This window comes from Tursiops truncatus, chromosome 7, assembly GCF_011762595.2.
Source record: "Tursiops truncatus isolate mTurTru1 chromosome 7, mTurTru1.mat.Y, whole genome shotgun sequence".
NCBI classification, from domain to species: domain Eukaryota; kingdom Metazoa; phylum Chordata; class Mammalia; order Artiodactyla; family Delphinidae; genus Tursiops; species Tursiops truncatus.
Genome location: NC_047040.1, coordinates 75,668,868 through 76,822,300, shown reverse-complemented (window position 1 = coordinate 76,822,300; position 1,153,433 = coordinate 75,668,868). Strand labels below are relative to the sequence as shown.

Genomic DNA, 1,153,433 nt, shown 5'->3' with positions numbered 1-1,153,433 from the left:
TTCAACATATCTCAGACCAAACCTCTCTAAATCTAGTTTTCTCCAAATGTTCCTTATCTCCAAAATTGGCTCCCACCCATTCAGCTGAACAAACAAGACATCATTAAAAAGTCTACAAATAACAAATGCTGGAGACGATGTGGAGAAAAGGGAACCCTCCTACACTGATGGTAGGAATGTAAATCGATACAGCCACTATGGAGAACAGTATGGAGGTTCCTCAAAAAACTAAAAATATATAGAGTTTCCATTTGATCCAGCAAGACCACTCCTGGGTGTATATCCAGAAAAACCTATAATCTGAAAAGATATATGCACCCCTATGTTCACTAGCAGCACTATTTCCAATAGCCAAGAAATGGAAACAACCTTAATGTCCATTGACAGATAAACAAAGAAGATGTGGTACATATATACAATGGAATATTACTCAGCCATAAAAAGAAATGAAATAATGCTATTTGCAGCAACATGGATAGACCTAGAGATTATCATACTAAGTGAAGTAAGTCAAAAACTTATATGTGGAATCTAAAATACGACGCAAATGAACTTATCTATGACACAGAAGCAGGCTCACAGACATAGAGAACAGACTTGTGGTTGCCAAGGGGGAGGAGGTGGGGGTGGAATAGATTGGGAGTTTGGGGTTAGTAGATGCAAACTATTATATATAGAATGGATAAACAACCAGTTCCTACTGTATAGCGCAGGAAACTATATTAACTATCCTCTGATAAATAGAAAAGAAAAGAAAAATAATAGAATAGAAAAGAAAAATAAAGACAACTACGGGTTTCCTTGATGACTCCCTCTGCCTTACCTCACTTCCCTCCTTCTACTTTCCCCTGTCTGATGCCTTACCAAGGCCTGTCAGTTACACCTTCTTAACATGTCTTTTCAGCCTTCTCTTCACCTCCACTGCCACCAACTTTGTTTCATTGTCTATAATCTCTTGCTTGGACTTTTGTGACACCCATTTACAATCTTTTCATCTATTCAGCTTTCACCGATCCAGTTCTCTACACTGAAACTAGAGTAATCTTCTTAAAATATAAATCTGATCTTATTACCCCACTGCTCAATACCCTTCTATGACTTCCCACTACTCTTAAAATAAAATTCGAACTCCTTAACATGGCTCCAGCGTTCTGTAAAGCTAGGCTTACCTCATCCTCAAACTTCATCATTCTCCTCTTAGCTCTTTGCACGGTAGCCCATCTGGCCTCCTGTAGCAGCGACTTCACTCCTTCAGTCCCTTCTGCCTCGAAAGTTTCTGCTATACTAACCTTGCCCAGAGCACACTCTTCTTTCAAGCCTCAGTTAAGTGTCATTCCCTAGGAAAACCTTTCCTGAAACTGCCCAGTCTAGAAAAGGATTCCTTTGATATACACTTATGAAGAAATATGTCTTTTCTTATCACAGTTTGTATGTGCTCATCAGTGTGATGATTTGGTGAAAGCATGTCTCTTTCACTTTGCTGGAAGCTCCGGCAGAGCAGAGTTTTTCTGCTTTTGCTCAGAGATTACATGCATCATAAGTATTTTTGAGTGAGCGTATGTTTAAATAAAGTATAATCTAATGCTCAGTACAACCAGTGATTAGAAAGACTTTCAACTTAGAAAGACTGTAGGAACACCTAACAAGCAGCTGAGCTTCTCAGGCCTTTACTGTTAGGGGATGCTGTTATTTTCCACTGCTCTGCTTGAGCCTAAGGCAACTCCGTATATCCTCAGTGGGCAGAGTTTGCAGATAGACCTAACTGGGGTTCTCTGAGAACAGCCAGCGGCAGCGTAGGAAGAGTTGTTCTGTTATTTGCAATAGCACCTTCAGCTGCAGCCCACATATCTTAGAGATGGCATCGTAACCATCCAGTGCTGACCTCCTTACTGTGGTTTCCAACAGTGGTTTGTACTTTAAGTAGCAAATTGAGCTCTGCTGTCTTCCCCTTCCCAAGTTTGTTTGTAGGTTGACATTTGTAAATCCACACCAAGTTCTATTGTTTTTAACGATAATCCTAAAACAGGTGTAGGAAAAATCAACTGCCTTCAGGCAGTGACCCTCCCCCAATGGGAAATAATTCTACAGTATTCCTGTACGTGGATACCTTCTGTTAAAATACATTGGTCGCATATTTCTCAAAGTATGTGTTACAGCTCCACTGAAAAATCATAAAATCTTACAGGTCAAGTGATCATCAATTTCACTTTCATTTCTTTTCCAACTGACAAATGCAGTGTTTTGAACACAGTGGAAATTTCATCAATATAGATAACTAAAACATCAGGAACACTGGACAATTATAACAAGATATGGTAGTCTGTCTGAGAAGGTGGATATTTTGGCATGTAGAAATTTCATTATATTTTGGTGGTGATAAAAATGAATATTAGCAACTCTGAAAACCCTACATGTATTACTTTGTTTTCAGGACTGTATTAAGGCAAATCCCAACCATTATGCAAACTCACCCTTAAATATATGCGTATGCATCGCTAGTGAATAAAGGCATTTATTTTTGTAATATAACCAGCATTATTACAGCTAACAAAATTAACGATAATTCCCTAATGCTAGTTAATACCTAATTTGTGTTGAAATTTTCCTAATTGTCTTAAAGATGTCTTTTTACAGTTGGTTTGAATATGGATCCAAGCAAGATACCACATTGCTTTCCATTTTTATGTCTCTTAAGTGTCCTGTTCTCTAACAATCTCCCCTCCTTTTTTCCTCCATGCCACAGTTTAGTTGAAGAAATTGAGTCTTTTATCTTGTGGAATGTCCTATACTCTGACTTTGGCTGATTGTTTCTTTGGGATATCATTTACCTTGTCTTGCTATGCCCTGTATTTCTTGTAAAATCATACTAATATATAGAGAGATAGATTCAGATTCAGTTATGACAAGACATAGGTTGTGCTCTGTACTTCTAAATGCATCACCTTAGAAGGCTTCACTTTCATTAGTGCTTACAGTTAAGTAGTAAAAGCCTGACTCTTTCACAGCAATTTTTTACCTAGTAATTAAAATCCTTGATTATTGCCCATATACAGTATTTAATTAGTTTGCAAAGTGGTGATGTTCTAATTTTATCATTTTATCTGCATTTACGAGCTGTAACTTCTCCAAAGAACTTACTTTATTTGGCTAGGAGATTTTTAATTTTTCCCTTTTCTTAAAAAGATCAATTTTGAAGCTAATAAGATATATTCTAACAAGTTTTATTATATCTAATCAGTTTTAGAGATATTATTTCTTACAGGTTTTACTGTATCAGGTGTTTCAGTCCATTGCATTTTTTATACTGTCTGATGCTCAATCACATGTATCTTAGACCAGTGGGATCCCATCAAGTTGGCTCCTACAATGTTTAGACATGGTACCCTGGGATCATTTTCTACATTTCCCACCCCAGACCTGGTATCAGCTATTTCTCCCAAAGAGCACTATTTCCTTTTAATGAGAAACAATATTTAGAAACCACAATCTGGGCCTTGAAGGTATCCTTTGCTGGTGAGTTGATACTGCTTTTAGACTTTCTCAATGGACAGAGCTGGACAATGTAAATATATTAAGGGAAAATTTTTGAGTGTATATGAGGTTTTATATTCAAATGTACAATTACAAGGTTTATACGTCTCTGTTTTTTTTTTTAGTATCTAAGTCCTTGAATGCTGGGTGGGTGGGTGGGTAGGTGGGTGGATGAATGGATGGATAGATGAATGACAGATAAATAGATAGGTAGATAGACAGAAATGAAAATGTTTTCCTCTCCCAGGTTAAAAAACAAATTCACTCAGGTTTTCTAGTAGTTTTATAATTTTATTTTTTATTTTGAAATTTCTGATTCATTTGGAATTTATCCTAGTGCACTATATGTGGAATAGATAAAATTTTATTAATTTCCATATTCTTATCCATTTGTCCCAATACCATTCATTAAAAATTGATCTCCCATTGACTTGAGATGACACTTTTATCATTACTAAATTCTATACATATCTGATCTTGTTTTGCATATTCTATTTATTTTCATTGGTCTTTCAGTTTATTAGTAAAATAACACCATGCTGCTTTAATTCTGGAGGCTTTGAAGTGTTGTAATGTTAGGTGTAAAATTCCTTCACTGCATACTTTTTCAGGATTTCCTTTGCTGACTTTGCTTATTTATTTCTTTTATGAACTTTATAATCAACTTGACTTTTTCCAAAGAACAATGTCATGGTATTTGGTGGGGTGTTGATTATATTTACACAATTAACTTAGAATTGACACCTTTATGAAGTTGAATTTTCATACTCAAGAATAAGGTATACATTTCCATTTGATCATGTATCCTTTGCTTCTTTGATGAGTATATTTTTTCTCATATCTTTACTGCACTTTTGAAAGTTTCTACCTAAATACATAATCATCATCATTATTTTATCTTAAATAGAGCCTTTCTTTCCATTATGTCTTGAAAGTGGTTATTGCTATTGTTTGTAAATACTAAGGCTATTGCTTTAGGAACGTTAATTTTATATCCTGGCACGTTACTTAACTCTTTTATGGTTTGTAGTAGATTCTAATTGATTCTTTGGGTTTTGTTTTTTGTAATACAATAACTTCTGCATGTAATCGTCTAGATTCTTATGAGATAAACACACACACCCCAACCGGGTTAGATAATAGCTCCAATTTAATGTGAAATACAACTGAAGATGCTAGGTCACTTGTCTTGTTGAAGACGTCATTGGTAATATTGCTAGAGTATTCCCATTGATTAAGTGTTAACTTTTGAATTGGAGTAATACAGATTTTATTATATTTAGGAAATTTCTTTTAACTATTAATTTAGTAAATTATGTTTTTCTTAGATCTATTAATATGTATTGTATTAAATTTCCAAATTTTGTATCAAACATATAGAACAATAATATTTTGGTCATTGTATAAGAGACTCCTATTTTCCCTTTATCAGTATTCATCAATTTTTTACACTTTTGCCCCTTTGTTTGTCATTCTTCCCCTTTCTCTCCCTCTCCATACATACATATTAATATGTATATATGTGTGTGTATGTGTGCACACACACATGTGGGTGCACATACAGGGCATATGTATATATATTTTTACTGAACCATTTGTAATTAAATTGGAGGTACTATGCCCTTTATTCAGTGTGTACTGATGGCTTGTGTTTTTCCTTAATAGTTACCTTAATATATACACTTAGTCCATTATTTTACCAATCTAACACTTACATAATAATGTAACAATAATGGAATTAGTGAGTAAATTCCTCTTCATTCTTCTCTCCCTTTTCCCCAGAATTGATTAGATATGATAGCCTCTAACATCCTATGAGCCAGCAAACTTGTATATTCCATACACTCTGCTTTTCTTACCCACTGTTTCAGCTGTAATACATTTCTTTTGTCAGAAAACATATTTATACTCTCTTTGTCATATTATCCCTATTGATTGCTGTTAGCTTTACAGTTACATATATTCAATTTATTTTAGTCATAATTTTGCAGTGAAAATGCTAAAACTTCCCCTAAATTCATGGTGGGCTCCTTCTCTAATACATTCTCAGGAATGGATCATGGGATCAATATTCCCTTGTCCTTTTGCAAATTTATAACAGCATGATTTAAAATGAATTTGGCTCCATTTAAGACCTGAGCCCATACTTTTTCCTTGAGTATTTATATCTCCATTGTCTTATGTTATGAAGTGTTGCTGATGATGTCTGTTGCCAATCTCATTATCTTTCCCTTATACATGATTTGGTCTTTTTGCCTATATACTCAAGAATTCTTTCTTTAACTTTAAACCCAATAGCTTTACTAGCAGTTGTCTCAGTAGTGACCATTCACCAATAATTTTCCCAACTGCACGACGTACCCTTGTAAATATGTAGGTTCAAGACTTTTATTGTTCAAGATTATATAAATTATTAGTATTTGTGATATTTTTTCCTTCTTAGAATCACCTATTATATCTATATGACATCTTCTTTTCTTGTATTCTTTATCTAACCATACATACATACATACATATAATTTCTGTTTGTTATTTTTCCTCCTTTTTATCTTTTGTTTTCCTTACTTCCATGGTATTCATTCAAGTTTATTCTAGTTGAGCATTCCTTACTGAAAAAAATACTTCTTTCTTTTTTGTTCTAATTTTGTACTTAGCTCTGAAAACTCTATTTTCAAATCCTCCTCTTGTTTTATAATCTCATTTTTGAGATTTTTGAATTTGTACTTTCAGTTAAGCACATTAGAGTTTTCTTAATTTACATGATTTACTTCTGATTTGTAGTCAGACTTTTTAGTGGACCTTCCTTCATGTTTGTGTATTTATAGTAAGTTCATTTTCTTTCCTTTTTTTCTTTCAACATCTTTGTATAAGTTTGATCATAATCCATTTCTGTTATTCATGTTAATTGACATGGGTTTTCTTGTACTTTAGAGGGATGTTTCTGTGATGGTGTGTGGGTCAGGGTAGCTTTATTTCTTGATAGCCCTCTTCCATCATAAAGCATTAAAAATATGTCTTCTTTGTGTGGCCATGTCCACAGTTCTAAGAACTACCTCCTTAGGACCTTTTCCCATCTACTACTCAGAATCTGAAACTTCTTGCTCCTTTATGCCTAAGATTTTTGCCTCACTCAATTTTCCATCTAGTCACAGAAATTTTTTTAACCCCCTTGGGTCTCTGTTCTTCCATAAGAGAGTTTTTGTTCAATAATTCCAAACTCCTTCATGGGCGAACTTAACTAGCACCTTCTGATATTTTCCTTGTTTTGGAACTCACTCTCAAATTGGAGCCAGTGTATCCTTATCCAACTTTCATGAATATTCTTAGCTCTGAATGGCTAAGGATTCCAGAAAAAGAGAGTTCTTTCTTTTTGCACGTGAATCTTTTGGCTTACTTATTGTTTCTGAGCTCTTAGTACCACAGGAGCTCCCTTTCTCTGTACTTTCTTTGTCCTGTACAGATCATGCTACAGGTGATGGTTTGACACCACCAATTTTTATTCTCAAAAGTTGGTAGGGATATTTTGTCACTAGATTTTTTCCAGATGTTTATGGATTGTTTTTTCTTTTCACTACTCTGATTATTTGTTTTATGAAAAGATTGAGGAGATTTGAAGACTACACTAATAAATCTCCTTTTTACACACTGTCTGCACTCTCAATTCTCTATCCTCTCCATTTTTACAACTTTCTGCAAATACTAATACTGTACTAAAATAATATTCATCTTGGCTTTTAAAAGAAGTGAAGTATATCTTCATTGTCATTATATAGAACAACTTTTCAGTATAAATTTTAAACCAAAAAGCAATATTCTCATGAGATCCGTGCTGTTTTTTGACAGCATAAATATTTTATAAAGTTCTTGTCAGTCAAACTTGTGAATACAGTAGGTGTAAATATTTAAATGACCCTGTGGAGATAAAGGTCAAGTGCGGTCAACATATTAGCATTAGTTTCCTTTTTGAAGTTGAAAACATTGTTTCTGATTAAAAAAAACTCAGTGGACCCTATTCTAAGGCTGAAGTTCAGCAGTGTGGGTTACTAGTGATCTCTGGAAAAGAATTCTTAGCAAATTACTATCATACAGTGTGGCAAACACACCCTAAGTGGACTCTCAATGAATCACATCCTTCTGCCAAAGGGCATTCCCTTGATTAGGTTATATTATATTGCAAAGGTGTTGGAAAGTTTCTCCTATGGTTATGTTTGTGTTGTATAAGATTCTGTATTAGCAGAATTTGGCCAGAGATTCTTCTGATGGCCTTGATGAAATAAACAGTTAAGTTGTGAACTGCCTATGGAGAGGGCCCCACAGCAGGGACCTGTGGGCAGCATTTAGGGCATGAAGGTGTCTTCCAACAGCCACAAGGAAATGCATTCTTCTAACAGCTGGTGCTTGGATGCAGATTCTTATCTAGTTGATCTTTCAGTTGAGAACCTGTGAAAGCCTGAGCAGTGGACCTACCTAAGCTGTCATGCCTTGACTCCTGACCTACAGAAGCTGTGAGATAAAAGATGTGTGTTGTTTTAAAGTGCTAAGTTTTTGGTAATTTGTTGTCCATCAGTAGAAAACAAATACACAGAGCATTACGAAGAGAAAAAGTGAAGGGAGGAGAGAAGGGAAAAGAGAGAGGAGAAAGGAAATATACACTGACATGGATGTTTTGACTATGTGATCTCACTAAGGGTTAGAACCTCTCAAATCCAGTGGCTTTTCTTCAAATACATTAGAAAATGATAGTGAACTTTCAGAATTACATTAATTACTAGGCAGATATGTTTTTTTCTTAGTGGTTGGCATATCTTGTGTGTACTATCTCTTTGCTTGCAGATTATTTTTTAGCAAGTTTTAGGGCCTAAAAATTGTGTGTGTGTGTGTGTGTGTGTGTGTGTGTGTGTGTGTGTAGATAAGAGCATGGATTTATATCTCTATAATATATATAATACCTCTCTAATACATCTTGTGCATAACCAAATATGCACATACACATACATATACATACACCTTTATACATATGCACACATAATTTAATCTGAAGTTACTTGACATTCAATTCCCTTATGACTTCTAATGAAAATTTCTTCTCTACAAGGTTTATTAATTATTTTAGGCAAAAACAACTGAGAAGAAAATACAAATTCAAAATAAAGACTGGTAGGTAAAAAATGTATAGTGAAATACATGCAACTGTATTGTACTGACGCTTTTAATATAGTTTTATTTCTGCCTTTTTTATGCCCCTTGATTATATGGTTTCAAAGTTTATTCAGTACATCTTTAATAATAAAATACTTCTTTTGTTATTTTAAACAAAATTATTTAGTAAACCTGGCAGAAAGAAAAGCATGATAAATATAAACTTCAACATATCATGGTAAATAATATTTTAAAACAGAATTCTTTATTTGGAAAATATGTTTATTATAATATGGGTTCCTGGAGTTCTTATGATAAGTCTTGGTGCTGAACTACAGTAAGGTAAGATTCAGTCCCTACTGAGCCCCACAAATATTTAAAGACTTTTTCCAAAATAACAGGCTAGGTAATTATAGCACGTAGAATTGGAAGATACCTTAGAAGTTTCTATTCTAATCACATTTCATAGAGGAGGAAGTGTCAGGTTAAGTCACTCATCCAAGGTACCACAGTGGCCAAGTAGCCAAAGTAGGATTTGAAACTGTGTCCTGATTTATTTGTACTTCACTGTTCTTAGCATTATTCTGAAACTTTTCTAGTTAGACTAGTAGATCTCAAAATAAAAATTTGTAGTGGCAAATATTTATTGAGTGCCTTTTATGTTCTGAGTCATAACCCAGTGGAGTCAACCCTAATATTATCTGTGTTTCATAGATGAGGAAACTGAGGCTGCTTGAATCTATGTCTGACTATCATGGTGAGTAAATGGGAAAGCAAGGATTCAAACTCTCTTTATCTGGCTCTGGAATCTGGAGTACTCACCATGGTTCTAGCAGTCAGTCCTCTGTCCCTCATTTCACTCCGACTAAGTCAGGGACGCACCCTAATTATTCTCATGAACTTTATGACTTTAGTAAATAAAAGGAAATTTACTCTCCTAAATAAAAAGAACTGCTGATCTAATCCAAACAAGCCATTTTTAAATGAGGAAACCAACAAGAGTTAGTGATATTTCCAAAGTCATGTGGTTAGGTCTGAGGATAAGTCAAGGTCTAGGACAACTAAAGTCTGCTCTTCATAGTTAAAGAAAAAATGCAAAGTGGAATGGACACCCAGTGATTGATTAAACAGGGCAAAGCCAGAATAAGCAAATAGTGGAGAAAGAGGCTATAGCAGTAATGTCCTCTATTGAGTTGGCTAAAAAGTTCGTTCGGGTTTTTCCATACGACATTATGGAAAAATTCGAACGAACTTTTTGACCAACTCAATACAAAGGAGACTTCAAAGTAACAGCTGAATAAGCAAGTGCACAAATTGCTCTGACATATTCTTCCTTTTATCTCATACTCTTCTTTTTGTTTCTTGCATCTTCTTTTGTTTTCTCAGCCTTTCCTGTCTTTCAGTTCCCTCTCAATGCTCTGATGCATGCCCAAGTGGGGCAGGATTTGGTAAACATTGTTAAGGATGGAGAATTCCAGGCTGTTTTTTGTCTTGTCACATCCTGAGTCTGACTGAGTCAAAAATAAAAATATTCTGTTCTTAATTTCTGCCACCTTCTTGCTGCAGTTTTCACAAAGGCCTGGCTGAGGCAGTTGCAGCTCAGAGGTGAGAAAGATCCACTGGGCTTGTCATGCCCCTCGGAGATCAGCACTGTGAGGGATTCTAGAGCGAGGAAGCATAATGCATGCCAGGCTTATGGCTACCTTAGGATACCTTCCCAGGTGAGGTGAGATGGCTGAAAAAGAGGTTTGGAAACTAGCATTGGTAAAAGTCCACAGAGGTCTGGGTGAGGAGGAACAGGTGAATGTCCTGGCTTGCAGGCAAAGCAGGGTTTTGGTAAAGCTTGGAAATAGGCAACGGTTCATTGTCCAGGAACACACTGGCTATCAGCACCAAGCAAATCCAGTGAGAACCATGCAGGCCACAGGAAAAAGAAAAGCACAGTGAGACTTCTGTCTAGAAAGTGCTGTGATGGGAGGCAGGACATCAAGCAGGACACTCCTGGATGGATCACTCAAAGCAGAAACCAATGAACAGGAACTGGGTTACTAGGCAAGAACTGCTTAACAAGGAAAAGGCAAGAGCTGGTTATAAAAACATGTTATATAAAAGAAAGAACGAATTATAAAAAACAAATAATGCTAGTCTAGAGAAATATCGAGAACTACAAGACTGACATTATCAAACTACTGAATTCCTGGATAAGATTCTTTAAAGATCTCCCTACATTTGATTCCAGAATCTGTGGCAGGGCGAGCATGTAGGTCACAGAGCTTAATTAGCATTTGATTTGGGCATCTGAGGAATGCAGGACAGAGAAACGCTTCAGCTTCCGTAAGGCTTCCATTGAATTGTTGCCACTTGTTCTAGCCAGGTGATTTCTGTTATTTCTAACTGCACCTAAGGAAATTTTCAAATGATAAATTGGGCCTGAAATTCTAATTTTGGGTTTAGTCTCATGAGGGGAAAATTTTTTAACTTTGAACTTCAAATCTTAAACATAGATTAATTTATGTCATGAGGCCAAATCATCATTTGTTTCTTTGAATATGCTATTTTATATATTAAAATTTAAATATTTTATCAAAGCTTTTATTAACAAGATATATCTCACAACATAAAACTAGCCCTTAATCTAATATAAAAATAAAGGTATAATAATAAATATTCTTCATTACATATTTTATATTATATATTAATAGAATAAATTTTCCTTATTAATATATGTATTCTTTTGAGTCTAATTTTTTTCTCTCAGCATCATTTGAAATTCACCTATAATATTGAAACATGGTTATAGTTTATTTATTCTCATTGTTGTGTAGTGTTTCATTTGCCAAATATGCCAGAATTCATTTATATTGATGAGCATTTGGGTAGTTTCTGACTTAGGGCTATTGTGAATAGTGCTGCTATGAACACTTCAGTGCATGTTTTTTTAGAAAATATGTAAATGTATTTCTGTCAAGTGGAGTGGAATTCTGGGCCATAGGTTACGCTCATGTCAGTTTTAGGGGAAGCTGACAAATAAGCAGTGCTTGAGAGTCTGAGATTTTCTGTGTCCTTGTCAACACTTATTTTCTGTTTTTATTATTTTAGCCATTCTGGAGCCTGTGTACTGATGTTGTTTTGGGTTTTAGCTTTTATTTCTTTGATGACTGGTGAGCTGAGCAGCTTTTTCTATGTTTATTAAATAGTTGAATATAATCTTTTAATTTGCTTCAGATTTTTTACATTTTTATGTTTGGTTGCCTTTTTTGTTTGTTTTTCGATTTTGAGTTCTTTATGTAATTTTATATGAGTCTTTTGTTGAATATACATGGCATAAATGTCTTCTCCCACTCTCTGTGGTTGCCTTTTCATCCTTAGTGGTCTTTTTTGATAAGCAAGAGTAATTAATTTTAACATAGTTAAGTTTATCAATTTTTTTGTCATTGTTGGTGTGTTTATATCCTATTTAAGAAATCTTTGTTTACTGTAAGTTTCAAAAGATGTTCCCTGTTTTTCTCTAAATGTTTCATTGATTTACTTCCCAAATTTACATCTGAAAACCATTTTGTATTTACTTTTTGTGAATGGTATGAGGTAGAAAGTCAAGATATTTCCACACCCCTCATATGGATATTAATTGCCCCAGAACTATTTATTAAATACACCATCTTTGCCCCACTGTATTGCAGTGATGTATTTTGACATGACATTTCTAGAGGAACTTTTAAAAGAAAGACATGTTCTAGGCACATGCCATTACCTTTCCCATTGTTACTTAAACTTTTTTTTGACTTATCCTAAATTGTAGATTGCAACAAAAAAAACCTTAGCTAGTAATGTGTCAAAATTTTAAGGCCATGGTGTCAAAGCGTTGCTGGATTGCTTATCTTTTAGAAGCCAAACATCCTGTCTTTCTCAGACACGGTCTGTTTCCTTATCACTATTCTTCCAGTCAATTATCTAATTTCATTTAATTTGCCTTTCTAACTCACAGAATAGCTACTTCCTTTATCTGAAGGAGAAAAAAAATTAAGAAATATATAAATATTCATATTAAGCCTTTGAAGACATTAAAAAAAAGAAAAGCTTGCTTTTTTTGTACTCCTTTCCTCAATTTTCTTTGTTGGGTACTACAATCTCTCCCTCTCTCTTTCTCTCTCTCTCTATATATACACACATATATATAAATATTTATTTATTTATATATACTTATATGTATATATACACACACACACTCACATATATATGTATATGTGTATATATGTATATATAAATATATATTTGCAAAAGATGCTCTTGTTTTAATCACAGTCTTGGACAAAATTGGACTGGTGGCTTTAGGCCACTAACTATTTCAAACACAACATTTCTTTCATAAAAGACTGCATCCTTGTAATGGACAAAATACTTTTTAAAAAGTCACAATGTCTTAAATATAAAATATTGTGTTCCTGTGTCTGACTGAAAGATTTTACTTAAATATACTCAACAAATGTATATTGACTGAAATTTACTCTATACTCTAAAGATTGTGACAGTCCATCTCTGTATGTATATTTATAAACATACATACATATATATTCACATATAAGCACATATAAAAGACTTTTATTCAAGGAAAATATAATCAAAATATATTTCTGTGCATACATTTATATGCAATTTTACACACATGCATATTATTTTCTAAGTATTGATATGTCCTTAGAGTCTTTTTTTAATGTTTTAAACTCTAAATTCCTAAGGGAGCCTGGCTTTAAAATAGTTCTCTTTGCACATTTATCACAACACCAATATATGTAATAAATGATTTTTATGTCAGTTCTTGAGGTTAAACCTCAAGGTTAGATCCATAACTGAGTCAACAAAACATTTTTACTTTCATGTTAGATTGTTATAGTTTAATTTTATCTCCAGGAAAATAGTATATACAAAACTAATTTTAATCTTAAGTCTTATTCCACTGTATGACCTAAAATTTAAATTCATAAGCTGTAATGTCAACACTAAGAAAACACATTTGGCATAGAGTGATTTTAATAGCAGCCTAGATTTGATAACATTAGACCATGAGGAAGTTAAATTACCCAGAGCAGAAAACGATGCATCGCTTGTTAGATCAAACCTCTTCTCCAGCTGAAAATTCACGAAGGGAAAATGAAGTGTATGAAGAAGACTGATTCTCAGCAACATTGACGGTAGACCTGTCAGAGTGGAAATAAAGACTTAACGATTCTGAAGACACAAAGGCAATAGCTTTAGCTGTTTAAACCTAGCCAGAAGACACAGGATGAGAACAAAAGGTGATTTCATCCCAGGGGATTAGAACCATTTCGTCTGTGGATAGTAGAGATCCAGGGACTGTAAGTCAGCAGAGCAGTATATATGGTCTGTTGCAATGGTCAGTAAGTAATATTTTATAGAGTTAAACTCACAAATGCTAAGATTGATCAGGTGTGTGAAACACATGGACATTACTCCTGGAATTATTAGCAGTCACCTGCAATTTAAAATGGAGTTTCACAGGAGACCATAAAATAGACGTAAATGCTATGAGCACTTACATGATAAAGTTTTCATTGCTAACATGACAATTAAATCAGACAATGAACAAAAGCCTTGGCGGTGCTAGTTATCTGGCTAATAAATTCTAGTCAGTCTCAAGGAACAACCTTAGCCTTAAGGTTCTACTGTCTCCTAGGGTCTCTTAGGCATATTGGTTTGTATTGAGAGGGAAGCAGGAAAACTGCAGCTTTCCCAGAGGTTTTAGCTCATGGCATGGGAAAACATAACCTCCCTGTTAGGTGATGGATTTTTGTGCCTCTCTCCCTGATCTAGGGATTAAGATCTATCCTGGGTGTGGTTGACCCCATATTTATTGGAAAATCTAACCAGGACATCAAAGGGGCTTTGCCCATGAGTATTGTGGCTTTAAAAACAAAAAGACATGGAAAATTTTTTTTTCTAGCACAGAATTCCAAATTTTTATTTGCTAATATAGGCTTCCAAGTCTTATGGCTTTCTATTTACAATTAAAATGATTATGAAACATACTGTTAAGGCATCAATAGAAGTGAGGTCAATCAGATACAGAAAGTCATACGTCTTTCAGAGGAACAATACGGGGAGGGAATATGCTACTGTTCTGACTGTAATGTTATTTTGAATAATTTTTTATTTTTAATTTATAAAATAACCACATGTTAAAAATGATCTATAAGGCATGATACAGAGATGATGCAGAGTATACTTTGAGACAAGGCGTAGAACGGCACTGATGCTTTCCTGTTTATTCTTCACAGGATTTTACATAATTCATTGACTTTAAGTGAATTGTAACCTACCTCCATCTTTGTGATTTCTTGAGATAGGGAAAGCATCCTATCTAGAGCACCCAGGGAAAACTCCCATGAATTTTAGCTTAGCTCAGACACTCAAATTGAAGTTTGGGTATTTTCTCATCTCTTCAGGGAAACAAAGTGTCATAGTCACATGAAACACAGAATGGGCGGTAAAATGAACCATTTAGGTGAATCCTAACAGTTTTTTGCAAAGTAAGCCATCTTTACAGAGTACCTGAGTTGTCTGTAAGTTTTCATTTTGTAGAAAATTTCATGGTTACAGAGAAATTTCTGGAATAGTTAACTTGAACAAATGCTTTCTAGCAGCAAACAAATTCATTTGACCAAAATAAGTGCTGCTAGAGATAAGCCACACCATCTTGTTTCCAGTTCTCATTGGAGAACTGAGTGGATAATCCATAGGCCCACCTAGAAACTCAGCTTTAGCTGAGGGACTCCAACATACCCACTGATACACCAGGTAATAGAACCAAGACAATGGAGTATGGGCAGTAAGTTTTTTGCTAGAAAAATCTAAACTTAAGTGGACAACTGATGCAAGAGGACTGAGAGGGGACAGAAAGGACCATGAGTTTAAAAAGACAATACAGAGAAGAATATAATAAAAATTTATTTTTTCTGGTTTTATTGAGGTATAATGACATAATGTATTAGTTTAAGTTGTACAACATAATTATTTGATATACATATATATTGCTAAATGATTACCACATAAGTTTAATTAATGTCTATCACCTCACGCACCTTGCAAGTTTTTCTTGTAATGAGAACTTTTAAGATCTAAACTTAGAAAACTTCAAATATACAATACAATATTGCTAACTATAGTCACCATGCTATATATTACATCCCCAGAGCTTATTTATCCTATAACTGGATTTTGTACTTTTTGAGCACCTTCACACATTTCTCCCACCTACCCCCTGCCTCTGGCAACCATCAGCTTGTTCACTTTTTCTGTGAGTTTAATTTTTCAGATTCCACATATAAGTGAGATCATACGATATTTGTTTATCTCTAACTTATTTCATTTAACATAATGCCCTCAAGGTCCATCCATATTGTTGCAAATGGCAGAACTCCTTCCTTATTATGGCTGAATAATATTCCATTATATACATATATACATATATATATATATATATATATATATATATATATATATATACCATAATTTTTTAACCTATTCACGTATCAATAGATAGTTGTTTCAATGCTGTGACTACAGTAAATAATACTGCAATGAACATGGGGGAGCAGAAAACTCTTTGAGATAGTGATTTTATTTCCTTTGGCTATATACCCAGAAGTGGGTTTGCTAGATCATGTGGTATTTTTAACTTTTTGAGTAACCTCTATACTGTTTTTCCTACTGGCTGCATCATGTTACATCCCAATCAACAGTGCACAAGGGTTTCCACTTCTCCACATCCTAACCAGCACTTGCTATCTCTTGTCTTTTTGATGATAGCTATTCCTACAAGTATAAGGTAATATCTTTTTATGGTTTTGATTTGCATTCTGGGATGATTAGTGATATTGAGCTCTTTTCATGTACCTGTTGGCCATTTGCATGTCTTATTTGGAAAAATGTTTATTCAAATCCTCTGCCCATGTTTTAAATCAGATTGCTTGCGGGTTTTTGCTACTGAGTTGTCTGAGTTTCTTATATACTAACCCCTTGCCAGATATATAATTTGCAGATATTTCTCCCATTTCATATGTTGCCTTTGCATTTTGTTGATGGTTTCCTTTGTTGTGCAGAAGTTTTTTATTTGATGTCATCCCATATGTTTATTTTTTTATTTTATTATCTCTGTTTTTGGTGTCTAAGCCTAAAAAGTCATTGCTAGGACTGATAACAAGAATTTACCTCTGTTTTCTTCTAGTATTTTTATGGCTTCAGTTCTTATATTCAAGTCTTTAATCCATTTTAAGTTGATTTTGTGTATGATGTAAGATAAGGATCCAATAACATTCCTTTGCATGTGGCTGTCCAGTTTTCCCAACACCATTTATTGAAGAGATTATTCTTTCCCAATTGTATATTCTTGGCTACTTTGTTGAAAATTAATCGACCGTATATATATATGGATTTTTTGGGGGGCTTTTCCCATTGATCTCTGTGTCTGTTTTTTTTTAACTCAAGTATAGTTTTTTACAATATTATATTAGTTTTAGGTGTACAACATAGTGATATATTTTTATAGATTATACTTCATATAAAGTTATAAAATATTACCTATATTCCCAGCACTGTATATTACATCATTGTATCTTATTTTAGACCTAGTAATTTGTACCTCTTAATCCCCTTCCCCTATCTAGCTCCTTCCCCCACCCCTCTTTCCTGTGGTAAACACTAGTTTGTTCTCTGTATCTGTGAGTCTGTTTCTGTTTTGTTATATTTGTTCATTTGTTTTATTTTTTGATTCCACATGTAAGTGAAAACATACAGTATTTGTCTTTCTCTGTATGACAGTTCACTAAGCATAATATCCTCTAGGTCCAGATATGTTGTTGCAAATGGCAAAATTTTATTATTTTTTATGGCTGAATAATATTCCATTGTATGTATGTGTATGTTTGTGTTTATATATATAATCTTCTTTATCTGTTCATCTGTTGATACAAACTTAGGTTGCGTCCATACATTGGCTATTGTAAATAATGCTGCCATAAACATTGCTGTGTGTATATCTTTTCAAATTAGTGTTTTTGTTTCTTCAAAAACGGTGGTTAGAGGTCATGAAGTAGGTGTTAATGCCTTAACCACATGAATATTGTCAGGCCTGAGAGGCTCTGCCATTCATGTCAGGGGCAGTGCTAATCTTCTCTCCTTTTATACAACACTCTATGTGTCTGTTTTTATGCCCATATCATACTGTTTTGATTACTATATAACTTTTATATACTTTTATAACATAATTTGAAATCAGGAAGTGTGATGCCTCCTGCTTTGTTCTTTTTCAAGATTTCTGTAGCTATTTCGTGTGTTTTGTGGTTCCATAAGCTTTAAGATTTTTTTTTTCAATTTCTGTGAAAACTCCCTTTGGAATTTTGTTAGGGATTGCATTGAATCTGTAGATTGCTTTGAGTAATATGGGCATTTTGATAATGTTATGAACATGGGATATCTTCCCATTTATTTGTGGCTTCCTCAGTTTCTTTTATTAATGATTTACAGTTTTAAATAAACAGATTTTTCACCTCCTTGGTTAAATTTATTTCTAGACATTTTATTATTTTTGATGCAATTGTAAATGGGATAATTTTCTTAATTTCTCTTTCTGATAGTTGTTAGAGTATAGAAACACAACTGAGTTTTGTATATTGATTTTGTATCCTGCAACTTTACTGAAATCATTTATTAGTTCCAGTAGTTTTTAGTGGAGTCTTTGTGGTTTTCTGTATATAATATCATGTTATCTGCAAATAGAGACAGTTTTACTTCTTCCTCTCCAGTTGGATGCCTTTTATTTAATTTTCTTGCCTAATTGCTCTGACTAGAACTTCCAGTACTATGTTGAATCAAAGTGGCAAGAGTGGGCATCCTTGTCTTGTTCCTTTTCTGAGAGGAAAAGCTTTCAGCTCTTCACCATTTAGTATGATGTTAGCTGTAGGCTTGTCATATATGGCCTTTATTATGTTGAGGTATGTCCCTCTATACCCACTTTGCTGAGAGTTTTTATCATGAATGGATGTTGAGTTTCATCAAATACTTTTTCTGCATCTATTGAGATGTTCATATGATTTTTATTCTTCATTGCCTATGGTGATATATCACATTGATTGATTTATAGCTATTAAACCATCCTTGCATCCCTGGAATAAATCTCAATTGTTCATGTTATGATCCTTTTAATGTGCTGTTGAATTTGGTCTGCTAATATTTTGTTGAGGATTTTTGCATCTGTGTTCATCAGGGATATTGGCCTATAATTTTCTTTTCTTGTGGAATCCTTTTCTGGCTTTGGACAGGGTAATGCTGGCCTATTAAAATGAGTTTGGAAGTATTCCCTCCTCTTCAGTTTTTTAGAAGAGTTTGAGAAGATTTGGTATTAGTTCTTCTTTAAATGTTTGGTAGAAGTCACCAGTGAAGGCATTTTGATCCTGGAGTTTTCTTTGTCAGTGTTTTTTGGTTACTAAATCAATCTCCTTACTGGAAATTTGTCTTTTCAGATTTTTTGTTATTACTTTCTGATTTCAATCTTGATAGATTGTATGTTTCTAGGAATGTATCCATTTCTTCTAGATTGTCCACTTTGTTGGTGTATACTTTTTCATATTAACATCTATGATTTTTTGTATTTCTGTGATATAAATTCTAGTGTGTCTACTTTCATTTCTAATTTTATCTATTTTAGTTCCCCCTCCCCTGCTTTGGTGAATCTAGCTAAAGGTTTGTCAGTTTTTTCAAAAAAACAGCTCTTAGTTTCATTGATCTTTTCTATGATCTTTTCTATTGTCTTTTCAGCCTCTATTTCATTAATTTCCACTCTGATTTTTTATGTGTTTCTTTATACTATCTTTGGGCTTTGCTTATTCTTCTTTTTCTAGTTCCTTGAGGGGTGAAGTTAGGTTTTTAATTTTAGCTCTTTCTTTTTCCTTAATGTAGGCCTTTACTGTTATGAACTTCTCTCTTAGAACTGCTTTTGTTGCATCCCATAAGTTTTGGTATGTTGTGTTTCCATGTTCATTTGTCTTAAGACAGTTTTTTTTTTTTTTAAGACAGTTTTTGATATCTCTGTTTTGATTTTTTTCTTTGACCTATTGGTTGTTCATGTTGTTTAATCTCCACATATTTGTGAATATTCTACTTTTGTTTTAGTAATTGATTTCTAGTTTCATATCATTGTGTTTGGGAAAAAAATGCTTAATATGATTTCCTACTTTTTAAATTGACTTGTTTTATGGCCTGGCATAGGATCTATCATGGAAAATGTTCCATGTGTGCCTGAGAAGAATGTGTATACTGCTGGTGTTGGGTGGAATGTTTTATAAATATCTCTTAAGTCCGTCTGGTCTAACGTGCAGTTTAAGTCTAATGTTTTCTTATTACTTTTCTTTTTGGATGATGTACCCATCATTTAAAGTGGGGTATTGAAGTACCCTACTAGTATTGTATTATTGTCTATTTCTCTCTTTAGATCTGTTAGTATTTGCTTTATATATCTAGGTGTGTCTATGTTGGGTACATAAATATTTACAAATGTTAGGTCCTCTTATTGGATTAATCCCTTTAGCAATATATAATGACTTTTTTGCTTATTATTAGTCTTTGATTTAAAGCATTGTTTTGACTGATATAAGTTTGGCTATCTCTGCTCTCTTGGTTTCCATTTGGAAGAATATCTTTTTCCATCCCTTTACTTTCAGTCTATGTGTGTCCTTAAAGTGAAATGAGTATCTTGTAGGCAGTATATATTTGGGTCTTGATTTCTTTTTTTTGCGGTACGCGGACCTCTCACTGTTGTGGCCTCTCCCATTGCAGAGCACAGGCTCTGGACACACAGGCTCAGCAGCCATGGCTCACAGGCCTAGCCGCTCCGTGGCATGTGGGATCTTCCCAGACCGGGGCACGAACCCGCATCCCCTGCATCGGCAGGCAGACTCTCAACCACTGTGCCACCAGGGAAGCCCTGGGTCTTGATTTTTTATCTATTCAGCAAATCTGTGTACTTTGATTGAAGAAATAGCCCATTTACATTTAAAGTAATTATTGATAGGTATGTGTTGCCGTTTTGTCAATTGTTTTCTGGCTGTTTTATTTCCTTTCTCCCTTTCTTCTTCCCTTGCTCTCTTACATGGTGAATTGATTATTTTCTGTAGTAGTATGCTTAGATTCTTTTCTATTTGTCTTTTGTATACCTACTATAGGTTTTTCTTTGTGGTTACCATGTAGTTTATATAAAACATGTTTCTAATAGTTTATTTTAAGCTGATAACAACTTAACTTCAGATGCATACACAAGGTCTACATTTTAACTCTCCCCCAGTGCATTTCATGTTTTGATGTCACAATTTACATCTTTTAGCTTGTGAACTCATTAACAAATTATTGTAGTTATGGTTATTTTTAATACTATTGTCTTTTAACCTTCATACTAGATTTATAATTTACCCACAACCATTGCACATTAGAGTACTTTGAATTCAACTTCATATTTACCTTTAGCAGTGAGATTTATACTTTCATGTTTTCCTGTCACTACTTAGCATCCTTTTGTTTCTGCTTGAAGAAGTCCCTTTAACATTTCTTGTAAGGTTGTTCTAGTGGAGATGAGCTCCTTCAGTTTTTGTCTGTCTGAACAACTCTTTACCTCGTTTTAAATTCTGAATGACAGCTTTTCTGGGTAGAGCCTTCTTGCTTGGTAGGGTTTTTTTTTTTCAGCACTTTGAATTTATGCTGTGGTTATTCCCCTTAAATACATTAAAATCTCCTTCCTAATGACTCAGGAAGCACTCACACCACACTAATACTCTGATCTGGTTGTTACCAGTTGGAAACAATATAAATGAACATCTCTTCTTCTCTCTCCCTAGTCTGTTCTCTCCTTTCTTCTTCCTGTGTGTTGTTTATAAGTATGGACCTGATAGATATTACTGTTGCAGTTGTAACTAGTCTTTTCAAATCTATAATAATAAGCTTAAGGAGAGAATTTATTTCAAAACGTATACAATTAAATCAAGATTTCTATAGTAGGCATTGTGAAAGAAATTAAGTCATGTGTGGTTTTATACAAAGTTTTGAATATTTAAAGTATAGTACATGCGAAATTTAAAACAGGATCACAACATTTGTATTGTCATTTAACCCAGTTAAGGAAAATAATAAATATTTTGACTGCAAAAAAAATACAAAACAACTTTTTTTGGGCTGTAAAGTTTCTGCTGAAAAATTTGGTGATAGTCTTTTGGGTTTTCCCTTGTATATATATAAAAAGTTGCTTTTCACTTACTGCTTTTAAGATTCTCTCCTTGTTTTTAACTTTTGACAGTTTAGTTATAATGTGTCTTGGTGTGGTTCTCTTTGGATTTTTCTTTTTGGGGACTTTCTGGGCTTCCTGGATCTGCATCTCTTTCTTCCCCCAGGTTAGGGAAGTTTTCAGCCATTATTTCTTTGAATAAGCTTTCTGCCCCATTCTCTCTCTCCTCTCCTTCTGTGACCCCTATAAAGTGACTACTGGTCTATTTATGTTGTCCCATGTGTCCCTTGAGCTATTGTCACTCTTTTCTTTTTGCTCCTCTGGATTATTTTCACTGCCCTGTTTTGCATTCACTAATTCTTTCTTCAGCTTGATATAGTTTATTGTTGAACTCCTCTAATGAAGTTTTCACTTTAGTTATTGTATTCTTCAGCTCTCTGATTTCTGTTTGGTACACTCTTATATTTTCTATCTCTTAGTCAAAATTCTCACTTTGTTCATGCATTGTTTTCCTGACCTCAGTGAGCATCCTTGTGACCATTATTTTGAACCCTTTAGAGGGTAAATCACTTATCTCCATTTCATTAAAGTCTATTTTTGGAGTTTTATCTTGTTCTTTTATTGGTATCATAGCTCTCTGTTTCTTTATTTTCCTTGACTCTCTTGTTGGCTTCTGCACATTAGATAAAACAGTCACCTCTTCCAGTCTTGACAAAAAGGTCTCATGTAGGAGATGAAATTTATTGCTTAGCTCAGTCCAAGTTCTTTGTTGTCTCTCAAACAATTGTGATTGTCCAGACTACCTTCTTTGTTCTTAGTAGGTCTCAGTAGTGGAGGGCATGCCAAAACCTGTCCATATCCCAGTGGGGAGGATCTCAGACCTAGGTGTAGGCTGATCAGAAGCCAAAACCTCAGGCAGTAGCTTTTGAAGTAGGCCAGTTTCAGGGAAAGACTGAAGGATGGGCTTTTCTGTCTGTCCCCTATGTGCTGAGCTCAGGAGGAATAGCTTGTTAAGAACTCATCTGTTTGCTACAGTTGTATGAGGCCTGTGAACATAAGCCCCACTGGCCACCAGAGCCAGGTGATCAAGGTGCATCCCCTGGTAGTATGCAAAAACCAGGGTGCCAGACATGTGATAATTTCCCTCTAAGGAGACACTGGTGTCCTATTGTAGGCCAGAGGGAAAATGCAGAGGTGGTGCCCCTCACCATGACCCCCGGTCTCCCAAGTCTCTGGGGAGGCTCACAGTCAGCCCCTATATATGTGCTAAAGCAGAAGCCTGACTGTTAAGCAGCAGTTTTTGAAGTACACAAATAGGCCTGTTTTAAGGAAAAACTGGGAGTAGGAGTTTTGGTCTGTTCCCTACGTGCTGAGCTCTGGGAGGATAGCCTCAACAAGGCCTTGTGAGTCCATCAAGAATTGTTTCTTTCTGCTATGGTCTTACGGGTCTCATGGGTGCAAGAAAGCCCTGTTGGCTTTCAGAGCTAGGTGTTCTGAGGGCCCAGCCTCCAGGTGGAAGTTTTAAAAACTGGGGCCCTGTATGTTGGTCCAAAACTTTCACTCTTCAGGAAGAAGCTGGGAGTTGGAAGTTCCCTCCTAATTGCACGTTGCTGTGTTAGGGATGGGGTTTATGGCAAGAGTGTGTCTCAGCCTCTCCAACCATTTTGATGTGGGTATTTTCTTGTTTACCCGGTGCATATGATATGAGTCTCTCAGCCAGGTTCTAGATTTCTTTCAGAGGGAATTGCTCCATGCGTAGCTGAAGATTTGGTGTGTCAATAGGAGAAAGCAAGTTCAGGAGTCTCCTATGTCACTATCTTGGACCGGAACTCTGAAAATTTATAAAAATCAAAGAAAGGGGTTTTGCTGCATCTTATTAGCGAAATAAAAACGGAAATATAACCTTTCAGTAAAAATGCTTTTAAAATTATGGATTTTTTGTGACAAATGCTTAAAAAGAAACAACTTTTGGCATGGAATTATTAATAATAGGACTAACAGCAAAAATGTACACTGTAGTAGTAATAGCAGTTCCGGCAGTAGGATATACTCCAGTCATTCCTATTTAGGTATATACTTGGTTGCGTATAAAGAAATTATTTTGGTTACCTTTTTTCTGAACTATTAAATATCGTTGTCCATATGTAAAATTCCTGTCACCCTTCAAGGCCTAATTCCAAATGACACCTCCTCTCCTGCCTTTATTGATCTAATCCAGATCCTTCCCACTTAGAGGTCCTTAGGCATCCTCTATGATAGTGTTCAGCTTCTTATGTTATAAGTCATTGTTACATGTCTTTGTCTTCCTCATATCTTACGTTTATGACCTTTCTTAATGTCTTGTATCTTCAGTATTGGGCAGTATATAGGACATTGAGTTGCCCAATAAGTGTTCATTAGATTACTAAATAGATTGAAAAAGGACTCTTCTCTAGAATGGCACCTAATTTTTTAAATAATTCTCTTTTTGACTCAGAGTCATTTGATCAGTGAATAGATATTAAGTATCTAGAATTTTCAGGCACTCTGCTACTCCAGTGTGTTCACCATAAGTATCTTTGACTTTTTTCTTACCTTTTCCATTTTTTTCTTCCATGTTTCTTTCATTAGCAAATACTGAACTGTTCATTTGTCCTTTGTCTTTATTCATATTCTCTTTACAAGCTGGCATAAAATAAGTACCCCAAAATGAAAATCAAGCTAATACTTCTTTTCAAAAATAAGTATTCGTACCTAAAATTTCCATCTTCTCTGTGTGTGTATGTGTGTGTGTCTGTTTGTATGTTTTACTGTTTTCTCTTGTAATATCCCTAAAGACTGAAGCTGCTGTAATTAGAAGTAAGATTCTGAATCTTCTTTATTTAAAGTAAAGCTTGGTGTATAAGAAAAAAGATGCACAGCCTTCAATTCATTCATTTAGCAAAGATATATTGATGACTTACTATTTGTAAGAAACCAGAAGCATGCAAAAGGCCTAGGTTTTATCCTCAGAGATCATTTGATTCCCTGCCTCTCCCTTTTTTTTGCAATAATGGAATATGCAGTAATTTTGGTTCCATTTATTTACTTTCTCATTCCTTTGGCCTTCACACATCTCTTCATAAATGGAAAATATTTAGAATTTATTGTTTATAATACTGAGTCCTGGAAGAACTTTGAGTCTTCTTTTCAGCTGTCACTTATAAGGCAAAGCATAACCTCTAGTTCCTGTAAGGAGAGGGAAGTTTGTTCTATGTACCTTTTAATATCTTATCTTAATATGTTTATTTGGTGGGAACTCTAAAATATTTGGGAAAGTGCTCAAAATTTCCTGGATATTTGCCAAAATATTTCCAATTCCACTGCATGCTTACAATGCAATGGAGAATCAATCAGCCATTTTTCAGCTTAGTCAAGAGAATATTTGTAGTTCCTAAGCCATTAACAGCATTCAATTTTCACTTGACTTGATTAATGTTCTACATTGATGACCATCTCAGAAGTAAATACACACTTGCCTAGTTTGGCACATTGTCATTTCTAAGGGATTTTATTTATCCTTGTAAATAATTATTCTGCTATACACTATTGAATTTTGAACCATTTGAATACCTGAACAGAGTGTTTTTAAATTAGTCTATTGATTATAACTGAGTAATGAGTAAAACTCAGGTGATACAGCAATTCAATAACTTCAGTTGCCAAAAACCATTTAAAGTTTTTGGCCAAAAGAAGTATACTTATCCTGTTTAAAATAAATCAAAAACTTATTTTAATAACTAAAATTCAATTCAGATTTTTTTAGCAAGAATTTTCTACCATTTTACTTATCTTAAAAATATTTATAAGGGGCTTCCCTGGTGGCACAGTGGTTGAGAGTCCGCCTGCTGATGCAGGAGACACGGGTTCGTGTCCTGGTCTGGGAAGAAGCCGCATGCCGCAGAGTGGCTGGGCCCATGAGCCATGGCCGCTGAGCCTGCGCATCCAGAGCCTGTGCTCTGCAACAGGAGAGGCCACAACAGTGAGAGGCCTGTGTACTGAAAAAAAAAAAAGATATTTATAAGAATATGGTTTAAAAATTATATGTCTAAAAATTATTTATGCCTGTAGAATTGCTATCTTTGATAAAGTGTCTACAAATAACTCAGTCTTTTAAGTGAGTCAGATTAACTTTACATCTCCTTGAAATAAAAAATAATAGACTAGAAAAATAAAAATTCATTTTCCTACTACTAAGAAAGTTGAATGTATAAGGTGCTTTAAGCTTTTTCTTTACTATATTGTATTTTGTAGCTTTAATGGGCATAAATTTTTCAGTGTAGAGTACATTTATTGAATATGAAAATAATTATTTTATTTTTAAGGTTATTCATTTCATCCATCTCACAATTATTTGGCATATACTACATGCCAGGTGCAGTGCTGGGTAATGGAGATAAAATGCTAAACAAAACCAGACACAATTTCTACTTTTCATGTGCTTAAATTCTGATGGGCCAGCTGGGCATTAATCAAATAATCACAAACACAATTTTAAAATTATAGCTGTGATACCTGCTAAAGGAATGTGTTTGAGCGTCCATAGTAGAGAGATTTAACTTATCATGGAGGATGCTATGGTCTGAATGTTTGTGTTCCCTCAAAATTCATATGTTGAAACCTAATCTCCAATATGAACATATTTTGAGGTGGGGATTTTGGAGGTGATTAGGCCATGAGACTGGAGCCCTCATGAATGGGATTAGTACCCTTATAAAAGAGTCTCCATAGAGAACCCTGCCCTTCTGCCATGTGAGGACACAGAGAGAAGACAAGAGTTAATGAAGAGGCAGGCACTCACCAGACACTGAATCTGTCAGTCCCATGAACTTAAACTTCCCAACTTATAGAACTGTGAGAAATAAATATTTGTTGTTTACAAGGCACCCAGTTTATGGTATTTTTGTTACAGCTGTTCAAGTGGATTAAGATAGAGGTCAAGGAAGGCTTCTAAGAGGAAGCATCACACTGACATCCAAGAATTAATAGGCTCCATGGAGCTAGTAGCTCCATCTTTACGTTCTTCCAATCTTATACTCCCCAGTAAGGGAGACTTTCTCAACTAAAATTTAAATATTAGGGCTTTAAGTCCTGGTGCCTTAACAAATTCATTGTTTCAAGACAGTGGATGTATCACTCGTAAACAGTTAACCTTCTTATGCAACATCTTAGATAGTAATATGGGGTACTATTTTGGGGAGAACTGAAAAAGTAGACATTGAAATCATTTTCTATGCTGTGATTCAGAGAGGAATCCCAGCTGTGAAAGACTGATGGAATTCTAAAAATATCCAGATCTAACTCTTAATTGTTTGAGTTATGCCAGATAATCCTCCATGATCCAATCATTATGGCCGGAAGCATGAAATATACAGATTGGCCAGACCTAATGCATCTGAAGGTCATAGGCTGGGTGGCTTAAACTACAGAAATGTATTTCCTCACTGTTCTTGAGACTTAAAGTTTAAGATCTGGATGCCAGCATGGTCAGGTTCTGGTGAGAGCTATCTTCCAGGCTTTCAGATGGCCACCTTCTCTTTGTGTTATCACATGGTAGGAGAGAGATGGCTCTCTCCCCTCCTCTTCTTATAAGAACACTAATCCCATGTGGAGAACTCCACCCTCATGACATCATCTAAACTAATTACCTCCCAAAGGCTCTACTTCCAAATACTATCACATTGGTGGTTAGGGCTTCAACATATAGATTTTGAGGGCACACAAACATTCAGTCTGTAACAATCAAGAAAGGAGTCAAAACTAGCCAATCATATACAAATTGTGAAAGGAGAAATAATGGTTCTGGGAAAGAAATACAAGGCATTGTTAACAACAGAACAGAAAAAGATGTTAGATGCTAAATAGAACAATAAATCTTTACCACACCATATTTAGATGTACTCCATGTCTTTTTTGTTTTTTTAAACATCTTTATTGGAGTATAATTGCTTTACTACATTGTGTTAGTTTCTGCTGTATAACAAAGTGAATCAGCTATGTGTATACATATATCCCCATTTCCCCTCCCTCTTGCATCTCCCTCCCGCCCTCCCTATTCCACCCCTCTAGGTGATCACAGAGCCCTGAGCTGATCTCCCTGTGCTATGCAGCTGCTTCCCACTAGCTATGTATTTTACATTTGTTAGTGTATATATGTCAAAGCTACTCTCTCACTTTGTTCCAGCTTACCCTTCCCCCTCCCCGTGTCCTCAAGTCCATTCTCTACATCTGCGTCTTCATTCCTGTCCTGCCCCTAGGTTCATCAGAACGTTTTTTCTTTTTAGATTCCGTATATATGCATTAGCATATGGTGTTTGTTTTTCTCTTTCTGACTTACTTCACTTTGTATGACAGACTCTAGGTCCATCCACCTCACTACAAATAACTCAATATCATTTCTTTTTATGGCTGAGTAGTATTCCATTGTATATATGTGCCACATCTTCTTTATCCATTCATCTGTCGATGGACACTTAGGTTGCTTCCATGTCCTGGCTATTGTAAATAGAGCTGCAATGAATATTTTGGTACATGACTCTTTTTGAATTATGGTTTTCTCAGGCTATATGCTCAGTAGTGGGATTGCTGCATCATATGGTAGTTCTATTTTTAGTTTTTTAAGGAACCTCCATACTGTTCTCCATAGTGGCTGTATCAATTTACATTCCCACCAACAATGCAAGAGGCTTCCCTTTTCTCCATACCTTCTCCAGCATTTATTGTTCCGTCTTTAAACTTACTTCTTTTGTAAGGTTTTTTGTTTTGCCAATTTATAGTACAATGTTGGTTAGAAATTTATTTCTAAATCAAGAGCTATTTTAAGTACCTTGCCCACTGTTGAGTTTTCCTGCCATGATTTTTTTTTTTTTTTTTTTTTTTTAACATCTTTATTGGGGTATAATTACTTTACAATGGTGTGTTAGTTTCTGCTTTATAACAAAGTGAATCAGTTATACATATACATATGTTCCCATATCTCTTCCCTCTTGCGTCTCCCTCCCTCCCACCCTCCCTATCCCACCCCTCCAGGCTGCCTGCCATGATTTTAATAATACGTATTCCTGAAACAGAGTTTATATTAGTAATGATGGCAAAATATTGTCTTTAGTGATTTGAGACTATGCAACATGATAAATATACATTATGCTTAAGTGAACTATAATAAGAAATAACTTGCAAATGATGCTGACATTTTTACTTGGTAAAAAAAACATGATATATATGCTTTTTTCCTTGAGGGGAAGGCAAAGAATGGTATTTTTTCTTTGAGAAAATTTCACTGTTTTTCATTTCTCTCTCCTTTTTTTTTTTTTTTTTTTTTTGGTTTCAACCCTTCCACATATTTCCTTTCACTTCATGTCAGATGCAATTTTTCAAACTGAGCAGGAGTAAACTCTATTCATTTCCACAATGTCACTCCTCTTCAGTTTGTTTATAAATGAAATGAAAGCATATTGTACAATAGACCCTTACATGTGCTGTAGTGCCAGAAAGTGATTTCAGTGCACAGAAACAAATGTTACATATACTTAGGCCTTATATGACTTTTTAGTATAACATGGGCACACATAAGATGTTCCTTACTCTAAAGAAAAATGCAAAAAAGACTCCACCAAATAGTAGAAGACAGAATATAAATTGAAGAAGAATATACACCAAATAATCTTAAGTATCTAGGCAAGGAAGAGTTCTAGAGTGCTTCATGATTCCTATGTAATCAAGGGACTTAACCATGGTAAATTGCTTGATTCATTCAGCCATGTGTAATAGGTCAATTAAAATGCATACACTGGCAAATTCTCAAAAGAGAAAATATTTAGTCCAATGTGGATCTATAGTCAACAGATCTGTTACTACTGCATAAATAAAACAAAAATAGGGAAAGGCAAAGAGCAAACCAAGGGAATTTATAGATCAGTAAGTCTCCATTAATTATGGATCTGGCTTAGCAAACAGAAGGGTAGATAGGAGGAGTTCGTACAGGTCATGTTTTATGCTTTTTAAGCTAAGATATAACATGTTATTAATATTATTATGCATCTTCTATGTTATAAGTACTGCTCTAGGCACTAAAGATGAGTAAAAGCCCTCCCACCCCGAAATTCCTGCTTTCATGGTGATTATTTCTAGTTTGAGGAAACAGAAAATAAACCCAATACATCATGTCATAGTAGTTAGTTGGTGAAAAGGGCTTAGGAGAAAAATAAATAAAGAAAGGTGGATTTAGATTATTGGATGGGTGAGGGAGCTAATTTTAAATAAGGGGTCAGATAATACCCTACCAGAAACGTGACATTGGAGAAAGACTTGAAAAAGATGAGGGGGTTAGCCCTGTGAATATATGGGGCAAGAAGTTTTGAGGAAGAGAGAATAGCAAATGCAAAATCCTTGAGGTAAGAGCATTCTTGATGTGCATAAAGACTAGAGGTAAACAATTGTGGTTGACAGAAGTGAGCAAGGGGAGACTACTAGGGAATAAGAGGAAGTGATAATGGGCAACCTGATTTTATAATGTTTTGGAGATCATAGTAGAGACTAATTATCTGAGTAAAAGAAGAAGGCATTGGAAAGTTACCATCGTAGGACTGACCTAATCTGATTATTAAATATTGTCTGGCTTCCGTGTGGAGATAGACTGAAGAACCCAAGTAATTTTCTATTGGATTGGATATGGAAGTGAAAAAAAAAAGAGAATTGAAGGATGACTTTAAGACTTCTTGGCCTGAGACACTGAGAGATGGAGTTATTATTAATATAAACTAAAAAGACTGTAGAGAAGTAGATTGGGATGAGAGCCAAAATCTTCATTTGGACATAATAACTTTGAGATGCCCATTTGACATCCAATAAAAATACTGAGAAGGCAGTTGGATATACAGGTCTGGAATTTAGGGGTAGATCTAGGTTGCAGACACAAATTTTGGAGTCACTAGCAGATTGTTCATAAAGTCATAAAACTGGATGATATCACCAAGTGAATGGGTTTAGATAAGATAAACAAAGATCCAAGAAATGAGCTCTGGACCACTCCAGTGTTTTGTGGTCATGGAGACAGTGTATAACTAGCAAAGGAAAAAAAAAAGAATAAGAGACCGGTGAACAAAAAGAATGACCAGGAGAGTATGGAGTCATGGAAAACAAATGAAGAATGTTTCTAGAGGGGAAGAATGATCAGCTTTATTACATACTGCTGATATAGCATGCTGTGATAGAATCTGACACATATTATCCTTTTGAGTATAATGGACTTATGATTCTCTGTTAGAAGAATATTAATTTTAAAATAGTTGATTTTATGGTTTGCTAAATTTGAAATTCTGACCTGGTTTCCTTTATGATTAATGGAATGCATTTATGAGATGGATTTTGGGTATTGTTTGCTTTTAAAAATAGAACCAGGGCTTCCCTGGTGGTGCAGTGGTTGAGTCCACCTGCTGATGCAGGGGACACGGGTTCGTGCCCTGGTCCAGGAAGATCCCACATGCCGCGGAGCGCCTAGGCCCGTGAGCCATGGCCGCTGAGCCTGCGCGTCTGGAGCCTGTGCTCGGCAACGGGAGAGGCCACGGCAGTGAAGGCCTGCATACCGGAAAAAAAAAAAAAAAAACCCAAAGAAACTGACACTTAAAGGGACATGATATCTGGGCATTAGTATTATTAATGTCATCCTTTAATCAAGGAACTTAAGAATGGGTTCAGATGTTGATAATTAAAAGACAGGTCTGTATTCAATACAACTTGATTGTCATAGCTATGCAGTTATTATATCTTGGGTAGTTTAATAGCAGATTATATTTATGATTCATCTCAAAAACAAGTGTATTGTTATAGTCTTCTAGTTTTCCCCCTTACGTCACATGATTTACAGGGTCATATGACCACTTACAATAAAGACCATGTTTTCCAGCTATGTTTACTGTCAGGTGCAATCTTATAATTAAGTTCTGACCAATGGAACATAAGAAGTAGTATGTATGCATCTTCTGGGAAGTATCTTCTAAAGAGGGGATGTATCCTTATTGTTCCTTTCCATAAGACATAATGACTGGAGAAAAAGAAGCATTTTTTTAACATCAGCTAACCTTGTGAATGCAAGCCACTAACGACACAAAAACACGAGGAAAATACCTGGAATCCTGAGGAATTTATGAATCAAAGCTGCCATATGTAGATAGCCTACATCAAGATTAATTCTAACTTAGTGAGATCCATTTTGGAATGGATACCCAGATGTCACCATATGTTTGTGGGTATGGTGTGTTTAGAAAATAGTGATCTGACTCAAGATAATAATAACCCTAGTCTTTTTAATGTTTGTATAGATGGGACCACAGTATTATCTACAGACTAAAAATTTTCAAGATTTCATTCATTTTCAGTTTTTGCTGGTAAAAACTACCATAGGCTTTGGTATGAAAATAATTACCCCTCAATTTTTCCTATTAGCAAAGAGAAAAATATGTCTCCTGTTGTAATGTCTTGAATCTTGACAACCGAAATTCTCCATTAGGCTATTTTATTAATAATATTTTAAAATCAAAAAGCTTGAGGTGAGATTATACTTGAAGTAGAAACAGTAAAACTCCATGTAAAAGATCCTCCGGCTTAGGTCTCAAGAAAGTCACCAGGTGATTTAGTGTCTTGTCTCAACTTCTAGACCCATATTTAAAACTCTGGATATAAGAAAATTCGAAAGAAGTCCTTAAGTCTTCTGTGTATTCATCATTATCTGTTGTATCTTTGTTAGGAGAGCTTCCTCTTCAACACAAATACCTTTTACGTTTGTCTTTAATATTCATTTCATTGGTAAAACGGTTGAATCACCATCACCATCAAATGAGTTACTTACAATTTAAGGGTAGCCAGAAATCAAGATATTATTGACCAGGGAAAACACTTGGAGAAGGTGTATGTAGCATTTGCAATGATTTTCCCCTTTCCTTCTGTCATTGTCTCCCCTTGTGTTCTGACTGTCTCTGGGGCCATCACCCTATGTCTATAGCCCTTTGGTTGTATTAAGTGTCACAAATGACAGCACCATACTCCATCTCTGAAAGGGGCATCAGCATAAACTGAAAATTTGTGAAACTAAATGTCATACTATTATAGGCATGTGAAACTTTTATGCAATTATCGTTTTTACCAGTTCCCCTCTCTCTTGTATCTGGATGGGACCTACAGAAAACAAATAATTGCTATTAGACTTCAGTGCAACCAATGATTTGGTCTCATCCTTTGGTTATTTGGCTTTTGACCATTTTTAACATTAAAGTCTCAGCTGAAACAAATTTCACCTCATGAGCAAGATACCTATTTAAATTGATATCCAGACAAATCTGATGGAAAATATTCATTACACTTACTAGTTAGAGCCTATGTCAAAGTGCTATTTCAATTAAGCTTAATATTTCAAATTATCTGTGGCTACTTCGGTTATGTAAATTGATATTCTAATAACTCAATGTATATTATCAATATATTTTAATAATTATTTTGATTTCTCTATATACAATACATGAATAAGCATGATGCCTTTCTCTGAGAAGAAATTTTACAAATAGTTTTTCTATTCACATAAGAAGTATTTATTGGGTGCCTATTGTGTGCCAGGCCCTTTGCTAGTTACAGAGGCTAAGAACAAACACCTTGTCCTTGTTTTCCTGAAGCTCATAGAGTAGAGCTTAGACACTATCTAGTTCAATTGTTCATTTTTATGGCTGAGAAATACAAGGCCCAGGTAAGTTAAATGACTTTAAGATCATACAATTAGCCAGGACCAAAAGTCAGGTCTTCCAACCATCTGTCTGCTCAGTGCAATTCTACTTCTACAATATTTTGACTCTCTTTGTCCAATCTGGGTGCTTTAAAGCACAGAAAAGAAAAACTCTATATGCTCAGTCCATTTTCCTCCATTCCTGAAATTCCAAATAGCTTTTTGGCAGCTGTCAATTCTGCTCAGTCTAAATCCCATTATATTTGCTGTCAGGTAGCGAGTAATAGATAGGCTCTTTACAGGGAGCTGGTAATCACTTCTTGATTGACTCCAGACCAAAATTAAACTCTCTTTTGTTAAGCAAGCTCATCTGGCCTTATGGACATAGGCTTTTCAATTATCCAAGACCATCATACCTGCTCTTAAAATTGTCTCGTTTTCTCTGTTGTTAAGAATTGCTTCAACATACAGCAGTGAGCTATTAGCACTCAAAAAGAATTGAAAAAAACTTCTTACATATTAGGTTGTTCTTTGAGAGACCATGGCATATTTGATGAAAGTATTTTAGTAGATTTTTTTCCCCTTGACTGGTCCAGATTCAAACAGTCTAAAATCATTTCCTCTGGAGGCACTTGTCATTTCTTGTCTTCACTTTAGCAATGTGGGTGAGCATATGTCAGACTTTATTTTACCAGAGTAAAAAAAAAAAAAAAAATTGGTTATCAGTTCTTGGCCTCTCTTCTACTGCCGTATAAAAATAAATTGGCTTCTTTCCACACATTTTAGCAAAACTATCTCCAAGAGAGGTTGGTCAGAGTTTTGAGGATAAGGTAAGTAAATATATTTCTATGTTTAGAGAATTCAGGAAATTTAAGCTGTTCTGAGTTAAACCACTTTGAAAGGAGAAGATCAGAGGAGAAGAGGAAGCCAAATTTGCATTCATGCTGAGATTTCATGCAGCATCCTTCTATGTCATGGACTTCATGAATTCTAACAGTAGAGGGTCTGTGATATGCTGTGAGGGTCCTCATAATTAGAACAATAGTGAGGAAGAGGAACATGAAAAGGAGGGGGGAAAGGCAGCCAGAAGGCCAGTTCTAAACCAGGCAGTATTCAATTTCTCATATTTATATTCTTACAACCATCTGTTGAGGGCAAAAATAGTGAAGGAGTTTCATGCAAGAGCAATGAGTACCCATTAGATCCAAAGCAGGACATGTTCATTCTATGTAGAAGCCACCAATAAATACTACCCAATGATGAAGGGATGAAGGCATGGAACTACCCTTAGATTTACTCTAGGGAGGTTGCCTAACCTCTGATGTCACTCACCAGAGATTATATGATATATATCATCAAACATACACACACACAATATCTATCTATCTACCTACCTATCTATCTATCTATGTATCTATCTACTACTCTGCATGCAGTCAAAGCCTTGGGAGTCTATTGAAGGCATTGTTTCCATAGGCTATTTCTGCCTATTAGAAACACAGACTTTTAAGAGAAGTCTGCTGCGTCAGCCAATAAACCCTATTCTAAGATAATATTTTGGAGACTAAGAAGACATAACTTTGAACTCTCAGGCCAAACCAGATAATCCCGAATGGATTTCCCACTGTGAACCCTGGACTAGTGACCTTCAAAGTGGTGTGACTAGTCACATGGCCCAGACTTGAGGCTTCTATCTCTTTCTCAAGTTGGAGATCTGGTTCCTTCTCACCTCTGTAGTCTCCCCTTTCGCTTCTCTCCTCCTCACATTCTGCTCTCCAGACTTATTGAGCTACTTAAATTACCCTAAACATTCTGTGTTATCTTTCTCCAAGTATTTTTCATATACCAGATGGGTTCTATCTCCATGCCCTCCATCAACCACTTCTGTTCTCTTTATCTCTTCACCTGAGTAACACTTACGTAGGCTTCAAATTTCAGTATATATACATCCACTTCCTCTGGCCCAGTGTGTGAGGTGCCACTCAGTGTGCTCCCATAGCACTCAGTGCCATCTCTGTATGGGCAGTTACTGAAGTTGCTTGTCAGATTTTCATCCACTAGGACCCTAGGTTCCATGAAGCTACCATGGCTACTTTGCCATGAAAGTCTCAGAACACATATTGTAGGTGTCCAGTATTTATTGCTGAGTCACACCAGAAGTTAGGCAAGCCCTTAGAGTAAGTTTAATGGTGGCTCCATTCCTTCATCATTGATACTTATTGGTGCCTTGTATTTACAAAGAATCATTCTAGGCACTGGATAAACAATGATTGAATAAAAAGTAAAGTCAGACAGACAGTAAAACAGACTGCCTTCATGATATGTATAGTCTTATTTTCTAAATACAGAAAATCATCAGAGGAAATTCATATTGAATGAATTATTCTGTGGTTTAAGGCAAAAATAAGAAAAAATACACAGCAAAGTTTCAAGTATGAGTAAACGCAGAAAATATTCAATTAGGATCTCTTCTAATCACAACTCTTAGCACCACCAAAACAAGACTAACAAAATTATTGTCATTTTTTATTTCAACTGAAGTATTATAAATGTTATCTAAAATTTTTAAAAATTCCTAGAAACTACAAAATTGGGCACTGAGCCTAAGTTGAATATAAGTATATATTTGCATTGAAATAGACAAAGCTCTCTTCTTCTGTTTATTTCTTTTAATTTAATGAACTCAGCTATCAGGTATTTTTAGCAGGAAAAGGTAGTGGTATTTGGTATTAATAAAACTATCAAATGATTATTGGTAGTTTTGTAGCTACGATCTCCATAGCTCTTAGACATACCCCTATTTTTTTGGAAATCTTCATAGATATTCCCATCATAATTTTTAAAACCTATATTATGGAACTGGGAATCAAGCATATGGAAAAAATGCCCCTAGGAGGGTCTTCCAGAAAAAGAGTTACGAACACTTACCAGAAAGGGAAGACAAGTAGAATTTAATGTCATTATCTCATTTTGATCAGGATAAAATGAGTTTTTTTCAACTCATACATATGAGCTCTTGTTTAAATTTAAGATGCTTAGCACTTAACTAGAGCAAATAGCTGCATGTACTTAAAGTATAACAGTTATTTAAAGGAAAAGCCACACATATTTAGCTAGATTCCCTAAAATCTTCTTTTGTTTGTATCCAATATATATTTTTCTTCTTTAAAAATGTCTTCCTAAAGGAAACACTCCCATTAACCATTGCAACAAAAATAATAAATTACCTAGGAATAAACCTACCTAAGGAAACAAAAGACCTGTATGCAGAAAACTGTAAGACACTGATGAAAGAAATTAAAGGTGATACAAGATGGAGAGATGGAGAGATATACTATGTTCTTGGATTGGAAGAATCAAATTTGTGAAAATGACTATACTACCCAAAGCAATCTACTGATTCAGTGCAATCCCTATCAAACTACCAATGGCATTTCTCACAGAGCTAGAACAAAAAATTTCACAATTTGTATGGAAACACAAAAGACCCCAAATAGCCAAAGCAATCTTGAGAAAGAAAAATGGAGCTGGAGGAATCAGGCTCTCTGACTTCAGACTATACTACAAAGCTACAGTAATCAAGACAGTACGGTACTGGCACAAAAACAGAAATATAGATCAATGGAACAGGATAGAAAGTCCAGAGATAAACCCACGCACATATGGTCACCTTATCTTTGATAAAGGAGGCAAGAATATACAATGCAGAAAAGACAGCGTCTTCAATAGTGGTGCTGGGAAAACTGAACAGTCATATGTAAAAGAATGAAATTAGAACACTTCCTAACACCATACACAAAAATAAGCTCAAAATGGATTAAAGACCTAAATGTAAGGCCAGACACTATAAAGTGTCTTAGAGGAAAACATAGGCAGAACACTCTGTGACATAAATCACAGCAAGATCCTTTTTGATCCATCTCTTAGAGAAATGGAAATAAAAACAAAAATAAACAAGTGGGACCTAATGAAACTTAAGAGCTTTTGCACAGCAAAGGAAACCATAAGACGAAAAGACAACCCTCAGAATGGGAGAAAATATTTGCCAATGAAGCAACTGACAAAAGATTAATCTCCAAAATTTACAAGCAGCTCATTATCAAAAAAACAAACAACCAAATCCAAAAATGGGCAGAAGACCTAAATAGACATTTCTCCAAAGAAGATATACAGATTGCCAACACACACATGAAAGAATGCTGAATATCACTAATCATTAGAGAGATACATATCAAAACTACAATGAGGTATCACCTCACACCAGTCAGAATGGCCATGATCAAAAAATCTACAGACAATAAATGCTGGAGAGGGTGTGGAGAAAAAGGAGCCTTCTTGCACTGTTGGTGGAAATGTGAATTGGTATAGCCACTATGGAGAACAGTATGGAGGTTCCTTAAAAAACTAAAAATAGAACTACCATATGACCCAGCAATCCCACTCCTGGGCATATCCTCTGAGAAAACCATAATTCAAAAAGAGTCATGAACCACAATGTTCATTGCAGCACTATTTACAATAGTCAGGATGTGGAGCCAACCTAAATGTCCATCGACAGATGAATAGATAAAGGAGATGTGGCACATATATACAGTGGAATATTACTCGGCCATAAAAAGAAACAAAATTGAGTTATTTGTAGTGATGTGAATGGACCTAGAGTCTGTCATACAGAGTGAAGTAAATCAGAAAGAGAAAAACAAATATCGAATGCTAACACATATATATAGAATCTAAAAAAAAAAAAAGGTCCTGAAGAACCTAGGGGCAGGACAGGAATAAACACACAGACATAGAGAATGGAATTGAGGACACAGGGAGGGGGAAGTGTAAGATGGGATAAAGTGAGAGAGTTGCATTGACATATATACACTACAAATGTAAAATAGATAGCTAGTGGGAAGCAGCCGCATAGCACAGGGAGATCAGCTCAATGCTTTGTGACCACCTAGAGAGGTGGGATAGGGAGGGTGGGAGGGAGATGCAAGAGGGATGGGATATGGGAATATATGTATAGCTGATTCACTTTGTTATACAGCAGAAACTAACGCAACATTGTAAAGCAATTATACTCCAATAAAGATGTTAAAAAATTTTTTTTTTTCCTTTAGCAGCCTGTCATCAACTTTCTTTCTGTTCTTAAAGAGGCGAAGTGGCCCCTGGGTGGATCAAGACGTTTCTGAACAAGCACCAGGGTCTTTAATCTGAAATGTTTCTAGCAGAAGTGTCAGATTCTAAAAGCCTTCTAGATTTTTCCTTGTTCGGTGACAGCATACTGCAGAGGAGGTTAAGAGATTAATAGCAGATGAATCACATTTTAAATATCTTGTAACAAGCTGTATTTAAGCTTGTATCTGGTTCTGTAACATATTTAAAGGTGTTTCATTTCTCTGAGGGCTTAGTAAAAGTAAAGATGACAAGTGGTATTTTTTAAGTCCCACAACTTTTCTCTCCTACATCCCACCCATGGTGGTGAAATGTATTGAACATAGATTGAGAAAGAAAGAGGATTATGTGGCAATTTAAAAACAGGTAGAAGATTAAAAGGGAAATATTTTGTTGGTTTTTTAAAAAACATATTCACACTCAGTGTTTGGTTTAGTTGCTTCTGAAATCTAAAATGATACCTGAGTACCCATAACAATGATAGTACTTTATGCTTTAGCAGCAGCTTTTGTCTGAAAAGACAGAAGGGTTTTTTTTGTTTTTGTTTTTGTTTTTGTTTTCTTTGCGGTACGCGGGCCTCTCCCGTTGCGGAGCACAGGCTCCGGACGCGCAGGCTCAGCGGCCACGGCTCACGGGCCCAGGCGCTCTGCGGCATGTGGGATCTTCCCGGACCGGGGCACGAACCCGTGTCCCCTGCATCGGCAGGCGGACTCTCAACCACTGCGCCACCAGGGAAGTCCAGACAGAAGGGTTTTGAAGAAATTTATTTTTGTGCCTTCTTTTTCATATATGTGTGTGTATATATATGTGTATATGCATATATATGTATATATATATGTATATATGTGTATACGTGTATCTACATATTTGTGTATATATATCTGAGACCATATATTTGTATTGATATATTATTGATGTATAGATATATGTATCTGAGAATCCCAGAGGTGGTTACAGGCTCAGTGAAATGTTCTTTAAGCCATGCTAATTTCTGGGTCTTGGGTCACTCTACTTCACTGAGGAAAATGTGTTAGGGTAAAGGGGTGATGATTTTACTCATAACCAGATATACTGCCAGCACTTCTAAAGCTTCCCTGTGCTACAGTGTAGGCGTATAGCCAACCTTCTGCTCTGCTGTCTATTGTTGACTGCTGGCAGTGGGATGAAAGTCCCAGGGAATATGCTTATATTTTATCATTCATATTGAAGGTTAGTTAAAGAATATTATCAAAGTTGATGAAAAAATAAATAAGATTTTAAGTATATTATATAAGGTTGGCACTATAGCCAGTAGAACTGAAACCAGATGAGAAAGTACCTAAAGTATCATACTAAACATGCACATACAAACACACAAGGAAAACAAAACAAAAATCTTCATTTATTAAAAGAAAGGAAATAAAGGATTAGAAATTGGAAACTTGACATTAAAGAAAACATTTTAATATGTGTAAATAAACAGATTGGGTAAAAAATCAAAGCCCAATTGTAAGCTGCATGTAATAAATATAGCTAAATGAAATGTTTCAGACACATGGAAAGTAAAAGATTAAAGTGAGAATAATGATATACTAGGAAAATGCCAACAATAAGAAAATATGAATTGTATTGTTAATATTAAAAAATATCAATGCCAAGACAAACTTTTTCAATGAGAGAAAGAGGAGAAAGAACTTAAAAAGATTACAGTCCACATTGGGCCTCAAGAATTTTTTTGGACAAAGATGCATAGTATTGAAATAAAGGGAAAACTATAGGAAACACAAGGAAATGTGACAAAATAGAAAGCCCAGAAACAAATAAATCAGGTAAGGAATGTAATTATGATAAAGGTCACATTTTAAATCAGCAGAAAAAGAATTATTATTTTACTTAAATGGTTTTGGGACAATTGACTAACCATTTTGAAAATGTAAAGTTAACTCCCTAAGTTGTACTCTGTACCAAATTAAATCCAAATGGATTGAAACTTCACCTGTAACATATATAATAAAAGTACTGGAAGAGGGCTTCCCTGGTGGCACAGTGGTTGAGAGTCCGCCTGCCGATGCAGGGGACATGGGTTCGTGCCCCGGTCCGGGAAGATCCCGCATGTTGCGGCGCGGCTGGGCCCGTGAGCCATGGCCGCTGAGCCTGCACGTCCAGAGCCTGTGCTCCACAACTGGAGAGGCCACAACAGTGAGAGGCCCGCGTACCGCAAAAAAAAAAAAAAAAAAAAAAAGTACTGGAAGAATAGCCAAGTATTGTAGGTTCTAAGTGACTTGGTATTAAGTCAAAATTAATTCAATTGAATTGTCTTAAATGACACACCTAATATGTAGCTGACTGAGATTTGAACCTAGGCAAACTGGCTCCAGGGTCAATGCTTTTAAAGTATGCTTTGGGTAAGAAACATAGACAAAGAAACCATATATAATCCTAGGATGGAGAGTGCATTTTAAGAGTAACATGGAAGATTGGCCCTTTAAGGAAAATTTGATGAATTTGACATGAAAACTGCAATTCTTCTGATGTGAAAAAAATACATAACAAAGTTGAAAGTCACGTGAGAAAATAGTTGTAATATATATGAAAAAATTATTAATAGCCTTAGTACATTAGAGGGCTTTTATCAATAAGAAAACAAACCTGAAGAAAAATAGGTAAAGAACATGCAAGAAAATATACAAATGGTTAATAATTTTAGTAGTCACAAAATTAATAGCCAGTCAGTAAAAATGTTGTAAGAGTCTATTAATTTTCATGGAAAGATGAACAATCTACTGTTAAAAGAAAAATGCAGGCTATAGAAACAATAGGATAATATTATATTTATGCATTATTGTCCATGCTATATAAACATATATACATATATGGCATAGAAAAACGGTGTATAATTGTTTGTAACTTCATCTCTCCTTGTCTCCTTATAGAGGATTTCATTTGTAGGGTCTTTTCGTAGGGCTGAATAGGAATAATGAATAGTGGGACATTACAAGAGTGAGAGAGAAGCTACATAGAAAGGGCAGGTAATAGCGACTAATGGTTTCCTACTCAAAAATATGTCTCCTCTTCTTTCTGAACAAATCAGCATTTTGTCAGGTACTCCATGGGCTCCTCTCCAGCCTCGTGACTTGAGTTTTGATTAGACCAGCTAATAATAGTTATTCCATTCCTCTTACCTGTGATTAATTTATCCATGAGCACATGATAAAATCCTAACCAATGAGACATTAGAATATTAGTGGGTGTTTCTGAGAAAGTGTTCTTCATTCTTATAAAGGGACATGACTAAGTGGCTTAGTCCTATTCTTGCCTTTAGATGTTTTGGGATAAGAGTGTGGTATTTGTAGTTGTTGCAACCATCTTACTGCCATGAAAGGAAAACAAAAACAAACAAAAAAATTGCAGAACAACCGAACTGAAAGCCTCACATTGGTGAGTTGATAAATAAGCACTGTGAACTTACCTTGCATCTACTCTTCTTATGTAGGAAGATAAATTCCTCATTATTCATGTGATTTCTGTCAAAAAATATATTTATTTACCTGCAGCTGAAAGCATCCTGATACAGACAGGGAGATACTTATGCAGAAAATTAATTTGGAAGTTGACAGGAAGGAGAAGAAAATAGAATCAGGGCAGATCTGAGATTTTTCTAGAGCATTTTGAAGGCAAGAAAGCAAATAGATTTTTTTTTTAGCAGATAGAATGGGAATTTGACAGAGTACACCAACAGGGTGTGGAGGTTTTAAACAAGCTTTGCTGTATGTAAATTTAATGTAATTACCCCTCTGCTAGCAATTTTAGAGTTCCATAATATGTGCATTACTTTCTGAATATTAAGCTTGGATTTGTCTTTCTATGGGATGCAACACCATGCAAAGAGTGGCACTCAGATAATTCAGCCTTATTAGGGTTATTATCTCTTATGTGAGGTGAGAAAGTATTTTCCTTTTAATATAAGCTTAAAATATTTTCTGGGGAGACAGATTTCATAACCAAATTAGTTCAGGAAAATATATATCCTGTTAACTTCTTAGAACTTTATAATGCTCATGTTTTAGAAAAAAATAAGAAATCCTGCCATAAGTGTTTAACCAGGCATTCCCAAACTGACAAATGGTTATCACTGAAGGAATTCCAGAAACTATTATCTGAGTGGTTCCTAAATGGGGATGAGGAATGAATGAAGGCATAATTATTCTTTTACAGTGATTTGTAAATACTCATTGTCTAGGACTGCTCTACTGATGACCAATGCCAAATCAATAATAGCATTAGAGTGAAGTCCCATCTCAGCTTTAAAGATGTTATGCATATAATGAAATTCATACAATCCTTACTTGATAGGATTGTTTTGAGAGTTAAACTGGATTATTATGAAGATTAAAGGAAATATTTCATTTAGGAAGTACTTGGCTCATTATAAATATGCATCATAATTATTAATATGATTACTACTATTGTAATTATCATTTGTGAAGAAACTAGTAAACCAATGTGGATTTCTCCAGCACGTTGGGGAAAGTGGTTTAGCATCCTCCAGAAGACTGGAGTTGATGCCACAAGTCAGAGGTCAGCTTCCTACCTTGAACTGAAGCATAGGCACAACGACTTGAGTGGTGACTAGTGTTCCAAGGACTTTTGGGAACTTTATTTCTACTTTACTTTTATTGCTATTTTCTCAAAATATTTCTGAATTTCTGTTTTGGAAATGCTATCAATCCTTAAACACGTTGCTTTTGGTTTTTTGTTTTTGTTGTTGGTTTTGCTTTTTACTTTTTATACTGGAGTATATTTGATTAAAAGTGTTGCGTTAGTTTCAGGTGTACAGCAAAGTGATTCAGTTATACATATACATGTATCTATTCTTTTTCAAATTCTTTCCCCATTTAGCTTACTACAGAATACTGAGCAGCGTTCCCTGCCAGTATACAGTAGGTCCTTGTTGGTTATCTATTTTAAATATAGCAGTGTGTACATGTCTATCCCAAACTCCCAATATATCCCTCACCCCTGGGTAACCATTGGTTAGTTCTCTAAGTCTGTTATAAGTTTTGTAAATAAGTTCATTTTTGTCATTTTTTTTGAGATTCCACATATAAGCAATATCATATATCCCCTCTTTTTTGGATTTCCTTCCCATTTAGGTCACTGCAGAGCAATGAGTAGAGTTCCCTGTGCTATACAGTAGGTTCTCGTTAGTTATCTATTTTATACACAGTAGTGTGTATATGTCAATCCCAATCTCCCAATTCATCTTAGCCACCCTTTCCTCCTTGGTATCCATATGTTTGCTCTCTGCATCTGTGTCTTTATTTCTGCTTTATAAGAACATCTTTAGGGGCTTCCCTGGTGGCACAGTGGTTGAGAATCTGCCTGCCAATGCAGGGGACGTGAGTTCGAGCCCTGGTCTGGGAAGATCCCACATGCCGCAGAGCAACTGGGCCCGTGAGCCACAGCTACTGAGCCTGCGCGTCTGGAGCCTGTGCTCTGCAATGAGAGGCTGCGATAGTGAGAGGCCCACGCACCGCGATGAAGAGTGGTCCCCGCTTGCCACAACTAGAAAAAGCCCTTGCACAGAAATGAAGACCCAACACAGCCAAAAATAAATAAATAAATAAGCCAAGCATTTGAAGCCCTTTAAAAAAATAAAATAAAAAAGAACATCTTTACCATTTTTCTAAATTCCACATATATTTTGTTTTTCTCTTCCTGACTTACTTCACTCTGTATGAAAGTCTCTAGGTCCATCCATGTCTCTGCAAATGACACACTTTCATTCCTTTTTATGGCTGAATAATATTCCATTGTATATATGTACCACATCTTCTTTATTCATTCCTCTGTTGATGGACATTTAGGTCGCTTCCATGTCCTGGCTGTTGTAAATAGTGCTGCAGTGAACATTGGGATGCATGTATCTTTCTGAATTATGGTTTTCTCTCTGTATATGCCCAATAGTGGGATTGCTGGGTCATAAGGTAGTTCTATTTTTAGTTTTTTAAGGAACCTCCATACTGTTCTCCATAGTGGCTGTATCAATTTACATTTCCACCAGCAGTGTCAGAGGGTTCCCTTTTCTTCACACCCTCTCCAGCATTTATTGTTTGTACCTTTTTGATGATGGCCATTCTGAATGGTGTAAAGTGATACTTCATTGTAGTTTTAATTTGCATTTCTCTAAAAATTAGTGACGTTGAGCATCTTTTCATGTGTTTGTTGACAATCTGTGTATCTTCTTTGGAGAAATGTCTATTTAGGTCTTCTGCCCATTTTTTGACTGGGTTGTTTGTTTTTTTGATATTGAGCTGCATGAGCTATTTGTATATTTTGGAGATTAATCCCCTTGTCAGTTGCTTCATTTGCAAATATTTTCTCCCATTCTAAGTGTTGTCTTTTCATCTTGATTATGTTTTCCCTTACTGTACAAAAGCTTTTAAGTTTAATTAGGTCCCATTTGTTTATTTTTGTTTTTATTTCCATTACTCTAGGAGGTGGGTTCAAAAAGATCTTCTTGCTGCAATTTATGTCAAAAAGTATTCTGCCTATATTTTCCTCTAAGAGTTTTATAGTGTCTGGTCTTACATTTAGGCCTCTAATCCATTTTGAGTTTATTTTTATGTATGGTGTTACAGAGTGTTCTAATTTCATTCTTTTACATGTAGCTGTCCAGTTTCCCTAGCACCACTTATTGAAGAGACTGTCTTTTCTCCATTGTGTATTCTTGCCTCCTTTGTCATAGATTAGGTGACCACAGGTGCGTGGGTTTATCTCTCAGTCTTCTATCCTGTTCTATTGATCTATATTTCTGTTTTTGTGCCAGTACCATACTGTCTTGATTACTGTAGCTTTATAGTATAGTCTGAAGTTCAGGAGCCTGATTACTCCAGTTCCATTTTTCTTTCTCAAGATTGCTTTGGCTATTCAGGGTCTTTTGTGTTTCCACACACATCGTGAATTTTTTTGTTCTAGTTCTGTGAAAAATGCCATTGATAGTTTGATAGGGATTGCATTGAATCTGTAGATTGCTTTGAATAGTGTAGTCATTTTCACAATGTTGATTCTTCTGATCCAAGAACATGATACATCTCTCCATCTGTTTGTGTCATCTTTGATTTCTTTCATCAGTATCTTATAGTTTTCTGAGTACAGGTGTTTTGCCTCCTTAGGTAGGTTTATTCCTAGGTATTGTATTCTTTTTGTTGCAATGGTAAATGGCATTGTTTCCTTAATTTCTCTTTCTGATCTTTTGTTGTTAGCATCTAGGAATGCAAGAAATATGTATTAATTTTGTATCCTGCAACTTTACTAAATTCATTGATTAGCTCTAGTAGCTTTCTGGTGGCATTTTTAGTATTCTCTATGTATAGTATCATGTCATCTGCACACAGTGATGGTTTTACTTCTTTTCCAGTTTGTATTCCTTTTATTTCTTTTTCTTCTCTGATTGCCATGGCTAGGACTTCCAAAACTATGCTGAATAATAGTGGCGAGAGTGGGCACCCTTGTCTTGTTCTTGATCTTAGAGGAAATGCTTTCAGTTTTTCACCCTTGAGAATGATGTTTGATGTGAGTTTGCGATATGTGGCTTTTATTATGTTGAGGTTGGTTCCCTCTATGCCCACTTTCTGGAGAGTTTTGATCATAAATGGGTGTTGAATTTTGTCAAAAGCTTTTTCTGCATCTATTGAGATGATCATATAGTTTTTATTCTTTAATTTGTTAATATAGTGTATCACATTGATTGATTTGCATATATTGAAGAATCCTTGCATCCCTGGGATAAATCCCACTTGATCATGGGGTATCATCCTTTTAATGTGTTGTTGGATTCTGTTTGCTAGTATTTTGTTGAGGATTTTTGTTTCTATGTTCATCAGTGATTTTGGTCTGTAATTTTCTTTTTTTTTTATAGTATCTTTGTCTGGTTTTGGTATCAGGGTGATGGTGGCCTCATAGAATGTACTTGGGAGTGGTCCTCCCTCAGCAATTTTTTGGAAGATTTTGAGAAGGATGGGTGTTAGCTCTTCTCTAAATGTTTGATAGAATTCGCCTCTGAAGCCATCTGGTCTGGACTTTTTTTTGTTGGAAGATTTTTAATCACAGTTTCAATTTTATGACTTGTGGTTGGTCTCTTCATATCTTCTATTTCTTCCTGGTTCTGTCTTGGAAGGTTGTACTTTTCTAAGAATTTGACCATTCCTTCCAGGTTGTCCATTTTACTGGTATATAGTTGCTTGTAGTAGTCTCTTAGGATCCTTTGTATTTCTGCAGTGTCAGTTGTAACTTCTCCTTTTTCATTTCTAACTTTATTGATTTGGTTACTCTCCCTTTTTTTCTTGATGAATCTGGCTAAAGATTTATCAATTTTGTTTATCTTCTCAAAAAACTAACCTTTGGTTTCATTGATCTTTGCTATTATTTTCTTCATTTCTGTTTCATTTATTTCTGCTCTGATTTTATGATTTCTTTCCTTCTACTAACTTTGGGGTTTTTTGTTCTTCTTCCTCTAGTTCCTTTAGAAAGTTAGGTTTGAACACATTGGTTTTGATGGTAATACAGAGTGAAACCTGCAGGGTGACCTTAATTTTTCAAAGCAGCTTAATATTAATTAGAAGAGAATCTGGTAAAATGTGAGTAATAGATTGGACATACCATTTTTTTAAAGTAAGGTATGACTATAAAGGGAGCCCAATACTGATGAGTATTTACACTGATATCTGTGGTGTTTTGAAAAAGGTAACATCATTGGAATTCACTCAAAGTGTTTAAGGTCACAACTTTGAATAATAGCATTTCATGTATATGTAAGTTCTAACATATTAATTATGAATAACTATTACTACTTTTCAAAACTCTCACCCACACATACACTCGGATTTTATAGTGATATTAGAAATAAGACATATGATTTAACTTTCAGAGATCAAAAGTCTTATTTACAAAGATTTTAAGTGATTTTGACAGGGAAGTGAGTCATATTAATTTATAACTAAGAGGCAAGATTAAGGTCATATTTTAAGATATTCCTGAGATATGCTGAAGTAGTTGCTTGAATCATGAAGCATTAAAATAGCCACAGAAGCACATTTTATGGCATTTCTTTAGAAACTGACTGAACATGCCCTCTCAAGGTTAAGGTGAGGCAAAGATGATTTGTGTATTTAATTTATGGTCTAGCCAAGGGCCAAGGCACTATGGTTATTGGTACCACAGTCACACACAATAGATATGAAAATGGAGACATTCCATAAACTTTCCTAGAAAAAGTGTCCAAATGTCTCAGGAAAATCCAAGCACAATGTCCTTTATCATTCTGCTGGTGATCATATTCATATTTATTATGCATGCCCAGAATTGTACACAAAATTTTAAAGTTCTTGTTAATAAAAGTTATATCTTTAATATATAATGTTCAATAGTCTCATCCTTCATAAGTTTCCACAATGAGCTCATCAGTAAACTATATTTTGCTTTTATCTTTGTCCCCAATATTAAAGTTACATTATATGGCAGATAAATAATAATAAGAATTTTTAAGCTTATATATGAAATTAACACATATGTACTCTGACGTTGGAATGACTTCCTGGTAAATAAATGAATGATGTGGCCATCCCTGTTGAAAATAGAAGAGCGTAGGCACATCGTGAGTTCTGTAATAATATAAATTTTCTAGTTTTTATGTTTAATATGTGCATTGAAATGAGGTGGGTATTGTGACTGTTCTCTATTAATTTTGAGACTCAGCTACTTAAATTTGTATTCCCCATACAAGTTAGATATGTTTAATTTAATCCCATGGATGAGGCTATTTATTCCTGCAATAGAAACACTATAATATGAGTGAGAGGTTTATAATTTCTATAATTGTCTTTTTCACTGTAATGTGTTAGGGCCCCCTTCCAAGATCTACTTCTGACTCCTTTGACATTGGGCAAATTACTTTGCACTCTTCCTCAGCCTTACTTTCCCTCATCTAAAGAATGAGTATACTTAGCACTACTTATCTCAACAGGAAATGTGTTTTATTAAAGGCATATTAGCTTCTTGAAGTATAAAATTATAGTTTGGGGGCTTCCCTGGTGGCGCAGTGGTTGAGAGTCCGCCTGCCGATGCAGGGGACACGGGTTCGTGCCCCAGTCTGGGAGGATCCCACATGCCGCGGAGCGGCTGGTCCCATGAGCCATGGCCGCTGAGCCTGCGCATCCGGAGCCTGTGTCCCGCAACGGGAGAGGCCACAGCAGTGAGAGGCCCGCGTACCGCAAACAAACAAACAAAAAAAAGTGTAGTTTTGGTGGAGTTGGCTTTACTCTGGCACTTGGTATCAGATTTTCTTTTGAAATCTTTATAAATGGCTCTCTCTGTAAATGTGCTTTCCAAGGACAAATGAGAAGTAGTTTGTTCTGCTACAAAAGAAGAAACCACATTTATTCTAACAACAGCTGAACCTAAGCAGGTTCCTTCCAAATGATGGCAAATATTTTTTAGGTCCTTAAATTAAAATAAAAATGGAGCAGTTATATAGAGAGAATAGGGTTAAATATAATTGTTATAGAAATATATAACCTGTGTGATAAAGAATAATATGCTTTGGTTTATTTAAAATCTTGTGTAATGTGAAGAATTCATGTAAATGAGAAACAGTTGAATTTCTAGGGAGAGAGATATATATAAGGGATGATTTAAAAATCAGAGATAAAATTTTATATACCCTTAAAAGTGAATTTCCTACTTGTTTTTTTTATACCTTTACTGATATAATTCTTATTTAGGATCTAGTAAGGCAGGTACTTATTTGACAAGTGAGGAATTGTAGAAATTTCTTTAGGGATGGTACTCTCCACAGAGCCCATACACAGATTGACCTAAATATAACCCCTCTGCCTATGTTATGTGGAAGTCATTTAGAAAAGCTCTTTCCCATTACAGGTCTTCAACTATCTGTTTTAATCATGAAAATGTTTTTATCTTCTCTAATGAAGATGGTGTAGAGAAGTTGAGTGAAGGAGATGGTTAGGAGAGGAGAAGAAGAATATGAGATATTTAACTTACTTCAGATACTGTCTTGATTATTTGAGCACATTATCCCAAAGGATTACAAAGTTAAATGAAAAATGGAAAGGCTTATTGTGATTCTTTATACCCTGTTTCAGAGCTTTTCTTATGATCCAAATAGTAACTCATTCACAAAATGTATCTCACAAGGATCTTCCTGCTACACAGCATTTGTCTGAAACTATATTACAGGCATGTTTCTCCCTCTCTTCACCTCTCTGCCTGTTGCCCTGTGACTTGGTGCCTTCCTCTAGTGGGAGATACTTCCCTGCCCTCTTTGGCCAATAGATATGAGCAAATGTGACAGATATTTTGAAAGAGCTTTCATGGTTCATCTCAGCCTCTTTTGCCCTCTGCCATAAAAACATGTCCGAGACAGGGACTGTACCTCCACGGTGAGTCCAGGAATGAGAAGGCTCACAGCAGAGCCAACCACAGATGAACACTGTCAAACCAGCCATAGCCAAACCACAGTTTGCATGTAACGTGAGAGAAATAATGCTTCTGAGGTAATCCACTGAGCTATGGGGATTGTTTGTTACAGCAGCAAAAACATCCAGTTGAGAAAATAACTGCTAAACCTTGTGGGTTGATGTAACAAAAATGCCGAATATAAGTGACAGAGATTTTTCTGGACGCCAGGAGAAAGAGAAACTATTATGGGAAACTTGAAAAGTGTTATACAGTGGCAAAGTGTTTTGTAATATTTTTGTTTGAGATTGTTTGGAAGGCAGTTGATGTACAGTGAAGGGCTGTGGCTTTGGGCAAAAAGGTTTCAAAACAGTACATTACTAGCATGAGTTGGTTGTTATTAGGTGCATTTGAGAAAGCACTGTAAGAAAGCTGAGGTCGGAAAAGAATTGATGTGTTTGAAGGTGAGGATGAAAGGAGATACAGATCTCAGCAATTCTGGAAATTGCAGAATTGGAAAATGGAATGATTCCTCAATTCCAATCAGTAAAACATAAAATTAGGAAATCTTTTGAACTACAGTCTAAATACCAAACATGGCTATGTCATACACCATGTTAAGATTTCTGAGTGGATCAAGGTGGTCTTTCAGTTGGACTCTGAAAATGGCTCTGGTAAAGAGAAGGGCATAATTCTACAAAAATCCGATAGACTCAAAGTACCTAAAATTAAGTCAGGAGAAAGAGCTATGTTCAAAAGAAATTGTAGGGGTAGTGATTGCTTACGGAGCTGACTGTAATGAAATAGAACTTTAAAAAAATAACCTGTTTTTGAAAAATTGTATTGGCAAAAGTAAAAAGAGACTGGAACAAAGACCCTGTGACTGTTCAAGATATCAGTAAAGCTTGATCCTCCAACTTTTACCTTTATATTATTATTATTGTTGTTGTTATTATTATTATTATTCTCCTTGGTTACATCTAAAGAGAGCAATGGAGAATCTTTAGACATGATTGCTTGATTCATCTTGGTCTTTTTTCCAGTCCTCTGCCGTAGGAACAAAATGTCCCAGATAGGAGCTTTTTCTTCAGTCTGGATTCCAGAATGAAAAGTTGGTAGAGAACTGATCAGTCCCAACACAGACATAGCCTACCTACAGCCTGCATGTCACATGAGTGGAAAAAAATGATAATGTAGAACATCCACTGAAATCCTGGAGCTGTCCAAAACTGATTAAGGTATCATTCATCTTTTCTATTCACAAGCCGTTACTCGTTTCTATGTACTCCTTCAATTTTGCAAATTGGAAAACTTGCTCTAAAGTGAAATCATAATCTTTCAAGGGTATCATATATACACCCTCATAAGAGATGTATACCATAGAGATACCATCCCAATGCTCCACGAAGGTCACCAGCTTCCTAATTCCCACATGAGGAATTGGTTCCTAGCTGCAGATATAGAGGTTTTCCCAACTTGTTCAAAGGAGAAATATAAACTTACTCGTGGAGCATATAGAAGGTGAAAAGTGAAAAGAGGAAGAACCCAACAAAAAGATAAATGTTATCATAACAGAAACACATAATTCTTCACACAGGCTTGCACATGAAGATAATCAAGGAATGCATGGTATTTGAAGAGAAGAGCTAAATAAGAAACATATTCTTCTGAATATGAGCTTTTTTAAAAAAAGCAAAATTTCTGAATGCTACTTCCTCTTTTATAAGGGAGCCTCTGGAATCTAAGGATTTGCTATATTCAGTGATTTCCCCTAATTATATAATTACTTTCTCAGTTCAGTACTTCTTTTTTTTTTAACATTTTATTTATTTATTTATTTATTGGCTGTGTTGGGTCTTCTTTGCTGTGCACGGGCTTTCTCTAGTTACGCCGAATGGGGGCTGCTTTTCGTTGTGGTGCGAGGGCTCCTCATTGCAGTAGCTTCTCTTGTTGTGGAGCACGGGCTCTAGGCATGTGGGCTTCAGTAGTTGTGGCACATGGACTTCAGTAGCTGTGGCTCATGGGCTCTAGAACGCAGGCTCAGTAGTTGTGGCACACCAGCTTAGTTCTCCGCAGCATGTGGGATCTTCCCTGACCAGGGCTTGAACCCATGTCCCCTGCATTGGCAGGCGTATTCTTAACCACTGTGCCACCAGGGAAGCCCGGGAAGCCCTCAGTTCGGAACTTGTTGTCTGAATAGGAACCTGGCTCACTTATACATGGTTGCATTCTCCATGCCTGGCACATAGGAAGTGCTCAACAATTTGCTGAATTGAACTGTATTCATGATAAAAACATAAAACATTGTACAGTTTACCATCGTTATTGTTGAAAGCCAGTTTTTGCTCAACCTTAAAGCTAAGAATAGCTTTTACATTATTAAAGAGTTGTAAAGAAAAACAAAAACAAAACACAAGAATATGCAATAGAGACCGTAAGTGGCCTGCAGAGTCTAAAATTTTTACTCTCTTCCCTTCTACAGAAAATGTTTGCTGGCCCTTGGTCTAAATTCAAAGAATATTTCTTGGTCTTAGTCCCAGACATCAGGAACTTATGCAATGACACATGTAATTTTATTTCAGATTATGAAACAATATTACAAATAGAGGAATATGCATATGGAAAGAGGAAGTTGCCGGAAAGTTATTTTCAGTCTTAAAATGGGACAAAGAAGAGATGCAGTGTTTCTCCTTTTTTCTTATGTGAGGATATAATCCTTGAGGGTGCTTGCAGCCATCTTGAGACCATGAGGGGACAAGCCTATTGATGAAAACTAACACACTGAGGATTATAGAGTGAAAAGATGAAGAAAACCTGGATCCTTAATAATGTCATTAAACCTCAGAATTGACCAAACCTAGAAGTATCATAATTATGTATCTTGCTATGACTGATAATAATTTTTCCCTATTGTTTAAGTCAGTCCATTCAAATTTTATGTTCCTTGCATCTGAAAGCATTCTGAATGATGCTATAATCGAAATCTGGTTGTAAAGTAGAAGAGTCAGATATTCTTTAAAATACCTTGCTGGGGTTTGTGAACTGCTTAGATAATAGAGGACAGCTAGGCAAGTGAGCATGTCAGGTACTTTAGTTCTACACCAAAAAAGTCTTGGTGTGATTTATTCAGTTTTTGTCATGTTATTATAGTGAGTGAGTAAAAAACAGTCCCAGTAACATCTAAGCCATGATGGTCCCAATTAAAATAAATGATCATAAAATATAAACCATACTTGGGCAAGTCCTCTCTATAGCCATGTTTGGGAAGACAGACATGAGGCTTTAACATAACCCCAAAAATGATTTAAACATCCCCCTCTTTTGAGTAACATAAGTGACTACTGCTTCTTTACTAATAATATCTATAGACTAGCTTTAATCCCCCACTTCTTGGATTAAAAATGATTAATATACCTGTTGTTCCCACCTCTGATAGCATTCAATCCAGAAGTGGCCCAAGATTCCCTAGTCCCTCTTTAAAATTATCAAGCTCAATCTTACAATAAGCCACTACCGAGACCCTATTACTGATAATCTCTCAAATTTTCTCTGGTTTATGTTTTTCTTGCTGTAAAAAGTTAAGTCTAAAATTTTTTACTACAAATATTTTCCTGGTGGCCTTTTTATTATTTTTTAATCAATAGACTTTATTTTTTAGAGCATTTTTAGGTTTACAAAAAAACTGAGCAGAAAGTACAAAGAGTTCTTATATAGTCTCCCTCACCCCTCTTCAGTTTCATCTTGCATTGGTGTGATATGTATGTTACAATTGTTGAACCAATATTGACATAATTAACTGAAGTCCATAGTTACATGAGGTTAACTCTTGTTGCACGTTTCTATAAATTTTGCCAAATGCATAATGTCATCTAGCCACCATTACATTATCATACAGAATAGGTTCACTGCCCTAAAAATTCCCCGTGTTCCACTTATTCACACTCCCCCCACACACACCACATGCCCTGGAACCGCCAACTGATGTTTTTACTGTTTCTGTAGTTTTGCCTTTTCCAAAAGGTCATACAGTTGGAATCGTATAGCATGTAGCCTTTTCAGAATGGCTTATTTCACTTCATAATATGCATTTAGGATTCATCATGCCTTCTCATGACTTGGTAATTCATTTCTTTTTATCACTGAATAATATTCAATTTTCTGGATGTACCACAGTTTATCCATTTACCTACCAAAAGACATCCTGGTTGCTTCATATTTTAGCAATCGTGAATAAAGTGACTAAATATTCTCAGGTAGGTTTTTGTGTGAATACAGCTTTTCAACTTATTTGGGTAAACGCCACAGAGTATGATTGCTGAATTGTATGGTAAGACTGTGTTTAGGTTTGTAAAACCTGTCAAGATGTTTTCCAAGGTGGCTGTACCATTTTGCATTCCATTTTGCAGTCCCAGTAGCAATGAGTAAGAGTTCTTGTTGTTCCACATGCTCGCCGACATGTGGTGGTGTCAGTGTTCTGGAATCTAGTCATTCTAGAAAGTATGGAGTGGTATATCATTGTTTTACATCTGTACATGATTTTGGTGAGGTGTCTGTTCAGAAATTTTGTTCGCTTTTTAATTGGGTGGTTTGTTTTCTTACTGTTGAGTTTTGAAAGTTCTTTGTATATTTTGGATGCGAGTCCATTAGCAGATATGTGCTTTGCATTTGGTGGTCTTTTGTTGTTGGACTTTAACAACAGAGAGGAGACTTACTTTCTGAACAAGCAGATGCAACCAAAATTGAGAAATTATGAAAGAGGATTGGTATTGGTGGTGAAGGACAAAGGATATTTTCAAACATTAAATCATCACAGTAACAATTCTAAAAATATCTCACTTCAGTATATCTATATTTCTAATGGAGAGCTGCATGAGTTCTTTCCAGGTGATAGTTTCTTGCTTAATGAAACCTCTTGAGAGGCTTTTAATTCTATCATTAATAGCACTTTCCATGTCTGTCTATTCTAGAATTGTAAGAAAATCAGCAGGGTATAGAATAGCTGTGTTGATATGAGAGAATGGTCATGCCTTTTGCTTCTCATCAAACCATCCAACCAAATTTCAATGAAATTGCTAAGTATAGTTTTAATTTCCAACATATATAAAATAGGAAATACAAGCTCTGTCATCCCCCACAAGGTTGAAATTGTGTACAGTTCAATGCATATTTGTAAATTGCATAGCTGAGAACATAAAGCCTTCTTCTTAGAAGAAATAAATGTGCTTAAGCTAGAGGAAAAAAGACATTGTCTCACCAAGTGGTCTTTTTTTTTTTCTCATTCAATTTACTTCCTTTCATCGTTGCAGATGATAATAAACTTGAGTAAATATTAGGTCTTTTTCCCTTGAAGGTTTTAAGAATGTTCCAATTATAGAGAGACTAGAAATATATTTAGAGAGTTTCTGTTATTTTTAGACACCCTAAAACCATAGCCTCTTCCAAGAAATGTCTTCTTTTTGTTTGCCTGCTATAATATTCCCCCTCTCCCCCCAGGAAACATTCATCACTTGGTGGTGAGTAACCTGCTGCAGTTTCTTAAGAAGTTGGTCTTTACCAGGTTTTTAAGGAGTGACTAAGTAATGGGTCCAGTGGGTAATCTATTTATAAGTATAGTGTTCATTGCTTATTTTGTAGAGTACACCAAGCTTTTGAATTCTGATGCTGAAGATTTGTGAAAGCCTTTAACATTTCCTTGGCATCCTATATAAAAACCCTTGATTTTTTCATAGCAGAATATTTATAGTACTATTTTTTTCTAGTGTTGTGGTCTTATAAACATCTTATTGTAATCAATAAAGTCTGTAGACAGAACTGTCAGTCTCTTTTCTTTTAATAATTCCTGATGTCTTGACTTTTCAATTCTACAGATCCTAAAGATTTAAAAATCTAATTAGCTATCTTTTGAGTGTTGTTGACACAAAGATCATGATTTTCCATCATTTTATTGAAAGATGTCAGATGCAATGTAGAAGAATTTCCATAACTTTGTGTTGTATATTGACAAATTGTCAGGAAAATAAACAAGTTATATAGGGACTCAGTAGTCCAGAACCACTGGGGAAATTCTTAAGTAAAAGCCATACATAATTGTGAGTTTTGTGATTTTACCCAGGAGAAACACATGTTGAGCATAAGTAAGTAATTAAGTATAAATAATTAATCAAACTAGAATTTTTACCTTGTATGTTACCTACAATTATACATCTAGAAGGGCATTTTTTTTTTTTTTTTTTTTTTTTGCAGTACGCGGGCCTCTCACTGTTGTGGCCTGTCGCGTTGCGGAGCACAGGCTCCGGACGCGCAGGCTCAGCGGCCATGGCTCACGGGCCCAGCCGCTCCGCGGCATGTGGGATCTTCCCGGACCGGGGTGCGAACCCGTGTCCCCTGCATCAGCAGGCGGACTCTCAACCACTGCGCCACCAGGGAAACCCCTAGAAGGGCATTTTTGTTGAAAGTAGTATGAATGTTGCAAGTAATAGAATGTTGTAGCTGCCCATTCAATTCATACTCTTCTCTGATAATAAATATACTGTTGGGACATTTTTATAATTGTTCTTTATAATATCCACTCCAAGAGGTAAACACATAAAACCTCTGCTCTTATAGACTCTCTTCATCCATACATCCTTGAGAAAAATCACGTATTATGTCACTAACTCGTTAGTATGATTTAAGGATTGGAAAACAAAAAGATCTTTATTGAGCATAAATTACACACTAAGCACTGTGATAGATTTCTCACATGCATTATCTCATCTTCCTCTGGGAGGCAGGCATCTTTAGCTCCAATTTGGAAGTATGAAAATTGAAGTTGAGAGATATTAGGCGCTAAAGCAGTGTGATTTTGAAAATCAGGTATTCTAGGAAGCTTGACACTGACAATTACTCTGGAGGGAAGTGGATTTTGAAAGAGAAGAAAAAATAATTTCTAAGAAAGGGAATGGAGGTGAGACTCTTGAAACAAAGCATATGCTTTATTATTTTCCTTTGTCCTTTAGTCCTTTCCTTATACTCCTTTTAGTAGACCCAGTTCTGGGTGTCTACCCAGCTGAAAATTATTTTTTTCTGAGAATTTTTACATTCTTCAAGTGGTGGTCGTGGAGCACAATATCCTTCACGATACATTTCTTTTGCTTCAGGTAATTTGAAGTGAGTTCCTGGTATTTGTAGTCAGAGGACCCTATACACATGATTTTTTTCTACCCATAGCATAGTTGAAAAAATTTTGTTTTCATTTTACCTTTTTAGCCTTCAAGATCAAGTGAAACTATTATTTGGATGACTGTAAGAAATTCCATGACACTAAAACTAAGCTAAGGCAAGAAGTTGGAAATGTAGATATTTTAAAATTTATACCAAGGTATTTAGCCTAAGGATGAATTTTGCAGAGTTAGAGGGGTACCTCTCACTCCCTTAAGAGTCATTCATATCTTTGCCATGAAAAGGTCTGATGGTTCTGTGTCCATGCCTGCTCTCCCCAAGACTCTACTAATTTTATGCTACTGACTAGAGATCTATGAATTATATGCTTCTATAGTTTCCATATTTTGTAGGTTAATGAACTTCAATGGACTCAAAGGACTCACAGATTATTTGGGGGTTATAATTTGTTTCTAGTATCATATTCTCATGCACGTTTTAAAAAATGAGTTTTTAAATATCAGATGACTTGAGACAGGGAGAAAAAGAAACAAGAGAAATGCTTCATTAGAATAACATATTAAATAGAAACTAAATGTGTAACCATGAGAGAGATGAGTGTGTGTGTGTGTGTATGCGTGTGCATGTATGATGGGAGGACTGTAAAGAGGAAATTCCAGACTATGCGTTTCTATATCACATTTGGTGATTACATTTTTAGCGTGCTGGGAAGGAAATCAACCACAAAACACCCATTACGTAAGAAGATTTTTTTCTAATTCCCCTGCACCCTGCTGAATACATACCCATTTATGTTTAATTCCACACAATCAAAACATAGTCACATCATGAATGGGAAAAGAGTTTAAACCAAGACAAGCAGTTACCTAGTTATCTTTTTATATTCCTCTCTCCTCCCTATTACTGCCTTTAACAAAGACATGAACAGCACAATATACATTTAAAAAAATTAAATGTCTTGGTAAAGAGGTTCAAAGGGTCATATTTTATATGATAGTCTAAAGGGAAATTTTGCCAATTAAGTAAAAATCACAGGAGAACTTTTTACACACTAATATCTGAGAGTACTAATTTTCTCTTTTTAGGAGAGTAGCAAACTATGTTTAGCCGGAAATATAACGGTACATTGTTACAAAATGCTTTATATTTCAGGAAGCGTTCTCCTACCCCAAAGTCCCCATTAGATAAAATGGGATATTTCCCTGGTTTTTAAAACTTGGAGAAATTAGGGCTCAGGGTGGTAAGTGCTTTGCCTAAGGCAACTCTAGTGAATGATTGAAATTGTACTATAATCCAGGCCTTTCATCCCTTAGGTCAGGGCTCTTACTGCTTCTCATTGTGCATCATTTAAACCCTCTGAAATAATGTGTCCAGTTATTTGTTCCTAACTATCCAGAGATTTAAGAAAGAAAAAAAATTAGAACTTAAGGAAATTATTACAGTAAGAAAGCAAAATCTATGAAGGAAAGATAGAGAGCAGTTGAGATAGTTTAGCCTGGAGAAGAGAAGGTTGAAAGGTGACTTGATATGTGTCTTTAAGTAAAATGGTCCTGTGAAGAAGTGTCAAGGAGATGGTGTAATACAGTGGTGAACTACTGGGTCACATGTAAGATAACATGGGGTGCATTAAATTCAAGAATAAGTGAGAAAAGGGGTGAAATTTCTGTTTACATTGAAGTAAAGAAAATAAATTCTTAGGATCCTTTTTACTTGATTATAACATTGTTTGTGGTTATTCAAGCTTGTCATATACCAGATTACCGAATTTCTAAAATGCTTAAATCTTATGTATAAAGATATTTATATGATGTGTTAATTTCCTTTGAAGTCCACATTACCTCCTCCCAGTTGAATGAGTATTCTAACTGGAAGGAAGCTCAAGATATTGCAATCTATCACATGATGTTTAATTAACCAACAGTACCTCAGGGTAAATCCAAAAGATCTGCTCATGCAGTAGGAATTCCAATTCTGGTTTCCCTTCTGCATTTTTTCTCCTTTTGCTTCAGTTATTCTTCTTCCACATTTCATCACTGATAAGCTCCTCTCTGGATTATAGGATAGAACACAGAAGAACTGAGAATTTAAGATTTCCTAATGAGATTACTTCTTAGCTGACTTTGTTTAAAAAAATAGCAGGAGGGGGAAGAGGGAAATGACTTTGTTTAAAAAAAATAGCAAGAGGGTGAGAGGGAAATGAAATTTGTCACATTTGCTTGGAGCTTTTAGATCCATGCATTCAGTGAGTATTTTAATGTATACACAAGATTTTATGAGCAACTGTCAGTAATTGAGCAGTAATTAAAAGTACTGTGGAGAATGTAAGAGAAATCTAAAATATGGTCTCTATACATGAGTTCTTAGTAGTAGCTATTGATAAAAATAACTTTATAATTAGATGCTACTAACATGATACAGACTTTATGTGTTATAAATGCTTATAGGAGAACAGGATTGATTACATTGTGCATTAATATTTGAGCACATACTATGTCCATTCATTCACTCATTCAGTAAACTTTTATAGAGTGAGTACTAAGTGTCATGCATAGAGGACAGAGCCATAAATTCCTGCCATCATGAAACTATGGTTTTAAATAGGGTTGAAATGAGAAAACACATAATAAACATGTAAATAAATGATCAGATATTGGTGAATGTTATGAAGGAAACTAAAGCAAATTAAGAAAGCTAGGGAGTATTGGGGGGCATGAAAGAAGGGTGCCATTTTATATAGGTAGCCAGGAAGGCCTCACTGATCCCTTGAAGAAGCTAAAGGAACAAGCCTTTTAGATATCTTGGCAGGGTCATTCCAGATAGAAGGAGGGTAAAGGCTCGGAGACATCTGAGGTGACTGGAATGGAGTAAACTTGGGTCAGAGTAGTACGGGGAGGGGGAGGAAATATGAGGAGTACTGATGGGCAGATCATCTGGGTCCTTGTAGATCATTGTAAAGACGTTGGCTTGATCTCTGTGATGGGAAGTTATTGGAGGGATTTAAGCAGATAACTGAGATCATCTGACTTATATGTAATACAGTTATTCTGGATGTCCATTGAGAATGGGCATTGGGAGGGTGAGAGGGAAGGCAAAGCAAGGAGACACATAAGGAGTTACTGTAATAACCAGGCTGGATAAAATGGTTGCCTGGGTATTGAAGGTAGCAGTAACAATGGTGAAAAGTGGTTAGATTATATTTTAAAGTTAGAATGTGCAGCAATGCTGATAGATTGACTGTGAAGCAGCAGAGCAACAGTGAAATAAAAAATAAACTTCAAGATTTTTCATATGGTCAAAAGAAAGTTAATGTTTCAATTTGTTGTGTTTGAGATAGTGGTATGAAGATCAGATTTGTGGTGGGTGGAAAAATCAGAGATTGGATTTTTGGACATGTTTAGTTTACAATTCCTACTAGCCATCCAAGGAAGCATATTGAATAAATATTTGTACATACGGCTTTGAGTGCAGAGAGAGATCCAGGCTGGAAAAATAACTCTAAAAGCCATCAGCTTAAAAATAGCTTGGAAAACATAAGACAACATAATATTATCAAGGGCTTGAGTGTAGAAAGAGAAGAGGTCTATAGACTGATATCTTGGGAGAATCTACCATAATATGCAGACTGAGAGAAGACCTCACTGAGGTAGGATGAAAATCAAGAGAGTGTGGCACCCAAGGGGAGAAAGTATTTTGGGAAGATAAAGTAATTGATTATGTCCAGTGTTTGCTGATAAGTACATAAGATGAAGACTGATCGTCGAATTTAGCACTATTAAGTTTACTGGTTACCTTAAAAATACATATTTCAGTGAATCGGTGAGAACACATATTTTCTTGTTAGTAAGTTTGAAAGAGAATAAGGAGTGAGAAATTTGAAACATTAAATATAAATGTTTGAGGAGCTTTGATGACAAAGGGAACAGAGAAATGAGGTGGTACCTGGAGGAGAGTTGAGAGAGTTGAGATTATAATATTTTTGTCGATGGGAGTAATCGCTAGAGGATGAACAACTGATGAAATAGGGACAAGAAAGAAGAATTGCTGGAATAATAGGTCTTTGCATACATGAGAGAGGATGAAATCTAGTACACAAGTGGAGGGTTGGTTATGAGCAGTTCTTCCATACTAAGAGCAATGGAAGAGTAGCTTTCATAACCCTAATCCTAACCTTAAACCTAATTTATGTGGCCACAATGATAGTTAGGTGTATAGGTATGATAAGTATAGTGATGGGAATGGTAGAAATTCTCTTCTGATGCCTCTGCTTTCTCAGTGGGATAGAAATAAATGTAATTGCCTAAGGGTAAAGACTGGCAGAAATCCCAGTGATTTGAAGAAAATGCAAAAAGTGCATTTTTCCTTAAAGGGAACGGGAGAGTAAATGTACTGGTACAATGAAGCAGGATTGTTGAGTAACATTAAGAGTCACTTGAGGTTTTGGTCATGAAATGAATGTAAACTAGAGAACACATCTATGTGTTTTTCTCCAGTCTTTAATTGCATGTGTCTAGATAAAGAGTACTTAGAGAATTAGATTTAATCAGAATTGTGTTTTTGCCAGGTACTATTGTGAAGAGAGGAATGCTGAAGGCAGCAATAAATAGAAGAGGGTGATTGTAATTATGGTACATGGTTTTTAATGGGTGAAAAGGAAGGACATGAGAGCTACTAGGGCCAATGAAAAGCTTAGGATCAATAGGTCTGTATCTTGGTTTAATTAAACACTTACTGGAATTGAACAACAAAACTGAGGTAGCTAGAAGGCAAGGAGTTGATAGGTGGAAGAATTAAGATGCAAGAAATTACAATTTTGGAGGGAATAAAGTAATTGATAATGCCAAGATTTCTAAGAATATGATTGTGAACAGTCCAATTTTTGGAAGAGAAAAATTCAAGGAACTGGATGGCCAAGAATTTGAATGACCACATACATGAACTTGGAACCACCAAGAATAAAACGGGTGTTGTTGGAAAGAGTGACAGCCATGTGCAAGGGGATAAAATTATCAAGGAGTGAGAGGAATTTACCATGACAGCTCTGGCAGGAGACTCAAAGCTAGGACAGTATAGGGCTGAGGAAGAATGCTCTGAAAGTGGCAATGAGGAATAATCCACTCCATCTCAAACACTGGAGATAGGAGAGGTGTGAGGGTAAACTTTCCCTACCTGTGAGGATTATAGGCTTAAACTGATTTTGGTTAAAACAGGGAATGGAAGGAAGAGTTCAAAGAGGGGTTCAAAGAGTTCAAAGAGTTCAAAGAGTTCAAAGAGTTCAAACTGGTGGGAGATTCTGCTGATGACTGGCCACCAGTTCAGAGAGTACAGCTGTGAAAGTGTTTCAGGAGATGGACAGGTTTGGAAGATGGAGCCAGAGTTGGTGTACAAGGCAATCTGAGAGTTAGAGCTCTGAGGATGAGGGATGGTCTGAGAATTCTCAGCTTCTGGTAGTGACGATACATTCAGGGATAAAGAGCACAATGGGATTTGTCCTGCTGATCTCAAGGCAGGCACTGTTGGAGAGACTTGAGAGCTGATAGGAAGGTAGGTGAGGCAGTTTCAAATTACACTGAGTTCTGGAGGCCTGACTTCACCTAGTAATGGTGTTTGAGAGAAGTAAACTGGTCTTAAATGTGGCATGGAAGGCTCTGTGGCTTCCTCTTGTCTCTAGCTCTCAACGATGAGGAAGCTGGAGAAAGGCAGTCCTTAGCAAAGCTCAAAGAGCACCAGTATTCCTTCTTGTCTCCTTCCAGTGGAGACCTGGTGGCCAGAGTAGGGTTATCACATCTTTAGCTCATGGACCACTCTAAAGTTCAGGGATAAGTGGTGGTATGGGAAACATCCAAGAAAGAGAGGTGTTCCAACCTGTTTTTGAGAAAGTGTTCATTGTGGACTTGCTTACAACTGAGCTTAAATATTGACTATATTTGAAAATAAAAAGTCAGTATAACTCAATGAGGAGACCAGAATCAAAGGCATTGTGGGGAATATGAAAAGTCTGTCAGATGCAAGGTGGTCTTTGCTGCAGTGGAGGGCACATGTTGCCAGGTAGTGGAGAATGATGTTAGCTTAAAAAGTGGCAGCTTTCATATTAATCTTGAAAAATCATAATAGGTAGAGAGAGTAAAATAACATTATTTCTTTCCAGCTCTTTATCATCATGGCAGGAGACAAAAGACTGGAGGAATTCTCTTTGGTGCAGTCTAAATGGTAACCCTCTGTATTTCTAGTACAGGAAGAAAAGTGAAGTGTGTGAGATGGCAGTGCTTCAGACGTTCTTTTTCAAATAATCTTTTCTTGTATCTAAACTTGTATTCAAGTAATCATTCCTTACAAACTTAATAATAATAAGCACTTCAAGTATTATCTACTTCAAATCTTACCTTAATGCTCTGAGTTATTGTACAGTTTGGGAAAGTAAGGATCTACTCTAATGTAAATATAAGAACTAGAACTCTCTTGTTCATACTATATCTTATGTCTGATAGTGTCTCATAGTTGGTAAGTTCTTTATAAATATTTGTTAAATGAGTAGTTTTATTCAAACTTATCCAAACTGACACAGATAGAAAGTAAAAGAGCATACAACTTTACATGGGTAATAATCTATATTTTCATGATTTATTAAAAAAAATTACTATCATATTAACCTTGACCATATCATCTCTATGAGTATTGCTTCCTAATTCTCACTCATTCTTTCCACCCCATTTGGAATTGCCCAAATTAGGAAGGAAGAATTAACAATTTTTGTTAGTTAAATGCAATGTTAGAGCTTGCTCTGTATTTACTTGTGATTGGGGACATTGCATGTTAAAAGATTATACTTATGGGTATAGCTCTCAGAGCAGCCCTGATCATTTATATGGGTTTCCTTTATTATTGCTTACTTCTGTTGTCATGCTTAGAAAATACACACCTTTTCTTCTAGTTATATCATTTTCTTAATGATTACTTAGATACTCTAACAAATATAAAATCTATTTGGGAATATAGCATGAGAAAAAGTACAAATCAAACTGTGTATTTCTTTTCAATTCATTAAACAGTTATTCCTGTTAGTATATTCTAACTATCATTTATAATCTAGTTATAAAATTTATATCACAATTATTCTATTTAATAACATTTCTGAAGGACTTAACATTTCACTTCAATTGTACATCAAATTCTTACACTTATTTAGGTGTTTTGGGATAGAGTTTCTGTTTTCTTCAATTGATTAGGTTGGTTATTCTGTTGGGAATACTAAGCTATTTAAATTATTTTATCTTCATACTGCCCTGGATTAAAGTCTGGATTTTAAAAGTCTGGATTTTCAAGCCCTCATTTATTATTATTTTCCCATATTTTCTTGGCTATTCTAGCTGATTTATTGCTGGGCTTGTTGCCTTCTGATAATTTTTAATAAATTTTTGATGTTTTTCAAGTTTCTTCTTATTAAATTGAGGTGACCTTATTTTGTATATTTTTGTGTATATATGTTAATTGTGATAGAACACATTTTACTCCAATTCTGTATGTTGTTTACAAGAGACATTTAATATACAGGAATGTGGAAAGATTTAAATAAAAGAATGAAAATATATGTAGCAGGAATATACTACCCAAATAACAAGTACCAATTTTAATCAGATAAAATAAATTCCAACAACAAAGTCATTTCTAAAGAACAAAAGTCACTTCACTACAAAATGATGAAAGGTTTAATTCTCCTGAAAGATACAGCAATTCTAAAATTGTATGTACCTAATAATATATCTTCAAAAACATATACAGAAGAATTTTACAAGACTACGGGGAGGAAAAGACAAATACACCATATAGCAGGAGTTTTCTACAGCATTTTGTTAATTATTGAAAGGACAAATATTCAGTAATTATTGAGCAAAATAATAACAAGTTTGCCTTAATTGAACCTACAATTAAGACACATGATTTTACTGCATAACTGAAACCTTTATAAAAATTGCTCATGAACTAGGTAGTAAAGAGATTTTCACAAAATTCAAATATATTATTACACCAGTTCTCCAATCAAATGCATTTGTATTAGAACTTGATAAAAAAATATATAAAACCCTCACATTTGTTAAGAAATGGATCTCAGTAATTAAGAGGCCAAGAAATTTAATAATAGAAATTTTAAAAATTATTAGAATTTACTAGTAATTTAAATACTACCTATTGTAACTTGTGGGGTGAAGCAGTCCTAAATTCCCAAATGTTAAACTTTATGTTACAAAATTCAAATAAAGAAGTTAGAACAAATAAAGATGTTAAAAAAAAAAGGACAAAAAAAGAAGTTGGAACAATGTAAAGCAATATAAACACAAATAAATTAGAAGTAAAGATATGAAAAATTTAACAGCAGAAATAATAAAATAGAAAATAAACATATGATCAAATAGATCCACAAAGAAAAAAAAATTCTCTGCAAAGACTGGTAAAATAGACAAATCTCTAGTAAGACTAATTTGGGAAAAGATGGAAAAGGCAAAACTAAGCAATTCATTAGGGTTTTTATTTTTTATAGGGGTCATATCTATAAAAAGAGCAGCAATTAAAGAGTCAGTAGAAGAATATAAATAGCTATATAGCAGTAAATATTAAAACTTAGAATAACTGGAAAAATTCTGAAAAAAATATAATTTAACAGAGGTGACTCTTGGTGAAAAAGAATGTCTACATAGTTTTATAAAAATTAAATACATTGAATTTATTTTCAAAATCTTAGCCCAAAGAAACCACCAGATCCATATGCTATCAAATTTTCAAAGAACAAGTAATTCCAATCTTATACAAAATTTCCATATTATAGAAGAGTAAAATTCTAAAAACTACTCTAAGATATTAACATCACCTAGCAATGGTTAGAAAAAATAAAAGTGGGTGGAAATTTTAGTCTAATCTCACTCAGGAATATAGATGAAAATATTTAAAAATATTAGCAAACTGTGTCCACAGTATATCAAAAGATAAATACATCACAATCAGTTTTGGTTTATCCTAACACTGGAATGGTAGTTTGATATTACAAAATCATTGAATATAATTCATTGTATTAGCATATCATCTCAATAGACGCAAGAAAATGTTTGATAAAATTCAATAGATGCTCACTATAAAAGATTTGGCAAACTGGCAATAGAAGAGAATATTTTTAAACTTTATAAAAATATCTAACAAAAACCTAGAACAATTATTCTTAATAGTTTTCTGTACTGTTCTCTTCAATATCAGGAAGAAGGCAAGAACATCTATTGTCAACATTTCTTTTCAACGTTTCTGAGGAGATCTTGACCGGTAAGGTAAGACCATAAAAGAAATAGAAACTATGAGGACTGCAAATGAAGGAGAGACACTGTCATTATTTGTATATGATTGTTTAAGTAGAAAACTAAAGTACCAACAAAAATTATTAAAATCAATGAAAAACTTCAGTAAGCTGCTGGATATAAGAAAATATATATAAGATATATTTCATTTTCATATATGATTAGTACGAATGTTTTGTTAATGCAGAGAGCATCCTATCTAATATATGCAAAATACAGGAAATAAACATATTCTGAATGACAGTTCCTTAACTTTTTCCCCTCCTGAACAATGAGAATGCATTCTTCTTTGGCCCTTTCACTGTTCAGTTTGATTTTATTAAAATCCTTTCCTCATCTCTGAAGCTTAAGGGTAATAATTTTAAGATAATTATAAGATCAGTTCAGTTATCTCTCAGACTGAGGTAAGTGGAGAGGAAAACTGGAACTGTGAGTAGTACTGGTAGGAGGATGTCCAGAATTTGGGGTTTGTTTTTTTCTTTCCTGTGATTGTTGATACCTAGGCTCCAGGGACATTGTATATAATGGTTTATTTGTCTTGGTCTCCACTCTAGCTATGAAGTGTAAAACTACCTGACTTCCCTTCTTCCACCCCCATCTCCAAACCTGAACCTACTTCTTGACTCACTGGCTATACTCTCAGTCTTTCTGGTCCTGTACAGTTCTCCTACATTAGAATCCAACATGATGTATAAGTGCATTTTCAAGATCAGATAAAGTGTATAAAAATTCTACATTCAGATTGGGACCAAGCCAATGATAGTACCAATTTGTCACTATTAAGATTCACTTCTTGGGCTTTTAATAGTCTTTCTGTCCACTTTGCTTCATGAACAAATGTGTCTATGGGGCAAAATCTGTGGGGATAATATTCTATATGTCCCTTTGCTGTGCGTACATTCCAATTTTTACTATTTCAACACTGCTATGAAACATTTGTCAGTGTGCTTCTTTTAAAATTCATGTCAGAGGAAACTCTGTCTGCATGTGGCAAGTTGCCAGCTCCTTACTCTTGTGAAACATTTTCCCTAATTAAAAACATTCATAAAAATTACTGTAAAGAGCTAGAGGCAAGGTTACTTCAGATTATATCCTATAAGAATATGAAGAAAAATGTGTGCTTCATGGTATAATGCTCTCTACTGAGCAAGGGGCTTGATGTGGCTTTGCTCAAAGCTCGAGTTATAAACTTAATTTTACACATTAAAATTTAATGATATTTTAAATGTAATATGCCTTTCCCAAACAATTTCTTTTTCTTTTTCAGTAGCCTAATTTCATAGTTTTGCAGAAATAACATTTTGGAGTATAGTTGATAGGGTTTTCTTTCCCAGTATACTTTTAACTATTTTTCATCGGTTTTAAAAAGCTTTTTCTTTAATAGCCCTGCAAGTTTTTTCCAGTTCTGACAAAATTCTGAGACAAAATTGTTTAAAGCAGAATATCATGCTTCTTTTGGCTTGGAAAAAAAATTTAATTATGCAAGTACCTACTTTTCTTTGACTGATTAAATCTATCTTCATATGTACATACAAAGCTGGTTTTCACTCATCAAAATTTATGGGTTTTGGGGACTTCCCTGGTGGCGCAGTTGTTAAGAATCCGGCTGCCGGGGCTTCCCTGGCAGCGCAGTGGTTGAGAGTCCGCCTGCCGATGCAGGGAACGCGGGTTCGTGCCCCGGTCCAGGAAGATCCCACATGCCGTCGAGCGGCTGGACCCGTGAGCCATGGCCGCTGAGCCTGCGCGTCGGAGCCTATGCTCCGCAACGGGAGAGGCCACAGCGGTGAGAGGCCCAAGTACCAAAAAAAAAAAGAATCCAGCTGCCAACGCAGGGGTCACGGGTTCGAGCTCTGGTCCAGGAAGATCCCACATGCCGCAGAGCAACTAAGCCCGTGCACCACAACTACTGAAGCCCGCGCACCTAGAGCCCATGCTCTACAACAAGAGAAGCCACTGCAATGAGAAGCCCGCGCACAACGAAGAGTTGCCCCCGCTCGCTGTAACTAGAGAAAACCCATGTGCAGCAGCGAAGACCCAACACAGCCAAAAATAAATAAATAAATTTTAAAAAAAATTATGTGTTTTGTAAATTAAGGTAATCTTGTATTAGAGAAAGCATATCTTGAAAAAAAAAATGCCTCCAGAAAATTTCAGGGACAATTAGATAAGGAAAAGCATCTTTATAGGGGGTGGGGGGAAAGCTTGTTTCACAATAATGCACTTATTTCCAAATGTTCCTGGCAAGACTTTCATAGGCTCTTAATTTTACATTCCTTTCTCCTGTGTACTTCTTTATTTCCCACCCAAAAAATGAGGTAGTGAAAAGAGGTTATAGAGCAGCAGGGAGACCTGTTGTTACACTAGGTATCTAGGCAACCAACATCCATCTAGTGTTTCATACAATGTGCTACTAAAATCTTAAATTTTTGGAGAGTGCTTTACACTTTACAAAATAGGTTCACATTTGCATGATCTCACTTGACCCCTGCCTTGTGGGGTATGCAGGAAAAATATTATCATTATTTCTATTTTGTGATTAATAATGCCAAATATGGAGTAGAATGAGACTATTTTGTATATCATAGTGAAAAGTGAAGATAAAATTTAACCCAGGAATTCTGATTCCATATCTGTTCTTCCTCTACCTCACTGCATACAGTGAACTTTCAAATAGTTGTTGGCTGACTGACTGAATAAAAATAGAATATTTTCTCACAGCTTAAAACCATATATAAATAATTTTAAGAAAATTTTAATGACTTCTCAAAAATATTATTCACTAGAAGATTATAATGTTAAGATTTTGGCCCCTGCATTTCCAATAAAATTATTATTTACTCCAATAATAAAGAAAAATGTTCCTCAACTGAGAGAAAAAATATCTACAAAATGAAATAACTTAGAACTCTGGCTAAGTATTACAAAGTTTATGTGATACTGGATAAGTATCACAAAGTTCCTTAACTGAGGAGCTGTGTTTAAACTATTTTAAACAAAGTGCTATTCCACTCAAGTTTAAGAATTATAAGATTAAAACTTGGGTGTGGTGCACATTCATATTTCCTGTTATCAAACTTGTTGAGATAATGGGTTGAGAAATGGGGGTTGATAGCATCCATTACTTAAAATGTATTAGGTGGTGGTCTTACAGTTTTTATCAAGGGAAAAGATATAATATCTGTATATCTCTTATTTTTATATCTGCTTCTGGTTACCAATATCAACATAATTTTTGCATAACATTTTAAGTACCAGTGGGTGTCTTCCTGAGTAAATGACCTGTAAGCTTTCCAGTATTATCTAGCTGATGGGGTTACAGATTGTGAAAAAAAACAATGACTGTCATAACCAAAGACAGAAGCAGCAATAGTCATCATTTCAAAATCCTTTTCTACCTCTTTTTAGTCTAGTCTACACTAGTCTATAATAGATGAAAGTTTTGTTGTATGTGTCACATAAGTCATGTATAAAGTTTGACTTGCCAAATTTTTCATTTTGGTGATATCTTGAGAGTTTAAGCAAATATATTTTGTAATAAATTTGTACATTCAAATATCTGAACCCATCATCAAAATTTGTAAAAGTATTTTACAATGAACTTGAACTTGATAATATATAAAGAGACACGTAAATTTATAGACCAAAAACCAGTGACTATGATTGATATGTGTTCCTCTGCACTCTTGCCATTAGTTTAAAAATAAAATGCAAAATGCCACCAGTTCTTCTAAATGTAATTAGTCTTATATGCATTTAGAAATCCCTTCTAGTTTCTTTACCGTCTGAAGCTGAAATTCTGATATTCTAAAATAGGAAAAAGCTATATTCAGATTAATACTATGTTATCAAAGAATTCATGATTAGGCAATAGAAAATTCATAGAAAGAATAAAAATGTTCATTTCGTTTTCTTTAAAAAAAATCTTGGGTGTAGCTATTGATAATAAAAATAAGATAGTCTAAATTTTACATATATATAAACTTATAGACCAGAAATACATATCATAGGTAGAACATAATTTTGAGAGATTATTCTTGCAATTGGATCAAATTTGAGGTTCAAATTCGTGGAGTATTTGTGCCATAGTTTGGCTTCCCTGGGAACAGATACTGAAATAACAGTTGGGGTGAAATATGTTTATTAAGGACCAACACATGTGAAGGGCAGGAAGGAGAAGCATGACCGGATAGAGGAAAAAATTAACTGACTCAGGCTCAACAAAGTCTCCATTAACCCACTGGGGAGCTTTGAAGACAGAACTGCCCTTTAGAGACTCCCACACTGAGTCAAAATGGCTGGACCTTTATAAACCTTTCTAATTTTGTCATCAGATGTGGGCTTCCATGGGAAGAACATGACATTGTGAGGAATTATTGTGAAATTATTTGTTCTAAATATTGTGCTTATGTTTGAAAGAGTCCTTATTTTTTTTTTTTTTTTTTTTTTTTTTGGGGTACGCGGGCCTCTCACTGTTGTGGCCTCTCCCGTTGCGGAGCACAGGCTCCAGAAGTGCAGGCTCAGTGGCCATGGCTCACGGGCCCAGCCGCTCCGTGGCATGTGGGATCTTCCCAGACCAGGGCACGAACCCGCATCCCCTGAATCGGCAGGCGGACTCTCAACCACTGCGCCACCAGGGAAGCCCAAGAGTCCTTATTTTTAAGAAATACTTACTGAAATATTTATGAATATAATGGCATATTGTGTGAGATTAAGATAAAATGGAAATGTTCATTGCAGCACTATTTACAATAGCCAGCACATGGAAGCAACCTAAGTGTCCATCGACAGATGAATGGATAAAGAAGATGTGGCACATATATACAATGGAATATTACTCAGCCATAAAAAGAAATGAAATTGAGTTATTTGTAGTGAGGTGGATGGACCTAGAGTCTGTCATACAGAGTGAAGTAAGTCAGAAAGAGAAAAACAAATACCAGATGCTAACACATACATGTGGAATCTAAAAAAAAAAAAAAAGGTTATGAAGAACCTAGGGGCAGGACAGGAATAAAGACGCAGATGTAGAGAATGGACTTGAGGACACGGGGGATGGGGAAGGGTAAGCTGGGACAAAGTGAGAAAGTGGCATGGACTTATATATACTACCAAATGTAAAATAGATAGCTAGTGGGAAGCAGCTGCATAGCACAGGGAGATCGGCTTAGTGCTTTGTGACCACCTAGAGGGGTGGTATAGGGAAGGTGGGAGGGAGACACAGAGGAAGGGGATATGGGGATATATGTATATGTATAGCTGATTCACTTTGTTATAAAGCAGAAACTAATACACCATTGTAAAGCAATTATACTCCAATAAAGATGTTAAAAAAAAAGTTAAAGTAGAAAAAACAAGAGAAGAACCAAGTTCAAGTGGTTTCCAATGACCAAAGATGGGACAATTTGAGCATGACACCCTGCCCCCCCAAAAGACAATAAAGTATCAAAATACCTATATATATTTTTTTTTAATAATAACCTAACCTTTTTAAATACCATCATATTGGGAGGTTACTTGGGTGCACCTACTCATTATTTTGAAAATAAATAAAGGAAACAACCTAGCACTTTTTCTGCCTCTCTTGTACAGATATATTTCAGAGTAACCAAACATTTGAGAACAATTTTTATAAGACAATTTCGGGTAATTTATGCAGAAGGAATGGTTGAATAGAAAAAATTATCATTTAGAAGCACAATAAAATAGTGGATTTAGGAAATGATCACCAAGGAATGCTCAAACATTAGGAGAAAGATTGATGGAGAAGCTAATTGATGAATCAGGTTTAAACACCTGACCCAGCTATTCAGTCTTACCTAGCTGGACAAATGTATTCCTCCTGGTAAGATGCATTAAGGCATACATGGTACCTCCTATGGAGTAGCCGCACCAGTAATTAACCCTGTGTCTGATTACATCTCTAGCTCTAATTGAGTTTATAGGAAATAGGAAAGATAGAGAAACAATATAGATAACAGCCAAATGCCAAAACAAGAACGTGGAAAATATTATAAGACGGTTTTTTTCAACAAGTAATTTCAACAAGTGACTAATATGAAAAAGAAAGGGAAGAACTATTATAAATTTAAAAAGACCTTTAAGATGTATAAACCAGATGCAATTGTGCAAATTTTGTTTGGATGCTGACTTGAACAGATCAACTATATATAGAAATTTTATCATGGAATAAGTATTAGATGATATTAACAAAATATTGTTAATTTTGGAGGTATAATAATGTCATTGTGGCTTTAAAAGTTTATTAGAAGTCTTATTTAAACTAACACACCAAAAAATGTCATAAATGAGGTTGAATGACAAATCTGGTTCAAAGGAATCTTGGCAATCGTCATTGTAAGCTAGATCCCACAAGATAAAATTTAACAGGAATAAGTGCATTGCAAACTGTCAGAATGAAGGTAAGCTAACTTAACTGCAATTTGTGAAAAAGAGCAAGCCTACATTACTTGAAGTGGATTACACTGTGTTTCTGAAGATTTTTTTAAACAGTCGATGCAAAGTCATTTTTGTTTTGTTCTCATTTCATAATAACTGAGGTTGCTTAGTTCTGCAATTTTAGTTGTATAATTAATGGGCTTGAAAATGCTGATTTTTGCTTTCTTATCATCTTAAGATGTTGAATCAGGTTCTATTGGGCATAATTTGTGCACTGTCTTGATGTCTGACATCACTGTTGCTCATCAAATGTACTTGCTATAATATGCGTGATGATCCCTCTGGATACTAGGTTGGGTAGAAAAGGTTGCTTTACGGTAGCTAGTCTGCTCCTCTTACTCCCTCCCTGGCTCATTGCTAAGTTCTCACTTCTTAGTATTTCAGCTCCTCAGGCTTGGGTCCTGCCCCCTCCCCAAATGCCCAAACAATGGAGCTCTCCAGCTCTACCTTTCCAAGTCATAGTTTAGTTTGAGTGTAGATCTGTTTCACAAGGGTAATTTCTTTGGGAGGGCTCTATTTCTTCAGAGTCTCCTTCCTTCCCCTGCTAAAATTTTATTCAGCTAGCTGAAACTGAGAGAAGGCAACACCTCATTTGAACACAAAAAACAAGGGACTATTACTGAATATAGTAATCATTTGCACAGTAATACATTTTTTTCCTATTGGATTTAAGTCTCTGAAAGTTCAGTCCTTGGCTTAGAAAATCTGAGGGTTGAGAGCAACATTTGATGCTTGCCAGTCAAGGTTTCCCAAACTTGAGTCATTAGTATAAAATCCTTTACAATTTTTACTATATGAGCACAATTACTTATAAAATATACTTCATTAAGTTAAATCCATTTTAACATAAATTTATTTAAGTAGAAAAATGTGTATCAGCACCATGATTGTATTTTTTCTTTCTTTTAAAAAGTGGCTTTGAAATATTTACAATGAGCAAAAAACAAATTTTCAACTGTGTGCGACCTAAAATTATCTTGCTTCCTACTTCTGGAGAAACTTCAGTGTAGTAGATCCACCTGCCACCTGAATTTTTGCCACCTCCACGTTACATGTGAATTCCTGCTGTCAGAGATATTTTACTCTAGTTCCCAGTCACCTAGCATGCTGTCTAGCTTAGGACTAGACATTAGGACTCAGTAAATGCTTATTAGACATGTTTATTGAATGAATAAATGCACCTAACTAGAGATATCATAATTTGAATGTTATTACCACCTTTGATAAACTTTCACTTTGAGGAGTGACATTATTGAAATAATTGCCTTTTACATCGTTCCGCACCAAATTCTCTTACTGTTCTATTGGCAAACACTGCTCTGATTTCTCTTGAGAAATAGCACAGATTTCGATTGTAAAGTTGACTTATTCATCCCCTGTAATTCATCCACCCCAAAATACTTGAGATATTAAACATATTTGTGTTTGTTAGTAGATGGAAGGTAACAGTAGCAGAAAGCAGACAGTTTCTTCATAATGGAAAGTGTTCAGTTGACTTTTAACTAAAATATGATTCCACAGGTATATTTTTCCTGTGTAAGTTATGTTTTTAAATTTTGGTATTCCCTAACAGCAACTTTTGACCCTTCCACAGTGCACTGTGACAACCGCTGTGGTCAAAATGTGTGCACATTGTCTAGTTGTCTTATCCATTTTGTTCTTTAGAATCTGCAGAGCATCAGCTGTAAATTCGGTGCTAAATAAATACGTACAGAAGTAATAAACCTGTTGGTAGAATTTTAAAATTAGCTCTTTATTACTAAGACATTTTAAATTTAATTCATAAGCCGATTAAAATGTTTAATTCCTGAGACTTTTACATTTTGTTGAACGTAGTAGGAAAGTCCTTCCAATGATAAAGTTTAAATGAAATACTGATAGAAAATTTTTATATGTGAAATCATATACCTATTAAAGGATTTACTTTAAGATATCTCTTGAATTATATTATACACTCCTTATAATACATTTGCTCACTTTGTGGCATCTACGTTAATCTCATCTCCTGGATTTCAGTCACCCTTCCCCACCCATCAATCAATGACATAATACTATAAAAAAAGCATTTTTTCAAATATTCTATTAATAAGAGTGAGATTTTTTTCTTATATGAAATAAGGTTTAAAAGCTTTCAGCTTCTAAATGTCCCAGCTTCTATAAAATGTCAGATTTTCAGTTTCCTCCTGGACAAAAATACACAAATATTCTATTCCCAGATCTTCAAGGCACCAATAACTCTAAGTGGCTTTACATAACTTGCTGTTCCTTCACTTGGGCCATTTTTCCTGATATTTAGGGTGGCAGTTTTCAAATCCATAGCTATCTACAATTCTCATGTTCATAATTTGGATCTATTTATTGGTAGTCATAAAAATCTCTCTTTTTAGAGCATTACAACGTCATCTAACATCAAAAAAACCTATACATCTCTTAAATCTGTGATTGCTTTCTTGCATGTTTGTCTGACCACCTTTGCTCTTCCATTGCTTGAGTGTGTGTGTGTGCACGCACGTGTGTGGCCATAATGTAAAAAAGTATTCTAACTGGGTAATAATAAAAAAAAAGTTTGAAAAATATTGCACTTAGCTGAGTTGCCTCCGAACAGAGAGCTGTGGGCTGTGTGAGAATAGAGACTCCTTCCTCTGTTTCTCCTGCAACCCACAGTATAGCTGGAATATTGTAGACCCTCAATGTTTGTTGAATCTTAGGCAAGAGAAAAAAGGAAACGTTGTTACAATAGTGATAAAGTTCCTCTAACCATTAAACCTCAAGACAAGTGATGCCATAAGCAATAAGGTGGGATTATTTTTGTTGTAAATGCCATCTAGGTAATTTTAAGGCTTCTATGTAGGGAAAAGAAATGTTGGGGGGAAATTCCATCATAATGAAGAATGTTATTTGAATGGGTTGAAATTTATTGAGGAAGTGGGCAACAGTCAGACTTTGGGATGTTTAAGTGAGGTTAGAGTCCTAGGGTTCAGACGGAATAGGATGTGCAGCTCCAGCTATAAGTGGCATGGATGTATATACACTACCAAATGTAAAATAGATAGCTAGTGGGAAGCAGCCGCATAGCACAGGGAGATCAGCCTGGTGCTTTGCGTCCATCTAGAGGGGTGGGATAGGGAGGGTGGGAGGGAGGGAGATGCAAGAGGGAGGAGCTATGGGGCTATATGTATATGTATAGCTGATTCACTTTGTTATAAAGCAGAAACTAACACACCATTGTAAAGCAATTATACAATTATATATAGCAATTATATAAAGATGTTAAAAAAAAAAAAAGACGGCAAGGGCTTGGAAGCTGTCACAATGTGAAAAAAATTAAGAATGACAAGAGTCTAGATCCTCAGCTGGCTCAGTGACCACATGATGAAAAAATGGAGAAAAATGGAAAAGGGGTGAATGAATCTTGTAGTAGGGTTGCAGGTGGTAGTGATCCTTCAGATGAATCTCTATGAAGTTATTGGCTTTCCCATAGGAAACCCAGAGTGTACTGAGAAAAATGTAAGATATGTTACATTTGGTTCAGTGAGGATGTTCTAGAAAAATACACAGCAAAGCCAGGTCTCAGATGGAAAGTCCAGGGTAAAGAATAGAGGATGTTATTTTTAGGCATTGGGGTAGTTATTAAAATTTTTGAACCAAAGAGCTAAGATCAGAAGTATGCATTATGGCAGTGTCCAGAATGAGCAGAAGAGGGAAGAGAATTAAGGTTGGAGTGGTAGGGAACTCTCGCAATAGATGGTAGAAATAATAACCTTAGCTATGTGAGAGGCAGAGTACTAAGCAATTTATGTGTATTGTCCCCATTTGATCTCACAGTAATCTTATGAGGTAAATAATAATTTTATCTCCATTTTACAGTAGAAGAATCTGAAGTACAGGGAGCCTGTGTGATGCACTAAGGTCAGAGTGCTAGAAGATGGGAGGGTACAGTCAGGAGGCAATGTCTGTTTGGATATTAAGACAGAGCTCTCATCCAGAGTTATAATCATTACACATTTTAGAACAAAATAACTCTGTGAATCAAGTTTTTCACAGTTTAAGTTAACTTATTTTTTAATCTCTAATTTGTTTCTTATAGCATAAACCAATTAAGCATATGTTTGAGACCAATTTGGCAGATTTCACTGTAGTGTAACAAGCCTGGGCTCTTATTATGCCTTCCATGGTGTGTCCTTTAGAGCCTTAGACACAGCCTCTGGCTGACTTTGGGTATTGATTCCAGGCAGATCTATTAATATACCCAAGTCTACGTTCTGTAGCACAGGCTTGAAGTTAATTTTTAAAGAACGAGCTTGCAGGCAGCTATATTTCTTGACCTTTCACATAGGATCATCAACAACTTATTGTCCAAAAATATAGACACCAGTCTCATTCAAGACCCCTCCAGAATTTTGGCTTATAACACTTCTCTAGCCACATCTTTTCTATTATTTTATATAAATCTTTCATTCTATCATCTGACCTAACTACCCTCTATTCTTTAAAATGCTTGAATACTATGTATCCCTTTTAATATATTCATTGCATACCTGAATCCCACTCATTCCTTCAAAATCAAGATCACCTCCCACCTCTGCTGGTGGCCGACCTCCAAGGCCCTGGGGTTGCCTTTCTGCACTCTCATAGCTCTGATTAGAAGTAGCATTTTTTAGTAATTTCATCTTTGACTCCTTTATGTGGTTAATCATATTTTTATGTGACCATATCAGTTTTAGTTCAGTAGATTATAGGCACCCCGACCCACCCAACTAGAGCAGGATCTTAGCCTTAACATTTATTTATATTTTTGAATACTATACAACACAGTAATTTCCACATAAACCTCCAATAAGTGTTCTTATTGTATCGACATCTTTAAAAGTTATCAAATTGTTTTTATTTTATTATTATTAAGTAATAGTGTATATTATATATGTATTTTTGGAGCCCCAGACTGAGGGACGACATAGATAAGATTTTAGCAAGTCATTTGGAGATTACATGCCTTACCTAAAATGGAAAACACTACTTTATAGTAGCAAATTATTCTAATGTAGGAGTGAATGTTCAGCGTTACCAGACCTTGTTTATTTTTCAAGAAATCAACACTTTCATGAGAAATTTCTTCAGTGTTGAGTATTTGCTGAAATAAGTTTTAAACACCCATGCAAGGCAAAATAAACACATCTGTTGGTCCATGTATCAGCCCACATGTTTTGCCTTCTAATGTATGTGTATCTGTCATTTCAATGTAATATTTAGAACATTGTACTCACAAGCATGATCATCATAATCTAATGCATTAGTATACATTATTTGTTCCTACAGACTAAAATGTAACCTAAAAGAAAACAGGACTTAGCACTATTACAAAATTCCATTCCATACATACATTTCAATGAGATTTGAGGAACAATTTCCTATTGCACTGAAATGCAGTAGTGGTGGGAAATGCAGCCATCAATTCTAGCATGAATTACTATACCATTTATAGAAGTATTAATATAGATATTTGTCAGGCCCTAATAGCAGTTGCCAGATTCTGTATCTGCAGTAATTAAGCATTTCTGTGAAAACCCAAGAAAATGTAATTATTGCTCTCTCTTTTTTTCCAGAGTTTAGGTTTCAGTTCAATTCAACCAACATATATTGAACATCTGCTTTGAGTGAGACCCAACAGTAGGTGCTGTAGAGAACACAAAAATGAGTAAAATGATTTACCCTCTGTTCTCATCTTCTTTGCCTATCTAAATTCTGCCTATTCCCTCAAAGCCCAAATCTTATCCAACATTCCTTGAGTCTAGTTGAGGGGTAAGACCAATACTCAAATAAGTATTATACAAAAGATATTATGGCAGGTTCTTTAAAGAAATTAACACAAAGTTATCTGGGTATATAAACATTTTAGTATATGAAAATAAGACTGCATAATTTGATAGAAAGTGTCTAGTATGAACTGAAAGCAACATTATTTAGGTTGATCATACAAACTCCCTTTGTGGAGATGATATTTGAGCAGAATTCTAGTAATAAGGGGTTAACCAGATATGTTACCAGGGAGCCAGGCAGAGGGCACAAATTTGGCATATTCTATGAATAGAAAGAAGACAAGAGTGATAAGAATCAGAGTCAGCAAGGAGAAGAGTGTTAGGAAATAAAGGTAAATCATACAGGGTCTTGTCAAGCATAAGGACTTTGGAAGTCCTTTGAAGTGTAATGGGCAGCCATTGAAGGGTTTTAGGCAAGGAACTAATACTATATAATTTACATATTTAAAAGTCCACTTTGGCTTAAGTGGATTGAGTAGATGGTATTCATTTATTGAGATAGAAAATGTGGGCAGGAGCAACAGCTGTAGAGTGTATTAGCTTTTCTGTGGTAACAAACCCCTAAATGTCTATGGTTTACCAAACCATTTCTCATTCCATGTTATCTGTCAGTTGCTGCAGTTCTGCTGTTGTGGATCTGCTCTCTGTGCCTTTTTATCACTTGGCCAGGTTGAAGGAGCAGACCCTATTTGGGACATGTTAGTCTCAAAGCAGAGAACAAAGAACAAGAGCTGGAGCCTAATTTTGAAATTGTTCTTAAAGTTTCTTCCCAGATGTGGTATAAACACATTCACTTCCATTGGTCAAAGCAAGTCACATGGCCAAGCATGACAATGGGATCACTCTCTTCTTCTCTAGGGAGCTGCAGGTCAAACAACACATGAGTTTATGTAATTCTGTTACAGAGGAGGGAGTGAATAGTTGGATATACATAGTAGTAACAATCCATCACAAGAGGTAAAGACGATAGGTTTAAATGAGAAAATGAAAAGGTGTTCATGAGAATACAGAAGAGTGCAAATCATGTAACAGGAGGAAGAGTTACCTGGGATCTAAACTTGCTTTACCACTAACAAACTTGTGACCCTGAACAAGTCACCTAACCTACCTGGGCTTTATTTTCTTCATATACAAAATAATAAAGTTATACTAGAATTAGGGAAGAGTAGCTTGGCTTTTGAGAGGCCCATCTCCCCTAATATTATAGTTCTATAGATAGTTATCTTTATGTGGTATTATTTGACTATGTATATTTTCTGTGAAAAGGATGTTCAGCTGATCAAAACACTCGAACCTGAAGAAAGATACAAAAAACAACTAGGGAAAAATGACTTTTAATGTGTACGGTCAGCTTTTAAAATTCTGCATACATACATGCTGAGGCACATAGAATCCCCAAGTTTAATAAATCCCTTTTTTTATTTCCATTTTTTTCAATTAAAGCATACTGATATAACAAGAAAACCGATACAAAGGAACAATTAATAGTCTCTAAACAACCCTGTAAATACTTGATGTTTACTCCCTGGTATGAATCCTTCCATGTTATTTTCCATGAATATGCAAGCATATATAGCCACTTCTATAAATGCGTAATTTAAATCATGCTTACTCTTTACAAAAAGGATGATGCAAATAAATTTAGACCAAATAGGGCTTCCCTGGTGGCGCAGTGGTTGAGAGTCCGCTTGCCGATGCAGGGGACACGGGTTCGTGCCCCGGTCCGGGAAGATCCCACATGCCGCAGAGCAGCTGGGCCCGTGAGCCATGGCCGCTGGGCCTGCGCGTCCGGAGCCTGTGCTCTGCAACGGGAGAGGCCACAACAGTGAGAGGCCAGTGTACCGCAAAAAAAAAAAAAAAAAAAAAAAAAAAAATTTAGACCAAACATATTTTCCACAACGGTTTTTCTCCTATGTAATATGTTGTGAAGACCCTTTCAGAGTAGTATACATTATGTACTAATTTATCTTCACTTGCTTTATAATTGTTCATTGTGTGAATACACCGTAATGCATTTGACCATTCACCTATTGAAGCACATTAGGATTTTCTTCATAAATTTTTTATTATAAAACATTAATATAAATATCTTTGCAGATAATTGTTAACATGTTACTGCCTCTATTTTTTTATGATAGATTCTCCCAAGCGGGATTTCTGTGCCAAGGGTATGTGCACCCTGTTTTGTTGGAGTAGTGAATGTCATGATTCATTGCACAGATCTCCCCTCCAGGGTTATGGCATTCATTTCCCAGCTGCTGGGAATGTTGATGGCCAACTTCTCTCAGCTGAGTTCCTCTCTGGATGAACAGAGCTGAATAACCCAAAAATTATTGGACTATGACCCAAAAGTTATTGGGTTATGAAAGTTCATGCCCCTATCAAGAGTGCATTTCACATCTAATGACTGATTGATGCAGGGGTATAAATGTCTAGTCTTCTTGCTCCAAACTGGGACAAGTCTAAAGGGCCATCCCAGCTCTAGATCTCCCAGTATGGTTGGCTGTGTCTTTGTTGCAATTGCAACAAAGTTCAACTACTCCATTTGCCCAATTTGGCTTCCTTCATTCCCTCACAGGTACTTATACCGAGAGTATTCTCCAACAGACTGCTGCATGTTAATCCCACTAGTCTCCATCTTTGTTCCCCAGGGTGCCCAGCCTGTGACAGTGACAGATTGATTTCCGTATTGACTATTTAGATCTTTCTGATAATCAGGAAGTCAAGACTACAACATTGCTCTGTAGACTTCTTAACAAAGTGCAGTTACCATAGAATGGAGCATCCTGTCACTCAGACTTCCTCAGCAGCAATTTGTCTCTTGGTTTTACTGAGTCTTCTCTAATGAAAATTCACTACAATAAATGATTTGTTCACTTTGTCCAAATAATAATCATCTTCAGTAATCAAAGTGCCTGGTTTAGGATAGTTATATAAATCATTTATTTGATATCAGTTGTCTTCAGAGAGATAAGGGTTTACTACTTACAATAAATGAAGCAAATGTTTACAAAGTATTTACAAAGCCAGAATTTATATTTATTAGGTATACAAAACCAAAAGACAAAGTTTTTATGATTTACCCTCATTTTTCTGTGTTCAGCTAGATTTCTATCATTTTGTCTGAAACCTCAATACTATTTCTCAGAGTCAGACTATTAAGTAGGAACTTTCTTAATAGTGGGAAGCAATCCATTCCCATAGCAACCCTTTCAAGGTGCTCCCCAGCTCTCCTGTCAGTGATACACATAGACCCACTCAGGGAGACTTGTGAAAGGAAGATGGAGGGAAAAGAGCAAGGGTGGGAAGAAGGAACTCTTAGAAGCAACAATAAAAATAAACGCCAGGATTGCTTTTACTGTGAGATTGAATATCTGGCAATAATTTTGTTAAGATATTTGATGTTCCAGTAGACACAGCTAATTTGAGAAGTTTCTATAATTATTAACTCTTCCCTTTAAAAGTGTAATGATAATACAAAATGAGTGTATCCAGAAGCATATAAAATGTACTCAGTAAAATCAGCAGAGAAGTATGGTATAATAACTACAATGTTATACAACTAGACTTTTCAAGATTTCCTTTAAGTAAGTAAGAGGGGGCCGATATGGAAAGACTATACTTTAAGTTGATAAGCTTCCTTGCAATGTGCTGACAATAAATCACTAATTAATTTTGGCCATGTCAGAAAAAAAGTGAAAAGAAAATGTTTACTGAGCTTTAAGCTATTCCGTGTACTGCACAGAAATACAATAGATCGATTTCATTACCTGAAAGTAAATGATTGACATTTTGAGTGTCAGTGTGAAATATGACTGCAACAAATCTCATCCAGTTAGAGAATTCCCCCCCCCAAAGAACAATCTTCTGTAGCTCTATGCTGAGGGACAGCATCGTGCTTATGATAATAAACTAAATGGCAGCAGCTGATGGTAGAGTGTTCTTCCTTTATTATCAACATCTTGCCCTGCTAATGAGCTCAACTTCACCCTGGGAGAGCTGTCTATTTGGGGCAGGGGAAGTTACTCTTTCTTCTTGCCAGCTTGTTTCTAATTCCTTCCTGAAAAGAAAATGTCAGTCATGCTTAATTGCATTAAATTAGGTGTGATAGTTTAAAACAGCACCAGGTCTTCCTAAAGCTCAACTAAATCACTCAAATTCTCACTTCTTTCTGAAGCCCCACGTTGGGGCTTTAGGTCATGTCTAAGAAGTGTCCCTGTAGGGAATTAACATGGTGTATGTGTCCAAGGCACCTAACTTCATTTTCTGACCACGTGTCATAATCATTTTCAAGAGGAATTAAATACCACCATGTGTATGGAGCTCTTCTAGGAACAAGCCAGAACAGCAGACACCTGGTATGGCTCTTTTGTAGAATTCGGAACCAGACAATAGGGTTGGTCACATGCACAAGTGTAGTGATGAATATAAAGTCTTTATTAATTTGAATTTGACTCATTTGGGATCACTAATCATTCATGCCACAGATCTTATCTCATCTTTGAAGAAATAATTGCTGAGAAGAGTAATACCAAAGATTTCACAAAGCAAGCTTACCTACACAGAGAAATATGCTTTCCAAACATAGATGTATTTATTTCTGCATTCATTTATGTATGAATTCATTCATTCAACCTTAGTTCTAAATGTTTATTGAATGCCTTCAATGATCATAGAGGGATGTTAGAGGATCTGAAGTGATATACACTAAAGTAAGGTGAAACAACTATAGTCTTCGAGAAGCTGGTCATTTAGCTAGGGCTTATAGATATTTGTTAATAAAACTGACTTAAACTAATAGGACATATTCTTTCAAAAATTTTTTGACTTGTTTACTTTTGAGTTTAAAGTTTGGTTTTGCAGAATAAAGTTTTATTTTTTATCTAAACTGAGCTGCTTCATTCTAGCTGATATTCACAATTAATTCCAAGAGATGTATTATTTATTATTATGTTATCTGAATTTTACAGATGCAGGTAACAGATTCTGAGATAAACAGCATTCACAAAAAATGCATATGTATACTGTCCAAATATAGGTATGCATTAATTTTGAGGGCATTTATCATAGTACCAGGTACAAAATATGCATTTAATATGTTGATTTTGCCAATAAAATTTTGAGAGAAAAGAATACTTTATTTCAGTATTGCAGTCAACTAGCTCAGCTTAACTTATAGAATTTTTCTCAATTTATTTTCCATAATAGACTTTGAACTTTCTCAGAATTCTCATTTCATTTTATAGCCTAGTCTCTCTGTCCCATCTGGGTATACACCTGAAAGAGGTGTGAGTCTTAGGAAAGGGGTCATTGTAGCATGTAACTTCTATATTGCTGATAAAGACATTCTCTCTATTAGACATTCTATCTAAGACATTCTGTCTATACTACAGCAGCAAAAGTAAAGTCACTTTTGAACTTTATCTGTTTCTGCACAATTAAGGCATTAAAGGAAGATCTTAATTTCTACTAAGATAAATGAAAATGAAGTCATTTATATTCCTGTCTTAGTTCATCCAGCTATCAGTCTACCTGTCTATTTGTCCACCTGTCCAGCCAGACAGCCATTCAGTCACCTATCTATCTATGCCACTAATAACGTCTGTTCAGTAAAGTGTCGTAAATTTAGGGGTAGAAATACAAGATACATTCACTGCATTAAAAAAAACCATAATTGGGGTAGAGGGAGAATAACATAAATCAGACTTGTTATAATTTAAGACAGTAGATAGAGAGGGCAATTTGAATTTAATGAATAACTTGATGACTCAAGAAAGGGAAAAATTCACCTCTAGGAGAAGGCATTTGGATATGCTTTTTGAAATCTAAAGTACCTTAATATTTGTTGAATGAGTGAATGAATGCATAAAGAAAGAAATGAATAATAATTAAAGCACAATCTAAAAATAACAGAATCTTGATAGGAAGAGGCACAAGCTTAAGATATCACTGGAGCAAAAAGCAATGTAAGTACTACTGCTCATACTTTTGAAAACACAAGGTAATTGGAAAATTGTGGGTAGTCTAAACTAACAGGAGTGTAGAGAATGTGAAAGGAATCAAAGTCCATTATCACAGTTTGTAAAAATATGGTCCCAGTTTCCGCAACATTCTTCCATCAGAGGTTAGGGTCGGTATATACACTTCCCTCGAAACAAGTCAAGCTTGTGACTGCTTTGACCAGTAGAGGACAGTGGAACTTCTGAAGCCAGGTCATAAGAGAGAGACCATGCAGCTTCTTTCTAGTTCTATTAGGTTATTCACTCTGGTGAACGCCAGCCACCATGTAAAAAATATGACCACCCAAGACTGCTGCACTGGGTGGTGGTCAGGCATTGGAGTTGATAGCCCACCTGAACTCCAGCCTCACCTACCAGCCCTGTCAGCAAACCATTTTTTACAGCCCGGGCAGCCCACTGCCACTCCTGCCAACAGCTAACTGCAACCAAATGAAAATTTCCCAGGTGGGCCCTTCCCACCTTCCTGACCCACATATAGTGAGCAAAATAAAATAGTTGTTATTTTATACCACTAGGTTGTGCACTTTTATAGGCAGCAATAGTAACTACACTAGTAACTCCAATAAGATTTTGGTACCAAAAATTGAATCCAGACTCACACAAATATTAAATACCTGGCCAGTCTGGGCTTCTCAAGCCAATCAACAGGCTAGGAAGAGGTTTACTCTGCTAGCTGGGTTGATTGATCCTGACTTTTAAAGAAAAACTGGGATGCTTTACATGCCTAAATTACAGAGGAGAATGTTTAGAATAAAGATCCTCTGAAGTCTCTCCTCTTATGTCCTGTCGTAAAAGTCAACAACAACAAAAAAGCTACAACCCAACACAGGCAGTACTACTAATGTCCCAGTACTACTAGTGTCCCAAATGAGGATTTGGGTCACTCCACCTGGCAAGAAACCACGATCAGCTGAAGTGCTTACTGAAGGAAAAGAGAATTTAGAATGGGTAACAGAAAAAGAAAATGATAAATATCAGCTCAACCACATGATAAGTTGCAAAAATCAGAATCTGCAATAGTTATGAATATTTATTAATTTTCATATGAATATATATGGGTAACACGAGTCAATTCTCTTCCCCTACCACATCCCCCTATTTAACATAGACTGTATTAACAGCTGCCAACATCGTATCTCTTTATTTAAATTACAGATATCAAAAGGGAAGAGTGACTCAGAAGAAAAATAAGCATTGTCCAAAGATGGATAAAGGGACTTGATATCTTTTTTTTAGGGGAGAGGGTCAGACGTTTTTGGTTGTATGTGGCATAATTGCATCATACTGAGTAAAAACACAATTTGGCTATTGTATTTACTTGGAGCCTTTAGGTATGATTAAATGAATGGTTTAAGATGGTATAATGCTAGATTGTCAAGGGATAGACTCTGGTGGCTTTGTGTTATGTCAGCTTAGCTAAGTTGGAACTATATTTTCCAGAATTCCCTTCCTATATGCTTCCTAGTAGGCCACAAGAGAAATTAACTCAGGGTTTGGAAAGTGAAAGTGAAGCAGCAGCCATCTCTTTATGCTCAGTAGGTCAAAATGGATCCAGGCATTGTTCAAGCCCACGCACATTGCTGAGTCTGCTGGTTCACCTTGTTTGTGTGAGGCAGTGTTTGTTTCAGCAGCTTCCCAGGTCCTATTGGAGATCCTCCTGTTGGATCAGTTTCTTTGAATTCTGGGCCAGGTGCATGACCAGTTGTGGAGGAAAGAGAGCCAGCTTATCATGAGTACCATCTCTATCACCATGATTGGAGATTGTGAGAGACAGGCGTGGGTACCAGTTTGTCTTTGGAAGTTCCTGTTTGTTTTCTTCATGGATTCCAGCTTTTCCTTGTTTCCAACTATGTACATTACATTTCCTTCCCAACCTCCAGCCCTGCTGATGATAAGAAGGCACCAGATGCAGGGGCAACAGAATTACACTAGATTGCCTAAGTAGCTCCCATGACTGCTTAGAGATTAATTTCTATAATAAATCTCATATTCTGTAATACCCATAGTGATTCTGCTTCTCTGATCAAACACTGACTGTTAAGATTTCAGAAACATATAACAATAGTTTGATGAAGAAAACTCTAGACTTGTATTTTTCTCCTGTCTGTATCATTGATCCACTAAATATATCATGGCAAACATGTTTGCCTCAATTTCTTCATGTGTAAAATCAGAAGATAAACTCAATCCATTCCAGAAATTTGCACATTTTATGCATAATCTACATCATTCATTTGTATATCTTCAGTTTTGACAAATCTATCCAATTCGAGTCCTTTTCTGAGATTGCCTTCACCTGGTTATCCTTCCCACAAATTCAGGATCTTCCTTTTCATAAATCTTCTCTTCTGCCTTTTTAAAAAATGAAATATAGGTGACATATAATATTATATTAGTTTCAGGTGTACAACATAGTGACTTGACATTTATATACATTACAAATTGACCACCATAAGTTTAGTAACCATCTGTCACATACAAAGTTATTGCAATATCATTGACTTTATTCCCTGTGCTGTATGCCACATCATTGTGACTTATTTATTCTTTAACTGGAACTTTGTACCTCTTAATCTCCTTTATCTATTTTGCCTAACCTCCCAATCCTCACTCCCAACTCCTCTGGCAACCATCAGTTTGTTACCTGTAACTATGAATCTATTTTTTGTTTTTGTTTCTTTTAGATTCCACATATAAATGAAATCATATGGTATTTGTCTTTGTCTGACTTATTTCACTCAGCATAATGCCCTCTATGTCTATCCATGTTGTCATAAATGGCATGATTTCATTCTTTTTTATAGCTGAGTAATACACCCTTGTAATACACAATATATATATACACACCACATCTTCTTTATCCATTCTTCTGTTGATAGAAACTTAGGTTACTTCCATATGTTGGCTATTGTGAGTAATGTTGCAATGAACATGGGAGTGCAGATATCTCTTCTGGCCTGTAAAGTTGCTGCTGAAAAATCAGCTGATAGTCTAATGGGGGTTCCCTTGTACATAACAAGTTGTTTTTCTCTTGCTGCCTTTAAGATTCTCTCTTTATCTCCAACTTTTGACATTTTAATTGTAATGTGTCTTGATGTACATCTTTTTGGGTTCATCTTGTTTGGGACTCTCTGTGTTCTCTGGACTTGGATGTCTGTTTGCTTTGCCAGGAATTTTTAAGGAATTTTTCAGCTGTTATTTCTTCATGTAGGTTTTCTGTCCTTTTCTCTCTCTCTTCTGCTTCTGAGATCTCTATAATGTGAATGTTAGTATACTTGCTGTTTTCCCAGAGGTCCTTTATAGTATCCTCTTTTTTTAAATAAAAAGTTTTTTAATATTCCAATTAGTTGATTTCCACTACCCTGTCTTCCAGATCACTGATCATTCTTCTACATCCTCTAATCTCCTGTTGATTCCCTGTAGTGTATTTTTCATACAATTATTGTATTATTCAGTTCCAATTGGTTATTTTTTATATTTTCTATCACTTTGTTGAAGTTCACACTGAGTTCATCGAACATTTTTATAACTATTACTTTTAACTCTATATCTCGTAAATCACTTATCTCCATTTTATTTCATTCTTTATCTGAGGTTTTGTCTTGTTCTTTCCATTGAAAGATATTCCCTTGTCTCCTCATTTTGCATAACTCTCTATGTTTGTTTCTATGTATTAGGTATATGACCCCCAGCCCTGCTGTCTATGAGGCCTGGCTGCAAATGCTGCAGATGCATGCTGATAAGTAAGGTTGGCTCTGGTGCAACTGGCTGTGACTTTGTAGGGACACCAGTCCTGGCCATGGTTGCCTGCTGGGTGGGGCACTGTGACAGCCAATTTGGAAGGGCAGGTCCTCAGGGGAGTGCTGGAGTTGGGTACATAGCATTAGCTAGGCTGATGAGGAGTGAAAGAAATGGTGCCCATCAGTACCTGGGCCAGCTAGGTGAAAGGAGATTTAAAAAATAAAAAAATGAAAATGACTCTAGTCCCACTTCTATTCCCAGAGAAAATTCCACCAGCTCCCTGCCCTTCCAACACACACCCTAAAATTATTCAACAAATCTCCTTCTCATATGACCCAGGCACTTTCAAGGTGTTGCCTCTATGCTGGGGCTTGGTGCAAGTGAGTTTGTTCACAAGCCCTTCAAGAGCAGAGTCTTGGTTTCCCATAGCCCTCTGGCTTTCCCTGATATAAGCCCCACTGGTTAGCTACATATTATGGAGGCTCTTCTTCCTGGTGCAAGTCCCCAGGATAGGGATCCCAACATGGAGCTTGGACCCCTCACTCCTGGGGGGAACTCCTGCAGCTGATGATATTTCTCCACTTGTGGTCACTGCACCAGGAGTGCCTAGACCAACCATGTGTCTGCCCCTCCTACCCATATCAATGTGGCCTTTTCTTTATATCCTCAGTTATAGAAAATCTGTTCTGCTCATCTTCAGGTCATTCTCAGGGCATGGTTCTATATGTAGCTGTAGTTTTGTGTATCTGTAGGAGGAGGTGAGCTCAGGATCTTCCTACTCTGTCATCTTGAGCTGGACTCCTCTTCTGCCTATTTTTTAAAGCTGTTAATGGTGTCACTCTTTTCCTAGTAGTCCAGACCTCAACAGATGAGTTTAATTCTGCAAATCGTTGTCAGTTTGGTTCTGCAAATCCTTTGAATTTGGGCTATGATATGGCTGTCTCTCATGTGCATTCTTTCCCAATTATCTCCCTATCCCCACACTCCATCCTTCAATCACAGTCTAAATTGAGTTTCTTTCATGAATCTTGCTTAAACTTCCTCAATACACTCCCATACCTGCAAAACAATTCCGCTCTAATATAATCCTTCATTATTCTAAACTCCATAACATAGTTTTTCTCTTATGCAGAGTTTATCATCTGCCCAAGATTTTATTGTTCTATGTATTTATCACCTGTCCTCTACCTCCATCCCAAAAGACTATGGGTAGAGATCATGTTTCATCCTCGAATAAGAAGGCACTAAGTAATTTTTGAATGAACAAATGAATGAATAAATGAATAAATGTAGGAAAAGATGTGGGAAAGGAAAAGAAGTTTAAGAATAAAACGAGTGGAGTACATTGTGGAGTGAAGTGGGTAAATGTTTTATCATGCCATGTGATAAATGAGAAGTGGAGTTATGAAAAGATAACTGCTGTTTTATCTCTTGTCCTATATATAGAGAAAATAAATGTGCCTATTTCCACTACCCAAAAGAAAGTCAACAAAAAGATTTCTTCCCTACCTGGAGAAAAAATAGATTAGAATTTTTAAAAATAGAATACAATAAACAGCAGTTAGATGTATTTTTTTATATATATATATATATATATGATTAGAATTTATATAAAATAGAGTGGAAATATGCTCAATGTGTAAATGTGTAAGTGGTAAGAATACAGAAATTATGGATTCCTCTCTCCACATAAATTTTGCACAGATGCATAGCCACCTTCAAAGAATAACAGAATATCATCTCGCACTGGTCAGAATGGCCATCATCAAAAAATCTAGAAACAATGAATGCTGGAGAGGGTGTACTGTTGGTGGGAATGTAAATTGACACAGCCACTATGGAGAACAGTATGGAGGTTCCTTAAAAAACTAAAAATAGAACTACCATACAATCCAGCAATCCCACTACTGGGCATATACCCTAAGAAAACCATAATTCAGAAAGAGTCATGTACCACAATGTTCATTGCAGCTCTATTTACAATAACCAGGACATGGAAGCAACCTAAGTGTCCATCAACAGATGAATGGATAAAGAAGATGTGGCACATATATACAATGGAATATCACTCAGCCGTAAAAAGAAACGAAATTGAGTTATTTGTAGTGAGGTGGATGGACCTAGAGTCTTTCATACAGAGTGAAGTAAGTCAGAAAGAGAAAAACAAATACTGTATGCTAACACATATATATGGAATCTAAGAAGAAAAAAAAAAAAAAGGTCATGAAGAACCTAGGGGCAAGACAGGAATAAAGACACAGACCTACTAGAGAATGGACTTGAGGATATGGGGAGGGGGAAGGGTAAGCTGTGACAAAGTGAGAGAGTGGCATGGACATATATACACTACCAAACGTAAAATAGATAGCTAGTGGGAAGCAGCTGCCTAGCACAGGGAGATCAGCTGGGTGCTTTGTGACCACCTAGAGGGGTGGGATAGCGAGGGTGGGAGGGAGTGAGATGCAAGAGGGAAGAGATATGGGAACATATGTATATGTATAACTGATTCACTTTGTTATAAAGCAGAAACTAACCCACCATTGTAAAGCAATTATACTCCAATAAAGATGTTAAAAAAAAAAAAGAAAAACAGAGTGCCCATAGGCTGTCTTAAACTTGATCACCTCTGACTTAAGCATGAATAAATGCATTTCCAGACAGTTGCTTACAAAGTCAGTTAGAGTGACCATGAATGTTCTAATTGTCTTTATGGAATTTTTTTTTTTTTTTACCTCTCTGCCCATGTGACCCACATTCTGTATGTTCCCAGACCAGCCCCTTTCTTTCATTCAAGACTATAATACTTGCCCATCCTATGAGAGGGCTACTGTGCATGAATATCTTACCATGTTGCTATTTTTACGATGTACTTCTAAACAATGATTAGAAGTACACTGTACATAAAACCCAGATACAATTAGTATTAGTTTGCTAGGAATAATAGCCTTTAGTGATGCTAGATAACTTCTTTTTACTTCCCAGGCCTTTGGCCAAAACACTACTTCTGACCCTGAGAAGATAAGGTTATAAAGAGAAGTCCTCCAACAAACTAGTGCAACTCCACCAAATTTCCTGGGGACATTCCTATGGTAAATCCTTGATAAAGCTAGAAGAATTGCTCCATCCTGTCTGTCATGGATAGAGACACTTTGTGAAGGGGAAAATAAGAACAGACCCTCAGTCCTACAGGGATTACACCTGGCATAAACTGCTAAAAAATTTTTGATAAATGGTACCTCTCAAGGGTTTAAACAAACCAAGTAGTTACAGGATTCTGTGCTGAAAAGACCAGATTCTGACCTTGAATTATGTCATAGTAATATCAGTCTTAGAGATATTTGGAAGACTAAACTACTTCTCTGCAGTTTTGTTACCATTCCTGTAATCTTCTCTGGAATATTATTCTACCAATTATTTCCTCACTTTAATATTCTCCTCTTCAGGAGTGATGACATCCCTTGAATCTACAGATATGCTCACCTCCTCACTCCTCATCATTTAAAAAAAACAAGAAAAAAACAAAAAAAAGACAACAAAACTTTCCTCTTCATGCTACTGCACCATTCTCAATTTCCCTTCAATGTCCCTCCTCAGAATAATCTTCATTCACTATCTCTGTTTCCACATTCTGTTCCTCTGTCACCCACTCTTTGACACTTTGCAATCTGTTTTCTGTTCTCAACATCCTACTAAAATGCTCTTTTTATCATTCAGCATATCATGATCTCCTGTGAAACCTAGTGGCTGTGTGCTAGGATCTGAGCCTCATTCCAAAAGTTCACATTTAGGAGATACACACCAAAGGAATGATGTCAGGTTTTTCTTCACAAGACAAAAATGGTCTGGGATTAAAATGCTACAGAGCATAGAGTTCTTATACACATATGCACAAGTAAGTCTCTATCACTGAATCCTCAGTTTCAGGAGATAATCCTTGATACAGTTTTCAAGCTATTTCTCCTATGCACCAGAACTGGATGGTGTGGACCACTTTCTGTTGAATAAGGTTATTGGGCATTCTTGCTCTAGCATCTAAGCATCATCCTGAATGTTCAGTGTTATGACATACACACTGGTATGCACTATATGCTATTTCTTTTTACAGAATTACATTGAGATCATCAGAGTGCATGTTTGGAGGCTTGCCTATAGATGCCTCATGAACTCTTCTTTATCCATATCTGTTTTGTTTTTTGCCATATTTGTGACATTTGTTTAACAGTGGAAAGTGTTAATATCCCCTTCTTTGAGTCTCCAGTTTCTCTTCTTTAAACTTCTCTTGTTACATATGATCACCCAAGGTTGTATAATATCCGAGTAACAATTACCTCTTATTTTATACTCACTCCCTTGACTATTTTATAATTCAGCCATCACCTTTATACAGATTCCTACCTAAATCAGTATCTTACAAAGGCCTTCCCTTTTGAACTCCAGCTCAGATTTCCAACTGCTTACTTGACTTACCCACGTGCGTATACTACTATTTGTGCAAACTATGCACACTTCTCTATCCTCCAAAGGCAGTAAGAAAACCCGACCTCATGTAAATACATGTAAAACAAATTGATTGTGTAGTTCCTTAGAAATTTGTATTCAACATTTTCATCATTGATTGGGTGAGACCCCAAGTGACTTTCTCACAAAATCTACAGATAAACGGATAGTGTACCATTGTTATGTATGACCAACTTGTTGTCTTGAAATATTTAGCAGGTTGAAATTATTTGATTTGTATAATAATATAAGATGTAATTGGGAGAAAGTTTAAATCCTACTTTTGGTTCTGAAGCATGCGCCCACACGCACACACACACACACACGCACACACACACAGCTACAGAATATGTTGTCATGGTTGAACAGTATGGCTCAATGTTCTAAAGCAACAAGACTCCTGTCCAATTTAATTAGAAATGAAGTGACCAGAAGGGAGAGCATGACTTTCTCTGTGCTGGATCGATACAACACATCTCTATTAACGTATTTAGTTATAGTTTCTACACTTAAAGATCTTGCACAATTGGAAAGAAGTATTTTATGAAAGCCAAGTAAATGATTAGGAAAAAGGGAAAACAATGCTGAGAATACTTTGCTTGAGGGAGAATCACAAAAGCTCCATTAACTGATTTCAAATACTTAAAAGGTTTTGATATAGATCAGGGAGATGTACAGCATACTGAATAATGCTCAAGTGCTGATATCAAGCAATCTTGGTCATGACCTTCCATAGTTGTATGAAATTTGAGCAATTCATTTAAATCTCCAACCTTTAGTTCCTACAACTTCATTAAACGACTGGAAGAATTAAAATGAGAAATATAGGTGAAGTCCTAGGCATTGTGCCTGACACGTATTAAGTGGTCAATAATTGTTAGTTATACTTATCAGTGAGTGAAATAGCTTAAAAAAGTTTTCATAAAAAAGTATAGTTTGTATGTACATAATTGGAAAGTTTAACTTCAAGAAATTTCTCTTGATAAAGTTCAAGATTATCTTCATCTCAACAACTTCTCACTGCTTTTGAGGGGATTAATGAATTGTATTGTACAATATCTACTGTCTGTTATAATTCTTATCTATTATGATTCTCCAGTGTTAGTTATCTAATATATTTTTTGGAAGGAATGACTAGATAAACATAATAACAACTCCAGTGAGAGAAATGCCCTTGCCCTTTTGATGCCTCTTAAACTGTACCACCACACCAAGGAGGCCATTGCTGCCTTCAGATGCAATCTGCTTAGGTAGGTTTGAACTCAATGGTAAAAATATCTTTTGCCAGTCTTTATGATTTCTAAGCTTTTGAGAATAACTTCTTCTTCTAGGATCTGTATATCCTCAGTGGTATGTTTTGACACCTCCTAGGAGCTTTTGTGTTTTCATTTCAAACCTGTGATGTTAGAAAGAAGCAAATAAATGGATAAAACTAAGTAACAACATAAGGAAAAAATATATTTTTTTATATTTCTTTAATTTTGTATATATATGATGGATGTTCACTAACCTTACTGTGGTAATCATTTCATGATGGATGTAAGTCAAATCGTTATGCTGTACACCATAAACTTATACAGTGCTGTATGTCAATTATATCTCAATAAAACTGGACAAAAGAAATAAAAATTTCAAATGTATAACAAAATTGAATCATTTTCCCAGAAGAAGCACCTAGAAAATAAAAAAACTTCATAAATTGTCCATACTGAATAATAAAATGTTGAAAGCCGACTTCAAAGAGTAAAAACAAACAAACAAACAAAAAAAACTAAGTAACAAGAAAAAATTACCCCTCACATTTAACTACCACTCTCCTTCAGAAACTGGAAATCAGCATTTAAAAGATCACCTAGGAGTGATAGGTGATTTTGATGAAATCAAAGGTAGGAGTTTTTGATGAAATCATCAGCTCTTACTGACATATCAGTATTTCCTCTTCACGATAAGAATACAGAGGCCAGTAAAATAGTCAAAGCTTTTATTTATAAAGTTTTATATCATTTTACAGTTAGCTTGGGAGAAATTAAAATTTGACATAGGTAACACAGAAGTGATACAGTGGAAGCAATGGAATCAAATTTGTTATGATAATTATTAGTGTGAATTTATGTATGTTTTCTTCATGTTGTTTTCCCATTGTTCATTGTTCCTAGCCTATTTCCGTAACAGTTGTCTGGGGTATTGTGTCTGTATTATGTCTCTTTTGACTATCATTATGCATGAACTCCTCATTGCTTCACAGGGGAAAGTGGACTATTTTATTCCAACTAAATGCTACAAAAGGGATAATTAACCTAATTTTTTTTTTCTGCTTGAGAATCGCATCACATTACATATGAAAATTTTTAACTTGGGTATCAGGGAGCTCCATTAAGCATTCAACCATGCAGGATGGTGACAAGTGGTGTGAAACATCATTAGAACACATTTATTTTGGCTTCAGTGATTCTCTCAAATTATTTGTTTGTTCTTGATTGACTTCATTGTTGATAGTGTCAGAAGAAGAAATATTCACCACATCTTCAAAATTCACTGTATTTCTTTTCTACCTTAAATTTTTTTTCTTTTTATGGAGCCTGGCACTCACTCGTATCAGTATATTGTTTTCATCTGCATAACGATTAATAGTAATTTACTAAATCTTTGATCCTGATGGAATTTCAGTAATTCTTTAGTGCAATAACTTGCAGCCGAGTGAAAAACACCAACCCTATCAAAAGCAAATGATTTAGCATATACGGAAGAATCTCTCTGTCGGCTTCCAAATGTAAGTACGTTAAGATACATCCTAAAAGCACAGATTGCCTTTAAAAGTTATAAAATATAGGAAATAGGAAGAAAAGACAGTATGGGGTATATTCTTTATACATATCCTTTCACATTCTGGCTTATGAAAATTACTAGTTACTTTTCAAGATTCCATATTTACAAAAAAACATGGGAGACACTAAAGTAAATATGGACGTTACCCCCAAATGTTGAAAATATGCCAAAGTAACTACACAGTTGTTTTTGTTGCTTTTAATCCCAGTAAAATTTTCAAATTCTTTTCAGGCTGTTACTTTAATTGAAAGTAGAGGTCAGCAAACTATGGCCTACCACCTGTTTTTGTAAGCAAAGTTCTGTTGGAACATAGCCTCATGCATTCACTTATATGGTATCTCTGGCTGTTATCCTGCTGCGGTGGCAGAGTCCAGTAGCTGCAAGAGACTGTATGGCCTACAAAGCCTCAAGTATTTACCATCTGGCTCTTTACAGAAGAAGTTTGCTGATCTTGTCTTAAAACTTTCTGATGGGAGAAAATTTTCCTGGAATAGCTTGAGGAGTCACCATGTTCTCTAACTTTAACAAGATGTAGATTCCCAATATCACTAAGTATTTTTACCCTCTTCTTAATTTTTTAAAAAGAGATTTTTTTTAGTGAACTTTATATTGAAATATAGCACACACGCCAGAAGAGATGAAAATGAAAATGATAAAAATGATAGAAAATAAGTCTTGGCGAGGATATGGAACAGCTAGAATCTCATACGTTGCTAGTGATTGTGAAAATCAGCACAGCCACTTTGGGAAAAAAATGTTTGGCAATATCTAGTAAATCTAAACATATACATACTCTATGAGCCAGAAATTCTGTTTCTAGATATATACTCAACAGTTTACTGATATTCTCCAAAAGACATGTATTAGAATGTTCATAGCAATGCTATTTGAATTAGCCAAAAACTGGGAACAGCCCAAACACCCACTAACAGTAGATTGATAATGTAATATGTAATATATTTGCATAATGGAATACTACACAATGATAAAAATTAAACATCTATAATTCCACACAACAGTGTGAATAAATCTCTCAAATACAATACGGGCTGAAAGAAGCAAGATACAAAATTGTACACATTATTCCTTTTATATAAATTATATAAACAAGGAAAAGTAATCCATTTTGTCAGAGGTGAGGATGGTGGTTACCTTTGGGGTTGGTAGTGACTGGAAAGGAGCACAAAGGTTTCTGAGATACTAGTACTGTTCTGTTGTCTGGCAGCTGGTTACATGGTGTGTTTGTTCTTTAAAATTTATGGAGGTATATACTTATAAGCATTGTAGTTATGTATAATTTTTTAAATAAAAAAATAGTGTATCCCTGGAAATATCATAGGTTGGTACCATCTTCAAAGACTTGAAAACCACATATATATGACGATTCTTTTTGGCCCATACAGGAGAAAAATAGGCTCTTAGAGAATGACAGTGTATTATCATAAACTTGATCAGGTCTTGATTTAAGCTGTTGCTACTATTTCAGATACCGCTTCTTTAGTTGGACTAAATCAACTTAGGCTCTGGCTTCTTGTATGCAGCCATTGATCTGGCGAAAGCTGTTTTCTCTATATTGATTAGCAAAGACCACCAGAAACAATTTGCTTTCATCTGGCAGGACAGCAGCACACCTTCATTGTCTTACCTCTGTCTCTTTGTCTTAATCTAATACCCAGCAACTTTGATCAACCTGCCATCCCACACATACTGGGGACATCTATTTGTTGTCTTACCTCTGGCTCTTTGTTTTAATCTGGTACCCGGCAATGTTAATCAACTTGCCATTCCACATATATTGGGGACATATGTGTGGTCTACTATATTGATGTTATTTTATTGTTTGAAAATGATAAACAGGTTTCCTGGGTGCTTTTATAAGACACAAGTGTGCCAGAGGGTAGGGAAGATTATGCCTCATGAAAACTCTTGCACTGCTTCCTTGGGAAGTTTCTAGAGCTCCAATGGCAAGGCTTATGTTGCGATATTATCTTCTAGTGAAAACAGTGTTACACATTGTACTCTCAACACTAAAAGCTTGGTGGGCATTTTTTTGTATTAGAGGCAGTATATAGGATGTCTGAATGTGCTCTACAATCCATTTAATATCTAATCCAGCTTTGAGAGGATGCCAGAGCAAGAAAGTGTTCTGAAGATGGTAAGCTGGTCTACACTGGAATTTTCTGACCCAGCATATCCAATGGTACTTAAAATTTTTGTGGTTGTTAAAAATGCTATCATATCTTTCGAGGCCCAATAATAGAATTATAACACAAATGCTTTGGATTTGGGGGGAAAAAAGTCATGCCTTCTTCAAATAACTGTTCTATTTTTGTGAAAGAGATTCAGCTTTACTCCTGAGCCCTAGGAGGTCCAAGAAGCCCCTCCTCAGTGGGTATTTTCCCTCTCATCATGCCATAATATTGGGCGGGTATAGCAGCCCAAGACCAAATGCATCTTAAATTGGGCTAAGCAGCTCCTAAAGGGGCAAAGAGATTGCAAGTGTAGGTGACTCTTAGGATCCCCTGTGTGTATGTGTGTTGCTTTGCCTATCCTTAAAGTACATATATGACCTCAGAAGAATTTCCTAAGATCTGTAGACAGAAGTTTAAAAACTAGTGCTACGTGTAATCGTGTTAGAAGTCAGAACAGTGTTTAACTTCGGGAAAGTATTAATAGGATAGCACACGGGACCCTCTGGCGTGTTAGCAATATTTGTTATCTTGATATGGATGAGTTATGAATATATGGTAAAACTCACTGAGTTAAACACTTAAAATTTGATTTGCTCAAGTAAAAAAAAATTAAATGTTAGAATGAGAGATCAGAGAGAGTTTTCACAAATCTGCTCCTCATTTCTATATAATGGGTCTAGCTAAGATGTTACGATTGGATAATACGTTTTAAAACATGGTTTTTAAAAATAATAAAAGATCACAGCCATGGTATAGGGTCCCCAAGACAACCTCCAGGTTCAATGATTCACTAGGAGCACACACATAACACAGCATAATGTTGTACTCACAAATATGATTTATTGCAGCAAAAGGATACAAAGAAAAATTAAAGAGAAAAGGCACATGGAATAAAGTCCATAGGAAACCAGGCACAAGCTTCCAAGAGTCTCGTCCCATTGGAGTCACACAAGATGCACTTAATTTCTCCAACAACGGATTATAACAACACATGTGAAATACCCTTTACCAGGGAAGCTCAACAGAGACTCAGTTCCCAGAGCTTTTATTGGGGGCTTATCACTTATGCATCTACTAGATATGTAACAAAAGTCCAGACTCTTAGGAAAAAAGCAGGTGTTCAGAATAACCACATGGTTTGGACAAACAGTATAGGTACAGTGAGCCATTCTTATCAGGTAATGGTGGGAACCCTTCCCAAAATCCAGGTCCCCAGATATTAGCCAACCAACCTTGCAAGCGGGCCTTTCTAAAGATAGCAGTCTCAGGCCTGAAGAGTTAACTATTTTCTGCATAGCAACGGAATACGGGCAGGTCCATTACAGTCTCCAGTACTTCAAGAATGGAGATTTGATTTAGTCTACTAAGTAAGAATCATGACTAGCTGAGCTGGTGGATGAAGGGTAAGGATACTCAAAACATGTGGTAGAAAACAGAAGATAAAATATCAATTATGGCCTCATGATCAATTTCAGAAAGGAGGAAATTAGTAGTTGTGGATGTTCTTTTCCTGCCATTATAATAAAGTTATTGTTGATTTAATCCATAGATTAAATTGTATTTTTACGAATGTGGGTTGTAACTAAGTTGGAAGAAGTTATCATCACACAGAGGATGGGACTTGGGGTCTCCTCTTTGAAAGGAAGTAAGCAGATTTTTATTTTACAAGAGTTGATTGCATGATGTTAAGCAGAGGCAAGTTGTTCTAGGTCTTTTTTGTTTGCAAGGATAATATGGTTAGAATGTAGATGCCGAGAAACCAAAGTAGGGAATTATGCTACTTTTTTTCTTGGCAAACTTATCCTTTATAGATCTTCCCCTTTTCTGATGGGCTGAATATGTGGGCCTACATTCTCGGAGTCTCTTGTCTCTAAGGATCTGAATTCTGCCACACTTTTCCAAGGAGATGTACTCTCATAAGAACTGAAAGGGGAATAGGGGTCAGAAGCCATTTTCTAAAAGTAGTAACATAGAGGGATGGGCTCCTGCAACTGTGAGGATTTGCAGAAGGCTTTATGTGTTTCTCTGAAAGTAACATGCTCCGTTGCCAAGGCGTCTGATTTCAGAAGTAGTTCCCACAATCCTAACTAGCGTAGGAACAGCAATTTCTTTCTTCTTAACACCACAGTGATGGTGGTAAATCTCAAAGCTAGCAGTGGTCCCTTCTGTCTGTTTCTCCTCTAGCACTTACACTGGTTTTGTAAACACCTAATCCCCTACATTAAATTCTTTCTGCTTATACAGCCAAGTGTGGCTTCTGCTTTACTTGACTTTCTGTCTATGCATTTTTTTGGTTATAAATTCTAAAATCTTGTGTCTTCCCCAAATCAACACAGTTATTTCTATATTTACCACAGCAAGAGAAAATAAAGACAAGAACATCATGCAGGGCTTGACCCAGAAATGACATCACTTTCACTCAGATTTAATTGCCTATAAATAGTCATATCCCCCTGCTCCCCATCCACAAACAACAGGGACCCAGTGAGGTGTAAGCTTCAGTATGCTTAGAAAGGAATGGAGAACTAGATGTTTATGAGCATGACATGTGAATATGTGGGGAGAAAAATATTCCAGATAAGGATAAAATAAATTACTAGGAACCTGAGGCAGGAAAATATCTGACATATTCAATGACCAGTGAGGATGCCAGTGTGGTTAGAACTGAGTGACTGAGAAGAGAGTCACAGGAGATAAAGTCAGAGGTAATGGTGGGTCAGATCACAAAGTGATTCCAAGGTCCTAATGAAGATTTAGACTTTTAATCTGAATAACTCGTAAATATACTAGAGAGTTTTAAACCTAGGAGTGACATGATATGACCTGTATTTTAAAATTGATTTGCTTTTGTCACTCTGGCAAGGAGACAAGCAGTTTGTAGTTTACTGACATAATCCTGATGAAAGATAATGGCTTATACCAGGGTGGCAGCTGTGGGAGTAGTGAGGAGTGGTGCGCTTCTGTGTATATTTTGAGTATGTAGTCACAGGATTAATTGATGGACTGAATGTGCTATATGAGAGAAAGGAGTGAATTAAGGATGACTTCAAGTTTTTGGCCTGAACAACAGCAGGGATAGAGTTGCTTTTAACTTGGGTGGCATCGTCTTCAGAGGAAGCAATTTGGGGGGATATTAGAAGCTTGGTTTTAGGTGTGTTATGTTTGAGATGAAAATTCCAAGTAAAAAGATTAATATATGAGTTTGATGTGCAGGACTAAGATATATTTTAGAGAGGTACATTTTGGAGTCATCAAAAATTAGATAACAATTAAAGACATGAAACCAGGTGGGATCACCTGAAGAGTGAACATAGACAGGGAAAAGTAAAAGAGCAAGGACTGAGCCCTAAGATGCCTCCACATTAAGAAGTTGTGGAGATGAGGAGGTACCAGCAAAGAGACTGAGAAGCAGAGGCCAGTGAAATAAGAGAAGAGCAAGACAAGTAGGGTATCCTAGAAACCAGGTGAGGGAGATGTTTCAATGGGGAGAATGAATAGATAAGTGATGCTGCTAGTCAAGTAGCAAGAGGCTTGAGAATTGACTTTTAGCTTCAATGATATGAAGCATCTTGATAATAGCAATTTCTATGAAATGATGTGAGTTAAAGCATGATAACAGTTTTCCATACACATTTTATGCTTTCCAAATATTTTACCATCATTCTTTTTCCTCTTCATTAAAGAAGTCATCTTAATTCCTTATTCCAGGTTACTGACTCTACTCCTTACTGTATCTCATTTATTATTTCTTAACGGTGTAAGTTTTGTCTTAAATTTGCTTTCTTCTTTTATTCTTGTTTCATGTTCTTTAGGTTCTTTTCCATTCCTAGAGGATATAAACTTAATTGGCATACATCTTTCTTCTGTTTCCTGAAGGTATATATTTTTTCTAGAACATATTTTTTCATCTTTCCTTTCTTCCTTATTCCTTTCCCTTTCTGCTGTCATTCTGTCTGCCTGCCTTCCTTTCTTAGTGATTTTGAAGAGTTGCTTTTCACTGTATCTAGCTTGTTCATGAACATCTCTAGTTGGAATTTTTATTTGCCTAAATGTAGCATGGTTAGATAGTGCTTGAAATCTGTTTCCTCTTTGCCCAACTTGTCTGGTACTTACTTATGTTCAGCTTCATCAATCTAAGATGAAAGTAGAATCAAATTAATTGCATCCTACACTTCCTTTTATAGCAACTATCAAAAAATAGCTCACAGACAGCAGTATACACTCTGCTTAGTTAAAGACTGTCAAATAATGGAGAGAACATGGATTATATTATCATGGTATAACACTCAAGTCACCTGAACCACTGTAGCACAGCTTCTCCTGAGTGAAATAAGGTATTAGATTCAATTATTTCTAAAGCCACTCTGGATGAAAATTTCTATTTCTGATTACTTTAACATATGATGACATAGAATGGAATATTCCATTTATTTTCAATTCCACAAATATTTTATTACATTTTTCAATATATTAAATCTTAAGGACACCAGTGCACTTTGTTCTGGTTAAAAACTTACTTTACAGAGAGAGTAATATAAGAATCAGAGAAGATGGCTGACTTTTACATATAAGGCATTATAATACCCTAAACTTTCTTTTTTCTCATCACCAAAACATTAAAGCACAAATATCACTCAACGGTTTCACTCATAGAGAACAATTTTTTAGTCCAATTACAAAAAGTTATGATTAAATGCTAACCTATTTGTAGACATATTAAGTAGGTTTAAAAAATTTTTTTTTATTTGAAAAAAATTATAGTTAAGGAAAATAAGCCATTCACTTGACTGACACTAAACACAACTGTATTATTTGAACATCATATTAACTTTTCCTTAAATACCTTCAAAAACTACCACTAATTTTATTCTAATTTTCAGTGCACAGTGAGTGACATGAGTGTAATTTTCTGATTGAAAACACAATGCACTTCCCTCTCAAGGTACAAATGCACTTCAGTTTTCAAAACAGCAGAGTGAAATCTTCCTTCCTAAAACTTTGGAGCTTATTGCAATTATAATGAAATAGGCAAGGTGACTTTTGTTTAAGTGCACGTGTGACTTTGGAGAACTGCTTTGGAATGAATAATATTTTCATTTTTCTGCTTCTCAACAGCAGCTACCTCCTTTCTAGGATATAAATGCCATCTGAACCAGTGACTTATTTCCAGTCAGATAGCAAATGTAGACTGAATTCTTGTAGTTAGGTAAATAGAAAGCCAAATGTTTTCATACAGATTAACAACATAAGGATTTATTGTAGCATGAGAACAGAGCATTATCTTTCCGATATTTATTTTTAAATGTAATAAACAGATCCCAGTGACTGCCACTAAATTAATTCTTGCATCCACTTACTAGTCCTATGATAAACACTAACAGTAAATTTCCTAGAATTGTGGGGAAATTCAATAATTTCATTTATACTGACTGAGATAATTTTGGAATGATCATGTCAGCCACTGATCACTTCATACCTCAGCATTCTTTAAAGCCTCCAAGTATATTAGACTGTACTAAATATTATCCATAGGTATAGATTTAGCAGAAGATGTTGATTTGGTACAGAAATTTGTTTTTGTACTGTGTAGCTAACACAAATATTGATAAATATTAGGGGTTTTAATAGAGCCCTGAAGTGGGAGTCCAAAGTTGGTTTTGAATTGTGACTCCTGCGTTGGCCAGTCTTGGGAGAGTCGCTTGACTGTCCTCAATCTCTGCCTTCTCCTTGTAAAGTAAAGATTATAATACTATCTGTCCTAACTAGGTCAGGTTTGTTAATGAGTTTGTTAACTAACTAGGTTTGTTAATGAGAGCCATGGCAGCACTTCCAGGAGATTTTATGAAGAAATGTCTAGTCTTTAATGGAAGTATCACTATTAAACAAGGTGATGAAACTATTACAACTGTTACCATAGCCTACATTAAATGACAATTAAAATGCCAGACATTATACCAAATGACGTTTGGTATAATGGAAAGAAAGAAATCCACAGATATAGGGAGAAAGAGAGCAGTAGTTTGGGGTAGATTCAATATATTGAAAAAAGTTCTTTTTATCCCCTTTGTCTTCCCCCATAGAGGGAAATCTGGTTCACTTTTACATTTCCAATTCTATATTCTGTATAAGGCAGTCCTTGGACAATATTTATTTTGAAATGAAAAAAAAGTAATTACCATTAGAATAGAAGTGTACACTAGAGGACAGAGGGCCTCCTGCAACAACTGGTGTATGTTTGTTCTCTGCAGAAACAAGAAAAAGCCTGGATAATGCCAGGGTATGAGTTCCATAGTCTTTGCAAGGACTTCAAAGCAGCTTTATTCTGCCAGACAATCCTAACCCTGTGGGGTGTGTGTGTATGTGTGTGTGTGTGTGTGTGTGTGAGAGAGAGAGAGAGAGATTGAATATAAAATAAAACTATTATCTATCCTTAACTATTATACAATTATGTAACAATTATGCATTTGATCAGGTATGTATCAGTTAACTTTATTTTAGGTATAAGCAGCTCAAATTGTTGCTATCATGTCATTCAGTCTTCCAATTTCATCAGGTGAAAGAATATCTGCTAATAACATTTAAAAATGGAAGAAATGTTAGATTTAATGGAAATCAGTGGTTCTCAGGATGCTTTACATACCTAGCCTAAATTTTTTTGAGGACTCAAAGAGCTTGTGTTTATACAGGTTTATCTATTCATATTTATCAATTAAAAATTAAAACTGACAACTTTTTAGAACAGAAAACTATAAAAGCGTTCTTTCCACTTGCTGCCACAGAGGTGGTATTATCATGCATCATGTAGCCTCTGGAAATTCCACATACACTCAGAATGAAAGTGAAAAAGGAAAGCATCTTGATGTTATTTTGAAAATATTTTTTACCTTGTGGACCCTTTAAAAGGTCTCGGTGACACCTAGCATTTCCTGAACCACACTTTACGAACAACTGGTGTAAATCTTTCTCCCTTTATCTGAACTGCACACATTAACCTTAACAGAAGAAGGAATGTATATTTTGATTTCTCAGTTAGATTACAGCTCCTGGAGGAAATATCTTTGTTTTATGCTTCTCTCTGCTGCACAGTAGTAGGCATCCAACCATCCAACAATCTCAGTTCATTTACTCTGTGTGCCTTGCTTTAATACTGTTATCAATTTGTCAATAAGACGATTATCATAGACATTGGGAACTATTTAAGCGACCTTGTTATGGTAAGTGAATATATCAGTCACATTAACAAGTTCATACATTTCTTATTGACACTGTGAATTTGATTACTTTTAAGAATCAGGTGGTCTCCAAGAGTACAAATATCCAAAAGCAATGCCATCGTATGCTGCAAAAGGTCACTATTCTCCAGTCTATTTTTATTCTTAATCTGTTTCCTTTAATAATAAATATCTTGGAAATTGGACTTGATATTATTGAAAAAATAAACAAGAAACACTTGTACTGTGAGTGAAAAGACCTGCCTTTAAAACAATATTTTAAGGTCCTTTTTTTCTGAGCTTTTTTTCATAGGAGTTTTGTTGTATAATTACTCAGCTCTAAACACAGCTCTCTCAACCATTTTAGTCACTAAAGCCAAGTTTTTGAAGGAGCCATTTATCAAAATTACTAAGCTCAGGATGCTGAAATGGATTCTTAAAAATTGCTATCATAATTTGGCCTAAATCTGTAGCTTTCTAGCATTCATAGTGTGCATGGGGTTACATTAGTGGAAACATTAACTGAAAACCTGGCCTCAAGTTAGAACTTGATGTCATCATAAGTAACCTGAAATAGCTTAAGCTATAGTTTTCTCTAGAAGGTAATTATAATAAAAGCTACCAGGGGTTGTGTAGCTTAATAAAATATGCTAGGAACTGTGTTCAGTTCTTATATATCTCCATTGTAATTGATTCAGTCATCCTGGGATGTAGCTATCATCATACCCATTTCATAGATGAGGAAACGAAAGTTCAGAGAAGCTGAGAACCATAGCAATGTCACCCAGCTAAAAAGTGGCAGAATCAGGATTTGAACTACCGTTTGTTTGGCATTAAAGCTGTGTTTTCAAATAAATGCCCTGGTGCAAAGAAATTAAGCAATTATACTTATCAGGAGAACTTCAGTTAGTAGTAGCAAATAAACCCATATTTGCAATGTCTATAATGCAACTAAACTTTGTTGCTCACTCATGCTATACGTCCATCATGGGGCAGCTGTGGGCTCTGCTCATGTTGTCCTTACTCAGAAATGCAAGTTAAAAGGGGTCTACCCTTTGGATTATCAGTGTTTGCTGTGCCAGGGAAAGGGGACATGGAGAATTGTGAACTGACTATTAAAGGCTTCAATTTTATTTGCCAAGGCAAACGTCCACACCTAACTGTGAGGGGCTGTGGAGGTGCAATCCTCCTGTACTCTGGGAAGAAGAAAAACCATAATCACAGTACATTTTTTGAATTTTTGAGTAAAATGCCACTATTTCTCCAAATGTCAGGTTTTTTGATACCACTAGAAATGAAGAATAAAATTGTTTGGTGGTTTGTGATTATTTTTGAGGCGATAGACACTTGCAATTATAATTTTTCTTCCTTCTTTAGAAACTTCAGGGATAAGTAATGTATCTAGAAAATATAAAATATCCAGAAAAATAATTGGCAATGCTTATACCTCCAATTTTTATTAACATATTTAGAAGTACTTTGTTTATATTATTTCAATATGATAGTTACACTATTGCACATGACATTGTTAGAAATTATGGCTTGCCTTTTGATAGAAGCTACTACTTTATTAGTCCTTCAAAGAAGAAGCTCTTTGTGATTTAATAAATCCATGTTTTTTCATGTCTCCTTTCTCAGCCCTTAACTAACGTCACTTCAGTCTGTATCCAATCTACCCCTCAGTTCGTATCAAAGCTCACAGTTCGTATCAAAGCTCACGAATCACTGTAACACATAATCTTTTCATCTACAAAAAAGGAATCTCATTATATCATTGAAGTTGTAGCCAAGTTCATTTATTTATTATAATTAGAGAATAAGTTATTGGTTTGAAGAGAATGGATAGGACGTGGTACAGCATGGAAAATTCTCGGGCTTTTTGCCTGGTGATTTGTGTTAAAACCTGTTCCTCTTGCACCCACAGAGGTGAGGAGGGACAGAGGCCTGCCACCCCAGCACATGATTATTTCTGGATGCATTCACATGCAACTTTGAGGTGCACTTTTTGGAAATGGCCCTTTTTAAGTGACAAAGATTGCTTTCATGCATGGTTGTCTCCTCTACCATAATTTTGAAAATCATCAGTGACAGGTAGCTGGTATCTAATCACTGGAGCAGACATTTGACAGTCAGCCCAGGCAGAAACCCCTGCCCCCAGAAGTCAAATATATCTTGGCCCACCATTTTGAAAAGGCTGTCATCCTGCCTCATAAGGGAATCTAAATAAATAGATCCATGTCAGCCTTCTTGTGAAAGGATGGGTGGAGGCTGACACAGTAAGCAGTCTGTGCTGTGGTAACTTGTTGTCCAACTGTGCAGAAGCTCCTACCAAGGCCGACATATAGATGAGTCACTCCAGGCACTCTGTTAATGGCATGAACCAAGAGTTATGATGGATATAGAATTTACATTACAGAGATATAGAGGTTAAAGTTTTGTTGGTAAAATATTAGCATTTCTGAAACCAGAACAAGTACTACTATCAAATAATTTTATCTTTTAGATAAAATATAAAATATGTTTTAACATTCTACTTTATGTGGAATAGATGCTACCCTTATTTAGTTCCTTTGAACAGATTGGCTTGAGAGCCAACGAAGCTTGAGCAGCCATGGCAGTGCTATCTATTCCCAGTTCTCCACCATCCGCTCAGGAACATCATTGGAGCTACAAACATCCTGAGTCCTGGGTTTCCTCCTTGCTGGTATCTCAGTGTCTCTCACTGCTACTTGGCTAAAGTCAGTTCTCTTCTACTACTATCTGTCTCTTATGGCTCTGTGCTCTTCCATAAAGAGGCAGTGTCCTTCAGTGACCACAGCCAACGGGAACAAAGTCAAATCTCAAACAAAAATTGCCAGTACCCTGACAGCTATTCTGCCACCACTTAGATCTCCAACTTCCCTTCTTGCTAAAATTGTATTATTCACTGCCTCTTCTACTTGCTGGCTGCCAGGATCTCTGAAGTTCTTGAAGAGTGCCTCCTCTTCTCTAGCAATAAATACTGCCGTAAATAAATTGTTCTCTCTCCTCCAAGTGACCTCTCCCAAATTTTAAGTCCCCATCACTGAGTCTGGGGAGAGTTCCTAGAGACTAGACATAAGGCATTGAATGACACCAGTGTTGTATTGGAACATCACTTCTCCCTGTAGTTTCTGTATCCCACAACAAATTCCTTAAATCTATCCTACAGCATGATGAGTTCTTGCTAGCCTGGGACCCTCCTCCAGAGATTTAGACACATTGGTTGCCTTTTTCATTTAGATTTGATATTTCCATTGAGATAGAACGTATTTATTATTACCAAAACCCCCTTGACTTTTTCACCTAGGAGAGCCTTCACGTGCAAATGAGAAAACTGAAGGCTTGTTCTGTATCACTGAGTTTTCACGGTAAGTTTTTGATTATGTAATTAAATATAATACTTTATAGGCATGTATATGGCTATCATATTTTAAAATAATGAATAGGGCTTCCCTGGTGGTGCAGTGGTTGAGAGTCCGCCTGCCGATGCAGGGGACACGGGTTCGTGCCCCGGTCCGGGAAGATCCCACATGCCGCGGAGCGGCTGGGCCCGTGAGCCATGGCCGCTGAGCCTGCGCGTCCAGAGCCTGTGCTCCGCAACGGGAGAGGCCACAGCAGTGAGAGGCCTGCGTACCGCAAAAAAAAATAAAAAAATAAAATAAAATAATGAATGAAGTCTGCCTTCACTCACTCAACTATTTCACCATAAACTTCCAAAATTTTCCCAATATTTTGCCATATTCAAGATACCACATTCTAATGTGCACCCCTAGGCTCTGAAAGTCACGTTTCCCACTATCCTACAAGTAACAAATATGTCATAGCCATAGACCAATTTTTTTTAATGGTGAAACACTGGAACTGCTAAGCTTAAACAATATGCCATGTTATAATTAAGGAAGTAGAAAATAGGCAGTGATCAAGTACTGCAATAAAAATCAATTAATGTAAAAAAAATCAATTAATGTATCTATTCAATCTTCCCAAGAGCCTCCACCAGCCTAAATGAAGTAAGGCAAAGTGAAAATGGCAAAATCTAAAATCATGGGTCTCCACAGTTCTAAGGCTTGTCTATTTCATCCTACTATTTAGTCTGAATATTAATTGTCAAGAAACAAACAAACAGGATACTACTATAGACCCAGCCCTTACCTCCTTCTTTTCATTCATTTCAAGTCTCCTTCATTATACCTTTTCTCAAGTGCCAGTGGTAGAGAATATCGCCATGAGCTCTTAATTGAGAGCTAATTAAAATTTCAGGTGCCAGTTGGGAGTTTCACATTCCTTATTTCACTAGTTTATCCATGAATATAAAATTTATGTCTGAAGTAGTTAATTTTCTCTGTCATTGTCTGTCATTCTATTCTGCCATGGCTCTGAGGGGTATCGCTTTTAGGGAACAGTCAGCTTTCAAGGAAAAGGAGGGCTCAAGATGTCACACTGGTTTCACTCAAAATCCAGTTGTCAGGCTCACACACCTCAGTTGTAAACTTCACTGGGATGTGTGCAATTTATTATTTTAACTGATCTAGAAAGGGCTAATTGTAATCAAGGGTATTTTCGTGTGCCTACTAAGTGTTAATTGCTACCAATGGCTTTGCCGGTGATTGAATCCTGGAATGAAGTCTAGAACAAACTGTCTTTGGAAATACACAGAGCCTCAGAGCCAGTGGCTGATTGCTCTGCAGCCCTTCAGTCCCCTTGGCTCCCGGGGGTTTTGGCTGGCTTTGGCCCCTCTACAGTGTATTGGCAGCCCTCTCAACTGTGACCGTTGCACTGCTTTTTTTTAACAGCTTAAATGGTAGATGCTAATGGCTTTGCAGTCTTGCAGTTCTCCCAGCAGGTTTTGGTTCCTCGTATTGCTTTAAGCACAATGTACTTTGAAAACATACATAAATTAAGGCTATAATTCCATCTCCAGGCTTTGGCATGTTTTACTTGTCAACTTTTCAAAAAGCAAATGGCTGATGTAAGGCATTCCAGCAGACTGGGGTCAGAGTATTTCCCCACTCTGCTTCCCAACTATGTCCTGGACCTTCTGTCTTTAATCCATCTGTTGCTCTTTTCTTACCCTACATTTTCACCCTCAACCCAAAATTCACAGCCTTTTTTAGTTTACCTTTTAACTCTCCCTTTTCCCTGTCATTGTTTTGTCTGATTTATGGCTTGGTTCTCAGAGCTGAAAGTGGCCACAATTTCACACGGATGTTTTTCCATTTTACACACATATAGGGAAAAGGACCAGGCGATGGTTTCTCTGGGTAAAGGACTTTGGGGTAACTGAGTATTCTTTTCGTTCTCTTATCATTGAAAGGGCAGTGATTGTTTCATTGGTAACAAAGTTTTGAGAATTAATAAGAGATGCTGGAGATGCAAAGAAAACCCTTGCTCTGTAGGGTATCAGTTGGGCCAGTTACTTTCTCACCTGTGGCTGGACCTACTACCATTATGTAAAGGAGTGAGTGGGAGCCAGAGAGAAAGTGAGATGGAACTTAATTTCCTCAAGGAGCTTTGGGCTCACTGCGTATCTCAGATCCTCGAGAGCTTTACTCAATGTGGTATTTTCCAGTCAGCCAGAGTAGCCAGTCATGACATTTAATTCTGAAATTCAGAAATGATGGTTTTCATTAAGCCTCTATGAGTAGGAAATATTCTGTATTACATACAGCTCAGATTAAAAATTTTAAGTAAGGTGTTGCATTATTGTGCATTGGTCTCCACTGAAGACCTAACCTGCATATGACTGAATTTAGGGAACATTACAATGACTGCCAGAGACCTTTTAATGGCTCACTAATGATTTACTGAGTTTCAAATGCCATACCAACACTACAAAAGAACTGCTATATCTAATAAACCAGACTGTGAGGAGTAGTAGTAAAATTACTCCTAGATCCATAGAAAGGGAGCTGAAAAATAAACAGCTTCAAGCTTCTCTGTTCCTAAACCAAGCAAACAGCAACGCCTCCTACTCAAAGCATATAGTAGAGGATAGTATTTTCATGTTCTTCATAAAGAGACTGTTCCTTTCAAGATGAATCCTGAATCCTAATAAAACCACTGACTCGAAAACATTGGTTTGCCATCTCATCTGTCATGCTCTGAACCACACCCTTGTCACTTCATCTATAGCAGTGAAGATTAAAGGATAAAAATTGTTTTAATAACTTTGTTCAATAATGCCGGGGGCGCTTTGGAAGCAATGAAGCCTCCCTGTTGGGTGGCAGTGTTTATTCCCCTGAGGTAAAAGCATTCCCTGATGAACCTCTCAAAATAATAAACATTCTGCTTTGCTTTTTTTTTTTTCCCTTCTGTTGGTTGTTTGTTGTTTCTAATTGCTAGCAATGTTGCCACTTACAGAAAATAAAAGTGCATATTAGCGAGTTCCACTTCCCTTCCACAGGGATTCCATTCCACTTCAGCAGTTGTTTCAAACAATAGGTGAAGCAGACTTTCTGCTACTATTGTGGCATTTTTAGTAGAGATTTAAGGATCTATAGAAGAAATAACTTCTAAATTATTCCAAAATAGCAATTTATACATTTTAGGTTGGATTTATGCATTTCAGGTTTGGCTTTTAAATTATTTGGATTTGTGTGTGTGTGAGTGTGTGTGTGTAAATACTCTTGAACATGGTATTATGTAAAGAAAGAACACAACTCAAAGAACTATTACAATATTATCACTTACATAAGATACCAAGAATTCCTGTATTTAACCTTTACAGTTAATTTTTAAGTTTCTACAGGCAAATTTTAAACCTTTCTGCTCTGGTAGAACATTTCATAGCAAAAAAAAAAAAAAGGAAGAAGAAGCACAAATGTTTAATGTTTCAATAACGTGCTAATTTTTAATGATTGAGGGTTTTATAATGACTGTTAAGCTAATCTAATGGCAGTCTGGTAACTGGCTTACTCTGAATAAGAACTGAACAAATTGTATAGCAACAAGCCAGAAGTCATATTTAATAATCAAGTGGAAACTTTCTCAACATTTAGCACTGGGTCATCAATTATTTACAGCTAAATTTACTTACTAAGTCCTCAAACCTAGTAGAGATAAGAAATAAAAATACCTAAAAATTAGTAAATTTTTTACTCAAAGCCACAGGAGGTCTGTAAACTCTTCTTTTGGTGTTTCTCTGGAATCATTTGAAATTGTGAGAATACTGTTTACCTCACCTTTTCCCTTAACCATGTCAATAAGATTCAATGTTTTGTTTTTTAACTTACTGAAGAAGTCCATGATTTTCAAAAAGTAATTTTGAAAATAAATGCAGCTTTATTATTATTACTATCCCATTGCAAACCTAACATAGATGCTTAAAAAATAAGCTAGGATATCATATGAGAGGTGAAGAGATGAAACTGATTGATAACAGTCAAATGCAAAACAAAAACAAAAACAAAAATCAGAACTGAGACTGATTAAAAGCTAGTACCAGGACACAAAGTAAGATAGTGAAATGTGTCTTGGTTGTCCTTCACTGTCTCCCATAAACTGTCTTCCTGCTACAAGATATTCTGGTGTAAGGTTAAAATTCGTTTTGTTTTGTTTTTTTAATTTTACAAGTTATTCTTAAAAAGTTAGAAAGCTTTTAAACTCCACAAGAATAAATCCCTACTTTGGAGTTTGAGGCTGACAAAGGTAATGGAGTTGATCTTTGCAGCTATGGGCCTTCTAGGTGTCCTTCAAAGCATGTTCCATAATCCTCTGCACATTTGTTTAACTACATGACATGAAAAGGCAGGAAAGTGTGGTCAGAATGAGCATGAGAAGAAATCCTGGGTGGAGGATTTGTTTTCATTCCTCACCAACTATGAGAACTTGTATTCCCTTTACCTCTGTGAACCCTAGCTTTCTCATCTATATGTTGTTAAGAACAATAACACCTATTCTGCTGACTTCTTGTGAGGATCGGATTAGAATGTACTTTGAAAAACGAGAGGCACTATATAAACACAGCGTGCTGCTATTGAACAGGATGTTTAAAGTCTGCATCTGAGCCATATGTTTTTATACTCAATATCTCATTAAACTCTGGGATTCCATGTTTATGAAGGAAGGAATACCACGGAGATTTCCCTTGAGTTCCAAGGAAGAATTGTCTGTTTGTTGTAATTAACTAGATCAGGTTAACTGCCACTGGGACCTCTTCTGGGGTTTTTATTCCACTGAATATCTGACAATGATGTCAGGGAAACTAAGCCTTAGTTTTCTGTCTTTACGTTTGGTGCAGATACTATTAGGATGATTGCAACAACCATCTGATCAGTAGTGGTTTAAAGAAGCTGAGAATGTTTGGCTTGGAAAAGGGAAGACTAGGATGATAAGTTGAGATAGAAGTTATGGTTTGGGTGTTATATTATTCAGGGTTCTCCAGATAAATAGGACCAATAGGATATATAGAGACACAGATATAGATATATATATATATATATATATATATATATATATAGATATAGATATATAGATATATATATATATATATATATATAGGAGGAACTGGCTCACAAGGTTATGGAGGCTGAGAAGTCCCACAGTCTGCACTCTGCCAGCTATAGAACGAGGAAAGCTGGTGGTGTAATTCGGTTGAGTAAGGCTTAAAAACTGTGTGGTGTGGTTGCAGGAGGACACAGGGAGAGGTACTGGTGTAAGTCTCAGAGTCCAGATGCCTGAGAACCAGGAGCTCTGATATCAGAGGGCAGGAGAAAATGTCCCAGCTCAAGGTGAGAGAGAGAGAGAACTATCCCTTCCTTTGCCTTTTTGTTCTATTTGGACCCTCGACAGATTGGGGGATGCTTGCTCACATGGGTAAAAGGGGACTTACTTTATTCAGTCTAGTAATTCAAATGCTAATCTCTAATCTTTTCCAGAAGCATTCTCACAGACACTCCCAGAAATAATGTTTTACTAGCTATCTGGACATCCCTTAGTCTAGTCAAGTTGAAACATAAAATTAACCATTACAGATGTTATCAAATGTTTGAATTCCTGTCACATGAAAATAGATTGGATTTATCTGCAGTCCCCTCCAACTCGTTAGATTCTGTGTTCAAGTGGCTAGCTTGCAAAAATCCTTTATCTGGGGGCTTAATTGACATTGACTGAAAGGTACCTCTTTAATATGTAACTGATGATGTAGAGGTATCTGTTTCTGTATTTGTCCAAAATTCCTTTGAAAAAGGTAATATGACTAAGATGCAGATGTTCTGCCTTTAAATTCCAAAATAATATAAAGCCATGGAAAGCTTTCAAAAATAACTGGATAAGGATAGGTCGAGAAAAAGTTCAAGGAGACATTTTTCGTGAGGAAAAACATAAAGCTTATGATACACCACCCCACAGTGTCCAACAATCTGGTCCCATGCTGCCAGCTTCACAGGTGTTACTTTTGAGGAAGATGGATGCCACTGGCAGTTGGTTCCAAAAATGTAATTTGAAACTTTAATTGGCATTCTTAATGTGCTGTCCAGTTTAATCATATGAAAAAAGGGGTGTTTCTTGAATTTCCACTCTATGGAGTATTCGCATTATGCTGAATGTTTAAGAGGTCTTTTTTTCCCCCTTTTGTTGGGAGTAAATTATAAAACATTCTTCGTACTATCTTTTGTGTGCATATGTGATAATCTGAATTAGTAATTATTTTTTGTGTACAGCGTTACTAGGAAATGCTTAGAGCCTCTATTTTTTCTTTAACAATGTCTTTTTTTGTTGATACAGAGTTATTATTCTGTTGAGGAGGATTTTAATTCCAACATAATAAATCTTAAAATGAAGACTTCTAAGGAAAATATTAACATATTTCCTGTCTATTTGGAATGGTTTTTATAGTCCTTTGCTGGAAACACACACACAAACACACATACACATATATGTGAAAAAATGACCCAAGTGTGGTACACATCTCCATGTACATGGACATCATATGTTAGTTATTCTAAATTGTAACTTGAGCCATTGTGAAGGTTCAATTTAAGTGACTGATTGGAATGATAAGCCAATGCTCTGTCTAGTTACTCTCACAGACATATCTTGTGTAGATTTAAAAAATTGCAAATTTATTTTTTTTCATGGGGAATCAATACTTTAGGTTAATTTTTCTTTAGGCATTCCCTAATGCAGCCATAATTTGAGTGTAATGAAATATGGCTTAGCTATCCATATTGCATGAAATTCCTGCAAAAAGTAAATTTGATAAAGGATACTGCAAGCTAGGGGTTGATAGACCAAATAACACTCATTCAGACAATGAAGGCCCAAACTTCTGCCTCTTCTATTTTCTACATAAGAAATTTCTTCATTTTAAAGTTATATACAACCAAAGCACAGCATTTAGCTCACACGCTTTCTCCCTCCTTTTTCTGTTAAAGAAATGCATATTAAGTAGCTTGTTTCCTGTTTACAAGAATAGTAGCAACTCATGGGGTCCCTGCTGCTGACCTGAAATCACAAAATTAGAGCTTCTAAATCATAATATTGAGATCTGTGTAACATTAGCTAATTATCATATGAATTTCAGTTATATAGATTCTAAAGCTTACTTTTCTCAAAAAACTGTAATCGAAAAGACCACACTTAGGGTTATTCTGAACTCATTCATTTCTCTTGTATTTTCTGAAATCCTGCTCCATTGCCATATTAACTTTGCAATGGGTAAACATTACTCTAATTTCTAACGGAAGAGATTGGTTTTGTCTCTTTAGAAGCTTTGCATGAATAGAATTGCAAGGTATTGTTTCTGGATTCTTTTGATCAAAAATAGATTTATTATATTTACTTATAGTTTTGTGCATAGTTGTACATCATTCATTCTCATTGTTGCATACTATTCCATTGTGTGAATGGGCCACAATTTATCCATTCTGTTGATGGATACTTAGTAGTTTTTTTGTTTTTTCTTTTTCCCTTTGGCTATTACAAATACTGCTGCTATGACCACTTAACATTCATTTCTGTTAGGACTGGAGTGCAATAGAGTTGCTGGATAATAGTGTATGCATGTTCAGTTTTAAAGATACTGTCACAGAGTCTTATAAAGCAGCTTTACCAATTTCCATTTGTACCAGCAGTCTATGTGCATCTGAGTTTCTCCACAGCCTAACACTGGGTATTTTCTGTAGTTTTCATTTTCGCCAAACTAGTAGGTGTGTAATATTATCACACTGTGGTTTCACCTTATATTTCCTAATGACTAATGTAGTTGAGCCCTTTTTGTGTGCAGTAAGCATACAGTAAGGTCATTTGGCTATTTTCTTATAAGGAGTATATGTAAAAGTCTTTCACCACGTTCTCTCGTGGATGTTCTGACCTTTCCTTATTGATTTGTAAGAGTTATTTAAGATATTTTGGATACAAATCTTTTGTCAGTTGTAGGTATTATGAATATCTTTTTCTTTTTATGAATTGACTTTTCACTCTTAATACTACCTGTAAGAACATAAGGTCCTAATTTTAATATAGTATAATTTATCATTTTTAATTTTATGGTTACGGTTTGTTGTGTCCTGTTTCAGAGATATTTGTCTATTCCATTACAAAGTTATTGTGCTATGGTTGTCACTAAAAGCTTTATGGTGTTACCATTCGTATTTAAATCTGTATCCCTCTGGAGTCAAGTTTTATATAGGGTGGGGAGTCTAGATTAACTTTTTTCCAGTGGATTACAGTTGACCCAATACCATGTATTAAGAAGATTATCCTTCTTCCAGTGTACTGTGTTATACCTTTGTCACAAATCAGATGTATATGTTAACACCATGTATGATATACATATGTATACATAAATACATATACTATATATAATTTTTAAATTTGTAGATTGTATTTTTTTCTGCTGGTCAGTTATCTATCTATGCCAATAACACACTATTTTAACTACCATAATTTGTCAAAGTTTTTGTTCTCTGATAGATAAATTATCCACTTTTGTTCTTCAAATTTGCCTTGACTATTCTTGACTTCTCTTCCATGTAAATTTTAGAATCAGATTCTTAATTTCTACAAAAAATTCTTGCAAGGATATGCTTTTATGTATTGGATCCAAGAGTAGTTAATTAATTTAAGATTGAGACTTCCAATCCATGAACATGTTACACTTCCATTATTTGTTTAATTTTTCTCATGTTTTGTCATTTTCAGTATAAAAGTTTGGTTAACTTTTTTTTTTTTTTTTTGTGATACGCGGGCCTCTCACTGTTGTGGCCTCTCGCGTTGTGGAGCACAGGCTCCGGACACGCAGGCTCAGCGGCCATGGCTCACGGGCCCAGCCACTCCGCGGCATGTGGGATCTTCCCAGACGGGGGCATGAACCCGTGTTCCCTGCATCGGCAGGCGGACTCTCAACCACTGCGCCATCAGGGAAGCCCTGGTTAACTTTTAACCATGCTTTCAATGCACATAAGATCCCCCAAGTAATTAGCCCTTCTTGAATTGAATTTTGTGTTGTTAAAACAACAACAAAAACAAGCTATGATCTGGGTACAAGAATTGGGTTTTAGTTTTAGCTCTGCTCCCAAATTGCAAAGAAGTCATAAACAGTCCTCAGTCTCTTCAACTATAAAACTAGTTCAAATCTGAAACCTTTTCTAGCTCTATAATTTTAAATATATAAATTTGGAAAATTTATATGAAGCTGGGAAGGTACATGGTTGCTGTTTTCTGAAGTATGGACATACTGGAAATATTACTTATTAAATAAAGTAGGAATATATTTGATACACTTCAGGTCATCCAGATTGCCTTATTCATGTCTGAACATGGCAGAATCAGCTAGAGGCCTGAGTTTAATATCAAAATAACATGTAGTTTCAGTGGTCACATTAACTTACTCATTTACCAGGTCCATACCTGACTGATAGTGGCACATGGCATTGCTGAAGTGTATCGTATAAATATAAAAGTAGAGTGATATAAATATGGGACTCAAAATTTACCATGGAGGAGGCTAATTCTATTTTTGTTGGTTAAATCTATTTTTTAGATAATTATTCATTGCTACTGTGACACTAAGTTTTCAAGTTAAGGATTGAGGTTAAGAAATAGTTTACATTTGTCAGTTTCAAATTTTGACATTTTGTCCACGGTGTGGAGCTACTCTAAACGAATGTGAGAAAGATACCCTCTAAATAAAACTGGAGAAAAGATTCTTTGGTTGGTGAAGAGACTAAATGCACATAACCATTTTGCATTGTTCTGTTTTGTTTTAAGCAACATGCTTTACCGTGGTATGTATCAACAGCCACTCACACTCCCAGTGCTAATAAATAGTGATAGTCATGTGCTTCTTTTTGAAATGAGTAGAATACTCTTCTTTCTCATTTTAGAAAAAAGAAATATATTGAGACCTTGAATTACCTGATACTCTATAGAGGCAACACAATGAGATCTCAGGAAAATTTATCATTCTAAAAGTTTTTCTGGGCTGAAACTATCACTGGACTGTGTGCAAATTTAGATAAATTCATATATGCTAAATCCATGGTAGATGATTAAGTGGGGTTCAAGGATACATCCCTAAGTTTTTGAGGCAGCATTGTAAAGAGAGCCAATAACACCATCTTGTTCCAACGTCTTCTGATTTCACATTTAGTAGTTTTGAATCATTTGCCTAGTTCATGTGAGCATGTGAATGTGTGCATTAATTCTATTGAAAGAATATAAATAGAACATTATACATTATAATTGTGTTTGAGAACAGTTATTACAGTTGGTTATCATAAAGGGCTAATGAGGCAGAAGGCATGGGTTTAATTTTTGGATAGACCAGTTTTTGTGTTGTATTATAATCATGAACTCTACTCTAGCACCTTCCAGACTTGAAAATGAGTACAATGGCTGAATCAAGGTCCATGTAGGAGGATACAAATTTTATCTTCTATATGGAGAAAATAATTAAAAGTGCATATTTCTCTATTAGTAAATGAATGGGAACATATTTTTATAAGAGAAACCCATACCATTGAAGAGTCTGCAAATGGGTATTAAAACATGTGCAGAATCTGTGGCTGCTTATCCAAGTAGTCCTTCCTTCTTTACTAAATAAACCCTGATTATTTTTTAGGTAAATGCATGGAGGACTGAATTCCAAGAAAGGTGGATTTAGCCTCCATACTGGGCATGGACATATGACCCAATACTAGCCAATGAAATATAAAGAAATCTTTGTTAGTTGGAAATTCTGGAATATTTTTCTCCCTAATGAAAGCATAGAGAAAGAAAAGTTCTTTCTCAGCTATGGGCATTCTCCTACCCTTTTTCTTTTAAGGTGTTGTGTTGCTTGAAGTTGTAATAGCCGTATTGTAACCATGAGGCAACAAGCCCAAGGTTAAAATTCAACACGTAGAAATGGCAAAGAAGAATGGAAAGATGTTGGGATCTTGAATCACTGAGGACATGAACAAATGTTAGTCACTGCTTACCTTCATAGCTCTTCTAATGCAAGGAAAACTGAATGCTTATTTGATTAAGCTATGAGTTATTATGGATGAAAGCATTCCTACCTAATAAAACATAAACGTTATTGGGTTGTAGATAATCTATCCTTTTCATCCATCATGTGTTCATTGATGTAGATTAGACTATGCAAGAAATTGAGGTAGTGAAGTTAGCCTGCCCTTTAAGGTGTCCTGTAAACTTCAAGAGGGCAGGACCTGTGTTTGTTTATTCATATTCAGCTCCTGATACAGTTCCTTACAGGTAAAAACATTTCAGCAAGTATCTGTAGAGTGATTTTCTTTAAGCCACAGTGATAAGATCAGTTGGGTGCAGCTCCTCTTTTTCCTAATTATCCCTTTTCATATCTAATACCCACATGCATACCTATTTGCACATTCATGCTGCCATGTTTCTGTTCCCTATAAAAGGACTAATTCCAGCAACCTTGCAATACAGCCCTTTTCAGTGAAGACTTTTAAAATTAGTGTTATTAATCTCAGAAGTAGTTTCCTCTCTGTGTAAGGCATTTGCAGCTGCTATTGAACTAATGGTTATTGGCAATATCACGGTAGTCTAAAGTGGAAGCCACTGCAGGCATGTAGTGGTAAAGTGTTCATTTCATAGCAGGTGAACTTGTGGAGTAAAACTTAATGTAAGTTAAATCCTTTTGAGTAACACAAGAGTATGGACTCGAGGCCTCCAGTGGATTTTCCAGCAGACTGTCCATTTAAAACATCTGAATCCCCTCCACTATGCAACAGTGTTCTCTTTCATATTGCTGAATTCATCTTAGAGCCATTTCTTTTCATTTCGTCAATGTCTGCACTTTCTTCCTTCACAGGAAAGTAGTAGGTTGTTTGATTGTCTCAGACACTGGCACAACTCAGGACCATATTGGGTGTCTATTTTATGCTTAGGAAGATGTTATTTAATTCACAAAGGCTTGTGACTACCTTAAGCTATCTAAGCCAGAAACCATGTTTCAAGTATTTCAATTAAGTTTACTGGCCTCTGCTCACCTCCATGTGCACCCAAAAAATGTGCTTGTTTTTTTTTCTGTACTTGGAGGCCTTATCCTCGGCCCTGTAAAACATTTACCAGGAAGAGGTTTTAATTTTCAGTTTCATATGTTATAATTAACATACCTTCACATAAATAATTGTTTTCCCTTTTCTCTCATGTGTGAGCCCCTTATGATATTCTCCACTAGAAAAGTTATAGCTGCTAGTGAGAAAAGACTGTCACCTGAATTGTTAACTGTTTTGACTTACTGACTTATCAAAACACAGCTTTGCCAAGTCTCATCTCCTGAATTTACTGTATGCAAACAAGATAGGAGTGGAATCTAAAGGGACATAAACAAGGGCTCAGGGATATGTTTGCACACAGGAGCAGCTTGCTTAAACTGCAGGCTGTTAGTAGATGTGTGTAGTCGGTGTCACGCACATCTACTAACATCCTAAAGACTGATGAGTTTTGGTTGGTGACAAAAGGGATGGATCCTAACCAGTAATTTGCACTGCTGCTTTTTTAGGAGCAACCATGGGGTTTACCTCTGTATAACATGCATTCCTCTCTAGGCTGTAACTTTAGGTAGAGTTTGTATTCTGTGCTACTTTTGAGGTTAGAAATTACACTCTGATCAATTTAATATATTTTGGCCCAAGTCAGAGTTAAATGTTTTTGGGCATTTTGTTTGTTTGTTTGTTTAAATTTTTCCATACACATTGGCATTCTGTTTTTAATTGAAAATACCAGCTTTTGAATTTTAGATGGTGAGTTACTAGAAGTCCACAATCAAGACATAGATCTGTCCTTTCATTTGCACCTCCCTGAGTATTCTAGGGACATGACCTTGAACCAAGAATCTCCATCAGGACCTGTAGTTCCCTGGCTGTCTGGCAGAGTGACAGAACCACTGCTTGATATTACCTGAAGGAAAAAACATAAGTGTCACAGCTGCAGGGATTCTTTACAGTGTGTTCTGTGTCATGTTTGGAACTGCATTTCTGAATTTTTATTTTCAGAGAATTTAATTAGTATCCATAGGTGTGCCCTACCTGCTTTTATTTCTGAGAGCAATTCTTGCTTAATGGAATTTTTAAAATAAAAGAACTTTGAATTTGGTCTCTTAGAGCTTACTATTTTTTAAAAAAATGGTTTTAGGTTGTTGTTCTACAGAGAGAATAGACTTTTTCCCCAAGCTCTCATGTACCAAAAACATTAAGTTGTCAGACACATAGAATTTTTAAGCGACACACAAAATAAGCTGCCTTTTTAAGAAGTTGCGATTTAAAAATAGGTAAAATTGATGTTACTGGAAAGAAAATCTAAATATAGTTTGTTTTCATATTATCATGCTGCCAGTAGGCCATCTCGATGATGACAGACATTGAATTTGCCTTTAGTAATAAGCTCTGATGAGATAGATATTACTACCATGCATTCCACAGACCCCCTCAGGCCTCCCCAGTTGTCCTAACAGTGCTCTCCATAGCCAGAGCATCCAAACCAGGATCATGTGCCATGTTTTGTTGTCATGTCTCTTTAGTCTCCTTCAGTCTAGAAGAATTTCCCAATGCCCCATTGGGAACAATTTTTAAGATCCCAGGGCAATAATTTTGCAGAATGTCCCTCAACCTGATGTTTTCATATGATTAGATTCAGGCCATGTGTTTTTGGCAGAGATGTAACGGAAGTGATGCTATGATCATTCTATTGCTTTCTAGCAGGTAGAATATGATTTTAATTTGTCCCATTACTGGAGATGTTAACTCTGATCACTTGATTTCAGGTGGTGGTTGCCAAGTTTCTCCATTGGAACATTATTCTTTTTGTATTTGAAATAATAAGCATTTTATGGGGAGGTGCTTTGAAATTATGTAAACATTCCATTCCTTATCAAACTTTCACCCTCTAGTAAAAGCATCCATTGGTGATTTTGGTTACCAAAGATGACTTTCCATTTCTCCTTGTTAACTGGCACTCCATCTCAGACAAAAGCTTTTTCCTCTCATTCATTTATTTATCCATGCATTTAAATCTGGTTGAAGTCATGGATTCTCACTCTACTCAATGGATTTTAATCCATCGCTATCATTATTTATTTTGATGTCCAAATTATCTCAGATTTGGTCAGTGGGAGCCCCTTTGAGAGAGCTCCTGTGTCCTTTTGACATACCCTACTAATCTTTAAGCTGTTGTAAGTTCGCCTTGTTCTCTCCCTTCTCCAACCCTGGAATCAGATATTTCTCTTTCCCAAGAACCTTGGTTCCTTTCAGTGTTGAGTTGTATTTAGAAACCAAGATCTAGGAACCAGATATGCCCTGTCAGTAGACAGAATATGGGATCATATGTATATGTTTACATGTGTATTCACAGCAAAACACCAACATTTTCATGTGTATCTCTCTCATCTATCTTTAAAACTTTAGTAACACTGATACATCCAATTGTAATCCACCTCCAAAGGATGCATTTTACATTTCACCTTTCCAGCTACTTATATTTGTTCCTTTTTTCTTTGACAGTGACAAATCTGTTACATTATTTTACATCTCTCTGAATGCAACTTAGACCTCTCGCTGCTGTCCTTGATGCCATGTGCTGCCATGTAGATGTCCCTGTCAACATATGCAGCCTAGCTCTGGGGCTGCTATTACTGTGTTCCTCTCTCTGTGGATTCCTCTTCATTTCCACAACCTCTGACATCCTATCCTGGGCTACTGTTATGGTATCACCATTGCCCTCCCAGAGGGAAAGTCCTTCTTGAACCCAGTTGGGATGCAATATTCTGTGCTGGGCTATTGTCATTTCTGCCACAGACATCCTCTTCATCCTAGTCAGGCTCCAGCATCCCACACAGGGCCAGGCCTCCCTCCCAGGCATGCACTCTTTTTTCCTGAATGATCATTCATGTTATTCTTTCCTTTTTTTGATTAACTTTTTATTGGAGTATAGTTGATTTACAATGTTGTGTTAGTTTCTGCTGTACGGCAAAGTGAATCAGTTACACATATATCCACTCTTTTTTAAAAGATTCTTTTATAGACTTAACTTATTCAGGGAGGCAGGAAGGAAGGGAGATAAGGTGAAAGGAAGAGAAGAATTTTAAAGAATCAGGAAAGTGGGGGCCCAAGAAATCTTTAGGAAATTATTTTTACATTTTCTAATGGTACATTTTTGGGGAATTTCATTTTTTCTCCTCTTAATATCTTTGTTCAATTGTATTGTTTTACAACAGGCTTTCTATGTTTCACTGGAATGTATTGGGTCTTTTAATTTTTGGTGGCCTAGCATAGTATTAGGGTTTTTTTGACATTCCCCATGTGAGTTTGAAAATAAAGCACATTTTCTGTTTTCACTGTAATAAAATTGATAAATATCTACGAGATTTTATATATTCCTTAGTATATTCATATTTTCTTCTTCCTTACAAAGACTTATAAAATGTATCAAAATTTTATATAACAATTCTATTTCAATTTCTCCTTTACATTCAAAGAGTTTTATTTATATATTATAAAACAATATCATCTAGCACGTGAAGATCTAAGAGAATTTTCCTCAGTGATTAAGAGCTCAGAGTAGGAGTCACGTTTACCTACTGTATTAAACTCTACACTTTCCTCATCTGCAAAACTGAGATAATAATTTAAATTCCCACATGGGTTTGTCGTTTGTATCCGACAGCTGTAAAGTTTTTGGAATAGTGTCTAGTTTCTAATACATGCTACTTATGTATTTATTATAAAAATAAACATAAGTAATATGCTTTGGGGATTATATATTTCATAAATATACCAAACCATCTTAATCATTATAGTCCTACTTAATACCTTTTGATTTATACTTTATCTGATGTTAATCCTTCTATCCCTTTTGTTTTACTTTGCTTTTTTATTTTTTGTGGTACACGGGCCTCTCACTGTTGGGGCCTCTCCCGTTGCGGAGCACAGGCTCCGGACGCGCAGGCTCAGCGGCCATGGCTCACGGGCCCAGCCACTCCACGGCATGTGGGATCTTCCCGGACCGGGGCACGAACCCGTGTCCCTGCATCAGCAGGCGGACTCTCAACCACTGTGCCACCAGGGAAGCCCTTTGCTTTGATTTTTATTTTTCCAATATGTTTTTGTTAATATTTTAATTAAAAATTTTTTATTGATCATTTTTTCTCAGAACATTTAAATGGGTTTGTTTAATCATTTAAGAGTCTTTGACTTTAATATATGATTTGTATATATCAATGCTTTATATTTATATCAAATATTTGGACTTCCTATTTTCATCATAATTTACATTTTCTGTTTTTATTCTCGGTCTCTTTACTATTTCAGTCTTTTGCTATATTTCACATGTTTTCTTGAAAGTGATACTACCTTCCCATTTCCCCAACACAACAATTTAAAGTTTTATATTTCACTTTTATTAGTCTGATAATTACTTTTAAAGCATTACAAATTGCTTAAAATTATATTTTTTATTTATCAGCTTTTGAAATCTTGCCTTCCCTGTGAATTCCTTTAAAAATTTAATTTTTATTTCTTCCTACTTTCTGTATATGTACCACCTCTGACTTCTGAATGATATACAGTGAGCTTTCTGTTTTACTCTAATTGTTCTCATATTTACATTAGTTTGTGTTTTTAAAATTATAATATTTACAGTCTTTATAAATGTAGATAAACATGATAACTATATATCTTTTTTTTCTCTGTTGTTTGGATTATGTCTGCAAGTTGATTTTTTAGGACAGATAAATGAGTAATATACTCCTTGAGCTCTTTCATATTTGAACATGTATATTTATTGCCTATGTATTTTACAGTCAACTTATCTTAGTATACAATCCTTGAGTCATCCACTTTACACTCAAAATATTATAGATATTGCTCCATTGTCTTCTTTTTTCCCCAGTATTTTTTAATGAACATTTTCAAACATAGAGGGAAGTTGAAAGAATTTTACAGTGAACACCCAAACACTGACCAGTTAGATTCTATCATTAGCATTTTACCATGTTTGCTTTATCATATATCCATCCACCTATCCACCCCTGTATCCATTTCTTAATCCATTTTATTATTTGATGATTTTGAAATAAATTGAAGATATCAGTACATTCATCTGTCCAAATACTTCACATGTAAATCACTAACTACATTTTGATATTTATTTATAATTTTTAAATGTGTAAATTACAGTCAATAAAATACACTAATCTTAAATGTATGTTTTCAGTATTTTGACAAATGGGTACCACTGTATAACCCAAATCCCTCTTTAGATGTAGAATACTTTCCCCCACCCCAGAAAGTTCCCTGATGCCTCTTCCAAGTCAATCCCAGCCTCACTCTCTGAGGCAGTATTTTCCAGCTGCTTTTTTTCACATCAGTATAGATTTATTCAATGTATTTTTTAATTTTAAAAAATAGAATTATGCATTCAGTTTTTTTTGTATAAGATTTTCTTCATTTGGCATGCTTTTAAGATTCAATCAGTTATTGCAGGTATCAATATATGCTTTAATTTGTATTTTTTTAATTTGATTTTTGTTCTTTTTATTATTATTTAGTTGTAAGCATTCTTTTTTAACTTGCATACTAGTTCTCCTTCTATTTGTGTCTGTACACATATCTAGATATATCATGAATATTTTATACCAGTTAGTGTCTGCTTATTCCTTTCCTTACAGGTGTTTTTAAAAGCATAAGAATAATTTGTCAACTATTTCTTTTATGGTATTGCTTTCTCTGTGTCTTTAAGAAACGTTGGCCTATCTCCAAATCAATAAGATATCCTCCTCTAAATGCTTAATGGTTTTTGATTTTACATTTAAGATAATGATCCAACTTAAATATACTTCTGTATGTGGTATGAGGTAGAAGTCATATTTGCTTTTATCCCCTATGGATTTGAAGCTATTTCAGCACCATTTGTTGAAAAAAACCTTATTGAATTGCTTGGCATCTTTGTGAAAATGATGATATACATGTGAATCTATTTCTGTACTCTTTTCTGTTCCACTTACGTATTTGTCAGTCCTTTTATTTTTCTTTTTTAGTAAACCATATCTCATCGTCTTAATTTCTGAAGTTGTATAAGAAATCTTAATTCAGATAGAGCAAATATTTCAACTTCATTCTTTTTCTAGAATGCTTTGGATATTCTAGGTTCTTTGACTTTCCGTATTCATTTCAGAATCAATCTGTTAATTTCTACAAAATATCTGAGACTTTATCTTTATTTAAAGTTAGATTTTAGGGCTTCCCTTGTGGCGCAGTGGTTAAGAATCCACCTGCCAATGCAGGGGACACCGGTTCGAGCCCTCGTCCAGGAAGATCCCACGTGCCACACAGCAACTAAGCCCGTGCGCCACAACTGAGCCTGTGCTCTAGAGCCCATGAGCCACAACTACTGAAGCCTGTGCGCCTAGACCCCGTGCTCCGCAACAAGAGAAGCCACCACAGTGAGAAGCCCGTGCACCTCCATGAAGTGTAGCCCCTGCTCCCCACAACTAGAGAAAGCCCGAGCGTAGTGACGAGGACGCAACGCAGCCAAAATAAATAAGTAAACTTATTTTTTAAAAATTAGATTTTAGTTTTAATTTAATTGAATCTATAGAACGATTTGACTACAACAGTGAGTCCTCTAAACCATGAAAATGGTTTATTTCACAATTTATTTAGATCTCCTTTTACTTATCTTAGCTTTTCTTTTTTTTTTTGCGGTACGTGGGCCTCTCACTGTTGTGGCCTCTCCCGCTGCGGAGCACAGGCTCCGGACGCGCAGGCTCAGCGGCCATGGCTCACGGGCCTAGCCGCTCCACGGCATGTGGGATCTTCCCAGACTGGGACACGAACCCGTGTCCCCTGCATCAGCAGGCGGACTCTCAACCACTGCGCCACCAGGGAAGCCCTATCTTAGCATTATTTTTTAATTTTCTAATCAGAAGTCTTGTACAACTTTTGTTAATTTTTTTCATATTTTTTATATTTTTGATGCTATGGAAATGGAATTTACTAATTTTTATTTTTCAATATATTGCCTCTACTACATAAAATTCAATTAACTTCTGTTACTAACTTTGAAACCTGAAATTTAAAAGAACTCATTATCAATTCTAGTAATTTTTTTTGTACATTCCTTAGGAAATTTCATATAAATTCATGTCATCTGAAAATAGAGGCAGTTTTTCTTCTTTCTTTTCAATCTGAATACTGCTTTTTTGTTTGTTAGTTTGTTTTGCTTCTTTTCTTGCTTTATTGCAATGACTAAGACCTCTAGTATCATATTGAATACAGGTGTGAGAGAGGGCATCCTTGCCCTGTTCTCAATCTTAGAGGAAAGCATTCTAGTTCACAATTAGTTATGATGTTAGCCTAATAATTGTTTCATAGATGTCTTTGTCAGACTGAGGAAGTTCCCTTCTAGTCCTGGTTTTAAGAGAATTCTTATCATGAATACATCTAAAATGCTGAACGATGGTGTGATTTTTTTCAATCTTTAGTCTTTTCATATGGTAAGTTACATTGATTTATCAATGTTATCACATAAACTTCCTGGAGACAAACTCTACCCCATCATAATAAATTATCATTTTTGTATGTTGCTCCACTTTAATTTGCTAATATTTACTAAATAATTTTTGCACTCATAGTCATGAGGGATATTGGCAGCAAATATATATATATATTTTTTCCAGGACATGGAACCAACCTAAATGTCCATTGACAGATGAATGGATAAAGAAGATGTGGCACATATATACAATGGAATATTACTCAACTATTAAAAGAAATGAAATTGAGTTATTTGTAGTGAGGTGGATGGACCTAGAGTCTGTCATACAGAGTGAAGTAAGTCAGAAAGAGAAAAACAAATACTGTGTGCTCACACATATATATGGAATCTAAAAAAAAAAAAACATACTGATGAACCTAGTTGAAGGGCAGGAGTAAAGAGGTAGACATAGAGAATGGACTTGAGGACACGGGGTGGGAGGGGGAAGCTGGGACAAAGTGAGAGTAGCATTGACATATATACACTACCAAATATTTTTTTTGGTACTGTTTCTATCAGGTTTTGATAGTAGGTTTATACTAGTCTCTATTTTCTTATAGGGTTTGCATAATGGTGGTGGTTTTCATTTATTAAATATTTAATTGACTCCACCAGTGGAATCATCTGTACCTAGAGTTTTATTTGTGGAAAGACTTTCTATAACAAATTAAGTATGCAGTTTCTTCAATAGATATAGGAGTATTTAAATTTTCTCCTTTATGTCAGTTCCAGAAAGTTGTATTTTACAAAGAATTATCTATATTATCTCAGTTTTAAAATTTGTTGCATTGGAATTCTCTAAGATTCTTGAATATTTAAATGGCTTTTTCACTACACTTGTGAAACTATTTTTAAATACATTTTCTGTCTGCTTATTTCTCTTCTCTCCCACTTCAATTCCATTTATGCTTTGCGTTTTGATATTACCCCCACAGGTTACTGAGGGATGGTTCAACTTTTAAAATTATTTCTTTTTATTCATATTGGATCACTTCTATTAATCCATCTTCAGATTCACTAATTCTTTTCTCTTCCATCTCCATTCTGCTGTTAAAACCATCTTGTGAATTTTAAATTTCAGATGGGGTATTTTTTATCTCTAGAATTTATATTATATATATTTCTATTTTTAATTGAAAATTCTTATCTCTGTATTCATCATGGGAATATTTTTCTTAATGGCTTCTTTTAAGTCCTTCTCTGCTAATTCTAGCATCTGGATAATTTTGGCATTATTCTTTTCTTTCTAGACTTATTAAAATTTTCCTGATCATTATATGTTGAGTAATTTTGGATTATAGCCTGGACATTATGAATGTTTTGCTGTGAAGACTTCGAGTTTCATAATATTCCTTCAGAGAGGGTATTTGGATTCAAGTAATCAAAGAGATATTGTTGTTGTCTTAGAAGGCTATTAACTTTATTCAACTTAAATTGAAACCACTATCTCTTGGGTGGCAGCTCACATCTCAGTTGGGCTGCTTTATGAATGCCCTATATATGCACAGATTGGATTCAGCCAGAAACTTGAGGAGAGTTTCTGTATAGAATTTGGGAAAGCTTCATGCTAGTTCTGTTTTCCAATATTTCCCTTTCAATTTTGAGTGGTTTTCCTCTTATCTTTAAGACCAGGAAGACTGGATTTTCTACCACAGTTTTAGCATTCCCATGCAGTACCTTCACTTTAAAGCTGGGAACCTTAGCTGCCCCAGAAGCAAAAGCCCAACTGCCTTGTATTCTGTCATTTAATGTTGATTAACAGAAATTGGCAAATATTCTATATTTTTTCTATGCATCTAACTTCTATCTAGGTTTCTTAAGATTCTTTCTTTGAATTTGAAATTTGTCAAATTCATCAGTATATGTCTCAGTATTATATTATTATTTTTCTGGATTATGATGAGCCATTTCAGCCTTTATTCATTTAGGAATGTTATCTTGTATTATATGTCTAAATATGTTTTTCTTTTTCACTATTTCAGTTTTCTTCTCCAATCATGTCAATTATCTGTATGTTAATCTACTTTCCATCATAACACTGGTTTCAGTATTGTTATTGTATTTTCTCTTTTTAGTTCTCTATCTTCATTTCAAGCTGTTTTATAAAGGAAAATTGTGAATCTACACATATATTATAATTTTCCCCAGAAGTGGGGCTTGTCAGTTTTCCCTAGAGCATCCTACTCCTCATAGTTAGCAATTTAGGTATGATGAATATTCAAAATTTATTTCTTTATTTAACTGGACTACATTTATTGTGGTTGGTTATTTTTAAAATATCTTTCAATAAGTGCTCAAACCGTCATCTCCCACTTACCCACTTCACCAGAGGGTAAAGTAATGAACACTTCCTGTAGCCTTAAGTGATTATTCCTGATTAACGTTTATATCATATTGATTTTGAAAGAAGTTGCTTCCTGTTATTCACTACCACATTTCCAACAGAGAATGATCTGTAAGCAAGTTGTTGGAAAAGTATGTTCCTACAAAAACCTTCAACCTAAGGAGGGAGGGAGATGCAAGAGGGAAGAGATATGGGGATATATGTATATGTATAGCTGATTTACTTTGTTATAAAGCAGAAACTAACACACCATTGTAAAGCAATTATACTCCAATAAAGATGTTAAAAAAATAATAAAAAATAAAAAGTAAAAAAATAAGTTATAAGATTATATAGTAAAATTGTAGAAGTCTGGTTAATATACATTTTATATTTCTTAAGTTTTTAAAGTTGATTGAGAAATGAAAAGCATTTAAGCATGAAGTATATACAAAACATATCCTCAGAGGGCAATCATATAAATAAGATCACATACATGAATAATTTACTAGGATCAATTTAATGTCTTTTGTGGAAAAGGTGATTATCAAAATAAATATTTTGCCTTGTTTAGATCGAAAAGGGAAAAATACTTTGGTGACAAAACATATTTATAAGCCATGTCAATAAATATGTTCATTTAAGTGTTTATATGCTGTGCTTTGCTTTGTTAAATGAATCATTTCAGATGACACATTTGGTTGCAATAATTGTTTCATACAGTTAAACAGATTTCAATTTACTTTTGTCTCCTTGTAGTAGAACTAAATAAGACTAGTAACTCATATTTTATCAGCCCAATTTTTTAAAATTTGAGCTTGCTTTTAAATCATACCTTAAGATTTCCCTTAAAAGAAAACTACTATACAGACAAACAAAACATGCTTCAAATACCTTCTCTTTATTTCAGTACATGTTGGGTACATATATTTTTTAACTAAGAAGAACATTTGCTCTGTATTTCAACAGCCTTTTCTGCTTCCCAGGCATACCATTTTAGAACTCACCATTGACTGGGCCTTCCATTCTAGACCAGTGTTTTCACAATGCTTTGTGAAATTTATCAGGCCAGTGTTTCGTCTCTTTAGGGACCACAGGTGGGCTTTCCTCAAAAAAATTTAAAATACATGCCCCAGTGCCCTAGACTTTATTTCTATTTTCCTTTTATATTTTTAGAACACCCAGAGCCAGGAACACCAAATGTGCATGCATTCATTCATTCATTCTTTTATAATTATTGATATTAATATAATTGATGATTAATAAATAAGTAATAAATTGATGATTAATTTATAATTATATTGCTAATGGGATAGAATTTAATTGTTTTTAATAAATTTATTTATTTTTGGCTGCGTTGGATCTTCGTTGCTGCACGCGGGCTTTCTCTAGTTGCGGCAAGTGGGGGCTACGCTTCTCTGTGGTGCACAGCCTTCCCTTGTTGCGGAGCACGGACTCTAGGCGCACAGGGTTCAGTAGTTGTGGCTCACGGGCTCTAGAGTGCAGGCTCAGTAGTTGTGGCAGACGGGCTTAGCTGCTCCGCAGCATGTGGAATCTTCCCAGACCAGGGCTCGAACCCATGTACCCTGCATTGGCAGGCGGATTCTTAACCACTGCATCACCAGGGAAGCCCTAGAATTTAATTTTTAATGAACCTCTCTGGAAAGGTAGTCGAAATACATAATGTTGACTCTTATGTTAAAGTATATAGACTAACATATATTTATAGTATTCAAATTACACATATAATTTTAATAATGGGGAAGGTAATTATATCTAATAAATCATAAATATGTATAAATAAATCATGATAAATGTTATCTTGAGAAAAATCAATTAAAAAATTCTGAAATATGGCAAAACTTGTTTAGTGTACATCACTGAAGTATGGGCTTATAGGTGATGTTTCTTTTTTTTCTCCCTTTTAATTTTTTTTCTTTTTCCAAATTTCCTCTGTTTTGTATAAATTAATTTTTTTTATCATTTTTTAACAGCTTTATTGGAGTATAATTGCTTTACAATGTTGTGTTAGTTTCTGCTATATAACAAAGTGAATCAGCTATATGTATACATCCCCATATCCCCTTGTATAAATTAATTTTATAATCAAATAATATTATTTAATAGATGATATCACTGCAATTATCAGGAAAAATAGAAGATAAGTTACACATTTAATTATATCTTACATAAAGGAAGCTGTAAGTGCTTTTCAGGTAATGCAGAGTTTACTTGATTCAGCAAACTATTTATAAAGGTATAAAATCCAAATATTCACTTTTCCCAATCCCTTTGAAAGAAAAATCCCTCTTTTTGTAAACTTACCCATGTTAAAACTTACTGAAGAACAAAAATAATTTCCGGTACTTACTTCTGATCAAATTCTGCAAATGTGCAAGCATATTTTCTGAAAGTAGAAAACATCTGAATCGTGAGTCATTTTTTACAGAAATGGAATTAATTAATCCAAAGAATGTTTACAAAAAGGTAATTGGCTTAATGGGTCAAATAAGAAATAATGCGATATTTTAAAAGAAGTAAATACAAGAGGATGGGGAGAGGTAGAGACAGAGGAGGAAAGTTTCTCTGCTCATTAGGACACTGAATGTATTACTAAAATAATGTCATGCAGAGTTTTAAAAATAGGTCATGATGCTTTCACCTTTTTAAAACTTATTAGGACATTAATTTGGATACAATACATTGACAGAAACAAAATAAAGTCAAATATTGACACAGAACATAACATAATTGAGTAAGTATTGATTTATTTACTATGGCAAATTTGAAATTTAGTTTTTCAATGTATTGTTAAAACCCATAGAGAGGGTGCATAGTAGCTCCACACTGCCTCATTAATATTTTGATATAGTCTGCTCACTTTTTAGATTTCTATTAAAGGTAAAGTTCCCAGTTATTAAATGAAAAGCTCTCATATTATCATACAAACTATTCAATTACTAACAATACCTCACCTCTTCCCTGTAAACTTTCTTCATTCTTTCCCCAAACATGAACCTACCCTGGACCAAAATATATTATTTCCAAGATTAAGAACACTAAGGTGGATGGACCTAGAGTCTGTAATACAGAGTGAAGTACGTCAGAAAGAGAAAAACAAATACGGTATGCTAACACGTATATATGGAATCTAAAAAAAAAAATGGTCATGAAGAGCCTAGGGGCAAGACGGGAATAAAGACGCAGACCTACTAGAGAATGGACTTGAGGACACGGGGAGGGGGAAGGGTAAGCTGGGACAAAGTGAGAGAGTGGTAGTGTATATATGGACATATATACACTACCAAATGTAAAATAGATAGCTAGTGGGAAGCAGCGGCATAGCACAGGGAGATCAGCTTGGTGCTTTGTGACCAGCTAGAAGGGTGGGATGGGGAGAGTGGGAGGGAGGGAGATGCAAGAGAGGGGAGATATGGGGGTATATGTATATGTATAACTGATTCACTTCGTTATAAAGCAGAAACTAACACACCATTGTAAAGCAATTATACTCCAATAAAAACATTTAAAAAAAAAACCACAGTATGTCTAACATCTTTTTTCTTCATCATGTACTAAGCTCGTATCACACTACTTATATTTAATTTTATGCTGTCTTAAAAATATTCAAAAGTACATTTATCTAAGACCAAGAGTTGTATCATCTTTCTAGAGCCCTCCTCAAACACCATGTAGTGCACTGAATAATACTGAATAACTAAGTCCTGTACAATTGCCAGAAATCGTCCATACTAAATAGACATCTCTAAGATTTCTTGGATTTTTTTCTTTTTTATTCCACTGTTTGCTTGTACCTTTAGTAAAACCCTAATATTATTCATTGGAAAATTTGTTCATAATAAATTATGAAATCATCCTTCAAATGAGGTGATGACCTCCTAACTGAAAATACAGATGATTGAATAGGAAATAAGAGAAGAAAAATTTTATTACAGATGCTAGTATTAAAATAAGGAAAATCGATCCTGCCTGTTCAAGCACTTTTGTATTTAATACGGAACTTTTACATAGGTGTGAATATTATGGAAAAGAAGCAAAACACAAATTATGAAATCTACTATTTCCTTTGAAGTGTGCTTTCATCTAAGAAAGTGGTTGAGAATAAAATACTTTTAAAGTTTGTATCCAGATATTTTTAAAAATCAAAGTGCAAAAAGATGGAGAGTTGTTTGTGTTTTACTTGTCACCGCTGGTTGTATGCATTTTTTGTAAACATCTGTACAAGACTGGTGATCCTACTCTAAGTCAATTTTTAAAAGCTCCAAAAATTTCCCATGAAATATGTGCCATAAGGCCAAAGAACACCAACACTTTAAGTCCCCCACACACCCCCGCTTTATCCTCCCCTTGGCACTCTGCTAGTTTTCTCCAAGGGCAAAACATCCTCAGTGCTTCACTGCAGCTATTAAATGACTTTCTGTGGCTCTAAAATGTCAGCAAAGCATTAACCTCTAAAAGATGCTTCTTCAGTTTCTCAGTTGCTCACGCCTTTCATTCCTGATGCTCTCTATCCCAAAGATTTCTGAACTAACTACCTCTAAAGCACATATTTACTGAAAACAGTTGAAAAGTGAATGTTTAAAAAAAAACAAAAAAAGCCTGTCACCCTCCATAAGAATCTTTGTAGCTTCCCTTTGCTGTGCAGCCCTGACATTTCAGTAATTGCTTCAACCTTAGTGCCACCAGGCTTTGTGCCTTCCCTAGATGAAACATTTACTAGACTCCTTATTTTAGAAGTTCTCCGCTTTGATTACTAAGGCACTAAGTTTCTCCTCTGCCCTGGCCAAGGCTGCTTTTAGCCTGTCAGCATGTCTGAATCAAGTTTTTTTCTCAGTGAAAATGGAATACCCATGGTGAAAAGTGGTTTCTTCATTTCCTGTCTTCTTCTAAGGCTCAGTCTGGTGAGCTAAATTTACTTGTGGAAGTTTTTGTTTCTTCTTCTGCTTTTTTCTTTGTTTCTGTTTTTTTTTTTTTTTTTTTGAAGAGGCTGATTGGCATTTTGTAATAACTGCAAAGCTGGTGGAAAAATGTTTATAATAAGTACCTGTGAAATATAGTAGCTTCTTTATAAGATTTGTTGACAATCAAGATTGTTTCAAATTGAAATAAAACACTGTAAGGAATTATAAACACTTAGGGAGGAAATACACCAAAATTAAAGGAAAGAACAAGAAGTCACCCCTATCATCTTTCAGTGCACCAAACACTTCTCAGTGTTTCTGAGTGTTACCTGTTCCCGTGAGAGGTGGTGGCACAAGGAAGGGAGTGGAGAGGACTTAGATGCTGTACATTTCAAGAATAGTAGATTTTCTAGAGCAATCTAATGCAACCCTCTATTAATTTTGAGGGTAATAAGAGATGAGATTGAGATACTAGTTAAGCAACTAGTTATCTGATTAAGGGCATGGCTACAAAACCTCTAATGGCAACAGTAATTTAGAAAATTAAAAATTTTGAAAATTACTTGAGTATTTTATTCATACTCCTTCATACTACTTTATTTTTATTCATGACTATTTTCGCATGCAATCAGGTAAGCATTCTGCACCCTTCAGGGAAGGGATAAGCACTGTAAAAGAAAGAGGAAACAAGAATAGAAGTCCATTCTTGGGTTTTGAATTTCATAACCTAGGCTACAGACAAATAATAAGCATTCAAGCTATGAGCAATAGATTTCAGATATCATAAAGAATCTTGGCAAAGTTTCCCTGCCACAAACTCTACTTCTTATTCCTACCCTATTCTTGACTGTAAGGGGAAGCAGATTGAGGGCTAGTGAGGGTGGAGAAAAGAGCTTAAATTCTAAACTTAGTGATTCAATTTATTTACCAAGCTTATATACTAAGGTGTGAGCCCAGAAATTACTACATGATACTTCTAAGACAAAGGGGCTTCAGACAGCCTCTCAGAATTACTCCATACCCTGGCATTGCCCAGGATCAGTGGGTCTATTCTTGTGCACTTCAGGGTAGCAAGTGAGTAGTACAGCCATTTCTACCCTCTTTCGTTACACTTGAGAGGAACAGAAGTGTAGGACAGAAAAGGAATAGATTCCAAGAAGGCTTAAGGCCGAAAATAGGGACCACTCAGCTTATACTTTGTGAGTTCCATTGGTTGCCAGTGAGCACAGATACTAAGATAAACCAGGTGTGCCCACCCAAGTTTTGTGCTACCTAGCCCACCTCTTAACCTGAAATCTCAGGAATTAAAGATGAATAAATGGTCAAGGGTAATAATTCTAAAATGTCTTGACTGAGAATCCTCAATCCAGTGAGAGGTGGAGTGAGAAATCATACTAAAATTTAAGTGTTACCAGAAAATAAAGTTATATTTTCTTCTCTGAGTTAGTGAACTAAAACTACATCATCATTTGTTTATACAGCGTCAAGCAAAATTCCTTGGCGTATGTATAATATAGAACCGTTACTTCAAATTATATCTAAAACCAAAACTGAGAGACTGTTCTAAGAACAATCTTAGTATCAGAAGAAAAAAAGAAAATCTTTATATAATTTTCAGAAGCATAGAGGTAATATATTAGATTCACTGCTAGTCCTAGTCTAACCAAAGAGAAGATGATAGCTATTTCCTTTCTTTTTGGCAGACATTTTGAGTTCACAATACATAAAGAAGTCAGAAGTGTTCTCCTTTGTACTAAATCTCCTATTTTTGTTTCCAACTCTATTAGGCTGTGGACAAATGCAGCAATAAAGTATTATCATCATGGTTTTCTATTTCCTCCCTTATCACTGCTTTCTTCTCTTCCTTGTTTGTTTTTATTTCTATTGCATTTGTATGTATCATCTTTATCTTACTTCCTGCTCATTCAGTTTCTACATTTCTTTCTTCTCCCTCCTGTCTTCTCATAAATCAACAAGATAAATGTAAAAATATAGCACAGAACAAAATGGATTTAGATACAAGATCACTTATTTTTTGATAAGCTCAATAAACCTTCTCCACTTACATTAATTACTTTAAATAAATGACTACAAATTATTAACAAATTGTTGATAAAAATTTAAAATGAAAGCATGAAGAAATAATCTCATTCATAGTTTAAGAACAGCAAATCAGTGAAAGATATTAATTTTTATATACCAGAATTGAAAAATTTTAACATCAGTGAAATTATTCACTTAAAATAACTTACAATTTTATTTGTCAATTATATATACCTCATTAAAACTGAAAGTTGGGGCTTCCCTGGTGGCGCAGTGGTTGTGAGTCCGCCTGCCTATGCAGGGGACACGGGTTCGTGCCCCGGTCCGGGAAGATCCCACATGCCGCGGAGCGGCTGGGCCTGTGAGCCATGGCTGCTGAGCCTGTGCGTCCGGAGCCTGGGCTCCGCAACGGGAGAGGCCACAACGGTGAGAGGCCCGCGTACCGCAAAAAAAAAAAAAAAACAAAACTGAAAGTTGGCAAGACCTAGTTCAGGTTAAGTAAGGGATGGAGAAATAGACATACACATATTCTTTGGTGGAAGAGTAAATTGATGCAACATTTTTTGGCAATATCTATCCAACTTATGAAAAATGCAGAAATTCCTAAATTCAGCAACTCCAGGTCTAGGAATTTACCTCAAAGATGTATTTTCAAATTAATGACAAGGTATATGAAAAAGGATATCTATTATTATATAATATTTTATATATTGCAAAACTAAAAACTCCACTGTCCTGCAGTAGAGCACTGACTGGTTGAATTAAATGCTTGGTGACTTTATAAAGGTGCGATATGTGCTGCTATGAAAAGCTTTCCATAGTTATTATTATGAGAAAAATAATCAAGGTATTATATTTGTATGATGTGATGCCTTTTCTATAAGTACAAAGAATATATATGTATACCTAGGATTGAATAAATAAAAATCTAAATGAAGATAGACATGGAGTTAGATGTTGTTATATGACAATAATTTTTCAGAAAGATATATGAGAATTGGTAATAGCAGTTAACTTTGGTGAAAAAGACAGAGGGCTGGGATGAAGGAGATCAGACTCTAATTTTGTGTTTTTATTAACTATTTGAGCATTCTGTGCATGTGCATGTATCCCTTTTTCCTGTCAAAAGCGGTTGTCTGAGCTGGGACATTAATGCATATTTTCATTTTGAACTTTTCTGTATTAAATAAAACCACATAAATGTCATTTTTTAAACGAAAAAAGTAACCAATTTCTACCTCATGTCTCTCATGCAGTTTGAAGTATAAGTTTTTAAACAATAGAATCTTTAGTACAATCTCATTTGGGGCCCTGCACTGAAATAAACTTCTTATGGTTTTCAACACTCCTCTTTTTTATCATTCTTCTAGATTCTTTTAATATAAACCATTTTGTACATTCTTCCTGTCCTCATTCTGACCAGGAATTGCCCAGACACACCACATGCATGCCTAATATTTACATGGAATTACTGTTAGCTAGAACTATTTGATGTACACTAAAATGTTGGTAATTGATAAATTTTTATGTATCATTCTTCCAAAAGTATTTGCATTATAAAGACAAAAATGATTAATAACTCATATTGTCTGTTTTGGTAGAATTTCAGATATGATTTATATGTTGAAAAGCTATATGTGTTTTAGAGGGAATTCCTATTTTCCCTGAAATGGAGTCATATAAGAATGGCATAGTCAGTTTAGGAGTAACAAACAGGGTCCTTACAGGTCAGAAAAGGGTAAGGTTTTGCTAAAGTACAATAACAAAATGCAAAAATGTCACTGGCTTAATATAATAAAGCTTGTCAAATGAACTCTCTTGACAGTGATGGCAGGAAAGAGTTGGCTGCAGAACTGAGCCAAGATAGTTGCTTGTGTCCATAGACATAACCAACACATTCCTCTCCCACTCACATTTCATTGGCTAACACAGTCACATGGCAAGCCTAACTCTAAAAGGCATGGGAGTGCAATTTTCCTTCCATAATGGGAAGAGAACAGGATATTGGAAACAGTAGAAATGTTTACTAAAATGGTCTTTTATTTAACCTACCAACTTCTATTTCCAAGTATTTGAAAACTAGTAGTAGAAGAAACTTAGCACAAAAATTATCATATTAAAAGACTTTTTAGTCCTATTTGCTTTGCTAAATTATTCAAACTTTTCTCAATCTCTCTTAAAAACTCTATTTCTAAACTTTTAATTGATTTTTCTTTATTTTTTTTCTAAACTCTTCTTTGAAAGCTAGAAGTTAATCCATATAGTAAAGCAAAGACGGAAAATAGAATAGTAATAGGATAGCAAGTATTCAAGGCAGATCCAGATTCAAATCTCAGCTCTAAAATTTATTAGCTGTGTGGTCTTGGACCCATTAATTAATCTCTCAGAATCTGGTTTCCTCAGCTAAAGTTTGGAATGACCTATTACTAGGGTTTTACAAAGGCCAACTAATGTTTATGAGTTCTTAACCCAGCCTAGTACGTAGTAAGTACTCATTAAATGAACTGACTTCAGAGATAGGCACATATATAGGGCAGTGACTTTTTTTTCCCCTTGTTTTCACTGTAAAGAATTCTATGCATAGAAGGGAAGAATGCAAGTTCATTTATGTTATTCATTGAAAATTCGACTTGAGCCTGTGAAGAGATGCTAATTAGTAGCTAAAGTGTTAGGAGTGTATTGTCTTTCTATTAAAAACTGAGCCAACGGCACACAATTTTTAGGTTATGGGTTTGATACAGTTACTACAAAGACAATTCTGATTCTCAAGTGTCTCTTTTTAAAAATTCACTGCTGTGGTTTAATTCTTCAAGTGCACATACCATATTATTAGTAATTGGATTTTAAAACTTCAATAAAATGGAATATAAAATACAATTCATATAAAGCATCTTTTAACTTTATCTCCCATGATATACAAGAAAGATTTTTTAAATAGTACATTTATTTCAGTATATTCTTATGAGCAGTATGTTCTTATGATCTCAATGTAAGTCCCAAATGCATTGCTATGTTCAATTTTTATATAAGATAATCTGGAAGGCAAAGCTAACCTGTATATCTCCAGGCTCACAGTAAAAAGAAAAGGTGTAATTTCTCATGAGTTATGGTTTTACTAGAGACTGCAGTTTTCGTAAAACATCTGGATTACAATAGCTAAAATGGTTTCGATTTTTCTTAGATGTAAATATAATATCCATATGTAGCATAACAGGATTTTCAGCTTTTCTTTCTTTTTGTCAGCCCCTGTAGTCACTAAATAAATCAAGAACTCTTTACATTTTGTTCACTGTTCAGCTTCATTTCCATCTAGTTTAACATGTGTGGTGGATGTAATGTATTCATTTTTCCAGAAAATTCTCTGTTCTTCTGACACCATGCATGATTCAGCGAAACACCCTCAGAGTCAATGATAGCTTTGGTGAACTGCCCTTCTATCTCAGTCTGAATACCATAATAGTCTTACAAAGTAGCTGGCATTTTTTCTCTTCCATGCCAGTGATCCATTATATAATGTTTCCATACAGCTCATATCTTAAATCACATCTTCTTTACTAGCATCATCTTCTTTTGGACAGACTTTTTTTTTTTTTTTTTTTTTTCGGTACGCGGGCCTCCCACTGCTGTGGCCTCTCCCGCTGCGGAGCACAGGCTCCGGGCGCGCAGGCTCAGCAGCCATGGCTCACGGGCCCAGCCGCTCCGCGGCATGTGGGATCTTCCCGGACCGGGGCACGAACCCGTGTCCCCTGCATCGGCAGGCGGACTCTCAACCACTGCGCCACCAGGGAAGCCCTGGACAGACTTTTAACATTTATACATTTGAAGCTCTCTTCCTGCACATTTGACCTTAATCTGATTCCTCTTGAACATCACTTTAACCTACTTCTCAAACAACCAAAGTCATTTAAATTATCAGTGTGGGCTACTGCTGATCCCTCAGTGCTATAAACTGTAATCACACTGGGCAGTGCTTACTTATACCTAACCTCTTATTGCTACAAATCTTACCCAACTTCAAACTTTTTGTCCTGTGTTCCCAATTTTAATCATATTTCTGGACTTAGGATTTAGTATAAATCTTTGCTTTTACTAACAGACTCTTATATAAAAGAATCTCTTGCTCTCTCTACTTACAATATCTTCTTGATGCTTACAGAGTCAAGCCCTAACACCAACCACTAGATAAAACCTTATAATTTAGAGAAATAAGATAAATAGTTCTGGGTGGGAGGACTACAGGACACACAATTAATGTTTCTTCAGGAGATGTTTTCTTTTTTAATGATGTGCCAAAAATATAGACTACTTTTCACCCAAGTTTGAGAGCAAAAAAATACTGTCTACTCATTTGTTGCAGTAGTTTGAGGTCCTATCATGTGCCAAGCAGTGAACTAGGTGCCAGGGATACAGTGATCACTGAGAGACATGATTTCTGCCTCCCAGAAGTTCATAGTTTAATGGGGAAAATGAGTAACTGAACGTAAGACTACAATTCAGTATGATAAAACGTATTTGTTGGTGAATATACAAAATGGTCAGATGCATGTTTCCAAAGCGCGATCGTAGGACCTGAGAGATAATTAGCTGTTAGCTCAGTGAAGTGGCAGTGGTGTGAGCATTCTTGGCGGAGAAAACATCATGTGCAAAGGGACTGAGGATTTTTGTTCATTTGCTTTCAACAAATTGAAGTCTTGTTGCATAAAACATTAGAATCATCCAATAGCCTTAATATTACACTTTTCCATTTTGGAGGGCAGCATATTGGATTGAAAGCAATTGTAGTGTCAGAAACTATAAAGTTGTCACATTAGCTTTGTCACAGGACAGGTTCAGGAGTGTGGCATGACTTTCTGTTGCCTCATTTTCCTGACCCTCACCCTGCCATCTCATATTGTTACAAGAAAATGCACTTACAGACTTCTCGGTGTCACAGAATTAGAATGCACACTTCTGTAGAGAATTGATTCGTTTTCTTTCTAGTTAAGATGTACAACATTCACTGGATGATGAAGCTTTGACGTGCATGCCAGACAAGAATAAGTAGGTAGTTACCATCCAGAGCGCGGATATCTCTTGGTGACGAGGAAAACTGCCATTTGAAAAGGAGGCTTTTGTTTAGCCAACATATGAAGTAGATATTCTTGATTGTCACAGATCTCAGAAAGAATAAAAATGGGGCATTTTTTTCCCTCGAAAAACCGTCTTCAATTTTAAAAAAAGCCAAAAAACTTAAACCTAAATGGAACAGGATATCAGATGTGACATTTTCTGTTGTCACAGAATTAGTCAATAGGAGTCAAAGTTGAGACAAGGGGTGACAATTGCTCCCAATTCTACAGAGAATTACAAACAATTGGGCTTAGACACTGCTTCTTAAGAATAGAATATGGCAAAAGCGATAGGGTGTCACATTTCCAAGATCCAGTTGCAGAAAGACTCTGCCTTCTGTTTTACTTATTCTCTCTCAATTTTTAGCTTGCTCACTACGAGGAAAGCCAGCTGCCTAGTTGCAAGTTGCCCATGGACAGGCCCTGAGGACAAGGGTCTGATATGTGTGGGCAGCAGCCAGTGAGGACTTGAGTCCTGCTTTATGGGCTGAATCATGTCCCCTCACCAAATTCATATGTTTTAGCGCTGTAACTCCCAAAACCTCAGAATGTTAAAGTATTTGGAGGCAAGGTTTCTCAGAGGTAATTAAGTGAGGTCATTAGCATGGGCTCGGATACAATGTGAACCAAGTCCTCATAAAAAGAGGAAATTTGAACACAGCTACAGAGGGAAAAGGATGTGAAGACAAAAGTATAAGATAGCCACCTACAAACCAAGGGGAGAGGCCTGGAACAGAGCCTTTCCTCAGAAGGAACCAACCCTGCCAACACCCTGTTCTCAGACTTTTAGCCTCCAGAACTGTAAGAAAGTAAAATCCTTTGTTTAAGCCACCCAGTCTTTTATACCTAACAAACTAATACACCTGCCAACAACCATGTGTGTGAGTGTGTCAGTAGATATTTTGAGGCCTGTCAACAGTCAGATAAGTGAGTTTGGGAGAAGGTCCTTCCCCAGACTGAGACTTGAGAAATGGTTGCAGATGTACTGGAAATAGGCAAGCCAGGAAAGGGAATCCAGTGTGTGGTGAAAAATGATGGATGTATTTGGCTGTGGTGTAAAGGTGGAAGTGATTTCATCCAAAGGCGTCACGGCTATTTGAGACTGGGGTTTAAGAGTGAGATGACTTCACATTGATAGAAACATCTTTGAATACATTACATATTTGATGCAGAAAATACATAGCAAGAATATCAATGTGGCAAGAATACAACTTTGGAAAATAGCATAAACACAGAAGAGAGGATTTGGCAGGAAAGCCCAGGAAGGACAAGTTCTAGAAGGGAGATAGCTACAAATGTATCTTGAAACCAAGGGGAGATGACCAAATCTTGAGGTTAACAAGACAAAAGAAGAAATAATCCCTGGAGCAAAGGTTTCTGTTTCTTTTCCTAGTTGAGTATATATACCAGAAAAATCTTCTACAACCCTCATTTTCTCCACTTCCCTTCTTTCATCAGTCACCATCAATGGCTCCTTATTGCTTTGAGGGTGCATTTTACTCACAACCTGGATTTCCACCCCTCCTTCTAGTTGGCCAGGACCAAGCCTTATATCTGCCATGTGTACTCATCTCTCTGCTCTATTTCATCATATCTCCTTATTACTGCCTCCTATATACAGTTTATTATTTCTAATTCCATAACTCAAAAAATTGACATATGCTAAATTTGAGTGTGTGCCATTTGTATTGTTTTCTGTACATTTCTGTGTATGAAATATTTCATTATTTATAAACTAAACCAATGAAAAAAATATTTGGGAGCCATGGGAAATAATTTTTTGTTAAATAGGAATTGTTCATAATTCTACTACCTGTTGGTAACCACTATAAAATGTCGGCCCATGTCTTTTCAGTCTTTTTCTATATATATATATGTCTGTATGTAATTATTTTATTGAGTGTTTAGATTATTTATGTTGGGATCATGCTTTATAGTGTACTGTAACTTACTGTTATCATGTAAAGTTCATGCTGAAAGTTTTACAAAGCTTTATTTTTCCCAGCATGATTTTTGAAGGCTACATGTTAAAGTTTTGTATGCCCAAGTTTATATAATCAGTCTGCTACTATTGGTTGTGAAAGTGATTTTCCTGTATCATAGAAATGCTTATTTGAACCACACTCTATCTTTAAGATAAATTTCTAAAAGCGGATAAGCATGTTCTTAAGAAATTTGATTTGTATTGTCAAAGAGTTCTCTAGGAAAGTTGTATGTTCAATTTGGGAAGAACTGGCATATTTACAATATACGTGCTTCCTGGCAGAAACATAGTAGATTTCTTCATTGATGTGACTTGGTGTTCTGAGGTAATATTTTACAGACTATTTTATACAAGTTTTATACAAATTTCCTGTGCATTTTTAATATTCTTCTTTGAGATAAAATTGTTCTTTCATTTTCTCTCTACAATCAAAACCCAGGACATTCTTCAGAAAATGAGCACAATATTCTATACTCTATAACTCAACTTCCTAACCCTTTAATTGTACAGTAGAATGTTTCTCAACTGATAGTTCCTCAAATGACAAAGATAAGCTATACTACTTCCTACTGCTTGTTCACTCTGCTTTCTCACTTCTGGAATCAAAACTGTAAAACTGAAACCTATTTTGAAAATACTCTTCCAAGGTTAGACAATGGCGTTGTTAGTTTTCTTTGTTCTTTTCCACACAAGAAAATTGCCTTCCTGTTTGACATGTTATGTATCAAAGGAAATTTCACATCTTTGGATATAAGGACTAATAATCTAACCTGGCAAGTAGAATGAAAGAGAACATTTACTTATATTTTATCCCAACAGTATTTCATGCATCTCCATAAAACCTAAGATGCAAGCAAGATAGAAACACTAGTTAAACAGACGAGTGAATACTCTAGAAATTTGGCAGTTTCAGGATGTAATATCCTACAGTGTACATAGATTTTCTCTTCTAAGGAAGTTGATCCTATTAATGCTATACTTATTGTGATACCTCTTAGCAGATTACTTTGAATTTTCAGAAGGTGAAAGAAATGTCCTTTTTACTATGAAATGTCTGTTTTAGCAGTCAGTATCAAAGTGTTGAGTTCCATCTTGAAGACAGGAAACAAAGATGGGCAGCTTCAATCTTGGAATTTAAAATTACCCATCAAGGGCTTCCCTGGTGGTGCAATGGTTGGGAGTCCGCCTGCCAATGCAGGTGACGTGGGTTCGTGCCCCGGGCCGGGAGAATCCCGCATGCCGCGGAGCGACTGGGCCCGTGAGCCATGGCCGCTGAGCCTGCGTGTCCGGAACCTGTGCTCCGCAGCGGGAGAGGCCACAACAGTGAGAGGCCCGCGTACAGCAAAAAAAAATAAAACTAAAAAAAATAAAATTACCCATCAAAAAGGACTTTTATTTCTTTCTTAAGATCTAAGTTAATAAACTTTTAAATTAAATCTCACCTAAAATTCAAAAAAAGTGTTTCTTAAAAATCTTAACATAAAGATATTAGGTGATAATTTAGTGTCCTACCTTTATTTTTTTTTAATTCAGAGAATTTCACTGGAATTTTCTTTAAAATGTCTCTCCTTTCAATTTTTTCTCTTTTAGAATTAGTTTATCATCAGTTATTCAGAAAGATCTCTAGCACCATAAAAAATAATTTAATATAGCAACATGCAGCTAAACAGATCTATGCCTAAAATTTTTTAAACCAATGAATGTTAGCTTAGGTTCTCAGAACATATTCTGTTAAGTATATTAGGAAAACTTCACATAAAAGCAATATATCAGAAATTTTTTGAAGCAGAAATGAGACAGATTTAAGCAATGATAAGCATAGTAAAAAGATGTGTTATTTCTATTTCTGGTAAAGAAATCTTTCACTTATAGATAAAATAACGCGTTAGCACAGTTCGTTCCATTTTGTTCCTTACCATAGTTTCAAAACACAGGTGACACAAATGAAAAAGAAGGTAAGAAAAGGTTAAACAAGCCTGGCAAGTTTGACTTTTATCTGAGGGTGGCGGTGAGTGGCCTAAATTTGTTTGTTTGAAACTTTCCTCTCTGTGTCAGTTTGCATTCATTTCTCTTTTTAAAAGAGTTGCACTACTAATACCTTGCAATTGATTGATAGTCTGTTTATAATATTATAATTTATAGACAAAATAATCCTCCTGCATTATTTAAACTGGTTGGAAAATTGGCTGAAAATTGGGTCAACTTGGGGGAAATTATAGCACAGTAGCTAATTTTGTAGAAACCTTCCTTACAAAGGTAGTAGGAAATGCACTCCCTGTTTACCGCCATCGAAGTTTAAGGGATTATTCTCAGTGGGGGAAACAATGAGCCGAATTACCTGACCTTGGACTTGCTACACACCTGCCAATGATCACAGGAACTACCTGATGAACTCCTGGATCCAAAACAAGAAATATATTCAGAAAAGCAAATTCAGTTAGACATCTTTTTTGTCCCATTCATAAAAACCAATCTTTGGAAGTTTTCTTTATGACTTCTACAAAAAATACAATTTCCTCTTGGATTCCACCCAATTTAAGGTTACAACTGATTCCTCAAAGAGAGCCAGTTGTGGATATTCACTATTAGAAAAGGTTATTTCACGTTTTTATCACCGAGTCTGTTTCTTTTTTCAAGTCAGTAAAAGGCTACTCTCAATGTCATAAGCTTCTTAAATTCACCTGCTAAGTCAAGGATGAAAACCCATGCCCACAGGCAGTCAATTCACAATTATTTACTTAAAATAAACTATCTGTGGTCCATTTTATACCCATAATAGGGTATGTAGGTTGGAGTGCTCTCTTCTAAGCATGTGCTATTTCCTCCACCCTTAACTGGCATGCACTGCAGATAAAATTGTACCAGAGTGCAAGGAAGACGAAAGCCTTCTCTTACACTCGGTAGATCAGAGAGTACAAAATTCACTTGACTCCTTTCTTGCACACATGCAACTTTAGTACTGAGGGCATTTCTGTGCAGATGGGGAGTTTATATAGATGATGTGTTTCATGCAGGAAAGAACCCATTACAGTGCACAGGATCAATGTTTTCCACTCGACTTGTGGCCCATGGTCAGGCAGATTCTGGGATGCCACAGATTGGGAGAGTGTGAGGCCAGTTACTGTGGAATAGAGGAGAGAAGAGAGGGTAGAGTGGGAAACGTTTTCTCCCGAATACAATGTGTATCTCAAAAAAAATAATAAAGAAAAGAAAAGAAAAAGGTATCTGTGCTGTGATCTGCACTATACATTATTTAATAAAACACATTGTATCTGTCATAACGAACTCCGATGTTCATATTCTGCAAGCAATCTAGTGACACTGAAATTGCTCATATGGAGTAACTAATTGAAGCCCTGGCTTATCAATTGCCATGGTAAATGATCTTTTACAACAATAAAGATGATCAGTTAAGCATAACAGAAGTTATATCATGAATTTAGTACACTGAAATTTAAAGAAAACATCTTTGGCTGTATAAAATGTTTGAAATTAAATGCATGTTTCCAAATAAGCATAGAAGACATGGCTATAAAATACATTTTTTGGCCAAAATATTCTGTTTCCAATGTAATGAGGTGTCTATTTATAGAATTTTGTATAATATCTCATGAAGGTGAAAGTGGCCTTGTTGCCTCTCAGTATTTTCTTTGGCGCCATAAACTTAAAAAAAAAAGTTAATGTCGATCCTTTCTCTACTGCCTATTTGGTTACTGAGCCCTTCTATTGTGAACAAAAAATACACTTTATATTTTCAGCAAATAAATATAAATCATTAAAGGGAGTAAACTTCTCTTCCCTTACATGTTTGGTGCAATGAATTAAAAGGTTTATTTTTTACCATTAGTTTCATTGTCGTCACATTTTTTCATAAATGGACAGAAATGTTTTAAGCTTTAGTTTTGTATGACCTGTATTATCAAAGGAAGAGTTAATAATGCATTTGATGATCATTAACATGAAAGCTAGCACACGGGCCACAATTAAAGCTTACCTAGTCAGCAGACACAGAAGAGAGGTGAATAGAAGAGAGCCTAATGGCAAGTCTGTTAAGTGTGCCATTGACAGAAGGCTTTTAAAATTTCTTTTAGACGGTAAAAGCATCTAGTACCCAGCTTCAGTCTGAGAGAGAAAAATGTCCAGAAGCATTGCCATTAGGCTATAAATCACTATTGGAAAGAGGTAAGCTGTGTTTCCATAAGTAGTTTAAAAAAAAAAAAAATGACTTGGTGTTGCTCTTGGTCTTTTAAAAAGTGTTAGGTTGTCATCGAACCAAAGGCCTTTTTTGAACCACTCTCTGAACTGACAAAATAGCATTCACTTTACACAGGTTAGAGACGATCAAACTCTCCTAAGAATTAATCACGTTGGCTAAACATGTTTAATCTCATGGGATCCCTCTAGGATGTTTCTTATGACTCTGCTTCCTATTTCACCTCCAGTCGGCAGGGGTAGAGATCAGAGGCTTAATGTGTTTCCCTGAAGAGCCCGCCAACTACATTCTTTTTGGTCACTAGTAGTACATTATAAAAGAATTAAAAACCTCCCCTTACAATCAGAGGTAGAACTCCTGTGGGATTCAGTTACACCTTTGAAATGAAGTAAAGATAAAATTACAACAAAGACAAGCAGTGCATAGGCCTGCCGTCTGACCTTACTGAGACCCCTCTCTCGTGTTATTGTTGGCCTATTGAAGTATTCTCGTAAGCATATTAGAAATACACTGATATTTGGCCTAAAACCAGTGGAAGCACGTGGTGTAGAGTGCCTTCTATACTCTGTTGTGTCTTTCTGGAGTAATTCTGACATAGGTTCTACCATCATCTAGCCCCCAGCTACTTGTGGGCCACACCACTGGAATTACCTGGAAGCTTGTTAGAAATGAAGGATCTCAGCCCCTTCCCAGAACTACTGAACCAGTATCTGCATTTTTAAAACATCCCCAGGATATTTGTGTGCACATTGAAATTTTAGAAACCCTATTCTATGTTTTCCCTATTTGATTTAAATCAATACATAACTTGTTCTATGCTAACCAATAGTTTCTCTTAATCTTACAATTCAGGGTTTCCTGTGCATTTTCTCCTGTTGCCTTTTTACTTTTCATTGGATGCGTAGAAAATCACTTAAACTTTTCAGTTTTCAATTAAATTTTGAACAAAGTTTACTGGTAATAAATATAACAAGGAGTAGAATAATTAGAGGTAAAACAGAACATATAAGTGAATTATATATTTTCTGAGTTATTTCCTGAGTGTGTGTGTGTGTCACTATTTAATCTTCTATGTTTTATGTGCACTTATCTCTTAAGATAGATTCAGTGTTTACTACTGATGATTCAGTGGTAGTAAATTGGATTCCAAAATCTTCAAAAATGAACTGGGATTTTAACGCAACGTAAAAATGTCCTGTTAGATTTCATAAAGATATACTTGCAATCAATTAACTCCTGTTTCCTAGTGAATAGGGAATAATTAAATTTCCAAAAAGACTCCTTTAAGAACCAGTTTTAAGGGGAAAATTCATTACAGTGTTGTTGCGTGGGGAAAGGTTCTTTTACCTAAGTTATTGTAACAGATGTATTAATTTTCAAATTGGACTCTTTTTTTTTTTGCGGTACGTGGGCCTCTCACTGCTGCGGCCTCTCCCATTGCGGAGCACAGGCCCCGGACGCGCAGGCTCAGCGGCCATGGCTCACGGCCCAGCCGCTGTGCGGCATGCGGGATCTTCCCGGCCCGGGGCACGAACCCGTGTCCCCTGCATCGGCAGGCGGACTCTCAACCACTGCGCCACCAGGGAAGCCCTCAAACTGGACTCTTTAAACAGTTATGTTTGGTATTTTTCCATGGTATAGTTAAACCAACAATTGTTTAGAGTTTACTACCTTTTACTTAAAAATAGTTAAACTGATTTTTCCACATTTCTATCTGGATAGCACTGAGTGCATTATTGCTGATGTTTTAAAGAGGATATTATAAATGTTTCTGAATAAGCATGTATGTGCATCTGAGAAGTACTGGTAGATTATTTTCACATCATACAGACACCAACTCTATACTTGTTAACTAGTTCTAACAGGTTTTAATTTTCCAGAATGCAAAATGCCAGCTCATAAGTCTACCCCATCTATTGGATGACTTAAGTGTCCATATGGAGAAAAATGAGGATTTTGAATGCCATAAGAAAAGCCAAACGCAGTTTTAAATAAAGTGAAATCTTGGTGGATATTTTCTGTTAAAAGTCAATATTTATTTTATCAAGTTGTATGTGTTCTTGTTAAATTTAAAACATCAATCTTGCTTCATTTCCCTGAAAGGATTAAAAGGGCAGCTGCATAAGCCAGAGCTTCTTGGGGCTTCTTAACCTCTTATTTAGGTGGCTCCAGACTCTGCTTACCTCCCCCAGCCTCCCTGACCAGAAAGCCTCCTAGAGTTGCTGGAAATTCCATTCATTTCTCCACCCTGAAACCCTGAAAACATTCGTATGTGCTAATGAAACAGGGAGTGATGTAAAGGAACTGGACAGACACCCAGGAGTCTCAACAATCGCCAAGCCAAACCTCTTTAAAAACCAAGAACTGTCAAGTAGCTATCCATTGCTTCCTATTCTATTGCACTGCCATTAAGGTAACTGTCCTCAATCATGTTATGGTTCCAAATTACTTACTGTCTATTCCTATGAAGAACATATATTTCCCTATCCCATATCCCTATATCAGGCTTGATTGTATGATTTAGTTTGGCCAATGAAATGTGAGCAAAAGGTGACAAATGCTATTTCCAAACAGAAACCCTCTCTCTTTCGAGGAGATAAGTGCTATCTCTCTTTTTTCTTGGCCAGGAGAGTGGCGTGTACCTGAATCCTAGAGTGAAGAAATGGAACAAAGCTACAGCTAACCTATGACTTATGTTGTACATAATGTGAAGGAGAAATAAGCAATTTATTTTTAGGCATTGAAAATTTCGGTTGTTTGTTATGGTAGCATGATCTTGACGAGGCTGACTGATAAAATGATCAGCTATCCTCTGTCGCTGTCAACTAATTTCTCTTTCCTTTGGTGCTCTCCTCATTCTTGCTTGCGTGTGTTCTCGTTCTCTCTTTTTATATAACGTTATATATATATTTTTCATTGTTTCTGCTTATGTATATAGTATCGTGTCTTCTCGTATTGTGACTTTAGTTATTTTTGAACTTCTACGTCTTTCCTCTTCTGTTTCTAACACCTGCTACCAACCCTCTAAGACTCTCATTAAAATGCCCAAGAGCATAAGCCGTTTTATCATCCTTGTTGAATGGAATTCTCACGCCCAGCCACTTAACTGGCCACTAGTCAGCCTTTATATTGGTATATATAAGGAATCTGTTCTGGCATGGCATTTGCTATGTGGATATTATTTTGGTATCAATTTCCATGATTGAAAAAATATTGCATAGCTTTAAGTTTTCTTAGAAATAATGAATAGTTATTAGAGTCTCCCTCTTCAAGGCTTTTTCGAAACATTAGCATCTATTTATGGAGTAACTGTACTATATTACCATGGAATGTATTAAGGAAATCCAGAAGTAACCAGAAGCTATAATAAAATTGCTGTGTTATGAGTCCATCTAATTCTTAAAACCACTTTTCAGGTTTACAATTCTTAAAACATCAGTGGATATGGATGCCAATTTCATGAAACATCCCTGAGAATAATACATCCTGAGTTATTTTTATAACTAGAGTGTTCATCCTGCAGAGGAGAAATAACTTCAATGTTCTTTCATTTGTGTTCGATAAATTTTTCGCAAGTTAATATTCCTATGCAGGCCTGTTTCATTTAGTTACAGCATTACAGAAACCAAAGGTTCAAAATACCTCTAGGAAAAACCCTCAGAAAAACTGTGAAGTTTTTAATGACAACAGAGGGAGAAAGAATGCATTAGAAATAGTACTGGGTCTTGGCCTTAAATGTTTCTGCTATTTTTTTGGGTGTGTGATCTTCACTTCTTTGAATTTCAGTGCTCAAAACCATAACACAAATTAGATTCAGTATTCAGTACAACTAATTGGAGACTCTCATTTTGATGACATCCTATATTCCCCTAATTCAATGTCTACAATTACATTCTGCCCCTGTAAGCTTAGTCTTCCTCAGGACCAATGTTAGCCTATTAGGCCAAACAGTGCCTCACACTTTCACCTTTCTCAAACTCATCTTTCCCCTGTTCCAAATCCAGGTGAATATTTTCATTGTCTTATTTAAGAAATTAATTTATTTCATTGTACTAATGCTATGGACTGAACTGTGTCCCCATAACTTTCATACGTTAAAGCCCTAACTCCCAGTGTGACAGTGTTTGGAGATAGGGCTTTCTGGAGGTAATCAGAGTTAAATGAGGTCCTAAAGGTGAGTTATAATCTGATAGAATTGGTAGCCTTATAAGAAGAGGAGGAAAAAGAGATTTCTCTCTCCCCGTACATACAAAGAAGAGGTCTTGTGAGCACAGCAAGATGGTAACCAATTACAAGCCAAAAAAAGAGGTCTCAGAATGAAACCTACTTTCCTGGCACCTTGATCTTTGGACTTCCCAGCCTCCAGAACTATGAGAAGTTTCTGTTATTTAAGCCACTCGATCTATGGTACTTTGTTACGGCACTCTGAGCTGACTTCGTAATTAATCACTCTATTACCTCCCATCCTCCTAACGCACAACCTGCTGGAGTGGAAATGTCAGCTTTTGTCAAAAGCCTCTTTAGACATCCTTAAACCAGTGAAATGGCATAAATAGTAGGGATGGAACGTCTGGCTTGTAACATGCAGCCGAATAAAATTAGCGTTAATGTGATGATAATAAAGTGCAGATAAAAGATTCTGCCAACAAGGGGGATGTGTCAGAGGTGACAAGAATTATGTGGAAAACCCTCAATCTGATGAACCTCCTGTTCTCCTTCCCTGGTTTTCAGAAAAGCTAGTGACTAGTTAGAATGGAAAAGGAAGAGTATAGTCATTTCTTTCTTAATTATTTAAAGAAAATGTTTAATTTTTTCCCTCTGGTCTGAAGAAGTTCTGAGTAAATGATGTAGAAATAACTAGAAGAAAAATGTAATTATTTCATGTTAGAATAGGTGACAGAAAAGTATAATGTCAAACCCCATACATTTTTATAATATAAAAGAATGGATCAGAATGACATCTACAGAGAATGAAGCAAATCAGAAAGATATAGTCAAATGAAATAGGAACAATTTCACATTTTATTTCTAAGCGAATTGAAAGACATAAAAATGTTATAAAATAAAAGAAATAACTTTAATAAGACTTAGAAAAGCTTGGAACATGAGTGACAGAATTTAAGAAAATATTAGATATAAAAGAAAATATTATTAGAAACTAAAACTAGACTAAATTAAACACAAGAACAAATGAACATAAATTTGGAAAATAAGTATATATGTAATTATGTAACATATAATATAGCATATGAAATATAATGCATAATGTATGTGAAATGAAAGTAACAGTAGAAAAATTAAAAATCAGAAAGAAAAGGGATGGAATAGGGAAGGTGGGAGGGAGATGCAAGAAGGAGGAGCTATGGGGATATATGTATAGCTGATTCACTTTGTTATAAAGCAGAAACTAACACACCATTGTAAAGCAATTATACTCCAATAAAGATGTTAAAAAAAAAATAAACGGAAAAGGAAAAAAGGATTAAATTAGGAAGTGGGAGCTATTAATAGGTAAAGAAAAGCCAATATATGCATAACAGAAATCTCCGAAAAAAATTCACAGCAAAGGTATAGAATAAATATAGCAAGTAACTTATACTGAAAAGAAAAACTTATATTGTCATTAAACTTTTCCACACCGGTGATCTATATCAAAAGAAAATTGAGCAATATAGTAAGATACTCAAGAAATGAAAATGTCAGCCACAAATTTTACAGCAAGCACAACTTACTTTCTTACATAAAGGTGACAGACTAACTGTATAAACTCAGGGAAAATTGTTCCCTTTTCTGAGGAATCCATTAGAGGGCAGCCATTCAGAAAATCAAAATGACTAGGGAGACATTAACATAAGAACTAGTGATGAACTGTAAACATAGTTATTTGTAGAATTAATTTTAAATGAGAGTTAAAAGGGAGAGACTATAATATCTTCAGACCATCTAGATATAGTGCACCTATCCCAAAAATGAGGGGCGGGGAGTATGAGAATAATATATGCAAAAATATTTTTTGAGAATTATCAATGGAAGTGGTGATATTAATATTGTTATTATAAAACTTCAGTATATGTAATATGTGAGAAAAATTAGTAATTGTGGAATTTTTCATTTCTAAAATCCCCTGTGTTCTTTAAAACCAGGATTCTAATTCATGGTGAGGAAGAAAACATATTTAGATGTAATACAAATGATTAATTTTAAAATCCTGTAGTACTAAATTTGAAATGGAAGTATGAAATCAAGAGTATTTATCCTGATACATATTATATGCATACATGTAGTATGTACATACATGTGTGTATATATGTACATATATACACAAAGAGTATGTGTATGTGTGTGTATATACATATGCATACATACATATAAGTATAAATGTATTCATAGCTTTAGCACCAAAAAGTCTAGAAACAGTGACCAACTCAGGAATAATTAGAATCTTTAGCACCAAGTATGCAGGTTGTAGTCTTGAAATATCTCCTACCATCAAAATACTCTGCTTGGAAAAATATCTGATGGCAGATCTGGGGCATCATATATACCAGCTAAGCCTAGAACACTTCGTTATACCAGTTGGTTATGAAGCTATCAAAGATTACTAGGGTAATGTTTAAAATGACTAAGGTTATGTCAAAAGGAGCAAATTTGAAGAAGCTCCCACTGGACAAAGATGGGATAATTTATACTTCAATAAGGATAATAATTGCAATTGATTTAAATTTATAGATAAACTGTCTTTAAAATCGTTAAATAAGGGGAAAGAAACAAGCACATATCTTGTACCACTGGCTAACTAAATAATAGATGAGGAGTGTCTCTTTTAGTAATACTTCAGCTAAAAAATAAGCAATAAATGATGGAATTGAAATACTATTAAGTTGGCAGCTGTTGAATGGCTATACAGTATTTCTTAGAAGGATCATAAAATTATTTTAATTGTTTTATCAAATACTATGTATTTACAAACATTTATAAAAATATGAAAGATATAAAGAATAGTGATACAGTGAAGACTTGTGTTCTATCCCTCAGTTTAAGAAATATGTTAGTAACTTTGAAATTCTCTATATGTCACACCTCCCATTCTTTCTCATAGGTTATTTCGTAAATCAACTTGGCTACTGTCAAAGTTTCTTGTTCTGTACTCTTTCCAAGATTTTATTCCATTGCTTTACATATGTTATGTACAGTTATTTTAAAGTCTGTGTCTAATAATTCCAATATCTAGTCTTGAGATCTTGAGATTATGCTGTCTAGAATTTCCATTTGACCATGGGATCTTGTCTTCTTGTATATTTTGTAATTTTTTTTTTCCATGAGTCCATAATTTTTGGATCTTTATTTCTGAAAATGCAGTTTGAAGCTTAGATTAAAGGTGTCTTTTTTCCTAATGAAAATTTGCATATGCTTTTGATAGATGCCTGGCTAAACTATTAACCTGGAAGCATTTTCAAATGAACTCTCAACTTGAGATTTTTAAGGCTACCCTAAAGAGGTGAATTTTCTTATCACTGGCTCTTCAATGTCTACTTAAGAGTACATGGAACAAAGTAAAAATCAATACAAACAACCAAAAGAGCTATTTTTAATATTGTGGGTAGCACTTTAAAATGTGAGTTATAGGGATATGACTATGTTTTTTGTCCTATAATACTAAGAACCTTCTTGTGTTTTATATGGTATCTCATTTTATCCTCAAACTACTCTAGACAGTTAATATTAGCCACATTCTATAGTTAAAGAAACTAAAGTTCATAGAATTTAGCTAACTTTTTCCCACAGCATTATCAGTTTGTGCCTGGTTTTTCTGTCACATTCCATTACTGTAGACTTGGAAGTGGAATAATTTTTTCCTTAATTCTCATTACCAATTTCAGCCCATTTCTCTTTTCTGCTCCCTTTTCTTAAAGACAGTCCTTTGGAGTGCCTGATTTCAGACTAGATTTCCTATTAGTTCTCCAAATTTTGCTGTCATCCAGAGTTTTGAAAGTTCTTCTCTTAGTCGTTAAATATCTTAGTACTTAGCTCATTCACTTTCCAACTTTATGCCTATCATTTTCCCATGATTTTACCCTCCATTTTATTGACGTGTTCAGTACTTAGCCTCTCAAAAATGTCATATATAAACACCCTCCTCTGACCACTTCCATGCTCTTTTGTATTCACTTTAGCTTCTTCTCTCTAGCAATTCTTTTGACTTCACTGAAGCATCCAATCTTTTGACCCAACCTATTATTCACCATCATCTGCCTTATCTTATTCTCAATTATCTCTTTAACCATGCTAGCTTCCATGATTAATCACTCCCTTGTAGAAGCCCTCAACTCCTTTGCCTTTCTCCAGTGCTTTCAAAACTTGCCTGGCAAAATGCCAAACCTGATTATGCACATCACTCTGCTTACTCTGTACATGCACCTGAATATCTGAACATGCCTAGAGAGAAAACAGAACCATACTGACTGTTTTGCACTTTAGATTTCTAGTCACTAATCTTCAGTGGGCACTTAGGAGTGCTAAGCAATCCTCTAATTCCCTAGTAAATTTGCTGGTCTACTCATCAAGATGATTCTTTCCTATTTCCCCTCTATCAAACATCTTAAACCCTCTCATTTTCCTCAAGGACAGTCAGTAACATCTATTCTTGCTTCACTGATAACATAGAAGCCACCAGGAGACAATTCCCTTGTTTTGTTTTTTGGTTTTTTTTTTGCAGTACACGGGCCTCTCACTGTTGTGGCCTCTCCCGTTGTGGAGCACAGGCTCCAGACTCGCAGGCTCAGCGGCCATGGCTCACGGGCCCAGCCGCTCCGCGGCATGTGGGATCCTCCTGGACCGGGGCATGAACCCGTGTCCCCTGCATCAGCAGGCGGACTCCCAACAACTGCGCCGCCAGGGAAGCCCTTCCCTTGTCTTTTTATCATCAAATCTTTCAAACTCCATGCACATGCATCCAATGCTCATAGAACAAGTTAGGATGCTTTTGCCACCAAGCAGCAAAATACACTATTAAAACTGTTTTTTTTTTTTTTTAACATCTTCATTGGAGTATAATTGCTTTACAATGTTGTGTTATTTTCTGCTGTATAACAAAGTGAATCAGCTATACATAGACATTATATCCCCATATCTCCGCCCTCTTGCATCTCTCTCCCAACCTCCTTATCCCATCCCTCTAGGGAGTCTCAAAGCACCGAGCTGATCTCCCTGTGCTATGCAGCTGCTTCCCACTAGCTATCTATTTTACATTTGGTAGTGTATATATGTCCATGCCACTCTCTCACTTCGTCCCCGCTTCCCTTCCCCCTCCCCGTGTCCTCAAGTCCATTCTCTACCTCTGCGTCTTTTTTCCTGCCCTGGCCCTAGTTTCTTCAGGACCTTTTTTTTTTTTTTTTTTAGATTCCCTCTGTATATGTTAGCACACGGTATTTGTTTTTCTCTTTCTGACTTACTTCACTCTGTATGACAGACTCTAGGTCGATCCACTGAACTACAAATAACTCAATATCATTTATTTTTATGGCTTAGTAATATGCCATTTATGTATGTGCCACATCTTCTTTATCCATTCCTCTGTTGATGGACACTTAGGTTGCTTCCATGTCCTGGCTATTGTAAATAGTGCTGCAATGAACACTGTGGTACATGACTCTTTTTGAATTATAGTTTTCTCAGGGTATATGCCCAGTAGTGGTATTGCTGGGTCATATGGTAGTTCTATTTTTGGTTTTTTTTAGACATTAAAAGATTAATTTTTTAACTGCATCCATTAATTTTGATATGCTGTGTTTTTCTACTCCTTCAGTTTCAAAATACTTTCTAATTTCTTTGTTATGTCTTCTTTGATCTATGAGTGATTTATTTATTTATTATTATTATTTTTTTTATTTAACATCTTTATTGGACTATTTTTGGTTTTTTAAGGAACCTCCATACTGTTCTCCACAGTGGCTGTATCAATTGACATTCCCACCAACAGTGCAAGAGGGTTTCCTTTTCTCCACACTGTCTCCAGCATTTATCATATGTAGATTTTTTAAAAATTTAAAAAAAATTTTTAACATCTTTATTGGAGTAAAATTGCTTTACACTCATGTGTTAGTTTCTGCTGTATGACAAAGTGAGCCAGCTATACATGTAGATTTTTTGATGATGGCCATTCTGACTGGTGTGAGGTGATACCTCATTGTAGTTTTGATTTGTATTTCTCTAATGCTTAATGATATTGAGCATTCTTTCATGTGTTTGTTGGCAATCTGTATATCCTCTTTGGAGAAATGTCTGTTTAGGTGTTCTGCCCATTTTTGTATTGGGTTGTTTGTTTTTTTGATATTGAGCTTCATGAGTGGCTTGTAAATTTTGGAGATTAATCCTTTGTCAGTGGCTTCATTTGCAAATATTTTCTCCCATTCTGAGGGTTGTCTTTTCGTCTTCTTTATGGTTTCCTTTGCTGTGCAAAAGTTTTTAAGTTTCATTAGGTCCCATTTGTTTATTTTTGTTTTTATTTCCATTTCTCTAGGAGGTGGCTCAAAAAGGATCTTGCTATAATTTATGTCAAAGAGTTTTCTGCCTATGTTTTCCTCTAAGAGTTTGATAGTGTCTGGCCTTACATTTAGGTCTTTAATCCATTTTGAGCTTATTTTTGTGTATGGTGTTAGGAAGTGTTCTAATTTCATTCTTTTACATGTAGCTGTCCAGTTTTCCCAGCACCACTTATTGAAGAGGCTGTCTTTTCTCCATTATATATATTCTAGCCTCCTTTATCAAAGATAAGGTGACCATATGTGTGTGGATATATCTCTGAGCTTTCTATCCTATTCCATTGATTATATTTCTGTTTTTGTGCCAGTACCATGCTGTCTTGATTACTGTACCTTTGTACTATAGTCTGAAGTCAGGGAGCCTGATTCCTCCAGCTCTGGTTTTCTTTCTCAAGATTGCTTTGGCTATTCAGGGTCCTTTGTGTTTCCATACAAATTGTTGAAATTTTTTGTTCTAGTTCTGTGAAAAATGACATTGTTAGTTTGATAGGGATTGCACTGAATCTGTAGATTGCTTTGGGAATCATAGTCATTTTCACAAGGTTGATCCTTCAAGTCCAAGAACATGGTATATCTCTCCATCTATTTTTATCCTCTTTAATTTCTTTCATCAGTGTCTTATAATTTTCTGCATACAGATCTTTTGTCTCTTTAGGTAGATTTATTCCTAGGTATTTTATTCATTTTGTTGCAATGGTAAATGGGAGTATTTCCTACATTTGTCTTTCAGATTTTTCATCATTAGTGTATAGGAATGCAAGAGATTTCTGTGCATTAATTTTGTACCCTGCTACTTTACCAAATTCATTGATTAGCTCTAGAAGTTTTCTGGTAGCATATTTAGATTCTCTATGTATAGTATCATGACATCTACAAACAGTGACAGTTTTACTTCTCCTTTTCCCATTTGGATTCCTTTTATTTCTTTTTCTTCTCTGATTGCTGTGGCTAAAACTTCCAAAACTATGTTGAATAGTAGTGGTGAGAGTGGGCAACCTTGTCTTCTTCCTGATCTTAGTGGAAATGGTTTCAGTTTTTCACCATTGAGAACGATGTTGGCTGTGGGTTTGTCATATATGGCCTTTATTATGTTGAGGTAAGTTCCCTCTATGCCTACTTTCTGGAGGGTTTTTATCATAAATGGGGGTTGAATTTTGTCAAAGGCTTTTTCTGCATCTATTGAGATTATCATATTGTTTTTATCCTTTGATTTGTTTATATGGTGTATCACAATAAGTGATTTGCTTATATTGAAAAATCCTTGCCTTCCTGAGACAAACCCGACTTGATCATGGTGTATGATCCTTTTAATGTGCTATTGAATTCTGTTTGCTAGTATTTTGTTGAGGATTTTTGCTTCGATGTTCATCAGTGATATTGGCCTCTAGTTTTCTTTTTCTGTGACATCTTTGTCTGGTTTTGTTATCAGGGTGATAGTGGCCTCGTAGAACGAGTTTAGGAGTGTTCCTCTCTCTGCTATATTTTGGAAGAGTTTGAGAAGAATAGGTGTTAACTCTTCTCTAAACGTTTGGTATAATTAGCCCATGAAGCCATCTGGTTCTGGGCTTTTGTTTGTTGGAAGATTTTTAATCACAGTCTCAATTTCAGTGCTTGTGATTGGTTTGTTCATATTTTCTATTTCTTCTTGATTCAGTCTTGGAAGGTTGTGCTTTTCTAAGAATTTGTCCATTTCTTCCAGGTTGTCCAGTTTATTGGCATAGAGTGCTTGTAGTATTTTCTCATGATCCTCTGTATATCTGCAGTGTCAGTTGTTACTTATCCTTTTTCATTTATAATTCTGTGGATTTGAGTCTTTCCCTTTTTTCTTGATGAGTGTGGCCAATGTTTTATCAATTTTGTTTATCTTCTCAAAGAACCAGCTTTTAGTTTTATTGATCTTTGCTGTCGTTTCCTTCATTTCTTTTTCATTTATTTCTGATCTGATCTTTTTGATTTCTTTCCTTCTGCTAACTTTGGATTTTTTCTGTTCTTCTTTCTCTAATGCTTTAGGTGTAAGGTTAGGTTGTTTACTTGAGATTTATCTTGTTTCTTGAGGTAGGATTGTATTGCTATAAACTTTCATCTTAGAACTGCTTTTGCTGAATCCCATAGGTTTTGTGTCATTGTGTTTTCACTGTCATTTGTATCTAGGTTTTTTTTGATTTCCTCTTTGATTTCCTAGTGATCTCTTGGTTATTGAGTTGCGTATTGTTTAGCCTCCATGTGTTTGTATTTTTTACAGGTGTTTTCCTGTAATTGATATCTAGTCTCATAGCGTTGTGGTCGGAAAAGATACTTGATATGATTTCAATTTTCTTAAATTTACCAAGGCTTGATTTGTGACCCAAGATGTCATCTATCCTGGAGAATGTTCCATGAGCACTTGAGAAGAAAGTGTATTCTGTTGTTTTTGGATGGAATGTCCCATAAATATCAGTTAAGTCCATCTTGTTTAATGTGTCATTTAAAGTTTCTGTTTCCTTATTTATCTTCATTTTGGATAATCTGTCCATTCGTTAAAGTGGGGTGTTAAAGTCCCCTACTATGATTGTGTTACTGTTGATTTCCCCTTTTTTTGCTGTTAGCATTTGCCTTATGTATTGAGGTGCTCTTATGTTGGGTGCAGAAATATTTACAATTGTTATATGTTCTTCTTGGATTGATCCCTTGATCATTATGTAGTGTCCTTTTTTTCCTCTCATATTAGTGTATTTTAAAGTCTATTTTGTCTGATATGAGAATTGCTACTCCAGCTTTCTTTTGATTTCCATTTGCATGGAATATCTTTTCCCATCCCCTCGCTTTCAGTCTGTATGTGTCTCTAAGGCTGAAGTGGGTCTCTTGTAGACATCATATATATGGATCTTGTTTTTGTATCCATTCAGCCAGTCTATGTCTTTTGTTTGGAGGATTTTAGCCATTTACATTTAAGGTAATTATCAATATGTATATTCCTTTTACCATTTTCTTAACTGTTTTGAGTGTGTTATTGTAGGTCTTTTCCTTCTCTTGTGTTTCCTGCTTAGAGAAGTTCCTTTAGCATTTCTGATGAAGCTGGTTTGGTTGTGCTGAATTCTCTTAGCTTTTTCTTGTCTGTAAAGGTTTTAATTTTTCTGTCAAATCTGAATGAGATCTTTGCTGGGTAAAGAAACCTTGTTTGTAGGTTTTTCCCTTTCATCACTTTATATATGTCCTGCCACCTAAAACTGGTATTAAGGTAGGGTTTTTGATATTTTCTTAAGGAAAACCAGAGATATGTCATTTCAGGAATGGTTAATTAAACATCCATCCCTCTAGTTATCTACTGGATCCTATCGCCTCTTACTTGCTCAAGGATTTTATCCCTCAAATAACCCCCGTTTCTTTTGCATCAGTAATTTCTCCCTTCTAATTAATTATTCCCCTTATCATACAAATATGCTTTAATATTACTTCATTGAAAAATTCTTCCTTTTAACCTGAAGATCCCCACCAATTACACCAAAGAAAGAAAAATTTTTGAAAGTTGTGTATTATTACTGTCTTCACTTTTTCTTTATTCCCTCTAATGAGATTAAATTATTGGCAATCTACAGTACATTTTAAGAACTTTTATCTAATTAAAATTTTTGTATTATTATGGGTTACTCTCATCACAAGTATTCCGAATGTGTTTCACTAAGTTCCATTGACTTTGTCTTCTTACTTATATCTTTGTTATTTTATAATAGCATCCATTATTTCAATTAATACCAAATAGAAAAGAAAGAGAGCTGGGAAAAGAGAATTGAAGAATAAGGAGAGGATAATGAGTGTATGGAAAAGATCAGCAAAATTTCTGGAAAAGTATAGGAAAGGATGGAGTGAAGGGAAGACATCTTTATATGAGGGACTGTCATGGCCGTTGTCTTTAGAGTCATGACCTTTTATTAAATCAACACAGAGTACCATTTACATCTTTGTGGACTGCAGTTTGTCTAGTAAAATGCCTTGCTTATAAATAGGTACAAAGTAGTTATTTGTCCATTTAAAATTTTTAAATTATAGAGTATTTTCAGAAAGACTAACCAAACATCACATGTAATTTGCACAATCACTTGGTGAGGAAAACTGAATAAGAATGACTATCTTTGTTTTATTGTATCTGTGACTTGGGACAAGTCATTTAACCTCTCTGAGCCCTAATTTCATCATCAGTAAAATGAGTATAAAGGCCCATATTAATAGAGCTTTAGTGAGGATAGAATTAATTTAGCACATAGCAAGGGTATTTGTGTTATCTGTTAATATTATTATCATTATTATTTTAAAGAAAGGAAAACTGATATTCATAAAGGTTAGAATTACCCAACTAGAGACTGGCGAATGATGAATTCTTGATCGTAGTCCAGGTATTTTCTTTTCCTTTTTTTTTTTTGCGGTACGTGGACCTCTCACTGCTGTGGCCTCTCCCGTTGCGGAGCACAGGTTCCGGACGCGCAGGCTCAGCGGCCATGGCTCACGGGCCCAGCCGCTCCGCGGCATGTGAGATCCTCCCGGACTGGGGCACCAACCCGCGTCCCCCGCATCGGCAGGCAGACTCCCAACCACTGCGCCACCAGGGAAGCCCCAGGTATTTTCAGTTTTAAATGATCTTCTTCTTTACCATATCGTTGGATTCAGTGGGTATCACTTAGCATGGGTTTAAACATAAATTTAATTCCAGGCAAATTTTTATTTCCTTTGGGAGATTGATATTTGTCTTCTTTCCAGATAATGAGAATTTAAAAACTGATTAGCTTTGCCTCTCTTCACTGGCTGCTGAGAAGCTGAATCAAATTTAAAGTGTAATCGTAGCAAATTATCAGTCTTTATTGCCTTTATCTTCATGGCTTTTATCTATGTCTTATTAGTATTCTGCTTTTCCTGGTAATTATTTTTTATATATATTTTCTTATTAGCTGTCCTTCTGAAATTCTTAGAAGAATTACTCACCACTGTTGAACAAATAAATTTCTGCTACTACCACTGTTGGAAATTGCAATGTAGAGTTGCCCATGTGAGAAGTAGGTAAATTGCAAGCCAAAGCCTACAATTTGAAGCTTCCACCCTTGTGGCTCTTTATTTAGGGCTCATAATTGAAACCATTATTTGTTTTCTCTGTCTGTGATGTCTTAATATATGCGGAATAGTTCTTCCAATTGTCAGTTACACAAGCCTTTTTTGTTTCTCAGGCTCAGCTGCTCTGGGGGACGACAGTCTTTCTTTTGAAGTGCTCACACCAGGGTTCTTCAAAATTAACACATTTACCCCAGAACCTCTACCTTTTTTCAATCTCTATCTCTTTCTAAATTGAGATATAATATAAATAGTAAAGTGTATAAAGTACAGTACTCTTAAGTACGCAGTTTAAGAATTATTTGCATGTTTACACCTTTTAACCACCACCCAGATAAAGATATAAGGCATTTCCAGCACTCCATGAGATTCCTTTGTGCCTGTCTTGTTTATACCACTTCCCCCAAGAGGTAACCACTATTCTGACTTCTATCATCATCAGTTAGTTTTGTCTGTTCTTGAACTTTCTGTATGTGAAGTCATACATACAGTATTAACCTTTTTGTACATCTGGCTTTTTTCTTCCCACTTCATATGTCCATGAGATTCATCCATATTTTTCTTGTGCCTGGTATTTGTCTGGTGTTATTTGTTTGCTTGCTTGCTACACCTAAAAGGCTCTATTTAGCTAATACAACAGATTATTCTATTTTATCGTTATGTCCTATTCCATTGTATGAATATACCTCAATGTATATTTCAATTCTTCTTCTTTTTTTTTTTTTTAAATTTTATTTATTTATTTATTTTTGGCTGTGTTGGGTCTTCGTTTCTGTGCGAGGGCTTTCTCTAGTTGTGGCGAGCGGGGGCCACTCTTCATCGCGGTGCGCGGGCCTCTCACTGTCGCGGCCTCTCTTGTTGCAGAGCACAGGCTCCAGACGCGCAGGCTCAGTAGCTGTGGCTCACGGGCCTAGTTGCTCCGCGGCATGTGGGATGTTCCCAGACCAGGGCTCGAACCCGTGTCCCCTGCATTGGCAGGCGGATTCTCAACCGCTGCGCCACCAGGGAAGCCCCAATTCTTCTTTTGATAGACATTTGGGTTGTCTCCAGTGTGGGAATATTATGAGTAAAGCCACTTTGAACACTATATATTGGCTGTAAAACCATCTCCATCGAGTATTTATATGATGTAGAAGAGACAAAATTATAAAGACATATATTATTTTACTTTCCTTCACTCCTGGGTTTTTGTTGTGAAACTCTTCGATTCTTTGTAAAAATATGATAAAGATGGAAGTCTTGCAAAGGAAGAGGAAAGGAAGCTAAAGGACATAAAATACCCATTAGAAGGATGGAATGGGAGAATTTCATTTACTATGAAAAATATTTCTCTACACAATTTCTTCAGAATCACAAAACTAATAGAAATTTTAGTTTTCTTTACACCATGTTTTACCTTTATTACTTTGCACCCACAGCATAATAGAGGGAAGAAAAGGCTTGTTTAGCTGTGGCCATCTCCTACAGATTATTTTCCTCCCCAGTCCTAATTTATATTCCTTTCTCTTTAACGTTGCCCCCTTACTCCTTTGCTTATCTGAGGTAGAGGCAGAGAATACCCAATGGTTTTCCTAATCTGATCTTATCTAGCAAACACTGGCAATTTCTCTATACTGTTTGTACTGCTTTCTCTATGCAGAGAAATTGTTCCCTTTCTTATCTTATATAAATGATGATATCTTATAGGAATGTGACTTTAAAAGATCCTCCAGGTTTCTTCATCCTTACAAAATTATCTGAACAATTTTACATGCAGACATATAGTTATTGTGTTATCTTATTCAATGATATTGCTGATAGATTAAAATATATTAAAAAATTCAAAATGGTTTTCCCCTTAATCTTACCTTTTCTCCTTTTATCTATGTTTCATTTCTTATCAACTTTTTACAGAGATCTGATTTCTTGTTGAGTTCATCATCACATTATCATTCTTTACTTACATTAGAGTCTGTATATGAATTTTGTATTCTTATCTATTTTCTTTACAGGGATTCAGAATCTAAGTATTCAGTTCTCTATTGCAAACCAGTGGATTAATATTACTACGAAACTGGAGTTAGAAAGAGAGTGAACAAGTGTAATCCTGTTTTCAGGATTTGGGGGGACCGAAGCGTTTATATATTGATAAAACAAACTTAGTATCATGTAATACTGTTACTTAAAATATGTTTTAAATATTTATTGGCTATCAAGAAAACTAGAAAAGTGTTCTCAATTTTCCTAAGTCTTAAACCTAAGCAACTTTGAGTAAATTCTGGAATCAGAAAGTAACAGATCACCCAGACCAATTCCCCTTCCTTATTCAGCTCAGGCTGCTATAAAAAAATACCAAAGAATGGGTGGATTAAACATAAGAAATTTATTTCTCACTGTTCTGTAAAATGGGATGTCAAAGATCAAGGTTCCAGTCAGCCAATTCGGTTCCTGGTGAGAGCTCTCTTCTTGGCTTGCAGACAGCTGACTTCTAGCTGTGTTCTTACTTGGTCTTTCCTTAGTATATGCACACAGAAAGAAAGAAAGAGAGAGAGACAGAGAGACAGACAGAGGCAAAGAGATGATTTATTATAAAATCACTAATCCCATCTTGAAAACCCCACAGATTAGGGTTGTTGCTCTAACTGCATATTGTCAGTGGGGTCATTCACTTGGTTGCATTCATCTGGAAGCCAGGCTGGGCCTGAAGATTCACAAAGGCAATTTGATACTTCCCCACATCATCTCTCTTTCCTTGTGGTGTCTCATCCTTTAGTCTCTACATGGTTCTCTCCCCATCAAGCTAATCTGTAACTCCCTGTAGCATGGCATCTGCCTTCCAGGAGAGAAGACAGAGCTGCCGGGCATCTTAGAGTCCAGATCCAGGACAAGCACATCATCACTTCTTCCACATTCTATTTATTGAAACAAGTCCCAAGCAGTCTAAATCAAGGAGTGGAGTGGGGAACAATAAAAATAGACTCCATTTCTTGATTAGAGGGGCCACAGTATCTCATCACCAAAGGTTGCAAGATAGTATACCATTGTAGCCACCTTTGGAAACATTCAACCACATCCAGAATGTAATAAAATGGGCCAGGACTACCTCTTCTCCCTTACCCTCTGCCAATCAATGTTCCCGATTGTTTTCATTCCCATTTCTCTCCACACAGTTTCAAAGACCTTCTGACGACTCAGGCTTCATGAATTCTAATCTTGAACGCTAATTCTGACCCAACTGAATTTTTTAATAATATGTTAATAGACTTTAGTTTTTAGAATGATTTAGGTTCTTGACAAAATTGAGTGGATGGTACAGTGATTTCGCCTGCTCCCATTCATGCATAACCTCCCCCATCAGAGTGATGCATTTATTACAACTGATGAACCCACATTGACACATCATTATGTTTGGACCCAAAGTCCATAGTTCACATTAGGGTTCACTCTTGGTGTTGTACATTCATTGAATTTGGACAAATTTATAATGATGTATGTCTACCATTATAGTATCAATTGGTAAATACTTGTATTCTTCTGCAATACAGTTTTGCTCATTCTTTTAACTGCCTGAGGTTGAAAATCCCACCTCACTGAGGGTAGGTAGGGAAGAATTGATCAGTGTTGAAACACCTCTGCTTGTCAGAAAGATTCTCCACAGACTGAACTACAATTCAGTGCCTTATAAATATTATTAATTGTTCTTAGTTTTATATGTAAGCTCTATTTAAGTACTAAAGACCATTACCCCACTCCCATCTAAGCTTTTGCTTGCTCTTTGCTAAACACCTCTATCCTCTGTCATTGTTTCCAAACCCTTCGCTAGCCTGACCATTGTCTTACCTATAGGCTTCATTTGGCTGATATACCTCTTAATGGGAACACAGTTCATTTGGAGAGTCTGGGCAGTACAAAATAGAGAGTGTCATCTATGGCCTAGTTCTGGACACTATAAATCTATTGATGCTCTTGTCTTTGTTTGAGCTTGCGAACAAACAAAAATTCTTAGATTTTGGTCACAATTTCTGTCCAGTCATCCCTTCCTCATCCTAGAGATAATACATCCATTTTTCTGTGTATAAACTTAAGTGAAGTATCTGGGCACATTTGATGAAACTATTGAAAATTTACATTCACCTCAGTCAGGTAGAGCCCAACAAAAAAATTGAGGTGTATACATCTTCAAATAAAACTTCTAAATGAGAAACTCATAATTTTTAATACTGTTAAGATATACTCCTTCAGACTCATTAATCTCCAAATATACACATTTTGATACTGTTAAGTAATAGCTATAAGCTACTTCATAATGGGGGCAATGCAGATCTGGTTAAGTAAGGTCATTAACTCTGCATGTCTTAAAATAAGAATGGTTCCATTCTTAATAAGTTTTCGCTAAACATAATGGAGCATTTAGAAAAAAATGTTCTCAAATAGTTACTTGTCATAAAATCCTGAGGTAAGGTTTGGTTATAGGTCTCAACTCCTATTATTGTGCTCCATTACAATGTGCTGAAGGTTTATTCTTTTGTATTAAGAAAAGTATTCACACCTGAGATTCTTTATTCTAATACTCATCCAAGTTTTTAATCCTACACCCTGATATACATTTATTTATTCAGTTAAAATGTCAGTTTCTTCTTTCTATAAAATGACTATCTATGATAATCCCTCTATTTTCTTCATTCCCTCATTCAACACCTGTGCTAGGTGGAAGGCATATACCAGTGGTCCAGGCAGGCAAGTTCCATGCTTCTGTGGAGCTTACATTCTTATGGGAAAAAATAAAACTAAAAATATGTTATAATTTTAGATATAAGTTCTATAGAGAAATGAAAGAGGGGATTAGAATGAAAAGTAATGCAAAGCAAGGAGAAGTGAGTGGAAGGAAGAACTACTTTACAGGCAGTCCGGGAAGGGCTCTCTGAATCTGTGGTGGTATTTGAACAGAGACCTGACTCCTGAGAAGGGGACAGTCTGAGGAGATGTACAGGCATTCAAGTCAGAGGCACAGAACGTATGAAGGCCAGAAGGTGGATCAAATTTTGTAAGAAAAGAGGGAGTGATAGGAGCTGAGGTTGGGGAAGTGCGGAAGGACAGTTCATGAAGTGATTTGCATGCCATGCACACATTGTTCAGCTTTTAGTTTTGAATACAGTGGAAACTGTAGCAAAAACTGCTGGTGCCACACTTAGAAGTATTCTTAGATCCATTTATCAGGCTACTTAAAAGGCTGCCATTTTTTAGTAGGATCTAAAGCAAGAGACAATTTTGTGACAAATTCAGATTGTGGTGCAAGCAGTCTTGCCACTTGATGCACAAGGTCTGGCAAATTCCAGAGTTCTTTAAGTATTTGTGGTAAATAATGGCAACATGTTGAGTCTCAAGCAACCCCCAATAAGAGATTTCAAAGCAGAGTCTTTAGGTTCTAGAGCAAGATCAGACATTATACAGAAGAGAAACCTACATTGTTCAAAAAGCATCTCCTGCCATGGTATTGGGCCCTGGTAGAGAAAGTAACTGACCACAGAATATCACCCATTCACCAAGTTTGTGGTAATTTGTTACATAGCTATAGAAAACTAATACAGATGGCCTCCGAAAGATACCTAGAATGCCAAACTTATGGAGTTGGGACATTTTCTTTCAAGCTGCAGCATATACTTTGAATTATCAGCTATTATATGGCGTTATGTCCCAATAGGTAGAATCATAAGGTCTGGGAACAGAGAGGTGGAAGTAAGAGTGGACTATCTAATTGTCAGTTTGTACTTTTCATCTCTGCAACTTTAGGCTCATTTGGACTAGAGATCTTGGTTCCAGGCATGACGTGATATGGCCTTCCACCAGGAGATGCAGGTAAGGTTCCAATAAACCTAAAGCTATGGTGGCCACCTGGTCATTTATCGGTCCTCACACCAGTAAGTACAGATAAAGAATGGAATCGCTTTACTGGCATAAAGAATTAAGCCTGGTTTTCATGAAGAAATAATGATGATCCTATATAATGGAGGCAGACATGATTATGCTCGGAACTCAGGGAACTTATTAGGGCTTCTCTTGTTTTATTTTTGCCCATTAATAGCCATGATTAGGCAATTACAACAGCTACAGCCTGCCAGATTCAGCCTGACAAGTGTACAGTAATGAGATGTTCAAACCCCTAAGGGTAGAAGGTAATGATGACCCAAAAGGCTATTCACCTAGTGATTCTCAGCTTGGAGAAGGGGAAAATTTTGTCCCCTGGGGGACATTTGGCAATATCTGGAGACTTTTATGATCACAATTTGGGGGAAGGTGTACTACTGGTATCTGTGGGTTGAGGTCAGGGATGATACCTGACATCCTACAATGCCCAGGGCATTTCCCATAACAAAGAATTATTTGTCCCAAAATGTTAATAGTGCTGAGGTTGAAGAACTCTAACTTAATTCAACATCAAGGCTGACCAACGTTAAATGGAATGTAGAAGCAGTGATAGAGGAAGATGATAGATATTAATCTCCACCTTGAGATCAATTTCAGGAATGGACTCGTACTGTTGTATGTCTATATGTATGTAAAGAATACAAGCCATTTTCCTGAGATTAAGTAAGTCATGCATGGATCAGAGTGGTACAAAAGGTGCAGTATCATTTAGCTCTCAGGGTTCCATCCTTGATGGAACTTAACTTTTCTAGGCCCTCAGACCTGCCTTCCAGTTGTCAGTGTCTATGACTCTCTGCTTGAGTGCTCTCTCTCTCTCTGTCTTGGTCTCTCCCTCTTGGTCCACGGAGGTTGTTCCACATGAATGAGTGGCAGGCCAGAAATGCTGGGGAATCAATGCCTACAGTCCCGAACCACCATCCCTTGTAGGAACAACCTCAACAAATGTCTAACAGGAACTGACTTCTTTGCTCAGCTAAGTGGGATTACATGAGGCACGTGTTCTATGTTGGCTTCTAGAATTCCCTATAGGATTCATCTTCACTTGCTCACAGTGGCAGTTTGCTTAGTAATGCACTGTTTATGGCTTCTTCCCTTTTTCTGTCTTATGTCCCCAGTCTGACTGGTATTCCTTGGGATCAGCTGTCAAATAAATTCTTTGTACTTCATCCCTTACCAAGGTCTGCTTCTGGGGAAACCCAAATTAAGACAAACTTTTGGAGATTTTTAAGCCAGAGAACGATGTCATTTAACTGATATTTTTAAATAGCTACTGTAGCTGTTTCATAACAAATGGGCAATTGGGAGGGTGAGCAATAGTGTAAGCAAGAAAAGCAGGTAGAAGGCTGTTTCAGTAGTTCAAGAAAAATGCTGAGGGCTTGGACCCAGATAGTAGCATTGGATTAGGCCAGCTGGGTAGATTAGGGAGGGAGCTGGAGATTGAGAAAAATGTGAAAATTTTGGCATGAATAATTAGGTGTGTTCTTAAGAAAATGAGGAAAAGGAAGCTGCTGACGCATGGGTGCTGAGGATATAGAAATGGCAGAGGGAATAGAAATTTCTTTTTTTTATACGTGGTCATTTGGTGAACTTTAACTTCTAAGATTAGGTGCTGGGTAGACAGTTAAATGTGTGAATCTGGAGCTCTGAGAAGAAGTCAAAAAATTAAGCTTGAAATAATAAACATATGACTAGCATTTAACCTATTAGTTAACCCAGAAAATAGAATTTGATAGTTGATATCTGACAAATGCTCAGAAAAATGCTTGTATACTACTGAACTTTAGAGAACTAGCAGTTGAAGTCTGAATTTAGAGAAGTCTGAATTCTTTTATTTTGCTACTGTAGAAGAAGTCACAAGTCTCTCCGAATTTAGTTTTGGGGGTAATGAGGAAACCTATTGGCTCTAAGAATGATGTTCAAGTTCTGAGTAAATATTTCCTTCTTATATGAAAAGAACAACTTTACTTTAGCAGTCTGATTTTATAAATGGCAACTTTAAAAAAATATTTTAAGAAGTAAAACAATCATTAATCACTTCACCATACTGAGACAATAACTATTATTTTTTTGTATATTAGATCTAACATCATACCTGAAACATTATTTTGTATTTTGCTTGTAATTTTTACTTTGCATGTTTTGAAACGTTTCTGAGTTGATCAAATGTTTATTTTTAGAACACTAAAACACATCAGTGCAACATATTTCATCACATAGCTCTACTACAATTTACTTATTGTTAGACATTGAGTTTATTTACAATTTTCTATTACTATAATAGAATATACCTTTACCAAGCCTTTGACTATACCTCTGTTCATTTTCTCTGGTTAGATACCTAGAAATGAGAAAGTTATTTAGGGTTGTAGGCACGTTTTGTGATCATGTATTCTAAGCAGGCTGTGCCAATTTACTACTGCCAGCTAAGTGTGGGAATGTCCTTATTATCGCCTTGGCAATTTCATACAAAAAATATGTATATAAATTTTTCATCTTATCTGCATTTCTCTAATTACTAAAGAGAATTAATTTTTCATATATTTTTTGCCATTTTTATTTCTTCTTTCTCATTCCATGTTCAGATACTTTGCTCATTTTTCTAAGGAGAAATGTTTGTATCTATCATTTATTTGTAAAATTTTTGCATGACAAGAACTGTGTCTCTTTTTCTGTACAAATTTGCAGAATTGTCCCTATGTACCATCACCCTTTCATTTTTGCATATAATGACTTTGTTGACCTTTTTTTTTTTTTGCGATACGCGGGGCTTTCACGGTTGTGGCCTCTCTGGTTGCAGAGCACAGGCTCCGGATGCACAGCCTCAGTGGCTCACGGGCCCAGCCGCTCCGCGGCATGTGGGATCCTCCCGGACCAGGGCACGAACCCACGTCCCCTGCATTGGCAGGCGGACTCTCAACCACTGCGCCAGGGAAGCCCGTAATGACTTTGTTTATAAAATTTGCACATAATGTGTAGTCAGTCGAACTCTTCCTTTGAAGTTGTCCTTTCTTTGTATGCTTATATATTATTTCCATACTCTGAACAAGTAAATGGTAACCATTATTTTCTTCTATTTTTTAGTGTCCTTATTTTACATACTTGAAATTTTAATTCAACTGAAAATAAATTTGGTTTCAAGTGTGATATATACAATAAAGATATCTTAGATTTCTTCCTAACACCATGTATTGATTAATCATTACAAATTTGAAGATATAACAGAGTCTATCTCTCAACAGTTTGTTTTATTTAATTAATTTCACTATTTATATTGTGGAGTATTGTTTGGAGTATTGTTTATCATGAATTTTCATGTTTATAATATAAAGTCACTTTTATTATGTTTGTTGATTATCTTTGCCAATTTTTTTTTAAATTACAGCTGAACTCTAAAATATTTAAGCTACCGTCATTCTGCCACCCAAACCATTTGTATCTATAAAGGTACTTGGGGAAAATGGACATCTGTTGTACCACTTACTATGTTATTGTCTCTCAAACCCAAACCCACCCTTCTACACCTTGCTTTGTGATGCTGGAGCTCGGGCTCTACAAGCCACATTTCCTCTTTGTGTCAGCTTCTTGGAGGGAGGCTATAAGGCAAGAGAAGGGTCAAGGAACTAGCTCCTTCTTATCTGCTTCCCGTGGGCTCCAGGTATACTTCTGTTCCTGTGAGCATCTCCCTAGCAACACTTCTCCCCTTTGGCAGCAGCAACTGTATTCATTTTGCAGATTTTCCCACCTTCACAGAATCAGCCTAACTATGTCCCCTCAGAGACCTCTGCCAGTGCCCCCTCCTCAAAGGTCTTTCAGTTCTGTGAGACCTCCACAAACTTCAAAGTATTAATAAATCCAACTTCTTTCCTTTGTTTCCTCAGCCCTAGGAGTGGTATCCTTGTGAATTATAGAGTTCTCTTTTTACCTCAGTGATCTAGTTAGGGGCTTTATACCTTTCTCTTTTGATTGGGTTGATTGTTTTCCTGACTGGGCTCTAATAACTGGAACAAAGTATTTCTCCTCCATATTCGTCAGGGTTTTCCAGAGAAACAGTACCAATAGGATGTATACTTATATATGATTATATACAGTTATGAGATGGACGAGTCCCGAGATCTGTAGGGTGAGTCGGTAAGCTGAAGACCGAGCAGAGCTGCTGATTTAGTTCCTGTGTGCAGGCTGGCAAGCTCGAGACTCAGGAAGAGCCAGTGTTTCAGTTCAAGTCAATCAGTCAGGAAGAATTCTCTGTTACTCGGGGGAATATCAGCTTTTCTATTCAGCCCTTCACTGGTTGGACAAGCAGGACCCACGTTAGGGGGGCAATTTGCTTTACTTAGTCTATTTAAATGTTAATCTCATGCAAAGACACTCTAACAAAAACACCCAGAGTAATGTTTGACCAACTATCTGGGCAACCCAATGCCCAGTGAAGTTGACACATAAAATTAACCATCACATCCACATTTATTGACTTAACTTTTAAGTCTTTCAACAGAATTTCATGGTTATATCTATATATTGTATATTATGCATTTCTAGTTAATTATGAAGTATTTTATACTTTGTTATTTGTATGCAGGGAGTAGCTTTCCAATATACTTTCTAGTAGATTATTGCTGGGATAAAGGAAAACTTTATTTCCACTTTCATTTTAAGTGTTTTTTTTTTTTTTTTCTGCAGTTAATGAAAAAAGAGAACTATACCTTGCGAGGATAATTATGTTTCTAACAGTATATATTAAAAGCCTATGCTAGCATAAATTGAAACTACCTCTTTCATCAATGCTTGAACAACCTGACTGTCTAGATGAAGGTCTATATCATAATACACATTCACTGGTAAAAAAATGGGGAAGGTTTAGTGGAGACTAGTAAACGTAGGAAATGTCACAGGAGGCATTACTAAAACTGACAATTATTTCCAAAAGAAATTCTATTTATAGTGAATTACAAATGTTATTGGTGGTTGTGAATTAGGATTAGAATTAGAATTGGTTGTTTACTAACAGAGTTCAATATGAATAAATGTCATTGGTGATATTGTGTTATAGTCCTTCATTTCAGCCAAAGTCAAAATGAGGGGATTAAATTAAACTGAGTCAGAATTTAGATTAAGTAGGAGAAGGGCCATTCTCCTACCTAATTGCATTAGAAGGGCCATTTTGTAATATATTTATATAACATATTTGTAATATATTTATTTAGTATGTCTTTCTTTAGAATAGGGATAGGCAAGCTTTCTCTGTGAAGTGTCCCATAGTAAACATTTTAGGCTCTGTTAGCCAGTCAGTCTGTCACAGTTACTCAACTCTGACTCTGTAGTGTGAAAGCACCCACAGACAATAATAAACAAATAGTCAGAGCTGTGTTCCAACAAAACTTTGTTTACAAAACAGGCAGCAGGCCAGATTTGGGCCCTGGGTTATAGTGTGCCAACCCCTGCTTTAGAATATTAGAAGAGAGAATGTAAAGTCTACTTGCCAGGAAGAAACATTTTGGTTTTTAGCAGCTCTCAAAATATGGTGAGAGTTCAGGGCTTTGTACCACCAAGCTTTCTCTTCCATGTGATCCCCTTCCGAGGCTACTACTGGGTATCTGCACCCTGCAGTCTTCCGACTTATCACCCTGAAAAGTGTTGTATGATTTCTAAGTCATGTTACTGATAAAAGTTGTTGAATCTTCCTCCAGTGGAATTTTTCTTTTGTTATTTAAACATACTTAAGTTTGTTCTCATTATGATAAATTAGCTATGTTAATATATTGGCCTGCCTATCCTTACTCTCTTGCAAGGGAAATTGCATCACCTGTAGCTTCTTTTAGTTAGGTAGCTATATTTTCTGCTCTAAAGCCACCCTCACTTTCTGGATCAGGGGCCTGTGATTTCTTCTACAGAAGCTCAGTTACAGGCTGGCCACTGTGTTGCGATGTTCCTAGTGTGCCAAGATGAGATAAACCAGGAGATGCAAACTGGAAAGCTCCCAGAGGCCAGGCAGATAATATAAAAGATTGAAGGAGGCCAGGGTAACAAGTAGTTCCCTTTCTGCTGCTTAGAGGTCCTCCTCTAAAATAAGTCAGTGCATAAAGACAAAGGTAAAAGGCAAAAGAATTTCAGCTTAGTGTGGGGCACAACTGGGAGAAGTGGCAACCTGGACACACCAGCTCTGTCTAGAGCGCTGTAGCTAATCAGCCCCAAGTCACTGTTACTTTGAAAAGAATGTCTAGTGTTGCCAGAAATTCTCCCCGCCCCCTTCCTCCAAGGGATAGCAGAAATTAAATTTTTTTTCCAGAAGAAGTTTTCAACTTGTAAATGTTGGGATAAAACCCTGTTATGGGGCCAATAATGTGTCAGTTTCAAACAACACAGATCTGGATGGCTTGAAATAACCCTTGAGCCACACTTTACAGCTTCTGTAGTAGAGAGCAAGTTTCTTTTTGGAGAATTTAAATTTGGAAACATAAAGAAGCAGGTAATAGGCGTGTGAAAGAGGCGTAAGAGGAGGAAAGAAATTGACAGAAAGTGAGACAGAGTTGGAGCCATGGCAAAATGAAATCATCTGTACCTAGAACACAGGTTGTGCTTAGTAAATATTTGCTTTTCAAATTGAATAAACAAATCCTCAAGTTAAATATTTGAGCTACCATAAAGTATGAGTAAGCAGAGTAAGTCAATTGGCAGTAACTCAATGGAGAGAAGAGCAGAAAAGACATGCAAAGAAAAATAGAAACTCAAAAAGGTGATCATTTACTCTATGAGAGAAAAAGGAAGAGAATGTGGTCACTGGAGTTGCTTCTTTTCATGATGCTTATTCATTCTAGTTCTGGACCTTTACCACACGTAAGCTTATAATAAAGTCTTCTTACCCTGGGCTAACTTCAGTGGATTTCTTTTCTTTGTGATTAAAGAATCTTAACCAAGCATATAACATTACTGAGTATACCTGGTTGTTGTAAAATCAGTGAATATAGGATCATGGTGGTTCATCTTATCATGTGGGGTCCAAAGAAAGCCCATAGGTAAAATATGTTCAACTCCTAAATATAGGAATTATTCATCATCCAATGATGTACATTGTTGTCAGTTAATTTAAGATTATAAAAGTCGTTACCTATCATTCAAAGACTCTGATGCAATCTTTGGTGCAAAAATTTCAAAATACACAAATGCTTTGTTATCCAATAAATGTATACTTCATAATATAAAAGAGAGTATCCAACTATCATATATATTTATATCATTTTAGTACTATCATTTGATGTCATATTAAAATATTTTAAATATACATTTCAAGAACAGATTTTAGATTTATGGAAACTGATGCCAAAAACTCAGCCTCTGTACACCAGTGCTGAATCGAATCTGGCAGGCAGAATTTTGGGTTAAGTAGAAAAGAATAGCTTTATTGCTTTGACAGGCAAAGGGGGACACAGTGGGCTCCTGCCCTCGAAAACTGTGTGTCCCCACCCGGGGGATTTGGTGAGGAGTTCTATAGCAATAGTTCAAGCGTGGGGTTGCTGTTAAGATTAGGTTGTGTGCAGGGCCTTCACTCCTTTAATTTGGCTTCAGGTAATATCTTGATGAGCGTCTCTGGTTCCTTTAATCTGGCCTCAAGTGGTCTTCTCTGGAATGAAGAATGCTACATCTTCCATTTGGGGGTTTTAGTTCTATAAAGAGCTCAAAAGATATTGTTATGTGTATCCCTTGAAGGGGAACCAGGACCTTGCCCCAAGGCTGAGCTATTGTTTCTTGGCTGCTCCTCTCTTATCTCTGCATCCCCTCCCTTCCCTGATTAGCAACTATCTGAATCTGCCCTCTGGAATTCAGGGAAGGTCATGGAGGCTGGAGTCTATTCCCTACAAGAAATAGGGGACATGTAAAGTCTTCTGTGCCCAGGAGCCCCACAGGGTCCTGCTCGGTTTCAAAACTAACGGATTAACTCAGATTTTAATGGGTAATAAGGCCACTTGTTCCACGTGACTTGAGGCAATTTGGCTACTCTAAGATTGAATATCAGATTATACTAAGCCCATTTTAGTCGTGCCACTTTTTGGAATAGTGAACTTAGCAAGAGCACTAAATTCGCCTTTATGTGCTGAATAAAATAAAGCAATATGGGTTGATTTTTTTCCTACAAATCCTTGCTTAAGATAATATAATTTTAAAGACTTTAATTTTAGACTTCCATTTCCAGTTGACAAATTATCCAAAAAAATCTGGAGAAAACATGCAGCTTTAGCTATGGCTTTAAAATCTGAATGCAATGAAGGTGAGAACACAAGAAGAATTTATTGATGTGAAAAGAAAAAAAGTATGATAAATTTTTATTTTAATTATGAAAACATCTCACGGTACTTTTGAACTTGAAATCCATGTACCTAACAAATTACTCATAATTTGTAGCTTCATTCGGTGCTGAACTTTTCCTGAACTGTTTTGAAATGTACATTTTTATTGTTTTTTAAAATTAATAATACAATTAGAAACTGGAAAATCTGGGCCCATGTTAGATGGACTTTCTCTTCTGAATCACCATGGAGACTTTGCATGTTCATGAACTAAAATACAACTTCAAGACAGGGAGTGAGGAGTAAATAAAACACAATTTTAAAGTTAGTAAATGTACTGAAACAATCATGAAAATCTGGCTCTATAAAGAGTTTAAATTTGCCATTAGAAGATGTCTCAGTAATGGTGAGAACATAAAACATTCTTTTCAAAAAGTGGTGGGTTAGGAGATGGAGTGAAAGGTACTCTTGGTAAGTGACTATGCTTATTCTTCTCTACTGCCAATTAATGTGGTTGGCACGTATAGCTATTGCGTGTTCATTTACTTGCATTTTTCTATGTAAATTTGCCCCAATGCACTGAAGAACTTTAATTACAAAAAAGTATATACAAATAAAGTAACAAATAAAATAATATAAATCCATTGGCAAGAACATTTCACTGGACTGTTTTGGATACATTGTTTTTCTCAGGGTTTTGAAAATGTTTGGCATTATGTAATTATTATCCTAAAATATCTATTTACATAAATTTACTTTCACAATTAAAACTACATGTTAAGAAACAAAGTAGGAATATGTGACATATGCAAGAGTGATTGGCCTTATGAACATACTTGAGGATCAGAACATTCTATGTAATCTGTGTAGGAAATCAATAACTTTTCAGGAAGCAACAATCTGATTGTATTGAGAAGCATAAAATGTTTAGTAAAGAACCACAAAGTTCTGAGCTTCCAGTTAAAGACTTTCTGTGTGTATCAGGGTCCAAACAGAAAAAAGATGGAGCATGCAACTGGGTAATTTGAAAAAAGCTTAATAAAGGGAAGAACAGAGGTAAACCACAGGGATAGTGCAATACCCTGAGGCTTGTAACAGCAGCTTTTAACAGCTATGTTGTGAGGACTGCCTGGCAAACAATATATAAATAAAATATAACCTTAAGCAAACAATAGGGTCAGCCCAGAGTGACCATGGAGGGAGGTGATACAAGGATTATATACATTGACCTCACTTTCTTGCCTCCCTCTAATCTCCTGATAATGTTGCCCATTGGGTGAAGTCAACAAGAAGCCTTTCAGACCACAGTTCAGATTACATGAGAATGGAGAGTGCAACTGAAGAGGTAGATCAAAGGTATTCAACACAGATTCCAATTTCTTATATCTCAGCCTTTGTATGTGTGTAACCTTGGAAAGTTACTTAACCTTTCTAGGTCTGATAATCTTTTAAATACCATCTTTTAAATGCCACCCCTTACAGTTCTAAGCTATCATGATTCTCTGAACACAACATTAGAATCAGTTTTGCTTTAATTTGCAAGGTTTTATGCTACTTAAAATCTATTTTTAAAATATACTTTAAAATCTCATAACAACTTAAAGGTTTACTTTCAACTACTCCTAATTTTTATATGCCTTTATGACCCTATTACTTAATCTTGTCAATTAACCTAATCTTAAGTACAAAGGTTCTCTAGTAAAAACTTTAGCTATTTAAAATTTTTCCTTCCTATAAAGGAATTCTTTTGAGCCTCAAATCATTTCTCCTCTATATTTCATTTTGTTTTATATGTAAAAATTTTCATCACCTTAAAAAAAAAGTAGATATTTAACCTAAAATAATCTACTCCCTTGTGATTTAAAAACCCAGAATTCAAGTGTAATTCTAATTTATTGCTAGATACTTTTACTTAGCATGAAAAATTATTTTCAAAGAATATGAATAAGTGACTAATATTGATTGAGCAGTTTGAGTCAAGCAAATTTTGTTACACATTTTATACCTATTTTTTCATTTAAACTTACAAAATCCTCATATTACATATGTTATTACATATATCACTACATATGTCATTACATGTTAAATATGTTGCATATGTTACATATGTCATCACATATGTAACATGTTTGCACATGTTACATGTGTTGTTGCATATGTGTATTAATGACTGAGTTAACAGAAGAGGAAATTGAGGAGTAAGGATTTTAAATCCTACGTCACATAAGTAATAAGTCGTCAAGCCAGGATTTGAGCACATATCCATCTTATCCATCTCACTTCCTGAAATACACAACATAGTATTTATACTCTTTTCCAGCTTTCTCTAATAATTTTTACTATACAAGATATGCCTATGTTTTGAGGAAATCACGTGAACATCTGTGTTATGGTTAGATTTAAAGTTTAAAGTGGAGCATCTGTAAGTACAGAATTATATTGAGGTCCTTTTTTATTTTATTTATTTTATATATATATATATATATATATATATATATATATATATATATATATATATATATATATATATATTTGTGGTACGTGGGCCTCTCACTGCTGTGGCCTCTCCCCTTGCAGAGCACAGGCTCCAGACATGCAGGCCCAGCTGCCATGGCTCATGGACCCAGCCGCTCCGCGGCATGTGGGATCTTCCCGGACTGGGGCACGAACCCGTGTCCCCTGCATCGGCAGGCGGACTCTCAACCACTGTGCCACCAGGGAAGCCCTATATTGAGGTCCTTTTTTAGTAAGTGATCTGTGTCTATAACAATGTATTTTTGAGATCTAGCAAGTTCAACACTCAAAGTACACAAAAGATGGTGTTTACATTTTTAATTTTTATTGTTGACATATTTCAGGTTTAAGATTTAAGCTTGTTGATCCAAGGGAAAACAAATAAGGCAAGTACAAAAATCTTAGGGAATGTGTTTTCCTGTACAAAAGAAAGTACAATGCATGTAGAGGAGGAGGGTAGTAGTTTAGAGTGATTATATTTCCAATAATGGTAAAATAGCTTGTTGGTGAGCAACTACACCACTGAGAACAACTAGAAAAGATGAGAAAACAAAAACAAAACAAAATCTGACTAGCAAGGTAGCCAGAATGTGAAGAAAGGGAAATAAATTGAAATAAGCCTGATATTTAATCCCTTTTTCTTTTAAAATTATTTGCCAATTCATGTCATACAGAGGTGAGAGACCAAGAAGTTAAACAAAAAGAGGCATTTAATGGATAAGTAACTGCACAGATTTTCAGACGTCTCATAAACTGATGAGACAAGTATTGGAGAACAGAGAGTATCGAAGAGAAGAGGTCATGGGTAGTACATTTGGGAACCTTAAAGTGTCACAACCTGAGAGCAAGAGTGACCTGGAAATACACCAGCTTTCACAAAGGACTGAAAAAAATCTTCAAATTAGCTCAGTCCCCAACTGGATGAAGGTCATCTTTTCTTACTCAGACTGCCTGCAATAAATCAGAAGTATGTATTTTTTTCTTATGGAAACAGACTATATCAGTTAGAACCTGATTAATTTTTTTATTTTTTATACACAAGGACTGACATATAATAAAAAAATAAAAATATCAACACTGCCAAAAGAAAGGCAAATTATAAAATAAAAATCAGAGGAAAAGGAAAACAAATTACTCCACCAAATAATCCAAATGTTGGAGTAATCATACATGGACTTTAAAATAACTGAGATTAAAGTACCCTAGAAAATCTATCACAAAATTGAAAATGTCACCAAGAAACTGGAATATATAAAATAGAATATATTGGACATTCTAGAACTGAAAAAAATACAATAGATTTTATTAAGAATTTAATACATATATAAATATATAATAGCAAATTAAACATAGCAAAAAAGAAGATTAGTGAACTGGAAAATATGTCAATAGGAACTATCTATTCTGAAGTACAGAGAATAAAAAGAATGCAGAGTATGTAAAAAGAGCTTATGAGACATGATAAAAAGATAAAGCATTGGTATTTTGGAGGTTCCAGAATGAGAGAAAGGAGAATGGGCAGAGGCAATATTTGAAGACATAGTGGTGAATATTTTCCAAAATTGGCAATAGATATTGTCATGGTTAATTTTATGTGTCAACTTGACTGGGCCATGGAGTGCCCAGACATTTGGTCAGTCGTTATTCTGGATATGTCTGTGAGGGTTTTCCACCTTTGAATTGGTGGACTGAGTAAAGCAGATTGCGCCTCCTAATGTGAGAAGACCTCATCTAATCAACTGAAGGCCTGAATAGAGCAAAAAGTCTTAGTAATAGGGATCTCCTCCTGCCTAATGGCTTGAGTTGGAACACTGGTATTTTTTTGGCCTTCAGACTCAGACTGAAACATGAGTTCTTCTTGGTTCTTGAGTTGGCCAGCTTTCAGACTGGAACTTATCCCATCAGCACTCCTGGTTCTCAGGCCTTTGGACTCAGACTAGAACTACACATTGTCTCTCATGGGTCTTTAGCTTGCCAACTATATACAGATCTTGGGAATTCTCAGCCTCCATAATCACAGCATGAACCAAATTTGTTTTACACACATACGCAATCCTATTTGTCCTGGAGAACACTGACTAATATGGATATTAAGCTATTCAAGAATCTCTTTGAAACCCAAGCAGGATAAATATAAATTATCACACTTCAGTATACCACTGTCAAACTTTTATAAACCAAACACAAATCTTAAATGCAGCCAGGGTAAAAGTGTATTATTTTCCAAGAATAAACAAGAGAGCTGATTTCTCAACAGATATAAAGGAGAAAATAAGACAGTAAAATTACATCTTTAAGGTGCTGAGAGAAACTGCCAGCCCCCTAAAATATCCTTCAAGAATAAAGGCAAAGTAAAGGAAAGGCTTTTCCAGACTAACAACAATTTAGGGACTTCTGTATCAGTATATAGGTACTAAAAAATTACTAAAGAAAGTTCTTCAGGCAGAAGCAAAATGATTTAATGTAAGAATAAAGAAATAAAGGAAGATGCATGAAAAATGATAAATAAATGGGGAAATCCAAATAAATGTTTTGTAAAACACTGATAATTATTATTTCAGGCGTTTAATATATGTAGAATTCAAATAGAGGATCAGAATACATACAATGTGGGAGGGAGGTAAAGAGAGAGAAAGTTATCAAAACACTACCATTGTCAGAGAAGAAACAAAAATAGAATGTGTGTTGTAATATATACAGATATTCATCAAGAAAACAAAATGCATACTTAAAAAGTGAATGAGATCACAGCAAGATCTTTTCTGACCCACCTCCTAGAGTAATGGAAATAAAAACAAAAATAAACAAATGGGACCTAATGAAAATTAAAAGCTTTTGCACAGCAAAGGAAACCATAAACAAGACAAAAAGACAACACTCAGAATGGGAGAAAATATTTGCAAAAAAATCAATGGACAAAGGATTAATCTCCAAAATATATAAACAGCTCATGCAGCTCAATATCAAAAAAACAAACAACCCAATCAAAAATTGGGCAGAAGACCTAAATAGACATTTCTCCAAAGAAGACATATAGCTGGCCAAGAGTCACATGAAAAGATGCTCAACATCACTAGTTATTAGAGAAATGCAAATCAAAACTACAATGAGGTATCACCTCACACCAGTTAGAATGGACATCATCAAAAAATCTACAAACAATAAATTCTGGAGAGGGGATAGAGAAAAGGGAACCCTCTTGCACTGTTGGTGGGAATGTAAATTGATACAGCCACTATGGAGAACAGTATGGAGGTTCCTTAAAAATTAAAAATAGAATTACCATATGACCCAGAAATCCCACTACTGGGCATATAGTCAGAGAAAACCATAATTCAGGAAGACACATGCACCCCAATGTTCACTGCAGCACTATTTATAATAGCCAGGACATGGAAGCAACTTAAATGTCCATCAACAGAAGGATGGATAAAGAAGGTGTGGTACATATATACAATGGAATATTACTCAGCCATAAAAAGGAATGAAATTGGGTCATTTGTAGAGACGTGGATGGACCTAGACTGTCATACAGAGTGAAGTAAATAGGAACAAGGAAAACAAATACCATATATTAAGGCATATATGTGGAATCTAGAAAAATGGTACAGATGAACCGATTTGCAAGGCAGAAATAGAAACACAGATGTAGAGAACAAATGTATGGACACCAAGGGGGGAAATGGGGGGGAGGGTGGGGGGTGGGATGAATTCAGAGATTGGGATTGACATGTGTACACTAATATGTATACAATAGGTAACTAATAAGAACATGCTGTATAGGACAGAGAACTCCTGTGCTATACAGCACGGGAGTACACTTCACTGTACAGTAGAAACTAAGACAACATTGTAAAACTGTACCCCAATTAAAAGAAAAGTGAATGAGGATTTTAAAAGTGCTGAAAACAGAAATTAATCAAAAAAAGGAAAATGGGGGGACAAATAGAAAACATTTGTAAGATAGTAGATTTAAACTTAAGTAGAAATCACATTAAATGCAAATGGTCTAAATTTAATGTGAAGATGATAATAGATAATTCTCATAGCAAATTAATTCATGAGTCTAATATAGAAATAAAAATAAACACTTATTATTAAAGAGTTTAACTCAGATTCATGAGTAAACTTGGCATATGTTATAACCAGTTCAAAAGAGAATTCTAAGAACAGGCATATTTATAAATCAGGAATAATAGAATGAATATGTATATAGTGGGAAACTTTTTTCCTCAGTATGGGAGGAAAGATAAATCTCCACCAAACCAGACATCATTTGCATATATACAAATTTACTGATTTACGAAATAGCTCAAAGATAACAGAAGGCTAGAATTAGATAACCTGGAGAGATGTCCACATTAAAACAATTTTTTTCCAGTAAAGATTTCTAAAATAAATATAGAAACAAAATATAAGTCATGCTGTTTATAAGAGAAACAAATATAAGGATACACGAAAATTGAAAGTAAAAGCATGAAAAATTATATTGCATGCAAAAACTAACCAAAAACCCAGTGTAGTCAAATGATTATCAAAGAATTTAAGAAAAAAAGTATTAATATAAATAACATATTTCACAATGATAAAGGGATCTGTCTACCAGGATAGATTATTTATATTGCAATTGTAAATTTTAATGCGTCTAATACTAACCTCCCTTCAAATTATATAGAAAGATTGACAGATTTGAATAAATAGACAAATCTACAAGCATAACCAAGGATTCTGAATACAAGTCTCTCAGTAACTCATAGAAGCAGACAAAAAAAAAAAAAAAATAGAAGATTTGAATAACATGATTAACAAATATATGTGCTCATTAACACACATACCCAACACACATAATATTGCACCCCAAACTAAAAAAGAGTGATGTAGATATGGAACATATACCAAAGTCCTAAAAAAAAAATTGAAAAAAATGAAATCATACAGAATGTTTTCTCTGATCATACTGGAAATAAACTAGGAATCAGTAATAGAGATATCATGAAAATTTCCACATATTTAGAAATTAGGCAACATAATTCTAAATAATCCAGGGGTAAAAATGTAATTATAATGAAAATTTGAAAACATTGTGAGCTAAGTGATAATAAAATTAAAATATATATCAAATTAGTGTTATCCAGCTAAAGCAGTGCTTAGAGGAAAATGTGCAGTATGTATTAGGTTTGATTTTCCCAGAAGCTCTCCCTAAGTAAAGGATGTATTGGGAAATGCTCCAGAGAGAAACTGATAAAGGAGTGAGTGAGAAAGCAGGTTGCTGAAATGTAAAAAGCCACAAAATATGTGATTTCCTCTAAAAACTCAACCTCAGTCTGATCCTGTGAAGAACTCTAGAGAAAAAACTTTGTCTCAGTGTGAGTCTCCTCTGGAAGCCAGAGAGAAGGCTTCTGGACCTCTGAATCAGTTAGCAATTGACTAGTCTGTTCCAGGAAGGTGTAAACTTCTAGGCACTTCAACCTCTCCAACTAGTCAATGTGGCTTAAGTATTCCAAAGGGAATTCTTTGAGGATGGTTTCAACTGCAAGCCAGAAACTGGGAGATTCAAAGGCACTGGTAAAAGGTATTTGAGGGAATCTATGTACCATACAAGAGGGATTTAAGCTCCTGGGCACTTATGGATCTTCATGGATGAGGTAGTTTCAGTATCCTGAGGGTAATACTCAGAGAAAGATTATAGCTATCCATGGTCAGCAACAAAGAAGATAGAAACAAGGAGATGGGTATATAGCACTGGTAAAATGAATACAAAAGGATTTGAGCAAGGCATTGATGGTGTCCACCAGATACACTTAGGCTGAAAATTAGTCTCTAAGATTCCATCTCAAGAAGTCAGAAAAGTATAAGTAAATTAAATGTGAACAATGTAGGAAGAGAAAAATAGTAAATATGAGAATAGAAATTAATGACTAGAAAGCAAATATGAAATAGAGAAAACCAACTAAGCCAAATGTTGTTTCTTGGAAAACACTAGTGAAATTAATCTGGTAATATTACCTATCAAGAAATCTGAAGAAATACTATTTACCAATAACAGGAATTTTAGAAAAGGTGAGTATCATTACAGACCTTACAGGTAATAAAAACATAATATGAGGAAATAATGAAAAAAAAAAACCCTATTCCATAAAAATAAAAATGTAGAGAAATACACAAATTCTTAGGCTAAAAATAAAGTTACCCCAAATGGAAACAATATGAAATAGATAATCTGAAGTTTTCATAGCTATTAAAGTAATCAAATCTATATTTGAAAATCTTCCCAAAGAAATTACTGGCTCAGATGGTTTAATTGGTGACTTCTACAATATATCAAAGAAAGATATTGTATAATATTATGAAAATTCTTTCAGAGAATAGAAAAATTTATTTTCCAAGGCCAGCAAAATCTTGATCTCAGAACCTGACAAGGACATTAGAAGAAAGAAAATTACAGGTCATTCTCTCTCATTTATTTAGCTGTAAAAGTATTTAGATACAGTATTAGCAATCAAAACCAATGAAATATGGAAAAATACTATATCAAGAGCAGGTTGGGTATATTCCAGGAGTGTAAGATTGTTTTAATATTCAATTCACTGCACTAACAGAATAAGGTAGTAAAAACTATATTGTTATCTCAATGGAAGCAGAAAAAGCACATGAGAAAAGTTAAAATATTCAGGACGAAACTAGGAATAGAAAAAACTACCTTAGCTGAAAAAGAATATCACAAAATTCTACCACAAAAATCATACTAAATAGTGGACTATCTAGAGCTTTCCCTTAGAGAATAGAACAAGACAACAATGTCTGCTCTTAAGTCTCTTATATCAATAATGAACTGAATTCAATATTGTATTCTTGCTTAGCAGTGAAATGAGGCAGGAAAGGGAATAAAGATAAAAGGGTTAGAATTCTGCTTCCAGCAAAATGTATGAAAAAACAGTTTTCAGACAGCGATGATTGGGCAATGGAAGATACCGATCTATCAGAAAGGGGAAAACAACAAGGTGAGTTCTACAATTACCACAGTTTGTGACCTTGAGAATGTAGGGAGAGAAAACTGAGATAGGTCTCAGCAGTCTCCCTGAGTTGAGGGGACAGAACTGGGAGGACAGGGAGGGCAGAGAGGCCAGGCTTGTAGAGTTTGCAAAGCAGAAGTCTGGAGAGCTGCACAGAGAACTCCAGAAGTCTGTAATGGGCTCTCTAAATAGTCAGGTGAGTACTAATAAGCATATATGTGTAGAACCTACCTGGGACTGCCAAAGCAGAAAGAGCAATCCTTGGAGTTCACACAGGCCTGGGAATGGATTCTGTTCCTATTAGTAGGATGCTGGATAGAGTCATCAGAACGATTTCATCTCTATAATGGGGAAAAAGCCTAGAATAAAAGCTGTTCTGGTCCTGTCTAACAAATCTCAAAATGTAGCCTTGAAAAATATCAATCTATCGCCAGACAAATTAGCTGTGTTTCAGAACAAAGCCCAAGGAAATATATAGAAGTACAAAAATTTCAGCATTCAATGTCTGTCATCCAAGCAAAAATTACCAGGAAAGAAGCTGGAAAATCTGATTCATAATGTGGTGAAAAATCAATCAGTAGAAACAGAAACAGAGGAGACATGTATGGTAAATAAGAGACATGGACATTAAAACAATTTTTATAACTATATTCCATATATTTAGATGATGGGGAAAGATTGTGCATGATTAGGAAATGCGAATATATATTTAAAAAATAACAAATCAAACACCTAGAGGTGAAAAATAAAATTTCTGAGATGAGAAATGCACAGAATAAGAGTAAATGCAGATAAGACATTGTAGAAGAAAATGTAGAATAGTAACAGAAACTAAAGTGATACAGGAGATAAAAGACTAAAAAAAAAACAGTGGAGGAGCATCAGGATCTATGGGACATCTTCAAGTAACCTTGGTGTAACTAGAGATCCCAATGAGGGTGGAAGGAGGTGATAGAGGAAATATTAAGAAATATTTACAGCTTCCCAGTGCCCCAATTCCTCCCAGCACCACCAGACATGGACGTGTCCACCAGAAAGATAAGATCCAACCTCATCCACCAGAACACAGACACTAGTCTCCTCCAGCAGGAAGCCTACACAAGCCACTGAACAAACCTTAGCCACCGGGGGCAGACACCAAAAACAACAGGAACTACAAACCTGCAGCCTGCAAAAAGGAGACCCCCCAAACACAGTAAGTTAAGCAAAATGGGAAAACAGAGAAACACACAGCAGATAAAGGAACAAGGTAAAGACCCACCAGACCTAAGAAATGAAGAGGAAATAGGCAGTCTACCTGAAAAAAAATTCAGAATAATGATAGTAAAGATGATCCAAAATCTTAGAAATAGAATGGAGAAAATAAAAGAAACATTTAACAAGGACCTAGAAGAACTAAAGAGCAAACAAACAATGATGAACAACACAATAAGTGAAATTAAAAGTTCTCTAGAAGGAATCAATAGCAGAATAACTGAGGCAGAAGAACGGATAAGTGACCTAGAAGATAAAATAGTGGAAATAACTACTGCAGAGCAGAATAAAGAAAAAGAGAAGAATTGAGAACAGTGTCAGAGACCTCTGAGACAATATTAAACACACCAATATTCGAATTATAGGGGTCCCAAAAGAAGAAGAGAAAAAGAAAGGGTCTGATAAAATATTTGAAGAGATTATAGTTGAAAACTTCCCTAATATCAGAAAGGAAATAGTTAATCAAGGCCAAAAAGCACAAAGAGTCCCATACAGGATAAATCCAAGGAGAAACACGCCAAGACACATATTAATCAAACTATCAAAAATTAAATACAAAGAAAACATATTAAAAGCAGCAAGGGAAAAGCAACAAATAACATACAAGGGAATCCCCATAAGGTTAACAGCTGATCTTTCACCAGAAACTCTGCAAGCCACAAGGGAGTGGCAGGACATATTTAAAGAGATGAAGGAAAAAAGCCTACAACCAAGATTACTCTACCTACCAAGGATCTCATTCCGATTCGACGGAGAAATTAAAAATTTTACAGACAACCAAAAGGTAAGAGAATTCAGCACTACCAAATCAGCTTCACCAGAAATGCTAAAGGAACTTCTTTAGGCAGGAAACATAAGAGAAGGAAAAGACCTACAATAAAAAACCCCAAACAATTAAGAAAATGGTAATAGGAACATACATATTGATACTTACCTTAAATGTAAATGGATTAAATGCTCCAACCAAAAGACATAGACAGGCTGAATACATACAAAAACAAGACCCATATATATGCTGTCTACAAGAGACCCAATTCAGACCTAGGGACACATACAGACTGAAAGTGAGGGGATGGAAATAGATATTCCATGCAAATGGAAATCAGAGGAAAACTGGAGTAGCAATTCTCATATCAGAAAAAACAGACATTAAAACAAAGACTATTACCAGAGACAAAGAAGGACAAAGAAGGACACTACATAATGATCAATGGATCAATCCAAGAAGAAGGTATAACAGTTGTAAATATTTATGCACCCAACATAGGAGCACCTCAATACATAAGGCAAATACTAACAGCCATAAAAGGAGAAATCAACAGTAACATGATAATAGTAAGGGACTTTACCACCCCACTTTAACCAACGGACAGATCATCCAAAATGAAAATAAATAAGGAAATACAGCTTAAAATGATACATTAAACAAGATGGACTTAATTGATATTTATAGGACATTCCATCCAATAAGAACAGAATACACTTTCTTCTCAAGTGCTCATGGAACGTTCTCCAGGATACATCATATCTTAGGTCACAAATCAAGGCTTGGTAAATTTAAGAAAATTGAAATTGTATCAAGTATCTTTTCTGACCACAATGCTATGAGACTAGATATCAATTACAGGAAAAAAATTTGTAAAAACTAAACACACATAGAGGCTAAACAATACACTACTTAATAACCAAGAGATCACTGAGAAATCAAAGAGGAAATAAAAAAATACCTAGAAACAAATGACAATGAAAACACAGTGACCCAAAGCCTATGGGATGCAGCAAAAGCAGTTCTAAGAGGGAAGTTTGTAGCAATACGATCCCACCTTAAGAAACAAGAAACATCTCAAATAAACAACTTAACCTTACACCTAAAGCAATTACAGAAATAAGAACAAAAAAACCCCCGAAGTTAGCAGAAGGAAAATATCATAAAGATCAGATCAGAAATAAATTAAAAAGAAATGAAGGAAACAGTAGCAAAGATCAATAAAACTAAAAACTGATTCTTTGAGAAGATAAACAAAATTGATAAACCATTAGCAAGACTCATCAAGAAAAAAAGGGAGAAGACTCAAATCAACAGAATTATAAGTGAAAAAGGAGAAGTAACAACTGACACTGCAGAAATACAAAGGATCATGAGAGATTACTACAAGCAACTCTATGCCAATAAAATGGACACCCTGGAAGATATGAACCAATTCTTAGAAAAGCACAACCTTCCGAGACTGAAGCAGGAAGAAATAGAAAATATGAACAGACCAATCACAAGCACTGAAATTGAAACTGTGATTAAAAATCTTCCAACAAACAAAAGCCCAGGACCAGATGGCTTCACAGGTGAATTCTATCAAACATTTAGAGAAGAGCTAACACCTATCATACTCAAACCTTCCAAAATATAGCAGAGGGAGGAATACGCCCAAACTCATTCTACGAGGCCACCATCACCCTTATAACAAAACCAGACAAGATGTCACAAAGAAAGAAAACTACAGGCTAATATCACTGATGAACATAGATGCAAAAATCCTCAACAAACTACTAGCAAACAGAATCCAACACACATTAAAAGGATCATACACCATGATGAAGTGGGGTTTATCCCAGTAATGCAAGGATTCTTCAGTATACACAAATCAATCCATGTGGTACACCGTATTAACAAATTAAAGAAAAAAAACCATATGATCATCTCAGTAGATGCAGAAAAAGCTTTCAACAAAATTCAACACTCATTATTATAAAAACCCTCAAGAGGGCTTCCCTGGTGGCACAGTGGTTCAGAGTCTGCCTGCTGATGCAGAGGACACGGGTTCGTGCCCCGGTCTGGGAAGATCCCACATGCCGCAGAGCGGCTGGGCCCGTGAGCCTGGGCCACTGTGCCTGCGCGTCTGGAGCCTGTGCTCTGCAACGGGAGAGGCCACAACAGTGAGAGACCCTCGTACCGCAAACAAACAAACAAACAAAACCCTCAAGAAAGTAGGCAAAGAGGGAACTTACCTCAACATAATAAAGGCCATATATGACAAACCCACAGCCAACATCGTCCTCAGTGGTGAAAAACTGAAACCATTTCCACTAAGATCGGGAAGAAGATAAGGTTGCCCACTCTCTCCACTGGTATTCAACATTGTTTTGGAAATCTCAGCCACGGCAATTAGAGAAGAGAAAGAAATAAAAGGAATCCAAATGGGAAAAGAAGAAATAAAGCTGTCACTCTTTGCAGATGACATGATACTATACATAGAGAATCCTAAAGATGCTACCAGAAAACTACTAGAGCTAATAAATGAATTTGGTAAAGTAGCAGGATACAAAATTAATGCACAGAAATCTCTTGCATTCCTGTACACTAATGATGAAAAATCTGAAAGTGAAATTAAGAGAACACTTCCATTTACCATTGCAACAAAAAGAATAACATACCTAGGAATAAACCTACCTAAGGAGACAAAAGGCCTGTATGCAGAAAACTATAACACACTAATGAAAGAAATTAAAGATGATACAAACAGATGGAGAGATATACCATGTTCTTGGATTGCAAGAATCAACATTTTGAAAATGACTCTACTACCCAAAACAATCTACAGATTCAATGCAATGCATATCAAACTACCACTGGCATTTTTCAAAGAACTAGAACAAAAAGTTTCACAATTTGTATGGAAAAACAAAAGACCCCAAATAGCCAAAGCAATCTTGAGAAAAAAAAAAAAACGGAGCTGGAGGAATCAGGCTCCCAGACTTCAGACTGTACTACAAAGCTACCGTAATCAAGACAGTATGGTACTGGCACAAAAACAGCAATATAGATCAATGGAACAGGATAGGATGCCCAGAGATAAACCCACTCGCCTATGATCACCTTATCTTTGATAAAGGAGGCAAGAATATACAGTGGAGAAAAGACAGCTTCTTCAATAAGTGGTGCTAGGAAAACTGGACAGCTACATGTAAAAGAATGAAATTAGAACACTCCCTAACACCATACACAAGAATAAACTCAAAATGAATTAGATACCTAAATATAAGGCCAGACACTATCAAACTCTTAGAGGAAAACATAGGCAGAACACTCTGACATAAATCACAGCAAGATCCTTTTTGACCCACCTCCTAGAGAAATGGAAATAAAAACAAAAATAAACAAATGGGACCTAATGAAACTTCAAAGCTTTTGCACAGCAAAAAACCATAAACAAGATGAAAAGACAGCCCTCAGTATGGGAGAAATTATTTGCAAATGAAGCAACTGACAAAGGATTAATCTCCAAAATTTACAAGCAGCTCATGCAGCTCAATATCAACGAAACAAACAACCCAATCCAAAGATGGACAGGAGACCTAAATAGACATTTCTCCAAAGAGGATATACAGATTGCCAACAAACACATGAAAGAATGCTCAACATCATTAAGCATTAGAGAAATGCAAATCAAAACTACAATGAGATATTATCTCACACTGGTCAGAATGGCCATCATCAAAAGATCTACAAACAATAAATGCTGGAGAGACTGTGGAGAGAAAGAAAACCTCTTACACTGTTGGTGGGAATGTGCATTGATACAGCCACTATGGAGAACAGTATGGAGGTTCCTTTCAAAACTAAAAATAGAACTACCATATGACTGGGCATATACCCTGAGAAAACCATAATTCAAAAAGAGTCATGTACCACAATGTTCATTGCAGCTCTGTTTACAATAGCCAGGACATGGAAACAACCTAAGTGTCCATCGACAGGTGAATGGATAAATAAGATGTGGCACATATATACAATGGACTATTACTCAGCCATAAAAAGAAATGAAATTGAGTTATTTGTAGTGAGGTGGATGAACGTAGAGTCTGTTATATAGAGTGTAGTAACTCAGAAAGGGAAAAAGAAATACTGTATGCTAACACATATATATGGAATCTAAAAAAAAAAAAAGGTTCTGAAGAACCTAGGGGTAGGGCAGGAATAAAGACACAGACGTAGAGAATGGACTTGAGGGCACGGGGAGGGGGAAGGGTAAGGTGTGACGAAGTGAGAGAGTGGCATGGACATATATACACTACCAAATGTAAAATAGATGGCTAGTGGGAAGCAGCTGCATAGCACAGGGAGATTAGCTTGGTGCTTTCTGACCACCTATAGGGGTGGGGTAGGGAGGGTGGGAGGGAAGGAGATGTAGGAGGGAAGAGATATGGAGATGTATGTATATGTATAGCTGATTCACTTTGTTATAAAGCAGAAACTAACACACCATTGTAAAGCAATTATACTCCAATAAAGATGTTTAAATAATAATAATAAAATAAAATAAAGATTTACAGATTTACCACATTTGATGGAAACTCTAAACCCATAGTTTTAAGAATCTCCTCAAGAAAGAAGAAAACTACACTGTAACTTAGCATAGTCAAATTGCTTAAAATAAGTAATAAAATCTCAGAATTACCAAGAGAAAAAAAAAGACATTACATTCAGAGGGACAAAGAAAAACTTTCAGTGTAATTCTTGTTGAAAATAATTCAAGTCTAAGGTAATGAAGCCATATCTTTGAAATGCTGAGAAAAATGAAACCCCACAATCAATCTTGAATTGTATTTGGAATTTCAAAATACATAAAACAAAAATGCAAAGCAATGAAAGGAGAAATAGACATATTTATAAATATTTAAAGATATCAACAGTGCTCTTTCTATAAGTGATAGAGGAAGGACATGGAAAATCAGTACTTATATAAAAGACTTGAAAAACACTATCAACTGAATTGACTTAATTAAAATTTATTGAACAACCCATGCAATGACAGTGGAACACACACTGTAAAATGGTATAAGTACTGAAAAAAAAACTATGGTGATTTTTAAAACTTTAAACATATAACAGCCATGTAACAGCCATTTAATTCTCAGGTATTTAGTCAAAATAAATAAAAGCATATATCCACAGAAAGACTTGTACACAAATGTTCATAGCAACTTTATTTGTAAGAACCCAAATCTGGAAACTACCAAGTATCCATCAACAGACAAATGGATAAACAAATTTTGATATGTATATGGAATACCCCTCAGCAATGAAAAAGAATGAACTACTGATACATGCAACAATGTGGATTAATACCAAAATAATCAGACAAAAAATAATATAAACTGTGTAATTCATTTATATAAAATTCTAGAAAATGCAAATTAATCTATGGTAATATAAAGCAAAATAATGATTGCCTTAGAAAAGGGAAGGGAGTTGGTGTGAAACTCATGAGGGAGCAATTACAAAAACACATGCAGAAATTTTGTGGGCTGATGGATATGTTCATTATTCATTGTAGTGATAGTTTTAAGGGTGTACACATATGTCAGAATTCATCAAATTGTACACTCTAAGTCTCTGAAGTTCATTATATGTTAATTATACCTCAACAAATCTATAAATCTAAACGTATTGGAAAGAAAGAAATACAATGGTCATTATTACAAATAACAGTTAAGGACCTAGAAAATCCAAAAGTAACCACAGATAAACTGTTAGAAATATGTTGCTAGATATAAAATTAATATATAAAAAGCAATTATGTTTCCAAATTTCAGAAATAATTTTAAAATAAATTAAAAAATACAATTTATGTTATCAAATAAAGTCAAATTACTCAGGATGTAATAAAAAATGCACAAAATATTTGCAAAGGCAACTTCAAATATTATTGAAAGTAAACAAAGGAAACAATAAATGGGAGCATATAACATATTAATAAATAGGAAGAGTCAATATTTTAAAGATTCTTTTTTTTTTTGGCCGTGCCACACGGCATGTGAGATCTTAGTTCCCCAACCAGGGATCGAACCCATGCCCCCCTGCATTGGAAGTGTGGAGTCTTAACCACTGGACTGCCAGGGAAGTCCCTTTTTTTTTTTTTAAAGATTCAATTCTTCACAAATTAATATATGGTTTCAGTATAACTCAAACAAAACCAAGCAGATTTGGAGGGAAAATGGACAGAATGATTCTAAAATGTGTACGGAAATGCAAAGGGCTAAGAATAATCAGGTCAATCCTGAAGAAGAGGATGAAAAATGGACAATTCAGCTACAGAAATCAAAACATTATCATACTACATTAATTCTGACAACGTGATATTACTATGAAATATATCTTGCAATGATATAGACTCTGGAAACAGTTCTACATGTATATAAACACTATATTTGTGACAAAGTTAGAATTTAAGAATGGTGAGAAATAGATTGTTTTCCCAATAAATGGTATTGAATCAATTAACTATCCACATAGAAAGGGTTAATCTTGACCTATATCATATATTAAAAATTAATTCCAGGGGCTTCCCTGGTGCCGCAGTGGTTGAGAGTCTGCCTGCCGATGCAGGGGACGCGGGTTCGTGCCCCAGTCCGGGAAGATCCCACATGCTGTGGAGCGGCTGGGTCTGTGAGCCATGACCGCTGAGCCTGTGCGTCCGGAGCCTGTGCTCCACAACGGGAGAGGCCACAACAGTGAGAGGCCTGTGTACAGCAAAAAAAAAAAAAAAAAAAAAAAAAAAAAAAAAAAAAATATATATATATATATATATATATATATCAATTCCAACATAATATAAATTCAAATGTCAAAGATGAATCAGTAATGCTTCTAGAAATTAACATCAGAGAATATCTTCATGACCTAGGAGTGGGGAAATGATTCTTGAAAAAGACATCTAATGCATTAATCATAAAAAAGGTTGAGAGCTCTTAGAACTCAATAATAATAAGAAAAATAATCTGATTAAAAAGTGGGCAAAGGAAAAACAAACAAAAGATGGGCAAAGGACCTGAATAAACATTTCTCCAAAGAAGATTACAAATGCCAATAAACACATGAAAAAATATTCAACATCATTAGCCATCAGAAAAATGAATATCAAGGCCACAATGAGATACCAGTTCACACCCACTAGGATGGCTATAATCAAAAAGACATAATAACTAGTATTGTCAATGATATGTAGAAATTGTAACCTTCACACACTGCTGGTGGGACTTTAAAATGTTGCAGCTGCTTTGGAAGAGGGTCTGGCAAATCCTTAAAATGTGAAACACGGAGCTACTGTATGACCCAGCACTTCTACTCCTAGGTATATACTCAAGAAAAATGAAATCCTATGTCCACCCAAAACTCATATATGAGTGTTCATAGCGGTATAATTCATAATAGGAAAAAAAGTGAAAACAAATTCAAATGTTGAATGAATTAATAAATAAAATGTAATGTATCTATGCAACTGAATATTATTCAGCTTTAAAAAAGAATAAAGTACAGATCTGATCTCAGCAGTCATTAGGGAAATCAATTGAAATCCAAATGAGATATATCATGCCACAATGCATAAAATTTTAAAAGACTAAAAATTTCTTGCCTACATAAAAATGTGAAGAAACTGGAATTCCCACACACTCTAGTCAATAGTGTAAATTCATGCAATTACTTTGGAACCATTTTTGGCCGTTTCAAATAAATCTGATATAGCCTCTGATTTCATCAATTCTTCTCTAAGGAAAAAAGTGTGGCGAATATCAGCCTCCAGAAATGAGTGTATGTGTTTACCAAAGGACATCCATCAGAATTTTCATAGCAATATTATTTGTATAACCAATGACTAGAATCAAACTAAATGTTTGCCAACTCTAAAGAAGAGTATAAATCATAGCATCATACAGAATACTATACTGCATTGATAATTAATGATCTACCAGTACTTTCAATACATGGGCACATTTCATAAACACAAAAATGAGAGAAAGAAACCCTATGTGAAAGAGTGTGTATGATTACTTTATATTAAGGTTAAAAAATAGATGTTAGAAATCAGGATACTGGATACCTTTGGGAAAGAGAGAAGTAGTGATTTGAGGAGAAACATGATAGAGCTTCTTGGGTTTTAGTGATATGTTGCAACTGCATTGCATCAAGTTGCAAGAATTGATTGTTAAATTTTTTAATTTTGCAAGCTGGTTGGCGTCAATTTGTTAGCTTGAAACTGGCCATGCTGGGAGTATTCACATTATGGATGTCGTGTTTATTCAATGTGCTTTTGTTTTGTTTTGTTTTGAGGTGGGGGGACTAGTTGTTATATATTTACTAGCATAATACTGGTCCCAGATGTGCTCACTTTGTGAAATTCACAGTTATGCACATGTGATTTGTGAACTTTTCTTTATTTATGTGCTACTTCAAAAGATAATTCATATTTCAAATGAGAAAAAAGTGTAAGTCACTATAATTTCAAACAAATATCCTTAGTATAGGTTAATCCTAATCCAGAGAAAGTAGAGCAGGAGAGCTAGGTAGGCAGCTGTGAGAAGCAATGGGGCCAAAGCACTAATACAATCATTGATTTATCCATTTTCACTGCTTAAGTCAAAGGTCGTGACCTTTTATTTTTAGAGGTCAGACAGGTGACATAAAAGAATGAAGATAGAGTTTGCATATTTATGCACATAGGAATATTCTGTACCTCCACACAGAAATGCTTTTTTCTATTTTCCTTGAAAATCACATACTTCTTCTTGATATATTTGTAACCTGATTATTAGGATATTGAGCCCTTATATCAGACTGACAAGGTTTGAATATAGCTTTTATATTTTTTAGTTATATGATCTTGGACAAATTATATAACTCTAGCTTCTAGTTTCCTCATTAGCAAAGTAGTGAAAATAATCATACCCCATCACTTATTCATTCAAAGAAACTTATGGAGCAAGGGCTATGGGCCAGAGATGATTCTCAGAGAATGGGATATAGCAAGAAATAAAATATACAAAGATTCATTATCTAAAATTGTTTCTATTATAAGATGGACACAAAATAAATAAGGTACATAAGTAAAATCTGTATGTGGTGATAGCCATGAAGGAAAGTCAACTAGGGAAAGGAAATAGGGGTGTTAGTGGCTTAATATTCAATTACCTGGTTAGTTTTCACAGAGAAGATGACATTTAAGTCAAAACTTAAGATACAACTCTAGGGGAAAGGTGTTATAGGCAGAGGGGACAGGACATGCACAATCATGCCTGAATTATTTGAGAAGTAGCAAGAAGGCCAGTATGACTGGAGTAGAGTGAGAAAGTGTCAGAGATATAGGCCACCATAAGGATTCTGAGATGCGGGTGTGTGCAGAGTTTTGAGCATAATAGTAACGTGACCTAACTTGTGTTTAATGGGATCAGTTCAGCTGCTTTGTTGACAATAGATTCAAGGAAGGCAAGGATGGAAAAAGGAGGCTGTTATAATAATCCACATGAGCAATGACAGCTGCTTAGTCCAGTGAAGTAGCTCCATTTTGCATTTAGCAAAGTAGGTTCAATTTTTCTAGACCTTCTAATTTTTAAGACAAGCCACATATCAAGGTTTTTAGTGAAAAATATCCTAATTTTCTAATATTGAATTAATTTGTTTTGTTTTGTAACACATGAAGACACATATACAAAACCTATATCTACAGATGTTTTACTAGAATCATTGTGTCGCTGGAATACTGCTTCTAGCCCTCATGACTGCTCTTTGTAGCTAGGTCTATTCTTCATAAACAGATGAGTCTCCAATCAGGTTCTGGCTTGATGTTTCTCCTTACTTATTCCCTACTTTTTGGTATTGGCTTTCATTTCCAGTACTGAATCTTGAAATATGACACATTATTAAAGAAATATATCCCTTACTAGAAGAAACAAATAGGAAACTTACTAGTGTTCTTTTAGCCCCGGAGAGCTATTTTTGGCAATATTTTTTCTTTGATATTTATCTCAAAATATGAGAGGTTAATAACTGACAGAGGAAGTAGATGAGTAAAACACTATCCAACTATTAATATTAGAAGAAAAGAAGCAACAACATAGATTGGTTCTGAACCACAGATAGTGACTATCAAGTGCAGATTGGGGAATACTTTCTAATGTTATTGACATACCCATCTAAATTTCTATTTAAAAGTGAATGTTTATTTTAAAATTTAAAAATCATCATTTCAGGGACTTCCCTGGTGGTCCAGTTGTTAAGACTCTGTGTTCCCACTGCAGGGAACACGGGTTCAATTCCTGGTCGGGGGACTAAGATCCTACATGACACACGGTGCGGTCAAAAAAAAAAATCATCATTTCAGAACTTTCTAATGGGAGACTTTGCAAAACCTTGTAGTAAATTCTGCAATATTATTCAGTATTAATAGAATAATTGGCTTAGAATTCAGATAGTTCTGTAGCATGGTTTATCATGGTGAAGTTTATAATTTATATGTATAAAATTGGCTCTTCTTTCCTTTGGCACCGATAACAAAAAGTCAGTAGTTAAAAGGTAGATTTAAAAAGTGGGAAAAAGAAGTCCTAGATATCTACTTCTCAATAATGGGTAAATAAATCACATGCAAATATGTGAATTTATTCAGGAATTTTCTACTTTCTTCTGAAACTCTGGAAATGGGCTGTCAAAAGGCAAAATATTGTGCTAAAATGAAAGTTATCTTCCATAATTCTTGGTAAAGAAAAGTTCTGAATTTGCAAAATGTTGCAGTTATTATTATCAAAGTGCTTTGAGTCCTGAAAAACAGATCCTACGTCTGTTCTTGTTCCTTCTTAAAAGCTTCCTACATTTTCACACCTTAGCAGTTTTGGACATCTTTGTACTTGCTACAGTTAGCTATACAAACTTCAGGCCAAACTAGGAATATGAGAGAGAGAGTTACCTGCTTATTTAGTTGGTCCTAAATTGGTTGGATTGTATCCTCTTCTTCTATGTGCAAAGTTACAGAGGATTCAGCAGGTGGTTGTTGGCAAGATGCTCTTCACAGAGGAGCATTCATTGCCTAATTAGGGGCCATTAAAAAGGTTGATCATGAAGAGACTGTTGGATAAAAAGCCAGTTTTCCCCTGGTATGCAGTGGTTATTGAGGAGAGAAGAATATAGGCCTATGTGATGATACATGCTACTTATTGGGCCCTTATTAAGTGAGAGCCACTCAGTTCTGTCTACTGGGACATTTTTATGACCAATGCAGACAAAGCCCATGGAACTTACATTTTAAAGTGGAATCTGTATGAATATGTGTGCTCAAGTAGAGTTGTGTGTGTGATGCTTGCACATGTGCACTTGTGCAAATGATAGGGATAGCAGTTAAGACTTGGCAACTCTTCATAGTACAAATGTTTATTCTGATTCTGGGTTAGAACCATTACTGAGTTGAGAGATTTGAGGAGGGGGAAAAGCAGTGAGAATTTCTGATATGTACTCAGTTTTGATCACCTTAGCTCCTATCCCAACATTGTTCCCAAAGCAGGGAGCATGAAATCTAAGATTCCCCTTAAGAACCCATTATATTTGAAAATTGATAACAACAGCATTTAAAATACAGGAAACTTAGAAATAGTATCACTTCTTGGGTACCTAGTATGAGCCAGGTATATATACTGCATCATTTAATTCTTAAAACATCTACTTTGTTATATAGTGCATACTTATTTTACAAAAAAGTGACTTCTCAGAAAGGTACATGCCCAAGGTCACATTGTTGCTAAGTGTCAGAACATTTACTCCATGTCTGTTTTGCTTTAAAGTCTACAAACTGATTGTGGCCCTCTGAGCTTGAGAAGAAGGATGATGTATATATGAAAACACATACACACGCAATTTTGTATAGGTTGATGAGTAAATATGAGTGTGATTTTTTCATTTCCTAATTTCTGTGCTTTGTTTATGATGGAAACAGAAGCGGAAGCACCCCTTTTGAAAAGCTGATTCTAATATAGTTAACTTTTGCTGTGCTTTCCTTTCTTCAATGGGTTTCTAGAGGCTATGACACTAAGTTTTATATCAATTTTTAAAATCTAGCTACTGGCAGCTCACATGGCTTGTGGATTTGGGAGGAAGGAAGTATTAATTTCAGTTTTTCACTGAAAAATTTCATCATTGAGTACTGAAGTATCCTTGAAAGTCAATATAACGCCTACATGTTACATGGTGTACTTAGTCCCATTCTGTGTTTAATGAGAGGTAACTCTAAAAGCTGATTTTCACATTCAAGAATCTTAGAGGAATTGCACACTTGGAAAGATAACTCTGGGCATTCATAAAATTAAAAGTTATAAAAGTTAATTGAACTATAATTCATAGATTCACACACACAGACACACATGTGCACACATACATATGTACATATATAATGATGTTTTGTTCAGAGAAGCAGCAAAAATATGTCAATCAAATTTATATAGCTGAAAAAAAATTTATATAACTGAAAATATGGAAAGATTTTGAGAACTGTTTTGTATATACTTGGAGAAAAGATACACTTAAATACATTAGAATCTATTTTCTTTACAAACTTGAGTAGTTGTTAACGTCTTAGTATATAAATCGTGAAAGGTCAACTCCCTTGTTTATGAAATTCTTCTTGGAGTCTATTATTATTCTCTTTATGGCTAATAAAATTGATTGCTTTTATATGATACTAGTGATTGTTCCAAGACAATAGTACCTCAAAACATCATTGCAAAGCAGCTGCATAGCACAGGGAGATCAGCTCGGTGCTTTGTGACCACCTAGAGGGGTGGGATAGGGAGGGTGGCAGGGAGACGCAAGAGGGAGGGGATATGGGGATATATGTATACGTATAGCTGATTCACTTTGTTATACAGCAGAAATTAACACAACATTGTAAAGCAATTATACTTTAATAAAGATGTTAAAAAGCAAAACAAAAAACATCACTGCATACTCTACCCTAACATGTCTTCCTTAATATTGTCTATTAAGTTTAAAATCATGGGGCCTATTGTTTAAATGTTCCATAATTTTTCTTAATCTGTTAAGTTTTAATTCTATACTTGTTATTACAATACCTTACATTTGTAAAATGTTTTCTATTTTTCAAGGAAATATATATATATATATACACATATATACACATATATATATTTCCTCTTTCTATATCATAATATAACTATTACATATTTCTGACTTAACAGATTATTATGCATTTCAGGCTAATTAATGAAAGATCATAATAACATGTTCACTTTTTATATTTAACCTGTAGTATAATATGAACTACTAATCTTTCAAAATAAAGTGAAATATGTCTTTATTTAAATTTCATAAATTCTTCACAGTTAATTGTATTCACCTTTCTTACTAAATGATAGTCATTTTTCTGTCATTTAATGTTGAGACAGTTGCCTCTTCACGTAAATTTGGCAACACAAATGGATTTAAAGTGAAACAGATTCTCTCCTTTTATCCAGACTCTAACTGTATATTTAGATAGAGTTCAAGACAAAAAATTTGTGACACTCTACTGAATACTTTCTACTTCCTGTTCCCTGTTAAACATTGAATAATTTATGAACTTGACTATTTAAAATTTTCTTGTCTAGTACACATAATTTTTGTTTTGTACGTTGTGTAGCAACATAAATAATTTGCTTTGAATAGGATAGCTGAAGAAAAGTAAGGCGAAAAAGAAAACCTCATATGATTCTGGGCATCATTTTTTAATATTTAAAATTAAAAATAGTGGCTTTGATTCTTTTCTTTGTTCCTTATATCTGACTTTCACTCTGTAAGATGATAGCTTTTACCTTTGTGCATTGATGGAGGAGAGAGCTATGGTAGCTATTTGTTGGCTAAAATATCCTGTGGTTGTTACATTAATATGCTGGAGTTGAGTAAAGCTTCAAATAACTAATTAAAACACACTGGAAAATTCTTCATTACAAGAGGGTGATGTTTTAAATATAGCTTTAAAATACAGAAATCAATAAAGTTTACCTGCCATGTAGTTGTTTCCAATAAGCATCCATATTCAAATTTTAAATAGAGAGTACTAGATTCTTAGATGTGAAAATAGTTTTGCCAATATAATGGATTATTCCTGACCTTTAACAAGCAAGTGAAATATTATTGACAGGATGATATAATTTAGTACATATATTTAATGAATACATGGCTAATACTCATTATGTGCCAGGCATTGTACTCAGTGATACAGTTCCTGCTTTCTAGGGATTTATCTTCTAAGAAGGGTTACGTCCATATGGTATATATATAAGTGAAAAAGTCTGAGGTTGTGGATATGTGATTGCTTCATGTTTTGAATTCTGATGGTACTTAACATTTTACTTCATATTTGCCTTTTGATTTAATGGAGATACAGAGAGGTTAAATGATAGCAAACCCACATTCCCTTAAGTGAATGCCAGTGGTTTTCCACATTGTCCTGCTTTCCGTCTACTTATTTATCTCTATTTATGAATGCTGAATAGTGGCTTAGTTTCTTCCACATTAGCCTACTTTCTATCTGTTTACGTATCCCTGTCAATATATGTTAAATAATAGCATAGTCAGGCTGGTGTGACCCCTAAGTTAATTGGGAGACACTCATTTGTCGCTCTCCGTAGTGCTGAAAGATTTTAGTGGACTAAACATTAGTTGTTTCCCCTAATTTTTTGGCACTAATCATTACTGCCCAATCAAGAATTCAAAACAAGGAGAGAAAAAGTCTAGGAAAGGGAAGGAAAGATAAGATAGCATGATAAAGGAAAGGGAAGGATAAAAAAGAGAAAGGTTTACAGTAAAGGCATAGCTGTTGATTAATAGGTGGTTGGATTGATTTATTCATTAACAACAAAAGTTTACTGTACAACAGGCACCCTGCTTGAAGTGAAGCTACAACAACTCCCTCCACCCCCGCTGCCACCTTATATACCTATAATTTACCCTGCTGTATATTGGAGGAAATAGACATTAATCACACAAATATGGAAAACTAAATTTGCAACTATGTTAGATGCTAAGAAGGACACAGGTCTTTGTGGATCATGAGATAAACTAGAGCAAATATTAGTGTATCAATATGGAGCTTGGTTAAAAATTAGTTACATTTTCTTCATGTTATTAAATTATTATTATAAAAATAATCTATCAAGGAAGATAAGATCTACTGAATTGTTTGACTTCCAAATAAAATCTTTTAAAAATATTTTAATGAGATCTTGCCTCCATGAACTCAACTTTATATTTATGCTTGAAATAGCTATAATATTTCCTAATCATGACATTTTCAATGATGATATAATAGTTGGTCAACATCAAAGGTGAGAAAATTTGTTTGGACAAGTAGGTAAAAAGGAGTTTAAACATTTACTTTTATGACCAAATATTTATATCTGTTAAAATGGTATCTAAAATATATCAGCTCTACTTTTATTTCATTAATAGTTGTGATTTTGAATTTTTGTGGCTATAAATGGGTTTCAAATATATTCAAAATGATTATCAGAAAAATAAAAATAATTATAAGGCTTGAGTTTGAAGAATGCCTAAGCATTATTAAAATAGCCAATCTGCAGTTGACATGGCTACCACAAAAAAGAGCAAATCAGCTGCATACAGAATAGGATTATCTGTTATTTATGTTGCTGGAGCTTTGGGTCATTAACTGGACCTATGCTCACTAGAAGTTCCTGCCCAACCTCTTTGCTCCCCCATCTGCAGTGGGTCACGTTTTGAGCTTCATGTGATGTTCCTTTGCTCCTGAAAAAAGAATCCTCAAACCATTGCATGAGCCCTTGTCGTTGTTTGCAGCTGAATGCTGAAGCAGATGTCCAGAAGTAAACACCTCTTTATCTATGCGACAGGAAGAATTAAACACATGCTCAGATACCACTTGCTTGGGCCATTATCCAAAGAGCTCTGAACAAGTTTCTTATGATCAGAGGCTGCCTGGCTATGGACTCTGGAACTTGAGGCCACCCTACTTGGCAACTCCTGATGGGTGAGATGATCAATATATCATGTGATATCTAAAAATCATTTGTGGCAAACTAGTTTGAAAGCTCAGCTCTTGGCCTGTTTCAATTTTCTTCTGAGAATTTGTTACCTCCTGCCATAGTTACATACTTGCTTATTTGTTTAGAACATAGCACAACAAAATGTAGCATTCGTGAAAGCAGAGTCATTGTCTTTTTGCTCACTGTTGTAGTCAAGTTGCATGGTCTAAGTATTCCATAGATATTCATTGGATGAAGGACTAGACTCTAAGTTCAATGGGGCCGTCTTTATTCTTTATCTTCAGTACCCACCCCAGTGCTTAGCTCATCGTAGGTACTAAGGAGGTAAGTAGGGCCCAGATTATAAAGGTTTTGTAGGGCATGGTAGGAATTTTAGACTATTTCTTTTTTTTTTTTTTTTTTTTTTTTTTTGCGGAACGCGGGCCTCTCACTGTTGTGGCCTCTCCCATTGCGGAGCACAGGCTCCGGACACGCAGGCTCAGCAGCCATGGCCCACAGGCCCAGCCGCTCCGCGGCATGTGGGACCCTCCCGGACCGGGACACGAACCCACCTCCCCTGCATAGGCAGGCGGACTGCGCCACCAGGGAAGCCCCTAGACTATTTCTTAAAAGCAATGAAAAGCCACTGAAGTATTACAATTAAAAAGAAGCATTATTAGGTTTTCACTTTAGAAAATAAAATTCTTGCTTTCTGGTTCTCTTAACAGAGAAATGTTAGGCATCTCCTTTCTCCTACTCATCCAGTCTTAAACTCTCTGAGTTATATAATACATTTTTCCTTCTCCTCCACTGCTAATAATTTGCCCAAATCTGACAATTTAATTTCAGCATATATATGTGTGTATATGTAATTTGCCTACTTGGTTAACCACAGGATGGGCAAGTGTACCTGATAAACTCATATTTATATCTTCAGTATATTCTCCATCTAAGTCACTCTGTGCCTTATAACTGATTAATTGTACAGTGTTGGTCATCCCATTTATGTAAACAAATATGTGCAGTAACTCCTTATGGATTAAGTATAAATTTTTAGTGTCCTATTTGAAAAAAAGTACAATATAAATTTTTATTATATTTAACACTCATTTACATAAATTATTACATCTAAACTTCTTGTAAGATAAGAAGACGGTTTCTCCTCTCATTTGAAAGAAAAAGAAGGAAAGAAAGGAAGGAAGGGAGGAAGGAAGGAAGGGAGGGGAAGGGAAGAAGGGAGGAAGGAAAAGGGAAAGAAAATAGCAAATGTTGGCAAGGATGTGGAGAAATAGAAACCTTTGTGCACTGTTGGTGGGAATGTGAAATGGTGTAGCTGCTGTGGAAAATGGTATGAAAAGCTAAAAAGAGAATTACCATAAAAAAATAAATAAATTCAAACTTAAAAAATGTTGCAAACTTACTACAGAGAATTCCCTTATATTTTTCACCCAAATTTAACAACTGTTAATATCATTCTCTCTATAGATGTTTCTGAATCATTGTGAACAAACTGTAGCCACTAGGCCCTTTTTATTCCAAAATATTTCATTAGAGTAATCACAGTATAATTAGCAAAACTAGGACATTTAATATTGATACAAAAGTAGTTGTAATTTAACATAGATTAAAGACCTAGAGATGAGATATTACAGAGTTTATTCATATTTTGCCAATTGTTCCAATGTCCTTTATAGTTATGTGTTTTTTCCAGTTGAGTATTCAATTCAGGTTGTATTACATGTTGCATTTAGTAGTCATGTCTCTTTAATATCCTTTAGTCTGTAATAGTTCTTCAGCCTTTTTTATTTTTAACTTTCATCACAGTGTCATATGTGAAAAGTACAGATATTTTGTGGAGTTTCTGTTTAGGTTTGTCTTTTGCTTCCCCATGATTATAGTTGATTATGCTTTTATTTTTTGGTCTGGAATACTAAATAAATTATATTGTGTATTTCTTAGTGCATCACATCATGAGGCTCATAATGTCACCTGATCCCATTATTGGTGATTTTAATCTTGATCACTTGGTTAAGATGATGTCTACCAGATTTATTCACTATAAGGAATATTTTTTCCTTATAAATTTCCATTGTAATTGAGAAGAAACTATGGATTACAAAAATGGCTCAGGTACTTCCTTCCCCTTTGTGTGTACATTCTTCTTTGCAATCTGATTTTGCAGTTTCTCCCATCCAGACATGGAGTATATTACTTCATCCTTTGAATCTGGGCTTGGCCATGTAACTTCCTTGGGTAAACGTGTGTCAGCAGAGCTATGAAAAATGCTCTACATTGGAGTTTGCACTCCTCTGTTGCTTTTTGGAACAATTCGGAAATTGTAGATGTTTATTGTTTTAAGCCACTAAGTTTGGGAATGGTGTGCTATACAGCAAAAGATAATAATTCCCAGGGAGATACTTTGGGACTACATAATTAACTGCATGTATAACTTTTACCAACTAGTTTTATGATTCTTGCCTTAGTTAAATATTACTACAAAGCTTGCAAAATGCTATTGCTATCTTTTTTAGAGATGAAGAATGTAAGAATGGGGGCTTAATATGTTTTTCAAGGATATATGCCTAATCAGTGGCTCTGCCAGCATTAGAAGCTCAATCTTTTACCTGCTGGTCCATAACTTTTCTAAATATGCCATACAGAGGTGAGTGATGTGATGACAGAACTCACAAAAGCAAGCAATAGAGAAAAAGACCAGTGTCCTTGGTGTTATGAGTGACACCCTCTGTCCTCACACATGCACAGAAACCCCTCTGGTAGATGCTCCCTAATTGATGAGAAGATGGGGGCGGGGGGTTGGGCAGGATGGACAGCATAGGAGGAAACATTAAATAGTTATTATCATACCAGTTTAGATAATAATTGATTCATGAAAGGATATAAAGATAACATCTCTAAAAATTGCCTTTCATGAATATAATCAAGAATGTCATTGACATACTAGATTAAAATTAATATATGTTTGTACAATATGGCTCTTAATATTTTTGGAGTAGGTCTCATATCCTCCCTTACTTTTGCCACATAAACTAAAAAGAGGGAGCTAAGACAACATGAAGTGACCCTGTGAGAGGAGGAAAGGACCCCTATGTTACCCCCTTTTACAAATAAGAAAACTGAAACTGTATTGTCAAGAACCAAAACTAACCAAGAGCCAAAAGTGAATAAATGGCAAAGCAGAGACTTGAACTCAGCAACCCCAATTTCCTAGAAGAGTCCCTCCCACATGGCAATGGGGGATAGGTCCCAAGTCTCAGAATGCTAATAATACCTCAGTCTTAAATTTGTGCCTTGTACCATGCACTGTTCTAAAATCCTTACATGTAGTATGTAAGGATTTATTATCATGGACTCCTCATTTAGTATCATGGACTTTCTATGACACTACACAGTAACTTTACTCTGAAATGCAAGCATTCAGGCGCCTGTGTGTGTGTGGGTGTGTGGGTGTGTGGTGTCAAAGACCCCATCTTCCTGACTGAGAAAGGAATTCAAAGCCTCGCTTTTTTCTTCACCGCTCCCTAAAAAATTCAAGAGCACAAGGAAGCGCTTTGCGTTTCCAAGTCTCTTACAGTGCTTTTGGTGGCAGCAGCTGTCGCTAGCCAGAACACTAGGCTCCTGGCAGGGTAAACGAACTGTAATGGACAAGAGGTCAAACTCTTGTCTGTCCTTTCTGCTTCAGGGCGCCTAAACCTCAAGTTCCCCGCAGCCTCTCTCCACTGGAGAGCCGACAGCGGGGGGGAGGTTGCTAAAGCGTTCCCCGAGGGCCGCCTGCGAGCCCCTGCACCCTCCTCCCCCCGCCAGCACCCCTCTAAGAGGCGCTCTGGTGCACTGGGCCGACACAGTGCACGCAAGCCTGTTTTCTCACGGTGGGGCCCAGGGGCGGCCAGGGGTCGCCGGACGCTCTCGGCGGAAAGGAGCCGACACCGCGGTTCCAGCTGGGGGCCGTGACTGCCAACTATCGCGGGACTTGTGCACATCGCAGGAGCGGCAGCTCCAGGAGCAACTGAAGCGCGCTCTGTGCGCACCGCCCCAGCCTGGGGAGGAGCGGGAACCAGGAGGGAGGAGGGCCGGGGGGCTGGTTACGTAAATGATACTAGCCCAGTGAGAGGCCTTCAGGCTGGGGCTACGGGAGGGGGAGGAACCACGCGAGGAGGAGGGGCTGGGAGGGAGCGGGCCGGGGTGGGAGGGGGGAGGGGGGGCGAAGTGACCAGGCGGTGGCGGCGTCTCTGCCGAGGTGACAATGTGCTAGGAGCCCTCGCTCGGTCTCCTGCGCCTCCTCGGCCTCGGCGCCCGCTCTCGCGGAGCCCCTCCAGCCAGCCGCTGCGCTATGAGGGCGCCTCTCCGGGGCTGGCCGAGGCCGGAGCCGGCTCGCTCTGCTCGCGGGGAAGTGTGAAGAGAGAGGCGCGGGCGGGAAGCGGGGCTGCGCGCGGCGCTCGCGGGCCGGCGCGTGTTCCAGGTGAGCGCGGGCTCCGCGCGCCCCGCACTCGGCGCGGCCGTCTGGCGCCTGCCGGTCTGGGTCGGAGGCTGAATTCCGTGCGTGGACCGCCGTTCCCTCTTCGCGGGATCCCTGGCCACGATAGCAGGTCTCCGTCTCTCTCTTGCTTCTCCTCTCTTCTTCTGTCTGGGGCGAGTCCTTTCTGGGCGGCCCGGAGTGCCCGGGTGGGCGCCGCAAACTCCCGCAGTCGGTGGCAGGGCTCAGAGCCGAGCGCCCAGGGTCGGTCCCGGTGCGGGGGCGCCGGCGAACCCGATAAGGCGGCCTCCCGGGCTCTCGAAGCGCGCTCTCCCGCTGCTGCAGGTGCCGAGGGAGGACCGCGAGGCGCGGAACTTTCTACCGCCGCCCTCCCTCTACCCTGCTTTCTCCGCTACCCGGCCGAGGTGGGGGGCGCTGGCCACCCTCTGCGCTCCGGTGGCGCTCGGCGCCGGGGGCGGCTCGGCCTTCCCGCCCCGGCAACTTTCTCCCACTAGCTGCGGGCGGCCGGGGGCTGCGGTGCGCGGGCGCTTCTACACCGTCCGTCCGACACCGGGGACACGCTGGGTCTCGGGTGTCTTCCTCGACGGTTGCCTTCCTCTCTATTTCTGCCTTCCTTTGCCTCTCAGTCTCTCTGTCTGTTTCTGACTCTGATTCTTTCTCTGGCTCACCGCACCCGCTCCGGGTCTCACTGTTCCTTTTTCATTCTCTTTCTCCCTGTTTTTCTTGGGATGTTCCCGTGTGCCTGTTATTCTGTCTCTTCCGTTGTCTCTCCGTCTTGCCGTATTTTCTCTTTCTGTTTCTGCCTCTCGCTGCCTGTCTCTGTCTCCCTCTCTTATCTCTCCTGCCTGGTCTTCCCGAACACCACCAGCTCCCAGATCCCGAGGCTCCTTGTCCAGGAGAGCACACCCCGGCCCACCTTCTGGGCACCTCCAGGTACAGAGATCTCCAGGTACGGAGACCTCCCTTCTCGGGGCCGGAAGGGACGAGGGGATTGGAAACAGAGAGCTCTTGTCTGGGCTGTCGTAGAGTCGACGGGCTGAATGAGGGTCGCGAGGGCCGCCTCCCCTCCCTGGGTCCGAGGGAGCTGCGCTGCCACGAGCCCGGGCGCACGGAGGCTGCTGGTTTGGACAGCGAAAGCTGCGGGCGCCCCTCCCCTTACCCCGTTCTTTGACTAGGATCAGTTGAATTTCCAGGTGGAGAGCCTACATCTCCAACCTTTGCAGGCAGCCACAGGAGGAGGCAGTGGGCAGATAAACAGAAGCTTCGGGATCCAGGGAAAACTAACCTGGAAAGGGTGGGAGCTTTCCTGAGGCAAAGGTGTTGCTGACGGAGGACAGGAGCACTGGGGATTGCCTGCTTTCGACTGTCGTTAACACTCAATCCTTGAGCGGTTTCCTTGGGAGAGAGCGCGATCACTCTTCCCACAAAGGCAGCATGAAGATTTTATTTGCAGGGGTAAAGACACTTGGCTGCCCGAGCCCTCTGAAATTTCGAGTATCCTTGGAGCCCCCATATCTTCAGCTTTGTATGAAGGCTGCCTTTGCTCAGGGTTGCCCCCACCACCGTGTGTGTGTGTGTGTGTGTGTGTGTGTGTGTGTGTGTGTGTGTGTGTGTTTGCGTTCATGCCCTCTAGTGTTAGAGAAACCTGCTGGTTTGAGACTATTGCAAAGTGAGGTTAACCTATTGGTGACTTACTTTTGATCTCTTATCTTCCCAGATCATTCTCCTTGCCTTCACCCATCCTTTCCTTTTCTTCATCTTGACTTTTCTGTTGCATTACTAATCTTTCCTTTTCCCTGATCTCTTCAAACTCCTCCTGCAGAATTGGAACCTTAATATTGAAACCGTTTGAGTGATTTCAGAGGTGAATAGATTTGGAGAATTTTCATAGCCTAAGGTGGGTTTTGAACATAAGAAACGTGCATTTCTCTGCACCATTCACCACAAACCAGGATTTCACATCTCTTCCTTATGCCCCTGCCCACCTTCAACTCCATTGAGAATTTTTCCCTGGCTGCTTTTGCTTGTTTAGTTAAATGTTTTTAATTCACCATTTCTGTGATGCTCATCCCATTCTAGGGCTTAAGCTGCTTGCTTAAGTAGAGGCACTGTGTCTCAGATAAGATTTGGGGAAGAGGAAAAGAAAGCTTTTCCAAAGGAAACACAGTGCTGCTGGTATAGATTAATTCTGGATCCCAGTGTCCAGAGTGGGACAGGTGCTGTTTCAGATATGCAGACCCTAGCACAGTGTAGGAAAACTAGTAAATGCTTGCTGGAAACTTGTTGGTTGATTGATTAGCATGGAGCTAATTATTGGCTTTGAAGTTACCTAGCTATACTAATAAGCCTACATACAAGAACTTGAATTCTGCCTCTCTTTTTTGTTTCATTTAGTCTTTTATGAATGGGAATTGAAGACTAGTAGAAGGGATGTTGAAACGTGAGTCCTCTGTGTCGTTTTAACTCATTCGCTGCTTGAATTTGCTCCTCTGTGCAAGTGTTTAACTTGACTGATATTCTTTAACAGTCACTGCAGAACTAAAGAAATGAGTTTAGAGGCTCTGATGGGTGGCCTCTCTCAACCTTCTTACCTGAAAGTAAACTAGGGCATGACATCATTTGCTAGTGAATACTTTCCTGTGGTGTTTTTTTTTTTTTTTTAATTAATTTATTTTTGGCTGTGTTGGGTCTTCGTTTCTGTGCGAGGGCTTTCTCTAGTTGTGGCAAGCGGGGGCCACTCTTCATCGCGGTGTGCGGGCCTCTCACTATCGCGGCCTCTCTTGTTGCGGAGCACAGGCTCCAGACGCGCAGGCTCAGTAGTTGTGGCTCACGGGCCTAGTTGCTCCGCAGCATGTGGGATCTTCCCAGACTAGGGCTCGAACCCGTGTCCCCTACATTGGCTGGCAGATTCTCAACCACTGCACCACCAGGGAAGCCCTTTTCCTGTGGTTTTAACAAGTGAAAAGTTCTCTTTTTTAATATAAAGAACAGATGTATCAGCTTAAAATATTTGGGGGCTATAAACTGATCTTCAAACTGAATCACTTACCTTGAATAATTTATAGGTTTCCTTACTGCTTCAAATATATATGAGAGGTGTGATACTACATGTATATGAGAATTTGCCAAAGTACCTGGAAATGTAACGCCTCCTGATACAATGTACTAGTAGGAATCCCTGTGCTGCAGTATTGCTGTTCTGATGATATGTTAGTTACTTCTTAAAGTAGTTGGGGATTTACCATGAGTATTGTTCAGGAGCATGTTCAAGGAAATTTTGCTTTAAAAATATTACTTATAAATCAACTCATACTCTACGCAGTTTTTTTTTGTATTTAAAAATATCAAAGACATAGTGAAGGTGGACATGCTGTTATTGGTTGAGTTACATTCTGATTTCTAACTGATAAGAATATTGAGACACATTTAACTTTCTAACTTAATGTACATTACTTTCAGGTTAAAGTTATGTCAGAGTGAAATACAGTGCTTCCATTTGCCACCTTGATTTTTAGAAGTGGTAGTTGTACTAGGAACATTTCCATGTAATAGAGATTTTGCAGCTTTTTAAAACTTTGGCATTTTAGGAAGAGGGTGAGAGAACATGAAATAAATGAATATTTATATTCTTTCTGGTTAGGAAAATGAAGAGGATATTGGTGTTTCTGAATAACAAGAAAAGTATAGAAAATGGCTGAGAGTAAAGTATGAATAAAGTCCCACCATGTGAAATAAATAACAATACTATATGTCTCTGATAAGTGTTTATTGTGCTTTATGAAAATGAACAAATCCTATAGTTTTGTCCTTTAATTTGCCTTATTAAACATCCTATTTTCAAGAGGCACCTTTTGCAATAAACAACAAATTCTGGATTGTGACTTTTAATACATCACCTTTTTGGACTTATGTCGCCATCAGTAGTAAGAACATGTAGACATCTTAAACCTATTGAGATCTAGCAGGATCACTACTTTGAAATCTGAGTGACCATATGCCTAATTATTCAAGAATTTTAATTGGGCTTTGGTTCTAAATGCTTCCTGTCATCAGAATAAACACATGTGAAGCATCAAGTCAAGACTTAAGTATACTTTATACTTTATACTTAAGTATACTTTATACTCATATTGACTCTGAAGTCTATTTGATGACATTTCTTAATATCCTCCCTGCCCTCTCCACCAGATACATACTAAGCATATGTTTGAACACATAAATCACATTTAAAGATCATGTACTACCTGCTTTGATAAACCATTTACCATTTTAGCAGATTAGACTTCTATTTACAATTTCTATCTTAAAGCACATTGTTTAGTTAAGTATTTCTGCCATTCAGTTACAGGCATACATATTTTTTTTTCAGAGTTTAGATGGTGTTTTTATTTTTTGTTTATTTTTTTAAATTAATTTTTATTGGAGTATAGTTGCTTTACAATGTTGTGTTAGTTTCTATTGTATAGCAAAGTTAATCAGCTATATGTATACATATATTCCCTCTTTTTTGGATTTCCTTCCCATTTAGGTTACCACAGAGCATGGAATAGAGTTCCCTGTGCTATACAGTAGGTTCTCATTAGTTACCTATTTTATACATAGTATCAATAGTGTATGTATGTCAATCCCAACCTCCCAATTCCTCTCACCACCACCCCCTTACCCCCTTGGCATGGATACATTTGTTCTCTACGTCTGTGTCTCTACTTCTGCTTTGCAAATAAGATCATCTATACCATTTTTCTAGATTCCACATATATGCATTAATATACGATATTTGTTTCTCTCTTTCTGACTTACTTCACTCTGTATACAGTCCCTAGGTCCAGCCACATCTCTACAAATGACCCAATTTCATTCTTTTTTATGGCTGAGTAATACTCTGTTGTAAACAGGCATATATATTTTTGAAGAGTCCAGCTTTCTATTGCTAAATTTAGTACTTAGAGAGTTCAAAGAAATTTGTGAAAATGAATACACATATGAATTTAGTAGTAGTTGGTCATTCATTGAGGGCATTATAAGCAGTTATCTTTGGGAGCAAAGTATAATCAAATAGGTTTTATTCATTTGATACTTTTTTTTGATTCAGATTTATATCTATTTGTATGTTTTCAAGGTAGTTTATTTATAATAATATTTTTAATTGGTCCAAGATGATTACCAAAAAATAATTACAGGTGGCTAAAGACCTCTGTGTGATTAATATGTATTCTAATGTCCCTTTTAAATACAATAGCTAAAATTCATTTTTAGCTATGAGTTTTCCAATTTTATTTTTTTAAGTATATCTGGGACCTATTTATTTAAGCTGAAATTCTTAATTTTTAAAAGTTATTACTGCAGGTTATTAAGAGATTACTGGGGCCTAACTTTCCTCTGAGGGCCCAGCTTTACTCAGATGTCCACATAATTACAGACCTTATGAACTATCAGGTTCTCTCTTAATGTTTACTATAATTGTCCTCCCTTCCCAATAGACCTAAAGCAAGATGCAAAGTATCAGTTGTTAAAAATTGTTCCATATTAACGGTTAATCCTCCCAACATAGCTTGAGAGGGATGTAGGGAAAGTAGTGACTGTTACCATCATAGGTGTGAACATATTTGTGATTCTATTTTCTGTTATGTGAGAAGATTAAACACACTGTCTATATTAAATACTCAGGCTTCTTTCCTGTTTTTTTTCAGGAGCACTTACTGTTAAGATATATGGGAACTGTCCAAGATATATCAGGATTTTTAACATGATGTAGAATTAATTGGGACTCTGTTTAGTACATTAAACTACATTGAATTGTCACTTAAATCTTATTTAAGATCTTGTAGAACAGTATAGGAAGAGTGTGATTAAATTCTTGGTTGGCACTTTGGTGAACATAATACATGTGCTAAGTAGCCACTGTAAATAGAAGAATTTAAAGCACAGCCTGCACATTCAAAATCATCTAAATTACACCTCAGAGACTCCAGTAAATGTCAACCTAGTCTCTTGCCTAATATTAATTGCCTTGATATTATAAGCACAGTGCTTTTTTTTTTGTTAAGAAATGAATTTTGACATATGGGGAGGATTATCTTATTGTACGTCAGAAGAATAATAACTTAATTTCCTCTAGAGATTTTTGTTATATAATTAGTTTTAGATAGAGAGGATGAGATTTACATGACTATCAAGACCCCCATGCAGTACTGCCATTAGTCTAATGAAAGAAAATTGGGAATAAATACTTGGAAACAAATATATGTAAAGTTACAGCCATTTCAACTTATTTATGAGGGAGTTAAAAATAAAGAGTTACAAACTGATAAAATAACTAAAATTTATTGGATACATACTTTGCACTTGTAAGTAAACATCTAATAGCTTGTACCACATTTTATCCTCATAATCGTATGAGCTGTAAGTAGTTATTACTATCCCCATTGTATAAATGAAGAGTCACTTGCTTAAAGTCACACAGCTAATATATATCATTAGGGCCGGGGATCACATCAGTTCTGTCTATCTCTGAAGCCAGTGCTCTGAGTTCCCAGTCTGACATTTTCACTGACTAATAAAATTAAAAAAAAAAAATGAGCATCAACCTCCATGTGAACATTTTCTTTTGCATGGTAAGAATGATTTTTAAAACTCTATTGCCACCATCATTTTATAAAAGACTGCACATTGTAACACCAACTAAGGTGGCAGTACTAAATCTCAAAATATAGTTCTTAAAATAGCATAAATTTAACTTCCTGTGCATTTTTCTACATTGCATTTATTTTTCTAATTTAACGAAGACTGAAGAAAATTTCATCACAGTCTGGTAATTTATTTCACCACATTCTGTAGCCTGCGATTGGGAACACTTCCTCAGTCTGAACCACTAGATATACTGCCTACTCAGTGGATCCCGAGCACCCAAGCAACACAGGCCAGCATGGTTGTGATACTCATGACTTTGTCCTTATAGCTATTCCCTTCTCTTTCTACTTGGAAGTTTGGGCGATAAGATTTGTACCTAGGAAGGATGATAGCAATTACACTAGCCTCAGTTTATTGCATCAGTGTTTATTGAAAGGAATAGAGAATTGGAGGCAACTTGCTCCTTCATGGCACTTAACCACAAATCACTGTCACTGAGATGGTGCCAATCTGTGTCTTTGAAAAAAGAATGAATGCTGGGCAAAAACAAAAGGAGCATGTCTTAAGAACTTATTCTGTCCTTCCCTTTAACCAGTACGTTCCAGCCTTTAGGGATCAGTTTGCTCCTTTTTTACGTCTTTGTTTGCCTTGGTGAGGACAAAGCAGTTTTGCTTTAGGTGAGAAAGAAAATTCCAAACCTAAACTTCTGCTTTTGGAAAACTGGCTGATGCTATTAAATCCCAAGTTGCTTTGGATAGTGACTATTGCAGCCATTGAAGAGGAAAAGGGCACTGATAGAGTGTGTGAGATGTAGTTAAACTGACCTGTGGCATCGTATGATGTCACTGCTGACAAACCAGTTTGGAAATTGAAATTACCTCAAGAGATTTTTGTTTGTTTGCTTGTTTTAATATAGGTTATCAGATCCTACTGATACAGATTCTCATTTGCCTGGGATGGATCCATAACGATCTATCTTTATAAACATTTTTCCAGATGAGTCTGTTGTACAATGAGGTTACAAGCAACCGAACTACATATAGTACATTTTTCAGATTTATTTAATTTTTATTTCTTTAACAAAATATAAAAGCTACTATGTTCTGGACATTGTTCTGAGTGCTTTACAGATATTAATTCATTTAATTATAACAACCCTCCAAAGTAGGTTTTATTAGTACCTCTATTTTACAGGCAAGGAAATTGAGACCCATAAAGGTTAAGTAAGTTGTCCAGGGTAAGTTGATGAATGACGGGGTACAGACTATGCTATTTTGATGAAATGATTAAAATGATCTGCTTTAAGTCACAAAGTATGAAGCAACAGAATTGGAAATGGAACCCGTGTTTCTATGTTTTGTTTCCTATTTGAATAAGTTTTGCCTTTGAAAGTGAAGGAGGAAAATCTGACCAACAGTATCAGATTTGTAGAGTTGGAAACAAAAAATATTTACCTTTTAGAAGTCATAGCACTAGATTAAGAAAGAAAACTAATTATGAAAGGGACAATAAAATAAATATGGAAAAATCAGAGTGATTTTCAAGTAGATTTATTCTTGTCTCTTCATAGGTGCAGGCCACCCTCCCCCCTCCCCACCCCAATCCCCAGTAAAAAAGAAAACAAAAAACAAGTTAACACACAGTGATGCAGACAAAAGAAAAAAAATTAAAATCTGTAAGTAGGATTTCTATATATATACTTTAATCTATAACTAAGATCTACATCTGTAACTAACCTAATAAGAAATAGCTGATTTTCCTGCAGTACTATTCATAAATTGTTTAAATTACATTAGGAAATACTAATATTTTCATAAATATTAGTATTGGAAAAATCCTCCTGAAACTTCTGGATTTTTTTCTCAAATATGTTTTTTGTAAGCTTTATACATTATAGAATATCTATATTAATTTGTAATCACTGTTAATCTGTAAAGAACTGACGTATTAATCTTTGATGATTTCTCCTTACTTCTGGCCTTTGGTTGATATTTAGCAACTTTCTGTTACTTATTTTTGTTTAATACACTCCTGCAGTGTTTAATGACTTTTCTTCAGTCTTAAAAATATTATTTTAGACTGACTGATACTTGATTAGATTGTGTAAATTATTTGAATTAGATAGCCTAGTAATGAGTCACTCTGGTTTTTTTAAAAAATAAAAATCTACTTAAAAACAATTCTGTTTTCAGATTCTGTAAGTGAAGTGAGGGTTTATGAGATTACTGACTAGCTGAGTTTTAACACTTAGTACTACAGTCTTTTCTCTTTCTCTCATGCCAAATTCCACCTCTTTCTGAATCCTCAAGACTCATATTTCTTTGATTCTCTTGATAGTTCAGTCTCAAATGGGACTATACATCCCTCATCCTGAAAAATATTAGAAACCAGCCTGTGTCTGTTCATGATTCAGGTTTCACTCATATCCTATAGATTTTCAGTGCAGCTCTGCATTTTCTTCTCAATACTGTGTTTCATCATTTCTCAATACACTTTTTCTTCCATATCGTTTTCCTGCTCCTCTTTTCCTTTCTTTCTTCTTCATGATACTCTCGACTTTCAATTGTCTTTCTTCTGTGGCTTAATACATCCTCATGTAGCAGGCCTGGACTATCTATTAGTTCTCTTGATTCTATATAAAAATATAAATAAAAAAGAGCTCCTGTTCACTTCATCATTTAGTCCCTGAGTAGGTAATAAACAGACTCTCTAGCTCTTGCATCTGGGTCATTTAACCGGAGGATGGGGATTCTAAATTCGCATCTCATTACCTTTGTCTACTTTTAGAATTGTGTGTTTGGGCCCCGTGGTCAGTTGGCAGGCTCTGGCTCCAAAGGACTGCTGTATTATTTGAGGGGATGCCAATTTCAGTGGCCACACAGTTCTCACATTCCTTGGTCAGATTTTCCATATAAAATTTCCAGTATATTTTATTATTAACTCTAGACTATTGACTTCATGTCAGAAATTCATTGTGATATTAATTGATAGATTGTGATGGATCATTTTTATAATTTATGTTCCATGGCTCCTACTCCCTGACTTCAGGATAGTATTTTTCCTATGAGTTAAACCTAGAGCATATATTTTGTCACAGATTTTTTTAAGAATTTTATTGTTGTGCACTAAGTTGCGATGAATCGTAGTAATTGGATGGTGCAGCTGAATTAACACATTGAATTGCTGGTTATGAGACTCTTCATTTGCTGTTGCAGACAATAGGCCCAGTTTGCTTCTACAATGCACAAATTCTTATTACCTATATAAAATTCTAATTCAAGTGAGATAATATGTATGCATCATTTCCATTCCTTTTGTAGGGAAAAATAACCTCCACAAATATAAGATATTTGCAACTATGTCATTAAATAATTTTGAACTTCAATACATCTTTTTTTTTGAGAATGTTAGTGAGTTATCTTATTGCCCACAAAAAGGACATTTCAGAAACATGAAATCAGTAGTCCTTTTTACCCTGTGTACCCTAAGATACATGCAAATATGCAGTTTGCATTTATTTCAGTACAGAGCCTTGTCTGAATGATTCTTAACAGCATTGTCGCCATCATGACTATGGTGATACGCAACAGTATAATAATTACGTTTGTTCTTGGGTTTTCTTCATTTTAGGTGTTTTAAGGGCAGCTTCTCTAGGTCAGTGAAAAGCCTTTTAAACAGTCAAGTATTCATTTTACAAGGAAGGATTGAGGCGTACCTTTATCTAAACTTCCTCCTGAAACCTCATTAATTTAAGGATTAAATTAAGGAGTTAAAAAGATATCAAACTGTTACAAATTAGATGGAATGAAGCAAGGCAGAGGAAACTGCCAAAGATGGGGTGAGGAGGGAGCCCTTTTGCCCTAAACAAGCACCCAAAGGCTTAAGGTTCAACAGTGCCAGGAAAAATAGAGGGCAGAAGTGAGACGCTGGGGCTGAAACAAAATAATCAACATGGATAGATGGACTAGCCACCCTTGTATTCACCAATTCTACTTCCTACGCAAATATCCTTGTAGCAAGATTTTTTTCACTGCCCCTCCTGACCATCCCCCTTAACATAGACTAATGAAATTACATGGACTGCTGAGGGACAGTAAGGGCAATTAGGAATGCATCTTACAACAGTAGAATGAATTCCCTTTTATTTTGATACTTAGTGGCATACTTCAGCCTAATGATCAGCTCCTGGCTTACCCTAAAGCAAAGTCTTCTAAACAACAAGATCCACTCAAGTACAGAGGGCTCAGCCATTTCTGTTCGTTTATTCTTAAATATAAAACAGCAACCAAGTATCACCAGACATTTAAGAAATAATTTAAGAAAAAAGTTAACAAAAATGTGCAACATGAAAAAGAGACAGAGCCTTGGCTTCAAGATGGCAGAAGCGTAAGATGCGGAGATCACCTTCCTCTCCACAAGTACATTAGAAATACATCTACACGTGGAACAGCTCTTACAGAACACCTACTGAATGCTGGCAGAAGACCTCAGGCTTCCCAAAAGGCAAGAAACTCCCCACGTACCTGGGTAGGGCAAAAGAAAAAAGAAAAAAACAGGACGGGACCGGCACCAGTGGGATGGAACTGTGAAGGAGGAAAGGTTTCCACACACTAGAAGCCCCTTTGTGGGCAGAGACTGCGGGTGGCAAAGGGGGGAAGCTTCAGAGCCGCGGAGGAGAGCACAACAACAGGGGTGCACAGGGCAAAGCGGAGAGATTCCCGCACTGAGGATCAGTGCCAACCAGCACTCAACAGCCCGAGAGGCTTGTCTGCTCACTGGCCGGGGCGGGTGGGGGCTGGGAGCTGAGGCTCGGGCTTTGGAGGTCAGACCCGAGGGAGAAGACTGGGGTTGGCTGCGTGAACACAGCCTGAACGGGTGAGTGCACCACGGCTAGCCAGGAGGGAGTCCAGGAAAAGGTCTGGAGCTGCCGAAGAGACAAGAGACTTTTCCTTGCCTCTGTATTTCCTGGTGCACGAGGAGAGGGGATTAACAGTGTTTCTTAAAGGAGCTCCAGAGACGGGCACGAGCCGCAGCTATCAGTGTGGACCCCAGAGACGGGCATGAGACGCTAAGGCTCCTGCTGATGCCACCAAGAAGCCTGTGTGCAGGCACAGGTCACTATCCATACCTCCCCTCCCAGGAGCCGGTGCAGCCCACCACTGCCAGGATCCCGTGATCCAGGGACAACCTCTCTGGGAGAATGCACGCACGCCTCAGGCTGGTGCAACATAGCGCCAACATAGCCTGCCACTGCAGGCTCGCCCCACATCCATACCCCTCCCTCCCCCCGGCCTGAGTGAGCCAGAGCCCCCGAATCAGCTGCTCCTTTAACCCCATCCTGTCTGAGCGAAGAACAGATGCCCTCCGGCGACCTACACGCAGAGGCGGGGCCAAATCTAAAGCTGAACCACGGGAGCTGTGCAAACAAAGAAGAGAAAGGGAAATTTCTCCCAGCAGCCTCAGGGGCAGCGGATTAAATCTCCACAGTCAACTTGATGTACCCTGCATCTGTGGAATACCTGAATAGACAACGAATCATCCCAAATTGAGGAGGTGGAATTTGGGAGCAAAGATATATATATTTCTTTTCCCTTTTTCTCTTTTTGTGCGTGTGTATGTGTATGCTTCTGTGTGTGATTTTGTCTGTATAGATTTGCTTTTACCATTTGTCCTAGGGTTCTGTCTATCCTTTTTTTTTTTTTACTTTAAAAAATTTTTTTCTTAATAACTATTTTTTATTTTAATAACTTTATTTTACTTTATTTTATTTTATCTTCTTTCTTCCTTTCTCTTTATTTTTTTCTCCCTTTTATTCTGAGCCGTGTGGATAAAAGGCTTTTGGTGCCCCAGCCAGGAGTCAGTGCTGTGCCTCTGAGGTGGGAGAGCCAAGTTCAGGACACTGGTCCACAAGAGACCTCCCAGCTCCATGTAATATCAAACGACAAAAATCTCCCAGAGATCTCCATCTCAACGCCAAGACCCAGCTCCACTCAACGACCAGCAAGCTACAGTGCAGGACACCCTATGCCAAACAATTAGCAAGACAGGAACACAACCCCATTCATTAGCAGAGAGGCTGCCTAAAATCATGATAAGACCACAGACCCCCGAAAACACACCACCAGATGTGGTCCTGCCCACCAGAAAGACAAGATCCAGCCTCATCCACCAGAACACACACACTAGTCCCCTCCACCAGGAAGCCTGCACAACCCACTGAACCAATCTTAGCCACTGGGGACAGACACCAAAAACAGTGGGAACTATGAACATGTAGCCTGTGAAAGGAGACCCTAAACACAGTATGTTAAGCAAAATGAGAAGACAGAAAAACACACAGCAGATGAAGGACCAAGGCAAACACACAGCAGACCTAACAAATGAAGAGGAAATAGGCAGTCTCTCTGAAAAATAATTCAGAATAATGATAGTAAAGATGATCCAAAATCTTGGAAATAGAATAGAGAAAATACAAGAAACGTTTAACAAGGACCTAGAAGAACTAAAGAGGAAACAAACAGTGATGAACAACACAATAAATGAAATTAAAATTTCTCTAGAAGAGATCAATAGCAGAAAAACTGAGGCAGAAGAATGGATAAGTGACCTGGAAGATAAAATAGTAGAAATAATACTGCAGAGCAGAATAAAGAAAAAAAAAAAAGAAAGAATTGAGGACAGTCTCAGAGACCTCTGGGACAACATTAAACACACCAACATTCGAATTATACGGGTCCCAGAAGAAGAAGAGAAAAACAAAGGAACTGAGAAAATATTTGAAGAGATTATAGTTGAAAACTTCCCTAATATGGGAAAGGAAATAGTTACTCAAGTCCAAGAACCACAGAGAGTCCCATACAGGATAAATCCAAGGAGGAACATGCCAAGACACATATTAATCAAATGATGAAAAATTAAATACAAAGAAAAAATATTAAAAGCAGCAAGGGAAAAGCAACAAATAACATACAAGGGAATCCCCATAGGTTAACAGCTGATCTTTCAGCAGAAACTCTGCAAGCCAGAAGGGAGAGGCAGGACATATTTAAAGTGATAAAGAAGAAAAACCTGCAACCAAGATTACTCTACCCAGCAAGGATCTCATTCAGATTTGATGGAGAAATGAAAACCTTTACAGACAAGCAAAAGCTAAGAGAATTCAGCACCACGAAAACACAACAACCCAAAACCTATGGGATGCAGAAAAAGCAGTTCTAAGAGGGAACTTTATAGCTATACAGCCTACCTTAAGAAACAAGAAACATCTCAAATAAACAACCTAACCTTACACCTAAAGCAATTAGAGAAAGAAGAACAAAAAAACCCCCAAAGTTAGCAGAGGGAAAGAAATCAAAAAAGATCAGATCAGAAATAAATGAAAAAGAAATGAAGGAAAGGATAGGAAAGATCAATAAAACTAAAAGCTGGTTCTTTGAGAAGATAAACAAAATTGATAAACCATTAGCCAGACTCATGAAGAAAAAAAGGAAGAAGGCTCAAATCAATAGAATTAGAAATGAAAAAGGAGAAGTAACAACTGACACTGCAGAGATACAAAGGATCATGAGGGATTACTGCAAGCAACTATATGCTGATAAAATGGACAACCTGGAAGAAATGGAAAAATTCTTAGAAATGCACCACCTTCTGAGACTGAACCAGGAAGAAATAGAAAATATGAACAGACCAATAACAAGGACTGAAATTGAAACTGTGTTTAAAAATCTTCCAAGAAACAAAACAGAAATATAGATCAATGGCACAAAAACAGAAATATAGATCAATGGAACAGGATAGAAAGCTCAGAGATAAACCCACGCACATATGGTCACCTTATCTTTGATAAGGGAGGCAAGAATATACAGTAGAGATAAGACAACTTCTTCAATAAGTGGTGCTAGGAAAAACTGGACAGTTACATGTAAAAGAATGAAATTAGAACACTCCCTAACACCATACACAAAAATAAACTTAAAATGGATTAAAGACCTAAATGTAAGGCCAGACACTATCAAACTCTTAGAGGAAAACATAGGCAGAACACTCTGTGACATAAATCACAGCAAGATCCTTTTTGATCCATCTCCTAGAGAAATGGAAATAAAAATAAACAAATGGGACCTAATGAAACTTAAAAGCTTTTGCACAGCAAAGGAAACCATAAACGAGACAAAAGGACAGCCCTCAGAATGGGAGAAAATGTTTTCAAATGAAGCAACTGACAAAGGATTAATCTCCAAAATTTACAAGCAGCTCATGCAGCTCAATATCAAAGAAACAAACAACCCAATCCAAAAATGGGCAGAAGACCTAAATAGACATTTCTCCAAAGAAGATATACAGATTGCCAACAAACACATGAAAGGATGCTCAGCATCATTAATCATTAGAGAAATGCACATCAAAGCTACAATGTGATATCATCTCACACTGATCAGAATGGCCATCATGAAAAAATCTACAAACAATAAATGCTGGAGAGTTGTGGAGAAAAGGGAACCCTCTTGCACTTTTGGTGGGAATGTAAATTGATACAGCCACTATGGAGTACAGTATGGAGGTTCCTTAAAAAACTAAAAATAGAGCTACTATACCACCCAGCAATCCCACTACTGGGCATATACCCTGAGAAATCTACAAGTCAAAAATAGACATGTACCAAAATGTTCATTGCAGCTCTATTTACAACAGCCAGGACATGGAAGCACCCTGAGTGTCCATCAACAGATGAATGGATAAAGAGGATGTGGCACATATATACAATGGAATATTACTCCACCATAAAAAGAAAGAAAATTGAGTTATTTGTAGTGAGGTGGATGGACCTAGAGTCTGTCATATAGAGTGAAGTAAGTCAGAAAGAAAAAAACAAATGCCATATACTAACACATATATATGGAATCTAAGAAAAAAAAAAAAGGTCAAGAAGAACCTAGGGGCAAGACGGGATAAAGACACAGACCTAGTAGAGAATACACTTGAGTATATGGGGAGGAGGAAGGGTAAGCTGTGACAAAGTGAGAGAGTGGCATGGACATAAATACACTACCAAACGTAAAATAGATAGCTAGTGGGAAGCAGCCGCATAGCACAGGGAGATCAGCTCGGTTCTTTGTGACCACCTAGAGGGGTGGGCTAGGGAGGGTGGGAGGGAGGGAGACGCTAGAGGGAAGAGATGAGGCTGTGTGTATATGTATAACTGATTCACTTTGTTGATAAGCAGAAACTAACACACCATTGTAAAGCAATTATACTCTAGTAAAGATGTTAAAAAAAAAAAAGCGACACCAAGATAAATGAAAACCAATGACAAAAAATGACCTTGCATGGTACAGATCATTAAAAAAATCATAAAAGAGAACAAAAAATTAAATTTTTAAAAGAGATTCAAGAAAATATTACATTCATAAAACAAGAAGATGATAGGGAAGAGACACAAAAACTAAACGAGAAAAACTATTGGAAATTAAAGATTTTCATATCAGTAGTTTTAAGGGACATTTGTAATTTTAAATAGAGAAAATCTCTCTACAGTGCAAAGAAAAAGAACAAAAAGATGAAAAAGATGAGTCACTGAATCTCCCTGAAGTGTGACTTCCTGCTAATTGGAGATCTGATTGTAAGAAAACAAAGAAATATAGTCAGAACATGTTTTAAAAATTAATAGAATAATTCTCAAATTTATGAAGGAAAATGATTTGCACTCAAAATTCCAAAGAGAACTAAGAGAAGGAATAATTGACTATATTAATAGGAAGAGTATGGATAAGTGTGGAGTGTGGTATGTGAGATAATTTAGATAATGTCTAAAATTCTGTGGGTCTATTTGTTTGGTCAAAGTATGTTTTACCTTGATTTTTTAAAAAAATGTGGTTTCTTTAGGTGTATCTGTACCAGATTTCCACAGATTGCAGTCACTGTCTGTTGAATCCCCCTGGTCCATAAAGACATTTGAATTTAAGCTTTTTGTTGTGGAACTAATAAGCAATTAAAGGTGATTCCCTCTGAGGAAAGGAACAGGTTGGGGTTCGGAGAGGGGGCTCCACTGTATAAAGAAATATAAATCCTTGGAACTTCTGTTCTAAACACAGTAGCAGTCATCCCTTACAGTATGATAACGATTATGGGACTAAGAGGAGAGAATTGGATTCTAGTTCTGGTAAAACCATTACTAAATTCTGTAGCGTGTCATCTAAGTTCTTTGGATCTCTGTTTCCTTATCTTTGAAATGATGCAACTGGTAAAAAAAAAAAAAAAAAAAACCTGGTATGACTCTATATTCTACTGTTTGTTTATTTTGCAAATGTAGGCCTATCATTTTCTTTGAGAATGAAATGAACTTTAAATTTTCTAGGTCTTATTTTCTTATAATTAAAAAAATAACTTTTATTTTTGCTGATGTAAAAATGCAAGCCTTACCGAATGATTCTCTAGAAGATTTTATCTCCATTCCACCTCTGTTTTCCTGAACATTTTAATAGTACTAAACAATAATTTTAAACAACATTTTGTAGTGGTTTCCAGATAGAGATGGTAAATTTTATAGTCCTCTGTTATTAAATTATACCAGTTATTCTGATTACCTGATGTGTCTGCAGATTCACAGAGGAATTGATAGATGAAGGATGGCCATTCCAACATTGCACAGATGTGAGGATATTGCCATCTTAGATCGGCAGCTGCTCTGGAAGTTCTCACTGCTTCTTGTTATTTGGACTAACACTTTAATTTTGTAGCTGATCAGAAATAGTTGCTTTAAAGATGTTAGCTATTCCTAATGAACGTGAGAACACAGATGGGTCCCATAAGAAATGTCTAACCTGCTGGTTGTTAGATTTCTGTGTGTGTGTGTGTGTGTGTGTGTGCATACATGTGTGCTTTAGCATCTTTTAATTATGAATATCAATTCAACAAGCCAAAAGAAAGTTATAATAGCTTTCTGTAGATAGATAGAAATAAAGAGATTGACAGACAGAGAGAGGGACTGAGGCAGAAACAGAGACAGACAGACAGGGAGAGGAAGAGAGATAAGGAGGAATGAGGAAGTTTCCCAGTCTCTCCCCACCACCAACTTGGGGCTTGTATACCACAAAAAAGTATTGTGAAAATTGAGAACACAAATTACATATTAAATAATATGTTAAGATCGATCTAGTATTTTTATGATTTGGAAGGATAGGGGATTCTGAAATGAGAAAAAAGGTAACAATGAGGCATTCTTTAAAGCTGTGGATATCTGGTTTCTGTTGACAGGTTGTGATAATAATCCCTTGGGTCACCTCCTTTTACCATTTACTGAGTGATCTGGTTTTTGGACAGTGACTGGGGGCAGTGAAGACCTGCTCTGTCCTGTTGTCTCACCTGGTTTGATGAATCCAGGGTCCATTAAATTTCCTTTTAAATGTGAAGTTCTTGGCAGTTAATTAGAACCATTAGCATATGAACCATCCCTTGATTCTAAGGTAAGAAAAATGCCTGGACTCAAGTTTGGAAGAGGCAGTGGAACATGGTTGTGCTAAAGCTACAAGTTTAAGACTATGGTGCCTGCATAAATGCAGTTCAGAAGTTCTGAATTATCCAATTACTTAGCAGAATGACAAAGCATAGTTAGATAGCCTCTAACTATCTAACTATGGGATTTAGTTACTTCATCTTTAAAGTGAGGGTAATAGTAATAGTGGCTAACACTAATACAATGCAGGTTTCTAACTGGTTTTGCGGGTCTCTTTTAAGTGCTTTACATAATATTAGCCCTTTTAATTCTCACAATTCTAAGAGCTAGCTGTTTATTTTCATCTACCTAATAATTATAACTGCTTTAATGTGTTGAGGTGACAATGCATGTAATGTACTGATTATTGTGCTTGGCACTTAGCATGCGCTTAACAAATACTAGCTGTTATTAGTGTATCTCCTCTTCCAGGGTCCTCTATGGGCATTTAGTATGGCAGGTGCCTAGTAAATCTTGCCTGCTTAACTGATTTCTGAAATAAAATTCTCAGACCTGGAAGAGTTATTGTGAAGAGTAACTGCAAAATCCGATCCCAGGAGGCAATAAATAAATAGCAGTCAAAGATAGGATTGAAGCCAACCAAAATAGAAACACAGTAAAACTATATTGGTGAAATATTTATAAATCTTGTTTAAGAGAAAGGTGAAGGTAAAAGAGGGAAGGCAAAGGAATACCATGTCATGATAAATATATCGTATAATTGCACACATTGTACACAGTGCTAAACACTGAAATGCCACTTTGCAGAAAGTGCATCTAGCTTAAAAAAAGGGTGGTAAGATTCTTCTATTTCCTTTAACTTCTAGTTAAAAAATTCTAGTGTCACTGCTGATTTTTGTTAGGTGTTCTTGGCTATGTTGAGCGGTCATCCTCCCCTTTCCCCTTAGTTTTTTGATCAGCTTTGACTGTTATTTTTTCTTGGCTGATTCTTAGAGAAATTGAAAAGTGAGTGCTTTTTTCATTTGAGTATGAAAAATAGTAACAATTTAAAAATGTTTCCAATCCTAGCCTTAGTCCCTTGAGTGAAAAAGATGAAACATTATTATTTTTTGTTCTTTAGAGACCAGACTTCATTTTTAGTATGTGATGTCTTGTTGTTTTTAGTGATTTTTATAAATGCTTAATTGGAGAATTTCTATTTTTTTATGTAGAAGGACACATTGATTTCTCATTTAGAAATATTTGAATTCCAGTTCTCTTTTCTTGTCATATGAGGAGAATATGTTGTTTTGAACACTGATAGTTTGTCAGTTCCTTCACAATAATTTGTACAAATGATAATTGTACATAAATTCATAAACTGCTGGTGGGAATCTAATGATGCATCATGATGTTTTTGATTTATTTCTGAATCATTTACAGTCTGTTGAAATGTACCAGGACTAATTGTTTAATGTAACCTGTAACTTCCTCAACTCCAAAAACATGTTCAGTAAAATAGAATATTTATTTTTAAAAAATGATGAAGGACTAGCTTATGTTTTGTGAGAGTTTATAATATAAGAAGTGGTTGTATGGGTTATTAAATAGTTTGTGTTTTATCTGTGTTTAGAAATCCTTTTCATATTAAAAATAATGAAATTAGTTAAATAACCTTTTACTACTTCTCTTATTGTGATCCAAACAGTTTTCTAGAGCTGCCTAAAATAACGTTGGGTCCTTAGCTTACATTTGCCTAGTACTCCTGTTGCCTCCCATTCTGAAGTTTTGTGTTTGAATATTTTTTAAAAGTGATTAAAAAGAAAAGTTTAACTTAAACTTCAACAGCCTTGCAAGAAATTTCTACATGAGAAATAATTACAATCAAGTAATAACTCCTGCTGTGTCTGGGAACCATGTATGAGGTTAACCATTTTCAACCAAGGTTACATTAAGTCACAGACAGACAATTGATCTTTTTGTATTGTTGCATCTAACTGCCAAAATTCCACTTATAATTATTTTATAGTGTGATAGTCCACCGATAATTAACCTTGTAAACTCACTTTGTGAACAGTTTTCATTTTATTTAAAAGTGCTTTGGAAGTTAGTAGCTCACAAAAATATTCACCATCATTGTAAATATAAAACCAAGATATAGAAAGATTTAGCATTATCATTGGTTTTGCAGTGTGTTTTTGACTAACACTAAATCAAAGATATATACTCTTTCCTGTCACAGGGCAGGGCTGATGCCCACTATGTGTGTGTGTGTGTGTGTGTGTGTGTGTGTGTGTGTGTGTGTGCGCGCGCCCGTGCGCGCATGAGCATGCGTGTTCCACAGAGGGCTTCTACTGAAAGTTGAGTTTTTCTTTTCATGGATTTCCTGGGTATTTATTTATTTATTTTATGGAATCTTGATTTACAATATTGTGCTTTAGGTATACAGCAAAATGATTCAGTTATACATACATATATATACACATACAAATTATTTTTCAGATTTTTATCCATTGTAGGTTATTATAAGATTGAATATAGTTCGCTGTGCTATACAGTAAGTCCTTGCTGTTTATCTATTTTATATATAGTAGTGTGTATCTATTAATCCCATACTCCTAATTTGTCCCCCCCACCACTTCCCCTTTGGTAACCATAAGTTTGTTTTCTATGTCTGTGAGTCTGTTTGTTTTATAAATAAGTTCATTTGTATCATTTTTTTATATTCCACGTATAAGTGATGTCATATAATATTTGTCTTTCTCTGTCTGACTGACTTCACTTAGTATATAATCTCTAGGTCCATCCATGTTGCAACAAATGGCAATATTTCATTCTTTTTTACGGCTGAGTAATATTCCATTGTGTATATATACCACATTGTCTTTATCCATTCCTCAGTTGATGGACACTTAGGTTGCTTCCATGTATTGGCTATTATTGTAAGTAGTGCTGCTGTGAACATTGAAGTGCATGTATCTTTTCCAATTAGAGTTTTCATCTTTTCCAGATATATGCCCAGGAGTGGGATTCCTGGATCATATGGTAGTTCTATTTTTAGTTTTTTAAGGAACCTCCATACTGTTTTCCATAGTGGCTGTATCAATTTACATTCCTGCCAATAGAGTAGGAGGGTTCCCTTTTCTCCACACCCTCTCCAGCATTTATTATTTGTAGACTTTTTGATGATGGCTATTCTGACTTGTGTGAGGTGATACCTCATTATAGTTTTGATTTGCATTTCTCTAATAATTAGTGATGTTGAGCATCTTTTCATGTGCCTGTTATGTATATGTCTTCTTTGGAGAAATGTTTATTTAGGTCTTCTGCCCATTTTTGATTGGGTTATTTGTTTTTTTGATATTAAGCTGTGTGAGTGGTTTGTGTAGTTTGGAAATTAAGCCCTTGTCGGTAGCATCATTTGCAAATATTTTCTCCCATTGTGTAGGTTGTCTTTTCATTTTGTTTATGGTTTCCTTTGCTGTGCAAAAGCTTATAAGTTGGATTAAGTCCCATTTGTTTAGTTTTGCTTTTATTTCTTTTGCCTTGGAAGACTGATCTAAGGAAATATTGCTACTATTTATGTCAGAGAATGCTTTACCTATGTTCTATTCTAGGATGTTTATGTTGTCATGTCTTATATTTAAGTCTTTAAGCCATTTTGAGTTTATTTTTGTGTATGGTGTAAGGGAGTGTTCTAACTTTAGTGGTTTATACGCGGCTGTCCAGCTTTCTCCTGGGTGTTTTTTTTTTTTTTTTTTTGTGGTACGCGGGCCTCTCACTGTTGTGGCCTCTCCCGTTGCGGAGCACAGGCTCCGGACGCGCAGGCTCAGCGGCCACGGCTCACGGCCCCAGCCGTTCCGCAGCATGTGGGATCTTCCTGGACCGGGGCACGAACACGTGTCCCCTGCATCGGCAGGCAGACTCTCAACCACTGCGCCACCAGGGAAGCCCTCTCCTGGGTGTTTTTAAGTGTGGCTCTCCATGATCCCTTGGGCACCACTCAAGTTACTTATTTTATGATAATTCAGATTTATTCTTGACTGTTAGCTGTTTTATTAACTTTAGAGTTTGTTTTGACCTTTTGTTGCACCAAATTAAGTTTTGGTCTAAGTTTTTTAAATTTCCCTATCTAAAACCTTATCTTCATTATAACTTTATTTTCAGGTTTAATTCAATAGTTTTGAGTTTTTAGCCAATCTTCCAGGTTCACACCTTCAATTTATTAGAAAGTTCATGAATTCCTACCTTTTTGCTGATACCCATATATAGCGCTCCCTTTGCAGGGCCAGGTGTGTTTATTGAAATGGCCTGATGCCAACAACATTTCACCAACAACAACTCTTCATATACTCTTTTACTCTTCTCACTCCTCTTCACAATAACACACCCTAAAACTCCCCCATTTAGTCACTTTTTAGCTGATGTTATTTTCTGTCCATCTATATTTTTATCATATATGTATTTAGTATTTGCCTAGGAAAAAAAATTATGTGATTTTAATAAAGTTGTATGCATTTGTATTTTATTATAAATCTGTAAATACCCATGCATTTTTAATTGGCCAGAGGGCTACATTTCACAATAACTTGATATATAAAATTGTGGGCCAATAAAATGTTGCCACATTTTAATACAGAAGTGCATTTCATTGCTGCATGAAATGATTCCTGCTTAAGCAGTCAGTATACATAATCAGTTAATAAATCTGGCTAGTGGTTTTGGGGTCTACTTGGTTTAAGACACTATGTAAATGCAGGATCAGTAGCTTCCAAAATTTCGTTAAGAGGCACATACTTACAGATGGGTTTTCAGCAACGGTTCATGTGCACTGCATGCAATTACTTAGTGCTTTTGCAATTCTAAAGCCCTGGGGGTCCACGTGGCAAAATCCTTTTTTCTCTGGGTCTGCCCGTCTTTCTTTCTGTCAAGTCTCTGCCTTACTGAAGTCTCATACTATTAAAAAGATGACTTTCTCATTCCTGCTTCTGGGGGTTATGTCCTCGTTCGAGATGAACAACATTTGCACAATAGAGCTACATATTTTCATAAGGCCAAGCCATTCTGTCAAGAATTCTGTCTCTTATACCATAAAAAATATAAATGTCAAATCTTTCCATGTGAACAATATTACAAATTTTTTAATAAGGGGCATTAATAAGAGACATATTGTTATCTTGTAGAATATTTACTTTTTCTTGTCTGTGTTTTTCAGCAAAGGCATTCAGACTGTGTTATTCTGGCTGTATTCTATAGGAAAATAGCCTTTACCACTGTGCGGGGGCTTCAAGGACAGTGAGCTTCTTCAGTAGCTAAAATTCTCATCTGATGATATGCTTGGCTGATTGCCATCAAGCAAGTCATTCAGAATACTTAAGAATTCTGATTTCACACACTGTGTGTCAGTCTCAGGGTAAAAGTTCACACTGCACCCCAATTTCAAACTTTTTCACGTGTTACTTTCTCAATCCAGGTTCACACCTTCAAGTCATTAGGAATTTCATGAATTCCTGCCTCCTTGCTGACACCCATATATATAGAGCTGCCTAGGCAGGGCCAAGTGGCCCAATACCAACATCAACGACAACAAAAGGGAAGGAAGCGAAGAAAAGGAGATCGTATTCCCCAGAATGATTCCGTGCTGTGGTTGGCCTGTCCTCCCTCCCTTTAAGCAGCTGCAGTCCTGTGGCTTGTTGTGCCTCAGACCCCTTCACTGACCTTGGCTTACAGTGCTGTTAAATATGGATAAGGCAAAGCTTTCCTTTTTCCTTCCAACAAGTCTCGGGCGTGAGATTGTGTCACTGGCATTTAGCCTCTGACCCTCAGCTCTGTTTCTCCTTGAAATGGCACTAATCAAGTTGTCCCGCTTATTGATGCTCATGAAGCATTTAACATAAGTACATACATTTTTCTTTCTGCAGTTTAATGAATCCTTCCTTTTATCTTCCTAAATTGTAGATGTATATCTACATCCATCTGTCTTTAATAGATTATGAAATGCGAGAAGGCAGTCAAACGTAGTTCTTTTTGTGCTGTACCTAGCAAAATATCCTACACAATTAAGTCCTTCCTACATGCATTAATTAGATTGCACATGTACAGAGAGGTCCCCTAGGCCTTCCAAAGCTGTAGACGCTACTTTGGAAAATGATGCAGGCCCAAAAGGATTTAGGTCAGTCAAATTTTTATCTGGCTTTCCCAGAAGGATAGTTGAAAATGCCTTTCTCCTGTGCTGTATTAATTTCTTCCTTGTGATTTTCTTTCCTCTCACGTTCCATTGTCAGCTCGTCAAAGATTGTGCACTTTCTGTACTTCTTGTCAAACTCATTGGGTATTTGAAATAGCAATGTCTTTGTGATTTTCACCAGAGTGGCCCAAGAGTTCTGCCACCTCTGTCATTTTAAAGAATTTGTCTGCAACTTGTTTCCTTTGCAAGGGATGTAAGTCACAGGGTTTAAGATTGAAAGGGATCTTGAGGGTGATCCTGTCACCCACCTTCCCTCAGTCAAAGTGGTGCCTAATCTACACCCAAGACTGACATCTTTCTTTAAAATAAAGTTACTCCACATCGTATAGTCCATTACCTACTCCACACTGCCAATAGGGGGATCTCACTAAATATAATTCTGGGCATGTAACTCCTGGGTGTAAAAACCTATGAAAGTTCTACAGGTTAAATTTCAGTTTCTTTAGTATTGATATATCATTCAAAACCCTTCATAGAAATTTATCCCAATGAGCTTTGCAGCCTCACTTCTCATTTGTTACCCCCTCCTAATCTATTTTAAGGATTCACTGAATTATCTTTTTGTTACCTGGACATGTCATAGATATCCATGACTGTTTGCTCACACTGCTTTGTAGCCTTGAATTACCTATCTTGTCCTTTCAAGGATCAGCTTAAATGCTAACTCTTTTTACAGGATTTCCCCAATCTCCAGGACAGAATTTTTTCTATTCCTTTTTCCAGTTCCCACAGTACTTTGTTCTTATTGCTGTTGCTAACTTATACCATGTTATCATGGTTGTGTCTTCCTCTGTGTCCGATTTTAAATTATAATCTTTTTCACAGTGGAGGCATCACATTCCTCATTGTTCCCCGAGGTCTACTAAAGTCCATAATATAGCTAGTTGTTCAATAAATGTCTTGAAAACATTGATTCAGTAGGATAAAGGGCTGTGAATTTAATGATGTTCTATTGAATGAATCTTTGTGACACTCCTCATGTCTGTTTCTAGAATACGATGGGAATATAAAAATATTACCATAATCTATTCCAAAGATAATCACCACAAATTTATCAAAATAGTGGGTTCAAGAGGGTGTTTAAAAAACATTTAATTCCGTCAACAAACCACAACTTGAAATCCCTTTCAGCATTTCTGGACAGTGGACCTTCAACTTCTTGAATTCTTCATTTGGCCCTTTCTTAGGGAAGCCCATTCTATTTTGTCATTCTTTACAGTAAGAGGGCTTTTCCTTATGCTGAGCTTAAATTCTGCTCCTTGTGACTTTTCTCATTGGTCTTATTGGTCTTAGTCCTGCTTTTTGGGAGCACAGAAAACAAATTTAAGCTGTTTTCCACATTGTCAGTTCAACATTCAGGTTTCTGCTATATATTCTGTTTTACAGGCTGAATGGCCCCGAATTCCACTGTGTGTGTGTTTGTATGTGCACATAAATACACACACACACACACACACACACACGTATATATATATATCCATGTTTTATACACATATATATAAAACTTCTGTGTTAGTGCACGATCAGCCAGAAAGCAATCGGAAATCATTTTAACTGGATATAAGATAACTTGCATAGATAGAGGTAGAGACAGAGACAGAAAAATAGGTTACCATATAAACAATTGACATTCTGGTCAGTATATGTTCATATGTATAATTTTAGAACTTACATAAATAAAGGATGACAAATATTGCGTTATACTTCTAGATTTTAAATTCTAGGATGATCACATTTTCTGGTTATTTTATTGCTATGCAAGAAATTATCCATACATTTAGTGGCTTAAAAATAGCAATTTATTATAATCTCTCATCGTTCTGTGGGTTGACAGAGCTCAGCTGGGAGATTCTCATTTGGGGTCTCTCATGTAGTTGCCATCAGGTGGTGGCTGGGACCAGAGTCGTCTAAAGGCCGGATGAACTGGACGTCCAGTATGGTTTCTTTAGTCACATGTCTGATGCCTTGTGCTCCTCAAAATGGCCACTCTCTCCAGTAGAGTGACCTGAACTTCTTCCATGGCAGCTGAGGTCTCCAAGAGGCAGAAGACAGAAGATGCGAGTTAAGGGTTACTCCTGGACTGGTACAGTGTTGCTTCTATCATATCCTCTTGGTCAAAGGAGTCCTAGGGTCTGCTCAGATTCCAGGAGGCAAAGAAATAGCTTCATCTTGTGATGGGCGAAATGTCAAGCTCACATTGCAGTAGACCATGCAGGATGGGACATGTTGCGGTCATCTTTGGAAGATACAACCTGCCACACTCTATATTTGGATGGTGTAGTGGAGTTAAGGATACACTTTCAATCAGTTTTAACGTATTCTCAGAAGAAGTAAATACAAATGTGTACGTTTAAACAGTGGTGTAAAACATGAAGAAAGCACCAAAATTGACCATAAAACATAATAGGAAACTAACTCACATCCTCTACCTAAAGTTCATCACATATTTACACTACATTTCTAATTGGATCTCATGATTTGAAAGGTCCCAGTTCTAAATTTAGGCTCAAAAGAAACTTCACTTAAAAAAAAAGCTAATATCTAAATAATCTTTAGTTTCTGGAAATTCATTTTTAGTGTGTAATATAATCTCTCCTACTGTTAAAGCAATTTCATTACTTGGAGTCTAACTTTAAAAATAACCCTTCATACAATTAAATATAACTAAACTACTAGGTATTTCCTTTTATGAAATACAAATTTTTCCATTTGAGCCATTTTTAATGTATTGTAATTTCCTAAATGTTAATTCTTTCCATTTCTCTCCTCTGAATTCCTTTGAATTTTTTTTCATTTTAAGTATTATTTGACATATGGACCCTAACATTTGCTAATATATTCTGGTCAAATAATCATTAAATCCTTGACAGAGAAACATTTTCTTTATTCTTACCTGCAAATTCTCAAGTAGTTGTATGTATCACTTAGAAATTGTGTCCAGTGTTTGCCCAGAGTGGCCTGAAGAAATCAGTGCTTTTATTTTTCCCTCACAAAATATGAAGTCTTGATGTCAGCAGTCCAAGCCTGAGAAGCCTGGCTCTTTAATGTCACCAGGGATCTTGGATTCTTGTAGACATTTTAAGATCTCAAAATAGCTGCCAGAGTTCCAATCATATCTACATGTTGGGCAGGCAAAGGCCAAAGAGCATAAAGTACATATAGCATCTAAGGCCGGAGAGAATAAATATTGGGGAGGCAACTGGTAGGTCCAGCCATACCACATCAAAAAAATCACATTTTATTAACTTTTTGAGAATTTACTCTTACTGCTTATTTATGCCCCAATTTTGTCTATACTAGTCTCCAGCTCTTTTAATGCTGAAGTTCTGCCTGATTTATAGCTCTGTATTTGGTTCTTACATATGCAGTGTGTTGCTTTTGTTCCCTCTGAGTTTTCAAACTAGTATTCTTTCTTTTTGAATGATAAGATTATATATATATACATATATATATATATATATTGCAGAAGGTTTGCAAAATTAAGTAAAATATTTACTTAATTTATTAATTAAGTAAAAAAAAAAAATATTAAAAAAAAAAAATATTCATATTACTTATATTTTTACATTATTCAGAGATCATAACTATTACCATTTTGTTATATAGTCTTCCAGTCTTTCTGAATTTTATACATATATTTGTGTATATGTAAATACATGTGTGTATACATATTTATAATTATTTACACAATTGCTACTTTATTCATCATGTTATTTTAGAAAGTATATTGTTTTAAAAATATATTGATATATTGAAGATTTCTGCATATAAATAAATACTGTTTGAGACATGAGTTTTGTGGCTGCCTGGCATTCTATCACCTACACAAACCACACCTTACTTTGTTGATCTCTAATTGTTAGACACTCTAGTTGCTTTTAAGGATTTACAGTTATAAATATTATAAATGACACTGATGAAGTTCTCTGAACATAAATCTGCCTGAATCTCTAATCTGTTCTTGGAAAAACTTCATGAAAGTGAAGTAAGCAGAAGATAGGATATGTAAAGCAAGAGGTGAAATTTTTACAGTGAGTAGAAAGTAATGAGGGAAGGATATAAAATAAGTCATGCTTTACTGTGTGTTTGCTGAGAGTGGGGTTAAGTGAGTTAAGCAAACATGTTTCACCTTTCATCTCTGAGGATGAAGGAACCAACATCTTCTCATATCTCTGCCAGTGGATTAGAAGCAGGGGATGAAGGTGAAGGCATTCAGTGTTCTTTACAGGAGAGGCTAGTGAATGTTTGGAACAATCACTTTGCCAGTTCCTTGAACATTCAGTGGAAAAAAAGTGAAATAAAGTAAAGGGAACAAAGAATTGACTGAAAACCCACTTGAGTTAGGAAACAGGTCTTGACTTCTCAACTGGATGAACAGAGAAGAGGGACGGATGAAACAGTCTTCAGTTAGGGAATGCCACAATGTAGACACTGTCTGCAAGGTAAGCACACTGTCAAAAATCAAGGGGTGAGGGTGTTCAGGATCTTGGTCAAGGCATTGCCTACTGTTTGAACCTGATATGGAATTATGCAGTGACTTAAATTGGCTAATGGACTTCAGGAGAATTACATTTTTAAATGCAATGTTGAGGAGATCCTGATTCGGCATGCTGTTCATGATAGAAATTATCATAGGATTATTACCAAGCCATATTTACAATAGAAAGTGTACAAGGAGTTGACTTAGGATTCTTGAATGCCAAATGAAAATGGGGAGGGAGAGAGAGAGAACACAGTGATGACTTTAGAAGTTATAGATTCATCAGCTTGCTTTGATATCTAGGAAAATAGAATAAATCAAAAAGACATTTTTCATACACCTCAAAGATCAGAACAAATGGGGGTAACAACCAACATGGCTTTAAAAGAAGTAAGTCACGGCAAGTTCATCTAATTTTATTATCTGACACAATGACAGGACTTAAATATGAGGGGAAGCAAAAGAGTTCATATATCTTCATTTCAGTAAGGTTTAGTTTTTATCTCATATGACATTCTCATCAACCAGTAAAGAAAATGTAGTCTTGGGTAAAGGGAGGCATGGTTTGTCATGTGTTATTGAATCAGTGACCTGCCAGGGCAGACCAACTGAGACTCCAGAAGGGTTGATTGGGTGCTTATACTGAATAATATTTGTATTAATCTCCAGAACTTAATAATACAAAATATGGATTCTGCAGACTAGGAAAGTTGCTAAGTCTGTGTGAATTTGCAAGAATACAAAGTAAATATAGGAAAAAGGAAAGGTGGCTAAAGTAACTTGAAGACTGTTGAAAACTATCAATTAAAGTGGCACTTAAAATGCTAATATCTAACGTAATAAAATGTAAATGGTAGTATCTAGACATACTGACGCATTGTTGCTATAAATTAGAAATGAGACTTGGTAGGGGCGCTTGGATTATTCAGGGGGCTCTGTAGTGTTTTCTGTCTTTGCTTGCATCACTCGTCATGTAGTAATCAATCCCCTTGTATGTTCTCAGTTACAAGACTGTAACATATCTTCATCTATTTTCTTCCTTAGGTCCTGTAAAATCTGAACTGTTGCTTCCTAAGAAAATAGGAAGTGTTAATTCCTCCAAAAATAAATATTTTACTAAAACTGCTCTGTTTCCATGCTTTTCCATATGAACAATTTTTTATTTCAAGGTCAAATTTTTGGCTAACCTCTTTGTAGACATTTTAAAAGGTAAACTCAACACTTATAACACCAAGAATGCATAAAACTCAATTCAAGACATGACAATATGAAGAACTGGGGCCAAGTCAGGACACAAACACGCAAAAAATACTGTGTCACAACTGCAAATGGCTGCAGTGACTGTAAAATATAAACTGATTGTGGGGTTGTTCAAATGTGAAAATTTTGTGCATCTGTGTTAATAAAATATAGTTGAGCAAATTTTAACAGCCTCATGCTATTTGATCCAGTAATTTCCCTTCTGGGTATTTTATCCTGAGGAAACAATCATGATATGGCAGAAGATACATTCAGAAATACGTTTGCAGTGTTTTTTATTTTTTGGTAACTGATACTTGCTAACAGGTTATAGATAAAAAATATTAAATCAATGATTACATCTATGGGATACCAATCAGTGAAATAATTTTGCATTGTAATGATAAACAAACATAATGTTGTCACAGAATGAAATTCACAATAGAGTAAAAAAAAAAAGAATCTAATTATGAGTTTATATTGTATAATTCTTTAAATAATGGTTTGGAAATAAAGACAGTAAATATATTGTTTGAAATGAAATATATTGTTTTAGGAATTAAGGGCGATTTTTATTTTTTAATGTGTCTTTTTTTTCCTGAATTTGAAAAAAACAGAAGTTGGTAATTTTGATTTAGAAAAACAGTTATATAAGGAAGAAACAGTTATACTGATGACCTTCAAGGACTGTTTGATAATCTTTTTTTTTCTTTAATTGCTGAACACTTTTATTTATGCATATCACTTTATTATTTAACTTTACGTTGCTGAATTCACTGACTTTAATATTGTTTATATGGTTTATTTAAAAACCCAAAGCTAAATTCCATATTTACTTTCATTCTTTATTTTATGAATTTAATATGCATATATAAATATGTTATTAAAAAGATATCTGATTTAAATATATGCATATTTAATATATGAATTATATATAATTTATAAAATGCAGGAGAATGTATATATATATCTGGATTTTTGGTATTTTAGTTGTCCAAAAACATTGAGCAATGATTCTGATTTGTTTTTTAACTTCTTAATTTTTTTCTTAATTTAAAAACATGTCATTGATTATCTCTTTGGCTATTTTTCTGTGATCCCAAAATATCTCAATGAAAGTAAGACATTTATTTATTTCTACCTATTGCCTCTAATTTAAAATTTTGATATAGCTTCAGCATACAGAAAATTGTAATTATTATACTTCAGAACCCTGAATACTCTCTGTCCAGTTTCGTTAGTTATTTACATTTTACCCCTTGTGCTTTATTATTTCTGCTTGCTCTTTCTCTCTCCATATATGCTCATATATATATATAGATAGATAGATAGATATGCATTGTATAATTACATAATTATATATACATATATGTATGTATATATGTGCATATATATAATGTTTCCCTGAATCCTTTGAGAATAAGTTACATACAACATGCTTCTTTACTTGAAGTACTTTAGTGTGTATTTCCTAAGGATAAGGACATTTTCCTATATAACCACAGTACAGTTGTAAAAATTAAGAATATCATTTTTAACAAAATACTGTTATGTAACTCACGGTGCATCTAGGATCACCCGTGCATTTCGTTGTCATGTCTTTTGAAAAATTCCTTCAATCTGGAACATTTCTTCAGTTTTTAATGACTTTGAAGAGTTCAGGCCAGATATTTTTAGACTTTCATCAATTTGGGTTTTCCTGATATTTCCTAATTATTGATTCAGTTTATACATTTTTGGCAGACTTATCACAGAAGTGATGTGTCCTTCTCAAGGGCATCATACTTGGGGACTTGTCATGTGTGTTTGTGCCGTTTTGATGATGTTGTCTTCAATCATTTAGTTAAGGTGGTCTCTGCCAAGTTTCTCCATTGTTTTCTCCATTGTAATTAGTAAGTGATTTGGGGAAGATACTTCAAGACTATGGAAATATCTTGTTTGTCAGCACACTTTCATCCATGAGTGTTGATCCGCAGGTGTTTTCTTGACTAAATCAGTTAACTATAATATGTGCTTAGTGGTGATTTTCTAACTCCAAGGTATATTCTACAGAAGGGAAGAGTTTTCCAATTCTTCCTTATATACTTTCTTTTATTTATATTTTATATTCTGTAATGAAGTTTAATTCTTTATAATTATTTATTCTGATTTTCCAATTGTCCCAGATTTGACTTTTGAGAATCTCTTGAAGCTGAGGCCTAAGTTCTTTTGACTTAGTACACCTATCACCCCAGGAGGTATCTCTCTGAAAGATGTGTCCATTGTAAATGAAAAATCATGATTTGAGATGATTAATGCTTATGACTGTGTACCAGTCAACTGTGTTTTTGAATTTCTCCTTTAGCTTTAAAAAGTATCAAATATATATTTAAATACCTGGAAATTCAAGCCCATGAAATTTTAAAATGTATATGTAGGTTAAAATATGGTAATCAATAACACCTGATTAGGAGAGTATAGTGAAATGTAGTTAGAAGCAGTCACTTCAACTAATGAAATATGCTCTTGGAGGATAATTAATATTATTCTTCCTGTTTCACAGCAAAGAGGTCTGATTGTAGTTGGTAGGTAAAGGGGTTTTTTGGATCAGGAGCAAAACTCTCTGGTGCTTGACAACTGCAGAGTAGAAGACAATTTGCAAAAGTAGGAATTAGATGAGTGCAGGAGGCATGTCCCATGTGAGACTGGCAACCATTTCTCTGCTCTCTGGAAGTTGCAAACCCAGCCTTAAGATATCTTTGCTCTTTCAAAAAAAAAAAAAAAAAAGAAATTAGAACTCTTATGAGAAATCTCTTGCTTTTGAATATTTTTTAACATGCCCCAGTTTGCAACTTCTGCCCTGCATGAGGTGTAGGGACTAGTAGGTGTTGTAGTGGAAGAAACTGGGGTCGGAAAAAGCTGGCTCTGAGTCCAGGATCACCCCTATTAGCTGTGTCAAATTGGGCAAGTCATGGAATTAGTGTTAACTTCAGTTCTCTTGCCTAAGAGGATGACTATGCTAAAGCATGAAGAAATACACAGATCTGCTAATTGTCATAACTTTATAATTCTATTGAAATTATATGTAGACATGAGTTTGTATCTTCTATTAATCTCTGAGTTTTAAACTTAGAAAAATGAAATTTATAAAATTACATGGTTTCGTAAAAACTTTTTGACTTACTTTTGACCTTTAACTATAAATTCACTAACTACCTCTAGTTTCCTCCTTTTGAGAAACTCTCTGTTGAGGATTAGTAAAATCATTCATTCCTGTACCAGGTAGAGGCCAGTGCCATCCTGTTGTCTTTCACACACTAGAGGAAGATAAATCAATTAGACGTTTGACTCAGAATGCCTGTTCTGCTGTTGAACTGTTGATTTGGTAAGCTAGTTATTTATGCTTAGTCCTATAAACAACTAAATATCTGGGCGGAAATTCTGCTGGTTGCTGAAAACTAATGTCTCTCTAAAGATGCTTGCTACTTTGTTATTGTCCATAGTGTGTTTAATCTGTCTGAAACAACATGTGGTACTTTGAAGGGTTACTTTAATTATCATTAGGTTGTGTTTTGTTTTGTTTCATTTGAACAGTTCTTTTATAAAACAGTATACCCAGAAGCATAAAATTCACTTAAGCTGAAATATTTTGCACTTTGAAATTACTGTGCTTTCCCTAACACCTCTCCCCTAAAACAAACACATTAATTAATGAAATCTGATTAAATAACTTTCTCCTTATAATTGGCCTTCTGAAAAAAAAAAGAATGTTTGTCTATTTTTGTGAGGTGTGCAAGTGGCATGCCTGCATTTTTCTCAGTACATGGTTTTCAATTAGAATTGAAACGCAGTTACAAAGTGAATTGGTGTAATTCTCTGGATAAATCAAGCAAAATTCTCCTCCGACTCAGTGATCTTCATATATTAGACAAAAGTACATTTGCAAAACTTGAATTATGTAATAGCCACCTAAAATCTCCAACTAAAATTTACTTATAAATATCTCATTTTTGAATTGCTTTTATGTTATTCTGGCTTGTTCTGGGGGCCTGTGTTTCTTGCATGTGTTTTGGAAGCCAATGTGCAGATTCATCTTAAGAGTGTCCTCCTTGACTGATGTGTAGAATATTTGCATATAGTTGGGAACATTTCTGTTCATCAGCCCATTATAATATACTGTATGTATAATCTATATTTTACAAAAGCTCATTTCGGTATGTTAAAATATGTGGTGTCTAAGTGAGTGTTGTTCTGGATTAGTTTTTCTGTGACCATGGCAAATTGCTTACTCTTTTGCATTTCTTTCTTTTCCCAGATGCATTTTGTAGGAGTATTTTGAGGATGAATGTTTGCAAATCATTTTGAAATTACCAAGTGCCACATACAGTAAGTAATATGTATTTTTATTTTTCCACTCAATTGCAGTCATGCTGAATAAATTTGGCAGACAGTCATGAAAGAATACATTTCTATTTACAGTTCTTTATATTTGTGAATACTGAGGAAAAATGTATATAAAAGATAAAGATTTGAGCTATTTGCTAGTCTGAATTAGTTGTATAATTTCAAGAATTCTAATGACTGATTTTACACTTGTTCTATGTATATAAATGGTACATAATATTTATCACTTTTTATTTGAGTTTTTTTTCCTTTTAATCATAAGTTGACAAGCATGAAGAAAAATTAGTGTTATTAGCCAGTGTTGCTATGGAAATTTTAAATAGGAGTACAGAATTAAATATTTGGATTTGCTGAGGATTAAGATTTGCTGTGTATCAGGCATTTATATATTTTGTCCTAATTCTCCCCAAAATATTTTAAGATTACTATTTTTATTCCCATTTTATAAATGAGAAAACTGAGATCCAAGAAGTTTTAATAACTTGCTCAATATCTATTCAAAGTGAAGACCTGGGCTTTGATCAAAACACACAGCTTTTCAAGAAATATTACCTTCACCAACAACTTAGAAAAAGTTAAATTAATTTTATTTAAGAGCCTGAATATTTAAATATTTATTTAATATTTAATAAGAATACAAACATGTTCTAATTATTTCTTTGGATTTTTGTTTTGCTTAAGCAGTATCACGGAAATGTTGCAATTTTTTTTTCTGTATCATCTGTCATGTCATTGCTTCCATTTCAAATGATGCTTTCAATTCCTGACTTGGATGGCTTTGAACTAGTAGGAAATAAGTGAAAACGTGGATTCTGAAAGAAAGTTAATGAATCACCTAAATTATTCTTTGATGAAAAGTGTTTAGAATTAGAGTTCTGAAATTCTCTAAAAGTCATCTTTCATTTATTAAAAAAAGCAAGTGCTCTTATATTATCATTTTAAAGTTGGAAGGAACCATAGAATCATAGGGTCCTAGCCTCTGCATGCTCACATTCTTTGTTTGATGAATTGCGATAATCTGGAGGACAATTCTAAATTAAAATTTCCAGAAAATGTAGAGGCAATGATGGCAGTATTGATATTTGTACATTGTCTCCCAGTATAACTACTTTAAAAAAACAAACAAACAGGTGACATAGTGTAGTGTTTTAAGAATTTTGACTCTGGATTCAGACTTCCTGGGTTTAAATTCTGGATTTATCTCTTTTTAGCTGTGTGACTTTGAATTACTTTAAAATGTCTCTTTAAAATGGATATAAGATTAGGAACTGCTGAATTTGTGGTGAGTTAATATATGTAAACTATAGCACAATTCCATCTACATAGTTAATGCTTGATAAATGTTCATGGTTATTAAATTGGAATTGATTCATTTGGATATTTCAATTCAAGTACGTTTGTTAATAAGCATCATAACTTCATGATCACGTCATATAAAATATACAACAAAGGTACTCAGTGAATACTGTTGATTGACATGCTCAAAAAGAAACTAAACTTCAGCTTTCTTCATACACAAATCAAGATGCTCTTAGTAGATACTTTTCCTCCTTTGAACTCTTAGTGAAGAAACAAACTATTTAGTCAAACAATATATATATCCTATTATGTGGTGATAGCAAATCTAGACTGAAAGTGTGTTTGTGTGCTTTTTGGAGAAAAGAGGGGGAAGTTGTGTGCTTATGGAATCTGAAATGCTTGTTTTGAAGGAAGCCAGGCAAACTTATAGATACAGAATAAAGAGAATTGTTAAAATGATTGTCAACTAATTTGGAGGAACAATCTCATCCAATGTTTTGTTAAACGATTCATGGAAATTGAAGGGATGTGGGCAAGAAAAAATATATATTAAGTATCGACCCTATCCCATGCACTTTGCATTCAACATCTAAGTTAATGTAAGCAATAATATCATGAGGTAGATATGATATTATCTCAATTTTCATGTGAGGAAAATGCACCACAGAAAGTTTAAATCTATCATTCATGGGACTGAAGCTTGAGGTTTATCTAACTTTCTATTGAAGCATAATTGACAAAAACATTGTGTTAGTTTCAGGTGTACAACATGATTCAATATTTGTATATATTGCAAAATGATCAGCACAGTAAGTCTAGTTAACATCTGTAACCACATATCCTTATGCATTTTTCTTCTTGTGATAAGGACTTTTAACATCTACTTTCTTAGCAACTATCAAATATGCAATACAATATTATTAATTATAGTCACCATGCTGTACATCACATCCCCATGACTTTTTATTTTATAACTGGAAGTTTGTACTTTTGACCCCCATCACCTCTTTCACCCACCCTTCACCCTCTCCTTTGGCAACCACCAATCTGTTCTCTGCATCTGTGAGCTTGGGGTTTTTGTTTGTTTTTAAATTCCACATGTAAATGAGATCATATGGTATTTAGCTTTCTCTGTCTAACTTATTTCACTTAGCATAATGCCCTCAAGGTCTGTTCATGTTGTTGCAAATGGCAAGCTTTCATTCTTTTTCACAGCCGAATAGTATTCCATTGTGCATATATATACATCTTCTTCATCCATTCACCCATTAGTGGACACTTAGGTTGTTTCCATATCTTGATCATTGTAAATAATGCTGCCGTGAACATGGGGGCACATATATCTTTTCAAGTTAGTGTTTTCCTTTTCTTCTGATAAATACCTTGAAATGGAATTGCTGGAGCATGTGGTAGTTCTATTTGTAATTTTTTGAGGATCTTCCATACTATTTTCCACAGTGTTTGCACCAATTTACATTCCCACCAACCGTGCACAAAGGTTTCCTTTTCTCCAGATCCTCACCAACATTTGTTATTTCTTGTCTTTTTGACAATAGCCATTCTAATATGTGTGAGGTAATATCTCATTGCCGTTTTGATTTGCATTTCCCTGATGATTAGTGATGTTGAGCACCTTTCATGTGTTTGTTGACCATCTGTATGTCTTCTGTGGAAAAATGTCTAATTTGAATCTTCCACCCATTTATTTAGAGGTTGATCTAATTCTAAAGCTTTATCCTTTTCTTTATCCTCTTAACCTGACGTTGAGCACTGAAATTCAGTGACTGATCTTTCTTTTATTTGCCTAAAAACATTTACTCTCAAACCTCAGATCATAGATATTAATTCTTTAGTAAATAAGTAGTTGATACTTGAATTTCAACTAAATAAATGACAATTGCTTTATATTAAGTGTTGGTAGGACCACTCAGCAACCCAAAACTCATTACCTTGAAAAAAGTGCTGTTTGAGTACAGAAAACTTGAAAAATACCAAAGTTTCTTCCCTAAGGCCAGAGATCATATCTTATGCTTCTATTAATCTTACTTCTTAGAATCTGAAGTGACTGAACACACCTTTTTCTTGCAGTTCTCCAGCCACTTCATGCAATGCTGAGAGGTTTGAAGAGTCCAGCTTGACTTAATCATTCTCCTCCCTAGTCATCATTTTCAGGTGTGTCCAAACTCAGGGACATCCTTAACAACACACCAGCCACAATGATACTTTCCCTTTCACTCTTTGGTGATCTTCATCTTCTTCCATTTCAGTCATCCATCAATCCCAGTCCCTTTACACATCACTTCTTGAAACAAACCATTAGCAACATTTTACCTCAGGGATATTTTCAAACTTATTAGTATACAAAATATTATTGCTCTAAAAATGAATGGGTCAAGTCTTTTGTTGTTCTCACACTACTCTTGGTTTTGAGCCTGAAGGACTTATGGAATTCTTCTACTTTCAATTTCCAGAGTTGATCTCTGAAAGACAAAGCTAGTGATTATATTTAATAATTCTATTTCACTCAATTCAATAAATACTTATCACATGCTGCCATAATATGAGAGGCACTGTGTTGGTTAAGTATGAGAGTAGGTGGGAGGCAGAGACAAAAATGACTTTCAAGAAAATTCTTTCTTCAATTTGAGGAGATAAGATATGCCCAGGCCTAAATAAAGCAGAGGATGTGGTATTAGGTTATGATATCATCAAAATAGTCTAAACTAGTCAAATTAATAAAGTCATTTCAAATAATTTGAGAAATAATGTTATATAAATGTGTACATATATATGAAAAATAAAGCATTAGAGGAGATTTAAGAAAGAAGATACAATTCTAAACTGCATTCATTCAAGGTTTCACCGTGGAGATTACATTTGTGCTAGATCTTTATGCAGGTGGAAAATATTAACAGAAAAATCAAGGAAATGACATATCCAGGGTTAGAGGTGAAAAGGTATACTTCACATTCGATGAATGGTCAGTTAATTAGTTTGACAACAGAATAAGTTTCTTGTCTTGGACTGAAAACAGAAAACGCTGGAAAATAAGGCTGGAGCTAGTTTGTAGGAAATACTGATCATCAGAATAAGAAATTTGAATTTACTAGGCAATTGACAAAACAAAGAGAATATTTTGTAAGGCCAATCCTGTGAACTAAAGTTTCTTATTTGAATATTAATCTGGTGTTGTCTTCATGAAGGATTCCAGTCGTAGTCAAGAACAATTTATAGGAAAATGTAGCACTATAAGAATGAAGGAATGAAGGTGAGACCTAGGTCATAGCAGTGGGAATGGAGAGAAAGGAATAGATGTGGGTGAGACTTTGAAGGCAATAGGTCAGGGAGTAGTAATAGTAATTAACACTTGTGTAGCATTTACTATGTACTTGGCTCTGTTTTAAATGATTTACATTTATTATTTAACTTGAAACAACCGTGAGCAGTAGACGCTAATGTCATCCCCATTTGCGCAATAGAAACTGAGGCAGAATTAACTAAGTAAATTGTCCCAGGTTAAATAACTAGAAAATAGCAAGTTATTTGAGCCCATTCAGTCAAACTCCGAAGGATCCATAGTTCACCACTACATATCATTCCTCTAAAAAATAACTGAGATTTCCAGGTTGACTGAACTGGAAAATGATGTTACCAATAATCAGAGAAACATATATTTTTTTAAGAGTTTTCCCCTTGTTTAGTTAAGTCTTTGGTAGGGAGAAAACTCTTCTGACCTTTGGGGAAAAATATCCCTATGGTTGGGATGAATCTTCTATACATATTCACTTCTATGCTGGGCAACAGGGACAGTGTAATTTATGATATTGCTCAATTATAAATGAGGAAAATAAACATGTCATCTTAATGTGATTTGTCTCCCTTCCTTAGCAGAGCTTACAATGAAACAAGGATACAGTGCTAAATTAAAGATTTAATATCTTGTATCCATGAAAGATTAGTATTTCAGACTTAGTTTACCTATCATACTAAATTGTAATTTTGACAAGAGAAGAAAACTAACACCTAGCATAGGGAGTATCTCTCTTTTTCTATATTGGAGACATAGTAGAATGCACTACTTAAGAGCATGGACCCCAGAACCATACTAATGCATGGGTTCAGATCTTAAAATGAGACCTCTGTAGCTGTGTAACATGTAAGGTCTCTCTGCCTCAGTCTCTTCACCTCTGAAATGTGACAGTAATAGTACTATGTCTTCTGAAAATTGTAAAGATCAAATGAGATAAGGTACTTACAGTGGCTCCTAACACAGTAAATTCTCAGTAGATGTTAGTTATATTAATTGAACTTTGTCTCATATAAAGTTCACCCTTGAACAACATGGGAGGGAAGTTAGGGATGCCCACTCCTGTGGTGTCAAAAGTACGCTTACTGCTATCTCTGCCTTAAAAAAAAAGGAATTGGGGTTTCCCTGGTGGCGCAGTGGTTAGGAGTCCACCTGCCGATACGGGGGACGTGGGTTCGTGCCCCGGTCCGGGAGGATCCCGCGTGCCGCGGAGCGGCTGGGCCCGTGAGCCATGGCCACTGAGCCTGCGCGTCCAGAGCCTGTGCTCCGCAGTGGGAGAGGCCGCGGCGGTCAGAGGCCCGCGTACTGCAAAGAAAAAAAAAACAATAAAAAAAAAAATAAAGGAATTGATAAATGATTCATCCAAAGGCAGGAAGCTGAAACAGTTTGGATAGAATCAGGACTCAAACACTAGTTCTTTTGATTTTACACTGTGATCTCTAATGAAACACAAACTCTTCCCCACACTTAGTTAAAGAAAATACAGGTACTATATTTATTGAAAAAAATCCATGTATAAGTGGACCCACATAGCTCAAACCCATGTTGGTTAAGGGTCAACTGTATCATAATTTTTAATTTGTAAAATTTAATTACAGAATTATTGCCATTTTAAACTTTTTTTTACTGTGAATTTTTATACATTAAGCACACAAAACAATAATTTTTATAAGCAAAGACCCATGCATCCATCATACAGATACAGAAGTAGAACATTTTCTGCATTCCAGAAATGTTGCTTTTTCTTCTCCTAAAGATTAACCCCCCCCTTCCATCAATTCCCTGACAGATAACATTTTTGTGACTTTTGCAGTAATCATTTCCTTACTTTTCATTATAGTTTTAACCTTTCATTATGTGTTGCTAAATACAGAATTTTAATTTAGCTTGATTTTTGAATTTACATAGATAATAGTCATATAACATGTATTCTTTTGTGTTTGGTTTCCTTTCCTGTACATGTATTTCTAAGTTTCATTAATTTTTTTATGTGGTTCATTAATTCTCATTGCTGTATGGTATTCCATTGTATAAAAATACTACATAGTATTTATCCACTGTGTTGTAGATGGACATTTGGGCTGTTTCTAGGTTTGGGCAATTATGAATAATGCTACCATGAACATTCTTTTAAATGTTTCTTGCTGTACATGTACATGCATTTCTATTGGATATATACTTGCCAGTGAAAATGCTGTTATATTTTATGCAAATTTTCAATTTTAGTAGATACTGCCAAACAGTTTTCCATAGTAGCTATACCAGTTACACTTCAGTCAGTAGTATATGAGAATTCATAACTGTTTCATCCTTACCAATACTTGATTTAATCAGTCCTTTTAATTTTAGCCATTCTGATGAAAGTATAGTTTACATTTCTTGTTGAATAAGGCGGTCATGCTATGTGGTTTCATTGCCATATGTTTATTATTACTTATAAATTGTTCAGGTGCTTTTGCTTATTTTTCTATTGTGGTGATTTTTAAAATTGTTAATATGCAGAAATTAGTTATATTTGTATTAAGAACCCCCTATAAATTAAATGTTGCAAATAATTTTTCCCTCTCTGTGACTTGCTTTTTCAATTTCTTAATGGAGTTTTTGATGAGGAAAAGTTTTTAAGTTTAATCTTAATTATATTTTTGCCTCTTTGCATTTAGATTATTCCCGTTCAGTTGATTTTCATGAATGGTTTGAGGTAGACGTGAAATCCTATTTTCCTTTCAAATGGATATCTAGTTGTTACAGAATCATGCTGAAAATTCTTTCCTTTGCCTACTACTCTTTATTGCCAACATCATAAATTAAATGTCCATATGTCTATGTTTTGGGGGCAATTATTCTTTTTAATTTGTCTTTTAGTGTCTTCTTACTACTTATGACACTATTTTAACTCTGGCCACTTTTTCATTATTCCTGATATCTATTAAAACACGCTCTCTGTCTGACTTACTTCACTTAACATAATACCCTAAAGGTTCATCCATGTTGTCGAAATATATGTGGAATATAAAAAATAAATAGATAAATACATGAACAAACCAAACCAAAACCAAACACATAGTTACAGAGAACAGAGTAGTGGTTGCCAGAGGGGAAGAGGTAGAAGGTGAAATGGGGAAAGGGGGTCAGCAGTACGGCGACTTATGGAAACTAAACTTTTTTGGTGGTGAACACACTGTAGTGTATACAGACGTCAAAAAACACTACTGGGCACATGAAACATATAATTTTACATACCAATTAAAAAATATTCTCCCACAATATTTTTATTCAAGGAATCTTGACTTTGCCTTATTTCATATAAATTCTAGAATTACTATGTCAAATTTGACAAAAAAATTAGGATTTTAGTTGGGATTACATTCAGTCTATTGCTAAATAAATTCTTAAAGAATTGGCATAATTACAATGTTGACTCCTTTAATCTATGAACATATACAAAGTACATACTTTATATATTTAGGTCTTTTTAATTTCTCTCAATTATATTTTCTGGCTTTCTGCATAGAGGTCTTATTCATTGTGGTTAATTTGTTCCTAGCAGTTTTACACAGCTTAATATTATTATGTATTATATATTTTTAAAAACTTTATTTTCTGTTCCTCATATAAAGAAATGTAATTTTTATATTGACCTTGCATACAGCAGGTTGTACACTCACTTATTAATTTTAATAGTTTTTGAGTGGATTATTTTGGATTTTCTACATAAAGACCTATGTTGTCAGTGATCAAAGATAATATTATTTAATAGTTTTTAAATTTTATACTTTTACTTTTTTTTCATATCTTATTGAATTAGCTAGAATGTTCAGAACAAGGCTGAATGACAGTGGGAAGAAGAGTGGAAATTCTGTTATTATTTCCAAATCAAAGGGAATACTGTCACCATTTTGCTATTAAGCATGATGTTTATTGTGATGTATTTTGTAAATATCATACATTAGATTGAGAAATTTATTTTTATTCTGATTTTGTTGGGATTTTGAATCATAACTGGGTTTTACATTTCATCAAATGCTTCCTCTGTATCTATTGAGATTATCGAATGATTTTTCTTTTTTTCTTTGTTCATCTAACAGTTTATACCGATGGGTGTTTTTTTAAAGACTTCCAGTTCCAGCAACAGTGCTGCTGCTTCCTTGTGCTTAGTGTGGGTCCTAGAGGGCCAGAGGATTTTTCTCGGCATTTGTTCTCTACCCTCCTACGCTTGCCAAATGCAGGAAGCCTCATGTTACATCTTGTACCTCCCCAGGGTAGACTGCTGGTTACTTGGTGCTGTGCTCCTGGTGAGAGTGGAAAAGTTCTGGGTTACTTTGCTCCAGTCTTAATCTTACAATGTCCTGTGCACCTGGGCCTTAGTTGTGTGGCTTTTTCAGTATTCCTACCCATTCCTCTCATCATGCTCACATTCTTCCTTGATTCTGGGGTTATATTTGGTGAGAGAAAGTGTCCTGCTCTTCCCCCAGTGGGAACAGATCTCTGCAATGTGTTAGGATGAGATTCTGGGCTCAAGAGAGTTACCGGCTCCTCCAGCAGGGTCTGATGACTTTTGCTTCTACCTCTTTCCCAGAGACTGTGCATCTTTTCCAGGGCCCTTGGGGGTATGAGGGTTTTCTGTCCTAAAAGGCTAAAGTTTGCTTTTTATTAGAGAAGGGTGTGGGGAAGCAGAAAGGGTTTTGTGCCTTTGTGTCACCAAAGTGCTCTCTCTCTGGCTTTCTGCCCTGACCTTAATCTTGCTGCTGAGCTGCCAGGAGATGCCTAAAAAAAAAAGAGATTATGAACGAGTGTGTATGCCTTTGTGTCTGGGAGATCCCAGGGTGTCTATACTATTCTGCCAGCCCATTCTGGCCTTTGAGTATTTGTTACAATCTTAGCTGTTTTCTTCTTACCCACTTTCAAAATGAGCACCCATGCCTCTCATGTTCTGCTAAAGGTGAAATCGTTCCTGTGTCCTGCCTCTCCTCAGAATGGCTGTTACCCTTTGAAATTTAGTTAATCTCTTGGCCTTGTGACCCCAGCTCTCAGATGAGCTCAAGAAAAGTTATTACATTATAGATTATCTGGCCCTTACTCATTGTTAGAATAAGAGTGATATTCTGTTGTGGCTTTTCGCCTTCTAAGTGGTAGAAAAACTGAAAAATTTTTTTCATCTATATATATTTTAACCCAGCTTTTCAAGTTTTCCAAAGCAAGATGAGTTTTTTTTTTTTTCTCTATACATTACCTAGTCTGCACTAACCAGAGCCAGAACTCTTGAGTCAATACTATTTTTAGTAGCCTTTCCACACAAAGTGAATTTGTTGCTATCACAGTTTTGTGAGCAATGGAGGCTCAGTGGGTTATGTATAACAAAATTTCGTTCGTTTAAACAAGGTAGAATTCAAGTTTTCTCCTGCATAAAGGAGTCTGGTCATTGGCATGTAGGGCTGGAATTGTGGTACTTTGGTCATTAGGGAATCAAGTTTCTTTATCTAGTTCTGTTCCAACATTTTAGCAGTATGACTTCATCCTCAAGGGTTTTCCAATGGCTAAGCTGACTCCTGGATCCCAGCCATCATATCTGGGTTCTATGCAGCAAGAATGAAAAAATAAGACACAAGAGGGAGGAGATATGGGGATATACGTATATGTATAGCTGATTCACTTTGTTACAAAGCAGAAACTAACACACCATTGTAAAGAAATTATACTCCAATAAAGATGTTAAAAAAAAAAATGCAGGGCTTCCCTGGTGGCGCAGTGGTTGGGAGTCTGCCTGCCGGTTCAGGGGACGCGGGTTCGTGCCCCGGTCCGGGAGGATACCGCGTGCCGCGGAGTGGCTGGGCCCGTTGGCCATGGCCGCTGAGCCTGCGCGTCCGGAGCCTGTGCTCCGCGACGGGAGAGGCCGCGGCAGTGAGAGGCCCGTGTACCGCAAAAAAAAAAAAAAAAAAAAAAAATGCAATGGCAAAAGGGCATGCTACCAGCTGGTTTAGCCCCGCTCAAAAATATTCCCTGGAAACTTTACCCAGTATTTTCTGCCGGACCACCATTACTCTTTGCTGCAAACAAAGCTATTGTGTATAGTGTTTTAGCTGCACACACGACTCCCTAGTAAGGAAGGGGAAGATTAGTATTGGTAGACGCTTAGCAGTCTTAGACACAATTAGAGGATGGGGACTACATTTAAGTAATCAGATTTCTGAGGCAGGATGGTGTGGATTAAAATACACAGGTTCTATCATCAAACAGAACTGGGTTCTGATCTCAGATTTGCAAATTACTAGCTATGTGACCTTGAGCAAGGTCTTTATCCTAACTGGTCCTGCTTGCTCAGCTGTAAGAGAGCATGATAGCAACTACTTGAAACATTTTTGTGAGAATTGAATATGATAATACATGCAAAGGGTCTATCACATAGGAGAGGATCAATAAGTGGTATGTTTTATTTCACCCACGTTATGTTAACATAAATTCAGTTGTTTAAGGGAGGACAGAGTCTATTCATGACTAATACCGATTGAGAGCGAAGAAAGGCAATTTGCATTGTTTCTCTTGTGTAAAGTTTTACCTTTTAGCTGGGATGGAGAGTCTCAATTTCTACCCTTTAAATAGATCAATTATATTCTTTGAGCTATACTGAAATATTGCTCAAAATTTAGGTTTATGATAGTAATATGTATGTAATGTCAAACCGAGAAACAGATAAGAGGAGTTCTAGTTTGAATTCTACCGCTAAAAGTTATGAAACTTGTGAAAGTCATCAGAACTCGCTGGACCTCCGTTTTGTCAGCTGACAACGAATTAGGTATATGAGTGGACCTCCACTACCTATTCCACAGCTTTAAAGCACCACAATTCTATGCATTTTTATTTGCCCCAGACAGATCTTCTTGTCAAAAGAAATATCCTAAAGACCAGGAAATAAGTGATAAAGACATATTTAGTCAAACTAAAGTTGAATTTTTACAGGAACTGGCTTGGTGGGGAGGTTTTGCCAGTTCTGAAAGAAACAATAGGTGTTCGTTAAACAACATGGTGTATGTTGGAAAACTGGCTTCAAATTCTGGTTAGGAAGATGCTGGCTTAGATAAGTGTGTCATTTGGGGCAAGTCACTTAAATTCTCTGAACCTTAGATTACTCATTTATAAATTGGGCAGTATTTATTAAAGCCATGATGAGCATAAAGAACAACATAAAAGTACTTTTGAAAGCTGTGCAACTTTAGTGCTAAGCTCTTTAGCAGGTCCAATGGGTAAAGTACAGAAAATACCCTCACTCTTTGGTATGGAGATTGTAAGATAAAATTTTACAAATAAAATACAGCAAAATAAAGCTACTAAGGACCACTGTTTTAAAGTTTGTGTTAGATTTTGCCAATGTATTTTTCTGTCCATGTTATGTTGCAGGAAGTGGTACATCTAGTTCACCCCAGAGAGGCCAGACCAGCAAGGCGTGTGTATGACTTGTGTATGAAGTCTCTCCTTGAGGTGAATTTCTAGATGTGATCTTTCTCTCCATCTGAGGCATTCAGCTTGCTATCCAGTGAGGCTGAAACAAAAAGCAAATCATCTGCAGTGTGTGGCTTTTAGGGCTGTCTACTCTCCTCAATTTGTCCAGTCAAAGTGACAGTTAAGTCTCCTTCTCTATAAATAGCAAGTTATTAGTAAAAGCATGGTTGCCATATGGCAAAATGTCTCTGTTGTTAAACTGATTAAATGCAACAACAGTGTCTGGTCTTTAAGAAGATGTTATGTTCTGTGATAAAAGCCTAGAGATTATTTTTGTTTTAAAACTTATACGAAGCTTATATAGCTTCTGTTTCTATATGTGTATGTGTGTTTATTCATCTTGTCAGCACCTTTTAAAACTCTAGAAGTATGCCATATGTATATGAAAGTGTGTAAAGTGCACTAATATTAAGTATACAGATTGATGAATTTTTACATAGTTATGTACTTGTGTTACTACTACCCAGATCAAGACACAGAACATTTCCAATCCCCAAGAAGTTCCCCTTATATCTCTTCCCCATCAATAACCTTTTGGTTTTTAATATTCTTTAAAATTTTGGCTTTATGATAATGAGTGTATGAAAAGGTAGGAAGTCTTTTGAAGGGCAATCCAACCTCTTTAAAAATTTTGGAAGTATTAATAATAGTTTCAAAAAATAAAAACCTCTAAACAATGATGAATAATGCAATGAACTATAGTAATAATATTGTAAGCAATAAACTTCCTTACACATTCACAGGAATGAAACAGAATTGCAATGTGGAAACCTTATGAAATTCTATCCAAATCTCCCACCTGCGAACCAAAAAATAGAGCCACCACACAGGCTGGTGAGTGTTCCATCGGTCATGTTGCCAGGCAACCTCAGTCAGTATCAGAGACACCCAATTGAGCAGCAGAGAGTCAAACTAGAAGGTATCTTGGAAACAGTAGGGTCCAGGTGAAAAAGAGGGAGGGAGGAGGGAGAGAGAGAGAGAGAGAAATAGAGTCACTTGGGCATTTATCCATGTTAGTCACGACCACAGTTCCCCCACCCCGCCCCAGTAACATGCAGCTAGCTTAGAGCAAAATTCTTTGGGTTTCTACTTACTTCACTGTGCTTTCCTCCTTTGCTGTGTCTGTAGGTGTGAGTGCAAAGGTTTGGCAAGATGCATCATCATTAATTTTTAGGAAAGCAGGGTGTTACAAGTCATTTTCAGTCCATCCAAATCATGTTAACTAAGAGTTCATTGAGATTTGAATCATACAGTATTCTGTTTGCTTTAGTCATACTTAGTCTGATTTTTAAATTGATATACTTTGTTAAATGAAAAATGAAAAAATGAAAAGTATAAAATAAAATACCTACTGCCTGGAGTTAACCCCTTTCATGGAAGGCATAAAGGAATAGCGAGGGAGGCATGCCTGAGTTCCTCTGGGCCGGCATCAGAGGTGATATACCCCAGGCAAACAGGGTGAGAATCTGGGCTGAGAACTTCAGCTGAGCCCTCTACTCTGAGATGCAACTTCTATGTATTTTTCTAGAGAGATATATCTTCCATTCTCCATAATTTGGTATAAAACATTTTCTACTGTCCTGTGCTCTAACTCCCCACTACTCTCCTTTTCTCCTTCTTAAAAGGTGCCATACAGAGAAAATAGCATCTGTGAACTTCAGGGTTCCTGCTAATTTACTTCTATCCATAAATCCTTTCATTCTTCCCTTCTGACGTGTCTTCCTCCGTGAGCCAGTGCCATCATGCATGCTCTGGACCTTATACCTGTATGTGTCCTAAGAGCCCTATAACTCAAATGAATATTTTCTTCCTCTTCTGTATCTTCAATCTTCTCCCTCTCTCCTGATTTCCTTCGCATTGGCATTAAACATGTCAAAGTATCTTTCTGCTTAAAAACAAATAAGCATCTCTGCACAAATCCTCCCTTCATTCCAAGTCCACCTTCAGCTATACAGTAACTCTTATCTCTACTCACAATTAAACATTTCCAAGAATTGTTTCCATTCTCTGTCCCAAATCCTCATCCTCCATTCACACCTCAACACACGGAGGCTTGCTTTCCCTGCTTGTCTGAAACTGTTTTCTCTTACACCACTGAAGTTAGTCCTGGGACTACATATAGACTATACTTCTTTGATCTCTTAGCATGATTTTGTACCATTAATCATGCCCTCTGTTTTACAATATTCCTTCTATTGGAATCTTTAACACTACACTCTCATGATTTTCTCTTCCCTTGATAGACCTCGCCCAATTTCACTTGTGGGCTTAACTTTCTTTTAAAGTGCACTCTATAGGACTCTTTGTGGAAATTTTCATGCCTTTAATTAACATTGGTTTGCTAACTCCCTCATCTTTATCTGTCCTAAAATTCAACTCCTATACTCACCTGCCTTCTGGGAAGTCCTACTTTATGTCTCATAGCTGCCTCAAAATCGTCAAAGTCTACCAGCAAATTTATGAATACCCCTAACTTTTTCTATAATAAACTTAATTAAGATATATAAAGTGATGGAATGCATAAAGAACAAAGTAAAAATAATAAAATGGGTTCTCTTAACAATGGACCTGCTCTTAGCAGGTCTTTGATTTTATCTGGAAATACTGTATTAAAAGCTCTGAGAGGAAAGATGTCCCAAGCATCTAGCATAGGGTTGAGAGACTTTAGGTACTTAAATTTGCCAAATAAATGAAATAAATAGCTTATATTTGAAGGAATCTTAAATGCTTTTCTCTTTCTGAGTTGTATTAACAAAATTTTTTGCTCATCATAATATTGATCGCAATAGTAGCAATGGCTAAAATGTACTGATTAGTTACTATGTGCAGATGCCTCTGATTCTCATTTTATGTGCATACTCTTTCCCATGACCTTTTAAGTAGGGAGAGCTCTTATTGCTATTTTATAAATCTGGGAACAACTGGACTTAGCTGGGCAAATTAACCTCTCCAATATCTCCAAATTAAAGGATGGCAGAGATAGGACTTGAATCAAAGTCTGTCTAATACCCCTAACCATACTACATATGGCTGAATTTTTAGAAACAACAACACTTTGTATGTTTCTGGCTCTTTCATACAAATGTTCATTGTTCTGGTATTTTTGCTATTATTTAGCCTTTTCAGTGTCACAGTAGTGGCACATGACTACAAGTACAGTCTTTCTTAGGGGGATCATCAATTGTCATTTTGGTTTTGGTTGGAATAAAGAAAGAACTTAGAATATGCATTCAGGCACTGGGTAAGAGAAAAGGAGCTTCTGTATAATGGCAAGTGGAGATTATGGAGAAATATTGGGATGGTCAAGAGATATGGTGTTTTCTTCATAGAAGAGGAAGAAAATACAAGAAAGCTGGAAAAGAATGGGAAAAATAATTGACATGTGGAAGAAACAACTGACAAATATATCCTGCAAAGCCAATTATAAATTGAAATGAAAAATCCTGGTTCGGTGACTTTTATAACTGGAAAAAGAGGAGAATATGGCGAGGAAATGAGATGAATAAAAAAGGAATATATGAAATATGATGAAGAGTAACATGATTAAATCTGATCAAAGAGAAATGTAATTTAATACAATGAGAGAGTGTGAATAACCAGGAATTAAAATTGATATAAAGAAAAAAATCCCATGCAGCAGTTAATAGGTTTCATTGATTCAGATGGCTGCCTTTGTACCTATCTGCCAGAAATGTGAAGCAAAAAGAAAAATAAAATGTTGATTGCTGTTCTGCTGGGATGGAGTTGAATGGATGTGGGAAATCTGATAATTTTTATATTGATTATGGTTTTTTGCAAGAGAAGAAACATACCAGCATTTTCTTTCTCAGTTTGAACACTGTTTCATATCACAGAAATTAATAGATAAGAGATTTTTTTTTTTTTTTTTTGGCGGTATGAGGGCTTCTCACTGTTGTGGCCTCTCCCGTTGTGGAGTACAGGCTCCGAACTCAGCGGCCATGGCTTACAGGCCCAGCCGCTCCGCGGCATGTGGGATCTTCCTGGACCAGGGCACAAACCCGTGTCCCCTGCTTTGGCAGGCGGACTCTCAACCACTGCACCACCAGGGAAGTTCGATAAGAGATTTTGATGTGGAGCACACCTACTGATTTGTTCGGAGGTCAATCACTGGTTGGAATTATTTATTCTGCCTATCAAAATCAAAAGAAAATATAAACATTCAGCCACATAAATAGTGGAGCTTTTCCTTGTACTAACAGGTGTTATTGATCTTGAAGCTTTATACTTCGCTGTTTAAGCTATGAAACTGTAAAACCTTTGCAGAAAATTTATGAGTTGTTTGCTTTTAGAATTTGACTCTAAAATTTTGACCTTGACTCAAAAATAAGCTGTAATAAGAAAAACTGCCTATTAATAACATTGTTTCTCACTGCTATGATATAATCTATAAAAATACAATTTCTAGAAAGGAATCTAACAATTGAGACAAGTTTGAGTAGGGTGATAATGACTTCTCTCCTTCCCTTTACTACTCCCTAGCCCCCCACCGTATTCCCCATTGCTAATTTCTGGTGAATAATACTGAAAGAAGAATTGTTTCCAGAAGTTGATTTAATTGGCAACAACAGGCCCAAAATGATAAATGGACATACATTATTTTGTACCCCAGAGATGTAATGTGATTTAATTATTGCATTAAAATGATAACTAAGGTCACTTAAGACAGTATTTTTAGATTGGTTGTTTAAAAACAGACTGTAGGATAGATTATATTAGCTGTATACTACATCTGGCTTTTTTTTTTTTGGACTCTGAATAAAAACAAATACTGGGGTGCCTTGCTTTTATCAGGGAGGTTTTCTTGTTCATGGAAATTTGATTTTTCAATCTAATCATTTTTGCCATTATCTCAGTAAAGATTTTCTCAAACAACAGTCTACTATTGATAGGAGACTGTTTTTCTAGAGCAGCAATCACTGTAGTTCTCAGGTATTTCAATTAACATGCCATTTTAACCTAAATCATTTATAAGGGAAGAACATTTTGGGGTCTGAATAGGTATGTCTTCAGTATTTTACAGTTTCCTTACATAAGTGAAATACAAAATCCATTCGTGTTGTTTCTTTCGTAAAAATGTAGTTGGATTTGATGAAATGCAGGCTGCAACAGTGAGAGTGATTACAAGTCCTTAGTCTTCCCCAGTTTCGGTAATTGCTTTTAAATATTGGTCCTGATGGTTTTAAGAGGGTATTTATTTGGAAGAAAGGTCACAAATGCAAACAGAAAAAAAATAGCTCCTGAATCTTGGGTGAAACTCCAGGTTTGGAAAGTTAGCCACTTTTTTTTAAAAGGAATGTGGAGGTTAATAGTATATGACATGTAGGGTGAAATTTTATCTTTCCAAAGTCACATAGATTCTCTAATACTGGAGAGCAGTAGAAGAGAGAAATTCTGAAACAGAATACTTAAATCAAGCTTTATTTTTAATGGGAGGTTCTGCCTTCCTTTTCTTTCTTATTTATTCAGTTTCGTGAATAACTTTTTTTTTTTTTTTGCGGTACGCGGGCCTCTCACTGTTGTGGCCTCTCCCGTTGCGGAGCACAGGCTCTGGACGCGCAGGCTCAGCGGCCATGGCTCACAGGCCCAGCCGCTCCGCGGCATGTGGGATCTTCCCAGACCGGGGCACGAACCCGTGTCGCCTGCATCGGCCGGCGAACTCTCAACCACTGTGCCACCAGGGAAGCCCTGTGAATAATTTTTGACAATCCTTTGGGTCTCTCTATTTGTTATAATTTATCATAACTGTATACCTATGTACTCTTTTTATAAATAATGCTGTCATAGCATTGTCCATGAAGCCTTTTCTTTAGTATGGGGTTTTAACAAGAGAGTTTTGCAGTGGAGAAATTTAGGATTATTTTTAAGAAAGCAGGTCAAAAGTCATTTTTATTTTTAATAAACCACATTTCTCCCCAAAAAAGTTTTTACCAATTTACATTTCTACCTGTAAGGACCCATTTTATCCCATCTTCGAGAAAATATAATTTTCTGAAAAACAGTATTTAATTTACAGTTTTTTAATTGGCATAATCCCTAATTAAATGAATTAATAGTTTCCCCAGATGACAGGGTAAATGTAGCCTTGTTTTCTGCTTGCTTTTCATGTGCTTATATATCATGGTAATCTCTGCTCAATTTTTAAATTTTGTAAAGAGGCACATTTTTCTCTTTCTCAGGTATTTTTGGCAAATATCCTTACTTTATAATATTTCTGTGTTTTCAATTATTGGATTACATACTTCGTTATATTAGATTGCTTTATATTGATTAACAAGTTACAGTTTTTAGCAATTTTCTATAACAATGTTGCTCTGTTAATAAGAATACGAATGTTAATTCTTGGGGGATATAATAATTTCACTTAACTTTTCATTAATTGGGGGCTAATTATTCAATATCCTGATTTTTAGTTCTTTATTGACTTCTTTCCTCTAATTGCCTGTCTTTTATGGCACTTAATTTATGGTTAATAACTTCACCAGGAAGGTTGCAGAAAAAACCCCGAGAAAACTGAAGCTGCAAATCAGACTAATAAGTAAGGATATAGTGGCTTTAATAAAGTGTTTTGTGGTTTTGATTTTTGCTTCTTTTGAGTGGAAGAAGCTGAATATTTTACTTGTTAATAATTTTAAAATTACTTTTAAGAAAGGTGTGCATTTCTCTCACGTATCAATTATGGTAAAAATTTTACTAAATTAAAATATTCAAGCCGACAACTAAAATTTTATTTACATTTGTGTAATTTTAGGATAGAATATCAGAAAGCAGCTTTATTTAGTCTATTTAACTTTTGGAGTTTTCTGTAACCAGGTCCCTTCAGCATCCTTTCCTTTGTGCTGCTGGGATCCTTTCGTGCCCTAGAGTTCTGGGCTTTTGTTTGATGATACTTCATTCTCTTTTTATCTCGCACTAATTGCTTGTTGAAACAGAGTGGCTGTGATATAATTTTACAAGCTATTTTAATATTATTCATTATTTTCTACAAATAAACACCCCTGTTTTGAAAAGAATATCTAGACTAGAAATAGCCACATTACCCTGACTATTTCAATGAAGGAACACTTGTAATTCATTCCTTACATCTTTTGTCATGAAGAATTCAAAATCCTTAAGGCCAGCTAGGAAGTAGGAAACTGAGGTTAAGATTTTCTAATGGTTTAATGTCTCAGTGGACTCATTTATTTTCTTTTTAATCATGTGATTTATGGCAGAAGATGGCCAGCTTGCTGGTGAAAGTCTACTGGGAACTGTCTAAATGCTCTACTGTTGTCTTAAATCTCTGGGTTTTATATCCAGTTGAACACTTTGGATTTCTGTTTGCCTCTCTTGGCAACTATTAATGAACAAGCTTAAACCACTGGTATGTCATGTTATAAAATGAACACTGAGCAGTTATTAAATACCTTAAACAAATGAAAGATGAGCAGTTTTTAGGTTGATACAGTTTTTACAGCATTTAATTTCATTATTTTTTGAGGGTCATGTATTGCTTTTTACAAGCTTTTTTTTAATGAAGACTTAATTTCATTATGATTTAATGAGAATCTATTGCTTGTAGAGTCTCATTAACATATATTTTAGGCTTTGACATTCACAGTATCTTCATAGAATGGATATCGCTATACCCAAGCGTGACTGAAAAGACCAGGGTGTAAAAAACTGCCTTGAAAAATGATGTCTGCCATATTCACATTCTCTATAAAGCTTCAGCTTTCTTTCACTCTCTCTATGCCCAATTATTCTGTTGCTGTATTCTCTTAACATTAATAATTACACATTATAACTATCTGTTGAAAAGAGTTCCACATCTTGGAATCACTCCAAATGTTTCGCTTACCTCTTTTCTTATCCCTACTCTGATGCTCTTGTCTATCTCCCCTACTGGATCCTAAACAGGAAGGCAGAGATTGCATCTTTTCATCTGTTTTATCTTTAGTGCCTGGCATAGATGTTGGCATCTGTGTAGATACTCAGTTTTGTCTGTAGGATAAATGAAAGGCGTACATTACTTTTTATAATTAAAGTAGTAGTTTTATTCTGGAAATAATACATGCTTTTATTAAAAATTCAGAACTACAGAAGACTATAAATCAATTCTCCTCCTAGAGATTATCAAGTTTAGCGGGTGTATCCTTTTAGAAAAATTTCTATATGTATGAAAATCCACGCAACACATATACACACTTCTTGATTTTTCTGTGTGTGATGATTTCAGGTCTATGAAGGGTCTGGAATTTGATTGTACTTAATTAAACACTAATAAGTTAGATTGTTACTGTTTCATGGACGTTGGCAGAATAGACTCCTGTGTCAGGGCAAAGGACGTTTTTAGTCACGGCACAGCAAGTAGCTTAAGTTTCAACATGTTTGTGTCAGCTCCCCTTGCCTCCCAGATCCCACAGAGGTAGTGTGGACTGCACCAGTGGATGTCTGCACACACGATAGGCTGCATTTCAGCAAAAGAACAATAGCCATAGGGAATCCACCATTTTATAGAAAGCAGTAAAAGGTTGCTCTTTGTCCCAGAGAAAGACCTCACCTCATTCTTTAAGTTGATCACTGTAAACACAGCCCTGAGAAACGGGCTGTGTGAAGAGTGTTTGGGGCCCTGCATATAGGCACACACAGCGAGAAGTGTAGGAGTGTGAGAGACCCTAAGGAGGAGAGTCTCCCAACAATAGCTACCTTTGGGTCCTCCATCATTTTGGCTTCTGGTGAATTTTCACATGAGCCTGCCATTCCATTGAACATCTTGATTAATCTGATAGAGGCTGGGAACGATTCCATTCAATTTTTCTCATACTGTATTTACTTAAGGTTATTATGAGCAAAACTTAAAACAGCAGGATTAGGCAAACCTGCAGTTTTGACTTCAATCATGTCTCCCAGGGTCCTGGACTCAATCTCTGTAAAGAAGTCTCAGAGGGTATCAGTAGGTCTTATTTTATGCAGCCCAGATGTAGCCTAAGGCCACCTTATTATCCAGGGGACTAGTGCAAGAGAATTTAGCCCGATTTGCTGATCCTTGGTTGTCATTACAGTAGGCAATCAAGTACCTCAGTCCCCAGTGGCAAGACAGTCCATAGGCCATTCTGCCCCAGATCCAAACATAAAGTCCAAAGGGACACGGGTCACTCTAGTTCAATATTCGCTGGTAAACTTGATTTGGATTACCATTATATTGATACGGTTAAGCATGTGCCATGTCACTGAAGACTTATTTATAGCCTGGATGGCCATATAGAGCATAACCCAAAGCTGCTCAGACATCGGGGGAAGCAGAGAAAGGGTCTCTTTTTTGGTAGCTGCCATTGAGGGCATCAGGCACAGCAGGCTAGTAGTTCAGGTCTGGTCATGCCCACATGAGTGTTTCGGTTTTATAGCATAGGGATGAGGTGACAAAGAGATAGTAGTTCAGACTGCCAGCTGCGGAAGCTGCTTCACTCGGGCAGGCCATGTGATTATATTGCCAGGCTCTAATGTTGGGGAGACAAAGAGAGTATGAATTGACCGCCCCTCACCCACCGCTTCCCTCCACCTCTTCGGATACAATTTGTTTTCTCCTCAGATATCAGGGTTGTTAAGCTCCCTCCATAGCCATGACATTTTGTGTGTCCTAGCCTAATAAATATAACATCATCTCTCTTTTTACAACATCTTTTACTGTGACCCAGACCTTTCATATGGAAGGGTTAAATATGAGTGGGACAAGGGCATTTTTACAAAACTTACAGATACCACCTATGTTGGCTCACATTGTCCCTTGTAGTTGGATTCCATTAGCAGTGTACACAACAAAGAACTTATTATCCTCATGGTCTAGGACCATGTCAGTCCAACACAAGAATCCACGTGGTGGAGTCAGAATTAAGTTTTAATGCTCCAGGCCTCTTTGTGGCTGCACTGCCTGTTAGAGGTATGCCAACCGGACTGACCTGAGGTTGTTGTTGGGGAGAGAAAAATGCACCATGTTCAGGAATGGACGGGGTGGAATCCATATTTTCAAAAATAATTTTATAAAATTCCCCACCCATTTCATCCTGATCATTAATCAGTAGGTGGCCAAGAGAAGATGAACTTTCTTTTGGGAAGGCCAAACTTAGTAAGCCACTGTCCTGCTCAGGTGGGTGGACCAGGAGTTGATTAGAAGTTTGGTCAGATATCTTTTTCAGTCAGTTTCTGAGGAGGTCATTCCAACATTCAGCAAAAACTTTGGTAGTGTTTATGGAAAATCTAATACCTTTCCTATTACTCCATCATTGAGTGGCCTTTGCAACAAAAGACACAGCATTGTCAGACTGTAGGCGGTCTGGAAATCAGAAAACCGACCCAGTTTAGTTTCATGGGCCACAGTACTGTTACCAGAGGTGGCTGATTGGACGAGAACAGCAACAGTGTAACCTGAGACTGGGTAAGATGATGACTTAGGTGCCTGTACTAAACAGAGCCATACTCAAACAGAGCTGTAGGTGGAAATTCTACTCCCACCATCCCCCCTTAACCTCTGAACCATATTTATACAGGTGCATAGGAACTTCAGTCTGCTCTGGTGACAACCTGCCTCACCTTCACCCTTAATCATATTTTCGTCTTAAAGCAGTTGAAGTCAGGGTAGAGGGGACCAGAGGTATCAGAGGGCATGAAGCAAGAGAGCAGCTTTATGCTGGTGAACAAGTTATTTTCAGTTTAGAACACCATTCACCCACAGCTCAACCAAATGAATGTTTAATGTTTTCAGTTTTCATTATTATGATTGCCAAGGTTTGTTTAATTTTCCCCACATTTTTACCAGACCTTTTACTTCTCGGTCCTTCTTGCATTCATTCATTTAACAGGTGTTTATCAAGCACCTATTTTGTGCCAGAAAATGTTTTTGGTGTCTTAAGGATAGCACAGAGAATAACAGACATAATTCCATGGGGCGGAAGGAGGCAATAAATAAATTAACAAGTACTAGTGATACGTATTCCGAATAAACCACATAAGTATATTGCATAGATGGTGGAAGGGCATTATCTCAGATAAGTTGGCCCAGAAAAGAAGACTCTGGGGATGTTTGAGCAGAGATCTGAATAAAGGGTGAAGGGTTGTGCCATTGAATTACTTAGGCGAACAGCATTCTAGAGGGTACTTCAAGCACAAAGATTCTGGAGTGCATTAAGTAAAGGAGAGAGAGTTAGAAGATGAAATCTGAAAGGCAGTCAAGGTCCAGATTTGTTTGTGTTACAGCGAAGTTAGGGATTTGGAATTTACTTTAAATGTGACAAAAAAGCCATTTGTCAATAATGATCAGAACATAGAAGAGATCTGATCAAACTTAAGTTTTAGCACGATCAGACCGCCTTCTGTGTGGAGAATAGATTTCTATGGGGGTGTATTTAAGAAAATAATTGAGTGATCCCACTCCTATGTATATACTTGAGAAACAAATACATATGTCTGTATAAAAACTTGTGCATGAATGTTCATCACCAAATTATTCATGATAGCCAAAAAGTGGGAACAACACAAATGGGGATCAACTGCTACATGGATAAATAAAATGTGGTATATCCATACAATGAAATATTATTTGTCAAGAAAAAGAAATAAAGTACTGGTATATCCTACAACATGGATAAAGTCTTGAAAACATTATGCTAACTGAAGAAGACAGTCACAAAGGACCACATATTGTATGACTTCATTTATATGAAGTGTTCAGAATGGGCAAATCTATAGAGACAGAAACTCAATTAGTGGTAACTTAGAGCTAGGGGCAATGGGAGGGTTGAAGGGTTATAGCAAAGGGGAGTTGCTTTCTTTCAAGGTAATGCAAGTGTTCTAAAATTGATTGTGGTAATGGATGCACAACTCTGTGACTATACTACAAGCCATTGCATTGTACACCAAATGGGTGAATTTAATAGTATGTGAATTATATCTCAATAAAGATGTTTAAAAAAAAAGTTGAAACAATATGTCAAGTTGGTGATGGTGGCTTGGTTTAGAATGGCAGCAGTGGAATTGGTGAGAAGTGTGTTAAATCTGAAGGTAGGGCCAACAAAATTTGCTGTAAGATCAAATAGGGGATGTGAAAGAAAAGAGTTGCCAGAAAAGAGTACAAAGTATTTTGGCTAATTTACGTCAAATCCTGCCTAGGAGTTTTATAAGATATTGAGAATTGACAATTGGACCTGGCCATGACTGTATCCAATATGTTTTCCATACAGTGGAAGGAGCTTAAGCCTGTTGAGTTTAAAAGAGAATGGGAGGATAAGGATATGGGATGTGTAGACAGTGATTATACGTAATTCTTTGCAGAATTTTGTATTACAGGTGAGCAGAGAGCAGGAAGGATCGCTGAAGAGGAATGTGGGTGGGGTCAACTTGGTTTAAGATGATTTTCCATATAGCATCTTTGTATTGATAGAAATGACTCATTCGAGAAGAAAAACTGGTGCAAAAGAGAAAAGTGCATCAGTAAAATTCGTGAATGTGTGGGAGCGGAGGGTGCTGTACTCCTAAAAGGATAGTTCCTCCATTGTCACACTTGGACTTGCAGATTTAGGGGTGGCAGTAATAGGAACCAGCAAGTTGATACACTCCACGTGGCAGTATGCAAAATTCTCTTCTGATTGTTTATATCTTCTCTGCTAAATGAATACATGTAGTGATGAGCTGACAGGAAATAGTTTGGAGATGGCAGTCTGAAGGCAAACAAGGTGCAAATGTTATCCGAGGGATAGAGATTGATTTGACTAGAACTATTGCAGGATGGCTGCCAGGCACTGCAAGTCCAGTGTGAATTCATAGATTTAAAGTGAGAACAGGCAGCATATTTTTGGGGTTTCTTTCTAGTCATGTTCATCTGTTTGCATGTAGGAGTGGTGTAGGGGAAAGTTAAATTTAACCAGTGTATTGGTTTGCTAAGGCTGCCATAACAAAGTATGACAGACTGGGTGACTTAAACAACAGAAATTAATTTTCTCGCAGATTTTAGAAGTCCAAAATCAATGTGTCAGTAGAGTTGGTTTCATTCTGAAGCCTCTCTGTGTTGTGTGTAGACGACCACCTTCTCTGTCTTCACATGGCCTTTCCTCTATGTGTGTCTGTGTCCTAATAACCTCTTCTTAGATAGATACCAGTCGTATTGGACGAGAGCCCATTTGTATGACCTAATTTTTACTTAATTACCTCTTTAAAGGATCTATCCCCAAAGTCACATTCTAAAATACTGGGGGTTAAGACTTCACATATGAATCTTCTGCGGGGAGGGAGGAGTACAATTCTGCACATAAAACACTGCTGGAGTTTTAAAATTTAAATATATTGAAGTGAGAGAGGGCATATGTAAGAGATATGAAACCTTGTTCTCATACAGCTTACTATTTAAGAAAAAGGGACAAATAATAAACAAATTACAAAAAACATTTTTTTAATATGCTGGGAGGTTGTGAATAGGTACCAAGAGAAAAATAAAGTGAGCCAAGGAAATATAGAGTGATTAAGTTGTGTGCTCTTTTATATAGGTTGGTAGGAAGGCACTCCGTGTGCTAGAACCTAAGATTTGAAGGAAGTAAGAGCAGGGAGCTCTGACCATATCAGTGGGCAGGGAAAACGGACTGGTCACTTGGTAAGAAATGAGATCAGAAAGGTCATAAGTAGAAGCACTCTTATCTGATGCAATTGGACTATAATTTCTTTAGTTAATCAAAATGTCATTAAATCAGGGAATCATATAATAGGTACATTAACATTTTGGTTTTGCCTTAAGAAAATGAGCTGTAATTTACATAGAGTGAAATGCACAGATCTTAAGTGTACAGTTCAATGAGTTTTGACAATTGTAAAATCCTGTGTAACCCATACTCCATCAGCAACTACATCTGTTAAATATATTTCTCATAATTAAATATAAAATATATTTGTAATGCTCAAATATTGAATATATTTAACGTTAAATACATTTTCAATTTAATGTAAATATACTTTAAATACTGAATATATTTGCGATGCTCATCTTGTCTCCTGACCCCCTAAACATACACACTGAACATATACTGCTTCTAGAAGGATTGGGGAAGAGAATTCTCATTCTTTTTTTCTTGTTCTTTCTATGCTGTTCATGGTGATAGTATTACTATTGCTACTAATAATAACTAGTGTATATTGAACTCCTCCTATGTGTCAGGCACTGTTATAAGAGCTTTATGTGTATTAATTCATCAGATACTCAGTCTTATGAGGTAGCATCTACTGTTCATATTTTGTGAATAGAAAAATGGAGGCATAGAATATCTAAGAAACTTGAATTAAGCCTTACAATTAGTGAGTGTGGGAACCCCGATTCAGATCATGGCATTGTAACTCTGCAATATATAGTCGTAGGTTTTATGCTTGGTTTCATCCTAATAGTCAAATTTATGAATATTTGAAATTTCCTTAGTTTAAATGCAAGTGAAGTATTTTTTTCCTTCTTTTCCACCATCTTTCCACATGAGGCATTCATTTAACATTATCATTGACTGCTTCTTTGTCTCTTAGTGTATCTTTCCTTGTGGCATGGGTTTTACGGTTTACAGTGGTTTTTATGGTGGACCCTGGTTTAGGCTGCAGATAGATTCCTCTAGCCCACCTGAATTTTAAATCTTCATTCATGTGAAGATCAGACTTTCTGTCAATAAGACCTGTAACTAATTCATGGTATTTTTTCAAAGCTTACTCACTAGATTTATCAGTCCTTAAACCAAACTGCATAATTGTTCAGCCATCAGCTCTCAGAAGCTCCTGCCTAGCTATTTAAAACATTTAAAGTGCGTTGGGTCCCTGAAAGTTCTGGAAGTACTGCCCGCACTCTTCCATGAGCTTCATCCTTTGGCAGCCTCAAGTATAGCCTCATAAAACAGACTTAATAAATTTGCACCTATTATGCAGTTTTCTACAAAAGAAAATATTTGGCTACAGATAAAAATATGTCTGAAAGCAACTAGAGTAGATTCCCCGGGTAAGTGATAACTTCCTAATTAAAAACAAAAATTTCTTTCTTATTTTAAAAACATAGTTACCAAACTCCTAAGCTTTACTTACATCTTATTTTTTTTATATTTGAAATACATTTTTTTATAGAATAGTAAAAATGGTGTATTTTGTTTGTTTGTTTGCGGTACGCGGGCCTCTCACTGTCGTGGCCTCTCCCGTTGTGGAGCACAGGCTCCGGAAGCGCAGGCTCAGCGGCCATGGCTCACGGGCCCAGCCGCTCCACGGCATGTGGGATCTGCCCGGACCGGGGCACGAACCCGCGTCCCCTGCATCGGCAGGCGGACTCTCAACCACTGCGCCACCAGGGAAGCCCAAAAATGGTGTATATTTTCAAACAAAAATTCTGTAATCTCTCAGAATTTCTGGCTAACACCATTATCTAGTGGGCAAGAAGAAAAGGAAAGGCAATATGACTAGCAAGATGGCACTTGAGGACTTCCCTGGTGGTGCAGTGGTTAAGAATCCGCCTGCCAATGCCGGGGACACGGGTTTGAGCCCTTGTCCGGGAAGATTCCACATGCCGCAGAGCAACTAAGCCCGTGCACCACAACTACTGAGCCTGCGCTCTAGATTCCGCGAGCCACAGCTACTGAGCCCGCGAGCCACAATTACTGAGCCCACATGCCACAACTACTGAAGCCTGAGTGCCTAGAGCATGTGCTCTGCAACAAGAGAAGCCACTGCAATGAAAAGCCCGCGCACCGCAATGAAGAGTAGCCCCCGCTCACTGCAACTAGAGGAAGCCCACGCGCAGCAACGAAGACCCAACGCAGCCAAAAATAAATAAAAATAAATTAATTAATTAAAAAAATAAAAAGATGGCACTTGATAGCTTTCTAACTCCTGACGTTTTCTTATCTAGAGATATATTTTTAAAGAGGGGAATAACTGTGCTCAAAAGATTTTGAAACGATTAGAAAAGGGGTCGTATTTTTGGATAGAAGAGCCTGTAGTTTATGCAAAGTTAGTCATGCTCCACATTGATTTGGCAAGCCAGAGATATTGCAGAACTTGGATTTGGCTTGAGGAACAGAGTAGTGTTTGCAAATAAATAGGGACTTACTGGAATAAAAACATAATACAGATGCTGATTCTCTTAAATAAACCTGGGCCACCAACTGTGCTTATGTTGGTTAGTGTTACTTTGTATATTGTACCATCCTTCTGCTCAATCAGTTTCGTTCTTATGAAGAAGAGTATTGAAACAGTGTACGAGATTACTATTTTACAAGTACCAGCAGATAAAGAATGATAAAATTTAATATGTTTAGGTAGAGGTGTTTTCACAGTAGATAGAATTAAAACCTTGAAATATATAAGGAAAGATTGTTTCATAAATAAACAAAAATGTATACAGCAGCTTAGTTTTATCACATAAAAGAGTAAAGTCAGAGTTTTCTCAATGTTAATATCTTGACATATAGACGTACCAGGGTATGAAATTAGAATAATTTGAATGATGCTTGAAGTGGCAATAAGATGTGATTTTCACTTTCTATTATGGCTAAAGTTTAAATTAAATTCTCAATAACCTCTACTGTTAGGCTCTTATTAAGAAATGACTTATCTTAGACATTTTAATATTAAGTGATTTCAGGTTTTCTATTATAATAATATTCTTTATATTTCTTTTAAAAAATGTTCTCATTCTTTATTTTGCTTAAGCCTTACAATTTTGTGAGATGGATGGGGAAGGAAATATAAGTAAAGAAAATGAAGCATAGAAAGGCAAAATGCCTACCTAAACTCAGAGCCAGGGATGGTTCTTTTTATGTCTTTTATTATAGATCTTTATGATAAAAAGAGCCTGTAATATATAGATCTTATATAATATATAGATTTTTATTATAGGATATTTTATTTTAAGGTATTCCTTCTAAATCTGGGAATGGCCATCTAGCTACCATCAGTGTTATATATGCATTTCCATAGGACTTTTTTCTACAACAAACTGAAGGCGCCTGTTCCATCTTAGGACCAAAAAAAGACAGAAAATTTAATAGCTTGAATTGTTTCAAATATCATATTCAGTGAAATATACATAAAGTAACAGGAAATATATATATGGGAATCCTTCCCTTGTCGTCAGGTTTAGAGGTTGAATTCCAGTGTTTAGTTATAATTTTTACAGAAAAATGAAGTTGAAACGAAATAAGATAATTAGTATGCCATTTTTTCAAGAAAAATAACAAATAAACCTCAAATATCATGCATTCCTTAGATTTGTACATTTTGTATCTTTCTGTTTTAAATATATGTTGAATAAATGTAAATTTTATGTAGATATTGAAAGTAGAGTCTTTGTTATAATAATTTTTTAAATTGTCGCTTCATGTAAACTTTGTTACTAGTCTGGTTAGATTTGTAACAGGCAACAGCATTTGTGTTGCTTTATGATGCAAAGTCAGCTGCCATTAATTTAAAGAACTTCTGCCTCAGCAAATTGTACTTTGATGTTTTTATTTTGAGACAAGTGTTTGTGAAATAGTCCAAGTATCTTTGTATTTAATAGCTGTTCTCCTCAAATATCTGTCAAAACTGTTACTTATCTTATTCACATCAATAAATATATACTCCAGTTTCTATTATTTTAATGTATCAAATTATACGAGACTTTTATTTTGATATAGTTACTGTAGAGATAGAAATGAATTAACCAGGTAGTTATTGTTCTATGTAGTGTAAATAAAACAAATATGTGTATGGTATTGAATATCTCTCAATAATTGCACACATGTCTTTGTTATGCCTTTAGAATCCTTGCTCTGGTTATTTTAAGTCACTTTATATTAATGTATTATCCTCTGAAATTATTCTCTGATAATTTCTTTGAATGTGTACTGCCCATTCTCAAATGCACATTTGTAGTGGATACTTTCTATGCAGAGCAGATGGGCTTTTTAAGTCTAAATAACTGGTGACTTATTCCATGTAATTGCCCTTTTTGAGAATCTGAGAATTTTGTGTGTGTGTTTGTTTTATATCTTAACATTAATAACTATGTGTTCTGCAGGACAGTTTACAAATGTTATCGTATTTGGTCCTCATAGCAAATCTTTAAGTTTGACATTATTATTTTCATTTTATAGATGAGAAAACTGAGGCTTAGAAAGTCTCCCCTACATAGGAAGTAAGTAGGCCCAGGCCTATCTATGCATAAAGTCCAGCTCTTAGCCACTGCAATAGATAGTAGTCCAGGATGATTTCTAGTTCAGCAGTATTGGCTCCTTAAAAGTGCTGAATCCCAGTAAATTTAGAATTGCACTACTTTACAACCTGGTGCTTTACAGAATACCATGAAAGGACTTTAAGAAAAAGGCAATACAACTTGAAGAAATCAAGTAGTTGTCAAGGGCCCAGCAGAGTAGTGGCAGATCTAGGATTAGCTGTTAGAATTTTAGCCACCTGGCTTACTTACAAAACTTTCATTTATTTGGGCTTTTAATTCTGAACTTGAAGGCCAAGTGCCGATATATATGGGAGCATTAAATAAGTCATATATTTCATGTTATATCACATTTATGCAAAATAAACTTTTCAATAATTAATTTTTCTTCTTTTTTTTTTAATACAGTGGGGTGCATCCTGCTTTTATCCTGGAGTTCACCCCTGTGGCTTGGATTTATCACAGTTGTATCTGTCTTCGATCTCTGTGTTAACTAGAAATCAAGGAAAGACATGAGGAGGTTTGTTTACTGCAAGGTGGTTCTAGCCACTTCACTGATGTGGGTTCTTGTTGATGTCTTCTTACTCCTGTACTTCAGTGAATGTAACAAATGTGATGACAAGAAGGAGAGGTCCCTGCTACCTGCCCTGAGGGGTAAGTGCTTATGAAGCAAATGTTTCTTTCATAGCGATGAAAATGGTGGTGACTCATGACAAAACATGAAAGCATTTGGGCAGAACTATTAATGTACATTTAACCATGGGAAAGCTACTTTATGTTTCTTGGCCTCAGGTGTCTTGTCAGAAGAAATGAGTTAGCTAACCTCTAAGGTACCTTCTAATTCTAATAATTCCAATGTTTTGTGACTGTAGTGAACATTCAAATTGGACAGAATTTTAAATTTTGGCTTCCAGAAGTATAAGCCTTTAGAGCCCAAGCACATAACATAAAAGAGGAAAACTACTACAGTGAGATGGTGAGGATTGTAGCAAAATGAGACTACACATGACAGCCCTTAAAACTTCCAAAAGCAATAAAAAAAAAAAAGGCACAATGTATTTTTAACAAAACACATGTTGGTGGCCAGATTTAACCTGTGGGCTACCAGGTTGTTGCCCTATGTTAAAGGCAAAAGATAATTTCAAGTGTATTATAAAGTCACTTTAACTCAATATTCCCTATTTAGGAACCAGTTTCAATGACTAGATAAGAGTGAATGCTAAAGAAACATAATAATTTATATAAATGGTGATTTATTAAGTAAAGTCATAGAGATTCATTTCCTGAAGTTATTCCAAGTAATTTTCCTATGCTTTCTGTTGACTTAAATACCTATTAATTTACTTCTAAAATATTCCTAGTAAATGAGTGCTTCTAAAGTACTTAAGCATGCTTGAAATTAGTTTTATTCTCATTGAATTAAACATTAAAAAAAAATCTAGTTTACATTAATTCTCTACTTAGCAAAATGTTTCTTTATAAACATGACAAAAGGTAAACTTTGAGTTCCTGTTGATATGTTTGTACCTTTTGGAAAAGTGAATCTAAATTACTGACTTGAGATTTGCATTTATTTAATGAATGTAATCTGCTTTTAATGTTACAGATATTTTTGAGGTTATTTATTAATCAAACTATGCTAATAAAATGAATTTCATTGATATTATCAGTTGTGTGAAGTTTAGGGAAACAGAGAAAAGCATTTCCAAAAATTAATTTTTGTTGAAAGAGTTTGTTGGACATCTTTAGTTTGCTTTGCAATAATTCTCTGGTCCAATTGGAGAAATTCTGATTATCTTCCTCTTTTCAAAATGAGTCTAATTCTCTCACTACATTTTTTGACTAATACAAAGAATTGAGAGAAAGTACTTTGGAACTGACAGAACCTAGACCCATATAGGTAGTTTATATACATTTTTTATGCCTTTAATTAGAATTATTCAAAGAGGAGAACTTTATGAGTCCATCAGTTTTCGATAAATGAATATGGGGATTAATTTGCTGATCTTTGGTTAGGATCCCAGAATAAATCAGCCTTTTTTGGTTTTTTGTTAGAACCAGTTGAGCTGCTGCTTGGCTGAAAGTGGAAATGTGTTTTGATGGATCACATCAGTTTAGAATGTTCACTTTGTCATTTGTTGAATGGAGACTTCTAGATTGGTCACAAAAAATGTTATAATCTGATTCAGCAAAACTATGACAGCCTTTTCTGGAAGTACCAAAAAAGCAGTTTTGCTGATTTAATGCTAAGTTTCAAATCTCAAAAAGTAAAATTTAATGATGCAAGGCAAAAATAGTAATTTTTCCATGTACTTAAAATGTAAAATTAAACAATACTCTCTTTATTTTTAAGACTTATTTAATGTTATACAGTAATATTTGTCTTGAAAAAATGAAAATTAGGCTTTATGGTTTTTAATTTCATCTTCTACTGTTACTTATTATTTCAGAATATTACTTTATTTGGGAATTTGTGCCATGTATTTCAAATAATATTTTATTTACAGGTAGGTGATGTTGTGCAAAGTGCACTTGACTGAAATTTTCATGTTCTAGATATGTTAAAAACAGGCTTTTTTGACAAAAAATTTGATCTTTCCAGACCTTTGTGTCTCCATTATTAAAACAAAGGGCTTGGACTAGGGCTTTTCTAAGATCCCTTCTAGTTCTAAATTTTAAACAACTTGTAAATACCCAATATTAGCATACACTCTGAATTAATTTTTGAGATATGTTCATTCATTCACCAAATCATCAATTATTTGTTAAGTGCCTCTCAAGTTAACAAGTTGTGCATCTTAAACTTAACAAAGTTGCATGTCAATTATATCTCAATTTAAAAAAAAAGAAGAACATAGTCTAGTAATGGTCAAAGAAAAAAATCCCAAGCATCAGGACCTCTGGCTTCATAGGTGGTATAACAAGATTACCCCACAGTTAAAAGCCCAGCTTTGTTGACCGGCCTGGTCCTCACCTCCTCCACCTTGAATTAGTTGTGTGACTTTTGGCAAATTCCTTAACAAAACCTTGGTGATCAAGACTGTAGTAATTGGCACAAAGGGTAGACAAACTGCACAATGCAACAGAATAGAGACCCTAGAAGTACACACACACAAGTTTGGACCATTCAGTATATGACTGAGGAAGCACTACAGATCAATGTGGGAAAGAAGAGCTCTTTCAATAAATATAGCTGAAAATAAAATGGTAATCTGGGTGGAAAACAGATGAAGCTGGATGCTTAACTCATGTCATAAACCAAGATATACTTTGGAAATATTAATGTCACAAGAAAACTTAACTTTTAGCAGAAAAAAAATAGGCATTTATAAGACCATGAATTAAGGAACAATTCTAAAACACTATACAAAATCATTGACCATAAAAGAAAATATTGATAAATTTGACTATATTAAAATTGAGAAAGTTGATTCACTTAAATATACCTTAAAAAAGGTAAAAAGGGAAGTTACAAACTGTAGAAGATGTTCAAAGAACATGTAACTGAGAGGTTATTGTCAGGTATATATAAATAACTCCCGTTATTAGTATGAGAAGCCCACATAGGCCAACAGGAAAAAATGGGCAATAAACATGAATAGATACTCCTTGGAAAAGGAAACAAATATAACAAAACAAAAAAAGAACCTTATGAAAAAATATTTAACATTAATTGTGATGAGGGAAATGCAGACCAAGACTATAATGATGTATTTATATTCATTCAATTGGCAAAAATTAAAAAGGCTGATAATACCAGTTGTTAGAGATGATGCACCTCCACATTTTTATAGTAACTTCAGATAACGGTTTGGCATCATCTCTGAAATCTAAAAAATTCATGGATGACTCAGCACTCCTAGTGATACAAGTTTTTCCATATAAACAAATATTTCATAGTGCTACTGTTCATAAAAATGAAAGCTGAAAATAATCCATAGGTCAGTCAAAGGAAAAGCTGATGTATGAATAGTGATATAAAATGAAAGAGAATAGTATATTTTAGTCAAATGAATGAACTACAGCAACCTGTACCAGTATGAATTAATCCTCATGATACAATAGTAAGTACAGAAGTTTATTGATATCTTTCAGAGATGATATATGGCATGGTACAATTTGAAAAGCTAAAACTAACTAAAAATTTAAAATATACGCTTTAGGACTCTACAGAGATATGACAAGACTTTTTATGAAGCAATAAAGCTAATTATGAACATAGGATTTAGGATGTCGTTTGTCATGTGCAGGGGGCAACAGTAATGTGGAGCGTTACTAGGGTCCTAGGTTTGTTTTGGATGTGGGTTTGATGTATCTGTTACATGATACAGATAACTAAGCGAGTGAATAAGAGCCACTGAATGGATTTGAAAAAAATGGGAAGCCACTGAAGAGGTTTAAAAGACAGCAGACATGATCACCTCTGTGTTGTGGAGAGATCACATGTGGAGACTAGATTGGGGAAGAGCCATCTCTTCACGGAGGCAGGGTAGGAAGTTGTGGTAGCCTTTCGTGAATTCTGTGTGGGAGGTGAGGGCTGCTTAGAGCAGAGCAGTGCCAGTGAGTTGTGAGAGAAGTGGGTATAATGAAGAGGTATTTGAGATATTGGGAGCTTGCTTGACTGGCTCTGGCGGGTGGAGGAGATGGAAGTGCCGAGGACAGATCTCAGGTTTCTTGCAGGGCATTATTTGATCCAGTTTCCTGAGAGCGGAGATGGAGGAGGAGACGTTTTGAGGGTGGATATTGAGTTTATTTTGGACATGTTGAGTTTGAGACACATGTTGGGCAACTGAATGGAACTGTTCAGTAGGAAGTTGACTACATTATTAAACTCTAAGTATCAAACTTAAAAGCCATCATTATTCTTTCTAAAACGGATTACATTCTTCTCTTCCTTATTAAATGGAGTATATGGGATATAATTAAATCTTTCCTTCTGAGTCAGCATTATCATTTCGCACATCAATTATTGAACGATGCTGTAAAAAATGATTATTTTAGGGACTTTCATGGGAGCACAAAGACTTGTTCCAATATTAGATACAGACCCATGAATCCTTTTCCTTTTCCTATTTTCTAGAGGATTGCTTTTGGGTAACATAAGTTCTTGTCAGGGGAGCATATTAACTCTTTTATGCCACTCTGGGGCCACTTAGAGCTAAAATGCACCGAAGGATATATTTTTTTTTTTTTAGCGGTACGCGGGCCTCTCACTGCTGTGGCCTCTCCCGTTGCGGAGCACGGGCTCCGGACGCGCAGGCTCAGCGGCCATGGCTCACGGGCCCAGCTGCTCCGTGGCATGTGGGATCTTCCCGGACTGATGCAGGCGGACTCTCAACCACTGCGCCATCAGGAAAGCCTGCACCGAAGGATATTTCTAACTCCTAACTGGTATGGAGTACTAAGTGGTGCTGCTCCCAAGTTGGAAGAGTTAGAATAGCTATTTGAGAGAACAGGTATTTAAAAAGACCGGTGTTGCTGCAGTGCACCCACAAACGCTTTGGGGAAATCTGAGGTCATGTGGCCAGTCTGCATGAGCACCATGCATAATGAGTCCTCCTCCACCACCTCCACCCAGGGCCGCACGTCCTCAGGCAAGTTAATTTGTCTCTCTGGGCCTCAGTCACCATCTGTAAAACAAAATGGATATGAGTCATGGTTTTAAGTCACGCTCATCTCCAAATGAAGAATTATGTTTCTAGCTATTTTTTTCAATAAAACTATGGAAAATGAACTATTTTCGTATCTGGCTTTTGGTCAGTCCATAGACAATGTGTAGTCTGCTATGAGAACTGGTGATGTGGAAGTGACATGGGGAGAGGTCTGCTTAGAAACCCCAGAAGAGCCTTCTCATCATCACAGAAGACAAAAGGGATCTAAAGTTATGATATTCGAGAAGGGAAGGAACCTGCACTTCTTTAACTGATCTTGAATCTTGAACATATTACACATACTTGGGAAATGAAATAAAATTTACCTTCAAGAAAAGGGGAGGGAGAGGAATATCTAAGAAAGAGTTGTTGCTTGTATATAGACAAAGATAAGTACATTAGCCAATGATGACAAAAATAATTATAAGCTATGATTGCTCTAAATTATTTACACATGTTAACTTAATTTTCACAAAAAATATGTGAAGTAGACATTCTTCTTCTTTTACATATAAGGAAACTGAGGCAGAGCGAGCATATGGGGAATCACTTCTGTGTTTCTCTTTTACTCACACACGCAATACTTCTAACACCAGATGTGTGGACTTTTCCCCCACACCAAGCAATTCTCTGCGACGTCAGCTGAGTGTCCTACAATTCTGACACTGCCTATCTGGAGTAAGCATCAGACCCCACAAGTTAAGGGCTCAGTCCCACAAGGATGCCCCCACTTCATACATGGATCGCCGGTCCCAGGTTGTCACCAGTACTTCTGATCAACCTGCTATAACTTGGCGCTTCCTTGAACACTTCTTGAGTTTGATAATTTGCCAGAATGCCTCACGGAACTCAGGGTAACATTTATTTACATTTACCAGTTTATTATAAAGGATATAATAAAGGATATGTGTGAACAACCAGATGAAGAGTTACATAGGTTGAGGTCCAGAAAGGTCACAAGTACAGGAGCTTCTGTGCCCATGGAGTTGGGGATATGACCCTCCTGTCATGTAGATGTGTTGACCAACCCAAAAATTCTCTGAACCCTATACTTTTGGGATTTTTATGGAGGTTTCATCATATAGATATGATCGATTGCCAAGTCAGTCTCCAGCCCTTCTCCCATTCCTGGAGGATGGGAGGTAGAGCTGAATATTCCAAGCATCTAATCATGGCCTGGTCTTTCTGGTGACCAGCCCCATCCAGGAGCTATCCAGGAGCCCACCCAGAGTCACCTCATTAAAACAAAAGATGCTCCTATTAGATGCTCTAATCCCAGGAAATTCCAAGGGATGTAGGAGCTCCGTGTCAGGAACCAGGGTCATGGACCAAACGTTAGAACAAAAGATGCTTCTGGTGCTCTTATAACGTAGGACATTGTAAGGGTTAGAGTAGCGCTGTGCCAGGAGCTGGATCCAGAGACCAGTACCTCCTATGATTTCACGGTGTGGTTAAGAGGGAGTGCCAGAATTTTAACAACCAATGGAACAGGAGTTGGGTATTACAATGCAAGTTCAGTAAAGGGCTTTGTTATCACTTAATGCCAGTTTGCATTGGAGTTTAAGTGCCATGCTTTCATTCAAATACCAGTATGGAGTACACAGTCTGAAAATGTGAATTGACTGGATTGTCTTCATTCTCAGAGACACTAGAGAGACGCAGCCAAAACTCCCTGTCTAGTAGGATGTATAAATCCCAGTCAGGAAAATATTTCCTAGGGACCATTCTGGTTTCAGATCATTTATAAAACAGTAAGTATCACCTTATCTGGTATTTTAAGGTTTTGCAAAGTTACTTTCATCCACTTGTATCCCTTAAGACCTCTTCACTGCTGCTCTGAATTGGGGGAAATCAAGAAGATGAGTGGAATTGTTGACTGGAATCTCGATGCCATACCTCCATGTTTCCCTTGATCCTGCCTGGGACACTCCCTGCTTTCCTCTCATAAATCTGGGGACACAGGTAGCCTTGCAGGATCTTAGTTTCCCAGCCAGGGATCGAACCTAGGCCCTGGCAGGGAAAGAGCAGAGTCCTAATCACTGGACTGCCAGGGAATTCCCTCTTTTGTGTCTTTCTAAATGATCTTCTCATAACATTAATGCCTAGCCATGTACTTATTTATTAAACAGTAAATGTTTATTGATTTTGTTTGATTAATCTTTAGTGCTTCAGGGGAGAGTTCCTGTGACTAGGTGTGAGAGGAAACCGAAAACTTGTGAATTAAAGTGTTAAAACTAACACCACATTTGGGACTTCCCTGGTGGTGCAGTGGTTAAGAATCCGCCTGCCAACTCAGGGGACACGGGTTTGAGCCCTTGTCTGTGAAGATCCCACATGCCGCGGAGCAAATAAGCCCGTGCACCACAGTTACTGACCCTGCACTCTAGAGCCCGCGAGCCACAACTACTGAGCCTGCGTGCCACAACTACTGGAGCCCACGTGCCTAAAGCCTGTGCTCCACAACAAGAGAAACCACTGCAATGAGAAGCCCACGCACCGCAATGAAGAGTAGCCCCCGCACACCGCAACTAGAGAAAGCCCATGCACAGCAATGAAGACCCAACACAGCCATTAAATTAATTAATTAATTAATTAATTAATTAATTAAAAAGGAAAAGAACCCTAATGCCACATTTTTCTTGTTTTTTAAAAATATGGCTTTACCTTTTGGGGGGAGGGTAGAAGAGTGTGATTGGTTAAAATGCACTGTCAGTATTGGAATTGCCCCACATAAATTATGATGACCACTGGAACTTTCAGGTGATAATATTTATAGTCATACAAAAAGTGGGATATATGGACAGTCACCTTGGATTAAAGGCATATATGTCCCAGATAATTTTCGATCAAGTTTATAAATAGTTTTCAAAAGTTAATAGACTTTATAAAATTTTGACTTTTGATTTTGCTTTTGCCTTTCATAGTTTTATTTACAATTCACTCTGAGCCCTTCTCCAGTCCACATGGACATAGCAATGTCAGGAAGAAACATAAATTGTAATAATGAATAATTATGAGGTTTACTGTGCCAAGTGCTTTATAGATACACTGTTTCGATTAGTTCTCACAGTGGCATTGAGGGTAGGTACTATTATTATTCTTATTTACATATAAGAAACTGAGATCTGAAAAGGTTAATTAACTTCCCCAAGGTTTCAAAACTAAGAAGAGGGAAGAAAGGGCTCACAGCCTGGTTTGTCAGACTTTTGAGCCCACACTTTGAACCACAGTGTTATGCCGTGTCCCTGACTCAGGTGCCTAGACTAATTTAAGGCAAAATAATCATAACATTTATATAGTATTTATAAAATATTTACGCATATAGGAATATTTCTGGAGGACAAAGAAGGAGGTGGCCACCGACCTTGGGTAAAAAAATGTCATATTTAATTAGGAGAATAGTACTCTGGCAGGCTTACCTGTCTGAAAGGTAGGCTTTCAGACTTTAGCAATTTTACATTTATTGAGTTTCTACAGTATACTAATTAGTTTAGGTTGCAATTTTCCTCAGCAGTTTCCTTTGGGGCCAAGCCTCTGAAGTCTTACAAAGAATGATTAAAAGTTCTGAACAGTAGGGAAGCACTGTTTTTTCCCAAAACTTCAATAAAAATGATTGATACAATTTTTGCATCCATTTATTCAATGGTACTGGGCTAGGTAATATGAAATATCCAAAGTTTAATCAAATAGAACATCTGTCTTCAGGAATCACACAGTCTACTGGAGACGTGACATGTACATTACAAGATAGAAAGTGGTGGCTGCTATAAGAGAGATACCAAGTAAACTGCTGTGAGAGGCCCTGACATACATAAATTATGTGGACATTGGAAAACTGGGAGGAAGCAAGTACCAGGAGGGAATAAATTATCAGAGGAAAGCTATTGGCTTTCCCAAAATGAGGATGTAAGAAATCAGTGAATCGGTTGATTGGGGCAGAGTCAGACTCAAAGGGGATTTCTAGATTTTAGGTTAAAAGTTAGGATAAAGACAGATTTTAAAGGACTTTGAGTACTGGGGAAATGAATTTTTAACTTTGTTCTTTAGGAAATGGGGAACCATTGAAGGTTTCTGGAAAAGAAAAGATGTGTTTATTGTCAGATAAAGTTTGGAAGGGTAATGCAGTGCTGTTTATTAAATATGCAAGAGAGTAGCACTAATACATTTTTATCTTTATTCAGATAGAGACTCAGATGCTCAAGTTTTATTTATTAATTAAAACCACTTGAATTAGATGGTAACTAAATGGAATATTAATTCATTTAAATTCTTTGCTCTGTAAATTAACTGGTAGAACAAGAAAGTTTTCTGTTTCGTAAAATCAAGTTTAGATAGTGTATAAAAAAGTAACTATTCAAAATCTTTACTTATTTAGTATGAAGTAAAATGAGACAATCCATTCAACAAACATTTGAGTGCTTGATTGTGTCAGAGCTGGGGTTAGAAAAATAAAGAATCACTCTTATTTTCACGTTTAGAGGGGGAGAAAGGAATTCAGAATTGTATGAATAAAATGTCAGCATATCAATGCTGTGCTGTCAGGAGGGGTGAGAATATATGAAATAAAGAGAAAAAACATCAATAAGCCAACATCTGCCTTTTGAGGACAAGATCTAATTGTCAATTCCATAAAGACTAGAGTAGACTGAGCAGAGAATGGAGGACAAAACGTATTACCAAATAGTCCACCAGTAAAATGGAAATGGACAAATTTTATCTCTGCCCACTGGAAATCATGGTCACTAAAGGGCTGTGTTGCAGCAGAGACAGCTACTCATCCTGGGTGCTCAATTAATAATTGTTGAATGAATGCACAAGCAGCGTGGCACTTTCTGAGTGTTCTCATGATAATAGAGTATCCGGTATAGGTGGATGATTAAGCAACTTGAAATAACTCAATTATCATGGCAAACATATTTTTGTTGTTGTTACTGTTTACACACATAGTCCAAACCTTTTCTTTACTTTTTATTGGCTTATGTAGTTTGATTTACAGCTCCAGCTGGCAAATGTATAGCCAAGGGACTCTCTTTTTTTCCTTCAGAATGTGTCTTGCATTGCACTGTTATACACAGTCACTGTGATGCAGGGTGTCTAAGAACACTGCATATTGACACATGGTAGTGCTGTCATTGAAGAGAGCTCTGATGGAGCAGAGCAGGCAGATCAGGTAGGATGTGTGGAATGAACTAATACATAGAAGACCCAGAGGAACATTTATGAAAGTTCGACTGAGGAATATTGAAAAAGATGTAAGTGTGTGGTAGATTTTATTCATCTGTAAAAAGAAGATGGGAAAATGGAGATGATGGAAAATGAATAAAAGAAAGTAATACTGGACAGGTTTAAAAGTGAAAAAAATCCAATAAAAAAGGAAAATTACCGAGAATAAAGTGATGGAGCTGTAGAACAGGACCCATGGTTAGTCAATAAGTAAGGCTCAATGTCAATATAACTTTGGGAATGATTGAGGATAGTAGCTAGGTAAGAAATATTATTTTAAAATAAATTTTATTGAGGTATAACATAATGCTCCCTTTTAAGTGTGCAATTTGATGAGTTTGACAAGTGAATCCCAGGGTTCAACCTCACAAGGATGACACCCCTAAAATGTTCCCACACATCCCAAGCAGTCAATCCCTCCACTCTAGCCCCAGACAACCACTGATAGGTCTTTTGTGACTATTTGTTAGTTTTGCCTATTCTAGAAAATCTGACGATGACTATGAATTCTTGTGTGTCTGGTTATTTTTGCTCAGCATATGGGTTTTGAGATTAATCTATGGTGTTGAGTTTATCAGAGGTTCTATTGCTGAGCAGTATTCTGTTGTATGTATATATTACAATTTGTTTATCCTTTCACCTGTTGATGGACATTTACATTCTTTCCATGGCTGTTATGAATAAAGTTGCTACATTTGTACACAAATCTTTGTTTACATATGTGGACATATGTTTTTACAACTCTTGGGTAAATATCAAGGAGTGGTAGTGCTCAGTCATATGCTAAATGTATTTTAATTTTGTAAGATACTGCCAGTCTGTTTTCCCAAGTTGTTAGACTTTGCTATTCCCATCAGCAACATAGGAGAGATTTAGTTACTCACATCCTAGCCAACACTTCCTAGTCAGTGTTTGTAATTTGAACCATTTTTGTGAGTTTGTAATGATATATCATGGTGGTTTTAATTTGTGTGTCATGATAACTAGTGATATTGATTTTTTTTTCATTTTTTGGGGGGCCAGTTTTCTTTTATGAAGTGTTTGTCAGGTTCTTTGGGCTATTTTGTAATTGGGTTGTTTATGGCTTACCTTTTAAAATTTTTTAAAAGGTATCTTTCAAAGAGCAGAGATTTTTTATCTTGATGAAGTCCAGTGTATCTTTTTTTCTTCTTTTGTTGTTCTTTTGGTATCCTATTTAAGAAATCTCTGCCTACGCCGAGGCCACTCTGTATTTCTTCTAGAAGATTTATGGTTGTAGTTTATAAGATTTGAGTTAATTTCTGTGTATGATGTGAAGAGAGTCAAGGTTATATTTTTCCAAAATAAAAACTCAGCTGTTCCAGAAACATTTGTTCCTTGAAGATAAGAAAGGAATGGATTTTAGAAATAAGAACAACACTTCATTGTAATATTTCTCAGTATGCATCTATAAGTTTTTCTATTGCTTATATGTATGACTTAGTTATAAATATTTGAGTTTATTTTCTAGAATTCATTGCATATTATACAGAATTGATGTAAAATTTGTTATATAACTTGAAAAGTATCCAACTGTTACTAACCAAATCTTCTTTAGATATTTTAACTTGAAGGCAAATGAAAAATCTAATCTATTATATTAACATAAAAAAAGTACTATTTATTTCTCTGATAATAAAATTAATAAATAATTATTGTAGTAAAATATAAAATACAAATAAAGAGAAGAAAAATAATGTGGAATGCCATCCAGAAATTTCCACATACTAAAATAAAATTTAATATTTAAACTTTTTTTGATCAATATAGCATGAGCATTTTGTCCTGCATGAAATAGCTTTCAAAACATAGTTTTAATGGGTAATATTTTATCATATGTATTTATCATAACTTCCATAATTAACTACCTTTCATTAATTTTCATGTGTATTGCTCCTAATTTTTTTACCACTAAATAATGTTATGAACATTTTTAGGAAGTTGTTTTTAAACAGTTTTAAACATATTGCTGATTATATTCTTAGGCTATATTCTTGGTTATGGGATTTATTTTTTAAAGGTGTACATATTTTTAAAAGTTTCTTGATAGACATTTTTAATGACTTCCTGGAAAGGCCACTAATATTCACATCTCATTATCAATATATGAGAATACTTATCTCACCATGTTTTTTGTAATTTAATTTAAAACACATTTGCTAATTAGAGTACTTTCTAATCACAATTTTAAAAATCATTTTTATGTTTTATTGTACTTACATTTTTATGTTTTATTGTATTTACATTAAAATTTTACTATTAAATACTGAACTTAAATATATGCTGTCCTCATGTTCAGAGTTTTGAAATGTAAAGATAAACGGACGAAGGCTTGAAAGATGTGATATATTAGACATTGTAGAATATATTAAGCAATTACAGACTCTGGGTGTTGGTAAAATTCTGCTTCTAACTATGACACATTTGGTGGTACCAGTAAACTCCATAGGGAAAGGAAGATAAATATAAAACTTTGGGCTGTAATTGGAGGAAAGACCTGTTCAGGACTAAACTGAGAGGTTCTTGTCTTCACAAATTCTTTGAGTTTTTCTGTTTTTAATTTTTTTCACATTGAATGATTTGATCTGTATGTATTTTATTTTTGTGTAATAATGAGGGTGTATTTTTTTCAATAATTACTTGTGACGTCTTTCCTCTCATTACTGATTTGTAATGTTAAAATTGGCATGTAGAAAATCTTTGTATCTAGCAAGGTCTTTATATGATCTATTTATCTGATTCCATTGATTCCTTTCCATATGACTAAAAGTGATATGATTTTAAATCGTATTCCAGAGTTAAACTGTTTTAATTATTTAGCTTTATATTATCTGATGAAACACTTGACAAGTTGTAAACTGCAGTAGTCAGGAAAATGAGTACATTATAGTTCTAATCTCGGCTTTGCTACTTTTAGGGTATCTCCCTCTCCCTGTAGCACTGCGCCTTGATCTATAAAATGAGAGGCTTGGAGCAGACCTACTCTTCTCTGTATCTAAACTTTATGATTTTTTTTCATGATAAATGAATGGAAAGTATTGTGTTATCATTGAATCTCACCATATTTCTAAATAGCATCAGGCTGTGGAAATGTGTTAGAATATTCATCTAAAAATTATATTTGGCATTACTAGAACCAGTATCCTTAATCTGTTTTGTTTCATACTTTTTGGAAGTACTTTCACATGAGTTTTCTTATAGGTCTGTCTCACTGATTCTATTTTGTTGGTATAATGAGCGGGGATATTGGATATAAAATAGTATAGTGGCAAGAACACCCGTCCTGTGGTTGGAAGATCTGGACTTTATCATGGCTCTGGCCTTAACTAGAAGCCTTATCCAAACAGAATCTCACTTCCTCCATCTTTTGAGGATTAAATAGATGCACTAAAAAAATGCTTTAGGAATCATACAAAACTCTACAAAAAGAAATTAGTGCAAAAGACCCCTAATTTACCTGAAGTTAATAGTTCTCAAAACAAAATCTTATTCCTTTAAATAAAAATACTTTACAAATATTGTTATTATTAAAAATCCCTTAGGACTTCCCTGGTGGAGCAGTGGTTAAGAATCTGCCTGCCAATGCAGGGGACATGGGTTCAATCCCTGGTGCAGGAAGATCCCACATGCTGTGGAGCAACTAAGCCCACGTGCCACAGCTACTGAAGCCAGCATGCCCTAAAGCCCGTGCTTCGCAACAAGAGAAGCCACCGCAATGAGAAACCTGGGCACCACAACGGAGAGTAGCCTCCACTCTCTGGAACTAGACAAAGCCCGTACACAGCAACGGAGACCCAACGCAACCAAAAAAAAAAAAAAAAAAAAAATGCTTTAAATATAATACATGATTCCCTCTTTGGAAGATTAATTCTTCTTTCAAGTTACAGTAACACAATCTTTATTTAAAAAATGTTTTTTCAATGTAGAAAAATATAAGAAAGGATATAAATATACCTATAAGCAAACCACATATAGATTATTATAATTAAAGTTTTGGTTTTTTCTTTATATTTCTAAGAGGGATCCTACTTTATTTCATTTTTATATTCTGCTTAAGCCTTTGAATTTATATTTTGGACATTTTCCTGCATCATCAAATATTCCTTAAAACAATTTTACTGGCTGTGCAATATTGTATCTCATACATCATAATTTGTTTCCCTCTAGCTTTTAAAGGGAGGATAAAAAGTATCAAAAGTCTTTATTAGTTCCTCACTTATAACTGTCTTCATTATTTGCTGCTGTGTAGTATGTTTCTATTGTAGTTTTGTCTTTTTCTTTAGTGTAATTGATGAGTTGTAATTTATTTCATTATTAACGTACCCATTTGGGGCATGCCTAATTTACTTATTATTACATGAGATATAAACTGGATCTCAAAAGATAGATTCCTGGAGGTGAGAAATTGTTGTTGAGGAGATTGGCAGTCCTATAGAATTAGAAGTTTTGTGTGCATAATTAATAACATCTTTACCATCATTAGAGCTACTGCTTATTGTCTACTGTATGCCAAGCCTTCCACTCAACCATGTGCTGTATCGTTTAGTCTTCAGACACCTTCATGAAGAAGTTAAGAGAAAATTATCTTAATAGAATTTTGTGAACTCACTGTTTTGAATTATTGCTTTTAAATATAAACTACTCCAATCAGTTTCTTTCTACTATGACTTCAGCAAAAAGACTTTTTATGAAGACAACTTACCTCCTCCCTCTTACTAAATCCAATGGCCAATTCTCAACTCGTATCTTACTTGACTATGAATAACATCCGAAACAACCTTAATCATTCCTATCACCTTGTAATACTTTTGTTACTTGTCTTAGAGGGTATCACACTCTCCTGATTTTCTACCTCATTGACTCTCCTTCTCAATCTCCTGTGCAGGTTTCCTCCCTTCATGTCACCTTTTAATGTTGAGGTAGCTCAGAAAATGGGATTGGATTTATCTGTTCTTTATCTATACTCACTTCTTTAGTGATCTCATCCAATCTGATCTCTTTGCTTTATATGCCATCTTATAATTTTACAACTTGAAAATTGATAAATCCAGCTCCCACCTTTATCTTCATTTTTAGATATTTACAACCAAGGCTTACTAGATATATTCTTTTGGATTCTGAGACCTCTCAAACTTACTGTGTTTGAAATTGAATTATGAATCTTCCACCAAAGACTTCCCTACTTGCAGTCCTCTCTACCTCAGTTTTTAGCAGTTTTGGCACTCCAGTTGCTTAAGCCAAAAATCTTAGTCATTCTTAACTCTTCTCCTTCTCTCACATTTTATATTAGCACATCCTATTTATTCTTCCTTCAGAATATATTCAGAATTCAAGCACTTCTCACCAGTTCATTGGCCTCCCTGTTTCTACCCTTGCTCACCTATAATCTGTTCTCAACAGTTAAGTCAGATAATGCCTTGCCTCTGCTCAAACCACTTCGTTGTCTGTCACTCACTCAGCTGGAAGCATCAATGATTATTTTCCTTTTTCATATAACTTTATAACATTAATAAAAATTTGTGCCTTGATATATATGCTAATTTTATATAAATTGGTAGAATATTTCATAACTGCTTTAATAGGTTGAATAATGTCTGAAAAAAATTCATGTTCACCTGGAACCTTAGAATGTTACCTTGTTTGGAAATAGGGTCTTTGCAGACGTAAGTAGTTAAGATGAGAGTTACTGCCTTAGGGTGGACCCTGAAGGCAATGAATCATGTCCTTCACAGAAAGAGTAGACAGAGAGAGAGACAGAGGAAGAAAAACATCATGTGTAAATGGAGGCAGAGATTGGAGTTATGCTGCCACAAGCCAAGAAATGCATTCCAAAAGCTGGAAGAGTCAAGGAAGGCTTCTTCCCTAGAGCTTTTGAAAGGCTCATGGCCCTGCTGACAACCTGACTTTGAACTTCTAGCCTCCAGAACTGTGAGAGAATAAATCTCTGTTGTCTCAAGCCACCAGGCTTGTGGTAATTTGTTAATGGCAACCCTAGAAAATGAATACAACCACTAAGAACCATTTTAAAAATGTTCCATAGTCTTGAAAGCATAGAAAGAGTGAAGACATGGCTTGTCCCAAATCACAAAGTAGCTCAGTCAGGATACTGACAGTGATATTAAGAAGTCTTCATCTCTGGTTCAAGTACTATCGCAAATACAATTCTCCATCTTTCTAACTTTAATATAAAGATAAAAATAAAATACTTTAGAGTTATGTAGGAATACATATTTCAGAAAGTCACCTCTGCTAGAAAAAATAGTTAAGAAATATTGAGACTATATGAACTTTTACCAACTTATATAAGCAGATTACTGGAGTGATTGTCTTATTTCATAATTTGAAGTTCTCATTTCTCATGACAAAAGGAGCTACAATGAATTGGAAGCTATGTCATAATATGTGCATGTAACTCTTTACAGTAGGTATGCAGAGTAAATCTCACAAGTATGGATCACTCAGGGTTATCTATAAAGTGACCTATTGATAAAATTTATATTATATAGCATTTAGAATTGATACGCATATGACAAAGAGCAAATGAAAAGTGGTTACTGGTTCATATACTTTTTTTTTTCTAACAGAGAAATGAAGATCCAAGGAAGTTATATCAACTATCAAACTTAGACAAGTAGTAGAGGCCAAGGTAAACCTACTGAGTCTTGAGGATTCCAACCTAGAACCCTACTTAAAAATTATAGTGACCATGAAAGGACCTGTACAATTGGCAGTCTTGCTTTTGGCCTCATGAGTTTTACAATGTCTCTTCCAGAAATGCATCACGATCATTATATTTTTCCCAGTGTCATTAAAAGTTACTTATGTTTACCAAGAATTACACACAAAATCCACTAATGCATTATTTTGGATGTACTTTGGTGGAATATATTTTATAGCTCAGTTACTAGCAATTCGCTGAAGATTTCTGCAATCCCAAGTTTAAGGTTATCTGTTTCTCCTCTCAGTTCACATAGTACTTTATCTAAACTTCTTCCATCATAATCTCTTTTTTTTTCAGGCTATTTATGTGCATTTTGTTGTTGTTGGTATTGTTCTTACTAAGGGCACTTCGTATTCGGGGATTAAGATCCATTTCTGACTCAGGAAATAATCTGAGTGTCTTTCATAGAGCAAGTACAGAACCAACATTTGGTGAATGAATAAACTTTTTTCTGCTTTGGATCCTTTTCTACTTTCACTTTTATTTTTACTGTGGTTCTTTGAAGATCTTTCAGTTATCTGTGCTATTCACATGCCCACTAAGTGGAATGAAATGGGCATGACCATGTACAGATGACCTTGTCTTATTACTTGACATAAAATGTTTGCTAGAACCTGTTGATGACTGTTATGAACATTGTGTGCCCTCAATAAATTTGTTGAATGAACATTTATAACAGGTCTGCATTTCACAGGTGAAGAGTAATCTGATGTTGCCAGTGATTTATAGACTTTATTTTGACTAGTTCCTGAAATTATCTGGACGTCATGCTTTTTTCTTTGAACTATCTTGCTGCCTTGTTGTTCTCCTTCCCATCTATTCTCCACAATGATGGCAGATAAATCTTCTTGAAACACTACTTTGATGCTGTTACTTTCGTGCTCTGTGTCCTTCAATAACTTCCAACTAATGGCAGCTCAGAGTCATAACTCCTTACTCTGGTACTAGAGGCTGTCTGCAGTCTGACCACAGCACAGAATTCTAGTATCAGCTTTAAATGCTTTACTAAAGATTAGCGTGTAGTGGTTAACACACGGACTTTAGGGTGAGAAAGATGTGCATTTTAATCCTATATTTGTTATTTCCTTAAGATGTGACCTTATACACTTCATTTGCCATTTTGAGCCTTAGTTTCTTCATCTGAAAAATAAGAATAATGACCACATGTGCTTTCATTCCATTCTTCAATAAATATTCATTTATTGAATCAGAGCTATGTGCTAGGCACTTCTGTAGATGTTGGGATAAATCAATAAACAAATTTGACAAAAGTATTATGGAGCTTGAATGCCAGTGGGGAGGCTAGATAAGAAATGGAATAAATGAATGAATAACCTAAATAAAAAATAAGAAATCTTATTTCAGAAGGTATAAGTGCTATGAAAAAATGTGGGTAAGGAATTTTAAGAATTGGGAAGAGGTGGCAATGAAGGGGGAGGATGGAAATCAGTTGTGGAACTACTGAGGTATTTTTCCTGCCTTGCTTTCCAGAGGTCACGGAGCTACCAGAAGAATTCAGATTTTAGAGATAAAACTGATTCAAGCTTCCTATTACTTGTTGGTCAGAGGGTCCTAGGACACTGGAGTTGTGTGTCAGGAAAAGAACTTGGTTTTGGCACCTTAATCTTCCTGAGTCTTTGTAACGTAAAATAGTCTAGATGAAGAAAAAAATGAATGTTTTTTTCTTATGTGATGAGAAACTTTCAGAATTCTTGATCAGTGTATTCTATGGGTATCACCATTAGAAAGAATAGAAACTGTTTTTATACCATTCTCTGCTTGCACGTGACCATCTTTGTTTTCTCTGTGTTTGTGTATAAATATACAAATTAGGTACAAGGAAAAACACATGAAGAATTTGGGCAAAGTATTTATTCTGAATCTTAATTCAAGGCTATATACATCTTCATGACATTATTGATTTCCCCCTGATAACCCTGACAAGGCATTCATTGGCATTCATTGACTAAAACCAAAATTCTTATTGTGCCTTCAAGTCTGTGGATCATTGGTTCTTAACCTGGAGGACTTAAAAACAAATGCTTCTGTTTGAATACCACTTCTCCCTCCCTCTGCTGACGGGGCTTCTGGTGGGGCATAGGCACTGGTGCTTTGTAAAATTCCTCAGGTGACTTAACATGCAACCTGGCCTGAGAACTATTGATTTAACTGATCTAGATTTTGCCTCTCTTCAACCTCATCTCCTACCATTCTCTCCATTAATCACCTTTCTCTGCACATAGGCCTTTTTTCCATCCCCCCAAAACTGCAAGTTACGCTCATCTCAGGATCTTTGCATTTTCTACTTTACTGAAAATGCTTTCCCACAGATGCATTCACTTAACATTTCAACAAATGTCTATTGATCACCTTCTCTCCCTACTGTGGATAAAACTGAAAAAACAGAATCCCTCTTAGCTTGGCTGCCTCTTTCTCATCATTAAATGATTCAATTTAAATATCAAATCCTGATGCACCTTCCCTAACCATTTTAGTGGAAATAGCCAGTTCTAAGCTATTCTCTATCTCCTTACCCTTTTAAATTTATAGCCCTTATCTTGTTATGTATTCTGGATTTGTCTAATCTATTTATGTATTATTGTGTCTCTCACCTTTAGAACATATGCTCTAGGAAGATGAAAATTTTGTATGTTTCATTCAACATTTCATTCTCAGTGCCTAGAATAGTATTGGTTATTCTGTAATATTGGAACATACTATTGGAACACAGTAGGTACCCAATAATTAATTAATTAATCAACAATTATATAATATTGTACAACAAAATTTGGGCTCTAGAGTTCCTAAACTGAATCTTACTGACAATAAAGCTATTGAAGCGTAAGCTTTAGGGTCCATATGATCAGGAACCATTTTTAATTTTATATTCTTTGTAAAGACGTCCTCCAAAATTAATATATTTCAAGCTTTGTAAAACGTGGATGTCACATGTATCTCAACTAAATTTTCTTCCAAGCTAATCAGATATTAATCTATCAGAATAATATTTGTATTACCTTAATTACACAAGTAAAATAATCCTCCTGTAAAGAACAGGCTGTGTTGGAATCATGTGAGGTGAGTGAATAAAACATTTGGAACCAATAATAAATGTCTGAAGTAATAGCTCTCTTTGGAAAACAAGAGGAGTTCATTTTAGCTTTTATTTCAGAAACAGGTTTTTCTGTCAGTCTTCTATGTTGGGTTATTTACAATAACTTACTTAGTAAATATATTTAATTCCATACTGTTAAGTAATTAATTGCTGCAGAGCATTTGATATTTGTATAGTTACTAGAACATTTTCGGTAAAAAATGAATGACATGGAAATATGTGAATTGGCAGTCTTCAATGCTTGATTGAGAGTGGTGTGGTACTCATACGCATGTTAAAATTACAGAAGGTTCAATTTTTGAAATTCTAACTTTTTTCAAGATCACACTCACATCCTTTTCTGTTGAAGTCTTCCCTGAATCCTCTAGAGAAATATAATGTATCAAACCTAGGAGTTATTGTATTTTTAAAATATTGCCTTTAATTACTATTATTTGTATACAGCCTTCTTCCTTGAGGATACTATTCATGCCTAAATCGTCCTGTAGCAAAATGGATTTCATAGATGTCCTAAAAATGTTCTGTCAGTAATGTCTATGCTTCCCAGAACTTTGCAAATGGAATACTGAATTTAATGCAAACTAAATTTCTCTGAGGTAAGAAGACAGAGTATTGTCTATAAACTCCATAAGCTATTGATTAATTGCTGTCATTGCTGGTTCTGAGTCAGAAACTTTCCACTTTCTCCCTCCCTAAGGTGGAAAGAAAAGTTGATGAAAAAAAAGCTGAAGAAGCTCCCTACATTTTCATTATGGCTGAGACCCTATAGAGTTATGCTGTATCATCATCTCTACTTACAGTGAGGCAGCCTGGGTGTGAATTCTTGCTTTGTGTGATTTTTGGCAAGTTTATTAGCTTTCTAAGTCTTAGTTTCCTCATCTATTAGATAGGGATAATAACAATACATTAATATACTACATACTTCATAGCGTTATTATTAGGATTAAATTATGTAATATCTGCAGAAAGTTTTGCATGGTCCTTAGAACATTCTGAAATGACTATTATTTTTTGTTTGCTTGTTTGTTTGCTGTACGCGGGCCTCTCACTGTTGTGGTCTCTCCCGTTGCGGAGCGCAGGCTCTGGATGCGCAGGCTCAGCGGCCATGGCTCACGGGCCTAGCCGCTCCGCGGCATGTGGGATCTTCCCGGACCGGGGCACGAACCCGTGTCCCCTGCATCGGCGGGCGGACTCTTAACCACTGTACTACCAGGGAAGCCCGAAATGACTATTATTAATTAAATTAGTAGTAGTATTTTGTTATTTTAAATCTAGGTTACTTTAGTGTAGCTATCCAGGGAAAGCTCATGCAAAATTTCTTAAAATTAAGTTATATTCATCTTTAATAAAATTACACAAAATCAATGGTTTTGAACTTTAAATATGGATAGTTTCATGAATTTTATCAGTAATTCAGCAAGCCACACTTATTTAAATAATTGCCAGGTTGTTGAGGGGCAGAGGATCAAAAAATTAATGTGGTAATAAAGGCTTCCTTGCTTTTGAACAGATCAATATCTGTAAGTGAACTAGAGGCACTTACGGCTAAATATTTAGGAATGAAATAAAAATAGATTCACTGTTGTTGGATGGAGCTAGGGATCTAAGAGTATGGTCTCTGCCAAACTTAGTGGCCTGAATACATATTCCTCTTCTACCATCCTCCCTTTCTGTAATTCTTGTTAATATCAGTAGGTATTGATATGCTTGGATGCTTAAAAGATACTAAAGAGTCAAGCTCTTTAATCAGTAAAAGCTTTGAAAATACAAATGCAAATCATAATCATTCTCTAGTAGAATCTTTGTACATAACATCATATGTACAAATAAAACATTTGTATGTATGATTCTAGACATTCTTCAACCTCATTAAGTGTATAAGATAGTGGAAATAAAATAGAGAAGAGCAATTTCAGAATCTAAAATGAGGCTGATCTGCTTCTTGAAAAGAGACTAAAAGGATTTAAAACTTTAAATGTTATCAAAAGTCTACAAAAATCAAATGAAAGATAGGTCGTACTCTTCCCCAGATCCCAGATTATCACTTAACTAATTCAGCCGATAGACTCATGAAGCTCTATTATGTGCAAGGCATTATGCTATGTGCTGGGATATGAGCGTAAGCCAGACAGTCCAGCAAATGTGAACATAAACTTTAAAAACAGAATTGCATGTTGATTTACAGTTGAGATAAATGCTTCTAATCCAAAGTGATATGACAGCATTTAAATAAACCACCAGATCTTATCTGCATCAAGGCCCTGCAGCAAACAGGAACTGACAGATTTTCAAGACTGAGAGAATGGTAATATTGCTGGAGGACAGAGCCCAAGGAAGCTAGTGGTGTGATCAAGTCATTCTAGGTTATTATTAAGAAGTTTGCTTTTAATTTTAAAAGCAGTGGGACACCACTGAAGGAATTTAAACAGGGAAGACCTAAGGTCATAACTAACTGCTGTGTGAAAAAATAGATTAGAAAGCCTGAAGAGTGTGTGGGAAGGAAGACCTGTTGCGAAGTAATTGCTGAAGGACACATAATGGTAGTTTGAACCTTTTAGTAGCAGTAGAGATGGAGAGTGGGAAAAATAGATGGACTTGAGAAAGAAACACCTAAGAAGAGTAATGGTACTTATAGACAGCTGGAAATTGAGGATGAGTGAGAGGGAGGTGATGAGGACAATACCAGGTTTCCTTCTTGATCGTGATCTTTGCTAAGAAAGTGAGCTTAGTCTTGGATATGTTACACTTGAGGTGCCCTTGAGAGATTCATGGAAGAGTGTTGAGTAGGCCGTTGGATACATGTTTCTGAGGCTTAAAGAACTAAGAGGCAACTTTAAAATTTGAAAACTATCATTTTAAGGCAAATGAAAGGAAATACTTCTGTACTCATCATATGAACCTAGGAAACTTGTCATCTTACTTTTCTTGAAATGTGAGTAGGAAGTAGTAGCCTTGCAAAGAATTTAGAAGCATGCAGTGGTTTGCAAGCTTTTTTTTTTTTTCTTCTTTTCTCAGAGCTTTAAGGTATTGTGAAGGAGCCTCAGAACATCCTGTGTACTAAGGTGGTGTCTGGGCATAGGAAGCTAGGCCCTTAAACTCCTTTTCAAGGAAAGGAGTTCTCTTATCTAAAATGTGAGTTACAATTTCAAATATTATACTTTTAAAAGGATTCATTTTTTAAATTAAAAAATACTTACATTCCTGGATGGAAATGCTCTGATCCATTATTAAAGATGAGTGAGGGGTCTCAGTTCACATCCATAACCCATGAAGATGAAGTCATGAAGGACAACTACTCATAATTATCTCCCAAATTATTTCTTTAGAAACTAAATATTGGATTGGAAGTACTGTTTGCTTGGTCTCATGCAAATTTATTTTCATCGTTGTGATAGTTTTGAAAGATAATTTTCAGAAATGATAGAGCAAAGGTAGCTTCAATTTGCAGGTTCATATTGTGAGTTTTGCCTTGTCACCTGAGATTAGCAATTCACTGAACCAGATTATCTCCTTTCAGCTTGCAGAGTTTTTCTAGTTGCATGGATTATAGACTAGTGATCCATGTCCAGTATTCCTCTTCTTGAGATGGAATGGCCTATTTTGTCTTGCCTAGTTACTTTTTTCTAAAGTCTTATTATTAATATACTATACATTTTATCATGTCTATTAATGTAATGTCATCTGCAGGATTAGTGAGTAGTCTTGCCCTTTTTCTTGCTATGAAGGACAATTACCACACACAGAATGCCCCTCTACTACAGTACCTGTAAAGGTATAATTTCAGTTTTCTGATGTTCTTTTAAACTAACACTCAACTCTAACAAATCTATGCTGGAAGAAATTAACATTTTTTTTCTCTCATATTTCACTACAATCCACAAGAACAAACACAGTTTCAACGTTGATCATTTTAGGCCAGTGAAACATTAGGAATCAAAGTGACAGGCTCAAAGAGAAGTTATACTGTGGAATTAAACTTTATGATCCATTTGCAAGGATGAAAATGTACGTGGCTCATCTTAATACGTAAATACTGCTAAATTTATTTAAATGTTGATCTGTTTTCAGTAGAAGGATTAAATGAAGTTCAAGATGGGGAAGTTATAAATAAATATATGCAAAACATTTTCTACTGTATACAAATCCTGTGAGGTTTCCCTTTACAAGTCTGTAAATAGATTGCTGATAACTGCAAATTCTGTTGTAAGTTGTAACCATCATCTATCACCAAGTTTATATGTTGAAGTCAGTGTTCCTAAGAAAAGATAGTGACAGGGACAGATTAGTTTCTTCATAGCATCTGTCAGTATAGATAGCTACCTCATTTTATAGGTGAAAAGCTTAACTATCTTTAGCAGGTAATATAGTGCTGACTCTAAGATCCACTCTCTATTTCCTTTAACAGGTAGCATGATGAAGTTATAACTTCCAACTTGACTTTCAGAGATAAGTTGAATGATCTTAACCACACATGATGTTTTGTTTATCGAGATGATGTATAGATGATCACATAACTTTATACAAAAATGAAACAAAACAAAACAAACACCACACAGACAACAGCGACAAAAGCCCCCCAAAACAGATAACAGTAGTTCTTAATCTGCCTGGAGAAAAAAAAAAAATGTATTCGATAAAATGTTTTAGTGTTTTCCGTACCAAGGTGCTGAGAGTATTTAAGGTACTGGGTATATTTAAGACGCTGAGAATTTTTGTTAGCACTTGGAAAGAAAAAAAACAAGAAGACTAAATTTACTTAAATTATTGAAAGGTGAGCTATTTCTATCTGGAAATAATTTAGGTAAAAATAAGATGTATTTTCTAGAGTTAATTTTTCAGAAAAAAAAAGAAAATTTGATGTGTCTATTCTATCTATAAACTGTCTAATTTTCTCTATTACGTACAGAGCGAAATTTGGTATCAGTAGTGTGTAGTGGGATGTGCTATAGTTTTCTGCAAATTTTACTTTTTTTTAAATAAATACAAATGTTACTTTAATCTTTATCAATTCTGAGCTGGGGTAGAAAGTCCAAAGAAATTTGACAGAGGTTATTACATTAGCTTAAAAATATAATTATTTATGGCATTGAAATGTTATCGTCTCCACATTATATGATTTTAAGTAAGAAAATTACTTTCTTTTTCTTTCTTTTAAATATATATCCCAGTTATTTCTACCTAAAAACTAAGGTATGTTAATCAGGCTAATATATATATTTATAAACTTTGTAAATATTAGAAACTACAACTTAGATTATAAATTTAAAATAATGTAATTTAGTTCCTTTCACCCTCTGTCCTCCATTTAATTTTTGCTTTGGTTAAGATTATTTGGTAAAGTTAGTCTGTGATCATACACTGAAGTGTCCATTAGATGGTTTATGTTCATAGTAATGAAAGGTTTAGGCTTTAAACATTCTTTCAAACTGATTTCCAAATATGACAAACTAAAATTCATTTGCATAATGAAGTAATAAGAAAGATTTTGAGGGATTTATTTCATTGCAACCCTTTATGTCCTTGGCATTCTATTTTAACTTTTAATGCCCATTTAACATGTGGCAGTGTGTATGGTCTAAATGAAATAAACATATTTCATTCTGTGCCCTTTGTAGTGTGATATACTGGCAATTTCAAGAAAGGTGGTGTCACTTACCTTGTTCCCTTCAGAGAAAATATTGTGCTGCATCCTAAAAGAAAGGAAAGATAACATGAGAATAGAAATAGGTAACTGTTTAATGGTATCACAGAACTGCAATAAATTTTACTGTTTAGCTTAAGGAAAGATCTATCATATTTGATTATACCTGCCATCTTTAATTTTAAAGTTTTATTTTTTACAATAAAATGCTTCTTTAAAGAAATACATTGAATGCTAATTTTTTATTTATAAGGACTGCAGATTTAAAAATTTAATGATATACCTAATTCTTATATTGTATTGTGGTCAGGGATGATTTCCAATAATATAATGCTTTCTTTGAGTTCTTATGTCTTAGGAGTTATGTGGAATTTGAAATTAAATAAAATAGAGGCCACGTTTATGGAAACCTTATTTTTGTGATTGACTACTTAGATCACTGGCAATAGTTCTGATGTAGAACACAACCACTGTGTTTGTAGTTTCATCCTAGATACTTAAAAGTATATTTGGAGGCTAGTATAATAAAAGGTACTATACTAGCTCCAGAAGACTTTGATGTACTGAAGGCAGCAAGAGAAGTTAACATTCACATGTATGTATATTAAAAGTGAAATTTAGAGAAACAAGTACCTTTAATATTATCTAAATATTACTAGTAATATTAATATTAGTAATATTTTAGTAATATTGTTTAGTATTACTGTTACCTTTAATAATATTTAACTCTTAGTAATTGAATTACATAAATTCCAACTTTTAATTTCCATGAGATGTATCACAGTCTTTTCTTAAGCCAAATGGTAAGTTACCCCCTTTCAGTTTTTTCTTTAATCAGCTTACTGAAGTATACTTTATAAACAATTACATTCACCAATTTTAAGGGTGCACCATGATGAGTTTTGACGAACATACACAGTTGTGTAGTCACCAACATGGTCCTCTCCCCTTACCCCATGGTCCTCTCCCCTCACCCCTGGAAATCACTGACCTTATTTTTGTAACTATAGTTTATGTCTAACATGTCACTGATGATTCTGTTTACTTCTTAAGGTGTTTTCTTTTCCTCTCTTTGTTTCATTTTGGATAGTTTTCATCACTATCAGTTTCACTGCTCTTATCTTCTGTAGTATTGAAACTACTGTTAATTCTACCCAGTTCATTGTTCATTTCTGTTACTGTATTTTCCATCTCTTTAGGGACTTCAATAATAAAATATTCATAATTTTTCAAATGACTATGCAGGATCAAATCCTGTCTCTGATGTCTGAACATGGGGACTTTCATTTGTAAAATGAAAAAAAAAATTATATGTGCCTCATAGTGTTAAATGCAATTATTTATTTATGTATAGCCCTGAACAGTAAATAATAAACTCTCCGTGGATACTCTCCATGTTATTTTTATTATTACTTAGTATTCACGACTTATTAAATGACGATTCTTGGATAACTAAATATGTTCATTATTTCTAGTTGTCAGGTCAGAGCATCACTTTCCTAAGAAAAGGCCCCTTGCTTCCTGGTTAATTCCTCTTCCTTCCAAAGTTCGAATGTCAATTTCTTTTGAAGTCCTCTTGGCAGCATTCTGCTCAGATTCCTCTCCTCACCTCCACACATACAACATAGCTTCTCTACTGGTAGTTGAGTTTTGTGAAGAATTCCTTTCCTATTCCCGTAGTATTCTTTTTTATATCAATTTTTATATTAAACTAAGATTTATTTATGAATTCCTCTCCTTTGGACTGGGAACTCCTGGAGAAATTGGGTTTTCATCTTATTTGTTGTATTTTCAGTACCAAACATAATATCTGGCATAATAGTTATATAATATTGAAGGGCAATAGGTAAAATAAACAAATTCTGGAAAAAACAATTAACTTTCACATGTGTCATTTTCATTTTAATGGCTTTGATGGAATACATCAGCTTCACACATTAATGGCCTTCCTTCTTACCTATGTTGGCAAATTGCAGAATATGAAGAAGTCACCCCAGCAACTCCTTGACAATACATGAAAACATGTCCCGACCAGATGTCTCCAGAAGCATTCCAGGCCTGTTTGCCCAATGCATTTCTCTGTTTCATTATTTGTGAAAAAGCTCTTCAGGAGGCCAGATTTGGTGATGGTTTGCAAAGCTGTGTTTTTATCGGAAATCTTTGGCTGTATTTAGTTTCTTTGGTATAACTTGTTATGTGATCTCAGCACAGCTGGACAGGTTAGAGCACTTTTCTACTCTTGTGGTAGTTCTAAAACTGGCCCTCAGCCAGATTACCAAGCATTATCTACAAGCAATGTGAAGTTGCTAGATAGCATTTCCAATGATGAGGTACTGAAACACTGAGCAGGAGCCCCTGGGACCTAGCTTTCTCCTACTATTTGATTCTGGCAATAAAAAGACAACTATATCTCTGTGACTTTGCCTCCTTTCCAAATCATCACCTTACATTTGCTTTTTAGAGTAAATAGTTGGCTTCCAAATATCGAATGATACAACCATTGATATGGAGGTTGGTTTATTCTTGGAAGAGTGTCACTTAGAGATTACCATATTTTCTTTTTGACTCTGGGCTTTCAAATCAGAGGAGAAACATGACAGTCTCAAATAATGTATATATATATCTTATTCAAGCAAAAGGGAAAGATTGCTACTGTTCCAAAGGAGACGTTCCAGTTTTAATTAGCTGTAATATGATTAATGGGTACTAGAACTACAACAGTATATTTGATCATATAACAACCATCAGCTATATAAATACCAGGATTTAGTAATCACACATTTGAAAATCACTAAGATGGAGACATAATCTTGGCATCCCAATTTGAATTTATGGACATTTTCAATTGTAAAATTGCCTTGGTGTTTATTTTTAACCCCTCAACCCTGAAAACATTTTATCTCAAGTTTATCCCAATCACTTGTGGTTAGATTTTCATGTCAGAGTGGAAGACTCAGGGTTCTGTACTAGTGTTTTGAAAAGTAAAACACCCTCTAATTGTGGAAACCTCTACAAAGAGCCCAGCCTGCCCCCCAAATTAAGGCCATATTGGGTTTAGCCCAGTGGATGAAGGGGGAAAGTGAAAACTGTAGAAGGTTAGGCCAGAGGCAGCTAATGCAGGATCTTCTAGGTCCTGATAAAACTTTGGATTTTATCTGAAGTATAGTGGAAGCCATTGAAGAATATTGACAATAGAGGAGGGGCATGAGAGGGAAATGACATAATTAGCTTTACATTGAAAAAATCTCATTGTGGATAGTATTTTGTAAAGAGTTGGAGGGAAATAAGAGGAGAAGCATGAGGACCAATAACTAGTCTATTACAGTAATCCAAGGGAAGAAAAGAAGGGGGTTTGAACTTAGGAGGAAGAAATGAAGATGGAGAGAAATGAGTGAAGTTGAGATACATTTATACACAAATGTGTCTTGTTAATAGATTGGATCTGAAAGATGAATGAGTGGGAAGAATCAGGATGAGATTCAGAACTCTGGCCTAAGCAATGTATAAATGCTGAAGTCATTTAAATAAAATTGAACAACCTTGTGGGGAGAGGAATTGATTGGGAGTAAGGGGAAGGAGCGTTCTTGTGAAACCCCAGTTTGGTGTTGGCTATTAGATTTGAGAGGCTCATAATCCATCTAAGTGGAGTTGTTAGGTAAGTGGTAGAAAAATTAGTCCGGGCTTAGGTAAGAGGACTTTGCTGCTTCTACCTTGGAAACAAAATAAATACTTCACAAGAAACTAGGTATTATATCCAATATCCAAACATTATATTTATATCAATATATATTTATATTGATATTTATATTGATATTTATATATTTATATTGATATATATTTATATATTGATATAAATATATATATATTTATATTGATATTTATATATTGATATATATTTATATATTGATATAAATATATATATAATATATAATATAAATATATAAATATATATATAATATATATAAATATATATTGATTTATATATTTATATTGATATATATTTATGTATTGATATAAATATATATATATATTTATATCAATATATTTATATCAACATTATATATTATATCAATATCCAAACATTAAAGGAGATCAATATTATTAGACACAATCTTTGTGTTTAGAGATCTTACATTTTAATTGGAGAGATCAAATATATATATACACGTTTAAAGAGTCCCAGGATAGAGCCTATGTTGTGCTTATTGTAAGGAATTTGGGCATGTTAACTCATGCCAGAGCAAAACATAGGGATTATATTAGTGTGAGGTGTCTTTGGAGAAATTATACTACAAAAGTAAGTGCTGAAAGATGACCTCAAAGTCTTGGCCTCGTAGAAAAATCATAGAAATAAGATTTTCCCCTTAATTTCCTAGGCATAGTACCAGATGGAATGGAACTCATCCTGAGTTTGGGGATAACTGACTTTAAGCCAATGGAAATATATTTTTTGCAGAGAAGGATGTTATAGAGTCATTCATTTGTTTTTCTAACTCTGTTGCATCGTTTGCAATAGAATTAAATGGAAAAGATTTGGTCAAATAAAAGAACTGTAATATTAAGGGCTCTTCGGCAATCCACAAAGTAAGCACTAAGCTCTATAAGAACATGGTGGGAAAGAACACTGTGAATCAGGAATTAAAAATATGGGCAATGTTGGAATAAAGCACTGGCGGTGATGTCTAAGTCAGCCAACATCATGTGGTTGTGAGAAGCAAGGACATTAGTGGCCCTCTGAGTAGTATGTGTCCACCTCCACTCTTGAGGAAATTGTAAAATATGTAGTAAAGGCTATACATATATTTTTTAAACCTTTGAATTATTTATTAACTTTTTTTTTTTTACTGAACTCAGGTGACGAAGTGAGAAGGGTGGTTTATTCATAAATCAGGAAATATATTGAGTCTATGAAAGAGTAAATGCCAGAGATCGTAGTGAAAAAGGATGATCCCCTCTCCCTGAGAGAGTTATCATGTTGGATTTAAATTGAATCCTACAAGATGGGGTAATTTATGTCAAATTTGATTAATCCTGGCCATGGTACATGCTTGCAATGATAGAGGTGCGATTATGGAGCAACTCTTAGATATTATTGTTAAAATAGCTTGACCAGTGTATCCGGAATCCCTGAATCCTCTCTTAGTCCAACTTTCCCAGAAATTTTCTAGGGAATTAATGCATATTCAAACCAAGGCAAAGCAATGCTTTATGAAGATAGATTTGGTTCTGTTGAAAACTCCATTATCTGACTTGTGGCCTTAATAATCTAGATCAAATTACAATGATAGGTCTGCATTGTACATTTCAAGGTCTAAGTATAAAGCTAAGTCTCAAATCATACCCCCCTATTGCTTGAAAAGGCCACATCCTTTATGGCCAGAAGGAAAGAAGCAGAGAGTAGAGAGTTCTTAGTCTTTGCCTGATTATTTATATGCCTTCCTCTGAGCCATCAGTTATTAAATAAGTGTGGCCCAATTATGATATTAAAAATCAATCCATTTAATTTTCCCCTTTGGGGTGGTGCACAAGGAAGCATGGAGATGAAGTGAACTTTGAAGCAAAATGATGGGTAGAATTTGGATATCTGTAAAGATGTGGAAAGGTCTTGGCCAGTTGGATTGTGTGAGGAAATGTATATGAATGTAGAAAGCCCAGGACAATTTCAGGGAGAGAATGAATATCACAGAGAACTCTCTGCTGAGCATTTTCCATATAAAATACTGCAGCAGTAAAAAGATGCACAGCCTTTTTCCTGCTCTTATGTGCCTTAGGAATTTAGTTAGAAATGTTAGGTAGTAAAAGATACTGACTGAAGTGATATTTTAAGGCATGTTGATAAGGATCTCAGAACTCATGAAGTTTTGGACAAAGAAAAGTCTAGAGGTAAATAAACTTGTCAGAATACAGGTAAATACACTTGTCAGAAGACAATAGTATTAGTTCCTTTATGAGAAAGATGATACCTGTAGAGAGAAAACAAAACAAAAAAGATCAACAGTGTATCAAAATATGCTCATTCAAATGGAGCCTCACATAAGAGTTTAATCTTTCTTGGGTCTAGAGGAGGTATACTATTGATAGCAAAATGACTAGCATTTATCGAAGGCTTCCAATGAACAGTTCTATATAGCACAAGTATTATTTTATTTACTCTATCTATAGGTTGGTGCTTCACCCCTCCCCTATTTTTTAGATGTAAAGAAATTAAGTCACACAGAGCTTCAATAACTTGCTCAGATTATACAATTAGTAAATGGTGGAGCTGGCATTCTAAATGAGTCAGCTATCATTTAAGAAAAGATGAAAAATATGTAAAAAGGTGGCAAGCTGTTGCAGAGGAGCAAGAGAGAAGATATATTTACCAACAATGTGTTCTTGTATCATAATTTGTATTTAGAAGACTTTCCACACTTAATTATATGGATTGCCAATGTTAGAACCCTAAATCTCTGTGGTATACAGCATACCTGGAATGAATAAATGAGTAACTAATATGTGCTTTCAGTTTCTTAGAATAAAGTTTTTCCACGTTTAATGTAGAAATGAAAATGAGTCACTGGAGGATGATAAATTTTAGAGATCCTTACAAGGGAATTAGCTTCACTTAATCATATTTTAAAAATATGTTTCAGAGTCTGGCGTGACATTCATTACATAGAGTGGTGCTCTGTTACTTTGGAAAGCAAAACAAAAGAGTAGGCTTGAGAATATGGAATGAAAAATGATAAATAAACTGTGCTGGAAACCAGTTTAAATGAATAATCTAATGTGCACTTTTCTAGTCATACAGTTTACAAAGCAGAACTTAAAGCTTTCTTCTGAAACTTTGAGCTGGTTCAGACTAACAGTTTAGAAAATTGTTGTACAAATGATGATAGCTATTGTCTCAACATTTGTTGAGCAGACTGAAACACAAAATTGGCTATTAGCCTAAAGCTTAAATACTTTTTAGGAGGGGGAAAACAACTGAGGCTAGCAAATTGACTTCTATTTGGGGTCGGTGCCCAGAGTTCTGCCTAAACTCACTTGTGATAACTTTCAAATCTCTGGAGACATGTGCTCAACTGACCTTTAGGAAATGGAACAAAGACAAGCAGGGCAGATTTATAGAAAACCACACTCGGAGTTTCACTCGGCAAAACCTTCTCCGGGATAGTCAACCAGAACAAATCATCACATACATTTCATAGAAATTGAAGCCTAACTGGGAGAAGGACAGAATCTCTAATGTGGGGAATAGTGTACAACTCATTCCAATAAACCATCTGGCTGGGGCTGGATTGTGGTGGGACAGAGAATGTGAGAAGGAGCTGACTCCTGGCAGAGAGGAAGGCTGGGGGTGGAGAGGACTGAGGCTGAGCCTGAATAAGGTAGCAGAGAGAGAGAGACCAAGAGTACAGAGGGTCAATCCAAATCAGAGAGATATGACACCTGAGACTGCACTGCAGGACGTGGCAAGATTCAGAAGAGAAAGGGTGAACTTTTTCCCAAGGTGCAAGTCAGGGAGGAGTCTACGGGCAGGGGAGTGTAAAGAGCGTTTTCTCCCTCAGAGACTGTTCAAAGAATGAATTATCATTCAAGCACTGTTGAGTTATGTTACAAGAAAAGAATGAATTTGGGGGACTTCCCTGGTGGCACAATAGTTAAGAATCTGCCTGCTAATGCAGGGGGCATGGGTTTGAGCCCTGCTCCGGGAAGATCCCACATGATGCAGAGCAAGTAAGCCCATGCGCTACAATTACTGAGCCTGTGCTGTACAGCCCATGAGCCACAACTACTGAAGCCTGCGTACCTAGAGCCCATGCTCCACAACAAGAGAAGCCACCGCAATGGGAAGCCTGCGCACTGCAAGGAAGAGCAGCCCCCGCTCGCCACAACTAGAGAAAGCCCACTCGTAGCAATGAAGACCCAACACAGCCAAAAATAAATTAATTAATTATTAAAAAAAAAGAGAATGGATTTGGTGTAATTCATTCTATTGAAGGGTTTAGAAGCTAGTGGTGAATATAGACCTATAAACATAATTACCATATAATGTATTAAACAGAGACATTATCATATAGTGGTCAAGGGAATGGGCTTGTCCCTCATTTGATTCTTATTTCTGCCACTCCTGGACAAGTTAACCTTGAGAGATTATTTAGTTTTAAACTTCTATTTCCACTTGTTTAAAAGGGGTGAATAACATTACTGATGTTATTGGGCTGCTGTTGTGGATCAGTATTTTGAAGATTATCAAAACCCTTCCACTTTACTAGGGTCAAGATTAGACTTAATGCCAAAGATAGAAGTGAACTTTGTGGAAGGCTGATGGCATCAATAATGTTTGAAATAATGTGAGAGTGAAGTCACACTACTGAAATATTAATTTCATAATTGTTACACTACTTGGGAAAACTAAACCTTTTATAGAAATAATATTATTTTTTCCTAAAATTTGAAGAATGAGTCAATTATCATTGCTATATTTTTATGCTATGCTTTCAATCCATGGGTTCTTCTAAATAACAACAACCACTGTGTTTTTTTAAATATTTGAATATCATGAGGTAGAAGAACTCAAAATGAAGTGATTAGTAATATTTCAGTGTATTTTAATATCTCATATGCATGTTTGCAATTAGTGTGGTAAGATAACATATACTTGTTCATTTGACTAATTTCTAAAGGAAAAGTTCTGGCACAAACCATGCTTTGATGAAAATAAAAATAAAATAAAATAATAAAAATAAAATAAAATAAAATAAAAACAGTGAATATCAGGAATATTTAAAGCTGTTTAGAATGCATATTGCAAACTACCTCAGTCTTTAGAAACATATCTGGAACTAAAATAGAATGAGACCAAGTAATTTAATACTAAATTATTCATTTTGTATATAATTCATTGAAAAAACACGTATGGACAAAGTTGGATTCAACCTGAACACTGACTGACCTGATTTTACAACTTGCTTCTGGGTTTCTATGGTCACAGAACTGTTTTCTTAGTAATAATGGTGATTCTGGAATAAGTGTATCTGTTTCTGGTGACTTTCCTAAAATACAAAGTGCATTTGTAATATAATGTCCTGGATTATCATTTTAGTTTGGGAAAATATGACAGTACTCATAATTTTTTTCTATTTTAGAAAAGAAGGTGGAATAAAAACTCCTGGCAGCACTAAGAGCAAAAAAGTCAATGTGTTCTAACTGCTGCTTCACCACCCATGCCTATTAGTCAAGTTAATTTTTATCCTCGAAGCCCACAGAAGTAAACTAATTTTCATGATTGTTTTTCTTGCACACCTTGTATCTTTCCCAAATTCTCAATTTTCTCCCATCATTAAAACTTTAAAACCTTACAAATGTCTACATTATAAGAAAATATACTGTGAAATCAGACATAATATAGTTTGGGGAAGCATTTACTTGATTAGGAAAGGTTAGTCCAAGCTTTTCTTTACAGGGTAATTTTGAGAAATTCAGAAGTCCTCTATTAGGACTAATATATTTTATATTCTTACCAAGTATATAAAGTCAATTTTTAAACACACACCAAAAAGTTTAGATAATTCAAACACCAAAGTGTTACAATAATTAAATATTTTAAGTTGCTATATTTAGCAACTATAGATTTTTGCAATAAATTAAATATCCAATTCATGCTGAATAGATGGATAAATTTTTTAAATGGCTGTAAATTCACTAAATAAAACAGATTAAAATGTTAATATTATTTAATATACTGAATTGATAACAGCTATACTAGAAAAATTAACAAATGATTTTTTCCAAAATTCACTGTAGAAGCCAGCATTAATATGGTTAAATTCTACTAACATTTTAGAAGAAATGCTGTAAAAATGCAAACATTTTGTGGTAATGATTTTTATCCTCTTGCTTTTCAAAAAATGTGTGTAAGCCCACTGTGCATCCATGATCATACTTTAATTACTTAGAATAAAAGAAAAATTTTCTTATTATTTAACTCATGTATTTAAAAAAACACTTTAAATAGTATAAAATATCAAATAATTTAAGAAAGTTGAAGTCTAGTGGAATGAACCCATATATATCTAATTAATATAAGGAATATTGTCATGGATACCTCTTAGGTTAGTATAGATGCTTTTGAATTATTTGCACATGCAAAAATTATTATTTATCAACTTTTAAATAGATTAGTTATAAACATTTGCTTATCTGTTTGAAACTTTTCATTTTTTAAAGTTCATTTATATATTTAACAGTTTTAAAACACACATTGGTAACTTGTGTAAAATAAGTAAATCAACTCTTGAATTGCTTAAGTGGTAAAAAAAACCCACCAAACTTTAAAGAACTTTCAATTCATTTTAATTAAAACATATTTCACTTTATTTTACTCTTCCGAACTTAGTGCCATGTCAGATATATGAATAAACACCAACTGCATATTAATTTTGGAACCAATAAAGCGTTTTTTAATAAATTAATAAGATAAGACATTGCTGTTGCTCTCAACTTAGAGGCAACTTAGACATATTTTCAGTTATTTCATAACTGACATTTTAATTTTATTTTAATCATGTTGAATACATAGTATTCTTGTCTACGTTTGGTTTCTTTTTCCCCCCACAGGATTATTCCTAATTGTTACTAGTTTACTATAGAGTATCCAAATAAATTATTCAATTCCCCTGAAATTATTCACTATGGACCTGACTTCATAAAATGGAGTTAAATACAGTACATTGAAAATGAGATTAGTTTCTAACAGAACATGGAATTAAAATAAATCTGGGTCAACTTTTCTTACTATGTATTGTAAATTGGTCTTTCAAAAGTTTTTTTTATTTGCTGCTACCATCTCAGTGGGTCCAAAGATTAGTACTTACCTTTAATGGTACCAGTGCCACAAAAATTGATCTGCTTTCTCTCAGTTAGCCCATTGATGGCATGGGATGAGCAGGTATTACAACTTTTCCATTGGTGAGAATACTTTTAGCATAATTATCTTTCAAATGCGTATCCTTGATTGTGAAGAGAATAAATCTTTACAAAATTCTAATAAGCAAATAAACATACCAGGTGGATAGTGGCTCAGTAATATCTGGATTTTACATGTTATTTTATTGCTTGTAGTCGCAGGAAAATATTTAGTCACTAAAGAGTTATATTTCAAGTTAGAGAAAAATGGAATGGCAAATTTAGTCATTTTAAATTTAGGATTTACATAATATGTAGCTTTAGAATTCAGTCACTGTGAGGAAAGATGATCATATTCTGCGTGTGTTTCATTTTTGACCTTAGGTTTTACCACTTTTAATCTCTGTGAATACTACATATTTTTGAACTTTGTCTTTTTAGGTCATTTTAAATAATTAAACTTTAAATTTATATCATGTTTTTATTGAAAATGATTTAAGTTGTTGGTTGGTGAAATGGCTGTCATATTGATATTGATATACAAGCAGTAATTAACTAACCTTTCAGAGGAATTCCAAGCAAGATACTACTATAATATAGTTTTGGAAGCTTGATTACTTATATCACTTTTTTTATTGGTTGTGAATTTTATTTTCAGGGTTATGCTTTTACTCTGTGAGGTTCTTGGTGTGTTGGAAACTTGTACCCACTATTATATTTTTTTAAAATCCACTTTAAACTCTTCACTACATAATCTGCGAGACTGAAGTGCTAGTATCTCTGATTTATTGTTCAGTTGTTTGCACTGTGACAGAATTTATGGCCCCAAACCGTCATGTGGAAATGAGAAATAACACTGGAATCTACATTCAGTCTGGGGCCCTTTGCCCTGTGTCCCAGAGGTGTATCCAAGCATGGGGTGGATTTATTATCCTCTTTCTTCTTGATGGGACAGCTTATGGACTAATTAAAAGATGGGTACAAATGTAAGGGGGAAATTTCACATATATGCTTTGATCTCTTTGTTTTGTGGTTGTTAAAAATTCCTACTGCTATCAAGATGAGCTAGATTAATGCTTCTCAAACTTTAGCGTGCCACAGAATCACCTAGAGAGACTGTTAAGACACAGATACTTAGTTCTAAGCCCCAGATTCAAATTCAGTACATGTAGGATTAGGGTTCTTAAGCTCCCAGGTGTTGCTGATGCTGCCTGTTCATGGACCACTTGATGAGTAGCACTAAGGTGGATAATGTTAACCAAGAAGAGATATCAACCAAATGTTTAAACCTTTGAGGAGAATGAGTACATTTATTAATTAGGCACACAGAAAACATCTTCCACATGTTTGAAAGTTAATAATTAACAGAACTTTAAGGGCCCAAATTTGGTGGTAATTATGCTGAACATCTATTTTGTTTCATAAAAATTTTACGTTAGAATAATCCTGTGAGATTCTTAATTCCCAAAACTCACTGAACTAGTTTAAGCCTCAAAATAAAAGCTGTTTCTATTAATGATCACTTATCAAAAAATAATAACATGCAAAATTATTGATTACTTTAAAGAATATTTTTAAAAATATCGCATCTGATGCATACACTAAAATTTTTGCTTAATGTCCTTGGTGGTGTGAATTACACTTAAGTAGAATGCTTAACACTAAAAGTGGATTTTTAAAATCTATTTTCTAAGTAATTTATCACAGATGTTACTGATTAAAAAAGCAGCTCTTTTTCAAACTTTACAACTTGCTAGCTTATTATTGTTATGCTACATCTTGTAAGTTCACCTTTTGCAAATAAAATCTCATAAGATACCCGAATAAACAATTTCGGGGTCCAGTGATGGTGGACCATCTTGTTGCAGATTAGCATTCCTAATATGAACACCCAGGAAACCTGGATGCTATTTTTTTTTAATAAATAAATTTAGCTAACATGTTTGAAAATCAAGCCAAGGCAGGGAGCACACGAGGGGCCAAGGATCCTGGAAAGCAGGGAAACTGCATTCAGATTTATTTTTCCAGTAATTGCTAATTTGCGAGTGATAGTTACTAGACTAGGAAGTCAAGCAGAGCTTCTGATAGTTTTCCAGGGCTATGGAGTATACCAAGCATCCCAGTGAGGAGCTGTGATAAATATGCAAGCTTTCCAATTGAAGCACTGAAGGGTACATCTTGGATATAAGGGTTGTGCTAGGCAGGATTCTAAGATGACTCCCCAATACTGGGGTCAGCAGAATTCTAAGCTGGCCTAGAATATTCCACATCCTGTATCATCCCCTTCTCTTGAGTGTTAGAGAACCTCTCAGTATGATAGGATATCATCCTTTGATTCGCTTTAACTGTGTGACAAAGGTGAAGAGATTTTGCAGATGATTTTGAGTTAATCACAAAGGAGATTTTCCTGGGTAAACTCAACCTATTTACATAATTGCTTAAAAGAGTGACTAGGCACTTTCTAGTGAGAGAGCTTCTCCTGCTGGCCTTGCAGTATGAAGTAGCCATGTTGTGCGAGGGCCCTGTGGCCTCTAGAAGTTGAGAACCGCGAGAAAACTGGGACCTTACTCTTGTAACTGCAAGGAACTGGATTTTGTCAACAATCATGTGAGCTTAGAGGAGGATTCTAAACTCCAGAAAGGCACATGGCCTGGCTAACAACTTAATTTCAGCCTTAGTAAGACCCTGAGCAGATGGCCTAGCTCAACTTTGCCTGGAATACTAACCCATGGAAACTGTGAGATTCTTCAAAGGTAAGATGAAAGGTTTTGATTAAGTAATTTGTATAATGCCTTTCATTTCTAAGTGTTATTATTCCCTAATTGTGTTAATATTAAATCCTGAATTGAGTTTTTTAGAATGGACTCTGTGTGAAGAGATTTGTTCTTTGTTTCATTTAAAAGGATTTTACATACCTAGGAAAAGTCCTATGAGAAAATTTGCCAAATCCTTAACATTTGATGTCATTTTGGCTACATTAGGCATAGGATTAGAAAGTGCTGGTTGGGAGAAAGAGAAGAAAACTCTAACATTTTCTTTAAACACTTCTATACTTTTGACTTTTTGGTAGGAGTGTTTACTCTTCAGCCTCTTGCACCTTGATATCAACTTTGATATCCACACTAGGGCCAAAAATTATTTCAATGTGCAGTCCTGAGGGAGTCCATTACCAACTACAGCCTAACAGATTTAATGCTAGTGAGGAATCCATTCTGTATTCAGTGAAAAGAAAGAGCCCTCATGTTGCACTTCTTCCCCATATCCACTCCTTTTTTGGTGCTTCCCAACTACAACCATAACCATCAAATTTTGGTCTCTGGCTGTCAACCTCAGTTTATAATTAACTTCATTATTCTTTATTAGAATCTTATTGTACTTGGTAGAGTGATCCAAAATCTTTCCCTCAAGATAAAGGGAATCAAGTCTGCTTACTCACTCCATGCTTCTTTATGGACATTTGGGTTACCCATTATCTTGCAATGTAATGCCATGTTCTCTTTCTATCTGACCTTAGTGTATTACTACTTGTGCTAATGATTTATTCCTCTCTGGGGTCAATTTTCTAGTTGTTTTTTCTGCAACTTTATCTGTCTGACAGTTACCTGCATCTACCCGACTAAATATACCAATAGAAAATATATAGTTTCCTTTTATTGACATATATATGAAATAGAAAAACAAAACAGAACATGCACATACTGTGTACAGAAAAATATTTATCCAATCTTTAAGCCAGGAAACAAGCATTCATGTATGTCAGCACAGGAAATTTAAAAAGATAATAGGTACTGCTTTTCCAACATCAGGGTTTGAAGTGCTTCAATTTTTACATAACTTTAAGATTTGCCATAATAACTTAAAATATAAAATCGCCGTCGAAAGAAATCTAATTTAGCAGATTTAAGCATCTTATTTTTAAGTTGTGAGTGGAGAGTATGAGAAAAAAATTAACAAAATTGCTTACTTCCTGATACTAGATAAGACCCAAGGCATGGCATCACTGATTAATTTTTTAGGAAATTCCTTTGCTGAAGTAGGGGTTTGCAGTTAATAGGTGGGATTCTGCCATTTATATCAATAAGGGGTATCTGTAAACTGTGGCTGGTGACATCGCCATGTTCTCTTCTCCTTAACGATACCTCCGTGGTTTCTCAATTCCTCTATGAGAAACACCATCTTTCAGTGAACAACGTTATTTATTCTGGATTTTAAAAACTAATCTTTTAAAATTTCACTTGGAAACATATGTTACTCACCACATTGCCTTCTTCTACACTAGTTGCCCTGAGGCTTGGAGGAAATGAACAAAAGCTTAAATTTAAAAAAGATAATGTCTACAGGGAGGATTTTACTCTCAGATATTTTGAATGTTCCTAATTGCAATCATGTTTTTTTTTCCTCCGGTATTTAGCTTGTTAGCGCCATAATTTTGTATTCTTCTACCTGAAAAATAAATCTATGTTCTTTCTTTAAACTTTTAAATCTTTTTAGTCCCCCTAACATCTTACATAACAAAAAGCAAGTACTGGTAACTATGTGAATTCTGATGTGAAAATGTGAGAGTTTTAGGTACAGCCTCAGGTGCCAACCAAAATGAAACTAATTACAATCTACTTGTTCTAGGCAGTTACCAACCCATATGTAGCAAATTAGGTTATTTGTCTTAAGATACATTGTTGGCCTGAAATAAATAGACTGCCAGAAATTTCTCCAGCATAGATGAGTTTATTTGGGATCAGCAGAGAATTGCAGTTGGGGATCTGCAACTATGGTGAGCCACGTGCAAGTCCCCCCACTATAAGGGAAGGAGCTCTTCTACAGAGAGAAAAGGAAGTTAGGAGGGCTATAGTAATCAAAGGGTCCCAAATTATATGTGTCCCACTCTGGAGAAATACCTGACAGACTGACATGGACCACTTGAGAAGCATGTGCCTTTGATTGATAGTGGAATGGGAATATTGAATATTATAACTATAAATTAGTTTAATACAGTCTAAATAATTTTAGATGGCTCCCTCTCAATTTTCCATGAACAATTGATCTCAGTTTCCAAGATTGGAAGCTGGGACAAAGTGAATGAAACAGAAATTAAGTTGCACATAGGATTATAATATTGTTCATGAACGTGGAGACAATTTTTATAGTTTTAGGTTTTTTGTTTTGTTTTGTTTTTGCGGTACGCAGGCCTCTCACTGTTGTGGCCTCTCCCGTTGCGGAGCACAGGCTCCGGAGGCGCAGGCCTAGCGGCCATGGCTCACGGGCCTAGCCGCTCCACGGCATGTGGGATCTTCCCGGACCGGGGCACGAACCTGTGTCCCCTGCATCGGCAGGCGGACTCTCAACCACTGCGCCACCAGGGAAGCCGACAGTTTTAGTTTTTGAAACTTAAGTTTTTATTGTTAGCCTCCTCAGAAGGGATTGGGCAGATTGTCATTGTGCCAGACCCTTAAATCAACAAATCAAGCCAACCAGATGATTTGAATAACTTATACGAAACAGCTAGGAAACTGAATTACAGTAATAATCTCTACTTTTAAATGAGGTAAAAAATAACTGAATGCTAACGGGTGTGATGTAGATGATCCTTATTGAAGGGACAAAGTGATAAGTCAAGGGGAGGTTTTTCTTAATGTGCTAGAGCTTAAGAATGAAGAAAATGGAGTTAATAAGAATTTCCTGAGAGTGTGGGTAGGAAAGTACAAGTAGAGACATGGAGGAGTTGTATAACGTATCTGGCAGGATTATCACACAGATAATAGGTTGATGAGGAACACATGATCTTGGGAGCAACGGTGTATCCATAGGCAGTGTGGTATCCCATAAAAAGCACGCTAGGAATTCAGAGACCTCCTTTTTCATTCATGAAGTGGGAATTGTTGATTCTGTTTATTCTAATATGAAGTTTTGAGTGTATTTTTAAAACTAAGTTATGTGAATGTTATAATTGGTATTATTAAATGTAAATGAACTTATATCTGCATATACTCTTAACTTACCTGTATAAGTGGGAATGGGAAGTGTGGAAGTACTAGCTTTGGAACCATAATATGCTCACTGGTTTAAAAAACCATCAAAAGCCATTCTCTTCTTAAATAATTGCTATGATATTACAGTGTAAACTGAAGAACACTGTCTTTGGAAATAAACACACTACTTTAGGTCTTATTCAAAGCTTTGTTATTTATAAATTACTAAGGTGTTAGTTATAATAGTAACATTTGGAAATCTACATAGTTTACAAGTAATTTGGCACGGATGTAATGACTAGTATTTTTTATTGCCTAGATGCACAAAAATTAACTTCCTATATATGACTGACAAAAGTATTTAGATTTCCTGCCAAACAAGAGCAAAACCAGCACTTTTCTGAAATACAGGGTTAAGTTTTCTTCTCTAAATAACCATTTTTAATATTTTTGAAACTTATTGTGTTTGTATCTTGCCTCTGCGACTTGACGTGCACAGTGTGGACTTTATTTTGATTCTTCATATGGACAGTATTTGGCATTGCATTATAACTGCCTTCTGAAATGCTGAAATGAGCTTTATGACATGTACCGTCTTCAAATTCTAACTTGTATCTTTAGTACATACAGGTGGAAATGAGGTTATTTGCTGACACTTGTCATTGTGTATTGCTCTTTTGTGTCCCCCAAAGTTGTTCTTTTTAATCAGTGTACCTTTATTCCACTTCAGTTTTCATAGCAATGTAAAGATGTAATCATGTCAGATTTCATTCTTTCCCTTTTGCAACTGAGGAAACTGCTAGTTAGAGAAATTATTGGATTTTATCATTGTCACATATATTCTAAAGGGGAAAACTGGTTTAGACTCAAGTTCTTAATCTCATGTCTTGTGGTCTTCATTATATATCTCTAATTTGTTATAATAAAATTTGAGTGATTTTTAGAGGATTAGGCAGTTGTAGTCAAACAGAAGAGCAAACAATGTATACTGACATATCACTATTTTTGTTAGCAATATTTGTTCTATTGTGTCCAATTGTTTTTATTCTTTTTTTAAAAAAATTGAAGTATAGTTGATTTACATTGTTGTGTTAGTTTCTGGTGTACAGCAAAGTGATTATATATATATAAACATATATATGCTGTTATATATATATATATATGCTTTTCCATTATACTTATTACAAGGTATTGAATATAGTTCCCTATGTTGTTTATCTATTTTATAGATAGTAGTGTGTGTCTCTTAATCCCATACTCCTAATTTATCCCTCCCCCTGCCTTTTCCCTTGGTAACCACAGTTTGTTTTCTGTGTCTGGGCGTCTGTTTCTGTTTTGTAAATAAGTTCATTTGTATCAATTTTTTTTTAGATTCTACATATAAGTGATATGATATTTTTCTTTCTCTGATTTACTTCACTTAGTATGATTACCTCTAAGTCCATCCATGTTGCTGCAAATGGCATTATTTTGTTCTTTTTTATGGCTGAGTAATATCGTGTGTGTGTGTGTGTGTATCTTCTTTATCCATTCATCTGTTGGTGTGCACTTAGATTACTTCCATGTCTTGGCTATTGTGAATAGTGCTGCTATGAACACTGGGGTGCATGTATCTTTTCCAATTAGAGTTTTCATCTTTTCTGTATATATGCCTAGGAGTGGGATTGTGGGATCATATGGTAACTCTTTTTTAGTTTTTTAAGGAACCTCCATACTATTCTCCATAGTGGCTGCACCAATTTACATTCCCACGAACAATGTAGGAGGGTTCCCTTTTCTCCACATCCTCTTCAGCATTTATTATTTGTAGACTTTTTGATGATGGTCATCCTGACTGGTGTGAGGTGATACCTCATTGTAGTTTTGATTTGCATTTCTCTAATAATTAGCGATGTTGAGCATCTTTTCATGTACCTATTGGTCATCTGGATATCTTCTTTGGAGAAATGTCTGTTTAGGTCTTCTGCTCATTTTTTGATTGGGTTGTTTTTTCTTTGATATTGAGCTGTTTGAGCTGTTCGTATATTTTGGAGGTTAAATCCTTGTCAGTCGCATCATTTGCAAATATTTTCTCCCATTCTATAGGTGGTTTTTTTGTTTCTATTTTTATATGTAAATATTCAAGGGTGATAGCAACCTGAAAATTATCCTTTTGGAAATCTCAGATGGTATATTCCCAGCTATAAATTCAAAATCCTAGTAAATGTATGAGTGAAAAACAATTTTTATATTTTCATTTGTGTTGCTATTATTGCATTGTTATTTATTGCTTAGGGTTTATTCTGTCCTATAAACTGTCATTCACAACTGTAGGAGGAAAACAAAATGTATTTGTAAACTGTAATCTGTTAGCCCCTCCCCAGCAACCTAGACACAGCTGATTGGCCACACGTTATCCAAGCTGAGCCAGTCAAATTCTTTCAGAAGTTTAGAATTGGGATTCATTGATGTTAGCTCTCTATGGTCACTCAAACTAAAGTAATATGAACTCAAAATGGAAGGGTTCAGCCTTGCTTAGTCTATGTGTACAGAAAAGCAGAGAAAGCCAACCCAGAGAGGGAGTGAGGAGGGGGGATATTCTAAGAAAAAAACAAATCAGATGTATGGAGAACAGCATGATCAAGAGATTAGGTATCCTCAGAGAAATAAAGATTCAGGTTGCAGACATCTTTTTATTCCCTCATTCTAGTTCCCAGCATCTTGACTGAACAACTTGCTCTTGGCTTCCTTGAGTTGCACTTGTATTGTTTGTTCATTTATTTTGCTTCATTCTTAACAACCCTAAGAACCTTAACTGAGGCATAAATTAAAGCTTTACCAGTCTCATATTTTGAAAATACACACGTTTAACAAAAATAAAATTTGCCTCTAATCCCACCATCTGGAAGTAGCTTCTGTTAACGTTTGGTATATTTTGTTGTAATCTTCTGTGTATGCCAGCGTGCACTTGAGCACACACACACACATATTAATTCTAACTGAATCATGATCAACAGCATTATAGTTTTATGTCTTACTATTTTTATTTAACAATTATTTTTGGAGATGGTTTTGATTTCACCATTTAATGAACCATTTTCATGTTTATGATCATTCTGATTTTTAACTTAAAGGATATTAACTGTAGCCTCATTGGTTCTTTGATTTTTTTTTAATTTCTTTTTTATTCAACAAATCTTGTGTCCACTGTGTACCAAATAGTTTGATACAGCCAGCTAATAAGATATGTTTGCTTACCTTGTGGGGATTAGAGCCTTATTGTAAAAGAGCAATATGTTCATCAAATTTAGATCAGTCATTTCTTTGAGGGAAAAGAGGTGAAGAAGTGCTTCTTAGGGGGAAACTGGGTCTTGAACTGAATATTGACATATGAATAAATGACTGGAGAGGAGGGTACATGTGAAGCAACATGAGATAAATTAGAAAGGTAAGCAGGGCCCAAATCATGGCCATTATATAAGTAATGGATAAAACTGACAGTTTCAAGGAGGAGGGGGGCTTGGGAGATTTGCATTTTCAATTGATTATGTGACAGCAGAAGATGGATTGCTCAGGTGTAAAACTTGATGTAAGGAAGCTACTCGAAGTGAGAAATCTGCTAAAATAGTCCATGTAAAAAAAAAAAAAAATGAGATCCAATATCACCACATTAGGATTGGAGAAAGATTAAGTTATGGATATATTGAAAAGATAATTTATGGTAGTTGATGACTGTCAGGTGAAGGGTAAGGAGAATCCCAGATTGTTCTGTCTTCTGGCTTGCTACTATTACTTGTTACTTAGAATACAAGAGAAGGGGCAGGTTTAGTGAAAGATGAGGAATATTAATTTAGATGTGTTTGGCTTGAGTTACCTGTTGACATCCAGGTAGAGATGATCAGTAGTCAGCTGTGTACTCATCAGTTCAGGCTGATTATAAAATTACCATAGACTTGTGTCTTAAACAAGAGAAATGTATTCTCATAGTTCTAGGGGCTGGAGTCCACGATCAGGGTGCCAACATGGTCAGGTTCCGGTGAGAGTTCTTCTCCTGGCTTGCAGACCCCACCTTCTCTGTGTGTCCTCACAGGGTGGAGAGAGAGCAAGCAAGCTCTTTCACTCCCTCTTCTTCTAAGGCCACAGTTCTATCAGATTAGGGTCCAGCCCTTACTACCTCATTTAACCTTAATTATCTCCTAAAGATCCTATCTCCATATACTGTTACCTTGGGGCTTAAGACTTCAGCATATTAATTTAGGGGAGACACAATGTAGTCCATAGAAGCTAGGTATAAACCTAGAATTTAAGTGACATTTTGGAACTGGAGATATAGTTGAGTATGCCTGTTGAGAATAGATGAGTATGCCCAGGTTGGACATCCAGAGTAAGAAAGGAAATGGGTCAAGAACTCAAAGATTCATGTTGTGCTCTATGATTCTATGTTACATTGTTTTTAATGAACATTGTTAATCGCACAGCGTTTAGACTTGCCAACTATATAGAAATGTTGTTTGATGTCTACTCTTCCATAGTCAGCAGATTACAATATTTTAATGTTAGATCTTTTAAAAAATGGTCATTGATGAAAGTTTGCATGGGATTAGTAGGGACAGATTGTCCAATAGGCAGACAATATCCAGTTGGAGAAAATCTGTCACAGATGTGTCCCCCTTCAGATGCCAAACCATAGTGGTTCTCTATTTGGAGTCATTCGAATGATACACGAGATATATAACTCAGAGGACATGAGCTTAGAACTGTTCAAGCATGAACTTTCCTGAAAGAAAGAAAAAATTTTTAAAGAGTTTGTTTTCAGAAGGAGAGATATTGAGAGTTAGTGTTAAGAGAACTTAACATTTTTAGTGTTAAGAAAGTTAGGAAAAGATTTACAAAATAAATTCTGTATAATATATAGAAATATAATGAAGGAATGTATAAGTAGGAACTGGAAATCTGTCTCCAGATATTCCACAGAACAGTTTGATGACAAAGGCATTTCCATAAGCTTAAATTTAACATTATGTTGAATTAAAAAAATTATGTTGAATTAAAAAAATATTTGTTAAAATTCATCTCATATGTTATTAAGTATTACATATCAAAAGTATATGTGAATGACATGAATATTATATATCTTCTTTTTTGGTAAACTTTGCCTATAAAATTTTGGTTTTTGCCATCAAACATGAACCTTGGTTATCACCTGGTAATAGCCATATCTCTAGAGCATTGTGGCCAAAGAAGTATGGCAAACTATTAGTTAATGTTGAACCTCCTAGCATGTAAGGACATTTGGTATTTAGACAATGATATGAACTGAAGGAATATTGACTTTGTCTTAAACATTACTTTCTGGATTTTTTAAAGTATTTAATTGAGGCCCAAATCAGAAGCTATGTAAGGTCACAGTATATTGCAGCTTATTATTTTGCCTATAATATTTTGCTATGGAAATAAATTTGATCGTTTGATAAATTTATTCTTCACAAGGGCATGATGATTTTTGTTTTCTTCAATGGCCTGTAATTTTATTATAGCTTGCAAATTGATTTTTTGTTTTATGACTTGCACCAGTATATTTGCAAGCGTGAAACTTTAGTATCCCTATCAACTGGGGTGTTATTCCTTCATTTACTTCTTTCTACATAAACATATGGTTTTAGGAAATGCAACATAATTGCCCATTTCCAGTCTTGTAACATCTTAATAATATTCCATGAGTTCTAATAAATAATAGGTATCTTTTCTGTAATTATTTTTACCAATTCTTTCAGGTAAGTGGAGCCTTGCCCAGAGTACATAAAATTTATTTATAATTTAACCTGACATGTATTTATGAGAATTTGCTTATATTTTAGTTATGGCTTTTAATTCTGCGTTTTAAGGGACATGATCATGCCTTTATAAAGACATATGATACAATGTATGGATCAGTAAGTAAACAAGAGACTTCTAGTTTCTGCTTGGGATATAGAAATCTGGATGGAGCATTATTCTAACCTTTAAAACAGCAATAATAATAAAAGCTGGACAATCTGCAAATTCACAGTTTCTCTTGGACACATCAGAGAGCTGAGGTGATAGGGCAACCAACTAACTTGAAACTTAAGACAGGACACAAGCACTTGTTTGCTTGGGTCAGATGCCATCAGTCAGCAGTCATGTATGAAATCAGTTATATGTGGAATCTAAAGCAGCTAACTCATAAAAACAGTAAAATTGTGCTTACCAGGGGCTGGGGGTTGGGATAGGAGAGATGTTTAAGTGTACAAACTTGCATCATGTAGAAAGTAAATCCTAGAGATCTAATGCACAGTGTAGTGAATATAGACAACAATATTATAATCATCAAACTTGCTAAGAGACTAATCTTAATTATTCTAACCACTAAGAAGAGATGGTAATTATTTGATGTGAGAGGTGCTAATTATTGCTCTAATAGCAATCAAATTAAAAATATAAATGTGACAAATCGATGTTATATACCTTAAATTTACACAAAGTTATGTGTCAAATATTTTTCAGTAAAAACAAATTTAAAAATGAATTTAACTGAACTCTTTAATTAATAAAGGCAATGCAGGTTAGAAAGAGAATATAGTATACCCAGAGACCGCAGATTTAAGGGGAATTTTTGTTCACTTGTATGCCTTTCTCCATGAACCTTAATGGATGCTCATTAAGAAAAAGATTGGCTAGAGTCCTCAGAAAGCATCTATTCTAGCACAGGCTTAGTGTAGGATGCAGCAGCCACTCTGGGAAGTGCAGGAAACACCACCTGGATTTTTCATTCCTCCTTCTTTATAGAAGAAAAGCCTCAAGCTGCTAGGGGAAGGACAAACCATGACTCATAGCATCCCAGCTGAAAACCCACTGAAGCAGGGGAAAGACAGCAGAGAAATACTCTTTTTCCCTAGAGAAAAAGCAAGAATACGCCTAGTTTCAGATCTACAGCTGGAGGAAGAAATTGAAGTGCTGAGAGGACCAGAACCTCTAGGCCCAGAGCCACAGAATCTAGTTAAGACTGAGGATTAATCAGAACAAAAGAGAATACCCATCATCCCGGTCTGCCACCAACCAGGCTAACAAGCTTCAAATAAAAGTAGCAGTGGAACACTGCTGGGTGAGTAAAAGAACATGCAGAGACTTTCTCAGAGGCACAGAGCAAAGGGAAGACTAAAGTTGAGAGTTGAGAAGCTATTGAGAAAAATCCCTCGATCCAGCTAGTCCCTACCCTAAACAAAGATAATACTTGAAGAATATGAATCCTGTGATGCAGACAGTAAACTTGGTAGCAATAAATCCCAAATCTGGCTCAACTCCTGAGTATATTGATCCAAACCCTAGCACTAACAGAAGGACAGTCACTCTCATTTAAAAACATAAAAACTATTTACTCAGTCTCTAACGTCCAGCTTTAATAAAAATTTATGAGGCACACAAAAGACAATAAAATGGACACACTGCCAAGAAAAAAATTCAACAAACCAGACATATGACCCAGATAAGAGAACTATCAGACACATTTTAAATACCTATTATTAATACTTTAAAGACCCTAAGGTAAAAGGCAGATAATATGCATATCACATAGGCAATTTTAGCAAAGCTGGAACCATAAGAAAGAATCAAACAGAAATGTTAGTAATGAAAAACAGTAATGGAATTGAAGAATGCCTTTATGGGCTCATCAGTATGCTTGGTACAGCTGAGCAAAGACTTATTGTACTGAATAGTAGGTTCACAGAAATGACTCCGACTGAAAAACCAAGAGGAAAAAAAGTTTAAAACATAGAAAAATCAGAAAAAAAACAAGAGTTATAATATCAAATAGTGCATTTGTAATACCAGAAGTAGTTTTACATATGTGTAATTGTAATCCAAGATGGAGAAGAAAGAGAACAGAACCAAATAAAATTTGAAGAAATAATGGCAAATAATTTTTTTTAATTAATAAGAAAAACATTGAGAGACTACTGAGAAAAAAAAAAAACGAGAGACACCAAAGCACAGATTGAAGAAGCTCAAAGAAGAAATTACAACCAAATGACAAATTAAGACAAACAAAATCTTGAAGACATCAGGAGGAAAAGATATATTATACACAGCTGACTTCTCATCAGAAATAAATCCAGAAGACAAAGGAGTAGGAAGTCAAACATCAGGATTTAGTATAATCTAGAACTTAAATTGGCCTTAGAACTAGGTTATATTTCATCTACACTGGTTAATGTCACTGCAAATTGTCTTTCCATCACTGAACTATATATATAGTAAGAAAATTAGCAGATGTCTAGTGTGCTGTGATTGAACAGTTATTTTTTTTAAGGAGGAAAACTATTTCAAAGTGGAGTCATTTAAACTACTAATTGATATTAGTTTAAACGGTATGTTTGATCCATGGAGGCAGACATATTTTGATCACTGTGTTATTTATTAGTGCCTACATCAGTGATTGAAACATAGTAGTTATCTATGTATATTTGTTGAAAATTTTGTTAAATGAATCCATAATGAGAACACATAACTAAATATAACAAAACCATTTTTCTAAGGCATGCTTTAGTAAAATCTAGAATACACACACACAGACACACACACACACACAACCCTTGAACATGTTTTAGGATTTTAGTATTATTGTGCTACAAATATTGATTGAACCTTACTCATAGTTGGGGGACAGAAGAGTGAAAAATAATTCGCTTTTAGATGAAGACCTCCTTCCATGCCTAATATTATAGGTACCCAATAATCTTCGCTGTTGATAGACTTATAAACCTGGCTTTCTATTATGTATTTATTTTTTTGATGATTTCTTTGTTCTGGTGTTTCTAATTTGTCCCTAATAAGAGCTGAATGGTTATTTCTCCTAAATATATATATATATATATATATATACACACACATATATATAAATGTATTACACACATATATATAAATGTATCTATTTTGAAGAATTATTTATTAAGAAACATTTTTGTCCCATTTACTGATGCAGTTTCCCAACTCTTAGTGTCCAACTTAAATACTGCTATAGCAGCAGTGACTTCTCTAGAGACCTTCTTCAATCTTAAAGTCAGAATAGTTAATATTACAGCTCCTTTGTTTACATTTATCTCTACTGAAAATAGCAAAATTGATCCCTCGGTATATTCTAATTGCCTAGAATGTGACCACAAATTCTGCATTGCAGTTACCGTCATGGTAAATGCTATTTACCTTATGCAAAATTTATAGAATGATGACAAAACAAAAGCTTCTGAGAGAATAATTGTTTCACCACAAAGTAGTTTATACATCTCAGACTCCATTCCTAAAGTGGAAATCAGCCTTGACTTACCATTGACTCATTTGATGCATACAAGTAATGGCAAGAAAATATACAGTATTAAAGAGACATTGTATTCTTCAAGTCCCATGTGTGTGTGTCTGTGTGTGTACACACATGTATATATATGTATATTTTTTCACATAAACTTTCTTCTTTTAACTTTTTTTTTCATTTTTCTTTACACCATCATTGTTGTTGCTTTTACCTCTACAACCTAACACAGATCTGCCCTCTAATCCAGTAAGGGGAGAAAGACAACACTGCCAGAGTTTATGAAAACTCAGAAGTCCACAAACTTGGCTGCACATTGGAAACACCTGTGGGGATTTAAAGAAATATTGATGCCTTGGACACAGCCACAGGGATTCTAATTAAAATTTCTGGTGCTTAGATGGGATATTAGGATTCTAAAAATATCAACTCCCCAGATGTTCCTAATGTGCAGTAAAGTTTGAAAACCACTGCTCTAGAAAACGTGGTATATATAAGTACCTAATAAGCAAAGCTTGTGTATTTTAAAACAAGAAGCAACCATTTTATTAACATTTTATGATTTAAAAATGTGCTGAAGTTATTTTTATCAGGAATTTAACGTGATTTGATGTACCATAGCAATCTTCAAGAAGGGGTATGAATTAAAGTGTAAAATGACCCACATTAAAAGTCAGAAAACATGGGTTTGAGTGGGGATTTTACCAGTTCCTAAGTATATTACTTTGGCTGGGCTGCTTATGAAACTTCCTTATGTATAAAGTACAGGTAGTATTGTAGTCCTTATGGTATTTTGAAAATTCAATGGAGTATGTGAAGGAAATTCTTAATCTTATAAGTACTGCACAGATTTTAGATGTAATTATTCACTGTTATCTCTAGCCTTTTTGTGTACAATGTATGTTTTTGAGATCATTTTACTGACTAACGTATTTACTGTTAACTCATTCATGTATGTTTTCATTAAGTAATCCTTTATTCAAATGCCTGCTATGTGTTTTTCAGACCCTTGCTAGGTATTGTAGATACAGAGTCACACTTGGTTCCTGTCTCAGTTGAATCACTGTCTAATGCAGAAGAGAGATACACACACACACACACATTTGTATTTTTGATGGTGAGAGAAAGCTAAAGTCCAGGATATGCATCACTAAAATATGAAAATGCCAAATCCATTTTGGAGTCCTTTAAAGCCTAAACCAAATGGATTCAAATATAAGACATTTTTCTGATGTCTCTTGGGCGTTGACATTTTGGTCCATTGAGTGGAATACACTGTGATTAAAAAAACGTTTTTATTGGGAGGTAGTATAAACTACTAATGGATAAAGGTGTAGGCTCTGAAACCATATTGTCTTGCTTCAAATCTTTGCTCTACTGGAAGTCAGCCACACAACCTCGGGCAGATTTTTAAATTCTGTTTTACTCTCCTCATCTGTAAAAGAACAATACCTACCTCTCAGAATTGTGAGAATCAGTGAGGTAATACCATTAAATTTCTTTGATGTGTGACATAGGGAAGGGGCATTAGTCACAATTTGTTGTAAAATTGCTCTGATGGTATTGCTTAGTCAGGGAGAATATCCTTTCTGCTTTTGTATGTGTCAAAATATTTAAGTGGAACTATATTACTCTTAAGGTAGGTGCGAGCCATTACTGAACTAGAGAAAAAATGATTTAATTAGCAAGATAAAGGAAAAAGTTGGCAAATGTGAAAATACTTTTATTTTAAATCATCATATCAGTATTTTCTTTTTCTGCTTTCTGACGCAAACCTATTCATTATTATTCATAAGATACTCGTATCCTTTATAATACCATGTGGTAATTTTAAAGAGAACATCTGTTTTTGTAGAAAGTGCTGCTATGAAACTTCATCAGTAGAAAAATAGTAAACCTCCTATAAAAAGTTTAGGACTACTGCTAAGGCATGGGATTTATATTGATTTGATTGTTTATTATGTGTAGGACACAGTTTTAAGCTAAACTGCACATTTCAGATGGATTGATATTGTAAATTCAGTGGTTATCTTGTTCTTGGATAAAAATCATTATTTTATAGATTTCAGGGCTTCTGAAGGGTCTTATGAAATGTGGCTTCCTCTTCCCTGGCTAAATGTGTTTTTTTGTAAAAATTACTCAAGATAACTTAAGTGGGGAGCTCTCTGGACATTTTTTAGACTATGGTATTTTGCTTGTTTTTCCCAATAAGTACACAGTTACTTTTAGGCATTACACTCTTGCTTCTTTTATATATATATAAATATATATATATATATATATATATATTATGAAGGAGTCTTTTGATAGTTTCAAAAAATGGAAAATTTTCATTGCCTTTTTAAAAAAATTTTTTTGGAGTATAATTGATTTGCAATGTGTTAGTTCCAGGTGTACAGCAAAGTGAATCTGTTATACAAATACATATATTCTCATTGCCTTTTAATTGTAATTTTTATCTTAGAAAATGCGCTGTGGTTTTCTTTCTGGGCCAGTATTATGACAGAATTGAACAAAACCAATGTAAACACAGTATTAACTTTACACATGAGAAAAGAAGGATACCATGAATTAATTTACATAAATCATCAAGATGGCCATAAAACCTATTGAAAAGTGAGAAGTTCAGAATTCCTTCAGCCTGGCTTATCCTGTTGAGAGTATATATTTTTAAACTGATGTAAGGATTTATACAGATACTCCAGAAAATTGCTCTTACAATATAAAGTATAATTTGTATATAGTTACTCCTGATATAGGAAGCCGCTAATGTCTTCCAAAATCATCATGATGTTGGAGATGATCTTTATAATACATATCTAATTCAGATATAGATTTTACTACTTTTTTTTCTTTGTTTCTACACTTTTGTTTCTTTGTTTGTTTGCTACATCAACCAAAAATAAAATTGAACTAAGGTATGATTTTTTTCCTCATCACAAGGCTATGTCTAAGACTTAATATTAAATCACCATAATATGTGTACAGCCACAAATCAACTGCTAATTTTATTTTATTTTTCCTGACATTTAGAAATAAAGACAGAGAAAAAGAAAAAAAAATTCAGAATAGGTGAAACAGCTTTATCAACAAGAAACATCTAATTCAGTTAAACAGTTTATTGGTGCATTTTCCCCTTGGATTGTAAGCTTCAATAAGCCTTTTAGGGCTAAAGCTTGTGTGTTCTTTTGTTCTGTACCTTGAACAGTTCTTTGAACATTTGGGTGCTACTTCTGCTGTTTCCATCAAACTTCATGCCTTATAGTGTTTATAGTTAGTTTTTCTCATGTTTGTCTTTCTGACTAGTTTTTAAATCTCACGACAATAAAATAATATTTCTTTCTTTCCGTGGCATTGTATAAACTAGATGTTTGATGAATTTATGGAACAGATTCAAACCAAAAACTTTAAACTGCAATGTTTTCTAATTGATTTAAACAAATCACAATGCAAGTGGTATTCTTTCTATACAATAACTGTACTCCATCTACTACAATTATCAACTCTGTGACTTGATACGGAAGACTTACTGGCAGTATATCATAGCTTTTAAAAGGAGGAGCAAGATAAAGATTTTGATGGGTAAAAAGATTGGAGAAGCAACTCAGGCAGAACTTGGGTTCTACTCTGAATATCCATTATGATTTAACTTCTTTGGATCTCTTACCTTGCACAGAAATTGGAAATGATCACATTTGCCCCATTTAATCAGTTTTTTTTTTTCAGCCACCTTAAAAATAGGTACTGAGTACTATTATGTGCTACTCATTCTTCAAAGTACTGAAGGTTTAACCCCTACCTTCAAAGAAGGATTTTACAGTCAGTGGGGTAGACAAACTAGCAGACTCTTTTATTACAGGGTTACATGTTACAGCATTATAATTTGAGTTTTATTTCTTGGTCACAGCTTAAATGACACATCTTCAGAGAGGAGATCCCTGACCACCCAGTGTAAAGCAGTCTCCCTGACAATATCATAATCATTTTTAAAGTGCACAACACTCTCTAAATCTTCCTTCCTTCCTATCATTCGTTTGTCTATCTATATCTATCTATCGATCGGTCTATCATCTATCTAATCATCTGTTTTGTTTCTCCCAAATGAAATGTCAGTCCTGTGACAGCAGATGCTTTTTTATTCACTTTTTCCCCAGTTTTATCGAAAAATAAGTGACATACATCACTGCATAAGTTTAAGTTGTACAGCATAATGATTCGATTTACATATATTGTGAAGTGATTACTATAATACATTCATCTAACATCCACCTTCTCATACAGGTACAATAAAAAGAAAAGAAAGATGAAAAGGAAAAAAAAAACTTCTTATTATGATGAGAAACATTAGAATTTACTGTCTTAAAACTTTCCTATATATTATACAGCAGCATTAGCTACAGTCGTCATGTTGTACTTTACATTCTAGTACTCACTTATCTTATAATTAGAAATTTGTATCTTTTGACTTCCTGCATTTCTCCTTCCCTCACACTTCACTTCTGGTAACCACAAGCCTAATCTCTTTTCCTCCGAGTTTGGTTTTTATTTTAAGTGAGATCATAACAGTATTAGTCTTTCTCTGTCAGACTTATCTCACTTAGCATAATGCCTTCAAGATCTACCCATGTTGTCACAAATGGTAGAATTTCCTCATTTTTAATGGCTGAATAATATTCCACAAATATTTATACAACAACTTCTTTATCCATTTATCCATTGATGGACACCTAGGCTATTTTGATATCTTACCTATGTCTTGCCTAAATAATGCTGGTATGACCATGGGAGTGCAGATGTTTTTTCCAGTTACTCTTTTTGTTTCCTTTGGATATAATCCCAGAAGTGGAATTGCTGGATTATATGGTAGTTCTATTTTTAATTTTTTGAGGAACTTTCATACTGTTTTCCATAGTGACTCTACCAATTTACAATCCCACCAACAGTGCACAAGTATTTCCTTTCCTCCACATCCATTCTAGTGTTTGTTATCTCTTGTCTTTTTGATGATGGCCATTTTAACAGATATGAGTTGATATTTCATTGTGATTTTAATTTGCATTTCCCTAGTGACTAGTGATGTAGAGCATCTTTTCATGTACCTGTTGTCCTTTTATATATCTTTTTGGAGAAATGTCTATTCAGGTCCTTTGCCCATTTTTAATTGGGTTATTGTTTATATTGCTGTTGAGTTCCTTATATATTGTGGGTATTAACCCCTTATCAGATATATGGTTTGCAAATATATTTTTCTATTCCGTAGGTTGCCTTTCACTTTGTTGATCATTTCTTTTGCTGTGCGGAAGCTTTCTAGTTGGATGTAGTCCCACTTGTCTATTTTTTATTTTGTTACTTATGTTTTACATGTCATATCGAAAAAATCATTACCAAGACCTATGTCAAGAAGCTTTATTTTTGGGCTTCCCTGGTGGCGCAGTGGTTGAGAGTCTGCCTGCTGATGCAGGGGACACGGGTTCGTGTCCCGGTCCAGGAGTATCCCACATGCTGCGGAGCCGCTGGGCCCGTGAGCCATGGCCGCTGAGCCTGTGCGTCCAGAGCCTGTGCTCCACAATGGGAGAGGCCACAGCAGTGAGAGGCCCGCGAACCGCAAAAAACAAACAAACAAAAAAACCTTTATTTTTATGTTTTCTTCTATGATGTTCATTGTTTTGCGTCTTACATTTAAGTCTTTAATCCACTGCAAGCTAATTTTTGTGAGTGGTGTAAGATATAAGTCAAGTTTCTTTCTTTTACATGTGAATATCCAATTATCCCAGCACCATTTATTGAGGAGCCTATCTTTCTCCATTGAGTATTCTTGGCTTGCTTGTGAAATATTAATTGACTGTATATGCTTGGGTTTATTTCCAGGCTCTCAATTCTGTTCCATTGGTCTATTTGTCTGTTTTTATTCCAGTACCTGTATGTTTTTAAGACTACTGCTGTATAGTTTAGTGTGAAATCAGGAAGATTCTCCTCCTTTGTTCTTGTTTCTTAGGATTTCTTTGGCTCTTTTATGATTCCATATAAATTTTAGGAGTGTTTTTTCTACTTCTGTTAAAAAAAAAAAAAAAGGAAAAGAAAATGCCATTGGAATCTTAATTGAGATTACATTGAATCTACAGATGACTTTTGTTAATATTGACATTTAAACAATATTAATTCTTCCGATCCATGAACATGGGATACCTTTTCATTCTTCAATTTCTTTCATCAGGGTCTTGTAGTTTTCAGCATAGAGATCTTTCATCTCCTTAGTTTATTTATTCCTAAGTATTTTATTGCTTTTGGTGCTATTGTAAATGAGATTTTGTTTATTTCTTTTTCAGGTAACTATTGTTAGTGTATAGAAACACTACTGATTTTTGTATGTTAACTATTTTATTCTGCAACATTATGGTATTCATTGACTAGATCTGGAATTCATTGATTGGATATGGCAGATTTTTGGCTGAATCTTTAAAATTTTCTATATATAAAATCATATCACCTGCAAAGAGACAGTTTTATTTCTTCCTTTCCAATTGTGATAACTTTTATTTATTTTTCTGGCCTGATTGCTCTAGCTAAGACATCCACTACTTTGTTGAATAAGAGTGGTGAGAGTGGGCACTTTTGTCTTATTCCTGGTCTTAGAGGAAAAGCTTTCAGCATTTCACCATTAAGTACGATGTTAGCTGTGAGCTTGTCATATATGACCTTTATTCTGTTGAGATATGTTCATTCTTTCTATGCCTAATTTGTTGAGAGTTTTTATCATGAATGGATATTGAGTTTTGTCAAATGCTTTTCTGCATCTATTGAGGTGATCATATGATACTTTCATTCTATTAATGTGATGTTTCATATTGATAATTGTATAGTGACCTTCTTTTTCTCTTTTTACTATTTTTAGTTTAAAGTCTATTTTGTCTGATATAAGGATAGCTATTCCTGCTTTTTTTGTTTACCATTTGCTTGAAATGTCTTTTCCCATCCTTTCAGTTTCAGTCTGTGTGTGTCTTTAAGACTAATATAAGTCTCTTGTAGACAGCATTGTTGGATCTTGTTTCTTCATCCATTTAAGCCATTCTGTGTCTTGTGATTACTTTCATTCATTAACATTCAAAGCAATTATTGATAGGTGAAGACTTACTACTGCCCTTTTGTTAAATTTTTCTGGTTTTTTTTGTACATCCATTGTTCCTTGTTTCTTATCTAGCTGTCTCTTTTTGTGTTTTGATGTCTTTTTGTATCAGTATGCTTTGACTCTACCATATTCTGTTGTATAATTACTACAGGATTTTTCCATGGTTACCATTAAGCTTACATAAAATATCTTAAACAAACTTTAACTTCATTAGAATTCATAAACTCTACACTTTTACTTCTCCTTCCCTTCACATTTTAGGTATTGCTATTACAATTTATATGTTTTTTATGTAGTGCAGCTAATAACAAATTATTGTAATTATGGTTATTTTTACTACTTAAACGTTTAAGCTAGAGTTTTGACTTATGTACTGCTTTTACCATATTGCAGAATTTAACCATGACTGTGTATTTACCATTACTAATGAGACTTATGCTGCCTTTTTATATTTTTATGATGTTAATTAGCATTCTTTTACTTCCACCCAAAGAATTCCCTTTAGCATTTCTTGTAAAGCAAGTCTGGTGTTAATGAACTCCCTCAGCTTTTGATTGTTTTGGGGATGTCTTTATCTCTCCTTTGTTTCTGAATGACAACTTCACTGGATGTAGAATTCTTGGTTGACATTTATTTTCTTTCAATATTTTGAATATGTCATCTCATTTCCTGGCCTGAAAAGTTTCTGTTGAGAAAACTTCCCCTAATCTTATGGGGTTTCCCTTGTATGTAACTTTTCTCTTTTCTCCTGCTGCTCTTAAAATTTTTTCTTTGTCTTTGACATTTGCTAATTTAATTATAATGTGTCTTGGTATAGCTCTATTCAGGTTCTACCTATTTGGAGTATTTATAGATCTGGATGTCCATTTTTCTCCCCAGGTTTGGCAAGTTTTTAGCCATAGTGCTTTACATACACTTTCTGTCCCTGTCTCTTTCTCTTCTGGAATTCCCATAATGTGATTTGTTTTCCATTGTATTTCATAATTCCCATAGGCTTTTATCACTCTTTTTTATTCTTTCTTTTGCTCCTCTAACTGGGTAATTTCTAACATCCTATCTCTCAGGTCACTGATGCTTTCTTCTGCTTTGTTGAATCTACTTTTGAAACTCTATTGAATTCTTCAGTGCAGTGAGTGTATTTTTCAACTCCATAATTTCTGTTTTTTTTTTTTATGGTTCCTATTTCATGGTTGAACTCATGCATTGTTTTCCTAATTTTGTTTAGTTGTCTGTTTGTGTTTGCTTGTAGTTCACTAAACCTCCTTAAGAGTATTATCCTGAATCCTTTGCCTGACAATTCATAGATCTCCATTTCTTTAGGGTCAGTTATTGGAGCTTTCTTAGTTTCCTTTGGTGTCATATTTACCTGACTTTTCATGATTCTTGATTTCATATGCTGGTATCTGCACATTTGAGTAATGGAGCTCCTCTTCCAGACTTTACAAGTTTGCTTTGGCTGAGACAATTCTTCATCAGTCAGCTCAATTTGGATTTCTGGGTGTGTATGCTGTAATGTCCTTGGTCAGGTGGGGCCTGCTATTATGGTCTGTTTTGGAGCAAGGCAACTGTTTGAGCTCTGTGGACAGAGAAGGGGAGATGTGGCATTGGCTGACAAAGTTAGATAGGACTGCTGGCTTGGTTCCCTGCCCAAGTGAGGCTGTAGGATGAGTTCTGGGGTTGCCTGGAATATCTAGTCAGACGTACTAGATGGTCAGGACTGGATACTATATTCAGTAGTAGATGGGACTATGAATTAGCTTCCCTGCTCTGGCAAGACAGTAGACCAGGTCCCAGGGCCTATACAGCTCATTGTTTGCGGACCTGAATCAGGTCCTGAGTGTGCAGTGAATTCCCTGATTAGGTGAGGCCATCAGTTTTACTCTGCAGATGGGAGAAACTACATGATTTTCTCTCTGTTCAAGTGTCACTGTATGTAGGGCTGGTGAATGGGCTTTGTAGCTTCCTGTGTGCTCTGTTTAGGTTGCCTAGTCAGATCCACTGAAAGCTGTATTTAGCACTGAGTTAGGGGTATGGATTAGATTCCCTGCCTGGATGAAGTAAGAGAAGCAACTCTAGAACCAGTAAAGCACTTTGTTGTCTTAACTCAAGCTGACCTGCACCCCAAGTTCCTGGATGAACAGGGCTACTGGCTTTGCTCTGCAAAACTACTGGCTCTGCCTTCCTTTCTCTGTTTGAGCACTGCTGGATCACACTGCTTTCAGGTGTATTCATCAGCCCTTCTGGCAAATAAATAAGCACAGATAAAGCAACTTCATTCATTGAATGGGTATTTATAATGGGTATTTATGTTTACTGTGTTTCAGAGGCATAGTACTTGCTCCTGGGAATACTGTGTGTATCTTAGCTTGCTGGGGAGACAGATGTCAACCAACTATATAGTTACAAATAATTGTAAATACAATGAATGAATAGTTCAGGGTGGCATACAACCATGTAACAAAATATAACCTAATATGAGAGATCAGAAGCCTTTTGAGGAGGTTTCATTTGGGCTAAAACTTGAGTGACTTGAGTTAACCATGCAAAGGTAGTGATACTGTCATACACAAAGGCACTGTGGTGGTGGTAGCTGGGGTCTTTTAAGAAAGTGAAAGAAGTATGGATGAACTCTAGGGAGCACATGGTACAGTAGGAGAGATGTGACCAAGATCTTGAACCCAGAACATGTAGAGCATTTTGCTCCATATTAAAGTTAATATCAAAAAGCAAAATATATAGAGAGGAAATAATATAAGCAAAGGAAAAGAGGAAAAAAGTCAATGATACATATAGTCCTGAGCTATAAATGGGTTACTTTGAAAGATCAACGTTTTCAAAATCTCTTCTCCTACTTCTACTGTAAGGATTTAAATGTGTTACACACACACACATGCACAGGCACACACACCCATTGCACACAGAAATAAGATATCTATGAAACAGTTGTCAACAGTTATTTGCTAGTTGCTTATATTTAGATGGGTAAATCTTTGAGAAAATAAAAAACTCTCTGTCCAACTGAAGTAAAGTAAAAACAATAGAGAATGGAAAATTGCAAATACATTTATAAATAAGTCAAACTATTTATTGAATATCTACTTGGCATAGAAGGAGATAAAACAGCTAGTTCTACTTTCAAAAAATCAACTGAGGGTTAAAACTTCTATATGTAAAAAGTATCGTAGCAAACACAAGGATGATACATAATTTAAAAGGGAAGAGATGAGTAAGATCTGGGCTTAGTTAAGTATTTAAAGCTCTGCAGGGGATCAGATTTGAATTCGATTTTGAAAAAATGTGTATATTAATGAATAAGTGGGGAGAATGGGAAAAATGTTAATAACAAAGGCCAAGGTCCAAGTCAAAGAAGTAAGAGTTAGCTAGATGTGTAAAGTTAACGTAGATTGATTTTTATGAAAAGACTAAGTTCAAGAGTATAAAAACCAAGACCTTAATTGAAAGTTACCTTGATAAAATATTATTATGAAGTAGATCTTGCACTATGAATTACGAAGGGAAAATAATTCAACCTCTAGTTAAAATTCTAGAGAAACTGGCTAAAAAGCTTTCTAAAGCATAATATTATCATTTATGTATGAGTTGAAACTTTGAATTATCTTCAAATATAATATAAATTGATCTCTCTTAAAAATATTGCCTTCAAAGTAATTTTCCTATTTTTGAGATAAACACCTTTCTTGTTTCATGGAATTGCTTCTTAACATCCTAAATTTTTATTTTCAAAAATATTGAGCCTAAGTAACAATTTTTGCTAAAACATGTACAAATACTTCTTCACAAGGCCCTTTAAAATAGCAAAATATTGCTTTTCTTAAATTGGTTAAAGCTAGTTATTTACTGATGTAATGGATACTTTTGCTATGGATTTACTTTGTATCAATTTTATATCTCATGTAATGGTAAGCTATTCTAGGATTTCCATGGAATATTTCGCAAGATATCATGTCACATGTAGTAACATTGTTTTTGTTTAAAATATTGTTAGAGTATCATTAATATACTCCTACACATTTTAATATAAAAAGATACCAAGACTTACAATTTTCTTAAAACTCTGAAGTGAAGTAATGCTTTAGGTTTTTAAACATCAGAATTACTCTTACATCTATAAAAGTTGTTTGTGGATTATCTGTTTTTATAATGCTTCCAACTAATATGCTACTATACATATATTAGATGATTAATCCTTGGTTTTTTGTTTTTTGTTTTTTGTTTTTTTTTTTTGCGATACGTGGGCCTCTCACTGTTGTGGCCTCTCCCGCTGCGGAGCACAGGCTGCGGACGCGCAGGCTCAGCGGCCATGGCTCACGGGCCCAGCCGCTCCGCGGCATGTGGGATCTTCTCGGACCAGGGCACGAACCTGTGTCCCCTGCATTGGCAGGCGGACTCTCCACCACTGAGCCACCAGGGAAGCCCTAATCCTTGTTTTGTCAGTCAGTTATCATGCATTTATTTGGAATCTTCTGTGGAATAATTACTCTAATATATTCTGGGAATATATAAATGAAAAAAAAAAAAACTGCATGATCCAAACCTTCAAATGGCTCACAGGCTACTTGCTGGGATAATGTACAAGGAATATGTTATAAGATTATCAGTGTAAAAACAGAGTTTGTTCAAAATAGAATTTTGGAGAAGATGTGACCAAGTCTGCCTGGTGAAGTCAGGGAAGACTTCATCAAATAGGTGCAGTTGAAATGCTTTAACACATGTATAAGAATTTATGTGAAGGATAACAGAAGAAAAGGCATTTTAGATCGAATCTCCCAGTGTAATAACTTGGAGACATTCACCATCAGTCATGTGCCAGGATGATATTGCTGGCTTGAGGATGTCACAGTGGTAGAAGTTGACCACTACTCCAGGTGCTAGATCAAGATTGGCCTTGGTTCCCCTGCTTAGAGCTATAGTTTGGTGCATTAAAAAAGGATGGAGTGACAAAGAAGAGAGTTAGGATGCTAACACACTGGGCTAGGTGGGGGATGATGAATAACATGGTGAAGAACACAAAGAGGCAGTACTAGATGTGAGAGGCTTTTAAGGAGTCAGTTCGGTAGTATTTAATGAATGACTGGATGTGGGGGAGGGTAAAGGGGAGAGATAGTGAAGGTCGATTCTTGGGTCTGTCTTGGCTGAGTATGTAAAGGGAACCCTGGGACAAGAGCAGCTATTTTTGCAGGAGATAATGAATGAACTGTTACGTTTAACCCGAGGTAATTGTGGGAGATACAGGGTAAGGTATCCAGAGGGTAGATGGATTGTTAGGTTCAGTTCTGGTATTGTCCATTTGGAAGGCATCAAGTGGAAATGGACTGGCTATTAGCTGGGCTTCAGAAGATGAGGTGTCTATGGTCAGTACAGGGGAAAAGAGAAGACATTCTGGGCTGACTGGTGACATGATCTTAGAATAATGAGGAGACAGGCATTACTAAACTGAGTGTGTTTGGAGTAATGAGTAATAAGGATGGATCGTGGACCTACAGGGCGAGGCCAAATTATGCAGAGAAGTAATAGAATGATTGAGTCCTTTTTAATTGAAGAGACTTTCAGAAAAGGGGAATGAAATCACATGATGAAAGAGCTGTTTAAGGGTAAATAATCAAGTTGAGGTTGAAGGAGGAGAGCTTATTACAGTCAAACCCATGTGAGTTTAGGTTCCTGTGGTTAGAAGAGATAGAGGAACATTACAGACATGATACAGGAAACTAAGAAAAATAATGAAATGGAAATTTATATTAAAATGACACAAGATTGATAATTATATTAGTGATTTGCTTATACTTAACAAATGTTCTTTGTTGTTATCATGCTTCTTCTTATCTTGCTCCAATTAGCCATTTTTCTAAGAAAGCATTATGATGCTTGCTTCAGTCATCTCTCCATTTGGTTTTTCCTTCTGTTCTGCTTGACTCTCACTCATCTTTTCCTCTTTGTTTTTGCTGTCCTGCTGAGTAGGCAGACAGCTCTGGAGGCAAGTTGTGTTGCTTCAAGAGTATGGGGAAGAAAAACATGTCCTGCAGTTATGATCTGCTTTCTTGGCAGGCACAGACAGGCAGGCTTTAAATTCTAGTGAAAACAACTCCCTTAGTTTCAAGGCAGCAGTTCTGAGGTTCCTGTGAGTTTAGGGAAATAATAATAATTAAAAAAAAAAGCAAGAACAAACAAACATAAAAGAAACCTAGCTGAAAGCAGAGGGACTCCAGATTGCATTTATCTCTTCCTCACTGACACAAAGATCCAATACACTTTGACTGTCAGTGCATTTTTGCCATTAAGGTCTTCCATTTATTAATTTATTTTTCTGTCTAATAAATGTGGGGAAAACATTACAGGGCTATTGATGAGACCATGATTGCCATTTGTAGACACAAATTTCAACATGGGTCTGGAAAAAGTTGAATCTTGACCATCTCCCTTTAGGTTTAGTGCCTGTGGTGCCACCTTGGAATGACACTGTGCTATTTATTCTCATAACTGTTTTATAGATTTTTCCTAATATCTGACAAACTGTTCTTTTAAGCCTCCATGAAAGAGTTGTGGGCAGATCATCAAAAAATCTAGAAACAATAAATGCTGGAGAGGGTGTGGAGAAAAGGGAACCCTCTTACACTGTTGGTGGGAATGTAAATTGATACGGCCACTGTGGAGAACAGTATGGAGGTTCCTTAAAAAACTACAAATAGAACTACAATACGACCCAGCAATCCCACTACTGGGCATATACCCTGAGAAAACCATAATTCAAAAAGAGTCATGTACCACAATGTTCATTGCAGCTCTATTTACAATAGCCCGGAGATGGAAACAACCTGAGTGTCCATCATCGGATGAATGGATAAAGAAGATGTGGCACATATATACAATGGAATGTTACTCAGCCATAAAAAGAAACGAAATTGAGCTATTTGTAATGAGGTGGATAGACCTAGAGTCTCTCATACAGAGTGAAGTAAGTCAGAAAGAGAGAGACAAATACCGTATGCTAATACATATATATGGAATTTAAGAAAAAAAAAATGTCATGAAGAACCTAGGGGTGAAACAGGAGTAAAGACACAGACTTACTAGAGAATGGACTTGAGGATATGGGGAGGGGGAAGGGTAAACTGTGACAAAGCGAGAGAGAGGCATGGACATATATACACTACCAAACGTAAGGTAGGTAGCTAGTGGGAGGCAGCCGCATAGCACAGGGAGATCAGCTCGGTGCTTTGTGACCGCCTGGAGGGGTGGGATAGGGAGGGTGGGAGGGAGGGAGACGCAAGTGGGAAGAGATATGGGAACATATGTATATATATAACTGATTCATTTTGTTGTGAAGCTGAAACTAACATACCATTGTAAAGCGATTATACTCCAATAAAGATGTTAAAATGAAAAAAAAAAAAAATCGTGGGCAGGTGAAACCCCATGTGTTCTCAGAAATTGTCCTTGGTAGTTTGGCAGAATTATGTACCCCCAAATCTAATGTTGAGGTCCCAACCCCCAGTACCTTTAGAATGTACCATATTTGGAAATAAGGTCTTTAAATAAGTAAAAATGAGGCTGTTAGGGTGGGGCCCTAATCCAGTGTGACTGGTATCCTTATAAGAAGAGGAAGTGAAACAAGTGTTGTGCACACAGAGGAAAGGCCATGTGAAGACACAGCCATCTGCAAAGTAAGGAGAGAAGCCTTAGGAGAAACCAAACCTGCCAACACCTTGATCTTGGACTTCTAGCCTCTAGAACTGTGAGAGATAAATTTGTTGTTTAAGCCACCAAGTCTATGGTATTTTGTTCTTGTTCTGACAATCCTAGAAAACGAGTACACTGTATTTTCCAGTTAGTAAGTTTGTAGTTTTCCTGAGAGAACTTTAGGTAGCCTATAACTTATCTCTGCTGTACTGAAAATATGAGACCTCCTGATGATTTGATGAGGCTTTCTCTTATCCTAACTTGCTTTTACACTTGTAGTAGTATACCAGAGCTAAGTGTTTTCTGTTCTCATTTTCTTGTTAGTGTGATGTGTTTCACTTAGTTGCGTCTTTCATTCTTCTAGACATTGTGAGTACATTTGCTAAAGCTGAAATGAGAATCTCAGTAAATGAATAAATAATGATTTAGTGACATCTGCAGTGTCTTTAAACTTTTATTGATCTTCAAGAATGGGATTTTCTAGTAGAGAATAATACATCAGGGTTTCTATAGATTTTATTAAATATGATGCATTTTCATAAACCTATGTCAGAAAGCATGTTCTCTAATCAACACGAAGACTATACAGTTGACCCTAGAACAACGTGGGGGATGGTCTGTGCAGTCAAAACTCTGAGTATAACTTCACAGTGGGTCCTCCGTATCCACAGTTCTGCGTCTGCAGATTCAACCAACTACAGGTGGTAGTACTCTAGTATATGTTTAGGGAAAAAAATCCACGTACAAGTGGACCTGTGCAGTTCAAACCTGTGTTGTTCAAGAGTCAACTGTATAGTGATGTAGTCGAGAGTATATGATCTAGAGTTAGCAGGCTGTGGTTGAAATCTTGGCTCAGCTTCTTGGAAGATGGGTAACACTGAGCAAGATAATTAAGTTAAAGTCTCATTTTTGTCATCCATAGAAGAAGGTTGATAATCATGGTGCCAAACACATAGGACTGTGGTTAACACTGATAAGAGAATTAATAAAACAGCACTGGCTCATGATAAATACTCCCTACATCTAAGCTATTATTATTATTTTCCTGAATCCTATTGCTTGCTGGTCTGAAAAATCATTTTGTATTAATATTCCTATTAGAACCTTATTGTGATATTAATTTAAGGCAGGGTTTCTCCCCCTTGGTTCTGTTGACATTTTGGACTCAATAATTCTTTATTGTGAGGGCTATCCTGTGCATGCAGAATGTTTAGTAGCATCCATGATCTCTATGTATCAGTTTCCATTAGCCAATGCCAATGGCCCCTAGTTATGACAACTAAAAGCACCTGCTTGACATTGCCAAATGTTCCCTGGGGGACAAAATTGTCTCCAGTTGAGAATCACTGGAAAATATTTGATTGACAAATAAAAACCTGATTTGGAAAATATTACAGCTATGGCCTGCTGCTTAAGTAAGCTAACCTGATGCTTGATTTATTTTAAGTGTTACTATTGGGATTTTGTAAGACAGTTTTTCTTTTAAAATACAGTTAAACTAGGTCAGCTGAAATGTAACACATAATTTCTTTTATTGTGGCATAAGGCCAAAATATCTTGGTATGTATTTTTTTTAAATAATAATGTATAGTAATGAAAAAATATAATTGACTTAAAAATTGATCAGATTCATTGTCATAAAGATCTCTATTTGGATAAAACAAGTTATACCCACATCTTATCAGAGTAAACCCAAATATTATCAGCAATGGAAGTAACTACTGTCTGATGTTTCTCATGTACTGTAGAAAACTTTGACTAAAGTAGTATTGGGTGTAGGAGAGAGAAATTTAAATATTCATCAAAGTGTGCTGCCGTATTTATGGTCAAAGGTGTAGAAAGATGAAGTATGTGGGGAATTTTAGAAAGTACTATAGATGTATATTTTGTTAGAGAAATAAAATACATGATGGTTATATGGATACAAATAATTCCATCCTGCTACATTACAGTATTAATGTGGTGTTCTTGTGTTTTAAACAACAGAACCAATAAAACAATAGAAAGTTTTTTTAAAAAGTCCAATGTATTTGTGTAAATCCCAAAGTATAATATATCAGATCTTATCTCTGACATTTCTTTGGGATCAGTCAAAATGATTAGCACCTGTCAATTACCATCCATTACTCCTTTGCTCCTTGGAAGTTGGGGTATATAATTACCGATATACTGGTCCATGGAATAGTAATATATGTGTGTGTGTGTATATATATATATATATATATGTATATATATACATATTTCTTTAATACATGTATCATACAGTTTTTGTCATTCTCAGAATTTTAAACTTCTTTTGTTTTCATTTTCTTGGATACATTTTCTCTTGGACCAATTGCAGCAAGTCTTTCCAAAAGAAGAATATAGCTTTATCTAAACATAACTTCCTTCCTCAGTTATTTTAAATGTTTATTATTGGTTTGGGTTTTTTCTCAATGTTATTCTAATTGTGGCATCAAAAATTTAGATGCAAAATTTTTTCAGTTCTACTCCCTTTCTCCTTTCTTCTTTATGTCTTATAGAGTCAACATTGAAATCAATAATAGAGAAACAAGGGATTTTAAATGTAATGGTAATTAACATTTGTATAATTTCCCATACATGACTTTTTAAAAACTTTCATAACAGTACGGTGATGCAGATGTAATTGCTTGTGATGGGAAAACTTGAGCCTGTGGGTTGAACAGGGCTTGGTAGGTGGAGCAGTAAGAGGCAGAATTGGTATTTGATCCTCGTTTCTCCAACTCCATAGCTGGTGCTCTTTTGTTACACCACAGTGTCTGCTGGATAAACTTCTCTCACATTTGTTGCTGAGAAAATGAACTTGGATTCCTTATTGTAATGTGTAATTCCTTTTGCTGGAGTCTTTGAAAGACCCATAAAGAGAGCCACAAGGTTTTGGAGGACGATGAAGTACTTCTCCCCCCAACTTTTCTTCATTTTACAAAGCCTTGAGAATCTCTCCTTCTGATGCTGAAAAACACAGCAGCCAGTTTAGAAGGGAAATAATATTGAAATATAAATATGCATTTTAACAGTTAAATATCAGATACGGTGGAGTGCTCAAAGAGGGAATATGCGAATAGATTGCTGCTTTATTTTCAAGGCTTAACAATATTAGGAGATATACATGTAAATATATATATTACATATATACATACTATATATGACATTTATACTATATATATACTATACTATCATACCATATGGTATTTATATGTATATATGATATATGTTATGTATATATATTATGTATACTATATATGATATTAGAGAGATATAGTTTATATACTATATATATAGTAGAGAGAAAAGTGAGTTGTTTTACTTCATGGGATCCAGCATAGTGAAATATTGTAATGCTTAATATTTTTGTTATCACATTTTTCTACATACTCATCATCTTCAAAATCAATTAATCATCATTTCAGAAATACTGTGTCTTTATATTGTACTATACTGGAAAAGCCCTGAATACATCATTGAAAAGTTTAAAAGAAATCACATGTCATTTGTTTCAATAACCAAAGCTGAGTATTTTCTGTTTTTTAGCACAGAGACACTATTTGACCCCCACTGTGAGGACATAGGACATTATAAACTCCAGAATAGAATTTCTCTTGGAAACTTTGGGAGCATTGTGTCAGACTGAGGGGTGGTACTCAGATAAGAGCCACAGTAGTTCTCCCTCTCAGTAACAATATCTGTCTGATCATCTCATGAATTGGGCATTGTCTGAGTGGAAATCAGAAGATAATGCCAAGGAGACATCAACTGTGCAGAATGTTCTGTAGAGTAAAACTTGTTAAATTTCACTCCTGTTTAAATCTCAATTACTGAAAGAAGCAGGTGGTGAAAAATTATCTCCTTCCTTGAAGTTAAGCCTTTAACAATTAAATATTAATCGGGGTTTGAATCTAGTTAAAGAATCTATTTAATTTAGCTTTTCTCCTCTAAATAGAGTGTACATACTCATTGGTACACGTATTATTAGGTGGATGGAAGTCATTAAGGTGTTTAGATACAAGTTACTTTTCTTTCTAGATTAACATATTATAAATTCCACTCCACTATATGAACTTTATGCTCTATATGTAAACCTGCTTTATTTTCAAGGTTTAACAATATTAGGAGATATACATGTAAATATATATATTACATATATACATACTATATATGATATTTATACTATATATACACTATACTATCATACTATATGATATTTATGATATGTATATATGATATATATTATGTATACTATATATGATATATAGAGAGATATATAGTTTATATACTATATATATATATGGTACTCAGATAAGAGCCAGCAGTAGTTCTCACTCTCAGTGACAATATCTGTCTGATCATCTCATGAATCGGGCATTGTCTGAGTGGAAATCAGAAGATAATGCCAGGAGACATCAAATGTGCAGAATATTGCACATTATAATGTGATTCTCCTATTTAGCAAAACATTCAGTGTACTGTCCCATCCAAACTCTAAATGTTCAAAAGTCTATTTAGAAATGATTTTCATTTATAAAACACTATATATTTCTCATTGTTCACACTTTTTAGCAAAATCAAAGTTAGGATGCAAAAGAAAATAGTTTGAATATTTTTACTTGTTTTTCTGGTTATACTAATATTCCTCTACCATCCTACCTCCCAAAACCAGCCTGACTGCTTGAAAATCTTCATTAAGAGCCATTGCTTCTTTTTTTTTTTTTGCCCCAGCTTACCCTTCCCCCTCCCCGTGTCCTGAAGTCCATTCTCTACGTCTGCATCTTTATTTTTAAATTTTATTTTATTTCTTTTGCATTTAAGAAAGCTGTTTAATTTTGTTAAATCTAGTATTTACCAATTTTTTTAAACATCTTAATTGGAGTATAATTGCTTTTCAATGGTGTGTTAGTTTCTGCTGTATAATGAAGTGAATCAGCTATATATATACATATATCCCCATATCCCCTCCCTCTTGTGTCTCCCTCCCACCCCCCTATCCCACCCTTCTAGGTGGTCACAAAGCACCAAGCTGATCTCCTTGTGCTATGCAAGAGCCATTACTTCTTGAATAAAGTCCAAACTCCTGAGCCTCTAGACTTTGCCTTCATGAGGGCAGGCACCTTGTGTGTCTTGTTTGTGGCTAATATTGTCAGTGCCTGCTGTTGTGCCTGTCTTTTGGTAGGCACTCAGGGAATATTTGTCGTAGGAAGAATAAATGTCATAGCAAGGCATGCATTATCTGACCTCAGTCTACTTTCCCAAGGTTATCTCCCATAACTTATCTCCACATATTCTGTTTTAACCCAGTGAGCTTATTCTTTCTGTTCCCTGCACATACCTCCACTTTCTCCATGCATTTTAAGTGCTTTTTCTCCTTAACATGGCATGTCATCATATCTGCTTCTCGTTCTAAGAACCACCAGCTCAAGTGTAGTCTGTTCCTACGGTTTCTCTAATCTTCCCATTTAGATATTTTTCTTTTTGTCTTCCTAAAACTACCTCAGCATTTTGTTTGCATTTCTTTTACTAAATATTTTTCTCTTTTCTTTCAAATCACGGTTACTGGATATATCTTTTATCGCCTCCTTGAGGTGCCTGAGTCTAAGAGGTTGGAGTGTGTCTTAACTCCTCTTGCTTCAGTGGTACCCAGCATAGACCCTTCAGTGTGCTGATGCTCAATGATTGTTGAATGAATGGACACATGGCTTCCTTGTCCACACTTCACTACAGAATTGATTATCTTTTAGTTTGTCACGTTTTTCCTGGATATCTTAAAAACTTCCCACAGTTCATGTGATTCATTAGGAATTCAACAGAATTTGGCTCTTACAGTTATCTGAAGAATAACTTTTGATTTGAGATACATAACAGGATTGAACATTAAACTGGGTGGAAGAATCTTGACTTCTATGGTTGCCTTCTCTACAAACTGGTTGAATAAACTGGTATCAGAAAGAATGATTCAAAATAACTAACATCACATGAAAAAACACCTAATATGGTGTAAGGTAATAATAGGTGCTCAGTAAATGCCCCCTCCCCCCTTTTTTTCATTTTCTATTATTCTTTCCCTTCACTTTCCTATTCTCCTTTCCTTTCCTTTTCTGGCATCCCATTTAAAAATAGTAATTTTCTTAAATAAATTTTAATCCTTTTAAACTTTTAACTCTTTGAAAACTTCTATGACCTGGATTTTATATCAATTCATCTTTTTTTCTTTTAGAGCCTTAAAATTTGTCCAGTTTTTGCACATGGGAAATCCATTTGTTTTAAGTTGACTATATAAAGCAGAAGACTAGTGAAACAGTACTGCCTTAAGCTCCTCGGATGAAGTATATGAATACAACTATTTTAAGAACCATTATTGGTTGGCAATACCTAGATATGCTTCTGGCATCTACTTCCTAAGTCTCCTTCAGAACGAATTGCTTAAATAGAGAGGCCAGATGTAGACTCACACATGTATGGTCAATTGATTTTCAAAAAAGGTGAAAAGGCAATTTAAAAAATTACATTAGAACAATTGAACATCCATATGCTGCATAAATGAACATTGATCCTTATTTTATACCATATATAAAAAATAACTAAAAAATGGGTCATAGGCCTATATCTAAAACCTAAAACTATAAAACTTTCAGAAGAAAATATTGTAGAAAGTTTTTGTGACCTTGTGTTAGGCAAAAAGATTTTCTAAATCATAGCCCATAAAATGAAAATACTGATAAATTGACCTTCATCAAAATAAAAAAATCTGCTATTCAAAGACACTGTTGAGAAAATGAAAATACAATCAACCTACTTGTAAGTTATCATATACCTGATAAGGTTCTTTTATCCAGATTATAAAAGAGTTCTCAAAACTCAATAATAAAAAAAATCCAAACAACCCAATTATTAAAAGGTCAAAATATTTGAATAGATATTCATCAAAAAGGTATATACCAAGTAAGCACATGAAAACATGCTCAGCATCTTTAGTCTTTAGGGGAATGCAAATTAAAACCACACTGTGATACCATCTTATGCCTATTGAAATAGTTAGCAACAACAAAATTGATAATAGCATGGAGAGCAAATTGGACTTTTAAATCCATACATTGCTATTGGGAATGCAATATAGTATGATCACTTAGGAAGACCGTTTGGCTGTTTCTTATGAGGTAAAGTCAGTTACTGTGCAACCCACCAATTCCATTGCTAGGGATTTACCCAAGGGAAGTAAAAACTTAGGTTTACCCAAACACCTGTATACAAATACTTAGAGCAACTCTGTTCCTAATCACTTGCAGACAACCCAAGTGTCCTTCAACTAGTGACTGGATAAACAAACTGTGGTACATCCATTTAATGCTATACTTCTCGGCAATCGAACTAGCTACTGATAAATGCAACAACTTGAATAAATTTCACATTCATTACACTAAGTGGAAAACTGGACTCAAGAGGCTATAAACTGTATGATTCTTTTTATATGACATTCTGGAAAAGTGATTATAGAGACAGAAAACGGATCTATAGTTGCCAAGGGAAGGGGACAAAGGGTGAAATTTTCTACAGAAGGGCACAAGAGAGTCTTGTGGGGATGGTACTGTTTTATGTCTTGATTTGTGATAGTAGTTACACAACTGTGTGTGTTTTCCAGAACTGATAGAACTATACGCCAAAAAGGGTGAATTTGGGAGTGGTGGAACTACTATTTTATAACTCAATTTTGGTGGTGATTACATGGCTGTAACTCTTAGAACTGTACATAAAAAAAAAAGGTAGGTTTTTCTGAAGCTAAATTATGCTTTAATTTAAAAAATTATTTCATAATCATTCAGAGAAAGTTCACTTCTGGTTACCTTGGAACCAAAATTACATAAGTCAGTGCTAAGTAAACTCTGGTTTAAATAGAAGATTGGAGGGTAAGGACCGGTGTTGCCACAGCTGATGTGATTTCTGGGTCCTATTATGGGTATTTCTACCTCTACTAAGATATCTGGGAGGTTAAGAGTTATTGGGTGTGGGGTCGGTGTTTCTGGTTTGATGCAAAGAGTGAGTAGGCAAAGGAATTCTGGCTGGAGGACCCTGCAGGAGTTACATTCTCCTTGGCCAATTAAAATGACACTCATAAATTTTGTGGGTTCCTTAGTGAAGAAACAGAGTCAAGTCTTGCGTGGCTTCTTTCTTTATATCCTGGATTCAGGAAGAGAAAAATTGTTTTTTCCTATCCTCAGAGACAAGTACATGTGAATAAATATGAAGAAGAAAGAAAAAGTATGTTTTTTAAGAGAAAAGATCTCTTATATCATCATATTGCCTCATAGGATGACTCACTCCATGATGGTGCTTAATTCAAATTGTTTTTATTTGAAACCTAGAGAATTTAGTTATTGTGAAAAACATTTAAAGTGACTTTATAAGTAAAGAAAATTGAGGCATGGCAAAAAGCCTAAATAATTTGCCTGTAGTTGCATAGCTAGTTAGTTGCCAGGTCAGCCCATTAACATAGGATGCTTCATGAGTAAAAGCTCAGCCTTATGGGTTTACCCACATCAGGTTTATATTCTTCTCACCTCCCCCAACTACAGGACTTAAATCCTTGGACAAATTACTTAACTTTTTGTACCACAGTTTTTCAAAGTAATGATAGCGCTTATCCCATAGGATCATTGTGAAATAATACATGTAAATAACAGTGTTTGACACATAATAAGTGTTCAATAAACTTAGCTTGTTTTTATTTAAAACAAGTTCTCTTTCTATAGGGCTATCTTGCCTCCCTGCCTGAGACAAGTATCATTTCTAACATTGAGTTCTTTTTGTGTTAAGGTATTTAGATCCTGTGTCAAACAGTAGAGTGAATGTTTTTAGATATTAGAGTATTTGTAAAGGAGTTTAGATAATTTGCAGTTTTGTGACTTAGATTTTAAAGAAATAGGGTTTAAAGAAACTTGTAGTTTGAATTTGGGCTAACAATGGATGAAAGGCCAGTGTTGAGAGTCACTTTTGAGGTAAATGCTCTTTTTGGTTTCTTTTTCTGACTTTCCTTTTCTTATAAAATCAGAGTATATCTGTTCTACTATGTTTTGGGTGATGATAAACATTTAACAGAATGGGTAGATTTTCCTATTAGTGTACCTACAGGTAAAACACTGGGTTCTTGACACTTCTCTTTCTCATTATACCACCTTCTTGCATGAGGAATTGATTATTTCCCTTTATTTTATAATCACAGTAGTTTTCTTCTCTGCTTTTACTCTTTTCATGTGAATACAATGCATTGTTTTTGCATGAAACTTTTCCTTTACATTCACTTTTAATACTTTATCATTTGAATCTCTATTATACTGATGGGAAGTTTTTATGTATGATTGGTTCCTTTTTATAGTGCAGGTTCAATGTCTATAAATGTAATATATATATATATAAGTTTCAGGTGTACAGCATAGCATTATAATTTGGCATCTGTATACACTACAAAGTGATCAGCACAAATCTAGTTACCATCCATCACCATACAGCTGACCTCCTTCCCCATTTCACCCACTGTCCAACCCCCTTCCCCTTTGGAAACCACAAATCTATTCTCTGTATCTATGAGTTTGTTTGGTTTTTTTTCTTTTTTAGATTCCACATATGAATGAAATCATATGGTACTTGTCTTTCTCTGTCTGATGTATTTGACTTAGTGTTACATCTTCAGGGTCTGTCCAGGTTGTTGCAAGTGGCAGGATGTCATTCTCTTTTTTTAATGGCTGAGTAGCATATATATAAATATACCACACCTTCTTTATCCATTCATCTTTCCATGGACACTTAGGTTGCTTCCATATCTTGATTATTATAAATAATGCTGCAATGAATATTGAACATAGAGGTGCATATATATTTCTGAACTAGTGTTTTCATGTTCTTTATATAAATACCCAGAAGTGGAATAGCTGGATCATATAGTATTTCTAGTCCTAGTTATTTGAAGAATCTCCATACTGTTTTCAATAGTGGCTGCACCATTTTACAGCCCCCATCAACAATGCATGAGGGTTTTCTTTTCTCCACATCCTCTAATATTTGTTATTTCTTATCTTTTTGATAATAGCCATTCTAACATTTGTGAGGTGATATCTAATCGTGGTTTGATTTGCATTTCCTTCATAAGTAGTGATGTTAAATCTTTTCATATGCCTTTTGGCCATCTGTATGTCTTCTTGGGAAAAATGCATATTCAGATCCTCTGACCATTTTTTAATTGTTCATTTGTTGTTGTTGTTGAATTCTATGGGTTCTTCGATATTTTTGCTATTAACCCTTATCTGATATGAATTGCCAATATCTTCTCCCATTCAGTAGGTTGCCTTTTCATTTTGATGTTAATTTCCTTCTCAGTGCAGAAGCTTTTTGCTTTGATGTAATCCCATTTATTTTTGCTTTTTTTCCCCTTGCCTTTGGATTCAGATCCACAAAATCATTGCTAAGTCTAATGTCAATAAAGTTACTGTCTGTGTTTTCTTCTAGGAATTTTATGGTTTCAGGTTTTACATTCAAGTCTTTAATCCATTTTGAGTTAATTTTTGTGTATGGTATAAGATAGTGGCCTAGTTTTATACTTTTGTATATGGCTGTTCAGTTTTCTCAGCACTGTTTATTGAAGAGACTATCCTTTCTCCATTGTATATTCTTTGCTCCTTTGTTGTAAATTTATTGTCCATATATGTGTGGGTTTATTTCTGAGCTCTTAGTTCTGTTCTATTGATTTGTGTGTCTGTTTTTGTGCCAGTACCATACTGTTTTGATTATGGTAGCTTTGTAGTATAGCTTGAAATTATGGAGCATGATACATTCAGCTTTGTTCTTTTCTCAAGATTGTTTTGACTATTCAACATCTTTTTCTTGATTTTCTTTTTGGTGCCCCCCCTACTGTGAATGTTTTCCATGCTACTTTTTTCTTATTTTTTTTTCCAGAATGCTTTCTGAACAATTGTGCTGTGAATTTCAAATAATATACTTCTATTTTCATGCTCTGAAGCAACATTCTCTGTCTCTGCTATTATCCACATGAGGAACAAAGATGGAAAAGTGATAAAAGAAACATAAACTGAACTATCAAAGTTGCTGCCAGTTGATTACTTATTCCAGTATTTAAGAGATTTATTCATGAAATATTTTGCGTTTCACTTAAAAACCCATGATAAATAGGGAAAAAATTCTTTATTCATTAAAAAAAATTAAAGTATAAATCATGTGTGTAAGCATATGTACAATTCCTCGAAATTATATTTGTGTACAAATATTCACAAGAATAATTTCCCCATTCTTTATTGACTCCCTTCTTGGCCTTATTCTTCCATTTATAACATCCCTAAGTGCCTTATTTCCATTTATAACATCCCTTGAGGAATGTATGCTGGTAGCCAACAGAGCAACTTCTGTGTAGCAGGAAAAAAGCAATCAGGCTGATCAAGTTGGCAATAAAAATATTGGTAGAAGTTTCTTTACAGGAAGCTTCATGAAGTGAAAACTGTATCTATAATAAAATATCTAAGCAATTAGAAATTATGAGAATACCTTAAAATGGTCTTTAAATGCTCTGTATAATTTCAGTGGGCTGTATGACATGTTCAGTGCCTAATTATATTGCTAAAATGTGATGTGGGACAAATTTTGTTAAAAGTAAAAGAATTCCTATTGTAACCCTTTGCATATGTATGCCAAATTACTCTCCTCAGGCAAAGTTAAGTGGAGGTTTGATCAAGGATCTAGACTTTCTGGGTCACTAAATCTCACATAAGTATTTCTCTACTCATATGATTTCCCTTATAAGTAGGGATTTTTGCCATACAATATTTTACTTCGCTACTTATGTAGATACAGCTATCACTCTGAAGCAGCAATTCTCCCTATGAGAAGGCAAGATATTATCTTTGATAGGTTTATCCACAGCAGGGATCCTTCTTCTTGAGCCACATTTTCTAGCCTGTAACCTGTAGATCTTCTTTTTTTCTTTTTGTTTAAACCAGTATTGTTCAGGAAATACAGACTGAAGTAAATACAATGACTTTTTTATGGGACTGTGATCAGTCCATTAGTCATCTAGTATTTATTATCTGACCACAGCATTCACAGCAATTCAAACATATACCTTCCTCTGCAACCTGTACAGAGTTTTAGAAACAAAACAAATGTATAATCATTAAAACAGGGATAAGCACATAATTACAAGATTGCATTGAGTTTCAGCTATAAGAATGGGAGTGACTATTTAGTGGAAGTATCCTAGGTACAATTTTAGGGAAGAAAGCTCTATGGATAGGAGGAAGGATGCTGTTCTATGGAATTAAAGCAGTCTGAGTAGAGTAGAGGAGGTTCACTTTTAAAAATAAGCAGCTGGGCTTCCCTGGTGGCGCAGTGGTTGGGAGTCCGCCTGCTGATGCAGGGGACACAGGTTCGTGCCCCCGTCTGGGAGGATCCCATATGTCGCGGAGCAGCTGGGCCCGTGAGCCATGGCCGCTGAGCCTGCGCGTCCAGAGCCTGTGCTCCGCAGCTGGAGAGGCCACGACAGTGAGAGGCCCGTGTACCGCAAAAAAAAAAAAAAAAAAAAAAAAAAAAAGCAGCTAACTACAAAGACAGCACAAAGGCAAGTTAGTGTCTGTATTCATAAACATATGCTTGTTAAATTTTCCAGTTTCAGACTCATTCTCATTAAGAATATTACATTTCAAATAGGCTTTGAGAGGCTTGTGACCTAACCAGAATAAAGGCAATAGGGTATGATCTAATGGTCATTCTCCAACTTTAATGCATAATATATCTGTCTACTGGATCAAGCATTGGTTGTTCCATCAGGCAAAGGAGATTAACTGAAATCTAAATTTTACTGTTAAATAAACCAATGAGAAGTTTTATCTTTGTAGTTAGAATTCTGTGATAGGCTTTTCTTCATGACAGAATTATTGATCCCCCATAAAGACAAAAGCTTAGGTAAGAAAAATGTGTTAAGCTGATTTTACCCTTATTTCTTAGAGCTGTGCATCTTTTTATATTGTCAAGTTGAAAAGAAAAAAAAAACCAATGAGTTATTTTTCTGGATAAAATAATTGGAAAACATGTTGGCTAAAGTCAATACAACTCTGAGTTTTTCTCCGAAAATCCTCTCCAATTTGAAAATAAATAAATAAACAAGTTCCTGAGTTGATGATACATTTTATTTGCCTATAATAATTTAAGTGTTACTGGAGAGTTAGGTTTATCTTATTCATCATAGAAATATCTTAGTAGCATCCTTACATTTTTAATCTAAGGCAAAATATTGATCAGCTTGTCCTAGGATGTAGTTAATACATTAGCTGATCAATTAAACTGTTCTGATAGCTTCAGATTCATAGATCAAGTGCTTTTTATAGTACTTAGAAAATCTTGAATTCTTGTGCTTGAATTAATTTTCACTCTTCTTACTGTAATTCAAGTTATTGTTGGTAGAGCCATCATTAAATAAATGGGAATTTGAAATCAAACCCATAGCTGATACTGAAGGATTGCCCAAATGTTAATTAAGCTCTTAAATATGCCTTTGCTTAAAGCACCATGACCCAGGATCCCTGAATTTGTTACAAACACTAATAAAATTTTCATGGTACTCTAGGGGTGATAAAGAGTGTTAAAACAATAAAAATGTTAGCATGTTTATGTGACATTTTGAAAACAGTCAATTACCTACATGGAGTAAAACTAAAACATTAGAAAAATTAATTCATTTTAGTCTTAGGTTGAGTTTTCATTCTTTTGTCTGGGCTTTTATATAGGCTTCTTTTATCTGACTACTTACAACTGAAGAAAACTTTAAGAAAAAGGCAAGAAGGAAACTTCTTCTTTTTCTCAATTTTGAAACAATTAATACATTGACAAGTTGCAAAAAAAATATACAGGGAAGTCTGTGTGCTTTCGTATTCTTTTCTTTTTCTCCTTTTTATTCATTAAACATTTATGCAGTACCGACTTTAAGTGCTGGGAAAACTAAGGTGAATGCAATAGACATAGCCCTGGAAAATTTCTTAATCGATTATGGGATAGAGACATGTTAAGAGATAACCCCAATCAAATATATTAAGTGCCATGGTGGTACAAAGAGAAGTAGAACCACATAATCCAGCTTTGGAGCTGAGATGGGAGTGGAGAGCAAATATAAAGGGGAGTAATGACAAGATAAATCTTTCCATTTTGGTATGTTTGAAATATATATACAGAAATATTTGAGTAGGATTTACTCAGAAATTAGAAATTCCTTTTTTGTGATAAAATTGTATTATGATTTTAATACATTTAGATATTCAATATCATTAACCTACAGAATATATGTTTATTAGAAAAAAAACCTTTTAGAGTACCTAACAATTTTGGAGGCATTCAATACATATTTTTTTTTTTTTTGGGGGGTACGTGGGCCTCTCACTGTTGTGGCCTCTCCCGTTGCGGAGCACAGGCTCCGGATGCGCAGGCTCAGCGGCCATGGCTCACGGGCCCAGCCGCTCTGCAGCACGTGGGATCTTTCCGGACCGGGGCACGAACCCGTGTCCCCTGCATCGGCAGGCGGACTCTCAACCACTGTGCCACCAGGGAAGCCCCAATACATATTTTTTTGCATGTATTAATTCATCAGTTCATTCAACAAATTTTTATTGAACACTTGCTTAGTGCCAGTCATTGCACTTGAGTCATAGGAGGCCATAAATAATAAATGGAATATATAAATATATAGAAAGTTATAAGACAATAATTCTTGTGAAATAAAATAGAAAAGAGTGGGGGATAGGATGTTGGGGATGAGGGACATCTTAGAAATATTAAGTAGGAGGTCTTAGTAGACCCCTTGAAAAGGTGACATTTAAGAAAATACATAAAGTTTATCTTGTGGATCTTTGGAAGTTGAGCATTCCAGGCAGTGAGCATAGCTAGTATAAAGGTGGCAATCATGCCTGCTGCATTTGTGGGGCAACAGGGAGGCCAGTTTGGCTAGAGGAGAGAGCATGTGTTGAAAATTAGTAGGCAGTGAGTTTTGAGAGGTAATGGGAAGAAGATCACATAGGGCCTTTTAAGCAGGTGTAGACTTTGGGTTTTACTTTGAGTGAAATGAGGAACCATTGTAGAGTTTTGAGGAAATGTGTGACATAGTCTGTCTTCCTTTTAAAGGGATTGTTCTGGCCACTGTGTTAAGAAGAGATATTAAGAGAGGCAATTGGAAGGATATTATAGTAACCTAAGTGAGAGGAGAAGGTAGTTCAGATGAGGGTGGAGCAGTGGAGAAAGTGATGATTAGTCAGATTTTATATTTTGAAGTCAGAACCAATAGTTTTTGCTGATGGATAGGATTTGAGGTACAAGACAGAGAGAGGAATCCAGGATGACTCCAAAATTTTGAGACTGAGCAACTAGAACATGGAGTTAACATAAACTGAATGAAAGAAAATGTCCCCTTTTACCTAACCTGCTGATATTAATATTCAGTGGTAGAATTCAGGTGGATTTTGTTAAAGAATATGGACAGAATATTTTGAGAAAAATGGAGGGAAGATAAAGAAAAATTAGGGAAAATAGCCATCTTTTGTATTTAAATTGCTTTTAGTTACTTTGACCCTTCCTTTCCCTTGAATGGTCTTTAGGATGTTAACCATGGCTGCGAGGAGAGTGATAAAATTTAAGTGATAATAATTTATAATGTAAATGATCAGAAATAGCATGGGCTTCATTTCGTGTTTAAGGTATTGCTTCTGGTATCCATATATAAATATTTAATCCCTACCAAACTATATATGCACCATTACATTAAGCTACTCTGTAGAAATCTTTTGAGAAAACATATGATGCTTTCTTAACACAATAAGTTCCATCCTTTTTTCATCTGTGAAAGAGTCCATGTAGATATTTCAAAATGATTAATGTTACATACTGTTTCTACTAATAATTGCTTTTTTTGTAATATACAGTTTTCAGAATATTTTCAGCATTTAAATACATTCCATTTTTTTGTAGGGTTTTTTTTTTTCCATTAGTATTACGTAGACAAGATCCCTGCAAGAAAGATACAACACTCTCAAAAAAGAGTGACTGCGGAAAAGCTTAATAAAGAGAATATTTACAAAAGTGTGGGCAGGATTAAAGGAAACCAACAAGGGACAGTGAAGTTTGGGCAGTAGACTCACAGACTAAGGTTGCTGTTACATCCCTTAAGCAAGGGAAAGAAATAGTTTTGCAGGTTCCTTAAGATAGAGTTGTAGCTTTAAGTACAGTTGTGTCTGTTCAAAAGGACCACTCAAAAGAAATAGTAAACTTTAGTAGAGGAACAAAGCCTTGAACAAAGCAAGCTTGACCTAACTTATCTCACATGTGGTGATCCTACTTGCATATCTCATTGGATAAACACAAGAGAATACCTTAGGAAAAGGGAGCCAATTCATTCAGTCCATAAATGTCAGCATTGAGAGGGACACAGCAAACTGTAGAGAGCCAGAGACCAGATTTGGAGGAACAGAGAAATCCAGCCAATGTGAAATTATATTTTGTAAGGGAGGAATTGATTTATATTGAGATCCACAAAGACATCAAATGTTATGACCCCTCACTATACTCCCCAGTAAATACATTTTGCAAATAATTTTACTTTTTTAGTTTATATATATTTTTGAATTTTTACTAGAAGATATTTTCAACATAGAAAAGTTGCAAAAATAAGAGTATTATGAAGAATATCTGTATATCCTTTAACCAAATTTATCCTTTGTAAACATTATAGTGCTTTTGCCTTACCATATGCTCTTCACCTCTTTCTCTAATATATTTTATGTTATACTATTCTGTTCTAAGAACATGGCCAGCCAGTAGGACCTGGGTCCTTGACTAACAGCCTCCTCAGAGACTGCAGTGCACTGGCATCCACCAAGTCTGGTGTGGGCTGCTTTCCTCTGTGAGGCCCGAAAGATCACACATCCAAGCACTGGACTTTGGCCAGGAGCCAGACTCTTCAAACTTTGTCATAAATTATAATTTCATGAATATTATTTTTCTACCTGTGATTCCACCTTTGTTTTAGTCTTAATTCTAAAAGTAAACATATGGAATGCTCACCATCACTGCCTTTGCAAGTTTTTCCAGTCCTCACTTGGTTAGATGAAGCTCATCCTCAAGTAGACTCCTCAGGAAGTGTACATGTGTACAATATTCCCAGAGTCCTTCACATTTAAATCTGTTTTTCTATAGCCTTGATACTTAAAAAAAGGTTTTGACAAAAGATAATGCCTTTGGCTCACACTTTTATTCTTTAACTTTCTCGAAAATACCACTCTACTTGTGCCTTGCTTTGTATTTGTTTTTGAGAAGTCTATTAACATTCTAATTCTGTTGAATTTGCATCCCTTTGTTTGAAGGTTCTGAGGACTTTGTCTTTAAACTTTAACAGCTTTGCTAGATATGTGCCAGAGTTCAGAGTAAATTCAATATGTGGAATCAGGCATTCTTTTGTTTTTAGAATGTTTTTTGATTATCATTATAAATATTGAAATATTAGTTTTTATTCTTTTGATTTTCCTTTTTATAGACTATAATTATACATGCCTTGGACTATTGTTTTTTTAAATTTTATTTATTTATTTTATAGAGCACGTTCTTATTAGTTATCTATTTTATACATATTAATGTATATATGTCAATGCTTATCAACCAATTCATCCCTCCCCCACCTCCACCTTGGACTATTTTTGATTGTCTTCCAATTCAAACACTTTCTCTCTGGCCCTTTTTATGTTTTTAAGTAGAATTTTTTATTCTCCTGGGGATTTTACTTCTTTTATACAATGGCCTTTATTAAATTTTCATTTGAACCTCTTTTCCCTTGGGAATCTTTTCCTTTAGTCTTTATTTCTGATATGTTACTCTTTTATTTATTTTGTGAGTTCATTCAGTTCTCTTTTTTTCTAATTTGTCCATTTCTGGTATTAGTTTTTGTATTTATAATTCAAGGTGTTTTTTTCATGACCTCAAATACATGTTTTAGGATGTTTAATTCAACTTGGAATGTTTTTGTTATTACTTTTAGCTTCATGTTTGTTTCTTAGGAGATAGTTTTCATCAGTAGAATTGCTTTAGTCACAATTTCAAAATTTTAAGTCATTTTATATTGACATCTGCTTCCTTCTGTTGTTTCTTCTATGAGTAGCATTCTTAATTCAAAAGTACAGTTTGTCATTTTTGCTCTTTTCTGTTCAGTTTTTAAAAGAATGTTGTTGTTGATTGGTGTTGGAGAGTTGAAGAGTTGGTGTTTTGTCACCTTTTTCTGCAAGAAGCATTAATTTTGCCCTGTTATTTTCTCATTTTCCTTCATGCCTCATTCCAGCCTCTTTATATTTCTTTCTCTTCAGGAAGCAATGCTTCTTCCAGGCTGCCACTGCTGATCCTGTATACTACCAAGCCCCTTCTCTATAGCTAGTGTTATAATCAACCACATTTTACCTGAATTTATTATTTTGGAATGTAATGCTGAAGTTTGTTTTTGGGGGAATGATTTGGTCTGTGTTTCATCTATGTCCTCTGCTTCCTTCACATATTTTCTCAGAGTCTCTTATGCCTTTTCTCTCTCCCTCTCCATACCTACAGGCTTAACATCAGGTGGAAACTGCTGGAATTTTCTTTTCTCTATTTTAAAGATTGTTGTATTCTCTGGCTCTTAGTGATGTTGAAGTCATGGGTTATTTTTGGATTTATTTGCCATTATTGTCATTTTTATGATTTATTTGGAAGGGTGTGTGGGGGAGATTCAGTGTCAGTTGGCCATCATTGTTCTCCAAGCCCAGCAATATTCATTTATCTTTATTTTAAACAACATCAACAACAGCAGCAAACCTCAATAACTTTAGTTATTTTGTTTAAATAATCACAAAGTTTTACTATTAAAAATGTTGATTATGATGGGAAGCAGCCGCATGGCACAGGGATATTGGCTTGGTGCTTTGTGACAGCCTGGAGGGGTGGGATAGGGAGGGTGGGAGGGAGGGAGACGCAAAAGGGAAGATATATGGGAACATATGTGTATGTATAACTGATTCACTTTGTTATAAAGCAGAAACTAACACACCATTGTAAAGCAATTATACCCCAATAAAGATGTTAAAAAAAATGTTGATTATGAAATGAGAGATCTGGTTTCAAAAGCAAGGGATTTTTTGCAGAAATATATATTCTATAGAAGAACAATATATAAAGTTTCTTATTAGCATAACACAAGTAACAAGAGACATACTTTTTTAGAATTTTGATACTCTAATGACATTAAAATATTTGCGACACAAAGCTAATCTGCTGCTTAGTAGTGATATAATTAATCATGAATAACATTAAGAAAAATGTTTAGTAACCAGCACGTATTTGCAAGTTTCTGAGAAAATGTTAAGTATTGTAATTTATCTCTGACTTTTTCTAAAACAGTTGGCATACTTACTGTTTTGACTAAATTGACAGTTTGATAGGCATTTTAATGTAATTAGCCACTTCTTTTAATAACATCATTATAACTTAGAGTATTTAGAAGTCAGTAAGATCTAACTTTAATGACTGTCAAAAACTGAACACGAGTTTAGGTGGGATGCTCCTACCTTGAAAAAATGAGATAAATTTTCAGATAAATTTCCACTGTTTGGTAGAATGAAGTTGATGGTAGCATGCCATTTTTGTCACTGATAGAATTTGGGGGGAAAAATGACAGATATATTACAGATTCCTATTTTTAAAGGATGGCAGAAAGCTGTGAAAACAAAGAGTAGTTGAATTAAAGTTTCAGATAGGGGAGAGCCTTTCCCAGGTGTCCTGAAATTATGTCATTGGCTTTTCTTCTCTTTTTCTCTTCTTCAGTCTCTGTCTCTCTCAATCTTTCTCTCTTCCTCCCACCCACCCTGGACATAGGGTGGGTTTGGGTTAGACAGAATTAGTCTCGTGGAGGAATGAAATATCAGAGCTTTTCATATTTTGTCATGTCACAGATCGAAAACTAAAGGAGAGCCAAATGGCAGCTCTTCCTATCCCATCCCTCATGGGCATGTGCTGAGCTCTGGGATCATAAAGGAGAATAGGTTCTTAGTTAGGAAAATCAGAATCAACTTCCCTTCTTATTATGGTGCTTGGGAAACAGGTTTCCCAAAGTCCCACTGGAGGGAGGAGCCTGAAATAACCACAAAACAGATCTTATCCTTTTGATGATTGAAAATAGAGGGTGAGCTAAGTGTAAAGTTCCAACCTAGCCTTGACTCAGCTTCTCAGTCTACCTGCCTAATGGAAGAAATGCAGCCCACTTGGGGAATTGTAGGAATTTTATCTCAAAGTTATTTTTAATGTCTACATAACCTAATAAGAGAAAAATACTAGACATGCTAAGAGGCAAGAAAATGTGACCAGTAAGAGAAAAGGCAGATAATAGAAGCAGAACCACAGGTGATCCAAACGAGGACTCACACATGACTATTATAAATATGTTCAAGAAAATAGAAGGAAGAATGGAAAAAAAATCAATGACAAGAGATCTCAAACAATATCTGAATATGTATATGTGTGTATATATATATATAAAATATAAAATCAAATGGACATTTTAGAACTGAAAAATACAATATATGAAATGAAAAATTCATTGGATGAGGATTAACTGCAATCTTGACAGAATTAATGAGCTCAAGTCAGGCCAATGGAAAACATACAAAGTGAAGCTCAAGACGAAAAACTGAAGAAAAAGAAAATATATTATAGGAGAGATGTATTATGTAGTCAAAAGGGTAAAAAATGTGAATGATTAAAATCTCAGAAAGAGAAGAGAGAGACAGAATGGGACAGAAATAATATTAGAAAAAAAGAATACGTGAGACATTTCTAAATCTACAGATTTAAGAAATTTAGTAACCCCTAAAAGGTATAAATGTGAAGAAAACACCACCAAGGCATAGCAGGGCCAGATATTTGACGCCAAAGGTAAAAAGAAAATCTTGAAAATAGCCAGAGTAAAAAATATGCATTACCTTTTTAAGAGCAATAATAAGACTGGTAACTGACTTTTCCCTGTTGCAGCAAGAAAACATGAAATGATGTATTTAAAGGGCTAAAAGAAGAAAAAAAGTCAACGTAGAATTCTATACTTGACAAATATTCTTCAAAAATGTGTACAAAAGAAATACTTTTTAAACAAAACAATGTGTTTAGCAACTTTCACTACAAGAAATACTAAAGAAAGTTCTTTGGCTTGAAGGAAAATAATTCCAAATGGAAGCACACACTGCAAAAATAGTAAAACAGCTCCAGAGTGGTCAATTATAGATACAGGTCAGTATATAAAAATCACTTCTATTTTTATATACTAGTAACAAACACTTACGAAATGAAATTTTAAAAATATCAGCTATGACAGCATAAAACCACAAAATACCCAGGAGAGAACTTCACAGATGTGTGAGATCTCTGTACTGAAAGCCTTAAAACATTGCTTAGAGAGAATTTAATGAAGAGCTAAATAAATGAGGAATATAATTGATCTATAGATTTATTACTATTCCAACTATAAGTATAGTTTTTCATTTTGGTGGATATTAATTAGGTAATTTTCATGTTTATATGGAAATTCAAAGGATATAGCGTAGCTAGTACAATCCTTAAGAAGAATACATGCTACCAGATTTCAGGACTCATCATAAAGTTTGAGAAGTTAATAGAGTATGGGATTAGTCCAGGGATCAACAGGTCAACCAGTAGGACAGACTGAAGTATAGAAATAGACCAACACATATACATTGGGGAAAGGATGATCTTCTAATGAAAATAGTGATTCTTTCTTTCCATACATAAAATTAACTTGAAAAATGGCAATGGACAGAAATATACAGTATCATTCATTTTCTATCCCAGGTGACTCACACAGTTCAAGGCGTATATTAAATAAATAGTTGATTAATCAATGACACTTAACATAAACCTCATTACTGAGAAAATTTTATTAGAATGCTAAGTTAAGACTAACAATATGACTGATCCAGAGTTTAGCCTCCTAGAACCTTCCCTACTGAGGGTTAGAGGAATATAAATGAGGGCTGTTCCTACAGGTGCTTGATATATGACCCAGGTTTAACTTAAAGAGATTCATAACTGAACTGTCATCCAAGGATTTATAGTTTTGCATTAACTGAGCCTATCCCAAAGCAGAGTTCTTTACTTGGTTTTGAAGTTAATAGAGCAAAGAAGAAGTGGAAGGGTAGTCTTTCGTGTTGCTTGTCTGTCACTAAATAAGGGAAATTTCATCATATAAGATGAATTCTTAAATTTCTGAGATTTAACATGATACTATCATATAGTTCCACATATTGATAACTCCATACAAATTAGTTGACTCAAGAAGGTTTAATCTAACTTACCATGAAAACCAGATATAGGAGAGACTAATATGGATGAAATAACTTGGGGCTGGTATATTTTAATGAATGTGAGAGGACTTGGAAAAAGAAACAAAGAAAAACTGTTAAGTCACCAAAAAAAGAAAAAAAACTACTACTCTTTCCTCTTCATATTGTGATAAAGCATGATTCAAGTTTGAGATAAGAAAAGTTGTAGCATTTAGCCGTTATTAAGGAGATCGTAAAATACTTATGGATGGTTTAAAATGGATAATAATGAGGTTTTTCTATAAATTGTGTTTCTACATTTGGTTGCCTTCTCTAAAACTTCTGGAATTAATCCTAGTCAGGGAAATTGTAATTTTCCAGAAATGAATTTTCAAAATAAAATTGAATGCTTCATAAATGTTTTCTGATTTATTACTTTTTTATTCAAGTTGGCACTTTTTCTTAATTCAAGCATCATAACTTTTCTACCAATATTCCATTCAATACCAAAAACTAATAACTGAAATGTATTTTCTTTCATTGGACTTATACTGGGAATCGATGCATTTGGATGAAGAGCTCATAATTAAAATTGTTCAGAATTTCTGGGTTTTTAATGTTACACCATATGTAAAAAGCTAATTTAATATCCTTAATAGTAATACAGTGTCATCTCTAAACATTAGAAATTTATAGGTGAACACTTTCATTACCGAAAGCAAAAAAAAAAATACACTTGCAGTTTCATCTTTCTGTTCTTGATTATATCTTTTTTATAATTCCAAATACCTTTGAACTTTAAATTCTGTGTAAGTACAGTAAACCCTCATTATTTGTGGATTTTGTGTTTGTGAATTCACCTACTCACGAAAATATACTTGTAACCACAAAATCAATACTTATGATGGTGCTTTTATACTTATTCTTGCAAATATGCAGAGCAGCAGAATTTTTTAGTTGCCCAATATACACATTCCCAACTGAGAAGGTAATGCCTGCCTTCTTGTTTTAGCTCTTACGCTGTAAAAGAGCATCCTTTTAGCAGTCTATTTAGTGCCGCGTTCTTTGCTTTTTTTTTTCTTGGTGCTTTTGCTGCTGCAAATAGCCCTCAAACGTAGTGCTGAAGTGCTGTCTAGTGTTCCTAAGTGCAAAAGGCTGTGATGTGCCTTATGGAGAAAGTACATGTGTTAGATAAGCTTTGTTCCACCGTGAGTTATAGTGCTGTTGGCCATGAGTTTAATGTTAATGAATCAACAATATGGTCCATCCAGAAAAAGGAAGAGAAAGTTCACTGATCTGTACATGAGGACACTGTACAAAGTGCTAAACTAACGTGTAGTGCATGATAAAGCTGTGGAAAAGATGAGAAAGTGGCTAAACTTGTACATTTATGAGATGATGACCAATAGAAAGCATAGTGGGCAGCATTGTTGTGAGGGTGATAGCCAAAGAAATTTACTGTGCACGTTACCCAGGGTTAGGAAAACGCTAAACACTTCTCGGCTACTGCTAGCTGGCTTGCTCATTTCAAAGGGTAATATAGCAAGAAACTGTTAAACTTGCAAGTGAGGCAGGTTCTGCAGATAGGAGGCTATAGAACAATTAAAAAAAAAAAAACCCTGGGAAAAGGGTTATGTAGAAGAGTGGATTTTCAAGGCAGATATGTCTACCTTATTTTATAAGGAATTTAGCAAACAAACCTATATGACGCAAATAGTGTTTTGAATGATAAAAATGCTGTGACCACAAGCTTGCAGGAACTGAACTCTGTATTACCCCTGAGAGCAATAGTTCAGTATTGATTAATTCAGTATTCACAGAAACTCTATAGAACATAACTACTGAAAATAATGAGAATCAACTGTACTTTATATATTACATATGTGCATAGTCATCGTGCTTGAGCATCAGGCTTCTGTATGGGACTGTTGTTCATATCTAGGGTGGAAAACAAAACATTGACATATAGCTTACATTCTATTGTTCACTGTCAAAGACACTAAAGCTAATTGCAACTTTTTCTCTTTTCATTACCATGTATTCAAGACTTGGCTAAAAAATCACAACCTAGCCCTACAGCTCATAACTGTTAGTAGTTTATCAGAGCCCATACCTATACTTTCTTGTTTAATGCTCCCTCATCTACAGCATTTCACCCAAGAGATTATGTAATGCTTTAACAGAATCAGTTGAACATTGTTGCCTTTTCATAAGTATGCTTCATAAGACTGAGGCTACCCATCTGTCTACCCCTGGGAAACCTTAGGACAGGTAGAGGTGGGTCTGCAGCTTCAGCCTGTAGATAAAGTTGATACGATAAGACTGAAATCTGCTAACAGATTTTTTACTGGAAAATTATTCACTGGCTATCAGGAAAGTGAAGAGTTAAATGATGACAGGAGAAATTTCTCCTAGAAGGATAAAGCAAAGTGTAACAAATTCCTCCCTACCTTGGAGAAGTAAGAATATGTAAACATTTGTATGACTCCAAGACTTGTATATGTTCTATGTTGATGATTCTCAAATTGAGGTCTGTGGACCTCTGGAGATCCCTGAGACCTTTCCAGAGGGTCCATGAGATCAATATTCTTTTTTCATGATCATACCAAAATATTCTTTGCCCTTTCATTTTGTTAAATTTGCTCTTATGCAGATAACAAATAGTTGAGTAGAACTGCTGATACCTTCATAAGAATGAAGTCAGTGAGTATATATCATTTATGATAAAATGGGAAGTAAACGTAAAGCACTTATACCTCATACTGTCTATGCAGTGGCTGTCTAGAGTAAAAGCTCTTGTGCAATTGTTTGAGTTGTAAGCTAAACTAACTACTCGTTTCATAGCATCATTTTAAACTGGAAGAATGACAGAGAAACTATGGGGATTCAAAGTTGGTTATTTGGTAGACATTTTCCTTGAAAGATAAAGTGAGTCATTCACCTCAGGGAAACCAATTAACAGTATTTATTACCAATGATAAAAGTTGAGCTTTCAAGTGGAAATTAGAATTTTGGAAAACTTGTATGTCTTCACTGTGAAGTTCGTAGTTCCCTAATACTTAAAGGCTTTTCAGAGGAGATCAGTGATGATATAAGCAGATGTGATTTTTTATATTCTATATGAAATGTCCCAACATTTGGAAGATCTGCATAACTCAAACCAGTATTTCCTATGCATAATGTTACAGTGCATGATGTTACAAAATTATTCATAGATTTAAAGCCAGTTCAAAGTGCAAGATGGACCAGCAAATTTAATCTACTCTAGTATCAAATATTCGTTGTATGGCTTCCATTTCCTCATTGCAAGTAACCTTTAAGAAACTATTACTTATACCATTGTAAAGCAATTATACTCCAATAAAGATGTTTAAAAAAAAAAAAAAGAAACTATTGTTGAATTTTTTTTTTTTTTTTTGCGGTACGCGGGCCTCTCACTGTTGTGGCCTCTCCCGTTGCGGAGCACAGGCTCCAGACGCGCAGGCTCAGCGGCCATGGCTCACGGGCCCAGCCGCTCCGCGGCATGTGGGATCCTCCCGGACCGGGGCATAAACCCACGTACCCTGCATCGGCAGGTGGACTCTCGACCACTGCGCCACCAGGGAAGCCCTACTTGTTGAATTTTGAGGTAGTATCAAAGAAGCATATCCACAGTTATTGGAAAAATGCTACAAAAATACTTCTGTTTTCTAACTGAATATATGTGTGCAGCAAAACAGTGTAACCAAAATAACATATTGCAACAAATTGAATTCAAAGGCAGATATGAGGATTCAGCTGGCTTTCTTAAAGATAGATACTATAGAGATTTTTTTAATGTATAAAAGTGTTACTCTTCTCACCAGTTTTTGGAAAATATTATTTTACATTAAAATATTTTATGTGTTAACATGTATTAGGTTTATTATTATTTTACATTAAAAATAATTTTTGAAATAGGTAGTCTTAATTTGTAATACAGTAATTGTTGATAGCTATGGCCAAAACAAACATGCTCTTTGGGTCCTCAATCATTTGTAAGAAAGTAAAGAAGTCCTAAAAGCAAAGTTTGAGAGCTGCTACACTACATGTTGAAGATATCTCAATATGCATATAAATTTCCATTATTAAGTTATGCTTAAAAGTAAAGATGGCAGTTATACAGAGTAATCAAAAGGAAGGTCTCGGGACTTAACTATTTTATTACCAACTGAGGTAGTACTGTTTGACACAGTCCCTGGAGTAAGTACATGGGAAAAGAATGACAGCAAAATCTTATTCAGTTGTTATGTGGTGAAAGGATGTAGATAAACCACAAGAACAGAAGAAATATTTTGCTTGCTTGAGGTTTGGAGAATCAGTCAACTGGTATCGCGTAACACCTCTTCTTATTCATGAGTGGGCAGTAAGATGCTAACATTTATTGAGAACAGTTTTTACATATATGATTTTGTTTCCTTTCCACACAACCAGTTGAGGTGGGTACTACTATCATCATTTGGTAGTTGTGGAAAATGTGGCTCATTGACTAAGCTGAAATCACACAGAAAGTAAGTGAGTTAAGCCTCAGACTAGGTATTCTCAACACCACAGTCCTTGCTATTTCTGTTGCACCACATTGCAATGAGAACGATTTCTGTTTTTTTCCTTTTTCGGTTTTGAGCCATATACATACAATAAATAAAACCTGGTATGTTTTAATTTTAACTGATTTTTATTATTATAAAATAATGCATGTAAAAATTGAAAATATAAAAGGCAAGAAAGTTACCCATGTTTCTGAAATGGAGTTACTGTATACTCCATTTAATATATGTCTATAATATCTTCATAAATGTATATATATTTAACATTCTTATGTATCATTGATATTCCTCTATATTCAGTTTAATTTCCTAAGAAGAATTTAACTGTATGGCTATACCAGAATTTATTTAATGGATTCCTCTTATTAAGGATCAATATGCTTCCAATATTTTGCAACTGTAAATAATGTAGCAGTAGATACTCTTCAATTAAAATGTAGAATATATCCATCATTCCTTCCCCAGAAAAATATTGAATCTGGAATTACTGACATACACCTCTGAATTGTACTGCAGAATACGTTAATATAAATCTATTCTGATATCTATTGTTAGGTTACTACTGGAATAAATGTTTTTGTTTTAATGTTAATTTTTTATTTTTATCGCTAATATCACAATGGGCTTTACGTTGTTTCATATGATCATAAGCTATTTACAATTAAAAATATTAAGATACTACTAGAAGTAAGAATCATCAATTATATACTAATTACTGTGTGCCATGCACTGTTCTAAATGTCATATATATATGTATGTATATACACAAATATATATACATATACATATTATACCGATGTAACAAACAACCCAAGATCTCAGGAGCATACAACAGCAACCGTGTTTTATTCCTTGCTCACATACATATCTGTTGTTGATCAATAGCATCTCTGCTCTACCTTTTCTTCATTATAGGACCCAGGCTGAAGAATTAGTCTCTATTGGGATTTTGTCAATTTTATGACAAATGGAAAAGAGAAAAGAAAACCGTACAATGACTCTTAAAATTTCTGTGTATAAGTCACTTTTGTTCACATGGCTTGACCAAAAGAATTAAATGGCTAAACGTATCTTAATGGGGTGAGAATGTATAATCCTTTCATGTGGAGGGGCAACACAAATCACAGATCAGTCATACTTTTCAATGGGGAATGGAAAATATTACCTTCTCCATAAGGATGGGTGGAAAATATTTAGGAACAAAAATATCTGTCACATTAGATACTATCACTTTCCACATTTTATGGTTGAGAAAACAGAGTTCCAATGTTTCTAATATTGAAAAACAGCAAGTTTAAGTAACTTGCCCATACCCAGAGATTTAGTAAATGTTGGAGCCGGGATACAAGCCCAGGCACTCTGGTTTTAGAGACTGTGCTCTGGTCCAGTGATACAAAATAAATTACATCCAGTAAAAATCAACTAGCACCTCATAGTATTTTATAAATATGACAGATCTATAATTTATTGTCCAAACCTGGGCCCCTTTTCTGATAATGCTTAACTGAATGGGCTATATGGACCAGTTTTAACCTAGGGCTATCCCAAGGAAACCAAGATGAGTGGTTAAACTAGAGACAATTTTTATAAAACATTGTACTATTTGTCAGTAATTAAGGGCTTTGGCAAGTTTGTATAAGGAATATTAATCAGGTAAACACAGAGGCTTCCCTGCAAAATACATGAAGTAATACCATTCAAGGCACAGTAAATTTCTAAGTTGGCTTTGCTTGTTTGCTGTACACTGTAAGTGAAACTTATTAATCTTTGTAGTGTTTTCCAAGATGATCTCTAAAATTGGCTCTATTTTACTTTATTTTAACTACTCTGAAGTAGTAGATATCCCTAAAGGATGCTAAATAATAATTCCAAAGTTTTTATATTTAGAGTAGAATAAATAATAAAACTTAAACTAGGAATTGATTAGTGTAACAATGAAAAGGCCCAAGATTTTCTGACCTGAGATTCTGTACCTATTGTTACGTGTGCTTAGTGAAGGGATTTATAAATGTAGCTGAGTATACAAACTATAAAAGCTTATTAATTTTAACATTGCTTATTCATGTACTAGAAACCTTTAGGGGAGTTTCGGTTTACAAGCGTTTATAAGCTTACCAGACTCATTAATTGCCCTGGTACAACTTTTATTTACAAGGCTTCTATTGGCTTCTAACGTTCGAAATTGGAAAATACAGGATCTGAAACAAGCAGAATATTCCCAAAAGAAATATAAAATAATAGTAAACAAAAATATATTCCCTATCACTTGTGACGTTATTTGTGAATACCCCTTTAAATTAAAATAAGACACCATTTTCCTCTACCAAACTGGAAAAATTTTTTTTAAATATAACATTCAGTGTTGGTGAGGGTGTGGTTAGATGAGCATTCTCATATACTGCCAGTGAGAGTTTAAATTGACACAACTTCTGCGGAAAAATATCTGAAATAGTAGAGCAAGCTTTTATAAATATTTCTACACATTGACAGCAAGGAATTTGTCCTTTGGAAATACTCATAAATTTGATGAAAATGTATCTACCAGTATTATTTATAATATTGAAAAACTGGAAATAATAATGAATGGTTAAGCAAATCATGCATGGTCTGTTCATATGATATGTCTTGTTGTGAGTGTCTTTATGTTCATCTTATTTGGGATTCTGTGTTTCCTGTGCCTGTAGACAAGTTTTCTTCTTTGGGCTCAGGAAGTTTTCAGCCATAATTTTATCAAACACACTTTTGACCCTTTTCTCTCTGTCTTCTCATTCTGGGACCGTCTCCACCCCGACCTCGCCTAATGCAAAAGTTAGTATGCTTGTTGTTCCAGAGGTTCCTTAAACTGTTCTCATTTATAAAATTTGTTTTTCTTTTTGCTGCTCTGATTGGGTGATTTCCATTATTCTGTCTTCCAGGTCATTTATACCTTCTTCTGTGTCACCTAGTCTGCTCTTCATTCCTTCCAGTGTGTTTTTCATTTCAATTATTGTATTCCTCAGCTCTGATTGGTTCTTTCTTTATATTTTCTAGTTCCTTGTTAAAATATTCAGTTAACGGCTTTATTACTGATGCTTTGAACTCTTTATCTGGTTAATTATTTATCTCTGTTTCATTAGTTGTTTTTTTCAGGATTTTTTTCTTGTTCTTTCATTTGAAATAAATTCCTGTCTTCTCATTTTGTTTCGCTTTCTCTGTCTCTATGAAATTAGGTGAAACAGTTACCTATCCTGGCCTGGAAGGAGTGTCCTTGTATGGGAGCATTCCTATGTAGTCTGTGTGTGCCCAGTGGCTTTGATGGGAAAGCTAGATCTGAAGTGAGCACTGGCTGTATCTTCCCCCAGGGTGTGCTGGCAGCTATCATGTTGGTGGGAGGTGGGGCTGGATACGGAGGGGCTAGAGCCAGAGCCAGGTGTGAGCTGGGGCTTCTTTTATATTCAGTGGCCATCACCACCTTATCAGTGGTGGGTTGGGTCCCAAAGTGCTGGAGCAGAAACCATGAATGTAGGGTCTAAGCAGGGTCTGCCGTTCCCTCTAAGTGTGCACTCTCCCCCTCCCAGCAATGGCAGCTTTGCCCCAGAGGGAAGCAGTGCTAAAGCAAGAGGGGCTGGAAGGGGCACCTTGTGCAGGTTAGAGCATGCCCTGGGTCAGTCCCTTCACAGCAGTCAGAGTTTCAGACAGCTCCAGATCCACTGCCTCTGTGAGAGCCAGTAATGGCTGTACTCACCCCATTCGGATGCAGTGCCAGATGGAGCTGGCTGCGTCCCTCCCAAGTGTGCACTTTCCTGGGCAAAAGCAGCCTTTAACCTAGTGGAGAGCTATGCTGCAGATAGAGGGGCCAGAGTCCCGGGCAGTGTCAATCTGCTTCCACTGCCTTGTTTCCAGGAGGCAACAAGCATGTGTGTGCTCTTCGCAGGCTGAGTCTAGGTTTCTTACAGTTTCTTGTCAGACCCCAGGGCTTGGGTACCCACCATGTGGCTCAAACCCCTCACTCCCCAAGGAGGGTCTCCAAGCCCTTGATATCCTTCTCCTCCTCTGTGACTCCTCCTAGGAGGGTGGGTTCTTAGCTGACTGCTTTCCTCCCTTCCTACCCGACTCTGTGTGGACTTTTCTTTACAGCCTTGGTTATAGAAAAGCCGTTCTACCAGTCTCTGGTTTGTTTTCAGTGAGAGCTGTCCACATGTAGATGTATTTTTGATGTGTTCATGAGGGAGGTGAGCACAGTGTCCTCCTACTCTGCCATCTTGGTCTCTTCCCTTTCTGTATCTTTCCAAACTACCAAATACATTGCACATGTGAGATAAATGATTGAGACTAAATTACTAACACGTGTTTGCATTCACACAGACAGGCAGTATACAATGCTTGAAAGAGCAAACTCTGGACCCAAATCGCTTGTGTTTGAATCCCAGTATGTATTACTATGTGACCTAAGGAAAATTACTTAACTTCCTGTGCCTCAGTTATCTCAAGTATACTTATATGGGGAAAACAATGCTACCCATCTCCAGAATTGTGAGAATTGCCTGAGTTACTGCTTACAAAACACTTAGAATAGTTTCTGGCACATAGCACATTTAGTTATAATTATTGGAAGATAATTTCCTTTCTCAATGACTACAGTGATTGCAGTATGAACATAAACATATGCAAACCTGGGAATAATTTGTTGGGAGCTCTCCTGTTATATGTAGGGATGTTGGAGATAATCAACATGTAGGCTAATCAGGAATGTGTGATAACCTGATTGCTTAATTTATAATTAGATAAAACTTTTTAATGATATCCCATAACATTCATGAGCTTTTAGAGGAGGATACTCTTACGGTATGTTGATAAATATTCGTGGAGCAGGATAAAAGCAAGTCTTTAATCTCGATAGAAGACATTATGCAAATAGTTTTCCTTAATTGAAATTTTCTTTTTTAAACTTAGATAATTGATAAATAAGAATACTTTGAAATACAGAAAATAACCTTTTAAGTAATTTACAAATGTAAGGTGTTACTACTTCTCTTATTAATAACTCATTATCAAACATAAAAAATTAATACAAAAAATCAAATAACTTTGAACCCTCTTTAATAACATTGAAAATATTGAGAAAGAATATTGAGCTAAATGAACATTACATTTTACCCTTTTGTTTATTTTTAAATAGTTTTTTTTTTTTTAGGTAATCCATATTATGGACTTGAGGATATTTGAATATAATGTGCCCCCAAAATACTTTGGACTCCTTCCATCCCTTTGTTTTCTTAACAACTTTTAGTTAATAGAGTTGATGATCTGCGCAAGTATTATTTCAACAAAGCATGCTAGGAAGGAAGTATACTGTGGAAATCTTTAACTAGGCAACTTGGCTGCTTTACTTGGCATCATTTATTTATTCTATAAAAATTCACTGGATATGGACTAGAATATGGGTGACTCTCGCCCAGTCCTCCCCACTGATGATTGAATGAAACTAAAGGGGGAAAAGAAGAAGAAGAAGGATTAGGGATTATCTTTATGACCAAGGTTTTGAAATGGTTGCTTTAACATTTTATGAATAGAGAACAGAGAGTTAAATAGCGATAAGGTAAAGTTAAAATGCACCTGGACTAGGATATCAATCTGTAAATATGATTAAGTTCTAGACCCAGAAATCAGTAGAAGGAAATTTTAGGATTTTTTGCCCTTAGGGTTTTTAAAAAACATGGTTTTCCTATAAGGAGGTGGCAAGGGGGAGGAGTGTTTACTTGATTTCTAACTTGGCACCCTCTATAGATTCTCCTGACATATTACATTGCCAAAGTCCTGGACATCAAGAGCCCAAAACACCCTTCCATACTCCAGAGGCACCTGTATATTCACTTTCTCCCTAATCCTTAGGCTCTTCTAATGAAGTTATCAAAGCATGATGATTTCAGCTATTTGTCTCTGTGCATTGGGAACCTACATCAGCAAAACTATACTGCTCTTCATACTAGTGTTAGAAATTTTGCAGTTCCTTGGGTAAATTCAGAGATCAGGCTCTCTAAGCAGAGCGTCACATGTATTCTCTGAAAGAGCAGAAAGTGTTGGATTTTGAAGAAAGTTTACTTTTTCATTCTTTCCATGGCCTCTAATATATGTCACCATGTTATGTGGTCACACTGAAACATTTGATATTATATTTTATGTTGCTGTGCATACAGGATTCCCTGATACTTCTCATACATCCTGAGTTTTATGCCCTTGCTGTCTGGATGTACCTGGAGAACCTCTATAATCCAGTTGATTTTAGTATAAACTCCACAAGGAAGTTATGAAGCCTGCAGACTCATCATCTATCTAAATCTCTCCTTCATTTCTAGATACTGATCTCCACCCTAGCACCCTTCTCTTGACTTTTTCATTTTTAATTTCCTTCTACATTCTTTCCATATTTGATACCACCTCAGTATTAGCATACACACTTCTTTTTGAGACAGGAGGAGGCATTCTCTTAGCCTTCTATGTCTGCTCTCCACGACTGCCTCTGTTCAGGACTCACCTTCTTATAATGACTTGCATCAGTTTTAATTAAGCAGTGCCTTTGTGTCCTCTTACCAGAAAATCCACATCACTGCCCCTGAGTTCCTTTTATGTAGCAGTACCAGCGGTTCTATTTTAGTCCTTGCTATGAGTGAATGATAGTAGAAAAATGGACTCTGATGGACCAAACTCAGGTCATAGACCCTGAACACACCCTGAATTACTTGCTACTGCTATTCCACGCCCAGATGATACCCCTTTACCCCACATTGCAATGATTTTTCCCATACTAAGTGACTTCCCATGGATATGAATGCTATCAGAAACCGAATACAGTTCGCTTTGAAAATAGACCATTGTCAAATGACCATTGATTTATCTTATTCATGTTTGGATAATATGTCTGGTGTTTAACAATATGAAGTAGCCTCAACCTTAAATGGACACTTGTGGTCGAACCACAATAAAGCAGTGTGCTTGAGCCTTCGGTTCTCTTAGTCTCTGGGCTCTAATTCAAGCAATTTCTAGTCTCTACAACCCAAAGATTCTTCAAATATTTTATAAATGAGACAGCTTTCTTCTCAAATAACATAAGTTATTAGTACCTGGCTCCAGGGTAAAATCCAGAAACCAGTATACTATTCCGTGTCCAAACAGATTCTCTGGGTACAGCCTTGTTCTTAACTATTAGAAGTGCCTTACATCCATGAGTGTAAAGAAAAAGAATACGATCATGGTTTTATGAGCTGACATTTGGCCAAGTGCTCTGTCTTCAAAGCAAGAAGCTTTCTCTGCCATGTTTCAGAGCAATTGAAATTTCTATATGACATTAAAAATCTCTTCATATTTATTTCATAAACTGTGAAAATTAATTTGATTATCGATTCTATTAATTTCCTTGTACCTCTGTTTCCTCACTTCTTAATTTGGGTTGTTGAACACAATGTTGTCTAAAGTTCTTTAATGCTCTCATTTTCTGAATTAGCAGTAATGGTTGTGTTTTGAACATACCTTATCTGCACCTCTGTTATGATGAATATCATGAAATGTAGCAAATAATTCCTTCCCTCCAAGGAAGAAATGATAAATACCAAATGATTGGTAAAAGAAATAAGTGGTGTTCAGCTCTCTAAGCTGGAGAAAGAATAGGCTTCCTTGAGGAGTGAAAGGTGAGAAAGACATCTTCCTTCTGTCCTCTGCTCTCTGATGCATGGATACCTCTTTTGGGGACTCACCTTTTTATAATGACTTGCACACTGATAATTAAGCAGTGTCTGTGTCCTCTCATCTGATAGTCACATTCTGTGTGCCATTTCCCTTTCTGTGGGAGCAACCATTCTAGTTTAGTCTCTGCTGAAGTGAAAAAGGCAGCAAAGTAATGTGCAGGGTACGGGTGACAATGACAGGCTTTAGTATCAAGAGGAGATGGCCAGGACAGAGGAGTCCTGGAAAATAAGTGTTAAATGTCCTGAAGAATAACTCAACCTTGATGTTTTCATGGATAATAGGAAGGGAGAAAGGGCTGTATTCTGAACCCAAGGGCTGAAGGGGCAGCTATTTTGAGACTGTCCATCTGGTGGAAGTGGAGAGCAGATTGAAGGGGTTTGAGACAGTTACCGTGTATGCAAATGGCTGCCTCAGGAATACTAAAAATATATGCTTTTCAGTTTTTACTATAGGAGAGATTTAATTTAAACGCTACTGTTGGTGGCTGTTTTTAGAGGCCCAAGCAGTAATGGTCCATAAGTAATATTTTAACTATAAATGTCGCTTTTTATTGTAATAGATTAAAGGATATGACAAAATCATTTTTATTAAGTTCCTTATATTTGTTTTCCTGGGATTCTCTCTATAATCTAATTATGAATTTATTACAGGAAGTTTGTTACTGAACTGGTTAACAAGATTCTTGGTTTATATAGTTTCTAGTATACAAATCCGACTTGGATTTTATTTAAAAAAATTGGTTGATAAAATATTTGAGTATGAAAAGGACTGTTTAAAACTAAGTTAGATCCATAAAATAGTATTACAACTCTAAGGTAAGCTCACTAAATATCAGGAAATTAATTTTAAGTATAACATAATCCCTAAATTATTTAACTATTCTTAGAAAGGTCATGTTTTATTTAAAACTACTATAATACTAATGTTTTCACTTGCCTCTATCACAAATGCTGAAAAACCCATGTATGAAAACAAATTCATCTTTCATGCCAACTAAAACGAAGGTATTTGTTTTAGCTAAAATAATAGGGAAGCTTGCTCTTAATGTTCAGATAAGATTTCATGCTATGAGTACTGAGAAAAACTAAGGTAAACTTCAGTACTAAGATATTATGAATATTTCCTTCATCATTCTGAATGTTATTCTTTCATTTTTACTCCTCTTCATAGACCAATGATTAGTCATGTTTTATTTAAAATTGTTCAGAAATCTTTTATATTTTAAGTAATTTACCACAAGCATCAATTTTGAACATTCACATCAAATTTTGTGGCTAAGAGTGAAATTCCTATATTCTCTGTCACTGTTCAATTTTTTTTTTTTTTTTTTCCTCACTGAGGCAGTTTAATTGCTTTCAAGCAATTTCAAGGTCATGCTTAGTTATTGGTCCTGTGCCTGGTCCTACAGAAGATTTTCCGGAATGAAAATGCCAGAGAACCCAATTCCACACAATTGATTTATATTTATATTCCTGCTGAGCTGTGTTAGTGCCCCTTCACCCACCCCTCCCCTTGCTCAGGAAATAGAAATAGTTGGCAGGACTAATTCTCAGAAGATAAAAACACTCTAATGGAAGAAAAGTGCCAAGTTAGATAGTTTCTTTGAAGAAGAAAAATGTTCCTTATTTTCTTGCTTAGGTTTGAAATAGCGGGAACTGAAAATTGTGGATTGGGACTCACTGTTATGACAACGAACAATTATGATTTTAATATAAGCTGAAAGTGAGGTATATGAATGACTGTTTCTATAAACCTTTGTTGTTTTCAGGTGCAGCTTAGCCTCACAAAGCTAGTTGTAGTAATAATTACATCCAAAGGAACAAATTGGAGAAACCGCACTTAGAGGTTTCATTCAGAATTCCTTGACTTTGTGAGAGACAGGAGGGTGTGCTAAGAGTCTGTGTGCCCTAACTAATGAGCTACAAAGAAGGCACTAAAGCCTGGAGAGTTCCGGAGTCTTGGGTTTGATTTCTGCTTCCATCATTTCATTGAAGTAAACTTCAGGCAAATTACCTAAACTCTGAGCCCCGCTTTCTCATTGATCAAATAGCAGAGTTTCTATGAGGATTACATGTGATAATACATTTTAAGCTTTAGGCATAAATAGGGTTCATCTCCTACCTTCTGATTTTTTCAAATGAAGATCAATTCGTGAAAATTTTATTTTCTCAAGTCCTTTGTAATTTGGTTTGTTTAATTTTACAGTGTCATTATTAGTCTATGTTAAAAAGTTATTATACTGTGTTTGTTGCCCATTGTCAGTAGACAAACTTTCAGCAAGCTGTAGTACGAAACTGACCAACCCTTTTTCCCCTTGCCTTTAGTGAGATATATACTTTTCTCTTTGCACAGAAAAATCTTTTTATATATACTTTTAAGGTTTTGTCTCAGGTAAAGATATGAGTACTTGTAAATTTATAATCAGTATTCTACGTACTCGTCTACTTAAACTTTTGATTGTATGCATCTTTATTCAGAGCACTAGTTTTTTTTTTATCCAATAAATGTAAATCTGTCCACAGAAGATTTACCTTTGAATTTGTTTTTGGTGATACCTTAAAGCATAAGTTAACTTTTAGAAAACTACTATTTAAATTACAACTTGGGAACTAAATATTTACTAAAGCAAGGTATACCTATTTATATTTCTAAATGTTATCAACATAACATAGAGGGAACTGGCAGATTTATAACCTCAAGAAAGTGACTTTATTAAAGAAGATGGAATTAATTTACAGATATACTATTAAACACAACTAAAACAGCTTTCTGGATGAAAACAAATCTAGCTTGCGATGAAATAGGTGGAATTAGTTCACTACATGCACTCTGTCATCATCATTTGTTTTTCATGAAAGAATTTAGTTATCTGTATAGAAACCTTAACTGTTTGTCAAAAAAATTGCTCTTGTATAGTGTTACCTATACCATTGGCTCATAGGCTAATTTTTCAGAAGTTGTACAGATCAGTGGAGCCTTAGATAAACTATGTACTATAGTACATGATTTTTTTTAAAAAGTCTCCGAATCGTTAAGTATCAAAATATGTTGCACGTTAACTGAAGGCACATTGTGTGTGGAATTCATAGCACTTATATTCTGATTATACAGAGACCTTTTTTATTTTTTACGGGGTCCTTTTTTACTTTAACATTCATAAGTCTGCCTTGGAGTTTCTTCAAATTCATTTTGTTTTAATCAGACTATGATTTGATATCATAATCTATTATAAGTTTACTTGTCTAGGTCTTGCTGTCAATTTGTTTGTCACCATCGCTTCTTGACTCTAAACAGTTGAAAGACTTTATTCTTCTAAAATGTGATTATGTTTGCTTGACTAGTAGTCTTCAAATATATTTATTCATGCACCCCCTAAAATAACTGAAAAAAATTGTGTAAATTCGATAATATTTTCAAATTTGATAAATTCAATTTAGGATGCTACTATATTTATGGTGCACTTTCCTGTCGTTACTCAATATTCCCAGAATGAGGACTTGTTGGACATGTTTCTGTCAGACCTCAGTGCTGGGATAGGCTGACCTTCAGAGCAACAGTATAATTTTCTTGGAATAAAAATGTGTAACTGAAACTCTTCATGTTTTTCTCTTTTTTTGTCAAAAAAAAGAGTCAGAACTAAATCTGTATCTTGACTTCATAGTTATTTTGAATCTTATAACATTTTTGCAGGAATTATTCATGGCTTTATGCTACTGATTGTTTTCCACTTTCCATTAATGCTTTTGTTTTGGAGAATTTTCAAAGTGTTTCTGTAAATTGTCTTATATCCTTTTTGAATGAGGTAGATTATAAATAAAAAATAAATAGAGAACTATAATACAGGGTGAAAAGTTTTACCATTTGGTGAAAATGTATTAACAGTAGTGGTCACAGGCTGTGTCCTTTATACTTGATTCTTTACAGTAGCCTTGAGGCTCTAATTTTGTAAAAGTAACCCCAGCTTTCATCTCTTCTGTTCTATCCTATTCTTTTTTCTTGTTTAATCTTTAGTAGATATGAAGAAGAAACTATTCTGTACTTTCATTGAACTAGATTCAGATCCTATTTCCTTTGCCTGTTAATCTTACTTTAATCGTATATATTCTATGTATTTTAAAAATATTTGTCCACCTTTTCTATGAGTGTTCTGTATATAGTTATTTCTATATACAGCAAAAAGTAGAGGTAACCATGCTTGTTTTAAAATAAATATCAGGACAACTTTGGGAAGCATTTTGCACAAAGTATTAGAGCTATGTTTGTTGTTCAATACCAATCGCCAACTGATTGCTCTATTGTTTTTAAAAATGCCTGGGAGTATAAATTTCTGCAGAGTCTGATCCAATTACATTGACTCCTTTGCAGAGGTAATGTTAGAGACTAGTCTTTGAGATTTGTTCTGAATCCAGGAGGACTCTTCTTGCCTGATTCTTTATCTGGTTACCTGCCCCCTCCAGTTCTCACTTCCCAATAATTCTCATTATAGAGAATGCCTTTAGGCTTGATCTTCTCTGTACTCTGTTCTAAACAAAGCTTGTTCCTTTGGGAAGAACTCTGGAGCTCTGTTTTTATGGCCTGCCTTCCCCCTGGCCAAAATCTCTGTGCCTGTCTGCTCTGAAGCTGAGGGTGGGACAGTGGTCTACTTTTCTTAGGAGTGACACTCCTATTTCATAAGAAGGATACTGATGGAGGTGGTAGCTTCTGGTTTTCTTGGTTTGCCTCTCCTAGCATAGAACTTTTGGCCTATGGGTGTGTGTTGGGGCACATGTGATTAGGCCCCCACTATTCTTGGCCTGCCAGGTGTTTTTTCACCCTGCCATACCTGGGGTATGGGGTATGGCATACCCAGGCCACTCAGCCATTATTGTCTGGAATAGAGCTACTGCAACACAGACCTTTGGTGGAGGAGGGGTGATGAGAATGTTGTCTGTCTACAATTTACAATTTATTTTATTAATTCAAGCCCCAAATGGAAACCCATTAAAAATAGCAAACTTGTTTTACTCATTCTATCCTTTTGAAAACTCAGATTTCCTTTGCTGCAAAATGTACCTTCAGCACTTTTCCCAGTCTATTTTAAAATAACCTCCATGGTGAGCTTCTTCCACAATCTCAGGAAGCTGTTCCATAATTCATTTTATTGTTCATAGTCAGGAAGTTGCTCTGGATATTCAACTCAAATTTCCTTTACTGTTATAAAAATAAGTTGTCTCAATTAGGGTAATTTATATTTATCCTACTCCCTTTTATGCCCCTATTTCTTTCCCCATTTTGCATAAACATGTATGTTACAATTATCCAACAGAAATATCTATACATCAGCACCCTTTAAAATTTTAAAAATCTAAAATGCATCATTAAAGAATGTAATGCACCGTATTAGATTTCTTTGCTATAGGAAGAAAACAACAGATGTTCTCATTAGAATCTTTTGCATAATGGTTTAGGTTCTTAATTTGATGGACCAGACTAAATATTAAATATAGAATTATCAAAATTATTAGCAGGGATGAAAAAGTTTAATTCAGTAAGAGCCAACTGTTGTTATAAAAATTGCTTAGGGGCTTCCTGGTGGCGCAGTGGTTGAGAGTCCGCCTGCCGATGCAGGGGACACAGATTCGTGCCCCGGTCCGGGAAGATCTCACATGCCGCGGAGCGGCTAGGCCCGTAAGCCATGGCCCCTGAGCCTGCGCGTCCGGAGCCTGTGCTCCGCAAAGGGAGAGACCACAACAGTGAGAGGCCCGCGTACTGCAAAAAAAAAAAAAAAAATTGCTTAAAATGATTTAGACTACATAAATAAACTATAATATTGTAATGATATACAATAATCTTTTCCCCGTTTTATTGCTAAGACTATATTTGAAGTCTAAGGCTCAAGGTATTTGAAGTCTCTGATAATACTCTTGTTGAGAAGATTTCACTTTAGAATGGAGACAGTGCAGTATATGCTGAATGACATATTTATATAGGTTTATTCACCTATGTCTGTATAGTTTTATTAACTTATTTAACTGATAGTTTTATTTTTAATATTTATATAATTTTATGTACTTTTATAAATGTATAAATAAATTTGATTTGTATTCAGTTTTTAATCTCTTATTATTGATTAGAATGATGATAAAAGGGCATGCTTATTACATGTTAAAAGATGGTCAACTTGGGGAAGATATTGATTATGTGGCTCAAAAACTCAATACTCTCGAAATAATCTTCACAAGCTGAAGAAAATGATCATATCAGTATATACATGTAGTCTGTATTAAGCATTAAAATATGCTAAATAAAAGGGATGACATTACCATTTATCATTTTTATAGCATACATCATATTTTCTGGTTGAATGTTATTAAACTTGTGCTTTTAACAGTTTTAAATAGAAGAATTGAAGACCATTGACTAAGAACTTTGCCATTTTCAGTATCTTTTGTAATAGGGGATTATTATATTAAATCATTTTAAATAGTCTAATTTATATATAAAATTGTTCATAAACCCTTTCCTCGGAATTATAAGCGTTTCTGTCAGACAATGACACATAATGGTTAAACTGAAAGTTTTTATTTTTCACTCTATTGGGGTAATTATAAATATTTATTTAGATGTTAATTAATGGCTTAATGAGATCAAGTGACCAGTGTAAGGCTCTATAGTCAATAACTAAATGGATCAGTTAGATTACAGAACTGATTTGAACTAATCAGAAATTTAATGGTATCCTGAGTGTTTATTATCAAAATTTAGATAGGCAGAAGCCCTGCCTGGCAATGCTGTTATCACAAGCTAAGTATAGAGAATCTTGCTGTCAGCGGAGGCATTTTATGCTTCATGCCCGCAAAAAATGCTGTAATTTAGTTGTGTACGGTTGTTCAGATTGTTTCACATCAGTGCTTTGACAGTCTAAGTTCCAGCTGCTCAGGCCTGTGTGTCCTCCTGTGAAAAATTGTAAACTCCCAGCCAAGTTAACTGCAGTAATTTTTGACAGATCTCATTTATATTGGTAGGGATTAGTCTACACTGCTCTCTTCAAAGCTAATTTGGTTCTAAAATAAGAGCCAATTAAAATTATTAAGAAGAAAATTGAGGCAACGTTTGACGTTTTGTATGCATTAGAAGGCCCTATCTTTTCTGTGAAGGTGTTTTGTTAGACTAAATGAGATATGCAAAATGTTTGTTATAATATGGATCTTCTGGAGTTTAAAAGCAGCTACCCAATTTGAAATGCCTGCTCCATGCTATATCTCCTGGAATGCTGAAAATATCTCCGCCAATTAACTTAATTAACTGAAAACTGTCACTGTTGGAATTGCGCTGGCATAGTCAAATACTTAAAATGTACAGTTATTCTTGCTAGAACCAGAAGTTGCTTTAAGAGGACCTAGGACTGTACTTAGCATCAAGACTAAGAGAAATTTATGGTTGTACAGAAGCATCATTTACTCTATAATCAGCACTACCAATGGTAACTGAGATGAGGTTAGGTTAGCACCTAATTTTCAATAAGAAAAGTAAATTGTGTGTACTCGGTAAGAGGCATGAAACATGAGTACAGGGAACATTGTGGGAGGTAGGCAGCTGAAGGTACTTCTTTACTTTAAAGGACTCCTTGCAGAGAAAAATGACTTGTTTCTTTGCTGTGCCCAAGTAAGTATCTGGATTGTATCCCACTGCTTGTTCAAAAAATATAGAATATTCAACACATCTACTTTTATAGCACTAAGTAGAAAAATTTTAAATATAAATTCAAGTACTTAAAGGCTCAAAAGATTTCATGTCCCATTAAATGAAAATAATATAGTCCTACTTATGTCTCAATAGAATCTCAATTGTAGAAGAAATAAAATAATATGAATAAAGAAAATGAGATGTGAAATAGGTAGTAAATGCTGAATATTTCTTTTAAACTGTATTTTTATCAACTATTTGAGGATAGAGGATTCTCTTTTTATCTTTTTCTTTGGTGCCTTTTCTTTAAGTGATATTTATAACCACAATATTAGTGATTGCGGAGATTAACAGAAACCCAAAATACAATTAATGCTTATCTGTAGTCAACACTAATCCCCTTAAGCATTTAAAAAACATTAATTTTAGCTTAATGCAGTTCATCAGTATTTGTTTAGCATCTGTAATATACTATGCTGTGCCGGTACAAAAATGAATAGTACATACTTGCTGTGGGTTTGTTGAGGAAGATGAATTAGTTACTCATTTGCACTAGCTTCAAAAAAAAAGTCCAAACTGAAAGTTTAGGGGAGACTTCTTGGAAGAGTTGCCACAATAAAGGTAAAACAGTTAAATAAAAATAAATACAGAAAACCATTTACAAAATATCCTGTTAACATTTAAATTATTTTGCCAGACTTCGTTTCATTTGAATCTCATGGAGATTCCAGACATTTCACAGGACAGTTTCCTCATTTTGCAAATGAGACAATTTCTCATAATATGGTAAATATCCTTGCTGAACATCCATATACTTCAGTATACAATTAGTAGATCATAAAACTTAACTCCAACCCAGGAAATCTTGTTCTAAATACTACCCCCCCGACCCCCAAACTACATCAAGCTGTTTGTTAAACTGAATAAAAGTAGTATATAAATACGACCACATAAGGCAATAAATGGAACTGCCTGTTGACTTATTTTAAAAGTAGTATCTTTTGATGTGGTGGTTTTGTGCCCATTTGCTACAAGTAGATTCTGTCACTGTTTAGAAGTTGGCATTTAATTTTCCCAAGATGTTGCAGAGAGCTATCTCTGAGTTCATAAATATAAAGTGTCTTTAAAACTGGGCACATGTTCTGTGTAGATAAGTTATTATTATTGTTTTTCTCAAGCTTGTTTCTTCTGTATAAAACGCAATGCTATTGAGCAGCCTGTTAAAGCCAGCTGGACAAGTTCCTATAAAACTAGGCCACCAGGCAGTTTCCAGGGTAGCAAAGTAGAGTAGCTTCCCAGTGAGATGAGCAAAAAGTGCAGTCACGAAAGGAAATATTTGGGCAATGAGGTTTCCTTCTGTGAGATGGCTTGCTGGGCTCAAAGCCTTGACGGAATGCTGTGCAGCTTCAGCATATACTCTTATCATCCTTTACTACACTAGTCACCTATGATTAATAAGGCATTGACTTTAAGACACAGGATATCAAATGTGTAAAAATTATTTGCCAGCAGTAACTCTTGTCTTAAAATTGCCACTTCAGATGAACTCTAAAGATCTATTTGGTTGACAAATAAATGTATCTTTTAAAATAAAAAGTAAGATATTTCATTTTAATTAGTACATATCATAATCTTGTATTCAGTCAATTTTTCTTTCTGTCTCTGCCTCCTTTTCTCCCTCCCTCCCTCCCTTCCTCTCTCTCTCTCTCTCTCTCTCTCTCTCTGTTTCTCCCCAAATACATTTCAATATTTAACTTGGCACTGAGTAGTTATGTACAGTACTTAATTGGCTGACTGATTTCACTTCCGAAGGAAAATATTTATTTAACACATTCTCTTGGTTTACACGTTAACTATCTCTCTCCCAGTTAATTATCTTGCTTGCCCTCATCTTCAGTATTTCTGTGTTCAGAGCTCTCAGTCTTATGTAACCTAATTTATTTGTTGAATTAAGGAGAAAAGAGGAATAAAATAATTTTATGTTCAACATAATATAATGCATATTACTATCTTTGTTACTATACAGTGCTTTCTGTCAGTTAATTTCCCAATACCTACACTTATTTCATTGACTCAAGGTCTAGTTTAAAAAACTGAATATTTTTGGAAAATAATATGAAAAAGAATATGTATATGTGTGTGTGTATATATATATATATATATATATATATATAAGTGAATCACTTTGCTGTACACCAGAAGCTAACACAACATTGTAAATCAACTATACTCCAATTTTTTAAAAAAGCTAAACATTTTTTTGTTTCAATAGAAAAAATACTTACAGAGGATGAATGTCTATCAGCTCTACCTAATGCAAAATTGACTGATGTGAGTGATGTTTTCGAAGTGAGAATTCCTATCGCAAATGTCTAGTACTTAATAAATCTGACCTGTGTTGTTCAGATATAGCCAATTTAATGTTGCACCGACAATTTTAATGGCTAGATCTTTTTTGTGATTCTTTGAGCTGTTAATTGTCCAGATGTTCTGATATCTTTAAGTATCATTTAGTCTAATCACGACTTCAAAATTATTGGAGATAGTAGATTTGGTACTTCGTCATGTCATATGATGAGTTAGCAGAGAAGAATTTATATTACTGTATCATAAAATTGCTTTTTTAATATTTTTATAACTATTTCAGTAGAATTAATGTCTATTATAACCCTATACATTTTATTTTATATATTTAAAACATTAATCTGAAAAGAGCTATAAGAGCTTCACTGGAATGCCAAAGGGATGTATGGAACAAATGAAGGGTGATGATGACTCCTACTTTTAAAGGTTTAATTTAATATTTACTTTCAAATCATTGCCAAAAACAGGCTAATTTTTGCACTCCACTCCAAATTCATTTTTGTCCTCAAATCTCTTTCTTTATGCATAATGCATATGGTCTCTCTGCAAGAAGAGAAAAGGAAGAGAACAGCTTTTTCTTTATATCTGAATAGAATTCAGTTCTATTTATTTAGTTCTATTTATTCATGGGTTGTGCCCAAAAGTGTTTTATTTATTAAACTTAGAAAAGAAGTGAATAACATGGATTACTTATGGGATTATTTAGAATTTGCATGTTTTTTCTGAATAAATTTTAGGAAATTAAATAGATCATATTTTATCATATTTTAAGAGGCACTGGCTTTAATATTTATAATATTGAATACATTGATTTTGGTTTTATACCTTATGAAAGATTTCAGTGTTAATCATGAACCCCTATAAGTTGAATACTGTCTTTTTTCAAAGTATGCTCATCAGCTCCTATAAACCATAAAATATGTACATTCAATAATTGGTTTTATTCTCTCCAGATACCACATCTGTTGATAATGTTTATTTTCTCATTAGCAATGTGCTAGACCCAATAATGATTTGAAGTTTCTCTCATGTCTGAGAACAGGTATTCTATTCTATATATTATTAGTGTATATATAGTAAGGAAAATTATATTTATCCTTAAGATATCACTTTTATTAAAATACATATTTTGTAGACAAGCAAATTGAAACAGGATTTGAAGTCTTCCAGTGAAATTTATGTAACATATTGAAAGAAAATCACAAGAAAATAAAATCACAAAATATTGTTTTTCATCCTTATTCCTGATACCATTCTTGGCACTAGGTACATACCTACTCCGCTTCTGGCTCTAGAACAAACGCAACTAGCATAATCGGTAGAGTGGAGAAAAGAGACAAATACTTTCGTTATGAATCAGAAGAAGTGCATAAGAGACATGCCATCTTTCCAACTAGCTCTGGGAAATGACAATGAAATGGCTATAGTAATCTCAAACTGAGTTAAAAATAACAAACATGTCTCAACACTGAAATGGTTCTCAAGCCTTCTCATCGCATGTATACAGTGACTCAGAGACTTGGATACACAGAAATGTTTATCATCACTTACAGTATTTTCTCCAATGATATTCTTGCTTTTCATTTTTATCATAAACAGCCACTCCCTTTGCTAACACTGATTAGTTATAAAATACTATATCTACACCATGTAGTTCAAATATGATTAATAACTACTTCTTGCTTCCAGGATAAATCCAAAATTAGTAGCATAGTTAGCAAGTTCTTGTGGGCAATGACTATGAGGAATACCAATAAGTAGAAGCCCTCTTCCCTGCATGGGTTCTAAAAAACTGAAAAATAGAAAAAGGTGTTAGTATTTGCAGGTTAAAATAGGACTTCTAATGATAAAGATTAAATTGCAAGACGGAACTTCTTATGAGAACCAAATGGTCCTATTAAATGAATCAGAGAATCAAGCACACCTGTCCAGTGTGACCCAGGGTACTTTGGGAATACATATCTTGTACCATCAACATAAGTATAAATAAATAAATAATTTTTAAAGCCTTGAAACACGCAACAGATCACATCCAGAGTGATCTTGTTTCTTGTGATTGTAAGTCTTTAACAGGGGATTTGCTGTACATTTACAGTTTTTTCTTTCAAATTAGTGCTAGATTATTGTTTTATGGAAATTTTATTTTGTGCTTACTCTGTTGAAAGTATCGTACTAAGTTTAATGGGGAAATAGAGACTAGGAAAGTCTCTGTGCTCCCATAGTTCATAAACTAGTGGGTAAGATGGATGCACAAATAAAAACAATAACACAAAACCTCTGAGATGACACTAAATATGGGAAATGCTATTACATGTGAATGATGTGCTATGTCAGTAGGAAGGAAGAAAGTTAAATTTACGTTCAACAAGAGATCCTACTTAAAAGAAAAATGTTCTAAATAAATCAGAATTAAGAAAAAGCTTGTTTCTATATTTATCTTGATAAACCTAACATGGAAAATAATATACACTATTCATTAAAATAATCATATTATTGAAACATCTCTCTAGAAATATTCTGAAATTTGAAACTTTAGTACCTGTTCCATTGTGACACTTCATTGAATACTGCAGTACTCGTCATCTCCATTAATATGCCTAATACAATAACTGTTAGGTTGTGAAAGGTCCTTCAGATTTAGATTTTGCTTAGGAAAAAAATAAGAAGCTTAACAACATCTTATTTTTTCGTATTATAAACAACTTGGACAGGATTTTTAAAAGTTTATTTGGACCAGTCCAGAGAATCTAGATAGTGCTGTCCCATACAACTCTCTGCAATGCTACAAATATTTTAAATTCTCACTGTCCAGTAAAGTACCTACTAGCCCCATGTGAATCTTGAGTACTTGAAATGTGACCACAGCAACTGAGGGACTGAATTTTTATTTTATTTCAATTAATTTAAATTAAAACAGCTACATATGGCTAGTGGCTACTATATTGCACAACACAGCTTTAGAGTGTATTTATGAAAGCTATCTGGGGTATTCTTGGTTAATTGATGAGACAAGGAAGCCAGAATGGCAAACCAAGGTGGAAACTGTTGAAGCCTCTCCTAGTCCCTGAAGCTCATTCAGCCCTCACTCTTCTCCTTCAGTTCATAACTAATGAGGTAGGTTTCCCACTTGATGTAAAGAACAAGTAAAGGAACAAGTGATCCAGACAATTGGAATCATGAAAAATGATGCATGTAGGAGGTGGCAAAGTGAAGCCACCTGCAACAGGAAAGTCACAGCTAATGGATTTCATAATTTCCTTGTCTATGTGCATGTCCAATAGGAAACACTCAGTTCCTTGCTGAGTAGATCATCAAACAAAGTGATAATCTATAATTATATAATTCTATAATTATAATTCTATAATTATAATTCTATAATTTCTATAATCAGAAAGGAGTAAACAAATGGGAAAGATGGCAAGTAGAATGCCTAGCATTTGGAGTTAATGGAATGAAGGGGCTCTGGAGAGATTTGTTCAAAGTTGACCACAAAGAAAAATTGGGAGCCATTAACAGAAATACCCAGGGAAAGAGGTTGGTTTGAAGGACAAGATGATGCTGTTGTAGTCCTGGAATTTACTTGAAGGACCTGGTTATGCTTGCCTACTTTGGTAATGTTTACTCTCCACATTATTAAAAACAAAAAAGAAACCATCCCCCATATTTTGGTTAAATCAAACACTAAATAGATTGGGTATTTTTCTTGTATTTTTTGTTTTAAGACTACCATTGTTGTATTTTATTCACAACTATGAGGTACATAAATTGAAATAAAAACATAAGTTTTCCTTTTTTTTTTTAACATCTTTATTGGAGTATAATTGCTTTACAATATTGTGTTAGTTTCTGCTGTATAACAAAGTGAATCAGCTATATGTATACATATATCCCCATATCTCCTCCCTCTTGCATCTCCCTCTGACCCTCCCTATCCTACTGCTCTAGGTGGTCACAGAGCATCAAGCTGATCTCCCTGTGCTATGCGGCTGGTTCCCACTAACTATCTATTTAACATTTGGTAGTGTATATATGTCCTTGACACTCTCTCACTTCATCCCACTTACCCTTCCCCCTCCCTGTGTCCTCAAGTCCATTCTCTACATCTGCGTCTTTATTCCTGTCCTGCCCCTAGGTTCTAGGAACGATATTTTCTTAGATTCCATATATATGTGTTAGCATACAGTACTTGTTTTTCTCTTTCTGCCTTAGTTCACTCTGTATGACAGACTCTAGGTCCATCCACCTCACTACAAATAACTCAGTTTCGTTTCTTTTATGGCTGAGTAATATTCCATTGTGTATATATGCCACATCATTCATCTGTCTATGGACACTTAGGTTGCTTCCATGTCCTGTCTATTGTAAATAGAACTCTAATGAACATCGTGTTACATGACTCTTTTTTTTTTTTTTTTTTTTTTTTTGCAGTATGCGGGCCTCTCACTGTTGTGGCCTCTCCCGTTGCGGAGCACAGGCTCCGGACGCGCAGGCTCAGCGGCCATGGCTTACAGGCCCAGCCGCTCCGTGGCATCCTCCCAGACTGGGGCACGAACCAGTGGCCCCTGCATTGGCAGGCGGACTCCCAACCACTGCGCCACCAGGAAAGCCCCATGACTCTTTTTGAATTATGGTTTTCTCAGGGTATATGCCGAGTAGTGGGATTGCTGGGTAGTATGTTAGTCCTATTCTTAGTTTTTAAGGGACCTCCATACCGTTCTCCATAGTGGCTGTATCAATTTACATTCCCACCAACAGTGCAAGAGGGTTCCCTTTTCTCCACACCTTCTCTAGCATTTATTGTTTGTAGATTTTTTGATGATGGACATTCTGACTGGTGTGTGGTGATACTTTACTGTAGTTTTGATTTCCATTTCTCTAATGATTAGTGATGTTGAGCATCCTTTCATGTGTTTCTTGGCAATCTGTATATCTTCTTTGGAGAAATGTCTATTTAGGTCTTCTGCCCATTTTTGGATTGGGTTGTTTGTTTTTTTGATATTGAGTTGCTTGAGCTGCTTGTAAATTTTGGAGATTAATCCTTTGTCAGTTGCTTTGTTTGCAAATATTTTCTCGCATTCTGAGGGTTGTCTTTTCGTCTTGTTTATGGTTTCCTTTAGTGTGCAAAAGCTTTTACATTTCATTAGGTCCTATTTGTTTATTTTTGTTTTATTTCCATTTCTGTAGGAGATGGGTCACAAAGGATCTTGCTGTGATTTATGTCATAGAGTGCTCTGCCTATGTTTTTCTCTAAGAGTTTTATAGTGTCTGGCCTTACATTTAGGTCTTCAATTTTTATGAGTTTATTTTTGTGTATGGTGTTAGGGAGTATTCTGATTTCATTCTTTTACATGTAGCTGTTCAGTTTTCCCAGCACCACTTATTGAAGATGCTGTCTTTTCTCCATTGTGTATTCTTGCTTCCTTTTCAAAACGAAGGTGACCATATGTGCATGGCTTTATCCCTGGGCTTTCTATCCTGTTCTATTGATCTACATTTCTGTTTTTGTGCCAGTACCATACTGTCTTGATTACTGTAGCTTTGTAGTACAGTCTGAAGTAAGGGAGCCTGATTCCTCCAGATCTGGTTTTCTTTATAAGATTGCTTTGGCTATTCGGGGTCTTTTGTGTTTCCATACAAATTGTTGAAATTTTTTGTTCTAGTTCTGTGAAAAATGTCATTGGTAGTTTGATAGGTATGGCATTGATTCAGTAGATTCCTTTGGGAATTATAGTCATTTTTCACAGTGTTGATTCTTCCAATCCAAGAACATGGTATATCTCTCCATCTGTTTGTATCATCTTTGATTTCTTTCATCAGTGTCTTATAGTTTTCTGCATACAGGTCTTTTGTCTACATAGGTAGGTTTTTTCCTAGGTATTTTATTATTTTTGTTGCAATGGTAAATGGGAGTGTTTTCATAATTTCTCTTTCAGATTTTTCATCATTACTGTATAGGAATGCAAGAGATTTCTGTGCATTAATTTTGTATCCTGCTACTTTACCAAATTCATTGATTAGCTCTAGTAGTTTTCTGGTGGCATCTTTAGGACTCTCAATGTATAGTATCATGTCATCTGCAAACAGTGACAGCTTTACTTCTTTTCCAATTTGGATTCCTTTTATTTCTTCTTTAATTGCTGTGGCTAAAATTTCCAAAACTGTGTTGAACAGTGGTGAGAGTGGACAACCTTGTCTTGCTCCTGAAATTAGAGGAAATGGTTTCGGTTTTTCACCATTGAGAACGATGTTGGCTGTGGGTTCGTCATATATGGCCTTTATTATGTTGAGGTAAGTTCCCTCTATGCCTACTTTCTGGAGAGTTTTTATCATAAGTGGGTGTTGAATTTTGTCGAAAGGTTTTTCTGCATCTATTTAGGTGATCATATGGTTTTTCTTCTTCAATTTGTTAATATGGTGTATCACATTGATTGATTTGTGTGTATTGAAGAATCCTTTCATTCCTGGGATAAACCCCACTTGAGCATGGTGTATGATCCATTTAATGTGCTGTTGGATTCTCTTTGCTAGTATTTTGTTGAGGATTTTTGCATCTATGTTCATCAGTGACATTGGCCTGTAGTTTTCTTTTTTTGTGACATCTTTGTCTGGTCTGGTATCAGGGTGATGGTGGCCTCGTAGAATGAGTTTGGGAGTGTTCCTCCCTCTGCTATATTTTGGAAGAGTTTGAGAAGGATTGGTGTTAGCTCTTTTCTAAATGTTTGATAGAATTCGCCTATGAAGCCATCTGGTCCTGGGCTTTTGTTTGTTGGAAGATTTTTAATTAAAGTTTCAATTTCAGTGCTTGTGATTGGTCTGTTTATATTTTCTATTTCTTCCTGGTTCAGTCTCGGAAGGTTATGCTTTTCTAAGACTTTGTCCGTTTATTCCAGGTTGTTCATTTTATTGGCATAGAGTTTGGTTTATCAATTTTCTTTATCTTCTCAAAGAACCAACTTTTAGTTTTATTGATCTTTGGTATTGTTTCCTTCATTTCTCTTTCATTTATTTCTGCTCTGATCTTTATGATTTCTTTCCTTCTGCTAACTTTGTTTTTTTTCTTCTTTCTCTTATTGCTTTAGGTGTAAGGTTATGTTGTTTATTTGAGATATGTCTTGTTTCTTGAGGTAGGATTGTATCACTGTAAACTTCCCTCTTAGAACTGCTTTTGCTGCATCCTGTGGGTTTTGGGTTGTCATGTTTTCATTTTCATTTGTTTCTAGGTATTTTTTGATTTCCTCTTTGATTTCTTCAGTGATCTCTTGATTGTTTAGTAGTGTATTGTTTAGCCTCCATGTGTTTGTATTTTTTACAGATTTTTTCCTGTAATTGATATCTAGTCTCATAACATTGTGGTTGGAAAAGATACTTGATACGATTTCAATTTTCTTAAATTTACCAAGGCTTGATTTGTGACCCAAGATATATATCCTGAAGAATGTTCCATGAGCACTTGAGAAGAAAGTGTATTCTGTTGTTTTTGGATGGAATGTCTTATAAATATCATTTAAGTTCATCTTGTTTAATGTATCATTTAAAGCTTGTGTTTCCTTATTTATTCTCATTCTGGATGATCTGTTCATTGGTGAGAGTGGGGTGTTAAAGTCCCCTACTATGATTGTGTTGCTGTCAATTTCCCTTTTTATTGCTGTTAGCATTTGCCTTATGTATTGAGGTGCTCCTATTTTGTGTGCATAAATATTAACAATCAAAACATCAGTTTTCATAGGCAGAAGAATACATTAAAGATTCAAATGAGAACTTTGATTTATTGTTAACAGAGGATCAGCAAAGAAAATCAGTATCAGATACATACATGAGTGGGATCATTTTCAAAACGTTTAAGAGTTCTTCCCAAATGTATGTGTGTGTGTGTGTGTGTGTGTGTGTGTGTATATATATATATAAATTATACTATGAACCTGTATATAGAAACGTCTCAACACCTTTTCTTTTTTTGAAATCTGACACCATATCCTTTCATTTATTTATAGAAAACTGTAGGGGTGAAAAACCTTTCCTTTCTTTTTTTTTTTTTTAAAGAAGATGTTGGGGGTAAGAGCTTATTAATTAATTAATTAATTTTTGCTGTGTTGGGTTTTTGTTTCTGTGCAAGGGCTTTCTCTAGTTGCGGCAAGCAGGGGTCACTCTTCGTTGCGGTGCGCGGGCCTCTCACTATCACGGCCTCTCTTTTTACGGAGCCCAGGCTCCAGACGTGCAGGCTCAGTAGTTGTGGCTCACGGGCCCAGCTGCTCCGTGGCATGTGAGATCCTCCCAGACCAGGGCTCGAACCCACATCCCCCGCATTAGCAGGCAGACCCTCAACCACTGCGCCACCAGGGAAGCCCAACCTTTCCTTTCTTCTAGGCTTTTTGGCTGATTTAATAATTAAATTGTCGTAAGCCAGATTAATGAGAAAAATTTAATTTCGTATGTACAAGAGCCCCATTAAACATATGATACTTAAAGAAGTGACCAAGGCAGACAACTTTTATATCCTTTAATCAAAGAAACAATAAATTTGTGAAGAATTTACAAGACATAGAAATTTGGGCTTGGTGTACTAAATTAGTGAGGAAGTAACAAGGTTTATTTATATGGCCTTCTTGCCCCTAAATTCCCTATCTCTGGTGATAAGGATGTCTGTTTTTCCTGGTACAGGAGGGTACCTTTTACATGGGAGATTTATTTTCTGCTTTCACGGGCATAAAGAAGGGTCAGAGGGTCCTTCTTGCACTGGCTGTTTCTCAAGCAACTTTAATTCAAATAATCCATATGCCAAAGTAGCAACTTTGGGGATACCATATTTTGCTCCCCTTCACAAACAAAGGATAACAACTTTTCATGAACATACTATGCAAAAGAATGTAAGTCAGACTATCTTTAGTCATCTTAAGCTTTTTTAAATGCTTTTGATTTGTTAGCAATGATCTCATTTTGGCTCAGTGGAATTAATGGATATATTGAGGTAGACTTGAAAAGGATGTTTGAGAGTATATTATATATATTTTTTTCAGTTAGGGTTGTACGATATGATTATCAAATCAAATTGAATTGAGTCCTGTTAGTGTTGCTTTGGTCAGAGGTTGTTTATTTCATTGTTAACAAGGGATAAACTCTAGGACTAGGCAATGCTCAGACTTGAGTTGTTTAGCACTTATACTTCAGATAATAAGCTGAAGCTGTTTATACCACAGCACAGGAAGTACTATAAGAAATGAAAAATATATGGGTAGAAATAAATACTCAAAATTGGGCTTTCCTGGTGGCGCAGTGATTGAGAGTCCTCCTGCCGATGCAGGGGACACAGGTTCGTGCCCCGGTCCGGAAGGATCCCACATGCCGTGGAGCGGCTGGGCCCGTGAGCCATGGCCGCTGAGCCTGCGCATCTGGAGCCTGTGCTCCACAACGGGAGAGGCCACAACAGTGAGCGGCCCGCGTACTGCAAAAAAAAAAAACCAAAAAAAACCCTCAAAATTATGTGGAGACTAAAATCTGCTCTTCTCTAGCTGAATTTGTCTCTGACAAAATACTTGGTGTCATGTTATTGCAAAAATGTTGCTCATAGATTTTGGTGACTGTAAGTAAATCTGCTGTAAACATTCACACACAGGTTTTCATGTGAACAAAAGTTCTCAAATCAGTGGCTAAATACCCGTGAGTGTGATTGCTGCATTTTAAACATAGTGTTTAGTTCTGTAAGAACCATGTTACAGTCACTTGGAAGCCAAACTGTCTTCCAAAGTGACTGTACCGATCTGACATGTGAGCTTGAGAAGAATGTGTATTTTCCTGTTATTAGGGTATTCTATAAATATCAGTTAGATCAAACTGACTCATAGAACTATTCAGATCATCTGTATCCTTACTGATTTTTGGCCTACCAGATCTATCAATTGCTAAAAGAGGAGTGTTGACATCCTTAATCATACAGTGGATTTCTCTGTTTCTCCATACAGTTCTATCCAATTTTGACTAATTTATTTTGGTGTTTCTTTGTTAGATGCATATATGTTGAGGATTATTATCTCTTTTCAGACATTTGACTACTTTATCATTATGTAGCACCTTTTTACCCCTGATAATTTTCCTTCCTCTGAAGTCCACTTTGTCTGAAATTAAGATAGCTAATTCAGCTTTCTCTGACTTGAGGTAGCCTAGTCTGTCTTTCTTCATCCCTTTACTTTTAACCTAGTCTTTATATTTAAAGTGGTTTCTTGTAGACAGCAGAGATGCAGTTCCACTTTATTAATCCACTTTGACAATTTTCCTTTAGTTGGTGTATTTAGACCATTTACACTTTGTTTATTTGTAGTGTTGGATTAATATCTTCCATGTTTGTAACTGTTTTCTATTTATTACAGTTGTGCCTTGCATCCTTTATTCTCTACTACTTCTGCCTCCTCTTAATATAATTGAGGTTTTATATGATGCTATTCTATTTTCTCTTACTGTATATATACTTTTAAAAATTTGCATTTCTCTAATAATTAGTGATGTTGAGCAGCTTTTCATGTGCTTCTTGGCCATCTGTATGTCTTCTTTGGAGAAATGTCTATTTAGGTCTTCTGCCCATTTTTGGATTGGGTTGTTTCTTTAATATTGAGCTACATGAGCTGTTTATATATTTGGAGATTAATCTTTTGTCCGTTGATTCTTTTGCAAATATTTTCTCCTATTCTGAGGGTTGTCTTTTCATCTTGTTTATGGTTTCCCTAGCTGTGCAAAAGCTTTGAAGTTTCATTAGGTCCCATTTGTTTATTTTTTTAAATTTATTTATGTTTTTACATCTTTATTGGAGTATAATTGCTTTACAATGGTGTGTTAGTTTCTGCTTTATAACAAAGTGAATCAGTTATACATATAGATATGTTCCCATATCTCTTCCGTCTTGCATCTCCCTCCTTCCCACCCTCCCTATCCCACCCCTCCAGGCGGTCACAAAGCACCAAGCTGATCTACCTGTGCTATGTGGCTGCTTCCCAGTAGCTATCTACCTTACGTTTGGTAGTGTATATATGTCCATGCCTCTCTCTCACTTTGTCACAGCTTACCCTTCCGCCTCCCCATATCCTCAAGTCCATTCTCTAGTAGGTCTGTGTCTTTATTCCTGTCTTACCCCTAGGTTCTTCATGACATTTTTTTTTTCTTAAATTCCATATATATGTGTTAGCATATGGTATTTGTCTTTCTCTTTCTGACTTACTTCACTCTGTATGACAGACTCTAGGTCTATCCACCTCATTACAAATAGCTCAATTTCATCTCTTTTTATGGCTGAGTAATATTCCATTGTATATATGTGCCACGATTACTCTAGGAGGTGGATCAAAAAAGATCTTGCTGTGATTTATGTCAAAGAGTGTTCTTCCTATGTTTTCCTCTAAGAGTTTTATAGTGTCCGGTCTTACATTTAGATCTCGAATCCATTTTGAGTTTATTTTTGTGTATGGTGTTCGGGAGTGTTCTAATTTCATTCTTTTACATGTAGCTGTCCAGTTTTCCCAGCACCACTATTGAAGAGACTGTCTTTTCTCCATTGTATATCTTTGCCTCCTTTGTCATAGATTAGTTGACCATAGATGTGTGGGTTTATCTCTGGGCTTTCTATCTTGTTCCATTGATCTATGTTTCTGTTTTTGTGCCAGTACCATATTGTCTTGATTACTGTAGCTTTGTAGTACAGTCTGAAGTCAGGGAGTCTGATTCCTCCAGCTCCATTTTTTTTGCTCAAGACTGCTGTGGCTATTCGGGGTCTTTTGTGTCTCCATACAAATTTTAAGATGATTTGTTCTAGTTCTGTAAAAAATGCCATTGGTAATTTGATAGGGATTACATTGAATCTGTAGATTGCTTTGGGTAGTGTAGTCATTTTCACAGTATTGGTTCTTCCAATCCAAGGACATGGTATATCTCTCCATCTGTTTGTATCATCTTTGATTTCTTTCATCAGTGTCTTATAGTTTTCTGCATACAGGTCTTTTGTCTACGTAGGTAGGTTTTTTCCTGGGTGTTTTATCATTTTGGTTGCAATGGTAAATGGGAGTGTTTCCTTAATTTCTCTTTCAGATTTTTCATCATTACTGTATAGGAATGCAAGAGATTTCTGTGCATTAATTTTGTATCCTGCAACTTTACCAAATTCATTGATTAGCTCTAGTAGTTTTCTGGTGGCATTTTTAGGATTCTGTATGTATAGTATCATGTCATCTGCAAACAGTGACAGTTTTACTTCTTCTTTTCCAATACAATATATATTTTAAACTAATCTAAGTATATCTTCAAATGATGCCATACCATTTCACATATAGTACAGGTAATTTTTTTTTCCTTTTTAATTATGCATTTTAATAGAAAGTTAAAACCTAACTACAATAGCTGGTCTTTCTATACTCCAAGACATTTATAGTACAGGTAACTTTTAACAGAGTATTACCAATACCTCCATCCTATGCCTCGTGACATTTGTTTCATTCACTGCTCTTATCTGTATGCTGTCATCAACCAGTATCATATTACTATTATTACTTTAGACAGTTATTGGTCATTTTAAACAATCTTGGAAAGGTGATTCAAAAGAGATAGGACAGTCTTTCCAACAAGTGGTGCTAAAACAGTTGGCTATCCACATGCAGATATAAAACAACAACAGAAAACTGAACCTTAAACTAAACACTTATCTATTAAAAATTCATTTTCAGTGGAGTATAGACCTATATGTAATAGGCATAACTATAAGAATTGTAGGAGAAAATCCAGTGACTTAGGGCAGTTAAAAATTTCTCAGGACTGGGCTTCCCTGGTGGCGCAGTGGTTGAGAGTCCGCCTGCCGATGCAGGGGACACGGGTTCGTGCCCCGGTCCGGGAAGATCCCACATGTCACGGAGTGGCTGGGCCCGTGGGCCATGGCCGCTGAGCCTGCGCGTCCGGAGCCTGTGCTCCGCAACGGGAGAGGTCACAACAGTGAGAGGCCCGTGTACCGCAAAAAAAAAATTTCTCAGGACACAAATGAGCAAATACTAAAGGAAAAAGACATTGATGAATTGGAGTTGATAAAAATTTAAAATTCTGTTTTTCAAAAGATACCATTAAGGAAAAAAAATATCACAAAGTGGCAGACAACATTTGCAAAACACATATCTTATAATGTACTTTATCCAGAATGCATAAAGAACTCCTATAAGTTTATAATGAGATGACAGACTACCCAAGTAAAACAAATGGGCAAAAAATTTGACCAGATGTTTCACCAGAGAAGATCATTTGACAGCACATATGCACATAAACTGATGCTGAACATCATAGCATTAGGGAAATTCAAGTTAAATTCAAAATAAGAACACGTGGCTAAAGCCAAAAGGCTAAAAATACCAAGTTCTGGCTAGAATGCAGAGCAACTAGAAATCTTATTAATTGCTGGTAAAGATGGAAAAAGATACACTTTGGAAAACAGTTTGATAGCTTCTTGTAAATTTAACCATGTACTTACCATATGCTCCACCAATCCAATTCCTTAATATTTAACTGGGAGGATATGTCCACACAAATACCCATGTGCAAATGTTTATAACTGCTTTATCTTTAACATCCAACAATTGGAAATGATCAAATGTCCATTAACTGGTGAATGAATTAAACAAATTTTGATACATACTTACTGAAAAGTTCTACTTAATAATAAAAAATAAATTAATGCACAGAGGAACATGGCTAAATATCAAAAACATCATGCTAAGTAAAAGGCAGACACACAAAAAGACACAGAAAACTGAATAGTGTGCAATTCTATTTATATGAAGTTCTAAAATAGTAAAAATTGTAACAGTACAGTAAAACTGTACTGTAACAGTACAGTAAAACAGTAAAAACTGTAACAAGACAGTTACAGTGGCTATTGGGCTGGAAGTGTGAGAAGTGGGTTGTCTGCAACTGAGCACAATGAAACTAATTGAAGTCTGGAAGTAGTCTATATTTTGGTTTGGGTGGTGATTATATCTATATACATTTGTCAAAACTAATCTTAATAAGGATGAATTTTATTGTATGTAAATTATATTAATATATCTGATTACAAAAACTTTAATGGGATAGATAGAATAAACATCAAACAACCCAACTCTTGGCCAGATTATCATAAATTCTCACAGTAAAGGCCTACTTACTTCAGTATTCATTACCCTCTACAAGTTTGCCTTTCAACAAAAATTTGTAAGGCATGCCAGAAGGCAAGATAAAATATATTGAGAAGCAACAAAGTCATCATCAGAACAAGACTCAGATATGGTTCAGATGTAAGTATCAGATATGAAATTTAAAATGATTATGATAATATGTTACACACTCTAATGGAAAAGGTAGACAACATGCAGCATCACTTGGATAATGTCAGCAGATAGATGGAAACTATAACAAAAATTTAAAAGGAAATATTAGAAATTAAAAACACCATAACAGAAATATAGGATGCATTCAATGTGCTCCTGGTAGACTTAACACAAGCAAGGAAAGAAAGAACAAACTTGAAGATAGGGCAGTAAAAGTTACTCAGCCTGAAACGCAAAGAGAAAAAAGATTGGAAACGTTTTTTAAAAATCCAAGACTGTAAGAACAAGTAAAAAGTGTAACATTTGTGTAATTGGAATAACAGAAGGAGAAGAAAAGGAAAATGAGCAGATAAGGTATTTGAAGAAATAATTGTTTCCTTGAACCACAGATCCCACAGGCTCAGAGAACCCTAATAGGATAAATAACAAAAACACACAACTAGGCATCTCATATTAAAATTGCAGAAAACCAAAGACAAATAGAAAATGTGAAGGGGAAAGCCTTACAAAGGGATAAGAATTATAACAAACTGCTTATCAGAAACCACGCAAACAAGAAGAGAATGGAGTGAAATTATTAGAGCATTAGGGGAAAAAAAAAAAAACTACCAGTGTAGATTTCTATATCTAATGAAATTATCCTTCGGTAATGAAAGTGAAACAAATATTTTCTTAAACAAAAACTGAGGAAATTGATTGCTTTCAGACCTGTACTGTAAGAAATTTTGAAAGAAGTTCTTTTTCTCTCTTTTTTTTTTTTTTTTTTTTTTTTTTGCAGTACGCAGGCCTCTCACTGCTGTGGCCTCTCGCGTTGTGGAGCACAGGCTCCGGACGCGCAGGCTCAGCGGCCATGGCTCACGGGCCTAGCCACTCCGTGGCATGTGGGATCTTCCCAGACCGGGGCACAAACCCGTGTCCCCTGCATTGGCAGGCGGACTCTCAACCGCTGCACCACCAGGGAAAACCAGAAGTTCTTTTAAAGAAACAAAATAACATAGCAGAAAGTTAGATCTACATAAAGGAAATGTGTCAGGAAAAAAACAAATGAATATCAGTATTATTGATAGTGTTCTACACGCAAAAGATCTATTTTTACAAACAAGGACCACGAGAGGTAGAGGTGATATCTATTGAAATATCTGAGATCCAAAAAAATTGGAAATGGGACCATGTGTGACTGACACACAGAAGCATAAGTCAGCTTTTATGATGTCCATCTAGAGAAAGGAATTTTTGTCATGTGGACATAAAATGTATTTCTATAGTGTCCTCTCCAGAACTGTGTAGGGGAGTTGAAGCTAATTGTTTCCTTATTGATGCCCCTACAATGCCTCAATCTAAACTCACCTCCAAAGGTTTGCCAGATGGAGCTCAAGACAACAAATATGACACTCATACTATTTGTCTAAATATTTACAATTTATAAATCAATATCAAACTATCAAATAAAATATATTTTACCCGTAGAATAAAAGCTACAATGAGATGTAGCTGCATACTCATTTTTAGGCCCAAATCAGAAATGATAACAGCATCTAGTAGTGGTGAGGATGTGGAACAACTGGAACTCTCACACATTGCTGGCAGGAATGTGATTTGGAGAAAGATTTGCAATTTCTTATGAATTTAAAAATACTCTTACCATACAATCCAACAATTTTATTCCTAAGTGTTTACTCAAGAGAGATGACTACTGATACAGTCAGTAGTCATCTCTACAGACGCATCTTAACAATACGCTGAGGGAAAGAGATCAGACACAAAAGGCTACATACTGTATCATTTTATTTATACAGATGCTATAAAAAACAAATCTAAACTCTAGTGACAGAAGACATAGGAGCAAGTTTGAGCATCTGTGTGGGCTTGACTGGAAGGGCACATGGGGACTTTGGGAATGATGGATATTCTGTGTTTTGGTTGGGGGGGTGGTTAAATAGGTATATACGTTTGTCATAATTCATTGAACTGTACACAAAATGAGTGTATTTTATTGTGTTTAAATAATATTTAAATAAAGTTAGTTTTGAAAAATACACCTTAACTATGAGGGCCAAGAATTAACCTTAAAACTAGTGGCATTTCTGAGTTTTCTTTTTTTTTTTAATTTTTCACCTGAAGATGGATATAACTAGAATCTACTTCATTATCTCAGGAGATATTTAATCATCCAAGAGAGGGCAATCTCATTTATACGGAAGTTCGGGAAACTATATTTGTATCTATTAAGTATATAGATGTTATAAAAAAGAAAGAGATATCCAACATTCACAGGTTTCTAGCCAGGAGAAATATGCTCACAGGCTCGGAACAATGGATTTAGAATAAGAACCAGGTACATTTGTCATTAGGTATTAAATTGATTAACTTATTCTGACTCACTAAGGTTTGCTCTTTTATGTTTTATTATATGTCTGTGTCAAATTAACAATATGCAAATTAAGCTACTATCTAAAGGGACTTTGTTTCCTGCAGAAATAATTATACAGTTATTAGAATCATTTTGCAAGGATGAAATATTTGGTTGTATAGACTGCCTATGCTTTGTCACAAGGCAGAAAAGTCATGGCATTAGGGAGTAGTAAAATATATACACTATTCTCTTAATACAATTTATCTCTCATTTGTAGGGAAAATTTAATTATTTTTAACAGATGTGAATTCTCTGAGTTAACATGAAGAATATCAGTTCAGTATTAAAGAGGGACATTTTAAATCAGTGAAGTTAAACTGATTACTTTCCTTTAAAAAGTTAAACTGATTACAAAAAGGAAAAATACTGTGCTCTGAAAATTATTCAGTAGAATTTGATGCCTTTAGATTGATTTTAGATATACAGCGTAGTTTCAGCTAAATCAGAGATCCTGAATTGAGTTTTGGATTTCTTTGCTATCAAACAGATAATTAAAGTAACCACATTAAAAGGAATGCTATAAAAACCTTCCTGGAGAGATTTTGGGCAGATACGGGGTGTGTGTGTGTGTGTGTGTTTACTGGTAAATAGCACAAACTCTGAGGTCAAGCTGCCTGGGTTTGATCAGGACTTCACTTATTAACTGGGCAAGCTTGACATTATTTAAGTTTTCTCTATTTCTGTGTTTACTCTTCCATAAAATTAGGACTGTGATAACTAGTGCACATTCCATAAACTTGTTATGCAGATTGAGTTAATGTATATAACATGCTAAGAGCAGTGCCTAGCACATGAACACAGCTTAAGTTTTGCATGTTTTGTTCTTGTTTATATTGGACAGTAACACAACTTTCCAACGAAAATTTTCTAGTGGTACTGGTAAGAAAGATATCATAGAAGAAAATGAAAACTGTTAGTGGGTGAAGCAGAACTGTGGGTGTATAAGATGTAAGAAACACTAGGGTAGAAATTTTTTCTGTGTTGTTTACTGATATATGCCCAGCATCCCAAATAGACCTGGCATAGTGAAGTCAATAAATGCTTGTTGAATTAAATTGAATTGAATGTGAGGAGATGGTTTCATCATATCTTATAAGAGTTAAGTGTTTGGTTATCTCTCAACAATTATAACTAAACATGCAATATACATAAAAACAGAACTTGAAACTGTTTAATGAAATACTACCCCACACATGGGGCTTCCCTGGTGGTGCAGTGGTTAAGAATCCACCTGCCAATGCAGGGGACTTGTGTATGAGCCCTGGTCTGGGAAGATCCCACATGCCATGGAGCAACTAAGTCCATGTGCCACAACTACTGAGCCTGCACTCTATAGAGCCCGCGAGCCACAACTACTGAAGCCCACCCACCTAGAGCCCGTGCTCCGCAACAAGAGAAGCCACTGCAATGAGAAGCCCGCGTGCCGCAACAAAGAGTAGCCCCCGCTTGCCGCAACTAAAGAAAGCCCGCGCGCAGCAACGAAGACCCAATGCAACCAAAAATAAATAAATGAAATAAATAAATTTATTAAAAAAAATACTACCCCACACTTGAAAAAGGAAATCTGCATGAACTGGATAATTTGTAGGCAGGAAGAAAGGCTACAAAATGTCTTGATAAGTTGTTGGGATCTGACAGGATAAAGAGAAGGTGACAATAATTCACATTAGATGAGAAAAATGGGAAGAAGAGGAAAAACTCTAAGAAGAAAAACTTTTATTAATATATGAATTTCTGAATTGTACTCTGTGGGGAAATATATCCTGAACCTTGCATAGTTAAACTTGACAAAGTTTGGTTCTGTCTTCCCTGCTTCCTTTCTTCTAATCTGCATAGTTTAAAATGAAGATTACCTAAATAATTACAGTTAAATAATTATAACTTCTGCCTTGCACCTCCTCTTAAGCTTGCTTTAAATTTATGGGAACATCTTTTAGCAAGAGCAGAATGCTTTCACATAATGATCCCATATTCTTTCTTACAAGGGAGATATCGTACCATCTTTACCATCTCAAGCTGGGAATCCCTAAGTAGTTTTCAGTGAGTGAACATATTATGTCAGTTAATGCAAGGTAATAGCAACTTGCTACTATCACGTGATTCTGCTTAGTTAGATGTGATACTCAGTATGTAAAGGAACTTTACTGCATTAGTCTACCTGCTTTATTTTCCCATCAATCTATTTTTCCCGAGACACTTTTTATTGTTAAGATCATAGAGATAAATTTGCAAAACATTTGCAAGCTAAATTCTGTTTTGTGTGTCAGCTGAGGTAAACTGGCTCTAAACAATTCTCTGTTGAAAACACTTGTGCATTCAGACAAAATACCTAAATTTCCAATCTTGAGATATTGTGAGTCTATAATTTTATAAGATATGTAGGTGTCTGGGTTTTGATGAATGCAAGTCAGTATGGCAAAACGTGTTGTATACAACCTATCCAGATTAAGTCTTTTCATCCAATTGGTCTCCCGTTTGAGACTTTATGAATTAGCAGAGTACATAGGAAAAAAGAAGCCAGAATGAAGAAACAGAGCTGGAAGGAAACAATATCAAAAGGATAGTGAATTTTTTTTTTTTGCTGTGCCACAATGGACAAGGAACTAAAATATGGTCAATAAGCAATCTTAAAGTCCACTTATTAAAAAACTCATAACTGCACTTCAAAAAAAGGAAGCAAAACCACCTCATTTTGAAATCACTGGAGTATTTTTACCTCTTTGAAATATAAAATAAGAAAGGTAATAATTCAAATCAGTTTATTCATGCAGAGGAATAAATATAAAATAACTGAAAATAAAACAATATAATGATACATATGAAATTAGCTGCCCCTTCCTAGTAGCATGAATAAAGAGCTATTAACCACAAATTGCAATGGAATTTACCTATTGGATAACATTAACTACTAATGCAAACAAATTTTAAAGTTGTTTCCTAAAGTGACTGCTATTACTTATTCCTACAGAAAACTGGATCTATTATAAACGTTGGAAGACAGCTGTGCCAGAGTAAACTGCTTTTCCTTCAGGTTAAAATAATTTCATGGGAAAAATTACTCAAAACATTCATAGTTACCTTGAAACTCAAGTCCTAGGGCAGAATTTCCATAAATAAATTTTAACCTCAATAGGTTTTAAGTAGTAGAGGATTAAACTAGCAATGTGTATGTAATGAAAATTAAACACTTCTATAGGTAGTTATGAAAAGGTGACAATTAAATTATTAAATATGAAAGAAAAAAGTAGTATCGGTAAAGATATTTTAAAACATTACCATCCCCCCAAATCTGTGTATGTATGTATGTATGTGGGTATACATATATATTTTTGCACAAATATAAACGTGTGTATATGCATACATGTATATGATATACATATTATGTACAGTCAGGTAAAATGTTAAGGATTTTAAGAGTAAACTATATAGAGAAAGAAGAAGGAAGGGGTCATTGTTTCTCCTCAGGCTCAGAGCACCATCTGTTGTTTTTTATTGGGTCACTACTTTAATCTGTAGCTTGTCTAGGTGAGTAAGCACCCACAATTTGCCCTTGACCTTATGAAGTAACCAAAATTTCCTTTAATAAAAATGGTTTAGATAATAAAAGCCGGGGCATATTTGACAGTATTTCATATAGATCTGATGAGTTTTAAGAAAGAGTGTGTTCACCTAAATATGTACCTTACTGGTGGTTGAGCATTGTGTTGATTTTTATAACAGCATTTAAATTTTAAAATTATCGTACTAAACTGGTCAAACCATAAACTTTGTCATGTAAGTGGGGAATCCACTACAGCTCCCACTTTCCTTTTTAAACTCTTATAAGCAGGAAACAGATGGCACTTTCAAGCAAGTAGCCAAGGAGAGTATAATAACAAGGCTGTTTACAAAAGAATCAACAGAGTTTAGAGAATGCAACAAAAAATGGTTGTACACTGGCACTAGTAATCAGGTGTTAAGTCATTACCACTCCTGGACTTTAAGTGGGAGGGAAGGAAGCAATTATATGAACTCGTAAAAAATACCTCTATGGAGAGGGCTACCTGAGAGACTATGGCCTATAGTTTGAGGTCATAGCCAGTTTGTGGCTACTACACAAGAAAGACCCAAGGGAGTAAATGTCTTAATTTTATTTTGTCTTACTGTCCAACTTCTTACTGGTTAGTCTCATTGGCCAAATCCAATCTGAAGCCAGAGAAGAAAGTCTATAAAATTCAGCCTCGGGCTTCCCTGGTGGCACATTGGTTAAGAATCTGCCTGCCAATGCAGGGGACACGGGTTCGATCCCTGGCCCAGGAAGATCCCACATGCCGCGGAGCAACTAAGCCCGTGCACCACAACTACTGAGCCTGTGCTCAAGAGCCCGTACTCTGCAATGAGAGAAGCCACAACAATGAGAAGCCCGTGCACCACAACATAGAGTAGCCCCCGCTCACCACGACTAGAGAAAGCCCATGCGCAGCAACGAAGAACCAACACAGCCGAAATAAAAGCAAATAAATTTATTTAAAAAAAAAAGTCAGCCTCCTGGGGCATAGTTTGAGAAAGGTCGAGTGGAATGTGGATCTGGAGGAACAAATGGAAAATTCTGCATTCCATTCCTCTTTTTTTTTTTTTCAGCATATCTCTTTTCCAGATAAAAAATGTGTGTCCCTTGCATAGTTAAACTTGACAAAGTTTGGTTCTGTCTTCCCTGCTTCCTTTCTTCTAATCTGCATAGTTTAAAATGAAGATTACCTAAATAATTACAGTTAAATAATTATAACTTCTGCCTTGCACCTCCTCTTAAGCTTGCTTTAAATTTATGGGAACATCTTTTAGCAAGAGCAGAATGCTTTCACATAATGATCCCATATTCTTTCTTACAAGGGAGATATCGTACCATCTTTACCATATATATCCCTTTACCAGTATAAGGGATGTGTGAATCGTATCAACTACCATATTCTTATGAATTTATATCAGTTTTATCATATTCCCAAACAAAATCTAAAATGTTAGTAAACCTCAGTGCTCTTTGTATAAGGTAATCTAGAAAAAAAAAGTAAGGAAAAAAATTCGTAATATAAAATATAGCTGCTATAGTCTTATGACATGTAGCTGCTCATGAGGTCTTAGATGATAATTATACATTCTTTTAGCTGCAATTACTCTATGTGTATCCTAAGCTGTGTCAGTAACTAGTCTGTATGGTATGATCAGACTAGTTACTGGTGGTATGATCCTGTGTTATAAGCCTGATTGGTCTACCTTTATTGTGTTGCCTCATTATTCTATTACCCAGCCTATCACATAAATAAGACACTCCAGAGAAACCTCTAGGTTCAGAAATAGTTCTCCTTGTCCCCATTATGTGGTGGCAGTCTAATTTCCTACTGGTAAATAATATCAATCACCTCAACCACTATTGTTGTCCCTTTCTCTGTAGAGAAGGTTAGACAGCTTAAGGAGTTCATAATGGCCAGAGGGCAGACTCAATTTCCAATTTTACAGATGCTTGATTGTGTTCTCTAGTGGAAGCATTTTTTTCCCATGGAAACTAGTACCCTTCTCCCCATAAAGGCTAGGTTGTAGAGATAGAAATTTTTCTTCAGTGACTTTGCTGAAAGAGGCCACTCTCACATCCTCCCTTGGTTCCTGGACCTGTGCATTCTGTCTTAGGAGATATGACATTATGCATTGGATAGTGCTTTAAGGTACATAGCATCCTGTGGGATGGCATCCCCAATCCACAAGATTTTTCTCCCCAAAGTTTCTATAGTAGTCTAGCAGATTATTCCATTCTATCAAGTCAATTGCTTCTAGATGTTGAGGGCTTGAGATTTTTTTTTTTTTTTTTTTGGTGATCCCGGGGGTCATTTTCTTTTCCCCCCATAAATTATTTCCCCTGGTCTGTGGTAAGATTATGTCAAAACCCAAGTAAAATAAAGATTTTGTAAGTCTACAAATGGTGGTGCTGACAGAATTGTGGCCAGAGGAGACAGATCCCAGATATCTGTTTCTCCCTTTAAGAAGACTTTTTTTTTCCTTTCACAATGATGAAAGGGGTCCAATAGAATTGACCTCATACAAATTGGTCAAGAATGGTGCCATATGATTGGCTGTGTGTTGTCTTTTACTATTGGCAAGTTGGGTGGCCATAACCATGTCAACTGTGGTGAGAAGTTCATGTTATCAAATCAGTGCATAGTGTGCATTTGTGCCATCCTGGCCTATTAGTACTTCTCCCATTGAGCAAGCACTGGATTAATTGAAAAAAAAAAAGAACGACAGCTATAGGAAGGATAATTTTGTCCATGTGATTATTGAGAGGCTCCTCTGCCATGGAAACCCTCTCTGGGAGATTATATGGGACCTGAATCTCCATCTTTTGTGCCCATTTCAAGAGGACCACTCATATACTCCTCCATCAGACCTCTTTGCCATTGATTTTCCAGTCTTGGTGTTTTAAGTCCCCTATCAGTTGTCCAACTTGTTAGCCACTGCTCATGGATGAGTGTAGATCCCTAACTCAAGCCATCTCTCCTTTCACACAGTATTCAGCCAGATTTCCTCTCTGACTTCCTGCATGATGGGAGGATTTCCTTTCACCCACTGACTTTCAGGACCACCCCTGAGTAGGGCTGTAAAGTAGCAGCTTTTAACAAGAACTAGTAAATTCTTAGTTAATCCAGCCTTGCACTGTTTCTTCCTTCATTAACTGGTCATAGGGCACTCCCCATGAAATAAATTATAGTTGTGAGTGAGAGAACCAACCGTCAGCAACCCCACAGAGAAGGAACCAGGGAAATAAATACCTCAACCTCTTTCATCTCCTATCCCCTAATATCTGTCAGTGCCTTCCCAACCAGAAGTCAAAGGACAAGGGAACCTGGATGATGTGAAATAGAGGTCAGCACCCCTTGACACAGCAGGCTGGAGATGGTGCAGGGGGAGACCTAGTGGACCAAATAAAGACATTCAGCACAACTGCCGCCAGAAAAGCACAATCCAGCAGTAAATTTAATTTTATGGCTTAAAATACTTTAGTGTATTTGAGATGAACCATTTTTCTGCTCACAGTATTATAATTTTTAATTGCAGACCTTTGTGAAGGATTTTTTTTTTTTTTTTACTTCTGACATGTGGAATCATAAGAACCTCCTGAGTAATATTTGCTTCACATTTTCTGTGACTAATAGTAGCTAATTTCGAGCTTTATTGGACATCTTATGCAGTTGCATAAGTAAAATGTTACATTCAGAAATTATTTAAAAAATATGTATCTACTACCTCAATTAGATGTACAGTCAATGAATGCAGTGCTTTTTTTTTTTTTGGATAAAGTGGGTAATATTTTTGCAAACTTGATGAATCATATGTGTGATGATATATCAAATGCTGAGAGTTTATTATTGTGTATTTTAGGAATAATTTGTAATGTTGGGTTATGTAAGGGGCTTCTTTAAAATGGCCATTGTTCCACTATGCTGTCTCCTTACAAAGGGCTTCCCAATGCATCTTGAAGCCAAAATTCAAGTTTTGTTTCCAAAAACAAAATTTTTTTGGGGGGGGGCAGTGTAGGCAGAAGTTGGGGGATGGGGAGATTTCCTATTTAAAGCTGAGAGTAAGGTTATTACTAGAGCCATTGCAAGCTGAGGACCTTTTCAATACTTTTAATGAGGAATCTCATTCTTAATGCAGAAGGAAATAATTTCATGTTTCAGCATTATTATATTACCTTAGTGAACATTTTAAAAGTTGGGTCCATTGTTTCTAGGAAATATTTATGACTGTAACAGGTGCCAAACAACCTCTTAATGTACAGAAGAATAGCAGTGGCTTTAATAGACATGTAGATGGTTTTGTAAGGACGATTGTGAAAGGAGAGTGAAAAAAATTTATACTAATATAGAAATTTGCTTTTTCATAAAAGAGGAACCAAGAACTTTGCTATCTGTCCTTACTTAGTTTTCCTTATCTGTAAATTATAGTGAAGCTCCTATAATTTCCTTATCTGTAAATTATAGTGAAGCTCCTGTGAGAACGTTCCTGCTAAAACAAACCATAATTCTTTATGATACTCTTCTACCTGCTTGTCATCTTAGGTACATTAAGTAGCTTTCCTTCTTTCAGGAACTCCACTCAACACTGATCCCTTCTTTTTCATTCCCCCAACATCCACTAACTTCACCTTCTGTATCTATCACTGTAAAAGCCATGTTATATCCATCATCACTGAAACCAGAGTTTTGGTTAATATGCAGCTGAAATCCCCTTATTAAGTACAGTTGAACTGATTTAAACAATACAGATGATGCTAAAGAAAGAATGTAAAAGTTCTTCTAATCTAAGAAACCACTGCAAGTCTCCGTTGGTGACATATGTTTATACATCATATAACTTTTTTTTATAGAAATGGGCTTATTTTTTAGTATTGTTTCATGACCTCTTTTTTCACTTAAGTATAATATGAACATCTACATAATTAAATATTTTTCTATAGCATAATTTTAATTTATGTTTTTTGTATGTGGATATAACACAATTTATATTGTATTTAAAATGTAGTATATATAGTATTTAGTATAATACATATGTAGTATATAGTATCTATATGGAGAGGGAGAAAATATACATTTATTTTTTTTCTTGCATGTAAAAACACATAATATTACTTTAATTATCTATGCCAGTAAAATTTGGGGCATATCCATATTTCCTTACAATATATTTTTATAAAAGATTTCTGAGTCATAATTTATAAGCTATGTTTCATTTTCTTTTATAGAATATTACAGGAATGTGTAATATGGGTATCTACTGTAGTACATATATGCATTGGCATATAACTTCCATTTATATAACACTGTGAAGTTATTTAAATATTTTACAAAAGAAGAAATTATGGACAAGAAAGAAAAGTCCATTATTGTAAGGCTAATAGCTGCCAGTATTTAAGCAGCTGTACTTTGTATTGAGTTACTATTGAGAACCATTTGTAACAGTTCCACAAACTCTATTTTTATTAAAAATTACCATTGGGGTCTGAAATAGATTAATTGCATACTTCACTTTATTTAAATGGTTTCTTTAACTGTCTGCTTAGGGTCTGATTTGTGATCTAATTAAAACCTCTTAAGACCATAGTCTTCACACATTTTAACTGTGTGCCACTATCTGTAGAAATTTTTCAGCTTGTGTTAATGTATCTAAATTTATTTATTATGCATACATATATTATTCTGAACCTAAATATTAAATACTAGTGAGGACTAATTTTTAATATAAAAAATAGGTATGAAGCAGAGATTTTACATTTTTTTAAATACCACATGGATCATTTTATACATCTTTGAGGTGGGAAAAACCTCTACTTTAATTGCTCTGTTCCTCAGTCTCTCGATAGAACTAGATTGTCTCAAAGTTTCCTTCTACTTTTTTGAACTTATTCACTGATTGAATGAATGGTGTCAGGCACTGAACTGACTCAAAGTTGAGGCAGAATACGTTGGTGAGTCTTCATAGACGAAAGGGGAAAGAATAAAGTGCGCTAATAAAAATAACACTATAGGTATAACAGATAGGTCTGCAGTCCCAATGGTTTAGCAAAATAAAGTGTTTTTGCTCTCATATAAATTATGCAGTGGGCATACCTGATCAGCTGGTGGCTGTCCTCCAAGTGGTGATTCAGGCATCTATGTTACCACCTCCTTGTGATGGCTTTGCTGTTTTCAACACGTGGCTTCCAAAGTTGCTAGAGCCAAGGAAAGAGCATGGAGAATTGCACATGGGAAATTGTTATTGGCCAGGCCCATAGCATTTCTATCCTCAGTTACAAAACCACACTTAAATGTCGGGAAGGCTGAGGAATGTTGTATATCTGTGTATCTAGGAGGAAGTAAAATGGGACAGTTCACTAGTTAGACTCTCTGCCATTACATGTAAACAGATAATGGTAATGGAGTATTATAAAAGGCGTAATGGAATAAAGTAAAAGAGCTATAAAAACAGAGAAGAGAGAGTGTTTACCTTATCTGAAAGTTGAAATTGGTGAACAGGGATTATTTCAGTCATCAGACATAGGAGGAAATTCCTAGCCAGAGGAATATCAGAAGGAAAGTCAAAAAAGATGAGATAAACAATAATTATATTATAGCATGGTTAATCTGTAATTTCCTCATTAAATTTCTACCATATTTTCAAAACAAATTCTTAAACAAATTTTTAAAGATGTAGACTAAGGAAGAAAATTAATTGAATCATCGTTTATAATAGAGATTACAGAAACAACATAAATGTTCAAAGACAAAGAATTAGTTAAATAAATCATGGTAGGACCATGTTATGCTATATTTTGCAGCCATTATAAGGTAGGTATGGATTCACGTATTTATTTGGGTAGATTTTAACAATTGCTTTTTAAACGATAAAAACAAGTATGTATCATAATGATAAATGAAATGATAAAATTCAGCATGCATGAACAATCATATTTTAAATATATAAGTATGTTCTGAATAAATTAAAGTTGACCATTCAAGCAGAAGTTTAACGGATTTTTCACTTTTTTTTCATCGTGGCTACCTACCTATCTCTTTCTCTCTGTCTCCCTTCCTTTCTCCCCCTTTCTCTCTTTATTCTTTCTTTTAAATGAGCATGTATTATTTTTATATATAATAAAAAGAATATATTTTTGATTTAAAAAATAAGTAAAAGACAGTTTTGGAAATTAGTGTTCCCTTGGTCCTGTGAATGATCTCTCACTTAGCTGGTGGAAAATGCTGCCTTATTGATATCTAACAAGGGGTACCACCCTACTGGGAAATAGTAGCTAATATCTGCTGGACTTGATCCCATTGGAGCTTGCTATTTGCAATATTCTTGCTGCATAAAAATCTAGTTACTGAAATGTAATGGGCAGAAACCAGAGCACCATATATGTCCATGTTAAAATTTTTTAAAAAGTATTATTGACAGATGTATCAGATTTATAAAAATGCATAGTTTTTTTCAAAAGTGTAGCAAGTGAATTGCCATTTATTCCCACATTAAATAGAATGAATTTTGTTTGATATATATATTAAGCTCTGTATTATAATATTGATATTTGAAGTCTATCATTGTTTCTAATAGAAATGGGCCAAAGTAAAGATATACGGAGTTCCTTTACTTTAACAAGAATTATTCTTTATAAACTCAGGGTCTGTAGATTTGCAAAAGAGCATGGCCCACGGAACACTGAGTGGAAGGCAAAGTGGTTTGGATGGTGGGATGGTGATCCAACGGCTAGTGTGATTTCCTCATCTTCTGACTCCACTGCAGACTTGTTTATGATTGACAAGGCAGACAGCATTGTCTTAGGGAAACTGATTATTAGCAATGAAGTATGAATATTCAAAGATGAGAGAGATTAAAAGTCAAGGTTTTAAATTTATTTCAATTGACGATTTGGAAGAGATGAAAATTGGAGAAGAGCTGCAGTATCATTGAAAAGAAAGATTTTAAAGGCAAAGATACCGAAATTAACAGCTGAGTAGATCTGAGGATAGAAATATAATTTGAGGTAATTTTCTGGAAAGTATGGCAGATGGGATAACATTTAGATTTTGGTCCAGTGTCATGCTTTTACCAATATGCATCATATATTACTATGTTCTTTAACATAATAAAATCTTTACTTTAAAATGACCTAAATTTTACTTTACTGTAGTTTGTTTTTAAATATAAACTGTCTTATCTCTCTTTTTTCAAATAGACAGTGCTTATTGTTAATGGGATATTTCTGCAACCGAAAAAGTGTTCATAATGTACATAAGCCATAATGCAATTAATATGTAGTGTTCATTTTGGTAGACTGATCAGTTGGTTTATTTATATTTTCGTGGCCATCATTTTATCAATGGGAATTCTATGATAAAAATAAATCTCATTTAATCTATACGGTATGCACTATGTTAAAGAAAATGAAAGATATATGTGTTATATATGTACATATATATAATGATTCTGCTTTTATATTTCAACAAGTTTTATAATGTCATATTGAGTCAAATTATCTATCATTTTTAATTATTTAACCATATAATTAGGAAGAAAATACCTTCCAGCGTAGTATATTAATTTATTTTTACAGTCCAAACCAGATTTGGAATTGGGACATTTCCATCCATATTTAAATCAATAGTCAAGGTATAATGTAGATTTAGTTGCCTTCTCCAATATAGTTGCCTATTAAGAGTGGAAAAGTAACACCAAAACTTCAATGACTTTTCTTTCTGTTTTTTTACTTTGGCTGTGGAGGAGCATGGTATCTTGTAGGTGTGTGGGTGGATTTTCTTTTTCTTTAAACTATGTAGAGGAGAGAAATAAACAGGTGAGAAAAAAATAAAAGTTGCTATTTAAAGGTACTGGAGATCAGAGATAAACTACATACTAAACTGCACAATCTTTTCTATTTCCTATTTATATTATTTGAATAATAATAAAAAAAAAACCTGCTTCTTCTAGCGATATGTATTCTGCTAAGTAAGAGCCAGAAAAAGAAAAAGCCTGGTTCCACGTTATAATCACTTAGCATTTTTTCCTTGAGCAAGGTGAAAAATACCAATAGGTCTGCTCATGCATAAGAAAAAACATTTTGTAAAATGTCAAATATGCATTCATTAGAGGCTATTATAGAAAAGTATATTTAACTTTGGGGAGGAGACACTTAACCTGATACACATTAAGTTGTCATCTATTCTTCACTAAGAAGCTGAGAATAATTAAGGAGAATGATTATATGTGCTTGCAAACTAGTTCTAAGTATATGGATACTGTTTATGACAATTTTATTTTTGTTGATAAGACTACAAAATGAGATACTTACTCTACCATACCACTGACAAAACTATAATTTTCAAAATGCTAAGCAAAGGAAATGGTCACAGCTTTGAATATATTACAAAAAACAAGTACTTCAATGTGCTATAACTTGATCTTCATTGTCTACAATGATGGAGTTGAGCTCCATGGTTTTTCTACATAGTGTAAAAGTCATTCCTATCTATTTCATAGTCTTGGTAGCATTGCATTGATGCTAGTGCCTTTCTCTGCAATGTAAGGTGTTTTTGTTAGAATTTATAGACGGCATTTTAAAGAACTGTGAATGGTGAATGAATTGCTTTCTTAATTTCTAAAAATTCTAATTTTTTTAACCTCAAATTCTTTAAGCTCTCTTTAATGTACCAAAAATCAAAAATTCTTTTTCCCAGAAAAAAATTAATCCTATATTTTCTGACATTAAGGTTACAGACCAGAATATGTAAAATATCTATCATCTACCTATCTATCTCTACCAATCTAGATTGAAAATCTATTTCCTTCTAGATAGATATAGATACAGACACATATATAAAATATCTATGGGCAGTGGGTAGTATTATATAGCTTGATAATGTCCTTTACTTCAGAATTAGAAGGACTCCTATGGAAACTATAAAAATTCTTTTTAACAGTTTCTATGGAATCAAAACTTAAAGAAATCCTAGAAATGAAAAGTACTTTAAGCCCTATCTAAGTCCAGCATCTCACCAGCAGCACAAATTCACCCAAAGCCAATGCCAACAACTCCATCTGATTTCAGAGACAATAGGCTTACTAACTCCTGAGGGAACATATTACTGTTAGAATTCTAATTCATAAATTGAACAAAACATGCTTTTTCATAAAATTCCTGCCATCATTTCTATTTTTGCTTCTTAAAGTGAATGAGAGTCTTCATAAGCTTTAAGATAACTTTTTTTAATAGTTTGAGGTTGAATACATATATCTTTTTCATTTAAAAATTTCCCGGTTCTTACCATTTTTCTACATATAAGAGGATTTACAGGCTAATTACCTTCATGATACCCGTATCTGAAGTTCCCCAGAGATGCCTAAGTCTCTTTTATAGTTTGACTCCTGCCATTCCAAACTCAGAATAACCTTTCACAGAAAATAATCTACTGGAAGACCCATTGTGTATTAGTACTGGTAATATCAGTTTTGATGTTTTATAATTATGGTCAAATCAGAGGAAAGTCTCCTTATTGTGTTCTACCCTAGTTTTGACCATATTCTTATATTATATTAGAATTTATATTCTATGAAATGCTGTAATTTATGGATTATTTTCACATGCTTTTTATCCTTTAATTTTGTATTGAAGTATATAGTTGGCTTACAAAATTGTGTTAGTTTCAGGTATCCAGCATAGTGATTCAACTTTTTTTTTTTGCAGATTATATTCCATTTTAGGTTATTACAAGATATTGGGTATAATTCCCTGTGCTCTACAGTAAATTCTGTTGCTTATCTATTTTATGCATAGTAGTTTGTATCTGTTAATCTCATACCCCTAATTTGTCTCTCTCCCCCTCCCTTTCCCCTTTGGTAACCCTAAATTTGTAGGGTGAGTAGTAAACATAGTAAACATAGTAAGTTTACTATGTCTATGAGTCTGTTTCTATTTAGTATGTACACTCATTTGTATTATTTTTTAGATAGTAAACATAGTAAGTTTACTATGTCTATGAGTCTGTTTCTGTTTAGTATGTACAGTCATTTGTATTATTTTTTAGATCCCACATATGAGTAATATCATATAGTATTCATCTTTTTCTGTCGGTCCTATTTCACTAAGCATACTATTCTCTAGGTCTATCCAGATTGCTGCAAATGGCAATATTTCATTCTTTTTTATGGCTGAGTAATATTCTATACATATACATATATATATATGTGTGTGTGTGTATATATATATGCTTGCCACATCTTCTTAATCCAGTCATCTGTTGATGGGCACTTGGGTTGCTTCCATATCTTGGCTCTTATACATAGTGCTGCAATGAACATTGAGGTACAGCGCATGTATCTTTTCAAATTATTGTTTTAGTTTTTTCTGGATGTATACCCAGGAGTGGAATTGCTGGATTCCACTAGAAATATGATATTTCTAGTTTTAGCTTTTTAATATTCTTTAAATTTTAAATACATTTTAAAGTGATCAGGGTCCATATATTTGCCCTTTAAAGTATATGGAAATTAAACTCAGTAAGATTAATGTGTTAGGTGCTATAATACAACAAAACATTGGAAGAGTCAAGACCAGAACTACGTTTCTTTCATGGTAACCTAATTTAATATCATTATGAAAAGTAAGTTAAGGGTACATTAGGGTTGACTGGAACCTTGTCTTATTACTATATATTAGCATACATCCAGACATATGCATGCATGCATGTGCCTACACACACACACACATTGAACCATGTATTTTATAGCTAGAAGGGACATTTGTGTGGTGATAACTTGGAGGAAATGGCAAGAACATTAGCTTGTGTAGAATCCTGAATGCTCTTAATAAAAACAATCAAGCCCAGAATATTGCTCTGAAATTCCAGTTATGGAACACATAGCCTCCAAATCCAACTTGACATTTAAAATTATATGTCACTGCTATGAAAGTTCTTTTCACTTATTTGAAAATGATTTGACAAAGAAATCAAATTCTGATGGGGATAAAGCGTTGCCAACCTTGCTTGCTTTTATAAAGATATAATGGCAGTAGATATTTGAAATACCAAAATATTTAAGTGGATGTAAAAGTAAATTAATCTTGGTAAGTTTTTAAAATTTCTCTTTTATCATTTTGTACAACTTAGTCTGCCCAGAGCTCAACTTCATCCCTCTCTAATAAGTGTATTAAAAAACATGAAAGAGAAGTCTTAAGTTTTGGTGTTTTGTGTTGCTTAATTATTGTCTTAATGATTAGTCAGATCATATGATATGTGATAGACTTGAAGGACAACATGCAGCATTGAGTTAATGAATTAAAATAAGTTGTTTCTTTAGTGTAGTGCATGGTTTGTAAGTGGCAATAGAGATTTGATGATTTTATGATTAAGCCAGTTTATAAGTGATACCCTTTAGAATCTAATCCAACACATGAGTTTATATTTTCAGTTCATTATCTGTATGTTTGTATGTATGTGTGTACCTGTGTGTGTCTTACAGCTGTTATTTCAAGAAACCAAGAAGGGCCAGGAGAAATGGGAAAGGCTGTGCTGATTCCTAAAGATGACCAGGAGAAAATGAAAGAACTGTTTAAAATCAATCAGTTTAACCTTATGGCCAGCGATTTGATTGCCCTTAACAGAAGTTTGCCGGATGTAAGATTAGAAGGGTGAGTTTACATTTGTTTTATAATCTTATATGTTAGCAATCCCCAAATTTCAGAATATCTCAGAACTTCAATTAACTCAGATTATTTGAAATCTAGAACTATATGGTTCTGAATACCTTTGCCATAGCAGGAATTAACTGTGCTATGATGAGAGATATGAACTGTCTTTCTCTGGCAGAGCAAAATATGTTACTTGCAACGACATTGCAGAATACACCAACCTAACAGGTTTTTTCCTTCATGAGATGTCTTTTTGTTTTGCTTTGCTTTATCTTGCTAAAAATAGAGCAAACATGATCTTTGATAAATTATTTTCTGGCCTGTATAAAAAGCCCTTATACTTTGCTTCGAAAAACTATACGCTTTGCTATTCCAGCATAAAAATAGCCAACTGCCTGTGTGATTCTTTGACCCTTTAAAATTATTTATTGTGGGCTCTTTAGCAATTTATGATGCTATTTATCGATATAATTAGAAAGCTCAGTTATCAGCCATGGAGGAAATACTCACTTGGAAATAATAATACTGCATGAAAAATTATGTTGAAGAATTTAACACTTATGTGATTAACTGTAAGCCATGCTCTAGATAGTTGAACATATTTTAAATGGAGGTAATAAAAATCAGAATATTTAGTGGCAGTGTAGTCATCCTTGTATATAGTTCTTATAAAGAAAACTCTTGGCACTTAGAAAAGATATGTCCTCAGTTTTTAGAAAATCTCCAAGTTTACAAATATCCTCCAGAACACACTTCTATTTAAAACGAACTTGTTCTTTTAGACATGTAATGGCCTATACATAGTTGATGCCTACAAAGTTTGCTACATATAATGGGTTATATTACATTAGTGCGATGGTGACATTAACATATTTACTAAACATGATTTTTTTTCCTTTCTGAATTACTTCAAATAAGATCAAAATAAATTAATCCAAGCCTTGTTGAGATGCTGGCCTGGGTTGTCAGAAGGTTCATTTGATAGCAAAGTAACTGGTTTTGTATACCCCTGTATGCTTTTGAAATGTCTCTCTCAACAAAACCACAAGTAACTACATATTATGGATATTTTTGGTTCCTAGCAAATAGCTTAAGCATCAAATTTAACATTTTTGCATTCCAGAGGCCTAAATAATTTTACAGGTAGTTCGGTCCTTATTTGTATGTGTGTGTTTGTATATGCGTAGATACATTTGAATTTTTAAAGATATACAGTGAGCATATTCTTCTAAGTAATTTTGAGCATTTTATATGCTGAGTTCATAATGTTATAATGTTGCATTTATTACCTTGTTTTGTATACTATGTTGTGATAAAATGGGAAAATATGATACTTATGTGTTCAGGAAAACCATGTACACACTATTTCAAATCTTTTTAAATCTTCATTTTCAACTATCAGAACATATAACATTAAATTTTATATCAGATCTGGTATAAAATTAAGGTAAGAACTATTTTAATACAGAGCTGTCACAAAAGTAAAAAAGAAGCAACATCATTATTGAGCTTCCATTTAAAATATTTGTGGCCAGTGGTATTACTTGTTTTAAGAATTACTGAGTGTATTAAGTACTTGAAGATTTAAGTCTTAAACTATGGAACAATTCAACATTTAAAAAATGTAGGATTCAGGGCTTCCCTGGTGGCGCAGTGCTTGAGAGTCCGCCTGCCGATGCAGGGGACACGGGTTCATGCCCTGGTCCGGGAAGATCCCACATGCCGCGGAGCGGCTGGGCCCGTGAGCCATGGCCGCTGAGCCTGCGCATCCGGAGCCTGTGCTCCGCAACGGGAGAGGCCACAACAGTGAGAGGCCCGCGTACCACAAAAAAAAAAAAAAAAAAAGTTAAAAAATACAGGATTCAGGGCTTCCCTGGTGGCGCAGTGGTTGGGAGTCCACCTGCCGATGCGGGGGACGCGGGTTCGTGCCCTGGTCCGGGGGGATCCCACGTGCCGCGGAGCGGCTGGGCCCGTGGGCCATGGCCGCTGGGCCGGCGTGTCCGGAGCCTGTGCTCCGCAACGAGAGAGGCCACGACAGTGAGAGGCCCACATAACGCAAAAAAAAAAAAAAAAAAAAAAAAAAAAATACAGGATTCAAATCTCAGTATAAAAACTATAAAAAAATGCCATACCTACTGTAGATATTATTGCTTGAATTTTGAGATTTTGCAAATAATAGTAGTGAAATAAATCATTTCCTGTTTTATTTTTATGACATCACAGTGTATGCAATTAGAAAAAAGAAAGAAAGAAAGAAAGAAATACCATCTACAATTGCTAGACAAATCATAAAGTGTGTGTGAAGTTCACTGAGGACATTTGCAAGTCATCTTGAATGACTCAATTGTGTGACTGCCTGGGAACAACTAATGTTGAGAAACACACCATGAATCAGATATCCAAACTTATTTAAAAGATGTAAAAAGCTGTTAATACTCATTTGATATAGAAAACTATATTTTTTCCAATTTTGGTATTACAGTTCAGTTTTTGGATAGTTACATCTCATGAGATGACACATAAAGCTAGACTCAGTGATGACTGAAATATCAAGATATAAAAAGATGGGATTTATAAATAATTAGTTTAAAAAGATCTTATTTTAGTGAAAACTTGAGTTGATATTTATTTAGAAAGGGTCTGAACTGCCCATACTGTGAATTTATTAAAATATCTCAGCATATTTTATGACTGCATGCAGAAAATTGTCCAAATAGTTTAATGTTGTTTGGCTTTAATATCAATCTACAAATATTTGAAGATGTGTTCAGAGTGTTTACCTGAAACAAATAGACGGCTAGATATTTCTCCAGCAAAAATGGGTTTATTTAGGATCAGCAGAGAATTGCAGTTCAGGGTCTGTGACCATGGCAAGGCACATGCAAGTCCCCACACAGCAAGGGAAGGAGAACTCTTTTATAGAGTGAAAAAGGAAGTTGGGAGGACTGTAGTAAACAAAGAGTCCATGGCATTTCAATGGCTGAGTTCTTGCCAGGAAAGAAGTCTTTCTTTGTCCAGTTGGGCTCTGCTATTCTTGCAGGGTATGAGACTCCCCTTTCTGATGCCCAAGCTCTATTTTTACTTGAGGTTTCTGTTTATTAATTTTTTTACATATCCCTCTTTTGATCATGATCTTTCTCTAAAAGCATCACTGATCAAGAGTCAGGTTTTCAGGTTTCAGTGGCTTTTTGTCCCTCAGTGTCAGGAAGGATCTTTCCTGGGTGGTGTCTCATGTCAGAAGGAAAGTGCTCAGATTGGAAACCTATTAAAGTCATATTCAGGTAACAAGGAGGGTTAGGAGGGAGAACTCTAAGGCATTATTATTTAAAGTCTCTATGTTGTCAAGATCATAGAAACTGGAGATCATCTGCTGTGTTATATCATTATCAAAGGTTTAGCAACAAACTTCCAACAGGCCTGCTCTGGATATCTTGGGAACACTGTCTCATCAGATGTCCTCTCCTCCAATACTGGGAATTTTTTTTACTTTTAGGCCACCAAATTATGTGCAGGTCCAGTCAGTGCTTGGCGCTCTTTTTTAGGTATGTCATGGAAATCCAAGAGTCTATTCCTGGGGGTTCCATGGCACAAGGGTTGCTTAGCAGTAACCTGATAGTGACCTTTCCAGCAAAGTTGAAGAGAGTACTTCTGGAAGTGTCTTTTTCAATAGAAAAAATCTCAGGTTGCAAGGTATGATGCTTGAGATCTTCGTCTCGCAAGGGTGCACTGTGAATAGATTGCTCTTCGAAAACTCATAGTGGTTTTTAATAGAATGAATTAGGTCTTTGCAGTATTGGAGGGTCTTTCCTTTTAGCAGTTGTGGGTCAAAAGAAGCAAGAGCCAAGTGCACTGGGATTCTATCACTATCTCAAAGGGTGAGAGTTTATGAGTTCAAAAAGGGGTGAATCTGAGATTTAGAAGGACCAGCCACAGTGCTTCTGGCCAAGCTATTTGGAGAGCCTCTACAAATTTTGCCAGTTGAGTCTTAATGATGCACTGAGTGTGTTCTTCTAAACCAGAGGATTGAGGCAACAGTCCACACCAGTGACAGTGCTGTAAAACCATCCAAACAGCCAAGACTTGGCAAAGCACCTGGCCAATAAAATGGGTTACTCGAACACTATGAAACTCAAGAAGACTTCTTCCGGGAAGGAATAATCTTTCCCAACTTTAGCCACAGAATAGGCAGTAAATGGTCTGCAAGGGAAGGTTTCAGTCCACGGTGAAGACATATAGACTGTGACTGAAACATATTTATATCCATTAGACAGAGGAAGTTGTGTGAAATCCAGTTGCTAGACCTCAAATGGTCCATCTGGCAGTTTAAAATGTCTGGGAGCAGTAGGAACAGACTTCCCTGGGCTGTACTTTGGACAAGTGGAACAAGTGAGGTAGGTAGGCACTTTTTGTGGCCCTGTTAATGTTTCCCCACCAATATTGATTCATGAAGGTTATCATTTTTGTCAGTAGATCAATGGTTTAATGCACGTATAGTAGTGAGAAGTGAGCATTTTAGAGTCTCGGGTAGGCCTGCATCGTTATTTGGTTCAAACCAGAGCTTTCTCTTTTTATCAAACCAACAATAATTGAATTTCCAATCTTGTTTTTCCTTTTCTGAGGCCAATTGTTGGACCTCTCTAGCCAGTTTTTCTAAATTATCATTTGGATAATTTGGAAATACCTTTTGGACCACGACAGAGGTTTGGATGCTGTTGGTCCCTTTAAGGACAGCATTCCTTGCAGAAATATCAGCAAGGTAATTTCTCTTAGCGTCCAGAGATTTCAAGTTTAGACTATCCCAGAATTTAATAATAGCTAAAATGGCAGGTAACATTATTGTGCACAATAATTCCTGAACATAAGGGCCATTTTCAATGTTATTTCCACTGGAAATAAGGATGTTGTGGAAATGTTGCTTCCACAACATTCCAAAATCATGAGCTACTTCAAAAGCCTATCTGCTGTCAGTATAAACAGTCTTGTCCCTGGCTAAAGTTCAGGCCCATGTAAGAGTGTGTAATTCAGCCTGTTGAGCTGAAGTAGCCACAGAAAAAGACGCTGCCTCAACAACATCAAAACAAATTATGCCAGCATACTCAGAGCACTATTTGCCGTTGTCACCTTTAAAATAAGAACCATTGGTGAACCTTCAGAAGGCAACATTACCTAATACAATTTCTGATATATCATTATGAGGAGTCAGGAGGTGGTCCATCAGTGTTAAGCAGTCATGAGGAACTTTGTGGGTGATGGAGGGGAGAAGAGTAGCCAGGTTAAGGTTATTATAAAAGAAAAGAGTTATGTGAAGGGCAGTTAACAAAAGGACTTCATAGGAGGTAAGATGGCTGGCGGAGAAATATTGAATGTGGTGAGAATTCAGGAGGGCTTCTAATGCATCGGGTACAAAAATAGTTAAAGGGAATTCCACAACAATTTTCTTGGTGGCTTTAACCAAAAAGGCAGTGGTTGATATGGCACTAAGGCAAGATGTGTATCCCGGTGTCACAGGGTCTCGTTGCTGGCTATAATACCTATGAGTCGATGTTGGTCTCCATATTTTTGGGTGAGTACCCCAACGGCTTTCCTTTCCTTTTCATATACAAAAAGGAAAAAGGAATCTGATAATTGGGATGCCAAAGGACAGGTTGCTTCATCAAACTTTCCTTTAGGGCCTTGAAAGCTGTGTCTTCCAGTTCTTTCCATAAAACTGGATAAAATTGGGTTAGGGTTGTTATTGTTGAGTAAAACATACAGAGGTTTGGTTATAAGAGAGAAATTTCAAATCCAATTTTGGCAAGAATCAAGTAGCCCAAGGAAACCTCACAGTTGGTGCTTACTTTTGGTTTGGGGGAAACTTAGGATACCATGAAGTCTCTGTGGATCTAGGCAGAGCCCTGTTTTTGATAGCATATGCCCTAAAGATCAAACCTGGGGGACTTCCCTGGTGGCACAGTGGTTAAGAATCTGCCTGCCAATGCAGGGGACATGGGTTCAAGCCCTGGTCTGGGAAGATCCCACATGCCATGGAGCAACTAAGCCCATGCACAACAACTACTGAGCCTGCTCTCTAGAGCCCGCGAGCTGCTACTACTGAGCCTGCATGCCACAACTACTGAAGCTCGTGCACCTAGATCCTGTGCTCTGCAGCAAGGGAAGCCACCACAGTGAGAAGCCCATGCACTCCAACGAAGAGTAGCCCCCACTCACCGCAACTAAAGAAAGCTGGTGTGCAGCAATGAAGACCCAGTGCAGCCAAAAATTTTTAAAAAGAAAATATCAAACCTGGGTTTGGCCAAACTGCAATTTTCCTTTGGTGACCTTATGTCCCTTTAAGGCTAAAGGCTTTAACAAGAGGATGCTGTCTTCCTGTGAGGGGACTTGAGAAGGAGAGTAAAGAAACAAATCATCCAGATATTGCAACAGGGTAGAACCTCTAGGGAACTTGATGTCATCCGGATTCGCCTTCAGGATTTGCAAGAAATAAGAAGGACTCTCAGTAAAACCTAAGGCATTACTGCCCAGGTGAATTGTTTTTTCTTCCCAAGTGCATGTAATTGCATAACTCAATTACATTAAAGAATTTACTTCCAGTGGGAATGGATGTTAGTAAGGTATGAGGGTTAGGAACAATAGGGTGTCCAGGGATAACAATGTTATTTATTGCTCTGAGGTCCTGGACAAACCTCTACCCTCAGCCCTTAAGGTGTTCTCACCAGTAAAATGGCAGTGTTACAAGGGCTAGAACAAGGGATAATGAGTCCTTGAGCCACATAATCTTCTGTTATGGACTTTATGCCTTGAAGGGCTTCTTTACGTATAGGATATTGATTAATTCTGGGAAGAGGTTTTGAAGTATCTAATTGAATTTTGACTGGAGGTGCGCTGTGAATTTTGTCACATCAGTTGGAGATTTTGCCCATATGGAAAGTGGTAGTTGATTCAGTAGGGACAAGTGACCAGTGTTTTCAGGATCTGCTTTAGTACCATCAGAGTAGGAACAAATAAAAGATGTCAAAGGGCTATTTAATTCACCTGGGGGTTATTTTGATGACTACTGTCAATTTCTAGAATTATTTCCCCTCTGGGAGAAATAAATTCTGGCGTGATGCTTCTCTAAGCCTCTGTTTAATAAGTGAATGGGGCAGAGGAACTAAGGATAAAAGAGTGGGCATCTCTCAAAGGGCCTAAACAAAAGGGAATAGGTTCAGAGACAAGGACCTCTTGAGGTTCATTAGAAATCCCCACTATTTGAACTGTTTTAGTACTCCGAGGGAGGGGTTGCTTTATAATAGTGGGGTTGAGCACTAGGCATGTGGCTGCGGTGTCATTTATGACGGGAAGAGATTCATCCCCAATCAGAAGAAATGTTTCTCCAAGTCAGTTAGGAGGGAGAACTGGGAAGAACCCCTGTAGATCCCCAGAACCCTGTCATTGAGCATAAGGACGTTGGGAAGGCTGGTTAGAGGGCTGAAGGTGCCTGAAGTGCTTACATTTGTAATAGTCTCTTTTCCAGTGTTCTGGCTCTTTGCATTAATAGCAGAAACTAGAGGGTTTTCGTTTTGTGTCAGAGCTTCCATTTGCTGGAATTGAAGATGAAGAATTTGGTGGCCTTCTCCGGAGATGACTCATCTAGAGTAAGAGAGCTACTTTCCAGATTAAGTAAATGTGGAGTGGACATAGTTTCCCATTCCATCTGGGTCCTTTTTATTAGAAGGAAGAGGTCCCGGTTCAGCCCATTAATAAACTAGAGTTATGAGCTACTTGGATGGAATCAACATCTGAAGGAAGACCAGAATTTTCTTTAAAAACAATCTGAATTCAATAATAAAAAATCATGAACAGGTTCAACATATTTCTATGTGCAAGCCTGAATTCTTTTCTAATCAACAGGCTTTGGAAAAACTCTAGGAATTGCTCAATGACATCATCTAGCAATTGCCTGAGACTGATCATGTGATAAGTTAGTGGGCTGTTCTCCTGGTTATAATTCTAGTGACCTTGCAGAACTTTCCCAGTTAGTGGTTTTCATCCAATACTAGACCTGACCTTAATTGACAAGCATATGATCTAGCTGTTATAAGTCAGAGAAACCAGGGTGATAAGTTTGAATGACTATAATAAATTTCTCCACCATCTGAGAGAATCTTTGGTTACTTTGAGAAAATCTTTGACTATGGCTCCTAGTTCAGCTTTAGTCAAGGGAGATAAGAACCTAAGGGTTTAGCCTCTGGAACCTCAGAAAGCTTAACTTGAAAGGTGCATGTTCTGACAACTTTAAGAGGAAAAGGGAGTGGGGAGAGTTTCAGAGAAAAGGGAAAGATTGGCAAGAAAATTAAGTATGGAGGAATTGAGGGTATATTGGAGGCAGCGTAGCATGGATGGAGGAAGATGGCACTAAAGGTGGAGTCTGGACATAATGAGAAGAGCAATCGAGACAAGATGGGACTAGAAGCAGAGCCTAAGACAAAGAAGCCAAGGAAGGAGAACCTGGGGCTTTGGGAGCCATTGTTTCTCTCTTTAATCATTTGTTTGCCTTAGTTAACCTTAAAATCATAATTTGCAGAGAGGCAATTTTAGATACCTGATAACATTGGGAAGCCTCAAAATACCAATTGAAATAAGTGTTCCAGTCAGTTTTGGAAATTTTTGAACCAGTTCAGTTTTAAGGAAATTAAGTTTAGGGATTTCAGAAGTTCCCCATCATGGCCGTTGAGATTCTAAATTGCCTTTGGTCAAGTCAGTGCATTTATTTAGAAATTGTGCATGGGGAAGGACCTTGGTTTTAAAAATAAAATTAGCTGGAGTCCCTATAGGGAAGGCACCCTCAAAAAAGCTAGATAACTGGGATCCCATTTCCTAGAGGTTTTTCCTTTAGAGCAAAGAAAATTTTCAAACAGTTTAAACAGTTTGTAGAACAAATGGCTTAATTCAAAAGCTTGCAAGCCAGTCCTAGCCAGTCCTTAGAAAACATTGGTCCTGGAGGAGCCAGGCTGAAGGCTTTTTTTTGTTTTTTAGGCAGTCTTCAGAGGATAGCCCTTCTAAAGGAATAGGCCAAAAGTTGAAAAACCAGAACAGTTTCATCTGAAGCGGCCCCTTCCTGAAAGAATTGAGCCAAAGGCATTTTTAGACAGGTTCAGTTGAAACAGTCTGATCTCAAGATCACACCAAAGTGCCAAAGGAGTAGTTACACACAGAACAAAACCTTAAGCAGAAAGACAAAGCCTTTAAATAGATCCTGAATAAAGCCTGCAGGGCTTCAAACACAAGAGGATGTGAGCTTGAATCCAGGAAAAACTTCAAATTCCAGTGCTGGCGAGAAATGCAGTGAGAAGCAATGGGCTCAACTGTGGGTACCACCCCTGTTTGTTCCCCAGCCCTGGAGCCATAGGGAGTCTCCTCTGGTCCCTGAAAGAGCCACCAAAATTTTGACCTGAAGCAAATAGACTGCCATCTCCAACAAAGAGGCGCTTATTCAGATCAGCAGAGAATTGCAATTCAGGGTCTACAAACATGGCAAACCACAGGCAAGTCCCTGCACAGCAAGGAAAGGGAGACACTATTATAGAGAGGAAAAGGAAGTTGGGAGGGTGGGAAAAAAAAGTCCATGGCTTTTCATTGGCTGAGTTGTTGCTGGGAAAGAAGGGGAGTCTCTCTTCTTCCTGTTGGTCTCCACTGTCAATGCGGGGCATGAGAGCTCCCCCTTCTGATATCCTGACCCTGTTTAATTGAGGTTTGTCTTTATTAATTGTTTTACAAGAGGAATAAATCTAAGTAAATATCCCATGTTTTCAAAGAGAAGAAACTAAATAAAAACTGTTTTTCCATGGAGGCAATTGTGATGAAATATCAGGACAAATTGGAGTTAAGTTCTAGAATGTCCATCCCTAGGGGTGTTTAAATTTTTATATTAATTTGCTTCTTTACTTAATATATTTATTAAATTTTATATTACACTTATATATTATCTTTAATTATTTGAGGGACATAAAATGATAGTATCACAAATAATCATGGTACTTGGATATTTTAAGTACAGTCAAGGCTGAAGCACTTACCAAATTTCTTACTTTTTTGAAGGCCCTCAGTTTCTGGGATTCTTGTGGTTATATCTATATAAATATAAATAAAATTCCTGACAGATATAACCAATCCTCTCTCCCCTTTGCCCATCCTCCATAAATTAAAAAAAAATAGTACAATGTCATAAAATTCTACTCAGAACATTGCGAAAAATGACTAGCAACTTACGTTGATGGATCAGCATTAGGGATTAGTTAACATGTTTCTCATCTATTACAGGTCTAATATTTTGTAAATTGATATAGTTTGAATTTAAGAAACTGGGCCTAAATATTTCTGTTTAAATAAGCAAGTAAATAAGTGTCATTTTGTTTGGTTTTCAATGTAAGAGTTTTCAAATAATATTTAAATAGAGAATATATTACCAAACTAAGTGATTAAACACATTAAGTGATATTAAACACATTATTTTAGCACCTAATATGCTGCTATGTGCCAAATACTGTTCTGTGTGCTGGGGATATAGCAGTAAATAAAACTAGTAGTAAGTCTCTGCTTCATGGAATTTAGAACAAATAAAAGAATGAAGAATGGTAAGTGATAGAGAATAGAGCAGTAAGGGGAAGCCTCTTTAAGAAACTCTCATTTGAGTAACCTGAGTGGACCTTAAGCAACTAAATGTTATAATTTCCTTTTACTGATACACAGAGCTGTTACATATTTACTGGGATCCTGAAACAGACAATGCTAGAAATATAGCAGACTTATGCATATATAAAACTCCGTAAAGACACAAAAGCAATGGAACAAATGTTAAGCAAATGCATAGATGTATGTTTGTTTGTGCATGTGTGTGTATTTGTATCATTTTTTGAAAAGAGTGTTTGAGCTATATTTCCATGAAATCCAGCAAAAATCACAATTTGGTTTGCAAAAGCTGTCTGTAGCCAATGTTATCCCATGCCTCGGCTTTTCTGAAGCAGAGAAAACAATATGACAATGATTATAATCGATGACATACATGACTCTATTCCATTATATGCAAAACAAATAGGTGGAACAAAAAGCCTACAGTGGAGAAATTTTTTAAATAATTAGGGGGAAAATCTCTAGGTATGGAGCCAAAACACATAGGTTTAAGATCTGGCTCTGTGGCTTCCTACTGAATCTTGGGTAAGCCATTAATTTTCTAAGCCCCAGTTTGCTTTACTGATGAAACCAAGTAATCAGTTAGTTAACCAGCCAATCCCTGTCATTTACCTAATATAGGTTTAGCCTTGAGAACAAGAAAATGGATATAATAGCCCCTGACTGTGAAGAGTAAAAAGAATATATTTACATAAACAACAAATTAGTATATGTGCTGCCGAAGCGAGCACTACATAAACAACAAATTATAGTATCGTATGAACACACCAAAAATGATGAAGGATAGAATTGTGCTGAGTTCCTAGTGAAATTTTTAGATTCATTATCATTATTATTCTGTGGAATTCTTTTATGTCCTAGCCTTCTTTTTTTAGGACTAAGCAAGGAAACTTTTTAAGCAATTGGCTTCTCCCTTTACTCTGCCATTCTTTTTGAATAAGAAATTAACAGTAATTATTGAGTGAATATTTATAAAATAGCTGTGGCCAATTAAAACAAAATGTTAAGGTTTTTTAGCATTTACTTGTATTCAGACATTTAATAGCACTTCAAGTTCTGGTATTGAGTTGTTTGAAGGTTATAATGCAGCTGGCATTTAAATATATTTCATCAGGGAAAAAAATGAGGAAATTGGAAATTTATTTCAGCTATTTATATCCTAGACAAATAACTGCTTCTTACTTATGCACACTTGCAAGCTGATAAAGAGAAAAAGACTCTAGCGGTCTTGCGATATTAGTGGAAAGGAGCTGTAGCATACAAATTCTGAATAAGATGCTCTCAAAGGACAAAGACCTTATTTACTACGTCAGAAATAAGCCATAGTATATATTTTTTCTGTGCTCAATCTCATAAGTATACCTTTATATGGATTGTCTTTCCTATGAATTAAAATACCATAAATGTAGCATTGATTGCACAAGGAGACATAGAAAGTGAGACTATTAATTGGATTTCTGAACTCTGTTCCACATCTTTTCTTTATAATTTGAGAATTACTACAACTTTCATATGCTGGCAAAAATTTTGCCTCTGAAGATAATAATAATTTCTATAATACTTTGATTTATGTAATGTGCTCATGTGTAAAATTAATTTCACTTCCCCAATTAGAAGTGGTATGTAAGAATCTCTGTCTCTGTGTGTTTGCACATAAATATATACATTTATATATATTTATTTGAAGAAGATAGAGGTGATAGGTATTATTATTATGTTTGAAATAATAATACTGTTTCACTGTAACTTTCCTTTCAAATAAGAAAGTTGATTACAACGTGTCTAGGTATGTTTTCAGGGATACATTTGTGTACCACTGTAGGTAGAAAGCATGCTGCATAACTCCATTTACACCTGAACTACCTCTCAACAATCTATTTAATTTTCTAACAACTATTACTTTGACTTTTTAAAAATTATAATCTATACAAAACAAAATTTACCATCTTAACTATTTTTAAATATATAGTTCAGTAGTGTTAATTATGAAGGGGATCAGAATATGCCATCTTTAAATATACCACTTTGGCATGAAGATTATTTTGACTAAAGGCAATTTAGAAAAAACAGGCACAGGAAAAGCTGTCCTCCCTCCCTCGTCTGCCTAAAAGCAAGGCAAGTTTCCCTTGTGAAGATGCCCCTGTCTCTTGAACAAGAAAAGGAACAATAACCTTTATCACTGGTGATGGACATGGCACTGAGATGACTCTGCATAAACTCAACCTTACTAAATAACCCTTATCTTCTGTTAGTTTCCCCCATATATTTGCCTTCCAACATTTTACCACCCCTAAATCCCAAATACCTTTTCCTTTGTCTTTTCCATGATTCATCACCATTTGTTAAAATGACATCTAAGACCCCCAACCCCAGCCCGAGTTTAACCACTTCTTTTGGGTCTTCCTCTATTTTCTAAAAGACCTCCATATACATAAAAACCAAAACATTAACATCAAAATAAAATTTATATGCATTTTCTCCTGTTACTCTTTCTTTTGTCAGTTTAATTGGCTGTCCTCTGGTACTAACCCAAGGTGAATAACCCAAAGTGTTTTCACTCCCCTACAAGTATATGCGCACTGTTGTGGGACCAGTTTCCAGAACTCTTTATCTTGCAGAACTGAAACTGTATACCTATTAAACAACAACTCCATATTCTCCGCTATCCCCAGACCCTGGCAACCACCATTTTAATCTCTGTCTGTATGAATTTGGATATTCTTGGTAACTCATATAATTGGAATCATACAGCATTTGTCTTTTTATGAGTAACTTATTTCACTTAGCATAACGTCCTCAAGGTTCATCCACATTGCAGCATGTGTCAGAAATTCCTAACTTTTTAAGGTGAATAATATTCCATTATATGTATATACCACTTTTGTTTATCCATTAATCTGTCAGTGGACACTTGGTTTCCTTCCACTTTTTGCCTACTGTGAATAATCCTACTATGAACATAGCTGTATAAATATCTCTTTAAGATCCTATTTTCCGTTCTTTCGAGAAATGGAATTGCTGGATCATATGCTAATTCTATGTTCTGAGGAAGCACCATACTGTTTCCTGTAGCAGCTGTACCATTTTATTTTATTTTATTTTTTGACATGAAATAAGTCTATGACTTATTTTTTTTTAAGTTTTTTTTTTGATGTGGACCATTTTTAAAGTCTTTATTGAATTTGTTACAATATTGCTTCTGTTTTCTTTAATGTTTTGGGTTTTTGGCCACGAGGCATGTGGGATCTTGGTTCCCCCACCAGGGATCAAACCTGTACCCCCCCCTCCCCCACCGCATTCGAAGGAGATGTCTTAACCACTGGACCACCAGGGAAGTCCCTATGGCTTATTTTTAAATGAGAAAAACAAATTACAGGGCAGTTAAAAAACAACTGAGAAAAGTAAAATTATTGATCACTTCTAGCTTAGAAACGAGGCCTTGCCTCATCACCACTGTAATACTTGTTAAATGACCACCTCCAGCTGAACCTATATACTGACCTTTTTTGTTACAGTGAAACAAACATTTCATTATAGATATGTAGGAAAAGTTCTCCAGAAGTAGCTGAAATAGCTTGGTTGTGAGAGCCTTAGACTGAAGATCTAAAGGCCCCTGGTTTGATCCTGGGTTTTGGGAATGGTTTTATTATTTTTATTTATTTATTTTTTATTGAAACATAGTCGAGTTACAATATCATATTAGTTTCAGTTGTACAGCATAGTGATTCAGTATTTTTACAGATTATACACCACTGAAAGTTATTACAAGATAATGGCTATAATTCCCTGTGCCTTGTTTCTTATCTATTTTATACATAGTAGTTTGTATCTCTTTATCTCATACCCCTAATGTGCCCCTCTTTCCTCTCCCCACTAGTAACAACTAGTTTGTTTCTATATCTGTGAGTCTATTTCTATTTTGCTATATATGTTTATTTCTATCATTTTTTAGATTCCCCATATAGGTGATATCATACAGTATTTATCTTTCTCTGACTTATTTCACTAAGCGTAATATTCTCTAGGTCCATTCATATTGCTGCAAGTGGCAGAATTTCATTCTTTTTTATATCGGGTTTTTTATATTTATATTGTTTTTTTCTGTATTATGGCTATTGTAAATAGTATTGGTATGAACATTGGGGTGTATGTATCTTTTCAAATTTGTGTTTTTACTTTTTCCAGCTATATGTCCAGGAGTGGAATTATGGTAGCTCTAGTTTTAATTTTCTGAGGAACCGCCATACTGTTTTTGATAGTGACTGCACCAATTAACATTCCCACCAACGATGTTCAAGGTTTTCCTTTTCCCCACACCCTTTCCAACATTTGTTATTTGTCAATTTTTTGATGATAGTCATTCTGACAAATGTGAGGTGATACCTCATTGTTGTTTTGATTAGCATTTCACTAATGATTAGTGATGTTGAGCATCTTTTCATCCTGTCAGCTTTCTGCATGTCTTCTATGGAAGAATGTCTATTCGAGTTTTCTGACCGTTTTTGATTGGATTGTTTGTTTTTTTTTATATTAAGTTGTATGAGCTGTTTATATATATTGGATATTAACATTAACATTAACATTCTCCCATTCAGTGGGTTGTCTTTTCATTTTGTCAACAGTTTCCTTTGCTGTGCAAAAGCTTTTAAGTTTAATTAGGTCCCATTTGTTTATTTTTGTTTTATCTCCTTTGCTTAGGAGACAGAATACTACAATTTATGCCTAAGAGTGCTTTGTTAATGTTCTCTTCTAGGAGTTTCATGGTTTCAGGTCTTACATTTAGGTTTTTAATCCATTTTTAGTTTATTTTTGTATATGGTGTGAGGAAATCTTCTAATCTCACTGTTTTATATGTGGCTGTCCAGTTTTCCCAGCACCACTTATTGAAGAGACTGTCTTTTCTTCATTGTATATTCTAGCCTCCTTTGCCATAGATTAATTGCCAAAAGGTGTGTGCGTTTACTTCTAGGATCTCTGTTCTGTTCCATTGATCTACGTGTCTGTTTCTATGCCAGTACTATGCTGTTTTGAATCCTGTAGCTTTGTAGTATAGATTGAAGTGAAGGAGTGTTATACCTCCAGCTTTGTTCTTTTTTCTCAAGATTGCTTTGGCAATTCAGAGTCTTTTTTCGTTCCATATGAATTTTAGGATTATTCTAATTCTGTGAAAAATTTCACAGATGTTTTGATAGGGATTTCTGTAGATTACTTTGTGTACTATGGCCATTTTAATAGTAGTAGTTCTTCTAATCCAAGAGCATGGGACATCCTTTTATTTCTTTGTATCATCTTCAATTTCCTTCATCAATATTTTATAGTTTTCAGAGTATAGGTCTTTCACCTCCTTGGTTAAGTTTATTCCTAGGTATTTTATTATTTTTGATGTGATTTTAAATGGGATTATTTTTTTACTTTCTCTTTCTGATAGTTTATTATTGGTGTATAGAAAAGCAACAGATTTCTGTATATTAATCTTGTATCCTACAACTTTGCTGAATTCATTTATTCTAATAGTCCTCAGATGGAGACTTTAGGGTTTTCTATGTAAAATATCATTTCTTCTGCAAATAATGACAGTTTTACTTCTTCCCTTCTAATTTGTATGACTTTTATTTCTTTTTCTTGTCTGATTGCTGTGGCTAGGACTTTCAATACTATGTTAAACAGAAGTGGCAAGAGTGGGCATCCTTGTCTTGTTCCTGAATTTAGAGGGAAGGCTTTCAGCTTTTCATCACTGAGTATGAGATTAGCTAAGGTTTGTTATAAATGGCCTTTATTACATTGAGATATGGTCCCTTGAAATCCTTTTTGATGAGTGTTTTTATCATAAATAGATGTTGAATTTTTTCAAAAGCTTTTTCTGTATATGTTGAGATGATCATGTGATTTTTATCCTACCTTTTGTTAATAAGGTGTGTCACATTCATTGATTTGCAAATATAGAACCATCCTTGAGTTCCAGGAATAAATCCAACTTGATCATGGTGTATGATCCTTTTACTATATTGTTGAATTTGGTTTGCTAATACTTTGTTGAGGATTCTTGTGTCTATATTCATAAAAGATATTGGCCTGTAACTTTATTTTTCTGTACTGTCTTTGATTGTGGTATCAGGGTAATGGTAGCCTTGTAAGATGAATTTTGGAGTATCTCATTCTCTTTGGTTTTTTGGAATAGTTTGAGAAGGGTAGGTATCAATTCTTCACTGTATATTTGGTAGAATTCCCCTAGCCATTCTATGCTAGGCTTTTGTTTACTGGGAGAAATTTTTATTACAAATTCAATTTCACTACTAGTGATCGGTCTGTTCGAATTGTCTGTTTCTTCTTGATTCAGTTTTGGCAGGTTGTGTGTTTCTAGAAGTTTGTCCATTTCTTCTTGCTTGTCCAGTTTGTTGGCCTATAACTATTCTTATTCTCCTATTTTTTGGTATCTCTATGATATCAATTGTTATTTCTCCTCTTTCATCTTTTTTTTTATTTTTATTTTTTGGGTATTTTCTCTTTTCTTCTTGGTGAACCAGGCTAAAGGTTTATTGATTTTGTTTCTCTTTTCAAAAAACCAGCTCTGGGTTTCATTGATCTTTTCTACTGTTGTTTTTTAATCTCTATTTTATTTATTTCCTCCTTCATCTTTATAATTTCCTTCCTTTTTCTGACTTTGGACTTTGTTTGCTTTTCTTTTTCTAATTCCTTTAAGGTTAGGTTGTTTATTTGAGATTTTTTTTTTTTAATTGAGGAAAGCCTGTATAGCTATAAACTTCCCTCTTAGAAACTTTTTTCTGCATCCCATAGATTTTGGATTGTTGTATTTCCATTTTCATATATCTTGAGTTAATTTCTTATTTCCTCTTTGATTTCTTCATTAACCATTTTTTTTTTAGTAGCATGTTGTTAATCTTATTGTTGTTTAGTGTTTGTTCTTTACCATTTTTCTTTCTGTAATTGATTTCTAGTTTCATACCATTGTAGTTAGAAAAAAAAATGCTTGATATAATTTCTGTTCTCTTAAATTTGTTGGAACTTGTTTTGTGGCTAGCATGTGACCTATCCTGGGGAATGTTCCATGTGCACTTTAAAAGAATGTATATTCTGTTGTTTTTGAATGTAATTTTGTAGCTATCTATTAAGTCCAACTGGTTTATTATGCCATTTAAAACCACTGTTGCCTTATTGACTTTCTGTCTGGATGATCTGTCCACTTATGTAAGTGGGCTGTTAAAAGTCTCCTACTATTATTATAATGTCAATTTCTCCTTTTATGTCTGTTAGTATTTGCTTTATATATTTAGGTGCTTCTGTATTGGGTGCAGATATGTTAACAAATGTAATATCCTCTTCTTGTATTGATTCCTGCATCATTATATAATGCCCTTCTCTGTCTTTTGTTATAGCCTTTGTTGTAATGTCTATTTTGTCTGAAATGAGTATTGCTAACCTCACTTTCTTGCTGTTTCCATTTGCATGAAATATCTTTTTCCATCCTCTCCCTTTCAGTCTGTGTGTCTTTAGCTCTGAAGTGAGTCTTTTGTAGGTAGCATACATAAGGATTTTATTTTTTTACCCAGTCAACCACCCTATGTCATTTGATTGGAGCATTTAGTCCATTGACATCTAAAGTACTGGGTTGGCCAAAAGGTTTGTTTGTTTTTTTCCATAAGATATCTCTAGTAGCATTTAGTTCTCTTTAATTTCATTCAAGACAATTTTGTTAGATTGTGTGTGGCAGCTGTCATATCAGTGTGCACCTAAAAAAAGACATCAAACTTGGTGAATTTTTGTGTAGCCATTTTAATATCAAAGATGGAAGATAAAAAGCAACATTTTTGGCATATTATGCTTTATTATTTACAGAAAGGTAAAAATGCAACTGAAACACACAAAAAGGTTTGCACAGTGTATGGAGAAGGTGCTGTGACTGATCGAACATGTCAAGAGTGGTTTGCAAAGTTTCGTGCTGGAGATTTCTCGCTGGACAATGCTCCATGGTCAGGTAGACCAGTTGAAGTTGATAGCAATCAAATAGAGACATTAATTGAGAACAATCAATATTATACCACGCAGCAGATAGCCGACATACTCAAAATATCCAAATCAAGCATTGAAAATCATTTGCACCGGCTTGGTTATTTTAATCTCCTGATGTTTGGATTCCACATAAGTGAAAACAACCTTCTAGACCATATATCCCCACATGCAATTCTCTACTTAAACGTAATGAAAACATCTGTTTTTAAAACAAATTGTGACGGGCAATGAAAAGTGGATACTGTACAATAATGTGGAACAGAAGAGATAATGGGGCAGGCAAAATATACCACCACCAACCACACCAAAGTCCAGTCTTCACCCAAAGAAGGTGATGTTGTGTATATGGTGGATTGGAAGGGAGTCCTCTATTATGAGGTCCTTCTAGAAAAGCAAACAATTAATTCTGACAAGTACTGCTCCCAATTAGACCAAGTGAAAGCAGCACTTGATGAAAAGCATCCAGAATTAGTCAACAGAAAATGCATAATCTTCCATCAAGATAACGCAAAACTGCATGTTTCTTTGATGATGAGGCAAAATCAGTTATAGCTTGGCTGGGAAGTTCTGATTCATCCGCCATATTCACCAGACATTACACCTTCAGATTTCCATTTATTTAGGTCCTTACAAAATTCTCTTAATAGAAAAAATTTCAATTCCATGGAAGATTGTAAAAGGCACCTGGAACAGTTCTTTGCTCAAAGATAAAAAGTTTTGGGAAAATGGAATTATGAAGTTGCCTGAAAAATGGCAGAAGGTAGTGGAACAAAAGGGTAAATACATTGTTCAATAAAGTTCTTGGTGAAGATGAAAAATATGTCTTTTATTTTTACTTAAAAACCGAAGGCACTTTTTGGCCAACCCAATAATTATTGACAGGTATGTAATTATTGCTGTTTTCCAGTTGTTTATGTAGTTCTTCTCTGTTTATTTCTTCTTTTTGTTTCTTCCCTTGCAGTTTGATGATTTTCTTTCATAGTATGCTGTGTTCCTTTCTTTTTAGTTTTTATGAATCTATTGCAGGGTTTTTAAAAAAAATATCTTTATTGGTGTATAATTGTTTTACAGTGGTGTGTTAGTTTCTGCTTTATAAAAAAAGTGAATCAGCTATACATATACATATATCCCCATATCTCCTCCCTCTTGCATCTCCCTCCCACCCTCCCTATCCCACGCCTCTAGGTGGTCACAAATATGGTTGCCATGGGGTTCATAGTTGTTGACCCATAATTATATCTACTTGTTTCAAACTGGTAGTCATTTAATCTTGCTGGGTAGAATATCCTATGTTACAGGTTTTTCCCCTTTCAGCACTTTGAGTATATTATGGCACTACCATCTGCCCTGCAAAGTTTCTGCAGATAAATCAGCTGATAGGCTTAGGGAGGTTCCCATGTATATAACTTTTTGCTTTTCTCTTGCTGCCTTTAGAATTCTCTCTTTAACTTTAACTTTTGCCATTTTAATTATGATATGTCTCTGTGTGGATTTGTTTGGGTTCATCTTGTTTAGAACCCTCTGTGCTTTCTGTATCTGGATATCTGTTTTTGTTTTTTTTCCTTCAGGTTTGAGAAGTTTTCAGCCATAACTTCCTCAATACATTTTTGATTTGCTTCTCTCTCCTTCTTCTGGAACGCCTATAATGTGAATGTTGGTATACTTAATATTATCCTAGAGACCTCTTAAATTCTTTTCATTTTTTATAAATTTAGTTTTTCTTTGTGCTGTTATGATTAGGTGATTTCCATTATTCTATCTTCCAGATTCCTTATGTGTTCTTCTGTATCACTCAGTCTGCTATTCATTCCTTCTAGTGTGTTTTTATTTCAGCTGTTGACTTCTTCATTTTTGATTGGGTCTTCTTAAAATATTTTTAAAATTTTTTTATATTTTCTAGTTCCTTGTTAAAGTGCTCACTGTATACATCATTTTTCCCCCTAATCTTTTAACATTTTTATTACCAATGCTTTGAATTTTTTATCTGGTAAATTGTTTATTTCTGTTTCATTATTTATTTTTTCAAAGGTTTTTCTCTTGCTCTTTCAGTTGAGAGTAGTTCCTCTGCCTTTTCATTTTGCTTAACTTTCTCTGCCTCTTTTAATTTAGGTTAAACATTTACTGATTGTGGCTCTTGTGTGAGAGCATCCCTATGCAGTCTACATATGCCCAATGCCTCTGTGAGAGAGCTGGATTTGATGTGGGTCTGGAGGTAGAGGGGATAGAGCTGGCATCGGGTGTGAGTTGGGACTTCCTCTCAGTTCAGTGGCCATCACCACCCTATAGAGGGTATTGTCTGATTCCAAGTTGCTGGAGCAGAAACTCTGAGGGGTGAGTTCAAGCTTGCTCTGTTCCTTTTAAGTGTGTGTTTTCCCTTTCCCTGTACTGGGACCCTTGCCTCAGAGGGTCAGGGTGCTGAAACAAGTGGAATCCATGTGGACCCTCAGCTCATATTAGCTACAGACCGAAGTCCTGTTCACTGCCTGTGCAAGTGACCACGGCTCTGCTCAGATGCAGCCTTGGGTGTAAGTCCCTTTTGTGCTTCACAGCATATAACTGTCCCCAGCCTCCGTTGCCCCCACCCTATTGTGAACTGTTCTGCAGGGAAGGCGGGGCCCTTGTGGCCTCTCAGTGTGTATGGGGCGGGTGAGCTGGAGTTTAGTGGCTGCCGTCAGAGATCCGGGCCGCTTTTTTTTGCACTGAGTAAGATCCAACAATGCCACTCCCTCCCCATTGATGCTAAGCCCTGGGACCAGGTCGCATCTGCGTCCCACAGTCTAGTCTTCTCCCTGGTCATGGCTGTCCCAGATCCAGTGCTGCACTGTGATGTGGTGTGAGTGGGGCCAGAATTTTTGCCCAACTTGGTCTGAGGTGTGCTGTGAGGCAGTCTCAAGAAACTCATCAGCCAGTAGAGCAAACCTCTCTCCTCCCTGCCTCAGGGGCAAGCCAGTGTGCGTACTCCCTATGAGCAGAGTCCGGGCTTCCCACAGCCCTTCCGTTAGTCCCAGGGGTCCTCCAACCAGCCAAGGGGGCTTGTCTCTCCCTCATAGGATCCCAGGACTGGGGTGCCCAGTATGTGGCTCAAACTGCTCACTCCTCAGTGTGGGTGTCCCCCCCTTGTAATCTGCATTTTCTTCTGAGTCCCTTTCCAGGGGCACAATTCCCAAACTAATTGCTTTTCTTCCCTTCCTATCCAATTATGTGTATATCTTTCTTACAATCTTCATTGTACAGCAGTTCTTCTGCCAGTCTCCAGTTAGTTTTCAATGAGAATTTTTCCACATGTAGATGTATTTTTGATGTGTTCATGGTGGGAGATGAGCTTCATGCCCTCTTACTCCATCGTCTTGATCTGAACCTTGGGGCTGTACCATTTTACATTCCAGAGCGCAAAGGTTCCAGTTTCTCCACATCCTTGCCAAAATTTAAAAAAAAATTTTTTTTTAATAGTAGGCATCCTAATGGGTGTGAGGTGGTATCTCATTGTAGATTTGGTTTGTATGATTAGTGATGTTGAACTTCTTTTCATGTGTTTTTTTGGCCATTTGTATGTCTTCTTTTGAGATATGTCTATTCAGGTTCTTTCCCCATGTTTTTTTTTTTTTGTTTTTTTTTTTTTTTTTGCGGTACGCGGGCCTCTCACTGTTGTGGCCTCTCCTGTTGTGGAGCACAGGCTCCGGACGTGCAAGCTCAGTGGCCATGGCTCACGGGCCCAGCCGCTCCGCAGCATGTGGGATCTTCCCGGACCAGGGCACGAACCCGTGTCCCCTGCATCGGCAGGCAGACTCTCAACCACTGCGCCACCAGGGAAGCCCTTTCCCCATGTTTTAATTGAGGTATTTGTTTTTTTTGTTGTCATTGAGTTGTATGAATTCTTCATAAATTCTGGATATTAACCCCTTATCAGATATATGATTTGCTAATATTTCCCCCTTCTACAGATTGCCTTTTCACTCTGTTGATTTTATCCTCTGATTAAAAACAGAAGTTATTAATTTTGATATAGTTCAGTTTATCTATTTTTATTTTTTGCCTGCACTTTTGATGTCATATATAAGAAAATATTGCCAAATCTAATATTATGAAGCTTTTCCCCTATGCTTTGTTCTAAGAGTTTTAGCTCCTGTGATTAGGTCTTTCATCTACTTTAGTTAATTTTTCTATGTGTTGTAAGGTAAGGGTCCAACTTCATTTTTCAGCATGTATATATACAGTTTTACCAAGATTTCTTGAAGAGTGTTCTGTCCCCATTGTGTAGTTTTGGTACTCTTAACAAAAACAATTTGACTGTATCTGTAAGGGGTTACTTCTGGACCCTCTTTTTATTCCGTAGGTCTATGTGTCTGTTTTTATGCCAGTGCTAGAGTTTTTTGATTACCGTAGCTTTGTAATAAGTTTTGAAATCTGGAAGTGTAAGACTTCCAACTTTGATCTTTGAACAGTTTTTTTAAAGGTAGATGCTTTCTTCCCAGAATTGCGATTATAGTTTTCAGCTTTCATTCACTGCCTCATCTTTGTATAAAAATCTTCTATTAGCTTATATATTTGCACTTATCAAGATCTAGTTGTGTAGCCATGAAAGCCAAATGATGCAGTTCTCCATTAGAGAATGTTATGCATGCAAGACAGAAAATGTATTAAAAAATATGGTATATGGAAATATGAGTTTAGAAGTACCATTGTATGGAGGTGAGGTGAAGGAAAGCTTTATAAGAGGGTGTATTTGGAGCCAGGCTTTATAGGGTGGATATGTGTGGAACCACATTAGATAGAAAGGAGATAACTTTTGGGGCAGGAAGAAAAGCATATTGAGGAGAAAGCCAGTTCTGATTAGATCAAAGACAGTGAAACAACTTGTTAAGAACATGGATTATAAGCAAACTGGGCTTTGTATCTGGCTATTATTTCATTTTTACTCTTAAAAGTTTATATATTCAAGCTGGCCAGATACATTTTTTCTTTTGTTTTGTAAATTATGATTGAGAAAGCAGAGAATTTAATTTTTATTTTCTAAATCTACCATGGCAATTATATTTTTATTTACATGTTTCCTCACGTAATTTAGGATTAAAAGGGTTTTTATACTTACCCACTATTATGGCTGTTAATGTTTTCTTCTGTGTGTGTGTATATATATATATATTACATATATGTATACATGTACACACACACACATATATATATATAGTTTTCTACATATGGATGCTCTGTAATCTGGGGCAGAATGTTTGTTTTTTAATCTTCATTAAAAAATAGAGCTCATATAAATAAAATGAGATAGTTTTTGTTCTAAAAAAATAAAAATTTTAAAAGGTAATGAGAAAAGCGGTCTTTAAAATGCAGAAATTTTGTATGATTAAATGGAAAAATGGGATAGAGTCTAGAGAGAAACTGTACGAAGCCTTGTTACACCTTGTACAACTAGAATGGAAGTTGTAACCAGCCATTCTGGATCACAGGCCTAGAGAAGATGAAGAATCTTAAAAATAATACCTCTGCCTTTGTTTAGACGTGTCATGGTAGGCAACTTGGAGGCATTGGAGCAGAAATATGCCATGAGCAAAATGATACTTAGGAAGAGACATATCTGAAGTTTTATATAGCAAATATTATAGATAGGAGAATCTTGAATTTAATAGGATTCCCTACTGGCTATTATATTCATGTAGATATGATTAGATAGGAATTTGTCTATAGCAGCTGCCGTAGAAATATAAAGCAATGTGTAGTAATGTGCTAAAATGAAGGGAAATGGTAAAGAACAAATTCAGGATAGCTTCAGGAGAGATGGGCATGTAATTGAATTTTCAGTTTTATGTGTGTGTGCATGTGTTTGTGTTTTGAACCTGAAGCAGATAAGGACGAGGGACAGGAACTATAAGTAGAGATGATCCCAAGTATATTTTGAAGTGATATGTCAGAACTGGTGACTGAATACAAGGCAAGAGAAAACAGAGGAGTCACAGATGACTCTAATGTTTCAAATTTGAGTGACCAGGAGATGGGTGGTATTGCTGATTTCATACACACACATGATGCCACTCACACATACACTCTCGCACATATACAGAGGCATACCTACCACTTTTAATCTGGGTAGTGAAATTAAAATGTACACATTAGATAAAACCAAGGGTTATAGAAGTTATTGTTATCTCTAGTTTCTATAAAAGTTTTTGCCAGCATATGAAAGTTGTAGTAATTCTCAAATTAAAAAGAAAAGATGTGGAACAAAGATTAGAAATCCAATTAATATTCTCATTTTCTATTTCTTCTTTGTGAAATCATTACTATATTTATCTTTACAGTGTTAGCAAAATTGAGTAAAATATAAATTAAGAAAATTTTAAGATTCTAATATTTCTAAAACTGGCCCTTGCAAGTTGATTTTCTCATTAAAATGTGGAGTTTTTTCCTTACTATATGAAAAAAATCCGATTTCAAAAGTAAAGAAAGTTTTTTAAGAAACATTTGCATATTGATTCAACTTAAGAAAGTATGTAGTTCTGCTTTTGCTACAAAAATCCTATGTTAAAGGAATATATGACTTCTATATAAAAATCTTCCAATTTTTTTCCATGGACAGATGTTTTCTATACACATATTAGTGCCTTAAAGGAAGGCTAAATTGGTCTAATGCCAACTTGCAATGTTATTTTTCTGAGGAAGAATTTGATTTCATAGTTAATATAATTTAACCCATGAAAGTAAGATAGTTTCATTGACATAGAGATGTTGGCATGTCTAAAATTCTCAAAGTATATTGCAATTAATATTTTCATGACCTTGAAATGTCTCCTATAGAAGCCAATCCACTTTCTGAATTACAGTTGCTTTATAAATAAGACAATTTGTGCTTAGTCTTTGAATTTAAATGTTTAATATCTTAAATGCTATGTAATTTTGTTGTATCAAAACATATTGAAAACAATGTCAAAAATAAATTTCACTATGTATACTCCAAGTTCAACTTGAACTGTGTGGAGCATATGTAATAGTTATAATTTTAGGACAGAAAATATATGTGTACAAATACATGTCCTACGATACCCTTATTTATTGCATTTAACACATCTTGCTTTATTTTTCCCCTGAGGAAAGGCATTCTTTCTGTTCCTTTTTTGTCTTTTTCCTTCTTAGCAGTGAAAAAGTATAGACATAGATACAGACATTTTCACTAAAATGTCATAGGAAGCTATCTGGTTATACTTTATGAGGTAATTTTCTAAGATGGTATTCTAAGAAATTCAAATGGAAAGATCCAGTATAAAGTAATTATTTTATCATCATACTAAGTAAGATAAAGTTAAATTTTACAATGTAAGTTAATAAGTAAAATTCAATTTCATAAACACTCATCCAGTGCCTCCTTTCTGATCAGTATTTTGTGAGAAATTTTCAAGCAAATATAGCACACCATCCGTATCCTTAATGAGCTTGCATAACATGGTGGTTAGGGAAAGATTTTTTTCTCCCATGACTCAATTAATATACATGAATTAATAAATTCTGTAATAATAGTAAATGTAGCTAATAGTCAATATTTGTTGAATTTTTACTACCTGACAGGCATTGCATTAAGTAGTTTACCTGCATTATCTCATCAAATTCTCAGTGAAAGCCCCATGAAGTATATCCTATGTTTTATTGTGTTTGTTTTATGGATTTAGAAACATACCCAAGAGGTGAAGGAACTTCTCCAAGCTCATGCAGCTGACATTTGAATCGAGGCAGTATAACTCCCAGTGTGTGCTCTCAACCACCAGAGAACACCAATGAATGTAACAGGGGAAAAAACAAGATAGAGAGTTATGTTACAGAGAGCCTTGTAGAAAACATGAGCCACGGGTTAGCCCTTGAATAATTATGTGGGACATACAGATATAAGAGAGCATAGAGTTTCCAAGGGAGGAAGAGATGAGGAGTGGACAAAATACGATGACTATATGGTGTGCTGAAGAGAATGACCTAACACAGTAGTGAGTTATTTTAAGGACTACTCGTGTAGTCACTCTGACTCATACAGTTATGATCACTACATTCAAGGAAGCCCCTGATGCTGTCCATCAATTACATGAAACTGCCCTTGTCTATTTTCTCTTCCATTTTGTGCATTATTATTTCATAATTTCAGCACTCCTTTTACACTTTCAATACCTCTTCTCCAATCCTCACCCTCAGCTTATGATATTACTTTCTTTTTTATTGAGAAAAATAGAAGGAAATAGAAGAAAACCTCCACTAGTCCCACCATCACATTCACCCTCTTACTTGCATTTGCAGTCCTGTACTCTGCCTTCTGTCCTATTACTATGAGCGCATTGTCCCTGCTTCTAATTACAGACAGCCCATCTATTGCACAGTTGATGCCCTCCCCTCTAAATTACGCAAGTGCATTGTTGCAACAACTCTGCCCACCTCTTCGACATCAATTGTTTTTTCTCTCTTGGTTATTCCTAGCAGCATGGAAGCAAACTGTTTATTCTCCCTTAAAAGCAAACAAACATATAAATAAAATACCTCTTGAGACAACACTTCTCACAGGTATATCCACTTCTCTTCTTGTTCAAAATCTTGAAAGAATTGTCTACATTCACTGTCTTCAACCACTCCCCACCTCCATTTTGTCCTAAACCCACTCCAGCTAACTTTATTCTTCACAATACCAGCACTACTGCTCTTGCCAAGGTTGTTGATGATCTCTATGTTGTTCCATTTAATCATATATTCTCAGATTTCATAGTTCTTGAGCTAGCAGCATGGTTTGACACAGTTGATTTCTATCTCCTTTTTGAAACAAATTTTTCACTTGGCTTCCAAGTTACTAGGCTGTCCTAATTTTCTTATACCTCTATGGCCTTATATCCCCTTGTTATTTACTGGTGCTTTTTTTTTTTTCTCTCCCTAACCTCTAAACATAGGTATGTCCCAAGAATAAGTCCTTGGAGTGGGCCTATTTTCTGTCAGTACTCACTCCCTTTTCGTAGTCTCTTCATTATAAATATCCTCTTGACCTCCAGTCTAGACCTCTCCTCTGACATCCAGAATTGAACATCTAATGTTCATCTCTTTATTTGAATATGTAACACTCATCTGAAACTTAACATCTCTGAAACTCAGCACCGGATAATCCTATGAAACCCCCTCTTTTCATGGAGTCCATCATCTTAGGAAACGGAAACGTCACTCTTCCAGTTGCTCATGCCAAACCTTGGAACCTTGGTTGCTCTCTTGCAACCCACAACCCTGACACATCAGCAATTTCAAAATATTAGCTCTTTTCATCATCCCCACTGCTACCATATTACTCAAAGCCATGAACAGTTTTCCCCTGAATTATTGTAGTAACCTACTAAGTGCTTTTTGTTTTGTTTTGATTTTTGCTTTTCCTTTGGTGTACCCTACAGTCTCTAATTCAATATAATGGTCAGAGTGATCCTATTAAAATTTAAGCTAGTTTTTGCTACTACTTTGTTTAAATCTCTCCAATGCTTTTCATCTCCTTCCGTGAAAAAACCAAAGTCCTTTTAATATCCTACCAAGCTCTACATGATCTAGCTTCCCATTACATCTCCCACATCCTGTGTTAGTACTTACCCACCTTCTCTCTCAGTTCCAGGTACAGTCAACACTGGAGCACACGGGGAACACTCCACTTCAGGGCTTTAGAACTTTCTATTCCCTCTGTCTGGGATGTTTGTTCCCTGAATATTCTTATGGTTTGCTCCCTTACCTTCAAGGTGTTTGCTAAATGTCACTTTCTCTCTGGGCTCTTCCTTGGCCACATTATATAAAATTATACACACATGACACCTTCTATCTCCTTTCTCTACTTTATTGTTCTCCTTTATACTACTGCGTACTTAACATAGAGCATGTTTTACTTATTTATCTTCTTTATTTTCTGCTTCCCACACTAGAGCATAAGTTCACTGAATGCAGAGCTCTTTCTATGTTTTTTTCACTGCTGTATCCTCAGCTCTTAGAAGAGTTTTTGCTGTATGATGGGCACTCAATAAATATTTGTTGAGCAAATTTATAAATTAATAAATGATAGTATATATTCTGATGGTATATAGGGGATGTGACAGGTGGAAAATCTTGACTTTGATTTTGTAATCAAAAGAGAGCTGTTACAGGTTTTCAGAGGGAAACTGACATGATGACAGAGGTATAGATCTGCATTGGGCTAAACTGGCATTTTTGTCATCTTTTCTTTCAGCAGGACAGTTAGCCTGGAGCAGAATAAGAAAAAAATGAAAATTGGAAATAGTTCCATGTTGGGAATACTACAATGTGTTCTGTGAAAAAAGATCAGAAAAAAATGAATAGCTAGAATTTAGTGCTAGCTAAGACAGTGCTAACAAATTGTTAACTTTTAAGTTGAAGTGTCCTCCTTTTTTTAGTTTCCATTTATTGAGAAATTACTGGGTGCAAATCACTATGCTAGGTACTTATAAACCATCAACCTTTAGTTCTCCTTCTCAATACTCAAGTTGGGCTTTAAAAGTAAGTGGCATTATTCCCATTTTACAATTAAGGGAACTGAGGGGAGAAGAGACATTTTTGTTTAGGCTGAACTATTGGAAATGGCTTTTTTTCCAAATTTCTTCTAAACTTGCTGCCAGAACTGTCTTCCCAGTCTTTGGATGATTGATTTAGTTGCATCTTCTGGCTATTTTCAACTAGTACAAAAGCCACATTTTCAAATAGTAATGGTGTAACCTAGCTTTTGGGTAAAAGTGAGTGGCCGTCATATTCTCCAATGTGGCAGGCATCCATGATTTCATTTTTAGTGAGGGGCATTTTGGAGACTTCTTCACTGAACAGTTGTCAGTCAGCATGGACCAAACACCTCATCTGACATCGTTCTGTCTCCCGCCCCAGCCCAGGTTTCTTCTTCAGGCAATAAACCAGCCAAAGACTTGCTTCTGGTGCTCCCTACCTCAGCAGACAGTCCCATAATGCAGAGCCCAATCTCGAGGGCTTGAATCCAGCTACCTTTTACCCTGTCCAGTTGTTCTTAGAAACCCGTGGCTCCTTGCCACAAGAAAGTGTGGAAATGTACTTCTTCAATCACTTATACTTCTTTTCCCCACCTGGTCCTTCAGACTCCTCTAGAATATTTCCTGCCTCACATATCTCCAAACATCAAGGAAGTCTTGTCACAGTTCCCCAAGTGCTTTCTCATTGTATGAGACCAGCGCATTACTACAGGTTACAGTTTCACAGCCAATAAATATCTATGCAAGAGTGAGGTGCTGATCTCTAAAAAGCAGTCACAACCTCTGAAAATTAATATCTTGGGATCCTTGTCATTTGGCTTGAGAAGTGAAAAGTACCTTTCTTCCCTGCCCCAGAAGTAGGAACTACCACCACATATCCAATGCCTTTGAATTTCTTTACTTCATTGAACTATTCTTCATATTCCTACTCTTCTCTCATAGAGTCTGTAGGAGGGTGATAGAGATTCAGAGTCACAGTATCCGCTCTGATATCTTCCCAGCAGTTTCTTTTAGAATTTGGGTTACCTATCACTTGCTGGCTTCAGTTTTGAGACTTGCTGAAATTCCAAAAAAGTATTTTTCTTATGCCATTATACCTATCTATATTTATCTTTTATCAGACAGCATACAAGTTGTAAAGCCAGAATTTGTACAAGGCTCTATGACTCCGAAGTTGTACCCTTCCAGATGTTCCTTACTTGAGTTCCTTGAGAGGGCAGAGGACAATGAAATATGTGTAGAACAATGAGGAGGCAATGGTAAGGAGATTGAGATGATAAAGGGCAAGCATACATATCTATGAAATGCTGCCGTGTATCTTGTTCAATGTAAACTTGAGGTCCAGTTAATGTGTACTGTACTATTAACGAGTATTCAGCTAGAATGGATATGTCTGCATTTAAGGCATCTAGAAGCTCATGCCAAATGCATCTCAAGACCAGATGATTTAAGTGAACTCTGGAATAGAAAGGACAATGAATGTGAGTCCTACAGTGGTACCATTTTAGGGAGTCCAGAATTGACATGCATTATGGTGGGAGTGGGGATAAGAGGAACAACAGGACTGATTAAGTAGGTGTCTGAGACAGATGGTGTAGACTTCAAACAAAGAAATCCACAGGGTGGTGGGTAAATAATAATGAGGGTAGCATTGAGGAGTAAGGAAAAACTGGCCATGGACAACCCCATTTTAAGAATTCAGGGAAAGTAGGTTTATTAAAGTAAACTTTATAAGTTTATTAAAGTAAACTTTAAATGTTTACTACCTTTGACAATAATAAAGTTTATAAAGTTTATAAAGTTTATAAAGTTTATTAAAGTAAACTTTAAATGTTTACTACCTTTGACAATAAATATTATGCAAGATCAAATAACACTTGGAAGAATGTTTTTTTCAGTGTTTTTGTTATAACCTCTTATTATAGTCAAGAGGATCAGGTAATAAGAAAAGATAAGACTGAGCAACATATCAGAATCAAGTGTATCTTTTTAGAAAAAATTGTTGGTTTTCCATCCTAACATAAATACTCCATCAGAAGCAAACAAACAAACTGAAGTTGAGTGAGAAACATTGTCATATACCTGGAATTTAAGTAATAAAGAAAATTTCATTGGTAGAAGAGCCACCAATGTGCATATGTGGGGAAATGTCGATTTAATTGCAAAATTTTCGTGTCATGTACAATTCCAAAATAATATAATAACTTAAAAAAAAGACATTTAGTACCTTTCATAAACAGTTTCAATCATCTGAGAGTCAGTTCAGCTGTGAGTGATTTTAACAGAAGTAAATTGCTTCAACTGTGTGTTTAATAGACTGTGTCACAAAACTGCAACTTGAAAACAGGAGGCTGAAAGACATGAGGTAGACATGAGGTGCATATGTTTCAGCCATAGCCTGGCTGTGGCAGATACCTTCTGGGAGAGCCTGGCTGGGGCTACACAACTACCATATTTTCATATTTATTCTTGATAATATAGGGGGTAGACAGAGATAGGGTCTCCCTAATAAAGCATATTCCTTTGTTTTTATATATGCATGGAATATTTGTATCTTACAGAGAACATTGTTAGAAAGAGATAAAGTAACACAGGGTACCCATTTTCACTATGCTTAAAAATGACAACCCAAAATACTTCTGGGTAGATTATTAGTTTTACCTTTATGAAATTATAATGATGAAAGTTTTGGTTTGGTGCCACTTTTAAAGATGTGAATAGATTTCACATGGCCCTTGTTGTGTTTGTAGCGACCCTTACGCTTACAATTATATTTCCCACTCACATGTTTTATTACATCCAGTACACAGAACGTCAGATGAGTTAGTGTCATCATCATCACTTACAATGGTTAGCTGAGTTTCCCAAAGTCATTTATGAAAAAGGACCACACTATGTCTCAACCCACAGTCTTTGAATACATAAGAGCTCCCTCTCCATCTCACTGCTGTTGTCCATTTGTCACCTAGGCTGGGCAGCTATGTGACCATTGGGGCAGGTTTCCATTTGACATATGATAGCTGTGCATTCTTTGGTGCAGAGCACACCAAGCTAGTTCAACTAACTCGTTCAAGAAATACATGTTATTAGAGCCTACCACATGCCAGGAACTGTGCCAGATCCTATGACTGCAAATATGAGTTAGACATATTCCCTGCCACTGTGGGATTTAAATTCTAGCTGAGGTAAAGAGAAACATACACAAGAAACACCTTGTATGTTTGAAAACTTTGCATGATCAATTGATCTGTTTCTCTAACACACACATATAGCACTTTTAAAAATTGTATTTTGGGGGCTTCCCTGGTGGCACAATGGTTAAGAATCCACCTGCCACTGCAGGGGACACGAGTTTGAGCCCTGATCCGGGAAGATCCCACATTCCGCGGAGCAACTAAGCCCGTGCGCCACAACTACTGAAGCTCACGCGCCTAGAGCCCGTGCTCTGTAACAAGAGAAGCCACCGCAATGAAAAGCCCGTGCACCACAATTACTGAGCCTGCTCTGTAGAGCCCGTGAACCACAAATACTGAAGACTGCACACCTAGAGCCCGTGCTCTACAACAAGAGAAGCCACCGCAATGAGAAGCCCACACAGAGCAGACAAGAGTAGCCCCCGCTCACCGCAACTAGAGAAAGCCCACGCGCAGCAACAAAGACCCAACACAGCCAAAAGTAAATAAATCAAATTTTTTTTAATTGTATTTTTCAAGGGCTGATAGAAGACTTTTAATACTAATTGAGCTTTTGATGATTAAGCAACTTTGAGGAATTAGTTTAAACATCTGAAAGTTTAAAAAGAAAAGGCAAAATTTTCTTCGAATGAGCTTTTGGACGTAGTCACAACAGCAGCAAACTTCTCCTTTGCCAACGGCAAACTTCCCTTTTGCATTCAAAATAGGAAAAGGCTTTTTTCTTTTTCCTTTCCTGCTCATTCCCCTTCTCTTCCTAAACATTTTGGTCCAAAAGCCATTAGGTAGGGCTGAGCATGGGAGGAAGGCCATGGTCAGCCAATCAGAGTCAGAGGCCATGCAGGATGAGGAAAGTGTCCATGTGTGGTGCTAGTGTCAGAGCGTGTGGAGTACAAGGAGGACAAACACACAGGCATCCGAGCCCAAGCAGGGTGAGGAGAAAGGCCTCATAGCTAAGTACACTTGTATGGGGTATCAGAAGCTGTGTAAGTTCAGATGTCAGTCCTGTGGGAGGTGGCCTGGAATGGCATATCAGAATGTGACCAGCACTGAGAAAGCACCCTCACAGGAGAGCTTCCAAGAATGGTTAGCACCTGATTGAGGCGAAGAGTGCTTTCACGTGAGGGCCAGCCTGTTTGAGGATTCATAGCCAAGTCAGATCTGCAGGACATCAATGCATGAGGAGAGGCATTTTGCATGAGGAGTCCAAGTGGGGTGAATAGGTTTCCATGCAGAAGCTGATTCAGGGCAGGATGCTGGATTCTAGGTAAGGTTGAGGAGGACTGCTGGGTGTCAGGGTGGTCCAGAGCTGCATGGATAAGGTGTGGAGGAAGCTGGCCACATAGAGTTAGGGCAGCACCCTATGCTGTGTTTCAGAGGTCATGTGTATGGGGGAGATGACGACAGAGGTGATGGGAGATTGGTTTCATACAGTGGGATTGATCAAATCAATCAGGATTCTTACTGTCAAAAAAGGGAGATAAAAACCTGGAAAGGGAAAATTTAGAATGAACCCTGTGGAATTGGAATGGAATTGGGGATATCAATATCAACTTCTAGATTCTATTATAGAAAGAAAGGTAAAAAGACATTTTAAAGGCAAGTGTGCACGTGCATCCTATGTGTTTGGGTATGTGTGTATACACACACACATACACACACATATATTCCAACTGCTGTCCACTGAGAGGGCTTGGGAACAGTGACCTCCCAATAACAGTGAGCATACCTATCACCTGTATCTTGAATTTCTTAATAAATCTAAAAGGAATCAGAGCTCCTTAGAGAAATGCCTGATTGCTGTCTTGGGTCAGGGATAGTGTAAGTGAGTTTAGAACATCTTGTACCAAGAGCAGGGGAGGGCATACAGAGTGATGGAGGATCCAGAAGCCAGGGTGAAGGGGCTCCAACTACCCCAATTTGGGACAAATTTAACGTCAAATAAATAATGATATGAATGGACCATAACCTATTGAGAAAAAAATAAGATTCCATGAATCTATACTATTGCGAATAAATGAATACGTAAGTAGACATTTTGGTGAGCAATGGAACATCTAAACAGCTCTAATTGTCCTCCATACAAAAATACTTATTAATTACAAAGGGAAAATAGAGGACACTGTGTTAATTAGTGAAAGTGAACACCATCAGCAATCGGATGAGTCAAAATCTTACCCCACCTGATAGTGTGTAGCAGCTCTTATTCAATATTCCTGCCAGAGATGTGTAATTTGAATCTAATCATGAGGGACATTAAACACATCCAAGCTGAAGGACATTCAACAACAACAAAAACTGGCCCGTAAACTTCAAGATGTCAAGGTCATAGATGTCAAGGATAGCCTGAGTTTGAAGAGCCTAATGAGACATAGTCATATGCCATTCATGAATTTGAACTTGAGCCTTTTGCTATAAAGACTTTATTAGAACAGTTGGTGAAATTTGAATAGTGTCTGAGGATTAAGTGGTAGTAATGGATCAATTCTAATTTCTTTATCTAATTGTTATATAAAAGAATATCCTTATTTGCAGAAAATTCTAAAGTATTGAAGTTGATGGCTCATCATGCAAATAACTATCTCACATCATTTGTGCTACTTTGTGTTTTTGAAAATACAATTTTTTTTAAGTCTTGACTTAATTGAAGATGGGTCATTTGTTCAAAATTATTTCAGAAGCTGAAAAAAATATGTTTGCAGTATCTTAAGTATTATAGATTAGTTTCCTTAGGAAGATTATTTTACAGTAGGTTTATTAGGGAGTGCTCTTGGGATTAATGTCTTTGGGCAGGAAGAGAAGGAAGCAGGATTGTGCAGATGGAAAATTCCAGTGGTTTGGTGATAAATGTTTAATATATGGTTCTCTGAAATAATGGTGATATTTTTAAAGCCCTGATTTATATTGTTTATACTTTCCCATAGTGTGAGTACTCTCACTCTGGCAGATTTTAAGGTACCCACTTGACATCACTGGACGTGAAGTAGAGGAGCAGTTAGATGCACAAACCAGCTCTGGTGTGCTGGTACTAGCCAGTTCCAGCATATCACTGAGTTGAGCTGTGATGCAGTCTGAATGGAAGCCTCAGCCAGTCCTATGGGAAGAGTTTTGAACATAGAACGCACTTTCAAAATGGTCCCAGATTGGCACAAGTGAGTCAGATCACTATACCCATGGATTGATCAACCATTGAATACAGGTGCCTTAGGAAGAGGGCATGCTATTGAGAAAAATCAGCCCTCTTCCCCCCAGGCAGTCTTCAAAGCCAGCCTGGCAACTGGGGCTATTTGCCAGCAGCACTCAAACATTTGGATGTTTGTTTGTTTTCCCCTGTATGAAGAATCTAGGCAGCACATCATAGCACCCATCACGTTCAGTGATGAATCCTCATATTTGGGTCTTCCTCAATTCACAAGAAGAAATCAGGGAGCATATATATATATATATATATATATATATATATATATATATATATATATATATATGGAGAGAGAGAGAAAGAGGGAGAGAGATAGAGAGACAGACTCTAAGAAACTCTTCTCACTCCCAACTCTGTATCTGCTCACACCATATCAGGAGTTCCAGTCAGTTTTACTTAAAACTCCTAACTTTAGTGCATTCAATGACATTTAAAACAAAAAAGTTATGAAAAGTGTGCATTTTTATAATTCTGAAGAATCTTTTTAAATAGAATGATAATCTGGGATATGTAGAAAAAGCAATTTCTTTCCCTCTTTGGAGGTAGCTTTTTGCAATGATAGTCCATCTTTATTCCCATAGTGTTTCATTAAGTTGCCAGCTTTCGGAGGCTGAATGGTGTCATTCCCCCCTCCCCCTGCCCCATATGTCTACATCCAAATCCCCAGAACCTGTGAACATTATCTTATATAGCAAAAGGGACTCTGTGGTTGTGACTAAGTATATTGAGATGGGGAGATCATCGTGGATTATGTGGGTGGGCCCAGTATAATCACAAGGGTCTTTAAGAGGCTGCAGGAGGGGTCAGAAAGAAGGCCATGTAACAATGGAAGCAGAGACTGGAATGACACACTTTGAAGAGGGAGGAAGGAGTTGCAAGGCAGACTGTAAGAGCCTCTCCAAGCTAGAAAAGGCAAGGCAGTGGGTTCTCCCCTCAGAGCCTGCAGAAGGAACCAGCTCTCCTGACACCTTAGCCTTAGCCTAGTGAAACTAATTTCAGGCTTCTGGCCTCCAGAACTATAAAAGAATAAATTTGTGCTGTTTCAAGCCACCATGTTTGTGGTAATTTGTTACAGTAGCCATAAGATATGAATACACCAACCTACCCAAAGGAGAGCCCCAGAGTTGAAGGTGTTCTTCTAGGTCCGGCATTCAAAATCTGCTTAAGGATTACAAGGACTTGAGATGCTGATTGTAGGTGATGAGCAGCTTTCGTGGTATGTAAGGAGTCCTCTAGGTTGACCTTTGTACCAACTATTTTTCTTTGGTTTCAAGGATGAGAAGCCATTTCTAACTGAAATACAAACTAAATATATTTATAGTATATGAAGTAATACACAGAATCCAAGGGAAGAGGAAAAGCGAATGTCTAAATGCACAGAACCCCAAGCGTGTCTAGAGATCGGGGGAGTAGGGGCATGACTTCTGGAATGAATGAAGCTCACCTGGCTTTTGGGCAGGCCAAGATTCAGATTCCAAAAACAAGCTTTTTATTGTCCAACTTGGGTCACAGAAAAGGTGTACTTTTAACTGATAGGTCTACCAAGACTATGGTCAATGCGGGGGATGTAGGAGATATCATTCTTGACGGCTCTCCACTTTGTGGTGACCATAAATCTGATTGACTCAGGTCTATACCTGCTGCCTGGAATAATTACTAATTATTAAGAGCCCAGTATGGACAATAAATTGTATAGTTATTATAACTCTATTGCTTCTGCCAGAGAGGCAGCATAGCATCATGGCTAGTGTCACAGACTTCCTCTTTCGTCTGTAACCTGGAAATAATAATAATGCCTACCTTTAAGATTGTGGTGAGATTTAAATGAGCTAAAATACGCAAAAATATGAATGCTAAAATATTGGAACAGCATCTGAGTATTATTACATTTTCCTTGTGATGTCATTTTGTATTCTCCCAAAATGATTAAATAATAAAATAACCCTATAATAAAATTCCAACATGAAAACATCCAGCACTGGTGATTAAAGAAATGTTTAACTTAACAAATTATGCCTCCAGAACAACTTGTGTAATTTGCTGGGAAATCTTTGGATTCTGAAGGCCTTAGTCAACTCCAAAATTGAACAAGCAGTAGTCGTGCCTTGGGTATTTTACTTAAATTTTCTCAGCCTCGCTCTTCTCAACTGTTGGGTTGTTAATGATCAAAAATGATATCTTTAAAGCACATAGTATCTGGCTGGCCTTATTAGACACTCAGCCATGTTGATTTCCTTCTCCTGGCTGAAAAAAGTGACTAGGCCTAGAAATACTTTTTCAGACTGCACAACTACATAAAGGGCTTGGAAGGAGTCTTCTAAACAAACTTCCTCAGCCAGAGGAACCCCAACCGCTCTTTATCAAGTTACAAAATTCTCATTCACAGGGTGGGACGGGAAGGGGTTAACACTACCTGCCATTCTAGGAACTCCTCCTCAATCCCACTTGCTTCCCACCATTTCCCTATAACTTGAAACATAATAACCTATAATAACTATATTATAAATTTGCATGCTTTCAATCTATAAAATGGTTTCACATACTGCATCTCAGATGAAATTCATAACAGCACATGAATTGGCAAGTTAGATAATAATCCCATTTCACAGATGGGAAATATGAAATTCCAAGAGGTTAACTGACTTGACATAGCCAATATCATTAATAATTGGAAGAGCCATGCAGGATAGAAAGCTAGTTTTCTTGACTCCAGAGTGTCTGTCTACTTCGAACACTCTGAGGTCCTTGACTTTGAAATAGAAGCTCCTGGATGTCTTATCAAGGTGAGCACCAGTGAAGTATGAACACATAAGTGCTAAACTGTTTCTCAGCTTCACAACTTGTTTTATCAGCTATTTCAAGATTATTCCACTTGAGAGTTTTGTACTTCTGGCCTGCTGTGAGTCACTAATGATATAATCCATTTGTGGAAGTGGTGGTAAATTGTGGGTTATGATAACTTTGCTAGGAGTTTCTTATTAATTACTTGCCCTCACTTTCCATCTGATACTTTGTTGTTTATTAGACATGGTATTTGTGCTCAATATAGAATGAAATACAGAAATACATATACACACACAGTGTTAAGCTAAGCAAGTGAGGTTTTACTTGACCTTGAGTTTGAATATCAACTGTGAATCTGGATTCCTTAAAACTGAGTTTTAAATTACTTAAAAGGAATTTTGAGGGTCAGTTTCAAATGGCCATTCCCAATAAAAATCTTTGAACTTAAATTAGGCATAATTTAATTGCAACATGTTTACAGTGTATGATTTTCTTAGCTTGTTATCTTCAGGAAGGAGATTTAAGATGCCTTGAGATTGTGCAGGCTCAGTCTCTTCACTGATAGGTTGAATGGTCGAAGAGTAGCTAGACAGTGTCAGCAAACCTCTCCTCAAATACCAGTGGCCGTGTTAAGGGGACATGGAGTGAAGCAGCTGTAGCCACTGTGTGAGCTAGGATACATAGCCCTAGCCTAGAGCACGAAATCTGTGGAGCCACACAGAAAGCAGATACCAGGCTATAGAGTAAAAAAGGCTGAGAAATCAGGGAAATATGGGATATAGGGGGTATGATTAAATAAGAAATTCAGGGAAATAAATTTTAGGATTTTCTAAGCTTGCATCCAGTTCTATGAGCCTGTTGGAAAGCATTTAATGGAGTAGACACACATAAAATTTGAAAACTTGTCTAAATAATTCTTTTTAGTCAAAGGAAGTTTTTAAGCAAGACTAATAGGAGTTTCTGACTTTTATTAGATTTACTTGAAGGTATAACTTATATATTTTAGCCTCTATGTAAGATACACAGGAAATTTGACTTTTGCTTTACTCGCTTTTCAGATTTGGCTTTGAGAAATAAAGCGGAAGCTTTTTGAAAATCCTAAGCAATTGTGAAAGTGGGATTTTCTTTTTGCTCTCTCTCATTTTTTATTATTGACTACAATAGATCATCACCACACTTTTCTGGCTGCATATCTATCATAAGGAAATGTTTTTAGTCTTAGGGAAATAAGGAAATTCTTCTTGTCAACATAACTACATTGCTGCCCATATGCTTGATTAAAAAGTCTCTGCATATTAAAAAGAGATTTATCATGAGTTCTTGTGAAAACTTGAGCTGATATTATTTCATTTCAATTTGGTTGTAATAACCATTATCTTTTTCCTAAGCAAATTGTGGTAATATTTCCTATCATTTTATTACTTTGATTAGAAAAGTTGTAAATTCAGGTTTTCTAGTCTTTGAAAAGAACCAGTGAGCCAAACATCGGCCTTGTCTTACCAAATAAATCTATGACATCATTAGGAATTTAACTAATAATTTGAAAATTTTTACTTTTAGCTTTCCTCACTTTCTGAGGAAGCTTGGTTTGTGCAACGAATATATCTGTGTGTGGCATAACTAATCCGTTCATTTCAGCTATTCTCCTGATCAATACCCTGGTCAACTCAATTTATAGAGAACCACATTGATCATATCACTTTTGACATCCAGAGGTTCATTGAGAAAGACCTGAGTCTTCCTATTGCCTGAATAACCACATTTCTAATGTACATACCAAATATAAAAGGCAGTAATCAAATGGCAGGATTGAGAACTATTCTGGATGGAATAATTCAAGCCAATGGGATCCTTACGGCTTGGAACAGGAAGAATATTTTTACCAAGTTCTGCAGGGTTTCTTAAACTTTAGGTGTCATGGACTCCTTGGGACATCTGGTTAAACCTATGGACCCTTTCTCAGAATATACAAAAATATGAAGAAAAGGAAAAAGAAGCCAATTATACAGAAATATATCCACTAAACTATTTTAAAATGAATTTTGTAATAGAATAATATGGCCTGCCATGTTACTTCTATCTTGAGGTACTTTTAATAATTACCATAATTTCAAAACAGTGTCAAATAGAGATGCAACTATGATATGCTTATGAAAATATCTATGATTACTATTAGAGTGAAAGTAACAGGTACTACAATATGTCCATAGTTTGTTGCCTACATTTATAATTAAAGTAAATGCTGTTTCTCATTTAGAAATATGTACTTTTTGCTATCCAAGTTTATGAAACCCTGATTTATATCCATGCACGCTCTTTGGGGTAATAGAAATCCACAACAGGCAACCTTGTGTCAATCGTTCCTCTGAGAGGTAGAAATTATAATAAGTCTTGGACTATGCTACTTAGATTACACACACACACACACACACACCCCACTGTCCCATACACACGCAGGAAGAAAAGGAATGTTTCCCATTTTGTATTTGAACTTCTGTCCCTCTTTTATGAGGTTATGTGCCTCTTGGAAAGTCTGCGCGATCCAGAATATTTTTGTTGAAGTTCTAGTAGAGGAACATATAATTTAATTAATAAATAATCATCTTAAGTAAACCTGGTATCAAAAGAATGAAAAGCAGTTACTTTGGTTTAAGATACAAGTCTATTAGGAATACTGGTATGAATGCTTTTATACAAAATGGAAAAGAGGAAACAATTCTGATGGAGATGTTTCTTTATTCTGTAGTGTTTCTCTTATGGTTATTGCTGTATTCATATTCCCCTAAAAATGTGGATGTTGAAAATAGTGTCCATTATGTCTCATTTAACATGTCAACTAAAGCTAAGGAAAAATTCTTCATGAGAATATTATCAGTGACTTAATTTTATCCAAAAATTATTCTTAAGCCATATTTATAGCTTGGATGATCTAGACCAGTGTTACTCAAACTGTGGGCCAGGGACCAGCAGCATCTGCACTGGCTGGGAAAGTGTTAGATATGCAAATTCATGAGCTCCCTTATCATCTGTGTTGAGTCATAATTTGGGGGAGTATGGCCAAGGGATCAATCTTTTAACAGACACAGAGAATGGTAAACAACAGTAACAACCACCTGAATTAGTTGCCAATATTTAAACAATAAAAGAACTTCACATTATAAGAATCTAGAATTCTGTTTTCATGAAAAAAAGGAAAAGGCCAATCTTCTGTGTTGTATCCAGGCAATAGAGTATTATTTAGTGATAAAAAGAATGTGTTTTCAAGCCACAAAAGGACATGGAGGAAACTTAAATGCATAATGTAAAGTCAAAGAAGGCAGTCTGAAAAGGCTGCATATTATATGATGCCAACTACGTGACATTCTATAAAAGGCAAAACTATGGAGACAGTAAAAAAAAAAAAAAATCAGTGGTTGCCAGGGCTTAGGGCCTAGGCAAGGAGGGATGAATAGGTGTAGCCCAGAATTTTAGGGCAATGAAACTATTCTGTATGACACTATAATGGTGGATACATGTCATTATGCATTTGTTAATAATGATGTCTCTATACTGGCTCAGCAATTGTAACTGAATATCCCGCACTCATGCAGGCTGTTAATGACTGTAGACACTGTGTTGTGCAGGTCGGGGGTGTAGAGGGAAAGGTGGTATAAGGGAAGTCTATATTTTCTGCTCATTTTTTCTGCAAACTTAAAACTACTTTAAAAAATAAAGTCTGTTAAATATGTATGTAGACACCAGACCAAAAAAAGGATCTAGCAACACTGGGCTAGATTTTTAGTATAATAATACCCTGCAGCTGAGTAGTAGCCATTCTCTTCTGAAGGGCCCAGACACATCAGTTTGCCTCAATGCCCAACTTGCCATTTTAGTAATTTGATTTATATACTCCAAGCCCTCACACCTTAATCACTCAAATAATCCAAAAGTAAGTTTTAAGAGCAGAATTGTCATTACATTCATTCCATAATTGAAGTCCTGTGCTCTTGAGGACTCTCGGTGAAATGACCTGCCTCCATATCTGCTACTCCTACAACTCGCTGTGATCATTCCTCGGATGGACCAGGAAATGCCTTGCTTATTCTAGCTGGTTTACTACTCTTAGGTTGACCTCTATGAGTTACGTGCTAAAAGATAGAAGCTACTTGCTTGAGGTCATAGGAGCACTAAAAGGAAGAAGTGGTAGCACTTGTCTATCTGCCTACCAGCATACACAGCCAGTGCTCAGAATTGCTGGCCTTGACCAAAATGTGCCTGACAACTTTTGCATTTGACAGGTTTGACAGGGGTTTTTCAAATGGGAAGTAGAATATAGAATGAGGAAATAATGTCTAAAACATGGGAACTGCTAAGTTTGAGAAATAACTCAAAACTTTGCATGTTTTCCCTCTCATATGACTATCTCATATTGATAGTCACTGTGTCCTTAATTCTATCAATGACATATTCCTCAAGTCTCTCCCCACTTTCCCAGTTGCACTGTCCTCATCATTTGCTGCCTGAGGGTTTGCAATAGCTCCTTAATTTATCTCCATGCCGTCAGCTTTGCGGTCAACTTCCTTCCCCATTCAGCCAGCTCCAATTTCTTTCACAAGTCTGCTAGAATTATCTTCTAAATGCAGATATGATCATATGGCTCCCTACCTAACATCTTTCACTGACATCCTAGTCGAAATGCCTTGGCATCATTTAAAACTCCTTCAGACAGCCTTTCTAAGTTCATCTGCGGCCACTGCTCCAAAGGTGCCTTAGGATCCAGACATACAGGATGCACTTGGCGTTTTTAAAGCACTCAGTTTTCTCTTACTGACATAACCTTTTTACTATGTTGTTCTCTTTTCTAGAATTTCCTTCCTCACCAAGTCTGCCTGATAATCTCCCACTCATCCTTCACCACCCAACAAAATCATCTCCTTCCTCTAAAATCTTTTCTAATTCCTTTCACCCCTAATTCTACCCTAGGTCTGGTAAGAAGTACCCCTAACCAGAGCACCCTCTTTACACCTTTTTAATAGCACGTATTATATGGTTTATTATGAGTATTTTTTTTACATGTCTGTTTCCCTCCTCTAAAGTACAAATCAGGGACTGTGTTTCCTTCGTTTCTCTTTTCCTAACGTATAGTAAATATTGAGTAACCAGTCAGCAAACAGATACATGCATACATGGGTGAATTAATCTGCATGTGAAATCCATGTTATTTTTTTCAGCCTGATTTCATTACAGTTAAATTACAGAAAAGGAAATTTTGTGGCAAATTGCACATATGATTTAACTTCTTGTAGGTTTTCTCATAGTCACTTTAAAATTAGAAGTGTGCGTAGTTTTTCCAAAGTGAGAGAGGGTAGGGAGAAATTATATAAAATGTGGAAGATAATCCCTGAAACAGAGTGATTTTTCCAGGGTTGTAGGATTGAGTGTCAAATGACTTTACTAACACACTTGTAAATTTTTTTTTTTTTTTTTACTCTGAAATAAGCCCTGAGGATACGCTAAATGTTAATTTTTAAGTGCTGTTCCTTTCATCTGACATTTATAACTTAAAGAGGCTTCAGCAATACTTTCGTATCCAGGCTGAACAGCGTTTCAAGAAAAACATTTAACTGTCAGTGTTGCTGGGTTTGGGGCCCTCTTTCATGATGAAAATTTTGAAGAGTGTTTTCAGCTAACTCTGACATAATTCTATTTGTTACTTGACTGCATATCCAATTAGATACTTTGGGAGACAGATATTTTTGGACACGCATTTCTCTATAGCTGACTTAGAGTGCATTGTATTATGTGCTTGATTTGAAGACAAATATCACAGCAAAATTTACAGAAATATGCTGCTTAGTTTGTAGTGTAATTCACATACTCAGCATGAATACCCGATTTATGAAGGTGTCATCAAGCTGCTTAAACTAACCCAAACCACATAATACAGACGGCACTGAAGGCATCAGTGCCTGAAAAATAATTTGTGACATCTGTAGCCTTCTTATAATCATTTCAGGTTTTTGTGATTTTTGTTCAGTGACTATTTTAAGCTATTTCAAATACATGGAGATTCATAGCAACATGGAAATTGTTTTCCTGAGCATTAAAAATTAAAAACTGTATATAATTATTCTGTAATCTTCTATTACTTTAACATAGCTAGTATGTTAAATATGTTTTGGTAGTTCAGTTTCTTTCCTTGTTTGTGTGTGTGTGGTTTCTCAGTCAGTTCAACAAACCACTTATTTTAAAAAATCAGTGTAAATATTCCTTCTGAATATCTACAGTTACAATTTCTTAATGAAAGGTACACATTTCTATCATTATGTATTTGTTGAAGCAAGTAGATTTATTTCTGCTTATAAATGTAATAAATGCATTTGGGAATTTTTCTAAAAAATTTATAACCACGTAACAAAAAAATCTAAAAATTACCGCCCAAATAAGCATAGTTAAACATTTGCTATTCATGATTCCAAACTTCTTTTTCTAAACTAATACCTCATATAACTATCTCTATCTGTACATATAACTAGGCAATTCGTCTATGTATTACTTAGGCAGATTTTATGGATACTTTTTAAAAAATCTGCTCTGTGTATTTAATTTCACGGCTATCTTTCAATATCAATTAACTGTAGATTTTCATAATTATGATAATGATAAAACAAGTATTGAATAGATATACTCTTATTTAATTACTCTTTCATTGTTGTATATTGAGTCATTTTTATGTTGTTGTAGACCATGTTGACAAGCATTTAATAGGAGAATAGGTTTTAGAAGTAAGATCAGAGTCCAGAAGCACATTAAGAAAATGAGAATCTAGTCTTTAAAATAAAAGTATTTTATCTTTGACAAGAAGAAAACATTTTAAGGCTTAATGACCAATAAGGCATTTATTTAATACTCATATTTGTAGCATTTCTCCCATTTACGTTAACATTTTCCTTTCTGGTAAGTACTTTAGTAAAATAACAATTTTAGGTTTTATTACGTGATTTAAATTGAATACGTGCTTTTCCCAAAAAGATAATTAAAACTTGAAGATGAAGCAATGCCATTTTGCTTTTTTAAAGCCAGTACTTTTGATAAACTTTCACAGCATGAGATACCACCTTTTTTTTTTTTTGGCCCTGCGGCACGTGGGATCTTAGTTCCCCAACCAGGAATGGAACCTGGGCCCTTGGCAGTGAAAGCATGGAGTCCTAACCACTGGACAGCCAGGGAATCAAAGATATGTTCTTTTATATATATATATAATTTCATTTATTTATTTTTGGCTGCGTTGGGTCTTTGTTGCTGTGCGTGCGCTTTCTCTAGTTGTGGTGAGCAGGGTCTACTCTTCCTTACGGTGCGCGTGCTTCTCATTGCAGTGGCTTATCTAGTTGCGGAGCATGGGCTTTTGGCGTGCGGGCTTCAGTAGTTGTGGCACAAGGGCTCAGTAGTTGTGGCTCGCAGGCTCTAGAGCGCAGGCTCAGTAGTTGTGGCACACAGGATTAGTTGCTCCGCGGCAGGTGGGACCTTCCCAGACCAGGGCTCAAACCCATGTCCCTTGCACTGACAGGCAGATTCTTAACCACTGCACCACTAGGGAAGTCCCAAAGATATGTTCTTTTTAAAAAATGGGGTATGGGGGTATATGGGCATGTGGGGGAGAAGGAATTCATTATAATTATTTTTACCACAGAGTTTTTAGAAATACGCTTGGAAGCTTTTCTTAACAGTTCCAAAATTTTAATAGATGCAATGTACAATAGATAGTAAGAGAGAGGGAGAGAGGGAAGACACAGAGAGGGAGTATAGACAGTGGCAGAGAGGGTGTAGACAGATTCAGAGTAGAGACACAGACAAAGAGAGAATAGACAAAGGCAAAATGTAGACGGGGCAGAGCGTAGACAGAGGCGGAGACGGATGGACAGGGGCAGAGAGCGTGGCTGTATGTCATTCACCACTCCCAAAACCAGAAGGAGCCCCCTACCTACTATTTAGAAGGTTGAGATCTCAAACCTCAGAAGGTCCTGACACTCCGCACTCCGGGTGCCAGCCTTCCCTGTTTCCATTTCTGTCTCTCCAGTTTGAACTTACGATGTCACCCTCTCTTCTGTGAGAGGGTCCTTCCCTGTCCCACCACCCTCCAGGGCCCACCCCTGCATCTTGGGGTGGAAACTTGTCCTTTTCTCTAAGTCTTGCCCCCCATCCGTAACTGCCTCTATATCTCCCTCCCCAGCCTTAGCGATCCCCCCCACGCTTCCCTTCCCTGTGAATAATCTTGGGCCCGCCATTCATTCGTTCATCAGACATTCATAAGCAGCTCCCATGTGCCGGGCCCCTGCTCAGCAATGCCGGGGACCCCCTGACCTGGGCCCTGTCTTCCCCCGCCGCCATCTATCTAGGAGGGGTGGAGGATGGGAGAGCATCCATCCATGTAAGCAGTGATAACAGCGTGCTCTGTGTTTGATGAGGGAACATAAGACACTGTCAGCCTCAGAGAATATACCTAACCCGGCCTAGACGAGAGGATGGTACAGGCCTGAGTCTCCAGTGTGACAGCCGGACCACCCAAAGCCCCGCCCTCAGTACAGAGCCGGGCTCAGAGAAGATGTGGTCCCTCAGCCTAAGGGATTTGTGACCACGCCCCTTCTCAGACCCAACCCATTAGCGAGAGATACCACCTTTTAAGTTTTCACTACAAAACACTTTTTGCAGTTAACTATAAACAGCTACTAGATTTCATAAGTAAAAATAGAAATCATTTATTTTCTTATTTGATCCAGGATAACTGCAAGTTACATTTACATGTCTCTTGGAGGGTGTCAACAATTTTTCTTACTTTAAAAAATGCATGACAGATAAATACTTAATATTAACAGTATTTCATCATTTTAGTCATTCCCTTAATATCTAAGCCAATATTATGAATGTCAAAGTCCACTAATTAGTGTATTCTTTAATAACATTTTCAGACGTTCTCTTTTTTTACTCTTATATTATTAGTATCTCTCCTGTCTCAGAAAGTCTTTTAATCTGGAAACCTAATAAGAACAATAAATAAGAGTGATAGCGTAATTGAAATACTAATACTTAGAGGATTCTTACTGACTCTGAGATGCTTCGCTAAATATTTTATATGCGTTGTCTATTAAATCTTAGGGCTGTTGAGGCTGGTACTATCACAGCTCTCTTTGCTTATAAAGAAACAGACTTATGATATATAGGTCAAGTAAATGGACCAGGCTGACAGAGCTAGTAAATTGAGAAACAGCTTCAAACTCAGGCTGTCTGGCTTCCAAAGTTGTGCCCATCATCTGACTACCAATTCATTCTATGACGATGTTTTGTTTCTTCCATGCATGTCTAGTTACACCAGGGGCAAAAGCACAGAGTACTACAGTTGTTTTGTGAATACGGTAGCAGTATTTCAGATATTTGAAAGTTGTCATCCTATTCTACATACCATGGTCAGAACTAGTGTGAGCCTCAAGGGCTGCTCTGGTTTACAGTGATATCGGTTCTATTCTGGAGTCATTAAGGATACTTCTTTCCCGCTATCAATGTGGAGAATAAACTAATAGTTCTCGAACTTTAATCTTAAAATTTGTTAAAGGACCCTCAAATGGTTTATATATATCGATTATAACAAATGATATTTATTGTGTTAAAAAATAAAACAAAATTTTAAGTAAACATTTATTGATTCATTTAAAATAACAATAAACCCATTATATGTTAAATAAAATGTTTTTATGAAATGTATTTTACAAATTTAGAAACTGAGTAGTATTAACCTCTTTAATAGCAGTCTTAGAAAACTACTGAAATCTTGTATCTGCTTGTGTGTTCAATCTGTTGGAAATGTTGGTTTGGTTTAAGTATATGAGGAATATTAGACCTCACAGAGATGAATAGTTGGAAAGGGGAGATGTATTTTAATAGTCCTTGAAGATAATTATGGATATTTAAAATTTAATACTCTACCAAAACTCAAAGATACTACACCAAAACTTTAAGAAAGGTAGTTTCTTAAAGATCACCTGCGATGTAGCATCTGAAACAACATCAGTGAACTTTCTATACTCTGCTGTATTAAAGTCTTCTACTCATGCAATATTGGTAGCATTATTTATTATTCACTAGGGAAATATTTGTTCACTGAATTATGTTTGTTTTCCAAATTTAACCCATTTCCTATCACACAGTTTGACAGATTTACAGTAGCAAAAAATCTCATTGGTAAATATCACAACCAATCTCATCATATAACTTTTATGTAGCTGTTAAGCTATTTATGAAGCTGTTGAGCTCAAAGAGATGGATCCAAGTTCTCCCAGATTGTAATTTTTGCTCTAAGTCTTGACTTTTTGTCATTGGCAAAAATCTACTACTGTCATTTGTCTTCCTTGAAAAAAACAATGATTTTTGTTAATTTTCAAGAAAACATCAGGCAAATTCCCAGTTGTTAAATGATAGCTTGTCTGTCAGTTGTTCCTTCAGGTAACAATAACATTCCATGGAACAAGCAGCTAGTTAATTTGCAACTCAGGTGGTCTCAAGAGTGCTTTTCTTTGGACAGCCATTAAATTTAGGTATGTTGCAGGAGTGCTGTAGGCATGGTATTAGTCTGGGTTCTCCAGAGAAATGGAACCATAGAAGGGGTGTGTGTGTGTGTGTGTGTGTGTGGAGAGAGAGAGAGATTTATTATAGGAATTGACTCACTCAGTTATAGAGGCTGAGAAGTCCCACTGTCTGTCGTGTGCAAGCTAGAGAACCAGGAATGTGGGTGGTGTAATTCAGTCTGAGTCTAAAACTTGAGAATGGGAGTTGGGGGTGGCGGCAAAGGAGGCTGATGGTATAAATCCCTATCTGAGTCCAAAAGCTCAAGAACCAGGAGTGCTCATGCCCAAGGGCAGAAGAAGATGGATATCTTAGCTCAGACAGAGAGAGAGCAAATTCTCCCTTCCTCTGCTTTTTTGTTCTGTTCAGGCCCTCAACAGATTGAATGATACTCACCCACATTGGTGGGGGGGGGGGGGCATCTGCTTTACTCAGTTCACCAATTAAAATGCTAATCTCTCCTGGAAGCATCCTCCCAGACACATCCAGGAATAATGTTATACTAGCTATCTGGGCATCCCTTCACCCAGTCAAATTGACACATAAAATTAACTATCAGAGGCGTACTTTCCATTTCATCACACAGAATATTTAAAGGTGTTTGTATCGCTTGTTTTCTGGGAGATGTGTTACTATTGCTTTTTACTGGGAGGTATATTGAAGGATTTAATGTTCTCTCATACAGTTTCATGCTGAAGGAGCCAACAATTACTCACCATTGATTTTAAACCATCAGTGCAAATGTCAACTCTGAAATAAAGGCAAATAACATCTTAGTTTTGTTTGGAAGCTATTTGAGAAACACTGCAACAATCCATCCACGTTTCTTTACTTGATTCTCCTTGAAATTAGCTATGGATATTTGTGAGCTAAAGTTGTAAAATTGTTTTTCACAGTTTTAAGGAGATTTTCAGATTAAACCTATGACTTTGATCCTGAATGCACAGGAGGACTAATTTAGAATAATGGGTTGCATAAGAACCTGCTGTATAAAAAATTTTTTAATAAAAATTAATTAATTAAAATTCAAAAATAGAATAATGGGTTGCATTACTTGTAGTCCCTCTCTTTGTCTTCAAACTTAAGCTAAACCATATAGGAAGGCAGATGTCAAGGAAGTGTTCCAACATCTCTTCAAAATTTATATAAACAAACTGTATATTAGGAGAGCACTTTTCTCGCTAGCCACCATATTAGCCTGAGTAAATGTAAGAAGCATGATAAAATAAGAGAACCAAAAGAGACTGAGTCTATTGTGAAAATGAAATGGCACCTAAGCAGTCTTGCGATATTTCTAGTTTTATACGTTTTACAACAACGATCTGAATTGGTGAATTTATTGTGCTACAGAAAACTGTCATGGGTATATGAGGAACAGCAAATTCTGGACTGCCAATCCATGTTGCTTAATCAAGACATAATAAAATCCTTGAACTTGATGCTTTGTGTCAAATGTATATGATTTCAAGTTATTTTAAACTGTCCACATAAATGTGGTTTTGATTATTTAAATATAATTTTAATAGCTTCTTCTGTTTAATCATTCTTAGAAACTTCTTGAAATAGATGAGTAAATGAATAAGGACAAGATAGAAAAAATGTTTTGAAACGTGTGTTGAAATCTCTGGTGGAATCAGTTTTGAGGGGCTTGAGCAAGAGCAAACATCTAATATATCAGTGCTCACCTCTTGGTGATTTTGGACATTTCCCTCTTTTGAAAATGCTAGTTGAGGCAAGTAAGTCCAGTGGTACATTTATAAATGTATAAGTATAGATAATCTATCCTTTATAATTACTACAGCACATGACTCAGTAATCATGCTAAAAATTCTAGTAGAACAGGGATACATATTAGTTCAAAACTATTAGATTCGAAGCTTGAACAACTACCTGAGATCACACTTAGAAATTAAAAACTGAAAATGGGGGAAAGAAGTAATTTGAAGTACTAATTTGAAGTACATATTGAATATATTAAAGATGGAATTTTGTTTATATTACAGTTAAAAATAAAGTAAAAATCTTTTCTGTTCCTATGGCATTTTTATTAGGGTTCTTTTGACTATAAGTAACAGAAATACAACAAATTAGTTCACCAATATGAGGTAAATAATGTACATTGTCATCCTCTGTTAGTGTTGATGAGAAGAATTTCCTTATTTTACAGAATAATTAAGCCAAGGAAAGAGTAGTGATGCAGCTGGGAATTGGGCATCTTTCTCTGTTTCTCATTTCCACTCTTTTCTCTGCACTAACTTCATGTGCTCACACTGTTGTACCACTTCCCCAAACAGTGGAAAACATGGCCTTCCAAATTTTTATCTTATAGTAACTTGACTCCTCTGGATAGATGGCCAAAAATTAACAGGGAAGGGACTCATTGGACCACCTTTGGTCAGACAAACACTCTGGACCACACAGAATAATGACCAAGAACTGAAATCACGAAAGTCCCCATTTGTACTAAATGGATAGAGTATAGGATGATGACAATACCCAGATAAAGAATAGCATTGTCCCTGAAGAAGGGAGTAGCTAGCAGGCAGAAAAATAAAGGTATGCACTGCAGAGATTCATTGTTACAAGATTTTTTAAATTAGTCTATTAAAAGTTATTATAAATTATAGTCATAAAATGTATCCATTTTGAATAAAAGTAAAATCCATTACTAGGCTGACTACCAGCTGAGGAAAACAAAAACACAAAAAAATGCTATTATTATTAGCCCAGCTGAAGCTTTGCGTGTAAGTTAATTAGTACTTATTAATGTTAAAGCAGGAAAAGATAAGCATATTAATCTCCTAACAGCAAAGAACATTTGATAAACAGCAGACTATTTCTAAATTAGATTGGTGAATGTTTCATTTATACTTGCATATAACAAATGGAGTAAGATGTGACTTTTATTATTTTTGTTTACTTTTGAGTTGGAAACAAAAAGTCATCATAGGGAAAACAAGTATTTTATTTCATTCTTAAAATATAAAGCATTATCTCACACTCAAAATACGGCCTTTCAGTTTTCTGCACCTTGCCTTAAATTGAAATTATTTTTAAGTCTCTGCTTTCTCCACTTACTAACTATAATAGTCTTGAATCAATTATTTAAATGTAGTGTGCCTCAGTTTCCTAATATGAAAAACAGATCGAATAATCCTATGTCATAGGAGTGAAAGTTTTGAATGAGGTGATATAAAGGAAACACTTTGAACTGGGATGATTAAAGTGTTTCTCTTCATACATAATTCTTCTTCCTGACCTTTCGTTTTTTTTCTAACCTTTCTGATAATAGCACATATAGAGAGAATAGAGACATTCTCAGTCATAAATAGGGCATATAAAACTAAGAAGTGGGATAAAAATTAGAAGTTAATTTAGAAAAAAATAGATTGAGACTAAATATGTATGACTAACAACACACATCACCCGCCCTTACTAATGTGGAGTGCAGGGAGAATGTTTTAGTGGTAAGTAAAGCTGTTTTACCAACATTAGTAAAAATTGCCTCACCTCAGAGAAGAAAAAATAGAGAAAGATGCACATTTTTATAACTACAATAGTGCTGCTTGAATTCTTCTATCATTAGCTTTAACTTGAAAAATGCAAGTGGTAATCCAAACCATAAAAAGTATGCAAATAAAAGTTTTAAGCCAAAGTGTCCAATCATAAAAGAAACTTTGTTTTTCTTCTTGTGTGTTTGTGTTTTCAGTGTCTTGTTCTCAGTGAAATTCTCTCAAATGCTCCTTAGAGGCAGGCTTGCTTGCAGCAGTTTCCATGATGTGAGAGGACTGTAACGCAATTTTCTGATTTAATAGTGCAGGGCTATTCAAGCATGAAATTAACACCTTCATGTAGCGCAATCCCCTTTGCCTGGCAAGTCAAGGCTCAAAGACTTGATGTTTACTGTGATTACAGTTGTTGACCCAACCAGTTGTTGCTGGAATCAGAGTTAAGCTTTTCTGTTTACCCTACTGAAGAAAATATGCCTCTACAGGCAGTTACAAGGTGAAAATAGATATGGGGCTTTTATTAGAATCTAAGCACTATGTGATTAACATGCTGGGTTAAAAAGTACCAGATAGGATTGTAGCACAGATGGAAAATTTTGTATTTTTTAAATTGACTAGAAAATGTTTTCATTAGATATAAACAAGTTTCTTTTAATAAAAATTCTCCCAGGTTTAAAAATTATAAAGGAGGCAAAGTCTAGCTCAGCTTTGTCTCTGACCATCTGCTATGCTGAAACAGTCAATTTATCTTTTCCTCATTAATTTAAAGTGCTGTACATTGTCATGCCGTAAGTGCTGTTTGTTTTGTTTTGTTTTGTTTTTTCCACTGAGACCTGTGAAGTCTGAAAAAGGTAATAGTGTACAGAGCTGTTCAGTAGTAATCTAATTTGAACCACAAATGCGAGCCGAATATGTAATTTTATTTTTTCTAAGGGGTCACTTTTAAAGAGTAAAAAGAAACAGGTGAAACTCATTTCAGTAGCATATATTTTAATTCACCCAATATATCAAATACATGATTATTTCAATGCAATGAGTAAAAACCATGTTTGATGAGAGATTTTATATTCTTTTTATATACTAAGTCTTTGAAATGTGGGATTTAGTTTACACTTATTGTAATCTCAATGTGAAGCAGCCATATTTGAAATACTCAGTAGCTACATGATCCTGTTATTGGGTGGTACGGGTCCATTATCCTTAAAATCCTAAAACAATCTGGACTCAAGAGTTCTTGGAACCCTTTAATAAGTGGCAAACACTGGAGATGTGGAATGATTGAGAGGAAATGACAAGGATACTTACTTTAGTTGGGGCCTTTTTCAATATGATAAGGCTATAAAGGATGTATCCTTTCATGTACAATGGAAACAATAGCAAATATTCACACACACACAGAGCACTATTTCCCTGGCTCACTTACTTTTCTGGTCTTGAGCAAAATATGGATTAAGAAGTTTAGATTTATTTAGATTTTGAAGGCTAGAAAACTACTGTTTCAGAAGAAAAGATAGATCTGGAAAGGTTACAGCTGGAAGCAAGAAAAGTGTCATTGTTGGATGAGATTTTGGGAGAGTGATGGGAGAGGTTGAAGGAAGAGAACATTTCCTTGTGGGATAGGACTGTAATCACCCTGAATTATCCGTTCCATTGCCTCTGGTAAAGACTTAAATCATTTTTCAGCGTGGTGAGATGTTGAATTAATGGTTTTTAGAATGTGACATGATACCTAGATGGCTTATGAAGCTGGCTAGGTTTATTTGGGTTACGTTTATATTCACAGGGGTTAAGTGATGGACGGAATAGCTTTATGTTTAACTGAGTGTGCCTGTCACCAGTTAAATAGTGTACACAACTGTCTATACTTGACAGAAATACGAGCTAAAATTGTGTTTTGCCTTTTTGATTTTGTAAGTGAACTTGGAAAAACACTACGTTTATTTTTATAAAATTTGCTTTTTCATTATCCTTCTTAGCTAGAAATTAGGTCGATGTTCATAGAGGTTTCTAATAAATAATTTCCATTTGTTTATGTCAAATACATAACATTTTCAGAAACACCTTTTAAATTTTTTAAAGTCAGTACTTGGAAGATGAGGAATTTTCTCAGCAAATTCTAAAAGTTTTAAGGTTGTTGTTTCGTGATTTACTTAAGACTTAGGTGTAGCTTGAATAAAATGTTAAAATACCTTTGTTGCCAAGGGCTTGTTTCAGTATTTTAGAAACACGTTAACTTAAAAATGACATTAATAATTCACATTCACAGCAACACAAATTGAAATTTGTCAGGTTCTTTAAATTGGCTCTAAGTTCCATTTCTTGCATAAAAGAGCCATTGACAAACATTAAAGTAAAGAGTAAATATCACATATGTGTTTCTGAACAAAAAAATATAAGCATCATGCGTGTGTTTTGCTTCAGATCACGATAAGAAATCAGATGTCTCTGGCTATTTCTGAACAACGATGGCCAATAATTTTGTTTGAAAATGACTGTAAAGAACTTATAATTCTTGCCCACAGAATCAGATAAGCATAAATATATGTATACACCTATATGATTCACCCCATCTTCTCTCCAACAAACTTAGATGGTACTGATAGCTCTAGCTGGTTGTTTTTCATTATTACTAAATAGAACCCATGGACTCAGGCTGAAGGTATCCAAGTTTGTCTCCTTCAGTTGTCTCTCCAGAATTAGGGCGACCATCTTTCTGGGACAGTTGCTGGCCTTCCTTAGAGCTGACCAGTCTGCTGTAGGCAATTAGTTCCTGAAGAACCATGACTAAATATCACTTGAACGTTAGAAGTTTTCCTCCTTCTACAACATTCCTCAGGGGGCCTGATTTCCTCCAGACACCTGGTCTGTGATCAGTCACAGTCTTATCTTGACAGGGTGTGACAGAAACACACTGCTCTGTCCAAAGAAGCTCCCACTGTAGTGCTGCACAGAATTCCCCTTTGCCATAGAGATAATAACTAACGATAATTTTCCTCACCTAATTTACCTCCACTAATTCCTTGAAGGTGAGTGCCAGAAGTTTGCTTTGCTTTCTAATACTTCCAGGCAATAAGTGGCCTCTGGAGCCAGCCTTCCTGGGTTTCAATCCCAGCTCCACTTCTTACTAGCCATGCTGCTTTGGGCAAGTTAGTTAACCTCCCCATGCCTCAATTTTCTCATCCGTGAAATGGAATAACAATAGCAGCCTACCTGTTAGGATAATTGTGAGGATTAGATGAGTTGAGGGTCAAATGAGTTAATTCATGTAAACCACACTGAATAGTGCCTGGCACTTGGTAAACGACCAATGGATATCAGTTACTATCATTACAGGATAATAGTATTCTCACAGCAGTGATTTTTAGATTGTACATCAGAACTACCCCCAAAAAATTTTAAAAATCACAGTATTTTAGCCTCAACCTAGACTTACTGAATTAGATCTTGAGAAGTAACCTCCATCATGTGTTCTTTTTTTAAAAAGTACTACAAGTGTTTCTGATATGCAACCAAGTTGGAGACTGACTGCTTTAAGGAGACATTATCATTCTAATGGATGTCCAGTTCTGAGTGGTTATAAACTGATCATGTACTAACAGCGAGCACGCTGTGTTTTGATTCTAGACTGCTATTTAATATCTATATTTACCTGGAGATCTCAAATGAGGGGATGAGACTCATTTTATCTATTCCATACACATGTAGTGAAAACAGTGGAATTAGAAAAAGGTGCACAAGCGGTCAAAGTTTAGCCGTGAAAAGAAAATGTAGACAAAGAGAGAAATCAAGATTTCTGTTAAGCGCCTTGGAATGAACCATCATTTCCTAGGGGATTGATGGTGAACTTGTTGGCTCTATTTGAACCAGATGGTGCATCTAAATCTTTTTATGTCTGTCTTTTCCCCTAGACTTCCACAGTTCCTTCCAGAGTACAACTGCACTCCACTCAGGATAAACTTCTTGGGTTATCCCCATTATTATTGTTAGCTCAGATTTATTAAAGGCAGTCAAACACTATTTATTGGGAGTCAAACACTCTACTTGTACGGGCTTTGCATGATTTTATCACAACAATGCAATGAACCAGGAACTAGTAATATCACCATTTTACCTATAACGGATGTGTGACCAAAGAGCTTAAGCAACTTGCCCAAAACCATACAATTTAGAAGTGATACAGCCAGGATTTTAAGCATTTTAACCTTAAAGAGTCAACCCCAGAGCCACATTTTTAGCCACTGCTCTGTGCTGCTGTCTCCCCCAACTGCAATTCCTCAGCAAGATCCTTCTGAGATAAATATATCCCTTTATATAGACTACTGTTTCTGAGAAATGAAAATATTCTTCCTTAGGAATTTCTCTCTCCTGACTTGTCTTTAGCTCCCAGATCTGGCCAGTACCATACCTCCTTAGCTGAAATGGCTGTTCTTAGCATTTCAAGCCTGAATGCTATTGAGAACTGTTTTCCATTTTCTTCTAAAAATTTTACCACGGGAGAAATACAGCCATTTCTCCTTCAGGGTTCTTTCCTTTAGACATGATTAAATACTCTATATCAATATATGTGCTCAACCAGGTGAAACAGGGAATTCCTAAGAAACCATAATTCTCATAAGTTTTAAAGTTGCTTCTCACTTCAAATTGTTCAGATAAAATAGTTCACCTTAAATTCAACTTTAACCATATCATTCCAATCTTCTCTGCCCTTAGCACTTCTCAGATTTTCAACACTTTGGTCTGACAAAGAAGGTTTCATATATCTTTCTTTGTTTAGTGCTTAAGGCCTTCCAACAGATGGGGAATATAGCACATAGCTTCTTAGTGGTAATTAAACATGAACTTCCTCAAATTTTGAAAACGTCACAGCTATTAGACTTGAATTATTCTGTCTCAACTTTTAGACTAGTGGATAATTATATGTGCAAACCAACCCTGCACAACTAAGTTCTTACAGTGAAATGATTTTGCCACTGGCAAACATTCTTCCTGCTGCCCACACGCACTTCGTGGTAACAGAACCCCAACTTCACTCTGAAGAACTGTACTACTTCTATTCATAGAACTATGATTTGGGTAATATTGACCCAACCAGGCTAGAAGCTGAATTTATGAAGCCCACTCTCCTGCCCACATTCATTTCATCAGGCCTGGGTCTGTGAGTCAGTTTGAACCAATAAGACATTGCAAATATTTGCTGGTGTCCTCTGAGTATGAAGCTTCCTCTTTCCTCTGAGGAAACGGGGAAATATGGGCTCTTTTCTTTTGGACATTGGGATATAAGATTGTAAAGGGACTGTTGCAGCTATTTACTATAGAGAGAGAAAAGCCAGTCCTAGGAAGGATATGATATTAAGAAAAAAATAATCTCTAACAGCATTGCGAGAATTCAGATCAAACCATATGGAAGTCAGAGAACCCTGAACTTTTCATGCTTACCGCTATGTTGTCTGGGAATTTGATTACACACAACATAAAAAGTCCTAATGATACTTCAAGAGAGAAAAAGAGGAGTTCATTCTTGAATTATAAATCTTTACAGTAGTTCTTTTATTTGTTTTTAATTTTTTTTAATCTACCAGTGTTAGTCACACCAAAGACACAGAGAAATGAATTCCTTATCTAATCATAGAGTCAGAGGTAACATCAAGACAGAAATATGTAATATAATATAATTTGATTCCTGTTTAAAGACTTTGATTAAGTCAAACGTTCAATGTGTATTTGAAAGCAATGGTGAAGCTAATAGGAGGCTACTACTGGTCACTGTTGGTAAGTTTAGTTTTAATTATATCAACTGTGATAATTACAAATAAAACCATGTTTGAATAGTTACGTTGTAATTATAGATGTGGACTTTTCTGTTTTTTGATGCTCTTTGTATTCCAATTTCAAATAATGAAGTTCTGTTAAAACCATCATTTCATGAACTTTCTTTTGAATACCTTTGGCAGTGTAATTGCTAAGGGGTCATCAACCTATGTTTAAGCCCCATGAGTTCTAATTTTGACTGGTTCTGTTATTCTCCTGCTTTCTACATCAAAACATGAATTATTCCATTGCTATTCCATTCCCTTGGTGCCCAATAGAAATTCTATTTACACATGAAAGCCTTTTAGAAATTTAAACGTATATTTCATAACTCTTTTTTCCCCAACCTCTAACATCTTCTTCAGGATAAATTCCTTCAACATTCTCAAGTTTTTGATTACTTTTCAATGTGTTATAAATATAAGAGGGTGCTTTCCCCTTAAGGATGTGACTACAATCTTGGAACAGGAAATTGGGATGGAGAAGGTAACTGAAAGAGATTGTAACTTCCTCCACTTTTATGGAATGTGACTTAGAGTTCTAAGGGATACTTTGAGCACATAGCCCTTTCAGCTGAGATTACAGAACAGAATATAAATGTTATTAACCTCAACAAAATAAAAAGTAAAATGACAGCAACAAGAAGACAGAATGGGGTAGAGTTCAAGGGTTGAGGCGTTAATATGCTCATCTTAAAAACTGGAAAATCAAGATATACTATTTGTGGTTGACAGAGCAAGAAATAGAGATTTAAATATGGTACTTACAAATATCACTAATAGAGTAATTGACAATAGTGTTAAAACTATATTGCAAAGAGGAGCATGATATAAATAAACTAAATATTAACCTACTATAGCTGAATTTCAATGGTTATTGTTAAATAACTGAATAAAAATGAGCATATATGTTCAAATTAAAAAAAATAGCTTATTGTTTGCAGCTATGGAAAATTAACAACAGAAAGGGGCTCCAAGTATATATATCTGAGGAGCTGGACACAGTGGGGAGGATAATCAGGAGATTATGGCTTATAATTGTAAGTTCCTCTATAATTCCTTTAACCATTTACATGTATTGCTTTTATTAAAAAAATGTTTTTTCAATCATCTTTTTAAGTTCAGAAAACTGATTATGTTCTGCCACTAGTGACTCTCTTAAATGTGTGTTATATACTAGTGACTCTTTAAATGTGTGTTATATCTAAATTTTAATTTTTTTTGTTAATGGAAGAGTAAACCCATTATAGGATTACTGTAAAAAATGGAATGCAAGAGGAAAGGGAAAATATGTTCACTCTAAGAAGTAGAATAAAATACATTATAAATAAATGTTTTTAGGTTTAGTATATTTGAAATACCTTGATTTTAGGGAAGATTTTAAGCTGTATTATGCTTTCTTTATAATCAAACACAAGCACACAGTGTTTACATTAAACTTCAGGAAGCTTGAGATTTAATCACTTTGCTTTCCTTAACACTTTATCCAATATCACAATGGTTTACTTAATTTGATTTTTAACTTTTATGCAATTTAAGACAAAGTAGTTAGTGAGATGATTTTGCAACTATTTAACAGTAGAAGCTAAACAAGGTATGTCTAAGTGAAGTCATTTTTGCTTATTTATATGTTAAAATATTTTATTCGTGCAAAAATAATGTCTTATAATTTTGTCGTAAAATTTGATTAGGGACATAAAACCGGGGAGTGTGATACTATTAGAGTTCGGAGACTCTACCTTTTTTTTTAAAATCTAATTTTAAATGTGTCTCTTTTGGATTCCAAAACAAGATTTTTTGACCCCAGGGTAAGAAATCTTTTATCTGAACTCTGTCTTGAATTTTCTAAGACTTGTCATAATCAAGGCTTGGATTGAAAGTATAATACATTATTCAGATATGCAGTATGTCCTTCATCTTATAATTGCAGAGCAAGAATCCCAGAGACATGCACAGTTGCCATATTCCACATAGACTCCTCAGAAATCATATCTTCAACATACGTAAAATTATTTCCACTAGCAAGACAATTTTTTTGGCTGAAGGTGGTGGAGGGATTAACTCAAAGAAACTTAAATATTAAGGCATTGAAGTTTCTATAAATTGTTATCCATAAAGATTTTATTTTAGGAATCATAATGATATGTTGGGCATTGAGCATAGAATTACATGTTGTCCTTGCATATTGAAGTCAATTCTCTAGGTATTAAACTTAGGCATGAAGAATACTTTCTCTTGTCTCCTTCTAATTAAAAGCTCTTGCTGCTTAAACCGTGGCAGTGGGGTGGTGAATAAGGAGAGGATCCCTCCAAAGATAGGAATGTGTGGTTTGCTGAGGGTGTGCCAGGAGGATGGAGGAATGCCACTACACTACTTGTAAATGCGTTTCCCCATGGAATCAATGCTATACAGTTTGGCTAATGTATATGATGATACTGTTCATCTTTTTAACTATACTGTGAGCTAAAGAGGCTTTAGGGGCTTAGCCTATAAAATTCAACACCTTATATAATTTTGTTTTTCTAAGAAAATGCAATCCAATTTTGCAACAATTAAATGAACTTTAAAAAGATGTTTTGGAATGTTATCAGTTCTTACATTTGAGGTCACTTTGTGTGTGTGTGTGTGTGTGTGTGTGTGTGTATGTGTTATCATATTGGGTGGTATATGTGTAAATAATATGTTTTGTATTAGTTCCTGAGAGTTGTTATCAAGTTCAACTGCCTGATTGAAGGAATCATGGTCAGCCTATGAAGAGTTGTCATAGGTTTTTTTGTTTTTTGTTTTAAATGGACTAAACATGCCTTTTATTTTATTTATTTATTTACATCTTTACTGGAGTATAATTGCTTTACAATGGTGTGCTAGTTTCTGCTTTATAACAAAATGAATCAGTTATACATATACATATGTTCCCATATCTCTTCCCTCTTGCATCTCCCTCACTCCCACCCTCCCTATCCCACCCCTCCAGGCGGTCACAAAGCACTGAGCTGATCTCCCTGTGCTATGCGGCTGCTTCCCACTAGTTATCTATTTTACGTTTGGTAGTGTATATATGTCAATGCCACTCTCTCGCTTTCTCACAGCTCACCCTTCCCCCTCTCCATATCCTCAAGTCCATTCTCTAGTAGGTCTGTGTATTTATTCCTGTCTTACCCATAGGTTCCTCATGACATTTTTTTTTCTTAAATTCCATATATATGTGTTAGCATATGGTATTTGTCTTTCTCTTTCTGACTTACTTCACTCTGTATGACAGACTCTAGGTCCATCCACCTCATTACAAATAGCTCAATTTCTTTTCTTTCTATGGCTGAGTAATATTCCATTGTATATATGTGCCACATCTTCTTTATCCATTCATCTGATGATGGACACTTATGTTGTATCCATCTCCTGGCTATTATAAATAGAGCTGCAATGAACATTTTGGTACATGACTCTTTTTGAATTATGGTTTTTTCAGGGTATATGCCCAGTAGTGGGATTGCTGGGTCATACGGTAGTTCTATTTGTAGTTTTTTAAGGAAACTCCATACTGTTCTCCATAGTGGCTGTACCAATTCACACTCCCACCAGCCGTACAAGAGTGTTCCCTTTTCTCCACACCCTCTCCAGCATTTATTGTTTCTAGATGTTTTGATGATGGCCATTCTGATTGGTGTGACATGATATCTCATTGTAGTTTTGATTTGAATTTCTCTAATGATTAATGATGTTGAGCATTCTTTCATGTGTTTGTTGGCAGTCTGTATATCTTCTTTGGAGAAATGTCTATTTAGGTCGTCTGCCCATTTTTGGATTGGGTTGTTTGTTTTTTTGTTATTGAGCTGCATGAGCTGCTTGTAAATTTTGGAGATTAATCCTACTCAGTTGCTTCATTTGCAAATATTTTCTCCCATTCTGAGGGTTGTCTTTTGGTCTTGTTTATGGTTTCCTTTGCTGTGCAAAAGCTTTGAAGTTCCATTAGGTCCCATTTGTTTATTTTTGTTTTTATTTCCATTCCTCGGGGAGGTGGGTCAAAAAGGATCTTGCTGTGAAATATGTCATAGAGTGTTCTGCCTATGTTTTCCTCTAAGAGTTTGATAGTTTTTGGCCTTACATTTAGGCCTTTAATCCATTTTGAACTTATTTTTGTGTATGGTGTTAGAGAGTGATGTAATCTCATATTTTTACATGTACCTGTACACTTTTCCCAGCACAACTTATTGAAGAGGCTGTCCTTTCTCCACTGTACATTCCTGCCTCCTTTACTTTATCAAAGATAAGGTGACGATATGTGCGTGTGTTTATCTCTGGGCTTTCTACCTGTTCCATTGATCTATATTTCTGTTTTTGTGCCAGTACCATACTGTCTTGATTACTATAGCTTTGTACTATAGTCTGAAGTCAGGGAGCCTGATTCCTCCAGCTCCATTTTTCATTCTCGAGATTGATTTGGCTATTCGGGGTCTTTTGTGTTTCCATACAAATTGTGAAATTTTTTGTTCTAGTTCTGTAAAAAATGCCACTGGTAGTTTGATAGGGATTTCATTGAATCTGTAGATTGCTTTGGGTAGTAGAGTCATTTTCACAATGTTGATTCTTCCAATCCAAGAACATGGTATATGTCTCCATCTATTTGTATCATCTTTATTTACTTTCATCAGTGTCTTATAATTTTCTGCATACAGGTCTTTTGTCTCCTTAGGTAGTTTTATTCCTAGATATTTTATTCTTTTTGTTGCAATGGTAGATGGGAGTGTTTTCTTGATTTCCCTTTCAGATTTTTCATCATTAGTGTATAGGAATGCCAGAGACTTCTCTGCATTAATTTTGTATCCTGCTGCTTTACCAAATTCATTGATTAGCTCTAGTAGTTTTCTGGTAGCATCTTTAGGATTCTCTATGTATAGTATATCATCTGAAAACAGTGACAGCTTTACTTCCTCTTTTCCCATTTGGATTCCTTTTATTTGCTTTTCTTCTCTGATTGCTGTGGCTAAAACTTCCAAAACTATGTTGAATAAGAGTGGTGAGAGTGGGCAACCTTGTCTTGTTCCTGAACTTAGTGGAAATGCTTTCAGTTTTTCACCATTGAGGATGATGTTGGCTGTGGGTTTGTCATATATGGCCTTTATTATGTTGAGGAAAGTTCCCTCTGTGCCTACTTTCTGCAGGGTTTTTATCATAAATAGGTGTTGAATTTTGTCAAAAGCTTTCTCTGCATCTATTGAGATGATCATATGGTTTTTCTCCTTCAGTTTGTTAATGTGGTGTATCACATTGATTGATTTGCGTATATTGAAGAATCCTTGCATTCCTGAGATAAACCCCACTTGATCATGGTGTATGATCCTTTTAATGTGCTGTTGGATTCTCTTTGCTAGTATTTTGTTGAGGATTTTTGCATGTATGTTCATCAGTGATATGGCCTGTACTTTTCTTTCTTTGTGACATCCTTGTCTAGTTTTGGTATCAGGGTGATGGTGGCCTCGTAGAATGAGTTTAGGAGTGTTCCTCCCTCCGCTATATTTTGGAAGAGTTTGAGGTTAGGTGTTAGCTCTTCTCTAAATGTTTGATAGAATTCGCCTGTGAAGCCATCTGGTCCTGGGCTTTTGTTTGTTGGAAGATTTTTAATCACATTTTCAATTTCAGTCCTTGTGACTGGTCTATTCATATTTTCTATTTCATCCTGATTCAGTCTTGGCAAGTTGTGGTTTTCTAAGAATTTCTCCATTTCTTCCAGGTTGTCCATTTTATTGTCATAGAGTTGCTTGTAGTAATCTCTCATGATCTTTTGTATTTCTGCAGTGTCAGTTGTTACTTCTCCTTTTTCATTTCTAATTCTATTGATTTCAGTCTTCTCCCTTTTTTTCTTGATGAGTCTGGCTAATGGTTTATCAATTTTGTTTATCTTCTCAAAGAACCAGCTTTTAGTTTTATTGATCTTTGCTATTGTTTCCTTCTTTTCTTATTCATTTATTTCTTATCTGATCTTTATGATTTCTTTCCTTCTGCTAACTTAGGGTTTTTTTTGTTCTTCTTTCTCTTATTGCTTTAGGTGCAAGGTTAGGTTGTTTATTCGAGATGTTTCCTGTTTCTTAAGGTAGGATTGTATTGCTATAAACTTCCCTCTTAGAACTGCTTTTTCTGCATCCCATAGGTTTTGCGTCATTGTGTTTCCATTGCCATTTGTTTCTAGGTATTTTTTAATTTCCTCTTTGATTTCTTCAGTGATCACTTTGTTATTAAGTAGTGTATTGTTTAGCCTCCATGTGTTTGTATTTTTTACAGATCTTTTCCTGTAATTGATATCTAGTCTCATAGCGTTGTTGTTGGAAAAGCTACTTGATACAATTTCAATTTTCTTAAATTTACCAAGGCTTGATTTGTGACCCAAGGTATGATCTATCCTGAAGAATGTTCCATGAGCACTTGAGAAGAATGTGTATTCTGTTTTTTTGGATAGAATGTCCTATAAATATCAATTAAGTCCATCTTGATTAATGTATTATTTAAAGCTTGTGTTTCCTTATTTATTTTCATTTTGGATGATCTGTCCTTTGGTGAAAGTGGGGTGTTAAAGTCCCCTACTATGAATGTGTTACTGTCGATTTCCCCTTTTATGTCTGTTAGTATTTGCCTTCTGTATTGAGGTGCTCCTCTGTTGGGTGTATAAATATTTACAATTGTTATATCTTCTTCTTGGATCGATCCCTTGATCATTATGTAGTGTCCTTCTTTGTCTCTTCTAGTAGTCTTTATTTTAAAGTCTATTTTGCATGATATGAGAATTGCTACTCCAGCTTTCTTTTGGCTTCCATTTTCATGGAATATCTTTTTCCATCCCCTCACTTCAGTCTGTATGTGTCCCTAGGTCTGAAGTGGGTCTCTTGTAGACATCATATATACGGGTCTTGTTTTTGTATCCATTCAGGCAGTCTGTGTCTTTTGGTGGGAGCATTTAATCCATTTACATTTAAGGTAATTATCAATATGTATGTTCCTATTCCCATTTTCTTAATTGTTTTCTGTTTGTTATTGTAGGTCTTTTCCTTCTCCTGTGTTTCTTGCCTAGAGAAGTTCCTTTAGCATTTGTTGTAAAGCTGGTTTGGTGGTGCTGAACTCTCTCAACTTTTACTTGTCTGTAAAGGTTTTAATTTCTCCATCAAATATAAATGAGATCCTTGCTGGGCAGAATAATCTTGGTTGTAGGTTTTTCTCCTTCATCACTTTAAATATGTCCTGCCAGTCCCTTCTGGCTTGCAGAGTTTCTGTTGAAAGATCAGCTGTTAACCTTATGGGGATTCCCTTGTGTGTTATTTATTGTTTTTCCCTTGCTGCTTTTAATATGTTTTCTTTGTATTTAATTTTTGATAGTTTGATTAATATGTGTCTTGGCATGTTTCCCCTTGGATTTATCCTGTATGGGACTCTCAGTGCTTCCTGGACTTGATTAACTATTTCCTTTCCTATATTAGGGAAGTTTTCAACTATAATCTCTTCAAATGTTTTCTCAGTCCCTTTCTTTTTCTCTTCTTCTTTTGGAACCCGTATAATTCAAATGTTAGTGTGTTTAATGTTGTCCCAGAGATCTCTGAGACTGTCCTCAGTTCTTTTCATTCTTTTTTCTTTATTCTGCTCTGCAGTAGTTATTTCCACTATTTTATCTTCCAGGTCACTTATCCGTTCTTCTGCCTCAGTTATTCTGCTATTGATCCCATCTAGAGTATTTTTAATTTCATTTATTGTGTTGTTCATCGTTGCTTATTTGCTCTTTAGTTCTTCTAGGTCCTTGTTAAATGTTTCTTGCATTTTGTCTAGTCTATTTCCAAGATTTTGGATCGTCTTTACTATCATTATTCTAAATTCTTTTTCAGGGAGACTGCCTATTTCCTCTTCATTTGTTACGTCTGGTGGGTTTTTATCTTGCTCCTTCATCTGCTGTGTGTTTTTCTGTCTTCTCATTTTGCTTATCTTACTGTGTTTGGGGTCTCCTTTTTGCAGGCTGCTGGTTCGTAGTTCCTGTTGTTTTTGGTGTCTGTCCCCAGTGCCTAAAGTTGGTTCAGTGGGTTGTGTAGGCTTCCTGGTGGAGGGGATTAGTGCCTGTGTTCTGGTGGATGAGGCTGGATCTTGTCTTTCTGGTGGGCAGGTCCACATCTGATGCTGTGTTTTGGGGTATCTGTGGACTTATTATGATTTTAGGCAGCCTCCGTGCTAATGGGTGGGGTTGTGTTCCTGTCTTACTAGTTGTTTGGCACAGGGTGTCCAGCACTGTAGCTTGCTGGTCATTGAGTGAAGCTGGGTGCTGGTGTTGAGATGGAGATGTCTGGGAGATTTTTGCCGTTTGATATTATGTGGAGCTGGGAGGTCTGTTGTGGACCAGTGTCCTGAAGTTGGCTCTCCCACCTCAGAGGCACAGCACTGACTCCTGGCTGCAGCACCAAGAGCCTTTCATCCACACGGCTCAGAATAAAAGGGAGAAAAAAGAAAGAAAGGAAGGAAGGAAGGAAGGAAGGAAGAATTAAAGGAAGGAAGGAAGGAAAGAAAGAGGAAAGAGGATAAAATAAAATAAAGTAAGATAAAATAAAGTAATTAAAATAAAAAATAATTATTAAGAAAAAAAAAATTTTTAAACAAAAAACAGATAGAACCCCAGGACAAATGGTGAAAGCAAAGCTATACAGACAAAATATCACACAGAAGCATACACATACACATTCTCAAAAAGAGGAAAAGGGGGAAAATGATAAATCTTGCTCTCAAAGTCCACCTTCTCAGTTTGGGATGATTCGTTGTCTATTCATGTATTCCAAGTACATAAAGTTGATTGTGGACTTTTAATCCACTGCTTCTGAGGCTGCTGGGAGCGATTTCCCTTTCTCTTCTTTGTTCGCACAGCCCCCAGGGCTCAGCTTTGGATTTGGCCCTGCCTCTGCGTGTAGGTCTCCGGAGGGTGTCTGTTCTTCGCTCAGGCAGGACGGGGTTAAAGGAGCCGCTGATTCGGGGGCTCTGGCTCACTCAGGCCGGGGGGAGGGAGGGGTGAGGATGCAGGGAGAGCCTGCGGCGGCAGAGGCCAGCAGGACGTTGCACCAGCCTGAGGCGCGCCGTGCGTTCTCCCGGGGAAGTCGTCCCTGGATCCCGGGACCCTGGCAGTGGCGGGCTGCACAGGCTCCCCGGAAGGGAGGTGTGGATAGTGACCTGTGCTCGCACACAGGCTTCTTGGTGTCGGCAGCAGCAGCCTTAGCGTCTCATGCCCGTCTCTGTGTTCTGCGCTGTTAGCCGCGGCTCGTGCCTGTCTCTGAATCTCCTTTAAGTAGCGCTCTTAATCCCCTCTCCTGGAGCACCAGGAAACAAAGAGGTAAGAAAAAGTCTCTTGCCTCTTCGGCACGTCCAGACTTTTCCCAGACTCCCTCACGTCTATCTCTGGTGCACTAACCCCCTTCAGGCTGTGTTCATGCAGCCGACCCCAGTCCTCTCCCTGTGCTCCGACCGCAGCCCGAGCCTCACCTCCCAGCCCTGTCCGCCCTGGCGGGTGAGCAGACAAGCCTCTCGGGCTGGTGAGTGCCGGTCGGCCCTGATCCTCTGTGCGGGAATCTCTCCGCTTTGCCCTCCGCACCCCTGTTGCTGTGCTCTCCTCCGCGGCTTCGAAGCTTTCCCCGTCCGCCACCGCAGTCTCCTTCTGCGAAGGGGCTTCCTAGGTGTGGAAACTTTTTCTCCTTCACAGCTCCCTCCCACTGGTGCAGGTTCTGTCCCTATTCTTTTGTCTCTGTTTATTCTTTTTTCTTTTTCCCTACCCAGGTACGTGGGGAGTTTCTTACCTTTTGGGAGGTCTGAGGTCTTCTGCCAGCGTTCAGTAGGTGTTCTGTAGGAGTTGTTCCACGTGTAGATGTATTTCTGGTGTATCTGTGGGGAGGAAGGTGATCTCCGCTTCTTACTCTTCCGCCAGCTTCCCAGTTCCTCTGTCATAGGTTTTAATAATTTAATCTGAATGACTGTGCAGTGGTGAAATCATAATGACAGTAGTTAATAAAGACAATAGAAAGTCTTGCATGAATGTATATCGATGACAGCTGTGGGAGAATAATTCTCCCTAGGTGCACTTTTGAAACCCTGGCGTGTCATAGAGGCTTTGTCTGATTTGTTGACGTTGCTTTCTTGACAGAAATTCAATTTAGGAAGGAAGTTCTAAGACCAACGCATCTGTTACTTGCTTTGTGAAGCATGGCATTGAAAGCTGTCTCACACCTATTAGCAGTCATGACAAGAAGACATTCGTGATGACAGCACACATGTGTATTGTCACCCTCTTACTTTATTTAGAGTGACATGGGATTGGTCCCCTCAAATAACTAACCCCAGTGGGCTTAGATAATTTTGCCACTTAAACACAGAGACAATCAAAATCATAAGCCATAAAATGCTGTTCTTTAGGCCACATTTTTTTTAAAACATCCTTCATTATCTGCTCCTTTCACAGGCTTCCTTTATCTTCATTTGTGTTCTGTTAACGGTTAAGAGTCCGTGCTAAATGTTTTTTGCCACAAGCATGTGTATTTGAGAATTCTTTGTTTTTCACTTACAGAACTGGCATCTAGTTGAGCAGGTATGTCCAAAAAGATTCGTCTGTCAGTGGTTTCCTTTTGCCTAAGTTCTTGTTCAGCTGGAGGGACTCATGTTGAAGGTTACTGGGTGCCGTCTGTGATTTGTGCTTGACATCTCAAAGACTGAGAGTTTTACCTAACTTTATTATTGCTGTTTACAATCTGTCTCTTGACAGTCACATTTTCACAACTAACCTGCATGGAGGAAAGTAACCTTCTGGCATTTATACTGCTGATACTGCTTACCCTGAAATTTAATTCAATCCAAAATGCTTTTATGAAACACTGACTCTATGTCTGGCTTCAGGAGAAGTTGTTCTGTGTCTAGCAGGGAAGACAGATAGATAAATACATGACTGAAGAAAAATGCAGACGCATATAAAGTGTTAATGGAGTATCTGTAGTGGAGAAGATGAAAACTTTGCCTTTCAGTGGAAGAGGCTCAATTAGAGTAGTTAGAGAAATCCTAGTAAGGGAATATTTGAACTAGACTTTGAAGGATATATGTATTTAAACTGCATATAGCAAGTACGGTATGTTCCCTGATTAAGGATCTTTTTTTCAGGGAACACTGCATCTCTGAATGTCCTTAAGAACACAATTCTGCTTTTGGATTAGTATAAAAATTAATGAAAGCAGCAATTTTTTTTTTTTTTTAATACAGATCCTTCAGGTAGACTCTTCACAGATTAGGACGATGGCTAACAGTATCCTCTTTCTTTGACCAGTACCAGAATAACTTAAAACCATATGGTGAAGTAACAGATTATTAGCTTGAGAGAATTTATGAGTTTTATTGGCAACCTGATGGCCAATACAAAGGTCCAAGCTTCTGTCACTGAAATATTTACTAATCTCATAATTTTATCCATCTTTCACCACCATGACATTCTATATAGAGAGATGCTTTTTTATGTTTAGAATCTAGACTCTTGATATTCCAAATAGGCTAAGACCATATTCCTTAGCATTTCATGATATACATTAATAATCCCAATTGACCACTGTGAGTGATTTCAACCTAACTGGGCATCACATTCACCCAGGGAAATTAATAAAAAGGCAGAACCTTGAGCCTAGCATTGAAAGTTTTGCTGTAGTAGGTCTGGGGAAGAAAAATAAAATAAGGACTTTGAATATGTAATTTAGGTGATTCTCATTGTTAGTCTGTGAACTGGGCCTGGAAACCATTGATTTAGATTTTGTATACCGGTTGGTGAAATATGCATTTCTTACATTTTCTCGTCTGTGCTTTTGTTCTCAGGGGCTGTGATTAGCTCCCAAACAAAAATATCCCAGCACTTAAAACTTACTGCAACCCAGTTAGGGGAGATACTTCATAATGAAATTCATTGTGAGTACTCATAACCAGTCAGCCATTTTTGTCTTGAGCAGCTCTGGCAAAAGATTATGGGAGAATGAATGTGAGTGTTTTATATTCCTCCTCGTTCACTTCCAATTCTGTTTTCCTGTTAAACATCTGGATGATTAATAACTTATTAATATTTTGCCTTAGGAAGCTCTTAATATCTGAAGGTTGAAAACCATGCTGTCAAGCTATCAGGATTGGCATCCCCAGTTGTAACTGAATTGTCTTTTCTGTTATATGTCTCATGTCACATTTCTACATATATGTATATTTTTAATGTCAATTTTTCCTTTTGCTTCAAAACCACCTCCTACTCTTGTAATCTCTTGCAGTCATTCACACTAGAAGCCTGAGGCTTGCCCTAACTTCTAAATCCTAGGGGACCGCCTTCATCTGTTCGACCTCCAGTCTTCCCTACATGAGTGAGTAACAACACCTTCCACCCAGTGCTTTGGAGAAAACTCCAGGAGTCTTTCTAGATATTTCTCTTTCAATTATACCCCACCCTCAATTTCAACTATCTGAAACACTTATTCATCTAACTCCGTAATGCATCCTGAGTCAGTCCACTTGTCTCTGACGGTTAAGCTGTCACCCTACATCACTGCCATTGCCCTTGTTGCCTATCTCCAATCCATTATCCACAGAGTAGCAAGAGGGAGGGACCTCATAAAAATCACGTATGACAATGTGACCACTCAGTAGCGACTTCCCAGTAGATTCTAAATACATTAAATGAAATGCAAAATCTTTACCTACTAGGTCTTCAACAATATGGCTTCTGCCCACCTCTTTGACCATACTTATCACAGTCCCATGAGCTCACTGTGGTCAGACATACAGGACATAATACTGCTCTTTGGACATTGAAGCTCATACCCTCTGGACCACTGCCCTTTGTCATCCTCTGAGGCACTTCACTCCTGACTGACTCCTTGTTAATCAAGTCTAAGTTCAAACATCAGATAGCCTTCACCTCAGATAGCCTTCTCTAAACAGCCTAACTATAGTGCTACCATTCCATTCTCTCTCTCAATACTTTACCCCATCTAATTGTTTCATGGAATTTAACTTTTTAAAATTGTATATTGATTTAATCAAAACTTGCTCCCCGGGCTTCCCTGGTGGCGCAGTGGTTGAGAGTCTGCCTGCTGATGCAGGGGACGCGAGTTCGTGCCCCGGTCCGGGAGGATCCCACGTGCCGCGGAGCGGCTGGTCCCGTGGGCCGTGGCCGCTGGGCCTGCGCGTCCGGAGCCTGTGCTCCGCAGCAGGAGAGGCCACAGCAGTGAGGCCCGCGTACCGCAAAAACAACACAAAACAAAACAAAAAACCTTGCTCTCTGTCCTGTTATTACCATATCCCTCACCCTGGAAAAGTGCCTTATACATTGTAGGTACATAATAAATATTTTTTGGATAAATGAATTAATACATTTCAATGCATGGTAACTTAAATTCTTGACTTTTTTTTCCATTCTAAAATCTCCTGAATTATGAAAGGACTTCAGTATGTTTTCTTTTATTAAACTCCCAATTATTAATATTCTGACAATTCTCCTTTCTCCAGTTTTGATTTCTCTGCAGTCTGTCTTCCACAGAGTTGCCAAAGTTAAATTGCTAAACCAATAAGATGATGGACTTTTACAGTTCCCCAAATCCATAAGATAAAGTCCAAAGTCCTAAGCATAGCCTAAAGGCATTTTGTAGTTTAGTCTCCATCTTTATTTCTACCTTCATTTTCTGCTACTTCCCCTTATGAACCCTACTAACCAATCACATAAAACTATGTATAGTCTCAGACATACCATAGTATTCTGTGATGCATGCCTTTGCCCATGTGAGTACATTATTTCTATGGATGTTCACCTCATTGTAAGTTCTCCCCTCTTCATGGGCAGTTAATGGCTTGTACAAGTCTCCATCTTAGCATTTATTATGCCAAATGGTCATTACTCTTTATATGCTATTGTAGCTCTGGAGACTAACATAGTGATCAGCACATGTTCCAAATGTGCAAACTGAATGAGAGATGGATTGGTGGATGGAAGATGTCTTCCTAGTAATCCATGATTATCATGTGGACAGGAGCCTTTCTAAATCATCTGAGTTTTGCCTTGACACAGGGCTTTAAATGTGCTGAGGTCTTAACACTCTCAAACGACTGTGTAAAATAACTAATTATTGTTTTTTATAAGTTTTTTTAAATTTTATTTATTTTTTTATACAGCAGGTTCTTATTAGTCATCAGTTTTATACACATTGGTGTATACATGCCAATCCCAATCTCCCAATTCAGCACACCACCACCACCACCAGCCCCCGCCACTTTCCCCCCTTGATGTCCATATGTTTGTTCTCTACATCTGTGTCTCAATTTCTGCCCTGCAAACCGGTTCATCTGTACCATTTTTCTAGGTTCCACATACATGCGTTAATATACGATATTTCTTTTTCTCTTTCTGACTTACTTCACTCTGTATGACAGTCTGTAGATCCATCAACGTCTCAACAAATGACCCAATTTCGTTCCTTTTAATGGCTGAGTAATATTCCATTGTATATATGTACCACATCTTCTTTATACATTTGTCTGTCAATGGGTATTTAGGTTGCTTCCATGACCTGGCTATTGGAAATAGTGCTGCAATGAATATGGGGTGCATGTGTCTTTTTGAATTATGGTTTTCTCTGGGTATACGCCCACTAGTGGGATTGCTGGATAACATGGTAATTCTATTTTTAGTTTTTTAAGGAACCTCCATACCATTCTCCATAGTGGCTGTATCAATTTACATTCCCACCAACAGTGCAAGAGGGTTCCCTTATCTCCACACCCTCTCCAGCATTTGTTGTTTGTAGATTTTCTGATGAACTGGTGTGAGGTGATACCTCATTGTAGTTTTGATTTGCATTTCTCTAATAATTAGTGATGTTGAGCAGCTTTTCATGTGCTTCTTAGCCATCTGTATATCTTCTTTGGAGAAATGTCTATTTAGGTCTTCTGCCCATTTTTGGATTGGGTTGTTTGTTTTTTTGTTATTAAACTGCATGAACTGCTTGTAAATTTTGGAGATAAATCCTACTCAGTTGCTTCATTTGCAAATATTTTCTCCCATTCTGAGGGTTGTCTTTTCATCTTGTTTATGGTTTCCTTTGCTGTGCAAAAGCTTTCAAGTTTCATTAGGTCCCATTTGTTTATTTTTGTTTTTATTTCCATTTCTCTAGGAGGTGGGTCAAAAGGATCTTTCTGTGATTTATATCATAGAGTGTTCTGCCTATGTTTTCCTCTAAGAGTTTTAAAGTGTCTGGCCTTACATTTAGGTCTGTAATCCATTTTGAGTTCATTTTTGTGTATGTTGTTAGGGAGTGTTCTAATTTCATTCTTTCACATGTAGCTGTCCAGTTTTCCCAGCACCACTTATTGAAGAGACTGTCTTTTCTCCATTGTATATCCTTGCCTCCTTTGTCATAGATTAGTTGACCATAGGTGTGTGGGTTTATCTCTGGGCTTTCTATCTTGTTCCATTGATCTGTGTTTCCGTATTTGTGCCAGTACCATATTGTCTTGATTACTGTAGCTTTGTAGTATAGTCTGAAGTCAGGGAGTCTGATTCTTCCAGCTCCTTTTTTTATCCCTCAAGACTGCTTTGGCTATTGGGGGTCTTTTGTGTCTCCATACAAATTTTAAGATTTTTTGTTCTAGTTCTGTAAAAAATGCCACTGGTAATTTGATAGGGATTGCATTGAATCTGTAGATTGCTTTGGGTAGTATAGTCATTTTCACAATATTGATTCTTCCAATCCAAGAACATGGTATATCTCTCCATCTGTTGGTATCATCTTTAATTTCTTTCACCAGTATCTTATAGTTTTCTGCATACAGGTCTTTTGTCTCCCTAAGTAGGTTTATTCCTAGGTATTTTATTCTTTTTGTTACAGTGTTAAATGGGAGTGTTTTCTTAACTTCTCTTTCATATTTTTACATCATTAGTGTATAGGAATGCAAGAGATTTCTGTGCATTAATTTTGTATCCTGCAACTTTACCAAATTCATTGATTAGCTCAAGTAATTTTCTGGTGGCATCTTTAGGATTCTCTATGTATAGTATCATGTCATCTGCAAACAGTGACAGTTTTACTTCTTCTTTTCCAATTTGTATTCCTTTTATTTCTTTTTCTTCTCTGATCGTCATGGCTAGGACTTCCAAAACTCTGTTGAATAGTAGTGGTGAGAGTGGACATCCTTGTCTTGTTCCTGATCTTGGAGGAAATGCTTTCAGTTTTTCACCACTGAGAATGATGTTTGCTGTGGGTTTGTTGTTTATGGCCTTTATTATGTTGAAGTAGGTTCCCTCTATGCCCACTTTCTGGAGAGTTTTTATCATAAATGGGTGTTGAATTTTGTCAAAAGCTTTTTCTGCATCTATTGAGATGATCATATGGTTTTTATTCTTCAATTTGTTAATATGGTGTATCACATTGATTGATTTACGTGTATTGAAGAATCCTTGCATCCCTGGGATAAAACTCCCTTGGTCATGGGGTATCATCCTTTTAATGTGTTGTTGGATTCTGTTTGCTAGTATTTTGTTGAGGATTTTTACATCTATATTCATCAGTGAAACTGGTCTGTAATTTTCTTCTTTTGTAGTATCTTTGTCTGGTTTTGGTATCAGGATGATGTTGGCCTCATAGAATGAGTTTGGGAGTTTTCCTTCCTCTGCAGTTTTTTGGAACAGTTTGAGAACATGGGTGTTAGCTCTTCTCTAAATGTTTGATAGAGTTCACCTGTGAATCCATCTGGTCCTGGACTCTTCTTTGTTGGAAGATTTTTAATCACAGTTTCAATTTCATTACTTGTTATTTGTCTGTTCAGATTTTCTATTTCTTCCTGGTTCAGTCTTGGAAGGTTATACCTTTCTAAGAATTTGTCAGTTTCTTCCCGGTTGTCCATTTTATTGGCATATAGTTCCTTGTAGTAGTTTCTTAGGATGCTTTCTATTTCTGCAGTGTCTGTTGTAACTTCTCCTTTTTCATTTCTAATTTTTTTGATTTGAGTCCTCTCCCTCTTTTTCTTGATGAGTCTGGCTAATGGTTTATCAATTTTGTTTATCTTCTTAAAGAACCACTTTTAGTTTTATTGATCTTTGCTATTGTTTCCTTTGTTTCTATTTCATTTATTTCTGCTCTGATCTTTATGGTTTCTTTCCTTCTGCTAACTTTGGGTTTTGTTTGTTCTTCCTTCTCTAGTTCCTTTAGGTGTAAGGTTAGATTGTTTATTTGAGATTTTTCTTGTTTCTTGAGGTAGACTTGTATAGCTATAAACTTCCCTCTTAGAACTGCTTTTGCTGCATCCCATAGGTTTTGAATCTTCGCGTTTTCATTGTCATTTGTCTCTAGGTATTTTTTGATTTCCTCTTTGATTTCTTCAGTGATCTCTTGGATATTTAGTAATGTATTGTTTAGCCTCCATATGTTTGTGTTTTTTACTTTTTTTCCCTGTAATTGATTTCTAATCTCATAGCGTTGTGGCCAGAGAAGATGCTTGATATGATTTCAGTTTTCTTAAATTTACTGAGGCTTGCTTTGTGACCCAAGGTGTGATCTATCCTGGAGAATGTTCCCTGTGCACTTGAGAAGAAAGTTTAATCTGCTGATTTTGGATGGAATGTCCTATAAATATCAATTAAATCTATCTGGTCTCTTGTGTCATTTAAAACTTTTGTTTCCTTATTTATTTTCATTTTGGATGATCTGTCCATTGGTGTAAGTGAAGTGTTAAAGTCCCCCACTATTATTGTGTTACTGTCGATTTCCTCTTTTATAGCTGTTAGCAGTTGCCTTATGTATTGAGGTGCTCCTATGTTGGGTGCATATATATTTATAATTATTATATCTTCTTCTTGGATGGATCCCTTGATCATTTTATAGTGTCCTTCCTTGTCTCTTGTAACATTCTTTATTTCAAAGTCTGTTTTACCTGATATGAGTATTGCTACTCCAGCTTTCTTTTAATTTCCATTTGCATGGAATATTTTTTTCCATCCCCTCACTTTCAGTCTGTATGTGTCTCTAGGTCTGAAGTGGGTCTCTTGTAGACAGCATATATATGGGTCTTCTTTTTGTATCCATTCAGCAAGCCTCTGTCCTTTGGTTGGAGCATTTAATCCATTCACGTTTAAGGTAATTATCGATATGTATGTTCCATTACCATTTTCTTAATTGTTTTTGGTTTGTTTTTTAGGTCCTTTTCTCTCTTGTGTTTCCGACTCAGAGAAGTTCCTTTAACATTTGTTGTAGAGCTGGTTTGGTGGTACTGAATTCTCTTAGCTTTTGCTTGTCTGTAAAGCATTTGGTTTCTCCATCGAATCTGAATTAGATCCTTGCCAGGTAGAGTAATCTTGGTTGTAGGTTCTTCCCTTTCATCACTTTAAGTATATCATGCCACTCCTTTCTGGCTTGTAGAGTTTCCACTGAGAAATCATCTGTTAACCTTATGGGAGTTCCCTTGTATGTTTTTTGTCATTTTTCCCTTGTTGCTTTTAATAATTTTTCTTTGCCTTTAATTTTTGCCAGTTTGATCACTGTGTATCTCGGCATTGTCAATTTGATTACTATCTGTCTGGGCTTCCCTGGTGGCGCAGTGGTTGAGAGTCCGCCTGCCGATGCAGGGGACACGGGTTCGTGCCCCGGTCCGGGAAGATCCCACATGCCGCGGAGCGGCAGGGCCCGTGAGCTATGGCCGCTGAGCCTGCGCGTCCAGAGCCTGTGCTCCGCAACGGGAGAGGCCACAACCATGAGAGGCCCGCGTACCGCAAAAAAAAAAAAAAAAAAAAGGCAGATTGTTGATTACTATGTATCTCAGTGTGTTTCTCCTTGGGTTTATCCTGTATGGGACTTGCTGCACTTTCTAGACTTGGGTGGCTATTTCCTTTCCCATGTTAGCGAAGTTTTTCAATTATAATCTCTTCAAATATTTTCTCTGGTCCTTTCTCTCTCTCTTCTCCTTCTGGGACCCCTATAATGTGAATGTTGTTGCATTTAATGTTGTCCCAGAGGTCTCTTAGGTTGTCTTCATTTCTTTTCATTCTTTTTTTCTTTTTTCTGTTCCACAGCAGTGAATTCCACCATTCTGTCTTCCAGGTAACTTATCCCTTCTTCTGCCTCAGTTATTCTGTTATTGATTCCTTCTAGTGTAGTTTTCATTTCAGTTATTGTATTGTTCATCTCTCTTTGTTTGTTCTTTAATTCTTCTTGGTCTTCGTTAAACATTTCTTGCATCTTCTCCATTTTGCCTCCACTCTTTTTCCAAGGTCCTGGATCATCTTCACTATCATTATTCTGAATTTTTTTTCTGGTAGGTTGCCTATCTCCACTTCATTTAGTTGTTTTTTGGTGGGTTTATCTTGTTCCTTCATCTAGTACATAGCTCTCTGCCTTTTCATCTTATCTACCTTTCTGTGAATGTGGTTTTTTTTTTCCACAGGCTGCAGGATTGTAGTTCTTCTTGCTTCTGCTGTCTGCCTCTTGTGGATGAGGCTATCTAAGAGGCTTGTGCAAGTTTCCTGCTGGGAGGGACTGCCTAATTACTTATTAAGTGGTTAAAATAATGGTATTCTAATATCTTTATCTGAAGGAGAATTATTTTCCTCTTAAAAAAGTATATTTTCCTGTCTTTTACACCTGTATTCTCTAATATAGTAGCCACTAGTCACTTAATTCTACTGACCACTTAGAATGTAGCTTGTTCAAACTGAAATGTGCTATACATATAAAATACTTGCATAGTTGTAGAAAAAAACAAAGAGTGTAAGTTAGCTAGGTAATAACTTTAACTGGATTACATATTGAAATGTTAATAGTTTGGATATATTGTGTTACATAAGCTAAATAATTTAAATCAATTCATGTTACTTTTTTCTTCTTTGATTTGGCAAACTAAAAAATGTAGTTACATGTATGACTTGTGTTTTATTTTTATTTTATTACAACTGTAGTTGTCTTTTTCCAACATGTCTCTTTTTGTTAACAGCAGTCATTTCTGACACATGCAGTGTTTATGCCCATGATGCTATTCTATTTCTAGGAGTTGCTCTTTTCATCATATTTTCTTTTTGTCAAGATTAAATAGTGAACTCAGATGAGTGTCTCTATCAGTAACCCTCCCAAGTTATAATAACCAAGTGACTCAGTTTCATTTTTAGCTCCACCACCTGAAAAATCTAGAGATTATTTATTTCCAAAATTTTGGAATATGCCCAACTGTAGTATCAGGAAAAAATTTACGGCTTTAGTATTCTTTATTTAAATTTCATTCAGTTTTATTTGTTAATGTTTTATTTCGCATTGTGTCCTATGTATAAAATCTGCTTTACACGGTTTGAGACATTTATGATTTTTATGTTTACTTATAGTAAGGCAGGTTCGGTTTTTGAAAACTTTTATGTATTTTTTTTCTTCATTTGAGTTGAAGTTGTGGTTCTGAAAAGATCTACTTATTCAGGCACAGATATTTACCAACTAAACATCCTACGTTTAGGGTCACATTTGTCTCAGAGTGAAAGAGGCAGTGGACTTTGGAGTTAAGGAGTAAGTATAAGGTCAATAGTAAAGAGTCTACTTCACCAGGTGGAATCAGCCATCAGGATGCATGTATCAAATTTGTTCATCCACCTCACCTCTGATAGCATGTCCTATTCTAGGACTTTCTTATCTTTTACCTGGATGACTTCAGAAATCTCCTAACTGCTACCCAGTACTCTCTTCATCAAATTTATTCTCCCTACACATGACTACCAGAGAGATGATTAAATATTTATAATCTGAAAATACCACTTTTCTAAGTAAGAGCCCCTGTTAATCATTAACTATGAGCTCATTAAGTACAGAGATGAAGTCTAAACCCCTTGATAGAGCATTCATGGCTCCCGTGTAGTTGAACTTGTGGCTGCTTCTCCAAGATTGTGTCCTGCTGCCTACTCTCTACTTCCTGACATTTTCTAGCAACACCAATAGCATCTTTCTCATCTCCACTCTCTGCTCCTCTGTTTGCCATTATTCAGTTCTGTTGCTCTCTCCTTAATAACCTGTTACTTTATCTATAATTTCCAAACCCATTTGATTATGTATCTGTTTATTATAAATCTCCCCACTTGACTTTACTATAAGGCTGAGATCTTGCCTTATTTTCTGTGGCTCAGTTTCCTCATAAGTGAGAATGACACATTACTTACTTTGTAGGAGGATGGAGTGAGTTAATACATGTACCTGGCAAATAGTCAGTGTTCATTGTTTTAGTTATACTGAGATTATATTGTCGTTATTATAATTATCAATAGCAGTAATAGTTTGTTGTTATCACTTTGTTGACACATAGTAGGCACTCATGTAGACTGAATAAAATTAGGTAATCAACTTCACTGAGGAACCCAGAATAAGGGACAGGAAGAGAACTGATTGAATTAAGAAAGGCAGAACTGTGATAAGAAAGTTTGAGGCCAGAAAACCTCAGCTAAAACTAGTCATGCCTCCATCCTTGTCTGAACTTTGATCACTCAGTTTGACTGTCCCCTGAGGACTCATTTTTCACATAGTCATTATAAGTTCCCTCAGAGACCATAGTAAGTGTTAGCTGATGTTGGATAGGATTAAGGGAGCGTACGTAATGATGAAATGGGACTTTTCAGTGTACGCTCTATAGCAGTATCCTGATTTACTTCCTACATTTCTGTACTACTAATTTGACTCTTTTCTACTTAAACAATAAATAGGGTAATTTTTTAAGCAAAGAGTAAAGCTGTTAGCAATTTTTACTAAATTTTCAATTAGATGAAATAGGAAGTATATCATGTAATTTCTAAAAACAGCATTAATTACCAAAAGATCATCCCAGAAAGAGCTGTAAAAAGAATAATTCTATATTAATTTTTTAACATATTTATTGGAGTATACTTGCTTTACAATAGTGTGTTCGTTTCTGCTTTATAACAAAGTGAATGAGTTTTACATACACATTTATATCCCCACATATCCTCCCTCTTGCATCTCCTACCCACCCTCCCTAACCCACCCTATAGGTGGTCACAAGGCACCGAGCTGATCTCACTGTGCTATGCAGCTGCTTCCCACTAGCTATCTACCTTACGTTTGGTAGTGTATATATGTCCATGACACTCTCATTGTCACAGCTTACCCTTCCCCCTCCCCATATCATCAAGTCCATTCTCCAGTAGGTCTGTGTCTTTATTCCCATCTTGCCCCTACGTTCTTCATGACCTTTTTTTTTTTTTTAGATTCCATATATATGTGTTAGCATATCGTATTTGTTTTTCTCCTTCTAACTTACCTCACTCTGTATGACAGACTCTAGGTCCATCCACCTCACTACAAATAACTAAATTTCTTTTCTTTTTACAGCTGAGTAATATTCCATTGTATATATGTGCAACATCTTCTTTATCCGTTCATCTGTCAATGGACACTTAGGTTGCTTCCATGTCCTGCCTATTGTAAATAGAGCTGCAATGTATATTTTGGTACATGACTCTTTTTGAATTATGGTTTTCTCAGGGTATTTGCCCAGTAGTGGGATTGCTGGGTCATATGGTAGTTCTATTTTTAGTTTTTTGAGGAACCTCCATAATGTTCTCCATAGTAGTTGTATCAATTTATATTCCCACCAACAGTGCAAGAGGGTTCCCTTTTCTCCACATCCTCTCCAGCATTTATTGTTTCTAGATTTTTTGATGATGGCCATTCTGACTGGTGTGAGATGATATCTCATTGTAGTTTTGATTTGCATTTATCTAATGATTAATGATGTTGAGCATTCTTTCATGTGTTTGTTGGCAGTCTGTATTTCTTCTTTGGAGAAATGTCTATTTAGGTCTTCTGCCCATTTTTGGATTGGGTTGTTTGTTTTTTTGATATTGAGCTGCATGAGCAGCTTGTAAATTTTGGAGATTAATCCTTTGTCAGTTGCTTCATTCACAAATATTTTCTCCCATTTTGAGGGTCGTCTTTTGGTCTTGTTATGGTTTCCTTTGCTGTGCAAAAGCTTTTAAATTTCATTAGGTCCCATTTGTTTATTTTTCTTTTTATTTCCATTTCTCTAAGAGGTGGGTCAAAAAGGATCTTGCTGTGATTTATGTCATAGAGTGTTCTGCTTATGTTTTCCTCTAAGAGTTTGATAGTGTCTGGCCTTACATTTAGGTCTTTAATCCATTTTGAGTTTATTTTTTTGTATGGTGTAGGGAGTGTTCTAATTTCACACATTTACATGTACCTGTCCAGTTTACCCGACACCACTTATACAAGAGGCTGTCTTTTCTCCACTGTATATTCTTGCCTCCTTTATCAAACTTAAGGTGACCATATGTGTGTGGGTTTATCCTGTTCCATTGATCTATATTTCTGTTTTTGTGCCAGTAGCCTACTGTCTTGATTACTGTAGCTTTGTAGCATAGTCTGAAGTCAGGGAGCCTGATACCTCCAGCTCTGTTCTTCTTTCTCAAGATTGCTTTGGCTATTTGGGGTCTTTTGCGTTTCCATACAAATTGTGAAATTTTTTGTTCTAGTTCTGTGAAGAATGCCAGTGGCAGTTTGATAGGGATTGCATTGAATCTGTAGATTGCTTTGGGTAGTAATTTTCACAATGTTGATTCTACCAATCCAAGAACATGCTATATCTCTCCATCTATTTGTATCATCCTTAATTTCTTACATCAGTGTCTTATAATTTTCTGCATACAGGTCTTTTGTCTCCTTGGGTAGGTTTATTCCTAGATATTTTATTCTTTTTGTTGCAGTGGTAAATGAGAGTGTTTTCTTGATTTCACTTTCATATTATTCATCATTAGTGTATAGGAATGCAATAGATTTCTATGCGTTAATTTTGTATCCTGCTACTTTACCAAATTCATTATTTAGCTCTAGTAGTGTTCTGGTAGTATCTTTAGGATACTGTATGAATAGTATCATGTCACCTGTAAACAGTGACAGCTTTACTTCCTCTTTTCCCATTTGGATTCCTTTTATTTGCTTTTCTTCTCTGATTGCTGTGGCTAAAACTTCCAAAACTATGTTGAATAAAAGTGGTGAGAGTGGGCAACCTTGTCTTGTTGCCAATATTAGTGTAAATGATTCAATTTTTCAACACTGAGAACGATGTTGTCTGTGGGTTTGTCATATATGGCCTTTATTATGTTGAGGAAAGTTCCCTCTATGCCTACTTTCTGCAGGGTTTTTATCATAAATGGGTGTTGAAGTTTGTGGAAAGCTTTCTCTGCATCGATTGAGATGATCATATGGTTTTTATCCTTCAATTTGTTAATATGGTGTATCACATTGATTTCCGTATATTGAAGAATCCTTGCATTCCTGGGTTAAACCCCACTTGATCATGGTGTATGATCCTTTTAATGTGCTGTTGGATTCTCTTTGCTAGTATTTTGTTGAGGATTTTTACATCTATGTTCATCAGTGATATTGGTCTATAGTTTTCTTTCTTAGTGACATTTTTCTCTGGTTTTGGTATCAGGGTGATGGTGGCCTTATACAATGAGTTTGGGAGTGTTCCTCCCTCTGTTATATTTTGGAACACTTTGAGAAGGGTAGGTGTTAGCTCTTCTCTAAATGTGTCATAGACTTCGCCTGCGAAGCCATCTGGTCCTGGGCTTTTGTTTGTTGGAAGATTTTTATTCACAGTTTCAACTTCAGTGCTTGTGTTTGGTCTGTTCATAGTTTCCATTTCTTACTGGTTCAGTCTCGGAAGGTTGTGGTTTTCTAAGAATTTGTCCATTTCTTCCAGGTTGTCCATTTTATTGGCATAGAGTTGCTTGTAGTAATCTCTCATGATCCTTTGTATTTCTGCAGTGTCAGTTGTTACTTCTCCTTTTTCATTTCTAATTCTATTGATTTGAGTTTTCTCCCTTTTTTTCTTGATGAGTCTGGCTAATGGCTTATCAATTTTATCTTCTCAAAGAACCAGCTTTTAGTTTTATTTATCTTGGCTATCGTTTCCTTCATTTCTTTTTCATTTATTTCTGATCTGAGCTTTATGATTTCTTTCCTTTTGCTAACTTTAGGGCCTTTTGTTCTTCTTTCTCTAATTGCTTTATGTGTAAGGTTAGGTTGTTTATTTGAGATGTTTCTTGTTTCTTAAGGTAGGATTATATTGCTATAACGTTCCCTCTTAGAACTGCTTTTGCTGTATCCCATAGGTTTTGGATCGTCACGTTTTCATTGTCATTTGTTTCTAGATATTTTTTGAATTCCTCTTTGATTTCTTCAGTGATCTCTTGGTTATTAAGTAGTGTATTGTTTAGCCTCCATGTGCTTGTATTTTTTACAGATTTTTTCTTGTAATTGATATCTAGTCTCATAGCGCTGTGGTCAGAAAAGATACTTGATACAATTTCAATTTTCTTAAATTTACCAAGGATTTATTTGTGACCCAAGATATTATATATCCTGGAGAATGTTCCATGAGCACATGAGAAGAATATGTATTCTGTTGTGTTGGGATGGAATGTCCTATAAATATCAATTAAGTCCATCTTGTTTAATGTATCATTTAAAGCTTGTGTTTCCTTATTTATTTTCATTTTGGATGATCTGTCCATTGGTGAAAGTGGGGTGTTAAAGTCCCCTACTATGAATGTGTTACTGTCGATTTCCCCTTTTATGTCTGTTAGTATTTGCCTTCTGTATTGAGGTGCTCCTCTGTTGGGTGTATAAATATTTACAATTGTTATATCTTCTTCTTGGATCGATCCCTTGATCATTATGTTGTGCCCTTCTTTGTCTCTTGTAATAGTCTTTATTTTAAAGTCTATTTTGTCTGATATGAGAATTGCTACTCCAGCTTTCTTTTGATTTTCATTTGCATGGAATATCTTTTTCCATCCCCTCACTTTCAGTCTGTATGTGTCCCTAGGTCTGAAGTGGGTCTCTTTTGGACAACATATATACAGATCTTGTTTTTGTATCCATTCAGCCAGTCTGTGTCTTTTGGTTGGATTATTTAATCCATTTATGTTTAAGGTAATTATCAATATGTATGTTCCTACTCCCATTTTTTTAATTGTTTTGGGTTTCTTATTAAGGTCTTTTCCTTCTCTTGTGTTTCCTGCCTAGAGAAGTTCCTTTAGCGTTTCTGGTAAAGCTGGTTTGGTGTTGTTAATTCTCTTAGCTTTTGCTTGTCTGTAAAGGTTTTGATTTCTCTGTGGAATCTGAATGAGATCCTTGCTGGGTAGAGTAATCTTGGTTGTAGTTTTTTTCCTTCATCACTTTAAATATGTCCTGCCAGTCTCTTCTGGCTTGCAGAGTTTCTGCTGAAAGATCAGCTGTTAACCTTATGGGAATTCCCTTTTGTGTTGTTTTTCCCTTGCTGCTTTTAATATGTTTTCTTTATATTTAATTTTTGACAGTTTGATTAATATGTGTCTCATCGTGTTTCTCCTTGGATTTATCCTGTATGGGGCGCTCTGTGCTTCCTGAACTTGATTGACTATTTCCTTTCCCATGTTAGCGAAGTTTTCGACTATAATCTCTTCAAATATTTTCTCAGTCCCTTTATTTTTCTCTTCTTCTTCTGGAACCCCTATAATTCGATAGTTGATGTTTTTAATGTTGTCCCAGAGGTCTCTGAGACTGTCTTCAATTCTTTTCATTCTTTTTTCTTTATTCTGCTCTGCAGTAGTTATTTCCACTATTTTATCTTCCAGGTCACTTATCTGTTCTTCTGCCTCAGTTATTCTGCTATTGATCCCTTCTAGAGAATTTTTAATTTTATTTATTTATTGTTTTATTGTTATTTATTTATTTATTGTTGTTAATCATTGTTTGTTTGCTCTTTAGTTCTTCTAGATCCTTGTTAAATGTTTCTTGTACTTTCTCTATTCTATTTCCAAGATTTTGGATCATCTTTACTATCATTCTGAATTCTTTTTCAGGTAGACTGCCTATTTCCTCTTCATCTGTTAGGTCTGGTGGGTTTTTACCTTGCTCCCTCATCTGCTGTGTGTTTTTCTGTCTTCTCATTTTGCTTAACTTACTGTGCTTGGGGTCTCCTTTTCTCAGGCTGCTGATTGGTAGTTCCCATTGTTTTTGCTGTGTGTTCCCAGTGGCTAAGGTTGGTTCAGTGGGTTGTGTAGGCTTCCTGGTGGAGGGGACTAGTGCCTGTGTTCTGGTGGATGAGGCTGGATCTTGTCTTTCTGGTGGGCAGGTCCACATCTGGTGGTGTGTTTTGGGGGGTCTGTGACCTTGTCATGATTTTATGCAGCCTCTGTGCTAATGGGTGGGGTTGTGTTCCTTTCTTGCTAATTGTTTGGCATAGGGTGTCCTGCACTGTAGCTTGCTGGTCATTGAGTGGAGCTGGGTCTTGGCGTTGAGATGGAGATCTCTGGGAGATTTTCACTGTTTGATATTATGTGGAGCTGGGAGGTCTGTTGTTGACCAGTGTCCTGAAGTTGGCTTTCCCACCTCAGAGGCACAGCCCTGACGGCTGTCTGGAGCATCTAGAGCCTTTCTTCTACTCGGCTCAGTATAAAAGGGAGACAACATAGAAAGAAAAAAAGAAAGAAGATAAAATAAAGTCAAATAAAATAAATAAAGTTATTAAAATAAATAATTATTAAAAAAAATTTTTTAAAGTAAAAAAAAAAACAAAAAAAAAAAACAAAAAAAAAAAACGGAGAGACATAACCCTAGGACAAATGGTGAAAGCAAAGCTATAGAGACAAAATAACACATAGAAACATACACACAAAAAGAGAAAAAGGGAAAAAAGAATATATCTTTGCTTCCAAAGTCCACCTCCTCAGTTTGATTGATGATTCGTTGTCTTTTCAGGTATTCAACAGATGCAGGGTACATCAAGTTGCCTGTGGAGATTTAATCCGCTGCTCCTGAGGCTGCTGGGAGAAATTTCCCTTTCTCTTCTTTGTTTGCACAGCTCCAGGGGTTCAGCTTTGGATTTGGCCACACCTCTGCCTGTAGGTTGTCTGAGGGCATCTGTTCTTCGCTCAGAGAGGACAAGGTTAAAAGAGCAGCTGATTCGGGGACTCTGGCTCACTCAGGCCAGGGGGAGGGATGGGTACGGGTGCGGGGCAAGCCTGCAGCAGTAGAGCCCGGCATGACATTGCAGCCGCCTGAGGTGCGCCGTGCGTTCTCCCGGGGAAGTTGTCCCTGGATCCCGGGACCCTGGTGGTGGCGGGCAACACAGGCTCCCAGGAGTGGAGGTGTGGATAGTGACCTGTGCTCGCACACAGGTTCTTGGTGGCGGCGGCAGCAGCCTTAGCTTCTCATGCCCATCTCTGGGGTCCGTGCTGATAGCCGCGGCTTGCGCCCGTCTCTGGAACTCCTTTAAGCAGCTCTCTTAATCCCTTCTCCCCATGCACCAGGAAACAAAGAGGCAAGAAAAAGTCTCCTGTCTCTTCAGCAGCTCCAGACCTTTTCCCGGACTCCCACCCGTCTAGCCGTGGTGCACTAACCCCTTCAGGCTGTGTTCTCGCAGCCAACCCTAGTCCTCTCCCTGGGATCTGACCTTAGAATCCTGAGCCTCAGCTCCCAGCCCCCACCCGCATCCGGTGGGTGAGGAGACAAACCTCTTGGTCTGGTGATTGCTGGTCAGCACCGACCCTCTGTGCGGGAATCTCCCCGCTTTGCCCTGTTGCTGTGCTCTCCTCCATGGCTCCGAAGCTTCCCCCTCCGCCACCCGCAGTTTCCGCCTGCGAAGGGGCTTCCTAGTGTGTGGAAACCTTTCCTCCTTCACAGCTCCCTCCCACTGGTGCGGGTCCCATTCCTATTATTTTGTCTCTGTTTATTCTTTTTTCTTTTGCCCTACCCAGGTACGTGGGGAGTTTCTTGCCTTTTGGGACGTCTGAGGTCTTCTGGCAGCGTTCAGTAGGTGTTCTGTAGGAGCTGTTCCATGTGTAGATGTATTTCTGATGTATTTGTGGAGAGGAAGGTGATCTCCGTGTCTTAGTCTTCTGCCATCTTGAAGCTCCTCCTGTATTAATTGTTGTTTTTTTCTTTGTGCCTGACACTCATTATTCAGTAAACATAATATGCTGACTTATAGGATAGGCCTAGTTCCTGGGCTTTTGAGTGTTTATTATGAGAAAAATAGAACTTAGAGTCAGAAAAAATGAATCTGTATATTGTATTTATATAAAAATGAATATAGTAGTATTGAATATATATTGTTATAAATGTAATATATGAAATGGTATACAAAATCTAATAATATTAGATCATTTTACTGATTATTATGTTTTCTTATTTAATCTTTACAATAAGATGGGGCTAAGATTAAGTATGTTTCCTGGAGACATGAAGTCACAAAAGCACAAGGTCCAATCTAGATCTGTTTGACCCTGGAGTCTGATATTTGAAGCACTGCACTGTCTCCTTTTAGTCACTTATGTGTGTATGTCTGTGTGTGTGTGTGTAGCTTATTGAATATTTGTGCCTAGAACAGTGCTAGTCATACTTTAGATGAGCGTGGTATGTTTTTATCACCATAAATGCCCTCACATGTCATAGCTTTTCATAATCACATTATAATTTCCCTTCATGATCCTTTTGAATCTACATATATTTTATATCCCATCTGAATATTTTTTTAAGGAGACCATGACTGTGTTACTTGTACTGAAGTACAAAGAAGTAGAATTTCTTTTTATTTCAACTAGGTCTCTTTTGTGCTGGAAGGGGTACCCATAATGATAGTATTTAAGAATTTGATGAGTAAGTCCATATATCCCCTGTATATTTTCTGTATGACTTTAAAAACAGTGATCAAGTCCCTATCAACCTGTCCTAATTCCAGATCAAAGAGTCAGAATCTTTGGTGTGTTGATGTATTAAAACAAAAACAGGAAGAATTAAAGGGAAAAAAAAGGAAAGGAAAAGAGTTCGTGAAAGTTCAGGAAAAAGAAAATCAATAAAGGGAAGTAAATAGGGTTTCTGACTGGATAAAATGAGAATACCCAAATCCTTCATAAAAGCCAATTTAATTAAATCTCAGGATACATGGGGTTCTGCTGTTATGGTTGTTGTTGACCTATTTTTAGGTCACAGATCCTCACTGGAGGATTTAATGAAAGCTTAGATTCTTTTCTCCCAAGCAAAATGCATGCATTCAAATAAATACAAATTTTTTTCATATAATTTCAGGGAATAGGACCCAAAGGATGGACTTTAGGTAAATAACTTCCGACCATATCTATAAATTAAGATTCACTTTACTGAAGTGCCCTCAGCTTCCACTCTCTCCTGCTAAAGATGTTTTCCTTCTAAGCTACAACATTTCTTTTTTTTAGTGCTTTAGCACTCATCTCCTCCCATCATTTACATAATGCTAATATTAGAAGGTTTGTTCCCAGTAAAAAGTTTTAGAACAAAATTCAACGTTTCAAATATTGTCCTACATGCCTAGGACAATATTTGAACATCTGAGTGATCATTGCATGTTTCTTCAGTTCTAGTCGTATGTCTATATATCTCTCATGACAAAATCAGTAAATTTAAACTTCTTGAGGGATATTATATCAACCTTCTTGTTTCTACACTAGAGTGATATACAGTCTTTCTGTATTTTAACTTTCTTACATGTTCATGTAAAAAATTTAGATCATTGGGCTTCCCTGGTGGCGCAGTGGTTGAGAGTCCACCTGCCGATGCAGGGGACGCGGGTTCGTGCCCCGGTCTGGGAGGATCCCACATGCCGCGGAGCGGCTGGGCCAGTGAGCCATGGCTGCTGGGCCTGCGCGTCCGGAGCCTGTGCTCCGCAACGGGAGAGGCTGCAACAGTGAGAGGCCCGCATACCGCAAAACAACAACAACAACAACAACAACAACAAAAAATTTAGATCATTAAATTTCCTTGAATATTCAGGTCGTTTATCTGAACAATGGTGTTCATAGGTTTTTTCCCCTGATTTTTGTATTTTCCTCATATTTTATGAATATTTAATGGAAAATGCTACCAACTTTTAGTGATAAGGTGTAAAGTGCATTTTAAATAACATTTTATTAATTTATGTACTTATGGAATATATATACTCAGGAACTTGCTACATTACTGGAATACAATGTGACTGATCCAAAATAGACTCTGCCCCAGTGAGGCCTACAGTTTAGAAGAAGATAGCTGGTAAATCATTAAGCCACAAAAGGGACCTGTAACTATAATTTATAATAAGTGGAAATGAGGAAATGTCAAGGTATTATGAGATAAGATAATTTATGAAGGGACTTAGTTCACAAATATATCTGGGATAATATATGTTTATAATATTTGGGGGAATATATATATTCAAGCTGAGGACAGTAGAATGACTAGCATCTGGCCAGATGAAAATGGAGAATAAAATTTGCATTAAAGAGAAAAACCTGACTTGAAGCTGGAAAAATCTTGGCACGTTTAAGGAAGTAAATGAAGGTCCATATGCCTACATATATAAGTTACTGGGAGAATGTCAGACAACGTGGTTTGAGAGATAGGCCTATTCCATATTATGCAGGGTGTTGAGGGTTATGTTGAAGAGTTTGTATTTCATTTAAATGTAATGAGGACCATTTAATGGTTTCACCCTGAGGAATTATATGATCATAATTCCATTTTTAAAATATTGTTTGAATGGTTTCTGAAAAGTGGGATGGAATTGGACAAATATGGTGGCAGGGAAAGGCTTTAGGAGGCTATTTTTCTACTATTGGCAAGGGAATTATGGTGATTTGAACTAAGAAGGTATAGTGATGATAGGAGTAGATAGATTCAAGGTATATTTAGGAAATACAGTTGACAGAGTGAGAGCGGGTAGGGCAATATTAGAAATGACTCATAGGTTTGTAGTTTAAATAACTTAATAGATGTGGATATCATTTATAGAGATGCTGAAAACTAGAAGCGTGGTAGGTTTGATAGTTAAATTTTGGACCTGTTACTTTTGAGATGTCTGTGCGACATCCAACAAGTACGTCCATTCTTTGCCCTTGTCCTAAGCTTATCTTGAATCCAGCTCTAATTTTCCATCTCCTTAGTGTAAAACCTCATCATTTATTACATGCTTTACTAAAACCTTCTCACTCGTGATCCACCATATGAAACTAGCTTGTTGTGCTTTTGTTTTTCCTTCTCATCCTCACTCTCATCTTATTTAGATAACATTATCCCAGCTCATAATAAGGGGAACCATCCATTCGCTACTATCAGTCTATGTTGATTAGAGTGGAATTGCTGCCAACTCCCTGCCTTGAGGGGTGGGCTTGTGATGGGTGTGCTGTTAAGAGCAGTGTGTTCCTCTAGCCACAGTGCTGGATTCAGGAATGGCACTTGACTAAAGATGATCTATGAGAACGCTCACTCAATTTGAATTTGGGCTGCTTGGGGAAATGCCATATTTTTCAGAAGTATTGCTGAGCTGAGTGGTGTATTTAAGTCAAAAGGTTCTGGTGGCTAATTCTGCAACCACATGTGGAAAGAGAAATCAACATAGAGGAAAATTGAACCTAGATGGAGGAGAGGGTTGCAACTTTCAACCCCTTCCCCTGACCTCCATGGAGGGACAAGGGGCTAGAGATTGAGTTCAGTCAGTACTGGTCAGTGATTTAACAAATCATGCCTATGTAATGAAGACTTCATGAAAACCATAAAAACCCAAAAGGAGAGAGAGCTTCTGTGTTAGTCAACACATGGAGCTGTGGAGAGAGTGGCACACCTGGAGAGAGCATGGAAGCGCCATGCCCCTTCCTTCATACCTTGCCTTTGCATCACTTTTATCTGGCTGTTCCTAAGTTATATTCTTTTATGATATACTAGTAATTCAACAAGTAAACTGTTTTCCTGAGTTCTGTGAGCTGCTCTAGAAAATTAACTAAACCCGAGGAGGGGGTTGTGGGAACATCTGATCTAGAGCAAATCAGTCAGAAGCACAGGGAACAACCTGAATTTGTGATTGGCCTCTGAAGTTCGGGGGTAGGCAGTCTTGTGGAACTGAGCCCTTAATCTGTGAGATCTGACTCCCAATTCCAGGCAGCTAGTGTCAGAACTGAGTTAAACTGTAGGATATCCAGCTGTGTGCAAGGATTGCTTGATATTTGAAAAGACTGTCCCACATTAGGTGATCAGAAGTGACAAAAGTGAAGCTGAATATTAAGAGTAGAGAAGACACCCTGGGTGAATGTTTTTCTTTTAAAATTGGATATTCAAGACTAGATTCAGAGTATGTCATCATTATAAACTGTGGCATCTGAAGGAGTGACTGAAGGCTCTTCATTCTTATAGACTAAAAACCTATTTATACTGCAAATACCGCATAACATTAGAGAGCTGTTTTCCTTATATATTTCCATATTCATCACTTTCCAGGTATAAAAACTGATTGGCTTTTGAGTATTTTTTCAATAATATTCAAGAAGTCAGTGAAATAGAGTACCACTGTCCACATGAGGTTATCAAGCAGTTGAAATATGGCTAGCCCTAATTGGGATGTTCTATAAGTGTAAAATATACACTGATTTTGAAAACAGTGCAAAAAAGATATGTAAAAAACTTCAACAATTTTAATTTTGATTATGTGTTGAAATGATATTTTGGACATACTAGTTTAAATAAAATATATTAAAACTTAAAAAAAAGAACTATATGTTAATTATCATTGTTTTGGAGTGACAATATAATATATGCGTAAGATTTTCTATATCATTTTCAGCATTTTCGACATTTTCCACAATGGATGTCTAATGCTTTCACAGTCAGAAATAATACACACACACGTGCACGCATGCAAAAGAAAGAGAATGTCCTCCAAGGGGTTTTTTTCTTCTTAGGAATGGAAGCAAGAACAACACTTGCTTTGGTGGAGGGGAAGGAACAGCATTTGGTTTTTTGGTTTTTTTTAAATCTCTGTAGCTTTTAAAGAGAAAATGAATTCTACAAAACACTCATTTTTTCTATGCTAGTTAAATTCTGCCCTCAGGGCAGAGGCTAAAGATCACATTGTTAATTTTGATTTTGATTTTTCGGAAGAGCAAGAGATCAAAAACCTTTTAAGGAATTAATGTCCATTCTCAATTTTGTTAAGAGGGTGATGACTTATTGGGTCAAGAATGCTGACTTTCTTCTCCTGCTCTTCTCTCAGTTTCCTCATCTGCAAAATGAAGAGGTTGATGCAATGATCTCTAAGGTGCCTTTAAGATCTCACTTACAGTAATTCTAAGATTCTTTCTGCAGCTTATTTATTTACCATTTGAAAATGCATGCTCCAAAGTGAAAGGTCCAATTCTTTAATTTGCTTTATACTGACATTATTCTAGTAACTTGCACAGAAGCCCACATGGGCAGTTCTTTGAATATTGTTTTCTAGTTGTACAAATATTAATGTGTATAATAGAAATTTTAAAATATAGAGAAAAGAAAATAAAAATCACCTACAGTCCCACCAGTGTAAGAAATCCCAACCTTTCACAGTGTTTCCAGTATTTTTTAAGTGCATGTGTAATTTATTTTTTAAAAATTGATCTAATTTTTAATTTTATCTATTGTGACATATCCCCATGCAATTAAGTTATCTTCTAAGTAAGCAGTTATCTGAAACGGCTAGATAAGATTTAATAATTAAACATTTTTGTTCATTAACTATAAAAACAAACTAAAAAAAAGAACTTAGTAAGAATGTAGTTGTTTTATAGATCCTATTTCCTCCATATGAAAAAAATCATAATTGTTTTTCTGATTATTCATTATAACAAATTTTGAAATGTAAATGACTTCCATTTCAAAAATACTCCAAATATTACCCTTCTATTTATTAAAATGAGACTAAACCAGGAAGATCCAAAATATTACAATATTATTGCACTTTTCTTTGTTTTTATTTTTTTTAATTAATTAACTAATTTATTTATTTTTGGCTGCATTGGGTGTTTGTTGCTGTGCGTGGGCTCTTCTCTAGTTGTGGAGAGCAGGGCCTACTCTTTGTTGCAGTGCACAGGCTTCTTGCGGTGGCTTCTCTTGTTGCGGAGCACGGGGTCTAGGCGTGCGGGCTTCAATAGTTGTGGCACGTGGGCTCAGTAGTTGTGGTGCATGGGCTTAGTTGCTCCGCGGCATGTGGAATCTTCCCGGACCAGGGCTCGAATCCATGTCCCCTGCATTGGCAGGCAGATTCTTAACCACTGCACCACCAGGGAAGTCCCACTTTTCTTTGTTTTTAAATCGTTGCAATTTTGTATAGGTAGAACTTTCAGGATAACCACTTTCCATAGATTTTTATCAATGTTTTTGCATATATATTTTAGGAAGAAAATACAATATTAATCTACTTCCCTTCTTTAAAGTGCTTTGTAAACGGCAGGTATATTAAATATCTTCCATTTATTTTTATTTCTATTTTTTAAATTTATTCGATTTGCTTCTATCTTCCTAAAAGACTTTTATATTTTGTACTAATGGGGAGGATGGGAGATAGGAAAGGTCTTTATCATTTGTCTTACCTCCGGTAAACACTACCTTGAAGAACATGTCAAATATCAAATAAAATTTAAAATTCAGTTTCTAGTGATGAAATTCTCAACTATTTAGTACATAACTCACATTTAACCTCTTATTTTGAAACATAAAATTGAGCAAAGTACTATTTCTGGAGGGGATTATATCTGGCCATACACTTGGAAACCAGCCTGGTGTGTTTGAAGGGAAAATGTAATTGTATAAGTTAGTGGAAAGAAAGGTTATCAACATTTTAAAATGTATATGTTAATTTTGTATACTGTATGTTTTATTCTAATTTATATACCTCTTGATTTCAGTGACATCAAATGATATTATACACATGTTCTGGCGGTTGTTAGCTTCACGAATTTTATAGTGAAGCTGACTCTGATAATTCCCTTATGTACACAAAGCTTTGGAAATATCTATCCAAAAAAACCCTTGCTGAGGAATTAGCACTCCAGTAATATAAAAATTATGCAATGTCAAAATTAAAATAATTTTCATTTTCCATGATTCTAAGCAAAGTGAATGCTCATGGCTAAAAATAAAAAAGCAACAAATTAAAACTGCACAGTATTTAAAGTAGAAAGTAAACAAACAAACAAAAACCCTTTTCAGAAAAACATTTCAAGACTTATTTTCAAAAGAGTGTGTGAACAGAATTTGTTAGACTAAACCTCTGGCCTTAGTTGACAATAGAAAAATCATCCAAAAGAAGATCTCACCTAAGCAGTCTAAGAGGTATACACTGCAAGGCAAGACCAGGAATATTCACCAAACAGGAAGCATCTAACAATGACATAGTATGGGGACATGAGGACATTTCAACTTCCAGGACACCAGAATGACAGCAGATATGGATCAGATACTAGATTCCAGGAAATAATAGAAATCTGATAAAGGAGCTAGTCAGTAGAAGGTCAAATACATAGATCAGTGAACCCAAACAGAGAATGGTCTGACAGTGGAGTGTCAGTAGTCAGCCTGAGACACTGGCATTCAAGCAGGATTATATTGATATTTACTCAATTTACTCAGAGACTGTGAAGAGATGATGCTATCTACACGTTCTGATATCAGCCATAGACAGAGATGTGTCAGTAACCACAGTTCTTTCCTCATTCTTTGAACCCTCCTTCCCTACTGACTCTTCCAACAGCCTATAATCACTCTGACATCACTTCTATCATATAAACAACCAGGTAAATAAGCCTACATACAAGAAATATGCCCTCAACCCCCAATCCTCCATGTGTTGCACTATTTCTCACTGTTCCTTAACAGCCAAGATTTTAGAGAAAGTAGTCTTCACTGACTGTCCCTACTTACTTACCTCCAATTTATAACTCTATCCAGTGTAATCTTTCTGTCCCCAAGACTCTGTATTGAAACTTCTCTCGCTAGGGTTACAGAGGGTCTCTGTGTTGAGACATCCAGCAGGGAGTTTTCAGTCTTTGTCTTACTATGTGCTACTGACTGTGCCTTCCATGAAAGCACTTTATCTTGAATCTTATCTAACTTCTCTGAGTTCTTCCAAGGCTCCTCCATGAATTCTTCTTTTGCCTCTCACATCTTGAGCATTAGAATCCATTCTTGACACATATTTTTTCATGCATTATTACCAATTGTGAGCAATTATCTGTTGATAATTTCCCATTATCTGTCTCTACATTTGACTAACCCCAGAGCTTCAAGGTCAAATATTTTATCTTTTGCTTGCCATATCTTCTTGTATCTATCAAAATCAAAGTCAACAAATAACCTAAAATGATGCATGATCTCTCTCTTTGCCTCTTCCATACCAGTTCCTCTTAGGGTATTGCTTATATCTGTTAGTGATACTTGAAAATCTGAGGTCATCTCAAACTCCTCCATATCTTCCCCCACACATCAAAATTAATCACCAAGACTCAAATATCTACTGTGTTTCTTTAATTTTTATCTTCTTCCTAGCCTATTTTAATAATGATTATAATAATAATAGCTAACATTATTAGCTATGTTCTCACTGTGATGCAGTCACTGTGCCAAGTGCTTTACATGTTTCAGTTCGCTTGATACAACATCTTTATGTGTTGTAATTAATTCCATTTTTAAAATGAGAAAAGATGAAAGATGATAAGGTCACTCTAGCAATTTGCCATCCCAAGTAAATGATGGGGTCAAGGTTTGAGTCTAGGCGTTCTGATTCCAAAGCTTGCCTCCTAATCTCCTTATCTGTCTCCATCTTTCAAATATTACCACTTCCCAAACTTAAATCTAAATTTAAATCTTGCTATGCATATTTTTAAGGCAATACCAGTTGGAAATCCACATTAATAGTATGTTTTACACTGCTAGCATGCCTCAAGTTTGGTTTCACTATTTCAAAATTCTCTTATAAATAAACCACTTCAGCTTCTACTTGTGATGAAGCCACGCCTCACCTGCTCCTGCTCCCAATTGAGCTGTTTTGAGATGGCCTTGGCCTTGGGAGCGCTTTGGGAGCTAACAGAGTGCCAACACACCTCTATGGTCTCTGGCCCCAAATATGCCATGATCAGACCCTGTTCCCTGCTGAGGTAGAAGAATGCCACTCTCCACTTGAGAATGATGGTTTTTAGCACAGTTTGTGGTTTTCTAAAACATTTAGTGCTGAAATCTCAGTCTGTGGACACGTATGACCTCTAGATGCCTGATGCACTGAGACAAGACTGTGTTCAGCAAGAAGGAAGCTGATTTCTGATAAGTGAGGAATGATGAAATATCTCATATACTTCCTACTCAGCTTCCAGAGCAGATCTATGTTTGTGGGGCTTGAAACAAACTATTTTGGGGTCTTCTTTAAGAGAAAAATAATAAAAAATGATATTATAAAATTTGATAGTGTGCTGAATAGGCTGTGCAATGGGCTCTGATGCTTGATCTTCTTTGGCTTTATGGTACGTCTGCCTCGATCCACTTCATTAAGTATCAGAATCATGTTGACTCAACAGTTCCCCCCATGAGTGAATGTTCCATATGTTCCAAGAATAAATTTTATCCATGAGACATAAATGAGAAGTTTGAATGTATAGTAAAAAAAAAAAGACTTGAAGTGATTTTAGAGGTTACAAATTAGAATAAGAAACTGAAAATAAATATTAGGATTAGGAAAATCTTGAAGCTCAAAAAACTGACGAGAAGCTAAGTTACTCAATGACGTGCCCAAAACCAAAAAAAAAAAAAAGGAATCACCCACTTTCCAGTACTCACGTTCTCTCAGAAATTATCAAATCATTTTCTTCTAGATCACAGGCTCTTATGTTAATTTCCTTTATGTTTATTTCTTCACTTGAGATCTCAAAAATACATGTGCACATATGCATACATGTACATGTGCATATAAACAAATATATGTGTTTCTGAAGAATCAAATGTTATTTTAACTTGGATATTTATATTATGATCTTGTGTTAGAAGTTCTTAAAATGTTAGTATTATACAAAATCCTACACTGGAAATTCTTATCATGAATTCTATTTTGGTGTTAATAACACTAAAAAGCAAGTTGTAACATCAGTAGTCAAGCATGAATCATCTTCATCACTATGTTCAAAGCCAGTATCTATTGTAATTAGGATTCTTATGAGAATAAATCCTTGACTTAGTACTTCACCTAATTGAATTGTTCTGTTTGGGGGGTGGGTATTTCTTTTGACTGTTGGCTTGAGGTTAATTTTGTTTCCTAAAATTGGAATCCATAATGTACCATTTGAGATCTGAGAGAGGAGTGACCTTGAGTATGTAACAATTTGACAATCACACTGCAGTAATTTCTCCTTGAAGTATGAAAGGCAGTAAATACTAGTTGAGGTTTCTAGTAACAGATTCTAATGATAACTCACTTATTCCTTCAGCATGTGGAAAAGGAATTAGATCTGACCCTAACTCTACTCACTGCTCTTGAAACCTTTCTTATGGCCTGGAGACATTCTCTTTCGGAACACAAAGATTGCTGTTAACATTGAAGTTTGTTCTTGTCCTGGCTAAAAACACCTCTTATTTCTCTTATTATAGCAAATCATGTGTCTTACTTTTTATTAGTGTTTGAAGTGGGGCACAAAGTGGCCTTTCCTTTTTTCCAAGAGGCTACACTGCTGTAGTCCTCCAAGAGATGGGATCACCCCAACATTTCTCTGTAATAGTTTACAGTTCCTCCATAGTTGTCTCGGTTCAAGCTGTGTTTGTTATATTGGGAAAAATTTTAAATGCTAGGTATGACTGCCTTTTACTAACATTTCAGGGACATTTTTATCTTTTCTATTCACCATTTATTCTGTATATACCTTTGTTCTATTCCTGCCTGCTCCCTTTGTACAATTTACATGTTGATCTCACTCTCCCTAGAGAAGAAAGCATTGAGTATTTACTCTATAAATCCTACACAGGAAGTCTTAATGAAATCAAGTATCTAACCTAGATAAAATTTAAATTCCTAAAAGAATGCTATAGTAAATTCTACAATGAATTATAAAAATTATTGGTCAGTGAGAAAAGCTTTTGAAAACTTTCACTGCTTTTCCTAATCAGTACTATGTTGTTTCAATGAAAATATGTATTTTAAACAGCCAACATCATGAGAGATAAACAAGGTTTAATAATAAGAAAACCAGATAAGGATAGACTATACAAAAATGAAAGAAAAAGTACCTTATAGTAATCCCTAAAATTATTTTTGAAAAACCACTGAATGAACTTTGAGATGGCCTGTTCCTTTGGTTTTTAATATGTTGCTATATGTTTCAAAGGAGGTGAAATATGTAAAGCACTCATATTTTATGGGGGAATTTGCCCCAGTAGCTCCTAGATATACTAAAGAGACAAGGTCACTGTTCAGGGATTTCAAAGACCTAGAATTTGATCACAGCACAGCCACCAACTATTTGAGAGATTTTGTCAGATTGTTTTCTTTGTCTGTGATTCAGTTGCCCCATCCATAAAGTTATTAGGTGGTCTGTAAGGCACCTTCTTTGTCTGTGATTCTGTGAATACTATTACAAATATAATATAAAACAAGGGAATAGGAAATATACACTCACACACAGCTTTGCTCATGTGGCAAGAAGCATGGTTTCTTAAGGGTCTTGGTTCCTTAGTAAGACCCAGTCTTGATATCAGTCATTTCCCCCTCCTCTTTTGCTAGCTTCCACCTCTGCTCCCTACATCATGGGGCCAAATGTCTCTATGGATATAATTGTCCAGAAAGGAAATTGGGTTAACTGTCCCAGGGAGTAAATTCCATTGCTGGTACCAGGAGTCTAAGCCATCTAAAAACTAAATGAAACAGGGGTTGCAATGAGAAAGTAGAAGCTAAACCTCCCCAATGTGGTTATCTCTCAGGAGGAGAAGTTAGGAAAAAGAGTCAGTGCACAAATGTTGTCTCTTCAGGTAGGGACTGATTGAGCAAATGTAAGTGTATGGAGTAGCTTTATGAGCAAGAGAGCACCATTGATGGAGTAGGAAATACAGATGTGAACAGAAGAGAGAGGCAAACAGTTTTTTATTTCCCTACTTTATTCCCAAAGGATTTAAGAACAAAACAAAGGAGCGTGTCAATTACATAAATCATAAAGAAGACTAAATTATGAAAAATTTCCAGGCCTAGTCCAGAGCTTATGTGTGGCAGAGCAGAAATACTTATTTTAGGTATGTGATTTCTATTTTTTAAATATAAAATTGTAGCTCCTGGTTAACTTATTTGAACATAGTATCTATAATTTCTTTAGCATATAAAATTAGAAAAGTATTCACCTTTAAGTATTTAATCAGGTGGTCTAAAGTCTTAAATATGATTTAAAAGAGAAACCCATTATACTGATATTCAATTTGTTTTATAGAATACAGATCTGAATTTTTTAAATACTGAAATTAAGTGAGCACATACATGTTTTAGATAGCTCAATACAGCAGACATCAGCAACATGCAAAGGCTGCTGGACAGATAACAAACCTATCTGGCAGTAATTATAGTCACTATTTCTCTTCACTAAGTGATTGTAGATGAATAGTGGTCTACTTTGCTAGAATTCCTTACTTCATTTTTAATAAATCATTTGGAAATTATCTTATTAAGGTAAAACTATTTATCACCCAGGATTCTCATTCTTTAATAGTAATAGCTGCTCTTAACTAACATTACATTGAAATTAAGAATAGATGTATTTGACATTTTGATATTGCTTGCAGTCACTGAAGCATGACATTTTATGTTACATTTAGCAATAACAATTGAGGCTCAGGACATTTATGAAGTGTAATGATGAGAAGGGAGTAACTGATATATGGAGATTGCTTTGACTTCAGTTATTCATTACAATTCAGGAAATGCTTGGTAATATGTTGTTCTTCAGATTTTTTAGGTAGAAAGAGAAGTTTACATTTTTTTTTTTAATTGTGGGTGGTGTGTGTGTGTGTGTGTGTGTAAAGAGAGAGACCGAGAGAGAATATAATGTCTTATACAAAAGAGGACATAAGATTTACATATTTCACTTTATTTACATTTTATACTAAAAGAAAAAAAAATAAGAAAAAAGTAATTAAAAATCAAACTCTAATAATTGCGCTGCAAAATTTAGGGGGGAGTGCACTTATACTTTAAAATGCATTAACATAAGATGGATAGAGAGCCTCACACAGGGAATAAACCTGCCAGAATAACGATGCAAAAAAAAAAAAGCTGTATAAAGCTCTATAATTAAAACAGTGTGATAGTGGAACATAGAAAAACAGACAATGAAATGAAATAGGATGTATAGAGATAAATAACAAGAATAAATGGAAGTTTAATATAACAAAGTGACATCTCAAATCACTGTCCTGCTCCTAATAATAATAATTGGTTAGTCATTTGGAAAAAGATATAACTGGATCCATACTTCACACCGTGCTAAAGAATAAGCACCATATCAATCAGCGATCTAAATTTTAAAAAAAAGGTGAATTCCTCTATAACCTTGGTGAAGAGAAATACTCTTCTATCTATCATTATAATGCATGTGCATAAAAGAATATGATACATTTGAATACATGTAATAAAAAGCCTTTCACATGGAAAAATATAAGTAAAATAAAAATATAACTACCAAACTGATAGAAAATATTAGCAGATATATCACAAATAAAGGGACCATTATTTCTATAATTGAAGATTTCTGAAGAATCCAAGGGCACAAAGCAAAACAAACAAGCAAAGAAACAAAAAACCTTCAATACAAAAATGGACAAAAAACTAGAACAGATGTTTACACACACCACACACACACAGATAGAAAGTTGACTTTTAAACATGTTAAGCGCATTGAAAGATGTTTGACTTCATTCCTCCTTAGAAAAATGCAAGTTAAAACTTCTTTGAGATATTTTTACTCACCTATCAGACTGGTAAAAATTTTAAAGTTTGATAACACTTCCTGTTTGCATAACTATGGGAAAACAAAAGCTGTCAAGCATTGATGATGGGAAAGCAAATTGGCACAGCCTTTATAGTCAGAAATTTGTCAATGTCTAATAAAATTGTATATACATTTACCTTTGAATCAGCAATTATACATCTAGATAGTTACCCTGAGACAACCCCTTGAAATATATGAAAAATATACATGCACAAGACATATATTAGAGACAATAATCATCAATGGATGGTATAACTAGGGAGTGAAATTTTGATAAAATAGAATATTTTACAAAATCTCAAGTTATCTCCTCACAAGATATTACAATGGGAAAATACATTGGGAAAACCTGGCAGACTCCACCCTACTCAAGTGGTCAACATTAATATTAGTAATGACACAAATCAACATCATGAGCCTCCTGTTATGATGCACTAAGGATGGCACAACATCACTTCTGTTGTACTCTTGCCCCCAGATGGTGACCTAATGATGTAGAAACAGCAGACAAAACTCCCTTCCCCCAAAATGATGTGCCTGTTGTTGCCATTGATAAGAATGGTTGTATTTAATGGGAAATAATGGGGACAGAAAAGAAATTATTTCTTATTTAAAACTGGGTGGGAGAAATATATAAAAAAAGAATTTCATGATGCATATAGTCTTTTAATTGATACTTAATTTAGTAGCAATTAAGCCTTGCAACTGCTATTTGATATTTTTAAATTTTTATCTTAGTAGATAATGAAACTTAGTTTCTATTATTTAATTTCTTCACTTGTTTCATACATGAGACTTTGATCTTAATTTTGTTCTCATTCATGGATTTAAAATATTTTTGTAAAAATATATAACATATGGTATTTATGTTCTGTGATAGGGGAACAAAGTATAGTTGTTCCCTGAATCATTCCTTCAGTGTCAGGAATCCATGATATTCAATTTCATAGAGTACTATTGAGTATAACTTATATTGTTTTACTTATTTTTATAAATAAATATAAATATAGTTATAGATAGGTATATAGACATGTAGTGCATTATAGCAAACAAAGCTAGAAATAAGTGAAAACACTAAGCCAAAGTGGAAAAAAATAAGTTCTTACAAAGCCCACATACTTTACTCCATATAGATAGGCTTTGCACATTTACCGCATTCAAATAAAGTGCAATGACCTGCCTGCTATTTTGCCCCACTATTCATTATATCCCCAATTCTTTTTTTTTTTTTTTTTTTTTTTTTTTTTTTTTTTTTTTGCGGTACGTGGGCCTCTCACTGCTGCAGCCTCTCCCGCTGAGGAGCACAGGCTCCGGACGCGCAGGCCCAGCGGCCACGGCCCACGGGCCCAGCCGCTCCGCGGCATGTGGGATCCTCCCAGACCAGGGCACGAACCCGCGTCCCCTGCATCTGCAGGCAGACTCTCAACCGTTGTGCCACAAGGGAAGCCCATATCCCCAATTCTTAATCTAAAGATAAAACTGTGCATTTGAAAACAGAGCTAATCATCTCTGTAGTCAGGGTAATTAAAGTATTTTAAAGCTTAGGACACCCCTGTAGAGTTGTCCAGTGTGTGCACTGCACAAAGTCATCCAGCTGAAGGAGTGAGTGGTGCAGTCTAACGATGCTGTGGACCTCGGTGAGGGGCTGTGTCTTACTGGAAGAAAGAGTGCCTCTTTCTGGGTACAAAAGCCAAATTTGCTATTAAATCTGTTGTAGCAGGACTCCTCTGTCCAGAAGGCACACATTTTTCTAATCACACAGTGTAAGCTAGTAGTGGCCCTGATTCTAGTTCAACAAGCCCATTTCACATCTTCCCTCATCCTGTGTATCACTTTCAGTTACCACTTTGATCCTAAGACGTAGTTCCTGTGTTATCCCCTAATCCATGTACTGAGCGTGCTTCCTGTACTTGTGTGTCAATACATTTAGCCCAATAAAGCAGAACCCCAGTTTTTTCATGAGTGAATTCTTTACTTTCTCTGAACTTTCAGGGACTATGGTCTTCTATTTCTGAATATATCCCCTGGATTTGATCCTTCTTACTTGATACTATTCCCAAAAATATCACTGATTTCTCTGTTAGTATTTTTCTTTTGCTTGTTTCTAGGCATTCCATGGCAGTGCTTTCACCCCTTGCTAACACTGCATTGTTCTTTTTTTTTAATCTTTTTTTTTAACATCTTTATTGGAGTATAATTGCTCTACAATGGTGTGTTAGTTTCTGCTTTATAACAAAGTGAATCAGTTTTACATACACATGTATATCCCCACATATCCTCCCTCTTGCATCTCCCTTCCTCCCTCCCTAACCCACCCTATAGGTGGTCACAAAGCACCAAGATGATCTCCTTTGTGCTATGTAGCTGCTTCCCACTAGCTATCTGTTTTACATTTTGTAGTGTATATAAGTCCATGCCACTCTCTTTGTCCCAGCTTACCCTTCGCCCTCCCCATGTCCTCTAGTCCATTCTCTACGTGTGCCTCTTTATTCCTGTCCTGCTCCTAGGTTCTTCATAACTATTTTTTTTTTAAGATTCCATATATATGTTAGCATACGATATTTGTTTTTCTCTTTCTGACTTACTTCACTCTGTATGACAGACTCTGGGTCCATCCACCTCATTACAAATAACTCAATTTCATTTCTTTTAATGGCTGAGTAACATTCCATTGTATATATGTGCCATATCTTTTTTATCCATTCAACTGTCAGTGGACACTTAGGTTGCTTCCATGTCCTGGCTATTGTAAATAGAGCTGCAATGAACATTTTGGTACATGACTCTTTTTGAATTATGGTTTTCTCAGGGTATATGCCCAGTTGTGGGGTTGCTGGATCATATGGTAGTTCTATTTTTAGTTTCTTAAGGAACCTCCATACTGTTCTCCATAGTGGCTATATCAATTTACATTCCCACCAAGAGTGCAAGAGGGTTCCCTTTTCTCCACACCCTCTCCAGAATCTATTGTTTGTAGATTTTTTAATGATGACCATTCTGACTGGTGTGAGGTGATATCTCATTGTAGTTTTGATTTGCATTTCTCTAATAATTAGTGATGTTGAGCATTCTTTCATGTGTTTGTTGGCCATCTGTATATCTTCTTTGGAGAAATGTCTATTTAGGTCTTCTGCCCATATTTGCATTGGGTTGTTTGTTTTTTTGATATTGAGCTGCATGAGCTGCTTGTAAATTTTGGAGATTAACCCTTTGTCCGTTACTTTATTTGCAAATATTTTCTCCCATTCTGAGGGTTGTCTTTTCATGTTGTTTATGGAATCTTTTGCTGTGCAAAAGCTTTTAAGTTTCATTAGGTCCCATTTGTTTATATCTGCTTTCATTTCCATTTCTCTAGGCGGTGGGTCAAAAGGATCTTGCTGTGATTTATGTCATAGAGTGTTCTGCCTATGTTTTCCTCTAAGGGTTTTAAAGTGTCTGGCCTTACATTTAGGTCTTTAATCCATTTTGAGTTTGTTTTTGTGTATGGTGTTAGAGAGTGTTGTAATTTCATACTTTTACATGTACCTGTCCAGTTTTCCCAGCACCACTTATTGAAGAGGCTGTCTTTTCTCCATGGTATATTCTTGCCTCCTTTTTCAAAAATAAGCTGACCATATGTGCATGGGTATATCTCTCAGCTTTCTATCCTGTTCCATTGATCTATATTTCTGTCTTTGTCCCAGTACCATACTGTCTTGATTACTGTAGCTTTGTAGTATAGTCTGAATTCAGGGAGCCCTATTCTTCCAGCTCCATTTTTCTTTCTCAAGATTGCACTGGCTGTTTGGGGTCTTTTGTGTTTCTATTAAAATTCTGAAATTTTTTGTTCTAGTTCTGTGAAAAGTGCCATTGGTAGTTTGATAGGGATTGCATTGAATCTGTAGATTGCTTTGGGTAGTATAGTCATTTTCACAATGTTCATTCTCATTCTTCCAATCCAGGGGCATAGTATATTTCTATATATAGAAATTGTATCTGTTTATATCATCTTTAATATCTTTCATCAGTGTCTTATAATTTTCTGCATACAGGTCTTTTGTCTCCTTGGGTAGGTTTATTCCTAGATATTTTATTCTTTTTGTTGCAGTGGTAAATAGGAGTGTTTCCTTAATTTCTCTTTCAGATTTTTCATCATTAGTGTATAGTAATGCAAGAGATCTCTGTGCATTAATTTTGTATCCTGCTACTTTACCAAATTCATTGATTAGTTCTAGTAGTTTTATGGTAGCATCTTTAGGTTTCTCTATGTATAGTGTCATGTCATCTGCAAACAGTGACAGCTTTACTTCTTCTTTTCTGATTTGGATTCCTTTTATTTCTTTTTCTTCCATGATTGCTGTGCCTAGAACTTCCAAAACTATGTTGAATAACAGTGGTGAGACAAGGGCAACCTTGTCTTGTTCCTGATCTTATTGGAAATGGTTTTAGTTTTTCATCATTGAGAATGATGTTGGCTGTGGGTTTGTCATATATGGCCTTTATTATGTTTGAGGTAAGTTCCCTCTATGCCTACTTTTTGGAGGGTTTTTATCATAAAAGCTGTTGAATTTTGTCAAAAGCTTTTTCTGCACCTATTGAGGTTATCGTATGGTTTTTATCCTTCAATTTGTTTATATGGTGTATCACATTGATAGATTTGTGTATATTGAAGAATCCTTTCATTCCTGTGATAAACCCTACTTGATCATGGTGTATGATCCTTTTAACATGCTGTTGGATTCTGTTTGCTAGTATTTTGTTGAGTATTTTTGCATCTGTGTTCATTGGCCTGTAGTTTGCTTTTTGTGTGACGTCTTTGTCTGGTTTTGGTCTCAGGGTGATGGTGGCCTCATAGAATGAGTTTGGGAGTGATCCTCCCTCTGCTATATTTTGGAAGAGTTTGAGAAGGATAGGTGTTAGCTCTTCTCTAAATATTTGATAGAATTCGCCTGTGAAGCCATCTGGTCCTGGGTTTTTGTTTTTGGAAGATTTTTAATCATAGTCTGTATTTCAGTGCTTGTGATTGGTCTGTTTATATTTTTATTTCTTCCTGGTTCAGTCTCAGAATGTTGTGGTTTTCTAATAATTTGTCCATTTCTTCCAGGTGGTCCATTTTATTGGCATAGAGTTGCTTGTAGTAATCTCTAATGAGCCTTTGTATTTCTGCAGTGTCAGTTGTTACTTCTCCTTTTTCATTTCTAATTCTAGTGATCTTATTCTTCTACCTTTTTTTCTTGATGAGTCTGGCTATTGGTTTATCAATGTTGTTTATCTTCTCAAATATCCTGCTTTTAGTTTTATTGATCTTTGCTATTGTTTCCTTCATTTCTTTTTCATTATTTCTGATCTGATTTTTATGATTTCTTTCCTTCTGCTAACCATGGGTTTCTTTTGTTCTTCTTTCTCTAATTGTTTTAGTTGTAAGGTTAGGTTGTTTATCTGAGACGTTCCTTGTTCCTTGAGGTAGGATTGTATTGCTATAAACTTCCCTCTTAGAACTGCTTTTGCTGCAACCCATAGGTTTTGGGTCATCGTGTTTTCACTGTCATTTATTTACAGGTGTTTTTTGATTTCCTGTTTGATTCCTTCAGTAGTCTCTTAGTTATTAAGTAGTGTATTGCTTAACCTCCATGTTTCGTATTTTTTACTGATTTTTTCCTGTAATTCATATCAGTCTCATAGCATTGTGTTTGGTAAAGGTACTTGATATGATTTCTTAAATTTCCCAAGGCTTGATTTGTGACCCAAGATATGATCTACCCTGGAAAATGTTCCATGAGCACTTGAGAAGAAAGTGTATTCTGTTGTGTTGGGTTGGAATGTCCTATAAATATCAATTAAGTCCATCTTGTTTAATGTAGCATTTAAAGCTTGTGTTTCCTTATTTATTTTCATTTTGGATGATCTGTTCATTGGTGAAAGTGTGGTGTTTAAGTCCCCTACTATGATTGTGTTATTGTTGATTTCCCTTTTTATGTCTGTTAGCATTTGCCTTATGTATTGATGTGCTCCTTTGTTCGGTTCATAAATATTTACAATTATTATATCTTCTTCTTGGATCGATCCCTTGATCATTATGTAGTGTCCTTCTTTGTCTCTTGTAATAGTCTTTATTTTAAAGTCTATTTAGTCTGATATGAGAATTGCTACTCCAGCTTTACTTTGATTTCCATTTTCATGGAATAGCTTTTTCCATCCCCTCATGTTCCGTCTGTATGTGTCTCTAGGTCTGAGGTGGGTCTCTTGTAGACAGCATATATATGGGTCTTGTTTTTGTATCCATTTAGCCGGTCTATGGCATTTGGTTGGAGCATTTAATACATTTACATTTAAGGTAATTATCAATATGTATGTTCCTTTTACCATTTTCTTAATTGTTTTGGGTTTGTTATGGTAAATGTTTCCCTTCTCTTGTGTTTCTATCCTAGAGAAGTTCCTTTAGCATTTGTTGTAGAGCTGGTTTGGTGGTGCTGAATTCTCTTAGCTTTTGCTTGTCTGTAAAGGTTTTGATTTCTCCGTTGAATCTGAATGAGATCCTTGCTGGCTAGAGTAATCTTGGTTGTACATTTTTCCCCTTCATCACTTTAAATATGTCCTGCCACTTCCTCTGGCTTGCAGTTTCTGCTGTTAACCTTATGGAGATTCCCTTGTATGTTATTTGTTGTTTTTCCTTTTCTACTTTTAATATTTTTTCTTTGTATTTAATTTTTGATAGTTTGATTAATATGTGTCATGGCTTGTTTCTCCTTGGATTTATCCTGTGTGGGACTCTCTGCACTTCCTGGACTTGATTGACTATTTCCTTTCCCATGTTAGGGAAGTTTTCAACTATAATCTCTTCAAATATTTTCTCAGTCCCTTTCTTTTTCTCTTCTTCTTCTGTGATCCCTATAATCCAAATGTTGGTGAGTTTAATGTTGTCCCAGAGGTCTCTGAGACTGTCCTCAATTCTTTTAATCCTTTTTTCTTTATTCTGCTCTGCAGTAGTTTTTTCCACTCTTTTATCTTCCAGGTGACTTATCCATTCTTCTGCCTCCATTATTCTGCTATTGATTCCTTCTAGAGAATTTTTAATTTCATTTATTGTGTTGTTCATCATTGTTTGTTTGCTCTTTAGTTCTTCCAGTTCCTTGTTAAACATTTCTTGTATTTTTTCCATTTTATTGCCAAGGTTTTGGATCATCTTTACCATCATTGCTCTGAATTCTTTTTCAGGTAGACTGCCTATTTCCTCTTCCTTTGTTTAGTCTGGTGGGTTTTTACCTTGATCCTTCATCTGCTGTGTGTTCTCTGTATTCTCATTTTGCTTAACTTACTGTGTTTGGAGTCTCCTTTTTGCAGGCCTCAAGTTCATGGTTCCCGTTGTTTTCGGTGTCTGCCCCCAGTGGCTAAGGTTGGTTCAGTGGGTTGTGTAGGCTTCCTGGTGGAGGGGACCTAGTGCCTGTGTTCTGGTTGGTGGGGCTGGATCTTGTCTTTTTGGTGGGTAGGTCTGCATGCTGTGGTGTGTTTTGCGGTGTCTGTGACCTTATTATAATTTTAGGCAGCCTCTGTGCTAATAGATGGGGTTGTGTTCCTGTCTTGCTAGTTGTTTGGCATAGGGTGTCCAGCACTGTAGCTTGCTGGTCATTAAGTTGAGCTGTGTCTTAGCATTGAGATGAAGTCTCTGGGAGAGCTTTCTCCATTTGATAGTACGTGGAGCTGGGAGGTGTGTGGTGGACCAGTGTCCTGATCTCAGCTCTCCCATGTCAGAGGCACAGGCCTGACACCCAGCCGGAGCACCAAGACCCTATCAGCCACACGGCTCAGAAGAAAAGGGAGAAGAAATAAAGAAAGAAGGGAAAAAATACAATACAATAAAATAAAGTAATTGAAATAAAAAATAAGTAATTATTAAAAATTTAAAAAATTAAAAAGTAATAAAAAAAGGAAAGAAGAGAGCAACCAAACCTAAAACAAATCCACCAATGATAACAAGCACTAAAAACTATACTAAAAAAAAACACACAAAAAAATGGACAGACAGAGCCCTAGGACAAATGGTAAAAGCAAAGCTATACACAGGAAATCACACAAAGAAGCATACACATACACACTCACAAAAAGAGAAAAAGAATAAAATTATATATATAGTTGCTCCCAAAGTCCACTGCCTCAATTTTGGCATGACTCATTGTCTGTTCAGGTATTCTACAGATGCAGGGTACATCACTTTGAATGTGGAGATTTAATCCACTGTACCTGAGGCTACTGGGAGAAATTTTCCTTTCTCTTCTTCTTTGGCATAGCTCCTGGGGTTCAGCTTTGGGTTTGGCCCTGCCTCTGCGTGTAGGTCGCCTGAGGGAGTCTGTTCCCACTCAGAAAGAACGGGGTTAAAGGAGCAGCTGATTCGGGGGTTCTGGCTCACTCAGGCCGGTGGGAGGGAGGGCTACGGATGCGGGTCGAGCCTGCGGCAGTGGAGGCTGGCGTGACGTTTCACCAGACTGAGGCGCACCGTGCGTTCTCTGTATTCTCTGTGTTCAACTTCAGGGGAAGTTGTCCCTGGATCACAGGACCCTGGCTTGGCGGGCTGCACAGGCTCCCGGGAGGGGAGGTGTGGAGAGTGACCTGTGCTCACACACAGGCTTCTTGGTGGCTGCAGCAGCAGCAGGCTTAGCATCTCATGCCCGTTTCTGGGGTTTGCGCTGATAACCGCGGCTCGCGCCCGTCCCTGGAGCTTGTTTAGGCGGTTCTCTGAATCTCCTCTCCTCGCGCACCCTGAAACAATGGTCTCTTAATTGTTAGGCAGTTCCAGACTTTTTCCTGGACTCCCTCCCGGCTAGCTGTGGCACACTAGCCGCCTTCAGGCTGTGTTCACGCAGCCAACCCCAGTCCTCTCCCTGTGCTCCAACCGAAGCCCGAGCCTCAGCTCCCAGCCCCGCCCGCCCCAGCGGGTGAACAGACAAGCCTCTCGGGCTAGTGAGTGCTGGTCTGCACCGATCCTCTGTGCGGGAATCTCTCCGCTTTGCCCTCCGCACCCCTGTTGCTGCGCTCTCGTCCGTGGCTCCACAGCTTCCCCCCTCCGCCCGCGAAGGGGCTTCCTAGTGTGTGGAAACTTTTCCTCCTTCACAGCTCCCTCCCCAATGTGCAGGTGCCGTCCCTATTCTTTTGTTTGTTTTTTCTTTTTTCTTTTGCACTACCCAGGTATGTGAGGAGTTTCTTGCCTTTTGGGAGGTCTGAGGTCTTCTGCCAGCGTTCAGTAGGTGTTCTGTAGGAGTTGTTCCACATGTAGATATATTTCTGATGTATTTGTGGGGAGGAAGGTGATCTCCGTGTCTTACTCCTCCTCCATCTTGAAGGTCTACCCCACTGCATTGTTCTTGATACAGACTTGTACTCTGAAACAGCATCCATCACAATTCACTCTGGATATAGAGCCGCACTTGACCAATTGAACTTTCTTTCATTATCTGTAACTCCATCTTTCCTCAAGAAGGTATGGTTTATAATATATATATGTATGTACTTGATTCACAAATGAATATTTTATATTCAGAGAATATATTTATAAAATCGCAGAATATTTTATATTCTAGCTAAAGGAAAGTCTCATTAGAAGAATAATGAGAAGAAAGGGATCTTTTCTGGGAACATTTCAGAGCTTTTCTTGAAAACAGTAGCTACAGTATGGTAGGGAGTTTTCCACACACTTCAGAATGACTCCATTCTCGATAGTTACGTAGATTACATTGAAACTGGAAAATGTTTGAAAACCCAAATTTTGCAATGTGGTCATAATCATGCAAAAGATGTAAATGCACAAGGACCAGGAAAAAAACCCTTGTGAAAATGAAAAGAAAGAGAAGGAAAAGGGAATAAATACATAAAATGTTCTGGGAGTTTAGGAGAGTGAACAGTTGGATATCTGTGCAGGAAATACAGTTTCATTGAGGAAGTGCGACTTGAGTCCTACCATGAATAATGTGTGTGAGCACTTCAGGGAAGATAGCATTCCAAATACAAGGAATTCTAGAGATTGAGGAAGATAAAGGCATGAGAAAGCTTTGCTTATTGAAGGAACTTTGAGATGTTCAGTATTGCAGAAGAGTTAAATGCCATGGCGAGAGGAGAAGGTGACATGTGTGAGACTAAGCCAGGAAAAGCCTTTAGATCTTAACATTAGGCGATGAAGAGCCATCAGAACATTTGAATAAAAGAGTGGCTGCTTAGATCTGCATTCTGGTCTGCAATGAGAAGGATGTACTTTGGGCGTCAAAATGTCCCCCAAATGCACCATAGTGATGCCATGCAATAACTTAGAGAAGGGATGATAGTCTATGTAGAGGACATAGTTACTGCGAAGGATAAGAAAGATACTGAGGGAGGAATCATCAGGATTGGTGACTCATGATGTCAACATCACCACCATAATGTCAATATCAAAGTTTCTGCCTGTGAACCTGTGCGGTGGTTTCATTGTCTAAGAGAAGTGAAACCTATAAGGCTTAGGGTGGTCAGTTGACTTGGATAAGGCCATGAATGAGGACAGAAGCAAAGCTTGTTCCAGAATCCAGGCCTTATTGAAATCAGTGTTATTTTCACTAACAAATGTGAGAGTTTAAACTTATGAATGACAATAGTGAGTAATTTTGTTGCAAAGTCACTTGAATTATAGTTACTGCATTCAATAAGCACATTCAATTTAGACAACTCATTGTTAAGTACTTTCAATAGCATGAAAGAATTATATTCAGAGGTCATAGAAAGAGAACAGCCTTCTAAATTCATGTTCCAACACAACAAAGGCCACAACACTTACTTGAATGGTATTCTTTTACTTCTAGATACAGTGTTGAATTATAATTCATTTCCAAAAAAGAGAATTCTTCACAATAGAAAAAATATAAAACTTGCTTGTACAGTACTTCTTTTATGTGCTGGAAAAAAGAGATTGTTTAGCAACTGTTGACATGGAAGTAACTCCAGTGGGAGTATATGGTTGCCATTTATTTGGTAGAAATTAGATTTATGATATTTTATTTTTTAATATAAAGCAGATGTCAACTTAGTGTACCCAGTCTGTCAAGATAAGTCAGCTTAAAGCCAAAAGAATCGTCCTCCCAAGATTTACTCATTTCCCTGGTAGACATTCTTTTATGATTGCTTTTGTGACTGCTGTCTCAGTTCCTCACAGTGCAATACAGATGCTACACCTGGCTTCTTTCTTAAATGAGAGACATACTTATGTAATCACCAATGTAGTGCATTTATGAGTAGGGCAAATTTAATGGATAGTAGGAAGGGAGGTGGGGTTGCATTATAACATTGTAGTCAAATATGAATTTTAGATATAACTCATCTTTAAAACCTCTTGCAGTTGTCTCATCACTGAGGAAAGTCCACTGGCCACTTTAGCCTCTCATCATTTTACTTGCTCATCTCCTCTCCCTAGTCCCTTTTTACTCCTTTCTTTAGTCTTTCCCACCTCAAGTGCCCACCCCCGCTGGAGCAAAGCAAAATTTCCCCTCACCTCATTCAAAGCAATTAATGTTTTCTTTTGTTTTCTGGGAATGCATACCTTCAGGCTCCCCAAGTACCTATTCTAAGAATTCTCCCTAACAAAGGCAGTTTCTTCTCTAAATGAGAAAGGCCTTATCCTATCAGGAAAGAGGTTGAATAGCAGCTATTAAAGTCAGATTTCCGGGGTTTGAAACCCAGCTCTGTCACTTAGAAGCAAGTTACTTAACTGATCTGAACATTAAGTTATTATCAAATGGGAGTAATTTAGAATATTATAGGGACTGCAATTATAATTATTATAAGAATAATTATTATGATTATATAATATTATATGATTATTATATAATATATAGTTATTAATGATTATTGTAAGAATAGTATAAGGACTCCATAAAAGATCACCAGAATACCCACCACCTTAACAGACAGTTCTGATGAGTTCTAGTAGTCTTGGAAAGAGAGTCCATGTTAGAGATTTATCGAGATTGGGGGTCTGGGTTTAAGTGACTTAAGACTGGTCTTTTAATGCAGGAATCTTATTGAGCCTGGTCAGTGTATGATGTAGTAGTTTAGGATTGGTGGACATATTGAGGAAAACGTCTTGAGGTCAACGGATAGGCAAGCAGTTTGTCTAGTTAAGATATATATTGTCCTGAGAAGACAACCAAGCAACGTACTCTCCTTAAAAGGGGATTGTTTGACCAATTAATTGTTTGAATAAATTTATTTTCTGGAAGTTCTTGACCTCATAAATAGTGAAGCTATTTATGAGTTCATAGCCTTCTCTTAGTTCTGATATTTAACCTGTGTGGTTGCAGGAGATTTCAGTTCTCAGGGTCAAATGAGATGATACATAGAAAACGTATAGTAAAGTGTCTGCTACGTAACTAAGAGTTCAGTAAATGTTCGCCACTTAGTACTAGCTTTCTTATTATGATGTTTCTTAAATCAGAGCTTGACTACAGGAGGAGGTGGCCTAACCCTAGCTGAGAAATGCAGGATTGGATAATCAGACCAACCTATAGGGTGGGGATCTCTTCCAGCTTTGGTAACAGGAGGGAACACAGGTTGATAGACCTAACTCATGGATATTCAAGAGCAGGCAAGAAGCAGAGATCTCAGCAGAAATTGACCCTTTGAGATCTTCCAGCAGAGATTAAGGTAAGCAGGAAGATTTAATAGCAAGCAGCCACAGCCAGCAGCAGAAATTTCAGATTACGGCAATAAATGATTTGAAAGAACTAAAAGCGAAAGAGGCAGGACCTTTATTCCACACTGCTACCCTGGACAAAGAAATAAAGCAGTTCTCAAGCCAGGATGGTCTAGACACCAGACCTGTTATTGAAAATGCATTGGAAGTAAGGAATAAAATGGATGCTTGGCCACAGAAACTAAGAATAAAAGACAAGTTAATATGGCTATGGTCAGAATACTATCAGCAGCGAGGCTGAACCAAGACCTTATCTGTAATATTTCATATAGTACTTGATAATATAAGAATAGCATAATAATAACTTACATTCATATAATTCCTTAATAATTCCATTTGTTTCCTCAAAAGTCCTGTGGTATAGATGTGGCAAGCAGTTTTACTCCAGTTTAGGCAATGCCAGAACTGAAGCTTCAAGAGTTTGCTCATAGATCCTAATGGCAGAATGAGGAGATAAACATAGATTTTCCAGACACAGAGCCTTCTCCAGTATATCAAAATAGAACGATGTTACTTATGTTTGAGGGGAACGTGTTATAATAAAATGACTTGCAGACCAATTTGCTGATACTCCTCCTCTTTCCTATCCCTAGCTCATTTATTTGCCGTGGCTCTAGAAGCTTGAAAACCAAAACCAACTGAAAATATAAAAAGATGTAGAAAAACGGGTATTTCTACGCCTCTAGTTCAGATTATAATAGTGTAGAACTATGGCTGGGGGACTTCCCTGGTGGCACAGTGGTTAAGAATCCGCCTGCCAATGCAGGAGACACGGGTTCGAGCCCTGGTCCAGTAAGATCCCACATGCCACAGAGCAGCTAAGGCCGTGTGCCACAACTAATGAGCCTGCGCTCTAGAGCCCGTGAGCCACAACTACTGAGCCCTCGCGCCTAGAGCCCGTGCTCCACAACAAGAGAAGCCACTGCAATGAGGAAGCCTGCGCACCGCAACAAAAAGTAGCCCCCGCTCACCACAACTAGAGAGAGACCATGCACAACAACAAAGACCCAACACAGCCAAAAATTAAGAAATAAATAAATAAATTTATTTTTAAAAACTACAATTGGGAAGTTAATCTGATAATTAATACAATAGCCTGCCTCTTGGTGAAGTTTTCATGCATCAACCCCTTACTAAATATATTTTGTGACATGCAGAAGGCTAGTTTCTGGCAGCACAGAGATAAATAAGATTAACCTTCCCTCTTCTTTTTAAGAAGCCCCTAGTCTACTGGATTAGACGTATTTGTTGTGAAAGAGTATAATAAGTAAAAGGATTGAGGCATATATGAAGTACAAGGTTGGGGGAGGGGCTGAGTAGTCTTCTCTGGGATTAGGGAAGTAGAGAGAAAGAAATTCCCTGGCTCCCTCTTCCTCCTTTCTGCTGCACAGCGCTCTCCACCCAAGGTCCTCGTGGCATATTTCAAAGAGAAACTGACAAGCAAGGGAGTCTTGGAAAAGCATCCTGCTCAAAAACTCTCCTGCTCCCCCCACCCCAATACTTAGAAGAAAACAGGAGGAGCAAAGAATAGATCTGATAGCAAATAGGCTAAGGATGAGTACAGGGTCTACCTGGATGTTAAAATAAAGGTGACTGGGACAGGTGAAGAACAATTTGATTTTGTAAAAAAAGAAAAAAATTGAAATAGTCAAGTAATTATGACTTACAGGAACTTACTTTTGGAAGGTTTAACACCACGGAAGTACAAATCAACATATAGAAACCCATGCAAAATTAAGTGCTTCATTTTACGGAGGCACCAAGCTTTCAATTATGGAAGAAACACTTTCCTGTTGCCCAAGTTTTCTTTGCATGAGTGCATTGGAAAATGATGGAATTTCTCTCTGTGAATATAAATGTTAATGACGGGGAAACGTGGAAACCACACATAATTCTGCAAGGTTCAATGCAATTCCCACAGTTCTTAAAAATAAGAAGTATATAGAGGACTTGTAAGTCTTTATTTTAAATCACTGTTATTACTCTTTTTTGTTTGAGGCAGTTAAAGGTAGCCGCTGATTCACTGAGCAGCAATCCAAAAAGTCATGCAAACTACAGTGTTGACAGCCTTTGTTTGGAGTCCGAAATGCACTGTATCTAACTAAACCACTGTGTAATTATGGATCCTTTGTGATTTCCCATTCTCATTTTGTAGTCAATTTTTCTTTGATATGGCATGTTGTGTTCCAGTAGCTTATCTGAAATCATCAATATGGTTTTGAAAAGGATAAAATCAAATTGTAACAGTCTATGTTCCCATAATGTGGGCATAGCCAAGGGAAAAGATGGTAAATAGGTACACTATGTCACTATTTCCATGTTCCAGACAGTGGAAAAGTGATTCTACCCCCGAATTCTCTCCAAAGAAGAGCAGTTGCATTTATTTCTCATATATTTACAAATCAACAGCTGATACACAGAAAACTGGATGAACGTTAGTATGTATCCAGATGACAGAAGAGATTGTAATTGAAGTAGAGACCTTCTGACTCCAGTACTTATAATTAAAGGAAATAGTGCCTTATTTTAGTTCATACAAACACAAGAGATACTAACCTTATACATCCTATTTTAAAATGTTGATGTAAGCAAAAAGGTTTTATATATGTATGCATGTATATACATACATACTTGTATGTATATACATATATATGTATGTATATCATATCAGTGTTTCTGTTAAATACATTTCGGTAACAGTTGTCACCTTGGCTGCACATTCAAATCCCCAGGAGAGATTTCTTTTTAATCCCATTACCCATGGCCACACCCCAGACCCCTAAATCAGAATCTCTGTGGCTAAAACCCACATATCAGTAATTTTTTTTCAAGCTCATGGGATGATTCCTATGTGCAGCTAAGAATTAGAGCCAGAGATATATTATTACAGAATTAAAAGGAAATAAACCTTCATTTTATTTCAACTATTATAGATTTAGAATGTCAAAATATAGTGCAAATATGAAATGCTGCTATGATAAAGCTTATGATCTTATTGGAATAGCAGATTTCAGGAGCTTAATTTGAGTATTGGGTATCAGATATTCCTTTCAAATTGATGAAAATTACTGTTGCAGTCTGCCACTTTTACTCTCAAAGTTAATTACATACACATTGTGTTCCCACAGTTATGTCAAATTTTCCAGTTCTATTTAGATGTTCACATAAAAGAGAAATAATATCTTCGAAAGACAGGTTGCTAAGAGTATTTGATCTATATGTACCTAATTTCAGTGAAAACTGTCTTTCTATGCTTAGTTTTAATAAAATGATCCTAGGAGAATCTACTTCTCTTGACTTAAAGATATTTATAAAGATATAAATTATTTAAAAAGGCATAAAAATGCTTTTTTTCTAATTTTTCAGATACCAACAACATCATTTAAGACATCTAGCATATAATATGGAGCAGAAATCATTACTGTTACTAATATTATTAAATAATACATTATTTTATTAGTGGTATTATTTATTACTTTATTATGCAGAGTATTGAACTAGCTCTGTGACTTGAGACTTGTATTCTGTGAAATAAATATTTGAATTAGTCAACTTTGAAAGTCCTTTGCAATTCCACCTTTTGGAGATTCTGAGCTTTACTCAGCTGTGTAGACCAAGCAATGTCTACCACACATTTCAGAGTACATACTTTAATCTTATTATGAGAGACGTAAAAGCTGAGGTGAACAGTGGTGAAATTCTTCCTGTAATACCACAGAAGAAGGAGTTTGTCATGTGTGAGGGTGAAGAGATTATTAGAGAAATCCAAACTATCTATTTATTTTAAGTACTTACCTCCGCCTACATCATATAGGTTCCTTGTTTTGTTTTGTTTGTTTTTAATTATTTCTGGAAAAATCAGCCAGTTTAAAAAAAACTCTGCCAGTTTAGATACTAAAGACATTAAAAAAAAAAAAAACCTGAAAAAATCAAACAACACTTTAGTACTTTTCTGTGGCTAAAGAAAAATTATTGTATTCACCTGTTCTAAGTGTACGCTTTATACCTTTTATATGTCTGAAATCAGGATGAGTTTTACAGTTAATGATTAGTTACAAACATTGTCTACCAGCTGGCAGTTGTCATGTAGGCAGTATTCCTTAAGTTTGTGTGAATGTGGTCATGGCCGTTTACATAGTTAAACTTCGACTAAGTTATGTGCAGTATTTGTACTGTATGTGTAGAGTTTGTCATTCAACATTTCTTCAGAAAGATTACAATATGATTCCGTATTAGAACAAAAAGTTATTGTCTGAACAGAAAGACAAGGAAACAGTGGCAAAAATTATATTTCATTTGATGAAGCCAATATTTATGGTTGGAGCAATGACTGCAATTTCATATTTTCTTGTTAATCAACAGCTAACTGATTTACATAGCCTTGTTGCTTATCATGTCAACCCAGGACCAGCAGTGTCCACGTCACCAGGCATCTTATTAGAAATTCAGGGCCTTGGGCCCATCCCAGATCTACTGAATCAGAATCTGAATTTTATCAAGATCCCAACATAATTCTTCTGCAGCTAAATTTTGCAAAGCACAGCTTTATAGTACCAAGGAGGATACTCACAAGGTGAAGTTGTTTTGTATTTTGTTACTGAGGTACGTGCTAAACGCATGCCTCTCATTTAAGCAATACAACCTAAAGCTGGAGAAATCCCCTTAGAATAGATGAAAGAAACTTCAAAGCAACAAGAAACTAGTGTGACTGATTTATAAGCAAACCTGAAAATGTTGATAGGAATCTATGTCCAAATAAGTTTAAAAGCTTTTTCTATAGGCTTTACTTAGGTATTGAATAGAGCCTATTCAAGATAAGAAAGCATTATATTATAGTTTATTTGACAACATTTTTCTAGTGGAACATAAAATTTTTCCTAGTGAAACATTTTTCTTTCCTAGTGGAACATAAAATCATGATGTATCTAACCCTAGGTGAAACAATAGGTTTGATGAATTACGGACAATAATTCAAGTTCAGTGTGTCACAAATCCATTAAAAACCATGAAAATAAAAACTCTTGTTCATACGTATCTATGCACTTGAGATAAATGGATAAACTAACATAGAAAATGATTAATTTATGTAACAAGAATTATCCTATAAATTATTTTATTATTATATAAAGTTTTCTTTGCTAAATAACTGCATACCTAGGAGGAAGAGGAAGAATTAATAACATATTAGCCACATTTTATTTTTATGCTACATTAAATAATGACATGGTGGAATTTTTCTCTAAGTAAGCAAAATAGCTACATTAATGGTAAATTAGTTCATTATAACTTCATCACATATGATGAATATAAAATTTACATTTGTGAGTGGACTTTTTTTAACCGCAAAAATAAAGCATGCCGGAAATAGTTTAAGAAGCTGGATCTACATGTCTGCTTTTATTTCGATATTTTAAATGATTTATCTAAATTAATATCTCATTCATTTTTTCTTTATTAGCACTTAGTGTAACATGTGAGAGATTTAATTTAAAAGAAATGATTTTTATCCAAATGATACTAAGTAGACTTTATAGACTGTTATCCTTGGGTTAAACCAGTATTTGTTGACTGTTGGACAGATTTCAGCCTGCTTCTCCAGCTTTACTTCTTTATTGATGATAATGATTATCTTTATGATACATTTTGTTCAGCATGCTGAAAGTGAGGGGGTGTTTTGCTGAGGAAGAAGAATGGAGGTTTGAGGAAAATCATGGCAAGAACCTTTCTGACTTACCAAGACAGCTTCTAAGTTCATTTAGTGATGAACTGCCTGGAGGTACAGGTCAAATGATGATGAAGCGTATAGAAACCATTTGAATCTTGCTACCAGAATGGGAAGAGATGACTATGAATCAACCTACTTTTCACCCCCTACATTTTGATTTTTCTTATTTACACAGTGTCCTATATAGTGTGGCTGCTTAATGAATGTTATTCAAATAAATATTTGCTGAAAAAATGTTATGGTTAGACACATGCACATTCTTATCTGGCTATATTGCAGAGCACTTCACTGAGTAGGTGATATTTTAGACTGTTTTAAAAGATGATTAAAATCTCGGCAGACTTTTATTACATGCCTTTGATGCCCACATTTTAGTGGATTTTTTTTCACTCACCTGTGAAGGGGACTAATTTTAACGATGCTAATTTTGTGTCAGAGATTAGGTCATTTATTGGTGGCAGGCTGTATCTGGTTCATTTTACTTTATGGAATTATTTTAATTTTCTAGCTGTTTAGAATATTTTACAGGAAAAAATAACCTAAGGTGAATAAACTTCTATTCCTGTTCTGGATACCCAGTGACATTCTTTTCTTAATATTCTGTAATCACAGTGATTTAACATTACATGACAGAAATGTCTAAATGTTGAAAGTTGATATGGGTGAGAGCCACCTGCATGTTAAATTTGGGATGACCACCTAGAACACACGGCATGTTATTTATCAAAATGTACCTTTTTCAGTGGATGGCTTGAAAAGTAAAATCTGGAGTTCTTTTAACTTATAAGCAAAATTAAAAGTTTTTCTCAAAATATCAAGTTCTAAAAGTAATAACAATTATGATGTAAGCTCTTACTAAATAGTGTGCTCCAGTGATCAGAAGCATCTGAATCACCTAGAAACTTTTTTTTTTTTTTTTTTTTTTGCGGTACACGGGCCTCTCACTGTTGTGGCCTCTCCCGTTGCGGAGCATAGGCTCTGGACGCGCAGGCTCAGCGGCCATGGCTCACGGGCCCAGCCGCTCCGCGGCATGTGGGATCTTCCTGGACCGGGGCACGAACCCGTGTCCCCTGCATCGGCAGGCGGACTCTCAACCACTGCGCCACCAGGGAAGCCCCTAGAAACTTTTTAAAAGCTGCATATTCTCAGGCTGCACCCCAGATCTTCGGAACCAGAATCTGCATTTTAACAAATCCCTAGGCAATTCCTCTGCACATTAAAGTTTGAGATGTTCTGGTAGCCTATACCCTTTCATAATCTCCGATTTTGATTGTATAGTACTCATTGAGAATCTGTAAAGTGTATCCTGGCCCCTAAATCTTTACCTCAAAGTAGACATGGATTATGGCATTCTCAAACAGAATAGGAAGCGTTCGTGACTAGATTTTAGAATAGAAAAATCATTTCAGTTTTACAAGCTTCAAAACCCTGTGAACAGATGCCTTTTTATGTTCTTAAGACTTTTTGAGTTATACAATAACTCTTTTTCTAAACAAAGAAGACAATTATATCTACTAAGTGAATTCATCTGTCCCTGTTGTACCTGGTCTTCTATTGATAGACTCAGAATGCTATTTTAGCTTTCTTAGACTTGTGTAAGTCATGCCTCTTTGTTCCCTGGAGTTAATGTAAAATTAGTCAAAAATAAAATCAGTTAAAATAATATTAGTAAGTATGCATATTTAATTTTCAAAGTACCAAGTGATTACTCACAGCAAATATTAAAAGGAAAATAATTTTAGATAATCATAAAGTGTTTCTGTAGTAAGGGGCTTTCAAGTCTAAAGTTGTGTCATAATGGATATTTTTATTACAATGATCAGAATGAAAAATGAACTTCTTAGCATGTCCCTCTTCTTTCCTCTCTTCCAGATGCAAGACAAAGGTCTACCCTGATGAACTTCCAAACACAAGTGTAGTCATTGTATTTCATAATGAAGCTTGGAGCACTCTCCTTAGAACTGTTTACAGTGTTATAAATCGTTCTCCACACTATCTACTCTCTGAGGTCATCTTGGTAGATGATGCCAGTGAAAGAGGTACAAATATTTTTTTTGTATATTTTTTTAATTAGAAAGCTTAACTGTGTTCAAAAAGGTAAGTGGGCAATGATCTGTATTTTCCTTGTAATTATACTAACTCTGTAACCACCTATCAAATTTTCATTAATATATCAACTCCAGAAACAAGTAACAAATTCTTTCAGTTTATCTCATGATTCCATGATTCTTACTAACCTAAGAAATCAGCCAAAATGACTTTCATAAGTGTTTCTTTTTTTTCCAAACTCAGTTGATCTTGTGACTGAGCATTTATATGACTTTGTGGATATTGGTCTTTTTATTTTTTTTAGTGAAGGTAAAAGAAAAATAACTTATAATTAAGGAGATTGCATTTGCCATTGTGGCCCAGTTTCTAAATTAGATTCTGGTATATTAACTTCCTAGTATATCTTTATCCTTGTCAGCCAAGTGACAGAATCATAATGAACTGTATACTAATTCACTGATGAAATCTCTACATCTTTCTTTTGTACAATGCAAAAAATGTTGATAGGAGTTTACCACCATTTCTGCATGTTGAATTTCCATCTGGGTAGTAGTATCTCTTCTGTGTCTTAAAACAGTTTCAAAACTTTATAAATTCTTATTGCACATTACAGATTTTCTCAAGTTGACATTAGATAATTATGTGAAAAATTTAGAAGTGCCGGTAAAAATTATTAGAATGGAAGAGCGCTCTGGGTTAATACGTGCCCGCCTTCGAGGAGCAGCTGCTTCAAAAGGACAGGTCATAACTTTTCTCGATGCACACTGTGAATGCACGTTAGGATGGTTGGAGCCCTTGCTGGCAAGAATAAAGGAAGACAGGTAAGAATTCATGTGTTATGTCTGTCTGGGTTTTGACTGAACCCGTTAGGACATTTTCAGCTGTCCATCAAAACCTTTCTTCCAAGTTGCTATTTTCAGAATGTTTATTTCCTAGCTTTTAAAAAAGTAGGCCCCCTACTCCTTATTTAATAAAGACCTTGGCTTATTTATGCTGAATCTGAATATTTGGTTAAGAAATAGTCAAACAATTCAAATAGTAAAGATGTGCTGAATATTCATTTTATAGGTGACGGAAATCAGTCCAATCAAAAATAGTATCATATTTTATAAAATACATTTTCAAAGCACCTTTGTCTTCCATCACCCTGTGAGGTAGGTAATAAAGGTATTCTTGTCTGTATTTAATAATAGGGAGGAACAAATGAGTTAAATAGCTTGTCCCAGTTATTGGAAATGATGGGAACAGCAATTTAGTTCTTCCCACTCCCAGAACAGTCTTCCCTTTACTACGTCAGTGCCCTTATTCAAAGTCTAGTCCAAAGCCACCCTGATGATCTTAAAAATAAACTCACACTCATGCACCCCACTGAAATGAAACAAGGATTTAAAAAAAAAAAAAGCATAGAAAGCACAGCTGTAAGAATGTTTAATTATTTAAATAATATTGTCCTTTTGTACAGACATATTATGAAATCTGAAAAGTTGAAGAATATAGAAATTAAGAACCCTCACAGTTAGCTGAAATTCTTTCTGATGATGATGCTATGAAGTGGGTTTTTTGCAGATACTCATAAACATGGGTGCTAAATGAGTGTCATTCCTAAGCGCCTAATGAAGACAGCTATGCTGATTGCTGTCTGATATAGGAACAAAGCATTGCATAACACCTTGCTTGCATAGTCATTTCACCTACAGTCGAAAGGTCTTTTTAGAATTGAAGTTTTTAATTAAGCTTCCAAGACAGGGGCTGCTTAGTGTGAGCTAGTGCAGCTATATCACATAAATGGCAGGATTTGGTACTTGCCAGGAAGATGGATAGAAGTTGTCAGTAAAATGAACCATAGCAGTTGAAGAAAGCAGTGGGAACCTTTTAGTCAACTGAGTGTAATATATGGCTAATAACATTTTTCCATTCTGTGTATTGTACAGTATGCACAGGAAGGTAAGGTTGGCAAAGTATAATGAACTTAGAACCTCTTAAATTCATTTCCTGACAGCTTTTCATACATTATGCTGCTTTTTAAAACACGTGTTTCGTATTCAACTTAGTGAGTTTTTAATACACTGTTGTTTCACTATGGTCATGAATGGATCATTTATTTTTTTCATCTAACAACATATTTAGATTGTATTTGCATATAATGAACTCTAATGCCTTGTCCTACTTATATGTTGTCAAGTTGCCATAACTAGATAATAAAGTCCTATTCAAGGTTATTAGACCTAATTTCATCTCCCTATAATTTAAATTATTAAATGTAATGAAGAAAGAGAGAAAGATATTGCTTTTATAAGGACCAAAGTTACCAAGAAGCTTTTCCAAGGCTAAATTAAATCTATTAATTTCAGAGAACTCTATGCATGGGCCAATTGTGTGGCATATAAGACCAAATAGAAAATGAGTGTTGGTGATGCTGGTGTTACAAAACCAGAATAAATAATGGACAGCATGTCCTTGCTTTCCACATCTATGGGTGATTCAATTGTATGTTTACATCTATGGGTGATTCAATTGTATGTTCACCTTCTATCTTATATGAAAAGCAAGCTCTACTCTTAGGAATTAGCTACAAACAAGGCACAGTTGTTTGAACATTTACTGTGAAGATGACAAAAGCTTGATCCCATAATAAAACATATAAACCTGGAGTAGGAGAAGACTGGAGAAAGCACAACATGGATTAAAAGAGTACCTAATGATCTCCCATGGTGAAAAGTTCCTTACCGTAAAAAGCCACCATCAAGAGTATCAAATCTGTATAACTGAATCACTTTGCTGTACAGCAGAAATTAACACATTGTAAATCAACTATATTTCAATAAAATAAAAAAAAAAACCCAAATGTCCTGGCTCTTCCTCTTACTTTAAGAAAAAATGGATCATAAAACACCAGAAACTGAAGTTGCTTATCTTTTCCCATCTTAAAATATGTAGATTGTTTGTGTAAGCTTTTTTTTTTTTTATTTTAGTGTAAACTATAAGTCTAGGACAGTTCACTCAGAAATTGTCATGACACTAATGTCATTCATAGGAAATATTTACTTGTACTCATGATCATGATTTTTATCGTTGCTTCTTGGATTTTCATTTGTTTGTTTTTCTATGAAGGTTTTCTGTGAACTATCTCTTTAAACTTACCTATTGCCTTTGAGAGTCAAACTACCAGATCTAATTTGCCATCATTCATTCTTCACTCCCCGCATGCTGTTGATTTTCAGTGGTCTATAGCTAAAATGATGCATAATATCAAAGCAGCTCTGCTAATCATGCTGTGAGTGGAGGTTTTATGAAAAATAGACCATGTTCATCCCGCTGAGTTAGTATCTAGAATGCATTTGGAAGTCAGCTTGAAGATCAATTAGTATATTTGATTAGATTATACATGATAGAATAAAAGTAGACTGAAGTAAGATGCAGTAAAAGGAAGTAATTTTACAGAGAAAAAGGGTAACATGAAAATAAAGGCAAATTAAAGTCACAAAATAAATTTCAACATGTCAGCTATATTAAGTTTAAAGAAGCTAAGGTAACATTTAAATTATTATTTATATGTAAACTGATTTTAATTTTTCTGCAGGAAAACAGTTGTATGCCCCATCATTGATGTGATTAGTGATGATACCTTTGAATATATGGCCGGGTCAGACATGACTTATGGGGGTTTTAACTGGAAACTGAATTTCCGTTGGTATCCTGTTCCCCAAAGAGAAATGGATAGAAGGAAAGGAGACAGAACATTACCTGTTAGGTATGTAGAGCATATCTTCCAAAGCATAGCATGTGTATTCCTATAATAATTAAGGAATATTATCAATTTGTATGATCATTTTTTAGACTTTTGAAGACATATACTTTTTATTCATATGCATATATGTATTATCACGTTTTACATGATCATATAAGAATCAATGACAATATTAAATCTACTTTAAATTGCACAGACAAATTTAAGTACTGGAAGAAGTGCCAGTTTTTTTGAACCTGTGTATTCTTATATTCAAAACATATGTATTGTGAATTTTCTATGTGACAGGTATGTGTTAACCTTGATACTTCAGGTAGATGTAATATAGTTTATAACAGAGATATAACCAAAAATGTTTTAGTAAATATTTTAAATTTACCAACCTTAAAGAGCTATCTTCCCTATAGATACAAAAGAAAGCTCCATTTGGAAAATTTTAATATATGAACAATTATGAAGGATTTATTGTTTGTTCCAAATTATTTAAAAAGCTACTTAAGTTGAAATATTTACGTTTAAAATATGTGTTTGCCCTTAATACAAAATAAGAACTATCATATAAATCTTTAGTTGTCTAGATAAGCATTATCTGATTTATTAATATAAAATTATCACCTTCTTATTTTAAGATACTATTGTGTGCCTCTTGCCTGCAACCAAAAATTGATTTCCTGAACAATACTTGGGGAGGGAGTTCACTAGTTTAGCTCTTTAAAGATGAATCTGGTAAATCATCATTTGGTTGCAACAATAAAGAAGTACCCTAACATTCTAAAACAATATATATAACCCATTATCTAGACAAGAATGTCAAGAATGTCTCCTAGCCTACTGAGAGAATGACTTATCTATTGACAAGACTAATTATATAATGAATTAATTAAAACTAGCTCAAAAAATTGGCTAATGGAAGTGAACAGTTCTCAGTGCTTGTTATTGGACAATTAAATATTGGCACTGTTAACCCTCTTAAGGATATATTAACTACATCAAAAAGAAAATAACATGTAGTTCCAAACAGTTGCGTAAGGATGTGAAATTATTATGTCAATATTTGGAGTGTAATTTAGCAGTCCTTAACTCTTGCTGTCATCTTCACATTCATCTTGTCTTATTGATCCTTGCCTCTAACAACTTGAGAAAATACAATGGCTCATATTACCATTGTTTGTTAGAAATCCTATTTTCTTAGATCATGGTTTCATTTAGCGTTAGATAATTTTTCAGCTTCAGATCCCAAGTGAAAATTATCAAAATACATGACCAATACACTCAAATATAGACAATGTGTTATTTGAAAAAGAGGTTTAAAAGATTGCATGTGCATCCTTACTTTTTTAACACATTGGCAAAATACATACTTTTTTAAACTTTATCTTCTCACAGAGTCAAAAGGTAAATAATTAAGAGCTAGCCAACATTCATAGTAAGAAATTGCTCATCTTATTCATAAAAGTAAAGATCTACATAGAAATCTACCATTATTTCTCATCTTTCATTAACTAAAGCAAAAGAGGAAACATCCAAATTGCTATATTTTCATCACAATTTATGTGATTTTATTGTAATAACATGGAGAGATGATGAAATCTGAGTATATTTTATTTGTTTGCCTTAGTAACTGCACAGTATTTCACTGTGAAGAAGTATTTCAATGCTAAGAGAGCTGGAGCAAGAGAAAGAGAAAGCTCAGTCTTTGCTGAAGTTTCTAGATTCTTATGGCAAAAGGTTAATTAATTCACTGGCTGTGTTGTAATAGCCTGCAGGTAATTTTCATCAGCATAGCTGTAATGTGAACTTTCTTTGTACTTGTAATCTATTACTCGAGGATGTGATCATTTTTCTCACATTCATACAAACAGATAAATCATTCTAGGTGTTAAAGACAATTTTTTTCCTACTTGATTAACAGAATTCTGAATAGCTAAAGTGATTAAAATTAGGTTGAAATTTTGGTTTTCCTTATAATGCTTTATTTAAAATGTCAGTTATGACAGAACTTTCTAGTGACTGTAATTGGCTAGTCATCATTTAGAAATACAATCATGCATTTGCATACATAGAGGAACAACTTGAACTTGTAACCTAACCTTAGTTATACCTCATTTAAAGTAAAGTTTATAATGGTTATACTTATTATTCTATTCTCAACCTCTGGGCTTTGATATTTTCTTTTTGATAATAAGTGGAGTTTGCGACATGCTTGGCAATTGTGAAGTTATGAGTATGAAATAATAGCATAGCATACATAGTCCAGCTTTGTTCTTCTTTCTATTTAGTTTTCTTTAATCAGTTAACTGTCCTTGATATTTTAGTAGTCAAATTATGTGACTTTTCAGGAATATCTCAATTATATGTGCAACAATACAGTAATCAAATCGTTAAACCAGGGGTCATAAACCAAGAGACTGTGTGTCAAATATGCTCTGTTGATGTGTTTTCTTTCGCCTACATAATGTTTTGCACTTATTAAAATTACCAACATTTTTAAAATGAGATATTTTAACTGGTAGCATAAGTTATCTGGTAGTGCAGATAATCTCCCAGATCATTTAATTAGTTTGGGGGTGTAGTATGCATTTTTTCTATACAATAAATATAACTGTTCAGTTGATTTGGTTCAGGCTATTGAAATGAGCAATAGTTTAGTTTTGCATGTTTTTCCACATGAAAAAACACATACGCAAACACTGTTGAGCACTGTGTTAGGTTCTACACATGCAAAGCTGAATAGAGCTATCTCTGCACTAAAGTTGCTCACTATCTGGCACCAGCTGTAAGTCTGCTGGATAAGGGGAAGAGGCCAGGACAACTGGTTAGCAAGTGGATGTACAGGAGCTAAATTGTGTCAACGGATAGAGTGGTGTGTGCTTCTGGAAGAGACCCTGGCTCTTTAATCTTATTGATGGCGTTAGTCTCCTAATTATGCTCTATAAGTAACCCTAAATAAATAGTTATAAAAGTATTAGTCTCTACTTTAATTTCTCACTGATTGAAATAGATTACTTAATTAAAAGCCTATGAGTTATTTATCAAGTCTATTTATCTTTCTTTACCCTTTGTGTCTTACCTTATGGACTTTTTTCACATTTAGTCACTATTAATATTCTCAGTATGACTCCCCTCTTTCTTACATTGAGTACCATGTTCAGTATTTTTCTAAAGTAAAACAAAAGAGTTTTAGATTTTCTTCTAATCCATGCTAGCATAATAAATTAAACATAGATGTATTGATAATTATGAGTTTTTACTTCTGACACATTTGACTTTGGTATCCATTTTTATTAACATTTGTCTGATCTCATACATTTATTTTTCCCTCAATTGGAATTAGGAATTTATAAAGAAGATCAAATAAATTAAACAATGGTATTAATAACAACTTGGGTTACAATCATTGCGAAAAACTCATAGAATATTCACATATATTATTTCCTGTATCCTTCTAGTGTGATATCATAGAAGAAGCATTAAAGCTGGCTTTGGAGGATCTGGGTTTTATTTCAAGCTCCTCCTATTGGGAATTTACCCAATTCTTCTCAACTATAAAGTGGAAAATTATTCTCCCTGCCTTGCTTAACTGGTGAAGTGCTATAAAATATTAAATGAAATTTGAAACTATTTGAAAATAGTTATTTTAAATTTATTTCTGGTAATATAAGTAACAGATGTATGCATTGAAAAATAAATGTGATGAGTATCTATAAGTTTAAAGAAGCAGAACACCAATGAACCAGTTCTTTTAGTATTTTGTTATATTTATTTCCAGAGCATTTCTTTCCAGATACATTTCCACACAATCTAAAAATTGATATATCACTAGTATTTTTCTATACCATTAACATTTTATCACAAATATAAATTTTAATGGTGGTTAATATCTAAATTTTTTACTAAGCCCTGTCTCTATTTTTAATAGTCTAAAGTCAACTAAGAGTTTTACACTTTATGTTTTTGCCATGTATGTCTGTGATCCACAGTTTTTGCAATAATGTAGTCTCTTTAGAATTATGCAATCAAGCAATATGAAATGTGTTTTAGTATTCTTGTATAACTTTTGCCAATTTGATTTTCTCCCCCCAAATCATTACTGACTCCAATTTATAGTTCCTCTAGGAAGTATAATAAATGAAAAACACCTAGTTTATTCTGTAAAATCTTATACAAATATGACAATATTTCTAATTCTATAATAGCAACTAGTAATATATTTCTTAATTTTTATCTATCAGGTTTTCTTTATTGTATTTTCCTCAGTCCAATGAAAATACACTTTTAAATTGGAGGAAAGAAAGCAGAAACAGATAAAGCCTGTGAGACACTTCTTTACAATAGGAGATACTAAAGCAACAGCACAGGGTAAGGTCAAGGCTGTGCATAGAACAGACTTTGAAAGGACTTCAGAATGTTCAACAGTCCAACATTCAACCCTACTTGTGTTAAAATCTAATATATGTTGACTTTGAGAAAAAGAAAAATTCTACCTCAAGTGGAAACTTTAAATCTGTATTCCTTGGAGAAAATAGTACATTTACAGTATATTACTTCCTAATGGTTTAGAAGATAATTTACAAGACGTTCATAGCAGTCTATTGAGATGAGAAGAAAACAGGAGTGGTATAGAAAGATTACAGGGTGATGAACTAAATATCACATTTATATACTGAATAATTGTATCACATTAACAAAAACATTTAAAAACATCTGGCCCCATTGTTATTTTGACCCCTCTGAAGCATTAAATGAAAGCAAAAGGAAAGATTAAAATTTGCACCATTTACTATACATTCTCTTTGGAAGCTTAGAGTTTTATCAGGTGGTGAGGATTATGAAAAAGGATTAAGGAAAAAGGAAAGAATAACTATTCCTTTTTTGGTAATATAGGTCTTTAAGCACAGGTTAAGGTATTTGATTCCAGTATTTCTTGGTAAATGGATTCTTTGGCAGAAAAACGAGCCACTTGCCCATACTAAGCAGAACTTAAAAATAGCTTTGATTAGGCTTGGAAAAGGGACTGGAAAAACTTGCTGCTGCAGGCAGCCTGGCTTTAGGAAGACCAGCTTTAACTACATGTCGAAAATTTTATCCCATAAAACGGAAACCTAGGTCTGAGGGGGCTAATGGCAGACTCTGGGAGGGCTCATGCCAAGGAGTACTTCCCAGAACTTCTGCTGCCAGTGTCCTTGTCCCCATGGTACGCCACAGCCAACCCCCGCCTCTGCAGGAGACCCTCCAACACTAGCAGCCGTGTGGCTGACAGGGTCTTTGTGCTCCGGCTGGGTGTCAGGCAGTGCCTTTGAGGAGGGAGAGCCAAGTTCAGAACATTGGTCCACCAGACACCCCCTGGCTCCACATAATATCAAATGGCTAAAGTTCTCTGAGAGATCTCCATCTCAACGCTAAGACCCAGCTCCACTCAACAACCAGTAAGCTACAGTGCTGGACACCTTATGCCGAACAACTAGCAAGACAGGAACATAACCCCACCCATTTAGCAGAGAGGCTGCCTAAAATCATAATAACGTCACAAACACCCCAAAACATACCACCGGACGCGGTCTGCCCACCAGAAAGACAAGATTTAACCCCACCAACCAGAACACAGGTACCAGTCCCCTTCAACAGGAAGCCTACACAACCCACTGAACCAACCTTAGCCACTGGGGGCAGACACCAAAAACAACGGGAACTACAAACCTGCAGCCTGCAAAAAGGAGACCCCAAAAACAGTGAGTTAAGCAAAATGATAAGACAGAGAAACACACAGCACATGAAGCAAGGTAAAAACCCACCAGACCAAACATGAATAGGAAATAGGCAATCTAACTGAAAAAGAATTCAGAGTAATGATAGTAAAGATGATACAAAAATCTGGGAAAGAGAATGGACAAAATACAAGAACTGTTTAACAAGGACCTAGAAGAACTAAAGGGCAAACAAACAATGATGAACAACACAAAAAATGAAATTAAAAATTCTCTAGAAGGAATCAGTAGCAGAATAACTGAGGCAGAACGGATAAGTGACCTGGAAGATAAAATAGTGGAAATAACTACTGCAGAGCAGAATAAAGAAAAAAGAATGAAAAGAATTGAGGACAGTTTCAGAGACCTTTGGGACAACATTAAATACACCAACATTCGAATTATAGGGGTTCCAGAAGAAGAAAAGAAAAAGAAAGGGACTGAGAAAAAATTTGAAGAGATAACAGTTGAAAAGTTCCCTCATATGGGAAGGAAATAGTGAATCAAGTATAGGAAGAGCAGAGAATCCAATACAGGATAAATCAAAGGAGAAACATGCCCAGACACATATTAATCAAACTATCAAAAATTAAATACAAAGAAAATACATTAAAAGCAGCAAGGAAACTCAAAAAAAAAAAAAAACAAGGAAAAAAAACAACAAAAACAACAAATAACATCCAAGGGAATCCCCATAAGGTTAACAGCTGATCTTTCAGAAGAAACTGTACAAGCCAGAAGGAGTGGCAGGACATATTTAAAGTGATGAAAGGGAAAAACCTACAATCAAAATTACTCTGCCCAGCAACGATCTCATTCAGATTCGACAGAGAAATCAAAACCTTTATAGACAAGCAAAAACTAAGAGAATTCAGCACCACCAAACCAGCTTTACAACAAATGCTAAAGGAACTTCTCTAGGCAGGAAACACAAGAGAAGGAAAAGACCTACAATAATAAACCCAAAACAATTTAGAAAATGGTAATAGGAACATACATATTGATAACTACCTTAAATGTAAATGTTCCAACCAAAAGACTTAGACTGGCTGAATCGATACAAAAACAAGACCAGTATATATGCTGTTTAAAACAGACCCATTTCAGACCTAGAGACACATACAGACGGAATGTGAGGGGATGGAAAAAGATATTCCATGCAAATGGAAATCAAAAGAAACCTGGAGTAGCAGTTCTCATAGACAATTCTCAAAGTCAAAATAGTGTTTAAAATAAAGACTATTAAAAGAGACAAAGAAGGACACTACATAATGATCAAGGGATCAATCCAAGAAGAAGATATAACAATTGTAAATATTTATTCACTCAATAAAGGAGCAGCTCAATACATAAGGCAAATGCTAACAGCCATAAAAGGGGAAATCGACAGTAACACAATCATAGTAGGGGACTTTAACACCCCACATTCACCAATGGACAGACCATCCTAAATGAAAACAAATAAGGAAACACAGGCTTTAAATGATACATTAAACAAGGTGGACTTAATTGATATTTAAAGGACATCCCATCCCAACACAACAGAATACACTTTCTTCTCAAGTGCTCATACACCATTTTCCAGGATAGATCATATCTTGGGTCACAAATCAAGCCTTGCTAAATTTAAGAAAATTGAAATAGTATCAAGTATCTTTTCCAAAAACAACGTTATGAGACTCGATATCAATTATGGGAAAAAATCTGTAACAAATAACAACACATGGAGGCTAAACAATACACTACTAAATAACCAACAGATTGCTGAAGAAATCAGAGGAAGCTAAAAAATACCTAAAAACAAATGAAAATGAAAACACGATGACCCAATACCCATGGGATGCAGCAACAGCAGTTCTAAGAAGTAAGATACAATACAATCCTACCTCAAGAAATAAGAAACATCTCAAATAAACAACCTAACCTTACACCTAAAGCAGTTAGAGAAAGGAGAACAAAAAAACCCGAAAATTAGCAGAGAAAAGAAATCATAAAGATCAGATCAAAAATAAATGAAAAATGAGGGAAACAATAGTAAAGATCAATAAAACTAAAGGCTGGTTCTTTGAGAAGATAAACAAAATCAATAAACCATTAGCCAAACTCATCAAGAAAAAAGGGGAGAAAACTCAAATCAATAGAATTAGAAATGGAAAAGGAGAGGTAACAACTGACACTGAAGAAATACAAAGGAGCATGAGAGATTACTACAAAAAACTCTATGCCAATAAAATGGACAACCTGGAAGAAATGGGCAAATTCTTGGAAAAGCATAACCTTCCGAGACTGAGCCAGGAAAAAATAGAAAATATAAACAAACCACTCACAAGCACTGAAATTGACACTGTGACTAAAAGTCTTCCAACAAACAAAAGCCCAGGACCAGATGGCTTCACAGGCAAATTCTATCAAACATTTAGAGAAGAGCTAACACCTATCCTTCTCAAACTCTTCCAAAATATAGCAGAGGGAGGATCACTCCCAAACTCATTCTACGAGGCCACCATCACCCTGATACCAAAACCAGACAAAGATGTCACAAAAAGAGAAAACTACAGGCCAATATCACTGATGAACATAAATGCAAAATTCCTCAACAAAATACTAGCAAAGAGAATCCAACAGCACATTAAAAGCATAATACACCATGATCAAGTGGGGTTTATCCCAGGAATGCACGGATTCTTCAATACACGCAAATCAATCAATATGATACACCTTATTAACAAATCGAAGGATAAAAACCATATGATCGTCTCAGTAGATGCAGAAAAAGCTTTTGACAAAATTCAGTGCCCATTTATGATAAAAAACCCGCCAGAAAGTAGGCATAGAGGGAACTTAGCTCAACATAATAAAGGCCATATATGACAAACACATGGCCAACATCATTCTCAGTGATGAAAAACTGAAACCATTTCCTCTAAGATAGGAACAAGACAATGTTGTCCACTCTCACCGCTGTTATTCAACATAGTTTCGGAAGTTTTAGCCACAGCAATCAGAGAGGAAAAAGAAATAAAAAGAATCCAAATCAGAAAAGTAGAAGTAAAGTTGTCATTGTTGGCCGATGATATGATACTATACATACAGAATCCTAAAGACACTACCAGAAAACTACTAAAGCTAATCAATGAATTTAGTAAAGTAGCAGAATGCAAAATTAATGCACAGAAATCTCTTGCATTCCTAGACACTAATGATGGAAAATCTGAAAGAGAAATTAGGGAAACACTCCCATGTAACATTGCAGCAAAAAAGAATAAAATACCTAGGAATAAACCTACCTAAGGTTACAAAAGACCTGTATGCAGAAAACTATAAGACACTAATGAAAGAAATTAAAGATGATACAAACAGATGGTGAGATATACCATGTTCCTAGATTGGAAGAATCAACATTGTGAAAATGACACTACTACCCAAAGCAATCTACTGATTCAATGCAATCCCTATCAAACTACCAATGGCATTTTTCACAAAACTAGAACAAAAAATTTCACAATTTGTTTGGAAACACAAAAACCTCAAATAGCCAAAGCAATCTTGAGAAAGAAAAACGGAGCTGGAGGAATCAGGCTCCCAGACTTCAGACTGTACTACAAAGCTACAGTAATCAAGACAATATGGTACTGGCACAAAAACAGAAATATAGATCAATGGAACAGGATAGAAAGTCCAGAGATAAACCCACATGCATATGGTCACCTTATTTTTGATAAAGGATACAAGAATATACAGTAGAGAAAAGACAGCCTCCTCAATAAGTGGTGCTGGGAAAACTGGACAGTTACATGTAAAAAAATGAAATTAAAACACTCCCTAACACCATACAGAAAAATAAACTTAAAATTGATTAAAGACCTAAATCTAAGGCCAGACACTATAAAACTCTTAGAGGAAAACATAGGCAGAATGCTCTATGACATAAATCACAGCAAGATCCTTTTTGACCCATCTTCTAGAGAAATGGAAATAAAAACAAAAAACAAATGGGACCTAAGCAAACAAGAGCTTTTGCACAGCAAAGGAAACCATAATCAAGATGAAAAGACAACCATCTGAATGGGAGAAAATATTTCCGAATGAAGAAACTGAAAAAGGATTAATCTCCAAAATTTACAAGCAACTTATGCAGCTGAATATCAAAAAAACAACCCAGTCTAAAAATGGGCAGAAGATCTAAATAGACATTTCTCCAGAGAAGATATACAGATTGCCAACAAATACATGAAAGGATGCTCAACATCACTAATCATTAGAGAAATGCAGATCAGAACTGCAGTGAGGTATCACCTCACACCGGTCAGAATAGCCATCATCAAAAAATCTTCAAAGAATAAATGCTGGAGAGGGTGTGGAGAAAAGGGAACCCTCTTGCTGTGTTGGTGGGAATGTAAATTGATACAGCCACTATGGAGAACAGTATGGAGCTTCCTTAAAAAACTAAAACTAGAACTACCATACGACCCAGCAATCCCACTCCTGGGCATATGCCCTGAGAAAACCATAATTCAAAAAGAGTAATGTACCACAATGTTCATTGCAGCTCTATTTACAATAGCCAGGACATGGATGCAACCTAAATGTCCGTCAACAGAGAAATGGATAAAGAAGATGTGGCACATATATACAATGGAATATTACTCAGCCATAAAAAGAAACGAAATTGAGTTATTTGTAATGAGGTGGATGGACCTAGAGTCTGTCATACCGAGTGAAGTAAGTCAGAAAGAGAAAAACAAATATCGAATGCTAACACATATATATGGAATCTAAAATAAAAAAAAAATGGTTCTAATGAACCTAAGGGCAGGACAGGAATAGAGATGCAGATGTAGAGAATGGACTTGAGGACACGGGGAGGGGGAAGGGTAAGCTGGAATGAAGTGAGAGAGTAGCAGTGACATATATACACTAACAAATGTAAAATAAATAGCTAGTGGGAAGCAGGGGCATAGCACAGGGAGATCACCTCGGTGCTTTGTGACCACCTAAAGGGGTGGGATAGGGAGCGTGGGAGGGGAGATGCAAGAGGAAGGAGATATGAGGAAATATGTGTATGTATAGCTGATTCACTTTGTTATAAAGCAGAAACTAACGCACCATTGAAAAGCAATTATACTCCAACAAAGATGTTAGGAAATAAAATTTTTAAAAAGTAGCTTTGATTAAAAAAAAAGCAAATCAAAAAATGGACAGAACACCTTAATAGACATTTCTTCAAAGAAGACATACAGGTGGCCAACAAACACATGAAAAAATGCTCAACATCACTAATTATTAGAGAAATGAAAATCAAAACTACAATGAAGTATCACCTCACACCAGTTAGAAAGGGCCTAATCAGAAAATCTCCAAACAACAAATGCTGGAGAGGATGTGGAGAAAAGGGAACCCACTTGCACTGTTGGTGGGAATGTACATTGATACAGCCACTATGGAGAACAGTATGGAGGTTCCTTAAAAAAGTAAAAATAGAGCTACCATATGACCCAGTAATCCCACTACTGGGCATATACCCAGAGAAAACCATAATTCAAAATGACACATTCACCCCAGTGTTCATTGGAGCACTATTTACAGTAGCCAGGACATGGACACGACCTAAATGTCCATCAACAGAGGAATGGATAAAGATGATGTGGTACCCACATACCATGGAGTATTACTCAGCCATAAAAAGGAATGAAATTGTTTTTTCTGTACAGACGTGGATGGACCTAGAGAATGTCATACAGAATGAATTGAAGTAAGTTGGAAAGAGAAAAACAAATATCATATATTAACGCATATATGTGGAATCTAGAAAAATGCTATAGATGAACCAGTTTGCAAGGCAGAATTAGAGAAGCAGATGTAGAGAACAAATGTATGGATACCAAGGTGGGAAATAGGGTGGGGCCTGGGTGATGGTGATGGGATAAATTGGGAGATTGGGGTTGACATATATACACTTATATGTATAAAATACATAACTAATAAGAACCTGCTCTATAAAATAAAATAAAATTCAAAAAAAGAAAAGTAAGTTAAACCTTGTCAAAACCTAAAAAAATAAAATAAACAAAATAAAGAAAAAATAAAAATAGCTTTGAAACTGTGTTCCATAAACTCTACAGGATTTGAGCAAGCTTCCCTTTCTCAGAGCCTAAGTCAGCATAAACTTTTAAAGTAACAGTTTCTTCTCTACCAAAATCTGCATCTCCTTACTCAGCATATGTTCAAATGAGTGTTGTGGTGTGCAGTATTCCACTAAACTTCCCATTTTTTTCTCTGAAAAAAACTTTAATTACATTCAACATGCAATTATTCGTTACTCTAGTAAAAGGATGGCTATGCCTTTGATTCCTTTCTTCTGTTTTCTGTATTGAGTATACTTGACAGAATATGGAAGGACAGAGAGATACTCACAGCGTCTAATTTTCCTTTGGGTTCTAAACCTTCACAGAGGTTAACAAAATGAAGTCATTGTATTTTATGATTTGAAAAAATCAAAATTATGGAAACATTTCAACTATTTGCCTCACATTTGTGTAAATAATAAAATATTTATGCTTATCATTTTTCTTTATCATGGTTTATAATATGTGAGAAATGTTATTAATACAGAGCTAAACATTAACAGTCTAGATATTGTGTAATTTGACTGTTTCAAATAACAGCCTAAAGCTGAGCTATGGTCTCACAAATCTTCTTTACACTTTTTCTCCAGCGATCTTGGTTATTTGCCAAGTAAGATTAAATAGAATCCTGATATATCAAAGGATTAGTGAGAAGAAATGATGTTTCAATAACTTTAAAAGAAATTGCTTTGAAGAGCAGTACTAACATTCACAGGAAAACGTGGTACATAAATTTGGAGCTTGAAATCAGAAAAAGGGTATTTTGAATTAGCTACCTCAAATCTTTTGTTGTGTGAGTTACAAGGATAAATTGAGAGATGATGGATTGGCAGATGATTAGATAGATAGATAGATAAATAGATAGATAATTTATATGTAGAAAGAAATTGTTTTCCTAACTGGACCACTAACTACCTGGGGGTGTCCTTGAACAAGTCATATAAATACATTGCAATTAAATTTGGTTGACCAAATCTGTAGGGCTTTTAAAGCTCTAAAATATTACAATTCTATTGAAAATTGATTAGACTCTGAAAACAATAAGGTAAAGCTGATTATAATCTGTTTTTATTATTACTATTCATAATATTACTTACTGATATTTTTATTCATGGCTCCATTAGCTTTTATTTTTATTATGTTTTTATTTATTTATTTTTTTAACATCTTTATTGGAGTATAATTGCTTTACAATGGTGTGTTAGTTTTTGCTTTATAACAAAGTGAATCAGTTATACATATACATATGTTCCCATATCTCTTCCCTCTTGCGTCTCCCTGCCTCCCACCCTCCCTATCCCACCCCTCTAGGTGGTCACAAAGCACCGAGCTGATCTCCCTGTGCTATGCAGCTGCTTCCCACTAGCTATCTATTTTACGTTTGGTAGTGTATATATGTCCACGCCACTCTCTCACTTTGTCACAGCTTACCCTTCCCCCTCCCCATATCCTCAAGTCCATTCTCTAGTAGGTCTGTGTCTTTATTCCCGTCTTACCTTACTAGGTTCTTCATGACATTTTTTTCCCTTAGATTCCATATATATGTGTTAACATATGGTATTTGTGTTTCTTGATAAACAGATGTTTTCTTCATTAAAATTAGTATTTAAATGTGCAGTACTTGCTTTGAGATGATACTATTCTAAGAGTATTACATTAAAACGTATTTCCCGGGCTTCCCTGGTAGCGCAGTGGTTGAGAGTCCGCCTGCCGATGCAGGGGACACAGGTTCGTGCCCCGGTCCGGGAAGGTCCCACATGCCGCGGAGCGGCTGGGCCTGTGAGCCATGGCCGCTGAGCCTGCGCGTCTGGAGCCTGTGCTCCGCAACGGGAGAGGCCACAACAGCGAGAGGCCCGCATACCGCAAAAAAAAAAAAAAAAAAAAAAAAAAGTATTTCCGCATTTTATAGATGATCAAATTAAAGCATAGAGTTTAAGTGACTTGCTGAAGGTCACACTGTGGGACTCAGTTTTGAACCCAGTCAATCTAGATACAAAGTCTATACTCCTAAAAACTAATTGGCTGCCTCTTAGAGTCTCTTTATTGTCTACCTGCTTTTCACACACATGGTGGTTATCCCAGTGTGAAGTATGGGCTATATTGTCTTATTGGAGAAAATACAGGCCTTGCATTTTAGCATTACTGAATAATCAAATGTATTCTATCACAATTTCTTTGGACTTATCAAGTTCTGCTGAAAAGCTTCAGTATTTTTCCATGTCAAATACTTACTTTTTGAGTTCTTTACTACTCTGCATTGTCATAAAGCTTTATATCTGTAATTCTAATATACTATCAAACTCAATCCCCAGAACTCTAAGTAGAGGATAAGGTCTTTAAACACCCTAGAATTAGTGAAGGCATCTTTATTATCAATTTAGCAGATGTAAGCAAAGAATTTTTTGCAATTTCAGAAGTAAAATTGCAGGTAATTTTGACTTTCAAATATGGAAGTCAAATACTCAGTACTCACAATACTCAATAAGAAGTGACAATTGCTTTGAGAGAAACAGAGTGCTATAGTACAAGGTAGAAGGGAAAGAGTACAACCAAACTGGAGGGAAGAGGCTTGTACTAAGACCAGCCTGTATGGAATATATCAACTTTGCATTGACTTAAGAATGGAGCAGGTATGAACATATAAGGGGATTTTACAAAGGAAAATTCAAGTGGGAAATTGATGTGAACAAATGCACCAAGGTGGGAAAGTGTGAAGCATTTACTGGTATAACTAAACACTTTAAGTACAGATAAATAGTTAAAGGGAATGGAGGAGCTCATTGGGTAGGTCCAGATCCCTGCTGCCAGGATAAAAAGCTGGAATTTATTTTTTTTATTTTATTTTATTTTTTATAAATTTACTTATTTATTTTTGGCTGTGTTGGGTCTTCGTTTCTGTGCGCAGGCTCTCTCTAGTTGCGGCGAGCAGGGGCCACTCTTCATCACGGTGCGCGGGCCTTTCACTGTCGCGGCCTCTCTTGTTGCGGAGCACAGGCTCCAGATGTGCAGGCTCAGTAGTTGTGGCTCACAGGCCTAGTTGCTCCACGGCATGTGGGATCCTCCCAGACCAGGGCTCGAACCTGTGTCCCCTGCATTAGCAGGCAGATTCTCAACCACTGCGCCACCAGGGAAGCCCTAAAAAGCTGGCATTTATTAAAATAGGTTTTGAAACATCTGGTCAACAGTTTTAGAGGAATTCTGATATAGAGAAGTTAATCTGGCTGTGATTTGTAGGATAAATTTTAGAAGTAGCAGACTCTAGAAGCATGAGAGTTCCATTAACAAATGGTTAGAAATAAAAGGACTAAAATTGGAAAGTGACCCTAATAACAGAGATAAGTGTCAAAAATACTTATGAAAAAAAAAGGAAGTATTTGGGAAATGACCGAATGAGGCAAAAAAGAAAAAGGTGCTGGAAGGTGGTTTGATGAAATAAGGTCTGATGAATAAAGTCTTAGGACACTAGAAAAAAATAGAGGACTTTGAAAGAGAAACAGATGTGGTAGCACACTCTCAGTTCTATGTTACATACACTGAGCAGAGTCAGAAGGAGTTTTTTAAGTAAACATCTAGTGAGTACTTAGAAAAGCACAACCAATGCAGAGGAGGGAAGAGAGAAAAGACAACAGAGATCAGGAGTCATCCTCATAGAGGTGATGGTTAAAGGCATATGACCGATGATCTGATACAGGTAAAGAGAAAGAGAAAAGTGCCACTGAGAGACCCTTGAGAAGACTACATTTTGGGGAAAATAAGATAATTATTAAGCACATATGTCTGCAAAACAATACTGTAGTGGTATATTATACTCATGTCACAGATGTGAAACTAAAAGCTTGACTGAGATCTGATAGCCAGCAAGGGAAAGGAAGAGGAAGGGGAATCAATAAGCATCATAAAATAAATATTTAAACTGATAGAAGGAAAAACCTCTCTAGAACAATGCAATGGGAGTCAGAAGTGAAAAGAATTTAAGCAAGGAGGTTGGTAAATTGTGTTAAATGCTTTCAAAGGAAGAGGGCAGGGAAAGGCTGTTGAAGTTCATCATCAATGGGCCCTTTCAGAAAGAGGTTATTATAGAGATAAGAGCAAGATCCAGATTCTAGTGAGAAGGTCAAGAGGAGTTGAGGGAGTACGTTAGAAAGTATCCTTTCAATAAGGTCACCAGTGAAGGGAATAGAAAATATATGTCCCTGGTTTGAATGAGTAGTAGGATGGAGTGAAGATGTATTATGGTTTAGGGTAGAACTTAGATGAGCAGTTTTGTAAGCTCAAGGGGACAATCTAGAAATCAAACACATAAAACACAAATGTAATAGTCAATGAACAGGTAGCTGAAAGAGTACAGGCATAGCTCAGAGACTGTGGGTTTGGTTCCAGACCACTGCAATAAAGCAAATATCACAATAAAGCAAGTCACACAAATTTTTGGTTTCCTGGTGCATTTAAAAGTTATGTTTACATTATGCTGTAGTCTTTTAAGTGTGCAAAAGCATTGTATCTAAAAAATATACATACCTTAGGTAAAAAATACTTGCTAAAAAATGCTAACCATTATCTGAGCGTACAGTAAGTCATAATCTTTTGGTGGTGAAGGGTCTTGCCTCAGTGTTGATGCCTAATGACTGTGGGATTTTCATAAAATAAGCGACAGTAAAGATTACCCCATCAATTGACTCTTCCTTTCACAAATTATTTCTCTGTAGCATGCAATGTTGTTAGATAGTATTTTATCCATAGGACTTCTTTCAGAATTGGAGTCAGTCCTCTCAAATCCTGCCACTGCTATATCAACTAAATTTATGTAATATTCTAAATCCTTTGTTGTCATTTCCCAGTTTTCACAGACTCTTCACCAGGAGTAGATTCCAACTCAGTAAACTGTTTCCTTTGCTCATTCATAAGAAGCAACTCCACATCTGTTAAAGGTTTGTTATGAGATTGCAGCAATTCAGTCACATCTTCAGGCTCTATCTCTAATTCTAGTTCTCTTGCTATTTCCACCACATCTGCAGTTACATCCTACAGTGAAGTCTTGAACCCCCCAAAGTCATCCTTGAAGGTTGGAATCAACTTCTTCCAAATTCCTATTAATGTTGATATTATGACCTCTTCCCATGAATCATGAATGTTCTTAATCGCATCTAGAAGGGTGAATCCTTTCCAGAGAGTTTTCAATTAACTTTGCCCAGATCCATCAGAGGAATCACTATCTATGGCAGCTATAGCCTAATGAAATGGGTTTCTTAAAGAATAAGAACTGAAAGTCAAAATTACTCCTTGATCCATGGGCTGCAGAATGGATGTTGTGTTAGCAGGCATGAAAACATCATTAATCTTGTTGTACATCTCCATTAGAGCACTAAGGTGACCAGGTTCACCTTAGTAAGTCTCAACAGTGGGCTTAAAACATTCAGTAAACCATGTTGTAAAGAGATTTGCTATCATCCAGGCTCTGTTGTTCTATTTATAGTGCACAGGTGGAGTAGATGTAGCACATCTGGCCCTGGGATTTTCAGAATGGTAAATTAGCATTGGCTTCAACTTAAAGTCACCAGTTTCCTTAACCCCTAACAAGAGAGTCAGCCTATCCTTTGAAGCTTTGAAAGTCAAGCATTGACTTCTCCTCTCTAACTATGAAAGTCTTAAGATGGCATTTTCTTCCAATATAAGGCTGTCTCATCTACATTGAAAATCTGTGTTTTAGTGTAGGCAACTTCAATAATAGCTAGATTTCTGGATAATTTGCAGCTTGTACATCAGCACTTGCTGCTTCACCTTGCAGGTTTATGTTATAGAGACAACTTCTTTTCTTAAACCTAATAAACCAACCTCTTCTAGCTTTAGAAGCATTCTTCTGCAGCTTTCTCACCTCTCTCAGCCTTCATAGAATTAAAGAGAGTTAGGGCCTTGCACTAGATTAGGCTTGGGTTTAAGAGAATTTTGTAGCTGGTTTAATCTTCTTTTTTTTTTTTTCTTTGCGGTATGCGGGCCTCTCACTGCTGTGGCCTCTCCAGTTGCAGAGCACAGGCTCCGGACACGCAGCCTCCGGACGCGCAGGCTCAGCGGCCATGGCTCACGGGCCCAGCCGCTCCACGGCATGTGGGATCTTCCCGGACCGGGGCATGAACCCGCGTCCCCTGCATCAGCAGACGGACTCTCAACCACTGCGCCACCAGGGAAGCCCTGGTTTGATCTTCTATCCAGACCACTCAAACTTTCTCCATATCAGCAATAAGGCTGTTTTGCTTTCTTACCATTCATGTGTTCACTGGAGTAGCATTTTTAATTTCCTTCAAGAACTTGCCATTTGCATTCACAACTTGGCTGTTTGGCACAAGAGGCCTAGCTTTAGGCCTATTTCGATTTTCAACACGCCTTCCTCACTAAGCTTAATCATTTCTAGCTTTTGATTTAAAGTGAGAGATGTAGGACATTTTCTTTCACTTGAACACTTAGAGATCATCGTAGGAATATTAATTGGTCTCAGGGAATAGGGAGGCCCAAGGAAAAGAAGAGAGACAGGGGAACAGCCGGATGGTGTAGCAGTGAGGACACACACAACATTTATTAATTAGGTTCACTGTCTTATACGGGCGTGGTTCGTGGCGCACCTAACTACAGTAGTTAACAACGAAGATCACTGATCACAGATCAGCACAACAAATATAATAATAATTTAAAAGTTTGAAATAGTGTGGAATTACCAAAATGACACAGAGACATGAAGTAAGCAAATGCTTTGGGAAAAATGATGCCGATAGACTTACTCAACTCAGAGTTGCCACAAACCTTCAATTTGTAAAATACACAATATCTGCAAATCTCAGTAAATCAAGGGGTAATAAAAACAAAAAAAGTATGCTTATAGTCAGAAAAGAGCTGGCTGAGGGCAAAAGGGTGAATGCTATCCCACAGTGAGAGGAAAGGAGACATTCTTTTCTCTGAGACAAGAGGAAGGAAGAGGCCCTGAGAAACATACACATATTAACGTAGAGATTGACGGAGGTTAGAGTTCATGATTGAGAGAGTTTAGATTTTATGCATTGCCTCAATCTTCAACTTATTGAGAATAGTCCAAAACCTTTGGAAAATATTCAGTTAAAAATGAGACAGGTGAACAAATAGAGGTAAAAGGATTGTTAGGTCTTTCTGAACTAGCAGAGGGTCAACAACATGGACTTGTAGCAGGACCAGATGACCTCAGCTTATTACTTTTTTAGTGATTCTCTAGGTCTTAGGAGCAGAGGTAGATGAGAAGGGTAAGTTTGCCCAGGAACCAATATTTATAAGAAGAGAATGGGGTCAGTCAGGCAAGGACAGAGAACCTAGGGTTCTCAGTTAGGTGTTCGCTGACATGGCAGGGTCTTGGAGAGGGGATGGGAGGAGGGAGGCAAACGATTTCTGCAGGGAGTTATTCTGTGAGAATACGGAGTAGCTAAGGAATGATAACCATCAATGAAGGATAAAAAGTGACTTCCATAGGATTGAAATAGGAGGCGTTAAAAAATTAAAAGGTGTGTTCACTCTTGGATCTGAAGTGTTTTTAAATGATTTTGAAATCCAAAATGACAACATGTGTATGGGGAGCCAAAATTAATTGAAGGACACTTAAGATTTTGATTGAATGATTAACATCAGCAACAAGAAAGATGTATTACCCAGTCTTATTAACTATTTATACTGTACCAAGCACTGTGCCAAGTGCTTTAGTTCTATTAACTCAATTCATCTTCACCTACTTACTGTGTGGTAGGTAATATTTGCAGCCATTGGGCTGATGATATTTTCCCCAATAAAATTGATGGAATTGGTTGGTCCGACATTGCAGAGACACAACCTTAAAAAGACAATTTTAGCTAACTCAACTATAATCAAGGTTTTTAATTTTCTAGGTACCCTGAACACTTAAGGTCTGCACAGGAATATGTAAATAGTTCATGGGGGGACATTACAAAGCAGTTAACTTAGAACAGAACATGCTATACAACACTGTCTGTGTCTGTAGGTATTATTTAAGGCACCATCCCCGGACTGTTTGAGAGAGCTAACTGACATTGCAAATACACACAAAAAAATTCTCCCTAGGAACATCCATCTTCAGAAAATACAGGAATTTTTTGAGCAATTGTTTTTTAAGCTTTTGTTACTTTTCATCTAAAAGTAAAACTTATTTGAGTCATTTTTATGGTTAAGTATATAATTCATTGTAGCCATTTATAATATATTTCTCACATATTTGTAGGAATTATCACCAACTGTAAGACGAAAGTCAATACATGTATTTAAGTTAAATGCATTAGTTCCCGATTAGTAAATAGATAAGTGAACAGGCACTCTGATCGTTAAAAATGCATCCTTAACATTCTGAAGCACCTGGTTACATTATGATAGGGTAATTGCAGCAATTTCTGTTCCTCATTTCATTAGACTGTTCAGCACTGTAATACCTTATACAGTTATTTCCATGGAGTTCCAAAACCCCAATCAGGTGAGGGTCATGGCTACTCCATAATTACCATCTGCTTAGCTTTGTTAGTGTTTCTCTTTATTACTCGGTAGGTCAATGATACTGTTCTTGATAGGAACCCAGCAAGACCAAAAGTAATAAAACAGCTCAGACCAAGTGAGACTCTGCTACTCCAAGTGATGGACAGTTAATTACCTGAGTATAAAACAGTGAGAGCACTGGGGGAAATAGAGAACTCTGTGATATGGTAGATATCCAAGTACAATATTATTTGGTAGTTTTTCAATGAACTACACTGTTCAGTTAGAGGACATGGTCATATCCGGTGGCAGAAGAGGATATAATTTTGAGAAAAATAGAACATTTGGTTTTCTAACAATCTCAAACTACCCTTGAATAACTCAGGGGTTAATCTGAGTATAATTTATAGTCAGCCCTTGGTATCCAAGGTTTCTCCACATCCGAGGATTCAACCAACCATGGGTTGTGTAGTATTGTAGTAGTTACTGTTGAAAAACATCTGCATATAGTTGGACCCGAGCAGTTCAAATCCATGTTGTTCAAGGGTCAGCTGTACCTGGATGAGCATTCCAAATCTAAGTTACTAGATCCGTTTCTCATCTTTAGCAGCACAGTAGACTCATCTGGGAACTTTATACAATATCAAAGATCTGGCCGCACTCCTGGCCAATTAAATCTAAACCTGCAGAGAGTGGCACCCAAGCATGGAAATGTATTTTTTAAAGGTGCTTCCGGTGCTGCTAATGTGCTACAAAGGTTGAAAACCTCTATTCAAAAATAATCATTGCTAGTATAGATTCATTTGTGAACAACTAGAACTTTCTTTTTCAGTTTCAATTCACACTGCTTATACAGAAAACTTGTGTGGTTCACACATTAACCACTGATTTTAATGAAACTTTTTAGATTAAAAATTAATTATTCTTTTTGAAACTTAACACCTGACTTCTTAGTTTCTATAGAGAAAGTTTGAATATGAGAACCAAAAGCATTTATTCCTAGTAAAAACTTTTGGATCTTGGCCAAATGTCCTTCTAAAACTGTGAATAGCATACAGGATTTATGTTTATCCATAGGGTTATATGATTCATTCTATCATTTTAACTGGGTAAGCAGCTGTAAACAATTAGATATAAAGGTCTATGGTACTTATACTTATGTGACTATCATTAGATACTTATTGCCTATAAACATTTTACAGCATTTAATATTTTTCATATTTAAATAGGCTATAGATCTTTTCATAGAGAAACCACTTCCATACATTTCTAGAGTTCATATTCAAATAATTTATAATTAGGTGATAAAAGACAACTGGTAGTTTCATGACCAGTTCATCTCTTTAAGGATAGTGCTAAGAGCACTAACTTCTCTTCACTATGCCTTTCAGAAAGGATGTATATGCCTCTGTCTTAAATGGCCAGTGTTCCTTCCTTGTATCTGTTTGATCACCTGTAAGAAAAATATAGACTAATCTAAATTTAGTTTTACAGAAAGTGTGAAATAAAATGCTATTTATTAATTTTAAAACCTCTAACAACTTGGCTTTATGTTTCCAGTTTGAGATTTTTGAGTACTATTTTTTTAATTTAAAATGTCTCAAAAATATTTGCTGTAGTCTCATTAAACTCCACACATTGTTTTCAAAAGATATTCTTTTCTTTTTTTTTTTTTTCAACTAGGACCCCTACTATGGCTGGTGGCCTATTTTCTATTGACAGAAACTACTTTGAAGAGATAGGAACTTACGATGCAGGAATGGATATCTGGGGTGGAGAGAATCTTGAAATGTCTTTTAGGGTAATTGCATTTTACTTTATTTTTTGACTCTGAACATACTATGCTGTAGCATGCACATATAGACTCAGTAATTTACTGTCAAATCTTTTCTGTAAAGTGATACAAATTACTGATCAGTTGGTCATTTTCATACTTGTTTAGAAACTCTGCTAGAGTCTTTTTGCATGCAATATTTACTGTTAAATGGGAAATTAGAGGCATTTTTTAAGTTTTCAAAATAATTCTTTTATACATAATTCAAAGACACTAGGGCTTTTCTAAAAAGACGGGCTTTATTTTTTAATAAAGCATTATCCTATGAAATCACTTTGTGTTTTTGAACTGAAACTTGGAAGTGTTTATGATATCTGAATTTGCAAGTGCTGCTTGAGGTTATTCTCAAATACCTTTAAGAATAACCTGTGGTCAAAGGAATTCTGGATAATTCAAGTAACATGATTTTTCACAATCATAGACATTATTGTTTGATAAATCAGTTTTAATAATGCAAATGCACTTATTAAATGGCCTTCCAAGTAAACAAAAATTAAGAATTAATCCCTCGTATAACCAATACTAGGAAGCATATGAATAATTTTGATATATTATTACATTCAAAAATTTTAAATACACATAAATGTTCCATCTTACTAAGAAACAATAAGGGCTAACATACAGTTTTTTTTCTTCAAACCACATTCAGTATCATTTTAAAAATGAGTCAAATTAATAATACTGTTGTTTTTTCTTCCCTATAATTTAACCTGAATGATTTGAAACGCTATCGTTTTGCTGGCATTATTTGCACAACAAAATTATTAGAGTTTAGATATATTAATCTATGAAGTTCAAGAGTTATGCCTTTTAATTTCTTATTTAGAAAGTAAACTTTGTTTTTCACAAATATAAATATGTTTGATATTGTGTAAGCAAATGTCAAAATTTGAGAATAAGAATTACTTTGAATTTATATAATGTGGAATTTAATGGATCTTGGATAATCTGAATTATTTTAGAAGGACTAGGATGTCCTTGTTATACAACTTTTTGCCTATAAATCTTCCTAATAGTCCAATGTCTGAGAAGATCATTAGTTAATGAAATTTTATTCTTCCCATATTTGCTTATATACTCATAGTCAGACCGAGCTTGCCCCACAAGACTTAGTAGCATACTCAGGAATGTCTTCTTGTTATGAAGTACAGAATACATCTTTGCACAATCTTTGGGACATTTGGGGACCCAACTTTTTTACTCAGTGTAGTTCTCAAAGTACAGAATATAAGAACTGACAGTTTAAAAGGAAGAAGAAAAAAGAAAGAAGGAAAGGAGGGAGGGAGGGGGGAAGAAAGGAAAGATAGTATACTCAAGACCTTAAAAACAATTTTCTCTTACCCTTAGATTTAATGAAGAGAGTATTTATACATTCATTAACCAATATTCCTTGGATGCTATGCTGGAAATTCATAAGGAAAAAAAATCAACATAGCAATACTACTCTTACCTAGTGATCCTATTGCCTGTCTTTTTTTCCTTCTTTCCTAACATTCTTATTCACTTCTTTTCTGCTCACCTGTTAAGCTTGATTCTCTGCCACTAGGCTCCCCTTACTTTCCTCGCAGAGCTCCCAGATTAGATGGATGCTCTTCATCTAACTGACTGAAAGATGTGTCAGGGAGAAATGTATTAGGAAGGAATTTAGTGGAATAATATGACATGCCAGGAGACCATAATCAGGAAATACAACAGAGATATTAAGGTATCAGAAAGGGAGATTTGAAAATATGGTATGTGATGCAGATACCAGGTGAACAGAGTGAATGCAACTAGTGGCCAAAAGAATGATCAGATCACTAAATAATAACACAGGAGGTTTTCTGTGATTGGTTGTTTGAGATTATTAAGAGATAAAGTACTCCTAAGTGACTGGTCTTTGATTTAGTTTCCGTATGCTATCAATAGAAACAAAATGTATATTTTGCTTTTTATTAGACTCTTGATTCATGTTTTACTTTACTTTTCTTTCTATGACATGAATATGTGTTAGCTTAATAGTTGATACCCTGGCTGAGGAAGATATTGAGTGAGAGAAAATGCTGGAACAGTACATTAGCAAAGGGAGGACACTGTCCTTTAGATTAATTTCATAACGAGATGTGTGACTTCAAGAAATGACAATATGTTGGAGATTTATAATTAGAAGATCTTTGTCTAATATCCAGCTTAATTATTTTACAACAAACTTATATTGAACATGTAGTATGTCCTTTACACTTTCCGGATCCTGAGACTGCCAAAGTGAAGAGGCCTTATGCTTTTACTCTCAGGGAAGCGCATATCAAAGAAGAGATACATAGGTATCAGTGACAGTAAAATGTCATCATTTCTTTTGTAGATTTATGTATGAGGTTTTCTTGTCTCCATCATGTTAGTATAGACCAATTACTTAACCTCAACTGTGAAAAGGTGATTATAATAATAGTAAAGTTATAGTTATCTTATAGCTCTGGTCTATGTAGATTTGAGGATGAAAAACATAGAAATATTAAATTCCTGCAAAAAATTAGTACTCTGGCTGGCCTTATGGGAGTTTAAGCCAATTCAAAAGAATACACTTTGGGGGATTTATTTATAACAGTATCACTTGATCTTTGATTCCCAGAGTATTGTAAGTACTGACAGACCTTGAATATCTGATGAAAACTGTAGACCTCCCAAGAAAGAGGCATCCGTCTCCTACACACAGTAGGTTTGAACACAGTTTCAAAGGGTTGAAAAATCCCTTGAAGTCTCTGGATAAAAATTCTTGGCATAAAATAATAGTGACTTCTAATATTTATAGAGCTAGTAAATATAATAGTTGAAAATTGAACCCCAGCATTCTGTGACCAGTGGCCGTGCTGCTAATTACTGTACCACTACCTCCCCTGTAAAGGTCCATCCCTCCGTAACATGACAGCCCTGACAGCTGATAGTGTTATCAGGAGAGGGGTAGAAGCTAACATGCAAATGCAATCTTCCTGAACAATGCCGAGACGGTTGTCTCATCTAGTGACTTTATCATCTTCTTATATGCTTTAGCCTCTTATGGACAATACATGTCCCATAGCAGTGAGAATATGTACAAGTAGATCCTAATGCTCCTGAAAACTTAGTCTCAGATACAGTTCTCCACTCCTTTACACAACAATCATCAAAATAACATAAATTCCAAGATGTAAATGTAAATTTTAACTGATATTATTGATTTCCTACTCAATAGGTACAGGACATACAGTTGTGAACAAAGTAGACAAAACTGTGTGTCCTTATGGAACTTATATTTTAGTGAAGGAGACAGACAATAAACAAGAGAAGCAAAATACATTAATATATTAGTGATAGGGCTTCCCTGGTGGTGCAGTGGTTAAGAATCCGCCTGCCGATGCAGGGGACATGGGTTCGAGCCCTGGTCCAGGAAGATCCCATATGCCAGGGAGCAGCTAAGCCCATTTGCCACAACTACTGAGCCTGTGCTCTAGAGCCTGCACACTGCAACTACTGAAGGCTGTGAGCCACAACTACTGCAGCCCGTGCGCCTAGAGCCTGTGCTCCGCAACAAGAGAAGCCACCGCAATGAGAAGCCCCCACTCGCCGCAGCTAGAGAAAGCCTGTGTACAGCAACAAAGACCCAACACAGCCAAAAATAAATAAATTTATTAAAAAATATATATATACTGGTGATAAGTGTTAAAGAGAAAAAACTAAGGAAGAGAAGAGGAATATGAAATGGTAGATCTTGGAAATTGTTAGGGGTTGAAATTTTATATAGGAAGAACTCAGAAATGAATATTCATATAAAATAGTTTATGACAAAATTAACCCAGTATAGTATGAATTTATCATCAAAGGTATCATCTATCTTTAGAAGTCCAATGCACTATCCATTGCACACAGAGCCATTTATCTATCTTTGAATAATATCCCTGATGTTATTAGTACTACTCAATAAGCATCACCACCTGAAATCCTTGCCTTGCATTAGGCAATAGCACAAGAGCATTATTTCCAAAAGCGCACAATATGTGAGATAATCTGTCACTGTAGAACCAACTGAGGTCGTTTAAAAGAGTCAGAAGGCAGCAAAAGACTCAGAAGAGTGTCCCACTGCCCTGAAGCGTAGACTAGTGGTTACAAGAATGGTCTGGGAGGGAGACAGCCTGGGTTCAAGACCTAGCTCTAGCACTTATTAGCTGTGCGAATTTGGGTAAGGTAGCATGTCTCCTAAGCTCTAGTATGTTTGCATCTAGGCTTAACCATAGATAATCAAATGAGAGAATGTTCATGAAAAGCCCTTTAAAACCAGAATATGCAATACATATATAAAATACTGCTGCTCTAAGTGTTAGTCAATATGTGGTTCTAAATCTCTCCTGACCAGAAGGAGATTACATTTTAGAAAAAAACAAAAAACAACAACAACCACAACAAAAAAACTTTCTTTTTAGACTGCTGCAACATCCTCTGAGATAACCACTGACATTCTAAGAACTTACAGTGTAAAATGTTTACCTACACTCATAAAATGGCGTAAATAAAACAACTGAATTTAAAATAACCAGGAAAGTGTCATCTAGAGTTGGTGTGACAGGTACTGAATTTATTACATACACACACACACAAACCTAAGTCAATTTTTTAAACAGACAAAATATATATGAAAAAAGAGTTTCAAGACATTGGACAGTAAGTCATAAATGATGATGGTCTCTGAGAGATGGGAAACAAACAAGGAGGGGCCTTGAGTTGCCATGGCTTTGAGATAGTGTCTAGTCTTCAGCAACATGAAGGGAGACTTAGCCAGATCCCAGTGGACTCCATGAGTTGAGGAAATGGGCCAGAGTGTCTGGAGAGCTCAAGGCAGCTAGAATTTAGTGGACAGAGTAATGGAGAGGAGAGAGCTGCACAAACAGAGAACTCATGAAATATGGAGTACTGAACAGTGCACATGTGTGAGAAGATGACCCAAGGTTGAGGAAGAAACTCATAAATCTTAGAGGTCTCACTGCCCCAGTGCTCACTTAGGACCAGCTATAATGCCTCTACCCTCCAACCAGACTGATTTGTGGAGCATGGTGTAGAGTAAATATTGGGAAACTACATAATATGCTTTGACATAGGCCATGCAACAAAAAGAAGTCAAAAGTAAGAGTAATAATATTTTGGACTGAATGAAAATGAGCATAAAGCATATCAAAGTTTGTGGTGCCACTAAAAGCAATACTTAGGGGGAATTTAGAGCACTAAATGTCTATATTAAAAGAAGAAAATATAAACGATCTAAAATCAATGACTTCAGCTTCTTCCTTTAGGGACTGGAAAAAAGGGAGGAGAGTAAATCCAAAGTATGTAAGAAAGGAAATAATAGAGATCAAAACAGAAATTATGAAATATAAAAGAGGAAAAGTTTAGATAAAAGTAAGTAAACCAAAAGCTGTTACCTTGAGAAGATCAATAAAACTGATAAATTTCTGACCACACTTAATAGGAAAAATAGAAGATACAAATTACCAACATTGGAAATGATAACAGTCACATCATTATGGATTCTACAGTTCTTTAAAGGATTAGAAAATAATATTATTTACAGTGTTATGTCAATAAACTTGGCAATTTTGATAAAATAGATAATTTCCTTAAACAATAAAAACTATCAGAGAAGAAGAAATAAATCAACCCAATAATCGTATATTCAGCAAAAAATAAATAAATAAATAAATTTGTAGTTTAAAATTCCTTTTCACAGAGGAAACTCCATTGCCAGATGACCACACTGGTGGATTCTACCACACTTTTTGGGTGGAAATAAGAACAGTTCTATACAAAGTTTTAGAAAATTGAAGAGGAGATAATACCTCCTGACTCATTTTATGAGGTCAGCATTTTCAAAGAGCAAAACTTGACAGAGACATTACAAGAATTGAAAATGACACACCAATGTCCCTCATGAATATAGATCCAAAAATTCTAAATGAAACTTTAGTAAATCAATCTTCTCAATATGTAAAATGAATGTACATCATAACTAACTGAAGTTTATCCCAGGAAAGCAAGGCTGGTTTAACATACAAAAATCAATCAACTTAATTCACCAAATTAACAAACCAAAAAAAGAAAAATCAAACAACCATTGGAACAGATGCTGAAAAGTATTTGATGAAGCCCAAATTCTATTCCTGATTAAAAAATAAAAAGTAAGTGAGAAAAAGCCCTGAGCAAACTCATTATAACAGGGAACTTCCTCAACCTAATAAAGGGCTTTTGTAAAAATCCTACATCATATTTCATGTTGAAAGACTGAATGTTTTCCCCATAAGATCAGGAAAAGATAAGGGCATTGGCGTTTACCTCTTCTACTTAACATTATGGTGGAGCTTGTAGGCAGTGGAATAAAGCGAGAAGAATAAACAAAACATTAGAAAGGAGAAAGTAAGCTGGTCATTACAGATGACATGATTGTCTAGAAAATTCAGCGGAATGTATTTTTAAAAAACTACTAAAACATTATCTTACCATGTTTGCAGGATACAGGAATACTATAGTTGTTGTATTTTAAAATACTTGTAACAAACAATCAAAATTAAAATAAAAAGTCATTTAAAATAGAATCAAAAATATGAAATAGTGATAAATCTGACAAAAGATATGCAAAGACCTTTACTCTGAATACCACAATATATTGCTGAGGGAAATTAAAGAGGAACTACAAAAATGGAGAGATATATATACATTTATGATTTGGAAGGCTCCATATGCTATTAAGATGTCACATATATGGACAACTAATTTAAAAGAAATAGGCAAAGGCTATTAAGTGGAAACAGGATAGTATTTTTAATAAATAGTACTGGAACAACTGGATATCCATGTGGAAAAAGTATCTAAAATGCATACCTCACACTATATAAAAAGTTAACTTAAAAGTAAAACCTAAAATTATAAAATTCTAAAGAAAATATAGGAGAAAAATTTTTGTGACCTTTGATTAGGCAACCCATAAAGGTAGAAATCAATAAACTGGACTTCATCAAAATGAAAAAAATTTGCTCTACAAAGCCACTGTTAAGAGATTGAAAGGACAAGTCACTGACAGGAAGAAATTGTTAGTAAATAATATATCTGATAATGGACTTGTAACCAAAAAAACCCAAAGGTTCTCAAAACTCAGTAATAAAACAACCCAAGGAAAAATAGCTCACAGATTTGAAGAGACACTTTACTAAGGAAGGCAGATAGATGGCAAATAACCACGTGAGAAAACCTTTAACATTATTCTTTATTAGAGAAATGAAATTAAAATAATGAGATAACACTACACATCTATCAGAATGGCTAAAATTAAAAAAGAACATGTTGGTGAGGATGTAGAAGAGCACATACAATTGAGGTGGGAATGGTACAATGGTACAATAACTCTGGAAAATAATTTTACTATTTCTTAAACAGCTCCTAGGTATTTCCCCAAGGGAAAGGAAAACATGTCCATACAAAGAGATGTACAGTAATTTTCAGAGTAGCCTTATTTGGAACAGCCAAAATCCAGAAGCAATGCAAATCTCCATCAAAGGTGAATAAGCTATGATTTATCCATACATGGAATTCTAGTCAGAAAAGTGAGTGAACTATTGATACACCCTAGAACATTGTGAATCTTGAATAATTGCGACTGAATGAAACAAACCAGACAAAAGGATAACATACGAGTCCATTTACGTAAAATTTTAGAAACTGTAAACTAACCTGTGAATGGCAGGAAGCAGATAAATTGTCTAGGGGCTGGAGATTGGGGTGGGAGAGAAGAGCTGGAGGGAAGGATTACAAAGGGTCATATGAAAACTTTGGGGGCTAACGGAGATATGCATTATCTTGATTGTGGGGATGGCCTCACAGATTTCACATATGCCAAAATTTATCAAATGGTACAATTTAAATATATGCAGTCCGATATATATTAATTATACTTCAGTAAAGCTATTATTAAAACATGCACACACACACACACACACACACACAGAGGCATCTTCCAAAGAGAAACAAATGAAGGAAAATTGTAATTGATGGTAACTAGTCAGCTGTAGACCTCTATAGTTTAGGGGAGATTCTCATTATATCTTAGCCCGTTTTCTTTTATTTATTTATTTATTTTTTAACATCTTTATTGGAGTATACCGGTTTCTTTTAAATACGCTAGATATGATTCTAACAATCTACTTCTCAGGACAGCTATGTGGATTAAATAAGACAATACTTATTGAATTTTTTATAAACTGTACCGTACTGTGGACATTTTAATTTTATTATTATCACTACCCTTAAAAAGTAAGCTGTTTTGTCAACAACCAATAGTTTAATTAACAAGGTGGAATTTACTTTAAATACCCCAATTTTCTTTCCTTCCAAGTCACTCTGTAAGCAGCAATATATTTATCTGAAGAACATAACCAAGTGAAATGTTTCATGATGTGAAATCCATTTATTTCCAAATTGCACAAGCAATGAAGTAGAAAAGAGAGTTGACATAATAAATAATGGAAAAATGAAAGGCAGAAGTTTTCATTGAACAGAATAGCATGGTAAATGAGGTGAAAATGTTTGTAGACTTTTTGGGGATTGTGGTACCCAGGCTTTTCAAAGTATTAAAAGAAAGTAAAGAATTTTCTAGAAATGTCCATGCAGTTCTAATTTTGACAAATGAAAATGTCAGTCACAATAATTTGTTAAATAGAAATCAATTTTGATAAAAGTCTAGTTGAATTATTTCTGTTAGCACTCTTTGCTTTTATTTAAACTTAATTCATGCAAATCTGAGCATACTAGATTGTCTATCATATATAAAACTTGACTGTTTTTATTTGCCTGGTCATAGAAATCAGACTATAATAGAAATCTTTTAGTTAAGTTAGCTTAATCTAACTAAGTTCATGTGTTATCTACGATTTTGGTGGAGATGGTTTTGTGAAATAGTTTGATTTAAATATAATAAAGTACTCTCTTAATATTAACATAGAGATTTCTTAGCCTCTTTTTCCCCCCAGATTTATTGAGGTATAACTGACAAAAATTGTATATATTTGAAGTTTACAACATGATGTTATGCATATGTGATGTGGGAAATGATTACCACAGTCAAGCTAATTAACACGTTCATTGCCTCACATAGTTATCTTAAGATCTACTCTCAGCAAATTTCAGGTATATAATACAGCATTATTAACTATAGTCACCATACTGTACATTAGATCTCAGAATTTATTCATCTTATAACTGAAAGTTTGTACCTTATTGGCCTCTTTTTTTTAAAAAAGTCTAAGAGGTCATAAACTTAGACATAAAAGTCCAAGAGATCATGTTCATGTACAGCCTCCATAAAGAATATAAACCAATATCAATGATTTAGTCCAGCAAACTACTCTAAGGTTACCTATCTGGTGCAGGATAAACCTTAAACACATTGCATGTGGCTTAAAATTTTTGCTTCTGTGCTTACAATTAGATTTTCTGGCATGTGGACCACCACTCTAACTTAAACAATTGTTTAAACATCTCTCTTTATTCAGTCTCCTTATCCTTTGTTTAATTGATATTATAGAATAAAATATTTCTAGATAAGGGATAGCTGAGACTTTGTTTCTAGGGACTATGTTACATCTATTATGTATTTTTAGAACATTGGGTCAGTAGGATCATATAATGATATTTAATTAAGGTGTCTATAGAGAACTCTATTTTACCAAAATAAATGGGTTAGAATTTTATTTTGAATGTTAAGTACAATACATACCTGATTTCCTGTGCTCCCTTAGAAAGCACAAGTTAACGACAGGAAAATTAGATATTAATCAAACTTTAATGTTAGAAAATGTTAGCAGAACTTGTTTTGCTTTTAAAATTATAATAGCCTAAGGCTTGGTAATTTTCATAACTCTACCTCTTCATTTGAACTTTCTAGTTCACTGAAGCAGAATGTGAGAACAGACTTACACTGGATAGTCATCTATGTGATGTTTCACCTCGTAAACATACACTACATGGAGACATACTTAGTTTTAGAAATATAAGGCACTGTAGGAGACTTAGGTACACTAGGACTTGTTATTAATCTCTGGTTCCCTTCTACGGTCACTTAGTTATCTCTTAAAGTGATTTTTTTGAAAAATATTCTTTGGGGTTGTTAGTACCACTCACAGTTTAGTACCTTCTTGAACCAATAACATTCATTGCTTCTTTTTCATGACCTCATAAAGTCTTATCATATGAGTGTTTCTCTGAAAATGTAAACATATACTATATATGTCAGCCTGCAAATGTACTCATCTAATGTCCAACTTATTCTGTCTGCTCTCTATTTTATCCATTTATCTGTCAATCAATCATCTATCGATCTACCTATCTATCTAAATTTATGTGTATGTGAGTCTGAGTGCAAATAATTAAATATTCATGAAGACTCGGAATGCAAGTCTCATAGTTATTGTAAAGGATATAATGTGACAATAAATATATGGATTTTAAAGTTTACAGCTTAAATGACCTCTATTGCAAATGAGTGTTGAGAGATACTCACCAGACATCCTGAAGGAGTTGGGACTCAGATAATTAGGAGAATTAGTGAACTGTGAAGCTCTGAAGATAGATAGAAACGAAATGCATAAAATGAGAAAGAAATGGAATGAAAATGATATAAAAATAGTTATCTGTAAAATCTACATTTTTATTTCCATTAATATATAAACCAGAATTGAGTGATATTTTTACGGGGTTTATTCAGAAATACTCATTGGGAATAAATTTTACTGAAAGATCACTCTAAATTTTTCTTCTGTCTTCTTGAATTAAACCATTAAATGGAAATAAAGATACGGGAAAGAGAAACTATTGATTTCTGAACTATGATAGAAACATTTTTGATGATGTTATTCTTTAACAAATGCAGGTACATTTCACAGATACTAAGAGGAATTTCCCTGTATATAGCAATAGCAATAAGCCAGATGTACCTAGTTTTTTACTGAGTTTTAGCACATTAAGAAACCAACAATCTTTATTAGAGACAAATATCTGAAATGTCACTTTTGGGAAACACACTCCAATTCTGTGACTGTTTTCTGATCCTTCTCTGCTAATGTGCTGATACCCCATGTGTATTCATGTTAACTATAAAAATCTTTATGATCCTTCTGATCCTAAATATGAAGGACTTCAATTTAACTGTTTGAATTTATGGCAATAAAAAGAGCGTTTTGAAGAATTTAATGTGCTCAGAATTATTGCAAAGAAAAATTTGACACTTTCTGCCATGGCCATATTTTACTAAAGCTTCCCGTTAAGTGTACTTAATCATACAAAATGGCGCTGAGAATTAAGTCAGTTATCCTGCTGATTTACATTTAAAGTGTGCCTAAAATATTCTGATAATGAAATGTTTAACTTTCTTTTTGTATCTAAATATGTGCTCAGTGAATTAACTTTGAACTATTTATTTTACAAATCAAGGTTCCATTTTTTTTCTTAATGGAACAGGAAAGTTAAAGCAAATAACTTCCAAACATATTTCTAGTTTTGAAATTTTAAGGATCATTTATATATCTTGGGTTTGGTGAAATGAAATAAACCTGCCATTAAATTCAAACAAAGTTTGCAAGTAAATTTAGTTTGGAGAATTCACTAATTAACTCAGAAATATTTGTTAGTAGTTGGACATACAGACATGTAGAAGATCAGTCCCTGGTCTGATAGAACTTGTGCTAGAGGAAGAGGATAGACAATAAATGAGTAAACAGAAAAATAGTCTGTTAAATTCAGATCAAGATGAGTGCCTTGAAAAAAGTAAAATGAGAGGTAGAGCATTGCATTTCCTTAGAGTGGTCAGGGAAGACCATTCTAAGGAAGCATTTTAGCTGAGACCAAACGGACAGGAAGAATCCAGCTGTGCAAGGCTTTGCAAAGAGAACATTCAATATAGAGCATAATGCAAGACAGAGTATTACAACTCTCATTCCAAGTCTGTAGGAGTACAAATATCCTAATGCTTTGGGGGAGGGAAAGCTTTCTTATTCAACAGTTAAGAACAATTTATTCTCTCAGAACAACATTTGCTGAACAAACTAAACTCCTCTAGGAGTTTATTTTTTGATGAGGCTTTACATTTGAATAGTGCTTTATAGAATTCTTTTACACATATTATCGTAATGGATCTCAGTAGCTTTTCTCCCCCCCATATATTTGGTTTTAACTTTAATGCATTTGTTATGTTTGCATTATACTTCAGATTACCTCTCTATAGCAGTCAGGTATCAATCTACCCTCATCTTATCCATCAATCAATGTAAGTAATTACATACCTAGACCTGCACTAGACACTCCGGATGGTATATCTGCAAGGTATACCATCTCCAAATTGATTGAGAGTTTGGAGAGTATAATGGCATCTAGGATCATTTCAAGTTACAAACATAAAACTCATTAAGTTCAAAGAAGGGAGAGATTTCTGTGATCTAAGATAACCAGGGAAGAATTTATAAATGAAAAATTCAAGAGTCTTGCCTTATAGACAGCAGGACAGAAGAGGAGCAGGGGCCAGAAATCAGTGAACTCTCAGATCTTTACTCTTGTGATCCTACTTTGTGCTTTGAGCCATACCTATGTTTAGGCTAGAATGTCTGGTTCCCCCGCCTTTTGTTTTCCCTCTTGAGAATAAAATATCAGTAAGCCATTAAATATATATTTTGCCAAACTAGGCTTCACGTGACAGAGTTAATGAAGTATCCATTAAAAACTCCAGAAATTGAACCTATTACTTTTTTATATACCTATATTTGACCCCTTGAAGATTTCTAGGACAAAATTCCGAAACTGTTGTTTCTATATATGTTCATTCAATTTGGAAACCTGGTGTACCTTGCTAACCAAAATGAACACATTCAAAATCAAATTCATGTACTTTTTATTAAAGAGCCAAATTTAGATCTCTATGGTAACCACTGCAGTAAATGTACATCTTAAGCTATGATTATACTGTCACTCTTAGTGATGTCTGTCTTAAGTACATGACTACCAGTCGTTTCACTGTTGTTCTAGTCAACCAGAAATGTAGTTTAAAAAGGAAACCTATTATGAGACTTATTTAAATAAGGCTGAATGATTTCAGCAATAACTGATTCTAGATGCCAGGAATGATTCTTTTGAGGGTGTGAGATAATGTGGAGGGAAGACTTTGATCCAACTGTTCAGAATTTGAGTATTATGTACCAATGAAATTGAATTTTAAGTGCCATTGAAAACGTAGTTGGAGCTTTTTAAATAGATTTTTAAATTACCCTTAAAAATATATCTATGTTGAAAAGTTTCACTATATCTGCAAAAATTCAAACTTGATGAATTAAAAATTCTTAAAATATTTTATTACCAAACTACCACTGGTTTACACTGCAAATATGCTAAAATTGAAATCAAAATTTGGTGTAGCATTTCTCTATTGCCACCATGATGTGCCTGGCTACTAAAACTTGTTTCTACATGAGCTCCTCCATTGTCAAAGATTTGACTACACTTTTCTACTCATTTTATTATTTCATAGTTCAACAATATGCAGTCTTGATCTTATATATTTTCTCTATTTTAATTGGTCAACCAAAATGTTATTTGTTTTATTTTAATATTTTTATTGAAGTATAGTTGATTTACAGTGTTGTGCCCATCTCTGCTGTACAGCAAAGTGACTCAGCTATACACATCAGACATTCTTTTTTTTATATTTTTTCCATTATGGTTTATCATAGGATATTGAATATAGTTCTGTGTGCTATGAAGTAGGACCTTGTTGTTTTATTTATGTTTTTAAATTCTGTATTTTAATTGGTCAACCAACTCTATATTCTATTTTTTATTTGGGTTTGAGAAATCATCTTAACCTCTGGAATTCCTGAATTAAGATAGGAATCTATAAATAAATTGTTTAAGGGTAAAATGTCCCACACTAACCCTGTAATGATGAATGGTAATTAGACCTAATGAAAGACTAGTGCTCCTTGATCATTTCCCTGGCCCTGCAAGAGAAGACCCCAGGAACTACAAGCTTTCTTTTCATTTTGGGGGTACAGAATGGAAACTTGACTCTTTAAGGTCATGGAAAGTTAAAGGTGTACCTGAGGAAGTTGGAAATGTGTTACAGAGTGGAGGCAAAGTATAAGGAAGGTGACAGATTTGAGAGTTAGCTTTACAGAGTTGATAGTTTAATGAGCATATGAGAATGGATGTTTGCCAAGAAAGAAAATATAGAGGGCGGAATAGCAAGGCATGTCCTTAGGTAGCACCTGCATTTAGGGGTGGGAGAAAAAAAAGAGAAAGCAAACGCTAGGACAAAGCTGTCAGGGAAGAACAAATACATACATCAGAAGAACTTAGAATGTTATGGTGATTGTCAACAGTGTCAAATGCTGCAGAGAAGTGAGCAAGAATAATGAAAGCTCATAAAAAGTTTCATGTGTAGTTTCAGATGATAGAATCGAGATACTAGAATATAAGATGTTAAGAAAATTGAATTGTAAAGATAACGTAGAGAAAAGCCAAACTTTTTAAGAAGTTTCTCAGCAAACAGGAAAGAAAATGCATGGTAACTTAAAGGGTAAATATGATCAAGGTAATTATTTTATGTTTGCTATTCTTTTATCATAGGAGATAAGGTAAATGTAAGCTGATAGAAAGGATTTAAAAATCTAAAATGTACTGAAAAAGAAAGAGAAAGGAACAACTGATGAGATAAATATCTACAGATGTTGGAAGAATATTCTAGATATAATAAAGTACACCTGTGTAATTCTTTTTAGTTTACCACACAGCTTTATGCTCACTATTTCACTACGTTCTTACCAGAGCACTGTGGATGAGTTGTTGTTATTGTCTTATATTATAATTAAAGGTTTTGAGTTGCAAAGAAACTAAGTCATGTGGCTGGAAGTTGTAAGGGCTGAGCATCAAACCCACACCTTCTGCTCCTACTCTAGAATTCCTCTATTTGAGTTTAAGGTCCTAAAGGCAGGATATTTATCTTTGGAGAGTTGACTCTTTTTCTTAAAATGGAGAAAAGAAGCTAAGGCTATATGAGATATTTCAAGGTGGAAATGAATAGAAAGTTGGCTCAACTGTTTCTGAGCTCAAGAAAAGTGGAAAGCAGGAGATTATCTACAGAGAGGATGGGATTGATATTGGGAGCTTGATGAGAGGAGACAGTTTTGGATTAAAGGCAGCTTCTTCAGCAAGCACCTGAATGAGCAATGATGTTCTCTATGAAACAAACTTTAAATGTCCTAAGAATGATATCTTGCAATTTTAATGAAACAGAGAAGAGGAAATTATCTTCCCTGTGCTTTAAGCATCATATCTGGATGCATCATACTTCTTCTAAAGTGTAAGGTAACCTACACTGACTACTACCAATTTGTTTTTAAAAAATTTAAAACTGGCAAAGTAGAGTATAACTTCCCTTCATAGTGGGTTTTGTGGGTATTTGTAATGAGCGCTTGAGGTGATATCAATATGGATATTTTTATGTGTTTCACATTTATCTCACTAAACATTTTATAGCAAAAAAAAGATACCTGTAAGATGATTTTTGGAAGGGAATCATAGTGTTCCATAGATGGCATTAGAGTTTTATAGGTGTTGCCAAGGGAAATTCTTTATCTGAAGCAAAACGTATAGCATTGTATGAAAATGTCTCAGGTCCTTGATAAAAAAACAAAATGTCTCCAGCTAATTAAAAACCAGGAAAAGAAAATTCTGTCCATGAAGGGATTATGGTTGGAGTGAGTACTCTTAAGACAGTCCTTTTCTTGTAGGCATGAGAGACTGCTCTTCAACTGTCAAGTGCCAACTGATGACTAGACATTAATATGCTCAGTCCTAACACACACAACACCTAAGACTGGCCTGTGAGCTACTTGAAGACAGAGAGCCGTGTTTTATTATCCTTTCTCTAAGCCCCAGAGCCCAGCATGGTGCTTGACACAAAGTCAATGGCTAGTAAATATTTGCTCGGTAGATGCCAGCCAAGTTCTGAGGGAAAATGCTTGAGGGGAGAGAGGTCATTCCCTCTCCTCAAATTTATCACGGGCCTTCCATTTGAAAAGCACTTGACGACTTTGCAAATTATACAGGAAGTTTCATTTAAACTAAAATGTTATAGCTGCAATCAGGGAAGGTGGATGGTTTAAAGATGGAGAAATTGAGTTACTGAAGGATAACGGTTTTGGAGGTACCAGGTTTTCTTTTCCTACCCCCTCCAAGTTCTTTTTAAGTATCTCTGGCATTCATAAAGAGCAGGAGATGTTGTCACACACTGTAGCTGGATATCCAGGTGGTCTACTGGTATTCAGAGGGGACTGTTCTGGCATGAATTCTAGGGCAGCATCACACAGCTGTCGTGGGCTGCTCTGTGGCTGCAAGCGGCAGATGTTACTGATACCTGACAGGCGGTCAGGTCGGCAGACACAAGAGGACACCAGTGTAAAATGCAAAATATCTGTCCCAAATCTCATTTAATAATCACAGACCCTTTCCATCTAGTTCTCAAAAATCTCATCTACATACAAGTTTTCACCGTTTAAATGTATTTGTAGGATTAATTATACAATGAGGAATGCACAAATTCCAATCATTCTAGATTTTTCTTAGTCACTAGTCCCCTTAAAAGCACTGACAATATTTCAAAACCTCCAGTATTATCAAACTTTAAGATTATTGATTATTGAAAGATGAAGAAGCGTCACTGCATTGCATATTATTTGTGTTCTTTTTTCACGAATTATCTGCCTGTGACCATCTATGCTAATAAAAAAACAATACTTTATTGCAAATATGAAAAACTAGGCCCTAATTTTCTTAAGCAGAGCCACCTTATCTTACATCAGAGTTTCAATATCCGGTAGGCTACTCGATGGTCTTCATTTTCACATGTCATTTAAGCAGCAGAAGGGAGATTTGCCGTAACACAGTCAGGACTACGTGTTGCTCTGTTGATTTAAGGGGAACTGGGAAATTCTGCAATACCAGCCGTCCTAATAAGATGTGGAATAACGACAGGTAACAATTCTCCTGATGCCAGGAAACACAGTGGCCATAATGTGTGGTAATTCTGAAGGTCAGAATGCTCCAAGGCTAAGAAAGTTGTTGAGAGGCAAAAAGTAATACTGGAATTTATATATTAAAATGTTGGCCTGTGTACATTAAAGGTATTTCCACTATTCATTTTAACTGCTGAGAATGGGTGTTTGTGTTTGAGAGGAGTGGGAGACGAGGATAAAAGGACTCCATCTGTGACCACAACTACCTCACTATACTTGTGATGCACACTGGTTCACACACAGACTGCCTCAGTTCCTTTTCAGAAGAATTCCTCCACTTCGTCACACCCAGTATGAGCACACCTTTTCGTGCTTCTGCTCTATGTTGCTTCTCTCCCTTCCTTGTACCTCATCCCCTACACCTCAACCCCCAAGAATCACTTGCTAAGTCTTTGGCAAAGGAAAAAGATGAACTGGCTTGGGAGACTGCCCTTAAACTCATTTCAGGATTAATTTGTTAAGTCCTTTATCAAATGAGTAGATATAAGAGGGTCCATTTTGAATTTGGGGCTTTCAGGAGGTTCAGTTCTAAGTTAAGAGGCAAAGTACTTTAGAAGGGAAAGCAGTTAATAACTGGATATTTTTTGAACCAAATTAATGGGATATATGAAATGGTATAGATTCAACTCAGAATTTTCTACATTTAATGCCAAGGTGAAAACAAAATCTTCAAACAAATTACTCTAATATATGGCTATTTCTTGAAAAACTCATGGAGAACAAAAGTGCTTTTGTATTTTTCATTGTTTTCATAACATTTGTGACCTTTCCAAAATAGAATTCCCAGACTTGAAGGGAGAAGACACATTGATTGCCTCATAATAAGTTTTGCAAACTCAGAGTTTCTCTTGCTCAGAGAATGGTATCTTTACCATGTACTTCTAATACAGCTAAGGTAAAGTAAACTCATCTAAGGAGGAAAATGTGGATTCAAATTTTGGAGAGTTTTATCATTCCCATCTAAAAATCTGATCTCTGAAAGTGGTATTTACTCTATACAAAGAGATTAATCTGAATCCTAGAAACTCAGAAGAAAACCTAGTCTTCTTTTCCATGTGAATTTTCTGAGGACTGTCAAGCTTAAGTGACTTGTTCCAAATCCTGCAATCAATTTGTGTTTATTTCAAGTCCAGAATCCAGTTTTCCAATTTCAAATCAGATGCTTCCTTCTCTTTTTCATACAAATAATCATTCTATTAAAAAAAAATTATCAAGTACTGGATAGATTCCTCAGACATGTTGAATCTGTGATCTCTGGCAACTCAGGTGAGCACTTAAAGGCCACAGAAGCTTGATGTACAAGAGTCTTCATCTTGAGATGTTATGGTGATATCAGGATATGACTTGAGCTCTAGAGACCTCTTCCAGATTGCATAAATGACCTCAATTACACTATGAAGTGAAAACTAGGTTAAGAGACAAACCAGCCAATTAAAGAAGACATTCCCCAAATCAAGCTGACTATGAAGAATAACTGGGAAGTTTCTTGTCCAGAATGAATAGAAAATGCCTACTGAGCCCCTTATCATGACTTCCATACCTCCTGTGTTTCTGCCAACTTATCAAAGATCACAGCGTCTTCAGGGTCTCACTGAAGGCTCTTTTAGACTTTGTTTCAACTGTAAGAATTAAAGGATTTGTCATCAGTCTACTTGAATATGTATAAACAAAGTGGAGACTTGAAGTGCCGATGGGGATTATTTGAAACAAACAATGAATGTAGAGTGAGATAGGTTGAAAACTGAGTCATAGTAACTTGTTTCATTTTTCGCTTTGCCAGAACTAAGAAAAGAAAAGCTTTTGTTCCCAATTCCACTTTATAATAGATACATTTTGTGTACACTCTGTAATTTTCCAGATTCCTCTATATCAATATTAAGAGATCAATCAGTTAATATGTACTGAGCACCAATATTTCAAGCATTTTTTAAACTTTGCACACACTTATGTAACAGTATATTTAAGTTGTGATTTTTTTCACTATGTGTGAATTATACCAGTTACGTAAAGTGAAACGTGATGATGAAATTCAGTTTCATAAAGTGACTTTCAATTTCATGTGACGATGAAGTTCAGTTTCATAAAGTGAAATGTGTGATATTTTTTCTCAAAGAGATAATAATGTGGTCAGGGAGATAAGACTAATATATACAAATAATATATTTATGTCAGTATACACACAGATAAATATACATGCACACACACAAATATTTATCAAGATGGCATACTATATAGAACTGAGAGCTAAATGGGGTAGAGTGGGATGAATGTACAGTAGTAAATGCTATGAGTCAGTGAAAATTAAGATCAGTGAAAGATAGCATAGTTAAGAACTGGTTACTGGAAGAAAATGTATATAAAATGAGCTTATTAGAGAGGACAAAATAGATAAGGGAAAGCACATACAATAATTCTTAATTTTAATCCCCCAAATTATGTCAAGTTATTGAATTCCCTTCTATTTCCCTTGCCATCACTCTGGTCCCAGTCATTCTCATCTCTTTCCTAGATGATTACAATAACCCCTTAATAAATCTCCCCTATTTGCTTCATTCCAATTCTTTTTCATATAAAGGCTAAGTATTGTTACGTGCACTGCTTTGCCTCACTCCTCACAACAACCCCCTGAGGTGGCTTCTTCAAGTCATGTTATTACCTGAAACCTGAACCACAGAAAGATGAGTTCACCCAGCTGGTAAGTGGCAGAGCTGGGATATGGTCTCAGGAACTAGAGCCTACACACTCATAACCATTGTGCTTCGTGCCCTCCATGATATATTGTTGTGGTGGTTGCTATTAAAGCCATATTAAGCAGTGACTTGGTGCCAGTGACAGTACGTGTGTGGGCCGGGGGTGGGGGGGTGAAGGTTAGTATAAAATCAAGCAGCTGCATGAGTTTGGCATAATATCTGGACAGCTAGAAACAATCGTAGCACCAGAACTGAGATTGCAAAGTTGGAGCTTGTGAAGTTTATGAACCTTAATTAAAATGTCACTGATGGGAATAAAGATGCAGACGTAGAGGATGGACTTGAGGACACGGGGAGGGGGAAGGGGAAGTTGGGACAAAGTGAGAGAGTGGCATGGACATATATACACTACCAAATGTAAAATAGATAGCTAGTGGGAAGCAGCCGCATAGCACAGGGAGGTCAGCTCGGTGCTTTGTGTCCACCTAGAGGGGTGGGATAGGGAGGGTGGGAGGGAGACGTAAGAGGGAGGAGATATGGGGATATATGTATACATATAGCTGATTCACTTTGTTACACAGCAGCAACTAATACAATACTGTAAAGCAATTATACTCCAATAAAGATGTTAAAAAAAATGTCACTGATGTAGGTACCAAAAAACATGAAAAGGATAATGTATGTTAGTTAATTGTCTTCTTTCTAGGGGAAGAAAATCAAGTACATAATCAAATGAGCAATGGGCATTTTGCATTTTGATTAATAACCTTCTCCATCATCAAAAGACTCTCATAAAAATATCTGGGAACCAAGACAAGTAACCAGCTAGCTTCAATCCTCTGTGGATAAAAGGACAGTTTGTATGTTACACATGGTCAAGTTTATTTGAGAGAAGTAACATACAAATGTTAATCTTTTTGGAAGCCTAGAAAATAACAATCAGATATGCTCAATGATACAAAGTAATTCGGACATCACATGTTTATGCGGATGAGACATTTCAGTTTATATATTGTGTTTAAACATTGTAAATTAATTTCAGAGAACACAATGTAGTATTCTAATTGGGAACTAATTGGCAATTCTTTTAAACTCCTCACCTAAGTCCCCAGACATTGATATTGCAATTTCAAAAAGAGGCAAAATTCACCAAAATGTAGCTAAATATTTTTTAAGAAGCAAGAATCAGCTAATAATCTACATATGTTGGTTTTCCTGAACAGCAGGAACTAATATACAAATAACATTTTATTTCCTCCCATATGAGGTGTCAGGCATGGTGCTTGATACGCACAATCTCATTATGGTCTTCGGAAGCAGTTATTATTATCCTTGTTTTCCAATGGGAACATCAAGGTCTTGGAGATGTAAATAATTTTCACCAGTGTACATAGATAGTAAGTGAGAGAGCCCCTAGAAAATTCTGTTTGCTTATTTCCAAGCCCAAATTCTTAATGACTGTGTCATACTCTTCCTTCTTTTTTTTTCTTCTTTCTTTCCTTTCATCCATCCTTCCAAAATATTTGTTAAAGATACACTAAGGGAAATTATCATGGTAGTCATTAGGGACTCCACTCAATTAGAATTCTCTCCACTTTAATATTTAATCATATAGTTTTCTGGGAACTGTTTATTTTTTAATTATTTCACATTACCCATATGTCTACTAAGTACATGGCAACTGTCTGGTCAATATTTGATCAATTAAATATTTTGTTTTCATATTAACTGGGTATTAGCATGACCAGATATCAGCCTAATTAATGCATAACGTTATGCTTTTCTACCTTGATCTTTTTATTTTAGTGTAAATTTGGGGGAGATGCTTTACTTTGGAAATGCAATATGAGTATTTATTCACACATTCTATGAGCACAGATGGCAATGGGAAAAGTACGCGTTTTATTCCAGGAGTCAGTAGAGTATGATCCACAAGCAAAACACAGGCCAGTATCCACTGAGTTATAGAACAGTTACCTCCACCTCTGTTACCTCTCCTAAATATACTAAAAAATCTGCCTCTATCTGTGAGAATCAACATCAGGGGCAGGTTTTCCTTCTGTCTTGTAAATCAACAGTCATTATTGAATTACACCTTTACATGTACACACAAAGATCTCATTGCTTAGAGGATAACCAGAAATCAGCACTTTCGTATAAGGAGTGAGACCACTGGAACTCTAAAGGATTTCAAACTAGATTTTTTTTTTTTCCTTTTCTGTGTGCAAGCTTCGGCCATAGAAGCCATAAGCATACAAAACCAGGGTAGGGCCAAGAAGTGGAAGAGTAGAAATAAAGTGGCCTCACACAACCACAGTGCTAATCCATATTTGCAAAAAGGCAAATTGGGAGCCCCGAGGACAGCTGTACATCACTGGTTCGTTTGCAGTAGGGCTTATTGCATAGTCTGAATTTAGTAAGCATGCACACTTAAAATGGTTTTACTTTTTCTCCAATCATTGCTTCATGCTCTGAAGAATATTCCTTTCCAATCTGACATCATTTAGCACAGATTTTATAGCTTTCTGGTCACTTTCAGTTATTAAAAATACTAGTAATGTTCAGCTTAAAGGCTTTGATTTTGTAAGCAATCACAGTTCACATTCTCTTCTCTCCCCAGGACAATGCTGATAGAAGCTCTTGGAATGGGGAAGGTCAGGGTTCTCTGGGTTGCCACTTCTACAGTGTATGGGGTCAAATAAGAGGGCTAGAGAAACAGCAGGTCTTAACTGATATATTTTATGATGTCTGACTGTTGTTGGCTCAGTGTGGTTCCACTTGCTACTAGTGGCCTCCATTTATATGACAGGCTTCTGTACATGGTTTCACTGTTTTCTTAAAAGTGTTCTGAACTTCACCTTTTACCGCATCTGTTATACAAGGCCCTTTTGAAGAGGGAAATCTTACTCTCACCTCACCCTGTGAGGTCCCCAGCTGCCTTTTCCAGTGGTACATCTCCTTGCTGATCTGCCATATTGCTAGTCCCACAGATCACTTTTTTTCTAGTCTATATTCCATGTTCTATAGAGTTTTGAAACCACTGAAGTCTTGTCCAGTTGTCTCCCAAGACCACTCCCTCCCAGGGTCACTGCATCACTGGACCTATCAATTTTGCTGGAACAAGCTGTTCAATAAACCCCAGCCCACCTTCAGGATTCTCTAGACTAGAGGTGGTCCCCATTTTACTAGGGTCATGTTTTTCCACACACTTGAGGCTTTCCCATAGACTCACTCACCATATTCTGCTATGTTCCAGTGGGAGCACCAGGGTAATCTGCTGATTTTGCTGCTCAGCAAGTGTCCAGCCAGGAGTGAAATGCCAGTCTCTCCATTCATTTAGTTCCCTTATATGACTTGGGTGAAGGAAGAAAGGAACTCTTTAGTCATACCTAATCCATAGAGGAGAAGGGAAAGCTCTACCGCTAACACTGTGCTCCTCACAATAAGGAAAAGTTTTTCAATTCCCCCTCAAGTATAACATATCATATGCTATTTCTTCTGAATTCAGGTCACCTTGTTGAATGGTGTGGTCGCCGTACAAACACCTGAGTACTTTACTAAATCATGTTTTTAAGAGATAGTATCAGTTGGACTAAATGATTACTTTGAAAACACATTAAAAATAAAGAATGTGGGGCTTCCCTGGTAGCGCAGTGGTTGGGAGCCCGCCTGCCGGTGTGGGGGACGCGGGTTCGTGCCCCGGTCCGGGAGGATCCTGCGTGCCACGGAGCGGCTGGGCCCGTGGGCCATGGCTGCTGAGCCTGTGCGTCCGGAAGCTGTGCTCCGCAGTGGGAGAGGCCACAACAGTGAGAGGCCCGCGTACCGCAAGCAAAAAAAAAAAAAAAAAAAAAAATTAAGAATGTGTTATTTAGCAACCTTGTTTGCCATAAACCATCAACCATTTCTGATGTTTATTTTTTGTGTTGTGACCTCCAAAGACCTTCCTTAGTTCCCAAGACATGTGGAACAGCAGTTGCATATCATTTTACTAGACTACTCTGCCTAGTTTGGTACTAAAAATATTTCCTTAAAAAAATGTAATTTAAAATCCCTCCAAAAATATGTCTGTTTAAATCTCATCATTCTGCCAGGGTTGCTTTTTTTTTTTTTTTCCGGTACGCGGGCCTCTCACCGTTGTGGCCTCTCCCGCTGCGGAACACAGGCTCCGGACGCGCAGGCTCAGCTGCCATGGCTCACGGGTCCAGCCGCTCCGCAGCATGTGGGATCTTCCCGGACCGGGGCACGGACCCGTGTCCCCTGCATTGGCAGGCGGACTCTCAACCACTGCGCCACCAGGGAAGCCCCAGGGTTGCTTTTTCAATGTTAGTCTTGGTAGTTAAATTTGAGTTTCCATTCTTCCATTCAACCAACATACAGTGATACCTACCATGTAACAAGCACTGGGCTGGGCTCTGGGGGTGCAACCATGAGTAAACCTCTCCACTGCTCTTCTAAAATCTACATTCTAGTTGGGAGAATATGTGCATAGCCAAACAGTTAGAGAAATAAATTGCAGATTGTGATAAGCAATGAAGGAAACAAATAGGGTGCTATTAGAGAAAATAACTTGGGTGCAGCACTTTAAATATGGCAGTTAGGGAAAATCTGATGAGGTGATATGTTAGCTGAGATGAGAAGTATGGGAAAGAGGCAGTCCAGTGAAGGGCTGACAGAATTGTTTTCTAGGTATAAGGAAAGCGCGTGTTGAAGCTTTGGTGTGTGAAAAAAATATGTGATTTGTTATTCTAGGAAATGGCAGAGGGCCAATATCACCATAGTTTATTGGCAGAAGGGGAGAGTCGTGTAGTTCTTGGAGGCCTTGATAAAGGATTTTATTTATATTCACAGTGCAGTGAAAAACCATTGAAGGATTTGAAGCAGGGAAGTAAAATGACATGATAAAGAATTTTAAAGACCACTCTGATTTCTCAGTAGAAAACAAATTATAGAAGAGCAACAGTGATAGTAGAAAAACAATTAAGAGCCTATTACAACTGACAGACAAGAGATGTTGATGATTAGGACAAGGATGGTGGCAGTAGAGACAGAACGAGATGGGTATACTGAGAATTGTTTTATAGATAGCACCACCAGGATTTGTTAATGGATGGAATATAAGTGATGAAAGAAAAGAAGAAATCGGCGATGACTTCTAGGGGATTTTTGGGGGGGAGAAGGGAGTTCTGTTGTCATTTTTGCTTTGTTTTGTTTTTGGATTGACTGCCTGGGTGAATAGTGGCTCCATTTATTGATGGTTTCAAAAAAAAAAACTGAGGGCTTCCCTGGTGGCGCAGTGGTTGAGAGTCCGCCTGCCGATGCAGGGGACACGGGTTCGTGCCCCTGTCCGGGAAGATCCCACATGCCGCAGAGCGGCTGGGCCCGTGAGCCATGGCCACTGAGCCTGCGCGTTCGGAGCCTGTGCTCCGCCATGGGAGGGGCCACAATAGTGAGAGGCCCGCGTACCGCCAAAAAAAAAAAAAAAAAAAAAACGGAAAGAAAATAAGATCTGGCTGACAAGGTGGAGATAAATTAACAATTCCACTTCAGACACGTTTATTTGGATGCCTCTGAGTCTTGCAAGAGGAGGTATCAAGTAAGTGTTTGGATACACAAGTCTGGATCCCAGAGGAAAAGTCTGGGCTGAGATACTGCGGGGGGGGGGGGGTTTGTGTATTCAGATCATGCATAAAATAATAAGAACAAATAAGACCACCTAGAGAATGAACAAAGAAGGAATAATGCCAACATTTAAATAAAAATTTAGAGTGAAAATGTATAAATAGTGAAGTAGTAGGATGAAAGGAGGATCCAAGAAAGGAGTCTGCTAGATATTCATCAAAGGAAAAATTTGTGATTTTCATCATGGCAATATTGTGGGACTGCAGAAATAAACAGCATTTCACGATGAGTAGAAGAACAGATGAAAATTGAGGAAGGGATATAACGTGTATCAGTAAAAAATGTATATTAATTATAGTGAGGGGAAACAGAAAAAAGAGATATGTTGGATGGGAATATAGATCAAGGGATGAACCTTTTGTTGTGTTTTGTAATTTTAAAAATTTGTTTATCTCTATTTAAAATCTGTTTGAAAGATAGGAGGTTTAGGAGGTATTATGCAAAGATAGGCATAATCCAATTATGAGGGAAATGACTGATGTTTCAGGAGAAACTCAAGGGGAGGACCAAATTAATGAAGTCATTAAGACAGACTTAAGTAATATGCTCTAGACTGACATACAAGTATTGATTTGTCTTTGGTAGGAGAAGGATTAACTTCCTCCATTTTAATAGAAAGGAGGAATGTAAAGAGTTGTGTAATTACAAGACAGTTTATAGACTTTATGCTAGAAAGATGAGAAAGTTACCAATCAATTAAGTAATTTGATTATTTAAGAATGAGCTACCTGTCTTTCTAGGGAAATGGTGAATTCCATTCCTCTTTTATATTGTCCGTCATTTCAGCGTTGGGTTGGAACATCTTTTCTATTAGCATCACACTGTTTAAACAATTAGAAAATGAGATAGAATAGACTGTACATGTAATGCACAAACATTGTTGATGAGTATAACTTATTTATCATCTTTCATCTTCTAGAAAAGATGTCTCTTACTGCTACCCAAGACCAATAGCAGCCCTCTTCTCAGATGAATATTACTTGAGGGATCAATAGGAGAAAACCTTTTCTTCCAAAATAAACAGCTCTTCTTTTTTTTTTTTTCCCCTGTACGCGGGCCTCTCACTGTTGTGGCCTCTCACGTTGCGGAGCGCAGGCTCCGGACGCGCAGACTCAGCGGCCATGGCTCACGGGCCCAGCCACTCCGCGGCATGTGGGATCTTCCTGGACTGGGGCACGAACCCGTGTCCCCTGCATCAGCAGGTGGACTCTCAACCACTGCACCACCAGGGAAGCCCAACAGCTCTTCTTAAAATAAGAATAATGTTATTTATGGTATAAAGCCAAATCCTTCCAATTACAGATGGCAATAATTATGACTTTCATTTACTGGGATGAATAAATGTACTATATGTATATATATATATATATTATATTTATATGTATGATATACATTATAACACACACATACACATACATGCTATTGTAACCTATGGCTATATAATATAATTTTATAGAAATAAATGTTTTATGGACACTTAATACCTATCCTCAACTGAACAGTAAATCTAGGATACCAAGAAATATATAGCATTTGTCTTTCAAGGGTTCATAATTTTAAGGGAGCAATAGTGAAGTGAACTATTTACAATATTGAGTTGGCCAAAAAGTTCATTCAGGTTTTTCCATACAATGTTATAGAAGAACCCGAATGAATATTTTGGCCAACCCAATACATTGTAATATGTTCTTAATAAAACTGTGTTTAAAGTACAAAAGTCACACAATACTATATCTCCCCACAGAGCTGCCTAGAAGAAATGATCTTGGAAGTGGGCTTTAAAGGATGCATAGAAGTTGAATAGATTTAAAGGATACTTAGCATGCTTTAATAAGAATAGTAGCATATTCAAAAGCCTAAGATACAGGAGATATGGAGAGGTGAAAATGAATGGTTACTTGAAGCTCCAGGTGGATGGGGTATAGCAGATTGATTTTCTCCAAATCAGATTTAGTTATTGACCATGGCATCCAACATGTACAAATTCATTTATTTATAGAAAATTTTGGATACCAAATATCTATTAAATAGAAATTAGGTTAAGTATTAGAAACTGAAAATTAGGTATTCTAATAAAGGCACATAAAAATAATTACATCTTCCACAATTCCAATACTACAATATTTAAATACATCAAACTCTTCCAAATTAGAATCCTTTGCCAAACCCAAGTATACCCATTCTAAATTTTGTGTTCATCTGACGTTGTTTGAACAATGTAAGATCTGAAGATTTGGTCTTAACTGAGTTAGCCTCAGTTGCTTCTCAGACAATATTGCTGCATTATCTGCAATGATTGCTATACAACAATTGCTCTTTTTTTCCAGATTTGGCAATGTGGAGGCTCATTGGAGATTGTGACTTGCTCCCACGTGGGTCACGTTTTTCGGAAGGCAACTCCATACACTTTCCCTGGTGGCACTGGTCATGTCATCAACAAGAACAACAGGAGACTGGCAGAAGTTTGGATGGATGAATTTAAAGATTTCTTTTATATCATATCCCCAGGTAAGCAATTCTGACATTTTCTTCCTCTGCAGGGGAAAATACAATTTTAAACATGCTGAGTATGTGTTGCATTATTGCTCCTCTTCTACTAGTTTAAATAAGATATTGTTTATCACCATAATATTGTAGAAAATTGTGTTTGAGAAGTTGTCCTATGAAGTCAATTTTGACCTAAAATGAGAAAGACTGTACTTATCTCAAATGCCTAAATATTCTTTTTTCTTTGTTTCTTTCTGTGCACAAGTATTATGCTAAAAAAAATGAAGCAATCAATATATAAGGCCATCCAAATTTAACTGACATGTACCAGCTCAATTTAAGAAAAAAATTTTTAAGGGAAGTAAGTCTTTATTTCTGTGTTATACACATAAGGCTGACTGAGTTGGTAAGGAATTTTTTTAATGTTTATAAAGAGATGTTTTCTACTGCCTTGTTTTCTTAAATATCTGAGTAGGGAGAGATGAAATGATTTCCTACAGAAACAAGATGGAAAACTATGCAGATATAAAAAATTATATTTTTAAAGAATATTAAATGACAGTAAATTGCTCATCGATAAATATGTGAAAAAGCATAATATGGGACAATAAAATATTATCCTACTTTAGTTACAGAGAAGGATAGTTATGGAAATAGAAGTAAATTTAGGCTATCGCTGGGTAGTGAGATTATGAGTAATTTCATTATTTTCCTTATACTTTTCTATATTTTATAAATTTTCTTTATAAAGCAATTATTTTTCAAAATTCATTAAAAACAAATTTTAAAAGAAAATAAATAATTAAAAGAAAATTTTAAATGTCATTAAAAAAGAGAAAATAAATAAATCATTGTGAGAAAATCCCATTACTGGGTGGCATCATTATGAGTTATTGCATTCTTTAAAATTTTTTAGGATTTCTTCAACAGCCATATTAGTTATTAAAAAAAACCTCTGAGGTATTACATTTTTTAAGGACAAAAAGAAACATGAGAAGATACAAATAAGAGGAAGACACAGGTTTATCTTCAAGATCTCAAAGTCCAAAGAAACCAAAGCATAAATTAATATAACAGGAATTCAGCTGTATTTATAAAATAATTTGTAATGTTCTATTTTTGATAGTTTATGATAGGCCTTACGGTCATCAATGCCATTATTATGTAACCTGTAAGAACAACAACAAAAATCCATGCCCACATCCTCTTTTCTACATTATCATCTATCACAGGTTAATAAAGTCAGTGTGGGTTCTAACTGACATGCTCTGGTTCTGAAAGTATATATGAGGCTGTGAACATCCTTCTTTTATAGGTGAAGCAGGGAATGAGCAGTATGAACTTTCTTATTAAGATCCAACATTACTCCACAGAAAAGAAAAATTGGGGCAATGCATGTGTAAATGTGTGATTAGGAGATGGATTTTTTTCACACATTTTTAACCCTCCTCTATGTCAAGAAGCTATTGCCAGGAACACTATTTCGCATATAGATGTATTTCTTTTTACAATAGAAACCCAGTCCAGATGTTATATAACCTTTTCATTTTCTTTTGATGATACTTTTTGAATTCAGATCATTACTTGTAGAAATATATAAGCTCAAATATGAAGAAAGAATTAATGCAAGAAAGAAATGTGTTATGTGTGATTATATACAGCGTACATTGGGGAATGTAAGCAATTGAGAATAATTGTAACCATATGTATTCTATTCACTCATGATGAATATTATTTGTAGAAAGTCAGGTGTTAGTCTTTTGTATAATTTCCCATTGAGTGAAAAAGGCAGATAAGTGGTAGACCCATTTCTCAAAATGTAATGAAATGACAAGTTTAGAGTTTAAAGGTTGAAAGAAAATGCCTGCTATCTGGAACTAATGACTTGCTGCTCAAGAGGGACTGTTTGTATATTCTGGAAAATGTAGTTTTTACATTACAATAAATATCATTTGGAAGGTTATTATTCTTATAAAATGGGCTCATTTAAGCCCAGAAATTACTTTGGAAATCAGTAAAAGGACACTTGGGGAATATGCTGAAAGTATCTGGGAATTTCCTAAGGGGCATTTATGCTTCTGGATGTCTCAGAGACAGCATCGCTGAGTGTGGAACCTGCCTGCTGTGTGTGGGCAAAGAGGGAAAACCAAAAATGTGAAACAATAAATTGCTTCTCAGTGGAAAGGGAAGGAGGGAAGTAAACTGGAAACTAGAGTTGGATGCCTATAAACAATGCTAGCCCTAGGCAGGTTTCAAATCATCCAAAAATCATATAAAGTAGGTTGTATTGGGGAAGTCAGGAATCTGTCATTTGTATGATGGCAAGCCTTTGTTGAGTGGATAACTATTTTTGTCATTACTGGCAGTTTCTGTCACTCTTAAAATCAAAATCATGGATTTCTTCGCTATCATCTAAAATTGTTGGGTTTCTGTTTTTCATCTAAGTTTGTAAGAAGAGAAGTTGGTATGGGGGAGATGGGAGGGACACATGCTTGCACATTTTTGCTTAGAATTATATCTTTTTCTATAGTATACATAAACACACACGCAAACACACACATGTTTACAAAAAACTCTAGAATGGTTTATATTGAGTTTTTTAAGTCTCCAGAACCTCCATAATAATCCGGCTAAGGAAAATGTTACAGTTCTTTCTAGCAGCACCTCCGTGTATCTGTTCATTTGCCCAAGATGTTTTATAAGGAGACTCCCATTTTTTTTATACCAGGGCTTCTAGTACTACATCTTATTCTCCACTTATGCAGTTGTTCGAAATGTGATCTTTAAGTACTGAGTCTTTATGATTGAATTTTGACAACAATTTTGCTTCCTTCCAATATGCTCCTACCTACTTTATTTTTTGGTTTCAGGGATGCTTCAGTTCTGTCTCAAACTAACTGGGTATTCTTTCTCTCTCAAAGGTGTATTTCCTACAGTTTCGATACCATGGCCAATCCATCATTGCTATGTACTACATTGTTTAATTTTTATTACCTATCTCTATTGCCGAAGTAGTTCAGAGACTTGTATTTGCCATGCTTAGCAACTTTCCTGTCACTTTGCAGTCCTTGAAAGAAAATATGTGTTGAATAATTAGAAGAATAAGTGAATGACTAAATGAATGAGTGAATGTTTTTTTTTTTTGAATGAGTGAATTTTTGAAGGGAGCCACTTTTGTTTCTTCTTTTCTACTGAATTCTCCATGGATATCTCCTCTATACCAGGGAATCTCTTCATAAGAATTGCAGCAAATGGGAACCCTTTGTCCCACTTCTCTAATCCAACCTGAGAAAGGACCCACTGATAAAAGAGAGGTGAAAGGTATTCTTCCTATGCCTGCACTGTCATTCCTCTGAGTCTGCCATCAGACAAGAAGGTTCCATTGGCTTACCCATGTGCTTTGGGTTCTATGATTCCACCGTAATCACCGTAATCACAGTCATGTAATCTTACCTTCCAGGACTAATATAAAAGTCTAATAGCGGGCTTCCCTGGTGGCGCAGTGGTTGAGAGTCCGCCTGCCGATGCAGGGGACGCGGGTTCGTGCCCCGGTCCGGGAAGATCCCACATGCTGCAGTGCGGCTGGGCCCGGGAGCCATGGTCGCTGAGTCTGCGCGTCCGGAGCCTGTGCCCCGCAGCGGGAGAGGCCACAACAGTGAGAGGCCCGCGTACCGCAAAAAAAAAAAAAAAAAAAAAGTCTAATAGGGACAATTTAGAAGGACAATGACATTTTCTAATAGAGCAGCATAATACAAGAGCTCATAAACTTAAAATAAGATACTTTTACACATGTTGATTTGTATTTTTCTCATGACCCCCATTACTTTAAAGTTAAAAGGAGTCATATAAATAGCTACATGTCTGAATTACTTTTATCTGATTTTTTTCAAAGTATTTACTATATGTCCTAATTGTCTTGCCCTATGCCCATTAGCCATTGGCAATACTGATAGAGTTGCAGTGTCTAATTATGTCTCCTAAATGGGTATATGAATGAAGAGTAGAAATACTTTGAAATAGTGTTGAAGAATGCATTTTCAACATTTGTTTAGTTTGCTTTCCGGCTGTATTTTTAAGGATGCAAATACTATAGCATCACGAGTTTTAACGCCCTGTAGGCTCTTAAAGCCTGAGGCAGTTTTTACTAGTAATTGGGCAGTTTCAGCTTGAGCCAACCTGATTGTCCTAGCAAGTCCTTTGAAATGACGATGTAAGCAGAAACCACTCTGCACAGAACACCCCATTATAAATGGCAACGTTTTTATCCTATTGGCCACAGGTAAAAAGCTTAAGAATTTTAAAATAGAGTGTAGTCACAGCACTAACCATATATTTGAAATGCTGGCTGTTCTATAAATATTGATTTTCTTTCTTTGCAGAGGTAGATTTCTAACAGTGTATCAATTGACATGGTGATTAGATGCAGCTGTCCTTTCATAACCTCCGGTTGTTCTTTTTCCTTTTCTTAATGGACAGCTGTGCTGTTGTTTTGAGCACAAATTGAAGATAAAATGGTAAAGACTCCCCAAACATACCTTTAAAAGTATTTATATGTAACTGGGAAAACAGCTTATTTTCCTTGACATTATTGTAGTATTTTGATCTGTATTCCAAGTAAGCATTTAAAGAAGGATCCTTGAACTTACTTTGAAGGTTAACTCTCAATTGCTAACCTTTCAAAAATGCTTTCGAAAACTCAGCTCATCAAAGGTAGTCTTTGTTAATAGCATCTTCGGATCATTATTAAAGTTTAAAGACTTTATTCATTTCTATCTCTTGAAATTTGTACCTACAAAATATAAATGTTTTTCAACACGCTGATTTTTTTAAAGATACAATATTTAATAACCAGCCCTTTGCGTTTAGGGCCTAATTTCTTTTATGAGTCATAAAAATGTGGTTCCAGGCTGATTTCATAAGCCCAGGTTTTGATGTTTCCAGCAAAATGTGCAGCACATAGATATATATATTTTTAATATATATATTTTTAATAATCCAGGGATATCAGTTTTTGGTTGAGTTAACATGAATTCATCTGAAAAGAGTGTGGCATTTATGAAAGTAAAGTATGTTTGTACCTATGAATTTTGGATTTTTATTACTTAATAAATGCTTTTTTAACAGTATCAACCATGGTATCACTGAGCGAATATGATATTATGAGGAGGAAATTCTGAATCATTTTAATATGCTATATTGTAATAACACAATTCATATACCTGTGTGATTCCCTTGAAAAGCCAAATGTTGAAGTTAATGATGTAGTGGACAGACAACAGCTTTTCCTTGCTGTAGTCGATCACTGGTCATTTTTTTTTTATTAAAATAGTAATTTATTTATGAATGAAGAAATTAAGATCTACAGTAAGTCCCCTACATAGAAACAAGTTCTGTTCTGTTCATAAGTCTAATTTGTTCTTTTTTGTCCACACACACACACTGTATTTTATTTTTACAAGAGATAAATAAACTGACACCAAGCATTGTAAATGGATGACCAGAACAAAAGCAACAATGATTGCAATTACCAAACACGAAACACACTCACACTATGTCATAATATTGACATTCAGTCAGGTAATCCTCCACTGTAACAGCTCCTTTACTTTGCAGTGAAAATTGATTTGTATATTTTTTGCTTCTGAGTCCTTGTGGGATTTTTTTTTTTATTCAAACAGAAAGTCACAAAAATTATAATCATCCTCATCAGTTCACTCAGTCCCATGTCATTAATTTTTTTTCATCTTGATCTTTTGTTAGCACTTTTATGAATTCATCAGTTTTCCATTAGAGTTCTGAAAATGCTTATTCATTCAGTTCAGCAGTATAGTCAGTTACCAGAAACCTGTACTTGTCAGAGTCTTTTCCATGAATTCCTTGAAGATGAAACCCTTTTATAGGAACATTTTTGCAAAAGCATCAGAGTATACCCAGAACTGTCTGTAAATGTCAAAAGACTTAAAAATGACCATGGTTAAAGATTTGATGAAAGTTCATAATAATGCAATTGACAAGGAAATTTAGTTATTTCTGAGATATAAATTTTAAAGTAATAACTAGAATTATGACTTATAACATTGTACCAGAACATATAAATTTTTAGAAATTTCATGTAATGTCTGAAACATTTATATTAACATATTTCCATACAAATAACCCAAAGAAAGTTTAGTGTTAGTTTTTGTTTGTTTGTTTTTTTATACTGCACGTTCTTATTAGTCATCAATTTTATACACATCAGTGTATACATGTCAATCCCAGTCGCCCAATTCAGCACACCACCATCCCCACCCCACTGCAGTTTTCCCCCCCTTGGTGTCCATACGTTTGTTCTCTATATCTGTGTCTCAACTTCTGCCCTGCAAACAGGTTCATCTGTACCATTTTTCTAGGTTCCACATACGTGCGTTAATATACGATATTTGTTTTTCTCTTTCTGACTTACTTCACTCTGTATGACAGTCTCTAGGTCCATCCACATCTCAACAAATGACCCAATTTCGTTCCTTTTTATGGTTGAGTAATATTCCATTGTATATATGTACCACAACTTCTTTATCCATTCATCTGTCGATGGGCATTTAGGTTACTTCCATGACCTGGCTATTGTAAATAGTGCTGCAATGAACATTGGGGTGCATGTGTCTTTTTGAATTATGGTTTTCTCTGGGTATATGCCCAGTAGTGGGATTGCTGGGTCATATGGTAATTCTATTTTTAGTTTTTTAAGGAACCTCCAGACGGTTCTCCATAGTGGCTGTATCAATTTATATTCCCACCAGCAGTGCAAGAGGGTTCCCTTTTATCCACACCCTCTCCAGCATTTGTTGTTTGTAGATTTTCTGATGATGCCCATTCTAACTGATGTGAGGTGATACCTCATTGTAGTTTTGATTTGCATTTCTCTAATAATTAGTGATGTTGAGCAGCTTTTCATGTGCTTCTTGGCCATCTGTATGTCTTCTTTGGAGAAATGTCTATTTAGGTCTTCTGCCCATTTTTGGATTGGGTTGTTTGTTTCTTTAATATTGAGCTGCATGAGCTGTTTATATATTTTGGAGATTAATCCTTTGTCTGTTGATTCGTTTGCAAATATTTTTTCCCATTCTGAGGGTTGTCTTTTCGTCTTGTTTATGGTTTCATTTGCTGTGCAAAATCTTTGAAGTTTCATTAGATCCCATTTGTTTATTTTTGTTTTTATTTCCATTACTCTAGGAGATGGATCAAAAAATATCTTGCTGTGATTTATGTCAAAGAGTGTTCTTCCTGTGTTTTCCTCTAAGAGTTTCATACTTACATTTAGGTCTGTAATCCATTTTGAGTTTATTTTTGTGTATGGTGTTAAGGAGTGTTCTAATTTCATTCTTTTACATGTAGCTGTCCAGTTTTCCCAGCACCACTTATTGAAGAGACTGTCTTTTCTCCACTGTATGTCTTTGCCTCCTTTCTCATAGATTAGATGATCATAGCTGCATGGGTTTATCTCTGGGCTTGCTATCTTGTTCCATTGATCTATGTTTCTGTTTTTGTGCCAGTACCATATTGTCTTGATTACTGTAGTTTTGTAGTATAGTCTGAAGTCAGGAACTCTCATTCCTCCAGCTCTGTTTTTTTCCATCAAGACTGCTTTGGCTATTCGGGGTCTTTTGTGTCTCCATACAAATTTTAACATAATTTGTTCTAGTTCCTTAAAAATGCCACTGGTAATTTGATAGGGATTGCATTGAAAATGTAGATTGCTTTGTGGAGTATAGTCATTTTCACAATATTGATTCTTCCAATCCAGGAACATTGTATATCTCTCCATCTGTTCGTATCATCTTTACTTTCTTTCATCAGTGTCTTATAGTTTTCTGCATACAGGTCTTTTGTCTCCTTAGGTAGGCTTATTCCTAGGTATTTTACTCTTTTTGTTGCAATGGTAAATGGGAGTGTTTTCATAATTTCTCTTTCAGATTTTTCATCATTAGTGTATAGGAATGCAAGATATTTCTGTGCGTTAATTTTGTATCCGGCAACTTTACCAAATTTATTGATTAGCTCTAGTAGTTTTCTGGTGGCATTTTTAGGATTCTCTATGTATAGTATCATGTCATCTGCTAACAGTGACGGTTTTACTTTTTCTTTTCCAATTTGTATTCCTTTTATTTCTTTTACTTCTCTGACTGTTGTGGCTAGGACTTCCGAAACTATGTTGAATAAGAGTGGTGAGAGTGGACATCCTTGTCTCATTCCTGATCTTAGAGGAAATGCTTTCAGTTTTTCACCATTGAGAATGATGTTTGCTGTGGGTTTGTCATATATGGCCTTTATTATGTTGAGGTAGGTTCCCTCTATGCCCACGTTCTGGAGAGTTTTTATCATAAATGGGTGTTGCATTTTGTCAAAAGCTTTTTCTGCATCTATTCAAATGATCATATGGTTTTTATTCAGTTTGTTAATATGGTGTATCACATTGATTGATTTACGTGTATTGAAGAATCCTTGCATCCCTGGGATAAATCCCACTTGATCATGGTGTATGATCCTTTTAATTTGCTGTTGGATTCTGTTTGCTAGTATTTTGTTGAGGATTTTTGCATCTATATTCATCTGTGATATTGGTCTGTAGTTTTCTTTTTTTGTAGTATCTTTGTCTGATTTTTGGTATCAGGGTGATGGTGGCCACATAGAATGAGTTTGGGAGTGTTCCTTCATCTGCAGTTTTTGGAAGAGTTTGAGAAGGATGGGTGTTAGCTTTTCTCTAAATGTTTGATAGAGTTCACCTGTGAAGCCATCTGGTCCTGGACTTTTGTATGTTGGAAAATTTTTTGTTTTGTTTTGTTTTTGTTTTGTGGTACACAGGCCGCTCACTGCTGTGGCCTCTCCAGCTGCAGAGCACAGGCTCCAGATGTGCAGGCCCAGTGGCCATGGATCACAGGCCCAGCTGCTTCACAGCATGTGGGATCCTCCCGGACCGGGGCATGAACCTGTGTCCCCTGCATCGGCAGGCAGACTCTCAACCACTGCGCCACCAAGGAAGCCCTCTTGGAAGATTTTTAATCACTGTTTCAATTTGAGTGCTTGTGATTTGTCTGTTCATATTTTCTGTTTCTGTCTGCTTCAGTCTTGAAAGGTTATACCTTTCTAAGAATTTGTCCATTTCTTCCACATTCTCCATTTTATTGGCATAGAGTTGCTTGTAGTAGTCTCTTAGGATGCTTTGTATTTCTGCGATGTCTGTTGTAACTTTTCCTTTTTCATTTCTAATTTTATTGATTTTAGTCCTCTCCCTCTTTTTCTTGATGAGTCTGGCTAATGGTTTATCAATTTTGTTTATCTTCTCAAAGAACCACTTTTAGTTTTATTGATCTTTGCTATTGTTTTCTTTGTTTCTATTTCATTTATTTCTGCTCTGATCTTTATGATTTCTTTCCTTCTGCTAACTTTGGTTTTTGTTTGTTCTTCTTTCTCTAGTTCCTTTAGGTGTAAGGTTAGATTGTTTACTTGAGATTTTTCTTGTTTCTTGAGGTAGAATTGTATAGCTATAAACTTCCCTCTTAGAACTACTTTTGCTGCATCCCATAGGCTTTGGATCGTCGTGTTTTCATTGTCATTTGTCTCTCTGTATTTTTTGATTTCCTCTTTGATTTATTCAGTGATCTCTTGGTTGTTTAGTAACGTATTGTTTAGCCACCATGTTTTTGTGTTTTTTATGGTTTTTTCCCTGTAATTCATTTCTAATCTCATAGTGTTGTTGTCAGAAAAGATGCTTGCTGTGATTTCAATTTTCTTAAATTTACTGAGGCTTGATTTGTGACCCAAGATGTGATCTATCCTGAAGAATGTTCCATGCACACTTGAGAAGAAAGTGTAATCTGCTGTTTTTGGATGAAATGTCCTATAAATATCAACTAAATCTATCTGTTCTATTGTGTCATTTAAACCTTCTGTTTCCTTATTTATTTTAATTTTGGATGATCTGTCCATTGGTGTAAGTGAGGTGTTAAAGTCCCCCACTGTTATTGTGTTACTGTTGATTTCCTCTTTTATAGCTGTTAGCAGTTGCCTTATGTATTGAGGTGCTCCTATGTTGGGTGCATATATATTTATAATTGTTATGTCTTCTTCTTGGATTGATCCCTTGATCATTATGTAGTGTCCTTCCTTGTCTCTTGTAACATTTTTTATTTTAAAGTCTACTTTATCTGATATGAGTATTGCTACTCCAGCTTTGTTTTGATTTCGTTTTGCATGGATGGAATATCTTTTTCCATCCCCTCACTTTCAGTCTCTATGTGTCCCTAGGTCTGAAGTAGGTCTCTCATAGACAGCATATATATGGGTCCTGTTTTTGTATCCATTCATCAATCCTTTGTCTTTGGTTGGAGCATTTAATCCATTCACGTTTAAGATAATTATTGATATGTATGTTCCTATGACCATTTTCTTAATTGTTTTTGTAGGTCCTTTTCTTCTCTTGTGTTTCCCACTTAGAGAAGTTCCTTTAGCATTTGTTGTAGAGCTGGTTTGGTGGTGCTGAATTCTCTTAGGTTTTGCTTGTCTGTAAAGCCTTTGATTTCTCCATCGAATCTGAATGAGATCCTTGTCAGGTAGAGTAATCTTGGTTGTAAGTTCTTCCCTTTCATCACTTTAAGTATATCATGCCACTCCCTTCTGGCTTATAGATTTTCTGCTGAGAAATCAGCTGTTAACCTTATGGGAGTTCCCTTGTATGTTATTTTTCGTTTTTCCCTTGCTGCTTTCAATAATTTTTCTTTGTCTTTAATTTTTGCCAATTTGATTACTGTGTGTCTCGTCGTGTTTCTCCTGTATGGGACTCGCTGCACTTCTTGGACTTGAGTGGCTATTTCCTTTCCCATGTTAGGGAAGTTTTCGACTATAATCTCGTCAAATATTTTCTCTGGTCCTTTCTCTCTCTCTCCTCCTTCTGGGACCCCTGTAATGCGAATGTTCTTGCGTGTAATATTGTCCCAGAGGTCTCTTAGGCTGTCTTAATTTCTTTTCATTCTTTTTTCTTTTTTCTGTTCCACAGCAGTGAATTCCACCATCCTGTCTTCCAGGTCACTTATTCGTTCTTCTGCCTCAGTTATTCTGCTATTGATTCCTTCTAGTGTAGTTTTCATTTCAGTTATTGTATTGTTCATCTCTGGTTTTTTGTTCTTTAATTCTTCTAGGTCTTTGTTAAACATTTCTTGCATCTTCTCCATCTTTGCCTCCATTCTTTTTCCAAGGTCCTGGATCATCTTGGCTATCATTATTCTGAATTCTTTTTCTGGAAGGTTGCCTATCTCCACTTCATTTAGCTGTTTTTCTGGGGTTTTATCTTGTTCCTTCATCTGGTACATAGCCCTCTGCCTTGTCTATTGCGGCGAGCCGTTTCTGACCGGCAGAATAACGAGCCGCCACACGCAAGATTCTTCTCGTATCACACTTTATTGGAGCACAGCTTGGTTGAAGAAAGATGGAAGGAAGACCCCGCAATCCTATAGCAGTCTGCTTATATAGGGATTAAGAACATGTGTCGCTCTGTGATTGGCTTTCGCCGATGGTGCGATTTGTGAGCCAGCATCGGATAGGTCGCTACTTTAAAACCTCATTAGTATACTTAGCGCAAGCGCAGTGGCCACAGGAAGGATGACTCAGCTTATTTCAGCTTCCTGCTGCGTAGCAGTTAGCTGACCGCGCCCTACATCTCCCCCTTTTTTATTTACTAGAATCACCAAGCAGAATGTAGCCCGTACAAGTGTTCACCTCATGATGTGCTCACTGTTCGAGGGCAGCCTTCCGTTGGCATGTCTGAGACACCTTCCTGCGTGCAATGCCAACAAGGGCTGCAGGGTGCAAAGGCTGACTCAGAATAAGTCTTGATTCCCTATAGAGGTGCAATGGCAACAAGGCCTCTCTGTGCAGGGGCAATCAGGACAATGAATGACTCCCTATAGAGGTGCAATGGCAACAAGGCCTCTCTGTGCAAGGGCAATCATTTCGAATTATTCAGGGCGGAGAGCCAGGCTGCGGGAGAATCTCCTTCCAGAAATGCCTGAGTGAGCAGGACCCTATCTCGATGTGCCCTGATGCGCACACGACAAACCAACCAGAGACACAGCATAATCCCAAATACACAGCAGACTCCAAAGATTCCTACCCCCACCCACTCCCCAAAGAAGGAAAAGGCAGAAGAGAGCCAAGAGGCAAAATCTCCAAAGGCAACGGGCTCCAGCCCGGCAGCACTCAGTTGCACAATCTGAACAATCCTTTGTGGAATTCCAACTAATACAAAGACTTCGATTAAGAATCATCAGGAACATCCAGCTCAGCATCTTCTCCGAAGTTTTCTTCAACAATTCTCGTCAGTCTTTATGGCACCCAGATCGGATCTTGATCTGACGGTTCACTCCGTGTGTCGAGTTCTGAATCGGTCCTCCATGCAGGGCGCGAAGTTCCCGGGTTTCGGCACCACTTGCGGCGAGCCGTTTCTGACCGGCAGAATAACGAGCCGCCACACGCAAGATTCTTCTCGTATCACACTTTATTGGAGCACAGCTTGGTTGAAGAAAGATGGAAGGAAGACCCCGCAATCCTATAGCAGTCTGCTTATATAGGGATTAAGAACATGTGTCGCTCTGTGATTGGCTTTCGCCGATGGTGCGATTTGTGAGCCAGCATCGGATAGGTCGCTACTTTAAAACCTCATTAGTATACTTAGCGCAAGCGCAGTGGCCACAGGAAGGATGACTCAGCTTATTTCAGCTTCCTGCTGCGTAGCAGTTAGCTGACCGCGCCCTACAGTCTATCTTTCTGTGAATCTTTCTGCCTTGTCATCTTGTCTATCTTTCTGTGAATGTGGTTTTTGTTCCACAGGCTGCAGGATTGTAGTTCTTCTTGCTTCTGCTGTCTGCCGTCTACTGGTCAATTTTTATTGTTGGTATTGTTATTAGCATTGCATGGGTATTTCTTTGTATTTTTATAATAATGATACTACCTTGCTTCTGTCTGCATTTGATGAGAATTATTAAGTTCTTGATTTGCACTGTGCCAGGCAAAGGTATACAAACACGGAAAAGACGTTGCCTTTGCCTTTAAAGAGTGAACTGTCTACATCATCACAGTTAATTAGTTTAAGTGGAAAATAATATTAAGTCATAGTATGTGAGGAACACACAGACAGCAATTAAAGGGGATACTTATATGAACTTGCTTACACTTTCCTCGTTTCCTCCTTCTCACTCACAAACTTCAAAGTCAAATAAATACTCAAGTTCTTTCTATTCCACCTGCTAAGTTCTCTCAGATTTATCAATTATCTTCATTCTCACACTCGTCCTGCATCCTGATAACCTCCTAACTGTCCTGATGGCTCTCCCTGCGTCAAAGCTTGCCTTCCCTTCACTCACCCTTACAGTGCTGCTGGAGGACCTTCCTAAATTTTGATCTCTCATTTACCTAAGGACCTCTTAACACAAAGTCAGAAGTCTAGAACATGGCCAACAAGGCTCTATGTGATCTGGTACTTGTCCAGTTTACCAGTCTTTCACCCTATACTTTCAACCCTAGCAGTCCACATACCAACCATGTTGAACTATATTCAGATCCAAAGCTCAACACGCTCCCTCCTGCTTTTAGGTTTTTGCATATGTCTAAAACAGTATTTGATGAGCTAATGAATGCTGCTACATCTGCACAAAGTACCATCATCATCCATCTGCATTCATCATTCATGTATAAAGTTTGGTATAATTTCCCCCCAGGAAATCCAATGGCTCCCTGTACTTCCCCTGTTGTAGCATTTACGCATTTTTAAAGTATTTTTTCTCCTCTACTAAGCTATATGAATAAAGGATCTATCTCTCTCTCTCTTTTTTAATGTGTTTGTTTGGTTCCTTTTTTTTTTTTTTTGAGTCAGTCAAATATTTATTGAATGCCTATGATTTTTCTTTTTTTTTAAATTGGAGTAACAGTTGATTTACAATGTTGTGTTACCCTTTGCTGTACAGAACACTGAATCAGTTATATATATATATACACTCTTTTTTAGATTCTTTTCCCATATAGGTTATTACAGAATATTCAGTAGAGTTCCCTGTAGAGTAGTCCTTATTAGTTATCTATTTTATATTTAGTAGTGCATATATGTCTATCCCAGTCTCCCAATTTATCCCTCCCTCCTTTCTCACCTGGTTCCCATAAGATTGTTTTCTACATCTGTAACTCTATTTCTGTTTTGTAAATAAGTTCATTTGTACCATTTTTTTAGATTCCACATATAAGCAATATCATATGATATTCTTCTCTATCTGACTTCATTCAGTATGTCAATATCTAGGTCCATCCATGTTGCTGCAAATGGCATTATTTTGTTCTTTTTTATGGCTGAGTAATATGGTTCTGTTTTTAGATACAGTTCATTAAGCTCAAAATTTTTTTAATTTTATAACATATGTCCAGAGGCAAATAAAATGTGTTTCCATCACCGCCTCTGTCACCCTTCCTTCAAATCTTTTTCCTATGCATTTGCATAACTATACATACATATACAAACACATATATAAGTAAATAAGATCGTACAATGAGTACTATTTTGATTTCCATTCTTTTAATTTAATAATATGTTCTGAAGTATTTTATAATTCACAAAGGATTGTATCATTTGACATTGCGGCTAAATAATATTATACTATACAAAGTTATCAAAACGTATCTAATCAAACCAGTATCAACAAGTATTAGATTTCAGTTGTCTGCTATTATAAAAAATTACAGAAACATTCTTTTTTTTTTAACATCTTTATTGGAGTATAATTGCTTTACAATGATGTGTTAGTTTCTGCTTTATAAGAAAGTGAATCAGCTATAGATATACATATATCCCTATATCTCCTCCCTCTTGCGTCTCCCTCCCAGCGGCCCTATCCCACCCCTCTGGGTGGTCACAAAGCAAGGAGCTGATATCCCTGTGCTATGCAGCTGCTTCCCACTAGCCATCTGTTTTACATTTGGTAGTGTATATATGTCAGTGCTACTCTCTCACTTCATCCCAGCTTACCCTTCCCTCCTCCCCGTGTCCTCAAATCCATTCTCTATGACTGAGTCTTTATTCCTGTCCTGCCCCTAGGTTCTTCATAACAATTTTTTTCTTTTAGATTCCATATATATGTGTTAGCATGTGATATTTGTTTTTCTCTTTCTGACTTACTTCATTCTGTATGACAGACTCAAGTTTCATCTACCACACTACAAATAACTCAATTTTGTTTCTTTTTATGGCTGAGTAATATTCCATTGTATAAATGTGCCACACCTTCTTTATCCATTCCTCTCTCGATGGACTCTTAGGTTGCTTCCATGTCATGGCTACTGTAAATAGAGCTGCAATGAACATTGTGGTACATGACTCTTCTTGAATTATGGTTTTCTCAGAGTATATGCCCAGTAGTAGGGTTGCTGGGTCACATGGTAGTTCAATTTTTAGTTTTTTAAGGAACCTCCTTACTGTTCTCCATAGTGGCTGTATCAATTTACATTCCCACCAACAGTGCAAGAGGGTTCCCTTTTCTCCACACCCTCTCCAGCATTTATTCTTTGAAGATTTTTTAATGATGGCCATTCTGACTGGTGTGAGGTGATACCTCATTGTAGTTTTGATTTGCATTTCTCTAATGATTAGTGATGTTGAGCATCCTTTCATGTGTCTGTTGGCAATCTATATATCTTCTTTCGAGAAATGTCTATGTAGGTCTTCTGCCCTTTTTTGAATTGAGTTGTTTGTTTTTTTGATATTGAGCTGCATGAGCTGCTTGTAAATTTTGGAGATTAATCCTTTGTCAGTTGCTTCATTTGCAAATATTTTCTCCCATTCTCAGGGTTGTCTTTTCATCTTGTTTATGGTTTCCTTTGCTTTGAAAAGCTTTTAAATTTAAATAGGTCCCATTTCTTTTTTTTTTTTTTTCCGTACTCTCACTGTTGTGGCCTCTCCCATTGTGGAGCACAGGCTCCGGACATGCAGGCTCAGCGGCCATGGTTCACGGGCCCAGCCCCTCTGTGGCATGTGGGATCTTCCCAGACCAGGGCACGAACCCGTGTCCCCTGCATCGGCAGGCGGTCTCTCAAACACTGTGCCACCAGGGAAGCCCCTATTTCTTTATTTTTGTTTTTATTTCCATTTCTCTAGGTTGTGGGTCAAAAAATATTTTTCTGTGATTTAGGTCATAAAGTGTTCTGCCTATGTTTTCCTCTAATAGTTTTATAGTGTCTAGCCTTACATTTAGGTCTGTAATCCATTTTGAGTTTATTTTTGTGTATGGTGTTAGGGAGTGTTCTAATTTCATCCTTTTACATGTAGCTGTCCAGTTTTTCCAGCACCACTTATTGAAGAGGCTGTCCTTTCTCAATTGTATATTATTGCCTTCTTTATCAAAGTTAAGGTGACCATATTTGTGTGGGTTTATCTCTGGGCTTCCTATCCTGTTCCATTGATCTATATTTCTGTTTTTGTGCCAGTACCATACTGTCTTGATTATTATAGCTTTGTACTATAGTCTGAAGTCCAGAAGCCTAATTCCTCCACCTCCGTTTTTCTTTCTCCAGATTGCTTTAGGTATTTGGGGTCTTTTGTTTTTCCATACAAATTGTGAAATTTTTTGTTCTAGTTCTGTGAAAAATGCCAGTGGTAGTTTGATAGGGATTGCACTGAATCTGTAGATTGCTTTGGATAGTAGAGTCATTTTCACAATGTTGATTCTTCCAATTCAAGAACATGATATATGTCTCCACTTTTTTGTATCATCTTTAATTTCTTTCTTCACTGTCTTATAGTTTTCTGCATACAGGTCTTTTGTCTCTTTAGGTAGGTTTATTCCAAGGTATTTTATTCTTTTTGTTGCAATAGTAAATGGGAATGTTTCCTAATTTCTCTTTCAAATTTTTTATCATTAGTGTCTAGGAATGCAGAAGATTTCTGTGTATTCATTTTGTATCCTGCTACTTTACCAAATTCATTGATTAGCTCTAGTAGTTTTCTGGTAGCATCTTTAGGATTCTCTATGTATAGTATCATGTCATCTGCAAACAGTGACAGCTTTACTTCTTCTTTTCCATTTTGGATTCTTTTTATTTCTTTTTATCCTCTGTTTGCTGTGGCTAAAACTTCCAAAACTATGTTGAATAATAGTCGTGAGAGTGGACAACCTTGTATGTTCCTGATCTTAGCGGAAATGGTTTCAGTTTTTCACCACTGAGGACAGTGTTGGCTGTGGGTTTGTCATACATGGCCTTTATTACGTTGAGGTAAGTTCCCTCTGTGCCTACTTTCTGATAGGTTTTTATCATAAATGCGTGTTGAATTTTGTCAAAAGCTTTTTCTGCATCTATTCAAATGATCATATGGTTTTTCTCCTTCAGTTTGTTAATATGGTGTATCACATTGTTTGACTTGCGTATATTGAAGAATGCTTTCATTCCTGGGATAAACCCCACTTACTTGTGGTGTATGACCCTTTTAATGTGCTGTTGGATTCTGTTTGCTAGTATTTTGTTGAGGATTTTTGCATCTATGTTCATCAGTGATATTGGCCTGTAGTTTTCTTTCTTTGTGATATCTTTGTCTGGTTTTGGTATCAGGGTGATAGTGGCCTCGTAGAATGAGTTTGGGAGTGTTCCTCCCTCTGCTATATTTTGGAAGAGTTTGAGAAGGGTAGGTGTTAGCTCTTCTCTAAATGTTTGATAGAATTTGCCTGTAAAGCCATCTGGTCCTGGGCTTTGTTTGTTTGAATATTTTTAATCACTGTCTCAATTTCAGTGCTTGTGATTGGTCTGTTTATATTTTCTATTTCTTCTTGGTTTAGCCTCAGAAGTTTGTGCTTTTATAAGAATTTGTTCATTTCTTCCAGGTTGTCCATTTTATTGGCATAGAGTTGCTACTAGTAATGTCCCATGATCCTTTGTATTTCTGCAGTGTCAGGTGTTACTTCTTCTTTTTCGTTTCTAATTCTGTTGGTTTTAGTCTTCTCCCTTTTTTTTCTTGATGAGTCTGGCTCACGGTTTATCCATTTTGTTTATCTTCTCAAAGAAGCAGCCTTTAGTTTCATTGATCTTTGCTATTGTTTCCTTCATTTCGTTTTCATTTATTTCTGATCTGATCTTCGTGATTTCTTTTCTTCTGCTAACTTTGGGGTTTCTGTTGTTCTTCTTCTTCTTTCTCTAATTGCTTTAGGTGTAAGTTTAGGTTGTTTATTTGAGATGTTTCTTGTTTCTTGAAGTAGGATTGTATTGCTATAAAATTCCCTCTTAGGACTGCTTTTGCTGCATCACATATGTTTTGGATCATTGTGTTTTCATTGTCATTTGTTTCTAGGTATATTTTGATTTCTCTTTGGTTTCTTCAGTGATCTCTTGCTTTTTAAGTAGTGTATTGTTTAGAGTCCATGTGTTTGTATTTTTTACAGATTTTTTCCTGTAATTTATATCTAGTCTAATAGCGTTGTGGTCGGAAAGGATACTTCATACAATTTGAATTTTCTTAAATTTACCAAGGCTTGATTTGTGACCCAAGATATGACCTATCCTGGAGAATATTCCATGGGCACTTGAGAAGAAAGTGTATTCTGTTGTTTTTGGATGGAAAGCCCTATAAATACCAATTAAGTCCATCTTGTTTAGTGTATCATTTAAAGCTTGTGCTTCCTTATTTATTTTCATTTTGGATGATTTGTCCATTGGTGAAAGTGGGGTGTTAAAGTCCCCTATTATGATTGTGTTACTGTCGACTTCCCCTTTTACAACTGTTAGCCTTTGCCTTATGTATTGAGGTACTCCTATGTTGGGTGCATAAATATTTACAATTGTTATATCTTCTTCTTGGATGGATCCCTTGATCATTATATAGTGTCCTTCTTTGTCTCTTGTAATAGTCTTTATTTTAAAGTCTATTTTGTCTGATGTGAGAATTGCTACTCCAGCTTTCTTTTGATTTCCATTTGCATGGAATTTCTTTTTCCATCCCCCACTTTGAGTCTGTATGTGTCTCTAGGTCTGAAGTCGGTCTCTTGTAGACAGCATATATATGGGTCTTGTTTTCGTATCCATTCAGTCAGTCTATGTCTTTTGGTTGGAGCATTTAATCCATTTACAATTAAGGTAGTTATCGATATGTATGTTCCTATTACCATTTTCTTAATTGTTTTGGGTTTGTTATTGTAGGTCTTTTCCTTCTCTTGTGTTTCCTGCCTAGAAAAGTTCCTTTAGCATTTCTGGTAAAGCTGGTTTGGTTTTGTGAATTCTCTTATCTTCTGCTTGTCTGTAAAGGTTTTGATTTCTCTGTTGAATCTGAATGAGATCCTTGCTGGGTAGAGTAATCTTGGTTGCAGGTTGTTCTCCTTCATCACTTTAAATATGTCCTGCTACTCCCTTCTACCTTGTAGGGTTTCTGCTGAAAGATCAGCTTTAACCTTATGGGGATTCCCTTGTATATTATTTGTTGTTTTTCCCTTGCTGCTTTTAATATTTTTTCTTTGTATTTAATTTTTGATAGTTTGATTAATATGTGTCTTGGCGTGTTTCTCCTTGGATTTATCCTATATGGGACTCTCAGTTCTTCCTGGACTTGATTAACTATTTCCTTTCCCATATTAGGGAAATTTTCAATATCATCTCTTCAAATTTTTTCTCAGACCCTTTCTTTTCTCTTCGTCTTCTGGGACCCCTATAATTCAAATGTTGATGCATTTAATGTTGTCTCAGAGGTCCCTGACACTGTCCTCAATTCTTTTCATTCTTTTTTCTTTATTCTGCTCTTCTGTAGTTATTTCCACTGGTTTATCTTCCAGGTCACTTATTCGTTCTTCTGGCTCAGTTATTCTGCTATTGAGTCCTTCTAGAGAATTTTTAATTTTATTTATTGTGTTGTTCATCACTGTTTGTTTGGTCTTTAGTTCTTCTAGGTCCTTGTTAAATGTTTCTTATATTTTCTCCATTCTATTTCCAAGATTTTGGATCATCTTTACTCTCATTACTCTGAATTCTTTTTCAGGTAGACTGCCTTTTTCCTCTTCATTTGTTTGGTCTGGTGGGTTTTTACCTTGCTCCTTCATCTGCTGCGTATTTCTCTGTCTTCTCATTGTAACTTACTGTGTTTGGGGTCTCCTTTTCGCAGACTGCAGGTTCGTAGTTCCCACTGTTTTTGGTGTCTGCCCCCAGTGGCTAAGGCTGTTTCAGTGGGTTGTGTAGGCTTCCTGGTGGAGGGGTCTGGTGCCTGTGTTCTGGTGGTTGAGGCTGGGTCTTGTCTTTCTGGTGGGCAGGACCACATCCAGTGGTGTGTTTTGGGGGTCTGTGACCTTATTATGATTTTAGGCAGCCTCTCTGTTAATGGGTGGGGTTGTGTTCCTGTCTTGCTAGTTGTTTGGCATAGGATGTCCAGCACTGTAGTTTGCCAGTCGTTGAGTGGAGCTGGGTGTTAGCATTGAGATGGAGATCTCTGGGAGAGCTTTTGCTGTTTAATATTACATGGAGCTGGGAGTTCTCTGGTGGACCAATGTCCTGAAGTTGGCTCTCCCACCTCAGAGGCACAGGCCTGACACCTGGCCAGAGCACCAAGACCCTGTCAGCCACACGGCTTAACTTGGTATGAGGGATGCTTGCCAGTGAATTAAGGTGCCAAAAAGACACCTTAAATACCTCAATCTTATACTTTAAGTTTTGAATAACTCTGGCAGATAGAAATCCAGACTTTAATGAGAAACAGCACACACCTTATGTTACATGCACTTTGCTCTGCTTTGATTTCTTTACCCTCGAGTAGCACACAGTCCACAAAAGTATTGCGTGCGGTGCCAACTCTCTGTGTTCAAGGACCAGAAACATTCTTGAAGCAACATTTTTGTGAACTTAAGAGATTAATTCTGAGAAAGTAATAGCATTAAGAAACAGAGCTCTAGCAGAAATATAGATCAGTGGAACAGAATAGAAAGCCTATAGATAAACCCACACACCTTTGGTCACCCAACCTATGACAAAGCAGGCCAGAATATACAATGGAGTAGACCAGAATATACAGTGGAGCAAAGACTACCTCTTCAGTAAGTGGTGCTGGGAAAACTGGACAGCTACATGGAAAAGAATGAAATTAGAACATTTTCTCACACCATATACAAAAATAAACTCAAAATTGATTAAAGACCTAAATCAAAGGCCAGACACTATAAAACTCTTAGAGGAAAACAGGCAGAACACGCTTCGACATCAATCTCAGCAAGATCCTTTTTGACCCACCTCCTAGAGTAATGAGAATAAAAACAAAAATAAACAAATGGGACCTAACTAAACTTAAAGGCTTTTGCATAGCAAAGGAAACCATAAACAATATGAAAAGACAGCCCTCAGAATTGGAGAAAATATTTGCAAGCAAAGGAACTGACAAAGGATTACTCTCCAAAATATACAAACAGCTCATCAATATCTAAAAAACAAACAACCCAATCAAAAAATGGGTGGAAGACCTAAATAGACATATCTCCAAAGAAGACATACAGATGGCCAACAAACACATGAAAAAATGCTCAACATCACTAATTATTAGAGAAATGCAAATCAAAACTTCAGTGAGATATCACCTCACACCGGGCAGAAAATGGTCATCATCACAAAATCTACAAACGATAAATGCTGGAGAGGGTGTGGAGAAAAGGGAACCCTTTTGCACTGTTGGTGGGAATGTAAACTGGTACAACCGTTATGGAGAACAGTATGGCGGTTCCTTAAAAAACTAAAAATAGAACTACCATGTGACCCAACAATCCCAATACTGGGCATATACCCAGAGAAAACCATAATTCAAAAAGACACATTCACCCCAGTGTTCATTGCAGCACTATTTACAATAGCCAGGACATGGAGGCAACCTAAATGTCCATCAACAGAGGAAAGGATACAGAAGAAGTGGTACATATATACAATAGAGTATTACTCAGCCATAAAAAGGAACGAAATTGGGTCATTTGTACAAAGATGGATGGACATAAAGATTGTCATACAGAGTGAAGTAAGTCAGAAAGAGAAAAACAAATATCATATATTAACACATGTGTGTGGAATCTGAAAATATTGGTGTAGATGATCTTATCTACAAAAAAATAGAGATATGTAGAGAACAAACATTTGGATACCAAGGGGGAAGGGGGAGTGGGATGAATTGGGAGATTGGGATTGACATATATACACTATTGATACTATATATAAAGTAGATAACTAATGAGAACCTACTGTATAGCTCAGGTGCTCTGTGGTGACCTAAATGGGAAGGAAATCCAGAAAAGAGGGGATATATGTATACGTATAACTGGTTCACTTTGCTGTACAGTAGAAACTAACACAACTTTGTAGAGCAACCATACTCCAATAAAAATTTTAAAAAAAAAGAAGAAAGAAAGCTGTGGTGGCAGACTGCCTGGATTAGTTTAAATCTTTGTTCCATATAACCCCTCTATATTTACTAAACCTCTCAGTACTTAGTTTCCTTACTGTCAAATGGAAATATTATAATAGGGCTTTCCACATAGAGTTTTTTGAGACTTAATTGAAAAAAGATACATAAAGCACTTAGAACAACACCTGGCAAATATTAAACATTCAATTAGTGTTAGATATTTCTGTAGTTATTGACCAGATAGATTCATAGAAGTAGATTTATTGGATCAATGGATATGTACATTTATATTTTGGTAGACATTTTCAAAACTTCCATCCCAAAAGACTGCAACAGTGCTTGAGCACTTACGCTATACTATTAATATTCCAGATTCTCAATCCTTATTTTTGCAAATATATTTGTGTGTGTACATATATGCATGCATTCATTTATATTTGCATATATTTACATGTATATACAGTTTCTCTTCTCACACTGCTGCTAGAAATGAACGTCTTTCACCACTTTTTTTATTTGGATTTCTTCTTTTCATTCATATCCTTTGTTCATTTTACTCTTGGATCTCTTTTGTTCTTTTATATATTCATAGATTTTTATGTATTCTGGGAATTCACCTTTTGTTTGTTACATACATTTCAAGGGTTTTCTACCAGACTATTACACATATTGTAACTCAACTGATATAAAAAAAGATATTTTAAAAAGTAGTTTGTTTATGTAAAATCTGTTTATCTTAGCCTTTATGGCATTTGGAATTATTTGTTTTTGTAAAAACAGTTTCCCCCAAGCCTAGTACATTTTATGTGCCCCGGAAGTACTTGTTGAATGATTTAGGTTTTATTGAGTAAAATGCATGCTTTTTTTTTTTAAGTGGTCAGTGAGCTCTCTGGGCAATAAGCATGAGCAGAATGCCAGAATCAGATAACACTCCTTATACAAAATATTGTTATCTTTATCCATGGAACATAAATAAAAGTATCAGCCATAAAAGTTATGATTTTAAATAAATCTATTAATATGATTATATCAATTCCCATTACAGTTATTCTTTCCAAGTGTCTTGAATTGTATTCATGGTTCATAAAATTAATAAACAGATGGTATAAACAATATTTATTGAATCTTACAAAAATATTGAATTGAACAGTAAGAATGGATCATTGTATTGTCAAAGTCTTTGATTAGCAATTCAACAACTATTTCTGATAATTAACCCCTTATATAATGTTGCTATTATCAAATCTGGGCAAGTTCAAAGTATTTCTAGAGTGAATAAATATAACCTAAGTTCTAGTATAGATCTGTTCACAGAATAATCAGTACCTTCTAGGGTTTAGATACCAAAATCATTTATACATTTAGTTTTTGCACCCCCCTCAAACAAAGTGTGTATAGCCCTAGTCTAATCAGTGTGTGTGTATATGTGTGTATGCAACCAGTGTGGTACTCTGAAGTTTCCAATTTGTAAATTCTACCCCAGTCGGATCGGATGGATCATGATTAATTTTCATTTCCTTAAGGCTTGTTCAACTAGTCAAAGTAGAAAATGTCAATGTTTTTTAAATTAGTACAAATGATCAAGAACACTTCTGTAAGATTCATGGGTTTTTACTGTCAGGAGTTGGCTGAGAGTTTTTGTTTTATGTAAGAGCATTAAATATGAATCAAACATGACTCAGGTGCATACAGAGGTTTTATCATACCTATTTCCATCTTGTCGTCTTCAGAGTGCCCTAACTTCATTATTTAATTTTAGAATAGCTAAAATTGACCAGCTTAAAAATTATATAGTCAGTACATTGCATTTCAATCCTAATTCTTAACTGGATTAAGTGGATCACTCAATACTCAGCAGTGGTCATTACATAAATTTACTGGTAGTCAGGTAGTTACACATTGCAGATTTCAGATTTCTAATACTAGCAGTTTAAGTCCCCCTCATAAGGTGTTCTGGTGGACCATCTTTGCCTAATTTCTATGTTATCATCATCCTTTAGCTATTTTAAAATAAAATAGTAAAATATTAGTTTAATTCTGGAATTACTTAGTTACATCAACTCATGAAAGTGAGCAGTGTCAAGGATAACTTTTAGAGAATTAGGAAACACAATCTTTTCTAGATCCAGTAATGATATATCAGGTAGTTTAAACTTTTCAGATGTGCTAAGTTGAGGCTCTTTAAATAGTACCCTGAAAAAATAAGCCAAAGCCAAAAGAAATAAATAAATAACCTACCCACATACTTGCTTACCAGACATTCAACTCTAATGAAAGACTACCTCAGCATCCTAATAATCTTCAATCCATTGCCCTTGGGAGTAGCTCTTCTTTAGCATAATAACACAGATTCTCTAGAAAATAAAAATTTTATTTTTCGTAGTTGTCTTTATCTAGTGGGGTTATGAGTTGAAGAGAGCTTTGCATCAAGTCCTTGGTAGGAAGGAATGCTGAACAATGGATATAGACCAGGATGAAAAGGTGCATTAGGGAGAAAAGGGGAGGGCTTTGCAAAGGGAAGGGGAGACAGTTTCTGAAAAGGTAGGATGCCTGTTTAACAAATAGGCTTTCTGCATAATTTTGTCAGAAGCAGCAGTAATATGGAGTAGTTACGGTTGATGTGGATTGTCAATGCCTAAGAGCAGGTGGCTGCCGTATTGATAACTGCCTGGCTCTGAGTTGATGGAAAGCTCTACTTTAGCATCTATTTGGCTCTCTTTTATTTCACTGGGCTTTCCCGTGTTTAGAATCACTGTATTTTATTAACAAAGAAGTGAACAGGAAGGAAAGCAGTGAGGTACGGGCTTCTTGGCAGGCTTCCAAGTGCATGTACCATAGGGATGTTGTCCAGAAATGTTTGTGTCACATGCCACAATGTGCACGCAGAAGTCTTTTTCCTCGTGACTGTCAGTAAAGAGCAGTAGAGGAGGTTGGTGGCTATGTGGTAAAAACTACAAATGCATGGTCTAACACAAACCAAACCATAAAAGCTTTATTTTATTTGTAAATATACTAATGCTCCCCATGACGAACCTTCTCCACATTCAGTCTCCACAGCTTTCTTAATTATCTTACAGCGGCCAGTCTAGCCTGTCCTAGGCATAGAACAGAGAGATTCAAGAAGGCTCTTCTTTTCTTCTGCTTTCAGATGCCATCTCATTCTGGTACTGAAAGCCAGATCTCTCTTTGCACAAACCTAGGTCATCCAAGATTTTAAATTTGATTGCTAACCTCATCCCAGATTAGATTCCTGGGGACATTAACACTGAAAGGATGTTTTTTACCTGTAGAAGCTTTTCCAGTAAGAGTTACTTGATGTTTTGGTTTCCCATTTTCTTCTGGTATTTATTGGCTTCACTTGGGAAAAGCCTCAAATCTAGGTGGGAAAGACAGTAAGTAGAAAACCAGCTCAGGGAAAATGTATTAACTACTAGCATCATAGATCTGTTTTGCTTAAGAGTTGTCCAGGTAAATGGAAGATGAGAGGGGATGCCAGGATCTAGCATAAGTGATTATAGGCCAGGGAGGAGTAGAGATGGAAGAGGAGAAAGAGACCCTAGGGTTGTAACCCAGGAGTCAGCTTGGCTACATCATGATGAAGGGCACTACGTCTGGATGAAGAAAGAGTTGGAACAATAGTAGCTGTCTTTTACAGGTGGAGCTTTGGTGGTGTTTTCCATTATCAGCCTTTCTTCCTTTCTCCTAATCCATGATCCTTGCCAAGTGACCCCTATTTTTCCATACCTTCTTCCAACTGCTTTTATTCTACCCTCTTTTTAAACTCCTTAGTTAGTTGAATGTAATCAATAACTGCTATTTCTTCTCATCCTCTTGTCTTCTCTGCAAATTAAAACATTAATAGAGAAAATATTTCAACTTTTTTGATCAAACATGTATTAATACAGAAGCAAAGTCATAATCCAGAATTAGCTATGTAACCTTGGACAGATATGTAATCTCTTTATGCCTCAGTTTCTGCATCTATGAAGTGGGAATTTTATAATATTTATCTCACAGAATCTCTTTTGATATTTTGAGATTCTCGTTGATCTCACATATTCCATTTTTGTGAGCAATAATGAGATAAATTACGTAAAGATATTGGAACTGTATCTGAAGCATACTAAAGACTTAATAAATTATAGATAATAATAAATATCTGAAGAAATAATAAAAGAAAGCACTGGCCAAGGGTCAAGTATTTTATACATAAATATGTGTGTATTCTATTATTTTTGGAAAAGTTATTTAAAATATTGTTGATAAATAACATATATGTGGCAAAATATTTGTATAATAAAATGACATCTTCTTTGATATAAGAATACACTGCTGGCTTACTTTAAGGCAATGTTTGTCAACTTGGGGCAGAGATCACAAACTGCTTTGAAAATCTGTGAAGTATATAATAAACTATTCCCAGTCAGATACATAAATACACAACCTTATTCATACAGATTTGGAATTCATGGAAGCCTTCATTCCTATTTATGGAATTTGAAGGTACCTAGAGCCCAGGACCCTGGGTCTAGGACTCTAGCTTTAAAGGCAAGAAGGTAAATTAGAAATCTTCTATTTGAATTTAAGATCTAAACATGTAGATTTTTAAAATTATTTTGGGAAAGTGACAATCTCTGGGGTATTGAATATTTTCTTTAAACTAGCAGCTGAAAATGATGATCTCTAACTTTATTTCTAACTTTCTATATTCTTATGAAACAACTAGCTTCTCCACTCCTTTTGAAAGACGAGACCATTTTCAGCCACCTGATTATGTTGATATAAAGGGGATGATTCAGCAGTACTCACTAAGGAGGTATGCCTTCCTCCAACTCAGGTCTTTTAAACTGGGACAAGGCACAGGGCGCAAGAGCCAGAAACAGAGAGGATCAAAGCCTTGCTCTCAGAGACTAGGAAAACAATTAAATAGGAATATATCTGGATGTTGTGGCAGCCTTAGTTTGAAAGGCTCTGACTCAGGGTAGAAAGCAGTTTCAGAAGTTATAATACCATTTTGTTTATCTTTGTCTTTTAGTCCTTCATAATTTTATCCTTGATACCTAGACTTTAAAATTGGTGGTAGTCAGGTATTATTATTAGTTAGTGTTGATTCTTGTTTTCTATTACTGCATAGCAAATTATCCCAAAACTTAGTGGCTTAAAACAGAAGATTTCATTATATCTCATGATTCTGTGGGTCAGGAATTGAGGCAGGGCTCAGCACAGTGGTTCCTCTGCTCCATATGGCATTGACTGAAGTTACTCAGTGGTATTCAGCCAGCACGTGGGATGGTCTGGAGAGTCCACAGTGGCTCCTGTTGCATATCTGGCCCCTTGCTATGATGGCTGAAAGGCTGGACTGAGGGAGGCTGGTCAGCTGAAGTGCTTATCAGCAGCCTTTCCAGCATAATGCTCTCAAGGTACTCAGCTAACTGTCAAGGAAGCTGTCTTCCCCCAGAGTAAATGTTTCAAGGGGCCTGGGCAGAGCCGCAAGTATTATAACTGAGAGCCTTGAGAATCCTTCAGCTACATTCTATTAGTTTAGCAAGTCATTAAGGCAGACAGAATCAAGGAGAGAGATTTTAGACCCTACTTCTGTCTCAAAGGAAGGAGTAACAAAGTATCTGCGACCATCTTTCATCTATCACAGATTTTCCCCCTAAACTTTGGGTAAAGAGGATTTAGTTAATCATACTTTTTGGTTCATGGCTATGGCTTGCTTTCTTCTTTTCTTTCTTGCCCTTCCTCTCTTCCTCCTTTCTTCTTCCTCCTTCTCCTCTCCCTCCTCCTCCCTCTCCTCTTTCTTTCTTTCTTCTCTTTCTCTTTCCTTCCTTCTTTTTTAATTTCCTTTATCCCTCATTATAGATAACATTATAATTTGTTTAATATGTATATTTTGTTTGAACGATTTATTGAAAACTGTGTATTGTTAGGGGTTAATTTATTTTTAATTAGTATAAATGGCATTGAGTTATATATGTCATTTTTTCTTTTCTTTGTAACATAAACATTGTGATTTTAACACCCATTCCAGGGTTTTAAGCACACATCTATGTGCTGCAAAGCACTCAGTGGTGAGAATCCACTGCATTTTAACTATTCACTTTCTTAATGATGATTACTCAAACTGGCTCCAATTCCCTGCCACCCTTAACATTATTTTCTTCAACAAATAGTATCAAATATTAACTGTGTGACAGACACTGTTCTAAGTAGTAGCAACATACATGTTTTTATCAACTTATATAAGAATGGGAAAGGGGATTTATGCTCTGGAGCAAAATTTGTGAGTCATAGAATTTCATTGGATGTTTTTCAGAATCCCAGTAAGTATCTTATTCCAGGTTCCTATTAACTGTCCATGTTTTTTTCATTAAGCAGGATTCATTTTTTAAAATAATTTTTAAATGTTTATTCTATTTTGAATACATAATGTATTCAAAGAGTTCAAAAATAAAAATAATATAACGAGGTCAATACGGAGAAATCTTGATCCAAGCCCATTTGCACCTATCCCATTCCTCTTCCATTCTTTGTCTTAATTTCTTCTGCATCATTCCAATGAGAAATCCTTGATTTTGATGTAATCAGATTCGTTGGTTTTTTTTTCCTGCCTTTTGTTTTATGCTCTTGAAGACTATTTTTTTTTTTTTTTTTGCGATACGCGGGCCTCTCACTGTTGTGGCCTCTCCCGTTGCGGAGCACAGGCTCCAGACGCGCAGGCTCAGCGGCCATGGCTCACGGGCCCAGCCGCTCCGCGGCATGTGGGATCTTCCCGGACCGGGGCATGAACCTGTGTCCCCTACATCGGCAGGTGGACTCTCAACTGCTGCGCCACCAGGGAAACCCCTCTTGAAGACTTTTTAGAAAACATTTTATAGTGTTTTTTATTCTTTCCTTTAACATTTCAGTTCTTTATCGTCTTATTAGTATGAGATATTGTATTGTCTTAAATATTCTCAATTATGTCTTGTTCTTACTAACTTTAAAATCATGTGCAAAGGGTACAATTTTACTTTACTAATTTTTTAATACATAGAATCTGATCTTTTTCCTCTGAAGGTTATTGAGCAGCACAATGCATGAAGATTTCTGTTTTTATATTGTGCTATATTTAAATGACACTTTTTGAGAAGCTTTTGCAAATGACTTGGCAAATGCTACATCAGCATCTTTTTTGCAGCTCTGATCTGTGGAGATAAGGCGGATTGATTTGCCTCAGGAGCCCATGGTCTTCCTGAAGGGAAAGAACCAATCCTCTTTCAAGTTCCACAATTAGGGGGTTAAACTAGGGTGGCCACAAGAAAGCAACTAAATTGCAATGAAGGTATGGAGGACCAGTGGGCCTTTTCTGACCCTGAATCAGAAAATGTGGGAGTGGGCACAGTGGCTCTGGTGCACAGAGCAAAGATGAGGCTGCCAGTTGTAACTGAGAGCTCCTGGGGCTGGCTGCTTCCGGCAGTTGTGTGGTCATCCTTGACTGGCAAGTGGGACTAGTAGGTGGAAATATTTCAGCCCCACCACAGCACCCTGGACACCGTCTCCAGAAGTAGTAGGCGGTTTCCAATGAAGAGACTCGACCTTATTTATGAGATGCTTCACCCTGTTAAAAAGTGTTTGCCTCCTTTTCACTTCTGTCTCTTTATGGGAGACCCGGCTAGCATTCCTCCCTCAGTCTTGAACCTGCTGGCACTGGTCCACTGTAGTTGGAATCTCCACCACCTCATCTCTGTGAGGTCATATCCTGGGGCATCTTAGCACCAAGTAGAAGTGGCTGGTTGAGGAAATCAAAAGTGCTTCCCAGTAGAGAGCCTGGCCACTTTGAATAGGAACATCCTCATCCCTGAGCCTAAGCTTGAGAAAGGAGTCAGATCAGCTTCCCAGGAGAGCAAAGTACCACCTCAGGGCTCATAGCCATCCCAGAACAGAAAGCTTTCCTCCTGCCCCCAGTGTGAGACACAGTTATTCAAGGCAGCTTTAAGTACCAGTCTGTGGTACTTTATTATAGCAGCCGGAACTAACTAAGACACCACTGTAATAGAACCTGCATTTTAACAAGATCTCTGGTGATTCTTGTTCATGTTCAAGTTTGAGAGAACTTTAAGCCCTCATTTTTATCCTCTTTGGTTGGCTCTCTTGTTTTCCTCTGGCCCCTGTAACAGATGCACAGGTTTTTATTCAACATGGAGTCCTTTAATTCTAAGATCAAAGCACTAAGCTTTATAATATGATTTCTCCATATGCAAAGGGATTCCAGTCCCCCTCCTCCCAAAATAAGACTCCATGTAAAATTTGAATGTCAGATCAACAACAAATAATATTTTAATGTTCTGAGTAATACTTGATACTTGGGTCATATGTATACCAAGAAATTAATTGCTGATAATATGAAATGCAAATTTAACTGGACATCCTGTATTTTTATTTTCTACATCTAGCAACTCTACCTATAGACCAAAACTCCCCATTGTAGAACTAGTCATTTCTGTCAGCATCAATATGAATATTTGCTAAAACAGTTGTATCTTTTTATATAACAGTTTTTCAGTTCCTGGCAGACAGAAATTGAAATCCTGGTCTCTGCCCTCTACTCAGCCAGCATCTGTATGCCTTTGTATACCTACAAAAGATGTCATTGAACAGAGCCTTATTATCTTAAACAGGAACTGGCCCTGAGATACAAAACACCCTACTTTCTAACATTTGTCAGAAGAAAGGACTTAAAATTAACTATGAAAAGCCAAAAAATCATGCTTTGAAAATATTCTCCAACATAAAATACCGGTAGCAACTAACTCTCTGCAGTAGATTAAACCTTTCAGGTGCCAAGGGTACATTTCACAGCTAAATCATTCTGGCATGCCCATCAGGAGTCCCTCTTGCTTTAAATGTGATACTATCTCTGCTGGATCACTACTAAAGGTTCCTCTAGTCTTGGAGGATAACTGGTAACACCTGCTTTGAGTGGGTTTTTTTTTTTTTTTTTTGCCGTTCACGGGCCTCTCACCGCCGTGGCCTCTCCAGCTGCGGAGCACAGGCTCCGGACGCGCAGGCTCAGCGGCCATGTTTCACGGGCCCAGCCGCTCCGCGGCGTGTGGGATCTTCCCGGACCGGGGCACAAACCCCGCGTCCCCCCCATCAGCAGGCGGACTCTCAACTGCTGCGCCACCAGGGAAGCCCTTGAGTGGGTTTTTTAAGGTCAGAATTGTCTCTGCTATAATCTGTGCTGGTAATTTGCAGTTGAATACAGGATTGATGCTGGGGGGTAACTAAGACGCTTTCCTGAAGAAATCTTTTATTGGTTGTCCTTGGGCCCAACTCTGTATGGAGATGAAGTGCACTTTTATTTGAATGAAAGTACTGGATGAGAGCACTCTAATTTCAATAATGTAAAGTCTGTCCCTGCTCGCTAGGTTTCCAGAACTTAGATAAATGACCTTAATCAGCAATATTATCACTGCAATTTAAACTCTGACTACAGGAGTATTATTGATGTATAATTTGTAGTTTCTACCAAAAGTCTCATAGAAGATAATTTAAGGCGTATGCTGCTAACAATGCACTCCTCTGTATATTTAAAGTCTATTTTTAGATCAAATTAGAATATCAAAATGCTATAAATGTAATCATATCACTGGGAGAATGGCCTCTTCTGAATTCTTTTTAGGTTTTGCCTTCAAATTTTATCAATTGTCATATAAGATATAGTCGCATGCATTTTTAAATTTTCACTTTTTAGTCTTGTTAACCTCATTTTCCCCTTTTATATTACATTTACATAATATTTATATTAATTTATATTTATATTAGGGACCTAGTGTAGAAGATTTTGTTTGTTTTTATTATGCAAACATTCATGAGATAAAGTACAGTTGGAAGAATAATATCAAAATAAACATTTTTTTACACAAATGCTGTTTAAGAGCTACTAACTGTACATTAAAATCACCTGTGGGCCTCTTCTTAACTGCATCAAATTGACCATCCTGCTGCTAGAGTTGAGTGGTATCCTAAATTTTGTGATAAATATTTTCTTGCTTCTCTTGCTTACTGAATTTTACTACATACATGTTTATTTGCTTGCTTTTGATCTTTTACGTAACTGGAATTATTTTGTATGTATTCCTCTGAACCTTATTCTTCTGCTCAGTATTATATTTTTAATATTCCTCCACACTGATTCATTGTCACTGCTGCACAGTGTTCTATGGTCTGGCTATATCATAATGTGTTTATTCCTGCTACCAAACATGGTCATGTGGGTTGTCTCCAACTATCTCATTGTAAATGATGCTGCTCTGAACATTCTTTGACATGGCTCCTGGAGCACAGGTACAAGAGATTCTGTAGGGCTTGATACCAAAAACATGTGGTCCAAGGATTATCTGCATCACCTGGAACTTGTTAAAAATTCCTTACCCTAGATCTACTGAATCAGAATCTGCATCTTACTGTATCTTCTGTGGCTATTAAAGGTTGAAATGCACTACTAGTCTGTGGGATATATCTAGGGGTGAAATTGCTAAAGCCCAGCATTTTTCCCAAGTTAATGTGCCAATTCTAATTGCTACCAGCAAAGTTCCCCTTGCCCTAACACTTTTACCAGCAATGGCACTGTCAGGCTTTAAAATAGTATGACATGGAGAATGTCAGAATTGTGTTATTTTTCTGATTATTGGTACTTTATATAAATGCAATTGATGTTTACATATCAATCTTCTATTGGGTCTTCTTGTTAATGAGGTTGAACTTCAGTTGGCTATCAATGTTTTGTTCATTTATTTGTTTGCTTTTTATCGTTCCCTTATTGATTTTAAGGTATTCTTTATATATTCTGTTTATTATTCCTTTGTTGGCTAACAGGTGTTGAAAGTATTTTCATCCAGTTTGGGCCTTGTAATTTTAATCTCTTTATGAGGTTGTTAATTAACTGTAGTTCTTATTTTTAATAATAATGAAATTATCAATTGTTATAATGACCATCAGTATGTGTGTGTGTGTGTGATTGTGTGCTTTGCCAGTTTGGTTCCTTTGGGCATCTAATTATTTACATTTTTGGAAACAGAAGTCATAGTCAGGTTCCCATACCTGGACCCACCCCCTTCATATTGTAGCTAATGAGTTCTTAGTGGTAGTAGTGTACAGACAAGAAAAAAATAGCTATATGGGAAACAAAGATCACATCATAGCCAGGCAGATGATTTGCACCCATCTTCAAAGCAAGATTCCAGAGAAGACACAATCTTACTAGGAGCCCAGTCAGAGGCAATTAAAACACACACACACACACACCTGGAGCAAATGCTGTTCTATAGGAGAATGGGCAAGTGGTAAATGAATGAACAAACGAACAAAAGTAGTATTTATATTTTCGAATATATTTGAACACTGTGTATTTATAATTTATGTCTAATCACCCAATATTGTCCAGCATATAAGTTGCTTCAGATATTATGACCTCTGAGAAAAGCTGAAGGGTTTGATGGTATTAAAGAGAAAAGAATTGAGGTTGTCATTAAATGCATGTGAATATGAATGTTGTATATGTATATGTGTTGTATAAAAGATAAAAGAGATATTGTGTTCTACATCAGCCGAATCTAGATAACATAAACCGAGACTTTGTAGCCAGATGGTTCAAGGCCTGGTTTTACAAGACTTGTCTAGTTACAGTAAATCCTTGAAACTTAATGGGTCTCAGAATCCCATCTGGAAAATGGGAATAATAAATTCTGTCCTAGCTACCCCACAGAAAAACTGAGTATCTAACCAAGTGAGACATTAAAGGAAATGATAAGTTGTCTATAAAGCCCTGTTTCATGGTTTTCAAATGAGATCTCTTTTTTTTTTTTTTTAAGTAATATTCTTTACTGGACCCAATATTCTAGATGCTGAGAGTTCAAACAAACAAGTTGAGGAGACGCTTTACAATAACACACCTACCTATTCTAGTTGCTTGCCCAGCAACAGAGGTATCACCATAAAGTGAATGGGTCTCCCTGTGCTCAGACTTGTCAGTAGCTGCAGCCTATGCTTCCCCACTCCCAGAGCCAGATGTCTGGTAAGGTATCTGTTGAGATCCGGCAGAGTTATGAAAGTATATTCAAGCCTAAAATCAAATGAAGAAAATTCATTTGTTTTCTTATCTGACAGCAAAAGAAAATGAATGAAAAATAAGAAATCTAATTACCATATATCTGTTTTCTATTACTCAAATATTCTGTTGTAGGAAAATAAAAAGCACAGAGGTATGTGCTGCCTCCTTTGGAAACTTTTCTACCTCTCACGTCTCCTTTTCCTAATTCTTCCTGAGCAGAATTAGGCATTTCATTCTCAGTGCTTCTGTAGAATTGCTCAAACCTTGGAAATGTCGTAGTGATTTGAAATGATCTGTTTATGAGTCTGCCTTCCCCACCAACAGGGACGTGTTTTAGGAAGCCAGTCTTTTCCTCTTTGTATGGCCAGGACCTGCATAGATCTGCACCTGGGATTCAGAAGGGCCTCAGGAAACACTGACTCTTGAAAAATAATGAAAGTTTTAAACTTTTCCTTCAGACCCTTTAGTATTAAGTATGTTCTGAAGGAGGCAAGGAGAGAAGACAGCTTGAATACATGGCAGAAAATGGAGAGGTTTGGGAAAAGAAAAAGCACATGACTTTATTTTTCAGAAAGCTTAGTAATAATAGAAGGCTGTGTCGCTGCTTCAACTTAGCACTGAGCAAATGAGGATTTTTCACTTGTCAAAGCAATGCTCTCTGTTCATGTGAATACATTTATGGAAGGGACATAGGAAAGAGAGAGCAACTCCAACAAAGGCCATTACAGAGAAGGGTCCTAGGAGTCTGTTATTAAGCTTAATATCCTCGGTGTTCTGGCACTGTAAGGACTCAGCTGTAGAACAAATAGGAAACATGCTTGTGAGAGAAAAATGGATTTTATTTCTGCAGAAAGCAGAAAATAACCCAGCCGTTGAAAGGGGAGAATAAAAAAACATTGGAACAATGTAAAAGAAGTGTGATGCCTTTGGAATGATATTATTTTAGACACTTAGGATAGGGCTAAGGAGTTTAAAGCCCTGAGCTGGAAGAAAATTAGGTAGTTCTGTTTATGTGGTAACAAATTTGAGTTGTAATGAAACATATATGAATAATTTTTGCTATGAAATCTTGAGTGCATTCATTTTTTTTCATGAAGAAATGTTGAATTAAAAATCATACTCCCCATTCTCATTAATTTTACCACATAGAGGTGAATGAAAGCAAGTAAATAAGGCATTAGGATGCAGTTTAAAAAGTAGGATGGGGGGCTTCCCTGGTGGCGCAGTGGTTGAGAATCTGCCTGCTAATGTAGGGGACACGGGTTTGAGCCCTGGTCTGGGAGGATCCCACGTGCTGCGGAGCGGCTGGGCCCGTGAGCCACAACTACTGAGCCTGCGCGTCCGGAGCCTGTGCTCCGCAACAAGAGAGGCCGCGATAGTGAGAGGCCCGCGCACTGTGATGAAGAGTGGCCCCCGCTTGCCACAATTAGAGAAAGCCCTTGCACAGAAACGAAGACCCAACACAGCAAAAATAAATTAATTAATAAACTCCTACTCCCAACATCTTAAAAAAAAAAAATAAAAAGTAGGATGGGGGATGGAGAGATGTGGAACAGAATGTATAGAAAGTCTTCTGAAAATAGCTTTAGGAAGCCAGAGCAGCCTTTCTGAGTGAAGCGATTTCAAAGCCAAAACATAAATGATAAGCAGAAGTTAGCCAGCAACAAAGGAGACAGTGGGAAAAATAGAGTTTTCCTGACAGAAGGATCAAAGTTTGTCAGTGCAGGGAATTAAGAGAGAGCATGATGCTTTCCACGAACTGAAAGTGAGAACTTTAATATGTTTGGAAGAGTTAAGCAGCAGCATGGGAATTTATCTCAAAGGGCAATGGGGTGTCATTGAAGGACATAAGTGAAAAGTGAATTATTTTGAGAGATCACTCTGACTGTTATATGGTAAAGGAATTGCAGTGGGGATGAGACTGAAGTTTGCAGGATGAATTCTAAACCAAGTGTAAAATGTTGACCGCCTAAATCTGTATAGTAGTGAGAATGGAGAGATGTACAAAAAGTCCAGGGATACTGTGAAGTAGAAATAACAAAAGGTAGTGAATGCTTGAAAGTTTTAAATTAAGAGAGAGAAGGAGTCAAAGATGGTGGCAAGTCTTCTGAAGCAAGCAACTAGATGGATAGTTAGTGCCTTTGTTTGAATGGGGACCCCAGGAAAAAGTTCTGGGGTAGTGGCTATAGGGTTTAGATGACAAGGACTGAAAATCCACATCCATTACCCAACATTTTTTGCTGTGTCATATTTATGGCTCAAATTTATTAAGTGCTTAGAATACTTCTAGTTCTGATTCAGTTTAAAGATTGTTTATTGATTTCTTAGACATCAATGAGTTATCTTGGTGGATGTTATAGGGATCCATATTGAGCTTATGGTGTGTCAAATACTATGATATCCTACAGTGTTTCAAAGCGCAGGCAAAACAAAAATCTCAAGATGACAGGGAAAATGATTTTTAAAAATTTGAGATTAGCTTGAAGAATCATATCTTAAACACTAATGGAATGAATAAATGTCTTAGTTTTCTGTTATGGCGAAGAAAATCTTATGGGAATCTTCTAGAATGTCATTTGTAAGGAGATGGAATGGAATGTTTAAACATCTTATAAAACAGAAGAGAAAAAAAATGTCCATGAGGAAACATGACAGTGAGAGTTCAAAAGCTATATAAATGACTGGCTGTGTGATTGGCAGCTCTAACATAATGAACTCAGCTGTCTTTGAAGCTTTGCAAGTTACTACAATTGTAGATAAAGGCCTCTCTGATATGATCTTTCAGGATTAGTATCCAAACAAAGGCATAGGATAAGTTTCATTTGTTAAAACAAAAGGCTAGTTTCAAACAAAGCATCAGCTGCCACTTTCAGATTTGGTAAGAGAACAACTCACTTTTTCCTTTCACAGAGAGAAATATTCATCATTTTAATTTGTCTAGGAGAAGGGATAAGCTGCTAATTGCCTTTACAATAGCAAGAACTATTCATTTATAACTTAGTCATTGCTCAACACTGATGTTTTGAACCATTTTTGGCATTTCTTTTATAAATCAGAGATATAAAGAATTCATTGCTATTTTAAATGAATTCAAAATTAATATTATAATATGAAATAACAGAGGAAAGTAGGGCAGTGTTACAGAAAGTAAATGCCTGCACAATTGAAGATTTGCAAAATTATTTGCTTCCTTCAGTGACTTTGTTCAACAAATGGCAAATGCTAAACATCATTATTTTGAACCCAATAATATAATTGTATTTCTTACTTTCAAAGAATAAAGCTTTTTGTTTTTATTTTTTGTTTTTTTGTTTTTTTGTTTTTGCAGTACACGGGCCTCTCACTGTTGTGGCCTCTCCCGCTGCAGAGCACAGGCTCCTGACGCGCAGGCCCAGCGGCCATGGCTCACGGGCCCAGCCACTCTGCAGCATGTGGGATCCTCCCGGACCGGGGCATGAACCCACGTCCCCTGCATCGGCAGGCGGACTCCCAACCACTGCACCACCAGGGAAGCCCGAATAAAGCTTTTTAGATAAAGCATTTTTTTTTTTAATGTTGAGCCTTCTTTTAATTTATTTATTTTTATTTTTGGTTGTGTTGGGTCTTCGTTTCTGTGCAAGGGCTTTCTCTAGTTGTGGCAAGCGGAGGCCACTCTTCATCGTGGTGCGCGGGCCTCTCACTGTCGTGGCCTCTCCCCTTGTGGAGCACAGGCTCCAGACATACAGGCTCAGTAGTTGTGGCTCACAGGCCTAGTTGCTCCACGGCATGTGGGATCTTCCCAGACCAGGGCTCGAACCCGTGTCACCTCCATTAGCAGGCAGATTCTCAACCACTGCGCCACCAGGGAAGCCCTAGATAAAGCATTTTCTTTAATGCAACACTAGAGCAACTAGATAAAGAATCACTTTGATCATTAAACCACTTCATTTAATCATGTTTAATAATTTATATTTCTGTTATCATAAAAAGAATACGTCTGTGCAGGAAAAGTAGAAATAAAAAGATTTTTTTGAAAAAGTCAATGATAAACAACTATAAATCTAATACCAGTGATAATCACTATGAACATTTTTGTATATACTCTTGTAATCTCCAGATAGAAAACAAGAAAGAAAAACAAGTACTCTACATATGTTGAACATCTTCCAATTCAGAAATTATATTTATACTTCATTATGACTACATTATGTTATACTATGTGGATTAATCAAAATTATCTATTCAAACCCTAATTACTGGGATTCTGGGTCATTTATTATAAATGGTATAGCCGTGAACTTTTTGGAATTAAATCGTTACCTAACCTTAGTATAAATTATTAGAAATTAAAATTTTGTGATATCTAGTAAAATAAAAGAATCAAGTTTCCTCATGATCTGACAGCTTCCTTTATCTCTCTTATCTCCTTTAAGTCTACATTTATGTCTTTTTGTGTCTATTCATTAAGTATCTACTTGGTACTTTAATTTGTTAGGAAACCTTAGGGATTCTAATATGAATAATGTATAGATAATGGCTATAAGTGAGCATATGTCTATCAGGATGAATGACAAATACACAATAATACCAAAGGGCAGAATAGCATGCATAGTGGGTCAGAGAAGGAAGTGAGTGCTATCTGCATACAGAACTATTAAGCACACCTAGAATTTTGATTCAGTGAGCTCCTGCTGTGTTTGGAATTAAAAGAACAGACTATGAGGCACAACTGGAATGGTTAGTGGTAAAAAATATTTTAAATTAGAGATACAGTTTGCATAGTCAACAGCCATAGACTTCGCTTTTCTTTTAAAAGTGGACCTCACCTGGCCAACACAAAGACCATCAGGGAAACCAGAAAGCTTTGCCAACCCAGGCAATTAGAGACCGTGCGCGTGGGTGATAACTCCTGTGCTCTAATCAAGGATATTCTTGGCTCCTAGCTCACTTGTGAGACCACAGGGGTCAACTTCAATTTCAAATCATCAATTGAGGTTATTTCATTTGTAGAACTTCTCCTATTAAGCACCAAAGGAGTACAAAGTTATTCTGTAGGCAGAACATTTTATTTACAGTGTGGTTATATTTAAATGATGCTTTTAGAATTCAGAGATCATGGACAATTTCTTTTGTCTAAGCAAACTAATAAAACCACAATCTTTTAAATATAACATTACTTTGAAAATGATCAAATTCATTTTCTGATTAAAAGCCCTTGTTTGTAATTATAACTTGGCATCTAGTTTAAAAATTTAACATCCCAATATTTATTCGTAAGGGAAGCTACAGTGAAATTAACTGAGCACTCCTCTGCAGTGGGACTTCCTACTGCAAGAAACTTCTGGTATACCTAACCATGTAAATCCCTGGAGCAACAATTCTAATTAGTTCAGAGTGTTAGAGTGCTTTTCTGGGGGATATGACCAAAATGGCAGAGTAGGAAGACCGTGAGCTCACCTCCTCCCAAGGGCACAGCCAAATTACAACTATTTATAGACAGATATCTTTGAGAACAACCTGAAGACTAGAAGAAAAGATTTTCTACAACTAAAGGTATAAAGAAGGAACCACAACAAGACAGGAAGGATGGGCAGAGACACAGTAGAGTCAAGACTCACACCCCCATTTGTAGGTGTCCCACAAACAGGAGGAAAATCACAATTGCTGAGGTTCTCCCCAGAGTTATTGAAGCAAGCTAAGTGTTCATCAATAGACAAATGGTTGCAGATGATGCGGTACATATATACAATAGAATATTACTCAGCCATTAAAAAAAATGAACTCTTGTCATTTGCTACAACAGTGTGGATAGACCCAGAGAATATTATGGTGAGTGAAATAAATCAGATAGAGAAAGGCAAACACTGCATTATCTCACTTATATGTGGAATCTAAAAAAACAAATAAAACAAAATGAAAACAGATTCACAGATACAGAAAACAAAAGAGTGGTTGCCAGAACAGAAGGAGTGGAGAGGTGGGTAAAATGGGTAAAGAGAATTAAGAATTACAAAACTCCAGTTATATAATAAATAAGTCACTGGGATGTAATATACAGCATAAGGAATATGATCTATAATATTGTAATAACTTTGTATGGGGACAGGTGGTTATTAGACTTGTGATCATTTTGCAATGAGTGCAAATGTCAAATCATTATATAGTACACATGAAACTGACATAATATTGTATGTCAACTATATTTCATTAAGTAAATAAATAAATATAATGTTCTTTTCTGCTTCCATGCTCGAAATGTTATCTAAGCAAAAAAGTTATAATCAGTAACTTTACAAATACACTATGTCTATTAATAAATGAATATAAATTTTAAATGGTTAAATATTTTACTATAATGACTTATGTATGTATTTCCATCAAAGAATCCCTGATATGCCTGGCAGCCTCTGGTGGAGTTTCATGTCCCATATGTTAAGCATTCCATGTTAGGGCCGAGGTTTAAGTGGAAACGCTACCATTTAAAATGTAAAATGGTGATGCAGATTAGTTCAGTATGAAGAGACATTAGAATGCCACACCAGATATATTTAATTCGATTTTCCTAATTACAAAGTAATATATATTCACTGAAGAAATTTTTTAAGTATAAATGGACGATAATGACATTATCGGTAAATTATGGGGAGGCAGGAAAAGAGAGGGATAAGTGGGGCGTTTAGCTGTGTAATACTTTGTTTTTTAAAAATAGATCGCAAGCTAACGTGGTAAGCTATTTGCCTTGTGTTACACCTAGATTTTGGGTACATGGTTTAACTTATCTATTTTTTAACATTTAAAAACCTAAAATAAAACATTTTAAAACACCCATAAACTCACCACAGAGTGTTACTCATTCAGCATTTTAGTGTTCAACCTTCCAGCCTTTGTTATATGAGTAACCAAATACATTTTGTTATAAATGTGGAATTGTAATTTTTTTATCTTTGTGTTTGAACAATGTGTTATATGTTTCCATGTAATACATATTATAGGTTATATATGTACATATATCTACATATTTAGATAGATAGATAGATAGATAGAATTAACATCACTCTATTCCATTAGGCATTTTACTTAGTTGTAGAGTTTTTTTTTAATCACAAATTGAGTTAATTGTTGCAATATTGATTTAAGTACTTCCAAAATGTCTTTTACGACATTTGCATGAAACTGTACTCAGAATGATCAGTTTAAAAATCTTGGCCAACTTCATAGGTGAAAAATCTCTCATTGCTTTTATATGAAACTAATTTTTTTCCCAAATGTGGAGTTGTGTTTAATTTGCCCATAGTTTAAATGGAAATACTGTCCCAAAGAAATTGTGTTTTAAGGATACCGGTATGTTTTAATCAGGTATAGTAAAACATGTGGACATGGAAACGACTGTCATGAAATGTTTGTTATACTCACAGATCCCTAGAAACAGGAGGCATGGCATACCATACAGGCGGGCAACTTGGGAAAGTTCCAGAATCAGTCAGGAGGCAGAGGGGATGAGAAAAATGTAGACAGGAGCCTCAATTGTGGTTTCCATGGGAAGGCAGGGTGAGCAGGCTTAGGACTGGCTAATTTGAATATTTTCATTAGGCTCTGGTATTAATATATATGGACTGTCCCTAGTTGTCTGGTACCTGGGTGACTGGAGCAAGTGGTAGTAGTGGCCCCAGAGTTTGAGAGCCCTGTGGAAAAGGTGGTTGGCGTGTGAGCTCTGTACTGGTTGGCTTGCATTTGGCAGGCACACATCCTGCTAAGTTGTTTATCTCTAGAAAGTAACTGACTCTGGAAGGGTCAGTCCATCCAGGGTCAGCAAGGTCTCAGATGTCATTGCATCAGAATACAGAAAATAAGAAGGCATGGTTAATACAAATTAATATAAAATGTGGTGCTTTTAAAGGATGAGCAGGTGTGCGTAATGCACTTGGTGGATAAGAGAACTAGACCAAAGATAAAGTGGTTGTGAAAAGTATTTACTCATTCATTAGGCAGTTATTTTCTGAGCACCTACTGCATGTTAGGCATTCAGTCATGGGCAAAACCAGATGCAGGCCCTTCTGTCATATACTCTGAACTTCATTTTCAAACACGTTGTACTGGAGTAGTTTTCTCATAGTTTATATTAATAGAAGAAGTTTCAGAACCAAGTGTAACTAACATGTAGTTGGTACACCTACCATTGTTTTCTATATCCTCTATCTATGATAGTTTTTCAAGTTTGTCTTGCTCTTTAACAGAGATAATAGTTTATAATCTGTTGATCACAATTTGGAGGAATTTTAGATAATTGCAAGCTTTTTTTGCAGTGACTCCATAAACTAATAAACATATTTTAGGCTACTATTCCATTATACTTGGAATGAAACTGCAGGCGTTTTTTCCCTAATATAGAAGTTTTCACACAGACAGACTTGACTGGAAATAATGAATAATAAGGGTTAACATCTGCTTTGAGTTTTTAGGGAGAGTTTTAGCCTTGAATACTATTCAGTTCACATGCAGAAATGGATATCCACTTTAATGACATTGGGAATTAAATGATTAGGTTTTGCCAATTACTGATATAAATTCTGATTCCCTAAGAATGATTTCAACCCCATTTAGTAGTGAAAACTCTATTTTGATAATCAGTTTTGGTTCCTAAGCCTTCTCTCTCTGTATACACCAGAGTTTCTCAGATTGATGGCGCACCTCCCAATGACTAGAAGGGATTTTTATGTTCAATCTACTAGAAGTTTATTGGTAGATAAAATATACTTTCAGTTGTAATACATGTCTTATAAACATATGTTTCATGTTTGTTTATCACAGGAATATTTTGCAGGTACATTAATACCTTGATATAATACAAACTGATTTTAAAAGCAGCTATCCTCTTTCTGTTTTTAAATGATAGGGAAAGAATTGGAATGTTGTATGTGACTTTGAAGTAATAGAACCCGTTGACACTTTCTAAGCCAGCCAGCAGAGTACTGTGTTATTCCCATTGCCTGTCTCCTAGCAGATCTCCATTGCCCCAACTTTCTAACGATTAGGAGACGATGGTTCCTTCATCCCCCGTCTTCTGCTTACAACTCCATTAACTGTACTTAAACCCCTTTATCCCTTCTCATCCTTCCTCATGTGCATAGTACACGTATATTCTTCAAATGCGGTACATGAAAAGCATTTAGCTCTTAATGCCACTTGACACTGTTTCCGTAATGACTTCAATTTAATTTTTATTAATTTTTATTGGAGTATAGTTGATTTACAAGGTTGTGTAAGTTTCAGGTGTACAGCAAAGTGAATCAGTTATACATATATCCACTCTTTTTTTAGATTCTTTTCCCACATAAGCCATTACAGAGTATTGAATAGAGTTCCCTGTGCTATAAGTCCTTATTAATTATCTGTTTTATATATAGTAGTGTGTATATGTCAATCCCAATCTCCCAGTTTATCCCTCCCCCACTTACACCCTGGTAACCATAAGTTTGTTTTCTACATCTGTAACTCTCTTTCTGTTTTGTAGATAAGTTCATTTGTACCCTCTTTTTAGATTCCACATATAAGAGATATCACATGATATTTGTCTTTCTCTGTCTTACTTCACTTACTATCACAATCTCTAGGTCCATCCATGTTGCTGCAAATGGCATTATTTTGTTCTTTTTTTATGGCTGAGCAATATTCCATTGTGTATATGTACCACATCTTCTTTATGCATTCCTCTGTTGATAGACATTTCGGTTGCTTCCATGTCCTGGCTATTGCAAATAGTGCTGCAATGAATATTGGGGTGCATGTATCTTTTCGAATTATGTTTTTCTCTGGGTATATGCCTAGGAGTGGGATTGCTGGATCATACGGTAGTTCTGTTTTTAGTTTTTTAAGGAACCTCCATACTGTTATCCATAGTGGCTGTACCAGTTTACATTCCCACTAACAGTGTAGGAGGGTTCCCTTTTCTCAAAACCCTCTCCAGCATTTACTGTTTGTAGATTTTTTTGATGATGGCCATTCTGACTGGTATGAGGTGATACCTCAGTGTAGTTTTGATTTGCATTTCTCTAATTATTAGTGATGTTGGGCATCTTTTCATGTGCTTTTTAGCCATCTATATGTCTTCTTAGGAGAAATGACAATTTAAATCTTCCGCCCATTTTTTAATTGGGTTGTTTGGTATTTTAAATATTGATTCATTTCTCATTTATTGTTCCTTGTGTCACCTGATGTACTATAGTGTTGTTGATGGTGAAATTGAATTTTTTTAATATTCTTCTTCCTTTGCTCCTTCCATATCTGGAGAAAACTCACTATGCCATCACCTTGAATTTAGATTCAAAACTAGTCCTTCATTAAATTCAGATTACAGAGGCCATGAGACAGAAATAAATATGTAAGTGTACTTGAGTCTATTGCTTATTGTAAAATGATTAGTAGAAAAATATATAGTAACCTCTCTTTGTAATGATCTCATGTTGAGCAGCCTTTAATTTATAAAATATTTTCAAAAACATTTATCATATTTTATCATCACAATAATATACATATGTTAGGCAGTTATAGAATATCTTTTTGCTTTATCATATATATGTGTATATAGGTATATATGCATATATAGGTATATATATGTATACACGTGTGTGTATATATATAATAGATAACTTTTTATCTTATTTTAGTCCTACAGATAAAAATTCAAGTTATACACTTTTGAACTTACTGAAGTTCACACAGATGTAAAGTGACATATTCAAGACTAGAGCCCAATATGTGTGTCTCTTGATCTAAAGTCTGCCCTACTTTTTCTTCTTTTTAGTAGGAAATACAGGCATGCACAAAGAAAAGAAATAATGGTTGCCCACAATTCCATCACCAAAAAATGCTCAGTTATCCAACAAATACATTTTGAATTCTTACTATGCCAGGTACAATTCTACTCTACTAGGGTGAAGTACAGTGAAAGAAGCAATTAAACATGTGTACTATCATGGAGGTTACATTCTAGTAAGGTGATTTAAATAGTTAAAATGTGCAGTATTTGTCAAATGGTGACAATGTGATGGAGAGAAGCAGGAACATACTGGGATTGGAGATATGGGATGTAGTATGAAATCGATCAATAATCAAGAAATACCTCATTGAGAAATTAACATTTGAGCAAAAACCTATGTTCCAATCATTAGATTCCAGACAGAGGTGTGACTGTCATGCTTCAAGCGCCACAAGGAGACCAGTGTGGCTGCAGCAAGGTGAGCAGCAGCAAGAGCTGAGGAAGATGAGGTCAGACAGGTTGGGAAGGGGGAATAGAGGACATGGGGAATGTAGGGGAATTACGTAGGACACAGCAAGGACTCTGGCATTTTCTCTGACTGAAATAGAGCCATTAGAATGTTGTGAACCCATGAGTGACATGATCTAACTTAGATTGTAACAGATCACTCTGAATCTTGTATTGAGAATAGACTGTAGATGGCTGAGGGGAGGGGACATAGTGGCACCAACTGGGAGCCTACTGCAGTAATGGTAATGGTAAATGGTAATGATGATAACAGTAGGGACGACATGAAACGATTATATTCTGGGTATATTTTGAAGTTAGAGCCAAGAGTATTTGCAGGTGGAACAGATGTTGTGCTGTAAGAAAAATAAAAGAATCAAGGGTAGACTCAGGTTTTGGCCTGAACAAATAGAAAGCGGAGTTGCCATAAATTGAGATAAAAGGACTATGAGAGAAATAAGTTTAGGAGAAAGATCATGAGTTTAGTTTTGGACATGTCAAGTTTGAGATGAACTGTAGATATCCAGGTGGAGATATTAAGCAGGGTTTTTGAAATATGAGTCTAGGGTTCAGAAAAAAAGTTCAGGTTGAAGATATAAATTGGAAGCCATCAACTTGTAGATGATTATCAGGTCAGAACACTGGATGAGCTCACCAAGAGAGTAGGTGTAGAGAAAATGAGATCTAATAAGTGATGAGTGCTAAGGCAATTCAAAGACACTAATAATAGAAGAGTTAATTCACCTCTCAAAAGGTGATTGAGTTATTAAGTCAGCATATAAGGAAGAAAAACTGTATAGTAAACATTAATCTTAAAAATTCCCTAAATCACCCATAAATTTCAGTATACATGGCTTGGTTTATGCCGGAGGTTGGCAAACTATGGCCATGGGACAAATTTAGCCTGCTGTCTTTTTTTAAATGAGAGCTAAGAATGTTTTTTACATTTCTAAATGACTAGGAAAAATCAAAAGAAGAATAATATTTTATCACACATGAAAATTCTGTAGAATTCATATTTCAGTGTCCATAAATAAAGTTTTATTACAACATAGTCATGTTCATTTTTTTATGCATTATTTAGGGCTGCTTTAACACTCCAAGAGCAGAGCTGAATAGTTGCAACAGAGACTGAATGTCCCACAAAACCTGAAATCTTTACTACCTGGCCCTTTACAGAAAAGGCCTGGCTCATACGATTCTATACAGTTGTATGTATGTATGTACAGTAAAGTGCATTATGTAATTAAGAGTATGTATATATATATATATATATATATATATATATATATGCAAGATATAATTCTTCAGCATTTTTAAAGACATTTAAAACATTTTTTTATTTTGTAATGAGCATACATTTAATTCACCTGAGTTAAGCTCACTGCACTTATTATCATGTCTTGAGCATCTGCTATGTGCCTAGTGCTTTGTAAGTTATCACATTTAGTATGAATTTGCTATCCCCATTTTACAGACAAGAAAGTTGAGGATCCGAGAGACTGAATATGTTATCAGAATACAAACTCAGGCTGATCTGGGTTTTAAGTCTGGGGTCTCTTTTATCCTACCACAGCCCTGCCATGTGGAGCTAAGCATATGGGGTGTCAGCCCCTGACATACTGTATGCAGATCCAGCAGGTCCTCACAGAGGAGATCCAGAGATTTAGGGAATATTCAGAAATTTGGAGAAAGGTGAGAGAAATGGTTTTTAAGGTGTCAATGTTAAAGCGCTGTTACCTGACTCGGAAGATTTAGAACTATGTGCTTTAGTGGGGACTTGAGTGCTATCAGTAAGTGCATACATTTACTCATTCCTACGTTCATTCATTTTAAGAAAATAGTTTTAATATATGGTATTAGGCAGTTTCCTGAGATCTGGAGATAAAAGAGGTAAATGACACGTTCCTCGACTCCGAGAAATTTTCAAACCAGTGAGCAGGTAAACAGGCAACTTTATTACGAATAAGGTACAAATAAAATGTGATCTCATAGGTCTGATGCATTAAAATATGAGACATTTCATTTTTTTAAAGTGTATTTAGATATTCATTCCTAACCCTTGACATTTATAAGAAGTCAGTCAACAAACTACAGCCATACCCTTCCCAGCATGCCTTTTGTGGCATCTTTCAAACGGCATTCTGACTTGACTGAACCTTACATATGATGACATCCTGGAAGTCCTAGGTAATCTTGAATGTGCTATCCCAAATTGTGGATACAACATCATGCTCAGTAAAATGCACTTATAATTACTGGTATAATTAGAAAGAGATGAATCCTCCTACAGGTTTTTGGTTGCTTGAAATGAGATAGTAGATTATGAAAATATTTTGAAAAAAAAAATTTCATGAGCTATTCAAGCTTGGGAAGGTGGCTGTTCTTATTGATGTTACTGTACTTAATCCACCCCTGAGAAGAACGTATTTCATTTTGAGAAGACATGTGATTCTGTCACTTGTCTATTTATAGACGATATTTCAATTTTTTGAGCGGCACCTTAGTGGCTTGTAAATATGAATACAGCTGCAAATATACACTCTTTTCTCTGCCTTTTGAGAGGCTTATGACCCTTTACTTGATAAAATATGTTTCTAAAGAAAGGTTTTATGCTTCCTGTCTCCATGATCTTTACAAATTCTTTATTAGGCAGGGACAGTAAGCTCACATCTAAAACTGTCTGCTTTTAAAACACAAAAGACTTTGCAAACTCTATAATCACATGGTGTAAATTTATACAATTTAAAGTAAGTTAACTCATACTACACAGCTCCAAATAGAAGGGGTTCTTGCTTGTTGCCTGGCCTGACAAAGACTTTTAACACGCCATTATATTGCTGTTATTGTCATCCTTTAATCTTCGAACTAACAAATAACATTCTGACAGTGTTAAAGGACATCTGAATTTTTCCGCAGAAAGCAGCCTTGAGCTGACATCAGTGCTTTCACAAAGGCATAAAATAACACTGGCAAAGATATTAGCTTGACATCATGGGGAAAAATTGTTAGGATGGATTTATATCGAAATCCATCATCCCATTTAATCTTCACAGAAACCATGTACTGTAGGTATTATTGTCCCCATTTTTCATATGAAGAATTCAGCTCAAGACAGTTAAATACTATGCCTGTAGCTACATAATTAAGAGATGGTGGAGGCAGAACCGAACTCAGGTTTTCTTATTCCATTTTTTTGTTCTTCCAATGATATAGTCTTGGGGAATTCCCTGGCGGTCCAGTGGTTAGGACTCCATGCTTCCACTAAGGGGGCCCTGGGTCAGGGAATTAAAAAAAAAAAAATATATATATATATATAGTCTTGGAATACTACTCCCCACACCAGAAAATCCAAGTACTCTTATTTCTAAGGTGTTCTCATTATGCCATCACCATTAATCATTATCTACACAGACAAGAATTAGTTAATGCAATTAGCTGGAGAGAATAGAATTCTAGAAAGGTGTATTTTGTTGGCCAGTGGAGGGTAGAGGAGGCAGGATAAATTTTAAGCTTGGAAAGAGTTCACTAGGATCAGGTGATAGGCTTCAAGACCCTGGGAGGATATTGTATGGGCTCCAAGCATATTGTGGTTAAAAATATGGAAAAATAGAGAGAGAGACTCAGAACAATAGGGGACTGTTGCTAAAAGCAAACTCCACATTCTGTAGAATTTGCTCCAAATTGGAAATGCCTTGGGATCCACTATTTGGGGAATTAAGTCAACAAGGGTAGGATTTTCCCATGAGCAGCCTTTGTATATCTCCTGAGATAGGACTCTCCAAAGAACTCTTAGATAACTATGCACTTCACTCCTAATAGTACGTATTATTGATTGAGAGTGATTCTTCTATCCTCTTCTGTTCTTTCCTTAGTAGGTGGAAAGTGCATAAATAATTCCCAAACATCTGGAGCATGAGACATATGATCCCCTGAGATCAAGAATAATCCCACAGAAAGAATCCAAGCTCACCAAATGGTTCAATAACTTCCCATGTTCCCTGAGTTGAAGGTTTTCCCCCAACAAAGAAGTAGCCAGTCAGTAGGAAATTTGTTGCTCAATAGCATAGTCTGCAAAGATGAAAATGCTTTATAATCCTGCACTGTTCCGTATGGTAGCTACTAGCTATATGTGCCTATTGAGGACTTGAAATGTACCTAAGATGACTAAGGAGCTGCATTTCTAATTTTATTTAAATTAATATAAATTTAATTATGTGGACAGCACAGCTCTAGAATAAAGACAGGATGATGCTTGACCCAAAGCACAGCCCTAAAATCAAGTCACTTTTGAGACCTAGAATGCTAGTGTCACAAACTCCCAATAATTATAGACGTTCAGTCTCTTCTAGGATCCTCACTAACTCTGGAATGGACATTCTCAGAGTCTCTGTTGTAAAGACTTTCAAGTCAGCATTTACTGACAATGCTTCTAAGCTTCACTGCAGTCTAACTCCTTTAGCCATCAGTAGGACTTTTTATCCCAATGTTGTCAAAACAGCAAGTTTGAGAAAACTTCATTTATATGTGTTCACTTTCTCTATTTACCCTCATCCTCTGTCCAAAATCTCTATGATAGTCTACAGTAACACTTGATTCTTTATCATTGAAGCTCATATAGTAATACTTTTTATATCCAGGTCAACATAGTGGGAAGCAGAGAACCTTCATTTGGGAGACTTAGGTCCAAGCCCTAGCTGTAGTTCTACTGGTATCTGAGCTTGGGGCAGGGAATTATTTAACCTCTTTGAAACTCAATATCCTCATCTGTAAAAATGAAATAATATATATTGTACAGAATCATTAGAGGGATTAAATTAGAGAAATATGTATGACGGTGCTTTCCAAGAAAGAAAGAAATAGAATACTAGGAAAATATCAAAAATTATAATTACTTTGTCAGTCATCTACTTTCTCACAGACTTCCCCCTTCTTCCCATTTCTAAAGTTGCATCCCTAATATTCACAGCAGACATTATTTTTTCAACATACTTTTAAATATAACACCATGTATTTACTGCCTAATGCATAGATTCTCTCTTAGACTCTGATTGAATGTCTGTGCAATTTAGAGTTTCCAGAAATATTCTCAAAAAAAATATAATACATAATCATTGTACACAGCAACCAGCTGTGCATTCCATGGTCTCATGCTGGTATGAAAATTGTCCACTACTCCTGCATCTGTTCATCTTTTATCCAATTATTTATTACAAATTTACAGTTAAGAATAGTATAACCTCATTTAGAAAATTTGAAAGGGGAAATTCAGTGTTAGAAACTTAGAGTTTTATTAGGCATCAACACCAGCAGTAATCATCATTAATTTAAATTTTAAAATAATTAACGGGTGATTAATACTTTCTCAATATTTTAGTTTGTATCCTTGGATTAATGAAAATTCTGGATATTTCGTTTTATGTTTATTTAATAGTTGTATTTCCCCTTTTGTAAAGTCTGTCCTTTTGCCCATTTATTTATCAAGGCCTTAGTGCATTAATGATCATTTATGTGAGCACATACTATATAAAAGATAATAATCCTTGATCTCTCATGTTTGTTATAAATATAACGTTTTATTCCAAATTCCTTTTTTGTTCTTATTTTGGTAACATATTTTGAAGATCTGATTTTTAAATTTTTATGTATTCAAAACCTGCAATTATTTTTCTTTTTTTTTTAACATCTTTATTGGAGTATAATTGCTTTACAATGGGGTGTTGGTTTCTGCTTTACCTGTAATTATTCTTCTTTGTAATTTTTTCTGTATCTTCTCAACGTTATAAATCAGTCATCCTTCCGTGGTTTAACCAATTACTGTGAAATCTAGTCTCTCCATACCAATCAGCCGCCTATACAGTATATTTTGTTTCTTCTTAACTTTGCTTTTGCTGCTAATATTGAAGCTAATAGAATTAAGAGGTTATATTACCAGAAAAGAGTCATGGAAGAGAAATGTCTAGTCTTTTCATTTCTGCCCAGCTGAAATGATGGACAAAAATTATAGCAATAGGTTTCTCGTGAAGGCTCAAGAGACTAGCCAAGTACTACAGTAGGTACTTGGCATGTGTGACCTTATTTCGTGTTCACCACAGCTTTCAAAAGTAGGTATTATTCTTATTTACAGAGGAAGCAACTGAGGCTATGAGAGGCGTACAGTGGTAAAATCATACAGCCAGAAATCAGAGGAGCTGGCTCCCTAAGCCAGATCCAGCTGGCTCAAAGTCAGTATTCTCCTCACCAGACAGGTATTTCTAAAGTCTCTAACCTTACAAGGACTTTCTGTTTATCCAGTACCTTCATGTTAATAATAATGATTCAGAAATAGCTAATAATTATTGACCCCTCCTAGGAAGCAGGCACTCTGCTCAAGATTTGTCATGCTTTATCTTATTTGATAATGACCACAGTAATGTAGAGTGGTATTATATGTCTATTTTTAAAATGAGGAAATGGAGACTGAAGGTAACAAAGTTATGAAGTATTAGAGGCTTATTACCATGGTCTTGTTCCTAACTCTTGGCCCTTAACCACTCAATAATCCTGCCTCATACTTACTATGTACTTGACTCTTGTCTCATACTTTAAATGACTTCCCAGTCATTGAGAGTGGAAAAATCCTACTCTTGGGCTTCCCTGGTGGCGCAGTGGTTGAGTGTCCGCCTGCCGATGCAGGGGACACAGGTTCGTGCCCCGGTCCGGGAGGATCCCACATGCCGCGGAGCGGCTGGGCCCGTGAGCCACGGCCACTAAGCCTGCGCGTCCGGAGCCTGTGTTCTGCAACGGGAGAGGCCACAACAGTGAGAGGCCCGCGTACCGCAAAAAAAAAAAAAAACCTACTCTTATGAATCATTGCTCAAGTAATTTTTTAGAACACTTCTTTGATTAGGCACTCTTAATATATTCACTGCCAATTTAATAGTGTTAGTAGTGCTTAATAGTTTCTCAGTGTTAAAATGTGCTTTCTTTGTTTGCTTGTTTAAGTTTATTTTCACCACGCAGAATTTACAGTCAAGAGGGAAAAAACACTCACACCAGTGTTAGGTTTCCTAGCGTGTCCTAGAGCTCCTTTGAAAAACAGCATGCATTCCCTCCACACAGGAGTGTTGACCCTGAAGTCTGTCATATTCATAACAAAGCCACAGTGTCTGTTTCATGTTTGGGCCTGGCCTGTCTCTGATGTGCTATGAGCTGCCTCCTGACCGTGTGTCCCGGCAGGGGAATCTATTTGAGGAAGTCCCAATACTATTTTATACTAGACAGTCGGAAAGCCTTCACAAAGCAGTCTCTGACACTTTTAAATCTGCAAGGTCTTGGAAATGCACTCGAATATCTGGCTCTCTGGAGTCTGCATGTTATTCAGAGGTGAGCATTAAGGATGAAAAAGCATAGTCAGAATCAAACAGAGCCTTTCCAGAACTTTTTAAAGGGTCATGGAAATGAAAAGACTAGTGGATTCATTCTAATAATTCTTCTTTTCTCCATTTTCCGCTAAATTTTTGGAAACATATAGTGTGATTTCAAGATCACCACTGTTGCAGGTTCACTAAAATACTTCAGATACCAAATTATTTGAAATTATCATAGTATTTTACAATATCATAACAAATTATACTTGTTCTATTCATCAAATGCCATTCTAGAGAGTACCAAGAATGTCCCAAAGAGTGTTCACATGAACAATCATCAATAAACTGATTTGTATAATCCAAGGAAAGAGCCATAAAGTGGGAATCAAAGGATCTCCATTTAATTATCATCAATAATTAAACACATAAATGAGGGAACAAGTCACTGGATTTATCCTGTTATAATTTCCTATCCATGAAATGTGGGTAAAATAACACTATCTTACTTGCTTACAGAAACATTGCAAAGATCATGTAAAGTACCATGTGGAATAATTTAAAGCAGTTTTAACAAAAGGGACTGACTTCCAGGTCTTTCTCCTCCTTGGCCAAAATATAGATGAATATGATAAAAGTTTTTAGTTATAAATATTTCCCTTAGAAGGTGGAAGAAATCAAAATGTTATTTGCATAAAATCAAATTATTCGCAAACAATACTGCGTTAGATCCAACATTAAAATTGTCACAAGTCATGTTTTAGGATGTGGCTGACTATGGCTCAGTTTACTGTGAAATCATTCAAATTAGTAAAGACCTGAGAACTGATCTAAATCCAAACACTAGGGTGACACAGGTGCAGAAAAAGAAGCCAGGAGGGAAGGAGATGGACATATCCAGAATCTGATGCTAGGAAGTGTCAAATCTAACAAACAGACTTAATATCCTAAATCTATGGACTCTGATAATAGGTGGCCACCCAGGCCCGAAGTCAACATAAAATGGATCCAGCATTAAGTAACTCTGAGTCTGGCTCATGATTGAAGAGCATAATGAAGCTAGATGAAAAGCAGAGGAGGACCGTGCCAGTCGAGTCTGCTCAAAGCGTCAGGGCTCTGCTCATTAGACTGTGTGCAGATCAGAAATAGATGTCAGTTCTCTTAGGTGTTACTAAGAGCAAGAGGGAGACTCATTAACCTAGAGCCTCTGAGATTCAAGGACAAAAGAATAAAGCTGTATTAAAAATAGACCGTTAATTCAGAGTCAGAATAGCAGTAAGAGTGACTTTTGTTTATTTGTTTGTTCATTCAAAACTATTCATGAATTCCCTACTCTGGACAAATGAACATACTGGTTTCAGGAATGTAGCAATAAAAGGCACAATAGCCCTTATATGCTCACATTCTAGTTAGGAGACATGCAGGCAAACAGACAGGAAGTAGCATTGTGTGGCGGGGAGCACAGGCACGTGGGGTTGAGGCAATGGCTTCCCAGAGAACTTGACACTTGCATCATGTCTTAAATGACAAGTAGAAACTGGTAGTTACACTTCAAGAAGAATATGTAAGACAGAGGAAATGTGTATATATGTGTGTGTGTGTGTGTGTGTGTGTGTGTGTGTGTGTGTGTGTGTGTAAAAGCTTGGTTTATTGGAGTATAGTAATTACTTTGCTATTCCTGAAGATTGAGGTGCATGTATGGGAAAAAGGGTTTGAGCTGGAGGTGTGGATGCAGAATTTGAAACTGAAGAGAAAGAATGTTTACAGTTTCATGAAGGTCCATGTATGCCACATAAAGAGCTCTAGTCTTTATCATGAAGAACATAGGGAGGAGTTGAAGGACTTTTAACCACAGGAATGACAGCACAGTTTTCATTCCGACTCAGTCTAAGCATTAATGGCAAGGCCATGCAATATCTTTTGGAAATGATGTAAACATGACGTTAGTTTTTGAAAGATCTCAGATTTAATAAACCTGAAAAAATTTCATTTGGAACCATGAGTTAGCATTGTAATATTTTTTTCATCTTGTTGTAGAAGTTTTCAGTTGTGAGCTTCTAGAGCTGAACTGAAAAAAAAAAAATTCAGTAAAGGCCAGAGTTCTGTTTCACGAGATCATTCAGTCCCTAGTACACAAATATATCTGTTATAAAATCATATTTATCCATGCATCTCTATCACAAGGAAAATATAGGTTCTAAACACTTTGATCAATGAAACAAGTAGTTTTATATAAGCATATAAAAAAGGAAAAATAAAATACACATATTAATCAATCATAGAAACCATAAAAACTTCACCATAATGTCATTTTTCTTTGAAACAAGCTATTTACCAAATGCACCATCTTTTGGGAAGTCTAATTATTTCATGTGAAATTTTTCTACATTTCAGTTCCACGAGGATATTTTTTTTCATACTTTTTCAGTGGTGGTTGACAATAATAATACAAAGTTAGATTACATATTATTTCAATTTAAGGAGTATATTTACACAATTTGGTTGTAAGTCTTATAACATTCTATGAAATAAGTATCACTACCCCTTTTAATAAATGAGTAAATTGAAGCCGAAGGAGGAAAAGAGACTCACCCAGTGTCACTCCATGTACATGCCTCAACCCCATGTAAGTCAGCCGGCCTTGCCTTTGCTCTAATAAATAATAAAGTGAACCACTGATGTGTCATTGTAACTGCCCTCCCATAGCTCTACCCAACCTGCCCCTCTTCTGGGCCAGTCTCTCTCTAACTTTGTACCAACTTTGGTTTCCTTAACACTTATTTTCAATTCTCAGGTAAATGAAATAGGTGTTACCTTTACACATTGAAAAGTAAACTGTGTTGCCTTCTAGTCAACAAATGCTACTATTTATTTAGTGTTTGTTAATACTGTCATAGTTCTATGTGCTGTCCGTGCCTTATCTCATTTAAGCCTCATAACCCATGAGGTAGGTCCTTTTTTATTTTTTTAATTAATTTATTTATTTTTGGCTGCATTGGGTCTTCGTTGCTGCACGCGGGCTTTCTCTAGTTGCAGCGAGCGGGGGCTACTCTTCGATGCGGTGCGCAAGCTTCTCATTGCAGTGGCTTCTCTTGTTGTGGAGCACGGGCTGTAGGTGCACGGGTTTCATTAGTTGTAGCACGCGGGCTCTAGAGCACAGGCTCAGTAGTTGCAGCGCTTGGGCTTAGTTGCTCCGCGGCATGTGGGATCTTCCCAGACCACGGCTCAAACCTGTGTCCCCTGCACTGGCAGGTGGATTCTTAACCACTGCGCCACCAGGGAAGTCCCAAGGTAGGTCCTTTTATTTTTCTCACTTTACAAATGAGAAATGTGAGGTTCAAAAATCTGGAAGAACTTCTGATGAGGGTCTGCCACATAGGATGTGGTGGAGCAGAGCTTGAATTGAATCCAAGTCAGTCTGACTCCAGGGCTGGTGTCCTTGCCAATACCGCATTGCCCCTCTCTTCCATGGCCACCATTATAAGAAATGATTCTCAATCCTCCTACTTATGTTTATTCTGTGTACTTACTAGTGTAGGAATCTTCAGTGTCCCTCCTCCTCCATGTCTCCACTTGCTCTTCTCCAGCTCTGCCTACTAAAGCTTCTTTAGCCTCCCTAGGCACTCTGAGGACTTAACAAGTCCAGTGCAGAGTCTAACTGAGAGCATCTTCTCTGGGCAGCATCCAGTTAATCTTACCAGTAGTATCTTTACTTATCTTGTTGCTCTGGTCCTCTGACAACTAGAGACTAACTTTGAATGACATCTACTCGGAATGAGTGCTGGCCTTTTCTCTGGTGAATGGGTAATTTTCTTGTATAAAGTCATGGAAAGATTGTGAGTTTTATATTACAGTGACCCGGTTTCAAACATCAACTCAGTCGTTTACTAGGTGTGCAACTTTCATCAAGTGACTTAAACTCTTTAAGCTTAATTTTACTATCTGTATAATGGTATTACTATAAAATATAGCCCATTAGGCTTATTGTCAATTCAAATTAAATAATGGATATAAAGGACATTAGCATAGTGCCCCCTGTATACAATAGTTAGGCTTCAAAAAGCCCTTCTTATCATAATTCCTAACTCTAGGTTTTCACCAATTCTCTCCTCTCTACTCCAGCTCTTTCATGCCTGGGTTCCCGTACTTGAATACTAGTGTTTCTATGCCTGCGACGTCCCGTTTGTTTCTATGATACCAATTCTCTAGCTGTCTGGATCTCTGCTATAATCCTTCAAGGACAGAAATTAGACTGGAATTACTAGTTGGAATTTAATAATAATCATACAGTTCCTAGCTTCTGTGGACTGATTTTGAATTTATGAACAACTTTTAAGCTTTAGTCCCCACTCACCTGCCAGCAGAATAATGCACCCCAGGCTTGCAGCCATGCTGACTCCCATGTCTTGCTTCTTCCCAAGCTCAGGTTGTATTGCCTGTAGATATAGGTACTAAGTACTTTCGGATTTGCCATCTCATTTGATTCTTTCAATAAGTCAGTTGATGGCTTGTAAAGGGTCAGATGAAGAAATAGAGACCTGCCTTTTTAAAATAATATTTAATCTAACTGTATGAAATTGCCGATATTTGAACATTTTGGACCTACACAGTTTCTTATGATTCAATCTAATACCTTCTTAAACATGCAGGATGTGAGTTCTTTTTCTGGGTTCTTGAAGTGCATCAGCACAGGTACCTGTAAATGTCACACTTCATCCTGACATTATGGTATTTGCCACACTGAAATGAGAGAAGCTTTCTACTTTGGCACAAAACACAGGATTCCAAAAGACAGATGCTGTCTTGATGTCATCAACTGGCACAACATGAAATCCTCCTCAGCTTATTGCTTCTCTTCTAGAACTCAAGAAGCTAAATTCTTGGCCATACTTAGAAGGTTGCCTAGATGTTCTTACCTAGTCTTATATCCATTAATGCTTCTTCTGTTAAGTGTTCGATATGAGAAGGACTGGTAACCTTTTGTGGAAACCTATAAAACACAGTATTAACCAATATATCCTTCTTAGCACAGTTAAGTGACACACTGTAAACTGCTTAACAAATCTTCTTTAACTGAATTGATAAATTAAATAAAATAACTTAATTGGGTACAACTTAATGAGTAGTATAAGTGTATTAATATTTTATTATGTAAAATAGTTTCATATCTATTCTGTTAAAAATAGGAACCTGAAAGTAAATGATTTCTGAAATATATTCGTTCTGAGATATTCTCTTGTATGAAATTAGCTAAATCATGTTACCAAAACATTAATTTTCTCAGAATAGATAAAATAACGTACATCAATTAGACATTATGCCTTGGGCGCTTTACTTAAAAGTCTTTGTGTTTTTACTGATTTATTTTATAAACACTTCTTAGCACTACTAAACAAGATTCTTGAGAGTCGCATAAGTTTTTTTTCTAAATGCAAAGAATAATTATGATTATATTCTAATTAAATTCAAAGCTTATGTTTAAAATGAAAGAGAAAGGTAGTTTTTGTATGAACACCCTTTCACTAAAGTTGTGATCAAGGATACATGGACAAGTACTACAAAAATACTGTTTATGCTTTAGTTTACAAAAGCCACTGGGTGCCTCTAACCTTCTCATGAGGATGTTATTACAGAATTTAAATGATTTTTAAAATCTTGTTGGTGAGTGTAGTGTTCAATGAGGAACACAGAAGTCTTTGTCATTATCAAGACAACTTTAATGAATAATAGCACTGTCCTTATAGCCTCTATATTAAGCTAAAACACCCTAAATAATTTTGTTTTGTGGCGATATGTTATTCAGTAAATTTTTTGTGTCCTAGCAGTGATTTTACCTGTCTACTATTCTATCTGTGGATAAAATAGTATATTTTTTCCTCAAAATTTTATGAAAATTTTCAAACACACAGCTAAGTTGACAGAACTTTACAGAGAACAACTGTATACCCAACCACCTACATTCTGCTATTAACATTTTACTATATACTTCCTTTATCACATACCTATCCATCTACCTAGCTCTCTATCTAATAATCCATCCTATTTTTAATCAACTTCAAAGCAAATTGAAGACATCAGTACACTGCCCATAAATACTTAAATTTAATACTTTAAGTATGTAAATACTAAATGTTTAATATTAAATATTTAATACTTAAGTACTTTAAAAGCACTGAACACTTAAATAGCACCAACTAAAGTCAGTATTTGTTTAGAGGTTTTTTTTGAGGTGAAATTTACATACAATGAAATATAAATATCTTAAGTGCATATTTCTGAGTCTTGACAAATGTATACAATTGTGTAAACCAAGACTCTATTCATTATAGCACATGAACATCACTGCAGAAAATTCCCCTGTGCCCTTTACTTGTCAGTCCATCCTTCCGAAGGCTGATGTTTTTGAACCATGGATTAGTTTTGCCTGGTCTAGAACATCATATAAATGAAATCATATAGTAAGGCCTCGTTTATTGTGCAAGTTTTTTGAGACTTATCTATGATACTGCATGTCTCAGTGGTCTCTTTCTGTTGCTGAGGAGAATGCCATTGTGCAAATACACCACAGTTTGTTTATCCATTCTCCTATTAATGAATGTCTGGGTAGTTTCCTGTTCTGTTTGGTCTTGTTTTGCCATTATGAATCAAAATGCTATGAACACTTATGAACAAGCGGTGCTAAGACAGCAATCAGGTAGCGGGTGACACTTAAGATATTTATATTTCACCATTCTGGGGAATGTATGGTGGTATCTCATTGTGGTTTTAATTTTTATTTCCCTGGTAACTAATGATATTGAGTACTTTTCTTGTGTGCTTATTGGCCATTTGAATGTTTTTATTTGAAATATCTCTGTTCAGATATTTTCCAGCTTTTAATAGAGTTGTCTTTTTATATTATTGATTTGTAGGAGGGCTTTATGTATCTTGTATATCAGTCCTTTACCAAATATGTTTTGCAAGTATTTTCTGTTTGTGGTTTGCATCTTATTTTTTAATAATGTCTTTTGATGAGCAGAATTTTTAGAATTTTCGTGAAGCCTAATTTGTCAATGGTTATTTTATAATATCCTAAGAGTTTTTTCCCTACACCCATGTCACAAAGTTATTTTCACAGGTTTGCTTCTAAAAGCTGTATGGGCTTAGCTTTTATATTTAAGTCTGTGATCAATCTTAAATTATTTTTTATGTGTAGTGTGAGGTAGGGGTTGAGTGTTTTGTTTTGTTTTGCCTGTAAAGTTACTCAGTTATTTCAGCACCATTTTTGAAAATATTTTCATTTCCCCATTGTGTTGGTTAGTCACTTTTGTTGAAAATCAAATGTCCATTTAAATATATGACATTTCTGGACTCCTCATTTTGTTCCACTGACCTGTGTGTCTGTGCTTTTGCCTACCACACTGCTTTGCTTACTATAGCTTTACAAGTCTTGAAATCAGGTAGTTTAAATCTTCTAAACTGGTTCTTTTTCAAGATTGTGTTGGGTAGAGTAGGTCCCATCATTTTAATTGTCCATTTAAAAATAATAATTGGCTATTTCACACTGTTGGGAGGTATAGCAGGAACTGGCAAAAAATATTCACTTTATATGAATACTTTTCTAAAATAACTCGGTTTTTGTTTCTCTTCAGTGTCTATATATCTAAAAATTTAACTAGAGTTTTGTCATTAATGGATTGGTCATCTTAGGAAGATGTAATATTTCAAAATATTTCCCTAGAAGGTAGGGATTCTTTAAAAGTTCGTGATAAGATACTCTTCAATTATTTAAACATAATTTAATGTAGTAAAACATGTAAAACTTCTCAAACGTTGAAAGTAACATGATTTCTATATAAGAACGGTTACAAGAGACTTCTGATTACATAAGCATAGTGCTGATTCTTGTAATGTTCATGTGTGTCTGGGGTATTTCCTTTTTTAAAATTTATTTATTTATTTATTTATTTATTTTTGGCTCTGTTGGGTCTTTGTTGTTGCACACGGGCTTTCTCTAGCTGTGGTGAGCGGGGGCTACTCTGTGTTGCGGTGCGCGGGCTTCTCATTGCAGTGGCTTCTCTTGTGGAACACGGTCTCTAGGTGCACGGGCTTCAGTAGTTGTGGCACAGGGCTCAATAGTTGTAGCTTGTGGGCTTTAGAGCGCAGGCTCAGTAGTTGTGGTGCACAGGCTTAGTGGCTTCGCGGCATGTGGGATCTTCCCGGACCAGGGCTTGAACGCGTGTCCCCTGAAATGGCAGGTGGATTCTTAACCACTGCACCATCAGGGAAGTCCCTGGGCTATTTCTTATTCATCTCTGTACTATGGTAACTCTTAAGATGCCTAACAAGTTGTCTGTGGACCTAATTTATTGGCCTTGTTGGTTATTTTAACTATTGAGCCTAAAAGAAGATGCCATGTATTCCTAATGAAAGTGATGGGACAATCCAGGGTTTTGAATAAGACATGTTTAATTCTAGGCACCTAATAGGTATTTGGGATATGTTCTTAGGTACAATTGATGAGAGCCCCAGTTCCTTGAACCATCATCACTACTGCAGATAATTCCAGATTGAATTTTCATTCTTATTTTAGATAATGTGATTATTGTCTCTCTTTAGGCAAATGTAGTTTTCCTTAGCTATATGAGAGGAATTGCAACTCTGTTTGGCATTGTTTAAAATTTGTCTTTAGGAAATACATTTCAGATTTTGGTGGATGATACCTTAGAATATATGTTACATAATACAGTGCAATCTGCCTTTTAAAATCATATGTGAAATCATATATATGAAACATAATCATAAAACATATGTATGATATAGTAAAAGTTTATTATACAACAGTGAAAAGTAAGTTGTTCATTTTTTCATTATTGCTGATATGCTTAACTGATAACCCCAGATTTTATTTATAAGTGTAATAATAAAATCTCACAGCATCCACAGGACAGCTTTCATTTTGAGAGACTGCATAAAATGAGTAGTTTCCTCAAGCAAAATTATCTACTTAATAATGTTCTAGAAAGTTAGACACTGTGTTCTGAGGTTAAATTGTTTTTGATAATGGACTGCGAGGTCACATTTTCTTCTTGCTGCCTGCGGACCAAAGAGAGGATTTAAAATTTTCCTGGTTAGAGGTTAGAGTCACAGTCTCAGCTTTCTGCCTTCCTTCCTGCCAGTATCTTTAATTGCCAGTTGTTCTTATTGAGAGCAGTTTCTTGTTTGTCATCACATTCCCCTTGAAATTAAAATGGTTTCAAACATCTCAAGATGTTTTTCAAACATCTCATCTTCATTTAGGTCTGATACTGTTCACTAAATCTCTACTAAACACAATTTCTAGTGATTTCTCTATGATCACCGTTCTATTATTATTTGGGAGCAAAGCCTCTGAGTTGGTTGAAAACCTTTTTGCTTTATTTTCTACAAAGTTCTCTACAGATTTTCCCCTTAGCTGTCTACTGTTAAGCAAGTAAATTTAAATCTAACTGCTATTAAGTAGATCTTTCTTAGCACTCTTTGGGAAAAAAAGAAAAACTTGAAGAAATGTGTCTCTGGTGTATTATTCTGATTTTCTAAACTCAGACTCTAAAATCCTGTGCTTTCACTTAAGAGCCTGAGAACTGCTGCCAGTTTTCAGTATGTTCAGATTAAATTTTAGTTGTGAGAAATCTAGATCCATGGAAAAAGTGCTTTTCAATTAGTTCTTGAAATCAATAATGCAATAAAGCAATACATGAGAAACAAATTATTTTAAAGAAATTTATAGGGTAGATATCATGGAGTATTCTAGGTCATTTCCTATTTAAGTAAGTTATTTTGTCACTTACACTAAATTATTTTATTTAGGAAACCCCATCACTGGAACGACTTCTGGTAAATAAGCACTCTTTTCAATTTTATATGGCCAGTATATTCTACTTTAGATCAGTATGCCCCAAACCTCTGTCCTTAATTTATCTCTTTCATTACTTTTGCCATATCATAATCTATATTTACATTTTTAAAAATTGATTTTAAATCTCCTTACAATTTAACTGAGCATTAAACTATGAAACTGTAGGTTGATACATGTTAAATAAATACTTAGCTATCAAGATGTAAATTGATATCCATATACCACCTAGAAGTCATCATTTTTTCCACTAGTGGTACAGGTATCTCTGTTTAAGAAAAGCTTTCAGTTGTCTTATATGATCTATTATATATAAATGCATGCATTTGACAATACCTGTTTTTATTAACCTGGGGGTTGATTGAAAATAAAGATGTGGAGATTCAGGCAGTATGTTGAAAATAATACTGTATTGGAAATTAGGTAAATTAGATCTACCTTCTAATTCCCTTTGTATCTTTTTTTTGTGATAAATTTTGAGTACATATTTTTCTGAGGCAAAATCAGTTGTTTCATCTCCACATTAAAAGTATACATTCACTTACATAATCTTTAAGATCCCTTCTAGCTTTTAACTCTAGGGGAGTCAAAAATGCTTTATAGCACTCTTGAAAGATGAGTGCTTAATATTTGGCAATGCATTTTTTTAAAAGTTTTATTACTATTACTATTTTTTTGCTTTTGTTTTTCTTGTCTTGAAGCACTGATAAGAGTGCTACCCTTTGTTTTAATAATCAATCTGAGTTCTTGTAACCTCATTAGAGTTCACTGTCTGCCTTGGGATTCCAAGTCGATTCGTGGTTTCTCATTTGGCTACATGTTCAATTGAGGACATAGTGCTTCTGATATTCAATGAATGCAAGTTCTTTAGTTGGCTGAGTTTAGTCACTACCAGGAGGCAATGATGAGGCACTGTGCTTTGGCAGAGAACAGTTGGAGAAAGACTTGACTTTGATATTCTCTGTAACATTGGGAAAGCTACTCAAATACTCTGGTCTTCCACATTCTCCCCTGTAACAAAGCTACATTTATTAAAACTGCCATGAAAGTATTGGTCAAGGGATAGCTGATCATTCAGTGGGGTGCTCAGGACACTCTCTAACACCCCGATATCAGTCATGTTTGACATTCAGCTAGAGTGATGGCAGGAGTAGGTAGATATCACTGGTCTTTCGGTGTGCGCCTTATAAAGGATAAAGAATGACTATGAACCTCTGTTATGCTCCAATGGGCCTTATAAAAGAGACTGCTAGTTATATGACTAACTAAGATAAATTACAAATATTTTAACTTTTCTCTTTTTATTTACTAATTATTCTTTGGTCCTCTATACTGAGGTTCCAACTTACTCATATCAGTAAATTTTGAGTATATGTGAGCTTTAAGTGGACGATGCCCTTGCAAACTGTAGATATTGCTGTAAAATGTGACGGTTTTTGCATATTGCTTAAGGAATACTTGACATATTAAAATCATCCTCTGATTTGCTTTGCCCTGACACAAGTTACATGGTGTTCTAAATATACATATTAAAAGCAAGAATGCTGCTCTTCCAAACAGCAAGTTTTGTTACCATAGAAGAGTGATCCAGTTACCTTTGATATTATTTTTCTTCCCTCTTATTTCCTTTAGAGAATTACTCAACTTAGAAAACTCTGTCATTTTTTTCATAAGGTGATTTCTTTTAGGTGAACTGAGAGATCACTTATAATGCTAAGTCATTTCTATAAACATCCATAGAACTATGTTCACTTTTATGTAAAATTTTGCATGAAAATGTCTAGGTTCAAAATCACGTAATTTGACATTTCCATGCAATACTCTAAACAATGGGAAAAGGTTACACAGGACTGAAAGTAAGAATCATAATTGGTGCTGTCTTGGTTTTGTTTATTTGTTTGCTTTTTTTTATCTTTTCAGAATTTAAAGAAATGAATCTTACCATTTTTCAAAATACTTCCTCACTTGCTGATTTGATCCACAAATTTGTTTGATCTTTTAACAAAGGGCCTGCCCATTTTCTTTATGTTGTTCCAATTTTCATACATCTAACTTTAGTACTTAGATACTTGCCAAGTGCAGTCTTCAGCATTTTTAAGTCTACGAGTAGCTACGATGAAAGAAATGCATAGCCTTCATTCACAGTACTATGAAGTATTTTTAACTCACTGAAATTCACTAAAAACAGAACCTATTTTCAGCCATTCCTTGTTTCAATCTGCATTCCTTGCCTGAATAACTGTAATAAAATAGGACAAAACAAATTCTGATAGGCAATTTCACCACAGCCCATCTGTTTACTTATGCTGTGAGGCAGAAACCTGGGCTTATCTGTCCCACTGCCTGTAGGGCTGCCTTACTAAAGTGTGGAGAATCAGAATGACAAAGATATTCATTTATTTCTATCTCTATGCTGTTGGTTGACTCCCCTTCCCGCCCTTCACAGCAGCACCTAGGCAGCAATCAGGTAGCTGGGTGATACCAGAGATGAGAGCTCAGATGGAGTTGGAATAGACCAGGTATCCTGTTCAAGGCGGTCCTGACCAAAATGCATTAGTGGAATGATTCCAAACTATAATCCGCTAGGGAGAACTGAGATTCAATCACTAGAGAGACCAACTATATACTCCAAGTTCAGATGACAAGAGGGATAATTAAAGTGAGGGTTCAGAGCCAACAGTGAGCAGGTGGGCAGAGACCAGATCGGCATCAGAGCTGATCATAATCCAGCAAAGAGGATTGCTGCCTGGACCCATGGTGGCTGGAACTACTGTTTACCAACCGGAGGTTTCCTAGGATTAAAAGATCATGAAAATGTTGACAACTGCTTCAGTACTTGAGGACTAAAACTAGGCGAAGGTGAGAACAGGACTTTCTCCTTACTTTCCTGGTAAAATTCCTCAGATATTCTGCTTCCTTTGACAGACTAAAGGAAGACAATCTGCTTGTGATTCATGGGTCACTTGTTCTTTCTCCAAAATGGCCTTGCACATTTTATTATATTTTATTTGAATGTAAACACAATTACTGAGCAATAAATAATGATTTTCCCTACCCATTGATTCCTGAGTGCATGTGGACGGTAGAGATGCATTGATCTGTACAAGCCCAGCTTAAAATGGGGCAGATGTGTATGTCAAGGTTTACTCAAAATCAATGTGAATTCGATTGCTGCTCCCCAGTATAATGGATTATGAGTTAGAATGGATTATAAGAAAATGGCTATTTTCTTAAACCTAATGTGATAGAATTGCTGTCTAAGGCTATCTGTTAAGGTGGACTGACTCAAAATGTAGCCCTTGATCTTAAAAGTCAGCATTGCAAAAGAAACATATGATTTAGTGAGCAGAGACATAAATATCAGATGAAGGGACCATATTGTGTCTCTGAAAGTGTAGTTAATGAATTTTAGCAAATCCCGGGGAAAAAAATGCTTGGCAATAAATCTTGTACAAAAGAAAGATAATCATGTTCTTTTGCGTTAAACAGTATTACATTGACTGCTTTTCTTCCTAGATTGGGTGTTTGCAAATATTCACATATATATATATATATATATATATATATCACAGTAGTTGAGTCATTGTACTGTTCTGAATGCAAGAGTGCTGACTGGATGGCTTCGGTTAAAGGAAAGTCATTAACATGTATGTCCTTGTTTACTGCTGTCGCTTACAATGTAAAGAAAATGATCATCTGTGTACAGTCCATTGGCTCCCTATTCAGGCTACTTCCTTCCTTTCACGCAAAAAGGTCTAGCCATTCAAGTCCCTAAATATTAAAGGAATAGACTATTCTTTGTCCAGGTCTTTTCCTAGCTAGATCTTGGAGGTTTGGAAAGGCCAGGCAGGAGAGGTAGGTGCAGGAGAGTGGGTGCAGCCGACAGGGTTTTAGCCCAGTACGGTGTGCTGCTTTGGCAGAAAAGCGAAACGCGTTCTAAAAGGATTGTGGGCTTTTGGTTTCCTACCAGAGATGCTTGTCACATGGGTTGTGCTTATGATCCCATGTCCATTTTTAGAGTGATTTGCAACAGTGTACCTATGTGTGGATAGATATCCCCCCGAAAGTCCATTTTCATAAATGAGACTGCTCAGTAAATCTTTATTGAGTATATATTTTGTACCAAGTAGTATACTGTGCACTCAGGATTTAAAGAAACATAAAGCACAACTCCTGCTTTCACGGAACCCACAGTCTGTTGTGGCTCCATGATAACGATCAGGCAATATAAACCCTACGCAAGCTGCGTGAATACGATGCCCCAAGAACTCAGAGGAGAGAATGTGATATTAATCCAGCCAGGGAGGACTGTAGCATTTGAATTGGGTTAAAGATGAATCATACTTCGGAGGATTGGAATAGCAGGGAGAAGATGGGATTAGTGAAAAAGCTAGGGAACTCAAAAAAGAGAAATGAAGATACAATGCAAAATTTGGAAGGGGGGTTAAATAAGTAATTAGAACATAGAATGGTTGGTGGGAAAATAACATAGAGGGATCGAATATACAGCCTGTTTTCCCTGTATATTTTTCAGACTAAAACCTAAAGGAAAATTATTTATTTTTGTCTGATTATTTAAGTTTGAGAAAGATTTTATTGAGCAGAATATGCTCACCACTGTGGGGTGTAATAAAGAGTGGGCATATCTGTAGATCAATAGATTTAACAATGTATTTATATACAGTTTATAGTACAAACATACATTTATAGTATAAACATTCTTTTCAAGGTTGGTGTGTGTGTGGCCTTAATTAGATTATAGTTCCAGTTCTGACACTGGCTAAATAAGTAATTTTTGCTCAAGTTATTAACCCTTTTGGAATGTAACTAGATGGTCTCTAATATTTATTTCAGCTATAACGTTCTTTGGAGTGACCATATAATTTTTTGGTTCAAAGCAGAATATTTGGAGTCAGACTGTCTTGGGTTCAACTCCTAGCTCTGATGCTTACCTGCTGTGTAAATGTTTTCATTTTGCTGTAATACGGGGTACTCTCTAATCCTCAAATTTCTCTTGTATAAAATAGGATTAAAAATAGTGCCTTGGGGCTTCCCTGGTGGCGCAGTGGTTGAGAGTCCGCCTGCCGATGCAGGGGACACAGGTTCGTGCCCCGGTCCGGGAGGATCCCACGTGCTGTAGAGCGGCTGGGCCCGTGAGCCATGGCCACTGAGCCTGCGCGTCCGGAGCCTGTGCTCCTCAACGGTTGAGGCCATGACAGTGAGAGGCCCGCGTACCGCAAAAAAAAAAAAAATAGTGCCTACTTATAAAGTTGCCTTCAGGTTAAATGTAAAGCGTTTGGGTTACTTTCTGCCACATACTGAGTACTTAACAAATGCTACCTATCATTATTATGATACTGGATTGGTTAGTAAAATAATAATGTCCACTTAATTTCTTAGCCTTTGAATGTAGAAAACCTGCCTTTTTATCAATATTACTCACCTCAGCCTTGGTCAGTGACTCCTCAGGCTTGCATTTTAGTTCTGGCTCTCCTAGGACTTCATAGTTTAGCTTCTGTTACTCCCCTAAGGTCTGATTTATTTTTGGAAAAACTAATTAGACCCATTTCTTTTTTTTTTTTTTTTTTTTTTTTTTTTTTTTTTGTGGTACGCGGGCCTCTCACTGCTGTGGCCTCTCCCATTGCGGAGCACAGGCTCCGGACGCGCAGGCTCAGTGGCCATGGCTCACGGGCCCAGCCGCTCCGCGGCATGTGGGATCCTCCCGGACCGGGGCACGAACCCGCGTGCCCTGCATCGGTAGGCGGACTCTCAACCACTGCGCCACCAGGGAAGCCCTAGACCCATTTCTTAAGGTAACTCTCCCTTGACTGCCAAACTTGATCTAGTTGTTCACATTTCTGGCTAAGAGGTACCACCACTGTTAACCTAGTTGCACGGAATTGACACTGACTAGGCTATCACTTCAGAAATAGAAAATAAGGAGTAAAGTAGGCAGTGAGGATATGTAAAGAATTGAGGGACCATAGAGAAATGTGGCACCCTATTTTTTTCACAGAAACAAAAGAATGGGAGTGGTCCTTAGAAGTTTCTACTCTAACATACATTGCGAGAGAGTGGCAAAAATGACCACAGATTCTTCCCCTCCCATCAAAAGTGAGTCTAGTTTTGCACCTCTTGAGTATGCACTTTGCCTTTGTGGCATAAGTGACATAGAGTAAGTTCTGAGCCTAGGACTGGAGAGGCCCATCTCTCTCTCTTGAAAGAGGCTCATCTCTCTCTTTTGAAAGGGAGAAGGCTGGCTGTGTGAGGAGACCACTTCTAGCCCATTGGAGGCTCTGAGGCATGTGGAGAGATGCTCTGTTACATCCCTGCCTTCCTAGCCAAAGTCCTCATAAACTCGCCAGCCCCCACCAACCTAGCAGCTCCTCACAAATGCAAAAGGAACAAAAGAAAGAAAGGAGACAAAAAGCCCAGCTAAACCCAGCCAGATTACTTACTGACTTGAAGAATGCTGAGCTAAATAATCGGTTATTGTTTTAGGCACTAAGTTGGGGACGATTTGTGCTGTAGCAAAAGCTAACTGCTACATTTACCAATACAGGAAGCACCTCTCAGACATCCTCCACAAGTGACCAACTAGCTTTTGCATTCAAGAAGAGATTCCATTCATTTTCCCCATATTCATTTTCATGACTGAGGAGACTGTACTGGCTCAATAATTAGTTTAGGTCAATCTTTAAAGTCCTTTAAAATGTTAAATACCTTCATTGAGTTTTCACTATAACAGATTTTTTTTTCCCCCGGAAATTGCTGACTAGATGGCCATAGTTTGTTGGCCCAGTTTGGGAATATTGAGTTGGGAGATCACTGAGCTAGCAGGATTTAAACTCCACCTCCCCTCTGGGTTTCCTGCTACTTTCCTGTTACTTCTCCCCCCACCCCTGTCATATTCCATCCCCAACCTCAGAATAAGAACTTTATTCTCCTTCCTTTGTACCACCTGTGGGGCTGGGTGATGGATAGTAGCACTGTAACAGATTTCAATCACAAAATTTGCAGTCTGTTTTCGAGGTACTAAATTCCATTGTGCAGCTTTTAAAATGTCATTGTCCAGTATTCATTTTGATGTCCGATTTACTTTAACCCAGTAATATTTTCTAGGCTTAAATGCATTCAAAGCTTGTTCCTCTGTTTTGTTTGTTCGCTTTCTCGCCAAGCATTTCAGATCTCTGGGGTGCTAATGTTTTCTGAATCCAGTTTTTATTTTTCTAACTCTCTCGAGTTGTGTCATGCCTTAGTTGCATCAAAAACCCAGTAGGCTTAGTAGACTAGATAGATGTGTGCCTGTCCGGCCAGCTCACCCCATTTTGAATCACTGCTCTTTCATCACCCATCTTCACGTTATGGCTTAGATGTGCTCAAACTTTGGCTTGCTTCCAGCCTTTTCGGAGTCTATGGCATTTGTCTATGGCATTTGCTTCATCTTTTTTTTGGGTAAATGTCCTGATCATTTATTCTATGGATTTCTGTGATGGACTAGTGAGGATTCTGCCGGCCATAGTTATCTCTATCAATGCATCAGCTAATTGCACGACCTTTTCTTTAAAATGCAGTTTTGCTGCCATCACTGTTCTGCACACTTTGACCCATTATAGTAATGAAAGAAAATTAAACCACGCTCCGAAATATGAAAAAAAGCTAAGAGCAGCATGTTGAAATGAAACGGTTATGTCTGTAGCCTAAAATTTAAATGTTGGGCAAATTCTTTGTCTGCAGGGAGTTTTTACGTGAAGCTCTTTTAGAATAAATATAAAAGATAAAGACTGGAGTTAAATGGAAGTGTTGAATTGACCCCCCAGGCCTGTGCCTTCTACATCATGTTTATGCAATCGTGTTTTTAAGTCAGTGTCTTTATTCATCTGAAAATATCACCCAAGTGCTTTATCCCATCTACAAAGGAATCACAGTTGAGCACTGCTCAGTGCGTTGGCATAAAAGTTTTAATCCCTTTATAGCCATCAGATGAAACTAACTGGTGATCTAAAAAAGTGAAACAGTCTAAATCATTTACCTTTCAATAATTATTTTTTGATGTAAAAAGCATTTAAAATTCACCATCCTTGAGCTGCAAATAACATAAGGTGAAAATCACACAGGTTATGTATTGAATGGAGTACAATGAAAAGTATTTTATATTGAGCAAATAGAGGTGAGATACTGTTTTCTGTCTTTACAGAATTCAGATGATAACAGAATATCTATTTGTAAGCAAGCAATATTGCATTGAGAGACAAATAATTTACAACTTTTATAATTATGAAAAGATCATTTCTAATTTTATCTCATGGAGTTAAAATAGAAACTTAATGTTCAATTAATTAACCTCAGTTCTGGGAGCATTAATAATACAACCTTGTTGTTGGCAAGAAGACATTTAACCTAACCTAACTTTAGGATGTATTAACATATTGTTCAATATTACTTCTCCTGTGGAAAATGAGCAAAATTTGATGGTTATGGAGGAGTGGGCTTAAAGGTTCAAGGGATAGCATAACGTTTCCAGGAATTCCACCAAAGCTATGAGAATTGTGTGATAGCAATTAGAAAGTACAGCAAAGTAATATCCTAGAAAGACTACTTTGGACCCAGTGAAATCAGATCTTACCTAAAATGCTTTGTTTTCTAATGATGTGTTTTAGAAATTAGATTTTAATCCATTTTCCTCTATGACTGTTAAGTATTGTTACCTTACCCTTTCTTTGTGCATTTGCATTTTCTATTTTCTGCAAAAATATAACTGCCAATTTTGCACCTCATAGATAATCTAGTTCAACACCCCCTTACTTTACATATGAGAAATAGAATCTCATTTAGTTGCGGTGATTTTCCCATTCTGCTCTACTGCTTTCTTCTTCTTGAATGGGTAAAATCATTAACTTCATCGAGGCTCTATTTATCCATTTACTCCATTCACTAGACACCTTTGTCAAGTCTGTTACTACATTAGGTTCTGGGAATACAAGAATAGACATGTTCCTCCCATAATCCAATCAATTGTTGGATGTAAATAGTTTTTATACAAATCATTCCTACAGTAACCTTCAATTTAAACAAACTAGAAAAACTCAACTATACCATTATCAAAGAATAGAAAGAAACATATAGTTGTTCTGTTTATAAGCTTAAAATATTTAGAAAAGAGAATAAAAAATGTTGAACTTATCTTAGATTGTGCCATTTATATTACACAAATCTCCTCAGTCTCGTTTGTGCACTATAATGACTCTCATACCAAAATTGCTTGAAAGGAGTTTTCCTAATAAAGTTAAGGTTCGGTTTACAAAAAGCATATCAATTTCATAAAGTGACATGGGCTGCTATGACAAGATCATCCTATAAAGGGACCGAGACTTGCCATTCTCACTCGTTTTATTCAGAGCAAGGAGAAACAGCCATAGGCCTAGGATTCCATTGACTACATTCTTTCCTGTTAGCTATTCAATACATATAATTAGATTGATTGACTGACTAAACAGTCTTTACTGCACTGAATGGACTATCTCTATAAAAGGAACCCCCTTTGTAGCCAAATCTTCTGAATGATGTCTTCAGTGCAAAGAAGAATGAGTATTTCCCTCCAGAGAAAACTGATCTAATATCTTGGTGAAGAGACCTAGACCTATGTCCATTATTCTAAAGTCAATGCTATTGACGTCATCAAATGCTTTTATTCTTTCCACTAGAGTACTTGAGAAATAAATATCATTGATGAGAACTATAACCTGTTGATGTGTTCGTGTAATTAATCTTAATTAATAATACATTAAATATTTTCCTGATTGCGTGTACATACATCACTTAACATTGATTTATGCCAAAGCCATTAGGAAGGATTTTGTGGCATATCACAGCCAAGGTTATTATTTTCTTTATTTTTTTTCTTCCTTACCCATCAAATAATGTCCCAGTCACCAAGAATGAACTAATCTGATATTTTTATTTGAAATGAAAGTATGGCTCCTGCCTCCTTTAAAAAAAAAAAAAGATTTCAAAAATTGTGTCTTTGTCTAAAATATATAGTTTAGAAAGTATTATATGTATGTGTATACATATGTATACATACATATACACAACAATGCATATGTATGTGTGTGTATGCACGTTTATATATATACAAATTTTATACATTTGTCACATATGTATATATAACACAGTGAATTTAGTCATGAACACCATGCCTGTCATACATGCACAGCTTCAGACAAAAGTCATGCTAGGTTCACCTACTAAAGAGAGGAATGTTATACTGACAACCAGAACCCAGTAGGAAGACTGGGTAAGCCAACAGACATCTCCTCTTTTGGACTAATGGGATAACAAATGCAATGAGTTAAACTGTTAAAGCAAATTCAAATCTCCAAATCAGCATCAATTTCCAAAATTTGTTATATCAAGACTTCTGAGCACGGTTAATCAAGTGAAAATTATCAGGTGAAAATTAAGGTGATCTGTAAAGGGACTAAGGAGAAATACACACACAATGGGAGGAACCCTGTCCATAAGATGGATAGAGACTGAGATGAACAATGACCAATGTGTTAAAAGAGGTCACCAGGGAGGAGAGAAGGAGAGAATAGTTACACAAGAAAAGCAAGGCCAAGTTTGAGGTCAGACAGTCATAAATGAGTCACTTCCAAGATGTCACTAAAGGTGCAGGAACCCTAACAAACTGGGTCAAATGTTGAAAGTAAGCATATGGAGACTGATTAGTTTGGATTATGGGTGATGTAAATCAAGAAATACTGTGGAGTACTCTTTCCTTGATGCCTGGTTGGATACTGTGAGAAGAAGGAATTTCATTGCAACTACCTTTTATTTTCAATTATTTAAGTACCATAGGCACTGTGATATCTTTTTTAAATTTAGGCTATCCATAACCTAGTTATGTATTATATTAATAATAGAGCCCAGGGCTTCCCTGGTGGCGCAGTGGTTCAGAGTCCGCCTGCCGATGCAGGGGACACGGGTTCGTGCCTCGGTCCGGGAAGATCCCACATGCCGCAGAGCGGCTGGGCCCGTGAGCCATGGCTGCTGAGCCTGCGCGTCCGAAGCCTGTGCTCCGCAACGGGACAGGCCACAACAGTGAGAGGCTCGCGCACTGCAAAAACAAAAAAATAAAATAAAATAATAGAGCCCAAAGTTGATTTGGTCTGCAAAATAGAATTTATCCTTGGAGATGAATAGCATAGAATTTGACTATATCCTTGGAGGAATCAAAATAAAGTAGTTAAGAGCACAGATCAGGAACATCTGCCTTTACATCCAGACTCCAATCAGTTATTAATTATATGACCTTGAGAAGGCAATATTGCCTTTTTCATTCTCACTTTCTTTATATATAAAATGGAGAAAATACTTTTTATCTCAAAGATTTGAAAGAAGATTAAATGAATTACTATACATAAGGTGATTTTTCACCACAGCTTGGAACATAGTAAAATCTCAATAAACAATTGTTGTTGTTGCTGTTTATTAGTGGTGTAACCCTCTGAGTTATTACAAGGTTTTAGAGATCACCATTAAAAATACATATTAAGAAGATTAAAGAGGGGCTTTTCTGGTGGCACAGTGGTTAAGAATCCACCTGCCAATGCAGGGGACATGGGTTCGAGCCCTGGTCTGGGAAGATCCCACATGCCGCGGAGCAACTAACCCCATGCACCACAACTACTGAGCCTGTGCTGTAGAGCCCACGAACCACAACTACTGAGCCAGAGCGCTACAACTACCGAAGCCCGCACACCTAGAGCCTGTGCTCCCCCACAAGAAAAGCCACTGCAATGAGAAGCCCGTGCACTGCAACCAAGACCCAACGCAGCAAAAATTAATTAATTAATTAATGAAAAAAAGAAAATGGACTTAAATAAAAAGATTAAAGAAAGATTGAATCCTAAAAGAACAGGAGAAAACATGTGTTGCAAATCAAAGAGAACCATATCAATAAAAGATGGTGTTTGAAGGCAATAAAATGAAAAAATGAGCTTTGTTTTTTAATTAAAATTTCTGTAATGGGGTAGAAATAGAATTTGCTTTATATAGTGTGGAAAGTTCCTGGTTTTGCGACAAGGGATGTTTAAACTGTGAATGAAGAGATAAAACACAAGTGATGCAAATCTAAGCAGGATCATTCGGCTTACTGACAAGGAACAAAGGAGTTCAAGACTTTAAGAACCTTCATATATGTAAGGAAAGGGAAGTTAACCATATCAACAACCTCCCAAACGGATGTGGTACCTGGAAATAGAAAAATAATATTAAGAAATTAAAAGAAAATTAAGGGAAGGAAGCGATAAATGTAGACAAAAGGTCCAGAAATGAGTCAGACAACAGAAAGCATGATTTTGTTAGCCACCAGTTACATAGAGCTGGTTGCCTTTGTCCCCAACTGAGTAGTCAGAACGTATTCCTGAAAACCGTAGCTGGTTACCAGTAAATTGTTAAGAAGATGGTTTACTCTCTGAAGCCAAAGGTCAGCTTTGTTATTTTTTAACCTGATGTACAATTTCATTGTTTACAATTTCATGAGTAAAAAATAACAATGGAATTGGCTGTTTTCCCATCTGCATATTTTAGAAAATCACGTTTTCCTGGTTTCTGCTGCAAACATGAATAAGGATGGTCCTGACTATTAAAATAATCAACAGGCTATAATTTCTATCTTAATGAAAAAATAAGGCTAAATTTTTAGGACCTTGTCAACTTCTCTATTGATAAAGCAAGAGTAGGAAGGGAATATATGATCCAGAAACATTTTTAAATGACAGGTATGGATAAAAAATTGTTCAGAGTAGAACAACTATGGAACAAAAGCATTTAAGGATGAAAACATTTGTCATAGCAAATGGAAATACTGGGAGATAAAAAAATTCAATAGTAAAGTGTGAAAATTTATGGTAATAGAGTTTCACACAATATTTTCTGAAATAAGGTTGAATAAAAATGAGTAGTAGTAGATTGTAGCAGTCAATAAGCCAGTAATACATATAGGAAAGATTGAGTTTTGGGAAAGAATGAATTTTAAAAGGTTGGTGTTTGTTTGTTTGTTTTTCCTTAGAATGAACTATTTGTATATGTCTCTAATGAATTCACTTTGATTAAAAGAAAATCCAATGGATAATAAGTTGGATAAAACATGTAACAAAATGTTTCTGGCTCTGATGAAAAATCTCACAGATTTGCTACCACAACATATTATTACTTCTTGATAATGAGAAGCCCACATGATTTTTTTTTTACTAATATTCTTAATAAGAGCTTGTTCCCATAGGAGATTAGACAACAAAAAGGCCCAGTATTGCTCAGAAAAAGCTGGCCACAACATAGAAATCCCTGCCAACATTGAGAAACTGGCAAAGCCCTCTCTGGGTGAGTGGCTGACCAGAGCAGACCAATCTTTCTCTTAAGGAACCACAGGCACTGCTTACGCGGGGTGAAGAAAATTCTTCTATGAAGGATATTCAGTCAGACGTTTCCCTAACATTACCTTGTTTATGTTTTCTTTGTGGAGTAAAAACCTCCTGGATTTTAACTTTGGAGGAATTGGCCAGAGTCAAGGAGATGGCTTCAGTTGGCCTAACTGTGGAGCTTAAGAACCAGAGCTCTGAAGTCAGATTTGTCATCTTGAGTCCTGTTTCTGTCATTGCCTTGCTGTCAGATGGCTCACAGTTAGTTGATTTCTCTGAGCCTCAGTTTTCTCATTACTAAAATAGAGATAACACTTGCATGGTACAGCTATGGGAACGGGGCCTGGGACAGAGGAAATTCTCAATAAATGTTGACTATTGTCATTATTACCTCAGTGTAACATCCCAGAAAATTCTCCACCACTTTCTGGCGGCTCGTAAGAGATGAGGGCAACAAGATGTTACTGAGGTACCATTCTCTTTAACTTCCATCAAAGGTCAGATCTTGCTGGTTTTGTACCACAATTCATCAAGTGAATGTTCCCTTGTGTTCTAGAATCATAGAGTACCTGGTGGAGACTTTAAGGGGCCACCAAGTTTACTTTCTTGAGGGTTGTGCTTAATTTATCCAAAGCAAGTGTTTCCTTGGCAAGCCCTAAAAGCCCGAGACAGAATTTCTTTCCGATGACATTGTGTCTAGTTGTATCTAAAAAGGACTTTGAGAGAGGCTGCATGGTGCTGTTGAGTGAACACACACTTTTTTTTTTTTTTTTGCTTTTTTTGAAAATTAACTTTTATTGGAGTATAGTTGCTTTACAATCTTGTATTAGTTTCTACTGTACAGCAAAGCGAATCAGCTATATGTACACATATATCCCCTCTGTTTTGGATTTCCTTCCCATTTAGGCCACCACAGAGCACTGAGTAGAGTTCCCTGAGCTATACAGTAGGTTCTCATTAGTTATCTATTTTATACATAGTATTAATAACGTATATATGTCAATCCCAATCTCCCAATTCATCCCACCTCCCCTTTCCCCCCTTGGTGTCCATATGTTTGTTCTCTATGTCTGTATCTCTATTTCTGCTTTTCAAATAAGATCATCTATACCATTTTTCTAGATTCCAGATATATACGTTAAAATACAATATTTATTTTTCTCTTTCTGACTTACTTCACTCTGTATGACACTCTTTAGGTCCATCCACATCTGTACAAATGACCCAATTTTGTTCCTTTTTATGGCTGAGTAATATTCCATTGTATGTGTGTACCACATCTTCTTTATCCGTTCCTCTGTTGATGGACATTTAGGTTGCTTCCATGTCCTGGCTATTGTAAATAGTGCTCCAGTGAACATTGGGGTGCGTGTATCTTTTCAAATTATGGTTTTCTCCAGATATATGCCCAGTAGTGGGATTGCTGGATCATATGGTAGTTCTATTTTTAGTTTTTTAAGGAACCTCCTTACTGTTCTCCATAGTGGCTTTATCAATTTACATTCCCACCAGCAGAGGGAATGTAAAGCAAGAGGGTTCCCTTTTCTCCACACCCTCTCCAGCATTTACTGTTTGTACATTTTTTAATGATGGCCATTCTGACTGGTGTGAGGTGATACCTCACTGTAGTTTTGATTTGCATTTCTCTAATAATTAGTGATGTTGAGCATCTTTTCATGTGTTTGTTGGCCATCTGTATGTCTTCTTTGGAGAAATGTCTGTTTAGGTCTTCTGCCCATTTTTTGATTGGATTGTTTGTTTTTTTGACATTGACCTGCATGAGCTGTTTGTATATTTTGGAGATTAATCTTTTGTCAGTTCCTTCATTGGCAAATATTTTCTCCCATTCTGAGGGTTGTCTTTTCGTCTTGTTTATGGCTTCCTTTCCTGTGCACACACTTTTTAAACAGCCTGGGCTAAATCCTGCTCACTTACCTGTAACTTTGGTTAAGGTTCACTTATATGAGCTTCAGTTTCCTTAAATGAAATGATATCATAATACACATGTGCCTGAGTTTTGTGAAAATTATTTAATAAACAGGTGTATAAGAACTATACAAAATGTCTATCCAGTCAGCTCTTGGGAAAGGAGGGAAGTCAAAGACCTCTGTTTAATTATTGTGTGTTTGCCAACACTGTATCAATACCTCACATAGCTCTTTGAAATCACTTGAATGTTTTTCAGATCATGGAATTTGTCTCCTTTTACACAAGGCCTTTTGGCTTTATTAAATTTTGGTTTGAGTTCCAGATATTTATTCATTCAACAAGCATCTGTTAAGCTACTACTACATACTAGGCATTGTTCTAGGGAGGGTGGGAGGGAGGGAGATGCAAGAGGGAAGAGATATGGGAACATATGTATATGTATAACTGATTCACTTTGTTATAAAGCAGAAACTAACACACCATTGTAAAGCAATTATACTCCAATAAAGATGTAAAAATAAATAAAATAAAATAAAATAAAATAGATAACCAACAGGGACCAACTGTAAAAAAAAATATAAATAAATAAATGCTAGTGATGCCACAGTGAACAGGGTAGATACAGTTCCACCATTCATAGAGTTTAAATTTAGTGGAGTAGATGAATAATTTACGAGTAAGAAAATAAATAGGACAGTTTCAAAGACAAAGCACTGCTGAGAAAATAAAATAGTGTAAGAGCAACTGGAAGAGATGGCTGCTTTTGATCGAATGATTCAAGAAGGCCTCTCTGTGAAAGTGGCATTTAACCAATGAGTAGGTGCAACCGTATAGCAATCTGGGAGAGAATGTTTAAGGCAGAAGACAAAGTGCAAAACCCTTAGATAAGGATGAGCTTGATATTTCTGAGGAAAAGGAAGAAAATCTGTCTTAGTCTTCTCAGTCTGCCGTAACAGAATACTGCAGACTGGGTGGCTTAAACACCAGAAATTTATATTCTCACAGTTCTGGAGGCTGAGTAGTCCAAGATAAAGGTGTCAGCAAGACAGCTTTCATTCCCAGGCCTCTCCTCTTGGTTTGGAGGCAGCTGCCATCTCGCTGTGTGTTCCAAACCTCTTTGTGGGTGCACAATGAGATCTCTCCCTCTCTCTCTCTTCCTCTTCTTATAAAGTCTGTAAGATTATAATCCCTATTGGATTGGGCCCCACCCTTATGACCTATTTAACATTAATTACATTCTAAAGGCTCTACCTTCAGCTATAGTCATATTTGGGGTTAGAGTGTCAACATATGAATGGGTGGGGGTAGGGGAGGGACATCAGTCTGTAGCAGCTAGTGAGGCATAATTAATGAGGGAGGGATTGATACAAGATACAGGTGGAGAGGTAGAGAGGGACTAGGTCGTGAAAAGTCTTCTAGATTATTCTAAGGAGTTTGATTTTATCCTAAGCGATGGGAACTCATTGAAGGATTTGTAAAGCATATTAAAATATGACTTACATTTTTGAAAATTACTGTGGTGGCTCTGTAGAATATTGAACATAAAGGGGAAAGAGAATAACTAAGAAAACCAGTTTGAAGGCTACTTTTACAGTCAAAAGGAGAACTGATGGCAGCTTCAACTGGGACAGTAGTAAGAGGGAGGGCATAGTGATCTGAATTAATATATGCCATAGAGATAGAGTCAACAGGGTTTGCTAATCGATTGGATGGAGAGGAATGTTAGGAGAAATAAAGTAAAAATCTTTAAGATTTTAGTTGCTTATGAGCTACTGGGTGGTTGGAGGTGCCATTTGCTAAGATGGAGAGACTGGAGGAAGGGCAGTTTCAGGTTGGGTAGGGCTGAATCTGGAGTTTTGTTTTGGACTTGTTGAGGTGACCCCCCTAGATATTCAAGTGTAGATGTCAAATAGGCAGTTGGACTCAAATCTTGAGTTGTTAGGATTAGTGTTAACAATTTGAGTGTCATCTGCTTATGGATAGCATTTAAACCCATTGAACTGCATGAGATTTCCTACGAGAAAGCTTAGATTAAAACAAAGAGAGTCTCAGAATCGAACCTCAGGGCATAGCAACACTTAGAAGGCTAGCATAGGAGGAGGCACCACAGAGAATCTAGGGTAGCTGCTGAGATAGGAACAAAGCCAGAAGAGTGTGGTGTTGTGGACGCTAAGAAAAGATCAGCTGGCAGAAAGAGAATAATCACTTTCCTGGAGTGCTGCTGAGAATATAAAGTGAGGATAAAAAGTGACTAGTATATCTGGTAGCGTGGAAGTGATTGGTGACCTTGCTGAGATTCAGTGGAGAGCTGTTGATGGAAGCCATCTTAGAGTAGATTGAAGACCGAATGGGAAGTGTGGAATTGGAAACAGAGAATACACACCCATGTTTTTCAACCCTGGATTCACCTTGGAATCACCTGTTGAACTTTGGAAATTTCCAATACCTAGTCTCAGAGCAGGCTCATCTCAAATCAATCATAAAAGAGCTTCTGGGAGGGAGGGGGAGGACCTTGGAAGTATTTTCGGAGCTGTGAGTATTTTTAGAGTTCCCCAGATAAATCTAATCATGCTGCTGGCATTGAGAATCACTATAATCGACAAATGTTTTCAGAAGTTGTTTTGTGTGGGTGAAAGAGAGCAGGGAGGTGACTATGTAGCGAGAAAACTGTTTGTTTTTGTTATTATTGTTGTAGTTTTGATGATATTTTTTTAATCAAAACTCCTGGAGGATATTTATTTACCCATGAGAAGATCTAGTAAAGAGGGAGAAATTGATGATTCAGGGTAAGGTAAACAATAGCAAGAGGAAAGTCCTTGAGGAGGCCAGAGGGGACAGAAATTGTATAATTTCAACCATCTTATCTTCTGTTGGCAGGAGTAGACATTTTTATTTCCCACCACTGGAGGAATACATTTTGCCCAATTTGTGGCTATAGTCTGATCCTGAGTGGGGAAAAGGTATGAAACAAGTCCTTAGTTTAAAAAAAAAAAAAATGCTTTCCCCGAAACAATTTTAAAGGCTGTCTCTAATTTTTAATTTCTTTTAAAAAAAATCATTTTGAAAAGACAGTCCTCATACATGTTAGTGCTTTAGTTAAATATTAATTTTCCATAGAAACATTAGTCTTTTGGGGTCATTATGATCAACATGTAGAAATACTCATCTATCCCATATTTAGCTAATTAGGAATGAACAGTTTATTCAATACAGAGCTTTTCAAAGTTTAAGAGCACAAGCCTAAGACCTTATACCTCACCCAGACACATGCATAAACAAAATGAAAAGCCATTACCTAAAATCAAATTTGATAAGTATTATAACGTATTAGAAAAGAAGAGATGCTTTCATCAAAATTGGCAGATACAGAAGGCTACTTTTTGGTGAATAGTCCAGACATCTTTGTGAAGATTCTAAAGCCTAATGGCTTTATAAAAAACAAATAAGCCTTTTTTTTTCCAGTTTATAAGAAAATTACTTGGATTTATACAAAATGGATGGTTTAATTCAAAACTTCCAAGAGTCATGAAATTGAGTGAGGCTTTATTGTCACACTAACTTGAAGCTTGTTTAGTTAGAGAGGAGAATAGAATTTGCTCAGACTAATAATCCTAAAGGTCTCAAGATCTTAGGGTGTGGAAGAATTCACTATTTCCTCTGCTTTGCTGATATATTTGTGTGGTTGTACATTTTTCCTAGTTACTAGAAGCAATAGAAAACAGATTTTTGGTCTCTGAAGCCCTATTAGGAAAGAGGTTATTACAAAATTCATGCAGATATTTATGCACAAATGCATTTATCACACTGTCATTTGTAATATTGTTCAGGGATAAGATCTGACAACAGTAGGGACCTGAGTAACTAAATAATGGTACATTTAATAGATTATCATGCAGCCATTCAAATATTTACAAAGTGTTTTTTATTAGGAAATTGCTTAGGAAACAAAGTGAAATAAAAATGCAAAATACAGTAGGTTTTCAGCTAGATGAAAAAATACATAGATGATAAATACTAAAAGGAAATGTCATAAAATGTTTCTTTTGCTCATTTCTGTGTAGTGGGATTATATGTGATTATTACTTTATTCTTCTTTTCTGTATATTTTCTGTATATCCTTCCTTTCCATATATTCCACTGAAACTTTCCATGATGACTATACACTTCCCCATGTTAAAAAAAAAAGTCATGACTTTTATAGGTGAACTCAAATCATGAAAATGTTATAAATAACCACACTTACTTTTTATTCCTTTTCAATATATGTTAAAATAAGTTAAAAGGTGGATTCCATCTTTCATATAAACATTAATATATGTCTAAAAATATTTTAGACCTTTTTTTAAGGACACTATTTCCAGGAACTAAGGTAAACTAAAATTGAATTTTGGTTTTATAAAGTCAAAACACTAATTTTAAAAAGTATTTTAAAACCAAAGTCAGAGTCATGAAAACATTATGAAAAATGAATACTGTGCAAAAAGAATTCCTCAATTTATAATAACGCTTCACCACCTGTAATTTATTACCAGATGCTAATGCTGAGATCAAGACATCTGGCACAATATATGAGAAAGCATACTAATTAAAAAGGGAAAAGAACATTGAATTTAGCTGTTTTAGTAATCAAACTAAATACAGGAATGATATGACAAAATTGAAGTTGTATTATACGTAAGTTCTCACAATTTAAATTGAGACTTGAATCTGAAAAAACCAACATTTTTCTGTCCCTTTCTTCTTTGATTCTGTCTGTTCACGTCTCTATAATTCAAAGCCTTGAATGTAATTTAAGGGTCATTTAATACAGTGCCCCTCCCCAATTTACTAAGAAAAAAAGCAGTGTCTCAAAAGTCATATTCCGTGTTGAAGTTCACAAAGATAATAAGAGAGAGAACAGAGAGCTCCCTCAGTAGACATTTTTTCTTCAAAATCTTATATAAAAACCATACCTATTTTGTTTTTATTTTATTTATTGAAGTACAGTTGACTTACAATATTATATTAATCTCAGGTGTACAATGTAGTGATTTGATATTTTTTATAGACAACACACCATACAAAGTTGTTATAAAATATTGATTATATTACCTGTATGGTATATTACATCCTGTTACTTATTTATTTTATAACTGGTAGTTTTTACCTCTTAATCTCCTTCATTTATTTTGTACCTCTCCCCACCTCTCTTCCCTTTGGTAACCACTAGTTTGTTCTCTGTATCTGTGAGTCTCTTTCTGTTTTATTATATTTTTTATTTGTTTTGTTTTTTAGATTCCATATGTAAGTGAAAACATATGGTATTTGCCTTTCTCTGTCTGACTTATTTCACTAGGCATAATACCCTTCAGTTCTATCCATGTTGTCACAAATGGCAAGATTTCATTCTTCTTTTATGGCTGAGTAGTATTCCATTGTGTATATATATCACATCTTCTTTATATATTCATCCATCAGTGGGCAGTTAGGTTTCTGCCATATTGTGGCTATTGTAAATAATGCTGCTGCAGTGAACATGGGGGTGCAGATACCTTTTCGAGTTAGTGTTTCATTTTCTTCAAGATAAATACCCAGAAGCGGAATTGCTGGATCACATGGTAGTTCTATTTTTAATTTTTTGAGGATCCTTCACACTGGTTTCCATAGTGGCTGCACCAATTTACATTCCCAGCAACAGTGTACTAGGGTTCAAGCTACAGTATTCTAAATAGTATCCTACAGGCACAAAAACAGACACAGACCGATGAAACAGAATAGAGTCCAGAAATAAACCTACCCACATGGTTGATTAATCTATATGAAAGGAGGCAAGAATATACAATGGGGAAAAGACAGTCTTTTCAATTAGTAATGTTGGGAAAACTGGACAGCTACATGTAAAAGAATGAAACTAGAACATTTTCTCATACCATATACATACATAAACTCAAAATGGATAAAAGACCTAAGTGTAAGACTTGAAACCATAAAACACCTAGGAGAAAACATAAGCAGTATGCTCTTTAACATCTGTCTTAGCGATATTTTTATGGTCTGTCTCCTCAGGCTAGGGCAACAAAAGCAAAAATGAACAAATGGGACCTAATTAAACTTAAAAGCTTTTGCACAGCAAAGGAAACCATAAACAAAACAAAAAGACAACCTACAGACTGGGAGAAAATATTTGCAAACAATGTGATGAACAAGGGCTTAACTTCCAAAGTATACAAACAGCTCATACAGCTCAATATCAAAAAAACAAACAACCCTATCAAAAAATGAGCAGAAGACCTAGATAGACATTTTTCCAAAGAAGACATACAGATGGCCAACAGGCACATGGAAAGGTATTCAACATCACTAATCAGGGAAATGCAAATCAAAACCACAATGAGATTCCACCTCACACCTGTCAGGAAGGCCATCAACGAAAAGACAGGAAATAACATACCTGCTTTTAAAATAAGCATCCTATGTTTCTTTTTTTTTAATTTAATTTTTTAAAAATCGCTTTGTCTTACAAAATGGCTGAGTCAAAGACACAAAATCAGTTTTGATCACAGAGTGGTAACAGCAAATGCTTTTCCATCTTAAGTATGAATCTCACCTTGGCCTTTACAAGTGTGGCAGGAGTACTGCTTTGATGACTTTTAAGGATTTATAAATAGAGTGTGAGTAATAACAAAGATATTCAGAGCTCTGTGTGGTTTATGTGTAAGTTGCCTTGTTTGTTTAAGGCAGATTTCATACATCTGAGCGCCAGTTTTGCTCTCTTAAGTTGTGAGACGACAGTTGAGTTCAGATATGCTATAACTTCCCAAAGACTTTTGTGAGTTCTTCCTCCAGACTTGTCAGCTGAGACAGTTCACCAGTTATAACAAAGTATTATCTTTATTTCTGGCCTCCTCCCTTTTCCTCTTTCCTTCTTTCTTGGCTGTTGTGCAGTATAGAAATTGGGGCTCTGGGAGATGAAACCCTCCATTTTGCAAAATGGAACATTATTTCACTGTATTGCTATGAGCCCTTTAGATACATGGCGAAGCTCCAGTATTCAGTAAACAACATGCAAATAGTTTATCCAGATCTCTTCCTGCTAGAGAAAGGACACTTACATACTGTTAACCTAGGGACGTTGTTGTAGTTGTTGCTTTTCACATCTGAATTCAGTATATTGCCTTTTTGACCTTAAAAGTATACAGGAGATGGTTAAATGAGTTTTCAATGAGATGTGACCTGATGACCCTTGCTTAGTGCAAGGAAAAGTGATGAGCAGTTAGAAGCCATCACCAGAGATAAGGCTCTAAATTAAAGCTTAACTGTACACTTCAAAACTGAGCAATGAAAAGGGAGTGGGGGACCTAATACCTAACTGTGGTGCAGTTCAGTGGAAAGAGGGTGGTACTGATGTCAGGTATCCTGGCTGCCCTTGCAGAGGTTGCCACCATACATAATTGTTTCATTAGTTCGATTTATAAAAACATGGAAAAAACATTCAGTGACACATTTAGAATTAAAGAAAAGTGTGTTTTTTCTGTCAAAGTGTAAATTCCATATTGAGATTTGAACTGAAAAAATAAAAATACCCAGCTTAGAGTGTACATTGGAATGCCCCAAACCCAGACTCTTTAAACTACCCTGGTTTTTCATATCTTTAAAAGAGACAGAGAGCAATCTAATAGACTAATAGTGATTTAATTCATCTAATGATTAAATCTGATCAGTTATTTAAAATGCAATCATTCATTCCCTGGACAGTCAAGTGTAACGATAATCTACAGATGTTCTCAGAGATAATGCTCAGGACTCTGGTAAGAAGGCAGAGGTGACCAGCCTAAGAAAGGCAGAAAGAGGCCATAAACAGGGACAAAGAGAAAACACCGTGTGGCCATGCCCACGAGCCTCACCCCTCAGAAGAAGCCTTTGCTCGTCCCAGAAAGCCTAATTCAGAATGTCTTCCTCTGCTCATCTGAGGATTGCTCCAAAAGAACTCTAATGTAAGGAAACAGATGTAACCACTAGCCTAAGGAATGTTTCACTGAGAAAGGGCAACAAGAATGTGGACACTAATGCAGGAAGACAAGCAAAATTGCAGCCGCCAAGAGCCCGGCTTCAGGAGTCAACGATTTATTTATTCTTTCCTTTCTCGTTCAGCTCATAGGGGTCAGAACAACTTGACTTTGATAATGAAATTTTCAAACCACTTACAAAGCAGGTAAATTGTGGTCTTTCTGATATGGTCTCAGGAGAGCAAGTGCTTTTTTCCCAGCTATTTCCAGCTACCCTTTCAGCAGGAATAGGAAGTCCAACTGCATGCTTTGGAAGCAGTTTGAGTTTTAAAAGGAAAAGGCTTCCATCTACTGGATTCTTTGAGTAATAAAGAGTATGAGAGTCCACAGCAGATTTTCTTTTGGTGCTGGCCATGCATAACCTGGCATGTCCACTTAGAGGTTTCGTAGTTCTTTTAAATTGCATTTTATTTGAAGAATCTATCTGTTAATGAAAACATTCAGCTTTTACAAAATATAAACCCCACTTTATGTCACACAAAGGAGTCAAAAGAAATATATAACTTGCCTCTCTTTTCACTTGGAAAAAGTGATATGGAGCAGTAATATAATCAACAAAAGTTATATGTATTAAGAAAATTCATAATAAAAATAACCTTTCCTGCAATATCAAGATGATTGGAAAAAATGAGGCGTTTTATTTATACAGTCACTTCACTTTTCTTCATTTCTAAAAATTATCTTTTCGTGAACAAATCTCTTCTTCATTAGAGTGCCCCTACTTTGAGTTCAGCTAATGCTACTTAATGACATACCATCTTGTTCAGATGTTGCATCACCCAGTTAGATAATCTTACATTTAGATAATAGCAGGAATCTTTTGGGGACATACTTTGAAGTATACTAGAGGGTATATATACAGTTTAAGATAATTCATGTAATATTTCTTTTCTGTACTCTTTCACTGAGTCAGTACGAAGAGGTAAAGATCATTTTTTCCTCAGTAGAGTTGGATTCTTAAAAAGAATGTAAGAGTTTAGAGCTTTTATTTAAAACAAATTATGTAACAGAATGAAGATGTGGGTGCAGCATAACTTTTGGGTGTCTGGTCTTACTGAACTCTCATGAACTTGTAATCCTAATTTATGTCAAAATCATACTGAATATCTTTTACACTGAATAAAAATAAGCAAGAACTGGCAGATTAATGTCCATTTATAACTATGGCCATTATATGAAAAATGAGACAAAATTTTAAAACCATGACATTTTTTTTACCTCAAACACATAGATATCGAAGACAGTATTATTTGTGGTTTTTCCATTGTCCCATGAGGCTAGATTGAAGAAATAAAGCAGAAATATCTTAGTATCTGTCTCCTAAGTCACAACAAATATCTAAGGATCCCCAGATGGGTTCTCTATGGCTTTAACTAATTCCTTCCCTTCTAAAGTAGTGAATATAAATTTTATACCTAGAAAAGAATAAATCTTGGGAAAGTAGAATTCTGTTAGGGTTGCTATAGACTTCATTTTGAATACTGTTAGCACCAGAATCTGGAATATACTAGAATGTTAGGATTGACCCAGTCAAGATAGGACCTTAAGTGTACCTGCAGGATTTCCTAAAATAGTACTTTTGAAGACAGTGAAATGATTTGCTGAGAATAATAGGCAATGTAAATAGTTTGTTTACATATATTAGCTTGGTAAGTATATGTAACAGATATTAAATTATAAAATGATATAATAGTAGTTCCTCTTTAGTAAGGACCTATTCTACTCCTGTGGCTTCCTCTTTTTGAGTTTTCTGTGTTCTGTTGTCTTTTTTTGTGACCAACCTTTTCACATATCTGTGACTCATGTTGATTGACACTGGGAAGTTTTTTTTTAAACTTTGTATTTTAATAAAGGTTAATTTTTAAAAATACAAAACCTATTGCTTTTTCATGTGTAAAAAGATCCATTGAAATATAATTTTTAAAAACCAAACATATATATCTTATTTATATTAAGTCAAATATTTATATTAAACATGTGTTCCCAGACACCAAAATAATTTTTTTTAATTCTACTATACTAATAGACCTATCTCATGTATGTCTTTTTTTAAAATAAATTTATTTATTTATTTATTTTTGGCTGCTTTGGGTCTTTGTTACTGCACACAGGCTTTCTCTAGTTGTGGTGAGCAGGGGCTGCTCTTAATTGTAGTGCACAGGCTTCTCATTGCAGTGGCTTCTCTTGTTGTGGAGCACAGGCTCTAGGGTGCACAGGCTTCAGTAGTTGTGGCTCGTGGGCTCTACAGCGCAGGCTCAGTAGTTGTGGCACACGGGCTTAGTTGCTCCGCGGCACGTGGGATCTTCCCGGACCAGGGCTCGAACCTGTGTCCCCTGCGTTGGCAGGTGGATTCTTAACTACTGTTCCACCAATGAAGTCTCATCTCATGTATGTCTTAACTAATTTGTCCTTCTGTAGGTGTGTGGGTTTCATGAGTTTCTCACGAATGATATATGTGTATGCATATGTTAATACATGCATGTAAATGTACATGTTCATATGGGAGTGTGAGTGAACATGCTTATTAAGAAGAATTATTATTTTTTTACATCTTTATTGGAGTATAATTTCTTTACAATGTTGTGTTAGTTTCTGCTGTATAACAAAGTGAATCACCTATATGTATACATATGTCCCCATATCCCCTCCCTCTTGCGTCTCTCTCCCACCCTCCCTATCCCACCCCTCTAGGTGGTCACAAAGCACCGAGTTGATCTCCCTGTGCTATGCGACTGCTTCCCACTAGCTATCTGTTTTACATTTGGCAGTGTATATATGTCCATGCCACTCTGTCACTTTGTCCCAGCTTACCCTTCCCCCTCCCCGTGTCCTCAAGTCCATTCCCTACGTCTGCGTCTTTATTCCTGTCCTGCCCCTAGGTTCATCAGAACCTTTTTTTTTTTTTTTTAGATTCCATATATATGTGTTAGCATACAGTATTTGTTTTTCTCTTTCTGACTTACTTCACTCTGTATGACAGACTCTAGGTCCATCCACCTCACTACAAATAACAGTTTCATTTCTTTTTATGGCTGAGTAATATTCCATTGTATATATGTGCCACATCTTTTTTATCCATTCATCTGTCTATGGACACTTAGGTTGCTTCCATGTCCTGGCTATTGTACATAGAGCTGCAGTGAACGTTGTGGTACATGACTCTTCTTTTTTTTTTTTTTCCGCGGTACGCGGACCTCTCACTGCTGTGGCCTCTCCCGTTGCGGAGCACAGGCTCCGGATGCGCAGGCTCAGCGGCCATGGCTCACGGGCCCAGCTGCTCCGTGGCATGTGGGATCTTCCCGGACCGGGACGGAAACCTGTGTCCCCTGCATCGGCAGGCGGACCCCCAACCACTGCGCCACCAGGGAAGCCCTGGGAAATTTTTTAATCTTATTTTTAAATCAGATGATTTCTTGTCATTTGTGAGAGAAAAGATTAGCCTTTGCACTTGGTCCACTAACAAAATCAATCCTAGACCTTCTAAATTTAACAATAAAGGAAAAATCACTCTGTAGCTTTAGTCTATGCATTAACCTTAAATTATTTAAAAGAGACTTTAAAAAGGAAATAAAATGAAGTTATACAGACATAGTTCCTCTGACTTAAAAGTAATAGTTCACTCACTCATTCACTTAACAAACATTCATTATTTAATATGTACCAGGCATTCTTCTAGGTCCTGAGGATGTAGAAGCACAAGAAACAGACAAAGGTATTATTTTTATGAGCCTACCTTGTAGCATGAAGACAGACAATAAATGAGATAAGTAAATAGTATGTGTGATTATGATAGTAGCTAAGGAAATTAGTGGATAATGAAAGGCGACTAAGCGGAATGGCCATGCCATTTTAGATAGGGTGGTCAAGAAAGGCCTCACGGAAAAACTTTAGTGATTTGACCATCCTGGCACCGTGGACTCCTGCTGGAATGAAGCTCAGGGGTCTCTAAGGACATGCCAGCCTTTTGAGGTGCATCCCACTTTAGCTGGGTTATTCTGACCTACCTCCCCATGACCAGGTTCCCATGACCCCCATCATCTGGGAGTACCCTTAAACCCAAGCAGACTACTCAAATTTCAGACCCCATGACCATTTCACCTCCAGTTTCCTGTCCAGGGAACTGACGCAGGGAACACCAATTCTCTGTAAGAGAATCCTATCCTTATATACCACACTTACATTCAACCCCCATTCAAGAAGCTCACAGGGATCATAGCAGGAGGTTGCTCTGCTATACTTGCTCAACGTTCAGATTAAAATTGATTATTTGTTCCAGATGTTACTGTGCCCTCCTGGCTGGCTACCTTACAAATGACCTGAAATGTGTTGCTTTGTGCCTCTTCTCTTGAGACAGTCTAGAAGTGTATTATAACTAATATGTTAGAGAGAATGTCTTCTTCATGAGCTTCCTTCTAATAAGAAAGCCTGAACTCTAGGAAAGTTACTTCAAAACAATTATTCAGCTTCTCTGTTGTAGGTGCCAAATGTAATGTAGTTTACACATGCATAAAAATTGCATTTCCTTTTTTCTGTGTTAAACAATGCAGAGGGCAGGTTGGTTGCAACAATTTCGTGTATTACAAAGGCATGTATTTAAAGTCATGTATTACAACGTCAAAGAGTTTTTCTCTGATTAACCATAATTACTTTGTCTTACATAATTAGGAATCTTCTCTCTGCACTTAAAATTTGATAAACTGTGACTTAAAAAAAAATGTTAAATGCCCAGTCTCATGAAGATTTCTTGTTATGCTATGTAAAATGGAACCATAATAACAGCAATAATTTCAGAGAACCTGTGTGGCTGGAAATACATAATGTGTGCTTAATAGATGATACCTAGCTCTTTTAAGCAGAAAACGAAACTACATCAGCAGCACTTGTTTTCAAAACCACCTAAATTTTAGTCATTTGCCCATTTTGGCAGGACTGTTGAAAAATTTGTATTTGTGTATGCTAATAAAACATATGTCGTATTGGCTAAGGACTAACAGTATGTTCTAATAAAATAAACCCACCATCCAAAATGCTATGTAGCTTTTCCTCCTTTTTAAGAAAGCTTGAAATTCGATTTTATTAACAAGGTTTGATCAAATGTTCTTAATCTTTTGTTAGTGTTACTATTAACCATCTTTAAGAGTAGAGACCTTGGTTATGAAGCTATGAGTGAAAGTTAAAATATTGCTTTAGTGTAAATAATTTTAAAGGAATTCATCTTTGGTCTATTACCATTATCAGTATTCTCCCACATTTTCAGTTCCGTAGAAGGCCGTTGGATTCTCATGTTGTATATCTAGAAGAAACTTTTAATAATCACCTAGAAACTATTTAAATGTAAAAACATACTGATGTGTTAATAATTACTAAATATTACTTAATTACCTAATATTACATAAGTCCTATAGTGTCTGTATTCTGTAAATGTTGAAACAGCATTGGTTTATTGTCAAGCAGAAGCCTATAATTATACCATATAGTAAGTAACCATACAATTTTAATGTTCTTAAAAAATTGTGATGAATTTGATAATACTGCCTTGCAGAGTATTTCTTAACTCAGTAAACACTGAACATTGGGAAGGAAAAAAATACAAGATTGAAGACTACCTAAAAAAGATGAAAGGGATTTAGATTGGTGAGCCCTGTGAAAGTATTAATAACTAATAACTATTATCTGAAGTAGCAAATTTCTTAATCCATGACTCAAATCACTGAAAATTGCTTTAAAATTTTTCCAAGCCAGCAGAAGGAATGCAATTATATTTTTAAAAATTCCCATTTGTATCTAAAAATTCAAAAAGTAGAATAAATAAGACTGTAATCTATTATTAGATTATGAAATACTTTACTGTAAAGTTTCTATAACTGAACAAAAGGCGTTTATAATTTTTTGACATAACAATAGTTAAAATATTCGAGCTCTCACTTTGTGCCAGGGTACTTTGTTTACAGTATCTAATTTATTTTTTCACAATGATTCTATGAAGTAGTTACAGTTATTACCTCTATTGTACCTTATACAAGTAAAGTAGTTTATTCAGGGTCATATGGCTAGTATGTGGTGGGTCTGGAGTTCATAGTCAGGTGGATCATTCACACATGCAATACTGTAATTAGTCATCCAAGTTTCTGTTGCTCTAGTTTTCAGTCTAATCCTTTTTTTTTTTTTTTTTTTTGTGGTACATGAGCCTCTCATTGCTGCGGCCTCTCCCATTGCGGAGCTCAGGCTCCGGACACGCAGGCTCAGTGGCCATGGCTCCCGGGCCCAGCTGCTCTGCGGCACGCAGGATCCTCCCGGACTGGGGCACGAACCCGTGTCCCCTGCATCGGCAGGCAGACTCCCAACCACTGCGCCACCAGGGAAGCCCCAGCCTAATCCTTTTTAGACTCCAGTACGATATTTGAGAAAAATGGTGTTAGAATATCTTTCTTTATGTATACTTAAATGGATCATGTATTAATACATCCAGATGTTCAACTTTAAAAGACTTTTTAAATGTATATATTAAGAAGTAAATGATTATCTAAATAATTTCAAAATATTCTCCCCTAATTTTTTTTTAGTTTTTCGTAGTTTTCTAGGAAGTTTTTTTAAGATGATAAACAAAACATTTCAGATACAGTCTAAAATGACAGGAAAAGGCAATGGACTATCTATTGATGTGTAATAACTTACCACAAACCTAGTGGCTTAAAACCACACCCATTTTATTGTCTCACATGTCCTGTGGGTCGAGTCTGGGCAAGGCCTAATGGGGTCCTCTGCTTCAGGGCCTCTCACATGGCTGCAATCAACATCTCAGCCAGGGCTGCTGTTTCACTCAAAGCCCAACTGGGGAAGGATCTGCTTCCAAGTTCACATGATTGTTTTCAGAATTCAGCTCCTTGCAGATTGTCAAAGTGAGGGGTTCAGTTCCTTGCTGGTTTTGCCAGCAGTTTCATGCCTCTCCATTGAGAGAGTTGCACATTGCAGCTTACAACAAGGCAGCTTAATTCACCAAAGCCAATAAGGGAGACATCTTGCCAGCAAGATGTAAGTTACGATCTTAATGTAACGTCATCACCTTAGTGACATCCCCTCACCTTTGTCATATTCTCTTTGTTAAAAGCCAAGTCACAGGTTCTGCCCACACTCGAGGAAAAGGGACCACAACAGGGACCTGAATTCCAGAAAGTGGGGACAATCAGGGCCGTTTTAGAGTCTGTTTGTCACAGAAAATAATACAGAAATAAAGAATGATTAATCCTTGGTAATAGACAAAGAAAAATAACTTTTATTTCCCTAAATATTCCTAAAAAATAAAACCAGATGGCATTTTGTGTAAAGCCCATCCAATTCACTCTCCATCTCACCACAACCATAGTTGATTAACATTTCAGCTCAATGATCACTTCCCTGGAGAAGCCTTCCTGACCTCTCCTCCCTAACCACCAGCTAGGATCAGCTGCCTATTCTATGCTTTTATACTCTGAACATATCTCAGATACATTTGTAATTTTACATCTGGTAATTTTCATTTGTGTTGGTTATTTGATTAACTACTGACTAAGCCGTGAGGGAAGAAACTGTATGTAGTTTTTGTTCAACACTTTATTTCTATCACCCAGTACAGTATATAACACAGAGAGAGAAACAGTGAAAACATACTGTGTGAAGAAACACGTTAAAAGCACTGAACTGAAGTCGAGAGACCTAGGTTCCAATGCAAGCTCTTTCACTTATCAGCTGTGCTACTTCATGCAGGTCCAATTAGCTTTCTGAGCCTTAGGGGTTTTTTTTCATCTATGAAAGGTCAATTCTAATTCAGTTACAATTTTGATGCAATTTTGTGATTTTATACAGCTCTTTATCAGTAAATATTTACTGCACTGAAATTTTTTCCCCAAGTTTTCAGTAACTACCTCCTTTATTTTCTGACCAATGATGTTGAGGTTTTAACCTATTTGCAACAAGCAAAATCAAAGGACAGGAGAAATAATGTGAGACACTTGAATCAACATTTGCAAGTTTATTTATATTTTAAGAAACTCTCCTGATTTCTTCAGAGTTTGTGCATTTGAATACCATAGCTATGGTATGATTCAAAATGCTTTCCTTTCCCTTAGACAAATCAAACCTTCACCAGAAAACAAAAAACTACATTATACACATGCTATTCCTTTCAAGATGTTGGCATCCTGCCTTCCCCTTCAGCTGCCCAACCCCCCAGAGGGTTTGTTGAATTAGATGGTAGCATAGACTTAGACCGGTGACATCCTAAGAACAATACGAAGCTCTAAAAAAAAGAAGAGAGGCATGTTAGAATTCTCTGTGTAATGGAGTACTAGACTCTAATGTAGAAGAATATTTTAGCATCACAATAGTACAGCTGACACACTTGGCCTGTTTTCATCATTACTGAACGTTGCCCTTACTTGGTAACTGCGGAGAAGTTCTCATACCAAGCAATGTTAAGAGTGGTCTGTGAACTGTATCTTTTGTATGCAGTAAATAAACTTTGCTTTGCTTTCACTATCAAGTCTTTGACATGACTGGTGCTAGAAGAAGATAAATACTGCATGGGAAACCCAGGAACAATATGTTACTCTACTTTTCCTCCCAATCATAAGTCAAACTCATGCTTATTGAAATTTTTGTCATGGGTTGCTCCATAGTAAGAGTGCACAGTATCCCTGGGGTGACTAATGACTCTTCTGTGGCCTTTTTCAGCTCACTCATTTGTAGTAGTTCAGGACAGAAGGGGGAAATTTTGTTGTTGACAATGGAGGTTGAGAATATTTTTATAATTTTTATTTCAAAACAGAAATCAATATGTTCTCTTAGAAGTTTTTTTTCTTTTAATCTGAATTCCTACTGTTTTTAGTAGTGTTCTTCTTAACTGAAAAACCATGATTACGGAATCTGTGTTTTTCTTGTGTGGCGTATGTGTCAAAATCACCATAATGCACAAACGTAGGGAGGGGAAATATAAAGTACAGAGATGTGTGGAGCTGCAGCTTCATTTTACTAGTACTTTGGGGTTAGAAAAATGCTTGGATTGAGACCTTAAATGATACCTATAGGAGTGCAACTCTGAGAAGTCTTGAAAGTGAGGTATGCTGTGCTTCCCACTGAAAGGGCATCAGGGCCAATGTTAAAGTTGTTGATTTCCCACTCCATCTGATATACAACAGAAGTGCACAGGCTCAGAGGATTACTAGCCTACTCTTCTGTGATGGGATGATGTGCCCCTTGAGGTCCATATCCACATTAAAACAATTATCCACATTAAAACAATAGCAAACATAAGAGGTAACATTTAGTAAACACTTACTGCGTATCATGCACTGTTTAAGTGTTTTACTTGTTAACTCATTTAATAATCACAATAACATTCTAAGGATGATGCTATTATTATGCCCATCTAATAGAGGAAAAAACTGAGGCCCTATGAGGTTACATAAATTGCTCAATATCACACATCTAGTACATTGCAGAGCAGAATTCAAACCCAGGCAGTGAGAACCAGTCTCTCTCTAAGTGAACTGGTGTGTTCTTGATCTTCTTTAATCATATCTCCACATATTCAGACGTATTTTCCTTTGCTGAATAAACAAATATTTAAAAGGTACAGAAGTCATCCCTGTTGAAATACACACACACACACACACACACACAGTAGGTTTACATTTTGTTAGCCTAAATAATGAAGAACTGACTATGTGTACTTAGTATTTCTTCTGTTTGAAACGTGCTCCACAATATAATCACAGGTATTGCTTTAGTTTATAAAATGTAATAACCAATTCACACTAGTCTTCCTGGGCCATATTAGTTTTTTTTTTTTTCCTAATAACTCACAATCCAAAAACATAATTAGATTTACTTATTGGCTTTGCAGACAAGGCTGACAAAATACAGACTAGGAAAATGCACTCAAATATTTAAAATTGTTAATGATGTTCTTTGTTAATGAAACCAGGTAATGCTCTGGAGCCAAATTTTGTATACAATTATTTCTCCCCCCACCCCGCCTCCCTCTCTCTCTCAACACTTTCAGTAAGTGTTAAGTAGTAATTCTAAGTCATGAAAGCAAATAGAGGCATATTTCTTAAATAGAGACATACTTCTCTCTTTTAAGTTTTATTGGAGTATAGTTGACTTACAATGTTGTGTTAGTTTCAGGTGTACAGCAAAGTGAATCAGTTATATATATACATATATCTACTCTATTTTTTTTTTTAGATTCTTTTCCCACATATGCCATTACAGAGTACTAAGTAGAGTTCCCTGTGCTATACAGCAGATTCTTATTAGTTATCTACTTTGTATATAGTAGTGTATATATGTCAATCCCAATCTCCCAGTTTATCCCTCCTCCTCCCCCTTATCGCCTGGTAACCATAAGTTTGTTTTCTATATCATGACTCTACTTCTGTTTTATAAATAAGTTAATTTGTACCCTTTTTTTAGATTCCACATATAAGCAATATCATATATGATATTTGTTTTTCTATGTTGTCTTCACTTAGTATGACAATCTCTTGATCCAACCATGTTGCTGCAAATGGCATTTTCATTCGTTTTTATGGCTGAGTAATATTCCACTGTATATATGTATATGACGGACATTTAGGTTGCTTCCATGTCCTGGCTATTGTGCTGCAATGAATATTGGGGTGCATGTATCTTTTCGAATTATGGTTTTCTCTGGGTATATGCCCAGGAGTGGGATTGCTGGATCATACAGTAGTTCTATTTTTAGGTTTTTAAGCAACCTCCATTACTGTTCTCCATAGTGGCTGTACCAATTTACATTTCCACCAACAGTGTAGGAGGGTTCCCAAGACATACTTCTTACACACACATATATGGGAGAAAGTGAGAGAGAGAGAATGAGATGGAATGAAAAAGAGGGAAGAGAGAACATGTGCCAGAGATTAGTACAACTAATATTTAAAGAATAACTATTGGCACCAGGTACTGTTCTAGGAACTGAACATAAATACACGCATCAATGAATATATGTGTTTGTATTTACTACCATTGTCTCGGTTTAATTAAAATCTTGCAATGGAAACTTGCTAATGAAAAAATTTGAAAAGCATATAGAATTTTTCCCCCAACAAAGGTTCTTCTCTAACAGGATCAATTTATGTCCTGTAAGTGACTAATTTTTTTGCTTAGACATAGAAAATACAATAAAGCTATGTTTCTCAATACATTTTCAATGGAGTATTATTGTCAAAATTTTTCAGAAAGGACAGTTAAATCTGGGAAATATTATTTTTGATATTCAAAATGCACTGTAACATAGTAAAGGTTATGAGAAGTCTTATAGTAAAGATACTTATTTGACTTTAGCTCATTGTTTCTATTAAAATATGACCAGCTAATAAATGTTTAAATATATTTCATCTAATTTAAACTGTCATCAATTTAAAGATCACCATTTTCTTATTTGCTGCTGAGAAAAAGTCTCCACTTTAAGTATAATGTATCACTTCCTTTTCACTTAAAATTATTTTGTCCCTATTACGGGAACTCTTTCAGACATAAACTATTCAGATAGCTTTTTGATCATATGTCATTCTTGTACTACAAAGAATTTGTTTTAAATAAGCAAAATAAATTGGTAAAGCAACTTCTTCATATTTGGAGGCTGACCCTTTTGAATCACTTTTCAATGCAGATTTACTGGTGTGTATGTGTTTTCCATCCACTGTCATTCTCAGTACCATCAAGATGATTGATAATGTGGGCTTTCTTAAAACATTGTTATTCGTGGGATTTTCTTTAAAGTCCCTAAAACCATTCACGAAATTTTCATCTTAGCACTTTCTTGATCTTACCAGAAGTATCAAAGGAAAGTTTTTCAGACAATAATCAGAGTGTATTTAAATGCCTATTGATTTAAATTTGCATTAATTAATTACTGAAACTGCAATTGGCTTGTTATTCTACAAAGAGGAAAACAAGTTTGCACATGTTCAAGCAGCATCAGTTACAATACAATGTGTTCTCCGCTCGAGCAATTGTAAGATGCGATTGATTATAAAATATATCACTACTTCAGAGAACATATAATAATATGTGTCACGAAACTGAAGAAACAGTTACTTCAGCATCCTGCAGAACGAGGAATGGATAGTACAAAATTCGTGAAGCATTTTATGGAAATATCTTGGTTGATCATTCAATTGCACACTGAAACTTTCTGGCTTGTATTTAATTGTCAAATCAGTAGAAAAACTCCCAATTATGTTATTACTGATCATTTATTTCTGTGAATTCAAGTTTGTCCTGGACCTTGGATCACATTGATCTGTTAGGACTGGAAGAATTTGCCAAGTGGATCCTATCCTTCAAGGAATGATAATTACCATGTTATGTACCACCATCCAGGGAAAGATATCTCTGTACAGGTTTTTCAAAGTTTCTCCAGTTTTTCGATGTTATTCTAGTAGAGTGGGCAAGAGCTTGGACTGTGATAAATGGATGTGAATGACTTCTAATCCTCCTCCTGATATTTTCTAAGTAAGCTTGAGCATGTTATTTAACCTTTTAAAGTCTCAATTCTTTCATCCTTAAAAATAATAATAGATAGGGATACTACAGAGATTTAATGAGAAAGTATGTATGAGAGTATCTATAGTGGACTTTAGGAAAAAACATGAAGTGAAAAAATTTAAGAATTATTTTACGTTTAAAGTAATTACTGATAGGTATGCACATACTGCCATTTTGTTAATTGTTTTCTGATTATTTTTGTAGTTTTTTGTTCCTTTCTTCTTTTGCTCTCTTCCCTTGCGATTTGATGACTGTGTTTAGTGTTATGTTTGAATTCCTTTCTGTTTTGGGTATGTATCTATTCTAGGTTTTGGATTTGTGGTTAGTATGAAGTTCATATATAACAGCCTTTATATATAAACATTTTAAGTTGATGATCTCTTAAGTTTTAATGCATTTTAAGAACCTGCATTTTTACTCCCCCTTCATGTTTGTTATTGACATAATATTTTACATTTTTTTGTTTCATGTATCCTTTAATTACTTATTGTGGATATAGATATTACTACTTTTGTCTTTTAACCTTCCTACTAGTTTTATAAGTGGTTGATTTACTGTGTGCTTGCCTTTACCAATGAGATTTTTCCTTTTGTAATTTTCATATTTCTAGTTCTGGTCTTCGCTTAAGCTTTTGCTTGTCTGTAAAACTCTTTATCTCTCCTTCAAGTCGAATGATAGCCTTTCCAGGTAAAATATTCTTTATTGCAGGTGTTTTCCTTTCATCACTTTGGATATAATGTGCCACTCCCTTCTAGCCTGCAATGTTTCTGCTAAAGTCAACTGATAGCCTTTATGGGAGTTTCCTTTAAAAATGTTACTAGTTGCTTTTCTCATGCTGCTTTTAAGATGCTCTCTTTATCTCTAATTTTTGCCATTTTAATTATAAATTGTCTTGCTGTGGACCTCTTTGGGTTCATCTTGTTTGGGACGCTCTCTGCTTCCTGGATCTAGATGTCTGTTTCCCAAGTTAGGGAAGTTTTCTGCTATTACTTCTTCAGATAAGTTCCCTTACCCTTTCTCCTATTGGGACTCCTATTATGCAAATGTTAGTATACTTGATGTTTTCACAGAGGTGTCGTTAAACTATCAGCATTTAAAACTTTTTTTATTTCTCTGTTCAGCTTCCGTGATTTCTACTACTCTTTCAGTCCACTGACTGTATCCTCTGTGTCATCTTTGTACTGTTGATTCCTTCAAGTGTATTTTTTTATTTCAGTTACTGTACTCTTCAGCTCATTTCGAGTCTTTATATTTTTTAACTTTGTTGAAATTCTAAGTTCATCTGTTCTTTTCCCAAGTTTGTTGAACATTTTACGGTTATTACCTTTAAGCCTTTGTCAGGTAGGCTATTTATCTTCACTTCATTTCGCTTTTTTCTATGGTTTTATCTTGTTCCTTCGTTTGGAACATATTCCTCTCTAGCCTCATCTTGCCTAACTTTCTGTGTTTATTTCTATGTATTAGGGATGCTATGTCTTCCAGTGTTTAAAATGTGGCCTTATTTAGGTGACTTCCTATGGGGCCCAGCAGCACACTCCCCTCTGATCACTAGAGCTCTGTGTTCTTTATGCTCTATGTGGGCAGCATGTTGCCTTCTGCTGTGGCAGAGCCGACTACTGTTGGCTTGCCGATAGGCAGGGCTGGTCCCTAGCCAGGTTGATTGCCAGGCCTTGCCTGGTGTTGTGGCTGCTGGCCCCCTAGTGAGCAGGATTGGGTCCTGGAGTGGCTGGCTGCAGAGCCCAGTGGGGTGCAGGGCTGGTTTCTGCCTGCTGGTGGGCAGGGCCAGGTCTTAGAGTGACTGGTTGATGACCAGGGATGCCAGGGTTGGTGCTAGCCCACTGATGGTCCAGGCTGGGTCCCAGCATGGCTGACTCTGGGGCCCGGGGGTCATGGGACTGGTGCTGGCCTGCTGGTATGCATGGCCCAGTCACCACTCAGCTATCTGCATACCTTGGGGAATTGGGGCTGTTGCTGGCCCCTGGCACTTACAGGATAGAGGGAGGATTTCAAAATGTCACTTGCCAGCAATAATATTATAGGAGTAAAATGAGCCCCCCCAAAATGGCTGCCTCCAGTGGCCAACTCCTTCTTCATCCCCAGAAGGGGGCCCAGTTGTCTCCTGCCTTTCCAAGATCAGCAACTGGGTCTAACCCAGGCTCCTTTCAAACTACCCTCTCTGGGCTTTGATTTGGATTGTATGAGATTCTGCATGAGCCCTTTAACAGTGAAATCTGTTTCCTATAGCCTTCCCACTCTCCTGAACATAAGCCCTGCTGGTCTTCAAAGCCAGACATTCTAGGGGCTCATCTTCCTGGTGCAGGAACCCTGGGCTAGGTGGCTCAATATGGGGCTCAGACCCCTCATTCCTTGCAGAGAACCTGTATAATTGTGATATCCCTCCCATTAGTGGGTTGCCAACCCTGAAGTTTTGGGTTCTGACTATACTGTGTCTCCATCATTCCTACTAATCTTACTGTGGTTCCTTTTTTTTTTTAAATTTTTATTTTATATCAGAGCATAGTTGATTAAGGATATTGTGTTAGTTTCAGGTGTACAGCAAAGTGATTCAGTGATACATATGTATGTATCTATTCTTTTTCAAATTATTTTCCCATTTAGGTTATTACAGAATATTGAGCAGAGTTCCCTGTGCTATAGAGTAGGTCCTTGTTGGTTATCTATTTTAAATATAGCAGTGTGTACATGTTAATCCCAAACTCTCAATCTATCCCTTCTCCCCACCCAGTAACCATGTTCGTTCTCTAAGTCTGTGACTCATATCATACTATGTGGTTCCTTCTTTATGTCTTCAGTTGGAATAAATCTTCTGGTCATTTGCATAGATAGTTATTATGCAAATAGTTATAATTTTGGTTTGTCTCTGGGAGGTGAGTTCAGGGTCTTCCTACTCCACCGTCTTTGTCACCTTCTGACCTGCCCACACTTTTGACTATAAAGATCAGATAAACTTAAATAAATTGAAAAGTTGTCTGATATTTGATTGTTCTATGTGCTGTTGCTCTCAGCAGAAGCTGTGATCTTTGTACAATTCATTATCTCATTTTTATTCTGTTAAAATAAAATTGAAGTAATAATAGTAAATGATAAATTTAACAGATAATCACTGTGTATTATTAGCTGGCATGGGTCATCAGCCTCTTAATATAGTTCTATCCAGTGACTTCCTAATGAACGGTTATGAGCCTGGGTAACTTACATGCAAATTAAGAATGGGTAAAAATTAAAATGGCAGTTTAAAAGAGTCTTTTTAAATTAAAAAAATATTCCAACTAATCTGCTAAACATCTGACACAATATAGTACTTAGATACTCTAGAATACAGTAATCCCTAGTTGGCTTAAAAATGATCTATCTTTTTATTACACTTGAGAAGAAAGAAATGTAGATCCTTATTCAAAAAGCTTTTGATGACAAGTTTTCAAAGAAAATAACAAAATAAGGACGATTTTCTTTTTATAAGGAATTTTGAAAATATCAAAAAATTCTTAGCTGAAACTATACGTATCTATAATAAGCAAGTATATTGTTAATATATCATTGTATCTATAAGTATATTAATATATCATTGTACATAAAAACTTTGTACAGTTTTAACTTTTGTGCTTAAGGAAAAAGATTTTTTAATGTTTTTTTCTTTTTTAGTAGCAAAGGGAATGTACTGTTTTTATTTTTCAGTTATTTTTGTTCCATATATTTTCATTCTACTCAGTTATGACAGTGTAATAAAAGTTCTTTATATTTTATTTACACTTCCCATATTTTATACAGACATAATTATTTCAATACAGCAATTATATTTTGTCAATTAGGTATACCATTGATTTACTTAAGAATTCTCTTATTGAAGGAAATTATTTCCCATTTTCTCCACTTTAAGCTATGCTGCAATATGTATTCTTATGCACAAAACTCTAAACTTTAATCTATAATCAGGCTATTCTGTCATCAGGTACTTTGATTATAGGTAACCAGAACTATTAGGCTTATTAGGTATCTACTTGGGAAGAACTTAACTGAGATTATTATGACCTTCTATCTATTATCTATTTAAAGAATTAAAGCGTAATTGTTCTATGTATCTAAATTCAATACTATCATGAAATAGATTTTAAAATGATGAATGAAAGGTTATTAAATAAAATATAACTGCCCATAAATGTTATCATTTACCTATTAATAAAACCTGCAAATGTAGAGTTACTTAAAATACTTTTTATTCTAATTCATCATGAAACTCGGTCAGAGCTTCTCCAGCATTTGTTCAAGTCCCATTGAAAGACTTACCTTAAAAACTTGCAATTCTTGTAAGTTGCCTTTGAAAAAAATCATAATTCATTGATTCCTTCTATTGCAACCTTCTTCCCTCACCCTATTCTATTTTTGTCATAGCACGTATCACCTTCTAATGTATTACTGTTTGCTTATGTTTCCTTACCCTAGAATGTAAACTCCATTGAGGAAGATACTTTTGTTCACTGATGTATCCCAAGTGCTTAGAAAACTGTGCCCTGTATATAGTTGGAACATGATAAATATCTGCTGACTTAATGTTGGCCTGGCTTATGCTCTCTATCTTTGCCTGCTTTTCTTTCCATCTGTTTATCTTACTCCTGTATTGGCTTCACTGTCTTAGGCATTCTCTGTATGGTAGCCTCAGCAGCTCCAGGCTTTAATCATCTTTACAGCTAGCAATTCCAGAAGAAACAGAGCTTCAACTTCCTAACAGTCCTAGAAAGTTGTCAGAGTATACTTTTATTAGCCTAGATAGTTCACATGCCCATTCCTGAGCCAATCATTATGATGGGCTGTTGAGTAAGGCTGAGAAATGGACTGCTTTGATTGTCTTGGGTGTTATTCAGAATTTGGCCTGCTGCAAGAGCAGCATCCCCTGGGAACTTGTTAGGTATCCGGACTCTCAGGCCTACCTCTAGACCACCTGAATCAGAATGTGAATTTCAGCAAGATTCATTGGTGATAATGCCTTTATTCTATCATCCCAGTGGAGCTGGAAAGGCAGGAAGGGGAACGCGGTCACCAAGACACACAAAGTGAAAGTGGGGCTGTGATGGTTGCCCAAAGAAAACCTGAATGCTCTTACCAAAATGCAGAATGGATGTTAGGCAGACAAAAACAACAGGTGTCCATTAAAATACATAATATGTATTCAGTAATTATTATATACCACGCACTGTACTATGCCTTTTTCAGATATTATTTAGTATTCACACCATCGTACAAGATATCATCAGATAGAATACCTTAGGCTTCAAGAGATTAAGTAATTTGTCCAAAGTTTTCGTTGGGGAGGCAATGAGAGAATTAACCTGTGATATGATATCAAGTACTAGCAAGTGTGCTGGAGAACAATTAAGCAGGATAGAGGAATAGAGCATTACCAGGATGATAGGAAGGGTGATCAATTTAGATAAGAAGGTCAGGGTGAGCCTGAGGAAGTAAAGTTTGAGCAGAGATTTGGACAAAGTGTAGGACAACTCACCTAAGTTCCAGGGTAATACCTTTCCAGACGGGGGAAAAAGAGAGAGAAATAGAAAGCCAGTGTTGCTACAATGAAGTGAATACAGGTGATTAATTCAGAGAGATAACCAAGAGTCATTTCATGAAGAAGCTTTGGCCATGGCTAGGATATTGTCAATTATTTTTAGCACAATGGAAAACTACTGGAAGCTCTGGAGCAGAGGAGCACATGATTTTATTTATATTTCAAATATATTGCCTAGGGAGCAAGCAATATTAAATAAAGGATAGATGGAGAAATGTCAGGTGTCAGGAGGACGAGTGAAGAGGCTACGGCAATGCTAGTCTAGGCAAGAGATGAGAGAGAGTGGGACCAGGATGGTAATGGGGATGGTAGAGGGGCTGGGGATATACAGATAGTCCCTGACTCATGATGATTCAACTTAATTTTTTGACTCTACTATGGCATGAAAGCAATATGTATTCAGTAGAAACTGTACTTCTCAAATTTCAGTTTTTGATATTTTTCCTGGCTAGCAACATGCAGTGTGATGCTCTCTTGAGAAGCTAGGCAGTCCCAGCTCCCAGTCAGCGTGCAATCAGGAGGGTGAACAACTGATATACTTAAAACCATTTCGTATCTACTCAATCATTTCTGTTTTTCACTTTCAGCTATTCTGTATCCATTCAATCATTCTGTTCTTCACTTTCAGTACAATATTCAATAAAGTACATGAGATATTGAATAATTTTTTATAAAATTGGATTAATGTTAGATGATTTTGCCCACTTGCAGGCTAATGTAAGTGTTCCGAGCACATTTAAGGTAGGCTCAGCTCAGCTATAATGTTTGGTAGGTTAGGTGTATTGAGTGCATTTTGGACTTACGATATTTTCAACTTATGATAGGTTTTTCAGGATGTAACCCCATAGTAAGTAGAAAGATCCACATTGTGAATTGCTAATGAATTGAATGTGTCTGTGAGATAAAAGGAATACTCCCTTGTTTTTGCCTTGAGAAAATGGGTGGATATTTGTGCTACTTACTGAAATGTAGAACCTTGAAGATGGATCATGTGGGAAATCAAGAGGACCTTGTTGGACATGTCAAATTTGAGGCGCCTATTAGAAATCCCAGTAAAATTGCTGAGTAAACAATGGGATAAACTACTTCAGAGAGGTTTGGGTTGGCAATAAAGAGTTTGGGAAACAAGTGAGATAGTATTTTAAGCCATGGAAATGAATAATCTAATTCAGATTCTATTTCATAGTCACTCATTGACACAAACTAACAAAGGTCTCACCATCTTGTAGCTGCACATACAGGAGTATGAGTAGCAGAGGAAAAGAGAGCTGATGGGTCTCAAACAAGTCCTTCTATTCTTACAACCAGAGGGACATTGGTCAGAACCAGTCAGATGTTCTTGCCTAACTGCAGCGTTCTGAGAAATGTGGAGGAATTGATGAATGTTTGGTGAGCACTTCTGTGTCTTACATAATATTGAATATCTTACCTCTAAGTAGGAAAATATCCATACAGAGGGGAAAAGGAATGCTTACCAAAATATTAAGTCCACAGTATTTCTGTGCATTTCTAATGGTAATAAGCTCAATAAGCTCTATCATTCTCCACCAACCACCCTTTGAAAAATCTGATGTGGGCAGTTAACATTTTCTCTTATCTCATGTAAAATATATGCAAATGAACCTTTAAACTTTCTTCCAATCAGGAAAGTGCTCATAAAAGCCTCCTAGGAAACAATTCTGGAGCCAGGAATACTAAATCTTAACATGATGAAAAGGGAGCATACTGATATATAAATAAGACACTTTGATTAAATTTGCCCACCTTGAAAATGAAACCAGAACCGTAAAACTAACTGTTGAACTAAGTCCTTTGAAGCAGCAGTGCCTTTTTTTTCTGGGTCCAATAGCATCTTTTTATAAGATTTTCAAGACTATATGTGTAGCTCTTAACACAAAGAGAAATTCTTTTCGTGATCTATTTTGTAAATGTTTTTGAACCTCTTCTTTTGAAAGCTGCACTCCAGATTGGAAGTTCTGGATAGAATTATTTTGAAAGAAAGTATTTATCTGTCTAAAAAGCACAAAGATCACATTGCTTTCATCCAAACACTAGCTAGAAAAATCAGTATTTTATTTTAGAAGGAAATACTTTGGCTGCTTAAGCACAGCAGAATGCTTTCTAACAACAGTCAGACATTTAATTTTGAGAAAACAAAAATTCTGAAAGAAACAGGGGTGGTGGGGGGTGGGAAGGACTGGCAGGTGATTGAGCTTCAAGAGTATCACCTCATTTGAAAATAGTGACCCAAATAATGGTATTAGTTACAGACATTTCAATTTCCTAAACAGTTGTTCCTTTCTTACAAAATGACTAATTGGCTTTGCTGTTTGGTTGGGATAGAATATACTAAATACTGGCCCATTTTCTTCCTGTGCCAAAGTCTGGTTGCTTACTAGTCTTAAACATGTTAAACAGAGACCTTTTCAAAATAATCTAAGAAATAACTGTCATCTTATCACAGTTTAGTCATTTCAATTGTCATTTTAATATTAATGAGCAATTCATGTCACCATATCTTTTATATAAAAATTAGTGGCATTGTTATTTTAATTTCTCAACTAAAGAGCATTCTTTTATGATCTTCAATGTAAATATTCAGTCTATTATATGAAGTACAATTAAGCAATTTTAATACACATGTAAGTGTATTTCATTTACTTATGTTTCTTTATGCTTATATATTTACTAACTTACTCAAGGATTTGAAGTGGTTTATGCTAACTTGTAAAATAAGATAGGAAAAAAAATCAGTAAAAAAAATATTAGGTCTATGGTAAACCTAGAAACAATAAAAATTCAAGAAGGAAAATTTAGAACACATATGTGCCGTCCACTGTGAGGATTATATTTATGTAAATTTCTCATGAAATCCACAAGTGGTGAATAAATTATACTAAAGGAAAAATATGAGCAATAATAAAAAGTGAAGCTACTGAAATTTTTATTAAAGAGAAACAACCACATTATCACACAGCTCAATTAAGCTTTGATTGTGAGATATTAATACCAAATTACACTTAGTTGATTATTCAATCTAGGAAGTACAAGTACTTGGTGATAAATATTTGCATTTGAAAAGTCATAACCAATGGAAAACCTTTTAATATCCATTTAATGTACTAATTGGATGATACTAAGAAAATCAGTGTAGTAGCAGCTGCATATGCAATTCAATTTGATGAAATTTTAATTATAGAGAAAAAAACTGATAGCAAAGTAAACAGAGTGAAACAGTGCTGAAATGAAAATAGCACAAGCTGATTTGTGTGTTTCTCTGCAAAATTGCAGGTGTTGTCAAAGTGGATTATGGAGATGTGTCAGTCAGAAGAACACTAAGAGAAAATCTGAAGTGTAAGCCCTTTTCTTGGTACCTTGAAAACATCTATCCGGACTCCCAGATCCCAAGACGTTATTACTCACTTGGCGAGGTATGAATTATTTATTTTGGTTAAGTTATAAATATATTTTGCAAAAGGAGCAATTTCTAAGGAGCTCAATATTTTTTTTAACATCTTTATTGGAGTATAATTGCTTTACAGTGGTGTGTTAGTTTCTGCTGTATAACAAAGTGAATCAGCTCTATGTATACATATATCCCCTTCTTCTTGCATCTCCCTCCCACCCTCCCTATCCCACCCCTCTAGGTGGTCACAAAGCACCGAGCTGATCTCCCTGTGCTATGCGGCTGCTTCCCACCAGCTACCGATTTTACATTTGGCAGTATATATAAGTCCATGCCACTCTCTCACTTCGTCCCAGCTTACCCTTCCCCCTCCCCATATCCTCAAGTCCATTCTCTACGCCTGCATTTTTATTCCTGTCCTGACCCTAGGTTCCTCAGAAACATTTTCTTTTTTTTAGATTCCATATAATATATATGTGTTAGCATATGGTATTTTTCTCTTTCTGACTTACTTCACGCTGTATGACAGACTCTGGGTCCATCCACCTCACTACAAATAACTCAATTTCATTCCTTTTTATGGCTGAGTAATATTCCATTGTATATATATGCCACATCTTCTATAGACATTCATCTGTCATTTGACACTTAGGTTGCTTCCATGTCCTGGCTATTGTAAATAGAGCTGCAATGAACATTGTGGTACATGACTCTTGGAATTATGGTTTTCTCAGGGTATATGCCCAGTAGTGGGATTGCTGGGTTGTATGGTAGTTTTATTTTTAAGGAACCTCCATACTGTTCTCCATAGTGGCTGTATCAATTTACATTCCCACCAGCAGTGCAAGAGGGTTCCCTTTTCTCCACACCCTCTCCAGCATTTATTGTTTCTAGATTTTTTGATGATGGCCATTCTGACTGGTGTGAGGTGATACCTCATTGTAGTTTTGATTTGCATTTCTCTTAACGATTAGTGATGTTGAGCATCCTTTCATGTGTTTGTTGGCAATCTGTATATCTTCTTTGGAGAAATGTCTCTTTAGGTCTTCTGACCACTTTTGGATTGGGCTCTTTGTTTTTTTGATATTGTGATGCACGAGCTGCTTGTAAATTTTGGATATTAATGCTTTGTCAGTTGCTTCATTTGCAAATATTTTCTCCCATTCTGAGGGTTGTCTTTTTGTCTTGTTTTTTATGTCATGAATAAAATGCTTTAAGGGTTTTTAATCAGATCTATTTTAAATGACTTCTCATAAATTACAAGGACCATAAAGGTGTATATCACTGGGATTTGTAAAAAGAAAGAACATAGTTTAAGATGGCATAAATAGTACTTTCTTGTTTCTTTAGAGAACTTTAAAAAGTTCTCAAACTTTTTAGTCATATGGAACTTACTTACACTTAAAATTTATTGTAAACCCATGAAGAGCATGAAGAGCTTTTATTTATGTGGGCTCTAATTATTAATATTTATTATGTTGAAACAAACTGGAAACTTTAAAGTTAAAATTTATTAATTTATTGAATAATCCATTACACAATATAAGTAACATATTTTTGAAAAAGAAATATATCTTATAAAGCAAAACCAAATAGTAAGATTAGCATTATTTATTTTTTTAAATTGCATTAAAAACTGGTCAAAAAAAGATAGCTGGATTCTTACAAATGCTTCTATATTGTCTATTATAACACACCATGTAGCCTACAGAAGACTTCTTGTACATTCATGAGAAGTGAGAGTGAAAAGTATTATCTTATTGTTATCAAAATCATATAGACTTTGTGGACACACTGAGAACCCTTGATCTGCAGCATCCTTTTTCAAAATATTATTTTTTTATAAATATTTTCACTTCTTTAATAAAAGTTTTTCACTCACACTCATCCAGAAAGCTACTTTTTCTAATTACCATGTGCAATTCAGAGAATAACCCTACCCTAACTTTATTATCTAGAGAAGAAAAGAATGCCTTTGTCTTCTTTATTTCTTCTTTCTCTATGACTTTTAAAATTTTTATTGGAGTATACTTGATTTACGATGTTGTGTTAATTTCAGGTGTACAGCAAAGTGAATCATACATATACATATACATATATCCACTCTTTTTTAGATGCTTTTCCCATATAGACCATTACAGAGTATTGAGTACAGTTCCCTGTGCTATATAATAGGTCCTTATTAGTTACCTATTTTATATATAGCAGTGTGTTAGATATCCCAATTTATCCCTCCCCCCTTTTCCCCCTTGGTAACCGTAAGTTTGTTTTCTACATCTGTGACTGTTTGTTTGGTAAATAAGTTCATTTGTACCTTTTTTCAGATTCCACATATAAGCCCTACCATATGATATCTTTTTCTTTCTGACTTAGTATGACAATCTCTAGGTCCATCCATGTTGCTACAAATGGCAGTATTTTCTTTTTTATGGCTGAGTAATATTCCATCGTATGTACGTACCACCTCTTTATCCATTCCTCTGCTGATGGACATTTAGATTGCTTCCATGTCCTGGCTATTGTCAATAGTGCTGCAGTGAACATTGGGGTGCATGTATCTTTTCAAATTATGGTTTTCTCCAGATATATGCCCAGGAGTGGGATTGCTGGATACTATGGTAGCTCTGTTGTTAGTTTTTTAAGGAACCTCCACACTGTTCTCCATAGTGGCTGGATAAGTTTACATTCCCACCAACAGTGCAAGAGGGTTACCTTTTCTCCACACCCTCTCCAGCATTTAGTGTTTGTAGATTTTTTGATGATGGCCATTCTGACTGGTGTGAGGTGATATCTCATTGTAGTTTTGATTTGCATTTCTCTAATGATTAATGATGTTGAGCATTCTTTCATGTGTTTGTTGGCCATCTCTACCTCTTCTCTGGAGAAATGTCTATTTAGATCTTCTGCCCATTTTTTGATTAGGTTGGTTTTTTGATGTTGAGCTGCATGAGCTGTTTGTTTGTATATTTTGGAGATTAATCCCTTCTGGGTCTCTTCGTTTGCAAATATTTTTCCCATTCTGAGGGTTGTCTTTTCATTTTGTTTATGCTTTCCTTTGCTGTGCAAAAGCTAAACGTTTAATCAGGTCCCATTTGTTTGTTTTTATTTTCATTATTTTAGGAGGTAAATCAAAAAAGATCTTGCTACGATTTATGTCTGCCTATATTTTCCTCTAAGACTTTTATAGTATCTGGTCTTACATTTAGGTCTTTAATCCATTTTATTTTTCTGTATGATGTTAGGGAGTGTTTTAAGTTCATTCTTTTACACGTAGCTGTCCTGTTTTCCCAGCACCACTATTGAAGAGACTGTCTTTTCTCCATTGTATATTCTTGCCTCCTTCCTCATAGATTAGGTGACCAGAGGTGCATGGGTTTATCTCTGGACTTTCTGTCCTGTTCCATTGATCTGTATTTCTGTATATGTGCCAGTACCATACTCTTTTGATGACTGTAGCTTTGTAGTATATTCTGAAGTCAGGGAGCCTTATTCCTCCAGCTCTATGTTTCTTAAGATTGCTTTGGCTCTTCAGGGTCTTTCTGTGTTTCCATACAAATTACAATGTTTTTGTTCAAATTCTGTGAAAAATGTCATTAGTAATTTGATAGGGATTGCATTGAATCTGTAGATTGGGTAATATAGTCACAAAATATCTATTATCTTTAGAAATTTAAAAATAACTGTACAAGCATATGTTCCTAATACATATTCAATTGCTCAAAATAAGAATTATTCCTTTATGAATTGTATGTTCCATACTGTTAATTTCCCACCTAATGGGGATTAGGTTTGAGAATCAAAACTAATTTAATATTGGTTGTAATTAAAGCATTTCAACAGCAATAATACATGCATTCCAAAAATATTTATTATGTTTGTTGAATCTGCCATTTTTATAGGTCATAATAGTAGAATATCTGAAAATTCAGTCTAATACTTTTTGGTGCATTTGCCAAGATATCTATGACTTTATCCACTCTATAACTATAAATATCACTTGTGATTAACTAGAAAATAATTAAAGAAAAAAAATGCAATTTGTTCCTAGCTGAACTGGTTTTAAAGGCTGTTTTTCTGTGCCTTATCATTGCACTGTTTGCCAAATCTCCACTTACTCATCAGCCAGGTAAGTATCTCTCTATAGAATTTTTCAGTTTACATCTATTCAACATTAATCTGAATACCGTAGTGCAAAGGTTCATGTGGAATAACACTGAATATACTACTTTCTAGGTGTAACTTTAGTGACTAGTCCTGGGCCTCTGGTGTTTTGCGGTTTTTTTGTTTTCATTGGGAGGGTGTCATTGCTGTTTTCAAATATGCAGTATTCCCATGTTAGCACTAATGTCACAGGGATTTATTTATATTCAGTACATAAAATATATGAGTGTTTTTTAAACTGGAACACTGTTTGCATGTGAGTTATTATAATCTAGTTCTACTGAAGATCCCCAACAAAATATCTAACATTCATTTCTTTACTGAAAAGTTTGTTGGATCAAGTGTGAATCTGACTGTACCTTTAGAAGAAGGGAGTTTTTCTATTCTTGTAGTAGAGTATTTCTCCCATGGTAATCAATGGACCCAGCTGATGAGTAAACATTGATAACTCTTTCTAAAAGAAGGATGACCAGGGCCTAGATAACAAGACAGACATGAGTAAAGAGGGCTTTTGGAAATTCTCTGAGGCCACCGGGGTGACTCCTGAGCAAGATTCAGGACTCTGAAATGGAACCTAGATGTTTACTTCCATGTTAAAAATTCAGTTTTATGCTTTCCTGTACTACAGCAAGAAACCTAATTAATTGACTTTCTGAAAAAGTGAAAATGAAGTGTGGGAAAATTCCTTTATACAACCTACTGATTTTAAAGTAACTATCTTCTGTAATGAATCTTATAGAAATCGTCTGAAAAACTTTTAAAGATAGAGATTACACCTTTCAGGATTTTTGAAACATATCCAGAAGAGGCAGCACGTTGTACTGAAAAAACCCCAGGCTTCGGAATCAAGCAGAGGAGGGTTTAAATACTGACCTCACAGTTTAGGACTCAAGTAGCACTAGGTCTTCTCTCTGGTACCTGTCAGCAGCAGGAAGGTAATCATACAAGGTTATAGTGATGATTGAGGATAGAGAGCATCTACAACACCACCTAGCAAGAATTAGTAGCAGCACCAGTAGTTACAGGTATTGTAATTATAGCTACTATTTATTGTTTTCTTACTATGTCAAACATTATGCTAGATGCTTAATAATAATTGCAGTATTTAAAAATCACAATTCCATGACTTAGGTTTTGTTATTATCCCCAATTAAATATGGAACCTGTATGGAGAAAGTTCACATGATTGAGCTAATTAAATATTGGAGTCAGGATTCAATACATTTTAGTCTGACACTAAAGCTCACTTTTTCTTATAACTAGAAGGAGAAAATAGATTATATTACTATATGTTATTCATTCAAAATGCTTTTATTAAATAAGAGATTAAACTAGAACCTGTGTTATATGCTAATGATGCGAAGTCAATAAGGAAAGACCTTTACTCTTAAGCCATTCTACTGAAATGGGGGTGGGGGGATGGCAAAAGAGCATCAAACAAACAGATAAGAAATTAAGTAGAAATACACATGTGGTATATAGACATGCTATAAGCTGCTATTTCAAAAACCCAATAAATTCAAAACTCTATGAGATATATTAAGTTTTGAACTTTCTGGAATATTAACGTACTGCAGTTTTCCACTTTAAAACCATCCTAAAGAGATGCAATCCTGCACCTGTTTCCTTGGAAACAGAAGGACAAATTCACCAAGCACTGCTTTCTAATTCAATTTCGCCTAGTCATGTATACATAATTTGATGGACACTTTGATAATGAGTTCGGGATGAACTGTTAATGGACAACAGTCATTTACTTAAATCTTTTTCTTTCTTACTACCTGTCATTAACCATCAATTTAAAAATGTAAAAAACTACCTTTCCTTATATATGAAGGTACTATCTCTCAAAGTCTCAAAGTGGTATCAGGTGTCCAAAGCTACTTATCTAGAGGACAAAGTTATTTCTTTGTAGTAATTCATATGTACTCCTCACTTAATTTCAAATGAAATTGTTAGGATTTAACAATTTACAATTTCCTTGAGTTTCAGTGTTTTTCAAAGCCTAGATATTTAATATTGCAGTGCATTGATGAATATAAATATTTTCATGTCAATTTCTCTTTATAACTTTCCTAGTTGTATTGCAAGATAGAGGCAAACATGGTATTCAGTTTCTATTATCGTGTATTGTCACCAAAATAATCATCAGTATTGATATCAGATAGCTGTCTTAATTTCTTACATTTGCATTTTACTCAGGTAATTGAAATATTACTTTACCCAGCCCGTGAATTACATGCAGTTTCCAATGGGAAGTTAAAAGCTGTGCAATTGCTTTGAACTAAAACCTTTAATTAAGTAGCTTAATGAAGCATATGCCTTTTAGACTTAGTAAGCAGATCATAATGGAATAAGGAAGTAGAGCTTCTTGCAGCATTAAATTCTCTCTTAAGTAGCCCTTTAGCTTATGTATATTTAGCATGTCAGCTTCTGATCTTGTAAATGTAAAAGCTAATTCAAGTATAAGATTGAAAAATGGCTTTCTAAAGTAGTAATGCTTCACCCTAAATTTTTGGCCTCAGACAGGCCAGCATTTTGGAAAAATGTGAGCTATGTAGAACACAAGAATAGAGAGGGCAAGAAGGGAGAGAAGAGGATTGCTGGAGCCAAGTGACTTTTAACTCTTGGGGCTTAGTATTTGCATTTACATGTTGCTTGGAAGACGTTTTGACATTAGTCTCTGCATTTTGTACTGCCTGCTTGACCTCAGCACTTCCTTCTCCTCTTGTATTCTTTAACCTTATCAGCTAGTTAAGATCCTTGCACACATTGACACTGTATTCCTTAAATATTGTTAAAGAGCAAATTTAACTAAAAATAGACATCTATTGACTGCAGGGATTAAGGATAAAATCAGTTACTGCCAAATGCAGAGGCTAAAACCTTGAGAGTGTTACCCTTTCTGCTGGTAATCAGGAGATCTATTTATAAATTCACCATCTTCTTGACCCTTTAATAGGATAACCAGTAAGAAAGCCTCATTTTATACAACTTGGCACAAGTGGGGGCATTCTCTCTGCCCATGATGATATTTCCAAAACTCTTTGGGACCAGTAGCTGATTTTCATCCCAGTGTAACTAAATATGCACATATACAGGCAGAATATATTACTCTTCATCAGATGTTAACCTTAAAGAATGTTGGGCTGGGTAACCCACCTATGGACAAAATGAGCAAGTATCCTACTAGAAAAAATTTTTTTTGTTTTTACTTTACACTGCTGATAAATAAATTAGAATCAATTCTATCACTTAAATATGTATTGGCACAAACAACTGCAACAAACTATATTCCAGTTAGGCATATGAATTCTCCTAGGATTCTTGATTGCTTTTGTTATCCACCAAAATAACTGAAATTGTTCAGTTTTCTGTATTCTTTACTGTTTTGTTGAAGGAGGTTAAGATATCACATACTCATAATTTTTAAATCTCACAGGACATTCTAAACCCAGGTTTACATAAGAGAAGTCAGCTTGGGTTTGTTAAACAGATTTTGCAAATCTGTGTAAAACCATCCTTCTGATTTATTCATAATTTGGTAAAGAGAAAATAAATATACTTAAATGCATATTCACTGCAGCAACTAATTACATGCAAATATTAACATTAAACTCTGGAATGCACTGCAAATGTGCCAATTTCCTTCTTTACAAAGTAAAGAGAAACCAAATGAGGTTGACATATTTAAAATAATGAGTAACATAATGTGCAGTTGAAAGATAAGCATGTGTTGGAGTAATTAAAGCCCCAAAAAAGCTAGTTTAAGTTTAGACTCTTATTTTAGAATGAAGCTTACCTGTTAGTTTTGAAGTTCAAAGGCGGTGGGGGTGGGAGTTTATGACTCTTTTTTTAGACTTGGAGTTCTCATTGTTGCTTGCTGTTACAATCCAGCAGAGGGAGCAAAAGCTAATGAACAAACCGTGCAAGTGGTAAGAACATTACCAATGATACTACCACTGAGTAGAAACATTTAGAAAAAGAATTGCTGATTTCAAACATCAAAACACAAGTGGGAAAAATACTCCCAAGTTTATGTCATGAAAGATTGTTCTCAGGCAATAAAAGATTATGTGTAAACAAAGAAATGTCAAAGCAGACAACAAAGTTAAAACTACACTGGCCCTACACCATATATTCAAAGCTATACCACAACATAAGGAATGAGTCACAAGAATTTCTCAGAATGCAGAACTACCCATATGTTGATACAGGTTGGATTCTGTAAGGAGTTTCTATGGATGAAGTTCCTCCATGTTTGTTTGCCTAGATTTTTCTCAGGATTAATGAATGGCATGATCAAGCAATTGGTGTTGTCAGGTAATATGACACCAGTGACAAGATCAGGATCTTTCCTGAAATTTCATTTCTCAGCTTAAATAACATTCTTTGGGAATATATATATTTACCTCAGTTCCAGAGTGTTCTTACAATGGTTCTGATTTTAAAATCATGCAAAATCATCCTATATCTGATCATCCTTTGCATCTCAAAAGATGAGATGCATAGTTTGAACTTTCCTGTATGCCAGTATCTTATATTGTGCATTAAGATTTGCTTGTTGAAGACTGTCAGAAGACACTAGTGACTCTTTTTATGTTTGAAGAAAATATTACAGATTCCCACTGTTAGGCTCATTGACTTGAGAATAACCTGATGTACATCAGGCTGCCTTCTAGGTGTACATGCATTTTTTTAAAAAACTCTGGATATCATAGGACTACTCACAAAAACCTCTCAGATACTGTCTCTATCCAGATGATATGTCCTTCTCAATTTTTTAAGATGGGTATTGCTAGCCCTGTTCCCTGACACTCCATATTTGTATCCAATGTCATGATAGCCAGAAGTCATTTTCATGACCGGGCCCCAACAGTCTGACAGACACTCAGCATGGAAACCACTTTGCTTCTAGCCTTTTTTTTTTTTTTTTTTTGCGGTACACGGGCCTCTCACTGCTGTGGCCTCTCCCGTTGCGAAGCACAGGCTCCGGAAGCGCAGGCTCAGCGGCCATGGCTCACGGGCCCAGCTGCTCCACGGCACGTGGGATCTTCCCGGACCGGGGCAAGAACCCGTGTCCCCTGCATCAGCAGGCGGACTCTTAACCACTGAGCCACCAGGGAAGCCCCTGCTTCTAGCCTTTTTGACCTGCTTCCTCAGGTCTGATCCTAGGCCCCTTTCATGTTCCATGTGTCTTTGCCACTGTCTGGATGACCTGTCATTTACCTTTATTCAACTAGAACTTAATCCTCCTTATAGGCCTCCTTTCTGAACAACACTGCCTGCCTACCTGTCTGGATGGCAGGACCAGGCAATTCCCAAACTCACTATAATAACTTTCAATAACTTATTTGGACAAACTACTTAACCTCTTTGTATCTTAATGTTTTCATGTGTAAAATTGGGGTAATAGGTTGGTTTTGAATTAGTTATTACACATAAGTGCTTGGGACAGTTCATGGCACATACAATTACAATTATAAATAATAATAATTATTGTGGTGGTTGTGGTGCTTGCCATTCCTGTCTCATTCTGACAGCTTTCCTAAAACCACTGACTCCTAATTATTTCTAGTCTCCTAGAACCCATGTCCAGCCAGCCTCACCAGATTCAACTTGGGTTCCTATACTATATCCTCTTAGCACCTGCTGCATTCTAAGGGACAATTAATATTACATGTCTGGAAACCATCAAACCAATTTTTAGAAAAGTTAGAACATGTCATGAATAAAACAGACTCCTTTTCATGAAGTCCCCAAAATGAGTCTATTCTGGAATTCTGAAAAAATAGCAGCAGCAGTGACATACTGTTTGAAACTCTTTGAATTCCTCCATTGAGGCAGAGAGAGCATCCAGGTTAGCAAAACCAAAAACTGATGGACAACTTTAACAATAAAATTAGGTGACAAGGTATTCTCACCAATCCCAAAATATGACCGGTAAAATTCATGACCATATGATAATACAATCATTGCAGTAGGAAAAAAGGGAAGCAATGGGGTGCCTGATGGAAATGAGACCAGGATAACACCTGAGTTGCCAATAGATACTCATGAGAAATTGTTTTATGCCAATTTAAAAATAGTAGTTGAAACTGGGAGAAGTGTTTTCATAAAATCCAATGTGCAAGCCAGTGAAAAGTCCTCTCTCTAAATGTCTGAACGGTCTGAAAACTCTGCAGCCTGTGAATTCTTACAACTCAATAACTGAAGCTCTTTTTCAGGAGAAACTTCAGGGAATAAAGCCCAGCTTATGGAGGTAGGGACAACAGTGACAAAGTCCAGATAAAAATGGGAGAGGGCAGGGGGGTGGCGGTAGAGACAAGATAGCAGAGTAGAAGGACTTGAGCTTGCCTCCTCTCACAAAAACACCAAAATCACAAATAACTGCTAAACAACCACTGGACTTGAAAAAAGACTGGAATGTACCAAAAAAGATACATCTAAAAGACAAAGAAGCCACAAGGAGACAGTAGAAGGGGGCCCATGTGCAAAATAATCAAATCCCATACCCACTGAGTGGGTGACCCACAAACTGGAAAATAATTACATCATAGAGGTTGTCCCACAGGAGTGAGAGTTCTGAACCCCACATCAGGCTCCCCAGTCTGGGGGTCTAACATTGGGAGGAGGAGCCCCCCAGAGCATTTGGCTTTGAAATCCAGTGGGGCTTGATCGCAGAAACTCCACAGGACTGGGGGAAAGAGAAACTCCACCCTTGGAGGGTATACACCAGGACCCATGGAAAAAGCAGGGACTCCATAGGAGCCTGGGCCAGACCTACCTGCTAGTCTTGGTCTCCTGGAGAGCAGGGGGGTGGCTATGGCTCACTGTGGAAAAGAGAACACTGGTGGCAGAAGTACAGGGGAGTACTCATTGGCATGAACTCTCCAGGAGGCTGCCATTTTGTCACCAAGTCCTGGCCCCACCCAACAGCCTGAGGGCTTCAGTGCTGAGATGCCTCAGGCCAAATAACCAACAGGGTGGGAACACAGCTCCACCCATCAGCAGACATGCTGCCTAAAACCTTCCTGAACCCACAGCTGTCCATTAAACACACTCCTTGACATGGCCTGCCCACCAGAGGGACAAGACCCAGCTCCACCCACCTATAGGCAGGCACCAGTCCCTCCTACCAGGAAGGCTGCACAAGCCTCTTAGACCAGCATCACCCACCAGGGAACAGACACTAGAAGCAAGAAGACAATCCTGCAGCCTGTGGAACTGAGACTGGAAACAGAGAAAGTCAGACACAATGAGATGGAAAAGGAATATGCACCAGACAAATGGAAAAGATAAAACCCTGGAAGAACAACTAACTGAAGTGGAGATAGGCAATCTCCCTGAAAAATAATTCAGAGTAACTATGGTAAAGATGATCCAAGATCTTGGAAAAAGAATGGAGGCACAAACCGAGAAGATACAAAAACAGTTTAACGAAGAGATAAAGAACAGAGTTGAACAATACAATAACTGAAATGAAAAATACACTAGAAAGAAATCAGTAGCAGAATAACTGAGGCATAATAACTGATAAGTGACCTGGAAGATAGAAATGGTGGAAATCACTGCTGTAGAACAAAACAAAGAGAAAAGAATGAAAAGAAAAGAGGACAGTCTCAGAGACCTCTGGGACAACATTAAACACACCAACATTTGCATTATAGGGGTCCCAGGATGAGAAGAGACATAGAAAGGGCCTGACAATATATTTGAAGAGATTATAGCCAAAACCCTCCGTAACATGGAAAAGGAAACACTCACTCAACTCCAGGAAGCACAGAGTTCCATACAGGATAAACCCAAGGAGGAACATGCCAAGACACATATTAATCAAACTTACAAAAATTAAAGACAAAGAAAAAATATTAAAAGCAACAAAGGAAAAGCAACAAGTAACACGCAAGGGAATCCCTATAAGGTTATCAGCTGATTTTTCAGCATAAACTCTACAGGCCAGAAGGGAGTGTCACTTTAAATATATTTAAAGTGATAAAAGGAAAAAACCTAAGAATATTCTACCCAGCAAGGCTTTCGTTCAGATCTGACAGAGAAAACAAAAACTTTACAGACAAGCAAAAAATAAGAGAATTCAGCACCACCAAACCAGCTTTACAACAAATGCTAAAGGAACTTCTCTACGTGAAAAAGAAAAAGCCACAACTCTAAACAAGAAAATTAGGAATGGGAAAGCTCACTGGTAAAGGCAAACATTTAGTAAACATAGGAAACCATCCACACACAAATGATATCAAAATCAGCAATCGTGAGAACAGGAGAATACAAATGCAGGATATTGGAAACACATTTGAAATTAAGAGAACAGCAACTTAAAACAATCTTGTGTATATATATATAGACTGCTATATCAAAACCTCATGTAACTGCAAACCAAAAATCTATAATAGATATACACACAAAGAAAAAGGAATACAAACACAACACTAAAAGTCATCAAATCACAAGAGAATAAAAGAGGAAGGGAAGAAAAAGACCTACCAAAAGAAATCTAAAACAATTAACAAAATGGCAAGAAGAACATACATATTGATAATTACATTAAATGCAAACGGATTAAATGCTCCAACCAAAAGATGTACACTGGCTGAATGGATACTGAAACAAGACCCGTATATAAGCTGTCTACAAAAGACCCACTTCAGAGGTAGGGACACATACACACTGAAAGTGACAGGATGCAAAAAGGTATTCCATGCAAATGGAAATTAAAAAAAAAACTGAAGCAACAACACTCGTATCAGACAAAACAGACTTTAAAATAAAGACTGTTAGAAGAGACAAAGAAGGATACGACACAATGATTGAGGAATCAATTCAAGAAGAAGATATAACAATTATAAATATTTATGCACCCAACATAGGAACACCTCAATACATAAGGCAAATGCTAACAGCCATAACAGTAACACAAGAATACTGGGGGACTTTAACACCCCGCTGACACCAATGGACAGATCATCCAGACAGAAAATAAACAAGGAAACACAAGCTTTAAATGACACACACAACAATAGACCAGATGGGCTTGATATTTATAGGACATTCCACCCCAAAGTGGCAGAACACAGTTCTTCTCAACTGCACACAGAACATTCTCCAGGTTAGAGAACATGCTGGGCAACAAAGAAAACCCTGGTAAATTAAAGAAAATTGAAATCATATAAAGCATCTTTTCCAACCACAACACTATGAGATTAGAAACTGAACACAAGAAAAAAACTGTAAAAAACACAAACATGTGAGGCTAAATAATATGCTGCTAAGCAACCAATGGATTGCTGAAGAAATCAAAAAGTACCTAGAGACAAATGACAATGAAAAGACGATGATCCAAAACCTATGGGATGCAGCAAATGCAGTTCTAAGAGGGAAGTTTATAGCAGTGGATTCTTACCTCAGGAAACATGAAAAACTGCAAATAAACAACCTAACCTTACACATAAAGCAACTAGAAAGAAGAGCGAACAAAACCCAAACTTAGTAGAAGGAAAGAAGTCAGAAAAATCAGAGCAGAAATAAGTGAAACTGAGATGAAGAAAATAATAGCAAAGATCAGTGAAACTAAAAGCTGGTTCTTTGAAAAGATAAAATTGATAAACTTTTAGCCAGACTCATCAAGAAAAAAATAAAATAAAATGAGAGAGAGGGCCAAATCAGCAAAAATTAGAAATGGAAAAGGAGAAATTACAACAGACACCACAGAAATACACAGGATCATAATAGACTACTACAAGCAGCTACAGGCCAATAAAATGAACAACATAGAAGAAATGGAAAAACACTTAGAAAGGTGAAACCTTACAAGACTGAACCAGGAAGAAATAGAAAATATGAACAGACCAATCACAAGTACTGAAATTGAAGCTGTGATGAAAAAACTCCCAAAAAACAAAGTCCAAGACCAGATGGCTTCACAGGCAAATTCTATCAAACATTTAAAGAAAAGCTAACATCTATCCTTCTGAAACTATTCCAAAAAAACTGCAGAGGAAGGAACACTCCCAAACTCATTCTTTGAGGCCACCATCACCCTGATACCAAAACCAGACAATCACAAAAAAAGAAAATTATAGGCTAGTATCACTGATGAATGTAGATGCAAAAAATCCACAACAAAATACTAGCAAACCTAATCCAACAATACATTAAAAGGATCATACACCATGTTCAAGTGGGATTTATCCCAGGTATGCAAGGATTCTTCAATATACACAAATCAATCAATGTGATACACCATATTAATAAACTGAAGAATAAAAACCATATGATCATCTCAATAGATGCAGAAAAAGCTTTTGACACAATTCAACACCCATTTATGATTAAAAAAACTCTCCAGAAGCAAGCATAGAGGGTACACAGGCCATATATGACAAACCCATAGCTATCATCATTCTCAACTGAAAAGCTGAAAGCATTTCCTCTAGGATCAGGAACAAAACATGGATGTATGGTCTCACCACTTTTATTCAACACAGTTTTAGAAGTCCTAACCATGTTAATCAGAGAAGAAAAAGAAATAAAAGGAATCCAAATTGGAAAAGAAGAAGCAAAACTATTACTGTTTGCAGATGACATGATACTATACATAGAAAATCCTAAAGAGCTACCAATAAACTACTAGAGCTCATCAATAAATTCGGTAAAGTTGCAGGATACAAAATGAATACACAGAAATCTCTTGCATTCCTATATACTAACAGCGAAAGATCAGAAAGATAAATTAAGGAAAGATCCCATTTACCATTGCATCAAAAAGAAAAAAATACCCAGGAACAAACCTACCTAGGAGACAAAAGACCTGTACTTGGAAAAGTATAAGATGCTGACGAAAGAAATCAAAGATGACACCAAGGGATGTAAAGATATACCACGTTTTTGGATTGGAAGAATCAATATTGTCAAAATAACTACACTACCCAAGGCAATTTACAGATTAAGTGAATTCCTATCAAATTACCAATGGCATTTTTCATAGAACTAGAACTTAAATTTTTTTAATTTGTATGTTAACACAAAAGACCCCGAATAGCCAAAGCAATTCTGAGAGAGAAAAATGCAGCTGGAGGAATCAGACTCCCTGACTTCAGACTATACTACAAAGCTATAGTCATCAAAAGTGTGGTACTGGCATAAACACAGAAATATAGATAAATGGAACAAGATAGAAAGCCCAGAAATAAACCCACCCATGTATGGTCAATTAATCTATGACAAAGGAAGAATATACAATGAAGAAAAGAGTCTCTCCAACAAATGGTGCTGGGAAAACTGGCCAATTACATGTAAACGAATGAAACATTCCCTAACACCATACACAAAAATAAACTCAAAGTGGTTTAAATATCTAAATGTAAGACCAGATACAATAAAACTCTTAGAGGAAAACATAGGTAGAACACTCTGACATAAAACTGTAGCAATATCTTTTTTGATACACCTTCTAGAGTAATGAAAAAAATAAATAAACAAACAAATGGGACCTAATTAAACTTAAAAGTTTTGCACAGCAAGGAAACCATAAACAAAACAAAACGACAACCCACAGAATGGAAGAAAATATTTGCAAACAATGCAATGGAGAGGGATTAGTCTCTAAAATATACAAAAAGCTCATGCAGCTCAATCTCAAACAAACAACCCAATCAAAAAATGGGCAGAAGCTCTAAATAGACATTACTCCAAAGAAGACATACAGATAGCCAATAAGGACATGAAAAGATGCTCAATGTCACTAATTATGAGAGAAATGCAAATCAAGACTACAGTGAGGTTTCACCTCACACTGGTCAGAATGTACATCATAAAAAAGTCTACAAGCAATAAATGCTGGAGAGGGTGTAGAGACAAAGGGAACTCTCCTACACTGTTAGTGGGGATGTTAATTGGTATAACCACTATGGAGAACAGTATGAAGGTTTCTTTAAAAACTAAAAAGAACTACCATATGTCCAGCCATCCCACTCCTGGACACATATATGGAGAAAACCATAATTCAAAACAAACATGCTAATTGCAGCACTATTTACAATAGCTAAGACATGGAAGCAACCTGAATGTCCCTCAACAGAGGAATGAATAAAAAAAGATGTGGTATATATGCAGTGGAATATTACTCAGCCATAAAAAAGAATGAAATAATGCCATTTGCAGCAACATGAACGGACCTAGAGATTACCATACTAAGTGAAGTAAGTCAGACAGAGAAAGACAAATGTCATATGATATCACTTATATGTGGATCCTAAAAAAATGATACAAATGAACTTATTTACAAAACAGAAACAGTCTCACAGACTTCGAAAACAAACTTATGGTTACCAAAGTGGAAATGTGGGGGGAAGGATAAATTATGAGTTTGTGATTAACATATACACACTACTATATATAAAATAGATAATCAACAGGGACCTACTGTACTGCACAGGGAACTCTACTCAATGCTCTGTAATAACTTATATGGGAAAGAATCTGAAAAATAATACATATAAAATATATATATAATATATATATAATATTATATATATATAAAACTGGATCACTTTGCTGTACACCTGAAACTAACACAACATTGTAAATAAACTATATTTCAGTAAACATTTTTTAAAAATAAAAATGGCAGAGTTGAACAGAACCAAGAGACTTCAAAAAACAGAAGGCAATTTTTTTCAACTCTTCAAAAAAATACAGGAACAGATCTAGATTTGTGAAGTTAGAAATGGTCTCCAGTGTAAACATTTCCTGTAGGTACAGCTGGAAACATTTATTCTTAAACATACCCAACGGGTAGCTGGGAAATCAGCTTTGCTATGAAAACCTCCTAACCTTTCCACCAGCACTGAGTTTTCAAAATGATTCACAAAATTAACAGGCTTCTAGTTACCAACTATTCTGTTGTGTTTTCCTGATAAGGGGAGTTTCAGCCCTGATTACACATCTGAATTATCTGGGGAGCTTTTAACTGTATTCTGGTCCTACTCTAGACCATTTGAATCAGAATCTATGAAGGTGAAGCAAAGTAGAAGTACATTCTAAAAGCTTTCCAGGTGAGTCTACAGGGCAGCCCAGGTGGAAACCACTGAAAAAGAAGTTGCTCAAAAAAGGAAAAGTAACTGTAATGTCACCATTCAATATCAAGACATGCCATACCTTCCTCCAGAATGGTGTTTGCCAAACTTTGCACATTTTAATCACCTGGGGAGACTTTACAACACCTGATGGACAGGTTACACCCTATACCAATTAAATGAGAATCATCTGGGCATAGATACCAAGCACCAGAATAGTTTAAAGATGTCAAGTGATTCCCCCCATCAGGAAGGAAGGGAGGGAGAGACAGAAAAAGGGAAAGAAAGAAAGAGACAAAGAGAGAAAGAGAAAGGGAGGGAGGGAGGAAGGAGGAAAAATTACTTCCTAATCAAATTCTCCCTCTTAAAAGATCCAGAGAATTTGTTTCCTGAAAGGAAAAAAAAAAAAAAAAAAAAAAGGAAAGGAAAGAATAGAAAAGGATCACTACCATAAGAATAAAGATAATAAAGAGTAAAATGATAGCTCTACAAAAAATGAAAGCACACCAAAACTTTACGCTTATAAGACAGAGGAAAATTGTAAACTAATATTTCAAAACAAGTCAAGAGAAATTTTATAATGATAAAATAAGTAAAAGAAAAATATAAATCAAATTTAGAAAAACCTCTGAAATGAGGGCCTGAAATGCAGGAAAGAACTAGAAATTAAAGAATGAATCATTTCAGAAATGAAGGATAAACTTAAAGAATAGATGAGTCAATAATCCCAGGAGAAAATGCCATAGAGTTTTAGAGGGGGGAAAGGAGGAAACTTTTAAAAATAAAAAAGAAATAAAAGACAAAACTATTGAATAGAAAATGACATATAGAGAAGCAAGAAGGTCCAAAATAATAGAATTTCCTAATGAGAAAAAGCAATGAAACAAAATAAACACTAAAAATTATAACTCAATATTTATTGAATTATATATAATTCAATTATATATAATACAATATTGTTCAACATTTACCCTTGAAAATAAATTTGAAACTATATATTGAAACAGAACACCATATACCTGGGCAAATGATACAGAATGAATTTTAAGATATGTTGTGGTAAACCTATTGGACTTAGTTTGGCATTCAGGCAAACAGACATTTGTAAGAATAAGGGAAAGAAAATCAGACTATCATCAGACTTTTCAAAAGCAACTATTTATGCTGGAAGTGAATAGAGTAACATTTTAAAGATACTCAAGGAAATATATTGTAAGCCAAGGATTTCAGATCCACAAAATGGATTTTCAAGCATAAAGACCACAGATACAGTTATCAATGTTAAGAACTCAGAATGTTGTTCCCAGTAAATGGAAACATCATCTACCTATTTGCTCAGGCCAAAACCTTGTAATGCTTCTTGATGCCTTTTTTTTCTCTCCTAGCTCATTTCCAATTCAATTGCAAGTCCTACTGGCTCTACCTTAAAAACATCCTAAATTTGACCTCCCCACCTCCACTGTTATCCTATTATTCGAAGTAACCATCATCTCTTGCTGGCATGACTCAATAGTCTCCTTATTTGTTTCTCTGTTTCCACTCTTGCCTCCCTCTAATCATTGGAACAGGGCTTGACCACACTGCTCAGTTCTGCCCAACCCCTTACCAAGTGTGAATTCTACTCCCCACTAATTTCAATTGCTGATTGGGGTTTACTGCAAATGACAGTACTTTTCCTAACTCTGGGAACCATTACCTGACCATAGGGTTCTGTACCATACAAAAAAGTTGAATTGTATAAACCTACTCCAGCCTCTATAGAAGTTTCTAATCATATTCATTTGCCAGTAGGGAGAAACATGTACCTATTTGCCAGTAGGGAAAAACATGTACCTAAAGCATAGATAACTATTATAAATAAATATATCCAAGTAATGTGTGAGTGAACAGTAATATGTGTCCAAATAAGAGTCAGAGGTAAGAATTTTTCAGAAGCAGAGTGGACAAGTACAAAACATACTACTTGGAGGTAAGACTAACGAAAAAATTCTAAAACACTGCATCTACTAGAAAGGTTTTTCTTCTTTTTTACATTCACTTGTGCTTGATTTAGTAATCTGGGCATCTTTAAACTCAATAAATGGCTTTTGTAATTGCATCTGGCGCAAATATGTATTAATGTTATGTTAACTATGGGACTAATGCAGTGTCTGAGTGTAAACCATGAATCTTATGTTTACAGTTGGCAATTTAATCTTGGTTTTGAAGAATTTTCATGTGAAATCACCATTTAGCCTTGTAATAGTCTTTCTTAGGGTCAGCTGCTTTCCACTAAGTTTGGCACTGGGAATGAAAAAAGCTGTGTATATTTTAGTTAAAGAAATAAACAGTATAATTAATCTTTATAAATGTACAGAATGGAGCATCTAGTAATGAAGCAACTAAAAATACATAAATTTGAATATTTGACCAATTTGTTTCTATTCCTTTCTCTATAGGACATCACGAATACACTATAGTTATCTGAGTGGAATTTGGAAACTGTCCTAATTTTAAAAGGATTTTGGGAAGAATTCCTAATTTATAATATGTAGAGGTTTTCTTCTTTTCTGATACTATGCTATAAACAAAGAGTGCCTCTTGATTGGATGCTAATGACAATGCTCATCCTATTCAAATTTACTTGAATGAGAGTTTAGAATCTTACACAGATCTCAGAATGGACATAGAAAAATAAAAATTTAAAGCAATGTGTTCTCCTTGGAGAAATTTCCTTACAAACTCATTTTGTTACCAATTTGCAATTTGAAAATATCAGAAAGACCTTCTGACTTACATTTTTGTGTGTTTCCTTTAGATAAGAAATGTTGAAACAAATCAATGTTTAGACAACATGGGCCGCAAGGAAAATGAAAAAGTGGGTATATTCAACTGTCATGGTATGGGAGGAAATCAGGTAAACTCTCCCTTTTTTTATCAGCTTCATATTTGGGGGGAAAATGTTGTATAAACTATTCAAGTAGACTACGGCTTAGTTTAGTAAATTAATGGGCATTCTAATCAAGAATTAATTTGCCTATGTTATTATCCCAAGTATCGTAAGAAAGCACTGAAGAATTTAATAAAAAGAGCAACACCTTCAATGAGCGTATGGTGAATGAGGCCAGATGTTTGAGACTCATATTACCATGTATGAGAAAACGAGGGCTACATTTTATTCTGTTGTTAACTGAATCATATAATCACTCAATAACTATGATGTTTTCCCAATGGTGATTATCCTAAATTTCTTTTTCAAATGTTTATATATGTCATATTTTCTGTGACTTTTGGTGGTTTAATAAAATTTTAAAGTGCATACATAGGTAAGCACATCTGTTACAACTTTGCTTTGGCTATCTGAAGATGCCCTTTGGACCAGGTAAAAATGTAGTCTTTAAACAAGATTTATACTTGACTGAAATTCTAGGACACCTCTTTCTGTGTGACAGTCCAATTAATTATCAGAAACTTATACTATAACAAGGATTCTTATGCTCTCTGTAAGCACTGGAAAGTGGCATGGCAAGGTGGGCCACGTGGAGGCTACTTGGCTGTGAGTCTTGCCGCCATGGCTACTTTCAGAGGCCAAATTTGGAGTTCGTGGGAACTTATAACAAAGCACAGTTAGAGATAACTAATCCTCTGTACACAAGTTGTCTAAAAGGGTCAAGATGAAGCACAGGAGTGAGCTGTTTAATGCTTTAGAGTGAACTGAGGAAGCAAAAATTATTCTGATCAGCACAACATGATGGTTGTATCTGTAAGGCAGGTGAATGTATCAAGAATTCATAGAGAGATCTTAGGGATCAAGATGGCAGAGGACTAGGACGTGGAACTCACCTACTCCCACCAATACATCAAAAATACATCTATAAGTGGAACGATTTGCATAGAACATCTACTGAACACTGGCAAAAGAACTCAGATTTCTGAAGGGGCAAGAAAACCTCCCCATACCTGGATAGGACAAAAGGAAAAAGGGAAAAAAATAAAGAAAGGAACTGGGATGGGAACTGCACCCCAGGGAGGGAACTACGAAGCAGGAAATGTTCCTGCACCCCGGAAAGTCCCCTCTACGGTGAGGAGATCAGCCAGGATGGAGGAGAAGCTTCAGAGCCTCGGAGGAGAGTGCAGCAACCAGTTTGAGGAAGGCAAGACGGAGGGTGACCTGCACAGATGGTCACCTCCGCCCTGTGCTCCCCAGCCTGAGACGCTTTTCCACCACTACGGGTAGGGGCTGGGTGCTGAAGCTCAGGCTTCAGAGGTCAGATCTAGGTAGAGGATTGGCTGGGATTGGCTGTGCAGAGACAGCCCGAAGAGGCTGGAGTGTGGCAACCAAGGGTGTGCTCAGAAGAAGCTTAGACACACCAGAGAGACAAGGTGCCATTGTTGGGGAAACGTGCAAGGAGGGGGGTAGGACCACCACTGGAGCTTCTTTCCCTGCACGCACTCTTAGGCAATAGGACACGACCTACATGAGCTCCAGCAGTGGGCGTGAGCCACCACTGCCACTAGGAGTAGGTGCCAATCGCTGCCCATGCTGTCCCGGGAGTGCGCAGACTGCCGCTGCTTTTGGGAGACCCAGGAGTGGGCACTGCTCACTGCCCCTGCCATCTGGGGAGCACGCATGAGCAGCGAGCAGTCGCCAATCACTGCCCCTGCTGCCCCGGTAGTGTGCGGGATGCCACTACCGCTGCGAGACCCAGAAGCAGATGCAAGGATTCTTCAATATCCGCAAATCAATGTGATACACCACATCAACAAACTAAAGAATTAAAACCACATGATCATCTCGATAGATGCAGAAAAAGCTTCTGACAAAACTCAACACCCATTTATGATAAAAACTCTCCAGAAACTCAGCACAGAGGAAACCTACCTCAACATAATAAAGGTCATATATGACAAACCGACAGCTAACGTTATTCTCAACTGTGAAAAGCTGAAAGCATTTCCCCTAAGATCAGGAACAAGAAAAGGATGTCCACTCTTGCCACTTTTATTCAACAGAGCTTTGGAAGATGCTCAACATCACTAATTATTAGAGAAATGCAAATCGAAACTACAGTGAGGTTTCACCTCACACTGGTCAGAATGGCCATCATCAAAAAGTCTACAAGCAATAAATGCTGGAGAGGGTGTGGAGAAAAGGGAACTCTCCTACACTGTTGGTGGGGATGTAAATTGGTACAACCACTATGGAGAACAGTATGGAGGTTTCTTTAAAAACTAAAAATAGAACTACCATATGTCCAGCAATCCCACTTCTGGGCATATATCCAGAGAAAACCATAATTCGAAAAGATACATGCACCCCAATGTTCACTGCAGCACTATTTACAATAGCCCAAACATGGAAGCAACCTGAATGTTCATGGACAGAGGAATGGAAAAAGAAGATGTGGTACATATATACAATGGAATGTTACTCAGCCATAAAAAAAAATGAAATAATGCCATTTGCAGCAACATGGATGGACCTAGAGAGTATCATACTAAGCGAAGTAAGTCAGACAGAGAAAGACAAATATCATATGATATCGCTTATGTGAGGAATCTAAAAAATGACACAAATGAACTTACTTACAAAACAAAAACAGTCTCACAGACTTCGAAAACAAACTTATGGTTACCAAATGGGGAATGTGGGACAGAGGAATAAATTAGGAGTTTTGGATTAACATATACACACTACTATATATAAAATAGATAATCAACAAGGACCTACTGTATAGCACAGGGTACTCTACTCAATATTCTGTAATAACCTATATGGGAAATGAATCTGAAAAAGAATGGATGTATGTATGTGTATAAATGAATCACTTTGCTGTACACCTGAAACTAACACAACGTTGTAACTCAACTATACTCTAATATAAAATTTAAAGAAAAAAAAAGGATCCATAGAGAAAAAGCCAGAAGGAAATGGCCCTGTTGAATTTTGGCACCGTACTTCAAATCAGACTTTTATATGATTCAATGGAGAACACTAAAATGAAGTTTCTCCCTAAAACCAAACAAACAAATAAAAAAACTTAATTATTAAAATGTTACTTAGTGCTACACAGTTTGAATTTAACCAAGAAAATATTTGAGTCAAACTTTCTAAATTGCAGCATGGGAAAATGACCATATGAAAGAAGACGATGGAAACAACCACATAGGCAGAACAATGACAGCATTCAAAAATGGTCCAGCTTACTATACTGATTGACGAGTGTGAGAGGCTTCTACTACCAAAACCCAATGCAGTCCTATGGCAAAAGCTGTCAGAGGACTAAATATATAGGGGTTTAATTTTTTCACATAATAAGAAATCTGAAAGTAGTCAATTGTTGATAATTTGTTCCAGTCCTCAATAAGTCCACCAAGAAAGCAGAAGCTTTCTATCTTTCCATTCTTCTTAAAGTTAACTTTTATCATCAGCTGATCACAGGAGGGCTGCTGAAACTCGAGACATCATGTCCACATTCAAAGCAGGAAGAAGTGGGGGTAGAGAAAAGTTGAAATAGCCATGTCTGTCCTTTTATTAGGCAAAAGCAAATGCCTTCCTAAAGGCTCAACACATCTCCATGTATGTCTCTTTGGCCAGAAATGTGTTACTTGGACACCTCATGGCACAGAAACACTAAATACTTCACCTCACACTCATCACAGCTTCTCCTCACAGTTTATTTACCATGGGTATTGGGTGGACATTTAGAAGTGTCCCCCATAATGTGTTTCAACAGCTTATGAAAAAATCCAGCTCATCATCTACACAGTGATTACCTGCAGAATTCAAAAAGGGAAACACTATTTATGAAATCACTCTGATTCTAATACAGATGAAAATGAGGGAGGAAGATCCTTCAGGTGAATTATCCTCATGGAATCATTAAGGTGCCAAGGTTACTGTTAAAAAGGATAACCAGTCATATACTTAAATTTGTCTAAATGACATGGAACACCTAGATCATAAATGTTTAAAATTACATTATTCATTTACATGAATAATAACCAGAAATAAACTATCCTACTCTACTGTAAACTTCCTGTTGGCTGGGGCTATGTCTTAACTCCTCTCTTCCTCCCCAGCATGTGGCACTTAGAATATGATAGGCACTTAATAAATACTAGTCAAGTAAATAGATGAAAGAATTCATGGTCAGAATAATGTACTTATTATTAAGTACTTATTATTAAGTACCTTAGTACTATGTAGACATTGCCAAAAATGCTGTTATTATCACAGAAACCAAAAGTATAGACAGACACCAATCTCAGGGATTCATAAATAAAGGGAATAAACAGTAAGTAAAAAACCCATACCTACATATTTTCTAATGTCTCCATGTTATCTACTTAATAAGATAAAATTAAAACCAATAATTTTTCATCTATATGAATACTTATTCGTGTCTACAAATGTTGAAGATGCTTATTGAAGCCCATTTTGTTACAACACAAATAATGGAAACAAATATTTACCAAGAGGAGAATGTTTAAATAAATCATGGTGTATCCACAGTTCAGATTACTACGTAGCCACCAGAATGACTGAGAGGTCTAAATGTACTGTCATCAAACATTGAAAAGAGGGAAAAATAACGCACAGTACAACTTACTTTGAATTTTGAATGATCTCATTTGTGGAAAATGTACGTGAACATTTTCCTCTATATAGCATCTGTAATATATATATGTAAATGCTATACAATTTATTAGAAATGTATACATATCTATTTGGAATACAAATGACCTCTGGAGAGAAGATTAAGCTGGTATAGGAAATTTTACTTTTTACCCCGTATTTTTCCTTATATATGTACTACTTTCATAATTAAACAAATAAAAATGGAGAAATTGAACTGTTGAGAATAAAAGAACATCATTTTATAACACTATTCAGATCTGATTAATTGAGTAACTTATGATAAGTTACTTAGTATTTTTGAGCTTCAGTATTTTATCTATAAAATGCATAAAAGTTTTCCCTCAATTTTTTTCTCTAAAGATTAGTAAAAATTTATGAAACAACTAATACTAGCATGGCATATACTAAATAGTACATTTTGGTCTACTGCTATTAATTATTCTCTTTATTATTTCCATTTGTGTTCTCAATTATCTCTGTTTTTACTTCTAAAAGTAAAAAATAAAATGTTTATTCAGTGGCTAATGCCAGAGGCAAGATAAAAGCACAAGACACTTCATGGTATTGTTAAGCTCAATAAAATGCACTGCCTCTCCTGTTATTCTAACAAATATATATTATGAAAAACATAAAACATCACATAAAACCCTATTATGATATCTTTTTGATGGAACTGAATATTTCTAGCATGATTAATACTAGGGACATGTTTAAAATTTTGACTTACTTTTAAAAAGAACAGATCTTAGGATTTTATTGAGAATGAATAAATTATTGAGAGAGCTACCTTCTCTGTCTTTTATTGCTATTCTTTTATGTTACCATGGAAACAGCATCTATTTTTATGGTTATTTAGTTTTGAATTTTTAGAAGTAGCCCCAACTCCTAAAAATATTCAAATCTCGAACTTCCCTGGTGGCATAGTGGTTAAGGCTCTGCCTGCCAGTGCAGGGGACACAGGTTCGAGCCTTGGTCCAGGAAGATCCCACATGCCGCGGAGCAACCAAGGCCGTGCACCACAACAACTGAGCCTGCGCTCTACAGCCTGCAAGCCACAGCTACTGAGCCCATGTGCCACAACTACTGAAGCCCACATGCCCCGCAACAAGAGAAGCCACCGCAATGAGAAGCCCATGCACCACAACAAAGAGTAGCCCCGGCTCTCCACAACTAGAGAAAAGCCCACACACAGCAACAAAGACCCAATGCAGCCAAAAATAAATAAATAAATGTATTATTTTTTTAAATTTAAATTTCTTTCTCCTGCTTTTACACAAAAGTCAAAACAAATGTTAATGCTGTTTCTTCTGCTCCGCGGCATGTGGGATCTTCCCGGACCAGGGCACGAACCCATGTCCCCTGCATCGGCAGGCGGACTCTCAACCACTGCGCCACCAGGGAAGCCCAATGCTGTTTCATTTTTTAAGCATGTTTTACTCAGTTACCTTTCTAATAGAATGCACTTTATATTTCTAGACAATTATACCTTTAACCATTTCTCCTTGCAAGGGTATTTTTGCAGTTTGGGTTTTTTTAATTTTGGAGATATCAGAAAGAAACTTTTCAGTAGTTCTTGGAAATATTTTTCTTAAACATTTAGATAATCAAATAGCCAGCATACTCTTCTCTCCTCATTCCTAGCACCTGGCACAGTGCTTGGGATACTGTAGGCACCTAATAAAAATTAGTCAAGTAAATAGATGAAAGAATGCATGGATGTTTTTGTTATCAGGATTACTGTAAAAACAGGGTAGCAAGTGGAGAATTATTATTAAATTCAACACTTGATCATCTTGAGGTGGTCTCTTTAAAACCTTACTAATAAAAGTCTTCTACCTCAAAGAATAATGACAAAATTTGATACTCCATTCCTATCTGCTCTCGAAATGCTTTCTTTTCATTAGCAAGTAATATCATGAAGATCATTAAACACATGAAATGAAAACACAAGAATGAAAATAAGAATATGATTAAAACTTGAACATAAATTTCTACAAGTGAAAGAAAGAACTTAACAATTTACTGGTAGAAAGTGTGTTACTAGAAGTTATGGGATTGTCTTCTTTATACTTCTGAAAAGATGATGTGGATTCCTGGAAGCAGTTTCATGTCCCCTACAGTACTAATGACTCAGATTTATATCTTCATCCCCAACCTCTCTCCTGAGCTCTGGAATCTATTGCTAATTAATAATTGGGATTCTTTACAGGCATCTCAAAATCAAAGCTTTCCAAACTGTACTCATTTTCTTCCCTTTCACACAACCATCCAAAATTAAAATCTGACATAGACACTTCACTTCTGAAATTTCATTGGCCACCAAATCCCCTATTTCTATGAAAATAATGTCCCTTGACTCCTACCTCTAAGTCCCTTTAAAACCAGGACCTCTCTCTTTGTCCTAGCCTACAACTTCTTTCACCTGTATGGTAAAAAAACAAAAAAACAACTCATTATTTCCATATATCATATGAAATTCCATAAGCATATGAAATTCCATGGCATATTAGAATTAAAATCAGATTAAAATCTCCAGCAATTCTTCTCTGTCCAAAAATAAAGTACAAATTCCCTAGTTATGATAGTCAAAGCCCCTCATAATTTCATCTCCATCTGGCTTTCCAGCTTAATCTCCCTTGATGTTATAGTTCCTGTGCTCTAGACATGTTTGATAATTCTTTATTCCCTGCATGCTCTGTGCACGTTCCTGTCTCTACATTTCACTAATACTGTTCTAATTGCACTATTGGCCAAATACTGCTCCACTCACAAACTTAAGACATGCTCACTGTTTAAAACCCAAATAATTTAGCTTCTTTTCTGTTACCTATTGGCTAACAACTTCTTACCCTAAACAGGGCATATTTTAATGGACAAACTGTAATTTACTTCATCAATCCTGTACTGTTTAACACACAATGTTATTTATGACTTTTTATTGTTATACCCCAGGCTCATCAATACCCTTGTAGCTAAAATCTGGTGAGCTTCCATCCATATTTACGTCTTTAGAAGAATGTCTACAAGTAAGTTTGCTAGATCAAAGGTTATACAACATTTCAAGGTTTTTAATATATAGTGACAAATTGTCCTCTTTAATGTTTCACCAATTTAATAGGACAAATAGCTAAAATAGGAAGAGGTACTATGATATACATTTAACATGCATTATCCTCTTTGGTTTTTACAACAATCAATGAAGTACATGGTGTTATTATCCTGATTTTACTCATGAGTTTAATGGAAACCCTGAGATTAATAATGTGATTGAGGTGGTAAAGCCAGTTTGAACCTAAATCTGCCTGACTCCACACCAGTTTTATATTCACTGCATCTGTATTGATTCCCAGCCACACTTCCCCAGGACTGTGATCACAGTGGCCAACCCTAACTGGATACTGTATTTTTCTTGTTTCTCATCTTAGCCAATTTAGTATGGAAGAAACATTTTATCTTACTTTAAATCATATTTCTAACATTATCAACGCACATAAGCATTTTTAAAGTTGGCATTAGTACTTTATGAATTTCAGTCATGCTTTTGCTTATGTTTTCATTGGAGTTTGAGGTGGTTCTTTATTCTCTTCACCACTTATAAAAACACTTTATTAAGATTATTATCTTCTGTCATACACATTACAGATATTTTTCTGACTTGACATTTTGTTCACACTGTGTTTTCACATACAGACTTTTAAACAGTTTATCCCAATGTTTGTCTTTATGTTTTCTCTTTTTGATGTCAAAATACCATTCTTTTCTAATGAGGTGCTTTTACATGACATTTAACATCATCTTAAAGGAGCCAATGGTAAACAGGCCTTAGCCTCATTGGGCATACACTAGATCTACTCAAATACTGACACTAATTTTTATTTAAAATTTATATAAATTTTACTTAAAATATATATAAATTTATATAAGTGGGTCAAATTAGATTAATATACTATTTATAAAATAAACATTTTTCTTTGATAAAATATATCATATACATAATATATAATGTATCAATATAAAATTTTTTAAAAACCAATGGTATTTCCCTTTGAACTGCAATATATCTTTAATCAAAAATAGGGAGAAAAGCAGCCTTTGTACATATTGTACCTATTCCTTCTAAAAGGCCAAAAATATAAAGTGATGGAAAAACACTCACATTTTAGCAAATGCATTTATAATGTTTCTCTTTCTCCCTGTAGCCATTCATTTGGAGAGAGCTAGAAAGCACATGGAAACATTCCATGTAATTTATTGCAGTAAATGATTCACAGCCATTTTTCAAGGTAGCAAGCCTTTAGGGAAGCTTATGCTAGCCATTTATTAAAACCCCATTGTCTGTCAAGATAAAGAAGAGATCATTAGGTATTATCTATACTTTCATACAAATGTCTCCTCTTCCTCTAAAACGTGATCATTTATACTTAAGAAGAATCTAACCTTATGACAGGTACATTACAAATTTTGAAAGTAAACAAATACCTTCTCTCCTCATTACAGACCCTCTCCTAGAGAAAATTATTTTAGTAATACATTCTAATATACTCATAGATTGTAATGGATATATTCATTCAAGAGATATGTATTCATTTTAAAGTTTACCTTTTTATACGTAAAGTTTACATCTTATAATTACTTATAAGCCATTTCTACACTAGTTTGGTCCCCTTTTAATAACTTGCACACTGGAATTAAAATTCACCAGGGATTTCACAAAGTAAAATCCCAAAACGGCCTGTGAGGGAAAAAAAAGAACATTTACCATTCATTAAATGTTTAAATGAGTTGGATACATGAGAGCTAGAAGAGAGCAGTTATTATAACCTCTATAGAAATAGGGATTATTCCAAGAGCCTTTCAGTCTCATGAATGCTTGGCTGGGAGAACTTCTCTTGACTTTGGTTGGCTTATGCTCCTACCAGGAGACTAAAATATACTGAGGATGGAATGGTAAATTGTCTCAATCACTCATCCAACAAAACCTGGTTATGCTAGCCTATAATAGATACTCTAGATGAGGTTAGTAGATGATGTTAGTAGGAGAAAATACCTAAAGACATACATTTCACATTGACCTGGTTTTTCAGGGGGTCATGTGGTATCTGTTCATCAAGTCCATCAATACAAGAAATTAGTTCCCTTCCAAGTAAGTCTCAGCAGGGCCTGCTATCATGGGATCAGTCTGGTATCAAAAAAACCTTTGGGATACATATACAAGTCAGTGAGACCATTATTTTTATGCTACTCTGTTTATTCTTGATTCTTTTCATTCTATTTTCCCAGGAAATTAAAGCTCCAAAATCATACCAATTCCTGGGCTTACACCCATTGCTTCAAACTAATGCACATTTCTACTTGAAGGACCAAGTGTAGCCTCAAATTCAGTGTGTCTATAATTAACTCATCTTTCATGAAAAGCCTTTTTTCTTCAATCTTTGTATTCATCTATCTTTTACATTTTCTTCTTTTATCTCTTATCACACACCCTGCCCTTCTCGAACTAGGCACTAAGCCTTGTGGATTCTTTCTACATGTCCTTTTTCCCTATTACTTCTTTTCTTTTATTAATAATTCTACTTTCCAAATCTTGGCCTTGATTGCTTCATATTTGAGTTACCACAATAGTTTCAATATAGTTTCACCAGAGCTCCAGCCTGTCTACTCCACCCTCATTCAATAATGAAAACTCCTTTAAAAATACCATTCCCAACTGGAAAAACAAAAAACTTTAGAGCCCCCTGTTATTACAAGATAAAATTAACATTCTTTACTAGTCAAAGCTCTACACAGTCTGACTCCTTCTTACCCCTGTAATTTTATCTCCTGTTGCTCACCCATACAAACTCTCAGCTCTATCAACTCTATTGAGTATAGCCAGAACATTTTAAAAATTGTTACTGAAATTCATTTTTTAAAATCATATCCTTGCCTTTTCTCTTACCCACCTGATATCACCTTTCTCCACTTTTCTAACTACATAAATTCTAGTTTACGTAATTCCATAGTTTACATTTTTCTAGTTCCACTTCAAAATTCACCGTCCTCCATATAATAATTTGGTTTTTTTCTGATTTTCAATATACATTGATACTTCCTTTTGCTGAACTCACAATACTTTAATTTTTCACATTTGCTTTTTACTTACTCATATACCATATCTCCATGTTTCTCTTTTAACTCTCATATTTGCATTCAATTGTGTTTATTCAACTCATTTCCAAAAACAAACTGTAAACTTTTCTTGAAACAAGTATTAGTTAATTTCCTTTTCTTAATCCTTCTACAGTAATAAGTGCTTATTGAAAGAATGAATGGGTAAACAAATTCATACAAAATTTTCAAAGTTACCCAAGGACCTGCTGTTAACACAGAAATAGCTTCAAAATTTTGGGGAAACCACATAAAGGAAAATCGTCCTGGAAGATGAAACTGTTCCTATGAAAATGCCTAGATTTGAGGCTGTAATAGGCTGAAAAATGACCCCCAAACGTATGCACATCCTAAGCCTTGCTACCTGTGAATGTTACCTTATATGGCAAAAAGGACAGTGCAGGTGTGATTAAGGATCATGATATAGGAGATTGTCCTGGATTATCTGGTTGGCACTAAAAGCAACCACATGTATCCTTATAAGAGGAAAGCAGAGGGAGATGTGACACACACATGGACAAGGAGAAGGAAACGAGACCACAGAGGCAGAGACAGGAGTGATGTGGCCACAAGCATAAGAAATATAGTCTGTTGCCAAAAGCTAGAAGAGGCAAGGTACAGATTCTCCCCTAGAGACTCCAGAGGGAACACTGCCTTGCTGGTTCCTTGATTTCAACCTAGTGAAACTGACTTCAAATTTCTGGCCTCCATAACTGTGAGAGAATAAATCTCCATTGTTTTAAGTCATCAAGTTTGCGATAATTTGTTTCAGCAGCCACAGGAAACTACTGTAGGTCCTCACAAAGAAAACTCCAGGAAGTCTCTAGCTCAGTGTTCTTAAGCAACCCACCCCTTCGGAGGTTTAAGATACAAGATACGAAACCTTCCTCAAAGTTAAAAACATGTATTACTTTATCTTGCTACTTCAAGAAATCAAGTAGTAGCTACAAAGAATGGCTCTAAATTATACTGGTCCTACAGAATATTTTAATTATAGAAAATTTGGTTTTGGATATTCCATTTTAACTTGAGTTTTTGTATTCTATTTTAGTGCAATTGTAGTAGTAAATGAAATTGTCAATACCTCTAAATCCTATATTAATAAAAATTTTAAAGTATAAAATAACTAAAAGTGAATCCATAAATATTAAATGATGATGGCCTTTTCCATTAATAGTTAATAACTTCTGCACAGAAGTTTTAAAATTGTTTTTTCAAATCTTAATTCAAGAACTGAGTAAACAATCAACAGGTAACATTTTCTTAATTCAAACAAATTATATTATCTTTTGTATTAAAGAAACACGTATTAAGCTTGGAGTTGATTAAAACTTGCAGGAACTTAAACTAATGATCTTATTCTGCCTAGTTTTGCCTGGCCAGAGTGTTTCCTGGCATAGAAATAAATGGGAAATCTGTTGTGTTCAATCCTTTTCTTTCCCCTTGTAGGAGTTACTCAGAGATTGTGAGATTGTTTTCTTAATAGTTCCAAAAACTGAGCCCTAGTATTGTCTATTTCTTAGATCTATCTTTTCTTCTAAGTGTTGTACAGTCCAATTTTATGAATTTCTGATTAATGATAGTTAACATCTATCACATTTGACACTTTTTTTTAAAGCAACGGAAAAATTGGCAATGCAAGTCAACCTAGAAACCACTTTTACTATTTTACTGTAAAGTGTTTAAAATTAATACCTGAAATCCTACATTCATTTAAATAAGCCACAACTTTGGCTCCAAGCTTTCTAGCTGTAAGTACAACACTGGTTATATGACTTATTGGGTATATAATAATATACCCATATAATATACCCATATAATAATATAAAAACAAACCAGCTTCAAAAAGGTTCAATTATTTCTGGTGTTGAGATAATAAAAATGTCTACCCTGATTCCTGATAAGGAGAGAATTATATGGAAAAGGAAAGGCACTGGACTAAACTTGGAAGGGACAACAGTCTCTATGAGGGCATCTAAGGAAATGATGATGATATCAAAGTATGTGCACATAGTGGACAAAAGAAATACTTATTCTATTGATTAATCAATTAAAGTGTATCATCATATCAGCCCATCTCTAAAAAGCTTAAAATTAAATTTCTATAAAGCTTAAATATTAAAATACTTTAAGATCTTTGGGAAAATTCACATAAATTTGTATTCATTTTATTAATGGAATTTCCAGAATATTTTGAAAAACTCCCTTTGAAAAGTGAAATATCACACACTTTCACAAAGCAGAAACTTTAATACTACTGTATTTTTACAAAATACACACACACACACAGAGGCATATGTACTTCTCTTATTGCACACCATCAATAGAACTTTTCTTAATGACAAGGGTAGACTGTTAACCGAAAAACTTACTAAAAGAAAAATGTTTTGCTACTAGTAGTTTTGCTACTAGCTCCCTCAGCCCACCAGTTTATCTCTTCTGAAGCTTCTGTTACTTAGAGATGGACTATAAGCTTTCTGCTAACTTCATCATGATAGGTTTGTCTCCACTGAACAATTTAGTGCCAGAAGAACCTTTCTCCTCTGTATTTTTTTCAATCTTCTGAACCTCATTCCTTTCTCTATTTTATCTTCAAATGCTTTCATCCTGTCTTAATGCATAATTCTTGACTTAACACTCTGGTCTTAATCATTACCCTGAGCTGCTTGCTTGTTCAAGTCATCTTCCTACCAACATTTTAGTATATTTAATATTAAAAAATTTAATGGATTGAATGCATGGATCTACTATATATGAAGAATATTAAGGTCCTTTGAAATGATCCCCTCTTCTCCCTTAGAGTGTGTGTGCCTAAATTTTACTGAGGACATAAATTATTATTTAATATTTGAAGCACTCTAATAGCTAAAGTAATAACTTGGCTTACTCTAGTAGAAAAAGCCACCTTATTAGTTTCTAAGTAAGGTAAATAATGTCTATAATTTCTAAATTAGCAGTGTTGGCTACCCCAGTTTTATATTCACCAGAAGCCAAGCAGAGCCCATACTCATGATTATATGCTTTGCTATACCTAAGATTTTCTTCATCTTACTGTATTCCCAATTCTATCCTAGTTAATAAATTCTTACAGTATTGGAAGAAAGTAACAAGTAAGGGTATACCTAGGGTTTTTTTCCCTTCCAAATATGAAAACTTGTTTTTTGGGGAAAGAAAACACATGAAGCCTAGATAACAAAAAACTGGAGAAGAAATTTATGTTCAAATATTTGACTAACCAATGCAAGGAAGAGAAACAAAGTTTAGAAAAAGGAAAAAAAGTCTAAGAAATCTGCAAGCCAAATAAAATGTCAGGTATAATATTTTTATAGCACCAAGATTTTTAAGGCATTCTTTGCTTAAAACTCACCAATTTTTAAAAGATGTCATCATATACAAGATTTTATTGAGGATAACCCAAAATGAGGAGACTAATCAAATGCAAGCTTATACACTTACATGGCAGAAAAAAAATGTTTTAAATATTTCATTTGTTCCCAAATAACTATACATCCCATATATATTTTGCCTTGTTGTTAGAAATCCTGATATAACAATAGTGACAAGATAGCAACAAAATATCTTCCATATTTTAATGACCCTAATTATACATTCTTTGTATCAAATAAAAAAATTATACCTAAGATATCATGGAATTGTCATCATTTTTCTGTATAAACTATGAAGAACAAATCTTTCTAATTTTTATTAGGTATTTCTCCTAGTTAACAATCTAGCCTCATCTTTACAAACTATTGTTTTTATTTATATGGATGTAAGCCAATATTTCTCCTTTGCACAAAACAATTTTTTTCTAAATTTTTCTAGGATTAATTGCGTCCTACACTAAATTAAAGCATATATCAGCAGTATGAGTTGGTTTAGTTATTAATTAAGTTCTTTATGGGTATATTATGAATGCTTCTTCCCAAAAGCCTACGGCAGTGATGGGGGTGGAAATTATATTGAACACTACTCCTATAGTAAACATTTGCAGGTGTTTTAAGTATGTATATATAATTTGAGTCTCACAATAACCCTGAGAGGAAGGTATCATAATTAGGTTATACACTTCATATACCCTACTACACTACACCATACTTAATCTGAGTCAGCTTTGGTGAAAAGTTAACATCAGAGGACCTGAGTGTCAAAATCCCTCTGTGACTCTTAGTCTGCTTGGACTGCTAGAACACAATACCATAGACTGGGTGGATTAAACAACATACATTTATTTTCTCACAGTTCTTGAGGCTGGAAGTCTTAGATGAGGGTGCCAGCATGGTCATGTTCTGGGGAGGGCCCTCTTTCTGGCTTGCACACAGCCACCTTCTTGCTACTTCTTCACATGACAGAGAGCAAGCAAGCTCTGATCTCTTCTTCTGCTTATAAAGGCACTAATCCCATCACAGGGCCCCACCCTCATGACCTCATCTGAACCTAATTACTTCCCAAATACACCACCTCCAAATACCATCACACTGGGAATTATAGCTCAACATATGAATTGGGGTGGTGGGGTGACATTCAGTCCATACCACAGGTGTTATGAAGTCCCTTGTCCTTTCTGGCCCTCAATTTCTAATCTGTAAATTGATATGGTTGAACTAGACATTCTCAGTTAATATTCTTTATCACTATTGCTAGATAGGCAAGAGACAAGTCCAGATGATTTGTGAAACCTGCAGTCCAGTGACAGGAACACGAATTTAGAAAGCTTGAATTTAGGGGAAAAAAATTTAGAAAACAAATGTTTTTAGAAGATAGAACAATGTGAAAATTTTGAGCAACCTGCCAGTCACAAAAAAGTAATGACTTAAAAGAAAAAAGAACCTATTAATCAGTAATTCATTGAACACCATATATATATACCCAGTAATATATGGGCACCAAGAGGAAATAAATATACACTTAAAACTCAAACTTCTGGGGCTTCCCTGGTGGCGCAGTGGTTGAGAATCTACCTGCCAATGCAGGGGACACGGGTTCGAGCCCTGGTCTGGGAAGATCCCACATGCCGCAGAGCAACTGGGCCCGTGAGCCACAATTACTGAACCTGCGCGTCTGGAGCCTGTGCTCCGCAACGGGAGAGGCCGCGATAGTGAGAGGCCCGCGCACCGCGATGAAGAGTGGCCCCCGCTTGCCACAGCTAGAGAAAGCCCTCGCACAGATTTTGCAGTGTTCTTTTTATTTAAAGGAAGTAAAATGTGCTTATTTGGCTGGGATATGCAGAAATTGTTTGTTTTAAGAGGCACTTTCCCCCACCCCCCGCCCCAAGAAAACAGCAGCTAGCAAATTCAGAGGTGCACTGTATGGTCCCTGTAACACCAAAGAATGATCAAAGTGGTCTCCCTAGGTCACGGTGGCCAGTGTTCAATCCACGTCTTACACACTGATGAGACCAAGTGCTATTTCTAGGTGGTGGAAATCATTACGTTACAATGTGCTCACTAAAGAGAACTTTTCTTCCTTCAGTGGCCCAAACAAGTGGCCCATGAGCTAGATTTATTTTTTACTATGAGAATCTTAATGTGGTTACATATGAATCTGATATAAAGACATGGCCCCCAGTTTTAGACTGAAGTTTTTAGGACATGTTAATATTGATCTCTGAGATCTCCTATACAGAAGAATTCCAAATAATTTATGTAGACAGGTCCCCCTCCAGAAGATGGAATTTATCTCTCCTCCCGCTTGTGTGTGGGCTGTGCTTACTGACTTGCTTTCTAAGAGTAGAATATGGAAGGGTGTGGTGGTGACTCTGCAGTGGAGAAACATGGCAAATGCTGCCCTGGGTGAGTGATCAAGGCTCTACACTGTGAGTCATGTTAATACCATGTACCCTTGATAAAATGTGAGGAGAATGGCACTTCACTTTTGTGATCTTCCCCCCAAAAATCTATAACCCCAATCTAACCATGAGGTGAACATCAGACAAACCCAAACTGAGGTACACTCCACAAAATACCTAACTAGTGCTCCTCAAAACTGTCAGTCATCAAAAAGAGTAAAGTCTGAGCATCTATCAGAGTTGGCTAAGGAGATATGACGACTACATGTAATGTGGTATCCTGGATGGGATCCTGGAAAAATGAACATAGGACCATATGGGAAATTTAAGGAAAAACCTGTGAAATCTGAATAAAGTTTGGAGTTTTTTAAATATCCCAGAAGCAAAATGTTAACTGTGTGAAAAGAGCATGGGATTTGGGGCCTGACAGACCACAGATCAAAGACAGGTTTTCCCACTTGCAAACTGAGTGACCTGGAATTTATCTAACCATTTTGAATGTCACATTCCTTATTTGAAAAAAAAAGAAATTATAATACTAACCCTGAAAAGTTACTGAAGAAATTTATGATATATGCTATACCATATTTAATATACTAATATTTAAAATGACTGCTATCTTGCCAAACACATGGCAGATTATCCCAAAATGTTGGCTTTCTCTCCTTCTACCTGCTTCCAGCCCAACATCCAAAAGGCCAGAATCTCTGTCCCTCTGCCTGCTGGTTTTCTCTGCCAGAGGCTGCTTTGCCCACCTTGTCACACCTGGGGAATTAATCAACTCTACTCCCTGGAAGCACGCCTCAAGCAAAAGCTGAGGGCAAGTGGTATAATTATCCCAGGTCCTTCACCCTTCCAGGGAACTGAATCTGAGGCTTGTTCCACCTGGTTGCCAGTTTCCCAACAGGATAAGGCTCCAGTTATCTACAGTGTAACTAATTTGTAATATACTGTAATATACCCTTTATTGGCTGCTTTGCCTTCCCTGCACTCCTACTGGTCTTTCTTGGGATCATCCACATAATAAAAACTACTTGCACTTGAATCCTTGTTCAATGTCAGCTTCTGGAGGAAGCCGAACTAAATTGATCTTAGTTGGCAGCAATGATGAATGACATAAGTAGGATTTCTTTAAGCTTGAAACCATCTAGAAAAGTTCAGTATTATTTGATTCAGTGCCAATGTTGTGCTAACAATATGGAGGTGAATTTTAAAAATTATGTCTAATTTAAACTAAAGGGTAGTTTACCTTTACAGATAAGATGCAGTTACAACAGATACACAGTAAGTTTCTTTGTGCTATCTTAAGGACATTATAATTTGCCTGCTTTTTAATATATTTAATATAATTTTTCTCTAATTATATGCAACATACCAGTTTTAGGAAGTGTCTAATAATACAATGTATGTGGAAAAGTTTTGAAATAATATAAAATACCAGTAAAAATACATTCAGAAATGATATCACAAAGTCTTCTATCATTAATCTGTGGCTAAGAAAACAAACACTAAAATGAATGTATAGTCTATATATATACGTATATATATGTCATGTGAATAATATATATTATTACTGCTATGTTTATTTTACATTCACAGGCATAAATGAGTAAGAACCTCAAAGACCAGATATCTTGCTGCTCCATGGTTCCAACTAATGATATAGTCATAAAGGGAAAGTATGTATAAAATTGCCCATGACTGAAGGAGAATATCCCATCCAGGAATTTACTTTACTTCCCTTGCAATTTATATGTGTGAAGGCCAGTTCTTCAGATAAAAAATATTTAAGGAATAATTCAGTGGGGGAAAACATAAGAAAGAATATCATCAAGAGAAAGCTAATTTGTTACAGAAAATCAATTCAATGAGAACATCAAGAACAGAGTTCAAGCAGGTTGGAATAGTGGAGGAAACTCTTACAGAAATGTTGGCATTTGCTTGGATGTCTGCTATCAAAGTTTCATGAATGGCCTATATGGTTTAGATAAAGCCTGAAAACATTTAACATTCTCAAAAGTATCACGGAATAAATAGATGGATGAATCACTGAATGAATAGATAAATGATAGAGACATAGCATGGGAGAAGGTGTTCTACATGGTGAGAATAATTTAGTTTTTGCATGCATCTCCTTTAACCTGATGATCACTGTATTAATTTCCTATTGTTGTATAACAAATTACTACCAATTAAGTGGCTTAAAACAACACAAAATTATTAACTCACAGTGCTATAGGTCAGAAATTCAGGCACGACGTGGCTGCGTTCTCTGCTCAGGGTCTCACAGGACTGAAATGAAGGTGTTGGTCAGAGCTGTGATCTTAATGGAGGCCCAAGATTCCTGGTTATTGGCAGATTTCAGTTCCTTGAAGTTGGAGGACTGAGGGCCCATCTTTCTCAGTCTGCAAAGACACAGTCTTATGTAACATAATGTAATCATGAAGTAACTTTCCTGTCATGGTCACACTCTCACCAACATTCAAGGGCAGGGTGTTAAACAGGGCATGTACACCAGGGGACAAGAATCTTGGGGCCATCTGAGAATTCTACCACAGTCACATAAAAAACAATATCTACCATTCAAGTATTATATCTTGAGGTATCTTTTGGAAGGAATTCCTACTAGGCTTATATTTGCAATTTATATTCTTCAATATTACAATAGTAGAATATGAGTAAATATTTGGAAAATATTTGAGTATAGATTCCTGAATTGCAGACTTCCTTTAAAACCCTTCAAGGCAGAGTAAGTTATTAAACATACATAAACTTTAACACCAGTAGTGTTTAAAATGGGAGGATTTGGGCTTCCCTGGTGGCGCAGTGGTTGAGAGTCTGCCTGCCGATGCAGGGGACACGGGTTCGTGCACCGGTCCGGGAAGATCTCACATGCCGTGGAGCGGCTGGGCCCGTGAGCCATGGCCGCTGAGCCTACACGTCCGGAGCCTGTGCTCCGCAACGGGAGAGGCCACAACAGTGAGAGGCCTGCGTAACACAGAAAAAAAAAAAAAAAGGAGAATTTAACAATGAAGTAGAAAGAAAATAGAAACAACAGTCACATTTTATTATATTAGTGCATCCTGCTTATTTTATTACCTTATTCTCTTGCTCTGTTTTCCATAAAGTGTACTAAAGAACTCCAAAGAGAAATTGCTTTCATTGAAATTCAGCAAGTAATTACTGGACACATACTCTTCTCCTAGAATTGTTTCCAAAGGTATTCAAAATATATCTCTAGCATTATTACTGGGGCAAAGAGGTTTAAAAAATAAAACGAAAAGATGAAACAAACTGTAATCAAATGTAGATTATATGCCTGGATTTTGCACAGATAATTACTGATACTGAGATGTCACTTGGGCTAAGTACTGTGTTTAGAGTTTAGAAGAATTACCTCATTCAACCTCTGAAATAGCCCAGGAAACAGGAGGCATCTTTATCCCTTTTCCCAGATAAGGAAGGTAAGATTTGGTCAAAGTCTCACAGTAATTCTTTCTGAAGAGTGTGGAGGAAGGTCTCAAACCCAGGTCGTGTCATTTTCCAAAGCCCATTGTGTTAGCGCTGTTCTGCTCCAAAGATATGCATAGATGATATCATACCTACAATAAAGTGCAGATAAGCTATCAGGGTAAGAGTAGTTACAAAAACGCTACATGAAGAAAGTGACGAATGTACTAAGACTTTAAGGAGGTGATCTTTTCCTGGGCAAAGTGAAACGGATAGTCCGAATGATATGATCAGCACATACCAGGTCAGGGATGGAAGGCTGAGGTGACTTGCTGAGTACAAACAGGGAACTACCAGAGTGTTACATAGTTATATTGAAGTGAAAGGGGAAAGAGTTAAGCCTTCATAGGTGATACTGAGGACAGACTGGGAATACTGAACTTGAGATACACACTCACATCCTGTTTTTAACAAGTCTTTTAGAGCATTAAAACTGTAAAAGACCATAGATACCATGTATGCATGTAAGATAAGAGTACACAGCTAGAAGCTACCTACATCTCCTTACCCTCTTCTACATAAACCACTGGGCTAACAGGCTATAAACAGAATCTGAAATCAATTAAGACAAAAATCTTTTGTCTGAGAGCAAAAGTCTCTTTGTTTGGCATCTCCATTGATGAATTCAATTCCATCTACGCATTCTCCATGCTAATATCAGGATGGTGTGACATATAGTAAGAGAGAACATGTTAAAAAATAAATCACTGCTAAATGTTGAATTTTTATTGCTAAACAATTTTCTTTGTTATTTCAATACAAATGTTCCTGGGCTATTTTTACAGAATGAGGGAAAAACTATTATGATGTTTATTTTCTTATAATTTGTCCTTCTGGATGGCTGTTAACAGATTTCTCAAACTGACTGTATTTCAAATACCTAAAGGGATTCCCAGAGGGCCCAAAGCTCCAAAATGGGTATGTAAAGGGCAGTATGGTCAAGTGAAGGAACAGTGACAATGAGCCTGGGGTCCAGAGAGACCTCTTTCGCTAAGACGCTCTGGCAAATTGGGTGAACCCTGTAGCTTTACTGACCTCAGTTTCTTCATCTAGAAAGTGAAGCAGCTGGCATAGAGTAACATAGTCTCTTCAAACTGTGAACCTTTAGAGTAAATATTGTCCTGAGGAACTCGACAGGAAAAGTATTTTATAAATTCTGAACTAAATCTAGGGAAATCACAACCTGTATAATTAACAAAGCTGAATCAAATACACATGTGAGCCTTTTAAATACACACATATTTTTTGGCAAAATATTTCTTTATCTAAGGATAAAAGAAGGAAGGAAACCTTATGTTGAGACAGAGCCAGCAGAGGGCGTTTAGTCCCCAAGCCTCTTGCTGAAGGAGGCGTGGTCCAGGTCCCAGTAACAGAACAGTGTCCTTGGCTTGCAACTTGGGCTGCTCTACAAGGTTTTGTGAATGTCTGCTATGCTCTCGCAATTATTCAAAGGGGTAAAGATATAAGAGTATTTTTAAAGAAACAGGTATACATTAGGATTTTAAGCAAGATACAATTTTTAAAAGAACGTATTGACACATTCTTTCATTGTGCGAAGTAAAGTACTAATTTACTGCAGAATATTTTAGATAATTCTCACACAGTCTTTAAAAAATGTTTAAATGTTGTTTCAATTTTAGATATTTGAAGAATCATAAAATACCTTTGGACACACTTCCCAAAAAGAAAAATCCAGAACAAACTGTATGCATGTGTGATATAATGAAAAAGTTTACCTTCTCTGAAAAAATATTAAGATTAAATAAAAGGAACTGAGACTGAGCTTGGCTATCATCTTTCATATGTTGGGAGTTATTCCTAAACTCATTTGATTGCATCAGTTCAGAGACAGAAATCAGTCTAACCTCAATAAAGTATACATAAAAGCAAGTAAATCATCTAGTCATAGTAAAGAACCACTTTACAAAGATATATTTAAATGGAAAAATGATTATGAAAATGATTGCTCTGACGCTTTTGGAAAGTATAACTGGATGGTACAATTTTAGGCCCAGATATTGAGATACAATAGATCTGAAAAATTTGCAGTGACATTTGGAAAACTAATCCCATTACTTTTAAAGGCTTCAACCAGCATTAGGAATAAAAGGAAGTGTATTCGTTTCCTCAAACTGCTATAACAAACCATCACAAACTGGATGGCTTAAAACAAAAGAAATTTATTGACTCACAATTCTCGAGGCTGGATGTCTGAAATCAAGGTGCCAGAAAGGGCATATTCTTTCTGAAACCTGTAAGGGAGAATCATTCTTTGCTGCTTCTAACTTCTGGTGTTTGCCAGCAATCGCCATGACTTGTAGATGCATCAGTTAATTTTTTTTCAATTGCAAAGTCCAAAGAAAGATAATTTCATATATAGGGTCAGAGAGTATTCTATAGATATCTTTCTTAAATGTGATGTAAATTACATATCTATTAATTGACCCAAAAGTGAATCAAAATTAGAAATTGAGGAACAAAGAATGCTTTGTGGACTTCTCTCTAGAACTTTCAATAGTTAAAGTTTCCAAACTATCATTAGAGACCTGAGGAGAATTGATGCTCAGGCCATGATTATACTCATTATGCAAAATTAATGGTGAATATGGATGCTTTGGTGTCTCCGTTTACATTGCCATCTGTATACAACTAAAATAAAGCAATTTCAAAGTGGAAAATTATCCTTCACATTGAAATAATCCTATAATGGGCAAAAGAAATTTCTCTAGAAACTACCGTCTCTCACATCAAGGTGTACTACCAGATTCATTTATTTAATTAAATATGCTTGTAATTGTATTAAAAAAAATACTAGCCACGTTTGGGAAGGATACAAATACTTATCTTAGATGGGTGTTTCCTTTATTCTTCTTTTGGTTACTCTTTTTCCATGAAAAGTATATACATTGAAAAGTATAAAAAGTATATACATGATTCTTCAAAGATAAGAAAATCTTTTCTGAATTCAATACATGAAATCTATAATATATTTTATATTGTTTAAATAAATGAACTTTATACACTTCCCAAGTTTTTATATTGTTAAGTAAAATGTATAACCTTTGTGAAAATTTTCCTTTTAAGATGTTGGCTTAAGAGGGTACTTGGGTTCCATCACTGACTTTGCATCTCCCTCTTACCACTACTTGTGATCTTCCTAGTCTTCCTAGAAGCCCTGAGTACCAGTGCTACAGAGGCAACCATTTCAAGACTAACTTAATCAGCTTACAGGCTAGGACTCAGAGTTTATAAGTGATCTGTAGAGCTGGCTTCCTCAGATTTCATCAGGTTGCTTTGGGAAATGAAAAGACCTTGAAATGACCTTCCTCATCATACTCCCTCTTGACATTGCAAAGAAAAAATAAATACCCACAGAATACTGAAGCATGCTTATCATAACAGAAGAAAACAACTTTTATAATTATGTACTTAATAACCCTTACAAAACTTTAATAATCAATGTTATAAATAAATTATTCACACTAGGAACAAAATAATAGAGATTATTAAAGCATCAGTTTGAATTAGCTAACAATGAGTCTGCTATCTACCTTGACATTTCTTGGATATTTTGAGAAGAATTATAGTCAAGCCCAGCCAAAACCACATGAGAAAGGTAAACATAGAGCCTGCCTTTAAGGAGATCTCTAAAGATAATTCTACAACCTTCAGAAACCCACTGACAATATTTAATAAAGTTTATGTGATGTACTTATGTTATAGAAAGGAAACTGATGAAAAACATCATTGTCTCTAGACTTAGGGAATTGGTCATATGGTGGTGGCAACAAGGACTGCCCTTTACGGAGCTCCATAAAGCTTACAAACTTTATTTTATTGAACCTGTTGTGTAAGTTTTATAAGGCAAATATAATTCAGAAAATACAATGTCACCAAATACTAAGAATTTAATAATTTAGTTAACATCCTCTAACACCATACAGAAAAATAAACTCAAAATGGATTAAAAACCTAAATGTGAAACTGGATACTATAAAACTCCTAGAGGAAACATAGGCAGAACACATAAATCGCAGCAATACCTTTTAGGATCCATCTCCTAATCAAAATAAAAACAAAAATAAACAAATGGGATGTAATTAAACTTAAAAGCTTTTGTACAGCAAAGGAAGTCATAAACAGACAACCTACAGAATGGGAGAAAATATTTGCATACGATGCGACCTACAAGAGATCAATCTCTAAAGTATACAAACAGCTCAATATCAAAAAAAGAAACAACCCAATCAAAAACTAGGCACATCTAAACAGACATTTCTCCAAAGACGACATACAGATGGCCAAAAGGCACATGAAAAGATGTACAACATCGCCAATTATCAGACATGCAAATCAAAACTACAATGAGGTATCACCTCACGCCAGTCAGAATGACCATCACCAAAAACTCTACAAACAATAAATGCTAGAGAGTGTGTGGAGAATAAGGAACCATCCTACACTGTTGGTGAGAATGTAAATTGTTATAGCCACTATGGAAAACAGTATGAAGTTCCTTAAAAAGCTAAAAATAGAACTTCCATATGACCCGCAATCCCACTCCTAGGAATATATCCAGAGAAAACTATAACTCGAAAAGATACATTCACCCTAATCTTCACTGCAGCACTATTTACAATAGCCAAGGTATGGAAGCATCCTAAATGTCCATTGACAGAGGAATAAAGAAGATGTGGTATATAAATACAGTGGAATTTTATTCAGCCATAAAAAGAATGAAATAATGCCTTTGCAGCAACATGGATGGACCTAGAGATTAACATACTAAGTGAAATAAGTCAAAGAAAGACAAATATCATATGATATTGCTTATATGTGGAATCTAAAAAATGATACAAAAGAACTTACTTACAAAACAGTAACAGACTCACAGACATAGAAAACAAACTTGTAGTTACCAAAGGGGAAAGGGGTAGGGATGCAAAGGTATAAATCAGGAGTTTGGGATTAACATATACACACTACTATGTATGAAACAGATAACCAACACAGACCTACTGTATAGCCCAGGGAATAATACTCAATATTTTGGAATAACCTATAAGGGGAAAGAATCTGAAAAAGAATACATATACATCACTTTGCTCTACACCTGAAACTAAACATTGTAAATCAACTGTTACTTCAATTTAAAAAAGGAAAAAAAGGTTAGAATTACAAAAATAATAATAATTTAGTTTGTTAAACTGAGTCTTCACAAAAAGCACATGACACTGTACATATTTTGTAGTTGAAGAAAAGGACGCAGAGAGATGAACTAGCTTTCTCAAGATCACACAGCAGAGATCATTTGAAAACACAACTTTATCTGATATGAAAGCTTCCACAGATAAATCTGCTATACTGCAACTTTTTTTTTTTTAAAGAATATATTATTTTATTGGCTGACTCTTATATTTTCAGGTATTTTCTTATACTGCTGACAAAGAAATCAGAACCGATGACTTGTGCTTGGATGTGTCTAGACTCAACGGACCTGTAATCATGTTAAAATGCCACCACATGAGAGGAAATCAGTTATGGGAGTATGATGCTGAGGTATAGTATTTTCTTAATTTATTTATTTAATGCTTAGACTCAGTTATGTATTTCAAATACATTTAAATCCTAAGCTATTTTTTCTCTGCATTGAAAGAATTGTATTTTCAAGCATGCATGCTCATAGCTGAAAACATCAGGATGGTATATCATATAAATAGGTTTTTGCCAAACTAGTCCATTAGTATAAAATATACATAAAGAAAATAAAGTCATTTTTATGTGCTTAAACTCTGTTATCACCATGTACATGCTCAACATAAATTAGGTAATGGGCAGGCCATGCCTATCTGAGAGGTATGTGTGTCCTATATGAAAATGTGCATACAGGACAATATCACTAATATTCTCATATTTTCAAATTTTACATTTTACATGGTTGTAATCTGTGATATTTATGCTTCTCAACTTAAAGGAAAAAGAAAATAGCCACAAGAATTAGCATGAATTAGTGTTCTTTACATTAGTAAATACTTTGCAGAATTCAATGAATTAATTAGATACATAATCAGCTAAGGAGTATCTTCACAATATAGCACATTTTTCTGATAGAAGAGAGGGATAGAAAACAGTGAAATTACTGTTGGGAATTTATAGCCAGGCAGTGTGTAAAAACCAGATCGACCATCAGATGGAGCTAATAAAAAAAGAAATATTTTCCTCTGCATAAGGAAGGTGCATTGAAACAGCTGCATTTCTTTCAGTTCTCTTTGCTTAGCAAAATGAATTGGTCATCTTTGCCACATTTTCCACATCATTAAATGATCGGTGACTTATTCAAAGATAAGTAAACTTTATTCTTACAAGATAAATAATACAATAGAGATAAAAGAATTTCACAGATGCAGATGCAAGCCTATAATACTCTGCAAGAGTAACATTTTAAAAACCAACCTTCAGAGTTGTTGGTATTACTGATAGTTTAACAAGATCTTTTTAAACACTTTTTGAATGTCAATTTAATTTGCAAGATATAGTTTCTTAAGTGGAATATCAAGAAAACACTGAATTCTAATGTGATCTGAAACTAGTTATGTAGGGTTAAAATTGGGCCCTAAAATTTATACAAGATTACCAAGCTCCTTAGACAACAAATATTTTTCTTCTGGGACATTATTAAAGACAAACACCCTTAACCCTTCCTATATTGCACCAGTGTGTTCTATTCAGACTCTTGCCTTCCTAATACGTTGTTCATCTTCTCTGTCTAACCACCAAGTTTTCTCTTCAACTGTTATCATCCATCACCATCCTTTAGGTTAAGCCTGGGGATGGATGCTGTTTCCTCCAATAATATGTGTGGGTAATCCTGGACCCTGAGCTCCCTACCTCTTCAGTGAGGAAAAGTACAGATAAATGTACAAATAAAGGAGAAACAATGCAAGTTTTAAAATAAAAACTTTTGTTGTTGTTGCTGTTGTTGCTCTTTAGTTTTCACTAGGAAACAAGGACTTTACTGGGCTTGTGCTAAAAAAACAAAGAAATCTAGTATATATTAAAAGGAAAGGGAAATGAGTATACATATTTTTTATAAGATGAAGCAGAATTTCAGAATACCACATCTAATCTTTAAACTTTTCTATAATTTTTAAGTGACAACAGCTTCTATAGTCATAATTCAAATTCCTGCATATTTGAAATAACTATTTTTGGTAATTCTGTATATTTGTTTATATTTTTATCAGCCAGTAGCAAGATTACTGAATATTAGGGGATTTTGAAAGAAAAGTGGAAAAAAATAGCTAGCTTCAGCTAAGATATAGTTTTTTGTAAATTTACTATTTTGGATAACTAGAAGTTATTCTGTTGCAGTATTTTAGAGCACTGTTATGTTCTGTGGCATGTAAACATTATTTCTAAAACACATACAATAAAGCTTATGTCATAAATGTTGAGAAATGTTTATTTTTAAATAAATAATCCAATCATCTTAATAATTATATAAGTTTAATTTACTCTCCTATATGTTTAGGTTTTCAGAATTGTGATGTTCAACTTGTCTAAATTTTAAATCATAATGTAGATTTTTTTGCCAAATTAAAAAATGTAGAATCATAATGTAGCGAAGACACACGAGAATAGATTATAGAAATAATGTACTGCCTTCCTGGAAATTTCAACTTTGAAAGAAAACACTGATTTTATTTGTGAAGAGGTCAGCAGAAAGACATGATTTTTTTAATGAAAGTGAAATACAATATCTATTTTTTATAATTACCTTTTCTTTAAGTTTTAGGTTTATGATCACTTTAAGTCTACAAAATAGTCTCAACAACTGCTACCCAAAGTGTAATTCTAGGACTAGTGCCATCACCTGGGAACTTGTTGGAAATCAGGAATCTGAGAGACCACCCTAGACACACTAAGTCAGAGTCTGTATTTTAGCAAAATCCCCAGGTCATTTATGTACATGGTAAGAGTTTAGGAAGGACAAGTCTAGACAGTGGCCAAACATCTGCTTATCTTTCTTAGTCTTTTTATATGCACTACTGAAAAATATTGCAAAGTTAGGAAAAAGCATAAATATGTTTTAGAAAATGACAAGGCTTCCAGGAGAGAGAGGAGGGAAATGGAGCATAAGGGTGAGAGGTGCTGAGATGAGAAAGGGGAGTAACTGCCAAGCAGCTCTAGTTTCATATTACAACCAGTGGAAAGTAGAAATAGCACTTGCTGTTTTTTTTAATTCTTTATCTACGGCTATCAAGGGCAAATTAATTCTTCTTTGAGAAACCTCTGAGGTGGCGCACTTTCAAAGCAGAATAAGGAGTTCACAGAATTACAGAGCTGAAATTTACCTTTCAATTCTCTCCTTTTAGCCTTTATTAGGAGGCGGCTAAAGTACAAAGATTACACCACCCATGGCTGAGGCAGGATTTAGGTCCTAATGAAGTAACCAAAGAAAGCTAGTTATCAATACAATTGTGAATCTCACAGTGTGAACAACTGAAACATTCCACACCTTATCTCACACAGTCCTTTTAATCTTAAAAAAGCAAGTCATAAATGGGAGAACTTCAAATATCCAGAGAAAAATTGAAACAGTATTGGTACAGAAAGAGGGACCCCTTCCAGGGCCCGAGAGTGGGCTCTCATCTAACACTTGGAAATGAATTGTCTGAGGAGACACACATGCTGACAAAGCAAGAGACTTTACTGAGAAGGGGCACCTGGGTGGAGAGCAGGAGGGTAAGGGAACCCAGGAGGACTGCTCTGCCATGTGGCTCACAGTCTCGGGTTTTATGGTGATAGGATTAGTTTCTGGGTTGTCTCTGGCCAATCATTCTGACTCAGGGTCCTTCCTGGTGGCAAGTGCATTGCTCAGCCAAGATGGATTACAGCAAGAAGGATTCTGGGAGGACATATGGACTGGTGTCTCCTGTCTCCTTTTGACCTTTCCTGAATTCTTCCGGTTGGTGGTAGCTTGTTAGTTCTATGTTCCTTACCAGGACCTCCTATTGTTAAGATAACTCACACAAGTGGTTACTATTGGGCCTGGCCAGGGTGGGTGGTTTCAGTCAGTGGTTCCCCTAATAACTCCCCCGGAGAGACTTCATACTCAAGATACTTCTTGGGAATTGGGGTAGAGGTCTCTTTCTTCTGTAACTACTTCCTGCTGAGAATAGGCATAGTCCTGCCTAGTAGAGTAGAAGTCTCTCTCCACCTGATCTAAATCAAGGTATTCTGTGCCCAAAACCAGCATTCACCCTCATGGTAACAATTTAGCCTGAAACTCTTGGAGCCTGTTGGAGATGAAACAGACAGGGGCCAAACAGGAGGTCTAACAGGATGGTCATCACCAGGCCCAGAAAAGGAAGGCAAAATCTGGGGTGAGAGCTGCAGGGTGTGTGACTTCCTTCTGATTGGTTGGTGGTGAGGTAACAGGGTGGTGGTTCCAGGAACCTTGTGCTCAGCCTGAAATTACCATCCTCTCTACCTGGGTGGGGGCCTTAGTTCCTGCAGAAAAACTCAAAGATGTTCTTATGCATACTCCTTAGGAGGAACCAGGGCCCTGCCCCAAGGCTGTACCACCATTTGACGGCTCCTCCCCTGTTTTTGCATCCCCTCCCTTCCCTGATTAACAACTGTTTGAATCTGCCCTTTGGAGCTCAGGGAAGGTCTGGGAGGCTGAATGAAGTCTATATCCTATAAACAAGAAACAGGGGACACAGAAAGGATTTGTATTCCAGAGCCCCACAGAGTCCTATCAGTTTTAATTCAGGAAACTGGGCGATGACAGCTCTGGCCACTTCCTGCTAAAATGGGGCCTAGTCCTGCCTCAATTTGGAAAACAGACACTGAATTGGAAATATTTCTGAGTTCCAAGTCCTGGATCTGAGTCTTGTATGATTCAAATCTCAGTCCCTGGATCTGCCATTTTAGTGTAACAGACCAAATTAGAAGTAGTTGGAAGAGTGACAACTGGAATTTTAATAGGCAAAATAAATCTCATTTCTTTTCAGGAGAATAAGCCTGAAACCCAGTCTGGACCAGGCACTTTGGAGAGACTTGTAGCCATGTAGCCAGTTGTCTAGTTTTATCTAAGTAGGTTTTAACTTTTAATGTGGTGTTAACACATAGATAACAGGTGCTACTGGTCACCACACATGTCTCTTTTCGTTAATGTATGATCTAAAACAATTCCATTGTCTAAAATGTAATAGTTACAAGAGGAGACCTTTAAAAAGTAAGGTTGCAGCTACCAGCTGCCAGCAGACATTGTTTTGAGGATGGCTGGTAGCATCCAATTCTGACACAGCTCAGAAAACTCAAGTTCTTAGCAATACAAGGACTTGTCTGAAATCACACCCATAGTGTCACCTAGTTATTTCATTGGATAGCTGAACCACAGCTACTCCATTTTGACTTTTAATTGTAATACTATCCTTAATAAAGCAGATGTCACCGTTAATGATGTTAGTATTTCTCTAGATATGGGAAGATATAAGAATTTGGGCTCATAAAATCTCCTGAAAGTATTTAACTATCTAAAGGCCTGTTCTGTCAGTTTTTCTCAGAGCACAGAGTGCCTCATTCCTGATCTCCACCCTGAATTCCTTTCAGGGGGTGTTGAAGGTCAGTGGCCACAGTGGCCATTGACTTAATCCTTGCAGAAGCAGATGGCAAGTGCCAGTTTCCAGTCAGCAGGGCCCCTTCATGGTCATAAATTTGGTAAATTCGACCATGGTTTGGGGGGGCATTTCATGACCATTTCGTCCCACTGTGCTGGGAATGCTCACTCCCAGGTCTGGTGAAGATTTCGCTGATAGGCCACTCAGTGTGCTATTACTGGACTAGGTCTTATTAACAGTAGCCAAAAATCTCTGGGCCACCTGTCTTACTAGCCTCTTACAGTCCAGAAAAATATTCCCTCTTGTTGCTTCATCCCATATCTTGAGTTGCGCTATTATAATCATTGATCTCATATGGAACTACATATCATCATTTTATCAGAGGCTCAGTCACACATTTGGTAATACAAGAAACAAAAATGTTGTAAAACAGGCAATATAAAAAACAATATAGCTGGCAGATTAGTGAGGTCATAAGTAGGAATATAAGTCAAGAACTTCCATTAGGTGAAGCCCAGTATATCGCAGGTCATCTGACTTAGTCTGTTCTGTACCAATCCCTATCTTTAAGGGAAATTATATATTGGCATTGTCCATAAGGCACCCAGTGCAGTTTCCCAGTGTTACTAGACTGATTATCCTTAGTATGATTTATTTGTTCCCAACAGAGAGGAGCTTTTTACCTTAAATTACCATAGCCTGGTGTTATCTACTTAAATCTGCCCCATAATTGTGGGAGATTTTATTCCTTGGCTGAAACTTTGCTTGTTGCTCTGATTGAGCTTGAGTAATAGAAGAAAACTCGTATTTATGGCCAGGGTCAGAGCAGGCATTATTAATTGACCAGGTGAGGGGATTCCATCTAGTAATATCAATAGTAACCTGAACATAACTATAATTTTTTTTTGAAAGTAAATTTCCTCACAGCTAACCAATTAGAGCCCTGGAGTGGAGAAATCCACCAAGGTAACCCAGAAGTACTAGACACAGGTTAACTGGCCACAAGCCCAACAACTGGACTGATTTTTCAAACTAGCATAGGATCGTGCCTATGATAGAAAGGCAACTGATTCATATGCAAAGGTCCAAGAATCAAGAAAACATTATAAATGATCATACAAGTCAGGTCCAGGATCTTGGGCTAGCTGTCTATTTCTGATATTGTCTTTTTCTCATCCTAGGAGGAATGTAGTTTCTCCTGTGTTTGAGCATTGTTCTAAGGTGAGTTTGAGGTCAGCAGTCCTCTCTATAGACCAGTCCGGTGCAGGGGCCCTTTGTAAGTGGAAATTAATCCAAGAGTCAATTCCCTTCAGTTTCACTGTGCATGAGCTAGTTAAGAGTACCTGATAAGGGCCCTTCCGTCCATGTTGGAGACAGTCCTTTCAATTATGCCTTTTCCAGCATGCATAATCCCCTGGTTGCTAGTTGTGGGGCATCTGATCTTCATCCAAAGATAGATTACTGAGATAAGCTTCAGAAACAAACTTAGAGTGTCCTTCAATTAAACTTTACATTAATATAACATAACAGCAAGGAACTATCTGGGAGGTGAGTCTTAGTAAATAACAGACTGCCATTAACAAAACTGGAATTTAATATTCACTGAAACATAATCTTTTTCTCTCTAAAATTACCCTCGTTTTTACCAAATATAACCAAATTAAGACTAGTCTGTTTGCAAAATAAGTTTGGTCTCAATAAACTTGGCCTGATGATTTATATAATTGTAATTGATCATATGGGTTTTCTGCTTGCTGAAACTTTTATAAGGAGTCTCAGACTGAACTTTTAAAAGTCCTCTCAGGGCTAGGAAAGTCACACCAAGGGCTTGTCACAGATTTTGCCTAACAGATCTAGGTGAATGCCTTCCTTTTCAAGGTCCCCAAAATACCTTGAGATTTCTGTACCTGTTATTGAGGGAGCCTTCCTAATTTATCTGATAAAGCTGCTGGGAACCTAAGGGCTTTCACTCTTGAAGGAGCAGATAGAGAGAAAAGATAAATGTTTCAATTCTGCTTACAAAGGTATAATTTACCAAATTACTGTAAGTCATAATTAGTGTAAGGAGAAGGTTTTCCTTATACCTGGAAAACACAGATTTAAACCAGTAATTTTTCAGATAGAAACCATGAAAATTACAACCATATTCACCAGTTCACTCAGTCCTGTGTAACTAATCCTTTTTGTTAACAGCTTTACGAAGCCATCAGGTTTCCCATTAGAATTCTTCAATTTCTTACCCAGTTCAGCATTATGGTCTGAAAGTCAGAAACTTGTATTTATCCAAAAGTCCTTTCTATAAATCTTCTTGAAGAGGAAGCATTTTTGCAAAGGCATCAGAATGAAAACATATCTGTCTATAATGACAAGACTTCAGGAGGTACGTTTAAATCTGTTTACAATACAACTGACAAAGTAACTTGGTTACTGCTGTGACACACTTTCAGATAATAACTAGAATTATGACTGATAATATTTTACCAGGACATATCACATTTTTAGGAATTCCATATAATCTCTATATCTATATTAGTAACATGTACCACACAATATAACCTAAGAAGATTAAGTTCCCATGTAATTTAACATACCAAATGAACCTAATTAGTTTACTTCTCTCTTTGGGATGTTTCAGGGGCCCTTTGAAGCATTCCAAAGTTAGCTAGAGGTCAAAAGGACTTCATTAGAATTTGATTTAGGAACTTTTGTCAAAAAAATTCAAAAGGGTTTAAAACAGATAATATCATAGGTCACTGTGAAACAACAGTTATTCACTTAGCCAAAGTAACAATAAAGGATTTCAAAGGCAAATACAGAACAGATCACTCAAAAGGTAAAGAAACTTAAAATCTGTTATCAAAGGCAGTTCAGCATTTTAAGAAAACTTGTCCCCTTAACAGAGAGAAAAGGCAAATTCAAGTTTTGTACCAGCTTACTTTTAAAATTCATTTACTTAATCAAATTTATTTTAAACTCAGTCAGTCCTGACCATGCACAAAATTCTTTTCTTGGGGCCCACTTTCCACAAAACTTTTTATCACTTTCTGTATCCATCACTTTATTTTTCCATTCAGAAACAGCCACCTGTAAGTCAGACCTACTTCCTTTTCCCTTAATAAAATGCAATTCCATGCCTCATACCTTTTTTACTGAAAACACACACCCTACTTTAAGCAACCATGGACTGTCCTTTATATCAGCACTCTGTAGATTGGTAAACATAAACCCAAATAATTTCTTGAAAAATGTGCTTTCTTATAGAAAATATCTCAGTGTGGCACCAAACATATTTATTAACAGTCCTAAATACCTTTTGTTTCTCTACAAAAGGAAGCCAATGTTCAGTAATTAATGTTTCAGTATCTTATTTGGGAATGACCTAGCTATTCAATAACCTTCCATCACTTAATTTAGCACAACTCTAGAATTTCAAGTTACCAGAATCTGGAGAGACTATTTTAGACAGACATTCCTAAAGCATAATTATTCTTAATAGAGTTTATCTAAAAGCTCTTATCTCATTTATATTTTCTTTCCTTAAAAGTTTCTTTACATTGAATTTTGTTTTGTTTTTTGCTGACAATTTTATAACAGATATAACAAGATTTTATTTAGCTTATATTAAACCTAGGTGCAATAAAAGTATTACACTTAATGTTGATAACTCTAAAGACATGTCTATATCAATTAGATTGACAAACTTATACAATACCAGATATTTATTTAATACTGAATATTTCCCAGTTCACGTGAACCCGAAATTCATTTACTTTTCTTTAAGTCAGTTGAACAGAGCTCATTTACAAATTAACCTCAGCAATATTATCCAAAGACAAAGACACATACTGAGACATACAAATATCCAGACAGACACAATGAAAGATTTAGCTTCATTTTCTAAACTTAGTCATAAATCAGGTATCACAATATAAAATTCACTAGTTTATAAATAACAGTTGGAATAAGTAAAATTTTTAAAGGCTTCTTCCCATTTTCCTCTCAGTTGTAGGAGTTAGAGATGGTCTAGATAAGGGTTCCTGAGAGCCCTGGTCTCAAGGCACAGGGAGAGAAAAATCATGTTCTCCTAGTAGGACTTGTTCCCTTAGGGTCAAAATTCTGAAAAGACGTTTGATCAAGCTTGCTTTGACTAACTGTATATGCAAAAAAAACCAGTTTTCAAGAGTTTTACCTAAACCAACTTTCTCTGGAGTCTAAACAATATGGTGGCCACACATATTCCCATTTCACAAGGCAGAATGGCCATCACAAATCACAACACAGAACACAAAGTATTAAACACACACAGGCCTGGCCATCCTAATCACACACTTGCTTAAGCACAAGATTGCAGTCTCTCAGAAAACCTCCTATAGAGACACAGAACTTCAGATCCGAGTACTAACAGAGTAAATGGAAATATCTCAGGTCTTCAAAAATCTCAAAGGAAGGAAAGGAGGCCAGGTTGAAGGAAGAGGGGAAGGAAGGGGGACAAAAGGGGTGGCCTTATGGATGTCTCCTGCCACCTGCAGACACCCAGGTGTCATGGGACCTTTCCCTGGGCTTCTAGGAAGGGAGGATGGGAACTCAACCCTACCAGAAACAAGAGACCAGACCAGAACCAGAATTCGAGTTCTCTGCCCACCAGAGGTGATCAGGCTCCGACCCTCAGTTCAGGCTGAGGCCCTTCAAGCAGACTCCTACGTACAGGATCAGGACAGAAGAAAAAAGGGTAGGATAGGAGGGGTTGAAAAGAGGAAAGAGAGGGAAGGGGAAAGAGGTCAATACAATCTCTTGTTCCTTACCCAGTTGGGGCACTCTGGCCAGTCATCCACGTCAGGAGACCACGGAAAAAAGGGTCCCGGTTGCGGCCACTGGGTCTGGTCCCTCGGCAGGTGAGCTGGTCCCCGCGTACCCTGAGTGGTCAGGATGTCAGTCATAGCAAAGAAGAGGTCCCACCAAAATCGCCATTTGTTGCAGGAAGGGGGACCCCTTCCAGGGCCCGAGAGTGGATTCTCGTCTAACACTCGGAAATGAATTGTCCGAGGAGACACATGTGCTGACAAAGCAAGAGACTTTATCGAGAAGGGGCACCTGGGTGGAGAGCAGGAGGGTAAGGGAACCCAGGAGGACTGCTCTGCCAGGTGGCGCACAGTCTCAGATTTTACAGTGATGGGATTAGTTTCTGGTTGTCTCTGGCCAAACATTCTGACTCAGGGTTCTTCCTGGTGGTATGCGCATCACTCAGCCAAGATGGATTCCAGAGAGAAGGATTCTGGAAGGACATATGGACTGGCGTCTCCTGTCTCCATTTGACCTTTCCTGAATTCTTCCGGTTGGTGGTGGCTTGTTAGTTCCATGTTCCTTACCAGGACCTCCTGCTGTTAAGATAACTCATGCAAGTAGTTACTATGGGGCCTGGCCAGGGTGCAGTTTCAGTCAGTGGTTCCCCTAATGGTATCATAAAGCCTCAAAACATGGAATCTATGCAGCTGCTTTGGTTTGTTTACTTCTTAAGTGAGTGGGGGGAGAAAAGAGAAGGAAATAAAGTTTACTGAATGTCTTTAATTCTATCTGTTTTCTCGTGCAATTCTTACAACAGTTCTGTAAGATATTATTATTTGTATTTTTCACATCTATCAAGTAGTGATTAGTGTGTTTAAATTCCTTGTCTACATCTGCACAGCCCAGGTTTCTGGCACTAACTCCAGCAATCTTTCCACTACACTACCTTGCTTCCTGAGGTCATTGAAAAACTAAATATAATTGGATGCTTTCAAATGATGATTGATGATCCTTAGACAGGCAGGACCTGGGACCCTTTGCTGCAGTGCTGCAATGCTTGCACCTGGACAAATGTCTCCTCAAGCTACAAATTACAAAGAAACTAAAAGGGACTAAAAATAACTGTGTGCATGCGCAGCTGGGGCAAATTATGGACAAAAAAATACAAAAAGACCAAAAAACCCAACTGCCACTTCTAAAGAGCCGGGAGCAAAGACAGGGTACTGCCCATGCCCCCTGCACACACCAGCTCGTGCCACTCCCCACCTTGGAAAGGCCACAGGAGTGAAAAGGTTCCCTTGCTCGCTCCCCCAAGGTGGGGGGTGGGGGGTGCGAGCTTGTTCCTTACATGGGGTGAGGGTAGGGCTGTGTTCAGGGGTTGGGCCAGAGGGGTGGCTTAGGTGTTTCTCCCACCCCTTTGGTGGTGTTGTGCACAGGGGGCATGCACAGTACCCTGCTTTTGCTCCCCACTCTTCAGAAGTGGCAGTTGGGGGTATTTTTGGTCTTTTTGTCCATAATTTGCCCCACCTGTGCATGCACAGTTTTTTTAGTCCTATATAGTTTCTTTGTAATTTGTAGCTCAGATGTTTGTCCAGGTGCAAGCACTGCAGCAAAGGGTCCCAGGTCCCAGCCTATCTCAATTTGATAAGTTAAATGTACAGTATTACAAATGAAAGAAATGGTTAAATATTATCAATTATTTGTGGTACCAAATTGTATTCACACAGAATTTCTCCTTTCCTTAATAACTGCAAAGATGTACTGCAATAAATTTTGTCTATTTAAACAGGCAGTCATAAAACTACTTTGTCAGTATGGTCTGATTGCTTACGAATTTTAGCCACATGTATTCATAATATAATTAATTAATATCTAATTGTTTCACCTTTCATCTGAATGAAACTAAGAACTTGTTGGTAATAAATACATGTCTTTGGCCAATTCTGATTTGAAATATGGAGTTTCCCACTTTCCTAACTAAGTATTTCTTAAACAATACAACCATGCATTTAATTCAGTATCACTTTATACCTGGCCAAATATGTTCATTTTGGGGGCAACCTGAGCATCATTAGCAAAACTGGAAAATCCCCACCTGGTCTAGAATCTCTTGAAAAAATTCCTTGAACACTTTGGTGCTGTGAAAGCCCATTGCCACAAAGTTAAAACAAAAGGAAAAACAACCTATATTTCATCTCACTGAAGTATTTTAAAGATTACTGTTATAAAGGTCTGCCATCCATCCATTCTCTTGTATTCAAGTTGTCTTATATTATTCTATTTCATTGCAATTGGGTTCCAATCCATTTGAAATCTGTATTTTCCTACAATAAGTGCACATAATCACATTTCTTTTTGAACATTCAGGCGGCTACATACAGTGTGAGAATCTAATTTTAGAACAGAACACTTATGCTCAACAAACACTATGCAACAAAGAAAAAAAGGAAGCAAAATATGATGCTAAAAATAAGTCTTGTTTTTCATGTGACTGAGCAAGTTGACTGAGAAAATGCTTGTTATGAATTTGATATCCATCTGTGTCCAATGTTTCTCAGAGACACAATATCAGGAATTTTTTTTCAGTAGGTAAAATATATGGGATTTATATTTACTGAAATCACAGAAGCTTGTATTTAGATTTTACTTAATACCTCCTCTTTTATTTCACTTTATCAGAAAGCAGGTAAATGGGAATATAATTTCAAGGTAAGTCATCTATAATTGCCAACCCAGCCATTTCCCTGAGTAGGATTCCTAACAAAAATAGTGGCTTGATTTACCTTTTGAAGGCTGTGTATATCAGACAAGTATTATATTTCCATAGTCCCACTGACCCAGAGCTGTGATTTCTTATGTAGAAACAATTAGTAAATAGGAATTTCAGTAGTTTAGTATTATGCTTTTAGTTCTTGTTTGTTAAATACCTACACCTGTACACTTATTTTTTTTAATACTCATATTCTATTCTAACAAGTGCACAGATCACCTTGTTAGAAGATCATACTTAAAATTTTAAATAAGAACTTTATTATATTAATATTTAAATTGTTATTCTGTACTTGATCAATAGGGGAAATCCTGTTTTTGCTATTAAATTAAATACCTATAACAGTCCAAATTCATTCTTTCTTTATGATTATATGTAATAAAATTGACCAAGTTTCATTTTAAACTTTTCGTATGGCATCTTTTAAACTGAGACCTGTATGACTGGTTCTTCAATCAACCATACAGTCACTTCTATCTGTTCATTAAAATATCAATTTTTTTACTTCGTGCTTTTTTACCCAAAGGTATGACCTAATTTTATAATTTTATGATTCTTATTTTGTCACCAAAATTGTTTCCCTAGCCTAATTCCAGTTGGCTTTCAGTAGTAATTGTACCTTTAAAAGGGTAGATTTAGGGCTTCCCTGGTGGCGCAGTGGTTGAGAGTCTGCCTGCCGATGCAGGGGACACAGGTTCGTGCCCCAGTCTAGGAAGATCCCACATGCCATGGAGTGGCTGGGAGCCATGGCCGCTGAGCCTGCGCGTCCGGAGCCTGTGCTCTGCAACGGGAGAGGCCACAACAGTGAGAGGCCCACGTACTGCAAAAAAAAAATAATAATAAAGGGTAGATTTAGGATACTCCATGACACATCTTGTTTCAGATAGCAAAAATATGTTTAAAGGCAGGAAGCATTAACTTTTTCTTATGCATCTTAAAATAGTATGATTGAAATTTTGTAAAATCCCAGGAAATACTAATGCTTTATATTTCAATAGAGAACAATTAAGTAATGCTATGTTATAAAGAGAAACCAATACCAGCATAGGGTTCATATTATCCTGTTTTCTAGTCAATATTTTAAAAAATGCTATAGGAAATGATATTTGGCAGTATGCTGCATGTCAGCCTGTATGTCACATTGCCTTCAAAACTGAGTTAATATGACAGTTTCCTACAGTTGCGAGAGGCATTTGTAACAAATATGACAAAGGGCTGGTATGCTTAAAAAAGAGCATTTAAAAGAAAAAATATAAATATACAATATATTTATTTACATTTATATATATATATAAAAATATCCAATATAAAAATATCCAAGGTCTTGAACACAGCATAGGAGATATATAAATTAACCAATGAAAATGAAAAAAAAGGTATTTAAATAACTAAAAAGCCATTAAATAACTGTAAAAAAAAAGTCATTTCATATGTGTTCTTTTATCCATTTCTTTATTTATCCTGTCCATATGTCAAGAAATGTTTATAGTGGCAACACACAATACTGATGCAGATGCAGTGAAACTGACACAAATACAGTATTTTGGAATAGAGTAATCACAAGAAAACTGCTGTTGCTATTATTGCAAAATAATTATTACAGATTTTTTTTAATTTACTAATATGTATTAAAATGTTCATACCTTTTGATCTTGTGATTTCACGTCTAAGAATCATTAAAGAAATGATTATAGATGTGGAGAGAGATGTTCAGAGATGTTTATCACAGCATTATTTATAGTAGCTCCAAATTGGCTATCCCCCAACCCCAATGGAAAAGTTAAATGATTTTTGGCAAGTCTCCTTTGTAGAAATTAAATTTTTTAAATATTTAAATATTTTTTAAATTTTTAAAATATTAATTATAAGAATGATGCCCACAATATAAAGTGAAGTCTATTTAACTAGATGAGCTCAATTACATAAATTTGCATAAGGGATTAAAATTACTAGAAAACCAATAAAATATTAACAATTGGTATCTCTTCTAAACAGAATACTCAGGAAAAAAAAAAAAAAAACTATACTTTTTTTTTTCCCAAACAAATGAAAGCACTAAATGTTTTTGTGGGTTTTTAAAAATGAAAAATAATTTTTTATCTCAAAGGGGTTGTTTCAGATTTCTAATTTCTTCTGGTTTATGGTTTTTCAGAAGTACCTAGAGTGAAATTTCTTTGAGTTTGTTTCATTGTCATTCATGTGATAAACATTTGGGGGGAAAATATTACAAATATATATTTTTTTCAACAAATATATTTTTTATGGAAAAGTTTATATTGTATTCATATTCTGGAGGTACATTTCCTGAGTATAAGTAAAATCAAGTTTTTGTTTTAAACCAAGGAAAACTTTATAATTCATTTTTCTTTTTAATAACACATGAAATTCATACTCACTAACACTGTGGTCTTTGATGTTAACATGACATTTACCAAAAAAATGTTCATTGCAAAAATCACTAAGGGTAGAGGATTATCAAACCCAGAAATTTAAAACAGTATAGATAGGAAAGGCAAGCCTGATTTCATAAATAGCCCCCCAAACTAGTCTCCTTAACAAATCAACTATATGGTGAACAGTATCATTTCACAAATAAAATTTATTATATATGATAATGTTACCTTTCCTATCTTTGTAAATCATTTATTACCATTTGACTGTAGAAAGTAAGTCCTTGAAATGGAAAAATCCAATGATTTGTATCCAGTAAGCTGCCCAAGAGATGTAGTTTAATTTTATCAGAATTTATTTTCTGCATTGGTCTTCCACTAAATATTTCAATCAACAAACTTATAGAGTACCTCATGTGAGCAGGCACTGGACTTCATGATGTAGATAGTCATGGTCCCTGGCATTCCTGGAGCTTATGTTCCTGTGGAGGAAATAGATGGAAAACAAGAAACAGACAAATAAATTAATTACAAATTAATTAGAATTATGTCAAATTAAGAGCCCAAATGGAGTTAATCATTTTCTTTTTCCTCCCTTCATTAACTTTCTAATTGACATTTAGATGAATGCACCAATGCATATGTGGAACACTTTTAACGCCACCAGGTTAGCCCTGTGAAAACACAGTGGAAATAACTTGAGTACCATATTGTACAAAGTAAAGCCAAGCCCTAAAGCTAAATTATCCCCTAGATTCTTCCCTGGCATCCACTCAAGTTTAGGGCAAAGGAATGAGGGAGCCAAAGACCATAATCGAAAACTCACTGGACTAATCAACGGTTTTGAATATGCACTCACAAAATAACTCATTTAATGCTAAGAGCATTTTATTGCTGGAATGAACACCAAGAATATAACCTTTTCTATCCAAAATAAACTTTTGCCCCAAATGTTTCATCATTTGATCTCAGGCTCTTCTCTGTATTCTCAGTCTTATCTTCAGTTACTCCTACTGAATACAGTTGACATGAAAGTCAGCTAAAGGGATGTGGCTCACAGCTCCATGGATGCAATTATTGTGACATGTGCTTTCAGTGCTTATCCAGTAGAAATTGTATGTTGCTGAGAATGATTGATTTATTACTGCCTTTGTACTAGATTTTGTCATTACTCATTATTTTCTTTGTCAAACAGACCCACACTCTTCTTCACATACTCACCCAGTCCTGTCTCTCAGTAAGCAAAGTAGCTGATGGCTCCCAACAGCCCACTGTGGAAATATGTAATGATAACCCTTTGCAAAAATGGCATCTAAGAAACTATACAAGAAAGGAAATTTTTAGAAATATTTTTAAGAATTCTACTGATTACTTTCTCAAATAATTTTGGAGGTTTGTGTTGCAGACTTTATTAAATTTATTTTAGTGTTTTTCTTGTGTTTTGGTACTGAAATCTAAACTTATTTCTTTAAAATGTGGTTTTAAAAAATCTTTATGTGCTATTTCTCCTTGGAGTTATTTTTCTCTTTTACTTCTTAGCTGCTCATTAATTTGGAGGCTGTATATATTAAGTGGTGTTTGTCTATTATTAATAGGTATTTTCTTACTAATAGGTATTAATAGGTATAATAGGTATATATTAAGTGGTGTTTGTCTATTAATAGGTTTGTCTATTATTTATTAATAGGTATTTGTGTATTATTTATTATTAATAGGTATTTTCTTTATTTCAAATATACATATGCATAAGTATAACTGATGGAATATATTATGACATATTAGCTCTAACTATAGCCATGTCTATATGACAATAGATTTTGTAACAGAGCTGAAAAAACCAATAAAAAAAAAACTAACATAGCCCAAAAATTGTTTTTGGAACACTGAAATTATTAAATTGTTAATTTTTATTCAGATACTTTGTGTGCAGATACAACATATCCTTTCTAAAATTTACTATTTTAACCTGAAACTTAAAGCAAATGCATTATTGAAGACTAACATGTAATTTTCAATAACTTTATGAAGTAAATTATTTCTGAGCATTTCTTTGTGGCTGGTTAAATGACATAATTATAATAATAAAAGCTTTTAAAAATTGTACTTTTCTGACTTGTATGATTTGTGAGTATCTTCGCAGTAGACAGTAAAATGAATTATTATTCAGTTCAAGTCCAATAAGTACCTGTCCTAGTTCTTGATCTTAAGGGGATTATTGTCCTGTAAATAAAAGCTATTATATTGTCCCATACCTTGCTATGAGAACACATGGGAAGTCAGGGAGTTATTCTGGTTCAAATGAATCAGTTAAAGGCTGTTAGTAGAGGACACAATTGAGCTTGGGATACTTGTGACAAGGCTGAGAATGGAAGTATGGAGAGGAGGGGGAAGAGGGATGTTGTTTAGATTAGACTTACATATGAGACAGGGCATTCCAAACATACATTGGAAAGCTGAAGAAGTCCGGACCTTTTGCACAAGGCAATTTGCATATATTATCTTAGTTTGTTTTCCAAGAAACCATACCTGGTAGATGCAATGCCCACCAAGTGGTCATCTCAGATTTAACTATTTAGTCTCACAAAATTACAAGTCTTTTGCACTTTAAGAGGCCCACTATTTGCCTTCCTATCTGGTATTATAATGCAGTTTATCAGATGCAGATGCAGTTAATCAATCAGAGGTCATTTTTACTGTAAGTCATTGATGCCTATAAACATAGTTAACAATTTTACCCTTAGGTTGCAAGTGATCACAGCTGACTAAAAGTCAAATTTTTTAAGCAGTAAGGGAAAGAGCATTTTTACATATTAGTAAGTATAATTAAGCATCTGACAAAGTATGTCCTCAGAATGATTTGGTAGCTTGCCCAAATTTTCATGGCTAGTAACTTGGGAAGCAGAAATTCACACTTAGGGCTATCTAACCCTAAAATGTCTGATCTTTCTACTCCACTACACTGAAAAGGAGAGTATTTTCCTTGGTTGGTTATCTTAACAGCAGTGGCTTTTGACTACTAATGAATTCCTTCAAAGAAAATATTTATGCATTTTTTAGAAAGAATACGTACTAATATTTTAGAAACTATCACATATGTAATTGACAACAGATATTCAATCTAATCCTTAAAGTCATATACGTGTTTTTTAAAAGGATCTAATAGAAGCAAACAAGGGTAAGTGGCTTTTTTGGAAAAGGACATATATACACAGAGGACCTCAGGTACGTAACAAAAATGAACACTTTGATTTTTTAACTAGAACTTTCTAGAAAAAAATGCTTGTTTTCTTTTGTATCTTTTTCCAAGTTGGCTTTTGGTTCATAAATGAACAAAATAATTTCTGGCATCATTAGCATAAATCAACTATCTTCTTGCCTATCTTTGGCCATTTCTTCTTTTGTCCATTTTTCAGTATAAATGGCTTGATTCCATGTATTGAAAAGAGCAACAACAAAGGCCTAAATCTTCAAATCTTCTTCACATCTAATAGTCTTGCTCTTTTAATTTCCTGTTTGTTGTCTATTAAGCATCCTTTACCACAAGCCTATTTTCCATTCTATCTTTTCTCAGGACAGCGCAGTTCGGGGTGTTTGTAGTCCTAATCCAAAACAAATTATAAGTGTCTAGGCAGTGTTTCACCACCATTTTTTTGCATGCCCCCTGCATTTTTTATCTTCTGACTTTCAATATAATATCAAGAGCCCACCCCCCCCCAAAAAAAAGTATTTGTCTACCTTTAATTTTGGTAATTTGCAACAAGAGTATAATATATGAATACTTTTTTCAAGATATATCTCCAAATCACCTCCCATATTCAAACACGTCTCTTCTGGCTGGGGAGTTTTTCGTGTAGTATGGTTCTAGGCATTGCCCATGAAACTAAGCAGAACTGTATATGATAATGTATACAATTAGTGCATAAGTTAGTATATAAAACCATGTGGACTTAAAATATATATCTGAAAAGTCCAAAAATATGACTTCAAAATGTAAATGTGAACTCAAAAGAGAAGACTGCTTAACCTGGTGCAATTATTGGAATTACATTTCAGCATTTGGGTACTGAGAGGATGCTTATTAATACTGTTGTTATGAAAATATATGTAGGTATAATATTTTAAAAATATGTCCATCACATCTGTTTTTATTTGATGCTGGTATTTTTTAAGATCCTTAAAAATGCAAACTAAATATGGTGAGCACACCATCAAGTAAGATAGATCTTTGTTGCTATGGTAATTACTCTTCTACAATGAATGTCTCACAGTCACAGATACTATGGCTTGTATAGTATTTTGAAAAGGGAACATCTCCAGCAGTTTTGTTCATCTGGGTCACAGCTGTGACATCTCTTTTCGTATTTGCCAAATGGTTACTAAGTAACACATGCCCAAGAAAACTAAGATTCTGTAAAAGCTTGTTAATATTTGCACTCCTCAACTGAACTCTAAACTCACAAATGGGCTTTTTGCAAAGGAGCCTGAATTCTTGGCAACGCATGATAAATGTCGGCCAATTTCTTTAACCATCTGCAAACAAAGGTGCATTAGACAATGATAAAACCATAACAGTGAAAGTTGTATAATAATTAATTCAGAGCCACCTGTGCACAGTTCCTCTTACAAACATATCTCAATGTTTATACCAAAAAAAAAAAAAGGACTTTTTAAAGAGCAGATTTAATCTGATGTGCTAGTGAAGTTTAAGATAAAATATGTTGCACTGATTATTGGTTATCTTTTACAGAGACTCACCTTGAGACATGTTAACAGTAATCAATGTCTAGATGAACCTTCTGAAGAAGATAAAATGGTGCCTACCATGCAGGACTGTAGTGGAAGCAGATCTCAACAATGGCTGCTAAGGAACATGACTCTGGGGGCATGAAGACCATTTCCCCTAAGCCATGAAAGTGTCTACACTTATGCTTTTCCATTATTTCAATTAGGAAAAAATATTAACTTTGTTGAATTGAAAGTTTTAAAATCCTTTTAGTATTCTAAAACACAGTTGTTTATAATTCATTTTTAGGAATGTTTGCTTATTTCCCTACTAAAATTTGTATCTGATTAAAAAGCACATAGAATAAATAACAGCAAACTGTTATTAAACATCAGAACAACTTGAAAAACGAATTGTGTTTCCTTTTAAAAAAAAATTATTGCCATCATGTCACAGGATTAGTTTGGGGGGGGGCTATTTTTATTTTTTTCTTATAATGTGGAAAAAGGGACAATGTAAATGCCTTATAACTTCATTATGAAATGTTATAAATTGTTTTATAAACTCTGTTTCTACTGGACCTTCATGGAAACATGTTGAATTTCTATGTCAACAGCAAGGCCATTACATTGAATTACTTCTAAGCAATGCATTTGTTGCTCAAAAATCAGTTCCAAATTTTGTACCAGGAAAAAACTTAAATTGGATATTGACATCTAATAGAGTTCTTATAAAAACATCACATTTAAACAAAAAAGTGGAGGAGAATTTGAAAATTCAATTTAAAGTACATGAAATCAGAAGAAACTAGCTAGTCATTGAGGGGAGCAAAATGAAGCTAAAAAACAATTGAAACATTTTAAAAAGATATTCTGTTTGGGTTGCAATCACTTCTAACACAGGCTGAGTGTAACAATCAGCTTGGTCCTAGAATTGATGTGGGAAACTCAATTTTTAACCACGTTGTCTCATAAACGATACAGTTGTTTTTCTCTTCACTCTAGAGACTGGGACTTGTCACTTAGGCTACACAGAATTGTAGGTGAAAGGTAGAGTATTAGCCCTAGTTTTTAATTCTTTGGCATTTAGGATTTTAGTTAAGTCACTGTGACTACTTTATTTTTATATTTAAATAAAATAATGCATTACTATCAGAATTTCATTGCTATGCCAGAATATCTAAAGTTTTCATCACTGGGGGAATGAACTCAATATATATCCATTAAACTTTTATTTTAACTGAAATGCTAGATATCATTTGCCATAAATTATGACTCAAGGAACACAGTCATAATTAGGCTACCTTCACATGTTCTTTTTCCATCTTAAAACACTTTGTATTCAAAATACGTAAGTAGAAAACATGAAAAAAAAAGAAAAATCTGTGACACCATTTAAAATGCCCATAAACTTGCTCTACATATGTATTTTATTCATTGTAAATGCACTCAGCAGCTAAGAGAAATTTTAGGGAGGGGGTGGTGGGGGAATGGAAGACGTGACCTCTTAGAGTAGAGAATGTCATATCGTTGGCTCTCATCCTTTCTTTAAAAGCTCTAATAGAAAATATTAATCAGTTTGATCAGGTTGGCTACAGGCAATCTCTCTCTCTCTCCTCACTCTCACACACATACACATACACACACACACACACACACACACACACAGGCAATCTCTCTCTCTCTCCTCACTCTCACACACATACACACACACACACACACACACACACACACACACACACACACACACACACACACACACACACACACACACACACACACACGGAGCTCACTTTGTAAAAGCTAGTAATATCCTGTACGATTTTCTCAGCTAGCATTCCTTCCTTTTATGGCTTTAAACTGGTATAACTCTAAGGAAGAATTACACTACATGGAGCATTTCAGGTTTACTCCTTAAAGTGTAGACATCCCTCACCTCAAAGTCTCTGAGGATACCTGAATTTTTTTCCATCTTTAAAACCCTTTGCATTCAAAGTACTTGAGCAGAAGACATGAAAAGGAAGAAGAAAAATCTATCCGTGAAATTTGTGCTGATATGTTTTAAATTTATTTAAATTTAAAATTACAAACAAAATTTTAATGTCGGGGCATTTTTTTCTGACGAGAGAATTCATTGCTTACAGCAAATTTCTAAGGAAGCTGTGACTCCTAAGAGCTAGTAAACCACTGCCTTAAATTGACAGTGGCCTCACAAGTCTACTGAGGTCTGACTTGACAATCACAGTTTCCATTTTAACTCTCTTCTTCCCTCTTTTCCTCTTGTCCTGACTAAAATATGACAAAATGTCCCTGCAAGGCATTCTTCCTTAAATTTAAAAAGCTTAAACACTCAAGAACTCTTTTATACAATCTGTTTCACTTATTATGGATTTGTCAATCAAAATGCATATGTTATCTAGTGAAGAGTCAATGACAAGTTTTTAAAAATACAGCTACTCCACTGAAACTGAATTTGACACATTTTGGAAGCATTTTAAGTATCTGAAAGTTCATTATGGTCATAGCAAAAATACAGGAAATATGAAAACTGCCTGAGCTTGAATGCCAGAGAAGAATTTTCAAAGAATCTTCATATGGTTTCAGCAAATGCTGTTAGTGTCCAACAAACAAAAAAAAAATAATACTAAATATTACAAACCACCCAAAACTAATGACTAATTAAATTTTCTTTTCAAAAATGCTGTATTCAGGGCTTCCCTGGTGGCACAGTGGTTGAGAGTCTGCCTGCCGATGCAGGGGACACGGGTTCGTGCCCCGGTCCGGGAAGATCCCACATGCCGCAGAGTGGCTAGGCCTGTGAGCCATGGCCACTGAGCCTGTGTGTCCAGAGCCTGTGCTCCACAACGGGAGAGGCCACAACAGTGAGAGGCCCGCTTCCCGCAAAAAAAAAAAAAAAATACTGTATTCAATACAGAAAATTAAAATCATGAGTGGATTCACAATGCATTCATCTAATACACTCCTTGTCTATGGAGCTAGACTAATAAATATTTCAAATGACTTGAATCTTCCTCATCTGAGGTCTTCCCCATTGAAGTTAATGTCAACTCCAGGCTTCCAGATGCTCAGATCAAAACCCTAGAGTCACTTTTGACTCCTCTCTTTCTCTCTCAACTTTAATTCATCAGCAAATTCCCTTGATTCGGTATCTGAAATATAACCATGAATCAACGACTTGGCACACATCCACTGTGTCACTACCTGTAACCTTTTAAATTGAAATATGCATATAATTTGGTTTCCTAATTTCCCAATCCTTGCCCCTAATTGTCTTTTTTCAATACAACAGCCAAAGTCATTCTGATAAACATAAATTTGATTGTTTCACTTCTCTGCTCACAACCCTGTGACTTCATGTTTCTCCAACCAAACTTCTTACAGTGGTCCTCAAGGTCCTTCATGAATGATATCCCTCTACAAACACACACACACACACACACATTTCTGACTGCCCCTTATTCTACTGTGACTGCCAAGCAAATTTCTGTCTTAATGTTTTGTTCTCTTGCCCAACAGAACTCTCACTCATTTTCTTTAGGTCTCTGTTCAAATACCTCATCAGTAAGGCAAACCCTTCTCCCTCCTGCCCTCTCTATTCCTTGTACACTCTGACAAACTACAAATTTGCTTCTTTATATTTTGTCTATCATTCTACTTCCTCACCCCCCAACATCCCCATCTCATACCCTAGAATGTAAGCCTCCTAAAAACCTGCACTTTGTTAGTTTTATTCACTGTGATATTCCTGGTAGAGTTCTTGGCACATGGTGAATATTCTTTAAACATTTATTGAATTAATGAACTGAAAAACGTGTGTTAATTTGCTAAGTGCTACTATATCATATTTTGGGCACATTATTTTATATTTTAAAGTAAAGTCTAGTAATATATTTAGACAGGATTTGCATAACTGTCTCCAAATATAATTTTCTTACTAATATTCTTCACATTCATGTATGGACTATGTTTTATTCTGTATGATAAAATATCCTGCCTTATGGAAGTGAAACAAGACATTTATAAACATGCTGCTGTATTATGTAAGTTGCTCTATTAAGATAAAATAATTTTTATTTTTATTTTTTGGTTGAGTTCGGTGGCCATTTGAAGGCATAGACTTTTATTTCTAGAGCGGAGACATACCATTCTCTTAAGAATCATATGTATTTTCATGGTTTCACAGGAGCAATTACTAAATTTATTTTCTATGAGCAAGTCTATGAAAAAAACACAATTGCAGAATCTTTGAAAGGACTTTACAGATGACCTAGTCTTTGTTTACCTATTAATAGATAATAAGCCTGAGACCCAGATGTGTAATGTGGCTTGCCCAAAGATCATATAGCTGTAATTCGTGTTGCCAGGACTCATCATTGTTAATATAACCTAATATTGTCTTCAATTAAAAAGCACTCCAACAAAAAGGCACAATAATGAGGAAAATGTCTTTGTTAAACATTTTATGTTAAGTACATTGATTATTCAGAGATATAAAAATTCTCACTATCTTTCGTGCTTAAATAAGATTAGTTCTATAAAATACTGCTATAGACAACAAATAAAGACCTGCAGCAAAAAATAAAGAGATTAACAGGAAACAGCATGATTACAGAACATTCTAGTATTACTGGGCAATAGCCTCTTCCGCAGTAACTAACAGAGCATCCTCCCCCCTCACTTCTATTTTCCTTATAATTATGTTCAAAGTAAAAGTAAGATTGGCCTACAGCTTACACAGAATTAGACCATCCATTACTGTGACTATTGGGTAGGTTCTAGGTTATGCAGCTTCAAAGACTGCAGGGTAATAGGCAGAGACTTATAAGCGCCCCAGTGGAGCTCTGTAGACTTGTCATAAACAAAACCCACAATTTCAATTTTGCCATGGTGCTTAGAAACAGCCTAATAATAAAAAGGGGAAAAAAAGTAAAGAGAGAAAAGAATACAACAATAAAACAATAGGAAAGATTTTACCTTTTTAATTTTTTGGTGGGAGGTTAAGAATATAGTACAAATTGGTTCCGTAAAAATTAAAATTTTGGCTACCCCCCTACATTGTTTTCACCACTTGTGAAATGATGATCTTATCTGATCACAACCATTTTATCGGCATCTTATTTACAGATGCTAAAACTAGTTTCAGAAGAGGCAAAACTTGTATGCATTCTCAAGTTACAATGCATGCTGATTTAATAAATATGAAGAATTTAGGAAATTCAAGATCTTAACAGATGTGTCATCATCTACAATCTGTCTTTATGCACAGCTGATATCTACAAATCTTGAATAAATTTCCAATCAGTTAGGCAGCAAAAATCTGGTTAAGTCTTAAGACAGTTTGTGTTTCAGGATTCAGCCACTACCATTTTTCCCATTTTTCCTCAATATATCAAAATATGGAATCAATAAATCAGCCACTCTTCTGTATAGCACATAAACACATCTGGTGTGACTTACACCATGGTCAAACTGCTATTAGGTATAAGGTATTGTATGAATTTAAGGTACTGAATGAATACCAGCAATGTGTTTTAAATAGTTTGTATAAATTTGTGTCCAACTTTTGTTTTATATTGTTCAATAAATTCTAAAGGCAATTTTAATTGTATTTGTTTAAAAAAATCCTTCTGAAATACTAGTGATGCAGGGCAGCTTTTCTGTTTACTATCTTTTAAGATAAAGACCACTTCTATGATATTTATATCATCATTATAAAAAGTTATCATTCTGCTTTTGTTTTTAGCTAGGGAAAACAAATCACTTAATATTCTGTTTTTAATGAGCACAAATGAGGACGGGAAATTAGATGATTAAGGCTATATCTATAATGGTTAAAAAATGAAATTTTCATCATGCTTTTAATTTGGGATAAAATGAATGTAAGCTGCTGCTTGGTTTCAGTTGTACTTTTAGCTAAAAATAGCACAAGTGGGGAAAAAAAGGACATGATGATTTTATGATTTTTTTTGGAGCTTTTGCTTTTTTGGTCAGTATAGCCACAGTTAAGGAGAAACAATTTCAAAACTGTTTTAGATTCATGCTTGGCACACAGTTAACATTTATAAAAGTAGACTATGCATCAAGAATTACACATTTTAAATGTTGTAAGCATTACTAAATAATTGTTCCTCTGCTATAAATTTCAATATTTATACATTTTTGTAGAATTAAAATATACCAATTTAGTCTTCCTTTATGTTGTCTTTTTAAAAAATTTTGTCAGCATTTCAAACAAATAATTTCAATATTTTATGCTTATGTTCCATTTTGTAGATTATTTAAATAAATAATAAGTGCCTATTGATATCTCTTGGCAGTAAAAAAATATTGTGGTCCCAGTACAATTTTGATACCATATATAAAATAGAAACATTAAAATGTGCATATTTTAAATTTATCATTTATTTAAAATTGTTTTTTTTCTTTTTCTGTTTATAAAAATGACTTCAAATAGAAAAGTTAACGTTTGCTATTATATGATGAAAATTATTTTTCAGAATACTGTGCATCATACCCAATTCCTTGATTCGTGTGCTGCTATCCTGGAAGACAAGTCTTGTCAGAGTTTGGAGGAGCAGATGGAGGCTACCCACACTACAGTGAAGTGATTCCCCAGGATCAGCCCTACATTCCTAGACACACATAGAATCAAGGGATAAAATAATAAAATACCATTTCATCTGCTAAGCTAAAAGAAAGAAGGAAGGAGGAAGGAAAAGAAAGAAGGAAGGAGGAAGGAAGGGAGGGAGGGAGGGAGGGAGGATTCTAATATCTATTTTCATAATTTTATTCTGAAGAAAACTCAACTAAAATATTGCATTATGTTTGCATGATTGAGAAGCTCATTGATTTGAAAACATTATGAATAACACATTGGTTCCAAAACTTTTTCCATAATTGTCAGTAAGAGTAAAGGATATTGTCTAGATTTTATATCTTACACCCAAAAAGTCCCTTCTTGGCTTTCTCTAACATGGTGGGACTCCAAGTTACACCTTTTTTTCTGCTACATTATTTTCTGTTACTCTTGTCCAAAAGCACAACCTTGTCTTTCAAGTGCACCCCAATGTTTATAGCAGCACTATTTACAATACCCAGGACATGGAAGCAACCTAAATGTCCATCAACAGAGGAATAAAGAAGATGTGGTGGTACATATATATTGAAACAACAGAATATTACTCAGCCATTAAGAAAAAAAATAATGCCATTTGCATCAACATGGATGGACCTAGAGATTGTGATACTGGGTGAAGTAAGTCAGACAGAGAAAGACAAATATCTTATGATAGTATTCACATGTGGAATCTAAAAAAAAGTTACAAGTGAACTTATTTACAAAACAGAAATAGAGTCACAGATGTAGAAAACAAACTTATGGTTACCGGGTGGGGGGGAAGGGGACAGGGATAATTTGAGAGATTCGGATTGACATATAGCACACTACTAGATATAAAATAGATAACTAGGGCTTCCCTGGTGGCGCAGTGGTTGGGAGTCCGACTGCCGATGCAGGGAACATGGGTTCGTGCCCCGGTCTGGGAGGATCCCACAAGCCGTGGAGCGGCTGGGCCTGTGAGCCATGGCCGCTGGGCCTGCGCGTCCAGGGCCTGTGCTCCGCGGTGGCGGGGGGCCGCAGCACTGAGAGGCCCGCGTACCGCAAGGAAAAAAAGGTAACTAATAAGGACCTACTGTACAGCACAGAGAACTCTATTCAATACCTTCTAATGGCCTATATGGGAAAAGTATCTAAAAATGAGTAGATATATGTGTATGTATAACTGATTCACTCTGCTGTACACCTGAAACTAACATAACATTGTAAATCAACTATATTCCAATAAAAATTTTAAAACAAGAATATAAAAAAATTTACTTACTGCCTTTAATGCTCACTTACTTACTGCCTCCTTTTCTCCACCTTCCACACCCACCAAGCACCCACTACTTGAATAAAAAATACCAAAGGGCAGGGATCTCAATTACATTGTGATAATGCATGTATCTAGAACAATGCATGGCACATACTAGGCACCCAATAAATATTTTCTGTGTGTCAAATGAATTCCATATTTTCTCCCTTCTACTGGTGTACTATATTCCATGCCTAGGGTGAGGCAGAAAGAAAAGGACTGATATTTTTCTTGTTCTTTTTATGTTGATACATTTTAACCTCCTCTTTACTTTTTAAATGTCCTCCTACTAAGATTACACTGTCTTTCTTCATTGCAAAACTATTAATTTTTAAGGGAATGGATGTATTTGGAACTTAAGACAACTCCATAATTATATGAGTATTAGAGTAATTAAATTTGGTATGACTCAGATGGGCACTTTCCCTCTAACAGAAGCATGGTATTTTGTGATAAGATAATGGAATGTTAGGATGACAAGGCAGCAGGAGATGTGATCAACCCCTGAATCATAAAATAACATTTGCTATCACAGACTAACATTATTTGTATATATATATTGTTATATCTCTCTAAGGTTTATTTGTAAACACTATATACATACTACTTACACATTCCTAGGAATATACATTTAAAGTAAAGATATAAATTTATAAATTCCAAATTTTAAAAATACTGATAATTAAATTCTCCCTACAGCAACCTTTATTAGAGTCAACATTTATGTGCACGAATCTCTGGAGTTGAGTAGGGAGATGGGCTTCTCCCTCTTCTGTTTCTCAAACCTGAAGTATCAGCTCTCCACCTTGACACTCTTTTCTATTCCACCTACCACCGACAGATCCAGGAGGCCCTAACACTGTATCATTTTTGGCAAGAGGTAGAAGTGCTGGTGGCAGACTCTGAAGACCTAAGGATCGTTGATTGCACCCAGCAGAAATCTCTTTCATTACCAGTCAAGCAGTAGACTGGTACTCTTGCTTCACAACCCTTGTGAAGTTAACAACTCAGGTCAGTTTTTTTAACCTTGAAATAGATCCTGATATTTTAATCCTATAATTAGGGTATAGTGGGAAGAGTAAGAATTTTAAAGCCTGGTGAGTTACATTGCCATCTCTCTGCGGGCTGAGCTGGCAAGCTTCTTGGTCCTTATCAGTCAACATGCCCACTAAGGGTATTCCTTGAAGGGCACCTGAACGAGTTAACAATGACTCAGGTAGAGTGCCTCTTGAAAAAAAATATGAGCTACCTAAGGGCAGGTTTATAGTATGTATGACATGTTGAGTGTTGATTCTCCATCTAGAAGAAAAGCTGATATAAAGGATGGTTTTGATGGATAAGAAATGTCCAGGCATTTTAAAACACAGGAGAAGAAGAGGACCTACAAAACAAACCCATAACAATTAAGAAAATGGTAGGAACATACTTATAGATAATTACCTTAAACGTGAATGGATTAAATGCTCCAAACAAAACACACAGGCTCGCTGAATGGATACAAAAATAAGACCCATATATATGCTGTCTACAAGAGACCCACTTCAGACCTAGGGACACATACAGACTGAAAGTGAGGGGATGGAAAAAGATATTCCATGCAAATGGAAATTAAAAGAAAGTTGGAGTAGCAATACTCATATCAGATAAAATACATTTTAAAATAAACAATGTTACAAGAGACAAGGAAGGACGCTATGTAATGATCAAGGGATCAATCCAACAAGAAGATATAACAATTATAAATATATATGCACCCAACATAGGAGCACCTCAATACATAAGGCAACTGCTAACAGCTATAAAAGAGGAAATCGACAGTAACACAGTAATACTGGGGGACTTTTAACACCTCACTTACATCAATGGACAGATCATCCAAACAGAAAGTTAATAAGGAAAAACAAGCTTTGAATGACACAACAGACCACACAGATTTAATCGATATTTAGAGGACATTACATCAAAAACTAGCAGATTACACTCTTTTCTCAACTGCACAGAGAACATTCTCCAGGATAGATCACATCTTGGATCGCAGATCAAGCTTCAGTAAATTTAAGAAAATTGAAATCATATAAAGCATCTTTTCTGACCACAATACTATGAGATTAGAAATCAATTGCAAGTAAAAAAACATAAGAAACACAAACACATGGAGGCTAAACAATACGTTACTAAATAACCAAGAGATCACTGAAGAAATCAAAGAGGAAATCAAAAATTACCTAGAGACAAATGACAATGAAAACGCAATGATCCAAAACCTATGGGATGCAGCAAAAGCAGTTCTAAGAAGGAAGTTTATAGCTATACAAGCCTACCTCAAGAAACAAGAAAAATCTGAAATAAACAATCTAAACTTACACCTAAAAGAACTAGAGAAAGAAGAACAAACAAAACCCAAAGTTAGGAGAAGGAAAGAAATCATAAAGGTCAGAGCAGTAATAAATGAAATAGAAACAAAGAAAACAATAGCAAAGATCAATAAAACTAAAAGCTGAGTCGTTGAGAAGACAAACAAAATTGATAAACCATTAGCCAGACTCATCAAGAAAAGGAGGGAGAGGACCAAACCAATAAAATTAGAAATGAAAAAGGAGATGTTACAACAGAAACCGCAGAAATACAAAGCATCCTAAGAGACTACTACAAGCAACTCTATGCGAATAAAATGGAAAACATGGAAGAAATGGACAAATTCTTAGAAAGGTATAACCTTCCAAGACTGAAACAGGAATAGAAAATATGAACAGACCAATCACAAGTAAGGAAATTGAAACTGTGATTAAAAATCTTCCAACAAACAAAAGTGCAGGACCAGATGGCTTCACACGTGAATTCTACCAAACATCTAGAGAAGAGCTAACACCCATCCTTCTCAAACTCTTCCAAAAAATTGCAGAGGAAGGAACACTCCCAAACTCAATCTATGAGGCCACCATCACCCTGATACCAAAACCAGACAAAGATACTACAAAAAAAGAAACTTACAGACCAATATCACTGATGAATATAGATGCAAAACTCCTCAACAAAATACTGGCAAACAGAATCCAACAACACATTAAAAGGATCATACACCATGATCAAGTGGGATTTATCCCAGGGATGCAAGGATTCTTCAATATATGCAAGTCAATCAATGTCATACACCATATTAACAAGCTGAAGAATATAAACCATATGATCTTCGCAATAGATGCAGAAAAAGCTTTTGACAAAATTCAACACCCATTTATGATGAAAAACTCTCCAGAAAGTGGGCATAGAGGGAACCTACCTCAACATAATAAAGGCCATATACAACAAACCCACAGCAAACATCATTCTCAATGGAGAAAAACTGAAAGCATTTCCTCTAAGATCAGGAATAAGACAAGGATGTCCACTCTTGCCACTATTATTCAACGTAGTTTTGGAAGTCCTAGCCAAGGCAATCGGAGAACAAAAAGAAATAAAAGGAATCCAGACTGGAAAAGAAGTACAATGTCACTGTTTGCAGATAACATGATACTATACATAGAGAATCCTAAAGATACCACCAGAAAACTACTAGAGCTAATCAATGAATTTGGTGAAGGTGCAAGATACCAAATTAATGCATTCCTATACACTAATGATGAAAAATCTGAAAGTGAAATCAAGAAAACACTCCCATTTACCATTGCAACAAAAAGAATAAAATACCTAGGAATAAACTTACCTAAGGAGACAAAAGACCTGTATGCAGAAAACTGTAAAACACTGATTAAAGAAATTTAAGATGATAAAAACAGATGGAGCGATATACCATGTTATTGGATTAGAAGAATCAATATTGTGAAAATGACTACACTACCCAAGTAATCTACAGATTCAATGCAATCCTTATCAAATTACCAATGGCATTTTTTACAGAACTAGAACAAAAAATCTTAAAATTTGTATGGAGACACAGAAGACCCCGAATAGCCAAAGCAGTCTTGAAGGAAAAAACGGAGCTGGAGGAATCAGTCTCCCTGACTTCAGTCTATACTACAAAGCTACAGTAATCAAGACAATATGGTACTGGCACAAAAACAGAAATATAGATCAATGGAACAGGATAGAAAGCCCAGAGATAAACCCACGCACCTATGGTCAACTAATCTATGACAAAGGAGGCAAGGATATACAATGGAGAAAAGACAGTCTCTTCAATAAGTGGTGCTGGGAAAACTGGACAGGTACATGTAAAAGTATGAGATTAGATCACGCCCTAACACCATAAACAAAAATAAACTCAAAATAGATTAGAGACCTAAATGTAAGACCGGACACTATAAAACTTAGAGGAAAATATAGGAAGAACACTCTTTGACATAAATCACAGCAAGATCTTTTTTGATCCACCTCCTAGAGTATGGAAATAAAAACAAAAATAAACAAATGGGACCTAATGAAATTTAAAAGCTTTTGCAAAGCAAAGGAAACTTCAAACAAGATGAAAAGACAACACTCAGAATGGGAGAAAATATTTGCAAATGAATCAACAAAGGATTAATCTCCAAAATATATAAACAGTTCATGAGCTCAATATTATAAAAACAAACAAGCCAATCCAAAAATGGGCAGAAGACCTAAATAGACATTTCTCCAAAGAAGACATACAGATGGCCAAGAAGCATATGAAAAGCTGCTCAACATCACTAATTATTAGGGAAATGCAAATCAAAGCTACAATGAGATTATCACCTCACACCAGTTAGAATGGGCATCACCAGAAAATCTACAAACAAATGCTGGAGAGGGTGTGGAGAAAAGGGAACCCTCTTGCACTGTTGGTGGAAATGTAAATTGATAGTCACTATGGAGAACTGTCTGGAGGTTCCTTAAGAAACTAAAAATAGAATTACCATATGACCCAGCAATCCCACTACTGGGCATATACCCAGAGAAAAGCATATTTCAATAAGACAGATGCACCCCAATATTCATTGCAGCACTATTTACAACAGTCAGGTCATGGAAGCAACCTAAATGCCCATCAACAGATGAATGGATAAAGATGTGGTACATGTATACAATGCAATATTACTCAGCCATAAAAAGGAATGAAATTGGGTCATTTGTAGAGATGTGGATGGATCTAGAGACTGTCATATAGAGTGAAGTAAGTCAGAAAGAGAAAAACAAATATCGTATATTAACACACATATGTGGAACCTAGAAAAATGGTACAGATGAACCCGTTTGCAGGGCAGAAACAGAGACAGATGTAGAGAACAAATGTATGGACACAAAGGGGGGAAGTAGGGGGGGATAAATTGGGAGATTTGGATTGACATATATACACTAATATGTATAAAATGAATAACTAATAAGAACCTGCTGTATAAAAAAAAAATTCAAAAAAAAATGTCCAGGCATTTTGTATCTATCTTTTCCCTCATTTTCCCAGCATGTATGAAAATTGGCTTCTGTTTTGTACCATAAATGGACTAAAAGCCCTGTGCTTACCCCTTGTGGCCCCCCAGGCAGTGCAGTAGGGTTTAAACTAGAGCATCCTGGGGCAGTCACATTCTGGATTATAGGCACTTTACGTAAGAAACTCTTCACATCAGCTTCTCTGAAAATTATCACTTTACATTTGCAGAAGTAAGCCCAGAATGAAATCATTTTTGGCCATCTCTCAGTAGCTCCTGTACTGAAATAAAAAAACTCTGCTTATGATAAGCTCTATTGATCCTAAATTCCAGCCTCCACAGATGAATATTTTAAAATGATATCCAATGCTATTAGGGTTATTGCTGCATGGTTTGTCAAAAGATGCAATTAGCATCAAAGTTCATATTAATGTACATGTGCCTGTACACGAATCATTATATAAGTTATTTCTAACTTTAAGAGCTGAAGTTGCCAATAGCATTGAACTTAAAAATATTAATTAGTATCAAGGATCAAAAATTAGACCATTAACTTTTCCCATGTCTTATTAGCATATTTCCTAATATTTAATAAGTTCTAATACTAAGGTGAGCCTCAGTAAATTTAAAAAAGCTGAAATCACATCAAGCATCCTTTCCAACCACAACACTATGAAATTAGAAATCAACTACAACAAAAAAACTGTGAAAAACACAAACATGTGGAGGCTAAACAGTATGCTAATAAACAACCAATGGATCTCTGAAGAAATCAAAGAGGAAATCAAAATATACCTAGAGACAAATGAAAACAAAAGCACAATGATCCAAAACCTATGAGATGCAGCAAAAGAAGCTCTAAGAGGGATGTTCACAGCAATACAATCTTACCTCAGGAAACAAACAAAATCCCAAATAAACAACCTAACCTTACACATACAGCAACTAGAGAAAGAAGAACAAACAAAACCTAAAGTTAGTAGAAGGAAAGAAATCAAACAGATGAGAGAAGAAATAAATGAAACAAAAATGAAGAAGACAAGAGCAAAGATCAATGAAATTAATAGCTGGTTCTTTGAAAAGATAAACAAAATTGATAAATACTTAGCCAGACTCATCAAGCAAAAAAGTGAGAGAATTCAAATCCATAAAATTAGAAATGAAAAAGGAGAAGTTACAACTGACATCACAGAAATACAAAGGATCATAAGAGACTACTACAGCCAACTGTATGCCAACAAAATGGACAACCTGTTAGAAATGGAAATATTCTTAGAAAAGTACATGCTCCCAAGACTGAACCAGGAAGAAACAGAAAATACGAACAGATCACAAGTACTGAAAGTACTGAAATTGAAACTGTGATTAAAAAAAAAAAAAACCCAACAAACAAAAGTCCAGAACCAGATGGCTTCACAGGCAAATTCTATCAAACATTTAGAGAAGAGTTAACACCTACCCTTCTGAAACCGTTCCAAAAAATCATAGAGGAAGGAACACTCTCAGACTCATACTGTGAGGCCCCCATCACCCTGATACAAAAGCCAGACAAAGATACCACACACACACACACCCCCCAAAAAAAAAAAAAAATTATAGGCCAATATCACTGATGAACATAGATGCAAAAATCCTCAACAAAATACTAGCCATTCGAATCCAACAATCCATTAAAAGGATTATACACCATGATCAAGTGGGATTTATCCCAGGGATGCAAGGATTTTTCAATATACGCAAACCAATCAGTGTGATACACATCAACAAACTGAAAAATAAAAGCCACATGATCATCTCAATAGATCAGAAAAACCTTTTGACAAAATTCAACACCGATTTAAGATAGAAACTCTCCAGAAAGTAAGTGGGCATAGAGGGAGCATACCTCAACATAATAAAGGCCATATACGACAAACCTACAATTCAAATCATACTCAACAGTGAAAAGCTGAAAGTATTTCCTCTAAGATCAGGAAGACAAGGATGACCACTCATGCCACTTTCATTCAACATAGTTTTACAAGTCCTAGCCACAGCAATCAGAGAAGAAAAAGAAATAAAAGGAATCCAAATAGGAAATGAAGAAGTAAAACTGTCACTGTTTGCAGATGACATGATACTATACACAGGAAATCCTAAAGATGTTATCAGAAAACTACTAGAATTCATCAATAAATTTGGCAAAGCTGCAGTTACAAAATTAACACACAGAAATCTGTGGCATTTCTATACACTAAAAACAAACGATCAGAAAGAGAAATTCAAGAAACAACCCCATTACCAATGCATCAAAAAGAGGAAAATACTTCGGAACAAACCTACCTACAGAGACAAAAGACCTGTACTCCAAAAACTGTAAGACACAATCAAAGAAATCAAAGACGACACAAACGGATGGAGAGATATACCATGTTCTTGGATTGGAAGAACATTGTCAAAATGACTATACTACCCAAAGCAATCTACAGAGTCAGTACAATCCCTGTCAAATTACCAATGGCATTTTTCACAGAATTAGAATTTAAAAATCTTAAAATTTGTATGGAGACACAAAAGACCCCCAATAGCCAAAGCAATCTTGAGAAAGAAAAACGGAGCTGGAGGAATCAGGCTCCCTGACTTCACAATATACTACAAAGCTACAGTCCTCAAAACAGTATGGTACTGGCACAAAAACAGAAATATAGATCAATGGAACAGGATAGGAAGCCCAGAAATAAACCCACACACCTATGGTCAATTAATCTACAACAAAGGAGGGAAGAATATACAATGGAGAAAAGAGAGTCTCTTCAATTAGTAGTGCTAGAAAAACTGGAGAGCTATAAGTAAAAGAATGAAATTAGAATACTCTCTAACACCATACACAAAAATAAACTCAAAATAGATTAAAGACCTCAATATAAGACCAGATACTATGAAACTCCTAGAGGAAAACATAAGCAGAACTCTCTTTGACATAAATTGCAGCAGCATCTTTTTGGATACACCTCCTAGTCATGAAAATAAAAACAAAAATAAACAAATGGGACCTGATTAAACTTAAAAGCTTTTGCATAGCAGAGGAAACCATAAAGAAAACAAAAAGACAACCCGCAGAATGGAAGAAAATACTTGGAAACAAAGCCACCAACAAGGGATTCATCTCCAAAATATACAAACAGCTCATAAAACAACAACAAAAACAAACCCAATAGAAAAATGGGCAGAAGATCTAAACAGACATTTCTCCAAAGAAGGCATACAGATGGCCAAGAGGCACAAGAAAAGATGCTCAACATCACTAATTATTAGAGAAATGCATATCAAAACTACAGTGAGGTATCACCTCACACTGGTCAGAATGGCCATCATCAAAAAAATCTACAAACAATAAATACTGGAAAGGGTGTGAAGAAAAGGGAACCTTCCTGCACTGTTGGTGGAAATGTAAATTGGTACAGCCACTATGGAGAACAGTATGGAGGTTCCTTAAAAAACTAAAAATAGAGCTACCATATGATCCAGCAATCCCACTCCTGGGCATATATCTAGAGAAAACCATAATTCGAAAAGACACATGCACCCTAATATTCATTGCAGCACTACTTTTAATAGCCAATACATGGAAGCAGCCTAAATGTCCATTGACAGAAAATTGGATAAAGAGGATGTGGTACATGTCTACAATGGAATATTACTGAGCCATAAAAAAGAATGAAATAATGCCATTTGCAGCAATAAGGATGGACCTAGAGATTATCATGATAAGTGAAGTAAGACAGAGAAAGACAAATATCATATGATATCCCTTGCATGTGGAATCTAAAAAAAAACTGCACAAATGAACTTATTTACAAACAGAAACAGACTAACAGACTTGGAAAACAAATTCATGATTACCAAAGGGTAAAGGTGGGGATGAGGGATAAATTAGGAGTTTGGGATTAAATATACACACTACTATATGTAAAATGGATAACCAACAAGGACCTACTATATAGCACAGGGAACTCTACTCAATATTCTGTAATAACCTACATGAGAAAAAAATTTGAAAAAGAATGTATGTGTATAACTGAATCACTTTGTGGTACACCTGAAACTAACAACATTGTAAATCAACTATACTCCAAAATAAACTAAAAATATTTTAATGTTAACAATATCAGTAATGTGATTAACATGAATATTAAGTAATAGTCATAATTTAAACTACTTGTAAGCACCTATTTTCTGAGGACCAAAACTAAATATTTTTAAATGATTTTAATAGACCCCCCACTCCCTACTTTTTATGAACTTATGAGTTAATATGATTGAATAATAATATTTCTGTAGTAATTTTTGAATTTTCATCAGTTTCAAAAGTTTCTATTCAGCTTCCTTTCATATCAGCTTAAGATCCTTCTTCAGTTATTGTAAACTTCTTAGATTGCTTAACACCTTAGAGTAACTTAGTGTTAAAAAAAAAAGCAAGGAAAATTATCAGTTTCAGTTTTTATAGCTGAGTTATATATACTATTTTTAAATGAAAAGTTCAATGAAATTGGCACTTGCGGACTTAGATTTAACAGGCTGAATCAGTTTTGTACTTGAATCATAGGAAAATCTTCATTTCACAGAGGAAGATGTAGTGTGATGTTTAGGTGATCACCAGAGAATTAGTTGGACCCACTTTTAAATAGATCTGAAACATCATGGATCATTGTTTTCTGCAGTATCCCATGAAGTCAAAAATGTCATGCTGACTCCCAACAAATCAGTACTACTTTTAAAAAACTTTTTCTTTTTGTGGACTTGTTTGAGCAGCTAGAAGGATTAATCTTTTTCATCAAGGTACAGATAACACAATACTGCATAATGAATATTCTAATACAGTTTACTCAGTGATTGCTTCTTTGTTATATAATATGAACTACAATTTCAAAATAGTCTGGGATATCATTCAATGTATATTATATAATGTTAATTAATAGCCAACAAATGCATTTCTCTAAGAATCTTTAAATAAAAAGATTTAAATAAATTTAAAATTATATAAATAATTAATAATTAATTAAATAAAATAAAAAGATTTAAATAAAAGGGGCTCATCTCAAGGAAAGAAGAGAATCTTTTGTTCCTTGAACTGTACCTGAATCGCAAAAGTAAAAAATTTACAGATGCACACTTTTTCACACTGAAGATACACAAAAAAATAAAAACAAAAAAGAAATGACTACAAACAAGGCTAGGCATTACATCATTATTTGTATAAAAATATTTTTGTATAGCAAAACTGCTTTCTATACCAAAAAAATTAAAATATCCATCATTAGGGAGCAGGTTGAATGAGCTTTGGTATAATCACATAATGGTATATTATACACTATTAGAAAATAAGCAAGGGTTGTCTATATAAGGGGTCCCCAACCACTGGGCTGTGGACCGCTACGGGTCCTCGGCTTGCTAGGAACCAGGCCGCACAGCAGGGGGTGAGTGATGGGTGAGCGAGCGAAGCTTCATCTGCCGCTCTCCATCATTCCCATTGCTCACATTACTGCCTGAACCATCGCTCACGTTACTGCCTGAACCGTATCCCTCCCCCCCCCACCCCCCCCATGGAAAAACTGTCTTCCACGAAACCGGTCCCTGGTCTATATGACTCTGTAATGATCTCAGTTGAGATAAAAATTAAATAGATAAAAATATCAGGTTGCAGAAAAATAGCCAGTTATATTTTCCAGGAATTGTGCAACATATTTTTCATCAAATACCCAACATGTTCATCAGAACTCTGCTACTCGTCCTTCAAGAGGTGGAATATACATGTATTTATCCCTCCCTTTGAAAACTGGAGGACTTTTTGACTGTCTCAATTAATAGAGTATGGTGGAAGTGGCATTATGTCACTTCCAAGATAATTAACTTCTACAGCCACCAGGTTATTTTTGACCACATTCACCATGGATGGGATGGCACTAATCCTGGATGTGGATTTGCCTTCCTTTCCACAATGCTTCTTCCAAAATTACCACCCTTGGATTCATAACATGCCTTACTTGCCTTCAAGATATTCCACACAGTATCACTTCTGATCAAGAAACTCATTTGCAGCAAGTGTACAATAGGTTCATGCTTATAGTTGGGATTGGCCTTTTGAAAACTCATTTATGGAGTCAACTGGCTTACAACACTTTGTGGGGTAGAGGTGTATATTTTCCAGGATGCAGTATGTATTCTAGATGAGTGTACGGTTTCTCCCATAGGTAGGATTTATGAGTCTGGGACTCAAGGGATGAAAATAGGAGTGGCTAGTCTCTCTGTAACCTCTGAGATATTTTAGTTGCTTCCTATAACTGTAACACTGGACTCTGCTAGTATAGAGGTCTTAGATTAAAAGGGAGAAATGTTTCCACCTTCAATGCATACAGCAATGAATAATTAAATTAGAATTAGCAGGCAAGAAAGGGATTGATTTATGGTACTTGCTGGATAGATTGATCCTGAATATCAAGGGAAATTTGGGTTGCTACTACACAATGGGGCTAAGAAAGAGGACAGCTGAATTCAGGAGATCCCCTAGGGTACTGCTGAGAACACCCATGTCTCCAATGAGGCACTGATTCTAGTAGCCCAGACGTTCAGGAATAAAGATTTAGGTCCAGGCAAAGAACCACCATTCATCAAGGTGCTTGCCAAGGACAAGTGGAAATAGTAGATGTAGTGGAAGAGGGATATATATTGGATGACAAGTTGACAAAAGACGGACTGTGGTGGCTTTGTACTGTTTCAACTTAACTTAGTTGGAACTAAGTTTCCCAGTATTCTCTCCCATGCACAGTTCTAGTTTAGGGTTGGCCACAAGCAAAACTGGCATAGGATTTGAAGACTGATCAGAATCAGCTGCTAGGTTCACTCAGGTCAGTGTGAGATCAGACACTGTTGCAGCTCAAACAGTTTATGACATTGTGGTGGATCTGCATAGGGTAGCTGTTTGACAGGCAGCTCCTTCAACTTCCCCTGGATCTCCTCTTTCAACTTCTCTGAACACATGCTGGGTGCTAATGCTGTGGCAAAGTATCCTAGTTCTTTTGCAGGTTGCCCACACCATCAAAGTCAGGGACCTGGAGATTCTGACACACCACTGCTGGTTCAGGTTAAGAGATGGATGTGGGTCTTAATAGGTTCTGGTTTGCCCTCCCCACCCATTCACCCCTGTTCTCTTAACTTTATGTGAATCATTCCTTCCTGACTGCTAGTCCTGCTGACTTCAAGCCCAGACCCGATCCAGGGGTACTGAGCTTACACAGACAGCTAAACCAGGTTGTGTAATGTCTAATCCTTACAATAAATCCTTTACATCACTCACAGTGGTTCTGCTTCATTGACCAAATCCTGATAGATAAGGAAGAGCTTGTATAGTATGCTGAATTTATTTTTTTAAGAGAAAAAGTGGAAGGACACAGTGAGGGAAACTATCAACAAAACAAAAAGGCATCTTACTGAATGGGAGAAGATATTTGCAAATAATATATCTGACAAAGGGTTAATTTCCAATATATATAAAGAACTCATACAATTAAATATCTAAAAAACAAACAATCCAGTTAAAAAATGGACAGAGGACCTGAATAGACATTTTTCCAAAGGAGATACACAGATGGCCAACAGGCACATAAAAAGATGCTTAACATCACTAATCATCAGAGAAATGCAAATCAAAACTACAGTGAGATACAGACAGCAATTAAAACCTGTCAGAATGGCTATGAGCAAAAAGACAACAAATAACAAGTGTTAGGGAGGATGTATAGAAAAGGGAATCCTCATGCACTGTTGACGGGATTGTAAATTGGTGCACCCACTATGGAAAACAGTAAGAAGATTGCTCAAAAAATTAAAAATAGAAGCACCATATGATCCAGCAATTTCACTTCTGGGTATTTACCCAAAGAAAACAAAAACAATAATTTGAAAAGATATATACACCCCAATGTTCATTACAGCATTATGTACAATAGCCAAGATATGGAAGGAACGTAAGTGCCACCGAGAAGAATGCATAAAGATGTGGTATACATATACAACGTAATATACCTCAGCCATAAAGAACATGAACTCTTGCCATTTTTGACAACATAGATGGACCTAGAGGGTATCATGCTAAGGGAAATAAGTCAGAGACAGACAAATACCACATGATCTCACTTATATGTAGAATCTAAAAAACAAAACAACAGACTCAGATACAGACAACAAACCTGTGGTTGCCAGAGGGGAGGGAGGTGGGAGTTTAAGAGTTACAAACTTCCAGTTATAAAATAAATGTTATGAGGACATAATATACAGCATAGGGAATATGGTCAATAATATCTTAATAACTTTGCATGGGGACAGATTGTTACTAGACTCATTGTGGTGATCATTTTGAAATATATTTAAATATACTATATTCTTCACCTGAAACATATTGTATTGTCAACTGTATTTCAATTTTTAAAAGTGGAAGGATTATCTGGAAAGTAATAAAAAATGGTTACTCCATCGGAAGGAAAGAGTAAGAAGGGGAGAAGGTGAAGCTGGAAACCTAAATTATTTTGGTTCATAGTTTTGACTTTGGAATTATGTCAATATTTTTCATGAATTAAAAGCTAAAATTAAATAAAAACAAAAACCAAAGCAATCCCTTAAAATGGAAATGAACAAAAATAAAATGAACAGTATATAAGGTTGGTGGAATAACCAGATATGGAAGGGTTATTTCAAATGATTTTTTAAAACACAATACTTTTTTTTTTTTTTTTTTTGGCCACACCACACAGCTTGCAGGATCTTAGTTCCTCCGACCAGGGACTGAACCCAGGCCATGGCAGTGAAAGTGCCGAGTCTTAACCACTGGATTGCCAGGGAATTCCTAAAAAACACAATACTTTAAATAAAAATTGCAGAATTACATATTCTAAGGACTGAAAAGAACCACACAGATTTTAAAATGCTTTCAGCGGGCAGGTTTATTTTTAATGACAATGCAGGTAACTATACTTTGTGTATATACAAACTATTTTATATACATATGTATTATTGTAAAATAAAGCAAATATAATTATGTTAATGTCTAAAATTTTCAGAAAGGGAAAAAATACACATATTTTAAAAATCAAGTTTTATACATTAAGTAAAACTCTGCAATGCCAATTCCAAATATCAGTATGAATTCAAGATTTATTGTTTTCCTAAAATTTGTATATTTTCTGACTCTGTGCCCTGAGAAGTCCTAGAAGCAAAAAGCATCTCTAATGCTCACACTGTCATTTCTTACTGCAACTTCCTATGAAAGGAAGCAGGACTCCTTGGACAAATGGCTGACTCAGAGTCTAGGGCAGGAAATATAAAAGATGAACCTGAAATACCCATTTGTAACTAAAAAAGGAAGAAATCCATCAAAGAAAGAGGAGCCAAGAACCTCTGGCATTGACAGGACAGCTTGGACATCAAAAAGAATAATGGCTGCAATGGACTGAAATCATAAAATGTTAAAATCCATGAGTTCTGAAAACAAAACAAAAATTTTAAATGACAAAGCAGAGCACAAATTATTGGTCTCCTTAAGAGTATACAAAGGCACCACATCATTATTTTGAGAACTGGCAAGAACAATCAAGCATCTAGCCTACCTGTCTTCAATAGAGTTTCAGAGTCATAAAATTGGATATAAAGATCATTATGTAAGAATCACAGCTAATAAATGCAAGGATAATGATAAAACTACCAAGTCACTATTTTTCAATATCAAATAAAATATCTAGGCAATACCATTAATAGATGCTAAAATCCTTAGGTTAAAAATTTGATAGATATATGAGAGAGAGATGGCACTGTGGGAACCTAGTGATGAATCTTTACAATAAATTTAGACAACCAGGTAAAACGTGTCTCTTGATGGCATGCAAGAGGATGCTCAACAAGTAGATCTAGCTACCTATTCACAGAAAATAAAGAAAATCATTGATGAATTAATCAGAGCAGAAAGTTTAGCATTGTTGAAGCTTGGCTATAGGAACATGGGAGTTTGTTTTATTATTCTCTTTATTTCTATGTGTAACACTGGTAAAGAAATATCTCTATATTGGTGAAGAAACATTTTAAGGAGCAGCTTAATTTAAGGTCCTTTGAAACTCTGCAAATTGTATGATTCCATACTTTTCTTCCTTCTCATTTTACAAAGAATGGTATGTATACATGTTACTCTATAATGAAAACAAAGTATTATAATAAGATGTTGCCCTTGAAGTGAGAAATTTGGCAATATTTCTAATATTTGTGCAATGTGTGACTTACTAAAAAGAAAATAAAACACTATTCTGGTTTTAAAATGTTGTTTTTAAATTCATGTTTTGTAACAAAACTACAAAAATGAAAGACTTCTGCTTTTTTAAACCTTAAAACATCTTACTGGTAAAAAACTACTGAATATGTGTGTCACTACTATTAATTTTGTTTGGGTCCAAAGTTCAGATTTTGATTACTTCTTCTTTTTGAAAATTTCTTCTAGCAGTGAATTTATGAAAGTGTGTGTCATTTTAAATCAATGAGTGAGTTTTATCTAATGAGCTCAGAATCATAGGCATATGATATAACAATGGCATAATAATAAGCTTAAATGAGTTTGGGAAACTCTTCCCTAGAATTCCAAGTTCTCGGGTTTCCTTGTAACAGGTAATGGGTGGGCAGGGGCAAGCTTCCTAACAGCAGTAATCAACAGAAGTCATTTGCAAACCCATTTTTCTCTAAAGAAACTGTATCTTGATGATTTTCTTTTTTTTTTTTTTTTTTTTTTGCGGTACGCGGCCTCTCACTGTTGTGGCCTCTCCCGTTGCAGAGCACAGGCCGCGGACGCGCAGGCTCAGCAGCCATGGCTCACGGGCCTAGCCGCTCCGCGGCATGTGGGAACTTCCCGGACCGGGGCACGAACCCGTGTCCCCTGCATCGGCAGGCAGACTCTCAACCACTGTGCCACCAGGGAAGCCCGATGATTTTCTTTTAAGGACAGTAACTGTGCCTTTGTGGCTTGCCCTTTGTTCTCCAGTCCACCTGAAAATATCATGGTTAACGGGTGGACAATAAGGAATGAATGAAGTAGGAGAAATTAGAGATCAGAATGCCCAGACCAGCTCTAAGAGGTTAAACAACTAACAGAGTTGCTGAAAAAGTGAAGAGCTGCTCACCAGAGCCCCATCAGGGAATGTTTTCCAAGGCAGCTGCACAAATAGACCCATCGAGTAGGGCAGCTTTCACCCTGCAAAGTTTGGAAAATATATCCTCTAGGCTTCTGCCTCCTGCTGTAGATCCATACGGTATATTAATGGCAGGCAAATAGTAGCATGCTGTGTCCAAATGTTCAGGGAATTATTTTTTTTCCCTAAAGTTTGCAACACGGGATATCTTACAAAGTGTTTCTAAAGGTCATTTGGAATCTTCTTGAAACTAAGAAAATAACGAGATGGCTGGAAATGTTAAGACACTTCCTTTCAAATTGATAGCTGAAAATACAATAAGCCTATATACATGTCATTATCAAGACAGCCTTCATTTTCTGCAGAGATGGTCACTCCCAAAGGAAGCAACATACCTTCCTTCAGTATAATCAGGGCTGAAGTTCTTAAGATATATGTTGTTAAACTCCTATCCCAAACCATTTTGCATATTTCCAAAAATACTGGGTTGGCCAAAAAGTTCCTTCAGTTTTTAAGTAAACATAAGGGACACATTTTCCATTTTAACCAAGAACTTTATTGAACCACCTGTTCACCATTTTGTTCCACTACCTTCTGCCATTTTTCAGGCAACTTCATAATTCCACCTTCCCAAAACTTTTTACCTTTTTGGGCAAACAACTATTCCAGGTGCCTTTTACAGTCTTCCAAGGAACTGAAATTTTTTCCATTAAGAGAATTTTATAAAGAAATAAATGGAAATCCAAAGGTGCAATGTCTGGTGAATACAGTGGATGAAACAGAACTTCCCAGCCAAGTTGTAACAGTTTTTGCCTGGTCATCAAAAGAAACATGTAATCTTGTGTTATCCTGATGGAAGACTGCGTTTTCTGTTTACTAATTCCGGGTGCTTTTCGGCGAGTGCTGCTTTCAGTTGATCTAATTGGGAGCACTATTTGTTGGATGGAATTAATTGTTTGGTTTTCTGGAAGGAGCTCATCAGAGAGGACTCTCTTCCAATCCCACCATATACACAACATCACCTTCTTTGGATGAAGACCAGCCTTTGGTGTAGTTGGTGGTGGTTTATTTCGCTTGCCCCACAATCTGTTCCATTCCACGTTATTATACAGTATCCACTTTTCATCGCCCAGCACAATTTGTTTTAAAAACGAAATGTTTTCGTTACATTTCAGTAGAGAATCACATGCGAAATATGGTCAAGAAGGTTTTTTTCACTTAACTTATGTGGAACCCAAACATCAAAGCGATTCACATGACCAAGCTGGTGCAAATTATTTTCAGTACTTGATTTGGATATTTTGAGTATGCTGGCTATCTCCCGCTTGGTATAATGTTGACTGCTCTCAAGGTCTCGATTCGATCGCTATCAACTTCAACTGGTCTACCCAACTGTGATGCATCGTCGAGAAATCTCCAGCACAAAACTTCACAAACCACTTCTGACACGTTCGATCAGTCACAGCACCTTTTCCATATACTGCACAAATCTTTTTTTGCGTTTCAGTTGCGTTTTTATCTTTCTTGGAATAATAAAGCATAATATGCCAAAAACGTTGCTTTTATTCTTCCATCTTCAATCTTAAAATTGCTACATAAAAATTCACCAATTTTGATAAGTTTTTTTAAATGCATGCTGATATGACAGCTGTCACAATACAATCTAACAAAATCGTTTTGAATGAAGTTAAAGACAACTAAGCACTACCAGAGCCATCTTATGGGAAAACGAATGAACTTTTTGGCCAACCCAATATAACTTCATTCCTGCCACAGGTCATTTCCAATAATTAGAAAAGAGTTACTAAAATGTAGAAAATCAAAATCCTCACAGATGTGCAGCTAAAGATTCACCCAATGTTAAGATTCTTAAACACAAGTCTCATTTTTCCCCAAATAGCAGCAACACCGTTTAATATAAAATCCTCTGCAACCAATTCTTTTCAATTCTAATAACATTAGTAATGATGTTGATTAAAATAATCATAATGGTCAGAATTAATATGCTTCCATTTGAGAAATATAGTTATTTACCTGTGAACAAGTCAGTGGTATTTACTGCTTATAAATTAAGACAAAATGTTTACTGTATAATATTGTAATTATTAGCAAAATAAAATTTTGCTTAATAATTTTGAAATTCATGAAAATCATGTCAAAGTAGTCCATTCTGAGGAGTGTGTGAGAAGGGAGACTCCACTCACACACTCACACACTTCTCACACACTCACACACTTCTCCCTTCTCATAAAGTTGTATGATTTTAAAATCATACAACTTTAGAGCTGAAATGAACTGAGATCATTTCATATAACTTCTTAACTTTTTCACAGAAGGAAACAAGAGGCTCAGGAAGGCAGGAAAAGCAATAAGGTCAGCAGGCATCACTACCTTCTTTAGGAGCATGAAAATTCTGGCCCTCCAACTTGGGTAGAGAGGTGTCCATTCCTGTCCTCTCTGATTTGCATTCTTCCTTTTGTATGCTTATTCTTCATGCCATTTCCAAGTATATGGTATAAAAACAATTTGGGGGCTTCCCTGGTGGCGCAGTGGCTGAGAGTCCACCTGCCGATGCAGGGGACACGGGTTCGTGCCTCGGTCCGGGAAGATCCCACATGTCTCGGAGCAGCTGGGCCCGTGGGCCATGGCCGCTGAGCCTGCGCGTCTGGAGCCTGTGCTCCGCAGCGGAAGAGGCCACAACGGTGAGAGGCCCGTGTACCGCAAAAAAAAAAAAAAAAAAACAAAAAACAATTTGGGGCAGTAGCATTTAGGTCTGGGATGACCAATTAATTTAAGGTGAACCTGCTCTCTCTGTACTCACAATAAACTCTGATTCCTCTATATCCAACTGGGAGGTTCATGGGCACCAGAGGCTACTCCATATCAGGATAAGATGAAATAAATATAATACAGGTAACAGCTTCCTAAGGATCAGACACTGTTCCAAAACCCTTTATATAAATAATCTCATTTAAGCTGCCTGCCTTCCATGAGCTGGTTATCACAGATGATGAAAGCAGAGCACATAACATTTCAAGTGATTAACCCAAATCATATAAGCAATGTTAAGTGTCGGATCCAGAATTTCAATCCAAAGCTTATGAATCCAGACCCTGTTCCTGACAATTACTCTATGCTAAATATGAAAATTATGCCAAATCGACCGTTGAACATTGCATTTGCAGTTAATTTTTTAAAGTTTCGTTTTGGTTAAGTTCAACTTTAAGAAGCATGTGTTCTATCACAACTCATAAAAAGTAAATTAACACTGATAGGATTTTTAGGTCCTTTGTCTTGGGGATGGGAAGTGATTCCTACAGAAATAGAAAACATCAATCTATTCAACAAATAGTATCTATTTTGCATATCAGGCATCAGGCATGGAGATACAGTGGGAAGCAAGAGAGACGTAAGGAACACAAGTTGTATAACAAAGAAACAATGAAAAATAAAAATCCAATTAAATTTTAGATTTTAAGATTTTTCATGAACTCTCTTTAAAAAGTAGAAGAGATGGTAACTTGATGATTAGAAAGAAGGAAACAAGATAGCTTCTAGAAGCAGAAACATGAAGACTGACTTTTTTTTTTTTTTTTTTTTGCGGTACACGGGCCTCTCACTGTTGTGGCCTCTCCCGTTGCGGAGCACAGGCTCCGGACTTTCAGGCTCAGCGGCCATGGCTCACGGGCCCAGCCGCTCCGCGGCATGTGGGATCTTCCCGGACCAGGTCACGAACCCGTGTCCCCTGCACTGGCAGGTGGACTATCAACCACTGTGCCACCAGGGAAGCCCGAAGACTGACTTTTAAAGAAATATTGAGCACTGAAAACACTTGAAGTCAAAGACCTTTTTTCTCCAATATTGATTAGTGTAGAGGAAATACCAAATTCTGTTTTGAAGGAATAACCTTGAAAGAGATTTCATTGGGGCAGTGAGTGAGGAAAGAAAGAGCATCTCTTTCTTTAGCTCTCAAGAAAGCATCCATTTTTATTTCTTATTCTTCCCTGAACAAAGAAAAGGTCAAGGGAATTTTTTTTAAACCTCTGCTATACAGCCAGTAAAAGAAGTTTCTTCCATATTTCTTAAGTATGGCAATGAGATTAACAGACAGTAAGACCATCCAGAACATACAATGTGGAATGTGAGTTAGTCTTTTTCCCAAGATAAATCAGAATATTAGAAGGGAAAAATGAAACTTATTATCACTACAATGGGAAACAGCAGTGAACTTGGCACTGATTTATTTTTATTTATCTCATTCTTCTAACACAGTGTACTTCCCCTTGATCAAAATTAGAAGCAAACAATCCATGTAATATTCATATAAATTTGACTGAGGACTTCTGGGCTATATTCTTACAAAATGATTGTGTATGTCCATATTAACACATTAGTCTTATATAGAAAAATCTGCTGGGTTAATTCTCTTCGTGCTATTCTAGACAACACATGTAATTAGCTCTGAAACTAAAGCTTGCTGAAGAGGGTGACTCATATGCAAATATATCTTTGCTCCAGTGTGCAGCAGTAAGGAAAACCTCATCATCTCCAGTCTCTGCCAACTGCTTTACATCTCAGCACCTAGATACTTGTTAGTCATTCTTCCCTGAGGTCAAGAGATCTTTTTTTCTTCAGGACCAGCTGAGGAGGCACCACAGTGGCTTTCGGACAAGGGCTCGTGTGTGGCCACATCTGCAGGAAAAGAGTGCTCCTGTCTGGGTCCCAATATCTAAGGAGGGGCTGTGCCAATTCTTATCCAGGACATTTGTTTCTTAAATAGCAGCACAGAGCCATCCTATTCTGATGCTCCCACATGGTTTACTCTCTACTTTCTCAGGGCTAGAATATTTTGTCAGTGAAAACTCAAAGAAATACAGGTGGCACCTGAGTTCTTGACAATGCAATCACAGAATTACAGGAGGGGAGAGACAAGGTGGAGAAGTAGAAGTACGTGAGCTCACCTCCTCTCCCCAAAACACCAAAAGCACAACTAAATGCTAAACAACCAACGATTAAAAACATTGAAACCTACCAAAAAAGATATTCTACATTCAAAGACAAAGAAGAAGCCACAATGAGATGGTAGGAGGGGTGCAAATGTGATAAAAATCAAATCCCATACCCACCGGATGGGGAACCCACGAAGTGAAAAATAGTTATATCACAGAGGTTCTCCCACAGGAGTGAGAGGTTAAGGCCCAAGTCAGGCCCCCTAGCCTCGGGGTCTGGCATCGGGAGGAGGGCAGAAGAGGAGTCCCCAGAGCATGTGGCTTTGAAGGCCTGTGGGGTTTGATCACAGGAACTCCACAGGACTGGGGGAAACAAACTCCACCCTTGGAGAGCACACGCATGGTCTTGTGCATACTGTGACCCAGGGGAAAAGCAGTGACTTCAAAAGGAGGCTAAGGGCTTCCCTGGTGGCACAGTGGTTAAGAATCCACCTGCCAATGCAAGGGACATGGGTTCGAGCTCTGGTCCGGGAAGATCCCACATCCAGTGGAGCAACTAAGCCCGTGCACCACAACTACTGAGCCTGCACTCTAGAGCCCGGGAGCCACAACTACTGAGCCCATGTGCCACAACTACTGAAGCCTGCACACGTAGAGCCTGTGCTCCACAACAAGAGACACCATTGTAACGAGAAGCCCACACACCACAACAAAGAGTAGCCCCCACTCACCGCAACTAGAGAAAGCCCGTGCACAACAACAGAGACCCAACACAGCCAAAAATAAATAAATAAATTTATTAAAAAATAATAATAAAAAAAGGAGCCTAAGCCAGAACTACCTGCTGGTCTTGGAGGGTCTCATGGCGAGGTGGGGGGCAGATGTGGCTCACTGTGGGGATGGAGGAGACACTGATGGCAGTGGTTCTGAGGACTGCTCATTGGCATGAGTGCTCCTGGAGGCCACCATTTTCTCACCAATACCTGGCCCCACCAAAAAGCCAGTAGGCTCCAGTGCTGAGATACTGCAGGCCAAACAACCAACAGAGCAGGAACACAGCCCCACCTATCAGTAGACAGGCTGCCAAAAATCTTCCTGAGCCCACAGCTTCCCACTAAATCCACCACTTGACATGGCCCTGCCAACCAGAGAGACAAAACCCAGCTCCACCAACCAACAGGCAGGCACCAGTCCCTCCTACCAGGAAGCCTGCAAAAACCTCTTAGACCAGCATCACCCACCAGGGGACAGACACCAGAAGCAACAGGAAATACAATCCTGCAGCCTGTGGAACTGAGACTGCAAACAGAGGAAGACAAACAAAATGAGATGGCAAAGGAATATGTACCAGACGAATGGAAAAGATAAAACCCCAGAAGAACAACTAACTGAAGTGGAGATAGGCAATCTACCCAGAAAAGAATTCAGAGTAACAAAAGTAAAGATGATCCAAGATCTCAGGAAAAGAATGCAGGCACAAATGAGAAGATACAAGAAATATTTAATTAAGACCTAGATAATCTAAAGGACAAACAAACAGATATGAACAATACAATAACTAAAATGAAAAATACACTAGAAGGAATGAGAAGAATAAATGAGGCAGAAGAAAGGATAAGTGAGCTGAAAGAATGATGGAAATCACTGTCATGAAACAGAATAAAGAAAAAAGAATGAAAAGAAATGAGGACAGTCTACGAGATGACAACATTAAACATACTAACATTTGTATTATGTGGGGTCCCAGAAAAAGAAGACAGATAGAAAGGAACTGAGAAAATATTTGGAGATAGTAACTGTAAAATTCCCGAACATGGGAAAAGCAACATTCACCCAAGTCATGGAAGGGCAGAGAGTCCCAGGCAGGATAAACCCAAGGAGGAACATGCCAAGACATATAGTAATCAAACTGACAAAAATTAAAGACAAAGAAACAATATTAAAAACAACAAGGGAAAAGCAACAAATAATGTACAAGGGAATCTCCCATAAAGTTATCTGCTGATTTCTCAGCAAAAATTCTGTGGGCCAGAAGGGAGTGGCAAGAAATATTTAGTGATGAAAGGGAAGAGCCCACAATAAGGAACACTCTACCCAGCAAGGTTATCATTCAGATTTGATCGAGAAATCAAAAGCTTTACAGACAAGCAAAGTTAAGAGATTCCAGTACCACATAAGCAGCTTTGCAACAAATGCTAAAGGAACTTCTCTAAGCAAAATAGAAAATACCACTACTAGAAAAAAAGAAAATTATGAATGGAAAACCTCACGGGTAAAGGCAAACATAAAGTAAAGGTAGGAAATCAACTGAACACAAAATCACATCAAAACCAGCAACTGTGAGAGGATGAGAGCACAAATGAAGGATATTGGAAATGAATTTGAAATTAAAAAACCAGCAACTTAAAGCAATCTTGTTTTTATATAGACTGCTATGTCAAATCCTCATGGTAACCACAACCCAAAAACCTACAAGAGATACACACATAAAAAGAAAGGGAGGGACTTCCCCGGTGGCACAGTGGTTAAGAATCTGCCTGCCAATGCAGGGGACACGAGTTCAAGTCCTGGTCCAGGAAGATCCCAGATGCCGCGAAGCAATTAAGCCCGTATGCCACAACTACTGAGCCTGCTCTCTAGAGCCCATGAGCCACAACTACTGAGCCCTCGTGCTACAACTACTGAAGCCTGCATGCCTAAAGTCTATGGTCCACAACAAGAGAAGCCACCACAATGAGAAGCACATGCACCGTGATGAAGAGTAGCCCCTGCTCACCGCAACTAGAGAAAGCCCATGCACAGCAACAAAGACCCAGTGAAGCCAAAAATAAATTTAGAAAAGTTTTTTAAAAAGTAAAAAAAAGAAAAAAAAAAGGGAATCCAAACACAACACTAAAATTAGTCATCGAATCACAGGAGAATAATGAAACAGGAAGTGAAGAAAAAAGACCTACAAAAACAAATCCAAAAGAATTAAGAAAATCGCAGTAGGAACATAGATATCGATAATTACCTTAAATGTAAATGGATTAAATGTTCCAACCAAAGGACATGCACTGGCTGAATAAATACAAAAACAAGATCCATATACACGCAGTCTACATGAGACCCACTTCAGATGTAGCAACACATACAGACTGAAAGTGAGAGGATGGAAAAAGGTATTCCATGCAAATGGAAATCAAAAGAAAGCTGAAGTAGCAACACTCATACCAGACAAAATAGACTTTAAAATAAAGACTCTTACAAGAGACAAAGAAGGACACTACATAAGCATCAGGGGATCAATCCAATAAGAAAATATAACAATTGTAAATATATATGCACCCAACATAGAAGTACCCCAATACATAAGGCAAATACTAACAGCCATAAAGGGAGAAACCAACAGTAACATGATAATAGTGGGCTACTTTAACATCCCACTTTTATCAATGGACAGATCATCCAAACAGAAAATCAATAAGGAAACACAAGCCTAAAATGATACATTAGACCAGAAGGACTTAATTGATATCTACAGAGCATTCCATCCAAGAGCAGCAGAATACACATACTTCTCAAGTGCACATGGAACATTCTCCAGGATTCAGCATATGCCGGGCCACAAAGTGAGTCACAGTAAATTTAAGAAAACTGAAATCCTATCAAGCATCTTTCCCAACCACAATGCTATGAGATTAGAAATCAACTATAAGAAAAAAACTGTAAAAAACACAAACATCTGAAGACTAAACAATATGCTCCTAAACAACTAAGGGATCACTGAAGAAATCAAAAAATGCCTAGAGACAAATGAAAACAAAAGTGCAATGATCCAAAACCTATGAGATGGAGCAAAAGAAGTTCTCAGAGGGAAGTTTACACCAATACAATCTTACCTCAGGAAACAAAAAAAAAATCCCAAATAAACAACCTATCCTTACACCTAAAGCAACTAGAGAAAGAAAAAGAACAACAACAAAAACCTAAACTTATTAGAAGGAAAGAAGTCATAAAGATCAGAACAGAAATAATTGAAACAGATGAAGAAAAAAATAGAAAAGATCAGTGAAACTAAAAGCTGGTTCTTCGAAAAGATAAACAAAATTAATAAACTTTTAGCTAGACTCATCAAGAAAAAAAAAGGGAGAGCACTCAAATCAATAAAATTAGAAATGAAAAGGAGAAGTTACGATGGATACAGAACTACAAAGGATCATAAGAGACTACTAAAACCAACTATATTCCAATAAAATGAACAACCAGAAGAAATGGGCAAACTCTTAGAAAGGTACACTCTCCCAAGACTGAACCAGGAAGAAATAGAAAATATGAACAGAACAATCACAAGTAATGAAATTGAAACTGTGATAAAAACTCCCAACAGACAAAAGTCCAGGATCAGATGGCTTCACAGGTGAATTCTACCAAACATTTAGAGAAGAGTTAACACCTATCCTTCTGAAACTGTTCCAAAAAATTGCAGAGGAAGGAGCACTCCCAAACTCATCCTATGAGGCCTCCATCACCCTGATACCAAAACCCAACAAAGATACCAAAACCTGACAAAGATACCAAAAAAAAAGAAAATTACAGGCCAATATCACTGATGAACATAGATGAAAAAATCCTCAACAAAATACTAGCAAACTGAATCCAACATTACAATAAAAGGACCATACAACATGATCCAGTGGGATTTATCCCAAGGATACAAGGATTTTTCAATAACCGCAAATCAGTGTGATACACCACATCAATAAATTGAAGATAAAAACCATATGATCATCTCAATAGATGCAGAAAAAGCTTTTTACAAAATTCAACACCCATTTATGATAAAAACTCTCCAGAAAGTGGGCATAAAGGGGACATACCTCAACATAATTAAGGCCATATATGACAAACTTACAACTAAAATCATACTCGTTAAAAGCTGAAAGCGTTTCCTCTAAGATAAGGAACAAGAAAGGATGCCCACTCATGCCACTTTTATTCAACATAGTTTTGGAAGTCCTAACCTTGGTAATTAGAGAAGAAAAAGTAATAAAAGGAATCCAAACTGGAAAAGCATAAGTAAAACTGTCACTGTTTGCAGATGACATGATACTATACATAGAAAATCCTAAAGATGCTACCAGAAAACTACTAGAGCTCATCTGAGAATTCAATAAATTTGTGGGATACAAAATTAATACACAGAAATCTGTTGCACTCTATACACTAACAACAAACATCAGAAAGAGAAATTAAGGAAACAATCACATTTACCATCACATCAAAAAGATAAAATACCTAGGAATAAACCTACCTAAGGAGATAAAAGACCTGTATTCCAAAAACTATAAGATGTTGATGAAAGAAATCAAAGATGACACAAACAAATGGAAAGACATAACATATTCTTCGTCTGGAAGAACCAATATGTCAAAATGACTATGTTACCCAAAGCAGTCTACAGATTCAATGCAATCCCTATCAAATTACCAATGGCATTATTCGCAGAACTACAACAAAAACATTTTTAATTTTTATGGAAATACAAAAGACTCCGAAGAGCCAAAGCAATCTTGAGAAAGAAAAACGGAGCTAGAGGAATCGGGCTGACTATACTAAGACTACTACTTCAGACTATACTACAAAGGTACAGTCATCAAAACAGTATGGTACTGGCACAAAAACAGAAATACAGATCCATGGAACAGGATAGAAAATCCAGAGATAAACCCAAGTGCCTATAGTCACCTAATCTATGACAAAGGATACAAGAATATATAATGGAGAAAAGACAGTCTCTTCAATAAGTGGTGCTGGGAAAACTGGACAACTACATGTAAAAGAATGAAATTAGAACACTCTCTAACACCATACACAAAAAATAAACTCAAAATGAATTAAAGACTTAAATGTAATGCCGGACACTATAAAACTCTTAGAAGAAAACATAGGCAGAACACTCTTTGACATAAATTGCAGCAAGATTTTTTTTGATCCACCTCTTGAGTAATGAAAATAAAAACAAAAATAAACAATTGGGACCTAATTAAACTTCACAGCTTTTGCACAGCAAGGAATCCATAAACAAAAGAAAAAGAAAACCCTCAGAATGGGAGAAAATATTTGCAAACAAAGCCACCAACAAGGGATTAATCTCCAAAATATACAAACAGCTCATACAACTCAAAAACAAAAAAACAAACAACCCAACTGAAAAATGGGCAGAAGATCTAACTAGACATTTCTCCATACAGATGGCCAAGAGGCACATGAAAAGATGCTCAATGTCGCTAATTATTTGAGAAATGTAAATCAAAACTATGAGATATCACCTCACACCAGTCAGAACAGACATCACCAAGAAATCTACACACAATAAATGATGGAGAGGGTGTGGTGAAAAGGGAACACTCCTACACTGCTGGTGGGAATGTAAATTGGTACAGCCACCATGGAGAACAGTATGGAGGTTCCTTAAAAATCTAAAAATAGAGCTACCGTATGATCCAGTAATCCTACTCCTGGGCATACATCCAGAGAAAACTGTAATTCCTAAAGATACGTGGGGACTTCCTTGGCGGTCCAGTGGTTAAGACTCTGTCCTTCCAATGCAGGGGGTGTGGATTTGATCCCAGGTCAGGGAACTAAGATCCCACATGCCACATAGTGTGGTCAAAAATATATATTTTTTTAATTATAAAAAAAAAAAGATACATGCACCCCAATGTTCACTGCAGCACTATTTACAATAGCCAAAACATGGAAGCAACCTAAATGTCCATCAACAAAGGAATGGCTAAAGAAGATGTGGCATATATATACAATGGAATATTACTCAGTCATAAAAAAAGAAATAATGCCATTTGCAGCAACATGGATGGACCTACAGATGATCGTACTAAGTGAAGTCAGAGAAAGACAAATATGGTATCACTTATATGCGCAGTCTAAAAAACTGATTCAAATGAACTTATTTACAAAACAGAAACAGACTCACAGACTTAGAAAACAAATTTATGGTTACCAAAGGGGAAAGGCAGTGGCAAGGGATAAATTAGGAGTTTGGGATTAACATATATATGCTACTGTATTTAAAATAGATAACTGACAAGGACCTACTGTACGGCACAGGGAACTCTGCTCAATATTCTGTATTAACCTAAATGGGAAAATAATTTGAAAAAGAATCGATATATATACATGTATCACTGAATCACTTTGCTGTACACCTGAAACTAACACAACATTGTAAATCAACTATACTCTAATATAAAACAAAATTTTTTTAAAAAGAAAAAAAACTCTAAGCACCCAAATGACTGAGACACTTAAAAGTTCTCTGTTTCTTACAGCCCTTTTGGATTGATCCATTGTTATTTTAATCTTTATAAAATAAACAACTCTTAAGGGTGGTGGAATTATTTGCTATGATTCAATTTATACTGGAAGGGCCTTAATACCAAAAAAAAAAATTCTAACACAGCCTGGGTCATACATAATATTTTCACATTTAGCAACAATACATGGCAGGCAGTGCAAGTGTTTGTTGAATGAATGGATGAATCCCTTTTGGTCCAAAAGTTCAGAAGAAACCTATCAAAATGAGATTAGAGCTAATTGAAATCAAGGCCCTTTTTAAGTGGAACAGCTTAGGCCTTTGAAAGGAGAGTGGAGCACCTGGAGGTCATTCACAGGCCATTAAATCCAGAGAAGGTCTCAAAGACCAACTCTCCAATTAACTGCTTTGTACAGCACCTTGGATAGAAAGTCATAAAATCATAAAATTATGTGTGTAGACCTTATATATTGAAACTATCAGGTAACAACACTGATATTGTTATTATATAAATGGGAATTGTGTCAATTATGAATTATTGCTCTGGCACAATACTAACAATTATCAGAAATGAAGATTTAGGGACTCCTCTGGTGGCACAGTGGTTAAGAATCTGCCTGTGAATGTAGGGGACACGGGTTCGAGCCCTGGTCTGGGAAGATCCCACATGCCACGGAGCAACTAAGCCCATGCGCCACAACTACTGAGCCTGGGCTCTAGAGCCCGCAAGCCACAACTACTGAAGCCTACGCACCTAGAGCCTGTGCTCCACAACAAGAGAAGCCACAGCAATGAGAAGCCCGCACACTGCAACGAAGAGTAGCCCCCCCCACCACAACTAGAAAAAGCCCGTGAGCAGCGACAAAGACCCAATTCAGCCAAAAATAAAATAGATAAATTTATTTAAAAAAAAGAAAGACTTAATAACCTTCAGAAAAAATCCTCAGTAAGCCTCTGTTATTGCAAAAGATCAAAGAAATATAGGGAGAGGGCTCCCACACTTTATGATGCACATTATTTAATGCTTATAACAATAAATGGGTATTATTTTCTATTATGTTACAGATGGGCAAATGAAGCTCAGACAGGTTAAATATTTTGTTTACTGTCACACAAATAGCATGAAACTAAACTAGAAAATTTACCAGAAGCCCATTTCCTTTTTATTATTCTACTCTGAAAACCCATGGTAGGAAAAAAAAAATGCATAGTAAGCAGCAACACTCTTGTAGAAATCAGAGGACAGAAAAATTGTATTAGCAGTGTGCCTGGCTCATAATAGCTCACCTAACACATAATGAGTTTGTTAGTGAATGAGTAACACATTTAACACATTGATCTTTAAAATATTTTTATTGGTTTGTATCACTGAGCTAGTACCATTAGAATATCCCCTCAGCCCTTACCACCCTTTTGCCTACATTAGCTGCATGGTTGCTTCTAGTCTCTATTTTCATGTCAACTGAAAAGATATGGTGAACAGGGTCTTCTTTTTTCACTACAGAATCTGCAAGTCTAGCCACAGAGGAGTGACTTATTAAAGATTAAATTAGAAAAGTGTCTTCTCATCCTCTATCCTTCAAACAATTTTGAGTTTGAATCTTCAGACTCAGAAACCAAGTTTTGCAAGTTCCAAAGTTACATGAGAACATGGAATGCAGTCTTTAGAAGACAAAAAAGGGAAGAGAATGCTTCTTAATCTTCAGAACATTCTCATGGGTTTATTAATATTTCCCCCAACAAGCTGAAACTATGATTTCAAATGCCCTTGAGGAAATTTGTTACAAAGCCAGGGATGTGGGTGTGGACTTTGGTCTATTTTTATTACTTCCTGAAAATTCTCTTTGGTTTTCACAATAAAAAAGTGGTGGAGGGCTTCCCTGGTGGCGCAGTGGTTGAGAGTCCGGCTGCCGATTCAGGGGACTCAGGTTCGTGCCCTGGTCCGGGAAGATCCCACATGCTGCGGAGCGGCTAGACCCGGAAGGCATGGCCGCTGAGCCTGTGCGTCCGGAGCCTGTGCTCTGCAACGGGAGAGGCCACAACAGTGAGAGGCCCGCGTACAGCAGAAGAAAAAAAAAGAAAAAAGAAGTGGTGGAAAGGATGGCATTATTAATTACTTTCTCCGTGGTTTATTTATGTCTTCATACCCAGAGGCTACTGGACTGAATTTCTGGGGAGAATGTGAAACATGTCAGAGTCCAAGAATGGTGTGAATACCCACCTGGAGGTTCTAAGATAGTGAGCCTGCACAAAAAACCTATGGAGCGGGTACAGTGATTTGCTACTTGAATTACCTCACAATACCTGGAAGGTGAGGGCCTGGGAGAATGCTACCTGGGAAGTTTCCTGATGTAAACATTTGAGTTTATAAATAGAAAAGAGTACACTGAGAATTTACCTTCCAATTCAGCATTTTTTTTTAATGCAGCTATAGATAAAGAGTTATATAATTTGTGCTAGGTAAGGAGACAATTCAGAACCCAAACTCAAGATAAAATACCGGCTCTAACACTTACTAAATATACCACCTTGAGAAGTTAGTCTCTTTTTAATCCTTAGTTTTTTTAACGTGTAAAATGGGGACAGTAATAATATCTACTTCATACAGTTGTCTGCATAGTTAAATGAGATAATCTATATTTATTACTTAATAACAACGTCAGGCACAGGAGTGCTCAAAAATTATTTTCTTGGTGATCATATTCTTATAGCACTCAAGTTGTTCTCACATTTATGATCTTAAGTTTCTTCAGATAGCTACAAAATAAGTAGTAGTCTCAAATTCCTGGAGAATAAGGTTTCATGAAACCAGCAAAGGAAACAAACACTTCATCAATTAATTAAAAAAACGATAAAAATTAGGAAGAACAGAGTAGAGAAGGAAGGTTTTCTTGCCTCGGTGCATTCAAGGTTGAGTTATTCTACCCTTAAAAGGTATAGGAAGAGCAAAATAATAACCCCCTCCTGTTACTATCAATGGGGATATTTAGTTGACTAGAATAAGTGACTTTCTCAGGATCATAGAATGATTTAGTCGCAGATGGAAACGAAAAGCCTCGTGAGTGTTAAATCCCCATGGTCAAGGCTGGGTCTTTTCCAGGCTTTTCCGTTTTTACATTGTTCTTTCTACTGCCTGACAATTGTTCTTTCTACTACTTGACAATGGCACATTAAAAATACTAAGAAATTTTAAGACTAAGAATATTTAGGGAATTCTCTGGTGTTCCAGTGGCTAGGACTCTGTGCTTTCACTGCTGAGGGCCTGGGTTCAATCCCTGGTCGGGAAACTAAGATCCCACAAGCTGAGCAGTGCAGCCAAAAAATATATATATATATATATTTTAAATTTTACTACATACTTATGAGGTAGTATCTGTCATCACACAGTAATGACAACACAAATGATAGATAACGGTAGTTACTGCTCTTCGGGAACCACAAGGAACATGAGCCAGACCAGGGCTCTATTCATAGAGCCCAAGCTTAGCCCATATACCTGACAGAACTTACCGGAGGGAATCAAGCATAATTAATGTAAAAATTTTGACTATAAGCTATATTCTAAGATTGTGTCTGCCACTTTAACCACATTTTACTTCTTATCCTTGTAACAGTGATCGTTCATATTGTATGTGATTATAAAGATCAGATTGTGGCTGAGGCTGAACTGCATCTCTTTGCAGGGATTTTTTTTCAAACTGCAGAGGTTCTGGTGTGTTTCAATTAAACTTGAGTTACTCTTACCTGGTTAACTTCTTTAATCCTTCACTCTCTCCCATCCTGTCACTTCCCCAGGATGTTCTTGCCTGGGTGTCAGTCAAAGCCAGGTAACTAGTTATAAGTACTAGTTTTGTCCTGCAGGGCACTTTTCTCTGTTAGTAATTCATGTTTGTTACTGAGCTTATTTCATTAATGCTCAACTACCTGCACTAAGCTATAGTTTCAGCTAAAGCAGAGACCGTGTTTCCTTTATTCAACAGTATCTCTCAGTTCATTATAGTGCTGGGCACCAAATGACATCCAACAAATATTTGGTGACTGAATACTTGTTTTGAATTAGGTGGAGAAACAGTTCCCTGGACTGTCATAAAAAATTTACCCCCTGTTCATTTTTGGATAAAAGATTTATCTGAAAGTAGTATCAATAGTTCTAAATTTTAGTTTTCATGAAACTTCTTGTCAATGACATTTTTAGGCTTTTATCCAAAAATAGATTTTTTTTAATTTTGGGTGGAAGGAGTCACTGAGTTTGTGCTTATAGTGGATAAGCAGATAAATTCAAGTGTCAGGTTGGTGATTGGTTCTGAACTTTTAGAGAAGGGTGAAAACTTTCTGTCATACCTGAAGTCACCACATGAGTTTTGTATGCAAGGCCAGCCCTAGACAGCCTGGTCCTTACCCAGGTACTGTGCGGACAGCTCCACAGCAAACAGCTTGATAACTGGTCCAGGCATGGATATCTGAGAGGGAGTAGCAGCCAGCATAGGATCAACTGGCCTATGCCTTTCTTAAGAAAAATGAGCTCTTGAATGTTGTTTTTGCTAGTTTATTTTGGTAATTCAATTACAGTTTTAACCCAGAAGTTTGCTGACTTATAACCCCTCACTCAGGACCTCAGGAGCACAGCTAGGAGCTCCCCAGTTGTCTCTAGGCATTACAAAGGGGTGCCTCACCTGTACCGTCAAATTTTTTTGTTAGCTTCAGTACCACTATGGTTTTTTCCCATCCTGCTTTGACTCCCTCTTGAGTCTTGTCTGACCCTGTTGCGAAAATTTTGCCATTTCCATGACATACATGGGAATGCCTATACCCAATGCCAAGAGACGCTCTCTCTTTCTACATACCAGTAGCTTAAGTGTGGAAACAGTGCTGAGTTCCATGTAAGAAGAGGAAGAAGGTTCTCTCCAACTTCTAGACATGTCACTCATGCTATGCAGCCTAGGCTGCAGTTGCAGAAACTGTTTTTAATCATATAGACTGTTTGTGTTTTATCAACGGGATGTCACAAAAGTCCCCAACAAAACCAGACTGAACCTCCTAGATCCAAAATATCGGGCAAAGTAGGCTAAAGGTCACAACTTTCCTTGCCCTGATTTAACTGTGTTTGTTTCAAAATTACCTGGCATTGGGCAGAGATGCTTTGCAGCTCTACGTTGAGAGATATACAGTGGCCAATGGCCCTAACTGGCTGAGTTGACCACAGGAATGCACCTGTGCAGATGAAACCTAGAGGTGTCGGAAAGTCACCTTTGCTTCATTACCATGCTAAGATCTTTGCCCAAAGGGGGTATCTCTGCCCTCTGCTAGGCACAATATATGCCTGAAGGACTGCACAATGCACAGGCTATTCCTGGAAATCTCCACCCTTTCCCCCAGTTTCTGATCCTGCACGTGTCCCTTACCCCTTAAAAGTCCCCCGCTTTTCACCCTTCAGAGAGAAGGTGCCTTTAGAGCCTGAGCTCCCCTTCTCCATTCTCTGGCCATTGAATGAAAGTCTGTTTTGCTTGCAGCAAACTCAGTTTCCTCACTGGCAGCATGAACCTGAGCAGGAAAGAACTCCCTGACCAGGCAAGGGGGGCTTTGGTTCAGCTAGGGCTCCAAGAGGAGGGCTTCATGTCTACTTCGGTAACAGACCTAACTTCCTACCTGAGAACTGAACTTTCATAAACCATCCAAGGAACTGTTCCTGAAGATCTGGCCTATAATTCCCACCCACAGATAAGCAATTCTATGAAAATTATATGCTAGATACACTGCCCTAAACTGACACTGAAGGAGAGAGAACGATGCAGGTTCCCATCTCATCAATTGTTTTCCTGCTCTCCATCCCTTCCTGCTACAAAGAGGACAGGATTTGAATGTAGAAAACTGGGACTTAGCTTAGGGTGACTTAGCTAGTCTTAATATCTTCTTACCTAGGCAGCAGTATTGATAAGAAGAATTTTCAGCGGCACCCTAAAAAATTAATATTATTTTTGCCACCCTCTCTTCTCCATCTCTTATCCCAACTTCTTCTCTGTGGAAATTACGAGCTTCTTAGTGTTCAGTGTCTAAATATTGTCCCTCTGTTTCTTTCTGGCCATCCTAATAGTTTCATGTCATTTCTTACCCTTACAGAGCAAGAGGCTGGGGAGAGAATTACATACATTTCAAAGAAGCAGAGAAAAAATGTACAATCACAATTTTTCTAAACTAAATGCTTTAAGAAAAGGGAGGGCAGGGACCTATGATCAAGAAGAAACTAGTTTAAGCTGAGGGGAATGTTAAGACTGCCTCGGTCAGTTACAATTCAGAATTGTCACGGGAAATGGAAAACCAACCAACCAACCAACCCCCAAACCAAGAAATCCCCAGACCCCAGCCGAGACCAATTAAATCTGTATCTTTAGTGACCTGGGCATCAATATATGCATTGTACTTTGGTAAAGAACGTATAGCATGAAATCTACCTTCTTAACAAATTTTGAAGTGTAAATACAGTATTGTTAACTATATGCAAGTTACTGGACAGATTTCTACAATTTTCTACAATTTTTACATCTTGCATGGTTGAAACTCTAACCCATTAGAAAATATGCTTTATACATAAAATATTATTCAGGCTTAAAAGAGAAGGACATCCTGTCACATGCTGCAACATGGATGAAGCTTGAGAACATTAGGTTAAGTGAAATAAGCCAGCCACAGAAAGATAAATACTGCATAATTCCACTTAAATGAAGTATCTAAAATGGGCAACAATATCTTTAAAAGCTTCTCGGGCAACTGTAATGTGGCTTGAGAATCACATGTATAGTGCTGTTCCCATAACACCCATACTCCAAAACCCCTTGACTAAGTTATGAGGATATTCCTCATCCTTCACTATTTTACCTTCCTTGCTCCATGATTTCTTTACTGGAAAGGATTATTTTAGATTTGGTGATGGTGCAGTCATTTCAGTCTTAGTGATGGTGTAAGTGTTAGGGAACCATTGACCAAAACCACCCACCCTGGCCAGGCATGATAATGAGTGCTTGCGGGAGTTATCTCACAACAGGAGGTCCCAGTAAGGAACACGGAACTAACAAGCTACCACCAGCCACAAGAATTCAGGAGGGGCCGAAAGGAGGGAGGAGACGCCAGCCCATAGTATGTCCTGCCTACCTCCCAGAAACCTTCACGTTGGAATCCATCTTGCTGAGAGATGTGCGCACCACCAGGAAGGACCCTGAGTCAGACCAAATATGGGCACAAGCAAGATGATTGGCCAGAGACAACCCAGATATTAACCCCATTACCATAAAACCTGAGACTGCAAGCCACGTGGCAGAGCAGTTCTCCTGGGTTCCTTTACCCCACTGCTCTCCGCCTGGGCACCCCTTCCCAATAGTCTTCTGCTGTCGGTACGTGTGTCTCCTCAGACAATTCATTTCCGACTGTTAGGCGACAGCCCAGTCTTGGGCCCTGCAAGCGGTCCCCCTTCCAGTAACAACTGGTGACTCTGGTGGAACCCCTTCTTTGCTACGACTGACATCCCAACCACTCAGGGTACTCAAGGACCAGCTCACCCGCCAACAGACTAGACCCAGCAGCCACAACCAGGACCCTTTTACCCCTGGTCTCCTCCAGACTCCAATGCCTGGCCAGAGTGCCCCAAATGGGTAAGGAACAAGAGACTTTGTTGACTTCTCTTCCCCTCCCTCTCCCTTTCTTCTTTTCAACACCCACCTATCCTACCCTTCTTCCTTCTATCCTGGTCCTGGATGCAGGAGTCTGGTTGAAGGGCCTCAGTTATCTGAGGGCCAGAGCCTGATCACCTCCGGTGGGCAGAGAACTCGAATTATCTCATATCTAGTTTCTGATTGGCCCGAGTTCCCATCTTCCCTTCCTGGAAGCCCAGAGAAAAGTCCCGTAATGCCTGGGCATCTGCAGGTGGCAGGAGATGTCTGTTAAGTCCACCCGTCTTGTCCCTCCTCCTTCCCCTCTTCCTTCAACCTGGCCCCCTTTCCTCCTTTTGAAATCTTTGAAGACTCAAGATATTTCCATTTACTCTGTTTGTCAGTACTCAGATCTGAAGTTCTAAGTCTTCATAAGAGATTTTCTGAGACACTACAATCTTTCCTCCCTGTCGATTGTGCTTTCTGTTCCTGGGGGGTATAATTGGGTGATAGAAGCCCTCCATCAGACACCCTGTTTCTATAAATTCAGTCATTTGGTTGTCTAACTGACCAAGTGCTTCCAAGTGGAAGTGGTTGACGGGGTTCCATACAGTCTCACCTGGTCTTAGATGAAAGTTAACACCTTAGACATTATGTCTACAGGTTAACTTACCAATTGGGACCAGCCCTACAGTCCCTCTGATTGTGCTTACCACTGAGCATTTCCTTTGGCACATATACAATCAGGCACTCTGGGACCAAGAGAGAACTTACAACCTCTCTAGAGGTTGTAGAAGCCGGCACTGGTCCTCTGGCAACAGGATACAAACTATACAGCCATCAAAATGGGAAACAAGCCTAGTTTCCCTTCAGACACATCGCTGGGTTGCCTTTTAGTTCACGGAGAGGGATACCAGCTAGATGGATTAAAGAGGAAAAAAACGTATCAGATGTTGCACCCAGGACTGGCCTACTTACTCCTTGGGGTAAGAGGAAAAATGGCCCCCCTCGGGGGTCACTAGGATTTAACACCATTTAACACGAGGGTAAGAACAATGAGGTTCCCTATGTCCAAGCCTTTACGGCCCTCTTCCAAGATCCCGAAAAAAGGAGAAAATGTAAGCTCAGAGACCCTGATAAATGCCCTTTCAAAGTCCTTCTGGCAAAGTTTGGGACGGAAGACACCCTCTACGTTCTCTTGATTCCCCCAAGGCAGACGGGGAGGGCAAGGGAAGGGAAATTCTGGCTGCCCCGGAGACCATAAGATCTGGGGAACGTCTCCTAGCCTCAGCTCCGCCTCCTTATACCCCTTCCCCCATGAGACTACAATCAGGAAATAAGCTTTACCCTCCACACGAGGAAAGGTCCTCCTCAGGCAAAATTTGTCCATGAAGAGTAGTACCAGATAGGGAAGGGAGAACCATGCAGGTTCATATTCCCCTTTCCATGCAAGACATCACCCAATGTAGGGAACAAATGCGTTCATATTCTGAAAACCCCCAAAATTTAGTGATGAATTTGAGCATCTTAGCCTTAACTTCTCTTTCACATGGAGGAACGTGATGGTCATTCTCACCTGGTATTGTAATGAAGAAAAAGCTAGAATCCCAAATCTAAAATAATCAGCCAGAACAGTGGCTGATGAACTACAGTGGATGGATGCTGACCTGGCCCCTGCAGAAGAGGCAATCCCCTCTGCAAAGCTGGATTGGGACGCCAACACAAATGCAGGGAGGGAATCTCTAAGACACCTCATTATTAGCCTACTGCAGGGAATGACCCAGGGGGTCCAGAAGGCCATTAATTATAGTAAGATAAAAGAGGTTACCCAGAGAAACAGTGAAAATCTGGCCCTCTTTGAGAACGCTCAAGGAGGCCTTCAAAAATTTTACCCTAATCGATCTACAAAGTGTTGAAGGTACAGTCCTGTTGGTCCATTCCTTCATAACCCAGGCAACCCTGGACGTAAGGAGAAAATTACAAAAACCAGAAAAAGGACCAGAGACCCCATCGCTGAGCTAGTGGATGAGGTTTAAAAAAAAAAAAAAAAAAAAAGGTGTTTCTAAATAGGGACCAAGAGGAGGAGGCCAAGAGGGAAGAAAGAGAAGCCTGAAAAGATAGGAGGATAGAGAAACAGACCTGATTCTTCGCCAATCTACAGGCTAAAGTCTTGACCTTGGTTCACCCTACCAGTGGGTGAGGCCCATGGAGAAAGTGAGAAAGGGAAAAACACCTTAGGGGTCACTGTGGCTGAGACGAACCCAGTGTGCCTACTGCAAAGAGGATGGACATTAGAAAGGGGAGTATCCACATTGCCCTAAGGGAAGGCATATGGAGACCTGTAAACCTTTTCTGTGTTAGTCCTGAGAGACCAGGACGGAAGATGCCCAGCAGCTCGACAAGCCCCCTCGAATGGTGAGATCCAAATCACACTTCTTAATCCTTGGGTGATTCTGTAAGTAGAAGGTAAGGATGTGAACTTCCTTTTGGATACAGGGGCTGCCATCTCTGTTTTTCCTTTCCAGCTAGAACCTTTAAACTCCCTGACTAAAACGGTGTCAGGGGTACACGGAAAACCCCAAAACTCAAATTTTACTAAGCCCCTCCACTGTAAGGTGGGAAACTGGCAAGGGACCCTTCTTATATATCCCCAGGTGCTCAGCTCCCCTACTGGGGAGAGACCTCCTTTGCCACCTCCAGACCAGAGTGACTTGGGGAAAGCTAGAAACCAATAACTTTCTGGTGTCTTTACACTTGCAGTCAGACACAGGAAAGAACTCCCTCCCTTTCTTGGATGAAATCAATCCCCAGGTGTGGGATGTCTCTAGACCAGGACTAGCTATAAATGTTTCACTGCTCCCTACCCCTGGAAAAGACAATACCCCTTGAAACCACAAGCTCTTGAGGGCCTTAGGCTGCTAGTTAACAAATACCGGGATTTTGGAATCCTAATCACCTGTGAGTCTCCCTGCAACACCCCAATCCTGCCTGTTAAGAATCTGAATGGATCTTATCAATTCGTCCACGACCTAAGAGTGGTCAACGAGACTGTGGTTCCCATCCACCCCACAGTCCCGAAACCCATATACCCTTCTATCCCAAGTCCTGGGAACCTCTAAGTACTTTTCAGTGCTGGACCTTAAGGATGCTTTCTTTTGCATTCCCTCCATCCTCAGTCCCAAAAGCTCTTTGCCTTTTTGAGTGGCAAGATCCAGAAACAAGGTAAGCCATACAACTTTGCTGGACGCAGCTACCACAGGATTTCAGAGACAGCCCCCATATATTCGGGACTTCCCTGGGGAGAGAACTAAGAGAATTAACCTTAACAAACAGTAACCTAATACAATATGCAGATGACTTGCTCATAGCAAGCCCAGACTTTACTAGCTCTCAAATGGATACTATTGAAACCTTAAATTTTCTTTATGAAAGGGGATATCAAGTGTCCCCTAAGAAAGCTCAGATAAGCTTAATCCAAGTAAAATACCTTGGGTTCATAATTACAGAAGGGAAAAGAATGCTCGACCCTCAGAGGAAATCCCTTATCTTAAATACCCCGTCTCCAAACTAGAAAACAGCTTTTAGGGATAACTGGGGTTTGCCAGATCTGGATTCCCATTTATGGGAATCTGGCCTGACCCCTATATGAAAAACTAAAAGGGAAAGAAGGGCCAGTTGACTGGGATAAGACCTGTAAGGTGGCCTTTAATACTCTGAAAGAGGCCGTCACTATAGCCCCAGCTTTAAGCCTCCTGAACCTAGAAAAGCCTTTTAGGTTGTATGTCTCTGAACGGGTGGGAACCACTTTGGGGATGTTGGGACAAATGGTGGGGCCTGTATTACAGCCTGTGGCTCTTGAAACAACTAGACGAGGTGGCCAAAGGCTGGCCCGCTTGCCTCTGGGCAGTAGCAGCCACCGCTCTTATGGTTAAAGAGGCCTCTAAATGGGCCCTGGGTCAACCCACCACAGTGCACACGCCCCAACAGGTGCAAGCAGTCTTAGAGACTAAAGAGGATAGAGGAATGGCGGGAGGGTGGGGGAGGGATCACCCAATACAAGACCCTCCTCCTTGATACCCCAGAAATAAAACTAAGCATCTGTCAGACTTTAAATCCAGCCTCCTTAATACCAGATCCCCATACTTCCCCCGTAGAGCACCAATGCATGCAAGTTATAGATGAATTATACTCTTCTCGTCCCAACCTATCTGAGATACTAGTAACTGACCCAGAAGAAGAATGGTACAAGGATGTCAGTAGTTTCGTGGAAAGAGGAGAGAAGAAAGTGGGATATGCCACAGTGAGCCTAGAAGAAACCAGGGACAGGGGGTCTCCTCCCTCAGTCACCTCAGCCCAGAAGGCTGAACTTTTCACCCTGACAAGGTGAAAAGTTCACCACTGCTCTCCACCTGGCCTCCCCTTCCCAATAAAGTCTTTTGCTTTGTCAGTATGTGTGTCTCATCTGCCAATTCATTACGGAGTGTTAGACAAGAGCCCATTCTTGGGCCCTGGAAGGGGTTCCCCTTCCAGTAACATAAGCTCTGAGTGCTTACATACGTGGATATGTTCTTGCAGATGCTGCTGGTAACTAACTCTCCTTCTCCCTCCTTTTTGGCTTACATAGTCTCAGTTCTGTTTGGGCAGTGACATGCGCAAGGAAAGCAGACCCCCACACCCACAGATTCCGGAAATGGGATATGATTGATCAAAGACAAGTAAGCTGAGTGCTACCCATCTGCATAGGAGTACACATGACCCAGTGCTGGCAAATAAGATGTAAGAGAAATTGTCCTGGGTTGCTACTGGGCAGGACTTTTCTCCCTGATATAAAGAGTGAGAAATCTTGCCTTTTCTTCTTACTTTGGATGGATTGCATAGCAAGTGATGCTTAGAGCTGAAGCAGCCCTCTTGCAACCAGGAAGCAACAAGCTAAATGATTAAAAATCACTACTGAAGATGGCAGAGTAGAGAGTTAAAAAAAGAGCCCAAGTTGTTAATGATACTATGTGACTGTACGTCGCTTAGAATCACCTACTTCAAGATTACTTTATGTGTATATAAGATTTCTTTTTCTCACTAAGCCAATGTTAGTTAATTATTATTGTACTTGCAAATTCAAGTATTCCATCTGATGATATATCATAACATGATGAGCAAAAACAGACTTATGAAGAGGTTGCAGAAGTCATCAGTACAAGAAAAGTGCTATTTTTACATCTTTGCACATAGCCACGATTCATCTCTCTTTCCACAACACAGTAGAAACACTTAGCAGAGATTCCCATGTTTTAAAATTATTGATGTGTGTGTCTCTCTTCCCTATTAGACTGTGATCCCCTAGAAGGTAAAGGCTATGTTCTCTTTATCTTGGAATCCCCTCCAGCCCTAATTTAATGCTTTGAATGTGCTAGCTCAGTAAGTGTTGAATTGAGCGAATTGAAGTTTGAAGTCTGTAGCTGAGTGATTTATGAAGAATGGGATAACGTGTGAGTTGCATGAAGTTCTCATGGAGATAAAAATGTTGGGAAGATTAAACATGTCTTCAAAAAACACTTTATGAAATGAATGTCAAGATATCTTTTTATAATAAGTTGGTCTTTGTACCATCACCATTTTCCCATAAACACTTGAATTATTAAGTTTAGGTAGAATAATCACACTAGAAAATCCTTGTAACTTTGCTTCAGTGATAAACATTTGGTATTCCTGATTAGTTCACTAAAATGGCTGTTTTATTTATTTTATTTGGATTGTGATTCTTTTTTCAATGCTGTCTACTACCTTAAAGGATCATGTGAAACTACTAGCTGCCCTCCATCTCTCTCACCTCAGCAACAGAAACATCACATCAGTTTGGCTCACTTGCCCAGCAAGGACAGTCATGTGCACTGATAATGGAGTTAAAAATAACTCTGTTTCGAATTCAGGATGGGTAGGAGACCCATCAGCCTCCAAGGCCACAGCCTTTCAGAACTGTCAACTGCCACTCAAGCAACTTAACATAGCTGCGAGGCATTTCAATAGGAAATATGTTCCACACAGCCAGAATGATTCAGAGTGTGCAAGAGAGAAGGAAATCCATTTAGGGTGGCATAAACTCAAACGGTCTCCTTTGTTAAAGTTATGTGAACTCTCATTTAACATTATCATTTAATTGTACATAGAGCTCTAAGATGTCTTAGGAGGCTCTGTAGTCATGTAGCCCTTTGACTCTAGGCAGGTCAGTGTCTGCACCATCCACCACAGATTATTAGCTATTCAATTTCTAAAGGTTGCCAGACATGGGGATTTCACTGACATTGAACGGAACCTGACCTGGTGTTAATCAGCATTAGAGTAAAGCAGTTATTTCATCTGATCTGTTAATCACTGTGATATGAAATAAATGGTGTATCTATCTGAACTTGCCAAGGAGACATGAGCCATTTTAGACCAGCCTAAAAATAAAAATTTAAATTTCATTACTAGAAAAATTAACAATTCTGTGCACAACAGATTCCTAGACTTTATTCTCTTTTGACCATCAGTCTCATTCTAAATCCTTCTCAAGAAGACTCATTCCGGGACTTCCCTGGTGGCTCAGTGGTTAAGAATCCGCCTGCCAATGCAGGGGACACACGTTCAAGCCCTGGTCTGGGAAGACCCCACATGCCGCAGAGCAACTAAGCCCGTGTGCCACAACTACTGAGCCTGTGCTCTACAGCCTGCAAGCCACAGCTACTGAGCCTGCGTGCTGCAACTACTGAAGCCCACGCGCCTAGAGCCTGTGCTCTGCAACAAGAGAAGCCACCACAATAAGAAGCCTGTGCACAGCAACGAAGAGTAGCCCCCGCTCTCCACAACTGGAGAAAGCCCGCACGCAGCAACAAAGACCCAACACAGCCAAAAATAAATTAATTAATTAAAAAAAAAGAGTCATTCCAACCCTAAGCCTGATGCCACCCATCCTTCCTACTCTTAGCAACTCTAGCAACATGAACCACAGTCATTTTTCAGGAGACTCTATTGACTTATTTCGTATACAAATAGTTGTATGTGTGCTGAAGTATGGCTCCTTGCTTTTCCTGCAAGGTAAAGTCTACAGTTCTCATGTCTCAGAAAACTTTCCACTTTCATGTGATCTCTTAACCAGATAAGGATAAATCTGAAAAAATATGCAAGGACTGTGCACACACTGCAATCTACAAAATGTAGCTGGGAGAAATGTTAAAAGATCTTTAAAGATGGTCTTTTTTTTTTTTAATTAGTCGAAAGCCTCAATATTGTTAAGATATTAGTTCTCTCCGAGGGCATTCTCAGACTTAATGCAATCTCAATCTAAATCCAAGAAGGAATTTTTGTAGAAATTGACAAGTGGATTCTAATATTTTTAAGGAAATTCAAAGGACAAAACATCTTTAAAAATGAACAAAAAGTTCTGGAGCATTAACACTTTTTTTTTTTTTTTTTTTTTTTGCGGTACGCGGGCCTCTCACTGCTGTGGCCTCTCCCGTTGCGGAGCGCAGGCTCAGCGGCCATGGCTCATGGGGGCAGCTGCTCCGCGGCATGTGGGATCTTCCCTGACCGGGGCACGAACCCGTGTCCCCTGCATCGGCAGGTGGACTTTCAACCACTGCGCCACCAGGGAAGCCCAACACTATCTGATTTTAAGACTTATTCTGAAATGACAGTAATTTTGGAGTGTGGTGTTGCTATCAGGCCCAACAATACATCAATGAAACAGAGCAGGGAATCCAGAAATAAATCCAGATATATTTGGACAACTGATTTTTGACAAGGTGCAGAGATAATCCAGGGGAGAAAGAATTTTTTTTTTAATAGTGAGGCAACAAATGCAGCTCTAGGTGAAGAAGATGAACACAAAGAAGAAAGAACTTCAATCCACAGTTCACATCTTTTACAAAAAATTATTCAAAAATTTAGTAAGTTTGAAAACTAAAACAATGAAACTCCTAGAAGAAAACAAAGGAGAAAAATCTTTGTGACCAGAGTTAGGCAAAGATTTCTTAGATGACACTAAGATGATACTTAGATGAACACATACAAGGGAACAGTTGCTTCTGCTGGAGTGGTCCTATGCAAGAAATGAAGGGAGCTGACTGCAGCATAAAGGAAGGAAGGGCTTCTAGCCAAAGGAGAAAGCAATGCAAAGTTAGGATGAGTGAGAGGGCATGAGTGCCCAGGGGTCAGACCAAAGTTTTGCACGTGTTGCTGAGAGAGAAGTCAGGGAAGGTTATAGCAAGATTGTGAATTCTCAGCTAAGAGACTGACTATTCTGTGGGCAGCGGTACATATAGAAGGATCTTAATCAGATGAGTGACATGATCAACTTTATGCTGGAGAGGGGACTTTGGTGGTGACAAGGTTAAAGACAGAAATGTAAGGAAGAGACCAGTTAAGGGCAGTTTCCATGCTCCAGACCATGAGAGATGGCATGAGAGGTGGTGAGGGAGTGATCCAGGGCATTAACTGGGACAGAGCAAAGTTCACAACTGCCACACACATTTTGAAGGCAGAATGGAAGACTGACTGGTTATGAGGAATAATGGGGTGGGGGAGGGGAGCACTTACTGAGCAAGTGAAGAGAAAACTAAGGTGTTTTATTTGTTTGCTTTGATTTTTTGGTAACTATACTGTTGGAGATTGGAGATACCACTAATTAATTTAGGAACAAGGATAAAGCAGGGATTTCTTTGTTACTGAGTTTCGGGAGAACTGTAAACCCCCTGAGGTTGTTGGGTCAAATAAGGTATAACAGAACCAGGCTTTACAGAAACCTCTAGGCTTCTGATTTCTGAGACTACAGAACACTTAATTATATCACCAAAGTCAGCAGGGTCTAGTGTAAACGTGGCCCATTGTAGGAAAGGCACTCAAAGGGAAGAATCATCTAAGGCACCATTGAGAGAATGAAAGGCAAAATACAGAAGACTGGAAGAAGAAATTTGCAATTCATCTGTCTGACCAAAGACTCACATCCAGGATAATCATGGTATCATGGAGAGGGGAAGCATTTTTGGAGAGCAATTTACTTTATACTCACTCTATTTTGAGGAAGCATTTTTGAAGAGGGATTTACTTTATACTCACTATTTTGGGGAAGCATTTTTGGAGAGGGATTTACTTTATACTCACTCTATTTTGGGGAAGCATCTTTGGAAGCATTTTCATGTTGGGTCCCTTTTCACCTTTGATGTTTGTAAACCCATCTTGGTGTCACTGGATCAACAACTGCCTTGTGGCAACCTGGCTCACTCTACCTGTGGCACTGCTGGAGACCCCATGTTTGGTGTAAAAGTGATTATTAACAGGTGATGCATTTGTTCCTGGAGAAAGAACTGTTATTATCATGAATCATCCAACAAGAATGGACTGAATATTTCTGTGGAATTGTCTGATGAGACATAACTACCTCAGATTAGAAAAAATTTGCCTCAAAGCCAGTCTCAAAAGTATTCCTGGATTTGGTTGGGCCATGCAGGCTGCTGCCTATATCTTCACTCACAGGAAATGGAAGGATGACAACAGTCATTTTGAAGACATGATTGATTATTTTTGTGATATGCATGAACCACTTCAACTCTCATATTCCCAGAAGGGACTGATGTCACAGAAAATTGCACGGCTCGAAGTAATGAATTTGCTAAAAAGAATGGACTTCAAAAATATGAAAATGTCTTACATCCAAGAACTACAGGCTTTACTTTTGTAGTAGACTAAGAGAAGAACCTAGACGCCGTCCATGACACCACGGTGGCATATCCTCATATCATTCCTCAGACAGAGAGGCAACTCCTCCTCAAGGACTTTCCCAAGGAAATCCACTTCCACACCCACCGATACCCAGTAGACACCCTCCCCTCGTCCAAGGAGGACCTCCAACTCTGGTACCACAGGTGGTGGGAGGAGAAAGAAGAGAGGCTGCCCTTCTTCTACTGGGGGGAGAAGAAGACTTTTTACTTTATGAGACAGACTGTAATTCCACCTTGCAAGTCTGAGCTCAGGATCCTTCTGGTCTAATTGCTCCCTATACTGTACTGGACCCTGTTCAGCCCTGCAGCGTGCCTGCTCATCTGTTTGTACAGTCTTGTTCAGTGGTATTTTATAATCATCATTATCATCTTCGTGCCGCGGGAGAGAATATTTGGTGAACTGGAGATCACTGAACTTGCATGTTAACGTTTTTTAGACAAACAGCCACATTTAAATACAAAGAAAAATGAGTAAGATTGTAAGGGTCACAGTCTAAAAACCTAGGGGATATTCTGTAAATGTTCACAAATGTCTAAGCCTTTGTAAAATGAGATACATTTTTGCACGACTATGTCAAATATTTCTTACTACCATCATTATTTGTTAAAGATATTTTGCACTTCGTTTTGTGGAAAAATACTGCTACACACACAATTTTTTTTTTTAATCTCTGAATGTAATTTCAACACTGTGTAGCAGGGAGCGACCCCTGTGAAATAACTTAGGCCAGAGTATTAGTAAAGAATCGTCAGGCTGTTAGCAGACAAGGTACACACAAGATTGTCTTCAAGGCCCAATCCTACTTCCTAACAAACTCCCCAGACTAGAGGCAGATTTGGGGCTCCTGGGCACTGGCCCAGATCAAGTGTTGGCACTTGCCCGCGGAGGTGAGGGCCCTTCCTCCTGGCTTCCTCTCGGCTCTTTCCCCACACTCCTTTCTATGCCAATCAAACCCTTGCATTCTTCCTTAAGACCTGAAATCAGAAACCCTTTGTCCTTAAGCTGAACAAACATTTTGATAGGAAGCCCTTAATTATTCATAAAATCTTGGCATTTAATCTTGTGCTGACCTAGACGTCAGAAGACCACCAGTGCCCTCTACTCACCAGAAAATAAGACCTAGATGAGTCTCACAGAGCAAACACGGGCTCTCCACTCAGAAACCTTAGTTTGAATTTTTAATGCTAGGAATTCATACAGTTTAGTTCTTCTGCATCTGCATAACCTCGCATGTTTAGTGCTGGTTTCTTCACAGCTTATCGGCAGGTGTCGCTTTTCTACACTAAAAACGATGCTCATCAAGTCATTTACCATTTTAAAGGAAAGCGCAGAAGAACGTTCTGGTACTGCCATCAGAAACTCTTTTGAAGTTATGTCTTGGTTGACACAAAAAGGAAGGTAATTTATTTTCTAAATGTCCATGGGTGTTTAATTTCTGCCATTAAAACAATAACAACAATGCTTACACACAAGGCCCTATTGTTTAACCTAAATTATTCAACCGTTGTAGCTTTGACAAATTTTATTTTTTTATTTATTTTTTTTTTTTGCGGTACGCGGACCTCTCACTGTTGCGGCCTCTCCCGTTGCAGAGCACAGGCTCCGGACGCGCAGGCTCAGAGGCCATGGCTCACGGGCCCAGCCGCTCTGCGGCATGTGGGATCTTCCCGGACCGGGGCACAAACCCGTGTCCCCTGCATCGGCAGGCGGACTCTCAACCACTGCGCCACCAGGGAAGCCCGACAAATTTTATTCTTAAAACCAAAAGGGTCACGCAAAAGTGAATCCTTTTTTAATTATAGTGAGGGATCTCTCTCTTTTTTAGTCTCAGGTTTCCTCTTTCATTAGTAAAATTTAAACTCACTTTTGACCAATTGTTCACCTAAAAATTCCTATTTAGAGTCAATGGAAAATCCAACAAACCAATGGCACCAATCTCCTTCTGAGGCAAAGAAACTGTGTGGTCATTGTTTCCACTCCACTGGAGCCTACAGCTATTTTTTTGTCATTATGGGAAGGCTGGTCCGAGCAGCAGAAAATATGGGGCAGTTACAAGTCTTTAGCAAACAGCAGATTAAGCAAACCTGTCAGCTTATTTCTGCCTTGAAGCAGACTAAAACGCTGTTTCTTACTTTGTGTACTCTTTTGGTGAGAGTGCCTTCTCATTAATTACAACTCACTTTTGCTGGACAGTGATTTCCCTCCTTCAGTGGACACGGCTTCGCCGTGAGCTGGACTTACCGAGCAGACTTCCAGAAAGTCCTGGTTCCCGCAGCACTCTGTTGGCACGCCATTTTTACTGGAAGAGCACTAACTGGCTCAACTGAAACGCACCAATCTATACTTAACTCCTCCCCCCAAAGCTGTTTTTAATCCTGCCAGGGGCTACTAATTAGTTATTATGCACATCTGCTCCAAACCCAGCTATTTAACTTACCTCGGTCTTAAGGTGGTTATTTTTAAACATTTTTTTTCCTTAATAAAAGAGGTTTCTAATTTAGGTCTCTCTCAGACTTATTTTGGTTAGATTTGGAAACCAAAAATAGTTTAACAATCAGGATTGCATTTGTCCTGGGTCTGAGAGAAAAGCTGGGCCTTCTACCCCACAGGTGTTTGTAATGTAGCCCCTCCCCCCTCCCTCCAAATTCTCCTGGCTTTTTCATTCAAGGTTTGACTTTACTGGCATGTCCTCTTTAACCCTCTGAAACCTATAAAAAGGAGAACTCTTTTTTCCTTTTCAAAACACGTTTTCTTTTGATCGTAAAAAATAGGCTTAAGATAAAATGCAAACTCTTTTTTACCTAACCAGAATTCATAAGCACTGAAACTGAGACATTGTACTTGCCCTAAGAGAAATAACTTCAAAAAGAGAAAATTTGCCTTTTTTTGTTTTTTGTTGTGGGTTTATTTTGTTTTCAATAAGCCTTCTTTAAAAATTGTAATTATTTGTGTTTTCCTACACAGCTTTTTCTTCTCTTATTTAAAAAAAATTTTAAAGAAATACACAGTCTATGATTTGAAATCTAAAATTGATAACAAAGTGTCAAGTAGAGGTTAATGCAGCTTCAATATTGTGCTTGGCCTTAGGAGTGATCCCCCTCTTCACCTCCCACTCTTGTCATTCTGGACTCAGCAGCTGCTTGTCCAGCTGCATCTTATTTTTTCCACTTTGGAAAACAGTTTGAAAGTTTCTAGAAAAAAATACACCTACCATATTACCTAGCCATTCCACTCCTAAGTATTTATCAAAGAAAATTATATATTCATACAAAGACTTGTGCAAAAATGTTCATAGAAGCCTTATTTGTAAAAACCCTAAACTAGATATAATCCAAATGCTCATCAACAGAATAAGCAATCTGCAATGAAATATTACTCAGCAATACACACTATTGATAAATACAAAACTGTGAATGAATATCCCAAGTATGCCATGCATAAGGAAACAAAAAAGATTATATATATGATTCCATTTATATAAAATGCAAATTAATTTATACAGATTGAAAGTAGATTAGTGGTTGCTTGGGGAGAAGGTAAGGATGGGCAGAAGGGAGGGATGGGTCACTGGGAAACTTTTGGGGTTGATTGATATGTTAACTACCTTCACCCGCGTGATGATTCCTTGCGTATACATATGTCAAAATAGCGAATTGCATACATTAATGTGTACAGCTTATTCTATGTAAATTAAACATTTACTATTATCAGTAAGATCGTCACCAGTTTTATATGTGCAGTAAGTTAACTCTCCTAAGTTTCTACTCAAATATTTGAGTCAGCAGTGATGAGTAGATAAATAAGTGAATCCCAAATATGCTCCTTCCTGGTAGATTCCATTTGAGAGCAAAGAGCAGAGGGAAGAGTGCTAATGTAGAGTCTTGCCTTTGCAGGTACTAGTTATCCAGCTTTGGGAAAGACAACTGACATTTTTTAAGACCTAGTTTCTTCATCTCAGAAAGGACAGTAATGGTATCTATTCTGGCATCAGCAGGTTTTTGGTGATGATCAAATTTGATAACTACATAAAAGCATGTTAGAAGCTGTGAAATACCACATAAACGTAAATAGCGAAAACCACAAAACCAATTTACCAGTGGATCAATGTAAGGAAATGCAGTATGGGCACATTAGAAAATGGATTTTTTTTTTCCATTACTATTTTCAAATAACTTTTGTCAAATCCTTTTCCTCTTTTCTGCATGTCATCTCTCAGATGCCTTAGATTTTTTAGACAGTCTCAGGAATTAATTTTTCCAAGTATAAAAATATTAGTTCAATCTAAGTAAAATGTTCACTCTCTCATTTGACTGAAAGCTTGCTCCTCTCTCACACCTCAGGCCTGGAGGGCTTGGAAGCCTGCAGAGGAAGTGAAACTGAGCAGGACCCTGTGGGGTTCCTGGGCACAAAAGTCTTTCTGTGTCCCCCATTTTCTTGTTAGCAGGAAAGAGGCTTTATTCAGCCTCCATGACCTTCCCTAAATTCCAAAGGGCAGGTTCAAACAGTTGCTAATCAGGGAAGGGAGGGGATGTAGAAACAAGGGAGGAGCAGTCAGGAAAAAAATTTAAAAAGCAATATTGCAGGCTTGGGGCAGAGTCCTGGTTTTCCCCAAGGGATATTCATAACGATATCTTTGAGCTGTTTTGCAGACACTGAACCACCCACCAGGTGGGAGAAGTTAACTGTATGCTGCCCACAAGCACGTAGACCCAGACCAGTTGTAACCAGAAGGTTGATGACGCTGACTCCCACTTACCTCACCCCCAACCAATCAGAAGAATGTCCCCCAGCTGATCATGCCCTCTTTGAACCATTACTATAACATTCCTCAACACCCCCTCCAAGTCGGGGACACACAGTTTTGAGGGCATTAGCCTGCTGTGGTCCCCTTTACCCGAGAAAGCGATAAAGCTGTTCTTTTCTACTTCACCCAAAACGCTGTCTCCAAGATCAATTTGGTACTGGGGTACAGAGGCCGGATTTCGCCGAAGAAGGACGGTGAAAGGTTAATGTTGCTCTGTATCATCTTTTCCACCTGCTGGTTCCCTGTCTCGTAACTCCACAATTGCAAGCACGGGTTGACCAATTCTAACTCGAATGGTGCTCTCTAAATTTGTCTTTAGCGTTCTCTCTGACATGCCCAAATGCTATTTTTTTCATGGAGTGATTTTGTGACTTCGTAGGAGATCCACTCACCTGTGACATCCCACAGTCGACTTTCTCCTCATAGGCGACTCCTCCCTCAGCTCCTGGCTTCTACTGAGTTGACGTCCACCATCCCTTAAAGCCTTGCATGTGGGGTTCCTTTTAGGAGGACTCAGTTCTAGCTCAGTTCTGCTGGGGCCACGACTGACTCTTGAAATACAAGCACCTCTGGCCGCCCGTGGTAGATGAGTGACTCGTTCCTACTGCAGACTTCGTGTTTCTTTTTACACGAGCAGCTCCAGCCAGACTTTGACTTTTAGAAGTTGTTTACATATGAGACATACACAGTGGTTGCGGCCACCCAATTTCAAAGGACACGTATCAAGTTCTCCAAGAGGTTCTTTTTTTTTTTTTTTTAAGAAATTTTTACGGCAGCCATCGCAATAAGTCTCCGTGCTCTCCACCGGCTGCTTGAGTCCCACAGCTCGGATGCCAGGTGCCAGAGTGCTGGGAAGCACCGCACAGACAGGCTTCTTTGGCTTCAAACATCCCTGCAGGAATGCAGGGCAAAAGACGCGACGGCAGGGCAACTGCACCGGCTGCTCAGACCCCTCTAACCGGCCCAGGAGGCATTCCGCGCCACAGGAGGGCCGGCGGCAGCATCACCATCTTGCTGCCTCGGAGCCGCAGCCTTAAAGCTGCCGGGAAGGAGGAGCCGGAAGGGGCGGGGCGAGGGCCTCCAAGGGGTTCCCGTGAGCGCCGAGCAACTCGATTAAGGAAGGTGAAAAACCTGTCCTTTCTCTCAACAGGTGTAGAGCGAGAAAAAGGCAACCCTTTGACGGTCTTCGCAAAGAAGTTTCCCCGTGCATTCTTCCTCCTGATGTTCCTCAGCCTTCCTTTCGGTAGTCTTGAGGTGGTAAGAGCGCTGGTCTCTCTCATTGTTTTGGAAAGTGTGGGTTCTTTGACAGAGCTTGTTCTTAGTTTAGACAGAAATTTCCAAACAGGAAAAGGCTTTTTAACCTCCTATTAAAAAGACTAAAGTTTGATTAAAGAATAGAGAAGAAAAAAAAATGCAAGGAATGATCTGTTGAAAGTATGTTGATATAATTTTTAGGTCCTGGTAATGAAACAATACAACTATATGTCTTTTTATTATTTTTGCATTTTTTGAAAAAGAAAGCATGTCTTTGCATACTCTGATCATTTGTAAGCCAGAATAGTTTGTAAGGACTATTGAGAATGTGATGGTTTTCTCATCAAGAATATAAAATGGAAGGAAAGTAATGATTATGGGAAGAGATGTACTCATTTAATTGCTAATTTGACTGGTGTGCTCGTCTTTAATAAAAAAAAAAAAAAAGGATAAATCCGTTGCTTTAATTTTCAGAATAAGCCTAGGCTGTGGAGTTCTTCTCTTCAAAGTTAAAATTATAATGATAATTTTGCTTACTCTGAGTATAGCTTTTCAAAAACCATGAAATTATGGGAGCAGATGTCAAAGTCGATAACCGTTATTGTAAGTAAGACTATTCATCTTTCCTATCCTTTTCATGTGCTATGACCAGAGAGTTTCCACGTGAGGGAATGTACCTATGATTGGAAAAATTATTTATATCCAATATCTCAAAATCATTAGTATATATACAAATAGAATAATCATTTAAAAATATTTATGTGTAAATACTTCAAAACGTAAGAGTTGTCCTGCCTTAGTTATACATAGTAAAAACAATACTTAAAATCACTTTATATATAATAGTTAAAATTTTGTCTGCTATTCTTCAAATCTGTTAATGTGAAAACTGACTTGTTTACTTTCTTCACTAGTCCTAGAAGAAATGTTTACAGCTTAGTTACTGAGAAACTCATTCTGTATTCTTAGGAGGCCACTTGTTTTCAGACGAGTAATGCTAGGAGGATAAAACATATGCTGAAAAAAACTACACACAAACAGGATATTTGTTTTATTTTACTTTTGACGAGTAAAGTTACATGGTATTAACATCTAGTAGCTCTGACTCCATACAGGGAGTATTTTAATGTCTTCATATATAAAACAAAACAAAACTAAGAGCCAAGCAGGATATTAAATACAAAGGGTGTTACATATGGTTGTAAATATTTTATATCTGGATTCAGAATTGGATCAAATACCCTAAAACTGCTTAGTTCCCTCATACTAAAAATGTGTCAGTAGTTTACATATTATTTTGATTGACTTGGGCAATGAACGGTTAGGTAAAATTTGACTCAATCACTCAATAATTTAAAATGCTTTCTAAAAAATTTAAAGAATTAGAAGCTTGAGAATTTATTTTTGGAAGGTTGTTAACAATAATTAAACGTGTATTTTAAAATAATTAGATTATTCATGTACGGACGTAATTCTTCACATTCCCCATGAAGCAGAATTGGGATTGCCTGCAATAGCTAAACCAAAATACTTAACCCTCTCGTTTTCATTTGTTCTATCTCCATCTTTTGCTTCTACTTTGATTGCCAATCTCCTCTTCCCTTCTACATTTTATTATAGATGTTAAAGTGCTTTTGCTCGCTTCTTATCTCTTCATCCGTTCAAAACCAATGAGGCATTTAGGTAATCTTTTTAAACTTGCTGATTTATAAGCTGATGACCCATTCATTTTAAGGAGTTTTAGCCAGTGCCTTAACTCTACCAACGCTTGGTCTTTTAAGCCTTTCTAATTGGAAATGTTGACATCTTCAAGCATAATGCAAGGTATTTTAACGGGCTGGCAGATCACTGAAATTATCCTAGAGCAATTAACAAGAATGTTTTAAAGATCAGGATGATGGTGATGTTAGGATTATCAAGGAGATATAAGGCAGAAAGGACTTGTTCCCAGATAATCTCTTCAGAAGTCAAAATTGAGACCAGCTGCATTCAGACTTTAATTGCCAGGATTTGGACATGAGATCACCTTTGTCAACTTGACTTAAGCACTTTTTCCAGGAAATTCTTACCCAGGAAAATAATGCTGTAAAATTACAAATAACTTCAGAAAATTCCTAAGAACCAGTTTGTCCAGGCAAATAATTGTCTTACCTAAGCAAACAGATAATTTATCAAATAAAAATTTAATTAAACTACTGAGAGGAAACCCAAAGCCTTATAAATATCTTTATCTGATCTTGCTCTTCTGAGATCCTATTAAGGCTGTCAAGATGTTGTTCACCCAGCAATAACTTTAATAAACTTTGCTTTGCTTGATCAAAATGTTATTTTGATGGTCTTTTCAAGGGAGTAGACAGTTGGCAAATCTTAAGTTCTGCTTCTGGAGGGGATTGTTGTTATTTTATTGTAAGCTGACTTGCTGCACAGATGACCCATACAATATCCACTGTCCACTGTCTGCCATCCTCCCTATCCTCAGAGGGACACTGTGGGTCTCTTCTGTGTTCCAGTGCCACAGGGGAGATATTCTGTTTGTAAAACTATGTACAATTTAGTTTTTATTATCATACTCTCACCAGAAACTGTGATTTCTACCGTCTTGGAACACTTTCTTATCTCTGATCGCTACTTCTAGAAACTACATTTCTGATAGAATTGTCTAAATTTAGGTAATTTAATTAATTTTAGCACAAGACTTTGGGAGTAGATAACAACTGAGGTGTCTGAATGCAAAGATTCCAAGATTCTTTGCATCTAGCTTGTTCTTGGATTGTGTTCTCTTTATGACTAGGCAAGACAACAGGACTCCAGTATCTGCCATTCCACTAATTATCATAGTTGATTTGCCTGACACATCCTTTTTCTTCTCAGAAGAGCTACATGGAATTTTACTGAATGTCAGAGTTTGTTTAAAAGTATAACCTTCTTTAAGTAGTGATCTATCACAGTTACTGGATTTCAAAGAGCAGAACAGTAAGTGTGAACTCCAGATTAGCAGTCTGTGAATACAATGCATTTATTCATTTACTTTATACTCTGAGGTCTTAATAAGATTATGATGAGGAGACTTTCCATTCCAGATGACTTCTAATAAAAATAATTTAGAAAGTTATCGTTATTAATGTGACCTAAACACCAGTAAAGAATGGACAGACTTAAATAAAAACTTTGTCAGCTGCACTCAGGATGACCAAAAATTTCATGAAGTCATTGGGCTTTAATGTATTAAGTTCTGATTTTTGGTTGATAAACACATGTATGATACTTTCCAGAAATGAAAATGGATTGTAGAATACGGCAAATTGGGTTTTAAGACAGTATAAGTAAAATATTTACAGATTTTATTTTCTAAAATTTAAAGTGTTTGTATAAAAGATACTTACATAATACTTAAACATTTAATAAAACTGATTAAATTACAAGCTTGGTCAACATGTATAACTTATTTTAGGGAAAATAATTAACATCATGATATATAATAAATCCTACAGATAACAATATGAACATTCAAATGTAAAGTAGGCAAAATAATTACATTTGAAACTACATAAATTGAAATATAATGGTCAATAATGATATGAAAACATTCCATTTTGCTAACAGTCAAATAAATAAAAATTAAAATACCAATAAGATATAACTTTTCAGCTGTCACTTTGGTAAAATCTTTTAAAAGTCTGATTGTAGCCAATATGAAGGCTCATACACAGCTAATAGAAGTCTCAACTGATGCCACTTTCTGAAAAAGAACAATTTGGCAATGTATATCAAGTATCCTTAAATGTATACCTAAATATATATCAAGTAAGCTATCCTTAAAGATATTCACACTAACACATAAGTATGCAATGCTATAGAATCAGGATTTTGAAGCACAGTAATTGCACAATAAAATGACACAAAATATTTACCCATAGAAATTTGATTTTTTAAAAAATGGATCATCCATACAATGGATTACCTGCAGCCATTAAAATAATGGCATAAATCTACATATACTGACACTAAGATATGTTCACAATTTATTGTAAATAAAAGTGCATGCTACAAAACACAGTATGTAATCTCAAATTGAGAAAATTAAAGGTATAAGGAGGTAAGGAGTTAAGATATGGAGAGAGGTAGTCCCCTGAAGACTAACCATCTAGTTTAACAATGGTTGTTTCTGCAAAGTGAAATTGTAAGAACAAGGTGGGAGGGGTTCATTTTCTGTTTTAAATACTTCTTTATTATTTAAATGAGCCTATTTTATAGGTTTTATATCAAAAGAGAAACTTCCGTATTAAGAATAAACTAGGGGCTTCCCGAGTGGCACAGTGGTTGAGAATCTACCTGCCAATGCAGGGGACATGGGTTCAACCCCTGTTCTGGGAAGATCCCATATGCCGTGGAGCAACTAGGCCCGTGAGCCACAACTACTGAGGCTGCGCGTCTGGAGCTTGTGCTCCGCAACAAGAGAGGCCGCGACAGTGAGAGGCCCGAGCACCACGATGAAGAGTGGCCCCCGCTCGGCACAGCTAGACAAAGCCCTCGCACAGAAACGAAGACCCAACACAGCCATAAGTAAATAAATAAATTTTTTTTTTTTTAAAAAAAGAAACTAATTTTGGAATCCCTCTCTGGCTATTATCCAATTTATAGTGCTACTTCTATATGCTTTACCTGTTATTCTTTGTCTGAAAATTGCCATTCCTACATACCCCAGTCATTCAGGTATTTTTCCAGTACTGCTTCTTTGAAAAGGCAAGTAGGATTACTTACCACTTTACCTGGTAATTTCTAAGACCTGAACCTTTGCTGTTGAATCCCCCAAGATGGTAATGTAGAAAGTGGAAACAGGGCAATATCAGCTCTCCAGATACCTACTTTGCACAGTTAACAATGGTGCTGAATTGACCCTGGAGAAAAAGTCTTTATAAAATACTATACACTATTGTATATCAGGGAAGCTCATGGGTGCTTATCATTCCTTCTTAGATTTATGAGACTTTGAGACTTTGGGTGGTGGTCACCCACTTTGGGTGGTTAAATGCTGTTCCTGGCAATTGCCACCTGACAATGCAACCACCACCAGTATTAGGTATAATGACCCACCAGGGTACTATCCTTAGCACTTCCATGTTTTACCAAGCAAGCAAAATGGCATAAGCCCTTCTGCATTTACAGAAGATGGCTGAGTTCTCATGGTCAGACATCCAACAGGTTTGAGTTCAATTCCCAACTCTTCCACGTAACAGCTCTGTGGATTGAGACAAGCTATGAAGCCTCTCAGGCTCTGCACCCAATCTGTAAAATTGTAGTAATAGTAGTACCTACGTCATAGAGTTATTGTAATAATTAAATAACACATGCAAAGTAGTTATCACAGTGACTACACATAGAAACACTCAAAATATTGGATCTTATTGTTTATATACAGTAATATGATATACATATTAGTATGATGGGGCTTAAAGTATGCTTATGAAATTTTAGTGTTCACATAAATCCATAAAAATCTTCTTAAAATTCAGATTATTATTCACCAGGTCTAGGAAGGACCTGAGAGTCACTGAGTATCAAAGCATTAAGGGACACTGACAACCAGCTAACTATAAAGACTAAAGTCTGAAAATAGTGTCTGAAATCCCACACTTAAGTATTTCTTTAGGTTGATTAATTGGACCCAGGAAGGCTAAATTAGGTTTACCAGAGATGGAGGACATTTTACCATGGAGTCTCATGAATGAATTAGCATTAGAGTTCATCAGATTAGCTAGTATTCACTAAAACCTGGTCTTAAGAGAATGAGACACACAAAAACTGCATGTTTACATTGCAATATGAAAAAAGAGGCAAAGATCTAGAACACAGAGATGTGTCTGGGTAGAGAGGCTAGCTGGGGTCTTTGTGGCAAATGACATCAGAGTCTGCAGAGTCTGTAAATGGGATTATCTAAAGGAGAGGGGAGCACTATTAGAAACTAGAAGGGTGTTGGAGATGAATTCCCATCCTTGACAGTTCAGCACAGAGAGAGCCCTGAACATGTGAGTATTATATAAATACTGGGAATTAAAAAGATAAATATCATTCTGGTGGCATTTGGTCTTAAAGACAATTGTACAATTTTGTTTCTTTTAAAAGGGTTTGGAATATGAAATTATTCTTTAAAAAAAATTCTTTGGTTCAAAAATACTGAATTTAATAGAATTGTTGATTGATTTATTTCCATGCTGGAAAAACCTAATTGCCTACACTAATGAAAACTAAACAATATAAGTAATTAATAGCACTATTCAAGTTGTTTAATAGTGTTTTATTTCTCAAAAGTCTTATGTCTACAGGCAGCTTCAATCCAGTTTTTCAAAACCAAGTTTAGATCCATCATGTACTGTTACCCTCGAAAACCCAGTTTAGTAGATACTGTGATTCTCTGGAATATTCAGCATCAAGCCCCAGTCAAGGGCAGTTCTACTCCGGTTGTTGTGACATTCCAAGGAAAGTAAAAGGAGAAGAGCAATGTCCATTTTCTGGGTTTTGCCTGTGTTTCATGCTTCTGATTAAGGGGGTATTGCACAGTAATTACAAAGATGTTAAATAATCTCATTGTCTTTCAGAGAAGGCCTGTCAATATTCGTTTGAAACAGAGCTATGCCTGTGCCGTACAGTGCGGCCAAAAAAAGAAAAAAAGAAACAGAACAATGAATTAAAAGCTAGCTGAGGGATAAAGAAAATGTTAGAGGTAATGATCATTTTTAATGAATAAAGGAGAGCTATCAAGTGGGATGCTAAAGAAATTGTGTGAGACCCCACAATAACCATCTCTGACATTAATCACCCGAAAACGAAAGTAAACATATGTTAATTAAATCTGCAGATAGTACTAAATAAAGTTCATTGTTAACTCTGATGAAGGACAGTGTTTTTGTAAAAAGGACTCTCTCAGTTGGAAATAAGGTAATAAAATGCCTGAGATATGATTCCCAAACAATCCATATTTATCAGGATATTAGCATTTGTAATGTAAAAAACAACTACCTTTTCTTTTTTCTTTCTTCTTCTGCTGCTTTTTTTTTCTTCTCTCAATTTTTCATTATGCAGTGCTCGTTATGGACAAAATTGAAAATATACATAATTAAAAAGAACAAAAATTAATAGCTACTATTAACATTTTGTTCTGTGTTTCCAGATAATTTTCCCTTATGTATATAACACGTTCACTACCATGTTTGCAAATGGATTGGTTTCTCTAATTTTTAATTTTTAATAGCAATCTATTTCTCCATTTTCAGGAATATGGCTGCCTGCTGCTTCAGCTGATCAAGCACAGGCTTTTACATGGAAACTGCTCATCATGGAAGCTGGATCTCTTATCTTGGTTATGTCCATAGCTATTCCAGTAGCTGGCTGAACTCTGAAAAAAGTCAGGCAGGTGGAGCAGAGAGAGTGCAAGGGAATTTTTAACCAGTAAAAGCAAGGTGACCACATTTTCAATTATGTTACTTTAGCTGTAAATACATATTAATATAACCAGAAAACTCAACAATCACATGTGAGTCATACAGGTACTTTATAAGAAAGAACAACTATTTTAAATCTTATTTCACCATTTTAAAAATTATTATTTTATTTATTAAGTGGTAAGATACACATAAAATATTTTACCATTTTAACCATTTTCAAGTGTTCAGCTCGGTTCCTTTCAGTACATATACTGTTGTGCAGCCATCGCCACCATCCATCCCCGGAACTCAGTTTATCTTGCAAATCTGAAACTCTACACAATAACGCCCCATTCTCCTCCCTTCAGTCCCTAGTGACCACCATTTCATTTCCTGTCTCTATGAGTCTGACTACTTTAGGTACCGCATGTAAATGGAATCATATATTATTTGTCCTTTTGTGACTGATTTATTTCACCTAGCATAATGTCTTCAAGGTTCATCCACGTTGTAGCATTTGTCAGAATTTCCTTCCTTTTGGAGGCTGAGTAATATTTCTTTGTATGTATAGACCACAGTTTGTTTATCCATTCATCCGCTCATGGACATTTAAGTTGCTTTCACCTTTCAGCTATTGTGACTAATGCTGCTTTGAATATAGGTCTAGTCCCTGCTTTCAATTCTTCTGAATATATGCCCAGAAGGAGAATTGCTGGATAATATGGTAATTCTGTTTTTAATTTTTTGATGGATTGCTATACCATTTTCCAAAGTAGATGTACCATTTTATATTCATGCTACCAGTGCTCAAGAGTTCCAATTTCCTTTCCCACACTTATTTTCTATTTTTATAGTAGCCATCTCAATGGGTGAAACTTTATGTCACTTACATTTGACAATGTATTTTAACTGAGTTATAATTAACATACAATATTAGTTTCAGGTGTACAGCATAGTGATTTGATATATTGGTATATTATGAAATGATCAATGCAATAAAAACAGTTACCATCCATCACCATACAAAGCTGTTACAGTACTATTGACTACATTCCCTACGTGTACATTACATCCCCTGATTTACGTATTTTAGAGCTGGAAGTTTGTACCTCTTAATCCACTTCACCTATTCATCCATTCCTCCATCCCCTTTCCTCTGGTAACCACCAGTCTCTGTATCTATGAATCTGTTTCTCTTTTGTTTTCTTTGTTCCTTTGTTGTGTCTTTTAGATACCACATATAAGTGAAATCATATGGTGTATGCTTTTCTCTCTCTAACTTATTTCAGTTAGCATAATACCCTTTAGCTCCATCTATGTTGCCTCAAATGGCAAGATTTCGTTCCTTTTTTCTGATTGAGTAATATTCTGTTGGTGAGCATCCTTATGACCATTTCTTTGAACTCTTTATCAGGTAAATTACTTATCTCTGTTTCTTTAGGGGTTTTTATCCACCCCCCCTGGGGATTAATTTTTTCCTTTCATCTGGAGCATATTCCTCTGTCTCCTTATTTTGTTTGACTTTCATTTTTTGTTGCTATGAATTAGGCAAATCAGCTGTCTCTCCTGGTCTTGAAAGAGTTATCTTGTGTGGGAGTGTCGCCTGTGTAGATTGCTCGTGCCTGGGGCTTTGGCAGGGCAGCTGGAGCCAGAACAAGCATGGTCCAGGAGGAGTCCCTGCAGGACTCAAACAATGGCTCTTGCCAGCGCCCCTGACTCCCGAGACAGCTCCAGCAATTCCCTGCCTGTTTGGCAGGAGCTCTAAGGTTAGTAAATGGATTTCCTTCCCTTAGAGTCTAGGTGCCCTTTAAACTTCTGGAGTTTTGTTTTTTATTTTTTCTGCTGTGTCCCAGAGCAGGAGACTCTGCCCTTGGGACCCTCAGCAATATCCCTCCCTATTGCAATTCACTGCATTGGGGGTGGAGTTCCCCTGGATACTGTGTCTCCATCTTCCTTACCCATTTCTCTTGGTCTTTCACGTGCAGTAGCTGTTCAATCAACCCTCAGGTTTTCAAGAGAAATTGCTCTATATGTAGGTATAGATTCAGTGTGTCCATGGTAGGAGGTAAGCTCAGAGTCTTCCTACTCTGCCGTCTTAGACCACTCTTGACAGTGTTTTTAATTTAAGCTTGAAAAAGCATGGCTATTAGACATGTTAGTTTTTGTTTCCATTTCAGGGAAGGACAACTGTTATTGATAAAATAATAATTTGGTAGATTATTTTTGTTAATTGAACTTACTAATTACTATTCATTGAAAGAAGTAGATTTCCATTTCCCTACAAATATATTATGGAAAGCTTTCTTCCTAATTCTTTATATTGTCCATTAGAATATTATATTTGATTTAGAAGAACACTACATTTTTGCAGAGACAAAAAGGAATTTGTAAATGATAAAGTAGTGCAAACGTACATATGGCAACTCACCATTGCTTCCATACTGACCTGGTGTTCTCTACTTTCGAGTTGGCCAAATATATCATAGATATTTCTGTTAGCAATTAGAAGCATGAAATTTTATGATTAAATATTTTGTCTTTAAAGAAAAATAATTCATAGAAAATTTTAAATACAGGAAATAACCTTTATTTGTTACATGTCCTACTTTTACTCACTGCCAAACAGAAGCAAATAGAATGTAAGCAAAAGAAGTAAATAATACACCAGAAAATAAAACAACAATAAGCTTGATGAAATCTATTTTGTTTCTCTCTATTATTGCATAACGATACATAAGCACAACTGTCTCCCAATCGCTCGAGCATCCCTTTCTCTTCAAGGCCCTTCATAATAAGCCTATACGCTAGTGCAGGTATTGACTGCATACTACAGAACAAAGGAATAAAGAGAATGCTGATCTCATACATTTACCTAGTATACATATCATTCAAAATTATATCAATTCTTAGGGAGAAGTAGCACAGTGTGACATTATTAGATTGCCAAACACATAAAATCTCTCACTTATTTCAGTGATTGTGAGCCATTCCAACAGACACCTGTGATTGCTGACAGCAGAGTACAAAGGAAAAGAGTAAGAATCGAATGGGAAGCTTCAAACAGAACTGTGGTCAATGAACACATCAGTAAAGTGAAAGTATCTAATTCTCCAGTTGCTGCCCACAATTAAAGAGATTTTAAGATCTTGACTTGTGCTCCTTACCTAAAATTGATGTTTGGCTTGATGTTTTACTTAATTTACTAGTCTTTAATTCTAAGCTCTCAAAGTCTCATAGTCTCCTAGTTCTTTCTGAAATGGAACCAACATATGTGGAGCATGTGGGATTTGTGAATAATGCACTTCGTTGGGCCAACAGCCTCAATGCCAGCCTCATTGTTCCAAGTAGTGGTTTGTTCCTTAATGAAGATTCCACAATGCAATTGCTCTAGAAAAATAATCATTACTTTAGGACAGATGGCAAAGTGGCAAGATGGGGAAATGGTCCATATAATTCTGACTCTCAATCCTGAGTCTGATGAAGGATAAGAGTTTGAGTACTCCAGGAGGTGTATTTGTACAGCTCTGAATCACCCACTTATTGCTGAGCAATTCATTCTCTCTTCCTTAAATAATGCAAACTTTGCCTATGGGGCTGAAAAAGTAAATGACAATGTTTATCCTTTAACTAATTAAATACTTTGAGTAATGCCAAAGCATGGTTATGTTTTTCCCTCTGTGTGTGTGTGTTCTAAATTCTGAAATACAAGGGGAAGAAATAAAAATGGAAGTCCAGATAAGTATATTTTTAAAATTAAAACATAAATGACTCAACCATCTGTATATTTTTGATTAAATGTGAATAGCTCTGTTTTCTGACTTTCGCATTGTTGCTGTAGCTGTAGATCCATATGCAAATATCATGTATGCATCTACTGCCACAATATGCCTCTCTGGGACTATTAGCATATGGACACATATCTTAATTGAATAATGAAAATCTTTGGTACATTGCATCAATAAAACTAATACTTAATTGACCTATTATTCTATTACTATTATCAATCCTTTTTTGGTTCAATCCTCTACTAGAATATATAATACTATTGAAATTTTTCTTGACATAACATTTAAACCTCACCTAACCAAGCATTAGTGAAATTAATGATTGATTATATCAGGAATTTTTAAGCCAAGCTCAGTAAAGGCTTGTGAAGAGTTTACATAAAAATTTGTGAATGCGAATACACTTTTCTTCTAAGTGATGTTATTTGAATAAAGCACCTAAATGCTGTATATGGCTATGAGACTTTACATTGCCTAGCCCCTACATAACTCTTTATCCTCAACTTGTATAAGTTGTCCCCCTCCCCACCCACATTTATTGTTCCTTAAACTTGTCTTCCTGGCCTGCAAATATAAAGTCCACTCCTATGCCCCAAATTTATAATTATTTACCCTTAGTTCACAATTCAAAATCAACTGTCATTCTCTATGGATTTTTCCGTAACCCTAAAAATGTGATTTGTTTCCCCTGTTTGATATTCCCATGACATTACGTGACTTCCCTTCAAAGCACTTATTATAGTTAAAGTTAGACTCATGGTTGGTTATTTGATTAATAGCTCTTCCCTCCTTTGGACCCAGAGTTCTACGAAGGCAGATAAAACAATTTTTTCTTGCCCATCATATAGTCCCCAATACCTTTCAAGGAGGCAATAAATATTCTTTCAAAAAATGAGTGAATAATGAACCAGTGTTGATAAATGTTATGAGGAGAATCAGTATTTTCTATAATATTTAAAATAAAATAATAACACTAATAATTTTTATAGAGTAATTAAGTCCCAACTCCCAGGATTTTCTTTTCTCTATCCAAGGTGTCAGGTTGTATTTTACAAACCTGCATAAAAGAAAAAAAAAGGCCTACTGGAGAATATGCTATATGTACATGTAAATAGGAAATTAATCTCAATTTGTTGAGGGCTATTTAACTACTAGGAATGATCATTTAATGAACTTGGGGGTTCATTAAATAGCACTTTCTTTATTCTATGCTTTCTATAATGAACTGGAAAAAGTCTGCAAGGGAAAGTAGGTGACTCTTGCAAACCCAGCTGTAATCTGGACCGTCCTGATGGCGGTGAATTATTCTCTTGCTAAAGCATTTTATCACCACTGCTGAAAATATGTTTCTGACTAGGATGAACTATCTCCTTTTGCTCCAGTTTCCCCCAAAATGCTCAAATTAAACTGAGTACATATTTCCAATTACAAGTAAATTCTAGTGTTATAATTTGCCTGCTATGCTAAAGGATCTTAGTAACTAAAATTAATGAGCTGGAAATACTGCTGCAGCTTGGCCTGTGAAGGGGTTGTTGAGGGACTATGGATACAGGTGCTGGTAGCGAACAGCAGCCTGGCCCATTTCTAGGTGGGAAATATTTGTGAACCCATGAGTTAGCTGCTCAGCATGAAAATTTCCTGAAAAGTATCGGTCTCATGCTATAATAGTTTCCTACTGTGGGCTTCCAACTTTCAATACCTGGAGAATTTGTGGAAAAATGATGATTCTCAGCCCCATATTCAAATATTCTGATTTGGTTGCCTTCACAAACATCTCAGATCATTCTGATACCAATCAGTGTTCTATGGACTACAGTTCTGGGCACACTGGCCTCCTCAGCAACCTGTGATTGACTCCTGTTGGACTCTCTAGTCCTGTTGACACTAGTCACTCACCCAGGTTCGCTTCCAACCTACTTTCTAGTTCCAGAGAGTGCTAACCTTAACACTGAGGCTGTTTGATAACTTTTGCCTTTTTCATACATTTCCCTCTTCTTTTTCTTTTATATTTATTTATTTATTTTTGGCTGCATCTGGTCTTAGTTGCGGCACGCAGGATCTTTCATTGTGGCGCACGAGCTCCAGAGCACATGGACTCTGTAGTTGCGGCACACAGGCTCTCTAGTTGTGGCATGCAGGCTCAGTAGTTGTGGCACGCGGGCTTAGTTGCCACACGGCATGTGGGATCTTAGTTCCCCAACCAGGGATCGAACACATGTCCCCTGCATTGGAAGGCAGATTCTTAACCGCTAGACCACCAGGGAAGTCCCCATTTCCCTCTTCTTTGACTGACCTTAACCACCTTCACCGTATTGAGGTCCAATTTTCCAGACATATAACCATGAACCTTTTCTTACTGATATTTTGAGTGAAGAATCGGATACTGCTCTACCTCTGATCATCAGGAATTAACAGGTGATGAGAAATCTAAGGCTAAAGTCTCCTCTGTCAGTTCTTGGGCAAATGTCATTTTATCATCATAGCAATAGCATTTGTTGAATATCCTCTAAGCTTCTGACTTTAATATACAAGAGTTTCACTCTACTGACCTGCCCTTAAAGAGCTTCAATAAAGCTTATTCCTCTTAATGGTGTGTGATAAGATTGCACTGGAATGGAATTGGCATAATCAGAAAGAAGGAGCCAAGAGGAACAAACGTTCAGAGCAGAATAGATACAATTAATAAATATCTTCAAACTAGAAACATTAAATTTTCTAAAGTCCTTGTCATTAATAAGAATACTATCATTCATAACATTACTGTTGGTTTATATAACAAGTATTCTCCAAAGAGCTCAAAATAAAGTAAATGTACTGAAGATAGCTGTTCAGTTTTGTGAATTGACTCTCCAAATAAGTTATTAATATGCGTGAGAAAAAAATAACCTATAGGCCTAATTAGTCTAGCTTCCAGAGCTCTTTAAAATATGTCTAGGCATCATGCAAATGTTTGGTGAGAGAATTCGCTGGCAATATACATGCAGTATATTAGCTGGTATATACATTTATGGGAGGTCAGTTTCAAAGAATAGCACTGATGTTTTTCCTGAAACATCAGGAGATTCATTATTTTAAAAAGCTCTCTTTATGGCTGTTCTTGATTGTCACCCTTGAGTTTCGTAAAACTCTGTTCACCCTTTTATTTCTTTTTTAAAGATCGTCCGCATTCATTCTATTGGTTTAACAAATGCTCTGAACTGAGCATTTATGTTTAACCTCCTTGCCTAATAGGAAATACAACAGTGAGAGATTGGCATATCTCAAAATGCTCTTACTTAAAAAAAAAAAGAAAGAAAGAAATCTCAGAGTTGTAATTGCCAATAAGGATGATGTGGGTCCCTCAGAGAGGCAGCATGGTAAAACAATAAGACTGAGGGGCTTGGGAGAAATGCAAGATGAAGTACAAGGTTGTTAATTATAGCAATGGTTGTAATAGCAAAGACTGGGAACAATCTAAATGCCTAATAACAGTGGACTGGTTAACAAATTATGATACATCCATGTAAAAGAAGACTAGGTAGCCATAATAAAAAACAAGTTTTTTTCCTAAGCTGATATTGAAAATTAATAACTTTTTTAAAAAAAGCAAGTTGTAGAGGAACATATATTACGTGATAGTTTGTGTTTTAAAAGAAATAATTATGTATGCACATATATACTTTTTTGCTTATTAATGCTTATAATTTTTCTTTTAGGACACATCCGAAACTGTTAACATTGATTACTAACATTTAGAAATTGAACGATGTGATTATAAAACATTTTCAATAAATAAGCAAATACAGTTTTAAATCATTAGTTACGTTATAAAGGATATGGACACCAGACTTTTTCCTGGGTTTGAAGCTTGGCTCCACTGCTTGTAGGCTATGTGAATTTGAGTAGTTTCACTTTGTGGCTCAGAGTCCTTGACTACACAGTGGGACTAAAATAGTGCTTATTCCACATCCTCTGGGAAGGACTAAATGAGATAGTATCTTGAAAGCATTGTCTGACACATAACACCATTCAGTAAATGATGCCAATATTATTAAAGTATAATACCTCACTGAGCTCATTTGCCTGGTTTAATAGTCCTTTCTGTTTTGAAAGTGGCCCAGGGTTTCCCTGGTGGCGCAGTGGTTGAGAGTCCACCTGCTGATGCCCGGGACATGGGTTCGTGCCTCGGTCTGGGAAGATCCCAAATGCCGCGGAGCGGCTAGGCCCGTGAGCCATGGCCGCTGAGCCTGTGCGTCCGGAGCCTGTGCTCTGCAACGGGAGAGGCCACAACAGTGAGAGGCCCGCGTACCGCAAAAAAAAAAAAAAAAAAAAAAAGTAGCCCAGAGTTAAAGAATTTTTTCACTTCCCATCAGCTAAGAATTAGAAGGAAAATAAAAAAATCTATAAATTTTAAAGTCTGATTTTTTTAAAAAGCTTTATTGTGGTTTCTTGGTTACATACTCATTGAAATGGGATTTCTCACTCTACGAATTTGCAATTCTTAAGGTTTCAAATGACCTACTTGCTAAATGTAATTCCTTTCTCCGTTTTCTTTCTTCCTAGCTTTTGCAGCTTCAAATTTCCTTTCTCATTCTCTGAATTCCAACAAATGACCATATTTACACAAACGAGAAGTGATACGAAATCCTTGCTGTACCATGTACAGATTCCTGATGTTCCAGCTTCTCAAGCTTTCCCACCATTAAGTTCCCTGTAGTGGATATTCTCTACTTTGCCGATATTTTCTGAAGATCAAATTAGGCTGTCAGTGTGAAAAGGCCTGGCTTACATTAAATATCCTATTTCCTTTCCATGAACAATTCTATACTTACTGAGTCTGTAATTAGTTATTTTTTGTTTTTATTTTGCCTTCTCTCCTGGTTTTTTATCTTCCTTTATATGCCACTCTTTCTACAAACCCCAGCCAAATGCAGACTTTCCCAGGCTTAACACCTGGTCAGTCTGTTCCCATAATGAACAGGTGAAGACAGTAGAGTTAATATCATGCTATATCATTCGTTATATTTGTAAAGAGTTGTATATTCATTTTCTCCATTGTAAAATACACACTTCTTGAAGATACAATCGTCCTATCAATTTGTTTTCTTCAGGGCTATTTTACCTCTCAGACAGCTGGCACTCAGAAATGATTTGTTGATTGTTCATTGTAAGCAGGTGAAATCTGAAGACTTTATATTTTTATGAGAATGTGGTATTTTTTTTCAAAACACACTTCATACTATTAAAAAAAAAAGGACACCCAGCTTGAACAAAGGATATGTTTCTCTAATTTGTGATTTATATAAAAAGTTCATAAAGGAATAACCATTCAAAACTGAGCATTTGTAAAAATATCTTTATTGCATCTAATTACATGACATGAAGTCTGTCTGAGACAAATATGGAAGAATGGTCAACTGTTTCAGTGATTTATTTCTCTATAACAAACTGGTTATATTGATTCGGGTCTTCCAAGAAGCAGATACCAAGACGGGATTAGATGCACAAGACATTTCTTGGGAGAAACACCTATGAAGTAAACAGAAAGGAAGCCATGGAGGGTTTGCCCCTGTGAAGGACAACAAAGGAAGGAGGACTGGGTAAAAGGAATTTTAGCACAGTTGTAGAACTGTAGCACAGTTCTCATAATGTTTTCACTCAGCTGATAAGGAATCCTCAAGCCAAAGTTATAAGCTAAAGCATTCCTACACCTCTGCATTAGCGCCCTGCCAAGGAAGATAGTTTCCACCCATAGATGGTGAAGGAATAATTTGTGGCCATCTTTAACTCACCACTCTTCGCCCTCAGTCTGATGACTCTCACTTAACTTCCCTTGATTTGGCAGGCCCACCCTTCAAATCCCCTTCTTTGTATGGTTCTGGATTACGGTGGCCAACAGGGAAATATGTGTGACATTTGGAAAGTGGAAGTGAAGTAGCACTCCCTCCTCTCTGAAAGTCTGGAGTATTAGGTGCCGTGACAACACAGACCCATGGGTGGTAAGAGGTTCCAGCTTCTCCTTGCTCTCCCCCACTCCATGTCCAGCTTCCACCCAACTGCTGATCTTATTGACCAACAGTGGTCCAGAGCTCATCACCAGCCTGTGGGCTGAAGGCCAGAGAGGCAGCAGTTTCCCTTAGACTTCTCCACCAGCTCACCCTTCAGAGTTCTACCCCAGTGGCTGCACTTGCTGGCTTCTCACATTGATTGACTGGTAGGCATCTCCTCTGATCCTCCTACTCTCACGTTCAAACCTTTCCTTGCCCAGTGTTTCCCCTAATTGTGTAAAGTCTGATTTTTTACAATAAATCCTTTATCACATAACTTCTAGGAGTTCTGCTTCTCTGAATAATTCCTGACAGATATACCATGTAACTCTCTTCTTTACAAAACTTTTTAATTGATCTTTTAAATCTCTGAAATGCAACACTTTAAATTTTAGGAGGAAGAATTTTAGATCATTATCATTGATTTTATTTTTATCGCATTACATTTTCTGGGACCAATTATGCTTATGAAAAAGTACACAAAACAATAAAAGGCATGTAGTCAAAAGTATTTATTGACAACATTTGTGTAGAAGTCTATACAGTATACTGTGGAGAGAACCATAAAATCAATTAAAGAAATGGTCCCTTACCGAAAGTCATTTGACTAAAATTGAAGACTGTATTCTTTAGGTTCAAACAGTAGAATCTCAGTGGCTTAACACACAAAGGTTTGTTTTTGCTCTCACTATATGTCTGGCTTAGGCCACTAGGGAGATTTGCCCTATAGCATCAGTAGGGGACCCAGGCCAATGGAGATGTCACCATTTGACACGTGCATTCTTCTAGTGGAAGAGACAGTTGGAAGGTTGAGCTCTTCTATGCTTTTCTCAGAAGTGACATATCACTTATTCTTCAGCCCATTAGCCAGAACTACTTACATGTCCTTACCTAACTGCAAAGAGGCTGGAAAATACGAGGGGAAAAATGGAATGTTTCATGAGGACCACTCACTCGGCCACAAGTGGCAAATGATCTGCTGAGCCAGGATGAGTGGTTGTAGATAGGTCAGACTTCCCAGTAAAAGAAGAAAATTAGAGATTGTTGATTAAATGCTGACAATTAAGTTGAAATCTCTTGAGTGAGAAAAGTGAATAGAAGGGAAAATAGTGAAAGAGGAGAGAAAGCTTAAAAATCAGCTGAGGGGATGGTTAGTAAATAATAAAGAAACACGAATAGATAAAAGAAGATAAAGATAGATAAAGGTAAAGAAGATACAGAAGAGAGTACTATTATGAAGTTATGCATGATGGGTAAATTTACAGACATAAAATTAAAGACTTCAATGCTTGGCTATAATCTAGAACAAATTTTATTTGTTCTGTAGATGAGAGAACTGAGATCCAAAAAGGTTGGGACTTAGGCAAGGTCTTACAAGTATTTTCCTACAAAGATACAGGATATAAGATATGTCTTCCTTGATTGGCCTCCATAATACACTGGCTGACCATTGGCCTTTAATGCAAATGAGACATCAACACAAATAAGCATTTAGTGTTAACTATACCCTGGAGGAAAGTAACTAGTGAGTATCAACCTAATACTTGCAGTGAAGTAATGACAAAATAGATCTGATAGTGCAGCCTGGAGGAATGGAACTGGTTAAAAGAGGGAGAGACAGCAGATAAAGACTATTTGCATGGCTTAGAGAGTATTAAATATCAAATTAAGAGATATTGGTACTTAGGACATCTGAGCTGAATTGTGGCTTAAGCTTTTTTAAAATTACAATTTGTGCTTCATAATTTTAGAACTTTGCAGTTTTATTTCTTCCAGGTTTTCTTTTGGTGTAGCCTGTCACAAAATTCAATTTAAAAAAGGTCAAATCTATTAAAAAGCAAAAGTGCTTGAGCTATTTTCTCGTTCTTCCTTTATACATTCTTCCTTAATTTTGAATGGTTAATTGGAAACCAGCTTCAACTTCAAAGGCCCAGTCGTAGTTGAAGACAGCTACCCTTGTAACTGTTGCTAGCAGACTGTCAGATCTTCTCTAGAGACCTGCCCGTACTGATTTGGGAAAACTTGAGAGCTGAATTAACCAATTGTATCCAGTGTAAGGGAGAACAGCAGGGCTTTTAGCTTTGGTGTCAGCAGAGCAAGTAGGAAGTGATCCTTTAACAGTTCCCTCTTGATAATGTTAGAAATTCCTTTGATCTCATGTGTCTGGTTTTTCTTGTAATTAGGAAGGCTCACTTCTTCTTGTCATCCCCCAAATAACCTTGAAATCCATTTTGCTATCAGGTAAAAGGCTAGGTGGGTATACAACCAATGTGTTGTCTTTCTGTATGTTTAATACACCTCTCTCTGGGTAAGACCAGAGCTCTAGCTCTCAATAAGGGTAATCCTGGCCCCTCTAGTTACCAGCTTCTATCCTTAAGTAGACTATCCAGGCTTCACTTCCTTTAGTCTTAAAATTGAGCTAATAATAGAAGCTGTCATGCAAGGTTGTGTTGAACATTAAATGAGATAGCACTTGTGAAGTCTTTAATATACTGTCTTAGGAATACTAAGTAATTTGATGAAAGCTAATAAATTATGGAGTTTGGATTTGAACTGGATTCTATATCTTTCCTCCACAATAAATATACCGGTGGGCCCATAAATGTTTCTGGTTATCATCACTATTATTATTGTCTTCAAGAAAATCAGTTAGTTCCTGTGGAATTACCAAAGTTATGTGAAGCCTTTCACTCTCCTCTCTATTGCCTTAGTGCAATACGGTTAAAGGGAAAGGACCTTCATACAAGTGACAAATACTATTCAGTAGCCCATAATACGTGCCAGGTGAACAGTAAGTTTTAGGTATACTAAGATTTGGGTTGAGGGAGAAATTTCTTAAAACTGATGTGAACAGGCAAACTTCGTGAAGAAGGGACTTGACTAAACTTTGAGGGATTAATCAAGTGTGGATAAGCATAATAAGAAATAGTGTATTCCAAGGAGAAATTAAATGAACAAAGACAGTGAAACTGGTATGGATGGGGGATAATTAACATATTTGGCTGCTGGAATGATTTGTATAGAGAAATAATAGGAAATGTATTGAAAGAGAGAGACAATGATGAATGGGAGAGCACTTTAAATGCCAAGCTAGAGTTTACAGATAATGGTAAATTGATAAAAGGCTTAGGACCTTTGAAGAAATATTTTATATTCTGATCAAATTTGCTTTAAAATGTTGTCTGAAATTGTGCCATGTTTTCAGCTAACCTTGGCTCAAATTTCATTAGTTAGATAAGAATCTCCCATTTTTCTCAGTTTAGTAAAATCTATCTTTCCATTTTTTTTAACAATGAAAGAAGAAATCAGAATGGATATTTGAAGCTCCTTGGGAAATATTAAAATAAACAACAAAAACATAAAACTTATAAAGAAAAAAGTTCCTGACAGAAAATTTTTCAGTAGAATAAGACAAAACTTTATTTATAGAATAATTAGAAAATAATTTATGTCTAATATTATCTTTACTATTATGAACATAATAAGACTACATCAAATCTAAAGACTGGAAACATGCTATTGTTTTCATGGCCACAGAGGATGCTATATTATTGATGTAGAAATTGACATTCTGTAGGCTGTGAGATGGAACTCTGGGCTATATAGCATTCCTCTCCTAGTCTTCTATAGACTCTGCCTTTGTTAACCTGGTAAGTGATTCATAAAACTAATTATAGATATTACTTGATCAAAAAACCCCAAATACTACCTCTAAACTTACACACTCACACCCTCTCTACCATGTTCTATCATTCTTTTCTAGCATTCTCTATTTTAACAAATAGGACAGTCATCTATGATTTTTAAAGTCTGGTCAGTGTTTGTAGGAACATAATGCAGCTCAGTAGTTAATGCTTACCAACATTTCTTTTTTATAAATCTCTGTTTTTAGAGGTTTACCAGTTAGCTTTAAAAATTCTGTTATGGTTTAGAACTTGGTGTACATGAACTCTGTCAAGACAAGGTGGTTTGACCTCTTTTTGTTTCTCTTTAAAACAAGCTATTTTGACTACTTCTTAGTTTCAGAATAGCTGGGCTAAAATGAGATTGTAATTTTTATACTTACTCTCTCACAGTTACAAAAATGGCTTCATTAAATGAGTAAAACCGTTTTAGGTCATCACACTCTTATGTGAAGGGAAATATATTTAGTAGCATAACAAGAATTTGACATTTTAAATGTAGTCAAATTCTAAAAAGTATTAAGTTGCTGACTGACTGCCAATTATACATACATTAGGAGTGTTTAAACAAAAGTTAGCATTTCTTTCCAGATCTAGACAATATTTTTTTGACAGTCTCAGACTCAACTTTTTCAAGATTTGCTTACAGCCACCCATGCTTGGATAAACTTTTTAATTCATTTCTATTTTTTTTACTCACAGAGTCTTAAATTTATTGAAAAGTATTAGAAGGATATTGTTTGAATCTCAGATATAGGGTAAATCTTTTTTGTTATTAAAGGAGACATGACAGTATTAAAAAAATTATGACAAAAAGTAGCTTATCAATAAATTGCAGATATTTGCTCATTTAAATTTTAGTAATAAGAAATGTAACTTACATTTTATAAAGCTTAATAGCATTTAAATCACTTTCTAAGAAGATTATGTAACTTTATACTCACAGTGATAAGAAAGGGAGGAGAAATGTTATCTCCATTTTACAGCAAGTAAAAATAAAAGCTTCGGAATCTGTAGTTCTTTTGATTCAATCGCTCTCACCTCTCCCAGTAATCTTAATTGTGAAATCAGGGTGCATTTCTGGGGATATATATTCATTGCTGTCTGGCATCAATACTTAGCTCTCCCTATTTCATTCACAGCTCCAAAATGAATTGGAGAGTGAGGTTGCGACCTAGCTTCTCTGAGTAACTCTAGCACTGGCATCTTGCCATCCAGCCAAGAACAGCATGGCCTGAGCAGGAGGTGGGAGCTGCCCTAGCTTTTGGGTCAGTTTCTTCTGTCCTCTATTATGCTTAAACTTGCTTTTTTGGATTAATATAAAATTTCAAATCCCCTTCGTTTTCACTCTTTCTTACTGCATTTCCATCCATTTTTAAATTACCTGGTAATACTGTGAACACAGACATATTCATCAGTTTGTGGGTTTTGTTTTTGAGTGTGTGGTTAGTAATACTGCCGCAGTGGTTGTTATAGTAACCAGTTCTCTTCAGCAGAGGAAGGAATATGGGCATTTGACAATGCCTAAGATTTAATAGAAGGAGATGAAGTTCCTAAATTTCATATTTCACTAGGAGATGATTCCAGGGCAACAGCTATCTTTTAAAGTCTCTCTTTTTAAGTAAAGGATAAAGTAGATGCAGGTGCCAACTTCCCTTTTTCCTGAATTAACTTGGATAAATTGTCTCCATCGGGTAGTTTGTTTTGTTTACGTAGTTATTCATCTAATGTGTGTCCAGAGATGTTAGGCAAAAGTGCCCGAGTTACCAGGAAAAATGAGCACATTACATAAAGCTGCAAAGTTAGTTTTATATGACATGGCCACTCACAGCAGGCAATTTGCAAAGAACAACAACATTCTCAGTGGGCTCCTCCCTCTTGCTTCTTGGTTTGATTTAGCTCATTTATTTTAATTATTCTTTATTTCATCTGTTGGTTTGAAGCACATTACTTCCTTACTCTCCATTCTCAGTTGTTTCCCAGAAGCAGTGTCACTAACAGATTTATTTTTGTGCAATAATAATATCAATATACATACTCCTGCTTAAATCAATGTTCATATACATATATAAGATTTAAAAATATTTTATCATAGAGTATTGAGTTACTTTTATTCATTTAATGTACTATGGAATACTTTCCAAATTAATACATGACAATATACCTTATTAAAATTAAAGAGTGTGTAGTCTGTTTGCCTACTAATGAGAAGTTCGGTGCCTGCCAACTTATTTCCCTGAGTAACCAGTGTTGTAATGAGTGTTCTCATCTGCAGAGTAAGCATTGATGAAAGAGAAATGGCTGCATCATGAAACAGGAACATGTCATGTTTTATAAATATTGCTAAACTGCCATCCAAAGGATGTCACCACTTACAATTCTATGAATGACATGTCAATATAAATGTGCCAATTTCTTTATATCCTCATCAGTGACAGATATTATTTCTCTTTCAAAAGTGTGTTGCCAATCTGATAGGCAAAAAATGGTATTACATGGGTGGCTTTATTTTGGAGGAAATAGGGGAGTGAAGACCTCTTTATAATTATAAGTATGGATGCCACCCTTGAACAGGTTTATCATACATATGGAATATGTATATATATACATATATAAATTACAAGAAATTTTCTTGTAATTTTTATACAATATCCTTCATTACACAAAACTACATTTCTGTGCAGTCAGGTCTGTCTGATCTTTACTTGGGAGCTTCTCTGTTTTTATATGTTTTAATACCAGTATTTTATTTTGTTGTATCATTTTAAACTTTTACATCTTTAATGGAGCTTGAGTAAATTTTCATATATAGTATGACATACACATATAATTTTTTCCCCAAATTGAAAGCTAAATTTATCAACACATTGAATAATTCATCCTTTTCAAATGGCTAGAAAAACACTTTACTACTTACTAATGTCTACATATAAAAGCATCTACTGTTAAACTTTATTTTCATTGATTGATTCAATTCCTGTAACAGTACCATTATACACACACATACACACAATTTACAGAGTAATATGATATATCTTTACAATATTGTGTCTTCCCATGCAGAAATATATTATTTTTCTCTAGTTTTACAGAAAGTATCTTAAATTCTTAAATAAAATAGTATATATTCTATTAGGTAAGTCTAGCATATTTTGGGTTACATTAACTTTCAGTAGGTTATAGATTTTGTTGCTACTATGATAGGGATACTCTTAAAAGTATGTCCCAATTTGTCTTATCTGTGTGTAGAAAATTTTAGATTTTTATTGGTTATTTACCCAAATAACTTTCTAAATTACCATGTTAGCTGTATTTGTACTTTACAGGATATTCTTTAATGAGAACGCTTCTCATGTTTTACCATTTAAATACAGATACTATAAGTTTCTAGATGATACATTTTATCAGGTTAAGTAAGTTGTTTTTGTTGTTAAAATACTTAGAAAAATTTGTTTGGTGTTAAGTATTGAATTATATAAACTTTACAAAATGTATCAAATGCTTCTGGACAAACAACGCAAGATGTGAAAAATATACTTACTGAAAATTATAAAATATTTCAGAGAAAATAATGAACCAAACAAATAGAGATATACACCATGTTTATAAACTGGAAGACCTAATAGTGTTACAATGCCAATTTTTCACAAAATCTAAAGATTTAAAGCAATGTCAGTGAAAACCCTAACAGGTCTTTTTTTCTAGAAATGACATGGTAATTTTAAAAAGTATTTGAAAAGAACTAAAATAGCAAACAAAATTTTTAAAAAGAACCATTGGAGATTTTGCCTTACCTGAAATCAAGACTGACTTTTTAAATATAATAAGAAAGACAGTATGATATGGCAAAAAAATAGATCTATTACTGGGACGTAATATAGAAACCAGAAATAGACACAAAGCGTATATGGTCAAATGATTTTTTTCCAACAGCAATTTTTTTCAAAAGCAATTTCTTTCAATTAAAAAAAAATCTCTGTAATAGTGGTACTGATATATTTATGGAAAAAAAGAAATCACTTTGATTCTTATCTCAGACGATTTAGAAAAATCAGTTTGAGAAGGATCATAGGCCTAAACATAAAGTCTAAAATACAGAAAAAATAGATTATTTTCATGATCTTGGCAAAGATTTTCTCCTTCCTTACTTCTTTTCCTTTTTTCTTCTGTTCTTTCATTTTTCATTTTTTTTTAAGCAAGACATCACAAAATATGAAACATCATATTTACAAATTAGACTACATCAAAATTATAAAAATAACTGCTACGGAAGTCCCATTAACAATATGAGAGTAGGGCTTACCTGGTGGCGCAGTGGTTGAGAGTCCACCTGCCGATGCACGGGACATTGGGTTCATGCCCCGGTCCGAGAAGATCCCACATGCCACGGAGCGGCTGGGCCCGTGAGCCATGGCCGCTGAGCCTGCGCGCCCGGAGCCTGTGCTCTGCAATGGGAGAGGCCACAACAGTGAGAGGCCCGCGTACCGCAAAAACAAAAAACAAACAAACAAAAACAATATAAGAGTAAAGCTACAGATTCGGAAGGATTTCTATATAGACTATATATTTGAAAAAAAAATTCCAGCAACTCAATAATAAAAAGTCACCCAAGAAAAAAATGGGCAAAACACACACCCAGACACTTCCTCAAAATTAACATACAAAATGAAACATGAAAGGCCAATAAGTACATGAAAAACTATTAAATATCAGATAATATAAATGAAAACTTCCAGGAGATACTACAACACACCCATAGGAAATCATAAAATAAAAAAATGATTGACAAAATCCAAATATTATAGAGGGAGTGGAACAACCAAAACTCTCATCCATGGGTGATCAGAGTGTCAAATTGTACAACCACTTTGGGAAACTGTTCATCAGTTTCTTAGAAAGTTAAAATATAACTTACCAATACCACTCATAGGTATTTATCATAGCTACATATCTACAAAAAGCCTTACACTAAAATGTTCATAGTAGTATCATTACCATAGCAATATAATAGACAAATACAAGAAAAGATCCAGATTTCTATCAATGGATGGACAAAAGTGGAAGCTAAGCAGTAATATAATAAACAAGTATAATGCAATAAAAAGGAAATAAATATTGCTACATTCAAGAACATAGATAATTTTAGAAGTATTAAGCTAATTGAAAGAAAATGTATGAGTCCATTCATATGAAATTTTTGAATATGCAAAACAAACTTATGATAGAAATCAGATCAGTCATTGCTTCTGTTGGGAAGGGTTCAAGGTTGACTAGGAAATAGACATTAGGGCATGAGGAAATTTCCTGGGGAGATGGAAATGTTTTATATTTTGATCTGAGTATATCATTATATGTAAATACTCCAATTAAACATACATTCTTCTCATCAAGAGGCACTATCAAGAAAGTAAATAGACATGCTAAACCATGGGAGAAATTATTCTCATTACCTTATATCTGACAAAGTAACTTTTATCCAGAATATATAGTAAGCTCATTCAAATCAATTTTAAAAATAAAGACAACTGAATTTAAAAATGGGGAAGAGATGGGGCTTCCCTGGTGGCGTAGTGGTTGGGAGTCCGCCTGCCGATGCAGGGGACACGGGTTCATGCCCCAGTCCGGGAGGATTCCACATGCCGCGGAGCGGCTGGGCCCGTGAGCCATGGCTGCTGGGTCTGCGCGTCCGGAGCCTGTGCTCTGCAGCGGGAGAGGCCACAAGAGTGAGAGGCCCGCGTACCACAAAACAAAAACAAAAACAAAAACAAAACAAAACAAAAACTTGGGAAAGAGAAGGACGAGGGGAAGATGGTGGAAGAGTAAGACGCGGAGATCACCTTCCTCCCCACAAATACACCAGAAATACATCTACACGTGGAACAACTCCTACAGAACACCTACTGAATGCTGGCAGAAGACCTCAGACCTCCCAAAAGGCAAGAAACGTCCCCACGTACCTGGGTAGGGCAAAAGAAAAAAGAATAAACAGAGACAAAAGGATAGGGACGGGACCTGCACCAGTGGCAGAGAGCTGTGAAGGAGGAAAGGTATCCACACTCTAGGAAGCCCCTTCGCGGGCGGAGACTGCGGGTGGCGGAGGGGGAAAGCTTCGGGGCCGCGGAGGAAAGCACAGCAACAGGGGTGCGGAGGGAAAGGTGGAGAGATTCCCACACAGAGGACCAGGGCCGACCCGCACTCACCAGCCCGAGAGGTTGGTCTGCTCACCCGCCGTGGCGGGCGGAGCTGGGAGCTGAGGTTCGGGCTTCGGTCGGAGCGCAGGGAGAGGACTGGGGTTGGCGGATGTGAACACAGCCTGCAGGGGGTTAGTCACCACGGCTAGCTGGGAGGGAGTCCGGGGAAAAGTCTGGACTTGCCGAAGAGGCAAGAGACTTTTTCTTACCTCTTTGTTTCCTGGTGCGCGAGGAGAGGGGATTAAGAGCGCTGCTTAAAGGAGCTCCAGAGATGGGTGCGAGCCGCGGCTAAAAGCGCGGACCCCAGACGCAGGAATGAGACGCTAAGGCAGCTGCTGCCGCCACCAAGAAGCCTGTGTGCGAGCACAGGTCACTATCCACATACCCCTTCCGGGGAACCTGTGCAGCCCGCCACTGCCAGGGTCCCGGGATCCAGGGACAACTTCCCCGGGAGAACGTATGGCGTGCCTCAGGCTGGTGCAACGTCACGCCGGCCTCTGCCGCCTCAGGCTCGCCCCGCACTCCGTACCCCTCCCTCCCCTCAGCCTGAGTGAGCCAGAGCCCCCGAATCAGCGGCTCCTTTAACCCGTCCTGTCTGAGCGAAGAACAGACACCCTCCGGCAACATACACGAAGAGGCAGGGCCAAATCCAAAGCTGAGCCCTGGGAGCTGTGAGAACAAAGAAGAGAAAGGGAAATCGCTCCCAGCAGCCTCAGAAGCAGCGGATTAAAGCTCCACAATCAAGTTGATGTACCCTGCATCTGTGGAATACCTGACTAGACAACGAGTCATCCCAAATTGAGGAGGTGGACTTTGAGAGCAAGATTTATGATTTTTCCCCTTTTCCTCTTTTTGTGAGTGTGTATGTGTATGCTTCTGTGTGAGATTTTGTCTGTATAGCTTTGCTTCCACCATTTGTCCGAGGGTTCTATCAGTCCATTTTTTTTTTCTTCTTAAAAAATTTTTTTTCTTAATAATAATTTTTTATTTTAATAACTTTATTTTATTTGATTTTTATTTTATCTTCTTTCTTTCTTTCTTTCTTTCCTTCTTCCCTCCTTCTTTCCATCCTTCCTTACTCCCTCCCTCCCTTCTTTCTTTCTTTCTTTCTTTCTTTCCTTCTTTCTTTCTTTCTACTTTTTCTCCCTTCTATCCTGAGCCATGTGGATGAAAGGCTCTTGGTGCTGCAGCCAGGAGTCAGTGCTGTGCCTCTGAGGTGGGAGAGCCAACTTCAGGACACTGGTCCACAAGAGACCTCCCAGCTCCACATAATATCAAATGGAAAAAAATCTCACAGGGATCTCCATCTCAACACCAGCATCCAGCTTCACTCAACGACCAGCAAGCTACAGTGCTGGACACCCTATGCCAAACAACTCCCAAGACAGGAACACAACCCCACCCATTAGCAGAGAGGCTGTCTAAAATCATAATAAGTCCACAGACACCCCAAAACACACCACCAGACGTGGACCTGCCCACCAGAAAGACAAGATCCAGCCTCATCCACCAGAACACAGGCACTAGTCCCCTCCACCAGGAAGCCTACACAACCCACTGAACCAACATTAGCCACTGGGGACAGGCACCAAAAACAACGGGAACTACGAACCTGCAGCCTGCAAAAAGGAGACCCCCAAACACAGTAAGATAAGCAAAATGAGAAGACAGAAAAACACACAGCAAATGAAGGAGCAAGATAAAAACCCACCATATCTAACAAATGAAGAGGAAGTAGGCAGTCTACCTGAAAAAGAATTCAGAATAATGATAGTAAAGATGATCCAAAATCTTGGAAATAGAATAGACAAAATGCAAGAAACATCTAACAAGGACCTAGAAGAACTAAAGATGAAACAAACAACGATGAACAACACAATAAACGAAATTAAAATTACTCTAGATGGGATCAATAGCAGAATAACTGAGGCAGAAGAACAGATAAGTGACCTGGAAGATAAAATAGTGGAAATAACTACTGCAGAGCAGAATAAAGAAAAAAGAATGAAAAGAACTGAGGACAGTCTCAGAGACCTCTGGGACAACATTATACACACCAACATTCGAATAATAGGGGTTCCAGAAGAAGAAAAGAAAAAGAACGGGACTGAGAAAATATTTGAAGAGATTATAGTTTAAAACTTCCCTAATATGGGAAAGGAAATAGTTAATCAAGTCCAGCAAGCACAGAGAGTCCCATACAGGATAAATCCAAGGAGAAATACGCCAAGACATATATTAATCAAACTGTCAAAAATTAAATACAAAGAAAACCTATTAAAAGCAGCAAGGGAAAAACAACAAATAACACACAAGGGGAATCCCCATAAGGTTAACAGCTGATCTTTCAGCAGAAACTCTGCAAGCCAGAAGGGACTGGCAGGACATATTTAAAGTGATGAAGGAGAAAAACCTGCAACCAAGATGACTCTACCCAGCAAGGATCTCATTCAGATTTGATGGAGAAATTAAAACCTTTACAGACAAGCAAAAGCTGAGAGAGTTCAGCACCACCAAACCAGCTTTACCACAACTGCTAAAGGAACTTCTCTAGGCGAGAAACACAAGAGAAGGAAAAGACCTACAATAACGAACCCAAAACAATTAAGAAAATGGGAATAGGAACATACATATAATTACCTTAAATGTAAATGGACTAAATACTCCCACCAAAAAACGCAGATTGGCTGAATGGACACAAAAACAAGACCCGTATATTTGCTGTCTACAAGAGACCCACCTCAGACCTAGAGACACATACAGACTGAAAGTAAGGGGATGGAAAAAGATACTGCATACAAATGGAAACCAAAAGAAAGCTGGAGTAGCAATGCTCATATCAGACAAAAGAGACTTTAAAATAAAGCCTATTAGAAGAGACAAAGAAGGACACTACATAATGATCAAGGGATCGATCCAAGAAGAAGATATAACAACTGTAAATATTTATGCACCCAACATAGGAGCAGCTCAATACATAAGGCAAATACTAACAGCCATAAAAGGGGAAATTGACAGTAACATAATCATAGTAGGGGACTTTAATACCCCACTTTCACCAAAGGACAGATCATCCAAAATGAAAACAAATAATGAAACACAAGCTTTAAATGATACATTAAACAAGATGGACTTGATTGATATTTATAGGACATTCCATCCAAAAACAACAGAATACACATTTTTCTCAAGTGCTCATGGAACATTCTCCAGGATAGATCATATCTTGGGTCACAAATCAAGCCTTGGTAAATTTAAGAAAATTAAAATTGTATCAAGTATCTTTTCCAACCACAAACTGGACAGCTACATGTAAAAGAATGAAAGTAGAATACTCCCTAACACCATACATGAAAATAAACTCTAAATGGATTAAAGACCTAAATATAAGGCCAGAAACTATCAAAATCTTAGAGGAAAACATAGGCAGAACACTCTATGATCCTTTTTGATCCACCTCCTAGAGTAATGGAAATAAAAACAAAAATAAACAAATGGGACCTAATGAAACTTCAAAGCTTTTGCACAGCAAAGGAAACCATAAACAAGACCAAAAGACAACCCTCAGAATGGGGGAAAATATTTGCAAATGAAGCAACTGACAAAGAATTAATCTCCAAAATTTACAAGCAGCTCATGCAGCTCAATAACAAAAAAAAACCAATCCAAAAATGGGCAGAAGACCTAAATAGACATTTCTCCAAAGAAGATATACAGACTGCCAACAAACACATGAAAGAATGCTCAACATCATTAATCATTAGAGAAATGCAAATCAAAACTACAATGAGATATCACCTCACACCAGTCAGAATGGCCATCATCAAAAAATATAGAAACAATAAATGCTGGAGAGGGTGTGTAGAAAAGGGAACACTCTTGCACTGCTGGTGGGAATGTGAATTGGTGCAGCCACTATGGGGAACAGTATGGAGGTTCCTTATAAAACTACAAATAGAGCTACCATATGACCCAGCAATCCCACTACTGGGCATATACCCTGAGAAAACCATAATTCAAAAAGTGTCATGTACCAAAATGTTCATTGCAGCTCTATTTATAATAGCCCGGAGATGGAAACAACCTAAGTGTCCATTGTCGGATGAATGGATAAAGAAGATGTGGCACATATATACAATGGAATATTACTCAGCCATAAAAAGAAACGAAATTGAGCTATTTGTAATGAGGTGGATGGACCTAGACTCTGTCATACAGAGTGAAGTAAGTCAGAAAGAGAAAGACAAATGCCGTATGCTAACACATATATATGGAATTTAAGAAAAAAAAATGTCATGAAGAACCTAGGGGTAAGACAGGAATAAAGACAGAGACCTACTAGAGAATGGACTTGAGGATATGGGGAGGGGGAAGGGTAAGCTGTGACAAAGTGAGAGAGTGGCATGGACATATATACACCACCAAACGTAAGGTAGATAGCTAGTGGGAAGCAGCCGCATAGCACAGGGAGACCAGCTTGGTGCTTTGTGACCCCCTAGAGGGATGAGATAGGGAGGATCGGAGGGAGGGGGACGCAAGAAGGAAGAGATATGGGAACATATGTATATGTATAACTGATTCACTTTGTTATAAAGCAGAAACTAACACACCATTGTTAAGCAATTATACTCCAATAAAGATGTAAAAAAAAAAAATGGACAAGAAACTTGAATGGGGCTGGTGCGCGAGGTGGGTCAGCAGCTGGCAGGAGCCGGTAGGAACCTGCGACGTCGTGCAGTTGAAGATTCTTCAATCACCATGTCAAGTGACACAGATGTTTCTCTTTCTTCATATGATGAAGGTCAGGGATCTAAACTTATCCGAAAAGCTAGAGAGGCACCATTTGTCCCCATTGGAATGGCAGGTTTTGCAGCAATCGTTGCATATGGATTATATAAATTGAAGAGCAGGGGCAATACTAAAATGTCTGTTCACCTGATCCACATGCGCGTGGCAGCCCAAGGCTTTGTTGTGGGAGCAATGACTCTTGGTATGGGCTATTCCATGTATCAAGAATTCTGGGCAAAACCTAAACCTTAGAAGAGGAGATGCTGTCTTGGTCTCGGTGGTGCTTGCTTTAGTTAGACATCTCATATTGAGGTTATATGTTTATGTTGAAAATAAATTCTGTGGGTCAGACAATAACATAGTAATTTGAATATTGGCTTCCTTTCTTGCAGGCTTGATTTGCCTGGTGACTAGTTCACTAGCTAAGTCATTCAGGGGAGTCAGATGAGCACAAAAACATGTCACTTTTAAATGCACTCGATATTGGTACAGTGTCCACCTTCTTAAACTCTTCTGATAAAATTAGTTGTAAAGAGGACAACATGCCAAACCTGAAAATGCTCCCAGTTGCTGCAGAATATCATACGCTTTTGATGTAATGTAGGAATCCTGTTTACCCCAGTTAATTTAACTCTTTCTGACTGCCTTGTGGACTGGGTACTGTTTTTAAGGTCTGGCTGGCTCTTGAAGAACACTTTCAGAACAGTGCACGGAATACAACATTATAAACCTCCCAGCAACTATGTGTGTGTTTTTAAACCAAACCTAAAGAGCTGGTAACAGCTGCTTTGAAGTAGTATCTGTTTCAGAATCATAGTTGTAAACATGAGAATAACTTAACTGTAGATCCCCGTTTAGCTGTTTTGTAATTGCAGAATTATAGTTTGCTGCTGTTATATTAGAATAATTTTTAAATGGCATTTTGAAATAGAAGTGTGTATTTTAAGTGCTAATGCAAAGGTAAATGAAAAATACTTTTTAAATGTGTGCAGTCTGTTTATTTCCTCTGAAAGAATCATAAATGTTAAACTAAATAAATCACCTGTAATGGAAGAGATTTATGAGCAAGCTGGTTTGGTCAGACATTATACAAACTTTGGTATACTACAGAATGCTTTGTTGTACTTGTGAAATTCTCTTGTCTAACCTGAATTTACCTTCCATGGTGATAACATGGTAAATGTAATGTTATTAAAGTAAGTGAACACATCAAAAAAAAAAAAAAAGAAACTTGAATGGATATGTCACAAAAAAGATGTATGAATAGCCAATTATCACAAGAAAAATTTCTGCATATCATTAGTGATCAGGGATTGCAATTAAAATCACAATGAAATATCACTATATACACATTAGAATGACTAACTCTAAAAATACTGAAAACGTCAAAAGTTGGTGAGCATGCAGTGCAGTTGAACCGTTACATTGTTGAAGGTATTGGAAAATGGTACAATCACTTTGGAAAACTCTTTGGCACTTCCTGATAAAGTTAAATATGTATCTACCTTACTATCCAGCAATTCTACTCCTGGATATTTACCTGAGAGAGATGAAAATCTATGCCCACAAAAAGGCTTGTACAGGAATATTTATAGTGGCTTTAGTCATAACAACCCAAAACTCAAAGCAGCGCATATGTCAATCAACAGGGGAATGTGATAACAAAGAGTGCACTGTTGATACAGAGAAACAACATAGATAAACCTCAAAAGCATATGTTGAGTAAAAGGCGAACACAGAAGAGACCCTATTGCATGATTCCTTTTATACAACGATAAAGAATAAGAAAAAAGAACCAGGGACTTCCCCGGTGGCACAGTGGGTAAGAATCCGCCTGCCAATGCAGGGGACATGGGTTCGATCCCTGGGCCAGGAAGATCCCACATGCCATGGAGCAATGAAGCCCCTGCGCCACAACTACTGAGCCTGCGCTCTAGAGCCCACGAGCCACAACGTCTGAACCCTGTGCTCTGCAACAAGAGAAGCCACTGCAATGAGAAGTCTGCACACCACAATGAAGAGTAGCCCCCGCTTACCACAACTAGAGAAAGCCTGTGCACAGCAACGAAGAGCCAACACAGCCAAAAATAAATAAATAAATTTATGAAAAAAAAAATCAGAACAGTGGTGGGCTATTGAGTGGTAGTATTTGAAAGGAGCATGAAGAAACCTGGTGGGGTGATAGAAATGTTCTATATCTTGATGGGTTGGTAATTATATGAGTGATTACATCAATCAAGAGTTATTAAATGTTTGGGGGCTTCCCTGGTGGTGCAGTGGTTGAGAGTCCACCTGCCAATGCAGGGGACACGGGTTCGTGCCCCAGTCCGGGAAGATCCCACATGCCGCGGAGCAACTGGGCCCGTGAGCACGTGTCATGGCCACTGAGCCTGCGCGTCTGGAGCCTGTGCTCCACAACGGGAGAGGCCACAACAGTGAGAGGCCCGCGTACCAAAAAAAAAAAAAAGAGTTATTAATTGTTTATTTAAGGTCTGTGCTCTTCACTATATGTAAATATTACCTCAGTTAAAAAATATATGTAAATATTTATTGCTCTGCTACATGCGATGTTAATATTTTGAACAAAATTTATTGCTAAAAATTAAGTTGTGTACAAAGCTTATAAAATATTATTCTGACCAAGCGTGCCAAGGGAAGGATGAGTGATAAGCAGGACACATTATTCTTTTGTGACTATTAAAAGTAGTAAAGTGAGAAATCTGCAGCTTAAAATAGAAAACAAACAAATGTAATCAGTGTTTTCATAGCAACAAATGCTGGAACCATTGTGTTCTCCCGTGAACTGTCACAGAGTGGTTTTGTGTTTCTGGGGTAATACCAGTGGCAGTAAGCGGTAACTACTCTTGTTTAGTTAGAAACACCTTTCTGTAGTTAACCATTTTCTCCCTATTTCAACCTTGTCTGAATATAATGTATTCTTTCCAAGTCAGTGCATTTTAAAGTTTCCAGAAACCGTTTTTTAACCCTAATAGTTCTGTCCAAGAACATTGTTACATTTGCTATGGATTTTTGGATTTTGTTGGGGATTGAGAGGAGCGAGAATTTGGAATCGATAAATATTTCAATCTTGGCTAAACAAGTTAACTCTGGGAGTCTTAGGAAATTAAATGAATATACTGGAGCTAGAGTAAGACTGAGTTGCTTTAATGTACAGTTACAAAATATATACGTAAAGTACCTTGGTTTTGGTAAAGGCACAATAAATGTTGGTTACCTTTTATTCCATTTCTATGCATATATAGGAGGTACCAAATCATTCCGCTTTATTCATTCATTTATTAAATAATTTACTTAAATACCAATTATCACACCTATTCAGTACTGCAGACAAAATTAGTAGTAATATCAGAGAGGAATACAGAAAAATGAGAGAAAACAGGAAGAAATAAAGGTCAAATTCTAAAAACAGGTAACATGCCTTTATAAAGGTTTTCGTAAACTAACATAAAATAACATACTAACACATTCACAGTTATTTGTGAACTCCATAAAACATTTAAAAATAAATAAAAGGATGCTTTTGAAATAAATTCTGGGACTCCAATGTAAACAAAGTTGACAGACCCTGTGTATTTACTGCCAGTCATTTCCCAAATCTCATCGAAACGGCAGAAAAGAATATGATTATGAGAATAAATTCATAATAGTACCAGCAAGAAAAGGTGCCACACACAAGCCAGAATAGATAGGAATTCAGAAAGTTACAAAGCAAGTGCTGTCAGTTTGAGAAAGAAACCCAAGAGAACTAAGGATTCTGCAACCTCAAAGTGGAAATCTCTCCAAAAGCTGAATTTCCTTGGTACAACCACCATAATCCCACCGTCAGAGGCGGCGATGCAAGCTGACCAAAAGAAAAGGCCATGTGGAAGGACTTATCTGTTTGTTACATGATTTTCAGATTAAATCTGTGCATATAATTCTCCAAAAAAGAATGATGTGATTACCAAGGAGTCTTCCAGACTTGGCAAGAGAGGCAGAACAGTGTCACAGCTACTGAGGCCACCAGAAGGTAAGCAATCCTTCCTAGAATAAAAGGCAAGTTACCTTCAACACTAGAGGGAAGGCTCCCCAGGGGCAGACCTTCCTCTCCCTTGTGCAGCCCCTGGCTTTGGGCTTCTTGTGAGTCTCCATCTACCCCACATACAACCAACTCTTCTCATGGTGAGCTCTTCTGTAATTTGATGTCCCAGATAGCATCATCTCTTCAGGGAAGACTTCCATGATCAACCTACCTCGAGTAGACCCCCCCCCCCCACACACACACTTTGTTAGTCTCTATCTCAGCCCTCATTTTTTTTTTAAATCAGAGACTTTATTACGACTATGACTTGGAATAATTTTGTTCGACTGCTTACTTCCATTTGTCTCCTTCAATTCAAATGTAAGCTCCATCCGTGTGACACTGTTTCTGGTTCATGGTGCTATTACCTGCCTTTTCCAGAGACTGTCAAAAACGAATAGTTGCTCAACAAAAGTTTGTTGAATGAATGAGTAAATTAGAAATGTACCCATGGAGCAATTAAAAATAAGCCATAGTTTTATCTACAAGGAAAAATTATTTCCTTAGAAATAATATAGGAGGGGCTTCCCTGGTGGCACAGTGGTTGAGAGTCCACCTGCTGATGCAGGGGACACGGGTTCGCGCCCCAGTCCGGGAAGATCCCACATGCCGTGGAGCGGCTAGGCCCGTGAGCCATGGCTGCTGAGCCTGCACGTCTGGAGCCTGTGCTCCGCAACGGGAGAGGCCACAACAGTGAGAGGCCAGTATACTGGTAAAAAAAAAATAAAATGCAAAGAAATAATATAGGATATGTTCTTTGAAAGCAGTGCAATACTCTAGAAATTAGTCACAAAATGATAGCAAGAAATTAAGCACAGAAAAGCTATCTCTATGTAACTAAACCCCTTATAAGTAACTCAGAGTAAAAAAAAAATACCACTGAAATTACAGATATTAGAAATGGATGGAGAGCAAAAACTACACAGATAAATGGTTGTTTATATGCATTAGAAACTATCTTATAACTGAATAAAGCATGGGATCAAAAGAAAAAAACAACTATTTCCAAGACCTTGTTCTAAAAGAAGACCTTAATAGGATTGACCACCTGACCATCCATAGTTTGTATATAGGTTCTATTTGCCACCTGTAGCATCTTCAAACCTAATAGTGGTGAGATATTTAAAAATCAGTTGAATGCTAATTATTGGACACACATTTGCTCATACAATCCTTTTCTGTTTTTAATAAGTAAATTATTCCAGTGCAGAATAAAAGCTGTTGAAAGGGTCTGAGGGTCTATCAATAGCATCCCAACCCTACAGATACTCATGTTAGAACCCTGCTTCTGATGACCACACCAACACAACCCACACTTCCTATATGATATGCTGGTCCTTCCGAAATAACTCGGTTTTATTTTAATAATTGCTCAATGTCTCTCTAGGAATGTTGAATAAATAACGTGCCTAATATTTATCAGAGTTCAGTCTCACACTTAACTTGTGCTATGGGCTGGAAACTTAAAATTACATTTCTTAGACTCCTTTGCCAGCTGTTCACTGGTTAGGTTCTGCCAAAGTGAGGCACTTGTGCTAGACTGGAATTTAAAAAGAGAAGAAGTCATTATTATTTCTGCTGTGGCTTCTGCATAGCAGGCTACTGGTGATGCTTTGGCAGTAGGGAAGGCTAGCACTTCAGACAGAGAAAGGACTCCAAGCTCTTGCACTCTCAGTGCCTGGTCTCCTAGCCGCCTGCCTGTCTAACTTAGTGACATTTGCACTGCACGCCCTGTGGGCATGGCAGCCCACTTTAGAGATGGGCTTTGAGTAAAACTCATTTCTCTTTCATTCCCTGACCCTTCTAACACTTTTAGAACCAGTTCCTCTATTAAGTACTGTTTCAAATAACTAGGGTGGTTTTGGTTTCTCAGCCTGGATGGATACAATATGAGATATAGAGGAATTTGAAGACTTAAAAGGGTTACAGAATATAGATATTATTGGGCTGTGCCCCACAGTCTCGCAATCCTTGTCATTGCCCAGCCACTAGATCAAAGAAAGAACTCAGAGTCAGCGACACAGACATCAATGATTTATTGGATGGGGAAACTTACAAGGCAGAGGCAAAGGTCCTGGAGCAGCAGCCCACCAGGTACAGCCTGCAGCAGGCAGGACTCAGAAGCAATATTGGCTACACAAGGGAAGAGGAGGCTATCACTTATAGGGGGCATAGCATCAGAAGGGCTCCTTCATTGCCAGGGTGACTGCTGGACAACGTGTTCCCACAGCTCTTTGGGTTAGCAAACTTTGCGAGGGCTGCTGTTTCCTGTTGATAACCAAACGTACTGGAGGGCTAGAAAAATCATTAGCTGGGGGGTGGGGGGGGTCTGGGTGATCATGCAGGTGGTACTGATTAAACTTTCAACTTAGGAGGGGAAGGTGATCACATCCTTAAGGTAAGGATGAGGCAAGACCAGGTTGGGCAGGTGTTGTACAGAGAACAAGAGAGCAGCCATCTTATTGGGCCTGATCATACGGATATGAAATCTGAATAAACTATGAAATATTGTGTTGTAGTTAAGGGCTTGGGCATAAGCGCTAAATAAATAGTAGTGGCTCTTATTTATTCTGTTTACTGAACAATAGTAACATTTAAAAATTACTCTCAACTAGTATTAACTACAGGGATTTGTTAGCGTTAGGAGGAATAAAACTTGGAATGTCTAACTATATATGGGCTCTTCTGTTTCTTTCATTATCTAACGAATTGGATTAGGACAGCTCTGGTAATCTACCGCATAGTTTTTGCATATAGCCCTTACTGCTCTATTAGGAAACTAGGTTTCCCTTTGGCATGTAAAATTTTTGCAGGTTAGGATTTTAAGAACACCATCCTAAAATTAGCTCTTGAAAGAAAAATATTCTTGGAAATATATTTACCAAGAATACATGACTCAGGATAAATATTTCAGTGATGTTATTTTTGTAACCATATCAACTCGTGTTAAAGCATACTCCTTAGAGAGCTTCAGACATCACCTTATTCACTGCCAGAGGGTCCATTAATTCTGAAGAGGTTTAACTTTCGCCAAAAATTAACGTTTCCTAGCTTTGTCTTTACCATTTGTGGATTACACCAGAAAACAAACGATGCCATGATTACTGGGCAGGAGGTTGGGAGTGAGTGTGGAGTGAGGTGGGGAAGATTTTTTAACAAGAGGTTAAATAGAAGAATTACAACGTGGAGTTTTATGTGAAATGAATGCCATAAAAGTGATAAAATACATAGGTTTTTGCAAGTAAAAAGCTTACTTATTATTTGAAATTGTGTATTATTTTTTAAAGTATGTACTTCATATATACAGATCTATTTCAGATCCCTAGTGTTTGTAAGATAAGTACAGAAATATAATACTATACACATTACCCAAAGAACCATACACTTCAACCTAAAGTGTAAGAATTGTCCTACTGAGCAAATATTCCTGGCAGATGAAATAATGTTATATGAGCTATTTTCAAAGTGGTTAGATGTATCACAAAGCTTTTCAAGAAATATATACTTTAAAATCTAAAGTTAAAAAAGTGTGTGCTGTTCCTCTAAATAGAATGTCTAATACAGAAAATAGAAACAAGTTAATTTCAGTTCTAAAAATTTCATATAACAAGTCTGCTGGAAATTTTTGTAGAGTTTAGTGATAAAAGCTTGGCACAGGGATTGGGAATTTATATTCTAAAGATGTCTTGCATTCTTTCTTATGGACCAAACCAATTGTGGTGAGGGGAAAAAAGGAATCAGCCTTCTATTTTCTGGATGCTGATTTGAAAGCTAAAACAAACTCTCTTATTAATGTTTAATTCTTAATTTTTAAGTTGATAAAAATACACACAAGTAACGCTATAAAAATAAAACTTGATTGAACTATGAGAAATCTAAATTTATAGTCCCCAAACAGCTCATAACTGGGGGTAATAGCTTAATCCATTCAGAGTCTTTATTCTGGATTATAGGAGACACAGGCAGTAAGAAACCTCTGTTAATAGGGTACCCCTACTCTAGCCATGAGCAAGGAAAATCTGCAGAAGTCTTTAAGGCCTTCTGGCTTAAAACATCTCTGGCCTTGTTCAACAGCAGAAGGAGACACTGGAAAATGGCCTTTTTCTCATGGGGAGAACTACCGCTCCCTTGGCTTTTCAACCATTGATGAAACCTAAATAATACACAGAACTCTAGCTAAAATGCATATGGGGAGTAGAAGCATATAAAAGGTGTGGGAATGAAGATACTGGATGATCACACAGAGCACATGTGTAGGACAAGAAGAATGTAAATATAAATCACAGGGGGTTGAAATATGCACTCTAAATTCTCTGTCATTTTCCATAGTTGATTTGTTTGTTTGTCTGCTTTTTCAGCTAATAAGAGATTTATTATGGAGTGCTTTTGGGGAAAACACCTGTGGGAGGTAAGGAAAGGAAGTAAGATGGGGCAAAAGGAAATAGTCTAAGGAAAGTATCAACTGACTTTACTGGGAATCTCAAAATGGGATAACCTTCAGAGCTGTCCCAAAAGTTGGATCAAAAAGGCCAGGTCTGACCCATGTCAATTAAGCACTGCTTGTACTCTGCCTTAAGAAGAAAGAATGGCCTTGGGTGAGGCAGATCTCAGCTAAGGCAATCCTCAAAGGGGACTGCTAGGTGAGGGATGTCTGCTGGCAACATTTTCAACAGTTGAGGTAATAAGACCTTTAATTCTGAAGAGAGTCTGGTGATATAGCCAGCCTCCCCTATAGGCCACTCTGTGTGGCTCAGATCCATTTCTTCAAATAAAGTCTGAGACACCTCTTATGGAATTCTAATGGACCTGTCTTCCTGATGTCTTGAACTTCATTTCTGAGGGTTCTGGACCTCTGGTCACCATGGCTTTCTCAGTCTATTTACTGTGCAAATTGACAAAGGGAGCAAAGAGTGGCCCCCAGGTTGGTCACTTAAGCACTACCCATATTCTCAAATGCTCCTGCTGTGTAGTAGCAGCCCAAGTCTTCTTGCCTGCTAGTCCCTTGACACAAGGAGCTTAAGCACTCAGGTGGCAATTATAGTTATAGTTTAATGGGACTCTTGCCAAGTCCCTGACAGAAGTATTCCCTAGCAGAAGCATTTATTATTTTATTAGAAATTAAAAATATTTTTTGCAAGAATTTTCCAACCCAGAATCTTTTAAGAGTGAAAGGGAATAATAGTAGGCAAAATGTGCTATATGTTTACTGCAATCACATATGACTCAGTGAAAACAATTATGCAACTGTTGCTAGGGAAGAAAATCTTACTTAACATAATAACACACAGAGTTTTATTTTAATGGAGTGGTTGACTTTTTCTGTACTGTTTTATTGTTATGGATGATTATGAAGGGCACATTTAACAGGGGGTAAAGATGTCTTTCTTTTATGTGTATATGTATGTATATATTTTAGAACAACTATGCAAATGAACCTCTTGGTAGGTAGATGAGCATTCAAGATTTCTCAACTTTCACCATAATTTAAAAAAAAACTTTAGAGAAAGATTAATGTCATTATCTCTAACTTGTAGAAGAGCAAAATAACAGAAATTATGAATCCATTATAAATAATCTAAGAAATTCCTGCTCTGTGCATGTGCTCTGAATGACTACTAAAAATAAGATATTTTTCATTGGTCAGAGTATTTTTTTATATTGCTCATCCAAGATCAATAGGGCTAATGCTTTGGAATATCCTGGAATGTTGAATGGGTCAAATTTTGTCTTTTGGACAATGAGGGAAAAAGGAAGAAAACTAAAAGACTACAATATTAAAAATTAGGTATGACTTGTTGACATTTATGTATTTATGAATGCTACGTAACTATCCATGTTTATATGTAAAGAGAAATTGACTTTTTCTGGAAAGGTGGATGTACCTTGTCTTATTCACTGTAGACTGGGTATCTAGGAGAAACCAATGAGTAATATATTCTGTGTATTCTCAAGGGTCAATTGCACTGAAATAAAATCTCTTACACTTTAACGAGTAAAGGTTTAGAATATTTGACCACTGAGTTATCTTTATAATTTTCATATTTTCTCATATTTTCACTATATCTTTCCAGTGGATTTATTTTCATTCTTCCATTCTATTCAATTACCACATCAAGTTAACTATCCAGTTCTTTCAGTTTTTTTGTACAAATAAGAAAGCTTCCCCACAAAGTTTACTTAGAGTCATGGCTGCAGAATATTAGCAGTTTGCCAGCATTTAGGTGCTAAATGTGACTGTTGCACTCTCCCAGCATTTCTTACAAATGTTTTGTATGTAACTATAGAAAAATAATGTATTTGTGCAATTAGATATTCTATATTTTGCACCCTTAACTTTTGGGAATGAACATTCCTATAAAGCCAAAAAAACACAACTTGGAATTTTCTTAGCACATGGAACTTTAAAAGTCTTGTTATTTACCCTTACAGACCGGTGAATTAAGTGATTGTAACTAAAAAGAAGTAACCCAACACCACTTACCTCTTGTTTTAGATTTCAAATTTTATCACAGAAAAGAGATATCATCTCTATTACTTTTAGGGGTTCTCTATTGTTCTAATTCTTTCCTGTTTTTTCTTATCCTTATTTTGATATAATTTTCTAAAACTTTTTCAATAAATTGGATCTCTAACTCTAGTATAGTTATAAGAGAATTTTCGTTAAGGAGTCTCACTAGAAAATTCTCAGCATTTAAACAATTTTTCCTATTTAGAGTTCAATCGTTGAGTCTTAACAACAAGTTGCTTATAACAGGTAGCTTATGAAAAGCATCATAAAAAAAAAAGTCTATCATTCCTGTTAGGTGAGAATGCATGAGGTAGTTTCATATGAAAAAGCTAAGGCAGAGTTAGAGGTATAAGCAAGGCAGCATTTCTTCACAAGCATAACTTACAAGTACTTATAGATGGAAAGATGCATCTGTTGGAGCAGTAGGTCTGGGATGCTCTTGAAAATTATGATTCATTGCTGTAACATTATGATTTGTGAACAAGAGAATCTATCCTGGGATGTTTGGATTCCACTAAATGTTTTAAAATTAACAGTAACAGTCTATTTCCATCATTGGTGATCTAATCACAGGAAATGACATCAATCGAATATTTACTATGGAATAATTCTTCCATGACTTGTATAATATATTTTCTTTTTCAACGCAGCACAAAATTTAGCTTTTCTATGCACTATGCATTATTTAGGCCTCAACTCAACCATCAATAACTCAGAAAACATTTACTAACCTAGTGATCAATTCAACTATGTAAATGTTATGTTATTATAGCTTCATTAATATCCACTTCTTAATACTTACCACAGCTATAATTTTACATTTTATCAAATTACTTGATAGCTACACTTCTACTAGATTGTGAGCTACATGACAGGAATTTTTTTATTTGGTTTTATTTTCTTTCTTTTAGGGGGCAGTAAGATGGTGCTTTCATCATTCTACAACTAGTAGAATGCATGGCAAATAGAAGGCAAATAAAATGTATTTAGTACCTCAGGGAATGAATAATGAATAAGAGAAGACTTGAAAATCATTACTGATTTTAATGGTCTAGGTAGTTGTCAGGTTGAAAAATGAAGAGAACCAGGTCAACATGGCCTTATGTAGGTTAATTTTAGCATCTCCTCTCAAAACAACAGAAAAAATACCAGTGAAACATAAAGCACATAAACAATATTTTAAAAGGATTAACTGTGCTAAATAAAGCCAATAACCAAGAAAATTTTTAAAGACCTCTGTACACCAAAAATGGGAAAAAAAAATAATGGGTGGCCTGGGCAGATGCTTCACTGAAAGCTGAAAAAATGATGGTTGTGTGTGGGATAATGGAGATCAAAAGAACCATACAGGTGACAAGGTCCAAAGCTAAGGGTGAAATTATGAAAATAGGGGAGTAATGGCCTGTGCAAGACAAATAAAAATATTTCAATCATCATATGAGATCAATAGCCTGGGCATAGATATTTTTAAAGCTTCCCAGGTGATTCTATTGTATAATCAAGGTTGAGAACCACTGACTAAGAAAAGTTATTTTCATATATAGACATACCTTGCTTTTAATGTGCTTTGCAGACAATGCATCGTTTATAAATTGAAGGTTTGGGCAACCTTCCACCAAACAAGACTATTGCCATCATTTTTCCAATAACATTTGCTCATTTTGCGTCTCTGTGTCATATTTTGGTAATTCTCACATTATTTCAAAGTTTTTCATTATTATTATTGTATTTGTTACGGTGATCTGTGATCAGTGATTTTTTTTTTTTTATGTTTTACTTATTTTATTTTATTTATTTATTTTTGGCTGTGTTGGGTTTTCATTGCTGCATGCAGGCTTTCTTCTAGTTGCTGCGAGCAGGGGCTACTCTTCGTTGTGGTGCATGGGCTTCTCACTGAGGCGGCTTCTCTTGTTGCGGAGCACAGGCTCTAGGTGCACGGGCTTCAATAGTTGTGGCACGCAGGCTCAGTAGTTGTGGCTGGCAGGTGCTAGAGTACAGGCTCAGTAGTCGCGGTGCAAGGGCTTAGTTGCTCCATGGCATGTGGGATCTTCCCGGACCAGGGCTCGAACTCGTGTGCCCAGCCTAGGCAAGCAGATTCTTAACCACTGCGTCACCAGGGAAGCCCTGATCAGTGATTTTTGATGTTACTATTGGAAAAAGATTATGCTTGCTGAAGGCTTGCTGATGGTTAGCATTTTTTAGCAATAAAATATTTTAAAATTAAGGTATATGCATTTTTTTAGACATAATGCTTTTGCACACTTAATATACTACAGTATAGTGTAAACGTAATTTTTATATGCACTGGAAAACCAAAAAATTTGTGTGACTAACTTTATTGCAGTGGTTTGAAACAGAACCCACAATATCTTTGAGGTTTTCCTGTGCTTAACAAAGTATGTACAATCTCTGTGAAATACCTGCTACAAATAGAAAAATGGACTCTACATGCTCATAATTCAGAGAATAGGAAATAGGGATGGCCATACAGTGACATAATTGTGTAAAAATGTATTCCAGTTTAGTAGTATTCAGAGAAATGAAAATTAAAGCATTGTTGAAAATTATTCCATATTCAGATATTCATAAGTGTGAAAAAAGAACCTTAAATGTTAGAGAGGATGTGGAGAGATAGAAACATTTATAGATTACTAATGTCAACGTGATAATAAAATGACTGAGGAATGCTCTGAGTTAGTACTAAAGGCTTGAATAGTTTTTTAATAAACTTTTGGCAAGAATATTTCATTGATAATGCTCTATATTTTATATTGGATCATAACAGAAAGCATTTGATTTTAGGTGGTACCATTATTAGTGGTTTTAGTTTTGATCACTTGGCTGTGGTAGTGACAGCCAGATATTTTCTTTGGAAAGGATTTTCTGTTACGTTTAAAAGTAATCTAAGAGGTAATGTGCAAATATTTGCTTCTGATAAGCCTTTCATCTCATGGCTTATCATTTATTAATGATATTTGTATGAATCAGTTATTTCATTGGGGGTGGCAAAATTGTGATTTTTCTAATTCTGTCACTTTTTCATTATTAGCTGGCATTATTACCTAATGATAAGACTTTGATCATCCACTGTGGTGAACTCCAGTGCCTTATAAAAATGCAGGGTTAATTTTTTATTTTTAATTCCAATTTTGGAGTATTGTGTCTGGGCAGACTACTCTTTTGAGAAGCTTCATGGTTTATAAAAAAGTGAAGAAAAAGATATAATTACTTTTTAAAATAGAAATATAACTTTATTTATTTTTAACATCTTTACTGGAGTATAATTGCTTTACAATGGTGTGTTGGTTTCTGCTTTATAACAAAGTGAATCAGCTATACATACACGTATATCCCCATATCTCCTCCCTCTTGTGTCTCCCTCCCAACCTCCGTTTCCCACCCCTCTAGGTGATCACAAAGCACCGAGCTGGTCTCCCTGTGCTATGCAGCAGCTTCCCACTAGCTATCTATTTTACATTTGGTAGTGTATATATGTCCATGCCACTCTCCCACTTCGTCCCAGCTTACCCTTCCCCCTCCCTGGGTCCTCAAGTGTATTCTCTATGCCTGCATCTTTATTTCTGTCCTGCCCCTAGGTTCTTCAGAACCTTTTTTTTTTTTTTTAGATTCCATATATATGTGTTAGCATGCGGTATTTGTTTTTCTCTTTCTGACTTACTTCACTGTGTATGACAGACGCTAGGTCCATCCACCTCACTACAAATAACTCAGTTTCATTTCTTTTTATGGCTGAATAATATCCCATTGTATATATGTGCCACATCTTCTTTACCCATTCATCTGTCGATGAACACTTAGGTTGCTTCCATGTCCTGGCTATTGTAAACAGGGCTGCAATGAACATTGTGGTACATGACTCTTTTTGAATTATGGTTTTCTCAAGGTATATGCCCAGTAGTGGGAATGCTGGGTCATATGGTAGTTCTATTTTTAGTTTTTTAAGGAACTGGCATACTGTTCTCCATAGTGGCTGTATCAATTTACATTCCCACCAACAGAGCAAGAGGGTTCCCTTTTCTCCAAACCCTCTCCAGCATTTACTGTTTGTAGATTTTTTGATAATGACCATTCTGACCGGTGTGAGATGATATCTCATTGTAGTTTTGATTTGCATTTCTCTAATGATTAATGATGTTGAGCATTCTTTCATGTGTTTGTTGGCAATCTGTATATCTTCTTTGGAGAAATGTCTATTTAGGTCTTCTGCCCATTTTTGGATAGGGTTGTTTGTTTTTTTGATATTGAGCTGCTTGTATATTTTGGAGATTAATCCTTTGTCAATTGCTTCATTTGCAAATATTTTCTCCCATTCTGAGTGTTGTCTTTTCATCTTGTTTATGCTTTCCTTTGCTGTACAAAAGCTTTGAAGTTTCATTAGGTCCCATTTGTTTATTTTTGTTTTTATTTCCATTTCTCTAGGATGTGGGTCAAAAAGGATCTTGCTGTGATTAATGTCATAGAGTGTTTTGCCTATGCTTTCCTCTAAGAGTTTTATAGTGTCTGGCCTTACATTTAGGTCTTTAATCCATTTTGAATTTATTTTTTTGCATGGTGTTAGGGAGTGTTCTAATTTCATTCTTTTACATGTAGCTGTCCGGTTTTCCCAGCACCACTTATTGAAGAGGCTGTCTTTTCTCCATTGTATATTCTTGCCTCCTTTATCAAAGATAAGGTGACCATATTTGTGTGGGTTTATCCCTGGGCTTTCTATCCTGTTCCATTGATCTATATTTCTGTTTTTGTGCCAGTACCATACTGTCTTGATTACCGTAGCTTTGTAGTATAGTCTGAAGTCCAGGAGACTGATTCCTCAAAATATAACTTTTAAAAGAGTACCTTCATATTCTATGAATACACACTAAATGTCCCACAAGTTTAACTTACATAGTGAAAACCTTATGTCTTGTATACCAAATGCGCTTTGCTAATCAATTAGCTATGTTACATTGTAATACACTAAAATTTTGACTCCAGTAATGAACTTCATAGTTTTTCCATTTGCATTGCTCAAGTAAAATAGCACATGGAACAAAATTCCATGATAGTGTCCAGCAAAATCTCTCTAGGTATGTTGCTTATTTCAGGAGCTTCTTTTAATAAGCAATTTCAGGATCAAGGTTAGATTCTCATAAGTTATCCTGTAATTTACTTTTTCATACAACATTGTAGTTTGAGTTAATTATTTCTGAAACCTTGGACTTTACTAGAAGTTGTTTTCTAAAACCAAATGTAAATGAACGTATTAATTATTGCTCTTACTTTTATTGCATTAACTCAGAGTAGGTAAATTTACAGTATTTATGATTCTGGTTTTATTTTCATCACTACCTTGAAAATGTTTTCTACACTTTAACTCATCTTGCCACCCCACTCTCAAAAAATGGTTTTCCATTATTCAGTGCATATGTGTGAGAAACGCCCTGTTTTAAATAATTAGACATCTTATTTACCTTTCAGCAACCAATGTCTTATTAGTCTCTTTGGGGACTAACTGACTTCATTAAAATTTAAGCAAGAGCCTTTAAAAAATTCTATAAAAGTAGCACCAATTAGTCAAAACAAGAAAAAGAAAATTAGCCTTACTCTGTTAAACATTAGCATTGAGAAAATTGCTTAATAAAGCTACATTAAAATTTTAATTTAATAGTCAAAACATGGCAGCATTCCATGCACACTTCATTTACATTTTTATCTCTCAAACATATCATGGGAATTAAATAAAATTGATATGATAGTCTACCTTATCTGCCGTCAAATTTTAAAAATTAAAAAACATTACTTTTCAATTTTAAAAAATTAGGTCTTTAAAGAAATCACAGTTCTTTTACCAGTTAAGGAAGCACAAGGACCCAGGTATAATGGATATATTTTCAAACATTTTCCATTTTTTAAATAAAATTTTGTATGCTATTTCTATAATGAATTTAATTTGCCTAATCCATTTTTTTTGTATTTGAAAATTAATTGATATTCAGAACTAGTTACAATTTTGCCATATAGGAAATAAAGACAAAACAATCATAAGCTTAATTTATAAATATGAATTTATAAATTAAATTTTATAGAAATCATTGCTAATTTTGCAAAAATTTTTCCAAATAATATTTGCAAAATGTACGTTTCTTATTATTTTGCTATATATTTTGCAATTCTGTTGCAAGCATTCACCTTTCAATTCATATAACACAATGATCCATATGATTTCTGAACACAGAAACCAGATTGGGAGTCTCTAAACTTTTTACCCTTCCTCACAGTGTGAAAATGGCCTGAATTTTTCTCACAAAGAAATGTGATTGAGGGGCTTCCCTAGTGGCACAGTGGTTGAGAGTCTGCCTGCCGATGCAGGGGACACGGGTTCGTGCCCCGGTCCGGGAAGATCCCACATGCCACGGAGCGGCTGGGCCCGTGAGCCATGGCTGCTGAGCCTGCGTGTCCGGAGCCTGCGCTCCGCAACAGGAGAGGCCACAACAGTGAGAGGCCCGCGTACTGCAAAAAAAAAAAAAAAGAAAAAAAGAAATGTGATTGAGAGATACATTACCACTTTATTTCAAAATTCAAAACCTTGGGCTCTAAGAAAGACATAACCAAAGTTAGTATTTTAGGTTAAAGAGAAGATGGAAAGGGCTTGAATATATATAACATGGGTGTTATGTAATACTTATGGCATATAACATAAATAATATGCTAACATTACATATTAAAATGTGTTTTCCACAATTCTATAATAGAATAGAAAGAGCTAAGATCTGGGAGATAAGAAAGCTAGAAAAAGTATGCTTCAAATCCTGCCATATTTCTCACTTGGGCAAATTTCTTAACTTTTTCCACTTTCTTTTCTGTAAAATGGGGCAGAAAGATACCTAATTTACAGAGCTTTTTAGGATGGTCTGAGATAATACTTGCAAATAAAAAATACTTGACATCATTGTGCTAGGATAGCAATACGTACTTTCCATATACCAAATCTCCAAAATCCTTTATGGCAGATTGTATTATTATCCCAACTTTACAAAGGACGGGAGAAAAAAAGACCAGGCTCTGTGAGAGTAAACACGTGGCCTGAAGTCACCCAGCTTGTGTAAACAAGGATCCAAATCCAACTTAGCTTGGCTTGCCACCTAATTCCTTTAACACATATCAGCTTCTACAGAGCTAGGTATACAGTAGGTGCTCAAGAAATGCTGACTCCTTTCCTCACTCTTTCCTAATGTTAAATATCCTGAGGAAGTAAATTCATTTAGACTTTTGCCAGATGTGTTGCATTTGCTATGGAACTTAGATACAGACAAACAGTGAGTGATATAAAACTTCACTATCAGTGTTAAAAAATAAGAACACAATTGTAGAAAACACAATATAAGGGCAATTTTTGCACTCACCCCAGTGCTTTATGATACACCTGGGACAAAAGTTTAGTGGGCAATAAAGTTCTCTAACCAATGTTATTACCCACAGCACAATCTATGATCATTTTCTGTCTGTAGTTTGTCATTTGGGTTGAATTTACTACTAAAGAAAAAGACATATTGTCAAGCCAGGAGCATAAGCCATTTGTTGGTCTTTCCAGCAGACATGGTAATATGTGCTGGGATCCCCACTTGGTTTCATCAGCCCCTAACAGGAGTATTCTCTGTCACAGAAGTGATTTAAATTTCTGAGCTAGTTAACTTTTTTGAGAAATCATGTACTTGGTTGTTTACTTTGACGAGTCTTATTTGTTATCCTTCATTTTCTTATGCTCACTTATTCCTTCTCATCTCAGAGTCTTTTAGCCTCTGTCACTGAGTGAGGATGATTTAAAAATACAGAACCCATGTCTCCCATCCATCGGTATTCTGTTTGGATCCTCAGTTTACTCCTTCTTAACATGCCTGTGTCCTGAGGCTGTGCTTTCTTTAAACCAGAGTTAGAAACTCTCTGCCCCCTTTAAAACCTACACTTGGGAGAATGTGCACGAGAGTTGTTAACAAGGATATTACTTTCCTACATTTCTGTAGCTCTTTGTAATGCAAATTTAAAGCTTTCACATGCCTTTTATGCTCTTAACTATACCTTAAATTAGACCGGTAAGTAACATTATCCAAATTCACAAACTGAGAAATTTAGGAGTCAATTATTTGTAAGGATACCCAGCTGGTAATTAATAATCAGTACTTAAACTTGGGTCAGGATTTCTAATCCACTCCTTTTTTCAGCAGATAACAAAAGAAAGAAATTATCATAGTTTCATGTCATTTATTTCTTAGCTGCTTTAAATAATGTTGAATAACTAACTTAAATAATTTCTTGCCAGTTTCCTAAAAAACCTGAGATAATATTTTTATATCTTTTTATCTTACATTTTAAAGCAAAATAAAAACACATGGTACTGTATGAATGAATTGCCTGTCATCCCACTCCTAGGCTGAGCAAAATTTTCTATAAAAAGAAACTTCTCAGTGTAATTCCATTGAATCTGGAAGCTACTGCGAATATGTTAAGCTTGGCATGAAACTAAAGTCAGCAGAACAATCAAAAATTGGTTGGGGGGCTTCCCTGGTGGCGCAGTGGTTGAGAGTCCGCCTGCCGATGCAGGGGACACGGGTTCGTGCCCCGGTCCGGGAAGATCCCACATGCCGCGGAGCGGCTGGGCCCGTGAGCCATGGCCGCTGAGCCTGTGCGTCCGGAGCCTGTGCTCCGCAATGGGAGAGGCCACAGCAGTGAGAGGCCCGCGTACCGCAAAAAAAAAAAAAAAAAAAAAAAATTGGTTGGGAACATCTGGTTTCAATCCTGACATGTAATGAGGTTAGAAGTCATCACTTCCTTCCTTACAACAAGAAAAAGCTGAACAGATTGAAAATCAATAACTTTCCTTAGACCCATCAGAGAACTGTGGCTGTAAGGAAAATTGCCACCCTGAAATCTGGAGAGACAACTAAATCCATGGAGCTACAGGTTGAGATTTGCTTACCTGGAGCAGAAGTCTCTGGAGCCTTCTATTTTATATATTCTGATGTCTTGACATCTGGGGTCTTGCTGACTCTGGAGGGACTCCCCCACTCAAGGTTAGCTGATTCCTAGAGATGATGAGCCACCTGCCCCGCAGCTGTGCTTTTCAAATGCAAACCAACCAATTTATAGCACACACACACAACCACCTGCTTTCCTAGGCTCTTATATCTATTAAAGAAATTGAACTAGATATTAATATACAGTTGACCCTTGAACAACATGGGGGTTAGGGGTGTGACCCCCATGCAGTAAAAAATTTACATATAACTTTACAGTCGATCCTTCATATCCATGGATCCACATCCAAGGTTCCATATCCTTGGATTCAACCAACTACAGATCATGTGGTACTGTAGTACATATTTATTGAAAAGATTCCCTGTATAAGTGGATCTTCAGAGTTCAAACCCATGTTGTTAAAGAGTCAACTATATTCCAAAAAAGAAAGCAAGAGGCTCAGATTTTTTTACTGCTGAATTTTACCTTACATTTAAGGAATAAATGACATCAATTCTCTACAATCTCTTCCTGTAAATAGAAGCAGAGGAAACCCATTCTAACTCATTTCATGTGACCAGCATTACCCCAATACCAAAACCAGGTAAAGACATTACTAGAAAAGAAAACTATAGATCAGTATCTCTCATGAACATAGATGTAAAAATCTTCAAAAATATTAGCAAATCAAATCCAATAATGTATAAGTTATACACCGTAAAGCACACACCACTACCAAGTAGGATTTTTTTCAGGTGTGCAAGGCTGATTAAATATTTGAAACTAATCAGCCAATATAATCTATTATATCAGCAGGTTAAAAAGGAAAATCATACGATCATATCAATCGAGGCAGAAAAATATTTGACAAAATCCAATAACCATTTATGATTTCAAAAAAGTCACAGCAAATTAGGAATAGAGGGGTATTTGCTTAAGTTGATAAAAAACACCTAGAAAAATTCCTATAGTCATTTTGATGGTATGGATCCTTGATGTGTGATACAAATGGCACATTACTTCTGTGTTTTTCCTTTCAAAACCTATAACCTCAGACTAATTATGAGTAAAACATCAGACAAATCTCAGGTGAGGGACATTCTACAATCTATCTGATCAATATTCCTCAAAATTGTCAAGATCATTAAAAACACGAAAGTCTGAGAAACTCTTAACAGCCTAAAGGAGCCTAAGGAGACATGGTGACTAAATGCCATGTGGTGTCCTAGAAGGGATTTTGGAACTGAAAAGGACATTAGGTAAAAATTAAGGAACTCTGATTAAAGTATGGGCTTTAGTTAATATGTATCAATGTTAGTCTTTAATTATACCAAATATGTATGCTAAGATAAGATGTTAAGGATAGGGAAACTAAGTGTAGGCTTATGGAAACTCTCCGTATTATCCTTTTAATTTTTCTGTAAACCAAAAACTACTCTAAAAATAGTTTATTTTAAAAAAGATATCAAAGGTATCCGATATCAATCTCAACATTTTCCAAACAGCTATGTTTACAAGTCTTTGTTGTAGACTGCACCTTAGACCGCGCCTTAGCTTACTATTAAATGTATATAAACTTTGCTCTGTACTCAGATGTTCTCTTTACCTTTATTGGTCTGTGTTTCCTTGTTTGTCACTTGGGTAGAGAGGACTGAACAATTTGGAAAACTCTCTTAGTACTTGTTTCCTATTGAAAGCATGTCTTGTTTTATTAGAAAAATCATTTAATGATATAATTCCCATCCGTTCTCAAAAAGCAAAGAACATTTTTTTTAAAATAGTGATAAAGCACATTTTCAAAAATATTGAAATGAAATGTTTTTTCTGTCACTTTCTTCCATATTATGCCTTGCCTACTCTAGCCCTTTTCAGCCATAGGCCATAGGCACTGAGGCTGTTAAGTGCCAGATATAGTCCTGCCTTCTTTCTGAGCTAACCGTTATGTATTAGTCTTTTGGTCTGGACAAGGTGAAATGCAAGTTATTCATCCTTGGGCATAGCTAGACAGCAAGTCAAGTCCTGTAGATTTGATTCTCACATGCACTGGCTTCCTCCTCTTTCCAAACTGGCCTAGGTAACCCAAGTGCCATGATGTCTTCAGGCTTAGCCTGAAGTGGAAGTTATAATACTAATACAGCACAGAATATTCTGTCACAAATAATAATCCAATCCCAGTCTCCCATGAGGGTTATTCAATATTTGGAAACAGTCATCAAGTCACCCAGAAATGTCCTGATGAATATATACATTTTCTCCAGATGAAGTATATACACTTCTGGCTCCTCCAACACCTTGATTATCCTTTCAGAAAGAGATCTTCCATTTGGATGTGGCCCCCAAAGACAGGACCATTATCCCAGTGCCAAACCCAATTATCACCATCTTCACTATCAAGTGCCTATGAAAATACTAACATGACTACCATATAGAGTGGTTTGTGGAGTACAGTACATAGAAATACCAGACAGTGTTCTGACTTTTAAGTTCTAAAAATTTTATAAAACAATTAGAAAATATGAAGCATGTGATAAATCCCCACCGAGTATCTAGCCATGAAGATTCCTGCGAATTAAGAAGAATCAGAGGTCACTTAATATAAATAGAGAAGGCTTTAGGGAGAAGGTGGTTTAAAGCTGGACCTTGAAGGATATAAGAAATATATTTTTCAGAGGAAGAAATCTATTTTCTTTCAGAAAGGGAGAGGGCATGCTAAAGTCATTATCAGGGGCTTATCTTCTGATCAGACTTTTAGTATATAGCATGAGTTAGTAGCTTCAAATATGAGAAGTTTGAGAAAAAGGAAGGTGATTCTGAGCACAGAAATCCTGATATAAGGCTCTTATACCAGACCTTATGACAGAACCTTCAGAAGATTCAGGGACAATCATCTTGTTCATCCCTTAGCCCTCCAAGGACTCACTCTCAGGACAGCAGAAATGTGGTTTGAATAACCAACATGGACACCAAAAAGTTCTAAAGACACTTATGGTCTATAATAATAAATCTTGAATCCCTGAAACTCTAGAATCAAACATCCTAAATGTGGGGCTAATCTGGCATAAAAGGCTGTGGATAATGAGAAACCTTAATCATAACAACCAAAGTTTTCTAATTTTTCTGATGTGACCTTGTATCTATACAATTGCCCTTTTTTATATATATTGTTTTAAAATAGTTATGTTTGAGCTTTCCAAGATAGAACCTGTGTTTTTTTCCTCTTTTTATTCTGAGGATGTAGCAGAGCCCTCATCACATAGTTGATGCCCAGTAAATGAATCATCGGCAGGTGATCTACTGCAAGTTTTTTAGCACAGGGTGAGTGAGATCAAAACACTATTTGGAAAAGATGACTTTGGCAGTGGTGAGACGTGAATTGGAGTGAGGAAGACTAAAAATCAGAGGTGTGGTTGGAGGGTTAAGTGTGTGAACCAGGAAGACTACAGAAGAAATGCCATCCAAGGGTCCATGGAGAAAGAATCAACAGAATTTAATAATCAGATGTGATAGAAATCCTTGCTACATAAAGCGTGAAGACTGAGCCAGCAATATTGGCATCTTGGAAGCTTGTTAGAAATGTAGACTCACAGGCCCCAGGGGAGACCCAGTGAATCAAAATCTGCATTTGAACAAATTCCCCAGGCGATTTGTCTGCCCATTCAAGTTTGAAAAGCACTGGTCAAAGAGGAAGAAAGAATAAAAGATGACAGGCTTCATTCTTTTGTTTCCTAGTCAAAGGATGTCTCAGTATTTTCTTCTTTTACAGATCTCTTTACAGATTCCTATGAAGTGACACTAGGCCAGGAACAGGTGAAACATATTGGTTGTCTCAAAGATCCAGAGAAACAACTGAAAATTGTTTTTGTGGAAAATAAAGCCCCGTTATCCACAGAAGGTATGTATACCTTTAGAAAACTCATAATGAAACGTGAAGCAATGAGGTTTGTTTTCTATTGCATTTTTGTGGCAAATGCTTCTTAATATCTTAGAGAATGCAAAGTTCATAAGTAACGTTAATTCTCAGGTACCCCAGTGAGGCCCTCAACTCAAGTTTATCTTCCCCATAGGAACTTAAAAAAATCTTCTTTATATCTTTTATTTCTAATAGTCTTGTTCTTCAAGACCATTCCTGAAGCTAAATTCTAATCAGTTAATCCAGTAGATTACTTGTAGTGTGACAATAGGTTAATGGTAAGAGTACATAATATACATAATGCTTATAATATGCCAGGCACTGTTCTAAGCACTTTATCTATACCAACTCATTAAATCTTAACAACACTATGATGTAAGTAGTATTAACGTAGCCTTCTTCATTTTACAGGCATCACACTTGGAGAATCATTTCATTATGTGATTTCAAACTACCTCTCTGTGTTTGCTAATTTTTAGCTTTCCTAATTATGTTTTTAAATTGTTTTTTTGTAGGAACAAAAAACCCTAGACCCTTATGAATTGTCTGAATTGAGAATCCTCGGATGGTTTGAAAATAGCATTTTTGAATTAAGTGAAAACTCTTTTGGAATGTCTCATACCAAATACACACTTACCATCTTTCCTTTCAATTAACACTTTTCCATTAATTCTGTTCAGACAATTTTGTTGACAAATTTTTTATTATCCCAGAAAAGTCAATTTTCTAAGTGTTTCACTTCTGAAAGATATTAAATCTTGGTCCCAAAATAAGAGATATAAAAAATTTCAGAAATTTTATAGTAGTGGTAGGATACCCATGAAACCAAGTTCCCCTAAAACTGAGCTCCCCTGCCAAGCTTATGATTGACCCCTCCCTATTCAAAGCTTTATTCTTTTGTGCTGTTCCCTTTCTTGTCCCCCTCTGACTTTAATCCTGTGCTAACTAAACAATAATCAACCAGAGTCAGATGTCTAAAATTGCTGTTGTCTATAGAATCGTTAACGTATAAACTCAGGTTGTTTCTCCAAGGCAGGATGAGCTTACACACCCCTGGGTCAGGGACAACCAGACTAGAGACTTATAAGCCATAGACATTCTTTTTTTTTTATTTTTAACTTTATCATTTATTTATTTTTGGCTGTGTTGGGCCTTTGTTGCTGTGTGCCGGCTTTCTCTAGTTGCAACGAGTGGGGGGCTACTCTTCGTTGTGGTGCACGGGTTTCTCATTGTGGTGGCTTCTCTTGTTGCAGAGCACAGGCTCTAAGCATGCAGGCTTCAGTAGTTGTAGCATGCAGGCTCAGTATTTGTGACACACGGGCTTAGTTGCTTCGCTGCATGTGGGATCTTCCCAGACCAGGGATCAAACCCATGTCCCCTGCATTGGCAGGTGGATTCTTAACCACTGTGCCACCAGGGAAGTCCAACCACAGACATTCTGACTCCCAAAACTATTATCAAGAAATGTCACACGACCATGATTAACCTCAGCTTCTTTGTTCTTCCCTTTTAAAAGACCCCTAAGTCAAAGACCAAGTTGGGGTGGATCTGAAACTTGTCTCCCACTCCCTTGCTTGGTGTTCTGCAATAAACACTTTGTTACAAACACCCACTGTCAGAGTATGGCTTTCTGTGATGCTGGCACAGGAGCCCATTTCTGGGTTTCATCTAGATACTCTACTTGTTTCTGCTTAGTCACTAATTACCCGCCCACCCTCTGACTCATCACATGACCTCTATTGCTTCATCTGTAAAAGGAGAGTCTTGGACTAAGTGTAATTGTTTCCTTTGTCCTAATCCTGTGGATGGACAATTCAAGATGGAGGGCCAACAACATCTCATCAGAGACCAGATTAGAGGCCCTACTGCTGAGCCACTTTATTGATGTTGCAAAGATGCCTGTGGCTTTCTTGTTACTAAAAAGGAGGAAATAAAAGAGAACTCTGCCAGCAGTCTACTCATCATGAATCTATGCAATGGTGACAGTTAATCTCCTCTTCCTATTAATAGATGCAGATGCCTAGGGGCTTAACATTTTCCTACTAGCTTAATAAGGAGAAAAATATTGAAGGGGAGGCAGACAGAGATGCCTAATTGCATAGCCAGCAGCTATTGCAGTGTTGCTCAAAGGGACAGACTCAAAAAGAAGAGAAAAAGGCAAAAGAGGCAAAATGGTAATTCAACATTGCCCACACCAGCAACTTGCCCAAAGGAAATTAAAAGCAAGTCGTTCTGATCTGTTTCGGTGCATCTCTAGGAACACATTCAATTAAAACCCAGATGAACTTTCAGTTACCATCATGACTGCCCAGCTATATAAAACAGAGCTAAAGCTATATTGATCTCCCTGAATAGGCCATGGAATACTTACTTCAAGAATACAAAAGAGAAAAAAAAGCTAAGTCCCCCTGGTTTTGCTAAATCATTGTGTTTTTCCAGTTCAGGAAGTTATTAGGTCTCATTATGCTCATATGTTTCATGGACATTTGATCACAGGAAGCTTGTGATAGGGAAAGAGTCATATATGTTTGTAAAGTGGAAAAACATTTCATATATATGTGAATTATTGCATTTTTTCTAGTTAAATAGATTTCTAACACATCTAAAGTACAACACCCTAAGAGTTACTTTGGGTTCTTCAAGTAATTTGTTCCTGGAAGAGAAAAATAGTACCTTGAAAATAAAATGTAAATTGAGAAGAAATTAAAGGTTATATAAAATAGGCCAAATCTTGCACACTGAATGAATTTATCTTTGAGGAGCTTTCTTTGAATGATGTTTATTAAGCTGCTATTCTGATATTACAAATAATGTCTTCATAAACCACATTGCAAAGAATCTAATTTGTACCTGGGAACTACTCAGTACTTTGAAATTGATCTCTCTTATTTGAGGGCTCACTAGAGCCAGGTCTTCTACTAGAGGCTGAGCACACAGGTATGAAAAGATCATTGCTTTAACCTGTGTACGTTAATGAGGAATCGAGGCTGTTGCTTACAAATAACAAAACCTCTGGTTAACGTCTTGTATTTCCCCAAAGAGGGTAAGTGTGTTTGGATTCTGGGAAGCACTGAGGTAACTAATGTCTGCTGTAACTCTAATGAAAGTTCATGTAATTTAGCACAAATATGAGATTTGCCTCAGACTGTTTGGAGAGTCAGAGAAAGGAATATAGAAGTCATAGCATTTGAGCATAAGTTGAAGTTAGAGCACTTTCAACTTTGCAAAATTTTATCAGGTTGCTTGCTAAAGTGGTTGTCTCAATCCACACCCACCAGCCATATATTGGTTCCTGCTGCTCCACTTTCTAGGCAGCAGTTAACATTGTCAGACATTTAAAGTTTTGCCAATAGGATAGGTATGAAATTATAAAACATATGGTTTTATTTTGCATTTTTCCATTTAATAGTGGGGTTGAGGGGGGACCTTCAAGATGGTGGAGGAATAATACGTGGAGATCACCTTCCTCCCACAAATACATCAGAAATACATCTACATGTGGAACAACTACAGAACACCTACTGAACGCTGGCAGAAGACCTCAGACTTCCCAAAAGGCAAGAAACTCTCCCACATACCCAGGTAGGGCAAAAGAAAAAAAAAAAAACAGAGACAAAAGAATAAGGATGGGACCTGCACTTCTGGGAGTGAGCTGTGAAGGAGGAAAAGTGTCCACACACTAGGAAGCCCCTTCACTGGTGGAGATGGGGTGTGGGTGGGTGGGGGAAGCTTCAGTGCCACAGAGGAGAGCGCAGCAACAGGAGTGCAGAGGGCAAAGCAGAGAGGTACCCGCACAGAGGATCGGTGCTGACCAGCACTCACCAGTCTGAGAGGCTTGTCTGCTCAACTGCTGGGGCGGGTGGGGGCTGGGAGCTGAGGTTCAGGCTTTGGAGGTCAGATTCCAGGGAGAGGACTGGGGTTGGCTGCGTGAACACAGCATGAAGGGCTATTGCACCAGAGCTAGCCAGGAAGGACTCTTGGAAAAAGTCTGGATCTGCCTAAGGGGCAAGAGACCATTGTTTCAGGGTGCAAAAGGAGAAGAGATTCAGAGCACCTCCTAAACGACCTCCAGAGACAGGTGTGAGCCGCGGCTATCAGCGCAGACACCAGAGACGGCCATGAAATGTTAAGGCTGCTGCTGCAGCCACCAAGAGGCTTGTGTGCAAGCACAGGGCCATACCTATCCATACCTCCCCTCCCAGGAGCCTGTGCAGCTCACCACTACCAGGGTCCTGTGATCCAGGGACTACTTCCTTGGGAGAACACATGGTGTGCCCCAGTTTGTTGCAACATCATGCCGGCCTCTGCCACCTCAGTCTCTCCCTGTATTCCAATTATAAGTACTGTACCCCTCCCTCCCCCTGACCTGAATGAGCAAGAGCCCTTTAATCAGCCACTGCTTTAACCCCCTCCTGTTTGGGCAGGGAACAGATTCCTGAAGGCGACCTACACACAGGTGGGGCCTAAACCAAAGCTGAACCCAAGGAGCTGGGCAAACAAAGAAGAGAAAGGGAAATATCTCCGTGCAGCCTGAGGAGCAGCAGATTAATTCCCCACAGTCAACCTTATGTACCCTGCATCTGTGGAATACCTGAATAGACAACGACTTATCCCAAAATTGAGGTGGTGGACTTTGGGTGCAACTGTAGACTTGGGGTTTGCTGTCTGTGACTGATTTGTTTCTGATTTTTATGTTTATCTTAGTTTAGTGTTTAGCGCTTGTTATCATTGCTGGATTTGTTTATTGGTTTTTTTCTCTCTTCTTTTGTTTTTAATGATGCTTTTTAAAATAATTTTTTCTTTTTTTAGTTATTTTTATTTTTTACTTATTTTCTCTTGTTTTTTCTTCAGAGCTGAGTAGCTGACAGGGTATTGGTGCTCCAGCCTGGTGTCAGGCCTGAGCCTCTGAGGTGGGAGAGCCAAGTTCAGGACATTGGACCACCAGAGACCTCTCTGTCCCATGTAATATCAATCAGTGAGAGTTCTTCAGAGATCTCTGACTCAAAGCTAAGACCCAGCTCCACCCAACAGCCAGCAAACTCCAGTGCTGGACACCCCATGCCAAACAACTAGCAAGACAGGAACACAACCCTACCCATTAACAGAGAGGCTGCCTAAAATCATACTAAGTTCACTCACACCCCAAAACACACCACCGGATGTGGCCCTGCCCACCAGAAAGACAAGATCCAGCCCCATCCACCAGAACACAGACACCAGTCCCCTCCACCAGGAAGCCTACACAAGCCACTGAACCAACGTCACCCACTGGGAGCAGACACCAAAAACAATGGAAACTACGAACCTGCAGCCTGCGAAAAGCAGACCCTAAACACAGTAAGTTAAGCAAAATGAGAAAAATGCAGCAGATGAAGGAGTAAGGTAAAAAACCACCAGACCAAACAAGTGAAAAGGAAATAGGCAGTCTACCTGAAAAAGAATTCAGAGTAATGACAGTAAAGATGATCCAAAATCTTGGAAGTAGAATGGAGAAAATAAAGAAACTTTTAACAAGGACCTAGAAGAACTAGAGAGCAAACAAACAATGATGAACACCACAGTAAATGAAATTAAAAATTCTCTAGAAGGAATCAATAGCAGAATAACTGAGACAGAAGAACGGATAAGTGACTTGGAAGACAAAATAGTGGAAGTAGCTACCACAGAGCAGAATAAAGAAAAAAGAATGAAAACAATTGCGGACAGTCTCAGAGACCTCTGGGACAACATTAAATGCGCCAACATTTGAATTATAGGTGTCCTAGGAGAAGAGAAAAAAAACAGACTGAGAAAATATTTGAAGAGATTATAGTTGAAAACTTCCCTAACATGGTAAAGGAAATAGTCAATCAAGTCCAGGAAGCGCAGAGCCCCATACAGGATAAATCCAAGGAGACACATGCCAAGACACATATTAATCAAACTATCAAAAATTAAATACAAAGAAAAATATTAAAAGCAGCAAGGGAAAAGCAACAAATAACACACAAGGGAATGCCCATTAGGTTAACAGCTTATCTTTCAGCAGAAATCCTGCAGGCCACAAGGAAGTGGCAGGACATATTTAAAGTGATGAAAGGGAAAAACCTACAACCAAGATTACTCTACCCAACAAGGGGAGAGTAAATCTGATTACCCATTCAGATTTGCTGGAGAAATTAAAATGTATACAGACAAACAAAAGTTAAGAGAATTCAGCATCACCAAACCAGCTTTACAACAAATGCTAAAGGAACCTCTCTAGACAGGAAACACAAGAGAAGGAAAAGACCTACAATAACAAACCCAAAACAATTTAGAAAATAGTAGTAGAAACATAAATATCAATAAATACCTTAAATGTAAGTGGATTAAATGCCCCAACCAAAAAACATAGACTGGTTGAATGGGTACAAAAACAAGACCCATATATAAGCTGCCTACAAGAGATCCACTTCCGACTTAGGGACACATACAGATTGAAAGTGAGGGGATGGAAAAAGATATTCCATGCAAATGGAAATCAAAAGAAAGTTGGAATAGCAATTCTCATATCAGATGAAATAGACTTTAAAATAAAGACTATTACAAGAGACAAAGAAGGACACTACATAATGATGAAGGGATCAATCCAAGAAGAAAATATAACAACTGTAAATATTTATGCACCCAACATAGGGGCACCTCAATACATAAGGCAAATGCTAACAGCCAGGAAAGGGGAAGTCAACAGTAATACAATAATACTAGGGGAATTTAACACCCCACTTTAACCAACAGACAGATCATCCAAAATGAAAATAAGGGAACAGAAACTTTAAATGACACATTAAGCAAGATGGACTTAATTGATATTTATAGGACAGCCATCCAAAAACAACAGAATACACTTTCTTCTCAAGTGCCCATGGAACATTCTTCAAGATAGAACATATCTTGGGTCACAAATCAAGCCTTGGTAAATTTAAGAAAATTGAAATTGTATTAAGTATCTTTTCAGACCACAACACTATGAAAATAATCAATTACAGGAAAAAAAAACTGTAAAAAAATACAAACATATGGAGGCTAAACAATATGTTACTAAATAACCAAGAGATCACTGAAGAAATCAAAGAGTTAATCAAAAAATACCTACAAACAAATGACAATGAAAACATGACAACCCAAAACCTATGGGATGCAGTCAAAGCAGTTCTAAGAGGGAAGTTTATAGCAATACAATCCTACCTCAAGAAACAAGAAAAATGTGAAAAAAACAACCTAACCTTACACTTAAGCAGTCAGAGAGAGAAGAAGAAAAAAAAAACAAAAACAAAATTAGCAGAAGGAAAGAAATGATAAGATCAGATCAGAAATAAATGAAAAAGAAATGAAGGAAACAATAGCAAAGATCAAAAAAACCAAAAGCTGCTTCTTTGATAAGATAAACAAAATTGATAACCCATTAGCCAGACTCATTAAGAAAAAAAGGGAGAACACTCAAATCAATAGAATTAGAAATAAGAATGTGGAAGTAACCACTGACACTGCAGAAATACAATGGATCATGAGAGACCACTACAAGCAACTATATGCCAATAAAATGGACAACCTGGAAGACATGGACAAATTCTTAGAAAAGCACAGCCTACTGAGGCTGAAACAGGAAGAAATAGAAAATATGAACAGACCAATCACAAGCACTGAAATTGAAACTGTGATTAAAAATCTTCCAACAAACAAAAGCCCAGGACCAGATGGCTTCACAGGTGAATTCTATCAAACATTTAGAGTAGAGCTAACACCTATCCTTCTCAAACTCTTCCAAAATATAGCAGAGGGAGGAACACTCCCAAGCTCTTTCTATGAGGCCACCATCACTCTGATACTAAAACCAAAGAAAGATGCCACAAAAAAAGAAAACTACAGGCTAATATCACTGATGAACATAGATGCAAAAATCCTCAACAAAATACTAGCAAACAGAATCCAACAGCACATTAAAAGGATCATACACCATGACCAAGTGGGGTTTATCCCAGGAATGGAAGTGTTCTTTAATGAATGCAAACCAATCTATGTGATACACCATATTAACAAATTGAAGGAGAAAAACCAAATGATCATCTCAATAGGTGCAGAAAAAGCTTTCAACAAAATTCAATACCCAGGGCTTCCCTGGTGGCTCAGTGGTTGAGAGTCCGCCTGCCGATGCAGGGGACATGGGTTCATGCCCCAGTCTGGGAAGATCCCACGTGCCTCGGAGCAGCTGGGCCCGTGAGCCATGGCCGCTGAGCCTGCGCGTCCGGAGCCTGTGCTCTACAATGGGAGAGACCACAGCAGTGAGAGGCCTGCGTACCGCTAAAAAAAAAAAAAAAAAAAAAATTCAATGCCCATTTTGCTAAAAACTCTCCAGAAAGGAGGCATAGAGGGAACCTACCTCAACAAAATAAAGGTTATATATGACAAACACACAGCCAACATCGTTTTCAGTGGTAAAAAACTGAAATGATTTCCACTAAGATCAGGAACAGGACAACGTTTTCCACTCTCACCACTATTATTCAACTTAGTTTTGGAAGTTTTAGCCATAGCAATCAGAGAAGAAAAAGAAATAAAAGGAATCCAAATTGGAAAAGAAGAAGTAAAATTGTCACTGTTTGCAGATTACATGATACTATACATGGGAAATCCTAAACATGCTAACAGAAAACTACTAGAGCTAATCAATGAACTTGGTAGAGTAGCAGGATATAAAGTTAATTCACAGAAATCTCTTTCATTCCTATACACTAATGATGAAAAATCTGAAAGAGAAATTAAGGGAGCATTCCCATTTACCATTGCAACAAAAAGAATAAAATACTGAGGAATAAACTTACCTAAGGAGACAAAAGACCTTTATGCAGAAAACTCTAAGACACTGGTGAAAGAAATTAAAGATGGTACAAACAATGGAGAGATATACCATGTGCTTGTATTGGAAGAATCAACATTGTGAAAATGACTATACTACCCAAAGCAGTCAACAGATTCAGTGCAATCCCTATCAATCTACCAATGGCATTTTTCACAGAAGTAGAACAAAAAATTTCACAATTTGTATGGAAACACAAAACCCCGAATAGCCAAAGCAATCTTTAGAAAGAAATATCGGAGCTAGAGGAATCATGCTCCCTGACTTCTGTATGGTACTGGCACAAACACAGAAATATAGATCAATGGAACAGGATAGAAAGCCCAGAGATAAACCTATGTACATATGGTCACCTTATCTTTGATAAAGGAGGCAAGAATATACAGTGGAGAAAAGACAGCCTCTTCAATAAGTGGTGCTGGGAAAACTGGACAGCCACATGGAAAAGAATGAAATTAGAACACTTCTTAAAACCATACACAAAAATAAACTCAAATTGGATTAAAGACATAAATGTAAGGCCAGACACTGTAAAACTCTTAGAGGAAAACATAGGCAGAACACTCTATGAAATTAATCACAGCAAGATCCTTTTAGACCCACCTCCTAGAGAAATGGAAATAAAAACAAAAATAAACAAATGGGACCTAATAAAACTTAGAAGCTTTTGAATAGCCAAGGAAACCATAAACAAGAAGAAAAGACAACCCTCAGAATGGGAGAAAATATTTGCAAATGAAGCAACTGACAAATTAATCTCCAAAATATACTAGCAGCTCATGAAGCTCAATATCAAGAAAACAAGCAACTCAATCCAGAAACGGGAGGAAGACCTAAATAGACATTTCTCCAAAGAAGATATACAGATTGCCAATACACACATGAAAAGATGCTCAACATCACTAATCATTAGAGAAATGCAAATCAAAACTATAATGAGGTATCACCTCACACCAGTCAGAATGGCCATCATCAAGAAATCTACAAACAATAAATGCTGGAGAGGGTGTAGAGAAAAGGGAACCCTCTTGCACTGTTGGTGGGAATGTAAATTGATACAACCACTATGGAGAACATTATGGAGGTTCCTTAAAAAACTAAAAATAGAACTACCATATGACTCAGCTATCCCACTACTGCGCATATACCCTGAGAAAACCATAATTCAGAAAGAGTCATGTACCACAATATTCATTGTAGCACTATTTACAATAGCCAGGTCATGGAAGCAACCTAACTGTCCAGCGACAGATGAATGGATAAAGAAGATGTGGCACATATATACAATGGACTATTACTCAGCCATGAAAAGAAACAAAACAGAGTTATTTGTAGTGAGGTGGATGGACCTAGATTCTGTCACACAGAGTGAAGTAAGTTGGAAAGAGAAAAACAAATACCATATGCTAACGCGTATATATGGAATCTAAAAAATAATGGTTCTGATGAACCTAGGGGCAGGACAGGAATAAAGACATAGATGTAGAGAATGGACTTGAGGACATGGGGAGGTCGAAGTGTAAGCTGGGACAAAGTGAGAGAGTAGCATTGATATATACACACTACCAAATGTAAAATAGATAGCTAGTGGGAAGCAATGCATAACACAGGGTGATTAGCTCGGTGCTTTGTGACCCACCTAGAGGGGTGGGATAGGGACGGTGGGAGAGAGATGCAAGAGGAAGGGGATATGGGGATGTATGTATACATATAGCTGATTCACTTTGTTTTTCAGCAGAAACTAACACAACATTGTAAAGCAATTATACTCCAATAAAGATGTTAAAAAAAAAATAGTGGTGTTGAGGATCTTTGATGGTTATTTCATTTTCAGTTCTCCCAGTTTCACCTTCTGTGATGTCTGTTCATGTCTCTTGCCTATTTTTTTCTACTGCATAGTTTATAGTTTTCCTATTGAGTTGTAAAGCAGTTTATTATTAATTCTGGTTATGAATTCTTTGTATTACTGATGACAGGGTAGACAAAATCTCTATGAATTATATCAACAGTTTGTTTCTAGCATGACACAAATTCTGCTTGATGTCTAGGCAACTCTTTAAGGATTTAAGTTGCTTTGAATTTGTGGCACCTTTATGACCATGTTGGGGAAAGAAAAATGGAAAATTGTCCATAGACCACTCATAATCTGTTGTGTGTAAGTAGTTATATGGCTCTGACTGGGTATGGGAAATATAGGGGAACATGGAACATTTGATCAGCATACTGCCTCTATCACCAATACATTTTATCACATATGAAATAAAATATTAATGTACTAATAATTCTTATGGGTGGGCGTTTCATTTTATAAAAATATTTCCCCGGGCTTCCCTGGTGGCGCAGTTGCTGAGAGTCCGCCTGCCGATGCAGGGGACGCGGGTTCGTGCCCCGGTCCGGGAGGGTCTCATGTGCTGCAGAGCGGCTGGGCCCGTGGGCCATGGCCGCTGGGCCTGCGCGTCTGGAGCCTGTGCTCCGCAACGGGAGAGGCCACAACAGTGAGAGGCTCACGTACCGCAAAAAAAAAAAAAATTTCCCAGTGATTATTGAGCTGTTCATATGTGTTTTGTCTTTTATATGTCAATGTGATAAATTATATTTGATTGTTCAGTCAACCTAGTATTAGTGGTAAAAACCCAACTTTCTCATGATCTACTCTATTTTTATATGTTGAAGGACACAGATCACTAGTATCTTGTTTAGAATTTTTTTTTTTTTTTTTTGCGGTACGCGGGCCTCTCACTGTTGTGGCCTCTCCCGTTGCGGAGCACAGGCTCTGGACGTGCAGCCTCAGCAGCCATGGTTCACAGGTCCAGCCGCTCCCCGGAATGTGGTATCCTCCCGGATTGGGGCACGAACCCGTGTCCCCTACATCAGTAGACGGACTCTCAACCACTGCGCCACCAGAGAAGCCCTAGAATTTTTATACTATGTTCATCATATTGAACTTTAATTTATCTTTCTTGTAATTTTTTGCTGAATTTGTCATGAAATGAGTTGGCAATTTAGTATTTCCTGAGAGAACTTGAAGGCAGGTGAAATTATCCATTCGTTGGATAATGTTTAGTGAACTTGCCTGAAAACTCCATATATTCTTGTGTTTTGATTCTGGTTTGTTTTTTGTTTTAGGGTGTGGATATGTAGGTTAACATCTATTGATTTAATTTCTTAAATAGTTACACTTAAGTATTCTACTTTTGGGGGTCAGTTTTACTAAGTTTATTTTTCTTGAAAACTTTCCTTTTCACCTATGTTTTGGCATGAAAGCAATTTTAAAATTCTCTTTCACCCATACTGTACCTATAATTGTTGTCTTTTTGTATGGCAATCAGAGGTTTGGGCTGTTTTATTTGTCTAGCTGACTTAAAAAAACACGGCTTTTGGGCTTCCCTGTTGGTGCAGTGGTTGAGAGTCCGCCTGCTGATGAAGGGGACATGGGTTCGTGCCCCGGTCTGGGAAGATCCCACATGCCGTGGAGCAGCTAGGCCCGTAAGCCATGGCTGCTGAGCCTGCGCATCCGGAGCGTGTGCTCCGCACCGGGAGAGGCCACAACAGTGAGAGGACCGCGTACCGCAAAAACAAAACAACAACAACAAAAAACGGCTTTTTACTTGCTTGACTTTTTTTTGTTTTCCTTTTATTAATTTCTGCTCATATTTTAATTATTCTGTTTGTTATCTAATGTCTTACATTGAAAGCTTAGCTCATTAATTTCTTTTTGTTCTCTTCTAATATAAAAACTTTCAGAAAATAAATTTTTCTTTAAATTCCTGGTAGCTGTATGCATCACATTTTGATTTGTAGTATTTCTTAATCATTCAGTTCTTTGTCTTTTTCAATTTACACCATCATGGTCCTTGTTTTGGTTTTGGTTTTTGTTCAGTGAGATATTTTGAGGTTGTATGTTAGTTGTACTTTGAGGTATATGGGTTCTTTCTGATGACTCTAATTTTCTGATATCTATTTCTAGTAGCATTGTAATTTATATGAATCAATTATAAACTACTTTTGAGATTTTATGGCTTAAAATGTGATGCTTTATTTATTAATATAAACTTGATAAATATGCATTCTGTAACTTGGGAGGTAGAGAAATCAAGCTGATAAATTGTATTGCTAAAATAGTTTCTATAAATTTGTGTCAGCTTAATCTATTAATTTAGTAAGAAAGTTAAAAATCTTAGATGGTGAATGTTTGCATTATGAGGCTGTGTTAATAAGCTTTCAAGTTTAGAACAGAACAATACTTCTGATAAAATGAACCTTTTGTCCTTTAGTAGTGACCCTCTTGCTCCCTGACAGTGCTTTGTTTCTTGAAGAATAGCCTAATATTAATATAGCAACAGCAACATTCTTTTGCTTATATTTGACTAGGTATCCTTTCTTTTTCTTTTTGACTTTCAAGCTATGGTTTTTTTTAATATACATATTTTTTACATCTTTATTGGAGTATAATTGCTTTACAATGGTGTGTTAGTTTCTGCTTTATAACAAAGTGAATCAGTTATACATATACATATGTTCCCATATCTCTTCCCTCTTGCGTCTCCCTCCCTCCCACCCTCCCTTTCCCACCTCTCCAGGTGGTCACAAAACACCGAGCTGATCTCCCTGTACTATGCAGCTGCTTCCCACTAGCTATCTACCTTACGTTTGGTAGTGTATATATGTCCATGCCTCTCTCTTGCTTTGTCACAGCTTACCCTTCCCCCTCCCCATATCCTCAAGTCCATTCTCTAGTAGGTCCATCTTGTTTAATGTATCATTTAAAGCTTGTGTCTCCTTATTTATTTTCATTTTGGATGATCTGTCCATTGGTGAAAGTGGGGTGTTAAAGTCCTTTACTATGAATGTGTTACGGTCGATTTCCCCTTTTATGGCTGTTAGTATTTGCCTTATGTATTGAGCTGCTCCTATGTTGGGTGCATAAATATTTACAATTGTTATATCTTCTTCTTGGATCGATCCCTTGATCATTATGTAGTGTCCTTCTTTGTCTCTTCTAATAGGCTTTATTTTAAAGTTTATTTTGTCTGATATGAGAATTCCTACTCCAGCTTTCTTTTGGTTTCCATTTGCATGAAATATCTTTTTCCATCCCCTCACTTTCAGTCTGTATGTGTCTCTAGGTCTGAGGTGGGTCTCTTGTAGACAGCAAATATATTGGTCTTGTTTTTGTATCCATTCAGCCGATCTGTGTCTTTTGGTGGGAGCATTTAGTCCATTTACATTTAAGGTAATTATCGATATGTATCTTCCTATTCCCATTTTCTTAATTGTTTTGGGTTCGTTATTGTAGGTCTTTTCCTTCTCTTGTGTTTCTCGCCTAGAGAAATTCCTTTAGCATTTGTTGTAAAGCTGGTTTGGTGGTGCTGAACTCTCTCAGCTTTTGCTTGTCTGTAAAGGTTTTAATTTCTCCATCAAATCTGAATGAGATCCTTGCTGGGTAGAGTCATCTTGGTTGCAGGTTTTTCTCCTTCATCACTTTAAATATGTCCTGCCAGTCCCTTCTGGCTTGCAGAGTTTCTGCTGAAAGATCAGCTGTTAACCTTATGGGGATTCCCTTGTGTGTTATTTTTCCCTTGTTGCTTTTAATAGGTTTTCTTTGTATTTAATTTTTGACAGTTTGATTAATATGTGTCTTGGCGTATTTCTCCTTGGATTTATCCTGTATGGGACTCTCTGTGCTTGCTGGACTTGATTAACTATTTCCTTTCCCATATTAGGGAAGTTTTAAACTATAATCTCTTCAAATATTTTCTCAGTCCCTTTCTTTTTCTCTTCTTCTTCTGGAACCCCTATTATTCGAATGTTGGTGCATTTGATGTTGTTCCAGAGGTCTCTGAGACTGTCCTCAGTTCTTTTCATTCTTTTTTCTTTATTCTGCTCTGCAGTAGTTATTTCCCCTATTTTATCTTCCAGGTCACTTATCCGTTCTTCTGCCTCAGTTATTCTGCTATTGATCCCATCTAGAGTATTTTTAATTTCGTTTATTGTGTTGTTCATTGTTGTTTGTTTCATCTTTAGTTCTTCTAGGTCCTTGTTAGATGTTTCTTGCATTTTGTCTATTCTATTTCCAAGATTTTGGATCATCTTTACTATCATTATTCTGAATTCTTTTTCAAGTAGACTGCCTATTTCCTCTTCATTTGTTAGGTCTGGTGGGTTTTAATCTTGCTCCTTCATCTGCTATGTGTTTTTCTGTCTTCCCATTTTGCTTATCTTACTTTGTATGGGGTCTCCTTTTTTCAGGCTGCAGGTTCGTAGTTCCCGTTGTTTATGGTGTCTGTCCCCAGTGGCTAAGGTTGGTTCAGTGGGTTTTGGAGGCTTCCTGGTGGAGGGGACTAGTGCCTGTGTTCTGGTGGGTGAGGCTGGATCTTGTCTTTCTGGTGGGCAGGTCCACATTTGGTGGTGTGTTTTGGGGTGTCTGTGGACTTATTATGATTTTAGGCAGCCCTTCTGCTAATGGGTGGGGTTGTGTTCCTGTCTTGGGAGTTGTTTGGCATAGGATGTCCAGCACTGTAGCTTGCTGGTCGTTGAGTGAAGCTGGGTGCTGGTGGTGAGATGGAAACCTCTGGGAGATTTTTGCCGTTTGATATTATGTGGAGCTGGGAGGTCTCTTGTGGACCAGTGTCCTGAAGTTGGCTCTCCCTCCTCAGAGGCACAGCACTGACTCCTGGCTGCAGCACCACAGCCTTTCTTCCACACGGCTCAGGATAAAAGGGAGAAAAAGTAGAAAGAAAGAATTTGTAGAAGTAGAAAGAGAGAAAGAAAGAAAGGAGGGAGGGAGGGAGGAAGGAAGGAAGGAGGTAAGGAAGGAAAAAAGAAAGGAGATAAAGTGAAAAAAATAAGGTAAGATAAAATATAATAAAGTTATTAAAATAAAAAATATTAAGAGGAAAAAAAAGAAAAAAAATTAAAAAAACAAAAATAAAACGGACGGATAGTACCCTAGGACAAATGGTGTAAGCAAAGCTATACAGACAAAATCTCACACAGAAGTATACACATACACACTCACAAAAAGAGGAAAAGGGGAAAAAATAATATATCTTGCTCTCAAAGTCCACCTCCTTAATTTGGGATGATGGTTGTCTATTCATGTATTCCACAGATGCAGGGTACATCAAGTTGATTGTGGAGCTTTAATCCGCTGCTTCTGAGGCTGCTGGGAGAGATTTCCGTTTCTCTTCTTTGTTCTCACAGCTCCCAGGGCCTCAGCTTTGGATTTGGCTCTGCCTCTGCGTGTAGGTCGCCGGAGGGCGTCTGTTCTTCACTCAGACAGGACGGGGTTAAAGGAGCCGCTGATTCGGGGGCTGTGGCTCACTCAGGCCGGGGGGGAGGGAGGGGCACGGAGTGCGGGGCGGGCCTGCGGCGGCACAGGCCGGCGTGACGTTGCACCAGCCTGGGGCGCGCCGTGCGTTCTCCCGGAGGAGTTGACCCTGGATCCCGGGACACTGGCAGTGGCGGGCTGCACAGGCTCCCTAGAAGAGGGGTGTGGATAGTGACCTGTGCCCGCACACAGGCTTCTTGGTGGCGGCAGCAGCTGCCTTAGCGTCTCATGCCCGCCTCTGGGGTCCGCGCTTTTAGCCGCGGCTCGCGCCCGTCTCTGGAGCTCCTTTAAGCAGCGCTCTTAATCCCCTCTCCTCGCGCACCAGGAAACAAAGAGGTAAGAAAAAGTCTCTTGCCTCTTCGGCAGGTCCAGACTTTTCCCCGGACTCCCTCCCGGCTAGCCGTGGCACACTAACTCCCTGCAGGCAGTGTTCACGCCACCAACCCCAGTCCTCTCCCTGCGCTCCGACCGAAGCCCAAGCCTCAGCTCGCAGCCCCACACGCCCCGGCGGGTGAGCAGACAAGCCTCTCGCACTGGTGAGTGCCGGTCGGCCCTGAGCCTCTGTGCGGGAATCTCTCCGCTCTGCCTCAGCACCCCTGTTGCTGTGCTTTCCTCTGCGGCTCCGAAGCTTTCCCCCTCTGCCACCCGCAGCCTCCGCCCGCGAAGGGGCTTCCTAGTGTGTGGAAAGCGTTCCTCCTTCACAGCTCCCTCCCACTGATGCAGGTTCCGTCCCTGTTATTTTATCTCTGTTTATTCTTTTTTCTTTTGCCCTACCCAGGTACGTGGTGGGGGGGTTCTTGCCTTTTGGGAGGTCTGAGGTCTTCTGCCAGCGTTCAGTAGGTGTTCTGTAGGAGTTGTTCCACGTGTAGATGTATTTCTGGTGTATCTGTGGGGAGGAAGGTGATCTCCGCGTTTTACTCTTCCGCCATCTTTCCGGAAGCCAAGCTGTGTTTTTAATGTAACTATAAAACAATATGCAAGTGAATTTTCTTTTGTATCCAGAAAAATCTTTATCACCAAACATTCTTATTCTATGCACATTTGTTGTGATTACTGATATATTTGGATTTATTTCAAACACATTATTGTGCCTTCTGTACGACCTGCTTTCGCTATTTATTAACCTCCTTTCCTGTCTTCTTTGTATTGCTTAGTTTTCTACAACTGTTTGGATATTAAATACTGCATTTGTATTCCTCTCATGGTTACTTAAATTTTTTCTGTACTTACAAAGTTTAAATCAAACCAATCTCTACCTTCTTTCTAAATAATAAAAATCTTAAAAATTTCTTATATCTTTCCTGTCAGTCCTGACTTACATGTTATTGTTGTCCAGTGTTTCAGTTCTTCCCAACTTTTATTCCCCCAATAGATGTTGTTATACTATTATTTTTTTAATTCAATTACTCTTTGATTACACCTTAGTAATTACTTTCTCATTTCTTTGTTCACATTGCTGTGTTGAATGTTAGATATTTCTACAGGATCATTTGCACATTTTCCTTATTCCTGAAGTACATCCTTTAGAAATTCCTTTAGTGAAAGTCTATTGATGGTAAACTGTTTCATTTGTCTGAAAGTGTCTTAATTTTACCCTTGCATCACAATGAATGTCTTTATTTCATCCATGTTTTTCAATAAGAATTTAACTGAATATGTTTTAACTCTGGCTTTCTTGAAGCATCTTGAAAACATCTTTCCCTCTCTTTTGTCTTCTGCTGTTATTAAGAAGTCTGCATCAATATACATTCTGAATCAGACTGTTGCAACTCAAATTAGACCTCTGGAAGACGTTTCCACTTTTTCACATTGCATGAGCCCTTTTTATTTCGTATCTTGTACATTTTGGGTTGTACCTTCAGATTCATATTTCTATGTCATTAATTTCATCTTCAGTAGTGTAAAGTGTGCTGTTTAACCTGTCCTTGGAGTTATATTTTATTTTAAAGATTGCATTCGTTTCCTTAAATGCACTCTAATTTCCTTTCAAATCTGCCTAGAGTTTTAAGATTGTATCCTGTATAAAGAACCAATGCTCCTTGATGAAGTTCTTATTTCTCTTATTAGTAACTTAAGCATTTATTTCATCATTTTAATTAATCAGTTTACTTTAAAAATCCTGTCTTTCTTTTTCTTTAATATACTATTAAATTTCTATTTAATATACTATTTTGTATTCCACATCTTATAATTTAAATGTACAACACCCTCGTGGGACTAAAGTGTGTTGTTTTTGCAAATTCTCATTCATAACACTCATTCCATATTGGTGTGAATTGTGAGCTGATGTTCAACTGCATGACAAAACACTGAATGTCAGTCCAGTGATTATGAATTCTCGGAGACGTTTTCTTGCACTCAGAGCCTTGGCCAGGATAGATGTAGTCCCAGTCCATTCCCTTCCTTGGGCAATAAATGGTCTTTAGCCTCTATTTTAAGGATCTGATTTTTGTGGGGTATGCCAACTCCCCAACCTTGCTTGCTTTCAGAATCTTGTCTCCTGTTCATAGTGCACCTGTTAAGTCAGATGTTTCTTAGCCATGGAGATTGGCATACCCCTGACAACTGATTAAAACTGTTGTTTCCACTCACTTGTCATTTTTGACCCTGGGCATATCGGTTAATTTGGGAGAATGTTTGTTGTATTTATTCCAGTATTTCTAGATATTTGGTAGTAGGAAGCATTTTTAGGCAATGTTGACTCCTAGGTTACCAGAATAGATACCAGTCTTATGTGTTCTGTTTAAAAAAGTAATCACATTAGGAACTGCACCTAACTATGGAAATGCTCAGAAGCAACAGAATGTAGTGTCAGGTACCAAGCTGCTCGGTTTCTCATTCTGATCCCATCACTTAATTTTTTCATCTTCGATACATTGCCTAACTTTTCTCTGCCTTCGTTTCCTCATCTGTAAAATGAGGATGATGCCTTATGGCTTACTTCGAGAAGTTAGCCAGTAAACCCAGCAGTGCTTGTGTGTGCATTAAATTTTCAATAAATATGAATTGATCAGCATATCATATGTAAGTAGAAGCATTAAGTTACTTTCACAGGAGTTGAAAATGGAATTATCATCTACTGTGATGCTGGTCTCCATAAGACACTATGTAGCTTTTGTACTATGTTGACAAGTATAATCCTCACAAGAAGTCTATTAAGTGTGCAAGTATATTTTTATTCCTATTCTATATATGAAGAAAATTGCTCTCCCAAAACTCACACTGCTTTTGCATAGTTGAGTAAGAATGAAATCCAAGTTTGTCTTGCTCCAAAGTCTAAATTTGACATCAGAAGATTTAAGTTCAAGTCTAGACTCCATCAACTGCAGTTTTAAAATAATAATATCCAATACTTACGTTGTACTTTCTATGTGCCAAGAACTGTTTAGGAGCATTTAAACTCATTTGTTTATCATAATAAGGATTTGAAAAAGGTACTGTCATTTCCATCACTCCACTTTATGGATGAGGAAACCGAAGCACAGAGAGTGCGAGTAGCTTCCACGAAGTCACCCAATAAATGAAAAGTAGAGAAGAATTTGAACCCAGTGTCTAGTTCTCAAGTCCATACTTTATTAATTTGTGCTATAGAACTTGTGCAAGCATCCTGTTCTGCCTGAACTTTAGATTCTTCATCTCTAATATGAAGATTAATGTACATTAAGAGATTTTTGTGAGGATTTAATAACGTCATACAGATGAAAGATTTGTTTTGTTTTATTTTTAAAAACCCTACAGCATCTTAAAATGAAGGTCTTTACATGAACAATTTTTGTACTATGGGCAACAATTTAAGCTCATAAGATGAATAAATTGCAATCTTGATAGCTCAATATTTGCTTTGAATTGTCTTTTATCCAAAAGAGGTTGTCAACACTGAAATGATTATTTCATCAGCTTTTGTGGAAAAATGAATTTCATCAGAGTGATCCCATCTTGACTATCATTTATAAATATTTACTTATATCTTCCCCTTTCATTATAACAATGACTAATCATGCATCATCTAATCTTGATTATATGAGTGATTTAAGAAACATTGAATTATTTTTACATGATTGAGGGTTTGGATATTCAAGAGAGTTGAAAATTGTCAACAGAGGCACCTGTGAATTGAAGAGATTAGAAATTGTATTGTTCATGTTTGAAATTTTGAGGCCTAAGATAGATATGGATATATTATAAATATCTGCCTAAACTTCTTATTCCAGCCCCTTCAACTTCCCATGAAGTGAAATATCTGTATGGATATTACTTTGTAGTAAAAAAGAAACTTGGGGAGGTGCACTTTTTTTTAGTGTCACAACCAGCTAATGGGAAGAACTGACTTTTGACATTATCTGAATAGAAATGTTCTGAAGACCATAAATGGGGATGACTTTCAAAATGAGATTAATATTAATCTTTTTATTCAGATGCTTCAGATTGAGTATGTCCTCTATACTATGTGTTATATTTTTTCATTTAAGAAATAAGACAAATTTGTTTTGATCAACTCACTTGCATGAGGTAGATTTTATCTCAATTCCTCAGTTTATATTAACAGGTCAATTATAGTAGTGCTTAGCTGCAGGGGACCCATCAGAAGACTGATAAAACACCTTGACTGTGATGAGAGCAATTATGAATACAAGCAACAGCAGCTTATAGAATAGGTGTGAGATTCCTCTGCAATATAATTTACAGTAGTGGGAAATCAAGCAGTTCACCAGGGCACAGTCCTTTTCCTAAATGACTCAGAGAGAAAATAGTTAAAAGTAAGAAATGTTTTGTCTGAAGCAGTTTCTTCAAGGGTAGATGTTTCTTCACTTAAAATGAAAGCTTGATACAATTTTCTGTTCTTTTATTAGCATTGTCTTCTTATAATTTTCTATTCTTTTTACACTACCAGTGTGTGAAACTACTTCCCCAATATGCATGATTGTGAAAGATAAAGAGGGTTTTTAAGCATAACAATGTATTTAAGCTATATTTTCATTCCTATACAAAGATATTTACCTTTTTTATTGAATGGCTGTGTAATATTTCACAGTATTATGATCTAATGCCATTCTCCTATTAACAAACTTTTAGGCTATTACTATAATTTTGCTACTAGAAGCAATGTGATGATGAACACTTTTGTATTATTGTGTACACATGGCTGTATAGAATCTTAAATAATGATGTTTCTGGAGGTAAAAACTATGCCCATGTTAAATATCACAGACACTGCTAACTTTCCCTTCAAAAGGCTTATGCCAATATATACAAACATAAGCAAGTGAAGGAGGAGGGTTTCTCCCCATGCCACCAACATTCTCAGTCTATCTTAAGAAATTTTTTAAAAATTTGGTTGTATTTCTCTCTCCACACCCCTTATTTATTCAGGTATAATTGATTTACAATATTACATTAGCTTCAGGTACACAACATAGTAATTAGATATTTTTATACAGTACAAAGTGATCATGACAATACGTCTAGTTCCCATCTTTCACCATACAAATTTACCACAATATTATTTACTACATTTCCTATGCTGTATATTACATCCTGTGACTTAGTTTATAACTAAAAGTTTGTACCTCTTAATCTCCCTGACCTATTTTACCCATCCCCCCCCAAGTCCTTCCCCTTTGGCAACCACCAGTTTGTTCTTTGTATCTATGAGTCTCTTTCTGTATTTGTTTTCTTTTTAAGATTCCATGAATAAGTGGGAGTCCCCTGGTGGCCTAGTTGTTAGGATTCTGGGCTTTCACTGCTGTAGCCTGGGTTCGATCCCAAAGATTCCACGAATAAGTGAAATCATATGGTATTTGTCTTTCCCTGTCTGACTTATTTCTCTTAGCGTAATACATTCAAGGTCCATCCATGTTGTCACAAATCAACATTTCAGTCTTTTTTATGGCGGAGTGATATTCCGTTGTGTGTGTGTGTGTGTGTGTGTGTGTGTGTGTGTGTGTGTGTTTATATCACATTCCATTTTATCCATTTTTTTAATATCCATTCATTTATCTATGGACACTTAGTTTGCTTCCATATCTTGACTATTCTAAATAATGCTGCAGTGAACATAGGGGCACTTATATCTTTTCAAATTTGTGTTTTTGTTTTCTTTGGGAAAATAACTAGAAGTGGAATTGCTGGATAATATGGCAGTTATATTTTTAATGTTTTGAGGAACCTTCATACTGTTCTCCATAGTGGCTGCACCAATTCACATTCCTACCAACAGTGCACAAAGGTTCCCTTTTTACCACATCTTCACCAACATTTGTTATTTGTGGTCTTTTTGATGATAGCCATTCTGATAGGTATGAAGTGATATCTCATGGGGATTTTGGTTTGCAATCCCCTGATGATTAGAGAGTATTTTGATATGAAGACTGTGTTTGAATTATTTTTTATTTTATTATATTTTACTGCAGTTTAACTTGTCCCTCAAGCAGCAGAGAGATAAAAATCAAGTTATATTGAACAAACTAGAGATAGTGCTCACAGTTATTATTCAGATACAGGAAAATAAATTTATTGCTGTTCATTAAAATGACAATCTTTAAATTGACCTAACTTCTATATTTATATCTTTATATACATATATTATTTCATAAAGAGACTTTCTTTCAAATTTCCTGGGAATGGAGGATGAAACAACAATTAAATAAAATGGGAGATGAGAAGGTTTTTCAATGAAACTAAAATGATTTTTAAAGCCCAAAGTAGCTCCTGGCCTTAGAAAATTGACTCATTTATGCAAAAGATAATTCTCTAGTTGTGGTAGTTGACTAATATTATAACACTAAAGACCAGTTGACACTGTATAGTGAATACATGTAATAGTGGCTTTCTAAATATGTTGTTGATTTCCCTTGAAAACCACTTTACATTTTAGAAGTACCAGCTATGAATAAATGTTTCTATAATATACTCTTACTTTCAGGTTTTTAGAATTATTTATAACAACTTGCTGCATAAAAAGTTGTCACATTTCCAAGTTGCTAAACAATACATAAGTTGCGAAATAATTTTATATAGTATTAGTTCTATTATATAAATTTTAAGTATGTTTGAACTAAAAATGGAGTGTATCAAGTGTCAGTACCTTACATTTCATAAAATATTGTTTTAAAATTTTATTTTGTAACCTAAAATACTAAATAAGATCCCCAAACAATATAACAAATATAGCACCATCCCCCAAAACCTAATTATTAATATTCGGTGAAATTTAATTCCAGTATTTTTTTAGAAGAATAAAACTGTGCTTACATAAAGGATTAAATTGTCAAAGCAGACTAATAAGAATCACATTTAACCAAAAGAAACAACCTTTCACTGGTACTGCATCTACATGTGTTCAATAACTGGAATTGTGACTAGTTATGGTTCTGTAAATTCTGGATTCCATCAGCGTTTCTGTTTCTTGTTGACTTAGTTTTTATAAGTTGGAATTTTCTAGGAATTTGTCTATTTCATCTATATACATTTTCAGATTTCTTGGTGTAATGTTGTGCATAGTCATATTTTGATATATTTGTGATGTTGAAGGTTCTGTAGTACTCCACCCTTTCCATTCCTGAAATTGTTTTATGGTGTCTTTCTTTCTTAATCAGTTTCACCACAGGTGTGTAAATTTTATTTATATTGTCAAAGAATTAACTTTTAGCTTTGTGAATCTTTTATTATACGTCTGTTTCCATTTCATTATTTTCTACTTTGGTGTTTATTATTTCCTTCCTTTTACTTTCTTTGGGTTTATTTGCTGATTTTGTGTTTTTTCTTTTCACCCCAGCTCTTAGAATGAATATTTTATTAATTTAAAAGTTCTTATTCTTTTAATACTTACATTAAGCTTGATAAATTTTCTTCAAAGTAATCTTTTAGCTGTATCCTTTGTATTTTTATATGATCCAGTTTAAAATATTTTAAAATTCTAATTCTAATTTATTTGTTGATCCATTTGTTACAATTGACCCTCAGTATCATGGGAGACTGGTTCCAGGACCCCTTGCAAATCGGGGATTCTCAAATCTCTTATATAAAATGGTGTAATTTTCATTATAATTCTACAATTTCCCATATACTTTAAATCATCTCTAGACTACTTATAATACCTAATATGATGTAAATGCTATGTAAATAGTTGCAAATATAATGTGAATGCTATGTAAATAGTTGTCAGTGTGCAGCAAATCCAAGTTTTGTTTTTTGGAACTTTCTGGAATTTGGGGGAGATATATATTTGATCTGCAGTTGGTTGAATCTGTGGATACAGAACTCACAGATTAGGAGGGCCAAGTGTATTTGCATTTGTATTGTACATTTACAAACATGGGATTTTCCTAGTCATATTTTCTTTTTTTAATTTTAATTTATTTTAATTTATTTATTTATTTTTGGTTACACTGGGTTTTCGTTGCTGTGCATGGGCTTTCTCTAGTTGTGTTGAGCAGAGGCTACTCTTTGTTGCAGTGCGTGGGCTTCTCATTGTGGTGGTTTCTCGTTGCGGACCACAGGCATGTGGGCTTCAGTAGTTGTGGCATGTGGGCTCAGTAGTTGTGGCACACAGGCTTAGTTGATCTGCAGCATGTGGGATCTTCCAGGACAAGGGATCGAACCCATGTCCCCTGCATTGGCAGGCGATTCTTAACCACTGCACCACCAGGGAATTTCCTAGTCATATTTTCTTATTGTTTTCTAGCTTAATTTCATTGTGTTCAAAGAACTTCTAATGAATAGTATTCCACCATGTAAATATAAAAAACAGTTTACTCTTTCTATGGTTGACATTTGGATACTCACGGATTTATATGTGTGTGTTTTTATTCTCCAGATTTGTGGATTTATCTTTAGACTTATATAACTGTAGCCTTATAAAACTCCATCATTTATATAACTTTGTATGTAACATATATAAGTTTATATGTAACATATAATATTTATTTAGCCTGGTATTACTATATACATTTATTTCATTTATTTTGAAGCTGTTTTATTAGGTACAGATAAATTTAACATAGTTATATCTTTCCGGTTAACTGAAACTTGGGATCTGGTCTATTTAGAGTCTTCACGGAGATTGTTTTTCTCCTTTGCTAATTTAAAATAAAAATATTTTAGATTTCTAACATATCTAAATGGTAAATTTTCTTATATATCCATTCTGTTTCTCTTGATTCTTAATCCCCCTATTCTTATTATAAAGAAATCTTTCCATTATTTATCTCTTGGATGGTTTGTGCCTAAATCACAACTATGAAGTCCCTTTCTTAAGGTAACATTCACAGGGATTAGGATATGGACATATTTGGGGTGGTGGCATTATTTGGTGCATTAACTCCATTTTGTTTCATTCACCTATTCCTCTATCATACTGTCTTATTTACTGTATATAATAGATCTTGTTATCCTGTAGAATAAGTATAAAAATTGTTCTTCTTCAATATTATCTGTTATTCTTTGCCCTTTACATTTACATCTTAATGATTATCGAGTTGGCAATTTCCACATGTACACACACCTACTGAAATTTTCTTTTGATTGTAAAACATCTATAAATTAATTTGGCAAAATGTAACACCTTTATATTTTTGTCTTCAATTATTCCATGGATTTAGAAGGTACATTTAAATTTTGTAAGCAAATACATCTATTTAAAAAAAAATTCTGTTAAAGTAAACTAAACTTGTGTAGGTCAGAATCATTTAGTGTATGCCCAATTAGTTTTAGAATATTAAATATACCTGACTCCAGTTACATATGCACTTACTGATTCAATGTTAACTTGAAATAGTTTCTGCTGGTAATCAATTTGCTTGTGTTGTCATCTTTTCTATTCACTAACTTGCTGAGGCCAACTTTCTTCCTTGGATCTTGGTTCTCTAGCTATATCTTTTTCATTTATATTTATTCCTAGTTCTTCATGTGTGCTCCTGATGAGTGTAAAGGAAACCAAAGACGCTCAGCATAGTTGTAAAACAAGAAAAGCCTGATTTGTAAAGAGATATTGCAGACATATTTTCCAGAATGTAAAATGTTAATTCAGAGTCTTTGCAACTTCACTACCTGCACGAAATATGTCTAGAGATGCCAGGGACTTTAAAAGATATTTTAAATGATTTATCTCCTGTATTGAGTCAGGTTCCCTAGAAACAGATTGAAATGAGTATTTGTGTACATGAAAGAGACTTGCTAAGGGCAAAAGCTATAAGGGAGTTAGGGATGCTAGATAGGATAGAAGTAGTAATACAACTTCCTGTCGTCAGGTGAAGTCCAGCCTCAACCTATTCCTCAAGGAACTCTGGAGCTTATACTGAAATGCAGATTCTGTTTCAATTTTGGGCAAGAAAGCAAAAACTTTTGTAATCCCCACCAGTCTTTCATTGAATATACATCTGGTTGTATACCCTCAAGGCAACCCCCGGAGAGATGGTTTCAGTTACCCAGGCAAGACTCAGAAGTTACTGGAGAAGTTACAGGTGTGAACCTTGAGCAACACTTGCGGCTGTTGAGGGATGGGCATATTGAATAAGTACAAAGGGTTCTGGTGGATGTGGTTAGGGGCCACCTTCATGTGTCACATCTTTATTCCCTTGAGAGCTCTCTTTTACATGAACCAATGTTTATAACAAATACCTATGTCATTATTAATCATGATTTCTTAGAATATATAATATTTTATTGTTTAGAATGAGTCATAAGAAATTCACTAGTCTGCAAGTACACATAATTTTAGAAGAATGTTCTTTGATTTCTTATGTGGGCTTAAAAATTATATCTGGGTATCAAACATTTTGAAAGGAACACATATTGAAATTGTATTGTGAATTAAGGGGCTATTAATAGAATTAAAGGCCTACAAAAGACACTGGTTAACTATCTACCATAAAGACTTCCCTGTTTTTTCTTTTCTTCTCAGACTATTTCAACGCCTACCTTTATTGCAACTGAGTTATGGCCAATAAGATGTGCATGGCAGTGATGTATATGACTACCAACACTGGCCTATAAAAATCTCTCATTTTACCCTTCAGGCTTTATTTTGCTGTGTATGTTGGGTGGATGTCAATGTTTAAGGTGGCCTTGTGGGACATGCGTTCTAAATGCAGACCTTCTATCAATCTGAGTTCCTGAATCACTAAATACTGCATGCTCCCTCCTTGCCTCTAGATGAATTTTAAATAAGCAACAAATAAACTTCAATAATATGAAGTAGTGGAGATTTCAGGGTTTATATAATACAGTAGCTAATGTTAATTTACTTAACATGCATACCAAAATACATTTTCAGCAACATATAGATTATAAAAATTGTTAAACATATTTGTGTGTGGCAATAAACCAAGATTAAAATCTTTCTAGTCTGTCATTATTAAAAACGTATTTTAGTTATTCTCCAATAGTAAATAGCATTGCTTAATATCTTGAAGCTAAATCTCCTTTGGCTTTATATATTCTGCTTAGTCTTTAATATAATTATTGAAGACGAAGAAAACAGGAGTAATTTTAGACAATGTAGAATGTGAACATTTTAAGGGTTCTGAGGGCAGTTGTAAAATTTCCCAAGAAGTTTTTTTTAAATTTACTTTAATTTGATTTTCCTTTATTTTTTGGTAAAAATTGTTATAAATTGACCCTGAGCCACAGTTGGTATTGAATCTTTTTACTTTTTTACTCTCAGCTTATATAGCCAAGCTGCAAACCAGCTTCTCAGGGAAAATCAGAAAATATCTATTCTTTCAGCTACAAATTTGATTACAGTAAACTCACCAGGTACTGAGGTGAGCTTTTACTGGAAAGGTTAAAGGAAACGTGTCTGCTCAGACACAATATTTTATGTTCCTGATATTCTTCCAACCAAAATAATTTTCAAAAACGTAGAATCTCCAGAAATATCAAAAATAGGAAAGCTAATTAGTAACTCAATAACATTCATTGTCACAAGAGCTTGATTTACCAGGGAGATTATCATCAATGAAGAGCAGATATAATTCAGAGAGGTTTTGAGAAAGAGAAGACAAAAGTGAAGGTCTATGTTGGATTTCTTTTTGTTGATATCCTAGGAATAAATGTGCTGTTTGTGAATAAACATTCTGCTGTGTCCGAACAGTGGAAAGGGATGAGTTCACCCACCGTGGAGGATGAGACAACACCAAAAGTTCCCCACTATAGGTTGCAGACAGGGCCAATCTTTTCTCAAAACAAATACAGAACTTAGATGGGTTTGTAACTACATTATCTCTAAGGCATTTTCTTTCTTATAGCCATGCTTACAAATCTGATAGGTTTTCTGGGGGGAAAATTCTATATAATATGATAAAAGTTGTGGTGCTGTTACCTGGGTCATTGTGCCTTCAAAAAGAATGTTTTTTGAGGAATAATTTATCACAGTCTTTCCTTCTTTTCCAGGCTACTATCTCCCAGAAACATAACTGTATTCATAGTTATGCTCAAGCATTATGTTTGAAACTCAGGAAATTAAATGTATGTTCTACAATATTTTCAAAAGTCAAAGCATGTGTACCTAACAATAAATATTTATTAATCACCTATTTAGTTAAAGACATGTTAGAAGAACAGAGTAGAATTCTAAATGTGTTTAATTTTATTTACCGTATTTAAATATGATTGTGGTGATCTGAACTATTTCTTCAAACGCTGTTGTAATAAGTCTTCCTTCAGTGGAAGATTTCTAAAGATCTAAATTGTGGATTATTATTATATTTTTTTTGCTTTGGAAAGTAGTAATTGTCTTTCTTTATTGCTCATGCCAGTAAACTATGTGTGATTAATCCGTACATGTTTTCCAGAGAACTAAAAAAACAATTAGGTACTAGGTTACAAGTCTTTTTTTAGCATCATTATTTGAGATTGTATAAAATAAAACAAAAGTTTACCTGTAATTATTTTTTATTCTATTGGTGATGGGGGTCATGCAGAGTACTTTTGTTCATTTGAGCTTCTTAAAATCCTCAAGGTCATCAAAATTCCTTAGCAAATTGCTAAACTGAAAATGAAAACACTCCAAGATTGTCATTCAGTTTCAAACTGCATCTATTCTCTTAAGTAAAATGACATCTTTTCCAATCACATACAGAGATATTACTCAAGTGTTCTTTCAGAGGTGGCTATGAGATACGGTGTGGTTTAGATACTACTGAAGATTCAATCCTGACTAACCATACAATTTCGAGGAGCGTCATGGAGACTCATTTGCTTTCCTAAACCCGAAGATTTATTTAGGTAGAATTTGGATTTGGTGAAGTAAGTTGAGATGTGGAGGGAGGTTGGACATTTAGAGTTGAAGGAAATACACATATTTAGCTCATAGTATTTGCCAAGTTTTGGACTAGGTACTTCATGTACAGTATTTTACTGAATCTTCATAACAGCCCTGTGAATTAGACATTATTTTCCCTATCGTACAGCCAGTGGTCTTCTAGAGTTACAGTGAGAGAAATGCAGAGATAAGAATTCCAATGGGCTATTTTACTTGAGATCACGGTTGCCACCTTACTTAGTGCCTTCTAAGAGTCTTACTCTGCACCTTCTCCCGGAGACAAAGTACATCTCTCTGAGCACTCCTGGGACCTTCATCCCTCAACTTTTCTTGCGTTGTGTAAGGCACTGAAGTGAGAGAGGGGAAAACCATCTGGGGTAAATAGTTGTGAAAATGTGGATAGAGGTTAAGGCCTGAGGAACTATCAACCACTGAGGAGAACTCGAAATCTTAAAACAGAGAAACAAACCTATTTGTGGGTTGAATTCCTAGGTGTTTCCCTCTTAGGTGGCCAAACCAGCTCAGCAGGAAGGGTAGCAAAACCATTGATGTGCAAATTCCCCATATCTGTGTCTCAGAATAGCAGGTTTCTCACAGTAGCAAGACCAAAACCTTGACTAAAAAGCACTACTTGTCTTCTAACTTGATTGGTTCTTCCCAGCCCCACTCAAGTCCTTGCAAACCTGAGAGACAGCAGGAGATGAGATTAGTAAATCCATAGTAAGTCCAGCCTTGGCTGGCCAATGTTTATCTCTCCGTGTCATCCCACCAGCCCTGTGCCTGGGAATGTCTGTTTTGAGATTTTACTGTATATTATTTGTGCTGTTTAGTTTCATTCTTAATTCAAAAATAGCTTGATGGAAGTCTATGTGGTTCAGGACACACTACCCCCAAAGATGGCATCTTGGCATATTGTGTATTTCAAGCTGAAGGAATTTGAGAAATGGTATGTGCAGGAAGAACTTTCTGACCGTCCCCTGAAGCAGGTCATAAGATTCCTATGTGAGGGATGCCTTCTCTATATCCGAAGAAAGGAGCATCCTTATCTCCAAAAATAAAGAGACACAGAGAAGAATCTGTACAGGCCTTGCCTCACCTTTGTCCTATCACATCTTTCAACCACTTCTCATTCTTCATCAAACTAGCAGAAAAACACTCAGGTTTCATTTAGTCTTCATTCCCTTATGAAGGTCCCGTGTGGCTTAAAACTTATATTAAATAAATCTGTATATTTTCTCTTGTTCATCTCTCTTTTGCTACAGGAACACCAGTCAAGAATTTAGAAGGGGAGAAGAAAAAGATATTTTCCTCCCCTATGAAATTATTCTCATCCTGGTTGCTTGTAGAACCGTAGGCATAACTTGGGGCAGCAACGGCACTTGCAGAATTCGAGAGGCAAAGCTCAGTATTGATTACCGTCTGTGTCAGAGAGAGGGAAAACTTTTTCTTATACAATTTGTTTTACCATTGCTTAGCTTAGCAGTTCATATTTTAAATGGGAAAATTCCAAAGCAAATAAAATATCTAAAAAGCTGCCACTGCATTCTATGTAATAAGAAGGAAAACTAGCAGCAGAAAGGTGAGATTTGTATTTCTAGAGTCTACCTTCCGAGTGACGTCTGCGTTAAAAGAGGTGGCAGGAAGGGAAAGAGACACTTTTGTTATATAGGGTAAAGTTCACGGAGTTTTTAATTGAGAGAAAAGACTGATGAAATAGCAGAAGGCAAAACTTTTGTCAGTATCAAAATTATTGATGAGAGTAGAAAACAGTCTGTGTATGCCTTATTCAATAATTTTTTTCTGCACACTATATCTATTTATATTACAGCTGTCAGAGTAGGTGCAGGTTTTCAAACAAATAAACCCAGGCAATGTGTTCACTCATGTTCTGTCTCACTATTTATTTCTCTCAAGTGCAGGGTTACAACTCACCCTCAGACTTGCATCCTGTCTTTTCATAACCATGGCATTTCTAGCAAAACTGGTGTCAGTCTACTTGAAAGTGCATTTCCATTTCTTCAGTGGACTAATTGTCTCCTTCAATGCCACATACACTTGCAGAGATTGTAAATTAAGCCCTAGAAGATAAAACAAGTTATATAGTTATTAATGAAATGACATGGTACCAGAATACATCAAGAATTTAGCAAAGTGGAAATGCTTTACCAGGCTACAGTATGTATAATCAAGTAAATCTTGCAAATGGTAAAAGTCGAACAGAAAGCTATATATATATATATATATATATATATATATATATATATATTTATAGTTATTTATTTATTTTTATTTATTTATTTTTTGCGGTACGCGGGCCTCTCACTATTGTGGCCTCTCCCGTTGCGGAGCACAGGCTCCGGACGCGCAGGCTCAGCGGCCATGGCTCACGGGCCCAGCTGCTCCGCGGTATGTGGGATCTTCCTGGACCGGGGCACGAACCCGTGTCCTCTGCATTGGCAGGTGGACTGTCAACCACTGCGCCACCAGGGAAGCCCCCTATAAATTTATTTCATTGTGTAGACGTCAATATGATGATACTTGTTAGTATGTATGAAATGGTGATTCAGAGTCTTTCTTAAAGTAGTAAATGATCATTATCCATAGATGCCTCCACTATTTCCCTGTTGACTGGCAATCTGATATTTAACTAAACTAGCTTAAACTGAAATGAATTTCAATTGCACAATTTCCTTTGTGAGCTTGAGCAGATTACAATTTTAAAATTCAGTAGCTGTGTTACATCTGATATTAACATATCACAGGAGGAAACTGATTTCTTAACCAATTGTCACTTAAAAAGAGAGACAAAGAGTAAGAATAAACCTTGGGCTTGCAGACTTCAGGCATAGAATATTTGTTCCAAAATAACAACAACAGCAGCAACTAGAAAACTGAATCTTGACTTAATGAAAATATATTGAAATCTGGCTAAACAAATTACTAGGCTTTGTTAGACAATTTTTAGAGAATATTTGAAACTAAAATAATACTGTTTCTATGGCAAAAAATGAAGGGTTTAGTATTTACTTGGTTATTCACTTACACACTCATTCTTTTTTTTTTTCTATTTATTCATGAATAGACATGTATTAAGCACCAATCCCTGGGACCAGATATAAAAGTTAAAACAGATTACTGGCAACAAATTTTATCAGGTTGCTAGTATTTAAATTGGTGGGAATCATATGATAATCACATAATAGAGGATAACTTTTTAAAAAATTTGCCAGTATCCATGAATTGCTTTTCATCGAATATGTTTGTAAATACACATTAATATCAATATAAATAGAGATTTGACAGGACTTGATTCATTTTGTCAAGTTTGAAAATTTTACATTTCATTTAAAGAGATTGCTTCTAACACAGTATCTGCTGAGAACATTTTCAGCACCAAATATCATCACCCATGTCCAGGGCCCCAGAAATGCTGATGGAAACTAAGTAGTGAAATACTTGGGCTTTTCTTTTTATTTCCTGATGTCTTGGGCATCCTAAGACTCTTTGGAACTGAATGGTGCTATTTTCAGAAGACTGTATGTGTGTGCCTCTTCAAACTTTCTTCATCGTTTGTTTCATCTTTACCATAATAATATTGTAATGCTTATTTTATTTATGTATTTATTTATTTTTTTGGCCGTACTGCACGGCTTGCAGGATCTCAGTTCCCTGACCAGTGATTGAACCCAGGCCTCAGCAGTCAAAGCCTGGAATCCTAACCACTAGGTGACCCGAGAACTCCTACTATAATAATATTTTTAAAGCATTTTGGTATTTGCGTTTCTTCTTTTCTACTTCTACTTCAGTTTTCCCAGAGTCGTGTGAAATTTCCCCAGTCTGATCAACACACTCCAAATTCGGATGCATAAGTAGACAACCCTGCTGCCCAAATTCTCCTGTGTCTAGCAGACATAAATAAGTAGCTCTCATTAAAGCCTTCACTGCCACCTCTAAGAAAATTGGAAAGCATAAGCCAACGTAAAGTTAGGAAGGGCAGAGACTTTATATTTCCTTTATTTCCTAAGACATAAATCTATGTGAAGTGTCTACTTGATATTTGATCTTTACTGCATTGAAAACTTCCATAGTATTTTCATCAACAGTTTTTTATTCCTCCCAATACATTCTGGTTGTAATGAAATAAATTCAATCAAATTCTATCTTTAAATCATTTTTCAGAGTTAAGGAAACAAAAGTTTGGCAACCCCATATTTCTCCTTTAACTCCTTTCCCCCCATCTTTATCCACCTCAGGAACATTAGAACCCTCTAAAGTTTGTTTAATTTACAAGTAATTTATTTTCCTATCTTTTCCAAGTGAATTGTATCTTATGCTACATTCATGAGTTGCAATAGTCAAGTGTCACTGATGGGATTGCCAATGTCTGCTCAATGTGGCCACTTTAGCACCTCTACCCCTCACCCAGAAATGTTTATATGACCGTAGACCTTCATTCTTTGTCCTTAAGCAACATGATGTCAAAATAGGCACTTGGTAGATCCAAATGATTCTTGAAAAATAAATCAATAAATTGCTTGGTTCCAGTGGCCAGGCAATTAAATATTTAATTCTTTAGCATCTCACTTTTGTCCCCTTGAGTTTATATATTTGCCTAGGTATGGGAACTGTGACTTCAAGCAGTCTCTTGACTGCTCCCACAAATTGTGCTGTAATTTGACTTACCTAAAATGATGGCTAGCCTCCTTTTTCTAAGAAAAAAATCAGCTTTTAAATACATAGTGTAAGGTCGGATCTTAACAAACGGCACCGCGAAACAGAGGAAAGCTTCAAGCGAGCTTCATTAGGGAGCGCTCCCGGGCGAGGTTCACTGGTCCGAGAGAAAGGGGCCAGAGAAGTCGCACCGGGGCGAGGGTTGGGCAAGATTTTATAGGGGAAGAAGGGAAAGGGGTGTGGTGAATCTGGGAGGGCGCAGGGTATTCCTTATTTGGTGGTCTTTTCGGGTATCCTGGGGGACCGTTAGTCCCGCCCCTCGAAAGGCGGGAAGGCTGGGCTGGATTCAAAGTCCCCAGGTCAGTTCCTGGAACTGGGTGGTCCGGAATGTCTCCAGGGCAGTTTCTGGAACTGGGTGGTCCGGAGAATTTCGGTCTGATGCAACCTGTGAATCTGATTATGTTCCCCTGCCTCGGGCCAGTTGGCCTTACATCCCGACATCTTTGGTGTAATGGGGCGGCGTTCTGATTTCTGGCTACTTCATGCTGGATGGGGGCGTCGAAAGGGGAGTTGGGCGACCAGAGGTCCGAGGCTTAGGGGAGGCCAGTAGGGGGTTCTGTAGGAAGCAAGGTGTAAGGGCCGAGGAGCATTTGGTTTGTGGCCACCCGAGAGACTTCCTCCATGTGCCTGCGAAGGAACCTAAGAAAACAGGGAGCAAACGTGAACAAGATACAGATGAGAATTAAGGGGCCTAAGATTGTTGTTAGCCAGGTATAGAGGGTAGATGGCCACCAATCGGGAATTGGGGAGGCGGACTGTTGGTGTTTGCGTTGGAGTTCTTCTCTTAAGCGATGGAGGGCTTTTATGTTGTCTTCGACGAGTCCTGTTTCATTGATGTAATAGCAGCATTCCTCCTGTAGGAAGAGGCAGGTACCTCCTTTGTCGGCCGTCAGGAGATCCAGGGCTCGTCGATTTTGGAGGGAAACTTGGGCTACTGAGGTGATCTGGCGCTGGAGGGAGGTGATGCAGCCGGCAGAAGCCTCGATGGCTAGCTGGAGTTTCTGTTCTAGGTCACGGGATGTTGAGACACTGTGTGTTAGGGCTCTTCCCCCGATGCCCGCAGCGACCAGGGAGGAGGCGAGAGAGATGCCTGCGACCAGAGGAAGAAAGATAGCTCTTTTTCGTCGGGTAAAGGGCGGCATATTTAGTGAGGAAAATTCGGCTTGGCTATACAGTGTGAGTTGTGGGACGAGAGTAATGGGGATACATGGGAAGGGGGAGGAAGAATTGATCTCTTGTGAGGGAACCACTGCACCACAAAAACGTGCCTGGTGGTGCTTCAATTGATGTGCTGAGTGGCTGTGTGCAATAAGAAAGGCATATTTAGAGTCTGTGTAGATGTTAACCCTTTGGTCTTTGGAAAGGTTAAGGGCTCGTGTAAGTGCGATTAGTTCAGCCTTTTGGGAGGTCGTTCCTTCTGGGAGGCTGTTAGCCTCAATAATAGTTGAGATAGTTACCACCGTGTAGGCTTGCCCGTCGGCGTCCATCAGGACCGAGTATCAAACTACCGTCCATAAAGAGGGTGCGGTCCGGATTTTAAAGAGGGGTGTCAAAGAGTCCCTCTCTCGGCGGGCTGAGGGCCTCTACGACTTGGGAGCAGGAGTGGGAAGGGGAGGCCCCGATATCGGAGATAGGCAAGAGGGAGGCCGGATTTAGGCGGGGGAAGAGGTCTAGGGAGATAGCAGGGTTTTCAGTGAACAGTAGGTGGAACTCCTGGATGCGGGAGGGGCCCAGGAGGGAGAGAGACTTGTGGCCTAGGAGGTCGACCAGCCGGTGGGAGGAAAACACGGTTAGTGGGTGGGCCAGAGTCAGTTTGAGTGTTTGGTCAGTTCGGCTGCCGCTGCTAGGGCCCGAAGGCATGGTTGCCATCCCCGAATGGTTGGGTCTAGCTGTTTGGAGAGGTAGGCCACGGGGCGGTAGGAAGGCCCTACAGGCTGGGCAAGGAGTCCAGTGGCTATTCCGGCCCGTTCATCCACAAAAAGGTGAAAAGGTCTGTTTGGGTTGGGCAGAGAAAGGGGAGGAGAAGATACCAGAGCGTTACAGAGGGTGAGAAAGGCGTGCCAACGGCGGAAGGAGAGGTGAGGGGTCCTTGAGGGTTTTTTTTAGCGGCTAGATATAAGGGTTTAGCGAGGAGAGCAAAGTTAGGGATCCAGTGTTGGAAAAATCCTATAAGGCCCAAAAAGGAGAGAATTTGTTCTGCTGTTTCCGGAGGCTGGAGTTCACGGATAATCCGGGTGCAGTCGGCTGTTAGACCTTTTTTGGTAGGGGTAAGGTGGAGCCCCAGGTAGGTTACAGAAGATACAGATAACTGAGCCTTGGCTGGGGAGACCCGATAACTGCGAGAGCCAAGGTAATTGAGGAGATCTGCAGTATGTTGTCTTGAGAGGCTGAGAGATGGGCTACAAAGGAGGAGGTCATCTACATATTGAAGGAGTGTGCTGGGGGTAAGGAAGCAGGAAGTGAGGTCCCGTGCGAGCGCCTGACCGAAGAGGTGAGGACTGTCGCGGAAGCCCTGGGGAAGAACTGTCCAGGTGAGCTGACTGGAAGTATGAGTATCCAGACCCGTCCAGGTAAAGGCGAAGAGGAAATAGGAGTCGGGATGTAGGGGGATAGTGAAAAAGGCATCTTTGAGATCCAGAACCATAAAATGGGTTGTGGATGGGGGGATATGGGAGAGCAAGGTGTATGGGTTTGGTACTACTGGGTGGAGAGGAATTATGGCCTCATTGATTATTCGGAGGTCCTGGACCAGGCGATAATCCCCAGAGGCCTTGCGGACAGGCAGGATGAGGGTGTTGCAAGGAGAGTCAGTGGGGATAAGGAGTCCCTGGTTTAGGAGTCTGGTGATAATAGGTTGTAGGCTCCTAAGGTGAGTCTCAGAGATGGGAAGTTGGGGCCTTGATGGAAATTTGGAGGGGTCCTTTAGGCGGATGAGAACGGGGGAATGGTGTGTTGCTATTATGGGCTTAGAAGTATCCCAGACTTGGGGATTGATTGGGTTCGGTGTGATTGGAAGAGGGGGATAGGAGGGGGAGGGTTCTAGAGACAGGCTGAGAAGAGGAAGCAGGAGTTGGGAGGAGGGGACCTAGTCTAACCAGCTGGAGGGAGGCCCCTAAGTGGAAAATGATATCTCGGCCTAGCAAGGGAACTGGGCAGGATGGTATGACTAACAAAGAATGAGTGAAAGGGAGTCCTTCGATATGACATGGGAGTGGACCGGAAGGATGGTTTGCCATCAATACCCATGACCAAGATCTGGGAAGGAGAAACTGGCCCGGAATAAGTAGGCAGGACCGAATAGGTAGCCCCCGTGTCCACCAGAAATGAGATGGACTTACCCGCTACCTGTAGCGTTACCCTGGGCTCGGCGAGGGTGATGGGGGTCTTCGAGTCCGGGCGCCGTCAGTCCTCAGCCAATCCCAGCAGTTCGAGTGGTAATGCCCTTGGGTCGGCCTGCCCCCCGCGTGGAGACGCTGAGGGAGGGCCAGTCGTAGGGCAGTCACTCTTCCAGTGGCCCGTTAGCCCGCAGCTGGGCCAGGGCTTAGGAGGAGGTCGGGGATTGGGACATTGGCGAGCCCAGTGGCCTTCTTTTCCGCATTTGAAGCAGGCCCCCGGCGGGGTTGCCTTTTGTGGACCCCGTGGATGCTGTGATCCATGGGAGATGGCTGGCCTTAGGGCGGCTACAAGAGCTTGGGTTTGGAGGGCCACCTTCTGGTGCATCCGAGCCTGTCGGCTGGATTCTGCCAAATCCTCACGGCCATTATAGACTTTAAAGGCCATTTTTACCAGATCTCGAATAGAGGTTTGAGGGCCGTCCTCTGCCCGTTTTAATTTCTTTCGGATGTCCGGGTATGATTGGGTGATAAAATGGGTGGCTAGGACTGCTGCCTCTGCCGGGGTGTCGGGATCCAGCCGGGTGTAGAGAGTTAAGGCCTCTGTAAGGCGATTGAGAAAGATAGCTGGATTTTCGTTAGGTTCTTGGGTTATCTCTTTTAGTTTTTCAAAATTGACTACCTTATGAGCGGCAGCCTGCATGCCAGCCAGGAGGCATTGGATCATGAGGTCGCGTTTACGGCGGCCATCTTGGCCATCCTGGTAAGTCCAGCCTGGATTGGTGCCAGGCACGGCAGTGGCTCCGACAGGCATGGAGCTGTCGGTAAGGTGAACCTGATCTGCGTGGTTTCGGGCAGCAGTTTGAATTCTTTCCCTCTCGTCAGGGGTCAGAGTAGAAGATAGGATCACAAAGATATCGTGCCAGGTTAGATCGTAAGCTTGAGAGAGCGAGCGAAATTCTTTGATGTAGCGGGAAGAGTCGGCAGAAAAGGAGCCTAATCGCTTTTCTATTTGAGAGAGATCTTGGAGAGAAAAAGGGACATGGACTCTGACCAGTCCTTACGCTCCTGCTACCTCCCTTAGAGGGCAGAGGAGATTTGGATCCTGGGAGTCGTGAGAGCGTGTAAGCAAGGGGCGTGGGAGGAGAAACCGTTGAGGTAGGCGGGGGAGCTGTTGGAGGGGCCAGAGCGGGTTCGGGAGGAGGAGGGACCGCTTCAGGGCAGGGTGGAGGTTGGAGAGGAGTTCTGAAGGGGGGAGTGGTAAGAGATTTGGGAGGGTCGGTTAGTGGGGAGGAATCCAAGGGGACTGAGGTTTCGGATGGAGGAGATGTTTGTTTGGCAAGGAGGATTTTGAGAGGTAGAACAATTGACGCAAAGGGAGGGGCGGGAGCGCAAATACCAAAAAACCTGGACATAGGGGACCTCGGACCATTTGCCCGTCCTGCGGCAGTAATTATCTAGATCACGGAGGATGTTACAATCGAAAGTCCCTTCAGAATTGATTGTCTAGAGGATATTGTGGCCAGGCCACAGTGGAATAGAAAATAAGCCGTCGGCGACGGAGATCTTGGGAGAAACCGAGGGCTGTAAAATTGGCTAGGAGACACCCCAGGGGCGTCTTCGGATCTGGTTTCGATTGTGAGGTTCCCATGACCCCCAGTCTGTCCCTGAGTGAATGGAGAGAGAGAGAGGTGTCCCTGGTCTCAGTCTCCAATTCACGGCAGGTCGGAGGGCGGTCAGGCGATTGGGACGTCTCCACAGTCACCTGAGGCCCGGAGAGAGGACGGAGGAATCCCTGACGCGGCCGCGATTAAGGACAGGGAGTCGGGTGGGCAGGGACTCTGAGGGTCGGAGGGAACAAGGGAGGGGGACTTACCTCGTTTTCTGCCGGATCGGGTGGATGAGTAGAGGTTCCCTGGTTGTCTCCTGGGGGAGGGGAGGAGCGGCCCGCGCAGTAACCCGCGGGGCTTGGTACCCCTCCCGGGTTTCGGCGGCACCACGAAACGGAGGAAAGCTTCAAGTGAGCTTTATTAGGGAGCGCTCCCGGGCGAGGTTCACTGGTCCGAGAGAAAGGGGCCAGAGAAGTTGCACCCGGGCGAGGGTTGGGCAAGATTTTATAGGGGAAGAAGGGAAAGGGGTGTGGTGAATCTGGGAGGGCGCAGGGTATTCCTTATTTGGTGGTCTTTCCGGGTATCCTCGGGCCCGTTAGTCCCGCCCCTCGAAAGGCGGGAAGGCTGGGCTGGGTTCAAAGTCCCCAGGTCAGTTCCTGGAACTGGGTGGTCCGGAAAGTCTCCAGGTCAGTTTCTGGAACTGGGTGGTCCGGAGAGTTTCGGTCTGATGCAACCTGTGAATCTGATTGTGTTCCCCTGCCTCGGGCCAGTTGGCCTTACACATAGGTTAAAAAAAAAAAAGGTATATTGATTTTGGCGGTTCATTACATGAGTCTCTTAACCTTTGTGTTTGAAAATTTTCATAACTGAAAAAATAAAGTCCAGTTGTTTTATGTGAAAAACAAAATAAATACGTAGATAAATCTGGATTTAAATAAAACATAGTAACGATAGCTTTAAGTATTCAAATAATTCAGAAACCCAGTTATGTTCTTGTCATCTGAGTCAACATATTTAAAGAGGGAAAGGGGAGTAGTTTTGAATTTAACAGGATGAAAACTATGTTTTTATTTTACTTTTTTAACCTTTTGCTTTGATGTGGGCCTATCACGTTTTTCAGTAAAACCAAGATCTGCTTTACCTGTTACAAGCAGCATGTCTTCATGAGCCCCATGCAGCTGCTTTAAGAACTGGAGGGCTTGGCGAGCCAAACCTTCGACTCCTCACGTTCTTAACTTCCTGCCAGAGCATCTTCCTTCCCATAAAAACATAATTTAAAAAGCTGGTTGCTGCTCAAATCAGGTTTATTTGGGAACTCATTAGATGGAGGAGATTTGTGACAACAGCTGAAAGAACAAAAAATATGGGGAAAAACAAAACCTAGCAGCTCAGAAATAAATAAAACTGATGATTATAAAATATCTGCTTTATTTTTAAGAATAAAGGACTATTATTCCATGTTAAATGTGGCTGCCATTCTCTGTGAAAGCATTGAAAATTCTAACATTTTTTATTTCTTAAGTTTTTGTCCTACCTACATTATTTCCAACTTAAAAGCCAAAAGAAAGTCTTTTAAGACAAAACAAGCATATAGTTTACCTTATAGATAATTATTGCAGATAAAAAACAAAAGCTGGAGGTTTTTTTTTTTTTTAGAGAATTTTGATGGTCTTACCCTCAGATAGCTTATAATAAGATGCCAGATTAAATAAATAATATTTTTAAAGAGTGCACTTGATTCTCTCTAAAACCAAAAGGAAAGATCTACTCACCATATTTACCCTTTGTATCTAAGCTACCCTCAATTAGCATTTTCCTAATTGAGGAGGTTGTTTGGAAAGGCCAGCACATCACAGTTGTCTCGTACATGCTCTGCCCTGCACTTGCACTGGAATGCTGAGGTCCATTTCTCCTAGCCATTTTCCAAAAATCTTTTTGAGGATATTGTCCATTCATTCATGCTTTCATTTTTCAACAAATATGTGTAGATCTCCAACTGTGTTTTATGTTCTTTGCTGGGGATATAGCAGTAAACAGGAAAGACAAAGTCTGTCTTGCCCTCAAGAAGTTTAATTTTAATCAGGGAAATCCACAGCAAGCATATAAATAAATTAATAATTAAAATAATTTTAGTAAAATAAAATCCTAGGTGCTATATTAGTCACGATGATTTGGTAAGACCATGTCAAGGACGTGTTTAAGCTGAGACATGAGTGAGAAAATGGCTGGTGTAAGAAGACTCCAGGCAGAGGAAACTCTAAAAACTAAACCCATGAGGCTGGCATGAACTTAATGAGGAGCTGCAAAAAGGCTGAATTTTGGCACCTGATGAATGCAGTGTGAGGTAAGAGGCTGAGGTAATGAGCTGCTGCAGCAGCAGCCAGATTGACAGGAATCACTTAGGCTGTGGAAGGAAGGAGGGGTTTTTTGTTTGTGTTTGTTTTGTTTTTCTAATAATATTATAGTGAGGATTTTTCTTATGGGAAATATAAGATCTGATTCATACTTTTAAAAGATCAGGGATGAAGAATGGGCTCTAATTAAACCATATGGAGAGGGACAGGCTCACACACAGGTGCATCTATCCTACCACTGCTTCTATTTAAAAGACAATATGCTGCATTGTGTGTAGCATGATTCTTTGCAGAATCTTTCATATTAAAGTTTAAAGAAAAATTTCAGTCAGAAGCTTTTAAGTTTGTTCCTTATAGCCACACTTTACTAAGGTGTGTTTTCATTGTTTTCTGGCCTTTCTGGCCTGAACAGGGAAGAGCTTCCACTCAGTGACAGAGACCAGTTGGTCCACGTGTCTAGTAAACTCTTCTCTTCCTCCAAAACCAATCCCAAATGACAAGGTGCGAATTTAAAGATGTATGATTTGTGACCTCAGCGAGCTGACAGTCACATTTATAGCCAAAATCATTGCAAGAGATACTCTGAAAAGAGCTATACCTTAGTGTAGACACATTACAACAAGGACAAAAAGAAGGAGAGAATATTCCTGACTTGAGGATGTTAGGGAAGATTTCATAGAGGACATGGCATTTGAGCAAGACCTAAAGATGACTTGAAGAAGTTCTAGGCAGAGAAAACTTGAATATGAAATTATCCTTAAATTATGATAGGAAAGCATTATGAAGTAATGCATGTAAGTATGAATACATTTGATTTTAAAAATAAAAGGAAAAGCCCAAGACTTCATTAGAAAATGTGAACATTTCTATGTAACTGGCAATGGTAGGAAATGAAATTGAAAATCTCGATTCTTGATACTTAGTAGACTAGAAATTCCTCCACAGCCTCTTATAATCATACTGACTTTCCATTTGCCTCATGAATGTGGGCTCTTTTTAAGCAAGGTGCAGTATGCTTTGCTCTTTGAGTTGGAAACATGTCTCCCACGTATTAGTTTTGTCAGTGTATTTAATGTTTGTTGTCTCCTTCAAAGGTGAATTCATTTTGACTGAGCCCTTGCTCCTAATAGGCAATAGGTTCACATATTGTTTTAGGTTCTGCTTCATAAAGCAGCTGTAGATTTTACTTACTGCTGATTCATATTTTATACTCATGAATTTAGTTATCTTCCATCCACTTCAATTATTCCAATCTAAAGAAGGTATGGAGTTGCAATTCTATACCAGTACTATAAATTGGCTACTACATAAAATTAAGATGTGCTCAGCTACAAATAACAAAAACTCAACACAGCTATTTTTTAAAAGGAGAGATATTAATCTCATAAATCCAAAATATAGAGCAACTACTAGGTTGATTCAGAGGCTAAACATCAAGAATACAGCTTCTTTCAATCTTTTTGCACTGCCATTCTCATCATACTGAGTTGTCTTTTTAGACTGGCTACACTCATGGCCTCAAGAAGATTCTCAGTTCCAGACATCCAGAAAAACTGGTGGTTCTAGTATTGTGTTCCTTTATAAGAGTTGAGAAACTTTACTAGGTGCTACCAGCCAGACTTCCTGTCACATCTCCTTGGCCAGATTTGAAATACTTGCTCTGTCTAAGCCAATCGAGTATAATGGCAAAAGTGATGAGACCACCATGATTGGCTTAGACTTATCTTCCTCAAAAACACATGACCTTATCTTCCTCAGAAACACAGAACCCTGAACAAAATCAGGGTTCTGTCTGCAAGGATGGAGGAGCATGAAGGATGGTCTTACAGGTAGGCAACCAACAGTATTCACCACTGCAGCATTCCTGAAGGATGTTTCTTCTGGAGTATTTTGACATTTGTTAATTACATAGTATGATCTCTGGGTAGATAACACTCCCTTAATACCTGCCTGAACCTTGGAGTTTCCAGTATCTATTGGTCACTCATTTGGAGAAAGTGAAGAGGACCAGATATCAAGGTTGCTACCTATTGGAACATAGTCTCAGGAATTTGAACTGAACATTGGAAAATTTCAATATTGGTCCTTGCTCAACGCCTTTTTCAATGCCAACCATTTTGCTATTAGAATTTGTTGAATTCATTCTGTTCTGTGACTGCTCAGATATTTTTTTCCCTCATCTAAGTATTTTCTCCAATTAGTAGATTTTTTTGTGGTATGTGGGCCTCTCATTGTTGTGGCCTCTCCCGTTGCAGAGCACGGGCTCTGGGCGCGCAGGCTCAGTGGCTCCGTGGCATGTGGGATCCTCCCGGACCGGGGCACGAACCCGTGTCCCCTGCATCAGCAGGCGGACTCTCAACCACTGCACCACCAGGGAAGCTCCTCCAATTAGTAGATTTATTTTTCAAGCTTCTCTCTCATCAAAGTGTACCTGTCATATCTTCTGAACCATTTCTGATTAATCTAAGAAACTAAACTTTATCTTTGTATCCACTGGAACTAGTAGATTTTTTTTAGAGGAATCTCTCAAACGACAGAAGTGTATTTTGACAAAGGTATGGAGATTCTAGAGATTATTCCAAAGAGGACACTCATTGGAAAAGAATCTTCTAGTCTGCTGCCTACTTGGCATTTGATATTTGACCGTGCACTGGTTATACCACATCTCAAAATTAAACATTCCTACCTCCTTCTCTTTAAGGACCAGGTGAAACAATATGTTTAAGAGGGTGCTGTCATTGTGAGGTGCTGCCTCATCTGCCACTAAGGAATTCTTCTTGGGACCTGGGGCAAAAGGTACAATCTGAGAGCCCAGGACCATGATGATTGGTGCTCCAGGAAGCAGTAGTTTCAGTTTCAGTTTTCAACAGAAGCAAAGAGTGGAAACTCTGACAGGTAATGGTGTCAGAAATCTCTGGGAAGCCAAGGAGTAACTACTTTACAAGCTATTAATGTTTGATGTCCAGCTACCTAAGAAAAAATCTCTTTAATTTCTATATTTGATGAGCAGCTATGGTATAGTGACACCAGTCAGAAAATAAATATTATAATGATTATGCCAAATGTCAACTCTTTATACAGAAACATAGCATTAAAACAACTAGAGATCACCAGCTCTGTATATATGTAGAGGCATAAGGAAATTCTGATGAGTCTCACACAGGTGTAATAAATGTATGGCTTTACAATCTATATACAGAAAGTGGGTCTTCAATGTCCTGAGTATTTAAAACAACAACCTTTATTTGAAACGTTTTGATGATGGAAGAGGGGAGTTAAAGAGCTTCCATTTCTTTAATCTTTTTTTCCTCCTTCAGTTTTTCCAGATTTCATATCTATCTTTTTTCTCTGAATGCCAAAAATAATTTATTTTAACTTAATAGGGTCTTGAAAAATGATTTAAATTATTAAAATATAGCTACTGCAGGTATAAAATGTTTATCCAGGCATTTTATTCTTCCCTATTTCAGAATGACTTTCTGCTCTTCTCCCCACTTCGTGGGCTTCTCCACTTGTCTGAACACAAGTGACATCTTTTATGTGTAAAGACTCAAACGAAGTACCGTAAACCATTTCCTTTTAATGTTTTCCATTAAGCATTGCCTCTCGCTGTCAAATAGAAACCCGCATTATTCTCTTTTAGGCTTAAGCCTGATAAGTTGTTTTTTGCTTGGAGTACTTTTCTATTTTACTTTGCTTCTGCATTGCTCCTTACCTCAGGCTTTTTTGCTCCATGACTCCATTAGCCCACAGTACTTCTTTGTATTTTGGCTTTGTTATCCAGTGTAATAGGACATTCCAAAGCCCTAAGCATCTGAAAACATGACAATTTAATAACAGACAGTGTAGAGAGCCTAATAAAAATGTGATTGTGAATTATAAAGTGTAAAATTTAGCAAATGTAGTTTGAGAAGGAAACATTATAATGACCAAGAACTGACCAAGAACAAAATAAAACTTTCATTTCTTTGTCAATCATAGGTAGAGTGTGATAGGACAAACACTAGCTCGGGAGTCAGAAAAGATCACTAACAACCTTTCTCATCTAATTCTTTTTTTCTAGAAAATAAAACACAATAATTTTTAAATTCATTTAATGGCAACTGGTAATCATCAAATTAGCAATGGTTATCTTCAAAAGTTATTACACTAACAGTGCTGTCATTTCTCAAGGTTGACTGGATACCTAGAGTCACAGACATTTCCCACATAAGATGCATCATATAAATCAGACTTTGTTTATTACCAGCATTTATACCAGACCTAAGAAAAGAACTAGGTCTGGGGACACATGCATGATCTTAATATAGTGAATGTTTAGCCTGCCCTGAACCTCTATCATCTTATACAAGTCACTTTATCCTCCTGACCCTCTGTTTCCACATTTATAAATATGGAATTTTGAGCTAGATGGTCACTACAATCCCTTTCAGGTCAAAACAATCTCGGATTGTTCATATAATAGATATCTCCTTTAGGTTATATTATTTTATCTTAATATGTAGGAAATAAAATTTTGATGTTCTTCTTTCCTGAAAACAACTTCTAAAGCACAATTTGTAATTATAGTTCAGGAGAGTCTTATCAGAGGGTACAGATATTTTAGGCAGTTTTCCATAATGAATCAGAAAATTTCCCAGGAGAGTTTAGGGCAGGGGCAGCTGCGTACAATGTTTATTAGAGAATATTGATTACATCTTAAAGAAAGGAAATCTATTTGAAAGGATATTGCCCTATATTTCCACTCCATTTTTCAGTCTTTAATTCTACAATTGCAGTCTGAGTCTTAATATAAGATTTTTGCTCCTCATACAGAAAATGTATTTGGTAACTGTCCATTTGCTACCCAATCTGGTTAATGCTGTAGAACAGGTTCATTGCCCACAATGTATCCCTTTCTATCCAAATCAATTTGTCTTTTTATTTTATTTTATTTTTTTGCGGTACGCGGGCCTCTCACTGTTGTGGCCTCTCCCGTTGCGGAGCACAGGCTCCGGACGCGCAGGCTCAGCGGCCATGGCTGACGGGCCCAGCCGCTCCGCGGCATGTGGGATCCTCCTGGACCGGGGCACGAACCCGTGTCCCCTGCATCGGCAGGCGGACTCTGAACCCCTGCGCCACCAGGGAAGCCCAAAACCCCTTACTTTTAGCCACCAGCATTTTTTTATGATGAGATAATCTGTCAGTGGCTGTACTTTTAATCTCAGCATAAATGACAGTGTATTGATTCACTCACATCAGATGTGCAAATTAGAGAAGACCAAAAGCTAGCATCATTTTACGTTCAAGTTTCAGAGGAGAGGTGCATTGACTCTATTTCTTTCATGGCTAATTTGCTGAGACCACTTAATATTAACATTGTGTATGTTTTATTGTCATCCAGCTTTCTGCCTTGAGTTCTGCCAGCAGAGTCAGTTCAGTTACCCTCCTCCTCAGGTGCCTCAGCCTTGCTATTGGAGCCATCACCATAAAAAATAGACATGCACAAGTTTAATGATGCACCAATACATGGCTTTTAAAAAGCCCTGTAGGGCTTCCCTGGTGGCGCAGTGGTTGGGAGTCCGCCTGCCGATGCAGGGGACACGGGTTCGTGCCACCAGGCATCGAACTGCCATAGCAAGGCTTTTCATACTCTTATAGCCACCAGGCATTGAATAGATATTAACACAATACATCTATTTCCTTCTTTACATATTATTATCTGTATAGTTGGAAGATATAAGTCAAAATAAAGTGTTTTGGTAGAAAGGATATTCTAAATTCAAACAGACCTATGTTTGAATATTGACCCCTTCTGTTACTAGCAAGTTTACTTAGCCTGTATGAATTGGGGTTCTCCCTCACAATATTTTTCTGAAACCGTGGTACATTAATAATCTTAAAGTGACAAATTGAATCTCACTAAATCTGGGTCCCTTTTCTAGGTGTGTAGATGTGGAAAATGTGCTATTTTGTGATGCTCTAATGCAGATATATTTATGTTGTAGACTCCCTGTAGACTGAAATCACATCAGCATAAAAAGACGTGATGGCAAAGACAGAGCAGTGATTTTGATGGCCTGGGGTTAACATAAATAAGATTAGTGGCTTTATTCTATATATAGTCCTATGCCCTTTGCATAATCATATTTTGTGATTTTTAAAAAAATTACATAGCTCCCAAAATTATTTTCACTTTAAAATTTATTTATACTTACTTTTCTGTAATGAGACTTTCAGCCACATACACAAAAATCCCAATGAAAATGATAATAAAAATAGAGTTAGAAAATCATAACTGAATAATACAGCAAATGGCCAATATGGTAAATGCAAAAAAATAAAAATAATTCAGGCCTCATGTTTGTATCCAAGTTCCTTTTAGCCAGGGTAATATTTGTAAAACAAGTTACAGCATTTTATCATCATAGGATTAGATACATATCATTTCTTCAGTTGAAGTAAGAAAAATTTTCAGATGGGCCTTCAAAACAGACATTTGATGATAAAATAGACAATTTATTGATAAATTCTTGACAAATATAGAAGCAAATTTTCGATGACTATTTCAGATCTTTAACGATCTTAAGATACAGTAAGTATTCATAATTCAGTGAAAGTTATCCTAAGAAGCCCTAAGAAAATGTGATCCACACATGCATTTTTCTAGCGGTCTAAATAATACTTATAGAAGTGGATAAAGAATGGAAAGCATTTTGCTTAAACAACTTCCCATGAATATTACTTCCATAAGTTGAGATTTTGAGACTGGGTGATTTGATGTGGGTTAGTAATATCAGTGTTCTCAGTGCTGACTGATAGTAAAATCAGATTCTTTAGAGATCAGCTGAGCATAAGACAAAACTGATAGGACATTAGGAAAGGCACAAAGTGCATCCATGATTTTCTCTTCATTAAATATCTCCCTACTTCCACACATGTGGTCTGAGAGACTCCAAAACTTGTTTGGCGATGAAAATATTTATAAACTGCTTTTCTGTTCTCTTCTATCTTTTGACCTTATGTATGATTAAAGCATAATGTCCTTGATTGTCTCCTTTTCCAATTCCCTGAATATCTCTCACTGAACTCTCTCTCCTTGACTCTTGGGGATTATCTACACCCTACTTAATCAGAAGATGAGGCCTTTATTCTTTAATTCATCAACAGCTTCCACTTCTAATGGCAAATTTATGTTTCTCAACTTTATGTCCTTGCCTCTAATCACAAATGATACAAGATGTTGCTCTTTTCTCAGGTCAGTCCAAAGGTTAACCCAGGTCAACCGCATGTATGCCTGACCTCCATGTCTCACTGTGAGCTCTTCACTGCACTTCATACAACTTTGGTGTTCTGTAGCAGACTTACAGGTGGCCTGCCCATGTCCCCTGGGCCTTACTATTTTAATTCACTAACCCCTACATCTCTTTGCCTGGGCTTTCTCCATTGGCAGTGCTGCTATGCTCACATGCATTTCATATGGAGGTCCTAGAGAATTAATCACCCCTTTCCCTGACCTGGCCTCAGCCCTCAACTGATGACTTAAGAAAACTAGTATAGGGCTTCCCTGGTGGCGCAGTGGTTGAGAGTCCGCCTGCCGAGGCAGGGGACACGGGTTCGTGCCCCGGTCCGGGAGGATCCCACATGCCGCAGAGTGGCTGGGCCCGTGAGCCATGGCCACTGAGCCTGCGCGTCCGGAGCCTGTGCTCCACAACGGGAGAGGCTACAACAGTGAGAGGCCTGCATACCGCAAAAAAAAAAAAAAAAAAAAAGAAAGCTAGTATATAAATAGTCCAACCCTCTTGCCCCACAGGTGGGAAAAATATTAGGCGCATGCTCTACACTGCCTTGCAGAGTTGGCCAGCAGGATTAAATTCTAGCGACCCAGAGTAGTAACTCACTTAATTATACACACTTCATCGGCTGCTGTCCCTACTGTCTTACTTCTTTCCTGCCTGACCCATGTGCTTCCTGAGATCGCTTCCCAAAGAAACAACTTAAAGCCAAACCTTAGTCTCAGAACTTGCTTTTTGGGGGAGAATAAAAAATTTTTCCTTGCATCTAACTCTGAGTCCATCACATAGTAAGAACTTTATAAGTGACTCTTGAATGAATGGATGAATAAATAAGTAAGGTTAATAAACCATGAATCTTGCCATGTTATTGGATTTATTTTTAAGGTTTGGAATGGCTCAATGACTGCTCTGCCCATATTTTTGCACTACATGGAATTCAGAATCGTGTAGAATGTAGTAAACTTAGATTGTCTTTGTTAAAATTGCTTCACCTTCTCGGTCTATATTTTTCCATATTGATATTTTTCTAGATTGTAAAATATTTCCAGAAAGATAAAGCATGTGCAGTCTACAGACTATAGTTCTCAAATAGAAATTTAGGATAATGATGCCAGCTCTATCTTTAAAACAGATCACGGTGACAATTGTAAGCTTCTCCTGTTGGTGTGAAAAACACATCTTTGCTGTGCCTCCTAAATAAAAAATAAAACCTAGTCACAGAAGGCACAGCTGTGCTAGGGACAAGCTTCATTGGAATCCCTTATTATTTCTCAGCTTTGTGGGACCATCACGCCCCTGAGTTTTTTGTGATGTTATTTGTCTCTCCTAGTTTCTCAATAAATGTAAATAAAATTAGGTATCGTGTCAATAAAGAAAATTACATAAGAAATTAGGTACCATGTCAAACTTTCAGATTTGAGCATGTTTTTCTCCTTCTCCCACAGTCCAGTGGAGGGAGCAGTGTGTCACCCAGAAAAGCCTCAGCCACCTACGTACCTGAGTATTGGACTCTGAGGTAGACGGATTCTCGCATTTCTATATGAGGTTATCCCTGGAAGAAACAGAGCAGAGGCTCAAACAGCAACGCTAGTGAAAATGGAAAGGACAGTCACTTTGGTAGAATTTGAGAGATTGCGCCAAACATTTCTCAAGCTTAAATCTCTTTCATAATCTGTTCTTTTACTGATGCATTACAGATTCCTCTGTAAAAAGAAAATAACTTTCAGAAGAAGAGAAAGACACTCTAGGGCATTACAGGTCACAGACGTCTTCACCAGGGTTAGTTAGCTGGAAGCAATGGATGAGATGGTCCAGAGCGTGAAGCTTGAGCTCACACTCCAGGGGAACCAGGTTCAATCTGGCTCTTTCACATATTATTTGTGTGTTGTTATGCAAGGGACGGAAGGCTTTTAACATTCAAATTCTTCACCTTAAAAACAAAAAATGATAGTATCCACTTCATAGTACGGCTGTGAGTATTGACTGAGATAATGTTTATGAAGGGCTTAGCATAAACAGGCCAATAGTATCCTAGTGAACATTAGCCCTTTTTATTAGATTGATTGAAATTATTTACCAGGGCCCTGAGGAAAAGGGACATGTTAATGTGAATTTCAGTGTGAATTAAGAAAAAGGGGAAATTACATAGAAAGGAAATTCTAGGGAGGAGATAAATGATGGGTATCGAATTTTGGAGGCTGCCCAATGTGTCCATTGGAATTAGAAACCTGAGAACTGAGCTAGGAAGGAAGGAAAGAAGGACACAACAGAAGGCTAGACTTTACTTCCAATATTCCTTACCTCTTGACACCCACCTGAGAGTCACATTTAGAAATCATAGCTTTTCATAACGTGCTGAGTTCATGACGCTCTTGGACAGGACAGATTCATCTAACAGGAGCCAATCCATCTTCTATAGATGGTAGTTTTGTTTTCATAGATAGGACTTCAGAGGAGGAAGAGGAAAATTACGAGTTGATATTTACGGAAAACCGAAGAGGCTAAAGAGAGAGACACTTATTATAGCACACACTGAGGAATACACTTAAGAACAACTGTGCCAGATGCCAATCTGCAGTATGTTCTAGGGGGAAAATGGAAATGGTTTTCCAAACCCAAGGTAAAAATGAATACAAAGAGTAATAACACTAATAATATTTGTAAATGAGGAACTCACTTACAGAATATTTTTACACTCTGAGTCCTGGTGCCTCTTAATTTTGAGATATAAATTTGGTTAAATTTCTTCTACCTTAAAAATGGTTCCCTCTGGTATGATCTTCTTTAATATATAGTAATAGAGCAGCTTGAAAGCTTCCTCACAGAAGGTTGCCACAGCAATGCCTCTTCAATATACATACACAGAACCAGGGGGCTGGGGAGGGGGAGGGGGAGAAGAAATACAGGTGAAATACGTTGGACTCTTATTTCTTGGAAAAAGAAGAAATCCAAGAGAAAAGGAGAAAAGGGAAAGCAGCAAACCGTGAGAATGTGCAGATTATTTTAGCGTTGGTCATCTCTCGTCTCATCTCACATAACTCAGAATATACCTCCGGAAAACCTAAAACAGAGAGGTGTTGCTCCTGAAAGACTGGCAAGGAGCATGGACACGAAGATCATCTTTAAGGCATGAGCAGGGGAACACACAGAGCTCATGTGAGATTGCCACACCAAAAAAGGATGCTCATCACTTTTATTCCCAGCTGCATTTTTGGCCCAGTGTCCACATCTTTACCAATATTTTTGTGCTTTTTACATTCTAAAGAAAAATTGACTTGAACATAGTTCCGCATTGAGTTTAGCTATTTCATTTTTGTCTTGAACATTTTGGTCCCAGTGAAAGAAGTACCTGGCAGAATCAAGCCAGTTAAGTATATAAAGAAGGCAGTGCTTGGCTTAAATATCACCCCTGCCTTGCTTCTTTTGGGAACCTCTCCTTCCTTTCCTCCCTTCCTATGGCAGTTCTCAGGTGCCTAATTCTAGTGGACACATTAGGCCACCTCCAAAGTTTGATACCCATCATTTATCTCCTCCATAGACTTTCCTTCCTATGTAATTTCCCCTTTTTCTTTATTCACACTGAAATTCACATTAACATGTTCCTTTTCCTCATGGCACGGGTAAAGAATTTCAATCAATCTAATAAGAAGGGCTATTATTTCTTTAAATAAACTCTCTGCTCCCTTCTCCTCCCACCCCTTCTCCTTCTGGGATATTCATTTTCCTAAAGTTTCCCTTCCTAAAAGAGTTCAATAGTTCTTACAGAATTTTGTCATTTTTTGAGATCTTAATTTTCTCTCCTCTCCTACCTGTATCACTTCTAGATTTCTATCTTCAAGTTTGCAAATTCTCTCTTCCATATGGTCTGCTCTTTTTAAAATGCTTTTTGGCACATTCTTCATCTCATTTATTGAATTCTTTAGCTCCATAATTTCTGTTTGGTTCTTTTCTAGAGTTTAAATCTCTGGTCAAGTATTCCTTCTGTTCACGAATTTTATTCCAAATCTCATTGAACTGCCTTTTTGACTTTTCTTGTAGCTCATTGAGGTTCTTCATGATAGTGATTTTGAATTCTCGTTAGATTGACTTTAAGTTTAGTTTCTAGAGAATTGCCATTTTATTTTTGTGATACTGTGTTATAGTGATTCTTCATAGTGTTTGATGAGTTGCTCTTCTGCCAGTGCATTTGAAGTAGCAAACATCTTCTTAGGTAAAGCCTTTTATCTTTCTTTTTTCTTTTCTCCCACTTCATTCTATTCAGGGGGTTAGAACTAAAGGGCTTTCTATTGGTTTCCAGTAGGTGGCGCTACAGTACAAGTTTTTGGTTTCTCTTACCTGAGCTACCCCTGGTTATATTCAAGAGTTGGCACTTTCTACCCTCTACCACCTCTCTCAGAGGTGTTGCCTGGTGCCCTTGTTGTCCCTGCTTGTGCCTCTGGGGTCATTGGTACCTTTCTGCTGCTAGTGTCAGTGGCATCCCTGCCTGGGGTACAAGGATGGCAAGCCCTTCTGCCATATCTGGGGTCTCTTGTGTTGCAAGCTCTGCTGCCATGAGAGGAGGGTGAAGTGAGGGAGGAGCCAGGTTAGCGGGTGCCTCTGTCATGTCTGGGATTGTTGGATTTGTGGGTGCCACTGCTGTGGACAAGAAGGGTGTTAAGAGTCATGAGCACCTCCATCACTGGAGGGACAGGGTCACTGGCTCCACTGCCACTGCTGCTTCATTCCCTGTGGCCACAGACATCACTATGGCTGAGAGGTTGGAATTGTGTGCTGCCTACCCTGATGCTACTGTGTTCTCTGGAGCAGTAGGTTCAGCCACCACAGCTAAGGATCTGGGATTGCAACATCACTCGTTCCCCTGTACCCTGGTTCTACTTTCTCTATGTGTTTCAGTCTACCCACCTTTAGATGTACAGATGTGTGGAATTCTCCAGTGATCTGGTGTATTGAGTATAGGCACCTTTGTTGAGTTGTGGATGATTCACTGGTTGCAGATTGAAGGGGAGAGACAAAGGGAGTGTCTCATTCTACCATGATACTGACATTACTCCCTGCAGATATCTTTTAATGCATTTGATCTATACAAGTCTAATACAGAAGTGGTTATGAGGAAACCACTCGCTGAGCCTGTGCGTCCGGAGCCTGTGCTCTGCAATGGGATAGGCCACAACAGTGAGAGACCCGCGTACTGCAAAAAAAGAAAAAAGAAAAAAAAAATTCTCTAGAAAGAATCAATAGCAGAATAACTGAGGCAGAAGAATGGATAAGTGACCTGGAAGATAAAATAGTTGAATTAACTACCACAGAGCAGAATAAAGAAAAAAGAATGAAAAGAATTGAGGGCAGTCCCAGAGGTCTCTGGGACAACATTAAACACAGCAACATTCAAATTATAGGGGTCCCAGAAGAAGAAGAGAAAAAAAAAAGGGGGAACTGAGAAAATATTTGAAGAGATTATAGTTGAAAACTTCCATAATATGGGAAAGGAAATAATCAAGTCCAGGAAGGACAGAGAGTCCCATACAGGATAAATCCAAGCAGAAACATGACAAGACACATATTGATCAAACTATCAAAAATTAAATACAGAGAAAAAATATTAAAAGCAGGAAGGGAGAAGCAACAAATAACATACAAGGGAATCCCCATAAGGTTAGCAGCTGATCTTTCAGCAGAAACTCTGCAAGCCAGAAGGGAGTGGCAGGACGTATTTAAAGTGATGAAAGGGAAAAACCTGCAACCAAGATTACTCTACCCAGCAAGGATCTCATTCAGATTCAATGGAGAAATCAAAAGCTTTTCAGATAAGCAAAAGCTGAGAGAATTCAGCAGCACCAAACCAGCTTTACCAGAAATGCTAAAGGACCTTCTCTAGACAGGAAACACAAGAGAAGAAAAGACCTACAATAACAAACCCAAAACAATTTAGAAAATGGTAGTAGCAACATATATATGGATAACTACCTTAAATGTAAATGTATTAAATCCTCCAACCAAAAGACATAGACTGGCTTAAGGGATACAAAAAAAAGACCCATATGTATGCTGTCTACAAGAGACCCACTTCAGACCTAGGGACACATATGGATTGAAAGTGGGGATGGAAAAGATATTCCATGCAAAAGGAAATCAAAAGAAAGCTAGAGTAGCAATTCTCATATCAGAAAAAATAGACTTTAAAAAAACAAATGTTATAAGAGACCAAGAAGGACACTACATAATTATCAAGGGGTCAATCCAAGAAGAAGAAAGAATAATTGTAAATATTTATGCACCTAACATAGGAGCACCCCAATACATAAGGCAAATGCTAACAGCCATAAAAGGGGAAATCGACAGTAACACAATAATAGTAGGGGACTTTAACACCGCACCTTCACCAATGGACAGATCATCCAAAATGAAAATAAATAAGGAAACACAAGCTTTAAATGATACATTAAACAAGATGGACTTAATTGATATTCATAGGACATTCCATCCAAAAACATCAGAACACACTTTCTTCTCAAGTGCTCATAGAACATTCTCCAGGATAGATCATGTCTTGGGTCACAAATCAAGCCTTGGTAAATTTAAGAAAATTGAAATCATATCAAGTATATTTTCCAACCACAATGCTATGAGACTAGATTTCATTACAGAAAAAAATCTGTAAAAAATACAAACACATGGAGGCTAAACAATATGCCACTAAATAACCAAGAGATCATTGAAGAAATCAAAGAGGAAATTAAAAAAAACCTAGAAACAAATGACAATGAAAACACAATGACTCAAAACCTATGGGATGCAGCACAAGCAGTTCTAAGATGGAAGTTGATAGCAATACAACCCTACCTCAAGAAACAAGAAACATATCAAATAAACAGCATAATCTTACACCTAAAGCAATTAGAGAAAGAAGAACAAAAATCCCCCAAAGTTAGCAGAAGGAAAGAAATCATAAAGATGAGATGACAAATAAATGAAAAAGAAATGAAGGAAATGGTATCAAAGATCAATAAAACTAAAAGCTGCTTCTTTGAGCAGATAAACAAAATTGATAAACCATTAGCCAGACGCATGAAGAAAAAAAGGGAGAACACTCAAATCAATAGAATTAGAAATGAAAAAGGGGAAGTAACAACTGACACTGCAGAAATACAAAGGATCATGAGAGATTACTACAAGCAACCATATGCCAGTAAATTGGACAACCTGGAAGACATGGACAAATTCTTAGAAAAGCATAGCCTACTGTGACTGAAACAGGAAGAAATAGAAAATATAAACAGACCAATCACAAGCACTGAAATTGAAACTGTGATTAAATATCTTCCAACAAACAAAAGCCCAGGACCAGATGGCTTCCCAGGTGAATTCTATCAAACATTTAGAGAAGAGCTAACACCTATCCTTCTCAAACTCTTCCAAAATATAGCAGAGGGAGGAACACTCCCAAACTCATTCTACGAGGCCACCATCACCCTGATACCAAAATCAGACAAAGATGTCACAAAAATAGAAAACAACAGATCAACATCACTGATGAACATAGGTGCAAAAATCCTCAACAAAATACTAGCAAACAGAATCCAACAGCATATTAAAAGGATAATGCACCATGATCAAGTGGGGTTTATCCCAGAAATGCAAGGATTCTTCAATATACGCAAATCAATTTGATAAACCATATTAACAAATTGAAGGAGGAAAACCATATGATCATCTCAATAGATGCAGAAAAAGCTTTCAACACAATTCAACACTGATTTATGATAAAAACCCTCCCGGAAGTAGGTATAGAGGGAACTTACCTCACCATTATAAGGGCCACATATGAGAAACCCACAGCCAACATCGTTCTCAATGGTGAAAAACTGAAACCAGTTCCACTAAGATCAGGAGCAAGACAAGGTTGCCCACTCTCAGCACTGTTATTTAACAGAGCTTTGGAAGTTTTAGCCACAGCAATCAGAGAAGAAAAATAAATAAAAGGAATCCAAATCAAAAAAGAATAAGTAAAACTGTCACTGTTTGCAGATGACATGATACTATACATAGAGAATCCTAAAGATGCTACCAGAAAACTACTAGAGCTAATCAATGAATTTGGTAAAGTAGCAGGATACAAAATTAATGTACAGCAATCTCTTGCATTCCTATACACGAATGATGAAAAATCTCAAAGAGAAATTAAAGAAACACTCCCATTTACCATTGCAACAAAAAGAATAAGATATCTAGAAATAAACCTCCCTAAGGAGACAAAAGACCTGTATGCAGAAAACTATAAGACACTGATGAAAAAAGTTAAAGATGATACAAACAGATGGAGAGATATACCATGTTCTTCCATTGGAAGAATCAACACTGTGAAAATGACTATACTACCCAAAACAATCTACAGTTTCAATGCAATCCTTATCAAACTACCACTGGCATTTTTCACAGAACTAGAACAAAAAATGTCACAATTTGTATGGAAACACAAAAGACCTCGAATAGCCAAAGCAATCTTGAGAAAAGAAAACAGCTGGAGGAATCAGGCTCCCGGACTTCAGACTATACCACAAAGCTACAGTAATCAGGACAGTATGATACTGGCACAAACACAGAAATATAGATCAATGGAACAGGAGAGAAAGCCCAGAGATAAACCCACACACATATGGTCACCTTATCTTTGATAAAGGAGGCAAGAATATACAATGGAGAAAAGACAGCCTCTTCAATAAGTGGTGCTGGGAAAACTGGACAGCTACATGGAAAAGAATGAAATTAGAATACTCCCTAACACCATACATGAAAATAAACTCTAAATGGATTAAAGACCTAATTGTAAGGCCAGACACTATAAAACTCTTAGAGGAAAACATAGGCAGCACACTCTATGACATAAATCACAGCAAGATCCTTTTTGACCCAGCTCCTAGAGAAATGGAAATAAAAACAAAAATAAACAAATGGGACCTAATGAAACTTAAAAGCTTTTGCACAGCAAAGGAAACCATAAACAAGATGGAAAGACAACCTTCGGAATGGGAGAAAATATTTGCAAATGAAGCAACTGACAAAGGATTAATCTCCAAAATATACAAGCAGCTCATGCAGTTCAATATCAAAAAAGCAAAAAACCCAATCCAAAAATGGGCAGAAGACCTAAATAGACATTTCTCTAAAGAAGATATACAGATTGCCAACAAACACATGAAAGAATGCTCAACATCACTAGTCATTAGAGAAATGCAAATCAAAACTTCAATGAGATATCACCTCACACTGGTCAGAATGGCCATCATCAAAAAATCTACAAACAATAAATGCTGGAGAGAGTTTGGAGAAAAGGGAACCTTCTCTCACTTTTGGAGGTAATGTAAACTGATACAGCCACTATGGAGAATAATATGGTGGTTCCTTAAAAAACTAAAAGTAGGACTACCATATGACCCAGCAATCCCACTACTGGGCATGTACCCCGAGAAAACCATAATTCAAAAAAGTGTCATGCACCACGGTGTTCATTGTAGCACTATTTACAATAGCCAGGACATGGAAGAAACCTAAGTGTCCATCGACAGATGAATGTATAAAGAAGATGTGGCATATATATACAATGGAATATTACTCAGCCATGAAAAGAAATGAAATTGAATTATTTGTAGTGAGGTGGGTGGACCTAGAGTCTGTCATACAGAGTGAAGTAAGTCAGAAAGAGAAAAACAAATACCATATGCTAACACATATAGAAGAATCAAAAAAGAAAAGGTTCTGAAGAACCCAGGGGCAGGACAAGAATAAAGACACAGAAGTAGAGAATGCAGTTGAGGACGTGGGGAAAGGGAAGCATAAGCTGGAACAAAGTGAGAGAGTGCCATGGACATATATACACTACCAAATGTAAAATAGATAGCTAGTTGGAAGCAGCCTCATAGCACAGGGAGATCAGCTCAGCGCTTTGTGTCCACCTAGGGAGGTTGGATAGGGAGAGTGGGAGGGAGATGCAAGAGGGAGGAGATATGGTGATATATGTGTATGTATAGCTGATTCACTTTGTTATACAGCAGAAACTAACATACCATGTAAAGCAATTTTAATCCAATAAAGATGTTAAAAAAAAAGAAAATGACGAACAATACCATTGAAAAGTTGATTAACAACATAATCAAACTTCTAAGACGTCAGGGCACAGAACTTCTGTTTAGTACATCACACTTGACTCCTACCCTCTGCAAGCTATCACAGCAGAGAGGGTTCTACTGCCTTCTCTTATTGTGTAAACCTATTTAACGTTGAATTTTGCATTTATGACGATGGACCTATAAAATTTGAAAATGATTGCTGAAGAATTTGGCAGTCTTTACATGAAATCCAAAATGTCAGTTAAGACTCTATACATGTGTATTTATGTTTATTTTGTACACATTATTTATATTATGTATATATACTGTGTACCTGTATACTATCAATATCTATATCTATATCTATTTTTTTCTTTCCCTTTTCTCTCCTTTGGAAGAAGCCCAGATTGCTTCCTTTGGTGGTTTAGCTAAAGCAAAGGGAGAGAATTAGGGTCTGAAATTTGTCTTTATTTCCTTCAGTCTTCTCTGGAACTAGCTGAGTTTCTGTGCCAGAGTGCCTTCTCCCCTTCCACGCAGTGTTGACATGGAAATTCCATTTCTAACCTCTCCTCCTTGCATTGAGCCTTCTACTCTATAAACATTTCATTTTCCTCCTCAGAGTGATTCATATAAAGAGCTTTTGCTTACCCAATGTATTAACCGAAGGTGGAAGTTGTACTTGATAAATTATGAAAGGATAGCATTAAAGATAAGCTTGTTTTTACTGATAAATGGGATTTTCAAGCTTTAATGGTATGTTTTCTATCTTAAGCTCCTGGGGTTTTTACCATTTAGCCTTTAAGATTTGATGAGGATACATGGTTTTTATTTGCTAATGAAAGATTAATTTGGTTGCTACGATATTGATTTCATTCTACTTTCTGAACATGTTTTACTTCTCAGCTCCTGTAGGAAGTTGAAAATTGGATAGCATTTCCTCTCATAGTGAGTCGGCAAGGGTCTCTCAACTTGATATGAATATATTCTAGCAGTGTTTTAATTCATATCTTCTAAGCTGAAAATCTATTTTTCAGAGTTCTTTTTTCACAGCTTGTAATAATAGGGTCAAGTTGGTCATTGCAATCCATTAACTGTAATTTTAATTGGATGACTTTACTGCACCTAAGAGGTTGCAGACTCCATTTTGGGGTGACTGTATAGCCCACTCCTCTCTCTTCTGAAAGCTACTCTTTGCAGTTTCATTTGTACCTTGAAATATTGTCCACCTGACCATGACATTGATTAAGTTGGCTTTTTGTTGGATTTCAAAATAACCTTAAACAACTTGTTTATTATTTTTTGGAAGTATTCAAATTAGCTGTTTAAAACTTCCAGGCTATGTTTGCTCTTGTGTATTTTCTGGATTACTTTCAAATACACAATTCAGAGATTAAATCATGTTAAATTAACAAAAGTTAGATAAAGGTAATTTACACGTAAATGACTCCTGAGTATTCAAGATGAGGTCATGCACAAGTGCTAATGGCATGATCAAAGGGTAAAATAAAGTAAATTTTATAATTGGCACTATATCTTGACCTCAGGGATGTGTAAGTCCAATTTTCACCTTTTTCAGAAGGTCAGTTTTTCTCTTTGGATAATACTAAAACAGAGGCAATTTGCATAGTGATAAAATATGTAGGCTGTGAAGACAATCTGGATTCCATTTCTAGTTCTGCTACTTCCTGCCCGTGCACCTCTGGAAAAGTTACTTTTATACCTGTTTGAGGAAGAAATCTGGAGGATGTGACCACCAGTTGACCCTCGAGCTGGATCTGGGCAGGGCAGTTGGAGGCTACTTATCCCTTATCCCATGGCATGCTTGGGAGAAAAGTGAGACATCCTCATCAGACATGTATGCTTTGCCCACCATTTCCACAGTAGGAGCCATTTTCAAGGACGTAGCCTTGAGAGAATAAGATGTTGGTGAGACCATCTGGATGATACACATGGCAGCCCAGTTAAGATCTCTATATAAACTTTTAAGATTCTGGTGGGCAGGTGCAGAGATCTACTTGTTTTATGGCTGCCCAAAACAAGACTTGTATGTAAGTTCCTTTGCTAATTAAACCTGCCGCCTACCAATCTGGAGTGGTCTGCCTCTTTCTTTGGTGCCTCCTGGTCCTCTGTGTACACCAAGACTCCATAATTCAATTTCTCGAAAATGAGTGTAATAGCAGTGCCTTGCTTCATAAGATTCTTGGGATATTTAAATACACTAATACCTTCAAACACATAGGAAGCACTCAAGAAATGATGATGATGATGATGATGATGATGAACCCAGCACTATTTATTCTAGATTTTCTCAATTGATTTTCTCACTAAAAAAGTTTAAAATGTGATTACAATACAGAAATATGCCACACATAAACTGTTGTTTTACAGCTTTTTTCCAGCATAGATTCATCAGGGAACATGTGTTTTATTCAGAATCGTCTCATGATGACAATTTGGATTCCATTTCAATCTAATGAATTTCATCATATTCATGAATGTGCCAGACCTCCATGAAACTGAGAAATTACATTCCCATAAACCCTGCAAAGCCTCCTGATTCATGTGCCAAGACCTTCACACAAGAAAGGGCAAAGCAACACTTTAGAAGAATGTAGCACCATTGCAAAGCTACTTGGAAATACAGCACATAATACTTGGCTGCAGGCCATCATCTGTGTCAGGAAGCTTGGAAACAGAGTACCACTGTGTCCCACAAGGTGTTACAGCACATATGGTGAACTGTTCTTTAGGAAGGCTCCTGAGTAGTGATCCGTGGTTGGGTCGAAATAAGTTTGGCTCTGCATCCTCTGCCCTGCTCTGGCAAAACACTCCCTTTACCTTAAAACAACCGCTTTACTCTGGGCAAAAAAAAAACCCCAATACGGCTGTAACAGAAGACATAAAAAGCATTATATCAATTTATGCCTCTCTATTGATTTTATTCAAACCTCATTGCATTTTGTAGATGTGGATATCATGAATTTTTCACTTCTAAGAGCTTTAGGCTGTGATGGGTTGTTTATTAGAAATGAATTCATGATTATCTTTATTCTTCCATTTAGATCTAGGACACGAGCTATGTATTTTTCAGCTTTTGGCTGAAAGAGGAGTTTCCACGTTATTTGTCCTTGAGGATAACCCTGGAAAGTGAAGCAGAATTGCCAGGTGATAGACAGATGACAGAGTATGAGTGTAGTTAGCACAAACCACAACTAATACAAAATCTAACCTTTCCTGAGAAAACATGCATTCTCCATCGAGTGGTGCCCTGAGAGATCCTGCTGTTTTTCCTTTCATAGACTTTTATTAAAACATTATTATATGCCAGACACTGTGTTAACTAGTCTGAGAGATTCCCAGGTGAATCATGCACTCTCCCCTTATTAAAGTGCTAATGGTTTAAGAGCAGATCTAGACTCACAAGCTACAAATAATACCATCATGTGGAGAATACTATATGAGAAGTTCTGTATACCATGCTTTGAATACAGGGCAAGAAGAGATTAATTCGGGCTGAGAGCTTAGGTTGCTGCTAAGGATAAATATTTAGGAGATTACTGAGATGAATGTTAGAGAATAAATAATAGTTTTCCAGGCAGAGAAATGAGGTCAGGACATTTGAAGCAGAGGAAGAAACACTTATAACTATGCGGTATCAAGAGGAAACATGGCATGCTTGGGAGAAAAGTGAGACATCCTCATCAGACATTTCTAGGTTGGAGCCTGGAAATGTGTGAAAGAAAGTCTAGAAGAAAATCAACCCAGAGAGGTGGAGTGGGGTCTGGTCATGAAGAGCTGTGGAAGATATGCTGAACAGTTTGATTTTCCTGTAGAAAAAAGGAGGAAATCACTTTTTGATTTAGAAACATAATACTTTGTGTCTCGAGGATAGATGGAAGGAGGAGAAATTCATGGCTGGGAGTTCAAACAAGAGGAGATTGCAACACCCCATATGAGAGATGAGGGAGAACTTTGCCTACAGAGTTACACGATGAAGGCAAAGAGGAAATAAATTCAGGGCTACTTTCGGAAGTAGAAAAGACAAATATGCACTGCTGTTGGGATAGGTGCTAGAAAGAGAAAATGAGAATGAAGTCTTGAAGTTTCAAGTTAAGTGGATGACAATACAACAAATGATGAGAATATGCATAGAGGAAGAGGTCATACTAACATAGATGGGAATTATAAGATTAGGATACTAATTTGGAGAAACTTGTGGGTGACTCAGGAGGAGATAACTAATGATATTTGGAAATATGATTTTGGTGCTCAGTAGTGAGTTCTGACTTGAATATATCAATACATAGAGGGTCATTAGAACCACTGGCAATGGATGAAATCAAGGAAGCATGGAGATCACAAAAGAAAAATGACTGTGATCAGAATGATCTGATCTGATCAGATCTGCTCAAATGATTAGAAAAGAAAAAAAAAAGAAATGCAGAGAATGGTTTTTGTCATTTGAGATGCTTTTGGATGCAGTGAATGAATGAATCTTATTTGGGCTGGCTTAATAAGGAGAAGAATTATCTCAAATGGGAGAATTCCATTTCCTGGACTTTACAAATATGGTCAGATGATTTTTCAACTTTAAACTCTTCCTCAGGCTGGCTTCACTCATCAGCACCAAATGGCTGCTAGAAGCAGTTTAGGTTGTATGCTTGGGAAGAGAGATAGACTAAAAATACTCTCTTAACCATGGAACTAAAAGCTGTTCCCTTCAGATTGATAGAAACAAGTAAAGCCTGTGCCCATCTCTGGTCAAATAACAATCACTCAGGAAAGGCCATTTTGGCTCACCCACATGAGGTATAGGATCCTATAATTGGCTGGGAATAATTAAGACCTACTGAATATGACCCCCTCTGGAGCTGAACATGCTGTCAGCTTCCCTTGAGTGAGTTGGGAGGGGTCTGAACAAAATGGTGGTTATATGAGGAAGGAGAAATAAAGAGAATGGTTTCTAGATAAACAAACAACAGTCTCTACCACACTGGTATTCAAAAAGACAAAATGTGGCAATTTACACTTACTGACAATTACTAAAACTCAGGCATGTTGGTGTGCACTTTATATATGTGATCAGATATGTTTCCTAAGGAATGATTATTTTTGTTGCTGTTTTAGGACAGAAAGGAAATAGGACAATCTGTGGGGCAACAGCATCATAGCACTGGGTTAGTTTTCTGAGAGTAGAATCTCAGGCAGCACTTGATATCTAACATTTGCTAAATACTTAAAAATTTTTTTAATTGAAGTATGGTTGATTCACAATGTTGTGTTAATTTCTGCTGTGCATCAAAGCGATTCAGTTACTTGTTAATCCTAGGCAGTTTGCTGGATTCTTTGTATGGGTTGTCTCAATTAACCCTATCAATACTTCAGTGAAATAGTCAACCCTGCACAGGATCACATCAGTAGTATATGGTGGAATCAGTGCTCAAACTCAGTCCTTAAAATTCCACAAATCAAAACATCAGGGTCTATTTCCACCTCTGACACTCCTGTCATCACACACCACCCCCATCCGGCAAGGGCAAATGAAACAGGGGTTTGAAAGCTATGGGAGTTGTCAGGTACTCTAACGATTGAGCTGGAGTTCAGATAGTTTGGACTGAACTCTAGCTGACAAAACAGGAAGAAGCCAAGAAGGCTGAGGTTAGGAGAAGGATATTGCTTGTTAGGCACAAAGGTTCCATGGCTTAGCCCCTTATTTGAGACCCATGGCTGCCAAGACTAATGCTAAATCTTCTGTCGAGGGATAAAAGTTCCTGTTTGAGTTGGATTGGCTTAAAGACTTGTACAGAATTTTTGTGTAAAGAACATAAATGCCTGTGATTGAGAAGGTGTAGGAAAGGTGGGTTTTGGTAATACCGCTCATTCGCTAGCTGCCAAGCATCTCCAACACTGGCTAATTGACAGTCATCAGCATTCACCCTCTCCTATAGAGGAAGTTTGCTAAAACCTCACCAAACTGGCTTGAACTCTTACCAGTTCCCAAACCAAACCTTTTAAAGCACTGACTGTTTATGATTTCTTAGCCTCTTAACTCTCTTGCTTTTGGTAAGACTTTAATATTTCATCTACCAGTATTATCTCTATGGCATAGTGTATGTAAGACAGGTTTCATTTTGATGAAGTTTTGACTTGGAGTTTCATATTCTCATGCTCTCTGTGAAGTCCCACATCGTTTCCTGAGCTCCACTACCTTCAGAGAGAGCCTCTTCTGATAGTTTGCTGCCAGCCCCTCATGTTCCTGAGCCTGAATTTTCCTGCATATAGGGTTCAGACCCTATTTTGAGGTTCTGTTCCCCAAACTTGCAGTGTTCCTCAATCTGTCTTTCAGAGCAGAATTCTTCCTGGTCTCACTAATTATTCTCCTCAAGAAATTGAACCCTGACTCCTACTAGTTCAACTTGCCCTGGGTCTGAATAGTGAATGGAGTTACCAAACAGCTCACCTCTGTGTTGAATATTTCAGGTAGTCATCCTACCCCAGTGGGCAACTGACCCAGAGATATCTGACAATAAATAAACTGCCCTGCCTCACAGATGGACACTGAGTGAGAACATGTACCACTCTCAACTCCACTTCCTCTGTAGTTTTCAGCGGAAGCTAAAAAAAATATAATCCAAAAAGTTTATATATCACCGATTTAAAAAAAACATATTATTTGATATGTATTAATGGCTTCATATCTTATTTATTTATTAGCATAAAATGTAATTGACTTTTCAATCAAATCCAGAAAATATACTGTGATAATTCTGGAAAGGAATTCCGACCTTGCACTCAGCCTATAATTTATGTGATTGAAAATGAACTACTTATGCAATTTGCAGTTAATACAAATTCAGCCTAGCTTGTACTATTGAAAAATCGTGACTATTGACAACTATCAGTTAAGAAATCTTAAAACCAAGGCAAGCTACAAACTCTAGAATCCCTCTGTGGGTTATAAAGAAAAAGATACCTTTCCCCAAATTACTTTTATATTTTCAATCTGTCAATCTGAATTGATGTCACTAATTTGGTACAAATTCATCTGTATTACTTCTGGCTTGATAGGAGCTCAGGCTGCAATAACCAGCTCTTCTGGGATTTTGATACTATCAGGAGGCCAATTTTGTGAAACATTTTAGAGAAATAGTACTTATATAAAATTGGGACATTGTTCATGCAATTGATTGTACTTGGTTTATGTTCCTCTCTTTTAAACCAGGTAAATGTCTGTAACTGACTACTTTTAATGCTTTTCCTCTCCCAGCTCCCCATTATATAGAAGGTGGTTGAAAAAGAAATCAAACACTTTAAAAAATATATTACTCAGTAAGTTAGATATATAGGAATATGTTGTCAAAACAATCTGAAAAGAGGAAATGTGAATATCATTAAACATGTTCAATAGGACTCCTTCATTTCACAAGGCACACATCAATTTTGTGGTCTAATTCTTCCAAGATCCTTCTTTTGCGTGTTGTCTTCCATGAGTGACATGGGTTTTACCATGTGTTCCTTCTTTTCCTTAAAGCTGTGAGAAAGAAGTCTTACAACATCAAGGTTATTAATTTATCCCTCTCAGAGTCTTATAATTTGCTACCTGGGGATCTGGGCATCGACTCTTCAATTATTCATTATATATATGGAGTGTGTGTGTATATATATATATATATATATATATATATATATATATATATTGCTTTTCAGATATTTATTATAATTAATAATGATTATATCATGTTAAAATAAAATAAAAGTGAAAGTTGTTACATTTCTTGACCACTGTTAGAAGATATTAAACAAATGTTTATCTTTCTGATTTGGCAGACAAGGTAGGTTAATTACAGCATTATTTTATTCTAGTTTTGAATATGTTACAAATGGCAAGAATAAAGAAAATAGAGACGTTATAAAAAGTAATAAATACTTTTTGAGATGTTCTCAGAAATTAGCACTTTTTCACCCTATGTAGATACATCTAGGAGGTCTTAAATATGACATTTCTCAATAAAAGTTCTGATGTAAAAGGTGTATTTTAACATGGATTTAAATAACAGAAAATAGGAAAATTGCATTATTTCGTATCACATAGATCATTAGTTTGTCTGCCACAGACATAATGTAGATGAAAAATGTTGAAAGTTAGCAATGCAAGAATAACTGAGGAAAATCAAATTTGTTATTAAAATGCAGAAGAGAAGTATATACAATGTACTGTGATTTATAAAGAAGTCTTGATTAATAAGCATGTCTCAAAATTACTAATTTTCTTACAAGTTATTTCATATAACTAAGTGGTGCACTGGATTTCAGAAATCAGTGTTTTGGTATAGTAGTTAAAACACACAGATAATAGTATGAGAGGCAAGAGAGAAGATGTTCTTGAATCAACTTCAACATTACAATATAACTCCAATTATCATATATGCTTTATTCTTTGATGTGTTCCTTAAAAGAAAACTAATATCTAGATTTAGTCTTTGAATGACCCAATGTCTCAGCATCATATATCTTAAAATTATTTTACCTAATGTTTACATTCATGTAATAACATGCATGTAGTTACAAAATATGGTTAATATCTGTTCTATATCAGGATACAGTATCCCTAAGAAGAACATTTCTAAAAGTCACAATGTATACATCAGAAGAGACTAACTCTAGATGTCAGAATAATATCTAAAGACCAAATTAATGAATTTAGCTTTTCATCATGTTTCATGAAAGATGCACATTTTTTAACATTTATTGGAGTATAATTGCTTTACAATGGTGTGTTAGTTTCTGCTTTATAACAAAGTGAATCAGCTATACATATATGTATATCCCCATATCCCCTCCCTCTTGTGTCTCCTTCCCAACCTTCCTGTCTCACCCCTCTAGGTAGATACAAAGCACTGAGCTGAGCTTCCTGTGCTATGCGGCTGCTTCCCACTAGCTATCTGTTTTACATTTGGCAGTATATATAAGTCCATGCCACTCTCTCACTTCGTCCCAGCTTACCCGTCCCCCTCCCTGTGTCCTCAAGTCTATTCTCTAAGTCTGCGTCTTTATTCCTGTCCTGCCCCTAGGTTCTTCAGAAACTTTTTTTTCCTTTAGATTCCATATATATGTGTTAGCATACGGTATTTGTTTTCCTCTTTCTGACATACTTCATTCTGTATGACAGACTCTAGGTCCATCCACCTCACTGCAAATAACTCAATTGCATTTTTTTATGGCTGAGTAATATTCCATTGTATATATGTGCCACATCTTCTTTATCCATTCATCTGTCATTGGACACTTAGGTTGCTTCCATGTCCTGGCTATTGTAAATAGTGCTGCAATGAACATTGTGGTGCATGACTCTTTTTGAGTTATGGTTTTCTCAGGGTATATGCCCAGTAGTGGGTTTGCTGAGTCATATGGTAGTTCTATTTTTAGTTTTTTAAGGAACCTCTGTACTGTTCTCCATAGTGGCTGTATCAATTTACATTCCCACCAACAGTGCAAGAGGGTTGCCTTTTCTCCACACCCTCTCCAGCATTTATTGTTTGTAGATTTTTGTGTGTGTGTGTGGTATGCGGGCCTCTCACCACTGTGGCCTCTCCCGTTGCGGAGCACAGGCTCCGGACGCGCAGGCTCAGCGACCATGGCCCATGGGCCCAGCCACTCCGCAGCATGTGGGATCTTCCCGGTCTGGGGCAGGAACCCATGTCCCCTGCATCGACAGGCGGACTCTCAACCACTGCACCACCAGGGAAGCCCTGTTTGTAGATTTTTTGATGATGGCCATTCTGACTGGTGTGAGGTGATACCTCATTGTAGTTTTGATTTGCATTTCTCTAATGATTAGTGATGTTGAGCATCCTTTCATGTGTTTGTTGGCAGTCTGTATATCTTCTTTGGAGAAATGTCTATTTAGGTCTTCTGCCCATTTTTGGATTGGATTTTTTTTTTTTTTTGATATTGAACTGCATGAGCTGCTTGTATATTTTGGAGATTAATCCTTTGTCAGTTGCTTCATTTGCAAATATTTTCTCCCATTTGGAGGGTTCTCTTTTCATCTTGTTTATGGTTTCCTTTGCTGTGCAAAAGCTTTTAAGTTTCATTAGGTCCCATTTGTTTATTTTTGTTTTTATTTCCATTTCTCTAGTAGGTGGGTCAAAAAGGATCTTGCTGTGATTTATGTCATAGAGTGTTCTGCTATGTTTTCCTCTAAGAGTTTCATAGTGTCTGGCCTTACATTTAGGTCTTTAATCCATTTTGAGTTTATTTTTGTGTATAGTGTTAAGGAGTGTTCTAATTTCATTCTTTTCCATGTAGCTGTCCAGTTTTCCCAGCACCACTTATTGAAGAGGCTGTCTTTTCTCCATTGTATATTCTTGCCTCCTTTATCAAAGATAAGGTGACCATATGTGTGTGGGTTTATCTCTGGGCTTTCTATCTTGTTCATTTATCTACATTTCTGTTTTTGTGCCATACTGTCTTGATTACTGTAGTTTTGTAGTATAGTCTGAAGTCCGGAAGCCTGATTCCTCTAGCTCCATTTTTCTTTCTCAAGATTGCTTTTGCTCTTCAGGGTCTTTTGTGTTTCCATACAAATGTGAAATTTTTTGTTCTAGTTCTGTGAAAAATGCCATTGGTAGTTTGATAGGGATTGCATTGAGTCTGTAGATTGCTTAGGGTAGTAGAGTCATTTTCACAATGTTGATTCTTCCGATCCAAGAACATGGTATATTTCTCCATTTATTTGAATCATCTTTAATTTCTTTCATCAGCGTCTTATAGTTTTCTGCATATAGGTCTTTTGTCTCCTTAGGTAGGTTTATTCCTAGGTATTTTATTCTTTTTGTTGCAATGGTAAATGGGAGTGTTTCCTTAATTTCTCTTTCAGATTTTTCATCATTATTGTATAAGAATGCATTAATTTTGTATCCTGCTACTTTACCAAATGCATTGATTAGCTCTAGTAGTTTTCTGGTAGCATATTTATGAAGATGCACATTTCTAAAAGTTCTTTTTTAGAGTATTAAATTCAGTGCAGCTATTAGCAGAAGGGAAGGGGCACACTAATACCTAGAAATGGATTTGAAACACACAGGAGGTAATTGTTATGAGCCAAATCTTCCAAATTTGGCAAATGTGGAGAATCTAAAATGTTCTCTAGAAGATGAGAATAAATGGATGGTTATTGAAGTATAATGGTGGAAAATGAAAATATAATTTTAGTATGGCAGAAGTGTAATAATGAGAAAAATTTGAGTTATTGAAATGGAAACCAGTACAACATATCTGCAGAATGTACATTTTTGTCATTTCTTTTCTTATAGGGAGAGATGCCATGTCATACAGGGTTATCATAAAATTGTCATGAAAATCAGGACACATTTGAGTATGAGTAGGAGTGCTAGTAATAATGATCAGTACTACAGGTAAACTGGGACATACATTTACCCTAGGTGGCAGAGGTATTTTCAAAGAATGCCTCTGCCGAAATTCTACTCCAACTCATATCAATGCTATAACCTCTCCGAATATGTTGCTTAGTTTCTGTATGCCTGTTTCCTTCCCAGTATAATAGGAATAATATTAGTATTTAGGGTTGTTGTATGGAAGTCTTCTAAAATTACTATATAGGTTTCTAATATTGCTGCGTAGTATTCCATTAATAACCGCACATAAATTATTTAAGAAATCAGGTTATTTCTAATATTTTACTATTATAGATAATGCATCAAGTCATTTCACATATGTGTGAGAATATATGTATATTTCTGTAAATTCCCAGGTTTGGTATTGCTGGGTCAAAGGGTATATGCATTCAATGTGTTTCTGAACTCTCAAAAGTTTGTTTTAGAACACATGAAGGTATACATTTAATAATGTCAGAGATAATCAATATAAAGAGCAATGTCACACATATACAAATTTCTGAAATTTCCCTCTTATAATGATTATTTAATTATTTACATCCAGAGAATTTCTCTGTGCCTTTAACATTTCATTGGTAAATGATAGTGTCTCATTACATTTTTCTCCTAAATTTTTGTCACTTCCTAGACTTCCATTTTAAGTTTTTATTTTAGAGAAGCATCTGATAGAATTTTGTGTTTGCAGAGGAGAATAAGGAATAGGAAAGAAAGGTAAAAGAACATGGCAAATTGGTGTTAGTAGAGGGAAGATGATTTGATGATAATGTTCACTGCCTTTTTTTTTTTTTTGTGGTACGCGGGCCTCTCACTGTTGTGGCCTTTCCCATTGCGGAGCACAGGCTCCGGATGCGCAGGCCCAGCGGCCATGGCTCACGGGCCCAGCAGCTCAGCGGCATGTGGGATCCTCCCAGACCGGGGCACGAACCTGTGTCCCCTGCATCGGCAGGCGGACTCTCAACCACTGCACCACCAGGGAAGCCCTTCACTGCCTTTTTAATTCAGTTGAAACACAGAAGCAATTCATTTTCCTCATGCTTAACAGAATCATTTACATTTATTAAGTGATTTCTTGAGCCTTGCTTGTATCACTCCTATTTTGGTACTCTCATCCCAACGGTGTACTCTTCAACTAAGTACTAATTTCCAGCAGATCATGGTAATTAATGCTAGTTAATTATTTAAAATGAAGCAAACATGCTGAGAGAAAAATCAATATGTCATTATTATTACCCAAGCAAACTTTAAAATTCTGGAGCAAGCCATGGAAGGACCTGAGTCCAGTCACGTATATGGCCTTTCTGATTGGATTTCTTCTTATGCTTTTAAGCTTTTAAAATGGGATCTGGGGTAGCCCTTACTCTAAGGCTGGTTTCAATCCACAATCGAGGTGTGACCTGCATTGGATCTCTACTGAATGTCCCTTATGTTCAACATGTGTCTCTATTCTGACTTCTGGGGACTCAATGACTCCTGACTATATGATCTCTTGAAATTATTTGACAAAATGTAGCATGATAATTTCCCATTCTTTTAAAGTTTACTCTGCTTTGTGAGCTTTCACTCTATACATGTGCAAATTAATGTTTATTCATATACTCTAGAACACGCTGTGGCCCCCTTGATCGCTACCACTTGGTGGTATGCCATATATAATTCCCTCTCCTTGAGGGTGGGCAGGATATGTGACCTGCTTTTAGCCCCACTAGAATATGGTAAAGATGCTGGGGTTTCACTTCTATCAATTTTACATTACAAGATACCCTCTGAGCAGACTACAGGAGAAACTCACTGTTCTACTGGTCTTAAAGAAGGAAAAAGCCATGCTGTGAATTGCTTTTAAAAAATGCCATGTGGCAGGAATTGAAGGTGGCTTCTAGGACAAAAGGGCAACCTCTAACCAATGTCCATTAAGAAGCTAGGGCCCTCAGTTCTATAGCCAAAAGGAGAGAAATTCGACAAGCTGAGGAAGATTTAAAGCAGATCTTTCGCCAGTTGAGACTCTGGATTTTGCCAGTAGACACCTGGATTGCAGCTGGTGACTGAATGAAGCAGAGAACCTGGCTAAGTTTTGTCTGAGCGTCCTATGTACAGAAGCTGTGAGAAAATGATTGCATATAGTTTTAAGCCAGTAGTTTTGTGGTAATGTTATGTAGCATAGAAACCAAATACCCTATTGTAAATTTCTGGAGCTCTTTGCATAGCTACCTCCTTTCTGGTTTTCTGCCCTGCAAATTCTAGCTACATCAGGCACTCCAAACTCCAATATATGTCCTTGCAAGGCATCAAGCTAAGATTACTTAGCTATATTTTGGCTCTCCTTGCCTATTCTGCATTCTAGAAGTTGCCTCCATATAGATAGCCGAAGCAAATATAGGGCTCACTATGTTTGTTTCCCTTACAGCAGGGATCACATTTCCACACTGCTTGTTGTCTGTTGTCCAATGTTTGAACATAGTTGTTTATGTATTTGCCTTTTTTTTTTTTTTTTGGTTTACAGCAGGGTTGTAAATTCTAGTTCCGTTACTCCCTTATGGAGAATTTGTCTTCATTTTTGAAAGATACATTTTCTGAGTGCAGAATTTCAGGTTGAAAGTTCTTTCCTATCAGTGTTTTAAGAAAATCCATATATCTTAGCTTCCATTTTATCTGCTGACAATTCAGCTGTCACTTTTGTGGTTGCTCCTTTGAAAACAATGTCTCTTTTTTATTCAGTTGTTTTTAAGATTCTCTCTTTGGATTTGTTTTCAGACATTTTACTATTATCTTACTATTTTGATTTTCTTTGTATTTATTGTACTTCTGGTTTTCATTGCTTTTTAAGTCTATTGGCTTCATGTCTTTCATCAGTTTGAAGAAATTATAAGCTTTATCTTTTTTTTTTTATTTCTCCAGCCTTGTGATATGTCTCCTCTCTGTCTAAAACTCTAGTTACATTTAGACATTTTCATTAAGTCTCATAGCTTATATATTTTTTCTGCATTCTCCATTCTTTTGTTACATCAATTATCAATATGGATATTTCCTTCTGACCTACATTCGAGTCCACTAAATCCCTTTTCAGCTGTATCTAATTTTGTATTAAACCAATACTCTGAGATTGTTCAGCTATGTGTTTTTCAGTTAGTTATGGACTTCGCATTTGGTTATGTTTTATGGTCAAGTTTCTGCCAGACCTCTAAGTCTTGTCTTTTGTTTCCTCAGCATATTAAATACAGTTATATTTAAATCCATTGGACTGTTAACACCAATATATGTGCTTCTTAGTTAACAAATTCTGTTAGTGCCCTGCCCATATGTCGTAGGCATTTATCTCTTCAGATCCAAGCACTCTTTTGCCAATATCTCTTCCTCCCTGCCATTTCAGTTTAATTTTGCTTATGGGAGCATGCTTGGCCTAAGCAAAGTGCAGGCTGGAAAAGTTGAAGAGATAACATCTGCAGAAGTAGCATTCATGTAATGATTGTTTAGAAGTTGATGGATAAAAACTCCAGCTTCCCCATCCTTTGCTTGGGATAACTCTCAGGCATGTTTTACAATATCTCCTTAAGTTCTCTAGGGAGATTGAACTTCAGTTATCCTCAGAGGTAATTAGCTCAATAATGCATCCTTTATTAGTTTTCTTCTTTTCCCTTTCTTATATCTCCACTCCTCTGAAAAAGTTATCTGGAGTCATATCCCTTCAAAAATGTTTTTACTCAACTTTCTCAGAGTCTACTTCTAGGAACAACTCATTTCACATAGCTTTTTTTCTCCCTTTGTATTTTCTTCATTTTGATTGAGAGTTAGTTGTGTTTTAAAAATTATAGGAAAAAGTTAAAAGTGAGAATGATGTTATATTCCTCTAAAGAGGATTTCAGTTATTTCCTGGCATGAAACCTGTATCTAGAGCAGGGATTGGCAAATTTTTTTCTGTACAGATACAGATAGCAAATGTTTTAGGCTTTGAGGGCCATGTGGCCTCTGTTACAACTACTCCACTCTGTCACTGGAACAAGAAAACAGCCATTGACAATATAAAAACAAATGAATGTGCTGTTTTCTAATGAAAGTAACTTTAGTTAATTTACAAAAACAGGTAGCAGGCCAGATTTGACCCATAGGCTATAGTTTCCTGACCTCTGGTCTATAGAAACATGCAATCCCATCTCCTCTTTGGTTTTCCTGCCTATCTCTGGTCATGGCTCAAAAATCTCCACTCCTTTGGTAGTTCTCTAGTATTTCTAAATACTTTTTACAAAATATATTGAACAGCTCTTCTAGATCTTCTCAGTGGGAAAGTTTGTCCATATTATCTACTCTTTTGTTACTGAAACTGTTACTCCTATACTTTACTTGTAGTTGTCTGTGGTCAGTTTCTCTCATTCTTTGAAAATTTCTTAGCTTATTGTCATTAATTCTTATACTTCAAAATTCATATACATGGTTCTTCCATTACACTGACCTCCTAGACACTTCATCTCATTTCCACTAGTGATGATGTCCATTATGAATCCACTGCTTACTCTCATGGGTATGTCTCATCTAGATCTTGTCATTATTAATAAATGTTTTAACCTGAGACCAATATCTCCTTTGTTTCTCTAGAACCCCTTCTTGACTTTTAACAGTCTGCTTTGCTCCTTCCTCATCTCCCAGACCAAGACTCTACTGTATAAGAGTTCAGCAGCCTGTCTTCTATCTACACTCACTCTCTTCATGACCTCTTCCAGTCTTGTGCTTTCTTCTCAAGGCAAGGCAGGAATCCACAGGAGGGTGGGTCAGAACAAGTCAAAGGAATTGTCCACAACCCAGAAGCTGGGAATAAATTTTGGAGTTGTGGATTTAATTCACAGCCAGTTGTGAGGCCAAATGCTATGAAAGGAGATAGTAAAGAAAAGAAACCTTGAAACTGGAGGAATTCTGGCCTCAGAAAGAAAGCTTTCCAGACACTTCCTTTTTCTGCGGAAGCAAATTACGGAAATCTTCCAGGCATTACTCCATAATATGAATAGTTTAAATGCATTAGGAAGATAATGAACAGACTTAAGTAAAATTATAGTGGTCCTAATTGTTTGCAAACAAGTTTCCTTTTTCTTTCTTACTCTTTTAACAAGCCAACTAATTAGGAAGAATCCTCTTCTGTACTTTTGGTCCATGGAATTCCAAGTATATCCTATTGAAGATAAAGAAAAACATTGCAGATATTATCTCTAAGAAGCTTGACATTGGAGAAAGTGCTGAGACTTCTATACATTCTGAAAAATTCTTCCATTGCAACATCTGGAAACTGTTGTTCTAGTTTAGTTCCTTTTTGCTATCATAATAATAAAACAAAACCAGCCTGTAACTTGTAATTTGTACCATCTGGAGACAAATAAGAACTAAGTTCTCCATTGCACCTCATTTTGCCCCTTCAGGGATATTTACCCTTGTAGTTTTCAGTACAGAATCTTGCCATATTCTTGTGAAATTTTGAAATTTTATGACACGTAATACTATTCCTTCCACTCTGGGAAAGTTCTAGGTCCATTTAGGCACTCTTAGAACTTGGCTCTAGAGGTTTTCCTAGGACTACCAAACTACTAATTCCTACATGTCAAGTTGAAGATCAAAAGAGAAAGAAGATTACTGTCTTTTACTTCTATTTGAAAGAGTATAGGGTTATATAGAAATGTCTACATTCCTATTCTTACACAGAAATGTCTACATTAAGATTCTAATGGATAATTGCCTCTATTAGGTCTCTATAGTTAAGTTATCATTATTTAGAAAATTACTGTATAACAGCCGGTAAGACCTGGTTACATCACATAATAGCTCTATGCTTGAGAAAATATTTAAACTCTCTTTGCCTAAATAACCCTGTAAATGGATTGTGAGGATTAAATAAGATAACTACCCCATAAGACTTCCAATAGTGCCTGACATGTAAGAAGCACTCAACTGATAGATTCACTCATCCTCCCCATCTTCATAATACTTTTTTATTTTCATTGCATATCAACTTTTGTAAAGAGTAGATAAAATCTTACAAATATATTTGTAATACATTAACCGAGAAAAATCAAAATAAAGTATACTTAATGCAACTCTATAAAATGTTAGCAGGTAGGAAAGGATTATACAGCTATTTGCAATATCCAAAATAGTTGCATTTTCATGAATTTTTTCCTAATAATATTATTTTTGATAGATTATTATTTTAATTAAAAAAAGAGTCTCTTATTGCTTTTAAACTAATCTTCCTCTCCTGACAATTAGTCTAGCCCAACTTTGTTTTCAGTTTGGTCAGTGAAAATGTGCACAGAAAAATCCTTTTAGAGGACTGGCACTATTACCTACACTGATCTCAATTGATCATCCTTAAAAGATAGTTCAGTCTCCTGGTGAATTCTCCCAAGTCACTACATCCTAGGGCAGAGAGTTCTAATTGTTAGAAACTGTCTCCTACTGAGCTTAAAGCTGTCTCCCAGTTATGGATACCAGTTGATTCCCGTTCTGCCTTCTGAAGCTCAACCTGTAACTCTAACATATTTTCAGGAAAATATCCCTTCATTCTTGTGAGAGGGAATTTAAAACAAGCCTAATCAAACAACACGTTTATGAATGTACACATCTGATTTATTCTGAGCTTAATCTTGAGTGAATAATAGAGCATTTATATAAATTTTACAGCTACTTTTTATTTTAGTATTCTAATTTTAATGTGATTTATAATATTAATTACATAAATAAGTTATTTCAGCAATTGCTATTGGTAAAATACATTGCTCTGTTTTAAAACTGAGTTTAAATTCAAAACTGAACTTAGATATACAGTTGAAATATTTTAAAAGCATTTCCTATTAACTATGTATGATGTTCATATTAGGATATATATTATAAGCTTACAATTTATAGGCAATGAGGTTTTTTATTTTTTGGATTTGTAAAAATATATATATATGTTTATATATTTGTTGAGCTTTTGAAAGGAGAAATACTTTTGGGTACAGTAACCGTGCAAATGTCATTCCAGCAGGAGAATTTTTGGAGAGCTCTGAATAATAGAAAACACAGCTTAGTAATCATAGTTATCTTTCTGGTAGGGTTTTCTTTCCCAAACACTGTTATACAGAGTTCCAAAGATTACTAAATTACAAAAAGTGGTCATAAATGTGGATCTGAAGTAATTCTCTTCTATTTTTTGGTAGTTTATCTTTAACCTAATTTTTATTTTGGAGTATCGTAAAATAAAACACTATTTTAACTTAAAATACTTATTCTATAAATACAGTGTTTTATAGTTTTCAAAATTTAGAGTTTTAGTGTATTGATCATTTAAAAAAGAGGGCCCTTTATTTAGTTACTCATTTTTATAGTTTTTAAAATTTAGAGTTAATTAACTGGAGTATATACAAAATGGTACTCAGCATGGTGATTTTACTTCTTGCCAAGATTCTATGACCCTTAAGTCATACTTAGAGATTTAAGATTATTTTTCCTTCCTCAAACATGTGAAGATAAAACAGAGTGGAGAAAAGGTAGAGTTCTAAAACTGTATTCCCTAACAGTTAGTATTTTAAGGTATAAGCCTTTATTTCACAGTTGAGGTGACAGAATAAAAGGCCATTATTTTCAACCTCATGTTAGAATTATCAGGTGTGAAGTGTTTATTTTCTCTAAGTTTTTCTTTTTCCAATTTGCTCCCCTATTTAGAATTTGGAAGAAGAATGAGCATATTAGCCAAGAAAGAGACTTTTATGTGTTTTCACAAAGTAACTAAGGCTTTATTCAATAGATCATTGTTTACAACCAGTATTTATTAGCAACAGCTTTGCGGTAAACTAGGCATTTCCTTGAGTATATTTAACCCTATGGGTGAATGCTGTTATTTCTATTATTTGGATAAAGAAACTAAGGCTAAAGAATTATATAATTTGCCTGGAGTCATATAATGCGTTGAAGTTACAATTTTAAAATAAATAAGTCTTAATTCTTCCATAGTTGTGGCATTTCCCATGTTACTGTGCTGCTGCTACAAAAACAAGATACCAGATGATCAACTTAGTTATATACGAAACCAGAATTCATATGAGACATTCCTGATGTAAAACCTTTGGAAACTCTATATACTCAACCTAACACTCTTTTAAACAGTTATAGTATGACGTAATATTGAATGTATTATATTGACACAAAATACTTTTGCACATAAATTGATTACCACAATAATTCAGTGAATTAGGTGGGATGATTATGTACTGACCACATAATTAATAGATAAGGAAGTGGATTCAAAGAAGGCTTAGAGTTATAGGTATAGAAAGAAAAGTGTAAGAAACTCTCAAAGCTTCCCTCCCCCATCCCTTTCCCTGTTTAAAGGCCCTAGACCATTCTGCATAACCACCATTCGCCCTCACAAATGCAGACTGAGAATTTCTCTCTCTCACACACAGTTTTCTGTTTTTTTTTGGTTTTTTGACTTTGTAACTTGAATTAGGACATGGTACCAGACTCGGTACTCAATAAATTTTGTGGTAAGGCTCTCTAGGAGATTTGTAGAATTTCTTCCTCAGAAGTTATAATTTAAACTAGGAAGGAATAGAAGCAAATTTAACGTGCCTATTTTTTTTAGTTGATATTTCAATCTTCAATTTGTATAACTTTGAAAAATTCATTATGATTTTTCTAAAGCAATTAAAGAGGAAGTAATTCACCATTGATTAATTTTTTTATATAAAAATACAAAAAAAGTGCTGAGAGCTATGGTGGCTTGAGTAGTTATAACATTGTTTGATTGTTCTTTTTTTTTCAATATTGTTCTGCATTTGGCCACTTTTGCCACAATGTGATGCTGACATAATATTTGACAGTGAAGGGTGTTTAGGCCAACAGGTCCAAGAGCCATGAAACAAAACTGGTAACACTTAAAAAGTTTTTTTTCACCTTCACAAGAAAACTGGAATGTAAAATGACAACTGTGCCTTAGGCATAATTTTTGAAGTTTCCCTTTCTTCCTCTAAGGACTATTTTTCTGAATATGATTTCTCATCAAATAGCTTCCCCTTATAGACATGATTGAGCAATCCAACCTTTTACTTGATTCAGTCATTCCCTAAAATGCCTCTGTATTCCAAATGTAAGTTTTAGTGTGGCCTACCTCTGGGCTAGTGAACCTCACGTTTTCATCCAGGAAGGTATAGAACTTAGATTATTCTGATACACTGAGCCCATCATGTAATTATAGCAGACATAAAAAATTCAGATTGCCTTATTGACTTTTAAAATTATATACAAGCAAGCACTTGCCACTCACTGTTGTTCCCTTACCCATTCTTAATATTCTGGGAGCAGAATATTCTTTTGAGATTAAAAAGTGAGGCAAAAGCTATCTTTTGGTGTCAAGAAGTGCAAATAAAAAGACTATCCGAAGACAGTGTTCGAACTACGATGCACAGAAATTTTTCTTGGTACTTGGTACTTTTTTAATGTTGGAATAAAAATAAAAGAATGACATCTTACATGTGGATGTTAAATGGCATTATAAATATGGATTTTTCAATAGAGAAATTCTGTCTATTTATCTATCCATGTATCATCTACCTATCTAGAGAAATGAACAGGAATAGGTACAGAGAGACACTTTCTTATTTTACAAATAGTTAAAATAAAACCATTTACTACAGCTGCAGATAACATTAAAAGGATACCAGCTGAACAGTGGTCTCACAGAAGGTAAAAGACAAGCTAGTAAATGATTAATAAATAATAGTTTTAATAGCTAATATGTAGATTATGCCAAAATATATGGAGATGATACATACTTTATATACATTATCTTATTTAATATAAAAGTCATATGATAGTTACTACCATTGTCCTGATTTTCAGATAAGACAACTAAAACATAGAAAGATTAACTACGCTGCTCAAGTTTTATTATGAACTGAATGCTTGTGTACCCGCAAAATAATATGTTAAAACTCTAATCCCCAAAGTGATGGTATTGGAGGTGGGACCTTTGGGGGGTAGTTAGGTTTAAATAAAGTTTGAGGTTGGGAAGCTCATGATGAGATTAGTGTTCTTATAAGAAAAGGAAGAGACACAAGATCTCTCTCTCCAGGAGCACACACTGGGGAGAAACCATGTGAGGACACCGTGAGAAGGCAGCCACCTGCAATCCAGGGAAAGAGCCCCTCCGTGACTCCAAATCTTCTGACACCTTGACCTTGGACTTCCAGTCTCCAGAACTGTGAGAACTATAACTCTGTTATTTAAGCCACCCCTTTGGTGGTATTTTGTTATAGACCAAACAAGTTTACATGCTAGTAAGTAGCAGATCTAGGACTCCAGATTCCTCTCTGCCATATTCCAGAGCATATGCACTTAACCATTAAAATATAAACTTGGATAAATAATGTTTTATCTTCCTACCACTCTGGCTAACATCATTTTGTTCCAGTTCCCAAGATAAAAAAAGCGTGGATGGGATGGATCAGGGAATCTGTTCAATAATCTACCTTATTTCTGGTCATTCCTAGAAGATCCTTAAGCATTTGCTACCTTTGTATTTACTTCAGAGATTTTTGAGGGTTCTAAGGCTTTGCCTCCTGGCTGCCATAGAATTAAGGTTTTACCAGACCACGAATCTTCCAGATACAAACTCTTTGTTGCTAGGAATGTATACTATTCCCCATTTTAAATGCTACATATTAAATTTAAATGAGCATAACATGGTGGTTGTTATTGACTGCATGTTTATATCCCCCACCAAAATTATTATGTTGAAATCTTAACTCCCAAGGTGATAGTATTAGGAGGTAGAGTCTTTGGGAGGTGATTAGGTCATGAGAGCAGAGTCCTCATGACTGGAATTAGTTTCTTTATAAAAGAGGCCCTAGAGAGCTCCTTCACCCCTTCTACCATGTCAGTACATGGTGAGAAAACTCTAGGAAGCAGGCTGTCACCAGACACTGAATCAGCAGGTACCTTGATATAGGACTTCCTAGCCTCCAGAACGGCAAGAAATAAATTTCTATTGTGTATAATCTGTCCAGTTTATGGTATTTTGTTATAGCAGCCCAAATGCACTGAGACAGTGGTCTTGGATAAAACAGTGGCTATAAAGTTTGTCAGAGAGGATAAAACAGATATTAAATCAGGGGGCATTATTTTCAGTTAGAGTCATCCTAAGTGAATTAACCAGTTAGTATTTTAGAATGTTGGTAGACTTGTAGTCTTGTTCTGAGGCAGATTCAATTTGAATACACATTCATTTGTCACTCATTAGATTAACAAATATTTAATGGGCTCCTACTACATTCAATACATTGCATTCATCATAATGAGAATGCAAATATGAAGACTAATGAGTTTAAGAGAAAAGCTTAGCAAATATTAATGTCATGAGTTTTACATTTGAATATCTTTGGTAAAATGGGACAAAATTATAACAAATGACAAAATACACTCTGGAAAATCCAATGCCTTTATTTCAGTCATGTAAAAACCTTCTTTTATGCATAAACTTTACTAGCTCTGCTACAATTCGACACATATATTTGATCTGAATTTCAAATTCTATGCACCTTCTCATGAATATTAATATAAATATTGCTAAGAAATTACCAAGATGGGCGAGAGTAGGAGAAAAGGAAAAAAATTACTGGCTTGAATAAACCTTAGATTTACTAACAGAGTGAATCAAATCAAGGAGCAGAAGTCAGACTCTGATTTGTGCTATAGGATTTCAAGGTTTCAGGCTCATCAACAAATGGAAGAAGACAAAGGAAATTATCTAAAAAATTTTTTACAGTGAAATGATACTTTAGAATTTTGGGGGGACCTTTAGTCTCAAAGGTCTAATAGGCTAATTGGGAGAAAAAGAACAGCAATGTCTTAAGCAGACAATAAGGATATCAATTGTGTGAGTGGAGTAGGAATTTTGGGCTTGCTAACCAGATACCCCTCTGAATTTGGCCCCGTCTTCTCTGAAGATTTCTACAGTGAGGAAGAACCAGTGGAAGGCAAATCCAAGATCAAGGTACTGACGATGCATTCTAATGCTTATAAATGAAAAACACAATTACACAACATGGTACCACTCTGACTAAAAACAAGCTCTGAGGATCATAGATCTGTTTATTGCTGAAGTCCCTTTGCTCTACTTCTGCCTTTGCCCTATTCTTATGTGTAATTGAATACTGAAACTGAGACTTTGACTCCTGTCCTTTATTCTTTGCCCATGTTCACCCTAAGAACATTTTTCCTCTTTTGATCTATTAAACACTGTATCTGTGATAATGTTGCTGGTCCCATTGCATTTTTTTTTTCCTGATAACCCCATGTAACCAAAATTGGAGGATAAAAAACCACTCTTGTGTCAAATCCTACTTGTTTGTCATTCTCAGCAACCCACTGCTCTTCCCAACCTCAGCAGCCTACCACCTCCCTCTTCCACTTTCATTCTCTCCTCCTAAAAGTGATCATATATACAACTCAGTGATATCTCTGAATATTCCAGCATTCCCAAAAAAGGATGAAAAGGATTGTGGTGGGAGATAAATACTTTTGGAAAGGTAACCAAAAAATGATGAGTCTTGAAGGTAGCAGGTAGGATTGATTTCATTTGAGAGGTGATTGGGAAAGTTCTGCAGAGTAAAGATTTCCAGGTATATATGTGTGCACATATTTAGGGACATTTAGCAGGAACTACATTCACATGCGAGGCCAGGCTATTACAGTAGATGATGTTTGAAGTGATTAGGAATTAGGCTAAATATGTGACTGAAGAATTCAAGAAACTTACCTAAATAACTTGAACTCTGAAACAGTTTTCATGTTTTCTTCTAGCTACCGATTTCTTTTCTCCCTTTCTGGGAGAATAGAGTCATTTACATCTAATCCTAAACTGCTTTGGCAAAGTACATCCTAGGCAGACTTTGATAGTCAACCTAATTCCACACTTGGAACATAAGGATTTTATTTTTATTGCAATTAAGTTATATAAATAATTAATTTTACAACATCACATGTCTTTTTTTTTTTTTTTTTTTCTTTCCCTGTGAGACAGATTTACTCTGCTCCCCAGTCGGGAGGCTGGAAATTCAACTTCTTCACCTCTTGTGCTTGTTTCCATCCCTCTGTGATCACCCAGGACTTCTGGGCCTCTGTGAGGCAGAAATCAAAGATATTTGCTGGGTCCCTGCTCCATTTACTTTTTACCTATAATGTCACTTCTCTGCCGCTTCATGCTGAGGTTCAGCCCTGCAGTCTACCCTTGTTTCTTGGACACTTTCCTATAGAAGGGTTAGAAACACCCCTGACAGCAGCCCTCCTTGCCAACAAGGACTGTGGGCCTGCAGCCATTCCATTTGCTTTTCTGCCCAGTCTTGGGGAAGTGCTCATTCTCTCCATGATCTACCTTGTCCATCTCCCCTAATCAAAGCATTTCCCTCCTTCCACATTCCTTGCAAGAACTTTGTACAAAATCCCACTCAGGGGACCTTTAGAAGCTCAATGCTAACTTCTTCTAGAGTTGGGTGGAAATTCTAAAATTAATATGGAAATCCAAAAGTCAAGAATAGCTAATGCAATTCTTAAAAAGAACAACAAAACTGGAAGACTTATACAACTAGGATGAAAGACATACTATAAAGTTACAGTAATTAAGTAAATGTGGTTTTGGTGCAAGTGTGTGTGTGTGTGTGTGTGTGTGTGTGTGTGTAGGGGGATGGGGACAAATGGCCAATGGAACAAAATAGAATCTAAAAAGACACCCTCATGTGCAATTACCTGATTTATGAAAATGCAGTGTTCTTGATGTGTTAAATCATTGGATATTCACATGAGAACATATACTCACTCTCCACACCTTCATCAAAACTTATCAATCTTTTTTTCTATTTCTTTATGCCATATTATTTTTGCTTTAATTTGCATCTCTGTGCACATGCTGAGTAGCTTGTCATTTATTTGTTGGCCTACTGATTTCAAGACTGGGGTCTTCTACAACTTACATCTTATAAGAACCTGCTGTGTAGCACAGGGAACTCTACTTCACCTCGCTGTACAGTAGAAACTAACACAGAATTATAAAACAACTCTACCCCAATAAAAAAAAATGATAGAAAAGAATATAAATATTTAGAGAGCTGATCTAGAAGACAAGAAGGGAAATACTTGGCAGACAGATAGCTGAGAAATCCCAACCAGAATTAATCCTTTCTACTCATTGTTTTTCTTCCAGAACATTGCTTGAGCCTATATTCTGGTATCAACTTCATTCTTATTACTAGAGTTGGATAGTTTTACATCTATCTGCTCCCATTAGTTAATAAGAAGGACATCAAAACCATGTTGTTGTTTTTATCTGGATCTATCAAATATACAATAGAGTTCTGCCCATTTTAGACATGCAATAAATATGTGTTGAATAATGTAACATTGAGATTGAGGAGAGATCTTTCAAACAGGATATACTGGTTTTACAGGTCTGTGAATGAACTTCCCAAAGCCTATTCATTTGTTATAATTCAAAAACAAAGCTAGTATTCTCCAAGAGACTGTACAAAGTCATAATCTTTTGCTCCATAGTATTAAAATAATATATTTCTGAGTGGATAATCCACAGAAAAAGGAAAACACAATTTTAAAAAATACCTCTATTTCAAATAATCCTGTAAATTCATTTTTTACAAGCAAAATTTGCTGATAGGATTTGAATGTCCAATTTGTGATGTTAGGCTGTGGTAGGAATACCTGGACAGCTTCTAGAGAACCCCTCTAACTGTAGACTTTTCCAATAAGTATTTTCTCAAAATATCCATAAATATGCATACCACAACTGAGATAGGATGAGGAAGACAAGGTGACTAATTGGATAAAGATACATGTTTAAGAATCATCATTGAATATTTAAGTTGCTATTTTGGTCTCTAAATTGTGACCTAAAAGTAAATTGCTTATTTATCAATGATAGTCTATTTAAAACATATTTAATAATGTTGCCCCAAAGGGCTTATTAACATATCACACAAGACGTGGTTTATTTTAGAAGCTATTTTAAAAGCATGAAAGGACAGAAAAGGAAGTTTCTAGTCCAAAGAAACATTATATTTTCAGCTCCATAATTATTGTCATTTACAGTGCTGTAAAGCTTTAATCCAGGGGAAACTCATCAGTGGAATATGACTCAGTTTGATCTGAAAGTCCTTGAGAGGAGGAGAAATATCTGCAGATGGTGGTTCATCTGCATCGTGTAATTACAGTATATGTTCACACTCTAATAAACCTAAAAATATGTGAACACCAATATAGCCAATCCTCTGAATAAGCAATAACTAACGAACATCTGGGAATGGCTGCATGACATAATTGAGTAGATAATTTCCAAATCAGTCAATGAAGTGGTGGCTGGGCTGTTAATTTCTTAGTGTAAGTACATACTCCAGTGCCACCTAGGCATTTAATAAGCACTAGATCCATTTGAAATATTTATTTGTGCAAGATATAATATTATATAATTTTAAATAAGTCTGTGTGTGAAAATGTACTTCTTGGAGATAAACCGTCACATGGTTGGGTGAAAAACTGGGAACATTGATAAAATGATTCTAGGAAAAGCAGAAAAGTGGGAAAATAAATAAGTTCTGTTAATATACTTACTATAACCATAGCTGAGCCATAGAAAAAAAAAAAGCATTCTCAGGAAAAAAGATTCAGAAAGGGCCAATTAGTACTAGCCTCTGTTCCAAAGACATCTCATTTTCTGTTGCCTTTCTAATTCAGCTACACTTAGCATTTTTGTAACCTTTGCAGAAAATGAATTGCTGAGCTTATTTACTGGAAAACATTACATTCTTTAAGACAATAGTATACTAAATTTGCTATTTTAGCTTAGTGTTCTGGGTTCCTCGTTCCCTGAGGCTGCTTCAACAAGCATAGCTCTGTTTTTACTTTTGTATTTCAAATGCCATTAATGCTTGTTTTAATAATGCATTGGGCTACCAAAGAGAAAGGTTTGAAACCTACTTTTGTAAGAATATTTTATTGTAAAATAGCTAGATCAGAGAGGACCTTCAAGATGGTGGAGGAGTAAGACGCAGAGATCACCTTCCTCCCCACAGATACATCAGAAATACATCTACATGTGGAACAGCTCCTACAGAACACCTACTGAATGCTGGCAGAAGACCTCAGACTTCCCAAAAGGCAAGAAACTCCCCACATACCTGGGTAGGGCAAAAGAGAAAAGAAAAAACAGAGACAAAAGAATAGAGACGGCACCTGCCCCTCTGGGAGGGAGCTGTGAAGGAGGAAAAGTTTCTACACACTAGGAAGGCCCTTCGCGGGCGGAGACTGCATGTGGCGGAAGGGGGAAGCTTCGGAGCCACGGAGATGAGCACAGCAAAAGGGGTGCAGAGGGCAAAGTGAAGAGATTCCTGCACAGAGGATCGGTGCCGACCAGCACTCACCAGCCCGAGAGGCTTGTCTGCTCGTCCGCTGGGACGGGTGGGAGCTGGGAGCTGAGGCTCAGGCTTCAGAGGTAAGATTCCCAAGGAGAAGACTGGAGTTGGCTGCGTGAACACAGCCTGAAGGGGCTAGTGTGCCACAGCTAGCCAGGAGGGAGTCCAGGAAAAAGTCTGGAACTGCCTAAGAGTCAAGAGACCATTGTTTCTGGGTGCGTGAGGAGAGGGGATTCAGAGCACCGCCTAAATGAGCTCCAGAGATGGGCGCGAGCCGCAGCTATCAGCGCGGACCCTAGAGATGGGCATGAGACGCTAAGGCTGCTGCTGCCGCCACCAAGAATCCTGTGTGCGAGCACATGTCACTATCCACACCTCCCTTCCGGGGAGCCTGTGCAGCCCGCCACTGCCAGGGTCCCGTGATCCAGGGACAACTTCCCCGGGAGATGCATGGCGCGCCTCAGGCTGGTGCAACGACCCGCCGGCCTCTGCCGCCGCAGGCTCACCCTGCACTCCGTGCCCCTCCCTTCCCCTGGCCTGAGTGAGCCATAGCCCTGTAAGAAGCTGCTCCTTTAACCCTGTTCTATCTGAGCGAAGAACAGACGCCCTCAGATGACCTACACTCAGAGGCGGGGCCAAATCCAAAGCTGAAAACCAGGAGCTGTGCGAACAAAGAAGAGAAAGGGAAATCTCTCCCAGCAGCCTCAGGAGCAGGGGATTAAATCTCCACAATCAACGTGATGTACCCTGCATCTCTGGGATACCTGAATAGATAAGGAATCATCCCAAAATTGAGGCAGTGGATTTATATGATTTTGTCTGTATAGCGTTTATTTTACCATTTGTCCTAGGGCTCTGTCTGTCCGTTTTTTAAAAAAAAAATTTATTTGTATAGTTTTTAGTGCTTGTTATCATTGGTGGATTTTTTTTTTTTTTGGTTTGGTTGCTCTCTTCTTTCTTTTTTTTAAATTACTTTTTAATGTTTGAATTTTTAATAACTTTTTTATTTTTAATACATTTATTTTATTTTATTCTTTCTCTCTTTCTTTTTTTCTCCCTTTACTTCTGAGCCATGTGGCTGACAGGGTCTTGGTGATCCAGCCGGGTGTCAGCCCTGTGCCTCTGAGGTGGAAGAGCAGAGTTCAGGACACTGGTCCACCAGAGGCCTCCCGGTGGACTAGTAATATCAAATTAGTAATATCAAACTAAATATTTATTACTTAAAAATTAGTAATAATGATATTACTAAAAAATTTACTGATATTACTAAAAAAGTCAGTAATATCAAACGTAATACCAAACGGTGAAAGCCCTCCCAGAGATCTCCATCTCAACACTAAGACCCAGCTCCACTAAACGGCCAGCACACTACAGTGCTGGACACCCTATGCCAAACAACTAGAAAGACAGGAACACAGTCCCCACCCATTAGCAGAGAGGCTGCCTAAAATCATAATAAGGTCACAGACACCCCAAAACACACCACCAGACGTGGTCCTGCCCACCAGAAAGACAAGATCCAGCCTCATCCACCAGAACACAGGCACCAGTCCCCTCCAACAGGAAGCCCACAAAAGCCAGTGGACCAACCTTAGCCACTGGGGGCAGACACCAAAAACAATGGGAACAACGAACCTGCAGCCTGCAAAAAAGAGACCCCAAACACAGTAAGTTAAGCAAAATAAGAAGACAGAGAAACACAATGCAGATGAAGGAACAAGGTTAAAAACCCACCAGAACAAACAAATGAAGAGGAAATAGGCAGTCTAACTGAAAAAGAATTCAGAGTATGACAGTAAAGATGATCCAAAATCTTGGAAATAGAATGGAGAAAATATAACAAATGTTTAACAAGGACCTAGAAGACCTAAAGAGCAAACAAAAAAATGATGAACAACATAATAAATGAAATTAAAAATTCCCTAGAAGGAATCAATAACAGTATAAATGAGGCAGAAGAATGGATAAGTGGCCTGGAAGATAAATAGTGGACATAACTACTGCAGAGCAGAATAAAGAAAAAAGAATGAAAAGAATTGAGGACAGCCTCAGAGACCTCTGGGACAACATTAAACACAGCAACATTCGAATTATAGGGCTCCCAGAAGAGGAAGAGAAAAAGAAAGGGACTGAGAGAACATTTGAAAAAATTATAGTTGAAAACTTCCCTAATATGTGAAAGGAAAGAGTCAATCAAGTCCAGGAAGACCAGAGAGTCCCATACAGGATAAATCCAAGGAGAAGCATGCCAAGACACATATTAATCAAACTATCAAAAATTAAATACAAAGAAAAAAATATTAAAAGCAAGAAGGGAAAAACAACAAATAACATACAAGGGAATCCCCATAAGGTTAACAGTTGATCTTTCAACAGAAACTGTGCAAGCCAGAAGGAAGTGGCAGGACATATCTAAAGTGATGAAAGGGAACAACGTACACCCAAGATTACTCTACTCAGCAAGGATCTCATTCAGATTAAACAGAGAAATTAAAATATTTAAAGACAAGCAAAAGCTACGAGACTTCAGCACCACCAAACCAGCTTTACCAGAAATGCTAAAGGAACTTCTCTAGGCAGGAAACACAAGAGAAGGAAAAGACCTACAATAACAAACCCAAAACAATTAAGAAAATGGTAATAGGAATATACATATCGATAACTACCTTAAATGTAAATGGATTAAATACTCCAACCAAAAGACATAGACTGGCTGAATGGATACAAAAACAAGACCCATATATATGCTGTCAACAAGAGACCCACTTCAGACCAAGGGACACATACAGACTGAAAGTGAGGGGATGGAAAAAGATATTCCATGCAAATGGAAATCAAAAGAAAGCTGGAGTTGCAATTCTCATATCAGACACAATAGACTTTAACATAAAGAATGTTACAAGAGGCAAAGAAGGACACTACATAATGATCAAGGGATCAATCCAAGGAGAAGATATAATAATTGTAAATATTTATGCACCTAACATAGGAGCACCTCAATATATAAGGCAAATACTTACAGCCATAAAAGGGGAAATCGACAGTAATACAATCATAATAGGCGACTTTAATACCCCACTTTCACCAACAGACAGATCATCCAAAAGGAAAATTAATAAGGGAACACAAACATTAAATGATACATTACACAAGATGGACTGAATTGATATTTATAGGACATTCCATCCAAAAACAACAGCATACACTTTCTTCTCAAGTGCTCATGGAACATTTCCCAGGATAGATCATATCTTGGGTCACAAATCAAGCTTTGGTAAATTTAAGAAAATTTGAATCATATCAAGTATCTTTTCTGACCACAATGCTATGAGACTAGCTATCAATTGCAGGAAAAATTTTGTAAAAAATACAAACAAATGCAGCCTAAAAAATACACTACTAAATAACCAAGAGATCACTGAAGAAATCAAAAAATACCTAGAAACAAATGACAATGAAAACATGACAACACAAAACCTATAGGATGCAGCAAAAGCAGTTCTAAGAGGGAAGTTTATAGCAATACAGTCCTATCTCAAGAAACAAGAAATCTCAAATAAACAACCTAACCTTACACCTAAAGCAATTAGAGAAAGAAGAACAAAAAAAACCTAAAGCTAGCAGAAGGAAAGAAATCATAAAGATCAAATGAAAAATAAATGAAAAATAAATGAAGGAAACAACACCAAAGATCAATAAAACTAAAAGCTGGTTCTTTGAGAAGATAAAAAAATTTGGTAAACCATTAGCCAAACTCATGAAGAAAAAAAGGGAGAAGACCCAAATCAGTAAAATTAGAAATGAAAAAGGAGAAGTAACAACGGACACCACAGAAATACAAAGGATCATGAGAGATTAGCACAAGCAGCTATATGCCAATAAAATGGACTACCTGGAAGAAATGGACAAATTCTTAAAAATGCACAACCTGCCAAGACTGAACCAGAAAGAAATAGAAAATATAAACAATCACAAGCACTAAAATTGAGACTGTGATTACAAATCTTCCAACAAGCAAAAGCCCAGAACCAGATGGCTTCACAGGCGAATTTTATCAAACATTTAGAGAAGAGCTAAAACCTATCCTTCTCAAACTCTTCCAAAATATAGCAGAGGGAGGAACACTGCCAAAATCATTCTATGAGGCCACCATCACCCTGATACCAAAACCAGACAAGGATGTCACAAAGAAAGAAAACTACAGGCTAATATCACTGATGAACATAGATGCAAAAATCCTCGACAAAATACTAGCAAGCTAAATCCAACAGCATATTAAAAGTATCATGCACCATGATCAACTGTGGTTTATCCCAGGAATGCAAGGGTTCTTCAATATAGGCAAATCAATCAATGTGATAACCATATTAACAAACTGAAGGAGAAAAACCATTTGATCATCTCAATAGTTGCAGGAAAAGGTTTCACCACAATTCAACACCAATTTATGATAAAAACCCTCCCGAAAGTAGGTATAGAGGGATCTCACCTCAATATAATAAGGGCCATATATGAGAAACCCACAGCCAACATTGTTCTCAATGGTGAAAAACTGAAACCAGTTTCACTAAGATCAGGAACAAGACAAGGTTGCCCACTCTCACCACTATTATTCAACAGAGTTTTGGAAGTTTTAGCCACATCAGTCAGAGAAGAAAAAGAAATAAAAGGAATCCAAATTGGAAAAGAAGAAGTGAAACGGTCACTGTTTGCAGATGACATGATACTATACATAGAGAATCCTATAGATGCTACCAGAAAACTACTAGGAGTAATCAATGAATGTGCTAAAGTAGCAGGATACAAAATTAATGCACAGAAATCGATTGCATTCCTATACACTAATGATGAAAAATCTGAAAGAGAAATTCAGGAAGCACTTCCATTTATCATTGCAAGGAAAAGAATAATATAGCTAGGAATAAACCTACCTAAGGAGACAAAAGATCTGTATGCAGAAAACTATAAGACCCTGATTAAAGAAATTAAAGATGATACAAACAGATGGAGATATACCATGTTCCTGGATTGGAAGAATCAACATTGTGAAAATGACAATACTATCCAAAGCAATCTACAGATTCAATGCAATCCCTATCAAAGTACCAAGGCATTTTCACAGAACTAGAACAAAATATTTCACAATTTGTATGGAAACACAAAAGACCCCAAATAGCCAAAGCAATCTTGAGAAAGAAAAATGGAGCTGGCGGAATCAGGCTCCCTGACTTCAGACTATACTACAAAGCTACAGTAATGAAGACAGTGTGGTACTGGCACAAAAATAGAAATGTAGGTCATTGGAACAGGCTAGAAAGCCCAGAGATAAACCCACACACATATGGTCATGTTCTCATTCCAACTCTGTTGAATAATAGTGGTGAGAGTGGGCAACCTTGTCTTGTTCCTGATCTTAGTGAAACTGGTTTCAGTTTTTCACCATTGAGAACATATATGGCCCTTATTATATTGAGGTAAGATCCCTCTATACGTACTTTCGGGAGGGTTTTTATCATATAAATATGCAATGGAGAAATATGCAATGGAGAAAAGGCAGCCTCTTCAATTAGTGGTGCTGGGAAAACTGGACAGCTACATGGAAAAGAATGAAATTTGAACACTCCATAACACCATGCAAAAAAATAAACTCAAAATGGATTAAAGACCTAAATGTAAGACCAGGCACTATATTACTCTCAGAGGAAAACATAGGCATGACACTGACATAAATCACATCAAGATCCTTTTTGATCAACCTCCTAGAGAAATGGAAATAAAAACAAAAGTAAACAAATGGGACCTAATGAATCTTAAAAGCTTTTGCACAGCAAAGGAAACCATAAACAAGACGAAAAGACAACCCTCAGAATGGGAGAAAATATTTGCAAATGAAGCAACTGACAAAGGATTAATCTGCAAGATTTACAAGCAGCTCATGCAGCTCAATATCAAAAAACAAACAACCCAATCCAAAAGTGGGCGTAAGACCTAAATAGACATTTCTCCAAAGAAGATATACAGATTGCCAACAAACACATGAAAGGATGCTCAACATCACTAATCATGAGAGAAATTCAAATCAAAACTACAATGAGGTATCACCTCACACCAGTCAGAATGGCCATCATCAAAAAATCTACAAAAATTAAATGCTGGAAAGAGTGTGGAGAAAAGGGTACCCTCTTGCACTGTTGGTGGGAATGTAAATTGATACAGCCACTATGGAGAACAGTATGCCAGTTCCTTAAAAATCTAAAAATAGAACTACCATACGACTCAGCATTCCCACTACTGGGCATATACCCTGAGAAAACCATAATTCAAAAAGAGTCATGTACCACAATGTTCATTGCAGCACTATTTACAATAGCCAGGACATGGAAGCAACCTCAGTGTCCATTAACAGATGAATGGATAAAGATGTGGCACATATATACAATGGAATATTTCTCAGCCATAAAAAGAAATGAAATTGAGTTATTTGTAGTGTGGTGGATGGACCTAGAGTGTGTCATACAGAATGCAGTATGTCAGAAAGCAAAAAACAAATACCGTATGCTAACACATATATAATGGAATCTTAAAAAAAAACAAAACTGATTCTAAAAACCTAGGGGCAGGACAGGAATAAAGACGCAGACATAGAGAATGGACTTGAGGACATGGGGAGGAGGAAGGGTAAGCTGGGACGAAGTGAGAGAGTGGCATGGACATATACACACTACCAAATGTAAAATAGATAGCTAGTGGGAAGCAGCCTCATAGCACAGGGAGATCAGCTCGGTGCTTTGTGACCACCAAGAGGGAGGGTGGAAGGGAGACGCAAGAGAGAGGAGATATAGGGATATAAGTATATGTACAGGTGATTCACTTTGTTGTACAGCAGAAACTAACAGAACAATATAAAGCCATTATACTCCAATAAAGATGTTAGAAAAAAAAAGCTAGATCAATACTTGACATCAACAGGTGAATCTTTTAATGTGAAAATTTCAGGAAAATAACAAAACAGGATTGAAGAATAGATATTTTTTGAAAGAGGACTTTTCTGGTACTTATCTATAAATGTTGCATTGAAGACAATCTTTTTTAACCTATAGGAAACATTGGGGCTGCTCTTACATTAAGGAAAGACACACGAACCAAAAGAATAAAAATAATAATTTTAGATTTTGGTATGACTTCATCATTCCTGTTTTCCAAAGTTCCAATACTACCCTTTCCTTAGTTTTTGGATTAAAAAAAGAGAATGTGAATAAATATGTCTGGACATGGGATAAGAATAGAATTCATTTGGACAGAGCAAATTGACAGCTTACCTCTTCTTTTCCTCACTCAGTCACTTACAACTGTTTAAGCACTATGGAAAGATAGCCAATTTAAAAAATGCTCTGAATCTATGAAATGAATATTTTATTATTATTTTTCTGTCCAGTTTTAGAGAGGGTAATCATCATAATCACTATACTCAATTACTTATTATCTAAATGATATGACATTAGTTAGATTCCAAACTCTAATCATGACAAATCATCAAACATTAGAAGACAATTACCTGATAATGAGTCAATCTAAATAGTTTGGATCATAAATCCTTCTATCTCACCCCCTCTCTGCTTCTATATTTCCTCGAATCCATTATTCTCACTCAAAAGAGTGACCTTTCCGAAATGCATTTGATCGTGGCATTTTTGGGAAAACACTTTTGAACTGTTCTCCCATCCATTCAAGATAAATTTCAATCTCTTGAGCATGGCGCAAAGGGTCTATGGTAACTTGATGACTGCTGCCTTTTCAACCTCCCTCCCATCGCCCTCAACTAGTGCTCTGCAGTCCAGCTCCCCAACCTGCTGTGTTCCTGGGTTTTCTCACCTGTTTGTCATTTCACCTGCTTCTCTCTTTGTTTACTCTTTCTTAACCACACCATGTTTGACAAATGAGTGTAGTGGCTAAGATGAGGGACTCTGATGTTAGACTTTGTACGTTCAAATCCCAGTTCTGTCACTAATTACCTGTATGACCTGTCTCTGCTTTAGGTTTCTCATCTGTATGTATCTGCATGATAAAATTCATATCAACATTAACATCCTAGGATTGTTATACTTAATAAGTTAATATATGAAAAGAGAACATTATTTGACTCATTATAAGCCTTCAATAAGTTTTAGTTATCAAGATTTAGCATAGGATCTCCTCCTCTGGGGAACTGTTCCTGACTGGGGTAGCTGCCCTCCATGTTTTTCCATGTTATCAAGTCCATACTGCACTCTATTTTAATTGACTATTACAGTAGCATCTGTGATACAAACTAGAAACATCTTGAGGATAAGAATAAGGTCTAGTTTTCATTGCATTCCCAGAGCACATCTTTGCACCAGATATACAGTAAGTGCTCTATAAATATTCAGTGGATAAGTGAATAAAAAAATGAAAGAGCTGTGTTCGACTCAAAGATTAAAAATGCTTCAAATAAATCTGAGAGAGATGTTGTTCTTACACATAAGTCAATTTGTCTGTAGTGACAATTTCCATTTCTTCTACCAACAAGTGTTTTTAAATATTGAATCAATCGGAAGCAATTTTTCATTATGAAGCCATCAAGTTTATTAATAAAAATTTTGAAAATATGAAAAGGAAAAATAAACGTTAAAAACACCCATAATTGTATTATCCAAAGACCAGTGTTATTAATATTTTAGTATATTTTTCGTCCTTTTACTCAACAATAAAACTAATGTAAATATTTTCTGTGTCATTCCAATATCTTAGTGAACATAGTCCATCCAATAGATACACCATTTTTTACTTAGATATTTCTTATTTTAGGTCACTGGGTTTGACCAGTTTTGTTAGGTTGTAAGCAGTATAAGCAATGAACATGTTTGTATATGAACCTTGTTTCTGCTGCAGAATTACTCCTTGGAATGCTATCTGAGTAACTGAACTTCCAGTTTAAAGTCTGCAGACACCCTTAAGATACTTGAAATCTACTCATAGATCGGTTTTCAAAAGATTTATATTAACATATGTTTTGTGAATTTTTCTAGTATTTCAAATTACTATTGTAACTGTGGAAATTTTTACTTATCAAATATCTTCCTTTGAATTATTATCTGCACTTTCCTAGTCTCCTTTGCTGCTTACTCACATCTTGCTAGAAAATAATAATTTTCTTTAGTTATTGTGAATTAGCAAATATGACAAAACCATCCTTAATGATCATTTTTCCTTTGGTAAATGGGAGGGAAGAGTAAAGAAAGTCAGAAAACCAAAGGCACAGAGGAAGAGAATGGGATGCTACTTGGGAAGGATGTCTTGATGCTAGATGGGTCTCCTCATTGCAAGGTCTGTTCCTCCTTCTCTCAGGATTAGAAATTAAATTAAATTTAGAGATCACAGGATTGTGGGGGACAGTTTCCTGTTAAATACGCTAAAAGGAGCTGATGCATAAAAACCTGAATGTCAAATGACTAATAATCAATGATAACAATAATTTTATCTACTGCTCAAGAAATTTTACATGAGGCCAAATTATTCTAAAAAATTACTGGGTGACCATGAAGTTAGAAAACAGAGAGTTAGTTGCAATATCTATGGCCAGTGTTATCAAGCCAGGAATAGAATACAGCCTTCCCTCCTCTTGGATGTATCTGTTATATAGAACCTGTGATCCTATTATGGAGCATTGTTGGCATGTCAACAGTTGCCCATTTGGCTTATTTTTCCTCTACCTTCACAGCAAAGAAATCTACCTCTTGATAACATTGTCTCACATTAGGTATGTTAATATTTACAAGTTACAGAATCTAGTTCAGCGTCTGATAGTCATTTTGTCTTATGATGATGACAGTGCTGATCCTGATAATGATGATGATGTTGAAGCTAAAATGATGACGTAAAACTGCTTTGTGTTTTTCTGCTTTAGTCCTCTATAAATTGCATCTCAATAATCACAATCTTTTGTGTGTTTTTTTTATTTATAAATACGTGGCTAGGATGAAGAGGGAGATACCTCATTCCCATGTACTAAAAACCCCCCGTGAATATTATACAATTTCTTTGATTGTCAATATACAATTGACATGATAGTATAAAATATGGTGTAATAAGTTCCTATTTTTTTTTAAATTATAGGAAGTCAGGACAGTATAGGTAAGACCATTTATTCCCTTGCTTAGTTATAGAGTAAGCACAACTTCTTTCTTTAGAACTCTTTCATACCCAGCACCGATTTCGAATTTGTTCTTGACTGTCCTTGAAATCTCTCAGATTCTGCTGAATTTCAGAATTCAGTTGATAACTCAATTTTATATGTCTGCCACTGAAGTCACCCAAATCGCCTGAACCGTCACTGACCTTTGTCTTTCTGCCTTTCTCTTTGGCTCCTGTGGCTGCGATGGATTTATCTTTCTATTGTGTCATAATTCCTGTTTCCCAGTTGCTGTCAAGGATGAGCCTGTCAGTCGGACCCACACATCTCAGCAGAATGCACAGTGCTTGGCGTAAGCCATTACTCTGGCAGCATGTGTGAGCACTTTTAGGAACAGCCTCGCTGCAGTTGTTCTGACTACAAGGCAAGGCTAATGAAGCAGCTCCGAGAATTTTTGTAGCGAAAGCAATTACCTCGATGTGGGCTCTGAATGACAGCAACACGACCTTCCATCGTGACACTCTCTTTATTAATATTTTAATTACTTCTATGCAGATACCCAGTAATATTGGCAACATTTTATCTGGTGAATGTGTCTTTCTGCAACCCCTGGGTCATAGGTCAAAGAAACTGTTGTAGCAAAATTTGGGAGGAAAGATTCATTATATATTTATACTTACCATCATATTCCAAAAAAAGACAGCATTTTTTTTCACTTCATTAATTTTGCTGACTGCTGACTTCTTTTTGCCCTTCGTTCTAACATATACAAGAAAATGGTTATTACTTAAAGAATATAACAAAGAAATACCTATAAAGGACATAAGCCTCTTCTGAATATTTCAAAATATTGACAACGATGGCTTGCCATTTTGAGTAATACGATTATATAAAGATAAGTCTCATTTATGGCATTTGATTTATTTTCATTCATTGATAATGCCGTTTGTGGCTATCTTTCTTCTAATAAAAATTTGTATACTTCTTTGTACAAAAAGATTTAATTTACCTCTTAAGCACAAAAGCATAAGTTACTAGAACTTTTGAGGCTGAATATCCCAATATCTGAGATATTTCCGCTTTCATACAGGCTGTCCTCCCAGGATCAAGTGAATCTTAACTCATAACATAGACGTTAGTTTTGTCTTCTTGTCATGTATTCTGTGAAAATATACAGCTCGAATGAATTAAAATATAGCAGATAACATAGATTGGTGGCATGTGTGTGTGTGTTTGTGCGTGTGTGGAGAGAGAAGTGAATGTGTGTATTGACTTGTGATTATCTGTGGTGGAATTCTGCTTTATATTCATTGGCAACATTTATATTTTAACATAATTGACAGTTCCTAATCAGCTTAATTACCTGTTTGTTGACTTACTGTTTTAATTAGAAGGCCTGGAATTGCAAATAACAGAAAACTCCACTTTAATTGGCTTAATAAATAAAGGAACATTTTAGTTGAGTAGATTTATTGCTGGAAGGGGAAGGGCAGGCTCAGGATTGCCTTTATCCTGAGGTTTGTAATGTCATGAGGGATCCAGCTCTGTGTCTTTCAGCTCTGTCCATCTTTATATATTGGTTTTTCCTCATGATGACTTTATTAAAATGACTGCAGCAGATTTAGGCCTCACATCTATACACGAAATCATCTAAGGAAGGGAGCCCAGTTGCAACACTTCAACAATCCTGAGGTTTACCATTATTGTGTCAGTTTAGAATGAATATTCAGGTCTGAACCCCATGACTGTGGCGAAGAGAATGGGATGTACTGTGTCAAGGTCACATTTCCGCGCCTGAAGCTTGGAGGATGCCCAGGTCCCATTACCCATACCTGAAGCTGGGAGGGGAGCCAATTTCCCTGGAAACACTGGGATCTCTAAGTAAGAACCAGAGACTGTTGGAAAGAATTAGGATAAAAAGAAAATGCATACTGAAGACATAATCCACAAATATAGTTATTTTTTTTTTTAAATCTGCATTACCTGCTGCAAAAAAAAGTCTGTGGTACTCACACACTCATCTCTCCTTTCTATATGGACTGACATGATTCTAACCGACATTTGAGCTATTCCTTGTGGTGTCAGAGAGTGGGAGTCAAAGAGGAATTCGGCAGGGAAGCAGAATGAAGAGAAAGCTGGACCATTTCCCGGCTCTCTTGAGTCAGGTCTTCACAGTATGGCTTCATTAATCTCTTTGAAGTCATTTCTCAGAACATCAGAGACACATTCAAATGTTAGTACAAAAATACATTTCAAAGCCAAATAGGAATGCTTTTCACACCACATATCATTTTGGATTAACCATGTCTCTTTGATTAGGTGTAGCTATTCCTCTAGGTTTTAGCAAATAGTGGCTTCAGGTAGGCCCAGGAGAGGTAGTCAAAATATTTAACAAATGCTATGTCATGGGCTTCTGCCAATCACTGCACCCCCAGCCGATAAGATGGGCTGCCACCTACTGTCCCTAACCTGTGAGTCCTGGTTAAATGACAGCCTGATTAGCTTCTTCCGCAGGGAACCCTTGAGTAGTTGCAGTGGATTTTTAAGATTTAAGAAAGATTTATTATTTAAACCATGCAACTCTAGCGGTAAAACGGATGTCAAATGGCTTGCTATTTGTGAGTGTGAGGTCTCTTCCATCTCCTTCACTGCTGGTCTTTCACTATTGGTCTGAACTTTTCTACTACAATCAGTAAGTATAAGTTGCTGTTTTTTAAATAGATGGTTTATCAAACACACTTAAGCTTTATCATCACGAAGAACAAATAAATCCATCTACTAATTATAAATTATTTCTCCTATACCTATATAACCAACTTATTTTGTTTTTCATCTGTTGCTTCAATGTCAATGATCTGTCAATTATCTTTCATCGTTTGCGAGAATGTTTGCTGAAAAAAACCCATCATGTCTTTGACTGCCATCCACCAATTGTTTGTCTGCATTCACAGCTCTGCCAGTTTTAGAGATGAGTAATTACAGGGCCCACACTTGAGATCTGCCAAGCCTTAAGAGAAGGATCATTTTGTTAGAAAACTCAATTTTTCTCAGAGAGGCACTGCTGGTAACTTCTGGAAAAATTTTAGTAAGTACTTTTCTCTAGTCACCTATAGTTTCCTGAGGCCATAGTCACTGTTTTCAGATTCACCGTGGAAGTAAAACCCTGGAACCAAGAAAATCAATCCCCTTCGTAGGTCAGACAACATTTAGACATATTTCTCTAACATCAAGAATAAATAATATTGGCATATGTAGATCTGTTAATAGCTAAAATAAAAATCAAAGACAGTTTTATTGAAATGATTAGAACTGGATTTCCATTGACTTTAACTGCTACTAGAAACTGCTTCTTAACTGAGTCTTCCCTTAAGTTCTAAGCCAGAGAACAGAAAAATAAAACGGCTTTAAAGGATCATTTGGAAACTATTGATCTCTTTTTTTTTTTTCTCCTTCTCAGAACAGGCAATGGAGTATCTTAAGCATAGTTAAAAGAAGCACATATTGACCATACTTTAAATAAGTTTAAAAAATTCTTAACTGCAAAATTTTATACTTTCTTTTTAATTCAGCCCCTTTCTCATCTCTGTAATAATTCATAGTCCCTAGAACCAATGTGTTGTCAAAAAAGAGAGAGTGCTGAGCTTGTCAGTATGACAATTATTCCCAAATTTATTTCTGTATTCTAGATATACATACTCAACTTTTTGCATTTAAAACTCAAATGCCCAAGATGGAATTAAAAACTTGATCCTCTTACATTGTTTCCTATTTAGTAAATGGCAGACTCTTGTTGCCATCTATTGCTTGTAGAAACCCAGGAGTCACCCCTCACTCCCTCACTCTTCACCCACACCCAGACAATCAATTGATAATTTCCTGTCAGTTTCATCTCTTAATGTACCTTGAATCCATCAACTTTTTATTCTTCACTGGTATTTTCCTCACCCAAGTCACTTAATCTTCTTATATTCACACTTTTCCCTCCCTACCCAATTCATTCTGTCCCAGCTGTCAGCATGAGTGTATAAAGAAAAAATGCTCAAACCTGATAAGGACACCCTCTTATTTAAAAGCATTGAGTGGCTTCCATGACTCCTAGAATGAAAAACAAATAAAACCACTGGCCTTGACATTGCACATAAGACTTATATCAGTGGTTCTCAGTCCTGGCTTCATATTATAAATATCTGGGACGGATTCTTTTAGAATATTTCAGGTACCCCTAGGGAGATTGATTTCACTCTCTCAATTTTATTTCTGATGTCCTAGGGACAGAGTTCGGTTGGTTTAACCAGACATGCTGGCTGGAGTAGACAGGTAGAGGAATAAATGAGGTGGAAGTTCCCAGAAGATTACAGAGTTCTGGCAAACCAATCAACAGGAATTCTATCACCCAGCTTGGGAAATGTTGGGAGTAGAGTTATTGGACAAATGCTGACATGGTTTCCCCTGTGTATTAGTCAGAGTTCTTCTGAAAAACAGAACCAATAGGATTGGATCTATCTATCTATCTGTCTATCTATCGGAGCTATCTCAGCTATCTCCTGTAATTGTGGAGACTTAAGTCCAAAATTTGATGGGAGAGGCTAGCAGGTTAAAGGCCAAGGAGACCTGTAGTTCAAGACCAAAGGCAGCCTTCTGGTGACCCAGGAAGAGGTGTTGTTGCAGATGAAGTCTGAGGGCAGTGTGCTGGAGGATTTCCTCTTGCTCAGTTGGGAGTGGGGAGGTCAGACTTTTGTTTTAGGCAAGTCATCAGCTGATTGGATAAGGTCACCCACATTATAGCAGGCAATCTGCTTTACTTAGAGTCCACTGATTTAAATGTAAATCTCAGTCAGAAACATCCTCACAGAAACATTCAGAATAATGTTGGACCAACTATCTGGGCACCATGGCCCAGCCAATTTGACCCATAAAACTAACCATCACACCCTGTTTGTTCACTTTCTTTTGTGTAGCCTTTTCATAGATTGTTATAAGTGAAGGCAGGGTATGTAAAAGTGTTATCTGTTAATTCTGGACTATTTGCATGAGAATTACGAGGAAAACTTGTTAAAGGGCAGATTCCTGAGTGCCAGTACAGGTTGATGGAGTCAGAAGTTGCCTCTTTTACTAACTCAGCAAATCATTTTCTACCTAGTAAAATTTGAGAATAATTTGTGTTTCTTCTGTACTACCCTAACCAAAAAGTATTTCTTACTATTTCCTTGGATTGTTTGCTTTGCTATGTACACAGTAATGATCAATGTGCTTGCTTTCCATTGTCAGCATTACCCTGAGCTCTCAAGGGCCTGAGCCAACAATTTTGTGAAGGATATGAATACAATCCAAGAAAAAAATATGACTTTATTACCGTTGTTGTTCTCAGGAATAGGAGATCATACATAATATTTGCTTGGAATGGCATTGGAAAAGTAACCTTGCCCTAAGTTGCTTTTACCTGCCTTGCAGAATAGTTTAAATTTAAAGAAAACTGTATAACCTTTGGGTCATACTATATATTCTTCCGATGAATAACGATGTACATGAGATGAATCTGTCTTTATTATATTCTTACAATGAATTAGTGAACCTGCCTATAAAAGCATTTTCAAAATAATTTTCTTAGAAGGCAACTCATTTCAAAAATTGGTTTGGTAGCAAAAAGTGCAGTGAATATTTTTATACTATATTGCTTTTTAAGATTTATTATGTACATTAAAGAATATTAGTGATTGTGAGAACCAGTCCAGTTAAAAAATTATTTCATTTGTTTTTCTAAAATGTCCCAAACTGGTTTATCTACGAAAGCATATTTTTATATAACAGTATTTAACATACTTCTGAAACATATTTTGGAAGATGCTAATTTATCAGTTCCTGTCTTTAAGTATTCATTCAATAATAACCATTTTTGAGATCCTACTCTGTTCTAGGCAATAGCTATGCTCTAGGGCATACAAATATGAATGATATCGAGTTCTTATTCTGAGGGAAGGCACATTTTAGAATTTCCAGAAACATAAATGGATAAATTGCAAAACTATGATGTAGATGTTTAATAGATGCCTGAACAGTGAGGTACAAGGAGCTGAGGATTATATATTTGTCTTCTAGGTAAACGAGGTTAAAAATATTGTTTTAAAAAAACATAATCCTTCTGTGAGAAGTGGGAACAAGGGAGATTTTAAAACAGGATAGGGACATGATCAATTAAAAATGCTTTCAGGAAGATCACTTGGCAGGAATTTGGTGGAGGTACTATAGTAAGAGAGCCTAGTGAGAGAAAGAACAGATGGGAAGCTATTGCAATATTTCAGATGAGTGATTCTAAATTTCTGAATTAAGGCAGTTGCAGTGGAATTAGACAAGACAAGCCAGACCCAAGAGACATTCTGAGAAAGAACTGACAAGAGAAGCTGATGTGTTGAATATGGGGAAGAAAGAAGTCAATGATGACTCTAAGATTTCCATCTTAGGGCATGGCAGGGATGGTACTCAAAACAGAAGAAGGAGCACTGATGCATCCTGGGAAAGGGGTACTGATTTCAGATTTGAACCCACAAAGTTTGATGTACTTGTAAAGCAACAACGTGGCAGAGGTGTTCATATGGAACTCAAAAGAGATCAGGGTTGACAGAGTAGATCTGGAAGTCATCGACCTACAGATAATTGCATTTGAGAATGTCGACAAGAACATTCAGAGAGCACAGAGTGAGGGAGAAACAGAAACAAGACAGGGATCTGGCAAACCTAACATGTATAGTACAAACTAATGGGTGAAAGCTCTCGGAGAAGACCAAGAGAATGCAATTCAATGACACTGAAGGAGAACAAGGAATGGGTAGTATTTTGAATTACAGGGAAGGAAAGGGCTTCGAAAAATACATCAATGCATCCCTCAGTGCTGCACAGAATTTGGACTTCCCTTAACATTCTTTTCTTTGCAGCCTCCTCCATTCCCAGTGTGCTAAGAAGCTCTTCTTTAGAGATGAATATGCATCAACATCACCTTCTATTTGATATTTTCATTTTCTATATTCTTCAATCTACTGGCATTTATTTTGGGGTAAAATGTGGCATATAGGTGTAAGTTGATACCTGCCTTCCACACAAAAGTAATTTTTTTTTGGTTTCAGGTATGCACTACATCAAAATAGTTCTGCCTCAACCTTTCTGTCTCACCTGTTTCACTTGTTCCAGCCCCAGTATCTATAGCCAGGACTAACTGGGGGTAGACTATGACCAACTTCACAACACAGGCCTTCTGCCTCTTGCCCTAAGACTTCCTTATTGAAGAGTAGTGATGTAGAGGCATTTTTATTTGATGTCAAAATATGTGTAAACAGGCTGTGTGTGTGTGTGCGTGCACGCGCACACATGTGGGCATGTTGGGGGAACAGGAGTAATTAATCTCTTTGGGGCACATCCTTGACTAACCAATAATGGATGGGGGGAGGGGGCAGCTAGAGATCAATTTTTCTGCCTCATGAGAAGCCATTGTCCATACTGCCTCTTAGAAAATGGGCTTTAAAGGTGGAGCAGTCAGTCAACTCATCCTTGCATCCTCTATTGGCTTTCCCTCTTCCTGGCCTCATCCTCCTTTCCTTCACTCTTGCTATCTGGGATTAGATTCCCTTATGTAGGGGTATCGCATAAGCCTTTGCCTCTGAATCTACTTTCCACTGACCCTGAGCTAAGACATTCCTCAACAATAACAACAACAAGAGCCTGTTGCTGCTTCACTGGTTTGGAATTCTTTTATGATATAATAGATTTTTAGGTGGCTTCTGGGTATATAATGTGTCCAGTTGGTATCTCTTTAGCTTGCTTATTATAGTTATGTAGCGTATTTTGGTATGAGATTTACCAGTTATCTTCACAGTATCCTTTATTTTCCAAATGTTTTTACTTCTTTCCATTGATGCCTAATGTTATCAGTGTATAATGTGATCACTGTGCCATGTGATCCGTGTGAAATGTTATCAAAGTTACAGCTGTGCATCATTTGTCAGGAGCCTGGAAAGTCATGAACAACGCAGTAGTTACCAGGTCTCTACATTTCTGAAATAAAGTGCCAGACCTCTTTGAGACATGCTCAGAGATTATGAAACTGGTTCAGTCAACAGTATTTCACCTGCCGTTTAAAGGGCTGTAGCGAGACAGCTTTTTAAAGAGTTGACAGATTATTGTGTGTCCTCCTCACAATTTCCCATGAGGGAAAAAAGTAAAAGATAAAGCCAGATGGTAGGATTTTCAAGAGAATATTTTGTAAAGCTTGACATAGATTCCCTGGAGCTTGAGGGACCCTGGAACAAGAACCCGAGTCACATCTGGAAAGTGGAACGAACAGCTTTGCTTGGATAAGGCAGCTGAGGCAACGAGGTAAGAGGCCTCTCCCTAGGAGCGAGCTGCAAAGTATCTGTGGGGAGTGGAACTGGCTGTGGACCATTTTGAAAAGTCTCCCAAGGGTGCTCCTGCTTGGAAAGCAAAAGAGAAAAGAGATGTACTCCCGAGGCAGGAAGCTGAGGAAGGAACTCAAGGCAGCCAGCACAGTCCATCTGCAATCGGGGGGCATCAGCAGGGAAATTCTGAAGATTCTCAAAAGGAACGCTCAGAACATCTTTAAAAGAGGACGTCTTCAATCAAAGAGGCTAATGGCCTGAGGTTCAAGCCCTTTTAGTTCTCTGTCACTTCATGAACAAGACAGTGAGGCTCAGACTGTGGTGGATGCCAGTAGTAGGGCACCTTAGAGCTGCTGAGGGGGACCAAGGTGGCTCAAGGTGAGGCACTGCTTGCCTGAACCAGTACCTGAGAGTTGCCTCTGGAGCACACCTAGGAGACTGTTTTCTCTACCCAAGGTTCTAGTTCTGGTGACTAAGATTTTCTAATCCTATATCTGTCTACCTCTGAGGAAGACAAATCTATAGTCCCATGAGCACTGGATCAGGGTAGAAATCAGCTTCCTGCCACCTCGTGGACACAGAACATGTGGCTTCTGTTGCATTATCTCTCAACCACATGGGACCACAATCTTTACCAAACTAAGGCTATGGCCTCCTCTGTGCATAAGGAAAGCAATTCCCAGTGATTCCAAGATGGGTTACCTTTCCCAGCAACGTTATCCTCAGTGATGCCACAGTAACTTCCTGTTTTGTAATGTAGCACTGGCTTTTCACACTAAAGAAGAAAGAAGGGAAATCCACACGTCTGCTCTCTTGTAAGGCAATCACACTGAAATGTACCTATTACATGTGAGCTCCAGAGGGCCGCTGAGCTCTACTTAGCACAATGATTGGAATATTCCAATCAGAATGATTGGAATACTCCAGGAGGGGCAAAGACAGAGTGTATAAATGAGTAGAGAAAGAATTTGACCAATTATTTTCTTAAAACTTGAAAGAGTAAAGGTTATGCAATCTCCTTGTCTGTAGATAACCTCTTTTTTGTTGCTACTTGATCCTAGCATTTTCTTTTCCAACTAATGCAACTTCCACCATCCATCACATTTTTGATGGGAATCTTCTGGTGGTCACTTGCTGTTGTTGAGGTATAAGTCTAGGTCTGGTCAAGTAATATAGGCTTATTTTTGTTTTATTTTTCCTGCTCTGTCTCCTCTCAGGAAATGGAAGGTTCCATACAGAGGAGGAACCTGTGTGTGCTATCAACTTGTCACTTCTTGGGTCCCGCCTGAGGAATGGCACATGGAACTGCCTCTATTGGGCATTTTACTCTCCAGCTGTGACAACCTCTATTCTGAAACTGAGATCAAGATTACTCCATCTCACAGCAGCCAGGCTAGGCATTTTTTGGATACCCTAATGTTCAGAAACCAAGCTTTTTCATATTAGCTCTCTCCTGCAGTGTTAAGACTGTTCCACAAGGGTACCAAAACATGCTGTTTATATTCAACATTTTTTTTTCCCCACAGAGTTCTTAATGAAACAGCTTATTCTTTTAAATTTAGAATCCCATCAGTCCTTCCCCACACCTGCATATTTGTAAGACTCATGCATTATATTAGACCATTAGTGCCTGGATAAGAGATATTTTGTGTGACAGATAACCTACAGCAGAATTGCTCATCCCACTATGACTAAGGCTTTGTTACAGTACTAACTTCTCAGCCTCATTCCTTCTTCCCTTGGAAGGAAAGAACTTCCTTTCATGAGGCTTTTAAGTCCTTCAAGGAATTCACTTTCATCAGCTCAGCCTCCTCATTCCAAAAACATCAGAGAATCCCAGAAGTGGACACAGCTTGGGGTGAAGTTGGCATCTCTCCTTCCCCTTGCCTCCCTTCCATTCCGTCTCTTAAATTCCAGAGTCAAGGAGGATGGACTACACCTCTCAGAGTGCTGTAGTTTCTCAGCTTTCCTGCGGACCACCATGAGAAAGGAGGAAAGGTCTGTGTTGATGAGGTTCTGTGCCCCGACCCAGCTTCAACAGGAGTAGCTCTGCTTTTACCTCTTTTATTTTTCCTTCCTCGTAAGTTTTCTTTTAAGAAGGAGTTCTAAGACTTTTTTTCTTCCCCACCTTCAATTACAGTTCTAGACGGTACATAGGGTCATGAGTTAGTTATTTAGCGTTAGAAACTATTCAGAGTAACCGTGGTGTTAGTGCAGCCAATCATACCTTATTGCAAATAGATGATGAATACTATGCAATTTTAGAAAACAATATAAATTTTTCTTCTTTCCACAAACTCATTGTGACAGTTTCATGAAACTAATTTATTACTTACAGGTGTCCTGGCTTTTGAAAATAAAATTCCCTTGCGTTATGTCTGTATTAAGATGTTTCTTAGGAAATCGTATATATATATTTTTTAATCACTGCTACAAGTTTTTGCTTTTATTTGGGGTAGACCCTGAAGTTACAGCTTTTCATACTGTTTGAAAGACATGTAGAATTGAAGTATCAGTGTCACTTTTTATAGTACAGCTATTTTGCCTTTAAATAGCACCAATTTGTTCATTCTTATGTTGGGTGGGTTTACTTTCTAAAGTCGTTATTTGAAATACTCTGCTAGCGTTTCTAGATATTTTCAGTTATTTTATTTACTTATTTATTTTTTAAGGATTTATTTACTTTTGGCCGCGTTGGGTCTTTGTTGCTGTGCGCGGGTTTTCTCTAGTTGAGGCAAGGGGAGGCTACTCTTCCTTGAGATGCGTGGGCTTCTCATTGCGGTGGCTTCTCTTGTTGCAGAGCATGGGCTCTAGGTGCGCGGGCTTCAGTAGTTGTGGCACGCGAGCTCAGTAGTTGTGGCTCGCAGGCTCTAGAGCGCAGGCCCAGTAGTTGTGGCACACAGGCTTAGCTACTCCATGGCATGTGGGATCTTCCCGGACCAGGGCTCGAATCTGTGTCCCTTTCATTGGCAGGAGGATTCTTAACCACTGCACCACCAGGGAAGCCCCTGCACAATTATTTTAATAGCCTAGCCCCCCCTACCCAGCTCCAATCTCTGAATTTCAAAATGCTCTCTTCTCACTTGTGTCATTTTGTAACCCACACAGAACACAATGAAAGGTTAATGGTGATAAAGCTGATTTGGTGCAGCCGCCGATCTCTTTGACTTAGTGAGGAAAATGTTTTCAATAAACCTGAAAAACAAAATCAGGATTATAAACCGAGGGTCATTTTGGAGCCTCGTTACCCTTCACAGAACTATTCCAACTTGATTTGAACCTTATGGTTTTACCCAATCCAAAGCCCTCAAAGAGATTTCTCTGATTTTAGGGGTTGTTTCTTCCTGCATCTTTTCGCCTTTCAGCTCTTGCAACTGCAAGGACCACCTTGGTTTTGCCTTATATCAAGGGGAGTATGAATTCCAGGCACTTCATTGGCTTCAAAAACTATCATCATCCCGGTGAACTTTGTGAAGTTTGAAGACTGTCATGGGGAGGAATGATACCTCCTAGAGTGACAGGTCCCCCATCCCAGTGCTGAGGCCTCTCTCAACTCTTTCTTTCTTTCTCTTGTCCTCCTTCCTGCCTCTCAGGACTAACAACCACCTCTTGAGGCCTGACCTTGAAACAGTTCCATCTACTTTCACATGTCTCACAGGCTGCTCAAACACTTTCACTTCACAAAAAGTGTTCTGGTGAATAATTCTTTCACCATTTTGTTACAGGAATAATTTAAGGAAGGTTTTCATTTGCTTTGCTTCCAGCAGGAGTTTTGTTGTTGTGGAGAGTGAGTGGGGGCTATATTTTTGTTGGATTGTTAAGAAGCCAATTCTTTTCTTATATAGAGGCAAGGACTTGGGAAGTGGTGGTGGTGGAATGAGATGGTCGGTGGATTTTTCCTCCCATCAGTAGGCAAAGGTATCCTGAATAAGAGTGAATGAAAGCACCTGTTAGAACACAAATAGCAGAGCCAGTGTAGGGTAACTTCAGATACAGCCAACATTGACAGAGAAGCAAGAAAATGGGAGCGAGTAGGGAATGAAAGTAGGCACACTCATTTTTGTTGAGTTGAGAAAACAGAGTTTGTAACTTGTCACCCACAATGTTATTATAAAGGAGGGTCAATATATTAGAAATCTTTTGAGTTTAGTTATTGCTTTAATTTCATAATATTTCTGTTGTGGCACGCGGCCTCAGTGGTGGCTCGTGGGCTCTAGAGCACAGGTTCAGTAGTTGTGGTGCACAGGCTTAGTTGCTCCGCAGCATGTGGAATCTTCCCGGACCAGGGCTCGAACCCATGTCCCCTACATTGGCAAGCAGATTCTTAACCACTGAGCCACCAGGGAAGGGCTGTAAAATCATCTGTAAGCTAATAGCAAATTAGAAGTTCTCCATGTCGATTTTTTTTTTCATTTAAAGACAATCTTTGAATTTGTTTTTCACTGAATTTGAAAATATTTTGTGCCAGATATTAGACTCTTTGCTTTATGTAGATTGTCATTTAATTCTCACATCACAGTACCTCAGTGAGGTAGAAGCTATATCTATTTCATTTTAACAATGAGAAAAGCCAAGAACAGGGAGGTTAGTAACTTGCCAAGGTCACAAAGCCAGAAATTTCAAAGTGAAGATTCATATTCCAACAATTAGGAGCAAGGGCAGAGGTCTTAGTCAGGACCCTGAAAAGCCTAGCGATTTAGGTAACTTTGAATTGTCTTTTGAGCATCCAATGTATCAGTAAGTATCAGGATGCTTAATAGAGGGAAACGTTAGTAGTTTGGTATCCCTAATAAAACAATACCTTTTAATTATTTTTTAATATTTAAAATGTATGATGACAGATTTATAATCACCTACTGATTGATTTAATAAAATATTTTCACAGTATATGTTTTTGTCCCACTGATCTACCTTTTATCTCGCTGAGTAGAGTTGGAAGAGGAGACAATATGGGGATTCAGGAACAAAGGGGCTGGATATCTTAGTCACTTTGTGTATATATTGCAAAGACTTTATCACTGTGTCATTTGGGTTTGTTTTGTGTTATCCAAACTTCATTAGTGATTGCAGTCTCCTCTAAATATGTGGGCTTCATATTCAATTTCAGAAGAAGAAACATTTTGAAACAATGTGCAAATAAAGGAGAAAAATAAAATGACACTTCTCTTTCAGTATGACTATCTACTTGATAGTAGGGGTTCAGAAAGGCATTTTAATTATTAAATGCTTTGCATTAAGATGTTTAGTCGATATTTTTCTTTCAGGAGAATCACAGTAGTGTGTGCTGTGTTGGCCACTGGTAACATAGCTAATTTAATGGCACAGTTTAAATGAATTCTGCTGACTACATTGTCCTTCATCTATGTTACCTCTAACAGCTGGTATGCAAACTTTCACAGCTATAGAGGCAGCCTTGTCATTCATTGGTATTGTCAAGAAGCATAAATAATCACTATGTGACATTTTGACACAAGGGTTTATTTAGTGATGTTTGCATACTGACATTGACAGAATATGTGAGGACATTTCATCAGCAGCAACTTTAGCCTCACAGAATGCAAAAAATAATATGCACTTTACTGATGGCTAGAACTGGGCTGTGACCTCCCTCTTCCATCTTCTCTTTCTCCCCTTCTCTAATTGTTAATCCTTATTATTTGATTTTGCTAAAAACTACTGCTGAAAGAACTTTATTTCTATGTGCATGGGAAGTTAATTCATTATTTGGTCATTTCACAGCATGTTTAATTTCTTTCTTTGATTTTTCACCTTGATGCAAACCAAAAACAATACAGAGATGTAACTGTTGAACAGCAGGCATCTTCTTTATATTATATGCACAATAGATTGCTAATACCCATCCACTCTCCCTATAGAGAAATCTACTAATTAAAAAATTTTGTCAATCACCTAAGCTCTTTTTTTGGAGAAGAGACTTTCCAATTAGCAGCTAGAGATGAGAGAGGGGAAAAAAGAGTAGCTTTGGTGAATCATTACATTTAATTATTACTTCAATGCCAAGATGTTTCTAGAGCCACAGTATAATCTGTGAGTTCACAATAAATAGGTAGCAGCTCTCTATGAATAAATTAGGTACAACTTTTACTTTCAGATCAGTTTTGAACAATAATTGCTACCTTAACCGGAAATTTGAATTGCTGAAGCACCCACTTTGTAAGTTGAAAGAGGAACCACATAACAGGGAAATGGAGAGTTTTAATGCAACCCTAATCTACCCCTGGACTTTACTAATCCCCAGGGCCTCTTCTGTTATCTTATGGGGAATATGAAGATGATCTCTGCAAGACTGGGTCATCACTAACATGGGTAAGTTTATGCTGTCATTTTATTGAGTGAACACAAAGCTAAATGAAAAGTATTGAGAGTTTTCCCTGAGTAGAAACTGGGAGGGATTCTAGAAATAAGTGTGTATAAAAAGGACATTCTAGTTTCTAGCGGTTGTTGTCTTTATTTCTGTAATTCTTCTTCACTCGCTTCTCTCCAAATAATCACATAATATAAAGCAGATGTCCAGCTCTGCCTATCCCAGCTTGGCTGTCAGCCGACGTGGCCACACAGGTTCATGGGTGATGTGCTCTGCCACTGGTTAATCAGTAATCTTTGTGAGAGTTTTAATTTTTGTGCTCTTTCTTCTTCCCTCCTTTTCTTTCTTCCTCCCTCCCTCCCTTTCCCAGTTTCATTTTTAATTCATGAAAGTATGATAAATAGTGGCGAAGGAAGATTTTAAAGACAGAATTTTTACATTCACACCCACATTCGCAGAAAGCTGTAGAAACATTATTAATGAAAAAACTTAAAACATTAATGGGCTTAAGACCATTTGGCCCCAGACCCTTCCATTCATGTTCATTATTTATGAGTGTGGGTGGTAGGATTGGATGAAACCGCAGTCAACCCACACTGCCTCCTGCTTTGCCCAGGTGCTTTTCCAAGGAGGGCAAGATCCTCCTGTCTGCTTGCATTCAGATCTACACGTGTTGGGCTCTGGAGATTTGTGAGAGTATAGGGGACAAGGGGGTCCTAATCTCAACTGTCTCTCTTTGGTGCCAAAGAATGGGGCCTCTGAGTGGGGGAGAAAGATTGATGATACTTACATGCGTGACATTTCCCAGGGACGCTCCTGCACTAATAGGTATGCAGTTCCCAAAATTAGTGTTTCCCAATCCTAGCTGTGTTGTCAGAACCACTAAGGGAGTTTTTGAAAAATACTGATGCCTGGGCCCTATGCCCAGAGAATCTGATAAAATTATGGGGGTGGAGTCCCGAGGTGATTCTAATGCACAACTGAAAAACTATAAACAGGACAATCGGAGTTCAGAAAATTCTGTATGTTGTTCTACTCTTCTTTCTAACCTGGGACTCCTGCTGTGAAAAGTTGCTTGATTTCTGTTCTCAATCTCTTGATCATCTAGGATCTTTCATAACTTCTCTTCTACTCTCTTCTCCTGTCCTATGCCCAACTGTTCCATGACTCCTCTCTCTCTCTCTCTCTCTGTCAAGCCGCCTCAGTCTTGGCAGATGCTAAAAGAAGTTTTATATGTATATATATACACACACACACATATATATATATTTCTACCCTCTAGAAGACTATAAATGAAGCCAAGATCAACATGGCCATGGGCTATTACTACCCACCCCCTGCCCCCGCAAAAAAGAGAGATTCGTGTCATTGTACCAGGACAAAACTGAAGATTTACGCACACAGTTAGTTAGATTATACTAGTATTTCTGGATATTTGTAACAAAACTTCTGAAAAGACCCTGATAAAGTCCACTTCTCTGACTGGCAGCCTTGGATGTTTGCCATTTGATCTCCCTTCAAGAAAAACCTGCCTTCGGCTGGAAGGAGTGCATGGCATGGGTTGGCTTCCAGCTACGGCACCTTTCCCAGTCTGATACAGATTTCAGCCAAAGTCATGTTTTCCTGAGGGCAGCCCTCAGCCAATGACAGCTCAGCAAGCCTAGGAGGACACAGCCAGCTATGCTCAACACTGTACTGTTCCAATGGCCAACTTTTGCTCCCCATTGGCAAATTTGCATAAAGTCTGAGTGTCTCTCTATTCAATTCTGTTTTCTCTCCTTTCTTTTCATTAGTGTCAGATCAGCATCACAGCCTAAAAGCTCCTTCTGCTTCATCCTGTCCCTTCCCGTTTTATCTTAGGTGTTACCCCTAAGAAACCTTCTGCCTTCCTAGCTTTGTCTTGGTATCTGCGTCCCAGATAAACTGTACTGGCACAATCTGTCCTTCTAACATTTTAATGAAAATTACAAAAGTTGCATTTTTATTTTCCAGTAGTGAAAAATAATTACAATCTTTTTTGTATCCACTAGCACAGAAGGTTCGTGTGAAAAATTTACTCTATCACCTTCAAAATGCTACTGTTTGTATTTTTTCTTACAATATTTTAGTGTTTGTAACTTTCTATGAATATAATTTATTTCTTATCTTATTCCAATTATGTAGAAATGTTACCTCCTAGAAATCTTATTAAAATTCTATCTTCAGATTTCTAAAATAAAGTCATTTGGACAGAGGGAATTTAATGCTTTAAAAATGTTAAGTGATTCCAGTTTGATAGGTTTGGAAAATTCACCTTCGCTGGAACAATACTTCTTAAAGAGACTTGTTCTTCTGAACGTTAATAAAACAATCTTCTTCCTTTAGATGCTTACCACATTGTATTACTTATTATTACTGTTGCTGTTAACATATTTGTTGGCATTATGTTGTCATCATTTCTGACCTGCACAACCCTTGGCATGGCACCAGGCACATGGTTTATGCACATTAAATGTGTATTGTGTTGAACTAAGTAGGATTCTTGTACATATTTTGACATCTGGGACTTCATCCGTATTCTCAGGGGAGAAATCCTCAGAAGTATTGATATAACTTCAACTGACACAATAAAGAAAGGAAATTATTTTTTCCTTCACACCCTTCCAACAAATCTTTGAGTCTGTTAAACAATTATTTCTTTTCTAACAGACCTCGAGTTCTGGAGGACTTTTTTAAAGTCCTTATTCTTTCATAAACCAGAGTATTCCCATGTATAGCTTTGGAGTAAAGAGAGGGTTTAAGTCAGGAAAACCTTGCTAAATAAATGGTCTCCAAGTGACAATGGCATTTTGCCTTTCTCTGAATCCTCGGGCGGAGGCCAGAGTTTGGAGCCAAGATGAAGGGCTGGATGAGTCATCTGCTATGGTATGGCAATGCCTCTGTTCTCAAATCTGCGCAATCAAATCTCAAACTGATTTCTCCCTTTCATTTCTTTTCCTTCTTTTTTTGGCAAGAGAGAAAATAACTTCGGTATCTTTTTTTAGGAGGGTTGAAAAAAAAAAAGGAACACCATTCTATTGCCCAAAATTGCATACAGAATTTCAAAGAGTGACCTCTTCCCAGATATAGCAGAGCTTATGGTGGTAATGGGAATGTGTCACCTTTTGAAGCGTAAGACCTTCAGATCCCAAGCCTGCCCATCTCTTCACCGGACTTTGGAGAATGGTAGGATTAGGAGTAAAGGAGTATTAAATATAATACCATTTTCACCCGGGAGTAATTAATATTTCTGGCCATGTGGACTATTTCATGGTGGGAGTCACAGTGGCAATAAGTGAATGACGAGGAGATGGACTCCAGGTATGCTGAGATGTTCAAAGGTTTGCTTTTTTCACTGTTGGCAGATTAAGTCATTTTTAGAATTTGGACTTCTCAGGGGCAGAGGTTTTTTTCTTTTACATTAAGTCTACTCTTTTCTGCACACTGTTCTGTTATATAATAGGGTGAGTGTATGTGCAAAGTCATGCTTTTTCAGTATTAAAACACAGAATCATATCCTTCATTTTTAAAGTTACAGTTATTTGTGTTATTACTAATTTTGGACACAGCAAATAAGACATTGCCAGAAACATTTCTGGGAAGAATAAATATGCAGCTTGTTTAGAACTGAGTTTGTTGTTAAATATAGCTTTGATCTCCCCTCCACCCTGCCACCACCCCAGCCAAGAACTGCTTGGTAGTTTGTTTACAATCTACCACCCTATCTTTAAATGTTGGACTCCAAATGTGTATTGTGTATTCTGTAGTTCTATTTTCCAGGTTGTTCTGGCTTTGTGGCCTTGGCTGAAATTGTGTGCCTCTCCTCCCTTTGACCCATTCTCTTCACAGTGTTTCACTTCAGTTCATCAGACAGCACCTGATTAGGTGGCCTTCTGTCATCCATTCCCTACACATCCCGCCTGGCCTCAGCACCATGGGGCTGGCTGCCATCCAGAACCTCATCATGGAAGCAGCTGTCCTGACAGAGGAAGATGCGTTTGGTTCATCTTTAAACATTTTCAAGGAGTTGGACTCAAGGTCACAAATAGGCCAAAGGCTCAGTCACGTTTAAAGTGTGACATGATGGCATCCTGAAAAATCTTTTATCAGGCAATACTCTTTCTCTCAAAGAACAGAGACCTTGAAAATGGGCAGACATGTTTTGGAATCCCTGCTCTACCATCTTGCTAGCTATGTCATGGAAATACTAACTGCAAAGCTCCAAGTAAGTTGCCTGGCACGTTAAAGTAGGCTCAGTAAATTTTAGTTCTCTCTAAAAACGTATTAAATATTTATCATGTGCAAGGCAAGGTTGGGTAGCTGGAGTGCTAGATGGTATCAAAATAGTAATAGGTGGATGCTCAGGGTGCTTACTATTTTATAGGGGAAATCTTGGTAAATTCTGAGCTCAAATACAGGCTAGAAAGTAAAAACCACATTGCAAATCTAGGGGAAAGAGAATTCAGAGAAGGGATGGATTACGGCTAGTGGGAGGATAAGGTAAAGGTGGGGGAGATAGCACTTGAAGTAAAAGCTGAAGGAATTTTTCCCTTCTCTTGTGTGTACATTAGAGATGGTAATTTGGACTTTGTAGGGATAGAGAAAGAATCCTTAAGTGACAGGACTGCAGTCGAGCAAATGCAGTTAATGTTTGGGGAATTGTTAACAATCAAAGTTGGCTGGATCAGAGCCCACATTAAAGGGAAGGTAGGAGATAATTTTGGAAAGATAGGTTAGGCTATATTCTGGTGGACCTTAGATCTCAACCTGTATGAGAAACGTGGTGGAGTGGAGGGAGACCCTGGCTTCGGAGCAAGAATCCTAGACTCCTTTCTAGGCACCTGGGAAGAGATAGCAGAACAACTAGGTTCTGGAGATTCATTATTTTGGGTTCAAATCTCAGAGTTTCCACTTATTAAGTCTGTGACAGTCAGCAAGTTATTTCCCCCTTCTAGCCTCTAGACCAGACCATGTCTCTTGAAGTATAAAATTATTTGTTTATAAATGTAGTTGTTGGAAAATGGCAAAGGTTTTCAATAGAAAAGTGTTTTTTTAAAAAGTGGGAATGTTTAAAAGCTTGGAAATGAAATAATTAAATGAAACTATCAGAGAGCTCTTCAGTTTCCATGCCACTGCTAAACATATACGATTCTAAGGAGACAGATCTAGTAATACTACCTAGGACAGTTTGAAGGAGTAGAAGACTAAACGCAAGAACATCATCTGACTTTGGGTCTAAAATGAAATGGGGATTTGAAGAAAGTTAGTACCATTTTTAAAAGAGAGATATTGCAGTGGGGCAGTCAAAAGGATTTGGCACCTGATAGAATATCAGTTCTAAAGCTAACAAGCACAGGAAGGATTACTTTGTTTTAATTTATATGCTCTTTTATATTAAATTATTTAAGTGACCTGATTTAGTGATGACTTTTAATTCTGCATTACTCAATGCATGTGGAGTTTCTAGTGACATATGTATATGGGTATGTGTGATTGATCCAGCAAATACTTATTGTGGACCTGGTATGTGACAGGTAGTGTTCTAGGTGTTGGAGACAAGGTCCTTGCTCTTATATTCCAGGACTCTGTTGAAGAAAATAGTGGCTAGAAAAAGAAGTGTCATGAAGATGAACTAAGATGATATGGTAGGGGGTACCTGGAAAGCTAGTGAAGGGGCTCCTTTAGGAGGACGCATTCAGGCTGAGCTGAATGACTGAAGAAGCCAGCAACGTGGAGTGCCAGGGCAAGAACGTTCCAGAAAGAGAACACAGATAGGCAAAGGTCCAAGGATGGCGAGTATGCCTCAGTGGGTTTCAGGAATTAAAAGAAGCCAGCCTGACAAAGGCATCATGATTAGGGGGAGAGTAGTCAGAGATAAGAGGAGAATATGTGTTAGTTCCCAACTTGGGGCCAACTCCAAACACTCATTCCTCATCTCTTGGCCTTGTTGCAATTTTACAGCCCAGTCTATGACATCCTTTGCAGCAAAAGGAGTTAATAAAACCACATTCATTCTCTTTTTCATGTACCAACTTTGGCAAAATGTTCAAACCCCAATTTTTCAGAGTAGAAAGCTGGGGGTCAAAGATGTTTAGCAACTTGCTCAGGGTCACACAGTTTGTAAATGGCAGGGCCAGAACTCAACCAGGTCTTATGATCCAGGCCCAGAGCAGTTTCTGCTTCCCACAGTGTCACTTTCCCTTCTTATGTAATCCTAAAGAATCACAGTCACTGACCTCTTATCAGAGAGCCCGCAGGAGATGTCTGTAACCCAGGATAGGCGTTTTAACCAAAGTGAAAGAGTCCTCTATTTATGGCTGACAAGGTACAGGGCTTACCTGCACTAAGGTTTAGAGATAGAGAATTAGAAGGGAGCACCTATTGGCAGCGAATTGGCAGAATGATTATGTGCTTATTTTCCTTTGCTTGGGAGTCCTGCAGCAGCCCCTTGCTTTCATAACCCCATGATTTGATAATTTTCCAACAAATTCAATTTTATGTGTTTGGACTGAATGGAATATGCCATAAGAGACCATAGCATCTTAGAACAAACATGAAATGTGGTAAATACACTGATGTTTACGCATGGGCACTGTATTAGCTGTTTCTGCACTTTGCCCCTCCATTAAGTTAACTGCCAGGCCTGGGCCATTACAATCCAGCCTTGTTCCCTCAATTACAGCCACACATTAACTCCGGACATTCCAAGTCTTTCCAATAGCCATTTTCAGGGAGGACCGTGAGCTTTCCTAGGAGTGCCTCCCCTCCTTTCTGTTCCCATCTTGAGCCCCCTCTGCTACTTGCAACTCTGAGTTCTGAACAGGCTTATCTCGAAGCCAGTCGGGATCCCTGTTTATGATGCATCCTCAAACCCAGGCATCCGTTTACACGAGAGCCCTAGTTAGAGAGGCATATCGTACTTCTCTCCTTTCAAAGAGCACATTTGCTGCTTGCTGGGGGCTTTCTGCCTGAGGCAGGGGGGCGAGGAAGGAGAGTTCCTTTGGGAGCAGATTTAGAGTCTCTTCTCATTGGAGGGGCTCGCTTTTTCCTGAGCTGCCAGACACTGCAGGCTCAACTGAGGCGCGGAGGTGCAATTCAGGCTGGTGAAACAGTGGAGGAAGGCAGGGACAGGCGGGGCTAGCGCGGCTCTGCAGCGGATCACAAGCACCAACACACACACCGCTCTCCCGCCGCCCCCTGCTCGAGCCTCGCTTCATCTAACCGGGGCCACAGAGACGCGGACAGGGAGCGGGGGACCGAGGAGGGGAGAGGACAAGGCAGGAACCGTGAAGCAGAGGAAAAGCTGGAGCGGAGCTGGTATTTCACCTGAGAGTCTGACCCGCATCCCGAGGCTCAAACCCCCTACAGCTGCACCGTTGTCGCCTGCTGGGAGAGCACGGCGCCAAGGAACCCCCGAGTCCCGCTCCCAAGTCGTTCTGTGCCCGGCGCGCCAGGATCCTTCTGGTGGGGGGCAGCGCGGTGCCCTCAGGAAGGTGCGGAGCTTGGGGGACCGGCGTTGGCGCCCGTCGTGGTGCCCCAGGAAAAGTAGGGGCGAGGAAAACCGCCTTCAGGGCAGAGTGCGAGGCCAGGCTGCCGCTGCCGCCGGCCGCGCCGCCTCCTGCGCTCTCGCCTTGGGTGAGTGCTCGGCTTTAGCGCACCGCCGCGTCTCTGCAGCGCTCGGGGGCGGCCTGAGGGCCCCGGTGGCGCCCGCGGAAACTCGGCGGCCCGCGGACGGCAGGCGGACGCGTCTCCGGAGTCCGGAGCGGGGACTCTGAGCCCGGAGGGCGTGGGTAGGGGCTGCTGTACCCGTGCCCGGCAGACATGCCTTTGGGCGGGATTTGGGCCAAAAGATAGGAGGCGGGAGCGCCGGAGGGAGCCGGGAGCCGTCCCGCAGGGCGGGCGATCGGGAAGCGGCGGGGAGGGGGGGAGGGTCTGGTCCGAGCAGGTAGCGCCGCTTCGGCAGCCCGGCGAGTTGGCCATCAGTCTTAAAACTGTCAGTTTGGGAGCGCTGCAGGAGAGTCAGGAGGGCTGTGGGAAGGCAAGAGGGGGCCCCCGGGATGCCGGTGGTGAGGGAAGAAAAGAGAGGCCTCGAAAAGCTTGGGGGCACATTTGCGCTCGGGTTCCTGGTCCTTGCAGCCCTCCTGCCTTGAGTGTGGGAGAACACTTTTTTTGTTTTAAGACTCAGCGTGGAGAGAAAGCCTCCGTCCCAGGGGAGGAGAGGCGTCTGCGGGGGGCAGAGACCGCAGCTACCTGCCGGGTGCGCCCCCCGCCCCGGGCACGCAGGCGTTCGTCCCCCCTTTCTCTCCCGCTCCCACCTCCTCATTGGTGCTGGTTTGCAGCGCTCGGCTCCTGCGCCTTCGCTTCGTGTTTGAATCTGGCTCGCCCCTCCGTATTATGTCTGCACTCCGAAGGAAATTTGGGGACGATTACCAGGTAGTGACCACCTCGTCCAGCGGCTCGGGCTTGCAGCCCCAGGGGCCGGGCCAGGGCCCGCAGCAGCAGCTTGTGCCCAAGAAGAAGCGACAGCGGTTCGTGGACAAGAACGGCCGGTGCAATGTCCAGCACGGCAACCTGGGCAGTGAGACGAGCCGCTACCTCTCGGACCTCTTCACCACCCTGGTGGACCTCAAGTGGCGCTGGAACCTCTTCATCTTCATTCTCACCTACACCGTGGCCTGGCTCTTCATGGCGTCCATGTGGTGGGTGATTGCCTACACTCGGGGCGACCTGAACAAAGCCCACGTCGGCAACTACACGCCCTGCGTGGCCAACGTCTATAACTTCCCTTCGGCCTTCCTCTTCTTCATCGAGACCGAGGCCACCATCGGCTATGGCTACCGCTACATCACCGACAAGTGCCCCGAGGGCATCATCCTCTTCCTCTTCCAGTCCATTCTCGGCTCCATCGTGGACGCCTTCCTCATAGGCTGCATGTTCATCAAGATGTCCCAGCCCAAGAAGCGCGCGGAGACCCTGATGTTTAGCGAGCACGCGGTGATCTCTATGAGGGACGGAAAACTCACGCTCATGTTCCGAGTGGGCAACCTGCGCAACAGCCATATGGTCTCCGCGCAGATACGCTGTAAGCTGCTCAAAGTAAGTGCTACCCGCCCCCTCCCCACCTGGCGACCGCCAGCCCTCAAACCTGGGAATTAACTCACCTGAGAGCCACCCTCAGGCTCCTAGGCTTGCCTAAAGCCACAGGTAAACTTCCTTGTTTGGGAGCTGGGGAGGGCGTGGAGGACTGGGCAAAGAGAGTACAACTGACAGTTCTGTTCTTTTCCCACCCACTCTCGTGCTCTTATTTATTTTATTTTATTCTTATTTATATTCGTCGGATGTATTTGTGTCACTTTCTGGACTAGTAACGCCAGCGGAGTGGTGTTGGCTCCTGGACCTCTGAGGTACACGAGTGCCCTATTCTCCTTCCTACCCTTGCTGCTTTGCTCTTTGGAGAGCTTTTGAGTTGTTGTCAATAGGCTACTCCAGTAAACTTGAAGTATTAAAACTGAACAGCTTTTAGTTTGAAGAAAAAGGTGCTGAAATTGCTTTAATTTTCACTTAGGGCTTTTCTTTCTTTTTTTTTTAATTTCTTTTTTTCCCCCTAGTAGTATTTAGCAGGTGGATTATTCCTTCAGACCCAAGAACATTTATTCTAACTCTATCTGTGGTCATCTTTTTTAACAAGTACACAGACCAGAGAAGCAGTTTATAAAGTGGAAAAACAACACCTGGTTGTTTTCAAGTTTTATTTTTACCAAATATTTTCCTAGAGAAATATTCTGTGAAAGCGTGAGTGCTTTTCCTGTAGAGTCTCTTATTAATTTTATTCTTAATTGCCTGTTTGTATGAAGCCTTTGTCAATTACAGATTTCACTTGAAGCTTTTCAGCATCCATTAAATAAGATTGCTTCCTACCATCAGCAGTGTAAATGCTAAAAGAAATTGCTCATGGAGTGATTATTAAAGCAAGGTCCATCTAGTCGTTAGAGGGCACCACTACAAACAAGAAGAGAAGCCCACTCTAATCACTCATCCAATTAGAGTCTAGGAATGAGGGATATGAGCCCAGTTCTCTATGTGTTCTTTACAATCCATCTTTTTGAGGGATTTGCCTTAGTTTTCAAATGTTCATAAATTGAAAAGATGACCTCAATACAGTCTTAAAAATTTATCTGAGATTGCATGGAAGAACCATAGCCCCATTCAGAACTTAGCATTAATAAAATGAAAACCCGAAATATTTAAGTTGAGATTTTGCCTTTGAGATTTCAATTTTACTCTACAGGTCCTCTATCGTTTTACACAGCCTCAGTTTATATGGTAGTTAAAAGTGGTCCAATGTGCTTTAAAAAAAATTTGTCTCTTGTGTCATTTTCATTACTCATTTACAAGGTCTTACCCTAATTATTCTTGACCATCTTGCTCAGTATAGTGTTGGACTTAAAGCAGCTCAGTTGTCCTGTCACTCCACATCATATGCATATTTACTATGCTACAGACAGTAAACAAACTAATTGTGTATAGCTTACTGGAAAATTTTCAACCTGGTTCTGCTGTATATGTTAATTAAGATAATGGTGAATACATAATTTGAGTAGATCATATTCTTTATAATTAACTCCAATGGGCTGCATGTAATTTTTTTTTAATTTAACTTAGTATCATGCTATGGACCACATTTGAACTGAGTTGTTTGGATCAGGCTAAACATGTTGTAGACATGTTTGTTGCAGGGGTGTTTGTTGTATGTGCCTATTTCTATGAATAGAACAAGATATATAACTCTCTTTTTAGGTTAGGCCTACCAGCAACACTTTGTAAATGTAGTGCAAAAGTCTCTGTCGTGGAATCCATGTTCATGTGTCACTTTGAGATTGTTACTGAAGAGTAGTTTATCATCTTGATTGGTGTATTGGAAACTTAAAATTAGACTTTAAAGGTCAGTTATTGCTGTTCTCTAGTTTTTCAAACATATAAATACGTTTATTAAAACAAATATCTTTTTGAGGAAACATATTTAGATGTTTTTAGACTATCAAATTTTATTTTAACAAAATCAGAAATAATTAGAATTAATCTACACAGTAGGTTCTTGTTTTTGTTTTTGTTTTTTTACAAAGTTGTAATGAATCTGAAGCACCCAGTGTCTACAGTGGTTCAGGACACTGATAGTGATTTTTATGCAAGTATCACATATACCACAAGGAGTGTCCTGATCAAACAAAAAAAAAAGATTTCTACTGTTGGCAAACTTGGAGCAAGGTGCTATATTAACACAAGGTGATAAAAACATCTAATTAAAACAATATGTATAATGTTCTTATAAAATTTTTTACTTTTGATTTGTTGGGAAGATGTCAGTGCTAAAAGTAAAAATAATTGGCATGTGGAGTCAATTTATATTTAAACAAAATTATGGTGAAATTCTGTCCTGCTTTTTTTGTGAGGGGAGAGGGTTGATCAGTGGCAGCTCTTCATCCAACCAGTTACTGTAGTTTGCTTGAAGTTGATTTGTCCTGTAGCCATGGTGATTAAAATGAATTCTCATAGCTCTTGTCATTTCCTTAGACTTCATTTAAAAGGAGCCATGTTTTATTAGGAAACTAATAACATTCGGCAAAATCAGAGGGAAGATTTGCCTTTAATAAGTGACTCTCATTTTCTTTTAGGGACTGAGATGAAGTGATCCAAAACAGCCAGTTATATTTTTAAAGAGAAGCTATACCAAGATCTTAAAGTAGTAATATTTTGATATTGGTCTTATACATCCTTACTAAATATTATTACACATATTCAGTTTCTTCTCTTAACTCATGTTTGACATTTTAAATGTAAAATTTATGTATCTTTAATACAGAGAAATACATAGAATTTTAAGGCAACAAAACCATAATATTTAATAATAGTAATTACAGTCTATATGAGTTCTTCCTATTACCTAATTTAATTTCATTTATATTTTTCTATTGCTGTTTTCTTATTTGCTGACTAAAAGCTTATTTATCAGTATTACTATAAGAATTATATTTGATGATTTAAAGCACTTCTATTCTTGTAAAGAATAGAAAAATAAGAACATGCATATGACTTTCTAATCCTGGCTACTGTGAAGTTTTCTGTGCATTTTTTTTTTGAATTCTGTGTCTTGATGGAAGTTTTTCTCTTATAACTTCTCTAATTTTTAATTGTTGTTAACTTATATGAAAGCAAATTTTATTTCAACTCTATTCCCATCTTCCAAGCTTGCAAATACTGAAATTTATTTCAATATTTAATTATAGATCTTCCAACTTTATGCTTGGAGCAATCAGTCCTTTTTTAACTTAGAAAAAAAGAAAGCAGATTAAATAAAAATTTAAGAATATAATTGGAAGTTATTCTTTAAAATTTATAATGTTATTATGACTATAGCTCTAGAAAGCTCTTTTAAGATGAATGTTCTTTCTCTTTTCCTCTTTTCATCCCCATGAAGACGTTTTATTTGAATTTAATTTTTTTAACCTAAAATATAGGAACTAATGAATAGCAAGGTCATGTTAAGTTAATATGACATCCAGTTTAAAATTTTAATAAAAATGCTTGGATTAAGGAGTTGAGACTAATGGTTGATACATTGGACCCTGTAATTCAGTGTTGGGTTTAAAGGATTTGGAAATCTCACTCTCTCCTACAAATCTAATACTAATGGTTGACTGGCCTAGACTTCCATCTTATTAGGGAAAGATTTAAACTTTTTGATGCATTATTCAAGAATTTGCACACTTATTATCCAAAAACCATCCCAGTTACATGTATACATATGTGTGTGTATATATATATGTAGACACTCAGTCAAACCTTATTTACATAAAGTAAACATAAAATCAGTTATTGTTAGACATATATTTTGAAATTAAGAGGTAAGGTTAAATTTTTCTCATGGAAGTATAATTTTATATCTTCATATTTTTATTCATGGCATATAGTCATCATCTTCCTTTCCTAGGATGTCAGCTATGCAACCCTTAACTTTCACCTAATGAAAGGTAATGATGCCCAGTTATCTTCTAATATATCACATACATTATTTTTATACTCATCTTTTCTATTCTCCATTTATATGGATACTCAGAATTGAATGCTATCTAGTTTCCTCATATGAATGTGATCCAGTGCAGATGCAATAAAAAACAAAATTGCATCTGCAAAACTAACAAGCTCATCATTTTTTTCATATATCTTAATATTTTGTTAATCTTTTAACCGCAGTGATTCCTGGACCACTTGATTCCTGATTTTTTTCATATATTTATTAGTTTGCCTTCATTCCATACCTTGCACTTTAATGCAATTATGGTTTTGACTCTATATGACCCTATTCTGTATGACTGACTCTTTTCTCCAATTGGTCTTGGTCAATTTGCACTTTAGTTTTAATCTTGAGATCATTAGTTATCTCCTTTAAAAAATTAATTCACAAGTGAATATCTATTAAAAAACTCTTCTTCTGAACATCGTACAAGTGGTTAGTAAAAAGATTCAAGGAGTCTAAGACTGAGTACCCCAGAACTCTTGGGGCTAGATCTTATAATGGTCAGTGAGTGTTTTTAGGTGGGTTTATTATGTCTTTAAAAAAGAAAGTACAGTTTCTATGGAGTCTAGCTTTGCCTTCTCTGACACAAGTACAGTAATTCTGTAATAGGTATAGAACTTGGGTTCTTTTTAAAGACTATAATTACTATTCTTCTTTTAAATAGTAGTAATATGTTGTTTTGTTTGTTTTTTTATTTTTAATATGGTTCCTGAAAAGGACAGGGTGGCTTGTGCTCAGGGGAATACAGTGTGAACAGAAATAGGGACATAAAGACCCAAAAATAAACAGGTAAGAACAAATGATGAAGAGAAGCAGGAAAAAGCACTTGATGGATTTGAGGGTGTTTGTTTGCTGAGTAGGAGGGGAATGTGCAAGTAGGGTTACAAATCCTGTCCACAGTTATTATTATAAATTCCATAAAAAGTCCTCAAGGAATTATAAAGCTGTTCTTTCATTTAAATAGTATAGAAGCCTCACAAAATTTATTACAGGATAAATTACATTCCATCTATAAGTTACTTTCTTTTCATAAAAGTGAACATATTTTTATGGGATAATTGGCTTAGCATTAAAAATCTTTATTTTAGCCTTGATGTTGGTCATATTTTTTTCCACCTGTGTATTGATGGAATTTCAAACTTAAGGAGTCAAAAGAGGGGAGTTCCCTGGTGGCGCAGTGGTTAAGAATCCTCCTGCCAATGCAGGGGACACAGGTTCAAGCCCTGGTCCAGGACGATCCCACATGCCGTAGAGCAACTAAGCCCATGCACCACAACTACTGAGCCTGCACTCTAGAGCCCATGAGCCACAATTACTGAGCCTGCGTGCCACAACTACTGAAGCCTGCGTGTCTAGAGCTCATGCTCTGCAACAAGAGAAGCCACTGCAACGAGAAGTCCATGCACCGCACCGAGGAGTAGCCCCCGCTCGCCGCAACTAGAGAAAGCCCGTGCACAGCAACGAAGACCCAAAGCAGCCAAAAATAAATAAATAAAATAAATAAATTTATAAGAAGTCAAAAGAAATGTACAACTGTAGACAGTCCAGATGAAATTCTAGGTCCACACTTTCTTCTACCTGACTTTAATTTTGGTCTGAGTCCCAAAATCATTGCCAGAAATGCTTTGAGTCACAAGGCATTGTTGTTCTTTATACTGGTACCTGCTTTTGGCTCATTTCCAAATTTTAGATTCCATGTAGTACTCTGACCTCATTGCATGTAATTTTATTTCTGACTTCAGCATATATTCAACACACACACACACACACACACACACACACACTGCACATTTAAAGAGGAGAAGTGACATTACAGATAAAATGGTGGGGAGGTGGTAGGCAAGAAGGGCTGCCCTCTCTGTCTTCAACTATGTTTTCCTTTCTGGACCACTGGCCCTCATTACCTTTTCCAGTAGGTACGTGTGAAAAGTGGTGGTGGTGGTGGGGGGGGGTGGATCAAGCCTTAGAATATTATAGAAGTACATCTCAAGAGTCAGATGTTAGAGATTAAATTTTTTTTTTTTTAAATTCCCCTAGCTTCCCTCCGAGCTAGGAAAGAGCACAATGGCTATAATTAGAACACAATAATGGGTTGGAGAGATGGGAGAAAGGCAGCAAAGAGATTGATTGTATTGGTGAAGTGTGTCCCTGCTGAATGAATGTGGGCAACTGATCACAAATATCCCAGAAGGAGGATGGCGAAATGTGGATCTCCTTATGCCAAGGGCAGTTCTAAATGTGTATCCAGAGCGGGGTGTGTGTGTGTGTGTGTGTGTGTGTGTCTTTGTCTTTGGATACATACGCTACAGTCCTTTATTTGTAATAAGAAAGCTGTCTGTCTGTAAAGTACATGATGATAATAATCCCTTCTAGGCATCTGTGACTTTTGATTCCCTTTCCACCTGTAGTCAGAAGTTGTAATTTATTATCTTGCAGGCCTTTTTGGACTCTCAGGGAGTTCAAAGTCATTTGACATTAGCTGCTTCTTTGAAATTAGTACATGTAACTATAAAATGAGGCACAAACCTTAAGTTCTAGACATATATCCATGTGGCATATAATTAAAGTGTGTGTAATAGAAATACTACATTTCAATAGCAATATTTTTATTACAAAGAATAACTTAGAAATTATTGCCAAAATCTAAATTGCACACAATCATTTCAAAAAATCCAGGAGGTTCTACTTATAATGTTTTTGGACACTAAATTTAAACAAACTTTATGCCTTAGAGTTCCTTGAGTTTTGTCTTAACTCTCAGAATTTCCTATAATGCAACCAACCAGAAAGTCTTTAAAATGGCAGAAAAATCTTTATTTCCTTCCCCAAAATATTTCATACAATTGATAATAAAAGTTGTATGTTAAGTTATTCTCAAGTGCTAGTGTTTTCAAATTATGTTCTAAATTTTTAAGAATTACCAATTTTCCATGAACTGTTTTCCCTTCCACCTTTTCCCCACTTATTTATTCAATAGTTTCAAGATTTTAAATGATTATTTCATCAAGTAAAGTCAACCTTAGAAATTTTAATAATTTATTGTAGCACTCTTCACCTTAAGCAATTGTTTAGAATTGTTGTTGATCTCGACTGTATCTATTTACATATTATCCAGGAAAAGGTCATGGTTCTGTGTTCCCTTTTGGAATTAGGAGGCTTATAGAACAAGAGGAGATAATGTAGACCAGGGACAAACTGCTCTACTAATGAAAGATTTCTTCTTTTATCATAATTCTTAAGATGACATAATAAATAAAGGTTAAATTGGTTTTTACCTACATTTTTTATGCCTATTATCAAAATTTCTGGGTGAAATATGGTAATTGGTATCTAAATAAGAGAACTAGAAATGGATGATATATCATTGCTACTGATTTATTACATACTCAAGGTACAGATCACAGTTTAATTTTATAAAGGCACATCCATAACTCCTCTTTTTCCTTTGTATCTTTTATGTATGTGTTACAGTTCCTTGAACAAAAGTTCTCTAACTCCACTTATACCAGTTGAGAGGGTATAACTTACATATGCTTCTTTTCCCCCCTTGCTCCAGAAAAATCTCTGGAATTGCCCCAGAATTAGAAAAGCCTAGATTAGAATTCCTTGTAAACCTAGAGTAGAATGTGCATGCTTCTGCAAATGTATTTGGTAGAGATATGTCAGGTTCTGGGACATCCTATTTGCCTGAGTATTGATAAGATAACCTTGCTCTGCCCAGGAGCTCAGACTTCAAACAATTCCAGTGCTCCAGGCACCTGCCAAACACCCTTTCCTCCTCTAAACAGAAAAGCTTTCTCTTTAATTCACAGTGAGTAATAGGCTTCCCAGTCTATTACAGAGTCAGAGAAGCAAACAAAAATCAGGGAGGTAAGCATATTGATAGTTGAAATATCTGTTGGTCTAACAAAAAGGAAGAAGACGTGAAAGATAAAATTGTGGATGTATGTAGTACCTCAGTGTCATTTAAAGTAAGATTAAATTTATCCACTGGAAAATAATTTTTAGTGAATAAGTAGGGAATTTCACTTATCGGAAAAAAGATGTAAGTGTGGAAAACATCTTTCAAAGAAATGAAGTATTATTTTCCCCATAGTATCACAAAATAGGTGCAGTTGTCAACTTTGTTTCTGCCAAGACTTGGATAGGATATAAAGCATTTGGGAAGGGGTATAGGCATAATATTGAGTATATGGAACACATTTTTAAAATCGAAAGATAACGTGGAATCTGGAATGTTATGGACGTTAATGGAACAGATTCATGCATATTTAAGTCTCAATTACCTACATATGAATTAACTGCTTTGCTAAAAATAAAATATTTCTTATTCTAGGTTGGCATTCTCCTGATAGCCTATCTGTTTCTAGGCCACTTCTTTTTCATGGGTTATTGAATGAGCAGAGAATATAGAAGCTAATGGCTACTCTAAGAATGAGGTGCAAGTATAAATAACAAATATATAAGTAAGGGAGATGAATTTTAGCCTTGGCGTACGTATATAAAAATTAGAAAAATATATCTTCTTTGGGGGAAATTATTTTAAAATAAATGGGAAACTGAGTTTAAAAATTATGTTTGTGAATATTTTTATTTCATGCAGAAAAAGCAGAGCTTAGAATAGTTGGTAAAATGACCCAAATTCTGATCATTAATTATAAATGTCAGAATACCACCTTGTGTTTATATAGCACCTGTTTCTTAGTAGGTGAGAGAACAATGACCCAGGATTTTTTGTTTTTATTTATTTTTGTTTTGTGTTTGACTTTTATTTTGTTACATTAATCAATACATGTTATACAACTGTGTATTTGCAAAGATGCTGGTCTCATCTGTATTTTACCAATTTGAGAATATATATAGAAAGCTAAATGAATTCTACTGGCTTAGAAATGACTAGTTTTCTCCAACATTGGTTGTTAGAGCTGCTGTTTTTATTTTTGCACCATCAGGTTTTTCCATGTTTTTTTTTTTTCTTGTCAGTAATCATTTTCTTCTTCTTTTTAAATTTTTAATCAACTAGTCATAAGGCAGAGAAGAAAAATAGTCTCAATATTTTCATTGGACTTTTTTTCTACACAAATAAAACTCCTGAGTATCACTAATTACAAAGTAGCCTCTCTAATTGACTAGTTCTGCTTTTGAGACTCTGCAATTGCTGCGGTAACAATTTGCCACCAACTTGGAACTCCTGGTTTTGTTTTGCTGTGGAGAACAGCTTACTAAACCATATTTTTCAGTATTTTCAGGCTCGTTTACAAAGCCAGTGTCTTTCCGGGAACTCTGAAAGTAAGGATTTTGTCTTCAGTCTACCGATTCATTGGACAGACCAGTGTTGCAGAGTCTGTTTTGTTTATTAAATTTGCTTTGCAAAGAGTCTCTTAAAATATATTGGATTCTTCCAAACCCCATTCAACCAGCAGCAAGCCTCCCTCCACCCTGATTTTTTTAACCCAGCTTTTATTTTATCAACATCATCATATAAATATTTGCTTATCATGATCCTTATAAGCAACATATATGAAAAATGAATAGAAAAGAAAGATAAGTTTATTTTCATGGTTTGCTAATTGTTAATAATCGTATTTAATTTTTTTTAGCATGCAAGCAGTTTGTTGAATTAAGCTTTACAGTGATTTATACTGATACTGAGTGCCACTGCCATGTGAAAGTTTTAGTAAACTACAAGTTTGTCTAATACAGAGTTTTTAAACTGCATTTTGATTTAAAGAAATTCAGTTGAGCACAAAGTTTGACTAATTTTACAATTTATAAAATAAATAGAGAAATAACTTTAATGCAGTTTATTACTAGTAGTTCGAAAGCCACTAGTTAACAGCATCTGCCTTTATTTTTATTATGTGAGCTGTTGTGTACATAACATTATTCAATATGATAACATCTTCACTATTCTATTCTAGTTTCTATCTATTTGTTACTTTTCAAAGGTCCTGGAAAAATAAATTATTATGTTTGCTTTGTAATAATGCAATAAATCTGTTTTTAAATTATGATCAACCTTTTTTAGCTTTAACAAACTCCGTAAGAATTGCCTACTTATTTGCTTTGGGAGGAAAAAACATCTGGCGTGTAGTGCATTATCATTTAGTGATTTATGTCAAGCAGTAGCACATATACACTTAGTTCCACAGTTTGTGTTAACAGCCATTGTTGGACCAGGCATTTCTCCAAAGCTCATGAGTTAGGGCCTGGTAATTATAGTAAGTCGTGTATTATAAATAATGCATGTATGTTCCGCATGAGCTATGTGGGATTTCGGCCCATTTGCTAGAACATAGCTGCATAATGATTTGTTTGGATTTTGTTGCAGATGATTGATAGTGCAGAATGTTGGCAATGATGTAAATTACTGTTGGGCTGCCTTGCAAATTTCAGTACAAGTGGTGATTTCTTCTCTTTTTCTGTGTGCTTGTCTAGTCTCGGCAGACACCTGAGGGTGAGTTCCTTCCCCTTGATCAACTTGAACTGGATGTAGGTTTTAGTACAGGGGCAGATCAACTTTTTCTTGTTTCCCCCCTCACGATTTGCCACGTGATTGATGCCAAAAGCCCCTTTTATGACCTATCCCAGCGAAGCATGCAAACTGAACAGTTCGAGATTGTCGTCATCCTAGAAGGCATTGTGGAAACAACTGGTGAGTAAAAACATAGATATATCATGACGTTTCTTTATTCCATAATAACATTATATTATATGCACAATACCTATCATGGTTTGGGCTAAACGTCTCAGCTCGCAATAATGAAAGTAATGACTTGTCTGTTATTTCTTTGTAACATTAAGTTGATACTGCTTTGAAAATGAAGATTTACTGTTGTGATGATTGCATTTGTAATGTTAACTCAGAAATACTTACTGCAAAAAAAGAAAGAAAAGGAAACTGAGATGACTCCTAGAAATGATTATGATGTTCTAGTTTAACTGCAGACTTGGATTTCCTATAATCATATATTTTTTAGAAGATTTAAGGTTAAAATAAATTCAGGGTAATTAGTGAGCAACCTGAACTCAGCATGCGTATTCTTGCCTTAGGGATGGTGATTCGGGTGTCATTGACAGAGCTTTAATATGCTACTATATGCAACCTCAGTGGAAAATTCCGTGTGTGTGTGTGTGTGTGTGCGCGCGCGCGCCCGCGGGTGGGCGCGAACCACACTAAAGTAACATTTTAATTTCAAAGTGGGTCAGTAGATTTCCCCAGCTGAACCTTGACCAAAAATTTTTTGAAAAGAAATTTTCCTTTTCGGCTTTGGTATAGCTATGTGCTGTATGTTACTTCTTAAGATGTGATATAGCGTTGCTATGCTGCAATACCCACAGTTTGCTACTGTCTGAGGAGAATAAGGTTGGCAAAGGAAAGAAACAATAAATCAGAGTATATTATTTGGGGCCTAAGCATTGCCAGTTGGTTTGGAACCTGCTGGATGCTTGAGACTAATAATGGAATATTTACATAATTATATCTATCTATCTTGAGTTTTACCCTTGCTACAAGTAGTGAGAGAGCAAGAAATAATTTAGCTTTTAATTTTTTTCTACCAATATCATTCTAATAATCTTAAAGTGCTAGTTATTATGTATAAACTATAGCATTGAAAGTAACATCGGCAATAGCATAGATACAGTCAAGCCTTATATCAAGCCTTACATAATGAAAGAATCTCCCATCTTGATATAAAGCTTTGTCCAAGGGGCAGGGGGAGGCAAGCCACTGTAATCTTATACATCTGTTACATAACACCGATTTGAAATTTGGGCAAGATACTTAATCTCCGTAAACATTTTTTCTCATCTCTTTAAAAGGAGAATGATATAATAATCACTTTGAAGCGACCTGTTGTATTACTATTATTTTATTATCATTAGTGCTTCAGTTTAAATTTAAGGTTTTTGAGAACAGTGAGTAAAGACTTAATTCATCAATCTATATCTGGGATTTGATTTCTGTGGACAATTTCATGGTTTAAATTCTCCAGTTTTTGAACTTAAAATTGAATTGATGTCATAGTATATTTCTAAAATATCATATATTGATAAATAATGAAACCAATTTATAAAGGCTTCTAGTTCAAGAAATCTTTACATTTAAATTTTAGTTTTTATTTGTCTCGTTTATTGAAGTAAAAATACATTGTTAGAGCTTAAACAGCAGATTTTTTACTGATTTATTTTTAAAGCATATGGTTCTATCTTTGACACAGCTGGTTATAGTTTATTAATTGCTTATTATTATTCTAATCACTGTCATGAGTAAAGTTTCTGTTTCACTTGACAGTCTTAGAAATCTTTCACTAGTTCTATCTATCTATCTATCTATCCATCCATCCATCCATCCAACCATTTTTCCTACTTATCTCTGGTTAGTGTGTATTTCTTAAGAATGAGAAAATTTTTCTACAAAATCACAGTGCAATTAAGAAAAAAATCAGGATATTAAACAATGATACAGTACTATTATTTAGCTCATAGTCTACCTTCTCATTTTATCAGTTGTCCTAGTAGTTTCCATCATAGCCCTTTTTCCCTGGCTCATCAATTTAAGGATTATGCCCTCATTTGTTTACTTGTATTCTCAGTAATTTCCATCATAGCCCTTTTTTCCTGGTTCAACATCAGTTTTAGGATTATGCCCTCATTTGTTTACTTGTCTTCTCAGTCTCATGATGAAATAGTTCCTCAACCTTACTTTGTGTTCTTGACCTTGATGTACTTGAAGAGTACAGGCCAGGTATTTTGTAGAATGTCTCTCAATTTGGATTTGTCTGAGGCTTCCTTATTCATTATATATTTTGTTGATTTTTGACTTCTACATAGGCATCTTAAGGGAATATTGAATCAGGTTGTTTTTAAAATACACCTATGTATTCTTGACTTAATTGATGTGTCTTCATCAGATTTCAGAGGATCATGGTTAGTAAATGATATTCTACATAAAGTCATTTGGAGTTTCGTAACATTAAATTATTCATTAGGACTGTAGATTTCATTTTACCATTTTCTGCCCTCTCCCTTTTTTTTTTTTTTTTTTAATTATGAACTGGCAGAGACTACTTTCCACAGAAAATGTGAAAACTTGACTGGAGACTGAATTTCTTATTTAGAGATTGCCTTTTATGGAGAAAAGATTAAAGCCTGCCTCCTCTTAACCTCTTAACTAAGCCTGTTTTCTAGATTTAGTATAGCAAGAATAACAGCAAAAACATTATGAATAATTTTTAGAATTTATTTTGTGGAAAATGTATCTGACATTTTGTTTGTGTATATGCCCTAACTGATTAAATCACACATTATTCAAACTCTGAAAAATCTGTCTATATTTTCAGACCTCCCTGAGTCTGGTAAAAATAACATAAACATTCTTATGTCCATATGATCATTTAAAGTTATACTGAGATTTATTTAGATTCATTTTTCAGGATGTTTCCTCCTTTATCCTCCCATTCACAATACTTTCTCACAATATTTATTGCTTGGAATAAGACAAATATGATCTTTTGTGATGTTTTGAGACATCAATAATACTATTTTGGCTCCAGTGTTTTTTGTTATACAGGCTTGTGACTAAATGTTAACAATGTAACTTTCCATCATATTTAACATTAAAACACCAAGTTTTTAAATCATTCATTCATTCACTAGACAAATAACTGAATGTATGCTGTGTGCTTGGAAATATTTGAAATACTGGCAATATAGTGGTGACCAAGACAGGCAGAATCCCTTTCCCTATGAAAGTTATATTCTAACTGGAGGAGGAAGACTGCGAAACAAAACAAAAAAATAAATAAGCAAGGTATTATCACATAGTAATGTGTCAGGAATAAAAACCAAAACAAAACAAGGTTATGGAAAAAAGAGTGCATCCCAGGGTTAGGTTGACGGTTAGGAAAGGTCTCTCTGAGAAGGTGACACCTAAGCAGAGACCTGCCTGTCAAGAAGGACCTCCTGGGCCTGTCTGGAGGGAGAACACAGCAGAGGCTGAGAAACAGCTGGTACAAGGGTCCTGAGTCAGGAACCAGCCTGATTGATTCCAGGAACTAAAAGAAGGTGGTGGTGGTTAGAGCAGAGTGAACAATGTGGAGAGTGGGGTGAGGAGAAGTCTGAGAGGTCAGGGGTGGGGTGTGGGTGCACCTCTGCACTACAGATGATTGCATCGCGTCAACAGCGAGTGCTGGGATTCGATTCAAAAGCAAAGCCTGCATTTAAATGCTAGAGTAATAATTTAGTAATCTCAGACTCTATATAACAAAATAAAACACACATTTTTTTCCCCTAGTGGATTGCATGTAGTTTATTTAAAACCCAGTGACCCCACTGCCTAGGGAATGCATAAAACTTTAGACCGTTACCACTTTTCCGTTATTAACAGTACTACCTACACAGTCCCCAGCCCCCAAGACAGGCACATAATTGCTCACTTTGCTGCGGTCCTCTGATGAGAATCTTCTGATCTCATTTAGTTTTTGCTTCTTCCCTTCCTGTAGTCTCAGCAGGAGTGGTAGTGGTGGTGAGGAGAGAGATGAAAAATTAGAAGATTTCTCATTTCCTTGAAAGTTTCAGCTTCCAGCTCAGGACTCACAATAATTACTTTCCCCACTTCTTGGAAATACTCCTCAGTGATCACGTTCAGGGATTGTTGCCTTCTTTGCTTCCAATGAGTTGGACTTTCACTTCCAACAAGGAACACAACATTTGCCTCTTCATGAATAACCTTTGCTTCTCGGCTCACGTAGCAAATTTCTAAACATAGGTTACCTCTAACTGTTGCTCTCTTTGCTGATTCTCCCGGGAGGGAGAACACTGCTAGAGGCAAACAGCATTGCAGATTTGGCTCATTAGAACCCGATGCTTTCAAACTTCAATCTGCTCTCTGCTGCTATTTGGCAGTCTTCTTAATTGTCTTTTCTGCGCTCCCAGGCTCTCTCCCCATGGGATCTATTTTAGACCTTTTCTCTCCTTCCATGCCCCCAGTCCCAGCTGTCCTATCCCTTCCTAGGCCTACTACTCTCCACCTAGTTTATCGAAAAGAATGTGACACTTCAATTTGTATACATTTTTTTTACTCTCCTTATCCTTTTCTCATGGTTATATCCCCTTTTTCTTTGCTGGTGTCTGTGAGGAAAATGTCTTTATTCTTCTCCAAATGCACCTGCTTTATCGTCATGTTTATTACCTGTGACTCAAGCGCCAATACTTACTATACCTAATACCTAAAATCTCTTTGACTCTCTTTGTTCTCAAACGTGTCCAGGTCTTTCTTCATGAAAAACGTAATCCGGTTACTTATTCCTTTATACTCAAGGTTCATTCTGGGATTCAGAGACACCACATTTTCCCTCTCCCTCTTTTTCTGTTTCTTCTAATTTTTATTTTCCAGGTGTTCCTTATACCCTGCATGGCTCCCTCTTCTTATAAATTTTTCCTGGATCTCTGCCCTTGACTTCTTTCTTCTTGAATCTAGATACTCGATTTTAAAAAATGAACCCACAAAGTATGCACAAGTTCATTATTTCTTTTATCTCAAGCTATGAAATCTCTCACCTGCTGTGGCTTTATATATGCCATCAATTTCCAGGACATTTGTCCACTCGGATGTCACTATTTTAATTCAGAGTCAACTTGTGTAAATACCAAGTAATCATCTTACCCTCAAATTACATCCTCATCTGGAACGTTTGTCCCTATTAATCATGGCTCTTTTGTCGAAGGCCTCCTCCCCTTTCCTTTCTTTTTTATACCCAATTAAGTTGTTCATTCCACAATATTTGTTGAGCACCTATTACAGGCTAAACAGTATTCTAGACCCTGGGGACACATTAGTTAACAAGACACAATTCCTGTTCTTGTGGGTATTTATAATCATATATGGAAATCAGACAGCAAAATGACGAAGTGCCTCATTTAGAGTGTTAGAAAATAAGTGCTATGGAAAAAAAGTAAAGCAAGGCAAGAGGGTTTGGGAGTGTAGGGAAGTCAGAGTAGGCTGCAATGAGAAGGTGACATTTAAGCCCAAGCACAGTATCTTGAGTAAAACAAATCCCTTTGCTTTGAAGGGGATTTCAGGTAGAGGTTGAGCAATTGTAAATGCTCCAAGGGAGCAGGTACCTGGCTTCTGCTCTCTGTTAGTGGTGTCTCTGTAATTCAACTCTTCCTCTGAGAGTTCACATAATAGTACTTCTAAATCACAGTAGTTGTCTCAGGAATGGATTTAGTATCTGCTTACATGCAGATTGTGCACTATTGAATGTTTGCCTGGTGAATGTGCTTACAACACTACTATCATGATATACCTGTGCTCAAAAATCCCTAATGACTGCCAGTCAAAATGCATGTGTTTCTTCCTGAGACAATTAGGTTGCCCTGCTTACTGTAATGTCCATACACTCGTGCTCACTGTTGATTCCCATGTCTGCAATAATACCATTTTCACTACCTAGGATTCACTACCTAGGATAGCATTTCTGTCTTCTCTTACATGGCATAAGAACTGCCATATTTGTTCAGTCTTCCCTGGGCACTTTAGTCCATGTGCTTTCCTTTAATCACTTATTTAAAATACTGTGTTTTACTAGGAAGGGGCTATTAAATACATGCTTATTATAGAAAAAATACAAATATGCAAAATAAAAACCTTACTCTTATTTTCAGCTACTATACAGTTAATGTATTGGTCATTAACCTTTCAGGTGTCTGTATTCAGATATATTGTTATATTATGCTACACGTACTGTTTTATAACTTGCTTTATTGTATAATATGTTTTAACATCTTTCGTGTCAAATTACAGTTCTACACCATTCATCTTAATGGCTTTATTGTATGCCAATTATGTATCTATCTTAATTTTTATTACCTATCTCCTGTCTGGAATTTTTAGGCATTTCCTTTTTAATGAGATAAATACTCTGTAGTCCATAGTTTTAATTTATTTACCACCAACTTCACTATTTTATATAAATTCCTAAAGATGGAATTCCTAGGTAAAGGGACATATACATCTGTTGGTTTTTAATATCTATTTCAGGGCTGTTATACAGAAAGTTGGTACCAATTTACAACTGGCTATGAAGGTGCCTATTTCCTCATACCCTTGCCAACAATGGATATTATAATTGGTTTCATTTTTGTCTATTTGACATTATTTTATTCTTTTTGATTACTAGCAATGTTGAAATTATGGTATCTATTGGCTATGAATTTTATTTCCTGAATTCTCAGTCACTAGTGCTCATTTTGCTTCCAATTTATTGCTTGCATAAATTGCTTGTATAATTAGCACACTATTTTGAAAAACCCTGTCCCTAGTAGTCTGTCTACTATTATTAAAATAATTTCTTTATATATACATGTATAATTTTTCACATTCATCTCTTATGTGCTTTATTACATCTCCAGATAAACTGTAAACTGCCAAGATTGACTGAGGACTTTGTTTTGAGGCTGTATTTTTTTTTTAATGTATATCCTAGGTTGCAGAAAGTAGTAGATACCAGTAAACACTTCTGATCTGTTTGTTGTTATTTTTAACTGATTTTAATAGAGTTGCTCTCTTTTTATAAGCTCGATTTCTGAGTCATAAATTGTTTTCTTATAGGAAATTGATCAACAAATGCTTGTTGATTATCCATATTATAGTAGGTGTAAGACAGTACAAAGATGATTAAGGAGGAAGTCCACAGTCCAAAGGGAGAAAGAAGTTGAGCTAAATTGAGTGTTAGCAATATGTGGTCAAACAGATGTTATGTCACGCTACAGTATAGGCCCAGAGTAGTGGTCCCGGATGGATTTGTTCTTAAGGAGTCTGAGAAAGCCCCCTGCCCCCCGGCAGAGGACACAGCATGAGGTGAGACAGGAAGGTGAAGGAGAAGGTCATACAGAGGGTAAGGAGAGCTGGGCATTCTGGCCCAAGGAACGGCAAATGAGAATTCATTTTGTTAGAGGAGTCAAACCATTTGGTATGGTCTGAGTAGAGGACAGGCGGAGGGGAATTGGCTGGAGATGAGCCTATCCTTGAGGCATGGTTTGAACCTAATCCTATAAGCGATAAAGCCCTTGAAGGACTTGAAGCAGGAGAATGCCATGATTGTATTTGTAAGATTCAGAGATCCCTCTGGCTGCAGGTGGAGGATGGATTGAGTGGGGCTGAGACTGGAGACAGACCAGGTGTTAGCTGTTACGGTAGGCCAGACCAGAGATAATTGGGTCCTGCATGAAATCGTCTGACTCAGGCAACTATGTGACTGTTGAAAATAATGAAAAAGGCCTCTGGTTCCAAAATAGTTGCTTATAATTAAACAAGAATGGGAAAAGTGCTCCGAGATCCTTCCCATTGAAGTTCCGCTCCCTACTTAGAAGAAGCTGAGACACCCAGAGAAACAAAAAGATAAATTGGGAAAAATAAATAAAACAGCACGAACAAGCCACTAACTCTTCTCCTGACTAGTGAAGAAAACAGTTGGAAATTTCCTAATGAGTAAATCACAGAGCAGAAGCTCAGCTTGTGAATAATTGAGATGTGCCTACAATTTTGCTCTATGAATGATTCTACAATATTTGGCTTTATGAGCTGTAATTAATCATTACACTTTAATGATCCTTCAGAAGATAGTGATCTGGCAAACCCCTAGTGTTACTGCAAATGAGCTAGCTCTCTCCTGACCATTGGAAATTTTATTCATCCTTCCTTATTGCAGGTTCTGAATCATTAGCCTGTGAGCTCCTTGTATCTGTTGTAGTCAGGACCTAAATCAGGGATGTCTTGTTTACTTCTCTGGTTTCCCTATTCCTGCCCAGATTGCTATTACCTTTTAAAGTAATTGCTGGTGTTTCAGAAAACTTACCTTATCAAGTAAAAGTCCATGACCCGTGGATCACTATATATTGGAACCCAAACTACCCTCCTCCAAGTAACTTCTATGATTATATATATTTTTACATATTTATTATTTCTTAATTGTGTTTTCTTTTCTCTTTTAGAGATACCTTTTCAATAATTTGAGTCAAAATAAAACTCAAATTTTTGAGAAACATAGTTTTTCTATATAAGGCAATTTTTAATGAACAATTCCTAAATAAAATCCTAGTTTATCATTTTCTTTTGATAGCTGTTATAGACGTTTTTCCAGGGACTTTAAAAAATGAATGCCTAAATATTGAGGCATGAAGTAGGATGACCAACTATCTCCATTGACCTGAAACTGAAAGGTTTTCTGGGGCATGAGTCTTTCAGTGTTAAACCAGGAACTCTGAGCAAACTGGGATGGTTAGTCACCCAATTTAGCAGTCAGGAATGTTAGTTAAGCCTTCCTGGATATCTACTTCAATTTAATGGAGAAGTTTGCTTCATTGGTAATGGAATAGGTCTTTTCAAACTTATGATTGGAGTTACTCCACTGTTTTCCACTTTCCACATTCAACATTGAAGCCTCAAAAATACATAAAAAGAATATTTTCACATGTTATTTTCTCTATTATTTTCACTGCTATCTTGTATAGAATATTTAATTAATACAGTCCTTAGCATTTTAGAATGAAGTTTCTCATTTGTTGTGCCGGAGGGTGGTATGGGTAAATTACTGGGGATGAGGTGAGTTGGGGAGGGTTGACACTATATTTGTCACAATCTTGCCTATGGCAGATATGATAAAAGAAGTCAGCAAACCTTGTAGATAATCAAGCTAATTGTTAAATGTAAGCAAGGGGGATTGTAATTGGGGAAAGCAGTTTTGGTTAAGATGTGGCATGGTCCAGTGACACAGAACTTCATAGTTTAGACATTAACTAAGTAATTTTCAGAGATTTTCAAGGTGAAGTCCTGGTACTACCTGCATTGGAATCCCATGGGAAGCTTATTAAAATGCTGACTTTGGAGCCTTTGCCTAGACTTACAGTGTTCAAATATCTGATGTTTGTGAATCAGGAAATTTGCATTTGTGATAGGCACCCAGATGATTCTTATTAAGAACATTAAAGTTTGAGAACTACTCAATTTCAGCTAGTGAAGCCACTAATATTTATTGAATTAACTACTCAGCAGAAATATTTTGGACCAATTTAGCATATTGGCATGTGGTAAAAATGAAAGAGAACATAGCTCTTTAAATTTCTGAAGTCTTCAGAGATGAAGCTTGTTTTTTTTTTTAGAATGTGTATATATTTATTATAAATAATTGGCCTATACAATTATGGAGGCTGGTGAGTCCAAAATCTGTAGTGTGGGCCAGCAGGCTTGATACGCAGGAGAGCTGATGGTGCAGATGAAGTCCGAAGGCATTCTTCTGGAGAATTCTCTGTTGTTCAGCAAGGACACTCTTTTGTTCTATTCAGGCTTCGAATGAGTGGATGAAGCCCACCCACATTATGGAGAGCAATCTGCTTTACCCCAAATTCACTGATTTAACTGTTAAAGAGATAAAGCTTTGTGTCGATTCAGACTGTGCTGATCAATGTAGCCAAATGCAAATTAATGTGGGTGGAAAACGGTGAAAATCAAGAGTATGGATTAAAATGCATTGCTATTCATCATGATAAGGAAGAACAAGATGTGATAGCTATTGTGGAACATTGTGTGAAGATGTAATATAAATACCAAACAAGGATGTTAGTGCCACTCACTGCTGGAGAGAATTCTGATCATTGAAATCACTACACATGGATTTGACCAGAACACTGCATGCATGTATTTACCGTTTCATAGAGGGATTATCATTATGCTTACTGCAAAGTTCAGAAGGACAATTTTTTTCATAATTTTACACTAAGACTACTGCTGGCTATTAGTCATTAAAGCTAAACTATTTGAGGGCTTTGTTTTCTGGGGTAAGTATTGTGGAGATTGCAGAGATTAAAGAGAAATATGCTTTTAATAGGAAATGGATAATGAGTAAGATTTGAGATCCAGATAGAGTGAGTTTATCTTGACAAGTAAGGATTCTAGACCCACTTTGCATTGCTTCACTTTGATTAGTTACTACTTTGTTCTAGGCTCTATTTGAAAAAGAGCTAAGATCAGTGACCCATTCAGCTCATAGAGGAGAGCTCAGAACTGCAATTCAAGTGGGAAGTCATGGCTGCCATTGTTATTGTTGCAGTTGAAAATGAATGTTGAATAAAATAAAAATATATGAAGTTATTTTATAAACTGTGGCATTTTAATATTTATTAATGGTGGTAACAAAGTGCCATTACAAGATTGAGAAGCTCTCAGCATGGGGCAGGGGAGGAAGGAAGACGATTAATTCTTTGTTGTCCAAGGATGACTTACCTTTGTAACCTACATTGTGTTGGTTATAGGTGGGGTGTATTTGCTGAATGTCTTGTGCCAACAATATACTCATGAGCCTGAAAGTAGCTCTAGTTATGATCATTCCTGCTGCCTAGTTCAAAGAAGAGTGATGTCTAGACTATTTCAGAGGGATGATTAAGATCTTAAAGGCTTTTGACGAAAGAGCATCTTAGTCTTCCTAAATTACTGTCAAGCAAACTTTTCGTACACCTGTAAATAATTTTTAATTTAATTTAGGCCTTTTATTTTATTTTGTTTATTTTTATTTTTATTTTAGATTTCTTGTCATTTAAGTTGGAAAATGTCCTGATGTTAGTTTTCAAAGCCCTATTTAGGCACATGTAGCATATCTACAACTCTGTAGCATATCTCAACATTTAGATACAGGTAAAATCCGAGTCCATGAGAGGAGAACTTTCTTCCAAATACACATAATATGAGGGGATAACTTTGGGAAGTGAAGAGCGCAGGGTGCTTTGATGATTATAGAACGTTTCGACCTTAGGAACTGAGTGTATGTCTGTGTATAAGCTCCCAGCACTTTTTTTTAGTACTTTTTCGGTGCTAAGGGTTTACTTTCTGACTCATGCTCCTGATTCAGCAGTTCCCCAGAAATGGCTCCAATCCTTCCGTATTTGGCAGCACTACTTAGAGAATACAGAGAGAAAATGATGTAGCCTCTTTGTATGTGTGTATTTATTCAGATTAGCATTATCGGTTCCAAAAATGTTTTAACATGTGTTATCTGTTTCTTTCTGGTTTTGCTTTGCACTACATTTCTCCCAGTGGCTCTTTTCAAATATGCTTCATTACCCTCCATTTTAATTTGTATACATTAAATGCAAAGGTTTGTTAAGCTTATTTGGATTATTCTCTTCATTTAGTTAAGGGTTTAACATTTTATAGCCTGTAAATTACAAAATGGTAGTGACTCACCATAATCCCTTATCAAAACGTTTCAGAGCCTTAAGTTTTTAAGGCCAATTTGCTGAAATCGAGGACAGACTTTGGTCTTGAACTTTCAATGTCTCTCTTATGCAATACACTGATGGTCTATTGCTTTTTATTCAGTTATTTACTATTGTTTAAATTCAGTCTAACAAGCTGAATTTTGCTTATCTTTTAAATGTGTCTAAAACCTTACTAAAGAAGGGACCTAACATTTACAGAGTGCCCTCCTATACTCCAGGTTCTACTAGACCAGTACTACAGATATCAGTTAAAATACTGTACCTTATTTGAACTGATCATTTAATCATATCTGCCCAATATGATGTCTTCCCTGGCTTGGATATGCTTGGTTAAATCTAATATGCTATTTTCAGCTTCAAAGAAACATATTTCTTCCTTTTCTTTACACAAGAAGCCATAATATTATCAGAACCAGAGAAAGTTGAGAGGAAGAAAAAAAAGGCACATTTATGATTTTTAAAACTTAGCTGTCACCTAATTAAATAGTAGAATTGGAATGATAGTATTATAAAGATAAAGTGCACCTTAGTGATAATCTAGTTAAATCGGAAATGGAAACTCTGATTCAGTGAGGTAAAACAACTTGCCCATCTTTTCAGAACCAGTTGGTGGAAGAGTCTGGAATATATTTTTGCACTTTGACTCACTGTGGCATTCTTCTCATCACCAACAATGATTCACTTATCTAAATGCAATTCTTGCTTACCTTCTTCAAAATAATTTATAATGATGGAGACTATATTTTTTTGAAACATGTCAAGGATTTTCTCCCTATTACCAGAGTTTAAATTTTAGATCAGATCAGCTAGTTGCCTAGCTGAGTAGAGGGGAAGGCCAGTCAAGAGATATATGCCTGGGCTTCCCTGGTGGCGCAGTGGTTGAGAGTCCGCCTGCCGATGCAGGGTACATGGGTTCGTGCCCTGGTCCGGGAAGATCCCACATGCCACAGAGCGGCTGGGCCCGTGAGCCACGGCCGCTGAGCCTGCGCGTCCGAAGCCTGTGCTCCGCAACGGGAGAGGCCACAGCAGTGAGAGGCCCGCGTACCGCAAAAAAAAAAAAAAGAGAGATATGCCTTATAAATAGGCCTGGTCTTAAACAACATTGCAAAGTCCTTTTTTTGGCTAAATACGATACAGCTGGTAGTTATTGAGATCATCATATTTTTTGACAACTATATATTAAGCAACCTCTGTATTTCAAGCAGTGTTCCAGGCACTGGGTACACAGTGATGAATAAGAAAGTCTGAGGGCCGCAGCCAGCAAAACTCATGATCCAGTGAGAGATAACACTTACCCAGGCAGTGGGAGTAATGTAAATTGGGAAATAAACCATGTTAGTGGGAGATGTGTAAAGACCACAACCTATGGTTAGAAAGGATAAGGGAGTTAGCTAGGCCAAGAGGGGTGGAAAGAGTATTATTGGAAGAGTGAACAAAGTTGGAAGAGACCTCAAGTGTAACAGAAACAGAAAACTTGCTTTGTTTAAGGTACTGAATGATATTCACATGGTTAGAGATAGAATATATGTAGGGTAATGGAGAAATAAAGGAGTTTCAGGAGATAGCAGCGGAAGAATAAAGGCTGGAAAATGTAGCAGTTTTAGTCATTTATGTTTTTGCACTGAATTGTTATGAGTAATGAGGAGCCACAGATGACTTTTAAGCAGAAGGATGACATGATCATAACTGCATTTTAAGGAAAAATAAATCACTCTGGCTAACCTTATAAAAAATATTTAACAGGAAAAACTAGAGATGGGTTGATCAATTAGGGTGTTAGAGCAGTAATTCAGATGAAAAGTGATAATCTGTTGCTAGGGGAAGTTTGAAGAAGCATCCACTTTTGGCTAGGATGTTGGAAAAGATTTGTTGAAAACTTGAAGTATGTAAAATTTCATGTTGTCCTTGATGAAATTTGATGCCTGAAGATGAAGGAGAAGACACAAGATGAAGCAGCTGCAGACCTGGGGGTGCAGAATGCAGGGACTATATAGCAGAAGAGTTTCTAAATTCAGATTTTGACTAAAGAGTGAGATGTACGAAGTGGAATAAGCCCAAAAGGTAAGGCTGGAAATGTATTGGGAGATCGTGGATAGGCCTGAGGGACAGAGCTTCAATTTATTGGGCAAAAAAGAAGGTATAACAGGTTTTAGAGCAGGAGAGCGCTATGGTCAGATTTGTACCTAAGGTCTCTGGATAATAGTATGTAAAGTAAATAACAGTAGTGTATATAACATTGTCTTTCTCATTTCATTGTTTTCTGTGTTCATTTTGTACCTCCTGGGAGAAGAAAGATAAGTAAAATGGATATGGTTTGGATTTCTTTAGCTTTTGAAAAATGCTTTACATCAATACGATATGTAAATTTTGTAAATCAGATGAGATATGCTCAATACTTTAGTTAAAATAAACGGTCCTAAATTATTATTTTCAATCAAAATTTGTTGCAAAAATTTATTCTTTAAAAAAATTTAGATACATAGAATGAGTTTGTCTTCAACATGATCTTTTAAAGATCCACTACAGTGTGGTATAAAAAATAAAGTGTCAAATTAGAATTGGAATTTAAAAACCTTTTTTAGAAGAAATCTGTGAAGATATTGAATTCATTCAGTTATATATTTGTACTCTATAATTTAAAATTAAGTTCTAGAGAGTGCTTTTGAATAACACCCCAACTGTCTTTCAGAATTCCTTAAGAAATAAAATTATGACTCTGTGAAGAAAAATAAAATCTCAGAAATTTGATATATGTTAAAATTAGATGAAAGCTTTGTGTGAAGATAAAAATGACAATTTTTATAGTTATGGAGATTAGTCTATTAGTGACAATATCTAACTAAGAAGATACTATGAGTACCTGAACTTACAAAATGTTGATGTGTGTGTTTGTATAAATGTGCTTTCTGATGAGAACACTTAAGATTAACCAAAAGCTGCTATTATTATTATAATATTTTGATCTTTGCTATTATAAGGATAACTTAGTTCAGTGAGTGCTAGGTATAGATAAATTCTGCCCTATTTTTTGAGTAAAATACATTTTAAATTGATCTAAGGGAAAATAGGTATAGATAAGTCCATTTTTCCTTGGGGTCAAGGATTTTCTTTCATTGTGTTGCCACACTGAACTTCAAGTTGTTATACATTTCCTGCTCATGCAGTGGTTTTTACTCTGCAAGCAAAAGTGAGAGTAGAAAATAACCTGTTGAAAAATGCCTTCACTGACACCTTTCATTTCTTGGAATTGTACCAGCAGTCATGTGCCCTAGGAATGGGTTTTTGCCTGTACGTGGTAACTTTGCCATGCCTCAATACAGTGTAGTTTCAAATTGGAAAATGATCTTAACTGTCTGGGCAAATAAAGTCTGATGTAATGGGTGAAAGTAAATTCTATTCTAGTGTTATAAATGTAATGTTTCACTTTACATTATTTGTAAAGTAAAATGTTACATTTTATTTTTATCCTACATATCTACCTTTAATGTAGAGCTGAGATGTGAAGAAGTATTACTTAACTCTGAAAGAGTTTTTATGACTCATCTGGACTTTTAGTGTTTCCCTTGGGAGATTATCCTGCAACTTAATGGTTCATATTTCAAAAATAATTTTCTTAGACATTCAAAAAATCTCCTTCAAGAAATAAAACTTCACTGATAATATCAACTAAAGCCTTTTGATTTTTTAAAAAATGAAATCTTTAAGATTTTTACTGTGGTTTTTTTTGAATTTTATTTAATTAATTGTTTTATACAGCAGGTTCTTATTAGTCGTCAATTTTATACACATCAGTGTATACATGTCAATCCCAGTCTCCCAATTCATCACACCACCACCACCACCCCATGCCGCTTCCCCCCTTGGTGTCCATACGTTTGTTCTCTACATCTGTGTCTCAATTTCTGCCCTGCTAACTGGTTCATCTGTTCCATTTTTCTAGGTTCCACATATATGCGTTAATATACGATATTTGTTTTTCTCTTTCTGACTTACTTCACTCTGTATGACAGTCTCTAGGTCCATCCATGTCTCAACAAATGACCCAATTTCGTTCCTTTTTATGGCTGACTAATATTCCATTGTATGTATGTACCATATCTTCCATTCATCTGTCGATGGGCATTTAGGTTGCTTCCATGACCTGGCTATTGTAAATAGTGCTGCAATGAACATTGGGGTACATGTGTCTTTTTGAATTATGTTTTTTTTCTGGATATATGTCCAGTAGTGGGATTGCTGGATCATATGGTAATTCTATTTTTAGCTTTTTAAAGAACCTCCATACTGTTCTCCATAGTGGCTGTATCAATTTACATTCTCACCAACAGTACAAGAGGGTTCCCTTTTCTCCACACCCTCTCCAGCATTTGTTGTTTGTAGATTTTCTGATGATGCCCATTCTAACTGGTGTGAGGTGATACCTCATGGTAGTATTGATTTGCATTTCTCTAATAATTAGTGATGTTGAGCAGCTTTTCATGTGCTTCTTGGCCATCTGTATGTCTTCCTTGGAGAAATGTCTATTTAGCTCTTCTGCCCAGTTTTGGATTGGGTTGTTTGATTTTTTAATATTGAGCTGCATGAGCTGTTTATATATTTTGGAGATTAATCCTTTGTCCACTGATTAGTTTGCAAATATTTTCTCCCATTCTGAGGGTTGTGTTTTCATCTTGTGTATGGTTTCCTTTGCTGTGCAAAAGCTTTGAAGTTTCATTAGGTCCTATTTGTTTATTTTTGTTTTTATTTCCATTACTCTAGGAGGTGGATCAAAAAATACCTTGCTGTGATTTATGTCAAAGAATGTTCTTCCTATGTTTTCCTCTAAGAAGTTTATAGTGTCTGGTCTTACATTTAGGTCTCTAATCCATTTTGAGTTTACTTTTGTGTATGGTGTTAGGGGGTGTTCTAATTTCATTCTTTTACATGTAGCTGTCCAGTTTTCCCAGCACCACTTATTGAAGAGACTTTTTCTCCATTGTATATCCTTGCCTCCTTTGTCATAGATTAGCTGACCATAGGTGAATGGGTTTATCTCTGGGCTTTCTATCTTGTTCCATTGATCTATATTTCTGTTCTTGTGCCAGTACCATACCATCTTGATAACTGTAGCTTTGTAGTATAGTCTGAAGTCAGGGAGCCTGATTCCTCCAGTTCCGCTTTTTTTCCTCAAGACTGCTTTGGCTATTCGGGATCTTTTGTGTCTCCATACAAATTTTAAGATTTTTTTGTTCTAGTTCTGTAAAAAATGCCATTGGTAATTTGATAGAGATTGCATTGAATCTGTAGATTGCTTTGAGTAGTATAGTCATTTTCACAATATTGATTCTTCCAATCCAAGAACATGGTATATCTCTCCATCTGTTTGTATCATCTTTAATTTCTTTCACCAGTGTCTTATAGTTTTCTGCACACAGGTCTTTTTTCTCCCTAGGTAGGTTTATTCCTAGGTAATTTATTCTTTTTGTTGCAATGATAAATGGGAGTGTTTCCTTAATTTATCTTTCAGATTTTTCATCATTAGTGTATAGGAATGCAAGAGATTTCTGTGCATTAATTTTGTATCCTGCAACTTTACCAAATTCATTGATTAGCTCTAGTAGTTTTCTGGTAGCATCTTTAGGATTCTCTATGTATAATATCATGTCATCTGCAAACAGTGACAGTTTTACTTCTTCTTTTACAATTTGTATTCATTTTATTTCTTTTTCTTCTCTGATTGCCATGGCTAGGACTTCTAAAACTCTGTTGAATAATAGAGTGAGAGTGGACATCCTTGTCTTTTTCCTGATCTTAGAGGAAATGCCTTCAGTTTTTCACCATTGAGAATGATGTTTGCTGAGGGTTTGTCATATATGGCCTTTACTATGTTGAGGTAGGTTCCCTCTGTGTCCACTTTCCAGAGAGTTTTTATCATAAATGGGTGTTGAATTTTGTCAAAAGCTTTTTCTGTATCTATTGAGATGATCATATGGTTTTTCTTCTTCAATTTGTTAATATGGTGTATCACATTGATTGGTGTATATTGAAGAATCCTTGCATCCCTGGGATAAACCCCACTTGATCATGGTGTATGATCCTTTTAATGTCTTGTTGGATTCTGTTTGCTAGTGTTTTGTTGAGAATTTTTGCATCTGTATTCATCAGTGATATTGGTCTATAATTGTCTTTTTCTGTAGTATCTTTGTCTGGCTTTGGTATCAGGGTGATGGTGGCCTCATAGATTGAGTTTGGGAGTGTTCCTTCCTCCTAAATATTTTGGAAGAGTTTGAGAAGGATGGGTGTTAGCTCTTCTCTAAATGTTTGATACAATTCAAACATTCAAACATGTGAAGCCATCTGGTCCTGGACTTTTGTTTGTTGGAAGATTTTTAATCATAGTTTCAATTTCATTACTTGTGAATGGTCTGTTCGTATTTTCTATTTCTTCGTGGTTCAGTCTTGGGAGGTTATATTTTTCTAAGAACTTGTCCATTTCTTCCAGGTTGTCCATTTTATTGGCATAGAATTGCTTGTAGTAGTCTCTTAGGATGCTTTGTATTTCTGAGGTGTCCATTGTCCTTTTTCATTTCTAATTTTATTGATTTGAGTCCTCTCCCTCTTTTTCTTGATGAGTCTGTCTAATGGTTTATCAATTTTGTTTATCTTCTCAAAGATCCAGCTTTTAGTTTTATGATCTTTGCTATTGCTTTCTTTGTTTCTATTTCATTTATCTCTGCTCTGATCTTTATGATTTCTTTCCTTCTGCTAACTTTGGGTTTTGTTTTTTCTTCTTCCTCTACTTCCTTTAGGTGTAAGGTTAGATTGTTTATTTGAGATTTTTCTTGTTTCTTGAGGTAGGCTTGTATAGCTATAAACTTCCCTCTTAGAATTGCTTTTGCTGCATCCCATAGGTTTTGGATCATCGTGTTTTCATTGTCATTTGTCTCTAGGTATGTTTTGATTTCCTCTTTGATTTTTTAAGTGATCTCTTCATTTTTTAGTAACGTATTGTTTAGCCTCCATGTGTTCGTGTTTTTTTTTTTTTTTACCTGTAATTGATTTCTAATCTCCTAGTGTTGTGGTCAAAAAAGATGCTTGATATGATTTTAATTTTCTTAAATTTACTGAGGCTTGACTTGTGACCCAAGATATGATCTATCCTGAAGAATGTTCCATGTGCACTTGAGAAGAAAGTGTAATCTGCTGTTTTTGGATGGAATGTCCTATAAATATCAATTAAATCTATCTGGTCTGTTGTGTCATTTAAAGCTTGTGTTTCCTTATTTATTTTCATTTTGGATGATCTGTCCATTGGTGTAAGTGAGGTGTTAACGTCCCCCAGTATTATTGTGTTTTGTCGATTTCCTCTTTTATAGCTGTTAGCAGTTACCTTATGCATTGTGGTGCTCCTATATTGGGTGCATATATATTTATAATTGTTATAACTTCTTCGTGGATTGATCCCTTGATCATTTTGTACTGTCCTTCCTTGTCTCTTGTAACATTCTTTATTTTAAAGTCTATTTTATCTGATATGAGTATTGCTCCTCTAGCTTTCTTTTGATTTCCATTTGCATGAAATATCTTTTTCCATCCCCTCACTTTCAGTCTGTATGTGTCCCTAGGTCTGAAGTGGGTCTCTTGTAGACAGCATATATATGGGTCTTGTTCTTGTATCCATTCAGCGAGTCTGTGTCTTTTGGTTGGAGCATTTAATCCATTCACGTTTAAGGTAATTATCGGTATGTATGTTCCTGTGACCATTTTCTTAATTGTTTTGGGTTTGTTTTTGTAGGTCCTTTTCTTCTCTTGTGTTTCCCACTTAGAGAAGTTCCTTTAGCATTTTTTGTAGAGCTGGTTTGGTGGTGTTGAATTCTCTTAGCTTTTGCTTGTCTGTAAAGCTTTTGATTTCTCCATCAAATCTGAATGAGATCCTTGCCAGGTAGAGTAATCTTGGTTGTTGGTTCTTCCCTTTCATCACTTTAAGTATATCATGCCACTCCCTTCTGGCTTGTAGAATTTCTGCTGAGAAATCAGCTCTTAACCTTATGGGAGTTCTCTTGTAGGTTATTTGTCATTTTTCCCTTGCTGCTTTCAATAATTTTTCTTTGTCTTTAATTTTTGTCAATTTGATTATTATGTGTCTTGGTGTGTTTCTCCTTGGGTTTATCTTGCCTGGGACTCTCTGATTTCCTGGACTTGGGTAGATATTTCCTTTCCCATGTTAGGGAAGTTCTTGAGTATAATCTCTTCAGATATTTTCTCAGGTCCTTTTTCTCTCTCTTCTTCTTCTGGGACCCCTATAACATGAGTTTTTGGTGCATTTAATGTTGTCCCAGAGGTCTCTTAGGCTGTCTTCATTTCTTTTCATTCTTTATTCTGTTTTGTGACAGTGAATTTCACCATTCTGTGTTCCAGGTCACTTATCCGTTCTTCTGCCTCAGTTATTCTGCTATTGATTCCTTCTAGTGTATTTTTTATTTCAGTTATTGTATTGTTCATCTCTGTTTGTTTGTCCTTTAATTCTTCTAGGTTTTGTTCTTTAATTCTTCTAGGTCTTTGTTAAACATTTCTTGCATCTTCTCCATCTTTGCCTCCATTCTTTTTCTGAGGTCCTGGATCGTCTTCACTATCATTATTTTGAATTCTTTTTCTGGAAGGTTGCCTATCTCCACTTCATTTAGTTGTTTTTCTGGGGTTTTATCTTGTTCCTTCATCTGGTACATAGTCCTCTGTCTTTTCATTTTGTCTGTCTTTCTGTGAATGTGGTTTTTATTCCACACTCTGCAAGATTGTAGTTCTTCTTGCTTCTGCTGTCTGCCCTCTGGTGGATGAGGCTTTCTAAGAGGCTTGTGCAAGTTTTCTGATGGGAGAGACTGGTGGTAGTTAGAGCTGGGTGTTGCTCTTGTGGGCAGAGCTCAGTAACATTTTAATCCGCTTGTCTGCTGATGGGTGGGGCTGAATTCCCTCCCTGTTGGTTGTTTGGCCTGAGGCAACTCAGCACTGGAGGCCACAGGCTCCCTGGTGGGGCCAATGGCAGACTCTGGGAAGGATAACCCAGAGAATCCAAAGAGCACCCTCCAGAACCCCCGCTGCCAGTGTCCCTGTCCATGTGGTGAGCCACAGCCACCCCCTGCCTCTGCAGGAGACCCCCCCTATCACTAGCAAGTAGGTCTGGTTCAGTCTCCTGTGGGGTCACTGCCCCTTCCCCTGGGTGCTGATGCACACACTACTTTGTGTGTGCCCTCCAAGAGTGGAGTCTCTCTTTTCCCCAGTCCTGTAGAAGTCCTGCAATCAAATCCCACTAGGCTTCAAAGTCTCATTCTCTGGGAATTCCTCCTCCCATTGCCAGATCCCCAGGTTGGGAAGCCTGATGTGGGGCTCAGAACCTTCACTCCAGTGGGTGGACTTCTGTGGTATAAGTGTTCTCCAGTTTGTGAGCCACCCACCCAGAGCTTATGGGATTTGATTTTATTGTGATTGCGCCCCTCCTACCATCTCACTGAGGCTTCTCCTTTGTCTTTGCATGTGGGGTATATTTTCTGGTGTGTTCCAGTGTCTTCCTGTCAATGACTCTTCGGCAGTTAGTTGTGATTCTGGTGCTCTTGCAAGAGGGAGTGAGCCCACGTCCTTCTACTCTGCCATCTTGAACCAATCTCCTGGCTGCCTCATTTTTTACACATTATTTCAGCGTTAAAAGCAGAAAGAGGAGGGAAGAGGGAAGGATAACAGAGCTTTCGCCTAGAGAGACTTTTACATTGTTTTTAGGAAAAGACATTTCCTAGGAGATTCTCTCTCCATTGCATTGGTCAAAACCTCCTCCAACTCTCTTGTCCCAACTGGAAGAATTTTAGAAATTGAATATTTTGAGCAGTGCATAATTTCTTCAATGAAATAAATTTTTAAAAGTTAGAATGAAAATCTTGCCCTTTACATGTCAAAGTCTCCACTTAAACCCTGTGAGGTAAGCCAGGATACCTACTTAATAGGTTAAAAGGGGCTAGTACTGCACTTTGTGTTTATTTTTTTTTCCTGCCATTATGAGACTGCTTGTAGAGATAAAGCTTGGTAGAAAGTGAATTTTTCTGCCGTGTCTTATTCTGCATTTGCTTGTATTTGACATTTTGAAATGTCCTAGATATCCCAGGACAATTTTGTTGCTATGGAATTTGTCATTGTTTCTGAATTAACATAGTATTTGTGGACTTTCTCTTTCTCAACCCTTACTTCCTTTTCTTCATGGCAGGCCATACATTTCTTAGCCACTGGTGTTTAGATAAATGAAAGACAATTGCAGACTTCAGTGGACTCTTTAGAAACATAAAAGCATCTTACAGGGTCATATTTTGGAACAGGATTCAAAAAGATTTGTGGCTCTAATCATTTTTTTCCCTTTTGTATCACCACTTGGTTTGAAGTTTTCCTTGGACGCAGTGCCAGTCTGGCAACTCAAGTAGCTCATTAGCTGTTCATTTCTGCCTCCTTTGCATTATTTCACTAACTCCCATCAAAATTCAGTGTGTAGCTCTGAGCCTGCTAAGAACAGTCTGGCCAGATATCATTCAAAAGCATGTATTATTTACAGATCACTTGAAAGTACCAGGGATTAATCAAGGATGGAAAGTACAGAATCACATTTAGCTTTTATCAGTGATTTATTTTAAAAGTGGAAAATAATTCAGATGTTTAGTGCATTTCTAGGAAACAGAGGCCAAGTCTGCCCGCCACAACATTAGAAAAAGCAAACAAATAAAAGCTTTAGTATTGATTTTTGGTTTAACCTATTGATATGTAGACATTTTGTTTCTCAAAATCTACTTTCCTTGTACAGAGTTAGAGACTAAACCAGCCAGTTAACCTATGGTAAGAACCCACTGAGTATTGAAACAGATTCTGACCCTAGCAGATTCCATTTTTTTTACCTTTTTTTAAGTTACTGTAGTATAACTGTCACTGAATTGGCTGTGTATGCTTAAACCTAATTCTCAAATGATTCTTTCTTACTCTATATTAGTTATACATTTAAATTTAAAAAGCATAGATTCTTACCTTCTATAAAATTAATCTTCAGTATTCTGCTTTTCATTGAGATATGCTACACATTTCAGTGAAGGGTCAGCTTTCTTTCCATTTTCCCTTACAGAGAAAAAAATGTCGTCCCCCGCAGGAAAATAAAATAAAATAGAAACTAAATGTGTCCTCCTGAATATTTTCACCAGTTTTAAGTTGAGACTGTCTTTTGGATGACAGAAACAGCCTGAGTAAGGGATGCAATGCAAGCCTGCATTGTCTCAGGTACATGCTTACAATAATAGAGAATTACATGAAATTTCCATATTGCTTTGCATTTTAAGGCCAAAGTTCCAAAGCTGAAATTCCTAAGTGATAAGTGCCTTACATTATAAGGTAGTGCTAGATATGCTTATGTAGGACTTTTAAAAAGATAGCAAAATTGGTGACTATTAACCCTTATTCCCAACTTTCATTTGGTAGGCTATTGTTGAGATGTGTTAATGTAGAGTATGTCAGTCTACTGGAGAGTTTTTTGTCCTGGGGCGCTTCTTCATCCCTATGGCATAGAAGATTAGAGGAGAGATCCTAGTGAGAGTTCCTATTAGAAGCTGACGTGAGTTTGTCTTCAAGTTTGGTGAGCATAAGTGAACACAGAGAGTGCTTGGAGAAGATCAAAATTTTGTGCAAATTTACTTTTGCAAAATTTACAAACTATTTGACTACATGACTATATTGCTAAAGCCCTTTTCAGAGATTTGGAAGGATCCCATCCAAAGGGCCCTGAGCTTAAACTACCTTATGTTTATGATAAATCCACCTCTTATATAAACTAATATTTGCTTCCCATTTTCTAAATTCATGGAAATTCATGAAAATTTACTGGCGATGCTTGAGATGACAGAGTTCTGCATGACTGAAAAAGGCTAATGTATCTTGAATTTTGCCTGGCAAGCATGCCTTAGTTTGCCAAAAGCTCACTGCATACCAAAGGAAGTGGCTGGGCTTCATCTCCCCTGAGGGAATCCTGCCCAAGAGGGCTTTTTGCTGGAGGGAGTTAAGAAAATCTGGGATGATTGATTCCCCATGGTCTGGAATTACAGTCCCCTTCACCGCCCCTGACCCCACACAAAGGCAGTGTGAATTAGTGAAACACCAATTATAAGAAATTGTGAAGTGCCTACACACACACACACACACACACACACACACACACACACACACACACACACACACACACACACCTCCTATGAAAGAACCAGCAACTAATGATTGCTAGAATGGAGAACAGGACAACCAGCTTGTGTTAAACGAGACGGAGCTAGAGAGGTGTCAGTGTTTCAGTCCTCTGCTTCTAATCACTACTCCCACTGGCCTTTCCAATTTTGCAGAACCAGCGGATGGAAAGAGGGTGAGGGAGGCGATGGAGAGAGTGAAGGACCAGACCACATGCCCCTGCTGATTTGGAGTAACAAAAATTAAATTTGACATTGAAGTTTGATTTTAGACAAGACTGAGCCATTTAGTAGTAAAAGTGAATTGTAATGATCAATAAAGGGACTGTTCTCTCCCTGAAAGTTGAGATGTTGTCATTCTTTGAAGAATCAGGATCCAACAGAGTGAACTAAAAGGCAGAAAATAGAGAAAAAGGAAGCTTTTTTCTCCTGTTTACATCAAATTCAGGTTGTTCAATAAGCAGGTTCCGTTTATGTTCAGTCAAGTAATAGCATTGGCTTTAGCTCTCCGGACTTTGCACCCCATTGTGGGCCTGTCTCCAGGTCACGGGAATGAATATCTTAATCTGTGTTCCTATTGACACAAACCACCAGAGACTGTAAGGCAATCAGCCTTACAGGGTAAGAGGAGACATAATTATGTGGCAGCTTTTCTCCAAGCATGAAGGGAAACCCTGGAAATATGCTTAGTAAAATCCTACATTATTTTGTTTCCATCGGGGATATAGTTAATTAAATTTGCTTGAATTATTGATGTAAGTACAAAATATCTTTGAATGTTAAGAAATCCATTTTAAAAGCAGAACTTGGCATATGTAGACACATTGCTAATTGCTCTGAGAATTTAGTTTGTCTTTATATATTATCATAGATGGCTTCATTTATTTATCATTTTAATATTTATTTCCTTCAGAATAGTCAAACTTTCTGAAAAAAGTCACTGTTTGTGTATCTTTCACATTTTCCTCCATAATATCTTTTAAGAGAAGCAAAAGAAAACTGAGAAATTTTGATTTTGAGTGACAGTTCCTGGACTGTTTCACAGAAGGGTATTCTGGTTAGAATTTTAGCTCTATCCTTTTAATTTGATACAATAAAATATATAATAAGCTCAATTATGAATTTTAAGTTATAATTCTTGACTGTTAGGAGAAGGCTACTGTGTCCCCATAAATGTCCTAGGGCAGTGTGTACAATGTACGTGGCATTATTTTTTGGAAATTTGCAGTGTCTTCTGAATCATTCTTGCAGTTTCTCTTTCCTATGTGCCTTTCTCTTTCTCTCTTGTTGCTGTAAACTATGTAGAGTTTTCCTGAACTTGTCATTCATTTGTTGGTATAATAACTCATAAAGTTAATTATTGCAGCCCTTGATGCAGGTCATTTTAATGTCTAGAACCAGAGCCTGTTTCAAAACTAAGAGACACTCAAAGCCATTACCTTCCTGCCAGCGTATCTTGCCTTTTTAGAGTGGGAGAAAGTGGCAGGGAGTCACTGGTCCTAAGTAAAAAGCAACAAAACAGGGCTTCCCTGGTGGCGCAGTGGTTGAGAGTCCGCCTGCCGATGCAGGGGACACGGGTTCGTGCCCTGGTCTGGGAAGATCCCACATGCCGTGGAGCGGCTGGGCCCGTGAGCCATGGCCGCTTAGCCTGTGCGTCCGGAGCCTGTGCTCTGCAACGGGAGAGGCCACAGCAGTGAGAGGCCCGTGTACAGCAAAAAAAAAAAAAAAAAAAAAAAGCAACAGAACAAAACAGAAAGACCTAACATTGGATTCTGCTTGTAGCCATGCTTGTTTAACTTATGCTAGTACCACTTACTAATTCTGAGGGTTTACAATGCATGTATTTAACAAGGGAATAGAAACTGTAAAGAGTAATGAATGTGGGGAGGAAAGATCAGACTCTTACTCTTAAAATTATACATGTGAAAGAAGAAACCCCCAAAATTTCTATGCAAACAGAGTGACAGAGACAAAGTATACTATCCTGCCTGAATCATCTAAAAAGGGAATGCACTGTATTAGACAACAGTTGTCAGGACATTGGATATCAGACAAGGAAAGGCAGTGATCCCTGAGAGACAAAAAACAAATGAGGTGAGCCCACGACTGCCCCTGCTTAATGCCTGCACAGCTTCCAGACTGCAGTGCAGGGAGAGGGCACCAGGTGGGGCCTGGGGGTTTCCCTGAGGGAAGGGAAGGAACTGGGAGCCCAGACAGATGAAAGTGGAAGAATATTCCAGAGGAGAGAGCTGCACAGAGACAGACCTTTGGAGATCTGCTGAGGTCTACAGTCTTCAGGCTCATGTGCATGGGGAGACTACCCCAGGTGAGGGAAAGAACCACTGAAAAAGATTAGAGGGACCAGTAACCAGAAATCACAAATGGCCAGGGAGAGTTCTTGTTCTCACCGGCCAGAGTGGAAAACCTCTTAATTCACGGGACCTCGTATTTCAGTCTTAGGGGAGAATGCGCATAAAAATATACTGAAGAGTACTCAGGCTAATACTTCAAGATATAATCTTCAATGTATCCTTTGACAAATATGTTCTTTCTGCCTTTATCTTGACATTGGGGAAATAATTCAGTATTTTCATTTGCGTTTGGCAACTGACTAATATGGTATTGTGTCTTATAGGAATGTATGTGAGTTTTCTTCTCTGTAAATAGAAATGAGAAGCAGTGAAGTGTAGAAATGGAAAGACTGACTGATGGGAAGAAAATCTCCTTATCAATTTGCCTTAGAATGAAATGAAATAAAAGTGGATACTAAGGGTTTCCTGGAGGGAAGTAAAATTTGAAGTTGACAAAATGTTCACCTATGGTACTTCTTTTATTAACTCTTTTCTTTGGATTATTTTTATTGGTGGTGTTTGTTTTTACTCATATATTTAAAGAGAAAAGAGGATTTATTTATTTGAGTCTTTTATAGAGCTGTCTTTAGTAGCTCCTATCTCCTTAAAACACAGTCCTTATTAATGATTTTATTTTCCTCTGAAACACTGAATAAGCTAATAACCGGTCTGGGTTACTTTAGTGCTTCTTGTCACCTAAAACACAAGTAGAAATCTATATTGTTCTTTTACCTTTTAGAAATAAAATAAGAGCTAGATTTTTGTCATTTTTCCTTTCATTTCTAGAGAATCTAGAATTACTTCTGATATTGGGGTGCTGAATAAAGCTTTATAATCCAGTTTTTCTTACCCAGTTTAGATCTTTTACTTACAAAAACTGAACAGAATTTGCAAATCACAGGGCTTTATCTTCATGTAAAAAGTCATATGATTTTCAGCTTGCATGGCTATATCGTCATACTTCCCAAACAAAGCAAAACAAACAAAACAGTTTTCTTTACATTTATGAGGTTTACTTAAAATGGAGACCTTTCTAGAGATTACCATCTGGCAATCTGTGTGCTGGATTTAGTTTATTGATGTATATGATGCCCATAGTTTTAAAATAATGCTTGATATTTCTTTTTTTTTTTAAAAAAAAAGAACACTTATATAACTTGGAGATTCAAATAGAAGTATGGATTTTCAAAATTTTTCTTGAAAAATGAGATTCAACAATACCAGGCTTGCTTTATTGTGCCAAGCTGAATAGCAGCCATTCTCTGTCCCTGGGTCACTCTCTCTCCAGTTTCCCACAGTCCTCCGACTGTTGACCTCACTCATTCGTGTTACCTGCTTGACACTCTTTGAGTTTGCGAGCTCTGCTTTAGAAACTAAAGCCCCAGTCAGCAAGTACAGTTTCAGATTCAGCCTGGTTGTCAAACAGCTGAAGATTATGAAATCTTAAAAGCCAAATTCCTCCTCTGATAGAAGTGAAAATCTAAAGGGACTAAAAATCCAGGTTCAACAATACTTGAGTAAGCTTGAAATAGGTTTTACTGAAGGCTTTCTGTGTTTCTGGATCATAAATTCCCCATGTAATGGTATTAATTATAGATTGTTTTTCATTTTTAATTCTGACTGCTGTCTTTGAGTTATCAGTTTTCATTATCAGGTCTCTGTCTCTGTATTGTTAAAACAGCAGGAGAGATTTCTTTATTGTTTTTCTTCAACTCTGCACTGTCACTGGAAACTATTTTTAGCATGGCTTCTGCTATTATTATTTTCCTGATTGATCATATGTTCCCTGTTGTTGCCAATGATTAAAAAAATACCTCCTGGTCTCTTGGAAACTAGTTCAATACAGATTTTACTTCCCATCCCACAAACCAATATGTTCATTTTTGTTAATAGAATTTTAGTAGTATAACTATTTAATGGAAGCCATTCTTCATTAGGGAGGGTGCTTTTGTTTTCTCCTTAATACTTTGATGCCGTTGTGATTACTGATGCTTTTTTAGAGAGAAATTGTAGAGCTCTGATGTCATGCCCTAGATGAGACTTTCCAATTTTAGCATCTGTCCCCTTGGCGTAATTCCTGGTGTTGACAGTTGGGTAAGAAGACACCCCTGGGTTTTAAGAAGTCCTCCTGCTACAGATGGTGAGTTTTTGCTTGAGTCTGCTTTAGCACTGACTCTTTAATCTCCTTCATAGTTTTTTTTTTTTTTTTTGGTTTAAGTTTTATGTAATCAAAAACTGAGAAGTTTCTCATATAAAATCAGTATAAAATCATTTTACTGTGGCATAAGATATGAAATCAACAACAAATTTTGAACTGACCAAATCTACCAGTTCTGGCTCTGCTTTTTACCAGACAGAAAGTAAGACAAATTGCAAATAAGACCAAGACAAAGAGTTCAGTCATTTTTCTTGAGCTTTTGTACTGAGTACCTAATAACAATATTTTACTCACTATGACATAGCTTTCCAGAGAATCTTATAACTGGAATAATTAAAGTTGAGAGGATATATGGTCTGTATTTCTGGTCAGTGCTACCTCTATACTTTTTGAGAAACATATTTTAATAATCTTAAGAAATATTTATTGAGCACTTATTATAGCCTAGTTCTTATTTTACGTGTTTCATATATTATTTAAACCTCTTATCTTATTAGGGAGACACTGTTTTCACATTTTACAGATGATGAAAGTAATTGTCAGAGAGGTTAACCCTAAAGCCACACAGCTAACCAATGGTGCCTTTGAGATAGGAGCCCTTGCGGTCTGCCTCTAGACCATGTGCTGGTGACCAGTATGCTGCACTGCTTAATTATCTCCAGGTTACTGTATAAACCCCTTTTGTGCCACATTTGTTTGATAAGTTTAATTCAAACTATCCTGTATAGAAATAAAAATATATTCTGTTTAGCTTTGCTATAACATTGTTCAGTATTGTATTTTAATGGAAAGTTTTGCTCACCTACAACCTTAGACTTTTTTTTTTTTTTTTGGTCTTCTTTAAATGGGTGACAAGGAATTGATTGTGTTACAAATTATAAGAATTGTTTTATTGATATTGGGACATGCTCATTTCTTCATTCAAATCTGTGGAAGCAGGTAGAACTGGATGAAAATTTGAGCAAAAAATATTCCCAATATCTATGTGGAAAATCATAGCTGGAAACAAAACTTAGAATATTGACTTGAGGTTTCAGATGGCAGGTTTAACATGAGTTTAGTCCAAATTTCATGGAAATGACAGAAAAATGTATGTGCAAAAAAGTGAGTCCATATAAGAATCCTGGGAAGCAGGAAAGGATACAATCAGTAAATAAGCCATTTTGATGTATTTCTAAAGTGCGTAAAACAAATGAAATGGAGTAAGGGAGGAATCAGAGGAGAGAAATTCAGAACAGAAATATCGAAACTGAAATTCGTTTCAGAGCAAAGAGACATTGCTGCCTATGGACCTCACAAAAATCTTCCCCTTAGGGAGGCTGATAGACAGGGATACTTGAAGACAGTTTGCTGAAGAGGTGGTCCATGTGGGCCCCTCTGCCCCTCTGCTTGGCTTCAGTGTTTGTAACCTCAGTAAATCTGGGAGAACAGTTGTTTAGGTTAAGTGAGAATTTTCTCCTGTGGGGCTGAGGGAAAGATGATGTGGGTATGGACTGAGAGAAGAGCCAGGCAAAGCCCATCGAAGCCTCAGGACTCCACACTGCTAAACCAGAGGTGCTTTTCCTGTTTGAAAGGGGCTCTTAAATTTAGATGACACAGCTCTGAGATGCTTAAAATGACAAAGAGAAGTCAGTTAGGGAGATGAAGCTATTATAGCAAATGAATAGACAAAGATGTACCAGGTAAAATGAACTCAATGATTTTTAAAAAATCAAGTAATATATTATTTAGAGACTAATGCACCAAATAGAAAAACAATTGTTAAACGTAGCAGTCCATCAGAAGATAGGGCTTAAACCTTTTGGGTAATACATATAAGAGACTCAAAAACAAATACAAAATAATAAAAATGAATTATAAAATACAAGGGCAATTTGACAAATCTACAATGATACCATATTTCTGTCAAAAGTAATACATCAAACAACAGCAAAACTAAGTAATATATAGAAGATATTATTCAAGAAGATTAGCAAATTCAGTTTATTATATGTATTGTAAAGTGACCACGGTACCCTACTGAGAATAACTTTTATTTTTTTTTTTTGCGGTACGCGGACCTCTCACTGTTGTGGCCTCTCCCATTGCAGAGCACAGGCTCCGGACACGCAGCCTCAGCGGCCATGGCTGACGGGCCTAGCCGCTCCGTGGCATGTGGGATCTTCCCGGACCGGAGCACGAACCCGTGTCCCCTGCATCGGCAGGCGTACTCTCAACCACTGCGCCACCAGGGAAGCCCAAGAGAATAACTTTTATAGATTTATAGAATATTTGCAAACATTAAACATACATTAGGCTATGGAGAAAGTTGCAAAATATTTCCAAAATTGATGCTCATTTGGCCACATTTCTTGCTACCATGAAATAAAAATAAAAATTCATAGCAAAAGATATATTCTTTACCTGACTAACCCCAATCTATAGCTCAGGAAATTTAAAAAGTTTAGAAAATGTAAAAGTCAAACAAGCAACAATTTACTTTATGAAATTTGAGTTCAAATAATTCAAGCTAAATTTACAGACTATTTGATTCAAAATGACCAAGAATTCCACAAATTAAATCCTGTGTGGTGTGCAAATTTATAGTCTTAATAGTACCTATTAGCAAATAAAAAAAGGCATAATGAATTCAACTTAAAATAGAAAAGAACAGGGCTTTCCTGGTGGCGCAGTGGTTGAGAGTCCGCCTGCCAATTCAGGGGACACTGGTTCGTGCCCCGGTGTGGGAGGATCCCACGTGCTGCGGAGCGGCTGGACCCGTGAGCCATGGCTGCTGGGTCTGCGCGTCAGGAACCTGTGCACCGCAGCGGGAGAGGCCACAACAGTGAGAGGCCCACACACCCCAGGAAAAAAAAAAAAAAAGAAAAGAACAATGAAATAAAGCTACAGAGGTAAATCAAATGGTTAGAGAGTAAAACAGAAATTTGTTAATTAAACCTCTCCAGTCCCAAAGTAGAAGAGAACACTGAACTCCCAACCTGATTGTTTAAATGGGCAAGAAAATTGACAAATAATTGGCACAGTAGAGAGACAGAGAGAGACAGAGTGAGGGATGGGAGGGAGATAACATGCTATGCAAATGACTCTTTGAGAATAATGGTGAATAGCTATCTTGATATCAACAACAAATAAAATAAAGATGAATACATAATATAATTGTGGAATTGAGATTTGCTACTCATAAGACATGCTGCATATATGTCACCTGTGGGTTCTATTTAACTTACTTTAAAGTTTTTTAAAATTAAAATCACAAAAGGCTGGCTTTGAATTACTGATTTCAGATTATGTAGGTTTCTAAGGAAAAAATAAAGACATCTACGTATATATTGCAAGATAGTGTATTTAGATGTCTTATGTTTTCTAAAATAACCTTGCTTTGATGAAAAGTATCTGATTATATTCACATTACAGATTGGAATATTTTATTTGTATTGTTTTGTCATGAAACAAACTTTCTGTGTGCACTAAATATTTATAATTATACCTTACAGGGTTTTTTTAACTTTTTATTTTATATTGGAGTATAGCTGATTAACAATGTTTTTATAGTTTCAGGTGCACAGCAAAGCTATTCAGCCATACATATGCATGTATCCATTCTGTCCCAGACTCCCCTCCCATCCAGGCTGCCACTTAACAGTTATTTATATATATATTTTTAGAATAGTTTCACTTTTGCTAAAGTGATCTATAAAATGTATATATCTACAAATATAGGCTTTTGTATACGACAATAAAAGTATCTTGACTTTTTAACAATGAATCTAAATACCATAAATAAATATATAATAGAGTAAGTGTGCCAATAAAAGGGCTTAGAAATTAACATGAATACCTCTTTGGTTCTTTATAGTATTGAGCTTAGAGTTAGGAAAAATCAAGGACTCAGTCAATTGCCCTACAATTATGACATGCCTCATAAGGATCATCTTCTCCATAAATTTCTTGTTCAAATTTGTAATGGAGTTCTATTTGATATTTCCATTAGGAAGTCCAGTATATATTTCAGGTTCAATCAGGATGAGTCTAAAAGATGTGGATCTGGGCAAACTCCTGCCTTTCATAGGTACAGAAAAAAAAGAAAGCAGATTTACTGGTTTCAAAAAGCACACCATTATATTTTAAGATGGAAATGTGATGAATGTAGTTGTTTATTTTTTAAGATTGTAAGGCAATTTAAATTGCAGAATACAAGAAGATAAGCTTTAGTCAAATATCTTCTAACCTGATGATCTTTTCCTTCTATAATGTAGACTTGGGACATGAGATTTACATGTAGACTTGATTTTTATTGACTTTTGTACAAGTAATCAACGTCTGTCACCTCATTTGATCCTTATAAAACCACTGTATATTTAAAATATTCTAATTTTATTAATGGAGAAGCTGAGAACCTCAAAGAAATTCAAAAGTTTGTGCAAAGGTACATAGCTCATAAGTGGTGGAACAACTCAATGTGCTATCCTGCAAACCTATTTACTCTTGAACTTAATGTTCATTAATGGTATTACTTATAATAAACTATTTTGCACTTGTATTGTTATTACATTTTTAAATCCTGCAGGACAGATTTTATGCAATGACTTTCCCAAGTGCTAAATATTTCTGGTAGGCTCTGCATAAATGTTCATTAATTGATTTTTTTTTTTTTTTTTTTTTTTTTGGCTACACTGGGTCTTCGTTGCTGCCTGCAGCCTTTCTCTAGTTGTGGTGAGCGGGGGCTACTCTTTGTTGCAGTGTGTGGGCTTCTCATTATGGTGGCTTCTCTTTGTTGCGGAGCATGGGCTCTGGGTGCACAGGCTTTTGTAGTTGTGGCTTGCAGGCTGTAGAGCACAGGCTCAGTGGTTGTGGCACATGGGCTTAGTTGCTCTGCGGCATGTGGGATCCTCCTGGATCAGGGCTCAAACCCGTGTCCCCTGCATTGGCAGGTGGATTCTTAACCACTACGCCACCAGGGAAGTCCCTCTTAATTGATTTCTGAACCAGACTGGTCCCTGGAGGGAGAGAGGTAGTTGTTACGTAGGAATTAACCTTTGAACCAGTGAAAAGTGAAGTAAGTTATGTACCATCAAGAGCAAGGTAGCCAAGTATTTGAAACTCCCAGGCAATTTTCTGTTTCCAAATGTTCTGCTTTCTGGCTTTCCCATAGTCTAGGCAGGAAACAACATTTTGCTTTTACTTTTTGACTGAGATCTCCTATTCTTGATCTTGCTTCTGACTTGACTTTTTCTCTTGATTGATCTGCCGGTTTTAGAACCATCAGCCCTTCTTCCTGATTACTTCTCTCATTTCAAGCTTTTGTTTAGGTTCTGTGCTATACAGTTGGCCCACCATATCCACAGGTTCCACATCTACAGATTCAACCATGGATTGAAAATATTAAAAGAAAATTTCAGAAAGTTCCAAAAAGCAAAATGTTGCCACTCACTGGCAACTATTTCCATGGCATTTACATTGTATTTATAACTATTTACATAACATTTACACTGTATCAGGTATTATAGGTACTCTAGAGATGATTTAAAGTATATGGGAGGATGTAGGTAAGTTATATGCAAATACTACCCATTTTATAAAAGGGAATTGAGAAACCTCTCAAATTTTGGTATCTACAGAGGTCCTGGAACCAATTACCTGTGGATACTGAGGAATGACTATATTCTAAGTCTGATTAACTCAGGCAGAGTGACTCAGAAGAAACAGCTAGGGCATCTTTCTTGCCAATTTCAGAACCAGTTAACATTTTTGAGCCTTAATTTTTTAAATTAAACTTTTTATTTTGAGATCATTGTAGATTCACATGTACTTGTTAAGAAGTAACACAGATCCCATGTACCATTTTACCTCATTTCCCCTAATGGTAGCCTTTTGTAAAACTACGGTACAGTATCACAACCAAGATAGTGACATTGGAACAGTCAAGATACAGAATATTTCCATCACTACTACATGGATTGCTCATGTTGAATTTTGAAAGTTCTTTATATATTCTAGACGTTAGTCTTTTGTTGATTATGTGGTTTGCAAAAATTCTCACCCAGTCTGTAGACTTTTTATCATCTTCACAGGATCTTTCAGAGGGAAAAAATTTTTAATTTGAATGAGGTCCAACTTATCAACTTTCCCCTTTAAGAACTGTGCTTTTGGAGTGAAGTATAAGAACTCTTTCCCCGGCCCTAGGTCCCAAAGAATGTCTCCTATTTTTTTCTAATAGTTTTTAATTTTACATTTTACATGTAAGTCTGTGATCAATTTTGAGTTAATTTTTATATAAGGTGTAAGATCAAGGTTCATTTTTCCATGTATGCCAATGAATGTTGAATTGCTCTAGCACTATTTGTTGCAAGTGCCATCTTTCCTCCATTTAATTGCTTTTGTACCTTTATCAAAAACCTAGAGGGATAGGATAGGGAGGTTGGGAGGGAGGCGCAAGAAGGAGGGGATATGGGGATATATGTATACATGTAGCTGATTCACTTTGTTATACAGCAGAAACTAACCAACATTGTAAAGCAATTATACTCCAATAAAGATGTTAAAAAAAATCAGTTAGGCATACTTGTGTGGATCTGTTTTTTGATTCTCTAATCAATTCCGGTGATATATGTGTCTATTCCTTTGACAAAACCAAATAGTCTTATTTCTATAGCTTTATAATAAGTCACAAAATCAGGTAGATAGATTCTTCCCATCCTATTCTTTTTCAAAGTTGCTTAACTATTCTAGTTCCTTTGCCTTTCCATATAAATTTTAGAGTAATCTTATGTCTATAAAACATCTTGCTGAGATTTTGATACAAATTGCTTTAAACCTATAGATCAATTTGGGGAGAATTGGCATCTTTACTATCTGCCAACTCAGGAACAATATATGTCTCCCCATTATGTAGATATTCTTTGATTTATACACTCAGCATTTTATAGCTTTTCAGGACACAAATCCTATATGTGTTTTGTTAGATTTACTCCTAAGTATTTCCTTTTTTATTGATTGTGAATGGCATTATACTTTTTAAATTGTGTCTATGTGTTCATTTCTAGTATATAGAAATAAAATAGATTTTTAAAATATTTATATTCTACCTTGATATAGACTGAATATTTGATGTCCTCCCCCTCCCCCTCAACTCATATATCGAAATCTAATCCTCAGTGTGATGGTATTTGGAGAGAGAGCCTTTGATTTGATTCAGTCATGAAGGTGGAACCTTCATGAACAGAAATCGTGTTCATATAAAAGAGACCCTAGAGAGCTCCCTTGAGAAGACACAGGTAAAATGGCCATCTTTGAGCCAGGAAGACAACACTCACCAGACAACAAATTTGCTGGTGCCTTAATCTTGGACTTCCCAGCTTCTAGAACTGTTTGTTTATAAGCCACCCATTCTAAGATAATTCTGTTATAGCAGCCTGAATGGACTAAGACATACCTATAACCTTGCTGAACTCACTTATTAATTCTAGGAGAATTTTTATTGATATGTTTTTTGTAGAGTTTCTGAAATTTTCTACATAGAAAATCATGTCATCTATGAAAAAGCACAGTTTTATTTATAAGTTTCTTTCTGATGTGAATGCCATTTATTTTCTTTTCTTGTATAATTGCACAGGCTTGAACTTCCAGCGCTATGTTGATTATGAGTTATTGGTATGGACATTCTTGCCATATTCTCTATTTTAAAGAGCAGCATTCAGTTATTAACATTAAATATAGTATTACCTATAATTTTTGCAGATATTCTTTATAAAGTTGAAGAATTTCCCCCTTTAATTCCTATTTTCTGAGTGTTTTTATTATGAATGAGTGTTAAACTTTGTCAAGTATTTTTCGGCATCAATTGATATGATGCAGTGATTCTTCTCTTTTAATGGGCTAATGTGGTAGATTATATTAACTGATTTTTAAATATTGAACCAGCTATGCATCGCTGGAATAAACCTCACTTGGTCATGGTTTATAATTATTTTTATATGTTGCTGAACTCTATTTGCTTATATTTGTTAGAGATTTTGGCATCTATGTTCATGAGGGATATTGACCTGTGGCTTTTATTTTTTGTACTGTTTTTGTTTTGGTATAGAGTAATATTTGCTTCATAAAATGAATTTGAGAGTCCTTCCTTCCTTTTCTATTTTTTTGGAAGGGATTATGTAGAATTGGTGTTAATTCCTCTTAAATGTTTGGTAGCATTCTCCAGTGAAACCAGCCTGAAGATTTCTATTTTGAGAATTTTTAATTAGGAATTAAATTCTTCATAGTTACAAGGCTATTCATATTTTCCATTTCATACTGTATTTTGCTAGTTTGTGTTTTTTTAAGGAATTAGTTCATTTTATCCAAGTTGTCAAACTTTTGTGTGTAGAATTGTTCATAATATTTTCTTATTAAACTTCTAATGTCTACAGGGTCTGTAGTGATAGCTCTTGTTTCATTACTGATGTTTATGTTTACCTTCCTTCTTTTTTTGTTAGACCTTTGATAAAGGTTTGTTGATTTTGTTGATTGTTTCAAAAAAACAGCTGTTTGCAACATTGATTTTTTTTTAGCTGTTTTTATTTTCATTGTTTATGCTCTTATCTTTATTATTTCCTTCCTTTTGGCTTCTTTGCACTTATTTTGCTTTTCTTTTTCTAGATTCTTGAGGTAAGGTTTTAGAGTATTCATTGGAGGCCTTTCCTCTATGCTAATGTATGCATTTAGTGCTATACATTTCCCGCTAGTGTTGCTTTGTCTGTATTGAGCTAATTTAGATATGTTGTATTTTCGTTTTCATGCAGTTCAGTGTGCTTTTTTGATTTCCCCTGAGATTTCTTCTTGACCCATGAATTATTTAGAAGTGTGTTGTTTGGTTGTCAAGTGTTTGGACATATCTTGTTACAGGTTCAGTGGGTACTGGAAATGAATGAATATTCTGTTGTTCATTAGTGGAATATCTTATAAATGTTGATTAGCTCCTGTTGGTGGCTGATGTCTCAACTTGTTCTATATCCTTTCTAGTTTTCTGTGTAATTGTTCTATCAATGGTACAAAAAGGGACTTTTGAGTTTCCAACTATAGTTGCCAATTTGTGTACTTCTCCTTTCATTTCTGTCAAATTTTGTTTCACATATTTTTCATCTATGCTGTTCGGGTACATACACATTTAGGGTTGTTATAACTTCTTGGTGGATTGGTTCTTTTATCATTAATTAATGTCCTTCTCTGTCCCTGGTAATTTTCATTTTAGTTGTTGTGTTTTATACTTCTAAAATTTCCATTTTGTTCATCTTTATGTCTTCTACTTGTTTGCTGAGACTGTCTTTTCAATTTGTTTCAAGTGTCTTTACACTTGCTCACTAAAGCATTTTTAGGATGTCTGCTCTCAGTGTTTTCTCAGATAATTCCAACATCTTTGTCATCTTGGTTTGATATCTATTGGTTGCCTTTTGTCATTCAGTTTGAGACCTTTCTGTTTCTTGTAGTGACAAATAGACATTTTACGGGTCTCTGAACCTCTAGTTTAGGTGGCTTCCTCTGACACTGCTTGGATGGGGGAAGGTAAAGTATGAGTAGAAATCTAGGTTCTCACTAAGCCTCCATTGACATTGGAGTCTCCTCCTTACTGATGGGCAGGAGTGGGAATTCTGGCCCCCTACTAGGCCTCCACTGATACCTTGCAGGCTGGGAGGTGCAGCAAAGCCACCTTACTTCTCCCCAGGTGGCCTCCACTGACTGTGTAGGTGGAGGGGTGTGACATGGTTACTGGTAAAAGTTCTGTCTCTCTAATAGGACTCCTCTTACACTACCATAACAGCATGGGGGTGAGGGGGATACTTTGTTACTGCCAGCTGGGTATAGAAGTCCAGGCTCCCATGTGGTCTCCACTGACAGAACAGGGGTGAAGGTAGTGCTAAAGTTTTTTCTGTGGTGTTTGACTGGAGTAAGATTATTGCCTAACAGCTTTCCATCTTGCTGGGCTATCCTTTTTCTTTTCCTTTGGCTAGAGGGAGCTAGCTTTTGTTGGGGCTTTTCATATCTGTGCCCATTGGTGTTTCTTGATTGTGAGTTCTTTTGTTCCAAGTCTGGGATATATATGAAGTAAAAAGGAAACCCAGTGAATTAATTACCTTGTCTTTCCTTGGGCCCTGAGATCCACTGCCATTTTGCCTTTTTCTTTTTCAGTTGTCTTGTGTTTGCTTTATATATAATGTCCATGGAGTTTACTTGTACTTAACTGGAGAAACAGGGATAAGTATATTCACTATATCTTCCCAGAAGTGGAAGTCCCTCTGAACTTTAATTACTTTATTTATAAAATGTATATCATATAATCTATTAGCTGGTTCCCTCCTAGAGAAATTTATGAAATTTTTGATTCTTAGACAAACATATACTAAAATTATAAAAACATGTAATGATATTATCCTCATTATCATACTGGTGGTAAGGATATACATACACACATATAATATATATTTATTTGAAATTTATTTATTTTGAAAAGGAATGACAGTGAGCACAAAAAGTTCATAAAGATGGCTGAAGTGACATAGGAAATTCATAAGCACCAAACTCTTCTCTCAGATATTTCTTGTTATAACTTCCTGGAAAATCATTTGTGAAATGTATTTCCTAACTTATTACATCATAATTATATGGACAGTGTTTTTTTTGTTTTGTTTTGCAGTACCTGGACCTCTCACCGTTATGGCCTCTCCCGTTGCGGAGCACAGGCTCTGGATGTGCAGGCTCAGCGGCCATGGCTCACGGGCCTAGCTGCTCCGCGGCATGTGGGATCTTCCCGGACCAGGGCACGAACCCGTGTCCCCTGCATCGGCAGGCGGACTCTCAACCACTGCGCCACCAGGGAAGCCCTGGACGGTGTTTTTATCTAAATGAGAATAACAGCACACTACTCAGATCATAGAAATAAAATCTATTCTGCCTGTTGTAAAATGACAGTAAGAGCTTCTAGCAAGGAAACTACTTCCGGCTGTTGCTATTGAAAGATCAGGGAAGCCCCAGAACATTACTCTTGTGCAGCAGGCGGTACATACCAAACTTGCAGTACTTTTTCATTGCATAAACCACTTTAGAGTTGTACTTTATAGTCTATTAAGTAAGAAGTGAATTGAAAATAATGCCTCTCTTGGGCTTCCCTGGTGGCACAGTGGTTAAGAATGTGCCTGCCAACGCAGGGGACATGGGTTTGAGCCCTGATCCGGGAAGATCCCACATGCTGTGGAGCAACTAAGCCCGTGCGCCACAACTACTGAGCCTGTGCTCTAGAGCCCGCAAGCCACAGCTACTGAGTCCACGTGCCTAGAGTCCGTGCTCTGCAACAGGAGAAGCCACCGCAGTGAGAAGCCCACACGCTGCAACAAAGAGTAGCCCCTGCTCGCCGCAACTAGAGAAAGTCCGCACACAGCAACGAAGACCCAATGCAGCCAAAAATAAATTAATAAAATAAATAAATTAAAAAAAAATGCCTCTCTTGAGAAGTCAGTATTACACTTGTCATAAAATGTATACCTTTTGAGCTGTTAACAATTATTCCTTTTACTCATTTATCATTGTGATTAAGGCTATATTCTCTAGTTCTTTTAGAATGATTTGCAAAATAGAAGAGTTGTAAGGCTAAAGAATTATTGAGGGGGAAATTGAGAAAATTCAATTAGAGTTCTACTTCACTTTTTATCTTTTTGATTTTTTTAAATAAAATTTATGCAACAAGGTATATTCATAAGAAGAAAATTAGTGTCCAGGATTTTTTTTATTGTTGTTGCTGTGGTCCCATTAGGGAAGAATTAATCTAATCTGTTTTCTATCCCTATTGTGGGAAAGTGGGGGGTGAAGTAGGGGGGTAAAGTGGGGTGGTAAGTCACCACATTAATGTTCTTAAAAGTCTGAACTCTCCTTACACTACCCCCCATCTACCCTCACTACAAGTAAACAGTCTTGCAATCTCATGCCTGTTCCAGATACAAGATAGAAGAGACTGTTGCTTGAATTTGAAAAGGATAAATAACCCACCATGAAGGTAATTTCTCAAGAGAAATGGGCTTAAAGCTATAGGTCTTAGAAATGGTAAAACTTTGATTGAGCCCAGAACCCTATGGAACCCCAGAGGAAGGCCAGATGTTTGATGGAGTGATATTTGGCTACTGGGAGCCAAATACCAAGGACTGTGACTTTGGGAAATAAGGTGAGAGATTCCAGTGCCCAAGGCAGGAAAGCAGCTCATCTTCAATGAACACACGGGCTTGGTCAGGGAACATCCCCACAGTGACCAGTTCACACTAAACTTAAAGTTCTTCTTCAAGTTTTCTGGATAAAATATGCCTCCCTGGGACTCTAGTAAATCCCTAGAGATCATTAAGGGTCCTTGCCTCTACCACGTCCCACCCCAAAATATAATACAGAAGTAAGTTAGAATTTTCTGTCACTCTTTTGTGACAAGAAGAAATAAACCATATAAGATTGTTTTGATTTAAAAAAATAATATCTTGACTTTTCTTCCACTTGAGTTCATGAACCAAATTCACACCTATTGCACATATGCCTATTTAAACAATATTTTTTAAAAAGTGACTCCTATTTTAAAATCAAATTAAAATTGATTGATTGCCTGTTTTCTTTTTTCTCTTTCATGTGCTAGAGATACAGTAGCCTTTCAAATAAAACTTCTGTAAAAATTAAAAATGTGTTGGCCTCTTAGAGGTGTGATAGCTCACCTTGATAGTCCCCTTTAAGAACTGAAAAGTCGAAAATTATACGTGGGTTCTATGGTAGAGGCTGGTTTTTCCTTTCCAATTGTTGAGGTGTATGATATTATCCAGTGAGAGCAAGTGAGGAAGCAATTCTATGTGACATTTCTAGGATGACTGGTGCCCTTTGTCTTATATATTGGAACCAAACTCATTCAGTTGTAAGATCTAGTTTAGAAGAAATATGAGTACATTGAAAACTACATTGATTAACAAATTTCTTAGAAACCTATACTTTTCTTTATTCAGATGAAAATAGAATAAGTAATGATTTACGTGCTCAGGAAACAGTGATCAAATTCAAATTTTTCTTTTAACTATAACTTTCAGTGAGAAGACTGCTATACTGGGAAACACAAATTGTTTCATATGATTTTAGGAGATTAGACATTTGGTAAGTATACTACAGATATGGACGTATTAACAATTCTCTGTTAGCTGCTTGACTTTTCCATAGCTCAGTGTTGAAAAATGAAGTAGCTTGCAAAGCACTGCACAGGTTTCAGCTAACCAGACTCATTGCAAGGAGAACTATTAATATTTTCATTATTCAACATTAGCAGGAGTCATTTTCATTCATTTTTAAAAGTTACCAGATGCACTACATAAAGGGAATCACTGCTTGTATTTTGGGTTGGAATGGGCAATGGTGGGATAAATTCATGTCAGCATACAAGTCAATCTGTTCTTATAGAAGCTATTAATTTTGTATAAATTATCGTTTAGGAATTTAGCCACTCACCACTAAATAACAGATTCACCGACAAGTAAAAGACCTTTTAAATCCGTTTAGTTGATACCAAATGACCCCCCCAAAATTAAAGTTTTCTCAGATATCTACATTTGTAGCAGGCTCATCTGTACGTCCATGGAAAAGTTGGACTTGCTCAAAAGTTTCAGGAGATCTGCTTTATCATGGTTCATGAAGGTAGTTAGCTTGCCAACTCTCAGGATGATTCCCCAGTTTTCTGTCAGTGTCAATGTTCTGCGAGTATGCTGTGGACAAACAAGTAAAATAATCTTTGGTTGCATCTGATTGTCATAATGTTGCATAAACATAACCCCAAACTGTTGAACTCTACAAGAATGTGACTCATCTCAGAGGGTTGTAACCCGAGATATTTTATCATTTGCTTTTCTGTATTTTAAACTGTCGTTGAGTACTGTTTTTGTTTGTTTGGTTTTGGTTTTTTTGCTTAGTGTTATGATCGTGGTAAAGAAACATAACTTCTCTAATACTTATTTCTCTCATCTAAAATGGGAACAGATTATTTCTGAGAGTACGGTGATGAGTATACATTAGCCACTAAATAAATATTCACTCAACTACCTTTTTATAGACTCAAAACTCTTAACATCCAATTAAGATGCTACATTTTCAGAAGTTATCTTTTTCTCATATTTCTCCCTTTGAATAATGTTTAACAGTAGACCTATATAAATATGTTCAGCATATAAATGGAAAAGAGCCATGTGAAGACCTTCTTTATATTTTATTTGAGCACAATTATATTATGCTGCTATAATTAATCAGGTGATTAATTAACAAAGCCTCTTAGCTTCAATATCTATAGGGTTTGGTTATAAGCTTTGCTAATTCATAATAGTATTGTAATACTAATTATTGCTAATATAATTAAAATATCTATACTGAACAAACTTTCAGACGAAACAAATGTGTAAATTATGGAACTTTAAAAAACTTAACCTTTTGTTTTCACTTAATACAATGGTGACATATTCCAAAACTGATTAGAATTCCTTATATGTGACTTTCTGAGAATTCTTACCTTGAAATTATACCATTTATTGGAATAGGTTCTGAACTGTGGTCTAATTCCATTGTTTCATGTCAGCCTGGCATAAATAAATAGACAAGCAAACACGTAAGCAACAATGGTGAAAACACTACATTATCAATTTATCCTCAATCCCGTGGATGCTTCTGCCTCTTATACAACTTTATCACAAGATAGAACTAATTAAAGACATGGCTTTGATTTACCTTTGTGGATTTGTTATTAGTCATAGGCCTTTGCTAGTTTCCTCTTCATTGCAACTCTTCATAGATCATGAGTAGAATGCTAAGATATATAAGCTGTGTAGCTAGAATGACAAAAAAATCTTCATAATTGCCTATATTTTCTAGCGAGAAATGAGTATTTTTCACTTTTGCCTTCAGTGATAAGGAATTATTTTTCTTCAAATAAACTTTGAAAATTCGTATTTGGAACTTGGCAAATTGAGCTTCATATACGATCATTATAATGGCACAAACTCTTTACCATCCATATTGCTTTAAAATTATAAGGCTCTGATGAATTTTTATTTTTCTATTTTTTTGAGATAGAAGTTTAGCCTGCTGACTTCCAGTCGTTTTTCTTTTCAGATATATGTTACACATTTCCCTCTAAGATACAAATTCCTCTCTAAGGAAAGCTTTAGCTTTATTTCACAAATTTGGATAAGGTAGTTTTTCATTAAATATAAAAATATTTTCTATTTTCTAACCATTTTTAAGCTAGGGTATTTAGAATTCATTTCATAATTTTCCCAAATATGTGGCATTTCAATTTAAACTTTGTTATTAATATCTATCTTAATTGCTTTCCATACAAAGAACATACCTTATGTGATTTGCATCCATTGAGCTACAGTGTACAGTAAGTCCCCTACATATGAACCTTCAAGTTGCTAACTTTCAAAGATGTGAACATGCGTTCACATGTCCAATCATGTAAGTTAGTTCCGGTGTCTGGCGTACATTGTTACGTGCAGCTTGCCCTCCCGTCTCCTATTGCTGACGATCCTTCAGCTCTACTGTCTCCCACCTCCTTTCCCTCCAGTCAGTAATTCTTCTTGCCTGTTCACTCGATGCCAGCCCCTGTATGCCAGCTGTTGTACTGTCCTACTGTACTTTTCAAGGTACTGTACAGTAAGATTAAAAATGTTTTCTTTATTTTTGTGTTTGTTTTTTATGTATTATTTGTGTGAAAAGTATTATAAACCTATTACAGTACAGTACTACATAATCGATTGTGTTAGTTGGGTACCTAGGCTAACTTCGTTGGACTTACGAACAAATTGGACTTAATGAGTGTGCTCTCAGAATGGAACTCGTTCGTATGTAGGGTACTTACTGTACATCTTTATTGTGTACTCCTTTCTATGTATTTGTTACATTTCACTGTAAAAGGTTGAAAGACTAAAATGAGTTCTCATAATATGTAATAAAATCATAGAATTATATTTTCCAGAAAAAAATAAAAGACTTAATTGTTTGCTTCTATTTCATTAGTTTGCTAGAGCTGCCTCAGAAAGTACCGCAGACTGGGTGGCTGAAACAACAGAAATTTATTTTCTCATACTTCTAGTGGCTAGAAGACCAAGATCAAGGTCTCAGCTGGGTTAGACCTTGGCTTGTAGATGGGCGTCTTCTCCCTGTGTCTTTACATGGTTTCCTTCGGTGTCTGCCTCTAGTATCTCTTCTTTCTATGACATAAGTCATATTGGAGCAGGGCCCATATGTGATCTCTTTTCAATGTAATTACTCATTTAAAAGCTATCTGAAAATATAGTCACATTCTGAAGTGTTGGGAGTTAATTAGGGCTTCAACGTATGAATTTTGGGGGGACACAGTTCAGCCTGTAACATCTATTAAAATTGCTTTTAATACATTTAAAGAAATATAATTTCTTTCATTTCAATTAATTCCCTCTTATAACTATCCATGCAAACAAAATTGCATGGTGTTATCTTGAGTGCAGAATAAAATATAATCTTGAATACAGAAACAACATATTGGTGTACTCAAACTGAGATTACTTTTCTTTTAAAATATACATTATCATTAAAAAATTAATACAACAAAAAACGTCGTTTTCCTTTACAACACCAATGACCAATTAAGAAATGTGATGGAAAATCAAATCCATTCATAATAACAATATAAACTACCACACACACTACAAAATACATATGAATAAATTTAAGAAAGGTGGAAGATACACAAAAAGTATGAAGCTTTATAGAAAGATATAAAAAACTTAAAGAGATGTTTAAAAGTTAAAAAACTTATTATTGACCTCAGATGAAGTCCTTAATCCTGTCTGATTGCACACAAATTTTGTCTAGTGAATTATAATATAATGACCATTGTTTTTGTAGCAAGCCTTTTTGAGCTATTGAAATATTCTTTGTAATGGTCTGCTAAAACTATAATTTTGAGGTCAAAGGCCAATAATATGACAGCTCCCCATGCTTTCAATACAGGTTATATTAGTTATACTGCCCCATAAATGTTTATTTATGTAATGTTTATTAATAGCAGAATTTCTGATTGACTTGAAGCCACTTAGAAATAGCAAGCTGGCTTATTAAAATTTTGTTGACACTAACATTAGTGAAAATGTCTCCTTTATTTCATTTGTTATTTATTTATTGTTGCCTTTACTTGGATTTAGGATGGTAAGATATCATCTTCATTGTAGTATTAGTTCTGAATCTCAGCACTGGAGCATAAATACCTTGTCCTCCACCCAAATTTTAATTTCCAGGGAGACATTTTTTTTTCTTTGTTTTGTTTTAACCATGTGAATGCCTTTTACTCACAATTTTAAAATGGCATTTTGAAAACATAGTGTATCTGAAAACCTTGAAAAAATGGAGGTGGAAAAGGCTTCCAGAGACTACTGAAAGGGTGGGGTGGGGGAGAGGAAAAATTTTGGCATTAATATATTGACAGATTTTAAACATCGTTCAGATGATATTTCGAAAAAAATTTTAATATATTTATGTCAATACTATGATACATAGCTGCTTATTTATCCATGAAATTTGTTTTATCCTTTCTTTTAAGAAACATTATTTTGAGATAATTTTATATTTACAGAAAAGTTACATAAATAATATAGGGAATTCCCACTTACACATCATCTAGCTTCTCTTTATGTTAATATCTTTTATAACTATAGTATAATTGTGAGAACCAGAAAAAACATTAACTCAATAATTCCTTACTACATACCTAATTTGAATTTTACTAGTCTTTCCACTAATATATTTTTTAAACAAACTTTTTATTTTAGAATAGTGTTAGATTAATAGAAAAATTGCAAAGTTTCCTTCTATTTCTAGTTTGTGTCAAGAATAAGTGTTGACTTCTATCAAATACTATTTCTGCATCTACTGAATAGTCATTGTTTTCATTTACTCCATTGATGTCTAAGTCACATTGATTATTGGGTGTTTAATCAGCCTAGCATTCCTTCAGTAAACCTTGAATAAAACTTTCCTTCAATAAATACTTCAATATGTGATATACTATCCTTTTTATATAATGACAAATTTGATTTAGAATTTACTTAGGACTTTTCATGTATATATATAGTATATATATATATATGTATTTAATATCCATCCATCCCTTGGCAAGTTGGTTATGGGGTTATACCAGCTTTATGAAACCAGTTGGGAAGACCTTTTCTCTATCTGAAAGAATTTGTTTAACATTGATATTATTTCTGCCTTAAATGTTCAATATAATTCACTAGTGAAGTTATCTGGGTCTGGAGTTTTTATTGAAGCAGTGTTGCTATCTTAATCTTTTGAGGAATAATTCACAAATATAATTGGATGTATTTAAATTGTACACTGTGTTGATTTGATATATGTATACATTGTAGAATGTTTACCAGGACCAAGATAATTAACACACCCATCACCTCACATAGTTAACATAGTTATTAACCTTTTTTTCATGGTTGGAATGCTTAAGATCTACTCTCAGAAACTCTCAGGTGTACAATACCATATTATTAACTATGGTCACCATGCTGTACATTAGATCCTCAGGATTTATTCCTCTTGTAATTAAAAATGTATACCCTTTGACCTATATCACCCTATTTCCTCCTTCTCCAGCCCCTGGCAACCACTGTTCTATTCTCTGTTTCTGTGAAATCAGCTTATTTCATTCAGCATAATGCCCTCCAGGTTCATTCATGTTGTTGCAAATGGCAGGGTTTTCTTCTTTTTTAAAGCTGACTAGTATTCCATTATATCTTTTTCTCAGCGGCCATGGCTCACGGGCCTAGCTGCTCCGCGGCATGTGGGATCTTCCCAGACCGGGGCACGAACCTGTGTCCCCTCCATCAGCAGGTGGACTCTCAACCAATGCGCCACCAGGGAAGCCCTTCCTTTTCTTTTTTAATTTATTTTTTATTGAAGTATTATTGATTTAAAATATTGTGTTAATTTTTTCTGTACAGTAAAGTGACTCAGTTATACACATATATACATTTTTTAATTATTCTTTTCCATTATGGTTTATCCCAGGATATTGAATATATTCAATAGTTCCCTGTGCTATGCAGTAGGACTTTGTTGTTTATCCATTCTATATGTAATAGTTTGCATCTACTAACCCCAAACTCCCAGTCTGTCCTTCCCCACCTCTCCTCTCTCTTGGCAACCATAAGTCTTGTCCTCTATGTCTGTGAGTCTGTTTCTGCTTTGTAGATACGTTCATTTGTGCCATATTTTAGATTCCACATATAAGTGATATCATACGGTATTTGTCTTTCTCTTTCTGACTAACTTCACTTAGTATGATTATCTCTAGTTGTATCTATGTTGCTGCAAATGGCATTATTTCATTCTTTTTTATGACTGAGTAGTATTCCATTGTATATATGTACCACATCTTCTTTATCCATTCATCTGTCAATGGACATTTAGGTTGTTTCCATGTCTTGGCTATCGTGAATAGTGCTGCTATGAATATAGTGGTGCATGTATCTTCTTGAATTATAGTTTTGTCTGGATATATGTCTAGGAGTAGGATTGCTGGATCATATGGTAATTCTATTTTTAGTTTTCTGAGGAACCTCCATACTGTTTTCCATAGTGGCTGCACCAACTTACATTTCCACCAACAGTGTAGGGAGTGTTCCCTTTTCTCCACACCCTCTCCAGCATTTGTTATTTGTAGATTTTTTAATGATGGCCATTCTGACTGGTGTGAGGTGGTACCTCACTATAGTTTTGATTTGCATTTCTCTAATAGTTAGCGATGTTGAGCATCTTTTCATGTGCTTTTTGGCGATCTGTATGTCTTCTTTGGAAAAAGTTCTATTTAGATCTTCTGCCCATTTTTCGATCGGGTTGCTTGTTTTTTTGTTGAGTTGTATGAGCTGTTTGTATATTTTGGAAATTAAGCCCTTGTTGGTTGCATCATTTCTTTCTTCCTCTCTCTCTCTCTCTCTCTCTCTCTGTCTCTCGATATCTATCTATCTATCTATCTACCACATTTTCTTAATCCTTTTATCCATTGAAGGAAACTTAGGTTGCAAGTGTAATTTCTTTATCAGGTATAGCACTATTCAGACTTTCTACTTTTTCTTGTAGCAATTTTGTCAATTATTTGTTTATTTATTCTAAGTTGTCAAATTTACTGATGCAAGTATTACAAGCATTATCTTTGTAATATCTGCAAGATCTATAATGATGCCTCTCTTTTCATTCCTATAACTGGTAATATGTATTTTCTCCATTTTTAATTCATCAGTCTTGCATGAGATTTATCAACACTTTAAAAGACTTTCAAAAGATAAACTTTTGACTTTATTGAGGTTCCCTCAATAAAGGTCTGCCACTTTTGTCATTGACTTCTTATTAACATTTGCCACTTTTGTCATTGACTTCTTATTAACATTCTTTTTTCCTTTTTTCTATTTCTTGTTGAGTTGGGTTACCATATTTTCCTAGCTTTTTGAGATGAAAGCTTAGATTATTGATTCTGGATTTTTCATTTAATTCAAAATGTTACCTAGTTTTCGTATGACAAATTTTGTCACATAGGTTTTCTTTTTAGAGTTTTGATGCTAAATATTATTTGAATATTTTATTTAATCTGATATTTTATGCATTTACAAACATTATTCTGCCTAAGCAATTCATACCAAAAAAGATTAAGACTCCCTGTGAATATTTGTGGCCACAAAAATTACTCAAATTCAAATAATTTTGATTTTTGGTGGAGTATATTAGATTGTTTCTCTCCGTAGTCAACATTTTATGTTCATAAAACCTGAAGGCAGAGGTAGATATTTCATCCTAATGTTCTCACTCGTGTTATTTTTCCACAGAAAACTGCTTTCCCTTATAGTTTGGTATTGAATCCAGACTAACATGTTCTTTATTGCTTTTAAGTTTACATAGAAATGAAATTACACAAAAGAAATGTAAAAAATATAACAATTTAATCTAAAGGTTAGTGAGATAGATTGGACAGTTTGGGTTTGGAGTTTGCCTCTGGCTTCTACTAGCTTTTTGATATCAGATAAGTTAATTAAACTTTCCTAGAGTTTCTTCATCTGTGAATTGGGGATAATTAATATAGCTGTAGATATCTGGAAGATTCTGTCACCAATTCTGTTATGTTTTAAGTGTGCTATTGTTCTTCTACACCATCTGCCTCTAAAGATGTCACTTTGAGGACCTTCACTTTTTACTTTTATTCTGATGGTCTTCAGCAGTTTTACATTATGGTTCCTGGATTTCCAGACAGTTTATATCTTTATATAAATAGCATACATGGTACATGCCTCCTTATTATCAGTATTTGATCAATCCTAGAATCTAATCTCTGTCTTCCTCACTTCAGGTCAATGAGAATTTCATGTTTAGATATAGATGGTGCTTCTGTTCTACAAGTTTCTTATATTCTTCATTTTGTGTACATATAATGGGACTTGATACCAGTACCAAAGGGAGTTAGCTATTATCTATGAATATAAATAATAATGATGGTGATTGTAGCAATTATCATATATTTTAGTCACCTCCTATATTTAAAGTTCTATCTTAAGCATTTTATATTCATGTTATTTTATTTGTCAAAACAACACTGTACTGTGTACTCAGGAGCTGATATCCTCTAGTGTAGTTGTGACTCATGTTTGATAATTCAGTGAATATTGAATAAATTCATATTTTTATGTATTAGAAATCCATACATTAGATTTCTATAAACCTGCTTCTGTAGAAGGTTCTATGTTCATAGTGCCATTTTTTATTAAATATGCTATGTGGTATAAGAGAACAAATACCTTTATTTTCATTTTAATTTAATATTTAGGACAAAAGAATTTGTTAAAATTTGTAAATTCTAAGAAATCTATAGTAGAAAGAGCCCAAGATATATGTGAGAGGATTTTCTCTGAGATTTACTGGGGAACTATATGATCTTGGAAAAGTTATAAAACTTAACAATTCTAGGCTTCTCTATCCTTGAAAATTAAATAAGTAAAAAGAAAAATGATCGGCCACTAGAAACACATTAATAATGAATTTAAAAGGTACTTTTAAATGACAAGGCATTATATAAATATTTTCACAGCAAGTATGAGTTTTTTTAGAGTGAAATACAACATATTAATAGATAAAATATTACAAATGAAGAATATAAGTCAACATATTTGAATGCAACAGAATGTTCTTTCCATTCCTCATTTTTTTTTCTTTTTGGCTCTTACTTTCTGGATGAGCAACTAAGGAAAGCTGCTGATTTTGTATTTGTGAGCAGCAGAGCGGTATAATAAGTGAAGTGAATATTTTGAGGGAAGAAGGTTTAGTATTGCGACATCTGGTTCAGGCTGTTCCCTTTATCAGAAATAGTGCCTCTAAACTATCAAAAGTAGGAATAGGAGCTTAAAATACAATTTTCACCCAACCAAGTAAACTCTGCCCTTTTTCTCTTCTTATATTCGTCTCTGTATCTCCCAACTTACAAATGTGCACATTTTGGCTTTTTTTTCCCCCTTCACATGAGATCTTATTAAGTAGTATGAAATAGAAGAAAGATTTGGATACTTCACTCTATTTTGCAAGCTTAGTTTTAATCTCCAATTTTGATGGTATCCTTAAAAATTCTCCCCTTAAAGTTGGAGAAATGCTCAACATTTCAAGCTTATTGAATATAATCTTGACTAAGTAAGTTTCCTTAATTTGAGGCATTTTTGTAAATCTCTTGACAATAGAGAATCTTTTGACAGTTATTCCCTACATCTAAGTAGAGTGCTTTTGCAGGGATGTTGGTGGGGAATCCTTCAGAATTTCAGAATTATTTTAGTGTGGGGAGGATGGCACTTGGTCAGCAACATTGTTCAGAATTTATATCAAGTTTGACTTCCAGAGAAGTGGTAGTATTTGAAATGCAATTGAATACAAATTAAAGACATAAAGCACACAAGTTAGTGATGTCCGAGCTATTTCTAACCAAGTACATTTGCTTAGTACTGTTGGGTGTCCCTGGAGGGATTGCAGTCTTGGACAACAGGTGAGATGTGACAAAGGGAAAAGCTTCTTTTTTGCCATGAAACAAATGCTGATTCTCTTAATTGGATTAAATAATAAGCTGAATATATAAGAGGACAGTTTAACTACTCAAAAATCCAGTTTTAAAGAAAAGGGTACTTCTAGATTGTCTTGACAGCTCTTTTTTTAGCCTTTCTTCAGGGCATTATGCTAAGTGATTTTAAGTTTGCAGCTTACACTGTTGATTGGACTCGAGTTTGTCTAGAGGCCTCTGACAGCAGTAAAACAAGGCTCATAAGCAAAGAATTAAAATAGATGATGGAAATTCCCTGGTTTTGCTGACTCACGAACAGATGGTGCTCCTCATCCTTCCATTAAATGCTCTTTTATAACATTCTTGTCTGTAGCCAACCCAGAGTGAGTCTCGTGGCTGTAAAGCCCAGGTTTGTGTGGAATTAGGCTGAATTTTGGAACAAACTCACAGTGCTGGGACACTAATGTCAATTTTAGTCCTTTGTACAGTTGAACTGCACCCCAGTCTAGTGTTTGGACTAAGATGACTGACTTTCAGAGGTACCAGAAGGATGTTGCACTTCTGATATCAATGTGGTTCTAAAAGTCCATTGATTTGCCATTTGAGCTGGTTCCTTTTGCAATATACTTTAAGGGCCTTCTTCATATTGGTTCTATTTCAATTTAATTTTATTTATAAAATATTTCAAACATATGGGTAAGAAGAAATATTTGTGTGTCCACTATCCAATCTTAACAATTGTTTACATTTTGAAATGTTTGTTTGAAATTTTGTGTTTTAAAAACAGAAATCGCTAAGACCTAACTACATTTTTCTTTCCACATTCTCCTTTCCCCAAGGAAATTACTATTCTGAAATGACAAATATCAATACCATGCACAGGTTTTTATTTTCATCATATCTGTATGCATCCATAAAAACAAATTTTGATTATTCTGTTGATATTTAAAATGCAAGTAAATTTGCTACTTGCTTTTTTTTTTAACTTCACTGTATGTGTTGAAAACTTACATCAGCTTATCAGTTTCTGGAAAAAAGACTCTCTGGAATGCTGATTGGAATTTCATTGAACTTTTAGATTTATTTGGGGATATTTGAAATTTTCATAATATTTATTTGGAGAGACTCATAATCTTCATAATATTCCCATCCTTATATGTTTTCAATATTTTTTCTTGTTTTATTATGCTTTTTAGGACACTCATGTATACTGAATAAAATAGATGATATCCTTTGACTTTATTACTATTCTGTACTTTGAAAGGAGTGCTTCTAGATTTTACCATTAAATATGAATCAGATTAGGTTTTTTTAAACTTCTTAAAATAACTGCCTCAGAGCTTGTGAGAATTATGTAAAATGTGGTTATTTATTCTACTTGCTTTTTAAAATTTACCTTTTGTGGTAGGCAGAAAAGTGGCCCCTCAAATATGTCCATGTCATAATCCCCCAAACATGTGAATATATTACCTTACACATCAAAAGGGGCTTTGCAGATGTATAAATTAAGGATTTTGAGATGGGGAGATGATCATGGATTAGCCAGATGGACCCAATGTCACTTCAAGGGTTCTTATAGTTTAAAGAGGAAGGTAGGAGGTAGAGAAAGAGTTGTACTGATGGAAGGAGACTAGGTTGATGTGGCCACAAACCAAGGCATGTGGGCAGCTTCTGGAGGCTGGAAAAGGCAAAGAATGGATTCTCTCCTAGAGCCTCTAGAAGGAACTCAGTCCTACCAATTCCTTGGTTTTATATTTCTGACCTCCAGACATGTAACATAATAAATTTGTGTTTAAACCACTAAGTTAGTGGTAATTTGTTACAGCAGAAATAGGAAACAAATATGCCTTCTGAAGAAATTGCTTTGCAAGGCTCTGATCTGATTCAGTGTGAGGAAGAAAATACCTTTAATATTATGTATCAAGTAACAAATGCTGTATCTACTTTTAAAAGTTTTTTATTGGGCTTCCCTGGTGGCGCAGTGGCTGAGAGTCCGCCTGCCGATGCAGAGGACACGGGTTCGTGCCCCGGTCTGGGAAGATCCCACATGCCGCGGAGCGGCTGGGCCCGTGAGCCATGGCCGCTGAGCCTGCGCGTCTGGAGCCTGTGCTCCGCAAAGGGAGAGGCCACAGCAGTGAGAGGCCCGCGTACCGCAAAAAAAAAAAAAAAAAAAGTTTTTTATTTTGGTGAGATTGATCTAGAGGTTCATTCAGTCTTACCAAGTGTATATAGGTGATGTATCCACGTGCCCCCCAGAGAGTGGGCCAGCATTTTAAGACTGGTTGAAGGTGAGGGAAGCAGTTACTTGTTGTAAGTGAGATCCGGACTAGATGTTTGAAGACCTGACAGTTATTTATTTACAAAAGTGTCCCCAGCAAAACCAGTTCACCTCTTGGGAACTTGGTTTCCATTTTTTTGTGCAGCAGGATTGATAATATTTCCTATTTCCAAGGGTTGTTGGCAGAAACGAATAGGATTTTGTATATAAACAGTCAAGAGATAACACAGAGGGATATGGTAAGAGGGTCTCTAATCCTGGAGGCCTGCACATTGGGAAATAGTATCAAAAAGAGAAAACAAATTGAAAATCAAAATGGATGAGATCCTTTCTAACTGTGGCTGTCATATTAAACTTCATATTGACTTGAAAAATATTGTAGGTAACCTCCACTGGTTATTGAGAAGGCTGGGAAGCTTTGGAGGAAATGGGTTGGGGAGGGGTGGGAAAGGGTTCCCTGCAGATAGTCTGCTGAAAGTGCAGAGAATTCCCCATTCTACCTTGAATTATCTGCTCAGGCAGGTTATTTAATTCTCTAAGCCTCAGTTTCTTCATCTGTAACACGAGGACAATTCCAAAGCTTTCCAAAACTGTTGTGATGATAAAATAAAGTAATGAAAATACCTAGTCCAGTACATTTATATTAGTAACTTTGGGATTTACACTTCTGGCAATCAATTTTGTGAGATTTTCACTTGGTTATTAAAAGGTTAAATATGTTATACAGTGCCTTTCTAATTTCTTTTTTATGCCATGACCAGAATGAATCTAGTCTGATTTGGACGGGTGACTTCTTGTATGGCCTCAGTTTTCTCTGCCTTAACATGAGGATGTTTGAGAAGCTGAATATAAACAAGTGAGAAGATGTAGCTCTAAACCTATCACATACAAACTAGATGTTTAATAGGAAACCACATCCTTTCTCTTTCTCTTCGCTGTTGTGCAGCTGCTCGTATTAGGAGGACTTTTTAAAGAGTGTATTCTGCTTATCATAGCCTCTGTCTGACGGTTTATAGCTGGTGTATGGGGATCCCACCTGGATTATCCAAAGCTGTCGTTTAAACAACGAGTCTCTCTGTATTCAGTTGTGGCATCAGTTTCTGTTGTCAGCTTACTACATCACCAAATTAAGTATGAAAATACTGTAACTATATCAATTATATTCTGGGATAAAAGAAATACCAGTGTTAAAAGTAATGGAAGTAATCATTTAAAATGGAAGCTAAAGGGTGAAAGCATTTCTGATCATAAAATGCCCTCCTTTCTTTGTCCCTTTAGGTTTTTTGGTTTGACCAAGTTATGCTTGATCAACTGTAGAATCTCACAGCTGCTCAGAGACCAACACAAGCCATGATACAGCCATTTAATCACTGTGTAGGCCTTTGTGTAGATAACTTATTTTCCTCACTGTGTCACATTTTACAGCAGAAGGAAAAGTTGAATACCACATACATGTAGCCTGGCATTTCCTTGAATAATTAAAATTACAGCCACTAATCTCTTCTTCCTTTTACCCTAAGGATTATTCAGACAGAATAGCCTTTTTGATCACATTTTCCCCTACCTTTCTTGAGCGAATTTTGAGAATTTGCAATTGTTTACACTAGCCTCCATCTATACGAGCCCTCTCTTGGTTCAGTGGATGCACTATATTCTTACTATTTAGGAGTCTGCACGTGCTGTTCCCTTTTCCTGGGATGCCCACTGATCCCCGCTGACCCCAAACACACACCCACATACATACCTATTTAAAAGCTTCTCAGCATCGTGAACATTTTGGGTCAGATAATTCTTTGTCAGGGTGGTGGTGCATGCAGGCTGTGCTATGCATTGTAGGATGTTTGCAGCATCTCTGGCATCTACCCACTAGAGCGCCTGCAGCGTCCCTCCCAGTCATGACAACCAAAATGTTTTCAAGCTTTGCCAGATGTCCCATGGGGAGCAAACTCACGTTCCGTTGAGACTCACTGCTTTAGTGCTTACTGCAACTGTTACTTCTTTTAAGGAGGACTTCTTGGACCCCTTAAAGTAACATGACTCCCTCCACCCTTATCTATTCTCAAATCAGCCTATGCTATTTGTCAGTTTCCTTTGTAGCACTTACCACAAATAAAATGACATCATGAATATTTATTTAGATATTTTGCATTAGTTGTTTTTGCTAGAATGGAAACTCCAGGAAGGAAGTGACTTTTTCTGCCTGGTTCTGCACCATATTCCTAGTGCCTCATGCTGCTGCCCACATATGGCAGGCACTCAATATGCATTTGTCACCTTAATGATCTTTGATGTTCATTTCTTACTGCATAAAATTAATAGTTTTTAAATGAATGATTCTTTTTTTTGTTGTTTGTTTGTTTTCAGTGTTTTTTTTTTTTTTTTGGCCGCATGGCTTATAGGATATTAGTTCCCCAACCGGGGATTGAACCCTGGGCCCATGGCAGTGAAAGTGCCAAATCTTAACCACTGGACCGCCAGGGAATTCCCTGAAATGAATGATTCTTTGTGATCCCTAGAGTGCCAACATTGAGTTTTGTTATTGTGATTATATTCATCCTTAGCCCTGTGGTTCCCAAACCATGTGCCAAGGTACCCCACTGAACTCACAGGGGCTGTGGAATATTTTACATTTTCAAGGAAAATACAGTAACATTTGCCATAAACCCTGCAAACGACTAGCTCAGCTTAGTTCAGTTTTAACGTTAGACTGCATTACATTACTTTTGATGATGTCATATCTTTGTGAAGGGTAGGTTTTCGACAGTGCTGTGATATAAAGCTATTACCAGAAGGAAGGTTAGTGTGGAACAGAAAATGGAGGTAGTGATGTTCAAAGTGATTACAGGATTTGAGATATGGTGCCAAACAGGTGTGCACGTGCCAAGAGTAAGTACCTGTGGTTATTTAGGAATGAAATAAAATGCTATTTTTCTTTTGATTTATGTTACTAGTTTTTCAAATGCCTACCAAGTTATTAAGGACGTAAATAATGAGTAAGTTGTTTGTATTTAACTATTTAATGAACAGCATAAGTAGATATTTCTTTTGGATAAAAGGGTAATGGAAAAATTACTGAAACAGGAAGGGAACAATGAAGAAAGAAAGTGTGGAAATCTCTGCATTTGCCAATTTAACCATTTTCATTCTAAACACTTTTTTAAAAAATTGACACCAGTTTCTAGTTCCTTATATAAACAGTAACGTACTCTAAAGGGTCATACTATAATATATTTCTGACATGATACATCATTATGACTTGTAAAAGAATATGTGGTAAGAAACTTAAGATGGATATGAACTGCAAATTTTCTTCTGCCATTATGCTAAAGCTCAATCCTCAAAGAAAATGAGATTGGTTTTAGAGGATTTTCTAAGTTACTCAAAGTAGAAATTTTAGTGAAAATAATCCATTCTTATTTATAGTTTTCATTTTCATAGGGAGTGTCTGTTAATGCTGAAACTGAGCTATTATCTTAAGTATGTGTTAGACCTTATCATTGTATCTACCAGAGGGTTACTAAGCTGCTCGTAGGTTATTAATATCTTGGCTGTACTAGGTAAGGTTCTTGTAGGAAGTTATTTGGAATGGGCCTTAACTGTCACTTTTAATTAAACTCCAAATCTCCTTGCTTTTGCTTTTTCAATAACTTTTACTAAATTGTGCCATAGATTGCATAAATGCCATTATAATTAAAGCAAATTTATTTTAGCTGAAAATCCAAATCCTATTTAATTGCTTGGACATTCTTTCCATTTGTAATAGATTCTATATACCAATCCCAACATTCTGTGGTTATATGAATTACTGCAGATATGGGTGGAAGGGAAGCTTTATGAATCCTGAAACTATTAATCAACTTTGCTTAGTCATATTATTCCTCTATTGGTAGTTTTAATGCCAGTAAAGGAATAATATGAAATAATAATATATACATTTTCAGTAATAAATTGAAGTCTTTTAAAAGAAATTTTTAATTGTGATTATGTCTACAGACTTGTATTATCACCAGCTCTGGAAAAGTACTACAATGAGAGATGAAATTTTGAATTGAGTTCCATACTTCGAGGAAATTCAATAATTTACAATTCTCAGTATTAAACATATTTACAAAAATATAATATTTTTACGCTTTCACATGTACTTTCCATTAGTTCATATCTTTGCATTTCACAGCTGTCTCAACAGTCTTCTTTGAAATTCTAGATATTGTGCACCAAACAAATTAGTTAAGAATTTGTGTCACTGAGACTTCTTGGAAAGATGAGTAGAATTCATGTTGGTGAAATCTTCCTAGTCCTATATTCTGCTCCAGCACAGCTCTTGGAAACTGGAAGCAGTGTATATAGCAGATTGAAGGAACTGAGAAATAGGATTTTTTTTACCTCTGTTTTTAATTTTTTTTTCTTTATCTCTTTCTTGCCTGCAGTGTTTTAAGGATGAATTATTGTATCGTGATTATTTTGTACCATTTCTAATTAGATGATTTTCTGATTTAAGGGGGTTGTGTTTTGTTACTTTATTCATTTCACGACTGATTAATTTTAAAATATTGTTCTTGTTATTGTTTTGAAATATTGGGGAGGTAGTTAATTAGGGTTAGGTTAGGAATCATAAAGATCCTGTAATTTTCATTATCTAGTTTATTAGAAGGAGTTTTGCTTTTCCCTACTCTAGTCTCTGGATGACAGCTCCCTTAGAGCAAATTACTGAAACCATACTTTGGAGGGCGTCAGCAGAATTTGGTTGATGTGATAAATTTGGTTGATGTGATAAATTTGTGATAAAATAAATGTTAAATTTCCTTTCATAAACAATAAGCCTCATGAAGATAAATTTTAAAGGTTATTGGTTAAAAGTAATTTGTTCAGAAGATGAAAAAAGAAAAAAAAAGCATTTAGTCTATTACACACACACGCACACACACGCAAACAGGGCTTTTTAATAAATGATACAGGGCTTTTGATAAATGTTGCTGGGACAAGTAAATGGTCGTCTGGAAAAAAAATAAATTGGAATCTATAGCTCACATACATGAGGTAAATTGCAAACATATCAAATATAAGAAATGAAGTTATGAAAGTACTAGATAAAAATATTGAGAGATTGCTTGATGAATGTGGAATGAGGCTGTGGAAAGCTAACTTGATAGCAATAAGAAGGAATCTATATGAAAGTTTAAAGTTACTGGGGTCAGATAGCTGGAAAGATAAAGGTAAGGAGGCAGAATAGGACAGACCTAACTCTGGGAATTGAGAGGTAGTGTATTCCAAAAGGTAGAACCCGTTATACCTTGGGCCATTTATCAAGCCGTTGTTCTCCATTACAGTTGGTGTCAGCTCTATCCAACATGGTCACAGTGTTCTGAGAGTCCAGTGGAAAAGAAACAAACACTTTTCAAGAGGAAAGTAGACTCTAGGTACTAGACAATGCCATTGATTGATGGCAAGACCATAGCCTTACACTGAGGTCAGGTGGTGGATTCCTCTAATCATTACGGGATAAACTGATACTAGCAAGGTGGGTTACACAAGTTACGAAATAAAGAACTTGGAGCACAAAATTAGTGGTGGCTTCACACAAAGGGTGACTTGTTACAAAGTATCAGGAATAATATACTAGTTTGAATGACTCTTGTTTATGTTTGGGATTAATAAGAGAAACCACATAGGGTCGTGGACATTTAGCCCATGTGTGCTGGGAAACAGATACCAAGATGGAAATGAAAGAAAATCTGTGTCAGGATGCTGGAAATACATAAACTGACACTGAGAAAGATGACTGGTTTTGAGTGAGGTCATAAGCCAACATTGACATTAACCAATCGTCTGTAATGAAAACTTGAATTTACGGAGAAATCTAAACAGAGATAAAGGATTTTAAAATTGTTTGCAAAGATGCAGGAATGTTTTTGTATTTTATATACCAAATAATATACTCAGTGGATCAGTCTCATTCCCCTATCCCCATCTCCTTACATTTATTTTCTCCCTGGGATAGTACATTGAAAAAAGAGAGAGAACAGAGATAAAAGCTGAGAATGACTATGGTAACAATTTCTTTCTTATCTCAGTTATTTTTTAATTTGTTGCATACTCCTGGAATAAAGAAAACTGTAATGTACAATTCATGGGTATTAAAAATGCATCTTGGAATTTGGAATGGTTGAAACACGGTAATATAAAATCTACGTTAACAGTTGCTTTTGTTCTTGAAATATGGTTTTTGACGGTGTGATGATGAATGGTAATCTTAACCTTTTACTTTCCTTGTTACTTTCCCTTAATTGGTGGAAAAGAAAGTGTACTTTGGCAAGTAAAAACACGTCTAAAATATTTGATTGATTTTAAACTTTACCTCAGAAAATCAGAGCAATGCGAAAGCTGAGAATCATTCTGAATTATTATCCTTAAATTTCTGTTTTCAGAGGCCACTTCTTGTAGTTCGGATCAGAAATGGCAGTGGCAGTCTTTTCAAGCCTTCTTGCCTTTACCAATCTCGGTGTCTAAAAAAGCTCAGAAAGTTATAATTATTCGACTGTGCAGTTAACCAAATGTGTTGAAATTTCTTTTTCGAAAACACTTATACTAACTCAGTATTGTGTTAAAATAATATTTCCAAGTTTAAATTTACTTTATTATCATTCCTGTGAAAATCATTGGATAGTTAGTGCCTTTTGGTGTACAGATCATCGGCCTTTAGGAAGTCCGGTGGCAAATTCCAGTGAACAGATTGGGACAAAGCAGTAAAGTGAAGTAAACTTGGGGACTAAGAGGTTCTGGGTTCAAAGTTATATTCAATATGGGGTAAATGACATATTTTAACAATTGCAATTAACTTTTAATTTATATTAATTGATTTATACTTATTTTAATGTAGTCTTTGCTTTCAATACATAAGCACCTCCTTGAATAATTTACTGAATTTCTTCTAAGCATGACACCATGGGATTGCTTTCTGTTTTGATAACTGCTGAGATTAGCACCAAAAGATGAATTTTAAGAGTGTGTCTGAGGGATGGTTGTTAAATCTGGCATATTTTTGGACCATGGGCCATTGTACTAGGTAGTTAGCTTAAGTGTGATTCTTAAAATAGGAATTCGGGAGTAGTCTAATGGAAGCATTAGAATATTAGGTACCTAGAGTTTGGGGAGAGATTTTGTGCTCCAGAGTCTCTTTGGAATACTTTTTGGTTTTGAGCAGATCCGTGGTGCTGCCAAATTCATTTCTCTCCCACATGTCAAGAACCGTTGAGCTAAGAGTTATGTGAAGTCGTGTTTCAGTTAACACCTTTTGTTTCTGATGTGGTATCACTAGTATTTTCATGTTATTTTAATAATTCAGACCTTGCCCTTTGGGGTTGCATATTTTTCTTTTATGCACTTCTAAAAGTTTTAAAGGGTTATTAAAGTGACTGAATGTCTAATATTCATACTTGAGAGCATATCCTAATATGTAAATTATGCCTGCTAAAAACATTTGTGTAGTCATTATGAGATGTTACATTATTTCTTTAATACTTTGTCAGAGAATAATTTTTAGATACCAATTCATTAGTCTTCAGCTATTTTTATACTTACTATACAACTGTTAATACCACCAATGCATAATTGCTAGAGGGTTTTCTTTAACTCTGTCCTTTCCTAAGAGTTCATATTTCCAATTATGGCATCCCAGTGGGCTGCAAAAAACGTCATCAAATGTAGTTTTGTCACATTAAGTTGGCCAAGGATGGATATTGGTCTCCGATTTTATTAAATTAAAAAATTTTGGACACTAAACTTTAATATTCTAATTATTTCCAAGTATACCTTCTATCATTTGCCAATCATAATTTGCTTTCAAGCACATAATTTCTGGAATGACACATATCCTCAAAAAAACCAAAAAAACCTCACTGGTCCAGGACAAATGCTTTAAAGGAAATGTTTTAGAGTAGAACTAGTTCCCTCAGATGGAAACTAATATCCATGTCTGTAAACTCTGCTTCATTTCATCTCCAACACTGACTTAACAGCACTTGGATAAAGAAGGCTATACTTATCCATTTGCATTTCTTCAGTGTTTTAACTTGAAGTAGTTTATGGTCAGATGAGTAAATTTAATATTTTGTATCAAATATTTATATACAGTACAATCATTATTATACCCCAATAATATAAACATTCAAAGTAAGAGAACTGATTGGTTTAGAGTTTTATATTCACAAATGACTAATATTATAACTCCCTGCAACATCTTTGACTTATTTTAGGATTTAATTATTTAAATTAATCATTCATGGAGAAATATTTATTTTTTAAAGCATTATGTGCTTCCATTATTATAAAAAACTAACTGTAGTAATAAAGGGGCAAATATTTTGATGAAATGGTGAAATCAGGTGGGAACACTATAATTAACAGTTGATGGAAACCAAGTACCCTGCTTAAAATTACCAATTTTATAAGTAATGTGTTGAAGCAATTCTGTAATTAGAACTTAGAATTCTAAACATGTTAGCAAAAGCAAATGCAAAGTAATTTTTCGAAACCATGATTAGCTTTTAAGGATGTCACTTATTTTTAGCATTTATAATGACAATATAATAATCAGGCACTTTTTTGTTATTAAATTCAAATGAACATCCCATGCAGCTATTACTCTTTTTTAACCTCTCTCATTGAATTTTATTTTTGCTAAATTTTATTTCTTCTAAGATAAAAGAATTGCCTTCTTTATAATACTTATTGAATATCACAGAACAGTGTCTTTCCTGTTGGGTGAAATTTTAAAAAATAATTTCAAAAAAGCTTGGTCAGTTTATTTTGTTATTCAGCAACCAGTATTTTGTAGAAGAGTTTTTGCTAAACCACTCATCTATGTTATTTGTATCATATTCCTGTATTACAGGGCTGTTTGCTTCACAGAATTGGGTGTCTATCTTTTTCTATGTTGGATGTTTCCTAAATACATAAATTCTTCATTTTTTTTCTTTCCTAAAAGTTACTACTGCTAAAAAATTCAAGATTGAATTTATAGCATATTTTATAAGTAAACATTAAAAGTAATCACATAATAAGATTTTATTAAATATACTAATTGAATTAAAATACATTTTATTAATGTCGTTATGTAACACAACATTCATTTTAGAATCAAGGGAATTCAGTATGTGTCCCTTTGGAATTGTATAGAACTTTTCTGCTAAATGACTGGGCATAAGTAATTGCATAGCATTGAAAGGAGAAGACTTTAAACCAGGGCAACCTGGGGAGATGGGAAAAGTACCAGGAGGGAGGGAAACAATGGAGTTTAGGTACACTTGACTTGTCTATGAGATAGACGAAAATTCTCTTCAAAATGCTGAGCTTGCTTTTTTCTTATTTTGTTTTGCAGTTCATAGCAAACTGCAAACTGAAAAAAAATTTCTATGAGCATTTTTAAATGGAACAGGAGAAAGGAATTCTTAGGCCTTCTTCCCTTCAACTCTCTCATGTTTTTCTTTCTCATCCTCCCTCTCTGCCTGGAAGTTTAGAGAATAGATGGGGAAGGAACTTGAATAAAGGCAGTTGCTCACTGTTGGTCATGATAAAGAAGTGCACAGAATATATTGACATACATATAATTAAGGAATTAATTTATAAACTATTTAATTAAATTTAGTGTATTTGAAACTGAAGATTTCAGACATTTCATGGTAATTTTCAACCATAATATTTAGTAAAACATGTTTTTTCCATACCTAATACAGGAAACATTCTTTCAATTAGGTGATCATATCTCTACAATATGATTCAGTAAGGACAGATAAGTACTTTATAAAATTATTCTTGATTATACTGAATTAATATCCTAGTCTCACTGAAGATATAGTTCAATGCTGATAATACTGGAAAGAGATGACAGTATTAAATGTTTAACAATGTTCCACAAGATTATTAAACTTTTATTATTTTTTGTCTTGTATATTTTTGTTTTGTAGTAATCCATTGGCAATAAATAGGAGAAAATCCTTCCACATTAAAAAAATTAGATTTTCAGAAGAGTGGAATTATGTTCTGATGTTTTATTTTAAAATGACATCACACATACCAATCACTCAGTTTCTAAATGTTCCAAAGAAATTTTTCCAGAAGTCTTTTCAACCAATTTTCACACGCACACACACACACACACAAGCACCATCATCATCATCAAATTGGAAAGATGCAGTTGGGGCATGAGTTGACTTTGTCTGCCGTCAAAAATTACTGACCCAGTGCAAGCCAGACAACTGTCAACAATCCTGTGAAAGTCATAAGTTATCTTCCTCTTTTCTGTCACTTTGACAAATTCTCTTTATCTTTTGTTTCTATTTCACTATGCCCCACTTTCCCATTCACTGCCAGTGACCTGATACTTTTTATAGCTCTGCATGGTGAAGGATGTTGGAAAGTGATAGTTATTATTATAATGTTACTTTTATTTCATCAATATTTATTAAGTGCCACCAAAAGCTCCAGTTACATGTTGAATAGATTGAAAAGTGATAGTTGTACCATTCTTGCTCTTGAAGGGATCAAATTCCAGAGAGGAAGAGAAATGAGAGAGAGGGGAAGAGAGGAGAAGAGGCAAGAGGAATGCGTGTGTGTGCATGTGTGTGTGTGTGTATGAGAGAGAGAGAGAGAGAGAAATGTGGGAACACATATTCCAGCGTAATGTGATAATCTCACTAATAGAGTAATATATGCTGTTATATAAGGGGATACAGAAAAGGAAAATCCTACTTGGAAAGGCCAGGGAGGAATTTACTCACGAGGAAATATTTGAACCGAATTACTAAAAGGAGTTTTTGAGGCACACAAAGAAGGGATTTTTATGAAAGGGAAAAAAGGTACAAAGGTAGGAGATGGTCTGGCAAATGTGCACAATAAGTATTTCAATATGGAAAGGTGTGTGCACGTGCGCGCGTGTGTGTGTGCGCATGTGCACATGTGTATGTGTATATGTTGTGAGAGAGAGGGTTGTGTGTCAAGTGATTTGACTGCTGGATACTGAGGCAGATTACTTTCTCAAATGACTTAGTTTTATCCCGTAGGTGATGGAGAACTATTTTAGTCGGAGGGGATGTAATAGGATTAACGTCATAGGAACTGACTGTCATCAGTGGGAAGGATGTTAGAAGAGGAAAAGACTGGTAACAGTGAACAGGGAGAGCAAAAAGAACATGGGCTTCAGATCAAGGCAACAGAAGTGGGGACGGAGTAGAAGAACCTGATTATTGCTGAAGTGGGTTAGCTGGAGGGAGAGGGGATGGGTCCAGTGAGAGACACCTGAGTTCCAGCTTGCACAGTCTCTCAGGTGTGGGCTACAGGAGGTTTGTGGTTGTGATGTTCTTGATTTATCCATAAGTATTATTCATATATGTTATGCACACCTATTTAGAAGCTATCCCCAGGATTGCCGGCTTCCTCAATAAAGCTATCCTTCCTTTTACCCTCCCCCCAAATAAATAAATAAATTAGGGAGAGTATCTTGAGTTATTTGAGGCGGTCCAGTGTATTCACAGAGGTCCTTAAATGTGGAGAAGAAAATCAGAAGAGTCAGTGTCAGGGTGATGAAATGTGAGAAGGACTCAAATAACCATTGCTGGCTTTGAAGACGGAAGGGGGCCATGAGCCCAGGAATTAAGGTAGTTTTTAGAAGATGGAAAAAATCAAGGAAATTAATTTCCTCTACGGCTTCCAGAAAGGCATGCAGCCCAGACGATACCTTGATTTTATCCCAGAGAGACCCATTTCAGATTTCTGGTTTATATAACTGTAAGGTAATAAATTTGTTTTAGACTACTAAATTTGTGGTAAATTGTTATAGCAGCACTAAGAAATTAATTCACCCTGGAAAATCAATGAGCCTTATGACTGTAACTTTTTCCCTACAATCTTGTGCTCAGTTATTTACATGCAGATTACAAGTGTTACATTAGTAGTAAAACATCAAAAACCTTTGAATTTTAGTCTTTTGTTGACAGTAAAAACAGTCTAGAGAAAAAAAGAAGCAACACAATAATAAAACAAAGATACAGATGCAAGAATTAGCCACGAGGACTCTGTTTAGAAATTTGTACTTAAGTAATATGCATTTTAATTACTGAAATGATAGAATTCCATAGCATTCAAGGTCTTGGCTTCTGATTGGCTTGCTTCTTGGCTACTGAAGATATAATAAGATAAAAATAGATCTTAAAGGAAAAAATAGATATTTGGATACTTCTTACTTGTCTGAACTGTATCATAATTTATTTACTGTAGCTATATCTACATATAGAGATGAATGATCTAAGTGTGCAACTCATCTGTGACTGTTTATTTCTCCCACTTTGCCTACCTTATACTTAGTGGTAGCTCAGTAGAGACTTAATGAATTCAATTGCTTTTATTCAGTGTTTTATTGGGTCAGGCTCACAATGGTGAACCGGTGTGTACTGCTGGGCAGAACGTTCAGTGGTTTCGAGTTCTGTGAAATGTTCTCAAATGGATACATAATTCTTTGTGCCTTTTAAGCTGTTCTTGTGATTATTTGGCCTGTCAGTGAAATTGAATTAAGCAAATTATTGTTTAATTTGTGATATCTTAGGAGCTTCTTCTTGCTCATGTGCATAGTGATTATTGGTTAGTGTTATCTGATGAGGTAGTTTAAAGAAGCACCATAGTGCTTGAGAAGAAGAACTATGGGACCAGAATACCTGGTTAAATGTGGTTCTGCTATCTGCTTACCATGTAATTCTGGGCAAGTTCCTTATCCTTTCTATGCCTCAGTTTCCTTATGTGTAAAATAGCGATAGTAACAGTGCTTATCTGAGAAGGATGTTGAAAGGATTAAATGAATTAATATATTTAAGATACTCAGGACAGTGATTGGCTCATGGTAAGTGCTAGACAAATGTTAGCCATAATTATTTACTCTCCATGCGATTGAAAATGGGTGAAACATCCATTTTAAACTGTTGTGAAACATAGCATAAGTATTCATATGTCTACAAAGCCCGTGCACACACCACACACACACACACACACACACACACACACACACACACTTTCACCTCCAGCATGCATTTTACAGATCTGAAAATGGAGGCAAAATGACATGATAAACTATCTGCTAATAAAACTATGTCCCCAACTGCCTGTCTGGTGCCATGCATGGGAACTAATAAAATGTTCCCTTGCAATCTGCCTCAGTGAAAGATTTGGAAGAGAGATAGTTTCTTACAGTCTTCTACTCAGATCAGTCACTACAAGGTATTTCCGTTTATTTTGTTTCCTTTCTCAGTTGACCAGGGTGTGTGAAAATACAAAATGAGAATAAGGGTTAAACTTACATTACTTCAGCCAAAATTTCATATGCCTTTTGAATGAAGAGCTCCACATTTAAATCATGAAAGAGTACTTTCAGCATGTTTTAGTGAAGAAACACTCGGAGGCGACTTTGGAGCAACAAAAATGGCTTGGATTTCAAGAGCGTTGGAATAGGCACAGACGTTAAAAGATTTTTATCTGCATCCCCCAGTGCATTTTGCATGATTTCAGGATTTTTTTTAAGTAATGTTCACAGATCTGTTCCTTGTTTTTTGGACTTTTTGTTTCACTTGGAATCAGACAGAAACAAGGAAACATAGGAATACGGTTTTTCATGACACAGTAAGAGAACAGCTCTCAGTACATGTGTTTCTGCCACCACTAACTTCCTGGATTAACCACAAAATTATAATATTTCTATGTCTTTAAAAAACATATAGAAGATACCATGACTAAATCACAGTTTTAAGTGACTTATAAATGCTAACTTGTTAAATCATCATAAAAACTCTGTAGACACTAGATTATCCCTATAGAGCAGAGGAAAATGAGGCACAAAGAGGTTAAATAACTTGCCCAAGATCTCACAGCTACAAAGTGGTGGAGTCATATTTGAACTCAGGTAAGCTTATACTCTAGGTTTCTTTTCTTTTCTTTTTCTTTCTTTTTTTTTTTTTTTTGCGGTACGTGGGCCTCTCACTGTTGTGGCCTCTCTCTTTGCGGAGCACAGGCTCTGGACCCGCAGGCTCAGCGGCCATGGCTCACGGGCCCAGCCGCTCCGCGGCATGTGGGATCTTCCCGGACCGGGGCACGAACCCGTGTCCCCTGCATCGGCAGGTGGACTGTCAACCACTGTGCCACCAGGGAAGCCCCTACTCTAGGTTTCTGAACTATAAGACACAGTGTTTCTTTTCCATACAAGAAACTCATTAGTAACTATTTCAATTATTCTATTTTTTAAATGCCTAGTTTAAATTCTATGTATGCTACAGCCTGGGAGTGTATTTGGATTACTACTCTTTTATTGGATTTGGTGCAGTAAACTATTTCTCAAACACATATCATAATGAAATTCAACTTGGATATATGAACAAATGATGGAAGAGTTTGGTACTCTTTCCATTTTATAAACTTTAAATTAAAATCCATTTTTAAAAATTTTTTTCTTTATGGGAGATAAAGTTGGAAGTTCATAATATACCTCATTAAATTTTAAGGTATTTTAAGGTATTACTTTAATCATATAGCAATAACTGTGGCAAGGGTAATTTGGTTTTCCAATTGGTAATGTTACCAGGGATTTTCAAACAATGTTTAATATTTACAAGTTCTCACTTATCACACAAATATTATTTATGACCACTTCTAAACTGGACAAAATTTATATTTAGCTTATCTATCTGAACCAAAAAGTTATTGACATTATATAAAAGAAAAAAAAAGAACTTTTGAGTAGAAAACAGATATGACTTTTATAAAAGATTTGGCTTTTATAATAAAGCCAAAATGGAAGACAACTTCACTTTCTAAAAGGCAGAGTGCTATTTTTAAACCCTATGGTGTCAAAAATAGTCCCAGTCGGGCTTCCCTGGCGGCACAGTGGTTGAGAGTCCGCCTGCCAATGCAGGGGACGCGGGTTCGTGCCCCGGTCCGGGAAGATCCCACATGCCGCGGAGCAGCTGGGCCGGTGAGCCATGGCCGCTGAGCCTGCGGGTCCGGGGCCTGTACTCCGCCGAGGGAGCGGCCACAACAGTGAGAGGCCCGCATACCGCAAAAAAAAAAAACAAAAAAAAGTCCCAGTTGGGCTGCCTGGATTTGTGCCTTTGACCAAGTTACCTACCTCCCTGTGTCCATTTCCCAGTTAATAAAATGATCACAGTAACTGTGGAACCACAAGAATGAAGTGATTCAGTATGTAAAGCATTTAGAATAGTGCCTACAACGTACTAGTGAGATTTTGTTGCCGTTGGAATAGTTGCTGGTGGTGGGGAGGAGGGAGAAGAGGAGGACTAGGTGTGGGAGAGCTTTCCTGGACTGTGACCCAAGTGTGCTAAGAGCAGATAATACAAGTCAACGTTATGTAAGTGAAACCTACTCCAAATGTTGCTATCAACTGTTCTCTCATAGAGAATATTTGATGATTAAATAAAATGTGCAGTTTCATGTATAAAGATGTGTGGTAAAATCATTGTATTCGTTTACTACGGCTGCCATAACAAAATACCACAGACTGGGTAGCTTAAACAAAAGGACTTTATTTTCTAACCGTTCTGTAGACTAGACGTCCAAGATCCAGCTGTTGGCAGGTTTAGTTTCTTCTGAGGTCTTTCTCCTTGGTTTGCAGATGGCCACTTTCTCACTGTGTCCTCACATAGTATTTCATTTGTCTGTGCTCATCCTTGGTCTCTGTGTCTGAATTTCCTCTTCAGTCGGATTGGAGTAGGGCCCACCCTAATGGCCTCATTTTACTTAATTACGTATTTAAAGTGCCTATCTCCATATGTAGTCACATCCTGAGGTACTGGGAGTTAGGGCTTCAGCACATGAATTATTTATATAAAAAAATGCAATTCAGCCTTTAAGAGTCATATTTAGGGCGAATGAATTTAAGACTAATGACTAAATGTCTGGACCAACTTTGAAATGTCACCATCTCCTTTCAAAGTTTCAATCTTGAAATTGATGGGTATCTGTCTTTTAGGATTACCTGTTGTGATATGAATGTCATCTTCTAAGGAAATGGATTGACTATAATATAATCGCTGTGCTCACTCAGAATGAACTTATTTTAAAAATATGATGGAAACTTTTGAAATAGAGTTTTGACTCCATATATTTAGAACTGAAATGACCACTAGTTAGAAAATTGTGTTTACTTTTTATCCCCTCACTTTAAGAACTGATGTGAGAAAGTTATAAAATTTTCCTTCTATAGACCCTTGGGAACTTAGGGACACTAAACGCCCTTTCTGAAAAAAAATTACTCAAAGTTATAGATATTTTACTCATTTATGGGGTATTAGACAATAGACATGAGGAATGTTTTTTGGATCAATGATGTTATCCACCAAAGCTACAAAACTAACAATTGGTTATTGGACACCATTTATATGAGGAATGAAATGTCATTCCCCATGTTACTTCCAGTCAGTCAAATTGTTTCTTAGTACTCAATGCTATTGTATTTTGTACCATTGAGGTGCAGATATATTTTCAAGATTCCTCTGTTATTTATCACACCGGCCCAAACAAAACAAATCAAAACCTTTTCTGATGGCATCAAGATTGCTGTGCATCATTAATAAAGGTATTATCATAAAAAGAGTTTCATTTTAGTCAAGTGAATAAAACGGGAAAATATATATACTCCTTTGTTTAGCACAGTATTTTCTAAAAGCTGAATTATAAAGTGTATTATTATTATTATTTACATCTTTATTGGAGTATAATTGCTTTACAATGGTGTGTTAGTTTCTGCTTTACAACAAAGTGAATCAGTCATACATATACATATGTTCCCATATCTCTTTCCTCTTGTGTCTCCCTCCCACCCTCCCTATCCCAGCCCTCCAGGCGGTCACAAAGCAGCGAGCTGATCTCCCTGTGCTGTGCGGCTGCTTCCCACTAGCTATCTACCTTATGTTTGGTGGTGTATATATGTCCGTGCCACTCTCTCACTTTGTCCCAGCTTACCCTTCCCCCTCCCCATATCCTCAAGTCCATTCTTTTGCACTGCTGGTGGGAAAGTGTATTATTTTTAATGAAGAGCAAACCAAGGATGAATTAGCCATGTTATATCAGTATAATGCGTATGTTACAAGGGAAGCAGAAGATTTAATAGTTATGTTTGCAAATATAAACCAGAGAATATTCATTTGTTATTTTCAAATTTAGTTTACTATACAACTTAGAGGACTCGAGATATCAAGTGGGAACAACTGGTGATATTGCTTGGCTTTTTTTTTTTTTTGAGTCTTCAAATAAATGTCTTTTCTGCCACTCTAGAGAATGTATGTCAATTTAAAAACAGTTAAAAAATATATTGAGATGAAAAAAATTTCCATACTTGGAACATGAAGGAAACATTTTTTTGTATTCTGTTTTGGAATTAAGGTTCCATTTCATTCTCCTTGCATTTTCTGTAACATGAAACATTGCTGACATTGCATTGTCTTCCTCTTGTTGTTTTTCCAGCTCCTCCATTCACTAATGGCTCTTTCTCCCAGCATTCTTTCTGAAAAAAAATTGATTTTCAAAATACTTTTTTCTCTTATTTGCCCTTTTCACTGTCTTTTTGAATAAAACTTCAGTAGAATTTCAACATATCTTTATGGAACTGCTCCGCACCAGGGATTGAGTCAACCTTGTTTGTTCTTCTCTCCTTTTGCCTTTCCCCTTTCCCCACCACAGCAACCATTGGATGCTGCTTAGAAACCCTAGGGAACTAGGAGCAAGATATGAATGTGACTGCTCCAAGCATTACAGAGGTGTTTATTTACCTCTTCTTTTTTTTATATATAAATTTATTTGTTTTATTTTATTTATTTTTGGCTGCGTTGGGTCTTCGTTTCTGTGCACAGGCTTTCTCTAGTTGTGGTGAACGGGGGCTACTCTCCCTTGAGGTGCGCGGGCTTGTCATTGCAGTGGCTTCTCTTGTTGCGTAGCACAGGCTCTAGGCGCACAGGCTTCAGTAGTTGTGGCATGCAGGCTCAGTAATTGTGGCTCAGGGGCTCTAGAGCACCAGCTCAGTAGTTGCGGCACATGAGCTTAGTTGCTCCGCGGCACGTGGGACCTTCCCGGACCAGGGATCGAACCCATGTCCCCTGCATTGGCAGGCTGATTCTTAACCATTTTGCCACCAGGGAAGTCCCTATTTACCTCTTCTTATTCTTTCAGTTTTCTCAAACTTCCCCAAGTCCAATTCTCATGACGAGCAATTTAATAGATACAAAAGCCGTATCTGGGTGGATTTAGATGTAGATAAGTGTGGCATAGTTTCCCCACTATTCAACCTGTATTTCTCAGGTTCCTTGAACTTACACTGTGTCCTTCTGCATTCATATTTTTTTCCCCATGATTTTCCCTCTAAGTGGAAAACAACTTCTTCTATCTGCCTTTTGAGAAGCCATATATCCTTTGGTGGTCATCTCAAGTATTCCAACTATCATTCCATGGTGCTTTCCAACTAAATGAGATTCAAAGATGTTCATGACTGTAATCTTACCCTTCCTTGTAATATAATCCAAAGTATACTTGTGTTAATTGGTCAAAAAACTCCTTGAGTAGAGGGAAGAATGTTCAGGAAAAGACTTAGGCATTTGTCCACACCATTTCTTCAGTTTGGAAAGTTAAGAAATTTAAAAAAGAGAGTGGCTGATATTGCCATGAAATGCATGAAAAGTGAGATGAGAAGAGCCTTGAAGATAACCAATATTTAAGATACAGTAAAGGAGGCCAATCAGAGAGAGTAAGAAGAAACACACACATACCACATATCTATATTCTTTACTGATAAATAAGGTAAGTACAATCTACATGAATATAGTTCATACAAAATGTGTACCAGGCAGAACAGAAATATTGAGAAGATATAATAAAGAAACTACAAATTATTGTATTCAGTTGCTTTTGGGTGGATAGGGGTTACTTAAATATGAACTCATGAGTGGTCCTGGTGTACACCACAGACTGCTGGTATTCTAGAATTTGAATTGTGGTGCTGTACTGCTACAATTGAGAAAAATGGCAGTCTTCTCATTTTACAGAAGAAGCAATGTACTGTATAAATTCTTCTTGCATCTAAATGGATGTTTTGCCATTTTCTCTTATTCCTTTGATACCACAGCTTGTCTGCTAGCAAATGTAGTCTTTTATATAAATATTGATGGGAAAATTTGAGGAGGCTGGTGACATTTATAATAGACAGGTGTTTTGCATGGCTACATGTTCTTCTTATTTTTAAAATATTAATTTAAAATATATTTATGTTTTCTGATATTAGTATTGCTATAGTCTGTAAGATTGAGGAAAAGATATCTCTAGATGAGTTTGAGATATTTTTTAACTCAAGTAGGAGAACAACTAGTCAAACATATTTGAAAGGATAATTTTCAAAAAGTGAGGTGGCATGCTCCATGAAAAATGGGGAAATCCTGGAGAAAACATGTTATCCAAAATTTGCCTTGGTGTGAATAAGAGGGTTTTAAACAAAACTATGTTATCGTCTCTTGATTTAGAGTGATTCGTGATTCGTCAAATATTTGTTGATGTGAATGTTAACTTTTGCTATTATTGGTTGTCCTGTGTTATATTGTTTTCATAACCCTTAATTAGCTGAAGGCTTAGAGATTATTTTACATTTTGTAAAATATATTACTTATGTGGAAAATGGTACATTTTTTGTCTTTGGTTTCAATTCAGTTTTTAAAATGTTTATTAAGTACTCATTGTGTGAAAAGTACTGTGTTTGCAGCTCTAGGAAATGCAAAGATACAATTTCAGACTATCTCCTGGAGTAGATACACTCAAATACCCTTAACTCTGATAAAATCAGACTGGGAAGTATACTCTATATGAGTAAAAACAGCAAGTTAAGACATGCTAGGAGCATTCTTCAGTTGAAGTGATTCTCTCAAGTGTGAAAGTGATAAATAATTTTGGAGAAGGTAACCTGCTATATTCTTGAAATCTTTATACTTTAAGCACATCATTATTCATTTCAACATTGTTAGAGAATAAGGATTTGTGCATACATAAATTTTCCAGACAACTGTTGCTTACCTCCTCAAACACCAATTCTTTTTTCAAGCATGATTTTTAAAATTTACTTAAAAAGTAAAATAGAACAATATAAAAAATGAAAACAAAATTGTTAAAATCTCACTGCTGGGACTTCTAGCTTTAGCTTTGACATAAAGAGCTTGAGACTTTTTCTTAGTTGTATAATATTGCAATAAGAAAAAGCACAAGGATTTCTGAGTATTAGATTTATTTCTAACCAGCAAGCCCAGAAGTTACCGTGTACCTAGGGCCTAATAGTAATCAGGCTAAAGTGAAGAACTCATTGGCCCCAGAGGAAATTAAACCCACTATTTCTTTGAATTTACTTTGTTTGTTGGAATATCATGGGGCTCTTATATGAGGAAAACACTAAGGATACATATTTACTTTATCTAGGAATCTGAATTGTGTGAGTTTGCTTCACGAAAGCCTTTATTGGAAAAGAGGAGCAAAGGGATCTTGGAAACTAGAATTACTTTCTTTGGAAAATACTAACTCTATGTGTTATGATCGTAATAGACTTGAATAGGGATAGAAGTCTGCTCTGATTGTTGAGATAATGCATTCAAAAAAGCCTTGAAATATACAAAACACCATTCAAAGGTTAGATATCATTATTTTATTAAAACATAAACTCTTCCTGACAAAATGAAGAATTAGCCATAAAACATACATAGAGAAAATAATTTTCTTTATCCTGTTCTCAGCATTATGGATATGTATATTTACCCAGGTATTCCACATTGTCCTCTAGAATCTAATATCTTTGTTGACATTCTGTGCAGAAATGTGTAATTTTGACATGGAAGAGCCCAAACAGGAAAGGCTTTGGATATTCAAAATAAATAGGTAGATAGAAGAAAAAAGTTTAAAGGCAGTGTGATGGAGAGAATAAAGATTTGTGACAGAGAGCATTTGAAGCAAAATTTAAGTAAATAAAATGAATACTAATGTGATCAGAATTCTCTAGTAAGAATATTATTAATAATACATCCTAATATTTTAGAAATTCAGAGAAATCAAGTTCCATCCAGTCTGTTCAATAACAAGCAGCTGTTTTACTATATGTAGGAAAAGGGGAAGGCAACTGATCTGTTTCATAAATACCACTGATATCATGGGGCATGATCTTGGCTCCCTTTCATGAACAGATAGATACCAGATAGTATTCTGACAAAAGTCCAAAAATAGCACAACTTTCAAGACAGGTTGACCAAATCACACAAAGTAATACAAAGAACTAAAAAGATATCCTATTTTGCCTTCACAGGTAATACAGTCATGTATGGAACAAACCTGAACTTTAGCGAATCTAACTTTGACAACCAAATTACTAGGGAAATAGAGCAACAGACACCAAACATAACTTGTACCTTCTTCTGACACTTTTAATGTTTTCCTAATTATATTGTTGCATGAACTTCAATTATCTCCTCCACTTACTAGGGAAATAGAGCAACAGACACCAAACATAACTTGTACCTTCTTCTGACACTTTTGATGTTTTCCTAATTATATTGTTGGATGAACTTCAATTATCTCCTCCACTTGCTTTCATTATTCCTGTTAATACTCGTCCTGAAATGGACACTCTTAAATTACTCTGAGGCTTCCCAAATGAATGATTAGCGAGGCAGGATGATAGATACACTAACATTTAGCTATTTCGTTTGTCTTTCATTTCTCACTGTAATTTTGTTGTGAGGTTATGTACTTTGCAGAAAGTTGCCCCCCCTTCAAAAAACTCAAACAGCTTTATAAGGGTAATCATAAAATTTAAGAGTGTTTCCTTCTTTTTGATTACTAAGATTCTGGGGTTTGAGGGGATGAGTTTCCAATTAGAAGGCATATGTTTTCAAATCTATATGCCTCCAAAGGTGGTGGTCCTAGCAGAGAAAAGCTCTCTGGAATGTACAGCAGGAGTTGAGTAAGAGTCCGGAGAGTTCTGCTAGGGAGTTTTTGCTCCTTCTGCCTAGGAATGGGATAGTGGGAGGACCCCAGCAAGGTAAGAGGGTGATCTTTGAATAAATCAGAAAAGTACCCCAATAGAGATGACTAGTATTTGGATTTCGACAGCCTTAGTTAAATAAGACTTTGAACTTATCCTCTTGTTTCTCCTCACCTTCTTCAGTCTGGGGAGTCAGAAGATGTCAAGTGATAAGAGGCTAGGAGGAGGTGGAACTTAAAGGAGGAGGGGAAAACAGGGAAGAATACCAAAAAAAAAGGGAAGTCCCGCCTCCACTGTCAGCCTCTGGAAATTATTAGTTGTACCTGATCTAGGGCAGTATTGCAGTTTCAATTGGTTAAGATTAAAGTTTTAGTAGTTTAAAATATGTAATATAAGAACTGCTTGTTAATTAACTTCTGAAAGTGGTTAAAAATCAAAAGTATGTGCCCCAATTTCTGTCCAGGGAAGAGGAGGAAAGGGGCATACAAAGTTCATTTTGGAAAGCTATAATGTTAAAAACATAAAGTTTCTTATTGCTCGTTGAACTTTCTGAGTCCATCCTGTTCAGCGAACTGTTGACACATGCTTTACCTCATTTAATTTTCATGAGGTGGATTATATTATTATCATTTTAAATAATGTGAGTCGAGGAGAGATTACAAGACCTGTCTGAGTTCATACAGCTAGTGATTAACTAAATCAGATTTTGAAACTAGACTCTGACCAAGAAATCTGCTCTTTTAACCAATATGGACAGGTGTCAGAGCTGGTAGAATAGGAAGTAAGGAAGTACAACTGTAGAGAACAGAAATAAACTCCTGATCTAAAAGCTCTGAGGGAGATAAAGGCAGGAGAGTTAAAGCAGGGGTCTGGGAACCAGGGCATCCAAGCAGAGACCAGAAAGCCTTTAGTATTATTTGACAAGAACAAGTCACATTTTTTCACAGCCAAGGATGGTGATTCAAGCCGAAAGTACACCAGATCAAAATGGTTAATCAGCAAGATGCCTAATAGAATGGGACAAATGCACTGGCAAACAGAATTTATTTATTCATTCGAGAAAAGTACATTAAAAATATCTAAACCTGCAATTACGGGCCAGGTTCTGTGTTACTCCCTGAGATTAAATTAATCTAAAAAGCAAATAAAAGCTCCAGTCCTTATGCAGCTTCTTCAGAAGGCAAAGTGGAATTAGAAGTGGACAGGTTTTTCTTGAACTTTTTTTTTGGTATTGGCTTGTTATGTATTTTAGATTTCTCAATCTAAGATATTTTCTTTCTTTTTCCTCTATTTTATTGAGGTGTATTTGACATTTGGCACTCTATAAGTGTAAGGTGTGCAGCATAATGATTTGATTTACAAAACTTCATGAAGTGATTTTTTACAGTGAGTTTAGAGAACATCATCTTGTATAGATACAAAATAAAAAAATAGAAAACCCTTTTTTCCTTGTGATGAGAACTCTTAGGATTTCCTCTCTTCACAACTTTCATGTATAACATACAGCAGTGTTAATAATATTTACCATGTTACACATTACATCCCTAGTACTTATTTATCTTATAGCTAGAAGTTTGTACCTTTTGATTACCTTTCTCCACTTCCCCTCCCTTCACCCCCCACCTTTCGTAACCTCTTTTTCTATGAGTTTGTTTGTTTTTCATTTTTAGTTTATAGGGTTTCCCAACTGTAGGTACATACAAATCAATTTTCAGATCTGTTGCACAGCAGTCCACTGTGGTCCACTTGACGTCTTACATGTGTTGCAGAATGTGCCAAACCATCCTTTACCTATGCCCCTTCTCAGGATTGTTTATGCAGCTGCTGATTCTGAAAAGTAGGGAAATGCATCCTAGGAGTGCATCACTTAGTCCTGAACTAGACTTGCTCTCCCTGTGGGCAGAGCAGAAACTCACCTCCTGCTTGCATGTAAGAGCAGAGGATTCCCTGAGCTCAGAGTTCCTCTCTGATGGCATGTCCCACTGCACTTACAACTCCACATAGACCTTTCGGTTACCTTGTGGAATTTAGGGCTCAGGGAACTAGAGCACCGATGCTCAAACTTTGGCTACTGACTTTGCTGTGAGTAATAAAGTTAATTGTCCTCGATCCAGGAGTCCTGTGTCTTCTGTGAGAATCCATGGAGCTGTGACAGGCTAACTTATGAGCTCATATAGTTATTTCAATGTGAATTCTCCTGCTTCTAGCACTTAATCACACTTATTTAAGTAGTGTAAAATTCTATTTGGAGCAATGCAGATTTTGTTTAAATCAGTCTATCACAGATAAGTGATTGTATTGGCCTGAAAAACCATTCTGTATTTTGATCATAGCCGAGGGCAAAGATAGAGGTCTTGTGGCCTCACAGAATGATTGACCTTGTTTATTTATTTCTCCTTTAGTTATTTGTGTGTTTTTAGACATGACTGTTCTATCTTAAAATATTAACTTAGTTTATCGTGCTGTCAACCATACTTCAACCCATTTGAATAGAGAAAGGTCTTCTGAACAAAGTTGCCATTTATGATTTTAAACAAAATCACGGAATAGGAAAAAGATAAAGGAACTCTTTATCACAAACTCCTAGCATAATTTTTCAGAAGGGAATTAAAAATAAAATGAAATTTTATTGGAAATGAAAACCCGGAGTTGTACTAAATAGAGCATTGGAAAGTGCTTCTTAAAATGGTCAGTTTAAACTTAGGCACCGGGCTGACTCAATTTTTTCTTTCCTCAGAATATAGTATAGTTTCTAAGGATTCATATCATGGCTGTTGAAAGTAAAAGACTGCAAGTTCTTGGGGAAATAAGTGAGCTAATGAAAAATGCAAGTCACATCATAAGAATTATATTGGTGAGCTTGCGTTGTGTTTTCCCCTCTCTTTGAGGCAGTTCAATACCTGCAGTCTGCTTTTCACCACTTCTTTTTGCTCCGTGGAAAACATCCACTGATGACATTGAATCGTTTTGGGTAATCAAAGGCAACTGCATAAAATCCATCAGGATTGTGCCTTCCAGGCACACGCTCATCAATTTATGGTGAAAGCTGGAAACCGTACGCATATATCTGAGCAGATGAAAAAGAGGAACACTGCGGTGCTCGAGTGCTCTGCCTTTTCACATCTTTTTAAAATCATGATTTCTAGGACTATAATATACCACAAAAATTCAGAAAAATGTGATTGCGAGACTTTACCATGACTACACGATCCTCAATCTTTATTATAATCCTTACATGCATAAAGTTTTCTAAAGTTATTTCAAAAAGCAGTATGTGTCATTTAAAACCTATAAACAGAAATCTTCTGAATGAGAACATTGCATCATACAATATTTATCATCTTAAGCTTCTCAAATTTTAGGTTTGCCAAGTATTGGCTATTGGATAGTTCTTTTAAATACACACACACACACACACACACACACACACACACATACACACACACACACACACACACACAGAAGCTGGGCTGGGATTTAAGTTTCCAGAAACTGGTGACTAACCTTTAGTACATATGTCTGTAAGCTCAGCAGCTAGTACAAGGAGCCTGGCATTTAACAAATATTTGTTGGTTGAATGAATAAATGAGTGAACAGTACCACAAGAAATGGCCATGATTTGAACATAGGTAATTGGATTTAATGCCTCTAGGCACTCATACTGCAGATTCTGAGCCTTGACATTATGGTAATTCTTTTTTTTTTTTTTTTTTTCATGAAGCAAGTGCCTTGCTATTTTCAGGGACTGTTGTGTGTTCTCTTCCAGCAGTGTAAGGTGGAGGTGTCTGGAAATGCCTCCAAGCTTATCTATGAGGAAAGTTTGGTTTTGCTGAATTGGGAGCTGACAGTTCAAATCTAATTGGGAGAATCAGATTATATATAAATTTATATCTTGGGCCACTAAGTAAGAACTTCTGTTGCTTTATTGATAGGAAGCTATTGTTCAGATTGAGTTGTTTTTGTCAGATAGGAGAGAATATATATTTTGTTGTCATTTCTCTTTGATGTTTTTATTTCCTTTAAGAGAACTGATTTTACTTTAGAAACTTTTGTTCTTATTCAGTATTTCCTTTCAATGTTCTTTAAAACATATCTGCCAAGAAAAATAATTCACCTTCTTGCAAAATGTTAACATTTTCAATTTTAAGTAAAAGCCACCTTGCCAACAGTGTTATTTCAAAACGTTTGATTTGTCATGATATGTTCAGTCTATTTTTAAGGTTCTCCAAATTGAATTTTGAAGTTGGTGCTTGTTCCAAGTTAAAGCAGTGTGCAATATGTTGCAGTACAACTGAGTGGAGGAAAAAAAGTGATCCAGGAATAAATATATCTAGAAGAGCACTCACAGCTACATTCTCTTTTTTCATTTCCCCAGCAAAGGGGATTAACCTGCCAAGTGGTATCTTGCCCTCAAAGTCATACTGGATCTCATTTATGAACAAGTGTAATCATTACTTTTGATGAATATTTCCACTTATGTGAAGCACTAAATATTGTTGAATAATAAATAAATCTTCTGAATTCTCATTCTTTTCAATCAAAGGTAATTTTGTGCCTAGTTCTGTTGACATAAATTTGTAAACAATACTCAGCATGTAGTAGATGTTCAGGAAATATAAATGAATGATGCAGTGTTGATATCCATTTTAAAAAGCCTAGCACTTTCCCTATCAAAGAATGATTGCAATGTATTGTTTTCTTTCCTAATTCCCAAACTGCATGCTAGCCACTGTGTAATGGGATATAAAAATGAGTATAAAACAATGTTGCAGCCATCAGGAAACTCACAGTAAGCCAGGGATACAGGTCTGTAATACTAAGGGAGAAATGTTACACAGGACACTTCATCAAGGAAGGCTATCATTTTAGTAACATTTGCAAGTATTTGGGAATAATCTGATTGAAACTACCATTTTGAAGAATCTACTTTTCGAACAACCATAATTTTCTTTTCTCTATGAAGCCTATATTTTAACTTTAGCAAATGAGTATGCATAGTTGAACAGAAACATGCATGTCCCTTGTCACAAATCAATGCTCTACAGTAAGTAACTTTGGTTGACATCGTGTAACTTTACTAGATTATATTCAGATTTATAATATTGAAAAATATATGCTGATTTCATCTATGCATAACCTGTTTCAATTTTGTTAATTTTTTTCTTCACATGTTCTATGCCTAAGGAAGCCTATTATGTTGACTTTCTCGTTCCTCCTTTAATTGGCTTGGTGTACAATTATATATTTTCTACAGTTTTAGAGGAAAATGAGTGTTTTATAAAATTGGAGATCATAAATCTATCATCTCAAATTAGGAAAATAAAAATCAAGTCAAACTGTCTCTTTGAAGCTGAAATTATATTTTACTGCCTATTGTATATATGAATATTACATACTAGGTGTTCATATATACATGTATGTGTATAGTGAGTGTGTGTATAGTGAGTATGTGTGTATGTGTGTGTGTATATATATATATATATATATATATATATATGTATTGCTTCTCGTTTAGTGGGCAATCAACACTTAAAATTAATTCCCTATGGCTATTTCACTATTCTAATATAATAATATTCTTTATTATACTTCTTTTTATAAATGTTTCAGAAACTTTAAATGCCAAAACTCAATTTGTTTCTTTTTTTTATTATCTTCATGTATAACTTTTTTCCTATTTAAAAATTTTCAAGTCTTATAGCTTCTTAAGGGCATTTTTATTTAGTATTCCAGAGCCAATCTAGTAGGCTAAAAGTCTTTCTTTTAAGTGCTTTATAATATTGATTTGCTACCTGTCTAGATGAAATAGGTTATGATTGGTATTTTTGTTCTTTAGACTCTTGAAAAGCAGACCTTTTTTTGGAGTAATAAAAGAAACCCTGGTGTTTTATTTTTGCATTTCTTTGTGAGGTGATTTTCTTTTTATCCTCCCTGTTAAATCAGTGTGGAGCCCAAAGCATCATTACAGAGTAAGGAAAGACTTAAATAATTGGATTTCTACCTGGGAAATTGGATTTTGAGGAATTAGATTTCCCCATTGGAGTGTGAATGTCAGTAACTCAAATTCTAGGGGAAGGGCATCCTTTGGAATATCCTTGCAGACTAATTCACAAAACCCTGGACCATTGTTATTTTCTACTAAACTGCAGAATTTTTCATTGGCATTTCTCCTACTATCACTTGCATACCATGGATTATGGATTAAACAGCAAACTATGCTGAGTGTCTGAACAAAGATTGTGACATAGTGCTGAATTACATAATCGTGTGAGGTTATCTGAAGTAATTGAAGTCTATCTTCTAGGTAGAAGATTTACAAAAAAGAGACTCATTTTAGGAATGACACTCAGGATATACAGTAAGAAAAGAAAAGATGCCAAACCAGGTAGATACTCAATAGAACTTCTGTGGATTTCTGTGGATATAAAATATCCTGCAGAGTATCTTCATGCAAAAGGGAAAAAATGCAATTTTTCCAATTATGTTGTCTAGACAATGTTTAAGTATCCCAGTTAGCTGCCTTTATTATTTTCTCCCAGTGATTCACTGATACGTTGACATAATTACTTGTTTTGTGTCTTTTAAACAGTAGCCACCTTGTTCAATGAAGTGACACCTTTTGGTCCTTACTCAGTTGCTGTTCCTGGGTCGTGTTTTTCCATCAAATGCAGGCAAAGTATTTAATATTTGAAAAGCTAATATGGAAGTCTGTGTTGCTCACTCATTTTTGAGTCACTGAATTAAAATCATGTGTTAAAAGATTATAATAATAATTATGAAATAATAATTTGTGATAGTAATTATGAAAAAAGATACTATATAGCAGAGTTGAATGGCTCTGTGCAGACACCATTTAAAGTAGGTTACCTGGGTTATCAACTGAATACTTTGTTAGTTTTTTTGCTGTTACTACTTAAAATTTGGAAGGGTACTTAAGAGTCATCAAATATATTTATTAGGAGGAACAATAAATTCAATTGTGTAAACTATTCCTTTAAAGATAGAAAAGTCTTGGGCTTCCCTGGTGGCGCAGTGGTTGAGAGTCTGCCTGCCGATGCAGGGGACACGGGTTCGTGCCCCAGTCCGGGAGGATCCCACATGCCGTGGAGCAGCTGGGCCCGTGAGCCATGGCCGCTGAGCCTGCGCGTCCGGAGCCTGTGCTCCGCAACGGGAGGGGCCACAACGTTGAGAGGCCCGCGTACCGCAAAAAAAAAAAAAAAAAAAAAAGATAGAAAAGTCTTTTCAGAATACTTCTTCTGGATCTGTGGCTATAGCTGGCTGAGTCTACTCTAGACCCATTCTCGAACCAGATTTACACTGATGACCAAAAGGCACATAGCCTGTTCTGGAGTGTCTAGAAAGGGCTCACCTGCTCAGGGTGTAGGAGAAGGAAAAGCCTCATCTAAAGCCTCAAACTAGATGTTTAGACTACTGGCCTATAAATATAATCTGTCTCTTATTTGTGTCATTGAGCACCTACTGAGACATACTATGCATCACCTAATGTTCTAGCTGCTTGGCATATACAGGCAGCTGTCACCTTTCCGGTGCCTAAGCATTCCCATTACACCCTAGGAGCATCTTCTGACTTCTTCACTCATTTTGTAAAATTGAATATTAACATGTGTGATTGTGTTTCACAAAGTTGATGTGAGACTTAAATTAGATAATGGATATTCTTCAAAAAGCCTGAAATTTGATACCATGATACATGTACAGATATACATTTAATTACAAAAGTAAAACATGAAATATGTCCTTTGTTTAAAATTTCCAGTAACACAGAACTCTGTAAAATAAAAAGTGAAGTCGCTCTTTCCCAAACCTCATTGTTCACAGTTTAGTGTGTTCTCTGGTGTTTTTAGCCATGTCCATGCATACAATGCAAATACATTTATTTTTGTTATTGTTCCTGTTTTACTGTTACTATTTTATAAAAATGGGAACATATTTTATATGTATGTATCTATGTATATATATATATGCACATGCATACATATATACATGTCCATTAATATCATACTATAACTTGCTTTTTTTTCCTGAAAGATATATTGTGGGCATTCTTCCCTATATACCATATTTTATGGTATGTATGATGATTTATTTAACCATCTCCCTTAGGTTGAACATTTAGGTTGTCTCTACTTTTTTTTAACATTAAATGAAGTTGCAACAAATGTCATAGTTCATTTATGTTAATGCTCAGCTTCCAATATTCATGGGCTTTATTGTTTTTCATTGACTTATTTCTGCACTGAAACCACACTATATTAGTCACTGCAACCTTTTGTATGTTTTGATATCAAGAAAGGCTAGCCTTCCTTATTACTCTACTTTTTCCAGAAATATCTTGGCTGTTCTTACACAGTTTTTTCTTCCAGATGGACTTTAGAATCAACTTGAAAAGTTCTACAAAAAAGAAAAAAAAAAAACCCACAAAAACAAAAAAAACCTTGTTGAGATTGCCCTGAATTTTAGATGTATTTGGGAAGAGTTCACATAATTAAAGTGTTGGAACTTTTGTCTAGGAACCTTCAAAGTTTAACCATGTGTCTTAAATTTGGTGTGTGGTGAGCAGGATTGCTGTGGCTGAGAAACAGACTGTGTGTGTGGTGAATGCGTGTGTGCATGCATAAGTGTACGCTGGGCTGGGAAAAAAAGAGGGCTGAATACATAAGATTGGCGTCTTTGAGGATTCTATGTATGATTTTACAAATTTGTGGGAGGGTGGCATAGAAGAAGGGGATGGATAGAGAAGCCAATAATGTGGTCAGGTCCTAGATGTTTCCCAGGCTCTGCTTGTTGGATTCAAACATCCACTCTTCTTTTACCTTGGACAACTCAACATGTAAATCCTATTGTCTCTAGAACTGTCTCCAGAATTCTTAGAATAAAATCCTCTTCCTCATTATTTGACTCCCATCTACCATGCCAGCCACTTTTCTGGTTCTTCTCCAAGTGTAGGTTCTTGGAACCTGATATTTCTGTGTATGTGTCCTGCCCTCTGACCCCTTCCTGGGCATTTTACTCCTTAATAAAGCTAACACTTAACTGATACATAATATGTGTCAGGCACTGTTCTCTGTTCTTGGGACTTATCACTGAATAGCACAAAAAATTCCAATCCCTCATGAAGCCTATATTCTAGTCATAATATATAAGAAATTATATTGTACATTAGTATGTGCTAAGCACTAAGCATAAATAAAAACAGAGCAGAGTGGGATCATGTAGGAAGTAGGTTGTAATTTTCAATAGGATAGTCAAGACAGAGTCAACAAAAAGGTGACATTTGTACCAAGTCTTGAAAGTGGCAGGGGGATTAGCAGTGCAAATATCTGGGCTCTACAGTAAAAAGCTTGCTTTCATTGAAACTCAAAAACAGGTCAAGAAAATATATACATATTCCTTCATTTGTGTTATGTTTGTCTAGTGTTCAGTGACTTATTTTGATCTATAGGTTCAGGTTGGCCCCCCCGCCACCATTCTACTTCCCTCATATCTATTATATTTACTATAGCTTTTTTTTCAGTGACTTTCTTCTTTATGTTCAGCATACTTATGTATGCTGATTTTCAGTTTTTATTTCTGCTCTTTTTAAAAATTTAGGTTTTTTTAAATTTGTTTTTATTTTTAAAATTAATTTTTTAAACAGCTTTATTGGAGTATAATTGCTTTACAATGTTGTGTTAGTTTCTGCTGTATATGAAAGTGAATCAAATATACGTATACATATATCCCCTCTTTTTTGAATTTCCTTCCCATTAGGTCACCGCAGAGCACTGAGTAGAGTTCCCTGTGCTATACAGTAGGTTCTCCTAATTCTGCTTTTTATTGCCTTCGATATGGATTTTAATTGAGCTTTAGTATTTAGGATATTTTGCATTTTCCCCTTATTTCTGCCAACTTCTTTTATAATATCTTGCTCAACTTAGCTTGTCTTCTCCTTGTGGCCCATTTTCTTGTTTCATAGAGCTTGATGTTCTTTGATAATACCAAACAATTATTTTCAAAAGTATATTTGAATCCTATTTAAAAACTATTTTTTTGTTTTACTGTAGTGCTTTTCCATAGTGCCTTTAGAGGAAGTTTTGGCTTGTTGTGTAGATTATGTTTTAAGTTTAAAAAAATATAAAAGCCTAATTAAAAGATGGCTGTGCAAAGCAGGACACTTGGTATCATCCCTGTCAGAGGAGCAAGCTCCCATGACCTTCCTGTCCCCAAGAGCCTCCTGCCTATCTGTATCCCACATGACTTGGAGGAGGCAGCCAGTAGTGTTTTTAGAATCTGTTGTAGACATTCTCACTTTCTTTAAAGCCTCAGATGTAGAAGATAAAGTGAATGTTAAGCCTGTGTACTCCGCCACATGCCTGAGTTTAAATCCCACTTTTGCCCACTTGTGTTCACTGCATGACCAAGGACAAGTCACTTACCTTAACTTGGTAACTTACTTGGCTTCATTATCCTGATCTATAAGATAGAAATAGAATGCCACTGACTATAGAGGGTTGTCGTTAGGATTAAATGAATGGATATATGTTAAATATTTTAAAGAATAATTAGCACATAGTGAGAATTTAGTAAGAGGAACACTAACTCTAAGTGTTAGCAAATTTATTCTTAATTTTAACGATTATGTATAGATAACAGAGTTTTTACTTATTGTTTCTGTTTACTCAGCTTTAAAAGAGAACAACACATATATCAGTTGTTAGCTTTTGTGTTTACCTATCTCAGTTTTCCCAGGCTCCTGCAATATTCCCCCTTTCGTATTATACCTAGAATTAAAACAAAGCAGAACCTCGAAAATTAAACTTAGCCCCATCTTCTTAGTATGTATGAATGTGGTTTGGATGTGTATGCTGCTGCTTTGGAATTTGATCCTGCTCTGACTATTTGATTCTGACTGTATTTCAGTCAGGGCCAATGTGTAAATGTTTATATGTGTCTTTGAAGAAAGAACCTGCTACCCATTATGTGATGTTATCAGGGTTTTAAAAGGGGTTTTGTTTTTTGTTTTTGACAACAACTCTTCAGCTGTACTGTGCCTGTAGTCTTTTTGTCTATAGAAAGTTCTGGTGGGGACAGAAGAAGAGTCGCCATGTGGGGAGGCATGATTCAGTATGGCCGGGGGGAGGGAGCAGAGTTGTGCTGCCTGGTGTTCTGGTCCCTGCTGTGACTTGGTTCTGTTATCTCATACATACTTTCAGTTACTATTGCCAGTTTGGAGCTGTGTATCTCCAAAGTGTTTTTGAACAGAGAGCTTCAGAGAAAAACTTAGAAGATCTGGATCACAGGTTCTTAATCATGATTTTATCCTTCATTCTTGAACTAAATTATTGTATCTCCTTAATCATAACTTCAAAAACCTAGGATTTAAATTCTGGCTACTAAAATGCGTACTTTCACATGGGGGTGTGCTGACTTTTTTTTATCCTCTGTCATGTATTTGAAATCAGAGTGAAAATAGTTAATTAGAGCATCTCGTTAACAAGATGCCTATAGAAACAGATGTATTGTGGCATGAAAAGGAAATGTAGTCAAATTAATAGTGACATTTGAGCTGAAGTATAATACAAAATTAGTAAATAATGCTGATTACCTTGTAGATGAATAATAATGCTGTTCTTATTATGAAAATTATTCTATTTTAAATATTATTTTTGAATTGCAGGAAAAATTAAAAAGAACACAAGAAAGATTACAAAATCTAAAAGTTTTGATAGTATCTTAGTATTTCAATGCATTCTATATTAAAGTATTTTTTAAAGCTTTTATATTTCTAAGAAAGATTTATTTCAGGGTTATTAGGGCTATTTAAAAATTTAGAGGGCTAGAATTTTATTAGCTAGGATTTTTCTCAAAACATTTTATTTTTTGAGCATTGGTTTTATTTATAAAATAATGAAAATAATACCTACTCCAAAGAGTAGTTTTTCAGATGCAGTGAACGATGATACATGAAAAATAGCACAACACATCATGTGGCACTAAAGATAGTGAACATTAAATTTGATTCTGACTGTATACAGGCTTGTGGGATACCTTTAAGAAAATAGTTATAAGGGTTTCAACTTAACAGACAAGTGCAAGTTTTAGCTAAAAATCTAATCAGTAAATTTACTGCAGAGCTATTTCTGATATCATGTCATGTGCTTTGCTCATCAGTCACACAGGCCTTTCTTTATTTCCTCCATTGTCCTTATTTGCAAAAATTCTGTATTTCCAGATTTTCTAGCAGATATTTCACATTATTGTAACGTAGAGAAGTGGTCAAGTAACTGAGGATGAAGGAGAAATCATATCCCACCATATTCTCATGATAAATTTTCTGCTGAATTTCTCATGAGATAATAATAGCTCAAATATACTCCGCTGTGACGAGTAAGTGCCAGGTACCATGCAAGGTGCTATTTACGTAGCATCCAACCCTGTAAAGTAGATGTTATCCACATTTTACTGATGAATAATTCCAGAGGGAGAGAATGGAAGAGTTTATCCATGTGCACATACTAAACAACAATGGTGTTGAGGTTGAAATCTGGATAAGTTACACTCAAAACCATGTTCCCAATTGGAGGAATGCTTGCCAACGTTTGACATGTTCTTAACGTGTTGTTTTTTTTTTTTATTGGAGTATAGTTGATTTATAATGGTGTGTTAGTTTCAGGTGTACAGCAAGGTGAATCAGTTATACATATACATATATCCACTCTTTTTGTAGATTATTTTCCCATATAGGTCATTACAGAGTATTGAGTAGAGTTCCCTGTACTGTACAGTAGCTTCTTATTAGTTATATACTTTATATATAGTAGTGTATATATGTCAATCCCAATATCCTAATTTATCCCTCCCCCCCCTTATTCCCTGGTAACTATAAGTTTGTCTTCTACATCTGTGATTCTATTTCTGTTCTGTAAACAAGTTCATTTGTACCCTTTTTGTAGATTCCACATAAAAGCGATATCATGATATTTGCCTTTCTGTGTCTGACTTACTTCACTCAGTATGACAATCTCTAGGTCCATCCATGTTGCTATAAATGGCATTATTTTGTTCTTTTTATGGCTGAATAATATTCTATTGTATATATGTACCACATCTTCTTTACCCATTCCTCTGTTGATGGATATTTAGGTTGCTTCCATGTCCTGGGTATTTTAAATAGTGCTGAAATGAATATTGGGGTGCATGTATCTTTTCAAATTTTGGTTTTCTCCAGGTATATGCCAAGGAGTGGGATTGCTAGGTCATATGGTAGCTCTATTTTTAACTTTTTAAAGAATGCTCCATACTGTTCTCCATAGTGGTGGTACCAATTTAAATGTTTGAGGTTCCCTTTTCTCCACTCCCTCTCCAGCATTTATTGTTTCTAGATTTTTTGATGATGGCCATTTTGACCAGTGTGAGGTGATACCTTATTGTAGTTTTGATTTGCATTTCTCTAATAATTAGTGATGTTGAGCATCTTTTCATGTGTTTGTTGGCCATCTGTATGTCTTCTTTGGAGAAATGTCTATTTAGGTCTTCTGCCCATTTTTTGATTGGGTTGTTTGTTTTTTTGATATTGAGCTGCATGAGCTGCTTGTATATTTTGGAGATTAATCCCTTGTCAGTTGCTTCATTTGCAAATATTTTCTCCCATTCTGAGGGTTGTCTTTTTGTTTTGTTTATGGTTTCCTTTGCCATGCAAAAGCTTTTAAGTTTAGTTAATCCCATTTGTTTATTTTCGTTTTTATTTTCATTACTCTAGGAGGTGGATCAAAAAATATCCTGCTATAATTTATGTTATAGAGTGTTCTGCCTATGTTTCCCTCTAACAATTTTATAGTATCTAGCCTTATATTTAGGTCTTTAATCCATTTTGAGTTTGTTTTTGTGTACGGTGTTAGAGAGTGTTCTAATTTCATTCTTTTACGTGTAGCTGTCCAGTTTCCCTAGCACCACATATTGAAGAGACTGTCTTTTCTCCATTGTGTATTCTTGCCTCCTTTGTCATAGATTAGGTGACCACAGGTGCATGGGCTTATCTCTGGACTTTCTATCTTGTTCCATTGATCTATATTTCTGTTTTGGTGCCAGTACCATACTGTTTTGATGACTGTACCTTTGTAGTATAGTCTGAAGTCAGGGAGTCTGATTCCTCCAGCTCCATTTTTTTCCCTCAAGACTGCTTTGGCTATTCAGGATCTTTTGTGTTTCCATACAAATTGTAAAATTTTTTGTTCTAGTTCTGTGAAAAATGCCATTGGTAATTTGATAGGGATTGCATTGAATATGTAGATTGCTTTGGGTAGTATAGTCATTTTCACAATATTGATTCTTCCAATACAAGAACATGTTATATCTCTCCATATGTTTGTGTCATCTTTCAGTTCTTTCATCAGTATCATAGTTTTCTGAGTACAGGTCTTTTGCCTCCTTAGGTAGGTTTATTCCTAGGTATTTTATTCTTTTTGTTGCGATGGTAAATGGGATTGTTTCCTTAATTTCTCTTACAGATCTTTCGTTGCTAGTGTAGAAGAATACAAGAGATTTCTGTGCATTAACTTTGCATCCTGCAACTTTACCAAATTCTTTGATGAGCTCTAGAGTTTTCTGGGAACATCTTTAGGATTTTCTATGTATAGTATCATGTCACATGCAAACAGTGACATTTTACTTCTTTTCTACTTTGGATTCCTTTTATTTCTTTTTCTTCTCCAATTGCTTTGGCTAGGACTTCCAAAACTATGTTGAATAATAGTGGCAAGAGGGGACATCCTTGTCTTGTTCCTGATCTTAGAGGAAATGCTTTCAGTTTTTCACCATTGAGAATGATGTTTTCTGTGGGTTTGTCATACATGGTCTTTATCATGTTGGGGTAGGTTCCCTCTATGCCCACTTTCTGGAGAGTTTTTATAAGTGGGTGTTGAATTTCATCAAAAAACTTTTTCTGCATCTATTGAGATGATCATATGTTTTTTATTCTTCAGTTTGTTAATATGGTGTATCACATTGATTGATTTGGATAGATTGAAGAATCCTTGCATTCCTTGATCATGGTGTATGATCCTTTTAATGTGTTGTTGGATCCTATTTGCTAGTATTTTGTTTAGGATTTTTGCATCTATATTCATCAGTGATATTGGCCTGTAATTTTTTGTGATATCTTTGTCTGGTTTTGGTATCAGGGTGATGGTGGCCTTGTAGAATGAAATTGGGAGTGTTCCTTCCTCTACAATATTTTGGAAGAGTTTGAGAAGGATAGGTGTTAGCTCTTCTTTAAATGTTGGATCAAATTTGCCTGTGAAGCCATCTGGTCCTGGCCTAACCTGTTTTAACATTAAGCATAAATAGGCTATAATAAAAAATAATCACGCATTATCAGTTTTCCATTATTACATCATTTGAGTTTTTCTATATTTTAATATAAAATTTTAGGCAGTTCCCAAATTGCAGATGGATTCTCTTCCAAAAGTTCATTTCCAAATCAGACTTCAAAACATGAGGATAAGAAATAACTTTTATTTAAATTTGACAAAAAGCAACTATTGACAGAGGAAATAAAGAGTTAGATGGAGCTATATAAAACTCCAAAGAGGGACTTTTTTTTTTTTTTTTTTTGCGGTACGCGGGCCTCTCACTGTTGTGGCCTCTCCTGTTGCAGAGCACAGGCTCCAGATGCGCAGGCTCAGTGGCCATGGCTCACGGGCCCAGCTGCTCCGCGGCATGTGGGATCTTCCCGGACCGGGTCATGAACCCGCATCCCCTGCATCAGCAGCTGGACTCTCAACCACTGCGCCGCCAGGGAAGCCCCAAAGCGGGACCTTTTTTGAAGTACTAATGAAAGGAATCCTGAGAAGAACAAACAATTTTCCTAGGAAGTCCCTTCAGCAATTGGAATATGCATGCATGTGAAAAGTCATAATCTATAGGTATGTGTACAAAAGAGGTGGGTTTAATACCTGGGAAAAGACTTTTAAATATAGGGCTGAATGTGCAGTATTTTGTACAAACCCTGACATAACAGACTAAAGAGAGGACTGAAAGGAAGTGATGGACATTTGGGGCAAAATAATTTCCTCCTGCGTTCCTGAGGTGGTGCCATCAGTCTGTGGTGGCTCTGTTGTTGAAATGGTGTAAGTGGCTGGATAGGAGCAGAAACCTGGAAGGATTAGAAGAACCTTGGGCTAAGATGAAGTAGAAGTCTTATGAAGATGACTTATTTTGTACTCAAAATAGGGTATCTGTAAGTATCTGTATTTTTTTCTTTTTCTGCTTCAGAAAACATATCAATAACACTTTGAAATGATTTTAAATTTGTCTTTTTCTCTTCTTGATTAATTTGTCAATGGTAGTACAGGGATAATTTCAAAGTGGCCTCATCCTATGAATTACAAATTGTAAGAAGTAACTGAAAGAGTGTATTTTTACTTTGTAAACTCTTGGTATCTAGATTTCCGGAGCTTTGCAATGAAAGGACTGTAATATAAATATTTTTAATAGTGAATCAAACTCCTTTTAACTGTTTGCTTTATTCAAATGACAGAATGTGATATGAAACATGGGCATGTTGCAGTTACATAGTGTGTTTTAAAAAAGTTTATATATCATATACAAATTAAAGAGAATGATGATAATATTTGTCAAATTTAAATAAAGTGATTACCAGTTTAGAAAATAGGACTTTGAAAAAGTTGATGTTTAATGAGCTATAAACAGGATTACATAATGCAGACATGGGAAATTTACTAAATAAAATGCAAAATATTCCAATGTTTTTAAACTACATTAACATACAAGGAAATACAGGAAAGTAGTTAAAAATGTGTTCTGTGTCCATATTTGTGGCTCAAATTCTAGTCCAGCTACCTTATAGCTAGTGTGCCTTTTATGAATTATAAGGACGTATTCAGGTTATTTTTTTGGAAGACAATGAAGAGATGTTTAAATAGAATACAGTTATATCCCATTCAAAATAATGTTGTTTCTCTCAAGAACTGTGAAGGTTCTGAAACTTGATTTTACCCTATTTGCAAGCTAACAAGCCAGCTGACCACCATTACATGCATGCTGGCAGAAGGCACAAGACTCCTCAATTGGAGACAATGGACCTTATTACACATGGCACAGAAAGCAGCATGAGCATCAGCATATTTGTCTGTCCCCCATGCCTCCCATGTCCCATTAGGGCCATGCAATGGGCCCAGAGAGATGCTGCACATGCAGTGGGTTTGTTTCACAGCTGAGGAACCCAGGGACAAGTACTTTTTGAGCAAGCAGAAAATATCACAGCACATGGAAGAAAAGCAGATCCCTCTTCCACTGGAGAGCAAGCAGCTACGTGGTTGTCACAGTCTGGTGGACTTGGCCTACTTAGTTGCTTCTGTGACTAACTAGAAAAACTGCTCCGTATCAGGAGATGGATAAATTCTGCATTTGGCACACTCAGCAAGAACATGCAGGGATGCTCAGAGTCCTGGCACACTGCCTCTCCCCTCAAAATACCCTTTAACCCTACACTTTCTTATCTGTATTCAAATTTTTACATGAATATTTCACCCTGTGGGCCACTCTGGTTAATCTGATCAAGAGACTAGACCTATATTAGTTCCATTTGTCTCATAGAACATTTAATTAAAGCCAGGACTCCAAGCAGCGGCATGGAGCCAACCTGCAGTATTGACCTCAAACCTGACCCCCAGGGTCGTCCCAGACTCAGCCAGCTGAACAAATTCCATAAAAACCAGAGTATATATATACTTTAGAAAGGCACACAACTTTCTCTTTAAGTCTCTGCATTAACCTTTCTTTTTTTCAGAGGAATTACTCCAGGTACAGAGGTGTATTAAGGATTTCACCTGTTCCACCTTGGTCTGAAAGAAGGATATGTAGAACAATCTTCCGTAACAGTCTTGGCCAGTGAGTTGAAACTGACCTAAATACCTTCTATGTTCAAAGTAGTATCATTGATGACTTCATCTAAAGTTAGGGACACATTTCTTACCACTTTTCCTAATTGGATGGCTCCTATTGTAGGGATAACTACCCAATGAGTAAATATACCAGACGTCAGTCATTCATCCCTCCTGGGAGCTTCCCATGTAACTAAGGGTGTCCCATTCCCAATAAATCTCCACAGTCATCTGAGAACTACGTGATCCACTGGTAGTGTTTCCTTAAACACTTGAAGGGCTCTTATGACCACTCCTAAGGTACAAGTCAAAGCAATTTACAGACAAGTTAATGTCTGGCTTCCACAGAACTAGTACAGTGCCAGAGGCAAACATGGTGCCCCTGGAAGGAAGGTGTTAATTGCAATGCTTGTTCACCCCAAGTATGATCTACGTCAGTCAGGGGACACAGGGTAACAGTATTTCCAACGTGGCCTCCTGGCCAGCTGGTAAATCTTAAGTTCCCCAATTCTAGTTCAGCCTGTGTCTTCAGAAGGATTGTCTGAAGGCAGTCAGTCTGACCTATAGTGTTTTTCTAAACCACATACCAGGTAGGTGGCACTCATCCATCCCGTGGAATAACCTAGTGAGAGAGATGGGAATGGAGGTGGGGAGACACTTAGAGGTGCTGAAAGGCATTTTGCCTGGGAGCTGCAGGAGCTGGGACCACCTTCTCATGCTTCTGATTGACTTCTCTCTAAAGTTATAGAACCTGGAGATCAAGTCAGGGTCACCACCATTTCATGGGGAATGGCAGATCTAGGAGTCATTTACATGTAAGCAGTTTACTACCCTTTGGGAGAGTGTAAGGCTGTTTTTCTTTTTTTGTGACGAAGCCTCCAGAATGGCTTGTAAAGGCGAAAGATCATTAATGTCCCTCCCTGCTCTGAACCTCCTGAGTTCTAACGTGATCCCTCCCCAGATGTTGGCATTGTTACTCTCCCTGTACTCCTATAAAATCAGCATATCTTGTTCCAGTAACTATAAATTCACCTTTCCTCTAACCATCCTCTCCATGCATCCAGACCTTTCATCCAGAGTGTCAGATGGAAGAGGGTTTCAGATGCATTAATAACACCCCCCCTTGCCTCACTTGGGTCTCTGTCATGGACTCAGACATCAGTGTATTCAACCTAGTGATTATTATCTTTATGACCTGAGGACCGTAGCAACCCAACAATAGAATTCAGGTGGCTGAACCAGAATTAAGTTTGAATTCCATAGGCCACATTTTGGCCAGGCTGCCACTCAGAAATTACCTGCCAAGCTGGCCTGAGGCTGTTATTAGAGGAGAAAAAGAAGCACTGTGGGCAGGAATGGTACGACGGGATCTGAAAGTTTCAAAAAGAGGTCTATATAACTCCTCAACCCTGTGGTCCTCATCGTTACCCAAGAGATGACCAAGAAAAGATGAACTATTTGGGAAAACTGCCATATTTAGTAAACTGCCTTTACTAAGGTGTGTGGATCAGAAGAAGGTGAGGGAGGTGCAATCAAAAATCTTTTTCAGGGGCTTCCGTGGTGGTGCAGTGGTTGAGAGTCCGCCTGCTGATGCAGGGGACACGGGCTCGTGCCCTGGTCCGGGAAGATACCACATGCCGTGGAGCGGCTGGGCCCGTGAGCCATGGCCACTGAGCCTGCACGTCCGGAGCCTGTGCTCCACAACGGGAGAGACCACAGCAGTGAGAGGCCCGCGTACCGCAAAAAAAGAAAAAACAAAACAAAAAAAAACAACCTTTTTCAGAGTAGTTTTTCAAAATCCACGCCACTTCTTAATGACAATAGCATTTAAGGATGACGAGAAGCGTGAAATGTCCACCAAATACCTGGACTGCTGGCTTAATGCTGGGCAGTTTTTGTAGCAAATGTTGTATCATTGTCAGAAGTAGGTAGATAAGTTGTCTGGAAAACTAAACACATGACACAGTTTAGTTTCATAGGTCACAGTGATGTAGCTGGGGTTGTCTAAGCAGATTGGAATAGTAGTTGCTTCATGCTCCCCCATCAGCTTATTTCACCATCTCTAGGCACTGCAGGTAACCCTGCCCAGAGTGGGCATCTTACCACATAGCAGAGGAAGGGCAGCAGGACGAAAACCTTCAACTCCTGATAAGTCACCCGGTTCTTTCTTCTGATCTTCCCGGTCAGATAGTAAGACCGGGTGAGAGGGATTTCCCCAATATCTCAGATCGATGAGGACTTCATTTCAATAGGCAGAAAACTGGGAAAAGGGGGGAATGATATCGCCTGAACAGCGCTAGACTACACAGTAAGCAAATTACATAAGATAATCAGGTTAATTGCCAAATTGAGAGGCAAAGTGAATTGTCTACAAAAGCAATTATCAGAAACATGCATACAAGGCTGAGAATAAGTAACATTGGATCGACAGAGTACTCAGGTTTTTGTTTCAGCAACATCTACCATAGAAAGCTTTGGCTTGGGGTTTTTCTTTTATTCGCCACTTTTCTGTCAGAAGCAGAGAGGTCAATGGTGTCTTTCTTTTTTTTTCTTTTAAATCTTTATTGGAGTATAATTGCTTTACAATACTGTGTTAATTTCTGCTGTATAACAAAGTGAATCAGCTATATGTATACATACATCCCCATATATCCTCCCTCTTGCGTCTCCCTCCCACCCTCCCTATCCCAGCCCTCTAGGTGGTCACAGAGCACCGAGCTGATCTCCCTGTGCTATGCGGCTGCTTCCCACTAGCTATCTATTTTACATTTGGTAGTGTATATATGTCAATGCCACTCTCTCACTTTGTCCCAGCTTACCCTTCCCCCTCCCTGTGTCCTCAAGTCCACTCGCTACCTCTGTGTCTTTATTCCTGTCCTGCCCCCAGGTTCTTCAGAACCTTTTTTTTTTTAGATTCCATATATATATGTTAGCATACAGTATTTGTTTTTCTCTTTCTGACTTACTTCACTCTGTATGACAGATTCTAGGTCCATCCACCTCACTACAAATAACTCAATTTCGTTTCTTTTTATGGCTGAGTAATATTCCATTGTATATATGTGCCACAGCTTCTTTATCCATTCATCTGTTGATGGACACTTAGGTTGCTTCCGTGTCCTGGCTATTGTAAATAGAGCTGCAATGAACACTGTGGTACATGACTCTTTTTGAATTATGGTTTTCTCAGGGTATATGTTCAGTAGTGGAATTGCTGGGTCATATGGTAGTTCTATTTTTAGTTTTTAAGGAACCTCCGTACTGTTCTCCATAGTGGCTGTATCAATTTATATTCCCACCAACAGTGCAAGAAGGTTCCCTTTTCTCCACACCCTCTCCAGCATTTACTGTTTGTAGATTTTTTGATGATGGCCATTCTGACTGGTGTGAGGTGATACCTCATTGCAGTTTTGATTTGCATTTCCCTAATATTAGTGATGTTGAGCATCCTTTCATGTGTTTCTTGGCAATCTGTATATCTTCTTTGGGGAAATGTCTACTTAGGTCTTCTGCCCATTTTTGGATTGGGTTGTTTGTTCTTTTGATATCGAGCTGCATGAGCTGCTTGCATATTTTGGAGATAATCCTTTGTCAGTTGCTTCGTTTGTGAATATTTTCTCCCATTCTAAGGGTTGGCTTTTCGTCTTATTTATGGTTTCTTTTGCTGTGCAAAACTGTTAGTTTCATTAGGTCCCATTTGTTTGTTTTTATTTCCATTTCTCCAAGAGGTGGGTCAAAAAGGATCTTGTTGTGATTTATGTCATAGAGTGTTCTGCCTATGTTTTCCTCTAAGAGTAATATAGTGCCTGGCCTTACATTTAGGTCTTTAATCCATTTTGAGTTTATTTATTTGCATGGTGTTAGGGAGTGTTCAAGTTTCATTCTTCTACAGTAGCTTTCCAGTTTTCCCAGCACCACTTACTGAAGAGGCTGTCTTTTCTCCATTGTATATTCTTGCCTCCTTTATCAAAGATAAGGTGACCAGATGTGTGTGGGTTTATCTATGGGCTTCCTATCCTGTTCCATTGATCTACATTTCTGTTTTTTTGCCAGTACCGTACTGTCTTCATTACTGTAGCTTTAGTATAGTCTGAAATCAGGGAGCCTGATTCCTCCAGCTCTGTTTTCCTTTCTCATGATGGCTTTGGGTATTTGGGGTCTTTTGTGTTTCCATACAAATAGTGAAAATTTTTGTTCTAGTTCTGTGAAAAATGTCACTGGCAGTTTGATAGGGATTGAATTGAACCTGTAGATTGCATTGGGTAGTATAGTCATTTTCACAAGGTTGATTCTTCCAATCCAAGAACATGGTATATCTCTCCATCTGTTTGTGTCATCTTTCATTTCTTTCATCAGTGTCTTATAGTTTTCTGCATACAGGTCTTTTGTCTCCTTAGGTAGGTTTATTCCTAGGTATTTTATTTTTTTTGTTGCAGTGGTAAATGGGAGTGCTTCCTTAATTTCTATTACAGATTTTTCATAATTAGTGTATAGGAATACAAGAGATTTCTGTGCATTAACTTTGTATCCTGCTACTTTATCAAATTCATTGATTAGCCTAGTAGTTTTCTGGTAGGATCTTTAGGATTCTCTATGTATAGTATCATGTCATCTACAAACACTGACAGTTTTACTTCTTCTTTTCCGTCTTGGATTCCTTTTATTTCTTTTTCTTCTGTGATTGCTGTGGCTAAAATTCCAAAACTATGTTGAATAATAGTGATGAGAGTTGGCAACCTTGTCTTGTTTTTGATATTAGTGGAAATGGTTTCAGTTTTTCACCATTGAGAATGATGTTGGTTGTGGGCTTGTCATATATGGCCTTTACTATATTTAGGTAGGTTCCCTCTATGCCTACTTTCTGGATAGTTTTTATCATAAATGGGTGTTGAATTTTATTGAAAGCTTTTTCTGCATCGATTGAGATGATCATATGGTTTTTATTCTTCAATTTGTTAATATGGTGTATCACATTGATTGATTTGGATAGATTGAAGAATCCTTGCATTCCTGGGATCAACCCCACTTGATCATGGTGTATGCTCCTTTTAATGTGCCATTGGATTCTGTTTGCTAGTATTTTGTTGAGGATTTTTGCATCTATGTTCATCAGTGACATTGGCCTGTAGTTTTCTTTTTTTGTGTCATGTCTGTCTGGTTTTGGTATCAGGGTGATGGTGGTCTCATAGATTGAGTTTGGGAGTGTTCCTCCCTCTGCTCTATTTTAGAAGAGTTTGAGAAGGATAGGTGTTAGCTCTTCTCTAAATGTTTGAGAGAATTTGCCTGTGAAACCATCTGCCTAGGCTTTTGTTTGTTGGAAGATTTTTAATCACAGTTTCAATTTCAGTGCTTGTTATTGGTCTGTTCAAATTTTCTATTTCTTCCTGGTTCAGTCTTGGAAGGTTATGCTTTTCTAAGAATTTCTCCATTTCTTCCAGGTTGTCCATGTTATTGACATATAGTTGCTTGTAGTAATCTCTCATGATCCTTTGTATTTCTGCAGTGTCAGTTGTTACTTCTCCTTTTTCATTTCTAATTCTATTGATTTGAGTCTTCTCTCTTTTTTTCATGATGAGTCTGGATTATGGTTTATCAATTTTGTTTACCTTGTCAAAGAACCAGCTTTTAATTTTATTGATCTTTGCTATCATTTTCTTCATGTCTTTGTCATTTATTCCTGATCTGATCTTTATGACTTCTTTCCTTCTGTTAACTTGTGTTTTTTTTTTTTCTTCTTTCTCTAATTGTTTTAGGTGTAAGATTAGGTTGCTTATTTGAGGTGTTTCTTGTTTCTTGAGGTAGGATTGTATTGCTCTAACTTCCCTTTTAGACCGGCTTTTGCTGCATCCCATAGGTTTTGGGTTGTTGTGTTTTCATTGCTATTTGATCTAGGTGTTTTTTGATTTTCCTTTTGATTTCTTCAGTCATCTCTTGATTATTTAGTAACATATTGTTTAGCCTCCATGTGTTTGTGTTTTTTACAGATTTTTTTCCTCCTGAAATTGATATCTAGTCTCATAATGTTGTAGTTGGAAAAGACACTTGATATGATTTCAATTTTCTTAAATTTACCAAGGCTTGTTTCATGACTGAAGATATGTTCTATCCTGGAGAATGTTCCATGAGCACTTCAGAAGAAAGTGTATTCTGTTGTTTTTGGATGGAATGTGCTATAAAAATCAATTAAGTTCATCTTGTTTAATGTGTCATTTAAAGCTCGTGTTTCCTTATTTATTTTCATTTTGGATGATATAGCCATTGGTGAACATGGGGTGTTAAAGTCTCCTACTATTATTGTGTTACTGTCAGTTTCCCCTTTTATAGCTGTTAGCATTGGCCTTATGTATTGAGGTGCTCCTATGTTGGGTGCATAAATATTTACAGTTATTATATCTTCTTCTTGAATTGATCCCTTGATCATTATATAGTGTCCTTCTTCGTCTGTTGTAATAGTGTATTTTAAAGTCTATTTTGTCTGATATGAGAATTGCTACTCCAGCTTTCTTTTGATTTCCATTTGCATGGAATATCTTTTTCCATCCCCTCACTTTCAGTCTGTATGTGTCCCTAAGTCTGAAGTGGGTCTCTTGTAGACATCATATATATGGATCTTGTTTTTGTATCCACTCAGCCAGTCTATGTCTTTTGTTTGGAGCATTTAATCCATTTACGTTTAAGATAATTATCAATATGTATATTCCTATTATAATTTTCTTAATTGTTTTGGGTTTGTTATTGTAGGTCTTTTCCTTCTCTTATGTTTCCTACCTAGAGAAGTTCCTTTAGTATTGGTTGTAAAGCTGGTTTGTTGGTTCTGAATTCTCTTAGCTTTTGCTTGTCTGTAAAGGTTTTAATTTCTCCGTCGAATCTGAATGAGATCGTTGTTGGGTAGAGTAATCTTGGTTGTAGGTTTTTCCCTTTCATCACTTTAAATATGTCCTGCCAGTCCCTTCTGGCTTGCAGAGTTTCTGCTGAAAGATCAGCTCTTATCCTTATGGGGATGCCCCTGTGTGTTATTTGTTGCTTTTCCTTTGTTGCTTTTAATATTTTTTCTTTGTATTTAATTTTTGATTGTTTGATTAATATATGTCTTGGCATGTTTCTCCTTGGATTTATTCTGTATTGGACTCTCTGCGCTTCCTGGACTTGACTATTTCCTTTCCCATAATAGGGGAGTTTTCAACTATAATCTCTTCAAATATTTTCTCAGACCCTTTCTTTTTCTCTTCTTCTGGGACCCATATAATTCAAATGTTGGTGCGTTTAATGTTTTCCCAGAGCTCTCTGAGACTGTCCTCAAGTCTTTTCATTCTTTTTTCTTTATTCTGCTCTGCAGTAGTTATTTCCACTATTTTATCTTCCAGGTCACTTATCTGTTCTTGTGCCTCAGTTATTGTGCTATTGATTCCTTCTTGAGAAATTTACATTTCATTTATTTTGTTGTTCATCATTGTTTGTTTGCTCTCTAGTTCTTCCAGGTCCTTGTTAAACGTTTCTTGTATTTTCCCCATTCTATTTCCAAGATTTTGGATCATCTCTTCTATCGTTACTCTGAATTCTTTTTCAGGTAGACTGCCTATTTCCTCTTCATTTGTTTGGTCTGGTGGGTTTTTACCTTGCTCCTTCATTTGCAGTGTATTTCTCTGTCTTCTCATTTTGCTTAACTTACTGTGTTTGGAATTTCCTTTTCACAGGCTGCAGGTTCGTATTCCCATTGTTTTTGGGAATTGTTTTTGTCCCCAGTGGGTAAGGTTGGTTCAGTGGGTTGCGTAGGCTTCCTGGTGGAGGGGACTGGTGCCTGTGTTCTGGTGGATGAGGCTGGATATTCTCTTTTTGGTTGCAGGACCATGTCTGGCAGTGTGTTTTGCGGTGTCTGTGAACTTATTATGATTTTAGGCAGCCCCTCTGCTAATTGGTGTGGCTGTGTCCCTGTCTTGCTAGTTGTTTGGCATGGGTTGTCCAGCACTGGAGCCCACTGGTCATTGAATGTAGCTGGGTCTTAGCGTTGAGACAGAGATCTCTGGGAGAACTCTCACCGATTGATATTATGTGGGGTTGGGAGGTCTCTGGTGGTCCACTGTCCTGAACTCAGCTCTCCCACCTCAGAGGCTCAGGCCTAACACCCGGCCAGAGCACCAAGACCCTGTCAGCCACATGACTCAGAAGAAAAGGGAGAAAAAGAAAGAAAGAATAAATAAAATAAAATAAAATAAAGTTTTTAAATGAAAAATTAAAAAAATTATTAAAATTTAAAAAGTAATAAAAAAGAATGAAATAAGAGAGCAAGGAAACGAATAAACAAATCCAGCGATAATATCAATTACTAAAAACTATACTAAGAAAATAAATAAAATAAAATAAAATAAAAGCGGGCAGACAGAAACCTAGGACAAGTGGTAAAAGCAAACCTATACAGACAAAATCACACAAAGAAGCATACACATACACACTCACAAAAAGAGAAAAAGGAAAAAATATATATATATATTAAAAATAAAGGAAGAGAGCAACCAAATCAAGCAAATCAACCAATGACAATGAGCTCTAAATACTAAACTATGATAAACATAATACCAGAAACAAATTAGATACAGAAAGCAAACCCCAATTCTACAGTTGCTCCCAAAGTCCACCGCCTCATTTTTGGGATGATTTGTTGTATATTCAGGTATTCCACAGATGCAGGGTACATCAAGTTGATTGTGGAGATTTAATCTGCTGCTCCTGAGGCTGCTGGGAGAAATATCCCTTTCTTTCTTTGTTTGCACAGCTCCTGGGGTTCTGCTTTGGTGTTAGCCCTGCCTCTACATGTAGGTCGCCCTCTGGCGTCTGTTGTTCACTCAGACAGGAGGGGTTTAAAGAAGCGGCTGATTAGGGGGCTCTGGCTCAGGTCGCGGGGAGTGATGGGTACGAAATGTGGGGCAAGCCTGCAGAGGCAGAGGCCGGCGTGACGTTGCAACAGCCTGAGGTGTGCCATGTGTTCTCCCAGGGAAGTTGTCCCTGGATCACGGGACACTGGCAGTGGTGGGCTGCACAGACTCCTGGGTGAGGAGGTGTGGATAGTGACCTGTACTTGCACACAGGCCTCTTGGTGGCTGCAGCAGCAGTTTTAGTGTTTCATGCCACTCTCTGGTCTCCCGCACTGATAGCCGCGGCTCATGCGCGTCTCTGGAGCTCGTTTAGGTGGTGCTCTGAATCCTCTCCTCGCGAAACATTGGTCTCTTGCCTCTTCGGTAGCTCCAGACTTTTCCCCAGACTCCCTCCTGGCTAGCTCTGGCACACTAGCCCCCTTCAGCCTGTGTTCACGCAGCCAACCCCAGTCCTCTCCCTGGGGTCTGACCCCCAAAGCCCGAGCCTCAGCTCCCAGCTCCCGCCTGCCCCGGCGGGTGAGCAGAGAAGCCTCTCGGGCTGGTGAGTGCTGGTCGGCCCTGATCCTCTGTGCAGGAATCTCTCTGCTTTGCCCTCTGCACCCCTGTTGCTGTGCTCTCCTCCGCAGCTCCAAAGCTTCCCCCCACCTCCCACCCCTGTCTCCACCAGTGAAGGGGCTCCCTAGTGTGTGCAAACTTTTCCTCCTTCACAGCTCCCTCCCAGAGGTGCAGGTTCCATCCCTATTCTTTTGTCTCTGTTTTTTCTTTTGCCCTACCCAGGTACGTGGGGAGTTTCTTGCCTTTTGGGAAGTCTGAGGTCTTCTGCCAGCATTCAGTAGATGTTCTGTAAGAGTTGTTCCACATGTAGATGTAGTTTTGATGTATTTGTGGGGAGGAAGGTGATCTCCACGTCTTACTCCTCCGCCATCTTGAAAGTCCCCCACTGTCTTTTTTAAAAATTAACTTTAAACTGAAACCCATAGCCTTCTTGACTGTGTGCTAATATAGATCAATAATAAACATACTTCCTAGAATAAAATATTTTTATTTTATTTTTACCTGATATTCAAAGAACTAGTATTACATACCTAGTTTATACAAGTTTTTATACCTTTGTATGACTCTTCATAAAGAAATAACATTACCTATTTCACATAATGAATATGAAATTTCACATCATTGAAAAAATGTGTATTATATATATGCATATTTATTTAACTTACATTTTTATGTTATTTACTTATATTTTTCCAAAATTTAGTTCCGTACCACATATATATGTACAGGGCACTAAATATGGTTAAAGGTGGTTAAGACTTGTTCTCTACATTAAGGTTAAAGAGTAAGAAAAACTGGCAAGACAAGAGCACATTTAAAAACATGTCCTACTGGATAGGCCAAATTAAGGGCTAATTATTAAAGCAATTTATGAAATTAAGAGATTATGTTCTTAAAATAATACTATCATAGGAACAGAAAGAAAAGTTAATCAGAGCAGAAGACCCAGAAATAGATTCAGCATATCTTAAACTTAGCATTTCAAATCAATATTTATTTTTAAAAAATCATTAAATGGTACTGTAACAGTTGGTTTACTATTTGAAAAATGTTCAAAAATATAAAGTTCACGTGAAGAAAAAAATAAAAATCAAACCAAAATTAACTAGATGGAAATGTAATTTAAATATTAATTTGAGCTCAGTTGTGAGTAAGCTATTAATTAGATCTGTAAAAAGAAACTATAATAGATAAATACATAAAACTTACTTTCCTGGCAAGTGCTCTGGTACTCACTCTCTTATAAAATTTTATCAGAATAAAGGCATTTTATTTGCCAGTCGTCATGTGTGGTCCTTCCGCTATTCCAAGTTAAAGCTTATTTTAGAGTTTATTATTATGATGTCTCTTGCATTCTCTTGTCCAGAGCAGAAATAGGATGACTAGGTTTTTTCCTGTGTGGAATAAAGCCTGGATAACTTCCTTTCAACCTTTATGTATTTATTAATTTAACTGTATATTTACTATGTTCCAAGCAGTACTCTAAGCACAGTGTAAAAGACTCACTTAAACCCAGTATACTCTGATTGACACCTGGATTCAGATGAGGGACCTGAGTGGGGAAAGGCCGTGGGGAAAGACAAAGAGTCTTTTGGGGACACCTAAATCTGAAATTCATGGTCAAAAGAAAGATAGGAGACATGGCAGGTGTTAAATGATAGGTTGTGGACTTTTTGATGATGGGCATTCTGACCTGTGTGAGGTGATACATCATTGTAGTTTGATTTGAATTTCTCTCATAATTAGCGAAGTTGAGCATCTTTTCATGTGCCTTTTGGCCAACTGTATGTCTTCTTTGGAGAAATGTCTATTTAGATCTTCTGCCCAGCTTTTTGATTGGGCTGACTTTTTTCTTTTTTCTTTCTTCCTTTTTTGTTTGTTTGATATTGAGCTGTATGAGCTATTTGTATATATTTGTACATACATTTTGGAGATTAATCCCTTGTCAGTCGCATTGTTTGCAAATATTTTCTCCCATTCTATAGGTTGTCTTTTCGTTTTGTTTAGTTTCCTTTACCGTGCAAAAGTTTTAAATTTAATTAGGTCCCTAATACAACATTGTAAATCAACTATACGTCTATTAAAATATATATTAAAGCAAGAAAATATCAAATGAACCTGAAAAAAAAAAAAAAGACAGCTTGTATGAAATGTGATAGGGATGAGAGAGTGATGCCTCTAAAGTGGTTCCTTATGCTTTTATGCTTTGGGAGCCTCTGCTAATGAAGTAGTTCCTCAGGAAAGATAGGAGTGTTTGGGAATAGTTTTCAACATTGTTTCAAGCCCCAGCATCACTTCCTTGGAGAGCAGTAGCTTGGCCCCTATCAGCTAACCATGACATCCCCCCCACACACATTTTGTCCCTTCTTGTCCCATCACCATGAGTTGCTCCAGCAAGACTTCAAGTTTCAGAAATGTCCAGGAAAGAAGCAATTTTCAGTGTGCTTTGAGCTGTCAGTGAAAAAGGATAGGAGAAGGAGAATTGCAGGTGTGCAACATAAACTGGTGGTATTTCATCCAATTCTGCCACACTTAATAAGCCTGGAGGAAGGGTTTGGTCCCTGTTGCTTGAAATTCTCTTTAAAATAAAAATTTAAAAAAATGCTAAAAACCTCCTTGGGTTTTAGATTGTTCCCTAGGTGTCAATTGATGGGCAAAGGGAAAAGTCTCACTTAGCAGCATTTCCTGCTGGTGACAACTAGATAGAAAATTCTGTAAGAGGAAAACGATTTACTTTACGAAAAATACAAAATACCTTGAATCAACTTGAAAAAAAAATTTAGGACCTATTCTAAGAGCATTACAAAAATAATTGAGTAGCATTTATTTATTCCTTAGACTGATTATTAAACAAAAGAAAATTTGAATGTCATCACCCTCGATGAGAAGAACCAATATTAGAATTTAAGTAAAACTTTACTTAAATTGATCTCTAAAATGAATGCAGTTGTAATCAAAAGCTCAGTAGAATCAAACAGGCACTTATATAATCAAGGAAATTTTGACAGACTGCCTTGCCACAGTGTGGAGGATAATGAAAGTATCCTATTTGTTAGTTGAAAAAGAAACATAAGGACAAAAATTAATATATATATACATATATATGTGTTTCTATATATGCATATGTATTTTTTTAATTTTAAAGAAATCTTAAAAAAAAATCTCGATCCAAGCTTTCCTAGTGTATTATGACCATTCTATTGTAAAAGCTGCAGAATATTTTGAGTTCTGTTAAGGAAAATTAGAAACTTTCTAAAGCTCTTTCATATTTCTTGTAGGATATTGGTTTCATGGTAAGACAGTGATTCTGAGTCTCCAGGGTAACCCCCTTTTTTCAGACTAAAGAATCTTTTTAAACATTGACAGATCTTTCTATTTTCTCGTTCTTATAGGCACAGTACAATTCTGGGAGTTGATGTGGGCTCTACAAAAGTTTGTTTTGATTAATTTGGTTCTCCCAAACCCAGGTGAAGAGACATTAGCTTGTCTACACTTTATTTCGCTATGTCATATGTCAGATTGCCTAACATATGACATAGTCAGTGAATGAAGCTGGAAAAGGGGCAATAAAAGCTTCATTACACATATTATGGACATTATCAATAATAATGATCAAAACTAACATTTACTGAGCACTTCCTGTGTATCTCATATATGTTACTGCTTTTCACTCAATGTCTCCGTTAATTCGGGCAGTATCCACAAGCTAAATATTATTACCGACATTCCTGTTTTTCAGATGCAGGAATTGACATTAGTAAGGAATTGAAGTTAACTTACTAAACCAGGTTACACAGAGAGCAAGTAGCTGGATTTCACACCCCTAAGCATTGTTTCAGATGGCTAGAGTTTCTTTTGTATACTTAGTCATCAGCAGGGGCTGCTGTCCCATGTTTTTTGTTTTGTGTTTTTACTAGCCTATGTGCCCTCATTAGTAACCAGCTTTCAGCCATGCCCCAGTTTCTCTCTGCCTGGCACAGCGGTCTTTTCCAAGTGCAAACCACAAGCCTTACTTGAAGAGTAGCTGACATGAAGTTTCTTCTTGGAGAGCATGGTATTCATGGTCCTCTAAGAGCGGCTCCACTTGTTTCTGGAATCATGAATCAGAGTCACCTTTCCATTGTCTGATTCTTTCCACAGTCTATTTGCCAGAATTTACTTCTATTAGGATCTGGATTTAAGTCATTTTTTTCCCCTTTTTCTTACATGTGTTTGCTTACTTTGGTGAATTCTGATAAAGCATAACTTTAGATAGATATGGTAATATGCCACTGTTGAAGATACATTTGTTATTATTTGGGGTCAGTTTTATAATTTTCTCAGCAAAATATGAAATAACATGTATTAGATGTTGACATCATCCAGTAAGTTGAAACAAATTTCACTATAGAAACTGAAATGCGTAACTCTTGTGATTGATCTTATAAATGCAACTTTTTGCCCTAAGGACAAAATGTTAAGAGTGGAGGAGATTTTGAGTTACAAACTCTGATGGTGTCAACTGGTATCTTCCTCACATATAAAGAACTACGCATTATACCCCGACTGTGTCAGAGACAAATGCATTATCCTTATAATAGTGTGTTTCAAAATTGGGTTTACATGCCCCAGATAAATAGTCACAACTTGTAGCTTTAAAGATGTGTATACTGATCAACTGGTTGTGCTGTCTACACAGTTGCCACTCACTGTGCAGTTACTACATTTCTCTTTAACTAAATGGTGTCACTGATTCCAGTCTTCACACATTCTCTTCTATCCTGTCATTACTTCCTCAAAACATCTGCCAATATTATTACCTGATGCACACATTTTTTAAAGAGTAGCTTTTCTTTTTTAACTAAATTGAGTGATTTCGCTTGGTTTTTACTTAATTGTGTGACTTTTGACATAGATGACATAGCTTCATTCCTAGGGGACAAATGTCATTTTATGAATTACAAAGCTTTCGAATATATCATGCTTAATATAATGTACAGGGGTAATAATTGTGTAAGCCATGGTGATTTGTAGAATATAAAAATAAAGTATGTTAAAGGAGGAAATCAATATAGTAAGCTGATAAAATTATTTTTGCTCACTTTTCGGTCTATTTCTTTTATAATTATCTCAGTAGAAATGCCTTCCAGGGCCTTTGGGTGAAAATATACAATCAGTGATGTTAGGTGCATTATTGTGAAAGGTGACCACCCAGGACCATTTTAAGATCTTTGTAAATCCTAGGAATACAGTGGTAACAAAAGGATTTATTGTAAACTGGCAATTTAACAAAATACTTTTAGAGCCAGAAAGCAATTCTGGAAAAGATTACAGCCATAAATAGGTAAGACAGTTGAAGTAAGCACCATGACTTCTACAGAAGCAAGGCTGGTGTATTTATGGCATGTTGAAAGTGCAGGAATAGCTGCTGTGGCCCCCAGGAGTTAGGCAGATAGGAGAGTAGAGTTGCCTAATTTGTTTGACTTGTATTCAATATAAACATTTCCTTTAAAGCTATATTTCAATATAATTAGTTTTCTGTATCCTTCTTTTTTCTCCTTAAGGAAGAAGTTCTTCTTAGCTTCTTCAATATATGTTTTGAATTAAACTCAGTCCTAATAAGATAAACATATATGGTTATTAATTCTGCTATAGAGAGTACTCAGGAATTTTTAAAATATCAACAGCTAATTCTGTTCCAAAGACCTGTATTAATAATTGAATAGCAAATAGGTTCTCCTGCATTTTATTCAGTTCTTTATGTCCTCTTTTTGCTTTCTAAAACTGCATTAGACATTAATATTGATTGTAGAGTCAGCTTTCAACAGTGTCCTTCTTTGTAATTGATTTATAGGTTTATTATACATGCCCTTGTTCACCAGAAAGAGTCAATGCTGAATAGGTGGAAAATGTATAAGTCAACCCAGTTTTGACCTTATGTGTACTTACATGTAGGCATATTTGAAGCACTCATGTGGTTTGACTGGGGACAGATCCCCTTCCTGTCTTCCTCATATCCTGGTCTCCTCCCTTCATTCTACAAGGTCCACATGAGCAGACTCCCTGACTTCACTCTTAACATTCACAGCCTCACACTCTGCCCTTCAGTCATACAGGACCCCTTATTGTTGTTTATACTTGCCAACTTTACACCCACCCAGGGCCTTTGCATTTGCTGTCCTTTTGTTGAACCCCTGTTCTGCCAGATATTTTGCTGGTTCCCTTTGCTCACTTTATTTATACATCTGTCCATCAGGGAAGGTGTTTCTTGACACCCGACATATGGATGCATACTCTATCACACTGCTTTATTATTCCTCAAAGAGCTTATCATTGCCTAGCATGATGTTATTCAATTATTTATCTTTTGTCTCTCTTCCCATTAGAATATGTATTTCATGAGGGTGTTCCTTTGCCTGGCACATAGTAGATTCTCGAAGTTGTTTATAATTGAAATAATTAAGGAATCCTTTAGGAGAAATTCAGAATATTTTTAATGTAAGGGAGTAAATTAGTTAACATAATCAAACAAAAAGATATAAAAACTACAGTAAATGAGAAAAAATTGCTGTACATAATGCTATGCAAAACGGACTCTTGATTGTGGGACTTAATCAAAGGTTTTAAAAAGTTGTACATTTAAAAAATTTTTCACACTACAGTATGATTATCACTGACTCAAAAGAAAAGAAATCGTAGTTGTTTTTGGTTTTGACTCGTTTTTAACTTTTCATGTGTGTTACATTTTGAAGCCTGCTATCTATATGTAGATATAGATACAACTATAGATACATACTTACATATACATATATTTATGCCTCTATACCTCTATATCCATCTGTCTGTCTACCTATCTATCTATCTAATCACACAAGGTGGTGTTTGGATAAATGAGATTCCTAAGCCAAAGGAAGTCATATTCGAGTTGGGGAAACAAAGCACATCCACAAATATTATTAAAGATATGTGAACTGTTGAGAATATAAAAGAACTAAAAATTGACTGTAATAAGTTATATGTGTGCTAGTTAATAAATGTAAATAGGTATGTATTGATTGACCAGCAGCAGTATTCTTTATAACTCTGGGTTATAAAGTAATAGAAAATTATGAATACATCAGCAAATGTTATAGTAAATAACTTACCATTAAACTTTCAGTTTATGGAAGTCTTGGAAAAACAAATTTCCATGGGATGATGTTTTCATATAAGTGTGGATAATTATTCTATAGATATATTCTGAAATATGGATTTAAAGTGAGTTAGTCCTTTATCCTTATTGCAATTTCTCATTGACTTTTACTTTCGTCACTAATAATAGTTTCATATCTAAAAGACAAAGCCTTGTGAGAGGTTTTAAACAGCTCAGGATTTTGTTTTTGTTCTCCTGGCAAGTCATTTGGCCCTGAGGCATTATGTCACATCCATGCAGGTCCTCAGTTATAGAAGTGACTAATGTGAGAAAACAAGAGGATGCCACAATCATTTTAGTGCATTAATTGCATTCAAGATACAATCTTTTTCTTCCCGCAGATAATAAGAACCCACGTTTGTTTTTCTTCCCATTTATTTCATGTTCCTTTATCATCCTAATAATAACCTGCAATCTGCTGCCTTAATCATGATAAGCAGTCTCAAGTCACTTTGTCTCATCACACTGTTGGATAAACACTTCTGATTTAAATTTCAATAATTCTACATTAACAGTGCTGATATGAGCCTTAGATGTCTGATGGAAATTCTGCACAGGGATTACTTAGTAATTATTGGTTTCATTGAGGTTTATGTTAGAGCTGTAGTTATTGCAGTGCCAGAAGTCCAAGCCCCAGAGAGCAAGCCAGGCCAAGCTTGCATGATCATTGCAGTTCACCTATTAAATATGCCATAAAAAATGAAATTAAAGTCTCTACTGGGTAATCAAACTGTCTAAAAGTCATATAGAATTTTAGAATCATGGACATTTAAAGATGTGACAGCTCTATTACATTATCTAATCAACCTCCCACCCCTATCTTTCTCTTGAGAGACTGTTCTCTTAACGCTGTTTTTGATTATTTTGTCTAGTCTATTTGAAATGACTTGGCCCATAAGCCTTCTATACTTCCCCCAGGAGAACTTTCCCTGCTCTAATAGATTTCATTGTTAGAAGTGCTTCTTAATTGCTAAATCTTTCCCCTTTAATTTCATGCTATTGTCTTATTTTAACCTTTGTTTTATTGTCTGGTTGTTTCTATACTTTATATACAGACCACATCTCAAATAAGTGTTACATTTATCCAATTGGGATTCAGAACATGGGCAACAAGAAAACTTATGAAAGGTAAAACTTGGTCAACCAAAGTCATATTTATTCATCAACTAAGTAGTTCTATTATTTAATATGTCTGTTAGATACTGAAATCATCATTTTTATGTAATTGTCTCTTCCTCCATGTTCGTATATTAAAATACTGAGCCATGCTTGGTCATTCAGAGATGTTCGTCCCCTCACCCTTGGTGGTGGAGGGAGAGTTAGAACAAATATTCCACTGACATGTGCTGTGGACTGAATTGCGGCCCCTAAATTCATTTGTTGAAGCCCTAAACCCCAAGGTGACTATATTTGGAGATAGGACCTTTAAGAGGTAATTAAGGTTAAATGAAGTCATGAGGGATGGACCCTAATCCAGTAGGACTGTTGGCTTCATAAGAAGAGGAAGAGAGACACCTTTCTCCCTCCCTCCCCCCATCTCTCTCTCTCTTTCTTTCTCTCTCTTTCTTTCTGCCCCCGAGCCCCCCCTCCCCTGCTGCCGTACACTCAGAGGAAAGGACACAAGAACCCTTATTGAGAAGGTAGCCGTTTGCAAGCCAGGAAGAGATCTCTCCCCAGGAACTGAATTGTCTGGTGCCTTGATCTAGGACTTCCAGTCTCCAGAATTTTGAGAAAATAAATTTCTGTTGTTTAAGTCACCCAGTATGAGGTATTCTGTTGTGTCAGCCCAACCAACATGATGGATGCATCTGACATTTTGTTTGTCAGTAGTGTGCTAATATAATAAAAATCCCATAGCACTTGCATTTTAGTTGCAAAAGCTTTTTTTTTTATTACCTTGTGAGATTCTCCTGCAGTCCTCATAGTGGGCACAGAGACTGCCAGGCAGCCCTCACTGGTCATGAGGCAGTTGGGGCACTCAACAACAAACAGCCAGGGAACGATGCGGAACGGGGCTGAGAATGAGCCCAGAAATCTGTTCTGGTTGTATGACCAAGCAAAAGTTAAAGAATATAAACTTTTTAAAAACAAACACAGATGTGGAAAGGATGTTATAATGAACTCCCATATACCCATCCCCAGATTCAACCAATATCAGTGAAACATAATCAGTGCTAATTTTCCTTCCTGTAGAATTTTAAAGTCAAATCCTTGACATCATAACATTTATCTCTAAATACTTCTGTATTTTTTTTTAATTTATTTTTGGCTGCGTTGGGTCTTCTTTACTGAGCGCAGGCTTTCTCTAGTTGTGGCGAGCGGGGGCTACTCTTCGTTGCGGTGCAAGGGCTTCTCATTGCGGTGGCTTCTCTTGTTGTGGAGCAGGGGCTCTAGGTGCACAGTCTTCAGTAATTGCAGCACGCAGGCCCTAGAGTGCTCAGGTTTAAGTAGTTGTGGCACATGGGCTTAGTTGCTCTGTGGCATGTGGGATCTTCCTGGACCAGGGATCGAACCCATGTCCCCTGCATTGGCAGGCGGATTCTTAACCACTGAGCCACCACGGAATTCCCCTTTATATTATTATTATTTTTTTTTTTTTGTTTATTTGTTTTTTGGGCACACCATGTGGCATGTGGAACTTCCCTGACTAGGGATCAAACCCGTGCACCCTGCAGGGGAAGCGTGGAGTCTTAACCACTGGACCACCAGGGAAGTCCTTTATATTTGTTTTTTTTTTTCCAAAAATAATTTGTTCTTCTACATTCATAATACCATTATCATACCTAAAAAATTAAGTATATCTAATACTGAATTCATATTTGAATTTCCCAGATTGTCTTTAAAAATGTCCCTTTGCAGGTGATATGTTCAAATCAGGAGCAGAATACACTGTGCACTTTGCGTTTATTGTCTCTTTTTTTTTTCACTTTCAAATTTGAAATAATTTTAGTTATTGAAACATTGCAAAATATTACAGAAAGTTGCAGAATAGCCTTCACTCACCTTCCTCTAATGTTACCATCTTACATAACTATAGTTTAATGATCCAAGGAAAGAAGTTAGTATTGGTAAAAACTATACACTTCATTTGAATTTTACCAGTTTTTCACTGATGTCTTTCCCCTCAACCTCAGAAGCCAAAGGGTCCCTTATATATACAGCCCAATCTCCCACTCCCTTACCCCCAGTCAACTAAGTAAAACAACCAAAACAATTGATGGGCAGAATGTCCTACATTCTGAGCTTGTCTGAATGCTCCCTCATGGTCTTACTGAATATAGACCTGCATCTAGTGTATTTTCTGAGAACTGGAAATGAAAGTCAAAAAATTAATTCAATTTAGGTTTATCTTTTTGACAAAAATATTTCAAAGCTACTACTGTGTACTTAATGTCATATTACGTCAGGGCACACATAACGTCTGCTTGTTCCACTTTAGTGATGGAGATAGGTTGAGGGATGCAGGTGGTCCCAGCCAGGTTTTTCTATTGTAAATTTCCCCATCAACTTTTCTCATGACTTTAGTATCCACTGACGATCATTTCCTGAATCATTATTTCACCTGGGGTTGCAAAATCATGGTAATTTTCTAATTTTGTAGTTTCTTTTATAATTTGATATCTGGAATGATACTGTAAAGACAAATTTGCCCTTAATGACTAGAGTTTTTTAGTTACCTTGTGTATTAGTTGGCTAGAGCTGCCATAACAAATTATTACCATGCACTCAGTGGCTTAAAAACACTCTTAATTTTTTTTTTTTTGGTCACAGTTCTGGAGGTTGCAAGTCCAAGACCTAGATGTCAGCAGGTTTGGTTTCTCCTGAGCACTGTCTCCCTGGCTTGCAAATGGCAGTCTTCTCACCATGTCCTCACATGACCTTTTCTTTGTGCTCTTGTACATCTGGTTTCTCTTTCTCTTCTTATAAGAACACTAATCCTATTGGCTTAGAGCCCCACGCTGATGACTTCATTTAACCTTCTTTACCTCTTTAAAAGCCCTGTCTTGTAATACAGTCACATTCTAAGGTATGGGGGCCTAGGCCTTCAGTTTATGAATTTTGAGGGAACACAATTCATTCCAAAACACCCTGAATTTAAATTTTCCATTTAATTACCAATTTTTTATAGTAAAGGGTTGGTGCTTCAGCTACCTCCAATGAAAATGAGAAATTTTATTTTTTCTCTTTTATTTTGTTCATTTGAACACTTTGTCTCTCTTTATATCTGCATCTGTCTATATCTATTTATATAGATAGATATGTTTTTAAGTATTATTATGAGTTCATGGATTTTTGTACATTCAGTGTTTCTATTAATTGTACTAATTATTCTTTTTCATGCTGTAATTACCCATCTCTTATTGGTACTAACCCTATCAACCTAGTTCCAGTGGTCTTTTTACACACTTCCATTAGATTTTTTAAAAAATATATCTTTATTGGAGTATAATTGCTTTACATTGTTCTGTTAGTTTCTGCTGTAGAACAAAGTGAATCAGCTATACGTATACTTACATCCCCATATCCCCTCCCTCTTGCGTCTCCCTTCCACCCTCCCTCTTTGTGGTCACAAATCACCGAGCTGATCTTCTTGTGCTATCCGGCTGCTTCCCATTAGCCATCTATTTTACATTGGGTAGCGTGTATATGTCAATGCCACTCTCTTACTTCATCCCAGCTTACCCTTCCTCCTCCCCCTGTCCTCAAGTCCATTCTCTACATCTGCGTCTTTATTCCTGTCCTGCCCCAGGGTTCTTCAGAACCAGTTTTTTTTAGATTCCATATATATGTGTTAGCATACAGTATTTGTTTTTCTCATTCTGACTACTTCACTGTGTATGACACATTGTAGGTCCATCCACCTCACTACAAATAACTCAATTTCGTTTCTTTTTATGGCTGAGTAATATTCCATTGTATATATGTGCCACATCTTCTTTATCCATTCATCTGTCGATGGGCACTTAGGTTTCTTCCATGTCCTGGCTATTGTGAATAGAGCTGTAATGCACATTGTGGAACATGACTATTTTGAGTTATGGTTTTCTCAGGGTATATGCCCAGTAGTGGGATTGCTGGGTCATATGGTAGTTCTATTTGTAGTTTTTTAAGGAACCTCCATACTGTTCTCCATAGTGGCTGTATCAATTTACACTCCCACCAACAGTGTAGGAGGGATCCCTTTTCACCATACCCTCTCCAGCATTTACTGTTTGTAGATTTTCTGATGATGGCCATTCTGACCGGTGTGAGGTGATACCTCATTGTAGTTTTGATTTGCAATTCTCTAATGATTAGTGATGTTGAGCATCCTTTCATGGGTTGGTTGGCAATCTGTATATCTTCTTTGGAGAAATGTCTATTTAGAATTCAGCCCAGTTTTGGATTAGCTTGTTTGTTTTCTTGATATTGAGTTGCATGAGCTGCTTGTATAATTTGAAGATTAATCCTTTGTCAGTTGCTTCATTTGCAATTATTTTCTCCCATTCTGAGGGTTGTCTTTTCGTCTTGTTTATGGTTTCCCTTGCTGTGCAAAAGCTTTTAAGTTTCATTAGGTCCCATTTGTTTATTTTTGTTTTTATTTCCATTTCTCTAGGAAGTGGGTCAAAAAGGATCTTGCTGTAATTTATATCATAGAGTGTTCTGCCTATGTTTTCCTCTAAGAGTTTGATAGTTTCTGGCCTTACATTTAGGTCTTTAATCCATCTTGCATTTATTTTTGTGTATGGTATTAGGGAGTGTTCTAATTTCATTGTTTTAAATGTAGCTGTCCAGTGTTCCCAGCACCGCTTATTAAAGAGGCTGTCTTTTCTCCACTGTATATTCTTGCTTCCATTATCAAAGATAAGGTGACCATATGTGCGTAGCTTTATCTCTGGGCTTTCTATGCTGTTCGATTGATCTATATTTCTGTTTTTGTGCCCATACCATACTGTCTTGATTACTGTAGCTTTGTGGTATAGTCTGAAGTCAGGGAGCATGATTCCTTCAGCTCCATTTTCCTTTTTCAAGATTGCTTTTGTTATTCGGGGTCTTTTGTGTTTCCATACAAATTGTGAAATTTTTTTGTTCTAGTTCTGTGAAAAATGCCATTGGTAGTTTGTTAGGCATTGCACTGAATCTGTAGATTGCTTTGGGTAGTATAGTCATTTTCACAATGTTGATTCTTCCAATCCAAGAACATGGTATATCTCTCCATCTGTTTGTATCATCTTTAATTTCTTTCATCAGTGTCTTATAGTTTTCTGCATACAGGTCTTTTGTCTCCTTAGGTAGGCTTATTCCTAGGTATTTTGTTCTTTTTGTTGAAGAGGTAAATCGGAGTGCTTCCTTAATTTCTCTTTCAGATTTTTCATCATTAGTGTATAGGAATGCAAGAGATTTCTGGGCATTAATTTTGTATCCTGCTACTTTACCAAATCCATTGATTAGCTCTAGTAGTTTTCTGGTAGCATCTTTAGGATTCTCTATGTATAGTATCATGACATCTACAAACAGTGACAGTTTTACTTTTTCTTTTCCCATTCGGATTCTTTTTATTTCTTTTTCTTCTCTGATTGCTATGGCTAAAACTTCCAAAACTATGTTGAATATTAGTGGTCTTGTTTCTGATCTTAGTGGAAATGGTTTCAGTTTTTCACCATTAAGAATGATGTTGGCTGTGGGTTTGTCATATATGGCCTTTATTACATTGAGGTAGGTTCCCTCTGTGCCTACTTTATGGAGAGTTCTTTTTATCATAAATGGGTGTTGAATTTTGTCAAAAGGTTTTTCTGCATCTATTGAGATGATCGTATGATTTTTCTCCTTCAATTTGTTAATATGGTGTATCACATTGGTTGATTTGCATAGATTGAAGAATCCTTGCATTCCTGGGATAAACTCCACTAGATCATTGTGCATGATCCTTTTAATGTGCTGTTGGATTCTGTGTGCTAGTGTTTTGTTGAGGATTTTTGCATCTATGTTCATCAGTGGTATTGGCCTGTAGTTTTCTTTCTTTTTGACATCTTTATCTGGTTTTGGTATCATGGTGATAGTGGCCTCATAGAGTGACTTTGGGAGTGTTCCTCCCTGTGCTATATCATGCAAATTTTGAGAAGGATAGGTGTTAGCTCTTTTCTAAATGTTGGATAGAATTCACCTGTGAAGCCATCTGGTCCTTGGCTTTTGTTTGTTGGAAGATTTTTAATCACAGTTTCAATTTCAGTGTTTGTCTGAAATTGGTCTGTTTATATTTTCTATTTCTTCTTGGTTCAGTCTTGTAAGGTTGTACTTTTCTAAGAATCTGTCCATTTCTTCCAGGTTGTCCATTTTATTGGCATATAGTTGCTTGTAGTAATCTCTCATGATCCTTTGTATTTCTGCAGTGTCAGTTGTTACTTCTTTTTCAGTTCTATTTCTGTTGATTTGAGTCTTCTCCCTTTTTTTTGTGATGAGTCTTGCTAATGGTTTATCAATTTTGTTTATCTTCTCAAAGAACCAGCTTTTATTTTTATTGATCTTTGCTGTTGTTTCCTTCATTTCTTTTTCATGATTTCTAATCTGATCTTTATGACTTCTTTCCTTCTGCTAACTTTGGGGTTTTTTTGTTCTTCTTTCTCTAATTGCTTTAGGTGTAAGGTTAGCTTGCTTACTTGAGATGTTTCTTGTTTCTTGAGGTAGGATTGTATTGCTATAAACTTCCCTCTTAGAACTGATTTTGCTGCATCCCATAGGTTCTGGGTTGTCGTGTTTTCATTGTCATTTGTTTCTATGTAGTTTTTGATTTCCTCTTTGATTTCTTCAGTGATCTCTTGGTTATGTAGTAGTATATTGTTTAGCCTCCATGTGTTTGTATATTTTTACCGATTTTTTCCCTGTAATTGGTATCTAGTCTCATAACGTTGTGGTTGGAAAAGATACTTGATGTGATTCCAATTTTCCTAAATTTACCAAGGCTGGATTTTGACCCAAGACATGATCTATCCTGGAGAATGTTCCATGAGCACTTGAGAAGAAAGTGTATTCTGTTGTTTTTGGACGGAATGTCCTATAAATATCAATTAAATCCATCTTGTTTAATGTATCATTTAGAGCTTTTGTTTCCTCATTTATTTTTATTTTGGTTGATCTGTCCATTGGTGAAAGTGGGGTGTTAAAGTTCCCTACTATTATTGTGTTTACTGTCGATTTCCCCTTTTTGGCTGTTAGCATTTGCCTTATGTATTGAGGTGCTCCTACGTTGGGTGTAGAAATATTTACAATTGTTATACCTTCTTAGGTTGATCCCTTGATCATTATGTAGTGTCCTTATTTCTCTGTAGTAGTAGTTTTTGTTTTAAAGTCTATTTTGTCTGATATGAGAATTGCTACTCCAGTTTTCTTTTGATTTCCATTTGCATGGAATATCTTTTTCTATCCCCTCCCTTTCAGTCTGTATGTTTCCCTAGGCCTGAAGTGGTCTCTTGTAGACAGCATATATATGGGTCTTGTTTTTCTATCCATTCAGCCAATCTATGTCTTTTGGTTGGAGCATTTAATCCATTTACATTTAAGATAATTATCGATATGTATGTTCCTATTACTATTTTCTTAATTGTTTTGGGTTTGTTATTGTAGATGTTTTCCTTCTCTTGGGTTGCCTGCCTAGAGAAGTTCCTTTAGCATTTGTTGTAAAGCTGTTTTGGTGGTGTTGAATTCTCTTAGCTTTGCTTGTCTGTAAAGTTTTTTATTTGTCCGTCGAATCTGAATGAGATTCTTGTTGCATAGAGTAATCTTGTTTGCAGGTTTTTCCCTTTCATCATGTTAATTATGTCCTGCCACTCCTTCCTGGCTTGCAGAGTTTCTGCTGAAAGGTCAGCTGTTAATCTTATGGGGATTCTCCTGTATGTTATTTTTTGCTTGTCCCTTTCTTCTTTCAGTATTTTTTCTTTGTATTTAATTTTTTGTTAGTTTGATTAATATATGTCTTTGCAGGTTTCTCCTTGGATTTATCTTGTATGTGAGTCTCTGCACTTCCTGGACTTGGCTCCCTATTTCCTTTCCCATAATATGGAAGTTTTCAACTATAGTCTCTTCAAATATTTCCTCAGTCCCTTTCTTTTTCTCCTCTTCTTCTGGGACCCCTGTAGTTCGAATGGTGGTGCATTTAATACTGTCCCAGTGGTCTTGGAGACTGTTCTCAATTCTTTTCCTTCTTTTTTCTTTATTCTGCTGTGGTAGTTATTTCCACTATTTTATTTTCCAGGTCATTTATCTGTTCTTCTGACTCAATTATTCTGTTTTTGATTGCTTCTAGAGAAGTTTTAATTGCATTTATTGTGTTGTTCATCATTGTTTGTTTGCTCTTTAGTTCTTCTAGGTCCTTATTAAATATTTCTTGTATTTTCTCCATTCTATTTTGAAGATTTTGGATCATGTTTACTATCATTACTCTGAATTCTTTTTCAAGTAGACTGACTATTTCCTCTTTATTTGTTTGGTCTGGTGGGTTTTTCTTTGATCCTTCATCTACTGGGTATTTCTCTGTCTTCTCATTTTGCTTAACTTACTGTGTTTGGGGTCTCCTTTTTGCAGGCTGCAAGTTTGTAGTTCCCGTTGTTTTTGGTTTCTGCCCCCAGATGGTAAAGTTGGTTCAGTGGGTTGTGTAGGCTTCCTGGTGGAGGGGACTGGGTTCTGGTGATGAGGCTGGATCTTTTCTTTCTGGTGGGCAGGACCACGTCCAGTGTTGTGTTTTGGTGTGTCTGTGAACTTATTATGATTTTAGGCAGCCTCTCTACTAATGGGTGGGGTTGTGTTCCTGTCTTAGTAGTTGCTTTGCGTGGGGTATCCAGCACTGGAGCTTGCTGGCCGTTGGGTGGAGCTAGGTCTTAGTGTTGAGATGGAGATCTCTGGGAGAGCTCTCGCTGATTGATATTATGTGGGGCTGGAAGGTCTCTGGTGGTCCAGTGTCCTGAACTCTGCTCTCCCGCCTTGGAGTCTTAGGCCTGATCACACCCGCCAGAGCACCAGGACCCCAAGTACATGGGGAGTTTCTTGCCTTTTGGGAATTCTGAGGTCTTCTTCCAGCATTCAGCAGGTGTTCTGTAGGAGCTGTTCTACATGTAGATGTATTTTTGATGTATTTGTTGGTAGGAAGGTGATCTCAACGTCTTACTCCTCTGCCATCTTGATGGTCCTCCTTCGATTAGAGTTTGACAGTTTTCTTGTTTTTCAGCATAAGAAGTCAGAGTTTCATCTTGTGCATTTCTTTTCCAAGACCTGGAATGTGAAAATTCTTCAAAATACCCAAGTTCTTTGTGGGTTAAAGTGATATTGGACACATGAGTCAAAAACATGGACACTATCCCCTTGAAGTGCACTATTTTCATGGACAGTTGACTATTGTACAATTACTGGGCAATTGACTATTAGAAAGTAATCTACTGTAATGGTTTAAATGTTGAACATATTTAAAAGGAATATTTTCCTGTATCCTTTCAAAATCAAGTTATCTACAAATCATTGTCTGCAGAGTACTTTAAACAAAATTCCATTAGTTTTATATTCCTCCTTTCTAGGGATGGCTTTCTGATTTCAAGAAAGGAAAACCAGCCTCAGTCATTGGATGGAAACGCTTGCACCAAAACCTTTCCAAGAAAGAAAACAAGAATGCACTGATTTTTTCAAATAAGTGTGCATCTCTCTGGCAGAACTACACCAAAGACTGCCATCATGCTACTTTTTAGTCTATGGACTTAGAACACCTCAGCATGCCACTGTTACTCCTCACTCCCTACAGTCCACTTATCAAAGTTAATGATGTTGTTCTCCACAAAAACATTAAAAACCAGGTGCAGTGTAATATTTTTCTGACTCCAGTATTTAAGTTTGGAGCATGATCTCTGCGGATGTTTACAAATGAAATTGAGCAGGTTTTTAAATATCTGAGGTGGAGTAAGTCTGCTACTTTTTTTACTGTGTGAAATTAACACTACAATACTAAAGAAGGTATCCATACTACTTTCATCTCCAATCTCTATGCCTTATAATTATCTTGAACCACTGGGACATTTCAGCAGCTCTAACTGACCTAGGACAACATTTAAATATGTTTTATTCAATTTCTGTCATTGACAAAATGAAATATTGAGTGTGACATATACTAGAAGAATTGGACTCAAGACAATCTGTTTATTGTTATCCAGAAAACCAGTCTCTTTCCATTTGCCTTTGCTTCGTTGACAAGGAACTGTAACCAGTTTAGCCACTGTAGTTGAAACTCCATGTAGCACAGTTTCTGAACATTGTATTGTAATGATGGATACTATGTTTCCATGGGAACAGAATATACCTATTAGATTACAAAAGTAAGGTTCTAATTGCCACAAGTAAATGAATCATTATTTTAATTAATATGCTAATAAGATATTGTTAAAACTATATTTTAATTGCTCAAATTAGTATAGCAAAAATATCTTTTCTAAAAACATCAGCATTTGAGTGTACAGCGTACCCATAAAGAGTAGGATAAAAAAATCTGGTGTAGTAGAAAAACAGTTCATAGTACTTTATTATAAATGCTTTTAGCTTGACTAAGCAGTAGCTGAGTCTATAAGTTAAATTTAGCATTGAATATTTTGTGAAAATATTGAAGTTTGGGATTTTTTTCTAACATGAAGGATATTATTTTAATGAAGTACATGATACTATTATATCCATTTTTTTGATAGCTTGGAACTTTAACAGATGATTCTTCACAATTTATATTGCAAAATAATATTGATACAGCACTAATAGAAAGTATGCCATATAAATCAGGCATATGCAACATTGAGTTTTCTTTTATCCATTTCCTACTGTACACTAATGTAATTTTATGAATAATAATTGAAAGATAAAAAGACAGTGATACAATGAGGAACAGTTAATGTTGATATAGAATTAGAACATTGAAGGGGAATAGAAAACAAAGGCCAGGGTGAAGTAAAGTGGACTGAGATACCATAGAGACTTCTCATATCTAGTCAGTGAATGAAGTCCAGTAATAATTCATGATTTTATTTATTCAACCTTTTCTTTTTTCCCCTCAATCAACAAATATTTTTCAAGGACCTAACATATGGTAAGGTCTCATAGATCCTAATGCCTTTGTCTCTCGCATGTAATCACCTGTCTCTAATTTTACTGCTTTCATTAAACCTTGAATATATCATATCCATTCCTTGTCTTATATTGCCCCTCTCAATCATATAAGTTTTCCATATATTTTAAGCTCAGTTCATATGTCTCTCCTTTTTTTTTGGCCACGTTGCATGGCATGAGGGATCTTAGTTCCTTGACCAGGGATTAAACCCACCCCCTCATCAGTGAAAGCATGGAGTCCTAACCACTGGACCACCAGGGAATTTCTATATGTCTCTCTTCTTGAATGGTGTTTCTGATCTCACCCACAAAGACCAATATTAATTACTTTCTTTTCTGTTATCTCAATATGTGTACATATATTTCTTACTTTATTCATATTGCTTTTTTGTGAGCTATTTGTTTATAATTTTGCTTCTATATAAGGCTGTGATGTCCATTGAATTAGGGGTTTTGTGTTATTTATTTATCTCTGGTCTGATGACCTTTAGTATTTGGCACAAAGGAAGCACTCACATAATTGTAGAATGAATGAGTGGATTTTTGGTGTGCAGTATTTGGCCTCTTTGCTTTGGTTTTAAAGGAATGTGAATTTGAGAAAAGTTTATTTGGTCTTATCTTATATTAATTATTAATATATGAATAATTAAATATAAAGGTTGAATATATAAATTAATAAAATTATTTATTTCTTGAAATACTCATGCCAATCTCCTTAAATATTAAATATCAGCCTTCTTCTTCTTTTTTTTTTTTTTTTTTTGCGGTACGTGGGCCTCTCACTGTTGTGGCCTCTCCCGTTGCAGAGCACAGGCTCCAGACGCGCAGGCTCAGTGGCCATGGCTCACGGGCCTAGCTGCTCCGTGGCATGTGGGATCTTCCCGGACCGGGGCACGAACCCGTGTCCCCTGCATTGGCAGGCAGGCTCTCAACCACTGCGCCACCAGGGAAGCCCCAGCCTTCATTTTTAACAAAGATTTGAATGCCTAATGTAATAGATATCAAAGTCACACTGCACCAGATTTTAGTCCTTTCAAAACTATTTAAAAGTCAAGGTTCATTGTGGGTCTATCACTGAAATAAAACCAGTGAACAATCTATAAAGAACTTAAGATATACCTCTTGCTTACAGTGGTGTTCCTTCTATTTAGAAATATTTAAATGCATTTTAAAATATAGGGAAACTGTATATATATATATATATATATTTAATTAATTAATTAACTTACTTAGTTTTGGCTGTGTTGGGTCTTCGTTTCTGTGTGAGGGCTTTCTCTAGTTGTGGCAAGTGGGGGCCACTCATCATTGCGGTGCGCGGGTCTCTCACTGTCGCGGCCTCTCTTGTTGCAGAGCACAGGCTCCAGACACACAGGCTCAGTAGTTGGGCTCACGGGCTAAGTTGCTCCGCGGCATGTGGGATCCTCCCAGACCAGGGCTCGAACCCGTGTACCCTGCCTTGCCAGGCCGACTCTCAACCACTGCGCCACCAGGGAAGCCCGGGAAACTGTATATTTTTAAATTTTATGACACAGATCATAAATATGCATTTTCATGCATAGAAATCAGAAAGCAGAATCCAGCCACAAGAAAACCAGATGAGGAATTGTGAACTAGAAAATGGCTTATATCAAAAACATGTTTATAGTTAACCTTCCAGGGGATGCAGGCCAAAGCAACTACTGTAAACTAATGACTGTAATAGAGTCTCCTTGAAAGGACTGTAGTAAACCACACGTGAAACCCCTTTAAGGGAGAATGGTCATGTGGATTATTTGGTGCTAACAGTCCTGTGCAATCTACTTATGGGAGATTTTTGAAAGGGAAATCAAACAATTCTGAAAGGGAAGTGATCCCCTGCTAGGTATGTGACACATTTAAAATTCTTCAGTGCTTATGTGTTTCCCTTAAAGTTCAATCTGCTTAGTATGGTTTCATGCCTATGACCTGGTTACTACCTACTTATTTGGTATGTCATCATTGCTTCCTTATTTTTAATAGTATGTGTTTGTCCGTAACTGGTTTTCTTCAATATATTCGATGTGTTTTCTGGCTTCCCCTTTGGGCACTCTAGTTTTCCTATCACTTGGCTTGGAATAATCTTCCTCCCAATTTACCTTTTCATTATCATCCCTCTGTGTACTCTCTACCATTGGAGACCTTCTTTCCCTGACCTGGGTGGGTGCCTCAGCTTTGTGTTCCAGAATTTCCTAGAGGGAAATTATCACATTTTATTGAAATGTTGTATTTAGAAATATATTCTTTGCTATACTCTTATATCAACTAGAGTGGGGAATCAAACCTCTTTTATTGATCGATTTGTATTCAGTGCCTAGTACAATGGTCAATACCTAAATGCTTGAATAAGTGTATTAATGACATAACTAAAATATGAGAAATGTTAAGTAGCAAGTTGCAATCTTGAGGAGTTAGTCATGGGAATGAAGACTTGGGGCCCCAAGGACCCTGCAAGATTTTTCATTAGCCATCATCTATCACAAACAAGCTTAATCGTACATTCACACCCAACCAAGAACACAGGGCTGGGACAGAAATTTTAATAGTTAAAGATCAGTGGTAGAATTACCTAACATGAACTCACTCACCATTTGTTTTGTTGAAAACGTTCTCAGTAATACTTCTCTCTTATTTTTTGGCCTTATAGGGAAGGCATGGTACATATTTAAATTAGAGGGGAGAGTAAGAGAGAAAGAGAGACTGACTGAGGGTCTGACTCACTTCCCCATATCATCCTTGGTCACTTGGGTACTCAAGATCCATGAATTGTTTTCTGAGGGCCAAAAATGCAACTAGACTCACCTGATCATTACCAAGGGCACAGACGAATAAGGGATAGTCTTTGCCCAGTGAGGTATGTGAAAATGTCCCTGAAGAGTAGTTCAGAGGACATAGCATTTGACCAACAACAGATTTTTTTCCTAAAATGTTATTAGCATCTGAAAATTTTCTGATACTTATAAAATATTTATAGAGTTTTTAACCCTATGTTATTTTCTTTTTATTTATATAAAGGGAATTTGATGAAGATATTCATTTACAACGTCAGTTCATGGAGTTTTGCTAATTTAACTTAATGTGGATACAACTTTCCCACACAGATAAAAAACTGTTTCCACACATATAATTTAAGGATTGTCACTAACCTTTGCTTTTCAGAGATAAGAGATGTTAAAGTTAATTTTGTATTGAACTAGAAATAGATACATGTAGATACTTTTGAACAGTTTTTTCTCTTTGACAAGAGCACTTCAATAATCAGGGTATTTAGATTAGGTGTTATGGGTTCCGGCAACATGACTTGCTCTGAAAATGCTGCACGATGAGTCCAGAGAGTACCAATTCTGTTATGCATATTTTGACTGGACATTTTATTTTGAAGATAATCCTACCTGTACATGTATTTGTATATGTGTAAGTGTGTGTTTGTTTAGGGGGATATTTTCTGCAATTTCATTTTAATGTAAAGCAGATACACTTCATGCAACAGAATAACTTACTAAATTTGCGTACATTTGTAATTACTGCTCAAAAACAGCATACATGGTTTAGGGGCCCCTGGTCATCTTGTACAGTTTCGTTTTCAAGAACAGGTTAGAATGTGTAAATCTCCATTCCTTTTATGTGTGTGTACCTGAGCCTCCAAGATCCCCATTTCCCTTTATTACTGGTACGTTCTGTTCTCTAAGATGATAACCTTTTGCCAAATCAAATCCTTCACTCCTTCCAACTTAATAAATCTGCCTTTATTCCACATTCTGATCGTGTAATGTAAGCATAACTTTTAATTAATTTATATCCTCCTTGATTTACTGAGAAAAACCTAACTCCTCCAAGCAAAGTGTTCTAGACCTGAGCTGCTTTTTGGCTTAGTTTTTTGGCTAGTGATATACATTTCTTTTATACTTCAATTAAAGAAGTTCTCAAAAGAGCCCCTCATTCCTGTTGACTTGTGTGTTGATAAAATCTATCACTTTTCTGTGGCTCAGTGCTCTAACTGAGAAATTTCCCTTAAGACTTTTGAAAGGTGATATTTTTCCTAAGTCAGCTTAACAGATATTCTACTAAATAGGCTGCTCACGCTGATGACTCTCTCTGCTTGTCAAGTATGAAGAGACCATTGCCCCTTTCCAGTGATGACCCCTACTTGAAATACAATTTATAGCAGGCGCTAAACCTCTAGGTGTCTCACAGGATAATGATATTTGGAGGACAGAGGTTCAATGGGGAGGAGTAAACAAATTGAAGATGGAAATGTATAGCTGCTTTCACATGTTCAGAAAATTATCAATTTTATTTAAACAGGTACATTTAAAAAGTTCCATGCGTAATTAGTTTGTTTTTTGTTTGTTTGTTTTGCGGTACGCGGGCCTCTCACTGTTGTGGCCTCTCCCGTTGTGGAGCACAGGCTCCGGACGCGCAGGCTCAGCGGCCATGGCTCACGGGCCCAGCCGCTCCGCGGCATGTGGGATCTTCCCGGACCGGGGCACGAACCCGTGTCCCCTGCATCGGCAGGCGGACTCTCAACCACTGCGCCACCAGGGAAGCCCCGTAATTAGGTTTTTAATATAGATGCTATATCCAGTATAATATATTCCAATCTAGTAGATTTTAATAGACATTTATAAATATAAATGCATTTTATAAGGCATACAGTTCATGATAAGCATAATAAGCAGTCTTGTTCTCTGATGTCACTATTAATGATTCTAATAATCAGATTCTGGAGAGGACAATATTTTTTCTGTAATTCAGATTTTAGAAAATATAAGCAGACTGTCGGAAGACTAATAGTATGTTAGTATGTTATATATACACCATATCCATATTATATATATAATATTCTGTTATATATATAAAAAAACATATGTATATATATATGCACACTAACATGTAATATGTTAGTACAGTCTAACAATATGTTAGATTCAAGAACACATTTTTGAGTGCATTTCTATACTCTATTAACCTTCATATGAATTAGATGACATGAGTTTGACATTTGCATTCTAGTTGTGTTAAAATTAAGTCCTAGAAGATTAAATAAACGGCCAGAACAGAATGACTCCATTTTCAAAATTTCTACTACTTATCTGTTAGCATATGCATTTAAAAATTTTAAAGCATGCTTTTCACATGATCACTGTGTGTGTAGGTTTCATTGACAAGAGCCATCCTCTGAAAACCTCATGCACCTGAACCTTGGAAAACCTACCCAAATGTTTTAATAGATATCAAAATCTTTAGGTAGCATAGTAGAACTCCCAGTGACTTCAGCCCTGCCCACTTCCCACATGCAAGAACAACCAAGGTAGAGTAGGGTAGATTCTCAAATGCTGAAAGAAAGGAAGTTTGAGTTAAAAGTTTCCAGTATGTTTAAGATCATCAGTTTGCTGGATGAGGGAGGAGTGCTGGCATTTCTGGGTATTGATTTGGGAAGACCGGTTGAAGAATTTGAAGTAATCAGATTCTTCTTTAGTACCATCAGGGTTGAGTGATGTCAACATGGAATGACAATGAGAACAGCAGTTCAGATGGACTCTTGGTTCAGTTAAAACAGAGCTATTCTATTCTCGCTTGAAGCACAAGGTTAGGACATAGGCTTCACTCCCAAGCTGCTCCCTTGAATGGTGCTGCCTCTAGCAGAGGTGGGAAATCTCTTATTCCTCTCTCTTTTTGTCCATGTCTTTGGATATGTAAAATCTTATATCCTTTCAAGATCATGAACTTTTGCTCTATATTGCTAGATAGATAGATTTAGGGATAAAATATTTAGTTTGAACTTTTCAAACAAAAGACAGTGGAAAGTAGAATTTACTTAACCAATTCACGGTATTAAAAAATGTGTCATGCCAACTATGCTGTCTTAGATATAATAGATTTTATGTAATATTTAGGTCTAAAGTAATAAACTTTAAAAAACCCTCTATACCACCCACCATACCATCCTGGTTCTGTTATTTGCCTCCTTGCCCTAGTTGAAAGTAGCTGATGGGACCTCGGAAGAGGTATACCAAGGTTTAAAACACAAACATTATTTTAAGATGGCAGTAAAGAGAGAGACAGATGGCTGTTCCCTTCACATATTCTATTAACAACCAGAACTGTTAATTAAAATAAGAGGTAACTCAGAATGTAATTAAACCTATACTGAGAATGGAATTAATCTGGATGACGCAGATAAGATCACAGCTCTCTTCATTTTAAAGCAAAGCTTTGTTTTAGATTGTGTTCAAATTAGGTGGTCATTGAACTCACATTCCCATTTCACTTTTCTGGTGTTGAAATCATCTATAAATTGAATCATGTTATAAATGAAAACAGGTGAGGCTGGCACCTTTACAGGAAGTTGCTCCTGTACCTCAATTTTCCTCTTTGACATAAAGTAGTGTTTTAGATTATGTTTCCTATGGCCTGTCTAACTCAAATTATTCTGAGTTTCTTTAATTGTGCTATTCAGGCTAATAAGATTGTTCAGCTTACTGTAGACATAATTCTTTGTCAGAGTTCTTAATAAAGTACATTTTTTCTTTGCCTATTTTGCTCTCATATTCCTGGAAAAGGAACAGTGAATTGTGGCTGTATTCCAACAAATTTCTATTGATTACAGGAAAGTTACTGGCTTCCATCAAAACTATATGTTAACATCACCAAATCACTGTAAGATTATTGATACCTGTTTGTTCGGAAAGGAGCCTTGGAAAAACAATTGCATTAAGATGCACTTCATGTATTTCAAACTCAATGTATTTAATCTAATTAGTTGGCTGAGACCCAGCTGGTGCTTTGTCAGCAGATCGGGAGTAAAACAAAGAAGCTATAATTAATGAAATTAATGCTGGATATAGAAACTTGAGGTTTGAGGAGACATTTCAGTCATAACATTTCCTTTGAGCTTAGCAGAATGGAGAGACAGTTTAGTTGGAAGTAATTGTTCTTAGTTTAATGGTACATGGTTAGATGAGGATGATTATTTTTCTCATGCTACTGGCTGCTAGGACTCTAAGTTGGCAGGCATGATGGTACAAAGCTGTCAGACAAATTTAATCAGAAAGTTCAGAAAATAAAAGGGTATGATTTAATTTACTATTTTTATCTTCGCTTTCCTATGAGAAGTACAAGTAAAATTTCATGGTATGTCCATCCATCTTCGTCATTCTAACAATATGAAATTGTGGTCTCCAGTCTTTCTCACCTTCTAAATCCAATCGGTTTTCAAGTCTTGTTAAATTTGCCTTCTAAATGCCTTTTCAATCTATCTCCACAGCCATTGTCTTTTAACACAGCTTCCCAACTGGTCTACTTGTTTTAGTCTTGCCCTGATCAGATATTTTCTCCACGGAGCAGTCAAGGTGATTTCTACAAAACGCTGCCAGACAGTGTCACAACCTCTGAATAATACACATCAATTACCCCACTGAGTGGAGCTACACATTTTTTTCAGGTGATATGTACAAATTTCCCTCAATATAAAACACCAGATACTTCTTATCAGGTAGAGGTTTTTCAGCATTCCAAGGAATTGAAAGAGTTTAACCTTTCACTGTAAAAATAGTTTTGTATAATAAGATCTTGGTTCTTGAAAATTAATATTAAAATCTTGATAATAATATTAGTACTAATAACAAACATCTATTGGGTTCTCCATGAAATCAAAGAATGGAAATTGTGAGGAAGAAACCTCAGGCTAATTGCCAGGTGCTGTGGAAGGCTGTTTCCTGCACTAGCTTTGGGCTGGGGAAACATGATGTCAGATGAAGAACAGTGTTCAGTGGGCAATTTGTACGGATAAGATGTGTACTCGAGGTGAAATAGGGAATGCCTATAAAAGGTATGCATGTGTAATTTCCTTCCAAAGTTAATAAATATTAAGAACAGATAAATTATAAAACAATTGCACCAAAGTAATGGCAAATCTTTTTAATTATGCATGCAGTCTATGTCACTGAGCCTTGCTTTGACTGCATGTTATAGTGCTTTGTGGGTGCAAATCTAGGCAGGGATGGATGCTTGCATAATTTGGGGAGGTCTTTTTTTTTTTTTTTTTTTTTTTGTGGTACGCGGGCCTCTCACTGTTGTGGCCTCTCCCATTGTGGAGCACAGGCTCCGGACGCGCAGGCTCGGTGGCCATGGCTCACGAGCCTAGCTGCTCCGCGGCATGTGGGATCTTCCCAGACCAGGGCATGAACCCGTGTCCCCTGCATCGGCAGGCAGACTCCCAACCACTGCACCACCAGGGAAGCCCTGGGGAGGTCTTTTTAAAGAAGAAAGAATACAAAATTATGAAACCAAGTGTATGAAAGTGAAAAGGACTTGTGCTAGTGAAAGTCCTTGATGCTTAAGCTGCATAAGTATCAGCTTAAATCCACCTCTGGCATATTGAGGTTTTGAATGTTTACTTTCTGTTTCTCTTGAAAAATAGTCTATGTACATTTTCCTCTCTCTTATGGTGATAGGAACATTTCTTCATTAAGATCCTCGAATATTTTCATAACAGTCCTAGACTTAGAATGTATATGATAAATACTTTATAATAAGTTCTACTTCTTCCACTGTTTATTAGATATTATATGCACTTAAAGAATTCATGTCTGAAGGAAGATTAAGAAAAGAGTATATGTATCGATTAGGGGAAGAAGTAGATTAAAAAGAGCATGAGAACAGCCTAAAATAACTAGGAGCTGTCAGTATCAGAGGGAATGGAGCCCCTGTAGATGGTATAAGCAATAATGATGGTTTAAAATTACAGAGGGGAAATTTTGTTTATATTTTTTAAAGAATGATTACATAACTATATCTTTGTTTGAGGAAACTTTGGCATTAAACTTAGGTTTTGAAAATTAGCTTAGTCTACATAGAAGACATACCTATTTCTTGCATCCATTCATTTTGTGGAGATAAAATACAGTCACAGTAAGAGAGATGTGCCCACTTACACTTATGTGAATAGGCTAGGTATTGCCTAATGTGGTGAGCGGGGTGTTTAGAATATACAAATTTAAGAACAACAAAATAGGGTGTTTGATTATGTGATTTTTCATTCCACCCTTAAAAGTAATGTTTTAAACATTTTTAAGTGTTTAAGACCCCTTTATGGATTCTAATAATCAAAATTTAGAAATTGTTAAAGAAAACAGATTTGGTAGTACATCTCTGTCAATAGTTTTTTTTTTTTTTCCCACCATATGCATCATGGTACCTAGGTTCATCTTTAAGGCATACTGAAATGGTTGAAATGTAGCATATAAGCATAGATAAGGGCTCCTGAGGTGTGAAAAAGTTAATTCCCAAAACAGAAGTAATCTGGCTTCATCACTTACAATCAATGTACCGACATTGACACATCCTTGTCAGCCTACGTCCATAGTTTACATTAGAGTTCACCTTTTGTGTTGTGCATTCTAAGTTTTGACAAGTATATAAAGACATCATACAGAATAGTTTTACTGCCCTAAAAATCCCTGGTGTATCAGCTGCTCATCCCAAAATGCTGTATTGATTAATCTTTTCACACTCTCCATCATTACCTTTTCCATAATATCATATAGTTGGAATCATAAAGTATGTAGCCTTTCCAGATTTGCTTATTTTCACTTAGTAATATGCATTTAAGTTTACTCCATGTCTTTTTGTGGCTTGATAGCTCATTTATTTTTATCACTGAATAGTATTCCTTTGTGTAGATACACACGAGTTTGTTTATCCATTTACCTACTGAAGGACATTTAGGTTGCTTCCAAGCCTTGGCAATTATGAATAAAATTGCGATAAACATTTGTGTGCAGATTTTTTGTGGACATAAATTTTCAACTCATTTGGGTAAATTGCTGGATCATATGGTAAGAGTGTGTTTAGTTTTGTAAGAAGCTACCAAACCGACTTCCAAAGTGGCGGTACCATTTTGCATTGCCATCAGCAGTGACTGAGACTTCTGGTTGCTCCACATCCTCACCAGCATTTGCTGTTGTCAGTGTTCCAGATTTTGGCCATTCTAATAGGTGTGTAGTGGTATCTCTTTGTTATTTTACTTTTCAGTTCCCTAACAGCATACAATGTGGAGTATCTTTTCATATGATTAATTACCATCTGTATATCTTCTTTGATGAAGTGTTTATTCAGATCTTTTACCACCCCCATTTTTATTAGGTGCAGGTTTATTAGCTGAAAATGAGATAGTAACTACTTCACAGGGATTTTGAAAATAAAATAATTCATTTAAATATTTTAGCATAGACTCTAGAATATATGTACATAAATTTTAGAGGATATTGTTATAGACTCTCTACATTACATCATAATAACATGTCTGAAACAAAATTTACTGCCCACACCTCATCCCACCAATCAGCTTCCTTTCCCATTTTTTTAAATCAATAGCACCAAAATTCTTCCTTTTGATTTTGTTTAAAAGATTTCTATTATTCTTGACTCATCCCCTAAATGCAGACAAATTTATATCATTTTTCCTATGGAAGTTTTGTTAGATAAAGACATAAATTAGTGAATAAAAGTCTTAGAATAATTTTGGATACCTTTATGTTAATATCATACACATTTCATATATTTTTCAGGTCAATCGAATGAAATATAACCTTGTTTAACTTTGAGAATGTTTATCAGGAAGAATAAAATATTACTTGAAATAAAATAACTGCATGATGTTATTTTCTAATCCTTGTTTTTGTTGTTCAAAAAGTGATGTATCTAAGGATGAACATCAGTAGCTGCAAGTCTATTAAAATAGGTAGAATATATAAGAAAGTAGTTTCTAATTATGACTTATACAAAAATTGATACCTGTGGGTATGTACAGTCACAAAATGAACCTCTTCTTTACCAATTATTAATTCTATCTTATGATTCCTAAGTGGGCCTCTGGCCAGAGAGCTTGAGTCTTAATATTCCAAGTGGATTAATTCACTTGCCTTCTCTCCTTTCTCTTTCCTTCCTTATTTAGACCTTGGTTATTACGTCCTAATTTAGACCCTTGTAATATTAACAAGCCTTTGAATATTAGACAGTTTTATGTATTATATATCTTAGCATCTTTTATATGATATAAATAATTCTGTTCATAAATGTCAAAACTTTCTGCAAACATATATACAATAAAATTTCCCCACAAGTCACCAGGCCAGTTGAGAATTTTGCCTCCAGATCTTGGATACCTTAACAGAATGCTGTAGACAGATCATTTTTTACTTAAAACCTGGGGAAAAAATCTAGGCTGTCTTAGGAGTTGAACTATATGTTAGCATAAACTTACAGAGTTTTGTTATCACTTCCTTTCTGAAATGTCAATTTTAAGGAAGTTACTATTTGCATCTCATATGCTATTTTCCTCAGCATTTTTATATCATTGACTTTTACTTTAAGTGATTTTATTTTGTTTAATTCAAATAATTTAAAGTACTGTCCAAGGAGATGAGAAACTATGTAGTTTAGGGAAACATTTTTTGTTTGTTTTCATTTTTATTAGAGTATAGTTGCTTTACAATGTTGTGTTAGTTTCTACCATACAGTAAAGTGAATCAGTTCTATGTATACATATATCCACTCTTTTTTAGACTTCCTTCCCATTTAGGTCACAACAGATCACTGAGTTGGGGTTCCCTGTGCTAAATAGTAGGTTCTCATTAGTTATCTATTTTATACATAGTAGTATACATATGTCAATCCTAATCTCCCAATTCATCCTCCCCTGCTACTTCTCCCACTGGTATCCTTATGTTTGTTCTCTACAACTGTGACTCTATTTCTGCTTTGCCAGTAAGTTCATCTGTACCATTTTTCTAGATTCCACTTATAAGCGATATTATACGATATTTGTTTTTCTCTTTCTGACTTACTTCATGCCGTATGACAGTCTCTAGGTCCATCCATGTCTCGCAAATGAGAAACTATTTTGTTCCTTTCTATGGCTGAGTAATATGCCATTGTATATATGTACCACATCTTCTTTATCCATTCCTTTGTCGATGGACATTTAGGTTGCTTCCATGTCCTAGCTGTTGTAAACAGTGCTGCAGTGAACATTGGGGTCCATGAATCTTTTTGAATTATGGTTTTCTCCAGATATATGCCTAGGAGTGGGATTGCTGGGTCATATGATAGCTCTATTTTTAGTTTTTTAAGGAACCTCCATACTGTTCTCCATAGTGGCTGTACCAATTTACATTCCCAACAACGGTGCAAGAGTGTTCCCTTTTCTCCACACCCTCTCCAGCATTTATTGTTTGTAGATTTTGTGATGATGACCATTCTGACCTGTGTGAGGTGATCTCTCATTGTTTTGAAACTTTTAATATTTTGACTTTGAAATACCTGTTTATGTCATGGCAGAAAAATTAATTCTTTCAGAAGACTTGTACATACATGTTCAACCCAATCATTTTCCTTTAAAATACATGTGCTAAAATGTCATATATTTTGTGATTATTACTGTGATATGGCATTTTTCATACCTAAAATAAAAGCCACTCAGTAATAGTTCCCATAAAATTATAGGGACTTTATTTTTCATTTAGTCTTTGTAAATAACGTAACAGCAAAATTACAAGCAAAATTCTCTGACTTTTTACTGAAAAGCATAGAACCAGAACAACTGCTGAATTGCAAATATTTATTCAGGCTCTGTTCTAAGCCTGCAAGCAGACAAAATGTATTTGAATTTCTGCCAAAGAAGATGTTAAAAAAATAGATATAGTTTGTGATTGAAAAAGATATAGCAACCTATATAAAAAGTCAGTCTCATGAATTAAGGGGAAAATAAGTTTTCAATTGTCAGGTAAAAATGGATTTGCTCCATTTTCTAAGGTGATCAGTTATAGTTGCATAAGGGATAGTTTCCTCAAAACTTTAGATTTAACTAGAGGTCAGGTATTCAAGTGTATCAAAATATTCAAGTAATTTAATTATCGTATGGTTTAACGGTTAAATGCAGATAAATCTAACTTCTAGTAAATATATCTGGTTGTACATCTGTCAGTGTATAATTTCAAAAAAATGTAAGGAGAAAACAGTGGTTTCAGTGGATAACAGACTGGTTATCACTGAGTGTGATTTATTATTAGCAAGCGTGTCTTGCTTCTTTGTGCAAGAATCACTCATATTCTATACAGTGATTATATATATTTTAATATTCTTCCCTCCCTACTTTACTAATTAAAATAAGAAGCTCTTAGTATAGATGTTTCAAAGTCAATTTTTGAGTTCATGTGTTGAATTAATTAATAGATCATCACCTTAAAAGCAAAGAAAAAATCAAGATTGACATATATCTATTTCATTAATAATTATATCCCTTCTTTTTTTGTTGGTGACAATCTCTACTGGTGGTGAATAAATTACTAATGGGTATGGGAGCTCTGATTCATTCAAAAAGTTGACTTTTCCTGCACTGCCATTTTAACCTTCCCATTTTTCCTCTTCCTCCATTCCTTCTACTGTCTCTCCCCAAGAAAGCATTGAGCATCTAATACCTGGCACCATGTTGGATACTAGCGATGCCAAGGTGGATAAGAGTTCTCCTAAGAAGCTTATTCTAATGTGATATTTGTCTGTAACCGTAATGAATGAACAAACAGGAACTGTATCCTAAATTCAAGTACAACTGGTTGTGCCCTTACACAACCAGATGTGTGCACAAGTCTTTCCCCACCCCAGAATGTGTTTTTCTCACATGGTAGATATGGACTATGTGGTAAACTACTACTCATTTTTCAGAACTAGGTTTAAACATGGAGGTCGAGAGGTTGATCCTTCAGTCCATTGCCATAGTACCTGGTAATTCAGCACCTAGAAGAGTGCCTGGCAGAAAGGAGATGTTTAACATGTTAATAAATTTTAAGTATTATCACTGATTGAAGTCAATTATGTATGTCATTTACAACACCTAGTGGTCAGGGAATATTGATGTGTGTGCCTGTGCATACGTGCATGACAATAAGACACATTTAAAAGACAATAAATTAAAATAGAAAAATCGGGAAAGACTTCATAGAATTAATGACACTTTGATCTGAGCTTTGAATATGAGGAATTATGTCAACAGGTAGAGAGATGGAAGAGGACATTTTAAGCAGTTGAAATAGCATAAACCAAGTAATATATATGGAAAACAGTACTTACTAATAGGAAAGTCATCCATTTAAGAAAATTGGAGCAGAATAGAATAGAGGTTAAAAAAACTGGCTCTGGATTTACCATCCTTTGTCATGTGACATTGGAGAAGCTACTTCCCCCTCCTGATACCTCAGTATCGTTGTCTGTCATATGAAAAAAGAATAGTACACACTTC

At 36.4% G+C, this 1,153,433-nt stretch overlaps 3 protein-coding genes, 1 long non-coding RNA gene, 2 other non-coding genes and 1 pseudogene across 6 annotated transcripts; 5 read left to right on the top strand and 2 right to left on the bottom strand.

Moving 5' to 3' along the window:
- Nucleotides 1-17,750: 17,750 nt before the first annotated feature.
- LOC117313085 (U6atac minor spliceosomal RNA) lies at nt 17,751-17,876 on the bottom strand. The gene has a single exon (XR_004527548.1). It is a non-coding gene; the product is annotated as a U6atac minor spliceosomal RNA (small nuclear RNA).
- A 192,892-nt stretch (nt 17,877-210,768) lies between these two features.
- GALNT13 (polypeptide N-acetylgalactosaminyltransferase 13) lies at nt 210,769-770,207 on the top strand. The gene is made up of 13 exons (XM_019922237.3): nt 210,769-211,164; nt 245,374-245,444; nt 276,179-276,424; nt 420,576-420,744; nt 542,179-542,345; nt 542,969-543,176; nt 545,936-546,106; nt 568,146-568,263; nt 596,098-596,278; nt 704,053-704,192; nt 724,217-724,315; nt 749,910-750,044; nt 769,803-770,207. The coding sequence occupies exons 3-13, from the start codon at nt 276,283-276,285 to the stop codon at nt 769,941-769,943; spliced, it is 1,671 nt and encodes a 556-aa protein (XP_019777796.1). The 5' UTR covers nt 210,769-211,164; nt 245,374-245,444; nt 276,179-276,282; the 3' UTR covers nt 769,944-770,207.
- A 53,465-nt stretch (nt 770,208-823,672) lies between these two features.
- Nucleotides 823,673-824,424, top strand: LOC101323705 (lysocardiolipin acyltransferase 1 pseudogene; annotated as a pseudogene).
- Nucleotides 824,425-861,796: 37,372 nt separating this feature from the next.
- On the top strand, nt 861,797-863,132 carry LOC109547929 (HIG1 domain family member 1A, mitochondrial). The gene has a single exon (XM_073807707.1). It carries the CDS (start codon nt 861,873-861,875, stop codon nt 862,152-862,154), a length of 282 nt encoding a protein of 93 aa, XP_073663808.1. The 5' UTR covers nt 861,797-861,872; the 3' UTR covers nt 862,155-863,132.
- A 60,613-nt stretch (nt 863,133-923,745) lies between these two features.
- Nucleotides 923,746-965,882, top strand: LOC141279091 (uncharacterized). Its single transcript, XR_012332846.1, has 3 exons — nt 923,746-923,769; nt 935,629-935,699; nt 965,788-965,882. It is a non-coding gene; the product is annotated as an uncharacterized lncRNA (long non-coding RNA).
- On the bottom strand, nt 931,147-931,276 carry LOC117313056 (small nucleolar RNA SNORA72). The gene has a single exon (XR_004527521.1). It is a non-coding gene; the product is annotated as a small nucleolar RNA SNORA72 (small nucleolar RNA).
- Nucleotides 965,883-1,005,018: 39,136 nt separating the features above from the next.
- On the top strand, nt 1,005,019-1,016,745 carry LOC101323972 (potassium inwardly rectifying channel subfamily J member 3). Its single transcript, XM_019922267.3, has 2 exons — nt 1,005,019-1,006,103; nt 1,016,521-1,016,745. Exons 1-2 carry the CDS (start codon nt 1,005,402-1,005,404, stop codon nt 1,016,743-1,016,745), a joined length of 927 nt encoding a protein of 308 aa, XP_019777826.2. The 5' UTR covers nt 1,005,019-1,005,401.
- Nucleotides 1,016,746-1,153,433: the final 136,688 nt, after the last annotated feature.

Bases quoted from the DNA above. Each gene is read 5' to 3' on its own strand.
- LOC109547929 (XM_073807707.1), top strand. From the start codon at position 861,873: ATGTCAAGTGACACAGATGTTTCTCTTTCTTCATATGATGAAGGTCAG.
- LOC101323972 (XM_019922267.3), top strand. From the start codon at position 1,005,402: ATGTCTGCACTCCGAAGGAAATTTGGGGACGATTACCAGGTAGTGACC. The intron at 1,006,104-1,016,520 runs GTAAGTGCTACC...GTGCTTGTCTAG, and splicing joins TACGCTGTAAGCTGCTCAAA to TCTCGGCAGACACCTGAGGG.
- GALNT13 (XM_019922237.3), top strand. From the start codon at position 276,283: ATGAGGAGGTTTGTTTACTGCAAGGTGGTTCTAGCCACTTCACTGATG. The intron at 546,107-568,145 runs GTATGTAGAGCA...TTTTTCAACTAG, and splicing joins GACAGAACATTACCTGTTAG to GACCCCTACTATGGCTGGTG. The intron at 724,316-749,909 runs GTAAACTCTCCC...TTATATTTTCAG, and splicing joins ATGGTATGGGAGGAAATCAG to GTATTTTCTTATACTGCTGA.